Here is a 1,153,433-nt window from a genome sequence, read left to right on the forward strand (position 1 = left end):
GTGGGTGCATGTGCAGATTTGTTGCATGGGAATATTGCTTGGTGCTGAGGTATGGAGTAGGAATCTCAAAAATTACCGAGATAGTGAGCATAGTACCTGACAGGTAGATTTCTAACCCACCCCTCCACCCTGTAGTATTCCATGGTGTCTATTGTTCCCATGTTTATGTCCATGTGTCCTCAATAAAACCCAAGTCTTTATGTTTCTCCAAATCCCTGCTTACCTGAGAGAGGCAGCACCTTTCTAGATAACACTGTCAATTCAACTTTCCTTTCACTGCTTAGTTATAGTTTTAAAAGTACTCTCAGTTAAATTCACAATTCAATTTACAAAACTTTTGCAAATAACCTAAAGTACATGGCCATTCTGCAGATCACATAAGGCTTCTCTTAATTTCAGTGAAACATCTATTTAGACATCATTCACGGTGATAGTCTTTGATGGAGGACCATTGACACAACTTCCAATCAAGTCAGACTGCTGGGTGGTCTCACAAACAAGCAACATGTGTTTTGCTTTTACTAGTCTCTATTATTACAAATAACATTTTTCACTGTCAACAATTAGCATCCTTTTATTCTGCTCTAATTTCCCCTTCTTTTAAGGATTCATCTATTGTGAGCTTTAATTGGTGTATGGGCGTGTGTGAGTGCTCATACACTCTATAATAACAAACCAGAACTGCCCTTTCTCATCAGAGATTTTCTACTATCTTCCAAACCGTGTACTTTGATATTTTAATTGTTTACAGCCGGGCACAGTGGCGCGCGCCTGTAATCCCAGCTACTCGGAAGGCTGAGGTGGAAGAATTACCTGAGCCCAGGAGGTGGAGACTACAGTGAGCAGAGATTGTACCACTGGCACTCCAGCCTGGGCAACAGAGTACCACTGCACTCCAGCCTGTAAAACAGAGACCCTGTTTCAAAATAATTAAGTGTGGATAAAGAACCAAAACTTATGTAGCATCTACCGTATGTCAGGCACTTTATATATATGATCCAAATATGAGTTAAAGTCTTCTTTGTTTTCTGAGAGATTTGCCCCTGATTGATAGAAAATCCCAACCTGGTTGGGTGCCATGGCTCACGCCTTGTAATCCCAACACTTTGGGAGGTCAAGGCAGGAGGATTGCTTGAACTCAGGGGTTCAAGACCAGCCTGGACAACATAGTGAGACTTTGTCTCTATAAAAGAAAAAAGAAAAAAAGAAAATCCCATCCCATGCAGAGTGAGAAAACATCTGCCTGAGAATTCTTTTTCTTTTTTTCTTTCTTTTTTTTTAAGACAGAGCTTTGATCTTTCGCCCAGGCTGGAGTGCAGTGGCACAATCTCAGCTCATTCCAACCTCCACCTCCCAGGTTCAAGTGATTCTCCCGCCTCAGCCTTGGAAGTAGCTGGGAGTACAGGTGTGTGCCACCATGCCCTGGCTAATTTTTGTATTTTAATAGAGATAGGGTTTCACTACGATGGCCAGGCTGGTCTCGAATTCCTGGGATCAAGTGATCCACCCTCCTCGGCATCCCAGAGTGCTAGGATTACAGGCGTGAGCCACTGTACCCAGCCTGTCTGAGAATTCTTTTTTGTTTTCTTTGAGACGGGGTCTTGCTCTGTCACCCAGGCTGGAGTGCAGTGGTGCAATCATAGCTCCCTGCAGTCTTGAACTCCTGGGCTCAAGTATCCTCTTCCCTCAGCCTCCCAAATAGATGGGACTACAGTAAAGTGACATCATTCCTGGGCTAATTTTATTTTTGGTGGAGATAGGGTTTCACTATGTTGCCCAGGCTGGTCTTGAGCTCCTGGTCTTGAGTGATCGTCCTGCCTCAGCCTCCCAAAGTGCTGGAATTACAGGCATGAGCCACTGTGCCTGGCCCATCTGAGAATTCTTGTTGGCAGAGAGAGTGGTGGATGGCTCAGTTTTCTTGCTTGCTTGCTTGCTTGCTTGCTTGTCTTTCTTCCTGTCTTTCTTTCTTTTTCTATTAAAAAACAAACAGATTAATTGACCTTTAACTTTTAAACCAAAAAAATAAAAACAACAACAACAAAAAAACTGTACATATTTAACATACGCATAATTTGATGAGCCTGGACATAAGCATACACCAGTGAAGTCATCACTACAATCAAGTAATAGATATAACTACCATCTCTAAAAGTTTCCTTGTTTCTCTTTGTTTTGTTTTGTTGTTTGTTGTTGTTGTTGTAAGGACACCTAACATGAGATGCACTTCCTTAACAAATTTTTAAGTGCGCTATACAGTATTGGTAACTATATGTTCTGTGTTGTACAGCAGATCTCTAGAACTTATTCATCAAGCATGACTGAAACTTTATTCCCATTGAAAGGCAACTCTCAATTTCCCACTCCCGCCAGCCTCTGGTACCCTTCATTCTACCGTCTGTTTTTTTCTGTGGTTATGACTATTTTAGATAACTCACATAAGTGGAATCACACTTTATTTGTCCCTCAGTGGCTGTCTTATTTCACTTAGAATAATGTTCTCTAGATTCATCCATGTTTTGTCACAAATGGCAGGATTTCCTTCTTTTCAAAAGCTAATATTCCATTGTATTATACTATGCTTTCTTTCTCCAAGCTTGGCTTTCTACAATAGCTTTGCTATTGTAACTAACACTGCAATAAATGTAGGACTGCAGATATCTTATCAAGATCTTTATTTTAATATTTTACATATATACGCACAAGTGGGATTGCTAGGTCCTATGGTAATTCTGTTTTTAACTTTTGGAAGAACCTTCATATTCTTTTTGATTGCACTATTTTACAAGGATTCCCTTTTCTCCACATCCTTACCAATGGTTATTATCTTTTTTTTTTATAATGGTCATACTAACAGGTGTGAGATGATATCTTGTGTGGTTTTTGTTTTCATTTCCCTGATTATTGGTGATGTTGAGCACCTTTTCATGTATTTACTGGCCATACACTGAGGGAAAGGAGAGTCTTTTCAATAAATGGTGCTGGGAAAACAAGTTATCTACGTGCAAAATTATAAAATTGGACACCTATTTTTATACCATACACAAAAATAAAGACAAAATGAATTAAAGGCTTAAATGTAAAAACTGAAATTATAAAACTACCGGAAGAACAAATAGGGTAAAGTTTCTTGACATTGGTGTTGGCAATGATTTCTTGGATATGATACCAAAAGCAGAGACAAACAAAACCAAAATATACAAATGGGATTGCTGTAAACTAAAAAGTTGAATGAGAGAAAATATTTACAAACCATATATTTAATAAGGAGCTAAGGGCCAAAAACAAAAACAAACAAACAAAAAAACTCCTACAACTTAGTAACGTCAACAACAACAACAACAACAACAACAAGAACCCAACGAAGTTTAAAAATGGGGAAAGGGCTCTAATAGAAATTTCTGTAAATAAGTAACATTTCTTTTTCTTACTCTGGCTCCATTTTTTTGGCTTCCTGCTGAAGCCCTGATCTCACTTGTGTCTCCCTTTCTAAGATTGTTCTTCTCCATGCTCTCCAAAGATCCACACGTGGGACAGAACATGTTTTCCTCTATTTCCCTCCAACCACTAGTCAAAAAGAAATTCAGAAAGTTTAGGTAACATGCTCAAGAGAGCATGGTGATGGAGCAGGGACATACTTCAAGGTTTTCTGCCTGAAAACCAGAGCTATTCCTATTCATCTTTCTTTCTGATGTATTGGCCAATGACATATGGTGGGCAGGGAACTCATGAAATGAAGTGAATTTGACTTATCATGAGATAGTAAAACATTCGAAGTGGTGAAAATTTAAATATTTTTCAAAGAGAAAACTTTTAATATTTAGAGCAATGATTATTTTACTAATATTCATTAATTGGGGATAATGTTCTTATTATCATTATGTAAGAGTTATCTATAAATAAAATTATCTAACGTTTCAATATGTGGCAAAGTATTTAGTTTCTTTTTTTTTTTTTTTTGAGACAGAGTCTTGCTCTGTTGCCCAGGCTGGACTGCAGTGATGCGATCTTGGCTCATTGCCACCTCTGCCTCCCAGGTTGAAGCTATTTTCCTGCCTCAGCCTCCTGAGTAGCTGGGGTTACAGTCAAGAGCCATGGCACCTGGTCTTCATCAATAATTTTTAGTGTATAGAGTCATGAAACCAAAAGATTTGAGAACAGCTTTTGTAGCCTATACTGAATTTTTAGGATTTTCAAGACAGCAAAAGGAAATACATAATGTTTTTCTGCTTCATACCAGAGATTTTACATATTTAATCATGTTTTATAAATTTTATCTTTTCTTAATTATCTTAATAGAATTGTAAATTTTACACCCATTCCATAATTGAAGAGCTTGAGATCTGGAAATGTTACTTAAAATCCTCATAGGTTAACAAAGGGCAGAAGAGAAATTAAACCTAGGTCTGAATGACTACAAAGACCATTCTGTCCTGCACTTAAACGTGTAGAACTACAGCTGTGATGTGAAATGAGGTGGGCTACAGACATGGCTTTTCAGGTACAGAGAATAAAACAATCTAGGAAGTCCACATCTACCAATTGTGGCTGTAGCTCAGTACACAGTTTTCCAAAACATGGTTTCATTCTTGACAAAATGAAAAAAAAAATCTTGTTTGGAATAGGAAGTCAACTTGATTGGATGCATTTTGGGGCCACGAGATCAAACAGAAGACCTGGATAATCTTTTTGTTATATTAATATTTCACCCAGTGTTTTACCACTGCCTATGGGCAAAGAATTGAATTTGACCTGCCTTGGAATTAGATTTTCTTTTTAAATTTTCCATTAGGAAAATATTGCTGACTCTTGTCCTAGATTTTCAGTCTATTAAAAAATATTCTCATCCATGGCTAAAACACATAGAAATTTTTATATTTTAAGTTCCTCCTTAGAACTTAGTGTTTTGGTCTCCCTTTATATCACAATTGGAAAAACATTAAAAATATGAAATTAAAGCAAAATACCTGGAAGCAACTGTATATAGAATCACAAATCATCTATCCAAGAGCTAAGACATTGCTGCTTATTACTATTTATATATACAAAATTAATTAAAGATGTGATAGTTCTCTTCCAAGCTAAATCCTGAGTACCCTTGGAACAGAGACTGTCTCATTCTCTTTGGTCCTGACCTCAAGTGATCCGCCCACCTCAGCCTCCCAAAGTGCTGGGGTTACAGGCGTGAGCCGCGGCACCCAACAGTCGCATTCCCTTTGGCTAGCCCATTACCTGCATAGCAACTGGAACTCAGGAAGTACTCAACACATTTGTTTAATTGTCAAATGTAATTGACTTTATTTAAAATGCATTTTTTTCCTGATTTAAATGTCTTTATTCTGCTATGTAATTCAACTCATTATATAATATACTCATTTCCATATCATCTAATTACTTTGGAAAAACAATAAGAAAAGTTGTTTGGTTAGGATCAACGCATTGAAAATTCACAAAGTTTTCTTCTATATAATATAGCTTCCCTAGCAGTTTTTAAGATTTTTCCTTTATCATTGGTAGAAAACACTTTTCACAAATAGAACTTTTTGTTTTTAATTGTAATTAAGGCAGATGGCTAACTTAGTAAATGGGTATTGTTGGGGAAATATAACTAAAAACAAAAACTCCTTATCTAGAAATCATCTCTACAAAGGTAATAGGAAAAGAAAACATTTTTAATATTGAAAACATTGAAACATAATGTAATGGGTATCACAGGCAATCCACTAAGACATTGCTCACCCTTATATACAGCCAAGCAGACAGGACCCATTGTATGCATGTTTTCAAGATGAACAATAACTCAAGTAAGAGGACTTGATAGCGCTGTATGTCACACATAGGTTACCATAATTGTACCTGTTATTTGGGTACAATTAACTGTGCTAGTTAATTTGCTTTATCCAGAGGAAATTCAAACTTCTTATATCTTTAGGACAGGAAATAGTTTTGCAACTTGGAGCAAGGTGCCCATCTAAGTCAGACTTAAGCCTACCCCAAAGACTGGGAGATGTAGGTACTATCCTCCTTGATGTTTACATTTCAAAGAAATGGCTACCAGGGACTTGAGAAAGATATTTCTAGATTACATAGCTGACAAAATGCCAATTTAGTCTTCAAAAGAATTTATATACCTTTCAAAGAGAGGAGAAAGAACTTGCAATAATAAGTTTTCTAAAGTAAATGCTCAAAGTAAACGGAGAGAAAGAGGTATTTTTTCTTATTTTCAAAATGAGTAAGAGTCTGATTTTAAATGTGCATTTGTCTTTACAGTATTTACTGTCTAGTTACTTCATGCAAATATTTATGGTAATTGAGTGGGGAGGTGAAGAGAGAGAGGAAGCACTACTGTCATCTCACTCATATGTTGTTGCTTTTTATGATTTGCTTTGTTCTCATGTTTCTGAATGTTAAATTTGGCATTTCTTGGCCTATTCATGAGCTAAAGTAACTACTGCTGTGTAGGGGAAAAAGGATCCTTTAGGTTTGTTCTTCAAGATTATGGCCTCTGAGAGTTCTGGGAACAACTTACTTGACCTCTTAATTGCTCTCCGTTCCCCTAAATGGTAGAAAATCACACAGTTATAGGTGCATAAATACTAAGTTAATAAATAAAGAGGTTAACTCTCTGTTGATGGAGAAAAGAAAAAAAACTCTGTAAAATATTTGAACAGATTTATTCTGAACCAATACAAGCAACTGTGGCCCAAGGAACAGTCTCAAGAGGTCCTGAGAAAGGGTGCCTGAGGTGGTTGATGATTGAGTTACAGTTTGGTTTTATACATTTTATGGAGAGCAATATTATAAGCAAATATTTAAATCAATACATTGGTTCAGACCAAAAAGGTGGGACATCTTGAATTGGAGGTAGGGTGGGAGAAGTAGGGTAGGCTTACAGGTCATAAGTGGGTTCAAAGACTTTCTAATTGGCAATTAGTTCAAAGAGTTAAGCTTTGTCTAAAGGCTTGAAGTCAATAGAAAGAAATTCTTGAGTTAAGATAAGGAGGCTGAAGAAGACAAGGTTCTTGTTTCGTTATGTAGATGAAGCTTCTAGGTAGCAGCCGTCAAAGAGAAAAAAATCATAAATATTTCTTTTCAGACCTTTAAAGGCATCAGACTCTTAGTCTCTCCTAGATGGAGAAAGTCCTGGCTGCATTAATGGAGATTCTTTACAGAAGTAAACTTCCTCCGGAAAGGACAGCTTTGCAGGGCCATTTCAAAATACGTTAAAGAAATATATTTTGGGATAAAACATTTTGATTTCTTTCAGGGTCTGCTATCTGTCATGTGATGCTATACCAGAGTCAATTTGGAATTTGGTATCTTATTGCCACAAAGCGTCTATTTTGTCAGTTTTATGATCTCCATTTTAACGTTAATACTGGTGGTCAGTTATGACTGAAGTCCAAAAGGGAAGCGGTATAATGAGGCATGTCCAATGTCCCTTCCTGTCATGGCTAGAAATTCAGTTTTTCAGGTTCCTGTGGCCCAGAGGGGCTCATTCATTCGGTTAGGGGGGTGCATAGGATTCTATTTTTGTTTGAATGTCCCTTTAATCATCACCCAAACTATGTCTTTTTTCCCTTTTTTTTCTCACGTTGAAAAATTATTCTTTGTTACAATCTCCTACTTAAAAGATTTTTGTTGTTGTTACAAATGGCACATTCCAGGTACAGTCCAATAGAAAGTAGGGTTAAGATCATACCTTTAATGAATGTGTCTGGAAAAGCTTTCATCTCTTGCTTCTTGTGACGCTATACTCTCCTGGTTTTTCTCCTACTTCCCTCACCACCACTTCTCCGTTTCCTTTCAGGTTCCACCTTTTCTACTTGACCTCAAAATGATGGATTGCTTCTGGGCGGAGTCAAGAGTTGTCTGTTTATTTATTGTCATTCCATAGGTGGTTTCTCTTAGTCCTGTGGATTTAAGTACCGTGTGATATTGATGAATCTAAATTTCTACACCTCTGATCTCTTCTATTAGTTTCAAACTTGTATATACAATAGCCTACTTGAAACCTCAATTAAATGTCTGATAAGCAACTCACATTTAATATGTAGAAATAGGACTCTTGTTATCTCTCAATCTGCCCTTCCCCCAGGCTTCTTAATAGAATGAATGACACCATTACATTCAATTGCTGAATCAAAACACAAAACAAAATATAATAAAACAGAAACAAAAATCTAGGAGTCATTGACTTACATGGTCCATAACAAACCCATCAGTAAATTCTGTTGTTTCTACCTCTAAAACATATGCTATATCCTCTCCCTTTTTTCATCTCTGTAGCCACCACCCCAGTCCAAAACACCATCCTTTCTTATAAAGACTACAGTTTCCTTTCAACCAGCCTGTCTGCTTTCACTCTTTAACCTCTTCCCCTGTTCTTTCCCCATATATCAGTCATCATGATTTTTTAAAAAATATGAATTGCATTAATTCAGTAATCTCATGATAAAACTTTAAAGACTTTCCATTGACTTAGAATAATATTAAAAATCTTTACTGGCATGTTCTTAACACATTTTGTTCAAATGACCTAGAAATTTAAAATGGACAACTAAGAGTAAATATTGGAGAAAAATTCCTGGCATTAAAAAAATAATATTTTAAAATAAAAAGGTCATATTTCTTCTAAAGATATCCAATTAATTGTTAAAGATAATAAGCAAAATATTTTGTAATATTGTCTCTTAGTGAGATGGATGGGACTTTTTTTTATTAGACCATATTTCTAGAGATTAACTTTTTTTATAGCTAGAATAAGATGGAGTTCAGAGTTCAGCATTAGTTTCATCCCTAATGTGTGCTTTAGGATTATTTTTTGCATAGGCAAATGTCAATTATATAGGTTGTCCAAATATGCCTTAAGAAGCTTAATAATTCATCTTAAGAGATGAATTCTTAAGAATTCTTGTATGTGGTTACCTATGTAATTTTATTTCATAGTCAAAAACTATTAAATCTGTAATTATGCATTTGACAAACCAAGCACATTCTTATCAACATCTGAGAGAGTGGAATTCAACCTAATTAAACAAAACTTTACTTCTATATTTCAGAGCATAACTTTCTGGATTGTAATTTGGGAACATTTTGTTCTACACCTGTACTTCAATGGATATTAGAGAGGACTTTAATCAACTTTGTAGAAATTAACAGCAGCAATAAGAGAATGAATTAAGTATGAGCTTATGAATAATACACTATTTACAGAAGAATCTGTAACATTTGATTGTAAACCAAAAATAAAATTCTAAGTCCCCCAACCATCTAAATGGACCCTTCTTCTCAGCCAAGGGCATTCCAAAGTTAACCTGGAAAACTAGTTCAGGCTGTGACAGGAAGGAGTTGAACATACCTCATTACACTCTCCTCCCTTTTGGAATTCGGGCCCACTTGACCAGCATTAATATCAACACAGACCTTAAGACTGATAGACTGTCTGAGTCTGGCAAGAAACATTTACAGTCTATTCTCTGAAGCCTGCTACCTGGAGGCTTCATCTGCAATAAAACCTTGGTCCACACAGCACATTATCTTAACCCTGACATTTCTTTCTGTTGATTTTAAATCTTTAGACAATACTTAACTCTTTTAACCAATTGTCAATCAGAAAATATTTGAATCTACCTCTGACCTGGAAGCCACCCCACCACCACCTTTCCGGACCAAACCAATGTACCTCCTACATGTATTGATTGAAGTCTTATGTTTTCCTAAAATGTATAAAGCCAAGGTGTAGCCTGACCACCTTGCGTCCATGTTCTCAGGATCGCCTGAGGGCTGTGTCATGGGCCATTGGTCACTCATATTTGGCTCAGAGTAAATCTCTTCAAATATTTTACAGACTGTACTAGTTAGTTTTCATACTGCTATGAAGACATACCTGAGACTGGGTAGTTTATAAAGGAAAGAGGTTTAATTGACTCACCATTCCACATGTCTTGGTTAGCCTCAGCAAACTTACAATCTTGGTGGAAAGCATCTCTTCACAGGACAGCAGGGAAGAGAATGAGTCCCAACTGAAGGAGGAAGGCCCTTATAAAACCATCAGATCTCGTGAGAACTTACTATCATGAGAATAGCATGGGGGAACTGCCCCCATGATACAATGATCTCCCACTGGGTTCCTTTCACCACATGTAGGGATTATGGGAACTACAACTGAAGATGAGATTTGGGTGGGGACACAGCCAAACCATATCACAGAGCTTGACTCTTTTCATCTATAGATTATTACATTTAAATCTGTTAATTGAAATCTAATAAATGAATCATGGGAATAAATAAAAGAGTAGGTAAGTGACTGAATGACAAACAGGAAAATTTCACCTAGTAAAATAAACAAGTATGATTTTATAGTATCCAATCATCTTTTAGCAACAATAAATGAGATGTATCTTTTCCAATGCTGAATAAATATTTAAGAAAAAGAAAACCCCTCCATCTTATCTTAAATATATGTGTACCTTCTTTTTTATATAATATTGACATGAAGAAAATAAACTTAGAAAATTATTTGACTCCTTACTTAAAAAGATCATGCAAAACATGCAATTGAGACACAGGCTAACTCATGGACAGAAGTAGTGTGTAATATCTCTTGGCTGTTTTGCCAGAACTCACCCCAAAAATGGCTTTCCTTTGTGAACCCTGAATATCTGAGACAGGTCTCAGTTAATTTAGAAAGTTTATTTTGCCAACGTTGAGGATGTGCACCCATGACACAGCCTCAGGAGGTCCTAATGACATGTGTCCAAGGTGGTTGGGGCACAGCTTGGTTTTATACACTTTAAGGAGACATGAGACATCAATCAATATATGTAAGATGTACATTGGTTCTGTCCAGAAAGGTGGGACAACTCAAAGCAGGGAGGCAGCTTCCAGGTCACAGGTAGGTGAGAGAAAAATAGCTTCATTCTTTTAAGTATCTGATTAGGCTTTCCAAAGGAAGCAATCAGATATGCATCTATCTTAGTGAGCAGAGGGATGACTTTGAATAGAATGGCAGGCAGGTTTGCCCTAAGCAGTTCCCAGCTTGACTATTCCCTTTAGCTTAGTGATTTGGGGGCCCCAAGATTTATTTTCCCATCAAATTTCCCCCCTTTTCTTTTAAAAATATTTGGAGGAAGCATTTTAGAAGACAGTGAGTCTCTGGTCTGGTCTCTCATGGCTAGGACAGTTTATTCCTAGATGGGTAGGTTTTAGGTTATTAGGAAAGCTCATTTTTAGCAGCTTGTGAAGTCTCATGTCCTGTGAAGAGAAAACAGAGGGAGGAAGGGAGAAAAACAACAACAACAAAAAGAACAATCCTAGAAAATTAATATAGCCACATTGCTCTGAAGTCCATATATCAATAGGCAGGTATGAAAGCGGCTTATGTATATAAATAAGTTGTTATTTTCTTCTGAAGTTTAAGTTGTCTAGCTTCAGTTTGCTAGGATTTAAGAAAGCATGGCTTAGTTTCCAGTGATTTCAAACTAGGAAAAATGGGGAAAAAAGGTAAAGAAAGAAAAAAAAATTGAAAGCATTATTTTGGAGACTTATAGCCAGGAAAAATTAGAATTCAGTCCAAAGTGTAGAAAATAATAAAATTTGAAAAACATTAGGCAAAACTAGAATGTAACAACAAGTATGCTGTAGTTTTTGAAACATATTTTTTTCTCTCTCCAGTTTCCCATTTTTACTAAAGACAAATCATGGTAGGACCAATTTGCTTTATTATACTAGGCCAGATTATTTGTATAAAGTGCAGCAGGAATAATTATTTTTTCCACATAGGCTTTTTAAATTGGCTTTGATGAAACTTTGTTCCATAGAGGGAATCTCAGATAAGACTACTGTAAAACCAAGCCCAGCCATGGATTTGTACCATCAAATATCTACGAGTTGGGTGAATTCCACTCCTCTTGTGGTCCCCAAAAAACCTGGGGCTCCTGGGCCTGTCAGAAAATGACATTCTTTACTTACCACAGGACAGGAACTGGGACAGGAACTGCGTAGACAAGGTATGAAGCCAGTTTTCCTAAGGGGCTTTTATTGGCAACTCTATAGGTCAAGTTTAATTTCTTAAAGGAAATCACACCATTCCAGTCAAAGCCTTGGTAAAATAAGCAGTTTCTCCAATTGTGTTCTGTTACAAATGAAAACTGATTCTTATTGCACTTATGCAAATAACTATTGCCATAGTTAAGAATACTCACAAATAGTTTCTGAATTCTGGAGAAATAAGGTAGAGAGAAACAAATATGCTCCACATTTTGTTCAGGAGCATACTTAATTGTTAAAAGCTGTCAATAGCTCAAAATAAAAGTTTTCTTGACTCTGAAAAACAAAACAAAGGATCAGCAATGTTTTAAGCAAGAAGTCTAAAAATCACTTCTGTCTTCTATTAGTTCAGCCCATGCAGCTAATTCCTTGATACTCATGAACATTTCAGCTCTCCATGAGTCCTGAAAATTTTTCCTCTATTCTGATATCACAGTCTCCAAACTTGTCAGAAACCTGCATTCAATAGCACCTGTTAGAGTTTTATAGCTGATTATAAAACCACCTTCTAAAGTGGACCAAAACAAAACAACTGTCTGTAGATGACAAGATGTTTTAGGGCAGCCGTTGTCAAAGACACAATTGACAAGGAAATTGTTACGTCTGTGGCACACAATAATTTAACATAACAATTATGATTAGTATGGATAATGTACACTAAGTCATATCAGAATTACAGGAGTTATTCATAATTTTGGAACACATACCAATAACATATTTATACGACTACAGCCGAAAGAAAACCAAACACCATTTCATATTTGACAATGCTTCCTGTACACTTTTTATACTAAATAAGCCAAATATCTCATTTTTGGACTTTAGGGAAGCTAATATCTTAAAGGATTAATTAGGTCAGAAAAAGACATAATTTATAATTTGATTTTGGAAAGTTTGTCAAATATCAAAGGTTAAAATACTTGATATCACAACATAGGATCACAGGTCATTGTCAGATAAGTCATTCATTTAACTGGAGTGATAGCTCAAGGATTTTTTTTAAAAATAGTGAAAACCTTCATTCTTTGAGAGAGGAGACTTAATTTTCCAAATACTAAGCCCTAATACAACAGGATGAAGCCAATTAAATTTGTTTTTCTAAACAATCTATAAAATTTTAATTTTGACCATAAGATATAGCTTCCGTAAGACTTTTATAACCATTATTAAGGAGTCAGTTAATGCTTCAAGAAAACCTTGTTAACCTGACACAGGGGCCCATATGCTGGTCTTGTATCAGTGTGTGCTTGACATTGATGGTTAATTTATAGAGAAAATGTAATTATTTTCTCTCTCAAAATTGGCCCTTACAATCTCACACACCCACCTCTTCTGCAATAGTCCCTGAGCCTCGAGGAGTTGAATAGCTTTAATTTCTGGTCCTGTGTGTCAAGAACACAGTTTATTTTGATTGGCATCTTCTACTGAGCCTGAAGATGAGGCTTTCATTGCTGTCAGTGTTTAAGACTTACCAGGACTTGATGTCCTTTTTAGACCTAGGAATCAAAGCCCTGTAACTCAGTGTCACAAGGACTTTAAAAGCACATACAGAAAGATACGCAGGTGTAATAACCTTAATTAAAAATAATTTTAATCTCAAAGTTTTTTCTAAACAAACCAAAACTTAATAATAATGGCATAGGAATTACTCAATAAAAGATAAAATCTGTTAGGTCAGTTACCAGAAGGCAAAAGAAAAGACCTGCAGTGCACAGAAAATTATGTTGGAAGAAAACATTTCCTTTATACCTTTAAGAAAACATTGTTAGCATCAGGCAACAACAAACAGAACCTGAGGGGGAAAAAACCTTAAATGAGCTGAAAATGAGTTGAAGGAGAGTGTTACTATCTAAAGTGGGTCTTTGGTAAAATGAGGCTCACAGTCACTGATTCTTAGAGTATACTTCAGATACAGATTTTAATACATACCTTTCTCTTCAGATTTTTTTCTAAAAAGACTTAGAGTTATAGAGTTTCAATGGATACCATGGCATTTTGTTTAATTTTTTCTACTTACAGGGTCAGTATCACTTTCAGAAAATTATAGCATTAAAAATGTATAATTTTAAATAGTATGTTTTTTCCAGAAAAGTTTTTTAAAATTTAAATATAATTGAGTAATAATTTTTAAAAAGATAAGATGGTTTCATCATTAATTTTTTTTTTCAAATCAGATACTTTATGCACCTGTGGTTTTCTTTTTTTAGCTTAATTCTTTTAAAAATTACAATTCAGATTGCAGATACGGTCACAGCAGGCTACCTTTTTAAGGTACGGGTCATTGTATGAGAACATATGTACTTGTTTGTTCTCAAAAAACAGATTCAGCAAGAAATAGGGTATGGTATTTATTCATGCAAGATAGAGTTTTGTAAAATACATGGTAACTTTAGGATATATTTTGTATATTATTTCGAACTTGGTATATGAGCCCATTAATACTATTTTATTTTTCTACATGACAAACAAGAAATATGGATAATCCTAGAATTTTTTTTTTATTGTAAAAGTAAAACATATCAAAGATGGGGAAGTTGAAGGAATAAAATACCATACCATTGGCAGTGCAATGGTTTGGAGCACAGACTTTAGGATCTAATTGACTAGATTCAAATTTCACCTGTGCCATTTACTAAAAGCATGTACTTGGCAATGCTATTTTACCTGTCTGGGCCTTAGTTCCTTTATTTGCAATGTGGAGATCATGTTAATAGTAACCATACCATAAGGTTGTTGTGAGATGAAATGAGAATTCAGGTAATCCATCTGGCTGTATTCACTAAGTATTCACTAAGCATTGCTAGCATCATTTAAGACTACCAGCTGATGATTTCCTAGTGTGCTTTTCCTCATGTATTTTTTCACATTTGTTATAAAAATATATGTATGTACATAGATAGCAACTTGATTTTCTTTCTTTTAAAATTAACATGTAATAATGCTTATTCTTTATAACTACAACGTTGCTAAACACTCTTTGTAGTCACACACAAAAAAAATGCAGACAACACACTGGCTCAAAAATCTTGTCCTGGTCATAGTAACCATTTAAAGTGCTTTTCCTAGAGCATCTGAGAACACTGATCCAAGTAACTGAGAGCAACCCTTTTCATCTGTGAGAAGGCACAATGTTACAGAAAATTAGATGCTTGTCCCAAGGGAAATTAGATATTCATTTTCACAATGTGTCTTCTGAGGGCACTTATAATGGGTTCCTCATGCTGGCTGCCTCAGTGATAGCTATGTGACTTAAGCCAGTGTCTCTTAGGGAAACTCCCGTTTTCCCTCGTCATCAGTTGCTATCTTGTTTCACCCAGAATGGAATTCCCAGAAGACTGCTGAACAAGAAGAAAGCTCTAACATTTTGTGGATTAGAAATATCAGAAGGCTGCTATATTCTGTAGGAGGGAAGAATAATTCAGAAAATGTCAATTCTGGCTGGGCACGGTGGCTCACACCTGTAATCCTAGCACTTTGGGAGGCCGAGGTGGGCAGATCACTTGAGGTCAGGAGTTCGAGACCAGCCTGACCAACATGGTGAAACACTGAATCTGCTAAAAATACAAAAATTAGCCAGAAGTTGCTTGAACCCAGGAGGTGGAGGTTGTAGTGAGCTGAGATTGTGTCACTGCACTCCAGCCTGGGCAACAGAGCAAGACTCCATCTCAAGAAAAAAAAAAAAAAGAAAGAAAGAAAATGTCAATTCTGTAATCTGGGTGAGTGCATTCTCCTTTTTCTCCTGTGGGACAGAAAGGGAATTTCTCCATTTTGTTTAACATCTGACATAATGTGATCATGAAACATGTAATGAATGCCTGCTGTGGGTCAGGAACTTTTCTAGGTCCTGGGGCTTGAACTCTGTTCTTCAGAAACTCCGATGTGTCGTATGTATCCAGACTCATCCTATGATTCAAGTTTTTTCATGATTTGACCTTACCCATTCAGCCAAACTTACCTCCTACATAATGCTCCACTGTGACCAACTCACCTGACTTCATTTATTCATGTCACAGATCCTAGTGAGTGCTTACCACAAGTTGGGTATGTTGTAGGAACTGCAGATATGGAGGCAATCTAAATGAAGTCCCTGCTTTCATAATTTTTAAAACCAGTATGAGATTCAGACTATAAACAAACATGATAACAGTAAATGTCATTATGCAGAAAAAATAAGAATGGAAGGAGAGAAAGCAACTTAGATGGATATATGTGCTACTTTGGATAGGGTGGCCAAGGAAGTGCTCTTGGATGAGGGGGTCATTTAAATAGATGCTTGAATAATTAAGCGGGGTAGTTGTGTGACTATTTAGGGAAAGGGCATTCCAGGCAGAGGGTAGAGTAAGTCAAAGTTCTTGAAATGGAAACATGCATGAGGTATTTGAGGAATAGCAAGCTGATCAAAGTGGATCAGGTGGAATAAACTAGGGGAGACAGTAGTAGGAAATGTAATTAAAAAAATAGCCAGGGGCCAGATCATACAAGACCAGGGGCATGGTAAGGTCAGCCTTTGAGGTTCCTTTCAAGTATTACGGGAAGCCCTTGGGCGTCTGGGTTGGAAGCGTATTGAGAATAGAAGGTGGCAGATCAGTGTGAAAGCAGGAGGCATTGTTGGCTACTGCAGCTGACTGGTTTGGAAGACCCCTAACTATTATGCTCCTCCCATTTCTGCTTCTTCCCTTTGCTCTGACCCCTTCTGTGGGTGTTATCCCACTCTTCTCTCCACTTACTCAATTATTTGTGATACACCTCATGTCATTGACTGATTTCATTCACTTCCAGTATATTTTATACTGGAAAAGATATTTCAGGGAAATCCTCTTCACATCTTTCAAATAGTTTAACATTTGTGGATTCTGACAATTAAATCTCTGAATTTAAGAATGATTTTCTTTTATTTTCATCTTTAAATAGATTGGCAGAATTTTTAATGATGAGGATTTGAAAAGAAATACTAAAACTTGATTTAAAATGAATCTAAACCATTCAAGCTTAACCTAAATATCTCATTTTCTTATTCCACATTTATGATGCTTAAAATATTTTTTTACTTTATTTTTTACGATTCTGTCTACTAAAGTAACATTTTTCTTACCTACATAATTCTGTTTACAAATAGAATGCAGAAGAGAACCCAGAAGAATATGCCTCTGGGTTGCCAGAAAGGACGCCCAAACTCCATGCTCTCACGTCTACATATTTTCCTCTTATAACCTCATTTCCACAAATAACAGAAGAGTTACATGCTAAATGTCCATGGTGCACTGTGTCAGGAAGCTTCCTTCCTTGCTTGTTCATAGGGATCTCACTTATTATCACACCGGGTGCGAAGAGGAACTTGTTTCTCCCCAGCTGTTGGAATGGTCCACGCAGCACACTGAGCACCATGCAGGGTGGAGTCAGTTCCATCTTGTCTAAACCACTCAATAAGCAGGAAATACTGGGGACACCTGCAGGAACAGCCTGAGGCATTCTGACTGGAAGGAGCAAAGATATATCTGACTTTTTTTTTTTAAGTTGAGAAATGAAGGGTCATGGGAAAACTGTCATTGACAAATTAGAAAGCATTTCTAAACATTCTGTTATTTTATCCCCACTTCTACTTATCTGCACTGTTCATCTTCCTCTTTGTCTATTTGTTTTCCATCTCCCTACCTGGGAGAAAGAAGGGTGGGTTTTGTGTATCATCCTCTCTAATTGATTGGGTTTTTTTTTTTTTTTTTTTTGAGAACTAGAGAGAGATTTCTGGAAATAATGAAAAAATAGAGCAGAATCCATAGAAACATCTCAGGAATGCCTGTGAAAGCACTATTCTTGATAATGGCTTCTGCATAATGCATCTGTATACGTTTAGCATCTATTTTGTATGTTGTAGAGTTGGCACCTGAATTAATCAAAATTAATGAGCTGGTCCTGCAAATAATGAGCCGTGTCTCAATGACTGTGGTGTTCTCAATGAATGCCTGTTGAATTTAATTCAATTTCAATAATAATCTGCCTCATTAAATGAATGACACAAGTCCTGAGAAAGGCAACTGTATATCTGGCTAGTAATTAGGATAGCTGTGAGCAGATAGATAGGCCCTTGTGGACTCCTTAGACAATAAAATGGGCATTTTATTCAGGTTTTCATCAGGGGAGAGTGTGCTAGAACTGCTGTGACATGGCCTTGGACTCTAATAGATCTGGCTGGAAACCTGATATTACTAGTTATCAGTGACATGAAGTATAATTTCACTCAATTTTCTTATTTATAAAATGGTAGTACTGACTGATACTCCCCTTAGACTTTGACAAGAGACCCTGCATTGGACCCTTCCCTGGTGCTTTTCTGGCTGTGTCCCTACAGATGATGTGAAGAGTTAGCAAGGTAAAGGAGATGTGCTACCCAGAGGCTACAGTGCCCCTCGCTCTGACCCATAGACTGACTCCAAGTATGTGGGACTCAGAATTTCATGTTTGAAGGACTTGGAGCCTGGTTTTGGAGCCTGCAAGAAGCGGCCAAGGACTCCATTTGAGAGGTAAGAGGAGTGTAGATGAAGCTTGTATGTTCTGTCCACAAATGTGGGTGTCCACAAACATGCATTTTAGAGAACAGGGAGGAGAAGAGAATAGGAGTGCTTCTGAGATGGGGCAGCTTTCCTAGGCAGCTGTGTTCCCATGGAAAATTCCAAGTCAGGGTATCTGAAATTTGAACCTGGTGTAGCAGGACGAGCCGCAGACAAGAATCCCTCAGACACCGAGTCGTGGAAGGAAAGGGCTTTATTCAGCTGGGAGCATCGGTGGACTCACGTCTCCAAAAACCGAGCTCCCTGAGTGAGCAATGCCTGTCCCCTTTAAGGGCTTATAACTCTAAGGGGGTCCGCGTGACAGGGTCGTGATCGATTGAGCAAGCAGTGGCTACGTGACGGGGGAGCTGCATGCACCAGTAATCAGAACGGGACAGAACAGGATAGGAATTTTCACAGTGCTTTTCCATACAATGTCTGGAATCTATAGATAACATAACCAGTTAAGTCAGGAGTCAATCTTTAACTACCAGCCTGGGAATGCAGCGCCGGGCTGTCTGACTACTGATTTCACTTCTGTCTTTTCTTTAACTCCTACTTTTTCTTTGAGGCAGAAATTGGTCATAAGACACTATGAGGGGTGGTCTCCTCCCTTACTGGAATTCCAGGTAGTTAAGAGGCCTATTTTTCAAGGTAGGAGTATAGAATATATTTTATTTAGCAGCTTGTCGCTTGATTTTTAAACTATTTTTAAAGATTTTAAAAATTTATGATAATTGTAGATTCACATGCAATTGTAAGAAATAATGCAAAAAGATCATTTGTACACGTTGTCTATTTTCCCCCATTGGTAACATTTTGCAAAACTACAGCATAATATCACAATGAAGATACAGACATCTATACAATCCAAAGATCTTATTTTGATTCCCTCATTGTACTTGTATTCATTGGTATGAATTGGAGTGTATTAAGCTCTACACATTTTATCACCTATGTAGTTTCCTGTATTTGCCTCCATGGTCCAGACACTACACAGTTTTAACACCACAAGCTTTCCTTGTGGGCTTATTTTAAATAAATAGATATATAGTGAGCAAGGAAAAGAAAATCTCAGCACCCTAAACTCCCTATGCCAAAGGGAAAAATTAAGCTTGGAAGCTGAGTCATGCACAAAAACAAACAAACAAAAACCCCAAAACCTGCCTTTCCTTTTGTTCCTAAACAGTTACAAGATAAAAGGCCGCATATCTCCCCGGGTGGCATCCCTCACCCTGAAAATGTAAATTAACAGCTTATCTTTATGAGTGTGGGACAAGAGGAGACTAGAAATTGTCCCCTCCACCCTAAGGCAAATGCATATTTGACTTCTTCCTCTACTCTGTGTTTACTTTATCTTATGTAAAGTGCAGTTTTACTGAGCAAATACATAACTGACTGCTCCTCTACTCCCTCATTTTCATATGCAACATGTGGATTCCGTGAGCGCTAATGAAAGCCTCACAAGAATGTGACCATACTCTTTATCTCTCTTTTTTTCTTTCCTCCTTCCCCATCCTGCCCACTTTTTTCTCTTTAAATATTGAAGCTCTCAAAATTCTCTTTGGAAAAAGTGCAGGCCGCAGATCCTACTGTGCCTTGTGTCTCTTTTTCCCAGGTGCATCCTCAACCTTGGCAAAATAAATCTCTAAGTTGATTGAAGCTTGCCTCAGTCATTTTATTTGGTTTACAATAGAAGTCCCTGGCAAATGAGGGGGAATAGCACTACAATTACATGTTTGGCTTAGGCTGAATTAAGAGTAACATGCCAGAATGGAAGACTCTTCTCAAGGGGAAAACTCTTCCCAAAACAGAATCCTTGTACTAACCCACAGATTCTACTGAGGATGGTTTGTGTTTAAACCACAGATTTTACTGGGGGTAATTTGTGTTTAGAGATGGAGATTGTGGGAGAATTTGCTTCAAGCTGCTGCCTCTGGTTTCTGGGACAAGTTCATACTCTGTCCTTTACTGCTCAGTACTCTACATCTATGAACACAGGAAAAATTAACCCTGGGCTAACCCTTATATTTCAGCAAAGCCCTTGGGTTTCCTGGTAGCTCTGATTTCCAAGAGCTTGTAGGAGGGTTAATGGCCATCTTGCTAATCTTTCAGGAGCCCATAGATTTCTCAGTCTTGCATTCTACTCTAGGTATAGACTTTTGAAGCAACCAGACCAACTCAAGTTCTACTGGGGCAGTTAAGGCAAAAGGAATTGTATTACCTGCTAATCGTGGGAGTTATATAAAGGATGTGTGAAAAAATGGGAAGCACCATGGGAGGAAGAGATAAAAGGTAAAACTCTCATGGGATGTAATCAGATGAAAAGAACTGTAGTTAAATCATAGCCAGCGTTCAGGTTTGGAAAATTCCCACCTCTAAGCTCCCTGTAGCTTTTCCCAGATGTTCTGTGGTCTGCACTGGTATCCCCTTAGTGGTTGGTAGGGGCTTCTATTCTGCCTCCTCCACTAGCTATAGCCTGTTTGCTAGTGGACAGTCTGGCTCATTCTGTGAACTCTTTTCCAGTCTTTTGGCTTCTAAGTCTCTGCTTTTTCAGCAGTTGGTTGACTACTAGCAGAAGTTAAGATCTAATCTGGGAATGACGCCAGGGTTCAGAGCAGCCAAAAGGCAAGAATTCGCTGTGAAAATAAATCTAGTCTGCTTCAGTGACTCTGGGGATGTTTAACAATGTTATGAAAGCAAACCATTTGTTTATTTTAGCGTCCATATTTTTGGTCCATATTCCAAAAATGTGGACCCTAAAATAAATAACTGGTTTTCTTTTGTTTCTGTGTGTCTGTGTGTGTTAGACAAATGACTGGGATCCCAAATTTAGTGTGACTGCAAGCGTGTATCATGAGTAGTTGCTAAGAACATAATTTCAGGTAGCAAAATTATGTAGGGAAGAGCAGGGGGGAACAGAAGGCAATTTTATTTGCAACTTGAGGGCTGTCAAAACGTAGTTAAAGGACAGTTTATTTCAGTCTTATAAACCTTTTTAGTTGCTTTAAATTTTTAAATACACAAAAAATTATTAATAAATAAAATTATCATTTTACCATACAGAGGAAAATCACCATTAGTCTTTTGTTTTAGTTTCTTTTATCTGTATATTTACCGTAAATCATATTTGTAAGAATTTTAAAGTAATTTATGATAATTATAGAATATATAGGAAAAATAAAAGATAGGAAGAAAATGAAAATAATCTATACTTCTATGCATAACACCACCACTGACATTTTTGTTTATGTATATTGTTCTAAAATATGTATATGCCATTTGTTAAAACGTATGCAATATATAATTTAACAAAACTGAGATTATAGTACATTTTATAATCTACTTTTTCTACCTAATGGTGTATCTTGAACATTTCTTTTATTCTTATAAACCATAACTTTTAATTACCTAATACTATTTTATCACATAGGCATGCCATAATTGACTTAACAGTTTTCTTCTTTTGGATACTTCAGTGGTTTCTAATTTATAATTGTGGAATAGAAAGTGGCAGAAAGTCAGCCCTTCTGCATTTGGCGTCAGATGGCCTTGCTAAAAATGACTCTCCATTCTGTCTGGTGCTTCCAGCCCCTGCTGTTTCTGGAAACTTGTTGTATCTGCACATGGATCTTATTATAAGATGGTATAGTGTCGGGACTGAGAGTGAGGCTGCAGTAAGGCTAGACAGAGCTGGGTTCAACTTTTAACCTGAGATTTTCCTGCTCTCAAAGACTCAGTTATCTCATGATTAAAATAGAGTTATTATGAAGATTACATGAGGTAGTGTATCTCAGTTTATGTAGCTACTTAGCTAATAGTTGTATTATCATTTATTGGTTCTCTTTTTGAGTTGTATTTATTGAGCATTTTAATGTGACAGGCATTGTGCTCAGTGCTGAAGATAAAAAGATGGGAAAAATAAGTCCAGTCCTGGTCTCGTGGCTTTTACAGTCTAGTATTATAGAAAATCATCATGTAATTATGTTTAACAAAATTCAAAATTGTGGCTATGCCAAGTGCTGAGAAAGAGAGATACCTGTTCTCATGAGACCTTTTAATAGGGGATTGGCCATAGTCACAGATGGGCTTTTGTGTTCTCATAAAAGCTGGTCAAGAGAGGGCTGTGGGAGATTGATATTCAGCAGGAAACATACTACTTGCTCTAAGATCTTTTTTATCTTCTCTCTCAGATGAGCAGAAACTATATGAATGTGATTTTGCAATAAAATGCTCCAGAATGGAACCAGAAAGAAATATTTTTAACTCTTTCCTGCCTGGTGCATCGCCTTTGATCATCTTTCTTGTTTATGGCATCTATGCTCACATAGCTTTTTGCACTTGCCTCCGGGATGAACAACTGTAGGAGGCTTCTTTGCCCAAGTGTCTAGTGCTTCCCACCTTCTTTACCTTGCCACCTTGGCAATCTTTGTATTGCCAGCACTTAACAGGGTACCTGGTACACAGTGGTTCTCACAATGCCCAAAGCCAGCTGACTTAAAAGTTAATATAATATTTCAGGGCAGGGCAGACAACACCTGCCTAGGAAGATGGAGAGAGGAAGGAAAGGACTTCTCTTCCCTGAATATGCCAGAAATATAAAGCAAGGAGTGGAATGAAAACATCAAGGGGCAGCTCCTTGAAAGAGTTCAGTGAATCATCTTGTGGGGAAGATAAGAAATGTTTTGAAATATGTCTGAAAAGGGAAGAGGGCATTCCAGATACAGGAGACATCAGGTACGTAAGTAGGAAGGTATGAACAATATCACCTGCAATGGAAAGTGTCACGATATGGGTGTGCCAGGAACAGAGAGAGACTGGGGAAAGGCTGTTAGATGAATAAATAGGAGATGACCTGGGGAAGTAGTTGGAGCTGAGTTGTGAAATATCTTATGTTTGTCAATAGTTTAGATTTTTTATTATAAGAAACAAATATACATACAGATTGGGGAAAAGCATAGGGCTTTGCAAAATACAAAATTCAGTACTGCTAATATCTTACAGAAAAACAACACAGAACAAAACAAATCCTCCCAGCTGTGATCAGCATGCTTAGATCTTGTCTTGAACTTCACAAGCCTCCTAGGGATGAAAACCTACGTGGTATGGTACCCTTGCTCCTCTTGCAACCACAGAGTTAATATCAGCTTCACTGTGTGAAGGTAAACAGGCCTTTACACCAGAGAAATATAGCATCTTGTTTTTAAAAATACGTCTTTTGTTAGTTTTAATATTTTTACTTTAAAATATATATTAACTGTAAGATTTTGTAACTATTCCATGAATGTATTCCCTCATTATTATCAAAATTCTTCATATACTAACAGATTAGAAAGTTTTTTGCATAAAAAGTTTATGCAAAAAAGAAATCTGGCTATTACTGGAGTAAATAAGTGCCTAATATGCCTGCTTCCATTTTGTAATCTATGAACTACAAGTAAGTTTTATGTGAACAGATTCTTGTGTGTAAACTGGTGGTTCCCAATATCTCACTTAATTACCTCTCATCCTATTCCTAGAAGCACACTTAGGGACACATATTGGCTGGGCTGTGGGACTGCCAGCTACCTAATTCTGATCTCTTTGAGGATTCAGAATTGCAGACCTCAGTCAGAACAGGTTACACTAACTAGTACACTGTCACACATATTTTGCCACCAAACATTCTGATTCAGTGCCATGGTTGGGGAAAAATAGGTGTATAAATCAGAGTGCAAGAAAACAGATGTTATGTTCCAATTAGGATAATTTGAAAAGGATATATTATTTATGAGGAACTAATGACAAAATTTTGAGAGATTGAAGTTCATATCAGAATTTCTAAGGGCCAGAGTAACTGCTTTAATACCCAGCTTTGCATGTTGTTAAACAAAGTTTAGTGGAGGCCGTTGCTGTGAACTAGCCTCTTGCACTTGCTCTTAGCAGACCGGATCAAACCAGAATGGAGTCACTTAGACTAAGGGACGGTAATCAAACAATTTTGAAATGGGCCAGTTTTCCAAAACACAGGAGATTCCAGTCTGCCTGACTCAGCATAGTAAGGAAGTTCCCTCAGTTTTAACCCTATGAGGATGGTAACTTTCCAATAACCAACCCGCCTTGTGTTCTGTATTTCTGCTTTCTTCAGCCATTTTCTGCTTATAAAGCCAAATTTGTCTTCTCAACTCATCAGAATACTCACTCTATGTTATAGAATCACAAATAAAAGTCAGTGAGATCTTTAAACTAAATTTGTTGTAATTTTGCCTTATAATATCATTGTCTGTTTGGAAAATAAAATGCAACATACCTGTGTGCATACATCAATTATTTTATGGACAATTGACAATTGAAATGAATCGAGAAGGGGGAGAATTGAAGACAGAAGAAGATCTACCACAGCAGTCAGAATTTGTTGAGTCAAATCAGTTTTCTAATTATGAATGCATCACTTCAAGGGAATACAGTTTAAGCAAAAAGCAGTCATTTGTTGTTTGTTTATGAGACACCCCTGTCTGCTGCTGGGACACATCAGCGGCATCATGAGTCTCTAGCTCCAACTCTGCAGGTGTGTTTGGTTTACTGATTGGCTGCCCGCCAAATCAGGAGCTGTTCTGCCTTATTGAAAAGCCCTGTGGTTCACAACATGTTTTCCTAAGTTTACTAAGTGGTATAAACCTCTTAATCTTAAACTGCTCTACAGCACCTGCCCTGCCACTTCAAATTAACTTGGTCCTTGTTCTCAATCTCGATTCAGTGCATAAGCTTTTCATTGGCCAAGGTGAGTGCTGAAGTAGTTTTAGCTGCTTTTTTACCCAAGAGGTACCAGGCAGCACCAACTAGCACACAGCCAGCATTAGGAGGCAGTAGTAGAGGTAAATGACAGTCTCTTCTGAAAATTTTAATGCTTTGCTTTTGTATCTGAAAATTTCACTGGAATTGATTTCTTGTGTGTAGTATGAGATAGGAATCCCATTTCACTTTTTACATGGCATTTCCCCAAAGGATCATTTATTGAATAGTCCATCTTTTCCCTACTGGTTTGAAATGCCACCACTGTTAAAGATCACATTTATGTTTATATGTGTTGATCAGTTTCTAAGCACTGTATAGTATCTTATTGGTCTGAGTTTTTAAAAAATCAATGCATTATTTTAAATCAAAACTTCATTAACTCTTTAAACTTATTTAGCTTAATCTTACTATTTTGTTGAATAATACTCCCTTGCTTAATCATCAATTTTTTGAATTAAAAAATTTTGCTATAAAAATATAATTTTTGCTAAAAAAGTTCTATAAAACTTTTAAATTAGTTTATAATTTTTCCATGAAAATATCTTGTTGGGATTTTAATTGGAATTACATAAATTTATGAGTCAATTTGGGAAGGATCAATATCTTTAATGTTTGTCTATAAATACGATGTGTTTATCCATCATTTATGTCTCCCTTAATACTTTATACAAACTTTATAATTTTCTCCATAAAATATCACAAATCTTTCATGCCACTCACTCATTCATTCATTCCTTTATATTTTTTAGAAGGCTTACTTGAACCAGAACATTTGCTAGCATACTTGTAGCATATAGATTTTTAAAATGTTTTTTCCATCAATATTTATGGTGCTTACCATAGATTTTTATGGATATGTTTTTATCAGGTTAAATGTGCTCCCTTCTAGATTTAACTTTTCCTATGAATAGATGTTTAATTTTATTGAATGCTTTAACTCATCTGTTGAGACAGCTAAATCGTTTTCTTCTTCAAACTTAAAGTGGAAAATTATACTAATTGATTTTTAACATCTCTAATATACATTCAACTTGATTATAATGAACTATATTTATATATCTTTTAATTTGGATTGACAACATTTTATTTAGGATATATGCACTATTTTATAAGAGAAATTGACCTATAATTTTTTGTTCTCTAATTTTTTTATCCTTATAAAACAATTTAGTGAAGATTTTCTCATTTTCTGTTCTCTGGAAGAGCTTGTTAAAACATGTAAACGTTTAGCATAAATTACCAGTAAGTCCTAAAGTCTTAGAATTTTATGGAGGAGAGAGAGTTGGTTAAAATTTATTTATTCAACTTCTGGTTAAGGTATATTCAGACATTTAATTTGTTATTAAGTAATATTTGATAAATACTTTCATAGGAAATTGAAAATTTGTCCAAGTTTTCAAATTTACTGGTGTAGTTATTCAAAATATTATATTACTTTCTAAATGTTACTTTATCTTTAGCTATGAGCTTTTCTGATTCCAAATATCGTATATATGTGTTTCTCCTTTTTTTACATGATTTCTAAAACGTGTAAAATGTGTATATGCATGTATATATGGGCAGGTGTGTGTGTGTTTCTTCTGCTGTGAGAAATCTGTCTCCCAGCAACATGTTTACTATTTTTTACTGTTCTTCCCATCCCCCAATTAGGACTCATATCTGTAGGTTTCTAAAAACTGCTAACATTTCCAGTGATTCTTTACTTATAACAAGATGAACAGGATGAAAGGGCAACTTCTCCAACTTCACAGTTACGTGTCTCTGCTAAGATTCCAATTCCTTCAACCCTATATAGAATTAGCAATTGATAACATTATTTATTATTTAATTTTATAATGCATTTAAGATAGTTTTAGAATTGTTTCATTATACTATTTAGTGTCACTCTTTACAAGAATGCTTTTGGTCTTAAAGATAATTTTTTAAATAAAATGTAGCTTTACTAATTTTCATCATTTTCTTTTCAACCTTTCAATACCTTTATATTTTAACGTTGACTTCTATAAACAGTATATGAATTTTGTTTATGTACTGTGACAGTCTCTGTTTTTTAACCTGTTATTTTAGTTCACCTACATTTATTATGCTTACTGTGGGTATTTGGGCTTATTTCTAACATCTTATATGGTGCTTTCCATTTTTTTTCCCCCTTCTGCTTTCTCCCCTCCTATCTTGCCTTCATTGGATTGATCATTGTTGCTCTGTTTGGAAGTTATATATACTATTTTGGTTTTTTGAAGGTTGCCAATTAAATTTTGATACGGATGTGTAATTTAATAATGTCTCATATTAATATCTTTGTTAAAGATTTATGGAAGACTGAACTCTTATCACCAGTCTCTCATTTTGCACGTTATTGCTGGCAAGTATTTTATTCTATCCTGTTTTTTACCATTCTTCCCATCCCCCAATTAAGACTCATATCTCTAGGTTTCTAAAAACTGCTAATATTTCCAGCGATTCTTTACTTATAGCAAGATGAACAGGATGAAAGAGCAGCTTCTCCAACTTTACAGTTAGGTGTCTCTGCTAAGATTCCAATTCCTTCAACACCATATAGAATTAGCAACTGATAATATTATTTATTATTAAGCATAGAGAATTGTTTCCTACAACAAAAGAATACTAATAGGAAGAAGAATCCATGTTCAGTATTTTAGCTATGAGAAAATGTCTTGAAGACTGCACTATATGCCTGAGAAATTTTCTTCTTATTCTAAATGTCTAATAATTACCTTTTATTAGGACTTTAGCTCTGTTAAATAGAGATTAATGTGCTAAACTCAGTAATTTACTGAGCGCTTGCAATGGAGTTTGTCAATATTCTCTAGAAAGCCATTAAGACTGAGATCTCTTTCTAGCCAAGCAAAACTAGAGTCATAATAGGAAGGGGCATGAAATAAAAAAACAAGGAGAAAGACCTAGAACAGAGGACTGTAAGACTTGAGCAGTCATGAGGCAAAGTATTAAGCACCTGAGGTGAAGCCTGAGGACAGGGTTCAAGACCATAGTAAGCAGCAAATGGTTAACACTATCTCCTTTTGCCTTGATGTACATACAGGTTCTAATAACACTTGCATGCCTCTTCTATTAGCATCATGTGTCCCATTTTGACTATGAATAAAGGCACTGAGGAAGTATCAATGTGAGCCTTCAAGTTTGGGATGGAAGGACAAAGAGAAACAGATGTAAATAAGCAGGATTCCATGATTACTCATATGTGACCAGAGCAAGTATAAGTATGAGGCATAGCATGTACGCCATGGCCTCATACTGCTCTGCTCACATAGGAGTAATCATGGAATGTATGAGAAGTATGAGGCATAGCATGGGTACATCATCCTAAAGTATTGGAATTCCAGTGTAGTAACTGCAAGTGCCAAATTCAGAGGGTTATTCTGGCTCAAAGCTATCAGCAGTGAGTGAGAAGTCCAAGTCTAGGAGCTCTGGTGTTGGTGAAACCAATGCGTGGATGGTCTCACAAACAGAAATGGTTTGCTTTCATTTGCCTTTTTGACCACCTACTGTGTGCCACGCAATTCATATACATTATCTCTAATGTTTCCAAGAACCTTAGAAAATTGGGGAATTACAGATCCCTATTTTATATTAAAAAAAACTGAGATTAAAACATATCAAGAGACTTGACCATTTTACAACTACCAATTGGTGGAGCTAGGATTTAATACCAGTTTATTTGACTCCAGAGTCTCTGCTTTCCCCCCTACCTTTGCCATCTCCCAGTGAAATAAACTCCCATTCCTTCCAATTATATCTTGAAAGCTTCAACCAAAAGCAAGGCTAAAAAAATACACATTTTTTTCCTTCTCTAAAATATATATCGTGTGGATGATCTTATTCTGCACTTTTACTGAATATCTTCTTTCTCAAGACATAATCTTTATTAAGCACAAATCTGCCGGCAACTAATAGACATTAAAGAAGTTAGTAAAAAAATAAGATATTTTTGTTGAGAATAAGTATATGAAAAAATTGCTACCTACTGCATGAAATTTTGAAGAAATTATGGCATATGTGACAAGAGCTCCCCACAAGGTAGCTGAGGAATAGAAAGTTTATGATTCTTGTTAGGAAAAAAATGTTTTAACATAGATCTGTAGTTGTATTTTTATTTTTTAACTGAAAATGAGGACTGGAAGATCGTCAGGGGTCTCATGTGGATTTGCACTACTTGCCAGAGAAAGTAAATAAGATTGTCACTGCAGCTGATTAATTTTCAGGACAAAATTTGCCTCTTCTGTCTTCAGTTACTGTTGCCATGGTGATGTTATGACATCAAATTTTGCACAGAAGGTTACTACTTCTTAACTGTAGACTCTTGCTTTAGCTGGATAGGAAGAATTTCTGGGTCACTTTGGGGAAGATCTTTATATGTTAAAGCAAGTGTAAGGGTGGAGAGTTATCCATTAAGATGTTGATGTCTTTTTAAATATTCTGAACATGAGTAAGAACATTGAACTCTGACTTGTATTTGCATAAATTGAAGCTTTCAGTAAAGTGCTTTTCTTTGACACTAAAAGTGCAGAATCTCTTACTAGCACTGAGCAGGAGAATGGGAAGCCTCACATAGTGAAAAGAGTATTAGTCTTAAGAGGGGGAAATGAAAATCCAATACTGTCTTTTACTATGTGACTGAATTTAATTCCTCTGACTTTTACTTTGCTCATTCATAAAGTATAAATAATTTATGTTGTTGAAAAGATAAAAGGAAACTTTACAGATATAAAGTATCATTGTAGATACATTTTCTGGCCACTAGCATTCTGATTTACCTTTGGGGAAATTATCTCTACTATTCTCAATTCATGATGTTCAGATAGGGCTGACAATGTCCTAAGATCATTGGCTGAGTTTGTGACTCAGAATTGGCTGATTAGAGTTCTGCATTCTTCTGGGCACAATAAATGGTCAGGATGGACTTGGATTAATTCAAGCCGGGCCACTGAACCCTTCTTGAGACTTTCGTTGAATACATGGAGAAAGTTACATTGTCTTTCAGGTATGTTGCTTAGGTGGTAGGATATAACTCTAAATTGATAGGCATCTTTGTTATGGTTGGAGATATTAAACCTGAAAATGAAGTTGACACACAGAGAAGCTGAGCTGAGAGAGAGATAGAAATTGTATAGTTTGACAACTTGCACCCAGAAGTGACTGACATCTGCTCCTTAACTTTCCTCAAACTATAGTAGCTGATTTATTGCTTAAGCCAATTTGAATTTGGTTTCTATTACTTGAAACTGAAGAAATTTTGAACACCAGGATCATTCTTGTGCTTATTTATATATAATTTTAAGTTTTATATATATATATATATAATGTAAAAATTAAAATAGATAATAAAAAGTTCTTTGCAATTTAAAAATTAAAATAAAGAACAGAGAAATTTTGCTAAATAACTAGAATTTTACTCACAACTAGAATGGTCAAAAGCCAGCCATCTCTGACTTTGAAGTCACTTGCCCTTTAGATGTTTCTCATTCGAATATTTCTTTTCCCATATTAATATTTCTATTTCTGAACAATGAATTGGGTCACCTATTTGGTAAATATAATTCACTTGTGCAGTGGCTTAGGCCTGTGATCCCAACATTTTGGGAGGCCGAGACAGGCAGATTGCTTGAGTCCAGTGAGTTTGAAACCAGCCTGGGCAACATGGCAAAACCCTGTCTCTACCAAGAAAAAAAACTGCAAAAATTATCCAGGCATGGTGGCTCATGCTTGTAGTCCTAGTGACTCAGGAGACTGAGGTGGGAGGATTGCTTGTGGGAGGACTGCTTGAGCCCAGGAGGCAGAAGTTGCAGTGAGCTGTGAGCGTGCCACTGCACTCCAACCTGGGCAGCAGAGTGAAATCTTATCTCAAATATATATATACATATATCACTCTTTAGGGTGGCTCTTTTTTTTTGGTTTGTGTGTTTTACTTATTTTTTTATAAGCAATTAATCATGAGATTAGTAATGCTGTTCAAGGAGGGACCAGTGGGTGAGAAAAGGACCAAGGCTAGAGGTCTGAAGAGGATACTATGTTGTATATGTGGAGAAAAAAGAGCCCATGAAGAAGACTGAAAATGAAGGCCATGTGTGCAGAACAAAGTCAAAGGAGTAAAAGAAACATGTAAGAAACATGTTAATGGCCAGCACATCCCAGGTCAGCACAGAAGCCTGATAAGTTAGATACTAAAAAGTTTCCCTTGAAGTCAGGATTTAGGAAGTCACTAGTGAGAGGAAGTCCATGAGATTTGTTGAGAGGCTCTATTTCAGTGGAGTGAGAATTAAGTGAATATTAAAAAGTGGGCATTGAAAAGTAGAGATAACTCATTGAAGATTCATGGAATAAGAGGAGAAAAGAAATCAGACGGAGTTTAAAATCTTTTCAGAACAGAAGAGCCTGAGCATGCTGATTGGCTGAGGAGCAGCCAGTTTAAAGGAGATGTGACATATAAAAAGGGGAACTGATAATGGAAGGTCCCAGCTGAAGGGAAAAGAAGTGAATCCCAGAGCATACGTAAATGTGTTTCCTGGAGCAGGAGAGACACAACCTCTGAAATCAGAGAAAAGAAGGAAAAAGTGTGTGTCACTGTAGATAAGCATGTTTGTTGCAAATCAGAGAGCTAAGGAAGATCACCACTGAGAATTTTAATATTCTTGGTGAAGTAGAAGGCAAGGTTATCTATGAGATAAGGAAATTTGGTCACTGTTAAAGAGAAACAGAGTCCAATGTCCATTAAAGGCAGCAAAGCAGATTTTATTCAGACTACTGCAATGAGAGAGAAATACTTTGGTATTGACTGAGCTCAGTTTTGTTGAAACAAAATGTGGGATTGTTTGTTTGCTGGGGTGTGACAAAGGAAAAGTACTGAAGGACACTGAGGCAGGGAAGGTGGGTCAATGTGATAAGGTCATCTGTGTATTTGTTAACTGGTGTTTATCGAAGTTAGGCTCCTGCACTCTCATATAGCCTGGAAGACAGAGCTTTAGCATTCTTGACGATGACATTTCAAAGGGCTGACTTTCAGGTTCTTGAGAATGACATTTTTGGGTTGCAGAAGATGCATCTCAAAGGGACAAATGTTTTACAATTGCAAGTTTTCTCAAGTAGAAGGAAGGGTTCCTAAGAAAAAAGAGATCAGGGACCTATAGTCAGATTTCTGCTGGAACGAACAGTAAATTCTTTGGCCAGCATTAAGCTTTTTCAAGCAGGCATGTTAAGGGGACTAGTGACATCATCCTAGAGGCACTACCTTGAGCTGTGAGAAGCCATGCTAGAGGTTGGACAAGGAGAGAGTGTTTGTCACCATGTTGTCTTTGACTTTCTCAAGTTCATACTGAAATGGATGATACAGGTTTATATCCAGGTGTTAAAGCAGTGAGCCTGAACGTATGAGCTAAGTTTAAGCAATCTCAGAGAAAGCTCTCTAAACTGATTATATTAAAAATTGAAGGCGGGGCACAGTGGCTCACGTCTGAAATCCCAGCACTTTGGGAGGCCAAGGTGGGTGGATCACGAGGTCAGGAGTTCGAGACTAGCCTGGCCAATACAGTGAAACCTCGTCTCTACTAAAAATATAAAAATTAGCCCGGGTGTGGTGGCATGCACCTGTAGTTCCAGCTACTCAGGAGGCTGAGGCAGGAGAATCACTTGAACCTGGGAGGCTGAGGTTGCAGTGAGCTGACACCACACCATTGCACTCCAGCCTGGGTGACAGAGCGAGAGTCTCTCAAAAAAAAAAAAAAAAATTATAACAGAATGTTCAGCATGGAACAGTATAGAAAACTGAAATAGAGAAGTAGATCAAAAAGAATACAGCCTCACAACTAGAATCAGAAGAGACTGTGAAGCAGAGCTGGAAGACAACACAGCCCTCCTACTTTGCCTACAGCCTTCAACACAATGTCCTATGATATGAAGTTGGTTTTAATACCACAGCATATTATTTCCTTATGCATTCAGTGTTTTGATCATTCATGAAATTTATTGAATGCTTACTCTATGCTAAGCACGGGTCTAGGGATGCAAAGTTCAATATAATTATAACTACTTATTAATTATGTGTTGTATGTGTTATGTTTAAGCTTAATTTAACTGTCAGTAAATTGTATGTGATTCAGTCCATGAAGTGGTACTGTTTTATGAATGAATCTTTTTATTTCCTATAATGCTATGAATCCAGGGAAATTTTAGGTATTAATAATGAGACATGTTTGAACTGTGGCAGACCCAATTGACACTTGCAGGCAGCATCATTTTTCATTTTTGGGGCAAAATCCTAGCATAAACAGTTCCCCGCTTAGGATGGTTTGACTTACTTCTCTTTTTTTTTACTTTACAATGCTACAAAAGCCTTACACACTCAGTAGAAAACATACTCCAAGTACCAATAAAACCATTGTGTTTTTCACTTTCAGTACAGTATTCAATAAATTACATGAGATAGTTAACACTTTATTACAAAATAGGCTTTGTATTAGATGATTTTGCCCAATTGTAGGCTAATATAAGTGTTCTCAGCCCATTTAAGGTAGACTGGGCTAAGCTATGATGTTCAGTAGGTTCGGTGCATTAAATACATATTTTCAATTTACGATGGATTTATTGAGGCATAACCCCATTGTAAGTTAAGGAGCAACTCTACTGACATGATTTGATCAGATCTTTGCATTCACATGGCATTGTGTAGTGTGATGAGGTTTACAACACATAACTAATGAATCTATGCGATTGGTAATAATCTTCATTTGGTAAATCAAGTTCAATTTTTATGGTGGATTTTTAAAAAATTTGTCTGCATGCACTTTACATCGTTTTTATGATAACCAATGAGTCCATGAGACTAGTGATGCCACAAACTTGGGTTTGAATTTGTGCAAGTTACTTATTTTCCACATTTGTGGATTTGTGCAAGTTACTTATTTTCCACATTTATAAGAAGAAAATTTTAGTATTTACTTTACAGAGTTAGATGGGAATTAAATAAATTTTTGTAGGCTACTCATACAGCCAAAGCTGAGCATATTTATGTATTAATATGGTAATATCTGTTTGCTTTAAGACATTTTTAGGTAGTTTTAATGAATGACAAATTTTTAAAAAAATTGTCCAGATTGTACTATATAGAAGAGATACTTCATATGCCTTATATCCTAATCCAACTTATTTTCAGAAATAATATTTTCAGGAAGGTAAGCCATTTAATAATTCCAAGATCCTTTAGGTAGAAGCTTTAGTTATCCTGTGGTGATGTATAATCAGACTGAGAGTGAGACAGAGATGTCTCAGAACACCTCAGCAGGAGAGCAAAGCTCCGTGACTGTGAGTCCATAATCTGGCTTTGGAGGAGTCAAGTCTCACAGTGTAGGGCCCAACTGCAGAGGTCAGCGCTGAGAATAGTTGTCCTAGAGAGACCTCACTAGAGCCATTGTTCTGGTCTACAGGTACTTGAGTGCAGGATTGGACCATGATGTCAAGAACAACAACAACAACAAAAAACAACAAATGCTCAAGGAAGGGGAAACTAGACCCTACATAAAAACAAACAGTTATAGGGACTTTGTGCTAAAACATAATAACTTATTAACTTTCTACAAACAAAGTTAAAGATTTAGCCTAGATCTTGGAGTAGAGCTGAACTTGCAGGTTTTTAACTTTCACTACTTACCAATTTGTATATCAAGAACATGGAAGATGTTAAATAATTCAGGCTAACAAAAAGAGAAAGGTTATAGAGTATGAACTAGGTAAGGCATTTCATTAGCTATTTTTTTTTTTTTTCTGAGATGGAGTTTAGTTCTTGTTGCCTAGGCTGGAGTGCAACGATGTGGTCTCCCCTCACTGCAACCTCTGCCTCCTAGGTTCAAGTGATTCTCCTGCCTCAGCCTCCCAAGCAGCTGGGATTACAGGTGTCCACCACCATGCCTGGCTATTTTTTTTTTTTTTTGTATTTTTAGTAGAGATGAGGTTTCACCATGTTGGCCAGGCTGGTCTCGAACTCCTGACCTCAGGTGATCTGCCCACCTCGGCCTCCCAAAGTGCTGAGATTAGAGGTGTGAGCCACTGTGCCCAGCCTCATTAGCTAATTTTTTATATCCTCCCTAGATTGAGAGGATATGGCCTTTAGATATAGGAAAATCAGCTTCAATACAGGGATGACCCAGTGGAACAAATACCAAAGATGAAATAGTAAGGTTAAACATGCACCATTGTGATAAGATAAGCATATATTTTCTTTGCCTACTCAGGACCTCTCTCTCATTGATTGTGTGTTTTGGATGAATTTGAACCTCTGGTGACAGAGGTAAACATGCAAAGATACTTAAGCCAATCAAAATACTTCATGACCTTGACATAATTTATTGAGGATGGGCACATGACATTTCATCTAAGTTATTTTAGTAGTCATAAAATTGTTCATATTTCCTTATCACCCTTATAATGTCTGTAGGATGTCTAGTGATGTTCTCTATTTCATTTCGGACATCGGTGATTTATTTGTATTCTCTCTCTCTCTTATTGATCAGTCTAACTAGTGGTTTATAATTTAATTACTCTTTTTAAAGAACCAGTTTTTTATTGATTTTATCTATTTACTTTTGTTTCACTGGTTTCTGCTGTTATTGGTTTTATATTTTTCTTTCTATTTGAGTTTAATTTGCTCTTATTTTTATAGGGTCTTTTAGTAGAAGATTAGATTATTGCTTTCGTCTATAGCTTCGCCCTCACAAATTATGTCATGTTTTCATTTTCATTCATTTAAAATATTTTCTAATTTGACTTGTGATTTCCTATTGAGATGTGTGTTATTTAATTTCAAATATGTATTTTGGACCTTTTCATAGATAGTATTCTGTTTTATTGCTCAATTTAATTGCATATTGTCAGAGAACATACTTTGAATTATTTTGTTCCTTTTAAATATATTGAGACTTATTTTGTGGATAAGCACATGGTGTCTACTGGTGAATATTCCATGTGCATTTGAAAAGAAACTATATTTGTCAGATGTTGGACAGGGTGTTCTCTGTGTCAATTAGGCCAAGTTGATTCTTGGCGTTTTTTAGGTCTTGTGTGTTTCTATTGATTTCTCTGCCTTCTTGTTCTATCAACCTGTTTAGAATATGAAGTACTGACATCTCAAAATGTAATTTTGGTTTCAACATAATTATGGTTTTTAACTACTTCTGTGTTTACATCTTTTACTTCATGTGTTTTGAAATTACGTTACTAGATCATGCTTTTTTATTGTATTTTTATATCTTCTTGATGAATTGACCTCACTAACATTACCAGCTTCTCTCTCTATTCATTGCAGTATTTCTTGTTATTAAGACTCTCTTGTCTCATATTAAGAACAACACCAGGTTCCTTCTATTAATGTTTGCATTATATAACTTTTCCCATTACTCTTAATCTACATTTTTATATTTAAAGTGAATTTCTTGTAGATAGCTGCTTATAATCTATGTAGATTTATATTTAAAGTGAATTTATATATGTATTTTTATATTTAAAGTGAATTTCTTGTAGATAGCATGTAGTTGAATCTTGTCTTTTCATCTAATATGATATTTTCTGCCTTTTGATGCATTTTGAACATTTAAAATTATTGTGATTATCTATGAGGTAGAATTAAACCTACCATGTTGTTGCTTATTTTTTATCTTCAGCATTTGTTTTGTGCCATCTTCCTTTATTTTTTCCTTCCTTTGGAGCAAGCAATTTTTATAATTACATTTTATGTCCACTATCAATGTATTATTTATATGTCTCTATTAGTAATTACTGTAAGGTCTACAATATAAAACATAATTTTATGGTCTACCTTCAAATAATATTATAAAACTTCCTTATCAAATATAAACCTTATAACATTATACTTTAAGTCCATTCTACTTTTTAGAACAATATTGCCGTTAATTTTAAATTTTCATAGGTTATAAACTCCAGAATACATTACTATTGCTACTGTTTTTCCTTTGAGCACTTATATATTTTTTCTTTTTTTTCCAAAAAAGCATTTTCAGACCAAAAATATTTCTTCTTATTGCATGTTTTCATTTTTAATGAAGACAAGTAAGCCATTAGATGATGAGTCACAAGATTCCCATTCTTTTCCACAAAATGTATTCTGGCAGCAACCATCAATTATCATGGAAGGGCAACCCTTGTGCTTCCAGGAGATGACATTACAGGGGCTCCTAAGACATTGGCAACTAAGGGCTCTGGGCGTGATGCAGGCCACTGTAAAAGGCCAAGAAGAATAAGCAATATGCTACACATACATATGTGAGACAATGAAGAAGGTGGGCCATGTGTTTAAAAAAATTAAACAATGAATAAAGCATATATTTTAATATTTTCCCGCAGCGTTACCACTTACAGCCTTCTTTGTCTTGTCTGTAGATACAAGTTTCTTTTTAGTGTCATTTTCCTTTTGCAAGAACTTCCTTTAACATTTCTTGTGCTGCAGGTTTGCCTTAGTTCCTGTTTGCCTTCATTTTTGAAAGACTTTTTGCTGGATATAGAATTCTAGGGGGCGCTGGGCATGGTGGCTCACACCTCTAATCCTGACACTTTGGGAGGATGAGGCAGGAGGATCAATTGAGGTCAAGTTCAAGACCAGCCTGGGCAACATATCGAGACCCCATCTCCACAAAAAATAAAAAAATTTAGGCAGGCATGGTGGCATGCACCTATGGTCCCAGTTACTTGGGAGACTGAGGCAGGAGGATCACTTGAACCCCGGTGGTTGAGACTGCAGTGAACCATGATTGTGGCACTGCATTCCAGCCTAGGTAACAGAGCAAGACGCTGTCTCTAAAACTATTTTTTTAATTAAATTTTCATTAATTAAAAATATTTAGGGGTGTATAACAACCCCTACTCCCACTTAAGTTCTTTAAAAGGTTGTCATTTGATTGTCTTTCAAAATGTATATTTCTGATACGAATCTGCAATCATTCCTTGTTGCACTGAAACAATGTCTTTTATTTCTGGCTCCCTTAAAATTTTTCTTCTTTATCACTGGATTTTGGCAATTTGATTACAATTAGCCATGTGTGATTTTCTTTATGTTAATTCTACTTAGGTTTTATTCAGCATATTTGATGTGTGGGTTTACCATTTCCATCAAATTTGGATAAATATTGTCTATGATTTTCTTTTTTTTCTTCTTTCCTGTTCTCTCTTCTCTCTTATAAGGACTTCGTTAGGCATGCATTAAATCTTTGATATTTTCCCACATGTCATTGAGGCTCTGGTCATTTTTTCCAACCTTTTTTTTTTTCCTTTTCTACATTTCATTTTGGAAAGTGCTATTACTATGCCTTCCAGTTTACTGATCTTTACTTATGCAGTGTCTAATCTGCTTTTAATTTTATTCTGTGATGTTTTTATTTCAGAAATTTTATTTTTATATTTCTTGGAGTTCTAGTATGTTCTCTTTCGTATCTTCTATTTCTCTTATTATTTAAATTTTTTCTTATATCCTTGAGCATATATATCATATTTAAGTAAACTGTTTTAATATCCCTTGTTATTTATAACTTTGATCATCTATGTCATGCTTAAGTGTGTTTTAATTGCCTTTTTTCTGGTTATTGGTGACATTTTTCCCACCTCTTTATCCAGTTATTTTAAATTTTCCATTTCTGAATGTTTAGATTTTGTTGTTTTCCTGCAGAGTACTGGACTTTGTTCTGGGAGACAGTGAGGTTAACTCATTATCAGTTTGATCGTTTTGAGGCTTGATTTAAAGCCCCTTCAGGTTAAAAGTAACAGGAGCTACCTTTACTTTAGCCCCAGTTTTAATGCCTAGCCCCTTATGCAGTTTTTAATGAATACTCTTTTTGTTCACTGGGATGTTCAACCATGGTTTCTGGCTCATAACTCTCATAGCCCCTGTTACAGTAAACAGAATCTCTCTCTCTCTCTCTTTCTCTCTCTGTGTCTCATCTCCTCCTGTCCACCTTTCACCTGCCCAAGGCAGGACTCTAACCTGATTGTGGGTCATAAACCCTCATTCCAGAGGGGCCGTGCCCTGTACCCTGGAGGAAGGAATGCTGCACAGAGAGACCAAGAAGAGTCTGAACAGCAAGCCCTTGCAGGCTTTAGATCATGCCCTTTTTGTCCAATCGCATTGTGACGTGGTTGTCCATCGTTCAATCACGCCTGTCCAACGAAGTCTCCATAGAAGCCCAAGAAGACAGAGTTTGAGAGCTTCAGGACAGCTGAACATGTGGAGGTTGCTGGAAGGTGGTGCGTCTGGGGAGGACAAGGAAGCTCTGTACACCTTCCCCTGTACCTCATCCCATGCATCTCTTCATCTGTGTCCTTTTGTCCTTTGTAATAATACCTTATAATAAGCTGGTGAATGTGCTTCCCTGAGTTCTGTGAGCCACTGTAGCAAATTAATGGGATCCAAAGAGGGAGCTGTGGGAACCCCATCTTGAAGCTGGTCAGTCAGAAGTTCTGGAGGCCAGAGTTGTGACTGGTATCTGGAGGTAGGGACAGTCTTGCAGGATTCAGCTTTCACCCTGTGGGATCTGACATTTTTCCCAGGAAGATATTGTCAGATTTTAATTGAATTAGAGGAAACCCAGTTGGGGTCTGACGCTTGGTGTGTGGGGTAAACCCCCACACATTTGGTCACAGTGTCTTCTGTGCTGATTGGATTGTTGAGTAAGAGAATAGGTAAAAACACTTTTGAGTGTGTTTGACATTTTTTCGAACAGGGCTTTTACTCTAGCTACTGGAAGCTTGAATGATTCCAGGCCTTATGTGAGCTCTAGAATTTTTCAACTACGGTTTTCTACAATTACTCCTTTCCTAGAAGTTTTCCCTAGCTTGACATCATGGGGTTTCTCCCTACGTATGTACAGATGGATATTCAGCCACAGACTTAAAGTCACCCCAACATAAATTTCTATAATGTTTTCTCTGCATATTCTATATCTGTGGAAATTTTAGCCACTTCTGCCTCTCTGAAATCTGAGCTCTTTGACTAGGCTCTTCCAGATCACTCTCACCCCTTGCCCCATGCTGCTGTCTGGTAATTGCCTCAAGGTAGAAAATGTGAACAATTACAAAGTTTACCATATCGTGTCCATTCTGTCTCTGCCGTCATAGCCCTGCACTACCTATATAGTCCAACATATGAAAATAGTGTTTATTTTCTATCTATTTTTTAGTTTTCTAATTATGGCAGGAGATTAATTCTGGATTCTAATACTCCTTCATGATTGGAAGTGGAAATCTAGTTACCTGTTTATTTGGGTAGCTAATGGTGAAAGAAAGAAAAATGTGTTATTTATCTAAGAAAATTGCTACAGAATTAATAATAAGGGGTAATCTTTTATGTGTGTGCACGCACTCTGCCTCCTCCCCCACCCACTTAAGGAAATATCTTTTTTTTTTTTTACTTCAACTTTTATTTTAAGTACAATGGTACATGTGTAGGATGTGCAGGTTTGTTACATAGGTAAACTTGTGCCATGGTGGTTTGCTGCAGAGATCAACCCATCATCTAGGTATTAAGCCCAGCATCCATTAACTATTCTTCCTGATGCTCTCTCTCCCCTCACCCCCAACTGCAATAGGCCTCAGTGTGTGTTCTTCCCCACCATGTGTCTATGTGTTCTCATCATTCAGCTCTCCCTTATAAATGAGAACATGCAGTGTTTGCTTTTCTGTTCCTGCATTAGTTTGCACCACCCATGCAGATCAAAAGACATGATCTTGTTTATTTTTATGGTTGCACAGTATTCCATGATGTATATGCACCACATTTTCTTTATCCAGTCTATCATTGATGGTCATTTGGGTTGATTCCATGTCCTTGCTATTGTGAATAGTGGGGCAATGAACATACGTATGCATGTGTCTTTATAAGTGAATGATTTATATTCCTTTGGGTATATGCTTATTAATGGGTTAAATGGTATTTCGGCCTCTAGGTCTTTGAGAAAACTCTGGTCTGTCTTCCACAATGGTTGAACTAATTTATACTCCCACCAAGGTTGCAAAAGCATTCCTTTTTCTCTACAACTTCGCCAGTATCTGTTGTTTTCTGACTTTTTAATAATAGCCATTCTGTCTGGCAGGAGATGGTATCTCATTGTGGTTTGATTTATATTTCTCTAATTGTCAGTGATGATGAGCCTTTTTTCATACATTTGTTGCCCACATGAATCTCTTATTTTGAGAAGTGTCTGTTCATTTCCTTTGCCCACTTTTTAATGGGGTTGTTTGTTTTTTTCTTGTAAATTTGTTTAAATTCCTTGTAGACTCTGGATATTAGACCTTTGTCAGATGGATAGATTGCAAAAATGTTCTCCCATTCTGTAAATTGTCTGTTCACTCAGATTATAGTTTCTTTTGCTGTGCAGAAGCTCTTTAGTTTAATGAGATCCCATTTGTCAATTTTTGCTTTTGTTGCAATTGCTTTTAGCATTTTCATCATGAAATCTTTGCCTGCGCCTATTTCCTGAATTGTATTGCCTAGATTTTCTCCCAGGGTTTTTATAGGTTTTTTTTTTTTTTTTGAGATGGAGTTTCACTCTGCCACCCAGGCTGGAGTGCAGTGGCGCAATCTTGGCTCACTGCAACTTCTGCCTCCCGGATTCAAGTGATTCTCTTGCCTCAGTCTCCTGAGTAGCTGGGATTACAGGCACACACCACCATGCCTGGCTAATTTTTGCATTGTTAGTAGAGACAGGGTTTCACCATGTTGGTCAGGCTTGTCTCGAGCTCTTAACCTCGTGATCCACCTGCCTTAGCCTCCCAAAGTGCTGGGATTACAGGTGTGAGCCACCATGCCTGGCCAAGTTTTGGGTTTTATATTAAAGTCTTTAATCCATCTTGAGTTAATTTTTATATATGGTGTAAGGAAGGGGTCCAGTTTTAATTTTCTGCATATGGCTAAGCAGTTCTCCCAACACCATATATTAAATAGAGAATCCTTTCCCCATTAATTGTTTTTGTCCGGTTTGTCAAAGGTCAGATAGTTGTAGGTGTGTGGTCTTATTTCTGAGTTCTCTATTCTGTTCCATTGGTTTATGTGTCTGTTTTTGTACCAGTACCATGCTGTTTTGGTTACTGTAGCCTTGTGATATAGTTCGAAGTCAGGTAGCGTGATGCCTCCAGCTTTGTTCTTTTTGCTTAGGATTGTCTTGGCTATTTGGGCTCTTTTTTTGTTCCATATGAAGTTTAAAGTAGATTTTTCTAATTCTGTGAAAAATGTTAATGGTAGTTTAATGGAGATGGCATTGAATCTATAAATTACTTTGGGTAGTATGGCCATTTTAATGATATTGATTCTTGCTATCCATGAACATGGAATATTTTTCCATTAGTGTGTATCCTCTCTGATTTCCCTGAGCAGTGGTTTGTAGTTCTCCTTGAAGAGTTCCTTCACATCCCTTATTAGCTGTATTCCTAGGTGTTTTTTTCTCTTTGTAGCAATTGTGAATGGGAGTTCATTCATGATTTGGCTCTCTGATTGACTATTGTTGGTGTATAGGAATGCTTGTGATTTTTGCACAATTATTTTGTATTCTGAGGCTTTCTGAAGTTACTCGTCAGCTTAAGTAGCTTTTGGGCTGAGACAATGGGGTTTTCTAGATACAGAATCATGTCATCTGTAAGCAGAGACAATTTGACTTCCTCTCTTCCTATTTGAATATGCTTTATTTCTTTCTCTTGCCTGATTGCCCTGGCCAGAGCTTCTAATACTATGTTGAGTAGGAGTGGTTAGAGACGGCATCCTTGTCTTGTGCCAGTTTTTAAGGGGAATGCTTCCAGTTTTTGCCCATTCGCTATGATATTGACTGTGGTTTTGTCATAAATGGCTCTCATTATTTTTAGGTATGTTCCATCAATACCTAGTTAGTTAAGAGTTTTTAAAATGAAAGGATGTTGAGTTTTATCAAAGCCCTCTTCTGCATCTATTGAGATTATCATATGGTTTTTTGTCTTTAGTTCTGTTTATGTGATGAATTACAGTTATTGATCTGCCTATGTTAAACCAAGCTTGCACCCTAGGAATGAATGATCGTGGTGCATAAGCTTTTTGATGTGCTGCTGGATTCGATTTGCCAGTATATTATTGAGGATAATTCACCATCGATGTTGGTGAAAGATATTGGCCTGAAGTTTTCTTTTTTTGTTGTATCTCTGCTAGGTTTTTGTATCAGGATGATCCTGGCCTCATAGAATGAGTTAGAGAGGAGTCCCTCCTTTTCAATCTTTTGGAACAGTTTGAGTAGACACGGTACCAACTCTTCTTTGTACCTCTGGTAGAATTCAGACCTGAGTCCATATGACCCTGGGCTTTTTTTATTGGTAGGCTATTTGTTACTGCCTCAATTTCAGAACTTGTTATTGGTCCATTCAGGAATGCAATTTCTTCTTGGTTCAGTATTGGGAGTGTGTATGTGTCCAGGAATTTATCCATTTTTTCTAGATTTTCTAGTTTGTGTGCATAGAGATGTTATAGTGTTCTCTGATGATTGCTTGTATTTCTGTGGGGTCAGTGGTGATATACACTTTATCATTTTTGAACGTGTTTATTTTATTCTTCTCTTTTTTCTTCTTTGTTAGTCTAGCCAGTGGTCTATTTTATTATTATCATTATAAAAAACAGCTCCTGGATTTGTTGATCTTTTGAATTTTTTTGTATCTCTATCTCCTTCAGTTCAGTTATAATCTTGTTTTATTTATTTATTTATTTTTCTTGTCTTCTGTTAGTTTTGGGGTTTGTGTGCTCTTGGTTCTCTAGTTTTTTTTTGTTGTTGTTGAGATGTTATATTGTTAACTTGAGATCTTTCTAGCTTTTTGATGTGGGCATTTAGTGCTATAACATTGCTTTAGCTGTACCCCAGAGATTCTAGAATGTCATCTTTTGTTCTCATTAGTTTCATAGAATTTCTTGATTTCTGCCTTAATTTCATTATTTACCCAAGAGTCATTCAGGAACAGGTTTTTCAATTTTCATGTAGTTTTGTGGTTTTGAATAAATTTCTTAATCTTGAGTTCTAGTTAGATTGCACTGTGGTCTGAGATACTGTTATGATTTCAGTTCTTTTGCATTTGCTGAGGAGTGTTTTCATTTATCTGATCAATTTTAGAGTAAGTGCCGTGAGGTGATAAGAATGTATATTCTGTTTTTGGGTGGAGAGTTCTGTAGATACCTATCAGGTCCACTTGATCCAGAGCTGAGTTCAGGTCCTGAATATCTTTGGCAATTTTCTGTCTCAGTGATCTGTCTAATAATGACAGTGAGGTGTTGAAGTCTCCCATTATTTTTGTATGGTAGTCTAAATCTCTTTGTAAGTCTCTAAAAACTTGCTTTATAAATCTGGGTGCTCCTGTATTGGGTGCATATATATTTAGAATAGTTAGTTCTTCCTGTTTAATTGAACCCTTCACCCTCACCTCGTGATCTGCCCACCTCAGCTTCCCAAAGTGCTGGGATTAGAGGCGTGAACCACCGTGCCCGGCCCCAATCTGGCTATTTCTGTACCTAACTTCCATTTTCTGTATATCACTTTCCTTTTTGTGCCCATGAATCTTTTTCCACCATGTGGTCACACTGGAGTCTCTGAGCCTACTCTGGCTCAGGAGGCTGTCTGATTCGTGGATCTTTGCTCAATTAAACTCTTAAATTTAATTCAGCTAAAGTTTCTCTTTTAACAATATAATTACTTTTCATAACCCAAATTTTTAGTAGAGTTTGTTAGACACCAAAATAAATGAGTGAATTTTATAGAAATTAAAGAAGAGAGTTAGTTTGTACATCTGGACTGGCACAAGGCAGAACACAAATAGCATGTATGAGATGGCAAGGCTATCCTAAACTAAGATAATATTGGGACCAGAAGCTCAGAATCAGATTTGGGAAAACTCCTGAGAATTTTTAGAAGTCTTAAGAAAGACATTACATTTGTCAAACTATAAGGAACAGAGCTTTAGCAAATTATTATTGCAGATCTATTGAGCAGAATGACCCTAAGTGACCTCTGTGTTAACCTTAGGCTCTGTGCTGTCTATACCAGTAATATTCTAAGATGCTGAGCATCTATTATTAACCAACTGCTGCTGGCAATGGCAGTCTGCTGGGAGAAAATTATGCAGAGAAAAGATTCCATTTCTCTCTCAAATGTTGGCAGATGATTAGGAGGAAAATTATCTTAAAAGTGAAATTATATAAATGTTATCTGATTAACATTTTTGGTGACACTTCATTTATCAAACTGAAAGTACAATGGTGAGCTGATGTTAAGATTTTCTTCAGTATTATTTAACAATAATGAATGCAGAGTTATTTTTAAAACAACTTAGTCACCCAGAATTTATTTCATTCCCTAAGGTAGTTCATATATTAAGATTTATGCTTAACATGCTGCTTTCTTAATTTGGAACATGTTATTAAAAGAAAATGACAAACATTGTTTTAGGGCTTTTAATTTAGCTCTTGCTGAAATGATAATTTTAACCTCTATATGAATGTCATATGTCATGTTTAATTTCTTCATTTTTGATATGTACATCTATAATTTTGGTGGCTAGATAAGGTAGGCAACATATTATCTAGCATTCCATCAATTGGAACTCTATAACATTTACATATTGAAAATTGAAGACAATATAAAACACTGAGATTTTGATATGCATTTTAAATGTTTGCTTAGGAATAGTATTAAGTTAAATTATGTTTGGTTTCACTTTAGTATTTTGACATGATATATAATTTTTATTAAAAACAACTTACAGTTGTGTATTCATTATCTCATTTTCTCCTCATAATGAGTTTTTTTTTGTTTTGTTTTTGTTTGTTTTTTTTTTGAGATGGTGTCTCGCTCTGTCGCCCAGGTTGGAGTGCAGTGGCATGATCTTGGCTCATTGCAACCTCCACCTACCGGGTTCAAGTTATTCTCCTTCCCCAGCCTTCTGACTAGCTGGGATTACAGGCATGCCTCACCGCATGCAGCTAATTTTTGTGTTTTTCATAGAGACGGGGTTTCACCGTGTTGGTCAGGCTGGTCTCGAACTCCTGACCTCATGATCCACCCGCCTCAGCATCCCAAAGTGCTGGGATTACAGGCATGAGCCACCACACCTGGCCCAGATAATGAAATAGGCTCAGAAACAAAAACATGTTTATCTGTGGCCTAATGGCTAACACACTGCTTCTTAAATTTTATAAGTATAAATATGCATATGGTTAATATTAAGGAGTCATTTTAATACTCAAAATATTCATACAGTAGTTGGAATAATTACCCAGCATAACTTGGTCATAGTCACATGATTCAAACTATCATTTTATGCCATAGATATATTTTACTTGATATTAAAATATTAAAAATTATTGTGTTTAGATATATTTATGGGTAATGGTAATTAATATTTGAAGTCTGATAAATCTAAATATTGAAAATAATTATCTTTTATTTTTTTCTTATTTGAGTTTTGTAAATGGGCATGTACAACTCATAGAAGAAGAAAGCTAGTTAACTAGCATTCACCAAAGCATTACCAAAATAACTAAATGAAACAAAAAAGAACCCTATGAAGTCTTTGTAATATTTTAATGTTAATTTAAAAATTTTTAATGTCTCATCGTTAATAAAATAATGTTTTGTGATAGAAATAATTTGTATAATTATTGCTAGATGAATTGATTCTTTTCAAACTTTTTTCTTTGGTCCAAATATATCATCCTGACTACCTCACAAAAATTACAAATATGAATGCATGTTCTGGGCCAACCATTTCCAGATTTTAAAATTTCACAGACTACTGAAATTACAAGAAAAACTAATGGAAGGGATAGCCCAGGTTTGTCGATATTTCTTATTCCCACTGAAAACATTAAACAAAACAAATTCTTTGCATTGTTTTTGCAAAATTCTTTATCATTATTTTATAAAACAGAGGGTATTAAACACCAAAAAAAGAAAAAGATAAAAGGAAGGTTGTAATCTTATACTGAAGGAGTCTTTGATAAGAATGATTTATAAAATAAGTACAGGCATACACACACACACACTCATATTTAGTTTTCATTTTTAATGCTATGAACTTCCAACCCCGTATTCAGAAAACTTCATCTAAATGGATACCCAGGGAAGACAGTTCTAGGCTGTTTCCCAGATCCTGCTTTTATCTCCCTGGCCAGATTCTTGGCTCCACGTCTCATTTCTGATACCTATTTGTATTATTTCCATTGCTGAATCCTTCTGATTTCACTCCAGGCTTGGGGGATCTGTTTTCTCTAACGGTTTTGGACTATGTGTTCTCCTACGGTTTTGTCTTTCTCTGGTTCTTTAGGGTGAGAAATATCTGCACTGTCCTCTTGCTCCTTGGAATTCCCACACTAGCTGTGATTCCCCCAGTTTTGATAAGAAATCCGGATATGTTTTTGTCTATCTGAATTCTCTATCACATTTGAGTTCTGCTAATTATAGCAGCACAGACCATCTTCTCTTTCTAGATATTGATGACCCCTTGTTGACAATGACATTTAAAGTAAGAATGCACGTTGTTCAATTGTATTATATAGTTATCTCTTTGTCTTAAGCTTTCAATATGTGTGTGGATTTTTTACTTTAATAATTTATTGAGGTTAGATTCAGATGATAATCATGATATCATGTGATAACTCACATGATATCATTTTCAAGCAATATTTTACAGGTTGCTTTTATGACCTAAAATGTTAAAAATTTCAAAATTAAAGAAGGATATTTTGAGGATCCTCAGGGAGGTAACTCACAATCGAAGGGACCAGTAGAAGTCATTGGTCCATCATCCTAGCCACAATTCAGAATCATGATAAATGAATTAATTGGTCATGCAACCCCTATTTAGATGCTTCAGTCATGGGGAGGTAATTGCCCCATAGGGTTTCTCATTCCATTCTTGGCCATCATCATTGGAAATTTCCCTCTTAGAATGACCTGAAATCTGAATCTCTCTTAGAATGACCTGAAATAGCCCTATTTGAAGATAGCTGTGAAATCTCCCAGGAGTCTTTGCCTCTCCAAGTTAAACATTCCTAATCCTTTCAAACCATTCACTCTTCGTATAACATGCTTTTCAGATCCTTAATCTTTTAGACTTTTTTTCTGAATATGTCGATAATTTTAACAGTCTTACATTGTCTTCCAGAGCTGCAATCAATATTCCTGAAAAAGTCTTATAAAATTGAGCATGGTAGACTATTATTTCAGGTCATCTGGACAATGTGCTATTATTGATGCATCTTCTTGAAGAGGAGATTCACATAAATGTTGTGATCAACTGAAGTTCCTAGATTTAATCTTTGCTGCTGAAATAGGTTCTTTCTACCCAGTTGATGTACATTTGATTTTCTGAACCAAAATATGGGGCTTTAGACTTATATTTGATAAAATTCACCTTGTCAATGTATTTAAATATTCTCTGAAAGCTAGAGATACTTTACATTATAGAATGACATCATTCTGAATCTTAATTTTATTCAAAATATCATATATTTCTCTTTATTTCATATTATTTGCACATTTGGTTTAGCATTTAAAATAAATTTATGTCAATGACAAGCATTAAAATGAATATGTTCAAGGACTCTATATGTGAGACCTCCTGCTAAGTTTATACTTTGTAATTAATTTGTATTACTTGGGTATAGTTATCTAAAAGGTAAGAATCGAATCAAGTATGTTTTATTATTCAGTCTTTGTGTTTATACAAGGATATAATTGGAAACTTTATCACTTGCTTTCTAAAAGATAATGGTATTAAATAGCCATCTGAAACATAAAATGACTCAACTCCATATTTTTTGCGTGTTGTTATTTTTGTTTTTTTATAAGTTCATTGGATTTCTTTCTATCATAATAAAAATATATCATCTTTATCACACTTGTTCTTAGTCAAAAGGCTGAGAAGCAGTATATGGTGCTTGTCAAAAACTCATTTCTTAGCATGGGTCGTCTAGAAAACAGAGCCTGGGGCAACAATTAAAGTATTGCTGCCTATAGAGGTGCAAACACATGTGTGTTAAGATAAAAGAAAAAAGAAAAGTGAGGTAAAGAAAGACATGAAACACAATGAGTTGGAAGCAGATCCAGCACATTGCTCAGTGGGCATGTTAGCTTGGCCTTCATTACCTCTCCAGAAGAATTGTAAAGAGGAATCATAACCTCAGAGTAGTCCATGGAAGATAGGTAAAAGGGAGAAATGCAACTGCCTACCTTTCTCTTGTCTCTTGTTTTGTATTAGTTGAAGTTCACCCACACTAACTCCCCATAATTCCCACCAGCTCCACTATCTTGTCCCTCCAACTCAGTCCTTGCCTGGTATGTTGCTACTAGCCAGTGTATCATCAGGAGGCATTAAATCTCGGCTGTGAAATGACACCAGATGTATTAGTCTGCTTGGGCTGCTATAACAAAATACCATAGACTGGGTAGCTTAAACAACAGAAATTTATTTTTCACAGTTTTGGAGGCTAGAAGTCCAAGATCAGAGTGGCAGCATGATCGAATTCTGGAAAGGGCTCTATTCCTGGCTTGTAGACAGCCACCTTCTTGCTATGTGCTCATTTTCCTGCACAGAATGAGGTCCAGCTGCTTGTTCTCGTGGTCCAATAACCAGATGCAGACAGACTTGGAACAAGGGTGTTTATTTCTGCAACTGGTTACAGGGAGAAAGTCAGAGTAAATCACCAGACAGACTCAAAATTACAAGTTTTTTTCTAGTGCTCGTGTATATTTTAAGCTCAATGCCTACATGTGGGAGTGCGGCCATAAGCAGGAGTGTTTCATTCAATCTATATCTAATCTTTAACTAGAGCCTGGGGTCTGGAAAGCTTTCTCTAGAGTCTTGGAAAGTTTCTTAAGTGTGTTCTGGTACAAAGTGCATGTTTAAGAATGCTATTATTCTATCAGACTTTAGGGTCTGAGAAAACCCAGGCAGGGTCTTAATAGGTTTGTTTTCACATTCCTGCCCTCATACACCCAGTTTCTCCAGTTCTTTAATGTTTAACTTATGCATTCATCAAAATTATAGTAAAAGGTTAGTGGAAACCGACTGTTCTGGTTGCTACTAGAAACCTGGCCTGCCACACTCACGTTGGGGAGACAGAGCGAAAGCAATCTCTCTGGTGTCTTGGGGGCTTCAGGACCTCATCTTAAACCTAATTGTCTCTCAAAGACTCCATCTGTAAGTAACATCACTTTTTAGGTTAGGGCTCCAGCATATGATTTGAGGGGTAACAACATCTAGTCTGTAGCATTCTGTCCCTGGCTCCCCCAAATTCAAGTCCTTCTTGCATGTAAAATACATTCATTTCATCCCAGTGGCCCTCCAAGTTTTAACTAATTCCAGCATCAACTCTAAAGTCCAAAGTCTCATCTAAATATCACCTAAATCAGATATAGGGGAGACTGTAGGTATGATTCATCCTGAGGTAAAATTTCTCTCCAGCTATAAACCTGTAAAATGAGACAAGTTAATGTGCTTTCAAAATACAATGGTGGACAGGCCTAGGATAGACATTCCCACTGCAAATGGAGAAACCAGAAGGAAGAAAGAGGTGACAGGTCCCAAGCAAGACCAAAGCCTAGCAAGGCAAATTCTATCAGATCTTAAGGCCTGAGACTACTCCTCTTTGGACTGATGCTCTACCCTCCAGGCTGTCTGGGGCGGCAGAGTCATCCCCAAGTCTATGTAGGTTGGCCTCACCCTTCAGATCAGTATTGGGCAGGAAACTGCAGAAGTGACACACATTTCTAATTGTGTAAATTAGTACAATCTTTCTAAAGATCAACTTTGTGATACAAATCAAAAGTCATAAACTGTTACATATCCCTTGATGCAGTAATTCAAGTGATAGCTGTTTATCATAATGATATTGTTATACAGGCACAACAGATTTTAATACAAGAATGCTTATCACAATTTGTATATTATAATGAAAAAGTGGAATCCTCAAGTGTCAACAATCAGAGATTTGTGCAATCATTCAATAGACTAGTATGTAGCCAAAAGGATTGATAATTAATATCATACTCAGAGCATTTAATACTCCATAGAAGATTCAAGGTGTAATAAATGAACAAAGCAGGTTGCCAGACAACATTATATTTGTAACAGATGCTATGTATTATGTATGCCACACTTGTGTATCTTCACCCTCACTATTCCAGCATGTGCTTACTGTGCTTCTAATTTCCAGCATCGACTTCTCTTTGTCTAAATTTTCTTTGCCCATGTGCTTAGCAGGCCAGTGATGCCCCTTGATGAACACTCATTCAATAACTGGTGGAGTCCACGATGTAGCCCCAGTGGTGAGGTTACTCACCACTTTGTTAAGACAACTTTGAGGTCCATGTTCCATGCTGGCTGCCAGAGTTCCTCATTTGGAACATTTCAGCTACCACAGTGGTAATGTCCTTGTACATACACTTTTTTGGCTGCTTTCTATGCCTTGTTTTACTTTTCCACTGTCCTTTCTGTGTCTCCTGACATCTTCACCCACATAAATGACCAGCACTTGAATCCCTGTCTCTAGGTCTTTTTCCAAGGAAATCCAACCTAAAACACCAATTCAAGCAGAATTTTATTGAAAAACAATATTTATTGAAAACTGACTGAAAATATGTCCATAAGCAATATTATTTATTACTGAGGTTGGTGTGATCACAAATGAGTATTTTCTTCCTTTTGCTTATCTGCATTATCTTTAGTGATTCTGGAAAGGAAAATAATAATAAAAGTTGTGTCAGACAGGCAAAATCAACCAATACTTTTTCCTCAGTTTACTCTTTCTCAATCCCATTCTTTCTCTTAACCTCTTTCAAAGAAAGCTACCTAATATGAATTCCATTGATTCATAGCGCAGACTTATTGCATGATTATATAATGACTTTTAGTCAAAGGAATATTAAAGGCAATATAGGCCTCAAGTAGTTCCTGTGAATTTCAGTTTTAAACTTTCAACATTCTCTCTACCTAGGCTATATCCTTACATATTTCAGATCTAAGAAATTCTTTCCCTTTTTCATCAGAAGAGGATTGAACTGAAGAAACCGATAGTATTTGCAGAATCGTAGATACAGATGTCCCTGAAGAAATACCCTCTTCCTAGATTGTGTTATTTGTAATAAAGTAACCCTGATTTATTCTGGATAAAATGGCATTGGAGACCATATGACAGGCTTCAGAAGTATTCATTTCAGAAAGCATGAAAGGCAGTTGTTTGACTATCATGCAATTCGGTTTGTAAGGGTAGAGAGAAAAGTAAATATTCTAGACAAATCTGAGTCTATATAATGAATGGTGTAGTAAGTACAAAAGGGCATTAACCAGGGGTCAGAAGTCCCGAATTCTTAGCCTTGGACCAACTACCAACCTCAATTTGTTCAGCTGTGGTTTGGTAAATTTTAGGCAGAGAGAAAAGAATGAGCAATGAGATAAAGTCTGTTGGGAACAGTCAAGTTACACAAATGAATAAATTGATTGAATTTGTACTATTTTTTATTTTTCTACTTTGATGGATATTTAAGTACTGAGAAACATTTCTGTAGCTTAAGAATATCAACAGTGCAGGTGTGACTGATGAATAGCAAATGCATTTGGCCTCAGTCATAAAGCTGTGGCAGGAACTTCATTCCATTGAGTGACCGCATTAGTCCACTCGGGCTGACAGAATACAGACAGGGAGGCTTAAGCAGCTGAAACTTAGTTTCTCACGGTTTTGGAGGCTGGAAATCCAAGATCAAGGTGTCAGCAGGTTTGGTTTTTCCTGAGGCCTCTCTCCCTGGCTTGCAGATGGCTGCCTTCCCATTGAGTCCGACTTGACCTTTTTTGTGTGCATGAGCCCCTGGTGTCTCTTCTTCTTCTAAGGACACCAGTCATATTAGATTAGGGCCCCAACCTAAAGGCCTCATTTTAACTTAATCACCTCTTTAAAGACTTTATCTTCAAATAGGCTTATAGGTGTTGGGTGTTAGGATCTCAACATATGAATTTTGATGGGGAAAAAATTTAGCCCATAACAGTGACATGAGTAGGAGAGCAAATAAATGCTGAAGGCTTCAGTATTAAGATCCGCTGAACTCCATAATTTAATAATCAATAAAAATCTATTTAAAATCATACACTGTATTTTAATATAGCTTTGAAAATGTATATCTAAAAGTATATTTATATTTATTTTATTTTGAGTTATGGATATAGAAGTTTTATAAAAATTGGCTCCAGTTAAATGTAAGTTGACTGTGAAATATTCACATACAAAAAATTGATTACATATCAAGCCAAAAGAAAAGTGTGAATAAAGTTCCCAGAGTAGAAATTCTGAACCTATACAATAGAATAACAAATAAATAACTAAAAGATGGCAAAAACAAAACAAAGTCAAGGAAGACAGTAGAATTACCACAAAGAAATAATTTTTAAAAATAAACTTCTAAAAACTCAGATTAAAGAGGTAAGTAAAAAGTATGTGGTAAACAGGGATAGTAGAGAAAACTTTTCAACTGCTATTCTTCAGTACCTACACGTTATTTGTGATGTGGTTATATCACATAAAAATAAATTAATAAATGCTTAGAAATATGTGGCAGTGAAGACAAAACATTAAACCTTTCAAGTTTTGAAAGATTTAAAATATATGTGCTATACATTTCACTTCAGAAGGCAGATGAATTGCAATGCTAAAGGAATAAACACAACTAATGAAGATAAAAGCAAAAATTAATAAAATGGAAAGCAAAAATATTGTCTTCAGAGCTGTTTAAGAAGACCACATAGACAACACAATATGCAACATCAGTAATGAGGAGGTGTTTACTCAGAGAATAAAGAGATTTAACAAGTTTAAATGAATACCAACTATACATTTATACCAATGCGTTTTAAAATGTGGCTTAGATAAGTAACTCTTGTGAAAATATTAGCAATTTGGGTTCAAGAATAGTTAGAAACAATAAGGAAAGACAGAGTTCTTTCTCCCAGCTTGCCCCTGACCCGCAGGCACCAGATCCAATGTCTGAGCAGTAAATCCAATCCAATCGAATCTTCGAGGCACAGAAAATTCAAGACATTGAAGCTACTGCAAAGCATAGATAAATTAGTTGCTAGAAATTTACTCATTCATACAAATTAACAACTCATTCTATGAAAGTGGTAAGTCACTAATTCTGAGAGTGTTGAAAGATAGCACTAAAAAATAAATTTACAGACTTTTCTTACATATGAACACAGAACCAAAAATATGTAAAACCATCATCTAACATAATCTAGCAGAACCTTAAAACCACACTATGCCATATTTCAGAAATGTAAAGATGGGTCAACATTTGGAAATGGTTTCAGGTTGTTCACTGTATCAGTAATTAAGGAGTCAAAGTATATGATAGTTGCTAAAAAGGCCATTTGATGAAGTTCAACATCCATTTCTGAGGAACATCCTCAGTAACTTGGAAATCATATGGCTTAATTTAAAAGCAACATTTTATCAGCAATTAACAGTTGAAATCATATTTCAGTGAGAAACAATAGAGGAATTTCCAGTAAATTTAGGAAAAAGGCAAGGATGCTCACTCTCATTACTGTTATAAAATATCAGATATCATACTGGAGGTCAAGGAATACAAATATGCTGGTACAGGAACACAAATAAGCAATGAACAATAAACATGAGAAAACATCTATAGTAACAATAGGAACAAAAAAACTATAATGAACTAGAATTTTTAGGTATCAGATAAAACATTAACAACGTTTGATTTTGATGAAATTGCTTCCATTACTTAAGCCCTTCTTAGGGAGGCATCCACATCCTGCCTCCCTCTCTCCGCAGCCCAGCGTCTGTCTGTACAGATTAGTGAAAGCCGCTTTACAACTTCTGCAGTTCTTTACTAATTCTGAAGGCTCGAGGTATCCACTGAAAATCAATGTCTTTCTTTTCTGGTGAGAAAAGACTTTGCAGGTGAGAAAGTTATGAGTAATTGACAGAGGGATGGGATAGGATTGCGGGGGCAGGGAACTCTGGTCCTGTGGATGATGGCTGTATTTTTTCTTAAATCTCCAAGAATAAACTCACCTTGCCACTGTGAGGATTGATTTCCTTCCTGCCTATTAATATGATTTGAATCCTATTTCCTGTAAAATAATAACTTTTGCATTATTTTGCTAAGGTTTGCTCTTGCCTTTCTTGTTCAAGGTTAAATAACAAATTTTGTTTTATTTTTTAATTTTTTGAGACAGGATCTTGCTCTGTCACCCAGGCTGGAGTGCAGTGGTGCTCCCATGCCTCACTGCAGCCTGGATCTCCCAGGCTCAGGCAATTCCTCTGCCTCAGCCTCCCAAGTAGCTGGGACCACAGGCACCTGCCACCATTCCTAGCTAATTAAAAAAATATATATTTGTAGAGGAGGGGTCTACCTATGTTGCCCAGACTGGTCTTGAATTCCTGGGCTCAAGCGATCTTTCTGCCTTGGCCTCCCAAAGTGCTGGGATTACAGACATAAGCCACCATTCCTGGCCACAAGCTTTTATCATATTAAACTATCAATGGGAAATGGCCAGGGAGCTGCTCTCTAATCCCCAGAAGTTTCTGCTGACCACCCTGAATTTGCAGGCAGGCTGTTGGGAGTGGAGGACATTGCAATGCACTTTCCCTGAGAGCAATTGGAGGAGCAATTGTATTACATTCTTGGACTGATCCGCACAAAACCCAGCCAGGGACCATTTGAAATGCCAGTCTATGGTTCTTTATAACAAAAGGACTAATTTAAGCAAATAAAGTAGGTGGAAAAAATTCACTGGAGGATCTGTCCCTGGGTGATCTTTGCTGGATGTGGAGGTGAATGCTGGGTCAATACTGACTTGTGCCCTAGGGGTCAGGTGAGAAGGAGACTAAGGAGGCCCGGCCTATGCAGTCTGCTCCCCACAGGGTTCTTCTCTTAGCTTAATGTATAAGATATTCCTGCTTATGAAAATGCCCTGTCCACAAAAAGTCATAGATCTCTCCCTGTTTAAGTCACAGGCAGTTAGGGTTGTTAATTTTGCTCTTGGTCAATCCTTAAAGAAGTAAAAATGACCCATGCGGTCTGGAGGGAAAAAGTAAATTTAAGAAAAGAATAAGTTAACTTTGAAGCAGGAGATTCATATTACTCAGAGGTATGGAGATGTCATTTGAAGTTTTCTATAGAGGTCTCACTAGGGCCATATTAAAAACAAGAATGGGTGGGGCTTTATGGCTCGTGCCTGTAATCCCAGCATTTTGGGAGGCCAAAATAGAAGGATCATTTGAACCCAGGAGTTGAGACCAGCCTGAGCAAAATGGCAAAACACCATGTCTACAAAAAATTTAGTCGGGCGTGGTGGTGCATGCCTGTAGTCTGGGCTACTCAGAGGCTGAGGTGGGAGGATCACATGAACTTGGGAGGTCAAGGCTGCATTGATCCATGATTGAGCCACTGCACTCCAGTATGGGAGACAAAGACCCTGTCTTAAAAAAAAGTCATAAATACAGAAAGCAAATTGATAATCCATCATTTTGGAAAAGAGATAGACCCTGGATCATGATCTGGGATTTGAAGATACAAAGCTTTAGGGCCCTGGGTGACCTGCAGTTACGTGGATGGCCACATGGGGAAAGCAAACCATTGCAGTCATGAAGTGACCAGTGCCTCCTGTTCAATGCTGCCTGTCCTGAGCTGCCTTGTAGCAAGTGGTCATACACAGGCATATACATTCATGACATTGTTTTCTTTTGATGATGTTTCATGAGTAGAAGAAAATCATTAATATTTTACTCCACGATGTCATGCCAATAAAAAGGGTAATTCATACTAATTCCCTTGTGGGCTTAATCATTTTTCTTTCAATGTTAGGATGAATATTAGAGTCTTCATTAGAATAACTCCTTGAAAACAGTTAATAATATTTAATTATTAATTAGTAATAAGTAATAGTACTTAAATTAATTCTTACATGCGGGGGCTGTCCCGCAGACCCTGACCCAACGACAGATGAATAATATATGCTGACACAGATATTCTGCCTGTCAGTCTGGCTAAGGGTCTGAGCCCCTCACAGATACCAAGGAAGGTGCTGTAAAGAGTAGCAGCGGCAGCCCCCTCAGCCAGTGAAGCTCGCATTTATTCAGTATAGATTAAATGACAAAGGTCTTGAGTAAACACCACTAGAGGGTAATTGACCCAGTTGCTAACTCCCCAGAGTAGAGAGAAATTATGCACCAGCAGTTGATCAAAGGTTGGTCTTGGGACCACATGAGTAAACAAGCTATTTAGATAAACTCCTCTGCATTCCTTTGTACCTACTGTGAACTATTTACACAAGGTAAGGATTAGACTGCTTTCAGCCATAACACTGTCCTAAGACTTTTGCAAAATCTTCGAGCCTTCCAAGAAGATTTGTGTCTATATTCTATAACTTCATTTTAAAGTTTTTCCCACCAGCCTGACTGTACTCCTACGCTTACAATGTCCCTTTTACATGAAAATAAATCCTTTGAGTTCCTCATTGTCCTTATATAATATAGTTTTGTCTAAATCCTTCTCCTTTGATAAAATTGGAAATGTTTTAAGTTTAAAACTTTTTATGTTTCAAGTTTACCAAGTCTCACCCAACAGAAATGAATTTTTTCTATTTTTCTCCTCTCCTTTGAGAAGTCACTTTCTATTTTTCTATAATATTAACATATATCAAGTATTGCTAGTGGCTGATTGTCCCCTGATATGCATTCTCACCTTCTCTGTACTAAAAGGCACAACTGCAGAATTTGGACATGCTGTCCTTTTTCCTTCCCACCCCCCACCCCCACACTGGCTGGAGTGGAGATATCCTGGACCATGTGGGTGAGTGCCTCATCCCAGTGATTACAGAGCAACAAGGCAGAAGAGTCCATGGCCATTCAGCTTACCTTCCTACCACTGCTTGTACCTGGATATAAGAAAAATGCACTTCTGTCTTATATAAGCCACTGTAGTTTTGGGCTTCTGTTACAGCAATTGAGACTACGTCCTAACTCATAAAAACACCTGACATATGCCAGGCAAGAGTTCAGCACTTCATGTACTTTAGCCCATCTTCACAAGCCCTCTAAAAAGAGGGTCTTATCCTGATTTTTATTTTACCAATAAGTAAGCCAAAGCACAGAGGTTTAAGAAGTTTGGCCAAGGTCACACAGCAATTAACTGAATTAACTGGGAGAAGCAGAGTTCCTGCCCTAAAACAGCACACCATACTTCTACTCTAGGATGCTTCTGTCCCTTCCTCATGTCTTTCCTATGATCAAGACCAAGGCCTGCCCAGTGCCCTTGACAATAGTGTTGGAGCCATCCTACACAATAACTCCAACACTATTGTCATCCTCATGCCATCTAATTGCTTTCCCAGTTGCCAGTCATGTTGTGCTCTAATTCTAGTTCATTCTCATTTAGTCTCCAAAATTACCTGCCCCACTCCCCCAAATAAATTTGATTGCTGTGTGTGGCCCTTGATTTCTTCTCAAATTCCTTTACAAAGATGTTCATTGCTGATATGGGTCCTGAATGTCTGTATGACCTCTCTATTTTTACCCCTCTTCCTCTGCCAACCCCATCCCTATGCCCCCATTTTCTAGGCTCCAGTGATGTTCATTGACCTTCCACACTTATGCCATTTTTAGCCATGCTTATGTTCATTCTTGTCTTGTGACTTTTGCCTATGTAATATTTTATAACTTCTTAACTCCCCCTGACTAACTTCTCCTTCTTACTTAGGTTCAGCTTACATCTTGATTCTGGGAAGCACTTTCTCATCCTCCCAGTCTAAGCTGGCTGATCACTTCCACAGCAGGCTCTGCTCATTTATATCAGATATCACCTTCTCTTTTCTTGTCTTTGGTGCCTTCTATGCAAGGCTGTGAGCAACTTGAGGGAAGGTCTATTTTGTTCATTGCTGTGTTCCAGTTGAGAGCACAATGAGTGGCACAGAGTAGGTCTTTAGTAAATATGTTTTGCATGAGCGAATAAATGAATGAGGTGAGGAGGGGGCAGCAAATTTCCAGGAGACTCCCTAGATAGCCTGTGGCTGGACTTGGTTCAGGTCTGAAATTGTGAATCCCAGAAATTGGACACATTGATTTCTTATGGTTTCTTCATGCTCGCCTAGCATCTTGATTGAAGCAAGTACTTAAGATAGTCTGCTCCAACATCAAGCCTGACGCCAGTGGAAGTCATCACAGTGAGTATTGTGGAAGTGGGTGCTTGTGTTTGAACTCTTCAACTTGTACACACACACACAAAAGAAAGTTGTGCAGGAAAAACTTCCTCTGCTGCTAGTTTCTACAGTTGATGGTGTTAGAATGCTCCTGCAGTGTGTGTATGGAGATGATGAAACCCTCCCTTCTTCAGGAGAACCTGCAGAGAGCAACTATTATGATGTGTTGAAATGACATCTGATCTAAGATTCAGGAAATCTGGATCATTTTCACATTTCTGGACTTGTAGTGAATCTTTCAGAGAGCCATGAGCCTTCCTTACCGCCTTTGTTTCACATTCAGTAGATTCCACCATATGCCCCAGCTGCATTTTCAGAGCAGGCAAGAATTTGTGGTGGTGGTAATAGCATTTTTGGGAGGAATATGTCAGATAGGGAGTGGAGAAGTTTTTAATGAGTTGGAAAGGTGAAATGACTCTAAGACACACACATCTCTTCATATTTCTTTCAAAATGACCGCCATTCATAGATTTTTTTTTTTCTTCCAGGTAAGGGGTTGGAGAAATGAGGGAGTAGTGGCCAATGGTAGTCATAATCTAGGTTGAAGAACTTCAACTCAAGTTAGAATTATCCTTTATTCTTACTCCCTAGATTTAGATGGTTGTCTAAATATTTTCATTCCGCATGTAAAATGCCACTGCTGTTTATCTCTTTTATGCCGTTTCAACAGTTGTCCCTGTGGTGTAGGCTCCAGTTACTATGAGTCATCAAAATTATTATGACAACTTCCTCTCCAGTCTCCATGCCTCTAGGCTCTGTGTCTTACAATCTACCCACAGACTACAGCTCAATTAATTCTCATAGGGGCCTGTAGTGACCTGGCCCCAAATCTTCAATGTTCTTGTTACTTTCAGGATGAATTTCAAGTCCTAATAATTCAAGATTCTTACAATCTGGACTCAGTTTATCCTTCCAAAATCCTCTCTCATTATCCTTCTAGGCTGGTTATAATGAAATTGATGTTGTTGGGGGCACACACATTAAACCATATTATTTTCTCCAATCCTTTCTTCAGCAAACTGAACTTATTGAAATGACAACGTTTTGCCATGTTCCATGGCTTTCAGATTTTTGGTTGCTGTAGTTCTCAGAGCATCCAGAGCAATTTTAGACTTTTTCTTGTCCTTCCACAGGCTTCATCCATGTCTAGGAGAGCTTCAGGATGGGAAGATATTCCCAGCTGTTGCCTTCCTCTTCCTTTCTTCTCCTGGCTATAGATCCTTTGGTGTGTTGAGGAGGAGAAGGGGGACAGGGACACGTTTTTTTTTTTAGTGGCTATTGTTGTAGTCTTTCCTCTGGGCTCGGTCCTGTTTCTCTAACACCAATCACATTCAATGCCTTCTGAGTTCTAGGCCTTCAACTGTTGGTTCTGGGGAGGGAGAGTTGTGAGTTTTCTGCGGAGACTGGGGTTCTTGCAAAAGATCCATTCTGAACCTACCTCTTCTCATCCTGTCTCATTCCCTGACTAAGTAGTACCCCGCAGCTTGCTCCTGGAGTATGCCTCTCTTGTTGCTCGCAAGATCGCTCAACTTGCCTCCTCTTCCACGATGTCCATCTGACCCACAGGAAACTCATGGAGCAGCTTTGCCTTGTCAAATTGTGAGCTTGGGAGCTGCTCCACAGCCACACTGCTTCTTCCTTTCCCTCCCCTCTTTTGGATTTTTTTTCCTCAGCTCAAAGAGGCTCAGAAGGCAAATCATCTAGCAGTCTATATAAATATACTTCCAATTGTGGGAGAAGATATCAGTTACCCTGATGCACGAAGTGATTCTCTTGGAGGCCCTCTCACTTGGCTTTAGGTCAGGGTACTGAGCAACACCTCCCTCCTTCCATGAGGCGGAAAGGGGGAAAATAAGACACACAACTATGTTGCCCAGGCTGGTCTTGAACCCCCACGATCAAATGATCCATGCTGTAGTGTAATCACCCTCACGTGATTACAGGCATGAGCTACTGTGTACAACCAGCATCTATCCCTCTCTCTCTCTCTTTCTTTCTATCTCTTCTCTTCCTTCTCTTTCCTTCCTTCCTTCCTTCCTTCCTTTCTTCCTTCCTTCCTTCCTTCCTTCCTTCCTTCCTTCCTTCCTTCCTTCCTGTCTTTCTTGTCTTTCTGTCTGTCTCAGGGTCTTACTCTGTTGCTCAGGCTGGAGTGCAGTGATATAATCATGGCTCACTACAGCCTTGACCTCTAGGCTCCGTCAATTTTCCCATCTCAGCCTACTGAGTAGCTGGGACTATGGGCATGTTTCACCACACCCAGCTAATTTTTGTATTTTTTGTGGAGACAGGGTTTTGCCATGTTGTCCAGGCTGTGGCATGTTTCTTATAGTAAAAATAATAGCTAGATTTTACAGGGAATTTACTCTGCTCCAGGTATTATACAAAGTACCTTAATACATTATTTAATTTAATCCCCCTAACAACCCAATGCAATGTGCATAATTAGTATTATTCTCATTTTATAAATGAAAATAATTGAGTCTTAAATAAGTTATGCAACTTTTCCAAAGCTACACATGTGGAAAGTGGCAGTACCAGGAATGTCTGACTTCTATCCCCAAGGTGTTTACCTCTATGACATATCTCTCCAAAGACACCATGGACTATGCCTTTACTTATGTTACTGAAATTGGGCTTTAGAGATTATCCAACTAGCTATTTTCATTATGCGGGTGAGAGATCCTTTACCCAGAGAGGACAGGTGAACATCAAGGTCACACATTAGAACTTTCTTTCTTGAAATGCCTCCTTTACCATCCTGTATATCCAAAGTCTATTAGCCTTCAATACATAGCTCAATACCTACTTTTCTGCCCAAAGCCGTCTCTCACATTCCTTTGAAACTTATACCAGGTACTGCTGGTACCACTCACTTGGCACTTCCACATATACTTGGCACTTCTTTAATTGCCATGTAAATAATTTAAAAAATCTTGGCTAGGCGCGGTGGCTCACGCCTGTAATCCCAGCACTTTGGGAGGCCAAGGCGGGCGGATCATGAGGTCAGGAGTTCGAGAACATACAGGCCAATATAGTGAAACCCCATCTCTACTAAAAATACAAAAATTAGCCGGGTGTGGTGGCATGCACCTGAATCCCAGCTACTTGAGAGGCTGAGGCAGGAGAATCGCATGAACCCGGGAGGTGGAGGTTGCAGTGAGCTGAGATTGTGCCACTGCACTCCAGCCTGGTGACAGAGTGAGACTCCGTCTCAAAATTAAAAAAAAAATATCTTATATGCATGTGACTTTCCCCCACATCTATTTTAAGTACATTGAGCAGTGCTTTAAAAATATTTTCTTATATGGCAATTTCAATTTAGCTTATTGAAAATGTATTGAGCACCTACTAAAGTTGTGAGGAGAAAGAAAAGCAGTGTTCATGGTAGAGCCAAGGGCTTACTATGCCATCCTGGGGTGCAGTGTAGCATCTCAGCAGGTTGATGGCAGACTAGCGCAAGATTTCTTTTTTCAGTTATAATCTGAATGTTGTTGGGTATGTTCTGCCTAGTCTGTATGCTCACTGTAGTTTTGCAACAGGTTGCTGCACATTTTAGCTTGCCTGCCTAGACTCTGAAGATGCTTGAGTGAGGACAATAGCAGGAGGTTGCTGGTAAGGTGATTTGAAGGCTCATATTAGATCAGGGGTGAAGATTTTCCAAAAAACAAGTCACTGGGGAGTAACTTGAGTTTTTAAGCTAGAGTAATGTGATGGGAACTGCATTTGAGGATGATGTATCTGATAGTGATGTGTAAGATTGATTGAGCAGGGAAATGGGGCCAGGTAAGAAATTAATGCTCCCTTTGTTCCCTCAAAGCTGTGGCACATGTAGTTATAATATAATTCTGCAATAGTTTTATGGTGTGCATTACACCATTTAGCACCATCCTGTGTTCGATTTTCTGTTGTGGCATTCTTTACTCAAGCACTAGGGTCTGGGCCATGCCTTGCATCTTTTTTGTGTGTCACACAGTGCTGACACATGGCAGACACTGCAAGAAGAGTTGTTTGACTGACACTGAAGTGTCAATGTTACTTCCTTGGAACAAAAGGTGGTAAGGAAAGGATGCCAATTCATGTGCTATGTCAAGTTAAACTAGAAGTTCTCTCAGATATCTGAGCACAGGGTATGTGTTCTAAAGTGCTTTTGTTTGGTTTTGTTCCCACGTAATGATTTTTTATGCTAAATACTCTCTCCTGTTTAAGATAAAATATTTTTCTTTTTCTAGTGTGACAAACATTCAGATGTGATCTGAATTATTCATGATGACTTTTAGCTTTTGCTCATGTTGCATTTTGAAGTCCAATATTGCACAGATATTTTGGCAGAATGTGGCACTAAACGAACTCATCAATTCACTGGTATCTCTGGTTTTCTAATTCAATGGAATGTTCAAAGCTCAAGTACCAAACTTCCATTATATTTCAGGGAGGCACCTGCTCAGCTGAGCCCTTCTCAAAATCGGACCTTCTCATTTCAATATTATATTTAAAAATGGAGGCTCGAAGGATTGACTGAATGCCGTGTTAATCTTTGTAGAAATAGCAAGCAGGCCTAGCAATTCAGAGGCTCCATGTTATCTACCATATTGCAAAACCAAAATGTTGACATATTAAGAAAATGTTACAGACGTGGATCAGTTTCTTCCCTCTAAAGCCGCATGTCTCGTTAATGCTTACACAGCTGCCATCTTGGAAATCAAAACAGAAGAGCAGGAACTTCTGTTTATGTCAGGCTTTTTTTTGGTTTCAAATGGTTTTTACTACTTTTTTTTGAAAAGTCTGCTCAGATTTATTTATTTTTTCAAAATGAGGGCCACAAAGTGGGTATAAACTGTTATAATTACCCACTCATCTCCATCTTATTGTAGAAGTATTTTATGGTATCTTTAGTCTTTTTATGATTATAAAAAACAACATAGTAACTGTAAAAGCAAAACCACAAATAAATACAGAGATGAATAAGATAAAGAAGGCTTTCTATTATTTCTCTTTCCAGAGATAACTATTGTCAACAGTTCCAGTTTGATGTCTAGTGAGATAGATAGATAGAGATGTGCCAAGAGAGTAAATCACGGCATTTCTGTATGTCTGACTATGGAATATTCTTCAGAAATCACTGAGACCATTTATTTTACATTGGAATTTCATCTTGATCTAAGATCCATCAACTTTAGTAGGTAAGTTGGGTTTTGGTGAACTTCCCAAGTCCTAGAGATTCTGAAAGTGGTTTCTGTCAGTAATATAGCAAGTTGTCAAGAAAAGGTCCTTCTGGTCTAATATGCCAAAAATCCGTGTTAATAAGTTACTTTAATATAATTACTCAATTTGATTAGCTGAATTATGCAAAAGCACATCAGTGTTCCACAGGGGCTTGCAGCAGAGCTCTGAAGGACTCCTGTTCTCCTTTGCCTTGCCCTCTCCAATGCCTTCTGCCCCATCCAGCCCTTCAATGCCATGTTCCCTCCCTGAGAGTGAGAGAAACTCTTAGAAACATAGGCTCAGGGAAGACAGACCCTAGTTCAGGGAGGTTTCTGCTCTGAATTTCAAAGGACTGGGTAGGGTTAATCCAGCCAAAACCTAGGTTAATATTCATAGAAATTAAAGAGAAAGGGCTTTACTTCCTCAGGGACTAGAAGAGGTCAGGAGAGAAACTAGGTTAAATAGGAAGGCTAGTGTGTTTGTGGATACAGAGAGAGAGAGAGAGAGAAGGAGAATAGGGAGGAGGAGGAGGGGTGAAGGAGAAGAAACACGAAGAGAGAAGAAGGGAAAGTTGACCTTTTACAAAACATGTTGAGGTTAAGTGTATGTATGAATAGAGAAATGTACAGATGTTAAGCATAGAATGAGATGAGGTTTGACACATGTACTTATCCGTGTAAACAATACCTAATAAAGACATAGACCACTTTCCTTTGCCTCAGACAGTTCCTTCATGCCCCTTTGTACTCAATATGCCAATTCTACCCTCCTGACCTCGTAACTATGGGGATTTCCATTACTATAGATTCATTTGGACATTCTTGAGCTTCATATAAATGGAATCATACAGTATGTTCTCTTTTGTTTGTTTCATTTATATGTCTTGCTCTTTTTGTTCAATATACATTTTTTAGATTCAACATGTTGATCTACCATAATGCTTTTTTGCTTAGTATTGAATATGGTTCCACTTTATGAATATACCACATTTGTTTATCCATGAAACTTGCATTTTTTAAAAAAATGGTTTGTCTCATTTGTCTTCTGGTTGACACAATTTCAAACTTTGAGCAGGACATACTTGTGTTCACAGGATTGCTTGGAAATGGATGATAACTGAAATTTGCTGTCAACTTAGAAACTCCATCTGTGATCACTATTATCACCTCCTCACCGCCAAACCTCAAACCAAAGCTGTGCCTTCTGAATCCATTTGTGGTAAGAATTTTTCATACTCATACAGGACTCTAGAGTTTCTGAAGCATTTTTATACACAACATTTTCTTTTACCTTGATCAACACTCAGAATTTCTAGGTGCCAGATTTTGAAATAGAGAGTCAGGAATACAGACTTTCTGTTCTCTTTCCTCAAAATTCTAATTTTGTGATGCGATGTTCTGTCAGATTGATTTGGGCCTGCAGCAGGAATTATCATTTCTCTGCATGGCCATAAGGGCCTGGCTGGGGTTCCATTTAGCCAGCCCTGTCGTCCTGCTGATGAGATCATGTATCTAGCCATGCACTTCTTGTCTGTGCTGCTGTTTGTCTACTTTTGGGCTTTCACACAATAATTTTAAGAAATATTTGGAAGCTATCCTTAAAAAAAAAGAAAAAGAAAATGGAAGAGCTAGCTGCCATAATGATGATATTCCTAATTCAGTTTACTTCTGAAATCACTAAAGGAAGAAACAACTTTTGTTATAAGTGTCTTATTGCATTGATAGAGATTTACTACTACAGGTCTTTGCTCATGGAACCAACCAACCAAATGAACCTCTGAAGCAATGAATATGCAGATAGAAGCCATTTGATATCTGAAATAACTTTTAGAAAATTTGCAATATTATATTATGAGCTCTTTGACTCTAACTTTAAAACAATTTTTTGCTTTTGAACAGTTAAATCAAATCTGAGTATGGCTCCCTGAAAAAGAGTCACCTGCAAATTCTTTTTATGATGATGACATACCTTGAACATTCTGATTCCCTTGTAAAAATAGTACATAAAAAAATTACTTTTTTTAGCAAAGAAAATAGTCCTCCAAGATTTTTAAATGGGTTCGATATTAATTCATTCATTCATTGATTCATTTATTTTTAGACACAGGGTCTCACTCTGTTGACCAGGCTGCAGTGCAATAGCACAATCATGGCTCATTGCAGCTTTGACCCCCAGGGCTCAAGTGATACTCCCACCTGAGCCTCCTGAGTAGCTGGGACTACAGGCACACACCACCACACCAAGCTAATTTTTAGAAAATTTTAGTAGAGTGGGTTCTTGCCATATTGCCCACGCTGGTCTGAAACTCCTGGGCTCCAGCAATCTTCCCACCTTGGCTTCCCAAAATGCTAGGATTATAGGGGTGAGCTACTATACCCAGCCCTTTTTCAATTTTTATATCAAATGCATGTATGGAAATAGTATTTATGTTAATTGTTATATATAGGAACTTGGTGCTTGCAGCTCTTTTAAGTATACTTGTTATTTTTTTTAAGTAAATGCTAATTCTCTCTTTTTATTTTTTTTGAGACGGAGTCTCGCTCTGTCGCCCAGGCTGGAGTGCGGTGGCACTATCTCAGCTCACTGCAACCTCCACCTCCCAGGTTCAAGCAATTCTCTGCCTCAGCCTCCCAAGTAGCTGGGATTACAGGCATCCACCACCATGCCAGCTAATGTTTGTATTTTCAGTAGAGATGGGGTTTCACCATTTTGGTCAGGCTGGTCTTGAACTCCTGACCTCACGATCCACCTGCCTTGGCCTGATTCTCTTTTTAAAACTGGAAAACAAAATTATTATTAGATACAAGCCATGTAATCTAACATAAGACATACGGTATAGTGGAAAAAAATTTATCATGCTGCGTGTGTGTGTTTGTGTGTGTGTGTGTGTGTATATACATATATATGTAATTTTTCTTTTTTGTTTTTAGGGAACACTATTTATCAAGGATGACTGGCATTTTTGTTTAAATCATGTAGTTACTCTGCAAGGTCAAAGGAGGGCCACTATCATGTCCATTTTTACAGACAGGGAAGATAATTCTGCATTATTAAATGGCTAGGAAGAACGAGGCTGGGATTAAAATGCAGGATCTCCGAGACGTATTTTCTAGTGCTATTTTTGCTACAGTTGCAAATGGCAGAATAAGAGCTCTTGAAGCACGGTAGTTTTACTAGGATCTGAGAACCAGAAGTTGGCTAAAACAACTACATTATAAAGATTGAAGGAACTAGATAGCAAATCAATATTCACACAGAATAAACTGTAATGACCGATTACTTCAATTTCAAAGAAGTTAACTTGTGTTGCGGCTGCTTTGCAATTGTTTTCTGAAGAGCTGAAGGAATAGCTCAATAATGTCCGAACTACACGTTTGGTTTTCAAAGAGCACTGTGTGCAGTGATTTAGAATACAACGGCGGGTCAGCATTTAGTGACAGCACGAACAGCCTTCAGCTTCAAGAAGCTTCCTGTGAGGTCAGCTGACAGCTCTCTCGGGACCAAATCCTGATGTATTATAAGGATAACCCAGTCTGCTCTTAAAATGAGAGGATTTCTAACAGGAATTAATCACGACCTCTTTTTCCTCTCTTTAAAAGCAAGTTGCTTTGTCATCTTTTTTTTTTTTTTTCTGAAATCATCACAAAGAAAGAGTCTGAAAGGGAGTTGTTCTGCTTAAAATATTGCAGCAGATAATAGACAAAATAAGATGGCAATTATTGCTTACTGCCCCTCCATTGCCTCTTACTCTCCTTACAGAATACCCAAGTGGGTTTTAGGATAAAAATCGCTGGATTTTTAATGTTCATGAATAAGAGAAGGTTGTAAGTGAGAGTCTGAATTTGGAAGGCAATAAAGAAGCATAGCAAGAGAGAAAAGAGCTGAATTGGAGGGAATAAAATATAAGCAACCCTTTTTCTGTATTGCCCCAAGTGATGCTGGCCTTGTCAAATGCATCACAGTCTGAGCCAAGTTTTCAGCAGTGTGTGTGAGCCACAGAAAGGAAATAAATCTATCATTTAAGGGCTGCATTAACTCCTCTAAGAAGTTGGGGATTGTGTGTGTGTGTGTACATGTAAATTTAAATCTAATTGGTTTTGTTTCTTTTGCTCTGTGAAGGAGGAACATATAAAGTGTCCAAGGTTTTATTCAGAGCCTCAGGGTAGCCATACTGTTTGGAGAGCGTGCAGCATACCAAAGCTTGCGTGGTTATGGAGTGTTAGAGCTGGAAATTGTGTCCAAGCATGTGGAATGCTTCCCGTATTGTCAAAGTGGCCATTAAGTATCTTAAAAGTTAAATGCTTTGTCTTGCACTGGGATCATTACTTCTGATTTGAAGACACTTGAAATCAAATTCATGTAAATTTTAAAGAAGTTCTGCTTAAGCACACCTCACTTTCAGCCACTTTAAGTCAGGTTGCTATGAATGGGAAATAATGCAAAGAACAATCTTCAGAGAATGAATAGAGGGTGTCAACTTCTAATTCCTTGGTCACAGTTGGATTGTCCAGTGGTGGACACCTGTCTTTAGCCAGTGATCGGAGCTTTTAAGCACCTGATTTGAAAGTCCTTTAGCCAGTTCTTTCTTGTTAAGGAAATTGTGAAGTTTGAAGGCTAGATTTTGTTACTTGTAGAGTCCCAACTAATACCTTCATTCATTCGTTAGAGGGCTCATGTTCTCAAAAGTTTTTCAATGGCGTTCCAAGAAGTGGGATATTCCTACTTGCACAAAACCAAAAAGGACCTTGTTAAAATACAAATATTATCAAACAGGGCTGTGCATCATGCCTATAACCCACATGATTACTTTCACATTAATTATCTGTCTGCTGTCCAGTCAGAAACCTTTTCAAGTCTTGATAGAAAACTCAGCACAAGCCACTTTTGAAAGAAAAGAAAGGCCAGAAACAAGGGTCATAGTAGGTGGAGATGAGACACTTAGGTTTGAGGATATCCAGAACGTGCATGATTGTGAGAAATTAACCTCTAAAATGCTTATAAAATTATTTCACTCTGAGAGTTGAATGAAGATTAATTAGGAGAGTGCAGTTTAAGGTACGGAATATGGAATCTAGCTTTTATTTCATATTCAGTAAATGTCATCTATTATCACAATAAAATACTAAATGTTTAACATAATTGAATGTTTTTGGTTTATGAACAAGTTCAAAAGCTTCCATTACCTAATGGTTTGATTTTTATTGTACAGTTCTGTATACAAATATAATATCTTTGGGATTTGCAAGTCTAGGAATTAGTTTTTTCCACACTACTTTTGCTTATAATAAAATTTATATATACCCAAAGTTTTTATTATAATTCATTATTTATGATACTTCATGTAACCCAGTCATTATTTCTATTTGAGTTTGTATATATTTGTACACTTAATTTTATAATATGTCTGAGTCATGACAGGGAGTCAGAATTACTCACATTGGCAAGCCTTGATGACTTGTATAGTCCTTTAAGAAAAGACATTTCAATACTATTCTACTGCCATTTGGTACGATAACAGGGCCAAATGAAGCATAATTTACATTTATTGAAAATGCATTTGGTGATGGTGGCCCACTGTCATCCCAAAACTTTGTCAAATCAATATATCCAGGACACAGTTTTGGTGGAGTAAAACCAGTGTATTCTTGGGTTCTTGAGTTACGGATTGATATAATCTCTACAGAGGTTACTAAGCATTAAATAGTTAAACAGCCTTTGGAAAACTAGTGTTCTTCTCCACTGAGGATGGTACTATTATTTTTATTAGTAAACTGCTTCTGGTCATTTTGGAACAACACACACTGGGGCCTATCAGAGGGTGGAAGGTAGGAGGAGGGAGAGAAGCAGGAAGAATAACTAATGGACACTAGGCTTAATACTTGGGTGATGAAATAACCTGTACAACCACCCGTATGACACACATTTATTTATGTAACAAACCTGCACATCCCGCACATGTACCCCTGAACTTAAAAAAAAAGTTAAAGGAAAAAATTCAGAAAATCTGGGAAGAGCACTATAGCTACCACACCAGAGAAAACTAACTCTGTAGGAAAAGATTTAATAGTGAATCAGCAATTGAATTTTTTTTCTACTTAAAATGATGAAATTTATTATCTTACTATGAGGCTTTAATATCAGCCTCAGAAAAGGGCAGTAAAGCTACTGTTAGAACTGAATTGCTAGCTATAACTTTGGGAGCCTCAAAAATGCGGAATTGGTTTATTTTCACTTCTGACATCAAATACTGTTGCTGTTTGCTTTGAAATATTTCCTCTTGGTATCAGCCACAGCCCTGGAAGGGCTGACAAGTAGGATACATGTCTCATGTTTTGGGGCGGAGTCACAAGCAAAAGATAACTTTAAAGATAACTGTCTTTTGGCATGGGGTTCAAGAGTTACTTTAAATTTCTTAACCTGAAAGGAGAGGACCAAATGCCAATCGGGTCTATCACACATCCTTTCATAGAGCTATTGGTAAAGCAATCAAATACATAAATGACAGAAATGACAGATGTTGGTTCCTTTATTGCTATTTAATGCAGACAAAGCATGTTCTTTCCCAAGATTAGATTTTGTGACAAGACTTTTTCTTTTAGTCATTATATAATACGAATGGTTATTTGTCAAAGGAGTTATATTTGTCTTTGGCTGTTGCAGAAATCTCAGAGGAAAAATCCTCGGGCTTGATTTTACTTTCAAGAAGTACATAAACATTAACAGTGAGTTTTTTCTTTCAAAATAGGTTTTGTTTTGACTTTGAAAGCCTCACTATTTCCTCAAAGCATTCTAATATTTGGAATAAGTATATAAAATATTACAGGGTACTTGTATTGCTCTTCCATCATAATTCAGGGCTAAAATTCCTACAGAAAGTCTGAGGGTAGGTTCCTTCTGTTTTTCTCTCTACTATTTCCAGTTTTGCCAAGTTGCCTTGATGCTGTGATCCTGGGGAAATGATGCCGGTACCGTGCATGGCTGAGTTAGGGTGCCCACGAGACCAGTTGAGACCATCATTGTTGTTACGATGGTTAACAAAAGAGGAGTCACAGAGTGCTTAAGGCTGGGAGGGATGGACCACATTAACTATACAATCCTGTTATCTTTCAAATGGGAAACTGTGGAGCAGGAAGACGAAGGGACCTGTCCAGGTCATATGATCAGCAAGCATGAGAGTTGTGATCCAGACTTAGTTTCCATCAGGCAATTTTCTCAGTAATTTCCCAGGATCCTAAACTCTTCACTCTTCACTCTTTCCCCTGCCTATACACAGGGCCTTGTTCTGTCATCCAGGCTAGGATGAAGTGGCACAATACTAGCTCACTGCGGCCTGAACTCCTGGGCTCAAGCAATACTCCCACCTCAGCCTCCTGAGTAGCTGAGACTACTGGTGCATGCCACCGTGCCCAGCTAATTTTTTGTTTATTTATATTTTTGGAGAAATGGGGCTCACTACATTGCCCAGACTAGTCTCAAACTTCTGGCCTGAAGCAATTTTCCTGCCATGGCCTCCCAAAATGCTGGGATTACAGGTATGAGTCATCGCACCTGGCCAACTACTTCACTCTTTACTTGCTTCCATTCCATTCCATTCTGCTCTTTGAATATATTGAGTGAGTGGGATTTTCTCACCTTGAGTCTTGGCATTCTCTGAGTAGTTTTTACTTGGACTTACTCTTTTGGAATTTTAGTTCCTGACAACCTAAAGAAGGACTCTCTTCTCTAGTTCCCCCCTCTTTCCCTTTACTCCTACTGCTGCTACTTCTCCTCCTACCAAATGCCTTCTGGAAAAGACAAAACTGTTGAGAAAGATTCATCAGTGGTTGCCAGAAGTTCAGGGGAAGGCAGAGAAGGAAGACTAGGTGAAATCAGGATTTTACAGAACAGTGAAACTATTAGTGACTAATACTGCAATGGTAGAATCATGAGAATATGCATTTGTCAAAATCCATAGAACTTTATCACACAAAGAGTGGATCTTAATATATATGCAAATTAGTTTTTATAAATAGAAAGTCAGGGGATTTCAGGAAGCAATGTGACAAGTGGATACCCCCAAAGTAGGGCGCCTTGTCAGGCTCAGTTCTTTGAACAAACGGAAATTGGAAAAGCCTCAGAACCAAGGTCTTTCTGAACTTCTCCTGCCTTTCTGTTTCCCACCCAATTTTATTACCCAGTGAGAGTCTTAGAAATCAGAATTCTTCTTCCCTAAGGTGGGGCATAAAAACCAGAACCTCTCTCTTCCAAAGCAAGCCATTAAATCTAGACAGGCCACTGTCTACAGGCTGACTTCTCCTTTAAAGACCCTTATTCCAGAGGGGTTCTGTTCCATACCTGGGAAGGTGAAATACTATGCAGAGAGGCCAAGAAAAATCTCAACAGACAGGCCTTACTGCATTTGGTGTCAGTCTATTGTCATTGGATCATACTCTTGTGTCCAATCACATTTCTACACGACTGTCTGTTCTTCATAAAACCTAAGCATAAAATAGTTTTCCCTGGGTCTTTGGATCTTTATTTCTGAAGGCTCCTATGTCACATAAAATTTTGATGACATAAATTTGGTATGCTTTTCTCTGGTCAACCTGTCCTTATAGGAGAATCGATCATGACCCTTATGATGGGTAAGAAAAGTGATCACACCTTTCTGCCCCTACAAAAGAGAAAATAAATGTACCATAAATGTGTGAAACAACCTCACTGAAGGGAGTGGGGGAAAAAGATGCTGACACAAATAAGTTTGAAAACCAGTGGAGTGTGCAATACCAAAAACAAAAGGAGTTGGTCATTAAGTCCTGTACTCTCATTAATAAGGTTGTTTCTCGTTGGGTATGGTTAACAATTCTGACCCTGCTATACCTGTGTACTGGAATTGATCAATTATGTGAATGAATGGTGGATGGTGGGAACAAGGTTTCTGACTGTTGGGTTGGGAATTTACAGATAACGAAGAGGAAGAGGCTGGAATGATCTATATGGTAATGGATAAGAGTTGGAGACATTGGTGGGAACTCATGTTTAGATGGTTACATACAGAAATATTTATAGATATGTGTATTTCTATTGGTATATATAAGAAATGACACCTTAGTACCAACAAGCATACCGAACACCCAATCCTGGTTTCTAATATCATTCTCCAACAAAAAGAAATAGAGCTTCTGGGAGAAATGACTGCTTCTAGGACTGGGGCATATACAAGATGAGCTTGGAACATTTGTAGTTCCAGAGAGTTATGAAGTGAAAGAAAACCAAACAAAAACAAACCCAAACCTACCTTGATAGGGATATGTCAAAGGGTCACAGGAGCCAACAAAAAGAGCTTTCAATGGCCAAAGCTAGAAAAAGGTGAGGAACAAATGAAGTAAAGTAGTATTGGACCACAACCCCAAGTATGAAATAAGTATTCATGAGACCATACTTCTATAAGTAAATAACTGAATAAATTAATAAGCAGAGGAGGAAAAATCTCCCGCACAGAGGAACAACAAGTAATCTATGAAGACACTATACCCTAAAAGAGAGGCAGTATAATTCTTCACTCCTTAAGTTTGGGCTATGCATTGTGATTTCCTTCTAAAGAACACAGCATTAAAAAGGGAGGTAGGGGAGTGGAGGAACTCTACAGTGGAGAAAACTGATAAACATTATTTCAACTGGATGATCAAGGTCAGTATCACTAGTTACAAATCAGGTTGATAGTAGGTACCCTTGTTATGACATCATGAAATTGACACTTTACCTCTGTGATTTACCTCCCGCAAATACATGACTCCAGTCTAATCATGATGAAAACATCAGATAAGTCGCAATAGGGCAGCATCCTACAATATATGTGAGGAGTACTCCTAAAACATTTCAAGGTCATCAAAAACAAGGAAAAACTGAGAAACTGTCACAGCCAAGAGGTGCCCATGGAATTATGACAACTAAATGCAATGTGGTATCCTGTATGGAATCCTGGAACAGAAAAAGGACACTTGGTGAAATTAAGAAGATCTGAGTAACTATGGACTTTGGTTAATCCTATATCAATATGGCTTCATTAATTATAACAAATGTGCCATACTAATCTAAAATGTAATAATGTTTGTGTGTGGAAGGAGAAGGGTTATGGAAACTGTCTGTACTATCTTCTCCATTTTGTAAATCTAAAACTGGTCTAAAAATAAAGTTTATTAAAATATTGACTGCATTAAAAATGTCAGTTATTGATATCCTTAAAATCCCCCGTTATTTAATATGTTTATTCTTTTTATTCTAAGGTAATTCATTTTATTATAGGAAATGTGAGGAAACAAAGTATATTAGGGGTAAAATAAACACCCCAAACCATTATATTAAGTGTAACTCTTATTAACATTTTTTACTGCTTATCCTCTTTTTTAGATATACATGGGATTTCATGATTTTTGCTTTTTAATAAGTTGAAGACGTATCAGATATGACATTAATATTAGGCAATCCCCTTTCTTCATGTTGCATGGGGTCTGTTTCTTTTTGTTTTTATTATACTTTAAGTTCTGGGGTACATGTGCAGAACATGCAGTTTTGTTACATGTGCCATTGTGGTTTGCTACACCCTTCAACCCACATACATTAGGTATTTTCTCCAAATGCTATCCCTCCACTACGCCCCACCCCCCGATAGTGTGATGTTCCCCTCCCTGTGTCCATGTTTTCTCATTGTTCAACTCCCACTTATGAGTGAGAACATGTGGTGTTTGGTTTTCTATTCTTGTGATAGTTTGCTGAGAATGAAGACTTCCAGCTTCATCCATGTCCCTGCAAAGGACATGAACTCATCCCTTTTTATGGCTTCATAGTATTCCATGGTGTATATGTGCCACATTTTCTTTATCCAGTCTATCATTGATGGACATTTGGGTTGGTTCCAAGTGTTTGCTATTGTGAAGAGTGCTGTAATAAACATACGTGTGCATGTGTCTTTATAGTAGAATGATTTATAATCCGTTGGGTCCATACCCGGTAATGGGATTGCTGGGTCAAATGGTATTTCTAGTTCTAGGTCCTTGAGGAATCACTGCACTGTCTTCCACAATGGTTGAACTAATTCACATTCCCACCAACAGTGTAAAAGTGTTCCTATTTCTCCACATCCTCTCCAGCATCTGTTGTTTCCTGACTTTTTAATGATCACCATTCCAGCTGGCGTGAGATGGTATCTCATTGTTGTTTTGATTTGCATTTCTCTAATGACCAGTGATGATGAACATTTTTTCATATGTTTGTTGGCTGCATAAATGTCTTCTTTTGGGAAGTGTCTGTTCATATGCTTTGCCCAATTTTTAATAGAGTTTTTTTTTCTTGTAAATTTGTTTAAGTTCCTTGTAGATTCTGGATATTAGCCCTTTGTCAGATGGATATATTGCAAAAATTTTCTCCCCTTCTGTAGGTTGCCTGATCACTCTGATGATAGTTTCTTTTGCTGTGCAGAAGGTCTTTAGATTAATTAGATCCCATTTGTCAATTTTGGCTTTTGTTGCCATTGCTTTTGGTGTTTTAGACATGAAGTCTTTGCCCATGCCTATGTCCTGAATGGCATTGCCTATGTTTTCTTCTGTGGTTTTTATGGTTTTAGGTCTTATGTTTAAGTCTTTAATCCATCTTGAGTTGATTTTTGTATAAGGTGTAAGGAAGGGCTCACGTTTCAGTTTTCCATGTATGGCTAGCCAGTTTTCCCAACACCATTTATTAGATAGGGTATCTTTTCCCCATTGCTTATTTGTGTCAGGTTTGTCAAAGATCAGATGGTTGTAGATGTGTGGTGTTATTTCTGAGGGCTCTGTTCTGTTCCATTGGTCTAAATATCTGTTTTGGTACCAGTACCATGCCGTTTTGGTTTCTGTAGCCTCGTAGTATTGTTTGAAGTCAGGTAGCATGATCCCTCCAGCTTTGTTCTTTTTGCTTAGGACTGTCTTGGCTCTGCGGGCTCTTTTTTGGTTCCATATGAAGTTTAAAGTAGTTTTTTCCCAATTCTGTAAACAAAGTCAATGGTAGCTTGATGGGGATAGCATTGAATCTATAAATTTCTTTGGGCAGTTTGGCCACTTTCACGATATTGATTCTCCCTATCTATGAGCATGGAATGTTTTTCCATTTGTTTGTGTCCTCTCTTATTTCCTTGAGCAGTAGTTTGTGGTTCTCCTTGAAGAGGTCCTTTGCATCCCTTGTAAGCTGTATTCCTAGGTATTTTAATTCTCTTAGTAGCAGTTGTCAATGGGAGTTCACTCATGATTTGGCTCTCTGTTTGACTGTTATTGGTGTATAGGAATGCTTGTGATTTTTGCACATTGATTTTGTATCCTGAGACTTGGCTGAAGTTGCTTATGAGTTTAAGGAGATTTTGAGCTGAGACAATGGGGTTTTCTAAATATACAATCATGTCATCTGCAAACAGAGACAATTTGACTTCCTTTCTTCCTATTTGAATACCATTTATTTCTTTCTCTTGCCTGATTGCCCTGGCCAGAACTTCCAATACTATATTGAATAGGAGTGGTGAGAGAGGGCATCCTTGTCTTGTGCTGGTTTTCAAAGGGAATGCTTCCAATTTTTGCCCATTCAGTATGATAACGGCTGTGAGGTTTGTCATAAATAACTCTTATTATTTTGTGATACATTCCATCAATACCTAGTTTATTGAGAGTTTTTAGCATGAAGGGTGTTGAATTTTGTCAAAGGCCTTTTCTGCATCTATTGAGATAATCACGTGGTTTTTGTCATTGGTTCTGTTTATATGATGGTGTATGTTTATTGATTTGCATATGTTGAACCAGCCTTGTGTCCCAGGGATGAAGCCAACTTGATCGTGGTGGATAAGCTTTTTAATGTGCTGATAGATTCGATTTGCCAGTATTTTATTGAGGATTTTTACATCGATGTTCATCAGGGATATTGATCTGAAATTTTCTTTTTTTGTTGTGTCTCTGCCAGGTTTTGGTATCAGGATGATGCTGACTTCATAAAATGAGTTAGGGAGGATTCTCTCTTTTTCTAGTGTTTGGAATAGTTTCAGAAGGAATGGTACCAGCGCCTCTTTTTTTTTTTTTCTTTTTGAGACGGATTCTCACTGCGTCACCCAGGCTTGAGTGCAGTGGTATGATCTTGGCTCACTGCAAGCTCCGCCTTCTGGGTTCACACCATTCTCCTGCCTCAGCCTCCTGAGTAGCTGGGACTACATGCACCTGCCATCACGCCCAGCTAATTTTTTGTATTTTTAGTAGAGGTGGGATTTCACTGTGTTAGCCAGGATGGTCTCAATCTCCTGACCTCGTGATCCACCCGCCATGGCCTCCCAAAGTGCTGGGATTACAGGCATGAGCCACTGCGCCCAGCTACCAGTTCCTCTTTGTACCTCTGGTAGAATTTGGCTGTGAATCCATCTGGTCCTGGACTTTTTTGGGTTGGTAGACTACTAATTACTGCCTCGATTTCAGAACTTGTTATTGGTCTATTCAGGGATTTGACTTCTTCCTGGTTTAGACTTGGGAGAGTGTATGTGTCCAGGAATTTATCCATTTCTTCTAGATTTTCTAGTTTATTTGCGTAGAGGTGTTTATAGTATTCTCTGATGGTAGTTTGTATTTCTGTGGGATCAGTGGTGATATCCCTTTTATCATTTTTTATTGTGTCTGTTTGATTCTTCTCTCTTTTCTTCTTTGTTAGTCTGGCTAGTGGCCTATCTATTTTTTGACCTTTTAAAAAAACCAGCTCCTGGATTCATTGATTTTTTGATGGGTTTTTTGTGTCTTTATCTCCTTCAGTTCTGCTCTGATCTTAGTTATGTCTTGTCTTCTGCTAGTTTTTGAATTTATCTGCTGTTGCTTTCCTAGTTCTTTTAATTTTGATTTTAGGGTGTCAATTTTAGATCTTTCCTGCTTTCTCTTGTGGGCATTTAGTGCTACAAATTTCCCTCTACACATTGTTTTAAATGTGTCCCGGAGATTCTGGTATGTTGTGTCTTTGTTCCCATTGGTTTCAAGGAACATCTTTATTTCTGCCTTCATTTTGTTATTTACCAGTAGTCATTTAGGAGCGGGTTGTTCAATTTCCATGTAGTTGTGTGGTTTTGAGTGAGTTTCTTAATCCTGGGTTCTAATTTGATTGCACTGTGTTCTGAGAGACTGTTTGTTATGATTTCCATTGTTTTGCATTTGCTGAGAAGTGTTTTACTTCCCATTATGTGGTCAATTTTAGAACAAGTGCGATGAGGTGCTGAGAAGAATGTCTATTCTGTTGATTTGGGGTGGAGAGTTCTGTGCATATCTATTAGGTCCACTTGTTCCCGAGCTGAGTTCAGGTCCTGGATATCCTTGTTAATTTTCTGTCTCGTTGATTTGTCTAATATTGACAGTGGGATGTTAAAGTCTCCCACTATCATTGTGTGGGAGTCTAAGTCTGTAGGTCTCTAAGAACTTGCTTTATGAATGTGGGTGCTCCTGTATTGGGTACATATATATTTAAGATAGTTAGCTCTTCTTTTTGAATTGATCCCTTTACCATTATATAATGTCCTTTTTTGTCTCTTTTGATCTTTGTTGCTTTAAAGTCTGTTTTTATCTGAGATTAGGATTGCAACTCCTGCTCTTTTTTGCTTTCCATTTGCTTGCTGAATATTCCTCTGTCCCTTTATTTTGAGCCTATGTGTGTCAATGCATGTGAGATGGGTCTCCTGAATACAGCACACCGATGGGTCTTGACTGTTTATCCAATTTGCCAGTCTGTGTCTTTTAATTGGGGCATTTAGCCCATTAACATTTAAAGTTAATATTGTTATATGTGAATTTGATCCTGTCATTATGATGCTGGCTGGTTATTTTGTCCATTAGTTGATGCAGTTTCTTCGTAGTGTTGATGTTCTTTACAATTTGGTATGTTTTTGCAGTGGCTGGTACCGGTTGTTCCTTTCCAAGTTTAGTGTTTCCTTCAGGAGCTCTTGTAAGGCAAGAGCCTTACACCACCACCAGGTGGTGACAAAATCTCTCAGCATTTGCTTGTCTGTAAAGGATTTTATTTCTCCTTCACTTATAAAGCTTAGTTTGGCTGGATATGAAATTCTGGGTTGAAAATTCTTTTCTTAAAGAATGTTGAGTATTGGCCCCCGCTCTCCTCTGGCTTGTAGGGTTTCTGCAGAGAGATCTGCTGTTAGTCTAATGGGCTTCCCTTTGTGGGTAACCCAACCTTTTTCTCTGCTGCCCTGAACATTTTTTTCTTCATTTCAACCTTGGTGAATCTGATGATTGTGTGTCTTGAGGTTGCTCTTCTCGAGGAGTATCTTTGTGGTGTTCTCTGTATTTCCTGAATTTGAATGTTGGCCTGTCTTGCTAGGTTGGGGAAGTTCTCCTGGATAATATCCTGAAGAGTGTTTTCCAGCTTGGTTCCATTTTCCCTGTCACTTTCAGGTACACCAATCAAATGTACATTTAGTCTTTTCACATAGTCCCATGTTTCTTGGAGGCTTTATTTATTCCTTTTTATTTTTTCTCTAATCTTGTCTTCTCACTTTATTTCATTAAGTTGATCTTCAGTCTCTGATATCCTTTCTTCCGCTTGATTGATTCAGCTATAGATACTTCTGTATGCTTCATGAAGTTCTCGTGCTGTGTTTTTCAGCTCCATCAGGTCATTTATGTTCTCTAAACTGGTTATTCTAGTTAGAAATTCATCTAACCTTTTTTCAAAGTTCTTAGCTTCCTGGCATTGGATTAGAACATACTCCTTTAGCTCAGAGGAGTTTGTTATTACCCACCTTTTGAAGCTTACTTTTGTCAATTCATCAAACTCATTCTCCATCAAGTTTTGTCCCCTTGCTGGTGAGGATTTGTGATCCTTTGGAGGAGAAGTGGTGTTCTGGTTTTTGGAGTTTTCCGCCTTTTTGAGCTGTTTCCCCCCATCTTTGTGGATTTATCTACCTTTGGTCTTTGATGTTGGTGACCTTCAGATGGGGTCTTTGAGTAGACTTGCTATTCATTTCTGTTTGTTAGTTTTCCTTCTAACAGTCAGGCTCCTCTGCTGAAGATCTGCTGGAGTTTTCTGAGGTCCACTCCAGACCCTGTTTGCCTGGATATCACCAGCGAAGTCTGCAGAACAGCAAAGATTACTGCCTGTTCTTTTCTCTGGAAGCTTTGTCCCAGAGGGGCACCTGCTAGATGCCTGCCAGAGCTCTCCTGTATGAGGTGTCTGTCAGCCCCTACTGGGAGTTATCTCCCAGTCAGGATACACGGGGGTCAGGGACCCACTTGAGGAGGCATTCTGACCCTTAACAGAGCTTGAATGCTGTGCTGGGAGGTTTGCTGCTCTCTTCAGAGCTGTGAGGCAGGAATGTTTAAATCTGCTGAAGCTGCACCCATAGCCACCCCTTCCCCCAGGTGCTCTGTTCCAGGGAGATGGGGGTTTTATCTATAAGTCCCTGACTGGGGCTGCTGCCTTTTTTTCAGAGATGCCCTGCCCAGAGAGCAGAAATGTGGCAGTCTGGCCACAGCAGCCTTGCTGAGCTGCAGTGGGCTCCGCCCAGTTTGAACTTCCTGGCAGCTTTGTTTACACTCTGAGGGTAAAACTGCCTACACAAGCCTCAGCAATAGTGGATGTCCCTCCCCCCACCAAGCTCAAGCATCCCAGGTCCATCTCAGACTGCTGCTGTGCTGGCAGCAAGAATTTCAAGCCAGTGGATCTTAGTTTGCTGGGCTCCATGGCATGGGGCCCACAGAGCCAGACCACTTGGGTCCCTGGCTTCAGCACCCCTTTCAAGGGGAGTGAACGGTTCCGTCTCGCTGACATTCGAGGTACCACTGGGGTTTGGAAAAAAAACTTCTGCAGCTAGTTTGGTGTCTGCCCAGTTTTGTGCTTGAAACTCAGGGCCCTGGTGGGGCAGGCACTGGAGGGAATCTGCTGGTCTGTGGGTTGTGAAGACCATGGGAAAAGTGCAGTATCTGGGCTGGAGCACACAGTTCCTCAGGCTCCTTCCCCCACGACTTCCCTTGGATAGGGGAGAAAATTCCCCGACACCTGTGCTTCCCAGGTGAGGCGACACCCCACCCTGCTTTGGCTCGCCCTCTGTGGGTTGCACCCACTGTCCAATCAGTCCCAGTGAGATGAACTGGATACCTCAGTTGGAAATGCAGAAATCACCCACCTTCTGTGTCAATCGCGCTGGGAGCTGCAGACTGGAGCTGTTCCTATTTGGCCATCTTTGCTAATATTGGTATTTATTTCTTAATGGCTTAATAATAGTCAGTTGAATGAATGTACAACTGTTTACCTAAATATTCTTATAGTTGCTTTGGCAGACACCGTAGGTTGGCTCAACAAACCCAACCCCTTTATCCCTTTCCTGATTACTATAGAGAAAGTGAAAATCAAGTATCAATTTTCCAGCTTTCCTTATAGCAAGAAGTGGTCATCTGACTGGCCTGGAGTTATGGGCGAAAGTCTGCTGGCACAGTCACTTTCCCCTCTTACGCCTTGAATGGAGGCATGATGGTTGAAGTTGTAGCTGCTGTCTGAGAAAATAAGGAAGACAATTGTTGAGAGACCTGAGTATCTTGAGACTTCTTGCTATTATGGAAATAGACCCCCATTTATTTATGTCACTTTGGTTGGGTTTTGTTTTAATTATCAGTAGAAACATTTCTTTCTGAAATATTTATTTATTCATTTATTTGACTGTAAATGAGTTTTTTATAATTTTGTAAAACTTTTATTATAGCAAACTTTTGATATTTACAAAAGTCAAGAGATTAGTGTAAATTATTGCCCCATTAACCCTTCACCATGTTCAATAATAATCAACTCATGGACTATATTATTTCATTTAAATATTCCTTGATCACAATTTGTTCCACATAGTATTATATTGATAATTATGTTTATCAATATTACATTAGATATCACTAGATAAATATGTAATTATCTAGTGATCAGTTTCCATGAATAAAGCTTTTACTGTTATTAGGATCATTCCTTAGAAATTTTTTGTCGAGGCTGGGCGTGGTGGCTCATGCCTGTAATCCCAACACTTTGGGAGACCAAGGTGGGCAGATCACTTGAGGTCAGGAGTTTGAGACCAGCCTGGCCAACATGGTGAAACCTCGTCTCTACTAAAAATATAAAAATTAGCTGGGTGTGGTCGCAGGCGTCTGTAATCCCAGTTACTCTAGATGCTGAGGAAGGAGAATAGCTTGAACCCAGGAGTCGGAGGTTGCCACTGCACTCCAGCCTGGGTGACAGAGTGAGATTTCATCTCAAAAAAAAAAAAAAAAAAAAAAAAAGAAAGAAATTTTGTGTCATGTAATGGTCTTTGTCTTTTGGAAAACAGGTTGTAAGTAATTTAGGCATGGTCTACTACTGCGTAAATCTTAGAAGAGATCATTGAATGTTCATAAATTGATAAAATAAAAACATATATTTTATAAATATATTTCAGACTGTTTTAATAAACATAATTAAAAGATATCCCAGCTGAAGTAAGCTGTATATCTAATTAGTAATACATACAAATCCCTTGTAGACAAGTTTTCTATTCTCCAGCTGTCTGTGAGATTAGAATGTGTGCAGATAGCTGAAGAATGAATAGTGCTTTTTGTGTTTCTTAGGCATTACAGACGAGAAGGATTTACTCGACTTTGAATTCATTATATCATTACTATTTCCTCCAGTTTTATAATGTCAATTCCAAATTATTCAAAGGTTTGTGAAATTGCTGTTCTTTGAGCATTGAAAATATGAACTAAGACTAACATTAATCCATTGTTCAATCTTAATGTCTTTAACAAAGATCGGTCTCTTGTAAAATGTAAAAAAATTAAGTCTGAGTCTGTAGGTAAGATTGAGGCCACTTAGTCCAGTATATTTTAACTTTAGCATTCTCTTTCTTCAGAGCTCTGCCAACATTTTATTTGATTTTTACTTTAAAATGCATCTCAAACAAAATGATAATAAAAACAACACATGAATTTAAATATGCTAATGTCCATTAGTGACCATCATCAAGTCAACTTTAATTGCCAATGTAGAGTTCCTTAGGAGAACACTTCTCTAGTCATCTTCATGAATACATTTGAATATCATATAAACACATTTTTCGTTGAAAAGTGTGTAACTATCACTGTTTCATTTGGTGTTTGATTTTCACCTTACTTGTAAGAAATGTAAAAAAAATACTCCTAGAGCATATATGTACCAAATACAATTAAGTGACAGTAAGGCAAGATCTAATAATGAATTGTGCCACAGTCTTTCATTGTAGTGTTAGCACTTCCTCTAAGTTGAGTGCTGCTGTGCTCTTCTGGTTCAATTTAGTCAATTTTTCTGAGCTTGTGTATTTGTTTAGCAAAGGTGTCATTTGTAAATACTTCTTTGTGAATCAGTATTTTCTTCTTAATGTTGGATATTAGTATGAGTATTATTACAATATTCAATGTTATTATCATAATAATACATGGGATGGTGAAGTGGATATATGTTTTTCACCCCTAAGCCTTATGGCAGACTAGATACTTACTTAATTTCCACTCCATCCCTCTTCCTTAAAGGGAACCAGGTCATGTTCAGGGCAACTAGTTGCTCAGCTGAAAAGTATTCATGTTTCTCAGCCTCCCTAAAGATGTAAGGAGTGCCTGCTGTGGATTTTTAGAAAATTCTGGCTTTCTAAATGTGGGGACTATCCCATATTCTTTAGCAATTCCTTTTTTATTATGTCTGGCATCATCTTCCATTAGCATTAAAAACCACACCCTAAGGTGAATAGAAACATCAGAGACACCCGGGACACTGATGACCTCATGAAACTACTCCACCTGTCCTGGATGACCTACCTCCTAACTTTTTCTCTAATGAGAAAAATAAACTTCTATTTGGGAAGCCAACATAGTTAGGTTACTGAGGTTTTCTGTTACATGTAATTACTTTAAGACTGTGGAAATCACTGACAGAGTCCAGCCTCCTCATTTTGTAGAGAAAGTAACTGAACCCTGCTTTCCTCCCTCACTTCATAATACCTTATCCAACAGTGAAACTATATGTTTATTTACTATTTGTCTTCTTCACTAGAATGTAAGTTCTATGAGGTCAAGGACTTGGTCTTTCTTATCTATTGCTATATCCCTAGCACCTAGAAGTCTTGTCTCACACAGAGGAGACAATCAAGCTCATTGAATAAATGAAAGAATCAGTGAGTCCTCAATGGGGTCCAATGGACTGGATCCGGAAAATGGTAAAAATAGAGATTAAGATCCAACCTCCTGATTACCAGCTCAGTCATCTCTCATTATACTACTTGATGCTTTGGGAACTTTTTCGAGTACATGGATAGCAACAATAATTTTATACATACATTTATTTTATTGTTTCCTTGTTTTTGTAGGGATGAGGGTCTCACTATGTTGTCTAGGCTAGTCTTGAACTCCTGGCCTCAAGTGATCTTCCCATCTCAGCCTCCCAAATAGCCAGTATTATAGGCGTGTGCCATGGAACCTGGCTATACATACATTTAAATGGCAATACATTACAACTCAACTGAATTGATCCACAAGGTCATCACACTGTTATAGCATCATCTATTCAGGCCTTACCCAATGCCATTTTGGCCACTTTTCCTGAATTTCCTTGATGAGAAGCTATCCCTTAAATGACACTCTACGTAGACCCCTTTCTTGGAAAATCAGAAAGTGTATTAGCATATTAAAAGTTCTTCTATGTGCTGTAATTTAAAAAATCCATTTAACTTTACCTTGACACTTTCCAGATTTATTTTCTCTGAGAATGCCCCGACCGCCTTCATTTTCTGTCTAACCCCTACTAAAAATCCTGGGGGATTAATGTTGTACTTTGAAAAACTCTTGGTCTTGATAACTGTAGTTCTAGTTGAGTATTTTAAGTCCTTTGATTTTGTATAATAAAAACCTTGCTGAGCACTGGCATCTTGTGATAAAAATGCTGCTCTATACAAATGTTCTCTTATTGGGCTAACTCTTCCAGCTGTGAGACCCATGCTGATAGTTCAATATAAGATCTTCTACATTACTTCCTCCTGCTGGTGCACATAGTCCTAAAAATGCAGACTTTCTCCTTTTATACAGAGATAATGACCACCACAACCACCACCACCATCATCATCATCATCATCATCATCATCTTCTACTGTTAAAGTTGGGACTATTCAATTATTTTTAAACCAGTCATGCTTATCTTTTAAATATGGTGCTAGTGAAACTATTTGAAATGATCAGGGTAAGATGGTAAGGTTATTGAGTGCAGCTTTTCTTGACCTAACTGATTCTAAAAGTCTATTGAAATTCTTTTCCAGACACATACACACACACACACACACAAACGCATACACACTAACACACTTTTTTTTCTCCTAATAGCTATATTCTTCAAAAAAATCAAACATTTCCCCAAACAGTAGCCTAAAGAGGGAGGTTACCCTGATCTCTTCTGATTCCCTAGTAAATGAGAAAAGAATCAAAAGGTATTGGCTCCCCAAGGGAGCAGGGAGCTGACTATTGACTGGGCCATTTTAAAGTTAGGTTTTTATTCTGGCTTTATTGAGGTATAATTGACAAAATGTGTATGTATTTAAGGTGTACAATATGATAATTTGATATGTATACATTGTGAAATGATTCTATAATTAAGCTACTTAACACATCTATCACCTAATATTCCAATTTTAAAAAAATATAAGAATACTGAGTATCTACTTCCATAACAAATTTCAAGTATACAATACAGTATTATTGGTAATAACTATGACTATATTCGCTATGCTGTACATTAGAGTCCCAGAACTCATTCATCTTGCAACTGAAAGTCTGTCCACTTTGACCAACACTTCTCCATACACTGCCCCCCACCCCATCCCCAACTGTCCCCCACACCATGCTCACTTCCTCTTGAGGGTTTTGTGCTTATCTCTACTGGCTGGACGTTCTTCCAATGTGTTTCCATATAGTAACCTCATTTTCATCCTTAAAGACTCAGATTAATGTCACATCTCAGAGAAGCATTCTCTGATTATTTTAACACCATCAGTATTCTGTGCACTATATCCTGTTACACTATTGCACTTATTTATGTATATGTTTATTATCTGCCTATGTCCACTGGAATATAAGCTCTTTGAGGTCAAAGAATTTGATTATTGTGTATCCTTAATGCCTAATAGACAGCATCTCATAACAAGTGCTCTGCAAGAATTGCAAGAATCTGTTGACTCTCTGAATAAATCTAAATTGTTATAAACACATCATTTTCCTCTTTGTCTCAAATCGCTTCCTTCAAACCACTTTCCTTGCAAATTAAACTTCTTGAAAATCAACTTCTTGTGTTCAAAAGCATGCAGTAGCTTTGCTTTCTAAAAGAATTACATTCCAAACTTCTCTTCCTGAATTTCAAGAGACCAATTTTCTTAACTCACTCTTCTTATGCAAACTTTTTAGTCACTGTTCACCAAAATGAGCGCTTAGCTGAAAAACCAGTCTCTCTACTTTTTTTTTAGACGGAGTTTCACTCTTGTTGCCCAGGATCTCGGCTCACCGCAACATCCACCTCCCGGGTTCAAGCGATTCTCCTGCCTCAGCCTCCCGAGTGGCTGCTATTACAGGCATGCGCCACCATGCCTGGCTATTTTTGTATTTTTAGTAGAGAGTGGTTGCTCCATGTTGGTCAAGCTGGTCTCAAACTCCCGACCTCAGGTGATCTGCCTGCCTCGGCTTCCCAAAGTGCTGGCAGTCTCTCTGCTTCTGAGATGGTTCCTTTTTAGTTTCTTATCTTGGCTATTGTCCTTCCCATGAGAAAGTCTCACCCAGTTCTGCATGGTTCAAGTCCCATCTCCCCAACAGATAACTACCCCACCCTAGAGAAAGCTCTTCGTTTTCTGCCATATGTATATTTTATTTTATATTGTCATCAGATTAGTATAACATATATCCTATTTCATCTTTGTGTAGAAAATCTCCAGAAAGTCAAGCCTGAATCCTACTATTAAAATACCCCCTCGATCTTCAATCATATTATTCCGCAAATAGTACATCTATTTAATTCAAAATTAATGAGGGACTAGAATGATACCCTATGGATTTAATAAGGAATTATAATTTTTTAGTATTAAAATATAGTAAGCAGTTTATGTTATTAACAATAATGTGTCCCCAGACTTATTCCAGGATTGCAGACATAAGTGTTTAGGATGGCCATACGAGTTATAAAAATTGGAGAAGAGGGCCTGATGTATGAATATCAGACACAGAGGAATATTCTGTACTTAAAGAATTAAACATGTTCTTTATTTTTCTTGAAACATATGGGCTTTTCAGATTATCTTTTCTTTTAGCTTTACTAGCCATGGTGACAGAGAAATGTTTATTTACTGTAAACAATAGTAAAAGCAAGAGTAATGACAAATAGCGACTGCTGTTTGGACTCATTGTTAGGAAACCAGTGAGATATGGTGGGGATTATGAATCACTGTAGCTACACAATTCCTCCAAGGAGGGCAACAGTAGGATGTTCAGGGGATATTGCAGTATAAAAATAGAGGCCCAGTGTTCATCAAACTTCTATTTTTTTTTCACTGTGGGCCAAAAATGCATTATCTTCCACTTTAAATCATCCAACTTTTAAAGACTCAGATCAATGTCCCATCTCAGAGAGTTCAACAGATCTGGGTCCCAAATCTGCAATCTTGATTGTGTACATTTGCAATACTGACTCATAAAATGTACTATGTTGTTAATCAATTGAGCTACAGGAATAGGCACTTCATGCTCCCTGTTTTATCTTCTTTTTCCATAAGGGTTTAACGTACATTCATTTTTTTTCCCTCCTTTTCAACATTAGTCTTGATAAATTACCAAAAGATGAATTTAAAAGTTTGGTATGTATTTTCTCATAACAAAAGTAACATACATCTCTAAAAATGTGGAAAATACTCAAAAACACATATAAAGTATAATAATAATTATTCTATACACATGATTTTTATTCATTTTCTTCTATATTTAATTTATTATATTCGATTAACATAATAGTCATGGGTTTATTTTTTATAAAAAGAATTTCTCCATTAAATTAAAGATTCTTAGTAAGCATCATTTTAATGTCTTCATAGATTTCTTTTTTTTTTTTTTTTTTTGAGATGCAGTCTCACTCTGTCATCCAGGCTGGAGTGCAGTGGCACGATCTCAGCTCACTACAAGCTCCACCTCCCGGGTTCATGCCATTCTCCTGCTTCAGCCTCCCAAGTAGCTGGGACTACAGGTGCCTGACACCATGCCTAGCTATTTTTTTTGTATTTTTTTTTTGTAGAGATGGGGTTTCACTGTGTTAGCCAGGATGGTCTCGATCTCCCGACCTCAGGTGATCTGCCTGCCTCGGCCTCCCAAAGTGCTGGGATTACAGGCGTGAGCCACCATGACCAGCTGATAGATCTCTATTACTTGGATGTGCCATAATTTATTTAGTCCCTCCTCTATCTATAGACAATTAGGTTGCTTCCAGGATTTTTCCTTATAATGAATAATGTTGAAATTAACATTTTTGTATATAAACTCTGTCTTTATTGTAAATTGTTTTATGAGAAATAGTCAATGGAGTCAAACATATGAATATTTTTGAGGCCAAATTGATTTCCAAAAACATTTTGCCAATTTATAATGCCATCAGAAATTTGAGAGTGTATGTTTACTGCACCCAAGACATTTGGATATTCTCATGAATGAAAGTTTAAAGGTAATTGATTATTTCATGTTTTCACTCCTCTCTTCAAGTCTCTCTTATCTCTGACTTATCTCAGCAGACCACTTTTTTTATTTATGGTGAAAATTGAGGATTCCTATCCCTCTATCTACAAAATTAAGTTATTACCCATTTCCATTTTCCTCAATGGAAGAAATGACCTTTATCCTAAGACTAATACCACCACATGTGCATTAGTTTTCACCTCTCCATATATCCTTTAAGATCATGTTCTCTCAGGCATACTTTTTTTCTTCAATATTTTCAATATATCCTACTCTTTTGGTTCTTTCCTCATAGCGTATAATAATACTTAAATTTGTTTCATGAAAAATCCTTTCCTCATCCTAGTTTTCCCTTCTAGTCCAAATGGGCTCTTTTTAGGAACCATTCTCCTTGTCCTCTATGATCCTTTAATACTCCCTAACCCTAATCCCACCTAGGTATACCTTCCTAGATACAGGAGACAGACAGATTGAAGGAGGTTGCAGCCAAATTTCTGCCTCAACAGAGCTGGCAGTTGAGGCCAAGATCTGGCAGTAGTGGAAGAGAAAGAAGACTGATATGGTCAGTAAGTGTACTGAAAAAAGGAATAACCTATCAGTTAGTGATTGCAGAACATAAGGACTTAACATAAATAGTTTAAAGCAGCAGAAAACAAACATGGTAGTAGAAGGAGTAATTAGGGAGAGAAGAAAACACCTGTAATGACGGATGGGAACTATAAAATATTGAGACTAGCAAGTCTGCTTTATTCAATAACTTATTTAATTAACTCATATTAAACACTTTCTACATGCAAGGCAGTGGGAATATAGTGCATAAGGGGGTATATAATTCATTGTCAGTACCAACAGAAGCAAAAAATTTGGAATGATAGAAGCCAATACAGAAACAGATTGGTAAGGGGTCTTCAGAAGGTTTAGGGGGCTCAAAATGCTTGGTGAGTACTGCATCAAATGGATTCTGATATCAACAATAGCAAAAAGGCCAGTGAAATTAATTTTGCAATAATACAAGGTATGAAGGCAGAAAATAATGGCAAAAGAATGGGTGATAGACCAGATGGAGGAAAAATTGAGAAGTAGAAGCTTCAAAGGGTTGGTAGGGACAGTGGTGGGGCTGGAATGCTGGGACATAGTTTCTGATGAAAGCAACTTTGGAAGATGCCAGTGATGATCATACAGTCAATTTGGATTTTGATCCTGTTTGAAATAAAGACAAGATAATGCCAATGTAATTATTTGCTTGTCTAAAACATATTCTCCAACACAGAGGATAAAATAGTCATTAAAAATTCAAATACATTATGGTGACATATAGATATTTGTCTCCATATTGGAACTGCAAAGCTAATGCAGACTGCATAACATCAGATCATCTCAGATTTCAAGATTGGCTTGATCCCAGAAGATGTAACATATTACAATTTCCTGGTGTAAATAAAAGGGCTCAGACATATTGATCGACATAACATGATTCCTTGATGGAGCCTATCAAAATAAATCAGAAGCACATCCATCAAATGTCATTTGAAATATTTCAGGGTTTAATCTCTCAAGAGAAAATGATTTCCATTCTAATTAAGTTTCCTGAATTTGAAATCCAACCAGAGCAACACAAATCCAATCAAAGCCCTCTTCACTAATTTAAGATTGTGACAATATCTCCATGTGGAACTGGATGGCCACAAGGCCAATTAGATCATTTTGTCCTTTTTCACTACCATTGCCCTCAGCCAAATCAACAGAGCGAGAATTCCCATAATCTCCAAGGTGTTCACAATGATCAGATCAGTGACACGACTGTTCAAGACCTACTCTGACAATGTTCTGAAGCCTGAAAGTAGGATAAGGAAAGCAGGCAGTAGACAGTATCTTCTCGGAAAATTGGAGGTCGAAGGGCTGTGTTCAAGTCTAGGTTGGACAAAAAGCCATATGTATAACCTAATTTGCTGTGAATGAGAAGTTACTTAATGACTGAAAAAATTTCTGACAGCTACATAGCTACATTGGTGTTGTGGAATAGTGAATATAAAGGAAGATATTGAAATTTCCATCTGAGATAGAGAGCAATTAGTATTTAGATCTTGGAAGAATATTAAAAGGAATTATGATATGAAGTACAGTGACATTGTGCAGGGACATAGAAGGTCAAAAAACTTGAACTTCAGTGGCTCTTTAATATGAATATCACACACACCTAATAATTTTTAATTGGTTGGCTGGCTTATTGATTGACTAGTTTACCTGGCCAAATGCAAGGCTTAGAATTATGATTTTTAATCTTGTTGGATGTTCAATAAGGAAACTCTTTGGTTGGGGAAAACTGAACCTTCCTGCTGAGATGGTAGACTCTCTTGGTTCAGTTTCCATTTCAGAATAGTACCATATTTATCAAATAATTTCTTTAAGTAGCATTTGAGGAATTTATGGGATTTTAACTTTACTCATTTTTTACTCAAGTGATAAAACATTTGTTATATCCAAAATAATTTATATACATAAATGTACATTATAAAGCATACTAATTTGTAATACAAATATTATAAAGAAAAAATAAATCTCATTTACATTTCTATCTATATGCACTGCGCCCTTGCCCTGTACAAATAGAAGATATCATCATAAAAATAATTTCATTAAAAATGAAAAAAACCATTGTTTTAGTGTTTGCCGAAGTAACTCTTTTCTGTTTGCCTCCAGGTCATGAGGGATATCATCATATTACTTTCACAAAGTAATATTCTATTTTGGAAAATTCCAAACATACAAAGTACGATATTCTGAACCTTATAGGAAAACCTTAAAATGTTGACATCTCAAGCTTTGTTTCTTGAATAAAATGTTATTTTCATCAACCTCAAATCAGATCATTGAGAAAAGACTCCACGTTTTCATGGGCATGAGCATACATTTTGGAATCAGCTTCTGTGTTTATACCCTGGCTCTACCATTAATTAGTTATGATACCTTGGGCAAGTTACTTAGCCTTTATGATGCCTCATTTTATTCATCTGAAGAATAGTTATAATATTAGTTCCAACCTAGAGATGTTGTGGATTGATGAGACAAGTGAATAAGAACTGTAACAGTACATAGTAAGTGTTGGATATGTTTTTTAAATCTCTCTAAGGAAAATAGACATTCCAAGGGCCTTGGAATTGAGGCATGCATAGACAGAAAATCACAAGCAGATATGACTTATATTTGTGGGACAATGAATGCATAACACACGAAACTCTGCTTAAGTTTAGGTTTTAAAATATAGAAGGCATGTAGTGTAACTATCACGGAAAACAGTATGAAGGTTCCTAAAAAAATTAAAAGCAGAACTACCATATGATCCAGCAATCCCACTACAGGTATAGTCAAAGGAAATGAAAACAGTATCTCACAGAGCTATCTCTACTCTCATGTTCATTGCAGTGTTATTCACAATAGCCAAGATATAGAAACAATCTAAGTGTCTTAAGTGTCCTTTGGCAGATGAATGTATAAGATTTCATCTTTATATATATATTACATCATATATATTACATTTATATTATATTACTTTATACACACACACACACACACACACACACACACACAATGGAATATTGTTTGGTCTAAAAATAAAGAAAATCCTGAACATGAATGAACCTGGAAGACATTACGCCAAATGAGATAAGCCAGGCAAAGAAAGACAAATACTGCATGGTCTCATTCATATGTAGAATCTAAAAAAATATAACTCATAAAATCAGGGAGTAGAATGGTGGTTGTCAGAGACTGGGGGTTGGGGGAAGTGGGGAGATGTTGGTCAAAGAGTACAAAAAGTTTTAGTTGTGTAGGATGAGTAAGTTCTGGAGCTCTAATGTCCAGTAAGGTGACTATAGCTTACTGCATTCTACACTTGAAATTTGCTGAGGGTGGATCTTAAATGTTCTCACCACACACACAAAGGTAACTATGTGAGGTGATGGATATATTAATTAACTTGACTTTGGTGATTATTTCACAACATATATGTATCTCAAAACATCACTTCATATATCTTAAAAAAATAGAGGGCAGGTCCCTACTTTTATCATACTAAGCAGATTGAAATAACAGACACTGTAATACAAATTTAGAGAATATGTAAATATCTATCATCCCAAGCTCTTGCCAGGATGAGGTGTTTAAAGACTAAGGGAACCCTGGGAGTCCATTAAAAGTCTCTGCAATAGGCTTGGCACAGTGGCTCACATCTGTAATCCCAGCACTTTGGGAGGCCGAGGCGGAAGGATCCCTTGAGTCCTGGAGTTCAAGACAAGCCTGGGCAACATGACAAAACCTTGTCCCTACAAAAAATTAGGTGGGCGTGGTGGTGCATGCGTGTAGTCCCAGCTACTAGGGAGGCTGAGGTGGGAGGATCATCTGAGCATGGGAGGTGGAGTCTGCAGTGAATTGTGACTGCACCACTGCACTCCAGCCTGGGTAAGACCCTGTCTCAAAAAAAGAAGTCTCTGTAATTGAGTTATATGAATATCCCAACTACTGCACTAGGTCTGGCAATCCAACATGGACTATTTGCATTCCTGCCTGTGATTTCCACAAAATTATGACACTCAGCATCCACTTTAACAATATGTGCATAGGTAGCATCTGAGGAATCTGTCTAGCAACTATTCTTCTTTTCTTCTAATAAATGGCCCCTGTCTCCCTTTTTGCATGGCATAGAGATGGAACTGTCAGTCAGGATGTCCCATCTTTCCTAGCCAAGGGATCAGCCAGGACAATTGAATTTTCCCTTCAGGAATTGAATCTTGAGTGGAGTGACTCAAGGGCTAAAATGGTTGTTGTCAATTCTTTCAGATGGCCATACCCAGTACCCTGTATTAGTCCATTCTCACACTGCTATAAAGATACTACCCGAGATTGGGTAATTTATAAAGCAAAGAGGTTTAAATGACTCACAATTCCACTTGGTTGGGGAGGTCCTCAAGAAACTTATAATCATGGTGGAAGGCGAAGGGGAAGCAAGGACCTTCTTCACATGGTGGCAGGAGAGAAGAGTGAAGGAAGAACTTCCAAACACTTATTAAAACATCATGTCTCGTGAGAACTCACTCACGATCATGATAACAGCATGGGGGAACCACCCTCATAATCCAACCACCCCCCTCTCTCGACACGTGGGGAGTATAGCATGAGGATTATAATTCAAGATGAGAGTTGGGTGGGGACACAGATCCAAACCATATCAACACAGAAGAGATTGTTTTTGTTTGTTTGGTTGATTTTTTGCAACTGAGAACCCTAGTGCTATTCTGCTTTCTGCTTCTTCCAAAGCCTGTTTCTGAACTTTTTCTTTGGGTGTATGAACTACCAAACATCCTTATGATAATGTTATTATTTTTAACTTAGAATATATTTCTGTTTTATGCAAACAACACCAAATATCAAGAGGTATTAATATAGTGAAGTTCACTTCATGGTTTTCCCTATTTTCTTTGATGGTTGATGTAAATTCTTAAAACACAATGTACCAAAAAGAAAGGATATATTTAATTTTTGAAATAAATATTTTTAATACAAGTAAATATTTGTAATAGAAGATCAGCACTGAGCAGACTAATAGAATAGATGATGTATGATATAGCGGAGAAAGCCAGATGGGAAGAGCTCTTCTTCAAATTTGCCCCAGGAATTGAGTATTCCTCTTATATTTTCTTGTTAAGGACCTTGATCAAGTCACTTAACCTCTCTTTTGGAGTCAGTTTCCTCATATGTAATGTGGAGATAATAATGCTATTATTAAAAAGTTCCTATAGTTACTGACTGAGATGATGCATATGAAAGTGTCTGGCATATAACTTATGAACTTTATAAATAAAAGTCATTTATTATTATCTAAAGAATTATTCAGGTATTTCTCCTTTAGCAGAGAGCAAGGTCTCTATCTATCTTCATTGCTACTATATCTCTAGTTCCAAGCACAATGCTTAACATAAATGATGCTACTTAAATATTTGTTGAATAAATGAGTAAAATAAATAAAAGCAAAATAATAAACAGAGCCATTTTGGAGATTACATCACCCTTGATATTTAATTTGTTTCTGGTTTTATTCTAGTTAGAATTTAGAAATTACTAATTTTCATAGATAATATTTTAAATACATGTATCTTGAAGTTTTAGGATTTACTGCAATTACTGAGTAGTTAGAAAGAGGGGCAGTGGGAAAATTATCCTTTAGCTGTTGAATATTCTACCACTTGTTAGCATTTCTTATAAATGTCAACGTAAGAGGAGAATAGGGGCTTAGAAATATTGTCCCTGTTCAGTGTTAGGTGCCCACTCATTGTCCACAGCATATCAGAAACATGCATGTGTCCTTATCATTTAATGGGTGCTCCTTTTTTTGTCCTACTTTTCTTGTTTGTCCTATTTTTACCCTAGCAAACTTACAGAGACTTGCATTTTAGAAGAAAGACTTAGGGAATACTGTAAAGTTTCTAAGTAATGGCATATATACAAGTTCACATACACTCTTAGACTTAATAGTAGTTACATTATTCCAGGGCTTACACACACAAAAATGAAATGGTCAGGCTAGCAGGATACAACCCTTTGGGGAGTATACATTATGTTAAAAATGTAGTATGCATGCCTGTAATCCTAGCACTTTAGGAGGCTGAGGTGGACAGATTACTTAAGCCCAGAAGTTCTAGACCAGCCTGGGCAACATGGAAAACCTTGTCTCTACAAACAAACAAACAAACAAACACAAAACATACAAACCCAGGCATGGTGATGTGCACCTGTAGTCCCAGCTTGGGGGACTGCAGAAGGAGGATCAGCTGAGATTGGGAGGTTGAAGCTGCAGTGAGACGAGATTGCACCACTGCACTCCAGTCTGGGTGACAGAATGAGAACCTTTCTCCAAAAAAAAAAAAAAAAAAGTGTATCTAAATATTTGGTTTTATACATTTTTTCAAATATTGCTGTTTTAGAATACTTAATTATATTTAGCATTAGTTGAGTGTTATGGCACAAATGATACATGCTAATTTAGGTCACATTAACAAAATTATAAGAATGTTACAGATGATTTTATTGTTAACATAAACATTATTAATCATTGGTTCAACATATCTATAAACACATTTGTATATGTGGTTTGTTTATATATATGCACTATATAGTGGTATAAATAATATTGTTTTATCAAAAACTTATATGCATAATAAAAATCCAAGTGATAAAAGTATATTCAATGTAAACTAAGTTTCCCTCCAAAGGCAGACTACCAAGACCCACTTCCTGAGTGCCAAAGTCCTACTCTTCAGAGAAAATCGCCATCGCTACTTTTCTCCTTATTCTTGCAGAAATGCCCAACATATATGAGTTATTTATGTGTATCACTTTTTAAAATTCAATATCAGAGCACTTTTCTGCACTGTGCTTTTTTTTAACCATTTTATCATGGAGATTTTATTCCATATCAGCACATATTAAATGATATATCTAACAATGAAATATGAATCAAAATGTAGTGTAACCCCTGAAGCACCAAGACATGATTCTCCTGCTGATAGAATCCTACTTCACATTTTAGGGATGAGGAGACAGGCTCAAGAAGGTAATGTGAAAATGAAACAGTGGCCGGGCGTGGTGGCTCACGCCTGTAATCCCAACACTTTGGGAGGCTGAGGTGGGTGGATCACGAGGTCAGGAGATCGAGAGCATCCTGGCCAACATAGTGAAACCCCGTTTCTACTAAAAATATTAGCTGGGTGTGGTGGTGCATGCCTGTAGTCCCAGCTACTCGGGAGGCTGAGGCAGGAGAATTTCTTGAACCTGGGAGGTGGAGGTTGCAGTGAGCCAAGAGTATTCTAAGTCTGGTGACAACCCCCTTTTAAGCTAATTTATCCAAAACCCTTATTTCCCTCGCTTCTTTTTAATTCTTTCTTTGAACTATTGCGTTTCATGTTGAGTTTATCCATCAATATATTGCACCTGTCAGTCAAGTGGACATATTTTTTAAGAACACATTGTACAGGGAACCACTTGAGCACTGAATGCAGAGGAAGCAGTGTTACCTCGGTTTTGCTGGAAGTAGGCTTCTTGGATAGTTTTCTTTCTTTGATGAAGTTTCTGTATTTTCATGTTTTAAGTGGAAATACTTTTTTTTTTTTTTTAATTTGCCTTGGAGCCAATGTATTTGTTCCTGGTGGTAGGGAAACTGTGCCTGCGGGCCACAGGACTTAAAGGAAAACTGTGGTATGGAGCTCTGCTTGAATTAAAAACTTTTTTTTTTCTTTGAGTATCCTTAGCTACTTATCTGGCAAGTGCAGGACCCAGGTGTTGGCCTGAACTCTGCCAAACATATGTAACACTTAAATGTGTGCAGTTTCCCTTCTTGCTACATCCATGTTGTCACTTAACCCCCAGGAGGTTTTTATTATCTTTTTGTTAATGTCAGGCTGTGAGGTACGTGGATGTGATTTGGTCAAGGAATAGGCCTGGGCAGATACCCAGGCCTGCATGACTCACTGAGTTTGGCATGCAAGCACACACCTCCACTTATTATGTAACCTGTTTTTGTAAGTTCATATTTGGCTTTGAGCCACTATTGCTGTAAAAGGTATAACTGCCCTGTTGACACTGTGCACAAGAGACATGGCTCTTGGGGCTCGGCTCAGCTCAACATGGCTTGACATGGTGGGTGCGCTGGCGCCCAGAGAAAGAGAGAGTCAGAGCTTTCCATCTTTGCAGACAGAGGGGATCCAGGATACAGCTCGGCTTGATCGTGCCCAGAGAAAGAGTTAAGCTGCTGACCCTAAAGCCAAGGGAGAGCAGGCCGTGCAGTTGCAGGTGTGGGGGCAGCAGGAGCCACAGAGCCAAAGCAGACAGCCGAGATACGGGCGAACAGTGTAGAGAGCTAGTGTGAGAAAGCTGTTGATGAGAGCTGCTGCTGAATAAAATCATTTTTCACCTGCCTACGGCCCCCCGAGTGTTCTTTCTGCTTACCCACCCACTCCCTCCAGACCTCAACATGACCTTTGGCGTAGTCATGTACCTGACAATTGCGACGTTGGCAGGATGAAGTGAGTAGGTCTTTGGCCCCTGAGGGCTCCTGGGTCAGCTATGTGGCTGCAGCACGGGCTGTACCCAGGGGCAGCGGTGCTGCTTGGATGAGCCCCAGTGGAAACGCGGGAGGCAGTGGAGAGGTCTCCTGCAAGTGTGCGAGCACACAGCACCAAGAAGGAATGCACCTTTGCTGGCAGCGTCGGATGGGCGTTTCTGACAGCACTGCAGGAAGTACATGCTCAGTTCCACAGGTAAGGGACCTCCCAGGACAAGCTGAGCACCTGGGGGCCCAAGTGCACAGCTTGGAGCAGGACCTGGGGGTGGGGGACCTCCAGGTGCAAGCAGGGCACTTAGAGGCCCAGATAAATAGCCAGGAACAGGATTTAGCAACAGCTGTCAGCCCGGCCTTGAGCCCATCCTCCTGGCGGGACACTCCGATTCAGTCTGATGCTGAGGAGGAGGTTCCTCCACTGCTGGATCACCCTGTGATCCATCAGAAGGTAGAACATGAGCAGCCAATGGGACCGCAGGCGAGATCCCAGGACCCCTCACAGTGGTGGCACATACCTCTTATAGTGCTTATACCCCCACTGATTTGAGGGAAGTAGGTAAACAGTCTGGCAGCGTCTGAAGGAGCTGATAGCATTTCTTGCTCCGCCTCTGAGATGGAGAATCTGGCTTCTATCACAACTCACCCTTCCCTTCATCGGCGGCTGCAGCTGTGCCAACGGTTAACACAAGGGCAAAGTGACTACATGTAAATCAAGTGGCTGACGGCAGCCATACGGACTGTTTGGAATGATGCCAGAGAGACCCCAGAAACTGTGAGTAAATGGCAATCATATACTGATTTGGTGCAGGTGCTCCGGGAGACGGATATGCAATATGCAGCAGGCTGTTTGATCAGAATATCTGGGGCCAGATGATGAACGCTTTACCTCCCCTATGAGGGATCTTGTGCTGAGTTCAGCACCCCCGGATGCTTTGGCCCTCTAGCTGCTGTTCTCACCCCGTATGTAGGACACCGCATACACAAAGTGACTATTGCTATGGCAGCCCTTGGGGAGGCAGAAGGCCATTGGCGGGACCTGGGAGTCCACGCCGTAAAGAAATGGAAGGTGCACCCTTCACAAGTAACCATCCACGAGATTAAAAGGGGCCCAGGCGGGTGACCCACATGCGGATGTGGATTGATTTACTTGCAGCTGGGGTTACTAGAGAGAAAATTGACAGGCAACCCAATGGAATGCTGTTGGCTCTGTGGAGGCAATCGTCCCCAGAGCTGCAATTCTGAAGAATGCCCAAGGAGGGGCAAGACAATGTTGTTCAACCCAGCCCCACCTGGAAACTTTTCAGCTCAAGGACTATTTGCAGATGGGAGAAGACATTAGGCCTTTCCTGTTTGATTAGGGAACTGGCTGAGTTGCCCAACTCAGGGGAACTGGACAACTGGAGGCTATATGAGGAGCTGGCAATCCTCTGGTCCCCTACTAATGTACAGCGGGCCCTAGCACTGGTAGACACTGGTGCAGACTGCAGTCTAGTTTATGGGAACCTGGATAAGTTTCTGGGAAAAGCTGCATTCATTGACAGTTATGGGGGCCAATCTGTGATGGTGAATCTATATTGGCATTGGCTACTCTGCTATCCACCTGTACACTCTGTATGTTTCTCCTATACATGAATATATTCTGGGGGTGGACATTTTGCATGATCTGGACTTACACACCACAGCCAGAGAATTTGGAATCCTGGTTCGTGTAGTAAAGCCAGTACTCCATACACATCACCAGCCCCAAGTTCTGCCACAACCCCAACAACTTACTTCCACTCATCAATACCGTTTACTGGGGGGCGGCGGGGGAGCACACAGAGATAACTGAGACTAATAAGAAGTTAGAGGAGGTGCACCCATAACCCCTATGATTCTCTAGTATAACCAGTCAAAAAGCCTGATGGAACTTGGCAGATGACAGTGGATTATCAGGAACTGAATAAAGCAACATCCCCTCTGCATGCAGCTGGACCTTCCATCATAGACTTGATGGCTGTTTGACAATGGAACTGGGACAGTACCACTTTGTGATGGGACTTGGCTAATGCATTCTTCTCCATTGACATTGCTCCAGAGAGCCAGGAACAGTTTGCCTTCATGGGAGGGTGACGACGGACTTTCACAGTGTTGCTTCAGGGCTTATATGCATAGCCCCACCATATGTCATGGTCTTGTTAATAATGTTATATTCACTTCTGATTCTCTTGCAGGTTTAGAAGCAGCAATGCCCTTCTTGCCTGGGATTGGGATGATGCAGCTGAGACAGCCTTCCTGGTAGCCAAGTAGGCTATTCAGCAAGCACAAGCCCTATGGGTAGTTGACCAGAGGTGCCCATTTAAGCTAGATGTGCATGTGACCACAGATAGTTTCAGTTAGGGCCTATGGCAGTGCATGAGTGCCTGAGTATGCCAGTAGGCTTTTGGTCCCAATTATGCAAGGGAGCTGAGCTCCAGTATTCCTTGATACAGAAGCAGTTAGTAATAATAGGATGGGTGTGTTCATGGATAACCACCCCCTGGACAGGGAAAGCAGTTAGTAACTGTATATACTGCCCTTCAGGCTCATAAGAGCATGGCAGGAATGGCTACAATCATCAGGCAGACAACTTTCCCAACAGTGGGGTGGGTACACTCGTGGGTAATGACCCCATCGACTGGGACAGCACAGACATCCACTTTAGCAAAGTGGGGAGCCTACTTACAGCAGTAAAGTACACTGATTACAAGTCCCTTAGCAGTAGAGTTACAGGAAGTCTTGGGACCTGTAGTCCTAATGCCAAGTAAGGCCATGGGGCCTGAGGCACCCCTAAACCCTAAGCCTTCATCATTAGGAAGGGCATTCTCCCATTCCTAATAGGGCTTGGTACACAGATATGTGTAGGCAGGGAGCTACTGCTGCCTGGATTGCTGCCACAGTCCAGCCTAGTACTAACACCATATGGGTTAAAACCAGGTGTAGGCAAAGTAGCTAATGAGCTGCACTCAGGGCAATGTGAACAGTAATCACCAATGTTGCAACACCTATGGTAATCTGTGCCAACAGCCGAGCAGTTTATTGAAGCTTATGTATGTGATGGGCTTGTGTGCCCAGAGCCTATGTATAAGGCTTATGTGTCAGGCCTATGTGCCCAGAAGCCTATGTGTATGTATCAGGCCTGTGTGCCCAAAGCTTATATGCCAGGCCTGTGTGCCAAACCTGTGTATAAAACCTGTGTGTCCAGGGCCTATGTTTCCCTCAGCCTAGGGGGTGGAGTGTAAGGTACATGGATGTGCTTTGGTCAAGGAATAGGCCAAGGTGGATATCCAAGCGAGTTTGGTGCGTGAGTGTGCACCTCCACTTGTTATATAACTTGTTTGTGTAAGTTCATACTTGGCTCTGAGCCACTATTGCTGTAAAAGGTAGAACTGCCCTGTCGACACTGTGCACAAGAGACATGGCTCTTGGGGCTCGGCTCAGCTCAACATGGCTTGACATGGCGGGCGTGCTGGCGTCCACAGAAAGAGAGAGTCAGGGCTGTCCATATTTGCAGATGCTCCCTGGGGAGCCAGGATACAGCTTGGATTGCTTGTGCCCAGAGAAAGAGTTAAGCTGTTGACCCTGAGGCCAAGGGAGAGCAGGCCATACAGCTGCAGGTGTCGGGGCAGCAGGGGCCACAGAGCGGGAGCAGACAGCCGAGACACAGGCGAACAGTGTAGAGAGCTAGCGTGAGAAAGCTGTTGATGAGAAGTGCTGCTGAATAAAATCATCTTTCACCTGCCTACGGCCCCCCGAGTGTTCTTTCTGCTTGCCCACCCACTCCCTCCAGACCTCATCATGACCTTTGGCATAGTCGTGAACCTGATACAGGCTCATTTGGCGGTAATGAGATATGTGATAACTGTTTTAGGTTTATATGACCCTCCTCTCCTTTCCCTCCCCCTAAATATGTGTGTGTATGTATACATATATATTATGTATATACTGTATTCCTTTGTTTCTTTGTCTACTAAAACCAACCATAAAGGAGGGAGCTGCCTTCAATACCTAAAGTATAAGAAGGGTGCCGGGGAATGTCATAATGGAGGCTTTCCCAACTGAATTTGAATTATTTCACTAAAGAGAACATGAGTTGACTCAGCCCTTTCCTCACAGGAGGGAGGGTTCAATTCCCCTGACTTCACACACTCACTCCATAAGGCCTGCTTTGGCAAAACTGCCACAGGGGCCTGTGGAGCTGACTCTGGTCCTACCTGGTTTCAGTAGAAGGTCCACTTTTTGTTTTTCTGTTTAAAAAAATATGTCCTATGTGTCCTCAGAAAACTGTACTGGAAGAGTGGGTGGAAGGAACTTGTATAGGTCAGCTTCCAACACTTTGGAATAGATTAAAAAGAGAATCTTTTAAATGAAAACTTAAAAAATAACAAATAAAAGGGCAATATAACAACCGGGCTGTAGAGAAGACAGTGTCTCAGGTATTACAGAGGCCTAAAGAGAACCTGTGAGGAAGACAATTATGAACCTTACCTCAAATTGTAGTAGCTTAGTTAATTAATTAGTATTACAGCACTTATGACCAATGAAGGATAGATGTTTGTAATACGTAATGTTTTCATATAAATAAAAAGTCACAAAGGACTCAAAACACAAATGGCAAATAGGCAAAATATTTAAGGGATACCTCAAAAGTGATAGAATATGATTAGTAAATATTTTTAAAACAAGTTCAGCTTTACTAGAAAGAAAAAATGAATTAAACAATGTTGTATCATATTTTGCTTAGCATATCAGCAAACATTTTAAAAGTCTATAAACCAAAGTTGTTGCATTGTAGTGCAAAAATAAATATTTGTCAGATGACTCAATAAGTGGAGAGATGGATTGATGACTATTAGGGAAAACATCACATACAAAACCATGGTTGAAATCTATGCATATGAATTAAGGTACATATAGATGCATGGAAAAGTACTTGTGGGATGATATTCATTGCTCTTTAGGTTCCTTGTCTGTAAAATGAAAATAAATGCATTACTTAGGGTTCTTTTGTAATTTTTCCCTAATTTTCTTTATCCCCCAAGTTTCTGTTATAGTGTTAAATTTCCTGTATTTTTGAAATAAAACTGTAAAATAAGGGTTTAAAACTGTTTAAAAATGGGAAATTGGACATAAATTACTGTGGTGGACTGGGAGACTAGACAGAGTTCGAAGAATGGTAATAGAAGAGCTTGGATCCCACAATTGCCTGTAGTACAAATTAACGTATTAGCTATACCTAAACTTGAAAGGCAGACTATGGGGACTGAGCCCTGTAACTATAATCCAAGTCTTAGGGTCTAGTGGCAAGATTTTCAGGTCAATAGGAAGTAGTCCAACATGATCCATTTGAGAAGGACATCCTGAACAATGAGAATTCTATTTGTGATTTATCTCTACTGTAGCTGCATATTCACTGAAATATCTTTACTCTTAATGAAGCTTCCTTGTGCATTTGAATCAATAGAGAAGGCTGACCTGGAATGGAAAGGATGAGGGGAAGCAGCCCTGAGAAACAAACCAGAGAGAGAATGGGAAAGGCCAGGACTTGTAAGTTGAAAGAAAACTGAGACATAGCAGTAGTGAAGAGTTGGGAAGTAGAGCTGCTTGCATCGTCGAGCACCTAGAAGCTCTATGCAGTGTGGCTAAAAGTGTGCTCCTATTTCAGAACTACCAGAGTTCTTTCTAAAAATGTGGATTGCTGGGCTTAACTCAGAAATACTGAATCCCAGTCCCTGAGGATGTGCATTTTAAATGTTTCAAAGTGATTCTCATGCACTTTAGAAAGGTTTGAGAACAATCACACATCAGCATGCTTAAGAAACATCAGGAAGCTTATAAAGAAACTATGTATTCCCGGATCGGATCCCACCACTACAGTTTCTGATGCACTGAAGCTGGGATGCTGTCAGAGTCTATATTCTCAGCAAGCATCTTGGGTTTTTGAGGCAGGTCGTTTACAGATTATACTCTGGGAAACAATGTTACAGGTTCTTTGAATATAGTTAAATATTGGCATAAAAGAATCAGATGACCAGACTATGATTTGAAATTAAGCACAGCATCAGTAATGGCACATTAATTTCTTCTTTGCTTATTTATTTATGTTTATGACAGTCCAATCCTGGTGAATTTGTTTAACATTTAAATAGACATAATGTGAGAATTTTGTGAAATAATCTTGTTCTTCCCCACACTATCACTATGGGTTATAACAGCAGGGAGTGACTTTTGTGAGCTCACTTCCAGAATGGAAGAAGTGATTTCACCTGATGAATAAACCTCCCAGCATTCTTTAACAGTTGGGTGCAGCTGAAACCTGCATCAGGAGTAGCTAGTCTCATAGTATCAAACACCTTCTTTCTAGCTGACACAGCTTTTAAGACTGGAAACCTGAACAAAGTGAGAAAGAACTAGGCTCCCGAAAAAAAGAAAAGGAAAAAAGAAAGTTGAGTTCTCTTACTGGCTCCAGAAGGAACTCCTAAAAGTGAGTACCTAGTTCTTAGGTAACAAGTGATCGTTGATTGTCATTTGCCTGAACACAGGCTTGATACTGGTGGAGATCCAGGGAAATGAGCACTTCAAAACTCTCCTGGTGAAAATTTTGGATTTAGAGTAGCATAACTCAGTGGTAATTCAGACCTTGGACAAAAATGTGACACAAAGGGCCTCTTTTCTATCTCCTCCTCTCTTTCCCCACTCCACTCACCACACGCAGACATTTTAGTTATCTGTCATACTTTCCCTAGAAAGTAACAAACTGGATGGGCAAGGAATGTTCAAAGTAAAACCAGTATTTTAGGGTTAGGACAACAGGATTTGAGACTATGTAAAATTCTTTGTCACTTTCATTGATTTTGAGAAACGGCACTTTTTATTTTATTGTCATTTTCTTTTTTTGCCCTTCCTAAATTTTTAGTAACTTAAAGCACAGTCACCTGTCTTAGCTAAGATAAAGATTGAAAAGGTTTCTGCTCAATAATGTTGAGTTTAGCATGTTTTAAGGAAAGTAAGACATTCTTTGGGCCGGGCACGGGGGGTAGCAGTTGGAACAAAAGAAGTTGATTGAGAATGCTTGTATAATAAATTCTCTGCCCAAGAATCTCCTGCCAGAATTTTATTTGCTTAAAATGTGGATTGTTTTAAAATTTTGTTTTCGTGAGAATGATTGGCTGTTCACTTTCAACCCTTTCTTCCCCTGCGTTTTGTTTTCGCTTTTGAAAGCCACTCCATCGCAGAAGCAACAGGGACGCAAATCCGTGGAGTCTTCAGCCCCTGAGTGTGCTGCTCTCACAGGCTAAGCTGCAGCTCCAGGGAGATGAGCAGGTATTTGGCCTCGAGCCCAGTTTTCTTCCTGTTGTCAACAAATTGTTTATTTCCTACTCAGATTTTTTTTTTCTCACTCTCTTATCACAAGTCATGCTTACTAACAGCTTGTTAACAGTCTCTTTGGTTGGGACAAAGGTGAAAAATAGTAGTAATTTAACCTTCAACCTTTCATAGTTTACAAAGTCTCCCACTCCCTCAGACGCAGCATCAGTCCATGACCTTGATATTTTTATGTCTCACTATTGAGTCATTTTAAAGTCTGTCCCTGGCTGTGACAGCCAAGGCAGTGCTGAGCACAGGGACTGTCCCCGTTCTTGTAGCTGATATTACACATTGTCTAAGGATAGTGGAGACTGCACTCCCATTGCCTGGTGACTGCTGGGTCCCACAGGGACTCAGAAATGGGCTGTTTTCCAAGGCAAAGACAAGTGGTAAAGTGAGGATTCTGAAGCCGGATGCTTCTTCCTGGAAGTGCCTGTCATCAGAGAGCCTCTCTCCCCCACACCATGGGATTTATCTGGTACTATAAGTCATGGGCTTGTGAATATGTTTGGGCCATTGCACAGAGCTTCAAAGTACTTTTGAAAATGATGAGACGAGCAATTTTTCGACAGTCACAGCATATATGCTTTCATGGCTCTGCAGCAGGCAGAAGTGAATGTGGGATTTCTTTCTCCTATTTTAGTTTGTTTCTGATGATATATGAAGTATAGGAAGCTCTATACTTAATGTGAATTTAACAATATAGGATTGAACCAATTATTTCCTAACTCGCCAATTTTTTTTCTTAAGTTTTGCAGACTCACATTTTCATAGTACTGCAGAGTAATGCTTAAATATGTGGGTTCTAGGTCTAGTTTCTGACTTAGAACACCTACTAGCTGTGTGAGCTTGGGCAGGTTACGTAATAATTATGGTGTCTCAACTACTTTAATTAAAAAGTGGGGGTTAATCATAATGCCTAATCCGTAGGGTTGTTGTGAGGATGAAATATTGGTATGCTCAGTGATGTGTCTGGCACATCAAAAACGAACATCAGTTATTGGCATGAATAACAGAAGAACTTACTTGTCCTAGGTGACCATGTGTGCCTCAGTGAATCAGCGCTCTTAGGGTAGAGCTCACCTGGTTGAGTAATGAATTAACTTCCTAATTGGAATCAGGGAGGAATTCTCAGAGGACAAATTCTTGGAGCTGCTCAGGTGTTGATTTCTAAACAGAATGCAACTAAGTTCATCTATATTCCACACCAGCACGTGTCCATCTCCATTACCACCATGTGACTGAAAGCACGCTGTAATATTCCAAGGAGCTGACACAATCTTTTTTTTGGAACAATGTTAATTTTGGATTGTATTTAGGTATATTCAATAGCCATAAATCATAGAGTTACCAAGAATGAGATTGAGAGTCTGTTGGTACTCACAGTCTTCATTCAAAGGCATGACCCAATTGTTCTTTACACTGGAAAATATACAACATATAACATGCTATAGGATTCTCAAAGTAGGTATCTAAAGTTTTGGTTAAAAATATTTTACAGTCAGACTCTTGAGTATTTATGTATATTTTTAAATGATTCTCTTGATACAAGTAATATCACAACAAAAATAAAATTAAAATATTAATTATCACACTCCCATATCAAGTTGCTTTTCCTATCCATGTTTTTTTTTTCCAATCCATCTTTTTAGATTAATGTATGCTTTGTATATTAGAAGACAGCTATATAATTTGGTCTTTTGTCCTTGTTAGCCTAATTTACTATGAATATTTTTCTTTTTAAAAGATAATGTTCATAATTAATCATTTCAATGTATAGATAACACTCTATTGAATGGATGTACCTTGTTTTACCACTTCCTTCTTGTTGGATATTAAGGTTGTTTCTATAATATTGTTAAGATAACGCTACAGCATATAACTTCACACAAAACCTCTTTCCCTTTCTCTTGGATTCTTTCTTTAGTCATCAACTTAAAAAAGCAGAATTAGGCCAGGCAGGGTGGCTCACACCTGTAATTTCAGCACTTTGGGAGGCTGGTCAGGAGTTCAAGACCAGCCTGACCAACATGATGAAACCCTGTCTCTACTAAAAATACAAAAATTAGCTGGGTGTGGTGGTGTGTGCCTGTAATCTCAGCTACTTGGCAGGCTGAGGCAGGAAAACTGCTTGGACCGGGAGGCAGAGACTGCAGTGAGCTGAGATTACCACACTGCACTCCAGCCTGGGTGACAAGAGTGAAACTGTCTCAAAAATAATAATAAATAAAAAGCAAAATTATATTTATAATTGCTAACTTGATTATTTTATTCTCATAAAACATTAGCTCCTTGGTGTAGAAGGCCTTCAAAGAATAAAGATGTAGCATTTGGAGGAGGTTACGAAGCATAGCAACTGAGAGTGGATGGAGTCTTCTCCATAAGAGAACCATTTATTTTCTCAAAAAACATTAACTTAGTATTTTGCATGTTACAGGTGCTCTATTAGGCCCTGAGGGTAGAACAGTGACCAAAAAGACACAGTTCTTGTCCTCTTAGAGTTTGAATCTAGTATGGGAGTCATTTTAATCAAATAATTGGACAAATAAATAATAAATCACACTTCTATTAATAGCCACAACAATAAGAGGTGCATGTGCCATGAAAGTTTAACTATGGGAGTGACCAAGGGAAGAGGCTAGAGGGAGTAATATTTGAAATGAGTTTTCAAGGATGAGCAGGAGTTAAAGTAGGGTGCTAGGTGTTTTCTAGGCAGTGGGGAGAGCATCTGAGCTAGCCCTGTGGTAGGAGGGGAAAGGCTCATTGCAGACAAGAAAACCATGCTATGGTAGGTGGGGCACAGACATTGAGGCATCTTTTTTCTATGACAGGAAAGAACATTGCTCTAGAATATTTACTCTAAATGTGTATGGGAGAATTGAATCAATGTCTTTATTGTTTTTACTCTGCGAACTTCTCAGCTACTATAAAAACTGGTTCTAATAAAAAGGCCTTCAAAGTTGCTTTGTGGGCTATTTATGCTTATTAGAATATTCCATTTATAATAAGAAAAAGCTGCCATATTATTATATAGCTCTTTTTTAAAAGGAAATTCACATCTGTAACTTTATGTCAGTAAAAGACATTTCATTGTCAAGATGATCTCTGAGTGAATATAAACATTCTGGTTGACATTAAAGTTGGCCAATTCTCTGTGGAGACTATATATTGCATACGAAAGGAAGTCAAATTGCGTAAGCATCTCTTATTCTCAGAGTTCTCCAATCTAATAACTTCTTCACTGGGATATCAACTTTCTAAATGTCAGGACAAATTACAGCTATTTATGACAGTCTTTCTTGAGCTGTTAAAGACTCAAAATGCCTGCCCTTACCCTCTGGCATGGAGATAGTGATGAGTGGAGTTTGCAGTGCTTTGGGTCCATATAGATGCTCACATGTGATAAATGGGTGTGTTACGGCCACCTCACATTTATATAGCACTTTAAATTTTCTAAAGCATCTTCATGTTTACTTACTGTATTAAATGTCCAGTTTTAGAACCGGAATGGACTTTAAGGGTCATTTCATTTAAATGGGGTTTTTAATGAAAAAAGCATGTGTGTCATGTAATCTAAGACTATTTTCTAACTGCGACTTGTGAGTTAGTTGGTTACAAAATCAGTTTAGGGGATTGTGACTAGGATTTCAAAAGTATAATATATTGAAATGCAGTATGAATAATGTTTTCTGAAACTTTTGTTTCAGTAGCATTTATGTTTGTAAGCATAAGCATGTGTTTATTTGGTCATGCTTGAAATTTAAATACCATGATAAAGTGAATAAGTAGTGGTATTACTGGTTTTTAAAAAGCAATGGGTTTGCGAGCTGTGTTCAAACTGTAGCCTTGTAACCCACTAGCTAAGTGACTGTTGGAAAGTCAAATAAATTCTCTGCAACACAGTCTCCTCATTCTAATACCAATTGTGTCAATCTGGCTCAAGTTATAACAGAGGGCATATATGAAAAAGGTTCCCAGAAGATGTTTAATCGATATTAATAGTTTTTGAAATCCAACACATATTCACTTATAAACTGAGAGACTTACAAATGAATGGCCAGGTATTATTGACTTAATTTTACAAATGAAGAAACGGAAGCCAATGGGGGCAAATGGCTAATTCAAGACCACTTAACAAGAATGAATCACAATCAAATCCAGCTTTCCTGGCTCTTGGTCTTTCGTACTTACCTCCATTCTTGTCCCTTACCTTTGGAATTTCTTTTCCTGCCTCAGGTTCTTTATTCCTTTTTATATTAAGCAGAAAATAAATAACAACCCTCTTGTGTTTTATTAACCTAAACCTCTGACCTCAGAGTACCATGCTTACGTATTACAGAGGACGTCGCTAACCATAAACTATTGACTTACATCAACAGAGCATGCAATATTGAAGAAAGAAACAATGGGATGTCAGAAACTTTTATTTGCAGTATTTTTAATTTCAGTGATTAACTGTGATTTTTAAATAAGACATTTAATCTTTCTGTGTCTTACCAGAAAAGTTGGATTGAACTAGGCTATAGCTGAGAACTTTTTTGCTCAAAATATTTTGAGAATATAAGTATTCATTACTTACCAGAAGCGATTATTAATGGTGAAATGCATAAGGTGATCAGTAGTTCTTGTTTACTAAGCCACTCTATACATTGTTCTAGAGGCTTTCTATTAAAATATTTCAGTCTCAGGTTTGTAGAGACCTCCCATGGGAATTAATGTATTCATTTGCATTTATATGTTTGTTAATTTCAAGAGGAATAAAATACTACCCTTTCCATTCCTTGTTGCTGAACTACTGCTTAATCTGTAAGATTCAGATCAAATGACATAATTTCTGCAAAGCTGTCCCATTCACCCAGGTGGAAACAATCACATCTAAAGCCCTTAGCTATACCACTCACCAAAAGGTAATGTGATTATTTTTGTGATGTATACAAGACTGACGTAGCCTCAGAATCCAGACTACTGCCTGGCATATAATAGATGCCCAATAATTATTTACTGGATGAAAAAAGACTCTAGAAAAATTTATTAAGTCTCTGTGTATCTGTCAGTGAATGTAGTAGACAGAACAATTTACAGATTCTTCCATGATAGAAGGATACATTTATGGTAGAAACAATAATGAAGAGGATTGTGATAACTTGACTAACCAACAGCCTTGATAACTTGAAGGATACTTCCCCTATGACCCTTGAGCCATCCTCTAAAAGCAGCCCTGCAACCCATACATTGCATCTTCCTTCAATATTAGCTGTCTCTACAGAGCTCACATTGTTTTCTGGTGGAAATCATTTATTTAGAGCTGCAGAGAGTAGGATTCAGTTGGAAAGAGATGAGTGCACAGAGAGCATGGGATATTGGGAGAGAGTGTGCTTCTTCCTTGGAATGGAACTAACACCTTAAGAATCATCTCTGTTTGTAAGTGCTCCAAGGCTGCTTCTCAGGCACTTTCCTCCCACGCTTAGCACATTTGGATAGATGGAGCTAGAGTTAATTCACCGCAGATGAGCAACCAATAGCAATTTAGGTTCTAAGTTGATTAATCCAGGTAAGGGCAAAGGTTATTCAAGAGAGACAGCACGGGCTGGGCGCGGTGGCTCGCGCCTGTAATCCCAGCACTTTGGGAGGCTGAGGAAGGCAGATCACCTGAGGTCGGGAGTTCGGGACCAGCCTAACATGGTGAAACCCCATCTCTACTAAAAACACACAAAAAAATTAGCCGGGTGTAGTGGTGGGCGCCTGTAATCCCAGCTACTTGGGAGGCTGACACAGGAGTATCGCTTGAACCCAGGAGACGGAGGTTGCAGTGAGCCGAGATCACACCATTGCACTCCAACCTGGGCAACAGAGTGAGACTTTATCTCAAAAAAACAAAACAAACAAACAAAAAACAAAAACAAAAAAAGAGATAGCACGGCACAGTTCAGTGCTAATAGACTAGATTTGTTTCCGGTGTTGCCATTTACCAGCTGTGTGACCTTGCAGAAACCTCGTAATCTTTTTGAGATTCAGCTCTTCATTTGTAAAAAGGGAGGAATGATGCTTTCCCTTTTCTTTCATGAAATTGTTGTGAAGCTCAACTTAGGAAATAAATAGCTAAATGTTTATAAGTGTAAAATATTAACCTTTTCCATTTATATTTTTATGAATTAAGGAAATAATGACAGAGCAAATTAAGGAAATAGTGAGAGGGTGCACTGTATTTTTAGCCTGTAGTAAGGATAAATTTTAGTTTTGTGTAATAACAACAATGCTGATTATCTTGTGCTTTGTTTAACCTAAATAATTATGTAATTTACTCAGAAAATTACAGTGACTTGATATGCCATACAAACTGGCTTTTAGTTAGAAAAGCTAAAAGCAAGAGGTATCCTTTCCTAATCCCAAAGAAAGCCTATATTTCATTTGACTAAAATCAAAGACTTTTGAACACTGAATCATTTTGAACACAAAATTCAAACACCAATTCTTATCACAATCAAAATTTACTTTTTAAAGCACAAATAAATTCTGTTGATACCAAAAATTAATGTTTTCCCTTTAAGATGGAATGTTGTTTATAAACTATGTGTTTAGGGTTATATGGTTATACGTGTTTTCTAGCCTGCCTATAACTAAGATTCTCAAGGTGAGATGGGATTTAAGCTATCAATAGAAAATTGTGCTTTCACAGCTGTTATGGGCCAGATATTGAATCAGAAGTTTGTTTCAGTCAATGGTTCTTATAAAGAGAAAACAGCACTTAGTTTCATGGGGAATGTCACAGAAAAAGGGGAATCTGTTTACATTATTTTGTGTCTTTAATGGAGGGAATAAATGTAACCAGCTGATGTGACTGGGATGTTCATGGATTTTTACAGTAATTACATGAGATTCTTATTTCAGATAGTCTCTCATAGGGTAGATATCCTCCCAAAATAAAGGTAAAAGAAAGTATACATCTTTTCTTGTTATAAAATTTAAATGCTATAGTCTATAAAAGAGGAAACACAACAAGACACTTTGTTTGGGACCTGTCAAGATTTCAAACCCCAAAGGGTCTGTGTTTGGCAACACAGCCTGTCCTTCCCATGAGCCAGAGGCTTGTTTTCTCTGTAGCAGTTAGCATTGGCCACACACCTGGATTTGGAAGGACTTCTGAGGTGAGAAAAAACTCACTTTAGAGCTTTAGTATAAAGCTTGTCTTGCAGAATAGAAGTGTCAAGCAGGATAGAAGTGTGTTTGCATGTTAAATTCCGGCTTTTCTTAAACTCCTTAGAAAGACAGACTATCTCTTTTGTTTACATTTTAAAGACATAGCTCTCCCCGTAAAATGACAGGCTCCGAGAGTCTAGCTGCCTCATTTAATCTGTAGTGTCGGGAGAAACAATCCCTGGTGAAAATGTAAACACCAGACTATTATTTACCAGTGACACTAGCTCGCAGCCTAATCTTCAGGTGTCTCCGAAATCTATTTTTAAAGAAAGATCTTCCTTGTTCGGATCTTGTGAATGATCGCCATGCCTGACCAGGTGCTTCTCTTTTGTGACTATTCCTGGCTAGGCCTGTAAAATATGAAATGAATTTGCAGACAAGGCTTCCTTATCTGACTCCAAGAACTTTGTTCCCTTGAAGAGCAACCACGGATTTTGATCAAACCCCAGTGGGAACACAACATATTTTTAAAAGACACCTATCTGGGAGCTTACAAAGCATATTTGTAAGTAATGAATGCATTTGGCCAGGAGCAATACTATTCTTGTTGATTAAAACAAGATGATTTAGTTTTTTAGTTTTTGTTTTTTTTTTCAATGGGGTTAGTATGACTCATAGACATTAAAGCAGAGGTGCTTTCTGAAGAAGGTGTAGGGAGCAGAATCATTATTTTCCCAGAGTTTAATACAAAATAGTCATCTTCAAGGGAGGGTAGGTAATTGTGAAATGGAAAAATAATTTGTAGGATTTGGAATTACAAGCCCTGGATTTGAATAATGGCTGCATGATCCTAGGGAAACCACTTGATTTTTGAAACCTCAGTTCTCTCACATGTGAGAATAATTATTTTTCTTTTATTCTGTGGATCAAAAAAGGGATATCATATGTTTTAAAGTGTTCTATGTATATTAAGGCATCATGATATCACTGCTAATACTATTGAGAGGGGAAGGAAAACACGTAGAGGATAATGAAACAGAAATATTTGTTGTATCCTATATTCCATGCTAGTTATTATGCTATGTATCAAAGAGATAAGGATACAGGACACAGTCACTGGCCTCAAAAAGCATGCCTAATAGGGGAAGGAGGCTTGTCAGAAATATTGCAAGGCAGTGTGGTAAATGGAATAATAGAGATATCTGCCAGATTCTATGACAGCACCACAAAGGAAGCGAGTAACTTGGCTTGGCTTAAAAGGAAGAAGATACCAATCTTTAATGCCTGAATGATTGGTGGGAGTTCACTTCATGTTCCAGAGAGAAGGACATTCCAGAGAGAAGGGCATGGGGGAATGGAACGGCAGGACAGGATCAGGGATCTGCCAATAGTTTTCCGTGCCTATAGCTCTGCCCTTATGTGGGATAAACTGAGTTGGACTGGACAGGTAAGCAGGTGCTGGATTACGGAGGGTTACTTTCCGTGAGTAAGCATTTTCCTCCAGAAAAAGGTCTTAAGCAGATAGATTGTCATCCATTTATTTAACACCCACTTATACAGTATTGTACTTTCTATATTCCAGGCACTGTTCTAAGAGCTTTATAAATGTTAACTCATTTCATCCTCATAACCACCAGGCAAAGTAGATACTATTTTTATTCCAATTTAATTCTGAGGAATACAAAACAGAAAAGTTAAGTAACACTCCCAAGATGACAAAACTAGTGAGTGATGGAATCAGGATTTAACCTAGGCTCTGGAGTCCACGTTTTTAACCACTTCACTCTGCTGCCACTCAGGGTTAGTTCCATGGAGATCACTTTGTTTGCTATGCAGGGAATGGACTGGAGAGGAGGAAAGGCTGTAGGCAAGGAGAACAGTTGGGATGTGGGTGTAAGAGTCCAGATAAGAAATGATGCATCAGTGAGGTAAGAGAGAGGGACTGAACAGGTTCAAAGGATATGTTTGGAGATAGAATTGATAGCAACTGGCATGGACTGACTGTAGAGTGTAAGGGAGAAGGAGCTAAACATCTCAGTTGTCAGGGTGGGTGATAATTCCACTAACAAGACACTTATTAGAGTAAGAATGGGAGGAGAAATGTCATGTGGACTTGAAAGCAGCTGTGGAATATGAAGGTGCCATGTACAGAACACAAGTGGTTATTTGAAGCTGGAATTTCAAAGGAGGGTTCTGAGCCTGAAATTTAGATTTGGGAGTCATCAGTAGAAGTTGTGGGTATGTGTGTGATTGCCCAGGGAAGTTTTAGAAATGGATCCCTACTGGCTTGATCTGACTTGCAGATGTAAGTAGATGGTTTTGCTTCCTTTGGCATAAACTGAGAAGAGCAGGGAGCTTGGAAGAGAATTCCAGGGAGAGCCAGCTACCATCATGTCTCTAAGAGTAGAAGAATGAGAAGAAGCAAAGTAAATGATAGAATGCGCAAAATTATATCACTGTCTTCTGCCAGCAACTAGTTGAAATAGACATGTAAGTACTCAAAGTTTGACAACTTCAGAAATAATAGTTTATTAAAGAAGGGATAAAGGACGTCTACATGTTGAGGATTTCAGCACAGAGATTGCCGAGACCAGCTCAGTCGGGGAGACCCTAACCCAGTGGCGCTAGAGGAATTAAAGACACACACACAGAAATATAGAGGTGTGAAGTGGGAAATCAGGGGTCTCACAGCCTTCAGAGCTGAGAGCCCCGAACAGAGATATACCCACATATTTATTAACAGCAAACCAGTCATTAGCATTGTTTCTATAGATATTAAATTAACTAAAAGTATCCCTTATGGGAAATGAAGGGATGGGCCAAATTAAAGGAATAGGTTGGGCTAGTTAACTGCAGCAGGAACAGGCCCTTAAGATACAGATCTCTCATGTTATTGTTTGTGGCTTAAGAATGCCTTTAAGCGGTTTTCTGCCCTGGGCGAGCCAGGTGTTCCTTGCCCTCATTCCTGTAAACCCACAACCTTCCAGCTTGGGCATTAGGGCCATTATGAACACGTTACAGTACTGCAGAGATTTTGTTTATGGCCAGTTTTGGGGCCAGTTTATGGCCAGATTTTGGGGGCTTGCTCCCAACAGAGATAGAATATCTAACTATGTAAAAAAAAAAGTTCTATTTAGACTCTCCTGGAAGGACATTTGAATATGTCTACTTTGAGCTTTGTTACAAGCAAGGTGAATGTGAGTTCTTGCAGTTGGGATTAATCATACAGTTTGGTTCACAGGGATGAGCTTTCTAAGTGCATTTCTGGAGGTACTGCTGCTTTCACAGAGTACTGGGAGCTCTAACTTAGCATTTCACCCACTGTATAAGTGATCTTAACATACAAAAGATTATGTCAGTGGAATAACCAACAATTTCAAGAGAAGAGCATGTTCTTTATGTTCTCTTTGGGAAGACTTCACGTTGAAATTCAGCCTTGAAGACAGTGGTGATGATTACATCATGACAAGAGTCATGAAAGAAAAGGATCATACTTAGTGTTTGCTGGGTGATATTATAGGGATTGTATTAGTCTGTTCTCATGCTGGTAATAAAGACATACCTAAGACTGGGTAATTTATAAAGGAAAGAGGTTTAATGGATTCACGGTTCCACACTGCTGGGGAGGCCTCACAATCCTGGCAGAAGGCAAAGGAAAGCGAAGGCACATCTTACATGGTGGCAGGCAAGAGAGCTTGTGTAGGGGAACTCCCTTTATAAAACCATCAGATCTTGTGAGACTTATTCACTATCAAAAGAACAGCATAGGAAAGTCCCACCCCCATGATTCAATTACCTCCCAGTAGGTCACTCCCATGACATGTGAGAAATATGGGAGCTACAATTCCAGATGAGATTTGGGTGGGGACACAGCCAAACCATATCATTTTTACCTCATTGTACCATGTAATTTTGAAATGCCACTAAGAAAAAATGATATCACCAGAGACTTTTTTGGTGAGTGTATTTACCTCAGTAATGTTAAAGCATCAACTACTAAAATTTAGAATGATACAGTAAGAAGTCATTTTGATTAGAAAAAAATTAATATTTAGAAATGTTTAACATAGATCAGCTTAGACCTCAATATTTTTAGGTGCGTGTGGTAGGGCAGACTACATTTAATTTGGGCCTTGCTCTTGTACTTACTACTTAACTATCAGCAGAATTTTAAGAGGAAAACTTCTATGTTTGAATATTTCAAGTACAGTGAATTTGATTATAAACACTTTAGAGACAAACTGTTTCCATTATAATAAAAGTCATGTTATCTGGCACTGCACCCATTGGAAAGTTTTAGAAACCAGCATTTTTCAAATGTAGCTCTTCATTCTTGAAACTTGTTTCAACACTACAACTAAAGCAACAGGCTAGAATTCCTATGAGAATAATATCAAAAAGAACAAAAATAAGATGCTACCGGTGATACAGAAGGAGAGAACTGTGATGTCATTTATTTTAGATATATCTTACTGTGTAACAAACTACTCATAACAAAGGCTGAAAATGACAATGGTTTATTATCTGTCACCATTCTGTGCATTGCCTGAGTGGTCCTTCTGCTCTGGTCACTCAGCTGGCCGCCTTGACCTGGTAACTGGGCTGGAATGAAGCATGCAAGGTGGCCTTTCTCACATGTCTGGGGCCTTGAAGCTGACTGTCAGCTAAGCTGATTGATTTCTCCTCCAGAGTTTCATGTGTCCTCTCTCTCCACAGTTTCTTCACATGGCCCCTTTCTTCATGGCCTCTCTCTTCCTCATAGCACGACAGTTGAGCTCCCAGAGAGCAGGAGTAGATACTACCAGTCCTCTCAATGTCTAGACTTCGAACTCACACAAGCCCCTACCATTGCATTCTATTGGTCAAAGCAAATCACAAGGCCAGATTCAAAGGAGGGGAAATAATCTTTACCTCTTGATGGAAGGAGTGGCCTGTAACTAAAAGAACTGGTGGAATTGCTGGTGACCATCTTTGGAGATAATCAACCATATCATTAAGAGTAGATTTTCTGGGAAGAGGGCTGCTTTGGCTCTTTCTAGGGCAGTGGTAAATACACAAACACTGGTACTTATTAAAAATCTGAATACACAAACTAAATACACAAACACTGGTACTTATAAAACACCCTATTGGTCTGTCTGTGCTGGGAAAAATTGTTCCTCAGTAGCCTTTGCTGGATTTTATTAGATCTGCCCCTTTGTACTCACACTTTATACTCATTACTTGACAGAATCATTATAATATACAAAATTTAAGATTATACTGTACTAAAGATTACATTTCTACTAAGTGTTAGGTTAAATGCTGGGGAAACAGCCATAAACAGCCAGACATAGTTGCTTCCCTCATGCATTTTAGTACTGAGATCTTAAGGTACTTTTTCAGTGTAAAGATTTTTAGAGCATGGAAATAAAAGTAAGATTTACACTCAAATGAAGTTATTGTCGACCTCTGCAGAGAACACTTAGTTTTGTCAAATGAAAAATACTCTCTAGTCAAAATGAGCTTTTGCTAAATTAAATATTCTTAATTTAAAGGGACACTTAAGAGATTTGCCAGGGAAAGAACCAGCAGTTGACAACTGTCGAATGCCATTCAATGACAGTGACTTCTGCTTAAGTGAGATGAGCTTACCATCTCAGACAGAAAGTTGTTTTATTTTATTGATTTATTTATTTATTTTTATTTATTTATGTATTTATTTATTTTTGAGACAGAGTCTTGCTCTGTCACCCAGGCTGGAGTGCAGTGGCACGATCTTGGTTCACTGCAACCTCTGCCTCTCGGGTTCAAGTGATTCTCCTGCCTCAGCCTCCTGAGTAGCTGGGATCACAGGGGCGTGCTACCACACCTGGCTAATTTTTGTATTTTTAGTAGAGACAGGGTTTCACCATGTTGGCCAGGCTGATCTCAAACTCCTGACCTCAAGTGATCCACTCTTCTCGACTTCCCAGAGTGCTGGGATTACAGCCGTGAGCCATTGCGCTTGGCCTTTTTTGGCTTATTAATCATAATGCTTGCATTACAAGGTGGGTGGGGTGTATGCATATGTGTGTACAAATTGTCTTTGCTTCCTTCTTCCTAATCTTGTATGCTTTCCACTTTCCTGGGTGATGCAGGGTAAGGGCTGATTTACAGGGCTCTTGCGTTCTGGCTTATATGCCTAGTCTAAGCTTTAAAATACATGGTTGAGACAACTAAACCAAGGTATACACTTGGGTAAGTTTTGAAAGACTCTGCGACTCTTCTCTTAAAAAGGGGTGAAATCAATTGAGGTGTGTTTTTGTTAAAATCGTCTTTCACTAGCAGGAAGTATGCCTAATGCCACATATAGAACATATGCTACAAATCAGGGTGAGTCCTTGGTGTTACAGTGCTGTCAACGGTTCATATCGTAGGCATGAAATCATTTACCAAAATGGAAATGATTAAGCTGATTGTTTAACATCTGGCCTACCATCAGTGTTAGTGTTTTTAATCATCCAAAATACACCCCTCATGTCACTCTTAATTTGTTACATACTAGGTGCTGGTTTAACAGTGCTGACCTAAGTCCGGGCACAGTGGCTCACCCCTGTAATCCCAGAACTTTGGGAGGCCAAGGTGGGCAGATCATAAAGTCAAGAGATTGAGACCAGCCTGGCCAACATGGTGAAACCCCATCTCTACTAAAAATACAAAAATTAGCTGGGCGTGGTGGCACGTGCCTGTAGTCCCAGGTACTCAGGAGGCTGAGGCAGGAGAATCGCTTGAACCCGGGAGGCAGAGGTTGCAGTGAGCCGAGATTTCACCACAGCACTCCAGCCTGGCAACAGTGAGACTCCATCTCAAAAATCAAAACAACAACAACAACAACAACAACAACAAACAGTGCTGACCTCAGGTATTTAAGTGACAGACCAAAATGTTTAAGTACAGAATAATATTCACAGGTACCCCATTCTAAATTATAGAATTTCCATAACCTGTGATGTTAAAATTAATGCAATTTGTCTAACTGCAGGTACTCGGTAAATACCTGAAAGTGTTAACAAGAAAATGAACAAGGGAATGCTTTTTACCCAAGGCAATTAGACATACTAATTTTCTTCAAGAAACTCTCCCTTACCTGGGCTTCCATGACTCCTATCTCTGTTCATACTCTTCTTACCACTCTAACCCTTTCTTCTGAGTTTCTTTTTCTGCCTTTTCTTCCTATTCCTTTCCTTTAAATATTGCAGTTTCCTTAGCTTTGACCTCTTTTCTTATTCATTTCACTCTCTGGCCACTCGTATTCATTTGTATGAGCTTTTGATTCTAAGCCCTTAAGTCCCATGCATACTTAGGCCTAGGTCAAATCTCTTTTCAGAACTTTAAAACCCACATACTCAACTATCTCTTAAACATCCCCATTTAATTTTCACAAAAGAATTTTATAATTAAACATGCCAAAAGAGGAGCTCATTACCTTTGTCACCAAACCTCCATTCCTAAGCTCCAGCCATTCTGGTTGGCACTGTCATCCAGTCATCAACCCAGGAATACAGGATTCATTTAAAGATGCCTCCCTCTTCTCACTTTGATTTCATAAGTGACTAAATCCTGTTGATTATTTTTGTGTAAGATCCTCCAATAACAGGCCTTGCCTTTCTCTTCAACTCTAAATCTACTGCCATAGTTCAGATCCTTATCATCTCAGCCTGGACAATTAGGATAGCATCCTGTTCTTCCTTCTCTAACCTACACTCTATGCTGCCCACTTCCCCCTACCATGAAAACTTTTTAATACAAAAATCTTATTACTTTGTGGCCCTGCTTAATAATTTAGCAGTTGTCTTCAAATTTTATAGATATATAATGTACCTCTTCAATAAAGAAAAAACATCAACATATGCATATATATATACATATATATATCTTAAAAACTGTCAACATGTATTACCACACAAATATAAGATGCACACAAATCAAAACGATGGTATTACTATAATGTGGTTAGACATTTAAATATTTACTTCCAACATTTCAGCACTGTATTCCACAGCACTGGGGGTGGATACACCCCACTGTGGAAGCCTCTGAACGACTGGATACATTCCAAAGTTTTAATATGGTTTACACTGTCTGGTCTCTCTCTGCCTCTCTAGCCATAGACCTTAACACGCACAGTTAGCATGCTGTAATTTAGTCATTCTGAACCACTGTAGCTCCCTGAGTGCACTATGCTGTTGAATACGTCTGTGCCTTTGCTCCCTCTGTTTTCTCAGCTCGTAGCACCATCTTCAGCCTTGTCTATCTGGTGACCATTTATTGAACTTTTAGGGTTCCGTTTATAAACCTTCTCATTACTGAAGTTTTTCCTACAATTTTACTCAATAATGCTCTGTAGAGAACTTCTGCAAGAATGATGTGTTAGGCCATTCTTGCATTGCTATAACAAAATACCTGAGACTGGGTATTTTATAAAGGAAAGAGTTTTAATTGGCTCATGGTTCTGCAGGCTGCATGGGATGCATGGTTCTGCAGGCTGCATGGGATGCAAGGTGCCAGGCAACTGCATGGCTTCTGGTGAGGCCTCAGGAAGCTTAAAATCATGGCAAAGGCAAAAGGAGAGCCAGCATATTACATTGCAAGAGCAAGAGAGAGAGTGAGGGAGGTGCCACATACTTTTCAACAACCAGATCTCACAAGATCTCACTTGCTATTGAAAGGACAGCACCAAGTGGATGGTGCTAAACCATTGTTGAGAAATCTGCCCCCATGATCCAGTCACTTCCCACAAGACCCCAACTCCAACAATGGATATTAACTCTCAATATGAGATTGGGAGGACACATCCAAACTATATCAAACACTCACACCTCACTGCATTTCCTTGTACCTATAATTGTCTACTGATGCCAGACTCTGTAATCTGGTGTAGTAGAGTTCTTTCCAACCCCCGCCTTTTTCTCTCACTTTGTATTTCTAACACTTAAGCAAATAGTATGATTACATGTTTGCCGAGTGCGTGAATAAATCTATGTTTATCTGAAAATCAGAAGGTAAAGCCAAGTCCTAGAATAACAAGCAAAGCTACCAATTAAAGAGAGTCAGCTATTTCTAGACAACTGTAATATGTTTGTAATTGACATTATCTCCAATCCCTCAAATAGTCGTAGAAGGTATATGTCTTATTCTGTTCATGCTGCTATATCAGAATACCATAGAATAGGTGCTTATGAGTAACAGATACTCATTTCTCATAGTTTTCAAGGCTGAGAAATCCCAGAGCAAGGCACCGACACAGTCAGTGTCTGATGAGGGTTCTGTTCCTTGATTCACAGAGATCTGTCTCCTCACTGTGTCTGCTCATTGTAGAGGAGGTGAGGATGGTCTCTGGGAGCCTCTTTTAATAGGTTACTAATCCCATTCATGAGGATTCCACCCTTACGATCCAGTCAACTTCCAAAGGTCCCACATCCTAATATCATTACATTGGGGAGTGGAGTTTCAACATATGAAGTTAGGGGGACATAAAGATTCATTCCCTAGCAGTATATATTCTCATATCTATTTTACATATGAAGGAGCCAGGATGCAGAGATGAGAAGAGTTTTCTCCACATCAACCAGGAAGTTTAATTATATTGCTGGTGGTGGCCATTGTCACAATATCTCCTACTTTTCTTCTTTTTCTTAATTACTTTTATCCTCCTGATTAAAAAAAAAAACCTCTTTCAATGGTTTCTGATTTGAGGAGGAAGGGGCCACCCATTATGAGTGTTGCTTACCACTGAGAACACTCCTTCCCACCCACCCACAGTAAGAAACCATAATGTATGAAGGGCATTTCTCAGTTCTTAGCTTTATTCCCCTCTGTTCATTTATTTGGGAGATTTTAAATGACTTTTCTTTGGTTTCAGAGATATGGGGTTTTGTTTTACTTTTCTGCATCTGGTTCTAGATCCATGAAAAACTACTTTGTAATACTGAATCACAAAGAAATGTATAGAATAAAAATAAGGTAAAAAGCAGAGAAATAAGGACTTCTCATGATCCACCTACCCAATTTAAAAATTAGTACATTTTGGCCAAGATGGCCTATTTGGAAGCAGATACAGTCCATGGTTCTCATGGAGAATGAAAATGGCGAGTTAATTCCATATCTTCAACTGAGGTATCCAGGTTCTCACATTGGGACTGACTAGGTGGGCGACTCAACCCACAGAGGGTGAGGAAAAGCAGGGTGGGGTGATGGCCCACCTAAGAACAGCTTGGAGCCAGAAGAGCCCCCACCCTCAGCCAAGATAGGTGGTGAGTGTTATGTGACCCTGCCCAGGAAGCCACACTTTTCCCATGGATCTCTGAAACCCATGGAACAGGAGACCCCCTTGTGAGCCCATGCCACCGGGGTTTTGGGTCCAAAGCACAGAGATGTGCAAAGTCTTGGTGGGGTGCAGGGTGGCCACTCCAGCACGCACAGAAACCTAGGAGTTGTTACGCATATTCTAGCCCTGGGAATTCTGGCAAAGCAGGAGATCTGATCATTTATTCCCCTAGGAAGGGGTCTGAATCCAGGGAATAAGTGGCATCATTATGTGGGCCCCACTCCCGTGGCACCTCACAAGTTAAGACTCATTTGCTTGGAATTCCAGCTGTTTAGGAGCAGCAGGCTGAAGACTGCCTGAGACTGCCTGAGACAGACCAAGTTCCTGGGGGAGAGTCAGACACCATCTCTGCAGTTCCAGTCAGCCATTGTAGCCTGCTGGCTCTGGGGAGTCTGGGCAGTCCAGAACAGCAGTCTTCCACAAGGCAGCAGATCATGGCCAGACTGCTCCTTTAAGTGGGACCCTGATCCATCCCTCATCACTGGGTAGGGGCTCCCTGTGGGAATTTCAGCAACACCAGCCAGGGTTATACAAACAGATCTCTGATCTCTCCCTAGGATGGAGCCCCTGGGAGGAGGGGCAGCCACTGTATCTGCAGTTCAGCTGACTTACCTTTCCTGCCTGCTGGCTCTGGAGAGTCTGGGTAGTTTGGATGAGGGGTGTTTCCCCCAGTGCAGTGCACTTGCTCTGCCAAGGGGCAGCCAGACTACTTCTTTAAGTGAGACCCTGGTCCCATTCCTCCTGACTGGGTGAAACCTCCCAACAGGGGTCTCCAGACACCTACAGGAGCATTCAGGCTGGCATCAGGTCTGTGCCCCTCTGGGACAGAGCTCCCAGAGGAAGGAGCAGGCTGCCACCTTTGCTGTTTCACAGTCTTCACTGGTGATAGCTCCAGATGTGGGAGGGACCAAAGTCACTAGGGTCTGGAGTGGACCCCCAGCAAACTGCAGCAGCCCTATGGTTGCTAACAGTCAGTGGCCTGTTTGTTAAAGAAAAACAAATGGAAATCAACAACAACATCAACAAAAAGTCCCCCCAAAAACCCATTCTGTGGTCAGCAACCTCAAAGACCAAAGGTGGATAAGCCCACAAAGATGAGAAAGAATCAATGCAAAAATGCTGAAAACTCAAAAAGCCATAGTGCCTCTTCTCCTCCAAATGACTGCAACACCTCTCCAGCAAGGGCACAGAACTGGGCTGAGGCTGAGATGGCTGAATTGACAGAAGTAGGCTTCTGAAGGTGGATAATAACAAACTTCAGTGAGCTAAAGGAGCATGTTCTAACCCAATGCAAAGAAGCGAAAAATCATGATAAAACAATTTCGATGTTGATAACTAGAATAGCCAGTTTAGAGAGGATCATAACTAACCTGATGGAGCTGAAAAACACAAGATGAGAATTTCATAATGCAATCACAAGTATCAATAGCAGAATAGGCCATGCAGAGGAAAGAATATCAGAGCTTGAAGACTATCTTTCTGAAAAAAGACAGGCAGGCAAGAATAGAGAAAAAAGAATTAAAAGGAACAAACAAAACCTCCAAGAAATATGGGACTATGTAAAAAGACTGAACCTATGACTAATTGGGGTACATGAAAGAGATGGAGAGGACAGAACCAAGTTACAAATCATACTTTAGGATTTCATACAGTAGAACTTCCCAACCTAGCAAGACAGGCCAGCATTCAAATTCAGGAAATGCAGAGAACCCCAGTAAGATACTCCATGAGAAGATCAACCCCAAGACACATAATCATCAGGTTCTCCAAGGTTGAAATGAAAGAAAAAATGTTAAAGGCAGCCAGAGAGAAAGGCCAGGTCACCTACAAAGGGAAATCCATCAGACTAACAGTGGACCTCCCAGTGGAAACCCTACAAGCCAGAAGAGAGTGGGGGCCAATATTCAACATTCTTAGGGAAGAGAATTTCTAACCCAGAATTTTATATCTGGCCAAAGTTAGCTTCATAAGTGACGGAGAACAATGTTCCTTTCAGATAAGCAAATGCTGAAGGAATTTGTCACCACTGGGCCTGCCTTGTGAGAGGTCCCGAAGGAAGAACTAAATATGAAAAGGAAAAACCATTACCAGCCACTACAAAAACACAATGAAGTACACAGACCAGTGATACTGTGAAGCAACCACATAAACAAGTCTGCAAAATAACCAGCTAGCATGATAATGACAGGATCAAATTCACATGTAACAATATTAACCTTAAATGTAAATGGACTAACTGTCCCAATTAAACATTACAGAATGGCAAGCTGGATTAAGAGCCAAGACCCATTGGTATGCTGTCTTCAAGAGACCCATCTCATGTGCAAAGACACACATAATAAAGGGATGCAGGAAAATTTACCCAGCAAATGGAAAGCAGAAAAAAAAAGAGTCACATTCCTAGTTTCTGACAAAACAGACTTTAAACCAATAAAGATAAAAAAAGACAAAGAAGGGCATTACATAATGGTAAAGGGTTCAATTCAACAAGAAGAGCTAACTATCCTAAGTATATATGCACCCAATACTGGAGCACCCAGATTCATGAAGCAAGTTCTTAGAGACCTGCAAAGAGACTTAGACTCCCACATAATAACACCTCACTGACAATACTAGACAGATCATTGAGACAGAAAATTAACGAAGATAATCAGGACCTGAACTGAGCTCTGGATCAAGGAGACCTGATAAATATCTGCAGAGCTGTCCACCCCCAAACAACAAAATACACATTCTTCTCATGGCCAAATGATACTTACTCCAAAATTGGTCACATAATAAGAAGTAAAACACTCCTCAGCAAATGCAAAAGAACTGAAATCATAACAATCCCTCAGACCACAGCACAATCAAAATAGAACTCCAGATTAAGAAATTCACGGAAAACCACAAAACTACATGGAAATTGAGCAATCTGCTCCTGAAGGACTCCTGGGAAAATAATGAAATTAAGGCAGAAATCAAGAAGTTTGTTTGTACTAATGAGAGCAAAGAATGTACCAGCATCTCTGGTATACAACTAAAGCACTGTTAAGAGGGAAATTTATAGCACTAAATGCCCACATCAAAAAGTTAGAAAGACCTCAAATCAGTAACCTAACATCTCAGCTAAAAGAACCAGAGAACCAAGAGCAAACCTCAAAGCTAGCAGAAGACAAGAAATAATCAGGATCAGAGTGAAACTGGAAGAGATAGAGCCAAGAAAAACTCTTAAAAAAATCAGTGAATCCAGGAGCTGGTTTTTTGCAAAAATTGAGAAAATAGACTACTAGATAGACTAATAAGGAAAAAAGAGAAGAATCAAACAGATACAATCAGATACAAGGGGGATATCACCAGTGACCCCACAGAAATACACACAACCATCAGAGAACACTATAAACACCTCTATGTACCTACACTAGAAAATCTAGAATAAATGGATAAATTCCTGGACACGTACACCGTCTCAAGACTGAACCAAGAATAAATTGAATTCCTGAATAGACCACTAATGAGTTCTGAAATTGAGGCAGTAATAAATACTCTACCAACCAAAAAACCCCGGGACCCGATGGATTTACAGCTGAATTCTACCAGAGGTACAAAGAAGAGCCAGTACCATTTCTACTGAAACTATTCCGAAAATTTGAAAACAAGGCACTCCTCCCTAACTCTTTCTATGAGGCCAGTATCATCCTGATACCAAAACCTGGCAGAGATACAACAGAAAACGAAAACTTCAGGCCAGTATCCCTGACAAACATTGATGCAAAAATCCTCAATAAAATACTAGCAAACCGAATCCAGCAGCACATCAAAAAGCTTATCCACCACAATCAAGTTGGCTTCATCCCTGGGATGCAAGGTTGGTTCAACATATGCAAATTAATATAGATAATTCATCACATAAACAGAACTAACAACAAAAACCACACAATTAGCTCAATAGATGCAGAAAAGGCCTTCAATAAAATTTGTCATTGTAAGGTCAGCCAAGAGAAAGGACGAGAGAGAGAGAGAGAGAGAGACCCAAGTTCAGGCAAGCCTTTATTTAACCTGCTGGCTGTTCCATTACAGACAGAGGAGACAGCCTTGAGCTTACAAGATGATGGGTTTATATTGGGGAGAGAGATCCTGGGGTCGTTTGTTGGTTAACTTTGCCATATGTCATCTTGTGATGTTTATGGTAGCAGCTAGATGAAGGAACTTAGAGGAGGGAGTAGGTAAAGTTTGTTTATGCTTCCCACCATCTCCCTCTGTGTGGTCTGGATGGTTTGTAATTGGGGTTTGTTTATTGTAGCAAGACCTGATAGGTAAAGTCTGTTGGCTTCACCATGGCACTTAGATAAGGGCTTAGAAATGTAAAAAGGTTTGGGGGAAGGGTGGGCAGCACGGAGAGGTTTGCGGGGAGTGTTGGCAATACCAAGAAGTTTTTGGGGTGGTTTGTCCCTAACCGTTGTCCCTTTATGTTAAAAACCCTGAATGAACTAGGTATTAAAGGACCATGCCTCAAAATAGTAAGAGCTGTGTATGACAAACCCACAGCCAATATTATACTGAATAGGGAAAAGCTGGAAGCATTCCCCTTGAAAATCAGGACAAGATAAGGATGCCCTCTCCCACCATTCCTATACAACATAGTATAGGATGTTCTGGCTAGGGTAATCAGGCAAGAGAAAGAAAGAAAGGGTAATCAAATGAAAACAGAGGAAGTCAAATTATCTTTGTTTGCAGGTGACATGATCCTCTATCTAGAAAACTCTACTGTCTCAGCCTAAAAGCTTCTTAAGCTGATCGGCAACTTCAGCAAAGTTTCAGGATATGAAATCGATGTGCAGAAATCAGTAGCATTCCTATACACCAACAACAGACAAGCAGAGAGCCAAATCATGAATGAACTCCCATTCGCAATTGCCACAAAGATGATAAAATGCCTTGGAATACAGTTAACAAGGGAAGTGAAGGTCCTATTCAAGAAGAACTACAAACCACTGCTCAAGGAAATCAGGACACAAAGAAATGGAAAAACATTCCATGCTCATGTATAGAAATAATCAATGTCATGAAAATGGCCTTACTGGCCAAAGTAATTTATCAATGCTATTCCTATTAAACTACCAGTGCCATTTTTGACAAATTAGAAAAAAAATCTATTTTAAAATTCATATGGAATAAGAGCCCAAATAGCCAAGACAATCGTAAACAGAAACAACAAAGCTAGAAGCATCATGCTACCCAGCTTCAAACTATACTACAAGGCTACAGTAACCAAGACACCATTGTACTGGTACAAAACAGACACATAGACCAATGGGACTGAATGGAGAACTCAGAAATAAGGCCACACTCCTACAACCATCTGATCTTTGACAAACCTGGCAAAAGCAATGAGAAAATGATCCCCTATTTAATAAATGGTGCTGGGAGAACTGGCTAGCCATATGCAGAAGATTGAAACTGGACTCCCTCCTTACATAGTATACAAAAATGAAGATGGATTGAAGACTTAAATATAGAACCCAAAACTATAAAAACCATAGAAGAAAATCTAGGTAATACCACTCTGGACATAGGCATGGGTAAAGATTTCATGACAAAAATGACAAAAGCAATTGCAACCAAAGAAAAAATTGACAAATGGGATCTAATTAAACTAGAGTTTCTGCAATCAAAAGAAACTATCATCAGAGTGAACAGACCACCTACATAATGGGAGAAAATTCGTGTAATCTATGCATCTGACAAAGGTCTAATATCCGAGGTCTACAAGGAACTTACAAAAAATTACAAGAAAAAAACAATCCCATTAAAAAGTAGGCAAAAGACTTTTGGAAGAAAATTTGTGTAATCTATCCATCTGACAAAGGTCTAATATCCAAGGTCTACAGGGAACTTACACAAAATTACAAGAAAAAAACAACCCCATTAAAAAGTAGGCAAAGGATATGAACAGACATCTCCCAAAAGAGGACATTCATGGGGCCAAATATATGAAAAAAAGCTCAACATCTCTGATCATTAAAGAAATGCAAATCAAAACCAAAATAAGATGCCATCTCATGCCATACAGAATGGTGGTTATTAAAAAGTCAAGAAACAACAGATGCTGATGAGGTTGCCGAGAAAAAGGACACTTTTACATTGTTGGTGGGAGTGTAAATTAGTTCAACATTGTGGAAGACAGTGTGGCAATACCTTAAAGACCTAGAACAAGAAATGCTGCTTGACCCAGCAATCCCGTTACTGGATATATACCCAAAGGAACATAAATTATTCTATTATAAAGATACATGCACATGTATGTTCATGACAGCACTATTCACAATAGCAAAGACATGGAATCAATCCAAATGCCCTTCAATGGTAGACTGAATAAAGAAAATGTGGTACATATAACATGGAATACTATGCACCCATAAAAAGGAGTGAGATCATGTCCTTTGCAGGGATATGGAAGGAGCTAGAAGCTGTTATCCTCAGCAAGCTAATGCAGGAATAGAAAACCAAACACCGCATGTTCTCATTTATAAGTAGGAGTTAAATGATGAGAACATATGGACACATGTGGGGAAACCACATACACTGGGCCTGTTGGTGGGGATGAGGGGAGAGAGAGCATCAGGAAGAACAGCTAATGGATGCTGGGCTTAATACCTATGTGATAGGATGATCTTTGCAGCAAACCACCATGGCACTTGTTTACCTATGTAAAAAACCTGCACATCCTATACATGTACCCTGGAATTTCAAATAAAAATTGAAAAAAAAAAAAAGAATTAGTTCATTACCAAGGCATTTGAATCTGTGTGACTCATTATTATGCCTGTTTTCCAGGTAACGATTTTCCTGAAATATTTTTCTCTGTTTCTGTTTTTGAGACAGAGTCTCACTCTGTCACCCAGGCTGGAGTGCAGTGGCGAGATCTTGGCTCAGTGCAACTTCCAACTCCTGGTTCAAGCAACTCTCGTGCCTCAGTCTTCCAAATAGCTGAGATTACAGGAATGTGCCACCATGCCTGGCTAATTTTTGTATTTTTAGTAGACACGGGGTTTCGCCATGTTGCCCAGGCTGGCCTCAAGCTCCTGGCCTCAAGTGATCCACCTGCCTTGGTCTCCCAAAGTGCTGGGATTGCAGGCGTGAGCCATTGTGCCCAGCCTATCCTGTAGTTTTTGCTTGATATCTTATTTATGAAATCTTTCTTTTCACTAAGAACAGAAACATGTTAGTTTATATTTTATTCTAAAATTTAAAGTTTGTCATTGACAAATCTTTAATCACTGGAATTGATTTGATATAGATATTAGAGATCTAACTCCATTCTCCATTCCAACCTCCATTTTAATAGCCAATGGTCAAAAAATTTAATGAACTGTTTTACCTTTCCTCACTGATTGGCAGTGCTGCTTCTTCATGTATCAAGTTTAAGTGGCTCTGTTTCTGAACATGCAATTCTATTTTATTTGCTAATTTATCCATACTTAAGACAAAATCACATTCTCTTGTCACAATCACATAATACATTTTTCAATCTGATAGGACAAATTGACCACTTACTTTTTCTCCTTTTAAGTATCTTCATTATTCTTGGTTCTTTGTAATTCTCAAATAACAAGAATTATCTCCTCTAGTTTCTAAACAGCAACACAATAAAAACAAGAACAAAAATAATAATTTCTCTTTTATTTTGAGAGGGATTGATTTGAAGCCATATAGAAATTTTGGAAGAACTGATATTTTGTTGTCTGTGATAAGCAGATGTCTCTATTTTTAACTGTTTTAAAATATTTATAATTTTATCCATAAAGGGCTTATGCATGATTTAAAAGTTAAACTTCCAGGGTTTTTTTCCCTAAAAAAATTATAGTATTGTACTTCACACTTAAGTCCATGATCTGTTTGAGTAAATTTTTGTATAAAGCATGGATTTATGATTTGTCTATTTCTCCTTTCAGTTCTATCAGTCTCTGACATATTTTGAGGATCTGTATTTGGTACATGTACGTGTAGGATTGCTATATTTTCTTGGTAAATTGGCCCTTTTATGACATTTTGACTCTGGAATGTCTAAGTATCTGGTAATTTTTTTTTCTCTGAAGTCTGTGTTTTTATCTGATAGTAGCATAGTCACTCCTGCTTTCTTTTGATTAATGTTTACATGATATATCTCTTCCCCTCCTTTTACTTTTAGTGTGCATATATTGTTATATTTGAAGTTTCTGGTAGACAGCATATAATTGTGTCATGTTTTTAAATCTACTCTGTTAATATCTGTCTTTTAGTTAGTTTATTTGGGTAATTAACACTTAATATAATTATTTACATTGAACATAAAAGGCTTATGTCTGCCATCTAAGATGCCTCCAGGCTTCCTAATTGATGTGTCTTAAAACTTCAAAAAGAAAAGAAATTATTTTATTATTTTAATAATTTAATTTGGCTCTTTTTTTATTTTAAACTTTTATTTTAGGTTCAGGGGTACATGTGCAAGTTTTGTTATATAATTAAAATCATTTCACGGGAGTTTGTTGTACAGATTATTTTATCACCCAGGTACTAGGCCTAGTACCCAATGGTTATTTTTTCTGATCCTTTCCCTCCTCCTGCCTTCCATCCTCAAGGAGGCCCTTGTCGTTCTGTTGTTCCCCTCACAGGGTCCCTGTGTTCTCATCATTTAGCTCCCACTTACAAGTGAGAACATGTGGCATTTGGTTTTCTGTGTCTGCATTTATTTGCTAAGGATAATGGCCTCCACCTGCAACCATGTTCTTGCAAAGGACATGATATCATTCTTTTTTGTTGCTGTATAGTATATATGTACCACATGGTATATACGTACCACATTTTCTTTACCCAGTCTGCCATTGATGGGCATTTTGGTTTATTCCATGTATTTGCTATCGTGAATAGTGCTGCAATGAATCTATGCATCCGTGTGTCCTTATGGTAGAATGATTTGTATTTCTTTGGGTATATACCCAGTAATAGGATGGCTGGGTCAAATGAGAGTTCTGTTTATAGCTCTCTGAGGAATTGCTACACTGCTTTTGATGGTTGAATTAAGTTACTCTCCCACCAACAGGGTATAAGCATCTCCTTTCTCTGCAACTTTACCAGCATCTGTTATTTTTTACTTTTTAATAATAGCCATTCTGATTGGTGAGAGGTTGTACCTCACTGTGGTTTTAATTTGCATTTCTGTAATGATTGGTGATATTGGATTTTTTTATATGCTTGTTGGCTGCATGTATGTCTTCTTTTGAAAAGTGCCTGTTCATGTCCTTTGCCCATGTGTTAATGGGGTTATTATTTTTCTTGTACATTTATTTATAGATGCTGGATATTAGTCCTTTGTCAGATGCATAGTTTGCAAATATTTTCTCCTGTAGGTTGTGTTTACTCTGTTGATATTTTCTTTTGCTATGCAGAAGCTCTTTAGTTCAATTAGATCCCATTTGTCAACTTTTGCTTTTGTTGCAATTGCATTTAGCAGCTTCATCATGGAATCTTTGCCAGTTCCTATGTTCAGAATGGTATTGCCTAGGTTATCTTCTAGAGTTTTTATAGTTTGGATTTTATATTTAAGTCTTTAATTTATTTTGAGTTGATTTTTATATATAATATAAAGAAGGGGGTCCAGTTTCAGTCTTCTGCATATGGCTAGCCAGTTATCTCAGCTCTATTTATTAAGTGGGGGGTCCTTTCCCCATTGCTCATTTTTGTCAGCTTTGTAAAAAATCAGATTGTTGTAGGTGTGCAGCCTTATTTCTGGACTATCTCTTCTGTTCAGTTGGTCTTTGTGTCTGTTTTTGTACCAATACCATGCTGTTTTTGTTACCATAGCCCTGTAGAATAGGTTGAAGTCAGGTAGCGTGATGCCACCAGCTTTGGTCTTTTTGCTTAGAATTGCCTTTGTTATTTGAGCTTTTTTTTTGGTTCCATATGAATTTTAAAATACTTTTTTCCTAGTTATGTGAATAATATTATTGGTAGTTTAATAGGAATAGCATTGAATCTATAATACTGCTTTGGGCAGTATGGTCATTTTAATGATAATGATTCTTCCTATCCATGAGTATGGAATGTTTTTCCATTTGTTTGTGTCATCCCTGATTTATTTGAGCAGCGTTTTGTATCTCTCATTGTAGAGATCTTTCACCTCCCTGGTTAGCTATGTTCCTATGTTTTTTATTCTTTTTGTAGCAATTGTGAATGGGATTGATTTTCTGATTTGGCTGTTGGTGGTGTATTGGAATGCTAGTGAGTTTTGTCCATTGATTTTTTTATCCTGATACTTTGCTAACATTGTTTATCTGCTGAGGGAGCTTTTGGGCCAAGGCTATGGGGTTTTCTAGTTATAGAATCACGTCTACAAACACAGATCATTTGACTTCCTATATTCATATTTGGATGCCCTTTATTTCTTTATCTTGACTGATTGCTTTGGCCAGGACTTCTAGTACAATGTTGAATAGGAGTGGTGAGTGAGGACATCCTTGTCTTGTGCTGGTTTTCAAGGGGAATGCTTCCAGCTTTTGCCTATTCTGTATGTCAGTATGATGTTGGCTGAGGGTTCATCCTAGATGGCTCTTATGATTTTGAGGCATATTCCTCCAATACCTAGTTTACTGAGGTGTTCTTTTTTTTGTTTTTTTTTTTTTTTAAACGGAGTCTTGCTGTGTCACCCATGCTGGATCACCTGAGGTCAGGAGTTCAAGACTAGCCTGGCCAATATGGTGAAACCCTGTCTCTACTAAAAATACAAAAATTAGCTGGACACAGTGGCACACGCCTGTAGTCCCAGCTACTCAGGAGGCTGAGGCTGAAGAATCACTTGAACCTGGGAGGGGGAGGTTGCAGTGAGCTGAGGTTTTTTTTTTTTTTTTTTTTTTTTAACATGACAGGTTATTGAATTTTATCAAAAGGTCTATCTGTGTCTATTGAGATAATCATGTGGTTTTCATTTTAGTTCTGCTTATGTAATGAATCATATTAACTGATTTGCAGATGTTGAACCAACCTTGTATTCCAAGGATAAAGCCTACTTGATCATGGTGGATTCACTTTTTGATATCCTGCTGGATTTGGTTTGCAAGTATTTTGTTGAGGATTTTTGCATTAATGTTCATCAAGGATATTGTTGGCTCACTTTTTAAAAAGTCATTAACACAGAGTCTAGCGGGTTCTAATAAAAGTTCTATTAATAGCTTGTTATGCTTGGAATGTAAGCAAACAAATGAAACTTTCAATTTTTTATCTTTTGTTCCCAATATTTCCAAATATAAGTATAAAACTTGATCTCAAACCTATGGTGATGACTTATATGTAACCAATTAGCAAGCCATATGGTCTGTCCTGGACTATTCAGTCTATGTTCTGATGAGTTCCAAAATTGTATATTTCCTGAATTTTCCAATAAGGCCTAAGAAAAAGCAGGTGGATAGATGATATTAGACTTTTAAGCACCATTAAGTTACAGGCTGTGTCTTTTTTTCACAACATCATATTTAGAGCATAGTATAATGTGGCACATAGAAGATTTTGATTAATATTTGTAAAATGGATGAATGAACAAATGAAATAGAAAGCTGATTTATTAGCTCTCAGCTCAACAACAGTCCTCATTTCATCTTCTTCTGTCCATACTCAATCCCCATCTCCAAGGTACAATTTGAAGTTCAATTCCTTTTGCAGCATTTCCTTAATGCTCTACCAACTGGAAGTAGCTGCTCCTTTTCCTGAAAACTTAGACCATCATGCCTCTGATCACCTTGTACCTCTCATTGGTGATGTTTGTTCACATCTTTTGTTATGACTCTTGAGCTCTTTTTATTTTTTGAAAGGGTCATCTGTGTCCGTTCGATCTTGTCACCGCAGCTCCCAACACAGTGTTTTGTATCCATCAGAGGCTCTCATTGAATTTCTACTGCAGAAAGTTGTGACTGCCTGAGATGGCTGTTGTTCTCATCTGGGACTTGTTCCATTATAATGGTGAAGGGTTGTCAAGGTTGGAGGATGACTCTTTAGGCTTCACTGTAGAGGAACACATGGGCAGAAAAATATCTAGAATCAAAACTTATATGTGGTATCACAATGACTTTGTCTTCAGAAACATATCATGATACACATTGTTGAAACTGGCAGCCAATACCTTCTGAATTAAAATTTAATTGTTTTAACTTTATCAGAAGGATTGATTTGCTATCTGATTCAGTAGCGCAATTAGGTGAACATATTCTTAAGGTAAATGAACAAGAACTGAAAATAACCAAAAGAGTAGGCTGGGAGTGTAAGCCAAAACCAAAATCTTGATTTAAAGGTATTTTCCATCTCAAAAGCTACTCATGTAAGAACTAGCTAGATTTTCTAAAATAATAAATCTTGTTTGTTTACTCTTTTTATTTTTAGTTCTTTAAAGTGCCAGGTTACTGTTATTTTTTGAAAGTGGTTCTTGTGGAGATTAAATATGGAAAAATGATACTGCTTTCAGAAGAAAGTACTCTGTTGAGAAACTTCTGTCATAAGAAAGAGCTACCGGTGCAGAGGCTCATGCCTATAATCCCAGCACTTTGGTAGGCCGAGGGGGGCGGATCATGAGGCCAGGAGATTGAGACCAGCTTGACCAACATGGTGAAATCCCGTCTCTACTCAAAATACAAAATTAGCTGGGTGTGGTCACAGGCACCTGTAATCCCAACTATTCAGGAAGCTGAGGCAGGAGAATCGCTTGAACCCGGGAGGCGGAAGTTGTAGTGACTGGAGATTGTGCCGCTGCACTCCAGCCTGGGTGACAGCAAGACTGCATCTTAAAAAAAAAAAAAAAAGAGTTATCAACAGAAATTTATTATACTCTTTCAACATAGGGCTAGGGCCTTTTATTTTCTGAACTCTTAAATTACAAAAAGGTTGGAGAGGGCAGAAATGATGTGAGAAAGATGTGTAGGAATTAGCCAGGTGAGGAAATGACCTTTCAAGCAGAGGAAAAGGGGACGGTGAAGGCACACAGCTGACACAGAGTAGGAAGTATGGAGAGACCTGAGACTGAATCAAAAGGCAGAAGAATGAGAAATGAAGCTAGAGAGGGGAATCCAGAGCCTTGCATTTATTGTACTTAAAGAGCTTGGAATTTATTCTTTACACAGGATAAACCATTAAAGGTATTTTCCATTAATCTGTTATAACTATTTATTGTGCTAGGCCCTGTTCTAGGGATTGAAGATACAGCAGTGGGCAAGACATAATGTCTTCCCTCAAGGGACTTATAATCTACAGAGGAGTACAGAAAATAGATAAGCAATTATAATATAATACATGCTTTACCTTTGCAGTGAAGAATCTTGGCACCTTATTAAGAACTTACCAATATTTTAGGTTGTTCACTCTTCGTGCAGTTTGGAGTATGGCTACAGGTTGACAGAATGTGAGACACTGACCTTATTTAGATAAAGTGCCTGCTACGTAGTAGATATTCAGCCAGTGTGCTAAATCCCGGACTGCTTTCTACTTGTTGGGTGGGAGACTTGCAGCTGTTTAAAAAAATTTAGCACCTGGCTGGGAATGATTTATTGATATAACCCAGGAAATCCATAGACATTTATTTTGGTTCTATGATGTCTGTTATTTTGAGAGAGAAATAAGAAAACTACAAGTTATCTAAAATAATTTTTGTAGAATAATTTCTCAAAGATTTGACTATGATCTTGAGCACTTAGTCATTTTTGCTTCTATTTCTCTATAGCACTCAGTATACAACTCCATTAGTGTTAATTGCAGTGTGTTAATCATCTGATTATATATCCCAGGTTTGGAGAACTATGAGCACACCAGGACTCTGAGATGAATCCCAAACAGAGGACCTGGCACATCAAAGAGAGATTTTTCTCAAAGTATCATCCCAGGACTACCTGATGGGCTTGCAAAAATGCAGATTCCTGGAACTCTGCTCCAGACAGAATTAATCAGATTTTATTAGGAAGGTTGGGAATTTGCACTTTATAGTCCTCAAGATTCTTATGTATACTAAAGTCTGAATATAATGTTTGCTGTTGAACTGAAACTCAAGAACTTACTCTTTTTGAGTAGAGAAGGTGTCTTATAATAAATTCAGGTTTAACTAACATTAAATTTGACCTTAAGCTCTGCTATTTGTTTTTTCATATTTTTGGAACCACTATTCTCAATGTCAGAAACACAGGAAGAAGATAAAAATGTCAATACACAGAAATATATCTAGACAAACATCTGTGACACTCTTACCTCAGTACCTTATAAAAGTACATGTTGGGGGAAAAATCCACATTAACCCCAGTCAGGCAGGCAACTGAAAGAGGCATCTCTACTGCAACTTCTAAAACTTAAAATGCAAAGAGGGGGCTTGGTAAAGATGATCAGGTATTGAAAGCCCATCACGTGGAACAAACCTTATATTAATTTGTTTAATTTTCACAGTAGCCATGTGATGTAGACAATAATAGTCCCATCTTATAGACAGGAAATTGAAACTTGAAGAGGCTAAGCAATTTGCCCAGAGAAGATCTTCATTTTTATTTTTTCTTAAATAAGTTTTTTCCCCTTTTCCTTTTTCTCTTTGCTTAGAAAAGTATCAGCAAAGACTAAAATAAAGATTTTTTTTTTTTTGCCTCTGTAGGATTGGATATTTAGTAGCTAATGTGATGGTAGCTTTTTCCAGTATAATTCTTCAGTACTCTAATTTTATAATAATTTCTCATCTCTAACAACAGAATACAATAGCTGGGAAATCAAAGGTGTCAACTGATACTCCAAGTGTTTTATATTTAATTTTAGATTACATGCAGTAGATCGGTCTCTAGCATCCAACCACACTGTAAGACATGGAATGCTTCTGTAAGACAGTAAACCAACTGGAGAAAATCACATTTGATTCTGGATTCAGGGCTGAAGACACAGAAATAGCCAGGGGTTATGCATTTTTCTCAGCTGAGAGAGCAAGCTCAGGGTTGGCATTAGGTTACCACATTTTGCATTGCTTAGAGAAGACACATCTGTGTTCAAAGAGGGTTTCAGGAAGCCAACTAAGACAAGTCCATGTCTTCATCAACGTAATCCTAAAAGTTTCAGGTCTTTTTGTAACAACAGTTATTATATATTACAAAGCGAAATGTAATATAGCAATCTAGTGAAAACAGCCCTATAGTTATACTCTGCTCTGTGATTCTCACGGTGAGAAGAATATGGGGAGATGAAGCCTTTTCTCTGAAGATATTTCTTAAACTGTAAAATATGAGCAGTAAATTCATATTTTTAGGACCTCATTTCTAAGGTCCTTTTGCCAAACTTTTAAAAATGATGATTTATATATGTCTGCAACAAGTGTGAAAATATCTAACATTTCTCTTAATTCTGATTTAACTCAATAAACCTACATGGCTGGGTGACTTGGCATCAGAAATGCCCTGACAGGGAGTCAGCATACAAGCTGAATTGGGTATATTGAATTCCAACTTGACTCATTTCAACATTTTACCCTGATTTCACATCTATCTAATGTATAAAGGCTTCCTATGGTATTCAACACAGTAATGTGAATAATCAAGCCATTTTTTGGGCTGCCCACTATGTGGGCTGACCCAGGTTTGCCAGGGACAGATTGGGTTTAACTCCATTACAGATTAATTAAAACCTATTAATTATTGTGGTGACCCCTTTCACTCTCAAAAGTGTCCTGGTGTAAACGGTAAATCACATGGCCACCCTATTCTTCACAGCCTTTGTGACATAGGTATTGGTCTCCTAATCCCACAGATAAGGAAATGGTAGTTGGCTTTGAGAGGCTAAGCAACTTGCTTAATCTAGCTAGTGGTGGAGCCAAGATAAAAACTCAGTTCTGTTTGGCCCGCAAATCCATGTTTTTAACCACTACCCTTCAAGGATCCTTTTTCTTCCATATGCTAGGAAAAAATTACTTATAATACAGCGCTGAAATGGGTATCACATCCTTTATTTGTTTTTAAAGTGCAAGTAACCTTTCCTCCTAGGACATTTATCTTTATGTTAAACTTAAATTCATCTTATTGAAAATTCAAGTGATTCTTTGGGCTCTGTCCCAGTGGATCTGGAGACCAGCTGGTCATGAGGATTTTAACTTTTTTCAAGTGTATTTATCCCTCAAGCCTCTGTAAATGGAAAACGTTGACTGCAAGGAACAAAGCCTAGCAGTGCTTTGCATAGCATCCTATACTGCGTTGGTTTATGTATCAGCAATAGGATGATGTGAGGGTTTGGGCAATGCTGAGGCATGTAGTCATGAGCTGAGGTGATATTCTTAAGGCCAAGGACACAGTAAACCATTCCTTGGTTGTCCTGAGAAGAAAAGAGGGCAGTATTTCTAAAGAGTAGGGATTCTGAAGATGTTGAATACATTGCCCTAAAGGTGTGCTGATCTGGAGAAAAGTGGGGTGGTTAGGAAGTAAATGTGGCAATAGTGGCTAAAATTATAAAGTTACCTGGCAGGACAATATCATCTCTATTGGACAGAAAAGGAAATAGATTCATTCAGCTTTTGACTTGCTTGCTCAAGGTTACACACAAATAAAAAGGCCAGATCTTGAATTCAGGGTTTCTAACTAAATAATTCTCCCGTTCATTCTCTCTTCCCCCATCAACTCACCTTCTAACCTATCAATTAATTTATGTTACTAGTTATCAAACATTTGAGTACCAACTTTTGTACCCAAATAGTTCTCAAATTTTGATGGTTATTTGAAACACCTTGGGACCTTTAAAAAATACTGACTTCTTTCTGGCTGCCAACATGGACTTCGTAATTTAATTGCGTGGGCTGTGATCTGGGCATCAGAATTGTTTTAATAAAAACTCGCCAGATGATTTTAATGTATAACCAAATTAGGAATCCGCTGTGCTGGCACTTGATTGAAGCTAGGCATAAGATGACCCAGGCAAACTGATGCTCTTAAAAATTGTAAGGAAATAGGGGATTCAAAGTCCATCCTTCTTACTTAAAGTATACAGAGAAAACATTTAAGCATAGGGGCCTATGGTGTTCATAATATTCAGGGCATACGTAATAAAAGTTTCTAAATGTTGCAGTCTCTTAGAGTGTCTAATTTTTTTTTCCCCTGAGCGGTTTGGGGATGAACACAGCAAAATAAGATTTCTTCAGTGTCTTGTACTTATGTGAAGTGTACAGAGTGAAATATATGCCACTTCTATGTTCGAAACCTGAAGTGAAATAGATATGAATAAGTTGTAATTGAATTAGCACCTCACAACAGCTGCTTTCAGGGGGTAATTTAGGCTTCTTTTTATATCATGCTTCAGACTTTGATGTGATGAAAGGATTTCGGAATGTACTTTCAGAATTCTTCTTTTCCTCAGAGTCACATGGTTAAATGATCAGAGATCACATTTTATTTCTGTGTGGAAAAACCTCCATTAATCTGATGCAAAGTAGGCACTCTTGAATCCTGAGGGAAATGAGAAGTGGCTTTCCTTTTAAGAGCTTGCCAGCTAAGCAGGCAGCTAGGCTGTGCCCATGGGCATCTGCCTCGTGGTGCTCCAGGTGTTTCTCCTCAGGAGGGCCCCAGAAGTCAAGGCACATTAGCAATGAGTCTCCAACTTCTGTCCAATTCAACCCTAAGGACTCTCTAGATCCAGGGGTGTTTCTGGAACAGTAATATTAAGGCATCACCCAAGAGTATTACAAGAGGAGCAAAATAGAGATTCTCCTTTGCAGACTTGAATAAAGCTTGAACCAGTTTGCTGTAAACATGAATGCATTACAAATTGGGGGCAGTTGCTTTGTGGCAGAGACTGGAGGCAATGGCTCAGAGGCAGAATGAATATTCAGATATAACCTGCATGTCCAACAGCCTTTGTTATTACATATGCCAGCACATTAGATATTAATTTAACCTGTGAGGTCATAGAATCAGAAGGGATGATATGAAGAGATCACAGGGCTTTCTGATTCCCTGTTAAATTGCCTCTAAGCTATTTAACATTTAGGATTTATAAGTTTCCACATCACAAAACTCTCCTTGCTCTTCCATCTGCTGGAAGCAGTGTCAGAGCACAGTCCAGACCTGCTTGTTAATTGGTGGATAGATGCTACGTGCAGTTGGCATCAAGACTTCCATGGTGACTGTAAGGGACAGAGTACAGCCAGGTTGGGGGTGCAGGGCTCCGAGCTTCATAGTGAAGGAGCAGCAAGGCAGCACAGCTTTTCATATCCTCCTTTATCTTTGTCTCCTTTCTTTCTCATTCATCATTTCCTATCCATCCTTTAAAGAGCCTGAATTTCTTGTATTCATGGATTGTAAATGGAAAAACTACTAGGTGCCCAATTTTACATACAGAATCTCATTTAACACAATCTGTTGGAAATGGTTATCATCAGCTTATTGTTTTCCTGCTGCATTCTTACATCATGTTCCATGTGCATATCTATAGTGACACAATGTTTTCTCTATTTGTCCCACTAGAGTGTGTGCTTCCTGAGAGAAGAGACAATGTTTCTTTCTGAACTGTTACTGTTAAGCACAGCAGTTTCATATGATGATAGATGCTGGGCATAATTATAAATATATTTAAAAATTTAGTACCTGGTATTTGCCAAGGAAGTAAATATTGAGTGAAGAAAGAAAACTAAAGTCCAAGAAGTGGAAAAGTGTTTTACACAAAGTTACACATAGTTATAAATTGATTCTAACCCCAAAGCTATCATCCTGCTATTATGCAGTCTCCTTTGATGAAGATGAAATCCAACATTAGATGTCACCGTATGTTTTCACAACTTGCTATTGAGTGAGCTGCCCAGGTTTTGCCGTCTAATTATAGGCTTCAAATGGGGTATGAGTTAGATTGGCCTGTTACAGAGTTAGGAATTTAGATGGTTCTCAGGGCAAGCTTATAAAGAAATAGTGATTTCCCTTAATATTTTGGTTCATGTTTAAGAGAGAGGGCATTCTCATTCTCTCAAACTTAAAGGAGAAGCTTTATATGAATTACAAAATGCTACGGTTAAGTTTGTGCTTCAAAAAATACAGTAAATAGACTATATGCTTCTAGCCTTACACAGAGTATCAGTGTACTATTAGGTTGTACCATTAGGCTTTCATAACGAAGTCAAAATGACCAAGGCACCAGCATATTTTCACAGTCCAGCTATAATGCTAAGAAATGAGCTGGCTAGGACGTATGAAATTCAACTTGTGGCTCTACTTATAACATTTTCATGACTATAAGAAGAGAACTGGAACATAGATGTTCAGTAGCATAAGTGCCAGAATAGTGCCATTAAGTGCAAAGCAATTTCAGGTGAACATACATTTTGATTGCAAGCTATCTAGATAATATCTTCAATTATCTATAGTATTTCCCCTGCATAGCCACAGATGCTGAATTGCTTTGTGAAGATTTCCACTTCCTTTTGTACTATGATATCAAAGCTATGACTTTTTCTTACACACACACACACACACACACACACACACACACATAAAACTAGGAGAGAAATCACAATGGGAAAAGAACAACTTAGAAATAGTTTTTGATACCAAACATACTGAATTAAGAAATAAAAAATTATGAGATGGGGTTATTAAAAGACATGATTTTTCAGCTGCTGTATTCTTGTTATTTCATTAGAAAGATATAAGTAGGAATTGAGAAAAGTTGAAACTGCTCCAGCCAAAAAGATGTAGGTAATTAGAGCAATCTACCCTTGGCTGAAACACAATGAAAGTGACAGGGCTGTTGAAATTCCATCTCTAAAGCCTTTAAATACAGTTTGAGTATTTTCTACAGAAATTTGAGGCAGTGATAATGTGTAGGGATATAAATGGGAAGTGGCAGCAGCTCAAGAAAACATGGAAAATAGAGTGTACAGAAAGAGGATTGGTTTTAAAAATCTGGAGGCTTTAAACATGCTCCATCAGCTGGTCTAGTGATAGCACAGCCACTTACCTTCCCCATTCTGATGCCTCTTCATGCTGGCCATTTTAATCCGATTTCACCCATTTAAGAATACTGAGGAAAGAAAATAAATTGTTCTACCATAAAGACACATGCACTCCTATGTTCACCACAGCACAATTCTCAATAGCAAAGACATGGAATCAACCTAGGTTCCCATCAGTAGTGGAGTGGATGAAGAAAATGTGGTATATATACACAATGGAATACCATACAGTCATAAAAATAATGAAATCATGTCCTTTGCAGAATATGGATGTAGCTGGAAGCCATTATCCTAACTGAATTAATATAGAAACAGAAAAACAAACACCACATGTTCTCACTTATAGGTGGGAGTTAAACAATGGGTACTCATGGACAAACAAAAGCTGACAACAGTAGAACTGGGGATTCCAAAAGGGAGGAGGAGAGGGGCAAGGGTTGAAAAATTAACTATTGGGTACTATGGTCAGTTCTTTGGTGATAGAATCAATCGCATCCCAAACCTCAGCATCACGCAATGTACTCAGGTAACAAAGCTACACGTGTACCACCTGAATCTAAAATAAAAGTTGAAATTTAAGACAAAAGAATATTTAGGGGTGGGAAATTCACATAGCAAATATGTATTTGCTGCCTATAATGCCTCCACCGGTGCCAGCTGCTCAGAAGGCTCAGAGATCAAAAACAGATGTACACCATTTTGCCCCAAACTCTTGTTCTTAACTTTTATGTAATCAGGTCTTAGATGGGGTTTGTCTATAAAACAAAACAGAGAGGTAAAGAGGTTTAGGGTATAGCAAGAGTGTTACTTAGAACAGAAGCTTCATAAGTTAGCAAGTGAAAAAGGGAGAAGCTTGATGATTGGAATAAAGTCAGGAGCTTGAAGGGATGGATGACACAGAGAAATTGAACAGGGAAAACCAAAGGAAACTCTAAGCAGGGAATGATTGTGTAGTTGAAGGAATTCTGAGTAATGCCAATGTCATGATGTGGTCCAGGAATGGATGGTGGAAATAGAACGGAGAGAAGGATTATCAGAGTTGAGGATGTCATGGAACTGACAGGGAGCATTGTTGGCTGGGTTGTCCACGGGACTGGTAAAGTTAAGCTCAAGTGTGTGTGTGTGTGTGTGTGTGTGTGTGTGCATGCACACATCCATGTGTGTAAAACATGGCAGCTCTGCATGTCCAAGCTTATAAAATAGGAGCTGCATGTATCATAAAGTTCAAAACACTGATATTATCTTCATAGAAATATTTTTCACTAAAACAAATGCCAACAAATATAATCATTACTACATATGTGTTCATTATGACAATATTGTGATATTATAACATGCAAAGTGAGAATTTTCAGAAATGGGAATGTTCTTTTTTGTTTGTTTGTTTGTTTTTTTTGAGACAGAGTCTCACTCTGTCACTGAGGCTGGAGTGCAGTGCCACAATGTTAGCTCACTGCAACCTCCACCTCCTGGGTTCAAGTGATTCTTGTGCCTCAGCCTCTTGAGTAGCTAGGATTACAGGTGTGCACCACTACGCCTGGCTAATTTTTGTATTTTTAGTAGAGATTGCGTTTCACCAGGTTGGTCTCGAACTCCTGGCCTCAAGTGATCTGCCCACCTTGGCTTCCCAAAGTGCTGGGATTATAGGCGTGAGCCACCATGCCCTACCAAAAATGGGAACATTCTCAAAAGTGTTTTTAAAGGCAGTGGTTCCATTTCTTTTGGTAAATATTTTCATAGACTTTCAATATAATTTTTAAAAAATCTCACAACATCGTGAATGTACTAAATGTTGCTAATGGTAAAGTTTACACTATATATATAGTAGTACAGTAAAAAATCCTCCCTTATCTACCCTAAGCAAATCATTTTGTTTTATAGCCCAGAAATTCTGAGGAGATTGATATAAGTACCAATTTCTGTTGTTTTTGTTCAATATTCAATTACAGCATATTAAATAAGTACGGGAAAGAGAGGAGTTTGGCCTTATTTTAAACGTAGTTTAAGTCAGCACACATTTATTGAACTTTCAGTAGATGCTAGGAATAGTGCTCAGCCTTGCATGGGCATCAGCAACAAACACCAAATAGTCCCTGTCCCCAGGAGCTCATAGTCTAGAGGTTAACAGAGGCATCAGCAAACATCTTTTATAAGCAAAAGATATATTTAATGATTTCAACATGGGCTCAGATTTTTTTGTTTGTTTTTTGTTTTTTTGTGTTTTTTTGGTCAGAGGAGAAGGTGGAGATTGAGATAATTTTGTTCTTTATTTCTAGAGGACTTTAAAAGAGGTAATCAAACAGTAACTTGTTTCACATCTAAATTAATAGGAGCATGAGAAATACTACAGCCACTACTTAAAGAGAGCTGCAGATAATTTTAGACGAAGTTTGTCACCCAATCCCCTTTTTTCTCCCTACCTATACCAATGTTCAAAGAAATGAGGGCAAATTTCTAAAATCAGAACAAACCGAAATTTGGACAGCTCTAGAGACAAATTGCAACATCCCTTCTCCCGAAAACCATTCTCAAATTTCAAATGGACTCAGCCTCAGGGTTTCATATGACTGCCTAATTTAGATCATTCTTTATCTCTTTGTTTTCTCCACTACCACAATCAAAGTGAAATGAACACCTGGGCTTATTGTTGTTTTGCCTTTTTACCTGGTCTTGAAGACTTTGTGCTGCCTTACTTTCAGTGAAACAGTCTGTGCTCCAAGAGAAACTAGAAAGGGCTGAATACAGATGCTTCAGCTTATTGAGGAGGAAACGGAGGACTTGACTTGCCCAAATTATCCCATCTTTTGATAGTGGAATTATGATGATAAGGCTCAGGCTGTCTGATCCCCATCACAGGCTACTCCAATAGCCTCTGCTTCCTGTCTTATTTGTTTTTTAAAAGTATTTTATATTGGTATATAGTAGTCGTACGTATTTTGGGGATCCACATGATAGTTTGATACCCTTATGCTATGTATAATGCTCTAATCAGGGTAATTGGGATATCCATTATCTCAAACATTTATCTTTTCTTTGTGTTGGGAGCATTACAGTTCTTGTAGCTCTTTTCAAATATACAATCGATTATTATTAACTATAATTACTGTACTGTCGAATACTAGAACTTATTCCTTCCACGTAACTGCATTTATGTATCCATTAAGCAACCTCTCTTCCTACTTCCACCCTGCTTGCCCTCACAGCCTTTGGTAACCACCATTCTTCCTTCTACCTCCATGAGAGCAACATTTTTAGCTCCCACATATAGGCGAGAATGTGAAATATTTGTCTTTCTGTGTCTCACTTGTGCCACTAACATAATCACCTCCAGTTCCATCCACGTTGCTGTAAATGACAGGATTTCATTCTTTTTTATGGCTGAATAATTTACTGTGTATATATCACATTGTTTTTATCTGTTCATCCTTTGATGGGCACTTAGGTTGATTCCATATTTTGGCTATTGTAAATAGTGCTGCAATAAACATGGGAATGTAGATATCTCTTAGATATACTGTTTTTTTTTTCTCTTGTATATATTCTCAGCAGTGGGATTCCTGGTTCATATGGTATTTGTATTTATAGATTTTGAGGAACCTCCATACTGTTTTCCACAATGGCTGTACTACTTTACATTCCCATTAACAGTGTATAAGACTTCTCCTTTCTCCATATCCTCACCAGCATTTCTTATGGTTTCTTTTTGATAATAGCCATTCTAACTAGCCTGTCTTATTTCTTATCCTTGTTCATGCTCGTGTTGGTGGTCATCTTAGTTTAACTCTGTTGATTTTTCACCCATACCTAGTAGCTTACCCACTCTTTTAAGACTCAGGGTGTCCTTTGGTTTTCAGGGCTCAAAGACCTCTAACTCAGTTTGGTAATTTATTGCTTGCACTTCTACTTGATAGAGATTTCATGGCTATGTTTTGTATATTAAGTCTCACAACAGAAAACAGATCCAAGCTACAATATTAAAGTGGGAAACTCAATATAATATAGATGATCCATGTTAATCAGAATAAATCTTACAGCCAAGTTCTTCATAAAGTGGATTTCTATTTATATTTCTTCATGGACTTCATTACAGTATCTGAGCTGGGTATCACTGCAATAAATTGAAGAAGCAGATTTTTACAAATCGCATTTTAGAAAAAGAATTATTGTGGTATTTTAATAAATGGGGTGAACTAGGTAGAAGGCAGCATTTAGAACTCCTGGGATAAGCATTACTTTTCCCATTAAAAGTTTTTACAGTTTACAGTTAAAAATAACAGTGAGATCACCCTCTCTCTTACCCTCTCTGAGACACTAAGGAGATATGCTACCTCCAAGTAGTTGTCTATTTTCCTCCATTTCATGCAATTACAAAGGTTTTTTGAATCTGACTGGAATGAGATCTGGGTTTGGATCCCCATTCTGCTATTGTCACCACAGGCAATATGTAACCTAAGTCTTAGTTTCTTTACCTGTGTGTTGAGGTAATGCCTACCATAGGGAGTTGTGAGACTGAGTATGACCCTAGAGCAGACTAACCAAGTCTGAAGACTTATGTATATAATCTATATCATGTTTTTTTTTTTTTTCCTAAATGGTAGCTTGGGTTTTATAGGATCGTAAGAAAGGAACCAGAATGTCCCTATGCTTTGAGAGACTCTTTTGTATTCTTTGTCTTGTTCAAAGTTTTATTACCCTTTTCAGACCACTAGTGTATCATTTAATGAAAAGCTTTTGAAATAAGTTCAAGGACTATAGTCTGGAATGTACATATGAATTATGACAAAAATAAAACTTATTATTTGGAATTTCTATGAACACACAACACAAAGTAAGAATGTGATCTGGAAATGACCCAGAGGACTCATTAAATAGTAACTAACCACTCTGACAACCTAGATCCCAAAGTAGAGTGCTTTTGGAGGGTGGAGCATCATTTGGTCAGTTTTATCAGTTTTTATAGTCAGTCCTTTCATATCCATGTCAATAAATCCTAGCATCTAATCAAGTTACATGTGATAGATACTCCCATCTTCTCTGCAGCCAACTTGTTACCCTCATCCCAACTATGCACATATTAAGTTACTGTCCCCCACCACATAGCTTTCCTGATTTTATATATCACAGACACAAAATATAATGAAGTATTATAAATTATTCTTAGGTAATGGATGAGTTATAAACTTCTTTTTAAAAAGTCTCAAAATTGTTTGCTCTGTGTATGTGTGTTTGTATATGTTTGTGTGTATGTGTGTATTCCTGCACCTAAAATGGATAGAGGGGCAAAATTCAACTTTTGAGCAACTGCCTATTTTTTGATGGTTCCTAGGTTTTCCATCCTTATGCTTTCCTTCATCCCTGAGGTTTTGCTGCAGCCAGTAGTCAGTGAACAATTTCCGGAGCTCTCTGGGGGCACTCCAGCCAATACAGCATGGCCCAGCAGGGGGATATCTGTTTCTCCCAAGGCTTGCCCACTGGCACAGCACCGGACCATGAAGCCCCTGAGCCTTGGTGCTCTTATTCCTTTGCTGGGGGACTCTGCTGGGGCAGCCCTCCTCTCTGAATTGCTTCACCTCTCAGGAAGTTACTTTGTTTGCAAAGAGGGCTACAGAAGCTGGTGTTCTAGATCTTTTGTCTGAAAGACACTGCCCTTAATTTGTCTTCATGAGGAGGGATGAATGTACACACTGTCATTATGATTCTTTTGTCAGTGGGGCCTTGGATGCATGGTGCACAGTGGTTAAGAGCGGGCTAGAATCAGCAAGGGCAGCATAGAGTGGTTAACAGTTTAGAAACTGTTTGAATCTTGATTTTCTTACTGTGTGACCTCTCTAAGCCTTCATCTCCCTAACAGTAAAACAGAAAAAATGAGGTTGCTGAGAGCATGTTAAATTGGTTAATATATGTCCATGCCAGGAAAAAAGTAGTTTTTAGCCATTGAATAATATTACTGCTGTAACAACACAGACATTCCTGAAAAGCCTTGTAACTGGTTTCCTATTTACCACACACATATGAGATAATTCACCAAATACAAATATGTACAGTAGCAGAATAACCTGCATTGTAAATGGCACATCAGCATGAGAAATCTACAAACCTACTTCTTAGTGTCAAAAATTTGGGGGAAAAAGAAGGCAGAGAAATTACAAACTCCTTCTCTACTCTTCACTTATTCTTCTTTCTTATCTTTAATGTCTTTCTTCATTTCTTCACTTCTGATTTTATTATCAAATTTTAGGAGTTACTGAGTTAATGCGTTATGTTTTCTTTAAGAGATAGCTCCTCTCTATCTCCATCAAATAGCATGAAATTTGAGGCTTGTGTACTATCAAATTGTTTGCATTATTTTTAATCCATGACATTGATGATAGCTATAATATAATCTCAGATTCCTGATTCCTGCTTGTATTTTGTTTAAACTCTACTGCCTATTTAATATCTGACACTGCTAAGCATTTTGCTGGCTTACAGAATATCATTTTTCATGCTAATAACTTTAATGAAAATATCAGACAAATATATAAATCATTATATGTGAAATAGAAGAGTCAGCACAGACTTAAATACACTAATTTGCTAACCATGTTTAGATATTATTATTTTCAAATACTGGTGATATTTGAGTAAATATTTTGATATTCACTCTCATTATACGGTTATGATTTCTTTCAAGTATATTATTTGAAATTATTTTATTTTCATGTGTGAGTATGTGTGTGTACTTATTATATTCCAGTTCCACCCCTGTTCTTGCAGCACACATGGCTGATTGCATAATCATATCAATAGAAAAAATATGATTCCCTTAGCCCTAATAGATGCTGTACCAAACAGTGACAGTCCACCTGTCTCAAGAAAGAGACAAACTTATAAGATGCTGACTGTTCCATTTAAGCATTGCCATGCTCATCAGATAACTGGCTGCAAAAATGAATACTGCATTATTAAAGAGAAGAGAGGAATAGACTGGAGCAAATGCCATGGTTTTTAGTGACTTTCTTTTTCTTCAGACATAAATAGAATCACAGAGGTAAGCCTCTGCTCTAATTAATTCTCTCCTTGGTTACACTGTGAGCCTTCCCTTCACTGCCCTCATCAGAACCACCTGAAGGGAATAACTAATAAGAGTTCATCTGTCATCCTTTGTACATGATAAAATTCAGACTGCTTAGAAATCAAAGGTGCCAAGTTATGCCCACCTGCAAAGAAATCATAATAGAGAATATTTATGTAGCTTTCTCGACTGCATGATTTTTTCACATTACCTTACAGAGGTCAGGAAGCTGATTCTGCTGTCCTAAATTTAAACTACAGAAGGTAGGGTATGTTTTAATGACCCTTCAGCTGGGCACAAATTAGACACGCCAGCAGAGGGCGAGCATTAGCCATAAGAAAGGCTGAGGTTTACATTATGGTTTATAGAGGCAAACTCTCCCCCACTTACACTCACACAATTATTTTGGGGGCCTTATTTTAAAAGGTTTCTGTTACATGAAGACCCTCAACTTCTGTCTTCACAGCCTACCAAACTTATACTGAGACTTTTGTTATAAAAACATTTTCAGGTTTAGGGAAGACAGACTGTCACAATGAAATTCATTAAGCTTTGAAATAAATCAAGCCTGCCTGGGTTTGAACCCTTGGAAGTTGTGTGACCTGAAGCAAATTTCTTGACTTCTCTGAGCTTCAGTTTCCTCATTAGTAAAATAGAGATGAAAAGGGTACCTGCCTCATTGTGTTGTTGAGATACCCATATGGGACAATACACGTGTAAAGGATTTAGCTCAGTATCAGCCACAGGGTGAAATTCTGATAAGTATTATCTATCGTTAATTCTCAGTACAAATCCTGGGAAACAGTAGACACTGAAAAATAATAATAATGTGTATAAGAGGAGCCCTGCTAAGAGTGGATTTGGGAAGGCTTGTTAAAGATGAGTCTGCAGAACTGAAGGATGAGATGCTCAAGGAAGACATGCATATTTCATTAAGAAGAGGTGAAACCTACAAGAGTGAGGAACCAATGGCTGACATTCATGGTTCACAAACTTAAAATGACTAAGAAATTATCAGGGGAATTGAGTGCTGCACATGGAAATGGAAATAAAACAGGCTGGATGGTTTTATATCCAGAAACATAATTTAGTCAAGCAATTGTGTCAGGATAGAGGGATTTTCTACATCTATTTTAGCACCCAAGTTCTTTCTGGCAGGATTTGGGGAAGAACACATATTTTGGAATTTGGCAAATCACAAACAGGCCCATCTGTCTGGAAAGAAATGGTCTTTACCCATTTTTTTTTTCCAGCTTGAAACATGAAAGATGTGATTCTAGAAGCAAAAATGGGTTACAATTTTAGGAAATAAAATCAGTAAGGACCAACATCTTTACAGAGTAGGAGTACTGACAAATCTCATGGGAAGAACTATATCTACCTTTTCATTCTAAATGGTGTATGCAGGGGCTACTAAATCAAACAGCTTGACTAAGTGGGTTTGAAAGAGAATTAACAATTTTGCAGAGATGTTCATCTACTTGCTGAAAAGAGTTGGTATGATTGATCTGTCTCCCTAAATCCTGAATACTGTATGGAAGTAGGCTCTTAAATCTAAGAATTACACTTAGTACAAACACTATATTTTTACAGCTACTTGCACAGAGCTATCCCTATGGGTGTCAACCAAAAGTAGATAAAATGGTCTTTCTTCAAATAATTACTGGGTAGCCAATATTTTTCTATACTCTAAGGACATGTAATATACCTCTATAAGGTGAAATATTAGGTTGTAATGGCAAAAACTGCAATTACTTTTGCACCAACCTAATAAATTCTAAAGAGATGTTCAGGTATTCTTCTGTGGTATTTAAATACACATCTAAATAAAACAGGCCTTAGTACCTACCCGAGCCAGAAATCTATCCATGAAACAAAGACTATTAAAGATGATATATGAAATGCCACATTTAAAAAACACTCCAAGTAATGTTTTAAAAATAGCATGTCATCTAAAGCCAGATGAAGATTTGAAAACACACAAGACAATTTAGAATCTTTTGGCACTTTGGAGGATCTGACAGCAGCTAGTGTCGCTGGAGGGAAGAGGTAGCACATCTCGAAGCCACGTTAGCCACAGTCATACATGTACATTACATGTATACTAACAAGACATAGCCTGCCCCAAGATACACATCTTTTAGGTAAGAAAATACAATTGTTCAGAAAAACAATGTTAATGATTCTATAAGTTTTCTTCTCTGATTATACTAATAAGTCCAAAACAAGTTTTTATTTATAATAGTTTAGAAACATTTGGTGCATTACACTCACACAGGCAACACAGCACAAAATAACTGGTTCCTTCACAATGTATTAGGCATAAGACGATGTGAACTATGTTTTATTATGTAAAATTTTTAATGTAAAAAGTAGGCAAATTATTATAATGAACACTTACGTGCCTATCAACTGGTTTCAGTGATTATCAACCCATGACCCTTCAATCATTTATAACCCTCTCTTCCCCTCCTCAGCTCGTATTAATTTCAAATCTCATACATCATATCATTTTACCCTTAAACATTTGAACTCTTTTTAAACACAGCCTTCAGTACAATTACTTCATATATTCACAATGATTCTCTAATACTGAATATCAATTTGGATGTTTAAATTTACAATTATCTCACAAAGAGCTCTCTCCTTTTAATCAGAATCCAAATAATATTTAAATGTTGAATTTATTTATGTCCTTTCAGTGCACTTTCTTTTTTTTCCCTTATTTATTTATTTATTTATTTATTTATTTATTATTATTATTATACTTTAAGTTTTAGGGTACATGTGCACAATGTGCATGTTAGTTACATATGTATACATGTGCCATGTTGGTGTGCTGCACCCACTAACTCGTCATCTAGCATTAGGTATATCTCCCAATGCTATCCCTCCCCACTCCCCCTACCCCACAACAGTCCCCAGAGTGTGATGTTCTCCTTCCTGTGTCCATGTGTTCTCATTGTTCAATTCCCACCTATGAGTGAGAATATGCGGTGTTTGGTTTTCTGTTCTTGTGATAGTTTACTGAGAATGATGATTTCCAATTTCATCCATGTCCCTACAAAGGACATGAACTCATCACTTTTTATGGCTGCATAGTATTCCATGGTGTATATGTGCCACATTTTCTTAATCCAGTCTATCATTGTTGGACATTTGGGTTGGTTCCAAGTCTTTGCTATTGTGAATAATGCCACAGATTCAGTGCACTTTTATCTATAGGTTTCCCCGTGTCTCTCATTCTCCTTTTTTTATTCTTCTGAAATGTATTTGTTAAAGAAATTAAGTGGGTCATTCATAAAAGTCTCATATTCTAGATTTTGCTGATCATATTCATGTGGCATAGTTGACATATTCTTCTATTTATATTTTCTATAAGTCAGTAGTTGAACCTACTGGCTTGATTAAATTCAGGTTCAGTTTTCTTGGGCAAGACTGTTTTATTGATGGTTGTATCTTTTTCTATAACAAGGCACCTGATATCCAGCTGTCTCTCTTTTTGTGATGTAAACAACTATCAATGCTGAGTGTTAGCACTATTTTATGCCAACATTTTTCCATTTGTTTTGATTACCTGAAGCCCTTTTTATAGTCTATTCCTCAAGGAGATATCACAAGAATAATATTCCTTGAGTTTTTAAATGTTTATAGCAGATTATACTCTTTATCCTTGAAGGTGAGTTTGTTTGTGTTGGATGAATGTGTTGAATATCACATTTATGGTTCATATTTTCTTTACTTACTTTATTTTTTTTAACTTCATTGCCTGTTGGCATAAAATTTGCCAAAATTCTGAAGACAGTTTATTTTTTCCTTATGAATGACTTAATCTTTTTTTTTGTCTGGATATCCAAATAATTTACTAGAGTATATCCTGGCATTGCTCTTTATAGATTGATTTTTCTCAGGCATGCGGTATGCCCTCTCAAAACAACATATCTCAATTTTTTTGTTTTACATTTTAGTAAGCTTCCTTTGAATTTAAGTTTTTACTATCTTATTTTCTTCTTTGGGGAAGGGGTTCATGGGTTCATATTATATCTATGTTAGATTTTCTTTTCTTAGCTTCTATAGTTGTCATTTTATCTTGAATTCTTTTTACATACCTTTATTTAAAGCATAATTCATTTTACTTATTTTCCCAAGGTAGTAATACCAGTTGTGTTTATATCCTCTGCATTCTTTCACTTCTAAAATAATATTGCTTCTATTTCTAATTCTTTCCTGATCTGTGTACCCTCACCTCTAGTTTTTCCAATACGAATTTGTTACCTTTTCCTATCTTGTATCATTTTAATAAACATTTTGAACTTATATGAACTATGAACTATTAGGTTACGGTTTATGTTTTGTGAGCCTGTCTTTATGTCATGTTTTCATTTTCTGAGGGGATATCATTATGCTTCATATACTCATTTTTTTTCCTGTAGCAACTTTGTATGGATTTTGAATGTGTTTTTGCTACTTACTTTTTTATAAAATGAGTTTTTAAGAGCACAATTTTTTTTTTGTTGTTTTGTTTTGTTTTGTTTTTTTTCGAATCGTCATGAGTTGAAGTATGTACCTGCTGTTCTCAAGTGACCCACTGTGCTTTCAAGTGAGTACCTTTGTTTATTTGGGGCTTTACCTGTTCTCAAGTCCTTTACATTCCTTATTGCTTTCTTCTATTTCCTCTCATACAAAAGCAGACACCAGAAGGATTTTATATCTTTGTTTGTCCCCACTTGCTTATATTTTGTGTTCATAAGAATATCCTCTCAAGGACTTTTATTTGTTATCTGGATTTTTGCTTTGCTATCCTAGTTACTCTCTCTAGTTTCAAGAGATGTTTCCTTGAACTATTCTTAAAGAACAGCTCACCATGTGATTAAGGTGGTGGCAGAAGGGAAGGGGAAGTGTAAGTTACATTGAGCTCTTTTGCTTTAGTGAAGTATTTGCCAAATGGAGATAAATAACTAGAGTTGGCACAAGCCAATTTGTTGAAATTCGTTTGGTGGTTTCATATAGATAGTAAAATATGAAACAGTGCCAACTGTGATGCTTTGTTTTTAAAAAATGTATCTGTAGATTCTGTAGTCTTTGTTCTCAAATAGGTGGCTTCATTTTTTTTTCAGTTATCTGTAGATCTCAAAATATTTTGTATCTTTAGCTTGTAGAAACTACTCAGTACCAATTACATACCTGGAATTGATCTGTACTCTGTGTACAATGGAGAATGTCTCTGATGGTAAAGAAGTGTTATTGTTCTGATGGTAAAGTGTTATTGTTCTCATGGTTTTGCAGACTTGAGGACTGGAGTCTGGATACTAAGAGAAAAATTGTCCTTGTACCTGAGGATGAAGGGAAAGGTGATCCAACTCAATGATTATCAAAAGCATAATTTAGACAGGAGATAAGAGACTGCATTATGCAGTATTACTGAAGCTCATTTCCCTAGGCAACCCCCGTGGGTTCAGATTGCTCCTGTGTGAACTAGTTCTTAAATGAATTTTAAAATGCAGTTCACAGTTGTTCTTAGTGAATTAGGCAGGGGACCTGGCTATTGGAAGGCTTCTATCAATCCAAGAGTAAGATACTATTAAGAACCACAGAAATATAGAATGTATCAAACACTTACAATGAGGAAGAACCCAGAGAAGATGGTGGAGTTAAGCAGATATACCCAGTATATTGGGTGACAAAGGAAAGGGGGTTCTTAGTATATTCACTGAAATTCCATAGAAGGAGCTTAGAAAGAGAAGCCCCAGAAAAGGTATTCTGGTATTTCCTCAGCCAGGAAGCTGAGGAAAGATCCTAAATCCCAGGGTCTCACAAGGTCCTGCGTTTGGATCTCTCCATGAAAAAATAGGAGTCAGCCTTCCTTTTGTTTGTAATTTGAGTTTGAGAAAGGATCTAAATTTCTTATCTCTTTGAGCTTTATAGCAAGAATCAAAAGCTGATGGCCAGCAAACTGGAAAGAGTCCAGTTTTTGTTTTCATTCAGATTGTTTTAAACATTGCAAAGATTTACACAACATTCTGTATTTCTGCTCTATTTTGAAAACCAGCAGATTTAATTGTCTTGTGCTCCTCTCATTAGGCAACTGTTGTTCTAGAGAGGGCAGGTACTCTGCAGTTTCCTACAATCCCCACAATCCCTATCTTTTTGAATTTTATCACGCTCGACTGACTTAATCCAGTGACATAACCTTCCTTACTATTAAAGTATTTGTGTTTGCACCTCTGTTTTATAGGATAAAGAGAATAATTACATTCCAAATGCCTGGGTTGAGTTTTCATTCCAGAATCTCTGGAGTTCAGAGATCTATCCACAGATAGTAGAAGGCACAGCAGGGGAAAGTGATTGCACATTGATAAAGAAGAGAATCAGGGCAAGATAACTGACTATTGAAAATATGTCTAAAAGAGACAAGAGTAGGGAGGGAGAGTATTTGAGAAAGATGAAACACCACAGGGCAGCCCTGGTCATGCTCTAAGATGCTCAGGGTGGAGAGAGTTGCAGCATTCTATCCTCTAACTCAAGCAGGAATTTGATAAATTATTTTTGAATGTTAATACATAGCCTGATGCCTCCTTCAGATAGCAATTTAAAAATTGTTGTAAACACACATAATACATTTTGGGAGGCTGAGGCAGGAGGATTTCTTAAGGGCAGGGGTTTGAGGCCAGCCTGGTCAATATAGTGAGACCCTGTCTCTATAAAAAATTTTTAAAAAAATAGCCAGGCATGGTGGCACACACCTGTAGTCCCAGCTATTCAGGATGCTGAGGCAGGAGGGTTGCTTGAGCATAAGAGTTAGAGGCTGCAGTGGGCCATGATTGTGCTATTGCACTCCAGCCTGGGCATCAGGTAAGGTGCTGTCTCAAAAAAAAAAAAAAAAAAAAATCGAACGAACAAACAAAATCCCATACACTTAACATAAAATTTACCATCTTAAACATTTTTAAGTGCACAGTGTTAAGTATATTGACATTGTTGTGGGACAGATCTCTAGAACTTTTTCATTTTTTAAAACTGAAATTCTATACCCATTACCTGACTTTCTGTTTTCCCCCTCCCCTTGCTCCTGACAACCACTCTTCTGCCTTCTGTTTCTGAGTTTACTACTTTAGATATCTAAAATAACTAGAATCATATAGTATGTTTTTGTTTGTTTGTTTTATGACTGGCATATCTCACTTAGCATAATGTGCTCACAGTTCATTCATACTATAGCTTGTGACAAGTTTTCCTTTTTTTTTTTTTGTGAGACAGAGTTTCACTCTTGTTGCCCAGACTGGAGTTCAGTGGTGTGATCTTGGCTCACTCCTCACTCCAACCTTTGCTCCAACCTTTGCCTCCCCGGTTCAAGCAATTCTCCTGCCTCAGCCTCCCAAGGAGCTGGGATTAAAGGCATGCACCGCCACTCCTGGCTAATTTTTTGTATTTAGTAGAGACAGGGTTTTACCATGTTGGTTAGGCTGGTCTCAAACTCCTTATCTCAGGTGATCCACCCGCCTCAGCTTCCCAAAGTGCTGGGATTACAGGCATGAGCCACTGAACTCTGCCATTTTCTTTCCTTTTTAAGGCTGAAAAATATTCCGTTGTATATAAATACTGTATTTTCTTTACCCACTCATCCATTGATGGGCATTTGAGTCCTTCTACCTCTTGGCTATTGTGAATAATATGGCATTGAGTACAGTTATGCAAATACATCTTTGAGATCCTACTTTGGATGGAGCTGGAAGCCATTATCCTCCACAAACTAATGCAGAAACAGAAAACCAAATACCACATGTTCTTACTTATAAGTGGGAGCTGAACGATGAGAACAGATGGACACATGGGGGGAAACAACACACACTGGGTCCTGTTTGGGGGATGCAGAGGGAGGGAGAGCATCAGGAAGAAAAGCTGAGGGATACTGGGCTTAATACTTACGTGTTGCGTTGATCTGTGCAGCAACCACCATGGCACATGTTGACCTATATAATAAACCTGCATACCCCACACATGGATGCTGGAACTTAAAAGTTGATTAAAAAATAATAATTCTTTTGGATATATACCCAGAAATGAAATTGCTGGATCGTATGTTTATTCTATTTTTGAATTTTTGAGGAACTTTTCTACTGTTTTGCATAGTAGCTACACCATTTTTCATTTCCACCAACAGTGAACACAGGCTTCAATTTCTCCACATCTTGCCAATACTTATTTTCTCTTTGTGTGTGTTTTATAATGGCTACTCTAATGGGTGTGAAGTAATATCGTGGTTTTGATACGCATTTCTCTAATGATTAGTGATGTTGAGCATAATTTCATATTCTCATTGGGCATTTGTATATCTTCTTTTGAGAAATGTCTATTCAAGTTGGCAAACCACACAATGGATAAATGACAGCCTCTTCAACAAATAATGTTGAGAAAACTGGATATGCTCCTGCAAATGAGTGACATTGGATGCTTACGTTACACCATGTACAAAAATTAACTAAAAAATGGATTATAGTTTACAATGTAAAATATAAAACTATAAAACCCCTAGAAGAAAACATCAGGGAAGAGCTTCAAGACTTTCTCAGTGATTTGTTAAATATGACAGTAGAAGCACAGGCAACAAAAGCAAAAGTAGACCAATTAGACATCAAACTTAGAAACTTCAGTATGATGAAGGAAACAGCAAAATGAATAGGTAACTAACAGAATGGGAGAAAATATTTGCAGGAAGAAAATAAAAATGGAAGTATTTTTATTTTTTAGTATAGGATGATTCATTAAAGTCTCTACTAGCTGTTGGAATTTCAGTGTTATAAGAGGGCAATATTTTAGAGTAGAAGATCTTTCTGGAGTTTTAAAAAGTATACTTTCTTTTAAGAAATATATCTGGAAACTGGAAAATTCATCTATATGAGAAAGATTTTATTATCTCCCTTTTAATTCTTACTATGATCCTATCAGATACTGTTCCCTTCTAGCATTTCCAGAGGTAAGTATCTCTTCCTCTAGCACCTATTTATAAAATGACAATGATGGTGTTGATAAAAGGAACAGCTGATACTGTCAAGTACTTTAAATTTTTAAGTCATTTGGTTTTTACAACAAAAACATGAATAGGTAACACTCTTTATTTTCCTTCATTTTATAGATGACTCATAAATCAAAATTACCAACTGCAAAAATACCAGTTAGAATTATTTTTAAATGACTATGGGTTCATTGTCTTGACTTCCTTTTCCTCCCATGTGATATATTTTATTAATTTGTGATTTAGCTTTTGGTACTTTATAGAGCTTTCTCTCAATAGAGATTGACAAAGTAACCAAAGAGTTTGCTGAAGGAGAGAGAAAAAACGGCAAAGACCTGGACAGTGAAGGGTTCTGAAGAAAACATTACTTAGCTCACAGCTGACCTAGAGTCAACCCTTCCGATGCTTATAAGAGCTTCTTTTTCCCTGGCCCTAAACCAGAAATTAGGGTTTTGTTTTAGCTTTTGCCCTTCTGGGCTCTACAGAACATGTGGACGTGCTCTTTGGAGATAACAACTAGGAAACGGGAGAATCTGAAACCCTGTAAAAAGAAAGGATGCTATGTCCAATCATATTAAATAAAGTGCTCTATGTGGATCTATTTTGATACAAATATTTTAGACCATTTCAAAGAAATATGTTCTTGACTTGCTTCACATTTTATACACATAGTAGGCAGTTAGGTGGAAAGGTCTTTCAGTATGATTCTTGGTTATAACAAGAAATTGGGTAATTAAAATATCTCTAGTACCAAATATAGTTTCTAAAAACCTGTTAGACAAAGGACATCGCCACAAAATTTTGAATCCATGCAGTTTGTGGTCAATAATAATTCTCACCCAGTCATCAGGAAGCTTCTGTCACGGTTATTTTCACTGCTCTTGGGGTCATCAGTGCATATTGAATAACTCCTGAATGATTGGCATGTGATGTTATTCACATTTGTACTCTAGCCTTCAAAAAAAGGAAAGGAAGTCATTGTTGTTTTCTTGGAAGAAAAACCCAATGATCATTTATCACTGTGTACATACGTATTTAAGACATTCATCCTTTCCAATATTGAACAAGATTGCTCAATATATACATCAACTTTATTGTCAAGCATGGAAAAATGTCTAATGTACATAAGACATTTAGTGAGAATATGAATTATTAAGATTATAGTTTTCATTTTTGTCAAGCCAAATTGAAATTTGCATTTGGAAATCTGTAAAGAATAGAAAAGGAAAAAAGAAATAGACATATTGAACACATACAGAAAACTGAGGCTCAGGGAGATTACATAAATAGCATATGGCCATACAGGTGGAAAGTAGTGGAACTCTGAATCAAAGAATGGCTCTTTGGTATTCTAAAACTTATTAAGAATTTTAAAACATTTACTCCTCTGGAAACGTCGCCATTATGAATGGAGGGCAGATTATAGTAGAAAATGACAATATTTGGTAAGAAGTTTAATATATTGATTATTGCTAGCTAATATTTATTGAGTACCTACTACATAATAAGTATATACTATCTAAGTTGCTTTACATGGATTATCTCATTTGATTCATCAGCAAGAGTATAAATAGAAATTACATTTATACCTATTTTGCAGATAAAGCAAGCTTAGAAATGTTAAGAAACTTTACTAAAGTCAGAAAAATAGTACTTGCTAAAGCCCAAATTGGAAACCAGGCACCCTGATTTCAGAGTCTGAGCTCTTCAATGCTGTGCCATATCACTAAATCAGTTTCCTGAATCAACAAAATTAAAAAAAAAAATCCAAAAAGTGGAAAAAAAATTTTTACTTGAGGTCATCCAAATGCTGTGTCTTTTAAAAAATTTAGAACCTCTTTAAAAGTCCCTTCATCTGATGATTTGCTGGAATACAGTGCTGACACATTTTTAATTTTACTGAAGGAAATAAAAAATGAACAACAGAATGAAAGTATAGATGCCGTCCCACCAAACAGCATTCAACATCAAATGATATCTATCCAAAGTCTAACAATCATTACCCAAGCAGAAATATTCTAAAAAAGTGTCTGCTTGAATAATTTACTCCATTTAATTATTAATTTTTTTCAAAAAATTACAGATTGTGCCATTTATTATGCTTGTATAAGTAAATACTTGTCTGCTTTACAGGGGAACCAGTTTTGAAGTAGACGTTCAAGGCCTGATTTTTAATCCAGTCTTAACCACTTACTAGTTCTGTACAACCAGATAAGTCTTGCAAGACTTTGAGCCTGTTTCATCATTACAATATGGGAACCATATAATACTACTATAATGTTTTGCAAGTTTTTAAAGATAAGTATCAAATAAGAAAATGTATGTAATAACACTTTTAAGGGTGTTAAGTTTTAGACACTATTATTGTGTTACTGACTCACTATTGTTGGAATATATAGTTAGAAGGTTTGTTCTGGCACAAATTTGTGAGACAGCTGGTGAGAACTAAGGGCACCATTTGGACCAAGAAATAGAACAAAGCTAATTGGCTACACAGGGACTCAACCCGTGTCCTTAGCCTCATTAACTCTGTGCTTTACTAAGCAAGCACACTATTATTCACTCACTCATCAACCTACCTTTTATGAGTCTAGCCTTCAGCTGGGCATTGGTGATATAAAAATGAATGAACCATGGTCTCTGCCCTCAAGGAGCTCGCAGTCCAGCAAGGAAAATCAGGCAGATGAGTAAAATAGTAGTTAGCATACTGTATAATAAATCAGTGCCACAACAGAGATTTATGAAAGCGCTTAGAAGGCACTGCCAATACTGACTGGAGAAGTACAGCATCCATATCTTGTGACAGAATTTGTTGAGCCTAAAATTTTACTTCTTAAATCACTTAGATGCATTTAAATCCCACAGTTGAAAAATAATCTCATTCCTCAGTTGGAAAAGTCAAAAGCACTTTTTTTTTTTTTTCATTTAAACAATGAACATTTATTATCTCACAGTTCCTGTGGGCCAGAAATTCGAGAATAGCTTACCTGGGTTTTTCTGCCTCAGGGTTTCTCATGTGGTTGCATTTAGCATGTCAGCAGTGGTTGCAGTCATTTGAAAGCTTGAACATGGTTAGAGGGTCAGCTTCTAAAATGGCTCATTCGCATGCCTGTTGGCAGGAGGTCACAGTTTGTGTCTGGCTGTTGGCAGGAGTCCTTAGTTCCTTGCCACGTGGACTTCCCCCTAGGCTGCTTGAGTATCCTCATGACATGGCAACTAACTTCCTCCAGAGTGAGCAAACCAGAGTGGGCAAACAGGAAGTGGCAGTACCTTATGTGGCCTAGTCTCTAAAGTTACATACTGTCAATTCTACTCAAAAGTGCCATTTTAAAGTGACCCATACTTTAATGGAAAGCTTTAATTTAAGAACAGAACTTAACGTGTGTTTTACTACCATGTAATCTATGCTAGGCACATCTTTCCAAATTGCATAAGATGGTTTATTTCCAAATAGTCGTTCTCCTATACATTATTTACTTATATAGAGCTAGAAATGCCAACTTGCTGTTTTAAACATAATCATATTTTTCTCCGTAATTATCTGGACAACTAATCCATTTTGCCAATCCATTTGCATGGAAACAGAGAGCCAATGATTGGTCAGAGTATTGTTTTTTAAAAAATATAATAGTGAGGTTCAATGGTTGGTTACCAATTCCCTAAAATAAAGATCGAGGTTTTCTAAAACACTGAAAACACAATTCCATGCACACAGGATTGGTTTATGCTTTTTCAAGGATTCCTCTATTGCTTAAAGCCAGATATACAGGCCATGACACAATTCTACAAGAATGACCCCTTTACTTGATTCTTTTGGTTTAGTCAAGCTTCACTACTACTGTACTAAAAAATAAGCAGTGACCCAGGTTCCTTGCTTTTCTTCCACCTGAACCATAAATGAGACAAATGATCTGGCTCAGCTTATGTCTTGGGGTATGAGAGGTGAATGGTACCCTAGAGGTTTTATTCTTTCTGAAATGACTGCTGAAGCATTTGGAGGAGAAATGATCTTATTATTTAATCCAACCATCTATAAGTTTTGAGGCATGTACCTATGGATGGGGTGAGTGTATAAATAGAAATTACTTCTTATCCTGTGTTGTTTAATGTTATTAATTCAAGACTTTGAAAAGCTCCGTAGAAACAGAATGCATCTTACTGATAAGAATGTGGCTCTTACTGTTGAAATCTCATCGTTGTAATTACACATTATTCAAATCAGGTACTCAGTAGTGAAAACTACTCGTCAAAAGCCAAAACATTTCTACTAGGGATTTTGATGTCCCTGCAGGTCAATAAAGTCATAAAGCTCTGTCACTCTAACGGCAACATATTTTATTAGCAGCCAGAGTCCCTCACATACATGTTTCCTGCCACTTTCAGAGATGTAAACAATTTCCATTTTGAAATATATGACCAGAATCCTGATTATTAGAGCTTAGCACTGCATTCATTAAAACACACATGCTGGCATCGAAGCATTCATGAAACATTATTTCTTCTTTCCAATAAAAACTAATGATTACCACCCCTGGTGTGATTCATTTCCTCTACGAGAATATTTGAATTAGAGCAATATTTTCAAACTTTTCATGGCACTACATACATGGTGTTTTTTTTTCTTCTTTCTCTCTCTCTCTCTCTCTCTTTTTTTTTTTTTTTTTTCAGTCTTGCTCTGTCGCCCAGGCTGGAGTGCAATGGCGCGATCTTGGCTCACTACAACCTCCGCCTTCCAGGTTCAAGTGATTCTACTGCCTCAGCCTCCTGAGTAGCTGGGATTACAGGCACCCGCCACCAAGTCTGGCTAATTTTCCTACATACATGTTTTATAGACCGCTCATGGTTAGAATCATCTTTCATTTATTTCCTTCTGTAGGTTTAAACATTTACATCACTGACATTAAATCCAAATTTACTGAAGACGTATGCACATTTACCTTATTCTGGGTGCTAGGGTCTCTCAGCTGACCACAGCTTCTGTACTTTGCAGTGGTTATTTCACACCAAAAAGTGAAAACAGATTCAGTGAATAGGTGTTCTTTTCTCTATGTATTAAAACACGTTCTTCAAAATAGTGTATTGGCTAGCATGAGTTTTTCTGTATAAAAAAGTCAAGTTTCGCCCTATCAGGTGCTTCTAGGTCTAACCGGTTTTCCTGTGCTACTCTCCAGTGTTACAGCCGGGGGCAGCAGAGCTTTGTCCTGCCTGCCACTCCCGTGATGAGTGAAGGCAGGAATAAGACTGCCCTGGTACTTGCCCCTGATGCAGATCATTAGACCTTGAGCAGCTGCTCAGGTCCATTAACAGTCACTTAAGCAGCGGGTAAGGGAAGCTGTGCTGCTCTGAATTAAAGGTGGGGCTGATAGCTGGGAATGGGGAGGGCTCAGCTGCTAGTACCCAACATATATATTGTGTCACATTTGGGGACACTTTTTTAAACATCATGGAGAGGTTATTTATTGGTTGTCACATACGGTAGGTGAAATGTTTTGCCACAAGTTTTGCCACAAAATGCTATATCCGGTTTAACTGTTTATTTTGATGGCAACTATTATTATTGAATATTTAGGTGGAGTCAATTCTAATGTCAGTCAAGACATATTCATCCCTCCATGTACTGAAAAATGCCATACAAATCTGTATATATGCTTCCTATACTGTTTAACCACAGCTGCTAGTTGACGTTCTTCAGTCCTGGAAATATCCTTCCATTTTCTAAAAAGCAAAGAAAAGTAAAATTTTAAGTAAGCAGTAGAGCAGATGTAGCTTAAAACCTCCAAATTATTTCAGGCCTCAAGCTGCTTTAAGGCTGTATTTTAAGATTCAGTACTTTTTTATTTGTTTCAACAGGAGGATTAGAGGATTGAAAATGCTTTATTGATGGAAAGTGGGAACTGTTACTCCCCCCACCTCCTCTACTCAGCAAAACTAAAAGAGAAAGCAAGTCCATTCAATTCCCAGCCAGATCTTTAAAATGTTAACATCAAATGAAAAGACATTATTCCTAAGTGAGAAGAAAAACCTTTGCATCACTGTAAGTTACCCATCATTTCCCACTTTGATTTATGCATGTGTCATTAATTGAAATTGTTCAGGAATCACCTTCAAATGGTTTTCCACAAAAATAAGAGGAAAAACCAACTGGGATGGGATATCAGTATCTCCTCTATTTAAATACAGGGTCCTGTTAGCTGCATTTGGTGGCTAATAGGGAATGATACTGTGTGCGGTATACTTTCATAATTCCAAGTACAGTCAAGTACATCTAAAACAGTCATTGTTGAATAACATGGGTAATTTAGTATTATCCACGCTATTCCACTGGCAGAATTGGCCATGACTGTCTCCTAGGTCATCATCCAGCGATAAAGGGAAGATAGGCTGAGGAAGCTCTGGCATTCAGGCGTCTCCCAGCGATGAAGCTGTGTCCCACACAGTTAGTTGTCAGTGCGGTGGTGAAGGCCACACCTGGCAGTGGCTACAGTGCGTCTCCTGTGAGCAGGGGCTGTAGCTCACCCTCTCGGAGCTACGCCGTGCTACGGCGGCAGGAGAGGGAGCCCGGGCGCTCTCGGTGGAGGAGGCTGGGGATCGCAGTGCCGGTGCTGCATTCAGAAAAGACTCAGCCGCAGCCGGCGATGTGTGAAGTTCCCAGCACGCACTCAGCCCGGCTGCTCCTCACCCTCAAATGTTGATGAGCCTGGGCGCTCCTCAACACACGGGAGAGATCCCATTTTGCTTTCTGGGAGAAAGAGATGAGAAATGAGCCGCGGAAGGTATTTGGCAATGAGAAGAGTGAAAGGCAGTTTCTTGCCAGCAGCTAAGTTGTAGAATTGCTTCGGAGGCTACCCGGGAGTGCGATAGAATTGACAAGAAAAGAACAGACACCGTTGCAGACCAAGGCATGCCTGATTGCACGAGTCGGATCCCTGGGACGCAGCTTCCACTCCTGTTCTAACTATTTGTGATTGAAAAAAGGAAACGAGACTAGAAACACAATTGCAAGTGGTGTTCCTAAAAGGAAAACACATACACTCCAAAAGGAGGGGAAGAACAACCCAGTTGGCGTGCACATTTTTTTTTAAAGGAGAATTCCTCAGGTATGTTCTTTCCTCCGTTGCACGCACTGCTTCATCTGCATGCGATTTTCTGTCTGTATTTTCCTGTCCCTTCTTTTTGTTTGCACTTGGAAATCACAACCATGGGGTTCTCTTAGCGTAGCAGATATATTTGTAAAATCTCGGCTCTCCTGTTTTTATAATGTACATGATTCTATGGAGCATCATGACTTCTCAGTCATTGCTTTTAAAAAAAGAATTCAGAATGATAAATGACTGCTTAGTTTCCAGTCAACTTTCAGGAGAATATCTACATAGGGACAAATAGGGTTGAGATGAAAGGCTGGGATATTCCATAACCCCTCGGAATTTTGGAAGAAAAAAATAGAGCTCAACAGAGAACAAAAGTTGAGGGCTTCTAGGAAAGGGTTAAAAGCCAAGATGTCATACACTAGTGTGTCACCCAAGTGTTTTTCCAGCTCAGCATCCAGTCTGAAGCAAAAGAAGCTTTACCAATGATTTTTTTATTTCTAGCTCTTCATCAGTTCTTCAAGAAGAAGATCCTGCAGATTTACTTTCAAGAGATGAATTGCTTAAATTGTGTGCTTGGTTCTGTTTTACAACTGTTCTGTGGTGCTCAAGGAGGCAGTCTAAAAAAATCCCTTTGGTCCAACAGCATGAGTAAACCCTAACTTCTGCAATTACATCATCAATATACTTGTATCATCAAGAGTAAGACAGATATACAACAATAGTAATGTTGGCTGTCTTTAGTACCTAGACGGAGATGACAACACTTAAAAATCAATTTTCCTCGTTAGGCTTTTAAGGAAAAACAGGAAAGAGGTTTGAGGGTGGGTAATGCTTATAAAGATTAGTTTTAAAATACTCTGCATTTCTTTAAGAAGCTAAAATTGTAAGTTTATATAATTTTGAAATTAATAAAAAACTTAATGATTTTTAGAAAATCATCTTACCACCTTTTGCTCATCAATACTTTTCATAAAAGTGGGTTAAATTGTCAATAAATTAAATGTGCATATGTCTATATTAAATGAGATTTTCTGGAGGGGAGAAACGAGAATGAGAAAGTACTACATTTTTGTATATATAAAATATTTAATAGATTTTTAGTGTTAACACAGAGTTAATGCCAAAGCTCTAGGACCCTGGCTTTTAATTATTGTTGTTCCCACTTTCTTATGATTAAAAAGTTCAAATGCAATAGAGGTAAGTGGGCTTTAAATTGTCATTTATGCATACTGTAAAGTAAATCACCACCCTGCTCTTTGAAAACTATAAACCTCATTTTTGCCAAATGGTAGCTATCTGGAGCACTTAGGCCGTAAACAAAATGAGGAAATCATTTGTTTTAAAATTCCACGCATGACTATAACAACAACAATGTCAAAATATGGTAAGTATAGGCAATTCTTGATACCAGAGGAGTGATTTAGAAAATGAGCAAAGTATTAAGTTTATGTTTGTTAGTAGGGAGTGAAAAACATTGTGTGTTTCTTCTATGTTGACATCTTGTATAAAGAAGCTTATGATGTCTGTAGGTGAAACACTATAGCAGTAATTTTACTGAATCCATTAAGTAATTTTTTAAACTAATAAACTGATCAAGGATCATCTAAAAGAATATTTGAAACTCTAATTTACAAAATTGTATTTTCAAACTATAATGGAATTTTGTTGAGAAAGTAATTTCAGTAGAATTGCCAATGTTTTTTCAGTAAAATTTGAAGGTGGATAGTAGGTAAGGGTTTATTTCCTAGCATTCAATAATTTGTTGTTAGACCTCCATTAAAGAAATCTGGAAACTCCTTCCAGAGATCATCATCACTATGTGCTAGGTAAATTCATGCCCAGGTGAAATACGAGGTAAAGTGTTAGCAAAGCCTAGAGAAATCACTTTTCATGGGCTTATTGTTAATAAAGTAAACTGTTTTCCTTTCCAGGCCATATAATAACTTGCTATGGTTGCTAATCTTTAAATGTGAAGCAATATAGTTTGTGGTGCACAGAACTAGTTGCTTAAGAGCCCATGGGTCATTGGAAACACAGGATAATTGCAGTGATTCCCCTTTTAAAGACAAAACACACCAAATGTATGTTGGGGCTTAGGTGGGGTTGGGAGGAAGGTCAGTGCAGAAGAGAACGTACTTCGTTGTCTGCTGATTTAGGGCAAACCTCTGTTTTTTGTAATATCAGACACTTTTGGTATGATAATATCTTTTCCCCGATTCTCCAGGCACTTTCATTTCTGTTAACCTTTTCAGCTAATGCAATGCATAAACCCTGCCATAACTTCTCTGAAGTATTATGCCACCTGTACGTTGTCTTCCAGTTTCAACATATATGTTTCTGTTATTCATTCTTTCCATCCCATAGTCTTTACTACGGAAAGGCATTCTCTAGAATTTTTGAAGACATTAGAATCATTTTGTCACCCAAGAAAAACAATCCTGCTTTGCATCTAGAAATTTTAAGAGTTTTAAATACATGCCAAGTTTGTTTCTGAAATACACTTTTATAGCTAGAAAGCCACTTTCTAAATAGGTCATAGTTTGTACCTAATATCAATTCATTTGGTAATATGCATTTAGAATAACTGTAGCAAAAAATTGCAAATTCAAAGTATCAAATTTGTATTTCTGTTGTTATTACAAATCCTTTCTGGATCTTAAGTTGTCTGTGGTTGGATCACTAGGCTCCAACTTTCTTCTAGCTTAAAAAAAAGGATTTATTAATAGCCCTCTCAATCTGTAGCTTTTGAGAATGCAAAAGACTGATCACCGGTTCTATAATCTCTACAGAGAAAATGGATGCCACAGCAGTATTTGTTTCACTTGTAGTCTTTTAAGGCATAGGAAGGGAGACAGGAATAAATATTCTAACCTCTAGGTCAAAAGTCCCCCAGAGGAGAAGTAGACAATAAGACACACTGAATCGTTTCTCCATCTCTTGTCAAAATGGTTGTGATGCAGTAGGCATAAATGTTTCCCATCTCTTTTATATCCTAGTCATATTGTATATTTTAGTCTCAGCATACAGAAATTAATTATAATCTTGATATGGAAGAGAGTTTTATATTATTCTTCCTATGTAAACAGTTAAGAAAATATTTTGTAGAAATAAATGCTAGATAGAAAGATAGGAACTCAACATTATAAATTGTACTCAGAGATTTCGAAGTATTTTTAAAAAGTAATCATAAAAGATGGGCTTCCCTTTCAAATATTTTCTTGTCTCCCTACATTTTCACAATCCCATCTTCAGCCTGTCTTTTGCTCCCAACAGCCAATTTTTGTTGGCCCAAATCCTGCGTTCAGGATAAAACATACTTTGTTTCTGAGCCTTCTGGTTCTTGAGAATCTGGGTGCAATATGTCTTTTTGATGGGGAAAAAGTGTTTTGCATGAAAATATTTTGCTTCATGTGTTTTATAAGTTGAAATTATTTACTCTAGAAGTAGCTTCTCGAAGCATGTAAAATATAAAAGAAAAAGAGCAGTGATTGGACAGAGTGGGTGGCTATTTCCTTTATAGGTGGGAAGAACTAATGGCTTAGGCACATTCCCTGAAGCACGTTTCTGAAAGGGGGCACTGATGATATGGTCTCAGAATAACTGGAGGAAGAAGGGTTGTATTTTGAATCATGTCATTGTTAAGTGGCACACAACTGAAAAAGTCTAAATAGTTGCTTTATTAATGAGAAATCTTAAGTAAAAATTACCAGTGAGATAAAGCTAGAGAATTAATGACACATTCCAACAAGAGTCCAGTGCTTTTTCCTGTCTCATAGAAAATACTGTAATTAATCAAATCCTAGCTCAGTCACCAATTGTCTGGGTGAACTTTGGCCATCATTTTCTTTGTAAGCCTTGGTTGTCTGTTGGACTGGTTAGATGTTCATGAAGATCGCTTCTAGTTCCTCAACTCAGAGATTCTATAAAAACTGCACTGTGCAGACTCTGTAGGCTTGACTCCATTTCAAATGTAGCTACAGAATTACTTGACTCTGACTTGCTTCTCCTGAGAGGCCAGAGGCTTGGTGAATAGCATTTGTCTACCTGATAAACTGAAGAAACAGTGTTCATGGTTTTAGAATTGAGTAAGAAATTTGTCAACTTGTTTTCCTTCAGACAACAAGGCAGAAGTATTGGCTTAATTATAATCCATGGAACTGCACATTTTGTATAAGGCTCTTTACTGTGACTCATTAAATATTTGCTGTAGCTGTGATAGATGTTGAAGTACTGCTACTTCGTTAACAAGAAACAAATAGCATTAGGATACTTAGCTGCTAACTTTTTAAGAGTCATTTGTGGAACAATGCTTTTAAAAGTAAAGAATATGTACCTACTGTACTTAGTTACTGGAATAGATTGACTCTCTCCAGTGCCTTCCTCTCTGGATTGGCACACTCAATGAGAATATGTTAGACAAAAGAGGGCTGCAGGGAGCTCTCGTGGCTGAAGGGGAAATTTAACTATGAAGCTTCTCAGACCTAAGGAAAATTTATATTTCCTTGTCACTTTCAAAGAAGGTTGATTGGTAGGAGGCAAAATATATGGATAACTTCATATATGTAAAAATTAATACTTGATTCTTTTTAGAAAATAATCCCTAAAATTAGAAGATTTTGCTTAATTACACAAAAACTTGCCACAGTATTACTGGAGAGTGGTTGAAGAGCATATTTTTTTAAATAATAAATATAATGCTTGATAAACAAATACAGCAAATTAAAAAAATTGCCTACCGTAATTGCTTTCATTCTCCATTTGGCCTTGAGTGGGAACATTCCTGATACTCTCTTTCTACTTTTTGTCTCGGTGACCTGAATTTCTTCAGTAGCCTCTGTTACCTCTTTGACAGGATTTCCACTAACATGTCTCAAAAGTCAAGAAATTCAGCTCTGGGTCTCTCAAGCAGCTCCTCTTCCTAATTGCTTCAGCTTCTCAGACCCAAATCTCAAATCATCCTCACTGCCTTATCCTTTCTCATGGTTCATATTCAGTTACTCTTGTTTTCTCTTTAACACTTGGTCTCCAGCCATGTCTTCTGTTATCTTCCTATTAACACTACCCTAGTTCAAGTTCTTATAACTTTACGCCTGGAATACTGCTTGAATCTTCCAATTGTTTTATCTGTATGATTCTTTTCTCTGAGCATCTGTTCTGCATACTACTGCCAAATTCATTGTCCTAAAAAATGCTTTGAACATGACATATGTCACTCCCTGATCAAAAATTTTCAAGGACACTATATTGCTTATAAACTAAAGCCTTAAATACTTAGTATGGCAAAATATTTTTTTTTACAACCAGATCTGACTGCCTTCCCAGCTTTATCTCTTTTTCTATTTCCTTATCCAATCTCTGCCCCAATTAGACAGATTATGCACAGTTTCCAGATACTGACATTTTATACAATTCCACAGTAGTAAATGATTTGTCTGGTTGATTTACTAATGCATCATACACTGTCTTATGAGATTTCTTCTTTGGTCTTGGATTACAGTTAAAACCTATATTTTTGCATGTTACTTTTTAAAAGCCTTAGCTAGAGAATAAATCCCTTAAGTACAGTGTTTGTGCAAACTTTGGCAAGTTACTTAAAATTTCTGCATCTGAATTCTCAACTAGAAAATAATGACACTATAAAGACCATTGCTTCACAGAGTTTACGGGAGGATTAAGTTAAATAATATAAAGGAAGTTCTCAGTGAGCACTGGCTGTAAATTTGTCATTATCTGTGTATTGAAGATAAATGCTCAGTAAATATTTGCTTTTATATTTGAAATGTACATGTTATTAGACAAAAAGACTGGTAAGGGAAGAAGAGTATGATATGCAAAGTTGGAAATAACAAGAAAAATAATTCAAGTCAGAAGCAAACTGAAACCTCTGCTGTGTCCTAAAATGGGAATGACTGTATCAGCACATTTATGGCAAATTGGGATTGTTTTGGACAGCCTATTTCTGATTAAATCAATTGCCCCAAGATTCTAATATAAGCTTATATGTATTTTCCATAGTGTTATGGCAGCAAATCTTAGCGACTTTCTTTTTTTTTACTCTTTATTTCTTCTAAAGAAAACACGGGAATACATGTGCAGAACGTGCAGGTTTGTTACATAGGTATACGTGTTCATGGTGGTTTGCTGCACCTATTGACCCATCCTCTAAGTTCCCTCCCCTCAATCCCCACCCTCCAACAGGCCCTGGTGTGTGTTGTTCCCCTCTCTGTGTCCATGTGTTCTCAATGTTCAGCTCCCACTTATGAGTGAGAGCATGTGGTGTTTGGTTTTCTGTTCCTGTGTTATTTTGCTGAGAATGATGGTTTCCAGCTTCATCCATGTCCCTGCAAAGTACATGAACTCATACTTTTTTATGGCTGCATAGTATTCCATGGTGTATATGTGCCACATTTTCTTTTTTTTTTTCTTGGTTCTTTTTTTTAAATTTTATTATTATTATACTTTAAGTTTTAGGGCACATGTGCACAGTGTGCAGGTTTGTTACATATGTATACATGTGCTACTATGTATACATGTATACATGTGTTAAGTATACATGTGTTACATATGTATACATGAACTGTCTACCACCTGCTCCTGGGAACAAGAAGAGAGATTAGAGTCTGACCAGCAACCCTGATTTATTCTTACTCTTCAGGCTCCTGATTTCAGTAACTGTGGTGAACATGAATGTCAGGATCTAGTGTACATGTAGCTCATGAACACAACCACTGAAAGGCAGAAGATGTATAGCTATGAGAGTGGTGGAAGACGGATTTTTATTAGTAGGGGAGCTGCCTACCTGATGTCATAACCATGTCACATTATAGGTCAATGTCAACTCACTGTGGCGTTTGTCTTCCTCTTGTTGATCAGGGGGTTCTGAGACTACTACTTTCGTCTGGTTTTTGTAGTAACAATATTTTCCTCATTGGGTGTGTATCCCTTATCCTTCCTCTCTTCCTTTGGTCTAAATCTTCCCATTTTGACTCCAGCTGATAATCTCAACTTTCATTTACCTCCCTCCTGAGCACATCGAATGTGTTTATGTTGTTGTTTCTACTACTGTGGGTCCTGCTTGATGGCATCTAGCTCCCAGTGGATTTTTCAATAGCCACAATTATGGAAAGAAATCCAGGGAGGAATCCCCAATGGTCTTTTTTTAAGTTTTCTTGGGGAAATTCTTAGAGCATCTATCTACTTCAAGACAGGAGGCAGTGTGCCTCATTATAGACAAGTACACTCACCTGTGATATTTTATGTTGGAAGAAAATTTCTCAAAGAGTGAACAAAAGGTCTGAGCAAAATATGTCTTGAAGTCCTTGTTTGAACTTGAAATGGGGAGGGAATGCCAATTAGGAGAGACAAAGTGTGGGGTCAACTCTAGAATCTATTGAGATAAAATTTGAGCCTAGCTTTGTAAGTTTTCCTTTTGTTTCTCGATTTTGTATTACATTTCTCTTAAGATACTTGACACTATAAGCCTGGATGAATTTCTCTTATAGTTGATTCCACTTCTCTGTAACTCAGGCCCTACTGGCAAGATATTATTTGTTGATTGTTGTTTTAGAAATATACAGAATCCTTCTATAAGAATGAATAAGACATTTCTTAGAATTCTGAAAATTTGATAAGTACAGAAGATATGAAAAAATTCCAAATTTAATTAAGATTATAAAACACTAGATATGGTTTTTAAAAATTATACAGTACCAAGAAAGTACTTATTAAAGTAGTTACACTTTCTGGATGTCTGTTTTTCAATTGCTTCTCAGTTCAGTCACATATTGCCTCACTTTTCATTGTGAACTTAATCTCTTAGTTCAGTTATGTAAAACTCTTAGAGGACAGATAATTTACTGTACTACTTAACATCAGATGAAACTGGACCAAAAAGCAAAGCCTGTTATATGTTAATGCAAATAAATTTGTTACTATATGTCTGTGAAAGTGAGTGATAAAACCAACCAATCTGAAATGGAAAGACACTCTGAGATCCTATTTATCAGGAATTCAAACATTAATGAACAATTAACTAATTTATCATAGTAGCTTTAGAATAAGGATAAATATAATAGATATTTACAGGTGAGGATACTACTTATAGATTGGCTTACCTTTGTCTGCAATATTGCATGATAAGATACACATTATAATGTCATGAGAGATTCTTAAGATTTCTCTTTAGTGTTTTCTACAGTATAAAATATTAAACTATGTTTAGCATAATTTGTCTTCATTTCACTTCCTAATTATTTGAAATTGATAAACAGATATTTTAGATAAATAGGCATTTCTTGGTTGGTTAAATAACACATTGTTAGTGATGAGGAATGGCTGTCTGGGTAATTCAAATTTTATTTTATTTAGCTTGGGAGGTAGTAGAAATTATTGGGAAAGTAAGTTAACCTCCTATATGGATTATTTGCCTTGGGAGAAATAGGCCTGGATCCTAACACATAATCTTGCCAGAGGAAAACAATTGGTTTTAAAGAGGAACAGAAAAGAGATTGCAGTGACACAAAATCCATCACTTCCTCCAGAATAGCAATTCAAAGCCATCATCCTACAGAAAGGAAAGTAGAACATCAGTTCTAAACATGAAAGACAGGCTTTTTGTTGTTGTTGTTGTTGTTGTTTAATATGCTGCAGCACTAGCAGGCTTATCTTAGTTACCTTTTGCTTACAGTACTTCTGCAATTCATTTGCAAAAATGTCCTGAGGACTCAGCAATTGGCTCTGAAAGAAGATGGGGCGGGACTGTCATGGACAACAGCAGATAGCCAAGCTTGGGTTTGAAACATGCACACAAAATTCAGTGTAGCAATCCCAGTGCACTGATGTGACTGCGTTTACATTTTCTGTTCTTGCTGTGTGCCTTAGGCTATCTGAAGGATGTCTCTGTTCTTTCCTGATTGAGAGATATATTTCCTGTCTCAAGTTGCTGCTTTTGCCCTAATTAAACTATCTATAAAACATTTGGCATCTAGGGAGTTTCTTCTGGGTTAATTACAGAACTGTGAGCAGCTTTTGCAGGAGAAATGAAGTTCAGTTTCAGACGAGATGGGTTTGTGTGAGTTTAATGTGTGGTTACCTGTGCAGAGGCCTAAAGGTTTGACTTTCCCAATACTTCTCTCCCTCACCATCCAGGCTGGTCTGAATTTCTAGTGCCTGTATCTGGCTTCTCTTCTATTTTCACTAGCCTGTGAGTTCCTTGAGGGCAAGTCTTATGCTATTGTTCTCTTCACTGCAAAACTACTAGAATGCTTACATATTTTAGGTATGGGAGGAGGAGGGAAGGAAGAAACCCTGGTGAATTAAAATGGTTCTGATGAGATACAATACAGCAGTTTCCTATGTTTGACATTATTAATACAAAAAATAGTTCTTACATAATTTTCTTGATATTTGAAAGAAGAGGGGATGATATGTATTATTATTGGTCAGGGAGAATATTCCAGACAAAATGCTTATGGGACATAAAAAAATAACAAAATTGTTGTGAGTAGAGAGCAGGAGGCTGTTTTTGTTATTTAAGAAGCCTTTGGGTACTTTGCTAGGTTGCACAGAAGAAATGTGAAGATGAATCAAAAAGGATCTACCATCACAAGCTCTTGCATCTTTTGGGGGAAGGAAATATGAATACAGAATTATAAGATTTAGTATTGCAACAGGAATGGTCTGCTAGGGAGGATTTGGAAGTACATTCTTTCCAAGCAAAGAGGTAAAGAGATATCTTGGGTTAGAACAGAGAAAAGTATAGTAAGGGGCAGGGCTATTGTTGGGTCTGAATTTCATGAAGTGGACATCAAAGAGTCACTTCTTGCTGCAGGGAAAATCTACTGTTTGTTGAAATTGCTCACTTTCCAAACACTCTGTTCATTCCATTCTTAGAGGGCAGGGTCTGTTGCTGTTTGGCTCACCATTGTGTTTCTCAAACCTAGTATAGCTCACAATATGAAGCTGGTGCCCAGTAAATATTTATTGTGTGAATGAATAAAGTGTCGGTATCTCCATATTGTCAGTATTTTTAAAGCTTTTGAATTCAAATCCAGGTTTCTAGCTAGCTAGATTCCCCTTGAATATATCTTTCACTTCTTCATCGTCATCAGTAATCTACTCTGTGTTGACTAACATGCAGGTAGTGGGCTCATAAAAGATTCTTTTAAATAGATGCCATGCTTGGTGTGAGTAAAACAGTACAGAGGAAATTGAGCTGTCTCTCTAATGTCAGCATACGGGTCAATATTTTTGAATTTGTTAAATAGATACCTCCCTTCCAAATTGTGATCAAATATTTCTCATCTAGACACTGTATCTCAATTGCATTTATCGATGAAGGCAAGGTTATGCAACCTCAATTACAGTCCTGGAAAGCTGTCAACAAAATCTGATTAACAAGCACTGCTTAATTGTTAAAAAAAAAAAATGTAGGCAATGTTTCTTGGCTTCTGCCTGAAATCATAGCCTGGTAGGAAATTCGTGGATTTAAAAAAAAAAAGAAAAAATATTAATCCAAACAGTTCCTGAAGACACCACAGCAGGGCAGTGGCCTTAATTAAAACTATAACTCCTCTTGTTTTACCTATTTTGCCATTAAATCTATTTCTTCTTTGGCAAATGTAGGATATTTCTGTTTTGTTTATTATGCCACGTAAAACATGTTTTCTTTTTTTATTCTCAGATATACAAATAGCCAAATAGAATAATATCTGCAAGTTAACCGTAATTTTAAATTCTCCAGGGAACGAGCTTTTTGTTTTCAGGAAAATTGTGCTAAATGCCTTTGTAAAGCAGTACTCATCTTGATTTACCTGTTTTTGAAAGTATGAACTTATTTATACTAATGTATAATTGCACTTTTCTTGGAGACAGCAGCCAGCATGGCTACTCTGACAGCTGCTTTAAAAGGGGGCTAATCCTAAGTGCTGACAGGTAGCACTGCAATAGTTCGGCATCTCAGAGTTTGGAGATCTCTGACACTGTCATGATAAGGAAACCAGAGGAAAAAATGGGTGAAGAGTCTGACATGATTCCATATTTATGTTTCTTCCTGTGACCCTGTCCATTATTCCTAAGCAGGTTAAAGGACAAGGCTTACTTACTTGAGGCAAAATTCATAAAGGGAGAAAAGGTCAGCTTGTCCAAAAGCTAAACGGGCCATGATAACCAGGAGTTTCTCTGCTGAATCTTGGATAGGCTTGCCTTCTCACTGAAAGAGAGATAGATATGTTTACCCTATTAAAACATACTCTCTTAAAGACTCTCTTAAAGGACTTTAAAAAATATATACCTGTTTTTGTCCCATTCTCTTATTCAGGACTCTTTGAATTATCCCAAACATGCAGATAATTATTCCATGTATCAATGGGATCATCGATGAAGAAGAGATTATGAGTGAAAAATGAATACAGAATTATAAAACTTTCAAAAAACCCAGCAAAGTTTAGGAAGATTAAATGCAAAGTGAGAATGAAGGGGCTCTTCTGTCTTGCCCTCTGCTAGCCAAGAAATTGGTGATGCACCTCTAGCTTCAATTGACCTATTTGTATCTGTATATGAAGGACATATTGGAGTTACACTGAAGTGCTGTATAATAAAATTTTAAAATCTTTTGTTTTTACTTTTATTTTTCGGTAGTGATAGATGCACAGATCTTTCCTATCTCAAACCCCCTTCCAAAACCTAAAAAATTTCTTTATACTTTCGCTTTTATAGTTTAAGTGGATTCAAGTTTCCCTGCTAGTAAAGCTTGAACCTCTAGAGCCATCTTGCCACTTTGTTCATTTACAATCAAATTGGACCAGGGTTATGAAGCATTTCCTCAGTGGCTTAACTGGGTGACGATGTATTTCTCCTTGTCCCTATCATGTAATTTCAGCCCTACATTCTCTTAAGGGCCAGAGTCAATTCCTCCTGCCAAGTCTAAAGTGGCCAGGTGGCAACCATATGTTAAAAACCATATGATTTATCCACCTTGTCTCCTGATAGAAGGAGACCCCCTCTGGTAACTAGGTCCTATATAATGACAGAGAACGAAGTTGTAGGGATGGGGAGTACAAATACTCCAGTGGAACACTGAGAGTGGTAATAAGTAGGGCCACACCTACTTCCATTCCTTGGTTCCCAGACTCATGTATTTTATCTACTGGGGGCACAGTACCATGGGATAGTCATGAATTTAGGGTATATACTTCTTTCTGAATTATGAGACTTCTTTCTATTAGGGTATCATTTATAACCTGGTACTTGAAATATGCCTTAGAAGGGTATATATATGTATATGCAGATTGGAATTCTCTGGGCTTTGTTGTGATAGGAATAGTAGAGGAGTCTATAAGGTTAAATTGTAAATGGTGTGTACTTCCATGAGTCCAATGCTGCATCTCCACTAAGATGAAGTAGACCGCTTGGTCTAAAATTATGTGGGTGGGAAAGGTAAACATATCAAAAATCATGTCGATTCTAATTAAAATAAAACATTGTTCTTTCTAGAGCAGAAAAAGTCCAATGTGATCAATCTTTACCAAGTGGCTGGTCCATCTTCTTGAAAGCTGTTGTATCAGGTGCTCAACCTTTGTCTCAGCTGCTGGCAGATTGGGTATTTGGCAGCAGCAGCACCTAGATCAGACTTGGTGAATCTTACTGGGAAGGCTGTCCTCAACCTTCTAATCATCCATTATTTCTTTTGCTTGTATAAATTAAACAATCTCTGTGGAGCAGTGTGCATCTTCTTGCCTCTAGGAACTGCATTCTATTAGCCATCTCCATAGCTCTAAGTTAGGCCTCCATGGCTGCCACTCCAATGTTGCAACTTATTATGGTAATTGCATCCACATTGTTTCTGATAGTTAAACACTACTACCTAACCTCAATTGTTTTTGGTATCCTATTATTGCCCTTGTTATCAGAGCCTAGTCCTGTAACGTACCTGATATATAGATGATAGGTATCACTGAGATACTCAACAATGTTGTTCAGAATCTCACAATGACCTTACTTATCTCACTGGTGAATGGTGTGTACTCCCATGGAATATTCTTGGCTGATAGGTTTTCTGGCATTATATAGTATATTCACTCTAGTACATCTACTTCTCTGAGACTTATTATCCCTTTCTCTACCGTTTTCCATACTATTTCTTAGTGCAGACCATGAATTTTCAACCTTTTAAGAATTACTCTCGTTTTGTGTTAACATGCCTCCTATGGGTCCTTGCCAGGTGTTAAATTTAATATCACTGGAGAAGGAATGTATCCCATAATGATACATTCTCCTCTGTTTAACCTCGTATACCTCTCCATTGATGTAGCACTGACTGAATCCAGTCCATATGTGCTTTCCCAATTCCTACTTGTGCATACCTATTGGTGAGGTCTTACAGCTTCTTCAATATATAGCCTTTCTCCTCTCTTAACAGACCCTGCCATTTCTCAGCTGGAGAATGCTATGACTTTACTCTAGTTGTTGGTCTGGAGGTCCAGGAGGTTGTTTGTGGTAGATCTTCATGGTGGATGCAAAGATTTTCCTACAAGTAAGAAGCCTCCATATTGTCTTCAAGCAAGGATGAAGTGCTAGCCCCAACAAGAAGGAGAGGGTGACTTTTGCAATCTTAGAGGATTCAGGAGAATCTAGGGATCCAAGAGTTTCAGATGAATTAACCCAGATGTCCTATCCCGTGACTCACAGTCCTGTTTTTCCTAAGGCCTTGGCCTTGGCAAATCCAACCTGCCCAAGCTGAGAATTCAACCTTCTCTAGAGATTTATAACTCTTATGATTAATTCCTGGACCTGGTGCTCAGCTTTTTCTGAATCTGTGGCAAGAGGGAAGAATCTATATGGTGACATTGGAGGTCTGTTGTCTTTCAAGTCAGCTTTACATTAGTAATTAATCACTCTTCACTTTTGTTGTCTTTCTGTACTGCATCAAGAGGCCCTAGCAACAGTTACTGTATTCCAGAGTATGAATCACTTCTTCCCCTGAACCTCTCAAATACCTGAGATAGAGTATGTATGCACTAATTCATTCCCTTCTACTGATATCCCATCCCAGTCTACTGCCAGTGAAAACGTTAACAATCACACTGCTATAATACACCACGGACTATCCATTTTCTACATAGCATCAGTGATTAAGTCCTCATTTCTAGTCTAACTGAGGACATAGATAAAATATCTTATCTGGAGTCACTTCCTCAGTGCTTCCTTGCTATCAATTTTCTTAGGTCAGATTCCCAGGGAAGTAGGCTATGAGACAGAGAAATATACGCTGAACTTCTTTTGGATTAGGTAGAGGGAAAAGCTGAGCTGCAATGCATTTGCAATAGAGTCTTTGACCAATCTCACAGGAAACTCTGATGCCAATATGGTCCCTGTATTAAAGCAAGGGGTTCAAGCAATTGAACTCCCACATCCATTAGTCATTGGATGTATAAAGCAGCAGAAGAGAGAGAATGAGCACTTGACCGTGAACCTCTCTCAGGGAGTGAGTCAACTATGAACTCTTGGCAGCCAACATAACATTTTTGAAAGTTGAAGGGATGAGTGACTTAGTCCTGAAGGGGGTATCTGTGTGGCACGTTATGGCTGTGCCACATCATGTCTTTCCATTCATTCTGAGAGAAGGTGAGGATGGGAGGCTGGAATGCAAAGATTATGGTTGGCATTACATTGACTTGAGTATCAGGGATATTCAGAAAGTGTATGCACTGTGGGGTACCTCTTCCATGTCCTTCTTCCTCCAAAGACACAAAAGTTTACTCAGAGGATATTCTAATTGTTATTGTTGTTGTGTTTTTTTAATCTGCAACGTTTTAGAAAATAGCAGATTGTGGTCCCACGATCTGTGGTGTCAAAGATAGTCTCTCTAATTTCCTACAACATTCTTCTGGGTCTTTGCTTTATAGCTGTAGTCAAGGCCTCAATAATGGTCTAGGCTATGTAAGGGGAATGGACAAACACAGGTATAATTGGGGCCCTATTCTTAATGTAGTTTTATTGAAGAGAGAGATTTTACCTTCCTTTGTGAGAAGGAGCTTTTGATGGATAGACATTGTATATTTTTACCCCTGTGCTTATTATAGGTATAAAAAATTTCATATTACCTTCTTAATTTCTTCCTATTATTTCAATTACACCAATACTTGGACTTGCTATAGATCAAGTTATTAGCTGTATCTTTTGTGATTATTTATTCTCAGAGCTTGCTGATACTAAGCATGTTTTAGTTTTAAACAGAAGAGACGTTACACGTATAATTTGGTATCCCACAATAAGAATATCAAATTTTTAAAGAACTGGACTTGATATTTAAATTCCTTACTGGCAGCATGTATTACCTATACTTATATGGAACGTACTCTATCTTTGCAGAAAACTTTAAAAGATGTCTTGCTATCAGGTATTTTGAAATAATTTATTTATGGATTTACTTAAAGAGCACCTTAAGATACAGGAAAATGAAATTGCAGCTCTCTTTAGTGTGATGCTAATTTAAATTTTAATTATAAATGCCACACCCATTTCACTTGAGTGCCTTGAAGCATAAGTAATGGGCTTTTATCCAAGAATTAGAATCAAATGAAGTTCCATTGTGTGAAGAGAATCACACTAGATCAAATACTCTAAAGAGGAAAAGAGGGGAGGATTCTAATTCTGTAAGCATCTATGTTCTAGTCTGTTTTCTCCCAGTGCAACATTCATTAAAACTTAAAATTCTTACTTTTACTACAAAAGAAGGATGAATTTAGAGTTTTGCACAATTAATGAAGGGAGAACAGCTTGGAAGCCATGTCAATAGTCAAGTGTAAATCTGTGTGGTGAGGATTAATTGAATGTGTTTTTTAATGTGTATAGTATAGTGTCTGAAATATTGCAGAACTTATATAAAAATGTTTAATATTTTTAGTATTTTTAAAATAAAAAAACAAGATAATGACCTCAAGGGAACACTGATGAGGGCCTGAACTAAGGTGGTAGCTCTGGGAATGGAAAAGAGGTAGGAGGTATGGGAATGAGAGAAATTGTGAAGTTAAGGTTCATAAGATTTAGAAACTGGTTAGAGATGTGTGACAAAAAGATGGAGGAATGAAGGGTGAACCTGGATGTCCAGTGTGTATAATTAGGATAATATTGCTTTTGTATATAAATATTCTATGAGAAACTGAGGTGACATTATAGTTCATGCATGAAGATAAATTTGAAAATATTAAATTTGAGATGTTAATGGTTATATAGACCCAACTGGTCAACAAACAAATAGGAATTAATGCAAAGAATAGAAGATAGATGCAGACATATTGATTTGGTAGTTAGAAGAAAGGGGAAAAAAAGTCTGAAAAGAGCAGAGGGGCCAGTAAAGGACTTTGTTAGGGCTTCTTTGTAAAGAAGGAAACCTACTTAAATTGGTATCTTACTACCCTTCAGATAAAACTCTCATTAGCCCCAGTCTTCAACCTAGAAATCAATCAGAAAAAAAGGCAGCCCCTCCCTCTGGGGCCATCTGGTCTCTTATTTCCCCTCTTGTTCCTCTTGTCTACATTCTTTGCCCGCCCACCCCACCCCCCTGAAAGTTTTTTCAATGTTCAACTTTTACAAGGTTTATACTTGACTGCTTAAGTAAAAACTTTGTCACTTTCTTGTTGAAATGCCTACAAAGGCCTGATGAAAGACTTCATGTTCTCTCTCAAGTTCCCAAGAGAGAAACTTTCTGGACGAGTCTTAATCATGTGACCACCCAGATAGAAGTAGCTGTGGTCAGAGAGAGGCTCCAGCAGGTCCCATTGTCGTGGAAGTAAATAGACTGATTTAAAGAATGCCAAGTAGTTAATGGTTTCAGATGCAGTGATAGGTTGGAGAAGATTAAGATTTTATACAAATACTTTTTATGCCCAATAAAAGAGAAATTTCAGTAGAGTACTGAGGCTGGAACTGGATGGTGAGAGGTTGGAGATGAAAGGACTCGTGGAGAAGTAGAGAGAGAGAGGTTTCCATGATGCTTTTCAAGAGTTAGGTGGGAGGTGCAGTAGCTGGAGGAGGTAATGCTATGGAAGGACGGCCGAAGGCTCTTGTTCATTTGTTTGTTTTTTGTTTACAACATGGAAGATATAAATATGCTTATTGCTTAGGCTGGGTGGACCAGTAGGGAAAAGAGACTGAAGATGTGAGCAAAAGGAGAGATAACATTCCTAGAGGTGGTGAGAAGTGATTCCATTAAGAGAACAGGAAGAGATGTGATCCTTGGAAAGGAAGAATTCTTGCATATTAGAGATGTACAGCAAACATACAGTACTGAAACACGTATCTTTTTGAATACTTATTGTAATTTTGTTCCAATTGTGTGACAGTGAAGCTTTGGACAACTTCAGTTCGTCTTTAATCAAGAAGACGTTTCTGTATCAGGTAGAGGATTTCCAAGCAGGTTTAAGAGGTGAGGCCTGGTCTTTGCGGTAAAGATTAATGTCAGAAGAACCTTTTATTTCTTTAACACACTGCTTAGGCCCTTATGTCTTTGATTGCAGGGTTGAACCACTTTTTCTGTATATATTCGTATTTTATTATTTAGATATTTTTATTGGAGTACAATTTACAGTGAAGTGCATATATTTTAAGCTTACAATTAAAAGAATTTTTAAAAATGAAAACACTTAACCACTCTAAGATATAGAGCATTTCTATCACCCTAGAAAGCTTTCTCATATCCCCTTCAAGTCAATCTCCACTCTTCATAGCCAACCGTGTTTCAGATTTTGATTATCATAAATTATTCTTGCTTTGAACTTAATATACATAAAATCATAGAGTATGTATTCTTTTGTGCCTGGTTTATTTTGCTCAGCATAATGTTTATGAATGTCACATGCAGTAGTGGTTCATTATTCAAATATACCATAATTTGTATATTCATTCTCCTGATGGGTTTTTTTTTTTCATTTTTTGGCTATTATGAAAAAAGCTATCAGAAAAAATCTTATACACATTTGTTTGTGAAAATATGTTTATTTCTCATGGGTGAGTACTTAAGAATAAAGTTACTGAATCATAGGGTGCATGTAGGCTTAACTTTGTAAGAAATTAGCCATTCCTAAGGTGATTTTATTTTACATTGTCCTCTGCAATGTATAAAAGTTTCAGTTGCTCCATATCCCTTCCATCATTTGGTGTAACCAGTCTTTAGAAATTTTAGCCATTTTCATCTGTATGAAATGATATCTCATTTTGATGTTTTTATTTGTATTTTCTTTATAATTAATGCTGTAGAGTACAGTTTTATGTGCTTATTCGTCATTTGAACACCTTCCTTGGTGAAGTGTTTATTCAAGTCTTTTGACCTTTTTTGTTTATATTGTATTTTTATTGTTAATTTTTTGGGTTGGTGTGTGTGCATGCATGTGAGTGTGATACAAATCAGATGTGTGCATTGCAAAGTCAATCTGTGACTTGCCTTCTTATTTTGTTAATGGTTTTCAAAGAAGACAAGTTTTTAATTTTGATGAATTCCAAGTTATCAAATTTCTGTTTTATATTTAGTGCTTATTTATACTTCTAAGAAATTTTTCTATACCTTTAGTTTGCGTTAACATTCTTTTATATGTTATACTCACAGCATTACAATTTTAGTTCAGCTGAAATTAATTCTGTATGCAGAATTATCTACTTTTCTTGTGTTTATAAAATTGTTCCAGGATCATTTATTGAAAATATCCTAATTGAATTTTTTGTACCTTTGTAAAAATTAAAGTTATCTATACACATGTGTCTATTTCTGGACTTTCTTCTATTCCAATTATTTCTTTTCTCTAGTTATATCAGTATCACTACTACTGCAGCTGTTAGTAAATTTTGAAATTAGGTAGTGTTAATCCTCCAATATTGTTTTATTTTATTTTATTATTATTATTTTCTTTTTGAGACCATCTCACTCTGTTGCCCAGGCTGCAGTGAAGTGGCACAATCTTGGCTCACTGCAACCTCCACCAGCCAGGCCCAAGCTATCCTCCCACCTCAGCCTCCCTAGTAGATGGGACTACAGGTGTGCGCCACCATGACCAGCTAATTTTTGTATTCTTTGTAGAGACAAGGTTTCGTCATGTTGCCCAGGCTGGTCTAGAATTCCTGGGCTTAAGTGATCTTCCTACTTTGGCCTCCCAAAGTGCTAGGATTACAGGTATGAGCCACCACTCCTGGCCCAATCTTGTTCTTTTTATAGAGTGTTTTAAGTATTCTAGAATCTTTCCATTTCCATATACATTTTAGCATTTTATTTCCAAATTCTCAAAACCAAATATACTGGGATTTTGTTGTGGTCTATTAAATCTATAGATCACTTTGGGGAGAACTGATATATTAACGTTGAATTTTTCAACTTATGATCATATATTATCTCTTTAGTTATGCCTTAATTTCTTTCAGCAATATTTGTAGTATTCAGGAAAATATGTCAGTAAATTTTTTCTAAAAATTTTATGATTTTGATGTTATAATTGATTTTTTATCTTATTTTTCAATTTTTTACTGCTAGTAGTGAGAAACATAATTTATCTATACTGAGCTTATGTTCTGTGAGCTTGCCAAATTTAGTTTTCAGCTTTTATACTTATTTTGAAGATTCCTTAAGATTTTCACATAAATACTCATGTCAACTGTGGAAAAATGCAATTTAATTTTTTTCCTTTCTAATACTTTTGATTTCATTGTTTTGCCTTATTGACCTATCTAAATCCTCCAATTCAATGTTAAATACAGGTGGTGAGAGTGGATATACCAAGCTTAATCCCTATCTAAGAGAAAGCATTAAATATTTTGCCTTCAATTATAAGCTCATATGTAGATTTTGATTTTATTAGATTGATGATGTTTTCTTCTATTTTGCTAAGAAATGTTTTATGGCATAAATGGGTGTTGAATTTTGTTAAGTGCCTTTTTTTTCTTTACATGTACATAAGTGATTATATGCTATTTTTCTCCCTTTTTTAATGTGTTCAATTGCATGACTGATTTTCAAAAATTAAATCAGCCTTACATTCCTGGAATAATTATGCTTGATCGTGATCTATTAATCTTTTTACACATTTCTATATTTTATTTGCTAATGTTTTGTTAAACATTTTTCATCTACGTTCATGAGGGATACTAATCTGAATTTTTTCTTCTCTTGTAACATTTTTGTCAAATTTTGAAATCATGGTTTTGTGGCCAAATAAAGCAATTGGACAGTGTTCTTTCCTCTTTTCTGAAAGAGTTTGTTTCAAATTAACACATTTTTCCTTAAAGGTTTCTAGAATCCTCTAGTTTAAAAATTCCGCCTGGAGCTTTCTTTATGGAAGATATTTGATTACATATGTATATGTAAGATATCTATATATATAAATCTATTCTCTCATACATATAAAATATACATAAGATATATATACATAGAGAAAAATTCTTCCTTAGTTTTTATAATATGTGGTTTTGAAGGAATTGATATATTTTATCCATTACTGAATTTATTGACATAAAGTTTGTACAATATTCTCATTGTCGGTTTAATATCTGTATGATTTGTACTTATATTCTGTCTTTCAGTTCTGATATTGGTAATTTGTATTTCTTATTTTCTTCATCAATTTTTATTACCTATTTGTTAACTTCTGGGTTTTTGTCATTGACTTCTTCTCTTATTTTTGTTATTTTCTTCATTCCACTTGCTATGTATTTAATTTGCTCTTTTTTTGACAGCTTCTAAAGGTGAAATTTAGATGATAGATTCTTAGATTATTTAAACCTATAAATTCATGTTTAAGCACTGCCTTTAGCTGTGTCCCATACATTTTGGTATGTTGTTTTTTTAAATTATTCATTTCAAAATATTTCAGTTTTGGGGGGTTTTGACCCATGGATTATTTAGAAGAATGTTGTTTAACTTTAAAAGATAGCTGTGGAGATGGAGTGTTTATAGATATTTCATTCTTATTGTTTTTTAAATGTCTTTTATTATGGTCACGATATATGCTCTGTAAGATGTTAGTCTTTTGAAATATTTGAGGCTTATTTCAAGGACCAGTATGTGTCTTGGTTAGTGAGCTCTGTGCATATGAATAAAGCATATCTCTTCTACAGTTTTTGTATGTAATGAGTATGTGATATTTTGACAGAAAAATTAGATGACTTCCATATTTTCCTTACTTCAAAGACAGCTAAATTGCTTGAGACAAGCAATTCTGAGGGAGAAGTTTTAAGTTAGAATGGAGTATGCCTCCTAAAATAGAGTCTTAAAGAATGATTCAAAGACTTCAAGAAATGTCATAAAGATATCAGAGTCAAGAACAGCATCGGGTTATAATAAAAAGAGTCAATTTCCACAAGCCAAACTAAAACTACTGGATTTTAGTTTTGTGCCCTTAAGCAAGTCAAGTAACCTCTCCAAACTTTGATCTACTGAAGATAATGACACCTCCCTCCATGGCTAAGCATTGTAACTATTCTTGGAATCAAGCCACAGAATATATATGAACATGTTTTGAAAACTAAGTCAAATGAAAATGCAGGTGGTGATATTATTATACCATTACATAGCATAAATCTATAGTTAATTTTAGTAAAATCTAAGAGTAAAACCAATTTTAGATGATCTATCAAGTGGTTTTAACATTGCTAAAATTCATAAGTCAGCCTCTTGTTCTTCACAGAGGTCTTAGAAAATCACATTAGAAATCAGTCTGAAATTGCCACTAATTACTAAACCCAGTGTGTTGCTTTTAAGGATGTTCTTTTGGCATTAGAGTGAATTTATGGACAGATAGAATGTAATAAAACTAAGCAAAATGAGTTAGCAACACCTAATCATATATAAAGAATACTTTGTGAACAGATTTTTGTTTAGACACTCGAGGTGCGGCACTCTTTAGACTTCATAAATTAGACTTGTGGACATCTAATCAATGTACCAACTTCCCAGCAATATTCCTAGTTTCTTGTTATACGTATATTTAATGTAATTTTAGCAAAGGACATATTTTTGGCCAAAATACTTCATTTTGTAGGCAACACTTAGAGAAATACAAAAAAATTTTTTTAGTTTGAACCTTACTCTTTCGTAATGTGTGATAATTTTTACATCTTAGGAGGGTAATAGATTTGTATTAAGGACAAGATAACCCTTTTCCTCTTCCACCCTACTAACATTTAGGTCAAGTTCTGTTTGTAGCTGAGCAGGTTGGTGATAGTTCATGACAGGTTTTGATAAATTTATTACTTTTTTCCAATGAAAAGTCATTAAAGAGCTATTAACTATCAGACACCCTGGTACATTGCTTTGGGAAAATTGAGGCAAAAATGAGGGATTATATTGCCTCATGTTAGATCCTATAATACATGTCATACAGTATAGTAAGGGTGTTTGTATGCATTGGAGAAGGTATCTGTGATGATCAAATGAGCCTGTGACACAGATGGAGGAGTGCATTAGCTCCTGTCTGGGAATTTAAAACACTTTTAACTGCATGTAACACTATAGATTTTTATCGTCCTCACGAACTTTCAAAATTAGTGTGAAATTTACTATACCTTAAAAAATAGACTAATGCAACTGAGCAGCTTGCATTAGTCTAAATGAACCCCAAAGAGCGTCTGTGTCACTGTGGTGATTTCTTGGCTGACCTGCAGTCAGTAAACGAGTAGGGGTAGAGGAAGGGTCTGCTCAGATGGGAATCGTATTATTTAATAATAATGTTAACATTTTTAGTACTTTTGATGTTGTGGGCACTTCTCTAATTATTTCTTATTTAGTCATTATAGCAATATGAGGAAGGTGGTACCATTATCTTATTTGTTAAATGAGGAAACTGAGAAACAGAGAGATTAAATAGTTTGCTCAAAGTGCTCCGTGGGGACACGGCACAGCCATGATCTAAAGTAGCCAATCTGACTTAAGTCTTTCCTCTATACCTTCCCCCACCCACAGGGGATGATAGAGCTCAGGTGGGCACCAAATGACACACATGACTCCGTCCCATCAAGGATGCAAATGCTCCGTGATTTAACTGATGTTATCCCACTTGAACAGTATGATGCGGTATGGTTTGGTAACCATACAGAAATTATTCAAATCAGCCAGGCGTGGTGGCTCACGCCTGTAATCCCAACACTTTGGGAGGCCGAGGCGGGTGGATCACGAAGTCAGGAGATCGAGACCATCCTGGCTAACACGGTGAAACACCGCCTCTACTAAAATTACAAAAATATTAGCCGGCGTGGTGGCGGGCACCTGTAGTCCCAGCTACTCGGGAGGCTGAGGCAGGAGAATGGTGTGAACCTGGGAGGCGGAGCTTGCAGTGAGCCAAGATTGCACCACTGCACTCCAGGCTGGGTGAAAGAGTGAGAATCCATCTCAAAAAAAAAGAAAGAAAAGAAAGAAATTATTCAAATCCTAACTGTATGTTTGAGTAAGTCTCGAGTAAGTCGCTTAGAAGCTCTGAGTCTAGCTTTTTTTTTTCTCTTCTGTCTTTAAAATGAGAATAATATTTTACCTTGCGGGGTTGTTTTCAAGATACAGATTAATCCAAATAAGAGACAGAGTAGACCTTAGGAGACACAGAGGAGCAGGTAATTTGTTCAAATAGGAATATGGCTCCTTGCCTTGGTATAGGACACTCGGGTGGTAATGTGTCAAACGTGGTGGGACAGAAGACGTGAGAAACATTTCAGCTAATGGAAGCTTTTGCTCTAGAATAGCAGTGGTCCTCAATGGCCTTCCTTTATACAGCTTAACTCTCCATCAATAATTCTAACAAATGTCAAAATTACTCACAGGATTTACTTTCAGAAATCTCTTTTAATCTCAAACAGTTTCCAATTCCAGAAAATTACAGACATTGAGTGTAGAGAATCAAGGTAAAAGTCAAATTATTTAAGGACAGAGTTAGATTGCCCTATCAAAGAATGTTGGGCACAGTGGGAAGGTGCCAAACCCTGGGATGTGATTGCTATAGAGGAAAGGCAGCACAGCACAGAGGAAAGAATAGTGAAGTCGGGGTAGGAGGCCTGCGTTTTTGTTCCAGCTCTGCTGTATGAACTAAGGCAAGTGTTTTGACCTTCCCAGCTTTCCTTTTCATGCTGTGTACAATTTGAGGATCAGTGCTGTTCAAACTGCACTCCCCAACCTCAACGACTCTGTAGAGGGTTTCTGAAGGCCGCAATTTTTGTGGAAGCAGTGAAGTGGGACTCTAACCCTGCTGCCTGAATTCAGCTAAAGGAGCTCTGCTTTTTCAATCATATTGAGTTTCAACATCTTATTTTGTTGGAAAAAAAGTGGGAGGGGGCTTGTTTCTGAGGATAAAAATCAAAACAAAACAATACCTTATAACAAAAAAACTCATCTTTGAAATGTTAGAATTCTAAGTTGCTTATCTGTAAGCCAGGGTACCTGTATTCTGCTCTCTGTGCATGTGATTAGGAAAATGTTGCAAAGATTGAAAAAGCAACAGTGCTTATCATCATGTAGCTGGGAATGGGGTCGGGCCATGCCAAGATAGTAAACAGGCAAAGCTTATTCAAGGTTCCTCAGTAGCTCATTTCTGGAATACCCTCTTACCTGTCCCCTTTGAAGGTGGACTGTTCCCATTCTCAGACTTTAATTTTTAAAAAATTGTTGTGAGTGCATAGTAGATGTATATATTTATGGGGTACCTGAGATATTTTGATACAGACATGCAATGTGTAATAATCACAGTGAATAGGGTGTCCATCCCCTCAAGTATTTATCCTTAGTATTACAAACAATCCAGTTATACTCATTTAGTATTTTAAAATGTACAATTAAACTCTTGCTGACTATAGGCCGGGCGCGGTGGCTTAAGCCTGTAATCCCAGCACTTTGGGAGGCCGAGGAGGGTGGATCACGAGGTCAGGAGATCGAGACCATCCTGGCTAACATGGTGAAACCCTGTCTCTACTAAAAATACAAAAAATTCATTGGCATGGTGGCAGGCACCTGTAGTCCCAGCTACTTGGGAGGCTGAGGCAGGAGAATGGTGTGAACCTGGAAGGGGCAGCTTGCAGTGAGCCGAGATCCTGCCACAGCACTCCAGCCTGGGCGACAGAGTGAGACTCCATCTGAAACAAACAAACAAACAAAACAAACAAACAAACAAAAAAACCAAACTCTTACAGACTATAGTCGCCGTAGTGTGCTATCAAATATTAGATTGTATTCATTATTTCTATTTTTTGTACCCATTAACCATCTGCATCTTCCTTCTACCTCCCCGTTACCCTTCCCAGCCTCCAGTAACCATCCTTCTACTTTCTATCTCCATGAGTTCAGTTGCTTTGATTTCCAGATCCCACAAATAAGTGAGAATATGCAATGTTTGTCTTTCTGCGCCTGGCTTATTTCACTTAACATAACTCCAGTTGCATCTATATTGTTGCAAATGACAGGATCTCATTATTCTTTTTACGGCTGAATAGTACTTTATTATGTATATGTACCACATTTATTTATCCATTAATCTGTTGATGGACACTTAGGTTGCTTCCAAATCTTGTCTATTGTGAACAGTACTTCAACAGGCATGGGATTGCAGATATCTCTTTGATATAAGGATTTCTTTTCTTTTGAGTATATATCCAACAGCAGGATTGCAGGATCATATGGTAGCTCTATTTTTAGTTTTTTGAGGAACCTTCAAACTGTTCTCCATAGTGGTTGTAGTAATTTACATTCCCACCAATAGTATACAAGGGCTTCCTTTTCTCAACATCCTCACCAGCATTTGTTATTGCCTGTCTTTGAGATAAATCCATTTTAACCGGAGCGAGGTATCTCATTGTAGTTTTGAGTTGCATCTCTCTAATGATCAATGATATTGAACACCTTTTCATATGCCCATTTTCCGTTTGTATATATTCTTTTGATAAATGTCTATTCAAGTGTTTTGCCCATTTTTAAATTGGATTATTAGATTTTCTTCCTGTAGAGTTGTTTGAGCTCCTTATATATTCCGGTTATTAATCCCTTGTCGGATGGGTAGTTTGCAAATATTTTCTCTCATTCTCTGGGTTGTCTCTTCACTTTGTTGATTGTTTCCTTTGCTGTGCAGAAGCTTTTTAACTTGATGTGACTCCATTTCTCCATGTTTGCTCTGGTCACCTGTGTTTCTGTGACTCAGGCTTCTTAATGTTCTCTCTACTCTCCCTCCAAGTCCTGAGGGATATCCTGATAAACCATTTATACCAAAGTACAATGTGCCTGATAAGCCTTAAAACCTAGGGGCCCAGTGGTGAGACTTGCATTTCAACAAAGACCAAAATTTTAAATAAAAGAAATAAAGCTCTAATAATAAAAACTAGTATAGATTATTCTTGAGTAGGGGAGTTCTTCAAACATACTACATAGGTCACCACCTATTTCCCTAAGATTGGTCCTCCTGGGCACAGTAGTATAGAATAGTGTTTATGAGAAAGGGCTCTAAAACCGGTCACGTTGGTTGCAATGCTGGCTGCATCACTTCCAAGCTATGTGGCTTTGGACTAGATACTCAGGCTCTCGTATTCTTCATTTGTAAAATGGGAATTCATAACAGTATCTACCACAAGTTTACTATCAAACATTAATGTAATCTATAAAAAGCACTCAAGACAATGCCTGGCATATAATAGACATTAAAAATGGAAAAACATATGTAAGAGCTGTTTGGTAAACAGCTTAGAAGAATAATTAAGGACTAAATATCATGGTTCAGACTATATAGACTGTAAGGACTATAATGAAAAGAAAAGATGACAAGTTAAATAACTTTTGTGGAAAACATGAGTCTCGATTTCTCATTTGAATGATTTGGAACAGATTAGGTGGAGGACATTCTAGACAGAGTGAAGAACAAGAATAAAACAATGGAAGAATACACGTGTGCATCCACGGTACCATGAAGTGACCTAGAGCAGAGGGTATACAATCATTCATCGGGAGAAGGAGGAGAAGAAAATGATATTTAAGGGAAATTAGATGGGATATTTAAGGGAAATTAAATCAATGGGAAGGTTTGAAATGGTGGAGGATATTACTTTAGGGGGCCGGTAAACTGCTGTAGTATTCTATGTCTAAAATAAGGAGAATGTAAATTATTATAGTAAAATAATTTTAGAGTTAGGCGATTTGGGCAACTACTTCAGCATCTCTGAGGCTCAACATTCAGCATTCCTGATCATAAACTGAGATACTATCCTTACAAGATTACCATGAAGATTATTTGAGATAAACCACACAAAAGGACTTTGTAGATCCTAAGTGCTATGGAAATATTAGTACTCAGTGCCATTGTTTACTCTTAAACAAAAGTAGCAGCAATGGGAATGAATAAAGTATGTATGTGGGTTGTAGTTGGGTGAAGAAATTCACAAAATAACTGATTAGCTAGAATTAAAGAGTATGCTTGAGTCATTTGACTTTCATTCTTGGGAGAAAGGGATCTTTCTGTTTGTTTTTAAAAAATAGTATATTAGCTTAGGATAAACCTTTTAATCACTTTCTGATTTGATCATTTTTGTTGAAATATTTTAATATTTACTGGTTTATTGCTTTTGCCTTAAAGTAAGGCAAAAAACTAACAGTTCCCCCAAACATTATTTAATGTGTTACTGTGTTCCAGCAATTCTCACTGTCAGAGTCATCCCTGTGATCATCAGTCACATTATATACACATCCTTTTACTCCTTCATGTGGAAAGGATATATAAAACAGGTATAAATCTTCATTGACCTGATAAAGACATTCTAGAGGATGCTTTTTAAAATTTAATCTTTAATATCAACCTATTTGCTCATCATCTGCCTTGTCCCAACTTGTTCCACCTCGACATGCTCCCCTTTATCAATCCTTGTGGCTCCTCACACGCTATTGGTGTATCTGGCTTGCCCTTCCATCTCCAGCTACTCTGGTTTTCTTCTTTGCTGTGTTTGGAGGAGCCTGCTTATAAAGTTACTTGGTCGGTGTGCTGCTCAATGCTGTTTTGCACAGGGGCCCTCTTGCTCAGTTGCACCTTTTCTGCACTTTGTGAGGGTTGCTTCCTTCTCTGTTGCAGTGATTCTGCCCTCCTACCTGATGGGAAGCTTCTTTGAGTCAGCTACTTTTCAAATCACCAAGAATTTACTGTTGAACAGATATGTGGTGAACCATATTTATGTATCACCCTTTTATGTATTTTGAAAGAATTTCTTTTAAATCAGCAATTATAGGGCATTTACTGATGAGGTGCTGTTGTATTGAAAAGCAGAGGCTTTCTTTCTATGTTCTTGTAGGAAAATAATTCTAATCCTAACACAGTCCAGGACACGTAACACAACTTAATGCAAATGAAGGAGCAGTTAAGACTAAGGTTATTCTATTAGTCTAGGATTAAGCAAATAACAGTAAAGAGAAAGTCAAAAAGTCAAGTGATTCAATAGCAAAGACATGGAATCAACCCAAATGCCCATCAAAAATAGATTGGATAAAGAAAATGTGGTACATATACACTATGGAATACTATGAAGCCATAAAAAGGAATGATGTCATGTTCTTTGCAGGGACATGGATGAAGGTGGAAGCCATTATCCTTAGCAAACTGATGCAGGAACAGAAAACCAAACACTGCATCTTCTCACTCATAAGTGGGAGCTATACAATGAGGACACGTGGACTCAGGGAGGGGAACAGCACACACTGGAACCTGTTGCAGGGTGGGTTGTGGGGAGGTAGAGCATTAGGAAAAGTAGCGAAATGTGTGCTAGGCTTAATACCTATGTAATGGGTTGACAGGTGTAGCAAACCAGCATGGCACACATTTATCTATGTAACAAACCTGCACATCCAGCCCATGTAACCCAGAACCAAAAATAACAAGAAAAGCCAGGTAATAAGCATATTTCTATACCAAAGACAGGAATACAGATCAGAATAAGGGCCAGTGAGACAAGCGTGAGTCCTGAGGCCAGGACTTGGGGAGGTGAACTCCTTGGGCTGTACCATAAGAGGTCCTGTCCCTTTGTCTTCTTTGTCTGTCTTGAAAGTTAACCTCTAAATATCCAGCTCACCTGGGTATTTAGTACTTTACTGCCTTTAATAAGGAACATAAAATACTTTACTGCATTTAGTAAGGAACATAAAATTGTTTGTTGATCTGAAAATGCTTTAACTTAATTCTGGTAATGATTTAGCAATAAATTTTTGACTGTTTAAAAGTTCATTATCTCCTTTAGCTCACTAGGGTATTAAATAGTTCTCTTAAAAATGAATATGTTAACATATCTGCAAAACATATTTCCCATTAAACACTAATATTAGTTTCCGAGTTTACACACTTTCTGTTCAAATCTGGGGTTCGGAGTCAAGGCTGTGTTTCATGTTAATCGCATGACCTTAAGCAAGTTTTCAGAAACTAAAGCTTGAGTCACTTTATCTGGAAATTAAAAATACTTATTTTTTACAATTATTGTGAGAATGAAATGAGATAAACTTTAGAAAATTGCATACACAGTGCTTGGTACATAGTAAATAATAATTGAATGTTATTACTAAGGCTTCCTATAACCGCATAGTCTATTGTTTTAATCTCTTTCAAAGACTTTCTTTCCAAAGTCTTAAATCTTATCCCTAAAGTTCATTAATGAAGACAATGTGTAGTTATTTAACTAAAGTTAAAATATCTAGAGAGTAAGTTGGAGCTTTGGAATTCAAGTAGTTGAGATGATGTTATCTTTGCGTTCACCCTCCAGCTACCTCTCATCTACCTTGAGTTTTTCCTGATTTGAGCTATTTTACTTTAAAAAAATGAACTTCAGAGAGAGGAGTAGGTATGTGGGTTTGTATGGGCTGGGTGTAAGGGTTTGTGTCAGTTACCACTGGTAACATTCACTTTACGTACAAATGATTGTTTCATAGACTCCAGGACTAGGACCAAACTACCTTTTTGCTTTGTTTAGCTGTGCAGTTTTTGGTTGTATCTCTTTATCTCTTTGAATCTCTTATCTCCTCATATAATAGGCATAATAATGCCTTTTTTAAAGAGTTTCTGGGAGGATTACGGAGATAATTTAAGTTTCTGAAACATAACAGGTGATCATTAAATGTCATCTTCCTTTCCTATCTCAGTCACTTGTCTGAAGGAAGTTCCACAGCTGGTATTTTGGACTCACCAACTCTTTCCCTAAAGCATCTATGGTTTTATGATGGGATTGTATCACACACACATACAGTAGGAGCTCAGTAACTAGGAAGGTGAGATTTCAATATTAGGAAATTGTTGCTGGATCATAGAGATAAAAGGTATCTTCCCTTTCACTTCTGACTGCTTCTTTAGAATGCTTTTGTTCTTCCTCTTTCATTCTCCAACCTAGCAGAATTCTTAGATTGCCCCCCACTATATCATAATTTTCACATCAGATACCACCTGATTAGTCTTCTGTAATTGCTTCTTGAACTTTTTCACTACTCTTCTCAGCACTAGTAATTAATATTTACTGGGCTTTGCTATCTTCTAGACATTGCTCCAAAAATTTACATGTATTAACTTATTTAAACCTTACAACTATCCTATGAGGAAATGCTATTTCTGTCCCAATATAATTAATGTACAAGATAAAGCAGTAGGAAAGTAATTTTCTTCTTCTTCTTCTTCTTTTTTTTTTTTGTTGAGATGAAATCTCGCTTTGTCACCAGGCTGGAGTGCAGTGGCGTGATCTCGGCTTACTGCAACCTCTGCCTCCCGGGTTCAAGTGATTCTCCTGCCTCAGCCTCCTGCGTAGCTGGGACTACAGGCATGTACCACCACACTTGGCTAATTTTTGTATTTTTAGTACAGATAGGATTTCACCAACTTGGCCAGGATGATCTCGAATTCCTGACCTCATGATCTGCTGCCTTGGCCTCCCAAGGAAGTAACTTTCTTATGACCACACAGCTAGTGTATCACAGAGTTGGGATTCCATTGCAGGTAATCTGGATCAAGGGACTGTGCTGAAAGCCAATAACCATTAGTGCCTACTCCTCAAATGGGATTTCTTAAATTTCAAAACTGTCTACCTTCTGATTGTATTTTGTCAATCCTCTGCTCCCCATCAGAGGCATCCCTCTCTGGACAAAGTGGATGCTTCTCCACCTTTGCACATGACATGAATGTCTCAGATGCTTCCCTTCTGCTCACACTGCTTCTCCTTCTCTGGATTGTGTAAGGCCCAGTGCAGCCAGTTTAGGCTTACTGGAACCTATATTGTTTATGTTTTAGTTCATGGTTTTATTACTTTCATTCATTTACATGATCACCTATCTGACAAACAGTATGAGTCTATTATGTATAAAGGAATATAAAAATTTAAAGTTAAATAGAATATGGCTCCTGCTCTTCAAGAGTTTATAGTCAGATAGGAGAGGCAGACATGCAGATAAAATATTTAACGTAAATAATTATGGTATTTTGAGAGTACAATGCAGGAGCACAGAGGAGGAAGTGCTGTATGCTGAGGAGGTAAAATGAGCTGATGTTGATCCTTGGCTGGGTCTCAAATATATAGATATTCTATAGATATTTATGAAAGAGACATGTGAATAGAGAGGGGAAGGGGAAAGGAATCGGAGGAAGAAGGAACAGCATGGAAAAAGGCCCTTTAGTGAGGTAAAAATATGGTAATCAGGGAACTGCTACTACTTCACCATTGCTGAGGCAGATGTGCTTATGGGAGTGACAGAAAATAAGGCTGCTAAAATAACGTTTCAAGAAGGAGGACATATATTTTTAATTGTATGAATTTTAGAAATTTAGGATTTGAAAAAAGAGTCAAATTATCATTAGGAAGACCACGTCGGATACAATTGCCATAGTCTAGATGAGAAATGACAGTGTTCCTTACTAAGGCATTACTATGTCACCTCAGGTATGAACATGGGATGGATGACACATGATCTAGAATGACTCCTGGGTATATGCTGTGGGCAAGTGGATGATTATGATGACATTATTGAGATTAGTAATTCAGGAAAATTGCTAGGTTCTGGATGGGGTTTAATTTGGGGCAACTAGGTGGAGATACTAAGTGGCTGAAATGTGGCCAATTCTTCGATAAAGAGTGGCTAGGAGAGAGATGAGCTCAGTTTGGGTGGTTGCTGAAATGGTTTTGGAGTTTAAACATAATTTTTACAGATAGTGAGGGCTGGATAATGAATGATATTCTGGCTAGAGAGGACATAAAAGTTACTGGGGCATGAAAGAGTGTGGAGCCCTTAGTGAATAACAGGTTGTTCTCTGTGGTTGGAATACGAGCAAGTGAGTTCGTGTGTGCAACTGTGGACACCTGTTCCTGAGTTTGCATTTGGTGGGCTTCATTTCGCATTGAACTTTCCCGCTCAAACTTTTTCTAACAATTGTTGCCTAGAACAGTAGCTTTGAACCAGTAATGCCAGTCAGGAAATTTAGATTTGAAAACATCAGAGGCATTAACAGAATTGCTACTTTGATTTAAACAAAAAGAACCATCTGTTTCTAAGTTTGGAAGACCAAAGATTTTGGATTGAGTGATGGGTAGAAAATTTTATTCGACTAAAATTAGTTTAAAAATAATTTATCTACCTGATTGCAGCTTAACTTTCCAAAGCCTTTTCTTCACAGGGAGATGTCACATAGGAGTATAAAAAATGCTTTTTAAATTAACTCAAAAGTAAATTTCTTGACATTTTTATTAGTAGAAAATAGGTCCTGGTTTGTGTTTGTGAATGAATACCAAATTGTTTCAGAGCAGAAGAGTTATACCCTGATAGTATTTGAAACCCAGAAAGACTTGGACTTCTTTAGAGTTCATCTCTTTCGCTCCATCTTTTCTCCTCCTCTTCTATGCTCCCCTTGTCTCTTGTGGAGCTTGGCTCCTGGCCAGAACATGTATCCCCAAATCCCCTGCAGAGCCTGATTGAAATGCAACTGGCAGATTTCCAAGTGGAGAGAGCTGATAAAAGAGCAGATTTCTGAGACAATCTGTAGTTTATGATGTGTTCTTTAATGAATTAAGTAGATTATCTTCCCAAACACATACTGGAATACCAACAAAGCCTTTTGACTGTTACTATTATTCTGGGTTACATTTCACTGATAAAATATTAAGTTCAATTCAACAAAACTTTGAGTTCCTACTAATATGAGGCCCTGTGCTGGCAAACCAGCAAAATTAAATGTAAACGTTATTTTCTTTTTCTTCACATAATTCAAGAAACTAGTCATCATAGAGATTATTTATTTATGTGGTCAGAAAAAGATTATTTGAATGAATCAAAAGAGGTTATATATATATAGATAATATTAATTTGTGAATTTTGAATATCTTGGATGTGAGGGGAATATACATAGATTTAAATCCTTACATTTGTGTAAGTAAACATGATATTAGGAAAGAAAGTAGAGTAGAAATGACTTTATGAAGTCAATATGGCTGTATAAATTGACTGTCGTATTACTCAATGTTTTCTAAATAATCATAATTACCTTTTATTACTATTTCAGTTGTGTCCACCCATAAATGATTTATCAAAAAACATTATAAACATAGTTATTGGTAGTGATTTGCTTTCAGTAGTTATTTTAAAAGTAAATTTACATTGAAATTCATATATTCTCCTACTTCCTCTGCAATTTTTCACACATTGTGTATTATGAATACTTTTGAAACGTGTTGGAAATGGAAGAAATCTAGAATTGAATTCTGATATTTATTTTAACATTCATTTCTTTTTAGACACTACATGGAGTTATGTGGAAATGAGAGAGATTCATGAAACCCCTCCTCCAGGAAAGAATGTCTTTCACAGATGGAGCTTTGCTTCTGGTTTGCACAGGACAGCGACAATGTGGCAGAGCCATGCCTGCCCTTCCTGCTCTTTCCAGTGATTCACAGAACTTCTGAACAGTGATGCTTGCCTTGGATTTTCAGGTTTTCATCCTGATACTTGTTTACTTTTCTGGGGCAGAAAAGCTTGCACTAATTGCTCTCCATGGTGGCTAATTTTTTCAAGAGCTTGATTTTACCTTACATTCATAAGCTTTGCAAAGGAATGTTTACAAAGAAATTGGGAAATACAAACAAAAACAAAGAGTATCGTCAGCAGAAAAAGGATCAAGACTTCCCCACTGCTGGCCAGACCAAATCCCCCAAATTTTCTTACACTTTTAAAAGCACTGTAAAGAAGATTGCAAAGTGTTCATCCACTCACAACTTATCCACTGAGGAAGACGAGGCCAGTAAAGAGTTTTCCCTCTCACCAACATTCAGTTACCGAGTAGCTATTGCCAATGGCCTACAAAAGAATGCTAAAGTAACCAACAGTGATAATGAGGATCTGCTTCAAGAGCTCTCTTCAATCGAGAGTTCCTACTCAGAATCATTAAATGAACTAAGGAGTAGCACAGAAAACCAGGCACAATCAACACACACAATGCCAGTTAGACGCAACAGAAAGAGTTCAAGCAGCCTTGCACCCTCTGAGGGCAGCTCTGACGGGGAGCGTACTCTACATGGCTTAAAACTGGGAGCTTTACGAAAACTGAGAAAATGGAAAAAGAGTCAAGAATGTGTCTCCTCAGACTCAGAGTTAAGCACCATGAAAAAATCCTGGGGAATAAGAAGTAAGTCTTTGGACAGAACTGTCCGAAACCCAAAGACAAATGCCCTGGAGCCAGGGTTCAGTTCCTCTGGCTGCATTAGCCAAACACATGATGTCATGGAAATGATCTTTAAGGAACTTCAGGGAATAAGTCAGATTGAAACAGAACTTTCTGAACTACGAGGGCACGTCAATGCTCTCAAGCACTCCATCGATGAGATCTCCAGCAGTGTGGAGGTTGTACAAAGTGAAATTGAGCAGTTGCGCACAGGGTTTGTCCAGTCTCGGAGGGAAACTAGAGACATCCATGATTATATTAAGCACTTAGGTCATATGGGTAGCAAGGCAAGCCTGAGATTTTTAAATGTGACTGAAGAAAGATTTGAATATGTTGAAAGCGTGGTGTACCAAATTCTAATAGATAAAATGGGTTTTTCAGATGCACCAAATGCTATTAAAATTGAATTTGCTCAGAGGATAGGACACCAGAGAGACTGCCCAAATGCAAAGCCTCGACCCATACTTGTGTACTTTGAAACCCCTCAACAAAGGGATTCTGTCTTAAAAAAGTCATATAAACTCAAAGGAACAGGCATTGGAATCTCAACAGATATTCTAACTCATGACATCAGAGAAAGAAAAGAGAAAGGGATACCATCCTCCCAGACATATGAGAGCATGGCTATAAAGTTGTCTACTCCAGAGCCAAAAATCAAGAAGAACAATTGGCAGTCACCTGATGACAGTGATGAAGATCTTGAATCTGACCTCAATAGAAACAGTTACGCTGTGCTTTCCAAGTCAGAGCTTCTAACAAAGGGAAGTACTTCCAAGCCAAGCTCAAAATCACACAGTGCTAGATCCAAGAATAAAACTGCTAATAGCAGCAGAATTTCAAATAAATCAGATTATGATAAAATCTCCTCACAGTTGCCAGAATCAGATATCTTGGAAAAGCAAACCACAACCCATTATGCAGATGCAACACCTCTCTGGCACTCACAGAGTGATTTTTTCACTGCTAAACTTAGTCGTTCTGAATCAGATTTTTCCAAATTGTGTCAGTCTTACTCAGAAGATTTTTCAGAAAATCAGTTTTTCACTAGAACTAATGGAAGCTCTCTCCTGTCATCTTCGGACCGGGAGCTATGGCAGAGGAAACAGGAAGGAACAGCGACCCTGTATGACAGTCCCAAGGACCAGCATTTGAATGGAGGTGTTCAGGGTATCCAAGGGCAGACTGAAACTGAAAACACAGAAACTGTGGATAGTGGAATGAGTAATGGCATGGTGTGTGCATCTGGAGACCGGAGTCATTACAGTGATTCTCAGCTCTCTTTACATGAGGATCTTTCTCCATGGAAGGAATGGAATCAAGGAGCTGATTTAGGCTTGGATTCATCCACCCAGGAAGGTTTTGATTATGAAACAAACAGTCTTTTTGACCAACAGCTTGATGTTTACAATAAAGACCTAGAATACTTGGGAAAGTGCCACAGTGATCTTCAAGATGACTCAGAGAGCTACGACTTAACTCAAGATGACAATTCTTCTCCATGCCCTGGCTTGGATAATGAACCACAAGGCCAGTGGGTTGGCCAATATGATTCTTATCAGGGAGCTAATTCTAATGAGCTATACCAAAATCAAAACCAGTTGTCCATGATGTATCGAAGTCAAAGTGAATTGCAAAGTGATGATTCAGAGGATGCCCCACCCAAATCATGGCATAGTCGATTAAGCATTGACCTTTCTGATAAGACTTTCAGCTTCCCAAAATTTGGATCTACACTGCAGAGGGCTAAATCAGCCTTGGAAGTAGTATGGAACAAAAGCACACAGAGTCTGAGTGGGTATGAGGACAGTGGCTCTTCATTAATGGGGAGATTTCGGACATTATCTCAATCAACTGCAAATGAGTCAAGTACCACACTTGACTCTGATGTCTACACGGAGCCCTATTACTATAAAGCAGAGGATGAGGAAGATTATACTGAACCAGTGGCTGACAATGAAACAGATTATGTTGAAGTCATGGAACAAGTCCTTGCTAAACTAGAAAACAGGACTAGTATTACTGAAACAGATGAACAAATGCAAGCATATGATCACCTTTCATATGAAACACCTTATGAAACCCCACAAGATGAGGGTTATGATGGTCCAGCAGATGATATGGTTAGTGAAGAGGGGTTAGAACCCTTAAATGAAACATCAGCTGAGATGGAAATAAGAGAAGATGAAAACCAAAACATTCCTGAACAGCCAGTGGAGATCACAAAGCCAAAGAGAATTCGTCCTTCTTTCAAAGAAGCAGCTTTAAGGGCCTATAAAAAGCAAATGGCAGAGTTGGAAGAGAAGATCTTGGCTGGAGGTATTCATGTTTAAATGCTACATTGTGAGCTAATTGTGTTTTAACATTGGGTAGCACTTCTTTAGAGCATGCTCTGTGTTTACTTGGGTGAAAGAGTTTACTTGCAATGACTTTCCATGCTTTACTCTGAGGAGCATTTTGTTTTACTCAGGCAGCTCTCCTAAGAAGTTGGGCTTGATGATTTAAAATCAAAGAATATGTTAAATGGGTCATATTGGAATGAGCCCAAACTTAACCCAACACATTGTGGATCAGATTTCTCTGCTAAATTTAGGCACAAACCCCATTTAACATCAACTAACTTTGTGGCATCAGTTGTCAAACAAAAGTTGAGTGAAACCAAAGGTTAAGCCAACAGCCTGGCATCTATTTCTTGGTTCCATTAAGTTTACAGGGATGGAGAAAAAGGTGTAATCTTAAAAAAAAATGTGAAAAGATGGACTCTGAGACTTAACCACTCATTTTCCTATCCATTCAACAATTTAGGGGTTGCCCATAGGAAAAGTTGTGTGTGCACAGGACAGTCCCATGGAAGACCATGGACTCCCTTACAACCTACTGGCACAGTCAGGGAGAGCAATAGAGCCAAGGCCCTAGGTCATGTCTGAGTGGTCACAAGCTATTCTTTGAGAAGAGATCAGTAAGGGGATAGAGTTGAGTGGTTACCTTCTTAAGAATAAAGTCCCTTCTCCACCATGGAAATGAGAAGAGTACCTTAACTAACTATTTTAATTGCTTTCTTGTGGGAACAACTTTGGATTATATACTTTTGGAAAGTGATAGTTATATGTAAATGTAAGAGTTTGTTTACTTTCTATTTCTCAACCCAACTTCCTCCGCACTTATTCCACTCCCTTACCATTTATTTTAGTTGCATGCTAATTACTTACATTTTTGGAATAGTCTGTTACTATCTAAATTTAAATGAATTGCATATTATTATTATGTTCCCTGATCATGGGATTGTCATCATTAATTAAGCTATTACTCTACATAATACTTCATAAAGGTGTATATGACCAAGTGTTACTTGCTATTATCAAATAACATAATAATATCTGCAGCCAGTAGCTGGTTATATCTTCTCTGTCTTGACCAAAGCTGTGATCAAACTCCCCTAAATGAGCCATTTTGTGGTTGATGTGAGTAGATTATTGAATAATCAGAAATCTTTACTGCTAAACTATTTGAATTTCTAAGACAACTGAAATAACTAGGGTTTGCCACTCTAAAAATCTATCTTTATAAAACAACACAGTTTATGTAATTTATTTAGGAATGATATAAGTCAAAGGGATCTTGAATGCACTGGCTGTTGCAACATTTTGTGTTTTTGTTTTTTTTGCAGGGATGGGTAGTTCTCAACTATATTTAAAACTGATTTAAGAGTGAAAAGTAGTCAAATGTTATGCAAATGTAATGCATATGGTAATAATATCTATCTTATATTGGAGTGATTTTTGAGAGTCGGATATCCTTGTTACTGAAATTCATTTGCTATTTCTTGGGATACAGGCCAGCAGTTTGACAATGTATTTTATTTGCTGTTGATTCAGAGTTTACTCAAAGGCAAATGAAGACTAAGAAGTGCATGAGCATGTGTGTGTGTGTGTGTGTGTGTGTGTGTGGTTTGTATATATCTGTTGTGACATAATAGAGAAATGTTTTAATGGCAGTTGGTTAATGTAGTTGCTTGAAATGTTAGGCAATATCATAAATAGGACAAGATGATACATTTCAGAAAAATGGATCTTCTTCAACTTCTAAAAATTCCAAATTAGCAAGCCTCTGCAAAGCAGATTGTTACTGATGGTGACCCTTCAGCCAGCTAACAAACTTAGTCATCCAGTGAGTGGCACTTAACCTTGGAATACACACATGCTCTTGGTTATCTATAGCCACCTGGTTAAGAATAAAACCACGGATAAAACAATCCTGTGCCATTTACCTGCATATGAGGCCTGGCTATAGAGGACTCAGACCCCTCCATCCTCTTGGAGCTTGGCTTCTTATTATCCTGTGAGCCAACTTTGAATGGAATCTGTTGGATATCATCTGTCCTAGAGGAAATCAGCACACACATCTTTAAGATGGTCTCTGGTTGCTGAAAGGTACCAGATTGACTACCCAGGAAGCTGCGGTAGCCTAGATTTTAAAGGCTATCTCTGCTCCCCTTGGCAGCAGTCAGGCAGTTTTCCCCATCCTGTGCCACCCATATGCCTCTGAAGGAAGGACAGCCAAAGAAGGACATTTTCCAGGCCCCTTTCCTGCTCAGAGCATCCCAAAGAGGTGCCAATTGTCATGATGGTTTCTGTTCCCATGGCCATCTGCTTACTGGGCTTTGGGAAGATGCCAACATATTTTTTCTCTCCATGGCTACGTAGTTATCACGAGGTAGCAGTGCTGTCTTTTCTCCATAAGTAACCTTAGCCAGATTGGAGTGCAGAGCTCTTGCTGTCAAACTGTGGGATGCTGTCTCTCTGACACAGCTTTATGGAATTATAAGCTCACACATTTGAATTATTTATTTCAACTGTTGTCTTCAGGATCCAGAGGACCAGAAAACTCCAATGTTTATAGATGTGGATATTTGATGATAATGTTTCAGAGAACTTTCCACCTTAAACAGCATTCCAGTAGGAAGAGACCTTAGAGTGTGTGTAGCCAGAAGCTTCCCCATGAGTCAAATTCTTCCATTGTTGCTGGCCCCTGCTGAGTTGGCACCATTTGTGCAGCTGTCTTGATTCCTACACCATGATGGTGACTCTCTGATCCCCCACCTTCAGCCTTGTACCACCTATCAACTGGAATTAACTATTTATTGTCTCCTCAAAATTCCCATGTACTTGCCTCTTATCACACTGACTCTCATATTTATGTGCATTTCTCATTTTCTATTCCAGAATAGTCTAGAGGCAAGTTGTCTTTTTTTTTAATCCTTTAACTTGTACTGTGCCTAGACCAGTGTTTTATACCCATATGGCATTGAGTTAATATGTGTTGGATAAATGCCTGAATCAAGAGAGGTGGGATACTAAATAAAAAAACACAAACTTTAAAGTCAAATCCAAATTCAAACTGTGGCTTTTAATCGCTAAGACTATGACTTTATCTCCTGAGAACTCAGAAGAATAGACATAAAAGCTTATTACTCAGAATTACTATATATTAGGCCCTTTCCAGGCTGTTTACCTGTTTTTCATTCTTTTACTTCTTATAACACCACTATTAATTTTATTTTATTATTATCCCATTTTACAGGTGAGGAAGCAGATGCTGAAAACTTACCTAGCTTAATGTCATTCAGCTAATAAGTGGTGGATCCAGAATTACATGGATTGTTACTTTGGCTATTTAGAGCAGCAGTATGCTTATTCACTTCAAAGGTTGTTTTTATTCAAGTTTTAAGTTGGAAAAACTGATAAGAGATGAAGAACAGAGTCAGCCACTAGGTTTAGTTCAACTCAGAGATATTCACGAGAAACCAGTATGAATATGAAAGGCACTAAGTTTCTGGGACTCTCAGGTTTTGATGTGAAATAGTTCATTCTCAGTGTTTCTACTTCAAATCCCTGGTTCATTTTATAAATCAAGATTTGTAGAGTGCAATAAATACTGTACTATAACAGCTGCTTGAAGGATGTTGTATTTGCAGTCTGATACACTTTACCTGAAATCAGAACCTGACGTCAGTTTGAAGTATTAATAGTTTTCCTAGCAGAAGACCAAAAATCTTGTTCTGAAAGAGACTGTGATATCGGAAATTAGCATACTTCCTAGTTTTTACATCATGTATATATTCTGTTTTCTGAATGGTTATAAAACTGTCAGAATATGTTGACTTCCAAGTAAGGATATAAAACTGAAGGTATTAAAATTTCCTAAGGTAGATACTTTGTTAGACTAGTGGTTCCTAATCTGGCTGGTTGTTAGAATCATCTGGAAAGCTTTTGTAGTAGTTGTTCCTGGGATGTTATTTTAAAATGACCAATTATTAGCATATTTTCACAGATTATTGTGACTTGGTGGTCCTACAACGGGGCCAGGCATATGCCTTTAAATTACACGAGTTACTGATGTAATATATGCCCTTTAATAAAACAACAGCAACAACCACACACACAATTAAAAACATAATAAAACAAAATCTAAAATGAAAAGTAAAAAAGCTCACCTGTGGACAGTCCAGGTCAGGAGGATGCAGTCTGGCTATTCAGATGCTCCCTTGACGGTTCTGAGGGATGTGATCATCAGAACACATTTGAAGAGCACTACTAAAAGCTATGTAGCAAATATACCTGCTCACACGGCGTTCTTAATTTCCCCCTTTTTAAACTTGAAAGAGATAAAATCAGTCTAAGGAAAAATATTAATAATTTTTTTCTTTTTTTCTTTTTTTTTTTTTTGAGATGAAGTCTCATTCTGTCACCCAGACTGGAGTGCAGTGGCACGATCTCAGCTCACTGCAACCTCCTCCTCCTGGGTTCAAGCGATTCTCCTGCCTCAGCCTCCCGAGTAGCTGAGACTACAGGCATGCACCACCACGCCCAGCTAATTTTTTTTTTTTTTTTTTTTTTAATTAGAGATGGAGTTTCACCATATTATCCAGGCTGGTCTCGAACTCCTGACCTCGTGATCTGCCTGCCTTGGCCTCCCAAAGTGTTGGGATTACAGGCGTGAACCACCACACCCGGCCGATTTTTCTTAACTTAAAAACAAAAGATGTTTTGTCAACCTTTCAGAGTTAAGTAGATTATTACATTTTGTGAAAAGGCTTTAGTAATATCTACATATGAAAATAGAGCAATAAAGATGTATTCCTTAAAAGGTATGTATGAATTTAAAATTTTAGAAATCATCTGTATCAAAAGTCCTAGGGGATTTTCCTGTAGAAACCATTTAGTGCATAATTTTGCCTACAAATAAATTCCTATCCTTCCACATTTTATCTGACAACTTGGGGCTTTTTTTTTGTTTGTTTTTGGTAAATCTTCCTTCAAGCATAGCAATACTGGTAATAGTAGAAGGCAACTTATTTGCAAAATGTTCCATAAAAATGCAGTGCATAACAATAACCTTTTGTCTAGTATTTTTTGCTTCTAATACACTAGAATTATCTATAAAGTGATTCTCTTGTTTTTTTAATTGACATTTTTATTTGACAGTAACATTTTTAATCGACAATAACAATTGTGTATATTTATGCGGTATAATGTAATGTTTTGAGTTACATATACATTGTAGAAAGATTCAAAGAAGCTAATTAACATATCCATCACCTTACATATTTTTTTTTTAGTGAGAACATGACAAATCTATTCTTTCAGTAATTTTGAGATATACAATGTTATTATTGACTGTGGTCACCATACCGTGCAGTAGATCACTAACATTTATTCCTCCAGTCTAGCTCAAACTTTTTACCCTTTGATCAACATCTTCCCTTTTCCCACCTCACTCTCTACCCCAACCCTTAGCCTCAGGTAATCACCTTTCTAAAATCTGTTTCTCTGAGATTGACTTTGTTAGATTCCACATATAATTGAGATCATACAATACTTTTCTTCCTGTGCCTGACTTATTTCACTTAGCATAATGTCCTTCAGTTACATCCGTGTTGTCACAATTACAGATTCCTTTCTTTTTAAAGACCGTGTAGTGTTCCATTGTGTGTACATCTACTTTTTTATCCATTCATCCACTGGTAGACACTTAGGTTGCTTTCATATCTTGGCTATTGTGAATATTGCTGAAGTAAACATGGAAGTGCAGCTATCTCTTTGAAATATCAGTCTCAATTCCTTTGGATATGCAGCCCTGAGATGCGTAATGACACTTCAGTTGATGATGGACTGCATATATGACAGTCTGTATACATGATGGTGGTCCCAAAAGATTATAATACTGTATTTTTACTGTACCTTTTCTATCTTTGAATATGTTTAGAAACACAAACCTTTACCAGTGTGTTACAATTGTCTACAGTAATCACTATAGTAACATGCTCTATATGTTAAATTGTAAATGTTTATGTATCTAAACATATCTAGCAGCAATAGGCTATACCATATAGCTTAGGTGTATAGTAGGTGATACCATTTACGTTTGTCTAAGGTACAGTCTATGATGGTCAAGCAATGACAAAATCACCTAATGACTCATTTCTCAGAACATATCCTTGTTGTTAAGCAACACATGACTGAATATGAAGAAGTGGGATTGGTAGATCATATTTTCTAGTAATTATATTTTTAGTTTTGAAGGAACCTCCATAGTATTTTCTGAAATGGCCGTGCTAATATACGTTCCTACCAACAATGTACAAGAATTTCCTTTTCTCTACATTCTCACCAACACTTGTTATTATTCATCTTTTTGATCGTCATTGAAACAGGTGTGAGGTGATATCACACTGTGGTTTTTTGGCTGTTTCTTTTTTTTTTAAGCAACAGGTTCTCTGTCACCCAGGCTGGAGTACCTTGACGATCATGGCTCACTGCAGCCTCAAACTTCAGGGATCAAGAGATTCTCCTGCCTCAGCTTCCAGAGTAGCTGGGATTACAAGCAAAAGCCACCCCAGCCCAGCCTCTTTGTGGTTTTAATTTGCATTTCCCTGAGATACTGAGCATTGTTTGATATATCTTCCATTTACATCTATCCTTTTGATAAACGTCTGCTCAGGTTCTTTGCCTATTTTAAAACCAGGTTACTTATTTTCTTGCTATTGACTTGTTTGGGTTCCTTATGTATTTTGGACATTAGCCCCTTATCAAATATATGGTTTGCAAATAATATTTTCTTCCAATTCATGGATCGTCTCATCTTTCTGTAAATTGTTTCCTTGGCTATGCAGAAGCTTTTTACTTCGATGTAATTCCATTTGCCTATTTTGCTTTTGCTGTCTGTGCTTTCGGAGTCAAAGGAGACCTTTGAGGAGTGAAGTGGCCAAGGGCCCCTAGAAGCAGTAGAGAACCAGCTAGGGACACTACTTCTTGCTAGAGATAAAGCCTAAAAGATCCAACAGTAAAATTCATCTAGGAGGCAAGACTAGAACCCAACGAATACATGTGTTTGTAAATTGGTTCAGAGGGGAGAAAGATAATATGTATAAGGAGATTAGTCCCAACTGGAGCCAAAGTGTTTAAGTGTATTCTGGTGTGAGATGGAACTAAGAGAAAGGGAAAGAAACCAATAGGTATGCTATTCTATCAGACTCAGTTCTAGGCATTTTAATTTCATACTTGTCACCATAGCTTTGGGAAGAAGGTACTGTTAGCCTCATCTTACAAGTGAGATGACTGAGTCTCAGAGGAGCAAAACAAGGAAGGCCCAACATCATATAGCGAATTAAGGGTGTTGGTTGACTCCTATTGTGCCTTGCCCAGAATCCAAAGTCGATGCTCTTTCCCTGACATCCTGTTGCCAATGCAGGCCAGTCTTGTCATGAAAGATTATGGCTTATGTTTTTAAGCATCTGTGTAAGTTGTACATTTAAAGTCAGCCAATTTTGTGTTAGCAAATGTAGTTACATACTGAGCTCTCTTAATAAAAGGTGAGTGATAATAGTTTGTGCTAAGAGATAGTATCATATTTTTAGGAAGTTTTGTAAGTCTGGGGAGGTGATGCTAGTCACTTGAAAAGATTTTATTAGGGGTGAAGAAGTTAAGTGCCAATAAGATTAGTTTTTGAGAATTACAAAATTTTTATAGAAGGTAAGAAATTCAAAAGGATATACAAAGACCCATGAACAGGAACAACAAAAATGTTGCAGAGTTCATAAACACAGTTAAGTTATGTTATAACTATTAAATGGCTCCCAAACTATAAGACTGGAATACCTGTATTTGCAGGGAAGCTAAAGGCATGGTGCATTTTTTGAGGAAAATATTAACTGACGATGAAAGATGGCAGTTTCCAGGTTGTACTAGGAATGTTGTTGCAAAGTGTACAATGCAAAATACTGTATCTCAGAGATTCAAGAAATGATGTTATGTCAAAACCTCAGATGAATAGTTTTTATTTGCTTGTTTCTGCTCATGTCATCATTCATGTTATTTCTTCAAGCTCAGAGACATATTTTTATAGAAATTATAAATCATTTTTGAGATTGCTGTGTGGAATAAGATAAACTCTGAACTCTGGTGTAAGATAGCAAAGGATAGCCTAATCAATTATGATGAATTATGTGAGAATGGGGTAGATGGAATAGCTACATCCAGTGGGGCAATTTAGGCTCTGGCATAAAACTCAGGAACAAGAGAGGAGACCGACTCCAGTGCAGCAGAGAAAACCTGCCACCTGGAGAGTACACGTCAGACCACAGATGATGGCTTCTAAAGCATTTAGGACTCTAACTCTGGATATCACTTGGATAGGCTCTCAACATCCCAGAATGAGAACTATTAAGAGAAATACAAATCCTAGGAGGGATTGAGGTACTAGAGAGGTTATCAAGAGAATTACCTAGTTACCTAAACTAAGACCCAAGGTGAGAAATGAGTATCTGAAACAGGTAAAAGCTTTATTGTTCAGAAGGTATCCAAGGACTGAGCCCAATTTGCAAGCAAAATGTTTTGATGCTGAGTCCAAGGGAGATGGACTCAAATAGAACTGTTTCCTGCACTAAAGATAGTAGCTTAGGTTGCCTCCATAGGCTGTAAAACTGGACAGAGCTAAATGCATTGATTGAGTTCTACACCATGGCTCATTTCAGCCTATTGTATGCTTCTGTTAAAAAAATATGCTATGAATGCCGGGCGCGGTGGCTCACGTCTGTAATCCCAGCACTTTGGGAGGCCGAGGCGGGCGGATCACGAGGTCAGGATATCGAGACCATCCTGGCTACACGGTGAAACCCCGTCTCTAAAAACACAAAAAAATTAGCCGGGCGTGGTCCCGGGCGCCTGTAGACCCAGCTACTCTGGAGGCTGAAGCAGGAGAATGGCGTGAACCCGGGAGGCGGCGCTTGCAGTGAGCCGAGATGGCACCACTGCACTTCAGCCTGGGCGTCAGAGAGAAACTCCGTCTCAAAAAATAAAAAATAAAAAATAATAAAAAAATGCTATGGAATTTTGCTAACCACTTCATTCATCAAACTTGATTTACTGACTCTCAGCTACTTCCAAATATTAAATAAACCATCTGAAGATAAAAGTGATTAATAATTGGCAGATTCAAACAACTGTGAAATAAGAAGAAATGATCCATAGGCAATGCCAAAAGGTCCCAAGATATATTGAGCAATGTCACTTTATTTAGAATAAGTATGTCTCTCCCTCATCCCTCCAAGCATCTTCACTGCCCTCAACATATCCTTCATTTTCTCCCTAACTCAACCATGATGACTTCAAAAAGGATGCTTTTTATTTTGGAGTATGAAATTTGTTATGCGTGTATGTGTTTTATATAGCATTGGCACACACAAACACATACTTTCTTTAGTTTTCTTAAGAACCCTAGAAGGTGTGGAGCTTAATACTGGGTAACATTTATTAATTCCTTTCTTATGTGCCAGATACTATTCTAAATACTTCACTAAATCATATCTTCACAATAACCCTATGAAATGGGTATTATATTTGACTTCATTTTATGGATGTGAAACAGAAATACTGTAACCTATCTAAGAGGAGGGGGAAGAAAACCCAGAAGTAGCAAATCCAGTATTTGTACTTTGGCGTTTATCTTCCACATTCTGTGTGCTTAATTAAGCATTACCCCATGCAGCCTAGTTTAGGATTCCAGAAATTAAGTGTCGGTGTTCAACTATATAAGATGAGAAACTGAGGTGGTAAATATTGATTTACCCGACAGCACCAATTTGTCAGTAGAACTGCAATTACAAGCTATTTTCCCAAATCATAAGCCAGCACTCAAACGATCAGATCTTTCTCCCATTTTACATGATGATATTACAGGCAACATGATTATTCAGGTGTCATTTCTGTATAATTTGTGATAAAAGAAATTGTTGACCGCATATAATCATGGCAACAAGAAATGACAGCTTGAATATAATCTTCTTATTTCCCAGAGATGTAGGTTAAGCTTCCCCTGCCCTTTTAATGCCTTTTCTGATGCTGACAGTGTCTTGTGGAAAGCCCGTGGTTTTAGATTTACATTTCTGTTCTTTAGTGATTACAGTTAAGGCACACATACTGGTGTTCCTATACACATACATAAAATGATAATTTACTTAATGTTTAAGAAAGCATTTTACTATCTGAGAGAAATGGATAGGAAATTCTCGAGCTGATCAACATGCCCTTTGCATTTTCTAGAAACAAAATGCAAATGGGATATTTTAAAAAGTCACCTATCATATATATTGAATCCTCATAAAACGTTAATGGAGTAGACTATGGCTGAAGTCCTCAAGTCTCTATTCCCTGAAGATAGTTACCGGTCATTAATGTAGGTTGTAAATGTAGCATATGATGAGATCAGGTGACAGGCCCAGGATTTCTGAATCCTCCTCTGGTATTCTTTGCACAATAACATGCTCTTAGCTACTTGTGCACGTTTATGCTTCTTTCTTCTAGAAGTTAGAACACCTGGCCTGTAATACAAACTTTGGGACTGCGTCAAGGGTATTTCTCTACTGATTGCTAAAGTTAGTGGTTCTCAGGTTGCAGTAAAATCATCTGGAGTCATTTATTAAAGACATAGATTCCTTCATCCAGTCTCCAGCTGATTTTGCTGTAGGGAAACCCATGGATCACATTAAGAAATACTTAATAGTTGATAATTAATATATCATCCCAAGTACTCCTTTCACTCTTTTTTGAGTGATTTGATTAGTTCCATTGGCTACAGTTATCATCTGTATCCTGATGATTCCAAATCAGTGTCTTTGGTCTAATTTTCCTCTGTCAAACCTAGACTGTTATATATATTTATTCTTTCAGTCATTAATTCATGCATTGGTTCATTCTTCAATAAATCTTTAATTTCCTGGCTGGGCGTCTGGGATATAGCAGTGACAAATCATATTTGGTCTTTGTCTTCAGTGAAGTGGGTGAGAGGAATTTAATTTTAAAAATTACACAAATATATTGTTTCCAACTTTGATAATGGCTGTAGAAGAAAATCCAAAGTGTTAAGAGAGCACATTACAGCTTAGAGGTTACAGAAGGCTTCCCTAAGGAAATGGTATTTGATCTGAGATTTGAAGAATGAATACATTGAGCCAGGCTAAGAGAAAGGAAAAGATCCCCTCAGGCAGAGGAAATAGCATGAGCCACGTTCTATAGGCAGGAAATGGTATGATGTGTTTGAGGAATTGAGAAAAAAAAAGAAAAAAAAAAAACAGGAAAAGCATGTAAGAGAAATCTGGTGCAATAATCAGAGGCCACCTTTTCTGTGTCTTTTGAATTTTTCGGAGATTTTATTTTTACTCCTAGACACTATGGAAAGCCATGGAAGAAGAGTAAGATAATGAGTTGTAGGAGTTATGTCAAACAAGATATCCTGTTGAACTCTCCTCTTTTGTTTTGTTTTTGAGACAGAGTCTCGCTCTGTCGCCCAGGGTGGAGTGCAGTGGCAGGATCTCGGCTCACTGCAACCTCCACCCCTCCGGATTCAAGTGATTTTCCTGCCTCAGCTTCCCAAGTAGCTGGGATTACAGGCATGTGCCACCACGCCTGGCTAATTTTTGTGTTTTTTAGTACAGATGGGGTTTTATCATGTTGGCCAGGCTGGACTTGAACTCCTGACTTCAAATGATCTGCCTGCCTCTGCCTCCCCAAGTGCTGGGATCACAGACGTAAGCCACAGTGCCTGGCCTCTCCCTGGGTTTTCTGTCTCAACAGATGGCACCACCATCCTCTGTTTGCTTAAGACAGGGTTGTCCTCCTTAGCAGTTTATTTGACACACTGTAGTGAAAATTTGCACATTTCCTTTTTTTTTTTTTTTCTGGCTTTTCAGCATCTGAATTCCTTTCTTATTGGTGTCTCCTTACTAGTAGGTAAGCCCTTAGAAGGAAGTAGTGCTCTGTGTGCTACCACAAAGCTGAAGGGAATAGAAGCGCCTTCTTCCCACCCCTATCAGCCATGCCTTGAGCACATGTCAAACTTGGCTAACTGGAAATGCCTGCCCAGAACTTTGAATTGGGAGGAAGTGGTAGGAGATAGGGATAAGTAGACATTGTACATTAACACTGTACATAAACTAATAAATCCAGGTTAATAGTTGCAGCTGCCCATGGTTTAAGTACCAGTAGTGGTGAACTTACTGTAGTGAGTGTTGGCTGGGATCTATGTCATCTTGACTCCTATATCTCAAGCTAAGTTTTTCAGACTTTCAGTTGATTTCATAATGTACACAATGAACTATTTTCTCCTTTTATTAGCAAAAGTGAATTTTCCTATGTGGGGTACATTCATCACCTCAAACTCAGTTATTGAATAAGGCCGGGCAACTTTGCCTTCTAATTGTCTCTCAATCTCCATTGAACATCGGACAACAATGGACCATTGCTGTAGCCTCAAAACTAGTCTCCGTCTCTATTTCTTTCCCCATCCCTGCTCTGCCACTAATCCATCACGTCTCAGCATCCAGCGATACATATAAATTGGCAAAACTAAAAATGTCTTTATATAACTTTTAGAGTAAGGGCAAAATGACAGCGAGCCCATAGCGCTGAAAATTGCTGTTTTCCTGCTGCCTCCCTCATCTCCTGCGAGGCAAGTGGTATGCCTGGTACCCTTGGCATTTTTCCCAGTGCCCGCCAGTGGTCAACCATGACTCAGCCAAGCACAGTGGTTAAGACCCTGGCCTCCAGAGTCAGCCTACAAGTCTTTTTTTTTTTTTTTTTTTTTGAGACGGAGTCTCGCTCTGTTGTCATCCAGGCTGGAGTGCAGTGGCCCAATCTTGGCTCACCGCAAGCTCCACCTCCCGGGTTCACACTCTTCTCCTGCCTCAGCCTCCCGAGTAGCTGGGACTACAGGCGCCCGCAGCCTGCAGGTCTTAGGAGGTTGGGCAAGTTGTTTAACCTCACTGTGCTCCATTTCCTCACTTAAAATGTGGTGATAAAATAAATACATAAAAGATGAATTTTCAGCCAAACCAGTAAGTAATCAGTAGGGAGGCAACCTACCTAAAACGCACAGACTTCTTTTGATTTTAAACTATTTATGAGAAATATTAATCAGAAGCCAAATGCTACAGTTACCTTCCTAAACATTTCTTAACTAAACCATCCAGAATGCATTTTGGGAATTGATTGTGATTATTTTTGGGTTTGAATTCTTGAAAGACTCTGGGCACAGACAGCTTGGTGAAACTGGACTTAGCATTAATAGCTTCAGTTATTGATGTTTTCATGAAACACAAAAAATGTGCCTCTGCCTGTACTCTCTGGCTTTTTAACTGTGTTGCCTCGGGGCAATTTCAACATAGGGAACCAAATAAGTCAATCAACATTTATTGAGTGCTAGTAGTGTGATGAACTCAAGATTAGGGCTGCAGGGAGAAGGCACATGATACAAACACGTGGTTTCCTTCCTTGATACTATTATGATCCGGTTCAAGTGAATTCACAATTATTTCTTGAGCTGACTGTTGTGAGAGGCATTGTAGCTGATACTCATATTATCATTCAATTGTTTTTTGAAAATATTTATTAGCACCTACTGAATGTATACAGTGAATGACATCGTGGTTATAAGTAGAAGAGAAGACACAGAAAAATAAATAACTGGATAATTAATGACATTACAATTAAAATACTAATTATTACCTATTCATTATTATTAGTAATCAGCAAGAAAGTAAGACAATGCCATAAAATGGCACTTATGCAGCCAAACTGACAGAGGTGAGCACTTTGCATGCATTTTCCCACTTAAGCCTTCACACAGCTTCAGAAGGTGCGGCAGAGGTTCCCGGGACCCTATGCGGCCCTACTCAGCCTTGCTCTGATTTCAGCTGCAGCTCCGGTGGACCAGAGCATATGGTCATGCTCAGCTTCATCTTTCACTCAAGTGAACACCTTCATCTTTTCAGATCTCTGCCTCAGTCTTCTCTGATATTGAGGGATTCCACTCAGCAACCCTCAACCAGTAAAGGACAGCAGATCCAGGATAAATGCTGCAGCTTTCTACCCTTTGGGAGGGCAATTCAGGGCAGCACACTGAACCCAAGTCTGGAGGTCTTAGCTGAGTCAAGTCCCTATTGTCTGCTGCTGCAGCAGCGGCAGCAGGTTCAGTCATTCATCCTTATATAGGCTTTTTCTCCACCTCTACCTCATTCTCCCTGCCCCTCTTCCTGCTTCCAGGGACCACCTTCCAAACTACCCACCCCCATGTCCGTGTCCCAGGCTCTACTTTTGGCAAGACCCAAATTCAGACCCGAGGTCATGACTATTAATATCCTCATTTTGCTCCTGAGGTGACAGATCCCTAGACCATTAAGCTGAATGTTACTTACTTAGTTAACGCCCCTTAAGCAGAGCCAGTATTCAAATACCTGCCCCTGCGGTTAGTTGTTATACAAACTCCTGTGAACAATATAAAGGTAACTGTGAAAAAGGTCTAACTGATTGCAGTCCAGGTGTGAGAGAACTTAGAGATAATCTCAGACAGTAAGGTCAATCGGGTAGAAATTATTGTTAGTAGTAGTAGTAAATAAGCAAAAACTTTTGTATAAATGTTGAAAACTATCACAGCAAAATTATGTAGAAGTAAATGTGGCTTCCATCATCCTCTTCTTACCCCCATCTTTGTTTGTATTGCTATAACAAAATATCTGAGACAGGGTAATTTATAAAGAATAGAAATTTATTTTCTCACAGTTCCAGAGGTTGGGAAGTTTAAGTCCCGGTTCAGTTTTCCAGTGAGGGCTGCTCTCTGCTTCTAAGATGGTGCCTTGAATGCTGCATCTTCCAGAAAGAAAAAAACACTGTGTCCTCAGGTGGCAGAAGGAGGAAGTGCAAAAAGGGATGAACTATCTTTATTAAGCCCTTTTATAAGAGCCCAAAATCCTATTTGTGAGGGCAGAGCCCTCCTGATTTTATTACTACCTTCTAATACTGTTGCATTTGGAATTAAGTTTCAGCATGAATTTGAGAGGATGAAAACATTCAAACCATAGTACACCTCTTTTTCCAGTCACACTCCCCAGTCTCTTAGGCCTGTGATGCTGTGTCTCCCAATTATCAAGTATCTAGTAGCTCATTGGTCTTTGCTTCATCATCCCCTGACCTTCCTTTCATTGCTTTGTAGAATGAGTGATATTTATCGTAACTGATTTTCAGTTGATAAGCTGCATCTCCTGGAGATGTTTGCATTTTATGTCTTTTCTATTATCAAATGGAAGCACTCCTGCTGATAAAGATATTTAGGCATTGGAAATTCAGAAGGGTGCCGTTTTTGGATAGCCCAGGCTGGAGTGCAGTGGCACGATCTCAGCTCACTGCAAGTTCCGCCTCCCGGGTTCACGCCATTCTCCTGCCTCAGCCTCCTGAGTACCTGGGACTACAGGCAGCCGCCACCGCGCCTGGCTAATTTTTTGTATTTTTAGTAGAGACGGGGTTTCACTGTGTTAGCCAGGATGGTCTCAATCTCCTGACCTTGTGATCTGCCCGCCTCGGCTTCCCAAAGGGTGAAGTAACATTATTTTAGCAACTGAACACACATCAGGCTGGGCTTGAAGGAATCATCTTTGGACAATTTGAAGTTTCTACATTTTGACAGGAAGTTATTACTGATAGAGGGACATAGAACCAGAGCATTAGTTGTACCAAATATGTAGGAAGATGCACAAGTGTATGTGTTTGCCTGTGTGCATGTGTGTGCATGCATAATGACTTACCTGTACAGGTAACTGAGCAAATGGCTTTCATTGATGCCTTTTATAGATACTATAGAAATAAGGATCAAATATTAATACAATAAAGCTTTGATATGGCTGCATAAAATTAAGCATAATTATAGTCAAGTATGTTATCTGCTTAACATGGTCATGTTATTATCAAAACAAATTATGCAAAATAAATTATGGCATATCATTCATGAACTTTATCATACATTTTGCTTGTTACAACATTTAATTTTTCCACAGGGCTTGATCTTTATGGTCTGCTGCTTAGGTAAATCACTTTTCTTACCCCAATGTAAATAGCTACCGGAAGTATTAATTAGAAGGATTTTCTTGTCTTATGGCAAAGGCATGAGTCTACATGTCTTAAAGACTGAGGATGATTATAGAATGAGGAAATATATGTACTTTGCAGTTCAGGGTCAGATGACTGCTTTGTCCTGAGAGGTATTACTCAGTTGCAAATGTACTCATTTATTACAGTAATTTGATTCAATTGGTAGCTTTGCTTTCTCTGGCATTGTTCATTTTTAGTATGAACGATTTAGAAAGAATAGCAATTTGTGTGGAAGGAAGTGATTTTCATGTCAAGGTACGTCAAATCAGGTTGATAGGAAAACACTCCTTTGATTACAAGGCCGGATAAACATGAGAGATGCTTGGACAGGCCTAACAGCCCAGTCATCAAATAAACTTTTCCCACCTTCCTGGGTGCCTTCATTGCGTTGATGAGTGATTGCTCAGGTTTGAAATTCAGGTAACTAGTAGGGAGTTGTTTATTTTGTCATAATCTATTTAGCACAAGGTATCCAATTTTTGAAAAACTCTTGCTTTTAAGATGCAACAGTAGACAACAAAGGAAGATATGTATATATATTGTGACATTTCTTAGAACTCCAGGTTTTCTAGGCTGGAAGGGACCTTCTAAATCATTTAGGCCAATCCTGTCACTTAAAAGCTGAAATAATAATAAGAGCCTAAAGGTTAAATATTTTGTCTGAGAAAATACAAGTTATTGTGCTGGAGGATTTCCTAGAAACTGGTTCTCCTCATGTGGTCCCCCATAGAAGTAATAACAGTACGCTGATATTAAAATAGATTTTCCTTTAAATGAACTAATGGGATTTGCAGGAATCCGGATGGGATTGGAGACAATTATTCTAAGTGAAGTAACTCAGGAATGGAAAACCAAACATCATATGTTCTCACTCATAAGTGGGAGCTAATCTATGAGGAAGGAAAGGCATAAGAATGATACAATTGACTTTGGGGACTCAGGGTGAAAGGGTGGGAAGGTGGTGAGAGATAAAAGACTACAAATTGAGTTCAGTGTATGCTGCTTGGGTGATGGGGGCACCAAAATCTCAAAAATCACCACTAAAGAACTTACTCATGTAACCAAATACCACGTGTTCCCTAAAAACCTATGGAAATAAAAAAAATTTAAGATGTTCCTTTAATAATGGCATAGATGTAATTAATAATGAGACTTATCGCCTCAGAACCCACCCCTTAGTTTATAAAAAAAAAGATACAAATAAAAAATACACAATGTACTTCTATTTACCAATATTCTGATAAAAAGCTGAAAATGCAAAACATAAAGTGTTCACACATTTTGGAAGAGGTTAGAGAAACACTGTTACTTTGGATATACCTTAGTTCCTAATTTTTTTAATTAAATGACAAGAAAAAATTTTTGGATTATTTTGCTAACTTATTGACTTATCTTATTGTCGTGGGATTTTTGAACTGGAATCTGTCTTGAAGATCATTGAGAGCAGCTGTTCTCAAGCCTGGATGCATGCCAGCAAAATTTTATATACACACATTCCGTGAACCACACACCCAAGGATTCTGATTCAGTGGGCCCCAAGAAGGACCTGGGAATAAGTATTGTGAATAAAATCCCCTAAAGTTTTGGAGACTGGCCACGTTGGAGAATCCTCTATCTAATTCAGTCCTCTTGTTTTGCAGATGAGAAAAGCCAAAACCCAGAGATATTATGTACCTGGGTAATTTTTAAATGTTAGGACAGCACATGATATGGTGAGAGAGGGATCTAGCACCCCTCAGGAAAATGGTCCAAGCACAAGCCAAATGAAGGTTCTCACAGTGAACTCCTTGAGCATAGGAGATCTGTATGTCCTTTCACTCTTCATTTCTGTGGGCTAGAAGAATTATGCAAAAGCAATGAGCTCTCTAATATAAGCCTCTGCTATATACAGTGGGGTTTCATCACAGGGTCATTGAATTTAGTCCAACTTTGCTGGCAAAGACAAAGAGAAAAGGAGATACAGATAATGATTTAAATAGTGCTAGCGATTTCTCTGGCCAATCCATTCTGCGAGCTTTTGTTCCAGAATGGACTTCCCTGGCTTGCTGTCTGTCCCAGGAGGCTGACCCCTGTGTATTGGATCACCCAGCCTTCTTTGCCAGCAGGCTTGTGGTCAAGTTTGCAGGTCAAATAGCAGCAGGGAAAGGTCAGAGTGTCTTTGCTCACTCCCTGTTTTGGTGCCTCAGCTCTAGCTGTAAGTGTGTGTCTACCATTTACTGCTGTAAGCTACTGAAGCAGCTTGTGTTGGGCACCGAGCACACAATTTCCTCCTTTTGTCTTAGGTGTTAGGCATGACAATCATTTTCTTGTGTACAAAGTCTGTCTCTCTCTGGGGCCTTACCATCTCTTTTTGTTCCCTTACCTTATCTTACACCTCTGTAATTTATGCTTTTGTTAAAGAAATCTATTTGAATTAGTGGTATTAACTCTGTTTTCTTCAGGCACCTAGGTTAATACAAGATGGGAAATATAATTGTTTCTCTCAATAATTCTAAATTTTTGAGTTTCCTTAAAAAGTCACTATCTCCTTGAACCGAAAATGATTAATGTTTAAGAATACAATGATGTGAAATTCTTAGTGTATTTGCTTGATTTGCATGGTACATTGCTGTACATTTTATCATCTTGCATGCATACTACTGTACAGATTTGTTGATACAAAACTATACACAATGTACTTTGTGAACTGTTTAAGATGTTTTGAAAGATAATTTTGACTACATGATCTTTACTCCTTAGAAGCTGACTTCAGAACCTCCTCAGTGGTTGCAGTTCAGTTTAGTTTGTTTCACTGTATCTATCACAAAAGATTTTAAACCTGGGAGACTACTCTGAAGTAAGAGAACCGACGTAGAAATAACCCAGTTTATCTAATCCTTTTAACCTACAGTTTGCTGTGGCCTAGGAGTCTGAAACTCTTCTTCCCAATGACCACTTCAAAATGCCTCCCAGAAGATATAAACTAGTACATCCACTTCCAAGGATGATTTGGCAATATTTAGCAAAGTTTTAACATACCCTTCTTCCATTGTTTTTTTTTATGAATGACTCTTCAGATATACATTTATAGGGATATTCTTTGCAGCATTGTCTTATGAAAAACAGTATACAACCTACACATGTCTAAAGGGGCCTTGTTAAAAAATGTATAATGTACCCAGAAAATGTATTAGTCCACTTTCATTATAAAAAATGAGGCATACCTAGATGCTTGCGATATATTAAGTCAAACAAAAATCCAAAGTGCAGAATAGCATGTTACATGATTACATATACACACTGTATCTATTTCCCTTTATATCTTCCTATGTTTTTATTTTTTTTTGTTCTTTCTAAACATCATAGGCATGCATGATTTGTATAGCAAAAATCAAAATGCTCCAGTGATGGTGATGAGAATTTGGAAGCACCCAGTAAACACTGTTAGTCAGATGACAAACTTCATAGGAACTCATTTTCTCCAACTGAGAGATCCTTCTGTATGGGAAGCTCCCTCTAAATTTCACTGGCCTTCTTCTACTCACTTTAAACCTAGAGCCCATTCTTAGATGCATGCACCTTTGTCACTGTGGAGGTGACTGGATTTCTGACCCGATTTACAGAGAGATGCCTGTGTCCCAGCACCATCACTCAGAGAAAAACGTGGAAGCCAATTTGCACAGGCATGGGAAGTTTTCCATCAACCAAGATAGCAGAAACACAAATGAGAATAGATGAGCGCACCCAATGCTAGGAAGCAGAGAGTCTGGGGCAAAATTCCAAAAAGCCGAGCCACTTACAGAAAAGTTTCACAAGGTGGGGAGGTATTGCAACACCGAGAGGATGATTTGGATTCTTACGTGCAGCCGTTGGATGCCAGAAAGATAGAGAAGATGAAGATATGGTCATACATTTCTGTCTTGAGAAGAAGATCTGGTAGTAATACTTCAGGGATTTTGTAGTCTTCCCATCTAGGAATTGAGGTTATAAAGAATTATTGTCATTCTAGGTGACTGCAAGCCAAGTTGAGAGGTTTCTCTAAAGAGAATGACCCCTTCCTTTCTGAGGACACTTGATTGTCTCTGTCAGCCTTCAGTCTTGTATTCATTCTCAATGAACCTTAGAATTCCAGGATGTGAGAAATTAACCGCAAGTTGTTACTGATAAAAGCTTCAAAGTTTCCCTGGCACCCTAATATGCCAAGGCTGAAGATGTCTCTATAATGGTCTAATTCAGTGGTTTTCAACTTGAGGTGCGACTGACACTACTGGGCAGAGGCCAAGGATGCTGTTGATCATTCTGTAGTGCCCAGGGCAGCCCACAACAAAGAATGATCTGGTGCAGATGGAGAAATCCTGATGTTGTTCAAATCCTTCAATTTACGGAGAAAGAAACTGAGGCCCAGAAATGTTATGCATTTCCTAAAGCCATTAGGGACTGCATCTCTCACTTAACGCGCTCAAAAGTCGTTCTGTCTCAGTTCTTCAGAAACTTCTTTTGGGGACTCCTTCCAATGTGCCAGTAATATAAATTCACTCAGCTTTGATTTCCACATACATGAAAAGAGGGGAGGGATAGAGCCCAAGTAACTTTCTGCTTTGGCCTGAGCCTGTCCAGGAGAATGTAGCCATTCTTCTCTGTGTTACCTCTCCTTAGCAGCACTAGATGCAGTTAAATCTGTTTCTCTCCTTTCTTCTCATCCACCTTCATCTGTCATTCCTGTAATGGATGGAGTTGGGGCAGTTTGCTAAATTGTAGCAAAATTTGAGGTGTTCAAAGACCAAAACAGAATAGATAACTTCCAAAGTTCTTTTGCCTCTGAATTTCTATGACTTTATGAACATGGAAAACCTTCGGTGATTCAGTTGAGAGGATTCTGGGAAAGCAGGGAGAGTCATTAAATGAATGGACCTTCTGCTCTTAAGTCACGAGAAGCAGGCCACTGTGCCTGCATGAAGGGCAGGAATGCCAAGAAAATGGGCCTGCTGTGGATACTAAATGTAATTTATTTTATATGATTTGGGCTACTGAAAGACCTAGCATTAAGGGGAGACCTGTCCTAAGTATTTCTGTGTGCTTTCCAGTTAAAGGTGTTCCTAAACCTTAAATGCTTCTTGAAAGAGAAATAGCTGCCTTGAGTTTAGCACCACTGCTTCCATCTGTTTTGAGTACTAGCTACCTTTCTAGTGTCTACATAATTTTGCAGGTTTCCTGTTCTACAGTTGTTGCCCTTTTAGGCACTCCGGTGATGTGGTTTAAAGTAGGTGCTTCACAGTCAGAAAGATACAGTTTTTTCCACCCTGAGCATCTCCACAATGTGCCGTGGGCAAATAGTTTAAACCGTCTGTTCCCTACCTTCTACAGCTGTAAAATTGCGGTAATAAGAGTATTTTTCTCATTGATTTATCATGCAAAAATAAAAAAAAATTGTCCAAAAGGCTTAGCACAATGCTTGTCATTTGGTAAGTGATTACAAGGCCAATAATTGTTTCACTGTTTTGGAGGAAAAAGCAAGTTTGAATTCATTTATACATCAAAATGAATTTATATATATTTTTTTAAATTACGCTAGTATCTATATACATTTGACATATGGTAGGAGATACTTCTAACATTAGAGATTTGATTGGTCTGTTTTTGGATGTGGTGTTCACTTATTAGAATAGTTGTCTGATTTATATAAGATACTCCCATAAATTCTTCTGTAAGTGATCTAACGCCATTCACTTTGCACTTAGGGACAAAATGGTTAGGTTTGCCATTTATGCAAGTGCTGTTATGGAGTACATTCATTTGGGCAGTTTTCTTTGTGTACTATTAATGTATTTTTTATTAATATTTGTATAGTATATAAAATTTAGCAAATATATGGAAATCTGTATTCTTTTACCAAAAAGTGAGAAGTGTAAAAGCAATGGAGGTTTTTTGCTGTCTTTGAGGCAGCTTCTGAGCAAGTACATTCTGTTTACATATATCATTTTAAAATTAATATTTAATTTATTACAGTTACCTTAAAAATAGATTCTCTTATGCTTTTATGTTATACTTGTATGTATATGTGTGTGTGTATATACATATACATATATATATATATATATATATATATTTTTTTTTTTTTTTTCCTGAGACAGAGTCTGTGTTGCACAAGCTGGAGTACAGTGGTGTGACCTTGGCTTACTGCAACCTCCTGCTTCCCTGGTTCAAGCAATTCTCATACCTTAGCCTCCTGAGTAGCTGCAGTAGCTGGGATTACTGGCACGTGCAACAATGCCTGGCTAATTTTTGTATTTTTAGTAGAGGTGGAGTTTCACCATGTTGGCTGGGCTGGTCTGGGATTCCTGGCCTCAAAGTGATCCGCCCACCTCTGCCTTTCAAAGTGCTGGGATTACAGGCATGAACCACTGCTACTGGCCCCATTTGTATATCTTATTCTGTTTTAAATATAGGAGATGTTAGCAATCACTTGTTAAAATTAAGGAGGCTTTAAATTAATGTTATCTCCCATTTACAAATGAGGTTAGCAAAACAATTTTTAACTTTTTAAACTGCAGTTATACTTGAAAATATTTAGTTTTCTTTATGAAAACTTTGATAAACAGAATCTTTCCAAGTGATTAAGTGATTCTTTAAAATAAATTAAACTTATGAAGTCAATATCAAGTTATCTTAAACATCTCAACACTGTTTAAGAAACCTAACAGTTCTCTTTGAATAACTAAGATCACAATTTCAAAATCAATTATGTTTCAATTTAGAATCCAAAGACTCCTATGTTTAATCAAATTATCTTAAGTATTTCTAACATTTTAATACATATAGGTTATTTCCATTTTTACATAAATAATTTTCATGAACTTAACACAGTTACAATATAATTGTGGGCTTGATGTAGCCTCTCTGTGGTAAATTCCAATCCTTTCTGTTTAAAGAATGGTTGTACTATCTTGGGCCAGTAAAGGCTACAAATTAATGGAATATATGGGGTCTAGATGCAGTTGATTCTCCACATGTCACTTACCTACAAATCAACGTGCTTTTTATAATTGCTATAGCAACAGGGACCTCATGCCCTTTAGAAGACATTGTGCCCCCTCCTGCATTCAGATTATTGTTATATAACATTTCTGTCCAGTCTCATCGAGATTGTTTGTAATTTTTCTTCACTGTTTTGTTCGGTTTTGCACTTATTTGATTCTCTTAGTATGTTTTAATGTTTTCTCATCTGGCTCAAAACACATTTTCTTTCCATTCCATCAGAAGTTTCACATGCTTATGTAATACTTTTGAAACTTCATTTAATTTTATTTGCCTGATTTGAGTTGTCAAAATATTCTAGATTCTTTTCATATTGTTCCTGACTGGCAGGGCGACAATGAAACAGAATGACATGCCATTGGTGTTGCATATCCCTTGGGTCTTTGGCTCCACAGATGACACTAAAGTCAAGCTAATGAAAGTAAGGAAAAATAACCAACTAGAATCCCTCCACACAGATATTTCTACCATTGACTTTGAGCATGTTCACTTCCAGTTTTCTAAGCCTGCAGTGTTCCAGGGCTCAGTTCTTGGACTCTTTTTTTTCCTATTTATGGTTGTATATTTTCCTACTTACACTGGCATTCTCGGTGATCCCATTTGGTCCCATAACTTTGAATGCCACTTGCGTGCTGAAGATGACCACGCTTATATTTCCTAGTATGAACTTCCCTCCTAGACTCTAGCCTATTAGGATGTAACTGTTTCCTTGACTGCTTCACTTGGGTGTCTAGAATCTGATGACTTCTTACATGTCACTCCCCCACCTTCATTTGCTTCCCTTTCCAGCCCCCCATCCTTTGCCTTCATCATCTCTGCACTGGATGCAATGGCCTCCCTGCTTCTTCCCTTGACCCCCACCAGTAGCCAGAGTGAGGCTGTTAATGTCAGTATGTCATAATGTCATCCTCTTTTCAAAACTCTGCAATGTGCCTCCCCCACCCCACCCCCATTTTACTCAGAGAACAAGCCAAACCCCTTACTGTGGCCTTTACGCTCTTTCCTCATTACCTCTCCAAGCTCCTTTCTTGTTCTTACTGCTGAAACCTTCAATCACTCTGTTCTAGTCACCTGGATTCACTATGTTCTTCTAGTTTACCAGGCTCATTCCTATGGGTAGGTTTCTCCCAGAAGCAGACAGACTCTAAGACAGGGTAAATGCAACTAGTTTATTTCAAAGGTGATGCCAAATTAAAACTGGGAGAGAGACTAGGAGTCAGGTATAGAAAGGAAGCTGACACAAGATAGACTTAGGCTGTAGGCAGGTGGGTCCAATCCCACTTAAGAACCCTGACCTTGCTACTTAAGGTGTGGTCTGTGAACCAGCATGATGCTATCACCTGGGAGTTTGTTAAAATGAGATTCAGGCCCCACCCCAGACCTACTTAATCAAAATCTTGTTAAAATTTTAACAAGGGCTTCAGGTGATTCTTACACCCTAATTAATGTTTGAGAAACACTCTCTAGGGGACAGTGTGGAACATGTCTCTGTGTTATCCTACACAGGCTGGGAAAGCTGGGGGTATTTTTCAACAACTCCCTAGCTGTCATTGGTTGAGTTTTGCTTCCAGGGCTATTAACTTCCAGCTTGCCCCAAGTACTGGCTTAGGATGCTCTTTGGCCTGAAAATAAAGGCCTGCTGGAAGTGAGTCACAGGTGTTTGCAGTAAACTGTCTTCAGGTGTGTAGAGGTGAGCACCCAGAATATGCCTATGGTACTAACAGTGTCTGCAACTGAGCCTTTGCTGTAGCTGTTCTCTCAGCCTGAAATGTTCTTGCCTCAGGTATTCACTTGGCTAAATCCTCTACCTCCTCCCAGTCTTTACTCAGATCATACTGTCTCAGTGAGACTTATCTGTATTTAACTTTGCAACCTGCATGCACCAACCCAGCATACCCAATTCCCCTCACTCTGCTCTGTTCTCTTTGTAATTGCACTTAGCCTTTGAATTCACTGCATAATTTATCCACTTAATATACTCATTGTTTACCTGCTTCCATGGAAAGTTAGCTACACCAGAGCAGCAGACTTTGTCTGTTTTGCTTATTAATGGATAACGTAGAGGAGCTCTTTAATGTTTGTTAAATGAATACCTTTCTATATTTTAAAATATAAGATGGTAGTATATATAAAACTTTGTATCCTGCATTTGGCTTAGCATATGTCACAAATATTTCCCATATCATAAAAATCCTTAAATATCATTTTAATTGGTAGTCAAATATTTCATTGTCTCTACAAATTATAATTAAACACTCTCATAACACTTGGCATATTTTCTATTTTCTTTTTGTGATTATAAATAACACTTCTCTGTATATAAATCTGTTTCATTTTAAATATTATTTCTTTAGAATAAATGCGTAGAAGTCAAAATATTAAAGACTAAAAATGACTGTCAAGACTCAGAGAGATACATAAGAAATTGTCTTTTGGAAATATTGTTCCCATATACCTCTAACCAGCAATGAATAGACATGCCTGGAACACCATACTCTTTTCATCAACCCAAAGCTACATAGCATAGTAGTTAAGAGCATGATTCGGAGATAATTGTCTTGGATTTAATACCAGCTCTCTGATTTATGAGTTGTGTGACATTGGCCAAGTTGCTTATCTTTTCCTCACTTTGTTCATTTGTCAAATGAGAATAATGAAAATAATATTACCTCATGGGGTTGTTGTGAAGATTAAATTACTTAGTATAGATAAAGATGGATATCTGGTACATAATAAATGCTATGTAACTGTTAGCTAATACCATATTGAGACATTTTAAAATTGATAAAGTAATAAATAGTACTTTGTTTTTACTTTATTTGCGTTTTGAAGTTGGGGGTATAGTGCCGTCAGTGATGAAGAGGATTAGTTGATAAGATTTGTGTAATGTTTCACAATCCGATCGAGTACATCTCAACTTAGCATGATGGTGCTGAGGCTTGGCATTCCAGGTTGAGCATTCCTAATCTGAATATTTGAAATATGAAACATTGTGAGCACCAACAAGATGCTGCGATTTTTAAATTTGGGGTGCTTAACTGGCATATAATGCAAATATTCTGAAATCGGAAAATATTAGAAGTGGAAAACACTTCTTTTCCCAAGATAAGGAATACTCAACCTCTATAAAATATCACAATACTTCAGAATCAGGTTTTGGAGCCCTAGATCAAATAATTGTCAGAAAAATCTTATTTTTGACATAAAGCATGAAATGAAAATACATAGGGATTTATCACTGATGAATTTTGAGCTTATCATTGAAAATGTGAGTCCGTAGGGATAACTTCAATAGTGACTTTTCAACCGGAACACACCTGCAGGTTTAGGCAAATGGGTAAATATACTGATACTGCTAAGAACAAAAGTTATCCCTATGAAAGAGGAAAGATACAAATACAAAATAGGGGAAGTGAAGAATCTTATATTCCAGTGGAGGACAACTGATAGATGGTAACCACATGTCACCTGGTTATTTGTCATTCATTAACTTAGTGGCTTAGAAACCACTTACTGAGGCCGGGTGTGGTGGGTCACGCCTGTAATCCCAGCACTTTGGGAGGCTGAGGCGGGCGGATCACAAGGTCAGGAGATCGAGACCATCCTGGCTAACAGGGTGAAACCCCGTCTCTACTAAAAATGCAAGAAATTAGCCGGGCATGGTGGTGGGTGCCTGTGGTACCAGCTACTCGGGAGGCTGAAGTAGGAGAATGGCGTGAACCCGGGAGGTGGAACTTGCAGTGAGCCGAGATCGTGCCACTGCACTCCAGCCTGGGTGACAGAGCGAGACTCTGTCTCAGAAAAGAAAAAGAAAAAGAAAAAGAAACCACTTACTGAGAATCTACTGCGCATAACATTGAGCATCAATGTTACGAAAGTACGACAAAATGAGTCTATCACACTTCTTGTCCTTAAGAAGCCCACTAGATGCTCCCTATTCAGCCTGGAAACATGACTGCTGCTCTATAAGGAAAGGCTTATAACATGTTCTTGCCTCAGAACAATGATGGCTTCATCCCAGGACTCTACTAAAATAAGCTTATGGTAAATTTACCTTATATGTGGATGGGTTTTGAAATCATACATTTTTAAAACCATATATTTTTTTTCACAAAGTGGCTAAAATAATTCTGGACATGGAAATTTATTTTAATGCATTTATGCAATAAAGGAGGCAGCCTTGAGCAACATGTCAATTTCATCAGGAGATCACTATGCAACAGACAGAGAATTTGGGCAACATTTACACTGCAATTTCTGGAGATATTAAGCCAGCAGATACAGGAACATGTGTCACTTCATGTATGCCTTGCTAATTAAATGTACATGGACTTTGAATTTTGAAGCCCAGTCAAAGTTTCCCAGTTCTCTTTTAGCAGCCGTTTATTTTTACTCTGGATTTGGTCAGATGTAGAAACCACAGAAATGGAGGCTGTAGGATTCTGTCTTCTCTAAGCAAGTTTGTGCTTTTTTCCTCTGGCTTTCCTCTTAGGTAGGAGCAAAGATGTATGACAGAGGAGTTTGTAAACATCCAGCCATTTGGGGTGATTCATTTGGTTCTTGTCAAGGGAAACAGGTTTCTACTCTTGCCACAATTTCTATGCAATCTTGTATTAGTTAATGTGTAGACAACCAGAACTTGGGATACCCTATTTTGGGATGATGTTTTGTCCCTCAGTGGGGTGTCCTACTCTTTTCATCTATTCTGTGCCATCATATGACTTCATTTACATACTCTTGGGTCCTGGTTTGATAGATGGCTCTATTGACAGGTGGCATTATTAAAGACCATTTCCCTTTGGGCCTTGTATCACTCACAGCTTAGGCTTTAATTTCAGAATAAGTTTTTCCTATTACAACTTTATCAAAATAAATTTACGTAATATAAAATCCACCCTTTTAAAGTGTAAATAAAATTCAATAATTTTTAGCATATTTAGAGATGTACAACCATCACCATAATCTAATTTTGGAACTTTTGTCACCCCAAAAAGAAACCCCATGTTTATTGTCGTCACTCTCTTTTTCCCCTGCCCCCAGCCTCTGGCAACCACTAATCTACCTTCTGTCCCTGTGGAGTTGCCTTTTCTGAACCTTTCATATAAATGGAATAATGTAAGATGTAGCCTTTTGCATCTGATTTCTTTTACATATTATAATGTTTTCAAGGTTTCTCTATGTTGTAGCACATAACAGTAACTTCATTCCTTTTTGTGCCTGAGCAGTATTTCATATTATGGATATACCACACTTGTCTATCCATTCATCCCTCTATATGCTGATTGGAAAAAGCTATTTCCACTTTTTGGCTATTGTGAATGCGGCTATGAATATTTGTGTACAGGTTTTTATGATAACATATATTTAAAGTTTCCTTGGATGTAGATCTAGAGGTAGGATTACTTGGTTCAGTGGAACTCTTTGTTTAACTGTTTGAAGAATTTCCCAACTGTTTTCCAAAGTGGCTGCACAACCTGACAATCCCACCAGCAATGTGGCAGGCGGGGTGGGGGGTGTGGGGGAGTTCCACTTTCTCCACATTCTCACCAACACTTGTTATTACCTGACTTTTTTGTTATACTCATCCTGTTCGTGGTGAGGTGGTATCTCATTGTGATATTTTTTAAAATAAATTTTATTGTGCATATTTGAGGTTTACAACATGATGTTATCAGATACATATAGATAGTAAAATTGTTATTATAGTCAAGCAGATTAACATATCCATCATCTCGTGTAGCTGCTAGTTTAAATTTGCCTTTCTCTAATTACTAAGGGTGTTTTTCCGTGTGCTTATTGGCCATTTGTATATCTTCTTTGGAGCAAAATATATATTCGAATTATTTGCCCAGTTTTTAGTTTGGTTATTTTTTCTTTTTATTGTTGAATTGTATGATATTTTTATATATTCTAGTTACAAGTCCCTTATGCCATATGTGATTTAAAATATTTTCTCTCAATCTGTGAGTTGTCTTTTCATTTTCTTGATGGCGTCCTTTGAAACACAAAAATTTTAAATTTTGATGGAGTGTAAATTATCAATTTTTTCTTTTTTTGCTTGTGTTTTTGGTATCATAGCTAACCATTGCCAAATCCAAAGTCATGAAGAGCTATTTATATGTTTTCTTCTAAGAGTTTTATTTAGTTTTCAGATTTGTTTTGAGTTAATTTTTGCATATGGTATAAAACAGGGGTTTAGTTTCATTCTTTTTTATGTGGATATCTAGTTGTCTAGCAACATTTGTTGAAAAGATTTTTCTGTTCCCCATTGAATTTGTTTAACAACCCTGTTAAAAATTCAGAATACTTTTAACCTACACATTTTTCTTAAAAGATATTTATTGGTGAATTTCCATCTTTTTTTTCCCCTGAATAATACAATTGCTCTCTTCAGTATAAATTTTATATATAAGCATTGATGCCCATAAATTTTTCAGAGCACCTGTTCTTAACTGGAGGTGGAATTATTACCATGTGTGGTGGGGCCTCTGACCAGTGGGAGGTCGCAGTACTTTTTCCTGCCACTCTAGATGAACTGATTCTGTGGTGAGTCATACCAATGGGGAGAGTAGGAGTAGCTAATACAACCTGACTGCCTGGCTGAAATCTGTTTTTCTTAACCATACACCTGAGGTGTTTACTGAACAAAGAGTAAGTTATTTTAGTAAATAAATAATCTCTGGGGAAATACTTCGAGATTCTGAGAATATCCTATTTTTCATCAGTCTTCTACAAACTAGCTTTAGCATCCATTGATAATTCTTGCTTGAATTGATAATTACCATCAAGTTTGCAAAATGATGGTTTTTCTAATTCTATCAGTCTTTTTACATGTATTAATTGGCACTCTTCTATAAAGAAGATTTTATCATCTCCTTTAATTCTCTTTTTAAAATTTATTGTAGTATCAGTATAGATTCCAGATTCATTCGGTATTCAATATTCTCATCCATTTCTATCATTTCTCACTTTGATATTCAGTTGTCTCAAGTTTGCTGTTTTTTTAACCCAACAATCTATCTTAGAGATTACTTCAGTACTTTATGGAGATCTTTGTCATTGTCTTTATTGCTACATAATACCCCTTTCTGTGGATGTAACAAAGTTTAATCCTGCCAATATCTTGTGAATTGGTGTCTAATAACTTACCACAACAATGAATAGCACTGTAGATGTATTTTTCTATGAGGCGTGTCATCAGAGTAAATACCTAGGGATTTCTGGGTCAGTGTATGAATAGGCTTGTTAGGTTTAGCAATTATTCTCCATAGGGATTACATCATTCTGGATTGCCATTAGTAATATATGAGTATGCTTGTTTTTCCAGAGTCTCATCAACAATGTATATTGTCAAACTTCTATATTTTTGCCACTCAATTGACATATTTCAACGTAATTTTAATTTGCATTTATTTTATTGTGAATGAAATCAATAATCTTTTCATATGTTTAAAGATTTTATATTTGTCTTATTCCAAACCACCAGTGTATATAGTTTTGTTCATTTTTCTAGTGGGTTTTTTCCTTCAAACTTTAAAAATATTTTTATATTGGCTATTAGCCTTTTTTGTTGTTGTTCTAGAACATAGACACTTTTTTTTACTTTTTTATTGTGGTAAAATATATATAACAAAACTCTTTTAACCATTTTTTAATTTTTAAGCTTTTCATTGAAATATAACAATATAGAAAATATATAAACAGTACAACTTATAAGTACACTGCTCAATCAGATTTCATAAACTGAGTACAAGTACACTCTTGTACCCAGTATCTGGGTCAAGAGCAGAATATTCCAACATTCCAGAAAAGAAAAGAAACATGTTAAAAATAAAAGATTTCTATTAAAAAAAAACTAGACATAGTAATTCAGATAGGGGTAAGAGACACAATCCCTTTATCCCTTTATACGCATGTAACATATTTATATGTAATTCCATATATACACATAAACGCACTCTATAATGTACAATGTCCAAAAATGGGTTCACATAAGATTTTCTAAGCGGTATTTATTTTTTAAAAAGTTACGTGGTAATAATTTGGAGACAGATGATTAAGACTAGTCAAACAGGTTTATCATTTAAGAAGATTTTCACAAATTCAGACTTCAGGGCCTATTGCCTGACCATCTCAAGTCAGGAAAGGAGTGAGGAGAAGCCTTCTTACCCATTTTAGGTACATTTTTAAAATTATGATAAAATATACATAACAAAATTTACCATTTTAACCACGTTTATGGGTACAATTCAGTGGCATTAACATTCAGAATGTTGAGCAACCATCATTACCATTCATTTTCAGAATTTGTTCATCCCAAGCAGAAGCTATGTACCCGTTAATCAATAGCCAACCCCTACCCTTCCTTCTCCCCACCTGTCTCTGGTAAACACTGTTCTCCTTTCTATATGATCTTGCCTATGCTAGTACCTCATATAAGTGGTATCATAATTGATCTTTTGTGTCTGGCTTATGTCACTAAGCATAGGTTTTCAAGGTTTATCCTGTTGTAGCATTTATCAGAATTTCATCCCTTTTTAAGGCTAAATAATATTCCATTGTATGTATTGTACCACATTTGTTTATCCATTCACGATAGATATTTGAGTTGTTTCCGCCTTTTGCTATTCAAGTAATGCTGCTGTGAACTTTGGCTTATAAGTATCTGCTTTTTAAACATTTGCGCAAATCCATCCTCAAGTATTTTTGTTCTATAAATAAACTTTTCGAGGCATTTCACAATTTAGAGGTCAAATAGAAATTAATAATAACATACATTTTTAAATAGTTCAATGTTTTATTATCAGCATTCATATTTTTTCAGGCTGAAGATTCAGGGATGAAATAATGGGCAAAAAACTGAAATATAATTAACACTACACAGGCATATCGTAAGTATACCGTAATATTTTGCTAATTATTGGTTTAGAAAAATATAAAACCAAGAAGTACATAAATTACTTTGTTTTTCATCTTTCTGAATGTACTTTTACGTTAAATACACAGCAAGTGCTTATACTTATTTAAAGGTAATCCTTTTTTTATCAGCCAAAACATGCTTATCCTTAGTTAATCAGAATTCATTTCAAAATACAAAACTTCTTAAATATAAGCATGGCATGTAGGGCTTTAGACCCATACTCTTACTGGATTGGCTGCTTGATGATTGTTCTCCTTCTTTTGTAATTTCAATCTCAATTTTGGCTTTGATTTTTCTCTCAATCTATTTGGAGACCTTCTGCATACTGCAAGTATTGTTTATGTTTCCTCTTTACCAAATGTCTCCAAAAACTTTTCTTTTGACAGTAAGCAACAACCGTATCAACATGTGTTTTGTATTTTGCAGCCAATTCCAGTGCCCTTTTCAGTTGTAGAGATTAATATTGATCTGGATTGCTTGATAATGAGGCCAGCCTGAAGAAGTGCTATTTCAGCCTCCTGTATGTTTCCACTAAACCTTAGTATGTGGGCCATTTTTTGACTCTTTAAATGGAAGACTTTTTATAGAATTGATGTACTGAAACTTATCAATTTCGCCAATTGCTGCATAGCCTATTTCTGTCATAGTAATATTTTGATTAGCAACTGCCATAGCAGCTAGACAAGCTCACATTGTTTGCTCCTCAACAAAGCAGCAAAGTCTTACATCATCTTCCCATTTTGAACTGCCTCCATATTCAGGGAGAATAACAGGATATGGTGATACACTGATGTGAACCAGAGGGCCGTTAACTCTTGTTATAGTTACCTGATTTCCAACAAAACTCACAATTTGGGAATTTTTACTGAATTCGTTTGTATCCCTTTCACGTAATGTTTTAGGCAAAGTGTCACTGTCCACATAAACCATATTGGAATAATACCACACTGTAAATTGAGTATCTTGAAGCCTGCAAAGGACATTGCATGTATCACTCCAGGCCAAAGTATGCACCATTGTTCCAAGTTTGAGAATTTTTTCTTCCTTCCCAAATCGTTTCACAGAAGTGATATAGATATCTCTATTTTTATCAATGAAAGTGACTTTTCTATCATTGGTAAGTCCTTTTTGATCCAGAGCAATTTTCAAGATTGCATCCTTACGAGGAAGAAGCTTTCCATCATCTAATAGTTTTCCAGTTGATACCTTGAAGAAAAAGATTATTTTTTCATCAGCTTTGTCTCATTGCTATGGTATCATTACTCAGAGACACAGTCTGTGCATTCAGAATATGTGTTCTCACTGCAGGAAATTTTGGAGATGAAATAAAGGGCCCTTCATATGAATATAAATCGATACTACTAACATCTACAAGAAGAAAATGTCTTTCTGCCTGCAGGATAAAACTAACAGTTCCTTCTTTGAGATCAAATATAATTGGTGTATTCCAGTTCTTTGTGGAGACCACATAACATTGAAGAGACATTGAAACAACTAAGTGTGCAGAGTTCAAAGATACTTTAGTGGCCATGATGGAATTCCAATAAGTTCACTGCATCATTAAGAATGTTACGAACCTGTATGGTCCTTCTTTTAGTTAATATTACTTGAAACTTTTTCCACTCCCAGTGTTTTTCCACCACAGGTGCAAAAACAACATGCCCAATTCCACACACTCCAGCAGTCTGAGTGCCGTCAGTTGACCACGCAATATTAAATATGCTACCAGTGTTTTTCTAAAGCATGTGATCACCCAGTTTTATTACGTAAGTGTAAAGTATGAAATAATCCAATAGCAAACAATTCTCCATCTGGAGCCCAGGCAACTAAAGTAATAGGATGCTCATGAGATTGTGAATTGTACAGTGGGTGGCTGTAACTATCCCATGCCTTATATTTACAGTCTTCACCAGCAGATAAGATTATTGACTGAGTTCCAATCTATTTTTAAAATGATGCCATCATAAGCCTTCTGTAAAACTTTAGCATTTGATCGAAGAGGTTTCTTTTTGTGAGACAGAGTCTCACTCTGTCTCCCAGGCAAGAGTGCAGTGGCGTGACCTCGGCTCACTGCAACCTCCGCCTCCCAGGTTCAAGCAATTCTCCTGCCTCAGCCTCCCAAGTAGCTGCGATTACAGGCGCCCGCCACCACGCCCGGCTATTTTTTTGTATTTTTAGTAGAGACAGGGGTTTCACCATGTTGGCCAGGCTAGTTTTGAACTCCTGACCTCAGGTGATCCACCCACCTCAGCCTCCCAAAGTTCTGGTATTACAGGCGTGAGCCACTGTGTCGGCCACTGAAGAGGTTTAATGATTAGCTGCTTGCCTGCTGTATAAAGAACATTTTCTGAATCAGGACCCCACACTACTGAATACCATTCCTCAGAAGGCACTCCTCCTTTTTCTGTACTTGATAAGTATATTTTCTGGGAATATTCTCTGGGAGTAGTCAGGAGCTGACCTGGGCTTGCTGAGCTAAAGTTGATCTAAGCATCCAAGTCTTTGACCAAATTTTTATTTGTCCACCTTCTCCAATTGTAACTAATGCTGTTGCTTCATCATTCTATCTTCCTGCAAGTATTCTCCAGAGTGAGCTGCTACACTTTTTTCCACTCTTTCTAACTTGGAAATCAAATTAAATTTATCATCAGAACTTATGAGGACAAAGCTTTCTGCTTGAATTTGTCTCTTATACTCAAACTCTTTGGAAACCGGTGAAGATCTATAGGGTAAATATCATCAGGAAGCTTTACTATTTGAGTTGTTCCACTAGTGAACAAGTTCCTCTTCACTATCTGGTGATCATCACTATATGAATACAGCCCTTCAGCAGTAGTCCAGCCTACACAGCTTACTAATTCTTGATGCTTTGGTTCTCTTAAAAGAGATATCTTCAGTCTCATGACTCCACTTCCAGCAAAAATTTAAAATGCCACTTGATTGTATTTACTCAAGTTCCAGGAAAGCAGTGGCAATTGCTTTCATATAGCTGGTACCAGTTACCAAGAAGCCTCTCGATCTCCTGGTCACCATAGTGACTTCTTGACTATTAGTCTTTTAACTATGATGTATGTTGCAAACATTTTCTCCCAGATTTTTATACTCTTTTATTGTGATTTTCTTTTTTGCCTTATAGAAAATTCATTTTTATAGAGCCACATTTATCAATCTTTTATTGCATCTGTATTTTAGACATAGAAAGGTTTTCCCCACACTCAGGTTATAAAGGAATGGATCCAACTTTTTTTTCTAATATTTTTATAACTTCATGTATTTCATTTGTATTCTTGATGCATTTGGAGTTTATTCTGACATATGGTATAAGGAATGGATGCAATTTCATCATTTTCCAAATGATTATAGAGTGTCTTGACACTCATTATTTAAAAAGTGTACTTTTTTTATCTGGTGGATTGAGTTGACATTTATATAATATACAAACTTCTATTTGTATTTGGGTTTTTTTTCCTGGACTTCCTAATTTTTTCCCCACTGCTTAGTCTCTCTATTCAATGTACTATATCACAGTCTTTCAAATATAGAGACTTTAGTACATATTTCAGTATCTGGTAACACTAGCTGCTGATCAGATAGCTGTGGTTCTATGATGGATATGATTTTTCATTTTCTAACTTCATTCCGTATGTTTCTGTTATACAGACTTTATTTATTTATTTATTTATTTATTTATTTTAATCAGGTGAATTTATCTGCTGGCATTCGTGTTTTCCAGGGCCTGAAGAAAGTGGATTGAGCTCGTTTAAGGACTATACTCCATTCTTTCTTTCTTTTTTTTTTTATTATACTTTAAGTTTTTGGGTACATGTGCACATTGTGCAGGTTAGTTACATATGTATACATGTGCCATGCTGGTGCGCTGCACCCACTAACTCGTCATCTAGCATTAGGTATATCTCCCAATGCTATCCCTCCCCCCTCCCTCCACCCCACCACAGTCCCCAGAGTGTGATATTCCCCTTCCTGTGTCCATGTGATCTCATTGTTCAATTCCCACCTATGAGTGAGAATATGCGGTGTTTGGTTTTTTGTTCTTGCGATAGTTTACTGAGAATGATGATTTCCAATTTCATCCATGTCCCTACAAAGGACATGAACTCATCATTTTTTATGGCTACATAGTATTCCATGGTGTATATGTGCCACATTTTCTTAATCCAGTCTATCATTGTTGGACATTTGGGTTGGTTCCAAGTCTTTGCTATTGTGAATAATGCCGCAATAAACATACGTGTGCATGTGTCTTTATAGCAGCATGATTTATAGTCCTTTGGGTATATACCCAGTAATGGGATGGCTGGGTCAAATGGTATTTGTAGTTCTAGATCCCTGAGGAATCGCCACACTGACTTCCACAATGGTTGAACTAGTTTACAGTCCCACCAACAGTGTAAAAGTGTTCCTATTTCTCCACATCCTCTCCAGCACCTGTTGTTTCCTGACTTTTTAATGATTGCCATTCTAACTGGTGTGAGATGGTATCTCATTGTGGTTTTGATTTGCATTTCTCTGATGGCCAGACTTTAAATCTCACTTGCTGACTTTGAAAATTTTTGTTGGTATTTTACAGAGGTTGTAATAAACACATGGATTGAATGATAAATGACATGTTTATGGTGTTGAAGTGTTTTATCCACGAAGAAAGGATGGCTTTCCAGTTGTTAAAACCTATCTTAAGTTTTTAATATTCAACTCTTTATGTGCTTAAATTTGTTTTATAAGTTGTTTCCTTCCTGGGTTGTAAAGGTTGTGCTTTAATCATTTATGTATTTATTTAGTTAGTTAGTTTGCTTTCACTTGTCACCTCGAACAATGTCTTTAATATAGTTGTTAATTTGATTTTATAAGTATCCAGTGACAGAAATAGTACTCAGTGATGTGGTTACTATCCAGCTAAAAGGATATAGAAAAGTATTAGGTTGGTTGTAATGGCAAAAATCCACAATTACTTTGCACCAACTTAATAAATTTAGAAATCCAGTTGACTCTTAAATTTTCTTATTATTGTTATTATCTTTTAAGATGGAGTCTGACTCTGTTGCCCAGGCTGGAGTACAGTGGCAGTGGTGTGATCTCGACCCACTGCAACTTCTGCCATCCATGTTCAAATAATTCTCCTGGCTCAGCTTCCTGATAGAAGGGACTACAGGTGTGCACCACTACAGGTGTGCGCCACCACACCTGGCCAATTTATTTTTTATTTTTTATTTTTTATTTTTAGTAGACATCTGGTTTCACCATGTTGTTCAGGCTGGTCTCGAACTCCTGACCTCAAGTGATACACTCACCTCAGCCTCCGAAAGTGTTGGGATTACAGGCATAAGCCACCATGCCCAGCCTAAATTTTCTTATTCTTAACTCAGAATGTGTTCTAGAACTTTGAAACTGATTTTGCAAAAATACGAATGTAAATTCCACAGTTAACAAATAACCTGAGTGTCGCATTATTTATAAAGCTTTCTGTGACATGCTTCCCTGCCTACCTATATATTTTTTAATTTATGGTTTTTATTGGCTGTATATTAGATACATATATTTATGGGGTACATGGCATATTTTGATACAGACATACGATGTGTAACAATTGCATCAGGGTGAATGGGGTGTCCATCACCTCAATAATTTATCCTTTCTTTGTGTTACAAACAATCCAATTATACTCTTTTACTTATTTTTAAATGTACAATAAGTTAGTGTTGACTGTAGTCCCTTTGTTGTGCTATCAAATACTAGATCTTATTTATTCTAAGTTTATTTCTGGACCCATTAACCATCCCCACATCCCCTTTCCTACCCCCAACTACCCTTCCTAGCTTCTGGTAACCACCGTCTACTCTCTATCTCCATGCGTTCAATTGTTTGAATTTTTAGCTCCCATAAATAAATGAGAATATGTGAAGTTTGTTTTTCTGTGCCTGGCTTATTTCACTTAACATAGTGACTTTCAGTTCTATTCATGTTGTTGCAAATGACAGGATCTCATTCTTTTTTATAGCTGAATAGTGCTCCCACTTTTCTTCATCCATTCGTCTGATGATAGACACTTAGGTTGCTTCCAAATCTTGGCTATTGTGAATAGTGCTGCAGTAAACATGGGAGTGCAGATATCTCTTAAGTATACTGGTTTCCTTTCTTTGGGCATATACCTAGCAGGGGGATTGCTGGAGTATATCATAGCTCTATTTTTAGCTTTGAGGAACCTCCAAACTGTTCTCCATGATGGTTGCACTAATTTATGCCTACCTATCATTTGACTGTTCTTTCTCTGCATCTCCATGTACCACATAGATGGTTCTGTATTAGTATCCATCCCACTCTAGTGCTCTTGTCAATCTCTCCCTCTTAGACTGTAAGCTCATTGGAGGTATTGACTGTGACTGATTTGTCTATGCATCCTGCTATCATAATACCTATCTTAAGGCTGCCCTCGTTAAATTGTCACAGGATGATTTCCTGCTAACAGAATTTTGTGAATAGAATTAAATGTTATGAATCTAGAATTTTATACTGTAAAAACATGCTGATATACCATTGCAGAATCAAGAAGATAGGATCATTAAGCTGGATGTTCAGCATCTACTTGCCATTTATAATTTAAATATGGGAATGTGACCCAAATTTGAAGGATTTTCTTCACTCCTTAAGAACTTCCCACTTTCTCTACTGGTTTTATAATGTACTATGTTGACTATTTTCAACTATAAAGGCATATCACAGTATCAATTATTTGCATTAAACCTGTATTTTCTGTCTATACCCTGCCAAGTAAATGAGAGCCCAAATGACATTTTCACGAACATATTTATTTTTTGTTTTTATTTTTTTTTGTTTGTTTTCTCTTGCTGACCCTTAATGAAGGCTAGGCAAAAATGGAGTCGACTTTGATGCAGTCAATTTTAATTTTTGCTTAGTGCTCATGAAGTCTGCTGCCCAGTGAGTTGTATCATCTGCATTGTTGTAACATCTGAATCAACTGTGGCCTACACTGTTTGATCAGGATGACAAAATTGCTTTATTTATTCTTCTTTTACAGTTATAGCCTGCAGATAAATAGGCATTATTATAGGGGTCAAGCTTGATCATGCTGCTTGTTATATTACAAGATTTTCTCTGTGACTACAATGGCAAATTGATTAGATAAAACTTATTAACATGCAATGCCAAATAATTGATTTATTATACTAAAATACCTCTCATGCCTAAATCAGTTACAATAACTCATTTTTAGTATGGAAAAATCATGCTTATGCATTTTGGGGTTTCCCTGAACACTAAATTAGCTACTTAGGAATTTGTCCTTGCCAACTCAATTATCATATCATATCATTAGTCTTGTCTTCTTTTCTGTCATTTCTCTAGTAAAGTTACATCAGACTAATAATTCAAGTATACTGTGGTGAGTGCTTACCTTGAAAAAATATATTTCTTGAGATTCTATTTTTTATTTAAATATTCTTTTTATATGCACTGCTACAAAACAAGCAAGTGCTATTGTTGTACTGACAACAGAGATTTATTTAGCCCCTCCAGCTGATCAACTGAGGGATTTTAGTTTGTAGCCATGTCTAGACAAAATGCAAATGTGAGTATTTGATGCTTTTTCTTACCATCAGTATGCATTTGGAAAGTGTTAAGCATTACTTCTCCGGGTTGTTTCATAGAACTAATTATCAAGATTTCAAAGACATCTTTGCATAGATGGTGTTTTATTTTTTTGGAATAAATTTATCCCTACATTTGTTTTCTAGAAAGACATTGATAGAGTCATTCTCATAACAGGATGGGATGGAATTAAGGTAACACTAATAGGGAATGAAAGGTCATGAAACTAAAATATATGTTTTGCGTCCAATGGGTACATTTATCATTGACAGCTGGAAATTTCAGGACACCTGATGATGAAAGAAGAAAAATACTCAAAATGACTGCAAGAGAGTTGTGGGTACTCTCTTCACATCTACTGGATACCTTCCATTAGCTTCTGTGCTTCTCCGCATGATTTCTCTGATTACAAGAGCATGTAAGTCCCAATTGAGTACAAGCAAAAAAATGTCAAGAAATTAACATCCAGCTGAGGAACGCAGCTCCTCACCAGCAACGGAACAAAGCTGGACGGAGAATGACTTTGACGAGTTGAGAGAGGAAGGCTTCAGAAGCTCAAACTACTCCGAGCTAAAGGAGGAAGTTTGAACCAATGGCAAAGAAGTTAAAAACTTTGAAAAAAAATTAGACGAATGGATAACTAGAATAACCAATGCAGAGAAGTCCTTAAAGGACCTGATGGATCAGAAAACCATGGCACGAGACCTACGTGACGAATGCACAAGCCTCAGTAACCGATGCGATCAACTGGAAGAAAGGGTATCAGCAATGGAAGACGAAATGAATGAAATGAAGCATGAAGAGAAGTTTAGAGAAAAAAGAATAAAAAGAAATGCACAAAGCCTCCAAGAAATATGGGACTATGTGAAAAGACCAAATCTACATCTAATTGGTGTACCTGAAAGTGATGGGGAGAATGGAACCAAGTTGGAAAACATTCTGCAGGATATTATCCAGGAGAACTTCCCCAATCTAACAAGGCAGGCCAACATTCAAATTCAGGAAATACAGAGAACGCCACAAAGATACTCCTCGACAAGAGCAACTCCAAGACACATAATTGTCAGATTCACCAAAGTTGAAATGAAGGAAAAAATGTTAAGGGCAGCCAGAGAGAAAGGTCGGGTTACCCAGAAAGGGAAGCCCATCAGACTAACAGCTGATCTCTCGGCAGAAACTCTACAAGCCAGAAGAGAGTGGGGCCCAATATTAAACATTCTTAAAGAAAAGAATTTTCAACCCAGAGTTTCATATCCAGCCAAACTAAGCTTCATAAGTGAAGGAGAAATAAAATCCTTTACAGACAAGCAAATGCTGAGAGATTTCGTCACCACCAGGCCTGCCCTACAAGAGCTCCTGAAGGAAGCACTAAATATAGAAAGGAACAACTGGTACCAGCCACTGCCAAAACATGCCAAATTGTAAAGACCATCAAGGCTAGGAAGAAACTGCATCAACTAATGAGCAAAATAACCAGCTAACATCATAATGACAGGATCAAATTCACACATAACAATACTAATCTTAAATGTAAATGGGCTAAATGCTCCAATTCAAAGGCACAGACTGGCAAATTGATTAAAGAGTCAAGACCCATCGATGTGCTGTATTCAGGAAACCCATCTCACGTGCAGAGACACACATAGGCTCAAAATAAAGGGATGGAGGAAGATCTACCAAGCAAATGGAAAACAAAAAAAGGCAGGGATTGCAATCCTAGTCTCAGATAAAACAGACTTTAAACCAACAAAGATCAAAAGAGACAAAGAAGGCCATTACATAATGGTAAAGGGATCAATTCAACAAGAAGAGCTAACTATCCTAAATATATATGCACCCAATACAGGAGCACCCAGATTCATAAAGCAAGTCCTGAGTGACCTACAAAGAGACTTAGACTCCCACACAATAATAATGGGAGACTTTAACACCCCACTGTCAACATTAGACAGATCAACAAGACAGAAAGTTAACCAGGATATCCAGGAATTGAACTCAGCTCTGCACCAAGTGGACCTAATAGACATCTACAGAGCTCTCCACCCCAAATCAACAGAATATACATTCTTTTCAGCACCACACCACACCTATTCCAAAATTGACCACACAGTTGGAAGTAAAGCACTCCTCAGAAAATGTAAAAGAATAGAAATTATAACAAACTGTCTCTCAGACCACAGTGCAATCAAACTAGAGCTCAGGATTAAGAAACTCACTGAAAACCACTCAACTACATGGAAACTGAACAACCTGCTCCTGAATGACTACTGGGTACATAACGAAACGAAGGCAGAAATAAAGATGTTCTTTGAAACCAACAAGAACAAAGACACAACATACCAGAATCCCTGGGACTCATTCAGAGCAGTGTGTAGAGGGAAATTTATAGCATTAAATGCCCAGAAGAGAAAGCAGGAAAGATCTAAAATTGACACCCTAACATCAGAATTAAAAGAAGTAGAGAACCAAGAGCAAACACATTCAAAAGCTAGCAGAAGGCAAGAAATAACTAAGATCAGAGCAGAACTGAAGGAAATAGAGACACAAAAAACCCTTCAAAAAATCAATGAATCCAGGAGCTGTTTTTTTGAAAAGATCAACAAAACTGATAGACAACTAGCAAGACTAATAAAGAAGAAAAGAGAGAAGAATCAAATAGACACAATAAAAAATGACAAAGGGGATGTCACCACCGATCCCACAGAAATACAAACTACCGTCAGAGAATACTGTAAATACCTCTATGCAAATAAACTAGAAAAGCTAGAAGGAATGGATAAGTTCCTCGACACATACACTCTCCCAAGACTAAACCAGGAAGAAATTGAATTTCTGAATAGACCAAAAACAGGCTCTGAAATTGAGGCAATAATTAATAGCTTACCAACCAAAAAAGTCCAGGACCAGATGGACTCACAGCCGAATTCTACCAGAGGTACAAGGAGGAGCTGGTACCATTCCTTCTGAAACTATTCCAATCAATAGAAAAAGAGGGAATCCTCCCTAACTCATTTTATGAGGCCAGCATCATTCTGATACCAAAGCCGGGCAGAGACACAACCAAAATAGAGAATTTTAGACCAATATCCTTGATGAACTTTGATGCAAAAATCCTCAATAAAATACTGGCAAACAGAATCCAGCAGCACATCAAAAAGCTTATCCACCATGATCATGTGGGCTTCATCCCTGGGATGCAAGGCTGGTTCAACATATGCAAATCAATAAACGTAATCCAGCATATAAACAGAACCAAAGACAAAAACCACATGATTATCTCGATAGATGCAGAAAAGGCCTTTGACAAAATTCAACAACGCTTCATGCTAAAAACTCTCAATAAATTAGGTATTGACGGGACGTATCTCAAAATAATAAGAGCTATCTATGACAAACCCACAGCCAATATCATACTGAATGGACAAAAACTGGAAGCATTCCCTTTGAAAAGTGGCACAAGACAGGGATGCCCTCTCTTTACCCCTCCTATTCAACATAGTGTTGGAAGTTCTGGCCAGGGCAATCAGGCAGGAGAAAGAAATAAAGGGTGTTCAATTGGGAAAAGAAGAAGTCAAATTGTCCCTGTTTGCAGAGGACATGATTGTTTATCGAGAAAACCCCATTAGCCTCAGCCCAAAATCCCCTTAAGCTGATAAGCAGCTTCAGCAAAGCCTCAGGATACAAAATCAGTGTGCAAAAATCACAAGCATTTTTATACACCAATAACAGACAAACAGAGAGCCAAATCATGAGTGAACTCCCATTCACAATTGCTTCAAAGAGAATAAAATACCTAGGAATCCAACTTGCAAGGGATGAGAAGGACCTCTTCAAGGAGAACTACAAACCACTGCTCAATGAAATAAAAGAGGATACAAACAAATGGAAGAACATTCCATGCTCATGGGTAGGAAGAATCAATATCGTGAAAATGGCCATACTGTCCAAGGTAATTTACAGATTCAATGCCATCCCCATCAAGCTACCAATGACTTTCTTCACAGAATTGGAAAAAACTACTTTAAAGTTATCATATGGAACCAAAAAAGAGCCCACATTGCCAAGTCAATCCTAAGCCAAAAAAACAAAGCTGGAGGCATCACGTTACCTGACTTCAAACTATACTGCAAGGCTACAGTAATCAAAACAGCATGGTACTGGTACCAAAATAGAGATATAGACCAATGGAACAGAACAGAGCCCTCAGAAATAATGCCTCATATCTACAAGTATCTGATCTTTGACAAACCTGACAAAAACAAGCAATGGGGAAAGGATTCCCTATTTAATAAATGGTGCTGGGAAAACTGGCTAGCCATATGGAGAAAGCTGAAACTGGATCCCTTCCTTATACCTTATACAAAAATTAATTCAAGATGGATTAAAGACTTACATGTTAGACCTAAAGCCATGTAAACCCTAGAAGAAAACCTAGGCAATACCATTCAGGACATAGGCATGGGCAAGGACTTCATGTCTAAAACACCAAAAGCAATGGCAACAAAAGCCAAAATTGACAGATGGGATCTAGTTAAACTAAAGAGCTTCTGCACAGCAAAAGAAACCACCATCAGAGTGAACAGGCAACCTACAGAATGGGAGAGAATTTTTGCAACCTACTCACCTGATAGAGGGCTAATATCCAGAATCTACAATGAACTCAAACAAATTTAGAAGAAAAAAACAAACAACCCCATCAAAAAGTGGGCAAAGGATATGAACAGACACTTCTCAAAAGAAGACATTTATGCAGCCAACAGACACATGAAAAAATGCTCATCATCACTGGCCATCAGAGAAATGCAAATCAAAACCACAATGAGATACCATCTCACACCAGTTAGAATGGTGATCATTAAAAAGTCAGGAAACAACAGGTGCTGGAGAGGATGTGGAGAAATAAGAACACTTTTGCACTGTTGGTGGGACTGTAAACTAGTTCAACCATTGTGGAAGTCGGTGTGGTGATTCCTCAGGGATCTAGAACTAGAAATACCATTTGACCCAGCCATCCCATTACTGGGTATATACCCAAAGGATTATAAATCATGCTGCTATAAAGACACATGCACACGTATGTTTATTGCGGCACTATTCACAATAGCAAAGACTTGGAACCAACCCAAATGTCCAACAGTGATAGACTGGATTAAGAAAATGTGGCACATATACACCATGGAATACTATGCAGCCATAAAAAATGATGAGTTCATGTCCTTTGTAGGGACATGGATGAAGCTGGAAACCATCATTCTCAGCAAACTATCACAAGGACAAAAAACCAAACACCGCAGTTCTCACTCATAGGTGGGAATTGATCAAAGAGAACACATGGACACAGGAAGGGGAACATCACACACCGGGGACTGTTGTGGGGTAGGGGGAGAGGGGAGGGAGAGCATTAGGAGATATACCTAATGCTAAATGACGAGTTAATGGGTGCAGCACACCAACGTGGCACATGTATACATATGTAACAAACGTGCACGTTGTGCACATGTACCCTAAAACTTAAAGTATAATAATAATAAAAAAAAAAGGAATCTAAATTTAAAAAATAAAAAAGACAAAAAAAAAAGAAATTAACATCTTAGGAGCAACCTTTATGTAACAACTAGAAAGGATTGGTACTAGAAAGGACTAGAGTACTAGAAAGGTACTAAAAAGGACTAGGAAGTCTAGTCCAGTGTCTGATTCTTGGTGGACCTCACCTAAGACAGTGAATAATGTCTCTGCTCCCTCAGAATTTAGGTGGCTGGAAGAAAAATGGTACTCTATTTAGTAAATTTTAGTTGTGCAAACAAAAGAAACACCTCTTTGCTCTTGGAAGCTTGCCTCCTTTTTTCCCTGGACCAGAGTTATTTTTTTGCTAATTGGATCACTCTCTGTTGAAGTTGGGTTGGAGCACAAAGACCAACTTAAAGGCCTCTGAGGAAGTATACAGCCCCTATGTCCAAATCCAAACCTTGGAATCTTACCTCCCTTGTCAGCATAATGGTACAGCAAGCCCTTTTAGGCATGCTTAAGTAAGAGAGAGCAAAGGAAAGAAGACAGTGGAGAAAAGAGGGTGAGTTTCTCAACATGGTGCAAGAGAAAGTAGAAGGAGGGCTCTCATTCTATAAAACCTTTTCGTGAGCAGTGAGCTTCCTCACTGTATGCAGCCTGATAATGGCTCTAGAATGCCTTGGAGGCAGAAAGAATTAAGGAGAAAAGAAGGAAAAGGGAGAAGATTGAAAACCAGAAAGAGACTTTCTTTCCCCTTCATTCTTAGCATGGGTATGTCAGTTAAATCAGGGTCATGGATGTTTGTAAATTTAAAAAATGCCCCTCAGAATTTGGGCAGCCCGTATCAATCATATACCAAGAACTTAAATTATTCATTCATGCCAAGATGGGGAGTGACTCAAGATGACTTCATATATCTCTTAAGAATCTCCATCCTCAGTCGGGCGTGGTGGCTCACACCTGTAATCCCAGCAGTTTGGGAGGCCTAGGCAGGTGGATCACCTGAGGTCAGGAATTGGAAACCAGCCTGGCCAGCATGGTGAAACCCCACCTTTACTAAAAATACAAAATTAGCCAGGCGTGGTGGCAGGCACCTGTAATCCCAGCTACTCGGGAGGCTAAGGCAGGAGAATCGCTTGAACTTGGGAGGTGGAGGTTGCAGTGAGCCGAGATCGCCCATTGCACTGCACTCCAGCCTGGATAACAAGAGTGAAACTCAGTCTCAAAAAAAAAAAAAAAAAATCTCCATCCTCTGTGTGATTCTCCTAACATGGCAGAGGTCGTAGTTTCCTATAGAGGATGATCCCAGCACCACATTCTAAACTGACATGATTCTTCTTATCCTAGCCCTAAACTCTCTCAATTCCATTTTTCTTCTTCTTTTCACAAAACTCAACTTTCCAGGAAGCAAAATGAAACTGGTCCTAAACATGTGGTGCTTTTTTACATCATTATGTTGTTGAGTGTATAACTTCTACTTCAGGAATGCTTTTTACCTTCCATGTGGAAGTACAGTTTAGTGTAAAGCAGTGGTCCTTAGTTTGTTGTCCTTAGACCAGCAGTATGAGCATCAACAAGGGAGCTTGATAGTCATGCAAAATTTTAACCCCACCCAAGCATACTGCTGTTAGAAACTCTACTGGTAGAACCCAGGAATCTGTTGTTCAATAAGCCCTTCAGGTGATCCTGATCCTCCATAAATTTTGGGACCTACTCATGTAATAATTGACCGCTGCAAATACTGGGAACTGAGACATGAAAATCTCACTGTAGCTTGGTGTAAGTCTAGATATCCCAGTTATTCTACCCCATCCCCTTTCATTGAGAGACACAGTTGTAATTACGAATGCTCATTGGTCTTGATTTAGGAAGTTGGTGAGAGGGGAAAGAAAGGCTCATTAGTTCCCGTTAGGGATAGGCCTGGATAATTGTAGTGGGAATAGATGAAGAGAAAACCTGTGGTATTTGGTTTTTTTCCTTCCAGGATGAGAGAGGATGCCTTCCTATTTCAAAATATCTCCTCCACATTGACTGAAATTTCACGAATTAGAGCTAATAAGAAAACATTCCAGAATATGTTAAAGAGTATGTGGGAAGATGATTAGTCATAAACTTAATGTGAATTAGCTTTCATTCTAACCTGGCTGATATGCTTTAAGTAAATGAGAGTTTGATTTTAGGGAAGGGTAGTTCCAAAGCAAGACACACACGAAGCTGAGTAAGAGGTGTGTGGTGGGGAAGGGGGCGATAGGCAAGAATTTAGGATGTTAGAGTCCTTGGAGAGCTTGGACAGGGCACCAAGTGGGAGGAGAGAAGTACTGAAGGTATATGCCAAAGCCAATACCAACTGTTTCCTTCATTTCACATCCCTCCTAGGAGTCATCAGCTCTCGGTAAAGGATAGTGGTTATTTGATTTTTTTTTTAACATCCTCACTTACTTCTCCCTCACTCATTTTTATTCTCCTAGATTCAGAACATTGGAGTTTATGGAAGCAAACTGGTATTTTTCCAGCAATAGCATGGAAAATAAACTGCAAAGAAGATTCTGTCTTGAATGAATTCTAGGGACCAGTAAATGCTACAAGAATCACTTGACCTTTTAAAAAATGACTAGTCTTTGTGCTAAGTGTGAAAGCAATGCTATGCTTCCATTGAGTTCCACAAATCTTTTTGGTGCAGGAAAATGCTAATGGGATATAGCACAAAAGCTTCAAGGTGGGAGACACAGCTGCCTTAGAGAGTCTGTCATTGAGAAGGAGGGGAAAGGGCCATTAGACAAATCTGTGTGGAAATACAGGATTTTTGGAGGCACAAAGGACAATAGGAGTTTCATGGATAAAACACATACTGTTTTTTGACACCCAAGAATTTCTAAGATTTGGCCCACAACCAGGTGAAAACAGGAGATGGATTTATAGAGCTTTCTTATCCCTCTTTGTGTCTAGCTGCTCACCATCCTCCTACCTCAATTTTTCTTCTTCTTTTTTTTTTCAGATTTGTCAGGTCTGTCACATTTTGTGTCTAGCTTTTGGTTAAATTACTCTCACGAAAGATACTTAACCTATAAAGGTCAAGTGCAGAAAATTGTTCAGAGTCACTAACTTAAGGTCATATGGCTACCTAGTGGCAACAGAGAGATCTATGGCTCCATGATCTTGCCATAATTTCATTTGTTATTTCTGCCTGTAAATAGACCTACTGGCTCTGCATAAACATGGTTGATTTGTTGCTAAAAAGATTACAAAAATAATTGCAACCTCGAAGTTTGAGAACCTGTCTCTAGCTCACTTAAGGTCTTTCCTCACACAGTGAGGGCTGGCAAGTTGATGCCTCAGATTTCCACTGTGCTCCTTAGGATCAGCAGAGAATAAATTTGTATTGAGTCTGCACAGTTTCATTCAATATGCACGTGGAAGCAGTGAAACAAATGCAGTGTAGCTGATTTCCCAAGAGATGCTGCTAACGTGAACCAGAAGCTCATTCAGAATAATTAAATGGACATATTCCAAATATATATTTACTCACATCAGTCACTTCCCTCCCCAGTTTCCGGTGCTTCTTGTTCCTTTGCACTCAATCTATCAGCAGGAACCACTACCTATAATCTTGTTAAGAGCAGTTAAATAGGAATAACTGCAGGTACTGTTTAATTCACTTTCAGGAAACAGGCTTTAATTGAAGAGTTCCCATCACTTTCCATGTACTTCCCAAAATATTAGAGGTTTTAATTTGCTTTTACTGACCATCATCATGTAAGAAAGCTTTCATGGAAGAAAGTCTTATATGAAGTTCTCAAAATCAGAGAAAGATGAGAGTACTTGAGAAGTAAAATATGTAAATAAATTCACTCTGCAAGGAATTCTAGCTGATGAATATTACTTTTGTTATAGAAAACTTCCTATGTTTAAGATTCATTCACCCCAATGGTATCCTTGGAATTCTGAGCCAATATCTAGATCTCCAAATTAGATATGCAAACCAGACTGTCTTTCTCAGAGGTCTGGACTGCAGTAGGCATTTCAAATGATCTGACTACGCAGGAGCTCACTTTCTAGCTTGGATCAGAGAGATAAACACCAGGTAAAGTCAGAAAAGTCCTCAGGGGCCCACCTCTCTGTTGGTGGCCTGCCTTTTGAGCCCTAACAAGGGAGCCAGCTACAGGACTTCTGCTATTGTTTCCTTTGAGTTGCCAACAGCCTTAGTTTCCCTAAGTTCCCAATTCCACTCTCCGATATGCTTTTTCTGCATTATACGATCTCTGCTGCCAGCCCTCACTATTCACCGTTTCCTCACTGCACCCTTTTATATCTCCTGTTAGTTTTTGATAATGAACCATGCTAAGGTGACACAGAATATCGGGCCTGAGCCCTTTCTTTGATATCTGGTTTGTATTGGTAAGCCCCTGTAAGAAACATCCCCCAAATCTCAGTGGCTTATCATAACAAGGATTTATTTTTTGCCTACATCACAGCTCAATGCAGATTAGGAAGCTGTCTTCCAAGTAAGAATGCAAGATGCTGGGCTCTTTCTTTAGGGTGGCTTTGCCATCCTGGAATTCTTCACTTCCAGTTAGTGGGAGAAAGACCAGTACCTCACAAGAACTTTTGGGGTCCAGTCCGTTCCATTGGCAAGAGCTAGTTCCATGGCCCCAATCTAACTGCAAGTGAGACTGGGAAATACACTCTTTTTGTGCATCTTGGAAGAGGAACGGAGTTGGTGAACACCAACCTACTCTCTGCTATCCTCGTTGCTGAATGACTTACTGACTTCCAATGAAGGGAGCAATATTAAGGAATCACTGTACTGGCTAATGGAAAACAAAGCAAGCACAGTTTGAATTTAATTATTTTCTCTTCCATGATTACTTAACCATATCCCCCAATTTTACTATTTATTAGCATGAACACCTATGCAAAATTCTGAAGATCCAAATTACTTTAATTATGACTTTGATATTACTTCAGCAGTTTTAAACAAATAGAAAAAGTTCAAAACATTCTTAACCCAGTCAGCAGAGTCATCTCCAGAGAAGCTTCTGGGAATAGTTTATCTCACTTTTGTGGTGTCAATAAAAGATATGCATGGATCATCTGAATTAATAAGTAAAGAGTTATAGATTGATTAAGATGATAGCTAATGCTTTTCCTGTCTTCTAGCATGATGGCCAGCAGCCTAGCACATAATAAGAGCTAAGAAATACAAGCTGATTTCTTTTTCCCTTCTCTGATGAGTAATTTCTCTGGTGAACCTGAGAATGGTCTTTGAAATCCCTTGTTAGGAAGTTGAAGCTTATGTTTGTTAGAGTTAGTCCATTTTGTGTCTTCGCTGTTTTCAAACATTTTGTTTTTTCAGACTTGGAAATCCATGGTCAAATTCAATATCATCTGTGCACTTATGTGAAAACACAGAGAGGTGCTATAGGCCAAGGATTTCATTCAGCTCTCAACCCCACTGCAAGGTGGCCACAGGGCTCTAGAGAGCACTCCTCCGTTGAGGAAATGGAGACCCACTGAAGTGAGATTTGTGAGCCTCAGAGGTCACGTGTTATGCCTTCAGAAGATGATTTCTAGGCAGTTCATGAAGTTTCTAGGCAGTGATAGGCTATTTCCCTATTTTGAGTAGTGGAGACCAGAGATGAGGCCAGTGGCTACAGTATTTGGGCACTGAAAATTGAGGAAAGGGAAAAAGTGCTGTGATGTTAGTGCTAAGATGTCCATCTGGTTTTGTCCAGCATGATACTCCAGAAGGCAAAGTCTTGTCCCACAGAAATATCTAAATTTAATGCCTAGATTCCAGGGATCAGTGCTGAAGGGGAAAACAGAAAAATTGTTTTCTTTTTTTTTTAATTTAGGAAGAATAGATTTTGCCACACCAATGCAGGATGTTACCACACTCACTCCATCTAAGACATGGCTTGTTTTGACAGTCTTTTAGCTTATAGCCCTGGCTCATGCTGATATTTTTTAATGTAAATGAGTTTCTTAGATTATTAAGGCAATAATTCTTCCCTATACTCCTGTTTGGTTCGATTTGATGACTGACTGTTTTTTTAATCTTGGTTGAAGATTCCTGAAAGCGAAGTTGCCTCAAGTAATTACACTTACCTCAAGGAAAACTGTATTGTCGTCACATAAACATCATCAAATATTTAAATCCACGCCATATTTAAAATGTCTTTTAATCCTTTATTTTATCTCCTGAGAGAACAGTGTATCTTTTAGGTTGACTTTTAGGCCAACACACTCCACACCTAATTTTGGATTTTCTAGTTTCATATTTAATTAACATCTTATGTTATAAAAATGTTTAAATATTTGACTTGTTTCAATTGATTTAAGAAAATGTCCTTTCTCCCAGAGAAGGAGAATTCATTATTTCAGTCAATAAGTCATGCTGTGACAGGTAAAGCTTGTCTCTATGATAATGCATTTGAATACTGTTTTAGGAAATAGCTGTAAATGTTGCACTGTATGGACAAAATAGAAGCATAACTGCAGTTTTGCAGTTTACAGTTTCGATAGATATATATTTATGAGTACCTATTGTACAAAGCTGTAGGTCCATAATGAACTAAATATTTGTATCTCTCTGAAGATGCTAGGGGATATTCAGACTTACGTCATTAGCCCTCTGAGATTAGATAATTCCTAAGTCCTGACACCTCTACTTTTTCCTGATTAGAATGAAGATAACGATCCCTGTGTCCAATATGTGGGATGCTGTGAGACCTAGTGAGCTCAATACATGTGAAAATACATGTGTAAAAGTGTCAACAGTCTGACTCCTTTTTAAAATTAAGGAGTTAGAGTAATATTGCCAGGTAAAATACAGGATAACCAGTTAAATTATATTTCAGATAAACAACAAATAACTTACACTTGCTAAATCTGGGAATCTTAAATTGGGGTTATTGAGAAGCAGTCTCTGTCATTTTCCTAAGGAAAGAGAAATTTCCCATCCCTTCAATTTCATTACCTACATTGGTGACTGATTTTTCAGGAGGGCCTTTTGGGAGCTCCTGTAGTCAGTGTTAAGGAAAGCCCCAAAGTTTTGAATGTAGCAGCAACGTAACCTGAACAATTCTATAGCCACAACCATTTAAGAGATTTTGATAACTGATTCATAGACACTTTGAAACTGATGTTCAAGAAAAATCATCTAATTTGTTCCATTTAGAGATGAAGACTCAAACCCAAAGTTGTGAAGTGTTTGCCATTATAGAGGTAGCTAGAAGAACGGCTGCAGCTAGAACTTCCTTCTCCTGACTCCCAGGCCAATGTTCTTCCCACTCCACCACACTGGGTCTGGGGGCTAAATCCAAGCAGCCACCTGCTTTTGTAAATAAAGTTTAATTTGGAGCACAGACACATCCATTTGTTTACATATTGTCTATGGCTACTGTAACTGTACAATGGCAAAGTTGAGTGGTTGCCACAGAGACTGCAAGGTTGGCAAAGCGTGTATTTATTATCTGGTAGTTTACGAAAGAAGTCTGCCAAACACTGCTAAAGGAGAATGTGTTGATTGTCTTCACCTCATGATTATAAGTATATAACTGGCTTTGTTCTTCTAATTATCACAGAACCATACTAAATATATGTATTTTTTCAAAAAGCATAAGCTGCACAATACCATGGATGAACACATAGATTAACTGTAGTAGTCAGTTTCAGAAAAGTGGACTAGAAATTGTCAGAACTTTTCTTTTTCCTCTTAACACTTTTGATCCTATAATGAGGGCAAACTACAGGATTAGTGAGTAATATTGACAGGTCACCGTGCACAGGGCATTATATCTATTTTAGGCATTCTGAAATAAGTTATGGTGTTTGGATGCTGCCATCAAGATAAGTAGTAAGTCATATTAAAAAGTTCATTAGACTTACTTTGTATTACCTAGCACATCTTAAATAATTCTAGGAACACAATGTGATACTCAGTATATATTCATACAAATACAGATGCTTACACTTTAAGCTATCCTGAATATCTTCAGAGAGCAGAGTAAGAGACAGAAACAGATCTAAGATCTTGTCTTAGTCTTATTCCTCTCAATATGGCAATGACAAAGGTTATCACTAGAAGGAGTGCGTTCCTCTTCTGTCTGAAAGTGTTTAAGCAGCTCCAAGATGACCTTTGGGAGGTTGTAGAGAAAAGGGCTGGACTACTTGGCTAAATCCCTTTTTGTGCAAAGGTTCTATGATACCAGTCTATGACATTTTGGAAGCCTCGTGTACTGTCTCCTTTGTATCACAGTGACTGGAGTCTTCTCTCAGGCAGCCTATAAGGATAGACATTCATAATATCACAAGTGTGTTTGAATCCTGACCCACTGTCCATGTTTTCCTAACAAGACTGTTTTAGAAGTTTGTTATGTCTGCATAAAATAATCCTGAAAACCACATCCTTAACTAAATTGCTCTCATGTATATATTGAAAATTATTCATGGCTCTATGCTTGGCCAAGTTTGTGTCAAATGTTGTTTTTTATTTTATTTCTTTGAAGCTAAAGATAACTTGTCATGGGCCATGTACTTGGAGAGGTACTTCGATTGCTTAAAAGGAGAAGAAAGAATGTTCAGGTCAGCTCAGAAAAACATAATTTGTTTGAAATCATACAAGTTACACTGTAACGTTAGATAACGCCTTGAACTATGGTGAAGTAGATATACCTGACCTCCAGGGATTCTGCAGCAGTTACTGGATCTGATTTTCTGTAGATAGTGAAGAGCCATGTGAGGAGTAGTCCTCAATCTTCTGTAAGAACCTTTCTCTTTCCTTGGCCACAGAAGCAATGAAGAGAATAAGCAGTAAATGGCATTTATGCCATTCCACATGCTTTATACATTACTTCACTTAATCCACAGAATAAGTTGAGTATTGTTAACCTTCCGTTTTATAATGATCCTTAGACAGTTATGTAATAAGCTCAAGGTCATAGAGCTTGAAGCAAAGGAGCTGGTATTCTGATTTAGGTCTGTTGGATTCCGAAGCCCCTACTGGGGCGATTTTACCACAATGTCTCCCACCGGCAATGAAGAATCCAAGTAACACAGACTTTGGCTTTATGATTTAGCCAAAGCTATTTATAGCCTGTTTTTACATCAATTCAAATGTTTTCATTAAGCCCTTGCTGTGTTTGAGGCACTGAGCTAATTGTTACAGAAATTCAGAAATACTTCATCACCCTCAAGGACCCTCAAGGATCTTATAATCTAGTTAGGCATAAAAGACATGAAGATATGAAAAGATAACTGAAAATGGAAGGCAGCCCGTGCCAACAGCTGACTAAGTGGAATATGTAAGTGCTACAGGGGCTTCAAGGCAGGCAAGTTACCACCAGCTGCAAGTAAAAGCAGAAGGAATGGAATTTGAGTCTGAATGCAGTATAAGATGATGTTACAGCCCATCAGTCAGATGAGGATTGCAGTCTGTACATCACAGTTTGTCTACAGACCTGTTTTGTTAGCTTGCATAGGTTTTTTTTAATCCTAAAAAATTTACATATAAATATGGTTCTGTTTTGTATCAAATTTTTCAGGATACTTGGACCATGCATGTTCATGTGACAAAAGACAGGGCCCATGTTTTCCAGTTAGCTGTGGCCTCTGCTGTCCCGGAAGCTACAGTTTCTCGGCTTCCTTCATCTACATTTCTCATGTGGCCTTGTGGATATTTGATCAAGATAAGGAAAGTGAAATCCAGAGAGTGAAGTAAAGTTTATTAAGATCCCAACTCATTACTTACAAGCTGGATTTGACCCAAAAATTTCAAACTATTAGTCCAGTTTTATTTTAATAGACCACACTATCATTCATGGGATTTGGTTCATACTTTTTGGTAGAAGATATATAATTTATTATTCAACATCTATAGGGCCTGATGTGTTTGGAAAGGCAGTTTTTTTAACTTTATAAAGATAATACTATTCCTATATGAACTTTTATGAAAGAGTCTAGCAGAGTCTGGTGTAGCATCTGATAATTAATATTTTTAACGTGAAATGTATGAATGTTCACCCCAAGTGGCAGAAATATAGACTAGGCATAGCCACCAATTCAGATCAGATTTTTATATCAAATTTCCTTTTTTTAAAAAAAATTTGTAAACTTGTAGGATTTCAGAATTGCAGATAAATTGTGGATAGCTATAAATATCAATATTCTTGTGTCTGTTGCTCAGGATTTTTATCTATAAATGCAGATAGCAGTTCCTACTTCATTAAATATTTAATACTATATGTAAAAAACAGTGCCTAGAGCATAGTAAAATCTGTAGAAGTAATGGGTATTGTTACTATTTTCTATTATTGGTATTTTTGTGTAAAATATGCATTTCACAAATCAGATTATTGATATTTCTTCTGCAACCAACTCATAAATGTTAACTTTCAAGCATGCAGAGGTACCATACACAAAAAAATGAGACTCCATATGATCAGTTCTGAATGGCTGACTCCAATCCAGTGTAGGCAAACAATGGTCTATGGGGCACATGTGGCCTGCTACCTCTTTGTAGGAACAGCAAGATAAGAATGGTTCTTATATTTTGAAATGGTTGAAAAAAACAAAAAGAACACTATTTCATGACATATGAAAATTGCATACAATTTAAATATCAGTGTTCATACATAAAGCTTAATTGAAACAGTCATGCCCTTTTTCACGTTGTCTCTGGTTGCTGTAATGGCAGCGTTGAGTAGTTGCAACAGAGACTACATGTTCCTCAAAGCCTAAAGTATTTATAATCTTGTGCCTTTAAAGGAAAAGATTCCTGACCCCTGGCCTGACTTACTGCTGGTCACGATGTCTCTTGATATCTCTGGCTCCTCACTTGGTTGCCCTTCTGCTTCCTTGTCTGGCCTTCCCAATCAAACTATTTCACTCTACTTGGTTTCCTAAGATGACCTTAGATTTGCTTCTACTGCCATCTGGGACATCCCTCCTTCTCTGTTGCAGAATTTGATCTTCTCCATTCTTTTATTACTTTTCCCATAGACTTTGTGTCTCTTTGTTTTCCTAGTTCTGGGAGTGGAAAGCAGGACTCTGATCTATGGCTGACCTAGAATTAATGTGTGGAAGTACAGGGTAGTGAGCAGGGGTGCATTTCCTCTGGGATAATGCAGTTTGTAATTTCAGATGTTATTTCAAGCTTGTCTGAGATGCCAAACGCCCAGCCTAAAATAAGCCTTCATTTAGAAAAATCTGTATTTTCACACCATGGGGATTTTGCTTCTTAGTGTATCTATAGATAAAATTGGTAATAAACCCAAATCCAGGGCAACTGAATTTTCCATCAGAATGCCCAGCAAAAGGCCTGGTAGCTGAGGCTGTCCTTTGCACTCTTTTGCTTCTTCAATGGAGCCAATAGAGCATGAAGAGGGGAAAATTGCGCACATCACCCAAAGAGTTTGGAATACCCCATGTTACTATGATATGGGTCTTGACTTGCGTAGATAACACAAGACCTTTTTATCCCCCGTTTCTTTCAAGCCACTACGTTTTCTTTTTTCATACTTTAATGATTTTAAAGGGAAGTTCAGTATAAGGTAGGCAGAGATAAGATGGGAAAGGAATTTGAATTATCTGGGAACTCTTAGGAGAATTTTGTCCTCATTTGTCTTATGTAATACACACTTTTGAGTCCTCATAATGATCTGAATAAAAGAACATTTTACTACTTGTAGGTATAATTATATAACTGAGTAATGAATTTACTAACCAAACCTTGACGTTGCCAACAATTCAAACTGCCTTTCATCCACAGCCTCTTTCTTCTTCTTCTTTTTTTTTAAATTATAGTTTAAGTACTGAGGTACATATGCAGAACATGTAGGTTTGTTACGTAGGTATACACGTGCCATGGTGGTTTGCTGCACCCATTAACGCATCATCTACATTAGGTATGTCTCCTAACACTATCCCTCCCCTAGCCCTCCACCCCCCGACAGGCCCTGGTATGTGATGTTCCCCTCCCTGTGTCCATGGGTTCTCATAGTTCAACTCCCACTTATAAGTGAGAACATGTGGTGTTTTGTTTTCTGTTCTTGTGTTAGTTTGCTGAGAATGGTGGTTTCCAGCTTCGTCCATGTCCCTGTAAAGGACATGAACCCATCCTTTTTTATGTCTGCATAGTATTCTGTGGTGTATATGTGCCACATTTTCTTTATCTAGTTTATCATTGATGGGCATTTGGGTTGGTTCCAAGTCTTTGGTATTGTGAACAGTGCTGCAATACATATACATGTGCATGTGTCTTTATAGTTGAATGATTTATAATCCTTTGGTTATATACCCAGTAATGGGATTGCTGGGTCCAATGGTATTTCTGGTTCTAGATCCTTGAGGAATCGCCACACTGTCTTCCACAATGGTTAAACTAATTTACACTCCCATCAACAGTGTAAAAGTGTTACCATTTCTCCACATCCTCTCCAGCATCTGTTGTTTCCTGACTTTTGAATAATCGCCATTCTAACTGGCATGAGATAGCATCTCATTGTGGTTTTCATTTGCGTTGCTCTAATAACCAGTGATGATGAGCATTTTTTCATATGTTTATTGGCTGCATAAATGTCTTCTTTTGACAAGTATCTGTCCACATCCTTTGCCTACTTTTTGATGGGGTTGTTTTTTTCTTGTAAATTTGTTTAAGTTCTTTGTAGATTCTGGATATTAGCCCTTTGTCAGATGGATAGATTGCCAAAATTTTCTCCCATTCTGTAGGTTGCCTGTTAACTCTGATGATAGTTTCTTTTGCTGTGCAGAAGCTCTTTCATTTAATTAGATCCCATTTGTCAATTTTAGCTTTTGTTGCCGTTGTTTTTGGTGTTTTAGTCATGAAGTCTTTGCCCATGCCTATGTCCAGAATGGTATTGCCTAGGTTTTCTTCTAGGATTTTTATGGCTTTAGTTGTTACATTTAAGTCTTCAATCCATCTTGAGTTAATTTTTGTATAAGGTGTAAGGAAGGAGTCCGGTTTCAGTTTTCTGCATATGGCTAGCCAGTTTTCCCAACACCATTTATTGAAAAGAGAATCTTTCCCCATTGCTTGTTTTTGTCAGGTTTGCCAAAGATCCGATGGTTGTAGTTGTGTGGTATTATTTCTGAGGCCTCTGTTCTGTTCCATTGGTCTATATATCTGTTTTGGTACCACTACCATGCTGTTTTGGTTACTGTAGCCTTGTAGTATAGTTTGAAGTCAGTTAGCATGATGCCTCTAGCTTTGTTCTTTTTGTTTAGGATTTTCTTGGCTATGTGGGCTCTTTTTGGTTCCATATGAAATTTAAAGTAGTTTTTTCTAATTCTGTGAATAAAGTCAGTGGTAGCTTAATGGGGATAGCAGTGAGCCTACAGATTACTTTGGAAAGTATGGCCATTTTCACGATATTGATTCTTTGTATTCATTAGCATGAAATGTTTTTACATTTGTTTGTGTCCTCCTGTCTCATTTCATTGAGCAGTGGTTTGTAGTTCTCCTTGAAGAGGTCTTTCACATCCCTTGTAAGTTGTATTCCTAGGTATTTTATTCTCTTTGTAGCAATTATGAATGGGAGTCACTCATGGTTTGGCTGTTTGTCTATTATTGGTGTACAGGAATGCTTGTGATTTTTGCACATTGATTTCATATTGCAAGACTTGGCTGAAGTTGCTTATGACCTTATGGAGATTTGGGGGTGAGACAATGGGGTTTTCTATATATTCAATCATGTCATCTGCAAACAGAGACAATTTGACTTCCTCTCTTCCTATTTGAATACCCTTTATTTCTTTATCTTGCCTGATTGCCCTGGCCAGAACTTCCAATACTATGTTGAATAGAAAGATCCACAGCCTCTTTCTATTCTCAGTTCTTCAAGAATTGGTTACCTTAAAGCACTTTCTTAACTGGTGATGTAGGTTTTTAGTATCATCAATATCGTGTAGTTGGAGTCAGTCAGACCTGTGCTCCAACATTTACTATGGCCTGAGCTGCAATTTCTATATCTGTAAAATATCTTCTATCACTCAAAGAATAATAACACAGTCAAAGGAAAGGGTGTATGTCAATGATTCAGTTGGTGCCAATGTAATTGCAGTTTTTACTATCAAAAGTCACATCCAAGGCCGGGCGCGGTGGCTCATGCCTGTAATCCCAGCACTTTGAGAGGCCGAGGCGGGCGGATCACGAGGTCAGGAGATGGAGACCACCCTGGCTAACACGGCGAAACACCGTCTCTACTAAAAATACAAAAAATTAGCCAGGCCTGGCGGCAGGTGCCTGTAGTTCCAGCCACTCGGGAGGCTGAGTCAGGAGAATGGCGTGAACCTGAAGGCGGAGCTTGCAGTGAGCCGGAGCTTGCAGTGAGCCGGAGCTTGCAGTGAGCCGGAGCTTGCAGTGAGCCGGAGCTTGCAGTGAGCCGAGATGGCGCCACTGCACTCCAGCCCGGGCGACAGAGCGAGACTCTGTCTCAAAAAAAAAAAAAAAAAAAAAAAAAAAGGAGTGTCCAAAACTGCAATTGCTTTTGCAGCAACTGAATACTTTGTCCAGTATGTCAGACTTCTTGAGCTTTCCATAAGTGATGGTTGTTAATACTATTAGCAGTATTGAGCAGTGATTGTGGAATCTCAGTGTGGCCAACTGCATTGCAACTTATTGAAAATAACTCATGCATAATTTGTATATGTATTGCATTTATGAATATGTGTGTGCTCATATTTAGAAAACATTCCCTGTTTAACTATCATCTTCAGATATAATGCCAGAGAATAATTTTAAATATTAAATGAACATGCAAATCAAAATAGTTTTAAATCTGCAAGCTCAACAGGACTTTAGAGATTATCTAGATAATTGCCTTCATTTTACAGATGAGGTTACTTAGTAATTTGTTCAAAGTCACACAGCTAGTTGATTGCAGTGCACTTCAGAATAGGGTCTTCTAGAGTTCTAGGTCACCTCTTTCTGCTCCTTCACTTAGATTCTTTTTTTTTTTTTTTCACTTTGTCTCCCAGTATTCATATATATATATATTTTTTTTTATTATACTTTAAGTTTTAGGGTACATGTGCACATTGTGCAGGTTAGTTACATATGTATACATGTGCCATGCTGGTGCGCTGCACCCACTAACTCGTCATCTAGCATTAGGTATATCGCCCAATGCTATCCCTCCCCCCTCCCCCCACCCCACCACAGTCCCCAGAGTGTGATATTCCCCTTCCTGTGTCCATGTGATCTCATTGTTCATTTCCCACCTATGAGTGAGAATATGCGGTGTTTGGTTTTTTGTTCTTGCGATAGTTTACTGAGAATGATGGTTTCCAGTTTCATCCATGTCCCTACAAAGGACATGAACTCATCATTTTTTATGGCTGCATAGTATTCCATGGTGTAGATTCTTATACTGAATTTAATTTCCATTTAAATGCTCTCCACCATTTATAAATGTGGGAAACATTCAGGTTAATTATTTTTTAAAGTGTTTACAGTTCCCTGGAAAACACCACATTTATTGGGTAGTGGAAATAGAATAGGAGGTTGCTGGCAGAGTGATAGTTAGTCTCTATTACCACTTGATAACGAGTTGGTTTCTGCATAAGAAAACTAGAAATTGGAATTGTCATTACCCACCACCCAACACACAAATACACACCTTTACCTTCATTTCCATGTTCGGTTTTAGGTCAGATCCCTGTGGGAGTATTCTTTGCTGTTAAGTAGGAATAAAGGGGGAAAAATGGACATAGCTGAACAAATATTTCTATTTGCTTTCTTTCCACCAGAGTTGAACTTAACATTATCAGATTGATTTAGAGAAATTATTATAAAAATCCTCTTTGTAATAGTGGTCTTTATGAATTGTTATATTTTTCTAATCTGTGGAATGGTATTTTATCCACATATTTATGTATAAGAAAATGGTATCTGAGAGATGAGTAGCTTATCAAGGTCACATGGTTAATTATTGGTTAAACTGAGTCTTGGGTTTTGGTCTTTAGGCAACAAGTCCAGGGGCCTGTTATAGTGAAGGCTATGAGTCTCTTTCTTCCCTGTATTTATGGGTCTCAAAAAACCTTGGAAGCAAAGGGAATGAGAAAAGGGAATAGGCCATTTCTTACTGAATATCTTGCTTGGAAAACTCTAAAAATGCATTCTTAATACAGATTATTAAACATGTTTCTTATGGTGCATTTTGATACATTTTCTTATTTGCAAATTGTATTTCTTCAGCAAGATTTTCATTCTTAAAACATCTATTTCTTTTTTATTTTTCCTTTTCTTTTCTTTTCTTTTCTTTTTTTTTTTTTTTTTTTTGAGACAGAGTCTCTCTCTGTCTCCCAGGCTGGAGTGCTTTGGCATGATCTTGGCTTACTGCAACCTCTGCCTCCCAGGTTCAAGGGATTCTCCTGCCTCAGCCTCCCGAGTAGCTGGGACTACAGGCATGCACCACCACGCTCAGCTAATTTTTGCATTTTTAGTATAGACTGCATGTTGCCCAGGCTGCTCTCAAACTCTTAGTCTCATGTGATCTGCCCACCTAGGCCTCCCAAAGTGCTGGGATTACAGGCATGAGCCACCATGCCCGGCCAACTACTTCTCAAATTGGCACAAATAGATGCTGTTTTATTAGTCCCATAACATCTAATTAAATTTAATAGCAATAATAAAAACCAGTTTGCTAAATTAGAAATTGCCAACTAAAAAAATAAGCCTGTGTAATTTTCTTTTCCTGTCACCTTTAAAAAAATTTTATTACAGATTTAGGGGGTACTTGTGCAGATTTGTTACGTGAGTATATTGCAAAATGCTGGGGTTTGGGCTTCTAGTGAACCCATTACCCAAATAGTAAACGTAGTACCTAATACGTAGTTTTTCAATCTCTTCTTCCCTCCCAGCCTCCCCTACATTGGAGTCCCCAGTGTCTATTATTTCCATGTTTATGTCCATGTGTACTCATTGTTTAGCTCCCACTTATTAGTGAGCACGTGGTATTTTTTGTTTCAGAATTATTTCACTTGATATAATAGCCTCCAGCTCCATCCATGTTGCTGTAAAATACATGATGAATGAAGCTGGAGGCTATACATGTGGTTTTATAGCTGTGTGGCATTCTATAGTGTGTATACATATCATATTTTCTTATCCATTCATCCATTGATGGACACGTAGGTTGATTCCATAACTTTGCTACTGTGAGTAGTGCTGCAATAACCATAAGAGTCCGGCTATATTTTTTTATAGAATGATTTATTTTCCTTTAGGTAGATACCTAGCATTAGGATTGTTTAATCGAATTTTAGTTCCACTTTTAGTTATTTGAGAAATCTCTATACTCTTGTTCATAGAAGATGAGCTAATTTACGTTTCTGCCAATAGTGTATAAGTGTTCCCTTTCTCTGCCTCTTTGCCAACAATTTTTTTTTAAATAACAGCCATTATGACTGGTGTGAGATGGGTTTTCATTGTAGTTTTTATTTGCATTTCTCTGATGATTAGTGATGTCGAGCATTTTCTCATATGTTTGTTGGCTGCTTGTATGGATTCTTTTGAGAATTGTCTGTTCATGTCCTTTGTCCACCTTTTAATGGAGTTGTTTTTTCTTTCTGATTTCCTTAAGTTTCTCATAAATTCTGGATGTTAGTCCTCTGTTGAGTGTGTAGTTTGCAAATACTTTCTCCTATTCTGTAGGCTGCTTCCTCTGTTAATTGTTTCTTTTGCTGTGCAGGAGCTCTTTAAGTTCCATTTGTCTATTTTTGTTTCTGTCGCATTTACTTTTGAAGTCTTAATTATAAATTTTTTGCCTAGGCCAATATCCAGAAGAGTTTCTCCTAGATTTTATTCTAGAATTTTTATAGTTTCAGGTCTTACATTTAAGTCCTTCACCCATCTTGAGTTAATTTTTGTATATGGCGAGAGATGGGGATCTATTTTTAGTCTTCTGCATGTGTCTAGCCAGTTTTCCCAGCACTATTTATTGAATACGGTGTTCCTCTCTCTTTGTCTATTTTTGTTGACTTTGTAGAAGATCAGTTGGTTATAGGTGTGTGACTTTATTTCTGTGTTCTCTATTCTGTTCCATTGATCTATGTGTGTATTTCTGTACTTGTACGATGTTCCTTTGGTTACCATAGCTTTGTAGTATAGTTTGAAGTCAGGTAAGGTCATACCTCTGGCTTTGTTCTTTTTTGCGTAGGATTACTTTGGCTATTCTGGCATATTTTAGTTCCATATTAATTTTAATCATTTTTTTCTAATCCTGTGAAAATTGATGTTGGTAATTTCATAGGAATTTCACTGAATTTTTAGTTTTTTTTATGGACAGTATAGTCATTTTAATGATGTGAATTCTTCCTATTCATAAGCATGGGATGTTTTTGCACTTGTTTGTATCACTTATGATTTCTTTCATCATTGTTTTATGGTTCTGGTAACGGTCTTTTACCTCTTGGTTAGATGTATTCCTGGGTATTTTATTTTTTTGTGTGTGGCTATTATAAATGGGATTGAGTTTTTCATTTGGTTCTCAGCTTGAGCACTATTGGTGTATGAAATGCAATTGATTTTTGTGCATTAATTTTGTATCCTGAAAACTGCTGAAGTTCTTTATCAGGTCTAGGAGTCTTTTAAAAGAATCATTAAGGCTTTCTAGTTATAGAATCATGTCATCAGTAAATAGAAATAATTTGATTTCCTCTTTTCCTATTTAGATGCTTTTTCTTTCTTTCTCTTGCTTAATTATTCTGGCTAGGACTTCCGGTACTATGCTGAATAGAAATGGTTAGAGTAGACATCCTTGTCTCGTTCCAGGTTTTAGGAGGAAGTCTTTCAACTTTTCCCCATTCAGTATAATGTTAGGTGTGGGCTTGTCATATATGGCTTTGATTATTTTGAGGTACTTCCTTCAAGGCCTGGTTTGTCGAGCGGTTTTTTTTTTTTTTTATCATAAAGTGATGTTGGATTTTATTGAATTCTGTTTTGGCATCGATTGAGAGGATCGTATAGTTTTTGTTCTTAGTTCTGTTTATGTAGTGAATTACACTTATTGATTTACATATGTTGAATCATCCTTGCATCCATGGAATAAAATCCACTTGATTGTGATGAACTGACTTTTTGATAAGCTTCTTGATTTGATTTGCTAGTATTTTGTTGAAGATTTTGGGGTCTACGTTCATCAAGGATACTGACCTATAGTTTTCTATTTTTGTTGTGTCATTGTCACATTTTGGTATCAGGATGATACTGGCTTCACAGAATGATTTAAGGAGGAATCTCTCTTTCTCAGTTTTTTGGAAACATTTCCGAAAGATTGGTATCAGCTCTTCTTTGTACATCTGGTAGAATGTGGCTATGAATCCATCTGATCTTGGGTTTTTTTTAGTTGGTAGATTTTTTATTACCGATTCATTTCTATAACTTGTTATTAGTCTGTTCAGGATTTCAATTTCTTACTGTTTTAATCTTGGGAAGTCATATGTTTCCAGGAATTTATCCATTTCCTCTTGGTTTCTATTTTGTACACATAGAAATGTTCATAGTAGTCTTTATGGATCTTTTGTATTTTTGTGGTGTCGGGTGTGATGACACCTTTATCAATTCTGATTGTGCTTATTTGAATCTTCTCTCTTTTTCTTGGTTAATCTAGATATTGATATGTCAGTTTTGTTTATCCTTTCAAATAACCAACTTTTTGTTTTGTTGATCCTTTGTTTGTTTTTTGGGGTCACAATTCCATTTAATCTTTGTTGTTTCTTTGCTTTTGCTAACTTTGCATTTGGTTAGTTTTTGTTTTTCTAGTTCCTTTAGGTGCAGCATTAGGTTGTTAATTTGAGAACTTTCTTTCTTTTTGGTGTAGGCATTTAGCGCTATAAAATTTCCTCTTAACACTGTTTTGTTGTATCTCCATTGGTTTTGGTATGTTGTGTGTCTATTTTTGTTTGTTTCAAAATTTTAAAAACTTCTGCCTTAATTTAGTTGCTTATTCAAAAGCCATTCAGGAGCAAGTTGTTTAGTTTCCATATATTTGTGTGGTTTTGAGAGTTCCTCTTGGTATTAATTTTTAAATTTTGTTTTGTGGTCTGATAATATGCTTGATATGATTTTGATTTTAGAACTTAGTGAGATTTGCCTTATGACCATTTTAGAGGTTGTTTCATGCACAGATGATAAAATGTATATTCTTTGGTATTGAATTGAATGTTCTGTAGATGCCTATTAAGTCCATTTGGACAAGAGTCCAATTTAAGTCCTGAGTTACTTTATTAGCTTATGCTTTGATTATCTTTCTAGTGCTGTCAGTGGAGTGTTGAAGCCCTTCACTATTATTGTATGGCTGTCTGCCTCTTTTCTTAGATACAGTAGTATTTGTTTGTGAATCTTGGTACTCTGATACTGGGTTTGTATATACTTAGGATAGTTAAATTTTCTTGTTGAATTGAATCCTTTATCATTATATAATACTCTTTTATTTATTTTTACTGTTGTTTTAAAGTATGTTTCATCAGATACAAGAATAGCAATCCCTGCTTTTTTTTTTCCTTCGCTTTCCATTTGCATGAGAGATCTTTCTTCATCTCTTTACTTTGAGTCTGTGGGTATCATTACACATAATATGGGACTCTTGAAGGCAACAGCAGGTTGAGTATTGTTTTTTAATCCAATTTTCCACTCTATGTCTTTTAAATAGAGCATTTAAGCTACTTACTTTCAAGGTTAATATTGATATGTGAGGTTTTGTTCCTCTCCTAGCATTGTTAGCTAGTTGCTTTGTACAATTGTGTAGCTGCTTTATGGGATCTGTGAACTTTGTACTTACCTGTCCTTTTACGGTAGCAAGTATCATCCTTTCATTTCCATGTTTAGAAATCCTTTGATCATTTCTTATAGGGCTGGTCTGGTGGTTATGAATTCCCTTAGCATTTGCTTGCCTGGGAAAAGTTTTATTTCTTTTTCACTTATGGAGTTTAGTTTGTCAGGATATAAAATGCATGAATGTCATTTATTTTCCTTTAAGAAGGCTAAAAGTAGGCCCCTAATTTCTTCTGGTTTAGAAGACCGCTGTTAGCCTAATGGGATTTCCTTTATAGGTAATTTTGCCCTTTACTCTATGCCTTCAAGTTGTTTTCATTAGCATTGACCTTGGATAGCCTGATGATCATATATCTTGGTGATGGTCATCTTGTATAGTATCTCGCAGGTGTTCTCTGAATTTCTTGTATCTGGGTCTTGAGCTCTAGCAATATTAGGGCAATTTTCCTGAACTATTCTTTCAAATATGTTTTCCAAGTTGCCTACTTTTTCTTCTTCTCTATCATAATGCCGATTAGTCATAGATTTGGTTGCTTTACATAGCCCCATGTTTCTTATGTGCTTTGTTCATTAATTTTTTTTAAATTTTGTCTGACTGGGTTGCTTTGTGTTCATTTCAACTTTCTCTTGGATCTCATTGAGTTTCCTTGCAATCTATACTTTAAATTCTTTATCTGTCATTTTAGACTTTTGACTCTGGTTGGGATCCATTGCCAGAGAGCTAATGTAATCTTTTGGAGTTGTCAAAACACTGTCTTTTTGTACTGCTGGAGTTCTCCTCTTGATTTCTACTCATCTTAAGGAACCGTCGCTTCTTATTTTTGAGTTTTCTATCATTTTGATGGGACTGTTTTTAATTTTTTATCTTTTCCCTTGAGGGTATGACTATGGTATATGTTGTGTATAATCATCCGGTTTTGTTTCTGGGTGCTTTTGTGGGGGCCAAGGCTCTGAATGGGTTCCTTGGTTGTGGATAGGTTCTGTGTGATAGCTTTCTAAGATGCTGCTTGTTGTAGGGATATATTGGACATATGAGCCCATACACCATCTCCTGCTGTGCTCCGGGTGTGGAGGTCTCAGGGAGCACATCTTGTGTACTAGCAGTAAGACCCTCCGGAAGATTTTTAATTTGGTGGTGCAATTCAGGCTGCATTCCAGTAGGTGGCAATGAAGAGTAAGAGCCGGCTCATTCTCAGCTCAGGGGGAAGTGCCCACCCTGATGGGGAGAGACTGTGTTGGGGTGTTCTAGGTCCCTGGGGTAGGGAGTGGGAGTGAAGCCTTGTCCTGAGCAGCCAGGAACACGATTCCCTTCCCTATCATGGCCCTGTTGCAGGGCTCAAAACCTCCAGTTCATTTAGACTTTGTTCTTTGGCTCCCAGCTGCAGTGTGGCTGTGGACCTTTGGATGTGGCTATGGCCCTCTGGCAGCGACCACCAAACTGGACTCAGGGCACAGCCTCTTCCCTCAGTCTGGAGCAGACAACTGTATGGCTTGTCTGGCCTCCGTTGTCAGGGTGCTGCTGCTCTGTGTAGGGAGAGGGAGTTGGGCCCCAACCTTCATGCAAGTCCAAGCAGCACAGGCTCACTTTCTGCGCCAAGAAAAAGCACTTTCTCCAAGTGTACATGTGTCAGCCCCCAGTGGGGAGAACCTCTGCTGTATCCACAATAGTAGATGGGGTGGGGGTCGGGAAATAACGCCCTCTCTATCCCTCTTCCCAGCTGCTGGGTGCTGCCCCTTCCAGAGATTGGTGATGCGCCTTCATTTCCTTTGTCCCAAAAAGAGCTTTGATGGGCTGCACTCCCTCCTCCCTTGGGGCAGCCTACACCAAGGGTTAGATCTCTAGGGACCCCACAGCTCCCCAGGGACTTGATTGCTGTGCTTGTGAAAGTCTGAGGGGATTATAAGGTATGTTTGCTGGGGATCTGCTGGTGCATCGTCTTGGGGGCAGAGATTTCCCAGGCAGGACAGTGGCCAATGATAGGTACATAACCAGTATGGTACTCACCATCTCAGTTTGGGTCTGAGTGGGATGGGGGAACCTCTGCGCGAACTCGCTACCTGGTCCTCTGTCCTCATGAAGTTTCCAAATCGCCACGGACAGTGTTGTCCAGGGCTGTGAGTGCAGGGGGTCTTCCCAACAGTTTGGCAGGCAGCAGATTGCCACAGAGGTGAGGGGAGCAGAGAGGACTCCCACTACCCTTTCTTCGGGGCTCCACGTTGCTCTGGGGTCGGTCTCAGCCAGACTCTTGCTACTTTCCTTTTCTGCACCCCAGCTGTCCTGGCTCTCTTCCCTCAGTTTTCTCTTGAGAGCCCGTCCATTCACAGTAACTGTGATCCACGTCCCCTTTTTTCTTCAGTTCTGTACTCTTTCTACTCTCTTTCTATTGGTCAGTTGGATTTAAGTTCCTCGTGTATAACGGAGTGGGTGGGTTGGATTCTAGCAAAGTTCATTTTTTGCAGTTGTGTTTTGTGAGTATATGAGTTGTCTTTATAACTCAGAAATAATGGTCGTGAAGACATATCTACCTTGTTTCCTTCTTAAATAAATTTCACTTATTTCTGGCTTTATAAATTCCCAGCCTTGTGTTTGAATTATTTTCCACGTAATTTTCAAAAGTCAGGGGTCCTGGGTCTGAATGTGTCCCCTTTATGGCCATTGCCATTTTTTGGTATGTATCCTTTAATGGGTCATTTCACTTCTTTGAGCTTTAGTTTTCTCGTTAGTAAATGAGAGCTATTAATATTTACTTTAGTTGTATATTATAAATATTCAATAAGAAAGTATACATAAAAACATGCAGAATATTCAGGTCATATGCTAAGGGATCCACAAATATTACTGCTAGTTGAGTGACTTGAAAAAAATTATCTTCTCTGTCAGAAGAAATACTCTCTTCTCATATAGATGAGATCCTAATGCCATTTGGTCACTCTTTTTTGTCACTATGAATCAGGGCCCCTCAGCCTCAAGATCACAATTGCAAGAATTAAGAAAAATGATCTTTATTTTGCATTCAAAAGTAGTGGTGTGTTTCAATAATAGTGTATTATGATTATTTATAAGTAGTTTTGATATGTGGCAGGTACATCCTTATTTTAGATAATGTATAAAAATTTATTTTTATAGAATAAATGGTTCAATTTGTCCAAATTATTATGATAAGAAGACTTCTGAATGTTAATTATGACTTCTGCTAACAGTATTGGTAGAAGAGTAATTTGGAATAACCCTCCTTATGGAGGGAGATTAGAAAATCTAGGTAAATAATTTACAGATATCAGAGAACTAAGAAGCTAGTAGAGAGTTATAGGGCTAAGATCCTAGAGGAGACAAAAATATACAAAGATATGCTCAAAATTTAGGGCTACTTTCTCCTGGTACATTTACCGATTCTAGAAGTGTCAGCCGGAAGTTTAGTTGCACTTTTGACAGGCCCTTAAAGCAAAAGATACAAAACATTAGAGTCCAGAGTCTTACAAAGAAGGATCCCAAGTAATCCCTATACTCAACCTTTTAGTTTGGGGTTCCTCAGAATTTGCTCCAGGCCAGACTTCTAAGAAGCTATAGCTTTCAGTCATCTCAGTCATTGAATTTGCATAAAGGAGACTCTGTATTGTCAGTGCCCAGAAGCCTAGTAGAAACAAATAAATATCTTCTCTTGAAGAAGATACACCAACCTTTGCCTCGAAGTATTTATACTTTTTTCCAATAAAATTTTATTTATTTATTTATTATTTATAGAGATAGGGTCTCCTTTGTCACCCAGGCTGTTCTCAAATCCCTGCCCTCAAGTGATCCTCTTGCCTTGGCCTCCCAAAGTGCCTTTTAAAAAATCTTACCACACAATAAAAGAAAACTAGGCACAAGACAAGGGTCGGGGTGCTGGCTGATGCTTCATGACATTTGTGGGGGTGTGATCAATTTTAAGCTCTGTATTTTATTTTGTGCAATGCACTTTTCTGTCTGCGTATTTAAAAATGTTTAAAAAAACAAACAATTATGAAACGATTGTTGGAGCACCCTGGAGACATGTTTGGCCCCTCCTTTTATTTTAGTTGACATGTAATATACATATTTATGTGATACAGAGTGATATTTCAATACATGTGTACATGTGGAATGATCAAATTTGGATCATCTGGGTATTTATCACCTCAAACATAGCATGTCTTTGTGTTGTAAACACTCACAATCCTCTCTTTTAGCTTTTTGAGGATATACAATAAGTTAGTTAACCATATTCACCTTATAGTGCTGCAGAACATCAGACACATTTGGTCTATCTAGCTGTAACAGTGTGTCTGTTAACCAGTCTCTCCTCCTCCCTATACTTCTCAGCCTCTAATGCACACACTTCTATTCTCTATTTCCGTGTAGCCACTCCTATATTTTGCATTCCAGTTTTAAGAGACTCGGAGTGGAGAAAGATATGGGAATACTATAGGACATTCAAAAAAGTTTTTTTTCCTTTGCAAAAGGGATTTATTTCTAAGATCTCAGAAATTATGTTCCTTATCTCCTTAAGAGTCACATGGCATAACCAAAAATTTTTCAGCAAAATGATAAAATTGAGGCTGCTCAGTCTCTCAAAATAAAATGTTCATCAGAAGGCTTAGAAAGTAGGCAGGTTTGATACTCCTTTAACAAAGGAAGAACATAAATCCCTTCTCATTTGTGTTTGTTTTGTAATCTTAAGATGAAAGTTCAAAAGAGGGAGAGTGAAATGGCGAAAAACAGGAATTATAAATCTGTTGAAATGCAGCAATGTGCTACCATGGAAATTGTCTTATTTGTTTGTAACATTACCATTTATTTCACATGTACTATGTGTTGCTTATTTTCTTTCTTTTTTTTTTTTTTTTTTGAGATGGACTCTCACAGTCGCCCAGGCTGGAGTGCAGTGGCGAGATCTCAGCTCACTGCAGCCTCCGCCCTCCAAGTTCAATGGATTCTCCTGCCTCAGCCTCCAGAGAAGCTGGGATTACGGGCACCTGCCACTGACCCAGCTAATTTTTTGTATTTTTAGTAGAGACGGGGTTTCACCATCTTGGTCAGGCTGGTCTTGAACTCCTGACCTCATGATCCACCCACCTCAGCCTCCCAAAGTGCTGGGATTACAGACGTGAGCCACTGCACCTGGCCTTTTGCTTATTTTCCACCTCAGTACTTGTCAGTTACTGGAAGCACTATTTTCCTGTCTTCTAGCACTGGACATTGAACATACATGATTTAGATGTGTCATTCACCTCCTGTGATGTATTTTTCTTATTGTTTTCACTTGAAGCATTATTTTCAAATAATTTCCACTCTAGAAAGTAGAGTGCAGTTTTTTTAAAAAAAATAAATCAAAGAGTCTTAAAATTTAGAGAGCCCTTGGAAATCACTAGTTCATCATCAGTACAGGTATACTTTCTATCATATCAGTGGCAGATGGATTTCTAGCCTGTACTTAAACACTACTGGCATCAGGGAGCCCATTATCTGACAGGACAGCTCTGCATTTTTGCAAAACCTAACTACTGAGAAAGTTCTTTTCTGCATGAGGTTCAAATGTGGAACCCTGTATATTTCACTCATCTTTACCCACTTCTATCTTTATTATGATGTGATTATTTTTATTTCAATTTTCTCAGTAATCAGCATCTGCTAATTAGCATATGCATTGCCAAAGATTCCCTCATGTCCACAGATGGGCATATTACAGGCTTAAATTAGTGTGATGTGGGTGACTACCACAGGTAGATCTCCTATGCCAAAACTACTCCAGTTACCACTGAGAGGGGCCTAGAGAACAGTTGCTTTAGGCAGAGCCTTGTCTATGATGCAAAAGAGGATTGTTACTGATTAGCTCTTGTAACTACGAAGCTGGATTAAATATAGCTTTCTGTATTATGTTCTTCAAGCTCATTTTCAACAGTTACCAAAGTTTTTGTCTGTGCCAGAGACTTTCCTGATTGAGGAAATTATCAATAATTTCCACTTCTAACCAATTCTGGTTAACTTGGATATTGGGAGAAAAGGCACTTTAAGGCAACTTTTGCTATTGTTTAGAACAAAACTAGTCAACATGTAGACCAAAATGGAAAGAATGTAATTTTACTTACATTTGTCTGTTCTTATTGAAATGCCTACAAGTAACACCTATATAGCCTACAAATCCTGAATATTATATATATATATATCTTGATTTTAAAATGCCTTAAAATTCCTATTAAAATTGCCTCCTATATTTTTTGTATCAACTGAATAGTCCCTCTTTTTTCCTAATACATTGGCAAAAATGTAGAAGCAGCCATGGGCTTCCTTTTCCTTTTTTTTTTTTTTTTTTTTTTTTTTACCCCCTCATCCAATCAGCCAGTTCATCTCCTTTCATGGCCGTAATTTGTCAGGATTCAGGCCCCATGGATCACTCCCCCGACATCCTTGTGTATCCTCTTCCAGTTTGAGGCAAGTCAGTCTTGGCCTCTTAGGAAAAGTTGGGCAGAGAGGGGACATGCTATTTGGACCATGAAGGGAGAGAAATGTTTTTAATCCACATCGGTGACAATGTGATTATAGATGCACTTCCAGACAAGAGATGCTTTACATCGGATGGCGGTTCTGCTGATCCATAGGACATTTCATTGTTTTTCACCAAGTCATTATTGTTATTGTTGTTGGTACTTTTGAAATCAGAGGTTGATTACAGACAGGTTTATCTACTTCTGGACTGTAGCTCTGATCAGAGCATGTTACTTCCTTTCTCTACACTGTTCCCCTGAGGGTAAATTTGGTGTGGGAGTTAGGATTGCAGGTGAAGAAGAACATGAGTGCTCTCTGTCTGTTTCATTTCTAAGTCTATAGACAGTGGAGACAATGTGATGTACAGTTTGATGCAGCGTTCACTTTGGAAGTAATAAATGGGGATTTAAACATTTTCTGCCTTTTCTTGCATAGTTTACTGTTCTTTCTTCCAGTGATGCAGGATGTAGAATTTGAGGAGGAGGAAAACCTAATTTTACACTATTGAAACAGAAGAAATCTTGGATTGGTCCCTACCTGGCTTTGGGGTCAGATAACTTGGCGGGGGGGAACATCCACATGAAGTTCCAGAAACTTGATGCTGGCCTTGGCAATGTCATAGTCCTGTCACATACCACAGGCTCATGCCCTGAACATTCTTAGCGTCCCTTTTCCACCCTTCTCCTGTGCTTACCCCTCTGCCTCTTTCATGCCTCCTGCATGCTCCTGCTTTGATAGTCCAAATTCTTTTCCATGTGGTTCAGGAACCTGCCAGGTTATCTTCCCTGTGTGTGTAACATGGAGTTAATGGTATCTTCCTTGCTTGACTCTCATGAAAACTAAAAGCAAGGTATGCCTAGTACTAGTGCAGTGCCTAGAACAAAGAAAGCTCTCTGTAGTCAGCAATTCATTATTTGGAAGAATGTGTCTACAATTACCATTACTTCTTTTAGCTTAATGAGGAGGACTTGGGAGACTTAATCGGGGTTTCCTGGGTTTGCGCTTGAGATGGAACAGAATGGCCAGAGAAGCAAAATTTCAATTACTCGTGTGTAGATTTCAGATAAGAGCAGTATTCAGGCTGTATCCTCTTCAAGGTTAGAGGAGAAAACCTGTGAGTATGTGTCTGTCATCGTATGTGCATGTGTGTTCACTGGGGTAGAGAGTGCTGAGTGGAGGAGAAAAATATGGCCTTCCCATGTTATTTTCTATTTCCTAAATTTTCAATTAATCCAGTGAAAGCACTTATGGTTATTGCTTCCAATATCTTTTTTTTTTTTTTTTTCCCACAACATGCATCCCTTGCTGGTTGTGTGTTTGATGCACTTCACCTTTGGATTCAGAATGGGACATTCATTTTTACTCTCTGGAGAGAAATTTTAAAGATACACATGTAAAGTAACTCAGAAATTCAACTCATCATAAAGGTGTTACAAGGTGTCAATACAATTCCTGAATGTGAGGTTTGGTTCCATGTTCCCCTGCTGACTTGTGGGAGTGGGAGTGGAACAAGCGGTAGGACTTCCAATGTGCTGCTTCGGTCCTCAGTGGACTGTATGAGAGAGAATGCAGATTGCAGCAGAGCTCTGACCCATTTTACTGGGAAGGACTCTGGCACAAACAGCCTGGGGCTCACATGTGTTTCCTTTGCTGATGTACAGGAGAACTCTGACATTGCTTACATTTCTTTCTCCGAAGACATGCATCACCTGCAAATGTCAAATGATAATTTTGTGCTTGCCAAAGGGAATCAGCTTCCTGAAAATGGAACCACTTCAGGATTGCAAAAGGAGGATGTATTCTGTATAGACCTCCTCTTTGGGTCCTTTTAGACTCTGCTGGGGAATTTTTTCAGGTACTGTTTGAGAAAAAAGTATCAGTTATGACTCTGTTGTTACTATAGAAAACAAAAAAAAAAAGCTGGTAAAAAGGCTTAAGGATGAAGGGACAAGAAGTCTTCTCTATCTACTACTAAATGTCTAATTTAAAATAAGAGCAAATGCTTTGTAGTACAATGAAATAATCATGCTACTAAATACTTAGTATATTTGCTCATAATCCTCACAACCATCTTATGACATATTAACCCCAGCTTACCAAAGATAGATCAAGAAAAGTTAAGTGACTACTTACATTTAGAAAGTGGCAACGTCAAGATTCAAATCCATACATTCTGGCTCAAGTTTATGCTCTTAACCAATTATGTTGTATTTAGCCAATCACCAGGAAGTTATTCTGTACACTCCCAAACATTGTAATATTTCAAAATATCTGAAGGATAGGGGTTACTCATCCCTTTTTCCATCTGAATGTCAATATCCTATAGAGATGGTAGTTGTTACAGCATTTAATGGCTCTTTCTGGAGAGACTCTCAGCCTGAAAGCTCCCACGCCCCCATTGATGGGCTAAGTTGCCTGAGACTTTGGCAGGTGCATCAGTTCTGGGAAGCATTAATGTGGCTCTGTCCCTCTATGACTGAGAATGTGTGGTGTAACTGGCACATGTCAGTAGGTACTTGATGATCTTATGACTGAGAAGGACTAAGAAGAATTTGAGGCCTCTGTGCAGAGAGATGAGATGCTCTTGGTGCACACTTAGCCTCAATTCTGTAAGCTCTGAATGTCATCCCAAAAAGCCTGTAAGTCACATACCTTCCACAGAAGCTGGGCGGGGTGGGGGGAGGGGGGTTGCCTCAGTATCCAACCATGACCTTCCTCAGTGGGGTTCCCCTGCCTTCTGGCTGACACTGAACTGCTTTTTGAGGCTAGTTTGATCCTTCTGCCTCTGACCTTTTCAGTTTAAGACCTGTAATTGTCTCTCCTGCACTTAAAACCTCCTCTTTCGTTAAATGATCCTCTCTTGACATGTTCCTCAGCTCTGTTTAACTTGTGCTGTTTCAGCTAATAACCTCTATTTTGTTCTCACCTTGCAGAGCTTCAATTCCATTCTTTTCTTGACTCTTTTCCCCATTTATTCTCGCAGATGGATTTTATAGTCCTTTCTTAGGTTCAACATCATCATTTGAAATTTGTATTGAAGCTGCTTTAAATTCCTGTGTTGATTTAGGAAGAGTTGATTTGTTTATAATGATAAGTCCTTTCGTATCTACTATTGTATGGTTTTCTATTTATTTGAGATTTATTTTCCATCTTTGTAAATTTTTATATGCTTTAAATTTAGTTCCTATTTGTTGATGTGTTTATTTCTATAGATTTTATATTTTTATTCCTTCTTTGAATGGGAATATTTTATTGTATTTTCTAACAGGATATTGCTAGTATATAAAGCCACTATCAATGTCTGAATATTTATTTTATAACTAGTGTTCTTTCTAAAAATTTTGTTATCTCTTATAGTTTTTCAATTGATACTTTTTTTTAAGAGAAATCATTTTATTGAATTTTTGCTGCACAGGACTTCATGTTTTCCATTTGGCTTGATTCCTGCTTCCAGCATTTTCTCGTTGAGATTTATTCCTTAAGTCTTAGTGTTCTCATTGTTGGCAAACTTTGCTTATTATGCATCAACCATATTTCTTTTCTTAGTATTTTTTCAAGAACATGAAAACAGTTACTCACAAGTTTGATATCAATATTTACTTGTATTGGATTCAAATTTACTACACCTCTTAGACTTAGCCATTTGAACACGGATCCCCTCTCTTAGGAGCAGAGGATTGTTACTATCTTCTTAATTTTATTCTCCACATTTTGACCCTTCAAGGCTTCGGCTGTGTTCCACCTTCCTCACTGGTGGGATGTGAGATCCCAGAAGGCTCCTTAGCTGGGGCTGCACAGTGTAGAATTATATATGACCAAATAATTCAAAAATGACAAGGTATAGCATTATGGAGTCAAGTATTTAACATGATTTATTTTTACTGTGAGCTTCCATAATCTTTGAATTTTGAGTTTGTTTTTGGGCTGATAGGGTCACAAAGCATATTCATTACCCAAGTCTTTACAGAGGATCTGCTATAATTTAAAAAAATCATAACCATGATAGTGATAACAATACTAGCAACATTTTATGATTACTGTATCTTGTATTAAGGCTTTACATTCCATTTCTTCTCATAACACAGTGAGGTAAGTGTTATAATCCCTCTTTTAAATCATGTCTTGAAGAGGTTTACTAAGTTGCTCAAGGAAACACATTTAGTGTTGGAGCCAAGGTCTGAACCTGACAAAATCTGTCCCCTTAATCCCCAAGAACACTCTTAGTTGCTAGTGATGCAAATAGTTTGAAGAGAAATACTTAATATCTTTAATATGTTTAGAAGTCCATTGGGGAAGGTAGACATTCAAATAATGAACTCATAGTATCAAAACTATAAATATACTATAAATGGAGATATATGTGAGTTGTAATGGGAATATAGGGAGAATAATTCCCTATGACATTACTTATTTGTCTTTTAGTGTGGATTTTGATATTACCTCATTGGCCACCTCAACCAAAAATGGTTTTTAAACTTTCATTTATTGTATGACATAGATAGGGGAAATTTTTTTACTGCTTAGAGAATAAAAAGCTGACATATACCTGACACAAAATCTTCCTCTGAGAGAAAGGTGAATAATGATTAGAATCTGGAAGGAATCCCTTAGCTTTCAAGATTAAGGTATTCCAGTCCCCTTTAGCCTCCACTCATTCATGTCCTGTGATGCTAGGTTCCTTAGGGTCCTATCCTTATTTGTCATCTATTCTTGCTTATAAGTCCTACTTCAGCTTATATTTATGCTGCTATTATTCATCCCCAAGGATGTGTTCACAGGGTGCTAAAAAATGTAAATTACAAAAAAAAAAAAGCCAAAATCAATCTTGTCTATTTTGTTCCCCAATAAAACTTGAGTCAGCCAAATATGTTTAACGGGCTTAATCAATATTGCATAGATAAAATAACTGATGGAATTAACTTTTTGCTTTTCTCAGCATGCTTAGTTTTATGTTGACTTAAGTAGGTATGGCTGAACAGTTAAATTAGTTGTGTTTGTTGAACGTTAGTATTACTCCTTAAATTGTCCTTTGCTTTTATGTAAATGTATAATTTGATGATTAACAACTAATGAAAAGCCTGAATTATAATCTTTGTCAAACTGAATATTAATGTTGCTTTCTTGAGCAGTTTAATGAGAACATCTTTTATTTTTAAATGAATTTTTATGTTAAAATGTTCATATCAGTGGATAATTACCAAATGCACGTGGGTGCTGCAATGGTCTTGACTTAGCATGATCTGAGAGCCCTTGGAAAGTCACATTTGGGTTCTTCTACAATAATTTAGTGAGTTCTGGATCTGGTGTGACTGTTGCTTGCTGTTGAGCATATGTCTATATCAATAACACCTTTTCAATTCCGATGGAGAAAAGTCACATTCAGCTTTTTATCAATACATTCTATAACACCTGAAAATATGACAGCATGAGCCATGATTTATCCTCAAAATGGTCTTTTCTCAGTTCAAGGTCCCATGGCAAAAATAAGTAAGTAAATATATTAAAAATCTGAATTACTTCTGTGGCAGTTATGAGAGCGCACTCCTTGGACTGTGGGGAGCATAATTGACTTATAGCACCAACTGGTGTGCATTGAAACCTTTACTTCATTTCCAAGAAGGTGTGCATTGAAACCTTTACTTCATTTCCAAGAAGACAGGCTTCCCACGGGCTACACTCATCAATGACTGAGTGGAGGCAGCAATGCAAAGGCAGACCTGTTTCTTGGTGACATGGAGCTCCTGATAATAAACTTTGGCTTAAGGACTCCGAAGGCCTTACTGACCTCACCTAGAATTGCACTGCTGTCTGAGACGTCTCCGCTAAACTTTCCTTCCGTGTGTCCTTCACCCAGGGTACAAGTCAATTCTACATGGTAGTTTGACAGCACTCCCAGCCTCTCCTGACTCCCTTCTTATTTTCCCTTATGGATGTTACCTCTAATAAATCTCTGTGCAGCTGATCTCTCTCATCTTGATATCTGCTTCTTGGAGGACCTGTTTTAATACTAGCACCTTCAAAGCTAAGACAGTATTATGGGCTTAGTTTAAGGCTAACTGGTACTCATGAGTGTGCATTTTATATTGTGCTTTGAGCTAACTATGTAATTGTGTCTTTCAACAAGCTAGACTCAAAGTGTAGAACTTTAAAACAACTGTTTGTCTTCTACTGCCCCTTCAAAATTGTTTTTAGAATTTGTTCTTCCCACCATCTTAGATGACAACTTGAGCAGATCCCACTGACTTTTATTCTCAGATAGCAAAAATGTCCTTTGAACACTTCCCTAAAGTCTTAGTTCATCAATTAAAGCGCTCACTCCTATAAAATAAACAAAAATCTATTAAAGTTTTGTTACAATTCTCTCTCTCCCCCAGTTAAGGCCTGTGCAGCTATCTCTGAGTTTTGGCAAGTGTTATAGCTGAGCCATTCTCTTTGGGGTTGTTGGGGAAACCTGTCATCACAGGGGGTCTCTCACACCTGTTCCACTGATATGGCCAAGTACAAAGTGATTCAGACATTTTAACTGCAATTCTCCCTTATCCCTGAGGTATCTATCCTAATAGCTTCAGCATCTTTCTGGTGAGGTATCCAAACCCATTCTGGTGGCCTCTCTGTGCAACATCTAAGACAACCCCACACAGATTCTCACACAGGTATGGTCCACATTTCTTCCATGGAAAATAATGCACATCATTTGTCCAATGAACTCTGGGCATGCAGGCTCTCCCAACATGGAAGCCTCACTACAGAACACCATCCACCCCAGCAGGCAGACAGTTACAGTCTCTTTTTCTTTAGATTTCTCAGGCATCGTGCCTCTCAAACTCTAGGACATACAACATACAAATCAAATTCTGTATCAGTCCATTTCATGACATTCTCCCTAGGCTTAATGGTTGAAAAAGGATCTCCTATTTCCCATAGATCGGGTTGTAGTGGGGTAAGCAGGACCATCATTACACAGCATTCTCTCCAAAATTCCTCTAAACTCCAGGATCCTTCTTGGTTACTCCAACCTTACAAAAGCTGGAGTTGAATTTTCTGTTCCATGTCCATGTCACCAAACTAATGTTAAGCAACCTTCTCTACTTTTGTGGTCCCACTTTGCAGCATGAAAATAGTTGGCACCTATTCAGTAGATTGATATTCAGTTTGTGGTCTTAGTACCAGCAGCAGCTTCACCTGGTAGCTTGAAGAAATGCTGAATCTTAGGTCTCATCCCAGACCTACTGAATGGGAATCTGCGTTTTTACCTGGTGCCCAGGCGATTTATATTCACAGTCACTTTTGAGAAGCACTAGCTTAGAGTACTCGGACGAAACAGAAATAAGAAGTAACCCATTTTAACATTCTGTTACAACAGTATTATTCAACAAATTTATCGACCACTATTAGGTTCAAGACATATTCAAAAGGCTTACTTAGTGTCTCATAGAAAGGATTAGTATATATTAGTAGTTCCATGGGATTTTAGAGGGGAAAGATTATTTTATGACCAGAGATTCAGAAAGGGAATGATTTGACTGGAGTCTTGAAAGACACACAGCACGTGTCCATGTCGAATTGAGGAAACTGGTCATTTTATGTAAAGGGATTAGAGTAAGCAAAGGTGCAGACCTTAGCTATATTTGACTAGAAAGAGAGCATGTGAAGGCAACAATGGGGGCAATACCAAGGAAGATATGTAGGTATGTGTGAGCCTTGAATGCTGAATTGGAGTTTGAACTTCATTTAGAATGAAATGAGGGGGTCACTTTGGTGGGGTGTGGAGTGATTCTCCTTAGCTGCTGCTGTTGAGTGACAGCTTGAGACTTTCATTCAGATCTGAAGCTTAAAATATGGCTGGTGCAGAAAGCATCGGTCTGGAGATGAGGGCTGGTTTGTGCTAGGTCAGGGATTCCACGTTTCATCACATGGTCTTTTGATGCTGCTCATTTCTCTATTTGGAAAAAAAAAGTCTGTGATAGACCAAGAACTATGGCCTCAAGAACTCTCAGCAAATTTTAAGAGAGGAACATGCTGGATATAGTATTCTGGAGCCTGTTCTGGAGAAGTGCCAATTTTCTTTTCCCCTTAACAGCAAAACTTATCTAGTTGTCTGTATTTACTGTCTCTAATTCTCCAACTCTCACGCTTTCTTCAATATGGATTATGCCCCATTCTGATAGTGTCTCCTCCCCAGCTGCCAGAGTACCCTTTAGAAATAATCAGATTATAACAATTCCCTGTTTTTGCATGTAAACAACTTAGAATCCACACTAACTTTCTTACCATTGCCTGACATTTAGAATGGTCTGGCTCCGACCTTTCTCTCCAACCCTGTCTTGTACTCGTCTTCCTCCTTTAACTATACGGTAGACTTCCAGGCCAGCAGCAGAATAAAGCTTGAAGTAAGAGAGATCTAGGGAAAAATAAAAAGAAAAATTTGCCTATTTCTCTCTCTATATGTATGTATGTAAATATGTTTTTAATATTCAAAAGGATATATGATAAAAATAACAATTATAGCTATTTTAGGTGAGAGAGAGGATATCGACCTTAAATGGGAAACTTTTGTCTATACTATTTGAATGCAATTCTCTGCAATAAAAATATATTCCCATATATTTCTGAAGTATATGCCTGAAATTTCTGAAGTCAGAGACTTAACAAAAAGTCTCAGGATACAGCCTTTCCCTTCTCCAAATGCCTCAAATAAAGACAATTTGATCATACCTATTTAGTGTTCTCATAGTAGTGTGGTTATAGCTCTACTCTAACATTGCTTTGTCCTTCAAATATTTATGGAACACCCAGTCTTTTGTATTTGTCTAAGACAGTCACTGCTCCTTCTTTCAAGTTTACTTTGCATAATTGTTTTGGTGTCCATCTCTCCTTCAAAATTATTATCTATTTTACCACATGTACTATTTGTTAGTTGGCTTTGTCCATTTTAACAACTTGTCTCAGAGGTTTTTTTTCTGACAGGAGATATGGATCTACCTCAATCTCCCCAATGTGTAAGAAAATTAGGTGTTTTAATGGAGAACTTGAGACAGCTCTTTCTAAGGAGATTATGCGGTACTGATGAATTACAATGCCTGGTATTCTATGTAGCTTGATGAATATCAGGCACTTTTTAATTTATTTCTCCTTTAACTTGTAATGGAATCTGGGCCCCAAGTGAAATGAGTTATTTTCTAGAAAGAAAATATCAGAGGCACAGAAGTTTAAATAACTTAATTATCTTTGTAGCAACTTCTAGGAGTGGATCCAGAAGGAGTTGTGACCTCAAGTCCTCATGTAATTCATCTAGTAGTAATTCATCCATTTGTTCACCTGTCCATCTCTCTTGGTCTGCAAAGGATTTGAAATGGTTAACTGTGTGTAGTTATGTGACTGATATTCTTAGATGATTGATCGCTAAGAGGAATTCATCAAAATAATATTCAGATCATTGTTAGAATAACTTGCTTGTAAAATAAGTATTGTGATGGGAACAACACTCATTTATACATAGACTCTGGGGTTTTTAGAAAAGAGTAAGCCTTCCTCTTGAAGAGACATTTCATGTATGCGAAATGACTGTGAACGTTTCTTTGCTTTATCAGTTTAAATGTGCACTGACTGTTGGAAAAGAATACAATTAGGTGTGATTTTGCCAGTCCAGAGGTTAGTAACAAGTCATAGAAGATTCAGTAGTCTCAGCTGGACAGAGTGGCCAGGACAGGCCATTCTGGGGATGGGATAGCTGGGCTAAAGCACATCCTCCACTTTGGTGACTCCCTCTATAGCGTTTTTATTTTATTTTATTTTATTTTGAGATGGAGTCTTGCTGTGTTGCCCAGGCTGGAATGCTCTGTGGTGATGTTGGCTCACTGCAACCTCTGCCTGCTGGGTTCAAGCAATTCCACTGCCTCAGTCTCCTGAGTAGCTGGGATTACAGGCAAGTGCCACCACGCCTGGCTAATTTTTGTATTTTTAGTAGAGACGAGGTTTCACCATGTTGGCCAGGCTGGTCTCAAACTCCTGACCCCAGGTGATCCGCCCACCTTGGCCTCCCAAAGTGCTGGGATTATAGGCGTGAGCTACCCTATCCGGCCCCTCCATAGCTTCTTCTCCTTCCTCCCAACTTCCAGGAATTGTAAGAAGCACCAGATTCCCAATCCACTTTTACACACATGCCTAAATGTTCTTTCTAAGAATAAACATGTTGTTTCACTTCATGTTTTTTTTTCTTAGTAGATTATAAAAGAAACACCAGCATAAGATAAACAGGTCTGTATCATAATAAATTACATTTTTCTAAGTTATAATACAGCTGATAAATGTGTACTGTTGAACTTTTTACCATAGGTACACTTTAAAACATTTCACCAGTAAAACATTTTGACCAAGAAAGTCAGTGTTTTCTTTCTGATAGTTTGCAAATGATGATCTTTCTAATCGAGATTTCCATCTTCATCAAATGTCAGCGAATCTCTAAAGGACATTTTCATTCCCTAATATACTGCTAAGGAGGGTTGGCTGAGTTTGAAATAGGTGAGGATGGAAAGTCTGACCACAACTGCCTCTTTAAGTCAGAGCCGGTACATGGATTGTTAATTCTGCGGCTTGCAATGTGTTGCCTTATGTATTTTATCTACCAAATAATTCTCCTGAGAGAAAACTTATCAGAGGCTTAGCAGTCCCTTGGTTTTAATCAAATATGTCCAAAGATGTTGATATCACTTGATGAGCTAGTAAAGTTCTTTACTTGACAAAGGGCAGTTTTGTCAAGAGTAGAACCAAAAGTGATAGCAACTTCAGGGTGATCCCCAGCTTCTCTGTGCCTAAGAGTGACAGAGCTTTCCAGTGTTCAGTGTAAGAGGCTATAGCATTTAAGTTGGATGAAATGCTCCCCTTTCTATCTTTCTCCCATGGAAAAAGCCAGGTCAGGGTTAAATCTAATTTTCCTCTGGCTCCAAGACTCTGCTGCAAATCGTATTACTGAACTTTGCTTGGGAATATAGCAAACCCCAGTAAGTGGTCTCACTATAAATAGCTGGCCATGCATCTCAAGGTGACCCTCTCCAGCAACCCTGCTGTATTTCTTCAATACATTTGCTTCCTAATACCCCAAGATGGTCACTTAATTATCTTTTCCTTTTTCCTTTCCTCCTCACCATTCATGTTCACATTCTGATGAAATTTTTCAAACTGTAAAAGGAAACTGGAAGCATTCAGAGGAGAAGCCCATCATCATCTCACCATCACTGAATTCCTAAACCTAAGTGCATCTGTACTCGAATATTCCCCCTTTGATTAAAATGAAAGAAAATCTCTTGCACTTCATCTGCTTGCAAATTTAGAGTGCAACCCATCCACTCTAAGTTTTTCAAGCATTTTCTCCTATAAAGTAGAAGTGCGCTTCAATATATCCCACATTTAAAAAAATACTTGGCTGGGCACAGTGGCTCATGCCTGTAATCCCAGCACTTTGGGAGGCTGAGGCGGGTGGATCACTTGAAGTCAGGAGTTCGAAATCAGCCTGGCCAGCATGGTGAAACCCTGTCTCCACTAAATATATAATACAAAAATTAGCCAGGTGTGGTGGTGGGCACCTATAATCCCAGCTATTCAGGAGGCTGGGGTATGAGAATTACTTGAACCTGGGAGGCAGAGGTTGCAGTCAGCAAAGATCCTGCTACTGCTACCGCACTCCAGCATGGGCAAAAGAGTGATACTCTGTCTCAAAAAAAAAAAAAAAAAAAAAAAATTAAATTCTCCTTGCACTCCTCCAAGTACCTTATTTCTTTTCTCCCCTTCACAAAATGTAACAGTTTTCTCTATTTGTTGTCTCTACTTCTTCACTTCTTGTTCTCCTTTAAATTTACTTCTTTGAGAGTTTTTCCACCTATACCTTGGAATGCTTCCATCAAAGCCAAAAATAAAATCCACACTGTCAAATCTCATTTTCACAGCATAACTGGTTACTCTCTGCTTATTGACATGTTCTCCACTCATGGCTTCTTTGACACCACATTCATTTAGCTTTCCTCCTACCTCACGGGCCATTCCTTTTCAGAAGTGTCTCCAACTCCTGCATACAAATTCTAAATTTTGGGGCATTTCAGGCCTTTGACCTGGGCCCCTTTCTCTTCTCCATTTACACTCTCTATGTGATTCCATTCAGCCTTATACTTTTCTTTAAATTGCATTTTTATGCTGAGAATTTAGTTTGTATCTTTAGCCCAGATCTCCACTCTGAGCTTAGTACGTCTATATCCAGTTACCTACGTGAGAGGTGTTGCATACACTTCTCCAACTCAGTATCTCAAAAAAAAAAATAGCTGTTGAAACCAAAAAATTCATTAGCAATCCAATTAACATTATTTCAAAACCTTTCTTTCTACCTGCTCCATCACTGCCACCTAATCCATGCCATCATCTCTTTTGGTGACTGACCACATGGATTTTTTAAGCTTCTCCCTGCTTCATTCTTGCTCACTCCTCTTCTCACTCCCCAGCCCATTTTCACAAGCAGAAGGAATGAATTACAAATACATTGACTGAGGTATAATATATAATACACATATAGTAAAGTGCATAAATCTGAAGTGTACACCAAGTAATTAACATCCAGATCAATACCTGTTGTTAAGCCCATTTCAATTTTTTAATAATTTTTATTTCTAAGATTTCATTGGATTTGTTTAATTTAGATTTCTGTTTTATGGAGAAATTCTCCATCTTATTACATATTTCCTTCAATATATTTATGATGAGTTTTTTTTAAAGCCTGCCTTTGATAACTCTAATATCTGGATAACCTGTTAATCTGCTTCTATCATGGTTCCTTTTTTTTCTTGATTTTTAGTTATTTGGCTGGTAGCACAGAGACAGAATAAAATCCAAATTTCTTGATTCACAGGCTATTACTATTTTTACTGCCGCTCTGCTGCTATTTCTCTGCCTCTGTCTTTTATTGCCATATTGAGTTATTTTACAATAGAGATGTTTCCTTTTGTTCTCATCTCTCATAGTTCCTATTCCTTTCTCCATTGTTTATAGCTACACTTTCTAAATACTTTTAAAGGAAAAGAACCTAGTTTTTTACTAAATAAAATTGTATTTATAATTCCCAAAATAAACGAGGTAAAAGTGGAGTTACTTCAGGTCAAGTGTTGGAGAGACATGGAGTTCATTCTATTTGCTCCTCCTCATTATCCTCCCCCTTTTTTTTTTGACAAGGAATCTTGCTCCATTGCCCAGGCAGGAGTGCAGTGGCACTATCTCTGCTCACCGCAACCTCTGTGTCCCAAGTTCAAGCGATTCTCCTGCTTCAGCCTCCTGAGTAGCTGGGATTACAGGCAAGGCACGCACCACCGCACCCAGCTAGTTTTTGTATTTTTAGTAGAGATGGGGTTTCACCATATTGGTCAGGCTGGTCTCGAACTCCTGACCTCATGATCCGCTCGCCTTGGCCTCCCAAAGTGCTGGGATCACAGGTGTGAGCCACCGTGCCCGGCCATCCTCCCCATTCTTATACTTGGGTAACCTAGAGAGCCAAAGAACAGATTTCAAAAAACACTGGCATGTGAATCAGTTCAGATTATTAAACTGCTTGCCTTTGTTCAGTGCTCTTTGCATTACAGCATTCTTGCATATGTATTATCTCATTTGACGCCTGCCTACTAGATCCTGTGTGAAGTATCTAAGACGTGGAATTTGACCATAGTCATATTATAAGTGACTCACTTATAATATGAAAACTGAGACTCACACAGATTAGGCAAATTCCCATAAGTCATACAAATAAACAAATGAACCAAAGTATTATAGCTTGGAGTCTAGTAGGTTTTCTTTCATGTGCATGCATATAAACTTCTGCCAGATCCTTCTTAATACAGTGGACTGAGAGCTAGACACACAGTCTAGCCTGAGAATGTACTGGCATAAAGTATTTTTATTAAAATTCAGTTTTTCAACTTTCAAAGATGTCAAAGGGTGTTCAGAAGTACCTTGAGAACCTCCTGTCCTGCCTGAAGGATTTTCAAGTGCAAAGCAGACTTGCTGCTGTACGACATGCTTGTGTATGTCACACTCTGGATACACAGAGCTGTCACCTACACACATCTTTCCCTAAACTCTTAAGGCAGGTCTGCAGAACTGGGAATGTGCTGCTCCAGTAGAGGTGTTCTATCCGTGTTTTATAGGATGCAAGAAAAACAACAACTAAATTATAGTAAATACCTTTTCTGTATGTAGCTACTATTTTCTACTTTCTCAATGTGGAGCACTTTTAAAAAGCATATTCTTTTAAATGTTTAAATGTGTCTGAGTGTTCATTCTAGTGTTGATGAAATGCTGTCTTTCTTCCTCTGCGTCTCTCTTTAGCCATATTTCCCTGATATGCTCAGAAGATGCACCCCAGGGGTGTTCACCCAGTTCTGGTGACTCTTGTCTCATGGGGATAAAAAGAAGAACATTTGATTGGTCCTCCTGGACAGTAGCATTCTTTGCTAATGCTGTTGCCATAGTTCTGGTGTCACTGTCAAAAATAAGTGATCCCTTGGCCAGCTGCAGTACTTGCATCTTGCTGGAAGCCTGTTGGTGGCTGTCGTAGGTTAATACTTCTAGTCATGACAGTCATTTTTCTGGAAGGAAGGTAGATTTTGTCCTCTGTGACTGAAGTTCATTGTCTGGCAGTTGCTGAGGGTACAAATCGGGGAGAGAAAGCCCTCTTTCTGCAGTATTTTTCTCAGAAGTATTTGTTTCATTCCGATCACAGACTTGTGGTCCAATCATTATAACTGTGATACACAAACACACACACACTCTCTCACAGTACATACACATGCTCTCTTACACATAGACATACATCTCGCCATTCTTTTACACACATAGAAACACCTGTTCTCTCACACTTATTTTAAGGAGTTCGCCAGGGTAACTAAGCACAGCCTGTCTTCCTTACCTTATGTTCAGGCCTTTGGGAGCTGAGATCTTACATTCTTATACCCAAAGCACTTTCTGTTTCCTGGAACAGGATGAATAATATTTCTTCTAAGACAAATGCATAGCTGGTCATATGTACAAAGCAAATTATAGTTTACCAACCGTGTTCAAATTAACTTTTCTGAAAACACAATAGTATTACTTCACTTTTGTAGATTAAAAATATTTTTGTCAGTGCAAACCCAACACAATCCTTCTACTAAATTGTCTTAGCTGACTATCTTGTTTCCCTATCATTATTGATTGCCTTGTTCTTTCATTTAATTCATTTCTGTGACCCTGTCATTATTTTTTTTTCTACCTGTGCCATCACCATCAGACCTATCAGACAACTCTCAATACTGTTTTCCAAACACATAGATCTTTTTATTTTATTTATTTATTTTTTTATGAGACAGAGTCTCACTCTGTAGCTCAGGCTGGAGTGCAGTGGCGCCATCTTGGCTCACTGCAACTCCACAGTCCCGGGGTCAAATGATTCTCCTGCCTCAGCCTCCTGAGTAGCTGGAACTACAGGCATGTGCCACCATGCCCAGCTAATTTTTGTATTTTTAGTAGAGACAGGGTTTCACCGTGTTGGCCAGGATGGTCTCAATCTCTTGACCTCGTGATCTGCCCGCCTCGGCCTCCCAAAGTGCTGGGATTACAGGCGTGAGCCACCATGCCCGGCCACACGTAGACCTGTTAAGATATTGTGTCGAGTCCTTTTCTTTCTTTCATGGTCCTTGGGCCTCTCGCCTCAGCGAGCCCATGTTTGGACCCATTGCTCTGGATACTTGCTGTACCTGCTTCATTGCTCTTCCTGGGACTTCTGTTAGCACTCATTCTAGGAATTCCCTTCATTGTCCTTAAACGATGCCTGGATTCTATATCTTTTCCGGTTTATCTTTTTGTTTTCATGGAAGTCAGTAACTTCCAGAGAAATAATCAATAAGAAAACCACTTTTTCATCCTTTTTTTCCCTTGGAGAATATTCATGTTTGGAAATGTTTTTGTCTATGCTAACTTAAAAAAATATATTCTTAGATTTTTTTCCCCCTGGCCACACACAAATTTCTTGATTCTTTTTCTTTGGATTTCCTTTAAGATTTTCATGACTGACCTCTAATATTCTTATCTGTTTTATTTTCCTTCCCTTTTTTTGTATTCTAACTTCAAGTGATTTTCTGAACTCCTTTTCTCAGTACTTAATAGTTATATTTCAGCTATCAGATTTCTAACAGTCAAGAGTTCTTTCTTATTTTCTGATAGTTAAATTTTAGTAGTGTCTTATGATGCAGTATAATTTTTAGTTTCTCTAAATAATTATATTTACAGTTTTTTTTTTAAATTCTGCTTCTTAATTGTTTCATATGCTGATTGTGGTTCATCTGGGTTTTGATTTTCCAGTTTGATTGTATCCACCTTTCATATTAGTGGTTTGTCTTTCATTGTTTTGTAATCCTTATCTCTTGGTTCATATTGTAACAATAAGACACTGAGAAGGTGGCTGGTGCTCTGTATTCTCTGCTGGGCTTTGGTAACTGGAGAGTTACACTCTGGGGTATTAATGTGGCAAGGCTGAATTTGCATTGGTGTATATGTGTTTGTTTGAAAGTGCTGCCAATGTCACTTTCTGGAAATCTCATCTCTAAGGCTCTTCACTTTGTCTGGAGGAAAAGCCCCAGTTTTTCTACCTGAGGGATATACACCTGCTCCTATGGTTTCTGGGAGCAGGATGGACAAGAGAACTGATAGTTCAATAGTTCTTATACAGGATTTTATTTAACTTTTTAATTTTTATCTCAGTCTCACTTTTTGCCTAGAGTTTCTGGGTCTATAGCTTCTCAGAGTTAATTTCTCATGAGAATAAACCTTGGGTATTCTTCCCGAGGCAGTAACAGTCTAACTGCCCGTGATGGTGAACAGGACATGGGGGGGTCTCAGCAGTGTTTTCAGATGGTCAATTATTCTCTTGCTTTCAGCTCCTTTCTCTAGGCCCACAATTCTTCCCACCTGCTGCATCTCAATGTGGAGCCTGTCAGGGTTCTTCTGATAAGAATAAATGGAATAACTGCCCACATTAGACCCTTTCCCATTCTCTTTCCTTCATTCTGAAGGTTTTCATATATTTTTTATTATTATCCTTTGTGTAAAGTCACAACAGGCAGAAGAAATTCATGTGTTTGGCCAATTCGTGAAGTTTAAACAGAAGTCACATGTTGCATTTTAAGGTCTCAGGTGACTAAGGAATAGAAAGCTGTAAACACTATTAACTACACATGAAAAAAACATTTCTACTACGGTGATGAAAATATAGAGACAGAAAAACTACACAGACTATTGCAGAAATCATGAAAATCTGAACTATGTCCTAAGGTAGTAGGAATGAATAGAAGAATGTGAAAGTGAAGAGTATGTAAGTGGTGGTTTCAACCAGATTTCGTGACTGGCTGAATAGGACAGTAAACAGAATAATTGGAATAAACAAGTAGGATAAAAAGTATAAGATTATTTTATGGCTTTTGACTAGAGGACTAGCTAGAAGCCATCACCATCCTTTGAACAAAGGGAATGCAGGAGGAAGATTGGCAGAGTTGCAGTTCAGTTCTATTTTAAACTTACTAGAGTGGAAATGATCACTAGGTAGATACTTTCTTCTTGGAGTTTGAAAGACAGTGACTCCAATGAGTGCTGGAGTCTTCTTCAGTGAAGTAGTTGTAGTGAGTCCTGATAATTCTGTGTTGGTACAGCAGTCTCTCTAGATCCCTTAACTTATTAAGCAGATTTTAGTAATAAAGTAATTCATATTCAGAAGCATCTACCTTTATTTGAAATAAAGAATTGTAAGACCTCATGAGTTGTAAAAACTCATGTTTATAGAAATAGGAAATAATATATGTAGAACCAGCTCTGAAGCCTACAGTTTGGGATTGTCAAAGTGATAATTTCCTTTCTTATAAAAATGAATCATTACTGATGTTCAAGTCTTGAAGAGAATAAATATTAAAACAAGAACTTGAAATTCTCCAATGACCACTTAAAACTTCTCTTGTTCTTAAAAAACACATCAAGCAAAAATATTTTCAGGTTTGCTCTTAAAAAGTGATTCAGATTTGAGAGGTTACACAAAATGACTTGCAGTGAGTTTTCTCAGTAACACTTAAGTATCATTTCATACACATCCTTGTTCTCTTATTGCTCTTCTTTAGTTTCAGCAGAAAAAAAATTATCTCCCATCTTTTCTTTAAGTGAAGTTAATCCTTCATTTTCTGTTCCATGTGCCATCTCTTCTTATCATTTCCCCCACCAAATTTATTTCTCCTTCCTCAGTCATTCTATCCTTCCATCCCTCATCTGAAATAAACATTTAATAGATACCTACTATATGACTCAGTTTAAAACCGACCAAAATATCAAACCAGCCCATGTGATTAATGGCAACTAGACAATAGTGAACACTGAATTGAAGGTGGCAGTAGCAGCTGGTAGTGAGGCAAGGAAGAAAAGAAGTGCTTTTCTTGTTTCAGAGTTTTCAGACTAACAGCCACATGGCAGAATACTGGCTCAGGGGCACTCTTGCTCTTATATGTTCCCTGCTGTGTAGAATGAAAGATACTTTCAAAGTGAAGTTACATTCCTGAAAACATACATTATCCAAATTAGTTTGTTTCATAGGTTATTATACAGTAGGTATCATGTGACCATATTGAAATTAAATATATTTTTGTGTAGAACCATATCAGAAAGTTAGAAAATACATTATTACAACTCCTTAAAAGAAAATTGCGACTAATATTTTTGACTGTTTTATTTATTTCAAATCTTAATTCCATATTGCAATTATGCCTGAGCCTTTGTCTAAATTTTTAATTTTTAATACACCAATAATTGAGCTAAATACAGCTGAAAAAATGAGGGCTACCTAGGTATGAGGGGAAAGAAACATCTATAACAAAAAAATGTATTTTAAATGATAATCATTCAAATATTAACAAGCATTATAAGCATATAATTAAAAAGCATTTATAAGCCAGTGTGTTGGTTTAGTTTTTGATGCACTTGAAGTACTTTGATGCATTGCTTGATAAACATAAGGAGGTGCCCGGCATTGAGTTAGAATATAGAGTCTAATATAAAGATGATGACCTGGTTCCCATTTTTCAAGGAGCTTGCAGTCTACAGGAGAGGAAGTGAAGTAACGCAGTTTTTAAAGTTTATGATATTAATTCAGCTTTGGAACCCAGCTGAGAACAGGAGAAGAAATGGACTTCAATTGATGCTGCTTCTTTTATGCAGAATGAGAACTCACCTGTTAGTTTAAAGGGAATTATTATTGTGATATGTAACACAGAGTAGAGTCCTTTCTCAAGCTTTTGTACTAAATAGCATGATTCCCATTACTTTAGGGTGGTTTTGCTGTTTACTTTAGAGGAAGCATGAGAATAGATTAGGTCATCTCTCAAAGTCTCTTTATATTTATTCTATGATTATGTAAGAACTATAAAAACATCCTTTGGAAAGAAATTTTCCATTAAAACACATGAGTTGAGTCTTGAGAGGATTGAAATTTTGTCCTTTATTCTAAAAGTTATTGAAAACTGGTATGAGCAAAGGCAAAAGAGTGACGGTTTCTGTGACTTTGAGGCCACAGTTTGTAAAAGAGAAAAAAACATACTTTAGAGAGAAAAGTTTTCAAGTGTCTAACAATATACAAGGATTATCTGGGTTTTATTCTGTTTCGCAGGAATCAATGCTTTGGATCTGTAGACAGCATTTAGAGATAATGGTTGGATGATAGTTTTCTATTATTTCAATGGAAATGTAGTTTGCTAAATAATACTTTTTTTTTTTGAAACAGAGTCTCGCTCTGTCGCCCAGGCTGGAGTGCAGTGGCGCGATCTTGGCTCGCTGCAATCTCCGCCTCCAGGGTTCAAGCTATTCTCCTGCCTCAGCCTCCCCAGTAGCTGGGACTACAGGCGCCCGCCACCACGCCTGGCTAATTTTTTTGTATTTTTAGTAGAGACGGGGTTTCACCGTGTTAGCCAGGATGGTCTCAGTCTCCTGACCTCATGATCCGCCCGCTTTGGCCTCTCAAAGTGCTGGGATTACAGGCTTGAGCCACCGTGCCTGGCCTTTGCTAAATAATACTTTTTAAACATCTCAATAAAACGTGTAGGCCAAGAAAAAAAATAGCTTGTAAAATAATCATAGTATTATAGTAGATTTGAATTTCCAGTGTCAAATTATAGCAAGTTTTCTTAACTTTTATTTTTCCCATAGCACATAGATTTACCTCCAGTGCTAGATAAGGACCAATGACAATCAAATAAAAAGGCTTGTCCTATTCTGAGCTATAATGTGACTTTCTCTGCTTCATTCTTATTACTTTGTTTGGAAAATAGGGGAGATAAAAAGAGGTGGAGGCATACAGTAAGCCAAATTTCTCTCTCTTGGTTGATTTCATGATGACAAAAAGGAACCTGCTATGGGAGATATTACAGATTCAGGCAACTCTTCAGATATAAGCACTCAGAGGAGGAAGCATTCCTTGTAGTTGTTCCATCTTAGTGTGGTTTGCTTTTCTACATTTAGCCTGGCGGAATTCTGATGTATGGAGTGAGAGTCAGAATCTGGAACATAGGTGCAAACTTTCAGTCCTTTAATCTAGAGTGGGATTCCTGTACTCACTACCTGCCCAAGGGGAAAGTTTACTCACTTTCTCTCTATTATGCACCTCCTGTAATGACAGACGTTTCCTATTTGGGATCACAAATGTTTTTCATCTGTGCTGTCTTAGCCTCCAACTAGTGCTTTACAAAGCTGAAGGACAAAAATAGTTAGCAACCTCTCTGCTATCAGAAGTGAGCTTTTTACAAACTATATTTTATTTTCCTTTCTTTCCTTTCCTTTCCCTCTCCTCCCCTCCCCTCCCCTCCCCTCCCTTCCCCTCCCCTCCCCTCCCCTCCCTTTCCTTTCCTTTTTTTCTTTCTTTCCTTTTTTTTTTTTTTTTGACAGTCTTGCTCTGTCGCCCAGGCTAGAGTGCAGTAGTGTGATCTTGGCTCACCACAGCCTCCACCTCCCAGGTTCATGCCATTCTCCTGCCTCAGCCTCCCAAGTAGCTGAGATTACAGGCATGCACCACCACGCCCAGCTAATTTTTGTATTTTTAGTAGAGATGGAGTTTTGCCAAGTTAGCAAGGCTGGCCTGGAAGTCCTGATCTCAGGTGATCCATCCACCTCGGCCTCCCAAAGTACTGGGATTACAAGCATGAGCCACTGTACCTGGCCTACAAACTATATTTTCTAATACAATTGCTATTTTACTTCACAACTTTATTCAGAATAATCCACACCTCATAAACCCTATACACATGGTAATCCGGTAATCCTTAATATGAGGTAGGGTCATTATGAAACTGGATTGTGAGTTGCTGGGGTAGGGATGGAGATATTATAGGTGGATATCTCCCTCCTCCCAACATAATCTGTTCAGACAGACTCTGTGACAACCTTTTCTCCATGAAACTCACTCTGCTTGGTGGCTATCCCATCTGTCTTGGACATCAGCAAGGAAGAAGAGGCCTATTTTCAATATCATTTCCAGCTATTGTTGCAGGTCCTTCTGTTTAAAGTATAAATATTGGCCGGGTGTGGTGGCTCATGCCTGTAATCCCAGCACTTTGGAAGGCTGAAGCAGACAGATCACTTGAGGCCAGGAGTTTAAGAACAGCCTGGCCGATATAGTGGAACCCAGTCTCTACTAAAAATATAAAAAAATTAGCCAGGCCTGGTAGCACACACCTATAATCATAGCTACTCAGGAGGCTGAGGCATGAGAATTGCATGAACCCAGGAGGCAGAGGTTGCAGTGAGCCAAGATTGTGCCAACTGCACTCCAGCCTGGGTGACAGAGTGAGACGCTGCCTCAAAAAAAAAAAAAAGTATAAATATTAATAGATACTTCTTAACCTAATCTGGGAAGTCCCACAGAAGACAAACAGTACTTTTCAAATATTCTATACCATATAGCAATACCAATAGAGAAAAATATTATCATTCTGTTTGTTAGGTCAAATGAGATCTGAATGTAAAATCAAATTCTGTCTTCAGTGTATAACCTTGGAAATGAGATCGCTTTCTATGTTGAAAAGACTTGTGGAAAAATATTACAGGAATAAAACAATGCATTTTGTGGTTGTTGGTTTCAAAATGATTAAAAGAGGATTACACTTATTAAGAAAAAATAAGATTGCATGTTATTTGAACATTATAGCTCTAGCTATATGATGTCTTTTTGAGAAAATTAATTATTAGTTTTCCAAACCATTAAACCAGAGGCTGGAGTACAGATCAAAGTTGGTTTTTTTTGTGTGAATTTTCTTTGGTACCAAATATAATTTTTTCCCTTTCTAGTGACTTCCTTGAACAGAACTGATTGGCCTCATAAGTGACCCTTAATAGAAATCACCAAACAGAGGCAGAAATGGAAGCTTGATGACTTAGTCCTTCCTCTTGTAACTGCAGATAAGAGTAAACAATTGTTTTCCAAAAGTTTGCATATACCATTGCACTTCCTTTAATGAGAAATACTTGTTCACAGGGTTACAGCTAGATTAAATGATCCAAAAGTTAGCCCCATACCAGTCGATTACTCTTATTCTTCCAACTGTTAGAGCAGGGCATAATGCACACTACAAAATTTGAGAGAGAAAATACTTTTCCTTCTTCCCTGACTTTATACCAGAATTGCTATGTTGGTAAATTAAACATAATTATTCTTTCACTTCTGACTTTACTCTTGGAGAAACATCCTCCTGTTTATGTAGTACAATAAGATGGACAATAGACATCAAAGGCTCCCATATGTCTTCCTTAGTGGCTTCCCATAATGCTGAGAATTCTTCTGTAAACATCAAATCATTTAAACCTAGAACTATGTGACCTTGGTAGAAAATGACTTTAACTTACTTAACTTTTCATTTCCTCATAAAAATAAAGTTAATGCCAAAACTCAATTGTTCATCCTTCTTTTTTAGAGAGAAACTATTTTTGTAAATGAAGTCCTATTTGGAATCCCAATTATAAAGCAAATAACATCATAACTGTTCTACTTGATTGGAGGCAGTGGAGGCAGAATCCTAGATGTGAAGACCTTGCCTCAGCCCCTGAAGCCTCTCTGGGAAACCACAGGGCCTCTCAGAAAACAGTTTGAAAATCGATGGGCAATATGATCACCACAAGACCTTTTAGTTCTGAGACACTTTGATTCCAATAAGTAATTACTGAATGTTTCCATGTTATTTGCTCTATACTCTGGTATAGTTCATGGGAATCAACAGGAGAGGTCCCGCTCATCAAAGGATTGCATGATTTGGGTAAATGGAAAGCCTAAGAATTTTTTAGGGTAAGCAGGACCACTCCAAGGGGGCAGAGAGGAGTGCTGTGTTTGGTGGTGAACAGTGAGACATGAAGGGAGATACTGCCCTTCCCCAAAAGGTGGGGGAAGAATCATCAACCTTTCAAAGTTGGCATGCAAAGTCTTTGATATATAGAAATGGTGGCATGCAAAGTCTTTGATTTATAGAGAACCTTTTGCCACAGAGGTTGAGGCTAGGATGCAACAATGGTGGAAACTGCCATTACCACTTGGCCTTCCACCCAAGCCACTGTGTGATATAAAGCCTTCTGCTTAAAGCCAGGGGCACAGGTATAGTTAGGGAACCTGTGAAAATTTTCTTGTTAAAATTCTACTTTCTAAAAGAAGGAAGAAAGTTACTATCCCCAACATTTCCTCTTCACAACTTATGAAGCAACATCATTCATCTGGGATAATACCTGAGGTTCGTTGCCTCATGCCAAGGAAATCAAGGACATGAACACTTGTGGAGTGAGGTTAAGAGCCGAGGTTTAATATGCAAAGAAAGAGAAAAGAGAGTAGCTCTCTTTCCTGCAGAGAGAGAGGGGCTCCTGAGTGGGTCTTCCAGTCCCATCGTGAAGTGCATGGGTTTTTATAGACTGGATTGAGGAAGTGGTGTCTGATTTACATAGGGCCCAAAGATTGGCCCAGGCATGATGTTTACATAGTGCCTGAAGGAGCTGGCCACCCACCTTAATCTATTATGCAAATGAGGTTTCTACCTGGCCAGCGCCATGTTGTCTGCTTCTTACTGTACACATGGTTGATAAAAGGAAAGATGGAACTGTCATGTTGAATATGTCTAGCCCCCAGGTAGTCTTTTACTATTGTCACATCTGCCGACATTCACTCGTGCAAGCTTCCAGCTTGCTTATCTATGTTTGCAGCTCAATTTTACAGGCTGCTTTTTGTTAGAAAAGAAATAATTTTGGTGCTGCTTTTTATAAAAAGGGAAACCTTACTGAGGACTTTCTTACCCTCACTATCTGCCAAAATAATTTCTTTTTAACGCTCATGTCAGTTGGACCTCTCTGCTCAGAGCCAACCCAAGTTACAGGTTGAGGCCCATGGACAGTACTACCCCTAAACATTGCTTTCCCCTAATGCCAAAAGTCCACATTAAAATGAAAATACTTCTGAGAGAGTGAGTTATGCCTTGATCAAACATTATCTTGCATGTAATAGTAGGTGAAACCAGAGTATGAAGCAACAGGGTTGCAAATAGGTACAGTAAATAGTGTTTTTCAGGTTAAATGGATATGCAGATGTATCTTGATAAATTGTGTCATATTTTACTCTTTATCATGTTAGGCGAGATTTTTTTTTTCCACCTCTCCTCCACACTCAACCCAACCTACATCTTACCCCTTAAATTGCAAACTCGTTGGGAGAAGAGATTATTGCATGTAAAGTCTGTCAATAAATGTTGGTTAAGCAAAAGAGAGATAGAGAAAAGGAGGGAGGGAAGGAGAGAGAAAAGAAAGAATGCTACTGCATCCCCTCTGTGTAGCTTTATGGCATTCATGATCTACTAAACTCTGGGATTATTTTAGAGATAGTAGGAAGACAAGTAGTGGGAAAATCAGCATATTTTAACAGTTGGTTAAAGAAGAATATAAGCAGAAAAATCAGAGTGGCAACTGGAACAAAGAAGAAAGTCAGGTCAGATATCTGCAGCTGTAGTAGGAAAGAATGGAGTATTAGAAGCTGGTTAGGTCCGGGGAAGTCTTTCCGGGGGTAATCACACAAAGCAAGCTGTTAAGTTCTGCAGGTTGCTTGTTAAAACATTATAAGATGCTGTAATCCCAGCACTTTGGGAGGCCGAGGCGGGTGGATCATGAAGTCAGGAGATCAAGATCATCGTACCTAATACTGTGAAACCCCGTCTCTACTAAAAATACGAAAAATTAGCTGGGCGTGGTGGCACAAGCCTGTTGTCCCAGTTACTCGGGAGGCTGAGGCAGGAGAATTGCTTGAACCTGGAAGGCAGAGGTTGCAGTGAGCCGAGATCGCACCACTGCACTCCAGCCTGGGCAACAGAGTGAGACTCTCCCTCAAAAAAATAAAGAAAAATTTAAAAACCTTTAAGTTTACATAGTTTAAAAATAATCTGTAATAATTAAAAATGTACCTGTGTACGTTTTGCTGGAAGTGGCTCCTATAAAGGTTATCTTTAGCTTGTCTATTACAACAGTCTAGTAGATTCCTTCACACCTCTGAAAGGCTTACTTTGTGCATTTACTCAGGGTCTTCCACCTGAACATACAGCTCTGCCTCACCAGTGTGCACTCACACTATGACTGGCAGCTCCTTTTTTATCCCCAAACCACTGCCAAAAACACTAGTATGTAAATTTTGTAGAAAGCATGATGTTACCTCCTTAATGTATGCATCCTCTTTCTATAGATTATTTTCTGCAGTCTTAAGGACACCCTATGATCCCAATAGCCTGCCACTGGAATACTTTTCTTTTCATTGACACTTTTAATTAAAAGAATAAAGCACTAAGGATGAAATTGGAGTCTCCTTATTTGGCTCTCTTGTCCTATATCCTTCCTTCCTTAGGGGCAATCACTATAAAAAATTTAATGTCCATCCTTCCAGGTTATGTTGCATTATTTTACTATTCATAAATATAGTAGAAGTGGGGCTTTGTGATTTTAAATTTTTTATACAAATGATGCTATACCGGTTGATCTACAACTTGCTTTTTTCACTCCATTTTAGATTTTTGAAAACTACTCACATGGATGCCTATCAGTCTAATTCATTCATTTTAACATATTCTACTATATAAACATAGCAAAACTTATCCATTCCCTATCAATAGGCATTTATACCACATCATATTTTTTTTTGCTACTGCAAATAATGCAGTAAACATATTTCTACATATAACCTTTTACCTCTATGTAAGAGTTTATGTCGTGTACCTAGAGGAAGAATTTTGGGGCAAAGAGATTAGCAAGTTTAAAACTTATTAGATATTGCTATTTATTTCTTCAGAATCTTTGTATAAATTTTTATTATTGGCAGCATTACATGAATGTTTCCATGCATAAGAATGTGGTAGTCTCAGGTATTTAATTATTTTCCGTTCCAGTGGCTGTGAAATAATATATCACTACTATAGTGACTGCACAATCTTCATGGCTGAAGATTTGAGCATCTTTTCCTTTGTTTTTAATTCAGATTTCCACTTAATGAATTGGAATTTAAAATGCATTCCCCACTTTTCTACTGGATTGTTTTTCAAGTTCTTTTATTATAGATGCCAATCCTCCATTTGCTCTATGTTCTGGAAATATATACTGTTCTTTTATTTTTTAATTTTATGATATATTTTTACTTGTAATGTGCTTAAGTTGATCATTCTTATCCTTCATGACTTATGCTTTCAGAGTCCTAAAATATTTTTAGCTCACTGTTATACATATACTTACATATTTCCTACATTTTCAAATGAATTTTAGAAGACTACATTGATGTTTTAATGTACAAAAATGTATTTGGGTATATGCTTTGAGAAAGGAAGCTAATATTTTTTAAATTCTTTTTTCCATATGGAAACCAGTTGTGCCAACATTATCAATTGCATCCTTCACTGTGGTTTTGTGCTGCTGTTTCTTTATTTTATAATAAGTCAGTTCCCATGTACAGGCATATCTTGTTTTATTGTAGTTTGCTTTATTTTGCTTCACACTTCACAGGTACCATTTTATTTTTCTTTTTAAAATTGATACATAATCGAGGTACATATTTTGGGGGTACATGTAATAATTTGATATTCATATAATGTGTAAAGATCAAATCAGGGTAATTGGGACATCCATCATCTTAAATATTTTAAAAATAATTTTATTTTAATTTTTTCTTTAAAGTTGTATCTGCTTTCATTTGGTTAAAACTTAAAAGGCAGTATCAATCATAGTTTGCTCAAGGATGTGGAAATTCAAAGAATTCATTTTCAGAAATATTCATTGATTACTATATTCCTAGCCCTGGGGATACTGAGGACAGTAGGGATACTGAGATGAATGACATGATTTCCCTCAAGGCTCTCAATCTATTAGGAGATGAAGGCATGTGATTTATAAATTATGGTATGACTTTGATGACCTGGTAAGGCAGCAATAGACGCATAGAAGAAGGAGACAGTAACAGTATCAAGGACCGCTTTCCAAAGAAGATGCCACCTCATTGGGTTATTTTTATAGTCATTTTAAATTTTTTTAATTGAGATAAAATATACATATAAAATTTACCATCCACATCATTTTAATTATATAGTTCAGTGGTAATAAATACATTTATATTCTTTTTTCTCCTTGCCCGCCCCCTCACCTACCCTTCCCAGAATTTTATTGGTTTAATTGAAACATAATAGATGTACATATTTTCAAGGTACATGTGATAATCTAGCACTTTTCTTTAATGTGTATATATCAAACCAGTGTAATTAGAATATTCATCATCTTAATTATTTGTCTTTTCTTTATGCTACAAACATTTGAAATATCCCCTTCTAGCTATTTTGAAATATACAATAGATAATCATAAAGTATAGTCACACTTCTGTTCTATTGAACATGATGTCTTATTTTTTGTCTATCTAACTCTATATTTGTGCCCACTAATCAGCCTATCTTTATAACCTCTTCCCCCATACCCTTCCCAGCCTCTGGTAACCACCAATGTACTGGCTACCTTCAAGAGGTCCACTTTCTTAGCTCTCATAGATGAGTGAGAACATGCAATATTTGTCTTTCTGTGCTTAGCATATTTCAGTAATCATAATAACTTCCAGTTTCATCCATATTGTTGCAAATAACAATATTTTATTCATTTTCATGACTGAATAATTTTCCATTGTGTATATATGCCACGTTGTCTCTATGCATTCATCCACTGATGGGAACTTAGGTTGATTCCACATGTTGGCTATTGTAAATAGTGCTGCGATAAACATGAGAATGCAGACATTTCTTTAATATATTGATTTTCTTTCTTTTGAGTTTATATCTAGTAATGGAATTGCTGAACCATATGGTAGTTTTAAGTTTTTTGAGGAACCTCCGTATAGTTTTCCATAGTGGCTGTACTAATTCACATTCTTACCAGCAGTGTATGATGGTTCCCCTTTCTCCATATCCTTGCCAGCATCATTATTACTGATCTTTTTGATAAAAAACTGTTTTAGCTAGGGTAAGATGATATCACATTATGGTTTTGATATGCATTTCCCTGATGATTGGAGATGTTGAGTTTTTTTCATATACCATTTGTATGTCTTATTTTGATAAATGGCTATTCAGATATTTTGCCCATTTTTGCTTCCGATTAGTTTTTGTTGTTGTTGTTGTTGTTATTGAGTTATTTGAGCTCCTTATATATTCTGATTATTAATTCCTGGTCAGATGGATAGTTTGCAAATATTTTCTTCCATTCCGTGGGATATCTCTTCACTTTTTTGATTGTTTTCTTTGCTGTGCCAGGACCTTTTACCTTGATGTAACCCAATTTTTTTATTTTTGCTTTTGTTTTCTGTTCTTTTGAGGTCTTACACAAAAATCCTTTGCCCAGTCTGATGTTCTCAAGTGTTTTTCCAATATTATCTTCTAGTAGTTTTATAGTTTCAGGCCTTAGATTAAAGCCTTTATCCATTTTGATATGATTGTTGTATATGATGTGAGGTAGAGGTCTAGTTTCATTCTTCTGCATATGGTAATAGAGTTTTCTCAGAACTATTATGTTTCTCTCTCTCTCTCTCTCTCTCTCTCTCTCTCTCTCTCTCTCTCATTTTCTCTATCTCTAGCTCTCTCTCTATTTACAGACAGGGTCTCACTCTGTTGCCCAAGCTGGAGTGCATTGGGACAATCTTGACTCACTGCAGCCTCAACCTCTGGGCACAAGTGAGTCTCCTGCCTCTGCCTCCTGAGTACTTGGGGCTACCGGCACATGCCACTAGTGCAGCTATTTTTTGCATTTTTTTGTAGAGATGGGATTTTGCCATGTTGCCCAGGCTGGTCTCAAACTCCTGAGCTCAAGTGATTTCCCCGCCTTGGCCTCCCAAAGTGCTGAGGTTACAAACATGTACTACCACGCCTGGCCCCAAACCATATATTGAGAAGAGTGTCTTTTCCCTATTATATGTTCTTGGCATCTTTGTTGAAAATGTGTTGGCTGTAAATGTGCAGATTTACATCTGGCTTCTCTCTTCTGTTCCTTTGGTCTGTGTGTCTGTTTTTATGCCAATACCATGCTGATTTGGTTACTATAGTTTTATAGTATATTTTGAAGTTCAGATAATGTGATGCTTCAGCTTTTTCTTTATTTTCAGAAAAAAAAAAGATTGCTTTGGCCTTTTGAGTTCTTACGTGGTTCCATATAAATTTTAGAATTGTTTTTTCTATTTTTGTGAAAATAGTATTGGCATTTTCATAGTGAGTATATTTAATCTGTGGATTTCTTTGGGTACTATATTCATTTTAACAATATTACTTCTTCTAATTCATGAACATGGAATATCCACTTTCTTGTGTCCTCTTCAATTTTTTTTCATCAGTGTTTTTTAGTTTTTCTTGTATAGATATTTTACTTCTTTGGTTAAATTGATCCCTAAGTATTTTCTTCTTGTAGCTATTTTAATTGGATTGCTTTCTTGATTTTTTATTCAGATTGTTTGCTGTTGATATATAGAAATGATACTGATTTTTGCATGTTGATTTTCTAACCTGCAACTGTACTGAATTCGTTTATCCCTTCTTATAATTTTTTGGTGGAGTCTAGGTTTTTCTAATATAATATCATGTCATCTGTGAATAGGGATAATTCAACTCATTACCTTCCAGTTTGAATGTCCTTTGTTTTGCTGCCCTACTTACTCTGGCCAGGACTTCCAGTATTATATTGGATAAAAGTGGTAAAAGTGGGCATCATTGTCTTGTTCTAGGTTTTTGAGGAAACGCTTTTAATTTTTCCCTGTTCTGTATGTTAGCTATGTGTTTGTCATTTATGGCCTTTATTATTTTGAGGTATGTTTTTTCTATACTCTGTTTGTTGCGGTTTTTATCATGAAGGGACGTTAAATTTTATCAAATGCTTTTTCAGCATCTATTGAAATGATCTTACGGTTTTTTTTTTTTTGGTTCTGTTAATGTGATGTATCACATTGATTGACATGAGTATCTTGAACCATACTACTTGCATCCTAGGAATAAATCCCACTTGATCATGGTGAATGAGTTTGGAAGTATTCCCTCCTCTCCAGTTTTTTGTTTTTTTTTTTAAAGAATTTGTGTAGAATTGCTGTTAGTAGTTCTTAAATATTTAGTAGAATTCAGTGGTGAAGCCATCAGGTCCTGGGCTTTTCTTTGATCGGAGACTTTTTATTATAGCTTCTATCTTATTACTCAGTAAAGGAAAGCTGAAAGATATTGCGTTTTTTTACAAATCAAAGGTCTGTGGCAATCCTGCATTGAGCAAGTGGTTAGGCAACATTCTTTCAAGAACAGTCTCACTTCATGTCTCTGTATCACATTTGGTAATTCTTGAAATATTTTAATTTTTTTCATGATTATTATGTGTATTATAGTGATCTGTGATCAGTGACCTTTGATATTACTATTGTAATTGTTTTGGAACACCGCATACTGTGCCCATTTATAATGGTGAACTTAAAAAACGTTGTGTGTATTCTGAGTACTCCACATATAGGCCATTAGTTCTCTTTCTCTCTTTTTTGGCATCCTGATTTCTGCAGACACAACAATATTGAAATTAGGCCAATTAGTAACCCTACATTGGCCTCTGAGTGTTTAAGTGAGCTGAAGAGTCACACATCTCTCACTTTAAATTGAAAACTAGAAATGATTAAGCTTAGCGGGGAAGGCATGTCGAAAGTCAATAGGCTGAAAGGTAGGCCTGTTGTGCCTGTTAGCCAAGTTGTATAAGGAAAAGTTCTTGAAGGAAATTAAAAATACTACTTCAGTGAATACACAAATGATAAAAAAGCAAAACAACTTTATTGCTCATATAAAGAAAGTTTTAGTGATCTGGATAGATCATATCAGCCACAACATTCTCTTCCTTAAGCCAAAGCCTAATTCACAACAAGGCCCTAAGGCTCCACAATTCTATGAAGGGTAAGAGGAGTGAGGAAGCCACAGAAGAAAAGTTTGAAGTTGGAAGAGGTCAGTTCATGGAGTTAAAGGAAAAAGCTCTCTCCATAACATAAAAGTACAAGGCAAAGCAAAGAAACAAGTGCTTATGCAGAAGCTGCTGCAAGTTATCCAGAAGACCTAGTTAAGATAATTGATGAAGGTGACTACACTAAACAACAGATTTTCAATATAGACAAAACAGCCTTCTATTGGACGAAAACGACACCAGGACTTTTAAAGCTGGAGAACAGAAGTCAGTGCCTGGCTTCCAAGCTTCAAAGAACAAGCTGATTCTCTTATTAGGAGTTAATGCAGCTGGTGACTCTAAGCTGAAGCCAGTGCTCCATTTTGCATTCTGAAAATCCTAGAGCCTTTGGGAATTATGCTGAGTCTACTCTACTTGTGCTCTGTTAATGGAGCCACAAACCTGGATGATAGCACATTTATTTGCAACGTGGTTTACTGAATACTTACACTGCTCAGAAGAAAAAGAAAGATTGCTTTCAAAGTGTTACAGCTCATTTACAATGTACTTGGTCACTCAAGAGCTCTGAAGGAGATGTACAAAGAGATTAATGTGTTCACACCTACAAACACAACATCTATTCTGCAGCCCATGGATCAGGGAGTAATTTTGACTCTCAAGTCTCATTATTTAAGAAATACATTTTGTAAGGCTATAGCTGCCAAACATAGTGATTTATCAGATGAATCTAGGAAAAAGTCAATTGAAAACCTTCTGGAAAGGATTCGCCATTCTAGATGTCATTAAGGCCATTTGTGATTCATGGGAGGAGGTCAAAATACCAACATTAATAGGAGTTGGAAAAAGTTGATTCCAACCCTCATGGATGACTTTGAGGGGTTCAAGACTTCAGTGAAGGAAGTAACTACAGATGTGGTAGAACTAAAAAGAGAACTGGAATTAGATATGAAGCCTGAAAGTGGGAGTGAATTCCTGCAAACTCATGATTAAACTTCAGTGAGTGAGGAGTTGCTTCTTATGGATGAGCAAAGTAAATGGGTTTCTGAGATGGCATCTACTCCTGGTGAAGATGTTATTGAACATCGTTGAAATGACAAAGGATTTAGAATATTACTACGTAAATTTAGTTGATAAAGCAGCAGCAGCGTTTGAGAGGATGGAGTCCAATTTTGAAAGAATTCCTGCTGTGGGTGAAATGCTATCAAACAGTGTCACAAGGTACAGGCAAATCTTTCCCAGAAGGAAGAGTCAATGAATGTGCCAAGCTTCACTGTTGTCTTATTTCAATAAATTGCCACAGTCACCTCACACTTCAACAACCACCACCCTGATTAGTCAGCATTCATCACAATGGAGGCAATAACCTTCATCAGCAAAAAGATTACAATTTGCGGAAGGCTCAGACGATTGTTAGTATTTTTAGCAATAAAGTATTTTTAATTAAGGCATGCACATTATTTTTTAGACCTAATGCTATTAAACTAGGAAACCAAAAAAAGTGTGTGACTCACTTCATTCCAATATTTGCTTTATTATGGTGGTCTGGAACTAAGTCTGCTATGTTTCTGTGGTATGCCTGTGTGTGTGTGTTTTGTGGCCCTCTGTTTTGTTGCAATAATTATTTTTTAAATGTGTTGTATGACAATATCATAGTTTCTCAATTATCACAGCTTTTTAATTTCCCTTGATATTTAATAGGGCAATGATGCTCTTCTTTTTCTTCTTTTTTCAGTGTTTGCTTGACTATTTTTGTAGAAGTCTTTCAAAAAAATCTTATCGTGTTATTGATTCTGAGTGTATTGTCTTTATATATTAATTTTTAGAAGACTGTATCTTTATATACTAAGCTTTTTACCTATAAAATTTTGTCAGTTTATTCATGTATTCTTTTATCTCTTTCAAAAATGCTTTATATTTTTCTCTGTAAAGGTATTGCACTGCTTTTGTCAGATTTATCTTATGGACATAATATAATCATTATGTTATTGTGAATGAATTATTTTTGTATTGTATTACCTATTTTTATCATTAAAATATGGGCATAGTGTTAAGTTTTTTATGTTGATCTTATATGGAGTGAACTTAACAAGTATTCTTATTGATTTTAATAGGCTGTCTATAGGTTGCTTTGGACTTTTTAATGTAGCCAGTAATATTTGCTAATATGGCAGCTAGTCTGTAAATTATGATTTTGTTGCAATCTTGTTCCATTTTTTTTTTCTTATTTCATTAGTTAGGGCTTTGGGGCACTTTGTTAAATTGTAGAAATGATAACAGTCCTATGTGTCTGATTTCTGATCTTACACTTAATAATTTCTAAATGGTGTACCATGTTTTTAATAAATACATTTCATCAGATCAAGGAAATTTCTGGAGATTTTCTTAGTTTCTTAAAATGCTTGTGCTTTGTTTTGGTTCTTTAGTTAGTTTTTGGTAGTTGTGAATAAATGTTTAATTTTATTAAAAATAGTTTACTGTATATAATGAGATAATTTTAGGTTTCTTTTTTCAATCCTTTAACATGGTGAATTGTACCAATAGATTTTTAAAATTGACTTATTTGAGGTATAATCTCTCTGTATGTATAACGCATCCATTGTATGTGTGCAGTTTGATACATTTTTGGCTACCGTACGAATCCTTGTAGCCAATTTCACAATCAAGATAGAAAAAAAAATTAATCACCACAGAATGTTCTGTCATGCCCCCTTGTAGTCAATTATCTTTGCTGTGAAGGCAACTGCTGATCTGATTTTCATCAAGATCAAGTTTTGCTTGATCTTGAATTTCAAATAATGGAATAATGCAGTGTGTACAATTTTGCATCTAGCTTCTTTCAGTTAGCACAATGGTGTTGAGAGCTATCCATATTTGTATGTGTATCAGCAATATATTTCTTGTTGTTTGGATAGAGCAAAATTTGTTTATACATTCATGTGTTGATTGACATTTATGTTATTTCCAGTATTTGGGTATTATTAATAAAGCTGCTATGAAATTTCACATTTAAGTATTCATGTGAACATGTATTTTAATTTTTCTTTCTAGTAGTGGAATACCTTGGTTATATGGCAAACGTATGTTTAAATTTTTAAGTAATAGCTACCCTGTTTCTAAAGTGATTGTAGTTTTTTACATTCTTCCCTGAAGTGTAGCAGAGTTTGTGTTGCTTCACATCTTATCAACTCTTATTATTGTCAGTCTTTTTAATTGCAGCTATTTTAAAGTATTTGTCATGGTATCTTATGGTTTCAAATTTCATTACCCCAAGACTAATGATATTGAGTATCTTTAGGTGTACTTTTCCCTATTCATATATTCTCTTGTACAGTCTCCATTCAACTCTTTTGTCCACTTGTAAATTGGTTTGTTATCTTGATATAGTATTCTAGATATAACTAGAGAGAGATGTAATGAATATCTATGTGTGTTTATATATACTTATATATACATTTATATGGATATATAAATGATATGGATAATATAAATTATTTTCATATGTATTTTTTTCTTAGTATATTTCTTAGTATGTTTTCTTAGTATTTCATTTTCTTAAAGATATCTTGCAAAGAGCATAACTTTAAATCTTGATTAAATCAAATTCAAAAGTAATAAATCAAAGTAATTTATTTTTCTTTTAACACTGATTTTTAAAACTGCTTATTTGAAAAAAATTATGGATTCATAGGAAGTTATAGAGATAGTAGAGAGGTGACAGTTATCCTTCACCAGTTTCTCCCAGCAGTTACATCTCATTACGTAGAGTACAATATCAAAAACAGGAATTTGGCATTGGTATAATGTGCAAGTATGGTTCTACGTCATTTTATCACACGTGTAAATTGTATAAGCACCATTGCAATCAAACTATAGACATGTTCCTTCACCACAAAGCTCTCTCCCTGGTTCTGTCTCTTTATAATCACTCGCACTATTCTCCTTAACCATTCAGAGCTCCTGGCAACTGCTAATGTGTTTTTTATCTTTATAATTTTGTCATTCCATGACTATTATATAAATGAAATTATAGAACTTCTGACCTTTGGAGACTGGCTTTTTTCACTTAGCATAATGCCCTGAGATCTATTCAAATTATTGCATGTATCAATAGTTCATTTATTTTTACTGCTGACTAGCGTCCTATGACATGGATGTGCCACAGTTTGTTTAACTATTGATCTGTTAATGAAAATTTTGGATATTTCCAGTTTGGGTTATTAAAATAAAGCTGCTATGATTAATCATATGTAGATTTTTGTGTAGACATATTTTCATTTCGCTAGGATAAATGCCTAAATGTGTAATGGCTTGTTGAATTATGAGTGTATGTTTAGCTTTATGACATCGTACACGAGACCCAGTTTCACAGCATCCTCTCCACCATTTGGTATTGTCACTGCTTTTTGTTTTATTTGTTCTATTAAATGTGTAGAGACATTTCACTATGGTTTTTATTTGCATTTTCTAAATAGCTACTAATATTGATTATCCTTTCATAAGCTTGTCATCCATATGTCCTCTTTAGTGAAATAACTGTCTGTATCTTTTGCCAGTTTCCATATTAGATTTTTTCTGTTGAATTTTGAGAGAATTCTTTACATATTACAGAAACTAGTCCTTTGGTGGATTTGTGATTTACAATTTTTTTCTTCCAGTTCATTGCTTGTCTTTTTATCCTCCTAACAAGGTCTTTCTAAGAACAATTTTTTAAATGTTGAAGTCCAAATAATTGATTCTTTCATATTATGCTATTGGTATCATTATTAAGAATTAATCCCCAAGCCCTATGTCTTGAAATTTTCTCCTAAGTTAACTAAGAGTTTTACATTTTTATATTTTACCTTTAAATCTATGGTTCATTTTGAGATAATTTTTGCAAAAAATGTGAAGTTTAGGTAAAGTTTCCTCTTTTTAAAATTTATTTTTATTTTTGCCTATGAATATCCAATTGCTCAAGCACTAGTTGTTGAAAAGTTTATCTTCCATTGAATTGCTTTTGAATCTTTGCCAAAAAAAATCAGTTGACCAGAAATGTGTGGGTCTTTTTCTGGGCTCTCTATTCGGTTTCATAAATCTAAATGCCATTCCATTTACCAGTACAACACAGTCTTGGTTGCTATAAATATAAAGTAATCTTAATTGAATAAAGTAATCCCTCCCATTTTATTCTTTTCTATCAGAGTTGTTTTTAGCTATTGTAGTTCCCTTATCTTTCCATATAAGTTTCGGAGAACTCTTGTCCTTAAATATAAAAATAATTCTAGGGCCGGGCACAGTGGCTCACATCTGTAATTCTAGCACTTTGAGAGGCCATGGCAGGTGGATCGTGAGGTCAGGCATTTGAGACCAGCCTGGTCAACATAGTGAAAACTTGTCTCTAATAAAAATACAAAAAATTAGCCTGGCATGGTGGTGGGTGCCTGTAATTCCAGCTACTCAGGAGGCTGAGGCAGGAGAATCACTTGAATCTGGGAGACGGAGGTTGCGGTGAACTGAGACTGCGCCACTGCACTCCAGCCCGGGCGACAGTGTGAGATTCCATCTAAAAAGATAATAATAATAATAATTCTAGGTTTTGGTAAAAATTGTGTTAAGCCTTTATATAAATTTGGGGATTATCTGTATCTTGCTATGGTAACTTTTCCAATTCACAAACGTGGTACATCTCTTCATCTATTGAGATAGTCTTTGAATAATTTCATCAGTGTAATAGGGAGTGTAATAGGGAAATTTAAGTCTCAAACAATATTTGTGTATTTGTTTATTTTTCCTTAGTGTCAGATTTTGCTTTATCTATTTTGCAGCTTTTTATTTGGTACATGTTCATTTTTGATTGCTTTGTCTTCTAAGTAGATTGACTTCTATATCATTATGTGCCTCTCTGATAGTTTTCTTTGCTTTGAAGTCTGCTTTATCTAATATTAGCACAGATACTATTGCTTTATTAGATTAATGTTTGTATGGTCTTTTTCCATTGATTACTTTCAACTGCCAATATCATGAATTAAAGTCTGTGGTAATTTTTATGCAAAAGAAAACTTATACACAATACAATACGTACAGTAACCTCTAGAAAAACAATACAAAGAAATATTCTAAAAACTAAAAAATGTTCAAGTAATCCAAAGCAATGCAAGAAAAAAGAAAATACAGAAATGAAAATCAGGGAGAACAAACAGATGACAAAAAATAAAAGGATAAACTTAAGCCTTAACATATCAATAATTACATTAAATGGTGTAAATGCACCAAATAAAAGTTACAGCATAATAAAGTGGATTAAAAAACATGCCTCAACTATATGCTCTCCATAAGGAACTTAATCCAAATGTAATGGTATTGGGAGTTTGAAAGTAAAGCATGGAAAAAGATAGGCCATACAAACATTAATCTAATAAAGCAACAGTAGCCATGCTAATATTAGATAAAGTAGACTTCAAAGCAAAGAAAACTAACAAAGAGGCACATTATATAATGATATAGAGGCCAATCTACTTAGAAGACATCGCAACAAAAATGAATATGCACCAAATAAAAAGCTGCAAAATAAATAAAGCAAAAGCTGACACAAAGGAAAAACAAACAAATCCACAAATATTGTTTGAGACTTAAACTCCCATACTACACTGATGAAATTAACTCAAGATGGATTAAAGACTTAAACCTAAGACCTAAAACCATAAAAATCCTAGAAGAAAATGTAGGCAATACCATTCAGGATATAAGCATGGGCAAAGACTTCAGGACTAAAACACCAAAAGCGATGGCAACAAAAGCCAAAATTGACAAATAGGATCTAATGAAACTAAAGAGCTTCTGCACAGAAAAAGAAACTATCTTCAGAGTGAACAGGCAATCTGCAAAATGGGAGAAAATTTTTGCAATCTATCCATCTGACAAAGGGCTAATACACAGAATCTACAAGGAACTTAAACAAATTTACAAGAAAAAAACAACCCCATCAAAGAGTGGGTGAAGGATATGAACAGACACTTCTCAAAAGAAGACATTTATGCGGCCAATAGTTATATGAAAAAAGCTCATAATCACTAGTCATTAGAGAAATGCAAATCAAAACCACAATGAGATACCATCTCACACCAGTTAGAATGGCGATCATTAAAAAGTCAGGAAACAATAGGTGGTGGAGAAGCTGTAGAGAAATAGGAGTGCTTTTACACTGTTGGTGGGAAAGTAAATTAATTCGGTCATTGTGGAAAACAGTGCGGCGATTCCTCAGTGATCTAGAACCAGAAATACCATTTGACCCAGCAATCCCATTACTGGGTATATACCCAAAGGATTATAAATCATTCTACGATAAAGACACATGCACACATATGTTTATTGTAGCACTGTTCATGATACCAAAGACTTGGAACCAACCCACATGCCCAACAATGATAGACTGGATAAAGAAAATGTGACACATATACACGATGGAATACTATGTAGCCATAAAAAAGGATGAGTTCATGACCTTTGCAGGGACATGGATGAAGTTGGAAACCATCATTCTCAGCAAACTAACACAGGAACAGAAAACCAAACACCGCATGTTCTCACTCATAAATGGGAGTTGAACAATGAGAACACATGGACACAGAGAGGGGAACATCACACACTGGGGAGTTGTTGGGGAGTGGGGGACTAGGGAAGGGATAGCATTAAGAGAAATAGCTAATGTACATGACGGGTTAATGGGTACAGCAAACCACCATGACACATGTATACCTATGTAACAAACCTGCACATTCTGCACATGTATCCCAGAACTTCAAGTGTGTGTGTGTGTATATATATATATAAAATATATATTAAATATATATTTCATATATATTTATGTATAATATAAAATAATATATTTAATATAATATATAATATTTAATATATATATATTTTTAAAAGCTTGAACCTTCCTCCTTGGGAACTGGAGCTGGGACAAGACAAGAATACTCACTCTCATCACTCCTGTTCAACATGTACTAGAAGTCCTAGCCAGAGCAGTCAGGCAAGAGGAGGAAATGAAAGGCATCTAAATAAAAAAAGAAGTCGAAATATCTCTCTCCTCTGAAGATACGATTCTATACCTAGGATATCCTAAAGACTCTTCCAAAAGACTCCTGGCACTGATAAATAACTTTAATAAAGTCTCAGGATATAAAATCAGTAAAAATGTCAGCAGCATTTCTATACACCAACAAGGTCCAGGTTGAGAGTGAAATCAAGAACACAATCCCATTTACAATAGCCACAAAGAAAATGAAGTACTCATAAATATAGCTAATGAAGGAGGTGAAAGATTTCTACAAGAACTACAAAACCTTGCTGAATAAATCGGAGACAACAGAAATAAATGGAAAAACATTCTATGCTCACAGATTGGAAGAATTAATATCATACGAATATTTATTTTTATATCCTTAACTTATTTGCTACAACTTTCTACTTCACAAAACTTTCTATTTTTTTCATTTGTTTCAGACATATTTAGAATTGTTTTAAAGTGTTTTGTTTTAGCGGCATTGGAATCCTTGTCCTGTCATCCTAACATCTGTGTGTGAACATTTGCATCTGTTGATTGTCTTTCCTCATTCCCTTTGATATCTCCCTGGGTCTTGCTATGACAAGTAAGTTTTGCTGGAAACCTGAACAGTTAGGGTGTTATGTTTAAGACTTTGGATCTTATTAAAATCTCGTGTTTTAGCAGGCATGGTTTGACATTTCTCTAGTGATTGAAAGGGAGTTCTGATTCATTTCTACCAGGTTGAGTTGGAAGTCCAGGTTCTTTAGCCTGCCCCCACGGACACCCAAGTGGAAAGGGCTTTATGTTACTTCTGGAAATGGCTGGGAGTTGAGACTTCCCACTGAGTCTCTGCTTACAGAACCCTAGTTGGGAGGGAAATTAGTACCTAATTGCTGCTTCCCATCACTGATATCAGGGGAGTAACCTCCTTAGTACTGAGAAGTGGTCAAAGTCCTGACTCTCAACTAGGCCTCTCAACTGGGTCATTCTCTTGCTTAAAAACAATCTGATTCCACATTCCTCCTCTAACACCATTCCAGTGAGGAAGAAAGGGGCACATCACTGCTGCTTCTTTTGGGTGGAAGTTCAGGCTTTGAGTCCCAAGATCAATAGCTAATCTACCGTCTTCTCTCCAATTTTCAGAGTTTATCATATTTTACATATAATGACCAGAATTGTTAGTTGCGTTTAGTGGGAGTAATAGGGAGAGTAGGTCTATTTTTCCTGGAAGTGGAAGTTCCACTAATGAATTTTACATTGTTAAAGCACGGTTTTATCACGGGGGTAAATACAGCTTGGCCAGATGCGTACATATGTACATACATCCACACTGCTAGATTAATTGCAAAATATTCTTTAGGATTTTACTCATCTGTGACACTGGTATGTAATCTTATCACATACTTTCTTTTCTGATTTCAGTATCAAGCTTATACTAGCCTTAGAAAATTAATTAGGTGCATATCTTTCTGTATCCTACTTCTATAGTCAAATGTATGCTATGTGGAAGTTATCCATTTTATAAATATTTGTTAAAATGTGTCTAATAGTTTAAAATATTAGATATTCTTTCATAGGGAGAATTTTCTACTGATTCAATTTCTTTAATAATTGATATTGTGCTAAGTTTTTCTATTATTTTTGAGTAAATTTTGGTAATTTATATTTTTAAGAAAATTTTTATTTTGATAGTTTAATAGTCTTAGAAAATTATCCATTTCCTTAAGTTTGACCATTAATTGGCATAAAGATGTATATATCATTCTCTCAGAACTTTTCAAAATCTTTACTGTACCTTTAACTATATCCTCTTACATAATAATAATATTGTTTATATGTACATTCTATTTTCTTAGTGCTGCTTAAGATTTATACTTCCATTACAACTTTAAAAAAGTCTTTATTTATACTCATTTTTCCATGTCATAAGTTTACGTTATTGTCTTTTTTTTTGTACTTTGAGTTTATAATGTGTTTTTTTTTTATCTTCTTGAGTTGCACTTAAACTGATCTATTTTACTTTTTTGTTATATTTTAAACAAAGTTTTAAGGTTATAACCTTTCTTCTGTTACATTAAATTTATCTCACAAATATATGTATGCATGTGATGTGTTTTAGTGCATTTAGTTTTAATTTTTATTAATGTTTTATCATTTCCATTATGATTTCTTTTCCTATAAAATAAGGCATGCTTAAAAGTTTTCAAATGTGGTTTTCATTTTTGTTTTTGTTGTATTTTGTTTTGTTATATTTGAATCACCATTGTTGATTTCTTATTTGATTGGTCTTTTTGATATTCTGTGGAATATGTTGAGGCTTCTTCGTGGCCAGGTAGATAATTAATTTTTTTTTTTTTTTTTTTTTGTGAGACGGAGTCTCAGTCTGTCTCCCAGGCTGGAGTGCAGTGGTGCAATCTCGGCTCACTGCAAGCTCCGCCTCCCGGGTTCACGCCATTCTCCTGCCTCAGCCTCCCGAGTAGCTGGGACTACAGGCGCCTGCCAACACGCCTGGCTAATTTTTTGTATTTTTAGTAGAGTCGAGGTTTCACCGTGTTAGCCAGGATGGTCTCTATCTCCTGACCTCGTGATCCACCCGCCTCGGCCTCCCAAAGTGCTAGGATTACAGGCGTGAGCCACTGCGCCCAGCCCATAATTAATTTTTAACAGTATTTTATGTGAAAAGAATAAATATATTTCTGTTTGGTATGAATTCTGAACCTACATCTGTATTTGGTATAGGCTTAAGATTCCTATCTTCATAGGCAAATCTTTTCCATTCACGTTCCTAGGTGGAAAGAAAATTTCCCTCTGTTTCTCCACTTCCGTAGTTAATTCTTATCTCATGCTTTTATATTTTATGAGTGTTTTTAATAATATTCTTTCTGGTTTTATTCAAATAGTTCTAGAAAGTTATAGCTTTTCTTGTTTACAGATTCTATTGTACCTGGGTTTACCACTACTGTAAAAGTTGCGTGACCAATGGTGTTATTTATCTTGGTTTTCAACTGTTAGCATCCCCTGTCCCTAGCACAATGCCTAGAACTTAGGGACACTTGGTGGATGGGAAATGAATCAATGAATGAAATGTTTCAATATTCCTGTGAGCAATTTTGATTTTTACTGCACTGAAGATTAGTTTTGAGTTGCTTCTTCATTTGTAATAATTGGGAGATTATGTTTGATTTTGAGCTTAGATATGTTTTAAAGTTTAACAAAATCATGTTACCTAGTATTTGTGTGTCTGCATGGAATTTTGGTATATGTGGACCAGAGGGAAGAATCCTTCCATGTGGTATCTTATTTTGCTTTATTGCCTGGCAGACTAGACTGGATTTTCAAAAACAGAAAATAAAATTTTGATTGTGTTATATGTCATTCTCTTGCTTGAAAATATTGTGTGATTCCACATTGCGATTAGGATATAATTTATATTCCTTAATACAGTAGTCTCCCTGATCTACTATTTACTTTCCATGGTTTCAGTCACCCATGGTCAACAGTGGTCCAAAAATATTCAATGGAAAATTCCAGAAGTTAATAATGAGTAAGTTTTAAGTTGTATCCCTTCTGAGATAGGTAATGAAATCTTATGAATTCTGCTTTGTCCTTCCCAGGACGTGAGTCATCCCTTTCTTCAGCATATTCATGCTGTATACACTATCCATAGTTAGGCACTTAGTAGTCATCTCCGTTATCACACCTAAACAATGTAGCATGTTTAGAGTTTGGTGCTATCCTTGGTTCTAGTCATGCACTGGGGATCTTGGAACATATCCCCGCAGGAATAAGGGCTGACTCCTATAAAATATGTAAGGACTTTTGTGTTAGAACCTTATTCACTCTCCTTTCATTTCTTGCAATTGTTTACTGTCGCACTCCCATGTCTCAGTCCCTAACACTCTATGCTCTTTCAAGCTTCAATGCCTTTTGAAATCCTTTTTACTCTGCCAGGAATACCTTCACACATCAACAAAACCCACTCCTCTCCCGAATGAGTCCTTCCCAAACCCAATGTTCTCCATGGCTGAAGAGTTAGAGGATCTCTTCTCTGTGCTTCCATATCACTTTGTTCATATCTTTAACATCCTTATGATACTGAACTGTCATTGCAATTCAGTTTTTTTCTTTTTCTTTTTTTTTTTTGACAGCGTCTTGCTCTGTCACCCAGGCTGGAGTGCAGTGGCACAATCTAGGCTCACTGCAAGCTCCGCCTCCCAGGTTTACTTATGCCGTTCTCCTCCCTCAGCCTCCTGAGTAGCTGGGACTACAGGCGGCTGCCACCACACCTGGCTAATTTTTTGTATTTTTAGTAGAGATGGGGTTTCACCATGTTAGCCAGGATGGTCTCGATCTCCTGACCTCGTGATCTGCCTGCCTCGGCCTCCCAAAGTGCTGGGATCACAGGCATGAGCCACCGTGCCTGACCAATTCAGTTTTTTTAGATTACTGTTGAGGCTGTAAATGAGTGATCAAAGGTATGTGAGTTATGAGTTAAATCAGCATTAATCTCCCAGCACTCATCCAGTTGCATCCAGAAGTATGTCTGAAACATACACCATCCACAGGTACTTCCTCTGACCTGGAAGCATGTGCTCCTTATTAATAATTCACAAGACAGTTTAAGGAATTCAATAAAAGGGAAGATAAAGTTATTTGCAGACTTATCTAGCATACAGTAGGTACTCTGTAAAGGCTAATGACAGCTCAGCAACCCTCTGATTTCATTAATGATTTTTCTTTGCACTGTTTTTGGCTCCCATGTGATGACTTTCAGGCATACTACACATGTATCAAAGTCGTATCTCTTTTAATATGGTGACAAATAGAGCAAACTGTTTCCAAAGAAGATAATGAATTATCACCAGTGGGAAATTTATACTGTGTTATCACTGAAGAACCTCAGAGCAAAGATGTTTAAGGGAATTCCTAAACTAGATAGGGTGGAACTCAATTTACATACAAACTTGGAGATCTCTCCTATTCAAATTTCCTTCAAAAAGTGTGTTATAATAGAGGTAAAACATTGAGGGAGAAAATACAACATTTTTACTTTTATCTTAGAAGATTGTAAATTGACTATATCTATCCATCTTAATCTTAAATGTAGGCATTAGGTATTATGAATATTTATTTTTCGTGGTAACTGGTGAATAAACATTCCTTGTTTTAGTGAAAATTCACTACACATACCAAAAGATATCATAGAATTTAGAGCTAGAAGATTTAGATAGATGCTGGTGAAATATTCTTATTTTACTTATATATGAAGGAAAACTGAGGGTTAGGGAGATGACATGTTTCCGTAGATTACGTTCAGATTTACTTCTTGGGGATGCTCACACAAGAACCTCTGATGGATCTAATACACAGGAGACACACATATATTATTGGTATTTCTATATACTGAGAATTTTGGTTTTATAGGTCACCATGCAGCATGGTTGAATAGAATAGTGCTGTTCGCCGAGTAAATATTTTATCAGTTTTTTTATTTTAAATTGTTTGTGGAATTTGAAGACATTAAAATTGTATAACCACTACAAACTTACTTTAATCCCATTTATAGGGGAAGTTTCACTATAAAGTAGATGGATGTACTGTGGTCTCGCATTAACGACATTAAATTGCTGAGCTGCAAAATGAACCTGTTGTGAGATGATATGTGCCTTCTAAGACTAGGAACATTGGGAGCAGCATTATAGGGAGTACCCAGCATGTAATTACAGACATTTTACCACAATTTTACTAAGCAGAACAACTGTATGTAGAATAAAAGGCAATTTATCAGCGAACAAAGACTGTGTGTATATGTGTGTGTATTTACTATATCTATCTATATACACAATATCTGTATATACATATATGATTATCTGCATATCTGTACATGTTTTATATATATATTACACTGCCCCTTGAATAATAGCCAAGATTTTTGCCTATTGTATACATTTTACATTTTATTCTTTCCCCAGCTTTATTAAGGCATAGTTGACAAATAAATTAGCTATTTCAAGGTGTTAAAATATAATGATTTGATATTCATATACATTGTGAAATGATTACCACAATAAAAGCAACTAATACATCCATCACTATACTGAGTTACGTGTGTGTGTGTGTGTGTGTGTGTGGTGAGGACACTTATGTACTATATTAACACATTTCGAGAAAACAATGTAGTATTATTGGCTATAGTTGTCATGGTGTGTATTAGATCCCCAGAATTTATTCATCTTATAACTGAAAGTTTGTACACTTTGACCAAAAACTATTTCCCCCACCCCCAGCCCTGGCAACTACTGTTCTACTCTCCACTTTTATGAGTTCAGTTTTTTTTTTTGTGAGATTTTACTTATAAGTGAAATAATATTTCTCTTTTCTTTTTCTGCCTTATTTCACCTAGTATATGTCCTCTAGATTAATCAATCTTGTCATGAATGGCAGGAGTTTTTTCTTTTTAATGGCTAAATAATCATCTGTGTGTGTGTGTGTGTGCGTTTGTGTGTGTATACACATATATACACATAACATTGTCTTCATCTGCTGACAAATAGGTTTTTTGTTTTTTGTTTTTTGTTTTGAGACGGGGTCTCGGAGTCTCGCTGTCTCGCTGTCTCCCAGACTGGAGTGCAGTGGCGCGATCTCAGCTCACTGCAAGCTCCGCCCCCAGGGTTCACGCCATTCTCCTGCCTTAGCCTCCCGAGTAGCTGAGACTACAGGCGCCAGCCACCACGCCTGGCTAATTTTTTTTTTGTATTTTTAGTAGAGACGGGGTTTCACCAAAATAGGTTGTTTTTATACCTTGGCTATAGTGAATAATTCTGCAGTGAATATGGCAGTGCAGGTATCTCTTCAACATGCTAATCTCATTTTATTTAAATTTATACCTATAAGTGAGATTGCTGGATTATTATAGTAGTTCTAGTTTTATGTTTTTGAGGAACCTCCATACTGCTTTACTTAATGGCTGTACCAATTTATGTTTCTGTCATCAATGTACAAGAGTTCCTTTTTGTGCATGCCATTACCAACACATTATCTCTTGTGTTTTAATTATAACCATTCTAACAGGTGTGAGGTGATATCTCATTTTGGTTTTGATTTGTATTTCTCTGCTGATGAATGATATTGAGCACCTTTTTAAATGTGTATTAGCCATTAATGTCTTTTTTGAAAAAAATACCTGTTTTAGACCCCTTGCCAATTTATTAATCAAAGAGTTTGTGATTTTGCTATGGAGTTATATATTTTGGATATTGACCCTTTATCAGACATATAGTTTGCAAATATTTTCTCCCATTTCACGGTTTCCTTTTCATTTTGCCGATTGTTTCCTTTGCTGTGCAAAAGCATGTTAATTTGATGAACCTGTTTATGTTTTATTTTGTTGCCTGCATTTCCAGTGTCATATCCAAGGAAATTATTGCTATCCCGGCCAATACGTTGCCAATGGTAAATTTTCCTTAAACTTTTATCTTGGAGCTTTATGGGTTCAGGTCCTACACTTAAGAATCCATTCCAAGTTAATTTTTATGTGGTATAAAATAAGGATCCAATTGTATTCTTTTACATGTGGATATCTCATTTTTCCAATACCATTTATTGAAGAGACAGTCCTTTCCCCATTGTGTATTCTTGGCACCTTCATCAAATATTAGTTTGCCATATGTCTGTGGTTTTATTTCTGAGCTCTCTCTTCTGTTCCATCAGTCTATGTGTGTATTTTTATGCTGGTACCATATTGTTTCAATTACTATAACCTTGTAATATAGCTTGAAATCGGGACAAATCATGCCCCAGCTTCGTTCTTTTCTTTAAAGATTGCTTTGGCTATTCAGGGCTTTTTTATGATTCCATATAAGTTTTAGAATTTTTTTTCTATTTCTGTAAAAAAGCCATTGGAATTCTGGTAGAGATTCCTTTGACTCTGTAAGCCTTTGAAAAAGCCATGGGAATTTTGGTAGAGATTCCTTTGAATCTGTAGGTCACTTAAAATGCAAGCTTTTTAAGGATATCAGTTTTTCCAGTGCAGGCACACTGAACATCTTTCCATTTATTTATGTTTTCTTCAATTATTTCATCGATGTCTTATAGTTTTCAGTGTAGTCTTATAGTTTCCAGTGTACAGATCTTTCACCTCCTTCGTTAAATTTATATGTAAGTATTTAACATTTTGATATAGTAAATTTTAATTTTTAAAAATTTCTTTTTCAAGATGGAGTCTCACTCTGTCACCAAAGCTGGAGTGTAGTGGGGTAATCACTGCTAACTGCAGCCTTGACCTCCCAGGCTCAGGTGATCTTCCCACATCAATCTCCTGAGTAGCTGGGGCTATAGGCATGTGCCACCATGCCCTGCAAATTTTTTTTTTGTATTGTTTGTAGAGACTGGTTTTGCCATGTTGCCCACTGTTTTAATATTTTTTCAGATAGTTTGTTATATTAGTGTATAGTTTTTTTATCATGACACTTTAGATTTGTTTATCAGTTTTAAGTTTTTTGGTGGAGTCTAGGGTTTTCCATATGTGAGTTATTGTCACCTGTAAACAGAAACGATTTACTTCTTCATTTTTTTATTTAGATGCCTTTTATTTATTTTTTTCTTGCCTTATTTCTCCAGTGAGAACTTCTAGTACTATGCTGGATAGAAACGATGAGAGTGGGAGCCCTTGTCTTGTTTCTGATCTTAGGGGAAAATCTTTCAGCTTTTCACTGTCGAGTATGATGTTAGCTATGGGCTTATTGTGTATGGCTTTTATTATGTACAGGTGCATTCCCTCGATATCTGATTTGCTAAGAGTTTTTATCATGAAAAGATGTTGAATTTTGTCAAGAGCTTTTTCTGCATCTATTCAGATCATTATATAATTTTCATCCTTCATTCTTTTATTTTTGTGTATCACTTTTTTTTTTTTAACTTTAAGACAGGGTCTTGCTCTGTCACCCAGGAGTGCAGTGGTACCATCTAGGCTCACTGCAGCCTCAATATTCTCAATCAGTCCTCCCATCTCAGCCTCCCCAGTAGCTGGGAGTAGAGGTGTACACCACCATGCTTGGCTAATTTTTGTATTTTTAGTAGAGATAGTGTCTTGCCCCAGCTAGTCTTGCCCAGGCTAGTCTTGAACTCCTGGGCCGTAGTGATCTGCCCACTTGGGCCTGCCAAAGTGGATTACAGGCATGAGCCACTGCACTCAGCCGTGTATGCCATTTATTGATTTGCATTCCTTGAAACATCCTTGCATCCTAGGGATAAATTCCATTTGATCATGGTGTATGATCCTTTTACTGTGCCATTGAATTTGGTTTGTTAGCATTTTGTTGAAGACTTTTTTGCATCTATGTTCATCAGGAATAGTGGCCTGTAATTTTCTTGTAGAATCCTTGTCTGGCTTTGGTGTGAGTAATGCTGGCCCATAAAGTGAGCTGTAAGTATTATCTCCTCTTCAATTTTTTGAAGAGTTTGAGAAATACTGGTGTTAAATCTTGGCACACAATGAAGCTATCTTGTAATGGGCTTTTCTTTGTTGAGAGATAATTGATGACTACTTCCATGTTGTTACTCATTATTGGTCTGCTCAGACTTTATCTTTCTTTATGATTCAGTATTGGTAGGTTGTATGTTCTAGTAATTTATCCATTTCTTCCAGGTTATTCAATTTGATGGCATGTAATTATTCAAAGTGGTCTCTTAAGATCCTTTGTAGTTTTGTGCTACCAGTTGTAATGTTGCTCTTCCATTTATAATTTTATTTATTTGATCCATTTCCCTTATTTTCTTGGTGAGTCTAGCTAAGAGTTTGACAATTTTGTTTATATTTTCAAAAAAACCCTCTTAGTTTCATCTATCTTTTCCATTGTCATTGTAGTCTCTATTTCATTTATTTCTTCTGTAATCTTTATTATTTCCTTAGTTCTGCTGACATTGGGCTTAGTTTGTTTGGTTTTGTATCTAGTTCTTTGAAGTAAAAATTTAGGTTGTTTATTTGAGATCTTTTTTTAAATGTGGGTATTTATCACTGTATCCCTCTTAGAAGTGCTTTTGCTACATCCTGTAAGTTTTGGTATATTGTGTTTCTATTTTTGTTTGTCTCTAAATATTTATTAATTTCACCTTTGACCCATTGGTTCTTCAGGAGTGTGTTGTTTTATTTCCACATATTTGTGGATGTTCTAAAATTCTTCCTGTTATTGATTTCTACTTTCAAATATTGTGGTCAGAAAAGACACTTGATATGATTTCAATGTTTAAATTTGTTAAGATGTGTTTTGTGGCTTGAAGACTTTTCCAAAATGTACACTCTAGAGGAATATATATTCTGTTGCTGTTGGGTAGAATATTGTGTCATTTTAAAATATTTTCAACAATATGATTATTAAATAACAGAATCTTGGAAAATATAAGAGAATATGAATGAATATATTAACCTATTACTGAAGTTTAATAACATTATGGGGATGTTTTTCTCAAGTCTATTTCTATATATAACTGTTTTTGTTTTTACATAGTCACCTTATAACCTGAAGTAACCTCAAACATGAGGTTACTTCCTAATTTTTATTTTATACATCAGGAACATTTTCTATATTTTTATTTAGCCTCTAAATGCATTGATTTTAATGGTCACAGATTATTGCATCAAAGTCATAGAACATAATTTTCAACCCATAGTTCTATATTTAATCATGTATGCTTTTGCAATTTTTTGGTAGTAAATAATGAAACAGTGCCAATCTTAACATATTTTTTAGTATTTAAATTGTATGTTTGCTGGGGTTGCCATAACATAATATCGAAAATTGAGTGACTTAGAGTAGCCGAAATTTATTCTGAGTTCTGGAGGCTGGACGTTCACTATCAAGGTGTTGGCAGGGCCATACTCCCTCTGAAGGAACTAGGGGAGAATCTTCTGAGGCCTCTCCCCAAGTTTCTGGGAATTGCTTGGCTTGTGGAAGCATCACTAATCTTTACTTGATATTATTGTGTGTGCATATATCTCCAAATTTCCCCTAATTTTTTTTTTTTTTTTTTTTTTTTTGAGACGGAGTCTCGCTTTGTCGCCAGGCTGGAGTGCAGTGGTGCGATCTCGACTCACTGCAACCTCCGCCTCCTGTGTTCAAGCGATTCTTGTGCCTCAGCCTCCCGAATAGCTGGGATTACAAGCACGCACCACCATGCCCAGCTAATTTTTGTATTTTTAGTAGAGACGGGGTTTCACCGTGTCAGCCAGGCTGGTCTCAGACTCCTGACCTCATGATCTGCCCGCCTCAGCCTCCCAAAGTCCTGGGATTACAGGTGTGAGCAACCGCATCCGGCCCAAATTTCCCCTTTTTATAAGAACACCAATCACAGTGGATTATGAGTCCACCCTGCTCTAGTATGGCATGTTTTAACTAGTTCCGTCTGCAGTGGTCCTATTTCTAAACAAGGCCACATTGTGATGTACCAGACGTTAGGACTTCAACATTTAAATTGGCAGAGGTAGGACACAATTCAACCCATAACAAAAATAATTTCCTTAGCACCAGTTTCCAAAAGTGGAATTTTCCTGTCAAAACAGTGTATTGATAGACATGTTTTGAAAGTTATTTTTTAACTTGTATTATTACAATTTTCATGCTCATCAACTATGCATGATAGTGTTTGATTAATAATATTCTCAACAGCCTTGGGAATTATTTTTAATATCATTAAAATCAGTATCTTTAATCTTCATTAATTTTGTACTCTTTAGTTGTAGTTTTAGTAAAATAGATAATTTGTATGCATATTTACCATTGTTGCATTTTAATTTGTCAATTATCTAGTAAGTCTAAATTTAAAAATCTCTTTCCATAGGTTTAATAAATATTCCTTTCTCTTTTTACTTGTCTTTCTTCCTTTAACTATTCTATATTTAAATCTTTAATGTATGTGGAACTTGGTGGCATATGTATGAGATGAGGATACAAATGAATATTATAGATACTTAACCTATTGTCCAAGCACCATTTACTGACTAGTGCTTCTCTTTGTCTTTAATAAAAAATGTTTTCTTAGTCATTAAATTCTTGAGTATAAGGGTTTCTTAATTATATTTTGTGTTTCACTTTTAATCTATTATTTTGCCAGGACCATACTGTTTTAGCTGTTATAAATTATTAATATTTTTATAGATTCATCTCATAGTGCTTCTTTTACAAAATTTTAGATATTTTTACTTGTTTATTAATCCAGTTACACTTAAAATTGGTAAAATTTCAAGTTACAGCAATCTGCCATTAGGATTTTGACTGTGAAATCTACAAATCTGTTAGATTATAATTCATCTTCACTATATAGAAAAATGAAATAATATTTTCCATTATTCAGATTTTTAGCTATTCCATGAAGTGGTGTAGCTTATTAAAATTGTCCATTCCAATATTTAAGAAATGGTTATTAGTCATCTCCTATATTTCAGGAATGTGGTAAAAGTAAAAAAAACAGAGAGAGAGATTAAAAAACAGACTACCATCAAGGAGCTCAAATTCTGAAAGGATTGCAGATAAGGAAACTGGCAAAGGATGAAGATTAGCAAAGAGGAATGCACAGTGCACAATACTGAACCCAGGATGACAGCAGGGAGAAGTGTCACAAGTTTCCAGAAAGAGAGGTTGTGCTTCAGCTAGGTTTGGGACATAACAGGCAGTCAGCTCCATGAGGATGGAGAACAGTTGTTTCACAGGGAGGAAACAGCAATGCAAAGGCACATAGATTTCAAAGAACATGGCACAGAAATGGAACTTCAAGAATGTAATTGTGACTGAAGTTTATGATGTGAATGAGATATAATGAGTGATGAGATCGCATTTCACATGGATTTTATGTTCTTTCATGAGGGCACTGTGTGTCATTGGTGGGTTTTAAGAAGGAGAGTGACATAATTTTATCTTTTTTAGAAAGATTTCAGGGAAGAATACAGCAGGGAGACAAGAAAACAGTCAAAGTGAACAAAAAAGGTTCACTGGCCATAAATATGTGTTCAGTGAATGAATGAAACATTGAAAGAACTGATGTATTACCAGATTTAACAGCTGAAAAGTAATTGATGACCTTGTTAAGATTACCTGTATTTAGTGGGATGGTTGAGATGGAAGACAGATATCAACAGGAGATAATGAATATAAAGTACTCATTCAAAATATTGCAGATTTGAAATCAGATCTTATTTCATTGTTTTCCAAACTAGTTGCTAGTGTATAAGAAATAACATTATTATTTTGCTTATGGGTTGACTATATAGTTACTCTGTTGACTCTTTTATTTGCTGTAATAGTTTTCCATGTGATTTTGCATGTTTTGATTACTAGATATAAAATTATAATTCTTGTAAAAATAACTTTCTATTTTGACTTCTAATAATTATATAGTTTGTTTTGGTTTGTTTTAATATATAGGCCAGAATTTTCAGAAAGAAGTGAAAATTATGCTTTGGACAGTTTCGTTTGCTTTTAATGGTGATGGAAATGCCCTACTATTTCACACATAAATTGCTGACTGTAATACTATATGTAATACTTTTTTAACATATTACACTTAAAGAAGACCCATTACAATCCCATTTTAAGGAGGTTTTGAACAACTAGAAGGTTTTGATTTTTTATCAGATGACTTTTGCTCCCTATGAAAATTAAGATATATATTTTCTGGCCAATTGATATGTCATATTAGATTAGTCATATCATTATTTTAAATGATGCTTTGGGTACAATTTTCTTGAATATGGTATATTATTCTTCTGCGGTAATGCTAAATTTTATTTATTTTATATAGTATTTTAAAATAATTATGGCCATAAATAAGATTTATCTTTTATTACTTTACAATACATTTTACCCTGTTTTGCATCTGAAGATACAACCCTGAAATACTGAAAAATCTGCACCAAAATATTTACTTATGATAGTTAAGCAGCCTATACTTAATGAGTCAAGAGAAGTAATGCATTTCAGATTTTCATCTGTAAGGGTCATCATTGAGCTACATGACCTTGGACAAATTTTAATCTTTCCATTGCTCATTTATATAAACAAGGGATTTGAACTAAGTAAACTCCAGTGTCACTCCAGCTCTAGCATTTTGCCAACTTGTATCCATAGAGAAGTTTCTCCAGTTTTATGCTAATAAGCAAAGATGAATTAATGAGTTTCAGAGCAATAGTACTGTGTAAGGTAGTAGTAGACTCTATCCTATGACCAGGCAAATTTAAACCTGTGTTTAAAAAATGATGATGCAGTAGTCCATTCTCCATCTCCTTGTGTCCATGAGTAGCTGGACCTGGAAAATGTTGGCCCTATGATTTATCTTGCATTGCATCTGAAAACTGTAGACCAAGCACCCTTCACTGTTCTGTTCAGCTCACCTGAAACATTAGATGTAAAGAGCACCAGATGGGAGATCAGGAGCCCTGGATTTGTGTCCCTCTTCTGCCATTTACTAGCTTTGTGATCTTAATCAAGTCACTTAACCTCTTTAGGCATCAGTTTTCTTATGTGTAAGATGGAATCAACTTAATCTTTTAGCTCGTAAACTCTATGATATGAGAAGCCATAAATATATAAACTCTTAATAAAACAACTTTAATCTACAGAGTCATCTGAGGTTTACTTTCCCAAATACTGATCTCAATTAATTCTATCAACAATGTTGCGAGGCAGTTAGTCAAAGTATTTGTGATTGTATTTCAGAGTTGGATCTAGGCTCTTGACTCCAAAGAGTTTGGTAGCTTATCCAATGTGTCTAGTAAGTGGCAGAGCCTCAGCTGGAGCCCAGGACTTCTGATTCTTCAACTATGTTCTTTTCTTAATATAACACATTGTCTTTCATTAAATCCTGTAATCACTTTTATACTTTTCAAGCATTCTATTACATTTCTCTGCACTTTAAATTGTGAGAACCAACTATCCTTGTACCCTTGGGCTCAACCTTGAAACTCTGTTTATTTATAATTTTAAACAATGTAACATATTAACACTCTGTTCATGTATATGTTTAAACAATTTCTTGAAAAGTACTCCATCTAACATTTATCCCTTCTTTTCCTGATTCTCTTTCAGATAGCAGTTCTGTGGATGAAAAGGTTTTAAATCATACTTATTCTTCCCTCCTGAGGAATCTTGTCTTTTGTACATGTTTGTTTGTGACATATTAGATCTGTTTGATTCCTCTGTTTTAGTTTTGAAATGTGCATGTTATCCCAGCTTTCCATTATTTGGTTGTCCTTTAAGTGTGCCTCTGATATGTTGCACTTATGGAGAGGTCACACCTTGCCAGCTGCGCTTACCTTAGCTATACTTGCCAACCTAGGGGTCTGCTACTGTCAAACACAGCATCTTTTCTTAAGTCTGGCTAATCATGACCTTTCTGACTGATTCATGATCTTCACTGTGCATATCAAGTTTTAAGGGCAAATAGTACTTGGAATATGACATATTTTCCGGGACTCTGCCAGTGCATTTGTTTAAATGCTGACAGCTAATTTCAAAACCTCTACTCATAAAAACACAGTAGCTTTGACTTGGAGCTGACCCTGCTTAGCATCTGTCATACTAGGTGTTACGTGTGTAGTGCAGCTGACCTGTGTCCCGATTTCGTGTACATAAAACTGTAGTATGCTAAAAGCCTGTTTGTTTTGTTTTTCTCTTACTCTTCATTTAAGGCTCGAATAGTAAGTGGCAATGATTTGGATGCTTCCAAATTTTCTGCACTCCAGGTGTGTGGTGGGTAAGTACCTTCATACCTTTCTAATTTATTCCATTCATAGATGGCACTTGGCTGTGTTCTCAACATATATGCTTTGAGTGCAAGATGCTGCATGATTAGCTAGCCTCATTGTTACTTCATTTTACAATAAAGTTGACATTATAGTGTTTTCTTAAAAAAATGTAATACATGTTAACTATAAAACAATTCTAAAAATATGAATATGTATATGATTATATATATAAGTCAAAATCAACTAACCAGTTTAACTGTTAACATTATCATTACATACCCAAATAGAATCACAAAATTTTATACAAATGAATTCATATTGATACAATTAATGCTCTCTTTCAATGTGCTTGTTTGCACTTAATGATATATGTACATGAACATTTTTCCTGTCAACAACTCAATGAATATAATCTATACTATTATTTTTCATAGTTGCATAGTATTACACTTAACATAAGTATCAAAGTATTTAAAATTTAATCACAAAAATAATGTATGAAATTTATTTTCTATGTAAAAAATTCAAGCAGCCTCGTCTTTAATGTTAAAAGTTACGCACTGGTATCAGTGTGGCATGAATGTTCATAGGCATTTTTCTACGTGTTTGCAATACGTATCTGTGTTCATATAAAATAAGTAGTTTTGCATCGTGGTTTTTTTTTTTGCATTTTAACATAAAACAGTCCACTCTGTGTAAATAAATAAGCATGAATTTAATGCTGACTTTGTATCTAGTGCTGTTAAAATTGTCCTATACATAATGACTCACTTAATCTTTACAATGGCCGTATGAGGTAAGTACTATTTTGACTCTAATTTTACAAATGAAGAAACCAATCCACAAAGCACTTAAGAGATGTTTCCTTCAGACAGCTAGTGAGTGACAAAGTCAGTATTCAAGCTCAGTTAATCCAATTCCAGAGCCTGTAATCTCAATTTACATGCCACATTGCCTCTGCAACTTGCCGTTTTCTCTTTTTCCATTTAACAACAAATGCTTTGCCAAATTTTCTACTTTATTATTTTGAAGTGATGCAAATATTTGAAAACATTCATACAACATGTTTTATTCTTCTATTGGTGGGTTTTCAAAATTATTTCTAATTCATAATTGCAAATTATGACATAATTATAGATACTATGGTAAATATATCACAATAGATTTTAAAAGTGTAATTTGTGGATCAATGCTTATACACAGTTTATATATTCATATATACCTCTTTATATATGAATATAGAGAGATATCTATATAATTAATTATCTATCTATCTATATAGATTTTTGTTTTAAAACCAAGACCGGGTTTTGCCATATTGTTCAGGCTGGTCTTGATCTCCTGAGCTCAGGTGATCCACACACCTTGGCCTCCCAAAGTGCTGGAATTACATACATGAGCCACCGTGCCTGGCAAATAATTTAAATATATATACATATATATGTATAGTGTATTAGATGTTTTATAAATGTTGAAATTTGAATACATTTATGTACAGTATAAATAGAAGCAAAATTTAGAGGCATGTTTTAGTTTTTTTATCTAGGCAAAAAGTTTCACAGTTCTGTTTTGTAATACACTCATTTTTTGAAAATCAGTTTGTTATTAAATACATCCACATGTTACTTATTTTAAATAAAATATTTGTAAGATTTAAAGTTTTAAATGTAAAGCTCCTACAAATTAATATATATGTATCGTTTTTATTTTGATGTTTCCAAATAGAAGTGATTAAGATGTTATTTCTGTTACATCTCTAACTTTAATGTCCTTGAAATATATGAAGAATTACTCTCGTTCATATTCTAATGTTATAGTAATTTAAATAAGTTATAAAAGCAGCTGTGGTGAAAGATCATTATGAATTATTCAGAGATATTAAGGTAGTGAATAGACTCTCTACTACAACACCATGAATACTGTGTCTTTAAGTTGACCAGCAATAATAATTTGACAACTAAATACAATGATTGTCTTAGGAAATAATTAAGTTGAATTCTAAGTTAGTTATGAAAATTGTTGGGACATCGTGTCATGCACCTGGAGGTTTATCTGAGTTTATGATGTTATAGATTCTGCACCTCCCTTCGCCTACAGCATCTATCACTTTGTAAAAATTTGATTTGCTAACTCATGTCTGAATATGGACGTGATCCTTGTCAGAGCAACAGAGTTAATCTACATCCATGCTTTTGTTAAGCACATGCAGTATAAATGTCTGGCTAAAATAGTTCCTCTTTGCATTTCGAATAGATCTTTCCACATTGTTACGTTTTCTGAAAATGCCTCTTTCAACGACTTTCTAAGGGATTTTGGAACTGTGATATATGGGAAGGGGGTGATAATTTTCAGTCATCAAGAGAATTTGTCATTGCCTGAATGCTTATTTTCTCTTAAAGAACCTGAAGGGTACGTTTACATATGAGCCTTCAATCACAACCTCTTTCAGAAAGATGTGCTTATTTTACTTTTTCTATAAATATTTTAGAATATATTTTTAAAATAAAATGAAATACTATTTAAATATCACAACTTCTATTATCCTAAAAAACTATGACTGGGGCAGACTTTTGAAATACGGAGTCATTGCTTTTCTATTACAATGCTGCTAAATCTTTCACTTTTCTACCTTCGCCATCCCCAATCAGTTGAGAGCCAAACGACATTCATCCTTCCCTTAGTTTACTCAAGTGTCAATGACAGCATAATCTCTACACACTAAAACCAAATTAATAAACTATATACACTGAAACCAGATAATGAAATTAATAATTCTGCTTTCTGATTTCTGCTTAGCTCTCTGTACATTTCCTGTAAGTGTTGCCAGAAAAGACATGGCAAATGTCATTCTGTTTTTCCTATCTGTCACAATAAAAGTTCAGACAGGCTCTGGGGAAAAACTGGAAGAGGGACAGAGAAGAGGTGACAGAAAAATAAAAGGAGCAAGAGAAAGTAGGAAAGATACATGTTTTGGTGAAATCAATGAATTTAACATTTATACCCTTTAGTGGTTTTATAAGATTTTGTTAACTTTTATCATCTATGTAAGCAAAGAGTCATACAGAAAGCACACAGCAACTCAATATGAAAAGTACAAGAGGTTTAGTGGACAGAAATGTCTCAAAGATAAAATGGAGAGGTAGCAGAAGTAGGTGAGAAGAGCCTTTGGACCATGACACAGTTCTTAGGTTTGCAAAAGTATATGGAGCAGGAAGGTGAATTGAGTATGAAAAGCCTGAAATTGACTATAATGAGGCTAAAAGAAAGTCATTCAGACAAATGCAGAGGAAAGTTTGCTTATTAGATGAGTCTTTCATTGGGTACAAGTAGCCAGCTCTATTATCTCCACCAAGTTTAGCCATTGGTTGGGAGCAGCTTGGGGAGGGTGTAGCCTTGGGGTGAATGCTGCACCCGGTGAATGACACACTGGAGGTGTGTCAGCTGGAGGCTTTTACCCAACTATCCTGCAGCAGATTCTCTCTAAGGGATATCTGAGTGATACATGCCCATGGCAGCTACCGAGCATCAATTTGATGAAACTACCTTTTTTTTTTTTTTTTTGAGATGGAGTCTTGCTCTGTTGCCCAGACTGGAGTGCAGTGGCACAATCTCGGCTCACTGCAAGCTCTGCCTCCCGGGTTCATGCCATTCCCCTGCCTCAGCCTCCTGAGTAGCTGGGACTACAGGCGCCCTCCACCACGCCCGGCCATTTTTTTGTATTTTTAGTAGAGACGGGGTTTCACCATGTTAGCCAGGATGGTCTCGATCTCCTGACCTCGTGATCTGCCTGCCTCGGCCTCCCAAAGTGCTGGGATTACAGGCATGAGCCACTGCGCCCAGCCTGATGAAACTACTTTTATTCAATGATAGTGAACAAAGTCACATGAGTACCTTCTCCAAATGTGAAACACATTTTTAATTAGAATAACACTCCTTTGGTGCTTTGATTATATATGACTTAAGTTTACCTTTCCCTTGACATTTGTAATTAGAACTCCACTGGTTGAATTATAAGAAGCATCACAAGGGGTGTGTGTGTGTGTGTGTATTCTGAAAGTACCACAAGTCTATAAAACAGTGGTTGAATTATAAGAAGCATTGCAAGGTGTGTGCGTGTGTGTGTGTGTGTGTGTGTATGTGTGTGTCTATTCTCTAAGCACCAGACTTGCATGCACCACAATTTGGGCAAGTCTATAAAGCAATGGTGGGATTAGGGAAAAACAGTTTGAGGAGGATATTATCATCTTTATTTTCTTTCTTCACTAGTCATTGAAGTTCTTCTCTGCAGTACAGTTCTCATAGCACTAAGTTCCTTGAGCCGATGTGAAATTCCTCTGTCCATGATTCTGAACTAGGCTGGTAACTTCTGTTCAACCTCTACCAGAATGATTGAACCTTATCAGGAAAGAGGCAGTGGTTGCAGAAGTGAAATAATGCAGAGACAGAGAAAAATGAAGAGACACTGTTGAAGGAAAGGGCACTGAGATATTGTTAAATTAAAACAGAAGCTTCTATTTTGACCTCATTTTCAAACAGGTACATTTACCAAAAAATATTAATAAGAAACGTATGCTGAGATTTCCAAGGTTGTTCAATTATCACCAGGAACAACTATCTTGGTAAATGTGAACAAGCCAGTTTTCATCCAAAGTCCTGCACAATTCCATTGTTTTTCTTAAATTTACCTTAATTAAAATACCCATTTTTGTTACCGTTGTAGAACTCAATGTCAGTTAGGTTCAACAAAGGAATAAAGCTGGTTTAACATATTTTTAATTTTCTGTCACAGTACTGACATTGCTTTTTTATTTGTCTATAAAGTTGAGATTGCCTACTATCCTCACACTCTCTTCCTCTTTCATAGTCTTGACTTCCATGTTTAGCCAGGGCCTAAAATCTTCCACTTAGCATAGAAGATAAAGTTGTTCCTACTCTCCAGGGGCTCTTCACCTAACTTTTCTCATTGCAGCAGTCTTATCTCTCATAGCTGAGAACTTTTAATTTCAGTTCTTCCTATCAAGTCCACTAATTTGATTCTTCCCTGTTCCCTCAGATAACTTCCCTATTTCTCAAGGGTCAGAAATTCTCCTAAGCCTAGACATGGGCTGTTTCGACTGCCCTTTCTTCTGAGTCAGTGGTTTACCCTACGGCACCATCCTTGCATGCTCTGAATCAGGTTTGCCAAATATTAAGAAAATGACAGCCCCCACATAACACAGTGCTTTAATCATGGAGGAAGGAGCCGTTGTCTTTTATATGGTTTGGTTGTGTCACCTAAATCTCATCTCAAATTGTAATCCCCATGTGTCAAGGAGGGACCTGGTGGGAGGTGATTGGATCATGGGGGGCAGTTTCCCCCAGGCTGTTCTCCTGCTAGGGAGTTCTCATGAGATCCGAGGCTTTAAAAGTGTTTGGCAATTCCCCCTGTCCCTGGCTCTCTGTCTCCTGCTGCCATGTAAGAGACGCCTTTCTTCCCCTTTGGCTTCTACCAGGATTTTACATTTCCTGAGGTCTCCCCAGACATGCAAAACTGTGAGTCAGTTAAACCTCTTTTCTTTATAAATTACCCAGTCTCATGTTGTGTTTTTATAGCAGTGTGAAAATGGACTAATATGGTCTTTGACCTTTTAGTTAGTTATTTTTAGGGAACAGTTTCCTTTCCCTCCAGAGAACTTGGTATAGAAGGAGTTCACTATAGAGTTAGGTAAGAGTGAAATAGAGATTTCTACTTATTATAAGGGTTAACAGATGTAAACAGGGCCCACTTTCATAATTCATTACTGTATAGCCAGTGACTCATCATGCCCATATTTTTTCAACTTATTTGTATTCACATTACCACTGATCTAGTTTTAGTCCTCAGTACCTTTTACTTAGGCAATTGCAAACTGATCTTCTGAGACTGATCTTCTAACCAATCTTCCTTTGTTAATTTCTTCTTCCACATTAAATCTAATCTCTACACTGTTAAAGATCAATGTCTTTAAAGGACGGGCCTTTCTACCTAAATATTTTTAATGACTCTTGTTTTTCTTGAATGTAAAGGACAGTTGGCCCTCTGTATCTGTGGGTTCTACATCTGTGGATTCAAACAGCTGTTGATTGAGAATATGCTAAACAATAATAATAAATAGCAATGCAACAATAAGAAACACAAATAGAAATACAAGATCACAACTGTTAATGTAGCATTTACATTGTATTTGGTCATGTAAGTAACCTAGAGATAATTTAAAGTATATGGGATGACGTGCACAGGAAATACACAAATACTGTGCCATTTTATATAAGGCAGTTGAGTATCTGCAGATTTTGGTCTCTGACAGGGGATCCTGGAACTAATCTCCTATGGATACCAAAGGATAACTTTATAGCTCTTTTCACATGGCTTTGAATATATTTCTTGATTCCTATTTCTCTCTCTTTTTACTATGGTAAAGTATTATCACTGTTTTTAGTGTTTCTATTTTTTTGGTATCAGTTCTGTAGCTTATATTAGTTTGATAAGTTGCATAGATTTAACAAGATTCTTATCCTCCAACTTGATTTCAAATTCCTAAGGAGTTTAAAATAAGTTGATTTGCTTAAATTATTACAGGAGAAACAACCCTTGACATCTCTTGGCCAGTGTTGGGCACAATCATGCCACAAGGCAGTTACAGCTGCTCGAAAGGAGCCTCATGTGAGACTTCAGGGAGTACGCCTAATCACAGACTCTTGATTGTATCATGCCTGTTAGTCCTCAGCACACTGTCTGCAGTCCTCACGCAGAGCAAGCACATAATGTCCTATGCACAAAGGCTTAATCTAGACAGAGAGTTTCTTAATTAGGAAAACTGTTAACCACAAGGCCGCCAACTTTCTAAAACCCATGAATCAAGAAGTGGTTGCTGAGCCATTAGCTTCCTGTGGTCAAGAAGACTGCCTATCTAATTTTGGCCTACCTCCAGCTCTCTCTAGTCTCAGGAGCACTTGATATCTTCTCTACTTAGAAAGTCATAAGATCATTAGGTTAGCTTTTGATATTAACTACAAAGACCAGACATCAGGGTGACTACTTCAATGTGTGGATCTATGAGACCTCACAACCCCAGACCCATTTAGTGGGAAATATACTTTGGTACAGCATCTATGAAATTAAGATAAAATTTACTATCTATATTCCCAACCAGGCTTAGTTAAACCATAGTTTTCTTGGGGTAGATTATAAATAGTTTCTTTTAGGCATATTTTATTCCTAAATTTATGGTGGCAAAATAATCATAAAACTGACTCAGAAGATTAAGAAAATGGAGCTGTCATCCTGAAGCTGCTAATAGCTCATAGTTCACCAAGTTGTAGATTGGCACCTTTTTGATCATCTCTCTTTCTGGCTTGGGTTTATAGCTTAACATTCTTTCTTACTGAGTGGTAGACCATAAACCCAGGAAAAAATATTTGACTATTACCCACGGTTGATCAGGGATACTGTATAAGACTCCCCCATCTTCGGGTAATATTAGAAAATAGGTCCATCCATCCTCACACATATATAAGAAACCTGATGTCTATTGTAATAGAGGCCATCTTCTGAGCTTTAGGAGGCTGACCATAAAAAAGTTATTCCCCCAAATCACATTTTTTACTTCCATTATTTAATAGTATTTAAGAACATGAAACCTCAGGATAATCCTAGTACATGTAAGCCAGGAGAACCTCCAATTTTACTCATTATATGAAAACTACTCTTTTATTCCTTTTTTTTCTGAGATGGAGTCTCACTCTCACTGAAGCAGGAGTGCAGTGGCCTGATCTCGGCTGACTGCAACCTCCGCCTCCTGGGCTAAAGTGATTCTCTCGCCTCAGCCTCCCGAGTAGATGGGATTACAGGCGCGTGCCATCATGCCTGGCTAATTTTTTTGTATTTTAGTAGAGATGGGGTTTCACCAAGTTGCCCAGGGTGGTTTTGAACTCCTGAGCTCAGGCAATCTGCCACCCTGGGCCTCCCAAAGTGCTGGGATGATACGAGTGAGCCACAGCACCCAGCATTTACATTCCAGATCAAGATCCCTTTCAAGCCACGATGCACACAATGGTTCTACTTTGGGGAAGGAAATCAGAGCTGCCATCAACTCTGACAACTTTCCTTTAGCCAGTTCCTGGCGCTGGAGCGTTCCATAATGGATCTACACAGCTCTGGTTGGCTTCTTAGAAAGGGCCTGCTTTTCCTTTCATCTTTAGGTGACTGCCGATAAAAACACACTCAATAGGAAATTTACCTTTCCCTGATTTCTGTGAGCCACTAACTCGACCTCATAATATTTGAGACGTACTTTAAAAGAACCCCAAATCACGCACTTCCAAAGGACTAGCATTTGGTAAGACCGTCTGCATATTAGCGATATAAGTTTCATCACACACCCAACTCCCAAAGGCAGTCTTTTCTCAATTAGAAAACTAAGGCCATCAACATAAGCTTAAGCATAGTACTACTTCTATCCCCTCACCCTCATGAACTCATTCACAATTTTTTTTCTCACTCCAGGGTCTAAATCTCAAGCCAGTGCTGGTACTCACTTCTGGCTTTGAGTATCACAGGAGTGCCAACTTAATATGGCAGCTAGCGGGGCCAATCCAGCCTCAGAAAAATGAAATTGCTAGTTAAGAAACCTGAAGACAGTATATTTGTTGATGAGAAAAAAGTATTGTATTGAAACACATTTCCTTCTCTGTGTTCAATTTGCTTATTCAACATTTATATATTAGTATACATTTCAGCTCTTTATATATCAGATTCTTAATCTTGACCCCTAAGTCTCTAGGGCTTAAATTTATGAGGAAATTAATGAATCTTAGCTACATCAGAGTCAAGCTTAATCTTCTAATGCCTTCCAGATATTCTTGAGTTTGAAGAGTAGCAAATTAAAACCACTGATACATCCTTTATGAAGGCAGTGTTTGAGTCGTCAGTCTTAAAGTGGTGCAAGTTTAGTAACTACAGAAAATATCATGTTACATTGAGCAGAATAATCACTTGTGTTAGAAAATTACCAGCTATTAGCTGGGAAACACTGAAAATAACCCCACTAAATAAGATGGAAAGTGTAAGAAATGCCATGGTTTCTACACCTACTGGTTCTTTCCAAGCTGTAATTGATAATGGCTGTTGGGCACATCTAATATATATAAAAGTCTTAGAGAGAAAAAAAAAAGAGGAACACTGAGGGTGATAATTGTATTTTCCAATGAAGCATATATAGAGTATGTTTTTAGGTATCTTTTAATGAATGAATACCTTATTCCATGAAGGTAGATGACATAGATTCCCTCTTACAGACAGACTATATAGTAGTCAGAGAGAACAATAAAATAATCACTGCTAAAAATGTGTGCTGCTGCTGCTATAAGCTTGTAAATAATTACTCACTTCTTATTTAAAGCAACAAGTTTGCTTAATCCATATACTTTCTTAAATATGAAACAACTTGCTCAAAGAACTGCACTGTAATCCATATTTTCAGATATGACAAAATCTATCTAAGACTAGCAGATTAAGAGTTCTTAGTTTTTAGTCTGTCTTAACATTTAGAAAGAATATAAAATAAAATAATTAAGCAACACTTTAGATGTCATTTAAAAATGGTATATCTCAAATTCATAATTATTATGATATAAGTAATACTTTTTGAAATATTGTAATATAACAGACCCATATCTGAGCATTCTTTAGCATTACTTCCTTTAATTCTTGTAGCAACTTTTGGAGGTAGGTATGATAATTATTATTCATATTTTACAGATGAGATAATTCAGAAATCCAGACACTAAGCAAATATCAAGATCAGTGACAGTATCAGAGCTGAGATTTGAACTAGATCTAGCTGACTCCAGAATTTGATTGCTTTGCTTTTATGCGAAATTGATACAATTTTACACATCAATAATGCTCATTTCTGGATCTGTTCTATTAAATATTGTACTGTACACTTACATTATATTTTAAATTTAACATTACATTATGTATTGGTCTGAAAAGATTTCTAAGTATATGTACCAAATAAATGTAGATATATTTCTAGATTTCAAAAGTATATTTGCAAAGGAATTTCAGGATATATCCTAGAAAAATATGGCCTAGATAAACTAGTAATAGGTTGAATGACTGGACCCAAGGTGTGATAATTCATGATTGATATTGTACTCAGGGGTGGCTCTTATTGAAATGCCTCAGGAATTGCCTTTACATAGATTTCTAAAAATTGGTATATAATAGAGGTACATATTTTAGGGGTACCTGTGGTATTTTGATTTATTCATATAACATGTAATAATTAAACCAGGGTAATTGAAATACTCATTACCTTAAACATTTTTCTTTATGCCTGGAATATTCAAATTATTCTGTACTAGCTATTTTGAAATATATAATAAATTATATATTGTTGTAGTCACTCAACTGATTTATTGAGCACTAGGTCTTATTTCCCCTATCTAACTATATTTTTGTACCTATTAACCTCTCTTCTTCCCCACCTCCTCTGTATTCTTCCTGGCCTCTGTTATTCACCAATCTACTTTCTATTGGTATTTTGATACATGTTGCATTGAATCTGTAGATTGCTTTGGGTAATATGGACATTTTAGCAATATTACATTTTCCAATCCATGAATATGGACTTAGATTGTTTTTAACTGGAAAAGATAAAAATATAAAATACATACTTATACAATTTAAGGGTGACATATACCTGGGAAAATAATTAGTATATTAATAATGGAATTAATGTCTAAAAGATCTTAGCATATTACAACAATGAGCTGAAACTAACAAGATGGAGTATAAATCGTATATTAACCAAGATAACCTAGGTTATGATACAGTAATTAACAACTACCAAATTTCAGTATATTAATTAAATAAAATGTTATTTCTCATCCATGCAACATTTCCGTTTTTTCCCCTTATTTCTCAGAATTTAAGCATGCAACATATAGATATGAGGAGGAGGGTGCACTTTGATCTTCATAGTTGTTCAGGGAACCATGCTGACAGAGGCTTTGCCTTCATACACGCTGAATCTAGAAAAGAGAAGGTTCAAGTGAGAATTCATGTTAGAGGTCTTCAAGTATTCAAAAGATTAGGTTATAAAAGGGACTATATTGTCCTGAGCTTCTCATTGGACAGAACGTGGATCATTGAAGAAATTGTGTATAGGCAGGCTTCTGACCAATATAAGAAGATATTTCCAATAATAAGAACTGTCTTTGTAAATACTAAGTTTCCTACTGCTAGAGACTTTTAAATAAATTAGGTGCTCAGTTGTTAGAAATATTGCAAAAGAAATTTAAATATCAGATGCTTGATTATTTAAAACCTGTTCCAATCTTAATGTCCTATCCTTATATTCTATCATAATATAGTACCTGTATCAGTTAGACATTGCCATGTAACAAACCACTCCAAAACTCAGTGGCTTAAACAATGATTCCTTGGGTCTTGTCTACATTCACTCATGCATGTGTGGTCAGCCCAACAGAGGCCATTGCTCACATTTCTGGAGGCTCTTTGGCTATTCTGGAGCGGGGGCATTTGGGCTGTTATTCATCATCCAGCTGGCCAAACCAAACTTGATTATATGATGGTGACAGGATTCTAAAGAATAAGTGGAAGCATGCAAGGCCATTTGAATCCAAAACTGGAACTGACACCTATCACTTTTGCCACATTCTATTGTGAAAACACGTCATAAGTCCCACTGAGATTCAAGGAATGTGGAAATGAGGCTCTGTTTTCTTTATAAGAGGAGCGAGTGACTGAGGCCATTTTTGACAATAGAGTATAATCATGTATATTCACAATTAAATATTCTTCAAATTATATATTTTCCACAATTTAGAGAAAATAGAATATCATTTCTTATATTTACTTCCACTTATTTGTATTTTAAATAATGGAAAAATAGATATTGCCATGAAAACATCAGAATCTCATTTTCAGTAGTACCTAATTATTCTGTTACAATATGGGATAAAGAGTAATGTACTTTCCAGATGGGTGAATAAAAGTGTTCTGTACATTTAAGAGAAGCTGCATTTCTGATTTGGAGTTCTCAGTGCAGACTTTATGGAGAAGGTGGAATTAAATTGGGCTTAAATGTTTGGATTCAATTTTGACACATGGATATGGAAAATAAAATGCAGACCAGAAAGCAGTACAAAACATGAGTTGCATCATAGGCAAGAAAGTGGACAGTAGTATGTCCGATCATGTGGAGGAAAGAAGTGGAAAATATGTTGGGAAATGTAAGTTGAAAGTTTGAATGCCTGACCAAAGATACTAAATATATTAACCTTTGAATAACATATTTCTGTAATTTGAAATACCTACATCTTGTGAAAAATGACTCAGTTATTCTGGTCAAACAATAACTACAGGGTGATGGTGAAAATGACGGGGAAGAAACTGATGGATTTAAATTCACAAGATTGTATGATTTTCATTAACTAGAGCAGAATCATCTGCCAAAGTCTTAATTTTTAGAAAGACATTAGTCTCCAGAAGCAGGTGCACTCAGGCATAGCAGGCATCTTTTTTGCTTTGAGAATTTTTACACAACTCTGTCAACCATGATAAGCATCACTGTAACGCCTACTCATTATCTTGAGGCTTAGACTCTAAGGTGCCAGGTAGGAAAGGCCAAACCAGGGGATTTGTAGAAGCCATCACTGCTGAGAATCATCTGTATAAATCTTTTTATACAAGATGACATCATCTGCCCTATAATCTTCACATATAAAGACCTCTTCAGGAAACAATACTTGAAACAGTTATTCCAGAGTCACAGAGTGACAGCTACAGAATCTTATAATTTAGAAGGTTCCCCACGTTTAACAATAAGTTGCATTTATTTGTATCAAGTGTGGGAGGCACAAAGCTGTAGTGCAAGTGTCAAGGAAAACACGGATTACATGTAACAGGGTATCCTTTCCAGGCTAGAGCTGAGACTCAGATTTGTCCAGTGTGACATCTGCAAAATCTCTTTGCAATGTGTATGTTTGCTTTCATTGGTTTACACAGAGTCTGAGAGTAGAGAAGCTGGACGGTGCCTGCAACTGTGGTTCAAAACTAGACATATTTGATGAAAGACTGTGTCAGTAGCAGTGAAATTGATGGGCAACATAATTTTTGAAAGGCACCTAGGTTTCCTGTGAGAAGTCTTATCATAAAGAAAAAAAAGAGCTGAGGATGGCAATTCAGACTCAGCAGTTAGAACTAGACATCAGAGGAAAGAAGTTCTCATTACTCTGTGTGTGGGTGGGTGTGGCCAACCTGGTTGTATAAGTAACTTTTAAGGAGAGAGAAAAGGACTGTATGTGAACTTGAGCTGTTTCTCTGGGATCAGGGCAAAACTGCTGAGTTCCCCTCTCACCAATTGAGTACAAGCCAGCCATAGGTTACAAATTAGAATTAACACTAAGTGAAGGTGAATAATGTCTTTGCTTTTTCCATTTAGCCAATGGGACTTGAGAAGGGAACATTCCCACATTGCTTCTGAGGAAAAGACACATGATAATGTGATACACTGACAAATACAAAGAACTTCGAATTAGAAGGCCTAGTTTTAAATCTTGACTCTATTGCTTAGTAGCTCTGTTAGTCTGGGCAAGTCATTTAACCTGTGAGTCTTAATGCTCCATTTGAAAACTGTGGATTATACTCATAATCACATTATAATCGCAAGATCATTTAGTATGTTTTACCTTTCTTTTCAAATCTAGCACACATAGAAAATAATAGTTTAATAATACATTATTAAAAGGTAAATCCTTGCTCATGGTGATCAGAGGTAGGGTTTCTTGGAACTGGGGAGTTTCTTAGGTTGCAGTAGTTTTAGTGCTAGAACCAGGAAAGCCTTGAGCAAACCAAGATAAGCTGGCCACTTTATGAGTTTTGAGACACTCTAGCTACCCCAACGGGCTACTCAAAGGGTTCTTCTGAGAAGATCAGCATAGCTGTAAAACATGTATAGTTCACTAGAAGCTCTCATTTAGAGAATTAAATGTCAAAACAGCATGGTACTGGTATCAAAACAGAGATATAGACCAATGGAACAGAACAGAGCCCTCAGAAATAATACCACACATCTACAAACATCTGATCTTTGACAAACCTGACAAAAACAAGAAATGGGGAAAGGATTCCCTATTTAATAAATGGTGCTGGGAAAACTGGCTAGCCATATGTAGAAAGAGAATTAAATATATTTCTATCTACTCCTAATGGTCTTCTGCCTAAGAAAATGTACAGATTCAAGCTTGGAAAAATAGTAATTGCCTACTCCAGCCCTCTACTTGGCATATATCTTTAGCCATAATTGTTTACCTCTTGAAAACAAGAAAATCATATCTCAAGGAACTCATCTCCAGAACGACAAAGAGACAAGGAAGAGAGAAGCCTCAGGATAGAATGGTGAGTTCTTTCTAGAACTGAATTGAGTTGTGAGAAGGAGCAACTTTTAGAACAGAAATTTGTTTTGTTGCCTATTTGAGCAAATAAGTAGACCTCATCAGAGATTCTTCCCTTTCTAAAAACTTTGATGTTTGAATGAATACCTGGCAGATGCTGCCAAACTTCTTTCCTTTCCATGCATGGTGCAGTGTCATTTACTCTTTTTTTTAATTTTTTTTTTGAAATGGAGTCTCACTCTTGTCGCCCAGGCTGGAGTACAGTGGCCCAATCTCTGCTCATTGCAAGCTCCACCTCCCGGGTTCTCACCATTCTCCACCTCAGTAGCCTGGGGCTACAGGCGCCCGCCACCATGCCCAGCTAATTTTTTGTATTTTTAGTAGAGACGGGATTTCACTATGTTAGCTAGGATGGTCTTGATCTCCTGACCTCGTGATCCACACGCCTCAGCCTCCCAAAGTACTGGGATTACAGGTGTGAGCCACTGCGCTTGGCCTACTCTTTTTAATATTAGCTTTTTTTCTTTTTATTTTTTTTAAACTTTTTAGAAATAGGATCTTGCTGTCACTCAGGCTGGAGTACAGTGGCACAATCATGGTTCACTGCAGCTTCAACTTCTCATACTTAAGTGATCCTCCTACCTCAGCCTCCCAAATAGCCGAGACCACAGGCGCATGCTACCACACCCAGCTAATTTAAAAAAAAAATTATGTAAAGATGAGGTCTCACTATGCTGCCCAGGCTGTTCTCAAACTCATGACCTCAAGTAATCCTCCCGCCTGGCCCCGAAGTGCTGGGAATACAGGCATGAGCCATCACACCCAGCCAATATTAGCTTTGTTATCTCCTCAGCTGAGACCAGCCTTTTTTCTTCCTATTATTGCAAACTGGGACATGGGCAGGATTTTATTTTGCTATCTTTGGCAGGGGGGCCCACTTTTCATTGGAGTTAGAGCTAGATACAGATCTTGGCACTGCTTAGAAACTTGACACTTTCTGTACCACACCATTAAACATCTCCCTGCTGGCAATGTGTCTTACTTATTATACTTTAGCTATTTCATGCTCACTATTGAGCAGGCTACAATAGAACTGTCGAGTAAACATGCTGATTCAATAATTTCGAAGTTTCACTAGCATTCAAATTCTTCGTAGACCGCAGACCAGGCAGAATGAACACAGTAAATATCTTACACAGACTAAATACCAAAGGATGTGAGTGGAGAGGAAAACTAAAGGAAGAAGACTATACCATTTCATTCAAAACCAAGTCAACACTTTATTAAGTGTGCACCAAGTACAAAAGCACTGTTTGTCCTTTGAGTCTTTTTTGATTAGAGGATGCAGATGCCTAAGGCACTGTTTCCTTGTGCATGTTGTATTTAGCTATGAAGATAGTTAAAAGGATCAGACAGACAAGGGACCACAGGAACTGCAAAGAAAAAACAGGTGTCCCTGTGGCTAAAATGTGTCTTAATAATCTAGAGTTTAAGGGCCTACTTCTGGCATGAAGAAACACTTGGACATTGGAACTAGTGGGTCAAGTTTGGTAGATGTATAAGGCTCATGGGGATAATACTGGCACAAAAGGATTTTGAAGATAGGTGAGTGCCAGATTGGAAGGGCCTTAAACATCAGCTAAGAAACATGAGGGTTGTGCCTATATTTTCTAACCTGCTTTTGTAACTTCAAATACCTGCAGGATATTCTGGTTTACCATTATGCAGTAGTGCACTAGAGAGAGGATTAGAATTGTGAGAAGGCAGGGGAAGAGTAATACATACCTTCCTCTTCCCTTAGTTACTATTAAATTATCTGCCTATCCTGTCCTTCCTTGGGCAAAACATCAATTGTATGCAATTAGAAGTCAGCAAAGGCATTCAAGCCATGAGTTTAAAAATTAAACCTTTGTTGTGTGAAGATTGAGGTAGAAGGAATATATGATACATCACGGAAAACTAGACAATTGGAAGACTTTTGGAATACTATTGACAAAAAAGGACATAGAAGCTACTCTGTCAGAATAAATAATGATGCTAGCTTTAAGCATGTTTTGCTTGGGAAAAATATGAAACGGATAGTTAAATGGAAGTGTTAGGTAGACTGTTAGTGAGGATCTAGGTCATGGGAGAAAGTTTAGGATTGATACAGTGATTTGAGATTCAGATCTACAGAAGTGATAGCTAGATGAAAATGACAAAGAGAGCATAGAAGCCTAGACTGAATGATTAAGAAAGAAGGATGTTATTACACCCTCCTAACAATGCATACTAGATTCATTTATATCAAGCAACAGAAAGCTATGACACATGCTTGTTTCATAGAAACTATGATAAGTTGTTGATCACTCCAGGATATCCTTTACTTACTTATGTTCTGAAAAAACTAAATTACAAAGATCCAGAGTCACTTAAACTCTTTTTTGATTTAGAAATAGAATTCATGATCTTCAAATCTGGTATAAGACTCTGATGTCTGGAATAAAGTTCTTGCTAAATAGCTGTTCAAAAGTATAGCTGTGGAAAAGCTTCCTAATTTCTCTAAAATGATTTTTATATGCATAAGTAAATAATTACAATTTTCAACTCATTCAGTTGCTATCAGTATTAAATGAATTGACATGTGAACATTTAACACAATTTATGACACATAGAAAGCAAATATTTTTTACATGTTGGTCATTAGTAATTGTTTCTGGTTTGTAAATATGTTCTAATATCTATATCTCTAATATATTTCTGATAATTAGTTTAAATTTTTATGATAAAGCTATTTTAATGAGAATGTAAGTAATATACTCTTTCAAATGTGAAAAATCTTTAATTTGCACATTTCTTTTGAAGGTTGATATCTTAGCCTAAAAGGGGTTGGGAAAGCTGTTGTGAGTAACAGGACAACCTCATAATTAAACAAAAGAGCTCAGTTGATCTACAATGAGTGGATTGTTGTAAAAGAAATATTACCTTTTTTATTTTTAATTTTTTTAACTATTTAGAAATAGGATCTTGCTCTGTCATGCAGGCTGGAGTACAGTGGCACAGTCATGGCTCACTGCAGCTTCAATTTCTCATGCTCAAGTTATCCTCCGACCTCAGCCTCCCAAATAGCCGAGACCACAGGTGCATGCTATTTGTTCTATATGTAGTCTCAAAGTTTATAAGTTGAATAATAAACAGGGACATAAGGCCAATTTGGACACAGAGAGTGGAGATCTTGTGCTTTTATGTTAGTCATAAAGCCATTTCTTTCTGCCAGGTACATGGACATCGTTTGACAGTGGTACAAGTCCGCTATTTGACAGTGGTAGGCCAATGATTTTGTCTAGTGAAATAGTAGCTGGCCAATTTAAATATTTATTAATTTAATTATATTTTAATATACTGAGAGCATTAATAACAACTGCCAGAATTTCTCTTATATTGGGAATAAATATCAATATTTATTTCTATAAGTTCAGAGTTGTTCTTGTTTTGGTGTTTTTAGGTTTTGTTTTATATTAGATACAGTAAGCCTTTTGTCAGTTATCATTAAAATTTTGACTTTTTCAGCTGGGCATGGTGGCTCACACCTGTAATCCCAGCACTTTGGGAGGCCAGGGTGGGCATATTACCTGAGGTCAGGAGTTCCAGAACAGCCTGACCAACACAGAGAAACCCTGTCTCTCATAAGAATACAAAAAAAATTAGCCAGGCATGCACATCTGTAGTCCCAGCTACTCGGGAGGCTGAGGCAGGAGAATGGTTTGAACCTGGGAGGCAGAAGTTGCAGTGAGCCGAGATTGCGCCACTGCACCCCAGTCTGGGCTACAGAGAGGGACTCCATTTAAAAAAAAATGGCTTTTTCCAAGCAATTACACAGTCTGTGTCACAGAGGGATTTGTGATTTTGCTGAAGCACAAATTTATGTTGGTCATCCAGCATTCTTATTTTTTGGCTGCTTTGCTCTCTAGTCATTAGGAAATTACATATAATAGAGTCATATTGTTGTTACTCATAAATTCATGTGCATGTGTGTACGTGGCTGATGTCTATTGTTTAGGATTTGTTTTGCTTTTTCTTACAGCAGATGATCTATAACTGCAAAAGGGTTAAGGTGAACTCAGGCAAGTGACTAGATATAATCCCCAGTAATTTGACTAAAAGGCAGGGACTGGTCCATTTCCTTGTCTGGTTCACTCTACTGCTGGTTACCTGTGATTGCAGAATTTAGAGACCTGATTCCTTTGGCTTGTGACACTATGCAATCATGGATAGACAGACCAGAAGGCATTCAAAGAGAATACCTGGGCAGCTCTTGCAATCAGACAGAGAACATATGAAATATTGTGGCCTCATACTAAAAGATTTCCTGGTAAGGAAATTTCAAAATCTCTCTCCCCATCAAATACAGTCTGATATTTTGTCACTTTCACTATCTGAATAAGATTCTTTCCATCAAAACCAGAGTCCTGCTTTTACATTAATTTAGCCTATTATGTCCTCTATCCATTGAGACCAGCTCCAGGAAATAGACAGTTCCTTGGCTATTAGTGAGAAAGATTTCCTGGAACTTTCTCCATCTCCTTCCATTGCATACAATACAAACTACTTTATACTTTAGTTAATATGACTTTTAGTTTCCATTTAATTCATTAATTCTCTAAGATCTTACAGAAATGTATTTTTTTAAAATCTCATGTTGGTTTAAAATAGTTCCCTGAATAATCCCTTGTTAAAACTCAACAAGATTAAGCATGAGGGTGAAATCAAGAGATAAACAGATATTGAATAATGCAACATCACTGAGTTTAATTTTGTTTTTTTAAACTATGTTCCCTGAATAGGTGAGACAAGGTAACTGTAGATAAAGTTGTGCCGCGTTTTAGGATTTTCTTTTCTTCTGTCTCACTCCTTGTGGTAGACAGCATAATGGCCCTGCAAAGATGTCCGCATCCTAATTCCTGGAACCTGTGAATATGTTACCTTACGTGGCAAAAGGCACTTTGCAGATATGATTGAATTCAGGATCTTGAGATAGATTACCCTGGATTATCTGAGTGGACCCAATATAATTACAAAGGTCCTAATGACAGAGGTGTCAGTTTCAGAGAAGATGTGATGATGAATGGGAAGCAGAGACTGGAGTGATACACAAAGGGGCTACTAGCCAAAGACTGCAGGTAGCCTCAACCTCTGGAGCAGGAAAAGACAAGGAAAAAAAATCTCCTACAAAGCTGCCAGATGGCGCAGAGCCTTGCAGAGACCTTAATTATAGGATTTCTGGCCAGAATTGTAAGATGGTAAACTTCTTTTGTTATAAGCCATTAAATTTGTGATAATTTGTTACAGCAGCAATGGTAAACTAATATATTCTCCATCAATTTTTTAAATGTGTCTAAATCATTTTTAAACTTTACCACCAGAGTGCTTTGCATCTTTTGGAACACCCACTGTACTTCTTTTTCATTACCTTCTTCTACCTAGGATGTTTGTTTTATAACTAGAGCCTGTTGTGCAAATTCACTGCCATTACTTCCTGAGAATTGGGATTGCTTTTATCATCAATCTAACAGAAGTCATTTACCCAGTATCTGCTAGGTGCTTTATGCTGTGCTAGGTATTATTTTAATGTATCCTCTTCTCTAAGAGATCACCATCTTTTTTGTAATCATGAGTTGAAGAATAATTTTGGAGAGTGAAGTTACTTGGAATCAGAAGAAATAATTATAGTGTTTTCAATTAACTGATGTAGAAAAAAATTTCTAGCTGAAGAATTATAGTTCTCAGAATGTAAATCATAAGCCTGCCTGATTGTGAATTTATGGGATGAATAAGACTAGAGAGGTAATATGCAGTATGAATAATATGGCTGTAATAGCATTTGGTATGGTGGGAGTTTGCTAAGAGAGTGGATTGTAGATGCTCTTACAGAAAAAAAGGGTAACTCTGCAAAATGATGCTTGTGTTATTTTGCTTGACTATAGTAACCATTTCATTATGTGTAAGTATATTAAAACAGCTTGTTGTATACGTTAAATATGTTCAGTTAAAGAAAGGAAAAAGGAGAGCTAGCTAGCTAAAGGTAATTACATGTAAATAGTTGGAATTTATGTGTCGTTTAATTTAAATTATGTATAATATATACACATGTAATTTAAATAACCTAACTTGAATACACTTTAAAATATGTTTATGCTCCATCTTTTTAAAAAATTGTAGTAGCTATGTAGACATAAAATTTGGCTTAAATGTAATAAATTGTATATAACGTTTTCCTAATTATACTGTATATCATTTGGTATACCAATGTAAACCAAGTTAAAAACACTGTCTTCATCTTAGACAGTGTGGCTTGGCCAAATATTTGTGTGGATGCTATAAATAAGTAAAAAAATCTAAATAAATAAGTAAATAAAACATCAGTAGGACAGTGCTAAAATTAAAACAACAGAACATGAGCCTTACATCTAGGTGAGAACAGGTATTGCAAGTGGTTACAGCATCTGCTCTGTCAGTTCAGCCGGGTTTCTAGAGCCATCAGCCTCTGGCAGGGTTGCTTTCACTAAACAATTATGGAATGTAAATTTGCAGCTCAGTGTCAAATGTTCTGGATTGATGTAAACGATTTGGGTTTAATTTTTCTCAGAACCATCTGGTTGGCACTGAAGGACTAGCAAAAAGGACAGTTCTATGGCTTCTAAACATTAAAAAATCACAGACAGCTCTAGTATTGGAATAATTTCATCATGATATTTTATAATTTGAAATTTTAGCTAATGAAGTAACAGTTGGTTTATCTATAGGTTTTGATATGTCTCATTATATTGTAAAATAACTTTTATTAAAATATGCAAAATATAAAAACAAAATCACTTGTAAAATCCTATATCCAGAGGTAAGTAGAGTGGACAGTTTGTGTATGTGTGTTATTTTAAAATCAATACTCATTTTAAAATTTCAAAGACTCTTGAGAGTGAAGTAAGTTTAAAAAGTCACCTTCCCTTTGCTTCTAGTGTCCCCTTTCCCACTTCCAACAGTGAACCACTGTTTACAATTTTTTGAATGCTCTCCCAGAAATACTTTAAAGAAATATCTGTGTGTTTGTGTGTGTATATATGTGATTTTCATAAATATGAAATCATGTTGAGTACAATATTTATAGCTCTATCTTCACCTAAAGATGTTAATAATAAATCATTACTATATGTATATATTTCAATAAATTCTGTAACAATATGGAAAAAATGAACTGTTATAAGCGCTATGTGTCAGGTACTAGTATTTTTTATCCCATTATTTCATTGAATTCTCACAACTATATTAAGTGGTTCCCATTGCTGCAATTTACAGATGAGGAAATTGAGGGATAAAGATGAAGTCTAAGGCCACACAGTGAGTAAATGACAGAGCTAGGTTCTGATTCCAGCCCTGTGTTACTTCAGAACTTAGGTATTGTAGTTCTTACATCAACAAATAAGTTATCATCTTTATATACTATAGTAAAACATTCAAATAGAATAATATAACATAATTTATTTAATCAGCATTTTGACATCAGGTTTTAGGTTACTTCATTTTTATTATTGTATGTAATGTGTTTTCAAAATTATTGCTCTGAATTATTTAAAATATAATTACTGATTTAGTAAATTGTCCTCAACATACATTTTATTTTTAAAAATTTTGGTTCATTTTATAATTCTCTCTGCTTCCCTCTCTCTTTTTCTGTTTTCCTTTTTTTCTCCCTCCCTCCCTCTCTTTTTCTCCCTTTCTTGCCAATCTGAAAGGTCAAAATGCATCTCATTTTTAAAATTTGTATTATTTTTAACAGGTGAATTCAAAATGTTTTCTTATTTCTTGCCATTTGCATTTGTTATTTTGTGATTGTTCGTCTATTGTTCTCATTACATTTATCTTCTGTGATAAATTATCTTTATTAAGGTTTGTAGGAGTTATTTATGTATTAAGGGTATTTTTGGCTTATGTATCAAAGTCATCTTTCCAGTTTATCACATTTTGAATGTTATTATAGCATTATTGATCTTGAACAGATTTTTATTTTACTAAATCTATCCATATTCTCTTGATTTCTGCCTTTAGATAATGCTTACAAAACTATTCCCAACAGAAAAATTATGAGAATATTTGCTTCCAGTCTTCTTAGAGCAAACATTCGTATATTTAGCCTGTATTAATTTATTTGAATGTATGATAGGAGACATGAAAAAATATTACTTATTCAATTATTTATTACCCAATCATATCTTAAAAATATTATTTCTCCAAATTTTTAACATTTTTATTATTATGTACAAAATTATATATATTTGTAACCAAATTGTGTTTAGTTATTTCTGAACTATTCATTTTCTGTAAATTTTCAGTCCAATTTTACAGCTTTTTAAAACAAGTATAGGCAATTAGGCAAGAAAAATGGCACAAAGATTGGAAAGGAAGAAACAGAGCTGTCTTTATTTGCAGACAGAATGATGATTTGTATGGAAAACCTTAAGAATTCTGCAAAACAATTACTTGAACTAATAGTGATGTTAGTAAAATAGGTTTCAAGGTTAATATATCAAAATCAATTTTTTTATCAGCAAACAATTATAAAATGAAATTTTAAGAATTTCATATAATTGTATCACAACACATAACATATGTAGGAATAAATTTTAAATGTGGTACAAGTTCTGCAGCCTAAAAAACAGAAACATTTATGAGGGAAGTTAAAGATGACTTAAATAAACAAATTTGCTATGTTAGTGGATTAGAAGTTGCAATATTGATAAAATCTCAGTTTTCTCCCATCTAATCGTTGGATTCAGTGCAATCCTACTCAATCTCAGCATTATTTTTCACAAGAATTGACAATCTGGTTCTAAAATTTACATGGAAATATAAAGAACTTGAATATTCAAAGTAATCTTTAGAAAGATGAACAAAGTTTGAGGATATATACTACCTGACTCCAAGATATATTATAAAGCTACAATAATCAAACAGTGGTAAACTGGTATGAGAGTGAAAGATATGAAAGCAATAGAAATACACCCACATAAATGTGGGCATTTGATTTTTGACATAAATGATAAAGCAACCCAATAGGAAAAGAGACGGGGCCGGGTGCGATGGCTCATGCCTGTAATCCCAGCACGTTGGGAGGCCGAGGCAGGCGGATCACGAGGTCAGGAGATCGAGACCATCCTGGCTGACATGGTGAAACCCCGTCTCTACTGAAAATACAAAAAATTAGCCGGGCGTGATGGTGGGCGCCTGTAGTCCCAGCTACTCGGGAGGCTGAGGCAGGAGAATGGCGTGAACCCGGGAGGCGGAGCTTGCAGTGAGCCGAGATCGCGCCACTGCACTCCAGCCTGGGTGACAGAGCGACACTCGTCTCAAAAAAAAAAAAAAAAAAAGAAAAGAAAAATAAGAGAAGATACTCTTGAACAGATGGTGCTAGAATGAGTGAAATGAGTGAAAGAATGAGTATCCAAATAGGAAAAAAAAAAAAAAAAAAAAAAGAAACAAAACCAAATCTCAACCTCTCACACCATCCACATACAAAAAAATTCAAAATCTATCATATTTTTAAGCGTAAAAGTTAAAACTAACAAACCTTAAGAGGAAAACAAAGGACTGGTATGCAGGGTATATAAAAAAAATCCTACAACTCCATTAAAAAAGTTAAACAATCCAATAAATTATGGACCAAAGGTTTCAACAGTCACATCAAAAGAACATATAGGAGTGGCCAATAAGCATATGGAAAAATGCACATCACTAGTTTTTAGAAATATGAAAATCAAAGGCACCAGGAGACACTACTATGCACCTACCAAAATGTTAAAAACTAAAACAACATCTAATTTTGGCAAAGATGTGGAACAACCAAAACTCTCCTATGGAGAAAGGGAGAACTATCCTTTGGAAAGTGGGATGGTTATACGAATAGATACGTGATAGAGCAAGTATAGTAAAATAATTATAGTAGAATCTAGGTGGTGAGTATAGGGTATGCCTTTAAGCATTTGTTCAATTTTGCTGAATGTTTGAGATTTTTAACAATAAAACATTAGAAAATTATAGCTTTAAAATATACTTGACTATAAAGTCAGTTCCCATGTTGTCTTTAAAAAGTTGCTGGCTACTTTCGCTGGTTTACATTGCTATTCTAAAAAAATATCACTTTGAGATTTGTTTGGACTTCGGTTTACTCAGATTAGTGTGACAATTTCATCGAGTTTCAACAGTTGAAATATAGTTATGCAATGTGTAATTTTATGTTTACATTCATTGTTAAATTTGTTGCTAGATATTAAATATTTCTGGTTCCTTGTAAGATTGGGATCTCGCTCATTTTTATTGTAATTGGTTCTTTCTAATACAGATGCTCTTTTAAGAGTTTTCAGCGTTCAACTTTTATATGCTACTAAGCAAAAGTGAATCATTCTGTTTATTAATATTTAATAGAAAGGGTTTTTGGCCACGGTCATTTTATTCTTGGACAGCTCAGATATGTCTTGCTTCCTGTTCTTGATTATTTTTGAGGTAGTTTATGAATAGTATAACACAACGCGTCTGTTAAATTCAACAGCGGTGTGAGGGTCAAAAAATTAAGAATTTTAAATAGAGTTCTAGGATTATATTGGAAATAAAAGTAGAAAAAATCAGCGAAAACTAAAAATAAAATACAATTATTACACATGCATATGATACATTTTTAACAAACTGAACATTAAAGAGGGCATAAATGAATCTTGCAACTCATAACAAGTGCTGTGTCTATGCAATTAGCAATAATCACCAAGAATCAATAAAAGTGATTAATAAAATGGAAAAATGCTAAGGGTGTGTCTGAAAACATATTTCAATTTGATCACCTATCAACCTAATGTTAACTCAGTTGGACAAGTGTAATAGATCCCTGCTGATAAAGTTTTTGTCACATGTTGGATAGGCTAAATGGCAAGGAAACATTTTACAGGGAACTCAGTTATTGAAGAAGTAGAACCAGGCAGAGACCATCAAAGGAAGCAGGCATTTGCTTAAAAGTTTTTCAAATTAGACGAAAATTTTCCCTTTTAAAAAGCCCAAAAGAATGTTGGAATTACTATAGCTGTTTAAACAGCTTTAATGGACCATTTCCCAAGCCTATTTGATAGAAATGCATCTGATGGCTATACGTTTACATTTCTCTTAGTCATTTTGAATTTTTGCATTTATGAAATTATGAACACCTTTCCAGAATCCAACCTCTTCCTAAATATCGGATTTTCTCCATGTAGAGAGACTATTTTCTTTTCTTTTTAGTATTTTGCCCATTACTAACCATCTACTAAGCTCTCTTGTCAATTCCTACAGTAATTAATTGCCTACTCGAGTTTCCAGGAGGCGTTCTTTGTAAATAATGGCACCTTATGACACTTCTTAGAATTGAAATTCAATGTATTTAACATGACCCAGAAGGCCTGGGCTGCCTCTCCAGCCTCATTTCATGCCTCTCTTTCCTTCCTTTGCTGCACTGCCCACCATTCTGACCTGTTTTCTTTCCTTGAATATGAGGATTGCCCTTTCCAGCCCTAGGGCTTTAAGCTTTCTGTTCTTGCTGTTTGGAGAGCCCTTTGGGACACATCACCTCTCCTCAACAACTCCTGTCCGTACTTTACATCTCTGCTAAGGGGACCTTCTTCCAAGAAACTTTCCCTGGCTCTATAGTTTATATTAGTTCCCCCACCACCCACCTGTTCTGTCTCAGAGCAGCTGGTTCTTTTTCTTCAGGGAACATTTCGCAGTTTATGAATCTATCTTTTATGTGATAATGCATTTGATATCTATCTCCTCTCCCACAAGGTTGTAAGCTTCATATCAGCAAGGACAATATCCTTTTTCTTTTTTTTTTTTTTTTAAACATCGCTATATTCTTAAACCTATCATGTACAGGGTATATAAGAGAAAGAGAAATTTCATAAATATTATTTAAACATTGAATGCTATCAAAATGGGTTCCTGTTTCTTGCAGATAAGACCTTACTCTCACATATTTGTTTAGAAGAAAAAAAGAAAAGCTTGTCTCTATTGTGATACTTACGTCTGATAGTGACTTTATAGATTTCCATTTGAGAAGCATTTGTATATGAGAAATATACAACGTGTTAATAAAATAGAGATTCTAATGATGAAATTCTCAAAAATAAAACTACAGGGCAGTAAGGGGAAAAAGATGAAAAAAACAGAATCATTTAGCGTATAGCACACAGGTGATTATCAACTCCTAGCTCCACATTTGGGAAGACAAGATCTAATACATAAAAATATGAAGGGAGTATAAATATATAAAAAGAGATGATCTATATATTCTGGGGAATTTCAAACAACGTCATTATCATTACGTGTGGTACTGAGAGACTGTCAAGTTTTCCCTTTTTAAAATTAAAAACATTAGTAAGTGTTTTTTTATTTCCTTTTTTTTCCTTAAAATATCTTATTTTTCTGAGGAAGAGACAGCCATTTCATTTGAACAGGTTAAAGGATTTTATCTGTTATACTATACATCCTGTACTTTAAGCTATTTGAATGTTAGATTAGAGATGGCGCTCAGAAGGTACGATACTCTGCTAGAGAGAACGTGGCAATGAAGGTGCCACAGGTGATTCCTTTTTGTAAGTATGTTTTGGCTGTAAAGACCCAGAAATCCTCATTCTTTCGCAGATACCTAAAAAGTAAACTGGCCTAGCTATATTTTTTAAAAGTCTGAAGAATGTCTGCCTAAAGGTATAAGCCATTGTTTCTGTGAGAGTCTGCGCAAGACTCAGATGGCATCCCTAAAATGGAATTGAGGGGGTTTGTTTACAAAAGGACTATTCACAAAGTCCACGTGTACAAAAATCACAAGGATGGGCATATACATTATATGCAGTAAAACAAGCCCTTTTTAGTGTGCCAATTAATGAGTTTTGTCAAATGTACACATGCTTATATAACCAGCTGCCCAATAGAAATTCAGAACATTTCCATTATTGCTAAACATTCCCTTATGTCTCTCTATAATCAATCCCAAACCCTAGGTTGCGAGCACTCACTGATCAACTTGCAATTACTATAGATTAGTTTTGTCTGTTCTTGGCAACCAATGCAAAAATGGACAAACAGGATCAGATCAACTTAAAAAGCTTCTGCATACCAAAGGAAACAATCAGCAAAGTGAAGAGACAATCCACAGAATGGGAGAAAATATTTGCAAACTACCCATCTGACAAGGGATTAATAGCCAGAATATACAAGGGACTCAAACAACACTATAGGAAACAATCTAATAATCCGATTAAAAAAATGGGAAAAATATCTGAATAGACATCTCTTAAAAGAAGACAAACAAATGGCAAACAGGTATATGAAAAAGTGCTCAATGTCATTGATCACCAGGGAAATGCAAATCAAAACTACAATGTAATATCATCGCACCCCAGTTAAAAGGACTTTTAACCAAAAGACAGACAATAACAAATGCTGGTGAGAATGTGGAAAAAAGGGAATCCTCGTATACTGTTGGTGGGATTGTAAATTAGTACAACCACTTTGGAGAACAGTATGGAGGTTCCTCAAAAATCTAGAAATAGAGCCACCGTATGATCCAGCAATCCCACTGCTAGGTATATACCCAAAAGAAAGAAAATTGGTATTTCAAAGAGATATCTGTATTCCCATGTTTATTGCGGTATTATTCACCATAGCTAAGATTTGGAAGCAACCTAAGTGTCCCATCAACATTTGAATGGATAAAGAAAATGTGGTATGTATACATAGTGGAGTATTATTGAGCCATGAAAAAGAATGAGATCCTGTCATTTGCAGTTACCATGGATGCCAGTGGAGGTCGTTATGGTAAATGAAATAAACCAGGCACAGAAAGACTAAGTTTACATGTTCTCACTTATTTGTGGGAGCTAAAAATTAAAACAATTGTACTCATGGAGATAAGAGTAGAATGATGGTTACCAGAGGCTGGGAAGGGTAGTGGTGGGGGAGTGGGAATGGTTAATGAATACAAAAATAGAGTTAGATAGAAGGAATAAGATGTAGTATTTGACAGCACAATGAGGTGACTGCAGTCAATAATGTATTATACATTTTAAAATAATTAAAAGAGTATAATTGGATTGTTTGTAACACAAAGAAAGCATACATTCTTCAGGTGAAGGATACCCCATTGACTCTTATGTGATTATTATGTATTGCATGCCTGTGTTAAAATATACCATGTACCCCATAAATATACACACCTACTAGGTACACACAATTTTTTAAATTGCCTGTTCTTGAATTTTATATGAATGAGGTAATACAGTAAGGATTCTTTGGCTCTAGCTCCTTTAGCTCAGCATAACGTGGTTGAATGTATTAGTAATTTGTGCCTTTTTCTTGATGAGTAGTATACCGTTGTATAAATTATACCACAGGTTATCAGTCCTCTGCTGAAATATACCTGGAATGTTTCCATATTATTTTTCATAAAGCTTCTATAAATATTTTTATATGATGCTTAATTTATGATGAAGTCAAATATATATATTAATTTATGACAAAGTCAAATACACACACAGATATATATATATATATATATATATATATATATATATATATATATATATATATATATATCTTTACTCTATAGGTCATTTTGGGTCTTGTCTAAGAAGTATATCCCTACCCCATGGTTGTGAAGGTTTTATTCTATGGTGAGCTTTAGAATCTTTATAATTTCAGCTTTTATATTGAGACTTGTGATCCATTATAGTTAATTTTTGTGTACATCGTAAAGGTAGGAAATAAGATTTACTTTTGCTTATATGAACATACAGCTGTTCCAGAATCATTGGTTGAAATACTAGCATCTCCCTCATGAAATTATCTTGGCACTTCTGTTGAGAATGAGCTGACCTAATATGGATGAGCCAATTTCTGAACTCTCTATCCTGTTCACTAATCTTTGTGATGATGCTGATATCACATAATCATAACTTCTATAACTTGATAATAAGCCTTGAAAATCAGAGTGTATTTCTCCAATTTTGTTATCTTTTTACAAGGTTATATTGTAGCCATTCCAAATACCTTGAAGTCCCATATAAATTTTTACAAGGTCTACTAAAAACAACCTGCTGGGATTATGATTGACAATGCATTAAACCTGTTGATTAATTGAGGGTTACATTGTCACCTTAAAAATACTGAGTGTTCTAATCAAAGAACATGTAATGTGTCTCCATTTATTTAGGTTTTCTTCAATTTCTCTCTGTGCTTTTTTTGCGTGATTTACATTGTACAGTTACTGCACGTTTATTAAATTTATCTCAAAGTATTTTATAGTTTTGGATGCTGTTAAAATTTATATCTTTAAAATTTCATTTTTCAGTTTTTTTGTTTCTCATAAGGAGAGATTAAATTTATTTTGTAATATTGATCTTGTATTCTGCAACTTTGCCAGATCACTAATTTTCATAACATTGTTGCAGATTGCTTAGGAGTTTCTATGTATATGCCCTTGTTATCCACAAATACAGTTTCATTACTTCCTTTCCAAAGTGTATGGGTTTTACTGTTTCTTTTCTTGCCTTAATGAACTGACTAGGCTCTCCAGTAAAGTGATAAATAGAAGTGATGACAATGGACATCCTTGCTTTGTTCTTAATTTTAAGCAGAAGCATTCAGGCTTTTAGCATTCGTGAACTATGTTAGCAGTAGGTGTCTCAGAGTTGCCCTTTATTAAGTTCAGTTCTCTACCTAACAGTTTTTTTTAATCATAAATGTGTGTTGAATTTGTCAAATGCCATTTATATATCCATTGAGATTATCAGGTGGGTTTCCCCTTTGTTTATATAGGGAATTAAATTGATTGGTTATCCAATTGTTGCATCAATATTGTATTCTTATGATAAACTTCAATAGGTCATGATATATTTCCCTTTTTATCTGTTTGAATTTGCTAAATGCAACTTGTTAATATTCTGTGAAGGATATTTTTGTTTTTATGCTCATGAGGGCAATTGGTCGCTAGTTCTCTTTTCTATTAGTATCTTTGTTTGGGTTTAGTATAAAGGTCCTGCTGTCCTCATTAAATAAATAAAGAGGTATTCTTTCTTCCTCTATTTTTCTGAAACATTGTTTTCTCCTTAAGTGAGATTATTTTCTTGTTAAGTGATTGCAAAACAAAAATAGTTTTCTTTTATACAAATTACATCTTCTTCAGGAATACGGGTTTTCTTCCAGTAGTGAGCTGGCTTATTTGCGTGATCAACTTTCATTTATTTGTGGAGAGATTTTTCATAGCAAATCTTGTTTTTAATTTTTAATGATAATTGTGCTGTTTTAACTCCTATTCATAAAATTTGGCAAATGGTTTAGTTTAGGTATGATTTAATCACTGTATTCTCAACTATAACTTAATGTAGCATCAAGAAATTAAAAACAAGTTGATTAAAACCAGCTTACCCTTAGAACATACCAAGTTCTTTGAACAGTATAATTAAATATGATTCTATCTTAATCATAAATTGTTAAACAAGCAAAGCAAAACGAAGCCTGGACCATATAATAACTCCAACAGCCCCATCCCCACACACTTCAGAATCAGTTATTTCCTCTAAAGTAACAGCATTTTATAATAATCATTTCAAAAGCCCTCGTTTCCTTTTCCAGCTGTGAACAATTTGGGTCATGTACTGATTAAAGCAGGTAAGAATGGAGATACTCCTCTTGATTTCAATTTAATTAAGATGCCAGTTATCCAAAGTTCACAATCTTTGAATTTAAACTCAATCGGAAGGAACCTCACATGAGATTAAATTTTGCTTTTGTAAATCCTTTTGCTGAGCTCAAGCCTATTGACCCCACATGTTTCTCCTTGCACTCGCCTAAGCATGCTATCCCAGTGGTAGTGAGAAGCAGAATAACCTGCGCCTTTATCTTTCTCAACTCCTTAATTCCCCAGCCTTTGGCTACATTCATGACTCCAACAGGGGCATATTTCCTTTCCACCACTTTTGTTCTCCCTGCAGCAGAAACTAACTTACCATGGAAAAGAAAGCCCTAAATCTTATCTCTCCATCAGCTTTTCTTTATGTAGGATTCCAAGCAAACAAAATATTATTTTCTTAATACCCAGACCGATGTTTGATACTTTAAACCCTGGCCAAGGAAAGACTAAAGAGGAAATAAAGTTTCAAAACAAGCACAAGAGGAGCAGAAGCCATGGTGTCCAATCTGTCTCCAGTAGCACCACGTTATTTGCCCACCATAACTATAAAACAGTAAACCAAGGTGAGTCTTCCCTGGTACCAAATGAATCCTCTTTCCAGTAGGAAAAGAGACACTTTGTTCCCAAAAACACTGTTGTTGTGGCCCTAGAATTTTTTTTTTTTTTTTTTTTTTGAGACGGAGTCTCGCACTGTAGCCCAGGCTGGAGCGTAGTGGCGCGATCTCGGCTCACTGCAAGCTCCGCCTCCCGGGTTCACGCCATTCTCCTGCCTCAGCCTCCCGAGTAGCTGGGACTACAGGCACCCACCACCACGCCCAGCTAATTTTTGTATTTTTAATAGAGACGGGGTTTCACAGCTCCACAGAGAAATACACAGAAACTGGTAGTAAGTTTAGAAACTTTTATAGGGATTTGGCATTGCTCTGCCATTCAGACTCATGAGGAGTGGACTTATTGAAAGTGTTATGGGTCATGTGGTGGCACACTGCATATTTATAAGCAGTGGTTATAAAACTGGTTATGAGGTTTTAAAACCACATACTGGTCTATACTAAATAGAAATTTTTTTGAAAAATTGCTTTTCAGCATAGTGTGAGAAGCACTAGTATAAAACATATATTTAGTGTCTAAAATAATGCATCTGTCATATATAGGATATCTCCTTCCTCATCTCTCACACTTAGTGTAGATGTCTACTCTTTTTTTGTTGCTTGTGGTTTTTTAACATGCTTCTGCATTTCAACTTTATGAAATTTGTTTTAAAACATCCTGAAAAGAATCTGGAAGCACAGTGGGTTCAACATTCTTTTTAACCACAATCTTCAAGATCGTAGTTTTTTTTTTCTCTGCTAAATTTTATTAAGGCTGCTTCCAGTGGTGTATAAGAAAGTGTCTCCCACTTTTTAGTAGCATCTCTAAATCATATTGTGGACCAGTGGCTTCTAGAAGATAGGAGCCAATTACAGTGAAAGTACTGAGATTATTATGTTCTATTAAAGAAACAATATAACTTTTAACTTAGGTTGTCTGTTCTGTTCTGTCTTTATTCCTCAATCTTTCTACTTTTTGAGATCTGGCTTACCTTGGCCCTGTAATCTACAGTTACCTTTTATAATGTCTCCATTAGCCCCTGTCTAACCCTTATGATAATATTTCTACATATATTACACAAAAAATGAAGTAGAAACAATGTTGAATGACTGAAATCCTTTATCAAAAAGTTCTTAAGTAGCAAATTATGATTATAATAATTCATATCCACCTTAAAACCAGGGAGCATGAAACATAATTGAGCCAATAGACTCAATACTTTTTATGAAAGTCTGACATTGAAGAATAAATTTAATAATATCAAATAGTAACTTAAAAGCACAAATTTGACATGGGTTTAATATTTGAAGACTAAGATATTAAAATCTAATGTTAAAGTTTTGGTTCACTATGTAGTTATAATTTCTGCCTTGCTCTATGGAACAAAAAGATGAATTGTTTATAGAAGATGTCTTATAATGCTATAAAAGAAACATAAATGCTACTGATAAAGACTCATCACATTAAGGTGAAAATAGATTAATATTCTTTATCATGGGAACACCAGTAGCATTGAGATTGATGTTATCAAACTATCTTCAAACTGGCAGACCGCATATGTGATTGGGTTCCCTGACCTCCCAAATGAATACTTTTCTCTTATTATATAGTCTAGAAATCTGAAAACCTAAAGTGTTTCAAAGGCATTCTGAAAAAAAGATTTTAAAAAATAAAGCAGCAGTATCAAACAGCAGGGACATATAATTTTAGGACTATACCATGCGCATGTGTAGCAGGTAACACACTTAAAGAGAATTGATCCTATGCAGGTACAATTTTATCAAATACTACCATAACTAAACAATAGTGATGGTAATAGTTACCAGAGGTACTGTATGTATAGACTGAGATAATGACTGCATTGATTCGTTGGGTTCTCTGAAGAGGTTCTTTACAAGTTAAGACTATTTTTTAAACACACATACACACAAATTAGCTAAGGCAATTTGCATACTCTGGAAAAGTACTACATGTAGCTCACTCTATGAATACACATATGCATGTAATCTTCAAGTAAAATACAGGTAGGCATTATATCTCCAGCACAAGTCAGTAGTCTCTCTTCACTAAGAGGTTAAAGAGAGGCCATAAACCAGTGGAAAGGAATACCAGAATAAAACAAGCAAAGCTTTATTTTTCTCTTTGCTTCTTTGATTCAGTGTGTATTGTCTTCTGTGAGTCTGTTTCCTGATAATTTAAAATGAATTTTTATGTAGGCATGATATGTATAATTTCAGGTATTGTGAATTGTTAAACTTCCAATCAGTGTACTCAGTCTCCTGTTGTTATATAATATATAGCTACTACTACCTATCTATAGTTGTTACTCTGTATCCATCATCTTCCTGAGTTAGTAAAATAGAACAGCCATGTTATTTCCGTCCCAATAACATGATTTTCTATAACAGATAAAATCCTGTGATATGTTGTATGTAGGCAGTATTATTAAACATTTTTTCTCATTTTTTTCTCTCTCTTTCTATTGCCTTTTCCTTTAGTAGTTTGCTGCCTATGATCACACAGGAATTTATTACTCAGAATTTTTAAAATGTGCATTTTTATTGATTTTTTATAAAAATAAAAACACTATACCCTACTTTCCTCTATCTTTCCCTTTAACTTCTATCATATTTTTCTTTTAAGCAGGAGAATTATTCTCTATTTTTCAGCTACAGTAAATCAAGTGTTTGATCATCAAGCATGGTTTTCAATCTATACAATCCTGTATTTAGGGTCTCATTGGCTGTAAGTTGATGATGTAAAACCATTTGAAACAGATCTGTTTGTTTGAAGTGGGGTGTAGGGAACCCCTGTAAAAAGAGGGATTCCTCCCTCCCCATATCTTCTCTCCACATGATCTTTCTCTGCCCAATGCAGAATAGCCTTAATGAGTTTCCACGGTAATTCTTGGTTTTCTTATGAATAGCTTAAAAATCGATGGATATTTAAGATGTAATCCATCAATTTTTAAGCTATTCATGAAGTATCTCAAATTAAAAAACAAAGAAAATATCAGCAGATACACAGAAGAGTAACTCCTAGCATCTTAAGTGAACTGTGTTTAATAAGTAGTTCCTAGAAACAGCTGTGGAAACGAAAAGGATTAAATAAACAAATTCCAAGAGGGATAAGCCTTTCCAAGGTGCAAAACGGATGCCTGTTGTTTTCGTCCCTGGAAATAATTACCATTTCTCAGTATGAATTAAGGGTCAGGCTTTGCTCACACAAAGGATAAAGTAAAATAACAAAATTTCTGTGCAGAACTTGCACAATATTTAAGAAACTCAAGGAGCCCAGAATTCTGTTTGCCCCCTCACCTATTTGCCAAATCTGGGGGTCATGCTGAAGGCCTGGGAGCTTTACAGAGAAGTCTGACCTGTTCCCATACCTTCACAGAATTAAGGAAATAAAATCCCGCTTGAGGAACAGGCCTGCCTCAAACACATAGTTTATCATCTTCTCATGATATCTACCAAATTTGGAAATAGCATGGAATGGAAGGGCAAACAGAAAAACCCAAGACCTACAAAGGCTGACTGAATTTTCATAGTTATTTAGAGATCAGGAAGTATAAATCTACCAGTTTCCGAAGAGGAAGCTTGGAACATGCCTGAATAACATGAATGAAGCACCAACCCAGCCAATTATTCACTATAATCCATGATTGAGTAGAAGTGATTAACACCCCTCACATGTACCCTACCCATCTTACAGAATTCAACAGGAACCCTAGAAAAAAGGTAAGCTCAACCAGATCCTTTATGTTTCCTTAATATATGATATGCACATACAATAAAAAATTATTGAAAATGTGAATAAGCAAGAAAATGTGGCTGATAATCAAAAGAAACAAAATAAGCAGACTAACAATCCAATAATGGATTTAGTCTGTATCTACAGACTGTAAAATTGCTATTATTAATATATCAAAGGGCAGAAGTATACATGCACTAAATGTAGGAATACATGGAGAGTTTCACTAAAGAGTTGAAATACGTGAAACAGGTTGATATTCTAGAGCTGCAAAATACAATATATACTATTAAGTCCTTATTGGATGGGTTTCACAAGAGAAGGGACATAGAGAAGATACTATAAATATAATTAGAGATAGTTCAATACATCTAAAGGAAGCTCTGAAAGAAAGAATACTAATTAAAGAAAAAGAAAATATCAGTATATGAGCTACAGCGAGAAATTCAAATATATGTGCAATTGGAGTGCCAAAATGGAGAGCAAAGACAACAGGAAATCAATATTTAAAAACCAAATCAATATTTAAAAATCAAAATAACCAAAAATGTTCCAAAAGTAATAAATGGCATCAAGTTACGAATTCAAAAGTCTAACAGCACCCAAGCAGGATAAATAAGAAATGATCACAACAAAGATCACTGCAGTCAAATTATTAAATATCAAAGAAAAGGAAAAAATATTTAAAAGCAATGGTATGTTCTTTTCAAAAGAGAAGCAATAAAACATAAGGTTAATTTTCCAATAGTAACTGTGAAAGACAAGAGAAAATAAAATGATATCTTTAAGTGCTAAAATAAAAACTAGAATTTTATTGACTTTATTTTACTTTCAGGGGGTATACGTGCAGGTTCGTTACCTGGGTATATTATGTGATGCTGAGGTTTGGGGTATGAATGATTCCATCACCCAAGTACTGAACATAGCACCTGATAGTTTTTAAACCTTTGCCTCTTCTCTTCTCCGCTCTGATAGTCCCCGGTTTCTATTGTTACATCTTTATGTCCATGAGTACCCAATGTTCAGTTCCCATTTTTAAGTGATTACATGACATATTTTGTTCTCTATTCCTGGACTATTTTGCTTAGGATAATGGCCTCCAGCTGCATCCATGCTGCTACAAAGGACATGATTTCATTCTTTTTCATGGCTACACAGTATTCCATGGCAATATGTACTAAATTTTGTTTATCCAATCCACCGTGGATGGGCACCTAGGCTGATTCCATGTTGTTGATATTGTGAATAGTGTGATGAACATGAGAGTGCATTTGTATTTTTGGTAGAAAGATTTGTTTTCTTTTGGTTATATACCCAGTAATGGCATTGCTGGGTCAAATGGCAGTTCTGCTTTTAGCTATTTCAGAAATTGCCAAACTGCTTTCCACAGTGACCAAACTAATTTACATTCCCACTAAGTGTATAAGTGATCCCTTTTCTCTGCATCCTCACCAGCATCTGTTGTTTTTGACTTTTTAATAGCCATTCTGATTGGTGTGAAATGGTATCTCATTGTAGTTTTGACTTGCCTTTCTTTGACGATTAGTGATGATGAATTTTTTTTCATATATTTGTTGGACACTGGTATGTCTTTTGAGAATGGTCTGCTCGTATCTTTGGTCCATTTTGATGGCATTATTCATTTTTTTGCTTGTTGATTTGTTTAAGCATCTTATAGACTCCTGATATTAGACATTTGTTGGATGTGTAGTTTGAAAATATGTTTTCCTATTTTCTAGGTTGTCTGCTTACTCTGTTGATAGTTTCTTTGGCTGTGCAGACTCTCTTTAGTTTAATTGGGTCCTACTTGCCAACTTTTGTTTATGTTGTAAAATTGCTTTTGAGGACTTAGTCATAAATTCTTTCCCAAGGCTGATATCTAGAATGGTGTTTTCTATGTTTTCTTCTAGGATTTAAGAATCCTAGTTTGAAGTCTTGCATTTAAATCTTTAATCCATCTTCAGTTAGGTTTTGTATATGGTAAAAGGTAGGGATACACTTTTATTCTTCTGCATATGGCTACCTAGTTATGCAAGTATCATTATTGAATAGGGAGTCCTTCATCCATTGCTTATTTTTGTAGACTTTGTTGAAGATCAGATGGCTGAAGATGTGCTGCTTTATTTCTGGGTTCTCTCTTCTGTTCCATTGGTCTATATGTCTGTTTTTGTACAAGTACCAAGCTGCTTTGGTAGTTGTGGCTTTATAGTATAGTTTGAAGGCAGGTAGTATAATGGCTGTGGCTCTGTTTTTTGTTTGTTTGTTTTGTTTTGTTTTGTTTTTTGTTTGTTTTTGTTTTTTCTTCTTAGGCTTGCTTTGGCTATTGGGACCCTTTTTTGGTTCCATGTGAATTTTAGAGTAGTTTTTTCTAGGTCTATGAAAAATGACATTGATAGTTCAATAGGAATAGCATTGAATCTGTAGATTGCTTTGGGCAGTATGACCACTTTAATCATATTGATTCTTCCAATGTATAGAGCATGGTATGTTTTCCCATTTGTTTGTTTCACCTATAATTTCTTTTAGTAGCATTTTGTAGTTCTCCACTTACAGATGGTTTACCTTTTTGGTTTAAAAAAATTTTTTTATGGCTATTTTAAATGGTATTGCACTCTTGATTTGGCTCTCAGCTTGAATGTTTTAGTGTTGTATAGAAATGCTACTATTTTTTGTATTTTGACTTTGTATCCTGAAACTGTACTAAAGTCACTTGTTAGTTCCAAAAGCCTTTTGGCAGAATATTTAGAGGTTTCTAGATATATGATCATATTTTCCATGAAGAGAGATAGTTTGAGTTCTTCTTTGCCTATTTTATTGCCTTTTATTTTTTCTCTTGCCTGATTACTCTGACCAGGACTTCTAGTACTATGTTGAATAGGAGTGGTTAGAGTGAGCATCCTTGTCTTGTTTTAGTTGTCAATGGGAATGCTTCCAGTTTTTGCCCATTCAGTATGATGTTGCCTCCGTGTTTATCATAGATAACTCTTATTATTTTGTGGCATGTTCCTTCGATGCCTAGTTTCTTAAGTTTTTTATACTGAAGGGATGTTGGATTTTATTGAGAGCTTTTTTCTGCATCTATTGAGACGATCATATGATTTTCATTTTTAATTCTGTTTATGTGATGAATCACATTTATCGATATGTGTATGTTGAACCAACCTTGCATCCCAGGAATGAAACCTACTTCATCATGGTGAATTAACTTTTTGATATGCTGTTAAATTCAGTTTGTTAGTATTTTGTTGAGGGATATTGGTCTCTAGTTTCCTGTTTTGGTTGTGTCTTTGCCAGGTTTTGGTATCAGGGTGATGCTGGCTTCATAGAATGAGTCAGAAAGGAATCCGTCCTCCTCAGTTTTTTGGAATAGTTTCAGTTGAATTGGTACCAGCTCTTCTTTGTACAACTGGTAGAATTCAGCTGCAAATCTATCTCAACCTGGGTGTTTTCTTTTTTTTAACAACCCACGATTTATCCTCCAGGAAAATATCCTCTAAAAAACCCTGAAATAATTCATCAGCATATCTTTACTACAAGACATATTAAAACATTGTTGAAATTGAAGGAAAATAATTCCAAGAAGCATGGAACTTTAGGAAAGATAGAAAAGTACCAGAAAGAGAAAATATCTAGGTGGTTATAAAGGAATATTGATTGTTAAAAAGAAATGATATACAGCCTATAACATATGCAGCAATAAAATAAATGAAAACAGTAATGGCATAAAGTATTGAGTTAAATATTATGTTTCATTCATTGTTCAGGAAGCTAAAGTACTAATTTCATTTGACTTTAGTAAGCGAGTATTCATGTTTTAATATCTAGAATAACCACTATAATAAAATAGATGATTCAAGCTAGTAGAGGAGAAAAATAAAATAACAAAATAAAAACATTTTACAAACCCGAAAGAAGTTAAAAAAGGTGAAATAGGGGGACAAAAGCAGAGATGGGAAAATGAATATCAAGTAGTAATACATATTGCTTCCATTTATTATTGTAATATAAAGTTGATAAATACATTCTTTAAGTTTAAAAGTCAGTTGAGTTTAAGAAAAACATTAAATAAATAAATGGTGCTGATTGTACATAGGTGACAGAAATTTGGAAAATGCTGGCACAATAACTACTACAGGGAAGCAGAAGAGAATGTTTTCTGAATTTAGGCAAACTAGATGCAGTTCTGACTATGCTATTACTTATCTAAATAACCAGCAAATAGCAACTTGTCTTTGCAAAGCAAAAGATTATTTTTCAAAAACTTTCATATATATATGATTTTGATTCCTCAATCACTTTTTATTGAAATGATTACTATTTGCCATGTGTGACTATTTACATGTGTAGGTTATTAAGGGCCAATATATATTTTTGTTTGTGTTAAAATGTCCAAAAGAAATTTACTCACATAGGGCATTTATAGAACTGAAGGACCATGGATTATCGAAACGATTTTGGAGAATATGAGTGATGGACCATAGCCATTCATGCAATAACTATTTATTGATTATGTAATATATGTTAGTCTTTGTGCTAGGCTCAGACATTGTGAGACAGAAAAAAAAAAAAAAAAACATGGGACCAGTCATTGCAGACAGTATTAAGTAATAGAATAAGGCTAAGTCTCAAACTGAGCAGTGGCACAGGGAGAGGAACAATTTGTTTTACTAGTGTGAGATCCTGAAATCTTCACAAAAGACCAGACACATTAGCTATGCCTTAAATATTTAATAGCTCGCTTACTTGGGGAAAGGACATTCAACCAGTTTTGAAAAAAAAAATTGCAAATAGATTCACACTTTTAAAAAGTACAAAAATTACTTGAAATGGATGATTTAATTTGTTTAGCATTATAATTTCTGAAATGCAGACTGTACATTCCCTTCACATGAATTGTTACATCTGATTTAGTATGTTTTTAGATTGGTTTTGTTTTGAGGCAACTGATGCTAATAAGAAACTTAACAAGAAAGAAAGCCAAGGCATTTTCCTTTGTTAAAGTTTTAAATGTTTCTCTATTAGATTCATTATCCATTTGCTTTGTAGTTTATTTTTATTTATTTATTTATTTTATTATTATTATACTTTAAGTTTCAGGGTACGTGTGCACAACGTGCGGGTTTTGTTACATATGTATACATGTGCCATGTTGGTGTGCTGCACCCATTAACTCGTCATTTAGCATTAGGTATATCTCCTAATGCTATCCCTCCCCGCTTCCCCCACCCCACAACAGTCCCCGGTGTGTGATGTTCCCCTTCCTGTGTCCATGTGTTCTCTTCGATCAATTCCCACCTATGAGTGAGAACATGCAGTGTTTGGTTTTTTGTCCTTGCGATAGTTTGCTGAGAATGATGGTTTCCAGCTTCATCCATGTCCCTACAAAGGACATGAACTCATCATTTTTTATGGCTGCATAGTATTCCATGGTGTATATGTGCCACATTTTCTTAATCCAGTCCATCATCGTTGGACATTTGGGTTGGTTCCAAGTCTTTGCTATTGTGAATAGTGCCGCAATAAACATACATGTGCATGTGTCTTTATAGCAGCATGATTTATAATCCTTTGGGTATATACCCAGTAATGGGATGGCTGGGTCAAATGGTATTTCTAGTTCTAGATCCCTGAGCAATTGCCACACCGACTTCCACAATGGTTGAACTAGTTTACAGTCCCACCAATGGTGTAAAAGTGTTCCTATTTCTCCACATCCTCTCCAGCACCTGTTGTTTCCTGACTTTTTAATGATCACCATTCTAACTGGTGTGAGATGGTATCTCACTGTGGTTTTGATTTGCATTTCTCTGATGGCCAGTGATGATGAGCATTTTTTCATGTGTTTTTTGGTGGCATAAATGTCTTCTTTTGAGAAGTGTCCATTCATATCCTTCGCTCACTTTTTGACGGGGTTGTTTGTTTTTTTTCTTGTAAATTTGTTTGAGTTCATTGTAGATTCTGGATATTAGCCCTTTGTCAGATGAGTAGGTTGCAAAAATTTTTCTCCCATTCTGTAGGTTGCCTGTTCACTCTGATGGTGGTTTCTTTTGCTGTGCAGAAGCTCTTTAGTTTAATTAGATCCCATCTGTCAACTTTGGCTTTTGTTGCCATTGCTTTTGGTGTTTTAGACATGAAGTCCTTGCCCATGCCTATGTCCTGAATGGTATTGCCTAGGTTTTCTTCTAGGGTTTTTATGGTTTTAGGTCTAACATTTAAGTCTTTAATCCATCTTGAATTAATTTTTGTAGAAGGTGTAAGGAAGGAATCGAGTTTCAGCTTTCTCCATATGGCTAGCCAGTTTTCCCAGCACCATTTATTAAATAGGGAATCCTTTCCCCATTGCTTGTTTTTGTCAGGTTTGTCAAAGATCAGATAGTTGTAGATATGTGGCATTATTTCTGAGGGCTCTGTTCTGTTCCATTGATCTATATCTCTGTTTTTGTACCAGTACCATGCTGTTTTGGTTACTGTAGCCTTGTAGTAGAGTTTGAAGTCAGGTAGCGTGATGCCTCCAGCTTTGTTCTTTTGGCTTAGGATTGACTGGGCAATGCGGGATCTTTTTGGTTCCATATGAACTTTAAAGTAGTTTTTTCGAATTCTGTGAAGAAAGTCACTGGTAGCTTGATGGGGATGGCATTGAATCTATAAATTACCTTGGGCAGTATGGCCATTTTCACGATATTGATTCTTCCTACCCATGAGCATGGAATGTTCTTCCATTTGTTTGTATCCTCTTTTATCTCATTGAGCAGTGGTTTGTAGTTCTCCTTGAAGAGGTCCTTCACATCCCTTGTAAGTTGGATTCCTAGGTATTTTATTCTCTTTGAAGCAATTGTGAATGGGAGTTCACTCATGATTTGGCTCTCTGTTTGTCTGTTATTGGTGTATAAGAATGCTTGTGATTTTTGCACATTGATTTTGTATCCTGAGACTTTGCTGAAGTTGCTTATCAGCTTAAGGAGATTTTGGGCTGAGACAATGGGGTTTTCTAGATATACAATCATGTCATCTGCAAACAGGGACAATTTGACTTCCTCTTTTCCAAATTGAATGCCCTTTATTTCTTCTCCTGCCTGATTTCCCTGGCCAGAACTTCCAACACTATGTTGAATAGGAGTGGTGAGAGAGGGCATCCCTGTCTTGTGCCAGTTTTCAAAGGGAATGTAGTTTAAATTTCCTTTGCTGAAAGTCAATGAAGAAAATAAATTCTGGTATATACTTGACACTTTAAAAATTATATCTTAAGCCACAAAATAACTGTATGTAATCAATTGGTATATCAAAATAAAATATTTTCTACTTAATTATATACTTCAGGATTCTAAAAACAAATTTATCTTTTAATTTCACATCATACAGTATAATTTTTCCTCCAAGTGAAGAATGTATGTTATTATTTTAATATTATAACAGAAAAAAATCCACCCACACTGTGGGAAATATTTAATTATGAATTGTAGTAAGAATGGATCAATACCCACTCCATGTAAGAACAAGTTAATATTTCTGAGCTTCTAGAGAAAACCTTAATCATGCAGTGGAGAAGTAAGTGTGTCCCTTTGGCTTACATATTACTTAATGCTCACTGCCCTTAATTACCACATTATCATGTCCACTGACACATACAAAGAACATAATATATATGTATATATATATTTTGTTTTTTGAGACAGAGTCTTGCTCTGTCACCGAGGCTGGAGTGCAGTGGCACAAACTTGGCTCACTGCAACCTCTACCTCCCAGGTTCAAGCGATTCTCCTGCCTCTGCCTCCCAAGTACCTGGGATTACTGGCACATGTCACCATGCCTGGCTAATTTTTGTATTTTAGTAGAGACAGGGTTTCACCATGTTGGCCAGGCTGGTTTTGAACTCCTGACCTCAGGTGATCTGCCCTCCTTGGCATCAATTTTACACATAAAAGTTGGTATGAGCTCACACGTATGCATTTCCTGAGAGTAATTCTTTAAATTAGATCAAAATTATAATGTTTAATAAAATATAATATCTCCTGAATCTCTCCTCTTCATCACTACTGCCTTACCCTGACTTGGACTTTTACCATGCTGTCTTAATTGGCATTTCTACATCCATTCTTGCTCCACAAGAAGATGTTCTCCATACCATAGCCAGAGTGGGCTATTTCAAAATGTAATTATGATCAGGTGATCCTACTACTCAGACTTCTTTAATAACTTTCCATTGCTCATAAAGATCAAAACCATTAATAAAAAGGCCTGACCCTTCTCAATAACTCTTTAGTTTTGCTCTTTGAATTCCAGTCACACTAGGTTTCAGTTTCTAAAATATGAATAGGTTTCTCTACAGCTGGCCCATTGTCTCTGATACCCCTCTGCTCAGAGTAGCCTTTCTACCTCCCTTTGCATAGCTAACTCCTCTTCACTGAATCTCTCAGTCAGCCTGTCCTCAGAAAAAGCCTTTCCTGACCTCGGTGACAACATGATTTTTTTCTATAAAAATTTCTTCTGGCATCATATCTTTATAGCACTCAAGCAGCTGTATTTATACCTTTTAATACTTTGATTAATAATGTCTTATCTGTTCACTAAATAATAAGGCCTACCAGGATTCACACTGTATGTTTTGTTTTTTTGTTTTGTTTTGTTTTGAGACAGAGTTTTGCTCTGTTGCCCAGGCTGGAGTACAGTGGCACAATTTTGGCTCACTGCAACCTCCACCTCCCGGGTGCAAGTGATTCTCCTGCCTCAGTCTCCCAAGTAGCTGGGATTGCAGGCGCCCACCACCCCACCACCATGCACGGATAATTTTTATATTTTTTGTAGAGATGGAGTTTCATCATGTTGGTGAGGCTGGTCTGGAACTCCTAACCTCAAGTGAACCACCCACTTTGGCCTCCCAAAGTGCTGGGATTACAGCCATGAGCCTTCGAGCCCGGCCACACTGTATGTTTTTACTCACCACCTGCTCCTCAGTATCTAGAAGAGTGAACTTGGTACATAACGGGATTGAATACATTCTTATTTCATATTCTTACATTATTTAAACTAAGTAGAAAACCATAACATTTGAAGTTAATTCCAACAGCGTAAAAAGGTACACACTGACCTTGTTTTGGATAAACCCAAAATGTATTAAATAATTTTCTAGTTGTGATTATAAAGAGGTAAACTACTTGTGGAACACATATGCTGGCAACAGGCAAATAATAATTATATAAAGAATTTTATTTTTATTTTCTATATGTATAATTTTAATTGAATAATTACATACAAAGATTTTATGATAATGATAATTGGGTACAACAAACTACATTTATTTTAAATTCATTAGCGAAGTGGGACGCTGCTAAACAGTTTTCAAATATTACCTTATTTTGTCCCGATAAGAGCAATCGCAAATGATTTTCAAAGCCGGATTGCTTTACTTCAGAGCCTAAGTTCTTAATAAGTACACTATTGCCTTGCTGTGGCAATTTTATGTATGCTGTATATTAGCCCTTATTTGTTAAGCATCTGTTATGTGTCAGACACTCTAAAAGTACATGATCTCACTGATCCTCACAGCTGGATAGGTACGTATCATGATCCCTATTTATTAGATACCCTATTTGAGGAATTGCATTTATTGGAAATTTAAAATTGATGATTACAAATAGGGGCAATCACTAATGCTTAGATATAATTATGTTTTCCAAATCAGAGCTTATCTTAGGAAGAAATGCAATCTTACTCTTCCATTGTTACCGTTTCCAAATTTTCTAGAAACAATGCGTATGCTTACATAATACCGTTTTGGTAAAACCACATTAAAAATAAGGACTGTTGTTGCTTTGAATGCTGGTTTTTAGGTGAATGATATTCTCCTACAAAAGTCAACTACTGGTAGATAATTCAGAGATTTATGCACCAAAAATAATAAAATAGCAAGGATAACTCATTGCCTATTATGAGTACTAGACATCTGTATTCATATGAGACTAGATGAAAAGCTCATTTTCTTTGTCCCACAGGTCAGCGTCTGGAATAAAATTAAAATGTGTAAAAGTGGTTCATAAAATTCTGTCTCCCAGATAAATATTCCCTGGGCAAAAGGGAGAAATGAATTGGAGGATATGGGTGTTAAGTTTGCCTGCACATATTCTACTCAGAATTTCTTTTCTTATAAAGTGGGCCCTCTGATGGTACGATTTTTTTTAAATTCAATTTATTTTAATAGTTCTTCCAAGAAAAACAACAGCGTCATGACACCAGTTGCCTGCTGAATCTTTTATAGCTATTAGGAAAATGAGCTCCACAAGTAATAACTACTTCAATAGAAGTTCTTAGGAAACTTGGAGCATATTAGAGTGTGGAGCTGTGTCTGCAGAGGCAGATGAAAGAGACAGCTGAAGCAATTATGTAGATATTTCGGGAAAATGGAAACAAGATAATTAAGATAATTTGATTAAAAATTGAATTTTTTAATGCAACACAAATGGAAACAAGATAATTAAGATAATTTGGTTAAAAATGAATTTTTTTAATGTAAGAAGTTGCCTGGTCATGAGACAGTGTTAGTTGTGGCAAAGCTTATAGGGCCATGTTCAGATCAAGTTTCCATAAAGGAGAGAAATACATGCCACAAACAGCTGCTTGATTGCGGCGGCATCTTGATTCTTTGATGCCACTTAATACCCATTTTGGTAAAGATTCTATTTTGGAAAAATGTCCTACTGTAAAAAAATAGAAGTGATTTAGGTAATTCAGGAAAAAACTTAGAAACATATTATGTAACATGTTAGGTCAACAGTCCTAATTTTAGCTTAATGTTTTGCATTTATAAAAGGTTTTAGAGACTAAACTGATTCTACAAAATTGTCCAGTGAGGGAATGCCTTACTCTTAGTACAGGTTTCTAAGGTAATGGATAAGGTCACACCTTCTAGTGTTTTGGTCCCTGCAGATGGCTTAACCAACCCTACAAGTTGGTTAATACTCTTACCTCCATTAGGGTGATAAGGAAACTGAGCTAAGCTAGCAAGCACAACCAATTAAGTGGCAAAGCCAAGACTAAAAAACTCAGACATACAAGCTTTTCTTTTTCTTTTTTTATTTTTTTTGCTTAAAAAAGTTTAACAAGACAGGTAATTCCTTTGGACAATAAAAATTCAAAAAGCAAAAAGACTACATAGCAATAAGCAAATCTCCCTCTTTCCTGTACTTCTCGCCACCCATCCCTTTTCCTTAGGGAGAGCTCACTTTACCCATTTAATTTTGTATCTTTTTAGTGATGTTCTATGTACATCAAGCATTTTTATATAGGTCTTTATGTATGTAAATAAACAAATGATAGATTATGCGCCATTCTTCACCCTTTTTTCAGTTTTTAACATAACATATAGGTCTTTACCTACAAATATAGAGTCACTTCATATTTTCTAGAAGATATATTGTATTCCATTGTATAATGTATCACAATATCCATGAGGGACAGTAAGTTGTTTCCCATCATATTTTATTACTAAATATACTGCAAAAATTATTATTTTTTATGTGTCCCATTTAGTAATTTTGTTTTAGGTGTGTATTTATATATAATAGATAAACTTTGCTTTTAAACGTAACATTTTATTGTTTGAACCATTTACACTTATTGATATAACAGGCCTAGTTCTATCATTTTTGTTTGTTCTTTTTATAATCTGTTTTGTTCTCTAGTCCATCTATAATTTATTTTAGTAATTTAGAAAGTTGATCTTTTTCATTTATAATATATTTATTCATCTCATTTTTGAGACATTATGTATGCACTTTCCGTAATAAGCAATGATAAAATTAGTTTAGTCCATATTAGTTTAGTTCCTCAATTTTTTAGTTTAGTTCCTTAACTTTTTAAGCATTTTTAAATTATGCTTTAAGTTCTGGGATACATGTGCTGAACATGCAGGTTTGTTACATAGGTATACACGTGCCATGGTGGTTTGCTGCACCCATCAACCCGTCATCTACATGAGGTATTTCTCCTAATGCTATCGCTCCCCTAGCCCCCCACCCCATGATAGGCCCTGGTGTGTGATGTTCCCCTCTGTGTGTCCATGTGTTCTCTTTGTTCAATTCCCACTTATGAGTGAGAACATGCAGTGTTTGGTTTTCTGTTGCTGTGTTAGTTTGCTGAGAATGATAGTTTCCAGCTTCATCCATGTCCCTGTAAAGGACATGAACTCATCCTTTTTTATGGCTGCATAGTATTCCAGGGTGTATATGTGCCACATTTTCTTTATCCAGTCTATCATTGATGGGCATTTGAGTTCGTTCCAAGTCTTTGCTATTGTGAACAGTGCTGCAATAAACATACGTGTGCATGAGTCTTTATCATAGAATGATTTATAATCCTTTGGGTATATACCCAGTAAATGGGATTGCTGGGTCAAATGGTGTTTCTGCTTCTAGATTTTTGAGGAATCGCCATACTGTCTTCCACAATGATTGAACTGATTTACACTCCCACCAACAGTGTAAAAGCGTTCCTATTTCACCACATCCTCTCCAGCATCTGTTGTTTCCTGACTTTTTAATGATCACCATTCTAACTGGCATGAGATGGTGTCTCATTGTGGTTTTGATTTGCATTTCTCTAATGACCAGTGGTGATGAGCTTTTTTTTCATATGTTTTTTGGCTGCATAAATGTCTTCTTTTGAGAAGTGTCTGTTCATATCCTTCACCCTCTTTTTGTTGGGGTTATTTTTTTCTTGTAAATTTGTTTAAGCTCCTTGTAGATTCTAGATATTAGCCCTTTGTCAGATGGATAGATTGCAAAAATTTTCTTCCATTCTGTAGGTTGCCTATCCACTCTGATGAAGCTGTGGAGGAGCTCTTTAGTTTAATTAGATCCCATTTGTCAATTTTGGCTTTTGTTGCCATTGCTTTTTGTGTTTTATTCATGGAGTCTTTGCCCATGCCTATGTCCTGAATGATACTGTAAAGGCAATTTCTTTATTCCTGAATTAGTTTTTGAGTGCAAGATAATGTGTTTGTCACAATTTATATTTCTTCCAGAAAAACTTTTTATATTTAGGGAATATTCTTTCTTGTCATTTGTTTTTTCATCTCTTCTTTGTTTTTGTAGTCTTTGTGACTATCATGTATTAGTTTCCTATTGTTGTTGTTGTTCTGTCATTTTTTTAAAGGAGATGGGTTTTTCTTGTGTCATCTAATAAAGGAGCATTGCAGGCAAGGATAGATTCTCCATGCTTCAAAGTAGTGCATTTGGACACAGGGTGATATATCCATGAATCCTTTTAGCCTTTATGTCTTTCCAGACAACTGTGATTGGCAGCTGCCAGACTCTTCACAATACAGCCCCTTTCCTCCACCCTGGTTCTCTAACATCTTACTCATCACATTACTGTATCTGGATAGTTCCTTTGTTTGTTGGTTCTTCCTTGATTTATTTTACTGTCATACCATGTTCAGGACATATCTTTTTCATCATTCCAAATAATTATTGGTTTTATAAATCAGAATGGGATCTGTAATTTCAATTACAGAGTTCTGTTAGTTTCACTTGAGATCTGTAGCTGTAGCACTACTCGGCTTCCCACTGGGCCTTCAGTCTTCAATGTATTTGCCAGTCCTTTCTCATATATTGTGTTTTGAATTACAGACAATAGTTTTTATCTAAGACAAGTTTGGTTTTATCTAATACAGGTTTCTCTCTCTTTCTTTCTCTTTCTCTGTGCCACACACACACACACACACACAAACACAAACAATAAGATGAAAGGAAAAAGAAAGAAGTGAGATTTATTTTTATTCATTTTTTAAATGGAAACTCAAGTAACTCAAAGCTCACACTTGAACTTACTGTACATTACCAATGCCCCACTATTATTTTCCTAAGAATCTAGCATCTTAGATTCATTTTCATCACAACTGAGGCTTCAGGTATTCACAAAGTTGTTTTCTTCTACTTTATAAAGTACTAAGTGAGATGATATTTACTATGTTGTAAATGAGAAACAAGGTGAAAGATTTGGGCTTTAAGACAATTTTTTAAAGTTCTGTTAAGAGTCGTTACATATCTCCTTATGAATCATAAATTCACCCTCAATTACTACTGGTCACTTATGACCATGTGATATGCTTGGAGACTTCCTGAATCCCTGCTCTAAAAAGCTTGAGTGTATACACAACACATGTTTTCTATCTTTATTCAGTATGTCTTGACATCTCCTCATTTAGGAAATAGCTTCTTTCTTTCAAAAGTTTATCCTTTTTATTTTTTGCCCTAAAGGCAATCACCTTTTACTACTTCCTTATTCTCTTTTTCTCCTTCCCCTGTATCTTAGAAGCTTCCATCTCTGTTGAGCCTCCGATCAGCTTTTCAATGTTCCCTCTGGTCCCACCTACCAAAAAGTCTGCACTCACACCCCCAGCCCTTCAGTCAACTCTGCCATTCTGTTTTACTCTTTTCAAATAAACTAATTGAATAGCTAGGCAACTTAATGTTATTGTTTCTATTTTACTGATAAGAGATTGAGGTGATAAGATGTTAAGTGATCTAGACTTGTACTATAAGGCCATCTCTTAAGAGAAAATCATCTCCCTACAAAGATTTCCCTGTTACCTGCATAGCACTGATTGCCAAATGTACAAATATGGATTTGATTTATCACACTGCTAGAGAGTGCCAGGGTAGCTTTTATGGAATAATTTTCAAAGTGACATCTGAATTAACACCTAGGTAATGAGATCTGGAGCTACGAAGGTTCTACTGAAGAGAACAGAGGTAGGAATGAGCTTGGCCAACTAGAGGAACTGAAGGAAGGCCAGTGTAGTCCAAATGCAGTGAACCAAGGGAAGAGTAGGTAAAGATGAATTTATAAAGATGCAAAGGCCATATCTCTGAGGGCCAAGTGGGCCTTCATACAGGATGTGGACCTCCTTTTAAATTTAGTAGGAAGCAAGGTTTGCAGAGATCACTCTGGCTGCTCCGTGTAGACCAGTTTGGAGACTATACAATGACCCAAGTTAGACGGGGTGATAGTTTAGACTAGAGCAGTGATATGTACTATAGATGATCATATTTTGAAGGTACTTCAAGGTTCTTAGGCAAATGCTGTTTTATCAATATCTCTTGTTTTCCCTGATGTATGCTCTTAAATTGCACCCTTAGCTGAAGGAGTGATTTCTTGTGTGTGGTAACAATAACATCCTCCGTTTGTAGAATATTTTTTATTCTTCAAAGTTCTTGGACATTATTTGTGGCAAGGACAATACTGATCCATATTTTAGTCATAAAATATTTAAATATTAAAAGACAGTGTTAAATGAAGTTTTAAGGTTGACACCCAACCTATCAAATTTAAGAATTTGATAATATAGTTTGAGTCTGTGGATTAAAACAACATGATATAAAACTCTCCATTGAATAAACGTTGCTTCAAAGCTACTTTATGAAATTTAAGTGCGAGATCTGGGTAAAAGGACATGAGCTGCATTGACTGCTGAAGTAGGACTCAGGAGTGGAGTGGGTATGAAGTTGAAATGGAGGGGGATACCACTAGGAGTATAAGAAAGGACATTATCTGAGCCACAGATCAGCCAGACAGACAGGTCTACACAGACACAGCTGAAGGCCTCTGAGTGGGCTTCTGATATTAGGTACAAAAATTTAAAATATTTATTTTTGAAAGCAGCATTAAACACTAAACATGTTTTTGTGAGAAAAAAATAAGACAAAAATCCTCAGTGAAACTCAAACAGGAAAGGATCAAAGAATTCATAATTTAGACTCTATTTCCATTTAGTTTGTCATCTTTTCTCAAAAATTACATTTACCTCCTGGCATTCCACGAATAGAATATTGAGTTGGGTTAGCTTTTCAGGATCGGAAGTTTTGTGTGGAAGTGTCTGCAGTTTTTTTGGTTCTTCCCCATGATCTCTGATACTGCACATACAAAAATGGAATTTCAATCCCCATGATCTCTGATACTGCACATACAAAAATGGAATTTCAATCCTGGTTATTCTCCAGCTGTACCATAAACAACTCTGGTAGCAGAGGAAAAAAGCCTACACTCTAAGAAGGAGCCAGGTTTATGCCCTACACCCCTGTTTACATCATTGGCTGGCAGATAAAATGTATGCTGAGAGAACAGTCGTTAATTTAACAATTCAAACACTGCCATTCCAAGACATTTTTGCACTGTAGCTTTGCTATGGAACAAAGGCATAATGAATAACATTTGTTTTGGAAAGAGCTGTGGGGATGCGAATTCTTCCTTTATTCATTCAGTAAATAGTATTGTGTGGTCAACCCTGTACTGTTTGGATAGCGAGGTGGTAGAGTAGCAGGACAGAAGCAGCGCCTTTTGCACCATAGATAGACAATGAATACAGCATTAATGTCATGAAGTTCCCAGGTACAAGGTAAGCCACGCTTTATATAACCTAAACTTCTCTGAATATTGAGGATCCCCTAATACTTGCTCTTTCGTCTCTATACTCTTACAGATCATCTCTCATTACCATTTTATTTGTACTTTCTCTTCAGCAATGTTTAGCAAAGTGGTTTTGTTGTAAGTGGTATAATATGACATTGCAGAGAAGTGCAGCCAGGAGAGAGTGCTAATGGTTGCAATGAAGACATCTTATTGCAGTTGGTTAAAATTGTTCAAATTACCTGTTACTTGATAATATACCAAAGCTGGTATATTAATTTAAATTAATTAAAATCATCTGCCCAGCTTACTTTACCACAACTGTGTCTTATTCTGTCTTTTTACTGACACCTTGAATATGTGCAAGTTCTCCCCCTTTCTCATAGAACCAAGTATCTGTGACCATCTTTATCTCATGCCAAACTTATGAACACTGAAACAGTTCCCTGTAGTCATCCAAGCAGATTATGTTTTACCATGTGGGAAAGCTCTTTTATGAATAGGAGATGAGGTTTATTTTTCTCCCTACTAAAAGTATAACACACTCTTATTTTCTAAACAAAATATAATCTCCTTAAGTATATAGGTGAATTTGCAAGAAAATAAGGGAACTTTTTACAGGTCAAGCAACTAGTGAAAGTGGAAATGCAGAGAGACAAGCAAACAGCTGTCAACTGTTCTGGGGCAAATGCTGATCTCACAAGCCCAGATCTTCAGCTTTAGCAGCATGCAGGCTACTGGAGAAAAAAAAAAAAATCCTGCAACCTCCAGAAATGAGACTTTATAGTAGAGATCCCTGCAAAAAGTGGGACTTTTGGATCTATTCCACATTCAATTTTCCATATAATAGAAAAAGAGAAAACATTCTCCAAGTTATTTTATGAAACTGGTGTAACCTTAGTACCCAAATCAGATAAGGACAGTACGAAGCAGGAAAGTTGCAGACCATGTTCACTCATGAGTTTAAATAAAAAATTAATAAATGGAATATTAACATCCAACAATTGTATAAAAGACAATATATCATGACCAAGTTAAGTTAAATCCAGGCTTTCAAGTTTAACTTGACTTGCAGTCAGTGAGTAATGTACCAATCTACAGTAGCTGATTAAAGGAGAAAAATTATGTGATCATTTCAATAGATGAAAAGTCATTCAAGACTAAAAGTCCTTCATAATTTTTGAGAAAGAAATTCCAGTAAATTATATGGAAAATATCTTAACCCGATGAACTTATATAATAAAAACCTAAAGGAACAGTCATGCTTAACAGTAAAAAACTGAAATATTTACTTTAATTCCAGGGATGAGAAAATGTATCTATTATATCATCACCTCTGCTCAGTATTGTTTTGGAGATTCTAAGGAGCACCATAAAGCACACCAACATGGCACATGTATACATATGTAACAAACCTGTACGTTGTGCCCATGTACCCTAAAACTTAAAGTATAATAATAATTAAAAAGAAAAATTAAAGGTATAACATTTGGAAAATAGAAAACAAAACTTTCATTATTAGCAGATGATATGTTCTACATAGAAAATGCAAAAGAAACTTCAAACAAATTATTAGTTTTAATAAGTACATTTGGCTGGGCACAGTGGCTCACGCCTGTAATCCCAGCACTTTGGGAAGCCAAGGCAGGAAGATCACCTGAGGTCAGGAGATCGAGACCAGCCTGGCCAACATGGCAAAACCCCATCTCTACTAAAAATACAAAAATTAGCTGGGCACCTGTAATCCCAGCTAAGTGGGAGGCTAAGACAGGAATCACTTGAACCCAGGAGGCGGAGGTTGCAGTGAGCCAAGATCACACCACTGCACTACAGCCTGGGTGACAGAGTGAGACTCCATCTCAAAAAAAAAAAAAGAAAAATTAATAAGCACATTTAGAAAGACGCTGGATAGGTTTAATATACAAAACTCAATTGCATGATTACATTTTAAGCACATCTCTGTAAGGAGGCTTTGAGAATAATTGAGTTGTGGATGCAAACTTTTTCACATTTAAAACTTTGCCTGAAGTGCATCTTCTGGCTGTAAAAGGAACCTTTAAAAATAAAGCATCTGGGGGACATCAGATTAAGATGGAGGATAGGAGGCAGGACTGGCTTGCAGCTCCTGCTCAGACAGAGAGAGCAATATGTGAATACTCACATCATGAACTTTTGCTCCAAGAACTAGTGCAGGAACATACTAGGAAAGTCGAGAGAGTTCACAGACCCTCTGAAGGAACTGGATCACTGCTGCAGGCTCCCTGAGACACCAAAAATCTGTGTCTTTTTGCATTATCAACAAGGAGGCTCATGGTCTGAGGCAAGTCCTCAGCCCTGGTCACCAGCTGCCTGGAAATAGACTCGGTGCTGTTGGAGGGGTATGATGGGAGTGAGACAGGCCTTTAGGACTGCAGGCTGTGTGGGAGTGGGGTGAGGCTTGTGACTGCCAGCTTTTCCTCACTTCCCTGGAAACCTATATGGCTTAGCAGAAGCAGCCATAATCTCCCTGGGAATGTAACTCCATTGAACTGGGAACCACACCCCTATCCCACACAGCACATTCATCAAGCCCTGCCGAAGGAGGGGCTGAGCTCAGACATGCCTATCCCTACCTCCACCTGGTAGTCTTTCTCTACCTGCCCTGGTAGCCAAAGACAAAGCTCATGATCTCTTGGCCCTGCCCACCACCTGAGAAACCTGAATACTTAACCAGATGCCCCTAGGGGAAGTTTGCATCCTCCCTGTAGAACCACAGCTGATGTACTCTTGAAAACACCACCTCCTGGCTAGAGGCCAATCAATACAAAACCAGCATACTAAACAAAAACACAACCAAGGATCCTCACAGTGTCCACTTCACTCCCCTGCTACCTCCAGTGGAGCAGATGCTGGTATCAACAGCTGCAAGAGCTGAAAATGGATCATATCACAGGACACTTTGCTGACACTCCCCAGTACCAACCCAGAGCCTGGCAGCTCCACTGGGTGGGTAGACGCAGAATAACAAAAACAATCACTATAGTTTGGCTCTCAGGAAGCCCCTCTCCTAGGGGAAGTAGGAGAGCACCACATCAAGGGAGCACTCCGTGGGACAAAAGATCTGAACAGCAGCCTTTGAATCCCAGATCTTCCCTCTGACATAGTCCACCCAAATGAGAAGGAACTGGAAAAACAAGTGTGGTAATATGACAAAACAAGTTTCTTTAACACCCCCAAAAGATCATAAGCAGTTCACCTGTAATGGATCCAAATCAAGAAAAAAATCTCTGAATTGCCAGAAAAAGAATTCAGAAGGTTAATTGTGAAGAGAAAGGTGAAGTCTAACTTAAATCAAAAATGTGATACAGGATATAAAATGAAAAATCTTTAGTGAAACAAAAAGCATAAATAAAAAACAATTACAGCTTCTGGAAATCAAGAACACACTCAGAGGAATGCAAAATACACTGGAAACTCTCAGCAATAGAATCAAACAAGCAGAAGAAAGAACTTCAGAGCTCGAAGACAGGCTTTCCGAGTTAACCCAATCCATCAAAGACAAAGAAAAAAGATTTTTAAGAAATGAACAAAGCTTCCAAGAAGTTCAGGACTATGTTAAAAGTCCAAACCTAAGAATAATTGGTGTTTCCACAGAAAAAGAGAAATCTACAAGTTTGGAAAACATTTTTGAGGGAATAATTGAGGAAACCTTCCCCAGCCTTGCTAGAGAGCCACACATCCAAATATAAGAAGCTTCAATAAACCTGGGAAATTCATTGTAAAATGATTATCCCCTAGGCACATAGTCATCAGGTTATCTGAAGTCTAGACAAAGGAAAGAATCTTAAGAGTTGTGACGTAAAGCATCAGGTAACCTATAAAGGAAAATCTGTCATATTAACAGCAGATTTCTCAGCAGAGATCCTACAAGCTAGAAGAGATTGGAGTCCTATTTTTGACCTCCTTAAAAAAAACAATTATAAGCCAAGAATTGTGTATTCAGCAAAGCTAGGCTTCACAAATGAAAGAAAGATACAGTCTCTTCCAGACAAACAAATGCTGACAGAATTTGCCACTACCAAGACAGCACTACAAAGACTGTTAGAGGAGCTCTAAATCTTGAGATAAATCTTCTAAATAAACCAAAATAGAACCTACTTAAAGCACAAATCTCACAGGACCTATATAACAACACAATGAAAACAAAAACCAAGGTATTCAGTCAACAAATACTATGATGAATAGAATAGTATCACACATCTCAATAGTAACATTGAATGTAAATGGCCTAAATGTTCTACTTAAAAGATACAGAATGGCTGAATAGATGAAAATTTACTAAGTTTTTGCTATTTTCAGGAGACTGATAACAAATAAGGACTCATATAAACTTAAAGGGGTGGAAAAAGATATTCCATGCAAATGGACACCAAAAGTGACTAGGAGTAGCTATTCTTATATCAGACAAAACAAACTTTAAAGCAATAGCGGTTAAAAAAGACAAAGAGAGACATTATATGATGATAAAAGGACTAATCCAACAGGAAAATATCACAATTGTGAATATATGTGCACCTAACACTAGAACTCCCAAATTTATAAAACAATTACTTCTAGACCTAAGAAAGGAGAGAGACAGCAACATATTAGTAGGGGTCTTTAATACTCCACTGACAGCATTAGATGAGTCATCAAGACGGAAACTCAGCAAAGAAACAATGGACTTAAACTATACCCTACAACAAATGGTCTTAATAGATACTTGCAGAACTTTCTACCTAACAACTGCAGAATACACATTTTATTCATCAGCACATGGAACATTCTCCTGGATAGACCATATGACAGGCCACAGAACAAGTCTCAGTACATTTAAAACCATTGAAATTGTGTCAAGTACTCTCTCAGAACCCAGTGGAATAAAATAAAAAGAAAGGAACCCTCAAAACCGTGCAAATACGTGGAAATGAAATAACCTGCTCCTGAATGATCATTGGGTCAACAATGAAATCAAGATGGGAATTAAAAAATTCTTTGAACTGAACAGTAATAGTGACACAACCTATCAAAACCTCTGGGATACAGCAAAAGTGGTGCTAAGAGGAAAGTTCATATCATTAAATGCCAACATCAAGAGTCTGAAAGAGCACTCAGACAATCTAAGGTCACACCTCATGGAACTGGAGAAACAAGAGCAATCCAAACCCAAGCCCAGCAGAAGAAAATACATAACAAAGATCAGAGCAGAACTAAATGAAACTGAAACAAACAAACAAAAAATACAAAAGATAAATGAAACAAAAAGTTTGTTCTTTGAAAAGGTAAAATTGATTAACTGTTAGTGAGATTAACCAAGAAAAGAGAGAAGATCCAAATAGGCTCAGTTAGAAACGAAACGTGAGATATTATAACTGATACCACAGAAATACAAGATATTCAAGGCTACAATGAACACCTTTATGCACATAAACTAGAAAACCTAAAGGAGATGGATAAATTCCTGGAAATATACAACCCTCCTAGATTGAACCAGGAAGATATAGAATCTCTGAACAGACCAATAACAAGCAGCAAGATTAAAATGGTAATAAAAAAGTTGCCAACAACAAAAATGTCCAGACCAGAGAAATTAATAGCTGAATTCTATCAGACATCCAAAGAAGAATTGAAACCAATCCTATTGACACTATTCCAAAAGATGGAGAAAGAGGGAATCCTCCCTAAATCATTCTATGAAGCCAGTATCACTCTAGTACCAAAACCAGGACAGGACATATCAAAAAAAGAAAACTACAGACCAATACTCCTGATGAATATAGATGCAAAAATCGTCAACAAAATAATAGGGAATAAAATCTAACAGCATATCAAAAAGATAATCCACCAAGATCAAGTGGGTTTCATACCAGGAATGCAGGGATGGTTTAACATACTTAAGTCAATAAATATGATACGCCACATAAACAGAATTGAAAACAAAAGTCACATGATTATCTCAATAGACACAGAAAAAGCATTCGATGAAATCTAGGATCATTTTATGATTAAAATCCTCAGCAAAATTGTTATAGAAGGGACATATGTTAAGGTAATAAATCCATCTAGGACAAACCCACAGCCAACATTATACTAAATGGGGAAAAGTTGAAAGCATTTCCCCTGAGAACTGGAACAAGTCAAGAATGCTCACCCTCACTACTTCTATTCAATATAGTACTGAAAGTCCTAGCCAGAGAAATCAGACAAGAGAAGGAACTAAGGGGCATCCGAATTGGTAAAGAGGAATTCAAACTGTTACTATTTGCTGATGATGTGATTGTATACCTAGAAAACCCTAAAGACTCATCCAAAAAGCTTCTAGAACTGGTAAATGAATTCGGTGAAGTTTCAGGATATAAAATCAATGTACACAAATTGGTAGCTCTGCTATACACCAGCAATGAGCAAGCTGAGAATCAAATCAAGAACTCAACCCCTTTCACAGTAGCTGCAAAAAAAAATTAAATAAATTGTTAAGAATATACCTAACCAAGAAGGTGAAAGACCTCTGCAAGAAAAACTACAAAACCCTGCTGAAAGAAACCTTAGATGACACCAACAAATGGAAACACATCTCATGCTCATAGATGGATAGAATCAATATTGTGAAAAGGACCATACTGCCAAAAGCAATCTACAAATTCGATACAATTCCTATCAAAATGCTACCATCATTCATCACATAACTAGAAAAAACCATTGTAAGACTCATATGGAACCAAAAAAGAGACCTCATAGCCAAAGCAAGACAAAGCAAGAAGAACAAATATGGAGGCATCACATTACCCAAATTCAAACTATACTATAAGCCATAGTCACCAAAATAGCATAGTACTGGTATAAAAATTGGCACTAGACCAATGGAACAGAATAGAGAACCCAGAAATAAACCCAAATACTTAGAGCCAACTGATCTTCAACAAAGCAAACAAAAACATAAAGTGAGGGAAATCATCCCATTCAACAAATGGTACTGGGATAATTGGCAAGCCACATGTAGAAGAATGAAACTGGGTCCTTATCTCTCACCCTATATGAGAATGAACTGAAGATGGATCAAAGACTTAAATCTAAGACCTGAAACCATAAAGATTCTAGAAGATAACATTGGAAAAGCCCTTCTAGACATTAGCCTAGGCAAAGATTTCATGACCAAGAATCCAAAGGCAAATGCAATGAAAACAAAGATAAATAGATGGGACTTAATTAAACTAAAAAGCATCGGCACAGCAAAAGAAATAAACAGCAGAGTTAACAGACCATCAACAGAATGGGAGAAAATCTTTACAATCAATACATCCGACAAAGGACTAATATCCAGAGTTTACAGGAACTCGAACAATTCAGCAAGGAAAAAAATTTCTATCAAAAAATGGGCTAAGGACATAAATATACAATTCTCAAAGGAAGATATAAAAATGGCAAAAATAAAAAAGGCCAACAAGCATATGGAAAGATGCCCAACATCACTAACTGTCAGAGAAATGCAAATCAAAACCATAATGCAATACCATCTCACTGCTGCAAGAATGGCCATAATAAAAATATCAAAAAATAATAGATGTTGGTGGGGATGCAGTGAAAAGGGAACATTTTTACACTGTTGGTGGGAATGTAAACTAGTACAACCACTATGGAAAACAGTGTGAAGACTCCTTAAAGAACTAAAAGTAGATCTACTGTTGATCCAGCAATCCCACTACTAAGTGTCTATTCAGAAGAAAAGAAGTCACTATACCAAAAAGATACTTGTACACGCGTTTATAGCAGCACAATTTGCAATTGCAAAAATATAGAATCAGTCCAAATGCCCAACAATCATGAGTGGATAAAGAAAATGTAGTGTGTGTGTATATGTGTGTGTGTATATATATATATATATATACACACACACACACACATATATATGTATATATATATACACCTATATATATTTTATGACTGAGTAGTATTTCATTGTGTGTATTCGATATATTTTATGACTGAGTTGTATTCCATTGTGTGTATTTTATAAAATGGAATACTACTCAGTCATAATATATACATTTTCTTTATCCACTCGTGATTGATTGGCATTTATACATATATGTATATATACACACATATATACACATATACATATATATGTATATATACACATATATATGTATATATACACACACATATAGATATACACATGTGTATATGTCTGTGTATATATACGTGTATGTATATACACATACATATACACGTATATATACATATATACACAGACATATACACATGTGTATATGTATATGTGTGTGTATATACATATATGTATATGTGTATATATACACACACACACAATGGAATGCTACTCAGTCATAAAAAGGAACAAAATAATGGCATTTGCAACAACCTGGTTGGAATTGGAGACTATTACTCTAAGTGAAGTAACTCAGGAATGGAAAACCAAACATTGTATGTTCTCAGTCATATGTGGGAGCTAACCTATGAGGACACAAAGCCATAAGAATCATACACTGAACTTTGGGGACTCGGGAAAGGTTGGGGGTGTCAAGGGATAAAATACTACACATTGGGTACAGTGTACGCTGCTTGGGTGATGGGTGCACCAAAATCTCAGAAATCACGAAAGAACTTATTCATGTAACCAAACACCACTTGTTCCCAAAAACCTATTGACATAAAAAGATTAAAAATTGAAAAAAAAAAAAAAACCAAAACCACCTCAATTCCGTTTTTACATACTGTCAATAAAGATAAATATAATTCAATAAAAAAGAATTTGCGATATTAACAGTAGTATAAGGGCTGTAGGCATAAACTAGATTGTGGTTGATATTTATGCCATTTATGGAAAAAAATTAAAGATTAAACAAATGGAGATATTTACCATGTTTATAGATAGGATAACCAGATATAAAGTATCAAATTCTCTCTCAATTTGTCTACACGTTTAATGTGATTACAATTAAAATCTCAACAAATTGTTTTTATTCACTCAAGAAAGTTGTAAAACTTTTCTGCAAAACAAAGCAAAAATAGCTAAAATCTTAAGAAAAAGAACAAGGTAGAAGTACTTACTTTACCAGATAAGTAACTTATTTTTAAGCTAATGATTAAGACAGAGTCATGTTGAGGAAAGCAAAAGAATTATTATCACAAAATTCAGGATAGTAGTTAACTTTGGAGGAGAGGGAAAAAGAGAATATTTGGGAAAGTCGACAGTATTGGAAATCTTTTTTGAACTGAGTAGAAAATACATGAGTGATTTTTATTATTGCCATGCATATGTGACCTACATCATTACATATAAGTCATTTAATCATAAAACAGTTTCAATGTCATGTTAAAAATCATTTTAATTCTAAAATATGTTTTATTCTTTTAATATGTACCATCAGACTTCCGTAATCCCATAATTGGGAGATATTATAAGTAATGGTTTCCTAATCCTGACTGATAATCAGAGAACTGAAAGAGTTTTAAAAATATAGATTTTATGACTCCCTAACGGTCTGTTAAATCAGAATCTTGCTAAATCATATCTTGGGTCAGGGAATATGGTGAAAGAAAAAATGATTGGTAGTGTAGTACTCTGTTTTAAAAATCAAACATCCACTCCTCTCCCATTTGTTATTGTTTCTGTTTAATTCTCCTGGTGAGTCTAATGATCAACTAGTTAAGAGAACCACTGATTTTCTAGTTTCTCTTGTCCCCCAATGTAAGATTTTTCTTTCTGTGCTATCCTAAAAGACAATTTGTCTCAGCTTATGTATTTCTATAGGCGACAAGCTCATTAAGCAATTCTTCAACTAATATCAGGTTCTTATTGTTCAAAAGTGTTAATGGTAAAGAAAAATGAGCGAGATACTTTTTGTATAACTCTTAGCATCCCGCCTCATACCTGCCACACAGTAAAGGCTCTATAAATATTGGCTATTTTCATGTTTATTATAACCATAGTAATCGATGATGGGTCAAATCCTAGCTCTCTGTTATTTCCACCATTTAGCCCCAGTTCTGCTGTCTGGAGCAACAGAAAACAGGCCCCTTTTTTCTACCATGGGACTTGATGTTTAAAAGCATTGTCCTGTCATCTTTTAAGCTTCTCTACTTTTTGCAGAATTTATGAAGTTCTTATAAGTGTTCGAAGTATAAATTGAAAGGCAAACACCTCACTTTTCACAGCACACATCTCAGAGTTTATTGTAGGACACAACAGTAGTGTGTCTACAAAACTGGTTACCTGTGAGTTAATAAGGAAGTAATCCAGTCAGCTGAAATTACAGCTGGGCTTCTGAGATTTTAGGACTGCCATGGGATTACATTCAGCACATCTAAGCACACATTTCTCTAGCTGAACTAATAAGTTGTTACTTTGAAGAGATTAGGGTATAATTTAGTTTTAATCAAGGATTTCCTCTCTTTAAAAATAATATAATGAAATCAGTAATTTTATAGTATTAATGCATAAGAGATTGTGGATTTGTAGTAAATATTTAATCCTATAAAGAAATTGTTATTCCTGATGTTATGCACATCACAAAAACTCAGAAATTACCTTCCTAAAAATATTTATAGATGATTATTTTTGTTTTTCTTTTTGTCCTGTAACAGTTTCTCTCCCTTCTCTTTGCACTAGTCACTTACAACCCATTATCGCCTGCTTAACTGATCTTCTTAAGGTTCCTATCCCTCATCCTCCAATCAAGTCAAGTGATAATTTATAAAAATAAAAGTTTTGATAACAGAAAAGGTTTGGAGATTTTTTCCCATTGGAATTATTCTGAAATCAGCTCCACCTTCTTGAAGTAGTTCAGGGAGACTTAGCATTTCTTAAAGAAAATGGTTGACAACCGGAATATTAATTGTTTTGTTTTGACTTTTAAATGGCTAATGGTTATTACAGAATGAACCATTAATCAATGCACATACTATATAAGGATTCTATCACCTTGCTTCTGCTTCCTTAGACAAAACAGATCATCCTCACAGCTGGGCAGTAAACTAGGATCAGGTGAAGGAAATATCTGAAGGATATAGCTCTATCTAAACCAGACAGTAAATTGTATTAAAGATATTTGTGGCACTAGTCAGCAAGTACATTGTGAAAATGGGAGCCTCATCGCACTTCTAATAGATATACTAAGAGTGAATGTAAAGAGTCAACTCAGTGTGGTCAAGCAATCTTAGTCTAGAAAATTATAGCGAAGTGAAACTGTACGTCAACAGCTCTTGGCTTATGAAATTGCTCTGGCAAGAACACAATTCATGAATGTCAGATGTCTATAACTTTGGCTTGTGTTTAGATCGCCAAAAGAAAGCACTGTGCTGAGGTTGTTAAAATATAACCCATTCCTAATGGAAGATAAAACCCAAGGTACCCTAAGTAGCAAAAATACCGTGGGCCCTAAATAAAAGTTTGGATCTCACAGTAGCAGAGAGGAAGCATCCTCATGCAATGCATTGTACCAAGGTAAGGTAGCAGTGGCACTTTATTGATGATGATGATGATGATGATGGTGATGATGATGATGATGATGATAATTACAAGGATTTGAATGTTGGTTGTTCCGAACAAAACTCATGTTGAAATTTGATTCCTGATGTGGCAGTGTTGGGAGGTGGGATCCGGTGAGGGGTGTTTGCCATCATAAATAGATTAATGCTCTCCCTCAAGGTGAGGGAGTTCTTGCTTTCCTGAGAATGGATTAGTTTCAGAAAAAAGCTGGTTGTTAAAAATATTATAATTTTCTTATTTTCTTTCTCTCATGTCCTCAGTTGTCATGTGATCTCTTTGCACTCCTTTTTCATGTTCTGCCATGAGCAGGAGGAGCATGAGGCCCTCACCACACATAGCTGCCCAATGTTGAACTTAGGGGAGGGAGAGGAGGAGAAGAAACTGTGAAAGTAGAAATAAGCCTACTGGCATTTTACAATTAAGTTTTTGAGGGAATGGAATAATTCATCTACGTTAATTATCCAGATAACTGAAGTACCCATTAAAGATACATATAATGGGGATAATTTGGAGATAATTTTGATTAGATATTTTTCTAAAAATTTGTACATCTCTGACTTCTTAAACAATATTCAGAACACAATATATGTCTTTTCTTAAAATGACTCAATGCCTGTCATGAATATCATTCACTACTGTAGTGATCAAGAGAAGCACTCTGAAACCAGACTGGTTGGGTTCAAATGTAAGCTTTATATGTGTCAGTTGTGTGATTTTGGAACAAAATACTTAACATCTCTGTGTTTTAGTATGCTAATGTAGAAAATAAGCATAATAGTAGTTCCATTTCATAAGATTTATTGTATGGCTTTGTCTCAGGCTATTTTTAGTATAAAAGAATACTTAAACTGGAAAATTATTTTAAAGAAAGAGGTTTAATTGGCTTACAATTCTGAAAGCTGTACAAGAAGCATGGCACCAACACTTGCTCAGCTTCTGGTGAGGGCTTTGGGAAGTTTACAATCACAGTAGAAGGTGATGGGGAGCCAGCATGACACATGGTGAGAGCAGGAAAAAGATAGAAAGAGGAAAGAGGTGCCACATACTCTTAAACAACCAGCTCACATGAACTCAGAGCAAGAACTCACTTATCACCAAGGGGATGGTGCATTCATGAGGGATGACCCCCGCCCTGTGATACTAACACCTCCCACAAGGCCCCACCTCCAACACTGGAGATTACGTTTCACCATGAGATTTTGAGGGGTCCAATAGCCAAACCATAGCATGATTCAGTGAATTAATGTGCGTATGTAGCTATAACAGTACCTGCCAAATAATAAGGGCTGCATAAATGATTATTATTGAACATGTCAAAGTTGTTTACTCATTTATTCATTCCCGTAGGATTTATTGAGCAGCTACTATGTGCTAGGTGTTATTCAAGGCATTTGGTAATAAAGGCCCCTGCCCTCACAGAGCCTGAATTCTAAGTAGAAATGATAGATAATAAAATAAACCTAAGTACATTATGTGTATGATGTGTGTATGATGGTCATAAGAACTATGAAAATAAGAACTAAACCAGAATAAAGGGAATTGGAAGTGCTGAGGCAGGGTAAATTTTGGCAGGGAAGGAGCAGTATTAAATAGAATGGTAAGGTTATATAAGTCTCATTGAAAAGATGAGTTTTTAAAAATCTTATGTATCACATACAATAAATAGCCATAAACTATAGTACTTTTGAGGTAAAATAACTTTTTAGTTCTCTCACTTATATATTATTTTGCCCCCAATACATTTATGCTTATCCCATTTGTCAACACAGGCAAGCCAAAATGACGCAAGAACCCTTCCTCTGTGTGACGCAAGTCTCCAAAAGAGAAACATTAACTCCTTTATGCAAAGCAAGTCCATGGCTAACAAACCATGTCACCTAAACTTTGACTGCCTTGCCCTAGACTTTATCATGGCTCAGTGCTCCTGTCCTGAAAGGAAGTCTCTCTTGGGTACTACAAACTAGTCTTTTAGGCCCTCTGCTCCTCCTCCCACTCTACTGTGAATGTTCAGCTATATGGAGATTTAAGCACCTGAGGAGGGAGGATTTCAGAGTAGAACTGGAAGCACGATGGGGTAAATGTCTTAGAAACCCAAAGAAGGGAAAAGGGCTCTTGTATTTGAAGTTCTGTATTAACTTTATTTGATATTTGCGAGGAGAGTATAAGCAACTTGCAACCACGATTCTATACTCCAGTTATAAACTAACCCAAATGGTCTAGGGATTCAGGCATAGAGTGAAGTGTATCCTGAACTGACCCTTTACATTTTAGTGTTTTCTTTTTGGTTTTTTGTTTTTTTTTGAGACAGGGTCTCACTCTGTCACTCAGGGCTGGAGTACAGCTGCACAATCACGGCTCACTGCAGACTGGAACACCCAGGCTCAGATGATCCTCCCTCCTCAATCTCCTGAATAGCTGGACTACAGGCACAGGCCACCATCTCTAGCTAACTTTCTGTGTTTTTTTGTAGAGACAGGATTTTGCCATATTGCCAAGGCTGGTCTTGAACTCCTGGGCTCAAACAGTCGGCCCACCCTGGCCTCCCAAAGTGCTGAGATTACAGGTGTGAGCCACCACACCAGGCCTACATTTTATATAAATGTTTTATGTGTACAAATATCTAGAAGGTTCTACCTCTTAATATCGGCTAAACAACGATTACACATTTTGATTTTAATGTCAACATGATCCAACAAACTAGTGCAACTTCTTTAGAATTGGGATAGTCAATTTATCTATTAGGTTGAAATAAATAAGATAAAATGAGATAATACAGGCAAAAAGTATCTGGTAGATGTTAACATATTTTATTTAAGGTGTGTGTAAGACACTGTTTCATAACTACTGAATATTTTTGAATCAATTTTCTCTAACTATATTAACTTTGAACAAATTATTTAACTGCTGTGAAACACAATTTCCTCCTCTATATGTTAGAAATAATTCCTACTTGAAAAGTTATTGTCAGAGTTACAAAGAATACTCATGAAGAATCTCGTATGCTACCTGACATATAGTTGTTGTTCCAGAAATGAAATAAATATTTATTATATTATGCAAAGAAAACTTACTATATATAAAATATATATATATATAGTTAACTGCATTAATATATATATATATATATGGTCTAACAAAACCAGTGTTAATTTTTCTTGTTTGTTATTTAGAGTTATTTCTATATTAGCTCTCTAAATCAGTTACTTTGTCACTAATTAGATGATTAATGTTCCCATATAACAAGCATGGTCATAAATGAGGATTGTGTGGCACAAAATATTTATTTTTGTACTGAAATGCAATGCTATGTCAAAATTACTTCATGATGAGAGATTCAAGCATTTATTATAAAAATCTCTTCCTTTTTGAACCATTGGATATAGTTTTATATATTTTGGTTATATGAAATTCAATTATTTATAATTCCATGCATTTATGCGTCATCACATGTCTCTTTATATGTTTATATGTCTCTTTAAGGTCAAGAATAAACTTATTTTATGTTCTCTACTTTAAGAACTATGAATTTCTGATATTTTACCCTACTTAAAAGCTGACTAGTTAGTCTGCCACAGTTGCATGGATGCTGGCAGAAAATACCATAATCCTGATACAAAGGTCAGAGACAAAGGATTTTGTTATTCATGGCAAAGCAGACAGCATTGGCTTCTTGTTTGCAATGGTTTCCCTTGTCCCAGTTCCCACAGGATGACTTGGAGGTGGGCCTTTGTGGATGCAGGACACGCGGTGGACTTAAGCAAGTCAAGCCAAACTTTGCTTCACGGGGAGACATTATATTTATTACACTGATCAGCAAACAAATCTGTACTCTATTCCACAGGAGTAGATGCTACAAAAGGCAGTCAGAGCCTCTACTAGCAAGACGTAAAGAAATGCAGGGCATTCATGAAGAATTGTCTGGCAGCACTCTATAGCACTTAGTAGGCTAGGTATCATAGTAGAAACTCAGTGAATGCTGAAGTAAATTAATTTGACCAGGGAATCATTTCAAAGGAGCACTGAATTGAAGTCATCACTGTAAATTACGCAGCTATTTATGTGAACTTCTATGCTGGCTTCCCTTTCAACTGAAGTTCTAAGAAAGATACTGATTTTAAAGAACTCAAATATTTCTATAAATGTTATGTAGAATGATGCTAAGGGTCCATGGCAATCAAAGATAGAGATAAAGGGGAATGAAAATTCAATTAGTGAAGTGACAAATTATAGGAGTTCCTTACTGGGATATTAGCAAGAGTTATGATTAGTTGTGTGCTGGTAAATGTTTAATACTTGTAGGTTTTATTCAAGTAGGAAAAAAAAGTCCTACTTGGTAGCATTTGCCTTTTTTCCTAGTATCAAGTTATCCTACTATGACCAGTTTCAAGCTATCAATGTGATTATCTCTGAATGCGGAGTTAGGGAAATATGTCTACAGTTTGCTCTTCATCTAGAACCGTGGGCTAGCTCCAGTGCACCACTGGTTGTGGTGTACAAAGTGGAAGTAATAACACCAAAAGTTCACTCCCCAACAAAGCTCCATCCTTTGTCCCAGTGTTCCCCATCAATATGAACAGTGTCAGGTGCAGTGCTAGTGGGATTTCATGGGATATCCATATTTGGCAGATCTAACATTCATTGCTTAGTCTACAGAAGAATCAAAGGAAATGAGCTTGTATGACAACTCTCAACCCTGTGAGCAGGACTGAGGTCAGGATGCAGCGTTATTTTTCAACCCTTCCAATGCTATCATTATTGATGCCAAAGTCTTCTCCTCCCTCTTACATTGTCCCTGGGTTGTAAGGTAAGAAACAGGAGATTCCGTTTTGCTGGCTTATTCACTCCCACGACCCATTTATTTTATATGGGGTCCTAATTGTCAGTAGCTCAGATGCTTTAGCTTACACAAGGAGGCTAAGTGACCAAGTTATGAACACTAACATATTTTGGGACCAGCACTTGCTGACTGGTACAACATTGCTACCTTTGTTCCATTATCATAGTGCTTGAAGTTTACAAACAAACTTGACATGTTCTCTTTACCTCATTTCCCAAGGTGAAATAATCACAAAATGGTAAGTAGCTAAGCTTTCATCATGCCAAACTGCTGAGGAGAGATCCATGGGAGAGGTGTTATGGACAAACACCAAGCAGGCATGCGCCCAAAGGAAAAATTCAGGTAGATGTTTGTATCATTTTTATGTTACTATTTTCAGAAACATGCCTGATTTTAAGTGACTCTACTTACATTCTACTGTTCAGATGATTCTTATCTAAGTCCAGAGAATCATATACAGTCACTGGAAACAGCTCCCACATCAATGTATATTGAAAAATGACTGTTAAATTATGTACACAATACCGTGCTCCTTGTGGGATCTGGGAAGAATAAAAAAATATGTACACAATACCGTGCTCCTTGTGGGATCTGGGAAGAATAAACAAAGTCTTCTTTTGCTTCTCCAGCCAGCACAACCAAATATCCCAAATCTACATAGTTTTTCTCCCTTCTTCTCCCTCAACCTCAATTAGATCTATGTCTGTTTGTTTGTTTTAACTACTGGATTTAAAAAGTGCTTCCAGAATACAGTACTAGTTTGACAGTCGCTAGCAGAGTTGATTACACATTAAACTAAACATAGATGGATATGTCCTCTTTCAGACAGCTAAAATTACCTTTTGGTTGGGTGTCTGTTTTGGAAAGCTCAATTTCAGTTCCAGCAACTGTACACCTGAAAATGCAAGGCATACCCATTAGGAACAAACAGTACTTTTTCTCTATTTAAACCCTGATGGCCTTGAGGAGGCAAACTGCCACTATGCTAAGCACAGTAAGAACAACATTTTGGATTAGAGACATAATGAATCTATTTGTTTTTCAATTTTTAGAGAATCATACCGGTTAGAATAATAACCTTTGCTTCAAACCCCGAGGCAGAAAAGAAAACTTGGACAATCTTCTAATTTCTAATTACTCAAGACCTTCAAATGTGTGTCTATATGCTTGTTTTTGCTTTAGTAAGAAGTGTTTTAAAAGATGAATATTCCACAATGTTTACATATATTGAAGCATTAGGTTATACCCTATAAATATATATAATTATTATTTGCCACTTTAAAACTTTTAAAAATGAAAAGAATTCTTTCATTCATTAATTTCATTACTTATTTATTAAGTATTTAATATGTGTAAAATCCTATACTAAATACTAGAGAGGAAAAGTATATTTTATATAGTTCCTATTTTGGAAGGGTTTTTAATCTAGTGAAAGTCAAACATGTGCAGACAGCTTTAGCACAATTTTTAATGTGTATTATAAAAGGAATAAATGTAGTGCAATGGTAGCATGGTGAAATGGGTTCTCAACTAATTGATAGTTACTTAGGAACATGCAGTTAAGTCTTGTTAACTTTGTAAGCTTCTAATCATTTGCACAATCCTGGGAAATTACCCCTCTGGGTACATTCATGGGTTGCAGGCAAATTATTTTTACATGGAGAACATACATTTATTCTTGACCTTAAAGACGCAAGTTGTTGAAGAGATGTGTGATGATGTGTAAGTGCATGTAAGCATAAAGCACTGAATTGCATGTAACCAAAAATAGATAAAGCTATATCAAGCAGTTCAAAAGGGGAAAGATTTCTTATTTTGTAGCAGATAGGTAGATTGGGGAAGACATTTTGCAACTTGCCAACCTAACAGGTAGTATTGCTGGAAACTTTCAGAGGTGAGGGAATTTTCTCTAATCCAATGGCACCAGAAGTTTACCAGCCAAAGGCATTGAGATCACATATCCAAGGAGGCAAAGGCACAGACGGAGCTACCAAGGGAGAGAAATAACACATTGCAAATTGATGGTCAGAGAAACTTTTAAAAATTGACACTACAAATTATTATATCTTATCCTTGCCTGTGTGGATCAATTGGAATCCCTCCAATACCCATTCCCTAATTGGCAGTTCATTAAAACAGTACCTGATGTACAGTTGTTGCTTTTTTAAAAATTATATTTTAATTATACCCTAAAAATTCCATAATTTCTTTTAAAATAATGAGACAACAACGGAATAACAAACAACCAGAGCTTGGCTCTAGTTGTCTGTGAATAGGCTACTTCCTGATGAGATACACAGCCCAGGAGTTTTCTTTATTCTTTTCTTTCGCTAGTCTTTAAAATGAGCAGGACCTGAAAGGGCATTCTTGGTACTGTCTATCAAAGCTAAACTACTCGGTGAGATGTGTCTTTAGTCTGAGCTAAAGTCTGAGTTATGTTTTTCGTTGCAGTCAGCTTTGAACTGTGAAACTATATAAGAGGATGCAAGAAACATTGTCTAATAATAAGAGGGGTGGGCTGTGAAAGTCTGACAACCACTTAATAGTGTTAGTAGTCTCTGCTGTCAGGTACTGCTAATTTTCATTAGTGATAGAAGAGGGATTATTAAACATTTTAGGGTTTATATATGCAGCATACTTCTAAAGGATAGTGTGATTAAAAGGAATAAAGCGTTTCAGCTTTAAGAAATGTAGTTTCTTTGCTGTTGGAGATTTGATTCTACTTAATGACTTTAAAGTAAGCTATTAAGAAGTTGGTCTTTCATTAATTATGAATGATCATACTTTTAAAAACTATGTGTAAATGGCTGCTGAGATTTTCCTGAGATTACTACAAAAATTAGCTTCAAATCAAGGAACATTAATGCACACGATTTCATATTTACTACAGCTTTGAACCACAGAAGTGTGACTTAGATGTTTAAAAGCTAACACCCTAAATTGAGACCCTAAATAGCATGAATTTTAATTAAAGGGATTTTTTTTCAAAAAAATAGTGGATGCTATTATTATGAGAAAGTTTTGGGGCTGCATTTTTTGTTTTCTGTTCTGTAGCATGTAATAATGTCTGAGGCTAATTTAGGTACACAGAACATTATGGAGGGAGTAAGGTTTTTGGTATAGGTAATTGCAAGCTCTAGAAAAGTCTGTATTTTCTATTTGACAAACAATGTGTAAAGAAAATGAGTCCTAGAAGGTACATATTGTAATTGAGTTGTTAAAAGTTAATCCCTGACACTGACATTGTTCCCAAGCCTACCATTGAGAAAACCTTCAGGAGACTGTTGAAAGCTGCATTTAGGCTTTTTTACTTCCTCAACTCATTATACCAAAAACCTAGGACCATTTGGTTATTTGTTTTTCTCTGAAAAATATTTTTCATTACTGGAAATACAATTTGAAATTCCCTCTCTCATCAGGATAGTGTATCATTCATGTCGTCTCCCACTCTTTGAAAACTTTAAAAAATGGCATTAGCTTTAAAAAATAATGTAAAGGTGAATAATGAGGTAGTCACCACTTCTGAAACCATGTTTCAAAGGAACAAAGGTTTGAAAGAAAGCCTGCCTAAAGTGTTAAGGAGCATTATTGAGCTTTAATAGGTCAAATGCACAAGAAAAGAGAAAGTAATTTAGTAGAATACAAAGCCTCTCCTTGACAGTGAGGCCATCTTATCTTTAAAATATTATGGCAGTTTGAATTGGGACTTTTACCAGAGTTCATGAAGTGGCATGGAGGGATTGAGAAAAATAGTGGTGAAATTACCTCAGTCAAGACTCTCATTAAGAAGCCCATTAAGGAATCCAGGATTATTTCAACAATCTTTGAGACCACTTCTCTGTCTCCTTTATTTGTCCTCCAATCCATCATGAAAAGCACTGCCAGACTAGTCTTCTTAAAACATCATTTTAATCATGTCCGTTTCATGGCTAAATACCTACAGAAGATAGATGCAGCCATTTTGTCCAACATAAATTGAAACTGGGATAAGCTGGAGATGGGGAAAGTGGTTATTAGAAAGTCAACAAAAAGAGTTCCAGGCATAACACAATAAAATTCACAACAAATGTACATGGTGATCCAAATATAAAGATGCAAATGAGAGAGGATGTGAGGATGAGAGACAGTGAGTGTGTACATGAAGGAAAGTGGACAAGATTGGATATCTCTTGGATACTAGAGGCAAAGGAGGGGTAAAGGACAGGACTGCAGCGAAAGCCTGGAGCCCCGATTATGTCTAGCTTGCTGCCAATAATCTGGGTATCTTGCACAAGCATTTATTTTCTTCGCAGCTCATTTTCCACATCCTTAAAATACAAAAATATTGGAATATAGCATTTTTTAGGTTGCTTCAATTCTATAACTCAGATTAGCTGTTATTTAGTATTTTAAACCTCTTTGTGAAATTGATGGTAATACACAAAACAGAGACGAGGAAACAGCTAAAAAATGTCAGGGAAAATAATTGGTTCTGGAATGGATATATTGTCTTGAAATTGCTGGCATGTTTGTGAAACTATGTGAAAACTTTTAAAAAATCGTTTATTGACAGCCAGTGTGTTCCAGGCACTCAGCAGAACAGACATACTCCTTCCCTACTTCAATGGAGTCACTTCCTATACAAATTTACTAGAGAGAAAGCAAGAGAGGGCAAATATGACACAGAGAGAAATAAAGGAAAACATTTAAAAATGATGGGCAATTCAACATGCCACTTAGTTCAGTATTTTATTAATACATGCCCAGAGTGAGCGAGATGAAAGACATTAATATTCTATGCCCTATTTAAGTTTCATTTTTCCCTTGCCTCACAAGCGTGAACATTGTTGTTCCGCTGAGGGTAATTTTATATATTTTTCATGCAACCATGATCTCTGAACTTAAGCCAGTTACATCATCTTATGTTCAACCAAGGGATGAGTGATCATGACAACACAAGAACTATAGCCATACTGGTCTTACTGTGAGATGGCATGTTGGTTTCTAATGTGGTTCCCTCCAAAGAGATCATCAGGTTACTTTAGAGTACTATGTGTTGTTTCCAATAAAGAAAATCATTCTGCTTTACAGCAACAGTTAAGGTATCTAGGAGTTAATGGAGAGAAGATGTGAGAGTCTGGAACAATTAGTACTGAGGAGGAGCTTTATTCTTTGAAGTTTATTTCCATTTTGAGATGGGGCTTAGAAAGATATTTGAGAGGATCAAAGTAGTGTTTTTCAGATATTAGGGTTCATAGAAAAATGAACTTGGTGGAGTCATCTGTGAGACTCTTGTCTGATGTGAAATTAAATAACTGGGACTAGGATTGTGGATAAGGGCAAGGCAAGGAAGTAGCTCAACCAGGATGTGGCATCATCAGAGCTAAGGTGCCAACCAAGGATCAGTAGAGGAAAGAAAGTCTGGAACAAAGCGTAGTCAGAAGAGGAAATTAACAGAGCCAAAAATACAATAGGGGGTATGATCAGAACTTTGTCGACCTGCCCTTCTATTCTTTTAACTCTCTATGCAGATAGGTACCTACAAGTTCATGTCTGCCAGAGGCTCTTTCATTAATCTGTTCCTTAGTTTGGATGATTGTAAATACCACAGGGCAGCAGGTGGGCCAGCACACATTCAATCAACTTTAATTTTGTTTCTGTCTACACAAGTCTCTGATCAAATAATTGCTACCAGTAATACATAATCTACTTATCTGTATTATCTCCATCAGTGCTCCCAAAGATGCTTTAAGGCAAGTAATTTTTTTCATTTTCCGCAGTAGATAGATTCATAGAGGATAAAAAATACTTACTGGCCTAGGAAATTTCAGGCTCTTATCTTCTTCCCTATGACTTAAGTTCTTGCTGACTAACCCTCTTTAGTGTGAGGTCTCTGACTTCTGCCAGGTCCGTAGGCTTCCATCTTGCTCTTTCCAGGCATCATTTCTGGGACAAAAATCTAAATTTTAAAACAGAACCATGGACTACTTAATGTCACATCCCTCTAATGTCAAGACCTATTCACCTGAACCTCAACTTTTCATTCATCCTTGCTACATGCCAGAACTAGTTCTAGGAAAGTAGAGATGAGTAATATCATTTTATTGATTTTTAAAAAATTTGTATTATAGTGGAGACATTCCCTGTGAACAAACAAAATGCAGTTTTATAGGGGATATGACAGAAGACTTAAAACAATTGTTCTCAGACATTTTTCTGCTCCAGTTCAACCAAAAAGTAGGACATCCTCCTGTCAGTAACAAGTGTTTACCTTTCAACCCACACATGTGCTGGCAACACATTTGAGGGAAAACAGACATAATTTTCTCCTCCTCTTTCTCCCCTCATTCCCCATCTGTTTCCACTGAGAAATCCTGAAGTTAAGGGTTACAGAGATAGGGAAGAGGGTTACCTGGGGATAGGGAGGAGATACTTATGGATCAGTGAGTGTGATATTACTGTCTTACTTGAATGGTAAGTAGGTGTTAGCATTTGCTACTCAGTGAGGAGGCCAGTACCAGTAGAGGGAATGGTGGAGTAAAAACAGAGAAGTGTGGAATAGTATGATGCCTCCCAAAAACCTACAAGGAGTTCAGGATGGCTGGAACAATGAAGCTCAAAGACAGAAGTTGAAAGAGATGAGCTATGAGGGGGCAATTAAGCCTCACTGGGATGTAAAGGGGTTTGTTCTATATCCTGTAAGCAATCAGGGATACTGAATATAAAAATGACATGCTTAGATTTTGTGTTATGGAAAAATCACTCTGTTGGCAATCCAAAAAATGGGCTGGAGAAAAGCTGGGCCATTAGGTCAGAATGCAAGAAGTGGAATAGGGCACTATTGATGAGGAGCTTCAGGAGGGGGACAGATGGCAAAACATCCTATTGTAACAATTCTACAACATACATTTTTAATACATTATAAAAAATAGAAATGCATCTTAATGGGACGTAAAGGACCTCTTCAAGGAGAACTACAAACCACTGCTCAATGAAATAAAAGAGGATACAAACAAATGGAAGAACATTCCATGCTCATGGGTAGGAAGAATCAATATCGTGAAAATGGCCATACTGCCCAAGGTAATTTATAGATTCAATGCCATCCCCATCAAGCTACCAATGACTTTCTTCACAGAATTTGAAAAAACTACTTTAAAGTTCATATGGAACCAAAAAAGAGACCGCATTGCCAAGTCAATCCTAAGCCAAAAGAACAAAGCTGGAGGCATCACGCTACCTGACTTCAAACTATACTACAAGGCTACAGTAACCAAAACAGCATGGTACTGGTACCAAAACAGAGATATAGATCAATGGAACAGAACAGAGCCCTCAGAAATAATGCCACATATCTACAACTATCTGATCTTTGACAAACCTGACAAAAACAAGCAATGGGGAAAGGATTCCCTATTTAATAAATGGTGCTGGGAAAACTGGCCAGCCATATGTAGAAAGCTGAAACTGGATCCCTTTCTTACACCTTCTACAAAAATTAATTCAAGATGGATTAAAGACTTAAATGTTAGACCTAAAACCATAAAAACCCTAGAAGCAAACCTAGGCATTACCATTCAGGACATAGGCATGGGCAAGGACTTCATGTCTAAAACACCAAAAGCAATGGCAACAAAAGCCAAAATTGACAAATGGGATCTAATTAAACTAAAGAGCTTCTGCACAGCAAAAGAAACTACCATCAGAGTGAACAGGCAACCTACAAAATGGGAGAAAATTTTCGCAACCTACTCATCTGTCAAAGGGCTAATATCCAGAATCTACAATGAACTCAAACAAATTTACAAGAAAAAAACAACCCCATCAAAAAGTGGGCAAAGGATATGAACAGACACTTCTCAAAAGAAGACATTTATGCAGCCAAAAGACACATGAAAAAATGCTCATCATCACTGGCCATCAGAGAAATGCAAATCAAAACCACAGTGAGATACCAACTCACACCAGTTAGAATGGCAATCATTAAAAAGTCAGGAAACAACAGGTGCTGGAGAGGATGTGGAGAAATAGGAACACTTTTACACCGTTGGTGGGACTGTAAACTAGTTCAACCATTGTGGAAGTCAGTGTGGCGATTCCTCAGGGATCTAGAACTACAAATACCATTTGACCCAGCCATCCCATTACTGGGTATATACCCAAAGGACTATAAATCATGCTGCTATAAAGACACATGCACATGTATGTTTACTGCGGCACTATTCACAATAGCAAAGACTTGGAACCAACCCAAATGTCTAACAATGATAGACTGGATTAAGAAAATGTGGCACATATACACCATGGAATACTATGCAGCCATAAAAAATGATGAGTTCATGTCCTTTGTAGGGACATGGATGAAATTGGAAATCATCATTCTCAGTAAACTATGGCAAGGACAAGGAACCAAACAGCGCATGTTCTCACTCATAGATGGGAATTGAACAATGAGAACACATGGACACAGGAAGGGGAACATCACACTCTGGGGACTGTTGTGGGGTAGGGGGAGGGGGGAGGGATAGCATTAGGAGATACACCTAATGCTAAATGACGAGTTAATGGGTGCAGCACACCAGCATGGCACATGTATACATATGTAACTAACCTGCACATTGTGTACATGTACCCTAAAACTTAAAGTATAATAATAATAAAAATAAAAAAAATTAAAAAAATGCATCTTAATAACTGATGGTTTATTAAAAATATTGGTAGCCAAGCAAATGTTGTGAGTTTCATTGCCTGCACACTTGTAAATGTAGTTAAAAGTACACTGGGAAAGAATCACTTTTTGACTGTTTTAGTGGTGGCATTGCTAAACAACTGCAATGTCTTATTGTTTCATTAAAAAAATAAGGATAATTAGGGGAAGGGTAGGAGGCTTGTTTGCCTGTTTTGGTGCTTTTGGTAAGATTGAGAACCTATCAACATCAAAACCTGTAGCATAGTGGTTTGCTACTTGGGATGAAAAAGACAATAATGGTGTATTATTTTATGTAATACTAAACCACAGATGCTCTTGCTGGCTTAGAGGACAATATTTTGGAAAACGTCCCACACGTTGACAATTCTGATGAAGTCTAATTCCAAAGATTTAGACTCTGAATCAGAAGTTTAAGAAATAAGTTAACAATTTATTTTGTGTATATTTTCCCTTCATGTATTGACAAAAATGGTAGATAAATAACAAAAGTCTATGTCATACATAGATTTTTCGTGTCAGTTTATGAGGGACCTAAATTTAAATTCTAATTGCTAAGAAGGCATAGTGTCATAATTTAATTATTTTTTTCACAATGTTGTATAAAATAATGAAGAGAGATGGTGTTATAGCTCTGATGAAATATGAAATCAAAAAATCGTTAGGATAAATTGTATGTGGAAAGTGAATCACCAATTGTACAAACATAAATATTCATTCAGTGTTGACAATAATTGAAAAGAGAAGGGAGGATAACACACTCTGAATGGCTAATATTTAGCAGGTGGAAATTATATGGAGTCTATAATAGTCATCAGGAAAATTATATTATATATATAAAATACATAACGTTAGGCAAAAATGCAAATAGGTTTTCATAGGTTATCATCAAATAACTAACTAAATAAAAAGAGTTGTTTGTAAAAGTCTAACAGAATAAAGTTGTATTAAAGAAGAGGGATTTAGAATGATTGGTTATCTTATACCTTGCTTTAATGTTCCATAATGCTAAAAAAAATAAGATTAATCACATAGCCCTATCGAACAATTGTTTTGGCAACACAGAAATAAACAGAAACACTGCATTTTCTCAGACCCACAGTCTTCAATTAATTCAAGAACTCCTTCAGATACAGAGTATACAAATTTTCTGATTTGTAATAGAAAATAGCCAGTCTGTGAATATTAGCTAAATAACTATCAACTGTCCTCTTGTGGAATGGCAAACTGTTGTCCCAAAATCAGAAAGATTTTTATTTGAAAAATTTGCTTGATAGTTTTTTGGGAATTTTTGTTTTATTTTAAATTTTAAATTTTTGTGAGTACATAGTAGGTATAGATATTCACAAGATACATGACATATTTTGATACAGGCATACAATGCATAATAATCACATCAGGGTAAATGGGATATCCATCAACTCAAGAATGTATGCTTTCTTTGTGTTACAAACAATTCGATCATACTATATTAGTTATTTTTAAATGTACAATAAATTATTGTTGACTGTAGTAATATGAAATACAAGATTTTATCCATTCTATCCATTATATTTTTGTACCCATTAACCATTCCCCCAACCCTCCTCCACCCACCCCTACCCTTCCCAGCCTCTGATAACCATCATTCTATTCCCTGTCTCCATGAGTACAATTGTTTTGATTTTTAGCTCCTACCAGTAAGTGAGCGTATGCAGTTTGTCTTTCTGTGCCTGGTTTATTTCACATAAAAGAATGACCTCCAGTTCCATCTATGTTGTTGCAAATGACAAGATCTCATTTGTTTTTATGGCTGAATAGTACTTCATTGTGTATAGGTACACATTTTCTTTATTCATCTGATGATGGACATTTAGGTTGCTCCTAAGTCTTGGCTATTGTGAACAGTGCTGCAATAAACATGAGAGAGCAGGTATCTCTTCAGTATACTGATTTCCTTTCCTTTGGGTATATACCTAGCAGTGAGATTGCTGGGTCATATGGTAGTTCTATTTTCAGTTTTTGAGGAACCTCCAAACTGATCTCCATAGTGCTTGTGCTAATTTACAATCCCACCATCAGTGAACAAGGATTCCCTTCTCTCTATATCCTTGCCAGCATTCATTTTGCCTGGTATTTGGATAAAAGCCATTTTTTACTGGGTTGAGGTGATATCACATTGTAATTTTGATTTGCATTTCTCTGATAAACAGTGATGTTTGAGCACATTTTCATATACCTTCTTGCCATTTGTATGTCTTCATTGAGAAATGTCTATTCAGATATTTTGCCCATTTTTAATCAGATTATTAGATTTTTTTCTATAGAGTTGTTTGGGCTCCCTATGTGTATTCTGGTTATTAATCTCTTGTCGCATGGATAGATTGCAAATATTTTCTCCCATTATGTGGGTTGTCTCTTCACGTTGTTGATTGTTTCCTTTGCTGTGCAGAAGCTTTTAAAGTTGATGTGATCCCATTTGTCCATTTTTGCTTTGGTTGCCTGTACTTATGGGATATTACTCAAGAAATCTTTGCCCAGACCAATGTCCTTGAGAGTTTCCCACATTTTCTTCTAGTAGTTTTATAGCTTCTGGTCTTAGATTTAAGTCTTTAATCCATTTTTATTTGATTTTCGTATACGGTGAGGGATAGGAGTCTAGTTTTATTCTTCTGTTTATGGATATCTAGTTTTTCTAGCACCATTTATTGAAGAGGACTATCATTTCCCAATGTGTTTTTTGGCACATTTGTTGAAAATGAATTCACTGTTGATATATGGATTTGTTTCTGGGTTCTCTATTCTGTTTCATTGGTCTGTGTGTCTGTTTTTAGGCCAGTGCCATGCTATTTTGGTTACTGTAGCTCTGTAGAATAATTGGAAGTCAGATAAGGTGATTCTTTAAGTTTTGTGTTTTTTTGTTGTTTGTATGTTTTGTTTTTGTTTTTGTTTTTGTTTTTGCTCAGGATAGCTTTGCTTATCCTGAGTCTTTTGCAATTCCATTTAAATTTTAGGATTTTTTATTCTTTTTCTGTGAAGAAGGGCATTAGTATTTTGATAGGGATTGTATTAAATCTGTAGATTGCTTTGGGTAGGTAGTATGGGCATTTTAACAATATTAGTTCCTCCAGTCTATGAACATGGAATATTTTTCTGTTTTTTGGTGTTCTCTTCAATTTCTTGCATCAATGTTTTGTAGTTTTCATTATAAAGATCTTTCACTTATTTGATTAAGTTAATTTGTAGGGTTTTATTTTATTTGTAACTATTGTAAATGAGGTTACTTTCTTGATTTTGTTTTCATATTGTTTGCTGATGGCATATAAAAATGCTACTGATTTTTGTATGTTGATTTTGTATCCTGCAACTTTACTAAATTTGTTGATCAATTCTAACAGTTTTTTGGTGGAGGCTTTCGGTTTTTCCAAATATAAGATCATATCATGTGCAAACGAAGATAATTTGACTTCTTCCTTTCCAGTTTAGTTGCACTTTATATCTTTTGTCTGATTACTCCAGCTAGGACTTCCAGTACTACGTTGAATAACCGTGGTGACAGTGGGCATCCTTGTGGTGTTACTGATCTTAAAGGAAAGGTTTTCAGTTTTTCCCCATTCAGTATGTTACTAGCTGTGTGTCTGTTGTATTTTTGGCACTTTTAATGTGTTAAGGTATGTTCTTTCTGGGAATTTGAAGGCTTTTATAGTGAAGGAATATTGAATGTCATCAAATGCTTTTTCGATATCAGTTGAAATGGTCATATGGTTTTTGTCCTTTATTCTGTTGATGTGATGTATCACACTGACTGATTTGGGTATGATGAACCATCCTTGTGTTCCTGAGATAAATCATCTTCGGTTATGATCAATGATCTTTTCAATATGTTGTTGAATTCGGTTTGCTAGTATTTTGTTAAGGATATTTGCATCAAATTAGTGTTCATCAGGGATATTGGCCTGTGGCTTTCTTACTTTCTTTTTTTGTTCATGTGTCTTTGGCTTTGGTATCAGGGTAATACTGGTGTTATAGAATGAGTCTAGAAGTATTCACTTCTCCTACATTATTTCTCAGAGTAGTTAGAATAAGATTGGTATTAGTTCTTTTTAAAATGTTTTCCAAAATTTAACAATGAAGTCATCAGGTCCCAGGCTTTTCTATGCTCAGAGGCACTTTATTGCAGCTTCAATCTCACTACTTGTTATTGGTCTGTTCAGGTCTTGAATCTCTTCCTGGTTTAATTTTTGTAGGTTTTATGTGTTTAGTAATTTATTAATTTCTTCTAGGTTTTCCAATTTATTGGCATATAGTTGCTCATAGTAGCCTCCAATGATCCTTTGAATATCTGTAGTATTGTTTGCAATATTTCCCTTTTCACCTCTGGTTTTACTTGTGTCTTCTTTTTTTTTTTTTCTTATTTAGCTTGGCTAAAGGTTGTAAGTTTTGTTTATCTTTTCAATAGCTTTTTTTCATTGATCTTTTGTATTATTTGTTGAAGATTAGATGGTTGTAGATGTGCAGTCTTATTTCTGAGTTCTCTGTCTTTTTTTTTTTAACTAGTACCATGCTGTTTTAGTTACTATAGCCTTGTAGTATAGTTGGAAGCTGGTTAGCATGATGCCTCCAGCTTTGTTCTTTTCGCTTAGGATAGTCTTGGCTATTTGGGCTCTTTTTTGGTTCCATATAAACTTTAAAATAGCTTTTGCTAATTCTGTGAAGAATGTCAAAGATAGTTTAATGAAAATCGAATTGAATATATAAATTACTTTGGGCAGTATGCCCATTTTCACAATATTCATTCTTTCTATCCATGAGCATGGAATGTTGTTCCATTTGTTTGTGTCCTCTCTGATTTCCTTGAGTGGTGGTTTGTAGTTCTCCTTGAAGAGGCCCTTCACTCCTTGTTAGCTGTATTCCTGGGTATTTTATTCTCTTCGTAGCAAATGTGAATGAGAGTTCACTCATGAATTGGTTCTCTGCTTGTCTGTCATTGGTGTAAAGGAATGCTTGTGATTTTTGCACGCTGATTTTGCATCCTGAGAATTTGCTGAAGTTGCTTATCAGCTTAAGAAGCTTTTGGGCTGACAAGATGGGTTTTTTAGATACAGGATTATGTCATCTGCCAACAAAGGCAGTTTGACTTCTTGTCTTCCCATTTGAATACCTTTATTTCTTTCTCTTGCCTGATTGCCCTGGCCAGAACTTCCAATACTATGTTGAATAGGAGTGGTAAGAGAGGGCATCCTTGTCTTGTGCCAGTTTTCAAAGCAAATGCTTCCAGCTTTTGCCCATTCAGTATAATTTTGGCTGTGGGTTTGTCATAAATGGCTCTTATTATTTTGAGGTATGTTCCTTCAATACCTAGTTTATTGAGAGTTTTTAACATGAAGAGATGTTGAATTTGATTGAAGGCCTTTTTGCATCTGTTGAGATAAGCACATGGTTTTTGTTTTTAGTTCTGTTTATTTGGTAAATTACATTTATTGATTTGTGTATGTTAAACCAACTTTGCATTTCAGGATGAAGCCAAGTTGATTGTCATGGGTAAGCTTTTTGTGTGCTGCTGGATTCAGTGCCAGCATTTTATTGAGGATTTTTGCATCAACGCTCATCAGAGATATTGACCTGAAGTTTTCATTTTTTGTCATTTCTCTTCTAGGTTCTGGTATCAGGATGAGAGTGGCCTCATAAAATGAGTTAGGGATGAGTCCATCCTTTTCAATTGCCTGGAGTAGTTTCAGAAGAAATGGTACCACCTCTTTTCTGTACCTCTGGTAGAATTCAGCTGTAAATCCATCTGATCCTGGGCTTTTATTGATTTGTAGTGTCACAGGGTCCTTGGAGTGTCAATTTGCTAGCTGGAAACCTCTGTTGCCACCAGGACCTTCTGCTTGAGTATTGCTTATGACCACTTACCTTGTTCCATCCACTTGCCCCAGCCAACTGTGCTTGGCTTACGCCACTGGCCCAGATCCTACACCAGCCAAGGACAAGCCAGGTGCAGAGTGGCAAGGGGTGTGTTGGAGAGCAAGCCTGGGGTCCAGCCACGGTGTAAAACCAAGCTGAGGCTGGCCGCTGAGGCAGGGCAGGCAGCTCCAGGCACCAGCACACATGTTGGCTCTGTGAGAAGGTGCAGCTGGACCAGATGTACTCCATGTGGCTTGCGCTGTAGGCACCTGTGTCTGGACAGAGGGATCATGGTGGTGCCTGGAAGCTTGGAGACATCAGAAACTGCAGAACTCCTTAAAGTGTGTCAGACCCCTGGCTCAGGGAGTCCCCAGGTCTGGGATCCTGGAGGGCAGCAGCTCTTCTCCTTCTCATTACCCACAGCGTGGCAAGCAGGGAAGGGTAGGGGGCATGTTTCAGCCCTGTTTATGTTACAACTCTTTTAGTCTCACCATTCAGTGGGTCCTGAGTCCTTATACTTTGTCCAGGAAGAATGAGGCACGCAAACAGCTGGAGGGTGAGCAGAGAAGAGCTTCGTGGAATGGCAGAATTGTTTTCAGGAGACCCAAAGTGGGTAGCTCCTTTCCTCAGGCAGATCGTTCTTATTTCTGTTTAAGTCTGGCTGAGTTCAGGTTTTTATGGGCTCAGAAGGGAGGAAGTGTGTGCTGATCGGTCCATGGATGGCCACGGGCGGGCCTGGAAAAAGCACCATAAGTTCTCACTCCTGGCTGTGGACTCCACCCAGAACTGGCAGCCCAGTCCCCAGGCTTCAAGCCATCCCTCGCTTGAAGGTGGGGTTTCACCACAGACCCAACCCTTTCCACCATGGAGCCTGCCTGCTGCCATCAACGTACCATTCATGGCACCCAGGCTGCTTGTGCCAAGGGGCACCTGCCAGCCCATGCTGAGCCACCTGCAGCACCCCCTCCCTCCCTTCCTGAGCTCTTTGGTGCCTAAATCTTCAGAGGGAGACCGAGGGGGCAGGGGGGTAGTGTGTCAGGACTTCCCTGAGTGCACACACACCAGCCAAGTCATGACAGCATTCCAGGCTTGGCTTCAGCCTTGTTCCAAAAGTGGCCCCAGGGAGTGAGATCAGGCACTTCCAAACCTGTGGGGACAAGGGGGCTTCCCGGGCCCCCAAGAGCTCAGGGATGCCCATGTCCAGCACCACAGCTAGGTGAGTACAGCTGTGTCCAGACTACCACTGGTAATGTGCTGGGTCAGTCTTGAAGCCGGTATAGTACTGGGTCTTGCCCAAGGCCTGTCAACCACTGACTGGCTACCACCTATGTTCACTTAAGGCCCTGACGCTCCACAATAAGCAGGTGGTAAGGCCAGCCAGGCTTGTGTCCTTCCCTTCAGGATAGTGAGTTCGCTCTCATTGCTGGTGGGTCCAGAGATGCCATCCAGGAGCTGGAGTCTGAAGTCAGAAACTTTAGGAATCTACCTGGTGCTCTATTCTCCTGCAGCTGAGCTGGTACCTCAACCGTGCTACAAAGTCCTACTCACTTTCCATCTCCTTTCCATATAAGAAGACGTGTCTCTCCCCATAGTCACCACTGCCCTAGGCCCATAGTGAGTACTGCCTGGCTACAGTCAGCGTTCATTCAAGGCCCAAGACCTCTTTCGTCAGCTTGTGGTGAATACTGCCAAGCCTGGAGTTCTTTTTTCAAAGCAATGTGCTCCCATCTGGCCCAGGGAAGGTCCAGAAATGCTGTCCAAAAGCCAAGGCATGGAATCAGGGACCCCAAGAACTCTGGGTGCTGTACCCCACTGTGGCCAAGCTGGTACCTAAGCTGCAAGACAAAATCTCCTTCACCCTTTTCTCTCCGTTTCTCAAGCAGAATGGGTCTCTCCCCATTGCCATCACAGCTGGGAATGTGCTTGGTTACACCAAAGCCAGCATGTCTCTGAGTCTCACCCAAGGCCCATGGCGAGTACTACCTGGCTACGGCTCCTGATTATTCAGGGACCTAGGGTATTTTAGTCAGCAGGTAATGAATCCTGCCAGGACTGGATTCTTCCCTTCAAGGCAGCAGGTTCCCTTCTGGCCTAGGGTGTGCCTAGAACTGTTGTCTAAGAGCCATGGCCTGGAATGGGAGTCTCAGAACTCTGATTCCTTATTCTGCTATGGCTGTGCTGGGTTCCAAGTTGCAAGACAAAGTCCTCTTGCTCTTCCCTCTCCCCTCCTTTCCTCAAGAAAAGGGAAAGTGTCTATCCCAGACCTGTGAGCTGTGCTGCCTGGGGTTGGGGAAATGGGTGGTACAAAGTCTCCCTGAGCCACCTAGATGGTGTATCTCTAGTTCATTTGCCCAAGTCCACTGGCTCTAAGCATAGCACAGCACGAGGATTTTCAGTCCTTGTACCTAGACTGCCTTTCAAGTTTATTTAGGACCCAACAGCATTGTAGCCTTTTAGTGGTGAGGCTTGTCAGAACTCAGGATCCAACTGCTGGGATGGGCTAGTCCCCACTTGCTAGGGCTGGTGTAAATGCTCCTTCTGTGGGCACTGGCTGAGTTCTGCCTGTTGTTGCTTTCTGCTGTGACAGGACAGCATTGAGTTCCAATGTTCCAACGCAAAGTCCTGCAATTACTGCATTCTCTCTCCCTCAAGCACTCAGATTCTCTTTCCATGCCATGTGGTCACTGCCAAGGGATCAGTGAGGGGTGGCATCAGTAATTATACGGTGTCATTCCGATTCTCTCCAGTGCCTCTTTTAGTGATATGAAGTTAAAACCAAGTATTATAATTGCTCACCTGATTTTTGGTTCTTATGAAGGTGTTTTTTGGTGGATGCTTGTTCAATTTGGTGTTCCTGTGGAGAAGATGATTGCTAGAGGCTTCTATTCAGCCATGTTGCTCCACTTCCTTGAAAGCTGACAGTCTTTTTATTTTTAATCACCTTACCATTTGTTTATTATTATTTTTAAATGATTGGAATAATTGTACGTATTTATCATGTACAGCTTTATATTTTGAAGTTCATTTACATTGTGAAATGGCAAAATCTAGCTGATTAACATATGTGTTACCTCACATAGTTATATTTATGGGGTGAGTACACTTAACATCCACTCCATTAGCATTTTTCCAGAATACAGTATATTGTTATGAACTATATTCACCCTATTTACAATAGATCTCTTAAACTCATTCCTCCTGTGTAACTAATTTTCTGTATCTTTTGACCAATATCTCCCTAACCTCCCCTTCCCTGCCATCCACCTCTTGTAACTACCACTCTATTCCCTAGTTCTGAGATCAACATTTTTAGGTTGCACATGTCATCAAGATCATGTGGTATTTGTGTTTCTATGGATGGCTTATTTCACTTAACATAATGTCCTTCAGGTTCATCCATTGTCACAAATTGTAGGGTTTTTTTTTAAGACTGACTAGTATTCTATTGTGTATATATGCCACATTTTCTTTATCCATTAATCCACTGATAGACACTTAGGTTGATTTCATACCCTGGCTATATTGTGAATAATGTGGCAATAAATATAGGAGTGAACATATTTTTTCACTGTTGGTAGGAGTAATGAATTATATGGTAGTTCTGTTTTTTACTTATTTGAGGAATCTACACCTCATTTTCCACAATGGCTGTATTAATTTACATTCCCAACAACAATGTGCAAAGGTCCCTTTTTCTCCATAGCATCACCAACACTTGTTATCTTTTATTATTTTCATGATAACTCTTGTATCACTTGTGAGGTGATATTTCATTGTGGTTTAATTTTGCATTTCAGTAATAATTAGTTGTATTGTGTATTTTTTTATATCCTGCTTGATAGTTTTCACGTGATATTTTCATGGTGTCTTCTCAAATTTCTTTTGCAATCTGTATATATTCAATATGTTATCAGTCAATTTTGAGTGAAAATAATAATTAATCTCTACTTAATCAGTAAAATCAACTTTTATTTTCTTTATCTAAATATGAAGTGTCTTAAAATTACAGAACATATGTAATTTGTATACTCTATTTTGCATTTATTTTATAACAAGACAATTAACTGAACCTGAGTCAAGGCACATAGCAATATACTGTACATCTCAGATTTTATTAAATTCAGTAAACTCATTTTAATATCATTATGGAAAGAACTGAGAAACAAAAGAAAACCACTGAAAATATTTAAAGTATGTTGGCTAAGAGTGTATATTTTAAAGGTCTCGCTACAAAAAATAAGTGAGGTGACAAGTATGTTAATTAACTTGATTTAATCAGCCCACATTGCCTACCTATATCAAAACATCACATTGTACCCCATAAATGTGTATAGTTATGATGTTAATTAAAATATTAATAAAAACTTTGTAATAGAGCTGATATTGAATTTGAGCATGCTTGATTTAGACTTTAAAATAATATCCATTTTGTCATTTTATGCAGCCATTGACTTTCCAACTACTTCCATCGATGTCTTCAGTTTTTTATCCTGTCTGTAATGCCTATAGTCTAATAAGTCTTTATTCCTAAGAAGAACACTTGAATACTTGGGCAGGGGTCATTTGAGGAATACTGAGGCTATTTTGTACAATGAAACAGGGTTGTGATCTGAAGATAATACTTTCCTGAAATACATTGAAAAAATATCCAAATGATGGCAACATCCCTGGATCAACTGGTACATGTGTCTTATTTCTTCTTAGCAAAATGCTTATTGATTATTAAGAACATTAAGTCTGAGGTAAAATGATCCTGCAGTGGAAATCAATCTCTGCAATATATTAGTTTCATTAAATACAAAATAATATTAATTGTAGACCTCAGTTCATATGAGTTTTAGAGATATAGGATATCCCAATCAGATAAGCAGTGGAGCACGGTAAGTCATAAACTGTGGGCTCAAACCTTGGCACTGCCATTTCAGATCTTAATAATGACCTTGGGTATGATTTTGAAGGATTCTGTCTTCATTTTCTTATTTATAAAATGAGAGAAATAATTGTACCTATACCTCATAAGATTTAAAAAAATAAAATGAGTTAACATAAGTAAAGTGCTTAGAATAATAAGCACTCTGTAAATGTTGGGTACAAATATTAGCATTATATCTGTCACCTAATAAGCACCAAAAAAAATTAGTTATCCTTAGTGAGTTTTCTGTCTACAGTCAATGACATCTTAAAACAATCAACTATACCTAAAAGGGCTGAAATGAAACAGCTTCTTTTCTTATCAGACCTTACCTTTAGAGTTACTTGTCTGCTATGGTCTGTTCTGATAACTTCATCTGACTTCTTGTTCATCAAGTCTAGACAGTTTCTTCTGGATTTTAACTGTGGTGCATGAACTTAAGATCTTGCCTAGAAAGTAAATGATTTATTTATATATGAATATTTCTACTATTTACTAGTTTGTGTTACTTAATCTCTCCAAGATCGCTCCTGGTAAGAAGCCTCCCAATAAACATTACAAAAATAGTTTGCATTTATGTAGACCTTATCTATATTTATCAAGTGCTTCTCTATTCATGAGGTGAGGTCAGTAAGGTAGACTGTTTTCGAAGTCATGGTTTGTGATAAAATTTTATATTATTACTTGATGGATAGGCTTATCAAAGTTTCTTGTAGTAATGATGAAAATATAAAAGTATAAGGAAACATAACCTGAGAAGGCTATGTTTTGAGGCTATCTGTGAAGGTTGAGAAAGTGTTTTCATTGTCTTGCAATTTTCCAAATTATAAAATGTAAGTTCAGTGAAATTCAGTGGTAAACTCAAAAGAGGCAGAGATGAATTTTGGATACATGTCTGCTCACTTGGGCTTGTTATTCTGCAGTGCTCATATTTGTCCTAGGTCCTTGGATATCTCTGCTCTGATGAGATAAGCATAGGAGTGAAGTGTCAGGCCCAATAATGCACATGCTTATAACTGATTCCCAAATTTGTGGGTAAATAAGTTCGATTCAAGATTCTGGGTGTACTTTGAAAATTTGAATTAAGTTTCATGGAAAGGAAACCATAAAAGAAATAATGGTTACTGATAAAAGAAAATTCACAACTCATTTATATAACACTTTGCAGTTTATAAATCAGTTTCTCAACCATCATCTGAATTGAATGTGTTTCTTTACATAGCTATGAAAGTTGCATTATTTAGAAGTCAAAACATTTCAAAATACTTGAAGGTTTATAGTTAACATGATTAATAGGTACTGTAATGGGAAAATATTTATTCATGCATGTTTTAGTTCATTATTGATACTGTTCACAGAGGAGAGAAAGTAGAAACTACTTGGAATGATAGCCTAATATTGGAGCACATGAAACTGGAAGAATCCTTCTAGATACCCATTCACTTAGCCTTTTTCCATGTATTTGATGTTTTGAATGTGGAAGGGTCAAGTATGAATTGGCAGGGGGTGGGAAGGAATATGGAAAGATGACAGGAGGGAAGCAAGAAGTTACTGATGGAGTAGTGCTGTGTATTCTGAAGGTGGGGCTTAAGAAAAAAAGTTTATCATTCTTTTCCCTTTTCTACTCCACAGTCTCTTGACATTCAAAAGAGTATGTCACCAATGATTCTTTCTTGTGATGTACATTCTCAAACTTTGACTCACTGTGACTAGCACAGCCCTTAACCTAGAGAGTGTTAATTGTCATTATTCTGGGCAATGAGGGAAATCATATTAGCTATTTTATCATAGAATTAGTGGAGAAAGGGGTCTTTTAAATGTCACCTTTCTCCCTGAACACATTCTCTTCAGTTCTTTTCTTCTCTCTTTTCTTCCATCTTTCTTGACCTCTGCTTCACACGTATTCTATTTCTTTATGATCAAAATTAAGGGGGACATTTAGTTGAAGTGCACGACTCTGAAAATAATTTGCTCATCCTTGACATCTTTCTTACACATTTGCAATGGTTTTAATATTTCACGCTCACTGCATTTGATCCTCACTTCCAAATATATGTTATGGCATCATTACTATGCATTTATTAATTCATTTTATCTTTATTACTACTTTGTTTTCATTTCTATTGACATGAATTTTATGACACATTTAGTTACTTGTTAGTAGTACCATGTTAGTAGTAGTGGATAACTGAAGAAGTGTTGGAGTTAGGCTCATGACGACTAAGAAAAATCCATTAAGACTAAGTTTCCTTATATTAAGCTAAGCAGCAAGAACATAGAGGCCATCTCTCTGCTGACGGAAAACTGGACTATAAAATGCTATTAATCTGTCATTAGCCTTTGTAGCCTGTTGCAATGACAGAGATGCCTAGCTATTACCGAGGGGCATGAACTGTGTTGTTCATGGTGAATAAGCTGACCATGGGCAAGAGGTCAGCAAGGGGTTTTGTAGTTCAAGTAAGCATAAGGAGAAGCTATCATCAGTAATATTAGCATCTTGTTGGTTATATTAAATGACTGGATTTAATGCAATAAAAAGTCAAATTCAATGTATCAAACTCATTCCAGAGAAACAAATGTTAATACCTCTTAGAAAATTATTTTAATTGCAAAATAATACATGCCTATTTAAAAACTGAATATTATCAAGTTTATAACAGGGATTTTTCTCTTTCTCTCACCCATTTTCACTCCACAGAGGTAACTACAGTTATCAATTTCATAATTATTTTTCTAGATATTTTATGTGCGTTCATAAACATATATATATAAGTTTAGTACACTCCCATGTCAGTATATATATATATATATATGGGAGTGTACTAAACTTACTAATACGCAAACTTGCTTTTTTTCACTAAACATCTTATGGGTATTTTTTATGTATGCGCACATATATTTACCTGTTTCACTTTAATTATTCTTCCCATTGATTCATTTAATCAATATGCTATTGATGAACATGTAAATAACCTAGCTTTTATTGCTATTATTTAAAGATGCAATAAACATCGTTCTACAACTACTTATTTTAATTCTGTGCATTTACCTGTAGGATGAATTCAGATAAGGGGAACTTGCGGTATAAGGGTAATTACCAATATCTTAAATATGTCCATGACTCCTTGAGACATTATTCTGGAGTTTAATTTGTGAAGCAGAAGCACACAATAACTGGTATTTTTATAATGAAGGTAATTTATTTAGCACCATAGCCAGACCAAACTTGCACCAAAAATGGTTTGCTTCTGTTTCCTCCTGGAGGTAAGAAGTTCCACAGATCTTACATTTTGATTCTTTCCTCTGTGATACTAACAGGAAACAGTGTGTCCATCCAGGCCATGTATATCTTAAATTTTCAACTATCCAAGAAGATGAGTCGTCAGCAAATGTGGTAGCTACAGTCTTTTTTCCTCACTCAACAAAGTCCTAGAAGCTTGTATCTTTGCAGCTTTGTGAATCGTTTGAAAACTATGGTATCCAGGTCATCTTTTTCACAGACTTTATACCATGAACAGTGGATGTTTTTCTTACAAGAAGTCATTTTACCCATTGCAATTATTGGTTTTATTTTGTCTTTCAGGGCTGGAGGTGGACTTTATGGTATTGACAGCATGCCGGATCTTCGCAGAAAAAAAACTTTGCCTATTGTCCGAGATGTGGTAAGTTACAACTGTTTAATTCTCTTCGATTGCATGTGTGGTTTTTTTCCTTACTAAAATGTAATGTCCTTCTCATTCACTGTCTAGCCTGTAAATATTCCATGGAATAAAAATATATGAGGCCAGATGCTACCTGCTGTTATATTTATTATTATTTCTTTAAAATCTATTAGATGGAGGAGATAACTCAAACCTTTGATAGCTTTTGATATAAGTGGAAATTACAATTAAGTGACTATGACCCTAATAATTGGAGCAAAAAGAAATCACACAGCATACCAAGCAAGTGAATAGGCTTTGATGTGTTTAGTGTTATGAATGACCAGAAGTTTAATTCACAATGCTTGAGGCTTTATTTAAACTTCTTCACCTTAATACAGTGGACCTGAATACTTTATACAGCAAGCAGATAACATTAATCAACTCTTCATTTTATTATATTAAAGTCAATTCTAGCTAAATTAATAAGCTCTTCTATTTAAAGAAAATCATGGTTCACTTTGGGAGGCCGAGGCGGGCGGATCATGAGGTCAGGAGATCAAGACCATCCTGGCTAACATGGTGAAACGCTGTCTCTACTAAAAATACAAAAAATTAACTGGAGTGGTTGTGGGCACCTGTAGTCCCAGCTACTCTGGAGGCTGAGGCAGGAGAATGGCGTGAACCCGGGAGGCGGAGCTTGCGTGAGCCGAGATTGCGCCACTGCACTCCAGCCTGCGTGACAGAGCGAGACTCCGTCTCAAAAATAAAAATAAAAATAATAAAAAAGAAGAGAAAACCATGGTTTTCAAGTTATTAACATCATTATTACTTCTGATCATGACTCTGAATAAATCTGTTTCCTATATTGAAATATGCTGCAGCCACCTTGATAAATGCAAAAAATTGACCATGGCCTACATTAGATTGTAAAAAAAAAAAAATCATCGTGAAAAAGTGTCTCTTCTATCATCCAAAATATCTTCACATTTTATGGGCATATTTTTAATATTATATGTGATATGAAAAATATATTTTCCCCCATAAAAAGTAAATTTTCTTTCAGCAACAACGTACATAACTTTTTACATCAGTAATTTTTAATTTTGCTAAGAAAGCCTTCATCTGAAGGCCACCACTTTGGTTTTAAAATATGATCCTGACTGAAAAGATCTTATACTGGAAAGTATAACATGTCAGTACATTTAGTTCAAATTTCTGTCTTCACTATGTGGAAATAATTGTAAAGTGTTAGGCTAATTTAACATTGTTATACTCTTTTCCTACCTTTCATGTATCTAATTATTTACATTTTGTTTCCTCTCACTTCTGGAATCTTCAGGCCATGGTAAGTGCTTTGCTATTTATTTAATTAATATTTTGCAGTCTTCTCAAACATACACTGCACTTACTCATGGGGTAAAAGAGGGCAAGAATGGAGAAATGAAAAGACAGACATACAAGAATAAGAAGTTTGTTCTGCAAGAATTTAACCTCTGGTTCAATTCTGAAAGAGAAAATTATGTATGCAACAGGTGCAAACACAGACCAAAATAGGATACAAGTATAGTTTTAGGGAATATATTTTTCAAAGATGAAACATTTTCTTGGGTAAACTCTTGGAGGTAAGTCTTCAAGGTAAATGTGGAGATGAGTGGAGAGTGACATTCTTACTCAGGTGTATGCTGAATTTTATTTGAGTTAATGACTTTGTAATGCTGAGGAGATATGTATATGACCAGATGGGTCTCAGGTGATCAAGAATGCATTATTCCACAATGACATCCCTTTGCTCCTAATGGGATAACAGTTTTACTGTTCCCATATGGAGGTTCTGATTTCCAACGTTCTCCATAGCACTGCTGAGTTTCTTGTATTTCATATATTTTGGGTAGGAGTAGATAGTGGTGGTTATGGTTCTATTTTATGTGGTGAGGAAACTAAAGGGACTTGACTCTTATTTAAGATCACTCAAGTTACCAGCATCGAGTGAAGAAAATGAATCTGGATATAACAATTCTCGGTAAATTAAATGAACACTTAGAAAAAATATCTTGAATAGATATGGAAGAATATTCTAGGGAACTATGAACAACTCAGGAACCATCTAATACTAATTATGATTCAGGGCCATCACCAAAGTCAGGCTGGCTCTCTACCAAAGGTTATGTATTCTGAATGAATATATCACAACCACCTTGAGGAATAAGAAAGTTTGAGAAGCCTCTTGCTAGCCTGAGGTGGTTGAGGGGGCTGGTCATCTTAAGACTGGTCATCTTGCCTTTCTGGGCCTCAGTTTCATCATCTATAAAATGTAGGGGTTGGGTTTGATGAGTTGTGGGATCGTTCCAGTTTTAATATTGTATAAGTCCATATTCTGGGTGAATCGGCTGATTACCAAAATGGCAGGTCCTTACTAACTAAAATATGAACAGTGATAGCCCATATTCTTGCATTTTCACCTTCTGCTGAGCAGTATATGCACGTCAACCTCCCTATGTATTAATAAGTCATAATTCTGTTTGTTTTAGACCCTGGCTGCCCGGAAATCTGGACTCTCCCTGGCTATGGTGATTAGGACATCCCTAAATAATGAGGAACTGGTAAGTACTAGATATTGCTCATAATATCTAACTAGATATTGCTCATAATCACAAGGGAGAAACTGTTCTGCTTGAGCTACTCATCTGTGATGTTTAGTCCAATGTTCCAGAAATAACTGGGAGCATGAGGAAAGCCTGACTCCAAACAAACTTCCTCAGGGACTCAGCCAATCATTGTCTTCTCCTCAAATACTTATAAACCTTCCTATCTTTACAAATGCTGTTCAATTCTAACATAGCTTCCCTGTTATTCTCCCTGTGGAAAAGTCCTACTGATTTTTTACATAGTTTAAGTTTTGCCTCTTTTACGAGGTTTTCCCCAAACATCTTCCATCTTCCTCCCCTTCCAGCTGAATGATTAATTTCCTCCTCAGGACTTTTATAGGTTTTTTTTTTTTTTTTTTGAGACAGAATCTCACTCTGTTGCAGGCTGCAGTGCAGTGGCACGATCTCGGCTCACTGCAACCTCCACCTCCTGGGTTCAAGCAATTCTCCTGCCTCAGCCTCCCTAGTAGCTGGGACTACAGGTGCTTGCCACCATGCCCAGCTAATTTTTGTATTTTTAGTAGAGATGGGGTTTCACCATGTTGGCCAGGATGGTCTCCATCTCTTGATCTCATGATCTGCCTGCCTTGGCCTCCCAAAGTGCTGGGATTACAGGTGTGAGCCACCACACCCGGCCCTTTTATAGCATTTATTCATAACCTCCATAGGGTCATATGATTACGAGTGAAGTTGGCTTGGTATGAGTCCCATCTGTGCCACTTAACTAGAATTATTATATCCCACAGGTTATGTTACTTCTTCAAGCCTGAGTTCTCTCATCTACAAAGAGAGGTGACAAGGAAACTGAGAGGATTAGGAAGTAGATACATGCTTAACATTCAGCATAGCTTAGGTTATAATAAGCAATACATACAAGCTTCTGTTTTATTATTTTTATTACAATTATTTTGATTATTTTGCATACACCTTTTCTTTTAAACTCTGATATCCTTGAGGGTGGCACTATAACTTGTTTGTTGTTCTTGTTGAATGATTCTACCACTATGGCTTAGCACACTGTCTGGCATGAGGTGGATGTTTGTAAATTCTGATTGAATGAAAGAACCACACTGATAAGAAGATACAAGTAGGCTGTAATTATTTAGGTCAGGGATTCTTAAATCCGGCTCACTGGAACTCTTGAGGGAGCTTTAAAACATACAGTGATGGGGTCTCATTCTCAGCCACTCTGATTTAATTGGCTTCAGGTGTAGTTTGGGTGAAAGCGATTTTTAAAAAAAATTCTTGTGTTTGGTGCCTGGCATGTTCTGTTCCGGTAAATGTGTCTTGCACATTCTGCTGGGGATTTACTTGAGACAGTTTATCTGTGTCCCTCCCTATGCCTGGAGACTAATATATCCTACCTCCCCAATTTTAGCAACTTTGTCATTCTTGTAGAATAAAAATTCTGCCACAAATATTATATTACCCATTTTAACTTTCTGTAACTTAACATTTAAACACCATTTTTATGTCTATATTTCTCATTCCCTTCCTTCTTCTTTCTGTCATTGTCATCTTTCATCCAAATGTCAATCTTTCCTGGGTTTTTCCATCAGCAAGCTCCCCTACCCAGTACATATCAGTAAAACAAAACATATTCGTTTGACTATGTGGAGGCTACAACAAGTTGATACATTTTCTATTGTGCCACAGGAGAAAAAATGTAATTGCATTCTCAGAGTATTATTCTTTCTTTCTCTCTTTCACTCTTTTTGTTTATTTATTTTTTGCAGACAGAGTCTGGCTCTGTCATCCAAGCTGGAGTGCAGTGGTAGGGTCATAGCTCACTGCAGCCTCAACCTTCAGAGCTCACATGATCCTCTGGCCTCTGCCTTCTGGGTAGTTGAGGCTAAAGGCATATGCCACCACACTCAGCTAATATTTCCTTTTTTTTTTAGAGACAGGGTCTCACTCTGTTGCCCAGGCTGGTCTCAAACTCCTGGGCTCAAGCAGTTCTTCCACCTCAGCCTCCCAAAGTGCTGGGATTAAAGGTGTGAGCCACCATGGCCCCCACCTCCTTATTCTTATCTGTTAGATTTATGATGCCATGTAATATTTTGAGTATAGTTTGGGCACAAGACAAAGCAGACATCCTCTGGTGTAGGAGAAAGCTGCATATTGCTTGCTGAATCTCAAAGCATCTAGTCTTCTTTTGAGTAAATAATAAAGTCTGAAGAATTTTATTGATAAACTCCTACACTGTACCTTTCTTATGTTTTAAAACATGGTATTTGATTTGAACTATGAATACCAATTCATTTGACAAGTTAACAGGAAAGCATAGAAATTAGTGGAATGCTAGTGTATTTTCTGAGTCCTGGACAGGGAACATATCCTCGCTTTAAGGTTAAATTAGCTATTGATCTGCTTTTCAACAACTTAAAAATATCACCTTTACTCCTTTAGTTTCAGAAGGCTTCAGTAAAAAAAAACTGTGTTGGTGTTGAATGGATGAACAGAATCCATCAGTTATGTCTCAGATTCGTAAAGCCCATTTCCCTGGGACTCATGCCTCAAAAAGTAAATGAACTATGACTTCTGTACAACAGGCATATTAAATGTCACTATTGACGAGCTGTCGCATTCAGTCATTACACAGGCAACTAACATAAATGCTGGAGCAAATAATTTGCACTTCTTGGTGCTGAAAATCTTTCTAGGCACACTTGATACAAAAGCATAAAATATTTGCTTTTATGTGAAGGGAAATGGCTTGGTGATGTGGAAAATATCAAATGGTACCACTTCTATTTTAATTAAAGAAATGTACACTTTGAAGCTCAGTCATCTTTTCCAAGGACAGAACAGACACTAATGCCTGATGCAGGATGACAGTGGGTCACCTAGCACTGCCTCCTTCACTAACGCTCTGCTGGCCATGGGTGAAGCATCGCCAGTGCCCCCATCCATCACCAACTCCACCTTACCCATGAGGCGCTATTAGGACTGATTGAGAATCTCAGCTTAATAAGCTGTTAAGGATTATGATTTCTGAAAATTTCCATCTAGCTTAGTAACATAGGGAGGACCAACCAATCTAGCATCTAAATACCATAGCAGTAGTCTCCCTAGCACTCCGCTATCCATCTCTGTTTTAGTTTCACAGACTGATAATTTCTTAGGTGTGAATCTGACAGTGGGGCAATCAAAGTATATCCATTCGGTAATTCAATACATGCTTATTGACTATCTGCTATGTGTCAGGTGTTGTTTCAGACTGGAAATAAAGTAGCGAACAACTCAGCCAAAAATCTCTACTTTCATGAGGCTTACCATACAGTGGGAGGGGGATTGAGATACTTAATTTTGTATCCACTCTTGCTGCAAGTCACATGGAAGCTTCTAGTAGGCAAGATCGTTTAAACCAAGATAGTCTCAGATGAGGTTTATGGGAAACCAGGTAGAGGGAGAAATGAAAATGACTAAGCATAAGAGGGATCCTAGAGCCCTGTTGGTTCTGTCTGGGTTGATGGGCATGTTAAGGCTGGCAGGCTTCTAGGAAGTGTTCATTCTCAGTAAGGGGAAGTTTGTCTAGGATTCAGACTTCGTGAAAGGGACTGAAAAGAACTAGATGTGGAGGTAATCAGGAGATCAAACCGGAGCCCTATTTCTAGTATGACACTAGAAAGATAACATGGAAGGAGAAAACTGCTCAGAACACCTCTCTGAGACTTCAACTTCAACCAGAGCTGTAGGCTTACAGCACACCCAGGTACTTCAGACCCCTGCTCAGGAACAGGAACACTTTCAGGCCACCTGGATAAGTTTTGAAGTGAAAGGGGCCTGAATTAGAATCTCAACTCCACCTCTCACTAGCTTTGACTACTTGTTTCTTCTCAATATTCTTCACCTTCCTGAGATAACTTTGCTTCATCAATAAAATGAAAGTAATAATAGTTACCTCACAGTTTGTGAGAATTAAAAGAAATAGCTTATGTAGAAAGCTCTTTGTTTAGTCAAACCCTTCCCATTCCCCCTTTTCTCTTTATACAGTGGCCGGCATGGCAGGTGGCCATCAGCGCAGTAGGGCAGGAACTTGTGATCGGGGCTGCAGAATACATGCTGAGTCTAATGCCTCCCTGCCCTCTTTGCACCTGAGGGTAATTTTCCTTTCCAGGAAGTACTGACATGGAAGCCAGCAATAATGACACCAAAGTAAAGATTATCTCTTGTCTGCAAGTATTGCTGTTGGTTCTGTTATTCTTCATAAGCACGGACTTTGACTTGAGATCCATGTTGGTCCAGTTCTACAATTTACCTTCTGTAGGGCCTAGGGCAAGTTATGGAAACTTTCATGTCCTTGATTTTCTTATATGTTTACTAATTATATCATATTTTTGCATCTACTTTGCATCATAAGGTAAAAATGACTATGTTTTTCTGTGTTCTTGAACAATTTTGGCATCATTATTAAACTAGCTTAATAAGATAAGTGAGGAAGATTTCCTTTTTTTCCTTCTCTGGGATGGTTTCTATAAAATAAGTTCTGTATCTTGAAGGACTGGCAAAACTTGTCCTCCAAAACCACCTGAATATGGTACTTATTTTGAGAGTAATTTTTTGACTGTTGAATCAACTTATTTAATATAGTGATTATGTTCCCTAAGCATTCATTCTTGAGTTAGTCTAGACAATTTATATTTTTTCAGCAAGTTGTCTTGTTTTTCTAAATTTTTGAATTTAATACCATCAAATTGTTTATATAATTATATCATGGTTTATACAAAAATGTGTGCCATTTTATCCTATTATTATTTATGTGTATTTTCTCTCTCTTTTGTAAAATTAAAACTGCAGGAAATTTCTCTGGCTTTGCTTTGTTGACTCCATATTATCTCCTTGTTTTCTATTTCATTTATTTATGCTCTTGTCATTTTTAGATTTTTTTATTCTTTGTTTTCACTCTGAAACTACTTTTCTAAGTTATAGAGTTGAACATATAGTTATTGATTTTAATGGTTCTTATTAACTATTGCATATACACAAAGTAATATTTACAACATAAGTGAATAATAGTAATAATAATAATCTAACCATGTATCCATTTTTGATGCATAAGTACATACTAAAAGTTAGTTAATTTTGTGATTAACAATTTTTCACCACACAATTTTCCATGGTTCCCTGACTGACTTTGATTGGTTACATAAAAGGACAGTTACATGGGATCTATTTATAGGAATGGTCAGCCCCCTCCTCACCTTTGTTTTATAAAATCCGAAACATTCTTCTCTTTTTTTTCCGTCAACTTTTATTTTGAGTTCTGGGATACATGTGCAGGATGTGCTTGTTACACAGGTAAATGTGTGCCATGGTGGTTTGCTGCCCAGATCAACCCATCACCTTGGTATTAAGCCCAGCATCTATTAGCTATTCTTCCTGATGCTCTCCCTCCTCCCACCCCCACCCCGACAGGCCCCATTGTGTGTTATTCCCCGCCGCATGTCCACGTGTTCTCATCCTTCAGCTCCCACTAATAAGTGAGAACATATGGGGCTTGGTTTTCTGTTCCTGTATTAGTTTGCTGAGGATGGTGGCTTCCAGCTCCATCCATGTCCCTACAAAGGACATGATCTAATTCCTTTTTTATGGCTGCATAGTATTTCATGGTGTATATGTAGCACATTTTCTTTATCCAGTCTATCATTGATGGACATTTGGGTTGATTCCATGTCTTTACTATTGTGAACAGTGCTGCAATGAACATCTGCATGCATGTATCTTTACAACAGAATGATTTACATTCCTTTGGGTATATACCCAGTAATGGGATTGCTGGGTCAAGTGGTATTTCTGCCTCTAGATCTTTGAGGAATCTGTCTTCTACTATGATTGAGCTAATTTAATTCCCACCAACAGTGTAAAGCATTCCTTTTTTTCTGCAACCATGCCAGCATCTGTTGTTTTTTGACTTTTTGATAATCACCATTCTGACTGGCATGAGAAAGCATCTAATTGTGGTTTTGATTTGCATTTCTCTAATGATCAGTGATGTTGAGCTTCTTTTCATGTTTTTTTGACTGCATGAATGTCTTCTTTTGAGAAATTTATGTTCAAGTCCTTTGCCCACTTTTTAATGAGATTGTTTATTTTTTTTCTTGTAAATTTGTTTAAGTTCCTTATAGATCTTGGATATTAGACCTTTGTCAGACAGATAGATTGCAAAAATTTTCTTCCATTCTGTAGGTTGCCTGTTCACTCTTATTTTAGTTTCTTTTGCTGCATAGAAGCTATTTAGTTAAATTATATCCCATTTGTCAATTTCTGCTTTTGTTGCAATTGCTTTTGGCGTTTTTGTCATGAAATCTTTGCCCATCACTGTGTCCTGAATGGTACTGCCTAGATTTTCTTCTAGAGTGTTTATAGTTTTGGGGTTTTATATTCAAGTCTTTAATCCATCTTGAGTTAATTTTTGTATATGATGTAAGCAAGTGGTCCACTTTCAGTTTTCTGCATATGGCTAGCCAGTTCTCTAGCACCATTTATTAAATAGGGAATCCTTTCCTCATTGCCTGTTTTTGTCAGGTTTTGTCAGATGGTTGAAGGTGCATGGTCTTGTTTCTTATTTCTCTATTCCATTTCATTAGTCTATGTGTCTGTTCTTATACCAGTACCGTGCTGTTTTGGCTACCGTAGCCTTGTACTATAGTTCGAAGGTGGGTAAGGTGATGCCTACAACTTTGTTATTTTTACTTAGGATTGTCTTGGTTATTCAGGCTCTTTTTGGTTCCATACAAATTTTTAAAAAGTTTCTTCTAATTCTGTGGAAAATATTCATGGTAGTTTAAAGGGAGTGGCATTGAATCTATAAATTACTTTGGGCAGTATGGCCATTTTCACAATATTGATTCTTCCTATCCATGAACATGGAATGTTTTTTGATTTGTTTGTTTCCTCTCTAATTTCCTTGAGCAGTAGTTTGTAGTTCTCCTTGAAGAGGTCTTTCACTTCTTTTGTTAGTTGTATCGCTAGGTATTTTATTCTTTTTGTAGCAATTGTGAATGGGAGTCTGTTCACAATTTGGCTCTCTGCCTACCTGTTGTTTGCGTATAGAGATGCTACTCATTTTTTGCACATTGATTTTGTATCCTCAGACTTTGCTGAATTTGCTTAAAAGCTTACTCTTTTGGACTGAGACATGGAATTTTCTAAATATAGGATTATGTCCTCTGCAAAAATAATTTGACTTCCTCTCTTCCTATTTGAATACACTTTATTTCTTTCTCTTGCCCAATTGCCCTAGCCGGAACTTTCAATACTATGTTGAATAGGAGTGGTAACAGAGGGCATCCTTGTCTTATGCTGGTTTTAGACTCATAAGAATGCAGTCTCCACCCCAAGCAGTAAATCTTAGACTTTCCACATTAAAATGGCTAAAGTTTCCCCCAGTGTAGAAATCCATAGTATTTTTAGTTTCATGTATTTATCAAATTAATTATCTCATACCACTCTCATCACTTGTATACATTTTTATTGAAAGTTTGAATTGGGAAAAAAGAACATTTATAGTGCATAAAATCTATCATATTTTGTTTTCAGATTATGTTCTGTGTCATAACAAAGGGCTTATGTTATATTGTGCTCTCCTTGAATTAAGGAATCATCTACGTTATTGTTCTGCCCTCTTTATTTGGACTCACCCCATAAGTTTCTTAGGACAATGTTAATTTATATCTGTTATAAAGCAATAGAAGTGAAAGAAAACTACTTACATTCTCACATAGATAGGATATAACTTTTAGTCTTTGTTTGTACTTTCTGCTACAAAAAAATCACCTGAATAATTTTAGCTCCTATAGTCAATCAGTTTTATAGGATGATTACTTAGATGAGCAAATCAGCACTGAAATTATGTCTGTTTTTATAGTCAGGATTTTATCCTAGCATTGCTCTGTCTTCATGTTTATAACAAATTTCAAAAAGATCATATTATACCTAATGTTTGGTCTGCAAAAATTCTGATGTTTTTGTCCAGAAAAAATAACACTTATACTTCACCGAAGAGTAGATATATTTTTTTCTGGAAAGCGTACATCAAGTATATGAAAAATGGCTCAAAACAAGAAGCATTTTTTTTTCTTGAAAGTATCAAAATGTGATATTTGGGGGTATAGGAAAGGTGTGGCTTACATAATATCACAAGGAGGATTATTTCCTCCACAGGATGAGGAGGGAAATAGAACTTCATAGGTTAGTCACTGGTTAAAACAGAAAGGAAAAAGGAGAGAAACAATGTGGCAAATGGAGGCAGACAAGCTTTGTTCATGTTATAATTATTAACAGTTGGTAGATTAGAATATTGATGGTCTGAAAACACTAGTCATTGCTCTTGGCAGGTAGCCTGATTCCTTTAAATCTCAGGCTCTTTTTAGTTTCTTCAGGTAGTAATCAATAGAAAAGGCAATTCATTTCCTTCCAGTGTCCTAATTGTTCCAAAAGTGACATATTAGTGCAACTTACTTTAAATTCAATTTTTGGAGAAGAAAGTTCTAACAAAATATTTCTCTAGGGTGTGAGCATCCTCCCCAGTGTAGTCTATATGTTGTGCTTGCCTACAAAGGCTTATCAGAATGTGAAAACATTCCTTACTCATTTCTACAGGTAAACAAGATGTCTATAACAGCAAAAAAAATTGCCTTCTTTTTTGGAATGACTTAAGCAATGTGAAAATAATGTTTTTTTTTTTTTCTAATTGCAAGAGTATTACGTCCTGTCTATACATAAAAAAGAATATGGGAAGGATATGTATCAAATAATGCCTAACTTTAAAAAGCTAAATTGAATATTTTTATTATTTATATCAGTGCCTTTGTGTTTTATAAATTATTTTTACAATGAGCATGCACTTTATTATAATCTTAAAATACATATTTTTTAGAAAATACATTTTTATTGTAGAAGATTTGCAAAGTTGTAGAAGATTTGTAAAGTTTAGAAACATTTAAAATAGACTAGCAGCTGATGAGAACACATGGACACCTAGAGGGGAACAACACACACTGTGGCCTATCGGAGGGTGGGGGTGGGAGGAGGGAAAGCAGCAGGGAGAATAGCTAATGGATGCTGGGCTTAATACCTGGGTGGTGGGATGATCTGTGCAACAAACCACCATGGCACATGTTTACTTATGTAACCTGCGCATCCTGCACATGTACCCTTGTACTTAAAATAAAATTTGGAAATTTAAAAAGTTAAATAGATAAGCAGCAAGTCACTCATTTTGCCAAATCCTGCTGTCCTTGGGTCCTAATTCTATTAATTAGGTTTTGCTTGTTCTAGGAATCTCCATGTGTCTGATTCCAAGTTGTTTACCTAGGCCAGAGACCCTCTCTTGATAACATACTCAGTTCCATCCTTCTCCTTCAGCTCTTATTTACAGCTGATTATTAATCTGCCTGCCCTTAGTGTTACTTTTCTGTTTAATGGCTTTTCATCCCTTCAATCTGATTCCTAATGGTAAACTATAGACTTTCATTTGCTTCCATCAATAGCAAATTTTGGGGTTTCCCCTTATTTTCCCCTGCCATGCTTTTATTTAATGCTTCTCGCTCTTTTCACCTTATTCCACACAAAAACCCACACTTTTTCCCTCTTATAGTCTTATTTCATCTTGCCTGATTTTGCTGCTGAGAAAACATCTTGCTCCAAGATGCATTATCCCCCTGAAATACAAGAATCCTCTATTATGAGATTATTTTTATATGCTTTTCCTACCTATTAATTTCATGTTCCTAAACTATCAACTCAACATATACTTTGCTGAAAAAAGAGTGTTTTCGTATGGCATTTATTTCAGAGTAATTTTCAGCTTTGATAAATACATGCCCATACCCCCGAAAGTCAAGAATGAAAAGGACTCATCATTTCCCTAAAATGATGAGATCTTATTAAAGGGGATATATACCCTCTAGTAGGTTGTCTAATGTTTTAATGTTTTTCTCTAACTTTAATAGCTCTTAAATATTGGGATTTGTTTCAGTGCCCCATTCAATTGCTTTTCAATGGGCTGTCTAGTAAATGTTTCATGTTTTTTTTTTTTATTTTTGGAAATTAGCTTTACTCTCCCTTTACATGAAATGAATTATGGCTCCTTAGCCAAACCAAACAAAACATTTTAATGAAATCTGCTCAGCTGTTTATTCAGAGCTTTTACTTGTTTTCCTGCAGTATGCTTAATTTTTTAGCAGAGTTACTTATTTTTATTACTCCTACTATAATCTATGGACTTAGAGTACTGACTATCACTTGACTTCAGTAAAAGGAAAGTGGACATAGGGAATTAGATCATATATATTAATCATTTACTTAATCTTGAAATATGTGAATAAGTTCATGTTCAAAAACAACCTTATTCCCAACTCTACTTTCTAAATTTATGTAAGGTACATTACTTACTTTTCTTCCTTTCATTAGCAGATTCTGTTTTATTCCCACTCAGTATTCCATGTAATTAGAATATTTTATTATTCTATTTTTATTATTTTATTGCCATTAAAACAAACGAGTTGCCTGATGCAATTGCAAGTATATAAATTAGTTCCCTTCCTAATTTTTCTTCTAGACCACAAATGCTACATTACGCACACAAACACACACACAGCCCCTCAGCCCAGTTAGAACGGGAGACTCTGTCTGTGGGTAGCTAATGAAAAATCTGTTATGCCAAGGATTATTTCATTTATTTTAATGATAGTGAAGATACTCACTATGCTAGATATTAAAGAGGAGGCAAAGGTGAATAATACATGCTTCTAATTCTCAAAGAACTCTTAACAGTTCTTTATAAGACATCTTTATTATGAAATGAAGCCAGGAGATTTACTTGCTTCAGACACTCTTTATTGAGCCAGGAGATTTACTTGCTTCAGACACTCTTTATTGAAAAGTGATGGATCCAGTTTTTCTATCTGAATAAACCCTAATATTAGGATCTTCCACTTGAGTGATGCCCGAATTTGACCATACTGCTGCTCTGTAGACTCACTTGAAGTATAAAGAGCTCTGGATTGTCCAGCCCCTTATCTAATAGCAAGGATGGATCTAGCCATTCAAAATTAGAAACATTTTTACTGAGGCTCCGTTCCCTGGTAGGGGACCTCCTAGTACCATTACCAAACATATTCTGGGAAAACACAGAGTGAGAGGAATGTAGTAATAAAGGGAAATATGCTGTTACCATACTGTGGAATTGAAAGTTAGTCATTTCAACACTGTGGGAAAATATTCTGAAATGAGATTTAAGGATAATTAATTCAAAATATAAATGCTTCCCTTCTAGTATGACTTACCAGCTAGACTCTTCCTACAGGGTTTATGTAAATATCCATTCATTATGCATCAGGCAGTTGTGTGAAATTATCTGTAAATGTAACCTCTAAGAGTGCTGGTCTTTCTCTCAGGAAGTCACCTGCTTTGTGGGATATGAGAAGCATAGAAAAGGACTCATTTAACCAATTCTCTTTTCTATTGGCCTGTGTTTATTGTTGTTGGTGGTTTGTTTTTTTTTTTACATCCAGCATCAATACTAATACTAAGTGCTTATTTGGTGTTTTGAAGCCTGTAGACTACTTCTGTTATCATTATATAATTTGATCTTCAAAGTAATACCATTTTAAGCAGAGCAGAGGAGGAGGGTGAGTCTTAGAGCCCTTACATTTCTCCGTAGATTACAAGATTCATAAGTGGCAGAACGTTTATTCATTAAAAGAAATGTACCTCTACTATGTTCCAGGGACAGTGATAAGCTGTTCAGGCACTAAGAAGAAAAACATGGAAGACAGTTCCTGCTTATAGAGGCCCCTTTTAAATATCATGTAGTTGGGCCTAGGAGAACTCAGATCTCCTACCTACTTGTTCAATAGATTTTTTTTCACCTCACTAATGACTTGTCATTAAAGAGTCCTTCCATATGCTATTAGAAATTATTTCCTTTTAAAATATAAATCACCATGGGAGAGTGCCTCATTTGACCTTATCTACTACTGATGCTTTCTTATGAATTAGGTGATAAGATCCTTCCCCGGTGATAGGTACTGAAAGCAAATTTCCTGCAGATTGAATTACAGAAGTATTCCTTGGGGCTGAGGAGGGGTGAAGTGTCAGGGAGGACAAGGGGGTCAGGAAATAACGGCCTGGGTAGAAAGTAAAAGAGGCGTTGGGTTTACAGCATAGCAGGGACTTAGACATTCTCAACTAATTAGACCTGTGTGCTGCTGGGAAAGAAGCTGCAGACAGTGAAGCCCAGTCCAGTCTGGAAGATTAGGGAGTTCTTTGTGTACAGATAACTGAATAGGGCCCTAAAACATTGAGAGAAGAATAGGTTAGCAGAGTTATTATGCTTACTGTCATCATGACTTGAATCAGTGATCCAGGGGCTCTCTCAAAATACCATTTTCAGAGAAAAGTGATAAAATGGTTTGTTTTATTTTGAAACAATTCAAATCCACTGACTTGGCGGTGCATTGGTAACTTCTCTCATGTTCACAGAAAATGCACGTCTTCAAGAAGACCTTGCAGGCACTGATCTACCCTATGTCTTCTACCATCCCACACAATTTTGAGGTCTGGACGGCTACCACACCCACCTACTGTTATGAGTGTGAAGGGCTCCTGTGGGGCATTGCAAGGCAAGGCATGAAGTGTCTGGAGTGTGGAGTGAAATGCCACGAAAAGTGTCAGGACCTGCTAAACGCTGACTGCTTGCAGAGTGAGTACTTGGTTTGGCTGAAAAAGTGGTATGCAGAGCCTGCCTTATTCCATCTGTTTCATGTTAGATCACTTCAACTCTTGCTGGTTGTCAAGAAATCCTACCCGCTCCCCTCCCACCACTTACACAAAGATACACATACTGTCCATCAAATCACAGTTGATGATGCATTCTTACAGTGTGGAGCTAGGTGCTATTAGAATCCTCAGGGTGAGTACCTGGAGTGAAATTGCACTCTCATCCAGCATAAACCTTCAAAGTGACTTCCTATCTATTTTCTTTTTTGTCTTTTCTTTCTTTCTTTCTTTTTTTTTTTTTTTTTTTTTTTTTGAGATGGAGTCTCACTCTGTCGCCCCAGCTGGGGTGCAGTGGCACGATCTCAACTCACTGCAAGCTCTGCCTCCTGGGTTCACGCCATTCTCCGGCCTCAGCCTCCCAAGTAGCTGGGACTACAGGCACATGCCACCAAGCCTGGCTAATTTTTTGTATTTTTAGTAGAGACGGGGTTTCATCCTGTTAGCCAGGATGGTCTCCATCTCCTGACCTCATGATCTGCCCACCTCAGCCTCCCAAAGTGTTGGGATTACATAGGCGTGAGCCACCGCGCCCGGCCCCTATCTATTTTCTTACTCATACATCATAATAGTTCCATGAGGTAAGTGGGAATATGTAAAATCAGGTTCCCCAAACAGGGATCAAGATATGCTTCTGCATTTACAGCAACTGGAATTCTTTTTTCGAGCCTATCTGGTGCCTGCCTGGCAGGATCCATGTCCTTCTACAGTTCCTGCACAGGCCTTGGAAATGGGATGTCTTGGGTTTGAATGTCAACAACATATGTAACTTACCAGATATGTGACTTTGAGAAAATATTTTAACTTCTTGAGGCTTTATTTTTCTCCACTCTATGGGCAGGAATAACAAAATTTACCTTAGAGGGTTATTGGAAAGGCTAAATGTAATAGTCTCTGCTAAGAGCCTGGCACACGGTAGATGCTCCATAAATATTAATGACCTTTCCATCCTTTCACACTCTTGAATGAGTACATGCCACTTTGGTTTTTATGACAAGTTACCTTAAATTTTTCATTTCCAAAAAAATCCTTTATTTGTTACTTTAGGTCTAGAAATGCTAATGCATCACATTGTAAAATACACATAATTGACTTTTCACTACTTTATTTATTTGGTAGTGTCACTTAAAAATTGCCAAAAAGTTATATTTCAACATGATGTTCATTTGCAAATCATATTTTTTCACATCTAAATATTGTGCCCTCTGTTTGTTGTTTATAGGGATGTAGTCAATGTAAGATATGTGGATTGCTTGACACTGAAGGGAGAAGAGGAAAATGTCAAAGATTAAATTAGAAATGCTGTCACAGCTGACTTGTTGTAGTCACGATCACATACATTCTTAAGTTTTCTCTATCTGATTAGTATTCTCCATACAAGATTAGATCAGATTGAGGCTGTGTTAATGGTAACAAGTGCATTCTTTAAGCAAAAGAAGTGGTATTCTTTATTTGAAAAATAAGAAGTATAGTTAAGAATAATTATTTTAAAGGAAGGGGGATTGACTTGATATTACTCATTTAATTTACATGCAAAATCTCATAATCTGATTAAAATTCAGCCCAACTGTTTAAAAAGTGAATTGCGTATAGGCATCTTAAGAAATAAGCATATTAGGGCAATGACATTTAAGAAAATAGAAAACACACTGTCATCTAAGAACAAATGGCTTAAATTCCTTAGAGAAAAAAATGATGCCACTCATACCTACGAAATGAATTCTTCTTCTAGTCTTTCAGAAAGGACAGATGCTACCCATTCGTTAAACTGTAGAAACATGTTCATAATCTATTTCCATTTCTTAAAACAACATTTATTATTTTATATTTGTTAAATAAATTATGCAATCCAAAATTTTCATTGATGTTATTCATTAAAATGCACACATAAATTGGAAGAATCAAAAATAGTGCAGAACAATGAAGGTGGGTATGCATGCCCCAGGGAGGGTTTTTATAAATCCATTTTTACTTTTTTCCTAAAATTGACACTCTCATATTGATCAGAAAGAGGTCCTACAAGTATGTATACTTAACTTCATAACTTTCCATGATAACTATCAATAAAATTTGAAATTCTCCCTACAGAATCAGTGACATTACCTTAAGAAATTGATCTTCTTCATTGTTTTAAGCCAAAAAAATGGCAATGGTGACACTATATATGAGATAATTTCATGAATGCCAACACTGAAGAAAAGGAAAGAATAAAAAGCTAAGAAAATCAGAGTTAGAAGGTATAGCTAATTCAGCCCCCTTTAAATGTAAGACAGTTCTATGATTTTCTTTATAAAATGGCCATTCAATCTCGTAACATTTCCAGGGAAAATTTCAACCCTTGGTAGGCAGTTTAACTCATGACTTTAGAATGCTAGTTCATAAATTAAAATTTAAGCCAAGGAGTCTTTCCTTGTAATTTCTACCCATTACGCCATATCTTACTTCTGGTGAAAATATTTAATGAATTCTATTAAATATGACAGTTTTTCAAGTACTTAAATTAATTATCTAGTTTTCTATAGGTTTCTAGTACTCTTTATTTTGCTAATTCTTTTCTGAGTAATTACAGTCTATCAACACACACATGCTAAAAGAAATTAAATTCTCTACATGTGGTCTGACCAATGGCCCATGCAAAAGAGAGAGTATGTCAAGTTACTTCAAATTGATTTAAGTTAGGTGTTTCCTTACCATGAAGTCTTGGGTTTGTGACTTGTGCACCTTCAGTCAAGTGGAATTAGACCAGGTGATGGTGAAATCCAACTCACTGCTCCAGTGCTTCCTTGTGGGTTCAGAGATGCATGGAAATGTCCAGTCAATTCCCCAAAGAGCTTCATCTAACACCCTCTCTAGCTAATTGTACTTGATGGTAGTTCATAGATTTTACCACCTTCTTGGCCCAAAACTCATAGACACAGGGTGGTAAGAAGGAGACCAAATGGAAACAGGGAGAACAATGAGAAAAGAGACCTGATTTATACTCCTTCAATAAAATCAGTGGCAGCAGCCAGAGTTCACCTGCTTTTTCTTTAATTAGTTCATTTGCGTCTCGTCGCCTAAAAAGACATTTAGAATTCTTTTTTGGAAAAAGCATTTGGTGGTGAAATAATTTAATTATAATAAATGGAGGAGCAGGTTGTGACCCTGAATTACGTTAACATAACGTGTAAGGAACTTGCTGTAGCACCTCAGTGGTGGTTTTAAACTAGAAAAAGGCCGTGTTGGCTGGGATGAGGGTTGTGTGCAGAGTGAGTCATATGTAAAAGAGACATCATATGTAAAATATTTTCCTTGATTATGTTTTCAGTGTAGAAAAAAGACAGCTACAGAGATTGGAAAAAAATGCAAATAATCATGGCACTTTCCTTACACATCTCCAAAGAAGGAATCCCAGAGTCTTACTGAATAAGCATTCTGCCTACTTTTAATTCCTAACTAGAAATTTCAAGCACCTGCATAAGGCCAGAAAATATTTCACGAAACGCTCAGCAAAGAAGCATTTTGTGAGATGTGTTCTTTAGTTCTACGTGCTTTCTACTGACATTATGTTGAACTTATATGTCCTAAGACAAGCAATTAATAAATTCGTAGCATTAATAAAACCTGTTTAACATACTCTTGTTTGCAAATTAGATATTGATTCTCCTTTCTTTGTTGCCCTGTTATCACATTTTGAAATCACATTTTAAGACAGTCAAATATTTGCATATATTGAGCAACTATTGTGGGTAGGAGTTTTATTCTGGGCTCTCAGAGCTGCAAAGAAAGTAAGTGGTATTTTTCCTGGACTCAACCTTATTTTCTAATACATAACTTAGATGAACAGATGTGAACATGTATCTTGGAAAGTTTTGACATTTTACTCTTTCAATAACAATTTTACAATATATGTTTAAGTAATGAGTACTCAGGAAACTTGGAAGTAGGATTCCTTTTATCCACTGCTACTTAACACACATTTAAGCAAAGGAGCTGCTTAGCAAATGTGGTTAAACTAATGAATGAAGGAACAAGAACTACAACTAGAAATAACCTGTTGTGGTTTAAATATCATCTTTCCATATAGGCATACGCTATTAAAGGAGCTTCGAGATTAGTGAGTTAGGAAACTCAGTCTACTGCTTTGGCTGAGTTCAGAAGATTTAGTGTCTCATCAAAAGGATCAAGCGAATAGCGTAAGCAGGATTAGAACTCAGGTCTCTGAACTCAGCCTGGTGTTCTTTCCTAACTTATAAATAAGTTTGCAAAGTCAATCCTAGGGGGAAGAAAAGGAAAGTTACTGCATTTTATTTTCAGTGCTGTCTCACTTTTTATTATGGGAGAAAGCACATAGGGTACCCCTGAATTTGAGACATTCTATGCTGCCTGCTGTAGCCTCCAAGAGTTCCCCGCCATGATAACTCCTCAGGACCCGCCATCTACAGCCAACCGCCAATAAATCCTCAATGCTCCTGAAATAGGAAAAGTTCCCATGTCCTCCTTGCAGGGCGTGTGATGGGGTGTAGCTCGCTTCTTCAGTGCCCCGCTTCTCAGACTTCTAGGGGAGTATACAGATGGGTAGGGAGCCCCACGGCAGTGTCTAGAGGTGAATGTTTATAGCTGAAGCCCCAGTAGGCATATGTTACAGGGTGCTCTTTAAGTTTAGCTTCCCGTAGGTGGCCTGTGTTAGTCAACTCAATTAGACCCCTCCCTTATCGCAAGGACAGAGGGCTTTCTGTATCCCAGGGTTCTTGCTTTGGTGTACTGGAAGAATTGGATCACAGGTGGGCTTGGAGAATGAGTGCAAGGTTTTATTGAGTGGAAGTAGCTTTCAGCAGATGGGGGAGCCAGAGGAAATGGTTTTCCCTGGAGTCAGGCCGCTTGGAGGCCCAGGCTGTCCTCTGACTGCCCTGGCCAAACTCCACCACGTTCTGTTAGTTGATAGTCTGCCGACGTGACGATTTCTGTCCTGTGCTCTTCCACTCGGCATGCTCCCATTGGTGTCCTCTCAACATCCAGCCACTTGTGTCTTTTTCTACCAATGTGTTCGTCTGGATGTCCAGCCGCCTGTGTGTTCCTCTGCTGATGTGCTCCTCTCCACATCCCGCTGCCTATGTGTTTGCTGGCTAGAGCATTAGGGTTTTTATAGGCACAGGATGGGGGCGTGGCAGGCCAGGGTTTCTTGGGAAATGCAACATTTGGGCAGGAAAACAAAAATGCCTGTCCTCACTTAGGTCCCTGGGCAGAGGCCCAGGCGTGGAGCCCTAGCCAGAGACCAAGCCCTTCCCCTTCAGGCACTTCCCTGACCCCCTTCCATATCGCTACCACCTCTCTCCCAGCATGTTATTGCATTGACTTTTCAACAACACTAAAAGGGAAATGAATGCAATGGTCAGTTCCTTAACCCAAAGGAATAGACTAATAATGGAGCATTTTCAGGTGATGGGGTTGGCTGCTGGAGAGAGACTAAGAGGATGAATATGCTTTGCATAATGCCGTAGAGGTATTCTATATAACATACTCAATGGATATCAATGCATGTTTTTTCATAGTATTGAGCTATTTAAAAATAATCTGACTTCCAGTCTTATTGCAACTATAATGTTTTTAAAACTTCCCTGGGCATCATTTTCCTCATCTGTGAAAACAGTTAATAATACTTGTCAATGACCTCCAGCTAGAGACCACCAGGAACACACCCGTAGTTTTAAAAAGTGTGTTTTATTACTTATTACTGTGAGGGAGAACATACACCAGGATGACTATAGGGCATCTCGGCAAGATCGTGCTAGAAAACAGAGGTGTACTCTGGATGGGGTGTTATGTGGAAGTGAGGACAATTCTACGATATTGTGTCTGTAAACATCTAATCTAGAAGGAAGGCAAAGTAGACTGAAGCCACAGCTTTACAGTAGTCCCACCTTATTCGTGGTTTCACTTTCCAGTTTCAGTCCTCCGCAGTATGGTCCAAAAATATTAAATAGAAAATTCTAGAAATAAACAATGTATAAATTTTAAGTTGCACACCATTTTTAGCAGCATGATGAAATCTGCCATCCTTCTTGGAAGGAAAGTCATCCCTTTGTCAGTGTATCCATGCTATAGATGTTACTCACCCCATAGTCACTTAGTAGCTTTCTTGGTGATCAGATTAAAATAAAATAAAACAATGACAACGACAACAACAACGAAAACACTATACAATAAAGATAGAGTTTGGTACTATCTGCGGTTTCAGGTATTCCTGAAGGCTTTGGAATGCATTCCCTGAGGATAAAAGAGAACAATTATACTTCCTAAAGCAACAACAACCACTCATATTAATTAGGAAAGGGAATATTTGATATTTTGTGGTTTACGCAGTGCTATGTTTTTGTCTATGCTTAGGAAAAATAAGGAAGCGGCCTTGTTTGTCTTACTTTAACACTGTTGCAGGGTGACCACGTCTAAGTTTGGCGCTCTTTGAAATTGTTTACGTCCAAGGAAAGAACAATGTAGCCTAGCTATGAGTACCAGGCCAGCTCTGAACAACACTGTGAACTAGTTGTGTTAGCAAAGTTCCTAGAAGTCAGAGTCTAGTTATGAAAAAATAGAAATAAATCTTGTTTTGAAATTTTTGGTGTTTAATTTTCTTTTGCTTTGTATTTTTTTGAAAAGTATATGAAGAAATTTATGAAACTAAATGTGATACAAAGAAAAATATCTTCCTCCTGCCATCACTCTCTTGGTTTCTTCTCTTTCCTTGCTTAGTAAAAATATTTTGAAAATTGAGCACATTTTGAATCATAATTAATTTGTTCCCCTAAACAATATAGATAGCTTTTGACTCTGTGATGACTGGGCAACCTCTAGAAAATGCTGATGAGATGTAGTACCTTTAACATACTGTTATGCGAGCACATTCCTGATTTTGTATTTTCAAAACATGCTTGTTTTCGAACTTGTTCTAAAAGTATGCATATACCAATAATGAGATGATTGAATATGGTGGGGATGGTACAGGCAGAAGAGAAAAAACAGTTTGGCAGTTTTTTGTAGGCTCTTGGTGCCAGGCTTCCTGACACTGGTCATTTTAGAGAAGGTGGTAGTTCCTTGGGGAGTGGGCTACCTTCTTGTATTTTCCCACTGTCAGTGATAGAGTTACCTACAGGCTCTCACCTACAGGAATGGGAGATGACGCTATGTTAGATCTGTGATCCTCCAATTACCTACTGTTAAATGTCAGTCCTTTGTTGTTTGCGAAAAATAAGGAGTGTGTGGCTTTGATTCTACAAGAAAAAGGAGCCTGCTAACTTGAAGACTGGGGGAGTTGCAGGTCTGTTCCTTGAAAAGACTGAAGGCATGTTAAAAGAGGAGGGTTCGTATTATCTTGGATATAAAACATCTAAAAGAAATGGGTAGGGAATGGCAACTGAATGTCCACCCACATGATTTCATGGGGGCAAAAAGCAGAGAGACAATGAAAGCAGGCCCACCTACATGTTTTTACTGGGAAATAAAAGAAAAGCAGTAAAGACCCATTTCCCATGTCAGAGAGGCTCCTGGAGAAAGAAAGGAATACAAAAATCCCTCAATATCAGACCCTCTGAATGCTTTCAATGGATGTTAACCACCCACTTTCTTTGGGTCCATCAGTCTCAAATGCAGGTAAGGCTTTATGGATGTCAAAAAAATAAATAAGTTATTTTCTCTAGTTTTTTTAAGCTCAAATTTCTTTTATCTTTAAGCCCTTCCTTGGCCCTCATCTAGCAAATAGATATAGAGCATCCAGCATACTGCAGACACCGTCCGCGTGAGAGTTTTCCAGTTGTTTCAGAGGTCAAGTGATTATGCAGCTCAAACCCCTAAAATTTCTTACTAATGTGAAATTATTATTATTTTTTTGAGACAAAGTCCCACTCTGTCTCCCAGGTTGGAGTACAGTGGCACAATCTCGGCTCAGTGCAACCTTCACCTGCCGGGTTCAAGCCATTCTCCTGCCTCAGCTTCCCAAGTAGCTGGGACTACAGATGTGCACCACCACATCCGGCTAATTTTTTTGTATTTTTTTTAGTAGAGATGGAGTTCCACCATGTTGGCCAGGCTGGTTACGAACTCCTGACCTCAAGTGATCTGCCTGCCTCGGCCTCCAAAAGTGCTGGGATTACAGATGTGAGCCACCACTCCTGGCCTGAAGTTCTTTAATAAATACCTATATCTTCACCTTTTTGACATGCTGAAATCACTATACTTATTCCATTACTATTATTAAAGCTATATGTGTTATCTCATTGAATCCTCATACTGTTAAGGGAGACACTACTACTATTCCTATCTGTTTTTCAGATGAAGAAGCTAAAGTTGAGAGAGATAAACTAACAAGCTCAAGACTAAAAGGTTAGGATCTTAGTCTGTTTCAGCTGCATAAGAAAGTACCATAAATTGGGGGGCTTATAAACAACATAAATTTATTACCCACAGTTCTGAAGGTAGAAAGCCCAAGATGAGGGTTTCAGCACAGTCAGGGCCCATGGAGGGCGATCTTCCAGGTTGCAGACTACTGACTTCCTGCTGCATCTTCACATAGTAGAAGGGGCAAGTGAGCTCCCTTGAGCCTATAAGGCCACTAATCCCATTCTTGAGGGCTCTGCTTTCATGATCTAGCTACTTCCCAAAGGCCTCATCTTTTAACATTATCACATCGGAGATTAGGTTTCAATATATGACTTTCAATGGGATGCAAACATTCAGACTACGCCAGTTAGTTAAGTGGCAGATCAGGATTCACTCAAGATTTTCTCCTCTACCCAAGTGTATTAGTACATTTTCAGGCTGCTGATAAAGACATACCCAAGACAGGGTAATTTATAAAGAAAAGAGGTTTAATGGACTCACAATTCCACATGGCTGGTGAGGCCTAACAGTCATGGCGGAAGGCGAAAGGCATGTCTTACATGGCATCAGGCCAAGAAAAAGAATAAGAAGCAAATGAAAGGGGTTTCCCCTTATAAAACCATCAGATCTCATGAGACTTATTCACTACCATGAGAACAGTGTGGGGCAACTGCTGCCATGATTCAATTATCTCCCACCAGGTACCTCCCACAATACGTGGGAATTATGGGAGCTACAATTCAAGATCAGATTTGGGCGAGGACACAGCTAAACCATATCACTGAAGCATTGATAGGTACTGTGCACTTTTACCTTATTTAAAAGTGATACTCTTTATATATTTCTTCCATTTATAGTTGGCATTCATGTTCTTGCTTTATGCTGACTATGTAAGTGCACGTGGCATGTAGGTTAACCAAATTCTGTTATCTAATGATGGGAATACAGCCTCTGTTTTCAAAGAATTGCAAATCCAAACCCAAGGGCCAGGTGTATTTTGTCTTTTCATAAGATTTATTCCACAGGATATTTATCATTTTATATTCAATTTATTCCTGTGGTTTTTTTTTTCCAGAATTGTGGCCTTAGGGCAGGAGTTTGCAAGAATTTCATAACACATTAAATTAACCCAGAGCCAAAGTAAATATCCAATTATGCCAATCATTTTATCTTCGGCTCCCCCAAGAAGTATTTCCTCTATTTATTGAGTGTATGCTAGTTTCCAAACAGTGTGTGAGACACTTGGAATACACATTTAATAAAATTTGGGCCTTAAGAGGTAGCATAAGGAATGGACATATATGCAGGTAGCTATGTCAATGGTGATTGTTAAATATGAAAGAATTTTGTGAGGCATTTGCTTGGAATCAGCTGTTAGAAATATTTACACCACAGAAATCTGCTAATACTACAAATCAGGTTTGGGTTTTTTTGTTTGTTTCTGTAGGAGAGGAGAGAAAATGTGACTGTTGAGTTTAAAAGACCTCTATTTCCTGTTGAGATAAGATCATATGCTGAGAATGGAGGGTAATGGAGGTGAGGTAGGTGACTTTAGAGTAGAAATGTTTTGGAAGAGCTGTTGAGAAAAATAGCAAAAGGAAAGAACTGAGAAGAAGGAAGAACACTGAAGTTATTATATACATATCTATGTGTATACATAGATATGTATACATATATTCTATATATAATAAACACACATATATGTATATGTATGTATATTATGTATATATGTGTGTATGTATATGTATATACATACACACACCTGTAGTTTTCAGTTTTTATATATATAACTTTATATATGTATGTTTTATATATAAAGAAGTTATATATAGTCATATAATCAAAATATATATATAACTTTATATATGTTTTATATATAAAGTTACGTATATAACAACTTCAATATTCTTCCTTCTATTTTTAGATTATATCTATAAATTCTATAATTATTTGTAGATACTATCTATAGATACTTCTTCAGAAAAAAAACACAAAAATTGTAAATTGCCATATAAAGATGGTAAAATTGTTAATTTCACCTGAAGTTTAGATGTTTTGTCTGATAAAAATTAAAGAAAAATGAGTTCTAGTTAATTGTCCCATTAAATTACGTAGAAGAGAACCAGTTTGCCCCTCTGTCTAAGGTTGAATTATGGTTGTGTTGTCCATAATTATATTGTCTTATCTGTCAAGTAATTATTTTTAAAAGTATCAATGATGCATTTCATTTGGATATTATACTCTATAAAGTGCTTTTAGTTTACATTATCTCTTTTGATCTCATCAATTGTTGATCTCTGGTTGGCATATTACTGTATTTCAATGACACTGCTAGACCTTCTACCACACGCTTTGAAGAAAGACTCATGTAAAAGCAAATTTAAAGTTATCTCTGATGACTTTTAGATAAACAAATAAGCCTGAAGAAAAATAACCCAAAGGGCTGGAAATTCATGGCAAATTGTAACTATTTAAGAAAGAGTTTCATTAGAAACATAAGATATGTGGGTTTGATAAAGCATAGGGCAATGGAAAGTACTTGTAAATCAGTGACAAAAATTTATTATGAATTTGTCTCTATCTCTGAGCTAAACAATCTAAGATGAATAATTTTCTTCTGATCAAAAATGCAAAAGTAGAAATTTTTGTTTGTTTGTTTTGTTTTGTTTTGTTTTGTTTTGTTTTGTTTTGAGACGGAGTCTCGCTCTGTCGCCCAGGCTGCGGTGCAGTGGCGCCATCTGGGCTCACTGCAAGCTCCGCCTCCCAGATTCACGCCATTCTCCTGCCTCAGCCTCTCGAGGTAGCTGGGACTACAGGCGCCCACCACTACGCCTGGCTAATTTTTTTGTATTTTTAGTAGAGACAGAGTTTCACCATGTTAGCCAGATGGTCACAATCTCCTGACCTTGTGATCTGCTGGCCTCGGCCTCCCAAAGTGCTGGGATTACAGGCTTGAGCCACCGCGCCCGGCCATAAGTAGAAATTTTTAAAAGCTACATATTTTTTTTCTAGAAATAACAGAGAAAATGCTTAAACATATGTCTCTATTAACCTGCTGTCCACCGATTGGCAATTTCAGTTTATTGCTCTTGTCTGTACATATTAGAATAGATATTCTATAATAACAGCAATAATACATAAGAATAAGTGAAATTTGAAAGCTAATGCTCAAGCTTTCCTAATTATTTTTTTAATAACAAGAGGCAGTCGTTAAGGACAGAAGTCTGATTCCTTTAGATGAAAAATCTCTTTATATTCTAGCTTTGAATTTGGCAGCTATTGTTTGAGCATTTATTGTGTGCATGGTAGTTAGATGGGCTCTTCCTGAATTTAGAAAAATAATCCAAAGTATATTTAACTCTCCATGACTTTAGCACTCCTTCCTAGAGCCTTTGAGAGCATTAATAGCAAAAATAAGAATAGCTGTTTGGAAATTTGGGAGAGAGTCAACATTTTTATGACATTTCTAACCTTTAGGACATTCCTTGCCTGGCTGTCACAGACCAAACTTTTGAGTCACTTTGTGTCTTGCAGGGAACATTTTCCAGTCACCACTGTCCTTTCCATTTAGTGAATATTAACTACTTGAATAAAATATGCCTATCAGATAGTTTCAACTATTTACTCCAGCCTAAGCTAATTTTACTATTTAAGAATTATGGACTGTGTAAACCAATATTGATAAATTAAAAACATATTAATTGCATGCAATTTACAAATTTGTAGCTATTCTAGGGACATGTTTCAACAGTGTAGACCATTTACAATGTCCTTTTAAATCATCTTTAGTGGAATTCATTCTTTTTTTTGTCTTCCTTTTTTTTAAATGTCGTTTAGGTCCTCAAAGTTTAAAATAAAAGATAAAGACAGGTAGACTGCTCTTTCTACCACTGGAATATTCATATCTTTTAGCTTCCTCTATTCACACTCATTATTAGGAATATATTTTTCCACTCTAGGAAACAGGTATTACACTTTCAAATAAATGAACATTTACATTAAATTATTGCTGTCAAATTGTATATGAATTTATCATAAGTAAAGTTAATAGTTGACCTTTCATCTCTTGTCTTACTTTCTATACTTAAATTGGGCTCAACATTCACAAATTAGGTTCAAAGAACATTACTGATATTATCTTTTATTGTAGAAATTGTGCTTGCCTATAAATTATCCCATTTAATCTCTAAATAGTTTATGAGATATTAGTATGCCTATCTCAGAAATATAATAGTTCAGAAAAAAATGAGAATACAAATTAGGCAAACTTACAGTCATGTCAAAGAAAATTAGAGCAATTACTACCTATGAACACAAGTCTTTCGATTATTTTCACTGTATTTCAGTTGCTTCTGTACCAAAAAAAGTTTGATTTTAGCAGTGGCAGTTCCTGTAGACACTGGTACATGACCTTTTGCTTTCTTACTTTAAACTCACTAAGGAATTGTGGAAATTGAAATCATGGTCCGTTATTAACTTGTGTAATACTGGGCAACCCAGAAGGCCATACAGAACAATAAGACTATCTAGCCAGTAGCTTAAGGTTAGGGATCCAATAATGGAATTTTAGAAATCTCTCACTGACAGAATGATTTGTGTTACAAACAAAAATGCCCAGAAAGTTGAGACCAGTCATGAAAAACAATGTCCCAGAAATAAAAAAAGTTTTTAGTGGAAAATGAGTATTCAGTCATTTAAAAGCTCTGGATATATTAGAGAAAGAGAGTTCGAGTCGGTGTTCTATCAGTTACATTATAGGTCATTTAGTCTAGTAGTGTCCAAATCTTCTTTAAACAGCTCAATCATTTTCTTCCCAAGTAAAATCTTACATTCTATTTTAATGTTTAGCAAATAACAGTGATGTGTTTGAATTATTGCTTTCCAAGTGACATTTGCCACTTATATTCTATCTATTTCTCAATTTTATTTTGGATACCCATTGAAGAAATATGTGTGGTATGTAACACATTTGATTGTGTCTGTTCTGTTTGCTGCTTTTGAATTCTTTTTAGAAAATTTAAACCAAATTTTTGCACAACACCTAATTTAGTTCAGTAATACAAAAGAAAAGCCTGGGAATCATAGGAGGTCAATTTACCTGCCAATAACACAAAGGAGTACTAGTTGTTGTGAATCTCAGCATAGCAGTTCATTATGATATTTTTCTAAAAAGCCACCTGACTCCACAGAATGAAAGCACTCATTCATTCTCACTTCCTCCTCCTTTTCCTCCCTCCTTTAGCCATCAAAAAGTAATGGCATTTCCATTCACATCACCATTGATGTTTCCATCATAGGAGCAGCAGAAAAGAGTTCTAAACATGGTGCCGAAGACAAGACTCAGACCATTATTACAGCAATGAAAGAAAGAATGAAGATCAGGGAGAAAAACCGGCCAGAAGTATTTGAAGTAATCCAGGAAATGTTTCAGATTTCTAAAGAAGATTTTGTGCAGTTTACAAAGGCGGCCAAACAGAGTGTACTGGATGGGACATCTAAGTGGTCTGCAAAAATAACCATTACAGGTAAAAATAAGTCTTCTTAAAAATTTGTATTGTAAATTGAGATTTTTATGTGCCCTAGAAATAACTGCTAATAATAATTATAGGTAAAATAAATGGTTATTTTTTGAATCATGTTAATATGAACAAGACTAGTTGGTACTTCACATTTTGAAAATACATACTAGATAAGTGAAATAATTTTAGTCTGTGTCTTGTTCTAATCAAAATTTCTTTCATAGGAAAAAGTTTCTGTTTTTCAATATATTCACCTGCAGTGTACAAGAAATGAGCATTTTTGTTGCCTACCAGTGATAAATTATAACAGTAGCTAATAATCTGTTCAGTTAATCTTTTTAAATGAGAAAAGCGATGTTATTTTACTTACTCCTGGCTCAACATCCCTCATCCATTTGGTCCTCGAGTCAGGACAATTTGAGTTTAATGATATCTAGTAAATTGGACTTCTGAAGTTGCTTGTAATGTCAACAGCGAGTGACTGTGCAGCCTGTTAACATTTACCAAGACTCTTCACTTACTCATTTTGTATTTACAAGATAAAGAAAGATGCTTTCTCAACTATGTAGAGTTGATCAATATTGACGGCAGACTCATAAATAAATCAGTTTGGATTACAGGCCTTTGAATTATGTTGGGTAATTTTTCATATAAGTGTAGGTGTATCTTCCTCATTCCTCTGTACATGTATGCAGTAATGTGTATGAGTATATAGCTAATATGTATATGCATGTGTATGTATATAGCTACTTTTCATTAAAGACAAGGGCAAAAATTACAGATTTTAATGTTGTATATTTATTTTTATTAAATTTTTTTAAAGTTCTGTGAGTCATGAGAATGAAAGCAATGGGGATGCATCTATAAGCCCAAAGAACCAAATGACAGAAAAATTGTCTTTGTTATTATTATTTTTTGTTTCTGAGGACTCTGTATGTTAAAATGTTTATTTTGGTTTATTTCAGTGGTTTCTGCACAGGGTCTACAGGCAAAAGATAAAACAGGGTCTAGTGATCCATATGTTACAGTTCAAGTTGGAAAGAACAAAAGAAGAACAAAAACCATTTTTGGAAATTTGAATCCAGTATGGGATGAGAAGTTTTATTTGTGAGTATATAATGTGAAACCTTTACAAATATTAAATTATTTAACAATGAATTTAAGACAGGCATACAAAGGATGCAATAATTATCTCATTTTTTAATAATCTCTTACCCAAAAGTAATAAAAAAGTAAAAGTAATGTTATAAACTCCTTCAATACTCTCATAATATTTATTATTTATCCTTCATCTTTGGAAGCAAGTGAATAAGAAGAATACTTCAAATCAAAAAAAGATGGCATGACTGGGGTGGCTTTGCAGGAGATAAAAAAAGATACACAACATGATCTATAACTTGCGATGACCCAACATAGCCAGAAATGTAATCTTGATTTAACAGTATCTTGACATCTGAAGATTTATATCTAAAGCCAGTAGACTTAGAGCATCTCCTGGCCCATCACTTGGGGTGGAACCATATCTACATTAGCTTATACTATTGAGATGGTTGATGATAACTGTTATAACCTTGCACATTCCACGAGGGCATTTATTTTTAAACCTCTTACATCTTTTACTGAAAAGCAGAAACTCATTTTTCTCTCAAAAGTTCTTTTTTTTAACACTCCTTTGTAAAAAAATGAATTTCAGTTGTTATTTGGTAGAAGTAAAAATTCCTACATGAGTTAAAGACAGTCTTTTTTCTTTAGTTCTCTCTTTGCAAATGCTTTAAACAGGAATCTCATTACCATGGTAGGTAAATACACCCAGAACATATAGCTTATTTGGGAATGTGGGCAATATTGTGTAAGAAGTAGAGTTTCTTGCATATATGGCCTGATGAAGGAAGTCTTAAGAAATAGGTTTGGAAAATCAATTGGAACCAAATAACAGAGGGTACTGTAGAATGAACTAAGGGATTTGGAGGATTTCTCCCTTCAGAGTTCTGGGAGAGATTAGTATCCCTTTACGTGTTAAAATAGAAGACAAGAAATCAATTGGAAGTTAAAATTAAATTTCCTGTTGGAGTCACGTAAATGAATATAGCAGGAAAGGAACAACAAAGGGGAGGGATGAAGACTATGGAAAACTGGAAAACAGGTGATTCCCAGAAAAGAAATGGCTTCCGTTGCCATGCGATCATGTAGACAAGATGCAGCTAGAGCTTCCAGTTTTTCAGGAAGCTGGATATCTGAAACCTTAGAAACAGTTTTATTGAGGTGTAATTGACATTACATAAAATCTACACATTTAAAGTGTACATTTTGTTAAGTTTTGACATATGTGTACCTCCTGTCACTACAGACAAGATAATGAACATATCCATCAGTGCCCCAAAATATTCTTTATGCCTCATGGAAAGTCATCCCTTCTGACTTCCCGTGTGCAAAGGCAGTCTCTGGTTTGCTTTCTGATGCTATAGGATACTTTTCATTTTGCATTTTCTAGAATTTCCTATAACTAGAACAATATGGCATGTAATGCTTTGTGTGGTTCTATTCATTCAACGTAATTATTTTGAGATCCATCCAAATTGTAGGGTATGTCAATAGCTTATTTCTATTGCTTGTTAGCATTCCATTTTATTAATATATCACAGTTTATTTTACTATTCACCTCTTGATGGATATTTTGGTTTGTTTCCAGTTTTTGGTTAATGACAACAGAGTGACCCATATGTTAAATGAATGACTCATGCTAAAACTGACATTTGTATGTAAATATTTGTGTGGACATATGTTTTTATTTCTCTTGAATAAATACCTAGAAGTGGAATGAATAGCTGAATCACGTATTCGGAATATGTTTATTCCGAATTAATTTAGGAATTGATTCATCTTTTTTTAACAAAACAAAACAAAACAAAAAAACCCTGATGGAATTTTGGTTGCTTTAAAGCACTGGCTAAGATTTCCAGTATGATGCCAAATCAGAGGTAAGAGCAGACATCTTAGTCTCATTCCCAATCTCAAGTGGAAAACTTCATTTCTTGATTAACTATGGTATTAGCTGTAGCTTTGTTGTAGATGCCATTTATCCAGTTAAAAAGTGATTTTTCTATTCTCAGTGAACTGAGAGTTTTGACCAGAAATAGATGTTGCATTTTGTTACATTCTATTTCTGTATCTATTGAGATGATCATATGATTCTGACTGTCATTTTAATTTTTTTTTGCTTTTTCAATAACAAATCTGCAGTTGTCCACATTTTTGCTTCTCTGTGTATAACATATCTCCCCTACTCCTCCAACTGCTTTTAAAATATTTTTTCAACTCATTTGTACAATTGGTTTATGATTTCACATGGTGTAATATTCTTCCTTTTTCTAGTGTTTAGGGTTTGTTTAGCTGTTTGGGACTGTGGGTCTACAGTTTTCTTTCAAATTTGGAAACATTTGGTCATTATTTCTTTAAATATTCATTCTGCTGTCTGTTTGGAGGCTCTACTTGAATACATATTAGGCCTCCTGAAGTTGCCTCATAGCTCCTTGACACTCTGAGGACTTTTCTTTCTTTCTTTTTTTTTAAATTTTACTTTAAGTTCTGGGATACATGTGCAGAAAGTGCAGGTTTGTTACATAGGTATACATGTTCCATGGTGGTTTGCTGCACCTATCAACCCATCATCTAGGTTTTAAGCCCAGCATGCATTAGGTATTTGTCCTAATGCTCTCCCTCCACTTGCGCCCCACCCCCCAACTTTACTTAATTTTTTTTTTCTTATTTTTTTCTTCTGTATTTCACTTTGGATTGCTTCCATTGTGTGTGTTTAAATTCACTAAGCTTTGCTTCTGTAATGTCTAACCTGCTAAAATCTAAGCCACTGTAATTTTCATATTAGGCATTTTCTTTTCCATCCTAGGAAATCCTAACTGGGTCTTTGCATCTTCCATGCCTCAACTTAAATTTTTGAAAACATGCAGTATTTATGATAACTGTTTTGATGTCCTTCCCTACCAATTCTAACATCTATGTCCAATCTTGGTCACTTTTGATTGATGGATTTTTCTCCTCATTATGCATTACATTTTTCTGCTACTTTGCTTGCCTGGTAATTTTAGCTTGAATTGCAGACATTGCAAATGTTACTTTGTTGCTTGCTGGATATCGTAGCATCCTATAGGTATTATTGAGCTTAGTTCTGGACATACTTAAGTTACATGGAAATATTTTTGTGCTTTGGATCTTGCTTTTCAAATGTGTTAAATGGGAATGAAATAGTGCTCAATTTCAGGCTAATTATTCCCCATATAATGAAGGCAAGACTCTTCAGCATACTCTTCCTACTAACTCATGAATTAGGAGGTTTTGTCTTCTGCCCAGTAGAAATTAGTATGATTTCTAGGACTGGCTGTGTGTTGGGCACTATTGCATCAAACTTTTAAATCTTAATCTGGCCTTGGGCAGTTTCTTTATGTGCATGCACTTATCATTACTCAACTCATTTCTCAAGGGGACCCCTGTGCAGATTGTTGAAATCTTCCTTCTGTTCAGCTCTTTTATTTTTGATATTATGCCCTGTGACCTCTAGCTGCCTTGGTCTTCCCCAACTTTCAATTCTGTCTTTCAACTCAAAGAGTCTAATGGACTCTACCTTGGTTTCTTTTTTTTTTTAATTTTTTATTTTATTTTATTATTATTATACTTTAAGTTTTAGAGTACATGTGCACAACGTGCAGCAAACTATCTACCTTGGTTTCTATTCCTTGCACAATGATTGGAAAACTCCCTCAAGGCAATAAGCTGAAGTAATCATAGGGCTCACTTTCTTTCTTTCTTTGTTTTTCTCTCTCTCAGGGATCACTGTTCATCACTGACATATCTCCATTATATTGAAAACCACTCTTTGATATATTTTGCTCACTGCTTGATTTTTTTATGTGGGAGGGTATCTCTGGTCCCTGTTAATCCCTCTTGACTAGAATAGAAAGTCTGGAAACCTGAATTTGATTGATAAGCCAAAAACAAAATAAAACAGTATGAGAGCCAACATAGGGCATGTCAAAGAGAATAAAATTTCTAGAAATATTGATCCAGTTGTAATCAGTAAAATAAAATAGAAATATTTATTGTATTATTTTAATCCTTCAAAGGGTCCTCCTTGAGAAATCAACTGAGTAATGATAAGTGCAGCCAAATAATGATGCATGTGATAAAACTACCTAGGACCACCCAAGTACTTGATGTGACAATTCGCAGTGCTCATCCAGACCAGGGCTAGTGCTTGTTCCCACCAGACTGGCTAAAATGCATCATAGTTCATGGGGAAAGTACACAGAAGTACACACCGGAATGGACCATTAAACTATGAATTATCTGTATTATTATTGGCAGTTTTCATATAATTTTCCATGTTGTGTGCCTGGTTTCCTTTTGATAGGAGGCTCTATCTGTACTGGCAGTAACAATATATGTATTTTTTAAACATCATTTCAAAGAAGAAATTCAAATTTAACACTGTACCTGGCCATGCATGAACTATATATAAGTACATAATATTTCAAAATATTTTCCACTTTACTGATAAAATATTTATTAACTTTAAGTGAAGCTACACTTGTAATTCTTTTCTATTTGTCTCCTTTTTAAATGCCAACTTTTTTAACATTAGTTCTTTCTGTCATCAGTTTCCTGAATTCTGAGATTTTATTCTTATTATACAGGTTCTATATCACTGGCTCCAGAAATACTATTTTGAAGCTACCAGTGCATGTTTTCATTTATCATAAAAATGGCATGAGAATTGCAGAGTTACCTTTTCTTTATAAACGGTTCTCTTTTGCAGAAAGAAATGAGTTCACAGTGAATTTATGTTCAGACGTTGAAAAATGTATACACATCACAGATGAACTCATCCATACCTTCCCCTCCCCTGACAGTTCTGCCCTGTGAACTGGGGTGGAAAAATATATACTGACATTCTGAAAATAAGATGTTTTATTAATAGTGTGACTTTAACTTCTGAGCTTTAGCTTGTCTAATATGAAAAATAGGGATAATAATACATACCTCACAGAATTGTTGTGTTTTTTGAGGTAGATACTATATATGAATTTCATAGAACTTGTTAAGTGTTAAAAATGATAGCTGTATTATTATTAGCATTAATAACATGATTATATCTTTGTGCTGAGCTTCAGGTCTTTACACTAAATATGACAGTAATAGTCCCATGCCAAAAAAGTTCCAACTTGAATAGTGAGGCCAAGGGAGAACCAATGAATAGGTTGCTGTAAAAAGAAAAAAAAAATTCTACTAAAATAAGAATCAGAGAACTGAGACTGGGAAATGGATCTGAGAGATAGTTTTGTCCAACTTGCTCACTTCACTGATGAGAAAATCAAAGCTCAGATGGGTTGTAGTACATTCGACACTACAAAGTAGTGCCCTGTTGTGAAGCCACAAATAAGATACAAGCAGAAATTGGGAAGTGTGATTTTTTTTCCCCCTACATCCAAACTCTTCACTTGAAAAATTGCTGCAGACCTAAACAAGGCAAGCAATCACAAAACTGGTAAAATGAAAAGGTAGTTGAAATAATTTTTCAACTTTGGGATTTGGCCTTAATTATCCCCCCATTAATTGCACTTTAATGCCCTCTAGAGATTTTAATGCTAAATAATTTCAATTTTAATTTTATTTATCTTACTTTAAAACAAAGAGTTTGAATTTATAATCTTTAAAATACTATAGATGTTGTGTGATTTCAGAATGGGGCACTCTGGACAGCATTTGGAGAGAACAGAGGCATAACCAATTAAGCCCTTACAGAAATCTGAGTTACAAGGGGTTGTAAACAAATGTTTAATTCCTAAAATATCACGTGAAGATTAATTAAGATAACACATATGAAAGCACTTTGAAAATGATAAAGTGTCATATAAATCTAAGGTGCTGGTTATCTTTGCTCTTTGATACTGAATTGTATAGTTGATCATTTCATAATTAATTATGACCTTCAATTTCACTTTCCTTTGCTACTGTTAATGAAATGTCTTATGCTTATCATAAACCATTCCCTCAGGAGGAAAACAAGTAAGTCTCTCTCAGTGAGTTATAGAGAGAAAATGCCAGTATGGTCTGCCAGTTTGAATAAGAAATTTGAGAGTTAGGAGATGACATTTTCTTCATATGTTGATGCTGTTCTCTGAGGACTCTATAGTTGAGGCCTTGGTGCCTCCTTTTTGCAAACTTCTGAAATAAAAACAAATTTCATGCTGACTCCCTGCAAGAGTTGAGGTAGGTCATAAAGCTGATAGTAGATATGTGTTACTTAATCTGTTTTTAATAGATATTAACCATTGGAGTAAAGAATTAAGTTAATGAAAGTCTAGTCAACAAAATGCCTGTGATAGGAGTGCAAATGTGTCCTCATTTATAGTAGCATTGAATAGGCATGGGAATGGTAGTTAAGTATTCTACGTATGTAACCGACTGGACAATCAGCTCCACTTACTTCTTGGAGTATCCATTTAATTCCACCTAATTTCCTGAGTGACCGTTATATGTAAAGCACTGTAGTTAAGTACCATGGAAAGTATTGACTTAAAGAGTGATTCCACGTTATACAAAAAGCTCTCTGGCCAACAAGATTATAAACCTGAATACCAGTACTATTCTGGGTCTAACATGTTTCTGGACCAATCCTTAACCTCTTTGAATCTCAGTTTCGCCATGGGAAATGTGCTAAAAGTTATTCCCCATCTTGACAGACAGTAACACTAAACTCATAATGCTGTAGTTTAGAAGCATGATTGTTTTGGACCTTTTGAAGTATATGGCAGCCACGTTCAATTCCTAGCTACCCAGATGTGGTGCGCAGAGTGCCTCAGGCCCATGGCTCTCCACCGTGCCATGTGCTGCTCAGCCGGGGCTGAGTATCAGTTAAGCATAAACTAAGCTCTATAAAAGATAATTTATTTAATACCATATTTAAAATATTTTGATAGCACAGCAGACTAATATTTTAAAATGACAGCCTGAACATAATCATGCATCTGATTTATTGCCTAGATTACCAGCAGTCTTTTCCTAGGCTATGTGGGAAGGGAGTATTTCCTCAGTTGTCTGAGCCATTTTACAGTGATGGTACCAACATCAGCAAGTCATTTGTCACAGAAGATGGTTCCACAGTTTCTAAAGCAAGGAGTTTAGTCACACTTTATGGGATTAGAATTTATTTATTTATTTATTTCTCTTTTTTTTCTAATCATTGCCTACATTGTGATTATGTCTAGCAGCAGGAAAATAATAATAACCAATTCTACTGTTCGCTTGCTAAATGAGATTGAGCCATTACCTATCCACATACAGCGAAGCCAACAGAACAGAATTTACATTATCACTGCTTCTCACTAGAATCTAAGGGTTTTATAATAAATAGCGGAAGGAGTTATGGAGAGATCTAAATTGAATGTCATAAAATATAAACTTAGGGTCACCAAAGAGAATTAATTCACAGTCAGTAAACTAGAAAATATCAAATCAAGATGCATGTTTAGAGCTATCACTGTAATATTCCATAGGCAGGGGTGCAAGGTGCTATGAACTTGACTTAGTTTTAAATTGAGAACCAAACAGAACTTAAATAAAATCTCCCAGATCTTTAGGGAGCAGTTGGGGGTACAAACAGCAATCTTTGTGGGTAAAAAGGACTGTTCTGCAGGAATCTGTCTCAGTCAGAGGAAAGAGAACCCTCTACAATTAAACTAGTACATGGAAAACGGATTAGGTGAGGACAAATTTTAATATATGAGAACAGAAAGTCCTTGCAGAAACCAGGAAAAGCCAAACAAATTGTCCCAAGGGCAGAAATGATTATGCTTGTTTATTCCTCTCTTCTTCTCTGAGAGTTTATTCACCTATATCTGTTTTTCCATCTTTCCATTTGCACACACACTCCTTTCACTGTGTCCCTATCTCCCTCCTTTCCCCGCTTTTCCCTTTCCTCGCTTCTCTGCACACTGATCTGATTCTTGATCACTACTCAATAGATTTTCTTGTTTTTCACTTCCCCATGGTATATCATAGCCTTGGCCATGTGTTTCCCAACTCTAGCACTCAGTTTGCTGCTGGAAACCTATTTGGGTTTTTCAATAATTAGCTCAGTTCATCTTTACAAAGCACCATACAAGTCCTGGGTTATTGGTCTATCAATGATTGGAACATCTTAAAACTATCACTTGTATGTTTCATGTGTGGAATGGAGACCAGGGAAGTCTTAATGGGGCATGCTAGTCACTCATTTGTGGGTTGAAGCAATTTCCCCTGAGTGTAGTATTACACTACAACCAACTGATCTAGCAGCATTTTCAAGATCCGAAAACTAAAATGCCAATCTATCTCTACTTGGTTCATTCCCTCACTTCTTGGATGTACCCCTTGTGTAGACCACCTATTTTGAAAGCAGAAAAAGATCAACACGCTAGTACTGTCCCTGGCCAAACTGGGAGTCTGCAGATCCCTGTTGACTCAGATCCATATGGTGTAAAATTCAGCTTTCTGAGCATTTTTTTGGTTAGTATCCGCCCCAACACTCTGTAGATAAATAATTCGTTGAACATGTATTTAAGTGTGAGGTACTCTCCACAGTGTTACAGACACTGAGGTAAATATGTAAGACACATGATTTTTTTTGCCCCAGAGCTTTCATTACAATTGGAGTGGAGATGATGCTGAGGCTAACATCGTCAACAGGGGGAGCCAGTCCTAGGGAGGTAGGGGAGAAGTGGTCAGTTCTGCCTGGTGCTGCCAACTTGACTTGACAATAGGATAGATATTTGACTCCAAATAAAAGATGTTTAAAGCAAGGTAATATTTGAAAGCTGGGCAAAAGAAGTTTTAAATAGGTAAGCAATGTGTTGAAGAAATATTAATGGCAAGGAAGAAATATCTAAAACAAAACCCAAATCATTGCAAATATCATTATAATTATAGGCATGGATATTTGTGTGGTCATTTACTGTATCTCAAATCCTATCATATGTATAATACTTCACAACTAATCATTGTCATTATGATTGTTGTTATCATTTTACAAATGAGAAACCTTTGGGAGACCAATAGATTTTTGCTAAATAATCCATCCCAACAAGCAAAATGGAAGAAACACAACTCATGCCTGTATCTTCTATTATCACATAAATATCCACTTAAAGGTGTGTACTATAAACTCTAAAGCAACCACTAAAAAGAGAAAACAAAAAATGTTATGGTTAAAAAGCTAATAAAGTAGACTTTTTTTTTTTTTTTTTTTTTTGAGACGGAGTCTCGCTCTGTCGCCCAGGCTGGGGTGCAGTGGCGCGATCTCGGCTCAATGCAAGCTCCGCCTCCTGGGTTCACCCCATTCTCCTGCCTCAGCCTCCCGAGTAGCTGGGACTACAGGCGCCCGCCACCACGCCCAGCTAATTTTTGTATTTTTAGTAGAGACAGGGTTTCACCATGTTAGCCAGGATGGTCTCAATCTCCTGACCTTGTGATCCGCCTGCCTCGGCCTCCCAAAGTGCTGGGATTATAGGTGTGAGCCACCACGCGCGGCCTAAGTAGACAAATTTTAATATCAAAAATGATAAATCCTATAAAGGGGGTAAAATAAACAAATGGGGGAAAACAGAAAGCAAATAGCAAGATGATAGACTAAAACTTAAATATGCCAATGATCACATTGCATAAAAAACATCTAAATGCCCCGAATAAAAGGCAGAGATTGTCAGATTGAATAAAAAAGCAACATGCAAGCATATCCTGCCTGTAAGAAATACACTTTAAATAAAGACACAAATAGTTATACTACTCGTAGGTAGGCTACTTAGAACACTTTGCCCAACAAGAACAGAATTATCTATCATTTTGAAGTACTCACAGGAGATTTGTGTTGATAGCAAATAAACACATGAAAATATGCCCAATAGCATTAGTTATTAGGGAAATTCAAATTAAAACTATGTGAAAATCACATCATACTTAGTATAATAGTATGTTCTTTGTCCCCTAGTATTATTTTTTTCTGCCCTTTTTTGAACCACTTGAATATTTTTTATAATTGTATATGATATAGTTTGTTGGGTTATTTATATCTCATTATTTTGTTATTCTAGTTATTGCTTTAGAGTTTATTATGTATATATCTTTAAGTTATAACAGCCTACCAGTAATATAATATTAATACTACTTCACATACAATATGAGAAAGTTATAATAATACACTTCTAGTTGTCTCCTCTATACCTTTATCCTGTTGTCACTAAGTGTTGGTGAGAATTCTCATAGAACTGGAATTCTGTTGTTGGTGGGAATATAAAATGGTAAACCACTTGGGAAAAGAATTCATTCCTTTATTGAAAAGAAAATATGTGTCCATACAAAGACTTGTATACAGATATTCATAGCTGCTTTTTTATAATAACTTAAAACTGAAAACAACCCCAAGTCTTCATCAATAGGTGAATAGATATCAATAGGTGAATAGATATAAGTCGTGGTAAATCCAGAGACTGAAATACTAGTTAATAGTGAAAAGGAATGAGCTGTAGGTATACACAATATCTTGGGTAAGTCTCAAAATAATTATGGTAAGTGACAGAATTCAGACAGGAATTCTTACAGTATAATTTCATCTATATAAAATTATAGAAAATGCAAAATGCAGACTAATTTCCAGTGTAAGAAATCAGATCAGTGTTTTCCTGGGGAGTAAGGAAAGGAAAGGATGAGAGGAACTGATTACAAAGAATCTCAAAGGAACTTTTGGAGAAACTTTTGAAATACAACTTTAATTATGTTAATCATGGTGATGATTATATAGGTGAATGCATATGCCAAGACCTAAAAATATTGTACATTTCAAATGTATGCAGCTAATTGTATTTTAGTTATACCCCAATAAACAGTTGAAGAAAAAACTCTGACAAAAAATAACTCATTCACTGTGTTAGCAGAGTCAGTATTCCACTAATTACACCCCACAAATTCAAGATGATATAAAATTGCTGCTTCTACTATGATGATTATGACCACACAGTAATATCAGTGATCCTGACCACCACCATCCTTTGTGGTCTGGCATTAATGGTTTACAGTGTTCAACACATCTAAAATCTAAAATACAGTATCATGTGCATTTACATCCTTACATTTATGGCTGAGAAAAATGTCTCAGACTTTTGTGAAATTGTAGATAGTATAGCCAGAACCCCAAGTTCCTTAATGGGCTAGTTAGGATGTAATACTGTTGTGAATTTTTTATACGTTACTCATTGAGTTCTATATAAAAAGTCATTACTCAAAATTAAAAGAATGTGCTATCTCAGGCATATCTACTACTTGCCTTTAACATTTTTCCCCATTAGTCTTACGACATTTGAGACCATTTTTGATACAGTCCTTCCAAATTTTTATGTACTTTATATATGTTACTGTAATTTTCCTCACCTAAGTTTTGAGCTACTTAAGGACAACCTCCTAAAATAATTTTGGGTATAAAGTAAGCATAAAAATATGTTTAATAATTATTTTCAAAAGATAATTTCTATAATTGATTTTTTTACCAATGAAAGCATCTTCTATAAACTTTTACTGTTAATTTAAAAAATTTATTTGCACTATTGCTTCACTCTTATTTCTCCTTTGTTTTCAATGACATTTTCTTCCAAATAATTCCAAAGACATGCCTTTCTTTTCTGTGCACGATACTCAAACATTATGATATGAACTCAGATGTTGACATTTTTATCAGCATCTCCACAATGTTTTCCTGCCTGATGAAATGTTAAGAATGCCTTTAGTCTTCATTATATGTTTGTTATTTTCTTTCAGTTATGTTTCTACCCAGTAAACTTTGAAGCTGATTTTGACTAGAATTGGACTGGGAGGGACAATAAAATGGATAGCACTTCTTTTGACTTAGTTAAAGCACTAAAATAAGAAGTAGGAAGTAACCTCTTGAGCTTTTATTATGATTAGATCCATATCATCTTTTTTCACCCTGTCCTTACAGAACAATGTATAAGGTTAAGAAAGAACAAGATGGAAACCTACCACTAACTCTGGGGGAACATTTGGCATGACTTTTCACTGCAAGATGATGCCTAAGGCGCCCTCTGGCATTCATAGGTTTATTACTTTATAGAACTCTACTAATTGGCAGATAATTAAGTATATGTGCTGGGAAAATTTCATCAAAAAGGAGACATTAACTTTATCTTTTTAATATTGCTGCTACAAGGGCCATATTTAAAATGGTTTAAGACATGCTTTAATAAATATTTAATTTTAAGCAATTATTTGTTCCTTGCTTTGTTCCAAGGATGAATTAAAACAAATAATTCAGTTGTATTTTTCAATTGCATGTTCAATCACAAGGATTGAGATGAAACCAAATGATTTGAACCCAATCTATTTCATAATATGAGAGTAATGTTGTAGAAAAAAATGATACAGTTGGGGGAAATTAAGTAGCTGATAAATTGATGAACTGGCACTCCAGGCGATCTCAGATTTTGGAGGCTACTCTACAGTTAGAGTCCTTTAAGTACAAGTAGTAGCCGGTGCACAGTCAGAGAGAAACAATCCCCTTAGATAACTTTCTGTTTATGGAAAAGGGATCAGCGTGGCATGCAACTCAAAAATAACTCTTATGTCAATGCTCTCTACCGACCTAACTTTCCTTACCATCTTTGGCCACTCCATCCTGACCTGAGACCTCTGACTATTTTGCCTAGTTTTTGCTGTGCCTTTTTAAATATTGGCACCCAACTCTCTTTTCACCACTTTTTAGAAATCTTACCCTTTTTCTTTATCAGCCACTCCTTATGAGTATGGATCTTGTGATTTTAGAACTCCAAGAAAATTCTTAACAGCCAGAAGTTTCTTTACTGCTCCCTACTTTAGAGTCACATGTCAGGTTAATATTCTCATGTGAGCTTGAAAGCTTTAGATTTCTTTGAGTAGACAAAATTAATCCCCTATCTGGCGAGAGAGGAATTGGGAAGTTCCCTGAGGAATGGCTGAATTTCTGGAAAAGCATTCACTAATGTCTAAATGATCCTCTCTAGGATCAATGCTGTTCTCAAATGAATCAAATTTAGTATATCTTGATGATCCCAGGGCTTCCTCAACTTTGTCGTTAAGCTGTACAATGCCGTTCTTCTCTCCATCTCCCCGACACTGATCTCTTCAGTATCTTTAATAATCAGACTAGGTTTTGTGAATGCACTAGTTATTTTTTTTAAATGTAATATCTTTCTTATACTTGCAAAGCACATACTGGATTTTCAGTTAGGACACATCCTTCTTCATCATGCAGAACTGGTCATTACACAATCGAGCCATGTGAAATTCTTGACATTTGACCCTTTTGACCTATAAAAATGGAAATATTATATGGTTCAACCTAAAGTAATCGCTTTCATCAGAATGATTTCTATGTGAACCATCAGTCTTACCTCTTTATCACCTAGAGCACAGTATTTGTTATACTTTTTAAAATATAAGCTATGCTTATGTTTGATCAAATTGGGTTGTTTTATGTTTTATTACACAAACTTTTGGAAATATTAAATACATTCAAACAGGTGTCTGGTAAATTTTTCATTCAGATGTTCATAAACATATTTATTCAACTTTAGTTCTTATGGCACTTAAGTTTGCATTTTAATGATAAAGGGCAATACTGCAGACAGATGAGTACCAGTGCCAAAATATGACAGGTGTTGCCAAGTGTTTTGTGGTATTTGTGCAGTGACTTGGCATTTTCAAAAATTCCATCTCTTTGCATTTTTCACATCTAGCAAAAGAGCCCAGAGAGGACTGAGGAATAACCAACATTACTATTTGTGAATTCTTAAGAACATTTGCTCCGTTTGAGATAATTGGTTGAAGCTTAGACTTAAGTGGAAAAGTTAATTGGAATGTGAGATTTCCTAACATTTCTCCAGCAGTTCCTTGGTGATTAGTACAATCTTCTTTGTATAAGCCTGTACTGTGCTGTTGTATTGCTCATGTTTGGGATGAGAGGGATGTTAGTTGACAGTGTTTACTTTTGTGATTGCCTCTCCCGATTCAAGTTTGGTGTTCAGATAAAGTCTGTTTGGGAAGCTGATGGAACCACAACTTGTTACTGGCATTTCCATCATTGCCTCAAAGTTTCTTGAAAGATGGCAGCTCTTCTTTTCTAGCAAGGAAGGTGGGGGAATAGCTAAGAGAAAGGATGCCAGGTGTCTACAGAAATGAATGCTGACTGATCCTGTTTTCTTGCCAAAAATAAACTCTGGCTATTGATTTTGTTTAACTCTTTTTCTCTGGCAAGAAATATTTATTATCTCCCTAGAGGTCTTTTAGATGTGGGAATGTGAAGCTTTTCATTAGAATGTTTTTCTGTTCAGATAGGCTGGTAAGGAAATAGAAAAGTATTGCATGAATATTTATGCCTGTATTTTGTTTACTGTAGGATGGATGTGCTCCCTAAAAGTCAATATAATATAAAAAGATAGGTTTTCAATGATCTCATCAGCAAATATTAAACAGTAAAAATTCTTAGTGTTAATGAGAGTACAGAGAAGCAGATAGAAGGGTAAGCACATACGTGTTTCTGGATAACATTTTAGTAATGTGTGTGTATACAGATATGCATATAATATGCACACCTTTAAATCTAGCAAAGCTACTTTTAATAATTTGACTAACATATTTTCACAAGTTTATAAACATATACATATACAAGGGGTTCTGTGGTTCTGTGTAGTATTGCTTCCAACAGTAGATAAATGGAAACTACTTAAATGTCTATCTACTGTATATAGGGGAATAGTTAAATAAATTAGGACACAGTAATATAATGAAATACAATATACTTATTAAAAAGAATGATGTGTCAGGATGTACCCAATGTGTTAAGTTAAAGGGGTAAATGATATGTACAATACGATCCCATATTTGTCACAATTCAAAGTAGATACATGTATCTACTTTGATAACAATATATCAAACTTTTTAAAGGCAAATACTAATACTAAATAATAACTTTCTATTAAAATATTGACAATAACATTCAGTGAGTCAAGTAATGAACTGGATACAGCTATCACAATAAGAATTGTGCTCATTGCAGACGGAAATTGATAGAGGAGAGTTCCATATTTCTGAAAAACCCATTGTCTCTCTCTCTCTCTCTTGCTCTCTCTCCATATATATGTATACATACAAGTATACATATATAAACATATATGTATGTATATACATACATATACATATATACATATATAAACATATGTATACATACATATATACATATATAAACATATGTATACATACATATATACATATATACACATACATACATACATATATATATATACACATATATATATATATACTTTTTAAAAAAATTGTGACAGAGTCTCACTCTGTCGCCCAGGCTAGAGCACAATGGCGCAATCTCTGCTCATGGGAACCTCTGCCTCCCAGGCTCAAGCGATTTTCCTGCCTCAGGCTCCTGAGTAACTGAGATTACAGGCATGTGCCACGATGCTCGGGAAATTTTTGTATGTTTAGTAGAGATGAGGATTTGCCATGTTGGCCAGGCTGTTCTCAAACTCCTGACCTCAAGTGATCCGCCTGCCTCAGCCTCCCAAAGTGCTGGGATTACAGGAATAAGCCACCATGCCCGGCCAACACTCAATATTTTTAAAAGTCTTTAAACTATCCATATACTTATACAGACTGACTATATAAGCATTAAAAACAATTATAATAGTTTATAAAGTGCTATTATTTTTCCAAAACTTTTATATCCACAATTTTCTTTCCAATTCACTCATTGTTACTAGTGCAAAATGTTTATTAGTCTTTATACAGAGGTTTCCTTTTCTGAAATAAGAAAGTTGGATCATACACTCCAGAAAAATGCTTTGTGTTTAAGATTTATTATCAAGACACAAATGCTAAGATCTTTCAGAAAAGGACAAAGAAATACTGAAAGGACTGAGAGAGAGAACCAAAGATATACTTAAAGCTAAATATGTAGTTGTATGTATTTTTTCATGGCATTTTCTTTATGGGTTTGGCATGTGGTGTGCTGGTCATTTGCCTTTCAGCTCTTCTATTCCTTAACTGCTGTTATAGTTTTCTGGTAATTTACAGAATGCAACAGTGGGAGAAATTAAAACCACCAACTCTCAGTCAAATACGAAGTTGAAAAGAATGCATGCATTCATTCCAGAGATACTTACAAGTATTGCTTATGTATCTATACACTCCAAAGTGCTATACTAAGTGATACACATGTACACATTAATCCATTTAATTCTTACAACAGTATTATGAGGTAGGTATCATTATTATTATCACCATTAAACAGAAGACAAAACCAAGGCAAAGAGATTAAGTAGTACAATAGTCAACAAGTGGTGGAACCAAAAGTGAACTCTCATTTTTATTTTTTTTCTTGTTAAGTTTTACTGTGGTATAATATACATATGATACAATTTATTCATTTTAAGTGTGCATCTGGATTTGTTCATGTAGCCTAATGTTTTTGAGTTTCATTCATGTGGGGTATGTCTCAGCAGGTGGTTTCTTTTTAATAATGAATACTATTCCATTGTATGGGTACACTACATTTTGTCTCTTCTCCAGTTGGTAGAGGTTTGAATTGACTCTACTTTTAGGTATTATGAATAATGTTGCTTGAGCCCTTAATCTTAACCAGTATTCTGAACTACATCTCCATCATATGAGTGATTTTTAGGTAACTACTGTAAAAAATTTTGCTATCTCTAGTTCTGATCATGTATGTAGTTATATATACAGAATCATAAATATATGAACACATGTATACATACATATACACATACATATATATCATCAATTCAATATGTATATATGTGTAATTATGATGTGGGATATTTCTCAGCCCCTTCGCCAGACTTGTAGAAGGGGCGCCCTCTCTACTTGTCCCACTGCGCTCAACCTCTTGCAGGAGTGAGCAAGTGAGCGTGGGATATAGCCAGCTGCTCTGAGTATAGGAGTAAGCCCCATGTGGGACCTGTGGCCAGACCAGGTGTGTCACTTCAAGGGGAACATGGCACTGCCCAGGTGAGGGTGCCCACGACCCCAAAACCCCAGAGGGGGTGTTACAGTGCTTCTTTACTTTTGTTGTCCATGGATGGTGGTGTGTTAGCAGCTCAGTTGGCCCCTTGCCTCATCATGTGGGGTGGGTGCCCTCTGCTGACAAGTGCAAGGGGCCAGTGTGACAGCCTTTTCTTCCTACCTGCACTCAGTGGGTCCCAAGCTCTTGTCTGGTGTCCAAGAAGAATGAGGTCATGTGGACAATTGAAGGATGGTGAAGGTGGAGAATTCTATTGAGTGATGAAAACAGCTCTCAGCGGAGAGGGGAGCTAGAGAGGGGACAGGAAGTTCAGGTCATCTTTGCTGGAGTCTCATTGTCTCTCCCTCAAGGTCAGGCCGTCTCTCCTCTACTGACTGAATCTGGGGTCTTTATAGGCACAGGATGGTGTGTGCATGCTGACTGGTTTGTGAGTATGCAAAAAAGGTTAAAGTGAAGACCTCACTCAAAGGTGGACATGAAAACGTAGAAAACCAATTAGGAAAGGGCAGGTATGTATAAAATAGATGAAGGGTGGGGATCAGTCAGAGGATAGCACATCAAACAGGAAGACAAGTTCTGAATCCAGTCCAAGGATTTAACTTGCAACTAGGCTTTCAGGCTTTAAACTGTATTCAGCTTTGAGGAGGGGTTTCACCTGCTACACAACCCTATCTGCCTAGGCATCTGGCTGCCTCCTGTCACTATCAATTATATACATACCTTCAACAATATGGGTATATATACAAATCCACATAAAACGATGTATATATCCAATCATATATATACACACACAGAGACATAAATATATATACAAAAGAATATAAAATTTAAGTATTAGAATCATTATAATCCCTACATTATAAGTTTTTTTGTCTCAGTGATCCATTGTAAAAATTTCCACATTGTAAAAGATATTGCTAAACCTAAATGTTTAATAATTGATTATGATTTTATTGTATCAGTATATATACATTATTTAATCAATCTCCTGGGTTTTATAATTAGGAAATTAGAATGTATTATATTTTATATATCTATGTTGACATGTCCTTTGCTGTTAAGGGTGGAATATATTTATACATTTGAATAATGTAATTAGTTACAAGCAGTTACCTGTAATTAAAAATCTAAGTGCCTAGAACATTTCTATGTGATATATATGTGTGTATATATATATGTGTGTGTGTGTGTGTGTGTGTGTGTGTATGTAATATTTAATCCCCTTAAAAGTAATTATCATTACTTCAGTTTTATCGATTGGGCGCAGAGGCTCAGTGCAACTGAGCAACTTTCCCGAAGTCGTATTGCTAGTGAGTGGCTCCAATGGAATTTGAACTAGACAGGTCTTTTTCTAAGCTAGTTCTATTATTCCATCATGTCTAATACATATTGACCTTGAAAGTGAAATACAAAAAATGTGTAACTAATACTGTGAATCACAGATCTTTGAATATTATAGCTAGAATAAGAAAACCACAAACAACAGCAACAGACACTGTTCCAGTCCCTTTACAGTTGTATGATCTTTTGTTCCTCATTACAACCAATGACTTTAGAGATTATTGATGTTTAGCTCTTTGTTCTATGGACGGGTAAATTTTTAGAAAGAACACATATCGCCACTTAAATAAAAGTCAGATTTGGGAAGATAATTTCCTTATTAAAATATCAAATAAATATCAAACATACATCCAAAGTGGATCTTGTTTCTTCAAACAAATAGTTTAATTTCTGCTACAATAATTATGCCACTAATTCAAACAAGTATATTTGTAATATCTAATGAGGAATTAAAAAGAGAGTATAATTACTCCTACCTGTGATGTTTCTCTTATTTATTATGCAAACGATTTTGAATACCTACTTGCTGCAGGCACTAGAGCTTGGAACAAACAAAAAACTCCCAGGACACTTTCACACAGGGATGAATCTTTATGTGGGTTTTGAAAGACAGGTAAGTGTTCACCAGAGGAGTAGGGAAAAGACATCCTTAATGAGGAAAAACATGAATACAGGGTTTGAGCTGGGAAAATACAAGGTGAACCAAAGAAATGGTGAATAGAAATCACCACGAGCACATGTGCACACTTGTGCACACACACACACACACACTTCTAATTTCTTGAGAGAATAATCTGATCTGCCTGTTCGCTGATATCTCTCTTCTTAAGTGGTCTCTCTTTTCGTAGCAAAATGAACACGGGGTATTTTCCTAAACAATTTTTTATGTTTATTATTTTAATAATTATATTTTACATTATAATTTTGATAGTATTTTAAAAACTTAGTATTCACTTACTGTTATTATTCAACTGTTTTAATGTTATTTATTAGTCATCAAAACAGCTGTTAAAACAAGTTTATTCTGCAACTTTATCTGCGGAGAAATTATTAGATATAAACATATAATACAAGACTTTGAAAGATTTATAATCTAATTGTGGGTTCTAGAAGGTGGTTCAGGGAAATTAATGTAGTTTATAAGGTCATATTTTGCCCTTTGTTTCTATGATCTGTTAAAACATAAGTGCTTTCTTCAGTCAACCCTTAAAAGCCAGTGCATGAACTCCTCTTTTCCTTTTCCAAAAGTCATGCTAATAATATAATTCCTTTCTTGTTCTTATTTTCATTGTTTCCTATGTTATTGACTTCTGAAATGGATTTACAGTGCCTTAATACTACAAAGAAAAACTATGAGAGAATTTAAAGTGTTGAGGACTCTTTTTTTTTTTAAACTCCAATACTCCAATAACTAAATTGCTCCTGTTAAATGTAGGTGAGAAAAGTTTCTCTGCATCAACACTGGGTTTTGAAGTCAGAGTTTGTCCATCTACTATAATAGAATTTGAAGATAATAGTGTTAGGGATCTTCATGCAATAACAAGTGAGATACCGATATTGCAATAGAAGTGGGTTACATAATTCATGATCAATCACTAATAGGAAATGTGAAAGTTGAGTGTCTTATAGTATTTCCATTTGCTGGGTCAGAGTTTAAGGAATTAAGCTGTAACTAGAGAATTTAATTACTGTTTGAAAGGCTGCCGTGGCTGCTTTGCCTCGAGATGGCTCTGGCAGGAGGTTTCTGCTGATGATTTTCTCAACTGATGCCCTGCCTTCCAGGCCGAGCTAGAATGAGATCATTCATAATTACTAGAAGATATTTGAAACTACATTTTTTATTGTAACAGAAAAAATATAAATAATAAAATAACATTTTTCACAAATTCTATCACCTATATTTTGATATTTTGATATATACGCTTATAGCTTATTTTAATGAATATATATTTTTATATACGTATATATTTATTAATCATGTATATTCAGTAGTTACTTATTTTATTTATTTATTTTTTTTAAGACAGAGTCTCGTTCTGTCACCCAGGCTGGAGTGCAGTGGTGTTATCTCAGTTCAATGCAACCTCCGCCTCCCCAGTTCAAGCGATTCTCCTGCCTTAGCCTCCTGAGTAGCTGGAGTTGCAGGTGTCTGCCACCATGCCAGGCTAATTTGTTTTGTATTCTAAGTAGAGACAGGGTTTCACCATTTTGGCCAGGCTGGTCTCGAACTCCTGACCTCAAGTGATCTGTCCACTTCAGCCTCCCAAAGTGCTAGGATTACAGGCGTGAGCCACTCTGCCTGGTCCATTATTTATTTTATCAGTATATCTTTTAATAAAAGCTGGTACAATACTATTTTAAATATTACAGGATCTTTTTACAATTAAAATATGTAGCTAGAAATTTTAGATATTCTTAACAAACGTGATTTCTAATGGTGACAGCACTTACTATTGAGATTTTTCTGGTATAGTTGCAGTGTGAAGTATATTTTAGTTGCTTCATTAGATCTAGCCCAACTATAAGTGCAGTTTTCAATATTTAACAGCTCTCTTCTACTATACTACTTCAGCAATGCTGTTGTATTCCGAGATGGTTACTTGGGCAGGAATTTGTTTTTTTCCATTGAAGTCAGGCAATCAGGCTTTACTGACTATGAAAGCCATGAGCGTTTCTCTAGGTAGAGCGATCCATCTCATGATGGGTTAAACTCTGATAACTTGGCCAAAAAAATTTTGCTTTAATGATAGGAAATATCTATTTAGACCATATCTAGGAGACTCTATATCTGAAAATATTTGCAAAGGTGGAATAAGCAATTATAAGGAAATTAGTCATTTTGATGACTGCCAAAAGGAAATTGGCCAAATAAGTGATTGGCTCTGCAGAGCACAGCACCTGTAAATTAGAAACTAAAATCAAAACAAAACACAGACACACATACAATAATACTGAGGCCAGAAAAGGAGTATATTTTTCTTTAATTTTGAATGGAATAAAAGACCTTATTCCCATGGAAACAAAACCAGCTCTCTCTTTAACAATGAAAACATTTAAAATTAGAAATATGAATCACTCTTTAAGAAGAGAATTATTTTTAATTAAAGGAAAACTGCAAAACAAATAACTTGGCTCTAGCAGTACTTTATTTATCAAGTTTGTGCAGTAAAAATTCTTAATTTCTGTTGATAAAAGAAAAGCCAAATTCACAAACTGGTAAACCCTAAACCCGGGGTCTTGGTTAAAAAATTATTCAGTTCAGAAATGGTTTAGTGAGACTATGCATTCTCCCACTATTACACATGATAGATTTTTTTCCTCTTGTATGTGAGGATATTTCTCTTGCTGTCAAATTGTTTACTACAAGAGCCTACCATTTCCCAGCTAAAATGCAAACCTGTATATTTTCATAAAAGTCAAGGTTTGTGAAACACATTTTAAATAGCTAAGGAATACCATAGAACACAGCAAGTATAAAAACTAATAAGAGTTCTTAAACTTATTTAAATTTATTTCAGATATAATCAAACAAAATGAACTTACTATGTTTTTTATTCTTTTCCTACTTGATCCAATCAGAATTGCATTAATCTCACATTAAGCCACAGCTTTATCAAAGAAGACATTCATTTATTTCATTCAACAAGAAGTTCAGATATAAGTATGGTAACTCAATTATCCCTTCAAAGAACAAAGCTTATTTTATCTTCCTATTTTAACATTTTTAGTGAAGCCTGTTCTACATCCATGTTTCAGGGTAGTAAAGGGAGAAAAAAGAGGAGACAGCATCAGAATACTATTGCTCATATCTCTTTGGAAGAACTTTGTCTAATGTCCATCTCTAGTTGCAGGAGAGGTTGGGAAATTGCATAAAACTAAAAAAGGGAAGGAGGGGAGTGGTTTGAAAGATTGTTGTATGAGTGTACTTATAGCATCTGCCACCAACAACCTCTTTAGCTTCTCAGCATGTATATATGACTTTTCTACATGTATGTTTACTTTAAATGAAGTGAATTCATTCTCTTCCTTTCAATGTAGGTAATCTAAAAATTATATTCAGTTACTGCATTTAGCTTGAAGTCCAGGATCTTTCTGTAGTCTCTTCACAAGCTTCAGGTTTGGTTCTTTGTAGATCCTGGGACACAAATTAAACACTATGTATCTTTGTCCAACACTCCCAATGTATTGTGGAGAGAAAAGAAAATAGGATGACAGCAATTTAAAATTTCTGATTTAGTAAGACAGGAAATGGAAAATACATAGTCTTTGTATGTAGCAACCATAGAGTCCTGCTGGACAGGTATATTCAGGACTTCCTGGTCCTAGCAACAGAAGTAGTTTCTGGGTTAGTCAATCTTGTATGACCTGCTACTTTCTAGATGAATTTCGTTTATCAGTTTCCCTCTACTAGTTTGAGTCTACATATGGGTAAACCTTCTTTGCTCATTTTATCAGTGCCTACACTCAAGGGTGAGTACTGTGAAAGGTGAAAGTAAATTAAAAAGGGCTCCAAAAGAATGAAAAGTCATTCCATTATCTGCAATATCCATAAATGAGGACCATCCCAGGAAATCCAGGCATGTGGTCTTCCTAGCTGGGGAGATGCTCTACTTGGAGTCTTTTTTTTTTTCTTTTAATTGCTGTGAGTGCAGGGACCCAGGAATTACTTTAAGCACAGCTGTAGCCAGCCAAATGTGAGACACATTGGCTAAAGTCCATCTCTAGTTGCAGGGGAGGTTGGGAAATTGCATAAAACTAAAAAAGGGAAGGAGAGGAGTGGTTTGAAAGGTTGTTGTATGAGTGTACTTATAGCGTCTGCCACCAACAACCTCTTTAGCTTCTCAGCATGTATATATGACTTTTGGGCAGTACTGTTTCCTGGAGAATTTACTAGGCTTCCAGGAGACGGGCTCTAAGACAATTTTATGAGCAAGTAACCACGTAAGCCTGGACAATTTTGTCTCTTATCTCTTGGCTCCTCTGTTCTGATCAATTCATCTCCCTTAACCTAATGGCTGCAGCCTCAGTTCCTGAAAAATAATATGCCAGGGTGAGAATGCAACACCTTTAATTTGGTTTTTGCCACTAAGCTACCATTCATTTTGACTCGAAGACCTCTTAAAGGATGGTGCTGGAAAAGCCCTAGGGCAACAATTTTATCTATTTCTGAAGTTGCACTTAGAAGCCTCTGCTTGTACAGGTACCTTTTTGTGTTCAGAATCAGCTGGCTTTTCTCAACCCTGCAGAGTTCCAAATTATGATATTCTCAGTCAATTTATATTGCAGGACACTAGCACATGACCCTCTTTTGAACATGGCTGCTCTCCTTTGCATCTCTACCTATAAACTGTCTACATTCAGTTTGAATGTATCTCTGTGTATGGTAGTATATTCTTGAAAGGGGGAAACATTTGATAATCACTTGCCAACATTCTGAATTTTATTTCCCACCATTCCCACTAATAAAAAAGCTTCAGGTGGCATGGTGGTCAAAGTTTATAGTGAGCAAGATTTGACCAGCTGTTTTGCAATTGCGTATCAAAATGTATCGGCTTTCTAGCCCGAGGTGATTAAATCTTCACTCTCTGTGCCAGCATCTCCTCCACAGAGTCAGTTCTATGTTTTTAGACTCTGTTACTTGCCACTCCCTTCATGCTTTAAAAATTATTATGTTAGTGAGTATTCTTAGTTGCAAACAACACAGTCCACTTTGGTTAGTTTAGGCTGAGAGATTATTTGTAGACTACTAGGTCACTCAAGAATGACTGTAGAGGTTAAAGTACTAGCTTCTGAAGCTACTGTGTGGGAACTGGGTCAAATTATGTGGTGACATTTCTTTGGGGAAAACACCGATCAATACTTTTGCCCCTCGGGACTAAATAGTACTGTGAAACCCTGTATCACAGTACTACATAGCATCCACTGTTGGGGGAAAAAAAAAGCAGTTCCCATGATATGGGCACTGTACACTGTACCACTTTGAGTTTACACCTTGCTTGAATGCAGGGTAAATACCTGGAACATAGCTACAAAGGAATCCAGGAGTGTGAGTTATCTAACTTCAGTCTTCAGAAGATGAGCAATACAAGGAGGGATCTAGTCAAAATGAAAGCAGAATGCTCGAGAGGCTGGGCATCCATACATATGCTTCTCCACCACAGAATCATAAACTGAAATCTCCAGTTTCAAACCCATCACAACACCCTTACGTAATCTTCAACATTTGAAACAGCAGCCTCACTCTTACCTTTGCTCTGTGAAGTAAAACTGTACGTTTCTGACAGTTTAAATGTGAAACATAATGACAAACTTAATATTCCTCAAAAAAAGCTGTTTGGAAGAGAAAAAATGTAAGAGCTGGCCAGTCTTTACGGGGAAAAAGTAGAACCAATGTTAGTTGCGACAAATATTAGTAATGTGACAGGTTAATAAGAAATAATTAGGGTTCAGGGCCTAGAGAAATGCTCTGTGCTATTGTTGCAACTCTTCTGTAAATCTAAAATTATTCTAAAATAAAGTTCATTTAATTAAAAAAATGAAAAAAACAGTCAACCAGAAATGCACAGAGACTCAAACTCCCAAGACAAATTGCAAGTACACTTATACAAGGAACATCAGTGGTCATTTATAGTTGTCCTTCATCTATTGGTATCCCATTTATTTTGAACAGAAATTTGGAAAGAAAGATAATATTGTCTCTCCCTCCTTTTTCTATATCATGTATATGTATTATGTAGAAAGACACATGCATATGTGTGTATGTTTACCCATATAGTTACTACTATTTTGTATGGATTGCTATTTGTATGCATATTTAACCACTTAATACACCTTTACCTTGCTTTTATAGCAAAAACTAGAAGCTCAAAAAAATTTGCCTCAAAATGAGATGGATATTTTTTCTTGTGAAGGAATAGATTCTAGAAATGTTTACCAATCTTTATTATCTAGAGCTTGCTATTTATTGTGCCTGCTATTTGCAGGTAAAAAATGCATTAGAACTCTGTCTTCCAGGGCTTACATAAACTCTGATGATTTATTTATCAAAAAATGACAAAAAGGGACATCTTTCTGCATTTGCAATGTATTGAGAGTTAAGTTTAAGATGATAACTGTATCTTTTGCTACTCTAAAATGCCTTCTATCTTTTTCTAAGATAAGAATGAAATAAACTAGTAGTTGTGTCTTTGTTTCTACTTAGACTTTTCTTCTTTTTGATAGCAAAGAACTTAGAATGTTAGCCACTTTTAATATAAATTTTGGGTAAATTACCAAAAGTGTTATCATCCAAATATGCTTGCTACAATAATTTCAGGTGTGGGTTCATAGTTATCTTGGGAATTCTGAGTCAATGGGAGACAGCTGTGCTCTTACTATTCCAACTGCTCTCCATGGTTGATAGTGAGCTTTGTTAGCTGCTCCAGACACAATGTCATGGATTAATTCTTCCTTTCTCCCCACAATTTCTACCTCATTTTACTAATAAAATAGCTCAAACTTAGATATTTTTATGAATATATTTCTAAGAATGACAAAATTATTTTTTCTTCAAATGTAAAAGGGATTTTATTTTGGTGAAACTTTACAGACTTTAGTGAATATTTGTTGAAAGATACATGCCAGAAATTGTCAATAATAGATATATTAAACATAGGCTCTAACTTCAAAAAGAACGTGGAACTTGTGGAATAATGGCGTCTTATAGCTAATATGGATGAAACATTGCCTGGCACTGTGCTAACTGCTATAAGGTATTATCTACCATTTCCCACAAGAATTTTCTAAGACAAGTGTTATTACCCCATGTTATTTATAGATAAAGTAACTGAGATTTATAGAAGTTAAGTTAGGTAGACATAGTAGTTCTCAACCCTGTCAGACCCAGTGAATCACTTTTATGTAAAATAATTCATAATGACCTATTTTATGCTGAAACAAAGTAACGCATGACTTAACCTATCTATAGATGTAATTTGAAAAATCAGTATAATGTTCCAACTTAAAATGAAGGAGAACTAAAAGTATTCTAATATGTATTTTAACGTGTAAGGGCTTGGATACAACTACCCTAGAATACATAGTAGACACTGGCTTTCACTGTTGATAGAATTAAGATGAATGTGACCATTTCAAATGCACACTGATACAAATACTATAAATACTACAGTTCAAATATTATAGTTCAAATACTTTGTGTAGTTTCGACACAGGTGATGTAATTTTTCAAAATGGAAAGGAAGCCTTGGTGAAGTTCTTAACAGCAACAACAAAACCTTCTTTGATTAGTGATTGACATGCTAGTTCCTTTCCAGGACATTTCAGTGTCTAGTAAATCATGCAAAAGACATGGTGTTTCTACCTAAAAGAATTACATCCTGAGCTAAGGTAATCATCAATGAGTTAAGAAATTTCCTTAATGCCTGATGGGTCATTTTAAATCATGCACACTGTCCTGTACATGGTGGGGTATCTAAATCTCTAGCCTATTCCACTGAATGCCAGTAACGTCCGTGAATGTTCGTGAAAACCAAAAATGTCCCAGAAATTAGTAAAATGCTCTGTGTTGAAAACTCCTATGTTAAGTAGAAACAGTGGTGCTACAATTCGTATATAGGCCCATCAGATTCAAATATTATTCTTGTATGTGCTGTATTATTTTGCCTTATAAGTTAATGAAAGAGACATTATACTCAGGAATTCTCAAATACTTTTTGCACCATGAACCTGTTGGGAAGTCTAGTGAAAACCATAGATGTCTTTTCAAAATGTACTTTTTCATATAAAAATAAAATTCATAGAATTAAATCAATTATATTGAAACACAGTTTTAGTTTAATGATAGGTACAAATAATATTTTAAGGTTCATAACACTTAGAATGTTATATGTAAGTATCTGTGGTTGTATTGATGACAAAAATGCTGCTGTGGTTTGTTGCCTATATTCATAATTGAAAATATAAAGATGATCTCTTCCTCTCTCTATATATTATAAAATATGTTTTATACATATATCTATATTAATTATAGATAATATATAGATTATATATAGAGATAGATATCTATATCTATCTATATAGATTATATAGATAATGCATATATAATATGTATATTCTCCTTATATGTGTGTGTGTATATACATATATAATATATGTATTTTAATCCAAGTTCAAGAATGCTCAGAACTCATCCATGAACCCTGAGATAAAGCACCTGTGCTAGAGGAAATCATGTACAGGATACACAGAAAGCAAAGAGTTGATTGCAACTAAATGGTTCAATAAGTTGCAGGAAAAGTGATATACATCAGTTTACTTGCAGATTCCTAAAGATTGATTGGTTAACAGGCAAAGAAGCCTAGGGAAGAGTGTATACAAAAACCACAGTGTCAGAAAAGACCATAATATGTGTAGGCAATACTAAGTAGCTTGCCTCAACAAAAGAGGGTGAAGAAAACCTGGAAATTAACGATGGACTAGAATGCACAGTTTGTTCTTTAAATCAGAAGGATTTTGCTCTAATTCTACTTGATTTAATAATATCTTATGTGCTTACTGGGATTTTTAGTTTTTCAAGTCCTTCAGAAAACTATTATTGTCATTTTGTAGTCTGTGAAGTCCACATTCTCAACACCCATTGCAATAAAATTAGCTTTATTTTTATGGTGAAGAATTTTCCAAGCATGGATATTTTTATCAAGATAACTATTGTCAATAGGAAATATGGCATAAGTGAAAATATCACAAGCAAAGATTTCTTACCCATATTTGATTATATCTAAATCAGTTAAAGGAAATAGGATGGAATGGGATTTGATTTTCCCTTATTAACATTATTTAGCTTTTCTTCAGTATAGTTGCATTATGTGCCTGCAACATCCCATGGATAGATGAAATGGGTTATCTCATTTATTATGTAGTATATTATGCCTTTCTAGAATAGATAGAAAATAAAGTACTAACATCAAATGGAATTTAGAGCAGTTTTCAATTGTTGTTAACTTATCCACATTTATTTTCAGTGAGTGTCATAACTCCACAGATCGAATCAAAGTCAGAGTATGGGATGAAGATGATGATATTAAATCCAGAGTCAAGCAACATTTCAAAAAGGAGTCAGATGATTTTCTGGGACAAACAATTGTAGAAGTGAGGACCTTGAGTGGAGAAATGGATGTCTGGTACAACTTAGGTGATTTTTTTTTTTATCTACTTGAAAACGAGTTAAATAAAACCCCTGAATACCTGTGGCATGTATTACATTCCCATATAAGTAAAAATAACCAATGCCTTTCCAGGACATTCTGTTGAACTTTAGATGATTCATTTCATTGACAAGAAAAGGCTATTCTTTTTTCAATACTGTTGAAAGACTTTGGTAAATTTGAGGTGAAAGGAGAAATCCCTTTCCAAGAACTACCTAGATGTCTTTTAGAGAAAAATGTTATTGCATTCTTAATTTTTAATGTATGAAATACAGCTTCACAAACCCTTGCCAAATACATGCGAAACAAATAACCTATTATTTAATGCTATTTGACTTATTTCCTTCTTGTCCATTAATGAAATTTTGGCAATGAAGGAAAAATGTATTTTGAATTGCTTTCAAATGACGGTATAACAGTAGGCTTTAGTTGACAAAGTCAAGTAAACATGTGAACTCATGCAGACTCTCTTGATGAAGATACTGAGAAGGTGATTAATTGGAATGATTTAAAAAATTATTATGGAACCAGAAATTAAATAAGGTAAGTTTTAATTTAACTTTTACTAGAATAAAATAATAACATAGAATTTTCTGTGGTGATTTAATAGTAGTAAAATATATGGGTCACCTCAGTTTCTGCAAAGGCACGATCTGAAGATGTCTTAATCATATCCTATAAAGTGTTTTAATTAAACTTTTGAGGGCTGGCTGGATATGAATTAAAGAGTTGACACATTCCTTGGGTTACAAAGAGTTACCACTTAGGATACCAACATATGTTAACAAATTAAAAAGTGCTTTTGACTTTAAAAAAATCTGCATACTTTTAGTAATGAAATAATTGACAAATGGAGGTCACATTGAATTCACAAAACTCTAGATTATAGAATAATTCAATGAAAGAGATATTTAATTTATCTGAACACAGATGATTCAAGTTAAACTAAGAACTAATTATTAAAACTATCTTAAGAAATCTTCCTTAAAGAAGATTTGTACTCTTATGTATTGGAGTAGAATTTTTACCTCTGCTATAATGAGCCACCCCCCAAAGCTTGTTTTAACTATTAAATGACTTCGTATATGAAAATAGAATTACTAACTGAGGGTAAATTTCAGGCCATTAACTCTGTGGAACATTCACAAATTATTTCTTTATGAAAGAGGTTTATCTTTATATGGACTTCTTTTCTGTAATACGTTAACATATTCTTGGGTCGAGGCAGTAAAGTTGTAATTCAGAACAGAAATTTCTCCAATGTATTCTTTTAACAAAACATATATGAGTACCTGGCACAGTGGCTCACACCTGTAATCCCAACATTTTGGGAGGTGGAGGAGGGAGGATTGCTTAAGGCCAGGAGTTTGAGTTCAGACTGGACAACATAGTGAGACCCATCTCTACCAAAAATTTAAAAAATATTAGCCAAGCATGGTGCCATGTGCCTGTAGTCCCAGCTACTCTGGAGGCTGAGGCAGGAGGATCACTCGAATCCAGGACACTGAGGCTGCAGTGGACTAAAAGATTATGCCACTGCATCCCAGCCTGGGTCACAGAGTGAGACCTTGTAAAAAAAAAATAAATACATAAGAAGAAGAACAAAAAGAAAAACCATGTACCAGACTATATTCAGAACTTGCTGAGGAATTTGAATATGCTGCTATTAGTAAAATCAGCCATCTAGCTCTTATGCTGAAACTGTCCTTCAGTCTATGAGATGAAAATGTGATGAAACGCAATATTGTAAGTCTTTACCTACCCACCCTCAGTAGTTTTTTGCCCTCATTGCTGATGTTTAACCTTTGAGAGTGTGTACAGGTTTTACCTTTTTTAGCTTTGTGTAAAATCCCTAAATACATTCTATCCAAACAAATAACCTATTTCTATTCTTGATACAACCCTCCTTATCACTTAAAATTCATTCCACTACACAAAGGAAGTTTTGACTGAAAGCCTTTGGTGTCCAAGCAGAGCCTGCTTCCCAAAGATCCTTAGGGATGATGACAGTTAAAAATCAAAGAACCAATAAAGCTCCCCTGGATTTCTGGAAAGAGGTGTGTGACCAAAAAAGACCCTAGGTCTTGCATTTCTCTTGGCCCCAGCAGAGAATTTTTATTTTTATTTATTTATTTATTTTTGAGACGGAGTCTCGCTCTATCCCCCAGGCTGGAGGGCAGTGTCGCGATCTTGGCTCACTGCAAGCTCCGCCTCCCAGGTTCACACCATTCTGCTGCCTCAGCCTCCCGAGTAGCTGGGACTACAGGCGCCTGCAACCACGGCCGGCTAATTTTTTTTTTTTTTTATTTTTTTTTATTTTTTAGTGGAGACGGGGTTTCACCGTGTTAGCCAGAATGGTCTCGATCTCCTGACCTCGTGATCCTCCCGCCTCGGCCTCCCAAAATGCTGGGATTACAGGCGTGAGCCATCGCGCCGGGCCCAGCAGAGAATTTTAATATTTCTTGAGAATCAACTCCCTCTCAACCAGTAGGAAAATCGCTTATGATCCTGGCACTTAGAAGGGAAGAATCTTTGCAACACAAATGACGATTAAAGAATAACAGTGAAAAGTCAGCAGACATTCCACAAGAGGGAAGTCATCTTCATGGTTTAACTGTACCTTATACGGCTAAAGATACAGCTATGTTTAGAAAGAGGGCCAATTTAAAGTCCTCCGCACTGACTTTGTGTCACTTACCTAAATCCTATTTTCATTTGTGAAATGGGTCAGATTGCCTCTGTGTTTTGTATCTGAAATGGGTCTTGAACTTAGGACCCTCCACTACAATCACAGCCTAGATTATGCCTCTATTTATCGCAAAGCTATTGCTCAGTTTATACCGAACACGTACGCACGCACATTTTATGGCTAAATTGACTATATGTTGTTTCCATTCAAATAAACAGTCCAGCACTTATAAGTTAGCCTAGGGTATAGACTGTAGGTCTTTATAAATCACTGACAATGAAAACTATTAACATTTTGTTATAAACCAGAACTTTGGCTCATCTTTTCAAGTACAAAGAGAAGAAACCAAGTAGTGACAGCTTTCAGATAAAATAATTTCCTATTTATACACCGTTTTTCTTGATTTTGATTGCCAAATAACTTATTTAATTTCATTGTATAAACTGATCAAATACACAGAAATATATGAGAATTGCAGGGTCTTCTGATTAGTTTTTTTATTTGGAATATCTGTAAGACGCTTGATAATTACAATACCACAATAGGCAAATATTTTTAATTGTATTTAGGGGAATCATAGTTACTTTTTTTGCATTTTTAAATAGAGACAGGGTCTCACTCTGTTAGACAAGGTGAAGTGCCCTGGTGTGATCATAGCTTAGTATAACCTCAAACTCCTGAGTTCAAGAGATCCTCCTGCCTCAGCCTCCTAATTAGCTAAGACTGCAGGCAAGCACCAACACACCTGCCTAATTAAAAAAAAAAAATGTAGAGACTAGATCTTGCTATGTTGCCTAGGCTGGTCTCAAACTCCTAGCATTAAGTGGTCCTCCCACCTTGGCTTCCCAAAACACTGAGATTATAGGCAAGAGCTACCACATATGGCCTCATCATGGTTACTTAATAAGCAGCTCTGACTCAGAAAAATAGCTTTTAGCTACTTAAGCCGTTTTTTTGTTTTTTTGTTTTTTAGCTTTTGAGAGGTCGTATGAGAAAAACATTATTGTCAGACATGACTGACCAATTGCCTTTTTGCTTTATCAGAGAAAAGGACAGATAAGTCAGCTGTATCTGGGGCCATACGATTGAAAATCAATGTGGAGATAAAAGGAGAAGAGAAGGTTGCTCCATATCATATTCAATATACATGTTTACATGAGGTAAATAAATGGAATTTTACTAATACAAAATATAAGAAATGTTCTTGATTATGGATTATAAAACAGAATATTTGGTTTAAAAATCATTGAATTTGTAGAGTGGTTCCTGGAGTTCTGACTCTATACTACAGCAGGTGATATACTAAGATATCATAAATTCTATGTGTTGTATTACCCCTGACGAACTTGTCATCTAATGAGAGTTTAGAACAAGCCTGTGAGGCAGGTGTGAATAGGCAATAAGATGATAATGCATAAGTAGATACAAAAAAATTAATGTTCTTCCAAAGAGGAAGAAGAGTGTTAAAAATATTGATTGAAGAAATGAGTCATGCCACATATTTTGGAAGCATTAAATATGTAGTAGTTTGGTATTGCAGGAGAGGATCAAATCGTAATTGTGTTTGAGAACTCCGAGTTAGAGTTCAGATTTTATTGAAGATTTAATTAGGACTCTATTTATAACTAGAAACATAAAAATGTGGTGCTGTTTTGATGGCTTTTGGGAGCCAATGTAATAAGCAGTTAATTTTTCTTCCTGTTTCTGAGTACAACAAGCAGTTTCATACATACTGCACAGTCCTCCGTGTTAACCTCTCTTTCTACAAACATGTGAGTATGGAGAAAATGAAGATGTGGTTACTCACCCAAAAAGTAGGGCCTAGTTGGCTTGGAGAGAGGTAAACACCACCCAACATCAATCAAAAGCACAGTTTCACCAGTTCCCTTTTGTGTCTCAGTAGAGAAGCACAGACAAATCATCTTGGGAGTCTATCAAATGTTTGTCGCTGAGAGCTTAGTTAGAGGTGTCACGGGAGACTTTCTCTGATGCAAATGATACTTGTCTCATATCAAAAAATAGGTGAAGCTGAGGAATGTACTCTTCTTCATGTGTTTCAAAGTAACAAAGTACCTTCCTCAGAAAAAGACAACTGAAAGATAGTTCTACTTTTGTGCATATTATTTTTTCTACATATATTCATGAAAATTTATACATGTAAATATTTATACCCCATTTTACTAAGAAAGAAATGAGGAACCGTGTTTAAATCGTGTGTATATTACACACGATTTAGGTATAGGACCTAGGCTTAATTTCATAATCACAGTTTTGTGGTTAGTGATATTATTCCCTCAAGAGAGATGGTTCATTTTTCAGACCAATAAAAAGAAATCCCTTGAACTGGCATGATGGAGAATTCGGGCCTTAAAGTGTGGGCAGAGAAGATCTGCAGTCAGAGAAACAGCAGTACACTTCACTTTACAAAGTCTTTTCTACTGGTCCAAGAACCAGAAAGAACTGAAATCTAAGAAAAAGTCCTTCAGTTTACCCTGGCTTTATCAAAGTAGCAGTTGCTAAACTTAGAAGCAAAAAGGAATTGAGAGTAGTAATTTTATTTCGTTACAAAATTCTCCAACATTCATTTTCAACCTCGATTCATTGCCCTGACTCTTACCATTTTGCAGCCCAAATCCTTTAGTATCATTTACACAGCTAAATTTTGCCTTAACATAGTCAAAATCAGATTATTCATCCAGGGCACTATAATTTACTCAGAATGCCTGAATGCAAAATACGCTCTATCATGTAGAAATGTTTTCAGGCAAAAACACTCACTTCCTTCTGCAAATGGTTTGGTATGTACAAAATATTTGAATCATTGATTCTGTGTAGACCCACCCAACTTTACTATCTAAAGTGCCTTAGGAAGGTACTTTATCACTTTGAACATGAATAAGGGTACATTCTTCAGCCTCATCTCATATTTTTTGATGTAAGACAAGTATCATTTGCATCAGGGAGTCACCAGTGACACCTCTAACTAACCTCTCAGCTGCAGTGTAATAGAATCTAATTCTGAGAATGGAACTTGGCGATGTATGGTTTAATAAGCCTTCCAGGTGATTCTCATATACTTTAAAGTTTGAGAACCTGTGCCTTATTTGCTGAGGAAACTAAAGCCTTGATTTTTCCTAGGTTACAAAGCCTGTTACTGTCAGAGACCTATCCAGAGCTATTATGACATCTTGTCCTAAATATTAAACTATGTCCTTCCTTCCCATATTTATATCAGCGCTTTTACCCAGGCAGAAATCAAAGCAGATTTTGCATAAAAGATGAATTGAGTTAGAATAAAAATTCAAGATATTCCTATTGCTTGCAGATGCTGATGAAACATTAGAGGCAATGACAGTGCAAGAGCATTTTACTGGAAGTTTTAGTTAAATGTTTCTGGCCTATTCTGAGGAATCACTGAACAATTAAAAACCACTTGCTTTTAGAATCTGTTCCATTACTTGACTGAAGTGAAATCTAATGGTGGAGTGAAAATCCCAGAAGTCAAAGGGGATGAAGCCTGGAAGGTTTTCTTTGATGATGCTTCCCAAGAAATAGTTGATGAATTTGCTATGCGTTATGGAATTGAATCCATTTATCAAGCTATGACGTAAGTACTACAGAACATTTACATGGTCAATATCTCTATTAAAATATAAAGAAAGAAAGGAGCGTTCATCTCACTTCTAATTCAAATGAAACTGATTAAAAAGAGGATTATATTTCACTGTGCATGTTTGATGCTGACTACTCTCTCTTACAGCTGTAAAGTATTAATGACTTGGTAATTCACTACCACCATCCTCCAATCCTTGTTCTGTCCTCCAAGTGTGGTTCCTTGACAAATAGTATCAACAGCACCTGGCAACTTAGCAATGCAAATTATCCACCCCATCCCAGACCTACTGAATCAGAAACTCTGAGGGTGGAATCCAGCAACCTATGGTTTAACAAGTCTTCCAGGTGATTCTCATATACTTTAAAGTTTGAGAGCCAGTGACTTATTCCATATCTGAGGTAACTAAAGCCCTGGTTTGTCCAAGGTCACAAAGCCTGTTAGTGAGAGAGACAGGTCCAGAGCTATTATGGTGTCTTGTTCCAAATTTTAGACTATGTCTTTCCTTCTCATATTTATATCAGTACTGCTAATTCAGTAAAACAAAGATTTATTTAGCACCCATAGAACGCAAACAGTATAAAAAATGTGATACCACAGAATTAACTTATTATAATTTCAGTGAGGATTTAGAACTGAATTTCAGTAAGGGTTTAGTAATGAACAGAAGTATTCATTACTTCCCCATAGTTTCCTTTTTGAGACCTGGTCTAATTTTATAAGTGCATATGGTTCAGATATATACCAGGTGTAATTTGTAAATTATTTATATTAGATGACTTTTTTCATATTAACAACAAGATCTCATTTTCATGTAAACTGAATAGATACTGGTCCAGATAAGAAGTCAATTTCAATCATCTTAATGATGAATGAAGACTGGGCCAAAATCAGTGTTCATTTTCTTTTGTTTTTTTTTTTTTTTTGAATGTAAGTTCTGGGGTACATGTGCAGAATGTGCATGTTTGTTACGTAGGTATACATGCGCCATGGTGGTTTGCTGCACCCATCAACCCATCATCTACATTAGGTATTTCTCCTAATGCTATCCCTCCCTTAGCCGTCTACGCCCCAACAGGCCCCGGTGTGTGATGTTCCCCGCCCTGTGTCCATGTGTTCTCATTGTTCAGCTCTCACTTTTGAGTGAGAACATGCAGTGTTTGGTTTTCTGTTCTTGTGTTAGTTTGCTGAGAATGACGGTTTCCAGCTTCAACAATGTCCCTGCAAAGGACATGAACTCATCCTTTTTTATAGCTGCATAGTATTCCATGGTGCATATGTGCCACATTTTCTTTATCCAGTTTATCATTGATGGGCATTTGGGTTGGTTCCAAGTCTTTGCTATTATGAACAGTGCTGTGATAAACATACGTGTGCATGAGTCTTTATAGTAGAATGATTTATAATCCTTTGGGTATATATCTAGTAATGGGCTTGCTGGGTCAAATGGTATTTCTAGTTCTAGATCCTTGAGGAATCACCACACTGTGTTCCACAATGGTTGAACTAATTTACACTCTCATCAACAGTGTAAAAGCATTCCTATTTCTCCACATCCTCTCCAGCATCTGTTGTTTCCTGACTTTTTAATGATCACCATTCTAACTGGCATGTGATGGTATGTGATTGTGGTTTTGATTTGCATTTCTCTAATGACCAGTGATGATGAGCTTTTTTTTCATATGTTTCTTGGCTGCCTAAAGGTCTTCTTTTGAGAAGTGTAAGTACATATCCTTTGCCCACTTTGTAATGGGGCTGTTTGTTTTTTTCTTGCAAATTTGTTTAAGTTCTTTGTAGATTCTCGATATTAGCCCTTTGTCAAATGGATAGATTGCAAAAATTTTCTCTCATTCTGTAGGTTGCCTATTCACTCTGATGATAGTTTCTTTTGCTGTGCAGAAGCTCTTTAGTTTAATTAGATCCCATTTGTCAATTTTGGCTTTTGTTGCCACTGCTTTTGCTGTTTTAGTCATGAAGTTTTTGGCCATACCTATGTCCTGAATGGAATTGTCTAGGTTTTCTTCTAGGGTTTTTATGCTTTTAGGTTTTACATTTAAGTCTTTAATCCATCTTGAGTTAATTTTTGTAAAATGTGTAAGGAAGGGATCCAGTTTCAGCTTTCTGCATATGGCTAGCCAGTTTTCCCAACACCATTTATTAAATAGGAAACCCTTTCCCCATTGCTTGTTTGTGTCAGGTTTGTCAAAGATCAGATAGTTGTAGATGTGTGGCGTTATTACTGAGGCCTCTGTTCTGTTCCATTGGTCTCTATATCTGTGTTGGTACCAGTACCATGCTGTTTGGTTTACTTAAGTCAGGTAATGTGATGTGTCCAGCTTTGTTCTTTTTGCTTAGGATTGTCTTGGCTATGCTGGCTCTTTTTTTATTCCATATGAAATTTAAAGTAGTGTTTTTCTAATTCTGTGAAGAAAGTCAGTGGTAGCTTGATGAAGCATACTTCCCAAAGTAATTGATAGATTCAATGCTATCAGTGTTTCTTTTCAAAGTTTACTGTTCATAGCCCTTAATCTCTAATCATAATTCTAGAACAACATAATGTAAGCATGAATGATAATTACTGATAGAGAAATTGTGCATGCTTTTTCAGTACATAGAATGTCCTTATGCTAAATAATAAAGATATATAGATTCTTAGATGTGAAAAAAAAATAAGAAACCTTAGAGATCACTCGATTGAACCTCCTTCTCAAATCTAGAAACTTTGTTATTGGATCCCTGACTAATGGTCATCATCCCTTGTTCATCCACATCCAGTAATAGGGAGCTCACTACTTTGGAGGGAACTTGTTTTATAATTGGTCAACCATAATAGAGTCTGTGATTTTGACATCTGTTCCATCCCATGCCAAAGGCTATGATTCAGAACACCTAGTATAAAGTTATAGCACAATTAAAATGCAAGTATGATGAACAGTCTAAGGGAAATGAATTGTTCTGCCTAAAGAAAGGTAGGTTACAAAATCAAAACAACCTGCTGCTGGATAGAATCCCATTAAAAGAAAAGATTAAGTTAAATTTATTCTAAAATATCTCTGGGAGCTGATGTTAGATTCATTCATTTCCATCTTTTCTGTGTTCTAAGAAACACAGTCATGTTAATATAGAAAAATGGTAAGTATGTATCACATAGATCGTTGGAAAGAGGAGAATTAGCCCTTCCTTATTTTATTACATTGTATAATGTAACTCTTGCCTCTCAATCTAAGTAAAAGATAAGTATTTTTCTTTTTTTTTTTTTTTCCAGTTAATTTAGAAAGCTTATTTTGCCAAGGTTGAGGACACGCTCCCATGACATGGTCTCAGGAGTTCCTGACGACATGTGCCCAAGGTGGTCGGGGCACAGCTTGGTTTTATACATTTTAGGGAGACATGAGACATTAATATATGTAAGATGTACATTGGTTCCATCCAGAAAGGCGGGGTCAACTCACAGCAAGGAGGGGGCTTCCAGGGCACAGGTAGAGGAGAGACAAATGGTTGCTTTTTTTGAGTTTCTGATAAGCCTTTAAGATAAGTATTTTTCAAAAATATTTTGAATATTTATTTGGTAGCAAGTGACCTGCAGGTATATTGGGTCTCATTGTATTTATAAATCTCAGGAAAGGCAAAACTCCTGTTCACACTAGACAACTGTCTAAGAGCAGGGGTTGGAATTTTTTTTTCTGTAAAGGGCCAGATAGTAAATATTTTGTAGTTGTACCAGTCTCTGTTACACTGCTTAGCTCTGCAGTACTAGTGCAAAGCAGCCATAGATATTAAGTAAATAAATGGAAATGGCTGTGTGCTGATAAAACTTTATTTTAAAAAACAGAAACTCGGAATTTGGTCAGGGTTTGGCATGAGGGCATGAGGGCCATAGATTCACTGGTCTAAGGAGTGAAAACAAGGCAGATAGAAATAAAGCAAAAGAATGCCTTAGGTTTTGTGATTCATTGACAATTACACTTCAGTGACAATAATGTGGTAGATTATGTGTACTTGTGGTTATACATTTGATTTAAAAATATTTTTATATATCACATGTTTCTTTTAGCACTGAATACTTATCATGACAAGCCTAACATTTTTCCCAGCTTAGCAAAACTTTAGACAGGCTTCTTTCTGCCTCTATCGCCCTGACGTCCGTTTCCTCCCAGCCCTTGCAGATTCCAAATGACCTAAACCCACAGGCCTCTGACCTCCTTTCCCTTAGAGCATTTACTTTAGAAAACTTACAATTGTAAATTCTTTCTCTGTTCCTTTGAGATGTAACTAAAAAAAAAAAAAAAAAAACCCTTACCTGATCTTGTCCCTGTTGCAGTAGCCTTAATGAAAATTCCCTTGTCTAATTAACTTTGGTGCAATTTTTGCTTTGGCAGTACAAAATTTTCCATTACTTTGCCAGAAGAAAAAAATTCTGTTGACAATCTGATCAATCCTAAGGAAATTACTACCAACATAGATACAATCTCTATTGTACCAATAAAGATTTTATGAATACCAATATTATTTATTGGTATTCATTAGTTATTAGAAATTATTGTTTTTATACAAAAATATACGTGTACTCATTTTATCTCAATCTGTTAATATAATTGTAATCTGTAATTATATCCAGGAAAGAGAATAGAATGGAACAGCATAGAGGTGCACTTCAATTCTATTCCACGACTTACAAATTGAAATTTTGAAGAGAGAAATCATATCTTTCATTACTGCTTCATAAGAAGTTCTTGATACATGATAGAAAGTCAGTACATATTTGCAATTGAGGGAATCAGAGGCAGAAGCTGTTTATCAGAATTACATTTATTTTTACCTTCTCCTAGTGTGTTTCTAGATGCCAGAGTTTTTCAGTTGCCAAAAAGAAAGTGAAAATGAAAAGTTTAATTGAGCTGATATAGGGGTCTATGTCACCATTTATGCTGTAATAAGGGTGAGAGCACACTACATTGATTGATCGTTTTTAAAAATTTGAGGAAGTTTCAGAGTACTGAGTTCTTTTTTCAGTCAAGAGTTGAAATACAGCTTTCAGAGATAGTTTCCACCATACTTTTAAAATGATGCTTTTGCAATTGAATTGTAACTTGAGCCCTAAGCTATTGCTGGCCAAGCACTAACTCAACTGAAAAAAAAACTGTTTATGAATAAATCTATCTTTTAATTTAAACCGGTTGACTAATGAATAGGTATTTTTCTGTTGTTCTGAAACCTTGCATCAGGGAACAACAACAATAAAAGTAACCGGAAAGCCAACCAACCAACCAACGAAAGAACAACAAAACCTAGAACGCAACATTTGAAGCCTGTCTCAGAAGTACTTCCTCTTAATTCTTAAAAAAACAAAATTGGAAAACTCAGCTACAAAGAAGAAATGCTGTCTTTTCTCTATAATAAGGATACTTAACCATTTTCGAAAAAGACAAAAGTCCTTAATTCTGTGGATTTTCCTAGACACTATTTGATCAAAAACAGAAATCAAATTGTACCTTCTTTTGATATTTAAATACTCTTTAGGGTTAGCCAAATCCCCGGGTAATTTCATAATCTTCCTCTTTTATTAGAGATTTCTTGGTTTCTTTTGAGCACATTCCCATTTCTTTGAAGATGGATTTGGAGAATAAATAAATAAGGGGAAGTATGTTTTAAGTCAGAATCTGGTAGTACACTACTGAATTTTTCTCTTGTGAATTTCTTTTCAGACAAAAGAGTCTGAAACTATTTTGCTGGTAAACCTGAGCATTAGGACTGAACGTCCCAGTGCTCCAAGGTACCTCCAGCTTACTATAAAGCATTCCTCTTTCCACAGAATATTTTCTGTGAGGGTACCATTTATTAGCCCTACCTGTTACATAAAAATGACCCTTTGTTCTGGAGCATGCGTCAGTAGGAGAGGGATTACAATTTTCCTGTTTGGACAAGTGATTGATCAAGGACCTGAAGAATTTGTTCCCACATGGCAAATGCAACCATCCATCTAAAATAAAAACAATTTTCTAACTAATGATAGTAAGAATGATAGGCTGTTCCCCTTCTCTAAGGAACACACCATTCCACATATTTTGCATCATGGGGTGAGGCATAGAACTTGTTTCCATCATCAATATTTTGGGAGTTCTTGATGCTTTTCATCTATATATGCAATGTGTATGTTCCTAATAGTGTTTTGACAGACTAATTGTTCACAGCTGAACACATCCGGGGAATTCTATATCAGTCATTATGGTTTAAATCATCCTCTGGAGATTATTTCTGTCAAGAAAATACATTTTCTTGAGTGTTTAATCAGTCATTTATTGTAACATGAAGGCTAAGATGTCTCACAAAGTCTGAGATTCTATTAGGCTATGGTTTTGCCTCTACAATAGCAAAGGAGAGGAAAGCATTAGGTCGGTGTTTTTTACCTTGATGTGCTTACAAAACAACCTGTAATGTACCCTGGCACTGACCATCTTTATCTAATTTATATTTAAATCAGAACTGTTTGGATACAGGTTACTTTAAAGTCACAGTCTGTTTTAACTGCTTTATCCAGGAGTCTATCTGTAAAAAAGAGTGCTGCTTAATGGAGTCATTCATTTGTTTAAGAAATATTTACTCAGTGCCTATCATGTGCCAGAAACATTTCTATGGTTACAGCAGTGAACAAGAAGTCAGTCTAGTTTCTCATGAACCCCACATTCTAGAAGATGAAATTAATTTATTCAATAGATTTTCTGAGGATGTAAGTATGAGGACTTATATAGAATGTCTTAGTCTGTGAGGCTGCTATAAAAAATACCATCAATTGAGTGGCTTATAAACAACAGAAATTTATTTCTCACAGTCCTGGATGCTAGAAGGTCCAAAATTAAGGTGCCATCAGATCTGGTGTCTGACGAGGGCCATTTCCTGGTTCATTTATGGCTGTCATTTCACTGTGTGCAAGCTTCACATGGCCAAAGGGATGGAAGCTCTCTGGGGCCTCTTTTATAAGACAACTAAAATCCCATTCATGAGGGGCTCCCCACTTATGATCTAATCACCTCTCAACAGCCTCACCACTTAATACTACAACCTTGAGTCATAGGTTTCAACATATGAGTTTTTCATGAACACAACTGTTCAGACCACAGCACAAGGCAATGGGGAAATAGCAGTAAAAGATAGCTCTTGTCTCTAGTAAGCTCCTGATTTAGGGGGAAGAGAACAAAGAGATTAAATAGTAACAAGCATGGGGGCTATAAGGGCATAGGTATAGAGGAAGCAAATCCAAGCACAGATGAGAAGTGTCAGAGGAAGCCGATGGGCAGCCTGAGGGCCCCACCCTTACTTGTCCTTCAACTTCTGTCTTCCTCTAAAATCTGTGCCTTTTATTTATTTTCCAGTCACACACCATTGCTCTTGTACTCAAAATCTCCATAACTGGGCTCTAGCAACCCATAGCATCTTTGAGAAGCTATGATGTTTTTGGTCAAAACAGAAGTGACATTTAAGTGTTTGAGTCATCTTTAGTGACGAGAATGAATAAAATTCTAACTTATCACTGATAAGTTAGAATGCTGAGCTGAATTTGGGGGAGCAAGTGTGATGAATATTGTTTTAGTGTATTTCTAACATCAGAAATGCAGATAGTCTTTCCTTTCATTTTGCATAGTATCTCTGAAATTGCTTGCAACAATCTAAGAATCATAATCTTCCTTTTGGTACTTCTTTCCAATCACCTTGTTCTTCTGTTCATTGATTATTTTTAAACTTTAGATGAAAGTCATTTCTAGTCTTTGAAAACCACAAGTTCCGTATGATTTCGGACACCTGTCCCTGAACTGGCATGTGAGTTAGAGGATTGTTTTATTTTTTTTGTTCAACAATAGCAAGTGACATTAACCCAGATGTGCTATTTGAAATACATATTAGACCAATAATATTTTGACTATTAATGGTTAATAACTTTGTAGCAGTTGCTTTAGCCAAAAACTTGCCAGTAACTATCTCATTATTTGCTTTTTAAATTTTTTTAAAAATTGATTGATAAAATTTTATGTATTTATTATATACAACATGATGTTTTGAAGTATATATACATTGTAAAATGACTAAATCTAGCTAATGAACATATATATTACTTTACATAGTTATTTGTGTCATGAGTACACTTCCACGCTGTTAGCATTTTTCAAGAATACAATGCATTGTTATTAACTATCATCACCATGTTGTACAATAGGCATTTTGAACTTATACCTCATATCCAAGTGAAAATTTTTATGCTTTAACAAATATCTCCCAGCACCCACCCTGCTAGCCAACTCCAGCTCCTGGTAACTACCATTTTACTCTCTAATTCAGTAAGTTCCTCTTTTTTTATATATTTCACATATGAATGAGATGATCATATGGTATTTTTCTTTCTGTGCCTGGCTTATTTCATTTAACATAATGTTCTCCATGTTCATCCATGTTGTTGCAAATGATAAAATTTCCTCCATTTTTATGGCTGAATACTATTCCATTGTATGTATATACATTTTCTTTATCCATTTATCTGTCAATGGACAGTTACATTGATTTCATATCTCGGCTATTGTGAGTAATGCTGCAATAAATATGGGTGTGCGGATATTTCTTGACATACTGATTTATTTTCTTTGGCTATAAGCCCAGTAGTGGAAATAATAGATTATATAATAGTTCTATTTTTAACTTTTTGAGGAAGCTTCTTACTGTTTGTCATAATTGCTGTAATAATTTACATTACCATCAACAGTGTACGAGATTCTGTTTGCTCCACCTCCTTGCCAAGGCTTGTTATCTTTTACCTTTTTTGGTAATAGCCATTCCAATAGGAGTGAGGTGATAGCTTATCGTGGTTTTAATTTGCATTTCTCTGATGATTAGTGATGTTACATATTTTTCATATACTATTGGGCATTTGTATGTCTTCTTCAGGGAAATATCTATTCAGATCCTTTGCCCATTTTTTAATCATGTTATTTGTTTTCTTGCTGTTTAATTATTTGAGTTCCTTTTATATTTTGGATATTAACGCTTTATTAAATGTATAGTTGGCAAATTTTTTCTCCCACATTGTAGGGTGGCTCCTCACTTTGTTGATTGTTTCCTTTACTGTGAAGAAGCTTTTTAGGTTAATTCAATCCCATTGTCTATTTTTGCTTTTGTTGCCTGTGCTTTTGAGGTTGTAACTAATACATCATTGCACAGACCAATGTCATGCAGTTTTTCCTCTATGTTTTCTTCTAGTAGTTTTATAGTTTTGGGTCTTACATTCAAGTCTTCAATCAATTTAGAGTTGATATTTTATATGGTGTGGGATAAGGGTGGGTCAAATTGTATTCTTCTGCATGTGGACATCCAGTTTTTTCAACATCATTATTAAAGAGATTATCCTTTTCTCATTGGCACTCCCGTTGAAAATCATTTGTCAGTAAATGTGTGGATTTATTTCTGGGCCCTCTATTCTGTTCCATTAATCTATGTGTCTATTTTTATGTCAGTACCATGTTTCATTATTTGCAGTAAGTATCATCTTTTTAGAGTTTATTACTCTAACTTTTCCCATGGAACTAAAATTCCATTTGTTGAATTCTTCTGACACTAGCACCATTTACTTGCAAAAGTAAAGTCAAATGTTTTAATGTTAATCCATTGTTTTTAATCATGTCTTTAGGGGAGAATATTAAACATTTCCAGAGATTGCAACAGTACTTTTTGACCTTTTTTTTTTGAAGATGTACTCTCTGGTTTTTGAAGAAGTGGTTTGCAGCACCTCTGAGTCAGTCATTTTTAATTATTGGTTGTACTTGTAATCCTATTTCCACCCTGAGAATAATTTAAGTAGTGTTAGAACTGTAGCTGTTAAAAGTAAATGATTTTCAATGAATATGGTTAGAAGCAAGAAAAAGTTTGCCTTGGCTGTAACTACACATAAAGAGAGAACCCATGCAAACTCAGAGGCGGACATCTTGCCAAATTGAACCTCCTATAGAAGCCCATTAGCTGAAAGCTCTGCAAAGAGCAATGATTGCCTCAGGCTGACTTCTGTGTCCAGTGCTTTCTTGCTATTTTTCCTAACCCCTGGCTGCAATAGAATCAAATGCTCATGGTGGAGAGAAGTGATGAATGCAGCCGGACACAGCCAACATGTTATTTATATTCAGAAAGGCATAGCATGTTAGAGCATGTAAGGGTTAGATCTTCTAAAAATCCTTTCATTTTGCAGATGGAAAAACTGAATCTAGAAGTGATGAAGTCACTTTTTAAGGTCACAGAAGACGGCTAGGTTTAGCATGAAGCATCTTTATGCCTTGGTACTCTTAACTCTAAATTGGCCACCCAGATTCCTTTTATCCCGCCTCATTTTATATATCTATATCTATATCTATATCTATATCTATATCTATATATATGTACATACACACACACACATGCACACACACTTTGCTGACCATTTCTTCAAGGTTTCAAAGAAATGTAGCCACTAATACTGATTCATATTTTTCCTTTTGTAAGATTTGTCTGTTTTTCTTTTTTCCTTCAACCATCCAAGAAATGTTTACTTTGATACATACTACTACCACCTTTATCACATCAATTGCCTAATCATTTACTATTTAGAGTCATGAAAAGGCAAGTTCAACATAGACTATTGTTTTGGTACTAGGAGCTACCTTCCTTAATTTAGCATGCTTTTAAGCACAGTTTCTAGAAAAGGATAGGTATTTTTACCAAACTGGGGAAAAAATTATTGTAATGACCTGAAAATTCTGTTGCTCAGTTTCAGTATTTTATTTTGCAAAATCAGTATCAAATGAGTAAGCTTTTAATCTTGGCTGTCAACCATTTGTTTAAATCCCAAGTCACTAGTTATTTTTAAGAAGTTAATTTTAATGTAAGTTCTAACAGGTGGCAACTACTCCTAAGTATTGTATCTTTAATCTTTAGGTGTATTAAAAACTGTTTAATTTAACTATAACTAAATGTATTACTCATATTTAAATTTTTGACATATTTACATTTCCTTTCAATCAAACAACAAAAGTTTTGCTGATTAATTAGCTCACAAGAAAAACACTATGGTAATGCTAAGTTGTTATTGAAACTGGTAATAAAATATCTAGTGGAAAGAAAAGTAGCATTAAGTGAAATGCTTGGTTTTTCTTATTAGCCTTTTTTGATTTTCACATATTCACCATTCTCATACCTTTATTTTGCGTTAGGAACTTATGCACCAAGATCATTTCATTAATATCTTTAAAATTCTTGATATATTTTACTAAGTAATATTAAACTGGTATCTATTTTACAGTAATTTTATTATACCATGAGGCATGTACTCCTAACTAGAAATTACTTGTCAGTAATACATTTTGAAAGAGAAAAGTCATTTTGTCAGCGATTTGTTTGACTTCTTCAACAAAATTCTTGTTCAATGATATTTTAAAACATTATAGGTTATACAATTTTGCATGATGTACTTTAAAGTTTATGTAGTTTTCTTCAAAAGGAAAATATGTACAAATAATTTAGTCAAACAAGAATAAAAAACATGTTAAATTATCTTATTAGTGCTTAAGGTTACAAAGAGACTTTTAAAATCAACAATAGGCAAAATTTGAATTAGCAAAATTTAAGATGTATATTTTACATATTTTTTTCTGGTTAGGGTAATAAAACACGTTAATGCTACATTTAAAAATATACAATGTACATTTTTTAAATAACAAAAATGTATAACGCCAACCAGAGATAACACTATGATCATATTCAGCAGTATTTCCTGCTGGGTGTTTGTTTTTGTGTTTTCATGTAGACATATACACATATCTATTTGTGTTTGGTGTGCATGTGTGTGTGTGTGTGTTGAAATAGTGAAATGTTTTTATCCTGCTTGTTTTGGCAACTTTCAGGGTTTCTTTGAATACGTGTTTGCTGACCACCTGGATGTTGTCAGCATCCACCTGTAAACTTTGAAAGACCAGCCCCTAAAAATTTTCCACTTTCTGCCATTTCTTTATTCAAATGAAGCACTCTTTTAGACTGGGGGAAAATATTTTTTAGCTTCTATTGGTGAGTTTTCTAAGTATATTTCTTTTTCTGAACAATGTAAACAACCAGTAAATTTTGTCTTGCTAAAAGCAGAGCATAAAAGATTCTACATAATCCCCAGGGTATATTGTTCCCAGGGTTCTTCCAGCCCTTTCTTCTAAGTAGCTTCACATCCCATTGCTCATTCCCTATTGTACAGGCAGTATTAGAATCTTGGGAGTTTTATGCTCTTTAATGGATATAGAGTGAGAAGGTGTGGGAAAGGAGAAACAGCTTTACTGCCTGGGGAGTCCATTAGCATGAAATAGGGAGGGATTGATAGCCTTGCTTGGCAGCAGTCTAGGCCCCAGATCTCTGATAAAGGGGGCAGACATTGGAAGGTTTCTAGAAATACCCTCCCATTCCTCTCTGTCAGGTTAGTGTTTTAGGAGTTTATATATCAGCAGTCACTGAATAGTTCTCCATCTAGCCAGCTGCCTAAAGTTAGAAAAAGTTCCTTCCAGAAACTGGGAAATCTTTGATTGGTAACCTTAATTTCCAATACGGTTGTGATTTTGCATCCTTTTTGGTTTTCTTGGAAGTTTCCATGGGATGCTTAGAGGGATTGAGTCAGGTGCAGCTAGCTACCATCCATCATGCCCCAGAAATCACCTCAGTTAATTTTAATCAAAATGTAAAATATTTCTGTCAGCTTTCTAAGAGGAATACTGGCCTAATGCTTTAAAAAAGTTAAAATGCTGCTTTCAGTTTACTGATTATAAGTAGAATATTATTCGCCTTCAAAGTAGCCATTGTTATTACAGTGTTAACTGCTAAGTACTTCCGCCACATTTTCACAACATAATTGGATGTCTTCATAAACTGTCATACTCAAGCATATGTCCTGTACACTCTAACTCTACATCAATACCTTTAGTTTATATTTGGGTTCATATTACTTTAATTTGTTTTAATTAAGTAATGTTTCTTGGTCAATTAGTATGCACAAGAAAACACTGTGCTAAATATGGGCTGGATATATATCTTAAATTTTGCTGATTCAAATTTTGCCTATTGTTGACTTTAAGAGTCTCTTTGTAACCTCAAGTACTAAGAAGAAAGATAATTCAACTTGTTTTTTTATTCTTTGATAAACTAAAAACTTATGTATATTTCTCTTTGTTTTTGTAAATAAAACTGCATAACCTTTAAAGTATATAATGTAAAACTGTATAAAGCTATAATACTTATTGGGGAATAAGTCAAACAAATCAATAACACAATGCTTTTTTTTCTTTCAAAAGTTATCAAAGCATAAACCAAACACATTCCAGAAGGAACAGATACGTATACAAGTAATACACAATATTGAAGAAAGAGGGCCAAAGTAAATAAAATCATTATGTCAAAGATATATCTGTAGTCCCATGTTCATTGCAGCATTAGTCACAATAACTAAGACATGGAATCAACCTAAGTGTTAGTCAATGGGTGAATGTATTGAGAAAATGTACTATGTACTCACAATGGAATACTTTTAGCCTTAAAAAAAAGAATGAAATCTTGTCATTTGCAACAAGATGGTTAAACCCTGGGAATATTATGGTTAAGGGAAATAAGGCAGGCACAGAAAGACAAATACTGCATAATCTCACTTATATGTGGCATCAAAAAAAAAAAACAAAACAAAACTGGAATTCACGGAAATAAAGAGCGGAATGGTGATTACCAGGGTCTTAGGGAAAGGAGGCGGATTGTGGAGCTATTGGTCAAGGAATACAAAATTTTAGTTAGATGGGAGGAATAAATTCCAGAAATTCATTTTACAACATGGTGACTATAGTTAATAACAATGTGTTGTATTCTTGAAAAGAGCAAAGCGAATAGATTTTATGTTTTCTCACCACAAAAAAAGATAAGTATGGGAGGTAGTGCAAATGTTAATTAGCTTAATTCAGCCATTCCATATTGTATACATATTTCAAACCAACATATTGTACATGATAAACATGTAATTTTTATTTGTCAATTAAAAATAAAGAATTTTTTTTATAAAGAGAGTGAGGAGGATAAATTAAGAGAAGCTATACCATGGTGGATGGTTAAGAAGGAGTCTCTAAAGATACACTGCCTGAATTCCAGTCTTTGAGAGAGAACCTTACCTGCTCTGTGACTTTAAAGAAAAAAAGAATTAGAAAAGGAAAGAAATGTTTAATTATGACAAATACAGAGAGGACATTAGACTTCAGAAACATTGGCAAAACAAAAACAATTAAGTATTTAAAGACTAAGTTGGAATTACTAAGGTTACCTAGTTTACTTGGTGTTTTCATGCTGTTCATGATAGGAACAGCAGCTTTCCATCTTGATTTTATATTTTCAGAGATCATTCTAAATCTTCAGTTATAACATTGTCAAAGTCAGGCTGAAAATTGTTTTGTTAGGAAGTTTGGGTACTACAGAAAAATTCAAGGTTTTATATCTTAGAGATCAGAAGCAGACAGTAATTCTGTGATATTTGGATTATCTCCAGGTACAAAGTATTTTTTTTTCCTTCTGACTGTGGTATGTGAAGTGGTCGTTCTTAATGAAAGCATGGCAGGAGTGTCCATTTTCACTTCTACACTTTCTAAATTGTTTTTCTGCTTCCACTGCCGACTCATTTGAATCCATCTTTATACCACTTCAGAGTCATCTTTTCAAATTAATCTGATAATGCTAGCTCTTTCTGCAGAAATCTCAGGTAACTTCATGTAGTTCACAAGAGAAAATCAAAACTCCTTGGCTAGATATTGTACCAATCAAGGTTTGGCCTTGACCTACTTTACCTTGGTCATCCCCTGGTACCTCTTCACTTTCCATCTTATTTCCTCTTAGTGCAAACTCCTGTCACTCTATTAACATTGATCTTGCTAAGGTCATGATGATGTTTATTTGTCAAGTCAAATAACTTCTTTTCTGTCCTATTTTATAAGACTCTTACTGCACTTAACAGTATCAATCATCCTTTTATCAAGATTATCCTGATTCCAGTTTCCTGGGTTTACTTTTACCTATCTAGTATTTATTTAGTCTCAATTATAGAATTTACTTTTTTTCTTCTTGTATAATTTCCTTTCATATGGCTATTTCCCAGGTGACATTCTCTAACATTTCTTCATTTATTGTACATATTTTCCCTAGGTAATCTTATCCTTTCTCATGGTTTTTGATAATTCATGATGATGATCCCAAATCTAGGTGTTTAGTCCATGTCTCCAAAAACCAGTAACATTCCTACATGGAAGCTCTATGAGCACCTTAAGCTCATAGTTGACTAGATACATTATCCCCACCTTCAATTTTTTTCAATTTTTAGTTCCCAGCTCACTTGGCAGAAGAACCATTCACGTAGTCACTCAAACTAGAACCTTGAAACTTAACCTTTTCTCTTCCCCATCCTGCTCTCCTTATGAATTCTAAGTCCTGACAGTTATTCCTCTCTGAATATTTCTCAAATCCATTTCCTCCTCATCATCTACACACAACTACTCTAGTTCAGACATCCATCGTCTCTTCTCTTCATAGCCTCCTAATTGGACTCTTTACTTTCACCTTCCTTAAACTCATCCTCCTACATGCTCCTTCCATCAAATTAACCTATTTAAAATCCAGATCTGATTATTTCACTTCCTAAGACATGTTGAAGAACTAGAGTTCCTTGCTAATACTTTTTAACTTATATTTACTCTAAGATTTTGAACTTTCTCCAAAAATGTTTTTTGATGCATAGAATAGATCCAACTTACCTAACATGTTACATAAGACTCTCTGTAAACCCCTCAGACTTATCTTTGGCCATACCAATCCTAATTGTTCTCCTGGAAATTTGTGCTCTGTTAACCTAATATTGCTGGAGTTCACTTTACACAATATTTTCTTTCTTTCCATAGTGCCTTGATTTGTACTTTTCCATTCCTCTGGAATACATTCTTTATCCATCAATGATATCAAACTCTATGCCACGCTTGGCTATCTCTTAGTCATTCATTGACTGTTAGCCCAGCCTCATCTCAAGACATCTCCCCTGACCCTCCTCACCAGGCTGTGATATACACATTCTAACTGAGTGTCTTCATAGCACTCTTCTATGCCTTTTTCATAATTTTTGCATAACTGTACAAAATTTATTACATGACCGATTCCCCCAGCAGTCTATAAGCAGATTCATTACTGCATATCCAAAGCTAATATAGCATCTGCCATGTAAGTGTGCTCAGTAAATATTTGTTGGACCAACTTGTAGAGAAGCTAAGCTCTTCACTCTTTCATGATCATTACCTCAACTCTCATTCTGTAGTCCTTGTGTTTCCTTCTGACTTCTCCTCTCTTCACCGCTATGGGATTCAATTCGGCCTTTGGAGGATTGCCCTGCACCTCCAAGCCTGCTCCTCCATCCTATGGCCCACCCAAACCTTTTGGCTGCCTCTATGATTGCACTTTCTGCTGTACAACAAAATTAGGATTCGAGGTATGTGCTTCTCTTTTAAGAGTATGCATTTTATTAGATGAAGACTATGTTTTAATCAACTCCACATCCTTACCATTAAGAAGAGTACCAGGAATACAGTAAGTACATAACCAGTGAAGAAAGAGTACTCTGACCAGATGGCTTGAATAGGAAAAAAATGGTTAAATACTATAAAACTCTTAGAATAAATTATAATACTAATTCTAATCAATTTTCATAGATGAATGTATTATAATTACTATTTGACTATACATTGAAGTTATTTTTAAAAGAGAAGCTTAAAGTGTGAATGTAAGTTGGACATTACTTTTTTCTAACTTTTCTGTGAATAACATATGTTAGCACTAATGATAAACGTGTGGTGAAGATTGTATTAAACTATATAACTCAAGACTACACTTATTTACATGACGTTTCCTGAATTATTCAAATTTTCACATATAACCTATGAATTATTTATTAACCTCTCATTTTGATCATGAAACACTGCTCTGGCATTCAAAAACCACAGTTTCTTAGGGTATTTTTATCATCAAGATATTTGCTTAACCATCTCAAAGTATAAAATAGGCAAAGGGTGGTTTTTGATACTTCTAATCTTCCCATATTGCATTTGTATTTCCCTCAGATGACTTTTAAGTAGTGAGCAATGTTCAATAATTGTGTCATTTACTTTCAAATTTATTTAGTTTATTTTAAACTGACAGATAAAATTATACATATTTATCATGTACAATATGATGCCTTGAGGCACATATACTCTGTGGTATGATTAAATCTAGCTGATTAACGTATACATCATCTCACATAGTTATCATTTTTGTGGGAGAACTTTTAACATCCGTTCTCCTAGCGTTTTTCACAAATACAATATATCATCATTAACTATAGTCACCATTCTGTAAAATAGATCTTTAGGACTTATCCCCCCATTTAATAAAATGTTATATCCTTTGACCAGGATCTTCCCAACCCTGCACCCCCTAACTGCTCCAACCTCTAGTAACTACCTTTCAACTCTCTACTTCTCTGACTTCAACCTTTCAGACTGTACATATGAGTGAGATCATGCTGTATTTGTCTTTCTGTGTCTGGCTTATTTCACATAATGTCCTCCAGGTTCATCCATGTTGTTGCAAATGGCAGGATTTCCTTCTTTTTATGACTGAACAGTATTCTCTGATGTATATAACCATATTTTCTTTATCCATTCATCTACTGATAGATACTTAGGTTGATTCTATTCCTTGGCTGTTGTGCTGCAATACACATGGGAGTGCAGATATCTCTTTGACGTGCTGATTTCGTCTTATTTGTAGATATATCCATTAATGGGAATGATGAATCATATGATTGTCCTATTTTTTAGTTTTTTGAAGAACCACCATACTATTTCCCTTAATGGCTGTACTAATTTACATTCCCACCAACAGTATACAGGGTTCCCTTTTCTCCACATCCTTGCAAAACACTTCTTACCTCTTATCTTTTGGGTAATAGCCATTCTAATAGGAGTGAGGTAATATCTGATGTGGTCTTAATCGGCATTTCCCTGATGATTGGTGATGTTGAACTTTTTTTATATATACCTTTCAGCCTTTTCTGTGTCTTCTTTTGAAAACTGCCTATGTGGGTCTTTTGCCCATTTTTACTCGGATTATTTGTTTTCTTGCTACTGAGTTATTCAAGGTTCTTATATGGTTTGGGTATTAACACCTTATCAGATGTACAGTTGACATTTTGTTACAGTTGATTACAGTTGACAGTTGATATTTTCTCTCATCCTGCAGGTTATCTCTTCACTCTCTTGAGTTTTTCCTTTGCTGTGCAGAAACTTTTTAATTTGATGTGCTCTTGTTTATCTGGTTTTGCTTCTTTTGCCTGTGCTTTTGAGGTCATATCAAAAAAATAATTATGTCATTTTTTACATAAATCTTTTAGTTTCACTTATAAAAATCATCCTGTGAATGCCTTAAGTAAGTTATTCCTGTGTCGCTCTACTATTTATGCTTGAAGTAACCACTAAGCTGCTGTTGCTTCCTTAACCAAGCACCAAAAATCTCAAGGTGGCAGCTAAAAAAGTAAAGCCAAGTAATATGGCTGCTTTATGAGAGCACCAATCCTTTCTAAAACCAAGAACAAGATTACTCAGCCTGATGACCTCCAGTATCCCTCTAAAAAGACAATGCAGGGTCTGGGTAATAACCCCCTTGTTTTTGAGTGTCCTAACAATTTATTTTCAAAATTGACTATGGCATTTCTATATCTCTTCTTCCCCCTAGTTCTTTTATTGTCACCTACACCATTTTAGGCATTACATTTTCCACAACTTTTGACCTGTGATTTTAGTCTGACAAATGTAATTACTTGTGAATTGTTGAAAAAAAAAAAAAAGAAATGTGATAGCATAGCTCTAAGAATTTTTAATTTCTATTTTTAACTAATATTTTTTGTTAAATAAATAATATTGTTTGTGGATTCTTAATACATATTAATTATAATCAATTCAGTGTATAATAAAGTCATAACACTTATCATTTCCTTAAAGAAGCAGTCATTAATAATCGAAATCCAGGGTTAATTTGCACAAATCATGGAACTCACATAGCATAAATTTTTATTCGTGATTCTTAAAGATGCACCTTTAAAGATTTAACCTTTTTTGTTAATCAGTATTATGACAAAGTAGGTAGCAAGGTGCCTGGTTAAGATATAAGAAAAGCCACAGTTTTCAGGACCATCATTTATTTTTTGTGAGTGCCACTCAGGGCAGCTATTTATGTATGTGTTCAATAATACAAAATTCAGAAATGTCTAGATGCTTTGGTGGCATAGTAAGATATGAGAGCAAAATAGGATCACATTATATAGTGAAATTTTCTTTCCTCCATGTATATTTTATCTTTCACTTTTATCATAAGCTGTGCTTTCCATTTTCAAGTCTTTTGTTGTAGTTCAAATGAAAAAGGTTTCCTTGAGAGAAGTAACAAACTTGGACCCTTGATGCTTCTGATGGGTATAAATGATACCATTATTCAAGGTTTAAAAGAAATGATCTTTAAGCATAAAGCTGGCATTATTCAATCTGTTCTCACTATTCATCTGTTTGCCTAATTAAATCTTGTCTGTAACAAAGTGCTTAGAAAAGAGAATTGCTTACAGAAGATATTTCTTTCTGAAAAATCATACAAACTGGACTCAAGTCAGAGGTTAAATTGACTTATTAATTCAATGTATATTGAGAGGAGGGTGTCTTGCTACTTTACAACTGTGAGAGGCATACAAATGCAAAACAACATTTTGGTGAAAATATGACATTTCAGGAACCAAAATAAGTAGAAGCAGGGTTGAGGAAGTAGGGAAACTCCTGCGCAGTTGCTTTCCGATGGTGCTAAATTCCACTGGAAATTGTACTTTTGGTGCATACATGCAACATTCAAAGTTGAGTTTACACATCTTTGTGGCAAATTACGTTCTTTTTTTTAAAGACACATTTATTCCGCATCATGATCAAACTATTACATTTAGCAATCAACATCAAGGGTGCAAAAAATATCTGCATTAAAAACGTTCACTGGAATGCTTTACACAAAACAGAAACTAAAATAACGTGTTATACAATTGGTCACAAATATAATCCTTGAGATTTTGGCCCATACACATGAGTATTGTCTAAAACACATCTTCTTTGACAGCAGCAAGCCCTGTCACCACTGTGCCCAGCTGAATTCACAACTGTGTTGTAACCCATAGCTTCCTTGTCACTTCTCTGGCTCTCTTCTCCTGCTAAACTTTGTTTCCTGGCAGTAATTAAGATCTTCTGCCACTGCCATAGCTACTGCTGCTACTGGAACCACCATGACCACCTTGGTTTCCTGGTTGGCAAAGTATTGGCCTCCATGACCACAGGAACTAGAGCTTCTGCCTCCAAAGTTTCTACCCTTCATTCATCCAAAATTTGAAGATTGAATCCTATCATTGCCAAAATTGTTGTAGCTTCCACTACTTCCGAAACTGCTTCCATTATTACCAAATCCATTATATTCATCCCCACTGCCACCATATCCACTACCACCACAGCTGCCACCAAAGCCACACAGTCACTAACGTTTCCTCCATGACCAAAGTTGTTATTCCCCCGAAACCGCCTCCATGGCCACCACCAAAGCTTTTAGGACCACTTTGACCTCTTCAACTGGGTGAGGCACTAGCCATCTCTTGCTCTGACAGGGCTTTTCTTACTTCACAGTTGTGGCCATTCACAGTAAGGTGTTTCTGAATGACAGCCTTATTTATGGAGCCATGGTCATCAAAGGTTACACAAGCAAGACCCCTTTTCTTGCCACTGCCTCAGCTATGATTTCAATCACTTCAATTTCCCTGTACTGTTCAAAATAATCTCTTGGGTGATGTCCTTCAATGTCTTCTTTAATGCCACCCACCAAGATCTTTTTCAAATTTAAGTGGGTACCTGGTCTTTGAGAATCTTCTCTTGAGACAGCTCTCTTTGTTTCCACAACTCTTGCATCTGCCTTTGCGGCCTTGCGTTCATGGCTACATCCACCTCCTCCACAGTGGCATATGTGACAAACCCAAAGCCCCTGGAGTGCTGGGTATTTGGGTTTCTCATTACCACATAGCCTGTGAGTGTTCCCCGTCACCCCTCAGACTCACATTAACTTTTTTCAAAGCTTAACCCTCTGATGCAGAGCTTCTGCAGCTGTTCAGGCTCTTTCAAAAACTGACTTCGACATGACAACAGTGGCAAGGGAGACTTTAACAATGCTTTCTCGGCAGCGTCCATGGGCAAAAAGGGCAAATTACACTCTAATTAAGGCACTTTACATTTGTGAATGGGAAATTTTCAGAAGGCCAAAATTGTTTTTCTTTCAATTAGAGATTGTGCAGTTTTCTCTCCTTTTCATAGATGTAGCTGTGGAATTAATTGCTGATGTTAGAAGCTCTGTTGTTGTATGAATTAATTAATTTCTGTCTTAAAAACACTTTATGTTTTTTGTCTTTCAGGCACTTTTCATGTCTGTCTTCTAAATACATGTGCCCCGGTGTCCCTGCCGTCATGAGCACCTTGCTGGCTAATATAAATGCTTTTTATGCTCACACAACAGTTTCAACAAACATACAGGTTTCTGCCTCAGATCGATTTGCTGCTACCAACTTTGGTGTAAGTATAATTTTTTAAACTTTAAAATTCCTAGCAGCTTATGGGAGTTACATTTCAAGAGACTTTGAACTTAAGATATTCCTGGAATCTTATTGCAGAAAGGACATTTTAGGGAATAGCGTAATGGGTTCCAGCTCAAAGTTCATTTGAAACATTTTTAGTAAATTAACTTTGACAATCAATAAGAATTTTCATTAGATTGAATCTTCATATCTTAAAGGATCTTTTTCAGTGAGGGAAAAACATACATTTTATAAGAGAATGCTGGGACTTTATAGGGAATTCTCAACATATGCAAATTTGGTATTCAACATTTCAGATTCACTGTCTTGTAGATATAGTTCCCTAGTAAGTGTGAGCTTGGCTGCCATCTCTGGAACATATTAGGCTCCATTTGCACTTCCTATTGGTTCCTTCTGGTACTGATGGATAGTGGCACATCCTCTAAGTAAAACATGGCATGTGTTTAAGGAGCCTACAAAAAACAATCTGTGCCTAATTAAGGCTGTCCATCTGACATATGCAAAGGCATCAAGAATGCATTGAAAAGTAGAAATTCAGGGAATCAAAGGAGCCCCAAGAATTCGTCTGTTGCATCCATCAGTGTAACTCTTTCTCTGCAAGTATACTGTAACTGAAATTGGCAAGACTGGAAATAGGATATAAACTAAGAGTATTTCTAGTAAAGTGGTAAGAGTCAGAATTAAAAATGAGTGGAGATGGAGAAGAGAGGATAGATACCAAAGGTTTTCAGGGCATAAAATCAGCAGCCTCAATAGCATTTGGTATGTTTGGGGACATGGACAGGGAGGGAAGGAGAAGATGCCTGGAAATATTCCCAGGTTTCTGGTCAGGGCAAATGGGTAGGCAGTAGCGCTGTTCAGTAATCCTGTGAGACAGGTTTTTTGTTCTCTTTTTTTTTTTTTCATGGAGGAAACTAAGATCAGTTGTGGGAAGATGATTTTTCATGGCACAATGTTGTTTCCACTGCACTTCCAATTTAGTTTACTGAATATATTTTTGTTACAGAGTATATTGTTTAGAAATCAAATTTTGAGTTATGTGTCATAGAAAAGAAACAGTTGAGACACAGCAAATAAAAGAGTGAAAACCCAATAGGGAAAAAGATGTGCTCCTGTGTTTACTCTTTTTCTGTCCTTTTCCTCTGAAAGAGAAATGCATGCGAGGTGTATGAAGTGAATTAGAATAATCAAAGGAAAGTATAATTGTTATTTAATGCCAAATCAAATAAAATGCCAGTAAAGGAGACTACTCTTTGGGTTAGGAGTTATGCAGTTTCACTTTTTGTTGAAATTTAGCAAGTCAGTTTAGTCGTCTAAGCCTCAGTTCCTCAACATGCTCAATGAAGAAGATAATTCTTACTTTAACATGTTTCTCAAATTTAAAATAATGATAAAATGAGATAAAAGATGGCAAGCCAGTTGATAAAAGCTAAAAGTGTCAGTGTATAAAATATGAGAATTTTGTCTCTCCTGCCTTACCTACAGTATAACCTACAGTATCAGCTACTTTTGTTAGACAGATTGACTCTTGCAGAAGCTGGAACCAAAGAACGTTCCCTAGCCAGTTCAACAAAATCCTGTTGTTACCAAATACCAGATCATAGAACAGCTTTGTTATAAAAACCTCATCTTAGTAACAGCACTTGCTGTCTTGGGATTTTACCTATAATATAAAGCATGCTGCACTATGAAATTGTTTTGCTTCTAATATTCCGTCTGTGTATATTGTGAAGAAAAAGCCAACATCATGGAACATTGAGCCTTTCTCCCTCTGAGAAAGATGTGTTTAAGTGATTAATATCCACCATAAAAACTACCTAGAGGAAAATTAGATAACATGCTCCTTTACTTCATGTTGACCCAAAGAAGAGACAGCAGATTGATTTCAGTACATTTTAGTATTTCAGTGGCAGTGTAGTTATAACAAACTTCCTTTTGTAAATCCAATAACTTATTATAGAATAGGGCCAAAAGAAAGAGAAATGTTTCTTCAAACTACATCAGAAAAGTTGGTGATTTGGTATATAAATTTGACTATATTTTTCTAGCTATCAAAAATAATGCCATTTGATGAGTCAAATATACCTAAGTATATCTCCTGCCTCTACATTGGAACCTCAGGTTTTTATTCACCTAACTGTTAAAGCTGATTCTGTCATCTGGGACACATTGACAATTATATGCTCCCTTCTTGATCCTTCTCAAAGGTGCATAGCCCACACATTTTGAGACTCCAAACCAGTAGAAAAAGCTTTCTTACCTATGAGAATTGTAAAACAAATCTTTAAGAAAAGAAAACCATTTTACATTTAGACCTTTTCAAGTATAAATCTTATTTGAAATCATGATGTGGATGAAATATGTTCAAAAATAAAGTGAAAAGGACAGAACCCTTGGGTGTACAGAAGAGATGCAAGCAAAGTTTACCTAGGAAAATGGCTAGACCAATTGGATGACAGTGATTTTTTTTTAAAATGTGATTTTATCGCACCATTGCACTCCAGCCTGGGCAACAGAATGAGACCCTGTCTCTAAAAAAAAAGTGATAACTGTAAAAGGTAAGGTAAACTATTTTGGGAAAAGGGTAGTATATCATATAATTAACTGTCATAGAGAGTTCAAGTAAAATGGAGAAAGAAATTAGCCCATTGAATTTGGCAAGTAGAATGTCATTGGTCAGTGAAGCAATTGAGGTTGAAGCCTGATTTCACGAAGTTTGTTCAGTGAATGGCATATAACAAGCTTGTCCAACCCACAGCCCGTGGGCCACATGCAGCCCAGAGTGGCTTTGAATATAGCCCAATACAAATTCGTAAACTTTCTTAAAACATTGTGAGACTTATGCATGATTTTTTTTATTCCTCATCAGCTATCATTAGTGTTAGCGTATTTCATGTGTGGCCCAAGACAATTCTTCTTTTTCTATTGTGGCTCATGGAAGCCAAAAGATTGAATATCCCTGGCATAGAAGCACAGTTATATAAATTAAAGCTCAATTATTCCATAAATATGATACAGTCATTAAAAATCGAGTTTTTATGGAAGAGGTTCAATAATTGAGCAGTGCCCATGATAATAATAAATGAAAAAAGTATGCTAAAAAACTCTATATGCAATTTAATTCCAACATTGAAGGCACACACACACATACATACACACACTTACACACACACATACAGGTTTAGAGATAAGACTGGAAGGAAATGTGGTCAAATACCAAAGACATAGCCACCTAGTTGGGTTATAGCTGACATTTTGTTGGTTTTGTTTTGTATGAATCTTTATACAACAGTCTTTTTGTTATTATTTTACTTTAAGTTCCAGGGTACATGTGCACAACGTGCAGTTTTGTTACATAGGTATACTTGTGCCATGTTGGTTTGCTGCACCCGCCAACTCATCATTTACATTAGGTGTTTCTCCTAATGCTATCCCTCCCCCAGCCCCTCACCCCTCGACAGGCCCCGGTGTGTGATGTTCCCCTCCCTGCATCCATATGTTCTCATTGTTCACCTCCCACTCGTGAGTGAGAACATGTGGTGTTTGCTTTTCTGTTCTTGTGTTACTTTGCTGAGAATGATGTCTAAAATTTTTTATAAAATACCTTAAGTCTGTATTAACTTTATAACAACATTCTGAAAGAAAGCGTGAAATTGGATGAGGAAACAGACTATTCTTTCAAGGAACTTAAATCAGAAGATAAAAAGAGAGATTGGGCAAGGGTAAGAAGGTTTTTCCATATAAAAAGAGACTTTATTTTTATTATCTGCTTGGGTAGGGATTTTTAAACTATTTAATAAGGTAAATATAAACATGTTTATAGAGTGTTAGGAAAGGAGTTAGTTGCAAGAGTGAGGTTGTGAATTTCTCAGATGGGAGAATAAGTGACTATAAGTACTATCTCAGAGGAAACGAAGGAAGTGCAGTCATGAGGGCAGAAGGAGAGGCTAGCCTTTAGAATGAGAAAGGACAAACTCTGTTCTGAAATTCAAGGAAATAGTGTGAGAGTCCTTGCAGAGAACACTAAGCTTTTGATATAGAAGTGAAAAGTTGGGGTAGTTGTACCTTATTTTTTAATCCTTCTTTAAAGTTGTCAGGAAAGACAAGTGTTGCTCATTTACAAAACAATGGGCTGTGAAATGGTTGCAGAGGGGAAGGGGGTTGGTAAAAGTTTGGATAAGCTACTGAGGGGAATACAAAAAAGAATGTTTCAGGGACATGTAAAAGAAATTCCTAGTAAACTGAAAGTGTCATTTGCTGTTGGGCACTATAAATGTGTTGTCACAATTCTTGTGACAGTGAGACTTTCTTAGAGTGTGTCAGCATCCTGATGCTTATCTACTAGGAGATAAAGCTGATGGTTGGATTGACTCTAGGCTGAAATTTTGCAGAAAAGAGGCCATGGGAAGGTAAGGAAATTCATATAAAGATAATGGGGTGAAGGTAAAGTGATTTGCCATTAGCTCTAGTTTTTGGTAAGTGGAACCATGAGAAGCATGATGGATAGCAAGAGAGAAGGAGGGGAGAAGTGGGGAAAGGGACAGAGAGAGTGGAAGAGAGAAAACAGGCAGAGACAGAGGATTGTGGGAGGAACATATTAATAGCACCTTTCAGTTAACATTTTGCAAGGGAAGTCTCAGGTCCAAAAGGTAACTCAGGGAGTAGATTGTTGAAAATTGATTGTAGAACAGTGGTATGCTACAACTGGCTGGTACCTGCTCATGAGAACTGATCAGTAAATTTTCAGGAATATTGCAAGCTTGTTAAACACAGCCATCCTTGAAATTGGACATATTAAAAGTATTTACAACATGAAAGTTAGCAAATGCTAAAAATCAAGGCTTTTTGCTTTCAGAGAGCCACTTTACCAGCGCATCACTGAGTATAAATGTTATTTGGAGTCCAGACAAAGAACTTTACTAGATAAAGTGTCTCTATGTGTGTTGAACGCACTCATGGGTAGATCAGGAGTTGAAAAGTAACAAAATTCCATGAGGTGGGAGGCAGTCAATATTTTAATTTTGAAGGTGTCTTTAGGAAATTTATTTAGTGAATTATCTTGAAATACAAATATCAAATAAATCAATTGTAAAATTAATATTTTTGAGCTGTTTATTTACTTGAGTATATACATGCTCAATATATATAACCAAGTATAAGTGATATTTTTATTGACTGACCAACCTCTATAATATTTTCTTTCTACACATTTTTGGCTGCATTTTCTTTGATCACGTCATATGACAAAAAAATTGAAATATTATTTTTATAATTTTTTTTTTTACTTAGCTGAGTTGACATATTTTTTAATGGACGCTTTAGAAGAGTTTATTTCACTTTCACAATGCCACATGCGTTTTAGTGATTTTCATAAAATTTGGGAAAACACCAATTATTTTTTTCATATGTGATGTAAAAGCAAAAATTACAGCTGACAAAGTTAAACAGGCAAGGCAAACTTTATTCAAGACTATTGCAATAGGGAAGAGAGGCCAGAGCTCAATTAGAGCTCAACTCCACTGAAATGAAAGGCAGGGCTGAAATAAGGAGAAAGTATTGAAGGATGATAGTGGGGAGGTTGATCAATGGGATGTAACCAGTGCACTGAGTAATTTTGAGTCTGTAATTTTTTCTTCTGCGATTAGGCCATCTTTGTTTGCTAATTACAGGCATGGAAGTTAGGGTCCTATCTTCCCAAAGAGGGTGGGAGGTAGGAGTGCTCTCTCCTTGATGATTACATTTCAAAGGGAAGGCTCCCAAGTCTTTCAGAAAGGCATTCTTGGATTATGAAACTGGCAAGAGGCTTTAAAAAATATTTCCATGTGAAGGGGCAGAAAAAGAATTTACTGTTACAACTTTTCTAAATAAAATGCTTTAAGAAAAGGGAGGTCGAGACCTAGAGTCAGGAAGAAGCCTATCTAAAGTTTAACCAGGCTGAGGGGAAGGCTAAGCGTGTCTTGATCAGTGAACAATAACATTTCAATGCTTTTCAAGTTTTCCTGTGAAGCGACTCTTTAAATATACTTTGAATTGATGAAATTTATTAATTATTTTGTCATTGAAAGCATCATTTTAGTGGCCTTTCATAATAGTATGATATTTCTGTTGGTATCAGAATTAATCTCAAATCAATAAGAGCTATAAATATATGTCCAATATGTTCATGTTTAACACTAATTGAATTATTTAAAAATTACCAAAATTGCCTATGCATTACTTCTGTTTGAAAAGTCTTTCTTAATGAATTGCTGTTTTTGGTATGATCTGGAAAAAAACTGTTACAATTTGCTTGTCGTGTTCTGAATTATTTTTATCTTATTCCTGAAAATTTTACAAAAATCTAAGATAGCATGAATACATAGCTAGCACCTCCCAGGGGTGCTAAAGAAGGTGAGGGCTGAAGAGCTTAAGCATCATTAGCTTCTGGTTAAATTCATCCCTGCTGTTGAAGCCAGACTTTGAGAAAGAAAGAAAGAAAATAATGAGAGATGCTGAGGATGATGCAGAGGTTATCATACCCCTTCCTTACAAGAGCTTTTCCTTCCAGGGTTCCCCAAATCCTGGGGGGAACTTCCTGAAGGTGCACACTCCGAGGAGCAACTACCTCTTCCCCCTGCCCATGGGCCAAATGCAGTCCACTAACTCACCAACTGGTTTTGTAAGGCCCATAAGCTAAGAATATTTTTTAATATTTTCTAATGTTGAAAAAAAATTTTAAAGACTGTTATTTTGTGAAACATTAAAACTATCTAAAATTCAAATTTCCACATCCATAAATCAAGTTTCACTGGAAAATAATCATGCCTATTAGTTTACATATTGTCTATGGCAGCTACTGTGCTATAGTGTCAGACTGAATAGTTGAGACAGGGTTGGCAAAGTGAAAAATATTTACTAACTAGCCCTTTGTAGATAGTTTGCCAATCCCTGGTCTAGTTATTCTGGTCAACTAATTAAACCAAGTTTTTTTTTTTTTTTTTTTTGCTTGGATTTACCTTTTATTTATTTTAAAAATTTATTTAAATTTCTAATTGGATACGTAATAGTTGTACATATTTATGGGGTACAAGATAAATTTTGATACATGCATACAATATGTAATGATAAAATCGGAATAACTGGAATATCGATCATCTCAAGCATTTATCATTTCTTCATGTTGGGAACATTCCAATTCCACTCTTTTAGTTATTTTGAAATACACAACCAATTATTGTTAACTATAGTTGCCCTATTGTGCTACCAAACACTGGATCTTATTCCTTGTAACTGTATTTTTGAACCTATTATAGTATTTATTATTATTTTTATTATTGATTTGCCCCCTGCTAGACATATGTGGCCCTTATTTAATAAAAAAACTGAATAATGTGGCAGTTTTAGATATTGTGCCATGTCCCTTGGGGAAACATTTTTTAATCACCCAGTCTTTCGTTATTCCACAAATCACACCCTACAGGCAGTAGGCTTGCTCTGCTCTGCAAAGGGAATCTCACTCTAGTTAAATAGAAATGTTGTAAATAAAATTAAAGTTCAAGCTGTCCTGCTGTTTAAAGAATCTCTATGAAAATTCAATCAGCAGCATACTTTTAATTTCACATCATCTGATGTTGTTCTGGCTTTCAGTGACAAGAAGCCCAGCAGTTTTCTTCACAGTTTTCTATTTTCCTTGAATGTAAATTTTCCAGCTAGGCACTGAAGACTAGGTAGGGAAACCAAATGTGTGAACTTTATCAGTCAGAAATCTTTTCAACTCCATGAAACAGAAACTCATGAAATACATTTAACTAAATAAGATTTCCCCCTTTGCTCCCCAACTCATGGAACCTAAGTCCACAGAGGTAGGGAATTCAGAGCTGGTATAGCTGCTCAGTATTGTAATATTTTAAAAGAGTGGGCAGATGGGGTAGGATGGATGTAGGCAATCCTTTTTTTTTTCCATTCGTTCTTTCCATTTTCATCTAATGGGCATGAAATAAGCACTCTATCTTCTGGAGGCTATTAGAGTTTTAGGTGGGAAAAGGGAAGAAACACAGAGGGCAAAAGTTGAAAAGTCTGAATGCTATACCTAACAAAGAATTATACAGCAAACACTAATGTAACAAACACTATCTGCCAAGCACTCTTTTTAAATCTTTCAAAACAATAAGTCATTGGTAGTATGGTAGCTGGGTCTATTTGATTTAATAAGCTGTCTACATCTCATTGGCCAAAACCATGGCATGTGGTCATCCTTGGAGGAAAAGAGGTCGAGAGGGTGAGCATTTCATATGGGCACATTTGACATATGATATTCTTTTAGTAAGGAACAATGGAAGAACGGATATTGGGCAGACAACCACCACCATTTGCCCCAGTGAATATAAGAGGGCCGATGATTTGGGCCACAGTATGGTTGATCAGTCACTTCAACTGTCTTGATGGTTTGTGCCAATCACAGAGATAAGATAAGGCATCCAGAGATGTTACACGAATCACACTCACTTTGATAATCGTCTAAATGATTAACTTTACTGTGGCCTAAACTAATTATTGTAGTGATTCTTCTCCTTTTCTATCTGGATTGAGGGCCACCAACCCAAATGCATGGAAGTTGGAGAGTTAAGAAAGGACTGTATAGCTTGCCTCATCCCCTGGGAAGGTATAATGGAGAGTGGCAGAGAAAGATCTAAGACGTTCAACTCATCTGTATTTTCTGTAGCTTTGTTGGGATAAAGGGTCTTAACCTGCCTAAGAAGATTGCATGCTTCTGGAAGGCAGGGCTCATTTCTTAGGCTCCTTTATTGCCTCCACAGAGGTTAACACAGAGATGATACTCAAACTTTCTTATACTGATGTATAAATCTGATGATGGCAGTTTATTCAGAAAATTGGAGTTTCAGCTTAGGAACAATTTGTCACCTCCTGTTAATATTCAGCTCACTCCATCGAGATCAGTGACTTCGAGGCATAAGAGTTATATACCCCATAAATCCACCTCCTCTGTGAAACTACTGAGAAAAGCTTTCATTTTTGTCAATATCCTCCAAAGTGCAATTTGGTGTTTACAGAATATTAATGTTGGCAGGGGCATTTTATGTCATTTAATCTTACCTCTCCCATTTTATTTTTTGATGAGAAAACTGGAATTCAGAATAGTGGAGTGTCTACCTATAAGGTTTGTATGTGTGACTTTTATGTTTTGACTTTGTTTTTGTTTAATCCACCCAACTTTAACCACACACTTAATAAGAGAAAAGCTCTTTATTCTCACCATCTTCAAATACTTCTGTTAAGAGGACAGTTCAACACTGATACTGCATCAAGTGGAAGCAACAGAAGTTTTTTGGCTGCATGTTTCTACTAATTTTAGCACTAAATCATACACAGCCTTTAAAAGCAATTGATCCTTTCAGATATGAAGTCTGCATTTGCTTCCAAAAAGAAAATATTTTTTCCAATTGGTTTTGACAAAAACAACACCTGCTCCCACTTCCGTAGGTGGTAGAAGTGTAAAAAACTGTAATATATTGTCTGGAGAAGGGGCATGAAGTACAGGAATAAAAAGAAGAATGGGTTGCATTTTCTCTTGCTGACGCATTATATTGTTGTGAATTATTACACATAGAGAAATGTACTGGCAATTTATTTGTCTGATCTCTTTCTACAAAATGCAAGTCTCTAGATACTTTGTTAGAACAGTTACACATTTCTCATTAATCATAGAGAGGAAGTATGACTTATTGAAAAGACCATGAATTTGGTGTCAAAGAGACCTGAGTTTGAATCACTGCTATGCCACATAGTAACTTTATGATCTTGGACAAGTCATTGATATATTTGATCCTTCCTTTCTATAAAATAGAGACAAAACTCAGAATTATTATGAGGTCTTTAGAGTGGTCATTTATTTCCATTCTCCTATTTTGTGTTTGCTTTGTACAGAGGGAAAAATTCATAAAACTACTGGACCAGTTACATAACTCTTTGAGGATTGATCTGTCAAAGTATAGGGTATGTACAAATTTACTTGCCTAAAAGAAAACTGTTGTTTGGTCTAGAGAATTTCTTGCCATATTGTAAAAATTACCCATCATGTAATAGAAAAATAAAAATATTGATCTCAGGTGCTGTTACCCTTAGAAATAATCCAGCAGGTCTCCTTTTTTGTTCAGATTCTTTGCCCCACGTAGACTACAACAATACTCTGTGTGTGTGTGTGTGTGTGTGTGTGTGTGTGTTTGTGTATGCACTTGCAGCTTTAATTTTGTAATTTTTAAAATAGCCATCAGATTCAATGACCCTCAGCTAATTCATGAAGTAGACTATGGCCCAGTCCTCATTTTGAAAGCTCACCCTTTGTTACTGAAATACTCTGCTGATATTTCCCCAATTTCTGAGCTTCCTACTTAATTTACTGCTTCATTCTCTTTCCTCCTGGATCGTGATACCAAGAGTACCATTTGTTCCTGCAAAGCTGCCCAGAATTCATTGTCAACAATTCTATATATCACCTCCTGGGGAAACACATACACATACCACAAATATATTCATGTACATATGTGCATAAGTATACACACATATAATTTTAGTTACAAAATATCTTAGTTATAAAAATTTAGTTACAAATTTTAGTTATAAAATGTCTATAGTAATAACTAATAGATGCTCTCTTGTATCTTACATTCTTTAATAATTTATCCTAAACATCTTTTCTTATTTTAACATATCTATCTCCCATGCATTCATTTTTAATTAGTCTTTTATTGACAGATACTTTAATTGCATACTTATGGAAGTTATAATACCAAATTTAATTTGGTATTATTTCATGTTGGTTATTTCATGTTGGATCTGGGACCAACATAATGAGAAGAGAACAACCATTAAGCCATTGAGAGAGATATTTGGGGGCAACAAGGGCCTGAAGCCACCTCATTCACCACCTCATCATAGGCACACTAACCCTGTTCAAGTTCATGAATATCTCGTAATTAGCGATGGTTTTCCTAATGGCTCTTTAGAAAAGCATGTTAACATGTGAAATTGACCAAAGTAAAAATTGTTTCTTAGTTCAAACATTTTATCATTATAACTTTTCATTCCTTCAAAATTATAAACATCTGTATTTTTAAATGATGCTTCTCATCAAACCTCGCTAAAAGAAACCTTTTTTTAAAATCCATAGTATTTCAGGAAAGACTATATGATGCAAACTTATTTTTTTAACTTTTAAAGTTTTTTTGTGACTAAAAGTAAATGCAGCACATGTATAATTTCCGAAGTATTTTTTAAAAAGTAGTTATCTTGAGAAAATCATGAAAATTTTTTCCTATGTATGCTATACTTAATCCTTTTAGTAGCAAGACTATTTTAGAAGCAAGCATTAATAACATCATAACATTGTAATAATGATATTGTTTTGCATTTATTGCATTGTTAGTGTAAATAGAAGAGTGCAGCTTTCCAAGAGTAAAAATATAATATTTCCAAATTGTTTACGTTCTATAATGTTTTATGACAAAAATATTTTAAGAATACCTTGAGTATTTTTAAAATTGTATACAGTTTACTTTCCATTTTCTTTCATGAGAAGCTAGTTTTAGTTTATTTTCCCACTAGAAGTTTACTGCTGACAACCTTATCCATTTTGTTTCCTAATTAACCAGGAAAACTTTCCTGCAAGCAATACTGAAAGACTGCAAGACCTGAAATCAACTGTTGACCTGTTAACAAGTATCACCTTTTTTAGGATGAAGGTATCTCATTTTATTTCTGTCACTGTTTTGTTGTGACATAGAATACATTCATCCCCTGGTAAAGTCTTGCTTTACCCTCCTCTTGATCAAGTACTGTGTTAACTCCATCGATTAAGCTGTACTATCTTTGCCTGAACTCGATGAATCTTCCAATATAAGGTATAGTGAAGAAGAGATTATCCTAGACACTTAAAATACTCTGATACATTTGGCTCTAATTTAGTTCTCAGTTAAATTTGTCTTAGAGAAAGCTCTCTAGTAAGTGGATGTGGCACTTAAAAAATTTCCAAAGAATGTTAAATGGAAATGGAGTTCACTTCTAATTTTAGTTTTAACTTAGATGTTTTGCCGACTTTTTTGCTACAAGAAAGTAGCTGACTCTTTTAAGTTTACCCCAATTGTGGCAACTTCCATTTTCAGCACTGGGAATGTCTGTGTAGGAATATATTTGATCACCTATCTATTGGTATAATTGGCTAGGCCTTACAAACCAGGTATTTCTTTTTAGATATATCATTTCTGCTTTAATTGCGAGTTTTCGGCAGTCATAGTTCTGGCTTGCAGTGCAACTTATGTAAAGCATTTTCAGAAACTACTTGCCGGGCTGTGGGCTAAAATATACACTCTTTGAAAGACAGTATTACGATGCTTATTCAGAAAATTCCTAAATAGCAACAATTTTTTTCTTTGCATTTGCCCATAATTTTTTTCACTAGAACCTCTAAAAATGGCATTTTGTAATAAAAGAGAGACACAAAGGGAAACCATACTATATCAAAGTTCATTTAGATTCTTTAAAGTTGAATTAAAATTCATTTGGTTTAAAATCAGGCTAACTAGGTGATTAGGATAAATAGAATTTACATCAATTCTAATCTACTGTCAGTAGCTACTGGAACAATGTGCAGCTAATGATGGCGAGACCCAATCAAGTTGACTTAGATTGACAAGTGATGTCTGCCATTGACACTGAGGAGTGAGGAATGGGAGTGAGGGTAGGGTGTGCCAGCACAGTGCTACCCATCTACCATGCCTCCTTGTTTAAAAACACTATCTCCTTAAACTTGTAACTATTCTTCCCCAACCCTCACTACCAGTTGATTACTTTGCTTCCTATTTCAATGAAAAAAAAAATAGGAGGAAAGAAAGAGGAGCATCCTCAAGCTCCAATCACATACTCCCACCACCTACCCCAGTAGGTACTTCCTTGTATGTGTCCATATATTCTTTCTTTTTTAGTATTGATGAGCCATCTGTTTTCTTAGAAAATGTGGTCTCTTCTACTGGTGCAATTGATTTTGTCTTCTCTTGTGCACTAAAATATTGTTCCAGCAATCCTCTCCACTCTCCTGAATTGCCAACTTTCCCCTATGTATGTGCTATTGATTTTACAGTCTTCAAAATACTGCTTGGCATCACTTTCTTCTATAGCTACTACCCCAGTTCATTTCCCTTAATAGCAAAACTCCTTGAAATAGTCATCTATACATTTCTTTCCAATTAATTTCCTCCTATTATCTTTTGAACAAATTTTCTTCTCCTGTTATTCTTTTTTCTCATTGCAGAGAGTAAAAATCACTCTTTTGTTGTACAGTCCTATTAGTTTTGACAAATGTGTAGTCATATAACCACCAGAGCAATAAGATACAGAACAGTTCCATGAGCCTACAAAATTCCCTTGTGCTATACCATTGTTGTCAACCCTTCTCCCACATGCTGGTAACCACCGATTTGTTCTTTGCCTGTAGGTTTGCCTTTCCTAGAACATCATGTAAATGAAATCATACACGATGTAGCATAACACAATAGAGAATCATTGGTGTTGAATGTATCAACAATTCACTTCTGTTAATTGCTAAGGAGTAATTCTTTGTTATGTATGTGCTATCGATTTATCCATTCCCTCATTGAGAGATGTTTGAGTTATTTACAATTTTGGTTTCTTACAAATAAAACTGTTTTAAATAAGCATGGGATTATAGTTGTAAACATATGTTTTTATGTTCCTTGGGTTAAATCCTCAGCAGCAGTGTGTGAGAGTCCCAATTGTTCTGCATCCTCTAGCAAAACTCTTGGGATTTTCCATGTTATGTATGTATGTATGTATATATTTCTTATTCTAGTAGAAGTGACGTTGCATTATCTTAATGTATTAATTTTATTTGTCTAAAAATTAATAATATTGAGAATTTTGGAGGGGTTGATTTTCTATCTGAATATCTTTTTTTGTGAAGAATGTTGAAATTTTTACCCATATTTATTAGCTGGTTTTCTTACTGTTAAGGGCATTTTAATTTTAATTATTTTAAATTGATAGATAAAATTGTATGTATTTATTGTGTACAACATGATGCTTTAAAATGTGTATACATTGCAGAATGGCTAAATCTAGCTAATTAACGTATGCATTACCTCACAAAGTTATCATATTTGTGAGGAGAATATCTAAAATCTACTTTCTTGCATTCTTCAAGAATACAGTAGTCTCGAGTTTTGAGAGTTTTTATATGTTTTGAATACAATTTTTTGTCAGATATGTGATTTGCTATTATTTTTGCCTTGTTTGTGCCTTGTCTTTTAATTAATCTTAAAATATCTCATATAGCAAGTTTTTAATTTTGGTCTACTTTATCATTTTTTTTTTCTAATTATGGATAATGCTCTTGGTTAAACCAACATCACAAAGAGGTTTTTTTGGTGTGTTTCTTCTAAAAGATTGGTTTTACCTTTTATATTTGGGCATATTTTTTATTTAGAATTTTGGGGATTGTTTTGCTGGTTGTTTTTGTTTGATATAAGGTGTAAAGTGTGAATCAAGGATAACATTTTACATATTTATGTTTAATAGTTCCAGCAGCATTTATTAGAAAGATTTTCCTTTCTCCATTGAATTGCTTTCATATTATTGTAAAAAATTAAATTGACCATATATGTATGGGTCTATTTCTGAACTCTCTATACTGTTCAATTGTTTGTACATCCACCACTACCATCCTGTCTTGATTACTGTGACCTTATAGCAAATCATTAAAAAAGATAATGTGCATCCCACCTCGTTTCTTCATTTTTCACAATTGTATAGGTGATTTTCATTCCTTCTGGGATTTTAATTGAGATTGCCTTTCATCTATAGATAAATCCGGAGAGAACTGACATTTTAACAATATTAAAACTTCAACTCTGTCCTTAGTTTTTGACCACACTGTAATCAGACTTTTACTCTCTCACTTCACCAAAAATAATTTGTCAACATCTCATGTTTTATTTCTCTCCTATACCATTGGCTCTTTTGGGAGCAGGGTGGGGGGTACTCTCTACTGCTTTATTCCTTCTCATTTGTCTGTTGTCACAGATTTAGAATTATGTAAGATTTAACCGGATTTATTTCTTGGACCTCTTCTCTTCACTATCCATACTCAACCAGCGTTGTTTCTTTATATTCTTCTGTAAGCTAATAATTTCCAAATTTATATCTCTAACCAGAACTTTTCCACAACTGTAGATTCATTTATCCAAATATCTTCTTGAAATTCATATATATGCCTAATAGGCTTCTTAAACTGTTCAGAATTGACTCCTGAGCTCCCATCCACAGTTTTTCCCATTTAAATTGAAGTCACCTCCCTTATGGCAGTTGCTCAGGCTAAAATATTGGGGTCAACTGGAGTCAGCTCTCACACCAGTCATCCAGTCTGTCAGAAAATCCTGTTAGCTCTTTTTTTCTAAATTTTACCAGAATATGATTTCTTCTAATAATTTCTAATTCTACCACCTTGATCAAGCATCATCTTCTCTAGACTAAATTGTAACGCTGTTCTCATAATTGGTCTTTCTATTTTTTTCATAGCCCACTTTAAGGCAGCGTAAGGGAGCCTTATAAAAGTTAGTTGTTTTGCTAAAATTAGGCCATTTTGCTCTTATGCTTAAACTATCCAGTTCCTTCCCACCTCGCTAAAAGCTAAGATTTTTATAGTGGTCTATATGTAGTTTCCCCTTGTTCTCACCCTACAGCTTCATTTACTCTTGCCGTTTATTGTATTAATTCTATTCCATTGAAACGCTTCCCATCCTTCCTCTGTTTTACTTTTCAACATGCATCATCATGTAATATATTTTACGTATTTATTTTATTATCTACTTGAACTTAAGCCCATGAGGAAAGGGATTTTTGTTTCTATCATTCATTGCTGTATCACCATTATCTGGCATATAGGAAGTGATGAATATTTGTTGAATGATGGAATGGAATGAAATCAATGCATGAAGTACTAACTGGTCACGTTAAGTGTTTTTATTTGAGTGTTTACAGCCATTATCATTTTCAATAAGTTTTTATATCAGAAAGTTAAAATGTTTACACATTTAAAACCACATGGTAAGATGACACTTACTGAACATAGAAAAATCGACTGAAAGTATTTATTGAATATATATTTGAGTAGTTTATACTAGATTACAATGTGTCACTGTTGCATTTGAGAAAATAAATGTCTGTCTTTGTCAGGTTCTGGAGCTGCAAAGCCCCCCAAAAGCGAGCATGGTGGTGAAGGACTGTGTAAGGGCTTGCCTGGATTCTACATACAAGTATATTTTTGACAACTGCCATGAACTCTACTCCCAGCTAACAGACCCGGTAAGAAAATATGTATGTCTTTTATAATCGCCACTTTTGTTTCTAGTATCTGTTTCCATAAGTTTAGCATAATAGTAAATAGAAAAGTATGTTCATTTAATTTCACATTAACTGCAAATTTGAGAATTTCCATACCTTTTCTTCATATTTGAATATCACTTTCACATACATGAACTAATTCGCTCCTTAAAATAACTTTATCTAGTAAAGGCACATATTATTTAAGGTTTTAGCTGGAGAATCAGTTTCAGAAAAATGAAGACATTTTCTCAAGGTCACAAGGTAGGTAATTGGCAGATTTGGGACTAGACATTAGGATTCCAACTCCTGTTTCTATGTCCTTCCCCTAACTCATACTGCCTCCCATATCATTTTATTTTATTTATTTGTTTTTTGAGATGGAGTCTCACTCTGTTGCCCAGGCTGGAGTGCAGTGGCGCAATCTCGGCTCACTGCAACCTCTGCCTCCGGGGTTCAAGCGATTCTCCTGCCTCAGGCTCCCCAGTAGCTGGGATTACAGGCATGAGCCAGCATTCCCAGCTAATTTTTTTTATATTTAATAGAGACGGGGTTTCTCCATGTTGGCCAGGCTGGTCTTGAACTCCTGACCTCAGGTGATCCGCCCGCCTCGGCCTCCCAAAGTGCTGGGATTATAGGCATGAGCCACCACGCCTGGCCTATATGTTAATTTATTAAGAAATATTTCAAAAATACAATTTAAATCAAAACCACAATGAGATACAATCTCACAGCAGTAGTAATGGCTATTATTATTATTTTAAATTTTTATTTCCATAGGTTTTTGGGGAACAAGTGGCATTTGGTTACATGAGTAAGTTCTTTAGTAGTGATTTCTGAGATTTCGGTGCACCCATCACCCAAGCAGTGTACACTGAACCCAATTTGTAGTCTTTTTTCCCTCACACCCCTCCGAGCCTTTCCCCAGAGTCCTCAAAGTCCATTGTATCATTCTTACGCCTTTGCACCCTCATAGCTTAGCTCCCACTTATGAGTGAAAACATACAATGTTTAGCTTTCTATTCCTGAATTACTTCACTTAGAATAATAGTCTTCAGTTCTATCTAGGTTGCTGTGAATGCCATTAATTCATTCCTTTTTATGGCTGAATAGTAGTATTCCATTATGTGGAGATATATATATATATATATATATATCACAGTTTGTTTATTCACTCGTTGATTGATGGGCATTTAGGCTGGTTCCATATTTTTAGAATTGTAAATTGTGCTGCTATAAACCTGCATGTGCAAGTATCTTTTTTGTGCATGGACTTCTTTTCCTCTGGGTAGATACCCAGTAGTGAGATTTCTGGTTTAAATGGTAGTTCTACTCTTAGTTCTCTAAGAGATCTCCACACTGTTTTCCAAAGTGGTTGTGCTAGTTTACATTCCCATTAGCAGTGTAGAAGTGTTCTCTTTTCACTGCATCCATGACAACGTCTATTATTTTTTATGTTTTTACTATGGCCATTCTTCCAGTAGTAATGTGGTATTGCATTGTGGTTTGGATTTGTATTTCCCTGATCATTAGTTAGGTTGAGCATTTTTTCATGTATTTGTTGGCCATTTGTATATCTTCTTTTGAGAACTGTCTATTCATGTCCTTATCCCACTTTCTGATAAGATTTTTTTTCTTACTAATTTGTTTGAGTTTCTTGTAGATTCTGGATATTAGTCCTCTGACAGATGTATAGATTGTGAAGATTTTCTCCCACTCTGTGGGTTGTCTATTTACTCTACTGACTGTTCCTTTTGCTGTGCAGAAGCTCTTTAGTTTAATTAAATCCCACCTATTTATCTTTGTTTTTGTTGCATTTGCTTTTAGGTTCTTGGTCATGAAGACTTTGGCTAAGCCAATGTCTAGAAGGGTTTTTCTGATGTTATCTGCTAGAATTTTTATAGTTCGAGGTCTTAGATTTAAGTTCCTTGACCTATCATGAGTAGATTTTTGTATAAGATGAGAGATGAAGATCCAGTTTCATTTTCCTACATGTGGCTTGCCAATTATCCCAGCACCATTTGTTGAATAGGGTATTCTTTCCCTACTTTATATTTTTGTTTGCTTTGTTAAAGATCAGTTGGCTGTAAGTATGCGGGTTTATTTATGTGTTCTCTATTCTCTTCCATGGGTCTATATGCCTATTTTTATACCAGTACCATGCTGTTTTGGTGACTATGGCCTTACAGTATAATTTGAAGTTAGGTAATGTGAGGTCTCCAGATGTGTTCCTTTTGCTTAGTCTTGCTTTGGCTGTGTGGGCTCTGTTTTGGTTCCATATGAATTTTAGGACTGTTTTTTCTAGTTCTGTGAAGAATTATCATGGTATTTTGATGGGAATTGCATCAAATTTGCAGATTGCTTTTGGCAGTATGGTCATTTTCACAATATTGATTCTACACATCCATAAACATTCAGAATGGCTATTATTAAAACATCAAAAAACAATACATGCTGGTAAGGCTGCAGAAAAAAGGGAATGCTTATACACTGTTGGTGGGAATATAAATGTGTTCAGTCACTGTGGAAGGCAGTATGGAGGTTTCTCAAAAAACTTAAAACAGAACTACCATTTGACCTAGCAATCCCATTACTGAGAATCTATACAAAAGAAAATCAGTTTTTCTACTAAAAAGATAAATGCACTCATATATTCATCACAGCACTATTCACAAAAGCAAAGACATGGAATCAACCTAGGTGCCCATCCATGGTGGACTGGATAAAGAAAATGTGGTATATGCACACCATGGTATACTATGTAGCCATCAAAAAGAATGAAATAATGTCCTTTGCAGCAACATGGATGTGTCCGGAGGTCATTATCCTAAACAAAATAACGCAGGAAAGGAAAACTAAATACTGCATATTCTCACTTATAAGTGAGAGCTTATAAAGATGGGAACAATAGAAACTAGGCCTACTGGCAATGGGAGAGGGCTTAAAAACTCACTATTGGGTCCTATGTTCAGTACCTGGGTAAGGGGATCAGTCGTACGCAAACCTCAGCATCACACAGTCTGTTCAGGTAACAAACCTACATATATACCTCATGAATCTAAAATAAATGTTGAAATTATTTTTAAAAATTTCAGGAATACAAAAAAATATAGAAACCAAATCAAACATGTATATGCTTACTACCTATAACCATGTTAACATTTTCCAATATTTCTCTGCTCTTGTTTAAAGACATTAAATGTTACACATAAAATAGTATTTTGCTTGGGAGGCCGAGGCAGGTAGATCACGAGGTCAGGAGATCGAGACCATCCTGGCTAACACAATGAAACCCCGTCTCTGCTAAAAATACAAAAAATTAACCAGGAGTGGTGGTGGGCACCTGTAGTCCCAACTACTCAGGAGGCTGAGGCAGGAGAATGGTGTGAACCCGGGAGGCGGAGCTTGCAGTGAGCCGAGGTTGCACCACTGCACTCCAGCCTGGGCGACAGAGCGAGACTCTGTCTCAAAAAAAAAAAAAAAAGTAGTATTTCGCTTTGTATTTCCCAATCCCATCCTACTCCTTTTTTGTCCATTGGAGATGGACACTATTCTAATATTGGTGTGTTTGAACGTATTTTCACATATGATCAATGAACGCTTGAGTTTTATGTTCTGTGAATTGCCTGTCAATCTTTTGTGTGTGTTTCTCTTGGTTTTCTTGTCTGTTACTTATTAATTTATAGAAAAATCTAAAAATATTGTGGATACTAATCCTTTTTTGGTTATATGGATTTCATAGATTATTTCCCTCTTGATGACACATCTTTTTGTTATATTGAAGTTTTCTAATGCATACTATGACATATATAGCTATTACTTCTATAAAATTGGATTTTACAAATGTAGTCTAGCTTGGGCAACCTGGGCAACATAGCAAGACCCTATCTCTACAATTTTTTTTTTAATTAGCTGTGTATGGTGGTATGTGTCTATAGTCACACCTACTTAGGAGGTTAAGGTGGTTAGAGTGAGTCCAGGAATTGGAAGTTAGAGTGATCTATGATTGCTCCACTGCATTCCAGCCTTGGTGACACAGCAAGACCCTATCTCTATTTAAAAAAAAAAAATGTGTCTATCACCTGTCCTTTCAGGAAGAGTGCACTTGGTCCACTAGATATTAAAAATTGTGTAATTATCCATGAAACATTCTGTTTACTTGGGAGAGGCAAATTCTAGAAAGCAATGTTAGATGAAGGCAAGTAAGACTCTTCCAAACTGGATTTTTAGCTAGGTTTCATATAGTATATTTCTGGGGTCACTGTTTTTTGTTTTTGTTTTTGTTTTTTTTGTTTTGCTTTATAAGAAAACAAATTAAGCTGAGTTTGGCATTGCATAAGCAAAACAATATATAACCACATACTTGTTCATAACTTTAGCTTATCAACTCTGTTAGATATGCTTAGTTTTAAAACTTGGTCCTCCAGGATTTCTAGGAGCTAAATTGGTGCTCACTTGTACTTTCCCATGAGTAGTTTTCTAATGACTTTTCTTTGTCTAATCTCTACTTTCCATCTTCCTCCCATAGGGCTCTTTCAATTCTTTTACATTTTTCAACATCATTATCTTTATTTTACCTAAAGGCTAAGATTGAAACTTTTTATTGTACCATGTAATTACCCATGCATAACTTTTTTTTTTTTTTTGACAGAGTTTTGCTCTGTCACCCAGACTGGAGCGCAGTGGCGCAATCTCGGCTCACTGCAAACTCCGCCTCTTGGGTTCAAGTGATTCTCCTGCCTCAGCCTCCTGAGTAGCTGGGATTACAGAGGCCCACCACCACGCCTGGCTTATTTTGTATTTTTAGTAGAGACAGGGTTTCACCACGTTAGCCAGGCTGGGCTCGAACTCCTGACCTCAGGGGATCCACCTGCCTCAGCCTCCCAAAGTGCTGCGATTACAGGCGTGAGCCACCGCGCCTGGCCCCATGCATAACTTTATAATCAATCTTACCAGACTTTACCAGGTTCAGTTTCCTACTCCTCACACTCCTGAACCAAACTGCTCTGCTCTCATGAGCCCTAAATTTTATAATTTCCATGAATCAGCCATCCTTTTTCACATCCTTGCATTTATGCATCCTGTTCTATATGCCTGAAGAAATTCTCCCTCCTTCCCTGCTTTCATCAAAATCCAGCTCAAATATGATCTTTGTCAAAGAAAAAATTATTCATTACACCCATTAAAGAATGGTAAGGCAGACTATTCAAAGAGTACTATTACAATAGTTACACAGGAAGGCTACCCCAATAGGATTTTATAGTAGAAAAGAGAAATTGGGCTCAACTATGAATACCACAAGGAAAAGTGGGAATTTATAGCCAAGGAGCTGAGTTAAGGGGAGGGGCTTACTGGATAGAAATTACTAAGAGTTAACATTTGGGGTAAGGGGGGGTCCTGGCTAACAGATCTGATGGGATTCTTGCTGAAGGCAGACCAGGGTGATCAAATATCACCAGAAGCATTGTAGAGGAAGGAAACCTGATCAGATACCAAAGTGTGATCATATATCAAAAATGAAAAATTCTGGCTAAACTGAGAAGATTCTTGCTAAATTGGACAATGCAGAAACTAACATGGAAGTTCGAAAGTTGGGGCCTGGTTAAAAAGAGAGCTCAGAAGAGTTTGATCAAAGTTTGGTCAAAGAGAGAATCTTTATCATTTCCTCATCTACTAATTAATACTCAGTGGATTAATTAAGCTGCCAAAGTGAAGTGGCATACCTTACTTGATGTCTTTCTAATACATAAATAATAACAACAACAATGATAAACGAACAGTTTATTTCTGTAAGAGAGCTTCGTAGGTAGTTCCCATAAAGCAAACGTGCCCCTAACAAAAAGTAAATGAATTATGTCACATCAAAATAATCTAATATAGCTTAATATTTTATGACTTGGCTTTCAGAAAAGATAATTATATAATTTTCTTACTGGTTTTATTTTTAGGTAGATAGATCTTAGATTTTATGCGAAATTTTGTCAATGTAGGGAATGCTTGGGGCTAAGCTTTAAATCTTGGAAAAATACTTTTTCATCAACATTGTTATTATTTGAAATTCTAAAGGAAGCATCCATTGGAGCTGAATTATTTAGGGGGTTAATGCTCTCTCGAGCCCTTTTGAAGCCATCTAGGAATACTTCATATGATTAAGGCTTATCTCCCCTCAGTTGGCTGCAACTCCATGCTCCTAAGAGCTCAAGTTAAGACCTTTTTGTCTTATAGCATACGTCTCACCTGTCTTCAAATTCTAATTATTTAGTTCAAAATTAAATACCTTCATTTCAAAATATATCCAGAATCAGACCACTTTTCACCAGATCCATGCTTCTACCCTGGCTCAAAACCATAATCATTGTTCACTTGGATTACTACATAACTTCCTAAGAGAGCTCAATGTGTCTACCCCATCATCTTATGTCTGTTCTCAACAGAGCAGCCAGAATTATTTTTTAAAAAAGGAAGTCAGATTATATCACTCTTCTGCATAGAATGTTTTAAGGCCCTTCATTTAAGTTAAATTCAAAGTCCTACAAAACTCCACATGATCTGGCCTATGTTACGCTTCTCACCCCTCTTACTCTAATGCTGTCCCCTTGCACATGTCACCATGTGACTGGAGAGCCAATGAAGAGTTGATGTGCAGGGAAGTAATGTGAGCAATGCTTTACCCCTGCTTTTTATGACAGAGACAGAACTTAGGACAGTGCCGAGTAGGTGTTCACAAAAGCATTTGTTTAATGAACTGAATACATAAATAAACTGATTTTTCTCCAGTAATACAGTAAGAAATTATAGGTATATTTCACCTATTATAAACAAGATTGAATGAAGTGCCCTATTCTGTGGTAGACTCTCAGTGCTTGCCTAAAGCCTCTTGCACTTACTCTGGGTCATGTGGCAGGATCCCAGATGAAGAGATATGGGAAAAGTAAATGAAGGCCACTTCTAGTCCCAACCCATAAAAACATCTTGTCACCTGCAGTGCAATAACCTGGAAGGATACATATTGCAGATGGCATAGCTACCAGGTGGTGAAGGGCTGCCTAGTCAGCCTCGGACTTTGGGTGTTTAAGAAATAACCTTTTATTGCATTAACTCACGGATATTTGGATATTTATTTGTTACCATAGCACAATCTGGCTTATTTTGACTAATAGAACTTCAGTTACTTTTCCAACCTGCCACCCCACTATATATTTAAAATATATCCATGTTTACGTGACTATCCTATTTATAACTCTGGACCAGCTCCCCATTTACTCAGAGGATGAAGTCCAGACTCTCCCATTATCCACAGTGCCTCTAAGGTCTAAGCCTTGATTATCACTCCTGACTTCAACATCATCTCCACATTGCATTCCATGATTCAGTACATTAAACTCCATGGTGACTTTGCCTGCCTTATATTTACCTGCCTGGAGCGGGCATCCCTTCTCCAAACTTCCCTCCAAACAGCTAACCGCAGCTCAGCTAACTTTTTCTTCAGAAAGCCTTTATACCTCTTCTAGCTGGATTTGGTGTTTCGGTTCTCTATTCTCATAATACCCTGACATGTCACCACCACTGCACTTATCACGGTGAATTTATCAGGTGCATCATGTGATATCAGTTAGACCTGTCTTCCCGGCTAAACCGTGAGTTTCATCTTTGTATTCCCAGTGCCTGGTGGTATACCTGACTCTGAGTAGGGTTGATAAACGAAGTAATTATCTAATAAAAATAACATTTAAAGAAAAAGGCAGTGCCTTAGTTACTTATTTGTAGTATCCTTCAGTGACTCTACATTAAAACCTATGGTAAGGAACATAATCTCTGATATTAAAACCCCTGAGTTCAAATTACAGCTCTACTTTTCAGCATTGTGGACTTTGTTAAGCTATTTAGCCTCTTCATGTCTGGTTTCTTCATCATATTCATGCTACTTCTGTTTTCTTTGAATCTTCTCCAGATAATATGATGCCTTGCCTGAAACAAGAAATTAAGAATTCCAGCACTATTAGACACAGTACAGTCTGATTATTTAAATGTGGAATCATACTTTCTCCCTCCAGAGGGATTTTGAAGAACCATATAAAAATAAAATGCTTAGAATAAGAAAGGAAAATCGATTTGATAGAAAAGTAGAGACAGCTGCAGTTAGAACAAGATAGAAGTGTGGTCTCCGGAGGCTGGCTCTGCACTCGGTAGGTGGTATTTTCCTTGGCTGAATTGCCAGGCTCCGCATCTGCACTTCAGTTTAGCTTAGGAACTCCAATGTGTCAGTGTAGACAGAGGTCACTGGACTCACAGAGAGGTACACAAAAGATCAATCTATAAACTGGATAGATATCTATCCAGCAGATACCTAATCAGCCCTATTATATGCCAGGCACTGGTGTAGGCTCTTAGGACATATCAGAGAACAAACGATAGTTTCTTTAAAATAAAAAATAAAATTTCAAACAGATTGAAAGTGTTTTAGTTTATACTCTCCCAGGTGAACATCTATGTGAAAATAAAACCTGTAATCCGAAGGTTATTTTAGGAACCTGGAACAAGAGCAGGATGAATTAGCTGGATAATATTAATAGTGATTATTGCTAGCATGAACACATCCATTTTAATAAAATCTACATAAAGAGACCCCCTAATTGTGGAATGAGGAGGATAGATAAGACTTTCTTTTTAAATGTGTTTTAAAAGAATTATGCTGAGCTAATGTCAGCATTAACTCAGTTCCGTGGAAACCACTCAGCGAAAGAACTTTTCTGTTGAACAATGAAAACCTTTATTAACTGATTTTACAGTCTCCCTCCACACCTACCCTGAGATCAAAACTTGTTTACACAGAGATCATCCACAAGAAGATGTCAAAAACCAATAAAACCTTTCTGCCTAAGATTCTGCTATTTTAAATTTATATATTTTGGTAAATTTTAAGTTGTTTATTGAATGACTACCTAAGAAAATTGTATTAAGATATGCCTTAACTAAAACACATGTACACTTTTAGTTCTGAAGCACACTTAGGGACTTTTTAAAATCTTATTTTGAATCTGATTAGAAGGTTTGTAACTAAAAACAGGAACAAACGAAAGTTCTTGACATTCATGTGATGATTTCTTTTGAAAATCATTTCTCCAAATGACTGTGTTTTGCTATAAGGCAGCATGAGTGATACAGATAGATGAATGCAGAGGAAAATGTGCTACCTACAAGTGGGAGTTGTATGTAAAATCAGTAGAAACATATTTCTCTCTTTATTGACTTTTGGATACATACACACACACATGCACATATATGCTTAGTCTCTTTGTTTCCCTCCCAAGTCAAATTCTCTCACTTCTTATCTCAAAGGAAATCTCTGTTATGAATTTCTTATTAGCTTTGATGAACATAGTTTCATCTTTGTGTACATTTATTACATATATCTATTATTTGTGATACAGTCTTTATCTCTATCAACCTGTGATATAATACATTTTAGAAATAGGTAATACAGTATTATTGTTGTATATACTAATTCTAGAACCAGATTGTCTAAATGTAATGATTCTTCTATAATTTTTAAAGCTCAATATTAATTTTTGAGAGCTATCTATGCTGATTCATGTATGTACAGTTTGTTGATTTTTACAACTGCCTACAGCATGTACAGCAATTTACACATCAATTCCGATTTTTCACAATTACAGATAAGGCTGCAATGAATATCTTTGTAGTAGGTGTGTAAAAAATTCGGTATGGTCTCTTAAAGGAGAAGGGAATATCCTCCTTTCCTCTACTTTTTCCCTTCCGCTAGACAGAATGTGGACCTGATTTTGAGCCATCTTGTACCATGTGGACAGAAGCACCCTTTACTTTTCACATGCATTAAAATACCTTTTGTCTGATACCCATGGTAACATTGAGTTTAGTGAAAACAGAAACTCTATTTATCTTAATATTGAATTTGTAGCATATAACACTGTGCAGAGATCAATTAATGCTTACTAAATGAAAATTCTATCAAAAAACATCTCTTTGTATTAGACGGAATGTGATATGTATACCACAATTTTGGCCACGTTATCCTCTGAAAATTCTTTGAGAGAGAAAATATCACCGTAGAATAGTCTAAAGGGGCAACTTACCTGAATTTAAATGTGGAAAATTTCAGAACGTCCATGCTTGTTTTGTGGATGTATCTTTCTCAGTTATTTTAACCCAAAAAGTTGATTTAGCAATTTGTCTTTTTCCCTTTCTTTTGGTTTTGCTCTAGCCAATTTCTAAATAATTCAGCAATGAAAGAAAAGTTAAAATGTGCCCTGAAATGTACATGTAGAAAAATATCCAATTCTGTAACTCTTAATTTGAAACATGATTTAAATAGTAATCATTACAAAACTGGCTATAATATGTCCCTGACTTTTCTTAGATATTTTTCCAGCAATGTACTTTCTTATGTAATCATTGGCATTAGTTAGGGAATGATGTTTATTCTGAAAGATAGGTGTTTTTTACCACCTTATGTGCTCCTTGTCTTAGTTCTAAATCTGAGTAAATATAAGCATAACTTAGAGTTAATATGTTTATAATTTGATATATACAAATATATCAAATTATAATTTATAAAATATTTATATTTTATAAATATATAAAATATCATTTGATATTATATAAAATGTATAGAATAAATGTTATGAAAAGAAAATTTCTTTTTAAATGCCAGCTTCATGACTAGTATATAAAATTTTACTTGTAACAAGAAATTGTTCAAAATGAGTAGTATATTGCCATGTCTTATGTATTTTAAAGAAGAAAAATATATGAAAATTCAGAGCCTGAAAAATGACTAGCCAGTTATGCTTCTATCACTATATGCTTTAATTTTCATAACAAGGTAAATAAAGTAAAAAATGAAACCATAATAAATTCTGAAAATATCAATAACATACATAGTATGTTGTATTAGTAAAACTAGTGAAATTTTGATTCTAAAACTGAATTATGACAATACATGAAAAAAATTATAACCTCACGTTGTTAATAAACATTGATGAGAAAAGTCTAAGTAAAATATTAAATATTAAAGAACATGACTTGGTCAAGTAATTTCATCTCATGAATGCAAAAATGGTTCAACAATACCAAAAAAAGATCAATTATAAATTTAATGGTGATATGGGACATTGGAACCTTCATGCACTTTCAGTTGGCAAGTAAGCCGGGAGCCAGTAATCTAACTCTGGGTACATATTTTCACAAAGTTCACCAAGGGCATGTTTACTAGGATATTCAATATAGCATTGTTTGTGAGACTGAGGAGATGGAGGCAACCCAGGTATCTTTCACAGAAAAATAGATCCATAAAATGTAGTGGGTACATATCATGGAATATTGTGGGGCACTTAGGAAAATGGGTTAGATGTCTACATAGTAACATGGATAAAAAGTAAAAACAGTGATAAGTGGAAAACAAGGGAAGAAACATAATGTTGTATATTAGCACAATAATATTTTCCTTTTTTTTTTTTGAGACGGAGTCTCACTGTGTCGCCCAGGCTGGAGTGAGTGCAGTGGCACGAACTGGGCTCACTGCAAGCTCCGCCTCCTGGCTTCACGCCAGTCTCCTGTCTCAGCCTCCCAAGTAACTGGGACTACAGGCGCCCGACACCACTCCCGGCTAATTTTTGTATTTTTAGTACTGACGGGGTTTCACCGTGTTAGCCAGGATGGTCTTGATCTCCTGACCTCGTGATCCGCCTGCCTCGGCCTCCCAAAGTGCTGGGATTACAGGCGTGAGACCCCACGCCTGGCCTATTTTTCTAAAATTTAGATAAATACACAAAACAATAATAAACATTTTACAAGACTGAAAAAAATAGGCAAACACCAAACTCAGTATGTGGTCTTATGTAAGTCAAAAGGACATGAAATTGTAGAATGGTAATTAGAAAGAAATAGAAAGATAAGGATGACGGATGGAATGAATCGGCAGGCAGACAGGAAACTTGCATGATCTAAATTCTTAAACAAGGTTCTAACCTCTCCTCCAACTCAAAGAAAAAAAGAGTAAGTCTAAAGGTCTGCAGTAAAATATGCTATATTTGTGGTATCTCTGGAGTCAATTACCTAAACTTTGTATAACTTTTCAATTGATATGAATTTAGCATCTAACAAGTATAAAACTCAGATTTAATGTTGACTCTTTCTGCCCCACGTGGCCATACACGAAATTGAAATGGCGACCTCTGAAATTGTGTCGTGTTATAGCCATAAAACTGCTGTAGTGGAGTCAAGAGGTATAATCAATATTGTGTCATGTGATTTTTATTTTAATGTGTTCCTTCTTCAGAAACTTTCATTCTTTAAAGATGGTTTTCCTTCACAAATGGTGATAGGAAAAAATGAATTCATCTACAATGTGCTTCTTTATATTATAATACTATCAAGTAAGTTGTTTGGAACATATAATATTTCACTGAAGACTATAGTTTGAGTTATTTCACTTAAAATTTTTCTATTTTTCACATTGTGACTTTGTATAATAGTTACCCAGGAAATTGATGAGTCTTGAATCTGTTAGTTTTAAAATATAGTTGTTGATTGGGATGGGACATTTTAGTAAGTCAAATTACTCCAAGCTCCTGAAAAGTCCAGTAAACATAATAAATTGGAAACATAATTTTTTTTTACAATTGTTTGACTCTAGTATTTCCCAAATTTCCTGCTGCTAAAGGGTTCTTGGCTACTTCAGAAAATACAGGATATCCAGTGAAGTGCGCAGGAATCTGTATTTTTTAACAAGTTAGTAGAATGATACGTGACATTAAGCAACTATTCCATTAAATAGAACTTTGTCACTATGGATTCTGATATTCTATTTACTTTTTAGTTTTTCTTTTTAGTAAGTATCTAGAGAAAAACTTGCACTGAAAATTAAACTGTGAAAAGAACTACAGTATGTAAAAAATCTGTTTAAGAACTGTTTTTGCCTAATAGTCTGTATTATTTCCCAAGGCTTGCGCTCCTCTTCCCCAGCTTCCCAGAAGTTACACAGTTCTTTATATAATTCCTTTTAAAGAGAAGAAAATGGTAGATGTTACTTGTATTACTGAATCCTTGGTAAAACAATACAGCAATTAAGATCAACACGGAGGCAGTATGGTGGAGTATATTATAAAACCCTCCAGTGTAGGAATTTTATCTCTCTTGCTCACCAATGCATTTTTTATATCCAACCTAACGCTTCACATATACTAGGCATTCCATAAATAGTGGATATAATAGTTGCCATTTTTATTTATAATACATGTGAATCAAAACCATAAGATTTTAATTTTAATTTTAGTTTTACAACTCAACTAATTATAACAAATTAACAAATCACTCAGTAGCCACTGTTTTCTCATCTCTAAAATAATGCAATATCTTTTGTCTCTACTTCAGAGGTAGTAGAACTCTGATTCTAAAATCAGGAGGTGTTTACACTTAGGGAAGCATCTAGTGAATTAGAAAGTAGTGTAGAAACATAAGTAATTAAAAGAGAGAAATATACAGAGATAGAATTAAAGTTAAAATATCATTTACTCAGTGATTTCATTGAAATCTTGGGGTGAAAGTTAAATATGAAATTTTAAAGCAAGAGGTCAGGAACTCTAATCCATCTAAAATTCTCTCTATATGGTTAAGTTTAATGCATTTTTAATTGCTATTTTCAGCCTTCCAGGAAATACTGATGTAGTTATTCTCATAGTTTTGATTTTGTTTATATATTGTGATTATACAAATATATAACACATATATACATTTATATAATTATATTTATATAATTAATATATATTTTATATAAATATAATTATATAAATGTATATATATATATAGAGAGAGAGAGAGTGAGTCAGGTTATCCTCTCTGAAGAATATTATTGGTCATAATTGTTTAATTCATCACCAGCAACAAAATCATGTGAATAAAATGGTGTTGCATTAATGAAATGGTATCTAATGTGCTGATTAGACATAGTCTCTTTTATTAAAAGTCTCATATTTTGTAGCATGTTTCTTCTAAAGTTCCTGATTCGTCAGAACAGTGTCAAACAGAAGGCATAAAACAAAAATACAGCAATTAATTATGCTAAATTCTAGAATATATATGTATTTTTGCTATCACTCATAAGTGGTGTCTATATATAATCTCTGATAGATGGCTAGCAAAGACAGACTAGATTGTAATAATCCAGTAATCCAATTTCCCCTTGCTCTCTCCAGAACAAGTTAATGGATAATGGAATCTCACCAGGAAATGAATTGGTCCCTTTCTTTATTTCCATGATGCGTTTTATTTTCCTTAAATATGCTATATGGCTCTCTATAGAGGTGTTCAATTTTGTTACCATTCCTTAAAATATCTTATTGAAAATGCAGTTTATGTATCCTGTTTTATTGATTTTTACAATTTTATCTATTGAAAAATTCTATCTTTGAGACGTTCTTCTTTGGCAATGGTGAAAATGGCCAAGAGGAAGCATTCAAAATTATGCAGGAAGATTAGTTTTGAGCTTTCTGTCTCATACAGGAAAAAGGATTTAAATGTAATTCATTTATTCACATATATACAATAAATAAAATTTGTTGACTTCTTGTTGTGTACCAAACACTAAGAATAAGAGAAATTTCAGTGAACAAGACAAACACAGTCAGTATCCTCATGGGACTCTAGCCAGAGAGGTAGACATTAAAAAAATTATTAGACCAATAACTGAAATAGTGTCAGATGCCAGGCAGGCAGGGAAAATATAATGCAGTATTAAAAGAAAAACCCATCCTAATCTGGGATGTAGGGAAGAGTAGAATTTAAAATAATATGGTTTCTGTTAGAAATACATCCAGACAGACTCTGCTGGAGGTGGTAATTCTGGAGATGTGTCCCTACAAAGACCAGGGAAATGTCACAATCAATCAATCAATCAATAAAACAAAACAAAACATTATCTTACTTTCATTTAAAATCCCAGTGTAGTAGTACCTAGAATTCTATAGACAGTTGTATTTTTCATCGCAGCGAAGAGGTACGGTAGAATCACTTTCGTTGGGCTTCTGCTAAAACTATCTTAGCTCTTTCATCTGTACTGTGCCTAAACCAATGGTCAATCATCTGGCCTCATTTACTTAACCTATCAGAAACATTTGTTATTGGCCACTCCATCCTTCCTAAAATACTTTATTTTCTAAATGTCTAATTGCTATTCTTACCAGCTTTCCTCTGACCTCACTGACTGCTCCCTTTTGAATTATTTGCCAAATGCCATCCTCTACCAGGCCTGTAAATGTTAGAACTCCTGGGGTTCTGTCCTTGGCTTTTACTCTAGCTACACCGCTTCACACACAAAACAGTCCCATAAAAACTTGGAGGACGCCAACCAATTGAAAAACAGAGTTGTCTCCAGGCCAGGATGAAGGAGGCAGACCCTTTTGCTTTGATTCTGGAAACAGCTCTTACAATTCCTAGGGAAGAATTGGTTGTCCTGCCTGCTTCATGTCAGCAAATAACCTTGTTTTGTTTTGGCAAGGAGTGGATGTCTTAGGAAGAGATGCAGCTTTGAAATCAAACCCACCTGGATTCAAATAGAGGCTCCCATCAATTAGGAAGCTATTGAGTCTTGGACAAGTTACTTCGTTCTTCTAAGCCTCAATGTTTTCATTTAGAAAAAAAAAAGGATAACAATAATTGCTCATAGAATTGCTGTGAGGATTAAATGAAAGAATGTTTGTGAATCATCTTACTCATAGGTATTCAGGAGATGGTCCTTTTCTTTATTCCATCAATACTTGCCTTGTTTTTGTGCTAAATTCACTGACCAGACAGGAGTTTGTGCTATAACACCATGCACTGAAACACAAACAGTTTTTGATTCGGTGCTGCTTCTACTGATTCTGTTAGCCTTATAAAAATGGAGGAGATTATAACACACAAAATACATAGTTTGCTGGACCTACCAGGATTACTCTGAAATGCATATACTGTCACTCTCCATCTGCTTGCAAAGCATCTTCCAGGTATTTGGAAGCATTGGAATGTGCTCTCTAATTAAACTTGGCACTGACAGCCTATAAAAATTACTGGAAATGTACTTCATTGTGCTTTTCTTCTTTTTGGCCACACAGCTTCTGGAATAGGTTTCCTTCAGTGATAGTAAGAGGAACAAGGTTGTACAAACCAAAGTAGTACTTCCAACTCAAGGAATATCTCAACTTTACTGTTACTCAAAGAAAACAACTTAAAGATCAGTGCCCCCAAATTCTGCATAAAATGTAACTTGGAATTAAATAATATGGGAATAGTTACTTGCTATGGTTTGAATGTTTGTCCCCTCTAAAATTCATGTTGAGATATAATCCCCGATGTGGCAGTATTGACAGATGAGGCCCTTAAGAGGTGATTGGGCCACAAGGGCTCTGCCCACATGAATAAATTATTTCATTTATGAATTATTGTGTTAGTGGGCGATCATAGGAGTAGAGTTGATGGCTTTATTGGAACAGGAAGAAAGGCCTGAACTATCATGTTCAGCCTCCTTGCCACGTGATGCCCTGTGCCCCCTCCAGACTCTACAGAGAGTCCCCACCAAGAAGGCCTTCACCAGATGTTGCCCCTCAACCTTGGACTTCTCAGCCTCTGCAATTATAAGAAATAAATGTATTTTCTTTATAAATTTCCCAGTTCCAGTTATTTTGTTACGATCAGCAGAAACAAACTTAAAACTTTACTTATGTAATTATCAAGTATCAAAGACAAGCAAGAATTAGAATTATTTCTATGATCATGCAGTCTACACATGTCATGTTTCATTTCATTATCTCTGAATTAATCTTGATTTTTAATCTCACTTTGCTTTTTTTTTGATACAGAGTCTCACTTTATCACCCAGGGTGGAGTGCCATGGCGCGATCTCGGCTCACTGCAACCTCTGCCTCCCGGGTGCAAGCTATTCTCCTGCCTCAGCCTCTCTAGAAGCTGGGGCTACAGGCACGCACCACCAAACCTGGCTAATTTTTTGTATTTTTAGTAGAGACGGGGTTTCACCATGTTGGCCAGGCTGGTCTCGAGCTCCTGACCTCAAGTGATGCTCCCACTTCGGCCTCCCAAAGTGCTGGGATTACAGGTGTGAGCCACAGCACCCAGCCCTCACTTTGCTTTTAATTCCAGTTTTATTTATTAAATTTTTTGTTAATATATTTCTCAGGCACATAATTTAAAAGATTTTTTTTTAAAGTATAAAGTAAAAATTATCCTTCTCATACTTTCCCCAAGTACTCAGCCTCCCCTCCTGGAAATAAACAATATTATCACCTTTCTGCATATCCTTTCAGAGATACTGCATTCATACCTATGTATATATATGCTTTCCAAATATGAACGTGTCATAGATGTATATATAGATATGTTTGTATATATGAAGACACGTACACATACAGATATATGAATCACCTTTTTTACACAAATAGTAGCATATTATACATACTCTACTGCTCTGTGCTTCATTTAACAATATGTCTTTGAAATGGTTTCATCTCCAATGCACTAAAATATTCTCATTTTTTATGTCTGCGTGGTATTCCACTGAATGGACATTTCACAATGTATTTAGCCTGCCCCTATTGGTGGAAATTCAAGTTGTTTCTAAGGTTATGTTTTCACAAATGATGCTAGAAAGACATGATATATATCTTTTTGTAACTCATAAAAGTATGTATCAAATAAAATTCAAAATGTGTATTTGATTGATGGAACAAATGTCATATAGATTGGGAATTTTAGTAGATACCAACAAATTAACCTCCAAAGGGGTTTTATTAATTTTCAGTCCCTCCGGCAATCTCTAAAAGTGTTTTTTTTTTCCATACCTTGTCCATATACTGTTCTACCAAAGATGTCTTAGTCCTTCTGGGCTGCTATAACAAAAATACCTTAGACTGGGTAATTAATAAACAACAGAGATTTATCGCTCACAGTTCTCAAAGCTGGGAAGTTCAAGATCAAGATGCCCATAGATATAGCGTCTGGTGGGATATGCTCTCTGCTTCCAAGGTAGTGACTTCTTGCTGAAACCTCACCTAATGGAAGGGGCAAAAGCAGCTTTCAGCCTCTTTCATTAGGGCCCAGGTCTCATTCATAAGAGCAGAGTTTTATTATTTGATAATTCCCCAAAAATTCCCAACTATTAATCCTATCACATTGAGTATTAGGAATACTTTAGCAATAAAACATATGATTTTTTGTGGGATACCCAACATTCAGACCGTAGTCATTGTCTTAATAGTTTTTACAAATTTGATAGATATAAAAAATTATTGCTGAGGAATTTCAATTTACATTTATCTAAATATTGATAAGTTTAAACATATTTGTATATTAAAAAGGCACTTCAATGTTTAATCAAAGTTTTCTTCATTTTTTATTGATTTATGTATTCTGATCTATAGGACCTTGTTCTATTTTAAGGAAATTGCACTTTGTCTTGATAAAGGATTCAAACATAATTTCTTTAGATTTTGTTTAAATTTCTTTAGTTTTTTTTGAAGTTTACAGTGTTAATTGTATCAGTTTACAGCTTATAGGTTTTATGTTATGTTGTAAACTACAGTCCCCACTTTGAGATTATTTTTAAAAATCTCATCCGATCTTTCCGTCTAGAATTTTTAGAGTATTTTTAGGTTAAATGTGTATGACTCACCTGGAATTTATTTTTATATAAATTGTGATGAAAACATTGTCTTAAAGCAGTGTTTTATTATAAATTTCAAAATAAAAGATAATTATGAAGTATAGAGCAGAATCAAATCAACAAATGTTTTTGCTTTGCATTCTCTCCATCCTAAAAAACAACCTGGAATATTTTTAAAATATTCTTATTTTCTTCCATTATCCAACAGGACTTTCTGTACATTGTTTTCATGAAATATTAAATTTGAAAATATTTGTTAAGCTCAGCTTTAGGAAAAAATAATTTTTTATTCTAATATTATTTGAAATTCTTAAATTTTTAGCATTATACATTTAAACATACTTTTTGTACACTGATAAATATTCTTAAAAGATAAAGCAGAAATTGAAGAGGTTTCAGCATATGCGTATATTAAAAAATAACTTTAAGCCTCTAAAGTTAGCATAAAATTAGACATATTAGGAGGTATAAACGTTTTAGGAGAAAGTAATCTGGGGAGATAATTACTGAGAAATCCAGGGGAAAAATACAAACACATTCCTTCAACCTTTCAGTAAACTGTTCTTTGGTTTCCATATAAATTTCCCTTGCTCTTGGAGTAGGACTTACAAAACACATTTTTCACATATATATGAGAAAAAACACACACATATATGTGTGTGTGTATTTATGTAAACCATTATTTTATATGTGTTTGTATGTATGTATATACATTAATCTTTATTATTATCAAAAGCCCAAAAGCCAGTGAGACTTGCCTGTACTAATCATAGTGCACAAAGATATCTATTAACTCTTTTTATTTAAAAAATATCTAGGAGTTTCTGCATTTACTCAGTATGCAATCGAGCTTTCCTAGCACCATTTATTAAGGACTATCTTTTCCCCGGTGTATATTCTTTCCAACTTCGTCAAAAATGAGTTGGCTGTAAGTGTGTGGATTTCTTTCTGGGTTCTCTGTTCTATACCTTTGGCCAATGTGTCTGTTTTTATGCCATTACCATGCTGTTTTGGTCACTACAGCTTTGTGGTATGTTTTGGGGTCAGGTAGTATGATGCCTCCAGCTTCATTCTTTTTGATTAAAATTGCTTTGGATATTTGGGTCTTTTGTTGTTCCATACAAATTTTAGGATTGGTTTTTCTATTCCTATGAAGAACATCATTGGTATTTTCATAGGGATAACATTAATCTTTAGCTCCCTTTGGGTAGTACAGACATTTAATATTAATTCTTCCAATGAGTGGACACAAGACACAAAATGTCATTCCAATTATTTGCATCTTCTTCAATTGATTTCATCAGTTATCTTATAGTTTTCAGTATAGAGATCTTTGACCTCCATGTTTAAATGTATCACTATTTTATATTTTATAACTATTATACATTGGATTACATTCTTGATTTGAGATAGTCTGTAATTGGTGTGTAGAAATGCAACTAATTTTTATATGCTAATTTTGTATGCTGCGGCTTTACTAAATTCATTTATTTACTGGTTCCAATATTATTTTTGTGGAGTCTTTGGGATTTTCTGTATTTTTAATCATGCTGTCCTCAAACAGGGATAATTTGACTTTCTCCTATCCAATTTGGATGCCCTTTATCTCTTTCTCTTGCCCAATTCCTATAGCTAAGACTTCCAGTATTGTGTTGAATAAAAGCAGTGAAAGTGGACATCCTTATTTTGTTCCATAACTTAGAGACAAATGCTCCCAACTTTTCCTAATTGAGTATGATGTTAGCTGTGGTTTGTCATATATGGCCTTTATTGTGTTGAAGTATATTACTTTTATATCTAATTTGTTGAAGATTTTTTTATCATGAAAAAATGCTAAATTTTATAGAATTTTTTTTCTGTGTCTACTGAAATATTCATATTTGATTTTTTGTTTTTTGTCCTTGATTCTGTTAGTATGATGTATTACGTTTATTGATTTGCATGTGTTGAACCCTCCTTGTATTCCTGGCATGATTCCATTTGGTAATAATGAAAGATCTTTTTAATGTGTTGTTTAATTTGTTTTGCTAGTGTTGAGAGTTTTTGCATCTATGTTCAACAGGGATATTGTCCTATAGTTTTCTTTTTTTGTTGTATCATTGTCCGGTTTTGATATCATTGTAATGCTGACTTTATAAAATGAGTTGAAAGTATTCCCACCTCTTCAATTTTTTATGATGAATTTGAGAAAAGTTAATATGTGTTCTTCCTTAAATATTTGATAATTCAATATTATTGGCAAATATTTATTAGCCGTGAAGCCATCAGGTCCTGGACTCTTCTTTGATGGGAGAGTCTATTATTGCCTCAGTCTTCTTCCTTATTATTAGTCTGTTCAGGTTCTCTATTTCTTCATGATTCAGTCTTGGTAGGCTGTATGTGTTCAGGAATTTATACATTTCTTATAGATTTTTCCACTTGTTGGCATATAATTGTTCACAATATTATCTTTTGTATTTGTATTGAATCATTTGTATTTCTGTGGCATCTGTTATGATGTCTCCTTTTATCATCTCTAATTATGCTTATTTGAGTCTTCTCTCTTTTGTACTTACACTAACTAAAGGTTTATAATTGTTGTTTATTTTTTGAAAACCAAGTCTTGGTTTTGTTTTTCATATTTTTAAAATCTCTATTTTATTTATTTTTGTTCTGTTCTCTGTTATTTCTTTTCTTCTACCAATATTAAGTTTAGTTGGTTTTTGTTTTTCTAGTTTCCTAAGGTATACCTACCTTTCTTGATGTAAGTGTTTATTGCTATAACTTCCCTCTTAAAACTGCTTGTGCTGTATCTCATAGGTTTGGGTATGCTGTGTTTCTGTTTTCACTTGTCTCAATGAATTATCTAATTTCTTCATTGACCCATTATTGTTCAGGAGCATGTTGTTTAATGTATATGAATTTGTACAGTTTCCAATATTCCTTTTGTTATTGATTTTTAGGTTTTTCCATTGTAATCAGAAATGATACTTGATATTATTTTGATTTTTAAAAATTTAGTAAGACCTGTTCTGTGACCTAACATATGATTTGTACTGGAGAATGTTTCAAGTGCTGTTGAGAAAAAATTTTATTCAGCAGCTGTTGGATGACATTTTCTGGAAATGTCTGTGACATCTATTCAGTCTTGAGTGCAGTTTAACTTTGATATTTCTTTGTTGATTTTCTGCCTGAACAATCTGTCCATTGCTGAAAATGGAGTACTGAAGTAATCTACTATTATTTTATTGCATCAATTCCTTTAAGTCTATTAATATAGTATTTATATTTTTAGGTGCTCTGATATTGGGTACATATAGATTTAAAATTCTTGTGTCTGCTTGCTGTATTGACCCCTTTATCATTATATAATTGCCTTTTGTTCACCATGCTTGACATAAAGTCTGTTTTATCTGATATAAGCAAAGCTACTTTCAGATTAAAGAACTCACCTTAGCATTTTTCTTGTAAGATAGGGCTAGTGTTAAGGAATACACTCAGCCTTTATTTGCCTGGGAAAGTTCTCTCTCCTGTATGTTTCCTGGATAGCTTTTCTTAGTACAGTATTCTTGGTTGGCAGGTTTTTGGGTTTTTTATTTTTCCCATCAGCACTTTGAATACAGTATTCCACTCTCACTGAGAAATTCTCTGAAAGGTGTATTGGGGCTGTGTTGAATGTGATATAGTTCTCTGCTGTTGCTGTTTTAAGTATTCTTTATTTGACTTTGGTTGATAATGTGATTATTATTTGCCTTGGGAAATTCATTTTTGGCTTAAATTTGGTTGGCAATCTCTGTGTTTCTTGTACCTGAATGCTGTCATCTTTCTCCAGATTTGGGAAATATTCACCCATTATTTGCTTAAATATGCTTTCTGGGTCTTTTCCCTTCATCTCCATTAGGAATTTTTATTAATATTTGGTGAAACTTAATTCACTTGATGGTGGCTCATAATTCTCATAGGACTTCTTTACTCTTTTCTATTCTTTTTTCTTTTATCTCCTATTTTGTATATTCTCTCTTCAAGCTTGTTAATTATTTCCCTTCTTTGATCAAGTCTATTGTTGAGGCTTTCTAATGTGTTTTTCAGGTCAGTTATTGTATTCTCTATTCATTGTATTCAGTATTCTTCAATTTTAAGATTTTTACTTGGTGTGTTTTTACTTGTGTAAATACTATTTCTTTGTCAATTTTCTCATTTTATTATTAGATTATTTTCCAAATTTCATCAGTTTTCTATCTATATTTTCTTGTGATTCCCCTGAACTTCTTTAAGGAGATAATTCTGAATTTTCTGACAGACATTTCATAGATACTCAATCTGTGCCCCTTGCTGAAGCTTTGTTGTTTTCCTTTGGTGATGTCATATTTCCCTGAGTTTAACAATGCTTGCATTGATGTCTTCACATTTGAGAAGAGAATCACCTTGCCCAACTTTTGCAGTATTCTTTGGTGGTATTAGACCTTTACTACTTAGTACCAAAAGTTAATCCTTTGCTTCCGATTCTGGGGAGGACTTACAGCGAGCACTAGAACTAAAACACTGCACTGGAACTAAACTGCTACCCTACCTCTCTTTCCTGGTTTGAGTAAGACTTACTCTGTGAGTTGAAGCTGAAATGCTGCATCAGAACTGAATTGCTGCTCTGCTATTATTTCCCAGTCTGGGGAAGACTTATAGAGAGTACAAGAACTTAAATGCTATACCAGAATTATATTGCTGTCCTGCTATTTTTTTCTAGTCTGATGAAGACTTAAGTGGCACCAAAACCTAATTCCAACATTTTAGTTATTTCTAGGACAGAAGAAAGATTCACATGAACATCTGGGTTTGTAAAAAAATATGGCCAGGGATTTGGGCCTTCCTGCATATTGTACCTACTGTAGCTCTATGGCTCCAGCCAGTCTCCTTACTGTGGCATCCATGCTGATTAGAGGGAAGAATAGCTGCCAAGATCTGTGTACCACTCACTGTGATAAAAGACGTACTCTTTATCCAATTTACCCCAGGTGATTGAGCCTTCCTGGCACTCCCAGTCTTTCCAGTGGGATGGAACTGGAGTTGGCTTCCCATGAAGATTATCAGACCAGTGGAGAGATTGAATATCCACCTCCAACTCCTTCCTCTCACCTCAGAACCCACAGGTCTAGGGAAATTCTTTGCAAATGGTGTTATGCCAGCTTGGAGGAGGGAGCAGCACAGACTAAAATGACTATTTCTCCTACTGGTCATGCCTTCTCTCGATACTGTAGGCCCAAGAGATTTCTTCATTACTCCCCTGAATTCAGGGTGGTGTTCCTGTCTTTGAATACTTTCTAATTATATTTTTGTGGGAGTAGTGATACAAGGGAATCTTATATTCCACCATCATGCTGACATAACTTTTCTCAGTTTTTTTCCATTGCAGGGTTCACAAAAACGGAGTTATAGAACCATAACATCACTTTCAGATATATACATCCTTAGGACCCACTCAAGAGCTACTGAATCAGAAACTCTTGAGGATGGGGTCCAACATTCTGCATTTAAACAAGTCCTCCAGGTACACTCTAATGATCGAAAATCACTCATCTACTGCATGACTCAGACAAATAAAGGGAAAGTTAAAATGTGGAAAATGCTCTGAGAGAAAAAAAGGTGTTCTACGAGTACATAGGAGGCTCACATAATCCATTGGGGATAGACAGATCATGAAAGGCTTCTAGGATGAGAAGAAGGCATATAAAGAATAGGTAAGTTAAGTGGGAAGGATGTGTTAGGGAAAAGAAGGATGGGGCATGGTGATGGACAAAAGGCCAGAGAGAATATTGCAAATAAAGAAAAGCCCCACAAGTGCAAGATCTCAGAGATAGGAGAAGGTTGATGCCTTTCAGAGCTGAAAACTGAAGCAACCATAACCAATCACAGTGCTGAGCTAATCACAAGGTTTGTTTTGTTTGCTTGTTTTTGAGACAGAGTTTCACTCTTGTTGCTGAGGCTGGAGTGCAATGGCACGATCTCGGCTCACTGCAACCTCTGCCTCCTGGGTTCAAGTGATTCTCTTGCCTCAGCCTCCCAAGTAGCTGGGATTATAGACACATGCCAGCCCACCCAGCCAATTTTTGTATTTTTATTAGACACGGGGTTTTGCCATGTTGGCCAGGCTGGTCTTGAACTCCTGACCTCAGGTGATCTGCCCACCTCAGCCTCCCAAAGTGCTGGGACTACAGGTGTGAGCCACCTCACCCAGTCCTAATCATGAGGTTTTTATCGAGGTGAATATGTCACAAGTCATTTGATACTAGTATCAGTGAAAGTCATAAGGACTGAAAATTATTTCCTTTTACTGGTGACAAATCAGGTTAAAGAAGAAAAGAGATGTTTTGTAAACCAAGTTAATGGATTTGGATTTGTCCTGGAGGAAATGTGGAGCCACTAAGAATTTTAAGCCGCAGCATGGCATGATCAGATATGTGTTTATAAAAGTGTATCTGACTACAGAATTGAGAACTAATTGGAGGGGTGAGACTGGGAGCAAGTAGAACAGCTATAGCAACAGACTATTTGGGTAAGCTGTCTGTGTTAAATTTCCTGATTTTCTCTTGCTAAAGAATTCATTTACAAAAATATGCCCTAGCTTTTTGATGTATGTTGAATAAAAATAATACATACAGAAAAATTAAAGTCTAATGTCTTAAATAAGGATTTCCATTTTAAAGGTCCTGAGCAATTATAGATATTTGTTAAAAAGTAAGGGGAACTAACAAGCAATTTTCAGTATATTAAAAAGCCCAACAAGTGTCATACATTTGCGTAAATGCAAATTAAAAATTCATGGTTTTCTTTTTAATTTGGGGCGAATTACATCAATTCAGTACAGGCACTCTAGTGATTTAGTGCTGATTGGAAACTCCAGCTTGACCTTTACATATTGCTGGAGAACAGAAACATCAGAAAATGAGCTTTTTGCTTAACAGATGCTATATGAAAGAAAAAACAATGAAATTCAATGGTAGAAAAATAAATCCATGTGTCTTGATAGTTGAAGATTACAAAACATGACATTTAATCTATTTTATAATATAGCTGGACCCAAGTGAATTAGGTAGTCATCTAAGTATTTATTAGACCAAAAAATGACCCCCCCCCAAGAAAAATTTAATTGCATGAAAATAGCTTAATTTTTGAGATAGTCATATTTTATTTATAAGTATTTACACTCAGAGCTGCTATGAGAGGGAAAAGTTAGCCACCAACAAAGCTCAGAGACATCAGAATTTGAGCAGGGTCCCAAATCAATGCTCGTTTTTCTTAGATGTAGGGAGCTACTGGGGTTTAATGTCATTTTGTACACATTTAAATTCAATTTAGTATCATCTTTTGAGTGGCACCTTCTTTTGGAAACTGACTGAGCTGATGACAGTTTATACTTTTAGTGAAGTAGAGTAAGACTTCACTGTAGTGACTTTTTTGTTGGAACAAACTCACACAAATCTAAATAAGACATCCAAAACCTTTATGGAAAATAGTGCCCACTAGAAGTGTAATATAGTACTGACTGTACTTATGATATTCCCATTAAATGACTTAATGAACCTTATTCAATGTAATTTGTGTCTAGATGGTGCCGGTAACACACTTAGCTAGTGATTGATTCTCACTGATGAATAGCTGTGTGAATTAGAAAACTGTGAATGAGTCTAATTATAGTATGCTAGAGCTACTGCTAGATGTACATAAAAACGATCAAACTCGGGCATAACCACTGTGCAGATGAATGCTTTTCCATATGTGGATGCTTACACTAGCGCTATGTCTATGGCAATAGCTCTGATTAGATTGCAAAGTAGCCCCTAAGATGGCACAGCTCAACTGCCATTCCAATTTTGACAGCCTTTTTTTTTCTTTTTGCCATTTAGAGAGAGAAAGAACTCCCCGTCAGATCTGCAAAGCTGCAAACCCAGCCACAGGCTTGGTCTGTTTTCTTGGCCCTCTCAGTATTTTCCTGCGTCCTTTCTGTTCCTGACTTGGCTCAATGCAGGCTCCCCACTGAGATCATTTTCTCTGTATAACTCTTCCCCTTCTGGCCAGCTGGTCCTTTTTGGAGGCTAAGTATTTTGTATCCATTGGAAGTCTCCCTCTCATTTTCATAGCACCTTGGGGAAAGGTGTTTCTCTGATTATTGCACAAGGTCCCTGAATTTAAAGTAGTTTTCCTCTTTTTTAAAAACCACTTTGTTGAGGTATGATTGATATATTTAAAAACTGTACATATTCAGTCTATACAACTTGATAAATTTGGGGATAAATATACACCCATGAAACCATCACCACCATCAAGGCCATAAACATATCTATCACCTCCCAAAGTTTTCTTTTTATTTGCCCAAATTAATTTAACTAATATTCATAAGATATCTTTTGTATTACGTAGGAATTTGGGATGGCATATAAGACCATGTTGATTTATGATTTTATGTGTTAACTATGAGCCTTGGGAGACTCAGGATTTATGATGAAAGAGTTGGAGTCTTTCTAGTGGGCCCTTATATGACAAATGTCCTAGGCTCCTCACTGGCACTGCTCCCCGCTCAAAAAGAAAAAAAGAAAAAAAAAAAAACTTGACCCAAGAGACAGTCCCACTTTGTGAACATCGTATATTCTTTAGAACTTTTTTAGTTATACTATGTCTTCCTGAAGGTTCAGTACTTGGACTGCTTATCTTAGTTGTAAAATCATCGTGAGTTTTTATAAGGGAAGGAAAATATATCGTTTTCAATTCTCCATCTTGAAGACCCTTAGAATTATGTTAACTGTTGTGACCTTTGCAGCACATTCGGAAAAAGTGTTCCAGGAGAGTTTGTGATTATTTAATTGTTCCACAGAAGAAGAGCTAGTTGGGATATTGCTTGGATATATTATTTTATGTCCTATTTTTATTAATGACTCCCTTTAAATTACAGCATCTCTCTGTTAGATGAAAAGGCCTTATTTTTATTTCAAAAGCATCGTTTATTATGGTTATTCTGTTATTTAGAATTTATTGCAGACATTTCATCTACATATAATTTGGGTGGTGCATTTTCTAGTTGCTATATAACAGATATATTTCCATAACGTGGCAAAATGTAAAGAAGCTGGCAGCTTGGGGTATTTATGTTCAGCCCTCTTCAGATTTTCCTTATGGTTTTACAGATATGAATTGTAATCATGCTTTGTACTTTGCCTGAGATTCATTTTCCAGTCCAATTTTAAATCCCCAGGAAAAAAAGCATTTCTACCTGAAAACATTTTACTGTATTTTAGTTATGTGCATATGAACACACATACACACACATACATCCATCGATATGTAGTACATTTAACCCACTGTAGTTTTTTGTTATTTTTTTTGATATCTTAGGTTTACAAGGTTTGTGTGCTAAAATGGTAAATATTATCTATTAAATCATATTTTTAGAAAATAATTAACTCTTTGACCCAGGATATTAACAGTAATTGAGAAAATCAGGGTTGGCTGGAAGAAACAAATCTGACCTATTGCTGGAAATAAAAAAGAGCTCTCAGTGATTTTTTTTATTAAGCATCATCTTGGCAATGAATGGTGTTTTGTTAATGCAGCGTTTTTCTTCATTTTTCTGAAAAATGGCTAACCTATCTTAAAGCAGATTTGGACAACTCTTGACTATATGCATGGAATACACTCAGTCCTCTGGTGGCTACAAGGCCCTAACATCCCTGTTACAGCACAGCAGGATACTATTCCTTAAGAGCCAGTTAGACCAGGAATTGTTGAGCTCTCACACAACTGTCTTCTCACAGGAAAACTGGATGGCTGTCATTGAACCTCAGGGGATACAGTGACCTTATGATGCATGTAATTTAATTATGCATAAGATCAGGCAGATTAATGACATGACACTTATTTATTAATTTAAATCTATTAGTATTAAAATTGTATTCACATTAATATAGTTTCTCAGAAGCTATCAGAACAGAAAGTACCAATAAAACAGAAGAAATATGCCAACCCCTACACACTTTATATTCCAAACCAACCAAATAGTTCTTCCCATGTATGGCTCAGATTTTCCTCTAACCTTGACTTTTCTCATTAAAAAGGTAGTAGCTCTCCCTGCAACTATATTTACATTTTCCAATCCTACCTATTCATAAAGGCACAATGTGAATACCATCTTTTCTGTAACAAATTCTTGATAGATTTAACAGTAAATAATTTCTCCCCACCCTTAATTCCTATTTGGGAGTTTATTCCACTTTATGTTACTGTTATTTTTTGCAAGTCTTAGCTTTCCCATTATGCCACAGGCTCTTTGAAGGGAGGATCTGAGTTTAATTCATCTGTGAGAATCACTTTCTTGCCCCTGTCCATACACAGTACTTTCCACAAGGTATCTGCTCCATGAATACTGATAGAACGAATGAATCAAAAATATTTAAAAGTTTTTAGACAGAGAATGTAAATGATCCAACAAATTATAGCATAATAAAAGCTGCTTTTAACCTCTCCTTCATTCTGGAGTCCATTATAGCATCTAGTCTCAGTTAAATCTTGGATTGTAGACTGAGGCAAGTCAGTTCTGTCCCACAAAATTGTCTGTGATGGTAGATATATTTTATATTTGCACTATCCAATATGGAAGCCTCTAGCCACATGTAGCTGTTGAGCACTTGAATTGTACCTAGACCAACTGGATTACTGAAGTTTGTACTTTATTTACGTTTATTTTAAACTTAAATAGTCACATTTGGCTAGTGGCTACTGTATTGGAAAACATAACTCTGGAACTCAGAACAAATGGCGACGTTCATATTGTATTAAAAAACTTCAGCTGGACTGCAACTAGGGTTCACTAGGCTGAGACTTTCAGGGTAATGCAAGTACATGGTTGACCCTTAAATTTTGCACTCAAGGACACCCCATGTGCTTCACCTTAGTCTCAGCCATGCATTTCAGAGATTACTAGCCAGAGTTTCTTACTATTGACACTTTACCCTATGTTTTTGGGCCCATGTTAAACCACAGATGGCACTGAGATGCTATTACTGACTATTGAAGAGTCATGTTATCTAAAGAATGAATTGTTCACAGATCTAATGGAATTTGTTTTCTGCTACAGTGAGAATTATGATGTTTTCTTTTATTCTTTTCCTTTCCCATAGGAGCCTTTTAAATTATCAAATCTTCTTTCCATATTCAAATCGAATGTTATCTCCTCTATGAAGTGACTCTTGGTGCTTTGTATATTCACTTCTCCTGACAAAAGTGTGGTAGAAATGCCAAGTGTTAGCTCTATAGAAGTGCCACAACATGTGAGTTATGGCAAAGAAAAATTCAACAAGTGCTATTAGGTACAACCAATGAGCCCCCGAGAAACCAATGTGGTCTGCTATTTCTTACCACCCTTAAAAACACAAGGAGAATTAACTTCACTGTGCCTCAGTTCCCCCACCCCACAGCATGGTGATGCTAACACCTAATTTATGTTAATTTTCTTAAGTGCTGTTTAATGAGTATCTGCTATATGACTGATATTTGCACTAAAGGCAGAGATTTCATTCATCAAGAGAGATTTTGCTTTTTGTTTCACAGAATAGACCCAACAATTAAATAAGCAATTGCAATAAATGTCTATCATGACTACGAAACTCTTGTTTTAGTAAATGGAACAGAGTAGGCACTCATTAATTCCAGTAATATCCTTTCAAATATTAAAGCTGAGGAGTCTATTTCATAAAGTCCAAAGAGTAAATGTGTTAGTAGGACATAACCATGTTAAACAATTGTAGATTAATTTTACCAAAGCTTGTTGGTAAAGGAAGAACCATTAGAATAATCTCCTCCATGAAGTAATGATTTGTTCAAGTATAACTTATAAAGTCCTTCAGAGTTAAAAATGAAAGGAAAAAATACATTTTCTCTAGTTAGCACAATTGGTAAAATTAAACATCCCTGTATTTTGATAGCTACAAGTAGATTATAGAAATAGACCATCTGGGATCGATGATTAACCTCCCCCCCCCAAAAAAAAAAGTTGAATGCTAGAGGACATCAGTTGAATGCATTTTAATTTCATGTTATTATTGGTAGTTTTGAGCTGCAGTTATTTGGGATAAGGTTAATTCGTAGACTTTCTCCCACAACAAAAGCATTGCCTTTGCCGAAGCCCTTTTGTTTATTTACTTGCTGATTGCAATCCAGCATAACAGCCACATTTACAATTAAATTGGTAATTGACCATTTAGATCACTGTTCCCCATGCAACACTAAACTTGTAAGTAATGATTCAGGCATTAATAAGCAAGCCACACAATTTTAAAAATGCACCACAAATTTTATATCTACCTAATGAATTGATAAATCCAGAAGAAAATTCCAGTTAGATACTATCTGCTATAAAATTAAAGATAGAATATGAACAAAACATAGCCTAACTTTAGTTATTTACAGATGAGTTATCTAGTTTGAAAGGTTCTTAGATTGTCTTTTCTATATTTTGGTCATCACAGTGTCACTGACATTACTTCACCAATGCATGGATAAACAATGAAGAAAAAATGACACTCAGATTAGTCAACTTGCATGCTATAAAGGGCTTGTAATAGTGTTGAGCCTGAGATAAGAAGAAAAACCAAAAGGGTATGTGGGCCTGTCTGTGCCTGTCTTCTAATAACGCATCTCGCTTGTTTCTACTATTTTTAAGAAAAATGAGAGTTGGCTGTATTAGAATCTCTGGTTAGTTAGGGATCCTCGGTTTCCTCTTGACTACATACTCTCCTTGTGTTTTTAAGGGTGGCGAGAAATAATAGGCCACACTGGTTTCTTAGGAGCTCATTGGTTGTACTTAACAGTGTTTGTTGAGTTTTTCTGTGCTATAACTCACTTATTGTAGGACTGCTATCGAGCCAACGCTTGGCATTTCTGCAATATTTACTATTTTCTTAATGTGTTTATTAACTACTTCCACCTCTTTCTATGCACAGATAGGGGGAAAAAGACAATATGGTGGCTTGCTACATCTTTTCAGCAAGCGTCAAATTGTACAGATATCCAGTCTCTTCATTGACCCCATTTAGTCTGGCTGTTAAATACTGAGAAATAGTCATTTTAAGAACAGCAAGGCCCTAGGAACTGTCTATTGTTGCTAACCCTGAGATACATTTTGGAATCCTGAATCACCCTCAAGTGATTTAGTTCACTAAATACCTCATAATGAAATATAGACATTTAGACATATAGATTTACTTACTTGTCATTAAGCCTAGGGAAAACCAAGACTTGCAATCTTTAAGTCCCCTTTCAATTCTAAAACTTCCTGACAATGAGCAATCTGACAGTTATATCATGATACGATCATGTCTGCCACTGCTTCAGTGCTAATTCACATTGAATTGCCCTTTCCTGCCTCTCGACTTTCAGATTAGTTTTGATAAAACATGAATATGGTATTTTCTAGCTGATCATTCTGATTTCTAATCTGACATGTTGTCATATTTTTATTTATAGATTTTGGTTTACAAGTCAGCACTCCAGAGAGATTTCTGGTTTTTTGACCTTCACTAAGGGTCTCTTTCATTCAAATAATATCTGAATATGGTATAAGTATCTGAATTTCACTCATATTATAAAGCTATTTTTTAAAATCTCAATTATAAAAATTAAAATATCCTTCATTAAAATATAATTTTTTTACTAATTATAAACTTAAAAAGTTTTTAATTGACATGAAATCACATGTTAGTGTACAACATTTTATTTTGAAGTATATGTACATTGTGGAATGACAAAATATAGCTAATTAACATATGCATGACCTCACATAGTTATGATTTTTGTTGTGAGATTACTTTATATCCACTCTCTTAGCACTTTTCAAGAATGCAACACATTGTCATTAACTATAATTACATATTGTACAATTGATCTTTTGAACTTATTTCTCCTATCTAACTGAAATTTTGTATCCTTTAATCAAGGTCTCCACAACCCATCACCCAAACTCCTACCCCTGCCCGACCATTCCAGCCCCTGGTAACCATCATTTTACTCTCGGCTTCTAAGAGATCAACTTTTTTAGATTCCATATATGAGTGAAATCATGTGATATTTGTTTTTAATACCTGATATTTCATTTAACGTAACTGGAATGATTATCAAACATTATCAAAATGATGGAAATGTATAGAATATAAGCTCTTAGGTCCAATTAAACACATACACTACTCTTCCGCCATTCTTGCCATCAACATTGCACCCCATTAAGTTTCCAAGTTGAATAAAGCGGAAGGCTTTATTCAAAATGTCATCTCAAGACTTTTTTGAATGGCCTGAGGCTTAGCAGCAGTTCTTAGTTCAGTAGTCTATTGTGGTTAAGAAACTTTATTATAGAAAGTTTTAATGTGATATAATTAAAAGTTTTGCCATTCTGTTTGGCTTCTCCAATCTTATTTCCATGTGTAATTTTTTGATATTCAGGATTTGTTTATGGCTTTACCACAGCTTTAAAATAAAATACCCCTTAATAATGGATATATATATATACACACACACACACACACACATACCAGTGGAATACTATTGAGCCTTAAAAAAGAGGGAAATCCTGTCATTTGTGGCAACACGTATGAACCTGGAGGACATTATGTTAAGTGAAATAAGCCAGGCACAGAAAGACAAACACTGCATGATCTCACATATTTGTGGAATGAAAAATAATTCTACTCATAAGAACAATGAGTAAAGTGATGGTAGCCAGAGGCTGAGGGAGGGGAGATTGGGGAGATCATGTCCTTGTTGATCAAAGCACACAAGTTTTAGTTAGAAGGATAAAGTTCAAAAGATCTATTGTACAACATGTGACTATTATTAATAACAATATATTGTATATTTAAAAATAGCTAAGAGAGTAGATTTTAAGTGTTCTCAGCACAAAAAAGCATTATAGTATGTGAGGTAATGCATATATTAAAAAGCTTGATTTAGTCATTCTGCAGTGGATGCATATATCAAAACATCATATTGTGTACCATAAATGCATACAATTTTTACTTGTCAATTAAAAAGTATAAAATTAAAAAATATAGTAATATGTCATATCAGTGAGCTTTATCTTATACTTGTTTTCTATTAGTAATAGAAAACATATCAGTTACCTTTTCCTTAAGAGCCTAGATTATTGAAAAAATATTTTATTGTGAAAAATGTCCTACATAAAAATAGTGAATATTTATGATTTATAAAAAGATAATAAGATAAGCACCTTAATACTCGTGACCCAAGTTTAGAAAGAGAATACACTGATAACATCAGTCTCCAAAAATAACCACACTCTTGAAGCTTCTGTCAATGATTCCTTTTCTTTTCATTATAGTTCTACTACATGTAAATATTTATATACTTTATTATCTAATCTTGTTTTTAAATTGGTATATATGGAATCATACTAAATATGTTTTTCCATGTTATGTTCCTTGGCCTCCACATTATGTGTTTGGTATTCATTCAGGCTTCTGTTTGTAACTGTTTGTTTTACTTTGGATTCCCTGAAAATAGATTCTGAGGTGAAGAATTGCATGCAGAAATTTCACCTAAGAATGCTCTAAAGCAGTGCTGGCCAATAGAACTTTGTGCAGTGGTAGAAGCATTCTATACCTGCATTGCCTAATAGAGTAGCTGTAGCCACTAGCCATAGGTGACAATCGAGTTAGTCAATTTAAAAATTTAAAAATAAATTTCAACATCCACATATAGCTTATGAACTATGGTACTGGATAGCAGAGCTCTAGAGAGACATACCTGTAAGAAAGTAGGAAGCAGAATTGGACAGAGGTAGAAGCTGACTCAGCCAGTCCTCTGGGCACGTCTAGAACTGGGATAGGCTGTCAAAGGTGTCCCCAGTTGAAGCAAAGCAACTGAACTTTAGTATGACAGCATGAGACAGTCATTGGTGCTGCCTCCTAGAAGAAGGAGCAACCTTGGGTGAGTCAGCTCTTCACTGGAAATTAAGGGCAATTTCCAGTGAAGAGCATATCTGTGAGCCTTTAGCAGCCAATATTACCAGAAGCAAGTATTACAGGATACTGGGAGTGTTGCTTCATTAGCCAGAAAACTTTGTGGCCAGTGGCACCTTTGCCTGAGTTTTGCTCGAGCCCACTGGACTTGTTTCACCCACTCACACTGGCAGGCCATGCTTGGCTTGTGCTACTGGCCTGGATCCCATTCCTTCAAGGGTGAACCAGGCATGAAGCAGTGAGGGGTGTATGAGTGAGCAAGCATGGAGTCCGGCTGCTCTGCACAGCCAGGCACACTGGCTGTGGTGGGGTAGGCAGCTCCAGATGCTGGCATGGGTGCCAGCTCCCTGCAAGGCTGCAGCTGGTCCAGGCTTGCCACAAGCAGCTTCCACTGCTGGCACCAGGGAACATGGTGGTGCCTGGAAGTCTGGAACACCAGGAACCATAGAGTCCCAAAGAAGGTGTCACAGCCCTGGCTTGGGAGCTTCTAGTCTGGGTTCCCCGAAGGGCTGCAGCTCTTCTCTTTTCCTCTCTTCTCTCCTTCTTATTGCCCGCAACATGGTGAGCAAGGGGCATGTTTCTGCCCTGTTTGTGTTACAGCTCTTTTAGTCCTGCTATTCAGTGGGTCCCAAGTTCTTGTCTCACATCCAGGAAGAATGAGGTACACCGACAACTAAAGGGTGAGTAAGGTGAAGAGGTGCTTTATTGAGCAACAGTACAGCTCTCTGGAGACTCGAAGTGGGTAGCTCCTATCCATAGGCAGGCCATCCTGTCAAGGGTGCAGTTTTCAGCAGACAAGAAACCCAGAGTGGGTAGCTCCTATCATCAGGCAGGTCATCCCAACATCTGCTTAGCTCTCAGCTGAAAGAAGACCCTCAGTGGGCAGCTCCTCTCTGCAGACAGGTCCTCTGAATGTCTCCCCAAGTCTGTCTGAGTCTGGGGTTTTTATGGGCTTCAAAAGGAGGAAGTGTGTTCTAATTAGTTCATGGGTGGCTATGAGAGGGCCCAGAAAAAGCACCATAAGTTCTCATTCCAGTCTGTGGAACTGGCAGCCCAGCCCCCAGCTTCAGGCCTTCCCAGGCCCTTTCCACCCAGGAGCCTATCTGCCTCCCACTGTCATCAGCCTGTCAGCCCAGGTGCCCAGGCTGTTTGTACTGAGGGACACCTGCAGGCCTACACCAAGGCAGCCTCAGTAACCCCCACCCCGGCCTCCCTCTCATGCCCCTCAGCACCCAAAGTCTGGAGGGGCCAAGGCAGCAGGGAGCTGGCATTTCTGCACCACCTCCAGCAAGCAAACACACCTCTGGGTTGTGACAGTGCCCAGGCTTAGTCTCAACTTTGCTTCAAAATTGGAGCAGGCACCAGGAGCAGGAAGAGGCCAGGCAGCAGGAGCAGGCATTTCTGAGCCTGCTGAAGAAGGGAGGCATTTCTGAGCCTGCAGAGGAAGGGAGGCCTTCTAGGGCCCCTGAGCTCAGGAATGCTCAGGTCTGCAGCTGCACCCAGAGGGGCAGGATTTCCATTCCTCCAACTTGGAAGGGGTGGGGGCTTCTGCCTGTTCCTGGCTCCTGCTAGCTCTGTGGAGCATGCAGTCCTGGCTGCGCCTCGCCGGCTGGCTGCAGCTGTCATCTTCACAACAGCCTCTCCAGATGGGCTGCCACTGCCATCATTAGGGGATTGGCGCTAAGCTCTGGAGAGATTCTGAGCAGATCACTGCAGTATCCATGATAGAGCTGATCATTTATTTGTACTGCTCTATAAGAATTTAATTCTATAAATAAACCACAGTTTACTAATATATTCTATAGATGATAAGAGATTTAGGTTATTTCCAGTTTGAGGAGGTATGGCTATGGTAAACCATGTTTCTCTAAACAGTCCTGTATATGTCTTCTGGTGAATAAATGCAAGAATTTCTGTAAGATATATACCTGTAAGTAGAATTACAGAAAGTTAGGATATGTGTGTAATTGACTGCACTAGGTAAAGCTTGGATGTTTTCCACATAGTTACAGAGTTTACATATTGCAGCCTCTCATTCAGTGCCTCAACTGTATCAAATGAAAGGTTTATTCAAAATTTCTAATCTACCTTGCAGAAAATAAACTTGGATTTTTTAATATCATTTTTCTCTGAATGCAGTGTTGAAATAAATTTAACCCTGTAGTGGTTGGCACTAAATTCTAAAATAACCACCAGTGAGTAATGCTATTGTTTAATGCTTTTCCCTTGAATCTTGACTGAATCTGTGACTTGCTTCTAGCCAACGGAGTACGGCAAAAACCATAAACAAAAACAACAAATATAAATTCACATTTAGATTATTTTGTATGTTAAAGGTAAAGGATTTTTACAGATGTAATTAAGGTCCTTAGTAAGTTTGAATTGAATCAATGAAAAGAAGGACTACATTGTGTGAGTCTGATTTAATCAGGTGAGCTCTTTTAAAGGGGGCTTCAGCCTTTTCTGAGGTCAGATACATTGTTTTTCTGGTCTTAAAGAATCAAGCCTTCCTGAATTCTAGAGATGCATGGAAATTAATTCTGCCAACAATGATGTGAGTTTGCGTGAGGACCCTGAACTCAGATGAAACACCACCGCCAGCCAATGGCTAGATTGCAGCCCCCTGAAACATAGAGCAGAAGACCCAGCGGAGCTGTGCCTGGACTCTTGACCCATTAAAACTGTGTGACAATAAATGTATATTTTTTTAAAGCTGCCAAAATTGTAGCAATTTGTTACACAGCAAAAGAAAACAAACACCCATTTGCAGCAAAATTTCCCCTTTTTTTAATCACAATATTTTATTTTCTCCATCTGACTATTACCTTTTCTTGAGTATTTTTTATTAGAGTCAGAGACTGTATTCTTTCTGTCTTTAAGACAATCCTTAATTCCTGGAGAAGAGACATTGAATATCATTCAAATTGCTTTCATGTAGTATCTAGTAGTAACTGTGTCCTTTCAAATAAATTTTTAACTTTCCCAAGGATAAATGTACTTGTAGGAATTCAAGGATTGAATAGAAGTTATTTATGTTTATTTCAAAGATAAAATATATAAAAATAAATTTCCTGGAACATCTAAGAATACCTAAGTTTAAGAAAAGAAAGGTATGGGTTATAGTATTTTAAGATTCCTCTAAAGACAAAAAGGGGTTTTAAGAAGATAACAATGACAGAAACATAAGGAAAATTTGGATGACACCTGAAACATAGCCAGAAAAAGCATATACGAGTTTAAATTTTATAAAGAACAATGGAATTATGTTATTACAGATAAAACTAGCTGCTAAATTAAATACATTTAAACTCAAATATGAGTAACAAGTTTTATTGTTACATGAAAGTCTAAAAATCAGTCTGACTGATACTCAAGTAGTCTTCCTGTCATAGTTTGGGTTGTCCAAGAGCAGGGCCTAAGAGAAAGACTCGAAGGTAGTTTATTTGAGATGTGATCCCAGGAAAGAGAAGCTGAATATGTAGAGAAAATGACATAAAGAACAAAGAAAAGCAGTAACATGTGCTATAGTGAGCTGGTAAATCTATGCTCTGCTTCTCTGAGAACCCATTGAAAACCACATGAAACATATTTGAGAATTGTCCCAGTGGAAGATGGTGAGTTCAATAGGTTTCATGATGTCCCCCAGAAAGACTTGCTGTTCACCCAGAACCTCAGAGTGTTACCTGATTTGGAACAAGTGCCTTTGCAAATGTAACTAAGGTAATCATCTTGAGATGAGATCCTCCTAGATTAGAATAGGCCCTAGATCCAATGACAGACATTCTTAAGGGAGCCAGAAAAGGAGCAGACACACAGAGAGGAGAAGCCCTTGTGAAGGCAGAGGCAGAGATCAGTGTTATGCAGCTACAAATTGAAGAATATCACAGCCTAGCAGCCGTCAGGTGCTAGGAGAGAATCATGAAATGGATTTTCCTTCAGAGCCTCCAGAAAGAACCAACCACCGCCCCACAGGGCTGCTTGGGCTTCCTCACAGCATAATGGCTGTATTTTAAGAGCACATGTTCAAGCATCAAGAGCAGAGACAAGCATTGAGAATTGCATTTCTTAAGACTACAGCCTGGAAATAGATCAATTCTGCCATATTCTATTGGTCAAAGTCACCCATGTTCAAGGGGAGAAAAACAGACATACTTTTTGAAGGAAGAATTGACAAATAATTTGAAACTATCCTTAACCCTCCACACTTGTTAGGTGTGTACCCAAGAAAAAGGAGGAACAGATTAGGTGAACAGCTATTCAGCCTCTGTCATGATTGGAGCTTTTTAAGCTGTTTATCCTTTTAAGCAGTAACTGTATATTTTGATCAACATCCTATGAAGTACTTAAAACTTGTCTTAATCCATTCAGACTGTTATAAGAAAAGTCCTTATACTGGGTAATTTATAAGCAACAGAAATTTATTTCTCACAGTTCTGAGGCCAGGAAGTTCAAGATGAAGGTGCTAGCAGATTTGGTGTCTGCTAAGGGTCCATTCCTTATAGATAGCACAGTCTTTCTGTGTCCTCACATGGCAAAAGGAGTGAACCAGCTCCCTCAGGCCTCTTTTGTAAGGGCATTAATCCTCTTATGGAGGGTTCCACCCCCATGATGACCTAACAACTTCCCAAAGGCCTCACCTCTTAATAGTATTGCATTGGTGATTAGGTATCAATGTATGAATTTGGCCGTGGGGATTAGACCATATCACTTATGGATTACATTTTCATATCTGTGAACTTAGTTACAAGTATATAATCATAGGAATGCATATTAACAAATGCACAGGGCATGTAGTCAATTTTTAGATACAGTATGGGATTTTTTTTTTGGTACAGCATTCCCTGAAAAAAGTGATGTTTTTATATGTAGATACCCATGTGTACGTGGAAGTTTATAACATTTGGAGACATCAGATACTAGAACATTTTTATTATGTTACACTAAAATCTTCTCTGTTGAACATTTTACTCACAAGTAAAAGTATTAGTATTATTTTCTTGACCACAAGAAACAAATCCAAGTTATCTTCTAGTCTTCTGTACAACAACCCATCATGTATTTGAAATCAGCTATCATGTTACTCCAGAGTTTGTTATCTTTGTTCTAAGCACTACCAGTGCTTTTAAAGAGGTGATATATGAAGCAGAAAATAAATGCTAGCCAGATATGATCTATTGCATTTTTCTTTTTTAATACAAGTGTAATTTACCTAAAGAGAAAGGAGCAGCTATTAGTTTATTAAAATGGTAGTGTTTTATATTCAAGAAACTTTCATATGCATGTCTCTTGGATCCTCAGGACCTCGTCAATTACTACAGCATATACCATAAACTTAATTAAATGTAAGTATTCCCCCATTTTGGTAATAAATATATAATATTAAATATATTCTACACATACACTTGCTATAACTATCAGAAATATAGAAATATATATGTATATATTATCATTTCAATATTAGGAATCTAAAGTTTTGAAGAGATTAATTCTTTGCCCAAATTTATACAATAAATTAAGGTAAGCTGAGACCACAGTAAAAGTTTCTGATCCTATGTTCAGTTACTATTTTTCTATTATAACGTGCTGTTAAATAATTTATATATTTAAAATTCCACATTCAGAATTGTAATATTTTATAATTATGTATAGTTTAATTAACTATGTACAGTCTATTCAAATTCAAGGAACAATTTTGAGATGTTAAAAACCACTTAGAGTGCTCAAACACTTTGAAATGCAGTTTTGGCAATTTAAATGTCAGGATACCTCTGACTCATTTAAACTGAAAGGACCCTGTAAAGACTATTGAATATTTTATGGTAATGAAACTGAAATACTCTAATATATGGAAATTCCTAGTTTTGTTTCTAACCAAATTAATGTATTTTTAGCTTTTGATAATTACTCTTAAGACCACTAGTTGCTCAGTTTTTTTGTTTTCAGTTATTAATAGCAACAGTCTTATTATGTTATTTGAGAAAACTAGTAATCCCTTAGTAACTATTAATTTTAAAAGTAATGTTTTATATAGGGTCTAGTATGAAAGTCTATCAACAGCTAGAAAGGATACTACATAAATACCTAGTAAACTATTCCACTTCCTCTTAAAATTAGGGAATTGTGTGTAGTTGGAAATTCATCAGGTCTGAAGGTGAAAGATACATCTTTCATTATCATGACAGAATACAAAAATCTAGCAAACTCATGACTGATACTGGCACCCAAAAGTAAGTGTATTACTCTTGTTTCTAAAAAGCAAGTCCTGTTTTTAATCTGACTTTATTATAAGTTATCTTTTATAGCCTTTATTATACCTTTTTTAATACCTTTATTATAAGTTACCTTTTACAGTGAACTTTTCCTACGAACATGAGACTTCATAAGAGCAGTGCTATGTATGTAAGGCCAAATTTGCAGGCCATATTTTCAGTTATCCTGATTTAGTAGGTCTACAATAGAGGCTCTAAAATCAACTGTATTTCTATCAAGCAACCTACATGGTTCTGATGGAGAAGATCCGTGGACCAGACTTAGAAAAGCAATGGTCAATAGGAGCTGTGAATATTGGCCCCAATTCCATTCCACATACGTTTCTTTTACATTCTCTGTATAAGTTGCAATTCACACTTTGCTCAGGTATTTTTGGTATGGGTTTTAAAATTATTATTTTTTAGTTGAAAGATAAATTGAATGTATTTATCATGCACAACATGATGTTTTGAAGGATATATACATTGTGAAATGACTCAATCTAGCTAATTGATATATACATTGCCTCACATAGTTATTATTTCTATGGTGAGAACAATTTATATCTATTCTCTTAGCATTTTTCTAGAATACAATATACTGTTAACTATGGTAAACATGGTGTACAATAGATCTCTTGAATTTATTCCTTCTAACTAAAATTTTGTGTCCTTTGACCAACAGCTCTCTAAGCCCCCACCCCCAACCCTACCCTAACCACCCCTGCCCCTGTTAACACCATTCTACTATCTACTTCTATGAGATCAACTTTTTTAGGTTCCATACATGAGCGTGATTTTTGTCTTTCTGTGCCTGGCTTAATCCCCTTAACATAATGTTCTCCAAGTTCATCCATGAAGCAACATTTCCGTTCTTTAACACTACATAGGATTCCACTGTGTTTATACATATGTATGGTTTTTATCCACTCATTCATTGATAGCTACTTAAGTTGATTCCATATCTTGGCTATTGTGAATAATGCTACAATGAATATGGGAGTGTCACTATCTCTTTGACATACTGATTTAATATCTTTTGGATATATATACAGTGGTCAGCTGAATCACATGGTAGTTCTATTTTTAGTTTTATGAGAAAGAGACTGTTTTCCATAATAGCTGTACTGATTTACATTCCCATCAAAAGTGTGCGAGAGTTCTCTTTATGTCCTAACCAACACGTGTTATCTTTTGTTTTTTTGATAATAGCCATTCTGACAAGTGAAAGGTGATATTTCATTGTGGTTTTAATTTGCATTTCCCTGATAATAAATGATGCTGAGCATTTTTCTGTATATGTGTTGACTATTTGTATATCTTCTTTTGACAAATATCTGTTTAGGTTCTTTGCCCATGTTTAATTGGGTTATTTGTTTCCTTGCTATTGAGTTGTTTGAATGTCTTACAAATTTTGGGTAGTAACTCCTTATCAAATGTATAGATGGCAAATATTTTTCTGGTTCTATAAGCTGTCCCTTCACTATTTTGAGTTCTTTGTTGTACAAAAGAACAAAGTTTTTGTTTAGTGTAAACCCATTTGTTTATTTTTGCCTTTGTTTCCTGTGCTTTTGGGATCACATCCAAAAAAATCTTAATCCAGTCTAGTGTCATGGAGCTTTTCTCCTGTTTTCTTTTAGTGATTTAATAGCTTGTGGTCTTACATTGAAGTCTTTAAAGATTTTGAGTTGGTTTTTGTGTCTGGTGTCAAATAAGGGTATAATTTTATTCTTCTGCATGTGGATGTCTAGTTTTCTTAACATCATTGATTGAAGAGATTGTCCTTTAACTATTGTGTGCCCATGGCATATTTTTGAAAATCAGGTGGCTAGGATTTATTTTTCAGCTCTCTATTCTGTTGCATTGATCTGTGTGTCTGCTTTTATATTAGCACCATACTGTTTTGGTTACTATGGCTTTGTAGTATATTTTGAAGTCAGGTAGTGTGATGCCTCCAGCTTTTTTTTCTTTTTTTACACAAAATTGCTTTGGTTATACAGGATCTGTGGTGGTTTCATACAAATTTTAGGATCGTTTTCTCAATTTCTGTGAAGAATGCCATTGGCATTTTGATAGTGATTGCATTGACTCTGTAGATCACTTTGGGTCATATAGATATTTTAACAATACTACACTTCCAATCCATAAACATTGGACATCTTTTTATTCATTTGTGTCTTTTTAAATTTCTTTTATTCCTATTTATAGATTTTAATTTAGATGTCTTTCACCTTCTGGGTTAAATTAACTCTTACATATTTTTTGTAGCTATTATATATATGCACCCAGATTCATAAAGAAAATATTACTAGATATCTAAAAAATCTAAAAATATCTTTTAAAAAGATACAAACTTCAACACAGTAATAATGGAAGATTTCAACATCCTACTCTCAGCATTAAACAGATCTTCTGGACAGAAAATCAACAGAGACATTGGACTTAAACTGAACTTGCGACCAAATGAATCTAACAGATACTTACAGAGCATTTTATCCAACAACTACATATTCTTCTCATCAGCATGTGGAACATTCTCCAGAATAAAATACATGTTAGTCCACAAAACAAGTTTCAAAATATTTTAAAAATCAAAATTATGTAATGTATCTTCTCAGACTACAGTGAGTAAAACTAGAAATCAATAGCAAGAAGGACTTTGGAATCTATACATATACTTGGAAAACAAACAACACACTCCTGAATGACCATTGGATCAATAGGAAAATTAAGATTTATATTAAAACATGTCTTGAGAGAGAGAAAAATGGAAATATAAAATATTAATTTCTGCAGGACATAGCAAAAGCAATGCTAAGAGGAAAGTTTATAGCACCAAACAACTACATAAACAAAAAGTGAGGCTGGGCTCAGTGGCTCACTCCTATAGTCCCCACACTTTGGGAGACTTGGGAGGCAGAGGCAGGCAGATTGCTTAAGCCCAGGAGTTTGAGACAAGCCTGGGCAACATGGCAAAACTCCATCTCCGCAAAACGTACAAAAATTATCCTAGTGTAGTGGCATATGCCTGTAGTCCCAGCTACTCAGGAGGCTGAGGTGGGACCCAGAAAGTTAAGGTTGCAGTGAGCCAACATTGAGCCGTTGCCCTCCAGCTTGGGTGACAGAGTGAGACCCTATCCCAAAAACAAACAAAAAACAACAATGAAAAAAAAAACTCAGAAAGATTTCAAATAGTCTCATTGTACACTTCAAGCAACTAGAAAAGCAAGAATAAATCTAACCCAAAATTAGCAGAAGGAAGGAAATGATAAAGGTGAGAGCAGAACTAAACAAAATAGAGACTAAAGAAACCAATGCAAAAGTTGGTTGTTCAAAGAGATTTAAACATTTGATAAACTGATAACTAGACTACCCAAGAAAAAAAGCAAGAAGCTCAAAACAGACGACCTCAGAAATGAAAAAGGAGACATTATGACTGATATTTTGAAATACAAAAGATCACCAGAGATTATTATTAACAACTATACACTAACCAACTGAAAAACCTAGAAGAAATGAATAGATTCTTGGAAGCATACAACTTACCAAGATTCAATGAGGAAGAAACAGGAAATCTAAACAGGCCAATAATGAGGAGCAACATTGAATCAGTAATGGAAATTCTATGAACAAATAAAAGCTCAGGACAGGATGGATTCAATGCAGAATTCTACCAAACATATAAAGAAGAATGAATACCACTTTTTCTTAAACTATTCCAAAAATTGAATAGAGAATTCTCCCTACTCATTCTATGAGGCTAGCATTTTCCTAATACTCAAACCAGACAAAGATACACACAAAAAAGCTATAGACCAATATCTCTGATAAATATAGATGCAAAAATCCTTATGAAATACTAACAAACTGAATGCAACAACACATTAAACAGATAATGCATCATGATCAAGTGAGATTTATCCCAAGGATGGTAGCATAGTTCAACATATTCAGGTCAATAAATGTGATCTATTATGTCAGCAGAAGGAAAGACAAAACCCATAGGATTATCACAATAGATGCAGGAAAATATCGTTCTTTTATAACAACGGTGAGCAAACTAGGCATAGAAATATCATACCTCAAAATAATAAATACCATATATGATAAACCCACGCTAACATCATACTGAAGGGGGAGATTTGAAAGCATTTTCTCTAAGAAATGAAACAAATGGTGAAAAATGCCCGCTCTCACCACTCCTATGCAACATGGTGCTGGAAGTCTTTGCCAGAGAAATCAGGCAAGAAAAATAAGTAAAAGTCACCAAAATTAGAAGAGAGTCAAACTGTCCCTTTTTGTAAATGACATGATCTTAGGTCCAGATAATCCAAAAGACTACCAGAAAATTCTTAGAACTTATAAACAAAGTCAGTAAAGTTGAAGGATACAAAATCAACATACAAAAATCAGTAGCATTTCTATCCACCAATAATGGCATAGCCAAAAAAGAAATTAAGAAGGCAGTCTCATTTTCAATAGCTGCAAAAAAATACCTAGGAATAAATTTAATCAAGGAAGAGAAAGACCTCTACAAGGAAAACTGCAAAACACTGATGAAAGGAATTGAAGAAGACACAAACAAATGGAAAGACATTACTTGTTCATGAATCAGAAGAATTAATATTATTGAAATGACCATACTACCCAAAGCAATCTATGGATTCAATGTAATTCCTATCAAAATACCAATGCCATTTTTTACAGAAATATAATACACAATTCTAAAATTCATATGGAACAAGTAAAGAGCTGAAATAGCCAAAGCAACCCTGAGCATAAAGAACAAACCCGGAGGCATCATGCTATCTGACTTCAAAATATATTACAAAGCTATTGTAACCATGACAGCATGGTATTTGTATGAAAGTAAACACATAGACCAATGAAACTGAATAGAGGACCCAGAGATAAATCCACATATTTACAGCCAACTCATCTTCAACATAGATTCCAGGAACATACACTGGGGAAAGCACACTCTCTTCATTAAATGATGCTGGGGAAAATGTATAACTATATCCAAAAGAATGAAACTGGACCCCTGTCTCTACCGTATACAAAAGGCAACTCAATATGAACATGTTAAACCTGAAATTATAAAACTACTAGAAGAAAACAGAGGGAAAATTCTTCAGGATATTGGTCTTCCGAAAATCTTTCTAGGGAAAGATTTTATGGCTAAGAGCTCAAAAGCATAGGCAACAAAAACAAAAATAGACTATTGAGACCATAGTAAAGTTAAAAGCTTCTGCACAACAGAGAAACACTCAACAGAGTGAAGAGGCATCCTCTTGAACTAAAGAAAATATTTGCAAATTATTCATCCTACAGGGCACTAATATCTGGAATATACAGGGAACTCAAACATCTCAATAGTAAAAAATAATAATTCTATTAAAAAGTGGGCAAAGGATATGAATAGATATTTCCCAAAAGAAGATATACAGATGTCCAACAGGTACATAAAAAATGCTCAGTATCACTAATCATCAGGGAAATGCAAATCAAAACCACAATGAAACATCACTTTACTCCAGTTAGAATGGCTATAATTTTTAAAAGACAAAAAATATCAGATGCTGGCAAGGACGTGAGGAAAAGGGAACTATTACACACTGTTGGTGAGAGTATAAATTAGTACAACTACTATGGAAAACAGAACTACCATAGAATATAGCAATCCCGCTACTGGGAAACATGTACTCATGTATTTATTGCAGCATTATTCACAAAGAATAGTGGAAAGATATGGAATCAACCTAAGTGCCCATGGTGAACGATGCCCACTTTCACCGCTTCTATTCAACATAGTACTGGAAGTCCTTCGGTACTATGGAAAGATATGAAATCAACCTAAGTGTTCATCAAGGGAACAACAGATAAAGAAAGTATGGTATATATTCATAATAGAATACTACTTGACCATAAAAATAATGAAATCATGTCATTTTCAGTCACATGGGTGGAACTGGAGGTCATTACATTAAGTACAATAAGCCAGGCACAGAAAGACAAATACCACATATTCTCATTTATATGTGGGAGCTAATAAACTTGATGTGGAAATAGAGAATAGAATGATAGATACCAGACACTGGGAAAGGTGGGTTGTGGCGAGGGTTGGAGGGGGGCAGGATGAAGCAGGGTTGATTATGGATATAAAAATATAGTTAGATACAAGAAATAAGTTTTAATGTTTGATAGCAGACTAGGGTTACTATACTTAGCAATAATATTATGCACATTTCAAAGTAATTGGAGGACAGGACTTGAAATGATATCAACAAATAAAAATGATAATCATTCAAGGTAATAAATACCCCAAATATGCTGGCTTAATCATTATATGCTCTATGCGTGCAAGGAACACTCACATGTACCCCATAAATTTGTAAATTATTATATATCAATAAAAGGAGAAAAAAGAATGCTCTAAAACTGGGTGAAAATCAAATGGAAATTAACTTACAGCTAGACCTTGATTGTGCCTATAATTCTCAAACTGCAAATGAGTGCTCAGGAGTTGTGACATTTGAGAACTCAGGAAGTGCAAAGGCATTTAACAAAGGTATCAATCATTTTGTTCCCTGAAAGCTTTTCTTCTCATTCAAGATATATAACACAAAATAAAAGTTAGCTCCATATTATTAATGTGAGGTGATGGTTGCCGTCTGTATATATAAACTCAACCAGGTCTTGGCATTGAGGCTAAAGAGAAAAAACCGAGGCTACTAACTTGTGTTATTTGCAGTTAAGAGGATGTGGAAATTAAGATAACCCTCAGTTTACTTATCTCTAAAATGATGATAATGGTATTTGACTTTAGTATTTGGAAATAAATGAAGAACATCCAAGTGAGAATACACAGTTTATTTATTCAGACATTGCTATAGCAATAAAGTCAGCTACCATCACTAGCACTTGGCAGAGATTGAAAGTCAGGCAGGGAAGTGGAAAAGCCTTATAATAAAAAACATGGAAGGCCTCAGGTGTGATGTGTTTGGAGCATGTTAGCATGGGAAAGCTAGGAGTCAGCTAAATGGAAGTGACACATCCTGTGTGATTTGTTTAGGGAGTATATTTGGCTTTCTCTTGTTGGTTTTCAGTTAAAAATTAGGGCAAAATATAAGGAAGCTGGCAGCCATTGACCAAATCCTTACCATTCCAGGTCAGTTGCTGCAAAGGTTGTGATTTGGCCTCCTGCACTTGTTGATGCAGAGATTGTGGGCCAGAGTTCTATCAGATATGGTCTAGACATTATTCATTTGTATGTTCAGTCTTCATGGCTAACAGTTTTTTAAATGAGAATTGAATTGTAATGAGTTGAAAATATGCCTCTGTTGCTGCTTTTGGAAGTAGTGGAGGTAGCATTAGGTGGTAAGTTGAAGGCAGCAGTATCTGGAAGAGAGAAGAGGGGCATGTGGCTCCACTGATGTCAGGAATGTCCCAATAGGTTATCTTGAGCTAGGGGAAGAGGACTTAGAGAAATTCTCTTTCTCAATCCTGTCTAAATGTAGAGTAGAATAATTGCCCTCTATTTTCCTAGCTGATAAACTGTCCACATTGCTCTTCACAAGGATCCTTGATCTCCTGGGTATCTGAAACTTTAGGTTCTACTTCTAAACTGATGGTGAACCCCAATATTGGGGCCCAGACAAGGAGTGTTCTTGGCATCATGCAGGAAAGAATTCAAAAATGAGCCAACGGAGTAAAGTGAAAGCAAAGCAAGTTTATTAGAGCAACAGAGTACAGGAAAATGCCTGCTCCGTGACAAAGCAGGGCTACCCCATAGGCAGAGTAGCACTTGTGGATCTAGCACCAGTTAGCTAGATTTATAGCTACTCCTTAATTATATGGTAAATAATTTTCTAGAAAAGGGATGTGGATTTCCTGGAACTGAGGGTTTCTTTCCTTTAAACCATGTAAGATAACTTCCAGGCATTGCCATGGCATTTGTAAACTGTCATGGTGCTACTGGGAGTGTCCTTCAGCATGTTAATACATTATAATTAGTGTATAATTAGCAGTGAGGGCAACTAGAGGTTGCTTTCTTCCCCATTTTGATTTTAGCTGGTTTCTTTACTACATCCTGTTTTGATCAGTGGGATCATAACCCCACTGATGTGGAGAACAAGTCCTGCTGATCTCCTACCTCAAAACTAATGAGAGAGGGCCCATTTTTCTAACCTATGAACTTCTATAGCTAAGATTTCCTTATCTCAGAATTATGAATAGGTAAACAATCAATTTGTATTCAGAAGAAGTTGCAAACACATCATATGAGAGCTATCTAGTGAATGATTTAATATTATTTTATCTTGCCACATATTTCTCACATTTTAAAGCTTACCTCTTTTAAAATATTCAGGCTTACATCTATCTTGCTTTCCTTTTTGTTTCTTTATATCTACCCTGTCCTGATTATTCAAATTCTTGGCATCAGCAAACCTTGTTGCTAAGATCTTTAATCATTGCTTAGCTGCCATGACTACAGCTACCTTGCTTTGCACATTGCAAAGCACTTATACACACACACAAGCACACAAATTCTTTAAGTTCTGTTCAGAAATACCACAGTCCCTTTGGCCTCTCCTAGACCTCCTCATTTCTAGAGCCCTTCACCTAATCTCCATTCTTGATTCCCATTCCCATGAGCTGAATGACGAAACACAAATATCCTACTGACCTCAATTTCCTGTCCTGCCTTTTTCACTCCTTGTTTCCTCTAGATCTGTTTCTTCACCTTCCCTTCCTTTTTTTCCTTCCTTCCTCCAGACCAAAATATATATTTGTTCTAGCACTTCAGTAATTCTCTTCAAATATTTAAATCTCATTCTCCTTTCCTGTTTTTATTGTATGCTCCGGAAGCACATCCAACATTCTGGCTTTTAGGCTTCAACATTCAACACTGGAGAAAACTCATAATAGTCCAGCGTAGTGTCACTACAAGTTCAGAGATCCACCCCACACTGCTTGGCAATGCCACTATGGGTCCAACTCGAGGCTGTCTCTCATTCCTCACAGGTGCAATTTCAAACTTTTACTACCCCACCAGTACACTGTGCACCACCTCTTCTCTGAAGAAGGAAATTCCTAGCTAATTTTTCTCACCACCAACAAGGCTTATCTGCAAGATATTTTTATTATCTTACTCAGAGCAAGTCACATTCTTATTTATGCTTGAAGCTAATTATTCCACATAGACTCCGGATCTCATTCTCTTCCGTTTCAGCAGGGGCCTCTCTCCTTTACCTATGTCTCTTATAAAATTTTATTCTTATTGTTTTTTAGACTTTTTCTCCAAGGTTTTGTCTGTGGTCACATATTTATCTCTCTCTTTTTGAGTAATCTAATTTATTCCATAATTTCGGCTGCCACATATATACTGGAATTTTTTTTGATCTACATCAACATGTTCAGAATGCTTTTGAAACTTCAGATAGGTCTACCTAATTACCTTCTAGATTCCTCCTTTTCTCTTTCTCACCCATTAGTCAATAAGTTCCAACAATTTTACTTATTAACTCTTTAAGTTAATAAGTAAACTGCCAAGTCATTTAGAACACAAATGTAACCAAGTAATCCTATGTTTAAAATCTTTTAAATGGTCCTTATCATGTTTGGTTTCAATGCAAACTCCCTGACATGACACACAAAACTTTTCATGATTTGACCCCTGCATTTATCTCTCTAGTCTTTTATTTCCCAAAGTATGTTCAGAAGAACACTTATCCTGTGAAAAGTCTGGCACGATGAGATGGGGGAACAGGAAGGGAATGGAGGGCTTTAGCAAGTTCAAATCCATTTAAGAAACTAATGCTTTAGTATTACCTCTTAGAGAAGTGGTTCTCAAATTGGTTTCTGGAGCAGAAGCACCAGCATTATTTGAAAGGTCACTCTCAATACACATTTTCAAGCTTTACCCTAGACCTACTGAATCAGGAACCATGGGTCCCAGGACCTAGCAACCTGTCTGTGTTTGTGAGCTTTCCCAGTGGGGCTGATATACACTAAAGTTGGAGAACCACAATCTTAGAGAATCACCATGCACATTAGCATATTAAAGGCTTCAGGAAATCTGAAAATAACGTATTTAACTTTGTTTAAGCAAAAATTTTGAAGTTAGTTGAGCCCTTGTGTGTGTAAGTACATGATACTAACATAGAGTAGAACAAACGTTGGAGAAGCACACTTCATCAAAAGCTGTTATAGCCCATTTTACTCATAATTATTCAAATATAGTAGGCATCTGTCATGTGGTTTTGTGTGTACACAGCCTGTCTTTGCATTTTTCTTTTTTTTTTTTCTGTGATGGAATCTCGATCTGTTGTCCAGGCTGGAGTGCAGTGGCACAATCTTGGCTCACTGCAACCGCCACCTCTCAGGTTCGAGCAATTCTCCTGCCTCAGCCTCCCAAGTAGCCGGGACTACAGGCATGTGCCACCATGCCCAGCTAGTTTCTGCATTTTTAGTAGAGATGGAGTTTCACTATGTTGGCTAGGCTGCTCTCCAACTCCTGACTTCAGGTAATCCACCTACCTCAGCCTCCCAAAGTGCTGGGATTACAGGCATGAGCCACTGCGCCCGGCCCGTCTTTGCATTTTTCTACCAGAGGTCTCCTCCCAACCCAAGTCTTGTCAGCTCCTTAGAAGCAGCGTTTCACAATTACATGTTTATTGAATGAATACATTGAATGCCACAGAAATATTTTATAACAGTTTTAAAAGTATTGTATAAGTTCCACTAAGTTGAAGATATCATTTGTTATTTCAATACTGTCTTTTGCATGTAATGGCTCTTTCTATATACTGATCTCTTCTTGATGGAATATACTTATATTTTCTTATGTGATATCATGAAAGTGTAATATACATCCCATCAGCTTGTCTGTAAAAACTTTTCTCTATATGCTTTTCTGTAATGAAATGACTTTGTAAACATGACCATTGGAACTTTCTTCAGATAATCCTATAACCTGGCAACTTTCCACTTTCAAAAAATTACCTCCCCATTATACCCTTACAGATTTTCTGTAAAGTCTGTTTCTTCAATAATCTATTAACAAAATAATTTTAGTCACTATTATAATAATTACTATAATTATGATTGATTTACTGGGTCATATTTTAATAAATGTATTTTTATTTGCTATTAAATGATTTATAATTACCATATTTTCTTGATATAACAAATGTTATTTCATAACATTATTCATAGTAATGTTTCAGTCAATATGAATATACTTATTATAAGCTTTTCTTAATTTCTACTACAATAACCTTAATTTTTCCAATCATAAGGTTAAATGCCCTATTAGATTTCTAGGGTATATTAAAAAGTTTCACATAGAGAAACTTAATTCTTAAGAAATTGAGTAAATATTATAATACACCAGATGAGACCTCATCCTTTCAGCATGCAGTCTATTACAATACGCTATTAAAGTAGGGAAAGCCTGGTTTATGATAGTATTGTGTGCTATATAAAAACTTAATGATTCAACATCCAGTTTGATTTATTCTAATGCAACAAACGTTATATGATGTGAAAAATAGCATCATCAGTAATCTTCTGGTGTCATAAAAAAGAGTGATGGAAGTACAATTTGCGACAGGTAAGGGACTTGGGAATGAATGCATATTTCAACTACTTCTGTCTCTCCTCCTTTCCATGTCACTCTTTGCAAAAATGATAAGTGGCTGTGATGTTACACATATCATGTGTAATAATTTTCTTTCATTTAATCACATTACTTAAAATATGTAAGACATATATTTTGGCTATGTACATATGACGATAATTAATGATAGTGTTCTAATACAAATATCTCCCCACTGTGGCTATTAGAAGTAGTTTTATTTATCACCTTCACAACTCACCAGGTTATCTGGATTTCTAAATCCTTTAGAAATCTATTGAGCTTAATATAATGCACAAATAATTACATTATAGTAGTGATAACAAAATTCTGTTTACAAAATAAAAATAAATTTTAATAAAATTTCTAACTTAAAAGGCAGCAAAGCTTGACATTTGTAAGCCTGCATTACTGTCCATTACTTCCTAAAGATTCACTAATATAACCCAGGAATTGAAAGAAGAAGCTTGCCAAGAACTTTCAAGTTGTTCTCGGGGATCATATATACATACTTCTTAAAATCCTTTGGAGATTGCTTATCATTTATTCTGGATATTTGAAGTATTTTGTGTCAGCCACTAATTTTTTTTTACCATTTTAATCTAGTTCTGCAAGTTTTAACATCTGTTGCATTTCAAACATAAATGTAAATCAAAGGCTCTTGGATGTATCCTAGGGAAATATATGCTCTTAAAAGTACATTATAGTCTAAGAATAGAGGTGTCTAGTACTAAGTGAGTTCACTATAGGACTGTCTTTCAAGTTACACGAGAATAATTAAATGACAACTCAACAAAATATGGTTACATATCATGATTTGCACTGGAACATATGCATATACAACCATTCAGCCGAGAGGGTGGCTGATCTGGTCACAGCAGAAGACATGGCAATTGGATATGGCAATAGTTTGGGCCAAATACAATCTAATACCCATTTTACATTAGAGTCTTTGAGTTTCTGGAGCCATAAGTTGATGTTTTCAAATATCCTGCACCTATAAGCTTGTAAAGGGTTTAGCAAAACTTTTCATATACTTAAGCGAAAATGTATCTCTGCCTATATTTTTAGCCAATTTTAACAAGTAAATGTAAAAGAAGTGCTCTAAGAGGAACACCCACCAAAATAAATGACCAGAATAGCTTATCTCTATGTTGTAAAGAATTGCATATGTTGAGTATGAAATTTATATGTGAAACATTCAAGATTGATATTGTACTCTGTTAACCTCAAAGTAAATCTAGATCATCCTATGTCACATTCTGCTTTCTAGACTGAGAGTTGAAGACTTTGAGCAGTGTGGTAAATTGAGAAAGTTTCAAAGACATTTTAAAAAAAGGAAAAAAAGAGAAAAAGACAAACTTACAAAATTTTAGTTACCTAGATAAATTTGTGCGTAAGAAGGGAGAATTTAAGTCAATTAATGTTGCATATATAGTGTGGGATTTAACAGTACTGAGTTTGAGTAACAGTACTGACAGGCAGCTGTCAGTTCTGCATACTTACTGCTGATGTAACTTTGAGCAAAATATTTAGGCAAGATAAATTTTATGCATACACACACGCACACACAAACACACACCTTTGTACACACAAAATTCAATCTTCATCCTTGGAAGAAGCCACATTAAAGGCATAATTTCTAATAATAATAATTCTTAAGGTCATGAACTTGTAATCATCAGAGGCAGGAAAAACCTCTAATCCAGAACAACAACAACAGCAACAAAGCAATGGAAGTTAAACCAATATTTAAAAAGTGATTAGAAATACAAGCCAGGCCACTGTGAGTTTATTCTATGGGATGTCATTCAATGAAGAAAAGAAACCTGAGTTTAACAGCTTTGACTCCCATAATCTAAGTTTCATTTCCACAATCATTTTTCTTTGATCTTCTATTTGACAGTGACATCTAACTAAAGTCATCCCATTTAACCTTTTCTTTTGCATGTTGCGTGAACTTGTGAGCAGAGTAAGAAACAGGATATTCCTCGTGAAGATCAGGGACCAACCACCAAGAATTTGGATTTTTGGCCCCAACTTATTACACTGATGGTTACTATTATTGATGAGGATAAAACTGCCTACACACCTGTCCTGAATCAGTAAGTACAATGTTTTGGAAATGAATGGATTTTATTCCACTAAAGTTCAAATAATACATATTTTAAGCGCAACATATACTGACGACAATAATAAACTTTTCCATAATTAAGCTATAGAAAATAGTATTTTTCAACTTTTATCAGTAAATATCAATTAAATGATATTATGAATTTTTAGTTTGAGCTCCATGGAGTATGATTCTTTGGATATGGAGAAAAATATTTTCCAAGATTTGATGTTTATGTAATGTAAAACTTTTCCTCCACATCCTTTCATAGCTATACCATTGTCTCAAAAGAAAAAAATGTACACTCCCCCAAAACTAAAAATAATTTTGAAGAGCTAGTGTTAAACATATTGCATTGTGGCTTTTTAATAATAAAGATTTGGCAAAAAACCTGCTTTCAAAATAGATGTGCATATTGATTTAACAAATTTAATAACATATTTAATAAAACAAGTTGATTTTCACAAAGTATAATCTAAAGTTCATGCCTCTAAGACATGGCAGATGAATTAAAATTCATGACTATTCTAGAAGAGACCGTAAAAATCCTCATTTTATCAAAATACAACTAGCTGTGTGACCTTAGGCAAATTATCTAATTTCCCTGGGTCTCAATTTCCTCCCAACTAAAATAAAGGTGTTATTATTAGATGATTTCCAAGATCCAATCCAACTTTAATATTGCATATTTAGATTTTATTTTACACCCACATATTAAAGACCATAAAAGCAAAAATAACATCAGACTTCCAGCTAGGCACTTGCAGTCTGGTTAATGAAGAGGATTGTCTTGACAATATTAGTTAGACCTGAAATGTTATGGGTAGCAAAGATAGCAGAAATAGACAAACAATGAAGTAGAACAGTGAAGTAGACTCAGACTTACTATGGATAAATGACTGTATTCTTATCCTCTATACTGGTCAAGACCGTTAGGGTCATTGTTTATGTTCAGTCCAATTAAAATTCCAGTTAAAGAAGAAATACATTTAAGTATTTCAGTCTTCATCCTTTTCTACTTACTATTAACCACCCATTTTCAACAGTCCCCCAATTCCTCCTAATTGTGGAGAGAGTGGTCCTATTTTTGGTATACAATCATGATAATATCAAGTTTGCCCTTTCACTTTCTTCTCCCTTTTCCCCCACACCTAATTCTTATATCTGCCTTTTCTTCCTGATGGCCTTTGTGTTTCCTAATCTCTGTACAGACTTTGCTCTTCTATTCTCTTCTGTTAGGACTAGAAGATCTTCTCTTAATCTATAACATGTCGTCATCGCATCATGGGTCCTGGGAAGTACATCTCAGGTCTCTGACAGCTTTGTAGAATAGAGTTGTGTTTTCTTATTTACTCTTTGGACCTTTCTTGAGGACAGAGTAGTTTTCTGAAAGATTGGGAGACCGACAACTTGTTTCAAGACTGTGTCCTTGGACTGGGATAGGCCATTTTACAAATGGATACTGGATGAAAACAAACATCTACTGAGAAACACAAATTCAGTTCTATGAAGAAACTTTGGCTTTAATAATCAAAGAAATTTCTTATGTTTACCAAGTATCTTAAATCAGGATTTGATCAGTAAAAATACATTATAAAATCATGGAAGAAATTAAAGTATCCATGATTTATTTGTAATCATGTGCCACAAAATATATACAAAGATTTTAGTTGACTTTATGTAACTGTAGTAAAGAAACTGGAATAAATACGTTTATTTATGGCAAAAATAGATTTAAAATTATGAACTAAATTAAGCCTACCAAGTATAAAAATTAGCAATGACATGTGCAAAAGAGAAAATTGTTTTTGTTTTTTTCAATTTTGTTTTTAATGTCAGAGTTTAAGTCCACTTTTTTCCTTTGGAAACCTGTCCCTGAAAAAACCAAATGCCTTCCTCTATTTGGAATCCATTTTTTATTATTGTGTTTGGTCAGATTTTAAGGATGCTGTAAAACTTTTTTTCACATACTGAAGATCGTTCAATTTAGTTTCTCATTTAATTTAATAAATGCCTTAAGTGAACTCATCTGGAGACCAAGATGGCATCCTGGTGGCCAATGTTGCATTTGTATAATGTGGTGAGATTTCATTTATATCTGTTACTTTGTTTGAATACTGCATCGTCACATTTATGCTTAATTAATCATCTCCTTGGTTACCTAAACTAATGCAGAATTTCACAAAGTAAAAAATCCAGACCACTAGGGTAAGGATCACATGGGCTACTAGCTGGATTTGCAGATCTGAGCCCCATCCCAAATCTGTGGAGTCAGAAAACCTGCAATTGACACAGAAGTCTGCAATATTAATAAACGATCCCTGTTATTGTGTCTTATGGTCACTAACAATGAAGGCACAGATCAATATGTGAAGGACATGCTAAAAGTAGCTTGGGTTTTGTTTTAGAGGCAAAGGCAAGTGAATTTAATGATTTTAAAACATAGGACATTTTAAAATCTCTTTCAATGTAATCCCTGATTATTGATTCAGATCATTTAGTGAAGTTCTTATTGTTATCATGAGTTTGAGAAATCATTGTAGGCTTTTGCTTACTCAAATTTGATAACAAGTTTACAGTGACGGTAGACTATAAGCATGAGGGAAAAGACTTGTATTTTGTTGACTAATGTATATTCAGGCATACATATTTGTTGAATGAATTAATAAATTAAAGTAAATTTATACATGTAGTCAGTGTTTGTTCTGTCTATTCCCATGTTGATTTATTAATGAACTACAGTGTTTATTTGAGTAATATTTTCTCAATTTTTAAAATTATTTATAATGAATTTTAGATGTTTTAGAAATTTCAATATTTCATTAAAACTAAATAGTATTAAGCAGAGTACTTTCAGATTTAGGTCCAGGTTTCTGTCTCTTTTTCTTTCTCTGTCTTTCTAACAGGTTTATTGAGGTATAATTGAATATAATAAAATTTCACATATTTAAATAGTCTAATTTGAATAGTTCTGGCATATGTATTTAGCCACAAAATTATTGCTATTTTCAAAATAATGAAGATATCCATTACCCCAATAATTCATCCACTTTTGTAATTCATCCACTCCTCCACCATCCCCAGGCAATGCCCCTCATCTGCTTTCTAATACTATGAATTAGTTTGGAAATGTTATCATTATGTGTAAATGTAATCATAAATTCTCTCCATTCTTTTGTCTGGCTGCTTTTATTCATTACAACTATTTTGAGTTTCACCCATGTTATTTATTCATTACAACTATTTTGAGTTTCACCCATGTTATTGTATGTTTCTTTTTATTTTTGAGTAGTATTCCATTGTACGTATATACCACAATATGTTTATTCATTCATCTGTTAAAATTTGTACTTTTTCAAGATTAGGTTGCTATGAATATTTGTTTACAAGTCTTTGTATAGACATACTCTTTTATTTCTATTGAGTTACGTGGTAAGTATGTACTTAATATTAAAACTGCCAAACTGCTTTCCAAAGTGGCTGTACCATGCCAACACTTGGTTTGATAAATCTTTTAGTTTTACCTATCCTAACAGGCATATATTATCTAACTATGATTTTAATTTGCACTTTCCTGAATCCTAATGATACTGACCATATTTTTATCTGAATATTTGAAATTCATATATCTTCTTTGGTGAAATTTCTGTTCAAATCATTTTCCCATTTCCAAATTAGGATGTTTATCTTATTATTGTTAAGTTGTAAAGGTCTATACTAGATAAAAGTCTGTCATCAGAAATAAATGTTGCAGTATATGCTTCTAGCTTGTAACTTTCTTTTCCATTATCTTACTAGTGCCTTCTGAAGAGCATAGTTATTGCGCATTTTTAAAAAAATTTTGATGGAATAGTCCAATTTATTGATCAGTTTCTTTTATAGTTTAAGCTTTTAAAAAAATTCTATTTTAGAAATCTTTGCAATCTGCACAGTCAGCTTGCAACACAATTTTCTTCTAGACATCTTACATTTAAGTCTATAATTCATTTCAAGCCAATTTTTGCTTGTTAACTGGTGTGATAATCAAGTTTAACTTTCTTTGGATCGTTTTCATATGGTTATCTATTTTTTTATCTCTACTTGTTGAAAATTATTCTTTCCTCATTGAATTGCTTTGGCATCTTGGAGAAAACTCAATTGACTGTATATGTAAGAGGTTAATTCTGAAGTTCTTTGTAATCTGTTCCACTGATCTATATAGCCGTAATTACACCAGTACTGCATGTCTTGGTCACTATCATTTTCTAACATATTTTGAAATATTATAGTAAAATTTACTCAACTTTGTTTATATTTTTGAAAATAGTTTGGCTCTTCTAGCTCCTTTGCAATTCCATTTAAATTTGTATCAGTTTGTCAATTTCTACAAGAAAAAGGTCTGCTGGACTTTTGATTGATATTGCATTAAATATATAAATCTATTGGGGAGGAAAGAAAACAGCAATATTGAATTTTATAATCCATTAACATGGCATGTACATGCATTAAGGTCTTATTTAATTTCTTATTTTGGTGAAAAGGTGTTACATATTCTTTGTTAATTGGTTTCTAAGTATTTTTATTACTATCTTAAATGGTACTTTTAATTCTAATTTCTCATTCTTTGTTAATAGTACATAGATATACAAATATATATCTTCAGCCTTTCTAAATTTACTTTTTTGTAGGTTCCTCATGATTATTTAAATAAATTATATTCTTGTCTAAAATAAATATGGTTTTACTTATTTCTTTCCAATTTAGATGTATTTTATTATTTTTCTTGCCTTATTGCTCTGGTTAAAATCTTCAGTACAATGTTGACTAAAATTAGTGAAGAGCAGACATTCTTGCCTTATTCCTAATCTCATAGGGAAAGCATAGAGATTTTTACCATTGAATATCATGTTAACTAACTGTTTTTCATGGATAATGCTTTATCAAGTTGAGGAAGTTCTGTTCTGTTCTTATTATTCCGAAAGTTTTTATCATGAAAGGGTGTTGGATTTTGTCAAATATCTTTTCTGCTCATAATAGGGTAATCACATAATTTTGCTTTTCAACAATCAGTATGGTGAATTGAACTAAGGAATTTTTAACTTTAAACCAACCTTGCATTCCTGGAACAATCTCCACATGGTCTTGATGTATAATCTTTCCTACATAATATTATATTTTATTGATAAAATTTTGTTAAGTATTTTTGCCTTTGTGTTTATGAGGATATTGCTCTATGGTTTTATTTTCTTATAGTGCCTTTTTCTGTCTTTTATATCAATGTAATGATGGTTTTATAGAAAGAGTTAGACAGTATTTCCTCCAGTATAATTTGCCAAAAGAGTTTTTATAAAATTTGACATTTTCTTTTCTGAATTTTTGATAGAATTTACTGGAAAAATCATCCGGGCTTAGAGTTTTATTGTAGGAGGTTTTTAAACTAAAAATGTTATTTCTTCATTAGATATAGGGCTATTTAGTTTACCTATTTGTTCAAATAGGTAACCTAAATTTAGGTTTTTGTAGTTTGTATCTTCAAGAAAATTTTCCATTTAATCTAAGTGGTGAAATTTTCCATCATGTAGTTGTTTATGCCAGTCTGTTATTATTTTTTTATGTCTATTAAATCTGAACTGATTTTTCCTCTCTCATCCTTAATATTGATATTTTGTGTCTTCTCTCTTTTGTTCTGTCCAACTGTCTGAACGTTTATAAATTTTACTGGTCTTAAGAAACAGCTTTTGATTTTATTCAATGTTTTGTTTTTTGTTTTAAATTAATTTTTTTCTCATTCCTTTACTATTGTCTTTCTTCTGTTAGTGAAGATAAATCTTAAATGGTTATAGCAGTAATCCAGTGAGAAGATATGAAAGCCTTGTATAAGATGATGGAGAGTTAAGGTTAGATTTGTGAAATAAATCAAAAGATCTTTATGACTAAATGCACTGAGTGGAGTGTTAAGGAAGAAAGTAGAGACCATGGAAATGTCATATTTATAGGGGCATCATTATTGGAGATAAGAAATACAGGAGGAAGTATCCATTTAAAGAAGTTCACAGTGACTTATATTTTGATATACAGATATTTGGTTACCTGTGGGTCTTCCAAGCATTATATGCAACAGACAATTGTATACATAGATAAGAAAGTCCTTTAGGTTGATATCGATTAAATACATAATGTAGAGAAGTTTTGCTATATGTGCCTAAAAGTAAGAAATCTTAATTATTTCTAAATATTCATAAAATTTTACTCATTTTACTTAAACTGTCATGACTTCATATTACTTTGTTTTTGTTATGCAGACCAAAACATAAGCAGAAATATCTTTCATCCATTCTGTTATCTCATTTGTTCGCATGCATTGTACTATAACATGTAATTTCTTTTAGTTTTCTCCAAAAATATACATACAGTGAAGTCTCAACTCATTTTCTCTCTGCATTAAGTGTAGATAGCAGAAAGTATCTCAATGTATTGAGTAGAAAATGGACCAGTTTTAAAAGTTGTCTTTTCCATTTGCAAGGATAAAATCTGCCTATTTTTCCCCTCTCGGGGTTATGTGATGAGCCAGAACATTAGTTTCAAATTGCATGTTTTTAAAGATAGGATGTTTTATTTGCTGAAGTGAGGAAGTTTAGGTTTAAGCGACTTTGATCAGGGATTTGTCCTTTGTTCTTTCTGTTTTGGAAATAATGTTCAGAGTATTAAAGTTCTTGATTTGTTTGCTTACACTATGGCTTCCCTAAATTACTTTTATATTTAAGAAATTGTTATGAAAGTGTTTATCCTACTATAAAGTACAGAGACTATGCAGTAGAGTCCTGTATATCCATTATTCAAATTCAACAATTATCAAAATTTTGTGATGTTTTCTTCATCTATATTCTTGAGTTTTCACCTTCTTTTTCTTTTGGCTGAGTTATCTTAAACAAACTTGAGACATTCTATCATTTCATCCCTTCTTAGTTTAGTATTTATCTCTAAAAATTATGGCTTTCTTTTGTACATCACAACTAATAACATTAACGGTAAGGCCCTGGTATTGTGTAATCCCTATTCCATAATCAAATGCTCCTGATTTTCTTTAAAGAAGATTTTTTTTACATTGGTTTGTTTCAGTCAGGATCCAAATAAGGTGTTAGCATTGCATATGGTTATTATGTGTTACAGGTCTCTTTCATACTAGTTAAGTCCCCCCTCCCTTTTATTTTATTTATACCGTTGACTTCTGCAAGAAGCTATGTTCATTATCCTTTAGAATATGCCACTTTCTGGGTTATTCCATTTGCTTCCTTGTGGTGCTATTTAACTTGTTCCTTCATAGTCATTACTCTCCATAGCTGAACATTTCAGATTCATTTTTTTAAGAACACTTCATAAGTGACTGTGTGTATTTCATACTATGTCACATCAGGTAGGACATTATCTGGTTATTCCCTTGTAGTGATGTTAACCTTGATTAGTGCTGACAGTCTTATTTCTTCATTGAAAATTTCTTCATCAACCTTTCCTATAATGGTTTCATTTATTTATGATCACTTCAGAATTCGCTATTTTATTAGGGATGACAAAACGGTGGGTTTTTATATTTTTTTATTATACTTTAAGTTCTAGGGTACATGTGCACAACGTGCAGGTTTTTTACATATGTATACATGTGCCATGTTGGTGTGCTGCACCCATTAACTCATCATTTACATTCGGTATGTCTCCTAATGTTAAGAAAATGTGGCACATATACAGCATGGAATACTATGCAGCCATAAAAAGTGATGAGTTCATGTCCTTTGTAGGGACATGGATGAAGCTGGAAACCATCATTCTCAGCAAAATGGTGGTTTTATAAGGTTACCATTTCTTCAACATTTATTCATTAGAATTTTTTGTAAAGAAGAACTTTCTTTCATTAATTAGGTTTACTTACTTGGTTACCCATATGTGTAATAAATATAGGAAAGATAAGGTAAATATTTAATTATTTCTTTTAACCTAAAGTATTTTATCTCATTCTTTTCTTTTCTGCTCTATTGAACTTTTATCATCTTTCATTAACAGTTTCATTTCAATTTAATAAATATGTATTGAACCCTTAATAAATATATGCCAGTCACCGTGCAAGGCTAGAGTCACAAATATTTAATTTGTAAAAGAGATATATACGAAATTAATCAGGAGTCTGAAAGTGGTTAACTACTGTGCCTGCCACAGTCACAAGTCATTCTGTGATTAAACTCCTCCTACACACCCTTGTTGACGCAGCCTTATGAGAAAAATTTTGCACAATAAGAGAAACTAGGTTCACTCTCTGGAACTGTACCAAGAAATACTAAGAGTGAATCGGCTGACAGGGAGAATAGACACTGAAAGTTTATGAATTTGAAGATACCTGTAGCAGGTGATCAACAATTAAGTCAGAATGAAGTATAAACAGGAACGAAGATCGCGTCGAGAGAGAAGAAGGTAGTTGACAGTGAGTGGAGGGAAAGGATACTTGGAAGGAAAAGCAGATACAAGAATAGCAGAGTCACGTACTGGAGGACTTTGTGCCTGATGATCCCCATCTGTGGTCGTTCAACGCACTCTTCAGCGCTGCCTTAAATCCGGAAGGAGCATCTTGTCTGTCTTGTCTGAGGGTCCCTGAAGCCTGACTCCAGGGGCTGTTTGACTCCAGTAGACAGAGTTCAGCTTTTCTTGGGTTCCAGTACAATGTGGTAATGGAGTTTAGTCTTGTTTCTCCATTACCCAAAGTATCCTTACAAAAATTACTTTTTAATTATTTGTAGTTACTTGAGCCTCTGATTTTTGGAACCAAAGTAGCATAACTAACCCAATATAATATTATATGAAATGACACATGTATTTCAATATAGTTGCAGTTTGTTTGCTGTTGAAATGTAAAAAAAAAAAAAAAAATGCTTTAATTTGAATTCTTAGGATCTAGGTGAACGGTTCATTTCCTACAAGCAATCAGTTTTGCAGACCTGCAGTTCATAGTGGGCAGAATAGGTAGCGAAAAAACCCACAGATCTGTTGTAAAAATCTACCTAACACTAAAGATATAAAGTAAAATTTCAAAAGTAATTTAAAAACTGTTACTCATATATATCATAGCCATTTTGAATTTTAAAACAGATCAAGTGTGTTACTCTGCAGTTTTCTAAAATATTACATTATATGGAAAGAATTCAAATACTTTTCTAAGTGCATAAGGGTACTGCCAAAGAATGCTTACCAATAATTATACTAATTTAAACACCTCTGAAGATTTCAATTTTCTACCTCCCTGACCACATATCACAGAGGTGAAAAAGAGTTGATCTTGAATTTTTCAAGGTTTGTCATGCTTGCTGAAAGATTTTAACACAACTAGATATTTATATGTTATAAATATCATAATCATTATATAGGGAACCATGGGGAATTAGCTGGAGACAGGCACTATTCTAAGCATTTTTACAGTTTAATGTTTAATCCTAAATTTATTCTAATGATATCAGTACCATTATCATCCCCAAACTGCAGATGATGAAACTTAAGCATAGAGAGGACTAACTTACGCAAAATGACTTATCTAGTAATAGGCAGAATCAAAATGTAAGCAGCCCTTTGAAATAACAAAAGGGTTAATGTTAACAAAAGGATCCCATAAATAAGATGGTGAGCATTAATCCTTCCAAATATTTCTGATATTTTAATGATTAATCTGGATCTGATTGCAACATCTTTTAGGCTTTCTATGTTTTAGAAATTAGGAGGCAAAACTTAATTCATGAGACCATATCAGGATTTGTAGAGATAATGCACAGAAAGCACCTGGCCTAATGCCTGCATTGAGTAGGTGCTCCACAATGGTAATCTCCATCTCTGCTCTACTGCCTTAAGCTCCCTGCCCTGCAATATGAACATGAGGACTTGCTTGTACCAGGTCTTGCAGTTCGAGAAACAGTTATCTAAACTCAGTAAATTCTGTTGACTATTTACCCCATGCACATCACACACGTTATTTAGGCTGTCCCTGGCCATCTCCAACTCCTTTGTCATACTGCCAGGAGGTATTTTCATTGTCTTATGCAATGCTGATTTCAAGAGTTAACTTAGAGCTGGGCTCATGCTGGTATGCCTAGCTACTTGGGAGGATGAGGCGGGTGGGTCTCTTGATCCTAGGAGTTCAAGGCTGAAGTGAGCTATGATCAGACCACTGCACTTCAGCCTGGGTGACAGAGCAAGATCCTGTCTCTGACATAAATAAATAAAAACTTTTAAAAAGTGGAAGCCAGGAGCAGTGGTTCACGCATGTAATCCCAGCACTTTGGGAACCCGAGGCAGGAGGATTTCTTGAGGCCAGGAGTTTGAGATCAGTACATAGTGAGACCCCGTCTCTACAAAAAAATACAAAAATTAGCCAGGCATTTTGCCACATGCCAGTAGTCCCAGCTATTAGGGAGGCTGAGGCGGAAGGATCTGCTTGAACCCAGGAGGCAGAGGCTGCAGTGAGCCAAGGCAACACTCTGAGCAATAGACTGAGCAACAGAGTGAGAACCTGTCTCAAAAAAAAAAAAAAAAAAAAAAAAGGCTTACATAGATCCATTCACAGTTTTGTTTTTCATGTTAAAATTAAGTATATACTTAAATATCTGAGTTCATTAAAATAATGCCTTGAAACAGAAAGCAAAAAGATAAAAAGGGTGATTGGCTTCAAATGGCACTTATGATCAACTTGCTTTATGGTACAAGAGAACCTAAGTACAAAAGGAAAAATTTCTACCACAGCATTAATTCGTAAGGATGGCTTGTAATTTACTAGTAGAGTCCTGATTAATAAAATTTATGCTTAGTTGTTCACTACATTCATGATAATAGCAGTTAATTGCACTAAATACATGTCAAGCATCTTAAGTGCAGAGCATACTAACAAAGGCTTAATAAGTTTTATAATGTAAAAAGGGCACAACAAACTGTCTCTTAAGTTCTAGCTATGACAAAGAAATTTCAGATGCATACACGACAGGCAGTTACAGAGAACCATTGCTTACTTATTTGTAATAATTAACCTACTTTTCTTCAAAGACAAACTTTGCATATCAAAATAATACTTCTCATTTAATGGATTCTAATTTTATCCATTGTGACTGATGAATCAGTATTATCAAATTTGGCAGTGGCAGATTATGTTTTCCTCATTTCACTAAGAAATTTGCAAGATAATAAATTGGATTATTAAATTGTTGTGTCTCATAAGATTCAAGATTTAAAACATTTGTGCTTTGTTAATTAATTGCTGCAAATTAAAAACAGGAGACAGTCACATAATGGTGGAATGGATCAGTTATTTCATTAAACCTCCTCTTTATGATGGTAGATTAAGTTAAGCTATGACTGCATTGAAAATGAAGAAGAGGTAGAGCTCTACCTTAGAGAATTTAATTTGTGCACAAGAAAACCTCATGAATTCAGATTAGTGTGAGAAGGGTTAATTTAAATATATATGGTACATAGGAATATTTAATGTACCATATTTATGTGTACTTCTTTTAACTTCTAAGTATGTATGACAATTTCTACAAAGTTACAAAATGGTTGTGGAAAGGTAAACCTCTTTCAGTTTTGCTTCTATCACAGTTAGGAATTTATTTGTAGTTAATGTATGAATTGTTAGTGTATAGCTCAGTACTTCTGAAGTTCATAAAACCATTCAGTGCTGTGAGTACATAAACATTTTCCTTTGCAATCAAGTTTATTGCTATTAACTTTATTAACAAATTTTCTCCTACAGACTAAATACCTAGTAAGTACAAATATAAATTTTCATTCACTTTATGTGATTATTTTTATGTTAGAAATCAATGGAATCTAAATAATATTTTCCTGTCTGTCTCATTTATACTTAGAATTTCATCATTATCAGCAGGAAACATTTATTGAGTACTCACTATGTGCCAGTGACTATGCAAAATATTTACATGTAAAATCTCATTTAATCCTCACAGCAGCCCTAGAAACAGTCCCAAGTTACACAATTAATATCATCCCCATTTGACAAGTGAGAAAATGGAGTTTTGAAGAGATTACTCACTGCTCCACTGGGTAAATTTGCTAAGCAGCAGAGGAGAAATGAAATTGCTGTCTTTTGGAATGCATTGCTATTTAACTTCTATATTATACTGCTATGTATTATGCAGAAGAAATGGACAAAAATGTGTTAAATTTTGGAAAATAAGCCTCTAGCAAATATGCAGATGGTATAGACTCCTTAGGTAGCCCCCACCAAAAGGCAGAAGTATTCAATTGTGGAATGTCAGAAAAACAAACTCTGCCTTTTAAATAATGATTTGATACTGGGACTACAGCATAGAAAAAGCGAATAAAAAATTTAGTGTCAAAGTGAGATTACATATTTACAAGTCTACAAAGGCAAGTTAGACATGGTGAAAAAACACTATTATGGAAATATTATTTTGTGGCCCCTTAAAAATTAGAAACGTAAAATGTAGCCATTAGTTACCCAGAAATTGATAAAATCTATGTTGTCTGAAAAATGGAGTGTTTCTCCTTTCATTTCCAGTACCGGCTTTCCTCTTTCACTTACTGTATTTTACTCATAATTGTTCATTTTTTCTCCCCTATTTCCACAAGGCAGAAAATAATAAAGAATTGTTTGGGAAACTGTTAGCTTTGCAAATGTTACTAAGTTATATTCTGGCTGCTAAAATGGTTTGAATAGTATGGAGAGAAAAAATTATATACATATGTAGGTATTGAGAAGACTGTGTAAATGTAATTAATACTGTTAGTTTACAGTAAAGAGATGCTATGTTGAGAGAAGTGTGGGGGGGGAAAGAATATCTTATCCTTCTATCCTCTGAGTCCTCAGCTGTAGTCACTATAACAAGATCCATTAACAAGAGAAGAGCATACAAATTTATTTAACATAAGCTTTATATGACACGGGAGACTTCAAAGGAAATAAAGACCTGAATAAATGATTAAATTTGAGTATATTTTGTGCTAGGTTCGACGAAAAGTGGAGAATTGCGGGGACGTGTATAGAAGCCCCCAGAAAAGTATAAATACAGTAAACTTGGAAAAGCAGCAAGGCCTGCTCATTCACATTCCTTTTGACATCCCTGTCTTCAACGATAAGGATGCTTCTTTCTTTCCTTTTGATATAGGAGCAGCACCTCTCACATAAGGATCTTATTTCCTGCTTCAGAGAAAGATCAGAAAATCCTTTCTAGGTTTTACGTCTTGCTGCAGGGGAAAATCATAAAGTCCTAACTGCATGTGCCATTTCTCAGATTCCTTCCACTTGAAATATGCAATTTGCCAAGGTGCCATATTTTGGGGTAGCATGTCCTAAATCCTGTCAGGAGAAATGTTTTATAATGCTAGACAAAATTGTTTAAAGAGAAAAAATGTTATTCCCCTTATTTTCATCAGTTTGGAACTACAAAGCAAACATCAATAACATTGTGCCAGTTCAGTTAAACCTTGTGTCACGAGTACAATTATGGAATTTCCACAGTATAAAAGCACCAATCCTGTCACTAATTCTTAATATTAAGTGAGCTCAGACCCATTTATAGTCACTATGCACTTCTCTTTGCCCTTATCATTCACAACTATTTAATCATTGCTAATTCTGCCTTGAATACAACAGAACACTTAAAGGGAGGTGATACTTGAGCTGTGCTTTCCAGGGAGAGAGAGAGGTTATTATCTCATAGAAATTAAGAAGAAGAGAGAACAGGAAGGTGGAAAATGATCAGAAGATATATAGAATGTCAGGCGTGTCAAGAAATAATAAATAATAGGGGTAGCTAGATTATTCATAGTAAGGGTTGGGGAATGAAGGTGAAAGAAATGAAAGTTGGGGCCAGATGGTCAGAGCAGGATAGTCATATTAATGAATTGAAACTATTATATGCTAATAAATGTGTGACAAGCAATTTATGGTTTTAAAGCAGTAGTTAGAAATATGATGGCCTGTGTTTTTAAAAGGTAAATTTGGTGATAATATAGAAGATGTATCAGAAGAGGGAAAATAGAGGCAAAGGCATAAACTAATTGATTAGTGCAATTATTAAGGCAAATGAAGGTAACGACTTGAATTAGGAACAGGGAAGAGAGAGGCAAATTCCATAGGTAGACCAAAGAAAAAATTCCCAGGAGGGTGGAAAGGAGGGGACACTGTGGATCGTGGCAGAGGTGGATGACTCTGGTAGCTATCTAAATTCATTAGCTAAATAGTATTGCCATTAATTTAACTATGAAATACGTAAGAAAGAGTAAGAAAAGTTCTTCCAAAGGTACAAAAAGTACCATAGAGTGGAGGTAAAGTAAAATAAAATACAGGCTTCGGAAGAACTTGTGTAACTGTTAAAGAAAGAAACTTTGCATTCTTTTTATTTTCTATCATGGGATATCTATTATCTCTATAGGTAATAGCACAACCAAAATTGAAACCAGTGTATCATAATGTTTTATAATGGAAAAAAACTTCTAAAACTGATCAGAATGAGACCTCAGACCCCAAATATTGTTTTCGGTATAGAAGCAGATCTTAGCAAGAAGTAGATCTTGAGATTTAAATTTAAAGAGGGACTACTACATAAAATATGAAGCCAATAATTTAAACTGTAAATATTTTGAGGAAAAACCCAATAGCCTAATACCAACAAAAAAGAAAGAAAAAGTTAACTGTGAAAACATTTTCAATGCATGGGAATTTTTTTGTTGTAAAAGAAAAGAATGGGCGGGGTGCGGTGGCTCACACCTGTAATCCCAGCATTTTGGGAGGCCAAGGTGGGCAGATCATGAGGTCAGGAGATCGAGACCATCCTGGTGAACACGGTGAAACTCCGTCTCTACTAAAAATACAAAAAATTAGCCGGGCATGGTGGCGGGCGCCTGTAGTCCCAGCTACTCGGGAGGCTGAGGCAGGAGAGTGGCATGAACCCGAGAGGCGGAGTTGCAGTAAGCCGAGATGGCGCCACTGCACTCCAGCCTGGGTGACAGAGTGAGACTCTGCCTCAAAAAAAAAAAAAAAAAAAAAAAAAAAAAACATGGGCAAGAACCATAGGCTCTGTTTCTGATTCTGTCTTTGATTCATTTCATGTTCTAGTACACTTTCCTAATCTCTAACGTTACTAAGTCTAAAATGAACGTTATTAAATTTCCCTTTACATCTCCTCTAAATATCAAACAAACTCATTGAATATTGTTTTTTCTTTATTGGAAAGATCTCAGTGCTTAACTCCTGACCACCAATTTTTGAATTAGAAATAATAACAACTGAATAGGGGTTTTGTGAGAAACAAATTAATATTATCCATCTTTTAAAAGAACTCACGTATATAGTAAAACTCCGATTGATTCTACTTCAAAATTGAATTTCAAAAATGATATGATTACAAAAATAATCTTATTCAGCTTCACAGGCTGTATGAAGTAGAAAATAAGAGTTCTAATGTTTATTTATCATTTCTGTGAAGTAAATCAGTAAAAATTAAAAGCGTGACTCCCCAACCTAAGCTTTACAAATTTTCAGTAGTTTGGTGTGTTTTCTTCCAGCTAATCTTTCACACATATAAACATAGAAATTCATTTAATAATGTTTGCTTCTATAGTGTTTTTTATGAAATATGCGATCATATTTTATATGCTAATCTATAATTTGCTTTATTCACCTAATACTGCCTGAGAGACATCTATTCATGTCAATTGAAAGAGATCTGCCTTGGTCATTTCAATAGCTGCATATTTTTCCGTGGTATCATTTAACATCAGGATGATGCAGCCAATGAGGGGACTCCTGGGGCACAGACAAGAGAAGGGGATAGGGACAACACAGATATTGGTATAGAAAAGAACTGAAGTCCTGTAGAGAGTCATTAGATAACTATGAGAAAATCAACTTCAACAAAAGCCTGAATTTTCATCAATTTTTAATTGTTTCCAGTCTGATAAGTAAAAAATTTTTACTCTTATTAAGGTGAACAGCTCCTTTCTTGTGTTTATTAGGCTTTGATTTTTTTTAAATTTCCCTTTCATCTCAGCCACTTTTCCTTTCATTTCTTCTATAGATTTTTAACATGTTAATAATATGTTCCTTTTATATTAATAATATTCTTTTTGTCTTTTATATAAGCTGTATATATTTTTCCAGTTTGTTGTTTTATTTTAAATGGGGGTTTTTGTTTTGCTTTTTCTTTCCAACTTTTATGTGAGGTTCAGTGGGTACATAGGCAGGTTTGTTACATGGGTAAATTGTAAGTCATGGGGGTTTGATATACAAATTATTCCATCACCCAGATGATAAGCATAGTAGCCAATAGGTAGTTTTTAGATCCGTACTCTCCTCCCACCCTCCACCCTCAAGGAGGTCCCAATGTCTTTTGTTCCTTTCTTTGTGTCCATATGCACTCGATATTTAGCTCCCACTTATAAGTGAGAACATCTGATATTTAATTTGTGTTCCTGAGTTAATTCACTTACACTGATGACCTCCAACTCCATCCACGTTGCTGCAAAGGACATGATTTTATTCTTTTTTATACCTGTGTGGTATCCTATGGTACAAATGTCCCACCTTTTCTTTATCCAGTCCACTGTGTATGGGCTTCTAGGTTGAATTCTATGTCTTTGTTATTATGTATAGTGCTGTGATGACCATACAAGTGCATGTGTCTTTTTGGTAGAGAGATTTGTTTTGGTTATATTCCCAATAAAGAGATTGCTGAGTTAAATGGTAGTTGTATTTTACGTTCTTTGAGAAATCTCCAAACTGTTTTCCACAGTGGCTGAATTAATTTACATTCCCACTAGCAGCGTATAATTGTTCCCTTTTCTCTGCAACCTCACCGGCATCTGTTATGTTTTTACTTTTCAATGATTGCCATTCTGACCAATGTGAGATAATATCTCATGGTGGTTTTGATCTGCATTTCCGTAATGATTAGTAACATCAAGAATTTTTTCACACGCTTTTTGGCCATGTGTATGTCATCTTTTGAGAAGTCTCTGTTCATGTTCTTTGTTCATTTTTAATGAGGTTGCCTGTTGTTTTTGCACGTTGACTTAAGTTTCTTACAGATTCTGGATATTACCTTTGCCAGATGTATAGTTTGCAAGTATTTTCTCCCATTCTGAAGTTTGTCCCTTTACTCTGTTGATAGTTTCTTTTGCTGTGCAGAAGCTCTTTAGTTTAATTAAATCCCACTTGTCAATTTTTCTTTTCATTGCAATTGCTTTTGGGGTCATCATAAAATCTTTGCCAAGGCCTATGTCCAGAATGGCATTTTCTAGGTGTTCTTCTGGGTTCTTATAGTTTCCAGTTTTACATTGTCTTTAATTCATCTTGAGTTGATTTTTGTATATGGTGAAAAAGATCCAGTTTCAATCTTCTGCACGTGACTAGCCAGTTATCCCAGCATCATTTATTAAATGGGGAGTCGTTTCCCCATTGCTTTTGTCAGCTTTGTGAAAGACCAGATGGTTGTAGGTGTGTGGCCTTATTTCTGGGCTCTCTGTTCTGTTCCATTGTTCTATGTGTCTTTCTTGGTGCCAGTATCATGCTGTTATGGTTACTGCAGCCTTGTAGTATAATTTGAAGTTAGGTAGTGTGATATCTTTGGCTTGGTTCTTTTTTCTTAAGATTATTTTGTATGTTTGGGTTCTTTCTTGGTTCCATATGAATTTAGAATTTTTCTTCTAATTCTATAAAAATGTCATTTGCCAAACTGCTTTCCAAAACAACTATAACATTTTGCATTCTCAAAAGCAATGTGTCAGAGTTCCAGCTCCTCTGCATGCTTGCATGTTTGCTAGCCCTTAGTATTGGTGGGCTTCTGCCTTTTGTTTTTTTTAAGCTATTCTAATAGACATGTAGTATCACATCATAATTTTATTGGCAAATATCTAATGACTAATAATGTTGAGCCTATTTGCATGTGTTTATTTCCCATCTAATTTTTTTCTCTGCTGAAGTGTCATTCAAATCATTTGCCCATTTTTATTGAGTAATGTTTTTTCTCTATTATTGAGATTTTAGTGTAATGTATATATCCTGATATAAGTCCTTTATCAGTCACATGTTTTGCAAATTTTTTTCTCCCTGTTTGTGGCTTATGTTTTTGTTTTCTCAACAGTGTCTTTTGAAGATCAGATTTTAATTCATGAAGTTCAATTTATCAATATTTTATTTTATGGGTTTACACCTTTGTGTTACATCTAGACAATTTTTGCCTAATATAAGGTCATAAGGATTTTCTACTATGTTTTCTTTCAGAAGTTTTATAGTTTTAGGTTTGGCATTTTGGTCTGTGGTCCTTTTTGAGTTAAATGTTTAATTTGTTGCAAGGTATGAGTCAAGATTTTTTTCTTTTTTGCATGTGGTTATTCAAGTATTTTAGCATCTCTTGTTGAAAAGACTGTCCTTTCTTCACTGACATACTGTTACACATTGTTGAAAATTAGCCACTCTTGTAAGAGTAGCCACTCTTGTCTTGTAGTTGAAGACATTCTGTATAAATTATTATATTTTCATAGAAAGCTGCAAATACAAGTAATGTTTGTTCTTTACTTTTAAAAAAACATTTTTTCCTCTTCTAGTGCTTTTACTTTGCTATGTCAATTTTAGAATCAGTTTGTTAATTTCCACAAGAAATTCTGCTAGAATTTTGATTGAGATTGCATTGAATCTATGAATCAATTTGAGAAAAGATAAAATTCTAACATTACTGAGTGTATCAGTCTGTAAATACAATATATTGATTTAGGCCTTATTTAATTTCTTTTTTCAATACTTCATAGTTTTCTTCATATAAATCTTGTACATATTATCTTAGATTTATAAGTATTTAATAACTTTTGATGCTGCATTAGTCCATTTTGACACTGCTATAAGGTGCACACCTGTAGTCCCAGCTACTCGGGAGGCTGAGGCAAGAGAATCGCTTGAACCCAGGAGGTGGAGGTTGCAGTGAGCCAAGATCGCACAACCGCACTCCAGCCTGGGTGACAGAGTGAGACTTCATCTGAAAAAAAAAACAAAAAAAGTGCCCGAGACTGAGTAATTTATAAAGGAAAGAGGTTTAATTGACTCACAGTTCCACATGGTGAGGGAGGCCTCAGGAAACATAATCATGGTTGAAGGCTGAGGGGAAGCAAGCAGCTTCTTCACAAGGCAGGAGGAGAGAGGCAAGAGCACAGGAGGGAACTGCCAAACGCTTTTAAAACCATCAGATCTCATGAGTACTCACTCACTATAAGAGAACAGTATGGAGGAAACTGCCCCCATGGGGATTACAGATCCCTCCCTCAACATGTAGGGATTACAGTTTGAGATGGGATTTGGGTGGGAACACGGAGCAAAACCATATCAGATGCTATTATAAATGATACTATTATTTTAATTTGAATTTCCAATAGTTCATTGGTAGTATACCAAAATACATGATTTTATATTCTGTGACCTTATATTTTGTAGCTTCTTAAATTAGTTTTTTAGACATTTTCTATGCAGACAATTTTTAGTATGCCATTTTTTATGTAGAAAACCATGTTGTCTGTGAAAAGTCTTATTTCTTCCTTTGCTATCTATATGCCTTTTATGTATTTCTCTTGCATTTTAACAGAATTTAGGAACTCCAGCACAATGTTATGTAGAAATACTGAGAGTCAACATCATCATCTTCATCCTTAAGTATCAAGTGTGAGACTTAACTATAATTTTAGCAGTAGGGTTTTGTAGATTCTCTTTATGAGGTTAAAAAAGTTCACTTTACTGTCTTTCAGAGGGATTTTAAATCATGAATGAATGTTGAAGTTTGTCAAATACCTTTTCAGCATCTATTGAGATGATCATAAAATTTTTCTTCCATAGTCTAACAATATGGTAAATTATGTTGATTCATTTTTGAAGGTTGAATTAACATTGTATTTTTGGGATAAACCTCTCGATCATAATGTATTGTTCATTTTATATATTGTGAGATTAAATTTGGTATTTTTTGTTGAAGATTTTTACATCTATGTTTATAAGAGATATTCTTTAGTTTTTTGTGTGTTTTAGTTTTTAGTTTTAGTTCTTTAGTTCTTTGTTTCTTGTATATTGTACTATAAAGTTAACATAATCTTATTCTTGATTCAAATAAATTAAAATAGCTAAGCAATTTTGCCTTTTTATAAGCATAAAGTACTCTTATTATATCACTTATAATTTTGATGCCGCATATTAATTACATAAAATCTAATGTACTACAAAATGTGTTATGCTAGTATTTATGCTCAAATGAAACCTTTTGAAATAAATTGTTTGCCTAGGGTTATTTTTATATCAGTAAAGTAAAATTTAATATTGAAAACTAATTTATATGTATTCAGATTGTATTAAATTTTTTAGAAAAGTTCTGAACTTAAATACTTGATAAATGTAAAGCTTCTGATTTAAGTTTTAAAATCGAATGCCTTATTAGACAAATTGATAAAATTGGCAGTCAGTAAGGGAAACTGATGCAACACACTCTAATTTTGATGAAAATATGGACTAGAGTAGTTCTGTATGTGTCAATAGTCTTTTCTTATTTGAGGTTGTTTTGAGGTCATATTTCCTTAGGTAACACTTTCCATACAGGATTATACTCTTTTTTTATTCGAACCCCCAAATGTGGATGAATGTGAGAGCTAGCTCTGTTCTTTGATATAAATATTTTTATTCATGTGTGCAAGTCTGTATATATATAGAGAGAAAATACTTCTAGTCTTACATTCTGGCATGGAGTGAGTGTTTACACTGTAATAAAAAGACTCGGTCATCATATTCATTGGGCTTATATTATTAAGAGCCTTATCATGAGACTGAAAACACATGCAAACAAAATAAATTTTTAGAAGCAGTCAGAATCTTGTTTTTAACCTAAGCTTGTTTAGTCTAAAACACAGACCTGCCTGGAAGTTCTGGAGTACAGATTAGTGGGTGTGTCCACCAGGAGCCATTTTGCCAGAGGGAGTGAGGAATCTTTGTTCATATAATTCACATGAAGATAATAGATAATAGAAAAAATAGAAGTACTTAATTGTGCTTCAAAGAAAATGGCTGAGGGACATATATGAGGTGTGATTTTTTAGTGTCATATGGTGTTTGCTATTCAGCTTCATCTGATCTATCCTCAAAAGTGAGACATAAAAAGACGGAGTCGGCCAGGTATGGTGGCTCATGCCTATAATCTCAGCACTCTGGGAGGCCAAGGTGGTTGAATCACCTGAGGTCAGGAGCTCCAGACTAGCCTGAACCAACATAGTGAAACCCTGTCTCTACTAAATACAAAAAATTAGCCGGGCATGGTGGCACACGCCTGTAATCCCAGCTACTTGGGAGGCTGAGGCAGGAGAATTGCTTGAACCCGGGAGGCAGAGATTGCAGTGAGCCAAAATGGCACCATTGCACTCCAGCCTGGGTGAAGAGTGAGACTCTGTCTCAAAAAAAAAAGAAGAAGATGGAGTCTTCGATAAAAGTGAAGGAGCTCTTGAGACACAAACACTCATCACAAGACATCCACAGGGAGACCCAGGCACCATTACTTTGGCACTGATATAATGAAGTCTCTTTTCTTACCATCCAATAACTTTTTAACATTAAACTCTAGTGTGTAACATTTTTTTTTTTACTTACGAAAGTTCATAAAGAGAAATGTCATAAATAAAAGTATTTATGAACTATGTAATAACTACTGTGGTATATATGTAAAATGCTGTATTTTGGTTTTTAGGCATGCTTTTCTTCTTCATACACTAATACAATGTGTTTGGTTTTAGGTTTCCTCAAGAGCTGAACATGGGAAAAATAAGTGCCGAAATTATGTGGACTCTTTTTGCTCTGGATATGAAATATGCATTAGAAGGTAATTATAAATATTTATACTTATTCGAATACATGTTAGAGTTAAATGGTGATATTGTGTTCTTGGCTTTAAATGTTGAGAATTGAAACATTAAAACACTGATTACTGTGATCAGTTTAGTTCTAAAACTTATTTCCGTATGGTGAAAAGATAAGGTCTCAAAGTACTCAAAAAGCCCTAAAGAAGTATATACATTTTTAATTATATGGTCTAAGTTCTTGGATCATAAAAATATTTCACTGATAGGATTATGCTCATATGCAAGAATACTTTATGGTAGTTCATTTACCAAAGCAGGCCATATTGAGGGGGTGGATGAGTTGTTTAGTCCAGATATTTGTCTACGTGGACTTGGAAATAGTATCCACCAGGAGGCGGGTCAAAATCCTACCAAGTTTGCTCAAGAACAATGGCAGAGGTCTTCACCCGAAACTCCACTCTGAATAAGTACAAATCATTCAGTGTAGAAAAGAGAAATACAGCTCTAAGTTAAACAATTCTATAAATATTCTTTGTGCACCCTCATTGTGTTTACAGTTAGAGATAGAACCATAGACCTGGTTACTATCCTCTAGAAACTAACAACCTAGTAGAAAAATTTCTTTGTACTTATTCAGTGAATATATATTGAGCCCATAGATACTAAATGACCATTGGTGCACTGGATGTAGGGGATGCAACAGTGAACAAGATAGCCCTGGTCCCCACCCTCATCAAGATTGCAGAGGAGGACTACAAGAATGCAAACAGTTGCAATGTGGAGTGGTGAGGACTTATGATGACGGAGTGTCTGGAGAAGCACCTACAGCAGACATGGGGCTAGGGGACAAGGCAGGCTTACTATGGGAACTTCCTCTAAGAAAATGTAACTTTGATAAAGACCTAAAGGATAGGTAGGAGTAAGAAGAGCTTTTGGTAGGACAGAGCACTAGCAATTAGAGAAAGCACAAGGTGCATTTGAGAAGAGAGAACTCAGTGGGCCCAATGATCAAGAAAGAGGTAGCAAGAAGTAAGACAGGAGAAATTAGCAGGGACCAGCAGACAGGGCCTTGTGGGCCATCGTGAGGAGTTTGACTCTGTGCTGAGAGAAACAAAGTCCCATAAAGGATTTTCAGCAGGTGCATGTCTTACTTAGATTTGCAACTTAGAAAAATCATTTTGATTACAATATGGAAAATAGGTTGCGAGAGTGAGACAGGTTTTATAGCGTTCGTGTTTATCATGCTAATGTTTAATAGCTTTCCTGTACCAGGTTGCAGAGGGAACATTCAGTTTTTCTTATTTGGAAAAAAAAGGTACTAGATAGATCATAATATCTAGTTTTGTGATAAAGTCAGGCTCTCCCACTCACAAATAGAGAGGTTTATCTAATCTTTAAAATCACACCAGAACTGCTCAGAGGTACAATTCCTTACTTTGCAATGAGGTGTTTCTTCTACAGTTTATTAATGACCCAGCCCTTCCTACCTCTTCCATCTTTGTCTCCTACTAACCACATCCTTTTACATCTCTCTGCTTTCACTGTCTCTTTGGGACCCCAAGATTCTCTTACATCAGACAGGAACTACCAGTCCACTCAGCAAATAACTTTTTTTCAGAGAGCGTTCACTACCCTAGGCCTATACTCTGCATCCCCCCACCCTACTTGAAAGTCTATCAGGCATCTGAAGATTTTTAGGGTCTGTATAGATTCTTAATCTCCTTTGTCAGAACAGACTCTTCTCTGCTGTTCCCTATAGCAGTTATTGGTGCCACCATTTATGCAGCTACTTAAGCACTTACGGGTTATCATTGATTCCTTTATTGTCTTCGCTACAGTAAAAGTTTATTCCTGCATGAGGGATTTTTTGGCCAGCTGCTCTGATGCCTGGATTTTTCTTCCCACCAATCTTCATAAGCAGCCATGGAGGGCTCAGCTACTGACACCTCCTCAGAGAAGATTTCCCTCACCGCATTATCTGTAGTAGCTCCCAGGAATAAACTTATTTTAATCTGCTGCGTAACAACTGATTTTATTTGTTTATTTGTTTGTTGATTTGATTATGTATGTGTCTTTTTTACCAAAATGTAATTTTTTTGTCTATGACTTTTACCAACATATCTACATTGCCTATAATGATGTTTAGAAAATAGAAGCTACTCAATAACTACTTGTTGAACAAATAAATTGCCAACTTTACCAGGTAATCCCAACTCAATGGATTAGTGGCAAGGGCAGTAGAGGAGACATCATTTTGTGACCGTCTTTTGCTGTGTGACCTTGGGAACATTCCAAGAGCTCAACACCTTTGTGTTTCACTGTTCTCCCCTTTTGTTTGAGTAGAACAAAACTCAGTGCATTTTCAAACATTTATTGCCTTTTTGTATCATAATGTATAAGCTAAATGTTATAGAAAGTTGACAATTAACCTTACCATTTAAGTTTTAGAGTAAATTTAAAACTTACTCTAAATCTATGTCTTAGAGTAAATTTAACTGGGGACTTGGGTACAATTCTGCATAACTGTATTTTCCATATTTAACTATGATTCAGCATACTTCATATATATTTTGAAGATTAAAGTGTTTTAATGCTTTTTAGTAGAATAGATGGTCTTACTAGTGACATTTTCAATTATATGAGATTAGAGCTTTTTGAAAAAAAGAACTATGTTAACCATGTGTCAGTCCTTAACACAAGCCTGGCATATAGTAGTTGCTCAATAAATAATGGTTGCATGAAAATCTAAGGAGCACTAAAGCAGTGTGTAAATGAATATATATGAGTAGATTAGTGACATAATTCAGAATTATTTTCATTTATATTAGAGCCAGGCAGTTGTACATTGTTAAAATTTCCTATATGTTTTATGTATGTTTGTTTGTTTGTTTGTTTGAGACGGAGTCTAGCTCTGTCACCAGGCTGGAGTGCAGTGGTGTGATGTTGGCTCACTGCAACCTCCGACTCCCTGATTCAAGCCATTCTGCTGCCTCAACGTCCCAAGTAGCTGTTTTCTAGTCCCTTCTATATTGAAGTACATTGTTCATCAGTTTAATTGTCCATATTGATATTTGCACAACAGAATAGTAAAGCTTTAGCTCATCAGAATGCCTTTTAGCCTCAATCCTTACCCAAAGGCTTTCTAATATATAACAATCTATTTTACATTAGCAAACACAGCCCACAGAACACATGGCAAAATGCTGCTTTTATGAGATAAAACCACATTTTAGCCATCAAACAGATTTCACAGACTGGTTAATAAAAATCAGCTGTCAGACTGTCTAATACAAAGTCGAAAAATATTCCATTAAATCCCCTATGTCGTTTTAGTGGGGAAATGGAGATCAGGGAGAATAGACGTTGAGAAGCAGGGCAAGACCAAGGTGGACAGATGTGTTCTAGGCTCACCTTCCACTGCTTGTTCTGCATGTTTCTTCCCGCACCCTGTCTGCCCTGCCCCTTCTTTATCTATATCTTATGAGCACCTGGTGCATTTAGGGCTTTCGAAGAGATTAGACACACTAAAGCATTTGGGGCATCCTGGTTATCCCTTCCAAAAGATCTGAAATCACAATAAGGAAATAAACACATTATAATTAAAAACTGGGAGGGTTGGGGGCTTGGTAAATATATCCTGCATACACTGATGAGCTGGAAGTGGCTATGTGGGAATAAACATAAAAGACAATAAAACGGGAGCAAGAAATGAAGCTAATTAGCATCCGCTTTTCACCTCTAAACACGTATCTCAGAAATTTAGGAGATTCTTGCCTCCTTTCATCTTTACATTGAAGGAAAGCATCAGTGTTAATACCATTGACCTAAACTTGGAAGCACAGTTCCTCTTTCACACTTATAGTAAGCACATTCCACAGTTTCCTCCACTGGCAGTTCCCTTCCAACCCGCACACTCCCTCCTCCCTTGCAATTGAGTTGAAACTACTTGTTTTGTATATCTGGAGTAGATAGAGAAGGCAAGCTCTGTATAATTAATCTAGAATCATGCTGACTAAAATATTTGGTTTCTAAATAACAGAAGAAAAATAGACATCTAAGACTGTTTGTAATGCTATTATTTAGGTACACCTTTGACCATCTACTAAATCACTTTGTTATCTATTTCAGTAAAAGATAATTAAAATATGTTTACCTGAGTAATATACCATGCTCTTTTGATAGAGATGAATACATCAGAGTAGGTATGTAATTAACTGGTCAGCCACTTTCTCTGGTCCAACTTAAAAAGTAATCAAATGGAAAGAACAGGACTAAACTAACTTCTCAGGCTATGAATGTGGTCCCACTTGTAGTATAGGCAAATCTATTTGTTGAACACACAGCTGGGTGCTCTGATACTATTAGAAGTTCAATGGCTAATAACTTCAATAACTTTTAAATCTGTCTTTCTATTATACTATGGTGAACTTTAGCAGAATCTCACGTAAATGGAAATGAGTTTCCAAAAGCCCACTGAGCTGGTATTAGAATCAGGATATGGAGACTTACCTGTTTAGATATTTTTAATTAGTAGATGGTCACTATATAAATAGAACATAAGGCCTTAATGAGTATTTTATCCCTGCCTGAACTCAAACTCTAAGATTCTAGTTTTATCTCATATAATTCTGCCTCTTTGGTTTTGAAATAAGGAACAACAGTGGACACTGACATTCAAGGATTTAGTTAAGTTACCTGGTCATCTGTGCTCCTGGAAAACACTGAGCTTTCTCACATTTTTTTGTTTCAGATGGTATTAGAATTTAAATTTCTTGTTAACTCAATTCAGAGTCTGTGTTGTCGTGAATACAGCTGGTCTCTCACTGTTGAGCTTGGTACTCACTCAAGTATGACAACTTTTTTTCTTTCTCTCTTATATGAGGCCTCAGGAGACTAAAAGGCTGAGACTGGGTGATCTTTCTCTCTCCCTCTTACAACATACCCCCTTTCTAGTTAATTGTTTTAGTAGCTAATTATTTTTGGTGTGCTTAAGGAGTCAGAAAAGAATAAGATGAACAGATCCCCTGCAGTAGCACCAAAATAGTAAAAGAGAAACTCTCAGCTTGGATACCTAAAAAATATAAGGTTTAGGGTTAGTGTATCAGTTACCTATTATGATATAATGAATTATCCCAAAATTTAGTGGCTGGCAACATACGTAAGTAGCTCCTGTTGTTGAAGAACTGATGGGCTGGGGGATTGCTTTCCTAGGTGACATACTTACATGGCTGTTGAGTAGTTGCGGGCTGTCAGCAGGAGACCTCAGTTGTTCTCAGCATGGACCTCTCCACAAACTCCTTGACCATCTCCAAGATACAGCTGCTAGCTTTTCCCAAAGTGGGCAATGCAAGAGAAAAGGCAGAAGCTGCCATCTTTATTATCTATACTGTGAAGCCACACTCAGTCACTTCTACAATATCTCGTTGGTCGCACAGTTCAGCTTGTTCAGTGTGGGAGAGAGTATGCGAGGTGATGAACTCTAAGAGTCAAGGATACAGGTGTCATCTTGAAGGCTGGCTAGCACAATTAGTATTTGCCTTTCTGATCATTTCTGTATAATATTAGCATATTCTTATTTTAGGTCAGGTTTTTGTTTGTGATGATTTTAAACAAAAATAATAGTCAGTGTGGATAAAACCATTTTTTTTCCCTTCGGCTTCATTTCTCTCAGCCCTTCCCATAACAACAGGAAAATGAGGTGAGCAAGAAATGACTCTTGAAATTTTATAAAAATAAATTATTGTCTAAGATGCTAAAGCTCTTGTTAACCCTCTCTAGTTTTCCTCACCAAGCTCCTCTGGGAAGGGAATTCTGGTTCACTGAAAAGAAATTAACCAGACACTTTCAGGAAAGGCATTCATTGATCTACTGTGCTCTCTTCATTTCAGAACAGTGGTTTTCAACACTGATTATACATTAGAATCACCAGGGGTAGAGCCTTGGCCTTTTGAAACATGCCCAGATTTTTAATCTTATTTAGCAATTGCCTATTTAGCACTTGCTAGGTACTGGTTTAAATGATTTATGAATATTAACTTATTTGATCCCCACAACAAGCCTATGAAATAAATACTATCATTATCCCCCTTTTAGAGAGGTTATTTTGCCTGAAATTATATTGCAATTGAATGGAAGAGCCAAGATTCCTGGTGATTCTAGTATGTATTCATACTAGATTGATGTATTCATGATTGAGTACCATTATTCATAACATTAATTACATTTTGGTGGCCTTCTTGGAGAATCTAATAAAATATGTAGACTGTATTACTAGAAGAATGCTAAATAGCCTATACATCAAAACTCTGCATATATTCTCCCAAAGATATGTATACAAATGCCCTATAGCCCAATCATTGACTTCTTCCAAGGATCCATGGACCCCAGGTTCAAAACTTTTGCTTGCTAGAGCAGTGATTATCCCTGGACCAGCAGCATCAGCTAGGCAGTTGGTGGAAATGCAAATTCTTGGGCCCCATCCCACATCTACCTAATCAGACATCCTGGGAATAGGGCCCAGCAATTCCTGTTTTGACAAAACTTCCAGTTGCACCTGATGTGCACCAAAGTTGAGAACCACTGCTCTAGAAAACCGCTGTGTGGAAGCAGGTGATTTAAGTAGCAAATGAACCCATTTCATGATTCTTTATAGACATCTCATTGTTCTTGGCTCATCCTTATGCAAGTAGAAACTATCTTCTGTTAAAACTTGGTTTATTTGATAAAAATGATCACCAAAGGAAAATTACTCACAAATATTCATTTAATTTTTCATTAATACACACACTTATGTATTATGTATTCAAGGAATTCCCAGAATGCTTGCTCTATGCCAGGCATTATGCTAGCAAGGCTCAATGCAACACAACAGGCATGATCCCTGCCTTGAGAAACTTTTACTTTACAATAAGCAAATAATTACACAAATAAACATATAAGATTTAAATCAGTGATATGGATGAAAAGCATGTCCATTAGACATCTCTAACTTAAATGTTTAAAGTAAACCTAGAAGTACAACCTTCTCACCCAAACCCTATTCCTCTCTTGGTCTTTTTTATTACAGCAAAATATGTTACCATTTGTGGATTATCAGACATTATCTTTGATTCCTTATTTCTCTTGCTCTACCACCATCTCCAGACACTTGACATAGACAAATCCATAAATACTTACCTATTCTAGCTCCAAAGCATATTTGGCTCTCACACTTCTCTCCATCTCTACTACCTCCAACTAGTTCTAGCCACAGGCCCCCTTCACTTTGATACCTATCATAGCCCTCTAAGTAGTTTGCACATTTCCACTCTTGCTTTCTTATGATCCATTAGCTCATAACATTCAGATTGACTTTCACACACTTAGATTACATCAAGACATTCCCTGGTATATAAAAGTTTCCAAAGGCTTCCTCTTTCAATTGACCAAAATCCATTATTTTTACTATGGCGTATAATGTAGCATGTAGTCTGGGCTCTACCCATCTTTCCAACTTTACCTCATTCACGTTCCTCTCACTCAAATGTAGCCACACTGTCCTCATGACTTCCTTAACTGAGCCAAATGTCTTCCCACACCAGGGCATTCATATTTGCTTGCTTTTCTGCCTATGAAGCTGTTTCCCTTCTCTTCATAGAGGGCTCCTTTCCATTCTTCAAGTCTCATTTCATGGTCACCTTCGTTCACAACCCTACCCTGACCATCCCATCCCTCAGAACACTCCCACGCATCTCCAACTCTTTTTTCTCCCCAAAACACTTATTATATCTGAATCATATTATTTAGCCTGGTTATTTGTTCACTTCTTTACTACTTTTTTTCTGTTTTTGATGCCTTTTCCTTTTTTCTGTTTGTACATGTTTTGGTCACAATCCAAAGCAAAAAGAAAATACACTTCTACAGCAATATAGTACACACACACACACACACACACACAACGAAAAAAAAACTTCATGAAATATAAACATCATGATAAAGATAACAAATTCTGAAATTGTATTTCTTCATAGCTGTGTGTGTACATTATATATATCTGTATATACATGAAGATATTACATGTTTATAATATATAGCATACATATATGACATATTGCATATAATTTATGTATATATATTTAAATTCTGGTCATAACCCTCTAAATTGATGTTATGACCCACTGATGGGTTGAAGCTAGCAGTTTAACAACACTGTTCTTAAAAATAAGCTTCATAGAGTATGAAACTTTGTAATTTCATTTAAAATTAAATACTCCTATTCAAAAAATAATAATTGAATATTTTGAAAATATATTATGCCACCTTAAATCTCACAAAATACATATTTTAGATATATTCAGATATATTTCTATGTTGATAAGTTTGCCAGTATAATACAGCATATAGATAATTTCCCCAGCAATATTTGGAATTTGACACAATTTGGGGCCTGTTTTTGTGTACCTAGCTCTTTATTTCTAAATATACATAAAAAATGTTATATTTATGCATAAAAATGTTTTCTCTTCAAACAAATTAAGATATTCATGGTGAATGATCACATCTCTTGGGCAAGGTATTTGAATGGAGCATTTGAAAATAAAAATCTATAGAAAGCCATTATTGCCAGAAGGAAAAATATAGTAAGAGTTCAATCAAGAAAATAAAGTTGGTATTGGCTGAAAACAAGGGAACAGAGCTAACTGCATTTTGCATATGTCATTATCATAACATGGTAGGTTTTCACTTATGTGAAAATTATATATTTAACTTTGTATTTTTTCTATCATTTTCCTGCTATTAGTTTTTCAGCCATGTACCATCTGGGAAGAGATAGGAGGAAAAAGAAAAGAGAAAGTGATGAAAACTTGCTTAGATTTTTCTTCCTTATTAGTGGTTTTTAGAATTTTTTTAGAGAAATAATAAATTGAAAGAATTGTTAAAATTAGTTTAGAAAATTTCATTTTAAAAAGGAAACAGAAATATTTACATGTCATGGCCTTAGGTGCTCATTGCTGCCTTGCTACCTATAATAAAGAGGATAAAATTATTCAGGAACAAATGAATATTATCTAAACTACTTGAACTTGAATTGTGGAACTTGTAAATTTGGCTGTCTCCTCATTAAATCAAATGAATCACAAGCCCAACAATGCATGTAGATATGTAGATATAACCAATGAAAAAAAAAATAGCTGTGACTATTTTTGTAATATTTCGGTAAAAAAATCTGTGACTTTGTTTGGAGACTGCTGATACTCAGCCAGTGAAAATGTTTTGGCAACAAAAGAAACTTGGGAAGGAGGTAGCAGTTGGCATGAAATCAGCTTTCTAGAAACTTTCTCCTGATGAGAAGCTTAGGAAACCATGGTTTTTTTTGTTTGTTTGTTTTTATTTGGAAACCTTCCAGGGAAAGCTCTGAAGAAATGACCTCCTGTTGGTTCTGTTGGGTTGACTGTCAATTACACATGTTTGTTTTAAGTGCGACCTGGCTGCAAATTGAGGAGAAGGGGAAAGGACTTGGGTAAAGCCCATTTATGCTTTAGATCAAACCTTTTCAAGCATTATAGATAACATTCACATGTGTGTTATGCTATCAAGAGAATACCTGTAAATGGTTTGTGGTGAGTAACTTCACAGACATATTAATCCTATATCAATGGGATATTCAATTTGGCAAAAACAATAGAATTAGGGGCAAGAAAATGGCATTTTTAGAATCATAGTAGAAGAGGAAGATATAGGCTAGACCTATTGACAGTCTGCTGGCTGGAAAGGACAGGAGCAGCTTGGATCATGGAGCACATCTTGGAGAGAAAACAAAAATGTTTCGTGGGTAAATTAGTGTATTGTGCTGTGCTCTGCTCTGGTCATCCCTCTGCGTCTCCCCAAGAAACTTCATTGCACTCTGCATTACTTGTCATTGGAAGGGTTCTTTAAGAATGCTCCAAAATGCTGATCTTAGCTTCAAAATGTGTCCTGATAAGCCAAGGCTGACATGCTATGTATACAATGCCATGTGCTACAAGAAACTCCAGGCCTTTCTGGCCTACCAGGGACCACTTCAGCATGTGAAAGAGTATGAGTGACATTAGGATATAGTTTATTCTTTTACATGAATAAACAAATTATTTGTAAACCTTAGTACCATCACTAGAATGAGTAGAAACACATTACAGTGAGTAAAAACTCACAATTCACTATGTAGATGGCAGAGTTCAATGACACCGTGACCCCAAATCACTGCTCTGGCTTATTGGAAAAATACGAAAGCAGTAAGTAAAAGGATAAAAACTGGACCTGGGGCTACAAGAGAAGATTTCTACAATGAAGGGAGGCAACAAGTAGTAAGTGGTTTGCAAATGGGAGAATTCACAGTACAGGTGAATCACAACCCAAGTTATGAGGCTAAAGAATTTTCATGCTATGCTCCACATAAGAAAAACTTACATGGACAACCAGGCATGAGAGATCTTACTAACAGACCCAAAGGCAAATGACACCTAGAATTAAGTGATTCCTTTCTCAATTATTGTAGTCCCTCTTAGTGCTACTATTCAAAGAAATTTATTCACCTCCTGAGAAGTTAGTCTAGATCAGTGGCCTTCACACTGCGTTCTATGGAACACTAAGTTAAAATTTCAGGGACTGCTTTGGTGGTAGCTAAGGTTCAGAGAAGAATGACTACTAGCCAGCTATTTTTTCCTCTGTTTGACATAGTGTGTTTATTAGTCATCTATGCAACAAATTATCACCAAAGTTAGTGCATAAAACAATGCAAATGCAAATATATCATCTTAGAGAATTTTGTAGGTCAGGAAGTCTGATGTGGGTTTCATTGGGTTAAATCAAGGTGTTGGTAGACAGCCTTTCTTTCTGGAGACTCTAGGAGAGAATCCATTTTCCTTTCTCTCACAAGCTTCCAGAGGCTTCCCACATTTCATGGCTGTGGCCATCTTCCAAATTCTTTGTCAGCAATATCCAGGTATTTTTCTCATGACTCTAACAATGACTCTCCTGCCTCCCTCTTCCACATTTACATGTCCTGTTGAGTACATTGAGCAGAACTAGAAATCCAGCATAATCTTTTGTCTTAAGGTCAGCTGATTAGCAAACTTAATTCCAGCTGAAGCCTTAATTCTTCTTTGTCATTTAACAGAACATATTCATATTCAGTAATCTGGGCATGATTTCACTGGGTCCTCTGTCCTAGAGTCTCTTACAGGCTGAAATGAAAGTGTCATACAGGACTTGGCCTCATCTGAAAGTTCAACTGGTGAAGGTTCTGCTTCCATATTATCTCGTATGGTTGTTGACAGAGTTCAGTTTCTCAAAAGTTATCACATGGATGGCCTCACTTCTTCCTTGGCATTTGGCCTGTGGCCACCTTCAGTATCTTTACAAGTAGTGCCCTCCAACATGGTGCCTTGCTTTATCAAAGTATGCAAGCCAAGAAACCAAGAGTCTGAAAACAAAAAAAAATAAAAGTTGTAATCTCTTATAACCCAATCACAGAAGTGAGAACTCATAACTTTTGTTGTATTTTAGTCATTAGAAGCAAGTCATTAGGTCAAGTCTATGTTTAAGGGAAGGGGACTACCCCAGAGGGGGTAAATAGTAAGAAGTAGAGATTATTTGGGATTATTTTAAAGGCTGCCTACCATGGAGTGTTGTTTAGTCTCAAAGACATTGGCTTTAGTCAGACAGGATGAGTACGAAAATCTGTCTCCATTACTTACCCGCCATGCAACACTGAGCAATTGTTTTGTCAACTCTGTACATCAATTTATTCTTCTGAAAAATCATATTGTTGTGAGGATTAAATTAGGTGCTACGTGTAAAATGGTTAGAGAATTTCCTGGTACATAGTAGTAAGTGCTCAAATATTAGCTTTGGTGATGATGATCATCAGTCTTCACTTGAATGAAGAATTCAGTGCTAAAACCTGAGTTAACCATTCAGCTAGATATATTCTAAAGCTATATCTGAATAAAGAATCTATATGTTTCATTAATGACCTACAAATTCAATTTTTCTACTCTTAGAATATATAAAGCATAACATTTTACAAATACCAGAGGATAATATGACCAAATAATTTCTTCCTTTACTATTGAAAATGTATATGATATGGTTTGGCTGTGTCCCCACTGAAACCTCAACTCGAATTGTGTCTCCCAGAATTCCCATGTGTTGTGGGAAGGACCCAGGGGGAGATAATTGAATCATGGGGGCTGGTCTTTCCCATGCTGTTCTCCTGGTAGTGAATAAGTCTCACAAGATCTGATGGGTTTATCAGAGGTTTCCACTTTTGTTTCTTCCTCATTTTCTCTTGCTTCCACCATGTAAGAAGTGCCTTTCTCTTCCCACCATGATTCTGAGGCTTTCCTCAGCTATGTGAAACTATAAGTCCAATTAAGCCTCTTTTTCTTCCCAGTCTCAGGTATGTCTTTATCAGCAGCATGAAAACAGGCTAAAACAGTATATTATTTTTCTGATTTAAAAACTTACAAAAAAATTGAAAAATACAAAGCACAAAGAACTTCAGAATTACCCAGTGTATTTATCCAAAAATTATGTATACACTTACATATTTGCTTTTCACACATTTAATACAATTTTATATAAAACATTTATAACTTTAATTTTACATAATAATTAACCAAAATACTTTTTGTGAAAGAAATTGTAGCTTATTATATTTTACTATTGACAACTTTTCTTTTTATAGTCATAAATGTTCTCGACTTAGTTATTTGGTCAGCCTATACCTACAGGTCAATTTTTTGAGGGGAAATGTTCATGGATTATAATGTTGTAAGTCCCTGCATGTCTGAAACTACCTCTGTTGTGCTTGAAAGACAGTGTGGCTAAGTATATAATTCTTAAGTGATACCTATTTTCTCTCAGAACCCTGTGGCTACTTCTCCATTGTCTTTTGGTATATAGGGTTATAGCAAAGAATTAGAAGACCAGAATAATTTTCTTCTTTGAACACAGCCTGTTCTGTTTTGTTTCAGCCTAGATGTGAATAATACCTTTTATTTATTTCAAGGTTGAAAATAAACTGAAGGGTTTCTTTCATTGTTAGTTGTGCCTAGTACTCCATGAGTGCTTAAACTTTGTAGACTCAGATATCTCTTTAATTCTAAAACATCTTTCTACTGTTTCTTTGTTTTGATCTGACAAAAATCAAATCATGTCTCTCTTCTGTTCATGACCCTTGTCACACACAGAATGAAATCCAGTCTTTACCCTGAACTGGAAGGCCCCGCATTGTTGCTGGAGGCCCTGTCTCTGAACTCATCTCCTTTGACTCCCAGCTCATCCCTTTGGGACAATCGCTCTGAACTCTTTGTCCTTCCCCAATCACATCATACAAACCTGTCCCTCAGGTTGTCTGCATATCTGTTCCCTCTGCTTGGACTACTCTTTTCCTGAATATTCACTTCAGGTTTCTGATAAGGAAATCCTTTACTACTTTATAAAATAGGAAAGTAGAGCCACCCTCAATCTATCAGCCACTGATATACTTGTTTATTGCCTGTTTCCCACCTTAGACTGTAAGCTCTGTGAAAGGGACTTTTCTGTGTTGTCTACTGTTATAACCCTAGCATCTAGAGAAGAATCTGTCATGTGGAAGGTAGGTACCTAACACGTGTTGCATGAGTAAATTCCTCAGTTTAGGTTCCTGGTATGGTCTCTGTGCTAGATCTGAAGTGGATATGAGTAAGTACAGCTGCAGAATCCCCAGGCAGTGTGCCCTTTGATCCCTTGTTTGCTTCCCCAAATATTGATAGATTGCAAATGTGCTTGTACTGTCCCATGGTGCTTCCTGACTCCTGCCCCACCCTTTCTCGGATTGGTGGTTGATCAATCACTGAAGGATTTCTGCCTCTTTCTTCACATGCTTCTCTCTCTTCCCCCCAGCCCCCAATCGGGTCCCGTATTTCCCATATATTGTATAATTCCTTAAAGTTTCTTGCATGTGAATGCTATTCTTCTCTAGAGTCTAGGCTTTTAAAGGATTTTGTAGCAATGAAATGAAACAGTGCTCAAAATGCTTTATTATATTTACGGAGTTGTGCAATCACCATTATAATTTAAATTTATTCATCATTGCAAAAAGAATCTTTGTACCATTAGCAGCCACTCTCTGTCTTTCCCTCTCATTGAACTGTAGACTTTAAATGGGTAAACTTTATGATATATAAATCATATTTCAATAAAAAGTAATTTATAAGTGAAAGTATTATACGAATGTTTTTAATTATTGTGATTGAAAGAGCAATACAGAAATTCCTGAGGACAAGTTAAAGCATTATTCTTTTATGAACTTCCCATATTTTTCCACGTCTTTATCTTTTTAAAAGTGTAATGATTTCTAATGTTATCACATTATCCATAATTTTCTCAAATCACAACAGTTATTTCCCACAAATGATAAAAAGCAGTATAGAAACATATAGTTATATTTAGCCTTAACATATTAACTATAACTAGTATTTCTCCCATCATTTCTTTAATCAAATTCATTTATGTATAGCATAATAGAGGTGGATAATTTCCATTATAAATAGGTATTGATATTTGTGAATATTTATTCACTTGTAATTTTAATCAGATTTTTTCCTAATTGAATTCTACACAAGGTACATTCAGATTTTATCATTTACTAATTTTTATTATTTATCTCCATGGGAATTTGATATTGACATATTGAAGGCAGTGTAATGACAGCATTGCCATTTTGCTATTCCTTTAATTTATTTCTATTTGCCTAAGGAGAACTATGTCAATCACTCTGGGAGTAAGTAACAGAAAGTAAAAAGTAATATAGTTGTGGATAAAATGTAAGTGATTTGATTTGGAGAATAAAACTGAATTTTAATGGTATTTTATCTTTTATACTTAAAAATGCATATGGTACATCAAAATGCACACTTGTAACTAAAACACTTTATTTCCAAAATAATATGCCAATTTGAGGGTGGGAACATGGGAGCAAATGTTTGTATAACTATCGCTTATTTTTTACAGTATTCTATACATTCAGCATTTTTTTAATTTAACCCTAAGATAACCTCTAATCTAATAGTATGTTGACATGTTTGATAAGTGAAAATTTCAGATTCTATATTCAGATTTTTGTGAATAAGAAAAAAGCTATTCATTCTATTTTTTAAGTTGTGCTTTATCAATTTTTGTACCACTTACGGTGATAAAGCATTTTTACATTTAGTTTTTTACTCTTCAAATTATGAAAGTGTCTGGAGCATATTGGTTACTGCTTGATGACCAAGTCCAACTGATATCAGCTATTAAAACTTTTGGAAAATTTGTGGTCAGTTGTAAAAGAAATCCAAAATTATTTTACTACTACTCTTTTCATGCTTCTTTCGTATTGAATTTTGCCTCTCATTTATATGTTTGGATTTTTTTTTGCTTTCTTATCATGCTGAAGGTTTAGACATTTTTTAATGTGTTAATTGCTCAAACTCATTAGCCTGTTAAGCCTCTCAACATCATATAAGGTAAATCAGCATTAAATATTAATAGAAATTAAGGTACACAGAGGTTAAACAACTTGTCAAATTACATTTTCTATACCATTGCTGTTAAAGGAGTTATCTTAAGTCTTGTTTTATCTTGTTTAAATTTGCACTAACTGAATAAAATTTTGCATGAGAATTTAAAACACATTTTGTTTTCACTGCACTAAATACTATCTCAGGAATTTCAAGAACTAGAATGAGCTTTCTGGGAAATGGAGGTCTTTCATTCAGTTATTCCACTGGGAGGTTCTGGCATTTGACAACAATATTTAAATAGCTAATGTAACTGAGGGAACAGTTGGTGAGTGGGTTTGAACAAATCTTGCCTCCTTAGTGATCCAAGTCTTCCCACGGGAAATTTCAGATGTCATGAACCATGTTGCAACTTCTCTTTAGAGAAAACCTGGGCAGAAGATGGTACACCCAAAGCAGTTACATTAACACTTTTTACTTCCTACTGCCCTTGCAAACAAAGTAATTTGTTAAGTCACTACTCAATCAAGAATATTCAGAATAATTATTGCTGACGGAGTACTGGACTTGGAGATTTATTTTTTGAATGTTTGCATTTGTTAAATTATATATCCAAGAAATTTAATGTATAAAGCAGAAATTCAGGTTTATAACATGTGCAAATTTCCTGGAATAATTAACAATTTTAAATATTAGATATTCTTAAATATTGTGTCGCCATATTGGGGGATCATCTCTGCCAACTTTACTTCTCTGAATCACAAGCTTTTTTTTTCTGCCTTGAGAGCCAATACTTTTTCTGTGCCTTCACAGTAGTTCTGAGAACTTATCTCCTTTTTCCATTAATGGCTAAATATTTGGAATGTCTAATAGGGTATCTAATATGCAATATCACATATTGTCAGTACATATTAGTATATTAGAGTGTACAACTATCTGGTTTTATCTTAAACTCTGAAATTTGATGTCAAATATTTTTATTGTTTCACTATTCTTGCAAAATCCAATTTTTATAAAACAGATCTACTTAAAGTTAATATGCGCTGCAGTCTATGTAATATGAATTAATTGCCACTGAGGAAGTATTTTTCAAGACTGTTGGTTATACATTCTTCACATTACTTTCTTTGGTAAAAAACTTCTGTATAAATTGGAAAATCATATGTGCAATAAGCACAAGCTCAGAGAATTAGACCATATGGTCTCTGTAGCTATAATACTTGGAGGTATCAGATAGTCATTCTTTAAGATCATTTTAAAAATCTACTGCACAGATTCTTTCTAGAGATCACATTAATCAATTTTTACATTTCAAAATAGCTAGAAGAAAATAATTCATATATTCCTAGAGTAACAAAAAGATAAATATTAAGGTGATAGATATTCTAATTACCCTAATTTGATTATATGAATATATCAAGTTAGCACATGTACCCTGAAAACATGTACATCTATTATGTATCAATAAAATAAACAATTTTTAAAGATATGATTTCTATATATTTATATTTAAATACATTTCTAACAACCACAAAAATGTTACTCATTTGACCATTTAATAAGCTAATATTTAAATAGCTACTCTGTGTCAGGCACTGTGCTAAGTACTTGGGACAATAAAGACATAGAATCTCTGCCCTAATAGAGTCCATAGAGTCAGGGAGATAGGTATTTAACAATTATTCTTGCTTATTTAAGTAAGAGCGACTGTGATACCTGTTAGAAAAAATGAGTGTGTGGTGTTAGAAAAATAATTGAGAGGGGCATTTTGTCAGGTGATTCAGAAAAGCGTTCCATAAGGAAGTGATTTTTGTGCCAAGATTTCACAAACAAGCAGGATTTAACCAGTTGAAAAGGGTTTGTGCAATCAAATTAGAACTCAGGATTAAGAAACTCACTCAAAACCGCACAACTACCTGGAAACTGAACAACCTGCTCCTGAATGACTACTGGGTAAATAACAAAATTAAAGCAGAAATAAATTATTTCTTTGAAACCAATGAGAACAAAGACACAACGTACCAGAATCTCTGGGACACAGCTAAAACAGTGTTAAGAGGGAAATTTATAGCACTAAATGCCCACATCAGAAAGTGGGAAAGATCAAAATCGACACCCTAACATCACAATTAAAAGAACTAGACAAGCAAGAGCAAACAAATTCAAAAGCTAGCAGAAGACAAGAAATAACTAAGATCAGAGCAGAACTGAAGGAGATGGAGACATGAAAAACACTTCAAAAAAATCAATGAATCCAAGAGCTGGTTTTTTGAAAAGATTAACAAAATAGCTGCTAGCCAGATGAATGAAGAAGAAAAGAGAGAAGAATCAAATAGACAAAATAAAAAATGAGAAAGGGGATATCACCACTGATCCCACAGAAACACAAACTACCATCAGAGAATGCTATAAACACCTCTACACAAATAAACTAGAAAATCTAGAAGAAATGGATAAATTCATTAACACATATATCTTCCAAGACTAAACCAAGAAGAAGTTGAATCCCTGAATAGACTAATAACAAGTTATGAAATTGAGGCATATCCTACCAACCAAAAACAGCCCAGGACCAGATGGAGTCACAGCAGTATTCTACCAGAGATACAAAGAGGAGATGGTACCATTCCTTCTAAAACTATTCCAAACAATAGAAAAAGAGATTCCTCCCTAACTCTTTTATGAGGCCAGCATCATCCTGATACCAAAACCTGCCAGAGACACAGCGAGAAAAGAAAATTTCAGGCCAATATCCCTGATGAACATCTTTGCAAAAATCCTCAATAAAGTACTGGCAAACCAAATCCAGCAGCACATCAACAAGCTTATCCACCACGTTCAAGTCAGTTTCATCCCTGGGATGCAAGTCTGGTTCAACATATGCAAATCAATGAACATAATCCATCACATAAACAGAACCAATGACAAAAACCACACAATTATCTCATTAGATGCAGAAAAGGACTTCAATAAAATTCAATACCCCTTCATGCTAAAAACTCTCAATAAACTAGGTATTGATGGAACATATCTCAAAATAATAAGAGCTATTTATGACAAACTTATAGGCAATATCATACTGAATGGGCAAAAGCTGAAAACATTCCCTTTGAAAACTGGCACAAGGCAAGAAGGCCCTCTCTCACCGCTTTTATTCAACGTAGTATTGGAAGTTCTGGCCAGGGCAATCAGATACGAGAAAGAAATGAAGGGTATTCAAATAGGAAGAGAGAAAGTCAAGTTGTCTCTGCTTGCAGATGACATGATTGTATATTTAGAAAACCGATTGTCTCAGCCCAAAATTCCTCAAGCTGATAAGCAACTTCAGTGAAGTCTCAAGATACAAAATCGATGTGCAAAAATCACAAGCATTCCTATATACCAATAATAGACAAGTAGAGAGCCAAGTCATGAGTGAACTCCTATTCACAATTGCTACAAAGAGAATAAAATACCTAGGAATACAACATACAAGGGACATGAAGGACCTCTTCAAGGAGAACTACAAACCACTGCTCAATGAAATAAGAGAAGACACAAACAAATGGAAATAAATTTCATGCTCATGGATACAAAGAATCAATATCGTGAAAATGGCCATACTGCCCAAAGTAATTTATAGATTCAATGCTATCCCCATCAGCTACCATTGACTTTCTTCACAGAATTCGAAAAAGACTACCTTAAATTTCATATGGAACAACAACAAAAAAAAGCCCATATAGCCAAGACAATCCTAAGCAAAAAAACAAAGCTAGAGGCATCACACTACCTGACATCAAACTATACTACAAGGCTATAGTAACCAAACAGCATGGTACTGGTACCAAACCAGATGTATAGACCAATGGAACAGAACAGAGACCTCAGAAATAACACCACATATCTAAATCATCTGATCTTCAACAAAATGACAAAAAGGAGCAATGGGGAAAGTGTTCCCTATTTAATAAATGGTGTTGGGAAAACTGGCTAGCCATATGCAGAAAACAGAAACTGGACCCCTTTCTTACACCTTATACAAAAATTAACTCAAGATGGATTAAAGACTTAACCATAAAACCGGAAACCATAAAAACCCTAGAAGAAAACGTAGGCAATACCATTCAAGACATAGGCATGAGCAAAGACTTCATGACTAAAACACTGAAAACAATGACAACAAAAGCCAAAATTGACAAATGGGATCTAATTAAACTAAAGAGCTTCTGCACAGCAAAATAAACTATGATCAGAGAGAACAGACAACCTACAAAATGGGAGAAATTTTTTGCAATCTATCCATCTGACAAAGGGCTAATATCCAGAAACCGCAAAGAACTTAAACAAATTTACAAGAAAAAACAACCCCATCAAAAAGTGGGCAATGGATATGAACAGATATTTCTCAAAATAAGGCATTTATGCAGCCAACAAACACATGAAAAAAAGCTCATCATCACTGTTCATTAGAGACATGGAAATCAAAACCAAAATGAGATACCATCTCACGCCAGTTAGAATGGCAATCATTAAAAAATCAGGAAACAACAGACGCTGGCGTAGATGTGGAAAAATAGGAATGCTTTTACACTGTTGGTGAGAGTTTAAATTAGTTCAGCAATAGTGGAAGACAATGTGGCAATTCCTCAAAGATCTAGAACCAGAAATACCATTTGACCCAGCAATCCCATTACTGGGTATATACACAAAGGATTATGAATCATTCTATTACAAAGACACATGCACACATATGTTTATTGCAGCACTGTTCACAATATCAAAGACTTGGAACCAACCCAAATCCCCATCAGATAAACTGGATAAAGAAAATGTGGCACATATACACCATGGAATACATACAGCCATAAAAAAGGATGAGTTTATGTCCTTTGCAAGGACATAGATGACACTGGAAACTATCATTCTCAGCAAACTAACACAAGAACAGAAAACTAAACACCATATGTTCTCACTCATAAGTGGGAGTTGAACAATGAGAACACATGAACACAGGGAGGAGAACATCACACACCAGGTCCTCTCGGTGGGTGGGGGTGGGGGACTAGGGGAGGGGTAACATTAGTAGAAATACCTAATGTAGATGATGGGTTGATGGGTGCAGCAAACCACCATGGCACATGTATACCTATGTAACAAAACTGCACGTTAGGCACATGTATCCCAGAACTTAAAGTATAATAGATTTAAAAAATAATAAATAAAAATAAAAAAAGAAACTATCATCAGAGTGAACAGGCAACCTACAGAATGGGAGAAAACTTTTGCAATCTATCCATCTGACAAAGGGCTAATATCCAGAATCTACAAGGAACTTAAATAAATGTACAAGAAAAAAAACAAAACAAAACAAAAATCAAAAAGTGGGCAAACGATATGAACAGACACTTCTCAAAAAAAGACAGTTATGTGGCCAAGAAACATATGAGAAAAAGCTCATCATCACTGGTCATTAAAGAAATGCAAATAAAAACCACAATGAGATTCCATCTAACACCAGTCAGAATGGGGATCATTAAAAAGTTAGGAAACAGCAGATGCTGGAGAGGATGTGGAGAAATAGGAATGTTTTTACACTGTTGGTGGGAATGTAAATTAGTTCAACTATTATGGAAGACAGTGTGGCTACTCCTCAAGGATCTAGAACTAGAAACTGGTAATTGTTTCATGACTAAAATATTATGAGCATAATCAAATAGCTAAAGATGGACAAGTATTTCCTCTAGAAATACCATTTGACCCAGCAATCTCATTACTGGTTATATACACAAAGGATTATAAATCATTCTGCTATAAAGACACATGCACATGTATGTTTATTGCAGCACTATTTACAATAGCAAAGACTTGGAACCAACCCAAATGCCCATCAGGGACAGACTGGATAAAGAAAATGTGGCACACATACTACACCATAGAATACTATGCAGCCATAAAAAAGGATGAGTTCATGTCTCTTACAGGGGCATGGATGAAGCTGGAAACCATCATTCTCAGCAAACTAACACAGGAACAGAAAACCAAACACTGCATATTCTCACTCATAAATGGGAGTTGAACAATGAGATCACATGGACACAGGGTGGGGAACATCACACACCAGGGCCTGTCGAGGGTTGGGGGTCAAGGGGAAGAAGAGCCTTAGGACAAAGACCTAATGCATATGAGGCTCAAAACCTAGATGATGGGTTGATGAGTGCAGCAAACCACCATGGCACGTGTATACCTATGTAACAAACCTGCACGTTCTGCACATGTATCTCAGAACTTAAAGTAAAATTAAGAAAATAAAAAGAAAAATTTAGAACAATAAAAGGAATAGAAAAAATGCATTTTTGCTATGCAGTTATCGTATTAATTTTTTAATGAAAAAATTATAAGCAAAAAGTACGTAACAAAATGTTTTTATTTAAGCTGCTGGTTTTCAATATTAACACTGACCCTGTTAGCCCATAGCCTGCAAAATTTGAAATTTACATTTCTCTGATGGCTGCCTACAGTGAGATTATTTAGTTTATGTGCATATGCATTCACCGATTTGGCATGTCTGGTAACAAACTTGTCTTTTCCCCATTGTAAAATCAGTATCCCCTTGGATAATTGCTTTCACTGGTCACCGTTTTGCCTCAAATATTTTTTGTGTGTGTTGGCAAATCCCCAGAAAGTTCCAAAAGAGGAAATACATGTCCATCTTTAGCTATTTGATTATGCTCATAATATTTTAGTCACGAAACAATTACCAGCTGGCAAGCTTTACATACATATTCAATAGCATCTAAATATTGTTGTTACATCTATTATATAAGCTTCAAAGGAACTCACTCAACAGATGCTCTAAAATTTATAAAACTTGTAACTCTCAAAACATTGGGGCTTCTTGGTAATATAATCTGAGTCTAATCTATGACTGATTTGATTGTTCACATTACAGCTTTTCCTTCCTTAGATCTATCTAGTTTGTTTATTTTTGAGGTTCCCACATGTTCCATTTCTTCAGGATTGAGCCATTTTCCTGTAAGTCACGCCACAAAGTTTAATGATACAATAGCTTTTGAGGGGAGAGTCTTGCTAGGTTAGTTAGCACTTAAGGCATATCAGAGAGTAGTCAGTTAGTCCAGTTCTGATCGATTGCAAACAGGAACACTGTTGACAAGGAACAATAATGATCACTCAAGGTCACACAGGTGGTTAGAACACAGACGACATGTTTGAACCCATATATGCAGAGTATATCCAGTATGGTTTCTCCTATACATTTTATAGGATCATGATTAAGACCAAGTTTTGAAATCCATGAAATTAAAAGGATTTTAAGTAAGGTACTTACAAGCAGCTCAAGGTTTTGCTACCTTTTAGGTATACGATAAAAGCCATGTGTCATTCCTATGTCCTTTAATCTCTTACCTTGTATTCTTTGACTATCTAAAACTCTTACATTTTTCTAGTTAGCAGGAGTAAGTGCATTCATAAGAGGGAACTAGGGTAAAATACACTTCAAGTCATCATCAGTTTAGTCTCTTTACAACATATTTGGTGAGGTTACTCTTAAGGAAAGCCTATAGACTCATCTATAGAAAAAAAAGGACACATGTCTGGAACAGCTCACATTAACTTTTCAATGTAAAATCACCTATCCAGCAGGTGTAGTCCCATAGAACTTCTAAACTGCATAAAGTCAGTGACTGCATCCTTCCAAACTCAATGGATTCTCTGAAGCGTGTCTTCTAATGGCTCTGATTCCTCTACTAAAATATGGATGGAATATAAAGACGCCCAACTGTTTGCTCTTCTTCTAGTAAAGACTACAAGATATGTCCATGTCTACAAGAGAGCTGCATTTTAAACATTGAATTCTTTTGTCTAAGTCTTTGTGTTCACCAATTGTAAGCAAGCACATTTTTAAAATGTAGATTTAAACGGGGTTGACCACTCTGCTCTAGTCAACATAAGGAGTCCTCTTTCTTAGTTCCTGGTTACATATAACTAGAATCTTCTTCCAGTCTCTAAAATGGCAAGCAGAGCATACCTTAATGTTTATGTTCTTGCCATCAAGGCATAATTTCTCTAATTTGTTATCTAGGTAAAATTTCTCAATCTCTTAAACTGCTTATAATTTATACAACTGTGAGTTGCAATTAGTACCTCTAGAGAGCTGGTGGTGAGGAAATATTTCTAGAATCCCACCAGCACATCAAGAATTTATCCTCTCCTCAAACCTGTTCTTTCTCCTGTATATCCTATTTTTAATTGTACTTGACAGCTTCACTCTGACCTCAATAACCCTTCAAGATCGCTAAGTAACATTAAGTTCTTCCCTCACCTTTACACTTTACTCAGAGTCCAAGCTCTTAACTCAATACCTTGTGTTGTTTGTAAATAGCTTACTGAAATATATTTTTTAATTTAATGGGTTTTAGAAGTTTAACTTATAAAGTTCTCACCCTTAAGTATCTGGTTCTCTTACCCCTTCTTCTCATACTTACCTGTTACTGCACTAGATCAGGACAACATTATCTTCCCATAGAATCCTTCCTAGAAGCCAGGCTGCTCAAATTACCTATGTTCTGCTGCTGTATAAAATCCATCTAAACTCAACGCATCTCTCTCACAATCTCTGTTACATGGAATAGTTTGAAATACAAAACACTTCACTGGGATACCAGGAATAACAGTAGTAAGTCCAAAATCTTTTAAACAAATTAATTACCTAATCCTTCATGAAAGTGCCATTTATGTGTAGGTGTGTTACTACTCCCAAAAGATCAGTAAGAACCCAGTGCCTTTGGTAGGTTTCTTTCGACTATGTAATCTAGAGTTTACAGTAAAATATATAAAATAGGATAAAATTCTCTTCTTCAAGGAAAATGAAAGTTGATAATGATAATTTTGATAATTTTGAAGTTATTTGACTTGTATATATTGCTCAATTATAATAGAAATAAATTTTAAATTTTAAATTACCAAGATCCTACAATCCTATTCTCTAGTCCTACATAAGCATACAAAATTTTATATAATTGTAATAATAGCATAGATGCATTTATGTATTTTCACATATTTTTAGATTTTTGCATATTGATACAAAGTCTCAAGTTTTTTTATCAATATGTGATATTTGTACATATTTATGGGGTACATGTGATATTTTGTTCCATGCATATAATATGCAAGGATCAAGATAGGATATTTAGGGTATCCATCACCTCAAATATTTATCATTCCTATGAATTGGGAATATTTCAAATCCTTGCCTCTAGCTATTAATATTTTGACATACACAATATATTATTGTTGACCATTCTCACACTACTCTGCTGTTGAACATTAGAACTTATTTCTTCTATCTATGGTTGTAACCATTAACCAACTTCTCTTCATTTCACCCCCACTCCTACCCATACACTCTTCTCAGTTTCTGGTATCTCTCTCTCATGGTTTGGCTGTGTCCTCACCCAAATCTCATCTTAAATTGCAATCCCCATAATGTATCAAGGCAGGGATGGAGTGGGACGTTATTGGGTCATGGGGGGTGGGTTCCCCCATGCTGTTTTCTTGATAGTGAGCGAGTTCTCACAAGGTCTGATAGCTTTATAAGTGTCTAGAATTTCTCCTGCCTCCACTTCTCTCTCCTCCTGTCATGTGAGAAGGTCCAAGGTGCTCCCCCTTCACCCTCCATCATGATTGTAAGTTTCCTGAGGCCTTCCCACTTTACAGAACTGTGAGTCAATTAAACTTATTTCCTTTATAAATTACCCAGCCTTGGGTATTTCTTTATGGCAGTGTGAAAACAAACAAATACTCTCTAATGCTATGAGAATCACCTTTTTAGCTCCCATATATGAATGAGAACAGGCAGTACTGTCTTTCTGTGCCTGGCTTATTTCACCTAACATAATGACCTCCAGTTTCATTCATGTGGCTCCAAATGACATGATTTCATTATTTTTTATGGCTGAGTAGTATTCCATTGTGTATAAATACCACACCATCTTTATCCATCCATCCATTGATAGGTACTTGGGTTGGTTCCATATCTTTTCTATTGTGATTAGTACTGGAAAAAAGATGGGGCTGTAGATATCTCTTTGATGTAGATAATTTCCTTTACTCTGAATAGATACCCAATAGTGGGATTGGTGGATCCTACAGTAGTTCTATTTTTAGATTTTGGGGAAATCTCTATACTGTTTTCCATAGTTGCTATACTAATTTACGTTTCCACCAACAACGTATAAGTGTTCCCTTTTCTCTGTAACCCTGCCAGCATCTATCATTTTTTAATCTTTTTAATAATAGCTATTCTAACTGGGATAAAATGATATCTCATTGTGGTTTTGATTTGCATTTCCCTGATGATTAGTGATGTCGAGCATTTTTAATATACATGTTGACCACTTGTATGTCTTCTTTTGATAAATGTCTATTCATGTCATTTGACTACTTTTTGATGAGATTATTTATTTTCTTACTGTTGAGTTATTTGAGTTCCTTCTATATACTGAATATTTGTTCCTTGTAAAATGAATACTTTGCAAATATTTTCTCTCATTCTGCAGATTGTCTCTTTACTCTGTTGGTTATTTCATTTGCTCTGCAGAAGTATTTTAGATTAATATAGTCCCAGTCCCATTTGTCTTTTTTTCTTTCTATTGCTTGTGCTTTTGAGGTATTAGCCCTGAAATCCTAGCCTAGACCAATATCCTGAAGTGTTTTCTTCAAGTTCTCTTCTAGCAGTTTTATTATAGTTTCAGGTCTTATGTTTAGGTGTTTAATCTATGTTTGGTTGATTTTTGTATATGATGAGTGATAGGGGTCCAGTTTCGTTCTTCTACATATAGATGTCTAACTTTTCTAGCACCATTTATTTAAGAAGTTATTCTTTTCCTGATATATGTTCTTGGCACCTTTGGAGGGAATCAGTAGGCACCCTTATCAAAAATCACTTAGCTATAAATATGTGAATATATTTTAGGGTTCTCTATTGTGTTCCATTGTTCTATGTGTCTGTTTTCATACCAATACCATGCTATTTTGTTGACTATAGCCTTGTAATATGTTTTGAAGTCAGATACTCTGATATCTCCAGCTTTGTTTTTTGATCTGAATTTCTTGGGCTATTTGGTGTCTTTTGTGGCTACATAGGAATTTTAGGATTTTTTTTTTCATTTATTTGAAAAACTACGTTGGTATTTTAATAGTGGGTACACTTAAACTATTGGTTGATTTACGTGTATGATTGTTTTAACAATATTTCTTCTTCTAATCCATGAGCATAAGATATCTTTCTATTTGTGTCATTTTCATTTGCTTTCATCAGTGTTTTGTAGTTTTCATTGTGGAGTCTTTTATCATCTTTGTTTAATTTATTCTTAGGTATTTTTTTGTAGCTATTTTAAATGGGATTTTCTTCTTTCTTTTTAAACTAGTTCATTATTATTGTATAGAAACACTACTGCTTTTGTGTATTGACTTTGTATCTTGTAATTTTATTAATTTGTGTATACATTTTAAGAATTTTCTGATAGAGTCTTTTATTCTTTTCCAAATATAATGTCTTCCACAAAGAGAGATAATTTGACTTATTCTTTTTCCAATTTTGATGCCTTTTTTTCTTTTTCTTGCCTGATTGCTCTAGCAAGGACTTCCAGTACTAAATTGAATTGAATGAAATTAGGCATCTTTCACCACTTGTTCCAGTTCTTTTTTTTTTTTTTTTTTGAGACAGGATCTCACTCTGTTGCCCAGGCTGGAGTGCACTGGCTCCCAGATTCAAGCGATTCTTCTGCCTCAGCCTCCTGAATAGCTGGGATTACAGGCATCTGCCATCATGCTCAGCTAATTTTTGTATTTTTGTAGAGACCAGGGTTTCACAATGTTGGCTAGGCTCGTCTTGAACTCCTAACCTCAGGTGATCCACCTGCCTCAGCCTCCCAAAGTGCTGGGATTACAGGTGTGAGTCACCACGCTCAGCCCCAGTTCTTAGAGGAAAGGCTTTCAGACTTCCTCACCCAGTATGATGTTAGCTGTGGGTTTGTCATGTATAGTCCTTATTATGTTGAGTTATGTTCCACTATGCCTAGTTTATTGAGAAGATTTATCATGAAAGGATGCTTTTTCTACATCCATTGAGATGATCTTTTTTGTCTTTCATTCTTTGATGTGATGTATCACATTTATTGATTTACATATATTGAGCTATCATGGCATTCCTGGGATAACTTGTTCATATTGTGCTGTCTTTGTGATGTGCTGTTGGATTTGTTAGCTGGTATTTTGTCGAGGACTTTTGTATCTATGTTCATCAGGGATATTGGCCTGTAGTTTATTTTTGTTGTTGTGTCCTTTTCTGGTTTTAGTATCGGGGTAATTCTGGCCCCATAGAATTCACTGGAAATAATTTTTTCCTCTTAATTTTTTGGTAATAATTTGAGGTTAATTGGTATTAATTCTTCTTTATATATTTGCTAAAATTTGAGAGTGAAGTCATCTGGTTATGGGCTTTTCTTTCTCCACAGACTTTGTTACTGATTCAATCTCATTGCTCACTGTTGATCTGGTCAGGTTTTCTATTCTTCCTGATTCCATCCTGGAAGGTTATATGTGCCCAGGAATTTATCCATTTCCTCTAGGTTTTCCAGTTTGTTAGCATATAGTTGTTCATAATAGTCTCTGATGATCTTTTACATTTCTGTAGTATCAGTTATAATGTCTCTTTTTTCAATTTTGACTTTGTTTATTTGGATCTTTTTCTTTTATTCTTGGTTCATCAAGCTAATGGTTTATCAATTTTATCTTTTCAAAAATCCAATTTGTTTCATTGATCCTTTGTATTTTTTAGTCTCTCTTTTGTTTAGATTTAGTCTGTTGTTTATTATTTCTTTCTTTCAACTAATTTCGGATTTGGTTTCTTCTTGCTTTTCTTGTTTCTTGAGGAGCAGCATTAGATTGTTTATTTAAAAATCTTTTTACTTTTTTGATGTCAGCATTTATTGCTAAAAATTTCCCTCTTAGCACTGCTTTGACTTTATCACATATATTTTGCTATGCTGTGTTTCTATTTTTATTTGTTTCAATAAACTTTCTGATTTTCATCTGGATTGCTTCATTGACCCAATGATCATTCAGGAGCATGATTTATAAATTTTCATGTATTTGTGTAGTTTCCAATAGGTCCTCTTTGTATTGATTTCTAATTTTATTTTATTGTTGTATGAGAAGACACGATGTCATTTTGATTTTTAAAATTTGTTGAGACTTGCGTTGCAGCTTAACATATACTCTATCTTGGATAAAATTTCATATACTGATGAGAAGAATGTATATTCCGTAGCTGTTGAATAAAGTGTTCTGTAAAGGTATATTAAGTTCATTTGCTCTAAAATTTAGTTTAATTTCAAAGTGTATTTGTTAATTTTCTGTCTAGATGATCTGTCTAATACTGACAGTAAGTTCCCTACCATTATTTTATTGGAGCCCATCTTTCCCTTTAGATCTAATAATATCCACTTTATATATCTGGATACTCCAGTATGGTTACATATATATTTAGAACTGTTATGTCCTCTTTCTGGATGATCCCTTATCATTATATAATAATCTTCTTTGTTTCTTTTTATAGTTTTTATTTTACTTAAAGTATGTTTTATCTTGTGTAAATATGACTTCTCCTGCTCAATTTCGGTTGTTGTTGACGTGGAATATCATTTTTCATTCCCTTACTTTTGATAAATGTATATATATACACAAATATATGTCATATATATACATATATATAATATGTCATATATAGTCATGTATATACATATATATGTATATGACATTTGTATATGTCTTTTCCATTCCTTTACTTTGAGTCTATATATGTCAGATAACAGGAAAAGTGATCTTTTGTAGGCATGATATAACTGTATCATGTACTTTTATCCATTCATCCAGTCTATATCTTTTACGTAGGAAAATTTAATTTATTTCAATTCAAGGTTATCATTGATATATGAGATTTTGTTCCTGGTATATTGTTAATTGTTCACTGGATCATTTGTATATCCTTTGTTTCACTTTTTCTCTCCTATTATTTATTATTGTGGTTTGGGATTTTCTATAGTCATAACATTTACGTCCTTTCTCTTCCTAATTTTTTTGTGTGTGCTCTACCAGTGGGTTTTATCCTTTTGTGCATTTTTATGATGGTGGATGTCATCCATTCACTTCCAGGTGTAGAACTGGCTTAAGAGTTTATTTTTTATATATATATTACTTTTATATATATGTATTTTTTATTGTACTTTAAGTTCTAGGGTACATATGTACAACGTGCAGGTTTGTTACATATGTATACATGTGCCGTGTTGGTGTGCTGCACTCATTAACTCATCCTTTACATTAGGTATATCTCCTAATGCTATCCCTCCCCCCTCCCCCCACCCCACAACAGCCCCTGGTGTGTGATGTTCCCCTTCCTGTGTCCAAGTGTTCACATTGTTCAATGCCCACCTATGAGTGAGAATATGCAGTGTTTATTTTTTTGTCCTTGCGATAGTTTGCTGAGAATGATGGTTTCCAGCTTCATCCATGTCCCTATAAAGGACATGAACCCATCATTTTTTATGGCTGCATAGTATTCCACGGTGTATATGTGCCACATTTTCTTAATCCATTCTGCCATTTTCAGACATTTGGGTTGGATCCAAGTCTTTGCTATTGTGAATAGTGCCGCAATAAACATACATGTGCATGTGTCTCTGTAGCAGCATGATTTATAATCCTTTGGGTATATACCCAGTAATGGGATGGCTGAGTCAAATGGTATTTCTAGGGAATGGGCACACTGTCTTCTACAATGGTTGAACTAGTTTACAGTCCCACCAATGGTGTAAAAGTGTTCCTATTTCTCCACATCCTCTCCAGCACCTGTTGTTTCCTGACTTTTTAATGATCTCCGTTCTCACTGGTGTGAGATGGTATCTCATTGTGGTTTGCATTTCTCTGATGGCCAGTGATGATGAGCAATTTTTCATGTGTCTGTTGGCTGCATAAATGTCTTCTTTTGAGAAGTGTCTGTTCATATCCTCTGCCCAGTTGTTGATGGGGTTGTTTTTTTCTTGTAAATTTGTTTGAGTTCTTTGTAGATTCTGGATATTAGCCCTTTGTCAGATGAGTAGATTGCAAAAATTTTCTCCCATTCTGTAGGTTGCCTGTTCACTCTGATCGTAGTTTCTTTTGCTATGCAGAAGCTCTTTAGTTTAATTGGATCCCATTTGTCAAGTTTGGCTTTTGTTGCCATTGCTTTTGGTGTTTTAGACATGAAGTCCTTGCCCATGCCTATGTCCGGAATGGTATTGCCTAGGTTTTCTTCTAGGGATTTTATGGTTTTAGGTCTAACATTTAAGTCTTTAATCCATCTTGAATTAATTTTTGTATAAGGTGTAAGGAAGGGATCCAGTTTCAGCTTTCTACCTATGGCTAGCCAGTTTTCCCAGCACCGTTTGTTGAATAGGGAATCCTTTCCCAATTTCTTGTTTTTGTCAGGTTTGTCAGAGATCAGATAGTTGTAGATGTGTGGTATTATTTCTGAGGGCTCTGTTCTGTTCCATTGATCTATATCTCTATTTTGGTAACAGTACCATTCTCTTTTGGTTACTATAGCCTTGTAGTATAGTTTAAAGTCAGGTAGCGTGATGCCTCCAGCTTTATTCTTTTTACTTAGAATTGACTTGGCAATGCAGTCTCTTTTTTGGTTCCATACGAACTTTAAAGTAATTTTTTTCCAATTCTGTGAAGAAAGTCATTGGTACCTTGTTGGGGATGGCATTGAATCTATAAATTACCTTAGGCAGTATGGCCATTTTCACGATATTGATTCTTCCTATCCATGAGCATGGAATGTTCTTCCATTTGTTTGTGTCCTCTTTTATTTCGTTGAACATTGGTTTCTAGTTCTCCTTGAAGAGGTCCTTCACATCCCTTGTAAGTTGGATTCCTAGGTATTTTATTCTCTTTGAAGCAGTTGTGAATGGGAGTTCACTCATGATTTGGCTCTCTGCCTGTTATTGGTGTATAAGAATGCTTGTGATTTTTGCACTTTGATTTTGTATCCTGAGACTTTGCTGAAGTTGCTTATCAGCTTAAGGAGATTTTGGGCTGAGATAATGGGGTTTTCTAGATATACAATCATGTCATCTGAAAACAGGGACAAGTTGACTTCCTCTTTTCCCAGTTGAACGCCCTTTATTTCTTTCTCCTGCCTGATTGCCCTGGCCAGAACTTCCAACACTATGTTGAATAGGAGTGGTGAGAGAGGGCATCCCTGTCTTGTGCCAGTTTTCAAAGGGAATGCTTCCAGTTTTTGCCCATTCAGTATGATATTGGCTGTGGGTTTGTAGTAAATAGCACTTATTATTTTGAGATACATCCCATCAATACCTAATTTATTGAGAGTTTTTAGCATGAAGGGCTGTTGAATTTTGTCAAAGGCCTTTTCTGCCTCTATTGAGGTAATCATGTGGTTTTTGTCTTTTGTTCTGTTTATGTGCTGGATTACGTTTATTGATTTGCATGTGTTGAACCAGCCTTGCATCCCAGGTATGAAGCCCACTTGATCATGGTGGATAAGCTTGTTGATATGCTGCTGGATTCAGTTTGTCAGTATTTTATTGAGGATATTTGCATCGATGTTCATCAGGGATATTGGTCTAAAATTCTCTCTGCCAGGCTTTGGTATCAGGATGATACCTCATAAAATGAGTTAGGGAGGATTCCCTCTTTTTCTATTGATTGGAATAGTTTCAGAAGGAATGGTACCACCTCCTCCTTGTACCTCTGGTAGAATTTGGCTGTGAATCTGTCTGGTCCTGGAATTTTTTTGGTTGGTAGGCTATTAATTATTGCCTCAATTTCAGAGCCTGTTATTGGTCTATTCAGAGATTCAACTTCTTCCTGGTTTAGTCTTGGGAGGATGTATGTGTTGAGGAATTTATCCATTTCTTCTAGATTTTCTAGTTTATTTGCATAGAGGTGTTTATATTATTCTCTGATGGTAGTTTGTATTTCTGTGGGATCGATGGTGATATCCCCTTTATCATTTTTTATTGCATCTATTTGATTCTTCTCTCTTTTCTTCTTTATTACTCTTGCTAGTGGTCTATCAATTTTGTTGATCTTTTCAAAAAAACCAGCTCCTGGATTCCCTGATTTTTTGAAGGGTTTTCTGTGTTGCTATCTCCTTCAGTTCTGCTCTGATCTTAGTTATTTCTTGCCTTCTGCTAGCTTTTGAATGTGTTTGCTCTTGCTTTTCTAGTTCTTTTAATTGTGATGTTAGGGTGTCAATTTTAGATCTTTCCTGCTTTCTCTTGTGAGCATTTAGTGGTATAAATTTCCCTCTACACACTGCTTTATATGTGTCCCAGAGATTCTGGTATGTTGTGTCTTTGTTCTCATTGGTTTCAAAGAACATCTTTATTTCTGCCTTCATTTCGTTATGTACCCAGTAGTCATTCAGGAGCAGGTTGTTCAGTTTCCATGTAGTTGAGCGGTTTTGAGTGAGTTTCTTAATCCTGAGTTCTAGTTTGATTACACTATGGTCTGAGAGACAGTTTGTTATAATTTCTGTTCTTTTATGTTTGCTGAGAAATGCTTTACTTCCAACTATGTGGTCAGTTTTGGAATAAGTGCGGTGTGGTGCTGAGAAGAATGTATATTCTGTTGATTTGGGGTGGAGAGTTCTGTAGATGTCTAGTAGGTCCGCTTGGTGCAGAGCTGAGTTCAATTCCTGGATATCCTCATTAACTTTCTGTCTTGTTGATCTGTCTAATGTTGACTGTGGGGTGTTAAAGTTTCCCATTATTATTGTTTGGGAGTCTAAGTCTCTTTGTAGGTCCCTAAGGACTTCCTTTATGAATCTGGGTGCTCCTGTATTGGGTGCATATATATTTAGGATAGTTAGCTCTTCTTGTTGAATTGATCCCTTTACCATTATGTAATGGCCTTCTTTGTCGCTTTTGATCTTTGTTGGTTTAAAGTCTGTTTTATCAGAGACTAGGATTGCAACCCCTGCCTTTTTTTGTTCTCCATTTGCTTGGTAGATCTTCCTCCATCCTTTTATTTTCAGCCTATGTGTGTCTCTGCACGTGTGATGGGTTTCCTGAATACAGCACACTGATGGGTCTTGATTCTCTATCCAATTTGCCAGTCTGTGTCTTTTAATTGGAGCATTTAGCCCATTTACATTTAAGGTTAATATTGTTATGTGTGAATTTGATCCTGTCATTATGATGTTAGCTGGTTATTTTGCTTGTTAGTTGATGCAGTTTCTTCCTAGCCTCGATGGTCTTTACAATTTGACATGTTTTTGCAGTGGCTGGTACCGGTTGTTCCTTTCCATGTTTAGTGCTTCCTTCAGGAGCTCTTGCAGGGCAGGCCTGGTGATGACAAAATCCCTCAGCATTTGCTTGTCTGTAAAGGATTTTATTTCTCCTTCATTTATGAAGCTTAGTTTGGCTGGATATGAAATTCTGGGTTGAAAATTCTTTTCTTTAAGAATGTTGAATATTGGCCCCCACTCTCTTCTGGCTTGTGGAGTTTCTGCCGAGAGATCCACTGTTAGTCTTATGGGCTTCCCTTTGTGGGTAACCCGACTTTTCTCTCTGGCTGCCCTTAAAATTTTTTCCTTCATTTCAACTTTGGTGAATCTGACAATTATGTGTCTTGGAGTTGCTCTTCTCAAGGAGTATCTTTGTAGCCTTCTCTGTACTTCCTGAATTTGAATGTTGGCCTGCCTTGCTAGGTTGGGGAAGTTCTCCCGGATAATATCCTGCACAGTGTTTTCCAACTTGGTTCCATTCTCTCTGTCACTTTCAGGTACACCAATCAGATGTAGATTTGGTCTTTTCGCACAGTCCCATATTTCCTTGAGGCTTTGTTTGTTTCGTTTTCTTCTTTTTTCTCTAAACTTCTCTTCTCGCTTCATTTAATTCATTTGATATTCAATCACTGATACCCTTTCTTCCAGCTGATCAAATCAGCTACTGAAGCTTGTGCATTCATCACATAGTTCTCGAGCCATGGTTTTCAGCTCCATCAGGTCCTTTAAGGACTTCTCTGCATTGGTTATTCTAGTTAGCCATTCGACTAATCATTTTTCAAGGTTTTTAACTTCTTTGCAATGGGTTCAAACTTCCTCCTTTAGCTTGGAGAAGTTTGATCGTCAGAAGCCTTCTTCTCTCAGCTCATCAGTCATTCTCCGTCCAGCTTTGTTCCACTGCTGGTGAGGAGCTGCATTCCTTTGGAGGAGGAGAGGCACTCTGATTTTTAGAATTTTCAGTTTTTCTGCTCTGTTTTTTCCCCATCTTTGTGGTTTTATCTACTTTTGGTCTTTGATGATGGTGACGTACAGATGGGGTTTTGGTGTGGATGTCCTTTCTCTTTGTTAGTTTTCCTTCTAACAGTCAAGACCCTCAGCTCCAGGTCTGTTGGAGTTTGCTGGAGGTCCACTGCAGACCCTGTTTGCCTGGGTATCAGCAGTGGAGGCTGCAGAACAGTGAATATTGAACAGCGAATGTTGCTACCTGATCGTTCCTCTGGAAGTTTCGTCTCAGAGGGCTACCCAGCCACGATGAGGTGTCAGTCTTCCCCTACTGGGGGCTGCCTCCCAGTTAGGCTACTCGGGGGTCGGGGACCCACTTGAGGAGTCAGTCTGTCCGTTCTCAGATCTCAAACACTGTGCTGGGAGAACCACTACTCTCTTCAAAGCTGTCACACAGGGACATTTAAGTCTGCACAGGTTTCTGTTGCCTTTTGTTCAGCTATGCCCTGCCCCCAGAGGTGGAGTCTACAGAGGCCGGCAGGCCTCCTTGAGCTGTGGTGGGCTCCACCCAGTTCCAGCTTCCTGGCTGCTTTGTTTACCTACTCAAGCCTCAGCAATGGCGGGCGCCCCTTCTCCAGCCTCGCTGCTGCCTTGCAGATGGATCTCAGACTGCTGTGCTAGCAATGAGCGAGGCTCCATGGGCTTGGGACCCTCTGAGCCAGACGTGGGATATAATCTCCTGGCATGCCGTTTGTTAAGACGATTGGAAAAGCACAGTATTAGGGTGGGAGTGACCCAATTTTCCAGGTGCGGTCTGTCACAGCTTTGCTTGGCTAGTAAAGGGAATTCCCTGACCCCTTGCGCTTCCCGGTTGAGGTGATGCCTTGCCCTGCTTCAGCTCACGCTCGGTGCACTGCGCCCACTGTCCTGCCCCCACTGTCCGACAAGCCCTAGTGAGATGAACCCAGTACCTCAGTTGGAAATGCAGAAATCACCCATCTTCTGCATCGCTCACACTGGGAGCTGTAGACTGGAGCTGTTCCTATTTGGCCATCTTGGAACCACCCAAGAGTTTCTTTTAGGGTCAGTCAGTTTTTGCTTGTCAGGGAAAGACTTTATTTTGCCTTTATTTATGAAGGATAACTTTACTGTGTATAGTATTTTTGGTGGATACTTTCTTTTTCTTTTCAGCACTTTGAATATATCATCTCTGTAAGAGATGTAAGCTTCTACGTGTTATTTTGTTAAATAGAGTTTTTTAAATATTTTTTCCTCTCCTTCTGGGTCACTGAAAATTCATATATTTAGTCATTTTATGCTAAAGAGTTTATTGCAGGGTCAGTCTAGTGATGAGGAATTACCTCAGTTTTTGCTTGTCAGGGAAAAACTTTATTTTGCTTTTATTTATGAAGGGTAAATTTTTGGGGTGTAGTATTTTTGGTGGATACTTTTTTCAGCCTTTTGAATATAACATCTATGTAAGGGATGTAAGCTTTACCTAATATTTTGTTAAATAGGTTTTTTTTATTTTTTGTTCTCCTTCTGGGCCTCTGAAAATTTACATATTTAGTCCTTTTATGCTGTCCCATATGTCATGTAGGCTTTGTTTCAACTCTTTTTAAAAAAATTGTCTGACTGGATTATTTTAAAGACCTGTCTTTAAGTTCTGAAATTCTTTCTTCTGCTGGATCTAGTCTTTTGTTGAATAAATGCATTTTTTACTTCATTCAATGTATTCTTCAGTTCCAGGATATTTTGGTTATTTTATATTATAGCTATCTCTTTTGTATGTTTCTCATTTATATCCTGAATTGTTTTTCTGATTTCTTTGTATTAGTTATCTGTATTGTGTTGTTCCTTACTGACCTTATTTAATATCATTACTTTTAATTTTTCTGGTATTTGATAAATTTCTTTTTCATTGGAATATGTAGCTGCAGAATTATTGTGTTTTTTTGGAAGTGTCATATTTCCTTCCTTTGTCATGTTTCTTGTGTCCTTATCTTGGTATCTGTGCACCTGATATAACAGTTGCCTCTTCCAATTTTTTGGATTTGCTTTCATAGGGAAGGACTTCATACTGAATGTGTATCTGTGATTTTGGTTAGGTAGGGAACATTGGCTTTGATTCTCAGTGCATGCAGTAGTGTATTATTTGTATCATTTATTTGACCATACACAGCCAAATCAGTGGTATCTGTGATTTCCTCAGTGACTTAGGGTGTGATTCTTAGTGGAGACTGTGGCGAAGCTTTGCTTAGGATGGAGGCATCACCTGGGTGAGTCCTCAGACCCCAGTGTGAGCAGTGATGGAGCAAATGTAGCTGTTCTTGAGCCCAAGAGCAATGTACACTGGCCTCCATATTGGCAGGTCCAGGAGGGCCAATTCTTGGGTCTCCACTTGGTTTGCTCAGATGCCAGCAGTGGCAGCAGTGGGTCAGGTTGGTGGGTGGGTCCTTGTGGCCCTGGATAGTGCGTGGATTATGGCAGTTATAGTGGTGGCTCAATGCTCTGGTTCCCAAGCCATCTGCACTGGTGTTGAACATGGCTGAGACAGGCTGGGCAAGCTGGTCTTCTGTCCCACAGGTGGTGTATAGGGGTGGGTACCTACAGTGGTGGCAACAGCAGGCTGGATGGGCCCATCTTCAGCTGCTGAGAGGAATGTTTAGGTGCAAATGCTGGTGGATAGGGCAGGACAATCCCAAGATTCCTGGACAGCATGCTCAGGTACTAGGGGAAGTTGGAGAAAGCCAGGTTGGGAAAACCTGTCCTCAGATTTCCCCATGGTGCATAGAGGTTGGCTGTGGTCAGACGGAGTGATCCTCAGACCCCAGCAGCATGCTTTTGTGGAGATGGCTGCATCTGCACTGTGGCCCTGCTACTGCTAAGGGCCAGTTTGCTTTCAGTGTCGGCAGCCATAGGTAGCTGGCTGGGGAGTGTGCACTTTGGCCCCAGGTGGCAGCTGCCAATGGAGCAGCCACTTTTCTATGTGCATGAAAACGCACAGCAGCCCTTCTTTCTGGGAAAATAGAGTTGCTGCCAGTGGCTCACATTTAGCCCAGGTGGCAGTAGCCAGCAGCAGCAGCTCTCAGCAGGGGATGACAATGGGATTCTAAGGGTGTGGAAATGCAGAGGCTGTTGGGGCCCAGGACAGGATGCATTCTGGTGGTGGCTAGGTTCTCAAAATGGCACCATTTTGTAGCTGCTTAGGGCTTGAGTTTCCAGTATGAGGGACCAAACCTGAGCTCATTCTCTCTCTCTAAAGCAATGCCATTGCACAGTCTCCAGGCAGCTTTCTCTGTTTATCTCCGTGCCCACAAGTGTCAAGAAACATTCCCTTGGTAGGATTGGAGGGGTCCATGGTGGGAATGTAGACTGCTAGGGATCACTCACTTACCCTTTTCCTGCACTGTTGAGTCTCACTGGGCTCCCAGATGATACTAGCTGAGCAGGCTACCTTGCTTCTCTGTCCTTCCTTCTTTTACATGTCTCCTGTCTCTTATCTGTTGAATCCTGATGTTCTCTCTTAGAGGATCTATTGAAAGCATGACTACCAACTCACTATTTGTTAGATGCCTCTAGTCAGCCATCTTGAAATCCCTCTTCAGATGGTTACATAATATTCCACCAAATCCATAACCTTCAGCTTTTTAACTACACCCTATATTTGGATAATCAGGTTGTTAGATTTTTTAAGTACTGTAAATAATGCTACAGTAAAAAGTTCTTGTATTTTGCCTTTTCCTCATTTTGTTTACATCTTTGTGCAAATTATCAGGAATGAATTTACTGAGTCAAAGATGATTAACATGCTATACCTTTTGAAATATATTGACAAATTTTTTTCTGATGTTTTCAACAGTGTTCACTGCCACCAGCTATAAATAGATATTCTCAGTTAAGCACACTTTTGACAAAATGGAATGTAGGAATTACTTTTTTTGATATAGTATATTATTTTTAATGTAGGTGAAATACACATAAAATTTACCATTTTAAAGTGTACAATTCAGTGGCATTTAGTTTATTCACAGTGTTGTGCAACGAGCACCCCATCTAGTTACAAAATATTGTCAGTTTCCCCCTCCCTCAGCATCTGATAACCATCTACCTTCTAGCTCTGTGGATTGGCATATTCCAGACATTTCATATAAATGCAATCATAAAATATGTTGCCTTGTGTCTGGCTTCTCTCACTCAGCATAATGTTTTCAAGGTTTACCCATATTGTAACATGTATTGGTACTTTATTCTTTTTTATAATTTTTATTGTGATATATATATATATAAAATACAATTTACCATTTTAACCATTAATATGTGTGCAAATCAGTGGCATGAGGTGCTACATTCACAATGTTGTACTATTATCACCATCTATTTTCAGGACTTTTTCATCTTCATCCCCAAGAGAAACTCTGTACCCAGTGAACAATAACTCCCTGGCGGGGTGCAGTGGCTCACGTCTGTAATCCCAGCACTTTGGGAGGCCAAAGCAGGCAGATGACCTGAGGTCAGGAGTTCGAGACCAGCCTAGCCAACATGGTGAAACCCCGTCTCTACTAAAAATACAAAAAGTTAGCCGGGCGTGTTGGCGGGCACCTGTAATCCCAAGGTCTCAGGAGGCTGAGGCTGGAGAATCACTTGAACCCGGGAGGTGGAGGTTGCAGTGAGCTGAGATCACACCATTATACTCCAGCCCAGGCAACAATAGTGGGGGAAAAAAAAAAAACAACAATAACTCCCCATGCCCTTCCTCCAAGCCCCTGATATCTTCTATTCTACTTTCTTTCTCTATACATTTACCTATTCTGAGTACCTCATGTAGGTGGAATCATACAATTTGTGCATGGCCTTTTGTGTCTGGCTTCTTTCACCCAACATAATGTTTTCAAGTTTCATCCACAGTGTAGCAACTCCCAGTACTCCATCTCTTTTTTAAATTTTATTTATTCATTCATTCATTCATTCATTCATTCATTCAGTAGTTTCAGGGGAACAAGTGGTGTTTGTTTACATGGATAAGTTCTTTAGTGGTGATTTCTGAGATTTTAGTGCACCCATCACGTCAGTAGTATACACTACACCAAAACTGTAGTCTTTTATCCCTTACCACCCTTGCCCCCAAGTCTCCAGAGTTCATTATATCATTATTATGTTACATTACCATAGCTTACCTCCCACTTATAAGTGAGAACATAGGATCTTTGGTTTTCCATTCCTGAGTTACTTCACTTAGAATAATGGTCTCCAACTCCATCTAGGTTGCTGTGAATGCCATTATTTCATTCCTTTCTATGGCTGAGTCATATTCCTCTCTCTCTCTCTCTCTCTCTCTCTCTCTCTCTCTCTCTCTATATATATATATATATATATATATATATATATGTTTTTTAATCCACTCATTGGTAGATGGGCATTTAGGCTGGTTTTGTATTTTTGCAATCGCAAATTGTGCTGCTATAAGTATGCATGTGCAGTGTCTTTTTCAAATAATGGCTTAATTTTTCTCTGGGTAGATACCCAGTAGACGGATTGCTGGATCAAATGGTAGTTCTACCTTTAGTTCTTTAAGGAATCTCCATACTGTGTTTCCACAGTGGTTTTACTAGTTTACATTCCCTCTAGCAGTGTAAAAGTGTTCCTTTTCAGCACATCCACACCAACATCTGCTTTTTTTTTTTTTTTTTAATTATGGCCATTCTTGCAGGAGTAAGGTGGTACTGCACTGTGGTTTTGATTTGCATTTCCCTGATCACTAGTAATTTGAGCATTTTTTCATGTTTGTTGGCCATTTTATATCTTATTTTGAGAATTGTCTATTCATGAACTTAGCCTGATTTTTGATGGGGTTATGATTATTATTATGATTATTATTTTGCTGATTTATTTGAGTTCCTTATAGATTCTGGATATTAGTTATTTGTCAAATGCATAGTTTGCAAAGATTTTCTCCCATTCTGTGGGATGTCTGTTTACTCTGCTGATTATTCCTTTTGTTGTGCAGAAGCTTTTTAATTTAATTAAATCCCATCTATATATCTTTGTTTTTGTTGCATTTACTTTTGGGTTCTTGGTCATGAACTCTTTGTTCGTCATTGTCTCAAAGACTTTTTCTGATGTTATCTTCTAGAATTTTTATGGTTTCAGGTCATAGGCCTAAGTCTTTGATAAATCTTGAGTTGATTTTGCATAAGATGAGAGATGAAGATCCAGTTTTATTCTTCTACTTGTGGCTTGCCAATTATCCCAGCACCATATGTTGAATAGGGTTTCCTTTCCCCACTTTGCCGAGCATCAGTTGGCTGTGAGGATTTGGCCTCACTTCTGGGTTCTCTATTCTGTTCCATTGGCCTACATGCCTGTTTTTCATACCAATATCATGCTGTTTTGATAATTATAGACTTGTAGTATAGTTTGAAGTTGGGTAATGTGGTGCTTCCAGATTTGTTCTTTTTTGTTTAGTCTTGTTTTGGCTACGTAGGCTCCTTTTTGGTTCCATATGAACTTTAGGATTGTTCTTTTCTAATTCTGTGAAGAATGATGATGGTATTATGGGAATTGCATTGAATATATAGATTGCTTTTGGCAGTGTGATCATTTTCATAATATTGGTCCTACCCATCCATGAGCATGGGATATGTTTCAATTTGTTTGTATCATCTGTTTCTTTCAGCAGTGTTTTGTAGTTTTCCTTATAGAGATCTTTCACCTCTTTTGTTAGGTTTACTCCTATGTATTTTATTTATTTATTTATTTATTTATTTATTTATTTATTTATTTATAGTTGTTGCAAAAGGGTTTGAGTTCTTGATTTGATTCTCATCTTGGTCACTACTGGTGTATAGCAATGCTCCTAATTTGTGTACATTGATTTTGTATCCTGAAGCTTTACTCAATTCGTTTATCAGATCTAGGAGCTTTTTGAATGAGTTTTTAGGGTTTTCTAGGTATATGATCATATCATCAGTAAACAATGACAGTTTGACTTCCTCTTTACTGATTCGGATGCCCTTCATTACTTTCTCTTGTCTGTCTGCTCTGACTAGGACTTCCAGTACTATGTTGAATAGAACTGGTGAAAGTGGGCATCCTTGTCTAGTTCCAGTTCTCAGATGGAATGCTTTCAACTTTTCCATGTTCAGTATAATGTTGGCTGTGGTTTGTCATAGATGGTTTTTATTACCTTAAAATATGTCCCTTCTATGCTGATTTTACTGAGGATTTTAATCAGGAAGGGATGCTGGATTTTATCAAATTCTATTTCTGTGTCTGTTGAGATGATCATATGATTATTGTTTTTAATTCTGTTTATGTGGTGTATCACATTTACTGACTTGCATATGTTAAACCAACCCTCCATCCTTGGTATGAAACCCTCTTAATTATGGCATGTTATCTTTTTGACATGCTTTTGGATTCAGATAGCTAGTATTTTGTTAAGGTTTTTTGCATTTATGTTAATCACGGATATGTTCTGTAGTTTTCTTTTTTTATTCTGTCCTTCCCTGGTTTGGGTATTACAGTGATACTGCCTTCATAGAATGAGTTAGGGAGGACTTCTTCTTTCTCTATCTTTTGGAATAGTTTGAGTGGGATTGGTACCCATTCTTCTTTGAATGTCTTATAGAATTCAGCTGTGAATCCATCTGGCCGTGGACTTTTTTTTGGCAATTTTTTTAAAGACTATTTTAGTCTTGCTACTTGTTCTTGCTCTGTTCCGAGTTTCTATTTTTTCCTGGTTTAATTTAGGAGGCTTGCATCTTTCCAGGATTTTATCCATATCCTCTACGTTTTCCAGTTTGTGTGCATATAGGTGTTCAAATTGCCTTGAATGATCTTTTGTATTTCTGTGGTATCAGTAGAAATATCTCCCATTTTGTTTCTAATTGAGCTTATTTGGATCTTCTCTCTTCTTTTTCTTGGTTAATCTCACTAATGATCTTTTGATTTTGTTTATCTTTTTAAACAACCAGGTTTCTGTTTCATTTATCTTTTCTATTTTTTTGTTTCAATTTCATGTAGTTCTGCTCTGCTTTTCGTTTTTTTTTTTTTCCTTTTTTTTTTCTGCTACTGGATTTGGGTTTAGTTCGTTCTTGTTTCTCCAGTTCCTTGAGGTGTGAGCTTATATTGTCTACTTGTGCTGTTTCAGATATTTAGATGTAGGCATTTAAGCTATTAACGTTCCTTTAAGCACCACTTTTGCTGTATCCCACAGATTTTTATTGGTTGTGTCATAATTATCATTCAGTTCAAGGAATTTTTAATTTTCCATCTTGATTTCATTGTTGATCCAAATATCATTCGGGGCAGATTATTTAATTTTTATGTATTTGTATAGTTTAATAGTTCCCTTTGGAGTTAATTTCCAATTTTATTTCACTGTGACCTGAGAAAGTACTATATATACTTTTAGTTTTCTTAAATTTATTGAGACTTGTTTTGTGGCCTATCATATGGTCCGTCTTGGGGAATTTCCCATGTGCTGATGAAAAGAATGTATATTCTGCAGTTGTTGGTTAGAACGTTCTGCAAATATCTGTTAAATCCATTTGTTCTAGGGTATAATTTAAGTCCATTGTTTCTTTGTTGACTTTTGGTCTTAATGACCTGCCTAGTGCTATCAGTGGAGTTGACATTGAAATCTCCTACTTTTATTTTGTTGCCATCTATCTCATTTCTTAGATATAGTAATAATTGTCTTATAAATTTGGGATCTCCAGTGTTAGATGTGTATATATTTAGAATTGTGATATTTCCTATTAGACTAACCCTTTTATCATTATAGAATGTCCCTCTGTCTTTTTTAAACTATTGTTCCTTTAAGGTCTTTTTTTTTTTTTTTTTTTTTTTAAGGGAATAGCTACTCCTGCTCACTTTTGGATTCCATTTCCATGGAATATCTTTTCCATCCCTTTACCTTAAGTTTATGTGTATCCTTCTCTGTTAGGTGAGTCTCTTAAAGACAGCAGATACTTGATTGGTGGGTTTTTATCCATTCTGCCATTCTGTATCTTTTTAGTGGAGCATTTAGGCCATTTATATTCAATGTTAGTATTGAGATGTGAGGTACTGTTCTATTCTTCATAGCAGTTGTTGACTTAGTATCTTTTTTTCATTGTGTTATTGATTTATAGGTCCTGTTGATTTATGCTTTAAAGAGATTCTATTTTGGTGTATTTTGAAGTTTTGTTTCAAGACTTAAAATTCTTTTTAACAGTTCCTGTAGTGCTGGCGTGGTAGTGGTGAATTCTCTCAGCATTTGTCTGAAAAAGACTTTATCTCTCCTTCATTTACGAAGCTTAGTTTCTCTGGATAAAACATTCTTGGCTGATAACTATTTTGTTAAGGAGGCTAAGGATAGGACCTCAGTCCCTTCTGACTTGCAGTTTTTCTGCTGAGAAATATACCGTTAATCTGAAATCTACTGTTTCCTTTATAGGTTACCTGATGCTTTTGTCTTATAGCCCTTAAGATTCTTTCCTTCATCTTGACTTTAGGTAACCTAATAACTATGTCCCTAGGTGATGACCTTTTTGTGATGAATTTCCCAGGTGTTCTTTGACCTTCTTGTATTTGGATGTGAAGATCTTTAGCAGGATCAGGGGAGTAATCATTGATTATTCCCTCAAATAAGTTTTCCAAACTTTTTGATTTTTCTTCCTCCGCAGGAACACCAATTATTCTTACGTTTGGTTGTTTAACATAATCCCAAATTTCTTGGAAGTTTTTTTCATTTTTTTCTCTTGTTTCTTTGTCTTTGTCAGATTGAGTTAATTTGAAAGCCTTGTCTTTGAGTTCTGAAGTTCATTCTTCTACTTGTTCAGTTCTATTGTTGAAACTTTCCAGTGTATTTTGCATTTCCCTAAGTGTGTCTTTTATTTCCAGAAGTTGTGCTCGTCTTTTCTTTATGATGTCTATTTATCTGGAGACTTTTGCATCCATATTCTTTTTTTTTTATTTCTTTGAGTTACTTTTCACCTTTCTCTGGTGCCCTCTTGAGTAGCTAAATAATAACAATCAAACTTCTGATTTCTTTATCTGGTAATTCAGAGATTTCTTCTTGGTTTGGATCCACTACTGGAGAGCTAGTGTGATATTTTCTGAGTGTTATAGAACCATGTTTATTCATATTACCAGAATTACTTTTCTGGTTCCTTCTACTTTGTGTAGACTGTTTCAGTGGACAGATCTGCGGCTCAAACTCTGCTGTTCAGATTATTTTTTCCCATTGGGTGATCCCTTGATATGGTGCTCTCCCCCTAGGAATGGGGCTTCCTGAAAGCCAGACTCGAGTGATTGTTATTGCCCTTCTAAGTTTGTCCACCCAGTAGGGCTACTGAGCTCTGGGCTTGTGCTGTGGAATGTTTGTAAAGAGTCCTGTGATGTGATCCATCTTCATGTCTCCCAGCCATGGATACCAGCACCTGCTCCAGTGGAGGTGGCACAGGAGTTAAGTGGACTCTGTGGGAGTCCTTGGTTGTAGTTTTGTTTAGTGTGCTGGTTTTCTTGAATGCTGGTTATGCTAGCAGTGAAGCTGTCACTTCAACAGACTCAGGACCTCTGATTAGCCAGGTTATTGCTGGCAGTAGAATTAGCTGTTGTCTTCTCCTTCATTGGAGCAGGGTTGTTCTGTTATGAGTGGCTGTAATGGCTGGAGTTGGTTGGCCTCCAGCCAGGAAGTGGCACTTTCAAGAGAGCACCAGCTCCAGTAATAGAAGGGGGATATAATCTTACCCTAAGTTGGCCAGGATAAGTACTTGGGTTTCTCAGGCAATGGGCAGGGTCATAGAGCTCCCAAGAGTTTACGTCCTTTGTCTTCACAGTTTTCCAGTTGTCTTGCAGCATTTGCAGTAGCAAGCTGCTTCTTTCAAAGGGTCTGTGAATTTTTTCGGTTTTTCTGGTATGTTCTTGCAGTGGTCCTTGAAGCAGAAGTTCACAAAATGAATCTCCACACACTGTTCTGTCCATCCAAGTGGGAGCTGCACGTTAGTCCTGTCTCCTATTGGCCATTTTCCTCTCAAGTCTAGAATATAGGAATAACTTCAAATCTGCTGTTGTAATAGTTATAAATTAAAACCTTATTGTTTGTTTATATTTTTTATTTATTTTATAACAAAAGAGTGGAACATATTTTATGTTTGTTGACTAATTTTATTTCTTGCATTTTTATTCATGACTTTCCCCTTAAATATTGGTCTTCAATCAGTATGTTTGAATTTCTTATTTTTTTGACTTATTTATAAAATATAATTTTTAATTTTTAAAACAATTGCTGCATATATTTTTCTTAGGATATTTTTATTCAAGTTATATTATTTTTGTTGTAAAGATTTATTATAGGTTGAGCATCCCAAATCCAAATATTCAAAATCTGAAATGTTCTCAAATTTGGCATTTTTTGAGTGCTGACATGACACTCAAGGGAAATGCTCACTGGAATATTTAGAATTTGGATTTTCAGATTAGGGATGCTCAATCAGTCAATATATTGCAAATATTCCAAAATTCAAAATCCAAAACACTACTGGTCCCTAGCATTTTAGATAAGGGATATTTAACCTGTATATCATATAATCTATCTTTGTATTTATGGTTTCTTTTAGCTTAAATGTCATCTAGCAAAATATTTTGTTAGTCTATAATTTGATTTATATATGTGTGATGTTCTTTAATCTCCATGGTCTTCATTTTAATATTAAAAATCCATTAATAATTGTGAAAATACTACATGTATTTATGATTATGGGAATAATTTAGTAGACAGAGAAAAATTGATAATGCAGAAGAGAAAGTACACAATTGTGACAATTGAGTCATTGAGTAAATCAGGTAGGATTCACTAAATAAATAGACTGGCTACTCTTAGATAATAGTATGAGTAGGTCAGCCACAGTAGCAGAAGGAGAGGCAAAGTATGTGTCTACAGAAGAGAGCAGATTGGTAAATGTGGTAGTGATAGATGTGGATACTAACTGATCAGTTGAGAGTGAGGAGATTTGAGGGGTTGTTCAATGTTTGAAGAAAAAGAAGAATACTGGTATGAAATAATAACTTCTGAGAGTAGGAAGCAAAGATAGTGAAATGCAGAGATCACTGTCAGTACTGGTCTTACCTTCAAGTGATGACCACAAACCTTTTGAGTTTTGTGGCCATCACTTGAAGGTATGACTAGTCAGCAGAGTTGTATGTTTTCCAGTCATGTTAAGTACTGGGATACAAGCACAAAATAGATAAGGATTTGGGTTTACCCAAGTTAGGCCTTTGCCAGGGGTGTGACAAAGAAAAAGAGAGGCCAAGTAGTTGAGCATGTATATAAAAGAGAGACTACAATCATGAGCCACAAACTCATAATAAAAAGAAAATAGAATTATGAAGGGACTATTTATAGAGAAAATGTAAATCTCAGTGGATATAAGAGGGAGTGAAATTGAGAGGTGACAATGTGCTGGTGGCCCTCATTCGCTCTCAGTGCCTCCTTCGCCTAAGCGTCCACTGTGGCCATGCTTGAGGAGCCCTTCAGCCCACAGCTGCACTGTGGGAGCCCCTCTCTGGGCTGGCCAAGGTTGGAGCTGGCTCCCTCTGTTTGCAGGGAGGTGTGGAGGGAGAGGTGCAGGCCGGAACCGGGGCTACGCACTGCACTCGCGGGCCAGCGCCAGTTCTGGGTGGGCGTGGGCCTGGTGGGCCCACACTTTGAGCAACTGGCCAGTGCCCCCGGCCCCGGGGAGTGAGGGGCTTAGCACCTGGGCCAGCAGCTGCGGAGGGGGCGCCGGGTCCCCCAGCACTGCCGGCCTGCCCGCAATGCGCTTGAATTCTCACCAGGCCTCAGCCACCTCCCCAGGGGCAGGGCTTGGGACCTGCAGCCCGCCATGCCTGAGCCCCCCAACCCATGGGCTCCCGCGCAGCCCGAGGAGCCTCCCTGACGGGCGCCACCCCCTGCTCCACAGCGTCTGGTCCCATCAACCACCCAAGGGCTGAGGAGTGCAGGCATGTGGTGCTGGACTGGCAGGCAGCTCCACCCATGGGCCTGGCATGGGATCCACAAGACGAAGCCAGCTGGGCTCCTGAGTCAGGTGGGGGCTTGGAGAACTTTCGTGTCTAGCTAGAGAATTGTAAATGCACCAATCAGCACTCTGTGTCTAGCTTGGGGGTTTGTGGATGCATCAATCAGCACTCTGTGTCTAGCTAAAGTTTGTAAATGCACCAATCAGTGCTCTGTGTCTAGCTAATCTAGTGGGGACTTGGAGAACTTTTGTGTCTAGCTAAAGGATTGTAAATGCACCACTCAGCACCCTGTGTCTAGCTCAAGGTTTGTAAACACACCAGTCAGCACCCTGTCAAAATGGGCCAATCAGCTCTCAGTAAAATGGGCCAATCGGCTCTCAGTAAAATGGGCCAATCAGTAGAATGTGGGCGGGGGGGGGGGGGGGGGCCGGTCAGGTAAGGGAATAAAAGCAGGCTGCCTGAAGCAGCAGTAGCAACCCACTGGGGTCCCCTTCCACACTGTGGAAGCTTTGTTCTTTCGCTCTTTGCAGTAAATCTTACTGCTGCTCACTCTTTGGGTCTGCACTGCCTTTATGAGCTGTAACACTCACCGCGAAGCTCTGCAGCTTCACTCCTGAGGCCAGCAAGACCACGAACCCACTGGGAGGAATGAGCAACTCTGGAGGAGAGGAGCAAGCAATTCCAGACGCGCCGCCTTAAGAGCTGTAACACTCACTGCAAAGGTCTGCAGCTTCACTCCTGAAGCCAGCCAGACCACGAACCCACCAGAAGGAAGAAACTCCGAACACATCCGAACATCAGAAGGAACAAACTCTGGGCACACCATCTTTAAGAACTGTAACACTCACTGGGAGGGTCCGCAGCTTCATTCTTGAAATCAGTTAGACCAAGAACCCACCAATTCCGGACACAAAATGAAAACCAGATCAAGAAGTAGGATGCTCGTCAAAAGGCAGAATTCTTGAAATTGAGAGTTGAAGGGAATGCCATTGTTGGTAATGACATGACAGAGGGTAAGACCATGGGAGGGGATGGCTGAAGTGGAAGAAGGGACAAGCCCAATGGAGAAGAGAAGGTCAGAGACTTATAGCCAGGGCACTAAAAAGGTCATCTACATAGTTATTAAAATCGCAACAAATGATAACAGGAATGATGGTGACGATAAAGAAGCAGTTAACGAATGTAAATTATAAATATCAGTAGTAATTTCTATGAAATTTTTATCATGTAAGATTTCCATTAACAGCAATTAAAAGTGCCTAGTTCTCCATATCTTGCCAACACTAGGTATTATCAATATGCTCAATATTTACTAATATCCTAGGTGAAAAACAATATCTTGGAATCTGAATTTTCCTTTTTAATAATTGATACAGTTGAATCCATTTTCCTATATGATCATTTTTATTACATTTTCCATTCATGAACTTTGTCAGTTTTTCTGCCAGCATATCCATCTTTTATTAGCTATTTAAAATAAATCTTCCTGGAATAGAGAAAACTTTCTCTGAGCTATCATTTATCTTCCAAGTATTTTTCAATTATTTTTATGTTGATATTTTAGTGAAGCATTACATTTTTTTATTCTTGAAAATAAACATTATAATTATTTATTAGTTGACTGTACATAAAACATCAGAATGATGAGTTGTATTTAATAGACTTTTTCTTCTAAAGGATGAAAACTCATTGTATATGAGTTAAATGTATTTTTGAAAATTCTGTAGTGGTCATAGTACAAGGAAAAGGACTCATCTTAAGTTTAAAAACTTTTAAATCAAATTTTTATTTGAATAATTTTAGAAGGAAGAACCTTAGATTCCCGATAGCAGTCACATACATAGAAGAGGTGGTATTGCTCCAGATAAATTCAGATTATCCAGTAGAAAATGAGTGTAAATTAATGTAATGTTAGGAGAAATGCATGTTTATTGACTATTCTCCTGGCCAGTAAAAGGTATTAAGGACTTACAAATGGAATGCTTTTAAATGATAAATAGTATTCAAAGGTATTCATGGATTGCTTTTTTTTTTTTAACCTCTTAGAACTTCTATTACAGGCTTCACTAAAATTGTCATTCATTGTCTAGCCCCAATGATTATAGAAGTTGATTTGTTATAACAAATACATACAAATAATACATTATACTCTTTCTGTATATTACACAGATAATACATATCTGATGGCAGCATTCAGTATCATATAATTTCAATATATATTGAAGCTATTGTTATCTGCTTTTGGAATATGCTTGTGAGGTACCACAGCTTGAAAGAAGTAATGAATAAAACTAAAAGGAAACAGTCAATAAGACAGTGACCAGAATAGGGTAAATTCTAAGATTTCAAATGAACTGTGCTAGTGTATGATTCCACTTATCTTCAGTTTACCCTAATACAGTCAATCGATCATCAAGAATACACCAGAAAATACTTAAATGTTATAGTATTCATAGTTCATTTAGCCAATCCTTTTGGCCTCTGAATGCTGAATTTAAATTCATGTATTTAAACATTTTATGGCTTCTATGCTTTATAAATACTTTGGTAGATATGATAAAACAAATAAGGATCTGAGTTATAGACTGCTTATGGGGAAGGGTTAATAAGAAAATGAAAGGAGCCATTAGTATAACTCCCTACTGAGTAAGAGGTCAACATGAAATGGTACTAGTTAGTAATAACTTATTGAATTATGAGAATTTGAAGCTACATTTAAGTAAAATGATGACTATGGCTGAGGCTAGATAAAATGATAACTCATTCAGGATGGGGAGAAAATAACCAATGTGAATGCACAGAGGCAGGAATAGTAGTATGATTCCAGAAAGATGGTCAAAGTGTGGCATTTTAATATGACAGATATTCGGCTAACAGGATTGGGGATACATAATGAGGATTAGACTTTGGAATTCAGAAACAGAATTACCAGAACAAAGATATCAGGTTAAGACTACATAAGAAGCAATGTAAGGAGCATGATGTTGCATATATTTAAGTTATTTTCCGCTAAAGCCTGAATTATTCCTAGAAAAGTGCTTTCAGATGTCAATGTGCAAAAAGATTATGTGCGTAGACAAGAATCTTGTCCATCAACAGATGAATAGATAATGAAAATATGGTCTGTATACACAGTGGAATATTATTAAGCCATAAAAAGAATGGAATCCTGTTATATGCAGCAACATGGACGGAACTGAAGGTTATTACATTTAATGAAATAAACTAAGCACAGAGAGTCAAATTTTGCATGTTCTCACTCATATGTGGGAGCTAAAAAGAATTGATCTCATGGAGGTGGAGAGTAGAATGGTGGTTACCAGAGGTTGCAAAGGTGGGGAAAGAGAGGTTGGTTAATGGGTACAAAAATACAATTAGATAGAAGAAATAACTTCTAGAGTTTGATAGCTCAGTGGGGTGACTATAGTTAACAAGAATTTATAATGTATTTCAAAATAACTGCAAGAGATTTAGAATTTCAGAACACAAAAGAACAGTAAATGACTGAGGTGATGTATATTTCAATTACCCTGATTTGATCATTTCACATAGTATGCATGTATGAAAATATCTCATGTACCCCATTAATGTCTACAGCTATTAGACATCAATTTCCAAAAAAGTCAGCTGAACTCTGGATACTGGTATTCTGACGTATGTGACAAAAGGGCATGTTGGAGATGAACTTCAGGCTGAATTTGCCTGTGGAAGTAAATTGATCTTGAGACACTATCGTGTCAGGATGTTGCATCTTTAAGACAAAAAAATTATATATGTGATTATTCTCTTTTGGCAAATAAAAACAGACCCCACCCACACACACATATTTGTATTCCTAAGAAGCGTATCAGTGTTCCATGGACATTCAGTGGAGGTGGGGTGGGATTGGAAGATTGATTTTCCCATTTATTCCAACAATCAGGTATTATTTTAGTAATTTGAAAAATATCAAATAAAATTCAAAAAGAGAAAAATGTAATAAAAGATTAATAATGGCTATGCAAATAAGCAGTAAATAAAGGTGACAACAAGAAGCATCTTAAAATATTATGATAAATTGGGAAACTAATATTTGATCCTAAAGAAATTAGGAGACCTGTGAATTTCCAGAGCTACTGTATTGACCAGCATTATTCTAGAGAAGTAGTTCCAAACCTGACTGTGCATTAAAATAAACTGTGACAGTTGTTAAAATATTCAGACTTCTGGGACCTACACTGGAGTTTCTAAATGAGAATTTCTGGGCACAAAACCATATTATCTATATTTTAAACAAGGACTGGAAATACAGCTGTGAACAAGATAGACATGGTTCCTTCGTTCATGGGGCTTACATTTTAACAGGGAAACATAAATTTAAATAACTCAAGAAGAATTTTTCAGTAAATGATGGAGTTTTCCAAAATTGTAGTTATTTGATGAAACTAATTATGATAATGATGGCTATTTAAATCCAAATATTTGCCAACAATTTCTAAATGAAAAGCAAAAAAGTACACAAACTTGAGTGTAACTAGAGGACAGAGATGACTACAAATTTCTTTTTTTTTACAAGATTTTAAGTTTTCATCAATTTTATTATTGTTTTCATTACCTCAAATATTTATCATTTCTTTCTGATGGGAACATTTAAATTCCTCTCCCTTAGCTATTTTGAAATACACAATAAATTATTATTTACTGTAGTCACCATGCTATGCAATAAAACACCAGAACTTATTCCTCTTGTTTAACCTAAACTGTCTATGGTTTCACTAATATATCCCCTTCTCCATCTACCCTGCTCTCCCATCAGCCTCTGATAACCACAATTCTATTCTCTAATTCTTTGAGTTTGACTTTTTCAGATCCCACGTCTAGGTGAGATCATATGGCATTTGTCTCACTAAGCATAATGTCCTATAGGTTCACTCATGTTGTCAAAAATGTCAGACTGCCCTGCTCTTTTAAGGCTCAATAGTATCTCATTGTGTGTATATTTCCCATGTTTTTAAATCCATTCATTAAATGATGATCACTTCAGTTGTTTCCCACATTGAATAATATTTCAATGGACATGGGAGTGTAGATGTAGATATCTATCTCTTCAACATACTGATTTCAATTCCTTTGGCTATACACCCAGAAGTGGGATTGCTGGATCATATAATAGCTCCATTTTCAGTTTTCTGAGACACTTCCATACTGTTTTCCAAAGTGCCTGTACTAATTTACAGTACCACCAACAGCATGTATGGGTCCACTTTTATCCACATTTTCACCGGTACTTTTTATATTATATCTTTTTGATTATAGCCAATCTAATAGTTGTGAGGTGATATCTCATTGTGGTTTTAATTTGCATTTATCTGACATTGAGCATTTTTCATGTATCTGTTGGCCATTTCTATATATTCTTGTGAGAAATGTCTACTTAGGTCTCTTGCCTGTTTTTAAATAGGGTTGTTTTATTGTTATTGAGTTGTTTGAGTTCATTGTATTAATGTATTTTGGATATTAGTCTTGTATCCAATGTATTTATTTGAAAATATTGTCTCCCAATCCATGGGTTGTCTCTTCACTTTTTTGTTTCCTTTGCTGTGCAGAAGCTTTTTATTTTGATTCATTCCATCCATTTTTGTTTTGGATGTCTATGCTTTTGGAATCTTAGCCAAGAAATCGCTGCCCTGATCAATGTCGTGAAGATTTTCCCCTGTGTTTCCTTCTAGAAGTTTTACAGTTTCATGTCTTACTTTTAAGTCTTTAATCTATTTTGAGATGATTCTTGTATAAGGGGTGAGTTAAGGGTCCATTTTCATTCTTTTGCATGTGGCTATCCAGGTTTCCCAGTACCATCTGTTGAAAATACTGTCCTTTCCCCATTGTGTGCACTGGCGCCTTTGTCAAAAATAAATTGACTATAAATATGTGGATTTATTTCTGGGCTCTCTATCCTGTTCCATTGCTTAGTATATCTGTTTTTATGTCAATACTATGCACTTGGTTTATTATAGCTTTGTAAGTATTTTGAAATCCAGTAGTGTGATGCTTCTCCTTTGGCTCAAGATTACTTTGGCTATTTCAAGACTTTTGTGATTCCTTACAAATTTTAGGATTGTTTTCTCTATTTCCGTGAAGAATAGCATTGAAATATTTATAGACATTTTGCTGAATCTATAGATTGATTTTAGCACTATGGACATTTTAACAATATTAATTATTCCAATCCATGAGTAAGGGATGTCTATTTTCTCATGTTACCTCCAATTTCTTTTATCAATGTTTTAGAGATTTCAGTATACAGATCTTTCACCTCCTTAACTAAATTTCCTTCTGTGTTATTTTTTATGTTATTGTAAATGGGATTGTGTTCTCAATTTCTAATTCAAACAGTTTATTATTACTGTGTAGAAATGATACTAATTTTCATAAGTTGGTTTTGTATCCTGCAACTTCACTGAGTTCCTTTATGAGTTCTAGGAATGTTTCTTATGTAGAGTCTTCAGGATTTTCTTTATATAAAATCATGCCATCAGCAAGCAGATTTTTCTTTCCTTTCCCATTTGGATGCCTTTCATTTCCTTCTGTTGTCTAATTGCTCTGGTTAGGACTTTCAGTACAGTTACCCATCAGTATTCACATGTCTCTGGTTCCAGGACCCCCTGTAGATACCAAAATCTGTGCATGTTCAATCCCCTTATCTAAAATGGCTCAATATTTGCATATAATTAATGCATATCCTTTCATATACATAAAATCCTGTCTAGTTTACTTATAATGCCTAATACAATGCCAACACATCACTTCATTTATGTGGGTTCAGGGTAGTACTTGGTACACAGCAAATTCAAGTTTTGCTTTTTGGAATTTTGTGGAATTTTTTGTGAGTATTTTCAATCAATGGTTGGTTGAATCCATGATATAAAACCAACAGTTATGAAGGGCTGACTGTACTATGCTGAACAGAAGTGGTGAGAGTAGCCATCCTTATATTGTTCCTGAGATCAGAGGAGAAGTCTTCGACTTTTTGCCATTCAGTATGATGTTAACTGTGAGCATGTCATATATGGTCTTTACTCTATTGAGGAATATTCCTTCTAAAACTAATTTGTTGAGTGGTATGTTTTATCATAAAGTGATGTTTAATTTTATCAAATGCTTTATCTGACTCTTTTAAGATGCTCATATGGTCTTTGTTCATTCTTTAATATAACATGAATCACATGTATTGATTTACATATATTGTACCATCCTTGCATCCCAGAGATAAATCCCACTTGATCATGGTGTTCATTCTTTTTAATGTACTGCTGAATATAGTTTGCTAATAATTTAGTTGAGGATTTTTGCCCATCTATGTTCATCAGGATATAATGAAAATAAATGTATCTGTCTGGCTTTGGTATCAGTTTAATGCTAGACTATGAAATGTGATTGGAAGTATTCCTACCTCTTCAATATTTGGAAGGGTTTGAGTAGAATATGTATTAGTTCTTCTTGAAATGTTTGGTAAAATTCAGTTGTGATGCTTCTGGTCCTGGACTTTTCTTTAATGGGAGACATTTAATTACTGATTCAGTCTCCTCACTCTTTATTGGCCTACTCAGATTTGCTATTTCTTTGTGATTCAGTCTTGGTAGGTTATATGATTTTAGGACTTTATCCATTTCTTTCAGGTTGTCTAATTAGTTTGCATATAGTTGTTCACAGTACTTTCTTATGATCCTTTGTACTTTGTGTTATCAGCTGTAATATCTCTTTTTTCATTTATGATTTTATTTATTTGAGCCTTCTCTCTTTTTTCTTAGTCTAAGAAAAAAGCTAAGATTTTTTCAATTTTGTTTATCTTTTTAAAAGCCAATTTTTTGTTTCATTAGTCTTTTAAATTGCTTTTCTAGTTTTTATTCCATTTATTTATGCTTTGATCTTTGTTGTTTCCTTCATTCTGCTAATGTTGCATTTAGTTTATCCTTGTTTTTTAGTTACTTGAGATGTAACTTTTTTTTACTTTTAGATCTTTCTTCTTTTTTAATGTAGGCATTTATTGCTATATATTTCCCTCTCAGAACTACTTTTGCTGCATCCCATAATACTCTCAAGATATTTTCAAATTTTTTCATTTTTTTAACCCTATAGTTTTTTAGGAGCACATTGTTCAATTTCCATATATTTGTTAATTTTACATAATTTTTCCTGTTATTGCTTTCTAGTTTTATATAATTATGGTTGGAAAAGATACTTCATATGATTTTGATCTTCTCAAATTTGTTAAGACTTTTTGTGGCCTAATATTTGATCTATCTTGGAAAATGTTCTGTATGCACTTGGAAAGAATGTGCATTTGTTGCTGTTGGATAGAATATTCTGAATATGTGTGTTATGTCTGTTATAGTTCAAGCAAATGCTTTTTTAGTTGATTTCTCTATTTGGGTTATCTATCTATTGTTGAAAGTAGGATACTGAAATTCCCTACAATGATTGTGTTGCAGTCTGTGTCTCTCTTCAGATCTCTTAATGAGATCTGTAGTTGCATATGCAGGTGCTTCAAAGTTGGGTGTATAGATCTTTACAATTGTTTTATCCTCTTGATGAATTGACCCTTTATCATTTTATTATGACCTTTGTTTTTATAGTTTTTGGCCTAAAGTCTGTTTTGTCTGAAATAAGTATAGATGCCCCCATTCCCCTTTGGCTTTCTTTGCATGTTCTACCTTCTCCTATTCCTTCACTTTCAGTCTATGACTTTTCCATAAGGTGAAAAGACCTAACTATATGCTATATGTAGGTAGCATATAGGTATAGTCTAACTTCTTAAGACTTATTTTGTGGCCTAACATATGATCTATCTTGGAAAATTGTTGGTATACACTTGAAAAAAATGTGTATTTTGTTGCTGTTGGATGGAATCTTCTGTATATGTGTGTTATGTCTGTTTGATGTAGTTCAAATTAATGCTTTTTAAATTGATTTTCTATTTGGATTATCTGTCTATGACTTGTCTGTAAGGTGAAAAAGACCCAATTATGTGCTATATGTAGCTAGCATATAGTTGGGTCTTTTAAAAAATTAATCTATTTAGCTACTCTATGCCTTTTGATTACAGAATTTAATCCACTTACATTTAAAACAGTTGTTGATAGATAAGAACTTACAAGTGCCATTTTGGTATTCGTTTGATGATTGTTTGCAGATCCTTTATTCCTTTCTGTACCTTTGCTTACTTTCACTGGTTTCATGGCTTTCTGTAATAATATGCTTTGGATCTTTCCTTTTTATCTTTTGTACATCTATTATAGCCTTTTTCTTGTGGTTACCCTAATGCTTACATAAAGCCTCTCATACTTTAAAACTGGCTATTTTAAGCTGATAATCACCCAACTTTGATAGCCAAGAAAAACTCTACACTTTTATTTCCTCTTCTCCTTGTTTGTGTTTGATGTCACAGTTTACATCTTTTAATAATATGCATCCATTAACCCATTATTTAAATTTTAGTTGTGTTTAACAGTTTTGCCTTTTAAACTTTTTACTGAAGATTATCATTGACTTGCCCATTGTTATGTCAGTTTTATAGTGTTTTGGATTTGACTTTTCTTTCATTAAAAAGTGCTTACTTTTACCAGTAAGTTCTATACTTTTATATGTTTTCATATCAGTAATTAGCATCCTCTTCCTTAATCTTAAAAATTTGCTCTTAGCATTTCTTCAAAGGCAGGTCTAATGCAGATGTACCAGTGATAAACTAGACCCGCCATTCTCTTCTTTTATTTGTCTGAGAAAGTATTTATCACTCCTTCCTTTTTTCTGAAAAACAGAGTTGCAATGTATAGTATTATTGGTTGACAGTTTTTTTCTCTTTCATAATTTTGAGTATATCATCTCACTTACTTCTGGCCTAGAATGTTTCTTCTGAAATATGTACTGATAATCTAATAGACGTTCTCACATATATAACAATTTGCTTTTCCTTTGCTGCTTTCAAGGCTCTCTTTTTGTTTTTAACTTGTTTCCTTTTTTAAAAATAATTTAAACATGTATTTCATATTTGGGGAGTCGGACATGTACAGATTTGTTGCATGGGTATATTGCATTATGCTGAGGTTTGGAATATGAATGATCCCATTACCGAGGTAGTGAGCATGGTACCCAATAGTTATTCAACCCTCTTTTCCCTCTCTCCCCCACCCCCACATCTAGTACTCCCCAGTGTCTGTTGTTGCCATCTTTATTTCCATGAGTACCTAATGCTCAGCTCCCACTAAAAGTGAGAACATGTGGTATTTGGTTTTCTGTTCCTTCGTTAACTTGCTTAGGATAATGGCCTAAATATGTATGCATTAGATGTTTGTTGGAGATTATTTTATTGATTATTTATTTTATTTTATTTTATTTTATTGATACATAATAATTATACATATGTATGGGACATATGATATTTTGATACATTCATACAAAGAGTAATGATCAAATCAGGGTAATTAGGATATCCATCGCCTTAAACATTGATCATTTCTTTGTGTTAGGAACAGTTCAAATCTTTTAGTTAGTTTGAAATATACATTGAATTATTGTTAACTTTAGTTACCCCCGCTGTGCTGGCAAACACTACAACTTTCTTATTCTTTCTTTGTAACTTTATGTTTGCACCCATTAACCAACCTCTCTTGATTCTCTCCTCTACCCTTCTCAGCCTCTTATAACTATCATTCTACCCTCTAACTCCATGAAATCAGCGATTTTAGCTCCCAAAATTTGTCTTTCTGTGCCTAGCTTATTTGACATCATATAATGACCTCTGGTTCCATCTATGTTGCTGCAAGTGCAAGATTTCCTTCCTTTTTACAGCTCAATAGTATTCCATTGTGTATATATACCACCTCTTCTCTTTTTTCTTTTTTTAGTTTTTTTTTATAAATTTATATATGTTTATGGGATACAAGTGCATTTTGTTACACATGTAGTGGTGAAGTCAGTGCTTTTAGGGTATATATCACACGAATAATATACATTGCATCCATTAACCAGTTTCTCATCATCTTTCCCCCTCCTACCTTGTCACCCTTCTGAGTCTCTAATTATCTATCATTCCACTCTCTACATCTGTGTGTACACCTTTTTAAATGAGAACGTGTGATATTTGTCTTCTGTGTCTGGATTTCTGCAAAAGACATAATGTCATTATTTTTATGGCCAAATAATATTCCATTGGGCTTACTGCATTTTTTAATCCATCTATCCATTGATGAAAACTTATCTTGGCTATTGTTATTAGTGCTACAATAAACACGGGGGTGCAGGTATTTCTTTTATATATTGATTTGTTGATTTGCTTTTTTTGGGAGGGGTGGTAAATACCCAGTAGTGGAATTGCCAGAACATATGGTAGTCTTATTTTTAGTTTTTATGATAAATCTTCATACTGTTTTCCATAATGGCTATACTAATTTACATTCCTACCAAGAGTGTAAGAGTTCTTTTTTCTCTGCGTCCTCACCAGCATCTGCTATTTTTTTCCTTCTGATAATAGCCATTCTAACTGAAGTGAGATAATTTCTCATTGTGGTTTTGATTTGCATTGCCTTGATGATTAGTGATGTTAAGCATTTTTTCATATACCAGTTGGACATTTGTATGTCATTTTTTTTGAGAAATTATTCATGTCCCTTGCCTGCTTTTTAATGTAATTATTTGTTGTGTTTGTTTGTTTTGTTTTGCTGTTTACTTGTTTGAGTTCTTGTATGTTCTGGATATTATTTTTGTCAGATGAATAGTTTGCAAATGTTTTCTCCCATTCTATAGGTTATCTCTTCACTCTGTTGATTGTTTCTTTTGCTGTGCAGTAGCTTTTTAGTTTAATATAGTCCTGGTGTTGGTCCATTTGCACTGGTATAAGGAATACCTGAGGCTGGGTAATTTATGTCTTTTTGGCTTATGTTTCTTCAGGCTGTACAAGAAGCATGGTGCCAGTATCTGCTTCTGGTGAGGGCTTCAGGAAGCTTCCACCCATACCAGAAGAAGAAGGGGAGCAGGCATCACACGACAAGAGAGGAGAAAAGAGAGAGGGAAGGGAGGTGCCAGACACATTTTAACAATTAGATTTTATGGGAACTAAAAGTGAGAGTTCACTGAATCCCACAAGAAGGATACCAAGCCATTAGTGTGAAGACATCCATCCCCATGACTCAAACACCTCCTATTAGGCCCTACCTACAACATTAGGGATCAAATTTCAACACAAGATTTGGAGAGGACAAATAGCCAAATTATATCACTCTGATTTGTCTGTTTTTTCTTTTGTTGCCTGTGCTTTTGAGGTCTTAGCCATAAAATAGTTGCCTAGACCAGTGTTCTGAAGTGTTCACCCTGTTTTTGTAGTGTCAGGTCTGATAGTCTTTAATATATTTTGAGTTTATTTTTGTGTATAGTGAGAGGGGTATGGTTTTTTGTTTATTATTATTATTATTATTATTATTATTATTATTATTATTATACTTTAAGTTTTAGGGTACATGTGCACAATGTGCAGGTTAGTTACATATGTACACATGTGCCATGCTGGCGTGCTGCACCCATTAACTCGTCATTTAGCATTAGGTATATCTCCTAATGCTATCCCTCCCCTCTCCCCCCACCCCACAACAGTCCCCAGACTGTGATGTTCCCCTTCCTGTGTCCATGTGTTCTCATTGTTCAATTCCCATCTATGAGTGAGAACATGCAGTGTTTGGTTTTTTGTCCCTGCAAAAGTTTACTGAGAATGATGATTTCCAATTTCATCCATGTCCCTACAAAGGACATGAACTCATCATTTTTTATGGCTGCATAGTATTCCATGGTGTATATGTGCCACATTTTCTTAATCCAGTCTATCATTGTTGGACATCTGGGTTGGTTCCAAGTCTTTGCTATTGTTAATAGTGCTGCAATAAACATACGTGTGCATGTGTCTTTATAGCAGCATGATTTATAGTCCTTTGGGTATATACCCAGTAATGGGATGGCTGGGTCAAATGGTATTTCTAGTTCTAGATCCCTGAGGAATCGCCACACTGACTTCCACAATGGTTGAACTAGTTTACAGTCCCACCAACAGTGTAAAAGTGTTCCTATTTCTCCACATCCTCTCCAGCACCTGTTTTTTCCTGACTTTTTAATGATTGCCATTCTAACTGGCGTGAGATGGTATCTCATTGTGGTTTTGATTTGCATTTCTCTGATGGCCAGTGATGATGAGCATTTTTTCATGTGTCTTTTGGCTGCATAAATGTCTTCTTTTGAGAAGTGTCTGTTCATGTCCTTTGCCCACTTTTTGATGGGGTTGTTTGTTTTTTTCTTGTAAATGTGTTTGAGTTCATTGTAGATTCTGGATATTAGCCCTTTGTCAGATGAGTAGGTTGCGAAAATTTTCTCCCATTTTGTAGATTGCCTGTTCACTCTGATGGTAGTTTCTTTTGCTGTGCAGAAGCTCTTTAGTTTAATTAGATCCCATTTGTCAATTTTGGCTTTTGTTGCCATTGCTTTTGGTGTTTTGGACATGAAGTCCTTGCCCATGCCTATGTCTTGAATGGTAATGCCTAGGTTTTCTTCTAGGGTTTTTATGGTTTTAGGTCTAACGTTTAAGTCTTTAATCTATCTTGAATTAATTTTTGTATAAGGTGTAAGGAAGGGATCCAGTTTCAGCTTTCTACATATGGCTGGCCAGTTTTCCCAGCACCATTTATTAAATAGGGAATGCTTTCCCCATTTCTTGTTTTTCTCAGGTTTGTCAAAGATCAGATAGTTGTAGATATGCAGCGTTGTTTCTGAGGGCTCTGTTCTGTTCCATTGATCTATATCTCTGTTTTGGTACCAGTACCATGCTCTTTTGGTTACTGTAGCCTTGTAGTATAGTTTGAAGTCAGGTAGCATGATGCCTCCAGCTTTGTTCTTTTGGCTTAGGATTGACTTGGTGATGCGGGCTCTTTTTTGGTTCCATATGAACTTTAAAGTAATTTTTCCAATTCTGTGAAGAAAGTCATTGGTAGCTTGATGGGGATGGCATTGAATCTATAAATTACCTTGGGCAGTACGGCCATTTTCATGATATTGATTCTTCCTACCCATGAGCATGGAATGTTCTTCCATTTGTTTGTATCCTCTTTTATTTCCTTGAGCAGTGGTTTGTAGTTCTCCTTGAAGAGGTCCTTCACATCCCTTGTAAGTTGGATTCCTAGGTATTTTATTCTCTTTGAAGCAATTGTGAATGGGAGTTCACTCATGATTTGGCTCTCTGTTTGTCTGTTGTTGGTGTATAAGAATGCTTGTGATTTTTGTACATTGATTTTGTATCCTGAGACTTTGCTGAAGTTGCTTATCTGCTTAAGGAGATTTTGGGCTGAGACGATGGGGTTTTCTAGATATACAATCATGTCATCTGCAAACAGGGACAATTTGACTTCCTCTTTTCCTAATTGAATACCCTTTATTTCCTTCTCCTGCCTAATTGCCCTGGCCAGAACTTCCAACACTATGTTGAATAGGAGTGGTGAGAGAGGGCATCCCTGTCTTGTGCCACTTTTCAAAGGGAATGCTTCCAGTTTTTGCCCATTCAGTATGATATTGGCTGTGGGTTTGTCATAGATAGCTCTTATTATTTTGAGATACGTCCCATCAATACCTAATTTATTGAGAGTTTTTAGCATGAAGCGTTGTTGAATTTTTTCAAAGGCCTTTTCTGCATCTATTGAGATAATCATGTGGTTTTTGTCTTTGGTTCTGTTTATATGCTGGATTACATTTATTGATTTGCGTATATTGAACCAGCCTTGAATCCCAGGGATGAAGCCCACTTGATCATGGTGGATAAGCTTTTTGATGTGCTACTGGATTCGCTTTGCCAGTATTTTATTGAGGATTTTTGCATCAATGTTCATCAAGGATATTGGTCTAAAATTCTCTTTTTTGGTTGTGTCTCTGCCCGGCTTTGGTATCAGGATGATGCTGGCCTCATAAAATGAGTTAAGGAGGAGTCCCTCTTTTTCTATTGATTGGAATAGTTTCAGAAGGAATGGTACCAGTTCCTCCTTGTACCTCTGGTAGAATTCGGCTGTGAATCCATCTGGTCCTGGACTCTTTTTGGTTGGTAAGCTGTTGATTATTGCCACAATTTCAGATCCTGTTATTGGTCTATTCAGAGATTCATCTTATTCCTGGTTTAGTCTTGGGAGAGTGTATGTGTCGAGGAATTTATCCGTGTCTTCTAGATTTTCTAGTTTATTTGCGTAGAGGTGTTTGTAGTATTCTCTGATGGTAGTTTGTATTTCTGTGGGATTGGTGGTGATATCCCCTTTATCATTTTTTATTGCATCTATTTGATTCTTCTCTCTTTTTTTCTTTATTAGTCTTGCTAGTGGTCTATCAATTTTGTTGATCCTTTCAAAAAACCAGCTCCTGGATTCATTAATTTTTTGAAGATTTTTTTTTTGTCTCTATTTCCTTCTGTTCTGCTCTGATTTTAGTTATTTCTTGCCTTCTGCTAGCTTTTGAATTTGTTTGTTCTTGCTTTTCTAGTCCTTTTAATTGTGATATTAGGGTGTCAATTTTGGATATTTCCTGCTTTCTCTTGTGGGCATTTAGTGCTATAAATTTCCCTCTACACACTACTTTGAATGTGTCTCAGGGATTCTGGTATGTTGTGTCTTTGTTCTCATTGGTTTCAAAGAACATCTTTATTTCTGCCTTCATTTCATTATGTACCCAGTAGTCATTCAGGAGCAGGTTGTTCAGTTTCCATGTAGTTGAGCAGTTTTGAGTGAGTTTCTTAATCCTGAGTTCTAGTTTGATTGCACTGTGGTCTGAGAGACAGTTTGTTATAATTTCTGTTCTTTTTCATTTGCTGAGGAGAGCTTTACTTCCAACTATGTGGTCAATTTTGGAATAGGTGTGGTGTGGTGCTGAAAAAAATGTATATTCTGTTGATTTGGGGTGGAGAGTTCTGTAGATGTCTATTAGGTCCGCTTGGTGCAGAGCTGAGTTCAATTCCTGAGTATCCTTGTTAACTTTCTGTCTTGTTGATCTGTCTAATGTTGACAGTGGGGTGTTAAAGTCTCCCATTATTAATGTGTGGGAGTCTAAGTCTCTTTGTAGGTCATTCAGGACTTGCTTTATGAATCTGGGTGCTCCTGTATTGGGTGCATATATATGGGATATCCAGCTCTCCTGGCACCATTATTGAAGAGGGTATCTGTTCACCAAGGTGTGTTCGTGGTGCCTTTGTAAAAATTCAGTTGGCTATAAATCCTTGAATATATATGCTGTCCAGTGCTTCAAGTGCTCTGCAGTGCTTCAATAATCACGGGGATTATTGAAATCCCCGACTATTATTTTATGGGGGTCTCTCTCTCTCTTTAGCTCTAAGAATATTTGCTTTATATATCTGGGTGCTTTGGTATTGGGTGCATATATATTTATGATTGATATATCATCTTGGTAAATTGATCCCTTGATTATTATATAATGTTCTTCTTTTTCTCTTTTTCTGTTTTTAATGTAAAGTCTCTTTTGTCTGCTATTAGTTATTCCTGCATGCTTTTGATTTCCATTTTTGTGGAATAATTTTTTAATTCCTTCACATTCAGTCTATATGTATCTTTACAGGTGGAGTAAATTTCTTTTAGGCAGCATACAGTCAGATTTTTTTAAATCCATTTAACCTGTTTACATCTTTTAATCAGAAATTTAAAACAGTTTGCATTCCAGGTTATCATTGTTAGGTGATAACTTACTCCTGTCATTTTGTTATTTGTTTTCTGATTGTTTCATATATCCGTTTTTCTTTATTCATCTTTTATTGTTTGCCTTTACAATTTTTTGGGTTTTCAAAGTGATAATGTTGGATTCCTTTTAGTTTTTTTTTCTGTATGCACTCTACTAGTAAATTTTATACTTTTTTGTTTTCATTATGGTAGATATCATCTTTTCACTTCCAAATATAGGGATTCCTTAAGCATTTCTTGTAAGGCCTGTGTAGTGGTGATGAATTCCTTCTGTTTTTGTTTGTCTGGGAAAGAATTTACTTGCCTTTCAGATTCGAATAGTAGCTTTGCTGGGTATAGTATTTTTTATTGGCAGTTTTTTGTTGTTGCTGTTTGTTTGTTTTTCTTTTGCACTTGGGATATTTCATCCTATTCTCTCCTGGCCTGTAAGCTTTCTGCTGAGAAGCTACTGTTGGTTTGATGGAGACTCCCTTATATGTGAGTTGACTTTTTCCTTACTGTTTGGAGAATTCTTTCTTTGTATTTGACTTTTGGCAGTTTGATGATAATATTCCTTGGAGGAAGCTTTTGGATTGAATCTGTTGGAAGATCTGTGAGCTTCCTGTATTTGAATGTCCATATTTATTGTAAGACTTAAGAAGCCTTCATTTAGCTCTGCTGTGGTCTTTATTATTTATTTATTATTTAAGCTATTATATTTAATAATATAAAATGGTTTTCTATTCCATTGGCTTTCTTCTCACCCTCTGGGACACTGAAGTTTTGAATATTTTGTCACTTTATAATGTTTCATGTGTTACATAGGCTTCGTTCATTCTTTTTTTACTCTTTTTTTTTTTTTTAGTTTTGTCTGGCTGGGTTATCTCAAAAGACCTGTCTTCAGGTTTATAAATTCTTCACTCTGCTTGACCTTCTCTATTGTTGAAGTTCTCAATTATGTTTTTTCATTCATTAAATATTTAGTTCCATGATTTTTTCTTTATAATGATGTTTATCTCTTTGTTGAATTTCTTATTCAGATTATGAATTTTCTAATTCATTCGTATTGTTTATCTGGGTTCTCTTGCTCTGTGTTTCTTTAGTATTACCATTTTTAATTAATTTTTAAGTATTTCATATATTTCCTTTTCTATGAAATTTGTTACTAGAGAATTATCGTGTTGCTTTGCAGGTGTCATGTTTCCTTGCTTTCTCTTATTTCTTGGGTTCTTGCATTTACTATCTGCACACCTGGTGTAACAGTCACTTTTTCTAATTTTATCAATTAGCTTTTATAGGGAAAGCCTTTTTCCTATAGTCACATGTAAGGAAATCAGATTAGCAGCAGATTTCTCAGCAGAGGGGATGTCAGCAGGGCTTCAGGGATCTATAGATGCACTAGCTGTAGGGTCTCAGGGTACAATGTATTCTCATGAGGACTTGGCTCTCAAAACCTATGTAACTATAGTATTGGTTTGGTAGGATGCTTTGGTTTTGTTTCTGGCAGGGCATAGTAGTGTGTTCTCTGTACCATTCCTTTGGCTGTAATCAGTATCATTAATGTCTTGGAGTTCCTCTGTGGTTTAAGCTGCCGTTATTAGTGGAGGCTATGGCAATGCATTGCTGTGGATGGGATGCTAGGCATGCTGGTCCTCAGGTGCCAGTGGTGGTGGCGTCAGTATGCATAACATTGGCAGTGGCAGTAGTGGTGGTGAGCCAACCCTCAGGCCCATGAGTGGTGCATGCTGGAGCCAGCAGTGGCAGTGCAGGACTGGGCAGGCCAGTCCCTGACCCCTGAGAAACACACTTGGGTGCAGACTGCAAGAAAGAAATTGGCCTTTCCTAATGCTCCTGGATGACATGCACATGCTACAGTGGGGGACAGGGTGAGCTGATCTTCAGGGTCTTGGAAGGTGTGTGTGTGTGTACCTGCAGTCGGCAGGTGGGTTGGATCAGTCCCCAGGTCCAGGATGATACATGCAAGTACTGGTTGCAGCAGCAGTGGCTTTCAGGGCGCAATATAGTCTGGTGAGGCTGGGCTCTCAAAATAGCAGAATGCTGCAGCTGCTTGGGTTTTGGGGGGTTTATGGGACAAGGATGGGCCTGTCTTTGGGTCCCTGGATGCTGTATGCAAGCACCAGTGGTGGTGGGCAGGACACAGAATCCAGAGGACATGAAAAGTTGCTGCATCTGTGGTGTGTAGAGCAGCCCTGTCCTCATGTCTCCTGATGGTGCATGGGGATGCCAGCAGTGGCAGGCAGGATGGACCAATCCCCAGGCCTCCAGATGACCTGTGTGGGTATAGGCAGCAGTGGTGATGTGCAGGACAAATCTCTCCTCAGGTCCCAGGATGACATGTGGATGGGCCCATAACCAAGGCCCTTGAAGGCACTTGCAGGTGTGTGGCAGCATTGCTCCTGTGAGGGGCAGGGTTGCTCTGCATGGCAGTGGTCCTAGGCAGGTGGCTCTCAAGCCCTGGGGAATATACACTTTGTCTCGCTTTTTTCTCATGGCAGCCTCTCTGGTGTGCTTTACCACATGTTCCCTGGGGTGTAAGGCACTGCATGGGCTAGAGTAGTGGAAACTCAGCTGCACTGCCGTGTCCAGCTAGTGTCATGATACTGCAGTCCTCGGGAAGGACATAGGGGGATGTCAGCAGAGCTTCAGTAACGTAAATGCAGGAGCTTTTAGCCCTCTGGGCACAGGATAGTCCAGTGAGGCCTGGGCTCTCAAAATAGCACAATATTGCTGCTGTTTGGGTCTTGGAGGGGTTACAGGACCCAGCGTGAACTCCTTCTTTGAATTAATCCAATCAAGTGAACTCGCAGCAGCTCCTATTCCAGTCTCAGGGCCTGTGAGAGCCAAAGGGTTCTCCTGTGTTAGGAATGTAGGAGCGGGCGGTGGGAATTTAAACCACTGGGGATCTTTTGTTCACCTTTTTCCCACAATGGGAGGTTCCTCCTGACTCTGAGCTGATCCTGAGGGGCCAGCTACTTCACTTCTCTCTCCTTCCTCGCCTCAGAAGTTCTCTGTCTCTTCCCTGCTGAATTCCACTGTTCTCTCCCAGATGCTGTATTCCACATGTGGTTACCTACTTGGTGTTTAGGTCCCTCTGTGTGGAGGAGGCAAGTGCCAGGTACCTCTAGTTTACCCATCTTGAAGTCTCCTGCACATTTAAAATGTTGATATATATTGCCAATTTTTCCCTAATGGGAAAAGCAGTGTATATTTTACTTTTTGTCAGTCTGACAAATATCTCATTAAATTGTCATTTCTTTAAATATGAACATAGTTATACATTTTTCACATGTCTAAAGGCCATTGTAAATGAGAATTTCTTATCCTCTAACTTTTTAATGAACTAGTTTATTAATTGTTATTAATTTATAAAAATCATTTGAATATTAAGAAAATTTAACTATTTGTCAGAAGTGCTCTAAACATTTAGGTAGCTTTTAACATTATCCAATTTAAATTTTACAGTGAATATTAATTTTCTAATATAGTGAATACTAGAGCTGCAACTCCGTCATAATTTGTAATCTTATTCTCTAAGTGTCTTTTCTTCTTATGGCTTTGTTTTCTTATTTCATAGAAAATAAGACATCATCTTACCACTTTGCATGCTTTTAAATTAAATTTATCTTCTGCTCTTCAGCTGGTTTTTCAGAGATCTGTGTTAACCTTGGTGACAGTGTCTGTCAACATAGGCCAGCCAGGTCACCTGCATTATATTCATCTGAATGCTTATATTCACCTGAATGCTTATTCCAGACTTACCAAATCTCTGAGAGTAGGGGTCAGGAATCTGCATTTTAACAAGCTCAGACTAAGGTTTGTGAACTACTCTAAATAATCCAGATGATTATTTAGAACAATTTTTCTTTGTTTTTAATTTCTTTTCATGAGAATTACGCTGTTTTCTTTTCTTTTCTTTTCTTTTTTTTGAGATGGAGTCTCACTTTGTTACCAGGCTGGAGTGCAGTGGCGCGATCTCAGCTCACTGCAACGTCCACCTCCCGGCTTCAAGCCATTCACCTGCCTCAGCCTCCCAAGTAGCTGGGATTACAGGTGCGTGCCACCATGCCCAGCTAATTTTTATATTTTTGGTAGAAATGGAGTTTCACCCCGTCTGCCTCTGCCTCCCAGGGTGCTGGGATGACTGTCATGAGCCACTGCGCCCAGCCCTGTTTTCTTCACATTACTTATTTTCTGTCTTTGCCATTGCATAGGATGTTAAGGTTATTTTAATTGTGAGAAACACTCTCCCTACAATGCAAAATGCCACTGGCATTTCTTTGTCTCCCTCTCACCTTTTTACCTACCTTTTACCAACAGAAACACACATATTCACGGAACATACACAAACACACACAGTACATACACACACACACATGCACACTCACACACTTCCTGGCTAGTTATCTTCTGGAAGTGGTCTTCCATACCTTTCATACATTGAATTATTTGTTGCAGGGTTGGGAAGGATTATGAATCAGAACTCTGGCTTCCCTGAAAAAAAAAAACCAGCATCTAGGAAGCTGATGATTAGCTACACAGTTTTCTCTTATATGCATTCATACCTGGCAAGCAACTGGAGGTGAGGAAGAGATGAACAGCAAGAGTCAGGATTATAGTGGGAGACATGGTCTTAGGTGCTCAAACACATCTGAATGGGTCATTGTATTGCAGTTTTATAAATCCAGTTGTTTTGAAAATTTCCCCTAGGTCCTAGCCATGGTTATTGATTGGTTTTACTTTTTAGCGAGCATGGAAGTATTCATAATTTTCTGTGTTCACTTATGCGTTTTCAGTGTAAAATTGAGACATGATACATTAGGAACTCCTATCCAGATGTTATTTTAAAACCATGAGCTGAATTGAACATGTCAGAACTAAAATGGCATACAGAGAAAGGAAATTTAGACTTATTAAACAAATACATTATCAGTAAAGTAAGTAAATAACTATTCCTGCCAATAATACATTTTAAATTGATCAAATATTTAGGATGTTTTTACTTCCTGTCAAAATATAAACTAAGTGAACATGTTTTCACTTTATCTTCATGACCTATCACTTGGGCCCATCTCCTTAGTAAATAATAAGGAGATGAAGGCAAATTCAGAAAAGCTAAGGAAAAAAGAGCTTAGTTGAAATCTACCAAAAAGAGAAATTCCTACAGTTTGTTTTTGTATGCTGTAAATCATTGATAGAAATCAATTTCCTCCCACAAAAAAGGATCTCAATTACAGGTTACATTTAAATAAGTAATGAGAAAATGTACCATAAATTTCAAGAGGTAAAATCCACAAAGATTTGAGTGTTTTAATAAAAAACTATAAGTAATGATTTTGTAATAAAAGTTATAAGATTCTGAGACATACTTGAAACTGATTATTTATGAGTGGTTAATTTGAACTATTATGGATGAATTTTTTTTTTGTTTTATCAACAATTCTTAGCAAAAAAATTTACTGACACAATCAGGGCCTTTTATTTTAATACAGAAAAAAAAATGAGTAAGATGCAGCAGTGACTTTTCCCCATTGGAAGCTATAAACCAGCAAAGCTGTAGGCCAAGTCCAATGTTGATTAGTCTGATTGATGATCCACTTCATTCCCAGTAAGACCTAGAAGAAAATGAAGAAATGGAAATGGCAAAGAAACTGGATACAATCTTTACATTCTTTCATCCATTTATCTATTCATCTATTCATCCATCTATGGTTCTAAGCAAACAAGATTGAGCAAGGATACAAAATTTCAATAAGTTACCATTTCTGGTCTCAGGTTATTTAGTAGGAAAGAGGTGAGAGGTAAGGCTATGTAGTGGAAAGACACAGAACCAAGATTAGACTTCATGCCTCACCGCTTCTACCACAATCATCACTGCTACCACCCAAGTGTCCAAGCTGCCCTGTCCCTTGTTCTACTGCAGTAGCCTTCTGCATCTCCTTCTGCCTCCACTTTCTCATCCCTGTCTTCTGTTCACCAGATAGCAACCGAAGTCATGTTTTACAGATGTAAATCAGACCAAAATCATGCAGTTTTATTCCATAACTCTTAGAGGAAAATGTCTCAGTCATGGGTTACAAGATCCTATGTGACCTAGTCCGGGTTTCTCTCTGAACCCAGATCTCAACACTCCCCTGAACTCACTTTGCTTCAGTCACACTGGCCTCCTTGCATCTCTTTGAGCTTGTCAAGCACACTTTTTTGCTTGAGGGCCATTTCACTGTCTGTATTCTCCACCAGGAATGCTCTTCCAGAAGATGGCTCTGTGGTTTGCTTTTTGACTTCATTCAGTTCTGCTCTCTTGTCATCTCATGAGCCACCTTCCGTGAGCACCCTATCAAAAAAGGCACTCCAGGCCCACTTCCTCCCCTTACATTACATTATATATTTTTTTTCCAGAACACATACCTCACATTATACTTCACATTATATTGAATGGCATTTATTGTCTGCCACTTGTCACTATATTATAAGCTCCATGATGGCAGGGACACCGTGTCTTTTTCTTTGCTGTATTTCCTGTATAGAAAATAGTACCCAGTGGCCGGGCATGGTGGCTCATGCCCATAATCCCAGCACTTTGGGAAGCTGAGGTGGCCGCATCACTTGAGGTTAGGAGTTTGAGACCAACCTGGTCAACGTGGTGAAAACCCAGATCTATTAAAACACACACACACACACACACACACACACACACACACACAATATCAGTGTGGTGGCGGGCGCTTGTAATCCTAGCTGCTCCAGAGGCTGAAGCAGGCGAATCACTTGAACCCCCAGGAGGTGGAGGCTGCAGTGAGCCAAGATCACGCCACTGCACTACAGCTAGGGTGACAGAGCAAGACTCCATCTCAAAGAAAAAAAAAAAAAGAAAAAGAAAAGAAAAGAAAAAAGAACATAGCACCTGGTTCATAGTAGAATAGTCAATAAATATATGTTGTATAAAGGAATGAAATCCACATTTTAGTCCTTAGTTCTAATTCTCACAGATATACTTTGTACTATATTTATTTATAGGATTATGGGTAAATATGCAAAGTAAGTGAAACTTATCTTTTTTAATACACTTAGTCAATGATTTGTCAATTAATGCCAAGAGCTTTGGACACCTATCTTTTATCATTATGATCCAGCCTGTTGGCTGTCTCTTTTTTAAAAATACCCTTTCTCTTTCCATCCCATTCTTTTTCTTTATAACTATCCATCTCTATTTCCAACATCAGATTATGTGGATCTACCTGTATACTGCTTCCTAATTTTTCAGGTCTATGGCTTGGACAAGTCATGCAGCATTCTTCCAAGTCATATCATGGAGTGACTCTTCCTCTAAACATGCCAGTATGGCTTTAGATCTAGACCAGAACTAGATATAAGCCAAGATTCAAGTAGGTCAATCAGAGAGTATATCTAAGAGGAATGTCCAACTGGAACATACCTCATAGATCAAGGCCAGAATTCTAAGTGGATCAATCAGAGAGTATATCTATGAGGAATGTCCAACCAGAACATACTCATAGATCTAGGCCAGAATTCTACGTAGATCAATCAGAGAGTGTATCTATGAGGTATGTCCAACCTCACATCATTCCTGGTTTAATGAACCCAGGGATCCTGGATTCATTCCGGGTTTCTGCTGAGGAATTGTTTGTGACTATGAGCAGAACTACCAACTGCTACTCCTCTCAAGAATAAAGCTTCCTTTGGCATGAGTTTCAGTGGTCATAAAGTAAGGCACTATTTCTTTAATTTTCTTTGCTTTTTTTCCTGGTATTTTGCTAAGATTTAATAACAGAAATGTGTCATGAAAGAAACTTCTATATCTTTTTTCTTACCCTACAAAAATTAACTATATTTGTTCCTCCAAAGTCATTGATTCTAAAGAAAGTTTATTACCATAATGGCCAGGCACAGTGGCTCACACCTGTAATCCCAGCACTGTGGGAGGCTAAGGCGAGTGGATTACTTGAGGTCAGGAGTTTGGGACCAGCCTGGCCAACATAATGAAACACCATCTCTACTAGCAATACAAAAGTTAGCCAGGTGTAGTGACACTCACCTGTAATCTCAATGACTTGGTAGGCTGAGGCAGGATAATTGCTTGACCTCAGGAGGTGGAGGTTGCCATGAGCCAAGATTGTGCCACTGCACTCCAGCCTGGGCAACAGAGCAAGATTCCATCTCAAAAAAAAAAAAAAAAAAAAAAAGACAGAGAGAGAGAAAAGAAATTTGATTACCATAATTTACAATTGTGACTAATCTTTCCTTTTTTCCTATTTTCCTCTCTAGAGGATTCACATTGGTCCAGATGATTTTTCCTGACATATTACGTATAGTCATTTATTTTTTCATTTTTATTACTCTAACCTTTAACCTTGTTAACACTATAGCTTACTTTTGGCAGCCAGGATTTTGATGATTTCTTGCCTCCAAAGATATCCCAACATTATAAGATCTTTATAAAGTTTCTCTAAAATGGAAAATGGCAACTCATCCTACCTTATTTTTTCAACTTCTAATTACATGGCTTACCATTCTTAGCATATAAAAAAGAACTCATGATCCCATCTAAATATTGTTAATGTGAAGTTATAATTACCTTGGAAATGCTTACGTGTGTTTTGTATCTATCATAGTCTGTCATAGTTTAGAACCAACGTTTCCTGGTGATAAAATTTTGTGTTTGTGAGCACACAATAGCTAGTAAAACATTATACATACTGAGTCCTAATACAGGCTTTTTATTTCATATTGTTTCCAGACCATTCATATTACCACCTATTAGAGCTAGAGCAGTCTGCCAAACATGGAGAGGGATAATTAAAATAGTCTTAATGAAATTATATGTTACAAACTATAGGATAAAGCAGTGTTTATGCAATAAAATGATGTCACAAAGTAAGGACTGAAAAACAACACTGTGATGATAGCAGCAAATTTTCCTTTGGCATGAGAATAGGTCAAGAATATACCATTCCTATTATGTAAACCAAAACATAATTGTACACTATACAGAAAAAAACTCATGAATAAACACTGACTTTCTGAAGAAAATATATTATTTTCAAGTGAATGCTTGTAAGCACCATTTAAAGGAAAATAGTCACATTCTTCCCAATTGCCAAGCCTTTTCCTTGTACAGTTTTAATGAACCATTTTTATTCTGGTAGTAAAATATTCACATTTCTCATTGAAATTCAAAGATTAAATTTTGTACAAAATTATACTGCAGTTTGGAAAACTAATTAAATGTTTTATTTTGTAAATGTAATGAGCTAGTTAAATCTTTGTTGCCAAAATTAAAAATGTAGGAGGATTGATGGCTAAATAAATTCTAAGAGTCATTCACATCAGTTGAGATTGATGCCATTTTGTCAACGCAGTCTACCACTAAGCAGAAGATAATTTGAGTAGAAATAAAGGTAATTTGAACTATATTTTTGAATTTGATATGACAATATCTTACATTGATTATTTGGTAGGCATTAGTTAGGATATAATTGTAGTTTATTTTAAATATCTCCTGTATAATATGTGATTACTCATTATGGAAGGCATATATGAACACATAAGAAAAACAGGCACTTGGATTTTGGAACAATAACAGCTCACTTTTTATAGAATCATTTAAGAGGCATTAACTACCCAGAATGTAACTGAGAGACCACAAATATGAAACAAGGATGACAGGAAGGTAAAATATGTATTAGATTATCCACAAAGCCTATGTATTTTACTTGTATGATTACTCCCCATTCAAAGCCTGTATACTTTTATCTTAGCATGAACTTAACAAATTTGATTAACTGGTTTTCTGTGCAGTGGTGCATCAATTCATAGTGGAGTCAGCTAGAGTTACACTGATACAGTTCCAACAGGGCAAGGAGACAGCCTCAATGTATGTGTGTATATATACATCTATATGTATGTATATGTATGCAAGAAGAAAGAAGCAGGAAATTAGAAAGCAGAGCACTCTGGAGGATAATTAATAAGTGGGTATTAAGCTTGGAAAATCTTGTTGTGATGTAGCAGAGCCCCAAATTCAATCATACAGCAAGGAAGGCTGGAAAATGTAGTCTGGTTGTGTACCTGAGAGGAAAAGGACATAGTTTGGTAACCAGTTAGTTAAACCTGCCACAAATACTGGGGTTCATGATGATTTCTGTACTACAAGTCACTGCAAACAAACCAACAAAATCTTATGTTTAGTATTTGCCACTTAAGGGCAAACATCACAGGTAGATCTCATTATATAGAAGCATATCATTTCTTTTCCTTTTTGTTTGTACTGTCCTCAAGATCAGACTTGTATCACCAATTAACTCAATATATTGAAAATCTTTTATTATATCAGCTGAAGTGCATAATGCATGAAAAAACCCAATTACTCTTTTGTTGAACTGGCAGAATGGGCAAACAGATACTGAGCTCCCCTGTTTCTGTCCACGGAGAACAATAAATATCAGCTGATAGTGCATGAGAGAAATATAGCATAAAGGGATAAAGATTAATTCCCATGGGTTTAGAAGCAACTTTGTAAGGAGGAAACTATTAGTAATTTTTCTAATGTTTTTTCCCAGCAAAGAGGCTGGTAAAACCCTGATACTTAGAGTTATCATAGCAGGTACACTCTTAGGAACTAGAATGAGTAGTCTCTAGATAAGAATAAAACTAGTTTTAATTCTTTAGAAAGATTTAGGTATCTTTCCTATCTCCTTTCCCATATCCATCCTCAACGGGAAGACTTGTGAAGTGAAGAAGTGGTCTGCCTATGTGTGGCTGCAGTAAAGTAGACAGAAGTGTTTCTTTTGTGGGAACAACAGGAATGAAGAGACTGCAGGAATGTAGGGAGTTTGCAGAGTCCAGGAGGATGAATTGGAGGAGATCTATAAGTTCTGAGCAGAGCAGCCAGAGAAGGAGGAAGAAACAACTCGAATTGAAGAACAAATGGGTTAAGCAAATGAACTGAAGGTCTTGTCTGAAAAACTGACCAGAATGCGGCCTACTGCTGGCTTTTACCTGCTTTCCAAAGTGTAGAGGCTACTGCATTGCAAGGGACAGGGATTGGGAAACTTTTTTTTTTTTTTAATGGCATGGCATAAATTCAACATTCACCCAGACTTACCACCAAAATATTTAAAAACATGAGTAGAGAGACAGGAAAAAGCTCAAGGTTTTAATTGGAAACATAGTTACATAATTTTGCGGACATGCACACATCTTAAATAGTATCCCATTTAAGTAAGAAAAATGTCTTGTTTTATGTTTCTTTTGACATAAATTCCTCTCTCCCACTAAATACCACTATCGGCAGATCATTTCATTATTAAGTTGTTCACTTAAAGCACAAAGTACAGCTAAATTCATCTCCTCCAGGAGACCACAACATCCTGTACCTGTCGAAAATCAAGGCACTTGCCATATTGTATTGAATTGAAAGTTAACATATCACCCTTTCTTCCTAAGCTCCATCTACTTCAGATCAATGTGTTTATATTTATATTTCCAATGCCTCACATGCAACCTGGGGCAAGAGACACACCCAGTAAACATTTTTTGGTAGTAAATGAAACTGAGTTGCTTTTTTCTTTAGCATTCTCTTCATGTACAAATGCTCTTGGAAGAAATAACACATTAATTCAGGCTCATTCCTAACATTTGCAGAGGCAAGAGCATAGATGAAGATCCACATACCATAGACCTAAATAGTTATAATTTATAAATCTAACTAATAAACTGTTAAATAAAACATATCCTAACTTCCTACCAAAGGAAAAAAAAACCTTCATATCAACATGATAAAAGTTGTACGTAATAGCAGTTATATTTTAAGATGCTAAAAGCTGGAAAAATGCAAAAGTTAAAATGTAATTATCAATATGCATATTTGAGTGTTGTGCTTAGATTGGTAATATTTTTGTTTTTAAATAAATGTATGCATAAATCAGTATATTTTTTCAGAAAATATACTTTCTCACCTTTATTTTAGCAAAATCACTAATTTGTTCTTATAATAAAAATTTTCAAATATTTTGCATTTGGCTTAATGTGGTGCCAAACAAACAATACCTTTCCTAAGTCACATGATATCTGCTTGCTTTCATTATTTTCTGTTTTTAAAATTTAGGCACACCTGGCCGGGCACGGTGGCTCACGCTTGTAATCCCAGTACTTTGGGAGGCCGAGGCGGGGGGATCACGAGGTCAGGAGATCCAGACCATGGTGAAACCCCGTCTCTACTAAAAATACAAAAAATTAGCCGGGCGTGGTAGCGGGCGCCTGTAAGTCCCAGCTATTCGGAGAGGCTGAGGCAGGAGAATGGTGTCAACCCGGGAGGCGGAGCTTGTAGTAAGCCGAGATCACACCACTGCACTCCAGCCTGGGCGACAAAGCGAGACTCCATCTCAAAAAAAAAAAAACAATTTAGGCACAGCTTCACTTTGAAATGTTTTCTCTCTTTTTGCTTTTCAGCCTTTACTTTTTCTACTCATATATTTTCTTTTTCTACCTAATCAGAGTTTACACAGCTTGTTAATATTTAAAGGATTAAAAAATAAAAGGTTGCCGTATTCCAAACACACATTTGAGTCTATAGTTTATACAAAGGTTCAATTTAAACTTTCAAATACAAAAATTAAAACAAAATTATCTCTATATGTGTTCTCAGATACAGTTTATATATAGTTTTCAGAAGGTTTTTTCTAAAGTACCCAAAATATTTATTTAAATGAAAACAAAATACAAATTATTAATATTAGATATAAATTTCTAAGGTAAATCATTTGAATACAGCTAAAATTTAGTTAAACCTCATGTATCTAGATTTTAAAAATAAAAACTATTGACCATTTTAACATTAAATGGCCATCTAGTTGGCAAAGAAGTATCAGGCTTCATGTATATTAACATAGAAATTTACATGCACAAATTTAAACATAATATGAATTATTTAATACTTAACATAGTTCTCAGCCATTATGTACACCTGTTTTGATTAATGGTACTGCAGTGATTTATGAGTATCTTCAGACACATACAGTTGAACCAAAGGAAAGTAAGCAAGTGGGTGCTTGTTAATGATGCTTTATTATGCAATAATCTGCTGCATTTCTGCTATCCAAAGGAAGAATTTGGCAAGTTAATTAGTTTGCCCCTTCTCTTACCTCAGTGCTTCCAGAGCACAAATTTCTCCCCACACTCCAAAGCAGTATCTTTCTGTTGTCAGCAATGGTACAACCCGCAAACCTTGGTAGCATTTGGACATTGTCACCTTTTGATTCTAGGACACAGGAGGAAAAATGTTCCAAAATGTTTCTCTGGGTCTTAGAGGGTGTTAATCATAAGAGTAGGTGGTGTTACTCACAAGAGGAAATATTTAGTATTCTGGCTTGTTCTGTGCCAGCACCAAGTGTAAGATCCCAAGTGATAGAGGAGCCCAAGAGCTATTTAATGATGAGTCTATATTTGTGATAAGTTGAACCTTCTAAATTCATCAGTCCCCGAGCGAAGGTCTCCATGATCTGGGTTTCAGGGTAGTATTGTGTGAAATTTCTACCTGAGTTTATCAAGTAAATGTTTTCTCTTAAAGAGCACAGGGATATTAGACATCTGAAGAAAGACGTTAGGGGAGAGCTTACACTGAATGGTGAAAACAGTGAAATGAATTTGGAGGAACCTAAAGCAAAATATCATCTTGACTAAAATCTTGTTTGGGAGTTTGGCCTAGAAGTATTAGTTTATTACTCTTGTTTCTATGTGAGTACATGTCTTTATGTTCCCCTCCCTCCCTTCCTGCCTCTCTCCCTCACTCTCTCCTCTCTCTCTCTTTCTGTCTGCTCTACAACTTGTCTTGAATTAATCATTGTTCAGATAATTTGGAAATGTTTGACCTGGGGTTGAGTTCTCTCTTATGTTCACGATTGGGATTTTAGTCCCTCTATATTCCGGTTTTGAAAAGCAGGGATGCCTTTAATTTGTTTATAACAACCTAATTCTTCAAATAGTGTTTTAAGAATTTAGCTTGGAATGTAAAGTATAGGATGTTTCTGCTATAAATCAAAGTCCTTAGGAGACTCACAGACCTCAAGCAGAATTTCTCAGAGGGCACATTCAACCTGGATATAGCTAGGTATATTTTAGGTTTCATTATGTTTACAGTTGTAGTGAAAACTGGCCAAATATTATTAAGGAGGGAAAAATAGCATAGATAAACATTCTCAGTAACATTATTATTTGTCTCTATTCCCCAGCCCTGTATGTCCAGGTCACAATAGCTTAACAACTGTGATAAGCTATATTTTTTGAGCAAGAGAGAAAAAAATGCCACATATTAGGAAATCCTGCTAAGAATGTATCAAAAAAGCCAAGGGGTGCAAGATAACTTTAGGTAAACCTACAGAATGAAGAAGAAATCATGTGCCTCATAAGTTAGAGATATTTTCTCTCCTTTTCAACTATTTTAATGCTTTAGGGGGTAAATAACTAGGCCAGAAATGTGATCTACTCACTTCATATCTCCAATATTGATTAATCAATGATTATAGCTCCTGACTCATGTTTTATGCATGCTTAGAACAACATGGCACATGTATACATACGTAACAAACCTGCACGTTGTGCACATGTACCCTAAAACTTAAAGAATAATTTTAAAAAAAGAATTTTAATTCTCTCTGTCACTTTGCATCAAGCTAAAAGCAGTAAAAATATGAAAATTTGCAGATAAACAGAAATTTTAGTATGTTATTACTCTGTAACTACATCTGACTTTTCACATTTTTCAGTAAGCTGGATTAGAACATTGAAGTTATTTTGCATTACTGCTTGACCTATTCTATGTGGGACTTATAATTATTTCTGCATTTTATAAAATTTTAGGTCAGCTTTTAGCAATTCATTATACCTTTACATCTAATATACTATTTTCTTCCTTTTAGAAATTCTATTAATAAAAATAGATTGGAACATAGCAGCATTGTTGGCAAACCAAGCTTTATTAAATATTTAATTTTATCTGTTATAGAACATGAAAATCAGCGGTTATGCAAGAGCACCGATTATATGAATTTGCATTTCAAAGTTAAATGGTTTTATAATGAATATGTGCGTGAACTTCCTGCCTTCAAGGATGCTGTTCCTGAATACTCCTTGTAAGTAGTGATTTTAACACACACACCCTCAGATCTAAATTCACATTCCTGTAAAATTACACCTGAATTGTGTACCACTAAAATCTCTTCACATAATCTTCATTGGAATGCAGAAATTTCCATTATGAAGTTAACATTAAAGGATTTGCATGTCTTTGGGAACCATATTTAATTGAATTGTGTTGCATATTTCAAATACGCCCTACCTGGATATTCAACTCAAAGACAAAAAATGCATAATAAGACATGGCTCATGTGATAACATGAATGATTTTCTGTAAAAATACCAGAACACAGATTTTTTTGGGGAAAGTATGGTGCTTGTATATTGACCTATATATTCAGATTTTCCTTTCTATTCAAACTTGTAACTCTCTTAGGAATTCATATTTCTAAAAATAGAAATAGTGGTTTAACAGGGAACTTTCTCATAAATATGCCTCTTTCAAACACATTTTAATCACACAAGGACTCATGTAATAATTTGCATTTGATATGTATTAGAATTCTGTTTTATTCTATTGATGGGGTCTTCCCTATGGCAGGCACTTTCCAAGTGCTGTAGAGCAATAGAAAATAAAGACCCCCACCCTGAAAGGAACTTATACTCTAGGAGATGCTGATAAGCTTAAATATCATTATAAAGCAAGGCAAAGTGAAATATGTGCTAATTTAAGGAGCATAAGCAAAGCGCAATAGGGTTTCACAGAAGAGAGAAATTACCTCTATTTGGGGAACTCCACACAATATTTATAGATGGGATAGCATTTGATGTAGACTTTATAAAATTTGCCAGGTTACAGAAAGAAAAGGGAGAAAAAGCATTAAGATGAAAATGAAAGTTATGAGCATAATTATGGAGGTAAGAATATATGAGCTATCATCCATAGGAAGTAAGGCATATTTCCATTTTTATAAAATTAATAGAAAGTAATATTTTAAAAAAATAATGTAGGAAAAGTAGTTTTGAGCTAGATTGTTATAAATAAATATTGTGAAGCTTGTACCACATTCATCAGGCATTGTGGGAGTTGGAAGAGACAAGGAATGGGGGGCAGAGAAGAGATTTAGAAGGTAATGAGTGATTTAGAGATGAAATTAGAACAGCCCTTTAACACAACTTTTCTCATACAAAGTATATAAGAAGTAAGGGGACAGTGGGATAACTTAAAAATGCCGTACTATGGGGTATAGGGTGTTGGGGAGATTTTGGTCAAAAGATACAACATTTTAGTTAAGTAGGAGGAATGAGTTCAAGAGATCTATTATACAACATGGTGACTGTAATTAGTGTATCATACTCTGAAAAGTTGCTAAGAGAACATATTTTACATGTTCTCACCATAAAAATGATAAGTATGTGAAGTAATGCATTTGTTAATTATTTTAGTTTAGCCATTCCACAATATATACATATTTCAAAACAACATGTTATACTTGGTAAATACATACAACTTCTTTTGTCAAATAAAACATACTTAAAATAAATACAATAAAATTATAGTCTTTATGTTAAATAAAGGCCATACTGAAAATATAGAGTGATTGCAGCAAGTATGTAAAGGGTGAAGATGTGGGAGAGAAATTTTGAAGATAGAATTTACAGAATTTGTCAACTAAAGACATATGGGGTTAAAAGAAAGAGGAAAGGTGAAGATTCCTTAAAGAACTAAAAGTAGATCTACCATTTAATCCAGCAATCCCACTTCTGGGTATCTACCCAAAGGAAAAGAAGTCATATACAAAAAAGATCTTTGCACATGCATGTTTATAGCAGCACAATTCACAATTTCAAAAATGTGGAACCAGCCCAAATGCCCATCAATCAACAAGTGGATAAAGAAATTGTGGTGTGTGTGTGTATATATATATATATGTACACCATGGAATACTACTCAGCCATAAAAAGGAATGAAATAATGACATTCACAGCAACCTGGATGGAACTGGAGACCATTATTCTAAGTGAAGTAACTCAGGAATGGAAAACCAAACATTATATGTTTTCACTCATAAGTGGGAGCTGAGCTATGAAGAAGCAAAGAGGCATGAGAATGATACAATGGACTTTGAGGACTTGAGGGAAAGGGAAGTTGGGGGGGAAGGATAAAAGACTACACATTGGGTACAGTAAACACTGCTTAGATAATGGGTGCACCAAAATCTCAGAAATCACCACTAAAGAACTTATTCATGTAACCAAACACCACGTGTTCCCCTCAAAACCTATTGAAATGAAAAAAATTTAAAAATAGAAAAATAAACAAGAAAGAGGAAAGAGTTAAATATGAAGTCTGTATGCCTAAGTTGTTGGTAGTATCATTGATCAGGAATAGAGAAGTAAAACAGAGGAGCTATTTGCCAGATGCTTCTGCTTCTGGCTCTGTCTAGACACTCTACGCTAAACTAAAATCAGACTAATATTTTCCCTGATGGCCAACAAAAAAGGTAAATAAAATTAAACAGCATCAGAAAGACAACAAAGGCAACCAGGACTTGAGAATCTAAGATCCCTGAGAAAAGAAAAATGCACTAAGGTGAGTCCTGTATTTTGTTGCATCTTCTCTCCCATGTTTTCACCCCCATACATCTGCCAATTTGCAATACGGGGCTTGCAGAGCAAACAGCCAACAGTAGCTCAGAGTTTACAGCTGTCTCCCTGGACTGGAGAAACAATATGGGTTATGGGGCTATGAAGGCTGCTTGGATTTGTGAGACCAAGATCCCAGAGAAAAGGAAACCACAGAGATATGAGTCCAACATGCTACAGGCAGTTCCCACTGAAGGCATTTTCTGATGCCTAATTTACCTATGTGTTGAGATTGGGGCAGAAGAAAATCAAGTAGAAAGTGGCCACTAAGAGATTGGGAACTAAGTAGATACTTTAGCAGTCTCATAGTGCTGAAGGGACAAATGTTAGAGATCAAGGCTGGTCCCCTTTGTGCCTACTTACAGTAACAGTCTCTCCTTCTGTTGCAGCAGTAACCACCTTCTGATGCCTAATAGCATAGATTAGTTTTATAGATTTTTATACTTTTTATAAATGGAATCATACATTGTGTACAAAAAATAAGAAAGAAGGAACATTATAAACACTCTAGGCTTTCAGGTGAGATTTTTGAAGGTCTCTGCCCTAGAAATAATGACAAAGTGGAAATAGACCAACCTAAAACCCAACACTGTCTAGATCAAAGGTCCACAGCTTTTCATGGACAATATATAACATTCATCAAAAAATTAAAGGCTACCAGACAACAGGACTAAATAACTATCTGGAGATTATGCTTCTTCAGCAATGAATTGAAAAACCAGACCCCAACAAACAGTAAGAACAAAGAAGTTTGAAAAATCTGAATAAAACATTTAGAGATATCTATCTATATAGGTATCTACATTTCTATATCTATATCTGATCATCCAGAGTTTCCATAATTTTTCATTGACAATGCTTACACACAAAAACACCCATATAAAATTTATAAACAAAAACAATAAAATACATATTGTTATTAGGAACACATGGTACATTTACCAAAATAGACTGCCTCCTGAGCCATAAAACAAAACTAATACATGTTAAGGGGAGAAATCATGTATTATATATTCTTGACACTGTAGAATTAAGACACAAATCAACTCCAAGAAGATAATTAGATAATTAAATACAGAAAAGCAGCAGAATATTCTAAATACTCATGAGTAAAAAAAGAAATCATGGTAAAAATTACAAAATATTTTGAATTAAGTGCTAATAAAATATGGCATATCCAATTTTGTAGAATGCAGCTAAAACAGGAAGTAGATGAAAATTCAAAATGTTTTTGAAGTAGAATTTTAAAAGTAAGTGTGGTCTATTTAAAACTTTATTAAATTTCTGTATTATAGCCACAAACAATTAGAAAATCATATATAAATTGTACCATTTAAATAACATTAAAATCACCACAAATAAATGTGATGAACGGCGTACAAGCCATGTTTTCAAGCAACTATAAAATATTATGAGAGAAATTTAAGATGAACTAAATGAAATCTGTAACATTCCTAAAAAGATGCATTATTATAAAGATAGCAATTCCCCCCACATGGACCTACAGTTTCAATACAACCCTATGCAAATTTCAAAAGATATTTTTGTGCAAATTGACAAGACTTTTAAAATGCATGTAGAAATGCAAAGTGCTTAAAAATACAAAGGCAATCTACAAACTGGAGAACTACATTATTGGTTAGCTAATAAAGTAGAGTTCTTAAGAGAGTGTCATGTTAATGCATTTCTCAGTCCTTTCTCACACTGCTATAAAGAAATACCTGAGTCTAGGTAAAAAATAAATAGGTTTAATTGGCTCACAGTTCTGCAGGCTGTACAAGAAGCATAGTGGCTTCTGCTTCTGGGAAGTCCCCAGGAAGCTTTCAATCATGGCAAAAGGCAAAGAGAGAATGGGGCATCTCACATGGGGGGAGCAGGAGCAAGAGAGAGTGAGGTGGGATGTGCTGCACAGTTTTAAATAACCAGATCTCATGAGAACTCAAACACTATCACAAGAACAGCACCAAGGGGATAGTTCTAAACTATTCATAAAAACTCCACCTGCATGATCAAAGCACCTCCTACCAGGCCCCACCTCCAACATTGAGGACTACAGTTTGACATGAGTTTTGGTGGGGACACAGATCCAAACCATATCAGTGCATAACAAATAAACCAAGGGAATAAAATAGTCCAGAGGCCAATTCACATGTATGGCATGATGACCTGATTTGCATCAAAGATGCAAATTCAATGCGGTGGGGGAATAAAGGGTGTTCTAAATAAATGGTGCTAGATCAACTGGGCACACATACAGAAAAAAGAATTTATGCTCAGAATGGAGAAAAAAATATCCTACACAATTTCCAAAAATCAGTTGTCCATAGATTATAGATCATAACTAAGGAGTCTGAGGTAAGCACCCACGATCGGTTACAGATTAGTGTGAATGGGTAGAAGCTATATGGCAAAGAATTTAAAAATGAGGAAATGCGTTGATAGGGAAGAGAGCACACAAGGTCTACATTTTACAAGAGTTTGAATTTTGAAGGGAATTACAGAGTAACTGTTGGAAACTAAGCATATTTGAGGCAGCATGCGAAGAACCAAGACGGGGGTAGAGGTTGGAGGTAAAGAGGAGGAGACTGATTTGATGGAGAACAGGTAAAGGTCTCTGAGGAAGCAAAACTGCAAGAGAGAATGAAAGGAGATTGTTGATTCTAAATTACTCTCATATGCAAAAAGAGCAGCATTCCTGTTAATTTTATGCAAATGATGTCCTTTGTGGTATGTAACATTATTAATTTGTTATAGGTGGTTTGAACCTTTTGTCATGCAATGGCTAGATGAAAACGAAGATGTGTCAATGGAATTCCTTCATGGAGCACTGGGAAGAGACAAAAAAGATGGAGTGAGTTTAAATTACCTTAAGAAAGTTCATTGCCATGATTCAGTCACATTGCTTACTTTTAACCTAATGGGAATTATTAGACTCATTGTTATTAATTGTTTCCATTCCCCAGTGACCAAAATTAATTTAAAACACAATTTCAGTGGTCTGGTCAGAACCCTAGAAACTTGCCTACATTTATTAAAAAAAAAAAAAATCAATCACCCATTTTTCCCAAGATTTTCTTTAATTCTTACATTAATCTGAATCTACAGGTTTCCTAACCTTGTACAAAACATCTTTGTTGTCCTGGAACTTTTCCAGGATTTCTAGATTAGGAGCAGACATTCTCCCAGTCCCTGTGAAGCAGCTCCCAAAATCGTGAGCCACAACCGTCTTGCTAAGCTAACCTATTGCCTGTGGAGAAAATGAAAGACAAAAGAACCAGTACCTCAATTCAGCAGTGGAAAAACCAATTAGCAGTAGCTTGCCCCATGATATTAGTTCCACCACACTTTCAAGAAAAGGAGATTAATGATTTTAAAGTGGGTAAGCATTTTATTACTGGGAAATGTAAATATGTGATACGGGAGATTCAGTTGTTGATGGGAAACAGTGAAGATTTTTCCATTCCGCCTCTAATGTACTGTTTGGGATGGTTTCACCTCCTCTCCCCACAGTTCCAGCAGACATCTGAGCATGCTCTCTTTTCTTGCTCCGTGGTTGATGTCTTTGCTCAGCTGAATCAGAGCTTTGAAATTATTAAGAAACTGGAATGCCCTAATCCTGAAGCATTATCTCACTTAATGAGAAGATTTGCAAAGGTAGGTTAAATAAAATGAGTCTTCTTTTTCTCTGGGTCTGTGGCAATCTGAAAAATGCTATTGTTTTGTGGTGTTAGTCTTCTCTGTCACCCCATCCCAGTTTATTTGTAATTCTGTACTAGTAAATTCAGTTGTTTCCAGGATTCCCATCTGATTTCCTACACTTCCTGTTTCTTTAATATGGATTTATCATCTTAAAAACCTATTTATTGTTCACTTCGAGGACTCAGTTACTTATAATCGAAGAAATTACCATGGATTTCCAAATTACTCCCATTTCAAATGTGGTGTTTTCTAGCTGAAAGTAAGCCTTGGCAATTTCACATTCAAATTGCCAAGTGTTTTAGCAGACATTGTAGTATAGTGCAATGTATATTGAACTTGGAGCCATGAAAACTGATTTCTGATTACAAATCAACCAATAATTGTAATTGAATCTCAATAGTTCAAGTTTTTTATGAATTTAGTTTTCATATTTGACATATTGATTTTGATAAACCAAGTTCATCTTAAGGCCCCTTCTCCTCTTAAAATCTAAAATGGCTTACCATGTGCTTACTACTTTCCCAAGAGTTTCAAGGGAAATATAAGAAATAAAAGAAGCAGCCACTGTCTATCAAATCTCAGAAAAAATCCATATAATATGCAAGACCACATGACATAAACTAATTGAAAGATGACGTGAAAAGGGACACAATTCAGCTTCAAGCTTAGTGAGATCAACCGTAAATTGAGTGGAGGGAAATCTGATGAGAGCCGAAATAGACAGAGGCTTCATGACAAGGGCAGGGCTCATAGAAGACTAAAACGGAGAAGTTAGAAAAGTATTCTAAGCCAGAGGAATAGCGGGAACAAAGGAAGAGGTAAAGCTGAGACTGACATGGGAAGGGCAGGGAGAAACAACCCTTGTGGGGAGAAGCAGTAGGAAATGTTGGGAGAGTGAAGATACCCCAGATCTTGAAGAACTTTGCTTCCCAGGTTGAGAAGTTTAGACTTAATGTGCTGGTCAACTTAGGAAACGCAGAACCTTTGGAGATTTTTATGCAGGGTAGTGACATAACAAACATAGTAATTTAGGGAAACTACTTACACAGTTCTATGTCTGGCTGATCTAAATATAAGTCTGATTCCATGGATTGAATGATGACTGAGGTTTTAGGCTGTTCATTCAACAAGTGCTTGCCTATATGCCTCACTCGCACACACTATAAGCCACCTTGAGGGATGTAGTCATGAATAAGCATAATCTGTGACCTCAGAAAACTTGTATGGAAGGGCCAAAGCTGCAAACAACTATGACAAAGTCAAATGTTATAATCAGAGCATCTCAGAAGTTGAAAGAGGCCCAGAATATAGATAAAGAAGCAGAGACAGACAGAGAGACACTAAACTGTATTATATTTATTTGCCATGAAATATTCTGATCTCATCTTCATTAATTAAGACTAACCTCCTACTTTTAAAATATTAAATAATAGCCAGTAATCATTTATTTAAACCATTCTTAGAGATGACTTTCTGAGTCCCCTTAGATGATTCTAATTTCCCAATATAGCGAAATCTGTAGAGCATAATTCTAAAAATTCTCTAAGTCTTTTCTTGATGAGCAGCTGTGTTTGGGTGAATGCCAAGAAAAGAATGAAACTGGGTCATTAGGAATAGTGTTTGACAAAGTATGTCACGTACTATTCTTGGAATTCTGTAGGATGTAGGGGAAGCAGGCTCATATGAGAATTTAAAAATCTCAGGGTTAATATATTTAGGTTAATATATTTAGTAACATATGATAATTGTACCTGATATTAGAAAAGTAACTAGAATTCACCCTCAGAATAGTCAGGCAGGTAGGTTATGTAAGTTGGGCGACATGAGTGCACGGTAACAGAGTAGAAAGAATGCTGAATTGAGATTCCTAGACCCTGAGCTGCAGCCACCCGTTTGTAGCTCTGACCTTTCTTCAGCTGTAATACTGAACATAGCCACAATATGCCTGCTTGGGTATAACCAAATGTACTGAATGGAAGTATAAAAGGGTGGGAGGTCACAAGGAAGGTCATATTAGAATCACACTCAGGAAAATACATTCTCTGAAGCAAGAAGAAAAGAATCAGCTTCCATGTATTACTGAGGAGATGTGTGCTTTTATTGGTGCAATAAAAAATTCAATTAAGTAAAACATTTTTAATCCATGGAAATTCAACAATATCCAATTGTCAGCAGGATATAGTGTAAGAACAATGAGAAGCATTTTCTGGAAAAGAAGAAATTAGTGATTTTCATTGAAAAAGAAATTCTATTTTATTGGAATGATTTAAAAATCTCTTGCCAGCATTTCTCTTTTTAACTCTTGCAGTAACTTACTATACAGAATAATAAATAAAAAGCAAAATCAATTAAACATAAATATAAAAATAAGAAACATCAGTCAAATCCATTTTACCATTATCAGCCTTTCCTTTTTTTTTTTTTTCTTTTTGAGACAGAGTCTCACTCTGTCACTGGAGTGCAGTGGCACAATCTCCGCTCACTGCAACCTTCACCTCCCGGGTTCAAGTGATTCTCCTGCCTCAGCCTCCCAAGAGTAGCTGGGATTACAGGTGTTCACCACCATACCCGGCTAATTTTTTGCATTTTTAGTAGAGACAGGGTTTCTCCATGTTGGCCAGGCTGGTCCCAAACTCATTATCAGCATTTCTATCTATAATTTGTATTTTATATAACAAAGTAGATAAAAATCGTTTGTGTTTACTATAATTAGCCATTTCACAAGAACTGCAAACTATTGCAATTTGTTTTTATTTCATCAGATGTGACTGACTAATTAGTCTTGAAAACTCTACGCTTCTAAGTATTGGAATCCTTATATCAAAATATACTAAAATCCCATTATCTTTATGGGATTTATATTGATTTAAACAGTCTCCTGGAGATCAGACACATTAATTGTATCTGTAGAGATTTAAAAATTTTTGCATTTTAAAATGGGATTTAAAGGGACAATTTATTCTTACTAAACAGGATATAAGACTAAAAAAGGTACCAAACAAAATGCTTCAAATTTCATATCAAGAACATTCAGAAGCTATGATGAGTGATAAAATGGGCACATGAGTAGTTAATATTCCTATGATTATAGTGCTGCTCTTGACAAGTATGGGTAATTTAATTTTAAAAATAGATATGAAGTAATGTTATTTTTAATATTGCCTAAAAACAAATAAACAAATATTAAGTCCTGGGTATGAGTCTGGCTGTTTGCCAGGTGCTGCAGATACTGTGGTAAATGACGCACACATATTTATTTCTATTCCTTGTTCTCTGGGAACATAATTCTAATTTTTAACAATAATAATGATAATTCATTGAGCATTATTATATGCTAATCACTTTATACATTTTCTTATTCTTCACAACCATCTAATTAAATGGGTACTATTATTTTCCCTAATTTCCATCCATGATGAAACAGACTAAAAACGTTTAAATAATTGAAATGATATAGATAGAATCAACCACTAAACTATACTCACTTCTCATTCTGGTGTGATCAGAATTAAGTTAGAAATTTGGAGAATAGAATCTCACTATTTGTTTTTTACCCTTAAGGTCAAACCTAGGCATTTATGGTGACAGAAATGGGAGACCCTATCTTATGTTGGATGTGTTAAAATACATTACATAAATCCGTGAAGTCACATTTCTTCACAATATGACAGTTTTCTTGTCTTCCTTGTGTTGCTCTAATACTGCATTGTTCCATGCATAAAATGTGAATGAAAAGATGGATTTTGAACCACACTTCTTATCTCACTGATCATAAGAGCAGTACACTAGATGGAATAACTGGAAGTGTTGACAGGATATTTAGCCCACTCCTAACAGGGTGGCATTAGCTCAGAAAAACACAATGCCTTTGTCTGAGTAATTGATGGCCGTCCCACTCAATGCTCCACCAGTACCTGTGTGTCAAATCAGAACTGATTGTAGCTGAAAGATATTTCAGTCACCCTGTCTAATCCTTTAAATGCAGCAGAATCACTCTCTGTACTGCCACACTCCTATTAGAATTTCATTTTATTTAATCTGGAACTTTTTGAATAGCAGCTCTTTATAGGCATCCGTAAAAGAGCCCTCTACTCCTCATGACTATTTCTTTAGAACAAGATGCAACAGTCCCTGCTAGGCTGTTTGTTCCCTCTGTCTGCACTATACTCTCTTCTGAAGACCAGTAGTTCCCCAAAGATAAAATCATGACCTAAGCTCACACACCCAGAAGTCTTATGTTCCAGGCCTTGCCAGGTGCCCCGTCCATCACAGCTTTTCTCTGAAGAGTTACCTCCACCCTGCCATGCATTCGTTAAGATAGTGGTTCTCAAACTTTGTATGCATTGGAATTACCTTAGACTTGTTAAAACCCAGACAGCTGGAGCCCACCTCTGGCATTTCTGACTCAGTAATTTAGGATAGGACCAAATAATGTGCATGTCCAACAAGTTCCCAGGTGATGCTTATAATGGTGCTGATTCCAGAACTACATTCCGAGAAACAATGAGTTAAGCATGTCATAAGCAACAGCTTATTAGTATTAAAGAGCTATTGTGTGATAGTGGTTTACTTAGCTGAATAAATTAGAATGAAATTGAAGTTGCCCACAAAATGTACTTTGCACACTCTCATTCAAGTGTACATTGTACATTAGTAAAGATGGGAGTTATTACGGCAGTGTGCTTGCAACTCTTATAGGCACACAGCTTTAAGCTATATTCTTTTTTTTTTTTTTTTTTGAGACAATCTCGCTCTGTCGCCCAGGCTGGATATATTCTATATGACTGTGCACTTTGTCTTACCTGCAGCCCATCCTGACTTGCTAACCATTGGCATTTGTAGGCTATTACGTGTGAGATCCCAGGATTCCTTGTCTCTAAGCATAAATTCAAGGGACTAAGGTTTTCCTATGAAGTAGACTCAAGCTGTAGGCCATAGGGCATACTTCAAGAATTATCGTAAAGGGTATCCAGCTTGCTCTTTCTTCTTTAGAAAACGATAACAAAGGCAAAAAACAAAATCTATGCTGTTCAGCAAGTCACCCGGCAGCTGTAGGATGTAGGGGAAGCAGAATCATAAGAATTAAAAAATCTCACATGGCAGTAAGTTGTAGAGGATTTTCACACAGCCCAAACTTTACCTTAAGCAAGTTACAATGTCTGAGTTACAACGATTGCCTAAAGTCAGGTTTATGGTTTGTGTTTATATGTTGTTGTGTATGCAATACAATATAATAATTCTTCAAGTTTATAATGTCATCAAGAAGCTGTAGATTGAGAGTAGTATTCATACGTACAAACGAATAAGTATTTCATAGGTAAGTCCAAAGTAATTGAACAGTATGTCTAAAGTAAAATTTGAAGAGACACATTTGAAGATAATTCAGTCTGATCAGTCATCTGTTTACCAGGATTTATTGGTCTGCTGCTTGATAAGATTTTATATTTTCAAGGTCAACTTTCTATTTGAGCTGATGCATATTATCACGTTACTGTGTACTTCAACGAAGTATTGATTTTCTGTCTGTGTGTTATCTCTTATTTCAGGATTTCATTGTGATTTTCAAAGTGTGTAAGCAAGCTTATAATCAATTTAGCGAATTCAGGTTTATAAATTAAACATCTCTTCTTCAGCTTAACTCTTTGGAGTGTCTCCCTCAGTTGATTTTGAGCCACTAAGAAAATTCAGGCATATGTTGTACAAATAAGAAAATAAAAGCTTTTTTGTCTTTACTTTTCTATCAAAAGAGATGACATTTCTACTGCTATTGTTGCCTTATCTCTTCTAAGAAAATCATATCTACATTTGGCTTATGATAATTTAATCTATGTATAAAAGCAGTGAGTGCAAACACATTCATGCATCTTTAAGTAATTGAAATAAAATTTAATTAACATGGTTTATTTTCCTCTGCTTTGCATAATTAATGAAAACAGAGGGCATTCTTAGGCTCAGAAACAGTTGTTAGAGGGAGAAAAAAATGTAGAACTAAGATGAAAAAGACAGCAAGAAGTTAACTTAGGATTAAACTTTATAGCATATTTGTAAACTACATACTTACCTGGGTAAAGTTCACAATGTTTTCTTTCTTAGACTATCAATAAAGTGCTGCTCCAGTATGCTGCAATTGTATCAAGTGATTTCAGTTCACATTGTGATAAGGAAAATGTGGTAAGTAAAAAATGTCTCTACTTTCAAGTATCTCTCAGTTGAGATTTACTTCTTCAAAGTATGAGTAAGCAAGATAAATTGTTGACTTTCAGTTTTCACATAGGATAATAAGAAATAAGGATCTTAAGAAGCTGGAAACTTCTCCAGGGTTCTTGAACTGGTTTTAATACAGGATTTACAGGAAGGTAGAGAGTGTCTCAATGCCAGCCAACTTGTGGTTTTCCATGTAGATAAGGAACAAGACTAGAATAAATCATTGAAAATAAACATACTCATAAAATACTGGAGCTGAGAAAAACAAGGGACTTAAAAATTAGATGAGTATTGGCACCAACTAGTTTCATTTTGGCATTAATACTCAAATAAGTGTAATTTAGTCTTTCAGTTTTCAAATAAATTGCAAACGTTAATATATGGAACAATGCTGATTTCTATTCTGAATTATTAAAATAGCTTTTTTAGATGATTGAGAAAATATTTATAAAATTCAAACTAGTATTGCAACTTAATCAAAGGCATAAAGAAAAGCTAGATAAAGGTATTTGAAATATAGTAAGATTTATTTTATGATGGAAGGTGAAAGCTTTCTTATTCAATCTGTAATATTAGGAGAAATACATTGGCAGCATTGTAAACATTTTGAAAAACAGTAGCTCTGAAAAAAAAAAGTGTTTAAAAAGTGAGTATAGGGTTTTTTTTTAAAAAAAAGAAAAACCAGTTTTTTCCCCCTCCAAAAATCAGTTTCGCTATCAGGTGAATCTAAATTATTCTAAAGAAAGCTACTAGTTTTCTCCCTGAAACCTCATTGACCTCTTGCTGACAGCTCATTAAGATAAGTCAGTCCTAATGGTTCTTGAGAATTCTATAAGATGCTTCTTTTCCTTAAATTAATATGCTGCCCAGAAATTTTATTAGAACTTTTTGACAACTCAAACAATTATTTCTTATTGCTATTGATTATACTCAAAAAGCAAGATATTTATTTATTGAAAGTATATTATTTCTGATTACAAGATAATACATGTCTAAAGTGTTACATTGAAAATCAAAACAGTATCTGATAATTTCACAAAAGGATCCTGTTTATACTAGGACAGCCAAATTGAAGATTTTGAAAGGTGACCATGAGCTCCTAAGGCTAATTCCTGCCATTCAGAAAGGCAAATTAGTTTTTAAAAGCCCCTGCAGAGTTCCACTTTATGTATTAACATTCTATATTATATTTTACATTTAATAAACACTGAGATAAAAATCATAACCCAGTATTTATTATATTATTCTATGTACTCTTTCTGTAGGTTTTATACTTGGAAAAATTAAATCTTTATAAAAAGAAACAAAAGCCCTCCAAATATTACAGCAAAGGAACTTCCTTTTCCTTCCCTCAGTGCTTTTCTTCCATAATTACTAATATCTTGACCAGCCTTATACACTGTTGCTTAAATGCCAAGTATCATTTTAGCTTTTATAAAAGAATATCACTTGGTTACTAGGCTTATGTTTTCATTCAAGGCAAATTGAAATGCTTTTGTACATTTCCATGAGTATATATAGTTACTATTACAGATACTTATTTATAATTATTTTAATATCAGATTTCAATATCAAGATCACTGAAACTTGTACATCTTTCAGTATATCTATGGCAATATATCTATTTCATCTGCAAATTGAGCTAGAAACATCTAAAGATAGACATCATTTAAGATACGACCATAATATAGGCCGGGCGCGGTGGCTCACACCCATAATTCCAGCACTTTGGGCGGCTGAGGTGGGCAGATCACCTGAGGTCAGGAGTTCAAGACCAGCCTGGCCAACATGGTGAAACCCTGTCTCTACTAAAAATATAAAATTAACCAGGTGTGGTGGCGTGCACCTGTAATCCAAGCTACTTGGGAGGCTGAGGCAGGAGAATTGCTTGAACCCGGGAGATGGAGGTTGCAGTGAGCCAAGATTGTGCCATTGCACTCCAGCCTGGCCAAAAAAGAGTGAAACTCTGTCTCAAAAACATACAAACAAAAAAGATATGACCAAAACATTTGAGTTCTCCGGGTTCAGAATTAAAGACCAGAGTTAAATAAAATATCCATGTCAGAATAATTTGTTTTCTACTGTAACATTTTAAATTGGAAATGGGTCAAAATATTTTTATTTATTTAATTTCACATTCCAAAATATAGCAAGACATCACAATCTAAATTAGAATTACTTTTATTTTAAATAATCTTTAAAATATTTTTAAACTCAGAAACACTTTGGCCATGTAGAAGTGTTCCTAGTCTGAAACTTTCATATTCACTATGTTTCAGTTTCCTAACTTTGTTCCAGATTGAGATAAAATTAAAGGTATTATTCTATTTTTAGGGAAAAAATCAAGATATAAAAATAGGAAGATATAAATTGACTTTAACATAGTTTGTTTTATCTTACTAAACTCAAAAAGCAATATCCCTGAATTAGGGTAATGTTTCCTTTGCTGTCAGTTTCCTTTTTTCATTTACTATGAAGTTGTTCTTTTTTTCATTTACTATGAAGTTGTCGAAAGTAAAAACTGTTTCATGATTAAATTTAAGGTGAATTTGTATAATCTGTTCCCAGTAGCAGTTTGATGAATTGATTCAGTAAAACTGCACTTTGAACATTTCAAGGTCAGGGAACTCTTAATGAAAAGGGAGAGTCTCAAATTTATTTTTGTTTCCCTCCGGATAACTGCATCTCCTCTTTTTTCTCTGTAGTCTAACTTGGGGTCAATAGCAATCCATGTCAAGTGAGCCAAACTGTCCATGTTCATTTTGTTCTCAGTAGCTCTTTTTCATCAGAAATCATCATAGTAAGAAGAGTTGGCAGTTGACCTTTATTTATAAAGCTAGTACTAGGGTCCTGTTACATGTGACAATAAAGATTAGCTTGAATGTTAATATCAAATAATCTAAGAAGAGTCTATCAAGCTAACTTAGACATGGGAAACAAGGTGATAATAACCACTCACTTGTGTAGTCTTCCTGTTTCTCATTATAAGTCATTGTTTTACTTTGACCTTGGATTTCTCCCTGGTAGGATTGCCCAGATTCACACCAAATCTTCCCTTTCTGCAATTAAAAGTAAATGTCAATGACCCTACCTCCTAATGAAAAGATAGGCTATTGGCTTAGTTTGTGGATTTTGGTTCAAGATGCTGAATCCTCTGAAAATGTGGCCCTACTCACTATGGAAAGGACTAAGCCCAGATCAAGTAGTTCTCACTTATGGCTATGGATCAGAATCATTTGTGGAACATTTTGATTCAGCTAATTAAAACAGAATCTTTGGGGGATACATCTCAGATATCTGTGTTAAAAAATAAAGTTTTTAAGTGACTGGAATCAAGGAAACAGAAAGGAATTATTAAATTGTTTGCATAAATCAAAGTGATGATGTGGTCACTTTAAGAGTCAAGTAGAAAGTTTTTCAAAGGTCATTAATGTGGCTCAAGTAATAATAAAATCTTTCCACTGATAAGAGCTAACACCTCTCTGACATCCCTTGAGTCCTTTGCATGACTCTGGTTATTGGGTTATTTCTCAGCAACTTGGAAGATACATCCATTTTCCTTCCTTTGTCTATTTCTCTTTCTGTGTCTGTTTTTCTCTGATATACTGGCTCTTAGGAATCAATATACAGCAAAGATTAAATGATTCTATAACTATTATGAATTGTTTTCTAATTATGAATTAATGTTTACTATTCTAAGTTCACATCTAGACCTGTCACAAAGCTTTACATCTTTGTTATTATTATATTATCTGGCTCCTTGGAAACAAGTGGAGAAACATTTTCTAAGCATGTATTATATGTACACCACTGTGCAGTAGTTTGTGAGTAAGAAAAGCAGAAAGAGACACAGCAGCATGTACAATGTATTTAACGTTAGCTGGTGAGAGTGAAAAGCAACTCAAATGTAAAGCAATGTAAAACAAATGCCAAGTGAGTGATAAGATAAAATCCAGGAAAAAAGAACGCTCTAACCTGAATGATGGATATGAGTCAAATAAGCAAGTAGGAAAATGAGAAGAAAAACACAGGTTAAAGCCAGAAGAAAAACACTTCGAATACCAGCATGTGGTCTTTACCTGCAGCCAGAAAATATATTTAAGTTTATTTTTAAAATGTTTTTGCATTTAAAAAATCACATGGTATTTTCTTTTCTAAAACAGTAAAATAACAGAAGAATTTAAGCTAACCTTTTTCTAAAAGTAAATCTATAAAAACAAAAAGTGTGCTTACTTTCTAAGTATGAAATGTTACAATGTTAAAGATAAAAGAAACTTTAGCAGCAAGTCTCCAATGGTTTATTGTCTGAGTATGTTTTTAAATTTCATTCCCCAATGTGGCATTATGTTTCTCTGTTTCCATTCTTAACTGTTACAAACTATAATGTTGAAATAGCAGAATTAGTATATACATCTAATATAATAGGAATCCAAGATAGCTATTTTCCACCACTTATAAGTTAAACTCATTCAATAATTTTATATAAAAAGATTGCTCATAATAGTCTTTTTTTCTATATTTAAAGCCCTGTATCTTGATGAACAATATTCAACAATTGCGGGTCCAGCTGGAAAAAATGTTTGAATCCATGGGAGGGAAGGAGGTGGGTATCTTTTTCTCCTACATTTGCTAAAAACCTACTTAGAGATTATTAGCAGCATATCTCTTGCTATGAAAGTGTCTTAATCAAGTTTTTACATGGTTAACTAAGAACAGGAAATGATAATAATCTCAAATGTCATTAACAACTAAAATGATTATTATCCACAACAGAATACTTTAGTAAATACATTAGAAGTGTGAATGGGAGGCAGAAGATAGTAGCCTTTGGTCTTCTGTGTGTGCGCATGTATGTTTGTGTGTGTAGTCATATATACACACATATATATTTGTATGCTAATGACTTGTAAAATTCCACAAATTGTGTTTTTCACTGTCTTGTACAATGTCAGCTTGATATCAATGTTTATTCTGCAATATGCTTTGTGGTGCTATTGGTTTTTGATGTACTGGAGTTTATTTTTCACATTGAGAAAGCTCTGTCAAAAATGTGTTGTGTGATGTGTCTGTAATGTGTCATGTCTTTGTCCAACATCTTTGACTTGCAATTCCATGAGCAGAAGAAGGAAGGAGAAAGATTCTTTTATGAGGTTTGTGATAGTAAGCATCTTATCCCTTACCTGGCTGTTCCCTCCAACCCTCACTCCATACCTAAAGACCATTGCATTTTCTACTTATTCCCATTTGCTTGTTTGGAACAGACAGACAGTGAAATACTAGCTATGCACCTGCATCTTCCTGCCTGCCACAGTCTTTTCTTTCATAAACTGACCTAAGCATTCAGGGATTGAGGACTGGAGAAGGTGCTGAGAGGGAGGGTCATGAAGCAGGGTTTCTCCCCATGCCCTTATTCCGCTGGAAACAATCTCAAGGGCAGCTATGTCAAGAATATGTAGATATATACTTCTGTTTAAGATTCCTTTACATTGTTCCTTCCCGTGGGAAAGTTTATGAGATGTGCGTAATGCTAGGATGCATTTCAAAGTAAATATCCCTTTTATTTCTAAACTTATGTGACTACAAATGTTTCTTTTAAGATTGGCTCCTTCCCATGTGATTTTGCTTTTAACCCCAAGGAGATGTTTTTACACTTCTCCAATGTCTGTTTCTTTTTCAGTATTTTGAAAAATGAACTTGCTATTTAGCATTCTGCAATGGTGAAGCACTAGAATATATGTGTGATGATGCAAAACTTTAAAAAAATGAACCTTTATGAGCTGTGCCTTCATTGCAATCTCAGTTTTATTTGTATAAAATAAGGCCTCATTCCCTAAAGTGTGTTAATGCTTTATGTAAAGTTTGAGGGCATTGATCTTATTTTAAAATTATTCTGCTGAATTAGGTAAGCACAACCAATTAAGGAATATAATGTGAGATTTCCTTTTCAATTTTACTGATGTTTTATATTCAGACTTGAAGTCCACTTAGCATTTAGAAAAGTGATGAAGAAATTATTGATTTCATGTGGGAAATATTATCTCCTTCCTATAAATTTTAAAGCCCACAAATCATTTAAGAATAAAGTTATATTTAAAATGTCATATTTCCATAAATTTATCCTTATGCTACTTATGCTATTTCATTACTATTCTGTGTTTGAACTCTAATGTGAATAACATATTGTTGAACTGAATTTAACCAGATAAATCAGACCTGTACTTAAAGGAAACTGGATGGGCCAAGCCACTTGCTAATTAAAAATGTTATAAAGTGGCTTGTTCACCAATCAAAAATGAATTCCTTATTTCAGATAGAATTGCTGGTTTGAAATATACAGGTTTCACGCTATTCATTTTATTTCAAATAGATGACTAAACCATAGAACTCCTCCTCTTATTGAAGAACATAATGAAAACAGAAATACTGAGCTTGGTACCTTCTTCCTTTAAAACTCTTGCAATGTCTACTTGCTAAACTCCTCAGACACGATTTAAGAAGAAAGCGTAAATAAATCAGTGAAATAAAATGAATGCCTAGCTTCTAACGATGTAATCTTCTCCTTTCTTTTTCTAAATATTTTTTTTCATTTCTTTCCTTCCTCTCTTTACCCTTTTCTGTGATTTTCTGTTTCTCCTGTTTTCTTTTTCTCCTCTCTATGCATAGATCTTTTCTCTTACTGTGTTCCATTTTCAGCTCAAAGTTTTAGGTAGGGCCAGTCAGCATTTGCATAGAGATTGATGAAATGTCAGGAGGAAGCAAGACTTGCATTCAAGTCTGAGTGCATCATGTGTCCTCCCAGAAAATAGAAGCTTAATTGATACAGAATTATGATAGAATTTCTGATTACTCTGGGGTCTCAAGGCAACAGAATTTCAAAATAATAAGCAGAGTTCTTCCAATATTGTTGTATAAACATGGCAGTATCTAAATGGTTTCCTTAACTTGGGGCTTTTATAAAGATGAAAAAGGATTTGATTGAAAATTATAGAATTCACCCTTTGATATGAGAAAATTACAGAATTCACCCTTTGATATGCAACACTTGATACAGACATGTTCAGGGGCCTTTAAAAGTTATACAATGTGTTCTAATTCAAATTCCCAGTTTTTTCCTTACAGTGGAACTGGTTGTAAAACCTTTCACTGGTATTATAACCAATTCCACTGTAAATAAGGGAAATATTCCAGGCTAGACCTTATTCTTCATTTAAGAGTTTCTTTTTATCTTATCCCCCACCATCTGTGCTGATATATGTACTTCTTGCTATAAAAATTAAATAGCAAATAATTGCTTGTGCACTTGCTCAAAATGGTTTTTAATGCTATGTGTTTATTAGCTGGCTTCTAACAACAGCATTGCTTTCCTCTAATATTATACTATCTGCAAAGTGCTGGCTGCTTACAGGCATGACTGCGTGCTACTGCAGCTCCCTGCTGCTTTAACCTTATCACCATGTAGTTGAGGCAGCTGTTTTTTCTTCACAGAATCAGCCTCTTTTCCCCCTGGAAATAAAAAGAGTGTTTAAAACCCTTTTTCAGTGGAAAAATTCACTCTCTGTATGGAGTTCAAATGGAAGCATTGCTTAACACCATGATGATCGTGGGATTATGTTGTTGACAATGGTTCCAAAAACAGTCACTTAAGCAATCATTGTTAGACAGTTGCATGCACAATATCCTATGGGCCATGTCAGCACATTTACTTTCTAATGCCCTATTTAGGGAAAAAAAAAGTCAAAAGAGAAAAGCAAACCACTAATTTTCTTCTCCTCTAAAGTGATTTTCCAACACACTTCTCTGCATACAAATCAGGGGCATGTTTTGGCATAACATCTCTGATTCCTCTAGAGAATATATAAAAAAAAATCTCACAAACCACGAAGAAAAACTAACCTTTAGGAATGGAGTACAGAGTCTGTTTTTTTAAAAAGCACCTCTGGTGATTTTTTATGTGGATACAGTTTTGGGAATCACTATACTAAAACAAGTAAAATAGCCAACCCGTGTTATAGATGTACTAGAGCTACAAGTTAATTTGCACTACAATCCCCATATAATATTATCTGTCCCTTTATAACACAATAACAACAAAATGATTATCAGGGTGCCATGTAATAATTTTCATTCATTGGTGAGTGATTACGTTAGGTTACATTATGTTAATAGCTTAATTATTTCATGAATATAATTTATTATCTATCAATTGCAAATAATTACTTAGCTTGTATTCATTTTGTAACAAAAACACATTGCTGCAGCCCATGAAAAGGACTTATCATTAATTTGTAATCTAATATATACAGGTATATGAAAAAATCCAAAATTTAATTTCTTTTCAGGAAGTTATAAGATATGCATTTTGAAACTCTAAAGAACTTGTGTTATGATCATTGATTTAGAAGGTGCATTAATCCTTCACAATATTTTATTGGTGCAATCGTTTTAAATGGTAGAATCCATAGTTATCCATAAGCCCACTAACTGTTGATGTTACTTCAAATTGTAGTTAGCTGTTATTAAGACATTCAGGGAAAAAGGAGGGTTCGTTTGTTCAGCTAAATTATTTTCATCTGTTGACCACAGGCAGCTCCATTAGGTATAATGATAATGCTATTTGTATTGTTATGACTCAAAAAAGGATTGACTCTTCTGTGTCATACCATGGTGGTAAAATTTCCCATGAGAGTAACTTCACATAAGTCCAGGCAGAATAGAGCCAAGGAATCTGGACCATAACCCCATCATTTTAAAAATATGGATATTGTAATGGTCAACTAAATTATCCTTTTATTTCAGAGATGTATATCTATGTCGCTTTTAATTTTTAATGACAAATTTGATGTGTCAACTAGAAATTGCATCTGACTGCCCAAAAGTGTGTGTATGTAGCTCATTGAAATTCATTGTAATACCTATTAGCCACATGGACTAAGTCATTAGCTAAGCAACCCTAGACCAGGAAGGAAAAACATTAATCTTCATCATTTTTCACTTGCCACTAGCCTCTCAACTTTAAACGTGCTGAGGCAACAGGAGATGAAAGATCAGAGCTTCAAAGGAAATAATACTCCATGCCAGTAGTTCTTCTTGAACTTCAGCACGCATCAGAACTACCTGATGAGTTTATGAAAAACACACATCACTGAACTCTACCCCCAGTGTATTTGATTCAGTACGTTTGGGGCAGGGCCAGGTGATTTGCATTTCTAACGAATCTCTGGGTGACGCTGATGCTACTGGTCTGGGGACCATGCATTGAGAATTACTGCTATATGCTTTCTGAAAAAGAATCAGGCCAGGTGTGGTAGCTCGTTCCTGTAATCCCAGCACTTTGGGAGGCCAAAGTGGGTGGATCACCTGAGGTCAAGAGTTCGAGATCAGCCTAACATGGCAAAATCCTGTTTCTACTAAAAATACCAAAAATTAGCCAGGCATGGTGGTGGGCGCCTGTAATCCCAGCTACTCAGGAGGCTGAAGCGGGAGAATCACTTGAACCCTAGAGGCGGAGGTTGCAGTGAGCAGAGATCGCACCACGGCACTCCAGCCTGGAAAACGGAGTGAGATGCTGTCTCAAAAAAAAAAAAAGTATCAGATAATTAGAAAATAACACAGAATACCCGTTTTTCTTATTTGTACACCAGTCCTGACCAGCCTACTTTCTGTGTTTTGAATCTTAAGAACACCTGAGATTCAAGGTGTTTGTATGGAAATTGGAACAGCATGCAAGAGTGCAGGCAAGTATTTGTATTAAAGAATAGGATAGTCCCAAAATAAAGGTAGTCGATTTGCAATCATATACAAAATTCTTGCAGTTTTTTAAGATTCTGGCCTTTATGCTTGAATTTTATATGTAATCTTATAAAAAATGGTGTTATAGTTAACAGAGGCCAAATTTTACATTCAGGTTTCTAATCTGTCTCACCTTTTCTTCTTAATATAGAAATATAAGTTACTAGTTAATAAATTAATAAGAATTAATCTACTGTTCTCATATTTTCAGGAATTACAAAATATAGAATAAATTATAAAGTATATATTAGATAGTAAAATAGACAATTTCAAATTGTCACATTATATCTTTCAGTTCTAAAACTGTTTTCTAAACCAATTTGAAAAGTTCTTCGTATTTAGTTAGAATATCCATTGTTGCCTACTTACATGTAGTTTATCTGCAGGTGGGCAGAAATTGGGGTACAAAATAAAAACATTTTTTAATGCCTGGGGTCTCAAGGAGCTTACAAGGTGTAAGGAACTTGGTAAAACATAATTAGACTAGAGATGCCTTTTAGCACTTACTGAAGGATATTCAGAAGCCAGCTGTTCCACGTCTTTCTCCACCACTGTAAGCACCTCTTCCTCTTGGGGCTGACTGCTGTATGAAAAAAAGGTCTGAGCACACTGAATATGATGACAGAATTTACTCCTTCGCTAATTCATTCAACAAATATTTATTTGCTGAGCACTTGTTATGAGCTGTAAATTTTACTAGGAACTGGAGATACATTAATTACTAAGATGCAGACCCCACCCTCAAAGAACTTAGAAGTTTTTAGGGGAATCAGAGCAATTAAAGAGATAAGGTTTGTGAGAGAAAAACAACAAGGACACTCCTAAATGTGAAGATATCCTTCAGATGAAAGTTTTAATTGTTATAACTTATCCTGCAACAATTCAGAAATAAACTCAAACCTCACCTCTTGTTGTATAAATAGAGGTAAAAAGGGAAATGTAATTTGGCTGACGTCAGTAAAAGCAACCAGTTATAGCTTCATAGCCCCAGATAATAAGGAGAATTGAATATTTGAAGTGCTGGCCTTTTATTGTGGCAACATGCACAGACTGCCTGGTTTCTTTCTCCTCCTAATCATCTCTGCAATTAGATTTAATAAATTGAACTTAATGGAAAATTAAGAGAATAATAAGGGCCAATAAAGCAAATTATATTAAAGTGATTTAATAAATATGTTTAATAATTTAGCACTACTACCACATAAAGTTTAGCTAACTGCTAAGCTTGTGAAATTAAGAAAAGGTGCTGCTGAGGAGGTTGAAAGGTTTTTTGGTTGGCGAGCCATGTCAAAATGAAATACAGACCCAGGCAGGTGACGCTTGTTAACCTCATTTCCCAGAGCATTTAAGAGAGCTCACAGGGTTACTCATATACTGCCAAGTCTCTTTTTAAACTCACCTCTCTCTGAACCTTAAGAAAACTTAAGGAGAAAGGACACATGCCCCAGCAAGGAAGGAGAGGGAGACGGCTTCACTTTAACTGCCATCTTCTATAATAAATCTATTTCATTATCTTGTTGTGATCACCTTCAGTTGCTCATGCCTGCTTTAACAAACCATAAACCAATGCCATTACTGGTAAAATTTAACTTCTTTAACCCAGTCAGTTCTCTTGTTTGCCCTACTAAGCAGAATAGTCCTCAGACACCCTGAGATAATGGCTCACAGAGAACACTCTGTCCCCAGCACTTGATGGTCAACAGGTCCTGAATTCAGTTGACTGGGTGGACTATATTCACATCGCTGAGCAGTGGTTTATAACACATGCAGGAATGTGAAGAAACAGCCAAATGGGTCAGACAGAGTAGGTCAGGGGAAAAGGGCAGAACAAAATTCTGAACATAAAGTGTCTCGTTGATTCTATTCCTAACTTATCCCTACCCAGTCCATTTTCACAATTAGCCAATAGATGCAACATGTAAGCCCTAAATTCCTTTCCCATTGTTATAAAACGGGGATTCCTGTTTTTTTAATGAACATTCTCAGAAGAGAATTTCTTCAGAGGAAATAGCTTCTAAGAATGCAGCTCTTCAGTCCCCATGTGGCTCCAAAAGCATAACACATTATCTGTGCTTTGGTTTTACCCATTTGGAAACAACGAGGAAGTTGAACTATGTGATTTCAGAAATTCTTTTTTTTTCTAAATTTCTGTCATTATAAGGACAATCCGCATGTTAGCAATCCATGAAGTAGAGGAATAGTGTATGTGTTGCAGGTGAGAAGGGAAAAAATGTATAAGAGAAAAGAATGTCACATCACTCATATAAAGCCTGAAGGTGTAATTTAAAGAAAAACAGTTCATAGAAACAGAAAAAGCCAAAATTCCTTATATTCACTAACTCAAAACTATATTGAGTGAATTATAAAAGGTAAGGCAATCTTTTTTTTTCCTTCAGTTGTCTAGACTGAAGAACCTCATTTAACATATCTCAAAGGCATTTTGTTGATTTGAAGCACAGTGACAGTTGGATTTACTGCATACTCTCTTTAATTAGGATGGGAGACAGCTATTGATGTTCAACTTTTTGAAACCCAGAAGTTAGAAACATGAATTTATACAACTGATACCTCTAGCATAACATTCATGCAAATCTGAATAGGATAAAGAAAATGCCATAGTCTGTCTGAAAATTGTCGTGTAAGTTCTTGGAGTTTCTCCTTAAGAGGCATTTTAAAACGAAACAAAAAACAGGGTAGTATGGTTAGAGCTGGGCACATTTGTTTCCGGTAGAGAGGACCGTGTATTCTTTTACTTCTGACAACAAACCACAGTATTCATGCTGACACCACAGGCTTATGAAGTGATTTAGGGCATTTCCAGGAAAGTACCCTACTTCTAGATTCACTAGGGAATTTTTGCTGAATTCTCAGTCATATATTTTAAGTTGAAGTAGACCCTATAAGATGAAAAGATTCCGGTCAAGTGGAAGATTTGAAGGAAAATGATGTTTTAAAAAGAAAACATAAAAAAAGCAAGAGCCCAGATAAGATTGTGAGAAGTTGCTTGAAGCAATTCCCTGGTGGAAAGCCAGCTTGAAGGATGATACGCCAGTGTCATGATCATATTTGGGTTTATTACACCAGTTAGGAGGATGAAGGGGGGAAACAGGAAATAGGAACACAATGTGTAGATGATTACAGTAGGCTAGAGGAGAAAAATTCAGAATCTGGAAGTGAAGAGGAAAAGGCAGGTGGATAAAACATTTCAGAGATATCACCAATCATATTTGGTATGGAAGTAAATATGGAGGGAAGAAAACAGAAGTCAAAGATGACTTTCACATTTCTGCCTTAAACAATTGTAGGCCATTAACCAAATCAGAGGAAATAAGAAGATAAATAAATTAAGAATAGTAATAAGTTGTGCTTTGATATGCTACAGCTGAAGCATGTATGAGCCATCAAAGTGGAAGTTTACTAGGTACTTGGAAATATAGACATGATTCTCAGGCATGCTGTTAAGAATGTTGATAATAGATTTGGGGCCCTTAGCATATGGGTGATAATTGAAGCCATGGGCATGAATTTAATTGCTCAAGGGGAGTACAGAGTAAAAAGAAAAGAAGACTGAAAAAGGAGAATTGAAGGACACTAATATTTCAGGGATATACAGAGGAGGAAAGTTAACAGAAGACAGACAAATCACAGGCAGTTAGAGAAGCAGGGAAGGACCTTGGGAAACAGAGCAAACAACAGTATGAATGAAGGCTAAGATAAATAAGGTCCTTGAAATTAAGAAATCATTGGTGACCATATGGAAACACGTCAGTGGCATATCTGTAACAGAAGCAAGCCACATTGCAGAGAACTAATGAATGTTTAGGAGAAAAGGATGTGGAGTCAACAAGTCTGACACTGTTGTAAGCAGTCTGAAGATCAAAAGAAGGAAGGATATTGGCTAGATGTCAATGAGAATGTAGTTCCAAATAAGTTTGGCTTCTCTTTCATTGTCTGTTGTTTATTTTAACATAAATGTTACTTGAGCATATTTATAGGATGGGGTAATAAAATTAATGGTAGAGGGAATGAAAAGGGAAAGAGATAATTGATGGAACAAAATCCGAAAGAAGGAACCAAGAGTGCAAGTTAAACAGCATTTTTCTTGGAAATAAGGCTTTTTCATGGAACTAGAGGTGAAATTTTTATTTATTAATGTTTTAATGCAAAAATATTGGAGAGTATGAAACCTACCAGAATAATGATTAAATTTTGGCCCCTGGTGAGATGGCCAGGAAGTTACCTTCCTTCCTGATTTGCACTTCTTTACAGAAAATAACCGATAACACTGATGAGCTGAACACAGGAAAGATAGCTTTGTAGCTCGTAGGAAATGAAGGAAATGAGATAGTAATAAAGACTGTGAAGAAGAAATAAAATTCACACTAAAGATCTTTAATTTCTTCCATGCAAAGTCTATTTTTCAAGAGTTTATATTGAGCTATCTGAAGAGTTTAAATGACTTTTAAATGACTTTGCAACTCATTGCTTGTAACTCTAGCAAGAGCTTGAGGGTCAGTTTAACAATTGCTGCTGTAAGAGAATATATAACATGTATTTTCTTTAGACCTCTAGGGAAATAATCTTTTCTGGAAAACAAACAAACATGCAGTGTGGGTATGGTAACCATTCTTCTGAACCAAACAAATAGCAGGGAAACACCTGACATGGTCTGGCAATGAGATAGATATTTGAAATCAGGATTAACTTGATAACTCTGGAATATATGGTTTCTAAGGAATGAAAGATTTCAAGGGCAAAATATCCTATTCATAGTTAATGCAAGGTATCAGTCCAAGGAGATGAAGATGATATAGGACTGCTTCTGTGAGGGAATTTTTATGCTTCTGTCTATCCTCACTTCCTTCCTCAACATGTGGTGAATGCCCATGCATGCAGGACACTGGAACAGATACCCAGGATAGAAAAGTATGAACAAGTTCTATGGAAGAGGTAGATTTATAAGAGAGCATTTAGAGAGAACACTGCATACACAGTTATAGTAAAGAGCATAGTCAGTGTAGAGGCTAGATCTACTAACTGCCTAGGGCTAGCTACACTTGAGCGAAAATTTGCAAAAGGAGATAAGTGAATTATCTTTTAAAGAAAAAGGAAAAGTAAGCCTTAAGGAAAATAACTTAAGATGAAGGAAAATAACTTAAAAGATGTCTTTCTGGCCAGGCGCGGTGGCTCACGCCTGTAATCCCAGCACTTTGGGAGGCCAAGGCAGGTGGATCACCTGAGGTCAGGAGTTCAAGACCAGCCTGGTCAACATGGTGAAACCCCATCTCTACTAAAAATACAAAAAAAAAAAAAAAGCTGGACATGGTGGCAGGTGCCTGTAATCCCAGCTACTCTGGAGGGTGAGGCAGGAGAATTGCTTGAACCCAGGAGGTGGAGGTTGCAGTGAGCCAAGATCGGGCCACTGCACTCCAGCCTGGGCAACAGAGCGAGATTCTGTCTCAAAAACAAAACAAAACAACAACAACAACAACAACAAAAAGTCTTGCCTACTAGCTGGCTCTCCCAGACAAGTTATATCTATTACCACAGCTCAATGGTATAAAATACCTCAATGGTGTAAAACTCAGTTAATACCTATGTGGGATTATAGTTTATTCTGATCATCTGAACCATACTTTGGCAGCCTAGATTTTGAAATTCCCAAGCCCTTCGTAGAGTGGGGAATTAAATCTGTCTTGAAAACTTTATTTTAAATTCAGAATTTGACTCAAAATCCTTAAATTTTCATTGTGTATATTCCTCATTACATAGAAACTTTATTTTTTTAGCCAGCCAACCAATTAAGTTGTTCATACACATGCTAATTGAGTTTCTACTTTAGAATACACTGTGACTTATGAATATTCGAAATTTTTCTGTTCTTTCCCTCTTAATTTTTGCTTTTAACAATAACTCTAAATAACAATACAAAAAGATTCAAGATAATTTTGATGTTATACTACTTATATAACTAGGATAAGCTTTAAACCTTTGAAAAAATATTAGATTGCCTTTTACCTTTACAAGGTACCCAATAATTTTAAAAATATGCTATTGATAATTCAGGCAATGAGCTCTCAGCTCCCAATCTATTATTTCTTAAAATTTTACAAAATTTGTAGGAGTAAGAAAAATGTCCTCAATTTGGACACATAGAGTAATGCAGAAGAACTCAAAAACTGGTAGTTTTGCTACCTAAAGAGATTGTTTTATTATTAGATGAGTATGATAATTATGTCCATTATGCTCATTATTGAAAAAGATCTGCAATTTGAAGAGCCATGTACACTGGCCTCAGAATTGCTTTGCCTGTTTTAATGGTATGATTCAGATCATGTAAACGTTAAATACTTAACTGAAACTAAAACTTTTCCTTTTGTGGGAGGGACTGGTTACATAACAGAGACATTCCGTCTGCACCTGCTTAGAAACATACCTATGTATCCAGAAATTAAAACTGTCATCCAATGTTCAAATCGCTGTAGTCTGGCAGTTTTAGGTTGTCAACTAATAATTATTTGATGAGAAATATCTATTCACCAAATACCTAAGGTGGACTAAAATAATTCTATAAGAAAATAGCATAATTTTGTGCAAGTGACCTATGTAGCCATTTCTGTATGACCTTGAAGGCCTTATCTGGTGATAATCCTACCTCAATGTGAACAAATTACCTCAGTGTGTATATTAAACTAATATGGAAACCAAAACACATTTTAAATAAGAAGCAACCCCCATTTCCTGAAGGAAATACTGCTTTCAGAGCGATTCCCTTGGAGGTGGTAGAGGTATGGGTGGGGAACTACCACCCATGTGAGCAGGAAGTGGAGAGCCTGAAGAAAGCCACATGGCAGAACTTATCTCTCATTCCCTCTTCCCCAACATTTTTATCAAATGAAATCAAGGTAAAATTGTTATTAGCACAATAACAAGAAAATATCATTTAAAAAAATTCAGCCTGCATGATTCCTTAGGATTGGAGTGGAAAATCCACATATGTTTTCTTGGTTAGGGGTTAGGGAGTTATAGTTTGTTAGGCAAATTGTGATTAAATTCATTATCCATATTTTAAGTCTTTTTAAAATAAGTATGTACTATCTAATTGTCTTTCTGAATTACTTCCCTGCAACTGGTTTTAGCTGAATAGAACTCTAGAAAGTATGAAGCTCACAGATATGTTAATTTTCTCACTCTTATAGAAGTCTCTATCTGTTATGATATGTTAATTTTCTCACTCTTATAGAAGTCTCTATCTGTTATGGTAGCCTGTGTGTCTGGACAAGAGCTGTCACCATAACTGATTACTGAGACAGAAGAAAAAAGATACAAGGAATCCAGAAAAATCACATTGCCTCTGATAGAGGGCAGAAGCTAACCAATCCTGAAAGTTAGGCGGACTTGAGTTAAAACTGATATAAAGGATTGGTTTGATATAATTAATAAAGTCTCAAATGCCAAATGCAATATTTGATTTTCATTCCAATGTTTTTAGTCACATCAGGACAACTTAGAGCTACCCAGCTGCAGAGATATGTAAATAATTCTTCTTCCTAACAGTTCCTTAGTATCAGAAAATAGTCTTGGAGGATTATAGGACTTATGTCCAATGCACCCTCATAGGGATACTTCTTGGTTCTGTATCGGCTCCCAGGAGTTTAAACTGATATTAGGTCCTATATTTAGTTGGCATTCTTAGATTCTCTTACTTATACTAAGTCATGCTTTAATTTGTTTTACTCCCCAAACTTGGCTTTATCCTGTCCTCTTCTTTTCAATAGTAGATCAGCTTGGGCAAGAACTAATGATATTAATGGTAGGAAACTAAATTTCTAAAGGTAGAAAGAAAGAGTCACGTTCCAATTTCAGAGAATATTTCAGATTGCTATTTACGTGAATTTCTCTCTGCTTGATACAATAGACCTATTATCCTGAACTTTCAGCTGTAAATTAGCAACCAGGAAGAAAAGTCAGGACTATCGTCTCCAGAAAAACATGGGCGTGCTTGGATACCTTGTCTATCCTATTACTCTTAATTCCAAAGTTGGGGAAATATGAAAACACCTTTAAATAATGCACAACACAATATTCAAAAGTTAATTTTTAACAACTTTTATTCTTAATGTGCCTATTTATTTACAGGGATATTAAAGATTTAAATAAATTTTGAAGCAACACATATATTCAGCTGAAGTATAACAGGTTTTCTAAATTACGGAATTATCATGTTCTGGAGGATATTTTTGTCATGCCTTGCATCTCATTGCTATAACCAACAAAGGCTTTGTTATCTAGCTGTTACTTGTATGCATGCCCTGCATTTCAAACAATTTTTTGTATATGAGAACCCCTTGGTTTCTTTAAAGTTTCCTAAATGTTTAGATTTGATTTCAAAGACCAAAAAAAAAAAAAAAGAAGAGAAAAAAGCTTACATGTTGTTTGAAGTTACCATATAATAATCAAAATGCTTGTAAGCAAAACAGAGGCATGCTTTCTCAAAACTCCAAAGTAATATTGTTTATGGTCTCTCTGCAGCTAGATTCTGAAGCTAGTACTATTCTAAAAGAACTTCAGGTTAAGCTCAGTGGGGTCCTGGATGAGCTCAGCGTCACTTATGGTGAAAGGTAAGTGGCCTCTGTTGTCATTATCTAAATTAGATAATTAGGTGTCAGTTCATGATATTCTTGCCTTCAATGCTGTTTCCTCTGACTGACTAAATCTACTTAACTTCAAGACCCAATCTAAATGTCATTTTCTCTGAAACATCTGTTATGACCCCACAATCTAATAGTGCTATCTTGCTATGCACTCCCTAGAACTCTGTGCATCCTTCGGTCGGATAACACCTATAACACTATCCTCAGAGTTTTGTTTTACCTGTCTATTTCCCACACTCAGGACAGAAACCATATCTCACACCTATATGCAGTTCTAGTGTTTAGAGCTGGGTGACTGGCTATTGAAAGACTAAAGACAGGGAGGGAAGAAAAGAGAAAAACTTCACATATATAAGAAGTATGAGTTGTATTCATACCATGCATATCAGTGTGGTTGCCGTCAGTATAGCTGGATCAACAACCCTATACCAAATTGTCAGGATTCTTGGTTTTAGGGCCTAGCAATCTGAATACAACTACCCCATGGGAAGGAGTTTGGAAACTATTGATATATCTATATATTTTAAATGTTTGTTAAAACTGGCTTTATCTGTGATATGAATCTAAAGAAAGATAAGTTCACCCTAGTTAAATTTCACTTCAGTTCTGTAGGAAAAATCTATCACCTCATCAAAATGTTAAAATAGCTAGGAAAGAAAATATATTTTTGAAGAGGTTCATTAATATAGAATTTGCTTTAAATATTAGTTAAATAACTGATGTATTATTTTAAACTATGTGTTCAATTTTCAAAAGAGACTATAAAGATTGCTCTTCAGGGCCGGGTACGGTGGCTTATGCCTGTAATCCCAGCACTTTGGGAGGCTGAGGCAGGTGGATCACGAGGTCAGGAGATCGAGACCATCCTGGCTAATACAGTGAAACCCCGTCTCTACTAAAAGTATAAAACAAACAAACAAAAAAGTAGCCGGGCGTGGTGACGGGCACCTGTAGTCCCAGTTACTCAGGAGGCTGAGGCAGGAGAATGGCGTGAACCCTGGAGGTGGAGCTTGCAGTGAGCCGAGATCGCACCACTGCACTCCAGCCTGGGCAACAGAGACTCCGTCTAGAAAAAAAAAAAAAAAAAAAAAAAAGATTGCTCTCTTCAGGTAGGGACTATCTCTGGCCACCACTCATCACCTGTTGTTGTGTTTTAGAAAGATCCACTATTAATAAACATTTATCAATTAGTTATGCCATTTTTTAAATAAGAAAGACAAAAGACTCTGAAAGCATCATATTTTTCTTCTTAGATGTAGGAATAAAGCAGAGTGAAGAATAATCTCCCACTTAGCCTTCTCTTCATTATCAGAGGTGTGTCTGTAACTTCCTTAAGCAAGGTGGCCTTGTCTTCATGGAACTCACCTTCAGGGCTCAGCTGCTGAGCCAGAGCAGCCTTGCTGTGTTGAGCCAAGGGTAGTCATTCTGCCTCTGCAGTGTTGTTAGCTGATTGGATGATCCTGCCTACTTCACCGGGATGTTAGTCAGCAATTTCAAGGTTCTGTTTACCTGAAGTTGGAGAAACATAGATTGTTCCAGAGATGTAGGGTTCATTGGCTCTGACTTGGGGTGACACTGAGAGATGAAGAGGCCTTTGCTGAGCCATTTCAGGTGTGTCTCTCTTTGTTCTAGTTGCAAATTAACATGGGGTTAGCAGAAAGACTGTTGCCTTCAGTCACAGAGGCAACATTAGAGACTATTTAGCAAAGTTAGGGGGAGGAAAAAAAAGAGGTCAGGAATAGCTAGAGTTGTTCAGAACTTTATGGAAAATAAGATGACTAAACAGAGTAGAAACTAGAATATAAGTAAAGTATATTTAAATTATTTTCTGTAAAATATCTAAATCATTCTGATGATAAGTGCTTTTTGTTTTGTTTGGGGAGGTGGAATATTCAGGTTATAAAGGCTAGAATATGTTTTCTGATTCGAAAGATATCTGGATAAACCACAGTTATGAAAGAAGGAGTAGTATCCTTAGGAGGACACTTGAAGAGCTTTATTTGTATGAAGCCAGCTATTTTAGCCTAAACAGTAAAACCTGCGGCTACCCAGAATCCATTTATTATTGATTTTTTAAATATAGGAAAGAATTTAGTACTCTGTTCAATTAGGGTTTATTAGGACTATTGGAATAAATGGGCTACATGTCATGCTTTCCTAATAAAAAATATAATTATTATATCCTTGTTGCTATGTTGCTGTGGCTTTATTCCTCACACTACCAATCAGGTCTATATTATACTGTCAGGGTAGAAAAGTCTACAGTAATCAATGTGATCATGCTGTGAAGTCACAATGCACAATTTTAGTCTGAACCTACTCTTCTTAAGGTCTAAATTGGCAGTGTAGAGTTTTAGAATTAAGTGCATAATTAATTGTAAAAAATCCACTTGATTTTATGTTATTAAAACTCATAATTAAATAATTCTACTATATGCAGCTGTTAGGATGTCTTTGCTGTAAAGTCAGAGCTGAGCCAAACCACACATTTGTGGAATCCTGACATGCTCACAGGGCACCTACCTGGGAACTGAGACTAAGTGATATAACCTCAACAATAACTTGAAGATGGTCTTAAAACTTTCAAAAGGTGTGCCACTAGGGTTTCTGCTTACACATGTTTTGCAGTTTGGTTTTTGGTTTGCTCCTTTTTTTTTTTTTTTCTTATTAACCAACACCTTTAGTACTAGAGGCTGGCTAGATTAAGTAAACAAAAAAATTCAGGAATATTTCGTAGGCATTATTTTGTGAGTGTGTGGCTCCTTGGGTGCTCCGAAAATCTTTAATTATTTACTGGCACTACTTTTATTCAAACCAGTTAATACAGGCTTTTTTTAAACCTTTTCTTTTTCTATTTTTCTTTTTCTAGTCTATTCTTTTTCTATTTTTTCACGTAATAGGAGCATAAATAAATTTCACATAATAGGAACATAACTGTCACACCCCTTGTCCAGTCTGTCCCCCCACCCCAATGCTCTAATTTGAAAATTAGTGCAAAAGAAAATCAGTGCAAAATCAGTCTATCTCCCCACCCCAATGCACTGATTCGAAAATCAGTGCAAAAGAAAGTAGTCATTTCAAAGGTGATTTTGACTACAGCCAGCAGGATCATGGATGACCCCGTGGTAAATCAACTAGTTCAAAATATTTTCAGCATGATTTGCCTTCCTCTTCTATTGCCCCAAGTATCTACTACCTTTACTTTGATTCAATACACACTCCACCACAAACAACATCCCCTTCATCATTTTCCCCACCATCTCTTGCAACCTCTACCTGACAAAAGTGCAAAGGCAGCTTCAGCCAGATAAAAGTGAAATAATCAAGGATTTAGACTCTCTTGGATGACAGCTTGGAAGAGAATGTTCCTTTAAAGCAGATAAATATGCAGAGAGCCAAGAAATGAGACAAATTCAAAGGGGCCAGCTGAGATGCAAGGATCAAGGAACCAAATGTAAATGCCAAGCCCAGAGGGGCAAGAATGGTGTTGTCAACAGTAAAGAAATCCAAGAATTCAGGAGCCAAAAATGGAGACAGATCAAACCTGATGGTAGAAGTGGAATCAGGCCTTAAATATGTACACAAAATTATGAACAAGTGTATGTATAACCCTGCTATTAAAGGCCCAGAAGCAAGAAAAACATCCAAGTTGTGATAATTTAACATTTATTAAAATTTTTCCATATTAAGCATGGAAATATGTATATGGAAAACCAAATATGGAAAACCAAAAACTAGAAAAATGAAATACTTAACAAGATGTCAACTAAAATATTTCCATAATGTAAATGCTAAAATACAAGTTCTCATATTTGCTCTAAGAACAAAACACTGTGCCTGTTCTGTTCATTGATATATCTTCAGCACCTAGAACAGTGATTGGCACATAATAGTTTAGTAAATATGTGGAGAATGTATGCATGAATAAATAAATGTGTATACTTTATTTAATAAAAGCATTATATAGTGAACATTCCTAAACTTCTACTTAAAATCTGAGGAATTTATGCACTTAGATACTTCTCAAATACTAACTGTATCATCATTGTGTGTGGAGGAGGAGAGGAGTGGGAATGACTTGACTGCAATACTAAAATGAATTCCCTCCTTCTCCTCATTACCATTCCAATCATTTGACCATTTTCCAAGCTTTCATTGATCTTCATTCTCCTAAGTAGTTTTTCTTGCCTGCCCACACATTTGTTATTATTACTCCTATTGCTGGAAACATGAGAATAGCAGACAATATAGAGGAATGGTGGTGATGCTAACAGTCTCCAAGATTTGAATATCTTACTACTTGCCATGCTTACTTAGGTAAGAACCATCAAAACTGGTGTAGGGGATATACAGAATGAAAAAAGCAATACGAAATATTGCTCTTCGTGACATTTAAATCCTTAGAGTGGGTGAGGCAATAGAGGTAGGTGGAAGGAGATGGTCCATTGATGCATTCAACACATATTTCCTTTTTAATAGCTTTATTGAGCTATAATTACCATGTAAAAATTATGTATATTTAAGGTATACAACTTTGTTTTGATATACATATCCATTATAAAATGATGGCCACATTCCAGATAATTGACGTATCTATCACCTTCATGGAGTTGCCATTTGTGTGTTTGTCTGTGTGCATGTGTGTGTACTGAGAACATTAAGATCTGTCCTCTTAGCAAATTTCAAGTATATAATGCAGCAGTTTTAACTACTGTCCCAATATTTCCTGCATAACCTCTTTGTGCCAAGCATGGCATCCTGTGCCATGGTATGGGCATGCAGCACTAAACAAAACAAAATTCCTGCTCTCATGGGGCTTACATTATAGGGAGGGAAACAGGCAATAAGCAAATAAATTAAATTATGCAGTGCGTCATATAATGAAGAATGCCATTGAGAAAAAAAGAACAATAAGGGAACAGAGATGGATAGGAATGCCATTTCAGCTTGAGTGAACAAGGAAGATTTCTCTGAAGTGATATTTGATATATGCCTGAAATTAACGAGGGACCAAGAGAGCCATGAGAATTTCCTTCCATGGCAGAGGGAATATAACAGTGGCCATGAGATAAGAGTGTCCTCAGAGAATTCTAAGAACACCAGGAGGTCTATTGTGGCTGGTGCAATGAAACAGAAGGAAGAGTGGCAAGAAATGAGATCAGTGAGATTGCCAGCGCCAGATTATGCTGGGCTTTCAGTCTGTCAAATACAACTAGAGTTTTTTCTAAGTGGAGTTGGAAGCTATTGAAGATTTTTAGCAAAGGAGGAACATGATCTGGTTTTTATTTTAAAAGGCTATCTGTAGAGGGTTGAACAGAAGCAATTTAGGAAATTATTGCACAGGTTCAAGTGGGAGGATGGTAAAGGGGTCTATAGTGGCATTTTCGGAAGTAATAATAAATCCTCAGATTTAGGATACATTTCGCTGACAGGTTGGATGTTGAGTATGAGAAACTCATCAGACTTTGAAGTGGAAAGATTGCATGGGCAGTTAAATAAAATAGTCTGGAGTTTGGGTTAGAAGTCAGGTCTGCAGATGTGAATTTGAGAACCACCAGTATATAGATGCTATGGAAGCCATGGGACTAGATGTGATTGCCAAGAAAGTGACTGCTGATGGAGAAGTGAAGTGGTCCAAGGATGAAGCCCAGAGGATCACAGTGTAGGATTTCCAAACAAAATACAGAACACCCTCAGTTAAACTTGAATTTTAGATACATAAGGAATAATTTTTAGTATAATTGTGTTACAGATATTACATGGCCATGTTTGTACTAAAACTATTCACTGTCTGAAATTCAAATTTAACTCAGTGTCCAGTGCTTTCATTTGATAAATATGGCAACCTTACTCCAATGGTTAGAGGTCAGGCAGTTGAGAAGGAGCAGCCTGTGAGGTCAGAGGAAAGCCGAGAAGGTGTGGAGTCACAGAATCCAAATGAAGAAGGTGTATCCAGATGCCAAGAGTGTTTCTTTTTTTTTTTTTAACAACAAATTTTATTGAAATATAATTCACATACCATAAAATTCTCCCATTTCAAATACGCAGGTGAGTGGTTTCTAGCATATTCACGGAATTGTGCAACTCTCAGCAAAATCTAACTTTAGAACACTGATATCACCACAAAAAAGAAACCCTATACCCATTAGCAATAAGTCCCATTCCACTCTCCTTTCCAGCCCTAGGAAACCACTAATCTCCTTTCTGTCTCTATGGATTTGCTTATTCTGGATATTTTATATAAATTGAGTCATACAATATGTGGTCTTTTGTGACTGGCTTCTTTACTTAACACAATGCTTTTAAGCATATGGTTGATTTATATGGTGGCAGTGGCAGTACTTCATTTTTCTTGTAAATTTATGTTATGTTCAGGGGTATATGTGCAGGTTTGTTACATAGGTAAACTTGTGTCACAGGGGTTTGTTATACACATTATAATACATCATCCAGGTATTAAGCCTACTACCCATTAGTTGTTTTTCCTGATCCTCTCCCTCTTCCCACCCTCTGCCCTCCAATAGACCCCACTGTGAGTTGTTCCCCTCCACGTGTCCATGCGTTCTCATCATTTAGCTCCATTGTGGAAGACAGTGTGGCAATTCCTCAAAGACCTAAAGACAGAAATACCATTTGACCCAGGAATCCCATTACTGGGTATATACTCAAAGGAATATAAATCATTCTACCATAAAGACACATGCATGCATATGCTCATTGCAACACTATTCACAATAGCAAAGTAAGGCATCAACCTAAATGCCCATCAACCCTAGACTGGATAAAGAAACTATGGTACATATACACCATGAAATACTATTCAGCCAAAAAAAGGAACAACATCATGTCCTTTGCAGGGACATGGATGGAGTTGGAGGCCGTTATCATTAGCAAACTAACACATGAACAGAAAACCAAATACTGCAAGAGTCTTTTTAGAGCAGTCATTTTCCCAAACCGTGCTCAGAGGAACATCTCAACTGTGACTATCAGAGGTGGGGACTGAATGAACCTCCACTCAAATTAATTCAACCTGAAGAACAGCACTTTTATCTGCCTTACTTATAAGTATTACACGTAAGCTTTCATTGGAACAAAAATTTTTGCAGTTAAACATTGAATTCGAAAACTCATGAGCAGGGGAATTCACACCAGTTGAAACAGATCAAAATCCTCAGGGTGAAATTGGAACAGGCTCAGGCAAAATGTATTCTTATATTTTAGAATTTATATTCTTTATTTTTAGTTTCCAGGTTATAATTGAAGAGTGTATAAAACAGATGAGTTTCGAACTAAATCAAATGAGAGCAAATGGAAACACCACATCTAATAAGAACAGTGCAGCAATGGATGCAGAGATTGTGTTAAGATCTCTTATGGATTTTTTGGACAAAACGTAAGTTTTTTTGCCCAGTTTTCTCTTTACTTATTGCCCTAAATTTGACCTTTAAGGCTTTAAGAAAAACATTGTTTTCCTCTGTGTAAGGTAGCATTAAAAGTCTTTCTATAGAAATAAATGAATTCAAAGATAAATAAATAAATTCATTAAAAAGCAACATACCTTTAATTGATTACTAGATAAAAATAAATTAGGAATGACTTTGTACAAGAAAGGAAAGAAAGAGGGGAAATAAATTTTATAACTAAGGAGGTTGCTGTTCTGAGGCAGAGAAAGATTTAGAACTTCATGTTCCTTGGATACCATATTGTTTTCAATCCTCCTGGACATAGAGAAAGACTGAGCTGAGTCCAGAATAGCTGATTTCATGTCAGAAACCTGATGAAAAAGAGAATAGCACAAATATGACTAGAATTAACTTAGCTCAGAGGCAAGCAGATAGCTGCCTGACCCAACCTTCAATAACGATTTATTGAGTGCTCACCTGTATCAAACCATATTTTACACACTGGACAGTGAAGAAAAAGAAAGCCGAAGTCCCTGATACCATGGAGATTACAGTTTAATAGTGGTGGGAGTGCATGGGAATGCAGGCCATTATGACTGACTAAGACAAATTCTTAACCTGAAAGTTTGGTTGGTTGCTCTGTTTGTTTTTAAGGTTTTTGTTCTGTTCCTACTCTTAGAAGTTCTAATTTAGTAAGTTTGAGGCAGGGTCAGAGCACCTACAATTTGTAATGTGTCCACAGTTGGGATTGGGAATCATTGATCTAAAGCAACCAGAAACATGATTTCGTAAACAGTGATACTCAAAACCAGAACTGAATGTACAAGAGAAAAGTGAATAATAATTTTGAATGCCTACCAAGGGACCAGTGTCATATATGTTAGTTTACATAATCTCATTTATTATTGTTGTGGCAAACTAATATCAAAAGGACCAAGATTTAAATAAAAGAAAAATTACAATGTCTTTCCTTAAAGACAAGGACAACAGTCACCCCACTGTGCTGCTGCTGCCACCAGCACACGTAAACACCACTGCATCGCTGCCACCAGCCATTGCCCCAGCAAAGTGCTTTGGCCAGCACTCTCCATCAGACTGTTGTTACCAGAAGACCAGGAACACCTTCGCCCCTCCAGTGCAGCAGGTGCTTGTCCTTGAGGAGACAGAAAACAAAGTAATGGGCCTGGTACCAGGCCCCAGGGTTAGGACATGCAATCCAGGAATGCCAAGTTAAGCCTTGGCCCCCTGAAATCTTCCAGAAATGAAGCCAGTTGACTTTGACTGAACCCAATATATACCACAGTCAAATCCTCAAAGCCTCAAAGGCATGAAAGAATATAAAAGCAAAAAAACACTATTCGAACAACAGCAACTTAAAAGATTAAAGGAACATTAGCCCATGCAGATGAGAAAGAACCAGCATGAGAACTCTGGCAACTCAAAAAGCCAGAGTGTCTTACTACCTCCAAACAACCACACTAGCTACCCAGCAATAGTTCTTAACCAGGCAGATGTGGCTGAAATGACAGATAAAGAATTTGGCATCTGGATAGGAAAAAAGATGAAAATTCAGGAGAAAGTCAAAAGCCAATCCAAGGAACCCAAGGAATCTAATGATACAAGGGCTAAAAGACAAAATAGCCATTTTAAGAAAGAATCAAAGTGGTCTGATGGAGCTGCAAAACTCACTATAAGAATTTCCTAATATAATCAGCAGTCTTAGTATCCAAGCTAAGTTTTATAAGCATAGGAGAAATTATATCCTTTTCAGACAAGCAAATGCTAAGGAAATTTGTTACCCTAGACCTGCCTCTCAAGATGTCCCTAAGGGAGTGCTAAACATGAAAATGAAAGATCAATACCTGCCAACACAAAAATACGCTTAAGTATATCAACTATAGGCACTATAAAGTAACTACACAATCAAGTCTGCATAACAACCAGCTAAAGACGCAACAACAGGATAAAATCGCACATATCAATATCAACCTTGAATATAAATGGACTAAATGTCCCACTTAAAAGGCAGGAAGCTGTCTTTAAGAGACTCATCTCACATGCAATGACACCCATAGTCTCAAAGTAAAGGGATGGAGAAAAATCTACCTAAAAAATGGAAAACAAAAAAGAGCAGGGGTTGCTATTGTAACTTCAGACAAAATAGGCTTTTAACAAACAATGATCCAAAAAAACCCAATATCATTATATAATGATAAAGGGTTCAATTCAACAAGACTTAGCTATCCTACACATATATCCACCTAACACTGGAGTATCTGGATTTATAAAGCAATTTCTTAGAGACCTATGAAAAGACATAGATAAATACACAATAATATCACCATCCCACTGAGACAGATCACTGAGGCAGAAAACTAACAAAGATATTCAGGACCTAAACTCTACACTTGACCAAAAGGATCTAACAGACATCTACAGGATACTCAACCCAACAAAAACAGAATATACATTCTCCTCATCTGCACTTGGCACACACTCTAAAATCAATCACACAATCAGCCACAAAACAATTGTCAATGAATTCAAAAAATTTGAAATCATACCAACCATACTCTCAAACAACAGTACAATAAAATTAGAAATTAATACTAAGATGATCTCTCAAAACTATACAATTACATGGAAATTAAGCATTCTGCTCCTGAATGACTTTTGACAATGAATTTAAGACAGAAATCAAGTAATCCTTTGAAAATTGTAAAAGAAAAGGTATAACATACCAGAATCTCTGGGACATAGCTAAAGCAGTGTTAAGAAAAAAGTATATAGTGCTCAACATCCAGATCAAAAAGTTAGAAATTATCAATTTAACAACCTAGAAAAGCTAGGAAAACAAGAGTAAATCATAAACCAACCGAAAAGCCAGCAGAAGAAAAATCACCAGAATCAGTTGAACTGAATCAAATTGAGAGATGAGAAACCATACAAAAGATCAGTGAAACAGAGTTTGTTTTTTGAAAGCATAAATAAGATTGGTAGACCACTAGCTAGACTAATAAGGGAAAAAGTGAGAAGATTCAAATAAACACAATCAGAAATGACAAAGTGAGCATTACCACCGACCCCACAGAAATCCAGATAACCCTCAGAGACTATTACAGAGACCTCTATGCACACAAACTGGAAAACCTAAAAGAAATGAATAAATTCCCAGAAACATACAAACTACCAAGATTGAACCAGGAAGAAATTGAAACCCTGAACAGACCAATAATGAGTTCTGAAATGGAATCAGTAATAATAAAAGCCTACCAACCAGAAAAGGCCCTGGAGCAGATGGATTCACAGCCAAATTTTATGAGATGCGTAAAAAAGAGCTAGTACCAATCCTATTGAAACTATTCCAAAAATTGAGGAGGAGGTACTACTCCACAACTCATTCAATGAGGCCAGCATCATTCTGATACTAAAAGCTGGCAAAGACACAACAAAAAAGGAAAACTTCAGGTCAATATCTTGATGAACATAGATGCAAAAACCCTCAACAAAATACTAACAGATCAAACCAAGCAGCATATCAAAAAGCTATCTCAGGATTATCATGTAGGATTTATTCCTAGGATGCAAGGTGGTTTAACAGATGCAAATCAATAAATGTGATTCACCATATAAACAGAACTAAATACAAAACCCACATGATCATCTCAATAGATGCAGAAAAGGCTTTCAATAAAATTCAACATCGCCTCATGTTAAAAACCCTCAACAAACTAGGCATTAAGGGAACACACTTCAAAATAATAAGAACCATCTATGACAAACCCACAACCAACATCATACTGAATGGGCAAAAGCTGGAAGCATTCCCCTTGAGAACCAGAACAAGACAAGGATGCTCACTCTCACTACTCCTATTCAACATAGTACTAGAAGTCCTAACCAAAGCAATCAGGCAAGAGAAATAAATAAAAGGCATCCAAATAGGAAGAGAGAAAGTCAATCTCTGTTCACATATGATGTGATCGTATACATACAAAACCCTATAGTCTCTGCCCAAAAGATTCTAGATCTGATAAACAACTTTAGCAAAGTTTCAGGATACAAAATTAATATACAAAAATCAGTAGTATTTCTATGCACCAACAGCATCCAAACTGAGAGCCAAATCGAGAACACAGTTCCATTCACAATAGCCACATACACACATACAAGAAAATCCCTAGAAATACAGCTAATGAGAGAGGTGAAAGATCTCTAGAACAAGAATTACAAAATATTGCTGAAAGAAATCAGAGATGACACAAACAAATGGAAAAATATTCCATGCTCATGGATAGGAAGACTCAATATTGTTAAAATGGCTATACTACCAAAGCAACTTACAGTTTGAATCCTATTCCTATCAAACTACCAGCAATATTTTTCACAGAATTAGAAAAAAAAAATTTCAAAATTCATTTAGAACCAAAAAAGAGTCTGAATAGTCAAAGTAATCCTAAGCAAAAAGAACAAAGCCAGAGGCCTCACAGGACCTGACTTCAAACTATACCATAAAGCTACAGTAATCAAAACAGCATGGTACTGGTACAAAAACAGACACATAGACCAATGAAACAGATTAGAGAACCCAGAAATAAAGCCACACACCTACAACCATCTGATCTTCAACAAAGTCAACAAAAACAAGCAGGAAGGGAAAGAACTTCCTAGTCAACAAATGGTGTTGTTAGAATAACTGGCTAGCCATATGCAGAAGATTAAAACTGGACCCTTTCCTTTCACTGTATACAAAAATCAACTCAAGATGGATTAAAGATTTAAATGTAAAACCTAAAACTATAAAACCCTAGAAGAAACCTAGGAAAAACCATTCTGGACATAGGCCCTGGCAGTTTTTATGATGAAGATTCCAAAAGCAATTGCAACAAAAACTAAAAACAAAAAATAGGACTAATTAAAGAGCTTCTACAGAGCAAAAGAAACTATTGTCAGAGTAAACAGACATCTTACAGAATAGGAGAAAATATTTGCAAACTATGTATCTGACAATGGTCTAATATCCAGACTCTATAAGGAGCTTAAATACATTAACAAGCAAAAAAAAAAAAAAAAAAAAAAAAAAAAAAACCCATTAAAAATGAGCAAAGCATATGAGTAGACACTTCTCAAAAGAAGACATACAAGCAGCTAACAAGCATAAAGAAAAATGCTGAACGTCACTAATCATTGAAGAAATGAAAATCAAAGCCACAATGAGATACCATCTCACACCAATCAGGATGACTATTAGTAAAAAGTTAAAAAATAACAGATCCTGATGAGGTTGTGTAGAAAAGGGAATGCTTATACACTGCTGGTAGGAATGTAAGTTAATTCATCCACTGTGGAAAACAGCTTGGAGAGTTCTCAACTAACTTAAAACAGAACCTCCATTCAACCCAGCAATTCCATTACTGGGCATATATCCAAAGAATATAAATTGTTCTACCGTAAAGACACATGCATGCGTATGTTCATTGCAGCACTGTTCACAATAGCAAAGACAAGGAATCAACCTAAATAGCCCATCAATGGTAGACTGGATAAAGAAAATGTGGTACATATACATCATGGAATACTACACAGCCATAAAAATGAATGAGATCATGACCTCTGCGGCAACATGGATGGAACTGGAGGCCATTATCCTTTGTGAACTAACACGGGAACAGGAAACCAAATACTGCATGTTCTCACTTATAAGTGAGAGCTAAACACTGAGTACAAATAGGCACAAAGAAGGGAACAATAGACACTAGAGCCTACTTAAGAGTGGAGGGCGGGAGGAGGGTGAGAATCAAAAACTACGTATTGGGTACTATACTTGTTACCTGGGTGACAAAATAATCTGTACACCAAACACCCACAGCATGCAATTTTCCCATGTAACAAATTTGCACACGTGCCTTCTGAATTTAAATAAGAGTTGGAAAGGAAAAAAAAGTTGGATATTCTTCCAGGTAATTAAACTTATTTAGTGCATTTCTTTTTCTTTCCATCTAAATTTTCCCACAGTCATAATTATAAAATATTTAAATAGGTAAGGATAAAAAAGAAATAACTCATAGGAAAATATCTTCTGTATACTATGACTTCTGTTTTAATTCCATTTACCTTTGGTTGCCTTCTTACTACATAAGTCTAATGTTGTTATTTATTTAATGTCAATATTTGGTAGGAAAATTAAGCCTTATGTTTTGTTCTCTGTGGGGAAATATCTAGAAGATAGGTATATAGGTAAGTAGATAATAGGATGTAGGTAGGGAAGTAGGTGCAGAAGAAAAGCAGAAGAAAGGAGAGAGGAAAGGGAAGAAGTAAAGAAAGAGAGAAGGAGAATTACTTTTCCTCATTTCTTTAGTTAGTTAATGTAGACTTTCACTTTTACAACATAATTTTCTATACATTCTCTGGACATTTTTATCTTAGTATACGACTCTTTTCTATGGACAACACAGAAATGGATCACTATAAACACCCCAACATTGGTTGTGAATGTGATGGTGATGAATAGCAGGCCCAAGCGATCCCAATTCACTTCAACCTCTCACTGGAATGCCTTCTGTTTTTTAGAAGTCCAATCAGTAGTTTGGAGAAGTATTATTTATTATTAGCAAAACTATTTGCTTTCTATGTCCTGTGGCCAAGGTTGTGGAACATAACAGAAAGTTTTAAGTAATCTTGGTACTTCCAACTATTAGCTGAGTGACTTTGAATCCATTTCACCATCTATAAAACGGGGCTAATAGATAAAATGGGTTGACTCTTATTTTCAGTACATTTTGATTCTTATTTTTACTCAGTCTTACTAAAGTATAATTAGAAAATTATGTCACCATATGTGTCATATCTTTTAATTATTGGTGGAAAGAGATAACGTATAAAGTTAGGAAATAATCTATGAGCTTTAAGCATTTGTAAAAGACATTTAAAACTTTTGAAAGAAATATGTCATGGAGAATTGCAGAAATCCTCAGGGCTAATTCAGAATGCATAACTTAAAAGCCACTGCATAGGGGAGATGCTTAAAAGCCAGATATTGATTCTGTTTTCAAGGAGCTAATAGTTTAGGAGGAGAAATAAGAAAGGAATACAAATAAACGTAAGATGTAAAGTGATAATGAGTACAATATTTATTTCTACTTCAAAGAATGAATAAAAATTTGATTTGGATTGGGTATTTAAAGGTGGATAAAGTTTAGATATATGAAAATGAGGGACAGGCATTCCAAGGGGAGGGAAAACAACTAGGTAAATTTTCATGAAAATGCGATTAATTATATGACAGGAAATCTTTATTGCCAACCAATACACATGGCATTTGAAAATTGTCTGATTAATTAGTTTTGTATTCAGCCAATCTAGATAGCTCAGGTTCTAAAATATATGCTTTTCAGCTTACATTATCAAGTTGATTAATTCAGACTGAATTAAAGAGGCATTTGCTAGTTTGCCATTATTTTCTATTATTTAAAATAAACAATAGAGGTTTGAAAGTCTTCAAGGTGGTTTGAGAAAATTCCCTTAGAAATCATGTTATATTGCGAATGTATAAGCTCTTTTTGTCTTTGTGCAGCCTCTCTAAATAAAACATCTTCCTTCTTTATGTTGCACTTTCTCCACTAAGACCTTACCCCTTCACAAATTGAGGTGTAAACTGCATTTTTAACTAAAAGAAATCCTACGAGCTGCGCACGTGACAATGATTTTATTCCTATTTTTTTAGTTCCGGTCTAAGCAGGGTTAGTCAGCATGCCAAGTATGTGAGCTGACCGTAAACACAAGATTAATTCTTAGACTTGGATCTTTGGAAAGTGGAAATTGTACATCTGCAGCAAAATTGGCAGAGTTGTTGTGTCTCCAATCATACCAGGAATTTTTCTGTGGATAGCCTTTGTTATTCTGCCATGACACATCTGCTGTTTTGTACCCTATGTCCATGCCAAATACTCACCAGCAAGCTAAAAATGGTACCCCTGAAAAACAGTTTTCAAATTACAGGAGCCGGAGTTCCACATACATGCCTCAGGGGTCCCCAACCTTCCTCTTTATCCAGAGAAGGTTGCTTTCACATATTTTTATATATTGGGCTTTTACATACACAGTGTTAGGATAAATACTTTAACATAAAAATGTGTCTTGAAAATCTCTGTATATGCCTCTCACATGTCACATGCCTTTCAATGTTATCCACTGTAATTATATAAATACAATTATGTATATCTTTAAATATTAAAAACAGCCAAATGTGTCTGTCATGACTAGAGCCCAGGTTATAATTTCCGAGTCCAAAAGCATACAGAGTAGCATTATAGGGAGTCAATGAGGCTGCCCTGAAATATATGACCCATCTTTGGCTCTCTGTGAAACAGGTTTAATTCACTTAGAGACTCAAAGAGGCCAGGGTCATATGATAGTATATTTAATAGATACTTAGGCAGCACTGTGTCTTCAAATAGGCTGGAACATCCTGCATAAGCACATTCATCAGAGGTAGTATGGGACATTGGAAGACAGGCTGGATTTAGAAGAGTCAAACTTTGAATCTAACTTACTAGCTTCACTTCCGTGGACAAGTACCCAAGCCTCTGTGCCTGTTTTTGAGTTGTAATATGGGTATACTAGTAAATGAGAAATATATACAGAAGAAGTTTCTAAAGAATAGCTTGTATAGGTATTATACAAATGCTAGATAATGTTACATCATTATGTCACCATGAGAAGAATTTGTAAGGAATACCTTACACCTATTAAAATAGGTAAATTTTTATTCTTGATTGAAATTATATACACCTTTGCCATGTTGTTATGTTGGTCCAGTGCCCAGTAGTGCTGAAAATGTATTTCCTTGGTGTTCCTAGACCATGAACATTGGCGTATACTAAATACACATCGGGGTGAGGGTGAAAATCGTGTGCTTTGGGAGACTGACTCCACTGTGGAGAATGGTCTGCCTTCTGCTGCTGTAACATGGGTGAAAAATATGGGTTCCGTTGTCCTTTTCTCAACTGTCATGCCAAACCTAGGTGACCGATATCAGAAATTGCTCTAGGTTTAATAAGTCTTAAATATGAATAAAAAGGGATCATTTGCCTTTAAAGATATTTTACTTTGTGTGCTTTAAAAGTTATTTTTCATTGTTTTCAAAGAACTTATTTATTTCTGCCTTGATTTCGTTATTTACCCAGGAGTCATTTAGGAGCAGGTTGTTCAGCTTCCATGTAGTCATGCGGTTTTGAGTGAGTTTCTTAATCCTGAGTTCTAATTTGATTGCACTGTGGTCTGAGAGACTCTTTGTTATGATTTCTGTTCTTTTGCACTTGCTGAGGAGTGTTTTACTTCCAATTATGTGGTCAATTTTAGAATAAGTGCAATGTGGTGCTGAGAAGAATGTATATTCTGTTGATATGTGGTGGAGAGTTCTGTAGAAGTCTATTAGGTCCACTTGGTCCAGAGCTGAGTTCAAGTCCGGAATATCCTTGTTAATTTTCTGTCTCATTGATCTGTCTAATATTGACAGTAGGGTGTTAAAGTCTCCCACTATTATTGTATGGGAGACTAAGTCTCTTTGTAGGTCTCTAAGAACTTGCTTTATGAATCTGGGTGCTCCTGTATTGCGTGCATATATATTTATATTAGTTAGCTCTTCTTGTTGCATTGATCCCTTTACCATTTTGTAATCCCCTTCTTTGTCTTTTTCGATCTTTGTTGGTTTAAAGTCTGTTTTATCAGAGACTAGGTTTGCAACCCTTGCTTTTTTTGCTTTTGATGTGCTTGGTTAATATTCCTCCATTCCTTTATTTTGAGCCTATGTGTGTCTTAGCACATGAGATGGGTCTCCTGAATACAGCACACTGATGGGTCTTGACTCTTTATCCAGTTTACCAGTCTGTGTCTTTTAATTGGGGTATTTAGTCCATTTACATTTAAGATTAATATTGTTATGTGTGAATTTGGTCCTGTCGCTATGATGCTACCTGGTTATTTTGCCCATTAGTTGATGCAGTTTCTTCATAGTGTCAATGGTCTTTAGAATTTGGCATGTTTTTGCAGTGGCTGATACCAGGTTTTCCTTTCCACATTTACTGGTTCCTTTGGGAGCTCTTGTAAGGCAGACCTGGTGGTGACAAAATATCTCAGCATTTGCTTGTCTGTAAAGGATTTTATGTCTCCTTCACTAACGAAGACACAACATACCAGAATCTCTGGGACACAGCTAAAGCAGTGTTGAGAGGGAAATTTATAGCACTAAATGCCCACAGGAAAAAGAGGGAAAGATCTAAAATCAACACACTAACATCAAAATTAAAAGAACTAGAGAAGCAAGAAAAACAAATTCAAAAGCTAGGAGAAAAGAAGTAACTAAGATCAGAGCAGAACTGAAGGAGATAGAGAAATGAAAAACCCTTCAAAAAATCAGTGAATCTAGGAGCTGGTTTTTTGAAAAGATTAATAAAAATTGATAGACTACTAGCAAGACTAATAAAGAAAAAAAGAGAGAAGAATCAAATAGATACAATAAAAAATGATAAAGGTGATATCACCACTGATCCCACAGAAATACAAACTACCTTCTGAGAATACTATAAACACCTGTATGCAAATAAACTAGAAAATCTAGAACAAATGGATAAATTCCTGGACACATATACCCTCCCCAGACAAACCCAGGAAGAAGTCAAATCCCTGAATAGACCAATAACAAGTTCTGAAACTGAGGCAGTAATTAATAATGTACCAACCAAAAAAAGCCCAGGACCAGATAGATTCACAGCCGAATTCTACCAGAGGTACAAAGAGGAGCTGATACTATTCCTTCTGAAACTATTCCAAACAATAGAAAAAGAGGGACTCATCCTTAACTGATTTTATGAAGCCAGCATCATCCTGATAACAAAACCTGGCAGAGATACAACAAAAAAAGAGAATTTCAGGCCAATATCCCTGATGAACATCGATGCAAAAATCCTCAATAAAATACTGGAAAACCAAATCCAGCAGCACATCAAAAAGCTTATCTACCATGATCAAATCGGATTCACCCCAGGATCCAAGGCTGGTTCAACATACACAAATCAGTAAATGTAATCCATCACATAAACAGAACCAGCAACTTAAAACACATGATTATCTCAATGGATGCAGAAAAGGCCTTTGATAAAATTCAACAGCCCTTGATGCTAAAAAAACTCTCAATAAAATAGGTATTGATGGAACGTATCTCAAAATAATAAGAGCTATTTATGACAAACCCACAGCCAATATCATACTGAATGGGCAAAAGCTGGAAGCATTCCCTTCGAAAACCAGCACAAGACAAGGATGCCCTCTCTCACCACTCCTGTTTAACATAGTATTGGAAGTTCTGGCCAGGGCAATGAGGCAAGAGAAAGAAATAAAGGATATTCAAATAGGAAAAGAGGAAGTCAAATTGTCTCTGTTTGCAGATGACATGATTGTATATTTGGAAAACCCCATCGCCTCAGCCCAAAATCTCCTGAAGCTGATAAGAACCTTAAGCAAAGTCTCAGGATACAAAATCAATGTGCAAAAATCACTAGCATTCCTATACACCAATAATAGAAAAACAGAGAGCCAAATCATGAGTGAACTCCCATTCACAATTGCTACAAAGAGAATAAAATACCAAGGAATACAACTTACAAGGGAAGTGAAGGACCTCTCCAAGGAGAACTACAAACCACTACTCAAGGAAATAAGAGAGGACACAAACAAATGGAAATAAATTTCATGTTCATGGATAGGAAGAATCAATATTGTGAAAATGGCCATACTGCCCAAAGTAATTTATCAATTCAATGCTATCCCCATCAAGCTACCATTAACTTTCTTCACATAATTGGAAAAAACTACTTTAACTTTCATATGGAATCAAAAAAGAGCCTGTATAGCCAAGACAATCCTAAGCAAAAAGAACACAGCTGGAGGCATCATGCTACCTGACTTCAAACTAAACTGCAAGGCTACAGTAACCAAAACAGCATGGTACTGGTACCAGAACAGATATATAGACCAATGGAACAGAACAGTGGACTCAGAAATAACACCACACATCCACAACCACCTGATATTGAACAAACCTGACAAAAACAAGCAATGGGGAAACGATTCCCTATTTAACAAATGATGTTGGGAAAACTGGCTAGCCATATGCAGAAAACTGAAAGTGGACCCCTTCCTTACACCTTATACAAAAATTAACTCAAGGTGGACTAAAGACTTAAACCTAAGACCTAAAACCATAACATCCCTAGAAGAAAACCTAGGCAATACCATTTAGGACATAGACATGGGCAAAAACTTCATGACTAAAACACCAAAACCAATGGCAACAAAAGCCGAAACTGACAAATGGGATCTAATTAAACTAAAGAGCTTCTGCACAGCAAAAGAAACCATCATCAGAGTGAACAGGCAATCTACAGAATGGGAGAAAATGTTTGCAATATATCCATCTGGGCTAATATCCTACAAGGAACTTAAATCTTAGTCTACTTAATCTATAAGGAACTTAAACAAATTTACAAGAAAAAAATATCAAAAAGTGGACAAGGATATGAACAGACACTTCTCAAAAGAAGACATTTATGCGGCTAACAAACATGAAAAAAAGCTCATTATTACTGGTCATTATTACTGGTCATTTGCATTAGAAATGCAAATCAAAACCACAGTGAGATACCATCTCACGCCAGTTAGAGTGATCACTAAAAAGTCAGGAAATCACGGATGCTGGAGAGAATGTGGAGAAATAGGAACACTTTTAAACTGTTGGTGGGAGTGTAAATTAGTTCGACCATTTTGAAAGACAGTGTGGCGATTCCTCAAGGATCTAGAACTAGAAATACCATTTGACCCAGCAATCCCATTACTGACTATATACCCAAAGGATTATAAATCATTCTTCTGTAAAGACACATGCACACATAAGTTTATTGCAGCACTATTGACAATATCAAAACTTGGAACCAACCCAAATGTCCATCAATGATAGACTGGATAAAGAAAATGTGGCACATATACACCATGGAATACCATGCAGCCATGAAAAGGGATGAGTTCATGTCCTTTGCAGGGACATGGATGAAGCTGGAAACCATCATTCTCAGCAAACTAACACAGGAACAGAAAATGAAACACCGCATGTTCTCACTCATAAGTGGGAGTTGAACAATGAGAACACGTGGACACAGGGAGGGGAACATCACACACCAGGGCCTGTCGCCGGGTGGAGGGCTGGGTGAGGGATAGCATTAGGAGAAATACCTAATGTAGATGTCGGCTTGATGGGTGCATCAAACCACCATGGCATGTGTATACCTATGTAACAAACCTGCACATTCTGCACACGTATCCCAAAACTTAAAGTATAATGGGAAAAAAGTTATTTATCTTTCCAAAGCCTGTTGATTTAGAAAACAACGTAAGAAAAGAAGTATGCTGATTTCATTTTCCATCAAATATAGAGAATTATCTAATGTACAGAATCATGAAATAGTTTTTTGAGATTATACATTTTGTATAATAATTTAGTAAATGGAATTTAGCATTTGAAAATCGTAAAGGCCTAAATTGATACCTTGATCTGAAATTTAAAAGTGAATATATATATATATTTTTTTTTCAGATTAAGTCTCTCAGCAAAAATCTGTGAGAAAACAGTCCTAAAGCGAGTTTTAAAAGAGTTATGGAAGCTAGTTCTCAACAAAATAGAAAAACAAATTGTTCTTCCTCCTCTGACAGATCAAACAGTAAGTATATAAAGTTTAGTTATGCTTTCATTAACCCATCTGTTTTTGGTTTAAGTGAATGGTTTTCATCCAGATGAAATACTAATTAAATCCCTTTGGGGAAAAAGTGTTTGGTATCCAGTTTCTTAACAATGATCATTCAAATGATAGTTTCCTATCCAAGTCAATTTTAAATAATGGCAATAGCAGTCAGACTTCACGTTGCTTGACAGTCAGAACTTAACCTCTTAAAACATGTATCAAAGTTCTATTTATAGTGTTATCTGGTTTACACATACAATTTTTATTTAATTTTACCGACCTCAAGAAAATAGAATTAAGATACAATGTATCCCTGTGCTTCTTTCTTAAATTTTACAGTTTAAGGAGATAGTTACACCACTGCTATTTGGATTTTTTTTTCACCTTTCTATTATGCTTTCATCTCTTACCTCCCCACTTGGAAGTTAATAGAGGAGGCATCTTTTAGTGAATCTGAAAAATGTGATTGTATCACACAAAGAAAAAGGAAAAGAACCAGAAAGATCAATTGGCTGCAAAATTAGACACTGGTCAAGTGGATACACAGAGCCAGGTATCTCTGTTCACATATCCTGAGCCAAACAAGGGAAAAATAACACTAACAAGCACCTGTTACGGGGCAATGTATTTTTTTCTCCGTGACTGAGGAAGATAAATTGATGCAAATAATGAGTAAGTATAAATGGAAATAAAATATGCATTATTATACATTAGTTATACACACTCAGTCCATGTTTATTCAGTGAAAGCATATGCCTAGAAAACACTTTCTTATAAAGTGTTCCGAGATGCAAATATGCCTGTGTTTTTGTTGATTTACTGCCAGACAGTGAGTGATAAAATATAAATTACTTTGAGTTTCGCTTAATGCCATGAATGTGTGCTTTAATCATTTTATAGCCTACATATATATAGGTTCTAAGTCACATTTATAAATACACACACACATACACATTCTACTTCAATACATAATATATTTCCATAACACCAGTTAGCACTCATGTAGTTGTTCAATAGAGGAATGTCAGTATAATCTGGAAGTTGGGTTGGTTTATATATAAATTTCCCTAGGTCAGAGGCTCTCGAATGTAATAGAAAAACTATAACTTCAGCCGAAAAAGAAAAAGCTCTCACCTTGGCTACTTCACAGACCTGTTTTAAAAAGGAAAAAAGAGGAGAGTAACTGTACATCATGGGTTCCCTCTCTGGAAAACTGAAGCTTGCATGACTGTCACAGATTGCAGGCTACCTTTTCCCGTCTGCTGGTAGCTCCACTTGCGTGAGCATTGTCTCAGCCCACTTTTGAACTCTTGTTTTGTTGTTGTTGTTTTGTTTCTTTTGCTTTTTTTTTTTTTTTTTTTTTTTTTTTTTTGGAGACAGAATCTCGCTCTTTCGCCCAGGCTGGAGTGCAGTGGCGCGATCTCGGCTCACTGCAAGCTCCACCTCCCAGGTTCACGCCATTCTCCTGCCTCAGCCTCCCAAGTAGCTGGGACTACAGGCGCCTGCCACCATGCCCGGCTAATTTTTTTGTATTTTTAGTAGAGACGGGGTTTCACCGTGTTAGCCAGGATATTTTGCATTTTTAATATTCCTTGAGGCAACCATTAGCTTCACTGAGTTCCCTGCTAGCTGTCCAAGCCATATCCCAAAGTAGCAGTTATGGTTTTGATTGTTCTTCAAAGTAGCAATTATGGTTTTGATTGTTCTTTAGTAACAGAATTGCAAGGGCTTGGACTGTTCTGCCCATTGCTGTTTTTCCCATAAGCCCTATTATTTTTAGTGTGCAATTTTGTAGAATGTGAGGTTTTTCAAGAATGTATATATTATGTTACAGTAGAAATGCTATCTATGACATTTCATTTTCTGTATAAGGTTTTCCCTAGGAAAGCTTACCATCACCTAAAATTTCTCTAGCATTGAGATATCCAAGTATGAATACATATCATTTATTCATTCATTAAATAAATATTCTTTGAGCTCCTACTATGTACTAGGCACTGTGCTAGGTGACGGGGCAAAATATGAGCAAAATTAACCACGGTCACTATTCTCAAACTTATAGTCTTTAATTCTCCAATAAAATACACACTCCGATAAAACATCTAGATAACATTTGTTCAGAATAGCTAATTTTCCTTCCTGTGACAATATTTCAAGCTCTAATGAACTTGGCCAAATTTAGTACTTTTCCAGTCACATACACCAACAGACATGCCTCTAGTTTTTCATTCTAGTAAAGCATTGGATAGTTTATTCCAGTGTTTTTCAAATTCATTTCCCCAGGGCCTTGGGGTTCTAGAGAAAGCCTCTGGCTGAGGGAGGGGTTAAGAGGGTAGTCGCTAATAGACTGGACAGCATTTTAGAAGGAGCAATTCCACCTTCTTTAGCCCCGTATCTTCAGATTTTGCATACATTTATTTTTGCAGGGAGTAGAATGAGGAAGTTGCCTCTGCTAAAAATAAATGAATAAAAGTTAAAGATCACTGATTTAATCCATATACTACATTAAACTGGCTACATTAGTAGCAACCTAGTCATTAACCTAAACTTAAGACTTTGAAAAGTGGGACACCTATGAGGACTGTTATACTGCCAGCGGTACTAGATATATTTGACCCAATCTTTATAATAGACCAATTAAGGGCATCTGGCATAAGCCATAAGTCTTATAAGGGAAATAAAGAAATTATCTGTTGACTGCATTTCTATTGTGACTAATACTGAATATCTTAAGACTGAGTCTTCTCTCACTTTTTCTTTGTTTCTAGGGACCCCAGATGATTTTCATTGCAGCTAAAGATCTTGGACAATTATCCAAACTGAAGGTAATAAAAATAAGGAAATTACTTATTCATGGAAAGTAGTGAGTTAACTACAGTTCTGCAAGCATCCTCCTCCTAGTAATAGTATCTAGCATGGCAGGATTAAGAAGATGTGTGTGTGATTTCACAATCTGCTTTAGGAATTTTTAACTTTGTATTGCAGCATTTAGCATTATTGCTTCTGGATTAAATTAGAGAGCATATTTTCTTTCATATATTAAACTGGCTTGATGTGAACAAAGACAAAATGGAACACTGCATAGAAATCCAGTGAAGTCTAGAGAAGTCTTCAAACCAAGAAACACAGTACGGGAAAATGAAACTCATCAAAGCAGGCACTGAACTTGTCAACATGTTCAATACCATTACAAGTGGGAGATGTTCTGACTAAATGACCTTGTGCTTAGTTATAATTTGAGATTCCCAAAACACTGGATTTAGGCAGGAAACTTCAGTCCCTGTTCCTCTAGCATAGGAACTTGACTGGCTAAAATACATGCTATTTTTATTCCATTTCTACCTACTAGAATGTAGTTAAGGGATGAGTTCCAGACACAGGTAACCTTGTTTCAAATTCTTCCTCAAATGCTTCCTACTATGTGACATGGGCCAAAGTATTTAACCTCCCTAATCTTCAGATGTGGCTCTTGTAAAATGCAAAAAAAGAATAATATCAGTTATAAGGATTGTTGTGAGTGTAAATGAGACAAGACATACATTATCTTTGCTTGGTAACTGCAAAGTGTATGTCACCTCCCACTTGCAGTTGGAGCTATCTTCATTCCTCCCCCAGCTGGTAGCTCAAAGTTAGGTGCCATTGAGTATTGGATTGTTTCATATGTACAGCACAGGGGAAAAACAAAATGTATAATTATTTACTGAGGTAAAATATGTGCCTTATAATTTCAGTATTCTATTTTATCATCCACATTATCCCATTCCTAACACAAAAATTAAAACCAGTAATCCATCTGGAAGATATAACTATCACCTAAAATTGTCACCCACACATGTTCAGTGCTGTTGATGGTTGGAAGGAAAGATAAAAGGTAGATGTCACTGCCAAACTATTATTTTGAATCTTGGATCTTTATCCCTTTCTGTATCCCTTTTATTACCTCCCTGGGATTTCTGGAGCCTACTTTGAAAAGTGGATTTATACACTGCGGAAGTTTCTCACATAAAACCATGAAGGTGAAATAACATAGGTCTTACTACAAAAGAAATGGCCCTGGCCATGCATCTAATATCTGTGTGATGTTAGTAAGCACACTGCATCTCCCCAGGCTTCAGTTTCCTGAGTTGAGTGTTCTATCAGCTAGAACTATTTCATTTTCAAGTGATGGAAAGCCAAACATAAGCAAACAGGGAATTTACTGCTACATGAAATTTTATAGTCCAGGGGTAACTCTGGTTTCTGTTACTGCTTGATTAGGGATTCAAACAATTTTACAGGACCCAGATACTCACTGCCTCTCAACTCTGCCCTTCTCCTTGTTTGATACGTTGCCATAACAGACCTTCATTTCTGTGTGTAAGTTGGTTGTCTCTGCTCTCACATCCTTTGATGTTACATCTTTTGAACTTCAAATCTTGTAGAGAAAAACACCCATCTCAGTGCAAGGAATCACAGCAAAGTCTCCTGGAATATCAGTAGCTCTGAGGAAGTATGATCACCATTCCCAAACCAGTCACCATGGTCTGAGAAGTGACATGTGCCAATTGGCTTAACTGACATACTCACCCTGAGGTTTGGGTACAACCCAATCCAAATCCTATGAACTCTGATCGAGATAGAGACTGGTTCCCTAGAGGGTATATACATGCTCTGTGGGAAAAATCAGGGTCCACAGAAAACATAACACTTTAGCATGCTTTGTGGTCCCATTATTTTCTCAATTCACTGAATTCTTTTTTAATTCTAATAACCTAAAAGCACACTATAAATACAATGACCTAACAGGATTATTTCAACAACACTGAAATAACATGAAGGACTAAAGATAGTCTTTGTGTCTATTGATGATGAGAAAAATAACTTCGTTCTGTATCATATTCCATTATTGGCTTTTGAGTTTTTTATTTTTAAATTATCAGTCCATTTAGTTATTACTATTTGAATTACAGAGCAATAAATCTCCTACAGTATTATGCAAAAACCTGAAACTCCAGCTGGCATGAAGAACTTCAAATTGTATAAAACTATTTCCTCTTATTTTATTAGAATGTCACTCCCATTTAAAAAAAATGTTAAACTATGGGTCTTTAAATTTTTAATATATTAATTTGAAAGCAGATATGATGTGCTGAAAAGGTGCTATTTGAAATAATTGTACTGATAGAAAATTTCAGAACTCCTATTTAGGAGTATTGATAGATAACTGCCTAAAGGAACACAAGATCAAGAAAAATGAAACAATGTGGGGAACTAATTGGTTTTCTGTGTTTGGCTATGATTTGGGATTATTCCATTAAACATGTATTTATTCAACAATTTGACATTTTCTATTACTTCATAATCTGGAATTTCATTAGGTGTAATATATATTATATATAATTATATTATATATTACAATATATAATATAAAATTATGTATTATATATAATTATATTGTACAATATATAATGTAATATATAATTATATATTATATACAATTATATTATATATTACAATGTATATTATATATTACAGCATATAATATAATATATAATTATATAATTATATATTACAATATATAATATAATTATATATTACAATATATAATATAATTATATATTACAATATATAATATAATTATATATTATATTATATATAATTATATATTATATATTATATATAATAATATAATTATATATTATATTGTATATAATTATATATTATATATAATTATATTATATTGTACAATATATAATATATAATTATATAATTATATTATATATTGTACAATATAATATAATTATATAATTATATTATATTGTACTATATAATATAATTATATAATTATATATTATATATAATTATATTATATTGTACAATATATAATATAATATATATTATATAGTACAATATATAATATATAGTACAATATATAATATAATATATAATATATTATATAGTACAATATAATATAATATATAATTATATTATATAGTACAATATATAATATATATTAATATATAATATATATTGTATTCTATATTACTATATATATATTAATATATAATATATATTGTATTCTATATTACATTATATAATATATATTGTATTCTATATTACAATATATATTATATATTGTATTCTATATTACAATATATAATATATATTGTATTCTATATTACAATATATAATATATATTGTATTCTATATTACAATATATAATATATATTGTATTCTATATTACAATATATAATATATATTGTATTCTATATTACAATATATAATATATAGTATTCTATATTACAATATATATTATATACTGTATTCTATATTACAATATATATTATATACTGTATTCTATATTACAATATATATTATATATTGTATTCTATATTACAATATATATTATATATTGTATTCTATATTACAATATAGAATATTATATATTGTATTCTATATTACAATATAGAATATTATATATAATATATAATTGAATATATTGTAATATATAATATAATATATAATTATATTATATTATGTATTAGTATATTATATTATATATTGTAATATATAATATTATATATAATATATAATATAATTATAATATATAATATATATTACAGAAAACATTTATAATGTGTATTACATATAATATATATTAAATATATGCTATATATAACATATATTTGCCTCAAAATATTTCATATAATCAGATTTATTTGACATAAAAAAATGCATAAATCTTCAGGAACTGGTGATATAATATTAAAACCAATTGATGAAAATACACCTGAGACTCTGAGTTTACTGCATGCTTTTTACTTGGGCAATAACTCATTGCTGGCCTCTTTCAGAGATCCCCTTACTTGAATGATCTGTTGCTAAATTCTAAAAAATTATTTCTAGTAAGAATTATATTTCTAGCACCAGCGTATATCACTTATTAGCATCTGTTAGAAAATAATGTGACCACATTGTTAAACCAGTCAAGATTGATGAAGCCAGATAAATTTATTTAATAGAAAATATTTTTAATTACTTGTCTGAAAGCATTTTCCCCTATAATTCAGCAAACATTTCTATTACTCTTTGAGTCTCAATGGGTATATAATATTGCTATTTAAAAACTGTGAAATGAACTCATATGATTAACTTGAAATCCCCGTATCAGAGAAAGATTCAGTAAGATGTATAAATATATATCATGGATCCATGAAACATTATACCATGTTGTTAGCAGTATCCAAAGACAATGATTCTATTGGAGCATATAAAATCTGTGACACACATTGAAGGAAGTACAATCCAATTACCAAAAATTTACTGAGTGCCTAGCAGATAACAACTGCCAAAATAGACACGGAAAAGCTGAAGGAGTGAGCGAGACATAGATAGATTATTATCTTCAGGAAGTCGTGGCAACTACCAAATAAAACAGTAAGATAAAGGCCAAAATAGAAGGACAAGCCACTGGGTGTGATTGCGTGGTTTGTGCATTATGCAAAAATGCATACCTAAAGGAGCAAGTGACAGCCAAAATTGAGCCCATGTTCCACTTGCCAAGCCGTATGTGTTAACTTGAAGCTGTCCTCTTATAAAAAATAAGACACCTTTTATTATTTACCAAAGGCACTGCTTTACTCTTCATTCCATACCTGCTCAGAGCTATGTTCCCCCACGTGGGACTTTTCTTCTAATTCACAAAGTCACCTACATAAGTTTAAGCTCCAGAAGGACAAACGTTTTCCCTGTATTAAACAATATATCTCATTCTCTGCGAACAGTGCTGGCACAAAATAAACACTCAATAAATATTTGTTGAGTGTTGTCGAATAGAATAATGGCAGCCCTGGGATGATTGTATCAGTTTTGGGGGATCAGACATTTTTAAATTTTTCCCTTAGTTTTTATTTCCTTTATTATTTTCTTTTTCTGCCATCATTTCCCTAAATAAGCTTTGTATGATGGGTTGAAACAGACCACAGTGAACAACGAAGAAATTCCATTGTAAAATAATGAAATAAGTTTTAAAATCAGTTCTAAAATACTTAAAATGATTATAAAATATTTAAAATATTCACAGCCAAATTTAGTTAATTCCTTGGGGCTTTTCCCAGGAATGAGTAAGAATTGAGGGCATCTAAGAAGAAGAATAAAGTGGAGGCATTATATTTAAAATAGACTTTATCAGTAATAATTGGGAGAGGCTTAAATTTGCTCCTTAAATCCTTTTCATGATTGATAGTCCTCAACGTGACAGACATAAACCAAGGAAGTCAGGTGACAAAATTTCATCACGCATTTTCCAGGTTTCTCTCTTTTTTCCCTAACATTAGTTTGCAAGTGAAAATAAAGCCACACCTCTATCAAAGCACTTCTTTTTAAGTAAATATTGAACATTTCTTCCTTTGACAGAGAGGAGATTTATAAAATATATGACAATCATTTTATTTTAAATGCATTCAGGTGCAGAAGATATTTCAAATAGGAAGTTTGGCATATGGGGATAATACAGATTATGTTTTCAAGTAGTTGTTGAATACATGAACTGGTTGTTTTATAAGCAATTCTTCACCTGTTTTCCAGGAGCACATGATTCGAGAGGATGCCAGGGGTCTGACGCCAAGACAATGCGCTATAATGGAGGTAGTCCTGGCTACCATCAAGGTGAGATTATAATGCTCCTATATATACATCGAGAGAGGCCCCCATTTACCTCCAGAGATAGGTAGCCCTGATCTTAGCCATGTATCAGTAGAGCTGCGCCATTCAAAGAGATAGTAGATAGTTGAATAGATATAGGTTGGTGCAATAGTAATTGTGGTTTTTGCCATTAATACTATTGCACCAACCTAATACATTCCTGGAGGATGCCAGATTTACCCCTGTCTATCTCCTTATGACATCCACAATAGACTGTCCTTATACTTGCTTCTTTTGTCTCTCTCTAAAGCATAAGTGAAACCTATGTTTTAACACATGTTCTCAAAGACATGTACCCTAAAACCCAGATAAACAGATGCTTTGAGAATATTTTGGGTAGACAGAATTTGTTTTTATATGTTTTCTATGCATGTTGAAATTATTTTTAAAATATCAACCCTCCCTTCTCGCTTAGTAAGTACAATAATTTCATTTCATTTTCTGCTGAATACCCAAAGATGTCGTTTGTACGCATCAGCTGTTTTCATAGCCAAAGATTAAAAGTTATTGTAGTGTATGCTAAATATGTGCAGATCTCAAAATGTAACCTAGAAGTTATTTTCAAATAATTTCTTTTATATTTATATCCATATATATTTATATGTGAAAGTTTATTAAAGAGTTTGAAAGATGAGTTTGTCTTCTAAATTCAAATGATGTCCAAAGTTTTTACTCTTCACTGGGGGAAACATCTACTATCCAAGATATGTGAATAGCATAGCTACTAACTATACTGTAACTGTTAGCTACCATGACCCATTTGTAGAGCATAGAACAGTTCTACTGGATAGAAACAATGGTATTCATTTCAACAGAGTTCTATCTGAATAACAGTCACATACTTTCACAAAACTGTCACCTCGTGGCTTTTGTTTTGCAGTTTCAGCATTTAATATGAGGCAGTCTTTTGCTGCTGCAGTGGTAAAAACTGCCACATTAAAGTTGGGAGGTGAGAGTTTTGTGACACCTGGAGGCACCTGGATCACAGAAATGGAGTTTCTAAAGAGGTAGCCAAAATGTTGTCTGGAAATATGGAAAATTTGCAAAATAATTTTTAGGAAAAAATGAACAACATGAAAAAGAAATACAATAAAAAACTTTAAAAGTTTTTTTAAATTATTTTCAAAAATTTGAGGAAGAAATAACTAATCTTTGGAGTTATAGTAGCACTAATAGCTTTATAAAAGGACATGCTAGTAGAAAAAAAATAAGCTCTAGCATGCACCATGAAGAGGAAGAAAAGAAAAAAATTTGGCATCTGAATTCAACTCTTCATGCATTTTATTAGGTCAATGCATGGCTTTAGGAAAGGAAGGAAAATGTGTCCTGTGGAAATAGGGAATGGTATTCACTGTGTTCACAGATCTGGCTTCTGTCTCTAACTTCAACATTTCTCTAATTTTTATTGATGGGGCCAGATGATCACCACCTGCTGGCTGAGTTCTTCTCAGAGTCTAAGATAATGTTGATCCTCAAGCAAATTCCTTTTATCTTGACAGCTCAACTATCCTATCTTCCTGTTTATATCATCTATACTAATATTTTAATTCAGTCTCAGACACCAGACACCGGCCTTGTTCTTTGTGGACAAAACTACTATTTGGTGTCCTAGGTCCAGTAAATGGGTCCATGCCATTTGTCTTGTTTCTCCAGGACTGGAGTCTGACTCTGGTCCTCCTGAGCCCCAAAGCGTGTGTCAGTTCTCCAGTTCCCCTCTTCCCTAACTTCTGTGATGCCAACTCTTTCTCTAGGCACCTCCATGCTAGGCCTGCTGTGCCTGCTATTAGACTCTCTTGACCCTGTGCCCTGCCCATCTGCCAAGGTATTCACCTGATATCTGATTTTCAATGACTGTCATCAGTTTGCCAAAGCTGAGACTCCCTTTATCTTGTCTGTCTGTGAGATTTGCACCAACTTACTGTCCTACCAAACATTAATTGTGAGATTGACTACAAAGGAATTCAAGAGAAGGAAGAGTACAACTTAAAAGAGTTTTAACTCCAAGAACTAAAGATTCAATGTCTCCCCGGAGCCCAGCCAAAGGAGCACTATAATGCAAGCAGAGACCTTATGAGAAAGATGACCTTAGACCAAAGGAGCAGACGCTACCCATGCTAATTTCCAACGGCTGCTAAAGAGATAATCTTTAATTCCTCTTCAGCTCAATTTAATTGAATAAGCTAGAAATGAGAAAACAAAGAAGGAAAATGCTATGAAGTTTTTAGAATATAGGCTGAAATAATGTTTTACATTTTCAAATTTCTCTTATGTACGTGCATCATTTCACCTGCCTTGTAAATATCCTGGGTGTTAGATAGGTCAAGAATGATTAAGAAAATGTGGCACATATACACCATGGAATACTATGCAGCCATAAAAAATGATGAGTTCATGTCCTTTGTAGGGACATGGATGAAATTGGAAATCATCATTCTCAGTAAACTATCGCAAGAACGAAAAACCAAACACCACATATTCTCACTCACAGGTGGGAATTGAATAATGAGAACACATGGACACAAGAAGGGGAACATCACGCTCTGGGGACTGTTGTGGGGTGGGGAGAGGTGGGAGGGATAGCATTGGGAGATATACCTAATGCTAGATGACGAGTTAGTGGGTGCAGCACACCAGCATGTCACATGTATACATATGTAACTAACCTGCACATTGTGCACATGTACCCTAAAACTTAAAGTATAATAATAAAAAAAGAATGATTATTCACCTTTGATAATAGAGAAAATTAAAAGTGAAGAGATTTCAGTTGTTTTTCCGAGGCCATAGCTCTGCTAGTAATTGGCAGAGCTGAGAAAGGACTCCAAATTCTAAAGCCAGTGTCCTTGCTTCTATGTCACATTTTTTCAATCAGTATGTACGAAGTTTAAGTAAAATGTAGCAGGCTAAAAGGGATACTTCTTCAAAGAGATTACTTCTTGCTATATTAAAATACCACGTCAATTACTTAGATTATTTTCTAATTATTTTAAAATAATGTAAAACCTTTCAGCCTCTATACAATATTGATGAAAATATTAACTTTTCTAAATATTAAAACTTTAATTGGACTGGAACTATTTTATAACACCAGTCACATGTAGCTTCTATTATAAGTCAAGAGTGTCAAATATGGCAGGAGTAACAAAAATTATGATCATCTGCTGCAGGTAGGATGGTTGGGCTTTGAGACATTCCATTTACCCGGAAAAGCAACCAAATCAACAATGTTTGAAAGTAAAAGTAGAAAAGTGGCAGCTATGAGACAGATAATCAGTCACCCAATCTATATGTGCAAACTAATAGGGAGGCCAATAGGGAAACTTTAAAGGCGTTCTAGCTGGACTTTGAGTTCCAACCCCATATCTCAAGAAGACTCAGGACTGACATGAGATTCCCCTAAATGTAGATTTCTTTCAAAGAGAAATAGCAGTTACACTTTGACCTGAAAAAATGCTGAATGATTTAATTTTTAAATTCCCCCAGAACCCCTGTTATATGGGCCTGAACATGACACTACATTATATGTTGCAAATATATTTGGCTTCATGCAGTGGCAATACTGAGGTTTCTCCAAAAACAATAAACATGTGAATCAGGACCCTCTAGAAATCTGCATTTCTTGGTATAAGGAAAGGAATTTAACTATAAATTCAAATATAGCTTTGGAACTTATTACTTTCTTATTTAATCCTAGATAATACCATTTCTTATGTTCAGGACTCCAGGCAAACATAAGAGCATGGTGATGAACCACATTTTATTCCTCTGTGTTTCTTACCCTCGCAGAGGTTCTGCCCTATCCTGCTATCTCCATTGTCCATGGGGTGATTCCAAGGGCTTTTTCTCAGCATCTTCTTTTCACCATTACAAGTATAGCTTTTGCCTTGGTTAAAATCCAGCTACTCATGAGAAGAACAAAATAACCTACCTAGTTTAGAGGATTGCAATTCAAATATCATTATTTGAGAGCTTACTGTAGGTAGAAAATATGGTGAGCAATGAGGAGGTGGTTGGAGATGAGAGCACCTGCCTTTGACTTGGGAACAAAAACATCTATAGTCAGCAAAATAATTGTGATCAAAGGATGGGGGAGGGCAGAGAGGGTGATGAATTTTCTCTGAATTTCCAGGGAAAAGCTTCCCAGAGAAGGACATTTGGGGATGTAGAGGATAAAGAGGGAAAAAACAATGGGAGAAAGACATTGCAGGCCTATAGAAAACACAGCATGAGTGACCGAAGAGAAGGCATTGGCCGGCATGAAAACTTTAAATAGTCTAGTGTAGAAGAACTGATCATGACTGGCTGAGTATCACAGGGAATGAAAGAGGAACATTGGATTGGAGCCAGCATGCTGCGGCTTAAACACCAAAGTAAAGAATCTCAACTTTAGTTTGTCAGCAAAAGAGAAACACTGAAATATTTTATGGGCGGGAAGAACATATTATGATGTGTAAAAGAGGACTCCAGTTGTGGTAGAAAATAATTTTTTAAAATATCTGTCAAATAATTTCTAAAAAAAGAAAACTTTAGTGGCTAACCTCTAAAATTATAAAGTTAAGGTGGGTTATGATTATATCTAAGTCTGCAAAATGAGCTGTCTGCCTGGATTTGCCGAAAATATGATACAGGTGTTGGAAAGAACAAAGTAATGATGGAAAATTGCTACCAAAATAGTATATTTAACAAAAAAAGGGAATTCTTCTTATAATCTTGTAAGGAAACAATAGCATGTTCCCATGAGTCAGTAAAAATATTATATTGTGCAAGATCTTCAATCTTGAAAAGTTTGAAGAGTTAGAAGAATTCAGAGAGTTTTATTGGGATTATAAAAAAATAGCTTGCCAAGCATGCAGGCAATATTTTTCCTGATTTTTTAAAATTTAGCAGTACTATTTTTTTTTTGCCTCTCAAATCACAACCAGGTCTCAAGTGCTTTATTTTCTGAAAAGTCATGAAGAAAAAGAAAATCTAGTTATTTTTCAAGATAGAGAAAATGATACTTCATATATAGCTCCTTCCTACCCCCGCGGTGATAATAGTGCTCCTTATCACACATCCTGACATTTGTGACACCAATGTATTAATGTATCTAGGGTGGAAGCCTTTACAAATGTCATAAGGTGGCTATGAATTACAAAAGTAAATAAAATACTGGAAACTACATGGGAAATTATACCACTAACAAGTATAATATCAGGATAGGAGGTGATTAAGAGAGAGAGAGAGAAAGACACCAATGTGCAAATTATTCTCCTCTCCTATGGAAATAATACTACTACTTAAAAGATTATTGAAAGAAAATTACATGAGTCATCACATACAAAGCAATTAAAGCAGGCATATAGAAAACGCTTCACAAATATTAAGTTGTCACTTATATTGCCTGATGATTGGTTCATTTTGGAGGCTTCTCTTTCTACTCTTAAGCCCAAGACCCCACATACTCTACTGCAACCAGTGTGTTTCTTTTTTCCTCCTTTCCCAATAAACCCTTAATTCCCTCTCAAAGGAGCTGACTATTAAATCTGACTCTTTTCCCCAAGCAATAGTTCAAATCCTTAAGGCTTTGTTCTCTGGCCTTTTGGATTCCTGGGCCCAGCACTTTTTCCCTATAAGAGCACAGCCCTGGTTAGATTCTTTAACACCTGAGACTCCCCTTTGAGAAGCAGTGCTGTTCATTCTCTCCGGGAGTTTCTAGTCCAGATTAAAAGCTGAGAGAGGTACATTGAAAATGAAATAATGATACATGTTAACTTATAACAGTGTAAGAGATGGAACAGGTGATCCAAATACTAATTGAGGGAAACAGATTAAAAATATCATAAAGTTTTAGAGGATGTGATCAACCAGTATGGACTCGAGATCAGGAAAAGCTGCAATGGTCTTGAAAGACAGATGGGCGTTTACAGGCTGGATAGAAAGTTTTTTTTTGGAGGAAGACTCATGACATGAACATCAACAGGAAAAAGGAATTTCACCAGGGAAAGGCACAAGACAAGAAGGCTTGGAGGCAGTGAGTAGACTACTCTGTGGACTGGCCTGGACTTAACTAGGTGTTTGCATAATGAAGCAGTGTAAAATGAGGTTGATGGGAAATGTTTAGGTTGAAAATACAGAGGTCCTTTTGTGCCCTCAGTATATTTCATAAAAGAGGATTCATCGATGATTTTAAAAGGTTATGCTAAAGTCATTTCACCAATAGGGAATCTTAAGGAAATGCACAAATTAGATTGCATAGTTCAAGATTGTAGCCAGAGATTTGAGTTCCAGTTATTTAGTTCATAAGATGATGAGAGCTATCAGCAAGGTGGTGGCTTTAGGAGGAGAAAGGGAAAGATGGATATGAGTGACACAAGCCAGGGAGAGTTGTTGGAACTTGGCAACTGAATATGGGGCAAAAAGGAAAAGGAGCCCAAAATGCCTCAGAGATTTCAGCCCCAGCGACTGAGAAAGCATGGTTCCACCAAGAAAAATGGGAGACAGCCAGGAAGGCTATTTTCCTAGTGCCATGTTGGAGTTAGATGCAATGGCAGGAATGTGGAAATCAATATTTAAGAACCTGCTTGAGATAGGGGCTGATGCTTAAAACCCAATGCTGAGTTCTATTTGAGTTCTATGTTATTCTGCCAATTAAATATATTTCTTACAATTGGAAAGAACTCCAGCATTCACATAGCTCTTCCAGTTAGAGTAATCACCATTTGACAACACCAAAGGTAGAATGGATATTTCTGCTACCATTCTATAAATGAATTAACTGATAGCCTAAGAGGTTAAATAAATTATGCAAAAGTCTGACTGTATAGGGGACAGATGAAGAATTATATTTTCTAGCATATTATAAGGATCAGAGAATCAAAGAGGTTAAGAGGATTCTAGACTCTCAGAATTGGAAACATGACTGAGCATCTCCCACTCTTGCCACGTCATCTACAATGTTGTCCGCACATGGTCTTCCGGCCACCACTTAATAGCAGCCAGTGACGGGACCTCACTAACTTACAAGTGGAAGTTTTGATTTTTAAGATGCATTATTATTGGAAATTTTTGATGAATGTGTCAAAGAAAAATCTGCTCTCCTGCTATGTATTGGTGCTCCTTCTGTTCTTTGGAACTACTATAAAATTATTCTGTTCCCTTTTCTGTGTGATAGACTTTCAGATATCGAAGAAAACTATCATGCCATCCTATATCATCTGAAGCTGTTTATTGAATAACATGCCTTGTAGACCTTATGAAATTCTGGTCATCTATTTTTAAAAGGCCTCCACTTTTCATATTTCTTATAAATGATGAAGCCCAAGAATGAACTTAATATACCAGATGTGTTCTAACCAATGAAGAATGTTCCTGCCTTACCAAACCCTTATACTTGACCTGTCTACCTCTGTTGATGCATGGTCAGATTTCACTTGCTTTAATAGCTGCCTTCTCACTTATGAAATCATGTTGAATTTGAAAGCAAATAAATCTTTATGACTTTTAAAAATTTTCTGTTGTTAAGCCACATCACCCCTATTCTGTACTTTGTGGTAAACATGAATATTGATATGTATTATGAATTCTGGCTTTTTACTTTCCTCTTTGCCATCTCATTCTAGAAATGTAGACCCAGCATTCCAGACTACCGGGACCCTTCTAAAGCCAAATTTTGTCATCCAATGTAACAACTTTAAGCTTCAGCTCAATTGCATATCTGTCAAACATGCTTTCTGCCTTTGTTTTTTTAAGTCCATAGCAAAAATATCAGCCATGATAGAGAGGAAGAGAGAATGTCATCCAGCTAATGTCTTTATCCTTCTTTGCACTAAATGACCAACTCCTCCATAGTCCTTCAACTGAGAGGTTACAAATTCTTTTCTTCAATAAGGAGGAAATGACCTGTCCTAACTGTTTTTTGCCCATTTTTTCCTGCTACATTAGGCCAGTCTAAGTAAAACATCTGAACAAATCAAACTGAAGTTTCTTACATTATACTGCAGGCCATAGAGGAATTACAAGAAACCAAGTCTTGGTCTTTTGTTTAGAATCAATGGAAAATAATGCACTTTTCACATATTTAATGTTTTCATTTTACTGGGCTTTAAACCCCACATTTACAAATTCCTTTCTAGCATGTTATCCCCCAACAAAATGCCCATTATAATGAGTAGTAATCAACTATACTGCACTGAGCTATGGATAGTGGGTTTTGTCTAATAATTAAGATATTTACTTCCATACATCACCCTCACATTTATATCCTTCAAACCCAAGCCTCAGCAAAATGCAGATTCTACTCTCCAGTTCCTTCAGAGTCATGGGCACAGAGTCAAATTTGAATGTAAAATCTCTGAATGCCAAGGTCCATGTAATAACTGCAGCCCCCTTTCTCCTGATTATCTGTGCCAGTAAGGTAACCAGACTGGTGCTCTTATATGCTGTCATTCCAGGTTTTGAACACTGTGTGAAAGGTTTTCATAAAGTAGAATTCTCGTCAAGTTTGCATTTGCATAACCATAGAAATCACCTTCTTCACTGTTGAAGTGAGGAGCCTATGGCGTATGTTATTTGTCTGTGTCCATTGAATGGGATATTTTCATTCTTACCACCTGGCAATTTGTTTTCTCTTCTGACATAGCTACCCTCTGTCCTGGGTTTCTGTCTCGGGACATTTCATATTGTAAAATGCACTCAAAAGACAAAGACATTAGTTTCTGCCCTTAAAAAACTTCTGTTCAGTAAATATCCTGCTAGAGACTTTAACGGAATAACAAGTAAAACTCTATGGCTAAAAAAGAGGAAGTCAGTTGAGTATCGTAATCTAAAACTTTAGGGACCTTTGGGTTTTCCTCATGTACAAGCACACACCTTATTTATGATTTCATTTCCTGATTAGTCCCCAAAGTCCCAGAGTTCTACAAAATAATGCCTTAGGATTAAAAACATGCCTTTCTATAAAACTATTTTAAAAGATTCAAGCACAAATACAGTTTATGCTTTCATAGCTTAACTCTTTTTACCTTCTCCTATGAAGCTTTCTAGGCCCTCAACAATATCTCAATTATATGAAGTTCAGTGACATTCTTCTGTTCTTGGGTTTCCCAAATCATATTTCATGGAACACTTGTATTCCCAAAAGTATTAGCCCAGTGATATAGGTGTCCTATGGCCTAATAATTTTAGCAACAAGGTATATTAATAAACGATCACACAGATCTCTTTACCACAGTATGCCTCAGAGCCTCTACCATGTTAATAAGCGTTGGGAATTTTTAGGAGTGCAGTGTCATCTCTTAACTTCCATAGGCCCTCTACTACCTAGAGGCAGCACAAGTTTAGTGATGGGTATAGAATAACAGTGGAAAACAGTATTTTTAAAACTATGTCTGAATTATACTTGGAGAACTACAAACACTTTAGTTCTCCTTAGATAGTGCCGAGACTCCCAGGGTTTGTCTTGGTTACTTGGTGGGATTGTCCTCTGTCTCTAGTTCATGAGGGTGAATTACCTACTGGCTGCTAAAGTTAAAAACAACAGTACTTAAAAACTCATAACCACCAAAGATGTCACTTCTTTGGAAGCCTTTGCTGGCTCCTTAGATAACAGAATTGCATGCCTCCCCCATTATCTGTATTTTCAAATCATTTTTCTAACACCTGCAATGTATTGTTGAAGTCATTTGTTTAAATGTTGGTTACATTTCCTACTAGATCATAATCCCTTTTGGAGCAACCACTGTGTCTCTTTTGCTTTATAATGTTAGCATCCAGCACAAGGTCTGGCTCATGATACAGATTTAATAAATATTTATTAAAGAAAAGAGGGAGAAAACAGGTGGCACAGCAGACACTACCACAGATGCTGTCAAGTATTAAGGTGACTGAAGAATCCACAGTGCAATCTTACAAATTAGACAGTAAATCCTGTGGTCATCCTTATAAATGCTGTCACTCATACTACTTTATATACACTGTTAAAGAACAGTTTTTAAAAGAGAGTATAATTGTGATATCCATGCAGTTATAAAATGTGTCAAAATGTTATTCATCAATTAGTGAGAGAACCAGGTAAGATGTTACTACTGTCTCAAAGGAGAATTCCAGAAACCAAGCATATACAAGCAATAAGAAAAGCTGGAATAGAGGCAAGACAGATTTATCCGCAAAGCAATATTCAGTTTTATTCCACCCAAAATAATTAATTTGTATTACTAGGGACAAAAATCATCTATACTATTATTATTAATTTTCTACAATTTATAGAGTTTTAAAGTAGCCCAAGGACAATGAAAAGTGAAAATAACGCAAATGTGTATCATAGACAGAATATCCACTAATCTTTTCTGCTCCTTTTTCCCCAGAAGTGGCAAATTTTCATTTTATCAGTTTTGGTTTTCCTTCCCTCTCTTCCTCCTCCTCTTCCTGCTCCTCCTCGTCCTCTTTTATTATAATCATCTATCACTTTTGCTCAGGTTTTATAAGACTGGGGCTTACCTGAGAAATATTAAGAGAGAAAGTGCCTTCCTTTCCAGAGTTCCCCCCCTACTCTTGGCTCAGTTTCTAGCATTGCTCTTTACTCTCAGGCACAGTTATTTCTTTGGATGGCTCCTTGATTCATTATGTAAACAGTCCTCCAGAGAGCACCCCACCACCCTTCTAGGTGATACAGAGTCAAGACCAATCTATATTTATGTGTATCCCCCTCAATACATCCATGAAATCTTTTTTCCATCCTTAAATACTGTGTTTCTCAAAGAAAGGAATTGTCATATTTTTTCATCCATTAAGGCACCTGAAACAGTTCTGGACTAATAGTCCTCTAAATACTTTCTTCATGTGAAAATGTTTTAACATTCTTTATAAGATCCAGGTGTAGAACAATTTAAAACTTATGTTTTGTCTTTTACTAAAGAGAAGACATTTTTTCTGTGCCTCCTTTTCATAGCATATGTAGTTTTTGCCAAAGCCTGTGTTTTCACAGAGCACCTAGCTAGAATCAGTAAATGGAATTTCAAAGGACCATAGGTTTCTTTCTGCCTGGGGAGGGTATCTATAATTGTACCAGTGTTTCTTAAGTTTAAATCCCATTTGCCTAATTTCTCTGGCCTACACCCTGAATCTCCTCTACAGTATACTCTCGGAAAGTACAACCAGATGCTAGCTAATACCCATAAAATTTTTCTGCATCTCCCCTTGAATAGGGAAAAAAAAACTGAGAAAATCAGCTCATTGAAATGTCTTGCCTGAGAAATTCTTAAGGAGTGGGAAAGAAGAATGACACATACCCATTTAGGAGAGCGTCTCTGAATAATTTCTTGAGCTTCTTTGACATATTTCGTTCTGTGCTAATTATAGATCACAGTGAGCCACAGTTACTAGTGAGTGCTTTGTTTCCTCTAGCATTGTTGGTACGGGAAGAGAGAAAGAGAACCGTTTATCTAAACTTAATAGAATGTTATAAATCTATTATCATTTATAAACAGGTAGAAAAAAACATCCTTAGTTCTATCATATATCTCTAGACAGTCTGCATTTCCAAGAGATGTCTGTCTGTGCATAACACTTGTAGTATGAAAAATGCTAACATCCCTCAGTGACCATATTTATTGTCAATTACCATATATCTTCTCTATTATCTTATTTATAAATATTGGAAAATTTTGAGTTTGGTTGAATAAAAATAGCAAAAAAAAGTATTATTATATTTATCAGACACAAAGTTCAAGGGGTGTTGGATTTCCAAGGACCACTCTGCTTCGTCAGGTTGGCCTATATCTGCACCACTGTGTGATTAGAGGATGGGGCAGATGGAGTGGCAGACACCTGACCTAGAATCTCAAACTGGTATCTGGAAAATATGTGGCCGGAAGCTACCTTCCCTGTGAAATTTTGACAACCCTTGGTATTTTTCTCATATTCAAGAAACAGAAGTCAATAACCAGGTTGATAATTGTTACCTAAACCTGTCATTCTATAAGGATTCTGACTGCTACATCAGCATGATCTCATTTGTTTAAAATCTTGCATAAGAGATAAAGGCTTAGGCCTTCTGGGATATGAGGTCTGTGATGTTGAGTGTCATTTCAGAGATGTCTAGGGACCTGAATTAGACGTTAATAACTTAGCAATGGGAAAATGATGGAACCATTTTTTTGTATCTTGCATTGATCAAATTGTATTATTCCATTTGAGCTTCTCTATTAGAGTAATAAATTCTGTCTTCCAATACTTCTCTCTAAATGCCTCGGCTTATTTTTTTTTCTTTGTAGCAATACTTTCATGCAGGAGGAAATGGCCTGAAAAAGAATTTCTTGGAGAAAAGCCCAGATCTTCAGTCTCTGAGATATGCTCTCAGTCTTTATACCCAAACTACTGATGCCTTGATAAAGAAATTCATAGATACTCAAACCTCACAGAGTAAGTAACACATAGGACCTGAGAATAAGGTAAACTGAATACTAAAATAAAATTTAACATCAGAATTATTATACATAGTCCCAATAATTTTTTGCTGTTGTGAATTGAAGTATCATTAAAAATGGAGAGTTATGGTTAATAGAGAATACCAATTTTTTTAGTGTTCATGAATTATAATTTTATAAATAATTTTAATAACACTAAGATGTATTTAATACTAAAGCTCTATGGAATGGCTGACTTGTTGGTGATTTTAACTTCCATAAAACTACTTTAAGTAAAATCTACTTTTTAATATTTATGACCAAGATATTTTCTTCAATTCAGTATAAAAGACTCAGTGGATTTCTGGTCTTGGTATCTTCCAAAAAATGATAATAATTCCCTAAATCCTAATTTCGAATGTAAAATCCCTGTGCTCTGGGGTTTCCATAAGGGAAATCTCATTTTATGCTCATTTCATATGAAAAAAATTACAAGATTTCTTTGAAACAGGCCAAGAGGCAGGCTTGTTTCATGTGTTTCATATCTTTGAAACTCAGATATGTTTCATGTGTCAAAGTTTCCACCTCATAAGCTTCTAGGATATTACTGTTCAAAAATTTTTCTTTCAAGTTGCTTTGTGATTTATTATATTTTGGTGATTATATGCATTTAAGATCTGGCATTTCTAAGAGATTATTGAAAATGTCAGTACGAGTCAAAAGAGCCAAATGCAGGCTCAAACTTCAGAACCTAATAAAAGTTATACTACAGAAATAATAAAAGTAAGTAAGAAGACACTAACTTCATTCATGAAAGATCCTTGGAAAAGGGAACATACAGATAAGTTTTTAACTGTGATGAAAATACCCTGGACTCATCATTGTTTCCTCTTGGATACATTAATTTTTCTACCTATATCAAAGATAAAGCTAAATGTGCTAGGTAGGTAGTCTGCCTATAACACTCTGTGCTTTTTGATACTGTCCAATTAAAAACTACAATTATCCCTTTTCATATATCCCAGGTTATACTGTGGGATATTTCCAGAAAGGGAAAAGTCGAGCTCATGAGAGATTGTCAAGAGATGCAGAAATATTCAAAACATTATTCCCTGAATGCATGCTCATGCTCCCTCAAGGTTTTCTAAACTTTATAAATACGAATACAATTCTAATATATCAAATAAATAGTGTTGTAGCTTTACTCCAAGAAAGAAATGAGTATATAAAACTTTTGCTTCATCTTTATAGGTTTACATTTATGTGTACACCCCCCCCTCCAACACACACTCATATACATATACAGACAGTCATCCCTCGGTATCCCTGGGTAATTGGTTCCAGGACGTCCCACGGATAACAAAATTTATGGATGCTCAAGTCCCGGATATAAAAATGTATAGGAGTTGCATATAACATATGCACATCCTCCCATATATTTTAAATCATCTCTAGAGTATGTAGAATATGAAAAATGTAAATGATTGTTATATAGTATTGTTTATGGAATAATAACAAGAAAAAAAGCCTATACATGTTCAGTACAGATGCAATTTTTAAAAATATTTTCCATCCGCAGTTGGTTGAATCTATGGATGCAGAATCCATGGATATCAAGGGCCGACTGTGTGTGTGTGTGTGCATACATCTATGTATGTTTGTTTGTGTGTGTGTGTGTGTGTATAATCAACTATGGTATATGGAATTTGGCATAATTACCTTTTTATTACATGTATTATATGAAAACATTAAAAACATATGGGAAGAGGAGAGGATTCTTAATTCTAATAACTCACTGACAATATAATTGGTTTTACTCTTAGTTTATTTCCTGTTCCCTCATTTTCTGTTTTTTTTCTGAGTATTCAATTTTTTTTTCAGATAACTGAAATTGGTAGGATATAGATACGAAATGGTTTTTAATTTTCTCCGTTAGCTACCTGTAAATATGCCTTGTGGAAACTTATTTCCACCTCCTCCAGCCCTCCTATCCACCCTCGCCCAGCTGCCCTCACCAGACATGTTCAGGCCCAAAGGACTTAGTGTATAAAAGGGAGCCTGATGTGCCACTTACTCCTCCTTCCCCATCCACTTACAGGTCCCTCTATTCCTCAGTGTTTTGGGGAATGGAAACTAAAGGGGAAGAAGAAGAGGCCCTCAATGCTTCCTATATGGTTGCATCCAAACGCTGGTCTCTCGTGTGTGTTTCTGGGGACCCTCCTATCTGTACATTTCCTTGAGGAGTGAAATCTATTTCATATCAATTCCTGTCAGTGTCTCCTGTGACTGCCTACTGCAGCATATGCCATAGATTCTTGCTACTTGAAAATCCATTCCTTGTGGCTAGCCCTCTGGAATGGGATTCCAGCAAGTAAGCTAAAGCCCACCTTCCTCTTGTGAGGTTCACTTGAGCCATACAAAACTCATACATTTTTTTCAAATTGTTGGTGGTAATGGAGACTTCTCCACTACTACCCACTTTCTCCACCCTGCCATTTCTCTAAAATTCTCTTCTCTACCTGTACATAAGCATTTATACTTCCACATTAGGGGAGGGACAATGCTATGGCTTGTTGTAACATGACCATGTTCAATAAAAAATGGAGGCAAGCTAAAAAGTCTTCTCAGTTAGTGAATCCAGGATTTCTGAGTAATATTCATTCCCTCTCTTTTTTTGATTCTATCACAATCCCATCTCAATATTCATGACCATAGACTGAGTAATAAAGTTAGCCAACAATACACCCTTTGGAAAATTGTGATGGGCAAGAGAGATCGATGAAAATTAGCTGCATTTTAGAATTATTTATAAAACCATAAAAATGAAAATATAGTAGAAGATACAATACTTATTTCTGTAACAAATCCTAAAGTTATAGTTTGTACTTATGACTTCCAAATTCTTCTGTCCAGTCCATGTTCTCTTTGGCGCCAAAGGAAACTCAGCTTCCAAGATCCCTTAAGTGACAGAGAAATATAGAAAAGTTTAATTATTGGAGTCTTATTTATATAAAGTGCTATACAATTCTTTGAACATTTGACACTGGACATGCTGAAATAGAGGCATTTGGGTTCCACCCTTTGTATTCCATTGGTGCTCTTCCTGCAGATGATCATTTCCAATCAATGGTAGGATCCATTATCCTGTACCTGTTTTATTCTGGTGGCATGGTGTCAAAAATGACCAAATGAAGTCTCAGTTTCCAGTGTATATTAGTCCATTCTCATGCTGCTAATAAAGACATATCCAAGAGTGGGTAATTTATAAAGGAAAGAGGTTTAATGGACTCACAGTTCAGCATGGCTGTGGAGGCCTCACAATCATGGCAGAAGACAAAGGAGGGGCAAAGGCATGTCTTACATGGTGGCAGGCAAGAGAGTGTGTGCAGGGGAACTGCCGTTTATAAAACCATCAGATCTCATGAGACTTAATCACTAGCATGATAGCAACACAGGAAAAACCCACCCCTGTGATTCAATTACCTCTCACCAGGTCCATCCCATGACGTGTGGGAATTATGGGAGCTACAATTCCAGATGAGATTTGGGTGGGGCACAGCCAAACCATGTCACGGTGTAAATATTGTTGCAATTATCCAAATAACTGTCTAGGACTTAGCACAATACCAAATACCCATGAATAGTCATTGTATTTCATTTTTGTTATTTTAACTTAGATTTTGTTATATGATTTAGGAAGATCATACTGGTGTTATAGTATCAGTCAAATATAAAGTAGTAATAGCTGACACTGCTTACTGCAAACACCTGCCACTCTGCCTGAGGAGCCACAGGCACAGGCTCGGTCCTATGCAGGACCAGCTGGAGTGCCAGAGGGTTAATGCCTCAGGGAGCAGCCCCCTACCAGTGAAATACAGGAAGTTGGTGGGTAAGAAAGGAAGAAGAGAAAATCTCTATCTTCCTCATTTGTGACCAACTCTGATGTGTATTCTACATATACAGCACTCCAGAGTTTCCCTATGAGATGGGATCCAGTTTCCCTCAGAAGGCTGGCTTGACACACACTTACTTACTTTTTACTTACTTATTTTTTTAGCTTATTTACTTTTTTTTCTTTTCTCACCTCCTGGCTCCTTTCCCAGTGTTTCCTGGGATCCCTCCCCAGGCAGACCACTTACCTTTTGATGCTTGTCTCAGGTTTACTTCTGGGAGAACCCAAACCTAATGTCAGGTGGCTAAAAAGCAGGGTGCCAGATCCCGGGTCAACATGTATCTAAACTCTGTGCCCTGACCTCTATGTACACCTCTCCTTGAGGACAAGTAAAAAGGCTCACTACCTTGAATGAATGTTTCCCTATTACTTGGGCTTTTTCTCTCATGTGTTCTTAATTTAGAAATACAGAACTAATTAATGAAATACAACTTTTAAATGAGTATTATCTGGGAAAAAAATTTGTATTTTTTTCCAAATAATAAGCATAATCATTTACCTTATGATCATAAAACCCAAAGTGATTTTTTTGTCTCTTTAATTTTTTTTTTTTTTTTTTTGAGATGGAGTCTTGCTCTGTCACCCAAGCTAGAGTGCAGTGGCACGATCTCGGCTCACTGCGGCCTCTGCCTCCTGGGTTCCAGCGATTCTTCTGCCTCAGCCTCCTGGGTAGCTGGGATTATAGGTGCACGCCACCATGCCCGGCATTTTTGTATTTTTTTTAGTAGAGATGGATTTCACCATGTTGGCCAGGCTGGTCTCAAACTCCTGACCCCAGGTGATCTGCCCACGTCAGCCTCCCAAAGTGCTGGGATTACAGGTGTGAGCTACCGTGCCCGGCCTGTCTCTTTAATTTTTAATTCATGTTCTGTGGGGGAAATTACTGTTTCAAACTGCATTGAATCATTATTTAAGTGTTATTTAATCAAAATGTGTGTTGTATAAAAAGTCTTGTGATTCTTTAGAAATCTAAGTGCACTTTTAAAAGCATTTGTGTTTTACTTTTCTTATTCTCATATAATTTCCCCTTACTCCATTTTCTTCTTTTCCTTTCTCATCTCCTTCTCTTTTTTCTGTTTTTCTCCCTTGCTTGTGTTAGAAAAGTAACTATTGCATTTAATATAAGGAAAAAGCCAATAACTTATAATCAATTTTTTTCACTATTTTCAGGCTTTAAGACATACTTCCCTTTAAAAATATGTTTAATTGAATTCAACTTTTTAATAAATGGGTTTATAATAAATGGTTTAATAAATGGGTTTCTAAGTATGGAAATGCCTCTTGTATCTTGCTCGTTTATTCTTTTTTCCTTCTTCACCTCTTTCTTGCTCTTTTCTCTCCTATTTTTGTACTCCTTTCCTCCTTCATTATTCTCTTTTGGAAGAGATTTGGATGTCATCTTTCTGTAGTAGTTAGACAAAAAGAAAAAAATACAAGGAATTGAATCCCATTAGAAATTTATGAGCCAAATAATTCAAATATGATCTATCATATTGGAAAAACAGTCTTCTCTCTCTGTTCCAAACATGGAAAATAAACAAATCCAAAATGGATGTAGAAGTATTCTTAAGTTTTTAAGTGGAACTGAGAATTTAATATATAAGAGTCACATGTTTATTATTCTAGAAATGTACTGCAATATTAAAACACCATCTTATTCTGCATCCATTTAACAAACATTTACTGAGTGTCCCCTCTGGGCTAAGTTTCATACAGTGAGAAATATGTTCAAAGGTGGATATGATGTTATGTATGCAAGTTGCTCTAATATGGTGCTTCTCAAGTAGGGGTGGTTTTCCCCCTCAGGAGACATATGGCAATATCTGCAGAGCTTTGGTTGTCACATCCTGGAGTGGTGGTCATGTTACTGGCATCTAGTACAGAGGCCAGGAATGCTGCTAAACATCCTACAGTGCACAGGACAGCCTTCCCTGTAATAAAAATTCATCTGGCTCTAAATAGTAATAGTGCTCAGTCTAGGACACCCTAATCTAACACAGGCTGAAAAGTGAGAAGTGAAATTTTGGTCTGAGGAGACAGAAAAGGCAGAGAGGTAGGTGAGTATATTGGGTCATGAGAAGGTAGAAGAAGAAATGTATTCTGGATAAAGAAACTCTCCAGGAAAGTACGTACTTGCGCTCTTATTTTAAAATCCCAATATAGCAAGCATGTCCACAGTATATTTTTACTGGTGAAGAAACATAATTTTTTTTAAAACAAAATTCACCACATAACCCCCTATTTTAATCAATAGATATTATTAAAAGTATCTTAAATTTCCTTGCACCATTAAAATATGTAGAAATACTGTGGTAGGTTTAATGTAACATTAGCAGAAATTTTAATATATGTTGGAATTACGACATGTTATTTCTCCAAAATTTGACTCAGTGGTTTAAAATTGATAGTTAGCTTGAAATATTACATTTCTTATTGCTGTTTTTTCTCAAGAATGCATTACTTACAGTTTTAGAAGCTGGTAGAAAATTCATTTCTTGCATCTTGATTACAATGTTACTAAAAAAAAGGTTTTTCTCTAACAACTATTTCATGATACCAAGGGCTCTTTGAATATTTCATGCAGGAGCAGACAGTGAAAAATGAATAAAACTTGAACATATTAAATACAGTTTTTTCAATGAATAACACAATTTGAAACAAGGCACAGGATGATTAATTGCTGAGCCATCCTCTGTTTCCTTCTCTGAGTTTTATTGCAGCTTGAGTGACCTGAATCACAAAAGCTTTACACAGAAAAGGGATATTTTATATAGAAGTTACAACAGTTCCATAAAAATATTAATAGTTAATGCCTATGTGAATTAAAATACAAGAGCTGAAGTGTTTGTACTCTATGATCTGTCCTATTTTTTCATTTTTAATGAGTGAAGTCTTTGAGTCTCTGCTTATTTTAAGTTTCTTAACATTAAATTAGATCATTTTGATCATTTTAATAACCTGTATCCTGCTGAAGTAGAGTATAATGTATTTTAATTTGAGATGGAAAGCAGATAGTTACTGATTCCCATCCTGGAATCTATTAATATACTTCAGTATGCCTAGTATATTGCATTAATGTCATGTGGAGATTTCTCACTCTTCTTTTTATTGGTCATTTTTATAATTTAAGTGGAAGAAATATGTCATTTATTTATTTGTTTATTTATTTTGAGATGGAGTCTGTCTCTGTCACCCAAGCTTGAGTGCAGTGGCATAATCTCGACTCACTGCAACCTCCACCTCCTGGGTTCAAGTGATTCTCCTGCCTGAGCCTCCTGAATAGCTGGGATTACAGGTGCCCGCCACCACACCCAGCTAATTTTTGTAATTTTAGTAGAGACGGTGTTTCACCATGTTGGCCAGGCTGGCCTCGAACTCCTGACCTCAGGTGATCTGCCCACCTTGTATCCAGAATATAGGATGAAAAGTTTAAATACCAGATTATATATCCAAGCACACTTTTATTGTCAGGTGTAAAATTTGGAAGCATCTCACACATAGTTATTTGGGATCATACCACCTAATGAAAGCATTATCTCTAATTATATTCCTCAAACTATATTCCAGAAGTAGAAAATAAACCCTTTTCTGAAATGGTTCACTGTGGAAAGAGTGAACCATTTTCTTATCAGTAATGCAGAAGAACTTAATATTTCATTGGCAGAAAAACTGTTCTCAAATTAAAAAAAAAAAAAAATGAGCTTTTTGGCCAAGGGCCACCGCTGAAATTTCAACTGGATAGCCACCTCTGGAAAAAATGCTGAGAAATGTCTTCAGTTCCTATGCTTGGCCATTTTCAACTTAATACTGATTTTAAAACATAGAAGTTATTTCTCATATTGGCTAAGCTTGTCAGAGATAATCAGAGATCTGGAATCCTATCCAGCAGGTCTATGTCACTCTCTGCCCCTTAGGCACCATTGGACTATCTAGAATTTCCTTCTAAGACAAGAGGTTAGCATTTCTCTAGAGTCTTAAGTGTAAAACTGAGGAGAATCTGTGAAATATGGCTCTTCAAACATTGCAGTCTTTCTGATGACATTCACTTCACCAAGGTGGATGAGGGTCTTCAGAGCAGTCAAAGAGCTATGCACAAATACCTTTAATAAGAGGGGTACTGTGATATGATTCTAAGGATGTTGACTCCAAAAGTAGAAATGGCAAATATTAAATAAGGTTACAGTGAAGATAAGCAAACATCTTGTGCACTAACCAAGTTGTCTACCTCTGTGCTGTTCCTCCCTCAAATCCTGCAAGACCAGTAACATTCTCCACACTTCTCACATTAAGACACGATGTGTAAAGATTTTACTCACAAATAGATTTTTAAAACTTGCTAAGGTAGTTGGTCAAGTAGGTAAGTGACAGGGACAATGCCCCTCCCACTGTCTCACACTCGTTTTCATCCGAAAGAAATCAGTCTATCATTATTCCTTCCCACAGCCTATGCTTTCTTCTCCCTAGCTTTAAATAATTGGGTGTAGTTCCTTCTCCGTACTCTACATGTTAGTATCACTGAATCTCTCTTCTGTTCAGGAGATGATCTTTAAGCTGATACTTAGTTTTCATGTTGGCAATAAATCCCCGCCGCAAACTTCTAACTTCTTCCTCTGCTCCCCAGTTTCACTTCATTCTGGCTGCAGTTACTGGGTAAGCTCAGTAGCCAGGACACCTTTTAAGTAATAAACAGAGGAACTGACGTTGTAGAAATCCAAGCTAAATGTAAGAAAATACATCCTGCTTCCAGGACACTCTTTCTAATATAGCCTGGAGTCTACTATACACCTGTAGGACATTGCTGCATTGCTCTGTCCTCCCTGTCTCCCTCTTCTCCCCTCTTGTCCCCCACCAGCACATGGATTCATCTTGTGACAGTTCCCTAGCACAGTGAGTCATTTTGTGATTGATAATTGGCAACCCTCTCTTCTTACAATGTAAGCCCTAGTAGGACAGGCAGTTTGCATATTCATCTTTGAAATCTAAGTGCCCAGTAGAGTACTGGATGCAAAGCAGGTGCTTAGTGAGTTATAGAACAAATGAATGCTATAAAATTCAATGCAGAAAATCTCAAATTGTGTAATATAACATAGTTCTCATATTTGAATGTATGTGATTACAGACTTTTATTGTAGCAACTATGTTTGTGGTCCTGTTCTAGACACTGGAACATCCAAAGTGTGTATGAGTATGTGTGCATCCTTAGAAAAAAGCTTGTAATTTTACAACTGATACTATTCACTAATTATCATACAAGATAAAAGTAAGTGCCATTGGAGAAATACAAAGGGGCATATAAAATTAGAAAGAGAGAAAAAGACTACTTTTTTTTGGCAAACTCTTGAAATCATGATGTTTTATTCAGTCTGTTACATGAAACTCAAAAACCGACCAGGAAAAAATGAAGTATGCCACTGTGCACAGTTTAGGTCACTGAAAGATCCATTTATCCTTTCATGTGACTTAGTTTTAGGAGCATTTGTCATATGCCAGGCTTTGTGCTAGGTAAATTACCATGAAAGTCTATGCCAAATATCTCCATTTGCCCCTCCTAATCTACTTTCCCCCACTCCGCAGGAGGCTGAGCTGTGTGGGTCACAGTCTTGAGCAGGCTTACTCCCTGTTTCCCAAGTGGTTCAGAGAGCAGGGAGCCCCTCCTAAAAGGGAAGACTACGTTCAGATATTCCTTCTCCAGGCTCCCTCTGGACAAGGTCCTCTCAGCCTGGCTCTGTCCTTTGACTGTAAGCTTCTCAATGTCTTTCCTAGAAAACTCTCTCTTTCCAGGTTCCAGTAACTCCTTCCTCCCCTCATGGTTTACCGATGAGGGCAGTTAGCAGTTCCACTTTCCCTTGTCATTTCCCTAGAGCCCAGCGAAACCCTCATAAAAAGTCTCTTCTCAAACCATCCTAAAATTCCTCAAATTCTGGTTTCCATCTGTTCACTATTTATACTCTGATACTTGAAAAATCTTTAGAGTTTTGCCAGGTTTTCTTCCATGGCAACTCCTTCATATGGGTCAAAGATTAACATGTTGAAATAAGCATTTCAAGTATCAGAATAATCCTCTTTGGAGTGAGAGAAAACATCAAATTTTGATGACTCCTTTGTCCAGAATGAACAAAAGAGCTTTCCACAGAAATATTTCCATTATAGTCTGGGCAGGACATCAAAATCCCGAATCCCACTTTCTCAGAATACAGTTTATTTGGCCCAGCATTTTATCTTTTCTGGAAATCTGAAATCAGATTAAGACAACTGGGAATCATTTGTAAAGTCACTTGTAAAGTTTAAGAGTTCTCACAGCATAGAATAAGCACATGTTTATTGCATGTGATGCTGTGGGGAAATTATCACTTTTAATGTACTGGCAGACTAAAATGTACATATTTTTAGCTCGGAATAGGTGTACTTCTAGTGTTTCTTTCATTTTTTGTCATGAATACTTGAAAGATTACATTTTTTTATCGCACTCACATTTTTAATCAACAACTGTATATATGATGCATTTCTTTATTTCTCAATTTGGTGAGAGCCAGATCTTATTCCAAGGTTATGCTGAATATCAGTGATTAGAATCCCTGTTTCCTGACTTCAAGTGTTCCCTGTTACTTGCCTCTCAAATACTAAGATTGGTTTAAATAATTATGAAGGTAACATACATATATTTTCAAAAGAAACAAAAGCACTTGACATTTGTTTACATCTAAAGTTACGTATAAAGTTTACCTATAAATAACCACTCACACTGCAGTTTACTACCATTTATAAGCACCTTCATGTATTTTCGTCACTTGAGTCTCAGAACAGCCCTCTAAAGTCAGACAGAGGGCCAGCACCATGGCTCACGCCTGTAATCCTAACACTTTGGGAGACCAAGGTGAAAACTGCTTGAGCAGGGAGAACTGCTTGAGGTCAGCAGTTCGAGACCAGCCTGGCCAACGTGGTGAAACTCCGTCTCTACTAAAATTACAAGAATTAGCCGAGCATGGTGAAGCTGGGACTACATGCCTGGCTCCTGGGTGCCCGTTTGTGACAGTCATCTCACCCAAGAGCAATGGATGTCACTGAAGTGATTTAAGCAAGAGTGCAACATGGGTAATAGACTGAAGGGAGACAAGACAGGAGCAGACAGACAAGTTCCAGCCTCCAGTAAAAATCCAGGTGAGACATGGCATGGGGCTTGGATGGTGGAATAGTGACAAAGAAATATGGGCAGACTCATGATGTAGTTCGGCAGTAAAATAGGCAAGTGTTAGTGAAATAAATCTTAAGTTAATAAAAGTTAGGATATAAAATTTCTTCTACAGGATTCCAAAATAAAGCAACAATTACTTCTGTGTGATGAAAGTGTGGTTGATTTTTTTTCTCTGCCTGCTTATGGTTTTCTGTACTTTCAAATGATCCCAACATGTCTAGATATTTATTTTTGAATTATAATTTTATTTAAAAATATAAAAAATATACTTTCTTATGCAAAGTACAATAGTTTAATTGATTGCCAAGGTGCAGTTTATTCAAAGTGGTAGATTTTGAAGTCTTTTAAGGCCTTGGATTTAAATCTGAGCTGGAATAAACAGCCCAGTTAAACTTTCTCTTGGCCGGGCATGGTGGCTCATGCCTGTAATCCCAGCACTGTAGGAGGCCGAGGCAGGCAGATCACGAGGTCAGGAGATCGAGACCTTCCAGCTAACACAGTGAAACCTCGTCTCTACTAAAAATACAAAAAAAATTAGCCAGGCATGGTGGCACGCACCTGCAGTCCCAGCTACTTGGGATGCTAAGGCAGAAGAATGGCTTGAACCTGGAAGGCAGAGGTTGCAGTGAGCCGAGATCACGCCACTGCACTCCAGCCTGGGCGACAGAGCAAGACTCTGTCTCAAAAAAGAAAAAAACAAGAAAAACTTTAGGATTTAAAGAATCTTATAATTGCTTTGTGAGTAGCACAATCGCCTGGAGTGGGACCCACATGTTATTGTATAATGCACCGATTAAAATTAAGTGCCGAGTTAATGATAAAGCAGGTATTTTGAAAATTGTGTAATACCTTTTTGTTAGGGGTAGCTATGATACTTTTTAATATTTTTGTTACTGCTGTTTGTTTTGTTTTAGGTCTGGTTAGAAAGTAAAACAGAGGTTAGAATAAGTTGTCTGGGAATCTTGTGGAAATACTGACATGTCAGAAAATTACTCTTCAAATCACTGAGTCAAGAAAGCAAAATGCAATACAATTTCTCTGGACCCACTGAGCCACCACGCCTGTTTTTGTTCACTGAGAACAGGTTTGGTGACCAATGGGGTCAGTGGCGTTAATTGGAAACTGCAGACTACTGCCTCACAACCTGCACGTGTCCTTCACAGCTGATTTCTGAGCGAAGATGGGACATTTTCTCCTACAGTTATCCTTTGGCACTGGAAGTTAAGCCTTGTTATTACGTGTTTAATCTATCTTAGAATAAGGAATATAAGGTATGTTAAATGGCATAAAAATAGTAAACCTAAATCTTTAAAGGTTGGAAGCCAACCTTGTACAAACCTCTGGTGTAAAACTCTCTGCTTATTTATGGAAGAAAGGCAAGAAATGCGAAAACAGGTGAATGGAGAGCTATACAGGCATGGCCCAAGCATGTGCTCTGGTTCTGCCTGGCTGCAAGACCTGGGATAAGTCACTTATCCTCTCTAAGCCTCAATTTTGTCATCTGTAAAAATGGAAAGCATAATAATTCATACCGTGTGGAGTTGCTGGGAGAACTACAAGTGATAATACCCATGAAACACTTTGCACATAGAAATCCCCATAAATGTTCATCATTCTTATGGCATCCTCATCATCATTAGATGTGCTCTGTCTCAGAGGTGACTCTTTCGTTTACAAAACATTAAGAGAGACCCCTCAGGATGCAGCTCCCTAAGCAAGTAAGCCAGTAATCACGTGTTCCTCTGTGAGCTGTACCTCCACATTCCTAAGAGGCTCTTGGAGTGACTGAGAGATCTGTGACACCTGAATGATTCACACCTGCAGTTTCTAGGAACCCCTTCTCCATACACTCCATGGTTGTCAAATAATCATATATTTATTGAACCTGTACTGTGCACAAAGCACTGTGCTAGGTATGTGACACCAGGGATAGATTCTTTGCTCCAAGAAGCTCATGATGAAGATAAAACAACTGTATGAAGAGAAAAAAGAATCATCCAGGGTAGTTTATGCTAGATGCCAGATGAATCTAAAGATAAAGAGTAGAGGCTTTCAGAAGGGGAGAGATGACTGTGATGGGAGAGTTGGGAGCCTTCGGGGAAGATGTATGGTTCAAAGTGGGTTTTCAAGAAGATGTGGGTCTCAAGTAAAGAAAGGAGAAAAGTAGGCATGTCAGAAAGACACAGAGATCAAAGCGACAAGAAGACCAATCAGAGTGGAGTAGAAAGGTGCTCTCAAAGTATAGTCCCAGAACAGCAGCCTCAGGATTACCTGCTCAGGCTGTCATAACAAAATACAAAGACTGAGTGGCTTAAACACAAAAACTTATTTTCCAGTTCTGAAGGCTGGGAAGTCCAAGATCAATGTGCCACCAATTCCATTTCTGATGAGGGCTCTCCTCCTGGCTTGCAGACAGCCTTCTACTTGCTGTGTCTTCACATGGCTGAGAGAGAGATCCTAAGTTCTCTGGTGTCTCATTTTATAAGGACACTAATCCCATCAGGCCAGGGCCCCACCCTATTACCTCATTTAACCTTAGTTATTTCCTTAGAGGCTTCATCTCTAAATACAGCCACACTGGGGATTAGGACTTCAACAAACGAATTTGGGGGAGATACCAACATTCTATCTATAGCACATGGAAACTTTTCAGAAGTGCTAAATTTTGGGCTTTACCCTGAAACTACTGAGTCAGAAACTCTAGGAGTCGGGCTCAAATATCTCTTTTAATCAGCCTTTTTGGTGCTGCTGAGTTTGAGAACCACTAAAGAGTCAATAGGGCAAGTGAATGGAGGGGAGATGAAAGAAGTAGATTGTCATCAGAACTTGGAGAATTTTGAGGCTCAAGAATGTGGAGGCTGGTCTTAGTCAGTGGGAGACCTAGAAGGAGAGGAGGTCATACAGGTTAGTGTAAACCATTTATTTTGCCATCTGTTTGTGGGAGAAAGGGGAGGAAGGAAAGGAGGAGAGAAGGAAAGAAGGAAGGAATTAAGAGAAAGGGAAGGAAGGAGAGAGGGAGGGAATGAGGACGGGAAAGAAGAAGGCCTTTTGGAAAACAGTTTCATAGTTCAGGTGTTCACATTCTAAGTATAGTAATAGCAGGAATGGAGAAAAGGGATGAAGATGATAAATATTATTAAAATCTACAGGTCATGCCAGGGTCAAGCAAGCAAAGGAGAAAGGGGAATTAGGTAACTTGTAGATCTGTGCAACCTACCACTGACGAAAGTGTGGAAGCTTAGACAGGGAGCTGATTTGAGGCACAAATTCAGTTTTATTTATTTGTGCTGATATTAACAGGAGGACATCTAAGTGACTATGTCTACTAAGATATGAGATATAGTTAAGAGAGTAGTCAGTTCTGCAGCTAAATTCAGGAGGTGATTCTTGAATCCTGTGCAGCCTTTGCAAGTTCTGAGGAAGGGCGCACAGTGAGAGAGGATAAACGAAGTCACAGAGAAAGCCACTATTTCAAGGAAAGCAAAGGCCCAGAATGAGGGTGAAGATGAGGGCAGAGTAAATATCAATGATATTTAAACATTTTTGCTGGTTAGCTCCTCAAAAGGCCTCTCAGTCTGAGCTCTGCAGAAGGGACGTGTTTGCAAGTCACTGTGAGTCCCCTGGGTAAATCAGTGTGCCTATGAACTGGGCCAACTAGCCAAAACTGTGAATTATGACGACCACCACTACTGTTAGCCTGACTCCTTGTTAAACAGGATAATGGTTTTCAGTACCAGCTGAAACAATTTTAAAATGTTGACCATTTATATTACTTAAGTAATGTGCTACCATTTATAAGTAATATAAATGTTGGCCATTTATATTACTTAAGTAATGTGCTACTGAAACTCTAAGGGGGTTTCTGTAACGGTAAACTGACAGTTCTCTAATGCAGTTCAGCATCACCTGTCGGGCTTGTTTGACCACAGATTGCTCGGTTACACTCAGAGTTTCTTATTCAGTGGGTCTGGGTGGGGTCTGAGAATTTGCATTTATAATAAGCTCTCAGGCACAACTGATGGTGCTGGTTTAGGAACCACAATTTGAGAACCGTTGTTAAGCCTCACGCCACACCATTCCTATCATGAGAGCCACCTGTAGCTAATTCAGGGTAACTTGTTGACTGCAAACTATAACCATAGGCAGTTTCTTTAGCAATATAAACCTCTAGATAAAAGAAACACTCAAAAATCAGAATAGGAACATATAGAGTCAATGAAAACTATTTTTTTTCCAAATGAGAGCATGTGTTTTACAGCCTCAAAAGAATATTTTCATGTAGACTGCACTAAAATAACAAGATAAACCTGAAACTAAAGCTTAAAAAGGCCTTTATGAAACAAAAACAGTTTCACACCTGAGGTAAAGGGCTACATATGTCCCTCGATTTTTTCTCATATCTTAGCTTTCATTTAAATGACATTGCCATTTTACATATAATAGAAGAACCTAGAAATTTGATTCCTGCTTATTAGGGCAAACCAAAGGGGTTATTTCCAATTATTTTCAGTTCAGTTTTTCTTCACGTATAATAGAAATGATTTAAAAGCCAGGTTTTGTTGGAAACTGCCATAAATGTGGTTAATAGTTGCTGCCTCAGCATCCATTTTCAGGCCTGACCTAAGTTGTCTGAAGCCCAGTCTCACTGTATCACCTCTGGTCTGGGTAACACTTCCCCTCCCTGAGTGGTTGTTTGTAATGCGGCCCATTTGCTCTTCATCGCACTGACCCAGAACCCACACATCACACAGCTGCTGACCATGATCAAACCTAACGGCCAACACCAGAGTCCTGTGAATAAGTCCTGCTTCCTACTTGTTCTCTTAAATCAGCCTAAGCCACACCCCCACGGGAAAGCCCCAGGACAAAGCTCCAGGCCCTAACTGTGCTCTCTGGCTCCCCGTGGCCTCCAGACTTCCCCTCGGGCTCCTGCCGCTCTCTGGACCTCTCTGGGATGTGTAAGTAAGAGATTTCTTCTGTTCCTGCGTTTTGGTTTCACCTCCTCCTTGTGCCTCACCTGACTGACACCCTAGAACCTACCTTTCCCCTTGGCCAGGGCTCTCCTGGAGATTGGCTGGTTTCTGGCCCCCTCCAAAGAGAGACCTGAAGACCAAATTAGGAACCTAAATATATAAATCGCAACAGAAAGTTTGGTTGTTTACTGACAATATATATTTATACTGTAAAATGTGTTTATGATTTAGAACACACTAGACCTATTCTAGCTCTAAATTGCATTGCTATCTTGTAGTATGCAGTTATGCCTCGTTTCATTTCATTTTCCAACTGAAGTCATTTTATTCCCTCAGTTTATAAATACCTCGAATTCTTTAGCCGAAAAGGCAAGGTAACTTGATAGAGCATCCCCCTTTGTGACCATAACCTCCAGTGCAGAACAAATTAAACGTGCAAAACTGTGAGTGCCATGTCCTACATTGTTAAAGAAAATGATGTTGAAAGGCAGTGAAAGTCCTTATGAAGAAATTCAAAAGAGTAAAAGAATAGACAGATGAACTGGAAATGGAAGAAGTCAGTTTTTCTTTCCTTTAGGAGTAAGCCAATTTGGAAACTAGCTGGTAAGTGTTACAGTCCATTTACATGACAGGCATTCTTCGTATTCACTAAGAAAACATTATGGTACAAATGTTCACTGTGCAGAGCACACCTGTAATATTTCATCTGGTCCTCTCAGTGACCCTATAAGGAAAATGAAACATTTTCAGATGAGACCGGGCTTCAGGGTGAAATTAGGTGACGGGTGAGACTTATATAGAGAGTAAGTGGTGGAACTGGATTCAAATCCAAATTCTTCCAACTGTAAGCACAGGGCATTTTCCACTAATCAGCCCACTAACCAAAGAAACCTAATTTTTCCAAACATTTAAAGTGATGCTATGGCCATTTGAGTAAAACCAATTTTGGCCTATACTTTTGATTCCCCATCACCAGACTACCATTGGTTATCCGATATGGGCAGCAGAATTAAGAGGTAATGAAGTCTAATAGAACCTCTCATTATTTGTGTGGATGCAGTAGTAACAGAGATGGTGATATAGTTTGAACGTTTGGCCCCTCCAAATCTCATGTTGAAATGTGATCCTCAGTGTTGGAGGTAGGGCCTGCTGGCAGGTGTTTGGGTCACGGGGCAGATCCTTCATGAATGGCTTGGTACCCTCCTCATGGTAATGGCTGAGTTCTTGATGTATTCATTCACTGAGATCTGGTTGTTAAAGAGTGTGGTACTGCCCCCGTGTCTCTCTTGCTTCCTCTCTCACCATGTTAGGTGCCAGCTCCCCCTTTGCTTTCTGCCATGATTGTAATCTACCTTAGGCCTCAAAAGAAGCAGATGCTGGTGCTGTGCTTCTTGGGCAGTCTGCACAACTATGAGTCAAATAACCCTCTTTTCTTTATAAATTACCCAGCCTCAGGTATTCGTTTATAGCAATCCAAAATGGACTAATACAGATGGGGACATGTAGGTATTAATTTAACAGATGCTTATATATTGCCTGTATTCTCACTGGGACTGGGAAGTGTTAGAGAAATATAAATGAAAACATAATCTCCTCCTAACCCGGAAAACTTCTCCACAAAGGTAGAAGAGAAAGAACACAGTTTTATTGAGTAAGCATTAAACCAGAGTGAGATGCACGTCTCAGGAAATCAGCTAAGAAATTGCAAAGACAGAAAAAAATCTCACCTCTTAATATAACAAGCAGATATAACCTTTTATATACAAATTCTCAAGGTAAACAATAACTTGTCCTCAAGGGGACTTTACAGCACCATTTGTCAAACAACTTTCATCCTAAATTCCCTTAGTAATTGGGGTAACCGTCTGTGTTAGACAATTGGCTTTATCCAAAGCAAAAATAAATTTCTCATATCTTTATAAAAGGGGGTTGTCTTGCAACTTGGAGTAAGATACCTGCTGAAATTACCCTCCTAGCCTCCTACAGAACCTGATAAATAGAGCTGTTATCTTCCTTGATAATTTTCAAAGTGATGATTCCCTGGTCTTTGAGAACAGTATCCTTGGGTCTTAAAACTAGCAAAAGACTAAGTTAGCTTTTAAAAATTTTTGTATATGTTTCAAAATGACAAAGAGGTACAAGCTTTCTAAAGTAAATACCCTAAGAAAAGGATGTTTCTTTCCTTACTTTTAACATGGAGAACATATTAGTCATATATTCCTTATAGGCTTCTTAACAAAATACTACAGATTGGGTAACTTAAACAAGAGATATTTATTCCCTCACAGTTTTCAAGGCTGAAAGCCCAAGATGAAGGTGCCAGTGGGCTTGGTTTTTGGTGAGATTGCTCTTCCTATCTTGCAGACAGTTACCTTTTCATTCTGTTCTCATGGCCTTTTCCCCGTGCACAGGGAAAGAGATCTCTGGTATCTCTTCCTCCTCTTAAAAGGACACCAGTTCTATCATATTGGAGCCCCATCCTTGTCACCTCATCTAACCTTAATTAACTTTTTAAAGGCCCTTTCTTCCAATAAAGTCACATTGGAGGGTGGGGCTTTTACAAACAAATTTAGGGGGAGACAAAATTCAGTCCATAACAAAGAGTTGAGCTTCTTATTTTTAGTTGGCATTTGCCCTTACAGGAATAACAAGCCAGGCTAAGTCCTTGTCATCATGCAGATGCAAGTAATGCAAGTTGCAAGTAATAATCAAGGAAATAAACAGTGATGAGTGAAGGCCCTTGGCTTAAGGATAAGAAGAAACCAGCCAGCTCCTGGTTAGCCAGGGAGTAAATCGTTGCATTCCTGATAATTTGGAAAGGAAAGAGCTAGAAAAGTAAATTTATGGAAGCAGGATCATCCAGATAATCAATGATATAACTAAGCTGTACAGACTGTTAGGCCATCAATCAATATTTACCAAATTCCACTTACACATTCATTTATTCATATACTCAACATTTAATCACCCCTAGATTCATTTTATGTACCAATATGGCTGAAAACTACCCAGATAATGTTTTTCCTTCCATCACTTACTACCACCATAGATTTTATGAAATTATTAATTAGGTTTCAACTTAGATTTCAATTTCAAACTGTTGTGTCATGTTGATTTTACACAAATACTTATAAGGTGAAATGACAGAATTTTATGAAATTATTAGGTTTCAACTTAGATTTCAATTTCAAACTGTTGTGTCATGTTGATTTTACACAAATACGAGGTGAAATGACAGAATTCTCCTCCTACCAGGACAGTTCACAAAACCCGTGAAACATTTATATGACTGAAGCTTCTTCATATGTGCTCAGAGTCTATTGTAAGGAAACAGTTATCTGCATGTCTTCCCAGTTTTTAAAAACCACCACCAACTAATTCATATAATAGAACTCACTCAAAATAACTCAAAGACAGTCTGGACAAAATAGAGATATGATAGTTTAAAAGATAATGTAGTCGTATAACTTCCACATATAGATAGTAAACTCACAACTAAGGAGTTTGGGACCAGCCTTCAGGACCTCAGTACTCCACTCTTCTAATGTATGGTCATTCTGTTGGTAGAGTGGATTTTCATCACTGGAGGCAGATGTTACACTGCTCCTCCCCTCTGGCAATCAGACTTGGAGGAAGGCAAGTGAAGGCCAGGTGAGAATGAGCCTCCACCCACCTCCCCATGCCCAGCCAACTCTCTGATTCTCTACCTTGTGCATCTCCTCTCTACACAAACAGCAAACATCTTTTTACTTTATTCAGTCAAATAAAAGGTAGACCTCTTCATGTAAGATACTGACATGTTCAATAATAAAATATTTGAAGTTAAGTTAGATACATTTTAATGACTAATTGAGTCATATTTTTAAGAAATAATTATTCACTGTGCATTTGTTATGCCAAGTTTCAGATGAGACTAACATTGGCCCTGGGCACAATGCATGGGTGAATCATTTTAGTCTCAGGAAGATGGGTTTTGTATGGTGTTCTGTATTAGGCATAATCACAAGGTAGATTGGAGAGTCCTAGATAAGATGATAGAGAATGGGTAGGACACCCTTCCCCTGACCAGCAGACTGCTGGTTGCATGGTGAAGCTCTTTGTTAACCTTGGCTTCTGCCTCTCTAGCTTCCCATATGGTTCATTAATAGCAATGGGGCACAACCCATTATCTGCTGAAATGCAACAGAAATGCTGATACATTTTCAATTTATTTCCTGAAGTAAATTGAACTTTCCCCTTAAATATGGTCACATTATTAATTACTTTAAATCTCAGCTCTGCCACTTACTACGTGTAACATTAAGTAATTTAACTTATCTATGTCTCATTCCCTCATCTGTAAAATGAGGTTGACAGTAGTGTCCCCTAAATGTGGTTGGTGAGAAGATTAAATAAATCAATATATGTAAACCTCCTAGAACAATGCCTAGTGCATAACAAATACTTCATAGTAAATTCTTTTTTTTCCATAAGTTATTGGTATACAGGTGGTATTTGGTTACATGAGTAAATTCTTTAGTGATTTGTGAGTGTATACTCACCCAAGGAGTATACACTGCGCCATATTTCTTGTCTTTTATCCCTACCCCCTTCCCCTCTTCCTCCCAAGTTCCCGAAGTCCATTGTACATTCTTATGCATTTGCATCCTTATAGCTTAGCTCCCATATATCATTGAGAACATGCAATGTTTGATTTTCCATTCCTGAGTTGCTTCACTTAGAATAATAGTCACCAATCTCATCTAGGTCATTGCAAACGCTGTTAATTCATTCCTTTTTATGGCTCAGTAGTATTCCATTGTATATATATACGAGTTTCTTTATCCACTCGTTGATTGATGGGCATTTGGGTTGGTTCCACAGTTTTGCAATTGTGAATTGTGTTGCTATAAACATGCATGTGCAAGTATCTTTTTCAAATAATGACTTCTTTGCCTTTGGGTAGATACCCAGTAGTGAGATTGCTGGATCAAATGGTAATTCTACTTTTAGTTCTTTCAGGAATCTCCACACTATTTTCCATAGCAGCTGTACTAGTTTACATTCCCACCAACAGTGTAGAAGTGTTCCCTGATCACCGCAATGACACCAACATCTACTGTTTTTTTATTTGATTATGGCCATTCTTGCAAGAGTAAGGTGGTATCGCATTGTGGTTTTGATTTGCATTTCGTTGATCATTAGTAATGTTGAGCATTTTGTCATATGCTTGTTAGCCATTTGTATATCTTCTTCTTCTTCTTTTTTTTTTTTTTTTTTTTTTTTTTTGAGACTGAGTCTCACTCTGTCACCCAGGCTGGAGTGCAGTGGCACAATCTTGGCTGACTGCAGCCTCCGCCTCCTGGGTTCAAGTGATTCTCCTGCCTCAGCCTCCCGAATAGCTGGGATTACAGGCACATGCCACCATGCCCAGTTAATTTTTGTATTTTTAGTAGAGACAGGATTTCACCATGTTGACCAGGCTGGTCTTGAACTCCTGACCTAGCAATCCACCTGCCTCAGCCTCCCAAAGTGCTGGGATTACAGGCATGAGCCACCGCGCCCAGCCAGCCATTTGTGTATCTTCTTTTGAGAATTGTCTAGTTATGTCTTTAGCCCACTTTTTCATCAGATTTTTTTTTTCTTACTGATTTGAGTTTGTTGTAGATTCTGGATATTAGTCCTTTGTCAGAAGTATAGATTGTGAACATTTTCTCCCACTCTGTGGATTGACTGCTGACTGTTCTTTTTGCCATGCAGAAGCTCTTTATTTTAGTTAGGTCCCAGCTATTTATCTTTGTTTTCATTGTAATTGCTTTTGAGTTTTTAGTCATGAAATCCTATATATAGGAGGGTTTTTCCAATGTTATCGTCTAGAATTTTTATAGTTTCAGGTCTTAGGTTTAAGTCCTTAATCCATCTTGAGTTGATTTTTGTATAAGATGAGAGATGAGGATCCAGTTTCATTCTCCTACATGTGGCTAGCCAATTATCCCAGCACCATTTCTTGCAAACGGTGTCCTTTTCCCACTTTATGTTTTTGTTTGCTTTGTTGAAGATCAATTGGCTGTAAGTATTTGGGTTTATTTCTGGGTTCTCTATTCTGTTCCATTGGTATATGTGCCTATTTTTATACCAGTACCACTCTGTTTTGGTGACTATGGCCTTATAGTATAGTTTAAAATCAGGAAGTGGGATGCCTCCAGATTTGTTCTTTTTCCTTAGTCTTGCTTTGGCTATGTGGGCTCTTATTTAGTTCCATATGAATTTTAGAATTCTTTTTTCTAGCTCTGAAGAATGATGGTGGTATTTTCATGGGAATTGCATTGTATTTGTAGATGGCTTTTGGCAGTATGCTCATTTTCACAAAATTGATTCTAACATCCAGGAGCATGGGATGTGTTTCCATTTGTTTGTGTCATCTGTGTTTTCTTTCACCGGTGTTAAGTAGTTTTCCTTGCAGAGGTCTTCTGACTCTTTTGTTAGGTATATTCCTAAGGGTTTGTTTGTTTGTTTGTTTGCAGCAATTGTAAAAGGGGTTGAGTTCTTGATTTGATTCTCTATTTTGTTGCTGTTGGCGTATAGAAGAGCTACTGATTTGTGTACATTAATCACATATCCACAAACTTTGCTGAATTCCTTTACCAGTTGTATGCGCTTTCTGGAGGAGTCCTTAGGGTTTTTAAGGTAGACGATCATATCATCAGCAAACAAGGACAGGTTGACTTCCTCTTTAACTATTTAGATGTCCTTTATTTCTTTCTCTTGTCTGATTGCTCTGGCTAGGATTTCCAGTACTGTGTTGAAGAGGAGTGCTGAGAGTGGCCATCCCTGTCTTGTTCTAGTTCTCAGAGGGAATACTTTCAACTTTTCCCCATTCAGAATTATGCTGGCTGTGGGTTTGTCATAGATGGCTTTTATTACATTAAGGTATTTCCCTTGTATACCAATTTTGTGAGGGTTTTAATCATAAAGGGATGCTGGATTTTGTTGAATGCTTTTTCTGCATCTATTGAGATGATCATGTGATTTGTGTCTTTAATTCTGTTTATGTCATGTATCACATTTTTTGACTTGTGTATGTTACACTATCCCTGCATCCCTGGTATGAAACCCACTTGGATCATGGTGGATTATCTTTTTGATAGGTTGTTGGATTCGGTTAGCAAGTATTTTGTTAAGGATTTTAGCATGTATATTCATCAAGGATATAGGTCTGTAGTTTTCTTTTTTGTGTCCTTTCCTGGTTTTGGTATTAGGGTGATGCTGGCTTCACAGAATGAATTAAGGAGGGTGCCTTCTTTCTCTGTCTTGTGGAATAGTGTCAAAAGGATTGGTACCAATTCTTCCTTGAATGTCTGGTAGAATTCTGCTGTGAATCCATCTGGTCCTGGACTTTTTTTGTTGGTAACGTTCTAATTATCATTTCAATCTCACTACTTGTTATTAGTCTGTTCAGGGTATCTAATTTTTCCTGATTTAGGCTAGGAGGGTTGTATTTTGCCAGGAATTTATCCATCTCTTCTAGATTTTCTAGTTTATGTACATAAAGTTGTTCATAGTAGCCTTGAATGATCTTTTGTACTTCAGTCATGTCAGTTGTAATATTTCCTGTTTTGTATCTCAGTGAGGTTATTTGGATTTTCTCTTTTTTTCTTGGTTAATCTTGCTAATAGTCCATCAATTTTATTTATCTTTCCAAATAACCAGCTTTTTTTTTCATTTATCTTTTGTATTTTTGTTTGTATATTTGTTTCAATTGCATTTAGTACTGCTCTGATGTTGGTTATTTCCTTTCTTCTGCTGGGTTTGGGTTTGGTTTGTTCTTGTTTTTTAGTTCCTTGATGCCTGACCTTAGATTGTCTGTGTGTGCTCTTTCAATGTTTTTGTTACAGGTGTTTAGGGTTATGAACTTTCCTGTTAACACCACCTTAGCTGTATCCCAGAGGTTTTGATAGGTTGTATAATTATTATTGTCATTGAGTTTGATGAATTTCTTAATTTTTATCTCAATTTCATTTTTGACCCAATGCTCATTCAGGAGCAGGTTATTTAATTTCCATGTATTTGTGTGGTTTTGAAAGTTCCTTTTGGAGTTTAGTTCCAGTTTTATTCCACTGTGGTCTGAGAGTGCTTGATATAATTTCAGTTTTCTTAAATGTATTGAGGCTCATTTTATGGCCTATCATATGGTCTATCTTGGAGAAAGTTCCATGCACTGCTGAATAGAACGTGTATTCTGTGGTTGTTGGATGAAATCTTCTGTATGTATCTGTTAAGTCCATTAGTTCCAAGGTACAGTTTAAATCCATTGTTTCTTTGTCGACTTTCTGTCTTGATGACCTGTCTAGTGCTGTCAGTGGAGTATTGAAGTCCCCCACTATTATTGTGTTGCTGTCTACCTCATTTCCTAGGTCAATTAGTAATTGACTTATAAAATTGGGAGCTCCAGTGTTAGCTGTATATATGTTTAGGATTGTGATATTTTCCTGTTGGACAAGGCCTTTTACCATTCTATACTGTCCCTTTTTGTCTCTTTTAACCGCTGTTGCTTTAAAGTTTGTTTTGTCGGATATAAGAATAGCTACCCCTGCTTGCTTTTGGTGTCTTTTTGCATGAAATGCCTTTTTCTACCCCTTTAAGTTTATGTGAGCCCTTATGTGTTAGGTGAGCCTCCTGAAGGCAGCAGATAGTTGGTTTGTGAGTTCTTATCCGTTCTGTGGTTCTGTATCTTTTAAACTTAGCATTTAGGCCATTTACATTTAATGTTAGTATTGAAATGTGAGGTACTATTGCATTCATCATGCTCGTTGTTGCCTGTGTACTTTGTTTTTTGTTTTTTTTTTTTTTTTACTTGTATTTTTGTTGTATAGGTCTTGTGTAATTTATGCTTTAAAGAGATTTGGTTTTGATGTGTTTCCAGGATTTGTTTCAAGAGTTAGAGCTCCTTTTAGCAGTTCTTGTAGTGATGGCTTGGTAATGGTGAACTCTCTCAGCATTTGTTTGTCTGAAAATAACTATCTCTCCTTCATATATGATGCTTGGTTTCACTGGATACAAAATTCTTGGCTAATAATTGTTTTATTTGAGGAGGCTGAAGATAAGGGCCCAATCCCTTTTAGCTTGTAGGGTTTCTGTTGCTAAATCTCCTGTTAATCTGATAGGTTTTCTTTTATAGGTTACCTGGTGCTTCTGTCTCATAGCTCTTAAGATTCTTTCCTTTGTCTTAACATTGGATAACTTGATGGCCATGTGCCTAGGCAAAGATCTTCTTGTGATGAATTTCCCAGGTGTTCTTTGTGCTTCTTGTATTTGCATCTGTCCAGGTTTCTATCAAGGCCAGAGAAGTTTTCCTCGATTATTTCTCCAAATATGTTTTCCAAGCTTTTAGAATTGAATTATTCCTCAAGAACACCAATTATTTTTAGGTTTGGTCATTTAACATAATCCCAGGATTTGTTCATATTTTCTTACTTGTAGAGGCTTTGTTCACATTTTCTTATTCTTTTTGTCTTTGTCTTTGTTGGATTGGGTTTATTCAAAGACCTTATCTTTGAGCTCTGAATTTCTTTCTTCTACTTGTTCAATTCTATTGCTGAGACTTTTCAGGGCATTTCATGCTTCTAAAAGTGTGTCTAAAGTTTCCTGAATTTCTTATTGTTTTTTCTTTGAGATGTCTATTTCCTTTAATATTTTTCCCTTCACTTCTTATATCATTTTTTGGATTTCCTTGCACCAGGCTTTGCCTTTCTCTGGTCCCTCCCTGAGTAGCTTAACTAACCTCCTGAATTCTTTTTCAGGTGAATCAGGGATTTCTTCTTGGTTTAGATCCATTGCTGGTGAACTAGGTGATTTTGGGGGCATGTTGACCAGTCTTGTTTTGTCATATTACCAGGGTTGGTTTTCTGGTTCCTTCTCATTGGCATAGGCTCTATCAGAGGGAAGGTCTAGGGCTGAAGGCTGTTCTGATTTTTTTGTGCCACAGGGTTTTCCCTTGATGTAGTACTCTCCCCATTTTCCTGTGGATGTGGCTTCCTGTGAGCCATACTGCAGGGATTGTTGTCTCTCTTCTGGGTCTAGCCACCCAGTGAGTCTACCCTGTTATGGGCTGGTACTGGGGGTTGTCTGCACAGAGTCTTGTGGTGTGAACCATCTATGGGTCTCTCAGCCATGGATACCAGCGCCTGTTCCAGTGGAGGTGCCAGAGGGTGCAGTGGACTCCATGGGGGCTCTTAGCTTTGGTGGCTGAAAGCTCTTTTTTTGTGCGGGTTGACCTCCTGCCAGGAGGTGGCGCTTTCCAGAAAGCATCAGCTGTAGTAGTGTGGAGAAGGACCATTGGTGGGCGATGCCTTAGAACTCCCAAGATTGTACTCCCTTTGGCTTCCTGCTACCAGGGTGGGTAGGGAAGGATCATCAGGTGGGGGCAGGGCTAGGTGTGTCTGAGCTCAAGACTCTCCTTGGGCAGGTCTTGCTGTGGCTGCTGTGGGGGATGGGGGTGAGAGTCCCAGGTCACTGAAGTTGTATACCTAGGAGGATTATAGCTGCCTCTGCTGAGTCATGCAGGTTGTCAGGGAAGTGGGGGAAAGTCGACCGTCACAGGCCTCACCCAGCTCCCGCACAAACTGTAGGGCCGGTCTCACTTCCATCATGCCCCCTGCAACATCCCCAAGTCTATTTCTAGGCAGAGGGCAAGTTGGGCTTGAAAACTTGCCTGAGGCTTTCCATCTTCCAGGTTCAGCTTCCACAGTAGGGATGTGTGTTCGGGAAAGGATGTTGGGGAAACCAGCCCCACACCACCCAGTGGGTACCCCGAGTCCAGAAGAGACAAAGGAGTTAGAGACAGAATAAGTATCCAAAAGGCGGGTCCAGGGGACCGGAGCATCGGAGGCTTGCTCACGGCCCAGAGCTCTTGGGCTCTGCCCAATTTATTGGTTTACAAGCTCTTTGTTCTTAGGGCAGATGGAAGGAGGAGGAAGGGATGAGGAAAAGGATTAAACAGTGAAGGAGAATTTGTGAGTCATTCGATAAGATGTATAGCAGTGGTGGTTTCTGTGAATTTCCTTGAGCAAAGGCATGTGTCTAAACTACTTAAGATCTTTAACTTATCGGGACTGATACAGGTGGGAGTGGGTTTCAGGAGGAGCCTAGATGTTTGATTATACTCCACTGCTTCAAGGGAGTGTTATCTCCCTGAGCAACCTGTGGAATGCCGTTATGCTCTCGGGGCCTAAGGACATGAAGGCAATAAGGAGACTTTTCTCCTCAGAGGCCACCCATGGCTTCCCATGGGTGTCTCACACAGGGAAGACCAACTCAACTGGCACCCCAGAAACTCTCTTTCCCACAAAGGAGGGTCTCCTTTTTCTACTCCCAAAGATGCAGCACTCAAAGTATTTGGGGTGTCGCCCGGTCCCTGCAGCCGCCTTCCTTCAGGGGGTCTGTGGTTCCTCTCAGGATTGCTGGTTTGTTCTTGCAGTTCATCTGGAGCTAAAATTCACAGTGCAAGCCTCCACAGGCTGCTGTGTCTGTGGCTGCAATCTAGTCCTGCCTCTCGTTTGTCTTGATCCATAAGTAGATTCTTAATTATGGAATTTGTGATTATTTTGTTTAAGTTATCTAAGGCAATTGTGTTCAGATCTTATTTTGCCACTAAAACTACATTGGAAACACATTCCCTACCACTTGTGCTAAGAGTGGTTTTAGTGATGCAATTGCATGAAAGTTTCTCCAGAAATAATTCAGAATTCTTGGACAGCTTCTATTTGTTTAATTCTTTGGCTTATCTGGACAGATTCGATTTTCCAATGAATTAGACTTGATCTTTTATAGAAATGTAGCCAAATAATTGAAAAGTAATTTTCCATTCATTATACTAGTTACTCAATCTCTTAAATGATTACATGAAGTAGATAACATATTTCTTCAAAGCATAAGAAATATTACATATGAAAATGCCTTTAAGAATTTGAAGAAAAAAAAAAGTCTTCAATAGGAGTTTTGGTTGTCTGCTTGGGCTTGGTTTGAATGTTTTAACGAAGCTTATTGGTATTTTTGGTCCAAAACCCAGCATGACTGAGTCAAGTTGAATTGGACAGGGTTTGAGCTACTGAATCTGGAGGTTCAAACCAGAAATGTGTTAAGTTCCATCTCAGAGGTTATCTTTATCAGAAAGTTGTATTTTTTTCATGGCATATAAATACGCTTATCCCAACTGTGGGTGTTTTTTCTACCAAAAGTGCTACATTAAAAAGAATATTTTCTATATCACATGCCAAACATGCCTCCCTGTGAATTTTAGATAACTAATTTCCCGCAAGGAAGGTGACTATGGAGGCCAGCTTTGTTGTTTTTACTTTTGTGGGATTTTCATCTAGGAATTGGAATATAAAGAGTATAGCCATGATGCAAATTGAAATGACTGTAAGTCCCAGGCTTGCTTTGAGGAGTTACCCTCTGATAAGCATATGCACACACACGTACAACAATAACTCAAGAGGCCAAATGAGAGCACCACTAGGGTCAAATAAGACCATAATGGGAGGCATTGCACAGGCAGGAGGACTGGGGATATCATTTGAATATTTTGTCTTTTCCAACTCGCATGTTGACACGTGATCCCCCAGTGTTGGAGGTGGGATCTAGTGGGAGGTGTTTGGGTTATGGGGGCAGATCTCTCATGAATGGTTTGCTGCCCTCCCCATGGAAATGAGTGATTTATTGCTCTATTAGTTCACATCAGAGCTGGTTAAGAGCATGGGACCTCCCTTTTCTTTTGCAATGTGACACAGCTACTTCCCCTTTGCCTTCTACCATGAATAAAAACTCCCAGAGGTCTCACCAGTAGCTGAGCAGCTAGTGGTGCCATGCTTGTATAGCCTGCAGAACTGTGAGCCAAATAAACCTCTTTTCTTAACAAGTTACCCAGTATCAGGTATTCCTTTACAGCAATACAAAATGGACTAACACAACTGGGAAGTCCCATCTTCAGGAAGAGCTGTTCCCAATCTTTTTGGCGCCAGAGACTGGTTTCATCTTGGGCAGTTTCATCCCAAAACTCATAAGGAGTGCACAACCCAGATCCCTCACATGCGCAATTCACAATAGGGTTCATGTTCCTGTGAGAATCTAATGCTGGCTGTTGTGACAGGAGGTGGAGCTCAGGTGGTAATGCTCACTTGCCTGCCGCTTATCTCCTGCTGTGCAGCCCAGTTCCTAACAGGCCACAGACCGGTATCATTCCACAGCCTGGGGGTTAGGGACCACTGCTCAGGAAGGTAAGAGCCAAGGGCAATAGCAGCGTGCCAGCGAAGAATCCTACCAGGTACGTTAGGAGATAGCTTAACACCTTTGGAATCCAGGGTCCTCTGGTAGGAAGATATTCCACCGAACCTACAGGCCAAAGTTTCTGTGCATGTAAGGGGTTTATTTTACTTAGCCCAGGGTCTGTGGTCCTCTGCTTATGAACTCCAGATACGTCTGGGGTAAGACATGGAAGGAGAGGGAAGAATGTTGGGCATGGAGAATCATCCCTGAGACACCGCAAAAGGGGCAAGAGAGTACCCGCTGTGTAAAACATAATAATTACATAAGAATTAAATTTTGATCTTTTTCATAGACTGGTAACCTACACGACACATACTAAGAACTTAAAATATTTGAGTAAATAAATTAGTGAATAATGTATTAACACATAGTATCAGAGATCAGAGGAGACTACTAACATTAATGATGATTTCAGGTGTTAAAGCAATCACATTATGTACAATTTTTATTGAGTGTCTAAAAATACATCATATCCAGCTAATAATATAAACAATTTTCCAGTTATACCTAATACTCATGGAGCACAGTAATGACTTTTTCAAAATTGAGGCATTAAATGTATTCCAGGGATACAAACTTTGTCTTAATATTTTATGAGCAAAATAATTATTGGAGCTACCTAGCAAAGGAATATGATGCCTATTTTAGATGTTTACATGATAGAAAGCAGTCAAGCTTTAAGACTGGTAAAAACTTTCCAGGCATATTGTAGAAGACTCCTACAATGAGTGAAAGATTTTAACCTCTAAGGTCCTTTATTTTGTTTTTGAGATGGAGTCTCGCTTTGTCGCCCACGCTGGAATACCATCTTGGCTCACTGCAACCTTCACCTCCCTAGTTGAAACAATTCCCCTGCCTCAGCCTCCCGAGTAGCTGGGATTACAGGTGCATGCCACCACACCCGGCTAATTTTTGTGTATTTTTAGTAGACACAGGGTTTCACCATGTTGGCCAGACTGGCCTCCAACTGCTGACCTCAGGCAATCTGCCCACCTCGGCCTCCCAAAGTGCTGGGATTACCGGCATGAGCCACCGCGCCCAGCCTGAAGGTCCTTTTTTTAATTCTAAAATTCCATGACACTGCTTTGGGATTTAAAAAATTGAGTGAAAACCTGTCCATATACAGAGATAGTTCGATGCTCTCCAGAGGCACATCCAGGCACAGCACATAGGATCTGGGTGGAATAAACTTCTGTTGAATCAACCTGAAGGAAGCAGCACTGGCATGTGTTGAGGTTTCCTAAAAGAATGCAATTTGTATTGATTTAGTTCAAGCACTGTAAAGTTTAAGTTGTAAAATTGGAGTCAATTTCTATTAATTTGATGATATAACTTTTACTAAGCATTCTCAATTTTCCCTCTTTTTAAAAGAAAAATTGGCTGTTTCCATGTCAGAAAATACTTGAAGCAAAAAGATTAAGCTCTGAGAGTTTATATAAAAACATTCATGCACTTGTCATTTAGCAGACACTCAGAAAATGTTAGCTGTATTGTACTGAGGCACAAATACGTATTTGACAAGAGTTTGTTTTCCTTCAATAACAGTAGGAGTATTTGTTTTGTTTATTTCTGTAACCTTGGCATCTGATGCTCAACAAATATTAAATGAAAAATCAATTGTGCTATGGTAAAATAATATAATAAAAAGCTATTCTAATCATATTCTACTTTTCCCTACTTAATTTCTCATAATAATCAAACATTTCAGTAATAGCTCATTTTATTTTAGTAAATATATCCATATTCATGATATTATCTGGTCACACATATATAGGTAGAGAAATATCATCATTCCCATCTGGTCACACATATATAGGTAGAGAAATATTATCATTCCCATCTTACCAATGAAGAGAAACAGAGGTTCAGAGAGGTTAAATAATCACATTAGTAACTAGAATACAAATCCCTGCTTCAAGATTCCACGTTCAGGACATTTTCTAATAAACATGAGGGTTTATGCCAGCTTCAGAGGTACAGATCAAGAAAAGAGAAAGCCTGAACAATTTCTTCTGCATTTGATGCCTTTTTGCTTTCTTTTCCTTTGAGTTTGTGTCTTGTACAAGCCTGCAGTGTAATCTCTATTTCTTCAGTATCTGCTTGCAATCATTGTTACATTTTTATGCTATTTGTGGATAAAAATGGTAAGATCTATTTCTTTCACTCCAGTAAGACTATCCAAGTTTCCGAAAGTAAGATTTTTCCAACGATATTTGTTCATTATGGATCTAGGGCACTGGAGGAGCCTCAAGAGAGCCATTGTTCCTGTAGTAGTGAAATGTTCCAACTACCCGAAACACATGGTTGTCTAGACTGTTTTTAGGAATTTCCTTTAAGTAGCCTACTTCAGTGGTTAGTTGTACAGTGAAAAATTCCTCCCCACATACAGACAAATTTTCTCTGGGTCTGTGTGAAGCCTATTATGTTTCTGTCTTCTATGGAAATGAAGGACATCTGCTTCTTTTCTTCTTGAGTAGTACTTATAACATAAAATAGTTAATGGTCTCCTCACTCTTCTTTCTCTCGCACCTCTTCCTAACCATTGAAAGTAAACTTGAAGAGAATGATAATTACCTAGGCACTTAAGTTAGAGGCATTGGAAAGATTAACTTCTTCTCTTGCTTTTGTAGTAATTGTTTTGAATACTTTTGTTTTTTTAGGAAGAAATTTCCTAGGTCTAATATAGCAGGCATATGACCATTTATTAACCTCTTATATGACCAGGTAATTTGGAACAGAGAGAATAATGAACACCATTCCTACTCTCCAGAGTAGTTTATGATCTAATTTGTCAGGGCATAATAAATAAGTATGGGACAGTGAGAGAGTGATTTCATGGTAGCACATATTTGTGTCAGAACGTGGTAGGCCCTGGACTGTGCCTTGATCTTATCAAAGTGAGACCTCTCTAAATTCCTCAAGAGTAGTGTTATCTAGGGAACACTGTGTAGAAAAGGGCTATCTAGGGAGGGATTTTAATGGAGGCATATGATTTCGGGATGAGAGCATTTTTCCATGAACAGAAAATGGTATCACCAAAGGCAAAGATGTAGGAATGAGCAAGCTGTATTCAGAGTATAGGGGAGCAGGCCAGATAAGCTGGAGCAGAAGGTCCAATTTGAGAACAAGATGAGCTCAGCTAGATTAAGTTAGATTATAGGGGGCCTTTTAGATTCCTTTGTCCCTATGGTACTGACCTATTGCTAAATGCACAATAATTGTCAGATGTGAATACACATTATAATTCACTTTTTTGGTACCTTATTTTTCAGGTATTTATTGATCAATAACGTGTCTGAATTATGGATTATTCTCACCAATCAGTGTTTGTTTTTTATCTTTCTTATACAAAATAAATATTTTATCTTTGAAAACAAAGCTTTCATACCTTAAGAAAACCCCATACATAGATCATTTATTCATTCATAGGACTAATGTTAACTGAGTGTCCATCATGGACCAAGCACCAATCTAGATGTGGATGATATAGCATTGGATACGTAAGCCCATACTCTCAGGTAATCTATAGTCTAATGCATGGGTGTCCAATCTTTTGACTTCCCTGGGCCACATTGGAAGAATAAGAATTGTCTTAGGTCACACATGAAATACACTAACACTAATGATAGCTGATGAGCCAAAAAAATTGCAAAAAAAAAATCATTGTTTTAAGAAAGTTTACAAATTTGAGTTAGGCTGTATTCAAAGCCATCCTGTGCCACATGCAGCCTGTGGCTTGAGGGTTGGACAAGCTTGATCTAATGGGTTAAGCTAGAGTAAACCCCTACATTCTCACAATTCTTTAGTTCCAAAGAACATTCAACATGGCATGCAATGAATATGAGTAAAATAAGCTAAATAAGCAACAAACATGTTTTGGTGACCTATATACCAGGAACTCTTTGGGATGCCGCAGGGAATCCAGAGGGTAATAGGGTCTTTAATGTCAATGAGAAGATAATCTCCTGGTGCAAGAGGCCACAAACAAAATGACTTAAAACCTAAGCCAGACCTACAAGAATATTACAGGAAAGTGCTGTGGTTTAGAGGAGAAGGAGAGCACTTGATGGTAGGACTGAGAAGACCCTAGGGGAACAGGTTAGGGAGCTTTGGTAGGATCTGAATAGTTACCAATACACAGAAGAAAAGACAGACACAAAATGTGGGCAAAGTGGTGTAGAAATTGTCTTACTTGAATCAGAATCTTGCATAGGCTAATAAAAATTAACTTTGACTCTGTCAGCAGGAAAAAGTATGCAAGTTCTGATGATCACAGAGAGTACAAGACTTTCTCTGTTCCTTATCCATATGCTTTTTTCCCTTTGGGGACCTGGTTGACTGGTTCGGACATCCATCTCCCTTTCCCTGTCCCCCATTCCAAAGGAGTTTTTTCACTAAATTTAGCAACAGGAAGAAAGAAGTAAAATCATCCAGGTGCCATCCTTAGGGTGACTGCCATTCACTTAAGAACATGTTTCTCCTCAAAGTGGAAATGCAGAAGCAGGCAAAGGTAAGGAAGTACTGGGGAAGAGCATGGCCTGGTCTCTGCAATCTGTCGTAGTGATTTCCAGTCTCTCCCACCCACTGCCCCATCTGAGAACAATGGGAGGATTGACTTGCACTCCCCTCTTACTTCCCTCCCTCTGTGAGCCCACAGCCAGCAACCCAGTCCTCCTGTCTTGCCCTCGCTAGCTCCTCCCTTGGCCATTTTATTCTGGCATAGACTGAACAGGCAAATATTTCTTCATCAATTAGCAGCTGTTGAAAAGGAATGAGCTCCTGAAGGGCCTCTGAGGACCAAGAAAGCATCCAAAGAAAGCAAACCTGTAGTGGTTTCCATGGAGTTGTGCAGCCTGGAGGTAGAAGGGGATAACTTTATTTCGGAAACAATTTAATTACCCTAGTAGCTTGTTTACACACTACGCAGAGTAACTAACACAATTGTTTCTAATTCTTGGAGAACAATAGATGAATTTCACTGGGCTGACAGTGGGACAGAGTGAGAACAAGAATAGGAAGAAAATCCTCTCTCACACATACCTGTGCCCTCCTTACTTTCATGGAAGTGAGAAACAGCCTTTCAGTGGCCACCATAGTTCTAACATCAAGGAGCTAGAATATTTTAATATTTAGAGATGATCAGTAGATTATATGCTTTTAAATATTCTATTTTCATTTTAAAAGCATGAGCATATTTTAGAGGATGCTCTAAGTTTTCTTTTTATTTTGAGATTATTAATAGATCTTATGTTTAAGTATTTTAACCTTTATTGTAACATATAGCACAGAACAAAGAGCCACATAGAACAAGTGTAAGGACCACAAAAGTCATCAAAGAAAACTTTGCCAGTCACCCCAGAAGTTCCTCCATACGTCTCATCAGTCACAGCCCCCACCCTCCCTCCAAAGTGACTTTTCATTGTAATCAATTCTTTGCATTTCTTGATAGTTTTTCATGCCCAAGATTGGATCCTTGGACATCAGTTTCACTTGTTCATTTTCTTTTAAACGTGATGTCTTTTAAAGTCCCTTTCAGTGTGATTCCACATATCCTTCTGTGTTCCTGCAAGTTGGCCTCTGTGTCTGGAGACTGGACTCAGGTTTCATCCTTGAGGCAAGATAATAGGTAGGATCAGTGGGGAGATTTCACAAAGGCTCTGGTGCATCTGTTTAGTCCTTCCTCCATTCCCATGTGCCTCTTCCACATAGACACCAGTCACACAAAGAACTCTTAGCTGTTTGTGGCATCTCTGGCATAATCCTGTTTTGGGAATCAAGGAGTTACCTTGACACCTGTCTCATGGTAAATGTTTTCCTTGGGTTTCTGGCCTCAATAAGTAATTGCTTTGTTTGTCTCTGTGTGGATTTGGGAGGATCCAAAAATTAGGCTGCCATCTCTCACACATCTTCCTAGAATTCTGTGAAGTATGACTCTCTTTTAATCATATTGAATGCATTTTGAAGGTATTGATTCCTCAATTATTGATGAGAAAAACACTTGACACAAATCACTTTACTGGCAGCTTTTGAAGAACACACCCTGTATAGTGAAAGATGCTTATCTGGTTGTTCATTATTCCACAGTTAAATTGCTGCCAGAACTGTTGGTAGCACTGCATTCATTCTTAGATATATATAGAAAATCACTTGTTTAATACTCCAGTGTGGATCTATAAGCACTCCCACCCCTGAAACCATTCACATGTGGATAGGAAAAATATGAAGAACTGGCCAGGCACAGTGGCTCACACCTGTAATCCCAACACTTTAGGAGGCCAAGGCAGGCAGATCACTTGAGGCCAGGAGTTTGAGACTATCCTGGGCAACATGGTGAAACCCCCATCTCTACAGAAAAATACAAAAATTAGCCAGGTGTAGTGGCAGGTACCTGGAATGCCAGCTACTTGGGAGGCTGAGGCAGGAGAATCACTTGAAACGGGAGGCAGATATTGCAGTGAGCTGAGGTCGCAGCACTGCACTCCAGTCTGGGAGACAGAGGGAGACTCCAAAAAACAAAACTTCTGTCTAGATAGACTTTATTGAAAGCTTACACCTGAGCACGGCTTTTCTTTTTTTTTCCTCCTACCTGACTGAGTGCAGCCTTCCCACTCTTTGTTACCAATATCTAAATGTTCTTTCCCACTTATTCAGAGCCTGTGATATCCTCTGGTTTCACATGCCTGGTACACGGTTTTCCAGGCCTTGATCTGCCTCTGACGCTTTCACCCTCAGCTTGTTGATGTGAGAGCTGAACTCATGCCCATTTCTTTTTGGAGGTGGCCTTTTCTTCACCCTACAGTGGACTGGTTGGTTTCTGTTGTCATCCATGTCCTAGCATTGTGTATATCACAATGTGGTCTGATGACACTGTCACATGTCATCTAAAATTTCCAAAAGTATGAGTTAAAGAATGTATAATTTCCCACCACATAGATGAACTAAAATATGTTTAGTTGTGCATCTAATACCTGTAGTTTACTTTCAGTTTTTCCGTTAAGAAACACAACGAAGTTTGAAATTACTTTTTTCCTTAAACCAGGAAAGAAAGAAAGAAAACAAAAGAAAAACAGCTGTAACACCTCTGAGTTTAGGTGCATAATTTATTGTAAACACTTTATTTTGAGAGGGGCAGTTGCAGTTTTGGGGGATCACTGATACCTCTTTCCTCAAGGGGCTAACTTTCCTGGGGAACTCCCTGCTTCCAGTAAAAGCTCCAATTCTAAATATTGATTCCAGAAAATAAGAGGCCACCTCTGTGAGGCCAGAATCCCCACTGGTCTTGTCACCTTTACAGTCAGCAATTCCTCTAAGACCTCTTTATTTCTGGTGGGATAATATTTCCACTTGAACACCTCTTTCCAGTGCCAGCACAGGGCAATACTGTGTCAGCAGTGTTCTGGAGGACTCTGAGTTGTTCAGATGTTGTTACTCTGACAGGGCATTGAAAAGGAATGCTGTCATAATAGAGAGCATGAGAAATCAAACAAAATGGAGTTCTCCTCATGCTTAAAATGTAGAGTCTAAAACCTAATGAATGGTCTGGACCCAGACCTACCTAATTAACAAATCTGCACTTCCGGCACATGTACCCTGCAACTTAAAAAATAAAGTACAACTGGGGGAAAAAAACAGCTCTGTTCTGTGTTGAGATGGGTAATTTCCTCATCTCCAAAGGATGCTGCATCAGCAGGGGAACTCACTGGGAGTTTATTCCCAGCTTGGAGTTAGGATTCACTGCCTGAGACGAGAAACAAGACCTGCTGGGTAGTAAAGCTGGAGGGAGAAGTGATCAGTGGGAAGCTCACAAACTGGTAAACAGTGGCCCCAGGGGAGGGTCAAACAATCAGCAACCAATTTGTCTGAATGGCCCGTTAATCAGTCCTAGCTGGATCAGACAGCTGAGTTCTAAGAGGGGCCACAGTGCCATGTAGAATCACTGAAACTGCTTTTAAGCTTAGCACTCTGAGCCAATCCCCAGTCTTAATGAGGTGCTCTTCCTGTGTGCTTCCAGTGCCCCTTATATTTCCTATCATAGCACAGATGCCACTGGATTTTGTTTACTTATCCTTCCACAAGCTTAGAAGCTCTCAAAAATACTCTTTTGTCTTGCTTTGGAGCCCCCATACTTGTAGGTCTTAACCTTGGCTGCATATCAAAACTACCTACAGCCCTTTTTTAAAAAAAATGTAGCTGCTGGAGCTCCACTTCCAAAATTCTAATGTAATTGTCCTGGCATGGAGCCCACCCTTGTTTTAAAGTTCCTCAGGTGTTTCCAGTATACAGAGAGGGTGAGGAATCATCCTAACCAAGTTTTAATGCTTGAAATGCAGGTGCCCAGTGAATGTTTGATGGATGATGACTGAGTCAGTCCTGGATTCAGTCAACCAGGATGCAGCTAGAAGACAGCAGGATCTGGTCAAACCTGTATTGCTCGATCGCTTAAATGCTTTGCGAGCAATATGCCATGAAGGCAAACTTCATAACATTTTCTCTCCGTATAAACATCATTCATGGACATTAGGCCAGTGCTACTTGCAACTATGGATGACAAGCCTTTGCAAACAGGGAAAATAAACTAGAGCCAAGTGTTATACCCTGGGCAGAGCACTGTCTGCCTCTGCCTTCTTTAAGAAGCCAAAGGCATCCGTGTGTAAAACCATTATATGACATTGCTAGGCTACTCCTGTTTCCCACTTCTGGTGAGAAAGACTTTGCAAAATACAACAAATCTGTCTTTGGCTATTGGTTTGTTATTGTTATTAAAGTATAAAAGAAAAGTACAATTAGTGAGCAAACATTCTATTACTTGTCGTTGTAGCAAGTCATCTTAGATTCTATATTACATTTCTCTGAAGTTGAATCAATATTTTGCTTTTCAGCACAGATTTCTAGCAAGGGCCTAAGACTTGGAATCTTATTGAAAATGACAGAATATGATATGACAAACTTTGCAAAGCTTTGCAAGATTTCACAAAACAAATTTATAACTTGAAGGAATTTATTTTAAAACAAATTTAAGATGCATGTGTTCCATATTTAATCAGTAGATAACTTCAAAGGTCATGATGATCCTATAAATCATTTGTGGGTTTCTTAGGGGAACCTAGGGAGTCAAACTTACTTTGTCATTTAGTTAGCCTTAATTTTTAAAAAGAAAGAAACTTGAGCTATGCAAGTGCATTACACAAACCCAGAGTTTCAGAGCAAGTACGCATTAGAGATGTTAACCACCAGTGTTTGACGATTTGCGTGCGGTGAACTAAGTGCTTTACATTGTTCAATCCTCGTAGTACCATAAAAGGAAAAAACTATTTCATTTTTCCAATGAGGAACTAAGAGTTAAAGAGATTAAGGAATTGCTCAAAGTCATGCTGAGTTAGGAGCTAAATCTCAGTCTTGAGCATCTGACCCTACAGCCTGTGGTGTCAAACCCTCTGCTGTGCTCTCTTTCTACTGGGACCAAATTGAGTTGAAGGTGCTGCGTTAGCCATAGGAATTACATGGATGAATGTGGCACATACTCTGTCCTTAGAGAGCTTACAATTTACCGAATTGGAAATATATGTATTTTGTATGCAAATGACTATAATCAAAATAGAAAATACTAAGCTTTAAATGAATTATACACAGTCATGGTTTATAAAGAGACTATTTCCTGTGGAGAAATCAGGGAAGGTTTTGTGGGAAAAAAAATTGGCATTTTCATCAGCTTCAAATCTTAAATTTAGTTTTTTAAAACTTTTTAAAAAATTATGTAATAAATTTGACTTAAATGAGTTGGTATCTAGTTCTATGTCAAATCCTGTGTTATGAATGCAAGTAATGGTTGGTAGTGACAGATGTATGATACCAAATAGTTGAAGAGTAGAATGAATTTTAAGAATGCGAGAGAATCTTGGTTTGCCAGTGAGAACCAAGCCACAGATCACAGGGATATACTAGGCCACAGAAATTACTAGAAGCCAGTATTTTAACTTCAGAACACTGTTTCTTATCTCTGTTTCTCCATGCTTGTTTGTCCTTTTTCAGAGTCAGTTCAATACATTCTTTAGAAAGAAAAAATATTATTAATCCTATCTTCTACCTGGGAGTTCCTCAGCACAGTTTGAATTTAGGAGATTGTTAGAGTGACCGTTCTTGTAGAGAATACAGTCTTTGGAAATTGAGATCTATTTTTTATTTTTTAAATGTTTCAGACAAGGTATTAGTCCATTCTCACACTGCTATAAAGAACTACCTGAGACCATGAGGTAATTTATGAAGAAAAGAGGGTTAATTGACTCAGTTATGCAGGCTGTACATGAAGCATGGCTGGGAGACCTCAGGAAACTTAGAATTATGGCAAAAGGCAGAGGGGAAGCAAGAGCATCTTTCCATGGCAGACAGGAGAGACAAAGGGAAGGGGGAGGTGCTACACACTTTTAAACAAGCAGATCTCTTGAGAACCCATTCACTGTCACAAGAAAGGCAAGGGGGAAATTTGCTCCCATGATCCAATCACCTCCCACCCGTTCCCTCCCCCAACACTGGGGATTACAATTCAACATAAGATTTGGGTGGGGACACAGAACCAAACCATATCAGACAAACAGTAGTTTTTATTTTTGTGTGTTTATTTCATAACTTCTCCTCAAAAGGAACATGCTCTCCTTGCATTTATTTGAAAAAACAAAAAGCCAGTTTCTCTCCACTAAACAGATGAAGTTCAAGATTTTTAGAAGACAATAGCATTACGGGATAAGTCAGAAAACTGAAATCATGTCTATGTATTCCAGGTCTTTTTCCAAAAAAAAACACTTATATTTAAGTTTACTATAAACATTAAATGAGTTGTTAAAACTAATGTAACAGAAATTAAATAGATCATCTTACTCAAATAAAAACAAAAAGACGTAAAGGAATTAACATTTATAAGCACCAAATATGTGTTAGACTGTAATTTCAACCAGTGTCACCTCATTTTGTCCTCATGATCTTGTGAAGGGAGTGTGACTATTTCCAAAGATAATAAAACATGAATCTCAGGAATGCTAAAATGATTGCCCAGAGCACAGGTATGTGGTACAGCCAGAATTCAAATGCAAATCTTTCAGATCACAAAAATATCTTCCAGTAGAGTTATTTATGTATATATTTTATTCACTTCTCTGAAGGTACAGGATGTGATGCACTCATTTTTATTTTTGCTTTCTCGTTTATATTTCTCATCACCTAGCAAAGTGGCAGGTTTAATGTGTTAACAAACAAATGAAGAAATCATGTTTGTTTTTAGTCTATATTTTTTATATATTTCAGATTCCAGATTCTTATTCAGCACTGTGTCACGATAAAAAACAAAATACACTAAGGAAGAAAAGGAAACACTGAGGGTTTATTGCATTATACCCTCTGTTTATTGTATCTGCTGGGAAATGAAACCATATATATTCTCTATTTCTCTTCTGACAAATGTTATTCATTCTGTTCATTACAGTTCCTTATCTTGCTATACTGTCCTTGCTGAATTATGTTAGATTAGACCAATTATTGATTTAAAAGATCAGAGCAGTACATTACCACCCTCTTGCCTTTTCTGTAGGATAGTTAAATTTGTGTATGCCTGCTTCTTGCAGAGTGGCTGCTTCAAAGTGATGGTGAGAGTTACATTTTACTATTTCAACATTAGCTTCTAATGTTTCTGAAGTCTCTGGTATTAAATGAGTTCTCAGCCAAATGTTCTGAACCCTGGGAACTACTGCTGTTAATTGTGGTCATCTCTTGGATGTGTTTGCATTGTTGTCCATAACTAAGCTGATTTCTTTTCATTTCATTTTTTAATGGCTTTTTACTGCTGCTGCTTGAGTATTTTCCTGGGTGAGCATTCTTGATTGATTACTGGAATGAAGTCAGTTCTGTCTTCTGCTGTCACCCAGGTACCAATTATTGGATCACTGTGGACACTGCTCCATCTACCCATTGATGTGCATTACCAATTTTCCTCTCAACACTGTTCAGTGACTCACTCACATGCTCACAAATTCAGCAATTTGTTCATGATAGCTGCTTGGCGGGGTGGATAATATCCTGGTCAAAATGACTGAGCCACATCAGTGATGTATGTATTCTCCAGACAGGGAAACCACAGGGTTTTAAATCAATGAACTGAACTTGTCATCTATATTTTCCTGCTCTAGTTTTCTGGTTCTTTTTTTATATGTTTAAACATTTTAATTAAGTGCTAGATGTTTGTTAAACAATTCAGATAATATGAGAGTGTATGATAGCAAAGCTAATACACTCAGCCAACACCATCTGTGTGTATTGTTTATTCTCCCAGACCTTCAATCATACATGTACAAATACTTCTTTCTTCCCCCTAAAATTGAGTAATATGCATGTAATTGTCCAGTCTCATGCTGCTAATAAAGACATATCCAAGACTGGGTAATTTCTAAAGAAAAAAGGTTTAATTGACTTACAGTTCAGCATGGCTGGGGAGGCCTCAGGAAACTTACAATCATGGCAGAAAGGGAAGAAAACGTGCTTCTTCACATGGTGACAGGAAAGAGAAATGCTGAGCAAAGGGGAAAAAGCTCCTTATAAAACCATCAGATCTCATGATAACTCACTCACTGTCATGAGAAGAGCATGGGGGAAGTGCCCCATGATTCAATTACTTCCTACCAGGTCCCTCCAATGACATGGGGAGATTATGGGAACCGCAATTCAAGATGAGATTTGGGTGGGGACACAGCCAAACCATATCAGTGCATATTGTAGTTTTTTTTTAAATAGATCTTATCTTATATACAAAAGAGTTCCTTCACTGTTTAGTGTGCATTCACAGTATGTCATATGATATATGATGATGTACTCACTAGTTTACTACTTATAGACATATCGGTTGTCTTTAGCTTTTTTTTTGAGATGGAGTCTTGCTCTGTCGCCCAGGCAGGAGCACAGTGGCGCGATCTCGGCTCACTTCAGCCTCCGCCTTCCGGGTTCAGCAATTCTCCTGTCTCCGCCTCCCTAGTATCTGGAATTACAGGCACACACCAACATGCCTAGCTAATTTTTTGTATTTTTAGTAGAGGCAGGGTTTCACGATGTTGTCCAGGCTGGTCTCAAACTGATGACCTCAAGTGATCCACCCACCTCTAAAAATGTTAGTCATATGTGTCTTTGTGTATTTGTGCAAGTGTTTCTGTAAGGCAGGTTTATAGAAATTGCTAGGTAAACAGGGATGAATAATATTTTAATAACCACCAAAATAATAGCTAGCAACTAGACTTTACATATGCCAGGTATTTTAAGTTCTTTTCAAGTGGTAACTCATTTAATCTTTACAACAATTGAAATAGGTAAGAACTATTACTCCTATTTTACAGATGTGAGATTTGAGATTAAGTAACTTACTCAAGGTCATCTAGCTGATACTTAGCGAAGCCTGGATTCAAACCCAGGCAGTATGGCCCAGAGACCATCACGTACCTTTTACATACACTGCATCACTATTAGGTTTCATCTCCAAAATTTGTGTTTCAATGACCAGTTTTTGTTTTTGTATCAGTTATTCCATCAATCTGACCAATAGTAGTAAGTATTAAAAAAATTTTAGACAACTATACTTTTTTAAATTTAGCATTAAAACTGTTTTAATCTTGGCATAACTTCGTGATGTAATAGGTTTGATCTGTAGAAAATCACAGGGATACACGATGAGGTGGCATATTAAGTGACAAAATGGATGGTATGGGGAGAATACAGTAGCTACAAGTGGCCATCAGTAGTGTTGGTCAGAGTGATTGGGGAAGCTATGTGGAGGTGGCAGAGCTGGGAAGTGGAGTAGTATTTGCATATGTGCAAGGAAGGATTGTAAAAAGGGATATTGCTGAGTGTGATAAGAGGTAAATTTGTTTACAATTGATAGAACAATTTCTAAAGCTTAGGATTGAATTTAAAATTTCCACTCAAATCAGCAAGAGCCCTTGGGTTTAGAAGGGGTTAACAGGATGCAATTGGTTAACAGGATGCAATCTGAAAAAACACATATAGCTGGCTAAAAAAAAGGTCACTGGAGACTCCCAATTTTCAGCAAAATTATGCTTGAAGAGAAAAGTAAGCAGAGATGGACAGTATATTCAAGAAATCTGATTAAGATAACACCTAAAGAAGAGAAGGTCCATCCATAGGTTGGCTGAGTTCTTATTTCTGAAATAATCTCTGGAGGAACTTTTAAGAATCCTGAAAGATTCAACTATTTTAAACTCTTCTGGAAAAGTATATGCATATACTCCTTTGAAACCGCTATGATTGTAAGTAAGTAAGTTATAAATCCCTCTTTCTTGATAACTGTTATGCTTTAGCCAGTATTAAATCAAGCTCTCTTAATACACGTTTTGAAATGTTCCAACTACATTTATTTTATTTTTATTTAAAAAGTAACATGGAATTGGAAAACAATAGAAAATACAGAGTATAAAGATATTACTCAAAAAATTAAGCTTGTGTTATATTTTTTGTAATTTAATCTTATTTTAAATGCTTCATCAGGCTTACACACAATTATGTATCCATTTACATGACCTTGCAACATAAGTATTTTACATGATATTAACTCTGAACTGTCAAGTTTACAACTGTTGCACTGATCACATGGATATCTCATTTAATGATTTACTCAGCAATTACAAAATAAGTTTATTTCTCATTTTCAACCAGAATTTTATAAAACACCATCTGTCACATATATTTTGAATAGTTTCATAATTGAAATTACTAAACTCAAATATGCAGAAAGCATGTAATACCCAAGTTGCTTTCCACCTGGAATCATTGTTTTAATTTCTCTTCCCATCATCAATAGTGGACTCGAGTAGTTATATTTTTCACAAAATCTCTAGCATTAGGTGGTTGTATTTGTTTAAAATATATGCTAATGTGATAAGCAATGCTAGATACCTTAAAGGTGTGGAAAGGTTACACATTTTCCACATGAACCAGTTAAATTTCTTTTTGTGAATTGTCTATTTCTTTCTTCATTTAGAGTTTATTTATTTATATGACTTCTTTATACATTAGGGATAGTAACCGTCTCTCTGTAACATCTGTTACAAAACATTTTCCCAGTTGACAGATGGATTTACAAATGTTTTTTGTTTTTAAGTTTGTGATTTGATTTCAAGTTCCAAAAGATTTTCCACATACAGATATCAAATGATTCCTGTTTAACTTTTTCCCCAATAGTAAAAACTCCTCCTAGAACATTCAATTGAATAATCGTGCTCTTTCTCATTGACTCCATTCATTTACTCTAATTTCGCACAGTCTTATTTTGTTTGCTTTAAAAGGCAATTTTTAATGACTTACATGTGTTATTGTTGCAAACGAAGTGGATATTTTTGAAAAATCACATTTTAAAGCTACCCTCCAAATATGAATGAGGTTTGAATAGGAATGAGCATTGAATTTTATCACACCTTATTAGACTTTGAGATATTTATTAGGGTAATAGTTGAAACCAATCTTTTCTTGTTACTATAAGTTTTAATAAGCTTTATTTGGTCAAAGGCTTGCATTTTGTCAGTATTTCACTTAGAATTTTTATACTTATATGAATTAATTCAGTGGGGTCCTAATTTTGTGCTTGCCATGTCACTATTATTTAGAGGTTATATTCACATAAAATTAGGAGATTATTATTTGTCTCTCAAGAACAAGAGACTTCTAAACAATTTTAGAAGCAGACAACATAATTACCTACATAGAAAGCATAAATAGATCTATATAAAAACAATTAGAAGATTTACTCACTACAAAATCAATAGCTTTTTTACATAATAGCCAATTAGTATATAAAATTAAAATATCCTGTTTAAAATAATAAAACAGTATACATACAAATGTAGCAAAATATGTATAAAACCTCCAAAAGATTTTGAAATTCAGAGCAAGCAATCTATAAATACAATGATCAAAATCCCAATAGTTGACATATTAAAAAATGTCTATTAAAATTGTGTTGCTATTATTTACTAAATATTAATAGGAGAATGCATGAATCATAAAATATTCATGAATGGTATACTATACAGTAGTTTAAAATAAGTGAATTACAATGCTGTCTATTTAACATGGATAAACCTCAAACAATACCTAGTGAAATAAAACTGTACAATGATACTCATAATAGTGTTTTCAAATATTAACGAATAAATATTTATGGATCCATAAACCGAGTATAAAGACATTCAAATGTAAGTTTCTGAATTCATGATAATGGAGAAAGAGACCAGGGAGGAGAACTCATGGGGCCTTAACTATTTGTGTAATATCTTCTTTTTTAAAAAGCTAAAAATCAAAATAGAGATATAAATCATGATAAAATGCCAGGCTTATAACCTCGGTTTATCATGTTTAATTTACAATTTATCTTTTAAATAATATTCTCAACTTTTCTAATTGTGTCACTGTGTATTTGGCAAATATTTATCTAGTACGTACTAGGAACTGTTTTAGGTAGTAATTAAGCATTTGTGACCAGGGCAAAGATCTTTCCGTTATGGAGCTTATATTTTGGTGGGAGAAACTATTATACATTGCAACATCAGAAGTGCTTGAAGAAAAATAAAACAGGGTAAGAACTCCAGCCCCATTTCCTGTTGCCCCAGCTACTTTAATTAATAGCACAAGTAGTTCCCCAGAGGGACTTGGTGGAGAGAGGTTGCTGATTGTCATACTGCTTTCCTTTTTAACTCTTAATCAGATACAATAATGTTCGTGTTCTTCTCTTTCCTTTTATGAAACTCAGGTCAATTGACTTATTTTTTTAGACTCTGGCTATAATTGAAAAGCTTTCTTTCTAGTGTTAATATTTTTCTCTCATTATTGCTAGTGTCTTATTCTGTTTTAACACCATATTGCATAGAACTTGGGTCGTTGCTAATACCCACATCCCCAAACTCCCAAGACTTTCATAATTAAAGGGTTGTCATGAGCATCTCTGAGCTGGCACAAAGCAAATTTTCGACTCTATAGGCATCTATTCAAAGAATTTGAATCTCTTTGAATCTTTTTGAATCCATAATTTCCCTGAAAATATGTAACTTTCCCCTGTAGCTGTTATATTACAAGAAAGAATACTTTTGTGTGGTAGTCAGGTAGTCAATACCAACACTCACTACAACCCAACAGCTCCGGTCTTAGGCTCTATTGGCTGAAATATGTATTAATTTTTCTGGGCTTTTGAAGTTTTGAAAATTACTTTTTATTTACACATGAGGAAAAACTGGCTGGATTAAAATTCTAGGATCATATACTGTCTCCCTCATAACTAGGTATTGTGTAATTTTTTCCTGAATTTTAGGAGGAAAAATACAGGGCTGCCAGAATCTTCTTCCTTTTCTTCTTGGATATTTATTATATACTTAGACATTTTGCCCTTTATCTGTAAACATTTCATCCAGATATATGCTGGTATAGTTTATACTTTTCTAATTTTTCTGAAATGCAATTCTTCTAAAAATTAAACTTTTAGCTCAAGAAATTTTGTTGTGACTAATTTTAAAAATCCTGATTTATTTAGGAATACTGTTTTCAGAGAGAAGCTATCTCCAGTGAGTTCTGAAGATAGTATCTTTTTCTTGTTCTATAGAATTTTTGTTTCAGATGCCCTTTATTGGGTTTTATATGTTCACTCATCATCAAATGAGATGTATTTAGACATAGATTTTTCAATGTGTATGTGACCTGGATTAACCTTAGCCACTTTTTAAATTTTTCGTGGGTACATGAGATGTTTTGATACAGGCATGCAATGTGAAATAAGCACATCCTGGGGAAGGGGACATCTATCTCCTCAAGCATTTATCCTTTTACTTACAATCCAGTTATACTCTTCAAGTTATTTAAAAATGTACCATTCAGTTGTTATTGACTATAGTCACCCTATTGTACTACCAAAAAGAGGGTCTGTCTTCTTAACTTCCTTTGGTTACTGATAGATGCAGTGGTCTGAAGCCAGGGCTGTGGGGATGCATAGTCCCATGACTGACTGACTTCATCTGAACTAACTTGGCTCCCATTACTATATTTATTTACCTCAGTGATCACCAAGAAGAAGACATCCTGATGCTCTCATCCTTCAAGATGTATTATTCCCTAGTCTCTTCCTGCTTATAATGCCTGGTGGGAATACACACTGCCATATGGAGAATCTTTTTTTACCTCCACCTCTCTCTGCTCGATAGTCATGTTTGCTAGTAATTGTGGTGCATGAATAGATTTGAGAGATGCTGATAGGTCAAGTCAAATAGATAATGACTGTCTACATCTGAAACAGTTATCAGGCATTAGTTGGGGTTGAAAGTTGTTTTGTTTATTTTTCCCCAACTGCTGTGTGTTTCCAGGTGGAAACAAGTAATGGTGACTGGCCAAATCCACATGCTACCTACTGCCCAAGTTCTTCTCTTGTTTGACAATCTAACCAATTCTGTGGATTCCAAAAGACAAGCTAGTTTGTCAGTGGAAAGAATCCAGAACTGAAAAATAAGACCTACCACTAATATTGCCCCCTTTATTGAAATGTGTTCAAAATACTAAGCCTCAACTTCTTTATGTCTAAAACAAAAAGACTGGACCAAATGATTTCCAAGGCTCCCTTTAGCCCTAAAATTCTTCCATCTAAATATGTTTCAATCCTAAAATATTTAAAGTTAGGATACCTAAATTCCCAAGGCAATTCTAAAAGATAATTAACCAACATGGTGACTTACCTCATGGATTTCTTACTAACCTCTCATCAATTTCTCAGCAACACACTTCAGCAAACTGTAGCCATGGAGACTCACTTAATATAAAGTAGTAGATATAAGCTTTTTCAATCAATCAGCAGTAAGTTTAAAGTCCAGAAAGCCATGAAAATAGGGAGTCCTAGGAAACAAAGTTAATTTAAGTATGTCTACATAATTCCTGTGGAGTTTGTGACATATACCAATGTTACAGTCAGTGATACACTGCATTTCAACAGTGGTCCCATAAGATTATAATAACATAACACCACACATGTTTGTGGTAATGATGGTGTAAATAAGCCTGCTGTACTCCCAGTCATAAAAAGTATAGCAATATAATTATGTACAGTTAGAAAAGACTCAAGTTAAAAATTTTAAAAAATGATGTTGAGGATTCTGACCCTGTGTAGGCCTGGGCTAATAGTTTATTAACAACAACAGCAACAAAAGCTTTTAAGTAAAAAAAAGTCTTTAAAATAGAAAAAATTTTACAGAATAAGGTTATAAAGAAAGATGATGTTTTTATACAGCTTGAGCTATGTGTTACTATGAAAGAGTCAAAAGGTTAAAAAATAGTTTACAAAGTAAAAGGTTACAGAAAGTTTACTTTATTATTGAAGAAAATCTTTTATAATGTAGCCTAAGTGTTTAGAGAGTCTGCAGGGGGTACAATAATGTCTTAGGCCTTCATATTCACTCATCACTCACGCATTGACTCAGCCAGGGCAACTTTCAATCCCACAAGCTCCATTCATGGTAAGGGCCCAATATAGGTGTCTTGTTTTTATGTTTTATACTATATCTTCTCTATGTTTAGCTATGTTTAGATACACAAATACAGGTGTTACAACTGCTTACACTATTCAGTACAGTAACATACTGTAAAGGTTTGTAGCCTAGGAACAATAAACTATACCCTACCACTTAGAAGTGTCATAGGCTATACCACCTAGGTTTGTGTAAGTACACTTGATGATGTTCGCACAATGAAGAAATCACCTAACACATTTTTCAGAATTTATGCCCGTCATTAAGTGACATGTGACTGTAGAGTTTAGTGAAGTGAAAATGCAAAATAAATGTCAGAAAATCTTAAGATAGCTAGGTCCTATATAAAAGTAATTTTTTAATCTTTTGTTTCATATCCTGTCTTTTAGTGTAGCCATATTTTAAATGCCATTAAAACTAAACCAGGTCAAAATTTGCTTTTTCCTCTTTGATGTAAAAAAGAAAAAAGTGGAGGGGCAGGGAGGAGGGATATGGGGAGAAGCTGTTCAATGAGCATCAGAGCACAGTATATACTATATCTTATAAGTTAGAGATCTGAAGTCAAATCTCAGCTTTGCTCTTTATTGACTTAAACAGGCAACTAACATCTGAATCCCAGTCTTACCATCTGTAAAATGTAAACAATACCTTACAAGATCTTATACCTGAAGCACTTAGCACAATGCCTGGCATACATAGGTAATAAAAAATTGTAGCCATTATTGTTATCACTGCCATGAATTCTTCCAAATATATATTAAATAACATGGAAATAATGAGCAAAGACCAGGGAAGAAAGCACTGGAATGGATGAGAGAGTAAAAAAAGCTTAAGTCATTGTCCATTTATTCATCATCTACCATCTTGGATGATGCCTAATGACTTACAGAACTGAATGTGGAGGTAGGTCATTCCAATCCAGAGTCCTGGACCTGAAGATGGAGGAGCTATGGGGCAGATGAGCTTGATATTTAATGGTGATATTGCCAGAGTGGTTGACCTTCATAAATAATCTACCTCCTTGTTTTGTGGGGCCCAGCAAAGGTGCATGGGGCCAGATTCAAATTTGTCAGAAACCTAAGCAATTGGTTAACTTATAGGGGTCATTTGAGAAGCTGTAATGTGTTTTCTATATCATGTTTCATATAGGTCATTACCAATTAAAAGCATTATATGAGTAGTCATTATTAAATGTGTGAGACTGTTCATTCCCTCACATAGCATACTAAAATTATGGTAGGTGAGAGATTCCAGTAAGGTGCTTATTAATCCCGTGTTATAACGACAGTAAGCAGGAATTTTTAATCCTCAAAAGCTGCTCTTCTGAAGAGAAGTTCAAATAAAGCAGACAATGAGCTCTTTGAGCTTCCTGCCCTCTGTCAGTGTATGCTCACAAGGGCACTACTCATTCTTGAAGTATTCATGACCCAATAATGTTAGTGACAAAGGGCATGTTGTAGACACACAGATGGTGATTTCACATGTAGGCTAATCCCTATGGATTTACAATAAGCAAGACTATATAACAGGCAAAGCCTCTCATTAAATTTTTCTGAATTGCTCACTAAAACTTTGTTGAATAAAGAATATGATGTTAGATTATTTCCATATTCAAATCCATAGGAAATGGAAATATAGGCTGCCTTTTTGAGCAAATAACTAGTCAATTGAGATATCCTGTGTTCAAAGTGCTTTGGTTCAATTTCATTTTTACCCTGGGATAGACAATTGACAAATTTCACTGTACACATCATATTCAAGGACATAGTAAAGCAAATCTTCCGAATGTGAGGTAAAATATGTGGCACAATATAACACACATGTAACTCACATGTGACTGAATTAAGCAGCTTTTAGAGTTTCAGTACCAAAAGCATTAAATGAATCAACGGAAGTATATGTATAGTTCTTTTCACAGTAATACAGGACTATGAAAATAACGGGAGCCAAACTGTGCAAAGTAATCTGGATAACTTACGGAAAAAGTTAAAATTCCACTGTGACTTTTAAAGACATTTTGTCAAAAAACAAAACAAAAAACCTCTTACTGTCAATTATAAACATACAGGGAAATTTAAAATACAGTAAAAATATTTGTCTAATGAGTTTTAATGTAAAAGTCTTTTTAAGAGTAGTTTGAACAGTGTTTGCCTCTTTCTTCTCATGGTATAGTAAGGGGCAAGCAGCTTTTCTATGCCTTGGAAATGGATCCAAACTTAGGACTACGACAATCCACCAGCATTGTAATCCTTTCAGCTTTTTATGTCATCACCTACCTGAGAGTTCCTTAAATGTGAGCCTTTCTCCATGTAAATTTTGCTAAGATATCTGTATCTTTCTCCTCACTTACGTTAATAAGCCCAACTTCAGTAACCTCCTTGGATGCTTATCTAGAATCTCTCCAATGGCAGCAGTGTCAACAATCCAAGGGTCAGTAATTGCTTAGATTAACTCATTTGCACTCTACGCATGTTTCACTCTAGCATTATCCCTTATCCTTTCTTTGCTGCACTTTGATCTTTCCTGGCCAAGTCCATCTTTTGATTATCCAGGTTTGTAAAATAATCACATGGGTTTGTAACTGCGAAACAAAGTGGCCACACTTTGTTGTCTGTGTGTGAACAGGAACACAGTGACCATTCACCTGCTTTGAAAGAAGAGACTGGTCACTAATGACATGTATCTGCTATCCACACAGTGATTACTGGACTACAGAATTAGCTTGTGAAGTTTGCCCTTCATGCAATTACACACATTTAATATACCATGGTAACTGAAATTTGAAATGGTCAGAGGACACTAATGTTGTTTAAACTGTGGAAGCAACTACTGTCAGCCTATTTAATCAACAAATATTTAATTGTCCACGTAATGCACATCAAAGCATTGTATTGTATGAATGAGAAGTATGGATTACTAATAATAAAGGCATTCTGTTAAGGAGAAAAATCTGCATAATTAACTGTAATACTAGCTATAGCATGAGTACTAGAGAGTGGTATAAACATAGGGCCATGAAAGCAGAATCATTCAGTTTCAAAGTGAAAATTCTAAATAGCATGACTATTAAGCAATAACAGCAATGATAATCAATACTTTCTAGCCCATTGTTTCTAACCCACAATTGTCAGAAAATTTATGTTCCTCATTGCACTTTAGGGTTGTACTACCTTACACAGCCAGTTCTCAAGACTATGTTTGACCTAATTGAAGAGTAAATTTTGTCTTAGAAAAGGAAATATGTATTTTGAGAGTCTAGTAAATGTTTCCACCCAGGAGGTTTCAGAAAAGTGTTCAGGCACTGCTGAGTACATAAGCAAGATTTTTAAAGCCTCTGCCCCTGACGTCAATATAACCCTCAATAACTGATTGAAAAACACACACACAGGTAGGGTGTATAAATGGAAGACCGCCGACAAGCAATTTGAGAAAGGAAAAACTTACATTGTATACGTTTAGAGTCCCTTCTTAAAGGTTTTAGGCACATTTCCTTAGACGTTACTTGTTTTAAAACAGCATAAGTCTTCCTTCATAACTAAGGACATCAAAACTCACATATTGCCCTACTTAGAATGTTATGGCCAGGTGCAGTACTTTGGGATCTCCCAATCCAGGTTCATACTGTATTAGTTACTCGTGCTGCGAGAAAATTACTCATTTCTTAAAGTTTCATTCTGCTCACATTAAAGCTTTGGCTCTATTCTCGGCTGGGCATGGCAGCTCACACCCATAATTCCAGCACTTTGGGAGGCCCAGGCATGGCGGTCCATACTTCTAGTCCCAGGTACTTGGGAAGCTGAGGTGGGAGAATCACCTGAGCCCTACAAGTCGAGCCTAGAGTGAGCTGTGATTGCACCACTGCACTCCAGCTTGAGCAACAGAGCAAGACCCTGTCTCAAAAAAAAAAAAAAAACCTCTCTCCCAAAAGCAGGCTATAATCATGCCTTCAGTAGTACAAAGAGTAAAAGATAAAGGTATGACCTCCTCTCATGACTTCTTTCTCCTGGTGGTAGTCTCCCTGGTGTTGGGGGGAGGAAGGAAAGAAAAAAGATGACTCCATCTGTACTTCAGTGGTGAGGGGTCATTGTCTATTTCGTTAGTGTGAAGGGTTGTTCTAAAATTCTTATGTCCAAAGTGACCACTTTCTGTCTTCCAGTCCTTTTATCATCAAATGGCTGTGCCAAGGAGAGAGGCCCTTGTGGTGAATTGCCTCATCTCAGCAGGTTCTCTTGAAAGGTTTTGGCCCAAATCTTGATGATTCTCTCAAGATAGAAACTGAAAGTCTTTCAGAATCTTTTGTTCCGGGCTTTCAGCATTTGCCTTCATTTTTATGAAAATAAGATCTTTATTAATCTAATACATTGCAAATGAGATTGCAAAAGTTACAGTCTCTGTGGTAGAAATTAAAACGCCACATAACTTTGACAAAAATACTATGCTTTTAAAAACTATACTGTAAACTTTTGTAGCATAATAATTCATTATAGTTTATAATAGCAAGGAATTAAACAATTGAAATATGGTTAAATTATATATTCATATAATGGATTAAATGTCAAACATTAATGTTTTATTTTCCAAGCCTGTAGTCGTTGATGTAGTGACAGCTTTATCTACACTGAACTGGAATGACCTCCATGATACATTTTTAGGTGAAAAGATAAAGGCCTGGTAACAAATAGCTAGAGCATGTGCTTCAGTTTGGGGAAAAATGTGTATGTTCATAAAAGATATGTTAATGTGAATATAGTAAGAGGTTGGTGTTATCCTCATTTCACAAATAAGAAAACAGAAGCTTAAGAAAATAGAATCATAGAATCAGTGGTGACATACTGTGATTTGAATTCATGTTTATCTGAACCGAAATCACAGGCCCTTTCCAACACAATAAGTTTAACCCCTGACTAATCTTTTCCAGGAGACAGTTGACTTTTTAAAATGCTATCGGTACACCTTATAAATAAATTGTTGTAATATATTTGCATGTGGGGCTCCCCTGGCCAACTATGAGTTTCATGAAGGCAGGGACCCTAACAAAGCTACCTTTCTGTTCCCAGTGCTCCGGTATGGCACATTGTGGAAAAGCTCTTAAAGTAATAAAAAGCAATGGTGCATCCTTGTGTGCAAGAAATGAATATAACTTCATTAAGTGGCTAGTAAATCAACCCTAGTTCTTTAAACTATCATAATAGTAACAGAATGTCTTAGGATTTCTGCAGGCCCAATGACATTTTAGTTCAATGGGGTAATTATTACATCCAAGCTTCAAACTTGCATTTCATACTTAAGTGAATATTTATCATCACCTATTACGCACTATTAATGGAAAGAACTATTCATTTCCAATAATACATTTTATGTTTTTTATGCATAGAATGAAATTGTCCATTATTAATGAGTCTGAAAGCTCAGGCCAGTAAGCCTCTGCTTATTTTCAGGTCGTTCCTCCAAAGATGCCGTGGGTCAGATATCTGTTCATGTGGACATCACTGCCACCCCAGGAACGGGAGATCATAAAGTCACTGTAAAAGGTATACTTCTGGTCTAGATAAATCAAAACAGCCTTCTAAACTTCTGCAGCAGTACTGATATCAGCAATGTAACTTTTCTTGCATTTAAAAAAACTGCACAATTATTTTAGGGCATGCACAAAATTTCCTAATGAAACCCAAACTTTTGATTAAAAATAGAAAAATATCAATGGCACTAATGTTTAGCATGCATTATTCAAAATATATAAATACACTGATTAAATATCCAAACTTACTTTATCAGATATTTATTTTGTGGTTGGTGCCATGATATTCATTGAACACTTGCACTTTAAATATTAAGTCAGTATGTTCTTACTATTCACAAAACCTACTGCTTTTTCTATATGATTTCCAACAACTGGCTTAGAGTTCTTTACAATGAGTGGCTCAATTTGTTGGTTTTACATTGTAAAAACAGCCTGAATGCAGGGGTAATTTCAAAGATGAAATTAAAGGATTAGCATTTTGTTAACAATACGCTCGTTCTATTTTTATATTAGTCACTTCAATACCCACTTTGAGCAAAACTAGGGCTGCCCAATATATTTCAGAATTACATTACATATTGTATCTTTACATCATAAAAGTAAAATAGCTATATTTTAGAATAGATTATATACAGTAGTATATACTGTCAATTTCCTTAAATATTTTTGAAAAATGTTGCCAACGTGTGAAAGTTTAATGAATATTTTGCAGTAGTGATTTTAATTATAAGACACTTCGCTTGAGGATGAGCAAAGATATTTACACATGAGAATCTTCATTTAGTATTTTTTTTATGACGACTGAAATTTAAAAACAGCTATAATATCTAACAAGTGACTGGCTAAATATAGGATGAAATAGCCACAGAGCAAAATATTATTAGCAGTTGACAAAATATATAATGAATTAGAAAATTAGCCATGATAGACTTAAAAAAATAAAGCTATTTATAAGATTGCAACACATTATAATATCATTTTGTATATAAAGTAACTAAATATTGAAAGCATACAATCCAAAATATTGTCATTGACTGGTAAATTTATAGATTTTATCTATTTCCTGATGAGCATATCTTCATGTTCAATACGAACAACACCATGTTTTTACCAAGAGGAGGAGAGTGCTAACTTTTCATTAGTAACAGATATCATTTTAATTGCAGCTAACTAACTTTTCACCAAAGCTACACAGCTTAAAGCTGAAAGCTCCATCAGGTGTGCCTTCCAGAAAGAAAATTGTATTTTATTGTCTTGGAGTACAGTGTCTTGTCAGTGGAGTTAGGGCACTATTATTAAGTTTTGGCTTCATAAATCACTTTTAAAATTTCACTCTAAATTTCCACACATCTGTTTGCTAAAATGTGATATTTCCTTTTTTTTAGTGATTGCTATTAATGACCTAAACTGGCAGACCACAGCAATGTTCCGCCCCTTTGTGGAAGTTTGTATACTGGGACCCAACCTTGGAGACAAGAAGAGAAAACAAGGCACAAAAACAAAAAGCAACACATGGTCACCAAAGTACAATGAAACATTTCAGTTGTAAGTCATAAACCCACCTTACTTATTCTACCAGGCAATAGTTACTGTACAGCTGACCTTACTGAGGGATTTGGAGTGTGAAGGGCTAAGGAAAATGAAGAAGGCTCTGTTTTTAGTTCCCTTCCATTCATTCAATATCTGTTCAGTGCCTGCCATGTATCAGCCAATGTTATAGTCATTAGGTGTATATATCATAGGAGGTGTCTGAATCAATCTTTTGCAGTGCACTCATATAAGTTACTTTCTACAGATGAGGAGTGTATGATAAAGTCACAAATATTTGTCATATGGCATTAAATACAATATGCAGAACTATGTGGTAAGTGCTATGACTAGCTGCTTTGCCTGGGAGGTCAGGGAAGCCTCTCTGAGCATGTGACTTTTAAACTGAAACCTGTCCAAATAAAAAGCCAGGCATGGAAGAGCAGAACATTTCAGACAAAGTGAAATAAATAGCTAGTACAAGGACTCTAAGGCGAGAGCAAGTCTGGGATATTTAAGAAGCAGCACATCATAGATAAAGGAGTGAGATCCAAGTGAGGCCAAGGTACAGATAGTGTGTCACATAGGGCTTTTCAATTCTAAGTTCAATAGGTGGTCCACTGAAGGGTTTTCAAATGAACAGATGAGATTTACATCTTTATTTTGTTTGCTGTGTACAGAAATAATTATACGGTGGCAAGACCAAATATGTAAAGATCAGTTAGAAGGCTATTGCAATAGTCCAGGCAATAGCTATTAGTGACTAACCGGATCCTAGTAGGGAGATAGATGGAGAAGATTCTGTATCATGTGTGGAAAGTAGATTCTTGCCATAGGCTGGAGGTAGAACATGAAAGAGTAATTCCCGAAAACACTCAGTTTAGAGTAATTCAAAATGAGCTTACTTACAAAGGAATTTACAAAGTGGTTAAGAGTAGAGAAATTTGAGTAATCATGGGAACTGGGGCTAATAGTAACCAGGCTATTACCATACTTATGCCTGAAAAGAGGAGAGAAAGAGTCATTACTAAAATTAGGAAAGTGAAAACTTGATGTATGCTTGAAATGTATTATTGAAATACACTATTAATGGAAAGAACTATTCATTTCTTTTCAGTTTGATGTATACATTTCAAGTATACATCAAGTTTGAAATGTATACTTGAATGTATACTTACTTGCCTTGAAAGCAGCAGTGACATTCCATGAAGGGCAACAGCCTACTGGAGGCAGCCCCACAGGCAAAGAGCCAGGGAAATAAAGACTCTGACCTCACTCTCCTCACTGCCAACCTCTTGATGGGGTTCCCTTTTGGCCAAAATCTACCGGAAGCAAGAAGAAACCCTACTGAGATATAGTCCCAACAGATGAGTTTTCTATTGCAAACAGCATTCTATTGCAAACAGCAAAAAGGAGGGTGGATCCACAGGGGGAAACTGGGCGATACCTGGCACTGAATAAAATCAAAGATGATCCCTAAGTTTTTGGCATGAGGAGTTGGGAAGATAGCAATTTACCAAGATGGAAGAAGAAATGATAAAAATGTTTTAAATCTATTAATTTGGTGATGCCTGTCAGACTCTCAAGAGATGTCATTTAATTCAACAAATATAAATAATCTAACCTAGGAATGGATACATGGAGAGGTTAAGAGGCCTAGGACAAAGCCCTAAGGATTTACACGCCAATACACTCTCTTACAGGTTTTTTGTTCATGATTTCCTATAGTCGTTTCAGCACTCTGCTCTGAATATTTCACCCTCTTATCACGTATTAAAACTGAAGTATCCTACTCTATCAAAAGGGTCCTAATAGATCACATTCCCTGCCAATAAACCAGCTTACAACATTTCACTATCTACTTCAACTTACTCAAAAACCTGGACCCAACTAAAGTTTCTTGTTAGATATAACACAGTGAGCTACTTAAAGGCAGCATTTTTAATTCATGAGATCTGATTCCCATCATATTTTGCTCTTCTACTCTTATCCCCTAGACTTCCATTTTCTTTCACATTATTTCAGATTCTCCCTAAAGTACAAAGTTTAGTTACCAGTGTTTCCTGGAAATCAAAATGTTTCATCAGAAAAAAATCACCTGTAAAAGGAAGGAATTTGGAAGCTGGTACTGCTGAGGGCTAGATGTACATTCATTAGAAAATCAAGAATATGAGAATGAACAAAAATAAGGGGTGGAGGAAGACAGACTGTATCTACCATATCACCACTTGGCCTTCTTTATTATGTTGACACTAACAAGCTGTCTTAGGTGGTTGTTAGGAGAGGCCACACACTTGACAGGTCTAACTGTTACCATAGGAAAGAATCGGCATTGAATCACCAGGCTCTGCTGGAATTGATTTACTCTGGATGGAGATTTGTATCCAATTTAGCATATTGTGAATAGTGCTTGATGGGCTGTGCAGTGTATTCCCCTGAGAAAAGACTCCTAGATATAATAGCTTATTCAAGATTTGGAGGTAAAGTGCGAGGAGTAGTAACTGATATTGAAATGGGGAGGTAAAGTGCGAGTAGTAACTGATATTGAAATGGCATATAAATTCTACCAAGAGGTACCCATTACCCTGGCCTAGCCCCCATGACCCCTTTCCAACTCCACCGCACCCGCAATCAGGAGATTCTGCCTCGACTGATTAAGTGTAACATAGTATCTTAATTCCCATTTTTTTCTGTCTTTTCTATCTAGGGAAAAAGTCATTTTAACATTCGCTTTCTAAGCCAAATTTAAAGGGTTAAAATACACTGATATCCTATTTGCCAACATAATAATCAGATCCAATGTATACAGTTTTCAGCAGTATTTGAGAACCATAATGATGCCTAGTGGAAGTAAAGTTTTTGCTCAAAATTTGTATTTTTAATCCACACAGCATTCTCGGAAAGGAAAATCGACCAGGGGCTTATGAACTTCATCTCTCAGTTAAGGATTACTGCTTTGCCAGAGAAGATCGAATTATCGGAATGACAGTCATTCAGCTACAGAACATAGCAGAAAAGGGAAGCTATGGGGCATGGTATCCTCTTCTGAAAAATATCTCTATGGATGAAACTGGTTTGACTATCCTTAGAATACTCTCTCAGAGGACCAGTGATGATGTGGCTAAAGAATTTGTAAGACTTAAATCTGAAACAAGATCTACTGAAGAGAGTGCTTGAAACAAACACTGCAAGCTAAATACATAACTATAATTGTTTGACTACTGCATGCATGTGCAAATACATGGGAATGTTTAGTTCACTACATTTCAATGTTTGCCAGTACTCATGTACGATGTCTACAAGGTATGTAAAAAACCTGCTGAACTTTTATACCAATTCTGGTCTTTGGGAAATCAGTGTTCCATGAAGTGCCAAAATTATGATGTAAAGTGAAATATCAAGAACACCTTTTAACATGTTTATTTTGTTTCTTTACCCATTTCACATTCATTAAACATAATTTTTAAAAACTAGTCTTTTGAGTTTGCCCATCAGTTGTCTTTGTTAAATGAGATTATATTGCCCATAGATCAGAAAACATTTATTACTCAATTTCCATTTTATTTACTTACCTCATTATAGATGTCTTACAAATACCCTTTTCTACCATAACTAGAAATGCAGTCACTTCTAGAAAGCATTTGTAATTTTATAGTCGCAGATATTGTGATTTTTGCATACACATTAAAATAGAAAAGGTGGGAAATATTTTCTGCTGACCAGTTTCCAACCTTTCTGAAATATCACTGTGAAGAAATGCTGTTAAAGCAAACTTACATAAAGCAATGCTAGAGTTTGTTAACAATGTTTGATATATATTGACAAAACTTTGTTCTCTAAAACTGCCAAGATCACATCACATTTGTAAAAATGGTAAGTTAATGCATTTGTCATATAGTGTTATGTCTTGGCTTTACCATATTTCATTCTTTAAAAAGTCATTAATGGTTTAGAAATGGGATGGAAAGTTTACTGAAAATACCTGTAAGTAACTATATTGTTAATATCTTCCCTCTGACAGTTATGACTCTATAATCAGTTCAATGCTTTATTTTTAAAAATATTCAATGATTAGTATTGAATGCAGCATTACTATATATTGTACTGATGCCAAAAGTCATGTTTTCATCCACTTAGTGAAAAAATAGTAAAATTAAGTCGGAAGAAATTGCTTAAAATTTTGTAATTTGTATTTATAAGCCCCAAATGCATCAAATGCAGTAGGAGAACAATGTAATACAGCTTGGTACCTAAAAATATAGCTAAGTTGGTTTTTGAATATAAAACAGTTTATGAATATGTGCATTTTCTGTATTGTTATGATTTGACTTTTTAGAGTCTATGCCAAAATATATGGCTGTAAAACAGTACTTTGTAATTATAACTTATGGTCATAACTGTTAGTGGACTACTTACAGAAGCAGAAACAAGAGCCTGTTATGATTGTGCTTTGTGAACAAGCTGATCTAATACGTTAAGTACAGAAGTGCTTAGTATCATGACTGTCAGAACCATTCTGCAACTGAGTATGAAATCACAGACCAGTGAGGTGAGCTAATTCATGTTAAACTGTTAGGCCACTGCTTTGTTAATGACTCCTCTAAATGCATAGTGTGATGCGATCCTCTGGCATATGCTTTAATAAATGGATGTATATTGAGCACATGCAGCATTGTATTGTATCTTCTGCCTTTTTATTTCATTTATGCAATATCATCTCATTTAGGAATAAAAACTCCAGGCTCTTTTGACCATATGTAATAGTCTTCATATTATTTGGTTCTAACATCTCATTAAAAGTTTAGATGTCAGAATGGTTATTATTAAAAAGTCAAAAAATAACAGATGCTGGCGAGGTTGTGAAGAAAAATGTTTGTTTGTTTATACACTGCTGGTGGGAGTGTAAATTACTTCAATTATTGTAGAAAGCAGTGTGGTGATTCCTCAAAGACCTACAAACAGAATTACCATTCGACTAAGCAATCCCATTACTGAGTACACAGCCAAAGGAATATCAAACAAACATTCTACCATAAACACATATGCACGTATATGTCCACTGCAGCACTATTCACAATAGCAAACACATGGAACCATCCTAAATGCCCATCAACAGTAGACCAGATAAAGAAAATGTGGTACATATACACCGTGGAATACTATGCAGGCATAAAAAGAATGAGACCATGTCCTTCACAGTGACATGGATGGAGCTGGAGGCCATTACCTGAAGCAAACTAACACAGGAATAGAAAACGAAATACTACATGTTTGTTATCACAAGTGGAAGCTAAACGATGAGGACACATGGACACTAAGGGGGCAACAACAGACACTGTGGCCTACTTGAGGGTAGGAGGAGGGAAAAGATAAGAAAAAGTATCTGTCACGCTACGAAGCTTACTACCTGGGTGACAAAATAATCTACACCAAAACCCCCGTGACACACAATTTACCTACGTAATAAACCTGGACATGAACCCCTGAATCTAAAATAAAAGTTTTTAAAAAAAAGTTCAGATGTTAAAATTCATTCCACAGGTGGTGTGTTCATGGAAACCACTGTATATTGTAATGACGAGGAAAATAAGGATGAACTAATGTATCTACCTATATATTGCTAAATACCGTTTAGTCCCATGAACAAAATTCAACATGCAACATGGTTAAAAATCTCACATGATAAAAGTTTTCATCAATTACTTGAAAAATTCATTCTAGATTTATGTTATAAATATTTTACAGAACATTGACTTAAGCTCTTTAGGAGCACATATTAATGTCATAATACATGATACATTTGAGTAAAAGGCAGTTAGGATTTGCATTGATCACTTTAAATTGAGCAAGGTATTTTTTCCCTGACATGTTTAATTGCATCCAATTATTCTGTCTTTTACAATGTATACAATATATATCAAAGCCTAATAGTGGCAGGGTGAATTAAGTCTATTTATGACTATCATAAAGTACAGGTACTAATTTTGAAATGATTATAAATTCTGTAGACTCTGTTTTCCTCTCAAAGCACAAGTATTCCCGTTGTCTTCAGAACAAAGCCTGTTATATTTACTTACCCAAATTAGTAGTCACTCTAAGGTTCCCAGTGATCTCTGTCAATTGAGTGTTGCACTAATGTGTGTAGCAATTTATTCATCTTATTCTAGATAAAACACACAAAGGCAAAGCTCTGTTGCTTGTCTATGGATAAACCTCACATTACAGGTCTTTAAAGATACACGTGTAAATCAAATTTAGCAAACACAAAGTATTTAAACCCAGAGTGGAGTATTTGCTATTCGAAGGAATTTGAATGCATTAAGTAATCAGATGTCCCCACTACAACCTGCGCTAATTTATCTACTTCTAGGATAATTTATAACTTGAATTTATCTTAAATGAGGCACATTTATAAATGACAATTCTAACTTAATGTCTTTTATTTGGTCTTTTTTAAAAACAATGCGTGAAACAAGATTTTCTCCTTTTAATTTCTCTACATTACATAAAGATATGACTATACTAGCTAGCCCCTTTATGGACTACTATAGCAGCTTTAATCTTTATGCTCAAATAATAAATGATCATACTTATACATGACTCAGGGAATATCCTTGAATAAATGTCTAATTCCACCTACTTAGAAAAATTCTTGGGCACACAGGCAAGAGACTGCCCTCCCCTGTGGAATGAATTTTAACTCCCCTGATGTTACCTGTGTTTATACTCAAGTCCTTTGTTTGAAATAGTTGCCCCTTTGCTCTTTTGACTCCCCAGGCCTCCACTGATCACTCTTCTCTGTGGTTCAGGCTTCTGCAGTGTGATTTTTAGAATAAAAAACTAGGATATGTGATATGAAGGAGAATCAATTCCAATTTGCGAATGTTAAATAATATATATTTAAAAGTGCTCATGTTTTTTCACATCATGACAACTTTGAAATCAGGATACATATATAATCCTTTGGCATGTTATGGTTTAATTGGTGATTTTTTTCTCCCTTATTAGTACATGTTTCTTCTTATAATGAATGACTTCCAGGCATCAATAAGCATATTTATTAAAAAGTATATATAAATCGATGAAAATAAAGTAATGCTTAGTTGTCTATTTTAAAACATAGTTTGGCTAGGCACAGTGGCTCACAACTGTAATCCCAGCACACTGAGAGGCCGAGACAGGCAGGTTGCTTTGAGCTTAGAAGTTCGAGACCAGCCTAGTCAACGTGGCAAAGCCCCATCTCTACAAAAAAATACAAAAATGAGTCAGGCCTGGTGGCATGTGACTGTAGTCCCAGCTACTTGAGAGGCTGAGGCAGGAGAATCACTTGAGCCTGGGAAGCAGAGGTTCCAGTGAGCCAAGATGCATCACTGCACTCCAGCCTGGGCAACAGAATGAGACCCTGTCTCAAAAAATATGCATATTTTTTAATTTGCATATACTAAAATTCTCTCTTTTGGCATACATTTCTGTGTTATGACAAATGCGTAGTCATGTATTAATCACAACAGTCAAGATATGGGACAATTCCCTCATACCTCAAAATTCCACGTTACCACTTTATAGACAAACACTTTTCCTACTATCAACCCTCTGCAGCACTGGTTCATTTTAGTCCCTCACGTTTTGTGTATTCCAGAATGTCATATAAACGGAACTATACAGTATATATTCTTTTGAGCCTGTATAATTTCACTTAGCACAATGCACCAGAGATTCATCTACATTGTGGCATGTATAAATTATTACCTAGTTTTTTTTGTTGAATAGTACTGCACTGTATGAACATTAAAAAGATTTCATTCACCACTTACTACACTTACCTTGTTTGGCAATATTATGAACAAAGCTTTTATAAACATTCACATACAGGATTTTGTGTATACTTGTTTTTATTTTTCTTGGGTGATTATCTATTAGAGTGTGATTTCTAGGTCTTATGATAAGTATATCTTTAACTTCATAAGGAACTTTCAAACTTTTTTGAAAGTAGTTGTAAAATTTTACATTTCCAGAAGCAATGTATGAGAGTTTCAGTTGCTCTGCATCTTTGCAAGCACTGGGTATCGTCAGTTCTTTATTTTAGTTCTTCTTCTGATATACACAAAATAGCATCTCAACATGCCTTTAATTTGTATTCATCTGAGGACTAATAACATTGAGTATCTCTGTGTGTGCTTATTTGACATCCATATATTTTGTTTAGTGAAGTATCTGCAAATCTTTTGCCCATTTATTTAATGAGTTGTTTATTGTTGAGTTTGGGGACATATTTTCATATTCCATATACAAACCCTTTGTCAGATATGAAATGTGCAACTATTTCATCCCAGTCCGTGGCTAGTCTTTTCATTTTTATAACAACCTCTTTAAGAGAACAAAAGGTTTTCACTTCCATCAAGTCGAATTTGATGAAATCATTTTTTCTCTTTTATAGATCATAGCTTTGCTACCATAAGAATTACTTGCCTCACTCAAGGCCAAAAAGATTTTTTTCTCCTATGTTTTCATATGGAAATTTTATACTTTGGGGTATTACAATTTGGCCTATGAACCGTTTTGAGGTTAATAGAGGGTGTAAAGTTTGAGTTAAGGTTCATCTATAATTATTAAATTACAATTGAGTAATTAATTAGAAACTAATTTTCATAGGCATGTCCAATTGTTCCAGCACCACACAATTCATTGAAAATACTACAGTTATCACTTGGAATTACCTTTGTACCTTCATCATAAATCAATTGACCAAATGTGTGTGAGTCCATTTCTGACATCTCTAGTCTGTTCCATTGATCTGACTCTATACCTTATCACCAATGTGACACTGTAGCAATTACTGTAGCTTTATACTGTCTTGAACTCAGGTAGTAAGAGTTCTCCATGTTCTTCTCTTCAAAACAGTGGAGTATTCTACTACTTCTCACTCTCTATAAAAATTTTAACAGCCAGCCAGGCACGGTGGCTCACGCCTGTAGTCCCAGCACTTTGGGAGGTCAAGGCAGGCAGATCACCTGAGGTCAGGAGTTCAAGACCAGCCTAACCAACATGGAGAAACCCCGACTCTACTAAAAATACAAAATTAGCCAGACATGGTGGCGCATGCCTGTAATCCCAGCTACTCTGGAGGCTGAGGCAGGGGAATCACTTGAACCCAGGAGACGGAGGCTGCAGTGAGACGAGATCACGCCATTGCACTCCAACCTGGGCAACAAGAGCAAAACTCTGTCTCAAAAAAAAAAATAACAGCCTACTGGGATTTTGACTGAGAACTTATTAAATCCATACACCAATTTACAAACAACCGATGTCTTAACAATATTGAATCTTCAATTCGTGGGCACAGTATATGTCTCCACTTATTTACATCTTCATTGATTTATTACTGTCTTATGGTTTTCAGCATACAAATCCTACCAAGGATTTCTTCTGTATGTGTACAAGAGTATAAATGTTACTTTGAGAATAAAATTCAAAATCCAATTGTTTATTTCCTGTACAAAGAAAGATTTTTGTATATTGACTTGGTATCCTGGAACCTCACTAACCTCATTTTATTAGTTTTAGCTTTTTTTTTTTTTGATTCCTTGGGATTTTGTACATTGACAATTATTAAAGAGAGGCAATTATTTTTCTTCCTTTCCACTCTGTACACATATTTCTTTTTCTTTCCTCAGTACACTTGCTAAGGCTACCAGTCTGATTTTGTATAGGAGTGGTGAGCACAGATATGCTTGCTTTGTTCTCAATCTTAGGGAGAATCTATTGAGTCTGTCACCATTAAATATGTTAGCTGGAGGTTTCATTCATGACTTTTATAAGCTTAAGGAAGTTGCCTCCTACTCCTACTCTTCAAAAGTTTCTATCATAAATGACTTTTGAATTTTGTCTAATGCTTTTTCTCATCAATTAGGACGAAATTTTTCTGCTGTAGTCTATGTGGTAAATTACTTTGGTTCATTTTTGATTGTTGAAATAACTTTACATTTCAATAGTAAATCCTATTTTGTCAAAATATATGCTCTTCATATATATATATATATTCAGGTGTGTAACATTTTGTTGAAGATATACTATATAGACTGTATATACATATATACACATATATACATATATTTTATGTATGTGTATATATATATATATATATATATATATATAGTGCCTCTTATGGTCTATAAATCATGTAGAATATGGACTATATATGGCCTCCAAAAGTGTATGGGGAATTCTCTTCTTTACTCTCTCAAAGAGATTGTGATGAAATGGTATTAATTCATTCTTAAATATTTGGTAGAATTTAACAGTGAAGATGCGTGGGCCTACATTTCTTCTTTATTGGGAGGTGTTAAAACACCAATTCAACTAATCTAATAGGTATTAAATGAAGAGCCAATGTCAAAACAACATATGCTTTAGATGAAATAAATAGTACATATTGTAATGATGAAGACAGCAAAAAGAAACAAATAATAAGAAAAAATATTACACGTGGGACAAGATGACCCTTTATTGTGGAAGCCTGCCCTGTGCATTGTAAGATGTTCAGTTAGCATCTCTGGACTCTACCCACCTTATGCCAGGAGCACATCCCAAGTCCCTCAATTATCATAACCAAAGTGTCTCCAGACATTGCCAAGTGTCACTTAGGGTGGTAGGCAAAAGTAATCCAGTTCAGAGCCATTACTGTAGAGGCTTTAGATTCAGACTGATCGGAGTTTAAGTTTTGATTTCATGAATAGCTTCAAGACATTGTACAAGTTATTTAACCCTTCTAAGCCACAATTTTTCTCATCTGTTCAATGATGATTACTATTCTTATAAAAGTATTGTAAAGATTAAATAAGTTAATGGATATAATATTTAGAATAGTAATTGATAAGCACTCAAATAATGGTAGCAATTAACTATTAAGCAATGAGACAAAACACAAAGGACAACTGAATAAAAGAACTGACTGCTCATGGAAGAAAGGCTGATAAGGGAAACACAAGTAATAATTAAAACATGTTTGGAAAATAGTTTTACCTTGAAAAATTGCATTTCTAAATGAAAGAATTCATTGCTCCAGAATAAACTGATAAAGTATAGGGAAAGTTAGGGAACCAGATCAAAAAATAAGAAATAAATGTGCTCTATTTCTTAACTCATAATTTGAAACAAAAGTCATGCTATGGGTGTTTTATCAATGACCATATATAAACATTTTTGGAAAACTTTAATTCACCACTTATGGAGTTAAAAATAAGATTTCTTTCTTCTAAATCAATGTAGAAGAATAATAAAGACCAACAAAATCATCCAAATAACAACAGAATATTGAATAGAAATGCAGGAGACAAGAAAAATCAGAAAGCATAAAATAAGAGAGAACACTTTCCAAGTGTGACAAATGTGACAATAAATTACAGATGATACAGGATTAAAGTAAAAGTATCAATGACCATATATAAACATTTTTGGAAAACTTTAATTCACCACTTATGGAGTTAAAAATAAGATTTCTTTCTTCTAAATCAATGTAGAAGAATAATAAAGACCAACAAAATCATCCAAATAACAACAGAAAATTGAATAGAAATGCAGGAGACAAGAAAAATCAGAAAGCATAAAATAAGAGAGAACACTTTCCAAGTGTGACAAATGTGACAATAAATTACAGATGATACAGGATTAAAGTAACAGGGTTAAATTAAAGCTTTTTACAATAACCATACAAGTACAAACTAGAAAACTGAGGTAGAGGGGCACATTAGCTAAATAGATGGCTAGATAGAGAAGTGACATCACCACGATACTGGAGTAGGAAATACCAGCCTTCATCTTCCCTGCCAAAAATAAAATATAGGCAGCAATTTACAAATCAAAATAGCCCTAGCAGGGCTCAAGGGCCTATTAAAGAATCTGCAGCAACACAATGAAGTAAAAAAAAAGATAATATCTAAATAGAAAGGATCACTGGTGAGATTAACATACCTGACACACCAGGAGATGGCTAGGAACAAAGAAAAAAAGCAGAGGTTGCCGGTATCAGCCATGCAGCAGAAACTATCATGGTCCCCAGTGGCCTGCTCCACAGAGGACACTAGAATGTTGTGCCACTGAGGTAACCAACCAGTTATTGCCAGGGAATCACAGAAAGAGAGATGCAGCTGCATTCCCCATAACCTCACTATTAAGCCACTATGATAAAGGAGCTGCCATTTCTCCCAAACCTACATGTGTCTTGAAGTGTGAGCAGCGGCTTTCCAGTGAGTGTCCACAATCCAGACCCAGGCTATGTAACTACACCCACCCATGTCTCAGACACCACAGCCATCCTTGTAGTGAGTTAGTTCACACTCTGGGCCTAGACCCAGGCTCTCACTGTGCATGTCTGTGTTCCAGGATTCAGCTAAGCTACCATAGAGAAGTAGGCCCCGCCTTGACCCCAGAACCGGTGTAACCGCAAACACCTATTCTCTCATTCTTGGTTCTCTGGCTGCTTCAAAAAACCCTGTTTGTCACATACTATTGCCAACATGGTAGGGGAATTGACTGTGCCCCACACAGCTGTGCCATTTCCAACCTGGATCTCTGAGCTGAAGTCCTTCAATGCATGCCTGTACTTTAGACCTCACTCAGCTCCATGGCTGCTTCATGGGTGCCACTCATTGGACATAGGTACCACTGCAACCATGAGCAGGCCCACAAACCAGACCCACTGCCAACAAGAATCCGCTTAGCTACAACTTCCCCAGAGAGAGAAAAAGAGATCAGGAGAATCTTAGCAGTCATTGCCACTGAAGATTCCAACAACCCTTGCAGCCAATGCAGACATTCAGGCCACTGAGGATCTTGTAAATATTTAGGGATATCAACTTCAGTTGTCAAAGCCACACAGCAACTATAAAGATGCACCCTTGCTACTGCCAGAACTGTTGCACCTCACCCAGCAAGCACCCATGCACTCTACCATAGGAAAAAGTTTTTCCACCAGGAAACCAGCCTATAAAGTCTGAAAGAGGTGACTCCTCCACCAAATATTCAAATATCAGCATGAGGCAACAAGAAACATAAAAAAAAAAAAAACAAGGAGAAATATCTCCAAAAGAACGCAAGAATTTTCCAACAGCTGACCTTAATAAGATGGAGACACACAAAGTGCCTGACATATAGTTCAAAATAACTATTTTAGAGAAGATCACTGAGCTTCAGGAATACAGAGAAACAATTCATTAAGATCAAATACGCAACAAAAATGAAAAATTTAACAGGAAAATTGAAATTATTGTTTCTTTAAAGACAGAGTCTTACTATGCTGCTCAGGCTGGATTTGACCTTCTGTTCTCAAGTTATCATCCCACCTCAGCCTCTTAAGCAGCTGGCACTATAGGCACGTGCCACCACACTTGGATTGATTTTTTAAAATCTCCACAGCTAAAAAATAAAAGATACAATGAGAAATGCAATACAGAACATCAACAGAAGAGTGGATGAAGCAGAAGAAAGAATCTGTGAAATTAAAAACAGGTTATTTGAAAATACACAGTCAGAGGACAACAAAACAATATAAAATAAAGAAACCTAACAGGATTCATGAGACAGCATCAAAAGAGCATATTTTTGAACATGAGAATTTAGGAAGGAGAAGGTCAAAAAACTTAATGAAATAATACAAGAAAATTTTCCAAATCTTGAGAAATATATAAATATGCAGGTATGGGAAGGTCAAAGACCTCCAATCAGATTCTATTCAAATAAGACTACACCAAGACAAATTGTAATGAAATTGTCAAGAATCAAAAGGAAAAAGAGGATCCTGAAAACAGAGAAAAGCAGCATATCATTTAAGGGAGTTCCAATAAAGCTAGCAGTGGACTTGTTAGTAGACACCTTACAAACTGGGAGAAAGTGGTATAATATATTCAAAGTGCTTAAGGAAAAATAATATGCCAACCAAGGATACTTGATCCAGAAAACTGCATCTTAGAAATGAAGAAGAGGTAAAGACTTTCCAAGACAAACAAAAGTTGGGAGAGTTCCTCACCACCAGATATATCTTATATAAAATGCTAAAGGGAATTCTTCATGATGAAATAAAATGATACTAATAAGTAACAAACTCATAAGATGTCATAAAGCTCACCAGAAAAGTAAGTACACAAATTCAGATTACTATAATGCTATAATGGTGATGTGGGAGAACTTACATTTGTAGTGTGAAGGTTAACAGGAAAAACCATTAAACATATTAATAGCTACAATAATTTGTTAAGGGAAAACAATACAAGATGTAAATTGTGACACCAAAAAAAAAAAATGTGGGAGAAGGGGGATATGGAGTAATAGTATAGTTTTTTATTTAATAAAAATTACTAGCTTAAAATTGCATTTTGTAACTATAAGATGTTCTATGTAAGACTCATGGTAACTACAAAACAAAAACCTATGGTAGACACACAAAATATATAAAATAAGGAATCAAAGCATACCACTAGAAAAAATCACCAAATCATAAAGACAACCATAAAAGAAGAAAGGAAAAAAGGATCTTCAAAACCACCAGAAAACAATGTTTAAAGTGGCAGTGGTAAGTTCTTACCAATCAATAATTACCATGAATACAAGCAGATTAATTTCTCTAATCAAAACACAGAGTCCCTGCATGGATAGAAAGACCCGCCTATACTGTATAGTTGCATAGCTGCCTTTAAAATACCCAATTTACCTTTAAGAAAACAAAGATTGAAAGTAAAAGGGTGGGAAAAGATATTTCATGCAAACAGAAATCACAGGAAAGCTAGGGTAGCTATATTTACATCTGATAAAATAGATTCTTGATATGGTTTGGTTATGTCCCCACCCACATCTCATCTTGAATTGTAGTTCCTGTAATCCCCACATGTTGTGGGAGGGACCTAGTGGGAGGTAACTGAATCATGGGGGCAGATTTTTCCTGTGCTATTCTCATGACAGTGAGTAAGTCTCATGAGATCTGTGAGGCCTCCCCAGCCATGTGGAACTGTGAGTCCATTAAACCTCTTTTTCTTTATAAATTACCCTATCTTGGGTATGTCTTCATTAGCAGTGTAAGAACAGACTAATACAATACCTTAAGTAAAAGACTATAAGATGAGACAAAGAAGGTTATTCATTCGTGATAAAGTGGTCAACTGATCAAGAAGATATAACAATTATAAACATATATGCACCCAACATTGGAACGGTTAATATATAAAACAAATATTAAGATATCTGATGGAGAGACTGACTGAAATAAAAAAATAAGGAGGGAAATTCAAAACCCCACTTTGAACTATGGACAGATCATCCAGACAGAAAGTCAACAAGGAAACACTGGACTTGAATTACACTTCAGACAAAATAGACCTAGCAGACATATATGGATCATTCCATCCAACAGAAGAGAGAACAGAATAGGGAGCCCAGAAATAAATCCATACATTTACAGTCAACTGATTTTCTGTAAAGATGCCAAAAACACACAATGGAGAAAGTAAGATCTGTTTAATGAATGGTGATGGGAAAACTGGAAATCAACATGGAAAACAAAATAGAACCTCACCTCACACTACATACAAAAATCAAGTCAACATGGGTCGAATATTTATCTGTAAGACCTGAAACTATAAAACATAGTGAAAAATCTTCATGACACTTGTCTAGGCAAAGAATTTTTGGATAGGACCCCAAAAGCACCAGAAACAAGAGCAAAATTAGACAAGTGAGATGACATCAAACCAAAAGTTTCTACACATCAAAGGAAACAATCAACAGAGTAAAGTGACTGCACAGAAGAAAATATTTTAAAACCATATATCTGATTAGAAATTAATATCCAAAATATATGAGGAACTCAACACCAAAAACAAACAATAAAAAAACCACCTAATTTAAAAATTGGGAAAAAACTAGAATTGACTTTTTGCCTAAGACATATACGTGGCCAACAAGGATATTTCTAAATGCTCAACATCACTAATCATTTGAGAAATGTGAATCAAAACCATAATGAGATATCACCTCACACCTGTTAGAATGGCAATTACCAAAAAAACAAAAAAACAAACAAAAAAGACAGAAAGGATTGGGAAGGATGTGGAGATAGGGAAACCTTGGACACTGTTAGTGAGAATGTAAATTACTACAGACCTTATGGAAAACAGCATGGAAAGTCCTAAAAATAAAAATAAAGCTGCCATCTAATCTGTATTCCCACTACTAAGTATATATTCAAAGAACATAAAGTCAGTATACTGAAGATATATTTGCCCTCCCATGTTCTCTGCAGCATTAGTCACAATAGCCAAGATATGGAATTCACTGAAGTGTCCATCAAATGGGTGAAAAAATAAAACTTGGCATATATATACAATAGAATACTACTAAGCCTTAAAAAAATGCTGTCATATGTGACAACATAAGTAAACCTGGAGATAATTATATATTAAGTGAAATAACCCAGGAAAAAAAAGATAAATACTGCATGATCCCAATTACGTGAAATCTGAAAAAGCTGAACTCACAGAAACAGAGAATAAAATGGTGATTACCAGAGGCTGGGGTATAGAGGGATTCAGGAGACAGTGGCCAAAGGAAATAACATTCCATTTAAACAGGAGGAATAAGTTCAAGAGATCTATTATACATCCTGGTGACTACAGTTAATAATAATATATTGTATAACTAAAAATTGCTTTAAACATTATATTTAGTGTTTTCATTACAAAAAAAAAAGAATGTGATGTATTATGTATGTTAAATAGCTTGATTTTTTCATTCCATGATATATGTATATATACCAAAACGCTGATATAGAAGTGAAAAAGAAACTATTTAGCGGATAGTGAGGGTAAGGAAGTCCTTGATAAGGTTTTTCCTTTACTAAAAAGCAGGCCCAAAATCATTTTCTAACAGAGCAGCCTGTAAAATTGAGCTGCAGACATAGACAAGCAAGCTGGAAGCTTGCACAGGCAAATGCCAGCAGTTGTGCCAACAGAAAAATACTACCTTGGATTAGGCATGTTAAGAATGGTGGCTCCATCGTCCCTTCTTTGCCAGCCATGTCTACAGTAAAAAGCAGACAAGAAGGGGCTGGCCAGGTGGAAAGTCTATTTGCACAATAAGATTAGGGTGGGGCAACCAGCCTTCCCCATGTGCTTTGCAAAGGTCACACCTGATAGAAGCAATCTGTGAGCCCTACATAAATCAGATACCTCCTCCTCAAGCCTGCCTATAAAATCTGCTGCAGTCTGCCACTTTTCTCATTTTTGGATGCCTCTGTCTCTCTTGCAAGGAGCTGCTCTCTTCTCTCCTTTCTTCCGCCTATTAAACTTTCCACTCCTTAACCCACTCACATGTGTTTGTGTCCTTAATTTTCTTGGTGCAAGTAAATGAACCCTGGGTATTTACCCCAGACAATGACGCCACTTCAACATCATGTTGTATACCGTAAACACATAGAATGTTTACTTGCCAACTAAAAAAAAAAAATTAAAAACCATAATATTGTAATAGGCCCAGGTAATTGCAAACATACCAATTTGTAATGTGGAAATAGAATTTAATTAAATTGCCTTAATCTTGATGAAAATACTTTTTTGTAGTATGAATTGAACAAACTAAACTTTAGTAAAATTTAAGAACTTACATTTAGCCTTAGCATGATAAAAAAAAGAATTTAGAAGAAATGATATTTCAGTTACTTAACTTTAAAGACTAAATGTGATAAATTTAAATTCAATGTTAAGGAGGAAGAAGTCAAGATGGCACTCAGGAAGAGGAATGAGAGTGATAAGTGAATTCAGCAACTAAAACTGTAATATACAGGTTCATGCACTGGGACTGACTACGCAAACAAATCAACCCATAGAGAATGAGGAAAAGCAGACTGGGGTAATGGCCCACCCAGAGGCAGCACAGAGCCAAATGAACCCCCACCCCAGACAAGGGAAATGGTGAGCGATTGTGCAACCCTGCCTGGGTTCTTCTCCCATGGACCTTTGCAACCCCCGGATCAGGAGATCCCCTCATGGGCCCACACCACCAGAGCCTTGGGTCCAATACACAATAACTTTCGTATTTCTTTTCTTTTTCTTTCTTTTGAGATGGAGTTTCGCTCTTGTTGCCCAGGCTGGAGTGCAATGGCGCGATCTCGGCTCACCGCAACCTCTGCCTCCCGGGTTCAAGCGATTCTCCCGCCTCAGGCTCCTGAGTAGCTGGGATTACAGGCATGAGCCACCAGGCCCGGCCAATTTTGTATTTTTAGTAGAGACAGGGTTTCTCTATGTTGGTCAGGCTGGTCTCAAACTCCTGACCTCAGGCGATCCTTCTGCCTTGGCCTCCCAAAGTGCTGGGATTACAGGCATGCACCACCGCGCCCAGCCAACTTTGGTATTTCAAAGTTAGTATCTTACCCATAACTTTTGTCTATTGGAAGGGCTGTGTGGAGTCTCAGCAGAGCAGCCACTTAGGCACACACAGAGAACCAGGAGTTTTAGATACTCTGGCCCTGAGATCCCCTGCAAGGCAGGCCGATCCATCTGTACATAGCCCTAGGAAAGGGGCTGAATCTGGGGAACCAAACAAAATCATTCTGTGGACCCCACTTCCACAGCACCTCACAAGTCAAGACCTACTGGTTTGGAATTCCAGCCAGTTAGCAGCAACAGGCTGAAGTCTATTCCTGGGGGAGGGGCAGCTGCCATCTCAGTGGTTTGATAGACTCAGCCATTCCAGCCTGCAAGCACTGGAGAATCCGAAGGGTCCAGATGAGGAAGGGTCCCCCACAATGCAGTACAACTTCCCTGCCAGATCATGGCCAGACAACATCTTTAAGCAGAACCCCAATCCATTCTGCTTCACTGAGCAGGACCTCCCTGTGGGGGCTTCAGCCACTTTAGCCAGGGTTATACAGACAGAGCTCTAATCTCTCCCTGGTACAGAGCTCCCATGGGAAGGAGTGAGCACCATCTCTGTGGTTCGGTAGAATAAGCCATTCCAGCATGCCAGCACTGGACATTCCAAATGGTCCAGAAAAACAAGGGTCCCCGCCGCAATGCAGCACACTTACTCTACAAAAAAGCAGCCAGACTGCTTCTTTAAGCAAGACCCTGATCCCATTCCCCCCAACAGGGGTCTCTAGCCACCTCCTACAGGCACGCTTGGGCCAGCAACAAGTCAGCACCCCCCGAGATGGAGCATTCAGAGGAAGGAGCAGGCTATCATCTTTGCTGTTTCACAACATTCACTGAATATGAATTGCTTTTGAGCTTAGGCAGAACATTTAGAACATTTAGAAAAAGAGCTAAACTCAAGGCAAACTCAATATATTCCAAAAGATCAGTAACACACTGTCTTTTATGACCATATGCAATAAAGTATGAATAAAAAAGTGAGACTTGAAAATCATATATGTTTGAAAGTCAATGTCTTACCAACAACTTTTGTCTATTGGAAGAATAATAATAAATTTAAAAATACTTGAAGCTGAATTAAAGTAAAAACAGTACCTGTCAGAATTGGTATGTGGGGAGGCAGAGCAAGATGGTGGAATAGAAAGCACCACCAATGGTCCTCCTACAAGGACACCAAGTTAACCATCTACACAGCAAAGGAAAAAATAATAACACCATTATAAGATCCAAAAATCAAGTAAGCACTCACAGTACTTGGTTTTAACTTCATAGTGATGAAAGAGGCACTAAGAAGATAGGAAAAAAAAGGCCTGAATTACCGACACCATCCCTTCTCCATCCCCAGCAGCAGTGGAGTCTCTGGGTCCTGTGGGAGGGAGAACATAGCAATTGTGAGGCACTAAACTAAGTACTGGCCAGGCATGGTGGCTCATGCCTGTAATCCCAGCACTTTGGGAGGCCGAGGCAGGCAGATTGCTTGAGCTCAGGAGTTCAAGACTAGCCTGGGAAACATGGTGAAACCCTATCTCTACCAAAAATACAAACAAAAAAAGTTTAGCTAGGCATGATAGCGTGTGCCTGTGATCCCAGCTATAGGGAAGATGAGGTGGGAGGATTGCTTGAGCCTGAAAGGCCAAGGATGCAGTGAGCTGATATCATGCCACTGCACTCCAACCTGGGTGACAGAGTGAGACCTGAGTCAAAAAATTAAATTTATTTAAAATAAAATACAGTAAGTGCTGTCCTGTTGGCACACAAACAAAAACAAAAGCAAACTCAGCCTGCCCATGGTGGGAGCATTTAAACCAGCCACAGCCAGAAGGGAATCACCGACCCCAACAAATTGAACTTTAGTCTCTGCAAACCTTGTCACCAAGGGCTACAGCACTCTGTGTCTCCAAGAAACTTGAAAGGCAGTCTAGACCACAAAGACAGCAATTCATAGGTGAGTCCTAGTGTTGAACCAAGCCCACAGACACCGGACTAAGGGGGAATGCGACATACTGAGACAACAGCTGAAGTGGGTAAGGAAACGCTGGTATTGCCCCTCCCCTAACCCAGACTGCACTTTCAGCTCCAAAATAAATCCCTTCCTTCCACTTGAGGAGAGGAGAGGGAAGAGTGGAGAAGACTTTGTTCGGCATCTTGGATACCAGCTCAGCAACAACAGGATAGGGCACCAGTCAGCGTTCTGAGGCCCCCGATTCAGGCCCTAGCTCCCAGATGACATTTCTAGGCAAACCCTGGGACAGAAGGGAACCCATTACCTTAAAGAAAAAGACCCAGCCCTGGCAGCACTCATCACCTGCTAACTGAAGGGCCCTTAGGCCCTGAATAACCAGCAGTGATACCCAGGTACTACATCAAGGGCCTTGGGTGAGCCTCTGAGATTTACTGGCTTCAGGTGAGACTCAGCACATTACTAGCTGTGATAACTACAGAGCAAAATTTCTTCCACTTGAGAAAAGCAGAGGTAAAAGTAAAGGAGACTTTATCTTGCACCTTAGGTACCAGCACAGCCACAGGAGGGTGGAGCACCGAGTGGGTACTTGGGGTTTCTGATTCCAGGACTTGATTCTTGAACAGCATTTCTGGACCTGCCCTGGAACAGAGGGAACTGCAGTGAAGGGTAAGTACCATGGCAAGCAACATTCATTAACAGCTGACTTAAGAGTCCTTGGGCCTTAAGGGAACAGTGGCAGTAGTCTGGCAGTATTCCTTGTAGCCTGAGGCGGCAGGTGGTAAGGGGTGAGGCTTCTATGCCTTTGAAAGGGGAAGGAACACTGGGAAGAACTGCATCTTGTGGTTTGAGTGCCAGCTTATCTGCAATACAATAGGATACCAGGTACACTTCTAAGGTTTTTTACTCTAGTCCCTGAATCTCAGATGGCACTTGCGGATCCACCCAGGGCCAGGAGGACCTTGCCATCCTGAAAATAAGGACACAGGCCTCGCTGTCTTTGCCACCTGCCAATTATAGAGTCCCACGGCCTTCAGCGAACATAGGCAGTAGCCAGGGAGTGGTTACGGCAGGCCTTGAGAAAGGCTCAGTGATGTTCTGGCTTCGGGTCTGCCCAGTACAGTCATAGTAGTGGTGTCCATAGGGGTGCTTGTGACACTTCACCGCCAGATTTACATGGATCAGAATAAAGAGAGACTCTCTATCTTTGGGAGAAACCAAGGGAAGAGAATAAGAGTCTGTGCTTAGTAATCCAGAGAATTCTCCCAAATCTGGTCAAAAACTGTCAAGACAGTACCTCCATATGTCTGCAAGAACCACAGAATTACTGGGCTTGGGGTGCCCCCTAAAGCATATACAGCTTAGACCACAACACTCAAGTTCTTTCAAATATCTGGAAAGTCTTCCCAAGAAGGATGACTACAAATAAGCCCAGACAGTGAAGAATAAAATAAGTACCCAGATACTGAAGAACATCAGATAGCATCAACACCATCCAGGAAATGAAGTAAATAAGGTGCCAGGAACTAGTCCTAGGGAAAAAGAGATATGTGATCTTTCAAAGGGAGAATTCAAAATAGCTATGTTGGAGGAAACTCAAATTCAAAATAACACACAGAAGGAATTCAGAATCCTATCAGATATATTTAACAAAAAATTGAAGCACTTAGAAAGAATGAAGCAAAAATTCTAGAGCTGAAAAATGCAGTTGAGATACTGAAGCATGCCTCAGAGTCTTTTAAAGCAGAATTGACCAAGCAGGAGAAAAAAACTACTGAGCTTGAAGACAAGCTATTTGAAGATACACAGAGAAGAAAAAAAGGAAAAATAATAATAAACAAAAAAGCATGCCTACAGGATCAGGAAAATAGCCTCGAAAGGGCAAATCTAAGCGTTATAGGCCTTAAAGAAAAGGTAGAAAAAGAGATGGGGAGAAAAGTTATTCAATGGGATATTACCAGAGAACTTCCCATACCTACAGAAAGATACAATCAATGTCCAAGTACAAGAAGGTTATAGAACACCAAGCATATTTAACCCAAAGAAGACTACCTCAGGGCATTTAATAATCAAACTCCCAAAGGTCATGGATAAAGAAAGGATCCTAAAAGCAGCAAGAGAAAAGAAACAAATAACATACAATGAAGCCCCAATATGTCTGGCAGCAGAATTTTCAGGGGAAACTTTACAGGCCAGGAGAGAATGACATAACATATTTAAAATGCTGAAGAAAAAAATCTTTCATCCTAGAATAGCATGTCTAGTGAAAAAATCCCTCAAACATGAAGGAAAAATAAAGACTTTCCCAGACAAACAAAAGCTGAGGGATTTCATTAATATCAGACTTGTCTTACAGGATATACTATAGGGAGTACTGCAATTAGAAAGAAAAGGGCATTGATAACCAATAAATGATCACCTGACGGTACAAAACCCACTAGTAATAGTAAATACACAGAATAACACAGAATATTATAATACTGTAACTGTGGTGTATAAACTACTGTTAAGTAGAAAGACTAAATGATGAATCAATCAAAAATAATAACTATGACAATTTTTAAAGAATAGTACAATAAGATATAAATGGAAACAACAAAAAATTTAAAGTTGGGGGTAAAGTTAAGGTGTAAAGCTTTTATTAGTTTTTCTTTTGCCTGTTTGTTGCTTTATTCAAATAGTGTTAAGTTGTTATCAGGTTAAAAAAATAGGTTACAATATAGTATTTGCAAGCCTCATGGAAACCTAAAACAAACAAAAACATTCAATGTATATACAAAATATAAACAGCAAGAAAGTAAATCACATCGCTAGAGAAAATCACCTTAACTAAAGGAAGACAGGAAGGAAAGAAAGAAGGAAGAGAAAACCACAAAATAACCAGAAAACAAATGACAAAATGGCAGAAGTAAGTTCCTACTTATCAATAACATTATGTATAAACAGACTAATGTCTTCAATCAAAAGACAGATTAACTGAATGGATGAAAAAACAAGATCGATTGAACTGTTGCCTACAAGAAACACACTTTACCTATAAAGACACATAGACTGAAAATAAAGGGATGGAAAATGTTATTTCATGCTAATGGGAAAAAAAAGGAGTTGCCACACTTACTTCAGACAAAATAGTTTTCAAGACAACAGGGAGGGCACTGTAGGAAGAGACAAAGAAAGGCACTATATAATGATAAAGAGGTGAATACAGCAAGAGGATATAACAGTTTTAAATATATATGCACCCAATATAGGAGCATCCAGATATATAAAGGATATATTATTAGAGCTAAAGAGAGAGACAGGCCCCAGTACAATGGTAGGTGGAGACTTCAACACCCCACTTTCAGCATTGGACAGTTCTTCCAGATGGAAAATCAACAAAGAAACATTAAATGTAATTTGCACTACAGATCAAATAAATCTTATAGATATTTACAGAATATTTCATTCAAGAGCTGCAGAATATACATTCTTTTCCATAGCATATGGATCGTTCTCAAGAACAGACCATAAGTTAGGTCACAAAACAAGTATTAAAACATTCAATAAATGGAAATAATATCAACATCTTCTCTGACCACATGAAATAAAACTAGAAATTAATAATGAGAGGAATTTTAGAAACTATACAAATTCATACAAATTAAACAATATGCTCCTGAATGACCAGTGGATCAACATAGAAATTAGGAAGGAAATTGAAAAGTTTCTTAAAACAAATGATAATGAAAACACAACATAGTAAAACCTGAGATAAAACAAAAACAGTTTATAACTCTAAGTGCCTATATCAAAAAAGAGTAAAAACTTCAAATGAACAATCTAACAATGCATCTTCAAGAACTAAAAAAGAGCAAACCAAACCCAAAATTAATAGAAGGAAAGAAATAATATCAGAGGAGAAAGAAATGAAATTTAAATGAAACAAAAACATTACAAAAGAAGGAAATGAAATTTAAATGAAACAAAAACAATACAAAAAAAAGAAACAAAAAGTTGATTTTCTGAAAAGTGAAACAAAATTAACATGTCTTTAGCCAGACTAAGAAAAAAAGAAACAAGATCCAAATAAATAAAATCGGAAATGAAAAAGGAAACATTACAAGTGATACTACAGAAGTTCAAAGGATCATTAGTGGCTATTATAAGCAACTAAATGCCAATAAATTGGAAAATGCAGATGAAATCAGCAAATTTCTAGACATATGCAACCTACCAAGATTGAACCAGGAAGAAATTCAAAACCTGAACAGACCATGCATTAGTCTGTTCTTGCACTGCTATACAGAAATACCAGAGAATGGATAATTTATAAAGAAAAGAGGTTTAATTGGCTCATGGTTCCACATGATGTACAGGGAGCATGGCTGGGGAGGTCTCAGGAAACATACAATTGTGGTAAAAGACAAACAGGAAGCAGGCACATCTTCACATGGCCAGAGCAGGAAGAAGAGAGAAAGAAGGGAGGTGCTACACACTTTTAAATAACCAGATCTTGTGAGAACTCTTAGCAGGAGAACCGCACCAAAGGAGGAAATCTGCCCCCATGATCCAATCACCTCCCACCAGATCCCAACTCTAACGTTGGGAATTACAATTCAACATGACATTTGGGTGGGAACACAAATCCAAAACATATCATTTTGCCACTGGCCCCTTTCAAATCTCATGTCCTTCTCACATTGCAAAGTACTCAATCATCCCTTCAACAGTCCCCTGAAATCTTAACTCATTTCAGCATTAACTCAAAAGTCCATAGTCCAAAGTTGCATCTGAGACAAGGCAAGTTCTTCCACCTATGAGCCTGTAAAATCAAAAACAAGGTAGTTACTTCCAAGATACAATGGGGCAGAGGAATTGGGTAAATGCTCTCATTTCAAAAGGGAGAAATCAGCCAAAAGAAAGGGTCTACAGGCCCCATACAAGTCTGAAAGACAGCAAGGCAGTCATTAAAGCTCCAAATTAATCTCTTCTGACTCCATGTCTCTCACATCCAGGGCAACACTGGTGCAATGAGTGGGGTCCCAAGGTCTTGGGCAGCTCCATCCCTGAGCCTTTGCAGGGTACGGCACCCGCAGCTGCTTTCAGGGGCTGGTGTTGAGTACCTGTGGCTTTTCCAGCTGCACAGTGCCTGCTGTCAGTGGATCTACCATTGTAGAGTCTGGGGGATGGTGGCCCTCTTCTCATGGCACCACTAGGCAGTGCCCTAGTGGGGACTCTGTATGGGGGTTCCAACCACACATTTCCCCCTGCAGTGCCTGACTAGAGGTTCTTCAGGAGGGCTCTGCTCCTGCAGCATACTTTTGCCTGGAAATAGAGGCTTTTCCATACATTCTCTGAAACCTAAACAGAGGCTCTCAAGCCTCAACTCTTACACTCTGTGTACCTGCAGGCTTAGGACTATGTGGAAGCTTCCAAGGATTACATTTACAGTTTGGAACCTCTGAAGCAGCAGCCCAAGCTGTACTGTGTCCCTTTTAGCCATGGCTGGAACTGTAATGGCCTCAATGCAGTGCACTATGTCCTGAGGTTGCACAGGGCAGAGGGCCCTGGGCATGACCCAGGAAACCATTCTTCCCTCCCAGGCCTCTAGGCCTGTTATGGACACAGCTGTCTCAGAGTTCTCTGAAATGCCTCCAAGGCCTTTTTCACATTGTTTCAGCTATTAGCACTTGCCTTCCTTTTAGTTATGCAAATTTCTTCAGCCAGCTTGAATTGCTTCCCTGAAAATAGACTTTTCTACCACATAGCTGGGCTACTAATTTTTCAAACTTGCATGCTCTGCTTCCCTTTTAAATATAAGTTCAAGTTTCATGTCATTTCTTTGCTCATGCATGTAAGAATAGGTTTTTAGAAGCAGTCAGGCCACATCTTGAATGCTTGGCTGCTTAGAAATTTCTTATTTCAGAAACACTAAATCATCTCTCTCAAGCCCAAAGTGTCACAGGTTCCTAGAGCAGGGGCACAATGTTGCTAGCCTCTTTGCTGAAGCATAGCAAGAGTGACATTTATTCCTGTTCCCTATAAGTTCCTCATTTCCATCTGAGACCTCCTCAGCCTGGCCTTCACTGTCCATGTTACTACCAGCACTTTAGTTAAAACAATTTAACAAGCCTCTAGGAAGTTCCAAATTTTCCCTCATCCTGTCTTCTTTTGAACCCTCCACACTCTTCCAACCTCAGCTCATCACCAAGTTCTAAAGTCATATCCACATTTTCAGGTATCTTTAGAGCAATGCTGCACTCCTCAGTACCAATTTTCTGTATTAGTCTGTTCTCACACTGCTACAGAGAAATACCTGAGATTGGGCAATTTTTAAGTAAAAGAAGTTTAATTGGCTTACTGTTTCACAAACTGTACAGGAAGCATGGCTGGAGAGGCCTCAGGAAAATTACCATCATGGTGGAAAATGAAGACGAAGTAGGCACATTTTACATGGCTGGAGCAGAAGGAAGAAAAAGAAGGGGGAGGTGCTACATATTTTAAACATCCAGATCTCATGAGAACTCTATCATGAGAACAGCAAGTCGGAAATCCACCCCCATGATCCAATCATCTCCCACCAGGCCACAGCTCCAACAATGGGAATTACAATTCAACATGAGATTTGACACAAATCCAAACTATATATCAGACCAATACGTAATGAGATCAAAGGTGTAACAAAAAGTCTCCCACTAAAAAAAATCCCAGGACCCGATGGCCTCACTGCTGAATTCTAACATTTAAACAATAATTAATATCAATCATAGTCAAACTATTCCAAAATATAGAGGAGGAGGGAATAATTCCAAACTCATTCTACCAGGCCAATATTAACCTAATAATAAAATCAGAAAAAGACATCAAAAAAAGAATTCTACAGTCCAATATCTCAAATATTGGATATTGATACAATATTGATGCAAAAATTCTCAACAAAATATTAGCAAACTGAATTCAACAATATATTAGAGGCTGGGTGCCATGGCTCACACCTATAATCCCAGCACTTAGGGAGGCCAAGGTAGGTGGATCACTTGAGCTCAGGAGTTCAAGACCAGCTGGGGCAACACTGCAAAAACCCATCTCTACAAAAAGTACAAAAATTAGCCAGGTGTGGTGGCACATGCCTGTGATCCCAGCTCAGCTACTTGGAGGGTCAAGGTGGTAGGACTGCTTGATCCCAGGAGGTGGAAGTTGCAGTGAGCCAAGATCATGCCACTGCACTCCAGCCTGTGTGACAAAGCCAGACCCTATCTCAAAAAACACAAAAAACAATACATTAGAAAGATCATTCATCATGTCCAAGGAGATTTATCCTTGAGATGCAAGGATGGTTCAACATATACAAATCAATAAATGTGATACATCATGTTAATAAGATGAAATACAAAAACCATATTATTTAAATTGACGCCGATAAAACATTTGATGAAGTTCAACATCTCTTCATAAGAGTTCTCAAAAAAACTGGGGCCAGAAGCAAAATACATCAATACAGTGAAAGCCATCTATGACAGACCCACAGCTATTATCATACCAAATGGAGAAAAATGGAAAGCCTTTTCTCTAAGATCTGGAACACAACAAAGATACACACTGTCACCAGTGTTATTCAACATAGTAATGGAAGTCCTAGCTAGAGCAATCCAGCAAAAGAAAGATATAAAGATCATCCAAACTGGAAAGGCAGAAGTCAAATTATCCTTGTTTACAGATGATATGATTTTATACTTGGAAAAACCTAATAACTCCACAAAAAACAACTATTAGGACTGATTTAAAAATTCAGGAAAACTGCAGGATACAAAATCAATATACAGAATCAGTAGCATTCTTATATACCAACAGTGAACAATCTGCAAAAGAAAATAAGAAGTAATTTATTTTATAATAGCCACACATAAAATTCACTACCTAGGAATTAACCAAAGAACTAATAGATCTCTATAATGGAAACTACATAACACTGATGAAAGAAATTGAACAAAGACACCAAAAAATGGAAAAATATTCCATGTTCATTAATTGGAAAAACCAATATTCTTAAAATGTCCATATTACCCAAAGCCATCTACAGATTCAATGAAATCCCTATTAAAATACCAATTACTTTTTTACAGAAAAAAAAAGTTCTAAATTGTATATGGAACCACAAAAGATCCACAATAGCCAAACCTACGCTAAGCAAAAAGAACATACTTAGAGGAATCATATTACCTGACTTCAATTATACTAGCCCAAACAGCATAGGACTGTCATAAAAACAGACACATAGACCAATGGAACAGACTAGAGAACCCAGAAACAAATTCACACATCTACACTGAACTCATTTTTCATGAAGATGCCAAGAACATACACTAGGGAAAAGACAGTCTCTTCAATAAGTGGTGCTGGGAAAACTGGATATCCATATGCAGAAGAATGAAACTTGACCCCTGTCTCTCACCCTATACAAAAATCAAATCAAAACGGATTAAATACTTAAACCTAAGACCTCAAACTATGAAACTACTAAAGGAAAACTCTAGGACATTCTTCTGAGTAAAGATTTCTTGAACAATATCCCACAAGCATACGCAACAAAGCAAAAATGGACAAATGGGATCACATTATGTAAATACACTTCTGCACAGCAAAGGATACAATCAACAAAGTCAAGAGACAACCCACAGAATGGGACAAAATATTTGCAAACTACCCATCTGACAAGGGATTAATAACCAAAATATATAAGGAGCTCAAACAACTCTATAGGAAAAGATCTAATAATCAAATCAAAAGACAGGTAAGAGATTTGAATAGACATTTCCCAAAAGAAGACATACAAATGGCAAACAGGCATATGAAAAAGTGCTCAGCATTATTCACTGATCATCAGAGAAATACACATCAAAACTACAAGGAGATATTATCTCACCCCAGTTAAAATGGCTTCTATTCAAAAGCCAGGCAACAAATGCTGGTGAGGATCTGAAGAAAAGGGAACCCTTGTACACTAACAGAGGGAATGTAAATTAGGACAACCATGAAGGACAAGAGTTTGGAGGTTCCTCAAAAAACTAAAACTTGAGCTACCATATGATCCAGCAATCCCACTGCTGGGTATATAACCCCCAAAAAGGAAGTCAATATTTCAAAGAGGTATCTGTGCTCCCATGTTTGTTGCAGCACTGTTTAAAATAGCTAAGATTTGGAATCAATCTAATTGTCCATCAATAGATGGACAACAATGGATAAAGAAAAAATATATAACAATACAAAAGATAAAATTTCAAGAAAGTCTAAAACAATAATTTTGAAATTCAGGTAATCTTTCAATACTTATAACAATTGAACTATTTTTCAAGTACCCAGAGAGCCAATCACCTTGGAAATAATAGCAATATATAGCATTGTATAACACTTACAGAACACTATCTTTAGTGTTTATTTTTATTATGTTATTTATTTATTTATTTATTTTTACAGAGGGGTTTGTAAAGGTAACAAACCCCATTAATAGCATGGCCAGGAATTAAACCCAGTCTCCATGTATTCAGACAAGTTCAGACAGAGAGTTCTATTAGCCTGCCCACATTCCTTCTTCCCTTCTTTCCCATTAACAGGAAAGGAGAACAGATATTATTTCAGGTAGAAAAGTGCCTGTTAAAAGATAATTCTCAGCTTCCCTTGTAGCTGTCAGTAGAAAATGCCTTTCTCCTCTGCTTTATATGCGCTTCCACAAATGCATGTGTGATGGCTGAAATTGTAGTGACCATATTAATCCATGAAACTACCTTAATATGCCAAGTCGTGCTCTAAACCTAGAACCCTGATAGCTATGGAACCAATATACTGGCCCCAGATAGCATTATCCAGACTCAATTCACAAGAAGAAAAATAATTCCTTGTACACTCAAGTCACTGTTATAGAAAATGGAACCGAATCCTAACTGACATATGCTGTTTTCTTTACACCAAAGGTAAAGTAATCGGACTTCAGTATATGCATAGGACAAAAGCATTTAAAAATATATACAGCAATCTTAATTGCCCTAGTCCTACAGCCAGGCTTTAGTGTTTGAGGTTTCAGCCTTGTTGACAAGAGAGAAGATGACCATGAAATATGTCTTCAAAACACCTATGGGAAAAAATTAAATTGTATATGGTCACAGGTTAATTACACATTATTTGGGTACCATCGCTTTAAGTAAGGAATTGACTAAAAAAAATAGAGAATGAAAGATATATAACCTAAAACTACAAAAACACTACAAGAAAACCAAGGGAGAATTCTGCACATTAGTCTAGGCATAGAACTCATGGCTGAGTCTTCAAAAGCACAAGTAACAACAACAAAAATAAATAAATTCAACTTAACTATAAAGCTTCTGCACAGAAAAAAATAATAACAGAGTGAACAGACAACCTACAGAATATGAGAATATTTATAAATTATTCATCTGACAGGGGATTGATATCCAGAATTTACAAGGAACTCAACAACTCGACAACAACAAAAACAAAAACAAGTAACTTCATTAAAAAGTGGGCAATGGACATGAATAGATATTTTTTAAAAGAAGACATACAAATGGCCAGCAAGCATATAAAAATGCTCAGCATCACTAATCATCAGAGGAATGCAAATTAAAACCACTGGAGATAGTATCTTTCACCAGTCAGAATGGCTATTACTAAAAAGACAGAAAATAACAGACACTGGCAAAGACACAGAAGAAAGAAAATCACACACACACACACAATAGAATACTATTCAGCCATTAAAAGAAATGAAATAACATCTTTTGCAGCAACATGGATGGAATTAGGGGCCATTATCTTAAGTGAAACAACCTAGAAACAGAAAGCCAATACCACAGGTTCTCACTGATAAGTGGGTGCTAAATAATATGTAACACATGGACATAGCATGTGCAACAATAGTCACTGGAGATTCAGAAGAACAGGAGGGTAAGAGGTGGGGTCAAGGATGAGAAATTACTTAAGGGGTACAATATACATTTTTCAGGTGATGGTTACACTAAAAGCCCAGACTTTACCATGAGGTAATATATCCATGTAATAAAACTGCACTTGTACCCCTTAAATTTACACAATTAAAAAAAAAGAGGAAAAGAAAGAGGGAAGAAAGGAAGGAAGGGTGAAAGAGAAAGGAAAGGAGAAAGGGAGAAGGCAAGGGAAGGAAGGGAGCAACACCCCAGCAGTGCATTTTCATCCATACTTATAGCTTCAATTACCGTCTGATCCCCAGACCCCCAAATATATTTTACGAGCATAGACCACTTCTGTGGACCCTAAATGTCCACACCCAACTGCTTACTGACATTTCATCAGAAAAGTCTGAAGTACTAAATTGAGCATTGCCAATGGTGAATTCAGGAGCTTCCCTTCACACCTTACTACCTTAATTCTTTCCTACCACACTAATTATCTTCTGTTGAGTTAAGCAACCCAACAACTTAGAGGTCAGCTTAGAATGCTTTCACTCACCTTCCACACCCAGTCCATCATCAAGTATTGCCAATTTAAGATTCTAGGTATCTAGAATCTTTTCCCACCTTTTAATCTCTCCACTACAACCAGGGGCTACACAACTGTCATAGCTCTTCAGTACTACCATCGATACCTCTAAATCTTTCCACTTAAATCCATTTTGGCCTCTCTTCTAATCTCCTTTACAGTTTTGCAACCAAGTGCGACTTTTTCAAAAGCAAATCTCATAATGCAAGTACCTTGCTTAAAACAATATAATATCTTCCTATTGTCTTTAAGATAAAGACCAAAATTAATAATATAACCTAAAATTAATAATATAACCTGGCCTCTGGTATATCTTCAATATATCACGTTCTATACTCCAGCTTCTCTGACATTCTTTATGTTCATCAAATGCATCTTCCTCATGCCACACCTGAGTCTTTGCATACGTTGTTCTGTCTGCCTAGAAGTTATTTTCCTACCTCTTCTTTACTCCATGCTTCTCTATTTCTTTATTCCAACTCAGCATTAAAATCTCATCCCAAACTCTCCTTATTGAGGAATTTGCCTTTGAGTCCTAGTTATCTGATATGATATAGTGTCCTCTTATAGTATCTTATTTTGTCTTATACATACATATATTTTTGTTTTGTTTTTTTGAAATGGAGGCTTGCTCTGTCGCCCAGGCTGGAGTGCAGTGGTGTGATCTCAGCTCACTTCTACCTCTGCCTCCCAGGTTCAAGTGATTCTCCTGCCTCAGCCTCCCTAATAGCTGGGATTACAGGTGCCCACCACCATACCTGGGTAATTTTTGTATCTTTAGTGTTTCACCATGTTGGCCAGGCTGGACTCGAATACCTGACCTTAGGTGATATACCTGCCTCAGCCTCACAAAGTGCTGGGATTACAGGTGTGAGCCATCACATCATGCCCAGCCTTTGTCATATATTTTTATCTATAGCACTAAATCACAATGGCAATTATATACCTTTCTGATTATTTGGCTTATATCTGCCTGTGCCCTACCCCAGAATACACACTAGATGCTCTAAGAAATAGATAACTGCCTTTCTCATTATTGTACTCTTATACAGAACTTGGCACAAAGCAGATGCTGATATAAATATATATGTGGAGAGATAGATATATCTATATATAATTGATATTATAAATGAATAAATACATAAATATTCCAAAATATTATTAAAGGCTTTCTTTCAATAACAGTGCTCTGGATTTTTTTCCTCCTTTTAACTACTCTTTTTTTTTTGCATTTACTACTCCAGTACTATTAATTTCTAAAGATGTGTAATTTTTTTAAATACTGAAATGAAGAGAACGATTAGATTCTCTCCATATAAGTAAGGCATCTTAATTGATCCAATAACACTAACTCATTCCTCGAGAGCAATGGCCTTTGCAAAGGCCAAGGCATTCACAGAAAACAAGTGACCAGAAAAAGTCCACAAAAATATTTTTTCTCAGTATAATAAACATGTGTAAACCCAGTCCTGGGCTAGAAATAGAAAATTCCAATTATCCTTAAGCATGACCTCCAGTTTCTACACATGTCCCATGAGTGCATTTTCATCCATCATCATTAAAAAAAAAAGAAAGAAAAGGAAAGAGGAAAAGGGAAAGAAAAAGAGAAAAAAAAAGAAAATGAAAGAAAAAAAAAAAAGACAAGAAAAGGTATTCCCTCCAGAATTGAAAAACCTGTAAACCTTTGACAGAGTACTTAGATCTTGAGAACCTGTCCAATGTTCAGAGTTTAAATGCCATTTTACTTTAATCCCTTTGCAGGGAACTTGCTTACTTTATCCTGATCTTTCTACTGTGTATAAAGTCAAATAGCTTGTTCTCTTCCCACACGGAGCTCCTGCTCCAGAGCTGAGATTCTTTTGCTGATTTTGACCTATGCTTTTCTTTTTTGGACCTCTTCCCTCTTACTAATTGACATATGGTCCTGCCATAAAAAGCGTCCATCTGAGATACACAATAAATGTTTTTTAAGTGCTGGTTAGCACTATATCAGTTATCATTCATTTTAGGAAAAGAAAAAGCAAGCATTCCACAAAGGTGCTGGCATAGTCTTCTTACATGTCCATAATTTAAGGATTTTTAGCATTTGTAACTCTTATTATTAAACATGGTATTAGTTACTAAAAGTGTTTTCAAAATGCTAAATAATTATAAGCATCCTCGTGAAGAAAACTAATTGATTCAAACAAATGTCTCCCTTGTTTGGGTATTAGGTAGGAATATTGTTTTAACCACTTTATTTTTTTCTGAAATTAGACAAATTAAAGCCCTATTACTTTTGGTTGGTATTTTAAAACTACTTGGATAAAACATCTCAAATATCCTACTTTGTCCAAGGAAATGCAGGTTTATGTTAGGCTGGGTTTTACTGTTTTTCTCTTTTTGTGGTGATGTTTGATTTTAGTCATTTTAAAATGCTAGGTATTACATCAGTTGTTTCCTGAAACATGTATCAACATTCCTCAGGAGTCCACGGCATCATAAAGTTTTGGGAGTCCCTCTTACTGACAGATAGCAGGATGTAAGAATAATGAAGAACTTTGGCATCAAGCAGACCTAAGCCCAATCTGTGCTCAACATTAAATAACTATGTGACCTTGAGCACTGTTTTACTTGAGTTTCAAAATCTACTTTTGTAAATTGAATCTAATAATATATACCTCATGAGTTTGTTTTGAGAATTTATTAGAAAAATACATGTGAAGCCCCTGCCACAAATTCTAACAAAACTTTAACAGAACGCTAGTAATTTTTCATCAGTTAATTAATGTATTCATTGAACAAATGAAAACACACCTGCTCACTCATATTCAAAACATTAAGTCCGTTTTTATTGTTTCTTTATAATGACTCTTAATGCCAGTCAGTATATGACTCTGAGATATTTTCCATGTACAATTAATACTTAGAAGAGAAGTTGCATTGAAATCTGACATGATGCCACAGACATAATCTGAGGTCCTGAGATGGATCTCCTTTTCATCAAATCTATATTTTTTGCTGGACTCTGTGATTGCTCAGTGGAGACACTTCATTTGGAAGATAGAATCGTGTGTATTTCCCACTGGAAGACCAGCTCCCCGCTTCAGTCTTCATGCCTCTCTGCTATACCCATCAGTCAGAAATCCCACATATCGGCACCAAATAAACACTGTCTCCTTTGAAAAAAAAAAAGTCAGGATGATATTTTAAATCCTCAGAAGGTACTGTTTAAGTCCTTTCTTCTCTTCTAAGACGTCTTCTCTCATTATTAGTGAACCCAGTGACACTATAGATTCACCAATTCCTCTAATTTCCTGGAGTGCATAGTCCCATCACCTGTCAAACTAAGTGTCTCAAGGAATCCTTCTCCCTCAGTTTCTGCCATGGTCAGCCTTCTCTTGGGGCCACAACTCACTTATTTTTCAGTTAGAGAAAAAGTCTGGGGGGAGACAAATGCTTTTCAAACATACTTATGTTATTGTAAACATTTCTCTGAGCTCACAAGACAAAATATCCAAATAGAAATTGGCTTAAAGCTCTGTTTTTCCCTACAATGCCCTTGTCTTCATCCATTTTCCTCAGCTGGCACGCTCCTACTGGCCTTCCCTTTATTTAAACCCAGAAGTCATTTTGTAGGAAACATTAGTACATCTCCCCACCCTACCCTCACACAGAGATGTCCCTTTCCTATCTCATGCACCTATTTACTTCTGGTATTTCCCATGTTAAACCTTTATTTCTGCATGCTGAGGGCTTGGAAAAACTCTCGAAGTTTATTGAATGTATAAACAAACATCACATCACAAACAAACCAGAAGTCCCATTGGATACAGCCACACAGACTACTGAACTAAAAAAGCCCCCAAGATTTGCACTTTTCCTCATCTTAATACAGTATCCAGCAGTGAACTCACTCATGTCCTCTCTCTCAGAAACGTCTTAAGACTATTTGGCATTCAGTTTTATAGAACTCTAATATGAGTCATACATTTCAAGAATTTTATTTCTTTATTATGTCTGTAGTTTTGTGACCAACTGTAGCTCACTCAAATCCCCACCCGCCAAGGCAGTAGCATTTTCATTGCCAGGGTGTGACCTACAATCCTTCAGAAAGACTCTCACCAGGATAAGAAGCCTGAAAGCTAAGGAGGCTTCTGGCATCTGAAGCTCAACAGAGGTGAAAGAGTGAGTTGGGAGAGAAAGAAAAACTTGTCTTTATTCCATCCTTTTGTTCCCCAAAGATCAATGTAGGCTGTTCTCTCTGTGGCCTGCTATACATATAATATATCCACCATGGACTGGCCATGTCCCCAGTAACAGGTTATTTATCATGTTTGTTTTTAATCCCCAATTATAACTATCTTATTAATGGGGAAATCTGATCCAAGGACTACAAAGAGCTACATGATACCTATTGATTATGACTTTGGTGATATGTTATATAAACTGCTCATTCTTGCTATCTATATTAATAATAATGGCTTTGAAATTGCTTTATCAAGTTACCTTCTCACTGCCTCTAGCCTAGAAGATGATACTGGTATTACATTGGTCTCCATAGAGCCTACGTTTTTGTTTTACTAATCTATCTTGAGAGACTACCTACAACTCCATATTGAAATTCCTTGCCTAGAATACAATGCTGGCAGAAATATGCACTCACTCTGGTCATGAGCCTACTTTCCTTAGACCTACTTTTTGCTTTAACCAGGCCACCTCATTGTACTCTGTCTCTACCCATGACTCATGATACTCAGTTTCATCTCTGTGGCTTTGTTCCAGGTGCTGTCTCAGCTGGTAACAGCCTCTGAAGTCCTCCCAGTTCGTCTAAATCCTATTTATCTAGATCAAGTTCCCATCTACTTGGCTCAACCTGGTCTAGCCACGTTGAAGCTAAATGTGCACATTCCATAATGGTCGTTACCGGGGTAGGGTTAGAATACTGTAAGAAGCTGCATCAGGGTCCAGGGGACACTCTTCCTGTGGGAATAGTGTTGAAAGTCTTGCCTGTCATGGGTGCGAGAATGCCCATCTTGTGGTGGCTTCTCCTACATTTACTATCCAGCCAGCCCTAATAGCCAAGACATTCATGAGAGAAGACACACTCTTTGGATAGTATGCTTCTAATTTATTGCAACATCCAAAGAAAGAAACCAGGCTTTCTCACATACCATCATCTCACAGTCACAATTCCTGCCAAAGAACAAAATACTCAATGTCTAAAATAAATGCAGAAGGGGGTTGCCAATCCAGAAAACTTGCTAAAAGTGAGTTTCAGAAGAGGAAATTCAGTCAAGGCAGCTGGCTACCACAAACGTACACAGCAGACCTGATGGTGGGAAATAGCAATCACCTTCCATAGAGTCGGATGGAGTCTAGAGGAGTCCACCATTCCCATGGGAAAGTGTCTAGGAAACCACATCCGGTTGACTACTGTAACGTTCTTCACACAAGAAATGATATAAGATTATCTATCTGGTAGCCAGTTTCATTTATAAATATAAGAGGGGTCAGAGACCTCAAAGATTTTATGTCAATGACTTTATTTGTCATGGATGTACTTCTCAGAAGCTTTGTGCCTTGGGAAAGATACTTACCTTCTCTTTACATCAGTCTGACTTTCATCTCTGAGATGAAACATATGGTAATGGGGTATAGTCCCCTTGGGGCAAAAATGCTGCTCTCTGCTTCTTATATTGTTACATTAAATTACTATCAGCTCTATGAAATCATTTCCAATTATAAGTTACGATGGAAGCTCCCTGAGATGTCACCTTCCTGGAAGACCCCCTCAATTACTTGGAATGACTAAGTTAACTAGTATGCCTCCAGTCAAGATGTTCCATGATATTCCACTTTACCTCACTGAAAAGACATGATCTTAACATTAATGTGCAAAATAAGTCAATTCTGTCTAATTTCTCATAAGAAGTAGCTGACATTTTTGGAAATACTATATTTATTTTTTATGATAAATCATATTAAATACCCTGACCTCTCCTGAAAAAAAAAAAAACACACAGCCTTATGAAGTTTTTACTCCTTCCAATACAATACTGCTTATTTAGTACACTGAAATTCTGTTTGCCTTGTCTCTAAAGCTCTCACAGCTAAATTTTAACTTTCTATTTTGGGAACTTATCATTTCAGTAATTTTCCAGCAAAATAATTTTATTCACAACTTATGGAATGACTAGACTGTTTCACAGACGCGTCCAGAGTGTGAAGTTAAATGTCTCATTGAACAGTAAGCTAATATTAATGAGAAATGGAAGTTCTGTGTCAGAATCTGATAAACCTAAAAGTTTGAAAGCTTTGTCCACTTCTTATATCAATGTATTCCCACAGTAAGCAAGGGTAAGAGAGGTCTTGACAGCCTGGACAAAATGTCAGTTAGGATCTGTATAAATAAATAATGTAAATGATTTTATCTGGAAAAATCAGTTTTGTCCTTATTAAATTTTGAGTAAAGATATTTCTAGAAACTAAATATATCTCCTGTCATCCTCAGAAATATCCCTCTGCTTCTACACAATATCCCTCTGCTTATACACACACACACACACACACACACACACATACACACACACACCTGATTGATGACAGTAGCATTAGTATAGTTCCCTGTCACATGTTTCTCACATTTTCACACACCTATTAAAATAAGCTAATGCTCCCATTTTGATGGATTCTTCAGTAAGAAAAAGGGCACAAGGTGAACGGATCTCTAAAACCCTTCTGTTAAAAAATAAAGCATATCATGTTTGTTCCATTGAACTGGCAAGCTCATTTTGCTTGTTTTATTATAATTATTGTCTTAGATAAGACAATCCATTGAACTGTAGCTAGAATTTTGTGTACTACGCTGACTCAAAATTCGAGGCTAGGAAGACAATTTATGTTTACTGAGTGCCTGCAGTATACTATAATATTAGATGTGTATTGTATTGAAACCTTAACTCGATCCTAAGCTCCTTTTACAGGTTTATTCACTCATTCATTTGTGTATTCCTTTATTGATCAAACATTTATTGTATGTTTTTGATGTACCAAGCATGCTTCTAGGCTCTGTGGACACATCAGTGAATTAAACAGACAAAAACTACTTGCCTAGGGGAGGTCTCACATTCTAATGTGGACAAATGAGGTAATCAAAGCTTAAAAATGCTATGCAACTTGCCCAGGATATTTAATATTTAAGTGTTTCCTAAAATCTGGTTCCAGGAACATCTATTTTAAAGTCACTGAGGATGCTTATCAAAAGGATGATTCCATCTCACAATCATAGAGTATGGGTAAGTTCCAGGAATTTGTTGTTTTTGTTTGTTTAAAGAACCACAGTGGTCCCTTTATGCACAGAGATTTCTGAAAGACCTGGAGCAAACCAACTAAAGGTGTTTGGCGTCATGCTTACATCTGTCCAGATTTCTATCTCAGAGAAAAGTAAAGGTATATAAAATAAACAAAGAGATGTTTAGAGAAGCATTGTTTATAATAGAAAAAAAAAAAGAGAAGACAGAAACCAAATGTTCATGAATTGTGTTCACCAATTGTGGTAAATTGTGGCTCATACATACTGAAAAAATACTCTGCAGCCATGTGTACACATATACACATACTTAGAAAGATTCTCACTTCCCAATGTTAAACAGAAATCCCAGTTGCAGAATACTATATAAAATATGATTACCTACTCATCACTATAGGTACAATTTAAATGTGGTAGATATGTACGTATTTATATGTTTCTATAGGCACAGAAAAGAGTATGCAGCAAAGCGTCAGTGTTTACATCATCAAGAAAAAGAGGAAGGGGAAAAATATAATTTTAAAAATGTATATACTTTTCTATTTTTTAATTATAATAGCATCATTTTATAATAAAAACATGAAGAATGGTTTCATGAAGAAATACATTTAAAATATAAATACAGAAAAAAATATTCCATAGAAAAATAATGCTTTCCTATGGAAAGTAAGAGGGTAACCTGTGAGTGACATAATGAGATACAAGAAAGTCTTGGATTACAGATGAGAGGCATGGATGCTAACCAAAAGATTTCAGGCTTCAGGAGGATATGAGAAATAAAATCTATATTCCTAGTTTCTGATATCCATAGTAATCTTATGGAAGAATTCCACCTACTTATTTCAAGTTGTCAGTATCTCTTTACTTCATGAAAACATGCTCTTATTCTTTACTACTCAGTTCTTCCCCCCGATCAAAAACGTTACACTCAAACTAAATTTTAGGGTAAACTCAATTACTTAGCAACATCTATCAGGCTACAAGGAGGTTTTATTTTTCTTAGAAGGGTAAATCATTTCTCACCTTAAAAGAAAAATGCGTGGTTGTTCTCTAGAGTAATCAATTGATTGTGGTGTTTCTTTTTTTAGTCATAGGTCACATGGGAAGCAAGTAGAGGAAATGGTTATTGGAAACCACCGGAAGTTCCTGAAAATAGCTATCCAACAGGAGCTATAGCCTTGGGCAAACACACACAGCCAATGGCCAATGGAGAGAGAACAGAGAAACACTCTAACCTCTCTTTCTTTCCATACTCCAATCTTCTGATGCTCCCACCCATTGGCCAATTCCAACCAAAAGCTGACAAAACAGGGAGCATGGTTTACACAATCCATAGAGGACAACCTTCTAGAACAGAGAGCAAGATATAAGTGGAGAGTAAATCTGGAGAGGAAAATTGAGAGTATCCAGCAAAAACATGTCATGAATTTCTACGCATCAAGTTCTAATCCTTATGTTGAAATTGCCAGCTGTGAATGAGCTGAATGAGACCACGTCCATGAATGTTTCTTTTTCACTACCATGGAACCCACAAATCAAAGGTATTCTCTTTCACCTAGTATTAACAACTTCTATTTTTCCTGCCTGAGTCTATTCTCAGATACTGTTAACCCTGGCTGATTGACACAGGGATCTCAAATGTAATCCTAACTGACATTTACTCTTCCTTTAAAAGCTGCTTAACTCCAGTCCATGGAGCTATTAGCTCTCCCTGGATTTGCTACAGAAAAATGCCAGACAATGATGGCCTAACTTTTAACGACTGTTGAATAACTATATTCAATTATTTTGCAAGGGATCGGGAAACTGTAATTAAAGGTGCTAGGGGGCACTTGGCCCTCAGTGTAGCTTTAGGTCTGCTATAAATGAAGAATTCTCAGGAAGCTGCCAGCTCACAAGATGGTCTGTGGGTCTGTCCTAGCACTTTCTTCATGATTATCCAACCAGTGACTGGTCTAGTATTATGTCCAATTCATTCTGTCTACTGACAAATAAAATGCTTTCTGAGAACTACTTGGCAATTGTGCAATTAGAAGAGGTTTATTTACAGCTGATGTAAATACAGTTTTTCCAGTAATAGGTCCTCATCAACTCTAGCTTTAAGATGGAAGGGTATTAATTAACCACTAGGAGTCAACTCCAGCTATATTTGGAACATTCCCATTTCTAATATTTTATCACTCCCATTGGCTTTAGTAATTTTTGAAAAAAATAAATATTTGAGACTTAGAAAATGTTTTTCCATAGCTATGACCATCACTTGTTGGGTCATAAGATTGTTTCTGATTAATTTGCAAGCTACTATACACCAGAGCCTGAGAAATGTTTTACAGCAGCGGTTCCCAACCTCTTTGCCAACATGGACGGGTTTCCTGGAAGATAATTTTTCCATGGGGTGGGGGTGGGGTGGAGGCCGGGGGCGTTAGGTGGGGGTGGTGGGGGGAACAGTAGGTATATGTTCAGGATGAAACTGTTTCACCTCAGATCATTGGGCATTAGTTATATTCTCATAAGGAATGCACAACCTAGATCCCTTGCCTGCGCAGTTCACAATAGGGTTTGCACTCCTATGAGAATCTAATGCCACAGCTCACCTGACAGGAGGCGGAGCTCAGGTGGTAATGCTTGCTCATTTGCCACTCACCTCCTGCTGTGCGGCTCAGTTCCTAACAGGCCATGGACCAGTACCTGCCTGCTGCCCAGAGGTTGGGACACCTGTTTTAGACAACTGAGATTTTTTTTTTCCTTAATAATAATAGCTCCTATGTGGGGAATACCTACCATACACCAGAAACCATGCTAAGCTTTTAGATAATTTATATGATTAATTCTCATGACATAAGATAAATAGCACTATCATCCTTAGTCTGATAAGACTCTATGGATTAGAGAGGTTATACACTTGTCCAAAGTCATTCATACAGTAAGTAGTAGAGCCCGTAAAATCAGAATGCAGGTTTGTCTGATTCCAATGCCCATATTCCTACCTTCCCTGGTATTTGTTCAGCTAATAAAACACCTGAAAGAACACCAATCTCATTGCCTCAGAGGTCCAGATTAGCTGTGTACGGGGAATGTAATTGTGTACGTAGGTGGTAACACATGAACTAAACATTAGATATTGTTATTCTTTCTGGAGGTCAAAGCCTTATGAACTCTTTATGGTTCCTGAGCTCCATTAAGAGTCATGAGCTTACAGGTGGGAATTGAATTTTTCATGTGCCTTTTGGGGAGAACTCCTTGAGTTTTCTTTTGCCAGTCTGGGAACTGTACAGCCTCACAATGGGTGTCAGCAACCACTTGGATAGGAAGGGACAGCAGGGGTTTGCTAGTGGAAAGATGATGCCAAAGAATGTTTCTCTCAGTCCATTTTCTTTTAGTAAGATATGACTTGTACTAAAGTTCAAGAAAAATCAGCTTTTGGGTGACTAACCTAACCTTTGGAGAACAAGTATGGTGTGCAGAATGGGGTCAAATTGAAATAAGTTAAGAGGCAGAATTATTTATAGTGATAACAAGAAACTCTACTAGATTCAGACACCATTAGTTGGCACTGATATCCTCAGGGATCTCAGGACCTAATGTGTGAGCAAAATAATAAAACAGTTGTTGATGACAATGATCATGTAAAGCTATAGTATATACAGGTATGGTCCTACATATCCAAAAGAATGTAGTATCAGATTAATTTCTGAACAGTATCTTTTACATAATAAAAAGTTATTTTGTACCCTCATGTGATATTTGAAAGTTAAAAGAATATCCTAGAGGAACAGTACTTTAAAGAAAATCCCTGAGCTAGAAGAAGGCTGCAGATGTCAGTGGTAGTACTTACTAAGTGGAGTTGTAGCAGGGAAAGGAGAAAGGCAAATCCATCATTCCAGTTAAAATGTACAAAAAGTACATTCAAAGAGAAAGATAAATTTCCATTGCTTCATAAACTCCTTTAAAAGCATCCTTCAACTGTCCTTGCCACTGATTAACTTCTTGAATAGATTAGAATCTCCCCAAAAGTATGTTCCATGGCCAGCTCTTAGTTGCCACTAGAGCTGCCAGTAATGTGAAATGTCTCCTTCAAGACACACAATAGAGTAAAATACACCGCACATGGGCCATAAACCCACAAGGCTCTTTGTGTGTCCAATGATCAAGAAACACAGAGGTCAGAAGGGACTCCAGAACCCAGGGCTGACAGCAACAGTGCCAGGTCACCAGGATTGGACTATTCTAAGGCCCAGAGTAGGAGTCTTCAGAAAGAGTCTGTGATTAACCTTTGAGATCACATATAAAGCTCAGATACCATATAATAAATATGTTACCTATTTTTTTTTTAAAGTATGAACTAAGGGATAGTAGAATGCTTACTTTCTCTCCCAGGCTATTAATGACAACTTGGCATTTCAGCCAAGAACTTAACCTCTTTTAGTCTACTCCCACATACTTGATCAAGTCTTTTATCCTAAACAAATATGCAGGCGAACAAATGACAGAGCTAGGATTCACGCCATGATCTGTCTGACTCCAAAGTCTGAGCTATCAAGCACTACACTCTTTTGCTTCCACTAAGTAAAAATAAATCATTATTAATTTTAATAAAAATGAATGTGTTTGATGTAAATTTGAATTTGCTACCCTGATTCCCATAACATCTCCTCCAAAGGTAATTTATGGAAATGAATGAAAATCTAATAGAGTCGATATACATTTGAAAACCAGTTCTCCAAATAAACAGGAGTATGTAGAGTTATTTAAACAATAAAAAGAATAATGCAAATCTGTTTATTAACTCTGAGGTATATGTCTATGAGTGTTGTTAATTCTGGACTAAAATGGTACTTATTTTCAGTAAAAAGTAAAATAGGAAAATCTGTAGAAATCTGACAGGCAGAGATAATGTTTCACATAGGTCTCCCAAGGTCATTTGACTATTAAATTATAGACATGAAGTTCAAGTGTAAGTTTGTTATTATTTCAAAGTACATTCTCTTTCCACTACTACACAGTATTAAAGATATACTGCAATACTTTCATGTAGAACACAGTTCCCTGCATTACCATATAATTCTTAACAAGCCATTAACTTGACTTACTTCTAAATAGTTTAACTGACATGTCAGCATATCAACAAGGAGTATTGTTTATTACCTAATTTATATTTTAAAGAGTTTTTAAAAGTCAATTTTATCAAAAATATTACCATTAGAAGTTACTGAAACATATCAACAACCCAAACTTTCAAAGACCTGATACTACAAAGTCCAAATACTAGTTAAAAATTCAAGCATTAAAATAAAATTGGAGTGGACTCAGAAAAACTTTCAGTTCAGGAGTAGGGGAAAATGGTAGATAGTAGGCAGGACTAACTCGCAACTCCCACTCAGACAGGCAGAGCAGCGCATGGAGACCCACAACATAAAGTTTTGCCTGAGAACTACCACAAGAACATACCAGAAACGTCAAGGGAATCCACAGACCCTTTGAAGGAGGCGTACTGCCACTGCAGGCTCCATGGGACAGCCAAGGAACTCCGAAGACAAGGAACATAATCTCTTGGGAGCTCTATGGCCCCACCCACCACCTGAACCTTTCTATAATACCACAGCTAATGTGCTCTTGAAAGTGTCACCTTCTGGATAGAGGCCAACCAACATAAAATCAGCATACATTTATCAAAAATACAACCAAGGACCCTCACAGAATCCACTTCACTTTCCTTCTACCTCCACCAGAGCAGGTGCTGGTATCCATACCTGAGAGTCCTGAAGATGGATCACATCACAGGAATCTTTGCAGACACTCCCCAGTATCAGCCTGGAGCCTGGTGGCCCCACTAGGTGGCTAGATTAAGAGAGAAATAACAAGCACTGTAGTTCAGCTATCAGGAATCCCCATCCCTAAGGGAAACGGGAGAGCACCACATCAAGGAAGCACCCCACGAGACAAAAGTATCTAAACAGCAGCCCTTGAGTCCCAGATTGATCATCCCTCTGGCATAGTCTACCCAAATGAGAAGGAACCAGAAAAACCATTCTGGTAATATGACAAAACAAGGTTCAATAACACCCCAGAAGATCACACCAGCTCATCAGCAATGGATCCAAACCTAGACGAAATATCTGAATTGCCAGCAAAAGAATTCAGAAAGTCGACTATTAAGTCAATTAAGGAGGCACTAGAGAAAGGTGAAGTACAACTTAAAGAAATTTTAAAAAAAGATACAGGATATGAATGGAAAAATCTCCAGTGAAATAGATAGCATAAATAAAAAACAATCACAACTTCTGGAAATGAAGTACACACTTAGAGAATTTCAAAACGTACTGGAAAGTCTCTGCAATAGAATTGAACAAGCAGAAGAAAGAACTTCAGTGCTCAAAGGCAAGTCTTTCAAATTAACCCAATCTGACAAAGAAAAAAAGGAATAAAAAAATAAACATTGGGAGGCCAAGGTGGGTGGATCATGAGGTCAGGAGATCGAGACCATCCTGGACAATATGTTGAAACTTCATCTCTACTAAAAATACGAAAATTAGCTGGGCATGGTGGTGCATGCCTGTAATCCCAGCTACTCAGGAGGCTGAGGCAGGATATTGCTTGAACCAGGGAGCTGGAGGTTGCAGTGAGCCAAGATCGTGCCACTGAACTCCAGCCTGGTGATACAGCAAGACTCCATCTCAAAAATAAAAAACAAATTTTTAAAAAGCCTCCAAGAAGTTTGGGATTATGTTAAATCACCAAACCTAAGAATAGTTTGTGTTCCCAGGAAGAAGAGAAATCTAAGAGTTTGCAAAACACATTTGAAGGCACAATCAAGGAAAACTTCCCTGGCCTTGCTAGAGAACTAGACATCCAAACACAAGAAGCTGAAGGAACACCTGGTTAATTCATCACAAAAGATCATCACCAAGGCACATAGTCATCAGGTTATCTAAAGTCAAGATGAAGGAAAAAATATTAACAGATGTCAGGAAAAAGCATCAGATAACCTATAAAGGAAAACCTATCAGGTTAACAGCACGTTTCTCAACAGAAACCCTACAAGCTAGAAAGAATTGGGGCTCTATCTTTAGCCTATTTAAACAAATAATAATCAGCCAAGTATTTTGTATCCAGTAAAACTAACCTTCATAAATGAAGGAAAGATACTGTCTTTTTCAGACAAATGCTTAGCGAATTCACCACTACAAAGTCAGCACTACAAGAAATGCTAAAAGAAGTTCTAAATCTTGAGACAAATCCTCAATATACACCAAAACAGAACCTTCTTAAAGCATGAATCTCACAGGACCTATATAACAATAACACAATGGAAAAAAAAAACAAAACAAACTATTCAGGCAACAAATAGCATGATGAATAGAATACTACCTCACATCTCAATACTAATAGTGAATGTAAATTGCCTAAATGTTCCAACTAAATGATACAGAATGGCAGAATAAATAAGATTTCGCCATCCAAATATTTGCTGTCTTCAAGAGACTTACTTCATACATAAGGACTCACACATAACTTAAGGTAAACAGGTGGAAAAAGATATCCCTTGCAAATAGAATCCAAAAGTGAGCAGGAGTAGCTATTCTTATATCAGACAAAACAAACTTTAAAGCAACAGCAGTTAAAGACAAAAACAGACATTATATAATGATTAAAAGGACTAGTCCAACAGGAAAATATCACAATCCTAAATATATACACACCTGACTCTGGAGCTCCCAAATTTATAAAACAATTACTACTAAACCTAGGAAATGAGATAGACAGCAACACAATAACAGTAGGAGACTTTAATACTTCACTGACAGCGCTTGACAGTTCATCAAGACAGAAAGTCAAAGAAACAATGGACCTAAACTATACCCTACAACAAATGGACTTAACAGATATTTACAGAACATTCTGCCCAACAACTGAAGAATATACATTCTATTCATCAGCACATGGAACATTCTCCAAGATAGATCATATGACAGGCCACAAAACGAGTCTCAACAAATTTAAGAAAATTGAAATTATATCAAGTACTCTCTCTGACCACAGTGGAATAAAATTGGAAATCAGCTACAAAATGAAGCCTCAAAACCCTGCCAATACATGGAAAGTAAACAACCTGCTCCTAAATGATGTTTCAGTCAACAAATAAATCAAGATGGAAATTTAAAAATTCTTTGAACTGAACAACAATAGTGACACAACCTATCTCTGGGATACAGCAAAAGCAGTGCTAAGAGGCAGTTCATAGCATTAAATGCATACATCAAAAAGTCTGAAAGAGCACAAATAGACAATCTAAGGTCACACCTCATGGAACTGGAGAAATGAGAACAGTCCAAATCCAAACCCAGCAGAAGAAAAGAAATGATGAAGATCAGAGCAGAACTAAATGAAATTGAAACAAAAAATACACAAGTTAAATGAAACAAGAAGCTGATTCTTTAGAAAGAGAAGCAGAATTGATAGACCATTAGCAAGATTAACCAAGAAAAGAGAGAAGATCCAAATAAGCTCAATTAGAAATGAAATGGGATATTTTACAACTGATACCACAGAAATACAAAATATCATTCAAGGCTTATGGACAGCTTTACACGTATAAACTAGGAAACCCAGAAGAGATGGATAAATTCCTGGAAAAATACAACCCTCCTAGATTAAACCAGGAAGATATAGAATCTCTAAACAGACCAAATAACCAGCAGCAAGATTGAAATGGTAATTTAAAACTTGTGAACAAAAAAAAACTCCAGGACCAGATAGATTCACAGCTGAATTCTATCAGACATTCAAAGAAGATTTGGTACAAATCCTACTGACACTATTCCAAAAGACAGACAAAGAGGGAATCCTCCCTAAATCATTCTATGAAGCCAATATCACCCTAATACCAAAACCAGGACAGGACATAACCAAAAAAGAAAACTACAGACCAATATGCCTGATGAACAAAAATGCAAAAATCCTCAACAAAATATGACCTAGCTAAATCCAACAGCGTATCAAAAAGATAATCCACCACGATCAAGTGGGTTTCATACCAGGAATGCAAGGATGGTTTAACATCTGCAAGTCAATAAAAGTGATACACCACATAAAAAGAATTGAAAATTAAAATCACAGATCATTTCAACAGGTGTAAAAAAAAGCATTTGACAAAATCCGGCATATCTTTATGATTAAAACCCTCAGCAAAATCAGCAAAGAAGGGACATAGTTTAAGGTAATAAAAGCCATCTATGATAAACCCACAGCCAACAACATACTGAACAGGAAAAAGTTGAAAGCATTTCCCCTGAGAATGGAAACAACATGAGGATGCCTACTTTCATTACTTGTATTCAACATAGTACTGGAAGTCCTAGCCAGAGCAATTAGACAAGATAAAGAAAGAAATGGCATCCAAATCAGTAAAGAGGAAGTCAAACTGTTGCTGTTTGCTGATGACATGATTGTATACCTAAAAAGTTCTAAGGACTCATCTAAAAAGCTCCTAGAGCTGGTAAATGAATTCAGCAAAGTTTCAATGTACATTAATTTTGTAGCCCTGCTACACACCGACAGTAAACAGGGTGAGAATCAAATCAAGAACTCAACCTCTTCTATCATACCTGCCAAAAAATTAAATACTTAGAAGTATACTTAACCAAGGAGGTGAAAGACCTCTACAAGGAAAACTACAAAATGCTGTTGAAATAAACATTAGATAACACAAACAAATGGAAATGCATCCCATGTTCATGAATGGGTAGAATAAATACCGTGAAAATGACCATACTACCAAAAGCAATCTACAAATTCAATGCAATTCCCGTGAAAATACCATCATCATTATTCACAGAACTAGAAAAAAAGATACTAAAACTCATATGGAACCAAAAAAGAGCCAACATAGTCAAAGCAAGACTAAGCAGAAACAAAAAATCTAGAGGCATTACATTACCCAAATTCAAACTTCACTATAAGGCCATAGTCACCAAAATATCATGGTACTGGTATAAAAAAATGCATATAGACCAAGGGAACAGAATACAGAACCCAAAAATAAGGTCAAATACTTACAATCGACTGATTTTCAACAAAGCAAACAAAAACATAAAGTGGGGAAAGGACACCCTATTCAACAAATAGTGCTGGGATAATTGGCAAGCCACATGCAGAAGACTAAAACTGGACATTCATCTCTCATCTTATGAAAAAAAATTGACTCAAGATGGATCAAAGACTTAAATCTAAGACCTGAAACCATAAAAATTCTAAAAGATAACATTGGAAAAACCCTTATAGACTTTGGCTTAGGCAAAGACTTCATGACCAAGAACCCAAAAGCAAATGTAACAAAAAACAAATATAAATAGATGGGACTTAATTAAACCAAAAAGCTCCTGCACATCAAAAGAAATATACAGCAGAGTCAACAGGCAGCCCATGGAGTGGGAGAAAATCTTCACAATCTATACATCCGACAAAGGACTAATGTCCAGAATCTACAAGGAATGCAAACAAATCAGCAAGAAATAAAACAACCAATTCCATCAAAATGTAGGCTAAGGCAATGAATAGACAATTCTCAAAAGAAGATATACAAATGGCCAACAAACATATGAAAAAAGGCTCAACATCACTAATGATCAGGGAAATGCAAATAAAAACCCACAATGCAATACCACCTCAATTCTGCAAGAATAGCCATAATCACAAAGTCAAAAAATAGATGGTGGCACGGAAGTGGTGAAAAGGGAACACTTTTCCAGTGTTGGTGGGAATGTAAACTAGTACAACCACTATGGAAAACAGTGTGGAGATTCCATAAATAACTATAAGTAGATCTACCATTTGATCCAGGAATTCCACTCCTGGGATCTACCCTGAGTTAAAGAAGCCATTATACGAAAAAGATACTCGAACACTCATGTTTATAGCAGCACAGTTCAGAATTGCAAAATTATGGAACTAGCCCAAATGCCCACCAATCAATGAGTGGATAAAGAAAATGTGAGATATTTATATCTATATCTATATATTATATAGATATAACATAGAATACTACTCAGCCATAAAAAGGAACAAAATAATGGCATTCACACTAACCTGAATGGAACTGGAGACCATTATTCTAAGTGAAGTAACTCAGTAATGGAAAAGCAAACATTGCATGTTCTCACTCAGAAGTGGGAGCTAAGCTATGAGGATACAAAGGCCCAAGAATGATACAATGGACTTTGGGGACTCAGAGGAAAGAATGGCAGGGGGGCAGGGATAAAAGACAACACTTTGGGTACAGTGTACACTGCTTGGGTGATGGGTGCACTAAAATCTCAGAAATCACCACTAAAGAACTTATTCATGTAACAAAACACCATCTATTCCCCAAAAACCTGTTAAAATGAAAAAGAAAAATAATGAGCAGTGGATGGTGGTGATGGATGCACAACAAGGAGAATGTACTTAGTGCCCTTGAACTGTATATTTAAATGGTTAAAATGGAAAATTGTATGTTAGGTACATTTTAACCACAATTTTTTTAAAATTAATGAACAGTATTAAAAAGTGTTAGAGAAGAGTAGAAAATAATATTAGAAATACCATTATATTCATATATCATATTTTGTTATGTTGATAATAAATACCAATACAAACTATTATATTCATATTATATATTTTTGTCATGTTAATAAATACCAATACAACGCATACTATGTGCCAAATACTATTTAAGCATAGAAATATAGCCTATTTCACTACTTCTCCCAGACCAGTCATAAAATTAAACCTTTTTAAACATTAAAATAAAAACAAAAATAACCTTTGAGTTTGACCCTTAGCTTATTTCCTGCTTGGTATTTGATTTTATATCCTCAAAGCATTATAAAGGTGAAAGAGCATATATTTGCTAAAACCTTCCCAGTAGTGACTGTTAATTACTAAAGAATACCCTGGCCACCCAAACTTTTCTAGAGCCAATTACAGCCTTCTGTGAACAGAGGTATGGATAGAACAATACCTTATATGATACACAAAATACAAGCTAGTTGGGATTTTTGATGCTTGTCCTATTTATTTAAGTCATAAATCATGGAAGATCAAATAAGATAAAGACTGTAAGAAAAAGAATCTTCTTCTTTTACCCTTTGTTTATATGGGTTAACATAGAAAAGAAACAAAGACTCAATTGAAAAGTGAGAAATATTATTGGACTTATAAAATCCTCATGGAATTCCCTCTTTCTAAAATAAGTTTAAATCAAAACAGTATGATTCCCATTGCAGTGTAGGAGTCTTATAGCAAGAAAACAAACAGGATGTGATGAAAAAGAACACCAAGGCCAGAGGGAGAGATCTGGATGTAATTTAGACAAGACAGTCAGAGAAGAAATCCCTACCGATATGATGTGTAAGCTGAAATGTGAAAAATACATGGTTTTCTTAGCATAGCTGTTTGAAGTATTTTTCTATTTCATAGCTAGAAGTGGAGTACTCAAGACAGCACTGGGAAAAGTGTAGTTTGTAAGGGTTTGTAGGATAAACAGTATGGTTTATATGAAAACACAGGAGGCTGATAGCATAGGCCTACATGGAAAATAATAGAGAAATTAGCTTTTACATATGATGGGAAATCACTAAAAGGGAGTAACATGATCAAATTTCTTTTTAAAATTCTCTGTGTGCAGGCTGTGTGAAACAGATAGACTTGAGGGGCTCTAGACAGAAAGACCAGTGAGGTGGCTATTGAAATAGTCTGGAAAACGTGGTGGTGATTTCTGTCCAGAGTGATGAACAGAATATTATTAAAGGTCTACTTGGATGTAAAATTAATACACTTGGCCGATAGGTTGCATGCAGAAATGGAAATGAAGACACTCGGCCAATAGGTTGCATGCAGAAATGGAAATGAAGGAAGGAAAGGTTAATTCTCAGTTGCCAGCTCCAGGCACTGAATGGATGGGTTGAGGGGAGGGTGTCACTGACTGGGGTTGAGCCCAGGAAGACTGAGAAGACCCACTGTGGGAGGACAAAGCAAAGGCTCCATCTTAGAAACATTCCATTTCAGATACTTGTGAGACATTCCAGGGAATACAACAAGTAGGTAATTCATTAGGTGAATGGGATGCAGTCCAATCTGGAGTTTTTATACTGCCAGTAACTCAGGATCTTGAGTTTTAATGACTACACAGGGGACAAAGAAGAAGCCTTAGGTCTGTTCAAGATTTGAATATATACATTTTTATAAATGCAAAACTCCAAGGGCATACGCACTCAGTAGCAGCGAGGACAGGGGAAAAAAACTGCAACAGTGGAAGATGTCAGAGAACAGTTTTTTAGGCAGGACTCTGAGTACAAGAGAGAAAAAGGCTCCCAGTAAAATTTGCTACAGAAAGCAAATTCTCATGCAAGTTTAGATGAATTCGTATTACCTACAATGTCCAAAAAACTATTATATCTTATAAATGTTCTTTTGTTGATAAATTAAGTTTTAGGATTCTCTTTTTATTGTATATATTTAAGGTATATAACATGATGTTTCAATATACACATATGGAATGAAATTGTTACTAAGGACAAGCAAATTAATATATCCATCATCTCATATCGTTACCATTTTATCATGGCAAGAGTACCTAAATCCTACTCTTTTAGTAAAAATCCCAAATACAGTACAATCCTATTAACTATATTCCTTATGTTATACATTAGATCTCTAGATTGTTCATCCTACATATCTGCTACTTTGTGTCAATTGTACTACATCTCCCTATTTCCTACCCCACCTCACCAATGATAATCACCGTTTTATTCTCTATCTTGTGTATCTGACTTTGGAAGTTAATTTAAAGTTGTCCTGAATTCAAAGTACTCCCTGGTATCTGGTAGGAAATAATCCAAATACAAATATGTAATCACAATAAACATAAAATTTTTCTGTTAAAAACAGTAATTATCAGACTATATTTGTAAAAATCATCTAGCCATACACCTAAAATAAAACACACAAAGGAATAAAAGTATTGATAAAGGCATACCAGTAAAATACTACGGGAAAAAAAGCTGAGAAACCTATTTAATATCAAACTGTATATGTGTTAAAGGAAAAAGTATTATTAGCAATAAAAAGGGTAATTATATGATAATAGTTTCAACAAATATAATTTTTATAAAGTTGCATTCCCCTAATAACATAGGTTAAAAATAGTAAGAAAATCAGACAGGACAATAGTAACTAAATGAAAATACCAGCACAATAAGAGATTTTAACATACTTCTATCAGTCAATTATAGGTCAAGCACAAGGAAAATCAGCCACAATGTAGAAAAATTTCAGTAACACACTCTCTTCAAAAAATGATGCTGGAAGCCGGGCGCGGTGACTCACGCCTGTAATCCCAGCACTTTGAGAGGCCAAGGCGGGCGGATCATGAGGTCAGGAGATCCACACCATCCCGGTTAACACGGTGAAACCCCGTCTCTACTAAAAATACAAAAATTAGCCAGGCGTGTTGGCGGGCGCCTGTAGTCCCAGCTACTCGGGAGGCTGAGGCAGGAGAATGGTGTGAACCCAGGAGGCGGAGCTTGCAGTGAGCCGAGATGGCACCACTGCACTTCCAGCCTGGGCGACAGAGTGAGACTCTGTCTCAAAAAAAAAATGATGCTGGAAAAACTGAATATCCATATGCAGAAGAATGAAACTAGATCCCTATCTCCTACCATATACAAAAATCACATAAAAATGGATTAAAGGCTTAAATCTAAGACTTCAAACTATGAAACTATTACAACAATGAGTAAACTAGATGTCATGGACCCAAGTAGAACCAAGCATTCAAAAACTTGAGAATATACAGTCTTCTGAATCATATAAGAAATATATAGAAGACTGACCATGTGCCAATCCATAGCACAAATTTCAACAAATTTTAAGAAACTCATATCATAGAGACTTATCCTATGATCACAATTAAATAGGTTGTGTTGTGTTAAAAAGTTATCCCTAATTCCCAGTGACTTCAGATATCAGAGGTATATTTCCCCCTCATGCTACAGCTCCAATGCAGGACAGCAGAAAACTTGGCTCTTCACAATCAGCCAGGAACCCAGGCTGAAGTAGGCTTGCCATTTTAGTTTCTGGAATGTACAATATTCTCCACTGATCAAGAGGGAAAGAAAGAGATGGAGGATCCCACGTCGACTCTTAAATTATTACACTTGGCCCAGGCACATAACACTTCCACCCATGTGCATTTAACAGAGCAAGTTAAAGAGCTTGAACTAATTGCAAGGGGGCTGGGAAATATGGAAGACCTCATGGGTATCTTGAGAGAAGTATAAAGTTCTCTGCTCACACCCAGCTTTCGGATCACTTTGCTGCCTTCTTCCTGCACGTAGAGCACATTCAACACCTCTCCAAGTTGATTTAATAACACAAATGCAGAACCTCAATATATGCAATTTAGCACACAGAAGAAAACATATAATATCATATTTTAAGGGAAAATATAACTTGTAATTATTTTTAACTTAATTACTTATAAGTTAACATAATAACTCAAATTTTATGCATTATAAATAAGACAACTATAAAGTATTGTGTTGATATGGGCAAATAGATTTTAAACTTTACACAGAAAAAAAAAGAAACATGCAAGAAAATCCAAGAAAACACTAAAGAAAACCATGATGGGAAATAACTCACCAGACATTAAAACATAGTATAAACACTGTAAATAAAATGGTATGGTACAGGTACATGCGTTGACAAATAGACTAGTGGACTAGAAACAGAGAGACTCCAAATGGTACATATGTGAATTTAGTATATATTAAAAGTGTCATCTCAAATTCACAAAGATAAATGTTTTAAATAAATAATGCTTAGGAATCTTGTTAGTATTTGGGAAAATATAAAATTAGATTCAGTTCATACCATGCATAAAAACAAACTTTAAATAGATCAGGGACTTAAATGTAAAAATGAAAACTTACAAGTAGTAAAAAAAAGGGGGGGGGTGAATTTTTCTATAATCCATTTATAGGGAAAGGCTCTGAAACTGTGACTTAAAAATCCAGAGGCAACAAAAGAGAAAATTTTAAAATTTGACTACATAGAAATTGTTTTAAAGTTGTCATGGCAAAAAACATATCAGAAACTAAGTCAAAAGGCCACTGATGAAATGGGAGAAAATGTTTACAACATGTGCTGCAAAGGGCTAATATCCCTAATATGTAAAGAACCGCTAAAATTTGATGAACAGAGCATTAAAAATTCAATACTAATGAAGAAAAGACATAAACAGATAATTCACAATGAAAAGATTTTAAAACAGTCTTTGAGGACACAGGAGTCAACCTTGAAGGAACTTCTCACAGGCAAAAGCAGGGACAATTTGAGTAAAAAAATAGGTAATGATAATAGTGAATGATACGCCTCAGAATAAATATCTGTCCATAAGTCCATCTAATATAAATAACGAGAAAGAATAAAAAGAAAAGGAAAGCAACAAGACAGTTCTTCCTTACATTAGAATTCCAATCGATTAATGTAGAAAGAATAAAGCAAAGAGAAACGGAAAATATCCAATAGGCGGATACCACAGTAGTAATTGTCATAGGCAAGAGTCGTCTATTAATAAGAAAATTAGCAGGCAAAAGTATAAGAAGAACCAGAATACTCACAGTCTCAAATATACTTACTAATTGAACTACTTAATTCATATTAAACTAATTTATTAATTTAAAAAGAAAAACAGTAAATTTATAGTCAAAAAAACTAATAATTTTCTTTAACTTCAACACGTTAAACAAGCTACCAAATATAACATCACCAATAAGAACATATATCAATAACATACAGCTTCTGATATGATACACTGCAAATGGTATAAAATCATTCTGGAATATTCCTGCCAAATATACGTAACTTCAAACTAATTATGAAAAATCATAGGCTATACCCAAATTAGTGGGACATTCAAGAAAATAACTGTTAAGTACCCCTCCAATGTGTCAAGATCATGATAAAGACAAACTAAAAAATGTCACAGATTGGGGCAGATTAAGAAGAGATGAAAACTAAATAAAATGTGTTATTTAGCATAAGTTCCTGAATCTGAAAAAGTATGTTAGCAAAAAAGTTTGCAAAATTCAATTGAAGTCTTTAGATGGGTAAGTAATATTGAATCAATGTGAATCTTCTGATTTGGGTCATTGTGCCATGTTCCTTTTGGAAGCTGACCTTAAGGGAAGCTTTGTAAAGACTGTTCCATAACTCTCTGTACTCTTTTGCAACTTTTTATAAGTCTAAAATTATTTCAAAATATGTTTATGATATAATTGAGTGTCTAAAGCAGAAAGCAGTAAAAACATATTGTAAGGTTTAAAACATACATAGAAGTAAAACTGGGACAAAAATAGCACAAAAGATGGGAGGAAAGAAAAAAGTATGCTTTTGTGAGGCTTTTATACTAGATGTGAAGTAGTATATTATTTGAAAGTAGACTGTGAAAAATTAGTAATAGTGACATGTGTATGTGTATACATATATAAAACTCTAGAGCAAACACTAAAAATTAAAATGGTATAAACAATTGAAAGAAAGATAGATAAGGCAGATACATAGAAAAGGCAGAAAATATCACTATATTTACTTACAAAATTCTATGATGAACAATGAAGAGACAACAATAGAATATATAAACTATTCAAATCACTAAGTTTAGCATGTTTATTAATAAAAGATGAATATGAAAACACATTTCTGTATACTAGGTGAGAACACTTAGAAAAAAGGTGCTATCTTTTTAAGCAAAGATACTGAGCTTAAATTCTGGAAATAGCTGTATTATTTTAGGCCACACATTTTGCTGAAAACAGCTAGAAATCTGGAGGTACATTTCATCAAAATAATGTATAATGTCATTAGGAGGCTAATTAGAATAGCAGTGAGGAATTGTAGGGCCAATATCTAGATCAGTAGGTAACACAGAGAAATGAGCCCCGCATTTGCAGCATTTTTTTTCCCTCAAGGCCATCAGTGATATGTGAAACAACAGACTGGAGTCTAAGGACAGAACATACAGAATCATTGACTTACTTCATGGAGGCTAACATCCTTCAGGTTCATCTATACTGTCCCAAATGACATAAATCCCCCCTGTTTAAAGCTGAATAGTATTCCATTGTGTATAATTACCACATTTCCTTTACCCATTCGTCTACTAGTACACACTTAGGTTGAGTCTCTATCTTCGCGGCTGTGAATAATGCTGCAATGAACAAGGGAGTGCAGGTATCTCCTTGAAATATTGATGTCAATACTTTTCATTATATACCCAGACATGGGATTGCTGGATCATAGGATAGTCATATTTTTACTTCTGTATTTAAATTAGGTTACTGGTTTTTCTTGCTATTTAGTTAAGCTATTTAGTTATATATTTTGGATATTAACCCCTTATTAGATATATGGTTTGCAAATATTTTCTCTCATTCTGTAGATTATTTCTTAACTCTGTTATTTTCTTTACTGTGTAGAAAGATTGTAACTTAATCCAAACCCGCTTGTCTATTTTAACTTTTGTTACCTATGCTTTGAGGTCTGTATCACACGATCTCACATGCAGAATCTAAAAAAGTTTAACTCATAGATGGAGAGAGTATAATAGTGGTTACCAGAGGCTTAGGGTAGAAAGGGAAGGAATGGGGAAGTGGTGGTTAAGAGGCACTAAGTTTCAGTTACACAGGAGGAAACTATTGTTTTTTTAGATCTACTGCACAGAAGGATGACTACAGATAATAATTTATTATATATTTCAAAATAGCTGAGAGTAAATTTCAAATGTCTCACCATGAAAAATGATAAGTGAGGTGACAGATTTGTTTATTAGCTTGATTTAGTCATTCCAGGCTGTGTGTGTGTGTGTGTGTGTGTGTGTGTGTGTGTATAAACATTAAATTGCACTCCAAAATGTATGAAATTATGATTTATTATTTCAAATAATATTAACTTTTAAGAATTCACTGGGCTTTGGGGACAAAGATTTTGGTTCAAGATCCAACAAGAAGAGTAAGACCTGGTAAATCCCCCATGGCTACACATTAATGGAATAAGGGTAAAGTGGAACTGTATCTACACTCATAATCTAGGATCATCTCATTTTCTGATTGGATGATGGTGTTCCATGCTTAGCTGACTGCAAGAAACATAAGTGACTCCATGTTACAATAAGATCATCCAGAGCCTCAAAATAGTTTGATAGCTTTTTCTAAACAATGTTTAGCACATAGCAGAAAATAAGTCAGCCTATGAAACATATGAGTTAACCTAAAATAAAGAGAAAATATACAAACCAAAGTAGATCAAGGTGTTAAGATTAAAATCTTAAAACTTTAAGCATTCATATTACTTGAACATATTAATCCTGTTAGGATTCAAATTTTAAAATTAATTTAATTTATAATTTTTTTAATTTTTAAATTAAAAATTTTAAATTACAATAGAAAATTTTAAAATGTTTAAATTTTAACCTTAACAGGATTAACATGTTCAAGTAATATGAATTTCGTTGCAGTAGTAGAAACTTAAAAATCAAATATAAATTCTGTTTAAAAAGATACAATAAGTAAAACACTGAATTCATCGGACTTTGGAGATGGGAGATGTATTAGTCCATTCTCACACTGCTATAAAGAACTACCTGAGACTGAGTAATTTATGAAGAAAAGAGGATTAATTGACTCATGGATCCATAGGCTGTACCGGAAGCATGGGTAGGAAGCCTCAGGAAGCTTACAATTATGGCAGAAGGCAGAGGGGAAGCATACATATCTTACTGTGGTGGATCAGGAGACAGAGTGAAGGGGGAAGTGCTACACACTTTTCAAACAACCAGATGTTGTGAGAACTCACAATCACAAGAACAGCAAGGGGGAACCACCCCCATGATCCAGTCACTCCCACCAGGTCTTTCCCCCAACACTCAGGATTACAATGCAACATAAGACTTGGGTGAGGACACAGAACGAAACCAAATCAAGAGAAATGTTAAACAGAATATAAATTGTAAGAAAATATTTAGAGTAAATCCAAAGAGAGAGAGAGTAAAGAAAAGCAATACTTGGAGAGATATTAGCTACGAATTTTCCAAAACTGATGAAAAGCACAAAGCCACAGATTCCAGAGGCATCACGCACAACAATAAGAATAAACAGAAGGAAACACACATCAAAGTAAAACTGCAGAAAATCAAGAACAAAGATTACTGGAAGGCAGCAAGACACACAGCCAGAGAGAAAGAGAAAGAATTTGTCACTCTGTCCAAAAACTAGAAGTGACAATTGACTTTCAACAGAAACAGTGGAAACTACAAGACAGTATGTCAATATAAAAAATAGGGTAAAAAACAACTAGAAACCTACGGTTCTATACCAGCAAAAATATCATTCCGAAATAAAAAAAAATTAAAAATGTTTTCATATAAATAAAACTGAGAGAATATTTCACTAGCAGATCTGAATTAAAATTTTCACTAGTAGATCTGAATTAAAAGGGGCTGAACTGAGTATTAGAAAAAATACATTAAATAGCAGTTTAGAGGTACAAGAAGAAAGAACAATAAAAAAGATAAACATTAATTGCAGGAAACAACAAAAATGATAACTAGTGAGAATTGTACTTGATGACAACAAATATAACTACAATAAAAATAAACACAATAAAATTAGCAACATTGATATAACTTGATAATGGTAAATGGAATTAAGTATTCTAAATTCTTCCCACTGTCCACACATAACTATATTTTTTAATTTATGTTAGGCTTCAATGAAACAATGATACATGGCAATCACTGAAAGAATAGAAAAAATATACGTAGGCCAGGTGCGATGACTCATGCCTGTAATCCCAGCACTTTGGGAGGCCGAGGCGGGCAGATCAGGAGGTCAGGAGTATGAGACCAGCCTGACCAACATGGTGAAATCCCATCTCTACTAAATATACAAAAAAAAAAAAAAATTAGCCAGGAGTGGTAGCGCTCTCCTGCAATCCCAGCTACTGAGGAGGCTAAAGCAGGAGAATCACTTGAACCTGGGAGGCTGAGGTTGCAGTGAGCCGAGATTATACCATTGCACTCCAGCCTGGGTGACAGAGTGAGACTCCGTCTCAAGAAAAAAAAAAAAAAAAAGAAAGAAAAGAAAATATGTAATTACCAAGCTAACAGAAGAAAAAAGGGAAAATAAATTGAAAACAAATACAAAAGTAGGGGAAAAAGCAGAGAAAGGGGAACTTTATATATCCATTATAATATTAAATATAAACAGCTTAAATAGTCCAAAGATAGCAAGGTGTTTTTTTTTCTTTAATAAAACATACCTTCAGGTTTCTACTTGTTGACTGAGAGTGAGGATCAAGAGATGAGACAAAGGAGTAAATTTTGAGGACAATAGAATTTGTTCCATATTTTAATTGTGGTGGTAGTTAGATATAAAAATTTCTCAAAACTTTAAAAAATGTTTTCGGTTCTATACTCAAAAATGTATGCTATTAATATAATAGTGTTAATTTTAAAAAGGACAGTGAAGTCAGCTTTAATGGGTACCTACTGGCCAAATCTACAATTTGATCATGAAAATAAAAAATAACAATGCATTACAACATGTTGAGAAAATGAGATCCATAAGTCTATACTATATAAATAAATAAGACTAGGGATATCTCTTCTTTAAAGCAAAAATACAAATAAAAAACTGAATGAATAAATGAATGATAGAAATATAAAATCAAAATTCAGAATCAATATAGTGGTAGCTAATTCAGTCAGGAATCATCAGTAAATGCAAAGGCTAGAGGACAGTCATTTGATGAAGAACCAGATACTGACATAGCCCTAGAGTATTTCCCCAAAAAATACTATCAGTTACAGGGGGGAAATGGTGATATCATTGTGGAGATAACGAGGAGGCATTCACATGGCCAAGTGATCAAGTTTAGCCTGTATGTTTTCTGACCTGAGAGGAACATCATGATTTTTATCATATTCCTGACAAGAATGTATCACTTGAATAGGGTCATGAGGAAACAGTGGAGGAACCCAGGTTGAGGGACACCATAAAGATTGAAAGGCCTCTATTCTACAAAATCTTCAAGTCATGAAAAACTGAGACAGCCTGAGAAACTGTTTAAAGGAGATGTAAGATATGTAAGTAAAAATCTATGCATGATATTCGACTGAATCAGGATCAGATAGAAAAACGATACTTTGTTGGGATAATGAGATTTAAATGAGGTCTGTGAGTTGGATGGTGGTATTGTATTAATGTTGATTTCCTGCTTTGGATAATTATATTGTGCTAATAGGAAAGAGTAGGTGGAATAGTTCAGGAAAAGAAAAATGATAATGATCATAAAACAGACATTATACACACATACAATACACATTATATTGAAAGAGAGAGTTGAAGGTTATTTGGTGAAACACCAACAATTAGGGCATCTGTATGAAGGAGTAAGGGAATACGAGAGGTTTTTTATACTGTTTGAAATAGTTTGAAATAGTTCTAAGTAAATTATGAAAAAAGTAATAAGAAATATCTACATATACTGATAAGCAGTGATCATTCAGCACATATTAAGTAAAAACAATAAGGTGTAGAGCAGTTTATGGTGTGTTTATCGTGTGTCTTACTGTTAGCAATAATACTGGTATTGTTATTTTACAATTATTATATAAATATAGAACAAGATAAATATGGTAATTTTATAAAGAACTAAGATACCCAATATAAAGGAAAAGGAAATAAATATATTTTTTAATGATTAAATGTATGTATTTTTTAAATGTATTCTTTAGTTCTGCTCATTAAAATAACCCGGAAGCACTAAAAACTCAGTAGCAATGAACATCACCATTTCTTAGATGATGGTGTCCAAAATCAATCCAATAGAACTAGGGCTCCTTGGAGAAATTCGTTAATTCCTGATCATGTGCAGAAAATGTACAAAATGAACCTGGTACTTATTTTCGTGTAAGGAAAATAAGTATCACAAAGTACTTACTGGGCTAGTGTCAAAAGGATACCAAAAAAAAAAAAAAAAAAAAAAAAGAAACACAGTAGCCAAAAGTGAAAACATTAATCAACATGGTTAATGACTACAGTTGATCAAAATGTCAAATAAGTGTTAAAACCCATGAATTCAAAGCGATACTTTTTGGGATGAACAAAAAAAAACTATTAATTGTTTTTTTGGAGATTGCCAGAATGCCATCAAATTAATCTGAAAGTTAAAATTACTTAATTGAAAGCCAACAAATTAATTCTGAAAGTTAAAGAAATAAATCAAATACTGATCTTGTTTTTCTGTATGAACTGTATTTCACAATAAACAGATAGTTCTACCACTAATCCATTGAGTGACTTTGTGTGAGTCTCTCTCCACCTCTCCGAGCCTTGTTATCGATCTATAAATGAAGATAGTAATGCCTGCTTTATAGCAATGTTAACAGCATTAAAATAGACAATATATGTAATGCTTCTAGTACAGAGGCTTATTTTCTCTGCAGAGCTTTTTATAATACTTAAGGACATTTAACCTGTCATGCACTTGTTTTGTATTCTACAGACCATTCTCCAGTTCATTCATTTATCATAAAACTTTACCTACTGAAGGGTCTACCACATATTAAGCACTGTGTTAGAGTTGAAGTATGAAAATTAAGACATGCTTCCTGACCTCAACTTTTTTTTTCTTTTTTTTTTTTTTTTTTTTTTTTGAGACATAATCTCACTCTCTTACCCAGGCTGGAATGCAGTGGCACGATCTCAGTTCACTGCAAGCTCCGCCTCCCAAGTTCACACCATTCTCCTGCCTCAGCCTCCCGAGTAGCTGGGACTACAGGCATCCGCCACCACGCCCGGCTAATTTTTTGTATTTTTAGCAGAGACGGGTTTCACCGTGTTAGCCAAGATGTTATCGATCTCCTGACCTTGTGGTCTGCCCGCCTAGGGCTCCCAAAGTGCTGGGATTACAGGCGTGAGCCACCACTCCCGGCCAGAACTTTTAATCTAGTAGAACCACTATCCAAAAGACAGTTGTTGAATCAAACAGAAATTTCCAGACCCGTTTAGATTTCAGAAGCCTGTCAAGGCAGTTCTCTACCACCCATGCTTCTTAGGCTTAAAAAAAAAAAAAAAAAAAAAAAAAAAAAAAAAAAAGGACGACAGCAGCAGTTTTGGTAAGAAAATAATAAGACAGCCAAATTAACAGACCAACAAGTAACAAAAAAATAGATATAATATGGCTTAGAGTTATAGATGACGGTGTCCAGAGGGTATGTCTATATTCAGTCTTAGCCTGCCTGACAGTACACCGGCACCATTAAGCTATTCAGGTCACGTTAACTGAATAGGACAAATGGGGCAAGAATGAAGATTAATGAAGACAAACAGCATTTGAAATGGCAGGATCTAATTCTAGGTAAGCTGCCTTAGAGATGACAGCTGAAATTTGCTCATACCCCAAAACTACACCCAACAGCAATTCATTATATGTATCAAACGAGATGAGAATCAACGACCCAGAGTATGTGCCTGTCTTCTGGGAATCTCCTGCACGCAGGTGGCAAGCCAGATGCAAAAATCTATTACGTTCTGGGTATAAAGGCTTCTATTGTAAAACCTGCATATAAACAAGGCTAGTGTCCGCTGAGAAATCTTGAGTAATCATGACTTAAAAAAAAATGGTATCTTGGTTGTGTGTCAGCTGTTATAACCAGTTGTGGATTAATTCGTAACTACGCACTTTTTCTTAGAGTATTATGTATAAACACTCAAACGAAAGCGAAACAAAAGAAAGTAAAAGCAGCCAGTGGATAAACTTGCATTTTTTAAATGCTGAAAATCATTCACTGAACGATTAATTGCTGAAATATTTGGTACAGTGAAATATGTAGCCTACAGAAAATAGCAGATATAAAATGGTGAAAATAACAGACATAGAAACGGTACAAATGACAGAGATAAACATGGCCTCTTCAATCAGTGCATCCCAACATTTTTCACCTTGTGTCATACATAGAAAATGATGACATCTTTACAGCACTCGAGTAGGCTACTGGAGGCAATTGGCCGGGAAGCTCTGTTATCTAGGTCTTGCTCAGTTGACCCAGTTCAAAATGCTCCTCCAGTGAATTCACTGCACACCTAAGCTAAGGGTTTTCAAACAGTACTGTGAGTGGTCTTATGAGTTCTGAGATGGAGCTGGAGGAATTCTGGTTAGGTAGACCTCTACACTCTCACCCCAGAGCAACTCCACTTTTTTCCGTCTCCTTAAAGAAAAAAAAAAAATCCACTTATGAAAAAATACATTTGGCAAATTAATTCCTTCATTCTAAGACAACTGTAATTAAATTTTAAAATAAAAACGAGTTTGGAAACTAGTTATCTAATTATTGCAATATTCCTCAACCCTGGCTACACATTAGAATCAACTGGAAGGCTTTTAAAATATACAGATGCCTGGGCCCGACCCTCAGTGATTCAGAACCAGCCATAGTGTGGCTCAGGCATTTGGTAATATTTTAAAACTCCCCAAGTATTTCTTATGTAGCCAGGTTTGAGAAGCACTAAATTAGACCTGGCAGCCACGTAGAAAAAGGACTGAAATAAGAGTCAGTTGAAACTCATTTATCCTTGCCAGTGTTATTTGCCAGTTACGAACAACTTGGAGAATGGGCGTGTACTAATTTTCTTGTTTATTAGACATTAACACTTACATGTGAGTTTTTCAGACTAGGACATTTCACCAGGAAAGAAACCAAGGTGGTCAATGATAGCAGGAAGATTTGGAGGCTACAGTCTGAGAGTTTTGCGACTTTTTAAAAAGAGAAAATTTTAGAGTACAATAGAAAAAAAAAAACACAAATTGGTAACGACTGAGTATGCTAAGACTTCATATTATTTTCTTCACCCCATTCTCTTTCACCCTCTATGTGCAAGGTAGGAATCAGCGTTACTTGAAAATGGAAACTAATGGGAAAGGGTATAAAGCTGGCAACCTCATTAAGGACAAAAAAGGAAAAAATAATTGAAGCCAATAGAGGCCATGAAGGAGAAAATCTGAAGCAAAGATCTGGTTTGCCTGTTTTGTTTTCTAGAATCCTAGAATTTCTGGTAAAAGTGGCATACAGATGAAGAAAATCTATAAAATCTCTGGGAGTAGAAAAAGTCAGTTGTGTACAAGAGATTATGTAATCATTTTTTTAACTGGAGTTTATTCAAAGTTCTCATTTGCTGAAATAATAATACTGATTGTTTAATGAATACAGTCCATGGGCCAGATGTTTTAGAGGTTTTATATATGTTATCTCAAATATATTTTTATAGTAATCCTTTACTTACGCTCTAATTCTTACTATTTCCATGTCCTGAAAGGTATTTATTTGTATTTTACAAAATAAGAAATTGAACCTTGAGGAATACAGATATCAAGTCCTCATGATCAGAAGCCAGAATAGATATTATTTGAGTTGCTTTCTGTCTACCTCCAATATCTAAAGTTTTTGCACAGCACGTAAACACACTTAGGAATTAAAGCATTTGACAAAGCATTGAATCTGTGGTAAACATTCATAAAATTTTGGGAACTGTATGGAAAGGAAGAGAAAGCCCAAGATTTCTTTTTAATTCTCTTTAAAATAAAAAGCTTGCGGTATAAATATTGAAAACATTATGCAATAAAAAGTTGAGTGACAGTTGTCAGGTTTGGAACTAGGAATACAAAGATGAAGTAAAATTGGAGCAAGAGAAGGAGGGATTAATCAATGCCAGATGCTTTTCAGCTAGGGTCTGATAAGGATTAGAAAAAACACATTTTGTGGATCTAGAAATAAAGCGAATATGTAATAAATAAAAACATCACAGTCTTTTTAAAACAAGCTCAACACTGTTCCTTCTGGCAGGAAAAGGGAAGGGGGAAAAAGGAGGAGAAAAACGTCTATAATTTTGTGTTTTAGAAAAGTACTAGCCAGTTCAGGTCACCAAAGACCATGAAATAATAAAAATAGGCAGAAGACATACATGTTCAGGATTCAGAACACAGGGAGGGAAGAGGAGTAACGAAGCAGGTAAAATTTGCTCCTGTGAATGCATAGTCCTCTGTGCAAAAGGAAAATCTCAAGAGGGTGCTTCAGAAAGAGATGGGAAGAAATACAAATGGTGATGGGCTTACAGTACTGAGACGAGAGAAGGAAAAGTAAAACAAATCATTTTACTACAAAGATAATTATTCAGTAAAAAGAAAAGATAGGGCCGGGTGTGGTGGCTCATGCCTGTAATCCCAGCACTTCGGGAGGATGAGCCAGGTGGGTCACTTGAGCTCAGGAGTTTGAGACCAGCCTGGCCAACATTGCAAAACCCCATCTCTACTAAAAATACAAAATTAGCCGGGCCTGGTTGTGCACGCCTGTAATCCCAGCTACTTGGGAGGCTGAAGCACAAGAATCACTTGAACCCAGGAGGCAGAGGTTGCAGTGAGCCAAGATCATGCCATTGCACTCCTGTTCTATCTCAAAAAAACAAACAAAAAAAGATCTTTGAGGACAAGAAAAAGAAACCAGTTCCTTTAGAGAAAACTACATGGTCAATTAGCAGTATAAGGGAGCTATTATATTTGTGAGTGACAGAAATGTTTTTCTTTTTGATTGCTGTGATGGTTATAAAGCCGTATATATGTGCCAAATGCATCAAATTGCCCACTTAGAGAATTTTAATGTACGTAAATTATATCCCAAGAAAGCAGATTTAAAAATCAAGCAGGAATGAAAGAAAGTAGACAGGGTATTCAGAGAAAGAGAAATCTGAAAGCATAAAAACAGGACATTGCAGCCGCCAAGATTCATACAAGAACTTCCAGGAAGACAGAGGCAATTGAGTAACAGCATATTAGAATATGAGGCATTACAGGTGGAAAAAGAATAAAGGAATTACAGAAGACCTTAAAAAACTAAAATCACACCAAATGGGGAAAACAAACAGGCCAAGTGATTTTTCTCTTCTCTACCTAAAATGTCATGTCATCCTAATACATAGGCAGTGCCATATATCTACTGGCAAACACAATGGACCATTTGGGGGACTTCACCATGGTGCCCACAGAAAGCCAGGCTACCATGGTACTTCTTAATGTACACATACTGTATTTTCAACAAATAAACAACAAATAAAATGCCTAGATTAGAAGTGGATTATGTGTCTAATTCCTCCAAAAATAACATGATTTAAGGATATCACATGTTCCTATCTAGTTAAAAAAAAAGTTAGCTTTTTTTTCCTAGGAAAGTTAAAAAAAAAAAGGTGGGGGGAATATCAGAAGAAAATGATGGGGATCCAAATAATACAAACAATTACATAAATTGGAAAAAAATGCATTTACTCAAAACTAAAGTGACCCAGTAGTACTTACAGCAAGCATGGCTAGAAAAAAAATACTGAGAAAAATACTTATTTTCTGACCATGTCGTGTCATGACTTTTTCCCAAAAAGTGAGAAATTTTGCAAAAAGATGCAGTATACCCAATGCACAAATTTATATTACTATAGATAAATTTAAACCATGAATAATAATCATCTAAAAAAGTACATTATAAAAGAAAACCCCAAGGTTTTATGGTACAGAATAGATACTCCAAGTCTCCATCCATATAAGAGATTACACATTATAAGCAAAAGGGGGAAATTAGAGAAGACAGATTAGACCATTCTCATCAAACAGAGTCATAGTGGTTAAAGCAGAAAATGCCCGGAAAAACAGAAACACTGTACTTACCAAAACCTTACAGTTAGAAAGTAGAGAGTGGTAAGAGCCATAAAGGGAAAAAAAAAAGCTGACTGCTTGAACTTTAGTAAAAATCATGGAACATGACAAACGAGGGAAGTATGAAGAAAACATCTAAAAGCTGTCAATCTAATCAATGGTTTTCTAGTCAAGATTGTGTAAAATAACCTTTGCCTAAAAGGTTGTTGATATGATACTAGCATCCCTATCCATCCCTGGGTTAGATGCGGAAAAAAAATAATAATAAGTGAAAATGAACAGGTTGCTCTAGTAGCCTCTCGAAGTCCATAGAAATTCATGGAGTTCCCAGATCATTTTACAGAAAAACTTATCAAAATTTAGAAGAGCGTAAATATGTATAATGAATGAAGGTGCCGGCCAGTCCAATCATTGCTTATGCAATGGATATTTTTCCGGAAGTTATCAAAAGATGTCAAGAGTCTGCAAGAGAAATGGGGTAAGAGATGAAAGGGCAAAAATTCAAAAGTACAAAAAAAAACAAAAAAGATGAAAATTAAATACAACTGAATTGAAAAAGCAAAACTGATGGATGAGTCAAGAATGATTATTTGTCGTCCTTGGTGGTAGAAACAAAATGAAAATAAGTGAAGTAGGCCAGGCAAGGCTCAAGCCTGTAATCCTAGCACTTTGGGAGGGCAAGACGGGCAGATCACCTCATGTCAGGGATTTGAGATCAGCCTGGCCAAGATGGTGAAACCCTGTCACTACTAAAAATACAAAAATTATCTGGGCGTGGTGATGCATGCCTGTAAGCCCAGCTACTTGGCAAGCTGAGGCAGGAGAATTGCTTGAACCCAGGAGGTGGAGGTTGCAGTAAGCCAGATCGCGCCAGATACCCAGCCTGGGCAACAGGGTAAGACTCCATCAAAAACAGAAGGGAGGGGAGGGGAGGGGAAGAAGAGACAGAGAGAGAAAGAAAGAAAATAAGTGAAATAGAAAGGGAAGTATATTCATAGGAAATTTAGTGGCTGATAGAAAACGTGAATATGTCCTGGTGTCCCTTTTATTCTTATACTCTAGTTGTGGGACAGCTCTTAGCCACAGGGTCCCTTTTCATTGCCCTATCAAAAAACACAGTACCCTTGACCAGAAGATTCATTGTGTATCTGTAACTGGAGAAAGGAAGTTTGGGCAAAATCAGTGCAGAGGAGTTCAATGTCTGTATAAAAACATCACAGGTACCTCATAAGTATATATACCTACTATGTGTCCATAAAAATTAAAAAAAAATTAAAAAGCATTTTACAAAAAGCAGGAGATGGTAACAATTGTAGTTCTTGCTCTAGATTTTACCCATCAGTTTTGAAAAACTAGTAGAAAGATTTCTGTCTAATGAGGAAACATTTTTCAAATAAAACTAGACAACACGCAAAAGGGAAAATGACGGTATGGTTGCAGATGAAGCCTGAAGATTTAGAAAGAAAAAGAGCAGAGGATTAAACAAAGAAATCTTAAAGGAGATTTTTTTTAACACTCATAAAATACATATTGATTATAATGATCTTAGCAACTGAAGGAAATTTAAGAGAGTTCACAGCAGGGATGTCACATGGAATATCTTGCTTTGAATATTCTAGTCCAAACCAGAACAAAATTCTGAGTTTATGAGATGAGAAGAGAGCACACCTTCAAGAGAAAAGACTGGGGAAGTGGCATGCCAAAGCATTAAAAATCTGAAGACAACAATTAAAGATGAATCTGCTGAGACTATGGAAGGGGAAAAAAGCACCCAATTCTCAGCAGTAATAAATAGCTTATGGGGAGGTTCTTACTTTCATCTCATTGATATTAATAGTATATCAGGCCAGACGCAGTGGCTTACGCCTGTAATCCCAACACTTTGGGAGGCCGAGGTGGGTAGATCACGAGGTCAGGAGCTCGAGACCAGCCTGGCCAACATGGTAAAACCCCATCTCTACTAAAAATACAAAAATTAGCCAGGTGTGGGGGCGGGCCCCTGTAATCCCAGCTACTCAGGGGTCTGAGGTAGGAGAATTGCTTGAATGGAAGGCAGAGGTTGCAGTGAGCCAAGATAGCCCCACTGCACTTCAGCCTGGGTGAAAGAGTGAAATCCTGTCTCAAAATAATCATAATAATAATATCAATAATTAAAATTCCGTAAGTTAGAGAACGTCCAGAATTCCTCACTCTTAACATGTAAGGAATTACATATGTATATATGCTAAGAGGACCTGGTAGTTAAGGGGTATAAAAAAGTAAAGAGGTGAACAGAGTGAGGTGTCAGAACATCTTTATTACACATCTTACAAAAGTTCTTTTTGTTCCTTTTGTTCACTATTATAACCTCAAGACCTAGATAAATGCCTGAATAAGTTTCTACTCAACGAATTAACAAACAAAAGAAAAAGTTTAATAAATGAACTTGACTTTTTCTGGTGATCATATCAGTAATATTAAAAATATATATATTCTTTTACTAAAAATAAAACCCCAGGAATTACAATGTTGGCAACTTGGCAACAGCATAAATGCAGATATGAATATGTAAAAGTTACCAGAGAAGAAATCAAGAAGGTTAGATACATTACCAAAAAGAGGAAGATAAAAACATAGGAGGAAAAATATCAACATTTGGGGATCATGGATTTCATTAGAATCCAAAATACATTGTTTATGAGTAAGTTGGAGTGAGAGAATTATAAGAGGTGTGTAAAGAAATTTAAAATAAATAAGCCAAGATTAAATGGGCCACTTCGTGAGACACTGTATTCTCTGCATTCTCTGTGCCAGAAGAATTTGTCCAGCCAAGGATAAGCCAATGATCTTGGTGAGAAATTACAGCAGGACTACAGAGGAGCAAAAGATTTGGAGAGTGGAAGCACGAGATGATACCTACATTACCTTTCAGCCTAGATTCTAGGTTTTGTTCTTAAATATTAGTATGCTTTTTACATTAAAGCAGAAAACAGAAGCATAAGAAAATGAGATCTTTGTGTTGTGCTGAGCCCATTTCTCTCTAGAATAAAAGGCAACTGCTTGTTGTTTTAATACAGATTTTTTAAAAAGGAATAAAGGAAGCATAGATAGGGTGACTGCATGTTAATAAACAATGCTGAATGTATTTTTTTCCAGAACCACCATACAGACCAAGGATCGGAAAGACAAGTTTGAGTTTGCAAGATGCCTTTGCTCAAAAATATCTTTTCTCACGGTTAACAGTCATAACTGATAGAGACAGGAGGCAGCCAAGGGTTCCCAGTGAAACCCTGCCTTCAAGCATAAAAAAGCCTGAAGGCTGAAAACTCAGACTGCTGGTCCCAGATGAAGCTGGCCCTTTCCCAACTGTTTCTGTATAATGACCACCTGAGCACTCCTGGACAGAGTGGAACCTCGGGAAGCTCTCACTGTTTGCAGAGGGGAGGAGCCTGGCCTCTCCTGTTCCTGTGTGGTGACCTGGGATTCAAACTGCCAGCAGGATTCTCTCTCACTTGGCTGAGAGTTATTTTTCCTTTTTCCTTTTCACCCAATAAATACTGCTCCTCAGCCTTCTATGTGTCGGTGAGCCTAATCTTTCCTGGTCATATGACAAGAACCTGGTTATTTCTATGACATAACCATATCTTAGTTAATTTATCTCAAATTCAGTTATCTGTAGGAATGGGTTATAAGGCCTAGAGTTTGGCAGTATAAAAACCTATCAGTAATTTACCTCTTATTTTTATCTTACTTCCAAATTAATATATTGGCTATGAGAATGAGAGATTTCATGGGGTTATATGAAAGACATTTGATATCTTTGGTGTAGGATAGAAGAGCATTTGAAGGAAAACAGTAATTAACGGAGTTTGGACCTCAAAACATAAACTGACCAACCTGAAATTTTGTCTAGAACTCTAGTTATACCCAACACACAGATGAATAGTGATATTAAGACCAGTTTGGAAGACAAAATCCCTAGATTTCTTAATTTTACTTAGCTTTCCCAGTTTAGATTTACTTACCCAAACTTACAATTCCAGAGCAGTGTATCACCATCCTTTTCCTGACTTTTATTTATTTGGGGTAGGATATATTGACATCCACAGAGAGGAGTAAATGATAATGATAAAATAATTAACACTTCTTGAATACTTACCTTTTCTCAGGCTTGTGGTTAGGGTCATGCATACAATTTTTTTTAACTTCACCCATCAAACACTACATAATCTGCATCTTGTCTCCCTTTCCAAACTAGCCCCCTTCCATTCTTTCTCTAGCCAACTATGCTGCAGCCAAACTGACTTTTCAGTTGCTCAAATACATCAAGCTTATTTCACTTCAGGGCTCACACTTGAAGTTTGCTTTAACTAGAATATGCTTCTTCTCTTCTACCTGGCCTTCTCAAAGCTGATTTTTTCGGGGGAAGATGGAGTCATTCAGTTTCTAGTCAAAAGTAACCTACTGCCCACACACTGTAAAACAATCCCCACCTGACTTCATTAATTCTGTATTCTTACCCCACTTTTTCTTCAAGGCACTTACTACCTGAAGTTACCTTAATTTTTCTCCATGTTTATATCTGTCTCTTCCCAGTAAAATGCATGCTTTGCAAGGGCAAGGGACAGCTTCTCCCTTGTTCACTCCTGTATTACTAACACCTTTATTACTGACTATGGATGCTCAAATTCATTTTTTGAATGAAAAAGTATATTCATGATCTTTACAACAATAGTACGAAAATGATGCTTTTTACATTACAAAGTAATGAGCTACAGAAAGCAGTTAAGTAAGCTTACCAGTGTCACTAGATAATTAGTGGCAAACCATTTCCTTATAGTATCCTCTGGCTACAAGTAAAAGCTTCTATGTTCATCACAACACTCAGTCTCTTCACATCCCTTGACTCATATTTTTTCAAATGATAAAGAAATGTATTTAATGACTAAAATGCAACTACCCAATTTGAGAATGTTTATTTGGCTATCATAATATAAACATGTAGAACCAGGAATAACAACAGTTAGATGATTATCCTTACACATTTTTAATAAGAGTGGGCTGAGGTGTTCTACTGCCTCTAATATAAAGCAGCAGGAAGTATGACTGTCATCCTAACAAGAAGAAAAAGCTGGGAAATCTACAAAATCATAACTTTCCTTAAACCTATCAGAGAGCTGAGGTTTCAGAACAATTATGTGAACTGAGTTTCAAAAGGTAGACAGGACACCTGAACTGTTTCACTTTTGACAAAACACATGAGAAAGAGGCAAGTGCCATTAAAAAAAAAAAACAAGAAAGAAGAAACAAGCAAAATAACTAATTAATTCTTAAAGGCTGACTGTGGATTCATGTGACAGACAGTTTGAGATCCCTGGAAGCTCAGACACAAGGGTATGTCTACGTTCACTTACAAGTTCTTTTCCATAAGCCACCACCAGGCACTCTCAAAAAAGACTTGATTCAAAGAAGGAGATCCAAGAAAGAACCACTTCGTGGTGCACAGACATAAAATATGCCCATTCTCTGAGCCATCCTTTCTATGACACAAAAGTCAAGCCATGGGAGAGGGTTAGAAAATCCTATTGCCCTAGCAGCCAGAAAGAATAGTAGCAAAATTGTCTGCTGCTGAGGGAGGGCTAGGAATGTGGAGAGAGACCCCCATTATGCCCAGATATGCAGATGGAGCACGAACTTTGAGAAAAACTTTGCGGTACCCCAACCCCTAAACGAAACACAAGGCAGAGGCAGCCCACTGCTGTAAGCATTTGAAGGCTGTGGTGCACTGAATATAACAACAAAATATCCCAGCTCAATCACTTACTAAATTGACTCAACTCCCACATCCATGACCTAAAGAAGGGGTGGCCCATTTCCAGGCATAAATATTATTCACCTCAGTCTCTACCATTCTTCTATACAATGTTTGACCTCTAACTGAAAAGTATCAGAAACACAAAAAGACTAGAATAAGAACAGCATTTTAGTGAAACATCAGTTAAAAGAACTAGAGCCAGAGATGACTTGGATGTTAGAACTTTCAGATCAACAAAAAAATCTATGATTGAGATTTTAAATAATCTAGAAGAAAAGAAAGGCAATATGCAATAACAGATGAGAAATCTCATCAGAGACATAAAATATATGAAACAAGGAGTCTAATGGAATGCTGGAAATGTGAATAGACTCTTTAGCTTTTAAATTTTCACTGGCCAAAAGAAAATTCTAAAGCTATATATGTATACTCTGATTTTTACATATCTTTAATTATATAGAACAAATATCATGTGCTAAACTTAGACTTAATCCAAGTTTTAAAAACAAGTGACTTCCTGTCTGATACTGCTGTTTATCTCAGTCACCAAGAGAAGTGAACTAGCACCCCATCAACTCTTCCACTATCATATAGATTCTTACAGTTCCGATAGTTTGTACATTCCCTTCCTTCAAATCCCTTTTCCTGAGACCTTCAGGAACAGTCATACTATACCTTGCTTCAGCTATTCACTGTTTGTGTAGATCTGAAAAAGGTAATTTACCTTTCTGAACTTTAATTTCTTTATCAGTAATAGAAAAAGAATAACAATTACCAGGTCACAAATATGTTAGAATTATAAGTAATATACATCAAATGTATGCTATACAGAAGACACCCAATAAGTGGTGGCCATCATTAATATAATTTGGTGCTTGTGTGCATAGCATAGCCATCCTTATATCTGAAAATGGGGGAGAGTTGCTCAGGTGTCTCTAGTGCACTTATTTATCTATAATGGATACAAACAATATTTGTCAGGAGTCAGAACCAGATCCTCCTTAATCCAGATCAACATAATTGGAAGAGTCACATCAGACTTCTGAACCCTGGTTTCCTCAAATGTAAAATGATCAAGCCAGATCATCTCCAGGTTCTCTTGAAATCCTAAAATTCGGGAGAGAAGGAGCCAAGATGGCTGAATAGGAACAGTTCCCATCTACAGCTCCCAGCGTGAGAGACACAGAAGACGGGTGATTTCTGCATTTCCAACTGAGGTACCGGGTTCTTCTCACTGGGGAGTGCCAGAAAGTAGGTGCAGGACAGTGGGTGCAGCGCACCATACACAAGCCGAAGCAGGGCGAGGCATCACCACCCAGGAAGCACAAGGGGTCAGGGAATTCCCTTTCCTAGTCAAAGAAAGGGGTGACAGATGGCACCTGGAAAATCGGTTCACTCCCACCCTACTACTGTGCTTTTCCAACGGGCTTAAAAAACGGTACACCAGGAGATTATATCCCACACCTAGCTCGGACAGTCCTATGCCCACGAAGCCTCCCTCATTGCTAGCACAGCAGTCCGAGATCAAACTGCAAGGCAGCAGCGAGGCTGGGGGAGGGTCACCTGCCACTGCCAAGTTAGTTGTTTGATTAGGTAAACAAAGCGGCCGGGAAGCTCCAACTGGGTGGAGCCCACCACAGCTCAAGAAGGCCTGTCTGCCTCTGTAGGCTCCACCTCTGGGGGCAGGGCACAAACAAAAAGACAGCAGTAACCTCTGCAGACTTAAACGTCCCTCTCTGACAGCTTTGAAGAGAGCAGTGGTTCTCCCAACACGCAGCTTGAGATCTGAGAACCGGCAGACTGCCTCCTCAAATGGGTCCCTGACCCCCGAGTAGCCTAACTGGGAGGCACCCCCCAGTAGGGGTGGACTGACACCTCATACGGCCGGGTACTCCTCTGAGACAAAACTTCCAGAGGAACGATCAGGCAGCAGCATCTGCGGTTCACCAATATCCACTGTTATGCACCCACCGCTGCTGATACCCAGGCAAACAGGGTCTGGAGTGGACATCTAGCAAACTCCAACAGACCTGCAGCTGAGGGTCCTGTCTGTCAGAAGGAAAACTAACAAACAGAAAGGACATCCACACCAAAAATGCATCTGTACATCACCATCACCAAAGACCAAAAGTAGATAAAACCACAAAGATGGGGAAAAAACAGAGCAGAAAAACTGGAAACTCTAAAAATCAGAGCACCTCTCCTCGTCCAAAGGAACGCAGCTCCTCACCAGCAATGGAACAAAGATGGATGGAAAATGACTTTGATGACTTCAGAGAAGAAGGCTTCAGACGATCAAACTACTCCGAGCTACAGGAAGAAATTCGAACGAATTGCAAAGAAGTTAAAAGCTTTGAAAAAAAATTAGACAAATAGATAACTAGAATAACCAGTGCAGAGAAGTCCTTAAAGGACCTGATGAAGCTGAAAACCAAGGCATGAGAGCTACATGACGAATGCAGAAGACTCAGTAGCTGATGCGATCAACTGGAAGAAAGGGTATCAGTGATAGAAGATGAAATGAATGAAATGAAGTGAAAAGAGAAGTCTAGAGAAGAAAGAATAAAAAGAAATGAACAAAGCCTCCAAGAAATGTGGGACTGTGTGAAAAGACCAAATCTACATCTGATTGGTGTACCTGAAAGTGACGGGGAGAATGGAACCAAGTTGGAAAACACTCTGCAGGATATTATTCAGGAGAACTTTCCCAATCTAGCAAGGCAGGCCAACATTCAAATTCAGGAAATACAGAGAACCCCACAAAGATACTCCTCGGGGAAGAGCAATTCCAAGACACATAACTGTCAGATTCACCAAAGTTGAAATGAAGGGAAAAAAATGTTAAGGGCAGCCACAGAGAAAGGTCGGGTTACCCACAAAGGGAAGCCAATCAGACTAACAGCGGATCTCTTGGCAGAAACTCTACAAGCCAGAAGAGAGTGGGGGCCAATATTCAACATTCTTAAAGAAAAGAATTTTCAACCCAGAATTTCATATCCAGCCAAACTAAGCTTCATAAGTGAAGGAGAAATAAAATACTTTACAGACAAGCAAATGCTGAGAGATTTTGTCACCACCAGGCCTGCCCTAAAAGAGCTCCTGAAGGAAGCACTAAACATAGAAAGGAACAACCGGTACCAGCCACTGCACAAACATGCCAAATTGTAAAGATCATCCAGGCTAGGAAGAAACTGCATCAATTAACGAGCAAAATAACCAGCTGACATCATAATGACAGGATCAAATACACACTTAACAATATTAACTTTAAATGTAAATGGGCTAAAAGCTCCAATTAAAAGACACAAACTGGCAAATCGGATAGAGAGTCAAGACCCATCAGTGTGCTGTATTCAGGAAACCCATCTCACGTGCAGAGACACACATAGGCCCAAAATCAAGGGATGGAGGAAGATCTACCAAGCAAATGGAAAACAAAAAAAGGCAGGGGTTGCAATCCTAGTCTCTGATAAAACAGACTTTAAACCAACAAGGATCAAAAGAGACAAAGGCCATTACATAATGGTAAAGGGATCAATTCAACAAGAAGAGCTAACTATCCTAAATATATATGCACCCAATACAGGAGCACCCAGATTCATAAAGCAAGTCCTTAGTGACCTACAAAGAGACTTAGACTCCCACACAATAATAACGGGAGACTTTAACACCCCACTGACAACATTAGACAGATCAAAGAGACAGAAAGTTAACAAGGATACCCAGGAATTGAACTCAGCTCTGCACCAAGCGGACCTAACAGACATCTACAGAACTCTCCACCCCAAATCAACAGAATATACATTCTGTTCAGCACCACACCACACCTACTCCAAAATTAACCACATAGTTGGAAATAAAGCACTCCTCAGCAAATGTAAAAGAACAGAAATTATAACAAACTGTCTCTCAGACCACAGTGCAATCAAACTAGAACTCAGGATTAAGAAACTCACTCAAAACCACTCAACTACATGGAAACTGAACAACCTGCTCCTGAATGACTACTGGGTAAATAATGAAATGAAGGCAAAAATAAAGATGATCTTTGATACCAACGAGAACAAAGACACAACATACCAGAATCTCTGGGACACATTCAAAGCAGTGTGTACAGGGAAATTTATAGCACTAAATGCCCAGAAGAGAAAGCAGGAAAGATCTAAAATTGACACCCTAACATCACAATTAAAAGAACTAGAAAAGCAAGGGCAAACACATTCAAAAGCTAGCAGAAGGCAAGAAATAACTAAGATCAGAGCAGAACTGAAGGAAATAGAGACACAAAAAACTCTTCAAAAAATTAATGAATCCAGGAGCTGGTTTTTTGAAAAGATCAACAAAACTGATAGACCGCTAGCAAGACTAATAAAGAAGAAAAGAGAGAAGAATCAAATAGATGCAATAAAAAATGATAAAGGGGATATCACCACCAATCCCACAGAAATACAAACTACCATCAGAGAATACTATAAACACCACTATGCAAATAAACTAGAAAATCTAGAACAAATGGATAAATTCCTCAACACATACATCCTCCCAAGACTAAACCAGGAAGAAGATGAATCTCTGAATAGATCAATAACAGGCTCTGAAATTGAGGCAATAATCAATAGCTTACCAACCAAAAAGAGTCCAGGACCAGATGGATTCACGGCCAAATTCTACCAGAGGTACAAAGAGGAGCTGGTACCATTCCTTCTGAAACTATTCCAATCAATAGAAAAAGAGGGAATCCTCCCTAACTCATTTTATGAGGCCAGCATCATCCTTATACCAAAGCCGGGCAGAGACACAACCAAAAAAGAGAATTTTAGACCAGTATCCTTGATGAACATCAAAGCAAAAATCCTCAATAAAATACTGGCAAACCGAATCCAGCAGCACATCAAAAAGCTTATCCACCATGATCAAGTGGGCTTCATCCCTGGGATGCAAGGCTGGTTCAACATATGCAAATCAATAAATGTAATCCAACATATAAACAGAACCAAAGACAAAAACCACATGATTATCTCAATAGATGCAGAAAAGGCCTTTGACAAAATTCAACAACCCTTCATGCTAAAAACGCTCAATAAATTAGGTATTGATGGGACGTATTTCAAAATAATAAGAGCTATCTATGACAAACCCACAGCCAATATCATACTGAATAGGCAAAAACTGGAAGCATTCCCTTTGAAAACTGGCACAAGACAGTCATGCCCTCTCTCACCACTCCTATTCAACATAGTGTTGGAAGTTCTGGCCAGGGCAATAAGGCAGGAGAAGGAAATAAAGCGTATTCAATTAGGAAAAGAGGAAGTCAAATTGTCCCTGTTTGCAGATGACATGATTGTATATCTAGAAAACCCCATCATCTCAGCCCAAAATCTCCTCAAGCTGGTAAGCAACTTCAGCAGTCTCAGGATACAAGATCAATGTACAAAAATCACAAGCATTCTTATACACCAATAACAGACAAACAGAGAGCCAAATCATGAGTGAACTCCCATTCACAATTGCTTCAAAGAGAATAAAATACCTAGGAATCCAACTTACAAGGGATGTGAAGGACCTCTTCAAGGAGAACTACAAACCACTGCTCAATGAAATAAAAGAGGATACAAACAAATGGAAGAACATTCCATGCTCAAGTGTAGGAAGGATCAATATCGTGAAAATGGCCATACTGCCCAAGGTAATTTATAGATTCAATGCCATCCCCATCAAGCTACCAATGACTTTCTTCACAGAATTGGAAAAAACTACTTTAAAGTTCACATGGAACCAAAAAAGAGCCCGCATCACCAAGTCAATCCCAAGCCAAAAGAACAATGCTGGAGGCATCATACTACCTGACTTCAAACTATACTACAAGGCTACAGTAACCAAAACAGCATGGTACTGGTACCAAAACAGAGATATAGACCAATGGAACAGAACATAACCCTCAGAAATAATGCCACGTATCTACAACTATCTGATCTTTGACAAACCTGAGAAAAACAAGCAATGGGGAAAGGATTTCCTATTTAATAAATGGTGCTGGGAAAACCGGCTAGCCATATGTAGAAAGCTGAAACTGGATCCCTTCTTACACCTTATACAAAAATTAATTCAAGATGGATTAAAGACTTAAATGTGAGACGTAAAACCATAAAAACCCTAGAAGAAAACCTAGGCAATACCATTCAGGACATAGGCATGGGCAAGGACTTCATGTCTAAAACACCAAAAGCAATGGCAACAAAAGCCAAAATTGACAAATGGGATCTAATTAAACTAAAGAGCTTCTGCACAGCAAAAGAAACTACCATCAGAGTGAACAGGCAACCTACAGAATGGGAGAAAATTTTTGCAACCTAATCACCTGACAAAGGGCTAATATCCAGAATCTACAATGAACTCAAACAAATTTACAAGAAAAAAACAAACAACCCCATCAAAAAGTGGGCAAAGGATATGAACAGACACTTCTCAAAAGAAGACATTTATGCAGCCAAAAAACATGAAAAAATGCTCATCATCGGTGTCCATCAGAGAAATGCAAATCAAAACCACAATGAGATACCATCTCACGCCAGTTAGAATGGCAATCATTAAAAAGTCAGGAAACAACAGGTGCTGGAGAGGATGTGGAGAAATAGGAACACTTTTACACTGTTGGTGGGACTGTGGACTGTTAACTAGTTCAACCATTGTGGAAGTCAGCGTGGTGATTCCTCAGGGATCTAGAACTAGAAATACCATTTGACCCAGCCATCCCATTACTGGGTATATACCCAAAGGACTATAAATCATGCTGCTATAAAGACACATGCACACATATGTTTACAGCGGCACTATTCACAATAGCAAAGACTTGGAACCAACCTAAATATCCAACAATGATAGACTGGATTAAGAAAATGTGGCACATATACACCAGGGAATACTATGCAGCCATAAAAAATGATGAGTTCATGTCCTTTGTAGGGACATGGATGAAACTGGAAACCATCAATCTCAGCAAACTATCACAAGGACAAAAAACCAAACATCGCATGTTCTCACTCATAGGTGGGAACCGAACAATAAGAACACATGGACACAGGAAGAGGAACATCACACACCAGGGACTGTTGTGGGGTTGGGGGAGTGGGGAGGGATAGCATTAGGAGATATACCTAATGCTAAATGACGAGTTAATGGGTGCAGCACACCAACATGGCACATGTATACATATGTAACAAACCTGCACATTGTGCACATGTACCCTAAAACTTGAAGTATAAATAATAATAAAATTTTTAAAAAAAAAGCAATCCTAAAATTCTATGATGCTAAGCCTGGAGGAGCTGTTAAACTGTGATTTTCAGTAAGATAATTAAGGAGGTTTATTTTTCTTTCTAAGCCAATTAGAATGTTTCTTATATCTACCATGAATTAATGTATAATGGAATCAGAAGATAGGCCAAATTTGACATCTGTCTGTGGAATAACTGAATTAAACGGTACATACATGCCAGCACCTGGAGTTCAGGTACACTCATTTTACCTAACAGCAGGCAACTGTGTTGTTTTCTTAATCTTTTCAGCTCAAAGTTTTATTTTTGTTTATGTTGAGCTTTTTCTGTGATGTGAATTTTATTTTTCTTTATACAATCATAAAGATTTGTGATCATTAACCAATTGCTACCTAATATACACATAATTTCCACTAAATTTCCATCTGTAAAAGTTTGTATTTGTAAAATAATTCTTTAGCATCTGGCTTTATTCTAGAACTGTATGTGGCAAGATTAGTAAAACTGAAATGAATCACACATTGGATTAACATGAAACATTTGGTGTTGCCATCAAGAAGGTTTACTGAGCTGGAAATTAATGTAAAAAAAAGTTCCAAAGAGGGTTGTTTTTAAAACATTTCATGCTTTTTACGTTTCATCATTATGGCTATTAAAAGACCTTGGACTAATCCCTCTGTATTTCAGGGTAAGTAATCACAGGAAAATTAACATTATAGAAAAGCCTAAAAATTATTTTTATTACACATATTTCTTTTAAGGTAAAAAATCAAAATATTCAATAATACAATCAGTCCTTACTTAACACCATTGATAGGTTCTTGAAAACTGTGACTTTAAGCCAAATGATATATAATGAAACCAATCTTACCACAGGCTAATTGATATAAATAAGTAAGCTCCTATGCCACATTTCTAATCACAACAGCATCACCAAACCTCTAAATAAAGACTCTAAACGCCTCTAATATTAAACACTGAAATAACTGTGAGATCAACATACATTTAAGAAGAACTAATAAATTCAAGATAATTATTCATCCAGTTATTCCAGGTCAGGGTCATGGTGGCTGGAGCCTATCTCAGCAGCTCAAGGGGATAGGGAGGGACCAACTCTGAACAGAACACCATCCCTTCACAAGGCACACACACACACACACACACACACACACACACACCTGCACTCACTCAGACTGGCATCACTTACACACACCAATGCATCTAACACACACAGGCATTAGGACATGGGAGGAAACCAGAGTACTCAGAGAAAACTTATGCAGACATAAGGAGAACATGCAAAATCCACAGAGAATGTGGCCCCAGCCAGGAATCTATTTTTTTCTCATCAGTGATATAACTAAACTATGTTGAACAAAATGATGTTTTTTGAGGACTTGATGTATCTGGATTTTCAGCCAATTTTTTTATTGTATTCAAATGTCATGTAGGCTCCATTTGCCAAGGAAAACAATTTGATGTTAAAATAAGAAAAAAAAACTTCCTTCCTATAAAATAGTTATAAGCACTACTGATTTTTAAAATACAGAAAATTATTTTGTCCTATAGTAAAAGTAGTCAAGGAATGGTCATTTGAAAATCAAATAAACTGTAAGAAGAGGGTTCATAGTTCTTCCGAAAAAGAAATTATTTCAGGAAATTTCTCTTTTACTTCAGGGGACCCATGATACAATGCAATTGAATCCTATTTATACTTCAAAACTGACTTTACACAGGACCTTATAATTGATAGCTGAATAATTTTGAAGACACAATAATAGACTACATAAATTAAAAGAAGTCGTGTTTTTCAAAGACTACAAAACTTTATAAGGTGATTTTAAGCTTCAAATATCCATTTTCCTTTGTTGGCTTACCAAAAATACTTACTTAAAATATAATAACATAGCTACAAATTTTTAAATAATTTGATTCCTGCTTCCACAACAGTGAACGCTAACAGAACTTGTAGGAACCAGAGAGAATATAGTTAGGCTTTGAGGGAATCAAAGCCTGCAATGAAGACTTGTCGCTTCAGATCTCCTCATGTAAGGGGACCAGAAGGATCCTGGCACTAAACAAATTAACAAATGCATGTGAGCAACAGAGTGAGGTGGTACCCAAAGGCCAGCAACTTACTCTGGCAGATCCAGGGAACTCCTAAGCAAAGCTAAATCCTACACTATGGTTCCAGAGTTAACAGGTTAACTTCCCTAAATTGATAGAGGAGTTTCGGCATAATTCTATCCCGAGTTTCTAAGAGTAGAAAAGTTCATCCCCAAGCTATGCTGAATATTTCAAAAGCCTAACAGAATTAATGTCTTAAATTATAACAGATATTTAATAGACAAAAAAAAATCATGGAATTAAGTTATATTATGAGAGATGCTAAAAATTATCCACAAAAATAATTTTTAGATATTTGGAAAATCTCTAGGCAGGGCAATGAAGCTCACAGGGAATATGTGATTTTTCCTCCCCCGCCCTCTTTCCTTTTACTTTTAGTTTCTTCTGCATTATCTTTGCTTTGCTCTCTCTCTTCCTTTCTGTTCTTCTTTTTTTCTTTCTCTCCAACTTTTACTAGCAAAAACAATCAATCATTCATTCTGGATCACTGGCACACACTGAAAGAAAACCATCTTCTTGACTCTCCTACTGTTAACGGGATCTCTGGGGTGTCGATTTTTCTGACTGGAAACCTCTGTGGCCATGGTGCCTTTGCCCAAGTTCTTGTCCTGAGGAAGAATGAGATACACAGACAAGCGAAAGGTGAAGAAGAAGAAGAGTTTGATTTAGTGTTAGAACAGCTCAGAGGAGTGGGTAGCTCCTCTCTGTAGGCAGGTCATCCTGTGGAATGTTCAGCTGTCTTCAAAGAGGAGGCCCTGGAGAGGATAGGTCCTCTCTGTAGACAGGTCTTCTGGACATTTCCGCAGGTCTCTGAAGCTCTGAGCGGAGAGGGTAGCTCCTCTCTGCCGGCAGATCGTTCTCTGCAGCTCTAAGCACAGAGGATACTCCTCTCTGCAGCTGATCGTCTCCGTGTCTCTCTGCCCTCTTAGTCCTCTGGCTGTCCTCTGCCCTGCTCTGGCTGAGTCCAGGGCCGTTGTGGACCTCAGACGGGAGAAAGTGTGTGCCAGTTGGTCCGGAGGTGACCATGGGAGGGCCTGGAAGAGGCACCAGTAATTCCCACTCTGGTCTGAGGAACTGGCAGCCTAGCTCCCAGCCTTCAGTCCCTGCGTGGCCTGAAGGTGGGGCCTTACTGGAGACCCGCCCCCTTCTGCCCAGGAATTAATCTCCCTGCCGCTGCCATTCATGGCCCTGGGGCTCAGCCCCAACCCTGCTCCAAGATCAGAGCCAGCATGGGAGCCGAAAGAGGCCAGGTAGCAGGAGAAGACATTCTCCGAGCCTGCAGGGATTGTGGGGGGCGAGGGGACCTTCCCAGGCCCCCATGGGTGCAGGCTGCAGAGATGCCCAGTTCCTGAGCCTGGGAGGGCAGCCACAGCTGCACTCGCAGAGCTCCCACCCGGCCAACTCAGAAGGGGAAGGGTTCCTGCTTGTCCCCAGCTCCTTCTTGCTGAGTGGAGTGGGAGGACCAGGTCGGCAACCAGGGGTTGGGCGGTTGCAGCTACACCCAGGAGGGGAGATCCTGCCTGCTCCCGGTTCCCCGCAAGAGCACAGGGAGGCTCAGATCCACAGCGCAGTCTGGGCAGCTGTAGCCCCACCCAGGGCACCTCTCTGCTGCAGCCGGAGTGATGACAACAGCCACTGCCATCACTAGAACCTGTAAAAGTAGCTGATTGCTCCGTTTTTCTGAGCCCACCGTGATACATACCAGACTCAACACAAATAACATTGCTTTCACTTGCAAATTATTATTTTTCTCAGAAATTTGGTCATAAGAAACTTGGAAATATTTCATAAAGCTCATATGTCTACTGACTTGCTCCATCTTGTAGACAGTCTGGTAGCTTGACACCATTTATTCAGACTTTTGAAGAATGTATGCCTAGGTTTATAAAAGGAACTAGATTAACCCAATAGGCTAATAGGAAAGAACAATACCAGCAGAAAAATAGATCAGTGCTCCACAATTATCATATCCTCTTATAAGTCTTAGTTTCTGGTCCCGTCAATTGTTTGTTTTTTGATATTACCATATCCTATTATGTGCCCACATCCTACCAAAATGCATCAGTCATGACATGATGCAATGGTTTCTCAAAGAACTATATGGTATTTATCAGTTGGTGAAGCTCCATTCTAAATCTAAGAAATGATTAGTGATAACTGTAGCAACATGCAGCTCTTGCAATGAGAGTACAGCTCAACTTCTTCAGATTCATCCTCTCAAATAGGTTATGTCTGCTCAGAAAATAGCACAGTCCTTTTCTCCTGGGCCTGAAGAGGATATCCTTCCAACTTCTCTTCTATGTGAATGACCATCCCTTGAAAAGAGTCCAAATATTTTCACCACCTGTTGAATATGTATTCAAAACACACACACTAAAAAAATGATACAATGAAAGTCACTGGTCTTATTTTGGGCAACTCTGAGTCTTTTGTCATATTCATTGTGCATCAGATTACTCAGTCTCATTAAATGAGGCTACCTGTGTGATTTTAGGCAGTGAGAGATAGATATTTTTTACAAGCTGGTTGTCTGCCTAAATTCTGTTGCTGATGTTTTTCTGGGCTACTCCTTGACTAAGTTTTTTACCTTAACAACACAACTTGAATTTGCCACACTATAGTTTTATTTTTAAGTAAGGTCCCATTGGTCAAATTCAATTTATGTGACTTTAGCAGATACTTCTAATAGGCCAATACAAGCCAGTAATTGTTATAAATTAGAAAGCTATTCCACACAGTTCTAATTTCAGAGAGCAAAATTATCCTCACTGATCTTGAGTACTTTGTATTTTTCCATCATATTAACAGTGCCCTTGGCTCTCTCATATATTCTCATTTTGGCCACTAATGTTTTGTCACTTTGCTGCTCACAAAGCACATTTGTCTTGTTCTTTTCTTCTTACAAAATGCCTATGTCTACTCACAGCAATAAATGTGAGAATGCAAAGCATTGCAAAACAGCACACCATCTTTACTAGTAAGAATTTATGGAACAGTTTAAATCTATGATTTCTCAAACCTTCCAGCTCTAATATGTCATCCAGCATTTAAACACAGGTCTGTGCACATCTTGCTCCTCTAGAATCACAGTGATAAAAGATAAATTGTCTCCTGTCTTCTTTCACAGCCTTAACAGTAATTATAGAAGTTCATGCTTTTACATTTATAGTCCTAGTATATATAGATCAAGGCCATGGATGTAGGGGTGCCTAAGCAAGTACAGAGAAATTTTGAGAAAAGCACTTCAGGGGTTTGTATACATAAAGAACGAAGGAACTTCATGGGGGAAAATATCCCATCCTAAAACAACAAAAGCTGAAACACATGTTTGATGAGGTGCAGTAGACTAGTGCAAAAACAAAAACAAACAAACAAATAAAAGATTGATTACTTTTTTTCTTAAGTTTTTAATTAGTATGGGTATGTAACAGTTGCATATACTTATGGGGTACATGTGATATTTTGATACAGACATACAATGTATAGTGGACAAATCAGGGTAATCATGATATCCATCACCTCAAGCATTTATCATTTCTTTGTGTTAGGAACATTTGAACTACACTACTACTTTAATTAGGATCTTCCAAGAAACAAACACAAAGATGGGATTAAACACTGACAGTTTTGTTAGGGAAAATACCTGTGTGAAAAAGAAGTAAGGAGGCAGCCAGAGAAGACTTGGAGAGTCAGCAGACCATCATGATTTGGAGTGAAGAAGAAACAGAGAGAAAGTTCGCTGGATGCGTCCTAGACCACCACATGGTCGAAGAAAGCTTCAGTAAAGCCTTCAGGAAATTGGCCAATAACAGTCCTGTGTTTCCCTGAAATGAGTCAGCTTTCTTCCCTCAGTCATTAACAGGGATTGTCCTGGAAGAAGCATGGCTTCAATGCAAACACACTCTTGGATTTCAGGGTGCAGCAGATGGGGACTTAATTACACTCCTTAATTGAAGGTCTGAAAGGCACATGCCCCTCGTCACCACACCTACGTATTTGTCACTATAATCATTCATTTGCCCAGCATCCCTTATCTCCTCCTTGAGGGGCTTCAATAAAAGAACAAGTAAAAACTAAATATGTATCTTCGCAATAAAAATATCTTCACGACGTCTAGAGTCAAGGGCATTAACATTACTCATACCATAGACTTTGGTGTCTAAACTCAAGCAGCTTACTTGGGAGGGGAGTGGTTTGAGAAGCAAGGTGGCTGCCATTAAATAAATAATTGCCTATAAATCCGATTATAATTTTGGTAAGATCTACAAATAGAAGCGCAGGGTTCTTAAAGCCTATAACATAATACCTTGCCATAAGATTTATTCAGGTGCTCAATAAATACTTCCTGTATACCTACTTTGGTTCAGACACTGCACTGCTATAGTCCTCAAAGAAAGATGCCTGACATGGAGATAATACCACCCTCTTTTCATCATTCCGTTGCAGTCTCAGTGATGATAACAGTCGGTGGAAGCAGCCACAGTAGCAGTGTCCTTTGCAGTGAGAATATGTGGGTCCAGTGCCTTCATTTCAGAAACCAGCTGTCTGGATACTGGACACAAAAAATCTTGTTTGGTAGAAGCAGACGCAACTACTTCATACTTTGCTAGAACTGTATTTTATTTAACTTATGGATCAGCACCTCATTTCTGTGTCATATATCACATGCCCGGCATCGTGCCACCTAATGAGGAAGAGAAGTGCCCCCACATGAAGTAGAATAGAGTGGTACCCTCACTGTGTATGCTTTCAATCTTTTAGGGGCCTAAGCATCACAGAAGTGTAGATACCATTAAAACTAAGAAACCAGCAGATAATAAAAATAGCTATTGTTAGGAAATAGCCATGATGTTTCACATTCTAAAGGCTACCAGAATTTTTTAGAATTATCAAACTCATGCTGGGTAGGTGGACATAAATAGGAAAAACATGGCTTTGTGTTAGCTATTTTTAAAGTTATACTTGTATAAAAAAGGACACAGAATATTTCATTTAACATATGGATCAACCCCATGTCTCCGTGTTGGATATCACATTTCCAGCATTGTGTCACCTAAAGGAGGAGGAGAGGCTCCCCCACACAAAGTATGTTGGAGTGATACCCTAGCTGTGCTGGTTTTCATTATATTGCAACATATTTCATTCTATGTAAGGCTGATTAAATGTTTAGTTTGTTGTCTATTTTTTTTGACCAAACTAAAAGGAGTAAGAGTGTACAAGCTCTTTGTCAGCTTTGAAGTTAAAACAAAAGTGATAATCTATCACATCTGACAAGAAGTAGGCTTCAAAAACCTGGATATATCAAGATTATTTGAAATATAGATCTACATCTACTATTTTTAAGAGTGACCTTTGCCCTAAGTATTCACTGTGCCTTGAGATATTACCCAACGATTGTATGAAGTCATCAAGATTAACATTAAAACATTAATTATCCAGAACCTGAACACAAATTTCTACAGTATCACAGCAAATCATGTGATTCTCAATCCAGGGTACAACAACATTTCACTAAATGCTATAAAAAGATAAGAAGCCTCTTTAGAGATTTCTTATTTCAGAGTGCAAGCCAAATGAGGGGGCTTGGCTTTGCCAGCAGTGCTTATTCCACCTGAAGTTGTAAAAGTAGCTAAATAGCTGAAACAACACACTGAATACAATATAGTGATCAAAATGCATTTCTTTAGCAAACAATGCTTTCAGAGGGTGCATAGATATACTGCTAAAATTTTGAAGAAACAAGCATTAGAGTGAATGACGTTAAGTATGGAAGGTTTTTTAATATAGTTGGATGAAAACATATTTCTAATATCCTATTTTAAAACATTTGCTACATTCTGTTTGTTGGTTGGTTGGTTGGTTTTTGAGACGGAATTTCGCTCTTGTTGCCCAGGCTGGAGTGCAATGGCACGATCTCAGCTCACTGCAACCTCCACCTCTCGGGTTCAAGCGATTCTCCTGCCTCAGCCTCCCGAGTAGCTGAGATTACAGTGGGATTACAGGCATGCACCACCACACCCAGCTAATTTTGTTTTTTTTTTTTTTTTTAGTTGAAATGTAGTTTCTCCATGTTGGTCAGGCTGTTCCCAAACTCCCGACCTCAAGTGATCCACGACCTCAGCCTCCCAAAGTGCTGGGATTACAAGCATGAGCCACCATGCCCAGCCTACATTCTGTTGTAATAATACATTAAGAACTGTTTAGTGAAACACCAAATGAAAGAGTACACACACACATACATTCTCAAAAGTAAATATATTCTTTAACTTAAAAAATACAAGTATTTATTTTTTAAAACCTGCAAGTGTAACTACTGATGGAGTTATACTTTAACCGGAATCTTTAAGTGACAGGCATCATTTAAATTCATTCAGTTATTCATCTATTCATTTACTCCAAGGTAATATTATATTCTTTGACTGCATATCAAACAATTGCAGCAAAAGCTTACAGCCATAGCTCAACCTTCCTAATTAGATCTGTAGAATAAATCTTTAGATGCCTAAGTAAGGCCAGAACCTTGGAGATTTAAGTTCAGCCCCAATCAGTTCCCCACAGGGGAAATCCAATTCCCAGTAACATCAGGATTAGTACATAGGGCTTGGTACTGGGCTGTCTTTATGTGAATATTTCACTAAAAGCATAAATATATTTTCTCAAGAGGTAGTCTACACGTGCATTCTCCTTGACTAAATCTTGCATTCTCTAAAGTTAAGTAGATTAAACACAGATAAACACAGATTCCCATTTTATGGGTTTGGTTTTACTGTAAGTTATAGCTTTCAAGACTTAAAAGTGTGCCTAAATAAAGTAAAAATGTAAGTAATTATTATTTGTTTGGCAAGCAAAATATTTCAGAATGAGGTTCTAGGTGGTGAAGATATTAAGAAATCACTGGTGCCCAACACTGTTGGACTATATTCATTTTAAACACATTTTGGTTCTGTCCCCTAATCCTGGTATGCTAACAGGGATATACTGTATTTGTAGAGTTCCTCTTCAGGAATTCAGGTCATATTTCAGATCCTCCAGACCTCAGATGTGGTTCAAAAGATCAAGAGGCACTTCCTTAATTCAATAAATATTCATTTAGGATCTACTATATGCCAGTATTCTATGGAAGCTTAATTTTGTAATATGGTTTTGGGCATGTGTACATATGTACAAAGACATATATATGAAGATATTACCCATAGCATTGTTAATAATGAGAAATAGGTGGAAACGATTCAAGTATTTATCAATAGAAGATGATGTAATGATTCACCTGAACAACAGAACTTTAAGATCATTAAAAAGAGTTACATCGTTACGTATTAATATGCAAATATGCCGAAGGAATAAGACCAAAAGTTGTAAAATATATTTAATTTAAATTTTAAAAAAGGCTACAGTAAGAAATGCACCAAATGTTAAAAGGTATCATGATTTAATTAACTGTGTAAAAATGAGAATTTCAAAATACTGTGTAGAATACTTAAAATACCTAATGAGACAGAAAGAAATCATTAAAGTCTTATACATGTGAAATTTTGCTCGTGGCAAAGCACTTAAAAGAGCTGCAGAATTTTCATATTAGTTATAAATTATTATACAGAGAAATCAAATGGTTCATGATTTTTATGATAAATGCTCCCAAGTGATTTTAAAATGTATATACATATTTAATTTATCCTTTCAAGATAAAGGTCATATTTTTAACAGTGAGTGAGAGAAGTGGTTTCTTAAAAAATAAAGTTATACTTCAGCAAGAATATTTTGGAAATTGATATTTGGAAACTTTCCTAGAGTCATGTCATTTTGATTCCAAGAACAATTTAAGTATATTACCTATTTAAAATTTTGTCACATATGATCACTTCAGAAATTTGGAAGGAGAGTACCCTAACATTATTTCAATATCTTTCAGAGTTTCAGTGGGTTCTGCGCCAACTTGTTAAAAACTACAACAAGGCAGCACTTTCTGATTACTTTGCAAGAACAAGTGACTGATTGATACAGTAGAAGATGGAAATTTACTATATAAGTTGAGAAAAAATTTGCATAGTTGGTGCTTAAAATTGAAATATGGAAGTACACAGTCAAAATATTTTACCTATCAGAGTGTGCAATGAGAATCTTGAACCTCGTTCATCTATAGAAATAAATGGTGTATTATTTCTTCTTACCTTGTCTTTCCTCAGGAATGATCGCTAGAGTCACTGCTGTCACAGTTTGCCTTCCTACTTTGTCCTTCTATTTCATTAAATGTTATTAGCATTTATATAAGTATTAGTATCACTGCCTCTATAGTACTAATTCCCTCTGTACCTCATTTTCACCAAAGGAATGATTTCAACTGTACCTACAACTAGAGATCTTATGATAATCAAATAATAATATGGATATGAAATTACAGTATACATGATAATGTCTGAAACTAATTTGAGATATTAACAAATTGCCTTTGTCTGTTTATCTTAAACTGCATTTGCTGTGTCTCTCAATACTGTGAGGCTCCCAAAGATTTCATATCTATTATTTTTATCCCCCTGAAACATTGATAAATAACCACTTATTCCCAGGAACTAGGCTATTATTCATTTTCCCATGATCAAAGAAGTTAGCACAGAAAGTATGTAAAGATGGTAAAAGGCTTTGGGTCCTCAGATTGTCAGGTAATCCATATTCCTCATAGCCTGACTAAGCACAAGAAAAGGAGCACCCACCCCAATATATATTTGATGTTCTGATGTTGATTTCTCCAGTCATCCCTTCACACTCTTCACCAATATAATGCAAATAGCTGCTGTGTCTCCAACAGGAATTAAGAAGAACATGTTACACTCACAATATGAATCTGAATCTTTTTCTTTTGGGATGAACAAATCTAACAAACATAAAAAGTATAAATTCCAAAATCACGATGGCACAGTGTAAAACACCTTGACTTATCATAAGATTCTGCACATCTATTACCACTGGATGACTGCATAACTATTAATCAACTAACCATAAAGTGATGCCCAGAACTTGATAAATACTCCAAAATACTATGTATTAGAATTATTATTGTAATTGTAATAAAAACCTCTAATCCTCAGTTTCACTATATTAATAAAATATGTGTGTGTCGGGGGAATAATGTCTGTGGCACAACTTATCAGACCTTCTATGAGAATCGAATAAAATATACCTATGAAACTTCTATGAGAATCAAATATAATATACCTAAGTTATACCTATGAAAAGCCCTTGAATATGATACAGTTCAGTATAAATATGTTAATAGCTTACATAGGACAACACGTCCCTGATGGTTTTTGTATACTAATGTAAACAGAATGGTAACAATTATAACTTGGTTACAAGGAACTTTACACGTTACTGCACCTACAAATCTATTAACAACAAAGAGTCCCAAAATGAGATAATACAGAGTCATTAAGGGAGTCATTATTCCCAAATCCATTTTTGGAGAACTAAAGCCCATGAGCTGATGACAGATGCTTAAAGAGACGCCAGTTGTCTTATCTTAATGCAGTGAGTATCTCCCTCCACCACACAAACTTCCAGGAAGTTTTCCCGCTAGTCATTTGCAGATTTGTAACAACCCATTAAGACAGTTTGTAAGTGTGCATAATTTTGAAAACGCTTTTGCTTAATTCTCTCTTTATAATTACAATAGATGAAACTTCTTCTCTTGGCTCGTTTATTAAGAAAGGATCATGAGGCTTGTGATAGGGTGACCATTTAGGTAGAAAATGCTGTAAAATATGCAGCATTAGCAATAACAAATTCCCATAAATATTGAAGCCATGGGAAAACTTTGAATGAGGAATATACGCATTTTTATGTGCCATATAGTAATGTAACATGATAATGTATATATTTTGTTCATTTTGAAATGTAAAATATATTCATTTTTTGCTCATATTTGCTCATTTTGATCTTTAAATTGAATGGATCAAATAAAATTATATCTATTATCACTTCTTTCCACATGCATCTGTGAACAAAATTGAACAAATAGTTTACATGTAGTTATAGATTTATAAACTGAATACATTTTAAAATGAATATTTAATTTTCAGGTACTGTGCGATGGTTTTCAATAAATTGAGATGGTACCAAAAAAAAATCCTGCTGTAGTTCTATACCCAAAGAAAAAAATACTATTACCAGTTTGTATATAACCTCTTAGAAACAGTATTTTACTTTTTTATTCTAAATGGAACTATTAATAGAAGAGCATTGAGAACTATGTCCATAGAGCTTTCAAATTTTTTTAAGAACAAGTAGAAATTCAAACACAAAAGAAAGATTTAGTGACAACTAAAACAAGCCTGAAGTGTTCAAAAGAAAAATAAGCAGGCTAGTTTATGACAATAACATTGATGTGTTTTACCAGACAAGTGCAGGAATGTAGCTGGCCCTCAAAGATAGTGAAGTCGGTCAGCACCTGGAAATAGTAAGAACTTGTGACCTTCACCTTCTGTCTCTTATCTCTGCATATCTGCTTTTCTTTCTTTTATACACAAGCTTTCTCTGTCCTAGGTTCATTTACATGGTGTATGGTGGCTCCATAACAACTAAGAAATTTTCACATAAGAAATATCCTCTATTTAAGAAATAAAATGTGAAACTGAGTCTCACGTTTTAGTTCTAGTAATAATTTCAAATTAATGGAGAAGCACTTTGTATTAGGGTCCCAACACAAAACGGAAGGTGTACTTAGCTGTTACTTTCAGCACAAATTAATTAAGGGAGTATTTACAGCAATTGAGGCAAAAATTAAGGAACCAATAAAGGATATAGAGACCCAGGATCTACCAACAGAAAGAGGCCTTTATTACCCTAGACTTGAAGGAGCAAAGAGAGGGAGCCAGGAGAGGGAGCCTTGGGAGAAGCAGTTTTCCAGCAAAGGTTATAGCTAAAAATAAATACGACCATTGAAACAACCAGAGTGACAAGGCAGAAAGACAATGAGGGAAGAAACATCTAGACCTGTTTCCCGTACTCCAAACCCATCTGCAAGCCAGAGGGTAAGAAAATTCCAGTTAGGAGGTCTGTAGGGGTCAGCCCCATAGGCACAGGACGGGGCCCAGAAGAATGCAGAAGAAAGATGGAGAACGATGGAAAAGAAGATGAATAAGATGGGAAATGTGGGTAGAGAGATAGGCAGAAGAGAGGGGATAGAGGAAGACAGTAAAAAATAAATAAAAATTTAAAAATCCCAGCATACGCTCTAAGAACAAGCATATGCTCTAAATAGTCTACCTAACTTGAAATTCTTTCTTCCCCATTCAATCAGTCATGACCAAAAGGTTAGATCACTAAAGGGTTACTAGAGATTATCCCTATAACAACCTGTATTTGTTCTTTCTAGCAGTCATTCCGTTTGGTTTATACAATTATTGGTTCACCTATAATATTCACATATGCTATTTTTGGTTTCCTTAAGTTTCTTGAAAAGCTACTTGACTGCTGCCTTACATTATATGCAGTTTTTGGGTAGTCTGATGCCAGTTTAATTTTCGTGCCTTTGTAGGTGTTACTCATCTTTTTACCTGGAGATTCTGATTACATTATTTTTATGCTTATTTTTACTGTTTTGGAGTTGATTTTTGGAGTTTATTTTTCTAGATCAATTTTCCAAAGTACCAGATGGCCACTTTCAATTGGAGATTTAAATTATTTTATTTCTGGTAAGTTTTTTTTTGGATTATAGTTTTAAATATTGTTTTTCCATTGTTTGGTTTTTCCATCATCAAGGAAACCAGTTATACATATGTTAAACCTCCTTTGTTTTCTAATTCAACTACTTTGTTCTCTGACTCTTTATTTTTATGTCTCATTTTTATTCCCTTTGATTTTTTTTTAACTTTCCTTTGGGCACTCATAATTTACCCTTCATTTCTTAAATATTTTTGTCTTTTTACTGTACTAGTTTCCTGAGTTCAGTCAACTCTCATTATCTTTCTTCCTATTGGGGTCAATGTCCTGCCTCAATGTTTGCATTTTTAATTCAAGGTATCTATTTGTACATACTCAAAAGCTCATTTAAGAATATTTAATATGTGGAGTATTATGTTACAGTTTTCTCCCCCTTCAAGGGAGATCTTTTAAGGGAGATTTTTAATCAGCAGTGAAGACTTTATTAGCATTTTCTAATTTTTTTTACAATAGTCTGCTTTTTGCTGCTCTTTTTTTTTTTTGGACATGGCTCAAATACAAGAGTATTCTCTTTTGTTAATTCTTGTCTCTTTGTGCAGTCTCTTTTATAGATACTGCTGTTAGGTTGGGGAAGGAAAGGAACTGGGAAGTCTTACTTCAGTTTTTGTTTCTGTAGAATTCTTAACTTTCTACTCATATTGCTTTCATTTGCATCACTGCTTTTATTTTTGCAAGAAATACTTCCCCCTCCCCCTCCGTATGTCTGATTTCCTTCCAGAATGCCACCCTAAAGTTGATACTTCCTGTCCTACACACTTGCAAGTCCCTTTTAGGTAGCCAGAACAAGTGACCTATGTTCTGTGTTTTGACTTTCATTGCTGCACTTTTTCTTTCTTGCGGTGATTGTGTCTTTTTTTCCTAAGTTCTCTGCTCCCCTCTACTCTTTTGTTGACATCTTTAAGCCTCCCCTCCCTCTTTACTTTTATCACAGGCTTGCAGTGGCAAGTGCATAATGAAAAATTTGTTGACATATCTTTCCCTCTTCTTACAGGTAATTAGAAAGATGTGGTGTTCTCTGTTTTCTGGTAACGCAAGAAGTATGGGTCATGAATAGTTTAATGTGATCTTTTTATTTTATGTTACTTTAGAATAAAGTCTAGGAGATACTGGAATCAGACAGGTATCGCTATTCTCCAAAGCCCTACGATCATTTTTATTTGAAAAAAATTAACAATAAATACATGCATATGATGAAACAAAATCAAGCAGTGCAAATAAGTATATAATGAAAATATGTTTCTCTCCCACTCCAGAACCATAATCTCCAAGAATCCCTTCTCAAAGATCCTGGTACACATTTTATGGAAGAATCTTCCACAGATACTGAGTACAGATGCGATATATTTCCATATATTTGTGTTTATATGTAAGAATTCTTTATTTCACACCTAAAGTATTAAATACACACCATGTTATAACCATTTAAAATATAAGCATAAAAAATACACAAAGAGATAGTTCTCTTGTTAGTGTTATAGGTCCCATAAACCAATAGAAAATATTTGAAATTATTTAAAATTATTTTCCCTTTGCCTTTAATGAAATTAATAATTATATTTAAATCTATCTTCTTACTATATATTTTTATTTTTGGCCTGTCTATTCTATATTCCTGTACCACTCCTTTTGGGTTGAACAAATTTTATTATACCATTTCTTTCATTAGCTTGTTACTTCTCAATTCTTTTTACTGTAGTTTTACTGGTTAAAAGATAAAGAACTATATTTACTCCTTCCTAAACAATGCAAAGCTCTCAGTATACTTGAACTCTATTCCTTTCTGTTTGCCATTATTCTCATGTATTTTTAAATATCTAAAATAATATTTCATTATTTTAAGTCAATTTTCAGTTAGATTAACCCATGGGTTTACTTTTCTCATTTCTCTTTATTATTTCTTGCAGTTTGGAGCTGTAATCTATTATCAGTTTTCTTTTGCCTGAACAACACAAATTAGCATATACTTTAGTGTGGCTCTACTAATAATTTCTCTCACTTATTGTATAAAATTAGATTTCCTTTCTTTTCGTTCTTGGAAGATATTGTAATTGAGTATTAAATTCCATAGAATAGTAGGTTGGCAGTTATTTCCGTTCAATAATTTCAAGATATTTCATTTTATGACCATTTCCATCTCTTCCAAGGTCCACTGTCATTCTTACTTCGCTCCTTTGGAGTTATTTTTGTCTCTCTAGCCACATTAACGATTTTTCTTTTTTAGCATTCTTAATATGATGCATCAAAACTTAATTTTCTTTTGACATAATGTGCTTCAGGCATAACTGTGATCTCAAGTCTTTCCTCTGTTTTCCCAAAATCTTAGTAATCTTTTCTTCACGTATTGCTTTTGTTTGATTCTCTTCTTGATTCTTTAATTCCACATGTTAAAACTTTTAACTATATGTTTGTGTTCTTTTCTGCATTTTGCGTTGCTGGACTAAAACATTCATGGGTTTTTTTCTTCTTTTATTTTCTATTTCACCAATTCTCTCTTCAGTTGTGCCTAGTCTGCAGCTGAGTGCATTCATTGAATTGCTACTTTCAGTTTAATTTTTGTCCTTCACTTAACCTATCTTCACTATGGTTTGTTTTTTCACCTGATCTTTTCTGGTGAAATCAGTGACTTCTAGACCCCACCAGGACCATATTTATCAAATGACCAATATGTCTAATCAATCTCTAATCTTCACTTCCTAGAGCAAATATCTACACTACTTTATATTGAAATTACATAATTCTTAACATTTATTCTGCATGCTGCAGAAAACAACAGACTATGAATCTACTCTTCAGAAGATATGTTGGAAGTATTATTAGAAATGTCATTTAGAATTGTGTTTCACTCCAATACAGGAAGAGTAAGAACCTGCTATGAATATGCAAACTTGCTCTTTTTTAAATTGTTTTTAATTTTTGTGGGTACATAATAGGTATACATATTTATAGATTACATGAGATCCTGTGATACAGGTAGCAATGTGTAATCATATCAGGATAAATGGGGATATCATCACCCCAAGCATTTATCCCTTATGTTATGGACAATCCAATTATACTCTTTTAGTTACTATAAAATGTACAATAAAATTATTTTGACTATAGGCACCCTGTTATGCTATCAAATACTAGGTCTTATTCACTCTTTCTAACTATTTATTTTGCACCCATTAACCATTCCCATTTCCCTCCAACTCCCCCTATTTTCCTTCCCAGCCTCTAGTAACCATCCTTCTACCCTCTATTGCCATGAGTTCAATGGCTTTAATTTTTAGTTCCTATAAGTGAGAGTATGTGAAGTTTGTCTTTCTGTGCCTGGCTTATTTCACTTAACATAATGACATCCAGTTCCAACCATGTTGATGCAAATGACAGGATCTTGTTCTTTTAATGGCTGAATAGTATTCTAATGTGTATATGTACCACATTTTATCTATTCATCTGTTGATGGACACATAAGTTACTCCCAAATCTTGGCTATTGTGAACAGTGATGCAATAAACACGGGAGTGCAGATATCTCTTCAATATACCAATTTCCTTTCTTTGGGGTATATATTCAGCAGTAGGATTGCTGGATCACATGGTAGCTCTATCTTTAATTTTTTTAGGAAACTCCAAACTGTTCTCTACAGTGGCTGTACTAATTCACACTCCCAACAACACCATACTAGCTTGCCCTTTTATATACATCCTCGTCAGCATTTGTTATTGTCTGACTTTTGGATAAAAACCATTTTAACTGAGGTCAGATAACTCATCGTGGTTTTGGTTTGCTTTTCTCTGATTATCAATGATGCTTAGCACCTTTTCATGTATCTGTGGTCAGACCGGTTCTCTGCTCTCAAACCCTGTTTTCTGTTATTTAAGATGTTTATCAAGACAATACGTGCACTGCTGAACATAGACCCTTATCAGTAGTTCTGCTTTTGCCCTTTGCATATGATCTTTGTTAGACCGTTACTAGTAGTTCTGCTTTCTGCCTTTTGAAGCATGTGATCTTTGTACCTACTCCCTGTTCTTACACACCCTCCCCTTTTGAAACCCTTAATAGAAACTTGCTGGTCTGAAACTCAGGCAGGCATCACGGTCCTACGGATATGTGATGTCACCCCGGACCGCCCAGCTGTAAAATTCCTCTCTTTGTACTGTCTCTCTTTATTTCTCAGCTGGCCAACACTTATGGAAACTATAAAGAACCTACGTTGAAATATTGAGGGTGGGTTCCCCCAATATTTATTAAGATTATTTGATTTGTTCGTATACATTTGAACTCCTTCTACATTCGGGTTATCAATATCTTTTCAGATGCATAGTTTGAAAAATTTGTAATCCATTCTGTGGGTTGTCTTCACTTTGTTTCTTTTCTGTGCAGAAGCTTTTTTACTTGATGTTATACCATTTGTCCATTTTTAAGTTTGTCTGCTTGTGCTTGTGGGGTATTAGTTAGGAAATCTTTGCCCGATTCAATGTCCTGGAGAGTTCCTGCAAAGTTTCTTTTAAGTAGTTTCAGTAGTTTGAGATCTTAGATTTAAGTCCTTAATCCACTTTGATTTGATTTTTGTATACGGTAAGAGATAGGGGTCCAGTTTTATTCTTCTGCATGTGGATATCCAGTTTTCCCAGAACCATTTATTGAAGAGACTGTCCTTTCCCCCAATGTACGTTCTTGGCACCTTTGTCAAAATGAGTTCACTGAGATGTACAGATTTATCTCTGGGTTCTCTATTCTGTTCCACTGATCTATATGTCTGTTGCTATGCCAGTACCATGCCGTTTTGGTAACTGTAGTTATGTAGTGTAATTTAAAGTCAGGTAATGTGATTCCTTCAGTTTTGTTCTTTTGGTTTAGGATACCTTTGGATATTTGGGGTCTTTTGTGGTTGCAAGTAAATTTTAGAATTATTTTTTCTATTTCTGTGAAGAACATCATTGGTATTTTGATAGAGATTGCATGGAATCTGTATATTGCTTTGGGTGGCATGAACACTTCAACAATATTGATTCTTTCAATGCATGATCATGGAGTGTCTTTCCATATTTTTGTGTCTTCTTCAATTTTTTACATCAATGTTTTATCGTTTCTATTGTAGAGATCTTTCACTTCTTTGGTTAATTGTTAGATATTTTATTTTATCTGTAGCTATTATAAATGGGATTAGTTTCTTGACTTGTTTTTCAGATTATTCACTGTGGCATACAGAACTATTACTGGTTTTTGTATGTTAATTTTGCGTACTGCCGCTTTACTGAATGTCAGCTCTAATAGCTTTCTGGTGGAGTAGCTGGGTTTTTCCAAATATAGGATCATATCATCTGCAAACAAGGATAATTTGACTTCTTCCTTTTCAATTTGGATGCCCTTTATTTCTTTCTCTTGTCTGATTGCTATAGCTAGGACTTCCAGTACTATGTTGAGTAACAGTGGTAAAAGTGGGCATCCTTGTCATGTTTCCCCTCTTAGAGGAAAGGCTTTGTTTTTCCACATTAACGATGATACTACCTGTGAGTCTGTCATCTATGGCATTTATTATGTTGAGGTATGTTCCTTCCATACCCTTTTTAACAGTTTTTTTAATCATGAAGGGACATTGAATTTTATGAAATACTTTTTCAGCATCATTTGATATAGTAACTTATGTCTATAAACATCCCTCTTCTTACTACTTTCACCGTATCCCATAGGTTTTGGTATGTTATGTTTCTATTAACCTTTATTTGAAGAAATGTTTCAATTTCCTTCTTAATTTCTTCATTGACCCACTGGTCATTCGGGAGCATATTGCTTAATTTCATTGTGTTTGTAAAGTTTCCAAAATTCCTCTTGCTATTGATTTCTAGTTTTATTTCATTGTGGTCAGAGAAGATGCTTGATATTTCATTTTTTGAAAGTTTAAGACTTGTTTTGTGACCTAACATATAATTTATCCTTAAGAATGATGCAGCATGTGCTGCAGAGGAAAAAATGTGTATTTGGCAGCTGTTGGCTAAAATGTTCTATAAATATTTATTAGATCCATTTGTTCTATAGTACAGATTAACTCTGATGTTTCTTTGGTGATTCTATCTGGAAGATCTGTCCAGTGCTGAAAGTGGGGTGAAGTCTCCAGCTATTAATGTATTGGGATCTCTCTCTTTACTTCTAATAGTTCCTATATATATCTTAGTGCTCTAGGGTTAGGTGCATATATATTTACAAATTGTTATATTATCTCACTGAATTAGCCCCTTTATCATTAAATAGTATCCTTGTTTGACTCTTTTTGCAGTTTTTGTCTTGAAGTCTATTTTGTCTGATGTAAATATACCCACTCCTGCCTTTTTTTAGTTTCCATTGGCATGGAATATCTTTTTCCATCTCTTTTCAGTTTATGTGTATCTTTCCAGGTGAAGTGTGTTTCTTGTAGGCAAAAGATCATTGGGTCTAGTTTTTTAATTCATTCAACCACTCTCTCTTTTGATTGGTAAGTTTAGTCTATTTATATGCAATGTTACTACTGATAAATAAGGACTTACTCCTGCCATTTTTTAAATTGTTTTGTGGTTGTTTTGTGGTCTTCTCTTCTTTCTTTCCTTTTTTCCTATCTTTTAGTGAAGGTGATTTTCTCTAATTATGTGATTTAATTTATTGCTTTCTATTTTTTGTGTATCCATTGTAGTTTTTTATTTGAGGTTACCATGAGGCTTACAAAAACCATTTCATAACCTATTACCTGTTATTTTAAGCTGAAAGAAACTCAACACTGGTTGCATAAACAAAGAAACAAAAAGAAAACGAGAAAAAACTCTACACCATAACTTTGTCACCCTACATTTTAACTTGTTGTTTCTATTTATATCTCATTGTACTGTCTATGTCCTGAAAAGTTGTTGTAGTTAGTATCTTTGATTGGTTTATCTTTTAGTCTTTCATTTAAAATAAGAGTAGTTTACACACCACAGTTACAGAGTTATAAGATTCTGTGGTTTTCTATGTTCTTACTAACACCAGTGAGTTCTGTACCTTCAGATGATTTCTTATTGCTCATTTACATCCTTGTCTTTCTGATTGAAGTACTCCCTTTAGCATTTCTTATAGAACAGGTCTGGTGCTGATAAAATCCCTCAGATGTCTAGGAAAGTATTTACTCTTCATGTTTGAAGGATATTTTTGCTCAAAACACTGTTCAAGGTTAAACGTTTTTATCTTTCAACACTTTATATATATCATGCCACTCTCTCCTGGCCTACCAGGTTTCCACTAAACAGTATGCTGCTAGACATATTAGAGCTCTATTGCATGTTATTTGTTGTTGTTGTTTCTCTCTTGCTGGTTTTAGGATCCTTTCTTTATCCTTGACCTTTGGAAGTTTGATTATTAAATACCTTGAAGCTTTCTTCTTTAGTTAAATATGCTTGGTATTCTATAACCTTCTTGTACTTAGATATGAATATCTTTTTCTAGAAAGTTCTCTGTTATTTGCACTTTTAATAAACTTTCTACCCCCCTCTCTCCCTCTACCCTCTTTTTAAGTTCAATAACTCTTATTTTGCCCTACTGAGTCTATTTTCTAGATCTCATAGGTGTGTTGCATTGTTTTTCAGTCTTTTTTCTTTTGTCTCCTCTGTGTATTATCAAATAATCTGTTATGGTCACTAATTCTTTCTTTTGCTGGATTATTTCTGCTACTAAAAGACTCTGATGCATTCTTCAGTACATCAATTGCATTTTTCAACTCCGGAATTTCTGCTTGATTCTTTTTAAATATTTCAACCTCTTTGTTAAATGTATCTGATAGAATTCCAACTTCCTTCTCTGTGTTATCTTAAATTTATTTGAGTTTCCTCAAAACAGCTATTTTGAATTATCTGTCTGAAAGGTTACATACCGCTGCTTTTCCAGAATTGGTCCCTGGTGACTTATATAGTTCATTTTGTGAGGTTATGTTTTCCTGGATGGTCTTGATGCTTGTGGATTTTTGTCTGCGTCTGGGTATTAAAGAGTTATATATTTATTGTAGTCTTCTCAGTCTAGGCTTGTTTGTATTCATCCTTCTTGGGAAGGCTTTCCAGATACTCAAGAGGACTTGAATGTTGTATTCTAAGCAGTGTCTGCGCTAGGGGTCACCTCAAGTCCAGTAATGCTGTGGTTCCTACAGACTCTTAGGGGTATCCCCTTGAAGGTCTTGGATAAGATCTGGAAAAATATGCTATAGATTACCAGGCATGGACTCTTGTTCTCTTCCCTTACTTTATCCCAAACAGAGTCTTTGTTCTGAGCTGCCTGAAGCTGTGGATTAACATAAACATTCCTTTGGCCACTGCCACAAAACTGTGCTGGTTCAGAACTGAAGCCAGTACAGCACTGGGTCTTGCCCAAGGCTGGCTGTAACCACTCCCTAGCTGCCACCTATGTTCTCTCAAGGCCCTTAGTCTCTACAATCAGGAGGTAGTGAATCCAGACAGACTTGTGACCTTCTCTTAAGGGCAACACCAAATTCCCTGGTGCCTGCAGTGGAAACTGTTCGTGGTATGCATGGTCCAGCCACAGCCTTGCATGCAGCCAGCACCCTGTCTGTGAGCAGTGGCTAGACACTGCTCTCACTCACACACCCCTCACCACTCCACACCTGGCTCACCCTTGGCAAGCATGGGATCCCGGCTGGTAGCATGAGCAGAACACAACCTACTGGGCCAAGTGGGTGGAACAAGACCAGTGGGCCCAAGCAAAACGGGCAATGGCGCCACCGGCTACAGAGGTTTCCGGCTGCAAAAGTGACACCCTAAGGATCCTGCGACAAAGGGCCAGCAATGAGTTCAATTTATTGTCTCACAATTGCTGTGCTCTCCCTCTCCCAAGAGCACAGGCTCTCTCTTTGTGCCACCCAGCCACTGACAAGAGTTGGAAGAGAGGTGGCATCAGTGATTCAAAACTGTCCTCTTTCCCTCTTCACAGTAACAAACCTACACATTCTGCACTTGTATCCCAGAACTTGAAGTAAAATTAAAATAAATAAATAAATAAATAATAAAATAAATAATAAAAACTAGTTATAGCTTACATGGTTTATTTAACTTAGCACCTAAGTCATCTTCGGTGTTAATGTGAAGTTAATGAAAATCATTTGACAAATATTTGTCATGCGCCTCCTATGTGCAAAGGACAGTAAAGTTGTACCACTCATGTAACTTAATGTACTCTCTGATTAAGAGAGGCAGGCAGTAAGTAAACACACTGGTAAATACAAAATACATTTTACCAGATGATGACAATGGCTATGGAGAAAAACAAAATATGGTAAGGATGGGGAGGAGTGGGCAAGGAAGGGTACTACGTTATTGTCAGGATGACAGCATGACATGAGATGAAAGACCTGATAGGCCTGAGAATGTAAGCCATGAAGATTTCTGGGGGAAGGGCATTAGATGCCAGAGAAAAAGGAAGTGCAACATTCCTGAGTTAGTAGCATGCCTAGTAGGTTTGGGAAACAACACAAAAGCCAGAAAACGTGTTATAAATGAGGTTAGAGTAGATATAGTGGAACCATAATGTTTAGGGCTTTATTAGTTACTACAAAAATTTTGACTTTTAACTTGAAGCATAGGAAGCCACTGGGAAATTTTAGGTGGAGAAGTGACATAACTTGACTTTGTTAAAATCTCACTCAGGCTAACACATTGAAAATAAATAGCAGAGCATGGGGCATAAGGAAGCCAGGAGACCAGTTAGAAGGCTATTGCTATTGGCATACTAATTGTGGCATGTGGTCATATTCTAGATGTTTTTTCAAAGTAGACTTGACAGCATTTGTCAATAAATACTACATGAAGATGATGGATGACTTCACAGTGTTTGGCTTATGCAAGTGGAAAGATGAGTTATCAAGATGTGAAAGACAAGGCAAAACAAAACTAGAAATAGTATGGCTGGGTTTCTTTTTAGACATAATACATTTTAACAGCTATTAGACATCTGTAGGGAGAGTTGAATAGGTCATAGAACACACAAGTCTGTATTCTGAGTGAAGGTAGAGATACAAATTTGGAAGTCATCAGTTCATTGGTAGTAGTTAAAGTCTTTACGTCAGATAAGGTAAGCCAGTGAGTGAGTGTGAAAACTAGTAGAAGTCTGATGCTTGAACCTTAGAATATTCCAATATTCATATATCTTAGAAATGAGGAAAAAGCAAACCAAAAGTTACCTGCCAATGCAACAGTGCTATGGTCTGAATATTTGTGCCCCCCAAAATCTGTATGTTTAAATCCTAACCTCCAAGGTGATAGTATTAGAGGTGGAGACTTTGGAAGGTGATCAGGTCAAGAGGGAAGAGCCCTCACGTATGACACTAGTGCTCTTCAAAAAGAGACCACAAAGAGCTCGTTTTTCCCTTCTGCCATGTGGCATTACAATGAAAAGACAGCTGTCTCTCAGAGGAACTGGGCCCTCTCCAGACACCAAATATGCCAGCACCTAGACCTCGAACCTCTAAGCCCCTAGAAATGTAAGAAATAAATTTGTTGTTTATAAGGCACCCAGTCTATGCTAGCTTGTTATAGCAGTCAAAAAGAACTAAGACAAGAAACCCAGAGGCTGTTAAAAAATAAAAATAAAAAAAGATTGAACAAGTGATCATGACAGATTAGGTATGACAAGGACTAGGAATTGACCTCTGTGCTTAACAATATGACCGTAACTTAAGACTTCTATAGAGGGGTAGAGATAAGGCCTGACTGATGTGAGTTCAAGCAAGAATGGGGAAAAGGGAACTATATATACTGAGACAACATGCACAGGTAATTATTTTCAGGAGTTTTGCTGAAAGAAGCTAAAAGAAATGGAACAAACTAGAGATAAATTTGAAGTTGAGCAAGTTTAATTTTTAGTATATGATTACAGCTTATTTGAATAAACCAATAAGAGTAAGAAATTGATGATGCAACAGAAGCAGAACAATTACTAGGGTCATATCCGCAAGAGGGGATGGGCTGCAATGTAAAAGCAACGGGGTTGGCCTTCAATAAAGGTACAGACATTTCACCAATAATTAGAGCAAATGCAATATAAATAAACACAAAAGCAGTCAACTTTTTTTTTTTTTTTTTAACTCTGTGGAGTAGAAAAAGGATTAGACTTAGCCAGGTTTGAGATTTTTCCAGAAAAAGTCAATTCATAGACAAAGTGGCCATGAAGGTATGCCCAAGGGGGTGATTATAATGATTGGGCATGGACTCTACATGAAAGTAGAAGTGAAAAAAAAAAAAAAAAAAAAAAAAAGAAAGTGGAAGTGAGAGCATATGGTATGCGAGAAATATTGTAATGGTAGCAAAAGCAATGGAATGCAGGATGCTGGTAGGATTTAAGAATTCTTAGTGTCAGGGCAGTAGAAGGAGTAAGCTGGAAAAATGGGAGTGGTGTTTGGAAAGTGTAATGCTTAAAATGAAGATTATGGAGAAGAGCAATTATTGACAATGCCAACATCTTGGTCATGACCATAGAAGTATGTGCCTGAGACAGGGTAAAAAAAAAAAAAACAATCGCTGGAGGGGAGGAGGTAAAAAAAATGAGGTAGCAGATATGTGAAAAATAATATAACACACATACATATATACACATACATATTTTATATGCATATATTTTACATATACGTCTATGTATTGAGAAAAAGGATGTGCTAGGTGCTGAGTTTGAAACAATGTGCAGGAGAAAGACCTGGAGATCTGTAGATGCCTGCAACAAGGTGGAGTAATAAAAGGTTCAATATAACAGCTTGAACTTAAAGCTGGGTATTTTTAAGGAGAATTGTCTGAAAGGTGCCAAGACAGTATATGCTTATCTCCAGGCCCAGTAGCAGAAGAATGCAGAAGGAAAAAAAAAAAAAAACCTTCTTAAGAGGGCTTCATGGGAAGCCATTTCCTTAGAGAGAGTCAAGTTTCATAGAGTGAGAAGAATGTTTGGTAAATAGGTTAGGAATGCAGAGTTTTGCTGATAACAGACACTGAGTCCCACACACTTGTGGGGATGAAGGATAAATTTGGATGATGAAGAATGACTTGGAAGTCTTAGAGATCATAGAGTAACTGACAAAATCAAAGATAAAGTGGAAAATGGGATTAGTCTTGGGTCCTTAAGCAGGATACATTAGGGATACAGCATGTGTTGGTAAAAAGAGAAAGGGGGTCTTGATAAAAGTGTTTAGAGTCTAAGGATCCTTTCTTCACTAATATTGATGAAGTATGAAAGGCAGATGAGATGTTACATTTAGTGAGATATTCTGAAACACATATACAGAGAAAATCTGATCTGTGTGATAAATGCTAAGGAATATATACAATGGAGTTTGAGCCAAAATATTGTAGGGTATGTGGAAAGCTAATATTATTAATTCATTCACACAATTAATTATAATTTTTGTTGGAAGCCAAAACATCTATTTATTTCCCTGATGTTAATAAAATAAGCCCATCTGATTTATGCAATGCTATTTTGCAATTGTGCAAATAAATCATTGCACTGTCAATTTCTACCTGTTGGCTGGGTATCTAAATCTTGGAGATATTTTTATTTTTATTTTTATTTTTGTGATGGAGTCTCGCTCTGTCACTCAGGCTGGAGTGCAGTGGCACAGTCTCGGCTCACTACAACCTCCACCTCCCAGGTTCAAGCAATTATCTTCCTCAGCCTCCCGAGTAGCTGGGATTACAGGCACCTGCCACCATGCCCAGCTAATTATTTTGCAATTTCAGTAGAGACGGGGGTTTCACCATCTTGGCCAGGCTGGTCTTGAACTCCTGACCTTGTGATCCACCCACCTCGGCCTCCCAAAGTGCTGGGATTATAGGCATGAGCCACTGCGCCCGGCCTGGAGATAAATTTTTAATCATCAACATATAATATCCACATTTCAGACACTCAGAAAACCCAACCTTGAATTGAAGATAATTCCTAAGAACAGTAACTATAGAATACTCTCCAGTCCACTACCACAGTGCACTGTGCTTAAACCACTGATCCCTGGTAACACATGCAATAGCCTTGCGATACGTTATTTCCATTTTTCAGAGGAAAAAAATGAGACACAGTGAGATAAAACTGTCCTAGGTCATGCAGTGAGTAAATATTTAAACATGATATATCTGAGCCTAAACCACTGTCAGAAACCATGATGTCTGTCTTTCAGGCTTCTGCAGTGAGTACTTCTCAAAGCATAGTCCCTGGACCAACGAATTTGTAAGAAATGTGAATTCTGCGACCCCACCTCAAACCCTTGAACCACAAAGTCTGCGGATGGTGTCAACAATTCTATATTTTCATAATCCTTCCAAGTGATTCTGATGCACGTTCAAGTTTGAGAAAGTCTATAGTAAGGAGAGATAAAACATCAAATTATTGAGAACATGATAAAGGGCAGAATAACGAACCATTACCCTAGGTTATTTATTTCTCTCTTATATGGGTGGTGTGTGGGTGGGGGTGGTATGTGTTGGGGGGTGGGTATGAGTATGTATATGTGTGTATGGGAAGGGGGTGTAGTACTAGCTAACACCCCTCCTCTGTTATAAGTACCTTTAGAATTATTATCAACTTCAGGAATTACTGAAACTGTTATGAGAGTCAAATAATTTGGAAAAATACATCCAGCTTATTATAATCTTGCCACTCTGAGGAGTTGGTTATCAGCACAACTGTTGTTTTTACTTTTTTAGTGTATTAAATATATGAAGAAACAATAACTCTTACAGTTCCAAACATTAAAGCTCTCATTTTCGCTACAAAATCTGGTGCCTTATAAGTGTGTGAGCCTCTCAGTTATGCCAGAAGTGAGACTTCGCAGAACAGGACAGTAATGTCACAGGGCTATGAGACAAGAGAACTGTCATGACATTAATCTCTGACTCCATATAGGGAACACCTTATTATAAAAGGCATTCTTGCTGCTGCAGAGCTGTTGGCAGGGCAGCTGAATTACTGCAACAGCCATTTAGTCTCTCTTTTTGAGTGAATAGAGAGTCAATATGAAATAGATTGCAACTGACTTTTTTATATTACATGAATAATTGATTTTCATGGAAAAATGTTTTCTAAAAATAATCATAGCAAGAGTTCTCTCACCTAGTTCCACACTTTCCAACCAAAATAGAGACCACTACAAAACGATTAATCATTCAATACTTTCCCTTTAGCCCTGATGGCATAATGATAAACTAAATTCACCAGGAAAGAACTCTGAGAGACAGAAAATCCTACATCTATTAATTTTTGTGAGGCACAGCTTATGAAAATAAATGGTGGTGAAAGGTAAGTAACCTCTTGCATTTGTTCACCTCTGCTAACTTTTACTCCAGCTACTTAATATCTATGATATCATATGTATCATCATCATAGAGGCAATTGAGAGGTACAATTACCCCCATTTTACAGAGGGAGAAACAAGGGCCATAGATGTTTAACAAACATGCATAGGTAATGGTATACATTGTGTTTAGAACTTGGATTGGAATCTGGTTCTCTTGACCATTATACCTCTCTATCTGACAGTGCCCCAATTCTCTCCTAAACTTCTGAGTGACCTGTCTAGGAAGAGTATGCTCCACTGCCACTTAACAAGTACATGATCATCTAAACCAGTAGTTCTCCAAGTAAAACAGAGGGACACCTTTCAGGGGATGTTTTTTATAATAACACTAGGATGTTATCAGGCTTTTTCACTTGCATTCATTCAGGAGTGTGTGGTGGAATTTTCCAGAGGCTACATGGTATGTGATATGAAAACAGACAATGCAGAAGCAGAAAAGAATATCCAGCTTTCTTCTGTTGTCATTTAGAAGATTTTCAAAAACATAAAAATGGCAATCTTCCCAAATTTTTTGTTTTAAAAATTTTCATAAAATTTATATCAACGTATGATTTTAATCATTGTTTCTTAACTTCTAATATGATAAATGGTAACAGATATAATCTGTATTTTTCACAAGTTATTGGAGGCCTCAATCACTTTCAAGAGTGTAAAGGGGCCTGACAATGAACATTTTAACAACTGCTGAAGAGTTGACCAACAAATAAATTCCTATGCTTCAATTATGTTCTTTCATTTACTCATTCTTCCTTTCTTCATTCAATAAATATTTCTTGAGCCCTATAATGTGCAAAGAAGCTCCAGATACTGGGTGTACAGTAATGAACAAAGTAACAGCCCTTATTCCTAGTAAGGGTAGAAAACAATCATCAATGCATAACAGATACATGTTATAAACTTCCATATATATTTTAAAGAAGGAGAGCAAGATGCTATGAGGTAAAACAATAGAGGGAGGAAAAAGAACCCTCATATAAATTAGGAAGGCTATACGGAGGAATAAGAAAGAATCATATGAAATGAATGACAGAAAGAAGACCTGACAGAGGAAACACCACGTTTTTAACATCTTGAGGTGATAAAGAGCTTGATGTCCTCAAGGAACTGAAGCATAGACAGGCAGTTAGAGTATACTGAGCAAAGAAGGGACAGAAAAGAAAGAGGTTGGAAACTGAGCCAGGGACTGTATCTTACAAACCACCATATGTCATAATAGGAAGTTGAGATTGTATTCCATGCACAGTGGCAAGTCCTTAAAGAATTCCAAGCAGTAGAATAGCATGATGTCTATTAAGTGGGCAGTAGTGATTGAAAGAAGGAAATCTATCAAAGTTAACCAAAAGAAATAGAAGAGGCAAAAAATCTGTGGATCAAGGGGAGGAAATCTATGCATTATCAAAACCTTGTGGAGAAACAGGCAAACTAAGGAAGAAGAAACTGCAGAAGAATTACATTTTTTTGAACAATAAGGTGAGGTGAGCTAAGAATACAATTGGAGTTTGACCAAATGGACCAGTGTCCACTTGAGTTTGACCCCCAGGTGCCACCCCAGCTTACCCTAGACAACGAACCTTCCCTCTATGTCTATAATATAACAATAAAGCATACAAATGGAAAAAACAGTAATAAGGAGCAGAGAAATATATGCTCCATCTATTAGCTCCATCTAAGATGTTTTAGGATGAGGAAGTAATGTGAGTTCGGTGAAAGAGTAAATTTGAGTCTGGGTATGACATACCATCTTTGGCAAGGGACCTCAGACTGAGAAATGGAATCATGATGTTCTCTTTGTAAGTTGGTCTTTGATCAGGACAATTTTAACATTTATTGCTTAGACTGCTCTCCCTGCCCTAACTCTCACCCAGGAAAGTTGGGCCTGCTCTGTGAGAGGTAGAGATAGAGCCCAGAGTCAATAATCTGACATTTATAAAAGTTCACTATAATTGCCATGTGAGAACAGACTGGAAAAAGGGGAGCAAAACTGGAAAGAGTCATTAGAAGTAAATTATAATTGTCAAAGGGAAAGATGATGATAGCTTGGGTAAAATGGTGGTGTTGGAAATATAAAGTAGATGACTGTGTGACAGGAATTAGATAAAAAGCTAATAGAGTTCTTGATGCAATGGTTTGTGAAAATCAAGAAAGGGAGAAATAAATATTACTCCCATATTACTAGTTTGTGCAGCTGAATAGATGATGACTCTATCAACTGAGATAAGAAAAACTGGGGAGAAACATGGCAAGTAAGAGAGAAGAGAATCAAAACTCAGACATGTTAGGTTTAACTTATTTGTGAGACATCTCAGTGGAAAATGTCAAGGATGCAGTTGGCTAAAATAAATAAATCAATAAAGTTGGAGCCCAGAGGAATGGTTTGTAATGAGGACACACATTTTGGAACAATAGACGTGCATATTGAAAGACATAAAATTCTAAGTGCTGCCTTAACATCTTTGAGCCTGAAAAAGGATTAGGTTCAAAGGCCTAACCATCATCTCCCCTGCTTGCTCCAAATACACTCCACACCCTGCCAGAATTGCTCCACTCCCAGCGACTCCCCACCTGTACTAGCTGCACCCCACTCAGTCCTTAACCTAAGTGGTTTCACTTTTCTGCAAGCCAGAATTCTTCAAACAGGCCAATCACACCTTTCAGTGGGAAGCCCGGGACCCCCCTACACCCCTGTTACTATAAAGCCTGCCTCTCACAGCCCCTGAGCATTAACTCTCTTCCAAAGTACAACCCCCATGTCACCTGCATGGTATGTGGTATCCTCCTCTCCCAAATCCTGAATATGTGTAACTAGTAAACTTCTGTGAGTGTAAGTCTCATCTATCCAGTGTTGGGTGTCATGTATTTGGCCATCTCATACTACTTAGGACTAGGGATCTCCCTTTCACCAATAACATGAATAGCAGATTATCAGAATAACAATTACATGGTATATAATGCCACTGAGATGAATAAAGTCATCTAGGCACAAAATTTTAAAAGGAGTAGCCATCAGGTACAGTGATGATCCAGCAGGAGAAGCTGAGAAGTGACATGAGAGAATAAAAGGAAAACCAGTTGGTAGGAGCCCTGGAAACCAAAAGGAAAGATTATTCAAAAGAAGGATAAAATTTTACCTATCCACACTCAGCAACTGAGAGTCACTGATGTTAATAAGGCATGAGCAGGTTCAAGGGAGTAGTGGGAATGAAATCATATTGAAGTGAATTAAACAGTGAGTGAGAGATGAGGATGTGAAGACAACATGTCTTTTTGCAAGATTCAGTAATAAAAGGGAGCAGATAAATAGATCACTATCTAGACAGAAAACTGGCCTAAAAGAAATGAGTCTATTTGGGTTCTGGTAGGAATAATCCAATGGGGGAAAAGGTTGATGATGCTAAAAAAAAGAAGGGACATCCAAAGAAAAGAGGCCCTTGCGAAGGCAGGGTCTATTAGTCCATTTGCACACTGCTGTAAAGAACTGTCCAAGATTGGATAATTTATAAAGATAAGAGGTTTCACTGACTAACAGTTCAGCATGGCTGAGGAGGCCTCAGGAAGCTTACAATCATGGTGAAAAGCAAAGGGGAAGCAAGGCACCTTCTTCACAAAGCAACAGGAAGGAGAAGTGTCAAGCAAAGGGGGAAGAGCCCCTTATAAAATCATCAGATTTCGTAAGAACTCACTATTATGAGAATAGCATGGAGGAAACTGCCCCCACTCCAATTACTTCCACCTTGTCTCTCCCTTGACATGTGGGAACTAAGGGGATTACAGGGATTATAATTCAAGATCATATTTGGGTGGGGACACAATGCCTAACCACATCACAGGGTGAAGTACAAAAGATCCCATTTGGAGAGAATGGTCTTTGATGAGAGCAAAAACTCATCACCCTTGTAAAAAATAAAACTTTGAGTATGAATCCTAGTGCTTTGTAGATATGATATTAGAAGGAAGAGAGAGCTCTTTTCTTGTGGTTTGAATTTTTCCATTGAAGTATGAGCAAGAGTATTTGCAACTAAGACTACAAATTTGAGGAGTGAAAAGACAGCAGGAAAGAGTTAATGTGGAAACTGGAGAGAAAGCCCGCTTGAAAAATCACAGTGGAATTCTGAAAATGTAGTCACTCTTAATTAAATCAGTCCTCGATTGTCTGCACATCACAAATTTAACAGTAACTGCTACAATTTTGGAAGCCCTACCATCACTTCACATATATTATCCTTTATTTTAAACCTTACTACAACCTTATGATGCTGAAATTGTTTTTCCCACTTTATATATAAGAAAATTGAAGCTCAAAAAGGTTATGTAATTGCAAAGTTAAAAAGTGACAGAGCAGCTGAGTTCAGTTCTATCCAATGTAAAAGCTGTTGCTATCTGCACCATATCAGTTTTTGTCAAACTTGAATAATGCAAACATATTTTAAAGTTAAACAAGTCTCATGGACTCCTAACACTGAATTGTTAAGTCGTTTGATCTTCTCTTGGCATCAGGAGATTTGTAAACCAAAATAAAGATGAGGCCACTAAAGTTGTGTGAATCATTTGTAAGGTAGTAATTTAAATGATCCACAGTTTTCTTAAGTTTTTTCCTCCTAGGGTGACTGCAATCTTCCCCCTTCAGACACATCGAGACAATCACTACACCTCCATCAAGTGAGTACTCAGCTTTGTACACATTACCTTGAGAAAATGCAGTGAACAAAGTCATGTAAAATAATCCAGGGTTCCTATGGAATAATGGCAACTTCCTAAATCTAATCTCTTTGCCCGTAATCTAACTACCATATGGAGGAAAAAAAAGGGAGCAAATAAAACTACCTTTAAAACATGCCAAAGAATAAATTTGGAGACAAGGAATATAAAACAGTTTACACACTTGAGATTTCAACAAGATGGCTGACCAGAGATGCCTGGCACTCATACCCCTAACAACAACAACAACAACAACAACAACAAAGACTAGAGCAATAAATAAACAATTAAAATTCACGTATAGTGTCTAAAAAGAGAACTGGAGTACCACAAGGGAGGTGTGAATTCCCTGTGAAGCATGGACACCCAGAACAGCAGCATAGAAAGGGGAGCAGAGCACCCTGCTTCTGGTACTACATCACCTCCAACAAGATTGACTGGGAACCAGAAAGGACTTTCATTTGCAGGGGAAAAGGTAAGCAGAAGATCTCCAGCAGCTCCATTACATAGAAGTCACATACAGGAGAATCCTGCAGCCCTCACAGACCATGATCACAGCTGGGTGAGCTGCCTAGAGTTCACATGGCTACATTGCTCCAAAATACAAGCCCATATGGTGCACCCCTCACTTCCAGTGACACAAGTTGCTATAGTACAGCGTCATCTTAGAACTGGAACCAATAACCAGAGTGTACCTTTCTCTGAGGGCCATTGACTACCCTGTCTCTCCATCCATGAGGCTCTGTCATTTTTATCATGCTTACACATGTGACTACAGCACCATATTCCCAGTTATTGAAAGCTTGGGCCCAGTGGGATGTACGTACTCCAGCATCTGAGCCCCTCCACTGGAGAGGCTATGCCAGAGCCAGTGGATGCATTGCGTGTGTGACTCTTTGGCCTGAAAACCAACCCAGCAACCAGAAAGCTTTGCCACCACTGCCACAAATCCCCACACTCTAGGCCACTAAGGCACCTGCAGAAATTGCTGATGTGGATTTCAGTGGAAGAATCTGCATGGAGACTACACTATTATGTAGTCTTCCAGAACCAAAGCTAACAAACTACCCAATGACACCCTAGGACAACAGCTACAAGAAGATGTCTTTCCTTTCAAAAGCTATTCCATCAAATTGGAAGAAGTGACAATTCCATCAAATGCACAGATATCAAAGTAAGGATAAATGAAACACAAAAATAAACAAGAAAATATGACACTTCCAAAGAAACAAAATAATTATTTAATAACAGCCTTGCAAGAAAAGGAAATCTATGAAATGCCAAAGAAGGAATTCAAAATCATAATCATAAGGAAACTTGGCAAGTTACAAGAACATACAGATAAACACTTCAATAACGTCACAAAATGAGGAATTTAAAAAATGAGGAATTTAACAAAGAAAATGTGAAAAGAACCAAACAAAAATCCTGGAACCTGATGAATTGAGAGCTACAACAACAGACTAGAAGAAAGAATTCTGAACTTGAAGATAAGTCTTTGGAAATAACCATGTCAAAGGAGGAAAAAATAAGAAGAAAAAGTAAGCCAAAGGGACTTATGTGATATCATTAAGTAAATATATCTTTACATATATTTACATATATATTTGGTTAATATGCTTAATATATATTACAGGAGTTCCAGAGGCAAAATAGGTGAAGAAATGCACAGAAAGCCTATTTAACAAAACAATAGCAGCAAACTTTATAAGTCTTGAGAGAGAGATAGACGTCCAAATCCAGGAAGCTCAAAAGTCCCTAAATATATTAAAACAAAAGTTCCTCACCTGGCAACATTATAAGTATGTTAGACTGCTCTTGAATCACACAATGCAGTATTCAAGGGTGGGTAATTTATAAAGAAAAGTGGTTTTATTGGTTCACAGTTCTGCAGGCTGTACAGAAAGCATGGCACCGGCATCTGCTCACCTTCTAATGAGGACTCAGGAAGCTTACTATCAAGGCTAAAGGCAAAGGGAGAGCAGGCATCTCACATGGGGAGAGAGCAAACAGGGGGAAGGTACAACACATTTTTAAACAACTAGATCTTATGTGAGTTTACTCACCACTAAGGAGATGTCACGAAGCCAATTCATGAGGGCTATGCCCCAATAATCCAATCACCTCCCATCAGGCCCCACCTCCAAGACTGTAGATTACAAATTCAACATGAAATTTAGAGGGGATAACACCCAAACTTTATCAATAGCCAAACTGACAAAATACAAAGAGAATTCTATAAGTAGCAAGAGAAAGAAAAGAGTGAAGCCACATACATGGGAATCTCCATTAGACCATCAGCAGATTTCTCAGCTGATGCATTGCAGGCAAAGAAAAAAATGAGATGATATATTCCAAGTGCTATATAGGGAAAAAAACTGCCAGCCAAATATACTATACACAGCAAAACTGTCCTCCAGAAAAGAGAGAAAAAAAAAGTCCTTCCCAGATGAGCAATACTACAAGGAATTCATCAGCCCTAGTCTTAAAAGAAATGCTTAAGGGAGGAATACAACTGGAAGCAAAATGACAATAATTACTATTATGAAAACACATCAAAGTATAAATTCATTACTAGAGGTACATTCATAATCATTCAAATCTCTACTATGAAGGTTAAAGTCAATATGGTCAAAAATAACTACAGCTTAGTTGTAAAAGAACCCACAATATACCAATATGTATATTAAGGTAAAAGTAATGTATTGTGAGAAGTGGGTGAAAGTCTAGAGGGTTTCTATACAACCAAAGATAATTTTCTCTCAGCCTAAATTAGTCTATTTTAGCTACAAGATTATTTATATTACCCACACGTTAACCTCAAAAAAAAAATGCAGCAGTTACACAAAATAGAAAGGGAATGAAATCAAACCTTAGCACCGAAAGGAAACAGAAATCACCAGACCACAAAGGTAAACAAGAACAAAAGAAAAAACAAAGGATCTACAAAACAACCACAACAGAATCAGCAAAATGGAAGGAATAAGTATGTACGTATCAATAACAACCTTGAAGGCAAATGAATTAAATTCTCCAATTAAAAGATATGAAATGGCAGAATAGATTAAAAAACAAGATCCAACTATATGCTCCCACAAAACTCACTTTACCTGTAAGAACACATCCAATTTGAAAGGAAAGAGATGGAAAATACATTCTAAGCAAAAATAAAAAGGGAGCAGGAGTTGCAAAAATAAAAAGGGAGCAGGAGTGGCTATGATTGTAATAGATAAAACACACTTTAAGTAGAAAACTATGAAAAGAACAAACAAGGTTATTATATAGTGATAAAGGAATCTACTAAGCAAGAGGATATAACAAGTATAAATGTATACATACCCAAAACTGGAGTATGCAAATATATGAAGCAAATATTATTAGATCTAAAAGGAGAAATACAATGTAATACAATAATAGTAGAAGACTTTAATATCCCACTTTCAACAATGGACAGATTATGCAGACAGAAAATCATAAAAGACACATTGGACTTAAACTGAACTCTAGACCAAAGGGACATAACACTTACAGAATATCCTACCCAAGAGCAATAGAATATACATTCTACTCAACTGCACATGGAATACTCTCCAGGACAGATCATGTTAGGCCACAAAATATGTCTTAACAAACTTAAGAAGATAGAGGTCATATCAAGTATCTTTTCTAATCATAACAGTATTTAACTAGGAATCAGTAACAGAAGGAACTTCTGAAACTTTACAAATACATAGAACTTCAACAACAGGCTACTGAATAACCAATGGGTCAATGAGGAAATTAAAAGAGAAGTTAAAAATTTTTTAAACAAATGACAATAGAAACACAACATACCAAAATCTATGAGATACGGCAAAAGCAGTACTATGAGAGAAGTTTGTACCTCAAAGTACTGTTTATACAAATGCATATATCAAAAGAGTAGAAAGATCTCCAATAAACAACCTAACATTGCACCCTCAAGTAACTGGAAAAGTAGGAACAAAATAAACTCAAAATTAGTAGAAAAAGATAATAAAGATGAGAACAGAAATAAAAAAGAATAAAAATACAAAATATTGATGAATGTAAAATTAGTTTTTTGAAAAGATAAAAAAAATCAACAAATCTTTAGCAAGACTAAGAAAAGAGATGACAAGTAAAATCTGAAATGAAAGCAAAGACATTACAACTAATACCACTGAAACACAAGAGATCATGAAAAGCTTCCAGCTTTTTGTCTAACATGTAGAAAAAGAAAAAGATGCCATGTTCACCACTTCTATTGAACATAGTAGGTAAGTGAAAAAGTAATTGAGTTTTTTTGCCATATAGTACTGAAATAACAGTACTGCAAGTCCTAACCAGAGCAGTTGGGCAAGAAAAAAGTAAAAAGAAGCATCCAAATTCTAAAGGAGGAAGCGAAATTGTCTGTTTGCAGACAACATGATCTTACCAGTAGGAAACCCTAAAGAATTTTTTTAAAAGCTATTGGAATGAGGAAACTAAGTGAAATTGCAGAATACAAAATCAATACACAGAATGACAATTAGCAAGATGACTGACTAGAGAAATTTGAAACTCATCTCTCCCACAAGAAAAGACCGTGGTGACTGGAAGCCCAGGAGGGTGGCAATGTAGACATTCATCCTCTGTAGCCCCGTCTCTCCACCTGGATTGGATTGGCCCAGAGACAGGAGGGCAATTATAAATATGTAAGTCCCCAACACTGGAACACCAAGATATGTAAAACAAATGTTATTAGATCTACAAGGAGAGATTAGACTCCCAATACAATAAGAGTTAATGACTTCAATATCCTACTCTCAGCATTGGACAGATAATCTAGACAAAAAAATCAACAAGGAAACATCAGATTTAAATTGCATTATACATCAAATAGACCTAACAGATATTTACAGACCATTTCACCCAAAAGCTGCAGAATATACATTCTTCTCACCTACACATGGAACATTCTTCAGGACTGGCCATATGTTTGGACACAAAATAACTCTCAAAATGTTTTACAAAGTGTACATCATATCAAGTGTCTTATCTGACCACAATGTAATACAACTAGAAATCAATACCAAGAGGAACAGCTGAAACAATGCAGATGCATTGAAATGAAATATGTTCCCGAATGACCGGTGGGTGAAGGAAATAATTAATAATAACATTTATAAATACCTTAAACAAATTAAAATAGACACTATATGCCAAAACTTATGGGACACAGAAAAAAATATTAACAGGCAAATTTATGGTAATTAATGCCTACATCAAAAAATACAAAGATTTCAAATAAACAACTTAACAATAAATCTCAAAGAACTAGAAAAGCAATTACAAACTGAACCCAAAATTAGAAGGAAATAAAGAATAAAAATCGGAGCAGCATGAAACAAAATTTGGACTAAACAATACAAAACATCAATGAAACAAAAAGTTGTTTTTTAAAAGATTAGCAAAATTGACAAATTATTAGCTACAGTGAAAAACTTGAGGAACGACCCACCTAAATAAAATCAGAAATGAAAAAGAAGACATCATAATAAAAACCGGAGAAATACAAAGGATCATTAGAGACTACTATGACAATTATAGACCAATAAATTTGAGTACCTAGAATAAATGGATAAATTCTTGGACACATACAACCTACTAAGATTGAACCAAGAAGAAATAGAAAACTTGAACAGACCAGTAACAACTAACAAGATTGAATCAGTAATAAAAAAATCTCCCAAAAAAGAAAAGTCCAAGACTGGATGGCTTCACTGCTGAATTCTACTGACTCTTAAAAGAAGAACTAATACTAATTCTTCTCAAACTATTTTAGAAAACTGAAGTAGAGGGAACTCTTCCTATCTCATTCTATGATGCAAGCATAACCCAGATAATGAAGTCAGACAAGGACACAAGGAAACAAAAGAAAACTACAAGCCAATATCCCTGATAAATATAGATGTAAAAATCTTCAATAGAATACTAGCAAACTGAATCCAATAATACATTAAAAAATACCTTATGATTAAATGAGATTTATCCCAGGAATGCAAGGGTGGTTCCAGATTTGCAAATCAGTAAACATGATATATTACATCAGCAGAATAAACAACAAAAATAATAATAAACAACAAAAAACATATGACCATCTCAATAGATGCAGAAAAAGCATTTGACAAAATTTAACACCCCTTCATGATAATTTCTTCAGCAAGGAAGGAGGGAGGGAGGGAGGGAGGGACGGAAGGAAGGAAGGAAGGAAGGAAGGAAGGAAGGAAGGAAGGAAGGAAGCAAAGTATGTCAGGGAGACAGAGAGAGAGAAGAGATGAGATTAGGAATAAAAGGAAAGAACCTCAAAATGATAAAAGGCATATATGACAAACCCACAGCTAACATCATACTGAATGAAGAAAAGCTGAAAGCTATTTCTTTAAAAACTGGAACAAAACAAGGATGTCCATGCCCACCATTCTTATTTAACATAGTAGTGGAAGTTCTAGCCAGAGAATTAGGCAAGGAAAAGAAATCAAAGCATCCAAATTGGAAAAGAGAAAGTCAAATTATCCCTTTTTGTAGATGATAAGATTTTAATAATATAAAAACCTAAAGACTCTACCAAAGAAACTCATAGAACTAATAAACAATTTCAATAAAGTTGCAGGATACAAGATGAACATACAAAAACTCAATAGTGTCTCTGTACATAGACAACAAACTAGCTGAAGAAGAAATCATCAAGACAATCCCATTTACAATAGCTAAAAAAAAAGAGAAAAAATACCCTAGGGATAAACTTAATCAAGGAAGTGAAAGATGTCTACAAACTATAAAAACATTGATGAAAGAAAGTGAAGAGAATGAAAGCAAATAAAGAGACCTTTCATGCTCACAGAAAGAATTAATATTGTTAAAATGGCCATACTGCCAAAAGCAATCTACCAATTGAATCAAAGCCGTAACAAAATGCCAGAAACAATCTTTACAGAAACAGAAAAGCCCATTCTAAGATTTGTATCGAACCACAAAAGATCCCCAAAGCTAGAGAAATCTCAGATAAAGGGGAGGGAAAAGCTGGAGGCATCAAATTATCTTACTTTAAAACATACTACAAAGCTGTAATAACCAAAACAGCATGATATTGGCATTAAAACAGATATTTAAACCAACAGAACATAATAGAGAGCCCAGAAACAAACCATGTATTTAAAGCCAACCGATTTTCAACAAAGGTGTCATGAACACACTATGGGGAAAAGGTCATCTCTTCAAGAAATGGGTACTTGGCAAACTGAGTATCCACATGCAGAAGAATGCAACTAGACTCTTAACTCTCACAATATACAAAAATCATCTCAAAACTCTCACAACATACAAAAATAATCTCAAGATGAATTAAAAACTAAAACGTAAGATCCCAAGCTATCAAAACACTAGGAGAAAACATAAATGTTTCATGACTCTGGACTGGGCAAGAATTTTTTTGAGAAGACCTTAAAAGCACAAACAACAAAAGAAAGGATAGACAAACAGAATTACAAGAAACTAAAAACGTTATGCACAACAAAAATGCAATCACTGAGTGAAGGCATACCCTACAGAATGGGCGAAAATGTTTGCAAAGTATGCATCTAACAAGGGTTAACATTCAGAATATATAAGAAACTTAACATGAAAAAAATTTGATTTTAAAATGAGCAAAAGACTTGAATAGATATTTATCAAAAGAATACAGACAAATGTCCAACACACACATAAAAAAATGTCACTATCACTAATTATGATGGTTAATATTAAGTGTCAACTCAATTGGATTGAAGGATGCAACGTATTGCCTCTAGGTGTTGCCAGAAGAGATTAACATTTGTGTCAGTGGACTGGGAAAGAAAGGCCCACCTGCACTGTGGATGGGTCCACATCTATCCACAATGGACCCACAATCCAATCCACTGCCAGTGTGGCTAGAAAAAGCAGGCAGAAGAAGGTAGAAGAAGCTGAATTGCTGAGTCTTCCAGCCTTCATCTTTCTCCCATCCTGGATGCTTCCTACCTTCGAATATCAGACTCCAAGTTGTTCAGCTTTTGGGGTCTAGGACTTACACCAGTGGTTTGCCAGAGACTCTCAGGCCTTCAGCCACCGACTGAAGGCTGCAATATCATCTTCCCTACTTTGAGGTTTGGGGACTCGGACTGAGCCACTACTGGCTTCTTTGCTCCTCACCTTGCAGACAGCCTACATGGGACTTCACCTTGTGATCATGTGAGTCAATTCTTTTTAATAAACTCCCTTTCGTATATACATATATCCTATTATGTCTGTCCCCCTAGAGAATCCTAATACACTAATTATCAGGTTAAGGAAAATCAAGACCATGATAAGGTATCACCTATTGGTGACATCTTGGCTGTCACCAAAAAGACAAAAGGTAGGTCTTGATGAGTATATGTAGAAAAGGGAACCCCTGCACACTGTTGGTTGGAATGTAAATTAGTATAGCCATTATGGAAAACAGTATGCAGGTCTCTCAAAAAAATTAAAAATAGAACTATCATATGATCCAGTGATCCCACTACTGCATATATATATGCAAAGAAAACAAAAATCAGTATTTCAAAGAAGTAATCTGCATTCCCATGTCTGTCACAGCACTATTCACAATAACCAAGGAATGGAATTAACCGGTGTCCAGTGGCAGATGATGGATTAAGAAAATATGGTGTATATATACACAATGGAATAATATTCAGCCACAAAAAAAGAACAAAATCCTGTCCTTTGCAAAATCATGAATCAATCTTACAGACATTTCGTTACATGAAATAAGCCAGAGAAAGACAAATACTGCATATTCTCACTCATATGTAGAATCTAAAAAGTTCAACCTCATAGAATTAACTGAATACAACTGTAGTTACCAGAGACTAGAGAGGGTAGGGGGCAGTGGGAGCTAGGCAGAGGTTAGTCACTAGATAGAAAGTTACAGGTACAAGTAAAAGTTCTGGTGTCATATTGCACAGTAGGGTGACCACAGTCAACAAAAAAACATTGTATATCTAAAATAACTATACGAGAGGAGAGGATTTTGAATGTTCCTACAGCAAAGAAATGATAGATATTTGACGTGCTTGATGTGCTAATTACTCTAATTTTAACATTACACAATGTATACATGTATGGAAACATCACATTGTACCCTATCAATATACAATTAGTCAATTACAAGTAAAATAATTTTTAAAAATATAGTATAATTTAATTTATATGTAAGAAAGGCAATAAATATATGAAATTAGTAGAGTCAGCTTCGGACCCCAATCCAGAGTAGATAATCAGGTAGTGCCCTGCAGAGAAGAGAGAAGACAGTGGACAGCTAACCATGGTAGAGTGCAGATAAAACCTATGTTAGAGGGAGTCAACTATTGAATGGGGAAAGCCACTAAGACCAAGTTTGAGACTTCATAGATCAAAGCATAGCTCCTGAGAAATCAAAAAGAAGGGGATTAAAAATGTGTGGGGCTGATGGTGGCATCTTGGAGAGGGGCATTCTTAAGGCTTGTGAAGGGAAAGAAGTAAGCAGTGGGGCCGGGTGCAGTGGCTCAAGCCTGTAATCTCAGCACTTTGGAAGGCTGAGGCAGGCAGATCACGAGATCAGGAGTTCAAGACCAGCCTGACCAACATGGTGAAACCCCATCTCTACTAAAAATACAAAAATTAGCTGGGCATGATGGCACATGCTTATAATCCCAGCTACTCAGGAGGCTGAGGCAGGAAAATCACTTGAACCCGGGAGGCAGAGGTTGCAGTGATCCAACATCATGCCATTGCACTCCAGCCTGGGCAACAGAGCAAGACTCCATCCCCCACCCCGCCCCCCACCAAAAAAAAAACAAGCAGTGGAAATGTGGAAATATAGAAAGAAAAGAGAATTGCAAAATTAGAAGACATGTTATCAATTTCTTTCCTCATCACCCCAAAAAAATACACGAAAGATTTTACCACCCCCAAAGAAGAGGGTGCTATTAACTAAGACATCTAGAAAACAACAAAAACTTCAGAATAACAGACAGAAAAATCTTGTATTGGTAGTCCAGGAAAATATAAGACATTCAAAATAAGTAACAATGGCAAAAGCCATCCCTACAAGGCTACTAAAGGGAAAAAAATTAAAAACATTTTAGCTGATAAAAATGCCCTAAAATAAACCCAAAGCAGAGAAAATCTGCATTACAATATCCCAACTGGAATTATCTATCTTTAAACAACTGTTTGGAGATATTTCAAAAGATTTTGAACCACATATTTAAATCTTTCAATATAAATGGATTAAAAAGGGAAGCTATGAAATGAGAGTCAATTAAATTCAAAACAAACTGAAAACAAACTGAAAATTATCTCAGAAATGAAAGCTAAATTTAATTACAATGTATGTAAGAGAATAGATACAACTTTAAATATACTAAGGAGAACTGAGAAATGAAAATATCCAAGGAAACAAAAACACTATAACAAAGAAAATGATTTCTTAAAAAAGAATTATAGAGTGATAAATAAGTAGATAAACAACAATCCATCAAATTATTGGAGTCCCTAAAGTTCCTAAATACAAATGTTACATATTCTGAAAATGTAGAGATAACACAATTTTTAAAAAGAGAAGAGAAGGGAAAGAGAAAAAGGAACATGGAATAAGCACAGTGATTGCCCTAAATGTGTGATGTTGGAATCAAAATATATTCCCTTGAAGCAGAAAAACTAAAAAAACCAAATCAGGCTCAAATAAGAAAACATATAATGAAAGTATCATTTTTAAAAAATGAGTATAAAAGTAACAACTGGAACAAATATGTTCAAATCTGCCAATACAATAAAAGAAATTTAAAAGAGGAAAACACATACCTCATAGAGGAAAAAATACAGTAAATATAGGATCAATTAATACAAAGAGAAGCATAACATTAAAAAAATGACAAAGCTGGGACCACACTTAACAAGCCATAACAATAATTGTAAACGGGCTTAGCCCACCTACTTTTTTGTTTAAAGACTTTCAGATTGATTCTCAAGCAAAATACAAGTCTACACTGTATGCAAGACATGAAGATACACCTAAAACAAAATACAGAAAGATTATGAATAAAAGGCAATACATGGACAAACATATGTGAAGCAAATGCAAACACTGAGAAAACAGGATTTGCAATACTGATATCAGGCATACAGGGCAATTCATGCCAAAAAATTTAAACAAAAAAGAGTGCTTTGTAACACTAAGAAGAACAATTTACAATAAAAGTATCATTTATGAATCTATACACCAAAATCCCACAGCAATGGCATACATAGAACAGAAATGACAAACATGCAAAGAGAAACTGACAGAAACACACTCATAACACACCACCACTCTTAGTCTAACACAGGTAAAATAAAGAAAATATAAATAACGGGTTCCAAGATGGCCAAATAGGAACAGCTCCAGTCTACAGCTCTAGTGTGAGCGATGCAGAAGACGGGTGATTTCTGCATTTCCAAGTGAGGTACCAGGTTCATCTCACTGGGGCTTGTCGGACACTGGGTGCAGCCCACGCAAGTGTGAGCCGAAGCAGGGCAGGGCATCACCTCACCCAGAAACACAAGGGGTCAGGGAATTCCCTTTCCTAGCCAAGGGAAGCTGTGACAGACGGTACCTAGAAAATCCGGACACTCTCACCCTAACACTGTGCTTTTCCAATGGTCTTAGCAAACAGCAAACCAGGAGATTATATCCAGCACCTGGCTCGAAAGGTCACACGCCCACGGAGCCTCATTCACTGCTAGCACAGCAGTCTGAGATTGACCAGCAAGGCGGCAGTGAGGCTGGGGGAGGGGCGTCCATTACTGCTGAGGCTTGAGTAGGTAAACAAAGCGGCCAGGAAGCTCAAATTGGGTGGAGCCCACCTCAGCTCAAGGAGGCCTGCCTGCCTCTGTAGACTCCACCTCTGGGGGCAGGGTATAGCTGAAAAAAAGGCAGCAGAAACTTCTGCAGACTTAAATGTCCCGGTCCAACAGCTTTGAAGAGAGTAGTGGATCTCCCAGCACAGAGTTTGAGATTTGAAAACGGACAGACTGCCTCCTCAAGTTGGTCCCTGACCCCCGAGTAGCCTAACTAGGAGACACCTCCCAGTAGGGGCCATCTGACACCTCATACAGCCAGGTGCCCCTCTGAGATGAACCTTCCAGAGGAAGGATCAGGGAGCAACATTTGCCATTCTGCAATATTTGCTGTTCTGCAGCCTCCGCTGATGACACCCAGGCAAACATGGACTGAAGCTGACCTCCAGCAAACTCCAACAGACTTGTAGCTGAGTGTCCTGACTGTTAGAAGGAAAACTAACAAACAGAAAGGACATCCACACCAAAACCCCATCTGTATGTCACCATCATCGAAGACCAAAGGTAGATAAAACCACAAAGATGGGGAGAAACCAGAGCAGAAAAGCTGAAAATTCTAAAAATCAGAGCGCCTTTTCTCCTCCAAAGGAACGCAGCTCCCCACCAGCAATGGAACAAAGCTGGGCAGAGAATGACTTTGACGAGTTGAAAGAAGAAAGCTTCAGATGATCAGTAATAACAAACTTCTCCGAGCTAAAGGAGGATGTTTGAACCCATTGCAAAGAAGCTAAAAACCTTGAAAAAAGATTAAACAAATGGCTAACTAGATTAAACAGCATAGAGAAGTCCTTAAATGACCTGATGGAGCTGAAAACCGTGGCACAAGAACTATGTGACGAATGCACAAGCTTCAGTAGCCAATTCAATCAAGTGGAAGAAAGGGTATCAAAGATTGAGGATCAAATGAATGAAATGAAGCAAGAAGAGAAGTTTAGAGAAAAAAGAATAAAAAGAAATGAACAAAGCCTACAAGAAATATGAGACTATGTGAAAACACCAAATCTACATCTGATTGGTGTACCTGAAAGTGATGGGGAGAATGGAACCAAGTTGGAAAACACTCTGCAGGATATTATCCAGGAGAACTTCCCCAACCTAGCAAGGCAGGCCAACATTTAAATTCAGGAAATACAGAGAATGCTACAAAGGTACTCCGTAAGAAGAGCAACTCCAAGACACATAACTGTCAGATTCACCAAAGTTGAAATGAAGGGAAAAAAATATTAAGGGCAGCCACAGAGAAAGGTGGGGTTACCCACAAAGGGAAGCCCATCAGACTAACAGCAGATCTCTCAGAAGAAACCCTATAAGCCATAAGAGAGTGGGGGCCAATATTCAACATTCTGAAAGAAAAGAATTTTCAACCCAGAATTTCATATCCAGCCAAACTAAGCTTCATAAGTGAAGGAGAAATAAAATCCTTTACAGACAAGCAAACGCTTAGAGATTCTGTCACCACCAGACCTGCCTTATAAGAGCTCCTGAAGGAAGCACTAAACATGGAAAGGAACAATTGGTACCAGCCACTGAAAAAACATGCCAGATTGTAAAGACCATCGATGCTAGGAAGAAACTGCATCAACTAACGAGCAAAATAACCAGCTGACATCATAATGACAGGATCAAATTCACACATAACAATATTAACCTTAAATGTAAACAGGCTAAATGCCCCAATTTAAAGACACAAACTGGCAAATTGGATAGAGTCAAGACCCATCAGTGTGCTGTATTCAGGAGATGCATCTCACATGCAGACACATATAGGCTCAAAATAAAGGGATGGAGGAAGATCTACCAAGCAAATGGAAAACAAACAAACAAAAAGCAGGGGTTGCAATCCTAGTCTCTGATAAAACAGACTTTAAACCAACGAAGATCAGAAGACACAAAGAAGGCCATTACATAATGGTAAAGGGATCAATTCAACAAGAAGAGCTAACTACCCTAAATATATATATGCACCCAATACAGGAGCACCCAGATTCATAAAGCAAGTCCTTAGAGACCTACAAAGAGACTTAGACTCCCATACAATAATAATGGGAGACTTTAACACCCCACTGTCAACATTAGACAGATCAACGAGACAGAAGGTTAACAAGGATATCCAGGACTTGAACTCAGCTCTGCACCAAGCGGACCTAACAGACATCTACAGAACCCTCCACCCCAAATCAACAGAACGTACATTCTTCTCAGCACCACATTGCACTTATTCCAAAATTGACCACATAGTTGGAAGTAAAGCACTCCTCAGCAAATGTAAAAGAACATAAATTATAACAAACTGTCTCTCAGACCACAGTGCAATCAAACTAGAACTCAGGATTAAGAAACTCACTCAAAACTGCACAACTACATGGAAACTGAACAACCTGCTCCTGAATGACTACTGGGTACATAACAAAATGAAGGCAGAAATAAAGATGTTCTTTGAAACCAATGAGAACAAAGACAAAACATACCAGAATCTCTGGGACACATTCAAAGCAGTGCGTAGAGGGAAATTTATAGCACTAAATGCCCACAAGATAAAGTAGGAAAGGTCTAAAATTGACACCCTAACATCACAACTAAAAGAACTAGAGAAGCAAGAGCAAACACATTCAAAAGCTAGCAGAAGACAAGAAATAACTAAGATCAGAGCAGAACTGAAGGAGGTAGAGACACAAAAAAAACCCTTCAAAATATCAATGAATCCAGGAGCTGGTTTTGGGAGAAGATCAACAAAACTGATAGACCGCTAGCAAGACTAATATAGAAGAAAAGAGAGAAGAATCAAATAGATGCAATAAAAAAATGATAAAGGGGATATCAACACTGATCCCACAGAAATACAAACTACCTTCAGAGAATACAATAAACACCTCTATGCAAATAAACTAGAAAATCTAGAAGAAATGGATAAATTCCTGGATACATAAACCCTCCAAAGACTAAACCAGGAAGAAGTTGAATCCTGAATAGACCAATAACAGGCTCTGAAACTGAGGCAATAATTAATAGCCTACTAACCAAAAAAAGCCCAGGACCTGACGGATTCACAGCCAAATTCCACCAGAAGTACAAAGAGGAGCTGGAACCATACCTTCTGAAACTATTTCAATCAATAGAAAAAGAGGGAGTCCTCCCTAACTCATTTTATGAGGCCAGCATCATCCTGATACCAAAGCCTGGCAGAGACACAACAAAAAAAAAGGGAATTTTAGACCAATATTCCTGATGAACATCATTGCAAAAATCCTCAATAAAATACTGGCAAACCAAATCCAGCAGCACATCAAAAAGCACATCCACCACAATCAAGTTGGCTTCATCCATGGGATGCAAGGCTGGTTCAACATACACAAATCAATAAACATAATCCATCATATAAACAGAACCAAAGACAAAAACCACATGATTATCTCAATAGATGCAGAAAAGGTCTTTGACAGAATTCAACAGCGCTTCATGCTAAAAACTCTCAATAAATTAGGTATTGATGGGACATATCTCAAAATAATAAGAGCTATCTGAGACAAACCCACAGTCAATATCATACTGAATGGGCAAAAACTAGAAGCATTCCCTTTGAAAACTGGCACAAGACAGGCATGCCTTCTCTCACCACTCCTATTCAACATAGTGTTGGAAGTTCTGACCAGGGAAATCAGCCAGGAGAAAGAAATAAAGGGTATTGAATTAGGAAAAGAGGAAGTCAAATTGTCCCTGTTTGCAGATGACATGATTGTATATTTAGCAAATCATCTCAGCCCAAAATCTCCTTAAGCTGATAAGCAACTTCAGCAAAGTCTCAGGATACAAAATCAATGTGCAAAAATCACAAGCATTCCTATACACCAATAATAGACAAACAGAGAGCCAAATCATGAGTGACCTCCCATTCACAATTGCTTCAAAGAGAATAAAATACCTAGGAATCCAACTTACAAGGGATGGGAAGGACCTCTTCAAGGAGAACTACAAACCACTGCTCAAGGAAATAAAAGAGGACACAAACAAATGGAAGAACATTCCATGCTCATGGGTAGGAAGAATCAATATCATGAAAATGGCCATACTACCCAAGGTAATTTATAGGTTCAATGCCATCCCCATCAAGTTACTAATGACTTTCTTCACAGAATTGGAAAAAACTACTTTAAAGTTCATATGGAACCAAAAAAGAGCCCACATCGCCAAGACAATCCAAAGCCAAAAGAACAAAGCTGGAGGCATCACACTACCTGACTTCAAACTATGCTACAAGGCTATAATAACCAAAACAGCATGGTACTGGTACCAAAACAGAGATATAGATCAATGGAACAGAACAGAGCCCTCAGAAATAATACCACACATCTACAACCATATGACCTTTGACAAACCTAACAAAAACAGGAAATGGGGAAAGCATTCCCTATTTAATAAATGGTGCTGGGAAAACTGGCTAGCCATATGGAGAAAGCTGAAACTCAATCCCTTCCTTACACCTTCTACAAAAATTAATTCAAGATGGGTTAAAGACTTAAATGTTAGACCTAAAACCATAAAAACCCTAGAAGAAAACCTAGGCCATACAATTCAGGCCATAGACATGAGCAATGATTTCATGACTAAAACACCAAAAGCAATGGCAACAAAAGCCAAAATTGACAAATGGGATCTAATTAAACTAAAGAGCTTCTGCACAGCAAAAGAAACTACCATCAGAGTGAACAGGCAACCTACAAAATGGGAGAAAAATTTTACAATCTACCCATCTGACAAAGGGTTAATATCCAGAATCTACAAAGAACTTAAACAAATTTACAAGAAAAAAACAAACAACCCCATCAAAAAGTGGGCAAAGGATGTGAACAGACACTTCTCAAAAGAAGACATTTATGCAGCCAAAAGACACATGAAAAAATGCTCATCATCACTGGCCATCAGAGAAATGCAAATCAAAACCACAATGAGATACCATCTCACACCAGTTAGAATGGCAATCATTAAAAAGTCAGGAAACAACAGGTGCTGGAGAGGATGTGGAGAAATAGGAACACTTTTACACTGTCGGTGGGACTGTAAACTGGTTCAACCATTGTGGAAGACAGTATGGCAATTCCTCAAGGATCTAGAACGAGAAATACCATTTGACCCAGCCATCCCATTACTGGGTATATACCCAAAGCATTATAAATATGCTGCTATAAAGACACATGCACACGTATGTTTATTGCAGCACTATTCACAATAGCAAAGACTTGGAACCAATCCAAATGTCCATCAATAATGATATACTGGATTAAGAAAATGTGGCACATATATACCATGGATTACTATGTAGCCATAAAAAAGGATGAGTTCATGTCCTTTGTAGGGACATGGATGAAGCTGGAAATCATCATTCTCAGAAAACTATTGCAAGGACAGAAAACCAAACACTGCATGTTCTTACTCATAGGTGGGAACTGAACAGTGAGAACACTTGGACACAGGGTGGGGAACATCACACACCAGGGCCTGTCGTGGGGTGGGGGGAGAGGGGAGGGATGGCATTAGGAGATATACCTAATGTAAATGATGAGTTGATAGGTGCAGCACACCAACATGGCACATGTATACATATGTAACAAACCTGCATGTTGTGCACATGTACCCTAAAACTTAAAGTATAATTAAAAAAAGATATAAATACATAAAAGAAATAAGGTAGATCTTATATATATATATATTATATATATAATCATATATATAATATATATAATCTTAAAAAGAAAAATATGTATTTTTAAATAATTGGCAAACAGACTGTATATTTTCAAGGTGTGCAATGTTGTGATTTGATATACATATTCCTTTTGTTTGTTTTTTGGAAATGGAGTCTCGCTCTGTCACCCAGGCTGGATGGAGTGCAGTGGCACAATCTTGGATAACTGCAACCTTTGCTGCCTGGGTTCAAGTGATTCTCCTGCCTCAGCCTCCTGAGTAGCTGGGATTACAGGCGCATGCCACCACACCCGGCTAGAATTTTAAAAAGTTAAATTCTGAACTCAAAAGAATAGAACTAAGTACACCTGATCATGCCTGTAATCCCAGTGCTTTGGAAGGTCAATGCATGACAATGGCTTCCAGTTCAGGAATTTGAGACCAAACTGGGCAACATAAGGAGACATTGTCTCAATAGAATATAAAATAAAATAAAATAAATAAAATAAAATGCCCAGTGTGGTATTGTCTGCCCATAGTTCCTGCTACTCAGGAGGCTGGGACAGGAGAATTACACAAGCCCAGGAATTCGAGGCTGAGGCTGCAGGCAACTATGATCTGGCTACTGGACCTCAGCCCAGGGAGAGAGGGAGACCCTGTCTTAAAAAAAATAAAAATGGTTCCCACACTAGAGGGAGATGGCTGACTAGACACAGCCAGCAAGAACATATGCCATGGAAGGACTAAGAAGGACTATTCAGTATTATTAAAAAAAAACGCTGGTGCAGTCTGAGCACATATTCAGAGGGAAGATGCTGAGAATAGAGGGAGAATAGAGGGAGAACAGAGATGCTGGGCTGAAGGAAGAGGAAGCTGGGAACTCTGCCTGGGGCTACCCCACACCAGGATTCCTTCGTGGTCCCCAATGACTACTGGCAAGGGGTGAATTTCACAGTCAAGGAATGACTTATTCTTGCTATGGACCTCTGGAATCATGGCAGCAATAGATCCCATGACACCCATGGACACTTGAGCTTGCAGGGAGGTGTAGGACTCCAGCCTCTGCAGTGCCCAGAGTGTTTGGTACAGGAATGTGTTCAGTGGAGTATGACCAGGGATGCCTATCCCCCAAGGTTCGCCATGTGCCCTTTGGAGACTTTAGCCTTAGAGGAACTGTTAGGCCTGAACAGAGCAAAGTGGCCTCGGCTGTAAGATGGGGCAGTCTGACTTGAGAGCCCCCTTGTCAGCTGGCCTCTTCCAGGGCCTCAGCCTCACTGTGCGCATTTGCAGTACATCCTTGGATGCCCATCCAGAGTGCCTCCAGCACTGAATCCACCTTATAACACAATCAAACCCCCAAGCACATCAAAAAGATAAAAGAAAAAAAAATCCAAAGGATGGCAACTTCAAAGATTAAACGAACATCAACCCACAGTGATGAAATAGAACTAGCACAAGAATTTAGGCAACTTAAAGAGCTGGACTGTATTCTTACCTCCAAACAACTGCACTAGTTCCCCAGCAATGGTTCTTAACCAGGCTGAAATGACTGAATTGACACAAATAGAATTCAGATATGGATAGGAATGAAGATCATCTAGATTCAGGAGAAAGTCAAAACCCAAGCCAAGGATCCTAAGGAATACAATAAAATAATCCAGGAGATGAAAGATGCATGGCTATTTTAAGAAGGATCAAATTGATCTTACAGATTTGAAAAACTCAGGTTGAGAATTTCACAATAAAACTCCAAGTATTAACAACAGAATAGACTAAGCTGAGAAAAGAATCTCAGAGCTCCAAGACCAGTTCTGAGATAATTCAGTCAGAAAAAAATAAAGAAAAAAACAATAAGTAAGAATGAACAAAACCTCTGAGAAATATGGGATTATATAAAGAGACCAAGCCTATGACTCAGTGGCATCCTTGAAAGAGAAGGCAATAAAGAAAGCAACTTGAAAAACATGTTTCAGGATATCATTCATGAAAGTTTCCCCAGCCTTGTTAGAGGCCAACATTCAAATTCAAAAAATGCTGAAAATCCCTCCAAAATACTACATAAGAAGACCATCCCCAAAACACTTATTCATCACATTCTCCAAGGTCAAAATGAAAGAAAAAATGTTGAAGGCAGCTAGAGAGAAGGAGTAAGTCATCTACACAGGGAAACCTATCAGGCAAGCAGCAAACCTTTCAGTAGAAATCCCACAAGCCAGAAGACATGGGGGTTCTATATTCAGTATTATTAAAAAAAAGAATTTCCAACCAAGAATTTTGTATCCAGCCCAACTAAGCTTCTTAAGTGAAAGGGAAATAAGATCCATTTCATTTTTCATTAAAAATAAAAAACAAACAAAAGATCCATTTTAGACAACCAAATGAACAGACTAATAATGAGTTCTAAAATTGAATCAGTAATAAAAAGCCTGCCAACCAGAAAAAGCCCAGGACCAGTTGGGTTCACAGACAAAATCTTACAAACGTACAAAAAGAGCTAATACCATTGTTACTGAAACTATTCCAAAAAATTGAGGAGGAGGGACTTCTCCCTAACTCATTTTATAAGGCCAGCATCATCCTGATACCAAAACGTGGCAGAGATGCACAAATAAAGAAAACTTCAGGTCAAAATATTTGATGAATGTCAGTGCTAAAATCCTTAACAAAATACTAGCAAACTGAATCCAACAATACATCAAAACACTAATCCATAAAGATCAAAAAGACTTTATCCCTAGAATGCAAGGTTGGCTCAACATATTCAAATCAGTAACTGGGTTTCATCACATAAACAGAACTAAAAACAAAAAAAATTTGATTATCTCAATAGGTGGGGAAAAGGCTTTTGATAAATTTCAACATCGCTTCATGCTGAAAACCCTCAACAAACTAGGCATTGAGAAAACATTCTTCAAAATAATAAGAGCCATCTATGAAAACCCTATAGGCACAACATAGTGAGTGGGCAAAAGCTGGATGCGGTCCCCTTGAAAACCAAAACAAGACAAGGATGCCCTCTCTCACTCTTCCTATTCAACACAGTATCAAAAGTCCTGGCCAGAGAAATCAGGCAAAAGAAATAAATAAAAGAAATCCAGAAAGGAAGAGAGGAAGTCAAACCATCCCTGTTTGCAAATGATAGGATTTTGTACCTAAAAAATCCCCACAGTCTCTGCCCAAAAACTCCTTGATCTGATAAACAACTTTGGTGAAGCATCAGAATACAAAACCAATGTACAAAACTCACTCATGTTCCTATACACTAACAAAAACCAAGCCAAGAACCAAACCAGGAATGTAACCTTATTCACAACTACCACAAAAAGAATAAAATACCTAGGAATACAGCTAACTAAGGAGGTGAAAGATGTCTGCAATGAGAATTACAACCACTGCTCAAAGGTATCAGAGATGACACAAGTGGAAAAACATTCCATGATCACTGATACAAAGAATCAACATTGTTAAAATAGGTATACTGCCCAAAGCAATTTATAGATTCAATGTTATTCCTATCAAACTACCAATGACATTCTTCACAGAATTACATAAAAAGAACTGTTTAAAAATTCACATGGAACTAAAAAAGGAGCCTGAAAAGCCAAGGCAATATTAGCAAAAAGAAAACAACTGGAGGCACCATGTTACCTGAGTTCAAACTATAATAGAGGGCTATAGTAACCAAAAGAGCACAGTACAAGAACAGACACATAGATCAATGGAACACAACAGAGAGCCCAGAAATAAGACCACACACCTACACCCATCTGATCTTTGACAAAGCTAACAACAACAAGCAATGGGGAAAGGACTCTCATTCAATAAATGGTGCTGGGATAACGGGCTAGCCATATGCAGAAGATTGAAACTGGATCTCTACCTTACACCACATACAAAAACCAATTTAAGATGGATTAAAAGCTTAAATGTAAAACCTAAAACCACAAAAATCCTGAAAGACAACCTAGGCAATCCTATCCTGGACATACCACCTGGCAAAGATTTCATGATGAAGATGACAAAAACAAGTGCAACAAAGACAAAAATTCACAAATGGGACCTAAATAAACAAACGAGCTTCTGTACAGCAGAAGAAACTATCAAGGGATTAGAGGAAGAGCAGCAGAACAAAAGGCAGAATAGAAGGCTCCTCCAAGGAGCCTCCCTTCTCCACAAGGACACCAAGTTAACATCTATAGATACTTTAAAAAAAAAAAAAAAACTTTCTTAAGAACCAAAAATCAGGTGAGCACTCATAGTACCTGGTTTTAACTTCATAGTGCTGAAAGAGGCACTGAGGAAACAGAAAATACAGTCCTGAATCGCTGACACCACACCTCACCCACTCCTAGAAGCAGCTGCTTGGCGCAGAGAACATCTCTGGGCACCAGGGTAGGGAGAATACAGCGACTGTGAAGCACAGAACTCAGCGCTATCCTGATAGAGTAGAAAGGAAAACTAGATTCATCTTATCTGAAGCTCATTCACAAAGGGAGCATTTAAAGCAGCTCTAGACAGAGGGGAATCGCTGATCCCAGTGGTCCAAACTAGAGTACCTACAAACCTTGCTACAGATAGTTACAGCATTCCATGTCTCCAGGTAAATTTGAAAAGCAGTCTAGGCCACAAGAACTGCAACTCTTTATTTTTTTTTTCTTAAGACAGGGTCTCCATCCATCACCCAGGCTGGAGTGCAGTGGTGAGATCTTGGCTCACTGCAACCTCCACTTCCCGGGATCAAGCAATCCTTCCACCTCAGCCTCCCAAGTAGCTGGAACCACAGGCATGTGCCACTGCACCCAGTTAATAAGAGCTGCGACTGTTAGGTGAGTCATAGTGCTGAACTAGGCCCAGGACAGTGGACTGTAGGGGGACATGACATACTGAGACGCCAGCTGGGACAACCAAGGAAGTACTGGCATCACTCCTACCCTAACCCCAGGCTGAACAGCTTGTGACTCCAAAAGAGACCCCTTCCTTCTATTTGTGGAGAGGAAAGAATGGAAAGGACTCTGCCTTGCATTTTGGATGCCAGCTCAGCCACAGTAGGATAGGGCACTAGTTAGACTCATGAGGCCACCGATCTAGGCCTTAGCTCTGAGATGACATTTCCAGATACATCCTAGGCCAGAAGGGAACCTGCTGCCTTGAAGGAAAGGATCCAGTCCTGGCAGCATTCATCACCTGGTAACTAAAGAGCCCTTGGGCCCTGAGGAAACATTGGCTTAAAGTCTGGCACTACTCCTCCTGGATTGGGGTGGTGGTGGCTACAAAGTAAGGCTCCTCTGCCTATGAAAAGGGGAGGAAAGAGTAGGAAGGATTGTGTCTTGTGGTTTAAGTGCCAGTTCACCACAATACAATACAACACCAGGTAGACTTCTAATGTTTTTGACGCTAGTTCCTGGCTACAGGACAGCATCTCTGTACCCACATGAGGACTAGGAAAACTTGCCACACTAAAGGGAAGGACTGTGTTGCCTTCATCTATGACCCAGCACAATCATAGTGGTGGTGGCCACAGTGGTGTTTGTGTTACTCTGCCATCAGCTTTAGGTGGCTCAAAACAGAGACAGAGACTCTGTATGTTTGAGAGAAAGTAAAGGAAGAGAACCAGAGCCTTTGCCTGGTAATCCAGAGAATTCTCCCAGATCTCATCCAAGACCGTCAAAGCAGTACTTCTACAAGTCTGCAAGAACCACAGTGTCACTGGACTTGGGGTGCCCACTAAAGTAAATACACTGAGAGCACAACAAGCACATCCTTTCAAATATCTAGAAAGCCTTCCCAACAAGGATGGCTACAAATAAGCCCAGACAGTGAAGACTGCAATAAATGCCTAACTCTTCAAAACCCATACACTGAAGAACATCTACTAGCATCAAAACCATCCACGAAAACATGAGCTCACCGAATGAAATAAGGCACCAGTAACCAGTCCTGGAGAAACAGAGATATGTGACCTTTCAGGCAGAGAATTTAAAATAGCTGTGAAGAGACTCAAAGAAATTCAAGAAAACACAAAGAAGGAATCCAGAATTCTATTAGATAAATTTTAAAAAGAGACTGAAATAATTTAAAAGAATCACGCAGAAATTCTGGAGCTGAAAAATGCAACTGGCACACTGAAGAATACATCAGAGTCCTTAATAGCAGAGTAGATCAAGCAGAAAGAATTTTTGAGCTTAAAGACAAACAATTTGAAATGAATTCAGCAAAGTTTCCATTACAAAATTAATGCCCTGCTAGACAGCAACAGTGACCAAGCTGAGCATCAAATCAAGAACTCAACCCCTTTTACAATAGCTGCAAAAATAAAATACAATACTTAGGAATAACTTAACCAAGGAGGTGAAATACCTCTATGGTGAAAATTACAAAACCTTGCTGAAAGAAATAATAGACAACACAAACAAATGGAACACATTCCATGCTCATGGATAAGTAGAACCAATATTGTGAGAATGACCATACTGTCAAAAACAATCTACAAATTAAATGCAATTCTCACCAAAATACCACCATCATTCTTCACAAAACTAAAAAAAAAAATCATAAAATTCATATGAAACCAAAAAAGAGCCTGCATAGCCAAAGCAAGACTAAACAAAAAGAACAAATCTGGAGACATTACATTACTTGACTTCAAACTATGCTGTAATGCTATAGTCACCAAAACAGCATGGTGCTGGTATAAAAATAGACTTATGGGCCAAGGGAAAAAAACAGAGAACCCAGAAATAAATCCAAACACAGCCAACTGATCTTCAACAAAGCAAACAAAAACACAAATGGAGAAAGAGACCCTATTTAACAAATGGTGCTGGGGAAATCGGCAGGCAGCATCTAGAAGAATGAAACTGGATCTTCATCTCTCACCCTATACAAAAATCAACTCAAGATGGATCAAAGACTTAAATCCAAGACCTTAAACCATAAAAATTCTAGAAGATAACACTGAAAAAAAAAACTCTTTTAGACATTGGCTTAGGCAAAGATTTCATGACCAAGAACCCGAAAGCAAACACAACAAAAACAAAGATAAACAGATGGGACTTAAGCTAAAAAGTTTCTGCAGAGCAGAACAAATAATCAGCAGAGTAAATGGAAAACCCAGAGTGGGAGAAAATCTTCACAATCTACACATCTGAAAAATGACTAATATCCAGAATCTACAAGGAACTCAAACAAATCAGCAAGAACAAAGCAAACAATCCCATCAAAAAGTGGGTTAAAGACTTCAATAGACAATTCTCAAAGGAAAATATACAAATGGCCAACAAACATATGAAAATATTCTCAACATCACTAATTATCAGGGGAATGTAAATCAAAACCACAGTGCAATACCACCTCACTCCTGCAAGAATAGCCATAATCAAAAAATCAAAAAATAACAGATGTTGGTGTGGAAGTGGTGAAAAAGGAACACTGTTACACTGTGGATGGAAATGTAAAATAGTACAACCACTATGGTAAACAATGTGGAGAATCCTTAAAGAACTACATCTACCATCTGATGCAGCAATTCTACTCCCGGGTATCTACTCAGAGGAAAAGAAGTCATTATATGAAAAAGATACTTGCACATGCATGTTTGTAGCAGCACAACTTGCAATTGCAAAAATATGGAACCAGCCCAAATGCCCGTCAATCAATGAGTGGATAAAGAGAATGTGATACACACACACACACCGTGGAATACTACTCAGACATAAAATTGAATGAAATAATGGCATCACAGCAACCTGGATGGAATTATAGATAATTATTCTAAGTGAAGTAACTCAGGAATGGAAAAATCAAACATTGTAATTCTCACTCAGAAGTGGGAGCTAAGCTATGAGGATGCAAAGGCATAAGAATGATACAATGGACATTTGGAGACTCAGAAGAAAGGGTGAGAGAGCGGTGAGGGATAAAAGACTACACATTGGGTACAGTGTACACTGCTTGGGTGATGGGTACATTAAAATCTCAGAAATCACCACTAACAAAATTATTCATGTAACCAAACACCACCTGTTTCCCAAAAGCATATTGAACTATTTAAAAATGTTTAACAAGAACAGAAAATACACAGAGGAGACAAAACAAAAAAGAATGGGAAACAACGAAGCCTGCCTGCAGTATTCAGAAAGTAGGTTCAAAAGGGCAAATCTAAGAGTCATTGGCCTTAAAGAGGAGGTAGAAAAAGAGATGGGCATAGAAGGTTTATTCGAAGGAATAATAATAGAGAACTTCCTAAACCTACAGAAAGATATCAATATCTAAGAACAAGAAGGTTACACAACACCAAGCAGATTTAACCCAAAGAAGACTACCTCAAGGCTTTTAATAATCAAACTCCCAAAGGTCAAGAATAAAGGATCCTAAAAGCAGCAAGTGAACAGAAACAAATAACATACAACGGAGCTAGAATACATCTGGCAGTAGATTTTTCAGAGGAAACTTTACAGGCCAGGGGAGAATGACATAACATATTTAAAGTGCTGAAGGAAAAAAAAAAAACTTTTATCCTAGAATAGCATATCTGGTGAAAATATCCTTCAAACATAAAGGAGAAATGAAGACTTTCCCAGAAAAACAAAAGCTAAGGGATTTCATCAATATCAGACCTATCCTACAAGATACACTAAAGGGAGCACTTCAGTCAGAAAGAAAAGGATATTGACGAGCAATAAATAATCACCTAAAGGTACAAAACTCACTAGTAATAATAAGTGCATTGAAAAACTACAACATTTCCAGACATAGTCAGTACAATAAGATATAAATAGAAACAACAAAAAGTTCAAGAGTGAGGAAAAAGTTTAAGACATAAAGCTGTTATTAGTGTTCCTTTTGCTTGCTTGTTGGTTTCTGCAAATAATGTTAAGTTGTTATCAGGTTAAAATAATGGGTTACAAGATAGTATCTGCAAGCCTCATGGTAACCTCAAACCAAAAGAGACATACAATGGAAACAAAAAATTAAAAAGCAAGAAACTAAAGCACATCACTAGTGAAAATCACCTTCCCTAAAGGAAGACAGAGAGGAAACAAAGAAGAGAAAACCCCAAAATAAACAGAAAGCAAATAACAAAATGGCAGGAGCAAGTCCTTACTTATCAATAACAACATTACATGTAAATGGACTTAAGTCTTCAATCAAAAGACAGACAGACTGGTTGACTGCATGAAAAAAAAAAAAAAAGAACCATTTAGCTGTTGCTTGCAAGAAACACACTTCACCTGTAAGGACACACACAGATGAAAATAAAGGGATGGAAAAAGTTATTCCATGCCAATGGAAACCAAAAGGGAGCAGGAGTTTCTATACTTAAGACGAAATAGATTTCAAGACAAAAACTGTAGGAAGAGACAAAGAAGGGCACTATATAACAATAAAGGGATCAATAGAGCAAGAATTTATAATAATTTTAAATACTTATGCACCCAACAGAGGAGCACCCAGATATATAAACAAAATATTATTATAGCCGAAGAGGGAAATAAGCTTCAATACAATAATAGCTGGAGACTTCAATACCCCACTTGCAGCATTGGACAGACCTGGCAGACAAAACATCAGCAAAGAAACATCAGATATAATCTGCACTATAGACCATATATATCTAATAGATATTTACATAACATTTCACCCAAGAGCGTCAGAATACACATTCTTTTTCCTAAGCACATGGATCATTCTCAAGAGAAGACCATATGTTAAGTCACAAAACAAGTCTTAAAACATTCAAAAAATCTGAAATAATATGGAACATCTTCTCTGACTGTAATGAATAAAACTAGAAATAACAGGAGCAATTTTGGAAACTCTAAAAATGAATTCAACTATATGCTCCTGAATGACCAGTGGGCCAATGATAAAACTAAGAAGGAAATTGAAAGATTTCTTGAAACAAATGATAACAGAAACACAACATACCAAAACCTGTGGGATACAACAAAAGCTGCACTAAGAGGGAAGCTGATAGCTCTAAGTGCCTATATCAACAAGAGGAAACACTTCAAATAAATAACGTAACAATGCATCTTAAGGAACTTAAAAAGCAACAGCAAACCAAACCCAAAATTAGAGAGAGAAAAGAAATAACAGAGATCAGAGCAGAAATGAAATTTAAATGAAAAAAAAAACATAAAAGATGAATGAAACAAGAAGTTGGTCTTTTGAAGTTAAATTGACAAGCCTGTAGCCACAGTAAATAAGAAAGAGAGAAGATACAAATAAATCAAATCAGATGTGAAAAAGGAGATATTACAGCTGATACTGCAGAAATTCAAAGGATAATTAGCAGCTACTATGAGCAACTATATGTCAATAAATTGTAAAATCTACAAGAAAAGGACAAATTCCGAGATATATGCAACCTACCAAGACTGAACCAGGAAGAAATCCAAAACCTGAACAGACCAATAACACATACCGAGATTTAAGCCGTAACAAAAAGTCTCCCAGTAAAGAAAAGCCAGGGACTTCATGGCTTCACTGCTCAAACTGTTAAACAATAACTAATATCAATCCCACTCAAACTATTTCAAAAAATACAGGAGGAGGGAATATTTCCAAAGTCAATTTACGAAGCCAGTATTGCCGTGATACCAAATTCAGACAAAGACACATCAATAAAAGAAAACTACAGACCAAAATCTCTGACGAATATTGTTGCAAAAATTCTTAACAAAATACTAGCAAACCGAATTCAGCAATACATTGGAAAGATCATTCATCATGACCAAGTGGGATTTATCCCTGGGATGCAAGGATGATTCAACATATGCAAATCAATCAATGTGATACATCGTATCAACAAAATGAAGAATAAAAACCATATGATCATTTCAATTTATGCTAAAAAAGGATTTGATAAAATGTAAACATCCCTTCATGATTTAAAAATAAACCATCAAAAGCTGGGTATAGAAAGAAAATACCTCAATATAATAAAAGCCTTATATGACAGACCCATAGCATTATCATACTGAAGGGGAAAAAACTGAAAGGCTTTTTTAAAGACCTAGAATGCAACAAGGTTGCCCACTGTCACCACTGTTACTCGACATTGTACTGGAAGTCCTAGCTAGAGCAATCAGATGAGAGAAAGATATAAACTGCATTGAAATTGGAAAGGCAGAAGTCAAATTATCCTTCCTTGCAGATGATATGATCTTACATTTGCAAAAACTTAAAGGACTTCACAAAAAAACTATTAGAACTAATAAAAATTCAGTAAAGTTGTAGAATACAATATCAACATATCCAAATCAGTAGCATTTCTATATGCCAACAGTGAACAATGCAAAAAAGAAATTTAAAAAGTAATCCCATTTACAATATCCACACATAAAATTAAATAGGAATTAACAGAGACGTAAAAGATTTCTAAAATGAAAACTATGAAACACTAATGAAATAAATTGAACAGGACACCAAAAAAATGGAAAAATATTCCACGTTCATGGATTGGAAGAATCAATATTGTTAAAATGTGCATACTAGCCAAGGCAATTTACAGATTCAATGCAAGCCCTATAAAAATACCAACGACGTTCTTCACAGAAATGAAAAAAATCCTATTATTGAAATGTATACAAAAAAACTCAGAATAGCCAAAGCTATCCTAAGAAAAAAGAACAAACCTGGAGGAATGATATTACCTGACAGGTAACCAAAACAGCATGGTACTTGCATAAAAACAGACACATAGACTAATGGAACAGAATACAGAACCCAGAAACAAACCCACACACCCACAGTGACTCAGTTTTGACAAAGGTGCCAAGAACACACACTGGGGAAAAGCTAGTCTCTTCAATAGATGGTGTTGGGAATCCTGGATATCTGTAGGCAGAAGAATGAAACTTGACCCCTCTCTGTGACCATATACAAAAATCAAATCACAATGGATTAAAGACTTAAATCTAAGACCTCAATTTATAAAACTAATAAGAGAATAGATTGGTGAAACGCCAGGACTTTGGTCTGGGCAAAGATTTCTTGAGTAATATACCCAACAAGTGCAGGCAAGCAAAACAAAAATGGACATATGGGATCATACAAAGTTAAAAAGCTTCTGCACAGCAAAGGATACAATCAACAAAGTGAAAGAGACCACCCAAAGTATGCGGGAAAATATTTGCAAACTACCTCTCTGACAACAGATTAATAACCAGAATATATAAGCAGCTCAAACAACTCTATAGGAAAAAATATAATAATCTGATTAAAAATGGGCAAAAGATTTGAATAGACATTTTTCAAAAGAACACATACAAATGGCAAACAGGCATATGAAAAGGTGCTCAACATCAATGAGCCTCAAAGAAATGGAAATCAAAACTTTAACAAGATATCATTTCACCCCAGCCAAAATGGCTTATATCCAAAAGACATACTATAACAAGTGCTGATGAGGATGTAAAGAAAAGGAAATCCTGTACACTATTGGTGAGGATGTAAATTGGGACAATCTCTATGGAGAACAGTTTGTAGGTTATTCAAAAAACTAAAATTTGAGCTATTGTATGATCCAGCAATCCCATTGCTGGGTATATACCCCGAAGAAAGAAAAACAGGATATTAAAGTGATATCTGTACTTCTGTGTTTGTTGCAGGACTGTTTATTATAGCTAAGATTTGGAAGCAACTTAAGCGTCCATCAAGAGATGAATGCATAAAGAAAATGTGGCACACATACACAATGGAGTACTATTCATCCTTAAAAAAAGAACAAGATCCAGTTATTTTCACAAACATGGATGAAACTGGAGATCATTATGTTAAGTGACATAAGCCAGGAACGGAAAGACAATGCACATTCTCACTTATTTGTGGGGTTCAAAATTCAGAATAATTGAACTAATAAACATACAGGGTAGAAGGATGGTTTCCAGAAGTCAGGAAGGGCAGTGGGGAGGTAGGTATTGATAACGGGTGCAATAAAGTAGTTAGAAAGAATCAATAAGACCTATTATTTTATAGCACAACAGGGTGACTATAATCATTAATAACTTAATTGTGTATTTTTAAATAACTTGAAGTATAATGGATTGTTTGTAAATCAAAGGATAAATGCTTGAGGGGATGGATACCCCATTCTCCTTGATGTGCTTATTTCACATTACATGTCTGTATCAAAACATCTCATGTACCCTATAAATATATATACCTTATGTGCCTACAGAAATTTTGAAATTGTTTAAATTAAAAAATAAATTTAAAAAATAATCAACAGAGTAAAGAGCAACCTATAGAATGGGAAAAAATATTCACAAACTATGCTTCTGACTAACATCAGAAAATAAACAATGCCATTAAAAAGTAGGCAAAGGACATGAAAAGACACTCTTCTAAAAAAAGACATACACGTGGCTGACAAGCATATGAAAAAAAAGTTCAACATCACTAATCGTTAGAGAAATGTAAATCAAAACCACAATGCGATACCATCTTACACCAATCAGAATGTCTACTATTAAAAAATTAAAAAATAACAGATGCTGGTGAGGTTACAAAGAAAACGGAATGCTTATACGCTGCTAGTGGGAATATGAATTAGTTCATTGATTGTGGAAAGCAGTTTGGCAATTTCTCAAAGAACTCAAAGCAGAATTACCATTAAAACCAGCAATCCTATTATTGGATATATACCCAAAGTAATATAAATTGTTCTACCATAAAGACACATGCACACGTATGCTCATTGCAGCACTATTCCCAACAGCAAAGACATGGAACCAACCTAAATTCCCACTGATGGCAGACTGAATAAAGAAAATGTGGTACATATACACCATGAAATACTATATACCCATAAAAAGGAATGAGATCATGTCCTTTGCAGCAACATCAACGAAGGTAAAAGCCATTATCTTACATGAACTAATGCAGGAACAGAAAACCAAATACTACATGCTCTCACAAGTAGAAGCTAAACATTGAGTACACATGGACACAAAGAAGGGAAAAACAGACACTGGAACTTACTTGAGGGTGGAGGGAAGGAGGAGGGTCAAGACTGAAAAACTACCTATCAGGTACTATGCTTACCACAGAGGTGACAAAATAATCTGTACATCAATCCCCAGTGACACACAATTTACCTTTGTAACAAACCTGCACACATACCTCTGAACCTAAAAGTTTAAAAAAAAGAGTTGATAAAAAGTAAATCAAAAGAAAGCATAAGGAAAGGAAAATGTGAGATAAAAACAGAAAAATAGTAGATATAATAAGAACTTTAGTACCCTGAAAAAATTAAAACAGACAAATTAGAAAGGAAATAAGCATAAAAGCAAAATAAAAGACAAGAAAAAATAATAATTTAACTCTATAAGGGACTATTTTGCACTACTCTATGCAAATACATTTGAAATCTGCATTCATTACTATCCAATAGAACTTCTAAATCATGAAAATATCCTACATCTGTACTGTCCAATAGGTAGCCACTAGCCATATGTGTTGAGTGAATACTTATACATTTAAATGTGGCTCAGGTGACTGAGAAACTGAATGTTTTGTTTTATTTAATTATAATTAATTTAAATTTGAATAGCCTCAAGCAGCTAGTGGCTATTGCATCAGAAAGCATAGAAGATGAAATTGAAATTTTCCTAAGACAGTGTTATTTACCAAAGTCAAATCCAAAAGAGTATTTTTTTAAAAAAAAAAAGAAGCTTAAACAGACCAACTCTATAAAAGAAATAATGTTATCAAAGAATCTCAATCTCTCTCTGACACACACACATACACACACACACACACACAGGTGTTTACAAGGAAAAGGAAAGCTCTTCTTTATAATATAGAACAGGGCTTTGGCAAATTACTATCCATGGCCCAAATCCTGCTGCAGACTGTTTTCCTGCAGTCCATGAGCTAAGAATATTTTTTTACACGACTAAAGAAAAAATAGAATATGTAACTGTAACAGAGACCATATGTAGCCCACAAAGCCTAAAATACTTAGAATGTGGCTCTTTACTGGAAAAATTTACTGGCCCCTGATCTAGAAAAATGATTGAAATTTAAAATCACCATTTTGCAAATACCACCAAGGTAATATGAGATTCTGGCAAGCAATTACTCCTAACACTATAAGCTAACATATTGTTAGAAAAAGGACATTCATATATCTCTATCACCCATCAAACGTTTATTAAGTACAAAAGTTGAAACTTGCATTTTAAATGAAAACATCAAACTTAGCTTCACTAATATTCAGACAAAGTGACATTACAAACTCCTGATGTAATGCAATGGGAAACGTAGTATTTGCTGAAACATTTTATCCATAATCGAATCCAGAGGGAACAGTTAGACGAATCCAGTTTGATTGAACATTCTATGAGACAATTAGTCTGAACTCTTCAAAAATGTCAAGGTTGTAAAAGTTGAGGAAAAAGGGCGCAGGGTGAGCAACATTGTAGACTGATGAAAATAAGAAACATGACAAAAAATCCAATATATGATCCCTAATATAAAGAATATTTTAGAGCAATTAGAGACATTTAAATTTAGACTGTATACTACATAATATTAATTATCAGTAGCAAATGTCTTATGCTTGTTATTATAGTAATATAAAAGAATGTGCTAATTTTAGGAAAAATACCTTAAGTATTTTTGGATGATCTTGATGTCTGAAACTTGCTTTAGAGCAGTTCAGAGCTCCCCCAAAATGCGTGTATGTGCATGTATATGTGCGTGTGTGTAAGAGAGAGAGAAAATGAGTGTGTGTGTGAAGAGGGAAAGAGACAGAGACACACAAAGCCAATCTCAGAAAATGTTAACAATTTGTGAATCTAGGTAAAGGGTACATGTGTCTTCATGGTACTTCTTTTTCAACTTTTCTGAGTTTAAAGTTTTATTAAAAGTTGGAAAAATTTTAAAGGCATTTGTTTATTCAGGGTGAACATGGTCTTCAAATTTATTTGCTAGATGCTGGTTTCCTGTAGTTTTTAATATTTTCATGCCACCTGATTGCCTTATGACTAAAATAAACTTAGCTAGGAAAGAAAAATCTGTGTAGACATGAAGCCAAACAATTTCTCCACTGAATAGGAAAAGAAAGTATTAAGCTTATTGGCAAGTAATATTGTTATAAATTGTTATTCTCCTAATGCAGTGTAACCAATTATTACCTTGTGTCAGCATCTACTAGTAAGGAGAGACAAACAGGCAGTATTTATATACAATTACACTGTGACAAATTCCTTACAGCCTGAAAAACAATATATCAAACATTAATAAAAGATACAGGAGGTGTTTCTTCAAGATTTACAGGACAAGAAACCACATTATCTCCTTTTATTATATGATTAACTATTTTGGGAAACATATTCAGGTTTATGGTTATAATAGACAAGAATACAAGGTGCAGAAGCAACTCTGTCATCTTTCATCATTACAATCTCGCCAATCTGGAATGCAAAAAAATGACACAAGTAGGAAGGGGCATTTGCTTAAGAGGAAGAAGACCAGAGTTATGGCTTCAGCTCTGCTTCTAAATAGCACCAACATTTTTTGGTAAATCACTTCCCTTCTCTGAGCTTTAGTTTCCTCATCTATCAAATGTGGCAGCTGAACTGAATTAAGATTGTTGGAACTGCAAGATCAAGGGCTATTTATTCTTCAAGGACTGGGAGACCAGATGGCAATTTAGAACAATTTTATATGAAATAAAAGTTTAATGTGATGTGAATATTATTCATTAGATTTCAGTGGGACACAGGGAGAGGAGACCAAGATATAGCTAAAAATGATTATCAGCTTCAGGAATCACTCCCTTCTAAGACCTACGGGCTGCATTCGGTGGGGAGAGACACTTGACCAGAGCCCCAGAACATTTTGGATGAAGAATGGCCCCAAGAGGAAGGGTGGAGATTATATTGGGCCACGAAAAATGCCACTGACTGCTTGTTGTGTGATATGACTTTTCTATCCTAACCCACAAAAATCTTTATATATTTGGTGGGTTATAATTTTTTCACGAATCCTAGAAAGAAGTAATATTTGGCAACCAGGTAGCAACAGAAGTTGAAAACTCCCTCAGAAATAGAAGACTAAACTCTGAGGAAGTTAATCCAGAAATGCCCGAAAACTATGAAATTGGGGTGTATAGAGCACCCCTTCATTAAACTCCATCTTAGAAAAAGACTCCATTTTATATTTCATATGGCATTTTGCCAACAAGGATAAGATGTTTTACTTAACAAATAAAAATATAAAGACTATGTCCAAGCAGATAAGCACATAAACAAACACACTCTTCCACTATAGGTTCTCACCAGAGGACTCTGACTATAAAAAAAAGCAGAACTTCAGCAGCTCCAAACAGCTGCCTTAACTGACTGAGTCTTGCAGTGACCCATGATAAGCACTTGGCATCTACCTCTAAAGGCTCTGCCACATCAAAGACTCTTCCTTTGGAGAGTCCATTTGGAGACCAATGGACCAGACCAGGAATCCTTTTGTCTTCTTTGCTCCCGCTGGGACTTGCTCATTAACCCTTTCTCCTATCTCTTTCTCCTCTTGATGTTAAGTGTTACTTTTGTTTGTTGTGTAAGGTTTAACCTCTAATATTTATATATAGATTAAATATACTATTATGTATGGTATATAATATAGACTGACTTGTGGAGTGGATTGAGCTTGTGTGGCCATGGCTCTGACTACAGAGTGAATGGGAAGTACTAAGGAGAATTGTCTCCTTGGGAACTCCATGTAGCTCGTGGCTTTTGTGATTAAAATAGTTATCAATAGAAGTCTGACTCTGAGTAAAGACATACACATGTGTGAACCTGGACACCTCTAACCCTGCACTGCTCATGACATGGGACTTTAAGAAAAAATTGCCTTAACTACTGAGGACATGGATACCACCAAGTGAGCTATGGGTTAAATCAAACAGAGTAAGACCATAGGTGAGTAGAATGCTTTGGAAATTGATTATCTGATTAACTCTGAGTTACTCTGGAAAACTTGTCAGTCAATTCTGTTGTGTGTGTGGGTTTTTTTTTTTAAGTACATAGCAAATTTTCTTTCCTAAATAGGCACAGTCTCCTGAACGTTACTGAATCTTCCTTTGATCATTTTACATTTTGTAATATCTCTGAGTCATTATTTTAAACATCATTACCTCTGTATAGGGATTGTAAATATGGATATGGGATGTGAACATTGGACTGAATCTGTATAGGACTCAGGCATCCCCAGAAGGTGATTTTTGGCGGGAGATAGATCTTGAGTGTGAACTAGTTTTCGCTCTTTGTCCCCTTCTCATGAAACATGAGTATAGCAACAACAACAACAACAGCAAAAAATAGGTTAATTGAGGATTCTGATTAGTTTGGCTTCATAAGTTTATTTATCAAATTCTTACTGTATTTTGCTTTAAATCAAAGTGAATCAAATTAAAATCTACATCCCCTATTCTAATTCCCTTTAATAAGACTGCATTCTTTCAACAGCTATTAGAGGAATGTTGTTTTGCCCACACATTTTCAAAGAAGTTACTGGAGCTTATAACACACAGGTCATTATTTAAACTTTAAGAATTCAGAAGCAGAAATTCTACTCACAATTGAACTTCACTGAGTTGGCTGACACAGTGTTTTAAATTCCAATTCTACTGTAGAGCAAACTCAGAATGAAAAGTTGAGGACAAATAACATGTATTGTGTGTACTGGGAAATTGCATCATTAACAGAACCTTTGATACACAATGGCAAGCCCTGTTTAAGATGTATATGCTCCTGGGAGCTTGTCCTATCATTCTTCCATTAGTTGATATGTACACAGAGCAGTGTTCACAAACTCTGAGTGGCACTGACATTAATTTCTAATAAGGTTTAGAAAAATTTCTAGACATATAAACTTTATCAGGCCAATGACATATTTGATTCTAAATTAATACTTGATTTTAAATCTTTTCTTAGAATAAAATGCTTACTTGCCCAAATTCTTTGTTTAAAAAAAGTAGAAATTTCATGTGAATGGACAACTGGTAAAAGGAAACTATGTCTTCTTGGAATGGTTCACAAAAGATGGTTCACATCACCCATGGGGTTTTTGGACAGGAGTTCTTAAGGCAGGAGAGTAGAACAAAATTCTCAAGGTTACGTCTTGCTACAATTAAAAGAGAGGTTTAAACCTTAAGCTCTTTTTAAAAAAGTTTTCCATATGCTCAGGATAAGCACTCTGGTATCATAGCAGAAATGAAGCATGCATGAACCAAATAGTGTCAAAATCTCGCTCAAAAAGGATCATCTAGCTACTACCGTCACTGCCACTGCCACACGATGCCACAAAGATCAACCGTAAGCACTGATAGAGCACCATCCCTCGGAGATCAACTAGCCACTTATTTTGACAGATACCACTACACTTTTCAGTATAGCTTCCACAAATACCACTATCCAACAGTTTACAGGGCATTTGACCCACTAGCATGCACCTCACACACTTTCACATCAGACAAGCAACTTACTTTACACCAAAGGCAATAAGGCAGTGGGTACATGACCATGAAATCCACGTTCTACCACTAACTTTACTACTCAGAAACTGCTGACCTAAAAGTGTATGGGAATCACTTATTGAAGGTGCTGCTGAAGCCCCACACTAATGACAATATCCTGCCAGCCTGGGGCACCATCCTCCAATATACAAAATCCATACTAAATCAATGACCACTATTTGATGCACTGTCCCCCAAAGAAAAAATATATGGGTCTCAGAATCAAGGCATGAAAGCCACATGGCCCCTCCTACTATCACCCCCAGTAACCCACTTTGGGAATGTGTGCTCCCCATTCCCACAATTCTGGGCACCACAGGTTTAGAGAACTCTTCTACCAGCAGACATAGCAAAGTCCCATTAGATAGAAGATACAGCTGCCATTTCCACACTTTGGGCACCTTGTGTCCAGGGCCCGAAAAAAAAAAAAAAAGGATTTGGGATAATCACCATCCTGGAAAAGGTACACGACCTAGTCGTCAGGAGGAAAGCTGCTGCTACACATTAGAGAAGTGGGCAATCAGCTTAACACCAAGGTGGTTGGCATATGTTAGTATTCCATCATCTAATTTTAATAATAAACCCATAATTGCCACAGCAGCCACAGCCTATGAAAAGTAAACATTAACTTGGTCCCCTCAGGAAGGAAGGTCTGGGTTACTCACAAAGTTAGCATCCTTGTACCATTATAAGAACCAAGGTAAAGGGCTCCAGAATGGATCAGAGAGTTTAGCCTAGAGCTCCCTGTCCCCAGCAGCAGCTGGGGTTGCAGTTTCTCCTACTAACCTTTTTCCCTTATAACCTTATAACTTTATCCAAAGAGAAAGTCTTACCAGAGTCTTAAAGCAGCTACCCTGAAAACTTGTATGAAACAAATGGCCCCAGAAATATGGGTGAATTGTCACAAATGCTGCACTGCCCAGATCTCTACGCTCTATTCCCCTAAAGACTCAAGGATATATACCCTAAGCTGGGTATGACCTCACTGAAAGAGCTTCCCTCTTCCCCAGTGAATCCCGACCCAAGTACTGGGGATAAATGACCAGCTCCTCTCCCCAAAAAGGAACAACCCTGAGGGGCTACCCAAGCTTCAGAGATCCTTTTGGAGTCAGCTGAGTCCCTGTTGTGATGCATCACAGCCTCAATTCTTCCTAGGCCCAACCCTAATTCCTTTCCTTTCCCCACACCCCAGGTGCTGAACCCAAGTCCACTCCTAAGAAAAGTCCTTCACACTCATTGCCATCTGAGTCTGTTTCCTAGGGTAAACAATCTACAACAAATTTTATGTATCCCTGGCAGACTAACAGCAAAAAGTTAATATTGCTATTTTACTTGGGCCATAATTTTTTTCTATAGTTTTGCAGTATTTTTTCTCCTTACTGTCTTCTAAGAGCAAAGAAAATTCTCCAATCAATGTGTTTATACTCTGGTAAGAGCTGTACTACACAAGATTTTTAAATATGTAAGACATCTTTGATTCCTCCAATATAAATACATGTTTAACATGGCCAAAAAATGTTAAGACAAACAGAAAAAAAGAAAATTTGATTATGAAATAAAGTATTTGTGTATTTAAAGCAAAGAAATGGCTAAAATGTTTATTGTACTTAATTGGCACATAACCTGAAATTGATCCAATGTATCAGAAATCACGTGACTTCTACACTATGATCAGATTGTAATATCATTTACTAGACTTTCTTTCTTGTTTTCTTCTCCCTTTCTTTGCTCATCTCTTCATCTCTGAGAATCTGTTTTTAAGCCTGAAATCTCAGTAGCTGTGCCTTCCTACCCATTGCTGTTCATCTCTGAAACGTGTTTACCACCCTGGATGTGCCTGCCTCTTTATTAGCTGTCTGCTGACTCGAGGAAGCTACTACCTAGTCCTGCAGTATCCAGCAGTTTCCAATATTTGCCTTACTTAGACTCCTTGCCCTAGCTAACTTTTATTTCTTCTTAGTGGATAATGCAACGGAGTCACAGCTTACTCCTGGGTTAGGTTCTAACATTAGTCTATTAGGTGAAAAAATATATATATATCAATGATAATACTCTTGCAAATCTCATCAGATCAGAAAAGAAAATATGCATCTCAAAAATGCATCACTGCTGGTTTTTCTTTCAGCATTTGAACCAATCACTATGACGTGTTTGGCTTTCATTTATGGTAATACATTGTTCAAACCAGGTCTGTGTTTAAATACAGAAGTTCCACTTAGCTTAGCTTGATGTGATACTATAAAAGGCATGAGGGAAAGGCCATTCCTGTTCGTTGAAGGAAGTCACTGGTAGACTCCCCTGAATGCTTTAAAGGATTACTTTTCCTCGAATCTTTCATTTTTGTTAGTTCATTTTTGTTGGTCATTATACATAATTCTTTATAAATTTTTAACCAATGCATAATATTTGTATATTTTTATGGCATACCTGTGATATTTTGATACATGCATGGAGTGTGTAATGATCAAATCAGGCTGTTGATCAGATATTTAGGATATTCATCACCTCAAATATTTATCATTTCTTTGTGCTGGTAACATTTCAAATCTTCTCTTCTAGCTATTTTGAAATACATATTGTTAATTATAATCACCCTACTGTGCTATCAAACACTGGTATTTCTTTCTTCTAACTATATGTTTGCAACCACTAACCTCTGTTCATCCCCTCCCACACACATAAACCCATCCCAGTCTCTAGTAACCATCATTCTACACTCTACCTTCATGAGGTCACCATTTTTAGCTCCCACAAATGAGCGAGAACATGCGGTATTTGTCAGTATCTGCCTTATTTCTCTTACCATATGGCCTCCAGTTTTCATCCATGTTCTGCAAATGAAAGGATTTTATTCTCTTTTATGGCTGAATGGAATTCCCATATATATATATATACCACATTTTCTTTACCATTCATCTGTTGATGGACATGCAGGTTGACTCGATATTCTAGCTTATGTGAACAGTGCTGCAGTACACATGGGGTTGCAGGTCTCCCTTTGATATACTGATTCCCTTTCCTTTGGATAAATACGCAGGAGTGGGACTTCTGGATCAAATGGTAGCTCTATTTTTAGTTGTTTGAGAAATCTTTCTACTGTTTACCTTAACAGCTTTCCTAAATTACACTCCCATTTACAGCGTTTAAGAGTTCCTTTTTCTCTGCATCCCAGCCAGCATTTATTGTCTTTTTAGTAATAGTTATCCTAACTGGGAAAGATGACATCTCAGTATTGTTTTCATTTGCATTTCCCTGATGATTAGTGATGCTGAGGATTTTTTTCATAGACCTGTTGGCCATGCATACTTTAATTCTTATAAATGAAAACCACATATACAATGTAACCCAGTGAGTTAGGCATGGATATGATAACCATGAGATCAACTAACCCTGGGAAGTGGCAGGACCCGACCTATGCAAATGCCATGTCTTCCTGAAACCCTGTTCCAGAATTGCTTTCATGTGACTCTCTTTCTACTCTTTCACACTATCTCTTTGTTTACATACTTCCCCCAACTTACATATTCCCAACCACACCATTTTAATCTCAGTGCATGACTGATTTACAGCTTTGCCACTCTATGTGAGCACTGACCCCAAAAGGGACTTCCAATCTGTTTAGTTACTAGATTATAATACAGAAGAGAAAAATAAACGTAACATTGAATTCCTATACCCATATTAGCTTTTTACAAATCAGATCAACCATGGCAGTGAAGACTCACCATTCATCTTTTCGTTCATTAATATTATAAGGAAATCTATTCCTGTGGGCAGACATTAAACATGAGAGAAATTAACACAGTTGCACTAATGCAAACACAATGTCAATAATTTATAATCTGGGAAAAGCAACTGGTAAACCACATTTTAATTATATAGGCTCATCGTGACACATCACTTATGTGACATTTTAAAACTCATTCACACAATAATTAATCCAGACAAGAAGGTTTTAATAAATTATAACCAGATACATTATACTAGCATAGTTTTCTGTCAGCATATTTTTTCCTATACTACTGGACGTTTGTAAGAATATCACTGGGGTCAGATATATTCATACTCCTTCATTTACCAAGCTGTACAAGTGTTTTTAAATATATTAGTTTAATATGTTACCAACAAGAGAACAAATTACTCAGTAAACAAATGGGTATCTGAAAATAAGATGCGTTGTTCATGGATTTCATATTTGCTTCCAGGCTGCAATACATGGAACAGTAAAGAGTAGCTTGGAAATTAAAATATGTTAAATTCAGGAACATGCTGGATAATTTTAAAAGTTGGATGGTTATAAAGATGCAAACCCATGTTTCATTTATGAAAAACAAAAGTTTCTATTAAGAGCATTAAAAATTTGAAAAAATTTATTTTTTATCATTTGTTTTTTGACAGATCTAAATTCAGTATTGTCACTGGGCTTTTTTTTGCAACAGTTCTAGTAAAGAATCTAGTTTTAAAACACCCAAGACATGTTCAACCCTTTGACATTCTAGTCACCATGGCTCTCTACCAAGTTGGACACTTGAGAAGGAATGCTTTTAAGTCTATTTAGCCAGTTGTCTATGTTTAAAAAAAAAAAAGCAAAACAAAAATAATCTCCTTACATTTGCTTTGCTCATTAAAAAGTACTTCCACGTGCATTAGCACATCTGATCATCTAAAGACAATTTATTTGGGACAGATATTATCCCAATTTACAGTTGAGGATACTAATATCAGAGAGGTTTGGACTTGCCCAAGGTCACACAGTTTTGATTCTGGAAAGCTTCTAATATAATTTTAACTTTTATACCACCATACTACTGCTGCAGTTAGAGAAAATGTGCTTTGTTTATATTGGCATCACTCAGCCATAGAGCAGTGTCTGACACCTAGTTGTTTAATGTATGTTTTGTAAATGAATGAATAGAGAAATGATTTAATGTCGGAGTCACTGTTGGGTTCTGTAAGAGAAATTATTTAGCTACCTTTGGCAGGAAATGAATCCCCTCGGCTCATTACAGTGGCACCAAGAGCTCCAGAGATCTGATAAATTTTGAAGATTCCTAAAACATGAACACCTGAAGGCCCAGTTGTATGCTTCATTTAGAAATCCCCACCTCTTCTTGTGAGTCAAGTTAACTTGAGTATGAGATGTTTAGCATTAGCCTCATGGCAACCCCAAGGCAAAAACCTATAGTAGATACACAAAAGAGAAAAAGAAAATAATCAAAGCATATTACTACAGAAAATTATATAATTACAAAGAAAGACTTCAAGAAGGAAAGAAAGGAATAAAGAATCTACAAAATATCCAGAAAACAATAAATAAAGTATCTATAGTAAATATTTACCTAACCAATTTAAATGTAAATGGCCTAAAATTAATAAAGTATACAGAGCAGCTAAATGAATTTAAAACAGGACCCAACTACACGCTGCCTACAAGAGACTCATTTCACTTGTAAGGAAACAAGCAGACGGAAAATGAAATGATGGAAATAGATATCCCACACAAATGGAAACCAAAATAAAGCAGGTATAGCTATACGTATCAGATAAAATAGCCTTTACATTCAAACTGGAAAAAAAAGAAAATAAAGTATTATATGATAAAGAGGTCACTTCATTAAAAGGATAAACAATTATAAATACATATGGACCCGATATCAGAGCACCTACATGAATAAAGCAAATATTAACAGATCTGAAGGGAGAGATAGACAGCAATACAATAATTGTAGGAGATTTCAGTATCACACTTTCAGCAACAGAAAGATGATCCAGGAGAAAATTAATATGGAAATATTGGACTTCACCTATATTTTCTTTATTTTTTCCCACCTCTACTTTCTTTTTTTTTTTTTTTTTTTTTTTTTTTTAGTATTTATTGATCATTCTTGGGTGTTTCTCAGAGAGGGGGATTTGGCAGGGTCATAGGACAATAGTGGAGAGAAGATCAGCAAATAAACATGTGAACAAAGGTCTCTGGTTTTCCTAGGCAGAGGACCCTGCGGCCTTCCGCAGTGTTTGTGTCCCTGGGTACTTGAGATTAGGGAGTGGTGATGACTCTTAACGGGCATGCTGCCTTCAAGCGTCTGTTTAACAAAGCACATCTTGCACCGCCCTTAATCCATTTAACCCTGAGTTGACACAGCACATGTTTCAGAGAGCACAGGGTTGGGGGTAAGGTTACAGATTAACAGCATCCCAAGGCAGAAGAATTTTTCTTAGTACAGAACAAAATGGAGTCTCCTATGTCTACTTCTTTCTACACAGACACAGTAACAATCTGATCTCTCTTTCTTTTCCCCACAATTCCCCCTTTTCCATTCGACAAAACCGCCATCGTCATCATGGCCTGTTCTCAATGAGCTGTTGGGTACACCTCCCAGACGGGCAGCTGCCGGGCGGAGGGGCTCCTCACTTCTCAGACGGGGTGGCCGGGCAGAGGCGCTCCTCAGTTCCCAGATGGGGTCGTGGCCGGGCAGAGGCGCTCCTCACTTCCCAGACGGGGTGGCGGCCGGGCAGAGGCGCTCCTCACCTCCCAGACGGGGCGGCCGGGCAGAGGCGCTCCCCACATTGCAGACGATGGGTGGCCAGGCAGAGACGCTCCTCACTTCCTAGACAGGATGACGGCCGGGAAGAGGCGCTCCTCACTTCCCAGACTGGGCGGCCGGGCAGAGGGGCTCCTCACATCCCAGACGATGGGCGGCCAGGCAGAGACGCTCCTCACTTCCTAGATGGGGTGGCGGCCAGGCAGAGGATGCAATCTCAGCACTTTGGGAGGCCAAGGCAGGCAGCTGGGAGGTGGAGGTTGTAGCGAGCGGACATCACGCCACTGCACTCCAGCCTGGGCAACATTGAGCACTGAGTGAGCGAGACTCCGTCTACAATCCCGGCACCTCGGGAGGCCGAGGCGGGCAGATCACTCGAGGTCAGGAGCTGAGACCAGCCCAGCCAACACGGCGAAACCCCGTCTCCACCAAAAAATACAAAAACCAGTCAGGCATGGCGGCGCGCGCCTGCAATCCCAGGCACTCGGCAGGCTGAGGCAGGAGAATCAGGCAGGGAGGTTGCAGTGAGCCGAGATCGTGGCAGTACCGTCCAGCCTCGGCAACGGAGGGAGACCGTGGAAAGCGGGAGACGGAGATGAGGGAGAGGGGGAGACCGTGGAAAGCGGGAGACGGAGATGGGAGACGGAGACGGAGATGGGAGACGGAGACGGGAGATGGAGACAAGGGAGAAGGAGAGGGAGCAACCACCTACACTTTCAATCAAATGGAGCTAAGAGACATATGTAGAACATTCACAGGATATTCTCCTCAAGCCCACATGAAACATTCTCCAGGATACAGCATATGTTAGGTCACAAATCAAATGAGAATAGAGAAACTGTAGGGAAAATATCAATAAAATAAAAAATATAAAAAATAAAATAAAAATATCAATAAAACAAAGAGGTGGGTTTTTGCAAAAATAAGTAAAAATGAAAAATCCTTAGCTAGACCAACTAAGTAAGAGAGAAGATTCAAACAACTGAAATCACAAATTAGAGAGGAGACATTACAACAGATGCCCCAGAAATGAAAAGGATTGTAAGGGACTTATAAACAGTCATATGCCTACAAATTAGATAACCTAGAGAAAATTCATAAATTCCTAGCAACATACAACCTAGTGCGATTGAATCAAGAAGAAATAGAAAACAAACCATTAACAAACAAAGCTGAAGTAGGAACCATTTACTAATTGGGAGATACTTTCCCCATTGCTTGTTTTTGTCAGGTTTGTCGAAGATAGATGGTTGTATATGTGTGGTGTTATTTCTGAGGCCTCTGTTCTGCTCCAGTAGTCTATACATTTATTTTGGTACCAGTACCAGGCTGTTTTGGTTACTGTAGCCTTATCATACAGTTTGAAGTTAGGTAGCACGATGCCTCCAGCTTTGTTCTTTGTGCTTAGGACTGTCTTGGCTATACAGGGTCTTCTTTGATTCCATATAAAATTTAAAACAGTTTTTTCTAATTCTGTGAAGAATGTCAACTGTAGTTTGATGGGAAAAGCATTGAATCTATAAATTACTTTGGGCAGTATGACCATTTTCATGATATTGTTTCTTTCTATCCATGAGGATGGAATGTTTTTCCATTTGTTTGTGTCCTCTCTTACTTCCTTGAGCAGCGGTTTGTAGTTCTCCTTGAAGAGGTCCTTCACATCCCTAGTGAGCCATATTCCTAGGCATTCTCTTTGTAGCGATTGTGAATGGGTGTTCATTTATGATTTGGCTCTCTGCTTGCCTATTGTTGGTAGAAAGGAATGCTTGTGATTTTTGCACATTGATTTTGTATCCTGAGACTTTGCTGAAGTTGTTTATCAGATCAATAAGTTTGGGGGATGAGATGATGGGATTTTATAAATATAAAATCATGTCATCTGCAAACAGAGACAACTTGACTTCCTCTCTTCCTATTTGAATACCATTTACTTCTTTCCCTTGCCTGATTGCCCTAGCCAAACAATACTATGTTGAAAAGGAGTGGTAAGAGAGGGCATCCTGGTCTTGTACCAGTTTCCAAAGGGAATGCCTCCAGCTTTTGCCCATTCAATATGATGTTGGCTGTGGGTTTGTCATAAATAGCTCTTATTATTTTGAGATATGTTCCATGCAAAGACCCATCTCACATGCAAAGACACACATAGACTCAAAATAAAGGGATGGAGGACAATTTACCAAGCAAATAGAAAGCAAAAAAAGCAGAGGTTGCAATCCTAGTCTCCAACAAAACATACTTTAAATGAACACAGATCAAAAAAGACAAAGAAGGGTATTACATAATGATAAGGGAAACAATTCAACAAAAAGAGCTAAGTATTCTAAATATATATGCACCCAAAACAGGAGCACCCAGAGTCATAAAACAAGTTCTTACAGACCTACAAAGAGACTTAGACTCCCACACAATAATAGTGGGAGACTTTAACACTCCACTGTCAGCATTAGATCAATGAGACAGAAAATTAACAAGGATATTCAGCTCTGGATCAAATGGACCTAGTAGACATCTACAGAACTCTCTACCACAAATCAACAATATACATTCTTCTCAGTGCCACATGGCACTTATTCTAAAATTGACCACATAATTGGAAGTAAAACACTCCTCAGCTACTCCAAAAGAACTGAAATCAAAACAAATAGTCTCTCAGACCACAGTGCCATCAAATTAGAACTCAGGATTAAGAAACTCACTCAAAACCACACAACTTCATGGAAATTGAACAACCTGTTCCTGAATGACTCCTGGATAACTGTTGAAATTAAGGCAGAAATAAATAGTTTCTTTGAAACCAATGAGAACAAAGAGACAACATACCAGAATCTCTGGGATACAGCTAAAGCAGTGTTAAGAGGGAAATTTATAGCACTAAATGCTCACATCAGAAAGTTAGAAAGATCTCAAACTGACACGCTAACATCACAATTAAAAGAGCTAGAGAGGCAAGAGCAAACTAATCCAAAAGCTAGCAGGGGACAAGAAATAACTAAGATCAGAAAAGAATTGAAGGAGATAGAGACACAAAAAGCCCTTCAAAAAAAATCAATGAATCCAGGAGGTGTTTTTGAAAAAATTAATGAAATAGGTAGACCGTAGCTAGACTAATAAAGAGTAAAGAGAGAAGAATAAAATAGACACAATTAAAAAATGATAAAGGAGATATCACCATTGACCCCACAGAAATACAAACTAAGAGAATACTATATCACCTTTGTGCAAATAAACTAGAAAATCTAGAAGAAATGTATGCATTCCGGGACACATTCACCCTCCCAGGACTAAATCAGGAAGAAGTCAAATCCCTGAATAGACAAATAACAACTTCTGAAATTGAGACAGTAACTAATAGCCTACCAACCAAAAAAAGCCCAGGACCAGACGGATTCACAGCCCAATTCTACCAGAAGTACAAAGAGGTACAAATCTGAAACTGCTCCAAACAATTGAAAAGGTGGGACTTCTCCCTAACTCATTCTATGAGGGTAGCATCATCCTGATACCAAAACCTGACAGAGACACACACAAAAAAGAGAACATCAGGCCACTATCCCTGATGAACATCGATGTGAAAATCCTCAATAAAATACTGGCAAACCAAATTCAGCAGCACATCAAAAAGCTTATCCACACAATCAAGTCAGCTTCATCCCTGGGATGCAAGGCTGGTTCAACATATGCAAATCAAGAAATGTAATCCATCACATAAACAGAACCAAAGACAAAAACCACATGATTATATCACTAGACACAGAAAAGGCCTTTGATAAAATTTAACATCCCTTCATGTTAAAAAAACACAATCGGCCAGGCGCGGTGGCTCATGCCTGTAATCCCAGCACTTTGGGAGGCCAAGGTGGGCGGATCATGAGGTCAGGAGTTCAAGACCATCCTGGTTAACATGGTGAAACTCCGTCTCTACTAAAAATACAAAAAATTAGCCAGGCGTGGTGGCGGGCACCTGTAGTCCCAGCTACTCAGGAGTCTGAGGCAGGAGAATGGCGTGAACCCGGGAGGCAGAGCTTGCAGTGAGCAGAGATCATGCCACTGCACTCCAGCCTGAGCGACAGAGCGAGTCTCCATCTCAAAAAAAAAAAAAAAAAAAAAAAAAAAAACATGCAATCAACTAGATATTGATGGAACATATCTCAAATTCTGCTTACACTCTTCTACAGTTTAGAACTAGAGGGAGTACTTCCAAAGCCATGTTTGAGGCCAGCATCATTCTTATGTCAAAGCCAGACACAATAAGAAAACTACAGGCCAATATCTCAGATTAACATAGATGCAAAAATCATCAAAAGAACACCAGCAAAATGAACTCAAGAACACATCAAAAAAATTATAATGACCAAGTTGGATTTATCCCTGGTATGCAATGTTGGTTTAAAAAAAGGCATATCAATTAATGTGATAAACCACATTAACAGAATTAATGACAAAAACCATCTGCTCAACAGATGCAGAAAAGGTATTTGACAAAGTTGAACCTTCTTTCATGGTAAAAACACTCAACAGTGTTTTTACCATGAAAGAATGGTAAAGAGGCTGAAGAGACAACTTAAATACTTACTGGGAGAATATATGTTCCAAACCATAATCTCTCTCAAGAGGTTAATACCTAAAATATGCAAGGAACTCAAACAACTTAATAGCAAAACAAAAGAATAACCTGATTAAAAAATAGGTAAAGGACCTGAATAGACTTATTTCTAGAGAAGATATACAAATGGCCAACAAGTACATGGAAAGGTGCTCAACAACACTAGTCATCAGGGAAGCGCAAATCAAAACCACAATGATTTATCATCTAACATCTGTTGAAATGCTCATTAAAAAAAAGACAAGAGATAAATGGTGGTGAGGGTGTAGAGAAAAGGAAACATTTGTAGACTGTTGGTAGGAATGCAGATTTGTGTATCCCCTGGAAAACTTCACAGAGCTTCCTAAAAGAAATTCAACATAGAACTACCATATGACCTAGTGATCCCTCTTCTGGATATATACCCAAACATAATGAAATCACCACCTCATAAAGGTGTCTGCATGCCCATGCTTATTGTAGCATTATTCACAATAGCCAAGATAGGGAAACAACCTAAGTGTCCACTGATAGAAGAATGGATAAAGAAGTCATGGTATACATACACAACAGAATACTATCTGGTCTTAAAAAAGGAGATTCTGCCATTTTCAGCAACATGGGTGAACCTAGATGATACTATGTTTGCTGAAATAAGCCAGATATAGAAATACAAATACTATACTACAGGATCTCACTTATATGTGGAATCTTAAAAAAATAATAATAAACACAAAACGGCAGAGTAGAATGGTAGTTGGGAAAGGCACAGGGGAAATGGGAGATGTAGGTCAAAGGGTACAAATTTTTTGTTTACACAGGATGAATACATGTAGAGAAACAGCATACAGCATGAGCACTATAGTTAATAATATTGCATTTTATATACTGGAAATTCATTAAAACAATAAATTTTAGATACTCTTACCCCACGCACATGTACATGCACAAAGGAAAGGTAACTATGGAAGATAATATATTATTAATTTGACTGTTATAAGCACTTCACCATGCAGAAATACACAAAAACATGTTGTACACCTTAAATTTACACAATAAAAAATATTACTTATTATTATTGAAAAATAAAATTATTTTTCATAAAAATTAACATGTAACTTATATTAAGATAATTATATATTTTAAAACATTTGTCAATGTTAATTGTTAATATGGTGAATACTAATAGAACCCACATAAACAAAAAAATAAAAATAAATATCTCTGCCCCATTCTACTGAGAGATCTTCAGGGAAAATATTCTAGTAGTCAAGGTAAATTTTTTCAAAACCCTATGAATAAGTTGTGTGGACATAATTACCAAGTCAAATAAGAATCTGTCTATGAATCATCAATTATTTCAGTGTCCTAGGCATCTCTAAAAATAAGCCTCAAAACAACATGAACCTGGAAAAGAATTTAAATTTTCCCCATTCAGATGTATTGTTTTTGTTCACAGGTAACTGTAGGAATTTTTAGAAATCAAGATGCGTTCTACACGTTCACTGCATTCAATAGTATGGATGTCATGAAAATGTTCCCTTATTTATCTGTATGCCTAATCATTCAATTGTAATATGAAGTAAATACTCAGTAATTCACTTGAAATACTCTTCTCTAGTTACTGCAGATTTGAGTGATTATTCAAATGTCATCCAATGAGGTAGAGTAGGTTGATTGCCAACCAGGTGCTCATCTAATGTATTCCTCCTGAAAGGCACCAAAACTCATGTGCTTGCAGTAAGAAGCATAATATAATTATTTCTTCTTACTTCAATAAAGTATGCTTCAGTTTACTACTGTGAGCCAGGGAGGAGTGATGAAAAAGTGGAATGGACTAAAAACTCTGAAAAATAAAGCATGGCTAAGACCGACAGCCAGAGAAGCTGTGGTTCTGAAATTGGCTGCTTTCTCTCAAACACTAGGAGACTTTTCTTTCTCATAGAGATTAGCTTATTTTCCTCACAGAGGTAGAAGGGGACTTTTGGAAATGAAAAAAAAATCACACACTGCTGTACAGGAAGAAAACTTTAACTCAAGAAGATCTTTCACAGTGATATGAATGAAAACATAAGGCAGGGCTATCCTGACAAAGACCAAATATGCAATTATATAAGCCAATATTCATCATCTTTCTCAACATCATCTACTGAATTTCTACTATGTACCAACAACAGGTTAAGTGCTTTCCAGGTAACCTCACAAAACCTTTATGAGCCAGGTACTTTTATGAATCCTTTTCAAATGAAGAAATTAAAGCCTACGGAAGTTGTAAGTTACTGGTCCCAAGTGGCTAAGCTACTAAAGATCAAAGATTCCTCTCACTCCAGAGTCCCAGTCTTCCCAAAGAGCAAAGAAGAGACTAAAGTGTACCTAGAATAAAAATACCATGTAGTATTTGGATAAGAAAATGAAAGTTACAGGAAGAAGGAGAAAGCACGCAGGATGGGAAGAGAAGAAAACGAGTTATGTTTGTGGCATAATTAGGAGACTGATCAAGTCAGTGGAGGATTTGTAGTGAGGAATGCGAGGAAGCAAACTAGAATAGTAGACTGGGGGCCAATCAGTCAAATGTATTTAAATGCTAGTCTAAAACCCATGGCAATTGGAAGCCATTGCACATTTTTAATCAGAGTCCAAGACTAGAAGAATCCTGTGCTTGTTTGAAGAAAAGAAAACACACAAGCTCATCAGAATTTACAGCCAAAATTAATTTTATTGACAATCTGTTTAAATACCTTCAATTTAGGGATTAGACACTGAGACCTGAGTTAAGGATCCCTACTCTTCACTACTGCTACTAATTTAAAAATCAACATAAGTGAACATTACATTTAGCTGAGGAAAGAAATAACCAGTAACTGCCTTTTGAATATGAACCTTTTAATCACAGTTACATTGTTTTGTTCCTTGTGAATCTGTAATCTTCTAAAGAAAATAGATTCCTATCTTTATGATAGGAACTTTATGAATGTAGACACTTAGTAAAGAAGCAATATAAGTGGTACCAGCTACAGAGTATGGATTTAGGAGAAGTAATTGACATGAATTGGGGGAATGTCATATGCCCCATTATAGCCATGTTCCCCAAGACCCCCAGAATGCCCTTCACCCATAACTGCTCAATGACATGGTGGCTTTCAGGTGAATGCCATAGAGCTTGCTGGCCAAGGAACACAGAGAAGACAGATCAGAAAATCCCTTGAGTCACTTGCCTACAGTAAAATATCTCCTCTTTGAGGCTCTTTGCATTCTGCACTTTCTCAATAATCAGCTACATCAGATCACTTTTCCTCTTTTTGTTTCTATTCATTTATTATTTTTTAAGAGATGGGTTCTCACTGCATTGTCCAGGATTGCCTCAAATTCTCAGGCTTGCCTCAGACTTCCAGGCCTAAAGCCATTCTCCCACCTCAAGCCTCCTGAGTAGCTAGGACTACAGGCTCATGCCACTGCATCTGGCTCTTCCTCTTATTTCTGACCACTGACTTCTAGAATTTCCTGCTACGTGACACTGCAATGTGAACTTACATGTATTTATAGAGGCTGCTAAGAAAAGTCCCAGAAGTGCTGTGTTCCAAATCTGAGAACAGAACTTTGGTGTGCTTCATGTATTGATTTTCAGGCTAGGGAAGCAGATGCATCCTTAAAATCAACTTATGTCCTTCCCGTCCCTGGGAAGCCTTCTCCAACTGCACACTCCTTCAAACAAGGAAATTATATTTCTAAAAACGGACAAAGGTAGAAAAGCCATGTCTGATAAATTTAAGTTCTCATAGCATAGTGGTTAAGAAAAAGTAAGCAATAAAAGTGGCATTGAATATACGCATTCACATATGTGAGACAAACATAGATTTGTGAAGACAACCCACTTTCAAAACAAAATATTGACAGAGTTTAATGTTTTTGCTATATCCCTTCTTCTGAATCAGCTTATGCAGATCTTTAAGAAATATTGCAATAGTGTTGAGATCTAAGGTATGTTCTCCTTCAAATTTTAGGTTTTGCTTCTTTGAAAGGACTTGAAGCAATGCTTAATGGTTAAGTTACTGTCTTTTGTATGAGCATTTTCTCCTGTTTCACACATCTTTGCCAAAAAAAAAGTTTTTGTTTGACTCCCTTTCCAGTTAACTTGGTGCCTAAGGGTAACTTTTTACTGTATTTTCTCCATAAACTGAAAGGATAGACGTATTTTCTCTGTGGACAACCCCACAGAGCCACCATCATTTGCTAAAGAACAGTTGCTATATGCCTTTGTGTTCACGTGTGCTCAATTAAGTGTGGCTTATATTAAATATAGCACAGATGTTTTATTACAAAACCAAGATTAGAAAAGGGTTACTACAGCCAACTCCACACTCATCTCTCTTACCATTTAGTTTCTACCATTCTTTGAGTGAGTCAAACTATCAGCGTTGAACATCTGTTTGCCTCCCATTATTTGGCATTTCTCTTTGGTGCTTCGCATAGTTTTTAAATATCTATCATAGTCCTACTCTGTCCCAACAAGTACAATTGCTCAAATAATTAAATGAGGACTACCTTGGTTTAGATAGTGCCCTTTCATGTTTTCTCACGTAAGTCTTATAAAAACTAGTTTTACAAGACCTTAAAGTTATGTGATTCAAATTGGCAATATGTAGCAATATGTTAATCTTTGATCCATCAATCCCACTCTTGGGAATTCATTCCAAGGACCAAAATGTATATACCAACTTCATATATTAAAATAATACCAGGTTTTAAAATGACCACAATGTCCAGTAATAGGAAATTGGTTAAATAAGTTATGATACATTTGTATGATGCAATAATGCATCCAATGTCCATCATCATGTTAAGGATCAAAGGAAGCATCTAAAACTATCAATATTATGACATAAACTTGTATGTATTTACTGACATGTACACAAAAGAGCTGAAAGTGTATTTCACGAAATAGTAGGCTTATCAGTGCTTTTCATCTCTATCCTTTCCTCTCTTTTCTTTTTAACTATAAATAGTATATATCTCATGTGAGATACACATATGTGTAAATACCCATATGTATAAAATTTATACCAAAGTACTTACCATAATTTTAAGAAAAATAAGACTTATGTTACCACTTAGATATGACCCAGAAATTCCACTGCTAGGTATGTACCCAAAAGAAATAAAAACATATGACCACACAAACACGTGTACATAAATTTCTATAGCAACATTACTAATAATAGCCAAAAGGTGGAAACAATCCACATGTCCACCTTATGAATTTTAAAATGTGGTAGCCATACAATGATTATTCAGCCATAAAAAAATACTGATACACACCACAAAATTATTTAACCTTGAAAACAATGTCAAATGAAAGAAGCCAGTCAAATAAAACATACGTTGTGATATGCTTTGGCTGTGTCCCCAACCCAAATCTCATCTTAAACTGTAGTTCTCATAATTCCTACGTGTGCTGGGAGGGATCTGGTGGGAGATAATTTAATCATGGGGTGGTTACCGTCATGCTGTTCTAGTGATAGTGAGTTCTCATGAGATCTGATGGTTTCATAAGAGGTTTTTCCCCCTTTTGCTTAGCACTTCTCTTTCCTGCCATCATGCGAAGAAGCACGTGTTTGTTTCCCCTTCCACCATGATTCTTAAGTTTCCGGAGGCCTCCCCAGCCATGTGAAACTGCGGGTCAATTAAACCTCTTTCCTTTATAAGTTACCCAGTTTGGGGCAATTCTTTATAGTAGTGTGAGAATGGACTAATATACATTGCCACACAATATTTTTATTGAAAGGTTCAGAATAGGAAAATCTATAGAGACAGGGAGTATATCAGGGGTTGCTTAGGGATGGGGGGGATGGGGCAATGGGGGTGTACAAATAAAGGGCATGGAATTTCTTTTTGAGGTGAAGAAAACTAAAAGTGACTGTAGTGATGGTTGTATACATCTTTTAATATACTAAAAGCTATTACTGTATACTTTAAATGAATTAATTGCATGATATATGAATTATAACTCAATAAAGCTATTTTAAGAAAAGGAAAAAATAACATTACTAGCAGTTTACTTTGGAAACAACTTTAATTTACATTTGTAACAGACTTTTTTAGAAAAAAAATCACAGGACTAGATTCTTCAGTTACACAAATATAAAGCAAGTATACACCCCTTGACTTTGGAAAATTATGGAATCCCAACAATTTTCAATGCAGAAGCTGCAGGCCAAAATATTATATATTCTGTATGTGAATGTAAATTGAGTATACTTATTTTTAGGATCACTTGCCTTTAGAAAGTTAGATCCTCTTCCCCCCATCCCCACATAAACAAATTTAGTCTGAACTGTTGGTATCACATATGAAGTTAAGATTAAATAGTTTAATCTTTTAGAAATGTATGGCAACTATCATGAATGTGTTCCTTGGGTCAGGAAAGCCTAACCACATCATTGTAGGTGAGGTATGGGTTTTTATGAAGGAATGGCTACTACCACTGTCAAACATACAAGATCATTAAATAAGCAAGATTTCCTCGGACAAGAGGGGAGGAGACCTGCTTTTCTTTCTGGCACCCAGGAAGGTTGTCTCCTGGTATACCTGGGACTAAATGGCAGAGTTTACTTGCTGATGGAGCTAACTCAGCAGGAGTCCTGACTCAGCAGGAGCCTGCCAGGAGCTAGGCATGAACTCTCTGGTTTGCTTAGTATCTACATACTAAGAGAAACTATTTCTAATAGCAGTGTAATATGTTTCCTCTATTGTGCTCTATGTATCTGCATTTACTCAAGTTCTATGATACAGCATTTCCTCACCTGAAATATAATTTGGGGAAATTAAATGAGGGGTTTATATTCATCCCGTAAGTAAACTGATAGAAGAATAGTATGACCCAGAGAAGCCACTGGATTTAGTGAAGTGATCTAAGAATTCCTGAGATTTAGAACAAAAGCAGAATACAATCCAATAAAACAATTCCCAAATACAGGCAATGGGTTGATTTGCAGTACATGTTATGCATATTCTGTACATACATTTTTAGGGATTTCCAGAATTTTCTTGGATAAAAAGAATGGACTTCCTCCTGTGATCTAAAGGATGGGGTCTGAAATTATTATAATGTAGATATTTAAAATAAGGGCTGCATTATAATGATCTGCACATGTATCCCAGAACTTAAAGTATAATAAAAAAGAGAAAAAATAATAAAGATGTATAATAATTAACTAGTTTTCTAACACTCCCATGTTAGAAAGAGTTAAACATCATCTATGAATACCTCATGTTTCTCAACATTGATAGGAAATTTAACATTTTTACTTGCTAGGTCCTATCAATTCTGATTTAAAATATTTTATTTCCATGGTTCTATTAGTTCAAAATAAAACAAGAAAGTGCTCCTGGCTATCATATTTGTGATCTGTATACTATAAATGCACTCTTCTATTTGCTCTTAATTATGTACAAAACAGAAGATATAAAATATTATTGTGATGTTTATAGAGCAAATAAAATTTTATGCATCAAAAATTAAAACAAAATACGGGCTCAAATGTCAAATACATAAGATAGGAAAACCTCAAAAGACAAATTTATTTCTTTTACTTAGAAAAACAATTGCATGGAAGTAATACATTATCATCACATCTGGGTTGCAACATGAGAGTTTTCTGTTTTCTTATTCATACTTTTCTTATTTTTCATTTTTTGTTGTTGTTGTTGTTTGAGAGACTGTCTCACTCTGTCGCCCAGGCTAGAGTGCAGTGGCGATCTTGGCTCACTGTAACCTCCACCTCCCGGGCTCAAGCCATTCTTGTGCCTCAGCCTCCTGAGTAGCTGGGACTACAGGCACATGCTGCCATGCCCGGCTTTTTTTTTTTTTTTTTTTTTTTTTGGGTCTTAGCAGAGATAGGGTTTCACCATGTTGTCCAGACTGATCTCGAACTCGTGGGCTTAAGTAATCCACCCACCCCAGCCTCCCAAAGTGCTGGGATTACAGGCATGAGTCACCATGCCCGGCCTCTTATTCATACTTTCCTATGCTAAGTTTTCCAGCATGCACTGTTATAAAAGCCTGAATTGCTTTTATAGTCTAAACAAAGAATATGTTATATTTTAAAATCATGTATTTATGTTGTATATAACATATTGTAGATAGATATAATTGTAAATATATTATTCTTCCCAAGGTTAGGGAATAAATAAAACTGCTCATTTGAATTTTGAAAAGGTTGAAACTTTAGAAGGTTCATGTTTATATTGAGATTAAATCTGCCCTAGATCTAAATGTGTAGTTTATCTCAAACACGTCAATAAGTCCTACTGTATTTGAAAATAATTAAAATATCCTTCCTGAATCTGCTCTCCTTTAACCTCATACTTCATTTCATTCAATTCCTCCTCAGAAGATATGGATTAGAGTTCCTTTACTCAAGAATGATATCAAAATTATTTAACAGCATATATTATGGATATGATCAGTCAAAACCAGCTGCCAACTAATCAAAAAACTTGCAGATCAATCAGAACACATGCCACCCAGTCAAAATGAACACAGGTGAGTGCCAAAGCAGGGTCCTAGAAGCCCGTCTATTATATCAGACATTACCTCATTAGTTGCTAAATCATGGGAGACATTCAGAGGTCTCAGAAGGGGCAGGAGGCTTGGAGTAGACACTAATAACCAATACACATGAAAGTGTTTTGCTGTTTTACCTTGCGTAGCTGTAACAATTACGTGTTGACTATCAGCCCTGCCTTCATTTTCCTTCTAATGTCTTCTAGGGTCTCTAGGTTCCTTTTTAAGTGCTGTAACAATAGAGTTATGATGGAAAAATTTATTTCTGCTCCCTCTCCAAACATTGCTAAAGTGTCAGGTAAGCAATAAAAGAAATATAGTACTATATTAAGTGATAGAGCAAGAGATGTTAACCAACTTTTGGAAGATGGAAAATTTCTAGGTGATAGCTGACTTTATATAAAGGAAAAAGGTGTTGCCTAAGAAGATGCAAAGCAAGATTCCAATGAGAAACAAGCTAACTCATCTTTCAGAATCCTAGGAAATTTCAGACATCGGAGATGCCGGGTATTTCTGAAGTTAAAGGGGGTTAAGGACCATGACACTGAAAATGTGGCATTGCCTAGAAGTCTGTAAAAGAACAACTGGACTCTGTCTTTCCCTGACTCCATGCAACCAAGTAATTTCCTCTTTCTTCCATGTCTCAAGAGATAATCAATTTATTCTCTGTAGAAGTTGAGTCCAAGTGTGTCAGAATCCAGGTCATGGAGGCACAATAACAGTTGAGGTGAGGTGCCATGCTAGAAACAGGATTTACTGAGAGTACTAGATCCAGTCCCCTTCCCTCACCCAAATTCTGAAATATTTACAGACAGGTTTATCCATCCAGGCGGGCCTTTGGAGGGTTAGTCTCTGGAGAAAACATTGGTGAGAATGTAAAATGATACAGTTACTTCATGAAGTATTTTGGCAGTTTCCTAAGAAGTCAAACATACACTTACCACTTGATCTAGCCATTTTACTCCAAAGTTCTGAAAGAAAAGAAGCACAAGTCCATGCAAAGACTTGCATATTGATGTTCACAGCAGTTTTATTTGTAATAGCCAAAAACTAGGAATGCCCTCAATATCCATCATGAAATATAGAAAAACTGTGGTGATTATATACAGTGGACTACTATTAAGCAACAAGAAATGAACTATTGGCATAAGTAAAAATATGGATCTCAAAAATAAATCTCAAAATAATTTTTCTGGATGAAACAAAAGACAAGACAAAAAGGAGAACACTCTATGTGTATGAGGAGTGGGGAATGAGCAAATGTGGGAGCAAAGGATTACAGAGAGGCATGAGTAAACTCTGGGAGGTGAAGGATATGTTCATTATCTTTGTTACAAAGGGTTCACAAGTTTATAAATAGGTCAAGACATTACATTCTATGATTTAAATATATGCAATTATTGTAAATTTTAAATATACAGTTTTTGTATATTGAGTATAACTTGATGATTTGATAGATGGCTAGATTAATTGATTGACTGATCGAAACATAAAGCCAGGAATCCCCCTGGAGATCTTTGCATTTCTAAAGTTTGGGTCAGTATTTTAAATCGTCACGTAACTAGGTTGTTCCCTTTACATCACCAGTGAATGAGAATAACCTTTAGGTCTCTGGCATTGCTATTTTTTAACAATTATTACAGAAGTCATTTTGTAGTTATATTCTTATTTATGCTTTGCTTTAAATGCAAAGCTTCCCCAACAATGGACATCAGTATCCAATAACAAACAGCAAGTATTAATGCCTTTTAATATAAAATTTATTGAGAAGTCAAAACACAAAATTTACAAGTACAGACATGATGGTTTTGCCTTAGTTTATTTTATAAATAACCTCAGATCGTGCTAAATGTCCAAAGTTACGTTACCATCATTTGAAAACTTTGGTTCCTTTTATGAAGAGGTTCTCTCAATTTAATATATTTGCTTTATGTCTGATTTAGAGAAGTATATCAAGTACTATATCTACAATTTAATCTTTTCTGCTGGAAGATGCAAGAATAATTTTATGCAGTCATTTGGAAAAGGTTGAAAATATCCCAGTGGATGCAGCTTAATTCAGTACCTTTACTACTTTATTGATTTCATTTTGAATGATTTGTCCATGTTGCGCTTTATAAATCATTTTTACCATATGCCTGGCATGCTTCTATCTTTATATTACCCCAGGTTTCTTTTTTTCCACATGCTCTTCAGAATCATAATTTAACTCAGAGTTTCATACTGGCTGCATATCACAATCACCTGTTAAAACACCAATGCCCAGGCCCAACTCACACAGATTCTGACTTAATTGTTTCAGGTAGGGCCCTGGCGTACATAGTTTTAAAAGCATCCCTAATGTGCAACCAATATTGAGAATCACTAACTATCTTACACACTGTCTATATCAGCATTTCCCAAATGTGCGTGAACATAAGAATGTTCAAACAAGGTACCTCAAAAAAACGAAACGAAACAAATGGCTCTGAATTCCCAAATTCCAGAGCCTCAAGCAAAACCTCATGAATCAGGAGCTCCACAGAAATAAGTAGGATCAAGAGCCTCAGATTAAGAAGCATGGTTTCACAAGACTCCAAACATATTATAATTAATCCCAGAGGTTGGAGAAGAAAAAGGACATATAGTACCTTCTCACACCAACATCTAATGCAGCATCGTTTTTAAAACTTTTACCTCCTAAATACATGTGAAATATCTCTATTTACCTCCATTACCCCTCATCACCCTTGTAGTCTAAGCCCCTATAAACAAACTTCAGTCTACTGCAGTATCTTATTCTCCCACCAGGTTTCTGGCTTCCACTCTTGCCTTACTCCAATCTGTTTTTTCCATTAGAGCCAGGCTTATGATTTGAAACATCAATCTTACCATGTCACCCAGGGCTTAACATATTTCCCACAGCTCTTAGGTAAGTACAGTACAAAACTTCCACAGCCTGGTCTAGCTCCCACCTTTTCCAGCCTCCTTTAGGACTCAACTCGCCTTTACTTCCTGTCATCTGGCCATGACAGCCTTCTTTGAGACTGTTCATTCTGGCTAAGCCCCAGACTGCCACAGGCCATTTGTAGATACTCAGTCCTCTGCTTGGAAAGCACATGCCCCACCCCACTACTTTATCTAGTTAATGTCTATGCATTCTTCACAAGTCAGGCAATAGCCAAGCCCTCACCTTCCTCTAGACAAGTCAAATCTTGCAACTTCAGGCTTTTTAAGTAGCATACACCACTCCGTCTTAAAATTTACCAGAATTAAAACACGCATTTATCTGTATGACTTCTCCTTTCCCCAAAACCTATTTGACTATAAACTCACTGGGGACAGGACATTTTTGTTCTCCAAGATCAGATTGCCTAGGTTCAAATCCTAGCTTATTGATGTGGTAACTGTGGGCAAGTTATTTGTCCATTTGTGCCTCGGTTTTCTCATCTGTAAAATAAGACCCATACCATTACGTACCTCATTAGGTTGGTTTAATGATTAAATTTACATGTAGAAAACTTAGCACAGGGCTTGCTACCACTATTACTATTATTATTATCATTACTAATACTATTATTTTGCACAGCGCTTAGCACAATACCTAGTTGTGGTTAACAGAATAATAGTTCCTAATTGTAGAAACTTGTGAATATGTTACTTATGGCTGAAATAATTTTGCAGATGTGATTGAGGTTATGGACCCTCAGATGTGGAAATTACTTAGGGTTATTATTAGATGGGTCCAATCTAATCACATGAGTCCTTAAAAGCAAAACAGTAAATCAGAGAGATGAGGTAGAAGAAAGAGGAGAGACTGAAATTCTGAGAAGGACTCAATCTGCCAATGCTAGCTTTGAAAATGGAGGAAGGTGACCATGAGCCAAAGAATGCAGGTGTCTGCTAGCAGCTGGGAACTCAGCAAGGAGATGCAGTGTCAGCCTTATAGCCACAAAGAAATGAATTCTGCCAACAATGCAAGTAAGGAGAAAGTCGATTTTCCCCAAAGATTTTTATTTTAACCCAACCCTTGTCCTGACCTGACCCCAGAGATAAAATTTCCCTCTACTACACTACAGCATCTCTAGCCTCCAAAGTAAAAATTTGATATACACATACCACTTGAGAGTTTGCATATCATTTATCTACATTATCTCCTCAGTTCCTCTCCTTGTAAATCTAAAAGCTTTCAGGTTTGCAGCTTCAAGGAAAATCTATAAAAGGAAGATATTGCTGGGCACAGTGGCTCATACCTGTAACACCAGCACTTTGGAAGGCCTGCGAGGGTGGATCACTTCAGGTCAGGAGTTTGAGACCAGCCTGGCCAACATAGTAAAACCCCATCTCTACTAAAAATACAAAAACTAGCCAAGTGTGGTGGTGGGTGCCTGTAATCCCAGCTACTCGGGAGGCTGAGGCAAGAGAATCACTTGAACCCAGGAGGTGGAGATTGTAGTGAGCCGAGATCTTCCATTGCACTCCAGCTAGGGTGACAGAGCAAGACTCCGTCTCAAAAAAAAAAAAAAAAGGAAGATACTAAATGTAATTTATGTAATAACAAGTAAAAATAATTAAACACTTACTTTGTGCCTGGTACTATTCTAAATATTTTGTGCCTGATAACTCACTTAACCCAGATATTAACATGGTGGTAATTATTCTGATTAATTTCCCATTGTCATTGTTAGCTTTAGAGCAATTGTTTTTTCAGATCCATGCAGCCCTGGTTAAACTGAAACTTCTATATTACGGCAGCAAAATTAGCCAAATATTTATGTTGTTACACATTTAAGCCCAGCAATTTAAAATACATTTTAAAAAATCAGCAGACTTTTCATATGCTATATTTCTAACTTTAATAGCATAATGGGTTTTTTAAATCTTGCATTTAAATAATGAAATATGTTTAGATAGCAACAGATGTATACAGAAGAGATGTACCCCAGATGTAAGGCTTCCCAGAGAGACATTTGTAAATGTTTAATCATAATTTCAGGTGTTAATTAGCATAGCAAATCATTCTTTTAGGCAAAATTATTTTTATGACTTGACTTAGTTATTAAAATGGAAATTAAATAGAAGAACAGAAATTCAGGGCGTTATTTTGTTCATAGGCATTCAAGCCTATATCAAATTGTATAAGTTCTTTTAATGATTTCATACTACTATTATATGACTTTGGTATTTGTTTAAATTTATGACTGACACACAGTAATAGCACATATTTATGAGGTATAACATGATACTTCAATACACATGCAAAAACTTACATCATTTTCTTGTACTTTACCTTACTGTGCTTCCCAGGTAATTGCATTTTTTGGTGCCTTTTTTCCCCACAAATTGCAGATTTGTGGCATGGCAACCCTGTGTCAAACAAGTCTATTGGCACCATTTTTCTGACAGCATGGTGCTCACTTTATGTCCGTCACATTTTAATAATTCTCGAAATATTTTAAACTTTTATGTTATCTGTTAGTTAGGGTGATCAGTGATCTTGGACGTACAAAATTGTAATTACTTTGGGGCACCACGAACCTTGCCTATATAAGATAGCAAACTTACCCAATAAATAAATGCTGTGATGTATTCTAACTGCTCCACCAACTGGTTGTACTTCATCTTTTTCTTTCTCCTTGAGCCTCCCTATTCCCCAAGACACAACAATATTGTAATTAGGCCAATTACCAACCCTACAAAAACCTCTAAGTGTTCAAGTGAAAAGAAAAGTGGTATGTCTCTCACTTTGAACCAAAAGCTAAAAACGATTGAGTTTACTGAAGAAGGCATGTTAAAAGCTGAGGTAGGCCAGAACTGGACCTCTTACTCAGTTTTTGTGCATATATAGTAGGTGTATGTATTTATGGGGTACATGAGATGTTTTGATACAGGCATACAATACGAAATAAGCCCATCATTGAGAATGGGGTATCCATCCCCTCAAAATAACTTAAAGAGTATAGTTGGATTGTTTGTAACGCAGAGACTGATTCTTATCAAAGCAGACGCCAGCACCGCATATGCCTCCTATAAAGCTTGCAGAACCATGAGCCAATTAAACTTCTTTTCTTTATATAAACTACCCAGTCTCAGATATTCCTCTATAGCAATGCAAAAACACCTAACACACTCAGTCAAGTTGACATGTAGAATTAACCATCACACCAAGCCACAGGAATTTACATTTGACTTTCCTCATCTCTGTCATGACATATTATAATACAAGATTATATATATCAGCCCATTTTCATTGAGTATTTTTCTTGTTTTCTATTTTGCTAGTTACCTTGGAATAATCTTAAGAGACAGAGGCAGAAACTACTTCAATTCCACTATTTTGAAACTGAAACACCCCAATCTGAGCACCCTAAATAGGCTATTCTGTTAGGCTGCTTTGGCGTTGCTATATAGAAATATCTGAGGCTGGGTAATTTAAAGGGAAAAGTAGTTTAATTGGCTTACAGTTCTGTAGACAGTACAAGAAGTGTGGTGCCAGCAAGGGGGACCAGGTGTCTCACATGGCTAGTGCAGGAGCAAAAGAGAGAGGAGGGAGGTGCCACATACTTTTAAACAACCAGATCTCAAATGAACTCAGAGAAATAACTCACTTATCTTCAAGGGATAGTGCTAAGCCCTTCATGAGGGATCCACCTCCATGGCCCAATCACCTCCCACCAGGCCCCACTTCCAACAATGGGAATCACACTGCAACATGAGATTTGTATGGGACAAACATGAAACATATCAGCCATCATGGTACTTTCTCCTCTTTATCTGATATTAGAGATCTTTATGTATGTGATTTATTTCTGCTATAAAACTCATGCTTCCTTAAAAGAGGCTATCTGCATCTACTTCACGGCCTAGCACACTTCCTTTTATATGCTACATTCTTTATGTAATTGTGGAATGAATAAATTAAAAAATTAATAATACTAAATCAAAACAATATCATTTTTCTTAATCTCTTCCTGTAAATTTTTCTGTAGAGTATACAGGCTTGACTGTCTCATGTTTTCTGGAGTTATACTAAAAAAATTTACTAAAATTTAGCTTGGTTCTAGAAACCATGAGGGAAAAATAAGACAAACAGAACAAAGCAAAGGTGCAATCAATGCCCTCAAATAGGTCACAATCCTTTTGAAATTCTAATATTCACAAGAATATAACCAGAAAAGACTAGAAATAAAACATTAAATATTTTGTCATAATGTGAGTTCAAGTGTAGAGGGGTCAAATCTAGGATTTCATAACAGATTTATAGTTTCAAATGTCTTTTTTATCATAGAACCACCTCCTTTGCAAGATGACCCTAATATTTTCTAGAATCAGCCTGTCTACTTACAATTTTCTAATTATGTTTAGGAGTCAGGTATCCTGAAGAAACCAAACACCATTTTATGGGCAATAACTCTCTTGACTCCTTGGAATAATCATCACCATTCAGTTTGCATTTTCATGAGACTGCATTATTTATGACATTATAAATGCTTCTTTCTATTCCAAATGGTTCTGAGTTATCTTCATCAATAAATCAATAAATTATGTCTGTACCTCAGAAATCCTCCTCAGGTGTTTGTTAATGGCAAGCCATTTGCCAAGGAGCCAAGAATTCAGAAACTGAGCTTGTCTTGAAACACATAATTGCTTTCCAAAAGCTTTGAGACAGTACTAGATTGATTTCAAAAGTCCCTTCCAGTCCACATTTCTGTGATCAGATAGATTACAGATAGATAGTTATAGGTCAGTAGATATATAGATAGATACACAGATAAACATAAACATGTTTTTAAAATGGCCAAGTTTGGTCTAACAATATTTCTTGACTTGCCATGTCAATAGTCAACATACGAATAATAAAACCTGCTTTCGAAATATTTTAATTCCTTGTAATAACTTCAATGTGTCAGGAGGACCATCCATATTCAAGGCATCTGATATTAAAATAAAGGATATCTTTTGTTGAAATTGAGTTATGAGTAATAGAGGGATGCTAAGTGAATAGACAGACAAATGGATTAAATCTTACGGGTAAGGGCTTTGCTTCCAGATGCAGAGAGCTTTTAACTTGAATCTCAATGTTATTACTTGTGAAATATGTTACGTTGGACAAGCTACTTTTTATTTCCAGGCCTTAATATCTCCATCTTTAATGTGGGTGTGATAATGGTATTTACCTCCAAAAAGGGCTACATTAAATGAGATTACACATATTAAGTATTACATAATTCTGGCATATAGTAAGTGCTGAGTAAATGTTAATGCTTTAATCAAAAGTAACAAGTGTTCCAAAAAGCAAATCTTTATGAAAGTGTACGATGCTTAGGACATGATGATACCCTTTTTCCTCCCTGGACAACTGAAGTAAAGTGAAGTAAAACAAGACACGACAAATATGTTCACCAGATACAGAATGATCTGGGCTCTCTATAACATGCTCTCCTATCAGTTCCAGTAACTCTAATTTCTATCTATTCCAAAGTACTTAGAGCTCACCTAAAGTATTATTCTGTGACATGCCTTCGGCTCTTTTTACAAGTTTTCTCTGACTAAAATTTGCATCCCTCCCCAACTACCTCCCCATTCTTAACTGGAAAAGTCTTACAAATCTTGCAAGAGCCAGTTCAAGTACTTCCTTTTCTGTGAACCCTGCCTCTCACCTAAAAAAAATAGAATTACTTACTTCCTCTTTTACTCCACCATAGCACTTATAGATGCCTCTACTAATGAAACTCTGTTTCATAGTCTTTTGATGTATCAGTTTCCCCGGCTGGTCTGCGAGTTTGTTGAAGGTAAATACTATGTCTTATTTACCTCTGCACTGCTAGCACATAGAATAGAACCCAATAACTAGTAAGAGATTAATACTGAACTAATGACTGAATAAAATATAGTATGTTACAAATGACTCATGTGTGAGTCACTGTTTCATGTGACAGAAAACCCAAAATGACAATGGTTTAAACAATTTACAAGTGTTTTTCTCTCTTATGATGGAAGTCCAGAGTGAGGCACAGTAGAGTCAATACAGAGGTCTTACAGTCATTGTCATCATGACTCAGCCTCCTTCACATGCTCAGTCCCTGGGATGTGGCTCTGGTATTCATGGTGTCAAATGAAAGCTGGTGCTTCAGCCATCATTTCAGTGTCCTATCATATTTCAGCAGCGAAATGGAAAACTAGGATAAAGGTCATCTTAAGACAACATCTTGGAAGTACAATAGTCCCCCCTTATTCACAGGAGTATGTTCGAAAACCCCTGTTGGATACCTGAAACCACAGTAGTATTGAATTCTACATACACTGTATTTGGAGTTCAAGTGCATTTGCCTCTACATACATTTTGATGAAGTTTAATTTATAAATTAGGTACAGTAAGAGATAAAACAATAATAAAATAGAACAATTATGACAATAATGTATTATACTAAAAGTTATGTGAATGTGATCTTTCTTTCTCAAACTATCTTAATATTTTTGGACCACAGTCGACCACAAGTAACTGAAACAGGAAAGTGAAACCACAGGTAAGGACACACTACTGAACTACACAGCACTTCAGCTTATTGGTTAGAGCTTTGTCACATGACCACATGTCCTAAGGTGTTTATCAATAGCAAGAGGTAATCAGGCATTTTCAATCCAGATTCTATCACCAAAGAAGAATTAGTGCATCCATATTAGGAGCACTGGGCAGTAAAGAGGTAATTAGAGACCATCTCAATCACTTCTGTTCACATTATTTTGTGGTAACATAGAGTTTGGACCCAGAGATCTTTAAGATCCCTTGCAAGTCTTTCTTGTCTAATATTGTAAAAAAAAAAAAAAATTAAAGCTGCAGATGGTAGAAAACAATTGTGTGCATTTATACTATAACATAGTTATTTTAGTCCCCAAAATCTGTATTTTTTAAAAGAATTCCACTATTCAAAGAGCCAAAAAAGGAAAATGGAAGAGTGGGATAAACCAATATTTCCTAATAAAATTTAAAAGAAAATCTCTAAAGGCAGCTTTTTAAATGTTAAATATATGTATCAGCCTATGTCAGCAGCAGTAGTTATGGGGAAGTCACCCCCTGATTATCTCCATCAATATCCCCAAACTCCCAAGTGAAAAATAACATTATTTTATATAAATAACTGGGATTTCCTCAATTCTGTGCTAAGCATTTTAACATTTTTATTGACCTGTAATATGCTTAAAACAATCTACTCACGCATCAAACACAGCTTTAGAATAAGCCCCCAAACCTTCCTGCAACCCCATTCTCTACCACCACCCTTGATGGCAAAAAGCCCATTCTCATAGATGTCCTGGAAACACCAAGCATCTAGACTTGAGGAGTAGGAAACTCATAGGCACCACCAAACATCAAGTTTTCAAAACAAAATGAATTTTTATAGCTGCTAGGTATTAAAGGCATTTAGTAATTTGTAAATCACAATCTGTTACCAATCCAGCCTTGAAAAAGCTCTATCTTCAAATGTAAACCCCAAAAAAACCTCAATCTGAGATGTCTCTGTAAAGCTATAGAAAGCAGTCAGCCAAGGGGACATGGCAGTGTGTGCTCTGAGCTAACATTCCATACCTGCTGCTGCCAATTTTCTGCAAAGTGAACTCGTGTGACACTGTTTTTTGTCTTGTTTTAGCTACTTACCTGGTATTTTCATTCCAAAGAAGTCCAGTTAGATTTCAAGGTTCTGTCACATAAACACCCATAGAAAATGTTGAGCTGCTTTTTTAAGTTATGTGCCTCATACTTCGGTCCTTGTAACACTTAAGAATCCAAAATTATTTCATTTTCCATAATTCAGTTTTGACTGGTAGCAACAAAAATATATAGAAATTCTATTGGTTGATCAATAATTTTCTAAGGCAGCAGACAGACTGTAAGAAATTCATTCTTTCTGTGCAGTTGACTACTTACCAACAAGATTACCTACATCTCATGTCATGACCCTGAGAATTGCAAAATGATTATCATTATCTTGCCCTCCAAAAAGAAGAGAGGTTTTAAACTGACCCATTTCACATCTCAGAAATTATTTGGGCCTGAAATTGGGTAAAACATCCTAAGGGCCTGGCAGTCTCCTTTGTGCTTTGATAGCACATAAACCATCAAAAAATTAGAAACAGTTTTGAAATTGAGTCTAATGTAAATACAATAAAAAAGATAAAGGTTATACTTGTTTAATAAATGACAATGGAACCAACTGTCCCTGCTGTCCCTGGGAGAATGCCACCAATGCATTCTCCTGGCTTATGAAGAATAAGTACCTCACTCCATCCTCAGCCAGTATGCTTTCTTTTCTAGCCAAAGGAAAGTGTCATCACTACAACTGTTACAATCCCCCCAAATCTCATAAACCCCTTTCCAGGACATAGTCCTATACAAAAATACTACACTCCCCATAGAAAATCATTCACAAGATTCCTATAATCTATTGGATCAAATTTATGATTTCATTCACTCATGCATTTTTTTATACTTTGGGGCTTCTGTGTTCAGCACCTAGATAAAAGACAGATTATATCAACTCTACTTTAAATGCTTTGCCAAGACCCTCAAAAAAATTACTGAAAGACAAAAAGAGTGAAGAAAGAAAAACAGGGAGCTGAAATAACAATGTTACGTGATCTCAGAAACCAAGGCTCTGTCAGAACAACAGCTGATGTTAGAAACTAGATCTTTAGGGATTAACTGCTTAGGAGAAAACAAGAAAGTAGGTATAAGTTCACCAAAGTGTGTGCATGTGTTGGGGGAGAGTACTGAACTTGAGATCCACACCTAGAATTGAATCCCGAAAGGAACCATATCATCAAAAGGAAAGGTAGGCTAGAAAAAAATCCACCTGCATGCAGTAATGACAACTCACAAGAAAATCTATTAATCTCTGTTAACATGTTGTATGGAAATTAACAACAACAACCATCTCCCCTAAGAATTAGTAAACATAGTCCTCTCTTCACATGGATGCACAATTGAAATTGACATGACATGTACAATAGAGAAAAATCTGATTCAAAAGTTTAATGTGGTACTGAAAAGGTCTTAGAAGGATTCAGAGAGAAAAATCAAAAACCTGTAAGGAACTACAATTAGATAGACTGCAAATTTCACAAGAGCAAAACATTGTACTGGACAAAGTTAAACAAGTGAAGAAGACTTCATTCTAGACTACTGCAATCAAGGAGACATACCCCAGTGCAGTCTGACCTCAACTCCAATGAAATAAAGGGTGTGACACTCTCCCAAGGAGACTAGGAGATAGAGGTATGGTCTTCCTTGATGATTACATTTGTAAAGGATGACTTCCAGGTTCTTGAGAAAGATATCCTGGATTGTAAAATCAGCAAGAAGCTTTTAAAAAGGATTTACATCTCAAGGAAGCGGGGGAAAAAATTACAACTTGAAGTTTCTCAAAGTAAATGCTTTAAGAAAAAAGATCTCAAGAGGTCCCATACCCAGAGTCAGGAAAAAGCCTGCCTAAAAGTTTAGTCAAGCTGAAGGAGCAACATTAAGACCATCTTGGTCAAGAACTGTATATAAAATTGGCAAATATATTTTTATTGTGGGAAATTTAACATCTTTCCATAACTGAAAGATCAAATTGACAAATATTAGAAAGAAAATAAAGCATCTAAGCAATACAGGTACCATTTCAATTAGTTTATCATAATCAATAATTAGATAATACACTTTCTTTATAAGTACATACAGAATATTTATAAATATTGGTCATGTACTAGACTACAAGGCAATTTCAAAGAGTCAGTATTATACAGATTATTTTCTGGTCACAAAGGAATTTTATTAGAAAACAAATATATTTATTATTTTTTAATAACAATATTTTGAGGATCTATTATTTGCCAAGCCTCTTCTTGGGGTGAAAGGGAGAGGGGAATTTGGTAATGATGCTGAGATTTCTAAGAGGTAACTGGATGGATTGGGGTCCATTGACCAAGACTCCTTCATTTATTTATCAGATAACGTTTTAGTTCTACAGTTTTCTGGTATATGACATTCAGAATATTTCTATTCTGAACTGTCATTTTAGCATTATCTTCCCCAACCCAAACCCTTGAAATGCAAGCTTGTCCCTGTCTTCTACTGCACAAAACAAGTTGAATCTTAATGAAAGCATTCATCCCCCAACCTTGACCCAGCTCCAAATCAGAAAGAAGTAGAATGCTCTCCATAGGGAAAGGAAAATGAATCAGGATTTGTAATTTTTATGCCTATATCTGACATTAAAAGTATCTCAATATTCCTTTAATCACTAGCACAAAATGTCTACACCAGTCCAAAAGATTTTCCTTATGCTGACTTACCACTGAAGTTCAAATGCACAAATTCTTTCCCCATCCTTCTAGGCTCACAGCTACATTACATTTCCAAATGTCCTTTCAAGTTAGTGTTACTGGACAGGGGTCCTGATCCAGACCCCCAGAAAGGGTTCTTGGATCTCACTCAAAAAAGAATTCAGGGTGAGTTGATGGAGTAAAGCGAAAGCAAGTTTATTAAGAAAGTAAAGGAATAAAGAATGGCTACTCCATAGACAGAGCAGCCCTTGGGCTATGGTTGCCCATTTTTATGGTTATTTCTTGATGATATGCTAAACAAGGAGTGTATTATTCATGCCTCCCCTTTTTAGACCATATAGGGTAACTTCCTGATGTTGCCATGGCATTTGTAAACTGTCATGGCATTGGTAGGAGTGTAGCAGCGAGAACGACCAGAGGTCACTCTTGTCAGTGTCTTGATTTTGGTGGGTTTTAGCTGGCTTCTTTACTGCAACCTGTTTTATCAGCAAGGTCTTTATGACCTGTATCTTGTGCCAACCTCCAATTTCACCCTGCGGCTTACAATGCCTTAATTATCTGGGAATGCAGCCCAGTAGATCTCAGTCTTATTTTCCCCAGCCCTTACTCAAGATGGGATTGCTTTGGTTCAAACACCTCTGACATTTGGTATAGCTACTTGACCAAGTCCTGAACAATGATATGTATGCAGATGTAATTAAAACTCAGCATGGCCCAAAAAATTTACTACAAGTTCACTTTCCCTTCTCCACCCACTGGCTGAGTGGAAAGGAACTCAAGAGTCAGTAGAAAACAGTGCCACTTTGGAAAGGAGATTGTAAATTTTCTTCCTACAGAAAAATGGTAAGTATGTGAGGTGGTAGATATATTAAATAGCTTGATTGAATCATTCCACAATGTATACATATATATCATAACATCACATGGTATCCTATAAATATACATTACTCAATTAAAAATTAAATTAAATTAGCCTTTTTAAAAAGAAAACAGAGTCACACAGTGAGTTCTGTTCTTCCTAAAACTGATACAAATTGTATTGTCTGTTATACTGCTCAATGTCTTTTACATACCAAATTGGAAATTAAGAGACAAAATCATGTCTCATCTGAAGACTCAGTACATTTCCATTTATCAGACAAATTCTCATGTTTCCTATTCTTTCACTGCCAGGAAACTTGAAGCTAAATGTAAGGCCCATTTCACACTATTAATTAACTGTTTTAACATTATTTTAAGCTATACTAATAGGTACTCTAAAAATTCTGCCTCAATTTCTGCTGGAATTGGATAAGATAGAAATTATGAGTAAAATAACTGATTCAGGTTATGGCTCTGATTACGCAGTTCCCCAAACCTGAAAAGTCTCTTTCTTTTTGTTGAATCCTACCCAACCTTCTAGACGCAATTCAAATACCATTTCCATGAAGCTATCACCAAAAGACTTCAACACATTTTGACCTCTTTCCTTTCTAATCTATTACTGTACTTTTTATCTGGAAAAAAATGTGTTGTCTATACTAACATTTCCCTATTGCACCTTCTATATCAAAATAATCATGATCTCATCCCCACATGATAGTAGTTGTGCTTTCTGCATTCCATAAGAAATTTAAAAATCCCATAGGCATAAACACTGTACCATTTCCTTCACTGTGTATCCTCACAGCCCATGAAAGAGGAAGCACAAATTCATGCCACACAATTTAGCCAAGTAATAGACCATTTTCCTTCTGTTACATTCTAATTCTCAGATATAGAAGAAAACTTTCTAGAGATCTACTGCCAAGTACTATATCATTATGATGTCTCTCTAAGATCCTAGTAAAATGCTGGGTCCAAAATAAGTTCTGAAACAGCCAACAGTAATTCACTGGCCCAGAAAGAGTAACTCAGGAATGACTAAAACCAAAGCCTGAGGATTTTAACCTCCTGATCAAGGATCTCTTTCCCACAAACCCTAAAAACTAAAAAATCCTGACTCATATTTTTGTCTTTCTTTCTTTTTCTTTTTTTTTTTTTTTTTTTTTTTTTTTTTGGTCTCAGAAACTCTTTACCACAGGGAGTTCAAGGTATAATAAAAGAGAATGTGCTCTGGAGTCCTGGCAGAAAAACCCTTGAGTCTTAGATGTCATCTACATATTGTTTGACATGGTTCCTTATCTTATTCAACCTCATCTTCCTCTTCTCTAAGATAGGAATGGCAATTACGAACCTCAAAAGGCTAACATGAGGAGTAAATTAGATACTACCTGCAAAGCATATGGCACAGTGCCTTGCATACAGAGTCACTCAGTATTTTCCCTCCTTCCCTGCTAGAGTAATCTGTCCCAACATCCACATGCACTCAATGCTCTGAGGCTACCTATCCTGATTTATCGTTCTCCACTTGAAATTAGAATTTTAGAGGCTATGAACACTTACAAATTGAAAACTTAAAATATATCAAAACAAATTAAATGATCACCCTTTTTTTAAGTTTTATAAAAATGCTGGAAATTCTGCCTTGAAAGTTACCAAGATGGACCTGGATCAACTGTCTCAGACTCAACTACTTACTGAAGAAAAAAACAAAGGGGAAAAGCCTATTTCTCATACTTCAAAGCTCTATAGTTTATTTCATGAGAATTTTTTTACCTTCATTCTGATGTCTATCAAACTACAAGAGAATGGCAAATAGCCAAGGAAATAAATCTATTAAAAATTCAGTAGCAGCATGCTAAGACTCATATTGTCAGTTGGCATATGGTGAACTAGCTGCCCACACCATGTGTTCACTAATTCTATGCATGATCTTCCAGAATGGTCTTTTGAAGTTTCTCACCCTGTAAAACAACAACTTTTTTTCAATAGATATTGTAGACATTTGTATTCAAAGTTACAAATCTTTGGTCTTGACCTAGCCTTCTGTTGTTTTATGTTGCATTTTATACTATTGTCAAATCCGTAATTGTTTTACTTTTTAAGTTATTTCAAATGCTCTCAGCCTATATGAAAATACTTCTCTCTGTGTTAAGTGAACTGAATATAGACTTCTAAGGAGCTGGTATATAAATAAAAACCATTGGCTGGGTGCAGTGGCTCACGCCTTTAATCCTAGCACTTTGAGAGGCCAAGGCGAGTGGATCACGAGGTCAGGAGTTCGAGACCAGCCTGACCAACATGGTGAAACCCCATCTCTGATAAAAATACAAAAATTAGCCGGGCATGGTGGCACACACCTGTAATCCCAGCTACTCAGGAGGCTGAAGCAGGAGAATCGCTTGAACCTAGGAGGCAGAGGTTGCAGTGAGCCAAGATCATGCCACTGCACTCCAGCCTGGGTGACAGAGTGAGACTCCATCTCAAAAAAAAAAAAAAAAATCAAGTACTGTGCTTTAAAATATGAAATTACTATTTCAAAATATAAGCATATATTACCTGGAAGTATTATTGATGGAATGTAAGAGTTTATAGAAATATTATATTTAAGGGATTATTCGGTGATGCATGATTTAAATCCATTTTTAATGAACTACTCTGAGCCTTTACACATGTAATTACATTCAGTCAAAAGAAATGCATACTAGTATTATTTAAGCACCACCTCCAGCTCCAAGGAGGACTTTGCATTTGAGACAGTATTAGCCACTGCTGATAGTGTGAGAATCCAGACAGGGCTGCCCTAGAGCAGAGGAAAAGTCTTGATAAGACAAATACAACTTGTGTATCCATGTAGTGAGCAGAAGAAAAGTCTTGATAAGACAAATACGACTTGTGTATCCATGTAGTGAGCAGAGATTTTGGCTTCTAAGAGGAAAATTAAGGAAAAAAGTAAAGATAGGTAGAAAGAAAGGATTAGGGCAAAGATGAAGAAATATGATAACTGGGAAAGGGTAAGTTGGGATTGTGTGCTTAAAAACTTCTACTCTGAAATAAGCTAGGCACAGAAAGACAAACTTCACATGTTCCCACTTGTTTGGGGGAGCTAAAAATTAAAACAATTGAACTCATGGAGATAGAGAGTAGAATGATGGTTACCAGGGACTGGGAAGGGTAGGAGGTGGGTGGGGGAGGGGATGAGGATGGTTAATGGGTACAAAAATGTAATTATGTAGAATGAACAAGATCTAGTATTTGATAACACAACCGGGTGACTACCCTCAGCAATAACTTATTGTGCATTTAAAAATAACTAGAAGAATATAATTGGATTGTTTATAACAGAAAGAATAGATGCTTGACATGATGGATATCCTCTTTACGTAGATGTGATTATTATGCAATGTATGCCTGTACTAAAATATCTCATGTATACCATAAATACATATATACTTGCTATGTGCCCACAAAAATTTAAAAAGAAAATGTAAAGTTACTTAAACCTTCTCCCCAGTCCACCTCCAACTCCACATCTCCACCTTTTCAAACCCATTGCCAAGGTCATTCACACAGGTGGATCAATTTCCCAAGCCTCTGCTTGGTAGTTGCCTCTATCCCTCCTTAGTCATTTTGCCTCCTCATTCCCATTGCCTCATGAGCAGCCCATGTTTGCTTTAAAAATAAATAAATAAATAAAATTTTTTAAAAAACTTCCTTATATTTCTCCTATGCAGATTTGGCCTTGACTAGCCCAGTAAAAGACTCAAACTCAGATCCAGCCTGTTGCCAAGGGACCAACCTGTTTACTGAATAGCTATGGATAAGCCTAAGTTAAAAATTAATAGGACTAGGGCATAGGGTTTCATGGCAATTCTCTGTATTTTCCATTTAATTATTATATAAACCTAAAAATGCTCTGAAATAATAGTCTATTAAAAAATTATTACAACTTAAAGTAGTAGCAACTGTGAAAATACTAACAGATAAGGAGAACCTAATTTGCACAGACCTGGGTTGATCAAAGATAAGATTGTTTGCTAGCCATGGCCATTAGCAGTGCCTAACTGGCTATAAGTATGGAATCCTAGCATCCTGCAGAATCTAAAGTCAAATAAGATATGATAAAGTACAGCACATTTTGTCTCCTCCCAAGTGACTCATAAACATTTGCATTATTTTCACCCACTCCTTAGTTTCCATTTAATATAGACAAGAAAGAATATAGGGTGCAGATAAGATTCTGCTTCACCTCTACTATTAAGACAACTGCCCTCTTACCCAATTCAGAATACTTAGGGGTGACTGACCTAAGATGCCTTTTTAGGTTAGAGATGCACAAAAAAGTGTCTTTAATTCACAATTCATTAAAAGGATTAATTCATCAAAATTTGGACCCATTAATTCATTAAAAAGATTGAAGTACTACTGTACTCCTAGCACAGTGCTTATTACTAGAGATAGCTCAATAAGTAAGATATGACCTGTACTCAAAAAAAGCTCACCCATCTATCACCTATCACCCGAAGTAAGAGACACTCACCATCTTAGTCCATTCAGGTTGCTATAAAAAAATACCACAGAGTAGATGGCTATAAAAAAACAGAAATTTCTTTCTCACAGTTCTGGAGGCTGGAAGTCTGAGATCAGGGTGTCAGCATGGTGAGGTTTTAGTGAAGGCCCTCTTTCAGGTTGGAAATTGCCAACTTCTCCTTGTATCCTCACCTGGAAGAAAGGATAAGGGGTCTCTCTGAAGTCTCTTTCATAAGGGCACTGATATGGTTTGGATTTATGTCCCTGTCCAAATCTCATGTCAAATTGTAAAAGGGGCCTGGTGGGAGGTGATTGGATCATGGGGGTGGATTTCACCATTGCTTTCTCATGATAATGAGTGAGTTCTCACAAAATCTGATGCTTTAAAAATGTGTGGCACTTTGCCCTTCTCTCTCTCTCCTGCTGTGACATGGTAAGACATGCTTGCTTCCCTGTCACCTTCCACCACAATTGTAAGTATCCTGAAGGCCTCTCAGTCCTGCTTCCTGTTAACCCTGTGGAACTGTGAGTCAAACCTCTTTTCTTCATAAATTACCCAGTCCCAAGTAGTTAAGTTCTTGAAAGCAGTGTGAGAATGGACTAAAACAGAAAATTGGTACCAAGAATGGTGTACTGCTATAAAGATACCTGAAAATGTGGAAGACATTTTGGAACTGGGTAATGGGCAGAAGTTTGAACAGTTTGGAGGGCTCAAAAGAAGACAGGAAGATGTGGGAAATTTTGGAACTTACCAGAGACTTGTTGAATGGTTTTAACCAAAATGCTGATAGTGAGATGGAAAATGATATCTAGGCTGAGGAGGTCTTAGATGGAGATGAGGAACTCACTGGGAACTAAGGTAAAGGTCAGTCTTGCTATGCTTTAGCAAAGAGACTGGAGGTATTATGTCCCTTCTGTAGGGATCTGTGGAACTTTGAACTTGAGAGAGATGATTAGGAAGAAATTTCTGGTGAAAGAAATTTCTAAGCAGCAAAGCATTTAAGATGTGACCTGGCTACTCCTAACAGCATGCACTCACATGCATTTACAAAGAGATGGTCTGAAATTGGAACTTATGTTTCAAAGAGGAGCAGAACATAAAATATGAAAAATATGCAGTCTGACCATGAGGTAGAAAATAAAAATGCATTCTCTGGGGACAAATTCAAGCCACCGACTGTAGAAATTTACATAAATAAAGAAAAGCCAAATGTTAGTCGCCAAGACAATGGGGAAAATGTCTCCAAGGCATTTCAGAGAGCTTCACGGCAGCTGTTCCCATCACAGGCCAGAGGCCTAGGAGGAAAAAAATGGTTTTGTGGGCTCTGCAAAGCCTTGGGACATGGCACCCTGCATCCCAGCAGCTGCAGCTCCAGCCATGGCTAAAAGAAGCCAAGGAACAGTTCAGGCCATTACTTCAAATAATGCAAGCCCCAAGACTTGGCAGTTTCCATGTAGTGTTTGGCCTGCAGGTGTGTAAAAGGCAAGAGTTGAGGTTTGGGAACCTCAGCCTAGATTTCAGAGGATGTATGGAAATGCCTGGATTTCCAGGCAGAAGTCTGCTGCAGAAGTGAAGGTCTCATGGAGAACCTCTGCTAGGTCAGTGTAGAGGGGAAATGTGAGGTTGGAGCCCCCACACAGAGTCTCCACTGGGGCACTCCCTAGTGAAGCTTTGAGAAGCAGGCCAACATCCTCCAGACCCCAGATTCACTGACAATTTACACTATGCACCTGGAAAAGCCACAGACACTCAACACCAGCCCATGAAACCAGCTACAGGGGCTGTACCCTGCAAAACCACAGGGATGGAGTTGCCCAATGTTATGGGAGCCCACCTCTTACATCAGCATGCCCTGGATGTGAGACATGGAGTCAAAGGAGATTATTTTGGAGCTTTAAGGTTTAATGACTGCCCTGCTGGGTTTCAGACTTGCATGGAGCCTGTGACCCCTTAGGTTTTGACCAATTTATCTCTTTTGTAACAGAAGGATTTACCCAATGCCTGTACCCCCATTGTACCCTGGAGGTAACTAACTTATTTTCACTTTTACAGGCCAATAGGTAGAAGGGACTTGCCTTGTCTCAAATGAGACTTTGGACTTGGACTTTTGAATTAATTCTGGAATGAGTTAAGACTTCGGGCGATTGTTGGAAAGGCATGATTGATTTTGAAACATGAGAATGACATGAGATTTGGGAGGGGCCAGGGGTGGGATGATACGGTTTAGGTTTGTGCCCCTACCCAAATTTTATGTCGAATTGGTAGAAGGCCCTGGTGAGAGGCGACTGCATCATGGGGGCAAATTTCCCCCCTTGCTGTTTTCATGATAGTGAGTTCTCACAAGACCCACAAGATCTGATGGCTTAAAAGTGTGTTGCATTTCCCCCTTTGCTGTCTCTCTCTCCTGCTCTACCATGATAAGACATGCTTGCTTCCCCTTCACCTTCTGCCATAACTGTACGTTTCCTGAGGCCTCCCAGTCATGCTTCCTGTTAACTCTGTGAAACTGTGGGTCAATTAAACCCTTTTTCTTCATAAATTATCCAGTCTTAGGTAGGTCTTTATAGCAGTGTGAGAACAGCACTAATCCCAATCATGAGGTCTCTTCCTTCATGACATAATCACCTCCCCAAAGCCCCTTCTCCTAATACCATCATTTGGGGGTCAGAATTTCAACATATAAATTTGTAAGGTGACACAAACATTCAGATCATAGCATTCACAAATAACAAAAAAATAAGATGAAAACTGTATCATGAAAAGAGGAAAAAATATTACAGGTGTCCTGACTTTTCACTGGGACTGCTTCATGGTTACAGTGCTACCTGAGACAATATTTGAAGGACAAATCAGGGTGTTATTCATAACTACTCAATTCAATTCCTCACACTGCAGGAGAATTCCACATCCCTGCCCCCTTAAATGCAGAGATTGCTATGTGACTTGGTTTGTACCCTGAATAGAAGTGGAAATGTTATGTGCTGTTTGCCTTGGCCCCCTTTCCTTTGCAGTTGAAACACCTGCAGATTTACAAACAGAGGTGCTCTATCAGACCACGTACCAGGGCAATGACCACTGAGACCTCTCCCTTTCCCCCATCTGGCTGCCTCCCTAAGACCCTGACAAGGCCATCAACCTAGGAAAAAATAAGGCTGCACATTGCAATCTTTCCTCATTTTCATCGCCCTCTCTGGTAGCCAATATTTGCTCATCTCATTTGCCATTTTCCTCCTCCTGTCAGGAGTGTCCTTGCCAAGCTCAGGCCTTGCCAAGCTCAGGCAACTCCAGACCCAACCTTCAGCCAAGAGAGCTTCCTGCTCACTGAATAGGAACAATAGTGAGGTCAAGATGGACCCATGACATTAGTAAAGAAATAACCCTTTGTTGTTATGAGACATTGAGTATTTTGGAGGTTGTTGATGACTATAGTACAACTTACCCTATCCTGGCTGGTACAGTAGGTTTTGAGTTTGTGGCAAGGAAGATACTGCACATAAATGGAGAGAATTCTGGAACTCTGAAAACATTATGAAAAGCAATAGTTCAACACTGTTCTCACTTAAAGCATATAAAAGGAAAGCATGAAGCCTGCTGCGTTTGAACCTATATTTTAAGAAAATCTGCAATTTCTTATACCCAGTGATATCTATTTCTAGCTCATGTAATTTTTTTCCTCAAATTTTCGTTGATTTCTCTACCTGCTTTGATTGCTTTTATTTAATCTCTCACACACAAAATGATTCAATATTATTCCCTCATTTCCAGGTCACATTTAAAGATTGGACTAAATCCAGCAAACTCTGATTTATGTGGCTCTGATAAACCATGACATTTCCCAAATGAGTCCATAAAAAATGCATAGATGATAGATTCTACTGATGTTCTGGGGGCATAATGATGATTTCTGCACTAAAGAAATACATAAATTCTGCCTTTAAATTGTCATTATGTACCTATGGCTTCTTGCTTTAAGAAGTAAGATGAATATTTTAAAAAGTGCTCTCTTCAAAATTTAGAAACTATGCTCTGACTGGATAAACCTGTGAACAAGTAACCAACCTTTCATAGCTACTTTCTCACCTTGTAATAAAAATACATAAATTTACAATTATTTTATAATGGCCTTATTGGAATTGAATGGCCACGTGTAACCTAAAGCCATCATTCACTTTTAATTTACAGTAAATCAAATGTGTCTTTCATTCATATAGACTGTTGCTAGCCACAAAGGGCTTTCACATAATCTCATTTAATTTAAAAACAACTCTGAATAGCATCATTAGACTCATTTTACAAATGAGGTTACTGAAGCTCAGAGAAAGTATAATTTTTCTATTAATAGCATTTATTATAAATTCTATGTCACAAAATTACGTATAACTAGAATTTAAACCTCAAAACCTAATTCCTTGTATTCCAGTAAGCTTGGTACACTCAATACTTTGCCCAAACTTCCCACATGCAGAGCCATAGGTACTATATTAAATGCTCCCTTCCTTCGACCTCTGCTTTCTGCTGGTCTATAAGCCTGTGCTTGCTCCTCTTCGCCTTGCTAACCCCAAGTGCAAAGCCTTCAGTGCTGACTCAATCAGTGCTTTGACATCTCAGAGCTTCTCCTTCATTGCCAAGCCCTAGCTTTTTATCCTTCTTGGGCAGTATCAAATCTCGCTCCTTCCTCACTGCTATCCCTTGGCTTCCCAAGTAACCTAGAGCCCCAAATGCCACACTTTCCCAATAATTCCCTATCCTTCCACTTTAGCATTTTATGCATTCTTTTTATGCATATGTGTACAAAAAAGACTCGTCAACAAAACTACTCCTTCTTATTGTTAGTACTTCAACATGTTTTTACATGAAAATAACCCATATTTTAAAGCCCAACCTAAACTAATAAAATGTTTTAATGTACATTCTTCCCATATAAACTACTGAGATTTGCTTTGGCTGTTTCTAGGTCACATACATATCACCAGTCACAGTGATTTGCCACAACCCACAAACACATTTCACTACCTATATTCTATAGAGAAGTCACCAGCTCAACAGCAAGCATCAACAGAGATCAAGAACTGTACACACCCCACAGAGCCAAAAATTATGCCACCATTCAGAAGCAACTTCCATAAGAGGATGTCAATAACCATTGCCTAACAGACATAATTCTCTTTAGAACAAGACATATCGTGTGCAGCATAGAGATCAAATGATTTGCTACAATTTTTGTGACACATTAGGAAAAAAAAAGATGATAAAGCAATTCATTTTTGCAAGCCAAGTAGCAGTAGTTGCTATCCCTGACTGTAATCTAGGGATTTGATAAGAAAAAGAATTGTAAAATGGTCGCAGTGTTTTCTAAGTCTGGTTGAAAAATATACTGAGATCACGTGGCAAAAACAAACCTAAAGCTTTCTCAATTCGTGAAGAACTACAAGGGCCAATGCCTCTTTTAATGTTAGAGAAACTTTTTTTAAAATCTTGGGTGAAAAGGTAAAATTTTAAGAGGGCAAAGACCATGCCTTGGACTTCTATCATATATTCTGTAGTGCCCAGCTCAAGCAGAGTGCTTAGGTCATCATGGTACAGTGAAACATTCCCAGACTGAAAGTTAAACAACACACCTGCTCCTCTAAGCCCTGCCATTGCTTTAGATACAATCTGTTACCTTCTCCCTGCCTCTGCCTCCTCATCTGTGACATGAGGGGAATAGCCTAGGTGACCTATAAGGTCCTTCTGTCTCTAACTCATTGGGCTCTCATGACTTCCTTCAATCTATGCTCAATGGTAGTAATAGGCTCATGCAACTAATTAATTTTCTGCTCCTCATCTTAAAACTCTAGGATTGGTAGAGCTATTTTGAGCAAATTTGCTAGTAAGATTTTCAGTAGGTCAAAGATATCTTTTCAAATGTAAAATGACTGAAAACGGCCTAGAACAGGATAGAAAATAAAAACAGCATCTTTGTTGGAGCCAGAGGGTAAAGCTGAGCTTAGGGAATTGCTCACGCAGAAAAGAATGAGCACAAATGAAGGTGAAACAAATTGAAAAGAAAAATAGAAGGGTTATTACTATGGGCCACCAGCTTTCTTTATCAAATCCTAACAAGCCTTTCAACCCTGATTCTCTCAGCCTCAGAAATGTTTACTGTGATGAATCCAGCAGCTCTACCTCATAACTAGGGGTCTGGGTTGGTTTCATGAATGTCCACTCGTCAGGATTCATCGCCTTTGAACAAAGAGCTAGTGGCTGTGGAGCATTTGGTTTTCTTGTCAATTTCTATTCTATTCTTCATTTCTAAGGAAAAGAAAAAAATAGTTTGGCCTGACAAAACAATGAAGTGATATGCATAGCCCTATTCTCCTCATAAATTCCCCTGAAGTTATTAATCCCAGTTGCCAATTATCTCAATTATCTTTCTATATTACTAACCCTTTTTTTTTTTTTTCTTTGAGATGCAATCTCGCTCTGTGGCCCAGGCTGGAGTACACTGGTGCCATCTCGGCTCACTGCAATCTCCACCTCCTGGGCTTCAGTGATTCTCCTACCTCAGCCTCCCAAGTAGCTGGGATTACAGGCATATACCACCATGCCCGGCTAATTTTTATATTTTTAGTAGAGACAGGGTTTTACCATGTTGGCCAGACTAGTCTCAAACTCCTGACCTCAAGTGATCTGCCCTCTTCGGCCTCCGAAAGTGCTGGGATTATAGGTGTAAGCCACCACGCCTGGCCTCTTACCAAACTATTAAGAATCCAAAATGTTTATTTATTCAGATATAAGATCCCACCAGCACCTAGGAAGTCTACTTTTCCTCCAATATTATTTTCTTCCAATGTCACTGCCATCCTCTCAGTGCCAAGACTTGAAGCCTTAGCATTATTACTAAATTTTCCCTTCTCTAGCCCCAAAACTTAGTCATTTGACCCATCCTCTTAGTTACACTTACAAAGTGTTTTTGAAATTCACTCTACTTCACCCACTTCTGCTATCACTTCCCTACTTATCCTATAATACATCTTGCCTAGATCATCAAAATGAATGTTTTTTTTTCTCCCTACTTGGTCTTAAATACAGCTTAAATGCTTCTTAAATACAGCTTAAATGCTTCTTAAATACAGCTACCTTCAAAATAATCTCCCCAAAGTACATGTCACAGCTCTGCTCAAAACTTAGACTTCTTCTTTACCTACAGAATAAAGTCTGAGTCGCCTTAGCCTAGCATTAATATGACCTTGGCCTATACTTCTAAAACATATTGTTCATTAATTACTGGTTTTAGGTTAATTAGCCATGATGGTTAATTTTATGTGTCAAGTTGGTGAGGCCATAGTATCCAGATATTTGGTCGAACAGTATTCTAGATGTTTCTGTGAAGGTATTTTCTATTGGGTATAACATACACTATTTGGGCAACAGGTACACTAAAAGCCCAGACATTGCCTCTATGCAATATATCCATGTAACACAACTGCACTTGTACTCCCCTAGATGTCTAAACATTTAAAAATTATTTTAAACATTTAAATCAACACACTCTGGGTAAAGCAGATTACCGTCCATGATGTGACTCAGCCTCAACCAATCAACTGAAGGCCTTAACAGAAAAAAGACTGATCTCCCCATGCAAAAAGGAACTCTGCCAGCAGACTGCCTTTGGATGCAAACCGCAACACCAGCTCTTCCCTAGTTCTTCAGCCTGTTAGCCTACTCGGCATATTTTGTACTTGCCAGCCATCGCAATGTGTGAGTCAATTCCTTAAAATAAATCACTTAAAATCTCTGTCTCTCACTAACCATTGTTTCTGGAAAACGATAATTAAAACATTACCATATTGCAAAAAAAGATTTGGTGGAAAAATACACTCAGGAAATTCTAGTTTGAAAAAAATAGAATATGCTTCTTTATTATCTGTGTTATAAAATTTAATTGTATTCTAATGTAAACTCTGAAGCACCAAATCATGCCAGTTTGCATCCCCAAAATACATAGGAAAAAAATGTTGTCAATGATAAGCTGGTTGCAGTTTAAACCAGCTGGGAAAAGAAGATGACAGAATACTCTTAGAACCACCACTTTATCCAGGTAACCACATTAAGAGAACTGCTTGGGTATGAATAGCCACCACCTCCAGGTGTAGCTCAGATGTGAGAGGTTTAGGCAAGTTAAATTATTCCACATGAGACATGAATTGGAAATGTGGAGTTGTATTTTGCTGTTGGAGACAGCGACTTGAAGACCTTCTAGATAAAGTGAAACTGACAGTCGCAAGAGATTCCACCAAGGTGGGAGGCAGCGGTCCAAAGAGAAACATGGCCAATGTAATTCTAGGTACCCCTATTCCCAAGCCTTTGGGGAAGAAAGACAGAAGAATTATCATCCCAGAGTTCTGACCTTGAAATAAGGCCTAAGAGTTTCTTACAATTTTTTAAATAAACTGAGCTGAAAAATGTTGAGTGACTTGTTTAAATGAACACAGCCAGGGGCAGATCTAGGAAGAGAACATAGGTCTTCTGACTCCTATGCCATGCTGAACGCAGAAAGCTGAGGATGCAGAGTCTAAACATGGAGGAAGAGGTGAAGGGGCAAGTGAAAAGAAAGACTGGAGATCAAAAAAGGATATAGATGGGGCAAAGCCCAGAGGAAGGAGTTACCTACAACGTGAAAAAATTCACTTTGGAAAGTGAAGGGGATACAGCACCTCTGAGAAAAGAGAGAAGGCACTTGGAGGTAGAAAGGAGAGTGGCATGAAAGAAATAGTTTGAGGTGGAGAGGAGGGAAGTTGAAGAAGCATGTTAAACTGTTTCTTCTTCTTAGGAAAGTGAAAAGCTGAGAGCGAGGGGGAGAATACTTCAGATTCAGGTAGCCTAACGTGAATCCAGCTCTACCACCGGCTGTAGGTGCAACTTAAGTCAAGTAACTTTCCTCTGCTGTACGCAGGTAAAGCATGACATGTTATAAGAAGTCAATTAAGGTGTATTATAGTTGGTGTTATAATGAAGCTCATCTCGCTGATTTATTGAACAATTTATGTAGTGCTTACTATGTGCCAAGCACTGTTCAATGAGCTCTACAAACATCCTACTGAATCATCATAGCAACTCTATCAACAGGTAGCATTATCAAATCTCACTTTACAAATGAGTTTGAGGCCAGAGAGGTTACATGTCTTCTTTAAGGTAACAGATGGTACATAAATCAGATAAACATGTAAATCACTAGATGTGCTGGAAGTCAAGCGTCTTTATCCTCAACTGAAGTCTAACCAAATTTAAGCAGTTAATTGTGTACTCACTAGCAAAAGAACTACAGATATTAAAAGCAAATTATAATCCTCAAACTTGATAGCTAAAATTCAAAATACAAGTAGACATCTTATATTTTTAGCATTCTGTAAACAGTAAACCTCTCATAATATTATCTGTTATTCAATTTTCAGCAGTTTATGTTTCTAGAAATTTACAACATATTAAAATAGAAGCCCCTCTTTATGGTAACACGTAAGACAATGAAGCCTTTATCTTAGGACAAGGTATATGCTCAAAACTTCTTCAAGATGTGACACCAAACTATGGTTTACCTATGTGTAAGTTTATACATGCTGGGACCTAAAGAGTTTTAGAACAATTTCAGAAAATATTAACATTTGCAATCATTATAATCCTATGTGTTTTGTCACTGTAAAGGTTACAAGCACTTTCACATACACATTATGCTATTATCATCAATTCTATGGTGAAGAACGGCCATGGGACATTGTGGGAAGGGCACAACTTTGGAACGAGGGAAATCTGGGTTTGATGCCTCCTCTCCCTGATAGTGGCCTGCTCCTTAATCCTGAGACACTTTTAAAATTATTTTTTAATTGACACAGTGTAATTATACATATGTACAAGGTACAATTTGATATTTTGGTACATGCCTGCATTGTATAATGATCCAGTCAGGGTCCTCAGTGTATCCATCATGCATTTATCATTTCTTCGTGGTGAGAATCTTCAAAAGCCTTTTTCTAGCTACTGCGTAACATGCAATAATACAGTATTTTACTATTAACCATAGTCACCCTACTATGCAATTGGACACCAAAATTTATTCTTCCTATCTAATTTTAACTGTATACCCATTGGCTAACCTCTTCTCATTCTTTCTTTGTCTTTTTCCCCTCCCAAGTCTCTAGTAACCACTGTCCTACTCTCTGCTTGTAAGGTAATTTTTTTTAGATCACTCATGTGAGTAAGATCATATCATATTTGAATTTCTGTGCCTGGCTTATTTCATTTAACATGATGTCCTCCAGACTCACCTATGATGTCTAGTATTTTTCTGCATGTGGATATCCAGTTTTCCCAGCACCATTTACTGAAGAGACTATCTTTTTCCCAATGTGTGTTCATGGAATCCTTATTCAAAATCAGTCAGCTATAAAAGTGTGGATTTATTTCTGAGCTCTCTATTCTGTTCCATTGGTCCATATGTCTGTTTTTATGCCAGTACCATGTTGCTTTGGTTACTATAGCTTTGTGGTATATTTTGAAGTCAAGTAGCATAATGGCTCCATCTTTCTTCTCTTTGCTCAAGATTGCCTTGGCTATTCAAGGTTTTTTCTGGTTCCATAAAATTTTGGGATTTTTTTCTTATTTCTATGAAGAGTGTTATTGGTATTTTGATAGGAATTGTATCTGTAGATTACTTTGGTTAGTATGGCCATTTTTAATATCAATTCTTCTAATCCACAAACATGAGTTATCTTTCCATTTATTTGTGTCCTCTTCAATTTATTTCATAAAAGTTTTGTAGTTTTCAGTGTAGAGATTTTTCACCTCCTTGGTTAAGTTTATTATCTTTTTGTATCTATAGTAACTACAATTTTTGTCTTGACTACTGGATATTTCACTCTTAGTGTGTAATAATATTACTGATTTTTCTATATTGATTTTGTGTACTGTACTTTACTGAATTTGTTAATTAGTTTTTAGTGGGATCATTAGGGTTTTCCATGTATATGATAATGTCATCTGCCAACAGGGACAACTTGATTTTCTCCTTTTCAATTTAGATGTCTTTTTTTTATCTCCTGCCTAAGTGCTCTGGCAAGTATTTCTAGTTTTATATTGAAGAGAAGTGGTGAAAGTGAACAGGATTCTCATATTACAGATCTTAGAAGAAAAGCTTTCAACTTTTTGCCATTCAGTATGGTGTTGTGGGTTTTGTCATATATGGCCTTTATTGTGTTGAAGTATGTTCCTTCTGAAATGAGAGAAGTTCCCCCTTTTCCACTTGCAGGGTGTTCAACAGGGATGTGGCTCTCTTCTTCAGTGCCCCACTGCTCAAACCCCTAGGGGGGACATGCAGACAGATAGTTGCAGAGGTCATGGGGAACGTTTTTGGGCTCCAACCCCAAGGCAGTGTGTAGGGGTATTTACAGCTCCTGAAGCCCGAGTTGGCATGTGTTATGGTGCACTCTTTCAGCTTTGCCATGTGCAGGCGGCTAGTGTTAATCACCTCAATTAGACCCTCTGCCTTATCGCAAGGACAGAGGGTTTTCTGTATCCTGGGTTCTTGCCCTAGTGTACTGGAAAAAATCGGATCACATATGGGCTTGGAGAATGAGTGCAAGATTTTATTGAGTGGTAGAAGTAGCTCTCAGCAAGTTGGATGGGGAGCTAGAAGGGGGATGGAATGGAAAGATTGTCTTCCCCTGGAGTCAGGACGACCAGCAGCCGGACTTTCCCCCGACTGGCCCCAGCTGAATTCCCCTCAGTGTTAGCGTTGTTCTGCCGTCACTGACCTGCCAGTGTCTGCTGGTGTCTGTCAGTGTGTTCTTCTGCTCCTCTCAACATTCAGCTGCCTGTGTCTGTGCCCGCTAGGGTCTCAGATTTTTATGGGTAAAGGATAGGGGGCATGGTGGGCCAAAAGGCAACTTTTGGGGCATGAAAACAGAGATGCCTGTCCTCATTTAGGTCCATATGCACAGGCCCAAGAATGGAGCCCTCCATAGGGATCCCGCACTTCTCTAACCAGCACTTCCCTCCCCTCCCTCCCATATCATTTCTATCTCCAATTGATATTGAATCTTTTTGATGAAGGAATATTGAACTGTACTGAATGTTTTTTTAGCATGTGTTGAAATAATCACATGATGTTTTTCTTCCTGATAACATGGTATATCACGTTTATTAGTTTGTGTATGTTAAACCATTCTTGCATCCCTGGGATGAATCCAACTTCATCATAGTGAATAATCTTTGCAGTGTGCTATTAGATTGTTAGTGTCTTATTGAGAATTTTTACATCTATGTTCATCAATAGTGTTGATACATAGTTTTCTTTTTGTGTCATATCCCTACTTGGTTTTGAAATCAGGGTAATGCTGGACTTGTAAAATCAGTTTGGAAGTATTCCCTCCTCTTTAATTTTCTGGAATAGTTTGAGTAAAATTGGTATTAGTTCTTCTTTAAATGTTTGGTAGAATTCAGCTGTGAAGCCATCAGGTTCTGGGCTATTCTTTGATCAAAGACTTTTTATTACTGATTGAATTTTCGCACTTGTGATTGACATGTTCAGATTCCTTTTTTTCATAATTTAATTTTGGTAAGTTGTATGTGTCCAGGAATTTTTCCATTTCTTCTATTTATCAACTTTTTGACATACAGTTGTTTAGAATAGTCTCTAATGATTCCTTATGTTTCTGTGGTATCAGGTGTAATGTCTCTTTTTTCATCTCTGATTTTATCATTTTTTCTTAAATATTTGTCAGTTTTATTTATCTTTTTAAAGAGCCAACTCTTTCTTGTTTTTTATTTGTTTATTTATTTTTAGTCTCTATTTCACTTATTTCTGTTCCAAGCTTCATGGTTTTCTTCCTTCTCTCAATTTTGGGTTTAGTCTATGCTTGTTTTTTAGTTCCTTGAAGCATATCATTAGGTCATTTATTAGAAATCTTTCTTTTTTGATGTAGGGTTTTATTGCATAATATTTCCTTTAGAACTGCTTTTGCTGTGTCCCATAGGTTTTGGTATAATATGCTTCCATTCTCATTTATCTCAAGGAAAGTTTTAATTTTCCTTTTACTTTCTTCATTGACTAATTGTTTGATTCATTGTTTGGGAGCATGTTGTTTAACTTTCATGTATTTGTACAAAGTTTCTGAAGTTTTCCTTGTTGACTTCAGTTTTATACCATTGTGGTTGGAAAAGATGTTTAATATGATCCCTATATTCCTAAATTTGTTAAGCCTTGTTTTGTGGTCTAACATATGATATATCCTGGATAAAGTCTCATGTGCAGTTTAAAAGAATATGTATTATTTAGCCATTGGACAGACTGTTCTGTTACCTTCTGTTAGGCCCATTTATGGAACAATTTAAGTTCAACATTTCTTTGGTTTTTCGGATGATCTACTCGATGTTGAAAGTGGTACGCTGAAATCCTCTATTGTCATATGGCAGACTATCTCTTCCTATAGGTCTCCTATTTGCTTTATATATATGCATGCTCTAGAGTTGAATGCGTATATAACTATTATATCCTTCTGTTCAATTGATACTGTTATTATTATATAATGATCTTCTTTGTCTCTTTTTATGGTAACTTAAAAGCTATTTTATCTGCGATAAGTTTGGCCACTCATGCTCACTTCTGGTTCCCACTTGCATAGAATGTGATTTTCTATCTGTTTACTTTCAGTCTATGTTTGTCTTTAACACTGGAGTGAGTCTCTTGTAGGCAGCATATAGTTGGTTTTTTAAAAAAATCCATTCAACCACTCTATATATTTTAAATGAGTAATTTAATCCATCAACATTCTAGGTTATTTCCAATAGTGACGGACTTATTCGTGTCATTTTGTTAAGGATTTTCTGGTTGTTTTATAGGTTCATTGTTCCTTTTCTCCTCCTTTGTCTTTTACCTCTGTGGTTTGGTAGTTTTCTGAGTTGCTAAGCTTAGTTTGTCATTTGTTCATCTACTGTAATTTCTTTTCTTTTTGATTACCATGGAGTTAACAGAAAAAGTATTGTAGTTATAATAAACTATTTTAAGCTGGTAGCAACTTAACTTTGGTGATATCAAAATACTCTAGACATTTTACCACCACCCCTTACAATTTATATTTTTGTGCCTTAATACTTACTTATATATTATGTGTTCCTTAGCCACTAATTGTAGCTGTTATGGTTTTTAGTCACTTTGACTGTAAGCTTCTACACTAGAGAACTGAGAGATGTACATAGCACCTTTACATAAATGGAGGATTCTGACCTGACAGAGATTTTGCCAGGCCCTTGCTGCTCTCCAGCACACTTCTGTAGTTGCTCTGTTCAAAATACAGTTACTTTTTGTTTTGGTCCCCTTTTGTGGGAGGGACAAACACCACATAACTCTAGTCATTCATCTTGCTAGGGTCTCTGGCAGTGCTCCTCAAAAACTTCTGAAAATTCTCTATGGTCAAATTTTCTCATCTCCAGAAATAAGAAATGTAACTTCACCAAGTTTTATACAATTAAAATAATGTGTGTAAAAATTTCCAGCACCATGCCTGGTTTATTTTTGGGAAAAGGGCAACCACAATCTATGGAAGCCAAGTTCCCCTTGCCTGTCTTATCCAACCCATTTTCTCTGTGTCTAGAAATTTAAAATATGGACTGAATCAATAAAAATGTGCCCAACCAAACACTCAGTGATGATAAAGCCATTGTTCACATTGTTCGTGTTCTTGTGAGGGAAATAATATTACAGTCTTAAAATTTTATTACTCATGGGAAAGAAAGTACATATTTCACACTGACTTTTCCTTATACTGTCTTGACCCCTCTAAACATCTACTTAAAATTGAGATCAAAATTCGGTTTTATTCATCAAGGCTATAGATTTGACATTTTATATGTCAAAGGCCACTGAAAATAGGCCCTCGCATCACCTCTGGGCTGCATAACCAGTACTATTTGGATAGCATCTCTAAAAATATTGAGGGCCATGCAATATCCTTGATTGAATCTTGGAACAGAAGAGGGACATCAGTGGAAAAACTGGTGAAGTATGAGTAAAGTCTGTAGTTTAGGTAATTGTAATGTATCACAGTTAATTTTACTTCTGACAAATGTACCAGGATTCTGCAAGATGATAAACTTAGGGGAAACTGGGTGAGAGATGTACAGGAACTCTCTGCACTATTTTTGTAACTTATGTGTGTCTAAAATTATTTCAAAATCAAAAGTTATTTTTTAAAAATCACTGAGGGGAACCAAGTTTCATATAGCTGAAGGAAGGATTTACATATATGTAAATGGGAAGAGCTAGAATGTAATCTATGGTGTTGCATTGGAAATGGAGGGAGAAGACTTTATTCAGGAACACCATGACTTGTTGATTTTAAGGTCAGATCCAGATCCTGAAAAATGACCTTGTAAGCCATAGTAGAAAGTTGGAACTTTGTCGTGAGACAACTGCTCAAAGGCTGTGATAGTTTCCCAGGTCTTTTGTCTCTACCAGCAAATCATGCAGTGCTGGGCATACTTCTAAGACCATCTGGGTCTTACCTGCAAATTAGGAATAAGTTGGCAAGAACCACCACACTACCAGACAGAATCCTCCATGATTGAAGGTGTAGGGAGACTCCAAGTGCTGTGCCTAGCAGGAACCACAATAATAACAAACTGGGAACATGATCTTACCAATTACACAGAGTGGAGTAATACACAGGGTGGAGTGCAAAGTATAGATCAAGTCCATCTGATCAGGGGTTTTCTAGTAATATGAATGAGAAATGTGTACCAGTGGGCCCTAGAAGGCATCTCATAGCTAAGGGGACAGGAGAAGGCTCTTAATGAGCTGTGCAGAGCTGAACAATGCATGAAAAATCCTCACCAGTGACTGAAGGTCACGAAGCTTGTTGGACAAGCCAAAATCTCAGACTGGGGAAACACAGAATACTTTAGACATGCAGGGACTCATGTTCTCAACCAGGGTCCTTAATCCATCAGAGAGGCTTTCATCCTAATCCAAACTCGCCCACCCAAAGTTATTACGTGAATTCAAAGATATTTCACCTCCCTGCACCTCAGGTTGCTTCTTTTTAAACAAGGGCATTAGGCTAGTTCATCCTTGAAGTCCCTTTTAACACTGATTCTCTGTAATTCATACTAGACAGGCACATTTGTAAGACCCTGAAAAGATGTGTCCATAATACTTACACTTGGAGATACCAGCCACTTTTTTAGCACTTTACTTGCCCTAATTTAATGTGCATATGACCCTATGTAACTGCTACTTTATTATCTCCATTTGATAGATAAGCAAGGCAGAGTGAGATTAAAGAACATTCCCAAAGTTACACTGCTAGTGAGTCAAGGAACCAAGATATGACCATCAGCAGACTCAAGATGGTGAAAAGCGCTCAGATTCAATGTAAATTTCAAAGGTGGTCTTAACTGGACTTGCTGTTGGAGTGGATATGGAGAATGAGAGAAAGGTAATACAGATGATGAACTCCACCTCCCCTTCTTGACCTTGCTCCTGCAAATATCTTTTTGGGACGATATGCCCCAAGGCAGCACATTCACAATGAGGAAGCAGCTGTTCTTTAACTTTTCCTTTGTGAGCAAGGCAGAATATATAATTCCTCATTTCCTTCTCCAAATAAAGTAAACATGTAGCAAAGGGCTAGGCATACCAACTGCCTACTTTAGCAGAGGACTCAGTTTCATCACAATGGGCATTTCCATCTGTGTAGAACTCAATATTTGCAAAGCTTGCCTGTGGCTGTCAGATTAGGGCCTGGCTTTCCCCTGATGTACAAATATGAAGCACATGTAAGAGAGGTATGTATCCTTTCAGCATTGAACAAGTCATACTAGAACATAAAACAGCCCTTACTCTTACAAAAGTGTCTTATTTGTTGCTTTTCAATATTCTAAAAAAAAAAAAAGATTAAAAATCTAGATGATGAGTCTTACTATAAAAAAATTTCTAAAGTCACCACTCTGTTCTTCTAAAAAGGCACAAAGCACATTATACACCCAGGGGTGATTTCCCAGAACTCTTAGATGTTGGGAGACAGTTGAATGAAAGTCCTTAAAACATATTAATGGCTCAGAGTCAGCATGGAGCAGGGATGGAAAAGAGGTTTCATTTTGTATGCCATCTCCAAAGCTTGGTAATAACTGCCTAGAAGCTCAACGATAAAGCGCAATGATCAATTAGTAGTATCTGCCAAGATGTAGAAAGAAAGAATGGATACATGCATGTCAAGTATATCCATCTATCTTCCAAAAGGAGTATTCTAACAACTAAAGCTGTTGAAATAGTGTGTGGGCCACCTTGTGATAGAGTTTCCTTATTGCTGGAAGTGGACATTCAAGGACGTTGTCTCATCGGTCATTGTTAGTACTTGCTGTGACCCCCCCAGTAGATACTAACAGTGGATATCACTGTGGGTTAGGAATATGGGGCGATTTTAATGATCTTCTTTATATCTTCATGCATGCCCTGCATTTTTACAATACAATTATGTTATTTTGTAATCAGAAAACAGTCATTTCTGTTTATTTAAAAATTAAGTATTTGGAGGATAAGAGGGCTCTTGAAATTAAGTCTGACTGGGAAAATATTAGGGGGGCAGCAACCTCCTTCAATTTTGAATATTTCTTTTAACAAATTATTCAGTAAAAAGGTTTCATCTCTAAGACTTTTCATGAAATGTCATCCCACACATAGTATATAGGATCTGAAAGTCAACTCTGCAAGAGACACAGACAGACAGACAACAAACTAGGAGACAGAAACAGAAAAGAGAACCAAAGTAGAATTCTTGCAGTGAAACTTTAAGAGAAGCATAAAAAGCCAAGAGATGGTGAGGTCAAACTTGATGACCATCCTATTTTGTCAGGAGAGTACAAAATAAGAAACCTGGACTCAGGCAGGTCTGAGACAGCATAACCTACACACAAAGAGGTCATGTGAGCAACACTTAAGAGACAGCTCCAGAGAGCTCCTTCCTGATGTGTGACCTTGCATAAGCCACTTAATTTTTTTTGTGCCTCTTTCCTTGTCTGCAAAATGGGACAATGATTGCATTTATCTCCAAGCGCTGCTCTGATGATTAAATGAGTTAACACAGGTAAAGAACTTAGAACAGTGCCTGGTACATAGCAAGTAGAATACATGCTTACTGCATTTTAGGTTTTTTATTTTACAAAAGAATTTGATAATTAACTATTCATCTATAACAAGTAGATTGACATAAGTGATATTCAAAGCTTTTCCCATCTCAAACATTAAAAATACTCTGTTTCTGTGGTCAGGGTGGGACCTATGAGACAGATATTAACAACTGTACCACAAAATAAGAAAGTCTTTGAATAAGGAAGCAGAAACATAGACTATACTTTGAAAACACCTAAGCTGCAAATTATATGCAGCAAAGCTAAATGAATTTATAAACATCTTATTGAAAGCCAAAAAACTTCTAGCAAGCAAGCAAGCAAGAATAGGAGGACTTGCACATTAACCATTATCACTAAATTAGGATATGTGAAGCAATATTGTTACTTCTTTTGTTTTTGAGACAGAGTCTCGCCTTATCACCCAGGCTGGAGTGCAATGGTGCAATCTCGGCTCACTGCAACCTCCGCCTCCTGGGTTCAGGTGATTCTCCTATCTCAGTCTCCCGAGTAGCCAGGATTACAGGCGCGCACCACCATGCTCAGCTAATTTTTTGTATTTTTAGTAGAGACGGTGTTTCACCATGGTGGCCAGCCTGGTCTTGAACTCCTGACCTCGTGATCCGCCTGCCTCGGACTTCCAAAGTGCTGGGATTACAGGCGTGAGCCACCACGCCTGGCCTGTTATTTCTTTTTAATTAGACTTCCGTCCCAACTGTTTTAATTAATGTATAAAACCATAATAACTGTTTTCATAAGTTTACTCATGACTTGGGCCTAGCCCTATTCTTCCCACAATTCCTTCAGTATTTCTAACCATCTTCTCCTACCAAAAAAAGATTATGAAAAGAACTTTCATGGATGGGGTAGACTGAAATAGATGTTGAAGTCAAAATTTAAGTAATAAAGTAATGTAGTTTTTAATCCTTTATTTTTATTTTTAAATTAATTTTAAACATCCATTTCAATTCTATAGTCAAAAGACTCACCAGCAATCTCTAGGGACATTATTAATGACACTCTTTTAACAGACTTAAAAAAGTCAGAAACTATACTAGAACTTCTTCCAATTTACTGTCGACCTTACATTCCTCTCCCTGATTCCAAATCCAGATTTGTTTCTACAAACAAAGGAACTCTGGGTTAACTGAATTACTGTCTGGTGATCTCAGCTCAAATCTTAGGTCCACTTTGATTAGCCACATGAATCCAAGCAAGTTCTCAAACTTTGCCGCACCCTTTCCTTTTAATAGAGTTTTCTGTATATTAAATATAAAACATATTAAAACCTAACACATGTGAAAATTATATCAGGTCATGTATATAAATAAGACCAAAGATGTTGGATAAATGAAATATTGCATCCCCCACACTCTCCCAAGAAAACCTGAACACACTCAGGCTGAAGAGTAATGAAAACACACTTTTATTAGAGTATGTGAAAGTTCAGGGGAAATAAAAGGTAGTCATAAATAAAGAAGACTAGTCTCACATCCTTCATTTAACTCACTTCTAAAACTGTAAGACTGGGGAATTAAAAAGTGTTTAAGAAATGACAAGAAATTAAAGAGACTATCTCTTTTCCCCTTCCCCCTCCCATGCTGGGGTCTCTTACTACATTTCTTCCACCACCCTCTACACCTATCTAGACACCCTCACATCCTTTCCTTTCCCTTCATTTTGGTCAGAAGTCTTCTGTTGCAGACCATTCATCTTTGGAGAGTTAAGAGGAGCCAGGGTTGAGGTCAGATGAGAGGAAGGAGGAAACTAGCTGATTGAAACCTTCCCCAGGCTGCAGAAAGAGAGGTAGAGAAGACCTGTGAGTCAGTGAGGGCTCAGTCAGACATTTCAAACAGAGCAGGATTAGTGCAGTGAAATAACTCATTACTACATTTTTGGAAGTGTAAATTAGACAGGCAAGGTGATCGACCCAGAAATCAGAAAACTGTGGGAAGCTACAGCTAAAGCACAGCTGTCTACATCCCCAAAGCTGGAGACACCACGGGGTCATAGAGCCCAGGAAGCTGCTGCCATCATTGCTGGTACCCTTGCTACACTGCCTCCACCACAGCCAGAGGAAGGATCCTCTCTTCCCTCCTTACTTCCAAACATCACACAAGTATCTCTCTCTGCCCTGCTGGCAAATGCAGTTCCCAGGATTACAACACAGTGATTGAGGAAAAAATCTAAAATGAACAGGCATTGTGTTAAAGGTCAAGAAACAACAGCTGGTACATCCCCATTTTTCATTATTTCACTGTAGTCATTTGTTTTGTTTTTTCTCTCTAGCTTAACCCAAAAGGATAATAAAGAAGTCTGAAAATCAAGGTAAAAAGTCTATGCCTTGGCTGGAGTGTCCCCTGTATCATGTATCTCAAGAGCCTAAACATGGTGGGCAAGGCACAAGAAGGCCTGGGACCTGCCCCAACACCATAGTTAAAACTTAACATCACATGACATTTTGGTCCCAATGGTGGAACAGTGAGGGAAGCTCACTGTAAATTGCATCACTTTTGAGGAAACAAAAGACTATACATTGCTTTGCCTTGATCACCTTTACATTCCTCACACCTATCATATAGTTCTAGGAACCTAGTAAATAAATGCACAGTGTTTCCTTATTAAACCTTCTTTTTTTTTTCTTTTTGAGATAAAGTCTCGCTCTTGTCCCCAGGCTGGAGTGCAATGGCGCGATCTCCGCTCACTGCAACCTCCGCCTCCTGGGTTCAAGCGATTCTCCTGCCTCAGTCTCCTGAGTAGCTGGGATTACAGGTGCGCGCCACCATGCCTGGCTAATGTTTGTGTTTTTAGTAGAGACAGGGTTTCTACTAAGCGTTTCTACTAAATGTTTCTACATGTTGGTCAGGCTGGTCTCGAACTCCTGACCTCAGGTGATTCGCCTGTCTCGGCCTCCCAAAATGCTGGGATTACAGGCGTGAGCCACTGCACCCGGCCTATTAAACCTTCTTAATCAGGATTATAGCCAAGTGGGACTTGGAAATAAGACTTGGTATCCCTGAACATAGTAATATATGAGTAAGCCCAGCATGATGTGGTCTCCAAGTTATAACATCATCTTGCCCTCTTCCATCTATTCCCCCATGGAGTGTCAGCATAATCCTTTAAAATAGGCTTCAGATCTCTCTCTGTCTAAGGTAAGAACCCTCTAACAGCCACACATCTTTCTCAGAGTCAGGTTCAGTGTCCTTCCAATGGCTCCTGTTATCTCTGATTCATCTATTTTTCCAGATGATCACATCTCTCTAATCCTATTGGCTCCTTACTATTCTTGGAACATGTTGCAATGGCTTTTTAAAAATATACCAACTGGCGAGACTACAGTCCCCGATTATTCAATCAAACTCTATTCTAGGTGTTGCTGTGAAGGTATTTTGCACATGTAATTGAAGTTCCTAATTGTTTGACCTTAAGTAAGAGAGATTATCCTGCATAATCTGGTGGCCTAAATTAATCAGATAGGATTTAAGAGCAGGGCTATGGCTTCCTCCAGTAAGAAGAAATTCCACCTGTAGACAACAGCCTTGGCCTGTGTCCTTGGACTTAAAGCCTGTTCATACTATTTTCTTCCTGACTGCCTGCCCTATACATTTCTGACTTGCTTAGCCAGCCCCCTTCATCACCTGAATACATTCCTCATCACTGACCTCAGTGCATGTGTACTTCACTGGCTGAACCCTCACTTAGCACACATGCCAAGTATTCTCCCACCTCAGAAACATTTACACTTCTCTCTTCCTGAAAACCCTCTGATAGGTTTGGATGTTTTGTCCTCTCCAAATCTCATGTTGAAATGTGACCTCCAAGGTTGGAGGTGGGCCTAGAGGGAGGTGTTTGGGCCATGGGGGCAGAGCCTTCATGAATGGCTTGGTGCTGTCCTTGCAGTAGTGAGTGAGTTATTACTCTATGAGTTCACACGTGATCTGGTTGTTTAAAAGAACCTGCCAAGTCCCCACTCTCTCTCTCTTTCCATGTAACACATCAGCTCCTGCTTCACCTTCCACCATGATTGTAAGCTTCCTGGGGCCTCAGCAGAAGCAGATGCTGGCACCACACTTCCTGTGCAGCCTACAGAAATGTGAGCCAAAATCAATGTCTTCCCTTTATTCATATCCAGTCTCAGACAATCTCTTATAAGAGTGAAAACTAAATACATCCTCTTTCTCTAGATTGATGCACGGGTCACTTCCTCACCTCCTTCAGATATTTGCTCAAAGGCCACATTCTCAGAGACACCCTCTCAAGCCACTCTTAAAACTGCAGCTTCTACACCTTGATATTTCCTATCTCCGTTCAGCTCTATTTTTCTTAACAGCACCATGTAACACAGTCTATGCTTTATCAGCTGTCTTCCCCTGATAGAATCCAAGCTGCACAAGGATAGAGATTTTTGTCTCTTATAGTCATTGGTATTTGTAGTACCTGACATATAGCAGTTGCTCAGCAAATATTTAATAAATAAATGAACAAATACAACTATGAATTAGTTCAGTTGATAGAAATGGTCCTCTGCCTTCATGGTCCAGTTAACACTTCAACTCCTCTGTTGGGACCAAAACCCAGCCCTAAACTCTAGCTGCCTTGGTTGGAAACTTAAGACTAACATTTGTCAGCAAGCCACCCAAAACATGTCTGCTAATTCTCATACCCAAAATACAGGTTTGGTTCTTTCTCGAGCAGGAAGACAGTCCACAACACCACCACCAACACTTCTGCCACTGGTGAGCTCACAGACCTACTGGGCCTTCCTCATAAAAACATCTGACCAAGTATGTTTTCTATTCACTGGATTGTCTTGGGCCAAGGTTGCTATGCTAGAATCAGATATGTTTATCTTCTCCCGATCATAGTATGCTATAGTTACTTCTTCCTTCTCACTGAGCTCTCTGAGAAGTCAAATTTCTCAGTTTTAGACCAACTACTAAACAACTTATATTTTTAGGAGTTTAAGATTGTTTTATGTATCTAGAAATAAACAAACACTATTTCTTGGATGACTCAGCCTTTGAATTTGGTTTTTAAATTTTTAAGTCAAGTCTAGTTAGGTTTTGTTCCCATTCATAGTGAGAATATGGGGTGGAAAATGAAATTTACTTTACATCCTGTGGTTAGATAACGTTCAGTAGGGGCTGATAGCTAATCCAGTATTGACACCTGAAGTTGTGAACAAAACCTCTCCTAGAAAACCTAGAAGGCCGGGCGTGGTGGCTCACACCTGTGTTCCCAGCACTTTAGGAGGCTGAGGCAGGCAGATCACTTAAGCTCAGGAGTTTAAGACCAGCCTGGGCAACATGAAAAAACCCTGTCTCTATAAAAAATACAAAAATTAGCCAGCTGTGGTAGAGAGTGCCTGTAGTCCTGGATGCTTAGGAAGCTGAGGCAAAATAATTACTTCAGCCTGGGAGGCAGAAGTTTCAGTGAGCGGAGATCACACTACTGCATTCCAGCCTCGGTGAGAGAGTGAGACCCTGTCTAAAAAAGAGAGAGAGAAGAAAAAAGAAAGCCTTGAAATAATTTATCCTCTTTATTGACTACTATACAAAGGAAAAGCCAAGCAGTTAAATGTAGTACCTAAAAGGTACCTCACAGCCACTAAATCTGAAAATAATACAAAGTGCTTCTACATCTCTCTGGAACTCCTTTTTACTGAAGAGTTCTTTCAAAGTAGAACAATTCATCAATTTCACTCACTAATAGAAAGACATTTAATTAGTCCTTAGAAACAGGTGGATAATGTATAATTGTTAATTCTCTTTATGTCTTATTCCCACATATTCTATTTTATATGTGCTAATAGGTATTAATAGGAATTCTACAGCTTTGAAAATGAGTTGAAATATCCATATTAGTTTCCAGCTCCACTGGTGGAATGAGGAATATGGTCATGTCAATAAACACACATTGGGGTAGGTAAAGATCTCTTAAACATATTCCAGAACATGAATAATGGAAAATATTGATGTATTTTATGACATCAAAATTGAAAATTTTGGAATTCACTATCAACGAAGTTAAAACTGAAGTGATAGATTGGGTGAAAGCATGTGTAACACAGATAATAGAAAACCGTTTCTCAGGAATGCATTTCTAAAACTCCATGAATGTTTTTAAAAGATAAACAAATAGAAAAATGAATGCAAAATGAGAACAGGAAATTCACAGAACAGCTCAAATGATAAACATGTAAAACTATGCTCAATATCACAGTATTTAGGCAAATGTAACATTAGTAAAATGGCCCTAGTTTTGTCCATCAGTCTCACCAAAATTCAAAAGCTTGATAATACTAAGTTTGACAAAGGTGTTAAGAAATAAGTATCCTCATTATTTGAGGAAGTATAAATGGGAACACTTTAGAAAGCAATTTATCAGTATCTATTGGCATTTTTAATGTATATTCTTTTTGACCTAGAAATTCCACTTCTTGGTATCTATATACTCGCATGTGTTTGCAAAGAGACTTTAATTTCTGTATTCTTGGAATGGCTAAAGAAAAATATACATAGGGGAATAGTTAAATAAATGATAATATACACATTCTGTGTACTCATAACAATGGAGCATGAAAAAGCAGATCTAGAACACAGAGTTAAAAACACAGTATGTAGTGGTCCTATTTGGATTTAAATACATACAACAAACCTCAGCTTTTCTGTGTTTTCAAATGAATATAGAAAAGATACCAATGACACTGATTACAGTGGCTTGTTCTAAAAACAAAAAAACACTCAGATTGAAGCGGCCTAGGAGGGACAGTTTCTAAAAAATGAATGTTCATTTTATTTATTCCTGCTGAAATTCTCACAGTGACAGATCAGTCATATTACTTTTATAATTAAAATTTGTTGCCAAAAACTAGAGAAAATATTTAAAAAGCAAACTCTTTCCACCTTGACTGGATATAAAAAGGTATTTAATTGATTCTCCTATTTCCTCAGTACCTTACTAACTCCTGTTCAACAGTCTAGCTCATGTGTAATGTAATTTATAAAGCCTGTCTTGACTGATCCCTAATCATATATATTCTGCTCCCAATTCTGTATTTATTCCTCTAATATGGTTTTTTAACTCATTGTTTTATATAAAAATTGATTTACCCCTAATTTGAATGGCCCCTAAAACAATAAGCCTTTCAAGAACAAGAAATCTGCATCTATGGTCTCTAACATGGGGACCAGCTAATGACTGAAGGAGTGAATGAATGAAATCACACTTTCTATAGCTCCTCTTCACTTAAATTTAATTACAAGCAGCCCTTGTCTTCCTAGATGCCGAACAAGATTTTTGACTCAAGTCTTGCTCCTCTTGTCTGTCAAACTTAACCTTTTAAACTCTGTTTAGACCCCCAGTCCTGGGTAGGTCCTATTTGTACTCTTACCCTCTCCTTCAGCACATCCTTCACTCTCTTACTTGATCCTGGAGGAATGAGAGAGTATTGTATGATGGCGTTAGAGAGTCACTAAGGAAATCGTTGAAGACAACAGCTAAGTCAAACAAATCTTTGAATCTCCCACATCTATTGCAGCGTCTGTCACTTGGTAACTGCATGGTGAATGAGTGAGCGAGCGAATGAATGAATAAAAAATAGCTCAGGTCAAGTACACACAGCCCCAAAGTCATGAGACGTACCACTTTCTCAAGGAGGTCCTCCCTGATCCTCAACCTAGAGGAACACCCAACAACCCAAAACTTATATTCTGCAAATAAGAGCTAACAATTCTTTTGCACTAGTAATATAAATGTCACAAATTGCACAAAGTGAAATAAATTTAAGTTGTAGAGACATCACCTAACCCTTCCTGAAAAACTATTACCTTCATTTCATGTACAATTTGAGCAGAACAACGTAATAAATTTTATGGATTCCAGAGTCAGACACCTTTGAGTTTGAATCTTTCATTTACTGATTGTACCACTTTATTTGAAGAGTCTATTTACTCTTTATGCCTTCTTTTTTATCATCTGAATGAAATGTAAATTCAAGCACCTTTCTCAAGGACTGTTGTGGGTCAGTGCAGACAAAGTATATAGCACAGTATCTGGCACCTGTTCAAGTGAAACCTGCTATTTTTTCTGTTACTTGGTTTTCTGTTTCACAACAGAATAAAAGCAGAAAATTAGAAGGAAGGGGTGTAAACACGTAAGAGAAATCAGTGACCAAGGATAGAGAAGAAATTGTTACAATTAATCTGGGGCTGCTCTGTATAGCTCCACAAATTTAACAGTCCCGAAGTGCTGAGAGCTACAGCACAGGACAGCACTGCCGTCAGCATTAACATCCAAAAGAAAACAACTAGCATTCTGCTTACACTGTTTGAAAAAGCAGGAAGGTATGTGTGACAATACATTTTTAAATTTGTATTTGAGTGACTATTATAATTCCTTCTCTTAGGAAGAGATATGTTGAGGAAATGTGTACATTGTTCCAATAAGGATACGTTAGTTGCTAGAGGTCATGGGTTTCTGCTGGGCTCTGGACTACAGAGTCATGTAAGACAAAAACAAAACCTACTCTTTTCAACAGAAAGAGAAAGTTGTTCCTGATTGGGAGGTGACACAAATGGGGAGTGATGGAAGGGAGAAGGCAGAAAAGTGAGCAAGATTGTGGACCAAGATTATGCAAAGAACTCCTGAGATTCTCCCAATCTTCAATAAAGTCTACAAAAATCAAATACGTTATGTAGCTGAATGTCCTCTGAAACTGGCAAGGCTTTACTTTCTAAAATTGGAAGATGCAAAAGCTGGGATTTTTAGAAATAGTGGCAAGACCCTGCTTTGCTCAGCTATATAAATTGTGAAGGGACTAAAATTTCAATGAAAACACAAGAATAGAGTATCACTCCCCATAAACATAATTTGAGATAACCTACATAATAAAGTTGTCAAAGATCTCCATCAAAAAATGATTCAAATTCCTTTCAAAAGCTCTTGGAAAATTAGCCAGGCAGGGTGGCATGTGCCTAGCTACTCAGGAGGCTGAGATGGGAGGATCACTTGAGGCCAGGAATTTGAGACTGCAGGCAGCTATGATCACACCGTTGCACTCCAGCCTGGGCTACAGCACATACCTGTCTCTTTCTAAAAAAAAAAAAAAAAAAAATTTAAAGATAGACTAACTTTTTCAGAATAATTTCCATGTTGCCAGGACATAGTAAAAAATACTACTAACTCCTTCTGAGCATGATTTTCACCACAAAGGAGTGGCAGTCTCTGGATATAATGTTCCTTTCCCAAGACGTGGCTTTGTTCTCACATCCTAGCTCACACTGGGAACACAGCTGTGCGTGTGAAAAGGGCTTCGCATTTCCTAAGTTCCGTGAAGATCAAGGCTTGTCTGTGTGTTCCCTTTCACATTGACTGTGAAAGTGAGCAACACGCATGCCCTGAAAGTCAGTAACACTAAGAGGAATGGACTCTAGGATATGAGGACATGTGTCTCTGCCTCAGGCTCCTTTTAATAGCTTCTTTCCAGAAAGAACCTCTCAAGCCATTGCAGGTCACTTTGTTTCCAGGCTGCTCTAGGGGTCAATACCACAGAAAAAAAAAAAAAAGAAGCCAATTTCCTAAGTCATGTTCCAGCCACCTTTGCCTCTCTATCCTCTGCCCCTAGTGGTTCAGATTGTCTCCATCTATGAGTGAGGTCGAGACTCCAGCAGCTGAGCCCCTTTTCTGGGCATGGAGTTACCTGAGACCCACAGGCCACACTGAAGCAGCAGAAGCTGTTGCTGTCCACGTCAGCACTCCAACTGCTGCCTCCTCCCAAAAGCACCTAAACACAGGCTGAGAGCTCTGTGTTCTGGGAGAGGGGAGCAGCAGGAGTTTCTCCAGTCTTCATGACTTCTCTTGCTCCCTTGACAAAGGCCAACTGAACAAACATTTATTGAGCACTTACTATACATAAGGTACTTTGCCACGCATTTAGCATATTATCTTATGAAATCCTCACAACAAATCTGAGTAGGGGTTTTGCTCCCATGTTAGAGGAAAGTCTGTCCTTTACAAGCCCTTCAACACTGCAGAAAAGAATTCCCAACTGACAGTGGTTTGAAGATTTTTGATGTAATAGTTAAAGCACAGGCTCTTAAGACAGTATGCATGTTTTCAAATTCTTTTTCCACTTAGTACATGTAACCTTGGGCAATTTACTTAAAACACTTTATGCTTCAGCTTCCTTGGTTTTATATTGGTAAAGAATAGTACTGTCATCCTAGGACTGGTGTGAGGATAAAATAGGTTAACACCTGTAAAGATTGGGGCCTGATTAGTACAAGTGTGAGGTGAGGGATGACCGTACTAGGTTTACTGCTTCTGTGATGTCAGTGAGGACTAAGAGTTTCCCTTTATTTCATGCTTCACATTTTAAGAAGGAAGAAAGCCTTCCTCAGACCATAGAGAAGCTGACAAAGCAAATACCAACATTCTCAGACTCTAGTAAAGTAAAAGCTCAATGAGTGCAAAGAATGACTGTTTTTTAGACCAGTAACAAAGTAAGGAAACTGATTTTCAGAACTGTTAAGCTGCTTAAGGTTGCACAACTTATTCCATGGCAGAGCTGGAATGTGAAAAACAAATCTGATACCTCTGCTAAGATGCCACTTCCCAGATGGCTTCATGCAGGTTATATTTGTTTGCTATGACTGTTGCAACAAAGTACGACAAACTGGCTGGAGCTTAAACTGCAGAAAGTTATTGTCTCAGTTCTTCAAGCTACATGTCCAAGTTCAAGGTGTCAGCAGGTTTAGTTCCTTCTAAGGGCTGTGAGGGAAGGATCTATCTCGTATCTTTCCTTTCTGATGGTTTGCTGGCAATCCCTGGCATTCCGTGGCTTGTAAAAGCATTACCCCAATCTCTGCCTTCATCTTACATGGCATTCTCCGTGTGTGTGTGTGTGTGTGTGTGTGTGTGTGTGTGTGTGTGTGTGTCCATGTCCCCCTATTTCCCTTTTATTATGACTAGAGTCGACTCTAATGACATCATTTTAACTTAATTACTTTTGTAAAGACTGTCTCCAAATAAAGTCACATTCCGAAGTACCAAGAGTTAGGACTTCAACATAAAAATTTTGGCGGGGGACACAATTCAACCCATAACACAGGTGCAACCATTTTACATAAAGACCAAGAATCCACTGGTGTAATGTACATACAGTCTTGGCAGAAAAAAACAAAAAAACTAGGGGATAAGGGTGTGACATTGTTCTAGTTATCCAATTGTAAAAGAATGAACATAAAAAGGCTGATTGAGACAAAATCATTCCCAAACACACTACAGGGGAAAAGTACACATTAATTGAGGTCAAAAATAGGTATTCCTTCAACCTGACTGGTAACTATTTTGAGGAGGAGAAAAAATGCTTTTTGTTCCTTTGCATCTTCCTTGTCTCCAAAAAGGCATAATGCATTATTCAGAAAGCAGTTATGCTTTGCTTGATGGAAGTACTTTTAACTGAAACCTTCAGGGAAAGAAAACACGAGATACAAAATATTCTCTTCCTTCTTACTTTTATAAGGGAATAGGTCAAAATGTAAGGATTCTAAAATTTAGCCCACTAAGGACAGAAGCTTTGTTCTTAAATTAACTCTTATTTTGGGTTCCTCTTCCTACTAAGCAAAGGCATGTCATTGGTCACTAGCAGATGAGGAAAGAACTGAAAGGGCCACAGTTGGAAAAATCAATTTCCATGTTTCTCAATGCTGAGATGACTGTAGCAGCTAATATTAGAGAAGTGAAATAAGTCAGTCATAGAAAGACAAGCACTACATGATTCCTCTTGCATGAGGCACCTCAATTAGTCAAAAGTACATAGGTAGACAATAAAATGGTGATTCATAGGGAATGCAGAGAAGATGATATAGAGTATTGTTGAATGTATATAAAGTTAGTTATATGAGACGAGTAATTTCCAGTGATCTGCTGTACAACATAGTGCCTACGGTTAACAATAAGGTATTGCACATCTAAAATTTTGTTAAAAGGGTAGATCTCATGTTAAGTATTCTCACCACCACAAAAAAAAGGGGAGGAAGACACAAGGAAACCCTTGAAGGTAATGGATATGTTTATTGCCTGAATATGGTGATGATAACATTAATATAGGCATCTGTTCAAGCTCAAATTATATACATGAATTATACGCAGGCTTTTGTATATCAACTATTCCTCAATAAAGATAGGAAAATTAGTATGAAATAAGCAGTTACTGTGTGCTAGGCACTATGCTAAGCAAAGCAAGACACTTTGCATGGGTTATTTCACGTATTGTTCACACAATTTAATGAGAAAGGAATTATTTCCATTCCCATGTTATAGGTAAAGAGGGTAAAACATAGAAAGATTGTTCAAACTAATTACTTACTCTTCAGTGGCAGAGCCAAGGGTTTGAACCCAGGTCTGCTTGACTTCAGAGCTCACACTCTTAAAAGAACAAGCTTCACACTCTTGAAAAGAACAAGCTGTCATCTGGACTAAATACCAAATTCTAATTTTGCTACTGGTTCTGAAACTCTGGGAAATCTTTTGGCTATAAAAGCTACATAAAACCTGTCTACCTCAACATAGGGAAAAGCTGCCATTTTCCCTCAGACCTCTTGCCTTTGGATCAAAATCATTTTACTGTACACGTCCTTTGTCTTAGTATGAGAAGTAATTGATTTTCGTTCCCACACCACCACGTAAAGACTCGCTGTCAAAGTAAGAGTTTTTCCTGAGATGCATGCCTTCAATGGTAGCCCCTCTTATATTCATCTTAGATTTTCCTCACCAGTTATGTCTCAGCTCATAAAAGAAACTCAATCACCATCTGCATCCAGCCTCCTTTGTGCTATTTTCGGCTTAGGATGCTTTCACATTCAGGTATTTTATTCACCTAGGGGGCACCCTTATATGTGATGTCAGCTTAGTTGTTTTCCATATTATGAGCCCATTTTCCCAAACATGACCTACTAAATGATCTGTTCTTTCCCCCACAGATTTGTGGTGTCACCATATGTACATGCATCTGTCTTGGAGTTTTCTACAAATTCAATGGTGCATTTCCCTGTTTTTGCCCCAATATCATATCCGTTTTACTACCATGACCTTGTAATACATCTTAATATCTGGTAAGGCAAGTACACCTTCTTTCTTCTTTTTTTTTAATCATTTACCTAATATGTGAAGGAAAAATTAACTCAACTTATGTTTTTCTTCTGTCCTTACGCCACAACAATCAACACAAAAGATTTCTGGGACTAAACGTATGAAGATTTCTCTCCACACACCAAGCAAGCAATCAGTTCTTCAGATGACACCTGCTGTATGTCCTCCAACTCAATCCAGTTCTAACACTGTCTACCTGGAGATATCCTCAGACAGCACAGGGCAAGGGCTCAGTCTTACAAGACTGCCCCCTCCCTCCTAGCAGTCACAGGTCTGGGCCTCTGAAAATTCTGACTAACTGGCTACAAGTTGGGCTTTCCACAATCCCCACTTTGGGTTCAATTAAATTGCTACAGTGGCTCACAAAACTCAGGAAAATTTATCTACATGTATCATTATAAAGGGTATCGCAAAAAATACAGACGAAGCCATGCATAGAGTGAAGCACATGAAAAGGGATGTGGAACTTCCATGCCCACCCCAGGCTCACCCTCCAAGAACCTCAGGTGTTCAGCTATCTGGAAGCTTTTAGGATCTTGTCCTCTTGGGCTTTCTATAGCTATGGACTTCGTTTGATAGGCATGATTGACAACCATGCATAAATGTGGCTGGACAAAAAGGATATGAAACATTAACAGACCAGTGGGGAAACCCAACAAGGCCTGTCTGTTCAGGTTCTTCTTGACCTCTCTGTGCACCATTCCTTCCTTGAAGGTATGGAAACAGCCTCTTCTGAAATGGGGATCTTACAAGCAGACAAGTTAGGCCAGAGAATTTCTTTACGGCCAGCTTCAAGACAAAGGCTAGGGAAGATTCCCGCCTTGGGGAGAGAAAAGAGCAGGAAAAGGAGGCGGGAGAAGGTCAGAGAGACAGACTGTTTTCTGAGCCCTGCTTCTGAGGACTAAAGCACTCCAACATTATAATAAAAGATACTAACAAGGGCTATGGGAGTTACCAGCCAGGAACTGTGGATAACAACATATATATTTTACACCTAGCCATTTGTGGACCATTATTTCTCCATAGAATTTTGAATAGACTTTGTAGCTTATTCTCTTTCTGTATGCTGGAGCAACTTTATGAACTAACAATTGACCTTGAAGCTATGCTAAAAGTCATTTAGAAAACCATCCTGGGCGCTGCAGCTCATGCCTATAATTCCAGCACTTTGGGAGGCCAAGGTGGACAATCACCCGAGGCCTGGAGTTCAAGACCAGCCTGGCCAACATGGCAAAACTCCATCTCTACTAAAAATACAAAAAATTAGCCAGGCCTGGTGGCAGGTGCCTGTAATCCCAGGTACTAGGGAGGCTGAGGCAGGAGAATTGCCTGAACCTGGGAGGAAGAGGTTGCAGTGAGCTGAGATTGCACCATTGCACTTCAGCCTGGGCAACAAGAGTGAAACTCCGTCTCAAAATAAAAAAAGAAAAGAAAAAGAGAGAAAGAGAAAGAGAAAAAGAAATCCATGATGGCTAGGTGTTTATGGTGTGGGAGGTTCTAACTATCTAATTTCTTCAATATTTATTGGTAAAAGTTCTGTATTTTCTCTTGCACGTATTATAGAATATGTGTTTTTCTGGAGCTTATCACTTTTATTTAATTCTTCAAAATCATTGCAACTCTGACTTGATATTTTTATCTTTTTTCTTCAAATTCTTTTGTTTACATTGCATAGTTTTTTCATGTTCCATTTTGACAGATGTCTACCTATAATATTCATTCTTTCAAGGAATTAGCTTTTGGGTATCTTAATCTTCTCTCTGGCTTAGTGTTATTCCTGTTCTCTAATTCACATATTTCTTCTAGTCTTTATTTTCATCTTTCCTATTTCTTTCAGTTTGTTTTGTTTCTTTCTTCTAACATAACATTGAATGACTAGCTCATGTTATCATATATTAAATATCATTAATGTTTATATGAATATTATTAATTCTAAGTAATAATTTCCATTCATTATTTCCCCTTAAACTCAAGGTTATTCTGTAAAATTTTATTTTAAAACATATGGGCTTGTTAAACTCTTTGAAAAGTGATTTCTCATTGTATTGCATTATAATCACAAAACCCTCTGTATTATATAGATCCAGTGAAATCAAATGAAGCTTTTATTTTTATTTATTTTTTTTTTTTGGAGATGGAGTCTCACTCTGTCGCCCAGGCTAGAGTGCAGTGGTGTGATCTTGGCTCAGTGCAACCTCTGCCTTCCGGGTTCAAGCGATTTTTCTGCCTCAGCCTCATGAGTAGCTGGGATTACAGGCACCCGCCACCATGCCTGGCTAATTTTTGTATTTTTAGTAGAGACAGGGTTTCACCATACTGGCCAGGCTGGTCTCAAACCCCTGACCTTCTGATCCACCTGCTTCAGCCTCCCGAAGTGCTACAATTACATGTGTGAGCCACCGCACCTGGCCAGAATTAAACGAAGCTTTCTTAGGTGGCTATTTTATTGTCTATTTTTGTAACTGTTCTGTATAGGCTCTACTGCAGTAACTTCTAACTGTTCCTCCTACACACACGCTGGTCAAAAACTAGTCTGTCTCCAGAGTGCAGAGTTTTAACGTTTATACAAAACAGAGTTCTTAACACAGAGATCTGTACTAAAATCACCACTTCCTCAATCCTACCTGTCCTCTGCCTGTCTAAAACTCTTCATTGGCCTCTCACTGTTTCTAGGATAAAGACAACGTGGCTCGAAACCTGTGCCCTTCTCTGCAGCCTTATCTCCCCACCATGCCCACTTCATGCCTGATACTCCAGCTACAACACATTTTAAGTTCCACTGCACGAGACTCTTTCCATGAGGTCTACGTTTTCCTGAGGATATATATGATTTAGCCACTCATAATTATGATAGTTGACACACAATAAACCATGATTGATGATGTGGGAAAGTAAGTGCATGCCTCAAAGTTTAACAACAAAAAAAGATGACCCTGGTTTCATAGAAATAATGTCCTAAAGGAAGTTTAGTGGCCCTCTAAAAAAATCCAGGGTAAGAGCTTTCTGGAGAAGAAGGAAAGTAGTGAACAAAACACGCAGTATGTCTGATTAAACAGAAGGATTAAAACTGTTGTGTCATCCATGATGCCCAGAAAACTTTGTTATTGTCAAATTGACTCCTGAAGTTCTGTTTTCTGCCATAACTTCCTTTCTTTACCCTAGAGAGGTTATACAAACATCATGGCCTAATATTTATAAACATGTCCCCTTGTTGGTGACTCTGATCTCAACAGCAACAAACAAAAATCAGTGAAGGCCTCCTTCAAGCTCTTAGAATGTCTATTCGTAAAGAAACCGTAGAAGAATTTGGCTTTTCCTACCCAAACAGAACCAGCTGGGATGAACAGAGTGTAGTGAACTATTATCACCAAAGCAATGTGCTTTTCCTTTCTGTGCCCACAACCACCACACACACACACATACACACACACACACACACACACACACCCATCAATATTCCCCAAAGCATAGTGATTTGTATAAAGATAAACATTGCCAGGCAGTGACTTCTCTGAAGGAATGTGAAGGAGGAAAAGCTGGGCCTTGTCACAATACATTTCACATTGTGCCTCTAACCTTTAATGTCAAAAGTCACATAATAATCAAGGAATAGTAAATTTCTTTAAAAAAAAAAGCCATCTTCCTTATAAATCCAATTAAAATAACTCAACTCTGAGTTCTAGAACTAGAGGATATTGACAGCAAAAGCTCACTTGCAGGTGGTTCTTTCTCCTCCCCATCCCCCTTATATGGAGTCTTCTTCCCTAGGCTGTATTACTAAGAGTCATACACTCATCTCATCTGACCCTCTACAGAGTTGTTAGGCCTTTGGTCCTGCATGTTATCTGTTCAAAATGTGAAAGCCTCACATTTCTTTTATTTCTAAAAATGTCTATAGTGCCTCAAAGCTTCTTTGTTCATGTACACAATTTCTAAGCTATTAAGGGACCCAAGGAAAAAAAAACCATAATCTAGGCAACCCCAGGCACATCAAGATTGAACAGAAGAAAGGTGTCATTTCCTGACCCCATGTATCTGCTTTTGGAAAGGTTCAATCACTTAACTTTAGCATGGTATTTAGGTCTCTGCTATTATTGAGGGTCAGATAAAAGATGAGAGTCAGGAAGTCAAACCTTGATGTAAAATTAATGGAAACTGACTAAGTCAAGAGGGTATATTTGGTGGGAAAATCTTGTAGCAAGAAACCAGGCAGCTGCCCAGGAGCTGGATGAGAGAGTGGAAGGAACACTGAAGTAGAAGTCTAAAAACTTGGGTTCAATCCCAACCCAGCCAAGAACAAGCCCATGTGACTTTGCAAAGATCATATGACTTCTCTGAAAGTCACTTTCTTTATTTTTAAAGTGGGAATAATAGCATTTACCTTGACAGTTACTATATGGATGAAATAAGATTATTGATGTAAAAACTCCAAGCATATAATAAACACCCAGTATATGTTTGGGAATCTGAAACTATCCTCCTAGTGAGCCCCCAGGTTTCACACACAGGTCAAATACCTAGTCATCCAACTCTGTGGTATCAGAACCTGGCATCAGGGCAATGTGTCAGGCCTCCTAAAGAATCTCTCTGCAGGCCATACTTTCTCAATCTGATAAGCCTCACAAGTGTTTTTCATAAATATGCCATTCCCAAACTAGGTGACAACCAGATTCTTCACTCCTTTGTAGCATTTACAAGACTTAGAATAATACTAGGAGCACAAGTTGTATTTTGATACACATAAGAAATATATAAAAATATTTAAGGGAAAATTAACAGAACCTTGTTACTCAATATATTGAGCTAACAATAGTGGTGAAATATTCAAGCCAATCAAATTTTTTGCCTCTTAGTCATGAACTCCTTGCCAAGTACAGTTCACGTGTTCAAGTAAATAGCACACTTTTCTAGCTAACTGGGAAATAAAGTATTTCTTAAAAAGTAAAAGAGATCTTTTCTGCCTGGAATTAGCTATCTAAAATAATATTAATAAAAACAAATAGGTATGTTGTACTAAACAGAGGTATTAATAAATGTAGTACATTCTACATTTTTATAAATTGAATCCTCTTTTTTCTAAGAATTTATCTGAGACATCATGGAAGTCCCTTTTTTTTTTTTTTTTTTTTTTGAGACTGAGTCTCACTCTGTTGCACAGGCTGGAGTGCAGTGGTGCGATCTCAGCTCACTGCAAGCTCCACCTCCCGGGTTCATGCCATTCCCCTGCCTCAGCCTCCTGAGTAGCTGGGACTAGAGGCACCTGCCACCACGCCTGGCTAATTTTTTTGTATTTTTAATAGAGACGGGGTTTCACTGTGTTAGCCAGGATGGTCTTGATCTCCTGACCTCGTGATCTGCCCGCCTCAGCCTCCCAAAGTGCTGGGATAATAGGCGTGAGCCACCGTGCCCAGCTGGAAGTCACTTTTTAAAAAACAATCAGATTTCCAGTTATAAAATACAGATTTCCTTTCAGAAATTCCAAATCAAGTAATTCAACTAACACAAACGATAACATAATACAACACCAAGTAAACATCAAACAACAAAAGGTATGAATAAGCTTCCAAAAAAACCTAAGGTCAAATGAGTATGGAAAAAGATACTGAGATGACATCTCAGGCTACAGTCTCAAAGCTGGCAGAGTTCATGTCCTCAAATAGGCGGCACACCCAAAAGGCAAAGCCAACAATATCTGGAGTTTAACAATAGGGAAGGAATGCAGACAACCTTCTCTAAATCAACTTTAACATTAAAGAAAAGCAAGGCTGAATTGAGATAAAAAAAAAGGAGACGGACCCTTGCCAGACCCTACAGCTTCGCATTCTTGATGGCTAGAGAGAAATAAAGGCCAAAAGAACTCCTTTCACACACACCAGTGTATTATGGGAAACTTTTGGCAAGTATAAAATATAACCTAGGTTCTTTCCCAGTCTGAACCACCTGCAAATACATGGTCTGGAAATAACTCACCAAATTCAAAGATGACAAATAAAACGAAACCAGGCCCAGAACTATACAAGCATGTTATTATTATTTTTTTAATGTTAAGGGAAAAGAATCAAAAGATCAATGGTGGAGGTGGCAGGCAAGATGGCTGAATATGAACAGCTCTGGTCTACAGCTCCCAGCAAGATCAACTCAGAAGGTGGGTGATTTCTGCATTTCCAACTGAGATACCCACCTCATCTCATTGGGACGGGTTAGACAGTAGGTGCAGCCCATGGAGGGCAAGCCGAAGCAGGGTGGGGCGTCGCCTCACATGGGAAGTGCAAGGGGTCAGGGAACTCCCTCCCCCAGCCAAGGGAAGACATGAGGGACTGTGCCATGAGAAATGGTGCATTCTGATCCAAATATTACACTTTTCCCACGGTCTTCGTAACCCGCAGACCAGGAGATTCCCTCGGGTGCGTATACCACCAGGGCCCTGGGTTTCAAGCACAAAACTGGGTGGCTGTTTGAGCAGACACTGAGCTTGCTGCAGGGGTTTTTTTTTCACACCCCAGTGGTAGTTGGAATGCCAGCCAATCAGAACTGTTTACTCCCCTGGAAAGGGGGCTGAAGCCAGGGAGCCAAGTGGTCTATCTCAGCAGATCTCACCCCCATGGAGCCCAGCAAACTAAGATCCACTGGCTTGAAATTCTCGCTGCCAGCACAGCAGTCTGAAGTTGACCTGCGACGCTCAAGCTTGGTGGGGGACACCCCGTGTCCGCCATTACAGAGGCTTGAGTAGGCAGTTCTCCCCTCACAGTGTAAACAAAGCCATGGGGAAATTGAAACTGGGAAGAGCACACTGAAGCTCAGCAAAGCCACTGTAGCCAGACTGCCTCTTTAGATTCCTCCTCTCTGGGCAGGGCATCTCTGAAAGAAAGGCAGCAGCCCCAGTCAGTGACTTATAGATAAAACTTCCATCTCCCTGGGACAGAGCACCTTGGGGAAGGCATGGCTGTGGGCACAGCTTCAAAAGACTTAAACGTTCCTGCCTGCCAGATCTGAAGACAGCAGCAGATCTGTCAGCATAGCACTTGAGCTCTGCTAAGGGACAGACTGCCTCCTCAAGTGGGTCCCTGACCCCCATGCCTCCTGACTGGGAGACACCTCCCAGCAGGGGTCCACAGAAAGCTCATACAGGCATCTCTGGCTACCATCTGTCAGGTGTGCCTCTGGGAGGAAGCTTCCAGAGGAAGGAACAGGCAGCAATCTTTGCTGTTCTGCAGCCTCTGCTGGTGATACCCAGGCAAAAAGGGTCTGGAGTGGACCTCCAGCAAACTCCAACAGACCTGCAGCAGAGGGGCCTGTTAGCAGTAAAACTAACAAACAGAAAGGAATAGCATCAACATCAACAAAAAGGATGTCCACACAGAAATCCCATCTGAAAGTCACCAACATCAAAGACCAAAGGTAGATAAATCCATGAAGATGAGGAAAAAACAGCACAAAAAGGCTGGAAATTCTGAAAACAAGAACGTGTCTTCTCCTCCAAAGGATCACAGCTCCTTGCCAGCAACAGAGCAAAACTGAATGGAGAAGGAGTTTGATAAAATGACAGAAGTAGGCTTCTGAAGGTGGGTAATAACAAACTCATCCAAGCTAAAGGTGCATGTTCTAACCCAATACAAGGAAGCTAGGAACCCAGAAAAAGGGCTAAAGGAATTGGTAACAACAATAAACAGCTTAGAGAAGAACATAAATGACCTGGTGGAGCTGAAAAACACAGCACAAGAACTTCCTGAAGCATATGCAAGTATCAATAGCCAAAGCAATCAAGTAGAAGAAAGGATATCAGAGGCTGAAGATCAACTTAATGAAATAAAGTATGAAGACAAGATTAAAGAAAAAAGAATGAAAAAGAATGAACAAAGCCTCCAAGAAATATGGGACTATGTGAAAAGACCAAACCTACATTTGATTTGTGTACCTGAATGTTACGGGGAGAATGGAACCAAGTTGGAAAACACACTTTGGGATACTATCCAGAAGAACTTCCCCAACCTAGCAAGACAGGCCAACATTCAAATTCAGGAAATACAGAGACCACCAAAAAGATACTCCTTGAGCAACCCCAAGACACCTAATCGTCAGATTCACCAAGGATGAAATGAAGGAAAAACGTTAAGAGCAGCCAGAGAGAAAGGTCGGGTTACCCACAAAGGGAAGTCCATCATACTAACAGCGGATCTCTCTGCAGAAACCCTGCGAGCCAGAAGAGAATGAGAGCCAATATTCAACATTCTTAAAAGAATTTTCAATCCAGAATGTCATATCCAGCCAAACTAAGTTTCATAAGCAAAGGAGAAATAAAATCCTTTACAGACAAGCAAATGCTGAGAGATTTTGTCACCAAAAGGCCTGCCTTACAAGAGCTCCTGAAGGAGGCACTAAATATGGAAAGGAAAAACCAGTACCAGCCACTGCAAAAACATACCAACTTCTAAGGAACATCAACGCTATGAAGAAACTGCATCAACCAATGGGCAAAATAACCAGCAAACATCATAATCACAGGATCAAATTCACACATAACAAAGTTAATTTTAAATGTAAACAGGCTAAATGCCCCAATTAAAAGACACAGACTGGCAAACTGGATAAAGAGTCAAGACCCATCGGTGTGCTGTATTCAGGAGACCAATCTCATGTGCAAAGACATACGTAGGCTCAAAATAAAGGAAGGGAAGAATATTTACCAAGTGAATGGAAAGCAAAAAAAAGAAGTGGTTGCAATCCTACTCTCTGATAAAACAGACTTTGAACCAACAAAGATCAAAAAAGACAAAGAAGGGCATTACATAATGGTAAAGGGACCAATGCAACAAGAAGAGCTCACTCTCCTAAATATATATGCACCCAGTACAGGAGCACCCAGATTCATAAAGCAAGTTCTTAGAGACCTACAAAGAGACTTAGACTACCACACAACAATAGTGGGAGATTTTAATACCCCACTGTCAATGTTAATCAACAAGACAGAAAATTAACAAGGATATCCACGACTTGAACTCAGCTCTGGACCAAGCGGACCTAATAGACAGCTACAGAACTCTCCACCCCAAATCAACAGAATGTACATTCTTCATTCTTCTCAGCATCACATCGCACTTATTCTAAAACGGACATCGCACTTATTCTAAAATTGACCACATAATTGGAAGTAAAACACTCCTCAGCAAATGAAAAAGAATGGAAATCCTAACAAATAGTCACTTAAACCACAGCGCAATCAAATTAGAACTCAGGATTAAGAAACTCACTCAAAACCGTACATCTACATGGAAAGTGAACAACCTGCTCCTGAATGACTACTGGGTACACAACAAAATTAAGGCAGAAATAAGTAAGTTCTTCGAAATCAGTGAGAACAAAGACACAACATACCAGAATCTCTAGGACACAGCTAAAGCAGCGTTTAAAGGGAAATTTACAGCAGTAAATGCCCACAGGAGAAAGCAGGAAAGATCTAAAATTGACACCCTAATATCACAATTAAAAGAACTAGAAAAGCAAGAGCAAACACATTCAAAAGCTAGCAGAAGGCAAGAAATAACTAAAATCAGAGCAGAACTGAAGGAGATGGAGACATGAAAAAATCCTTCAAAATATCAATGAATCCAGGAGCTGGTTTTTCAAAAAGGTTAACAAAATAGATAGACTGCTAGCCAGACTAATAAAGAACAAAAGAGAGAAGAATCAAATAGACAAAATAAAAAATGATAAAGGGGATATTACCATTGATCCCTCAGAAATACAAACTATGATCAGAGAATACTATAAACGCCTCTATGCAAATAAACTAGAAAATCTAGAAGAAATGGATAAATTCCTGACACATACACCCTCCCAAGACTAAACCAGGAAGAGGTTGAATCCCTGAATAGGCCAATAACAAGTTCTGAAATTGAGGCAGTAATTAACAGCCTACCAACCAAAAAAAGCCCAGGACCAGATGGATTCACAGCTAAATTCTACCAGAGATACAAAGAGGAGCTGGTACCATTCCTTCTGAAACTATTCCAAACAATAGAAGAAGAGGGACTCCTCCACAACTCATTTTATGAGGTCAGCATCATCCAGATACCAAAACCTGGCAAAGACAAAACAAAAAAAGAAAATTTCATGCCAATGTCCCTGATGAACATCAGTGCAAAAATCCTCAATAAAATACTAGCAAATCAAATCCAGCACCACATCAAAAAGCCTATCCACCATGATGATGTCATCTTCATTCCTGCGATGCAAAGCTAGTTCAACTTAATAAACATAATCACCACACAAACATAAACATCATCAATAAACAAATCAATAAACATAATCCATCACACAGACAGAATCTATGAAAAAAACACATGATTATCTCAATAGATGCAGAAAAGGCCTTCAGTAAAATTCAACAGCCCTTCATGCTAAAAACTCTCAATAAACTAGGTATTGATGGAATGTATCTCAAAATAATAAGAGCTATTTATGACCAACACACAGCCAATATCAAACTGAATGGGCAAAAGCTGAAGCATTCCCTTCAAAAACCAGAACAAGGATGCCCTCTCTCACCACCCCTATTCAACATAGTATTGGAAGTTCTGGCCAGGACAATCAGGCAAGAGAAAGAAATAAACGGTATTCAAATAGGAAGAGAGGAAGTCAAATTGTCTCTGTTTGCAGATGACATGATTCTATACTTATAAAACCCCATCATCTCAGCCAAAAATCTCCTTAAGCTGATAAGCAACTTCAGCAAAGTCTCAGGATACAGAATCTATGTGCAAAAATAACAAGCACTCCTACACACCAATAATAGACAAACAGAGAGTCAAATCATGAGGGAACTCCCATTCACAATTGCTAAAAAGAGAATAAAACACCTAGGAATACAACTTACAAGGGATGTGAAGGACCTCTTCAAGGAGAACTAAAAACCACTGCTCAAGGAAATAAGAGAGGACACAAACAAATGGAAGAACATTCCATGCTCATGGATAGGAAAAATCAATATTGTGAAAATGACCATACTGCCCAAAGTAATTTATAGATTCAATGCTATCCCCATCAAGCTACCATTGACTTTCTTCATAGAATTAGAAAAAACTACTTTAACTTTCATGTGGAACCAAAAAAGAGCCACATAGCCAAGACAATCCTAAGTAAAAACAACAAATTTGGAGGCATTATGTTACCTGACTTCAAACTATACTACAAGGCTACAGTAGACAAAACAGCATGTACTGGTACCAGCCAGGAGCGGTGGCTCACGCCTGTAATCCCAGCACTTTGGGAGGCCGAGGCAGGCCGATCACGCGGTCAGGAGTTCGAAACCAGCCTGACCATCATGGTGAAACGCCGTCTCTACTAAAAATACAAAAATTAGCTGGGCATGGTGGTGTGTTCCTGTAATCCCAGCTACTCGGGAGGCTGAGGCAGGAGAATCACTTGAACTCAGGAGGCGGAGGTTGCAGTGAGCCGAGATCACACTACTGCACTCCAGCCTAGGTAACAGAGTGAGACTCCATCTCAAAAAAAAAAAAAAAATTAAATAAAAATAAATAAATGAAACAGCATGTACTGGTACCAAAACGGATACATAGACCAATGAAACAGAAAAGAGCCCTCAGAAATAATGCCACACATCTACAACCATCTGATCTTTGACAAACCTGAAAAAAACAAGCCATGGGGAAAGGATTTCCTTTTTAATAAATGGTGTTGGGAAAACTGGCTAGCCATATGCAGAAAACAGAAACTGGACCCCTTCCTTATACCTTATGCAGAAATTAACTCAAGATGGATTAAAGACTTAAATGTAAGACCCAAAACCATAAAAACCCTAGAAGAAAACCTAGGCAATACCATTCAGGACATAGGCATGGGCAAAGACTTCATTACTAAAACACTAAAAGCAATGGCAACAAAAGCCAAAATTGACAAATCGTATCTAATTAAACTAAAGAGCTTCTGCACAACAAAAGAAACTATCATCAGAGTGAATAGGCAACAGACAGAATGGGAGAAAATTTTTGCAATCTATCCATCTGACACTGGGTTAATATGCAGAATCTACAAGGAACTTAAACAAATTTACAAGAAAAAAAATAACCCCATCAAAAAGTGGGTGAAGGATATGAACAGACACCTCTCAAAAGAAGACAATTATGTGGCCAACAGACATATGAAAAAAAGCTCATCATCACAGGTCATTCGAGTAATGCAAATCAAAACCACAATGAGATACCATCTCATGCCAGTTAGAATGGTGATCATTAAAAACTCAGGAAACAACAGATGCTAGAGAGGATGTGGACAAATAAGAACACTTTTACACCGTTGGTGGGAGTGTAAATTAGTTCAACGATTGTGGAAGACAGTGTGGCGATTCCTCAAGGATCGAGAACTAGAAATACCATTTGACCCAGCCATCCCATTACTGCGTATATACCAAAAGGATTATAAATCATGCTGCTATAAAGACACATGCACACGTATGTTTATTGCAGCACTGTTCACAATAGCACAGACTTGGAACCAACCCAAATGCCCATTAATGATAGAATAGATAAAGAAAATGTGGCACATATACACCATGGAATACTATGCAGCCATAAATAATGAGTTCATGTCCTTTGCAGAGACATGGGTGAAGGTGGAAACCATCATTCTCAGCAAACTAATACAGGAACAGAAAACCAAACACCCCATGTTCTCACGCATAAGTGGGAGTTGAACAATGAGAACACATGGACATGGGGAGGGGAACATCACAGACAGGGGCCTGTTGGGGGTTGTGGGGGTAGGGGAGGGATAGCATTAGGAGAAATACCTAATTTAGATGACAGGCTGGTGGGTGCAGCAAACCACCATGGCACGTGTATACCTATGTAACAAACCTGCATGTTCTGCACATGTATCCCAGAACTTAAATTATATTTAAAATAAAAGGTGAATTGTAGGAAAAAAAGACAAAAATATTGCTATCAAGACAATAAAAATCATCAACAAACATAGCAACTGAATTAAAAAATATTGAAGCAAGTACCTCCTTAAAAATACCTCACAACATAGATGATTAACTGCTACGGAGTTATGTCAAAGACAAAAGCAAAAGAAAAAACACATGCTTAGTTCAAACTAATGTGGGAAAGAAAACTAAAACCACCACAGAGATGAAAACGACATTGAAAAAGACACAAGGCAGGGTCGATACTGCTAAAAACAATACCAGAGAATTGAGAAAAACAAGCAAAATAAAATGACCAAAAAAATAAAATAAAATAAATCCAAAGAGTTAAAAATGATAGAAGACAGTCAACATAAAAGCAAATGAGATTCAATGCCTAACTTTCGTCCCTGAAGAACAGAACTGCAATCATAGGTCAGGAAAAATAGACCATGATCTATTCATCTATAATGAGTAGACGGATTGATGTGTGCATGTATAAGGGACTGTGTACCTCAAACTATCTGTGGTGAAGTGCTACACTTTACTTTTTCAGTCCATTTCAGGCTGACACTTTTATTTCAAGTAACAATGATGATGACGATGATGACACAGTGATGTTAAGTAACTATAAAACTTTCTAAACGCTTACTCTTGTTTTGTGCATTTATCTTAGGAACATCTCAGCACTGGTCTATGAACAACACTAAGATGATCTGATTTACACAGACCTGAGTAAATTGTCCACATTGCAGTACAGAGAGATAAAGATAGAAAATATAAAGGATGATAGTGAACAGAACGAGAAAGACTTCCACTAAACTGAGTTCCTAAAGGAGAGAATATGGTGAAGAGGGAATATTTGAAGACATACTACCTGAAAATTTTTCAAGAATTAATGAAACATGAATTTTCTGATATGAATCACAAATCTAAAGCAAATGAATAACAAGAAACCTACACCTAGCTGCATTTCAGTGAAAAATGCACAATACCAAAGACAAAAAGAATACCATAAAACCATGCAGATTTTTTAAAAAGATATTTGAACAGTAAGAAAACACCATGATTAAAAAATGGGCCAAAGACCTGAACAGACACTTCACTAAAGGTATACTGATGACGAATACATATGTGAAAAGATGTACTATATCATATGCCATCAGGGAAATTCAAATTTTGTAAAAAATGAGATACCATTACACACCTACTAGAATGGCCAAAATCCAGAATTATGACAACAAATGCTGGTGAGCATGTGAAGCAACAAGGACTCTCTTTCATTGGTAGTGGAGATGTAAAATGGTGTAGCCACTGTGGAAGACAGTACAGTGGTTTCTTATAAAACTAAATATACTTGATCATCGTGGATGACATCAGCAAGATGGCAGAATAAAAGATCCTCATGCATCACTCTTCCCACAAAAGTAAAAATAGAAATTATTCAAGGACAATAACATTACCCTTAATTTACCAGAACTTGACAGAGAAACAGAGAAACCCTTGGGCCCACCAAATTGGAAGAAGGAACCATCATTTTAGACTATACCACACCTCGTCCTCCTCCAAGCCAGCATAATGTCACTCTCAGAGAATTTCCCTAGACCCATGGTTGCCAAAATGGGAAGAGAGAATTGGAGGTGGACGTTCAAGCTCCACACCAGTCTTGGAATCTTTGCAGGAAGCTCACTTCAGTCCCATCCCATAGGAACCACTGAAAGTGCCAGGATGGCTGAATTGCAGACAAAAAAAAAATGGGGGCACGGATTGCAGTGACCAGCACATGGATCTTAATGGCTGATCTGTTTTCTGATCAGGAAGGATGCCATGCTGAGGAGACTGGCCAGCACTGCATGGGAAATGATGTGTAGGAAGGCCTGGATCCCTGGCCAGATTTCTCACAAAGCCCAGGTATTTTCATGGAGCTGTTTCCTGACCCAGAACTAACTAAAAGATTGCTGATTAAGTCCCAGGACTTGCTTAACTCTTTCCCAGACCTGGAAACAATGGCAGGGAAGCAATTTAGTTCCAGTGCAGCCTTTAAGTTCTGAGGTTCACAATAAGTCTTCCTCAGACTAGGAAACAAGGAAAGGGCAGCAATTTTTTTCTGGTGCAGCTGCAGGTTTTAAGCTTTGGCACTCATTATAAGCCTTCCCCACAGTAGCAAGCAATAACAGTTAAGTAATTAAGCTCTAATATTAAGTAAGTAGCAAAGACTTGATATCACTAAAGAACACCTGCAAAAGTTGGAAGACATGGCTGTCTCCTCAAAAGTGCAGATGTCAATGTAAAGACACAAGGATTATGAACTTTCAGGGAAATATGACACCACCAAAAGAAACCAACAAAGCTCCAGTAATGGACCTGGAAAAACTGGAGCTCTATGAAGTATTTCCCAAATAATTCAGAATAATACTCTTAAAGAAGTTCAGGAAATCACAAGAAAATACAGATTGAAAACTAAATAAAATTTAAAAAACAATCCAGAAACAAAATTCAAAGGTTGACAAAGAAATACAATTTTTTTAAAGCAAACCAAAATTCTAGAAATAAAGCATGCAATAACTGATCTGAAAAACTCATTAGAAAGCTTCAACAGCAGACTTGATCAGACAAAGGAAATAATCAGTGAGCTCAAAGACAGAACATATGACATTATCCAATCAGATGAACAAAAGAAAAAAGAACAAAGGAAAATGAAGAAGGCCTACAAGATTATGGGATACCATCAAGCAAACTAACCTCCATATAATAGGAGTTCCCAAAGAAGACAGTGAAGAAAGGCCTGGAAAGAGTAATTTTAAATTACTGGTTGAACATTTCCCCAGTCCGTAGGAAAATGACAGCATCCAGATACAGAAAGCATAGAGGTCACCAGTAAAATTCAACCAAAAGAGAAAATCTCCAGGGCACATCATAATCAAATTAACAAAAATCAGACAAAGTAGCAAGAAAAAGAAACATATCACATTCGACAAAATCCAATATGGCTTTATGTGGATTTCTCAGCAGAAACCCTACAGTCATAAGAGAATGAAATGATATATTTAAAGTGCTTTGAGAGGGAAAAAATGCCAGGCAAGATATTACACTGAGCACAGGGATTCTTCAAACATGAAGGAGAGATAAAAGCTAAGGTAATTCATCAGCAGCAGGTCTGTCTTACAAGAAATGCTAAAGAGGTTTATTCAATTAACAAAAGTAGGCTAAAATATAACAAGAAAATATCTGAAGGTATAAAACTCACTGTATAAAAGACTACAGACAAATTCAGAATACTCTAATATTATAATTATGGTATGTAAACCATTTATACCATAACTAGGAAGACTAAAAGACAAAACTATTAAAGACAATAATAACTACAATAATTGGTTAATAGATAGGAAATACAAAAAGATGTAAATTGAAACATCAAAAAGTCAAACAGTGGTGGAGGAAATGGTGTTAAAGTGTAGAGTTTGTTTTTTATACTTTTCTTTGCAATTGAAGTGGAGTTGTTATTAGTTTAAAATAACGTAAGATATATTTTATAAGTCTCATAGTAACTAACCATAAAGCAAAAGCCTATAATACATACACTAAAAATGAATAGCACAGAATCAAAACATACTACCAGAAAAACATCACTTACGCACAAATTAAGAGTAAGAGAAGAAAAAAGAAAAAAAGAGATCTACAAAACAACCAGAAAACAAGTAGCAAAATGGCAATACTGAACACTTATCTATAAATAACCTTAAATGTGAATCATTTAAATTATCTATTTAAAAGACAGAAAGTAGGACAACAGATGAAAAAGCCCCAATTATATACTGTCTACAAGAAACTCACTTAACCTATAAAGAAACACACAGACTGAAAGTGAAAAGATGGAAAAAGATATTCCAGGTAAATGGAAACCAAAAAAGAGAAGTAGCTATAATCAGATAAAATAGACTTTAAGTATTTAAAAAAAAAAAGGCAAAAAGGCCACCATATATTGATTGAAGGGTCATTATAGCAAGAGAATATGACAATTATAAATACGCATGCACCAAACAGTGGGGACTCAATCACATAAAGTAAATTTTAATAGACCTAAAGAGAAACACTGAGTATCATACAATACTAGTAGGGGACTTCAACACTCCACTTTCAGCAATAGACAAATAATTCAGAGAGAAAATCAACAAAAACTGCACTCTAAATCAAATGGACTTAACATTTACAGAACATTGTACCCAATAGCTACAGAATATACAGTTTTCTCAACAGCACATGGAACATTTTCCGGAAAAGACCATGCTAGTTCATAAGTCTTCACAAATTTTTAAAAATCAAGTTTATATCAAGAACATTTTATAACCACAATGGAATAAAATTAGAAATCAATATCAAAAGGAAATGGAAAACTGTACAAATTCATGGAAATTAAACTACATGCTCCTGAACAACAAATAGGTCATGAAGAAATTAAAAAGGAAATTTAAAAATTCTTGGAGACAAATGAAAATAACATACCCAAACCTATGGGATACAACAAAAGCAGTTCTTATAGGGGAAGATTATAGCAATAAATGCCTACATCAAAAAGTAGAAAGATATCAAATAAACTATCTAACATTGCATGTCTAGGAACTAAAAAACCAAGGACAAACTAAATCCAAAATAGCAGAAAGAAATAATGAATATCAGACCAAAAATAAGCAAAATAGAGATTTAAAAAACATTATAAAAGATTAACAAAACCAGGAGTTGGTTATTTTAAAAGATCAAAAGTCAACAAACCTTCTAGCTATACTAGGAAAAAAAGAAAGAAGACTCAAATAAAATCAACTGAGAAAGAAGATAATACAACTGATACTAGAGAAATCCAAAAAGATCACAAGAGACTATTATCAACAACTATATGCCCACGAATCTAATAAAAGAAACAGGTAACTTCCTGGACACATACAACCTACCAAGCCTGAAATGAAGAAATAGAAAACCTGAACTGACCGATAATGTGTAACAGGACTGAAGCAGTCATAAAAAGTTTCCCATCAAGGAAGAACCTAGGATCTGATGGCTTCACTGTTGAACTCATTTAAAAAGTAACACCAATTCTCTTCAAACTATTGCAGAAAATTGAAATGGGGGAATATTTTCGCACTCATTTTAAAAGGTCAGCATTACTCTGATTCCAAAACCAGACAAGGATATAACAACAACAAAACAAAACTACAGGCCAATATCCCTGATGAAAACAGATACAAAAATTCTCAAGACAAAAAACAAAATCCAACAGTACATTAAAAAGTTTACTATGATCAAGTTGGACGTGTCCCAGGGACACAAAAATGGTTTAACATTCACAAACTAATAAATGTGAAATACCACATTAACAGGAAGACAAATGAAAACAACAGAATTTTAATACATGCTGAAAAAGCATTGGATAAAATTCAACATCCCTTGATGATAAAAATTCTAAACAAATTGGGGATAGAAGAAACAAACCTCGATTAGGAGATCGTGGCAGACGGGAGGCAGGACTAGATTGCAGCTCCGGGCAGAGCAGCAGCCGACAGCTCACATTGTGAATTTTAGCTCCAGATGGACTGCAAGAACAAACCAGCAATCCCGAGAGGATCCACAGACCCTCTGAAGGCAGTGGACTGCTCCTGCAGGACCCAGGAGACTCCCCCAAAAACTGTGTATTCCCCAACTGCAGAAGTGAGAAAGGGAGACCCTCCCCTCCCTAACACATACCTCCACTGGAGAAGCTGAATGTCTGTTTGAGGGAGAAGTTTCTGACTTTACCTGGAGCTGACTCAATTTGGAGAGGCAAGTGAAATACAGGGGTAGAGGAAGCAGCAGAAAGGCCCTGAGAGCTCACTGGGTACCCAAGCAGGCCATTCCTGCCTGGCACCACAGGGATGCATCAGGAGGATGATCAGAGAAGCGGGGGGCAAAACTCCACGGGGAGAAGGAACTCTCTAGCTGAACTTCGTAACAATTTGTATAGGGCAAGAAGCCTCCTGGCTAGAACTTGGAGGAGGGAGCAAGCATCCAATGTGTTTCTTAAAAATGCTGCCATTATTCCTTTGCTTTATTTATTGCTTCTGAGAAGTCTAATAACAGTATAATAATCTTGGCTTTGTAAGTTACTTGATCTTTTTTCTTGGAAGCACTGAGAATTTTTTCTGAGTCATTAAAGCCTAGTGGTATACTAGGATATGCTTGGAGCCAATTGATCATGGTAAATCTTCCAAGGTTCCCTATAGACCCATTCAATGTGTAAAGTCATGCCTTCTGTTATTTCTGAAAAGTATTCTTGATTTATAATTTCATTATTCCATTGTTTTCTCTGCCTCTTAGACTCCAATTATAGATTTATTCAATCTCCTTTTCGTGATTTCCATTTCAACCACTTTCTAAAACATGTCTATCTCATTTTCATTTTGTTGGTTGTTTTTGCTAGCTTTCTTCAATGCCACTTGTTAAATTTTTAATTAAACCAATTATCTCTTGGATACCTTATAATTTAGACATTTCTGACATTTTTTATATCAATTTCTTGCCTGAGTCCAATCAATTCTTATCTTGATTTCTATCCAGTTACTAATCTTTAGATCACTGATTTGATTATTTTACATGTGTTATTTGAGAATATTTAATTTGGTTTGGAGTGCTATGATACCATTTTTTTCTGTTTAAGAGGTTGGTTTTCAGGAAATTTATCAATCCGTAAGTTTTAATTCTCATTTTCTGTTTTCTTCTTGGATAGTTTTGTATAGATAAGACTTTGCATTTCTGTATTGCATAGACGTGGCTGGCATTTGGGGTGGCTTACACATGGCTATTTCAATAATTACCTTTTCTATCTGTGTGTCAGTTTCCTTAATTCATCGCTTTTCTAAGGAATCAGGGAAAATGATTTTTTGTCCTTTAAACTTTTAGTTTTCTTTTGTCTTGAAGGAGTCTAAATTTCCCATTCCTTTCTCTTTTCTGCTCAGTTCCTAAAGGGCAATTTCCCCTTCATTTGTATCCTCTTCCTGAAGTATTTCCCTTCCAAGATTTCTTCCTTAAGCCCTACATATACTTTTAAATCCTTTCTCTGTGTCAGTGTTCTGACTTTATTTCCCGGGACTCTCTTTTACCATTATCATGTTTCAGTGTAAACACCCAGAACTTTCTCTTTCTGGAAGTGGTTTTATATCAATATCCTCTTCCTTTTCCAATATAGTGTTTCTAGATAGTTCGCCTTTCCACAAAGACCTGGGGTAGGAGCTTAAAATATGATCCTACTGTAAATTAGTGTTTATTTTTGTACTTATGGGTAACGTGCAGTTTTAATGTCCTCTGTCTTCCAGGTATTCTGAAGGTGTGTGGTTTTAACTTTATCTGCTTATTGACTTATGTAACTGGGGGACTGGGTAGGTATGGAGAGATTCAGATTTCCAACAGCTGTTATTACCTCAGCTACATCTACACTGACTTTTGGCAAGTATTGCCAGAAATTTATACTAGATTGGCTAGCACTTCTGTTTGTTAAAATAGAAAAAAAAAATGCTTGAACTGTACGTATATTACTTGTAGCATTGCTTTTGTAATATTTCATACTCGTAGAAAGAGGCTAAAGCAAAGCCTATAGACATCTTCTAGAGTTTTCTGAAATTTTTAAAGTTTATTAAAATAGTATGAGGTTTAAAAGAAAAAAAAACACTTTTGCCATTAGCTTAGAGTTGTCAACATGTTTAAGCTAAGATTTTAAAACAATCACTATTATCACACTTTTTAATCCCAAAAGCGCAACAAAATATCAAAGAATAATCCTTAGAATGAAAATGTTTTTCAAATGTCCTTAATATTTTTACCTCTACCTATGACTACTTTATCATAGATAACACTAATCTTGGACTGTATTTTGGAACCACTAGAGTATACATCTTTCATAAAGTAACTGAGACCCAGAAAGACTAAGTAACTTACCCAAATTAATCTAAGAGCTATGACCAGTCCAGGGTCTTTTCTAATGTATCATGCTGACTTTTATATGTTTTAGTAATAGCAGTGAAAACCTTTTACAAGGGCTACATGTTTGTTTGTATTTTGTTTTATTTGTTTCTGGTTCTTTTTTGGTTCCTCATCTGTATCATAAGACTATACTATGTTGAAAAAACACTTGTTTATTTGCCCCACGAACACTATTGTATTACTGACAGTCTTACTGGAAAATTTCATGAGAAAAAATTTTCCTACTTTCCTCAGGATTCTTTTTTTTTTTTTTTCTGAGACAAGATCTCACTATGTTGTCCAAGCTAGAGTGTAGTGGCTATTTACAATCAGAGCCATAGTGCACTGCAGCCTTGATCCTCCTGCTTCAGCCTGCCAAGGAGCTGAGGTTACAGGTAAGTGCCTTACTTTTCTCAGTTGTAACCAATGGGCTAGAACCATAAACTTCAAATTCTCAATGTAAAAAGGAAATTCTGTCATTTAAATTTTCACAACACATTATAACACGGTATTTAACTTAAAGTGTATGAAAGATACTTGCACCAAGAGTTAGTACTAAGATGCCACTCTGAATTATTGATGTAACATTGTTATTTGTCAATGAGGAGTAAAAATATTAAGGTTTTTTTCTGTACTTTCTGCTTTGCCCTCTATTTTTTATAGGTATGCTGTATGTCTCATACTAAATCTGTGAGTATCAATTGTGCATTTTTCTATATTCATTATAGCCACTAGCACAGAGACTGACAATCAGTTCACTTGTAAAAATCAATTAATTATTAAACTATGTAAGAAATAACACTGAGAGAAAAATAGACTATATTAGAATGAGTGGTGAAAGCACCATCAGGTACACAGGCAAATGGACACATAGCTACCAACACACATTCAGCAGAGGGAAGAGAGGAGTCCAGAGACTAGGATGGAGGCACTTCCCATCCTAGAAGAGCCACAAAGGCCCACAGAAAGATATACACAGGTAAATAACTGGGATTTGCAGAGGATCCATTAGAAAAAGGGTTGTTCCTCCATGGGGATGGTTAAGAGATCACAGGCAAAGATCTAGCAGGACTTCATCTTACTGAAGGCAGAGGGTTCAGCTCTGAGTAAAGGGAGTGACAGTCAGGGAGAAGGCAACTCCACACCAGGTAGGGACCCAGCCCTAGACGCTGAGATCGAAGGAGGACAGGTGAGAGGCACAGTAAATCAGCATCCCCTTCTCCCTTCAGGCTTTCCTCCTCTTTCCTATTAATCTCATTTAAGCCTTTTTTCTCCTGCCCTAAACTTTTATTTTCAGACTCTTCTAAATTTTCTCCAAACCTCTCATTCTCGCACAACTCTGTGGTCCTTTTTGTTGTTGTTGTTCACTGCCGTGTCAGCCTCTAAATATTTAAGCTTACATCACAATCTGAATACTATTTATATTTTATCCTACCTACATATAGGAGAAAAAGCAAGCAATAAAGGAGATACACACAAAAAGTAGCTAGGCATGGTGGCTCACGCTTGTAGTCCCAACACTTTGGGAGGCTGAGGCAAGAGGATTGCTTGAGCCCAGGAGGTTTAGGCTGCAATGAGCTATGATTGCACCACTGCACTCCAGCCTGGGCAACAGAGTGAGACCCTGTTCCTAAAAACTAAAAACAAATTTGTAGAAGAGACACTTAGGAAAAGTACAAGTTACAAAGAACCACAATGTTGCTGAGAAAAACACTCAAAACTTTTAACAAATTAAAAATTCAACCTATAACTTCCATGTAAATAACATCAGAAATTACAGAAGAAACGTTACAATTGATACCACAAAAATATAAAGGATAAGAAAATGCTATGAAAAATTATATGCTAACAAATTGGATAATCTAGAAAAAAATGGATAAATTCCTAAGACATATAATAACTTACCAAGATTGAAACAGAAAGAAATAGAAAATCCGAACAGACTAGTAATGAGTACGAAAACTGAATCAGTAATATAGACTCCCATTAAGAAAAGACTATGACCAGACGGCTTCACTGCTAAAATCTACAAATATTTAAATAAGAACTAATACTAATTATTCTCAAACTCTTTCAAAAAATTGAAGAGGGGGAAATACTTTCAAATTCATTGTATGAGGCCAGCATTACCTTACACCAAAGCCAGATGACGATACTAAAAGAATGGAAAATTACAGATAAATATCCCTGATTAACACAGATGCAAAAGTCCTCAAAAAAATACCAGCAAATCAAATTCAACAACACATTTCAACAACAGATTAAAATGATCATACACCATAATCAAATGGCATTTATCTCTGGGATGCAAGGATGGATCAACATACTCAAATCTATAAATGTGATCATCACTCTCACAAAATGAGGGATAAAAATTATGATCATCTCAATAGATCAGGAAAATCTTTGACAAAATTCAACACTTTTTCATGATAGAAACTCTCAATTGATTAGATATAGAGGGAAAATACCTCAGCACAATAAAAGATCACATATGACAAAGTCCTGGCTAACATTCTTAAAGGTGAAAAGTTGAGAGGCTTTCCTCTGAGGCTAACATTCTTAAAGGTGAAAACTTGAGAGGCTTTCCTCTGAGATCAGGAACCAGACAAGGATGCCCGGTATCATCTCTTCTTTTTAACATAGTACTGGAAGTCCTATTCAGAGCAATCAGGCAATAGAAACAAAGAAAATGCTTCCAAAACGGAAATGAAGTAGTTGAACTATCTCCAGTTGCTGATAACATGATTTGTATACAGAAAACTCTAAAGACTGCCAAAACAAAACCTGTTGGAACTGATAAAGTCAATAAGATACAAAGTCAACAAAGAAAAATCAGTAGCATTTCTATACACTAACAAAAAACTATCTGGAGACAAAAAAAGGAAATCTCATTTATAAAAGCCTCAGAACATTCACAGGAGAAAATTTAATCAGGAGGGTAAAGATCTCTATACTAAAAACTATAAAATATTGAGCAAATAAATTGAAGATTACACAAATACATGGAAACATATTCTTCATGGATTAGAAGAATCAATATTATTAAAATGTCCATACTGGCCAAAGCGATCTACAGATTCAACACAATTCCCATCAAAATTCTAATGGCATTACCCTCAGAATATTTTTTTAATTCCAAAAGTCTTATAGAAACACATAAGACTCTGAATAGCCAAAGCAATCTTGAGGAAAAAGGAACAAAGTTGAAGGCATCATGATAATGGATTTCAACATATTTTACAAAGTGATTGTAATCAAAACAGCATGAGTGTGGTACAAAAACAAACATATTAACAAATCAAACAGGACAGGAAGCTCACAAATAAACCCATGCATTTACGGTCAATTGATTTTTGAGATAGGTACCAAGAATACAAAATGGGGGTAGGACAGTCTCTTCAATAAATGATGTTGGGAAAAGTAGATATCTACATGCAGAAGACTGAAACTGGACCCTTATCTTACACCATATTCAAAAATCAATTAAAAATAGATTAAAGTTTTAAATATCGTACCTGAAACTGTAAAACCACTAGAAGAAAACATGGAAGAAAAGGTCCACAACATGGGTCTGGGAAATGATACTTTGGGCATGACCTCAGAAGCACAGGCAACAAAAGCAAAAATAGATAAAAGGGATGGCATCAAACCAAAAAGCCTCTGGAAAAGAAACAACAAAGTGAAGGGCCATACAACAGAATGGGAGAAAATATTTTCAAACTATTCATTCAACAAGGGACTAATCACCAGAATATACAAGGAACTCAACAACTCACTAGCAAGAAAATAAATTACCTGATTTAAAATGGGCAAAGGGCCTAAACTGACATTTCTCAAAAGATATTAAGTGGCCAACAGGTACATAAAACAATGCTCAGGCTCATAATCCTCATGGAAATGCAAATTAAAACCACAATGAGAGGTCACCTGACACCCGTTAGAATAACTTTCATCAAAAAGATAATGTGTTGATGAGTATGTGGAAAAAAGGGAACTCTCATACATTCTTGGTGGGAATGTAAATTAGTATAACCAGTATGGAAAATGGTATGGAGGCTCCTAGAACAACTAAAAATAGAACCACCATATGATCCTGTAATCTCACTTCTGGGTGTATATCCAAAGGAAATGAAATTGAGTCAAATTTCAGAATGTCAAAGAGATATCTGTACTCTCACGTTCATTGTAGCATTAATCACAATGGCCAAGATACAGAATCAACACAAGTGTCCTTCAGTGGATTAATGGATAAAGAAAATGTGGTACATGCATGCAAGGGAATACTATTAATACAGCCTTTAAAAGGAGGGAAATCCTGCCATTTTCAACAACATAGATGAATCTGGAAGACATTATGCTAAGTGAAATAAGCCAGGCACAGAAAGACAGATACCACATGATTTCACCTACATGTGGAATCTAAAAATGTTCAACTCACAAAAGTAGCATAGACTGATGGTTACCAGAGGTCAGAGGAGCTGAAAAAAGAGGGAATAGGGAATTGTTGATCAAAGGGCAGAGTTTCAGACAGAAAGAACAGGTTTTGAAATCTATTGCACAGAACAGTCGCTATACTCAGTAATAACGTACTAAATCAAATGTCTGACCCTAAGAAATCATAGGTAATCAAATTGATGAATGCTAATTCGGTTGATTTAATTATTCCACATTCTATGCATGTATCAAAACACTGCATTTCACCCCATAAATGTGTATTTGTTAATTAACAACAATAATAAAAAATTAAAAATTGAACCTAGGACTTCCAGGTAGCTGAAGAAAATGACAGCTGTCTAGCTACCTGTTTTTCCATGTTTTCTCCAAAAGCAATACGCAACAAGAAAGGGGAAATAAATCTCCACAAAAAACATACACTGAGCATAATTTAAAGACAGAATGCTGATACTACAAACTAGCACTTAGAAAAGAGAAAAATCATCAGGTCTACACTATCTACACAATTTCTAATGTTCCTGCCCCACTCTTGCCTTTCCTTCAAACTTTGTGGTGGGCAAAGGCAGACTGAAAAAAAACCTGCCAGGGATACAGAAGAGAGAAGCTAGCAAAAGGACATAGAGTGGACCTAAAATCACCTGTAATAATAAAGCATCCTAGCCCTCATGTATACAAACAATAAACAGAAAATGGCATTACAAAGAAAATGCTGCTTACAACAGGGACAAAGACTACATGCTTAATAAATGTGCATATTTAGGCCGGGCGCGGTGGCTCACGCCTGTAATCCCAGCACTTTGGGAGGCCGAGGTGGGCAGATCACAAGTTCAGGAGATCGAGACCATCCTGGCTAACATGGTGAAACCCCTTCTCTACTAAAAATACAAAAAATTAGCAGGGCGTGGTGGCGGGCGCCTGTAGTCCCAGCTACTCAGGAGGCTGAGGCAGGAGACTGGTGTGAACCTGGGATGCAGAGCTTGCAGTGAGCTGAGATCGAGCCACTGCACTCCAGCGTGGGCAACAGAGTGAGACTCCATCTCAAAAAATAAAATATAAAAATAAAAAAAAATGTGCATACTTAATATACAAAAATCTATGAGAATAATTGTTAAATACCTATTAAATACATAAAAATAGAGTTGAACAACTCCGGAAGTGATGACAACAATTTAAGGATGTAAGGTCCTCCCAAGTTAGTTTATAAACTTAACACTACCACAACAAAAAATACTAACAATCTTCTTATGGATAAACATACAAATAAATATAGATACATGTTTGTGCATGTGTTATTATTTATACATACATTACCTAGTTCTGTCTGCTGACAGGGCCTAAAAAGAATGTTACCTCAGAAGCCATAAGCAAAACTATCACCCAGATCTTGGGTTATAAATACCAGTTTTTCAACAGAGTCAGAAATCCTTGGAAAAATTGTTGGATTTTTCCAGATCTAAGAGTAAGAAAATACAAAATAAACCTGAAATATCTTGTGGTGCCAGAGAGTAAGGAAGTGCCCCCAAACTGACAGGCAACATTGATGGAAAACAGGAACCAATTTTAAGATCCTAATAGCAAAATCTGAGATAATTTGAGCAATAAAATAATGGCAACTTGTACCATAGCACACAGAACAAATATCCATGAATCCATACTGATATAAATAAATTATTGAACAGGATGGTGGCAACCAAGATGGCCGAATAGCAACAGCTCCAATCTACAGGTCTGAGCGTGAGCAATGCAGAAGACGGGTGATTTCTGCATTTCTATCTGAGGTACCGGGTTCATCTCACTAGGGAGTGCCAGACAATGGGCACAGGTCAGTGGGTGCAGTGCACCGTGCACGAGCCAAAGCAGGGTGAGGCATTGCCTCACTCGGGAAGCGCAAGGGGTCAGGAGTTCCCTTTCCTAGTCAAAAAAGGGGTGACAGACGGCACCTGGAAAATCAGGTCACTCCCACCCTAATATGGCACTTTTCCGACGGGCTTAAAAAACGGCACACCAGGAGATTTTATCCCCCACATGGCTTGGAGGGTCCTACGCCCACGGAGTCTCGCTGATTGCTAGCACAGCAGTCTGAGATCAAACTGCAAGGTGGCAGCGAGGCTGGGGGAGGGGCACCCACCATTGCCCAGGCTTGCTTAGGTAACCAAAGCAGCCAGGAAGCTCAAACTGGGTGGAGCCCACCACAGCTCAAGGAGGCCTGCCTGGCTCTGTAGGCTCCACCTCTGGGGGCAGGGCACAGACAAACTAAAAGACAGCAGTAACCGCTACAGACTTAAATGTCCCTGTCTGACAGCATTGAAGAGAGCAGTGGTTCTCCCAGCACGCAGCTGGAGATCTGAGAAAGGGCAGACTGCCTCCTCAAGTGGGTCCCACACCCCTGACCCCAGAGCAGCCTAACTGTGAGGCACCCCCCAATAGGAGCAGACTGACACCTCACATGGCCGGGTACTCCTCTGAGACAAAACTTCCAGAGGAACGATCAGACAGCAGCATTTGCAGTTCACAAAAATCCGCTGTTATGCACCCACCACTGCTGATACCCAGGCAAACAGGGCCTGGAGTGGACCTCTAGCCAACTCCAACAGACCTGCAGCTGAGGGTCCTGTCTGTTAGAAGGAAAACTAACAAACAGAAAGGACATCCACACCAAAAACCCATCTGTACATCACCATCATCAAAGACCAGAAGTAGATAACACCACAAAGATGGGGAAAACACAGAGCAGAAAAACTGGAAACTCTAAAAAGCAGAGTGCCTCTCCTCCTACAAAGGAACACAGTTCCTCACCAGCAATGGAACAAAGCTGGACGGAGAATGACTGTGACGAGTTGAGAGAAGAAGGCTTCAGACGATCAAACTACTCCGAGCTACAGGAGGTAATTCAAACCAAAGGCAAAGAAGTTAAAAACTTTGAAAAAAATTTAGAAGAATGTATAACTAGAATAACCAATACAGAGAAGTGCTTAAAGGAGCTGATGGAGCTGAAAGCCAAGGCTCAAGAACTACATGAAGACTGCAGAAGGCTCAGGAGCCGATGCCATCAACTGGAAGAAAGGGTATCAGTGATGGAAGTCTAAATGAATGAAATGAAGCGAGAAGGGAAGTTTAGAGAAAAAAGAATAAAAAGAAATGAACAAAGCCTCCAAGAAATATGGGACTATGTGAAAAGACCAAATCTACATCTGATTAGTGTACCTGAAAGTGACGGGGAGAATGGAACCAAGTTGGAAAACACTCTGCAGGATATTAACCAGGAGAACTTCCCCAATCTAGCAAGGCAGGCCAACATTCAGATTCAGGAAATACAGAGAACACCACAAAGATACTCCTCAGGAAGAGCAACTCCAAGCCACATAATTGTCAGATTCACCAGAGTTGAAATGAAGGAAAAAATGTTAAGGGCATCCAGAGAGAAAGGTCGGGTTACCCACAAAGGGAAGCCCATCAGACTAACAGCGGATCTCTTGGCAGAAACTCTACAAGCCAGAGGAGAGTAGGGGCCAATATTCAACATTCTTAAAGAATTTTGAGCCCAGAATTTCATATCCAGCCAAACTAAGCTTCATAAGTGAAGGAGAAATAAAATACTTCACAGACAAGCAAATGCTGAGAGATTTTGTCACCACCAGGCCTGCCCTAAAAGAGCTCCTGAAGGGAGAACTAAACGTGGAATGGAACAACCGGTACCAGCTACTGCAAAATCATGCCAAATTGTAAAGACCATCGAGCCTACGAAGAAACTGCATCAACTAATGAGCAAAATAACCAGCTAACATCATAATGACAGGATCAAATTCACACATAACAATACTAACTTTAAATGTAAATGGACTAAATGCTCCAATTAAAAGACAAAGACTGGCAAATTGGATAAAGAGTCAAGACCCATCAGTGTGCTGTATTCAGGAAACCCATCTCATGTGCAGAGACACACATAGGCTCAAAATAAAGGGATGGAGGAAGATCTACCAAGCAAATGGAAAACAAGAAAAGGCAGGGGTTGCAATCCTAGTCTCTGATAAAACAGACTTTAAACCAAAAAAGATCAAAAGAGACAAAGAAGGCCATTACATAATGGTAAAGGGATCAATTCAACAAGAAGAGCTATCTATCCTAAATATATATGCACCCAATACAGGAGCATCCAGATTCATAAAGCAAGTCCTGAGTGACCTACAAAGAGACTTAGACTCCCACACAATAATAATGGGAGACTTTAACACCCCACTGTCAACGTTAGACAGATCAACAAGACAGAAAGTCAACAAGGATACCCAGGAATTGAACTCAGCTCTGCACCAAGTGGACCTAATAGACATCTACAGAACTCTCCACCCCAAATCAACAGAATATACATTTTTTTCAGCACCAAATCACACCTGTTCCAAAATTGACCATATAGTTGGAAGTAAAGCTCTCCTCAGCAAATGTAAAATAGTAGAAATTACAACAAACTGTCTCTCAGACCACAGTGCAATCAAACTAGAACTGAGGATGAAGAAACTCACTCAAAGCCGCTCAACTACATGGAAACTGAACAACCTGCTCCTGAATGACTACTGGGTACATAACGAAATGAAGGCAGAAAAAAAGATGTTCTTTGAAACCAATGAGAACAAAGACACAACATACCAGGATCTCTGGGACGCATTCAAAGCAGTGTGTAGAGGGAAATTTATAGCACTAAATGCCCACAAGAGAAAGCAGGAAAGATCCAAAACTGACACCTTAACATCACAATTAAAAGAACTAGAAAAGCAAGAGCAAACACATTCAAAAGCTAGCAGAAGGCAAGAAATAATGAAAATCAGAGCAGAACTGAAGGAAATAGAGACACAAAAAACCCTTCAAAAAATTAATGAATCCAGGAGCTGGTTTTTTGAAAGGATCAACAAAATTGATAAACCGCTAGCAAGACTAATAAAGAAGAAAAGAGAGAAGAATCAAATGGATGTAATAAAAAATGATAGAGGGGATATCACCACCAATCCTACAGAAATATAAACAACCATCAGAGAATACTACAAACACCTCTACGCAAATAAACCAGAAAATCTAGAAGAAATGGACAAATTCCTCGACACATACACCCTCCCAAGACTAAACCAGGAAGAAGTTGAATCTCTGAATAGACCAATAACAGGCTCTGAAATTTTGGCAATAATCAATAGCTTACCAACCAAAAAGAGTCCAGGACCAGATGGATTCACAGCCGAATTCTACCAGAGGTACAAGGAGGAACTGGTACCATTCCTTCTGAAACTATTCCAATCAATAGAAAAAGAGGGAATCCTCCCTAACTCATTTTATGAGGCCAGCATCATCCTGATACCAAAGCCGGGCAGAGACACAACCAAAAAAGAGAATTTTAGACCAATATCCTTGATGAACATTGATGCAAAAATCCTCAATAAAATATGGGCAAACCGAATCCAGCAGCACATCAAAAAGCTTATCCACCATGATCAAGTGGGCTTCATCCCTGGGATGCAAGGCTGGTGCAATATACGCAAATCAATAAATGTAATCCAGCATATAAACAGAACCAAAGACAAAAAACACATGATTATCTCAATAGATGCAGAAAAGGCCTTTGACAAACTCAACAACTCTTCATGCTAAAAACTCTCAATAAATTAGGTATTGATGGGACATCTCTCAAAATAATAAGAGCTATCTATGACAAACCCACAGCCAATATCATACTGAATGGGCAAAAACTGGAAGCATTCCCTTTGAAAACTGGCACAAGACAGGGATGCCCTCTCTCACCACTCCTATTCAACAGAGTGTTGGAAGTTCTGGCCAGGGCAATTAGGCAGGAGAAGGAAATAATGGGTATTCAATTAGGAAAAGAGGAAGTCAAATTGTCCCTGTTTGCAGACGACATGATTGTATATCTAGAAAACCCCATTGTCTCAGCCCAAAATCCCCTTAAGCTGATAAGCAACTTCAGCAAAGTCTCAGGATACAAAATCAATGTACAAAAATCACAAGCATTCTTATACACTAATAACAGACAAACAGAGAGCCAAATCATGAGTGAACTCCCATTCACAATTGCTTCAAAGAGAATAAAATACCTAGGAATCCAACTTACAAGGGATGTGAAGGACCTCTTCAAGGAGAACTACAAACCACTGCTCAATGAAATAAAAGAGGATACAAAGAAATGGAAGAACATTCCATGCTCATGGGTAGGAAGAATCAATATTGTGAAAATGGCCACACTGCCCAAGGTAATTTATAGATTCAATGCCATCCCCATCAAGCCACCAGTGACTTTCTTCATAGAATTGGAAAAAACTACTTTAAAGTTCATATGGAACCAAAAAAGAGCCCGCATCGCCAAGTCAATCCTGAGCCAAAAGAACAAAGCTGGAGGCATCACGCTACCTGACTTCAAACTATACTACAAGGCTACAGTAACCAAAACAGCATGGTACTGGTACCAAAACAGAGATATAGATCAATGGAACAGAACAGAGCCCTCAGAAATAACGCCGTGTATCTACAACTATCTGATCTTTGACAAACCTGAGAAAAACAAGCAATGGGGAAGGGATTCCCTATTTAATAAATGGTGATGGGAAAACTGGCTAGCCATAGGTAGAAAGCTGAAACTGGATCCCTTCTTTACACCTTATACAAAAATTAATTCAAGATGGATTAAAGACTTAAACATTAGACCTAAAACCATAAAAACCCTAGAAGAAAACCTAGGCATTACCATTCAGGACATAGGCATGGGCAAGGACTTCATGACTAAAACACCAAAAGCAATGGCAACAAAAGCCAAAATTGACAAATGGGATCTAATTAAACTAAAGAGCTTCTGCACAGCAAAAGAAACTACCATCAGAGTGAACAGGCAACCTACAGAATGGGAGAAAATTTTCACAACCTACTCATCTGACAAAGGGCTAATATCCAGAATTTACAATGAACTCAAACAAATTTACAAGAAAAAAACAACCCCATCAAAAAGTGGGCGAAGGACATGAACAGACACTTCTCAAAAGAAGACATTTATGCAGCCAAAAGACACATGAAAAAATGCTCACCATCACTGGCCATCAGAGAAATGCAAATCAAAACCACAATGAGGTACCATCTCACACCAGTTAGAATGGCAATCATTAAAAAGTCAGGAAACAACAGGTGCTGGAGAGGATGTGGAGAAATAGGAACACTTTTACACTGTTGGTGGGACTGTAAACTAGTTCAACCATTGTGGAAGTCAGTGTGGTGATTCCTCAGGGATCTAGAACTAGAAATACCATTTGACCCAGCCATCCCATTACTGGGTATATACCCAAAGGACTATAAATCATGCTGCTATAAAGACACATGCACACGTATGTTTATTGCGGCACTGTTCACAATAGCAAAGACTTGGAACCAACCCAAATGTCCAACAATGACAGACTGGATTAAGAAAATGTGGCACATATACACCATGGAATACTATGCAGCCATAAAAAAGGATGAGTTCATGTCCTTTGTAGGGACATGGATGAAATTGGAAATCATCATTCTCAGTAAACTATCACAAGGACAAAAATCCAAACACCGCATATTCTCACTCATAGGTGGGAATTGAGCGATGAGAGCACATGGACACAGGAAGGGGAACATCGCACTCTGGGGACTGTTGTGGGGTTGGGGGAGGGGGGAGGGATAGCCTTAGGAGATATACCTAATGCTAAATGACGAGTTAATGGGTGCAGCACACCAGCATGGCACATGTATACATATGTAACTAACCTGCACATTGTGCACATGTACCCTAAAACTTAAGGTATAATAATAATAAAATAAATAAATAAATAAATAAATTATTGAACAGATAAAAGTTGGGGAGAAGATACCATGATTCATTACAGAAGAATTCCAGTTAGAAGGAATGGTGGAATTACAAAATCACCATCAGGCAAACACAGTAATAGTTATTGCAGGCAAGGGCCACCAATTGGAGGACAAAACTGAGATGAGAAACAGTACCTTCACATAATCAACAAGAATTTTCCCGTAAGAACGTGTTAACTACATAGGATAAATCAGCAACTTCACAATGAAGAAACCTGGCAGTCACCTTCTTGACCAGGTGATCAAAGTTGACGTCACAGCAGTGGGACTTATCAATGTCACAGACCCTATGAAATGACCCACAGAGATGGAGGAGGTAGTCATATCATTTTTGTGGTATTTTTGCCAAAAATGCATGTCCTTGATGTAATCATGAGAAGGTATCAGAAAACCCAAATTGGGTAACAGTCTCCAAAATGATCAGCATTCCTCAAGTGAATCAAGGCTATGAAACACACCCACACAAAAAAATAAAAACGACAAGACTGAGAATGTGTGTATGGAGTCTCAAGACTAAGGAGACCTGATAACTACATGTAATATGGAATTTTAGATTGGTTCTTGAACAAATCCATGGCATTGGTAAGAAAATCAGTAAAATGTGAAGAAGGTCTATATATTAGTTAACAGTATTACATGAATATTAATATGCTGGTTTCAATGATTATACTTCATGTAAGATGTTAACATAGGGAAAGATATTTTAAAGGTTATAGGAACTCAGAATAGTTGTAACTTTACTTCGGTTTACAATTAGTTTAAAATAAAAAGATTTTTAAAATAGAGGCAAGAAATGTAACATAAAATGAAATTTTCTTCTGCCAAATTTTCTACTAAAATACTGCCAAATGGGGTCAAATTTAATAATTTTCTAACAGATATTTCTGGGCATTGACTATTTACCAGGCACTATCTGATGAGAGTAATACAGTGAAGAACAAGACAGAAAATCCAAGTCTACAGTCAGTAAACAATCCTATTTTAAAGGGGTTCAGGGGAGACAAAAGAAAGAAATACATACATAAATTTAAAAATATGAGCTAAGAACAATGGACTGCAATGCAGGCAAATGGAAGAGCGAATGCAGTGCCTCTGAGGTAGGAGTATGTTTCAGGATACCTGCATTTTTCTTACTTCACCATTTTCCCATGGGAAAATTAACTTGCACCATCCTCAAATAATTCTGTTCCTACCAGGTAAATGCGCCAGCATTTAATGGCTTTCATAAATCTTTGTCAAGCAACCACCTGTCAACAATTCCCATGTCAACCGTAACTGCAAAACCCTGGTCTGATCCCACAGCATCTTGTGATATGAGGATTGTGCTAACTTGGTACTATCAATGTTCACAGCCCTGTGATCTTTTCCCAAGAGATTTTGAAGAATCTACTGACATCTTATCTAAGAATGTAGCATCCGAGTACATCTATGCAATTCAGAGAGGCTGTTTCTCCAAAATGTTGAGAACTCTCTCACAACCCTACATAATAGAAAGATTCTGCTCTTTGCATCTAGAACGGAAAAAGTATGAAATCAGTAAATCATGTAGTCTTTCACTGTAAATAAATAAACTTTATGTGTGCTGTACTGGCACAGCAATGCGGTGAGCAAAAACTGATACTCTAGAAACAACATAATATAGCTGTTCCTAGGCCACAAATTTATTTGCACAAATAAAGTGATATAAACAACTACAAGCCAGATTTCCTACCATTGCGCTTATGTGGTTATGAAAAATATCCATGTTCCAAAAATCTCCCCCTTCCTGGTTCCCAATATTTCAGGAAGTGCCTCAGGGTGTTTAACATACAAAAGCCAATCTATCAGCAACAGTCACCCTAAAACAGCAGCCATGACTTTTCTGCTCCCTTACAGTGGATGTCCTCTGCTCAGTAAGCTCCATGACAGTGGCTCAGGCTTCTGCTGTTGATCATCCCAAACCTCAGAGAATGCCATTATCTCTGCAAGGGTGCTGCCCGCTCCATGTCTGGAATAGTTCTCCTTTCTGGGATCAACAAGTAAAAAAAAAAAAAAAATGCCTGTGGGGCTGATTCTTTTGGTCCCCTCTATTCCTATCCTCTCTAAAAGCTGAGAAACACAGTATCTTTTCACATGCTGTATAAAGAAAAATACATAAACATCTCCTCCCTATTCCTTTAAACATCAGACACAATTACCCCTATGATCTTCATCTGGGGCCACCTACCATCCCAGCTAACAGAGCTTCCAGACACTTTACAATTACAATTAGCTACAAACTATTTGTTACTACTTTTTGTTTGTTTGTTTGTTTTTTGGAGAGAGAGTCTTGCTCTGTCACCCAGCCTGGAGTGCAGTGGCGCGATCTCTGCTCACTGCAACCTCTACCTCCCAGGTTCAAGCGATTCTCCTACCTCAGACTCTGGAGTAGCTGGGATTACCACCATGCCCGGCTAATTTTTGTATTTTTAGTAGAGACGGGGCTTCACCATGTTGGCCAGGCTGGCCTTGAACTCCTGACCTCAGGTGATCCACCCGCCTCAGCCTCCCAAAGCCCTGGGATTACAGGTGTGAGCCACCGTGCCCAACTGACTCATTTATAAAAGCACCTTGTAAACTACAAAGCATGCTACAAATATTAACTGTTAGGATTTGATTGATTCCTTTTGTATTTTTTCTAATTTGGTCATGAGGTTTTTTTCAAGAAAGTAACTACTAACTATCCCTTCCCTGATGGAGAGTCACGGATTTGGTGATGGTGATTACAGTGGGTCTTTCACAGGATACTTCTTTATCATGGCAGATGGCCTAATACCTAAGTGTCTGACCAGTGTTCAATTGTCCTTCTCACAGAAAAATCATTTCTACTGGCAGACACCCTTGTGGCTCTAGTCTGACCTGTGTCCGGTTTACCTCTACTAAGACAGCCACTCTCTAGGAGAGCCCCAAGCAGGAAAGAAGTTAGGTTCAGATGTGGTAGTCCCGTGAAACACAGAGGAGGCAACTCAACAAGACACATGAAGTAAGAAAAGCAATGTATTACTTATAGATCACGGAGAAGGCCCCATGCTACATAGGACCAACAAGAAGTAGGAAGCCATCTGGGGCATGGACACTCAATGAGTACGTGGGGAGGAAGAGAGAGAAGGACCTACATGCCAAAGCCATTACAGGGGTCCAGAGCATTACCCAAGCAGGCTTCTAGCAGGCAGTTGTGATTAGTGACTTTAGAGCAGGCTGACACAAGTTCTCTTGAGTCACACTGTGAAGGAGAGGTGGTCACCGAAGCATATCTGTGCAGTCTGTGCAGGTTATGGGGTCAGCAGAGTAAGTCAAATAGGTTGAATCTAGCTGTCCCATAAAGGAGTGGCCACCCAGAGGTGACTGTATAAGACAGATATCTGGATCAACTATATTAGGGAACTGGAGAAGGCAGAAATGGGAAACCAAGTCAAGGTTGACTAAGGTCTCCTTCTGAAATGAGAAATTTAAATCTATATTCACAATAAATGCAAAGACAACATAAAATTATAAGAATTTACTACAATTATTTCTCAAAGTTTAGAAGAATTGGTGCTCTGGGTTCCATTTCCTGTATTATTTTTCAATAGCTAAAGTTATTTTTTCCCAAGCAGAAGGAAAGTTATTTTTATTTAAAAAAAAAAAATTATGCCTGATGCAACGGGAGTGTTGTCTTTGTTTTCAAGGAGGCTTGGTGCATTTTCGTGGATACTGGCGTAGGCAATAGCAATGATACATATTTTTAAAAGTAAACCAAAGTTATGTGTTGAGTGGGCAGGATACGTAATAGAGTGGATTATATTCACGTGTTCTCCCACTTCACTTTGGACAAATCTCTATTAATATAATAGTAATCATATTATATGATTACTCTTACCTGCTTACATGACTAACCCTATAGAGCTGGGCTATACTCTTCTTTGTATCCCTACATCTAGGCAAAGTTCCAAACATATGCTATCTACTCAATAGGTAGTTGATAGATAAGAGGAAAAAATATTTTAAGTTAAAAAATAAAGTTGGTCTAGATCATACACCTTAAATCAGTAGGTCATAGACAAGATCTTGACCTCACTTGAAACACATTTACCAATTAGAAAAGCTGGCTGGGTGCCGTGGCTCATGCCTGTAATCCTAGCACTTTGGGAGGCCAAGGTAGGCAGATTGCTTGAGCCCAGGAGTTCGAGACCAGCCTGGGGAACATGGTGAAACCCTATCTCTACAAAACAAAATACAAAAATTAGCTGGGCATTGACTTGCATGTCTATAGTCCCAGCTACTAGGGAGGCTGAGGTGGGAGGATCACCTAAGCCCCGGAGGTCAATGTTGCAGTGAGCCGTGATCACGTCACTGCACTCCAGCCTGGGCAAAAGAAGGAGACCTTGTAACAACAAAAGGAGGGAGGGAGGGAGGCAAACAAATTAGAATGGCTTATCTCCAATATTTTTCAGCTTTTCTTCAAACACCAGCAACACTGCTTTCACATTCCCAACATGGCATCAGTCAGCTGGAGGTAAATTGCAGCTACCCCCATTGGTATATCACAGCTCATCACTAGCTCACTTTACTCACTACCATAATCCAGTGGACCTGACATTTGATTTTATGAATCCTTGACCAGACGATCTATATGGTTACTTCTATTATATGTTTTATTAACCCCTATCTTCTTGCACATACCCTGGGCTTCTCCAGAAGACAACTGCTCTGTCTTCCTTTTGAAATCCCACATTGTTCAGTGTGACTATACCCACAGCAGCTGAGTCCTGCCGCACAAAGCACACTATGCGCACAAGTAGAAAGTGTGATTCATTTCTGTCCATTCTGGAATCTGAATCATTTTGTAAAATAAAAAATCAGGGATCTATAGACTTTATGTAGAAATTGATGCCTTGTTACTCCTTGTCTTTCCAAAAGAGGGAAAAACAATATCTTATGTAAGATCTTCTTGGAAAGAATCTGATACTTAAGCAGCTAGCTACTTAGAAAAAATATAAAAAATAGTTAAGGTACTTAAATAAGAATTATGTCTATAACTTACTTTAGAATTTATGCTTTTCAGAGAGCTTTCACATCCATTACCTCATTTATTCTTTACAGCAACGTGTTCCTAACTAGACAAAATGAACGTAAAACTCTCCTCACTACAATAATACCTAATACTCAATGCACTAAATGAATGATTAAAGTCAGATGAACACCCCAAATAGGCTAAGAGACTAATTGTTCTACATCTCTAAGAGACCTCAGGTACTATCTAGTTTTTAAGAACAGAAAACAGGTGCCAGGAAAGCCTCCAATTTGCCCAAGGTCACACATATAGCTACCAACACAGGAAAGAGAAGAAGTCAGTTTTGTCTTAACTTGGTGTTTCCATAAAGCCAAAGTGTTCTTCATCCCATTACACAAGGTTAAATTTGCAGGACAGTCTTATTGGTTAGATTTTTTAACTACATGGAAGGTTGATGGAGGTGGCTGAACGTTCCCATATTATGAAGAACAAATCTAAATTTCCCTCAAAGATAAAAAATACATTAAAATTCTCACTTGTAAGTAGGCATGTCAATCAGCCTGTCACAGAAGACAGCCAGACTGAATCAGAGAAAAGGTCCCAGCTTTGGGGAGAAAATACAAATGATACACTTTAAATGTTCTCACCGTCTCTAGCCTCAAAACTCACCTGGCACAGACAGGTGAGCTCTCAAAAAAAATATCCTCCTAACCAGTTGATGGATTTTTATTAAGGTTTTTCTCTAATGGCATTTTTGAGGCTTGAAGATAAATTAATAGCTCATTTCTCATTCAACACATTCACAAAAAAATTCCAAATATCAGGAAATATATTGGTCAAAAAAAGTGGTTATATATTGTATATGTATTTGGATAGTGTGGAACCCAGGTTACATGTTTAATTTAAAATCACAGTTTCTCAAGGCTTCAGAGGGAATGATTATGAAAAATATGGACCTAGAGTGGCTTTATCACTAACTCACTGTATGAACTTGAATTTACATCTGTTTTCTTACTTGTGAAATGAGTTCACAAGTGCCTTGCCCAGTGTTATTGTGAGAATCCAACTCGATTTTCCCCATCTGATTCTCATGCATTTACATTGCTATTAGGATCAGGAAAGTTGATGGCAAGCCTGATCTTGACCGCAAGGATATGTTACTTCCCTCTCCGGGACCCTGTTCTCTTATCAATAAATTAAGGGACGGTAGAGGGGAGGGGTGGACTAGGATGTTCTCCCTGGAGTTCCTCACAGCACTGATATTCTATGGGCTACAAATCAGTATGACATGCTAAGAATAAGACATCAAAACTACTGAGGACACAGACAGAAACAAAAGCATGCTAGACAATGAGCTACAGCTCTTACCAGCTGTGCAAGTGTCAAAGACAGCAAGACCAACTTTACAGAATAATTCTCAGAGGCTTTGGAAGAGACTGCTAACAAAAGACTTCATGGCAGTCCCCCCATCCATAAGAATCTACAGTGGAGAAGGCATGTCCCCTCCAGGACAGCTCTTAGTACAAAAGTATATTCCAAAGAAGACAGAAGAGTGTGGATGAGTAGAATCATGAAGGGGAAGTACTGGAGACGAAACAGGGAAGTGAAATATACTAGGATGTCCAAGTGGAGCCAAACATGACTTGCATTTTTGTGTAACTAGTGAAACCTTAAAAACCTCCCTGGAATCTCTCTGTATGAGACAGTATTATTAAATTCTCTGTGTGGGTTTGTTTTCTAACTTGGAAAATCTGGATGAGAGTGGGAAATGAGGATAGACCAGGAAAAGAAATTGCTCTCCATTTAGGCCTTAGCACTGGTTTCAAACATCAAAGGGGAGCTGGTTTAGGACTAAAGTAAGAAAGACTATGTGAGCTGCTGACAGTAGCTGGGATGTTGCTCAGGAACAAGACCACGCAATGCAACAGAACAGAAAACAGTTATCTTGATGGAGATTCCCCTCAATAGCTCTTAGAACACAGGGGAAAAAGCACTCTGTGCATAAACAATGTTTGTACTTATGTTTGTGCAATGTTGTCCTTATGTTCCAGTTCAGGCAATACTGAAATCCCTTTAAGTGGATTTCAGGGTAGCAGATGTCAACATGATGCTAAAACAGGAACACAAAGAAGGTCCTCCATAGGATTACACATGACAGGCTGTTTTCAGAGGAATTCCCAGAAGTCCTAAGAAGACCTGGAAGAGACTGAAAGTCTCACATGATCAGATGGATAACTGACACTAACAGGTCATTTATAATATTAGGCTTTACAAGAGTTGGTTCTTCTTTCCATTTCTGATTTATTGATGTAGTTTGTTTGGGGACAACCACACAATGATGATGCCTCCAAGGTGTCTAGTGTGGTATCATGGGATGGAGCTTGCAACTAATTATAAGCCCCCAGATTCCTCCTATTATCTGACCTATAACTGGCACTACAATTCATCTCCTAACTCTAGAGTTATACTAACTCCTTTCTTACCACCTACATGCAGTTATCAAATTTAGTTATTTTATTTGTTTTATTTTTAACTTATGGACACATAATGTGTGTGTGTGTGTGTGTGTGTGTCTGTGTATGGTGTACATGAGGCATTTTGATACAGGCATATAATGGATAATAATCACATCAAGATAAATGGGATATCCATCACCTCAAGCACTTATCTTTTGTGTTACAAACAATCCACTTATACTCTTTTAGTTATTTTTAAGTGTGCAATGGAATTATTAGTGAGCTATATAGTAGAACTATCAAATACTACATCTTATTAATTCTTTCTAACAATTTTCTGTGCTCACTAACCATTCTCACTTCCCCCTGCCACCCCCTACCGCCACTACTCTTCTCAGCCTCTGGTAAGCATCATTCTACTCTCTGTCTCCATGAGTTCAATTGTTTTAATTTTTAGCTCCCACAAGTAAGTCAAAACATGCAAAGTTTGTCTTTTCTATTTCTGTGAAGAATGCCATTGGGTTTTTGTAATAGGAATTGCAATAAACATGTAGACTTCTTTGGATAGTATAGTCATTTTAACAATATTGATTCTCCAAACTCATGAACATAGAGTATCTTTCCATTTATTAGTGAATTCTTCAAATTTTTTTATTAGTGTTGTATAGTTTTTATTGTAGAGATGTTTCACTTTTTTGGTTAATTCCTAGGTATTTAATTTTATTTTTAGCTATTGTAAATGGGATTACTTTTTAAATTTCTTTCTCAGATTATTTGCATTGGCATATAAAAATGCTACTGATTGCCATAAAAAAGGATGAGTTCATGTCCTTTGTAGGGACATGGATGAAGCTGGAAACCATCATTCTCAGCAAACTATCGCAAGGACAAAAAACCAAACACCACATGTTCTCACTCATAGGTGGGAATTGAACAATGAGATCACTTGGACACAGGAAGGGGAACATCACACACCGGGGCCTGTTGTGAGGTCGGGGGAGGGGGAAGGGATAGCATTAGGAGATATACCTAATGTAAATGACGAGTTAATGGGTGCAGCACACCAACATGGCACATATATACATATGTAACAAACCTGCACATTGTGCACATGTACCCTTGAACTTAAAGTATAATTTAAAAAAATTAGATTCCAAAAAAAATGCTATTGATTTTTGTATGATTGTGTATGCTGCAACTTTACTGAATTTGTCAGTTCTAACAGGTTTTTGGTGAAGTCTTTAGGTTCTTCCAAATATAAGATCATATCACCTATAAACAGAGGTAATTTGACGTCTTCTGAATTTTGGATGCCCTTTCTTTCTCATCCGATTTCTCTAGTTAGGACTTCCAGTACTATGTTGATTAACAATGTCCAAAGTGGGCATCCTTGTGGTGTTCTATATTATAGAGGAAAGGCTTTCAGTTTTTCTCCATTCAGTACTGTGGGAGATTGATCAGAGTGGTGGGAGAAATTATAGGAATAGAAGCAAACCTTCTTGGAAGGCCAGGGGGTTTTGCAAAATCTTTGAAAGATAACTTGGCTGAAGGCAGCCAGATTCTCTTTTCAGGAGCCTGACAGCTTAGGGTGTAGATACAAAGAAATGTAGAGGAGTTTACCTAAATAGCTTGTTTACTCATATTGTCCTAAAACTGACCTTTGATCATTCGCGTGCAGAACTGCTCTCTACTTGGAGGGTCAGCAATATTATTTACCTACAAAGAGTGTTGACTCAAGCCTTTGTCATTAAATCTGTACTAAATAAATGCCCATAGCACCAGCTAGTCAGGGCCGTGGCTGCTACAACTCTTCCTGTGAACGGCCTGGTCCCCTAGCCCACCCTTTCACTGGATACCTGTGCCTGAGTACATTCTGCCATCCGTCGTTCAGCCAGGGTCTGCGGGTCGGACCCGGTAGGTGGTGCCCCATGAGAGGAATGCTGCAACAAATTGTGATGGAACCCTCAAAAACAAAGGTGAAGAAGACTGTGCAGTCAGTAATCAGCAAATCATTGGTGCCCGCTCGGGATTTCCAAGTTCGAGGGAATTGTTCAGGCTAGGGTTTCATCATGGGACAATAGTTATCAGCTCAACAGAAACAGTATTTAAAAGTATTGAAACAGCTGCTAAAGCTAGTGGAGCCTCGCTTTCACAGTCTCAATTAAAGGACCTAATCCAAACTTTTGTATCCCATAACCCATAGCTCCCTGAAGAAGGTATGCTAGACATACAGCTCTGGGAACAAGTGAGGAGAAATCTTAAACAACATCACATGCAAGGGCAATGGGTCCCAGTAACATCTTTAATGTTATGGACTTAAATTAGGGCAGTTTTGGTCCTGTTATACACAGAAGAGCCTAAGAAGGGGAGGGAGGAAGAACCTACCTTACTGCCTCCTTAACCCTCAGCCCTGCTATCACCAGGCCAAAATCACAAAGAGGAGATGGAGGTTTTGCCTGAGCCCCCTCGTCTAGTAAATTAGAAAAAAGACATGGGATAGGCTACAGCTATGGGACCCTGTCTTAGGCAAGTGGCATTAGAAGGGGAGCTCTTCGTCTGCCCAGTTATGCTAGATCAATAAGGCAAACAGATAAAAAGGGGCATTAGAGAAGATGAAGCCACTAGCCCATTTACAAGAGGGTTAATTGAGGTCACTCTGCAGACCTCTTTCTGATAATGGCCACCGTTATTTCTCCCCTACCCCTGATGTGGCTCTCTTAAAATCCTATTTGAGTAAAACAGTGGCCTTTAAAGGGAGAGAAATTACAAAGAGCCCATGAATTAGTTGAGGAGCAATTAAAAGTCGGCCATATAGAACTGTCAAACAGCCCTGGGAATTTGCCCATTTTCGTCATTCCCAAAAAGTCTGGTAAATGGAGACTTTTGCATGACTTACACGCTATTAATGCTAATTTGCAAACTATGGGGCCCCTTCAGCAGGGGCTCCCCTCCCCTACGGCGATTCCTCAAGACTGGTCTATAATCATTATTGACTTAAAAGACTGCTTTTATACTATTCCACTTGCAAAGCAAGACAGAGAAAAATTTGCATTTACAATACCAGCTATCAATAATGAAAGGCCAGCTTGCCAATTTCACTGGAAAGTGCTTCCTCAAGGAATGCTGTACAGTCCTACCATGTGTCAGTATCATGTAAATCAGGCTTTGCTCCCCAGTAAAAAAAAAAAAAAAAAAATCCTAATTGCAAGATTATTCATTTTATGGATATTTTACTAGCAACCCCAATGCAGCCAATGCTTTTAAGTTTATGTACGTCTGTCATGAAGAATACACAGTTAAGAGGTTTAATCATAGCACCTGAAAAACTACAAATGTCCTCTCCTTGGAAATATTTTGGATACATACTAACTTTCCAGTCAGTAAGACCTCAAAAGGTTAAATTAAATACTAGCAACTTACACACCTTAAATGATTATCAGAAATTACTAGGCAATATTAACTGACTTCATCCCACCTTGGGCATAACTACTGATACAGAACCTCTTTTTTATCTTAAAGGGCAATACAGCCCTAGACTCTCCTAGATATTTAACTCCTGCAACACAAAGGGAAATGGAAGAGATAGAACAAGCTATCTCTCAAAGGCAACTAGAACACATTGACCCATGGTATTCAGTACAATTATTTATGTTTCCTACCAAACACTCCGCTACAGGGTTAATAGGACAGATGGCCCCAGAGCTATGCTTTCTAGAATGGGTTTTTTGTTCACATACCGGGACTAAGACACTCTCTCCCCATATCCAGTTCGTCAGTAAAGTCATCTATTCAGGCTGCAGAAGATGCAATCAGTTGCTAGGTTATGACCCTGATATCATCAGGATTCCTTTAAGTAAAAGGCAATTTGAAGCAGTATTGCCCTTATCTGTGGACCTGCAAATAGCACTCTCTGATTACACAGGTCATATAGAGCATGCCCTTCCTGCTGACAAACTCCTTCAGTTCTTATCTCACACTTTTGTGGTTTTGCCTAAAAAAAAATTCAATCCCCCATACCTAACGGCTTTAACACTGTTTACTGATGGCTCGCTTAAACATGGAAAAGTGGCTGTCTGGTGGAGGCCACAGAATTTCCTCACTGGTTCCGGATTTACTAACATTCAAAGAGCTGAGGTTGGAGCCTTAATATTGGCTCTGGAGACTTTTTCCACTCAGCCCATCAATATTGTTAGTGACTCTGCTTACTCTGTTTATATTTTGCAGAACCTTGAGACAGCCCTCATTAAGTCCACTCTGGAGCCCACCCTATGTGCTCTTTTTCTCTGACTTCAGCATTTGCTAGATCAACATACACATCCTATTTTTATCAGACATATTCAAGCCCACAGCTCACGGCCTGGCCCAGTGGCTTATGGCAATGATCAAGCAGACCTACAGGTTATGACATCACTGCTTGACCAAGCCACCCAATCGCATCAATTTTCCACCAAAACTGGAGAAACTTATCTAAACAATTTCAACTTACCCAGAGACTAGCTAAACAAATCATCCTGCAATGCCCAGATTGCCAGCTTACAGGCACATCCCCCCCCTTCAACAGGTGTTAACCCTAGTGGACTGGAACCTAATCAGTTATGGCAAACAGATGTTACTCACATCCCTGAATTTGGAAAACTTAGATATGTACATGTATCCATTGATACCAATTCTCACTTAATCAGCACCCATGCTTTGCCTGGAGAATCCACCTGATATGTTGTTAAACATCTTCTTTTAACTTTTGCATTTATGGGGTGGCCCACAAAAATTAAAACTCATAATGATCCAGCTTATGCCAGCTCACAATTTTAACAATTTTGTCACACGTGGAACATCCAACATTCCACAGGCATCACATATAACCCCCAAGGACAGGCCATACAACGTGTCCATTCCACTCTTAAAAACATCCTCAAAAAACAAAAATGGGGGAATATGAGTAAGGACCCTGCAACACTATTGGCACAAGCCTTATTTACCCTTAATTTTTAAAATGTAGATGATAAATTTCAATTAGCTGTAGAAAAGTACTTTGCTAAAACCTTTCAAGACATAAAACCCACAGTTTTATGGAAAGATGTAAACAGTAATGTATGGTGTGGTCCAAATGAATGCTTAACATGGGAAAGAGAATATGCTTGTGTTCACAACCCCTCAGGTCCTCTTTGGATTCCAGCACGATGCATCAAACCATACCATGGTGTGGCTAGGACCCAACCTGGTACCAGAAATGAAGAAAATGACCCTATGGGACCCATAGCCCCAGACGATGTGGCTTCCTCAGATGACACAAGCCCCAGACATCACCTGATGGATGCTGAAGAAGACAACTCAAAAGGCCCAACACATCCTGCTCTAGATACAGACACCGTTTACTCCAGATAACATGTTCCTTTTTATGCTCATTTTGCCTGCTACCTGTACCTACACTTTATTAAGCCCATCTTCTAAATCCACCTTTTTTCAGCCCTGTTACTTAGGCAAACACCCGCTCCCAGCAACTGACAACGTGACTGCTTGGCTAAGAGGAATTAACATACCCCCAGTGGGGTTCCTCAGCAACAGCCATATGAAAGGATATGCAAAAACATCTCTCTTGGATAGACCTCCCACTCCTAGGGGTCACTCCTCAATTGGAAAAGAATGTTGCTAATTATACTCATGTTTGTTTTATGTTACTTAATAATTCTAGGATGCAAAGCCAGAGTACAAGTTATAACCGCTGTACCTGACAAGCCTGTTGCTGCACACATTTGCACTCTTCAATCAACAAAGCCTAATGCAGAAAAACAGAAAAGGGGGAGATGTGGGAGATCATTCACGGTAGTGGGAGAAATTACAGGAATAGAAGCAAACCTTCTTGAAGGGCTGGGTGTGGGTTGCAAAAGCTTTGAAAGATAATTTGGCTGAAGGCTAAATAGTTTGCTTACTCATGTTGTCCTAAAACCAACCTTTGATCATTCATGCACAGGATTGCTCTTTACCTAGGGGGGTTGGCAATATTATTTACCCACAAAGAATGTTGACTCAAGCCTTTGTCATTAAATCTGTACTAAATAAATGCTCACAACACCAGCTAGTTGGGGCTGTGGCTGCTACAACTCTTTCTGTGAACGGCCTGGTCCCCTATGCCACCCTTTCACTAGATACCTCTGTCTGAGTGCATTCTGTCATCCATCATTCAGCCAGGGTCTGTAGGTTGGACCCAGCACAGTATCATACTAGCTGTGGGTATCTGGGCTTTTATTGTGTCGAGGTATACTCAGTTTGACAATTTTTTATTATGAAAGGATATTGAATTTTATCAATGCTTTTTCAGCATCAATTGAAATGATCATAAGGCTTTTGTCCTTCAGTCTGTTGATATCATGTATCACAGTGATTGATTTGCATATGTTGAATCATCCTTGCATCCCTGGGATAAATTCTACTTGGTCATGATGAATGATCTTTTTAATGTGTTGTTAAATTTGGTTTGCTAGTATTTTGTTGAGGATTTTTGCATCAATGATCATCAGGGATATTGGCACATAGTTTTGTTGGGATTTTTTATGCATCTGTCTGGTTTCAGTATCAGGGTGATGCTGGCCTCGTAGAATGAGTTTGGCAGTAATTCCTCCTCCTCTATTTTTTGGAATAGTTTCAGTATGATTGTTATGAATTTTTTAAATATTTGGTAAAATTCAAGAGTGAAGACATTGGGTCATGGGTTTTTCTATGCTGGGAGACTTTATACTACAACTTCAATCTTGTTACTTGTTATTGGTCTATTCAGGTTTTGGTTTTTTTATGGTTGAGTCTATGCAGGTTATATGTGACTGGGAATTTATCTGTTTCTTCTAGGTCTTCCCATTTATTGACATAAATGCCAATTGGCATATAGCAGAGCAGCTCTATAATGATTCTTTAGAATTGCTCAGAGCAGCCTCTAATTATTCTTTGAATTTCTGCAGTATTGATTGTAATATCTTCTTTTTTCATCTATGATTTTGTCTTTTTAGTTAGCTTGATTAAAGGCTTGTCAATTTTATCTCTTCCAAAAAACAATTTTTTGTTTCACTGATCTTTTGTATTGTTTCCTTCATTTCAATTTCATTTATTTCTACTCTAATCTTTATTATTTCTTTTCTTCAGCTAACATTGGGTTTGGTTTGCTCTCGCTTTTTAGTTCTTTAACTGCATTATTAAGTTGTTTATTTGAAGTTTTTCTCCTTTTTTGATGTAGAAACTTATAGCTTTTGAATGTTTTAAGACTTGTTGGGTGGCCTAATATATGCCTATCCCTGAGAATGATCCATATGGTCTGGAAAAGCATATGTATTCTGTAGCTGTTGAGTGAAATGTTCTGTAAATATCTTTCAGGTCCATTTGGTCTATAGTGTAGATTAAGTCTGATTTTTTTGTTGATTTTCTGTCTAGGTGATCCATCCAATGCTGAAATTGGGGTGTTGAAACCTTCAGCTTTTACTGTATTGGGGTCTACTTGTCTTTAGCTCTAACAATATTTGCTTTATATATCTGGGTGTTCCAGTGTTGAATGTGAACATATTTACAATTGTTATCCCCTCTTGCTGAATTGACCCCTTTCTCATTATATAATAATACTCTTTGTGTCTTTTTATATTTCTTTTCTTGAAATCTATTTTGTTTGATATATATATTGCTACTCCTGCTCTTTTGTGGTTTCTATTTGCATGGAATGTGTTTTTTCATTCCTTTATTTTCAGTCTATGTGTGTCTTTATAGGTCAAGTTTGTTTCATGTAGGCAGCAGATCATTGGGTATTGTTTTTTCATCCATTCAGCCATTCTATTTCTTTTGATGGTAGAGTTTAGTCTATTTATATTTAATGTTATTATTGGTAAGTAAGGACTTACTTCTGCCATTTTGTTGTTTGTTTTCTGGTTGCTCTGTGGTTATTATCTTCTTTCTTTCCTTCCTTCCTGTCTTCTTTTTAGTGAAAGTTATTTTCCTGATAATATCATTCAATTTCTTGCTTTTTATTTTTTGTGTATTTGTTGTATGTTTTTAGATTTTATGATACCACGAGGCTGGCAAATAATGTCTTGTAACTCATTATTTTAAATGGGTAACACTGATTGCATAAACAAACAAACAAGCCAAGGGAAAACTAATAAAAAAAACTCTACACTTTAACTTTGTCCCCCTGTTTAACATTTTATTGTTTCTATTTATAACTTAGTGTACTATGTCTTGAAAACATGTTTTAGTTATGTTTGATCAGTCTGTCTTTTAATCTTTCTACTTAAGATATGAGTAACTTACAAACCACAATTACAGTTTTATACTATTTCATGTTTTTCTATGTACTTACCAATACCAGTGAGTTTTGTACCTTTAGATGATTTGCTGTTACTTGGTAACATCCTTTTCATTGACAGTTAAGAACTCCCATTAGCCTTTCTTGTAGGACAAGTCTGGTGTTGATTAAATTCCTCAGCTTTGATTTGTCTGAGAAAGTCTTTATTTCTCATTATTTTTTTCCAGATATACTCTTCCAAGGAAAAGGGTTTTTTCCTCAGTACTTTATGTATGTCGTGCCAGTGTCTCCTGGCCTGTAGGATTTCCACTGAAAAGTCTGCTGCCAGACATATTGGAGCTCCATTGTATGTTTTCTCTGGCTGTTTTTTTTAATTCTTTTTTTATCCTTGACTTTTGGGAGTTAGATTATTAGATGCTTTGAGGTAATCTTTGGGTTAAGTCTGCCTGGAGTTATATAATCTTCCTGTACCTGAATATTGATATCTCTTTCTCTAGGTTTGGGAAGTTCTGTTATTATTCCTTTGAATAAACTTTCTATGCCTATGTCTTCCTCTACCTCCTCTTTAAGGCCAATAACTCAGATTTGCCCTTTTGAGGCTTAGATCCTGTAGGCGTGCTTCATTCTTTTTTGATTCTTTTTTCATTTGTCTCCTCTGTCTATTTTCAAATAGCCTGTCTTTAAGCTCACTAATTCTTTCTTCTGTTTGATCAATTCTGTTTTTAAGAGACTCCGGATGCATTCTTCAGTATGTCAATCATATTTTTCAGCTCCAGAATTTCTGCTTAATTCTTTTCATTTCATTCTCTTTGTTAAGTTTATCTGATGGGATTCTGAATTTCTTCTATGTTATTTTGAATTTCATTGACATTGCTCAAAACAGCTATTTTAAAGTCTCTATCTGAAAGGGCACATATACCTATCTAAGACTGGTCCCGGCTGCCTTGTTTAGCTCATTTTGCGAGGTCATGTTTTTCTGGATGATCTGGATGCTTGTGGATGTGGCATTCAAGAGTTAAGTATTTATTTTAGTCTTCACAGTCTGTGCTTCTTTATACCTACTCTTCTTGGGGAGGCGTTCCAGGTATTCTCAGGGACTTGGGAGTTGTTATCTAAGTTTTTGGTCACTTCCACCTCATCTGCATTAAATGGGGACACCCCTAGACCAGTAATGCTATGCCTCTTGCAGACTCATAGAGGTATTTTCTTGGTAGTCTTGAATAAAATCCAGAAGAGTTCTCTGGATTACCACACAGAAACTCTTTTTTCTCCTCCCTTACTGTCTCCCAAACAAATGGAGTCTCTAAGTGCTGAGATGCCTGGACCTGCAAAAGTGGTGACACAAGCCCTCCTATGGCCACTACCACTGGACTGCACTGGGTGAGACCTGAAGCCAGAATGGTACTAAGTCACACCCCAGGCCTGGTGTATTCACTGCCTACCTACTGCCTATGTTTGCTCACAGACCTAGGGCTCTACAATCAGCTGTGGCAAAGCCAACCAGGCTTCTATTCTTCTGTTCAAGGCAGCAAGTTCCCCCTGGTTTTGGGCAGGTCCAGAAATGCTGTTCCAGAGCCAAGGCCTAGAGTCAGAAACATTAAGAATCTACCTGGTGCTTTACTGCAGCTGAGCTAACACCCAAACCACAAGATAAAGTTCTTCCCAATCCTCCTTTCCCTTTACACAAGCAGAGGAGTCTCTCCCCATCTCCTTCACTGCCCCAGGTCCACAGCAAGTATCATCTGGCTACAGCCAACATTCATTCAAGGCCCAAGGGCTCTTCACTCAGCTTGTGGTCAATGTTGCAAAGCCTGGGACACGTCCTTCAGGGCAGTGAGCTCCTCTTTGGCCCAGGGTACATCCAGAAATGCTATCCAAGACTCAAGGCCTGGAATCAGAAACCTCAAGAGGCTGCTTCTTGCTCTACCTCACTGTGACCAAGCTGGTACCTAAGCTGCAAGACAAAGTCCCCTTTGTCTTTCTCAAATAGGAGTCCCTGTTCTTTGCCACCACAGCTGGCAATGTGCTAGGTTACACCTGAAGGCTGCACATCTGAGTTTTACCCATGGCCCACAGTAAGAACTACTTGAATACTGCTGGTAATTACTCAGGGCCCAAGAGCTCTTCAGTCAGCAGGTGATGAATCCTGCCAGGACTGGGTCCTTCCCTTTAAGACAGTGAGTTTTCTTCTGGCCTAAATTATGTCTGGATATGTTGTCCAGGAACTAGGTCCTGGAATGGAGGCCTTAGAATTCTGCCTGGTGCCCTATCCTATAGTGTCTGAGTTGGTATCCAACTTGCAAGACAAAGTCTTCTTTACTCTTCCCTCTCCTCTCATGTGGAAGAAAGGAGCCTCTCTTAGAGCTGTAAGCTGCACTGTGCTGTGCTGCACTGCACTGCCCAGGGTTAGAGAAGGTGTGATGCAAGCACTCCTTGGATTGTCCCACCTGGTGTCTCACTAGGTCACTTGCCCCCCAAGTCCACTGGCTCCAATCCCAGAACAGTATCAGGACTTGTGCAGAAACTGCCATACTTGTGGCCTTTCAAGTTTATTTAGAACCATAGAGCACTTTAGTCCACTGTGGCATGGCCTGCCAGATCTCAGTTCTGACCACTGGGATGGGCTATTCCTCTCTGGCTAGGGCTCGTATAATTACTCCTTCCATGACCACCAGCAAAGTTCTGCTTGGTATTGCTTTCCACTGTAAGAGCACAGCACTGTTTCTATTCATAGTCCTGGAAATCACTGTGCTCTCCATCCCCTAAGCAGACACATTCTCCATGCCACCTGGCCACTGCCAAAGTATAGGGTATGGATGGCATCAGCAAGTCAAGACTGTCTTTTCTACCCTCTTCAGTGCCTCTTTCAGTGATATTAAGTTAAAACCAGATGCTGTGATTCCTCACCTGGTTTTTGGTTCATATGAAGGTGCTTTTCTTTGTGTGGACAATTGGTAGAGGCTTGTCTTTGGCCATCTTGTTCTACCTCCTCCTTGGTTTCTTTTTACGTAACTGTCAAGATCCTCCCATCCTCTAAGTCTCACTCATCACTTCTTACAGTAGTCCATTGATCTCCTAGTTGGTTTCTCTATCTCAAGCATAATATCTACATTTCATCTTTCACTTTGTTGCCAGAGATATCATTCTTCTCTTTAAAATCTTTTGGAGATACCTAGTTGTCTTTAGAATAAAATTCAAATTACTCAGTGTAACTATGTTCTAGCTCCTACCTACATTTCCAGTATTAAATCCAGGTTTATCTTCTTGCACTGTGCTCTCTTACATGTATGCGCCTTTTACTCCTGCTGCTCACCTTTGCCTACCCCTTGCCTCACCCTCCCAACTCCAACTGTTCAGTCAAACCTCACTCATATGCTTACCCACCCAAGGAAAACTAGTCTAACTCCATATCTTGGGTAAAGGCACCATCTTTGTGCTTCTAGAAGATCCATCTGTGGCTTCATCTATCTTATATTACATGTTGGCACTACCTTGTCTATGTTCCCACCAGAGAGAATGCATTTTTGGGGGCAGATTCTATGCTCTGCACCTCTAAACTTTTAGTACATACAGCAGAATCTGGCATACAATACACATTTTCTAAAGTTGAGAAAACAAAACAGTGATTGAAGGAATGAATGCATAAATGTCATGACTTTCCAATTCATCATGAGTAAACTAGGATTAACAATCTGTTTCACAACATCCTTCTAACAATCAAATATGATAATTTTTAAACATTTTGTTGGAAGTTAAAATGCCAAAGAATCAGTTATTATTAATAAAAAGTAATGATTACTATTATACGTATAACTGTCAATTTTCTTGGCCCCTGGCCCTTCTACTCCACCTTCTCTGCCAGTCTCCAGCTTTTAAGTCCCACTGTCCTTTTCCTCTGCTTCTATTTCTCTCCTATACAGTCCTACTGGAAAAAAAACTTCATAAACAAACTGATTAGCTCCATTATAAATTTGTGATCTCCAAACTCAGCTGGATTCTCAATGCTTGTCAGCATTAATCTTTAATTAATTCCTTTTCCATTCCAAATAGCAGCTGTTAAAACATTTACCATCCTCTAATCCCATCCCTCATCCTCGATGAATAACCAAGATTCAAAATTCACCAAGACATTAATTTGATCAACTGTCATCTCCTCAACATCTAATTTCCAGTATCATTTTTCTTTCATAGTGCTCTGAAATTTAGATCTTTTAATCATTTCCAAACTTAACTCCTCTATTGATTTAATAGAAATATTTTAGCTAATTTTTTCTACTCCTAGATATATGTGCTGACACACGTCAGCTGGTATGTAAATTGAAAAAAAAATGTAAAATCTTCATTGAAACCCATTCTCCAATCAAATCAGGATGGATGCTTTCAGCTGAAACTAAAAAAAGAAAAAGTCAACTCAAACTAGCTTATACAATTTTTAAACATCTAATTCATTAAAGGGGAAGTCTATAAGTAGGACAAGATTTAGAAATGGTTGATCTTGCATTTTATTCACATCACCCAAGATGTACATTCTTTCTGTTTCTCCACTATCATGCACAGCTTCATCTTCATTCTGGTTCCCTTGTGATTATAAGTCATTAAGTTGGGGCTAATTGGTTCCTAATTTATACATGATGGAAGAAAAACCAACTTCTTATGAGGCTGTCTGAAGAAGAAAACCTTCGCAGAAGCCTCAGTAAACTTTTCCTCATATCTCATTACATCACATGTCCCGTTCTAAACCAGTTATTAGCAAGAGGGATAAAAATACTTTCACATCATTTGAACCCACCACTACAGCTGAGCACAATTTTCAAACCGCATTAGGAATGGTAGAGATGCCATCGAGGAGCCAACCACCATATCCATTATGCCATCCAAGCTGCTCTCTCGCACACTTGGGCATTCCACCTGTAGCTGGTCCCTTGTGGTTTGGTAAATAAGATTTCCTCCCGTGTCACCAGGTTTCCGCTCTTCTTCACTTGAGATACACCTTTCACAAAGCCCTGAAGAGGAATATAGCACCAATGCCATAATGCCAATATCTTCTAGAACAACGAGAATTCTCTGCTAAGATAGGTAAATTCTAAAGCCACAAACCTGTATTCTCTTCAGTCATCTTTACACCTGAATATTCCTGTACTCCATGCACAAGTACAGCAAGTAGGGCCATCTCCTCAATCCTGGGTTGTGCTTTTCCAACTGAAAATCTCATTCCCACAGCCAGTATGGGTCTCTCTGGGAACCCAACCTGGGCCAGACAACAGACAAAATACTGTCCTTATTCAGCTTATCTCCCAAGCAGTCTTATTTGAATTTCTTGCTTCTTCAGACACAAATTTTTCATGCAAATATCTCATGCAAATAGACTCCATTTCAGCCTCTTCACTAGTGTTCTCTTTAACTGCTCAAACTTACCTGTGCCACAATAGTGGACAAGGCCTAGGGAAACTAGCAGGTAGTAATGGGATATGATAAGCTTTGGAGTTAGAGAACTTCTGGTGCAAATATACACTCTACAATGTTTTTATCTCAGCTTTAGTTTTCTTACCTGAAAAACTGGATTAATAGCTAACTTCACATAATTCAGTCATTTTGGGTAAGTTACTTTACCTCTTTTGGTCTGCAATTTTCTCTACTGTGAAATGTGGTTTATAGGGCCCATAGCTGCATGAGTATCAAATAAGATAGTGAACAAATATCTAAAAGGATTCTTGACTTATAGTAAGTCATCCATAAGTGTTTTCTCCCCAATTCGTTTTATCCTTCAGTTGGGTAGGAATGTGGTAGGGGTGATGTAATAATAGTAAGTTATGGGGTGACTATGTACTAGGCACTGTGCTAAACTCTTTATACTCCTTATCTTAGTCTTAGCAAGAGCGGCCCATCTTGTTATTAAATGTCCTCTATTTTAGATGAGAAAACTGAGGCCAAGAAGGGACATGGTTACACATCTATAAGTGACAGAGCCAAGATTGAAATCTAGGGCTCTCTGATTCTGATGTTTGTACTCTTAGCTACTACAACATCAGCCTCACTAGCATGGCTTCATGTGGGACAAGGCAGGTAAGATAAAATAATGGCAACACTGGGACTCTTATGCGAATGTATTAAAAAAAAAGAAAATTTGGCTTGTCAAAAAATAAGAAAATACCCCCTCAGTGGACCTTGTCCCTGAGAAAGGAATTGGAGTTTTGCATTTAACCTTCTCTCTCTATTGCTTTGACCAACTGTTCTTGATCTATCTGCCTGAATATTTCCTTTCTGAATTCTCTTATCAAGTTGTGCAACTTAAATAAGTTACAATGTCTCTGCGTTTTATCTCTTCATCACTAACATTGGATATCAACAGTATTTTTCTCATAGATGATAGGATAACATATTTGTAAAGCACTTCACCCAGTGTGTAGTAAGTTCTCAAAAACAACTATTGTTATTCTTGAATCATATGTCAATGTCACCTGAGGTAACCAGGTGTCTTAAAAATCTAGCTAAGACTAGCATGAACTTCCATTTTTACATTAGTAAAAAGTCTCATGACCTCCCCAATATTTGTGCAAACTCCTAGAAAATCAGGGAGTGCTTACATTCTTGTTACATCTGGCTCTAAGAGCTCCTGAACTACTGTAGCGTACAGATTGTTTTGCTGTCCTCTGTACGCTATTCTTATTTCTAATTCCACCTTCTAGACATGAGACTCAGTTCCTTAAACTGTTTAACATTCATCCTCTCTCTCTCACACATACACACACACACACACACACACACACACAGCATGCACCTGCATCACTTTGCAAGTCTTTTCTGTGTGAATACCACATAGGATTTATATGAAGCAAACTGAACTTAAAAAGTCAGGAAACAATAGATGCTGGCGAGTCTGTGGAGAAATAGGAAGGCTTTTACACTGTTGGTGGGAGTATAAATTAGTTCAACCATTGTGGAAGACAGTGTGGTGATTCCTCAAGGATCTAGAACCAGAAATGCTATTTGACCCAGCAATCCCATTACCCAAAGGATTATAAATAATTCTACTATAAAGACACATGCACACATATGTTTACTGCCATACTATTTACAATAGCAAAGACTTGGAACCAGCCCAAATGCCCATCAATGATAGACTGGATAAAGAAAATGTGCCACATATACACCATGGAATACTATGTAGCCATAAAAAAGAATGAGATCATGTCCTTTGCAGAGACATGGATGAAGCTGGAAGCCATCTTTCTCAGCAAACTAACACAGGAACAGAAAACTAAATGCTGCAAGTTCTCACTCCTAAGTGGGAGTTGAACAATGAGAACACATGAACACAGGGAGGGGAACATCACATACCCAGGCCTGTCAAAGGATGGGGGCAAGGGGAGGGATAGCGTTATGACAAATATCTAATGCATGTGGGGCTTAAAACCTAGATGATGGGTTGACACGTGCAGCAAACCACCATGGCACATGTATACCTATATAACAAACCGGCAAGTTGTACCTATATATTCCAGAACTTAAAATAAAAACAAAAGATAAAAAATAAAATTATCCCTAACTGGAATAGATCCACCAGCCTTCTCTACATAGCACCATTGAAGTTACTGCAGTTCCCAGAGGACCGTGTCTTGCTGATGTATTTTCGAAAGAAAACATCACAATTCGTAGCAGAGGATGAAACAAACAGTACTATGGGAATTGAAAACAATTAGATCAAGAATTTAAAAAATACAAGTCATATGTTTTATAATATCTGCCCTACTGAATGTGTGATCCAAACATATAATCAAATCCTATCATGTCAAACAGAAGTTAGCAACCAAATCATTCAGGTACTTCCAAGCAATGTTAAAATCTGCACTCATAATTTCAAGCTCTCGATTTGAAATATTCAAGAGGTGAGAAGATGAATTAAATGAACCTAAGCATCCACACAAAACAACCTACCCCTGCCTAACTATCTCTACTATCTCATCTTTCTTCATATTCTGTGCCAGCTACTCAATGGCCTTCTACTTTCCCCAATTCCCAATTTTAGCAAACCTCATTATCCAAATCAGTTTCGCTGTCAATCAATATCCCTACCCTGGGACTACCATCTACCCACACAATTTCCATGCTTCTCAAGGCTACTTCCCACCAACCATCATGCTTCCAAGTATACTGAGAATTTTCAAATTCTGGTCTGTTCTTCTTCCCACATGACAAACCCAACTTCTTCCAACTCATTTCTCAATTATTACCAACACAGACTGTCAATCCTCAGGCCATCAGCTTGTTAAGTGATGCCCCAGAGCAGAGCTTACCAAGTTAGCCTTCAGAAGAAGGCAGAAAGAAATTAGCCGGGTGTGGTGGTGCATGCCTGTAGTCCCAGCTACTTGGGAGGCTGAGTCAAGAGAATTGTTTGAACCCGGGAGGCTGAGGTTGCAGTGAGCCGAGATCACATCACTGCACTCCAGCCTGGGTGACAAAGCGAGTCTCCATAAAAAAAAAAAAAAAAAGGCAGAAAGAGCAATTCTATTAAGTAGATGTTAATAAAGGGCAGCAGGAATGAAATTCTTCAGGCTACCAGGGGAAGGACTACAGGACTATTAGTAAATCTGGATTGAGAAACACACCATTCTGCCCATTATTATCCTGTAGGTAGAAACAAAAATGAATCAATGTGCATGCCTACGTGAATGGTCTTGAAGATAGAGATAAATTCATGTGATAAAATGCTTTCTCATTAATCTATTTCATTATTCCTATGGAAATCAGAATTGACAAATAACACTTTGGACCAAAAAAGAAATACTTTACTTAAAAAAACCCACTGTGTTTCCTAGCTCTAATTAAGTCAGTTTAATTGGGAAGAATGTGTCACTAAAGGTCATCTGGCTAGAATTTCTGAACTTTTCTCCAAATTCCACTTATTATCTCCCTTATATGTCTTATGTTCTTCAGTATTTTTTCTAACAAACAAACTAACTGCATTATGCATTAGCGTTAGGATTTTTGAAGTACTAGAAATAGCCTTCAGACATCAATTACTACCTTTGAAGACTCTAGGTTTTCTACCATTGATCTAATCTATCCCCTTCCTCTAGACAAAATATTGCTAGAACAAGACCGTTTCTTACTTCTAAGGATAAAAGGAAATGAGATGAAGCAGAGCTGTCCTGGCCAGCTGTTTAAGCCACTGACTAAAATAACAAGAGCAAGAAGTTGAAAATACCTGGTCTACTTTCTCAAATAAATTGTCCTCCTTTGTCAAAGATCAATAGCTGTAGATATTTGGCTTTATTTCCAGGTTTACTTTTCTGATCAATTGATCTGTGTGTCCTTTTTTAACCAATACCATGCTGTTTTGGTAACTATAGCCGTGTAGTATAATTTTAGGTCAAGTAATCTTGTACCTCAGGCTCTGTTCTTTTTTGCTTAGTATTGCTTTGGCTATTTGAGCTCTTTTTGTTGTTATTGTTCCATGAGAATTTTAGGATTTTTTTTCTAATTCTGTGACAAATGACATTGTATTTTGATAGGGATTGCATTGAATCTGTAGATTGTTTGGGGCACTATGGTCATTTCAATATTAACTCATCCAATCCATGAGCATGAAACATTTTTCCATTTCTTTGCATCATCTTCAGTTTCTTTTATGAGTGTTTTGTAATTTTCCTTGTAGAGATTTTTCACCTCCTTAAATATATTCCTAGATAATTTTTTGTAGCTATTGTAAATGATATTGTCTTCCTGATTTGGTTTTCAGCTTGACTATTATTAGTGTATAGAAATGGTACTGGTTACACTGAGAAAAGTCCACCCTTTTCAATAAATGGTGTTGAAAAAATGTATTGCCATATGCAGAATAATGAAACTGGACCCCTAACTCTCAACATATACAAATGTTCAATTCAAAATGTATTAAAGCCTTAAATTTAAGATCTGAAACTATGAAAATACTATAAAAAACCTAGGGAGATCTCTTCTGGACACTGGGCTAGGCAAAAAGATTATAACTAAGACCTCAAAAGCAAAAGCAACAAAAACAAAAACAGACTAACAGGACTTCATTAAACTAAATAGCTTCTGCACAGCAAAGGAAGTAATAAAGAGTGAAAAGACAACTTGCAGAATGGGAGAAAATATGTGCAAACTATGCATCCAAAAGGGGACTGATATCTAGAATTTACAAGGAACTCAAGCAGCTCAACAATAATTTAAAAACCCATTAAAAATAGATAAAAGACTTGAAGTGGCATTTTTCAAAATAAGACATACAAATGGCCAATAAGCATACAAAAACTGCTCAACATCATTAATCGGAGAAATGTAAACTAAAACCATAATAAGATATCATCTTACATCAATCAGAACGGTTTTTCTTCAACTTTTAAGTTCCAGAGCACATGCGCAGGATGTGCAGGTTTGTTACATAGGTAAACATGTGCCACATTGGTTTGCTGCACAGATCAACCCATCACCTAGGTATCAAGCCCAGCATTCGTTACGTATTATTCCTGATGCTCTCCCTCCCAGCTACAACAGGCCCCAGTGTGTGTTGTTCCCTGCTATGTGTCCATATGTTCTCACTGTTCACCTCCCACTTGTAAGTGAGAAATGTGGTGCTTGGTTTTCTGTTCCTGCATTAGTTTGCTAAGGATAACAGCTTCCAGCCCCAACCACATCCCTGCAAAGGACATGATCTCATTACTTTTTATAGCTGCATAGTATTCCATGGTGTATATATATATCAGTTTCTTTATCTAGTCTATCACTGATGGGCTTTTGGGTTGATTCCATGTCTTTGTTATTGTAAATGGTGCTGCAGTGAACACACACGTGCATGTGTCTTCATAAGAGAATGATTTATATTCCTTCGGGTATAATGCCCAGTGATGAGATTGCTGGGTCAAATGGTATTTCTGCCTCTAGGTCTTTGAGGGATCACCACTCTGTCGTCCAGAAGAGTTGAACTAATTTACATTCTCACTCTGCAACCTCGCCAGCTCTGTTGTTTCTTGACTTTCTAATAATCGCAGAATAGCTATTATTAAAAAGTCAAAAAGATCAGATGTTTGCTGGGACCAATCTAAAAGTCCATCAATGGATGAGTATCTGTTGTGCTATATATACACAATAGAACACTAGTAAGCCTTAAAAAAGAATGAAATCACAGAGTTTTTTACAGTAACATAGATGGAACTAGAGGCCATTATCTTATGTGAAATAACTCAGAAACAAAGTCAAATGCTACATATTCTCAATTACACATGGTAACTAAATAATATGTAGACATGGGCAATGAGTGTGGAATGATAGACATTAGAGACTTGGAAGAGGGGTAGGGAGCAAGGGATGAGAAATTACTTACTGGGTATAATGCACATTATTTGAGTGATGATCACACTAAAAGCCCAGACGTCACCGCTATGCAAGATATTCATGTAACAAAACTGCACTTGTACCCTTAAATTCATATAAATTTTTTTAAAAGTTTCTTCATACACTAGAAAGCACATGTGTCACTCATTGACATCCTGTTTACCTAACAAGTCCAGCAACTTACTTAGAAATATGACTTATTATTGCATGGACTCAAATGTACCTTTGTCAAATCACATTTCCCAAAACCTAACTATGTACAAGAAGGAGCTAATAGAAAGAGCTGAGTTGGCTGGGCACGGTGGCTCACGTCTGTAATCCCAGCACTTTGGGAGGCCGAGGTGGGTGGATCACGAGGTCAGGAGATTGAGACCATCTTGGCTAACCTGGTGAAACCCCATCTCTACTAAAAAATACAAAAAAAAATAGCCAAGCGTGGTGGCGGGCGCCTGTGGTCCCAGCTACTCGGGAAGCTGAGGCAGGAGAATGGCGTGAACCCGGGAGGCGGAGCTTGCAGTGAGCCGAGATCGCACCACTGCACTCCAGCCTGGGCGACAGAGCGAGACTCCGTCTCAAACAAAAAAGAAAAAAGAAAGAGCTGAGTTAGCCTGAAATAAGCGTAACTTTCATCTTCCAACACCAAAAGAATTTTTTGTATTTTTTCTCAAATCTTGCCATTTACTTGTTTGACTATTAAAGTTGGTAGGTATTCTAAAGCACTAATGGTGCAAATGGAGTAAGCTCTCACTGGGTATTAATGAGAATTCTTTTTATAGAAGACAAAAAGTCATTTTAAGTAACTCAAGCACATAGGAGACCACAACCGTTCATGTCATCAAACCCTAAAAACCTAAGTAGTGTTGGCTTTAAGATCAGATGGATCCAAAGACTCACAATGTATTAGGGCTCTCCCTCTTTCCCCCTTTCTTCTTCTGCCCTTCTCCCCTGACGCCTCGCACCACCTTCTCAGCATCTGTGTGCTGGTCTCTTTCTCTCAGGCACAGAACACAGCTGCTGACCACTCTGAAGTCACATACTAGGACCTCACAGTCTAAAGAGTGAAATATTCCTCCCAATTCAGCATGATAAGCCCCACAAAGGACTCTAATTAGACAGGCATGAAGCATGAGTTCATGGCTTAAAAGAGGAGGGGGTTATAGGTTTAGTGTGATTGAAAGGACTTACCAGGGATGACAATTCCTCAAAGGAAAGCATCTTTCTGCTGCTACCAGAAGGATGGGGAGGAGAAGGAGGAAATCTGCTGGGCAGAGGAAAAATCCATCATAACAATTTATTCATCCGTGGCCTCACATCAGGAAAGTCAGGTGTGATTACCTGCACAGTTAACATGAATTTTCCCATGATCTTCCAAAACTGATACACATGCAAAATAAAAATTTAAAATAAAAAAAATTGGTGTCTGTTTGATGACATGAACTGTTGTGGTCCCCTTTGTGCTTAAGTTAAAGAACTTTTTGTCCTCTGCAAAAAGAATTCTGATTAGTACCCAGTGCAAGCTTATTCCATTTGCACAACTAGTACTTTGGAAATATTATTCTTCCTGCTCTGAATGAGCCCATCAATCATTGCACACTTAAAATAGTTTTAATGGCTGGGCATGCTGGCTCATGCCTGTAATTTCAGCTCTTTGGGAGGCCGAGGTGGGAGGACTTCAGGCAAGGAGTTCGAGACAAGCCTAGGCAACATAGCGAGACCCCATCTCTACAAAAAAAAAAAAGAAAAAAAATTAGCCAGGCTTGGTGACCCACACCTATAGTTCCGGGTACTCTGGAGGCTAAGGTGGTAGAACCATTTGAGCATGGGAGGTCAAGACTGCAACAAGCCATGATCATGCCACTGCCCTCCAGCCGGAGCAACAGAGTGAAACTGTGTCTCAAAAAATATGCATACATATTTTCTTAGTTCTTCCTCCGAGCCTAAATAGAATTTCTTTCTAGCACTGGACTTCTTAAATGGGTATCTTGTATTCAGACATCTTCATGAACAAATGCAAAGCTTTAGGCGTATTTTGAATCTAAGAAAAAGAAAAACTGTCCTGAATAGTTCGTCCATAACTTAGTAGATTTTCTCTGCTTTTTCTTAGATGATGTTAGAGAAGCCACAGTTTAACATTCCAAAAGTTTTGGGTTGGTTGTTTTCCTCTAGCGTTTTGAGTTCTAAGAGATTGTGCATCTTTCCACCCATTGTCTGGCAGAAATAGAGAAAGATGGACAGGTACAGAAAGCAGAGCTTCCTGAAATTTGCTAAATATCACACTTACCTTGAGAAAAGTTCTTCTTACAAGGAACATACAAACAGACTCACTTAGAGCACTACCTTCCTCAGCACTGGAATATGGCTCTCAATAATTCTTGATCTCAAAGGCTATTTGCCTTCACCTAACAATTTCTGTAGTTATCTACTTAATGATCAGTTATTTTGAAAACATGCTTTTCATAACCCTAGTTCTTAACACATAAACAACTTTGCATATAATGTATTGAAAGGTCTTATAACCCCTTTTAACAAGGTATAGCTTAAAGAAATAGCAAAATAGTGAGCTGTAATAATTATTTCTAACACCATGATTTTAGGGAATAAAATATACTAATATTCCTCATAAGAATGCAACTCTCAGTCACGCACGGTGGCTCATACCTGAAATCCCCAGCACTTTGGGAGGCCAAGGCGGGCGGATCACCTGAGGTCAGAAGTTTGAGACCAGCCTGACCAACACAGAGAAAGCCCGTCTCCACTAAAAATACAAAATTAGCTGGGCGTGGTGGCGCATGCTTGTAATTCCAGCTACTCGGGAGGATGAGCAGGAGAATGGCTTGAACCCGGGAGGCGGAGTTTGCAGTGAGCTGAGATCGCACCATTGCACTCTAGCCTGAGCAACAAAAGTAAAACTCTGTCCCCCAAAAAAGATAAAAGAAAAAAAAAATCCAACTCTCTTCCACATGCAATTCCTATTTGCATCAGGAATAGTTCCTCTAAAGTGAATTTATATACCTCTAATTATTGGATGAAAGCTTAATCTTTTCTGCAAAAGCACTTCTAAGTTGATTCATGATTTTTTTGTCTACTAGGACTAGAATAAAGGCAGGGGAAATGAATTTTCTAGTATCTGTCACAGAAAGTATCTGTTTATAGAGAGTCCTATAAAACTTCTATTTTAGCAGAACCCTTTGGGATATTCGTGCCCAGTCTCTAAAAACTACCACAAGAATTTGAAGAACTGGTGCTATTTTAAGTGAGAAGTAGGTACCTTCTTAAACCTTTCCCTAAACGACTATACTTAACATATACATACTTGGAAATATAGGGTTTTTTAATGATTTAGCATTTTATTTGATTGTATATACTGTATTTCAGCCCCAGAACAATTGCAGAAAAAAACGCCATTTTAAATGCGTAGAATTGGGCTTGCCAATGACAGCCCAAAGACACTTAATAGAAAAAGATAAACTTGCTTCATAAGATGCAAAAATCAGGCGGGCTCTTGGGATCTCTGATTCCAGGACTTGATTCTTGGATGGCATTTCTGGACCTGCCCTGGGTCAGAGTGGAGCCCACTTCCCTGAAAGGTGGATCAGACCAGACAGCATTCACCACCAGCTGACTTAAGAGACTTTGAGCCTTAAGGGAACATAGCTGTTAGTCTGGAAATACTCCTTGCGGCCCACAGTGGCAGTAGCTATAGGGCAAGGCTCCTGTGCCTTTGGAAAGAGGAGGGAAGAGGAGGAAAAACTGTGTCTTGTGGTTTGAGTTCCAGCTCAACTGCAATATCATAGATCACCGGGTAGACTTCTACAGTTTTTTACTCTAGTCCTTGACTCCCAGACAGCACTACTGGACCTACCTGAGAAAATGGGGACTTCATCACCCTGAAGGGAAGGACAAGGCCTGGCTGGCTTTGCCACCTGCTGATTGTAGAGCCCAGGGCCTTGAGAAAACACAGGCAATAGACAGGGAGTGATTACAGCAGCCTTGGGTGAGACCCAGCACTACACTGGCTTCAGGTCTGACCCCAGTACAGTCATAGTGGTGGTGGCCACAGGGGTGCTTGTGTCACTCAGTCTCCAGCTCTAAGTGGCTCAGAACAAGAGAAAGACTGTAAGTTTGGGAGAAATAAGGGAAGAGAACAAGAGTCTGTGCCTGGTAACCCAGGGAATTCTCAAGGATCTGGTCCAAAGCATCAATGCAGTACCTCTATGAGTCTGCAAGAACCACCGTGTTACTGGGCCTAGGGTGCCCCTAAAGCACAATCAGCTTATATCACAACACTCAAGTCCTTTCAAATATCTGAAAAACTTTTCCAAGAAGGACAGGTACAAATCAGTCCAGACAGTGATACCTAACTCCAATGTCCAGACACTGAAGAACATCTACTAGCATTAACACCATCAAGAAAAACATGACCTCATCAAATGAACTAAATAAGGCAACAGGGAAACAATCCTGGAGAAATAGAGCTATGTAACCTTTCAGAAAGAGAATTTAAAGTAGCTGTGTTGAGGAAACTCAAAGAAATTCAAGATAAGACAGAGAAGAAATTCAGAATCTTATCAGATAAATTTAACAGAGATTGAAATAATTGAAATGAATCAGGCAGAAATTCTAGAGCTGAAAAATACAACTGACATACTGAAGAATGCATCAGTCTATTAATAGCAGAATTGATCAAGAGGAAAGAACTAGTGACCTTGAAGAGAAGCTATTTGAAAACACACAGAGGAGACAAAAGAGAAAAGAATAAAAAACAATGAAACACAACTATGAGATCTAGAAAATAGCCTTAAAAGGGCGAATTTAAGAGTTCTTTGCCTTGAAGAAGAGTTAGAGAAAGAGATAGGGGTAGAATGTTCATTCCAAGTGAGAATAACAGAACTTCCTAAACCTAGAGAAAGATTTCAATATCCAAGTAAGAGAAGGTTATAGAACACCAAGCAGAATTAACCCAAAGAAGACTACCTCAAAGCATTTAATAATCAAACTCCCAAAGGTCAAGGATAAATAAAAGATCCTAAAAGCAGCAAGAGAAAAGCAACAAATACCATACAATGGAGCTGCAATATGTCTGGCAGCAAACTTTTCAGCTGAAAACTCACAGGCTAGAAGAGAGTGACATGATATATTCAAAGTGCTAAAGAAAAATAACTTTTGTGTTACAATAGTATATCCAGCAAAAATATCCTTCAAACATGAATGCAAAATAAAGACTTTCCAAGACAAACAAAAGCTGAGGGATTTCACTAATACCAGACCTGACCAACAAGAAATGCTAAAGGGAATACTTCAATCTCAAAAAAAGGAATGTTAATGAGTGAGAAATCATCTGAAGATACAAAACACACTGGTAATAGTAAGTACACAGAAAAACACAGATTATATCACCGTAGCTGTAGTGTGTAAACTACTCTTATTCTAAGTAGAAAGACTGAACAATAAGCCAATCAAAAATAACTACAACAACTTTTCAAGACATAGTAAAATAAGATATAAATAGAAACAATAAAAAGTTAAAAAGCAGGGAGATGAAGTTAAGGCATAGAGTTTTTATTAGTTTTCTTTTCACTTGTTTATGCAAATAGTGTTAAATATTATCAGTTTAAAATAATGGGTTATAAGATAGTATTTGCAAGCCTCATAGTAACCTCAAACCAAAAAGCATAAAATGGATATACAAAAAATAAAAAGCAAGAAACTAAACATACCACTAGAGAAAAATATCTTCACTAGAGGAAGACAGGAACAACATAAAGAAGGAAGAGAAAACCAGAAAACAAATAACAAAATGGCAAGAGTAAGACCTTGCTTGTCAACAACAACATTGACTGTAAATGGACTAAACTCTCCCATCAAAAGACATAGACTGGCTGAATGAAACAACAAGGCCCATTGATCTGTTGCCTATATGAAACACATTTCACCTATAAAGACACACATAGGCTGAAAATAAAGAGACAGAAAAAGATATTCCATGCCAATGGAAACCAAGGAGCAGGAGTCACTATACTATATCAGACAAAACAGATTTCAAGACAAAAACTGTAAGAAGAGACAAAGAAGGGCACCATATAATGGCAAAGGGGTCAATAAAGCAAGATAATGTAACAATTTTAAATATGTATGTACCCAATAGAGAAGTACCCTGATATATAAAGGAAATATTATTCCATCTAAAGAAAGAGATAGGTCCCAATACAAGAATAGCTGGATATGTCAAAACCTCACTTTCAGCAGTGGACAGACCATCCAGACAGAAAATCAGCAAAGGAATGTCAGACTTAATCTGCATCATAGACAAAATGCATCTAACAGATATTTAGAGAACATTTCATCCAAGAGCTGTAGAATACACATTTCTTTCTCAGCACAAGGATTATTCTCAATGACAGAGCATATGTTATGTTACAGAACAAGTTTTAAAACATTCAAGAAATTGAAATAATATCAATATCAAGCATCTTCTCTGATCACAATAGAATAAAACTAGAAATTAATGACAGGAGCAATTTGTAAACTATGCAAACACATGGATACTAAACAATATGCTCCTGAATGACCAGTGGGTCAATGAATAAATTAAGGAGGAAAAGGAAAAATTGCTTGAAAATAATAATGGAAATGCAACATACCAAAACCTCTGGGATACAGAAAAAGCAGCACTAAGAGGGAAGTTTATAGCTATAACTGCTTACGTCCAAAAAGGGGAAAAACTTCAAATGAATAATATAATAATGCATCTTAAAGAACTAGAAAAGCAAGAGCAAACAAAACCCAAATCATTACAAGAAATGTAGAGCACAGCAGAAATAAATGAAATTGAAATTTAAAAAATAGAAAAGATTAATAAGTTTGCTTTTTGAAAAGTTAAAAAAAATTCACAAACCTTTAGCCAGACTAAGAAAAAAAGAGAGAAGATCCAAATATATCAAGCCTGAGATGAAAAAGGACACATTATAACTGATACTGCAGAAACTCAAAGGAATATTAGTGGCTGCTATAAGCAACTATACACCAATAAACTGGAAAACCTAGAAGAAATGGACAAATTCCTAGATACATATAACCTACCAGGGTTGAACAGGAAGAAATCCAGGGCAGAACAGACCAATAACAGGTAACAAGATTGAAGCCATAATAAAAGCCTCCAAGTAAAAAAACAAAAATAAAAACCTGGGACCCGATGGCTTCACTGCTGAATTCTACCAAACAGAGAACTAATACCAACACTATTCAAACTATTCTGAAAAATAGAGTAGGGAATACTTTCAAACTCATTCTACAAGGCCACTATCACTCTGATACAAAAACCAGACAAAAGCCCATCAAAAAAAGAAAACTAGAGGACAATATCGCTGATAAATATTGATACAAAAATCCTCAACCAAATACTAGCAAACTGAATTTAACAATGCATTAGAAAGATCATTCATCATGACCAAGGGGGATTTATCTTAGCGATGTAAGAATTGTTCAATGTACACCAATCAATCAATGTGATTCATCAAATCAACAGAGTGAGGGAAAGAAACCATATGATCCTTGTCATTGACGCTGTAAAAGCATTTGATAAAATTTCACATCCCTTCATGATGAAAATCCTCAAAACAATGGATATAGAAGGAACATACTTCAACATAAAAAAAGCCATATACAACAGATCCACAGCTAGTATTATACTGAAGGGGAAAAACTGAAAGCCTTTCCTCTAAAATCTGGAACACAACAAGGATGCCAGCTATCATTACTGTTATTCAACATGTTACCAGAAGTCCTAGCTGGAGCAATCAGACAAGACAAAATTATAAAGGACATCCAAATTAGGAAGGTAGAAGTCAAATTATCCTTGTTTGCCGATGATATCATCTTATATTTGGAAAAACCTAAAGACTCCACAAGAAAACTATTAAAGCTGATAAATGCATTCAGTAAAGTTGCAGGATACAGGAATCAACATACAGAAATCAGGAGCATTTCCATATGTGAACAGTAAACAATGTGAAAAAGAAATTTTAAAAGTAATCCCATTTATAATAGCCACACATAAAATTAAATACCTAGTAATAAACTAAACCAAAAAATTGAAAGATCTTTATAATGAAAACTATAAAACGCTGATGAAATAAATGGACGAGGACACCAAAAAATGGAAAAATATTCGATGTTCATGCATTGGAAGAATCCGTATTGTTAAAATGTGCAAATTACCCAAAGCAATCTACAGAGTCAATGCCATTCCTATAAAATAACAATCACATTGTTCACAGAAATAGAAAAACATCCTAAACCTTATATGGAATCACAAAAGACCCAGAATAGCCAAACCTATCCTAAGCAAAAAGAACAGAACTGGAGGAATCAAATTACCTGACAACCAATTTTACTACAGAGCCATATAGTAACCAAAACAGCATGGTGCTGGCATAAAAGCAAACACATAGACCAATGGAACATAATAGAGAACCTGGAAACAAATCCACACACCTACGGTGAACACATTTCTGACAAAGGTGCCAACAACATACACTGGGAAAAAAACAGATTTCAGTAAATAGGGCTGGGAAAACTGGATATTCATATGCAGAAGAATAAAACTTGACTTCTGATCTCTTGCCATATAAAAAAATCAAATAAAAAAATGGATTAAAGACAAATCTAATACCACAAACCATGACACTACTACAACAAAACATTGGGGAAAATCTCCAGGACATTGGTATGGGCAAAAATTTATTCAGTAATACCCCACAAGCACAGGCAACCAAAGCAAAAATAGGCACATGGGATCATATCAAATTAAAAAGCTTCTCCATAGCAAAGAAAACAATCAACAAAGTGAAGAGACAACCTACAGGATGGGAGGAAATACTTGCAACTACCCATCTGATAAGGGACTAATAACCAGAATACATAAAGAGCTCAAATAACTCTATAGGAAAAAAAATCTAATAATTCAATCAATAGATAGGCAAAAGATTTGAATAGACATTTCTCAAAAGAAGACGTACCAATGGCAAACAAGCATATGAAAAGGTGCTCAACATCATTGATCATCAGAGAAACAGAAATCAAAAATACAATGAGGTATCATCTCACCCCACTCAAAATGGCTTATATCCAAAAGACAGGCAATAGGAAACACTGGCATGGATTTAGAGAAAAGGGGACATTTGTTGGTGGGAATGGAAATTAGTACAACCACTATGGAGAACAGTTTGGAGGTTCCTCAAAAAACTAAAAATTGAGTTACCATGTGATCCAGCAATCCCACTCCTAGGTAAATAGCCTAAAGAAAGGAAATCAATATATCAAGGAAATATCTGAACTCCTATGTTTCTTGCAGCTCTGCTTATAATAGCATAGATTTGGAAGTCACCTGTGTCCATCAACAGATGAATGGATAAAGAAAATGTGGTACAGATACACAATAGAGTACTATTCAGCTATAAAAAAGAATAAGATCCAGTCATTTGAAACAATATGGATGAACTGGATATCATTATGTTACATAAAATAAGCCAGTTGCAGAAAAACAAACATCACATGTTCTCACTTATTTGTGGGATCTAAAAATCCTGACAATTTAACTCATGGATTTAGAGAGTAGAAAGATGGTTCCAGAGGCTGAAAAGGGTGATGGGAGACTGGGACAGTAGCTGGGGGTGGTGGGGATGGTTAATGGTTACAAAAAAATAGAATGAACAAGACCTACTATTTGATAGCATAGCAGGGTGACTATAGTCACTAATAACTGTACATTTTAAAATAAAGAGTGTAAGTGGATTGTTTGCAACTCAATAGATAATTGCTTAAGGGAATGGACACCCCATTTTTCATGATGTGCTTATTTCACACTGCATGTGTATATCAAAGAATCTCATGTACTCCATAAAGACACCTACTGTGTAACCACAAAATTTAAAATAATTTTAAAAATTAAAAAATAATCAAATTTATGTTTTTATTTCCAATGTCACTAAAAAAACACATTTGAAGTATATTTAAGAAAAATGTTATAGTAATACCTGTTTTGTCCTTCTTGGTTTATTTATTATATCAAATAGATCTAGAATCATGATTTTCTAGGGGAGTAGGCATGGAACCATGATGGGGTAGGAAAGAAGAGGAGGAGAAAGAGAACAAAAGCTCTTGCTATATCTGGGGAGAGATGGTTTTGAGTTTGATGAATTTACAAAACATTCAGTAATTTCTTAGTGGATCATTTGGTAAGGTACTGAATTAACCAATTATAGCTGTATTTAGACACAATGATCAGGTAAGTTTCCTAAACATAAAATTAATCTCATAATTTAAATAATATTTTAAAGAAATTGAGCCTAAAATTTTACATTTAAGAAGCACAAAAAAATTCCTATACCTGGAACATTTCAACTATAAGGTGTACTTTCCTGGAAAATTACCTTTGCTACAGTAGCTTGTCAAAACAGTGGCCTATAAAAAAGAGTCTAATAAAATGTAGAAAAACACATTATATCAAATCTGCCAAACAAGATTCTCATGAGTTTCTGCTGACTAACCACTCAATATTGCACAAGGTTTTATGCTTACCTCAGCATTTGCACTAAATAAATATAACACAAAAGTGACACCTATTATCAATACTTAAATGCATAGAGGAACAAGTTTAAAAAAAATCTCATTTTCAAAAGCATCAGAATCAGAGAAGATGTGATAAATGTGTGGCCCAAATCTCATATCTTAAAACCAAAATCACAGAAACCCAGAAAATTGTGTTTCCATGGCCCTGAGCCCTCTTAATTCCACTAGCTAATTTTGCTAGGTTTCTGAGTGTGAGTTCTTTATCTTTCCTGCCTTCCTGAAGGCTTAGCGCACCTCAAGTATGACAGTGATGATCTGAAGCCAGTCTGAATACCAGAGTGGCTGTCAGTAGGGATCTGCCCCAATCTGCAACAAAAGAACAGATAGGTGATAAGCCAAATCTCCAGGGCTTGTCCGGAGAGTAGCCAGTTGTAGGCATCCCCAAGCAGAGTAACCCTTGGTCCACAATCTCTCCTTCCCTAGATTCCCTGCCTAATCAGTTGGCTTCTGCCAACGTCCATGGAGGACGTTAGGAAATCGGTGGGCCTTCCAGTCAAATGCCCTATACATACATGCCAAGGATTAAAGGACATCAAACTTGTAAAGGCCCTCTCTGCCTTCTAGCTCAAAGTTTCCCCAGCACTGTGATCTCATATTCTTACAGCCAGGACATCAAAATGTCAGTATTTGTAAAAGTAAGCTTTTTCATATCACGCTGCTGGGATTGTAATGTGGTCCGACCTTTCAAGAGGATGCAAGATATGCAAGCACTTTGACACAGTAATTCCACATTAAGAAATTTATTCTTAGGCCGTTATCAGGGATTTGATCGGAGCCCTATGTAAAGGGCATGATTTGGACTATGATTTAGTAAATCAAAGACTTACAAGTGATTCTAATAAAACTAGAGAAATGGTCAAATAAATTGTACTAGGTCAACAAAATTCAATATTATTAAGCATGAAAAATACACTTCTGAACAATATTTAACATCATGAGTGTTCATAATTCAACTGGAAAAAAATCATCATATAAAATTCAACATATAGAACTGTGCTTTAAGAAACATTTATAAAATGCATGCGCATAAGCTAAAGACTAGAAGAACATACAAATTTTAACATTGTCTACCTCTTCATGATGGAATTCAGTGATTTTTGTCTTTGTGCTTTTTCAGCATTTTCCAAAATATTTTAAATAAACATGAGGAATAACTAACATATATTTTCTTTCAAAATGTATTGAACAAAAACAGAAGTTATTTTAAAATCAAGAAAAAAATGACCATCGGAAAATAAATCACAGTCCAAAATTTCATGCTTTCTCCATAAGTTTTAGATACTGAGAGGCTGTAGTGGAGTGTCTACCTGAATTTGAAGGGAAAATCCAGAAGCTGGGCAGAAAAGGAGGGTGATTCTTCTAACCTCATCAAATCAAGATGTCATAGACTCTGTGATGCTGTTTCCATCACCACCACCTCCCACTTAAGTTCCCTGAGAGCCTCTATGTATCATCTCTCCAATCTCAGCACCCAGAACTTCACAGCATCTATGAATTCTAGAAGAGACTGCTGCTAAAATTACAGTATCAATCACTGCTCTGAGATTACTTTTTCAAGGATAATGTAAGATTGTAAACAGCAACAGAACTTCAATAGCAATACACAGACCCGCCACTTACATAGTTAAAAGTGTAGAGAAGATAATTGTTTACCTATCACAGGATATCTTTGGAACCAGGAATGCATTGAATGCATTGAAATAAAAATCATTTGCCATTGAATACTAGATTACAGCTGTCCAATTAGATTTCTGTGCTGTTGGCCCAACTCCAGAGCCAGAAAAGACCTCAGGAAGCTGAAAACTCCTTAGAGGTACAAGTCTGTATTCAACCAGGAAGTCTGTACTAAGTGATAAAGACTTGTGGCATGTCCATGTAATCACAGTCTAGGGAAGCCCCTTTGGAGGCTCTTGAAAATAGTACTCTCTGAGCTCATGTCCCTTAATCCCCAGCCCGCAGCACAGTTCCAGGAATTCTAGGTATAAAATTTAATCAAAGATATATGATGACCTAATGAACCCAGGAACCTTCTGGATCTTCAGAAATCACAGAATATACAACTCTTCCCTTCCTCCACCCACACCAGGCTTCCTTGTACTTCCAAACAACTATACCCAACCAAACTGTTGGTGGCTTATGCCTGTAATCCCAGCACTTTGGGAGGTCGAGGCAGGCAGATCACCTGAGGTCAGGAGTTTGACATCAGCCTGGCCAACATGGTGAAACCCCATCTCTACTAAAAATACAAAAATTAGCTGGGTGTGGTGGCAGGCGCCTGTAATCCCAGCTACTCGGGAGGCTGAGGCAGGAGAATTGCTTAAACCCAGGAGGCGGAGGTTGCAGTGAGCCAAGATTGTGCCATTGCATTCCAGCCTGGGGACAAAAGAGACTTAATCTCAAAAAAAAAAAATCTGTACTGGTCTATCCAAAATTAATCCAAACTTTGGGCATGGCTTCAGTGGTCCTAGATACTCTAGGGACAACCAAAGCAGTATTCTACTATATCCCTGGTACTAAGCTACATGCTAAAGGGCACACACATTTCTCTGACCACAAAATCAAAGAATTAGACATATCATCTGGGAACAATCACAAATCAAGACCAATCCTAGACAAAATTTCACAAAGGTGAAGTTTCTTTGGGTCCTGTACATTTTTCTCTTAGTTCCTTGCCTTCAATTTTGTACCTTCTCTACCTTCCCCCAACAGAGACAAGCTGGACTAAGTACTCCCTCAGGAAATTCTTCTCAACAACTCCCCCTTGGGCAGCATTTCTCAAAATGCCTTTCCAAAGCACTCCTTGGCCAAGTGATTTGGTGAAACTCAGCAAACTGCATCTTCCTCCTGGAGATCAATATTTAGCCTTAACATATTTAAGACTGAAAAATGTTACAGTAAAAGTTTTGTTTAATCCTGCATTTGCCAAACATACTTGCTCATAGAACTACTGGTCACCCCATCCCAACATAATCAATCTCTCTTAGCTCCTAGTGGAACTAGTATTTTGGAGATTATTATTTGGGATGTGCTTTAGGACACAACCATTTATCTTTTCAATAAATGTGTTAGAGGATCTTTTAATTCATTTTTACATTGACATATCAAATTGTACTATTTATCCCATATAACATGACAAAGTATAGCTACACCGTGAAATGAGGAAACCTGGCTAGTTAACATATTCATTACCTCACATAGTTATCATTTTTCATTCACTTTTAGCATTTTCCAAAAATATAAACAATAGTCACCATGCTGTACAACACATCCCTTAAACTTATTCCTCCTGTTTAACAAACATTTTACATCCTTTGGCCAGTATCTCCAAAACCACGCCAGACCCTGGTAACCATCATTCTATTATTTACTTCTATAAGATCAACTTTTTTAGATTCTACTTATGAATGAGATCATGCAGTATCTGTCTTTCTGTGTCTGGCTTATTTTACATAATGTCCTCCAAGTTCATCCACATGGTTGCAAATGACAGAATTTGTTTTTTTTTTTTTTAATGGCTGAATGGAATTCCATTGTGTATATGTAACACATTTTCCTTATCCAGTCATCCACTGAGGAACATACAGGTGGACTTCATCTCTCCACTGTTGTGAATAATGCTGCAATAAACATGGGAGTGCAAATATGTTTTCTACATACTGATTTCATTTTCTTTAAATATATACCCAGTCATGAAATTGCTAGATTATGAGATAGCTGTATTTTGATTTCTTGAAAAACTCCATGTTTTCTATAACAGCTGTTTGTAAATAGAATTGTCTTATTGATTTTTTTTTTCAGATAATTCACTATTAGTGTATAGAAATGCTATTGACTTTGGTATGTTAATTTGGTATCCTGCAAGTTTACTGATTTGTTTCTTAGATCTAATCATTTTTCTGACGTGGGCTTTGGAGTTGTCTATATTTAAGATCATGTCATTTGCAAACAGGGACAAATTAATTTCATTTCTGATTTAGATGACTTTTTTTTTTTTAAGACGGAGTCTTGCTCTGTCGCCCAGGCCAGAGTGCACTGGCATGAACTTGGCTCGCTGAAAGCTCTGCCACTCAGATTCACACCATTCTCCTGCCTCAGCCTCCTGAGTAGCTGGGACTACAGGCACCTGCCACCACACCTGGCTAATTTTTTTGTATTTTTAGTAGAGATGGGGTTTCACCATGTTAGCCAGGATGGTCTCGATCTCCTGACCTCGTGATCTGCCCACCTCGGCCTCCCAAAGTGCTGGGATTACAGGCGTGAGCCACCGCGCCCGGCCATTTTCATTTCTTTCTGTTGCCTAATTGTTCTAAGATCTCCAATACCATATTGAATAAAAGTGGTAAAAGTGGATACCCTTGACTTATTCCTGATCTTAGAGAAAAAGCTTTCAACTTTCCCCCTAGGTATGTTACCTATGGGTTTGTCATATATGACCTTTAATGTGTTGAAGTATATTCTTTTGTTGTTTCCATAGGTTTTGGGGGAACAAGTGGTGTTTGGTTACCTAAATAAGTTATTTAGTTGTGGTTTCTGAGATTTTGGTTCACCCATCACCTGAGCAGTGTACAGTGTACCCAACTGTAGTCTTTTACTCCTCACCACCCCCACCAACTTCCCCTCCCTCGAGTCCCCAAAGTCAACTGTATCATTCTTATGCCTTTGCAACCTCATAGCTTAGCTCCCACTATGAATAAGAACATACAATGTTTGGTTTTCCATTCCTGAGTTACTTCATTTACAATAATGATCTGCAATTCCATCCAGGTTGCTGTGAATGCCATTATTTTGTTCCTGTTTATGGGTGAGTAGTATTCCATGGTGTGTGTGTGTGTGTGTGTGTGTATGTATATACGTGTGTGTATATATATGTATATATAGTATGTGCATATAAGTGTGTATATATATAGTGTGTGTATATATGTGTGTGTGTATATAAATATGTGTGTGTGTATATATATAGAGTGTAGATTTTTTTTAAAGTCCCTTCCTGATTTCACTATTAGTGTAATACTGGCTTCATAGAATGATTTAGGGAGGATTCCCTCTTTATCTTGTGGAATAGCGTCAATAGGATTGGTACTAATTCTTCTTTGAATGTCTAATAAAATTCAGCTGTAAATCCATCTGGTCCTGCCTGGACTTTTTTGTTGGCAATTTTATTACCATTTTAATCTTGATGCTTGTTTTGGTCTGTTCAGAGTTTCTATTTCTTCCTGGTTTAATCTAGGAGGGTTGTATATTTATAGAAATTTATCTATCTCCTTTAAGTTTTCTAGTTTATGCACATAAAGTTGTTCATAGTACCCTTGAATGATCTTTTGTATTTCTGTGGTATCAGTTGCAGTATCTCCTATTTTGTTTCTAATTGAGCTTATTTAGATTTTCTCCCTTCTTGTTTAATCTCGCTAATGGTCTACCAATTTTATTTATCTTTTCAAAGAATCAGCTTCTTGTTTCATTTATCTTTTGTATTTTTGTTGTTTTTTTTTTTTTTTCATTTCATTTAGTTCTGCTCTGATCTTTATTATTTTTCTTCTGCTGGGTTTGGGTTTGGTTTGTTCTTGTTTCTCTAGTTCTTTGAGGTGTGATCTTAGACTGTCTATTTCTGTTCTTTCAGACTTTTTGATGTAGGCATTTAATGCTATGAGCTTTCCTCTTAGCACTGCTTTTGCTGTATCCCAGAGGTTTTGATAGATTGTGTCACTATTATCATTCAGTTCAAAGATTTTTAAAATTTCCATCTTGATTTCATTGTTGACCCAGTGATCACTCAGGAGCAGGTTATTTAATTTCCATGTACTTGCATGGTTTTGAGTCTTCCTTTTGAAGTTGATTTCCAATTTTAGTCCACTGTGGTCGGAGAGAGTACTTGACATAATTTCAACTTTCTTAAATTTACTGAGACTGTTTTGTGGCCTGTAATATGGTCTATCTTGGAGAATGTTCCATGTGCTGATGAATAGAATGTACGTTCTGCAGTTGTTGGGTAGAAAGTTGTATAAATATCTGTTAAGTCCATTTGTTCTAGGGTAGAGTTTAAATCCATTTTTCTCTGTTGACCTTCTGTCTTGATGTCCTGTGTAGTGCTTTCAGTGAAGCACGGAAGTCTCCCACTATTATTGTGTTGCTATCTCATTTCTTAGGTTTAGTAGCAACTATTTTATAAATTTGGGAGCTCCGGTGTTAGGTGCATATATATTTAGGATTATGTTATTTTGCTGTTTGGCTAGTCCTTTTATCAGTTCATAATGTCCCTCTTTGTCTTTAAGTGCTGTTGCTTTATAGTTCATATTGTCTGATATAGGAATCACTACTCCTGCTCACTTTTGGTGCCCATTTGTATGGTGTATCTTTTCCACCCCTTTACCTTAAGTTTATGCGAGTTTTATGTATCAGGTGAGTCCCTTGAAGACAGCAGATAATTGGTTGGTGAATTCTTATCCATTCCGTTATTCTGTATCTTTTAAGTGGAGCATTTAGGCCATTTATATTCAACATTAGTATTGAGATGTAAGGTACTATTCTATTAATCATGCTATTTGTTGCCTAAATACCTTGGGGGCGGGGTGTGTGTGTGTGTGTGTGTGTGTGTGTGTGTGTGTGTGTTTTATAGGTCCTGTGAGATTTATGCTTGAAGAAGGTTCTATTTTTGTGAGTTTAAGGATTTGTTTAAAGATTTAGAGCTCCTTTAGCAGTCTTGTAGTGCTGGCTTGGTAGTTGCAAATTCTCTCAGCACTTGTTTGTCTGAAAAAAGACTATCTTTCCTTGGACTTACAAAGCTTAGTTTTGCTGGACACAAAATTCTTGGCTGATAATAGTTTAAGGAGGCTGAAGATAGGGCCCCAATCGCTACTAGCTTATAGGGTTTCTGCTGTTAATCTTGTAGGTTTTACTTTATAGATTACCTGGTAATTTTGCCTCACAGCTCTTAAGATCATTTCCTTCATGTTAACTTTAGATAATCTGATGACTATTTGCCTGGGCAATGATCATTCTGCAGTGAATTTCCCAGGTGTTCTTTGAGCTTCTTGTATTTGGTTTTCTAGATCTCTAGCCAAGGCTGGGGAAGTTTTCTTCAATTATTCCCTCAAATATGTTTTTCAAACTTTTAGATTTCTTTTTTCCTCAGGAACACCAATTATTCTTAGGTTTGGTCATTTAATATAATCCCAAACTTCTTGGAGGCTTGTTCTTTTTTTGTTGTGGTTTTTTTTTTTTTCCATTCTTTTGGGTTTTTTTTTTTTTTGTCTTTGTTGCATTGGGTTAATTCAAAAAACCTTGTCTTCAAGTTCTGAAGTTCTTTATTCTGCTTGTTTGATTCTATTGCTGAGACTTTCCAGGGCATTTTGCATTTCTCTAAGTGTGTCCTTTATTTCCAGAAGCTGTGATTGTTTTTTATTTGTGCTATTCTACTTGATTTTTTCCTTTCATATCTTGTATCTTTTTTGATTTAATTAAGTTAGACTACAACTTTCTCTGGTGCTTCCTTGATTAGCTTAATTATCTGAATTCTTTTTCTGGCAATTCAGAGATTTCTTCTTGGTGTGGATCCATTGCTGGTGAGCTAGTGTGATCTTTTGGGGGTGTTCAAGAACCTTGTTTTTTCATAATACCAGACTTGTTTTTCTGGTTCCTTCTCATTTGGATAGACTATGTCAGAGGGAATATTTGAAGCTCAAGCGCTGCTCTTCATATTCTTTTGTCCCATGGGGTGCTCCCTTGATGTAGTGCTCTCCCTCTTTTCACAGGGATGTGGCTTTCTGAGAGCTCAACTGTAGTGATTGTTGTTTCTTTTCTGGATCTAGGCACCTAGTGAAGCTACCAGGCTCCAGGCTGGTACTGGACGGTGTCTGCACAGAATCATATAATGTGAACTGTCTTCAGGTCTCTCAGCCATGGATAGCAGTGCCTGCTCCAGTGGAGGTGGCAGGGTAGTCAAATGGACTCTGAGGGTCCTTGGTTGTACTTTTTTTTTATTGCACTAATTTTGTGCTGGTTGACCTCCTGCCAGGAGTGGGTGCTTTCAAGAGCACATCAGCTCTGGTAGTATAGGGAGTATCAGGTGGTAGGTGGCATCCTAGAGCTCCCAAGAGGGTATGTCCTTTGTCTTCTGCTACCAGGGTGGGTAGAGAAAGACCATCAAGTGGGGGTATGGTTCAGCATGTCTGAGCTCAGACTCTCCTTGGGTGGGGCTTGCTGCAGCTGCTGTGGAGGACAGGGGTGTGGTTCTCAAGCCAATGGAGTTTATGTTCCCGGGGGGATTATGGGTGCCTCTGCTGTATCGTGCAAGTCACCAGGGAAGTGGCGGAAAGCTGGCAGCTACAGGCCTCCCCCAGCTTCCACAGGCACTTATTGCTGTAAACTCAGTTCTTAGAACTACTTCGCTGTGTCCCACAAATTTTAAGTTGTGAATCAACTTGTCTCAAAATTTCTTTAAATTTCTCTAAAATTTCATTATTGACCCATTGTTTGTTCAGGAATACATTGTTTAATTTCCATGCATTTGTGAATTTTCTAAAGCTTCTCCTGTTACCGATTTCTAGCTGTATAATGCTGTCATCAGAAAAGATACGTGATGTAATTTTAGTCTGCTTAAATTTGATAACACTTGCTTTGTGGCCTAACACATGATCTTGGAGATTTTTCCATGTGCAGTTGAGAAGAACATGAATTCCACAGCTGTTTAATGGAATGTTCTGTACATGTCTGTTAGGTCCATTTGGTTTAGAATGTAGTTCAAGTTCAATGTTTCCTTGTTTTCTGTCTGGATGATCTGTTCATTGCTGAAAGTGGGTTGTCGCAATCTACCATTATTATTGTATTGCAGTCTATCTCTCTTCAAGTCTATTAATATTTGCCCTATATATTTATGGGATAGAATGCTGATTGCATATATATTTAGAATTCTTATATCCTCTTGCTGAATTGACCCCTTTATCATTACATAATGATCTTTGTCTCTTTTTAGTTTTAGACTTTAAATCCATCTTTTCTGATGTAAGTATAGCTGCTCCTGCTCTCTTTTGGTTTCCATTTGCATGAATTTCTTTTTCCATCCCTTCACTTTCAGTCTGTGTGTTTTCTTACAGGTGAAGTGAGCCTCTCATAGACAGCATACAGTTGGATCTTTTAAAAATATATTTATTCTATATCTTTCACTGGAGAATTTAACCCATTTATATTCAGGGTTTTTTTGTTTTGTTTGTTTTTGTTTGTTTTCTTTGAGACAGGGTTTCTCTCTCTTACCCAGCCTGGAGTACAGTGGCGCAATTTCGGCTCACTGCAACTTCCACCTCCCAGGTTCAAGCAGTTCTCCCCCACCCTCAGCCTTCCAAGTAGCTGGGATTACAGGCGCACACCACCACATGCAGCTAATTTTGCTATTTTTAGTAGAAATGGGTTTTCACCATGTTGGCCAGACTGATCTCAAACTCCTTATCTCAGGTAATCCACCTGCCTTGTCCTCCCAATGTGCTGGGATTGCAGGCGTGAACCACCACACTGGGTGATTTTTGATAAGCAATGACTTATTACTGCCATTTTGTTCACTTTGTAGTCATTTGAAGATCTTCATTCCGTTCTTCCTCTCTTGCTATCTTCCTTTGTGGCTACCGATATTCTCTAGCGGTATGTTTGGAATCCATTCTTTTTATTTTTTGTGTTTCTACCATAGGTTTCTGCTTTATTGTTACCATGATGTTTACAAAAAAAATCTTGTGATTATAACAGGTTATTTTAAGTTGATGACAACTCTGATAACAATGACACTGTTATTCTGATCCCTTTTCCTGACATTTTGAATTTTTGATGTCACAGTTTATATCTTTTATATTGCATATTTCTTAACAAATCATTTTAACTATTATCTTTAGTAATTTTGCCTTTTAACCATCAGACTAAAGATGTGATTTATACACCATTATTACAGTATCAGGGTATTCTGAATTTGATTGTGTACTTTTACACGTTTTTGTATTACTCATTAGCATCCTTTTCTTTCAGCTTGAACAAGTTCTGTTAGCATTTCTTATAAAACAGGTTTTCTAGTTATGAACTTCTTCAGCTTTTCCTTGTCTGGGAAAGCCTTTACATCTCATTCACTTGTGAAGAACCACTTTACTGGGTATAGTATTCTTTACTGACAGTTTTTTCCCTTTTGGCACTTGTGCACATTATCCCACTCTCCTATCCTGTAAGGTTTCTGTTGACAAGTCTGATGCTAGCCATACTGGAACTCCCTTATGGTATTTGCTTCTTTTCTCTTGTTGCTTTTAGTATCATCTTTTTGTCTCTGTTGTCTCTGATCTTTGACAATTTGATTATAATATGACTCGGGACAGGTTTTATTTGGATTAAATCTGATTAGAGAAGTTTGACCTTTCTGTTCCTGGATAATTACCTCTTTTTTTTTTTTTTTTTTTTTTTTTTTTTTTTTTTTTATTTTTTTTTTTTTTATTATACCCTAAGTTTTAGGGTACATGTGCACATTGTGCAGGTTAGTTACATATGTATACATGTGCCATGCTGGTGCGCTGCACCCACTAATGTGTCATCTAGCATTAGGTATATCTCCCAATGCTATCCCTCCCCCCTCCCCCGACCCCACCACAGTCCCCAGAGTGTGATATTCCCCTTCCTGTGTCCATGTGATCTCATTGTTCAATTCCCACCTATGAGTGAGAATATGCGGTGTTTGGTTTTTTGTTCTTGCGATAGTTTACTGAGAATGATGGTTTCCAATTTCATCCATGTCCCTACAAAGGATATGAACTCATCATTTTTTATGGCTGCATAATATTCCATGGTGTATATGTGCCACATTTTCTTAATCCAGTCTATCATTGTTGGACATTTGGGTTGGTTCCAAGTCTTTGCTATTGTGAATAGTGCCGCAATAAACATACGTGTGCATGTGTCTTTATAGCAGCATGATTTATAGTCCTTTGGGTATATACCCAGTAATGGGATGGCTGGGTCAAATGGTATTTCTAGTTCTAGATCCCTGAGGAATCGCCACACTGACTTCCACAATGGTTGAACTAGTTTACAGTCCCACCAACAGTGTAAAAGTGTTCCTATTTCTCCACATCCTCTCCAGCACCTGTTGTTTCCTGACTTTTTAATGATTGCCATTCTAACTGGTGTGAGATGATATCTCATAGTGGTTTTGATTTGCATTTCTCTGATGGCCAGTGATGATGAGCATTTCTTCATGTGTTTTTTGGCTGCATAAATGTCTTCTTTTGAGAAGTGTCTGTTCATGTCCTTCGCCCACTTTTTGATGGGGTTGTTTGTTTTTTTCTTGTAAATTTGTTTGAGTTCATTGTAGATTCTGGATATTAGCCCTTTGTCAGATGAGTAGGTTGCGAAAATTTTCTCCCATTTTGTAGGTTGCCTGTTCACTCTGATGGTAGTTTCTTTTGCTGTGCAGAAGCTCTTTAGTTTAATTAGATCCCATTTGTCAATTTTGGCTTTTGTTGCCATTGCTTTTGGTGTTTTGGACATGAAGTCCTTGCCCACGCCTATGTCCTGAATGGTAATGCCTAGGTTTTCTTCTAGGGTTTTTATGGTTTTAGGTTTAACGTTTAAATCTTTAATCCATCTTGAATTGATTTTTGTATAAGGTGTAAGGAAGAGATCCAGTTTCAGCTTTCTACATATGGCTAGCCAGTTTTCCCAGCACCATTTATTAAATAGGGAATCCTTTCCCCATTGCTTGTTTTTCTCAGGTTTGTCAAAGATCAGATAGTTGTAGATATGTGGCATTATTTCTGAGGGCTCTGTTCTGTTCCATTGATCTATATCTCTGTTTTGGTACCAGTACCATGCTGTTTTGGTTACTGTAGCCTTGTAGTATAGTTTGAAGTCAGGTAGTGTGATGCCTCCAGCTTTGTTCTTTTGGCTTAGGATTGACTTGGCAATGCGGGCTCTTTTTTGGTTCCATATGAACTTTAAAGTAGTTTTTTCCAATTCTGTGAAGAAAGTCATTGGTAGCTTGATGGGGATGGCATTGAATCTGTAAATTACCTTGGGCAGTATGGCCATTTTCACGATATTGATTCTTCCTACCCATGAGCATGGAATGTTCTTCCATTTGTTTGTGTCCTCTTTTATTTCCTTGAGCAGTGGTTTGTAGTTCTCCTTGAAGAGGTCCTTCACATCCCTTGTAAGTTGGATTCCTAGGTATTTTATTCTCTTTGAAGCAATTGTGAATGGGAGTTCACCCATGATTTGGCTCTCTGTTTGTCTGTTGTTGGTGTATAAGAATGCTTGTGATTTTTGTACATTGATTTTGTATCCTGAGACTTTGCTGAAGTTGCTTATCAGCTTAAGGAGATTTTGGGCTGAGACAATGGGGTTTTCTAGATAAACAATCATGTCGTCTGCAAACAGGGACAATTTGACTTCCTCTTTTCCTAATTGAATACCCTTTATTTCCTTCTCCTGCCTGATTGCCCTGGCCAGAACTTCCAACACTATGTTGAATAGGAGCGGTGAGAGAGGGCATCCCTGTCTTGTGCCAGTTTTCAAAGGGAATGCTTCCAGTTTTTGCCCATTCAGTATGATATTGGCTGTGGGTTTGTCATAGATAGCTCTTATTATTTTGAAATACGTCCCATCAATACCTAATTTATTGAGAGTTTTTAGCATGAAGGGTTGTTGAATTTTGTCAAAGGCTTTTTCTGCATCTATTGAGATAATCATGTGGTTTTTGTCTTTGGCTCTGTTTATATGCTGGATTACATTTATTGATTTGCGTATATTGAACCAGCCTTGCATCCCAGGGATGAAGCCCACTTGATCATGGTGGATAAGCTTTTTGATGTGCTGCTGGATTCGGTTTGCCAGTATTTTATTGAGGATTTTTGCATCAATGTTCATCAAGGATATTGGTCTAAAATTCTCTTTTTTGGTTGTGTCTCTGCCCGGCTTTGGTATCAGAATGATGCTGGCCTCATAAAATGAGTTAGGGAGGATTCCCTCTTTTTCTATTGATTGGAATAGTTTCAGAAGGAATGGTACCAGTTCCTCCTTGTACCTCTGGTAGAATTCGGCTGTGAATCCATCTGGTCCTGGACTCTTTTTGGTTGGTAAACTATTGATTATTGCCACAATTTCAGAGCCTGTTATTGGTCTATTCAGAGATTCAACTTCTTCCTGGTTTAGTCTTGGGAGAGTGTATGTGTCGAGGAATGTATCCATTTCTTCTAGATTTTCTAGTTTATTTGCGTAGAGGTGTTTGTAGTATTCTCTGATGGTAGTTTGTATTTCTGTGGGATCGGTGGTGATATCCCCTTTATCATTTTTTATTGTGTCTATTTGATTCTTCTCTCTTTTTTTCTTTATTAGTCTTGCTAGCGGTCTATCAATTTTGTTGATCCTTTCAAAAAACCAGCTCCTGGATTCATTGATTTTTTGAAGGGTTTTTTGTGTCTCTATTTCCTTCAGTTCTGCTCTGATTTTAGTTATTTCTTGCCTTCTGCTAGCTTTTGAATGTGTTTGCTCTTGCTTTTCTAGTTCTTTTAATTGTGATGTTAGGGTGTCAATTTTGGATCTTTCCTGCTTTCTCTTGTAGGCATTTAGTGCTATAAATTTCCCTCTACACACTGCTTTGAATGCGTCCCAGAGATTCTGGTATGTGGTGTCTTTGTTCTCGTTGGTTTCAAAGAACATCTTTATTTCTGCCTTCATTTCGTTATGTACCCAGTAGTCATTCAGGAGCAGGTTGTTCAGTTTCCATGTAGTTGAGCGGCTTTGAGTGAGATTCTTAATCCTGAGTTCTAGTTTGATTGCACTGTGGTCTGAGAGATAGTTTGTTATAATTTCTGTTCTTTTACATTTGCTGAGGAGAGCTTTACTTCCAACTATGTGGTCAATTTTGGAATAGGTGTGGTGTGGTGCTGAAAAAAATGTATATTCTGTTGATTTGGGGTGGAGAGTTCTGTAGATGTCTATTAGGTCTGCTTGGTGCAGAGCTGAGTTCAATTCCTGGGTATCCTTGTTGACTTTCTGTCTCGTTGATCTGTCTAATATTGACAGTGGGGTGTTAAAGTCTCCCATTATTAATGTGTGGGAGTCTAAGTCTCTTTGTAGGTCACTCAGGACTTGCTTTATGAATCTGGGTGCTCCTGTATTGGGTGCATAAATATTTAGGATAGTTAGCTCCTCTTGTTGAATTGATCCCTTTACCATTATGTAATGGCCTTCTTTGTCTCTTTTGATCTTTGTTGGTTTAAAGTCTGTTTTATCAGAGACTAGGATTGCAACCCCTGCCTTTTTTTGTTTTCCATTTGCTTGGTAGATCTTCCTCCATCCTTTTATTTTGAGCCTATGTGTGTCTCTGCACGTGAGATGGGTTTCCTGAATACAGCACACTGATGGGTCTTGACTCTTTATCCAACTTGCCAGTCTGTGTCTTTTAATTGCAGAATTTAGTCCATTTATATTTAAAGTTAATATTGTTATGTGTGAATTTGATCCTGTCATTATGATGTTAGCTGGTGATTTTGCTCATTAGTTGATGCAGTTTCTTCCTAGTCTCGATGGTCTTTACATTTTGGCATGATTTTGCAGCGGCTGGTACCGGTTGTTCCTTTCCATGTTTAGTGCTTCCTTCAGGAGCTCTTTTAGGGTAGGCCTGGTGGTGACAAAATCTCTCAGCATTTGCTTGTCTGTAAAGTATTTTCTTTCTCCTTCACTTATGAAGCTTAGTTTGGCTGGATATGAAATTCTGGGTTGAAAATTCTTTTCTTTAAGAATGTTGAATATTGGCCCCCACTCTCTTCTGGCTTGTAGGGTTTCTGCCGAGAGATCTGCTGTTAGTCTGATAGGCTTCCCTTTGAGGGTAACCCGACCTTTCTCTCTGGCTGCCCTTAACATTTTTTCCTTCATTTCAACTTTGGTGAATCTGACAATTATGTGTCTTGGAGTTGCTCTTCTCGAGGAGTATCTTTGTGGCGTTCTCTGTATTTCCTGAATCTGAACGTTGGCCTGCCTTGCTAGATTGGGGAAGTTCTCCTGGATAATATCCTGCAGAGTGTTTTCCAACTTGGTTCCATTCTCCACATCACTTTCAGGTACACCAATCAGACGTAGATTTGGTCTTTTCACATAGTCCCATATTTCTTGGAGGCTTTGCTCATTTCTTTTTATTCTTTTTTCTCTAAACTTCCCTTCTCGCTTCATTTCATTCATTTCATCTTCCATTGCTGATACCCTTTCTTCCAGTTGATCGCATCGGCTCCTGAGGCTTCTGCATTCTTCACGTAGTTCTCGAGCCTTGGTTTTCAGCTCCATCAGCTCCTTTAAGCACTTCTCTGTATTGGTTATTCTAGTTATACATTCTTCTAAATTTTTTTCAAAGTTTTCAACTTCTTTGCCTTTGGTTTGAATGTCCTCCCGTAGCTCAGAGTAATTTGATCGTCTGAAGCCTTCTTCTCTCAGCTCGTCAAAATCATTCTCCATCCAGCTTTGTTCTGTTGCTGGTGAGGAACTGCGTTCCTTTGGAGGAGGAGAGGTGCTCTGCGTTTTAGAGTTTCCAGTTTTTCTGTTCTGTTTTTTCCCCATCTTTGTGGTTTTATCTACTTTTGGTCTTTGATGATGGTGATGTACAGATGGGTTTTCGGTGTAGATGTCCTTTCTGGTTGTTAGTTTTCCTTCTAACAGACAGGACCCTCAGCTGCAGGTCTGTTGGAATACCCTGCCATGTGAGGTGTCAGTGTGCCCCTGCTGGGGGGTGCCTCCCAGTTAGGCTGCTCGGGGGTCAGGGGTCAGGGACCCACTTGAGGAGGCAGTCTGCCCGTTCTCAGATCTCCAGCTGCGTGCTGGGAGAACCACTGCTCTCTTCAAAGCTGTCAGACAGGGACACTTAAGTCTGCAGAGGTTACTGCTGCCTTTTTGTTTGTCTGTGCCCTGCCCCCAGAGGTGGAGCCTACAGAGGCAGGCAGGCCTCCTTGAGCTGTGGTGGGCTCCACCCAGTTCGAGCTTCCCGGCTGCTTTGTTTACCTAAGCAAGCCTGGGCAATGGCGGGCGCCCCTCCCCCAGCCTCGTTGCCGCCTTGCAGTTTGATCTCAGACTGCTGTGCTAGCAATCAGCGAGATTCCGTGGGCGTAGGACCCTCTGAGCCAGGTGTGGGATATAGTCTCGTGGTGCGCCGTTTCTTAAGCCGGTCTGAAAAGCGCAATATTCGGGTGGGAGTGACCCGATTTTCCAGGTGCGTCCATCACCCCTTTCTTTGACTCGGAAAGGGAACTCCCTGACCCCTTGCGCTTCCCAGGTGAGGCAATGCCTCGCCCTGCTTCGGCTCGCGCACGGTGCGCACACACACTGGCCTGCGCCCACTGTCTGGCACTCCCTAGTGAGATGAACCCGGTACCTCAGATGGAAATGCAGAAATCACCCGTCTTCTGCGTCGCTCACGCTGGGAGCTGTAGACCGGAGCTGTTCCTATTCGGCCATCTTGGCTCCTCCCCTCACTATAGCATATTTTTAAGAGTGAAGACTGGAACAATCTAAGCATCCAGCAATAAGGAAATTGACAAATAAAATGTGGTATATTCATGTGATGGACTTCTATAAAACAGCTAAAAGAAATGAATCGATAATTACCTCTTTCACCAGGTTTATAAAGGTTTCTGCCTTTTTTTTTTTTTTTTTTTTAGGACGGAGTCTCACTCTGTCACCCAGGCTGGAGTGCAGTGGCATCATCTCGGCTCACTGCAACTCTGCCTCCCAGGTTCACGCCATTCTCCTGCCTCAGCCTCCCAAGCAGCTGGGACTACAGGCACCTGTCACCACACCCAGCTGATTTTTTGTATTTTTTTTTTTTTTTTAGTAGAGATGGGGTTTCACTGTGTTACCCAGGATGGTCTCAATCTCCTGACCTCGTGATCCACCGCCTCATTAAATAAGCTTTCTACTCATTTACCTTTCTCTTCTTGAACTGCTATGACTTAAAAATTTGCTGTTTTGATGCTTTCCTATAAATCCAATAGATTTCTTTTTCAATATTTTACTTCCTTTTTCAAATAATCTTTCACATTCTTTCTTCTGCTTGATCAATTTTGCTGATGTTCTTTATTACATTTTTTATTTTGTTCATTTTCTTATTCAACTACAGGTTTTCTCTGTTATTTCAATCTCCCTTTTAAATTTTTTATTCTGAACACTTGCTGTTTTCCTCCTTTTGAATTGATTTTCTATTCTATTGAAATTCACTGAGCTTTTTAAAAACAATTATTTTGAATTGTTTGTGAGGCAGTCCATTTTCATTTCTTTAGGGTCAGTCACTGGCACCTTACTTTGTGCATTTGGTGATGCATGTTTCCCTGAACATTCTTGATCTTTGTGGTCATGCACTGATCTCTGTATACTTGAAGAAGTAGGTAATTATCTCAACCTTCACAGACTGGCTTTGTCTGGGAAAGTTCTATGGCATGCTCAGTGCTGGGTATGCCAGAAGCCTAGTGAAGTTTCAGCTTGTCTAACCCTTCCAGGAAGCCTGGGTCCCACTTTGGCAAGTGGAACACTAGGGCATATTAGAAGCCTAGGGACACTGAGGTCTGCCTGCTGCTGAGGGCCATTCAGAGCCAACCTGGCAGTGGCGAAGGCCAGAAATCAAGTTTACCACACAAGCCTGAAGTTTGGGGCTGTCTGGTCTTACCTGGCACTGAAGCAACTCTAGAGTCTCAGTCCACAGGTATAAGCCATGGGGCCATCAGGGCCTTCTCAGTACTGGCATTTACTGTGGTGGGCCCAGAGTTCAGGTCCAAGGCAAAGTCTCACTTCCTTCTCTTTTCCTCAAGTGAGCAGTATCTCTTCTCTACACTGCTGCCTGAAGTTGGAGGAGGGCTGAGGTAGGTGTATTAGTCCATTCTCACATTGCTATTAAGTATCTCAGACTGAATAATTTTTAAGAAAAGAGGTTTAACTCACTCATGGTTCTGCAGGTTGCAAAGGAAACATGGCAGCATGTGTTTCTAGGAAGATCTCAGGAAGCTTCCAATCATGGTGTAAGGCAAAGGGGGAATGATACATCTTGCATGGCAGGAGAAGGAGCAAGAGAGAGAGAAGGGGTAGGATGCTACACATTTTCAAATGACCAGATCTCTTGAGAACTCACTATGATGAGGACAGTACCAAGGGAAGATGGTGCTAAACCATTCATGAGAAACCCACCCCCATGATCCAATCACCACCCACCAGACCATACCTCCCAACAGTGGGCATTACAATCCAACATGAGATTTTGTGGAAATACAGATCCAAATCGTATCAGTGAGTAATATAAAACTGTCCTTCCTACTCTCTACAGTATGTATTTTACTACATGTCTTCCTTCAACTAGGTACTGTTATCTCTCATCTCATTATCTTAGCCCTTGTGAAATCATTTGCATGTACAGCTAGTGGTTCAAGTTGATGTTTCTGCTGGGAGGTGGGGGACAATATCTAAAATTCTATCCCATAATCTTGTACCATTCTTCTAAGATTATTTTAGAAAAGAATATGACTTTCATATAAACACATATTGTACATTTTGTTTAATTAATTAACAAGGAAGTCTGTAAGATGTGGTTTCATTTAATATGTGGGAATTCAAAATGACGACACATATATAGGGAAGAAGAAACTCTGAAATGAGTTCACAAATGCAAAATGGGCTATCCACAAGCAATAAATGTTTAACTACACACAGTAAGTGTGTACTTCACTAGCCAATCATTTGTATTATTAGGTTTCTACAATTTTCAAAATTGTAACGTAACTCAAAGCAATGAAAGACAAAAAGAACCCAGATGGATGAGTTAGGCAAGACACTCATTCATCTTTCTTTTGTCTTTCACAGTTTTTCCTGACTGACGTTTTCTTTTAAATCTAGAACTTCTAGATAACCAAAATAAGAAAACACATGTGGGAAGTGGAAAAGATTTAAATGCAGGTCTCTAAAAATTTTCAGATTGTATAATCAAGCAGCTAGATGTCTTATTTTCTGAATAGTTACTTACATCAAGTAGATGGGACTCTCATTGTCCTAGTTTTAAAAATACCCATAGAATTGTTATATCTTGTTTAATAAATGCCTTTATCATTATATAATCACCTTTTTTGTCTTTTTTTTTTAATTGTTGTTGACTTAAGTCTGTTATCACATGTAATAGCTACTCCTGCTTTTGGTTTCCATTTGTGTACAGTATTTTTTCCACCCCTTTATTTTAGGTCTATAACAATTTTTACCTGCTAGGTGGGTCACGTGAAAACTGCAGATATTTGTATGTGTTTTTTATTCATTCTACCAATCTATCTTTTAAGTGGAACATGTAGACCACTCATATTAAATGTTGATATTGATATGTGAGGCATTGTTCCAGTCATGATGTTTTACCTAGTTGCATTGTTTTCTTCATTTTGTCATTGTTTTTGTAAGCCCTGTGAGTTTTATGCTTTCAAGTGTTTTTATACTGGTGTTTACTGACCTTTTGTTTAGATAGTTTTTATACTGGTATTTATCTACCTTTATCTTTTATCAGTTCTTCTAGGCCTTGTCTACTGGTGATGAGTTCCTCAGCATTTGCTTATCTGGGAAAAACTTTATTTCTCCTTCATTTATGAAACAGTTTTGCTGTATACAAAATACTTGGCTGACAGTTATTCCACCTGAGGGCTCTAAAGATAGGACCTCAATTTCTTCTGGCTTGTCAAGTTTCTGCTGAGAATTCTGCTGTTAGTAACACAGGTTTTCCTTTACAAGTTATCTGATGCTTCTGTCTCACTGCTCTTAGAATTCTTTCTTTCATGTAGACTTTAGATAGCCTGATGCCCGTATACCTTGGTAATGTCCTTTCGGCAGTGAATCTCCCGAGTGTTCTTTGAGCTTTTTTAATGGATGTCCAAATCTCTACCAAGACCAGCAAAGTTTTCCTCAATTAATTCCTCAAATAGGTTTTTCAAACTTTCTGCTTTTCTTCCCTCCTGTACCTATGATTTTTAGTTTTGGATATTTTACATAATCTCATATTTCTTAGAAAATCTATTCATTTTAATTTTTTCTCCAGTTTTGTCTGATTGGGTTAATTTGAAAGGCTTGTCTTCAAGCTCTGAAATTCTTTCTTCTATTTGGTCTAATCTATTGTTAAAACTTTCCACTACATTTTGTAATTCCCGAAATGCATCTTTCATTTCTGGAAGTTCTGTTTGGTTTTTCTTTAAAATATCTCTTTAGAAAATTTTTCATTCGTATCCTGAATTTTTTTTATGTTGGTTTTTTACTTTCTTATGGACAACACTGAACCAATTAATAACATTCTGAATAATTTATCTGGTATTCTGAAGATTTTATTTTAGTTTGGATCTACTGCTGGAGAGTTAGTGTAACCTTTTTGCAGGGTGCTATAGAACTGTTTTTTCATATTGTCAGAATGATTTTCCTGGATCTTTCCCATTTGGTTAAACTGGAGGTCACTATCCTAACTGTAGTAACTCAGGAAGTGGAAATCAAATACCTCACATGCTCACTTATAGGTGGGAGCTAAGCTATGGGTACACAAAAGTATAGAATGATATAATGTGTTGACACTGAAGACTCAGAATTGGGGATGAGGGAGAGAGAGGGATGAATAATTACCGATTGGGTACAATGTACACAATCCAGGTGATGGGTACTCTAAAAGCCCAGACTTTACCACTATATAATTCATCCATGTAACCAAACACCATTTTTGCCCCTAAAGCCATTGATTAAAACACTAATTTTTAAGTCAAGCTGGATTATATAGAAGAACTAGAAATAAAAACACAACTACATCATAGGATAGATCAACAGGCAGACTTACTAACACACACACACACATACACATTCCTGTATAGACTAAAGACACAACTAACTCAAAGTGACTGGATAATCTATTAAGCTAGCAGGTCTTATCTACATTTAAATGCATACTCTGCTTTTAAGCAAACTGTTCTAATTTTATTGTGGTTGTTGGTTCCTTAAAAATTAATATAAAAAACACCCATAGTACTCACCGGTGTCAAATTCCTTTTCTCTGGGCTACGTTTTGCCTTTCTCCCCAAATGATTATTTCCTCAAGTCCTCTGGGATAGCAGAGTAACTTCAGATATTTGAGATCAATATCCCAACATGCTCCAAATATGCATATTGTAACCAGATTCTTCTGAAGTGTTTCTAGTAACATGGAGGTTACTACTATATATGGCCACAAGGGACTTTTTATTATTACACTTTAAGTTCTGGGATACATGTGCAGAATGTGCAGGTTTATTACATAGGTATACACGTGCCGTAGTGGTTTGCTGCACCCATCAACCTGTCATCTACATTAGGTATTTCTCCTAATGCTATCCCTCCCCTAGCCCCTGACCCCACTACAGGCCCTGGAGTGCGATGTTCCCCTCCCGGTGTCCATGTGTTCTCATTGTTCAACTCCCATTTATGAGTGAGAACATGCGATGCTGGTTTTCTGTTCCTGTGTTAGTTTGCTGAGAATGAAGAGAGAGACTTTTAATAGAAGCATTAAGTAGGGAAAAAATTTATTTTAGGACTATAGACATCTGCTGAAACAGAGGATGGTCTAACAAAGCACTGAATAAGATTTTTGCTGTGCAATGCATTTGAAAAGAACAGGAAGATTTCATAAAGCAATTGTCACTTCCTTTGTGTGTCCTGAGGGTCCCAGAGAGACTGCATACGCTGTATTGCCTCCCACTCAGCTGTAGCAGAAACCTTATATGAATAACTCATGGCATTTCAAGCTGCAATAGCTGCAATTAATTGTTCATGTTGAATAACTATGGTTTCCACTTGTTGCCAATGATATGTTAACTTCATTTTCACTCAATTAAACCCAAGCACTAAATTCTTTGATCAAGTTGAATGGGGCTTCAGTTAGTGTAAGAGCGAAGTTCATAAGTTGGAAAATCTTAGTCTTTCTTAGCATAAAGACTCTGTAAATGTTTAAAATGACTGGTTTTGTTTTATTTTCAGAACATTTTCTAGGGTGTTAGCCTAGTTTCCCTTTTAGGCCTTAACTTGAATGTCTCTGCTTGGAAACACTCCTGTCCCTTCTGGGTACATCCACCAGAATATAACTTCCTTAAGGGAGGGAACTAGGCCTAGCTTATTTCCTGACTGTATCTGCAGGGCCTAGCAGAGTAGCTAGGATGTAGTATTCACACAAATATTTCTAAAATTAGTTAATGGTAGAAGATACACATGCACATATTATAAACAAGGATAGACCTGAAACTTCAGGATCAGGGATGGTTAAGAATACCTAATTCCCTTACAAGAGCTACTTTATATTCCTCTACAATCTATAGAACACTCATAGGGAATGAGAAGAGACAAGGAAGGGACTGCAAATGTCACCCAAAGATTAAGACTTGAGAATGATAACAAACAATCTATGACGAAAAACATCAAAAGCTCTATGCCCCAAGGATTAAGGATTAAGACTTGAGAATGAAGACAATCTATAAAGAAAAACATCAAAAGCTTTATGTCCATTATGTCATTCACTGTTTTTAAGATTTTTTTACTCAATGTTATTTCCAATAAATCAGAATTATAGCACATGAAACATCAGGAAAATGTATGATGAAAATGCTAATCCTCTTCCCACAAACCCTCATTTGAGATAACCAATGATAATAATCTAGCATGTGTCCCTCTATATCCTCTCCTTACTTGCACAAGTATTTGCATTTTCATTTGTCACTTTATCAAATTTTTTTGCTTTTTAACTAAAACAGAATCATAATCCCCTCTGCTATTGCTCAATATGTTTTCTCTAGTATTATTTCATGCATATTTCTGGTCACACCAAACCTATTTTTTAAATTTACTTATGTATATACCCAGATAACAGAAAAAGGTAGAAAACCCCAAAATTTGTTTTATGATTTTAGCATTTACGGTTTTCTTTTTGGCCAAGTATATGGTCAATTTTTAATATTCCATGTTTTTAGAAAAAAATGTATATTCTCTTTTCAAGGACTGTCAAGTTCTGTATATAGAAGATATATATATATATCATGTTAGGTTTTGTATTACAGGTGACCCTTTAACAATGTGGATTTGAACTGCACAGGTCACTTATATCTGGATTCTTTTATCCAAACACAAAAGGAAAATACAGTATTCACAGGAAGTAAAATTCATTTTTACAGAGAGCCAACTCTTCATATGCACAGGTTTTAAAGGACCAATTGTGGGACTTGAATATGTGTGGATTTTGGTAAATGTGGTGGTCCTGGAAACAATACTCTGCATATACCCAGGGATGACTGCATTCAATTTCTCTGCCTTTTTGTTTACTATATTTGATTCTGAAAGAAGTATAGCAAAATCTCCCACATTGTAATTGTATTTCATCAAGTTTTTCACACACAACTAATAGCTCGTATTTTATATATTCGGCTGCTACACTGTCAGGTACTTACAGTCCATGACCATCAGGTCATCTAAACATGGCTTGTTAATATTACCTTGTTAATATATTTAACACTAAATTTCAGTTTGTTTGATGTTAATATTTTCACTCACACTTTGTTTGTGCTTTTCTGGGATTTTTCTGTCTATGTCTTAATTTTTGCTCCAAGATTCAAGGTAAAATTTACATATAATATAACTCACCTTTCTTAAAGTGTATACTAATTTTGACGAACAGTCATAACAATCACCACAATCAAGATACAGAACATTTCCTTCACCAAAAGTATTCCCTCATGTCCCTTTATACTTAGTCCCTCCCTCCCCCGATCCTGACAGCCACTGATGTGTTGTCTGCCATATAAATGGAATCATACAGTACATTGCTTTTATGTCTGACTTTTTTCACTCAGCAAAATGCTTCTGATATTCATCTATGTTGTTGCATGAATCAATGTTCTTTCTTATTGCTGAATGATATGCTCCATTGTGCGGATATATAATAATCTGTCAATCACTCATTGATGACAATTCTGTTGTTTCCAGTTTGGGGCTATCACAAGTAAAGCTACTACTAACAATTATGTACAAGTATTTGAATGGACACACTTTCTCTTAGGTAAGCACCTAGGAGTGGATTAGGGATTGTGAATAAAGCTACTAAGAACACTTTCATATAAGTTTTGTCTGCACATATGTTATAAATTCCTTTGGAAGTGAAACTGCTGAACCATTTGGTTAAAATTATGTTTAACTTTATAAAAAAAACTACCAAAGTTTCTCTAGGTAGCTGTACCATCTTGCACTTCCACCAGTCATCTATGAGAATTGCAGTTGTTCCACCTCCTTGCTAGAACAAGATGTTGTCACTCTTAAATTTTAGCTATTTTATCAGTGGGCCTATCAGAGGGTGGATTTCCTAGAGGACACATCTTGCTTGCTCAGACAATCTTTGAGAACAAGTCTGGTTTTTTACAACTTCTCCCATTTCAACCAATGAACCAAACTGGAGATATAGCATAGTCCATGGTATAGTGCCAGAAGGCCCATTATCATCACATGCACCATCAGCTGCCTCTCATCAAGGGTATTCTGCCTTGGGACCTAGAGCCCAAGTATAGGAATAAGTGTGTTCAGTGCTACCTCTACATGTGCCTTCTGTACCTACTGCCTATGCACAAAAACCCAAAACAAGCATCTTTCCTCTTATTTAGTGCCTGCTGTTTTGTTCAAATAAGTGGGAGGTTGTGAGTGGGCTAGAGAGAATGTGAGTCATTCTTTAATTTCTCTTGCCAATCAAAAACGCATTCTGTAATACAAATTTAACAGAAAAAGAGTGGTAAGATTAACTACAGAGCACTCAAAAACATTGCTTCTTTGCTGTAGGGACTTATTTAGCTGTCCTAAAATGAGGAGCCTTATAATATATTAAGGTCTTCATACATATCTGAAATACTTTTTTTAAAAAAATTGTTTTGTCAAATGTTTGAGTAGCATAATCAAGTCAGATGGATTTCTAATATAGGACTAGACAGATTCCTCAATATGCTAATTTTGAGCATATAGAAAGCAGTTTTAATATGTAGTCTTTTGTGACAATGGCACCTTTTTCCCCAGAATACCTATCAACATCTCATTTGGGATACAAATAATTCATCGATCAGCTCTGAAATGCTGCTCTGGAGACTCCAGTTCATTAATATCCAACCTAAAGTGTGTTATCTGGAACTGAACACAATACTCTAGATGTTTTCTTGCTATCTCACAGTATAGCAGGGACTATCACCTCTCCATTTTATGTGTCATACTTTTATTAATGCAGCCTAAAACAGAATGAAACTATTTGGTGATGATATCACCCTCTTGGCTTACTTTGAGCTTTTTCATCAACTAAAATCTCCCAGACCTTTTTCTCACAACTACTGAGCAACAAATCTATAATTCTATTATAGCATTTATTTGTTAAAACAAATGCAAGAATTTCTGTATGTCTCTATTAATTTTCATATTATATGTTTCACCATTAGTTTCTGACAGCATTCTCTGACAGGTTTCTAAAATAGGTAGAAGTCCCTCTGCATGGTTCACCTGGAAGTTTAGCAGTGAGTAGCAAATAAGCAGCAGTGGCATTCCCCTACCATCAGCCAACCTCACTCAGGGAGTTTACCACAAAAACCCCACTTGGCCTCTTATTCCTATTTAGAGCCTTTACCATTAGAAATGCTGCCAGAGCCCACCGGTGTTCCCAGGAACTCCCAAATGTGTAGGAAAAGTGGTGCCTCATCACGAAAATTGAGCTGGAAGAAGAGTAAGAATCTTCGAAGGAACTCGTCTTCAATTCCAAGTCCCGCTCTACTTTTTAATTTCAATCATAATTACTTGGGACCTCTGGTGTGATTGTCTCTGACTATCCTGCCTTTGAGGTAGAAGAAGCATAATTGGCTCTGAGTGCCAAATAGTATTCCCAAAACATGTGTGCCAAGTACTGCCATTTCCATTTATCCCTGAAGGAAGCTTCAGTGTCCAGAAAGTGACTCAGAGGTCACACCGTGTTCCAGAGGCAGAGGTAGGATTTGAATTATATCCAAAATCAGCTCAAAATTGGCTGAATTCCATTTACAATTCTGTGAGTGTTCTGCCTCAAGAACACAGTAAAAAACTGAAATGACACCCAGATGTTGAAACAGTAAGACCGAAGTGCCCAACTCTTCTCAAAAATCACTCTTTATAATCATGTTTTAGACATATAAAATGTATAAAGACTATCATAACCCCTGTATTTCTACTACTCAGCTTATAAAGTAAAACACGGTCAACCTACGTGAAATCCCCCATGTGTTCCTTGCTAATTCATGACCCTCTTCTCTCCACCTCTACCATTAGAGGCAACTGCTCTCAGAATTGGATGTTCATTATACAGAAAAATGTAAAGAAATACACAGTAATATGTATGGATCTCTAGGAAATATAAGATTTTTGTGTGTAAATTTAAGAAGCACAAGTGCAGTTTTGTTACATGAATGTATTGTATAGTGGTATAGTCTGGGTTTTTAATGTAAACATCTTCCGAATAATTACATAATTTCTCATCCTTCACCCACCCGCCCAAGTTTCCAATGTCTATTGTTCTACAGGGAACACTTATACACCACTGGTGGAAATGTAACTTAGTACCACCTCTATGGAAAACATTATGGAGATTTCTCAAAGAACCAAACTAGAATTCCCCTTCAATCCAGAAATCCCACTACTGGGTAGTAAGAAAAGAAATTATTACATCAAAAAGATACTTGTACCCATATGTTTATTGCAGCACTATTCACAATAGCAAAGATATGTGTGAAAGGCAAATATGAACCTGGCACCACAATTCACTATGCCAAAGTGAAAAAAATTAAGCTGAAAACTGAATCATGCAAGAAGCTGCCTTTCCTATTCTTCCTAAGCAGACAGCTACAGATGGAAGGTTAAAAATCTCCATAGAGGCTACTATATGTTCACCTTACCTTATGAAAAGTGCCAATTTACTGAGCAAGAGCTGAAAACATGATTGACTCTTCCCGTACCTGCTCATTTTCTCTTGCAATGTATTAATTTGGTAATATGACTATATCCTCCCTCTTTCCCCTCCAGCCTGCTTTTTCCTTTTAAATATTGAAGCCCTCAAAAGCATCTTTGGATAAAGGCAAAGACTTGTCACCCAAATGCACCCTTAACCTTGGCAAAATAAACTTCTAAATTGATTTAGATCTGTCTCAGATATTTTTTGGTTTACATATGGAATCAACCTAATTGTCCATCAATGGATAGCTGGACAAAGAAAATGTTACACACACACACACACACACACACACACACTCTTGAATATCATTCAGCCGTAAAAAAATAATAAAATGTTTCATGCGGCAACATAGATGGAACTGGAAGGCATTTTCTTAAGTGAAACAACAATCAAATGCCTCATGTTCCCACTTACAAGTGGGAGCTAAATGATGTGTACAAATATATTATTTAGCATGTTGTTAAAGTCCGTATTTATGATATGATGCCATATGTATTGTCCTGCAACTTCATTTCTTTGGTCAACTTAATATTTACAAGCTTTATTCACTGCCCGATAGTATACTATTTTATGGGTATACCATAATTTAGTTATCCATTATCTCCCTTATGGACAATTAGATTGTTTCCAATTTTTGTCATCACAAACATAGCTTCTATAAATACTACTCTACTTATCTTCTGTAGCCCTGAGTGAGTTTCTCTAGGGTATATATCTAGAAATGGGATATATAGTTTCACGATAGGATAGGCACAGCTTCAACTCTTCTATGATTTCCAGATTGTACCCCATAAAGATTATGCCAATTTATATTTGCACCAGGATTGCAGAAGAGCTCCTATTGTTCTCCAATCTTACTAACATTTGTCATTCTGGTGGCTGTTAAATTGTATGCATGTGTAGCTTTATTTTGTATTTTCCTGATCAGAGGTGTCGAAGTAAAACTTGAATGGAGAAAGTTAAAATAAAGACTCTATTCAAGCCTATTCCAATAGTGAAGAGAGACTAAAATGCAGTCTGAACTCAACTTCCACTGGAAGAAAGATGATTTTTAAACATTGGGTGAGCTAATGGAAAAGAGAACATTAGGAATGAGGTCTATCAGTGGGATGTGTCAGGACATGGAGTTATTTGCGAGTTTGCAAATGTTTTTCTCTGTGACTAAGTCACCTGTGTTTGCTAATTGGTGCCCACTAAATTCAGGTTCCTACCCTTCCACAAAGACTGGCAGATAAGGGTGATCTTCCTTGATGATTACATTTCAAAGGGATAGCTCCCAGGTCCTTGGGAAAGAAATTCTTAGACTGTAAAACTCATGAGAGGCTTTTTAAAAGATTTGTATCTGAAAGGGACATAGGAAATAATTATAATTAGAAGTTTTCCAAGGTAAATGCTCTAAGAAAAGGGTAGTCGGGGGGCTTAGAATCAGGAAGAAGCCTGCCTAAAAGTTAGTCAGGCTGAGGGAAATGTTAAAACCATCTTGGTCAGAGGCTATTGGCCATTCAGTTGTCCATTTCTGATAATTCCTTGTTGATATCTTTTGCCCATTTTTATACTGAGTTGTTAGTCTTAATAATAAGAGTCCTTTAATATACTCTGGATACTATTGTTTCATCGGTTATATGCATTACGTATCTCTCAGTTTGCAGCTTACCTTTTAATTTTTATCATGTACCTTAGATTAAAAATAGTTGTTAATTTGAATGTATCTGAAGTTATCCAATAGTTTCACCTCTAAATTACACTTTGTGTTAAGACACTCTTCTGTAAGTCATAAAGCTGAACCCCTATTATATTCTAAATTCTGTTTTCCACATTTAGATCTTCAATTGATTCTTATGTCTGCTGCGTACGCCTTTGAAAACCATTTGTTATTTATCAAGTTTCCATATATGTGCTGGTATATTCACTGATTTATTTAATCTCATTGATCTACTTGTATGTACTTACACCAATTCCACAATGTCTCATACAACTAAAATAAACAAATCCTGACATTTAGAAGGCCAAGTCTCTCAACTTTTTTCCCTAAAATTTTCTTGCCTTCAACTATTTTTTAGCTTAACAGTTTGCTATTAGGTTCTAAATATCCCAAGGAAGTATTGACGTTTATTTTACCACCTAGGTACCAGCCCCAGTAGGGGCTGACTGACACCTCATACAGCCAGGTGCCCCTCTGAGATGAAGCTTCCAGAGGAAGGATCAGGCAGCAATATTTGCTGTTCTGCAGTATTTGCTGTTCTACAATATTTGCTGTTCCGCAGCCTCCGCTGGTGATACCGAGGCAAACAGGGTCTGGAGTGGACCTCCTGCAAACTCCAACAGACCTGCAGCTGAGGGACCTAACTATTACAAGGAAAACTAACAGACAGAAAGGAATAGCATCAACATCAACAAAAAAGGACATCCACACCAAAACTCCATCTATACATCACCATCATCAAAGACCAAAGGTAGATAAAACCACAAACATGGAGAGAAACCAGAGCAGAAAGGTGAAAATTCTAAAAACCAGAGTGCCTCTTCTCCTCCAAAGGATCACAGCTCCTCACCAGCAATGGAACAAAGCTGGACAGAGAATGACTTTGACAAGTTGACAGAAGTAGGCCTCAGAAGATCGGTAATAACAAACTTCTCAGAGCTAAAGGAGGATGTTTGAACCCATTGCAAAGAAGCTAAAAACCTTAAAAAAAGATTAAACGAATGACTAACAGGAATAACCAGTGTAGAGAGGACCTTACATAACCTGACGGAGCTGAAAACCATGGCACGAGAACTACGTGACCCACAAGCTTCAGTAGCCAATTAGATCAACTGGTAGAAAGAATATCAGTGATGGAAGATCAAAATGAAGTGAGAAGAGAAGCTTAGAGAAAAAAGAGTAAAAAGAAATGAACAAAGCCTCCAAGAAATATAGGACTATGTGAAAAGACCAAATCTATGTTTGATTGGTGTACCTGAAAGTGACGGGGAGAATGGAACCAAGTTGGAAAACACTCTGCAGGATATTATCCAGGAGAACTTCCCCAATCTAGCCAGGCAGGCCAACATTCAAATTCAGGAAATACAGAGAACACCACAAAGATACTCCTCAAGAAGACTAACCCCAAGACACATAATTGTCATATTCACCAAAGTTGAAATGAAGGAAAAAATGTTAAGGGCAGCCAGAGAGAAAGGTAAGATTACCCACAAAGGGAAGCCCATCAGATTAATAGCGGATCTCTCAGCAGAAACCCTACAAGCCAGAAAAGAGTGGGGGCCAATATTCAACATTCTTAAAGGAAAGAATTTTCAACCCAGGATCTCATATCCAGCCAAACTAATCTTCATAAGTGAAGGAGAAATAAAATCCTTTACAGACAAGTGAATGCTGAGAGATTCTGTCACCACCAGGCCTGCCTTACAAGAGCTCCTGAAGGAAGCACTAAACATGGAAAGGAAAAAACGGTACCAGCCACTGCAAAAACATGCCAAATTGTAAAGACCATCGAGGCTAGGAAGCAACTACATCAACTAACGAGCAAAATAACCAACTAACATCATAATGACAGGATCAAATTCATACATAACAATATGAACCTTAAATGTAAATGGACTAAATGCGCCAATTAAAAGACACAGAATGGCAAATTGGATGAAGAGTCAAGACCCATCAGTGTGCTAACTTCAGGAGACTCATCTCACATGCAGAGACACACATAGGCTCAAAATAAAGGGATGGAGGAAGATCTACCAAGCAAATGGAAAACAAAAAAAGGCAAGGGTTGCAATCCTAGTCTCTGATGAAACAGACTTTAAACCAACAAAAATAAAGAGACAAAGAAGGTCATTACATAATGGTCAAGGGATCAATTCAACAAGAAAAGCTAACTATCCTAAATATATATGCACCCAATACAGGAGCACTCAGATTCATAAAGCAAGTCCTGAGAAACCTACAAAGAGACTTAGACTCCCACACAATAATAATGGGAGACATTAACACCCCACTGTCAACATTAGACAGATCAATGAGACAGAAGGTTAACAAGGATATCCATGACTTGAACTCAGCTCTGCACCATGCAGACCTAATAGACATCTACAGAACTCTCCACCCCAAATCAACAGAATATACATTCTTCTCAGCACCACATAGCACTTATTCCAAAATTGACCACATAGTTGGAAGTAAAGCACTCCTCGGCAAATGTAGAAGAAAAGAAATCACAACAAACTGTCTCTCAGACCACAGTGCAATCAAATTAGAACTCATGATTAAGAAACTCACTCAAAATCAGACAACTACATGGAAACTGAAAAACCTGTTCCTGAATGACTACTGGGTAAATAATGAAATGAGGGCAGAAATAAAGATGTTCTTTGAAACCAATGAGAACAAAGACACATTGTACCAGGATCTCTGGGACACATTTAAAGCAGTGTATAGAGGCAAATTTATAGCACTAAATGCCCACAAGAAAAAGAAAGAAAAATCTAAAATCTACACCCTAACATCACAATTAAAAGAACTAGAGAAGCAAGAGCAAACACATTCAAAAGCTAGCAGAAGACAAGAAATAACTGAGATCAGAGCAGAACTGAAGGAGATAGAGACACAAAAAAAACCTCTTCAAAAAACATCAATAAATCCAGGAGCTGGTTTTTTGAAAAGATTAACAAAATTGATAGACTCCTAGCAAGACTAATAAAGAATAAAAGAGAAAAATCAAATAGAAATAATAAAAAATGATAAAGGAGACATCATCACTGATCGCAAAGAAATACAAACTACCATCGGAGAATACTACAAACACCTCTACGCAAATAAACTAGAAAATCTAGAAGAAATGGATAAATTCCTGGACACATACTCTGTGCCAAGACTAAACTGGGAAGAAGTTGAATCACTGAATAGACCAATAACAGGCTCTGAAATTGAGGCAATAATTAATAGCCTACCAACCAAAAAAAGTCCAGGACCAGATGGATTCACAGCTGAATTCTACCAGAGGTACAAAGAGGAGCTGGTACCATTCCTTCTGAAACTATTCCAATCAATAGAAAAAGAGGGAATCCTCCCTAACTCATTTTATGAGGCCAACATCATCCTGATACCAAAGCCTGGCAGAGACACAACAAAAAAAGAAAATTTTAGACCAACATCCCTGATGAACATTGATGCAAAAATCCTCAATAAAATACTGGCAAAACAAATCCAGCAACATAGCAAAAAGCCTATCCACCAAGATCAAGTTGGCTTCATCCCTGGAATGCAAGGCTGGTTCAACATACGCAATTCAATAAACATAATCCATCACATAAACAGAACCAAAGACAAAACCACTAGATTATCTCAATAGATGCAGAAAAGGCCTTTGACAAAATTCAACAGCCCTTCATGCTAAGAATTCTCAAACTAGGTATTGATGGGACATATCTCAAAATAATAAGAGCTATTTATGACAAACCCACAGCCAATATCATACTGAATGGGCAAAAACTGGAAGCATTCTCTTTGAAAACTGGCACAGGACAGGGATGCCCTCTCTCACCACTCCTACTCAACATAATGTTGGAAGTTCTGGCCAGGGCAATCAGGCAGGAGAAAGAAATAAAGGGTATTCAATTAGGAAAAGAGGAAGTCAAACTGTCCCTGTTTGCAGATGACATGATTGTATATCTAGAAAACCCCATCGTCTCAGCCCAAAATCTCCTTAAGCTGATAAGCAACTTCAGCAAAGTCTCAGGATACAAAATCAATGTGCAAAAATCACAGGCATTCTTATACACCAGTAACAGACAGAGAGCCAAATCATCAGTCAACTCCCATTCACAACTGCTACAAAGAGAATAAAATACCTAGGAATCCAACTTACAAGGGATGTGAACGACCTCTTCAAGGAGAACTACAAACCACTGCTCAATGAAATAAAAGAGGACACAAACAAATGGAAGAACATTCCATGCTCATGGATAGGAAGAATCAATATCATGAAAATGGCCATACTGCCCAAGGTAATTTATAGATTCAATGCCATCCCCATCAAGCTACCAATGACTTTCTTCACAGAATTGGAAAAAACTACTTTAAAGTCCATATGGAACCAAAAAACAGCACACATTGCCAAGACAATGCTAAGTAAAAAGAACAAAGCTGGAGGCATCATGCTACCTGACTTCAAACTATACTACAAGGCTACAGTAACCAAAACAGCATGGTACTTGTACCAAAAAAGAGATACAGACCAATGGAACCGAATAGAGGCCTCAGAAGTAACACCACACATCTACAACCATCTGATATTTGACAAACCTGACAAAAACAAGAAATGGGGAAAGGATTTCCTATTTAATAAATGGTGCTGGGAAAACTGGCTAGCCATATGTAGGAAACTGAAACTGGATCCCTTCCTTACACCGTATACAAAAATTAATTCAAGATTGATTAAGACTTAAATGTTAAACCTAAAACCATAAAAACCGTAGAAGAAAATCTGGGCAATACCATTCAGGACATAGGCATGGGCAAGGACTGCATGAGTAAAACACCAAAAGCAATGGCAACAAAAGCCAAAATTGACAAATGGGATCTAATTAAACTAAAGAGCTTCTGCACAGCAAAAGAAACTACCATCAGAGTGAACACGCAACCTACAGAACGGGAAAAAGTTTTTGCAATCTACTCATCTGACAAAGGGCTAATATCCAGAATCTACAATGAACTCAAACAAATTTACAAGATAAAAATCAAACAACCCCATGAAAAAGGGGCAAAGTATATGAACAGACACATTTCAAAAGATGACGTTTATGCAGCCAACAGACACATGAAAAAATGCTCATCACTGGTCATCAGATAAATGCAAATCAAAACTACAATGAGATACCATCTCACACCAGTTAGAATGGCGATCATTAAAAAGTCAGGCAACAACAGGTGCTGGAGAGGATGTGGAGAAATAGGAACGCTTTTACACTGTTGGTGGGAGTGTAAATTAGTTCAACCATCATGGAAGACAGTGTGGCGATTCCGCAAGGATCTAGAACTAGAAATACCATTTGACCCAGCCATCCCATTACTGGGTATATACCCAAAGGATTATAAATCATGCTACTATAAAGACACATGCACACGTATGTTTACTGAAGCACTATTCAAAATAGCAAAGACTTGGAATCAACCCAAATGTCCATCAATGATAGACTGGATTAAGAAAATGTAGCACATATACACCATGGAATACTATGCAGCCATAAAAAAGGATGAGTTCATGTCCTTTGTAGCAACATGGATGAAGTTGGAAACCATTATTCTCAGCAAACTATTGGAAGGACAGAAAATCAAACACCGCATGTTCTCACTCATAAGTGGGAATTGAACAGTGAGAACTCTTGGACCCAGGGCAGGGAACATCACACACCAGGGCCTGTCGTGGGGTGGGGGATGAGGGAGGAATAGCATTAGGAGTAATACCTAATGTAAATGATGAGTTAATGGGTGCAGCAAACCAACACAGCACATGTATACATATGTAACAAACTTGCACGTTATACACATGTACCCTAGAACTTAACGTATAATAAAAAAGGAAAATAAAAATAAAAAATTAAAAAATAGCCCTTATGACCTGTGTGAGATGCTACTTCATTGTGGTATTGATTTGCATTTCCCTGATTAGCAATGAACATTTTTTTCATATTTTTTGGGGCCGCTTCTATGTCATTTTTTGAGAAGTATCTGTTCATGTCCTTTGCCCTTTTTCTTAATGGAGTTGTTTTTTTATTGGTGATTTAAGTTCCTTGCTGATTCTGGATATTAGGCCTTTATTGGATGCATACTCTAAGAGTATTGTCTGCCATTCTGTACGTTTTCTGTTTACTCTGTTGATAGTTTCATTTTGCTGTGCAGAAACTCTTTAGTTTAATTAGATCCCACTTGTCAATTTTTGTTTTTGCTGCAATCGCTTTTGGTGACTTAGTCAAGAATTCTTGAAGATAGGAACAGGTTGTCTATGCTGTTCTGTGGGTCTACGTGTCTATTTTTGTTTGATTACCATTTTCAAGTAATTTAGATGAAGGTTCAGATGACATGAAGATTTAATTTGCAGATGACACAGCTGGAAGCAGAATCCAGATTCAGAAAGTCTCCCTCATTATGCCAGAAGCACTGACCAAAACCAACAGCAAGAAATTTAGCAGTAATGTGTGTAACTTTATTTGGCTAAAAAAAAGCATGTATAGCTGTTTATGTATTAAGAGGGAGAGAGACAGACCCAAGAAAGTTTTGACTGGAGTCTTTGTGTAGGTCAACAGCACAATCTGACTGCTGAAAACATTGATGTGATCTGGTTAATAGTGATACCCACCTGAAGAAAGATTATTCCAACATACCTTTTTCTGGTCAAGACCACATACTGTGTTCTTTGCTGAGTATCACAGTTTTAGAGGATAAAGAACAAACCAGAAAGCATGTAAAGAATAAATTTTGTGTAATCAAGAAATATAGAAGATATATTTTTAAGAGATCATTCCAGGGAAATTGGGTGTTTTCCTAGAGAAGAGAAGACATATGTGAAATGCTATTGAGTGGAAGATGAATTAGACCAACTCTGTACTGTTGCAGGGGGCAGACCCAGGGCCAGTGGAAAGAGGTTACATGGAGGCTAGTTTCAATCCAAATCAAGGAAGTACATGCTCACAATTTGAGCTCTTGTGCAAAACAATGGACTGCTTTAGAAAGCCCAAAGTTCCCTGGCAAAGAATCTAACCACAGTCTGGGAGGACAGCCTGTCAAGAAAATTAAAGAAATTTCTGAATTGGAGGAACCTTTTAATTCAGCATATTTTGAAATCTTTTTCACTGATACAGAATTGACACAATGTAAGAAGAAGAAAGAACCAGATCTTTAGTCTCAGCTTCACCACCATTATGACAGGTCATTAGCTGAGAGGGAGGCTTTATTCTACTCCACTTCTCTCATCTTGCACATGTAGAAAACCAGGTCCTGGGAATACAAGTTACTTGCCCAAGATCATACCATTATAAAGCAGCAGCTCTAGATGTCAAAATCAAGTCTGTGGAATAATGTGCATCTATTTATACTGGTGCCATTAACATTAGAAAAATAGCCACAGGTGATTTAATGTTAAGTAAAAGAAAGCACCATGTTTTCTTAGGGAAAAAAAATGAAATGGAATGGAAAGAAATCCCAATAGCTATAGCTTTGGGAGATAAAAATGGCCATTTTCTGAAAATTCCAAAATACCAAATTCCAAAATTTTTGTGCTGTGGGTATATGACTTTCATAATTAAGTCATTGAGCTCTTGATTCCCCTGTCTAGCAATCCTAATCCCTTTGAGTGAACTAACCCTACTTCGTGACAGCAGAAGGTAGAGATAATAATGAAAGCAGTAGCCTTCTGCTGGTGACCCAAGACAAGCTACTCAAGATACAAAGTTCCTCCTTTCCCCAAGGCCTTCCTTCCACACAGTGTGTTAACAATGTAATAGGTGAGGTGCTGTGAATTCTACAACACTTGCTTTGTGTACACTGCCTGCAGCCATCATAGTTGAAGAGATACTAGGACTGCAAAACCTAAGAAATGTTTGTGCTTGCTTGCTCAGAACGCTTTTTTTATTTTTAGCCCTGTGGTCTCACTCTTTGTCTACTGCAGGCAATTTCTCCAAAAATGGAGCTAGCTAGTGCTCTTCTCTAATATTTCATATGCATGTGGCTTGTCACATTATGAAGTCACCAACTGGAGGAAGGAGCATTATAACTGAGGCCATTGGAAGGATTGCCCACACAGTCCCATTAGGTGAAGCCTCTACTCCATTGGGTTGGATTCCAGTACTTTTCTTAGTTCACCCTCCATGGTTTCCCCCTTCTCCTTGAGTCACCTGAGTCTCCCAATATTTTGCTGAAAGAGATAGCTTCCTGAATCCACTGATTCAATGTTTTGCTTCTTTCCTTAAGTCTTTGACTCCCGAGTACACAGTCCACTTGTTATCAGTCCATACAAAGCTCCTCACCTCTCCCCTCCCCCAGCCAAAACACAGCTGCAGTCGTGTGTTAAGACTTGCTTCCAGACTGCTTTCCAGAATGGCTTCCCCATTCATCACTATTGTGCTGCACAAAATTTCCTGAGTATCCATGCCACCACTGGCACTAGGGATCATATGACTCTAATGTTTGCCCTACACAATGGGTAAAAAGCAGCATATCCTTGTTGTTTTGACTTGCATGTCCTACTAATGAATTTGAATCTCTCTATAGTATGATTACTTTCTAAAGCCCAATCTAAGATACTCTGATCCTAGAATACACTGGGTTTTCCTTCTGATAAGCACTACCCAGCATTCATATATTGGGCTTTCTCCCTCTAGGCTCTGTGTTCTCTGTACCAGATATTTTGTTGTAGAATAATACAGGAAGGAACTAGACTAACAGACGGTTGTCTTCTTCTATTCCTCCCTACTCCAGTCTTTCTCCACAAAGAGGTAAATCTAGATTGATTATTTGAACATTTGTTCTCAAAGACTGGTGCTCCCTAAACACAGAGACTGCAATTAGCATTGTTTTGACACTTTGGGAACATTGGTCAGAGACCGTAAAGATTCTGATTTCATTAGAAATAGGCAACCTTAATCTTATTGTCACACAAGACAATTCAACTCTTGACAGCTTTCCTATTATGCCAGAGAGATGCTCCTTTGGGTCCCAAAAGTTTCAGCTCCTTTTAACACCATTCCTTAGATTATTTCTGAAAAGACTATTGCAGTAGATTCAGTACCTAATCCCCTGCTCTCTCCCATCTTTTGTGCATTTTCTTTCTTAATCATTGTATACCTTGCTTACTCCTTGACACTTCAAAAGTTCCCTGGTATCATACTTGCATCAGTGAGACTCTCCCTAAATATCTTTGTAAAACAAGGCCTCTACAGGTCAGTTTCACACAGTCCATGTGAAAATGTATGCTGTGCCTCCAGCAACTTGAAGGATAGGATCTTCTTTTACATTTTAATTCAAGTAAAGGCATAGCTTCAAATTTTGAAGTCTCCATGTAGTATCCCAAAGGCGTGCTGGACTCAGAATTTCACAGCTTCAGACAATAATAGTGCTATACTTCTTCATTAAATGAAAAAGATAGAGACTCAGAGAGGTCACATGACTTACTCAATTTCTCAGGACATGTAGCATTAAACCAGAAACCTGACATGCAAGCTACTATTCTGACTGCTATTCCTTATTAGCGGGCAGGAAGAAAGAGTCCTTTAAAAAGTTACTGCTCAAGAAGATCTATTCAACTCCAAGCCAGCTTTCCCCAGACAGCCTGCAGCTTGACAAGAGTGGCTGTCAAATCAGGACCCACCAGGACCCCAGTTTGAGACAGATCCCAAGTGACCCTGCAGTTCTAGGGCCTTTGGGGTTGGTGTGAGACTGACCTGCAGGCCCTTTAACAGCAGAGAAAGTCTACTGCAGTGCCACACTAACTGCCTTCTTGGGACATCTCCCAAGCAGAAATCATTTGTGAAGCTACCCCAGACATTTTAACCAAATAAATCAAATGCCTAACATAGGTAGATCAGTTAGTTTTTAGGAGAAATTATACAGAATCAATCTCAGCCATGCTCTACTTTAACCCAAGGAGAACCTTCATAGGACTGTAAATGCTGCAGGTATCATGACCGGGCTTGAGTAGGCCACCTGCAGGTGGGTTTGCCTTGTTGTCCACTGACATGGCCTGGCTGTAAGCCTGTGAAACAGGTCACTTCAAGGCACATGGAGTTTTGGTTTTTTTTTAAAAAAAAAGGAACCCCTCAAATGCTTCCAGCTGCTAAATAGGAAGTTAAGCTCTCATCCTAGCTGAAACAATGTTTTGTTGTCTATAAGTATTCCTAGAGAAGATACGACGGCTTGCTCTATACCAGTGCTGTTTGGACTTTAATATACATACAAATACTGCTTGAGTACATCTGCAGTAAGGCTTGTAGTATACTTTTCTAACAGGTTTCTAAGTGATGCTGATGCTGCTGGTCCTCAGGCACACTTTAAATTGCAAGCCTCTATCTCATTTTGGGCTTCTGTGAAGGGGAATCTGTTTAAGGAAATGTAAGAACAAAAGAGATGACTTTTACCCAGTAATCAGGTGGTATGGTGTGGCATTGTTCCAATAGCCATAGCCCTACAGCTGTAACCTGAAGCAATCTCTAGTCACTGTGACCTGAAACTCAATATTTATTTCCAGTAACATCCCCATCAAAGTATGCTGCCTGAAAATTATGCAGTGTTGAATAATGCATCATGACCTGGCCTCCCTACTCATTTCCTTGCTCTCCTACCTGAGTCCCCAAACAAATCCTATAACCATAAGCATGATGTATAAGCTCTGTGCAATTTCTTCCTTAATTGTTGTATACCTTGCTGTATTTGTGAAACATCCACCCTGAAATATGCGCTTCATGAAAAAAAGATATAAATGCTTTGATTTCTGAAGGAAGATTTCCACAGATTTCCATAAGTCCAAAGCTGGCAAAACTGACAGAAGCAATACCGAGCTAAGACCAAAGAGAGTCAACAAAGTCCTTCTGTGGGAAGTATCCTAAGGTTGCACATGAAGTGCCAAAACTCTGTCCATTTGGAGGCTACAGAGACAAAATATTCCATACGTAACGCTTAAAACAGGGTCTCCAAACTGAATCCTGCTGTTTCAAAGTTTGTAGTAAAAATTGACTTGAACAATAGAGAAATTACCCCCAAGCAATAGCCCTCAGAGTGTTACTCTGAGTGGGTAAGGACACTGAGTGGATAAAGATTAATGATTATTCATTCCAGGATGAACCCCTGGCTTTCGGCCCCTTAAGGAAACCTGACACTCTGAAAAGCCACCCAAACAACACAGACACACACTGCAGTGCTTTAGGCACAACCAGCAGAGCAGATACCATCTCACTTGATGAAAGGGGAATTTAGAGAGTAATGCCTTATATCAGGATGATGAACTGAAACACCTAAAAATTTCTAATGAGCTATAAAATAAAAACAATGTTCCAAGTAAAGGAGAAGCTGTGGTGCATTTCTAAGTGCAGTGCTAAGACTAAAAACTGAATTTCTACATGGATTTCTGTTGATCTCATTGGGAAAGAAAATGGCACAATGAATCTTCTGCACCCCTTCAGTAAGAGTGAAAGCCCAGTGACTAAGAGAGTTTGATTCTATAAAGAAACTTGTGGAGCCAGTTTTAAGTTTTGCTCTCAATCGGTCACTGGTGAACCTTTACTTTTTAAAAAAGCAAAAACAAAGAAAAATAATGAAGTTTCAGAGCTTCATAGCTCTGTATCTGTCATGGTAACACAGGAGAAAATCCTGAACAAAGTAGAGAGAAAAGACAAATTTTTAGCCTTCGCCTTCTTCACTGCAAGTGATGTCGCTGTCAGGATAACAAATAGTGATGCTGGAAAACAGATTCTGAGAGCTATAGATAGTAAAAGATGAAAGGGTCAACCAACATAGGGAATGGAGAAGCAATAGAACCACTCCCAGCAGAGCTATTTCTTGTTGCTTTTTCAGGCCTTCTTGTGAAAAGGAGGGATAAATTTCATGTTTGAAGCCTGGTACTTTCTTAACCATCTTGCTCACACTGCAGCTCAGTTCAGGAAAGGAAACAAATTAATTTCTTTTCCAACTGCCATTAGTAAGACAAATGGTGATTCTAAGAAAGTACAACGTTATCCAAAGGAAATTAACTATTGAAAAGCTCAGATACTAGTAATGGATTCAAACAGCGCTGTGAAATTCTTCTAACACCAAGTCTTGGAGTAGCTAGAGTTCATGAATCACCAAAACTATCGGGATGTACTGAACTGTATGAAAGCCACTGGGGGCAATGAAGAGCTCCAGTTAAAAACCTTGGTCCAGAAAACTGGTGTTTTAAACTCTGTTGCAATTCAGAGACATCATGGAGAGAAGAGATGAACTAATAAGCAGGATACTTTTATGGGAGCTCATGAGTAAAAATACACGTCTTACAATGGGTAAGTTCACATTAGTCATTTTCATTCAATAATGTAAGTTGGAAAACCAAGGGCCTCAGAAAACGAATCTTGTTTCTGGCAGCAGATGAAAACAAATGCCCCAAAATGTGCTTGTCCCCATCTGCTGCCAGAAGTGACAATAATATGACCAAGTATGGTGGCCATTTAGTTTGGTTCCAATCTCTCTCTGGTGTTTTCATCACGGACTTTGTCAGAGGAAAACACAGGATGAAACTGAGAATGTTGTAGACTGGTTTAACATATTTCATAACATTATTACAAAAAAGGAGAAGGGACAGGCAAGCAGATCATGCAGATGCCATATCCATTGAGGAGAAACACGTTTTACATTATACGTGAAAAATCAGTAACTGGTTATTTGGCCTCAAGCCACACAAAATAGTAAATAAAATCTGTCATGACAACAGATTATGATGATGTCCCATGAGATGTTCTGAATTTGATTATGTGGACAAAAGGGACTACTAAGACAAAGTCATCTAATAAATCTAGTGATACAGTAGTAATTAACTATTAGCAGTCCTAAATGGCAGGTGACACATCATAAAAGTTAAATGTGTGATTCTGCAAGCCTTAAGTCTGTACTTGAGTGACTGAAATCCTGTTTATCAGTGAAAGCTTTAAACTTTATCTTTTTTAGCATAAACATTATCAAAATACACACAAAATCATGTAAGAAATATTTTGGCTTTTTAAAATTAATTGCATACTAGTTTTGTTAGAATCATTTTTTCCATTAGCCAAAATACATTTGAATTCTAATTCCTTTTGAAATAGTTATTTAGAAGGGTCTGATTGATTTTAGCTTAATTGGATATATTTAATATGTATCTCTAAACAAAGGATTCGTCTTCCTTCTGGTTTTGGAGCGTTTTTTTTTTTTTTTTCTGTCTTACATCACAAAACATATGGTCTTCCCATGTTTTTAATGTATACTTTACACAGCAAAAACTGTAATCGTTATTTCATTCTGTTTTTTTGGACCCTTCTCCTGAAGAGCTTGCAGTTGAAGAGGGGAAAACAGTCATGTAAAACCACCCAGAATAAAACAACTCACACTCTGAATACTTACAGCTCTTCAATCTTTCTAATCATGTAGAGATTTATCATGCATATTAATTTTAATTATATAAATATAGATGATTAGGTGAACTCATTCTCCCTCAAATTTGCTCTTGTTTTCCTCATTGTAAGAGAAGCTGCTTGAGACAAAGAATCTTGATTGAGTCTCAAGGTTTAATTCTCTGTATTATTGCCTTGCTGACTGCATTGTTTTTTCATCATGCTTACATAGGAAGCCATGCTTTGCTAAAGCCTGATGCATATTGAAATAACTTCTATCTTGCAAGATTCCCAGTGCCCTTGTCAAACTTTGATGAATCAGCTTAAGTTATTCAGATGCAAATAAGTTAGAAGAGAACAAACTTACTCTGAAAACCTATGTTTTAATGGCATTTACCTCTAGAAACCTAATTATATTCATTCCTTGCTCCTAGAAGCTCCATCACCACAAAGACCACAGGGGTCTTTGTTTAGTCCTGTCTTCCCAATGCCTCATACATTTTTGACACATAGTAGATACCAACATATACTTCTTGTTTGTACAATTAAACCTTGCATACTACCCAAGAAAATACAACTAGAAAGAATTCTCTAAGTCTACTTCCAGTCCTATGGATCTGGTCTTGATGGGTTTCTCCAGGTGTTGTCAGGCCCTTTAGATGTTCAAGTTGTCACAGCATGACCCATATTCCCTCTCAAGGCTCCTATGATTCAAGTTCATGTAAGAATTGTATTCCAGCTTTCAATTTTAGCTCTTATAATTCAAGTTCATCGAAAATAAACTGTATACCAGCAGAAACAAGAAAAATTTCCCCAAGGCCAATATTCAAGGGCTCAATTTAGTGTCTATTTCAAAGGAGGTAGGCTTTCTGATCTCTTTTGATTACTTATTCTAGGGCAGAAAATAGAGAAAGATGATAGTTAATTTTAGGTTTTGTTTTCTCATGCAAGGCACTGAGAGGAATTCCCTTTTACCACCATTTTGCACTGGAAACACTAATAGAGTAAGTATACATAATTTCTAAGCGGAGAGAAAATCATTTTAGATCATTTTAAAATATGGCACAATACAACGTCTTTTGGTTCCTTTCTCTTAAAGCAACAAATTTCCATTTTCTCCTGGCATGGAGTTTTCAGAGAATTAACATCCACACTTTAGGAACAACAGTTCCAATTTTCCAAAGAAAAGGAAGAATTATCAATGGCCAAGTTCAAAGGACTCTCAGCCCAATACCAAGGGTGTTCAAGGGTTTTTTGGAACATCTGAAGTAATTTTATGTCCTATATACTTATAAAACCATCTGAACACCTGACACTGTTTATGTCTACTTGTTCATAAGACACGAATCTTGAGGGGGGCGTGTATCTCACTCTTTTCCATAGCTCAAGTGCCTGACGCTCAGGTGTCATTTATTACATGAATAAACACATGTTTTAATCAATCCATCTCTAACCCATATAGAAAGTTAGAATCCTGAACAAGTTTCCAGTGAATAAACAACTTCATTCATGGATTGTCAATGGTTATTGTCTTCCATGTCAAAGAGATGCCCTTCCACAGTAGAATACCTTGTTCTTTCCTGAAATTTTTTCTTCTTACTTTTAACTTGCGCCTGTTTAAAACTGGCACATCAAATCAAACTGGATCATGGAAGGCCATTCCTATCACTTTAACTCTATGTTAAATTCATTTCCTGACTACAAGATTGGTCACTGCAAATTATCCTAATTCATCCTTTCCCTAAAATTTTTGAGTGACAGCTCAAGCTACATTAACAAATATTCATTAAGCATCTAGTAGAACACTTTGTAAGCATTATGAACCCTTTAAAATGAGATCATTGCACCCAAGGTACTTACAATCTAGCTAACTTTTGAAAACGTCAGTAACAATAAACATTTTCAATAAGACATTGAGACAATAGCTTTTCAGAACACAACTTTTGTCTTTAAAAAATCTTCTCCCCTCTTCTCTGCAGTTTAAACTCAACTCAAGAACAACTATCTGTAGGACGCTTTCCCAGTGTGTACAGAGTCATCTGCCACCATGCCCAGACTCCAGCACCTGGGAGGCTCCTCTTTGGATGATTTATTGGAGTGGAAAGAAGTCAAAACTCTGTACAAACAAACCTGAGTTAGAATCCTGGTTCTGCCACCCTAAGTCTATGTGACTTTGAGAAATCAATTTCTCTCAGCCTCAACTCTCTCACCTGTAAAACTGGCAAGATAATGTTTACCATACAAAGTTATTAAGAGACAAACTAACATTTTGACATAACCAGCACAAACATTTTTATAACTTCATGTTCCTTCATGTTGAGATGTGTTTCCTCAAGCCACTGAAAGTCCTAGTCATTTGTGTTAATGTTTTGGTTCTGTTTTGCACTAGATGCTATATCCATTAAAAAGGAAATAATCTTTTAACATCTCCAAAGTGCCTATGGCCAACTCCATCCACAAACATTCCCCCTCAGAAAAAAATTTAAAAGGATAAAACATTTCTTTTGATGTTGCTAGTGACAGCAATAAGCCCAGAAATTCAGAGAACAAAGTTCATTTTCATAACTATAGATAAAGTTGAAAAAACCAGCCCCCAGTGTGTCTTTATTTCTAGTAAACAACTTTTTCTCTGCTAAAGAACTCCATTTTCATCCCATTTTCACTTGTATTGCTAAGCAACACCATGTACCCCCAGTTCTATTTCTGGTTCTGCGTTTATAGTCACAGACACCTACAAAGTTACATCCCACATGCTGGAGTATTTTTAGGTTTCATTTGTGAGCAGTCATATGGGCTATCAAGTACCTCAAGTCACAATAACGATGTTTTGTACTTCTACAGAACTTACCTTCACTGGAAATCTCATCACAAACTCCTTCCTCACCAATTTTATGACTCCCAAACTGCCCCAGGAGGCTGCCTGTGGTGATCTCTGACTGTGAAAGGAGGTGGCTCACCTAAGGCCATGAACTGCAAAAGGGAGAGACTCCCAGCAAAGGCACGTCCCAAGTGTCTGGCAGCTCTGAGCCATCTGAATGTGATGAGTCTCAGTTTACTTACCTGTAAAATACAGAGATTTGGCTCAATTATTTCTATATTCTATGCATCTATGATTTATATAATAGCTAAAATTTTATGCCCCCATGAGAAATGTTCTTGCTTCCTGGTGACTCACAGCCTCCTTCCACCAACTAATTTTGAAAGTGAAAACAAATGGGAATGTGTCTTGTGTTTTATAAAACATATGAGCATAAATAGGAATCCAAGGAGATTACAGTATTTAAGGGAGTCCTTGAAAAAGACAGGATAGAGAATTAAAAGAAGGTGTTGTTGACTTAAAGCTTTCATTTTTACCTTTCATCCTCATTTGCCTAAGTCACCTTCCTAGGTATCTTTTAATAGTATTTAGAAGAAGCTGCCCACCAAGGATTGATAGCTATGGCAGGAGAGACTCAGAGAATCATAGGATTTTGAAGTAAAAAGAGACATTAGAGACCAAAAAGTAATGAGTAATAACCAAAGGAACATTTCAGAGGAGGGCAGCAGTTGGTGACTCAAGATCTGAGTGAGTTTGAGAAATGTGACCTAAAGGCCACACCAAAAGCCTCTACTCCCTCAGTGGTCCAAAGAGCTATGAAGGAGAGCTTCAGTTAGAGCTGGGAAATGGAACTGGAAAGAATAGCAAGAGTCTGAAATATCCACGCATCTGTAACTTTCCTAGTTTGTATATAGGTTATTTTATTTATTTATATCTTGTCTTGTTCCAAAAAAAGGTTTAAGGCAGTTTACAAAGAGTCATACAACATAGCAAGTTTAAATAAACTTTAAAAAGGCCGAGGAAATGCAATGGTAGGAGGCTTATCGTTTTAACTCAGATTCTCCAGCACGCCAGGGAAACACATATTTATACATTTTCAACAGTCAGACTTCAATGCTGTAGCAGGAAGCATGGTGCTTAGCACAGTGCCTGGCACATAAATACTCAAATTACAGTAATTACTATGCATGCAATTGTTGTTGTTATTTGTTATCATTGGCTCAAAAAGTTCATTGTCTTCTCTCCCAAAATAAGAGGTCAAACTTGTCCCCATGGAAAATTTCCTTCCCTGTTCTACCATTCCCTGCCCTCCCCCTTCCTTTTTGTCCCAACATGCCCTTTTACCTTTACAAAATGATAAATAAAAGCATAATGAGGCTTCAGCTTCAGGGTCTTGAAGCCAGAATCTACACCGTTGGCAATATAACCCACTCTTAGCAAAGCTGCAAAACTGGCAACATTTCTTATTTTTCCTGGCATCCTTTTTTTTCCTCTTTTCTCCTGCATTGTGTAGCCCCATTTATGGTATCCCTTCAACTCTGTTCTACATCGCCAGTATAAAAGACATTCCTTCCCCTGAAGTATAAATAGCTCACACTAAAGTTCAGTGAGGGCAACATTTTCAAATGAAGCAAAGCTTCAAAATAAAGAGATTAAGCTCCTAAAAAGGAAATTCAGTTGTCCATACATAAAGGAGTATAGGAGGCTTTCTTTTAAGGAAAAGGGCAGAAAGGAAATTCTAAGTCATTTTTTATTGACTATATCACAAAGGTAGAGTACCAACTGAAAATAAAACCCAAATATAGCTGAGGCCACAAATGGCATGGTTTTGATTACAAGAAAAATTTGATTCCTACAATTTTAAAAATGGAAATAAATTTAAATCTGTAGTGAGAGGTGTAACTACCTACACATAATATATAGTAAAAATCTTTAAGATGCTTTAGTCCATTTTGGCCATTCTTACTCTCCTCTTGATGGCAATGCTTCCCCCAAAGTTCTCTCACTCAATATAAGACAAAACCATTGCCAAAACATTGACTCGTTGGCCCCTTCTGCCTTCTAGGATTCCTTCGTCTCCTGCTTGAAATGTCTTGCTTTACTCCAAGTCTTCAGTTCTTTGTATCCATCAGCATGATTAACATAATGAAAGGCCAATAACCCAGCAGGTAGAGAAACTTCCTTTCAAAGGGTGACAAGGAGGAGGGAGAAAGAAGAGAGTATCTAGCCCTGGCCCAAAGGTGAAACTGATATTGCTACTGAAGAGAGGCAAAAAGACAAAGAAAGCCAGAACAGGGCCTCCCTGAACCAGGACCTCACAAGCTTTTCTACTGACAACCACTGGGGGTTGTGGTGGTGCTGGGGCAGCAGATGTGGGAATTGCTAACATCACTGAGGTCTCAATTTCATTTTTTAAAAAATGAAAATGAAAATCAATGGCCAATATTTGGAAAGGGCAAGTAGGCATGCTCTTTAGGGGAGGAGTATATATCGACATACCTGGGCTCATTTTTCAGGTAGTACACAGTCCAAAACATCTCTAAAAGCCAACATTAGAACTGGGGTTGTTATGTTTCCTGAAAATACTATCTCTGCATGTTCTAGAAACATTTATTCCAGGACCTAGTTCCAAAGACAACTTTGACAATGATGTTCATCTTGTCATACAGACTCCATGGTGCCCAGTGCTGCCTCCTTCTCAATGCATTCTATCCTTTTCCATCTGCACCTCACTCCCGCAGCCACCATGGGTGATTATGGGAGCCTTCAGCCAAGTGCTTGTGTCAGGTGGGCAAATAAAGATTATTCTTATTTACTAGGTAAGAAAGTCTTCCAGAGTTACCGCCCACTGACAAGGGCAAGAAATCTGAATATTTTAAGGACCACTTCGCATAATATAATACATAGCTGTAGCTAAATTCTTCTAAATTTATAAGCCTGGAAATTTTACTAATAAATAGTATTAGTTCCTTTGCCATTTAGCTGTAAGTATTCACAATTTTTACTTCCCTTTTTCTCCATTTTGACTTTCTCAAATTATGTTTTTGATGCCCACAGGCCACACAGAAGAATAATCTTTATTGCAGCAAAAACAACTCCTTGCTAACTTCACCCAAACATGCTATAGCATAAAACTACAGGAATTAAAAAAAATTCAGTAACCACTAACATTGAAACTAGAGAACCTCCAGGATATAAATACCTCTGGAGTTTAATAGCTATTTCTATTCATAAAGTCATGTCAAAACCTCCCAACCAATATTGAGTTTCACATCCAATTATGACAGAGAAGGAGAAGAACAAAACTCTCTCCTGTGGTAACAAGATAAACCCAGATTAAATAAGTTATATTTTTCTATAGGGCTACAAAGAGCTGTAAAAGCAAAGAAATGCTAATGAGCTGAATTCTAGAAAGAAAAGATGAATTTTTAAGTGAGCAGAGACCAGCAGCAGCTTCCATACCTGGGGGAAGGCATCTGGTAAATGTAGGAACAATGAGGAAATAAGCCTGCTTTAGCCTGGGTAGATTATGCAGGAATAATTAAAGCTTGGACGGCACTATAGGTTGGCAGTATAGATTGGAATCTAGTAGAGCCCAAAATGAAAAATTGCTTGACCAAATAATCCTCCCCACCCCAGAAGCAGCAGTGAATGAAGGGCCACAAAGCAGAAAAAAACTACACAATCCTACACATTCTTATACAGCCTGGATTTTAGGACCTTGCTAGCTTTTAATATAAAGGTGACAATAAACAATACCCAATACTACAGCCCAATCTTTTCTCCTGACCACATCAAAGAGGCAGTAGTGGTGCAGGAGGTTAGGCAGAGATTAATTCAATCTAGTTAAAGTTACTGCTTTCTTCAGCTCAAATGGGCCATAGGAAAAATCTAAATAATTAGCCCCCACCCCAACCACTTCATGAATAAAGACCTTCACTCTCTAGAAACAAAACAAAAAAATTATCAGTCTGTAATGTAAAATATCTAATATGTAATAAGAAGTTATGAGACATGGAAAGTAGGAAAATGTGACCCATAATCAAGGCAAAACAGTCAGTAGAAACTGACCTACAGATGACTCAGTCATTGGAATTAGCAGCCAAAGATTTTTGCATCAACGATTTCAAATACATTAAAGGATTTATAAGAAAATATGAATGTAATATGTGAAGAGAGTAATTTGGCAGAGAAATTGAAACTGAAAGATTATAATTCTAGAGCTTAAAATATCTGAAATAAACCCTCATTGGATAGCTGAAAAGCAGATTGAACACTACTTGTAAAAAGTTATGTAATTACACCTCTTTGTGATGTCACTTTACCACTCTTCTCATACATAGATGCAGACCTATTTCTGTATCTCTTAAATTTAAGTTGGTTTTGCTTCTTGCTTTAACTAAAAAAAAAAATGCAGCAGTAGTTATATTAGTCTTTATTTTAAGGCTGAGCCTTAATGTGAGAACAGACTTAAAGAGACACTGAGGTTATTACTTTGGCCCTCTTGGATTCTACATAGAGACTTTCATGACACAAAGAACCTGGAATAAAATACCATGTAGACAGAGTGATGCAACCATCTCAGCTGTCCCAGATGAGCTTAACTTCCAACCAACTTACCTCCTGAATACAAATACATGTGTGAATTTAGGTGCAACTAGCAGAAAAAAATACGCATTCAACTCACAGCCTGGTGACAAATAACTTGTTTTAAGCCACTACATTTTTGTGTGATTTGTAACAGCAATACTTGGGAACATCATTGTCAGATTATTGAAAAAGTTAAGGAGAAAAAAATCTCAAAAGGAAGGAAAAAACTCACATACATATTACATATTGGCAGATAATTTGAGGAAAAGAATTAATTTTCATCATAAACAATAGAGGCCAGAAGCCAATGTCAAGACAATAAATAGAAAAACACTTTAGCAGAAGTTATATATAAACACATATACACATATTTGCATTTCTCTGTATATGGCAGGTATATACCTTCAAAGGATTTTTAAGTTTTTCAAGTGTCAGGCTTATTGAGGTATAATTTACATAAAGTAAAATTCACTCATCTTTTTTGGGTATAGGGTTTGA

At 36.8% G+C, this 1,153,433-nt stretch overlaps 1 protein-coding gene, 2 long non-coding RNA genes and 2 pseudogenes across 10 annotated transcripts, besides 16 other annotated features; 1 reads left to right on the forward strand and 4 right to left on the reverse strand.

The window, feature by feature from the left end:
- Positions 10,044-10,213: an enhancer, noted in NCBI's record as "experimental_39831 CRE fragment used in MPRA reporter constructs". NCBI's record gives its function as "activates a minimal promoter by MPRAs in K562 erythroleukemia cells, with activity observed for both the introgressed and non-introgressed 15:54114538 variant alleles {active_cell/tissue: K562}" and the evidence as "EXISTENCE:reporter gene assay evidence [ECO:0000049][PMID:34662402]".
- Positions 19,684-20,185: an enhancer, noted in NCBI's record as "NANOG hESC enhancer chr15:54124093-54124594 (GRCh37/hg19 assembly coordinates)". NCBI's record gives its function as "activates a minimal SCP1, AML or CMV promoter by ChIP-STARR-seq in primed H9 embryonic stem cells {active_cell/tissue: H9 hESC(primed)}" and the evidence as "EXISTENCE:reporter gene assay evidence [ECO:0000049][PMID:30033119]".
- Positions 22,890-24,089: an enhancer, noted in NCBI's record as "P300/CBP strongly-dependent group 1 enhancer chr15:54127299-54128498 (GRCh37/hg19 assembly coordinates)". NCBI's record gives its function as "activates an origin of replication core promoter dependent on BRD2, BRD4, P300/CBP, MED14 and CDK7 cofactors, with strong dependence on P300/CBP, by STARR-seq in HCT116 cells {active_cell/tissue: HCT116}" and the evidence as "EXISTENCE:reporter gene assay evidence [ECO:0000049][PMID:35650434]".
- On the forward strand, positions 25,390-821,228 carry UNC13C (unc-13 homolog C). 7 transcript variants are annotated; one of them, XM_047432538.1, is made up of 38 exons: positions 25,390-25,447; positions 64,666-64,846; positions 65,962-66,086; positions 98,759-98,940; positions 100,955-105,243; positions 105,981-106,082; positions 200,436-203,674; positions 330,806-330,828; positions 331,408-331,472; positions 422,818-422,896; positions 424,218-424,223; positions 425,407-425,478; positions 438,013-438,232; positions 451,956-452,183; positions 453,143-453,284; positions 481,683-481,852; positions 485,599-485,714; positions 487,998-488,161; positions 509,727-509,883; positions 519,831-519,899; positions 521,555-521,644; positions 526,149-526,277; positions 580,836-580,969; positions 602,770-602,855; positions 682,396-682,522; positions 687,867-687,963; positions 688,623-688,766; positions 694,905-694,982; positions 699,541-699,618; positions 713,337-713,425; positions 720,705-720,854; positions 734,510-734,633; positions 737,423-737,479; positions 743,220-743,300; positions 755,588-755,735; positions 810,115-810,207; positions 811,583-811,742; positions 814,616-821,228. In XM_047432538.1, the coding sequence occupies exons 7-38, from the start codon at positions 200,692-200,694 to the stop codon at positions 814,899-814,901; spliced, it is 6,645 nt and encodes a 2,214-aa protein (XP_047288494.1). In that variant the 5' UTR covers positions 25,390-25,447; positions 64,666-64,846; positions 65,962-66,086; positions 98,759-98,940; positions 100,955-105,243; positions 105,981-106,082; positions 200,436-200,691; the 3' UTR covers positions 814,902-821,228. The 7 variants fall into 7 exon arrangements, with proteins under 7 accessions (XP_047288494.1, XP_016877709.1, XP_016877710.1 ...); XM_017022220.2 differs by lacking the exon at positions 98,759-98,940 and having other exon boundaries at positions 105,124-105,243; XM_017022221.2 differs by lacking the exons at positions 98,759-98,940; positions 100,955-105,243.
- On the reverse strand, positions 90,676-99,365 carry LOC105370827 (uncharacterized). 2 transcript variants are annotated; one of them, XR_932272.3, is made up of 3 exons: positions 98,679-99,365; positions 96,398-96,536; positions 90,676-90,832 (listed from the first exon to the last, which is right to left on the reverse strand). It is a non-coding gene; the product is annotated as an uncharacterized LOC105370827 (long non-coding RNA). The 2 variants fall into 2 exon arrangements; XR_932274.3 differs by having other exon boundaries at positions 96,398-96,532; positions 98,679-98,902.
- Positions 135,980-137,179: an enhancer, noted in NCBI's record as "CDK7 strongly-dependent group 2 enhancer chr15:54240389-54241588 (GRCh37/hg19 assembly coordinates)". NCBI's record gives its function as "activates an origin of replication core promoter dependent on BRD2, BRD4, P300/CBP, MED14 and CDK7 cofactors, with strong dependence on CDK7, by STARR-seq in HCT116 cells {active_cell/tissue: HCT116}" and the evidence as "EXISTENCE:reporter gene assay evidence [ECO:0000049][PMID:35650434]".
- On the reverse strand, positions 165,138-171,944 carry LOC124903495 (uncharacterized). Its single transcript, XR_007064646.1, has 2 exons — positions 171,443-171,944; positions 165,138-165,333 (listed from the first exon to the last, which is right to left on the reverse strand). It is a non-coding gene; the product is annotated as an uncharacterized LOC124903495 (long non-coding RNA).
- LOC100422032 (intraflagellar transport 80 homolog (Chlamydomonas) pseudogene) lies at positions 235,772-238,759 on the reverse strand (annotated as a pseudogene).
- Positions 474,762-474,931: an enhancer, noted in NCBI's record as "experimental_39945 CRE fragment used in MPRA reporter constructs". NCBI's record gives its function as "activates a minimal promoter by MPRAs in K562 erythroleukemia cells, with activity observed for both the introgressed and non-introgressed 15:54579257 variant alleles {active_cell/tissue: K562}" and the evidence as "EXISTENCE:reporter gene assay evidence [ECO:0000049][PMID:34662402]".
- On the reverse strand, positions 508,326-509,520 carry HNRNPA1P74 (heterogeneous nuclear ribonucleoprotein A1 pseudogene 74; annotated as a pseudogene).
- Positions 522,188-522,357: an enhancer, noted in NCBI's record as "experimental_39975 CRE fragment used in MPRA reporter constructs". NCBI's record gives its function as "activates a minimal promoter by MPRAs in K562 erythroleukemia cells, with activity observed for both the introgressed and non-introgressed 15:54626683 variant alleles {active_cell/tissue: K562}" and the evidence as "EXISTENCE:reporter gene assay evidence [ECO:0000049][PMID:34662402]".
- Positions 597,242-597,411: an enhancer, noted in NCBI's record as "experimental_40016 CRE fragment used in MPRA reporter constructs". NCBI's record gives its function as "activates a minimal promoter by MPRAs in K562 erythroleukemia cells, with activity observed for both the introgressed and non-introgressed 15:54701737 or rs182198746 variant alleles {active_cell/tissue: K562}" and the evidence as "EXISTENCE:reporter gene assay evidence [ECO:0000049][PMID:34662402]".
- Position 597,327: a transcriptional cis regulatory region, noted in NCBI's record as "Neanderthal adaptively introgressed variant 15:54701737 (GRCh37/hg19 assembly coordinates) or rs182198746 in the experimental_40016 CRE". NCBI's record gives its function as "modulates activity of the experimental_40016 enhancer by MPRAs in K562 erythroleukemia cells {active_cell/tissue: K562}" and the evidence as "EXISTENCE:reporter gene assay evidence [ECO:0000049][PMID:34662402]".
- Positions 629,510-629,679: an enhancer, noted in NCBI's record as "experimental_40047 CRE fragment used in MPRA reporter constructs". NCBI's record gives its function as "activates a minimal promoter by MPRAs in K562 erythroleukemia cells, with activity observed for the introgressed 15:54734005 variant allele {active_cell/tissue: K562}" and the evidence as "EXISTENCE:reporter gene assay evidence [ECO:0000049][PMID:34662402]".
- Positions 770,782-770,861: a silencer, noted in NCBI's record as "silent region_6452". NCBI's record gives its function as "represses an Ori minimal core promoter by ATAC-STARR-seq in GM12878 lymphoblastoid cells {active_cell/tissue: GM12878}" and the evidence as "EXISTENCE:reporter gene assay evidence [ECO:0000049][PMID:35858748]".
- Positions 781,762-782,961: an enhancer, noted in NCBI's record as "MED14-independent group 3 enhancer chr15:54886172-54887371 (GRCh37/hg19 assembly coordinates)". NCBI's record gives its function as "activates an origin of replication core promoter dependent on BRD2, BRD4, P300/CBP and CDK7 cofactors, and independent of MED14, by STARR-seq in HCT116 cells {active_cell/tissue: HCT116}" and the evidence as "EXISTENCE:reporter gene assay evidence [ECO:0000049][PMID:35650434]".
- Positions 792,706-793,283: an enhancer, noted in NCBI's record as "OCT4-NANOG hESC enhancer chr15:54897116-54897693 (GRCh37/hg19 assembly coordinates)". NCBI's record gives its function as "activates a minimal SCP1, AML or CMV promoter by ChIP-STARR-seq in naive and primed H9 embryonic stem cells {active_cell/tissue: H9 hESC(naive and primed)}" and the evidence as "EXISTENCE:reporter gene assay evidence [ECO:0000049][PMID:30033119]".
- Positions 793,442-793,611: an enhancer, noted in NCBI's record as "experimental_40093 CRE fragment used in MPRA reporter constructs". NCBI's record gives its function as "activates a minimal promoter by MPRAs in K562 erythroleukemia cells, with activity observed for both the introgressed and non-introgressed 15:54897937 variant alleles {active_cell/tissue: K562}" and the evidence as "EXISTENCE:reporter gene assay evidence [ECO:0000049][PMID:34662402]".
- Positions 881,111-881,280: an enhancer, noted in NCBI's record as "experimental_40111 CRE fragment used in MPRA reporter constructs". NCBI's record gives its function as "activates a minimal promoter by MPRAs in K562 erythroleukemia cells, with activity observed for both the introgressed and non-introgressed 15:54985606 variant alleles {active_cell/tissue: K562}" and the evidence as "EXISTENCE:reporter gene assay evidence [ECO:0000049][PMID:34662402]".
- Positions 895,047-895,216: an enhancer, noted in NCBI's record as "experimental_40125 CRE fragment used in MPRA reporter constructs". NCBI's record gives its function as "activates a minimal promoter by MPRAs in K562 erythroleukemia cells, with activity observed for both the introgressed and non-introgressed 15:54999542 variant alleles {active_cell/tissue: K562}" and the evidence as "EXISTENCE:reporter gene assay evidence [ECO:0000049][PMID:34662402]".
- Positions 896,529-896,698: an enhancer, noted in NCBI's record as "experimental_40127 CRE fragment used in MPRA reporter constructs". NCBI's record gives its function as "activates a minimal promoter by MPRAs in K562 erythroleukemia cells, with activity observed for both the introgressed and non-introgressed 15:55001024 variant alleles {active_cell/tissue: K562}" and the evidence as "EXISTENCE:reporter gene assay evidence [ECO:0000049][PMID:34662402]".

The sequence above is a fragment of the Homo sapiens genome, chromosome 15 (assembly GCF_000001405.40).
Source record: "Homo sapiens chromosome 15, GRCh38.p14 Primary Assembly".
NCBI lineage: Eukaryota > Metazoa > Chordata > Mammalia > Primates > Hominidae > Homo > Homo sapiens.

Excerpts from the sequence above, each read along its gene's own strand:
- UNC13C (XM_047432538.1), top strand. The coding sequence starts at position 200,692 with ATGGTGGCTAATTTTTTCAAGAGCTTGATTTTACCTTACATTCATAAG. Across the intron at positions 688,767-694,904 it reads TAATGAGAAGATTTGCAAAG|ACTATCAATAAAGTGCTGCT; the intron begins GTAGGTTAAATA and ends TTTCTTTCTTAG. Across the intron at positions 720,855-734,509 it reads ATGGATTTTTTGGACAAAAC|ATTAAGTCTCTCAGCAAAAA; the intron begins GTAAGTTTTTTT and ends TTTTTTTTTCAG.